Raw genomic sequence first — 1,153,433 nt, 5'->3', positions numbered from 1 at the left:
GTAGTAGTAAATATTAAATCCGTTGATATATGCTTTACAATTTTATCATGTTCAAAGTGAACCATGCACAATTAGGTTTGTTTGAATTAAAGTCTAAGAATTATAGTACTCATTTACATGCAGTACTTTCTATTAGAAAAAAAAGTCATGGAGAATCTAATATTTTATCATTCTTTCTGTGTAGTTAATTTAATGCCAAATAAAATTATATGTTTTTCTAATTTTTACACATTGCAATTTATGACTTAAGGCCTATGCTTGTTCATTGAGTTGAGGCAAGCCCTGTAATAGATCCTAGAACTAAAATACGATGTTTTGTATAATTTTAAAATGCCTTAAAACACTATTTACTTGTTTATTTTGTAAGCAATGTCTTTGATTTGCTGAGGCAGCCTTCTGTAAAATAACTCAGTAGAACAACTCATTGTGACTTGAGGAACACTGATTTTTGGGAAGGTGGGGCAAAGCACTTGATAGGGCTGAAAGTCTTCAAAGAACTCAAATTTTCACTCTGAATTTCCACTCTGTCACAGTGGCACGCTTTGAATTTCTTCTGTCACAGAGTTCTGGGGAGAGCATCAGAATTGCAGTGCCTGATCACACAGTGAAAGGAGAATGCACCAGCCTGGGTAGGAGGTAAAGCTGGTTACGTAGCATCTGTCAGACATTGGTGCTCTCCACATAGGGCTAAACGAAAAAAAACACAGAAGTAAACTTCTGCCCTCAGGTGCTGAAGATAGGAGTAGATGTAACAGCTATGCTAGCGGGCATGGCAGGAGAGGGAAGGCATCTGTAAAGTGAAGTGCACAGAGTGACTATTCTTTATGTGTCTGATCTGTGATAAATATGCATCTGTTGTTCTGGGCCCCCAGTGCAAGAGAGATCTGGACATGCTGGAGAGAGCCTGAAGTAGGGGCACCATAACGAAGGGCCTGGAGCGCCTCTGCTGTGAGGAGAGGCTGAGGGAGGGAGCTGGGACTGCTCAGCCTGGAGAAGAGGAGGCCCAGGGATTGGATGGGATGACCTCCAGAGGTACCTTCCAACCTCAGCCTTTCTGTGATTCTGTGTTGATTTTAAAATTTAACTGAGGAAGAAGTTATTTTAAACACATTGCAAACCCAGCTTGTTTACCATGGCTATGTTGAAAAAGATCAAGGATCCTTTGGGCTCGACACAGAAGGTGGTTGACCAGGGCTTGCTAATGTGATGGTTGACAGACGCCTAGAGTGGATTAAAACATCAGTTTATCCTGACCTAAATCATTGAATTACAAACAAAAAAAATAACAATGACAAAAGATACAACACTGCCTTGGTGAGGGCTTTGCCTCACAGTAAGTGCCGTGAACATTGTGACAGAATCAAGTACACGGAGGAAGAGTAGCCAGAGTAGCTTGGATAAAGGTATGGGTTCCTGTATAGATAATTCAAATGAATATGTGTGGCTCATTCAGTTCGTAATATATATGTTTTCCAGAACACTATGAATGAGTTTAAAAAAAAAAAAAAAAAAGAAAAAGAAAAAAGTTACCTCACATAGTAAGTACCTCTTTTTGGCACCCTTTTCCAGTTGCAGTTTCCTGACAAACTTTCATGGTTCTGTGCTCATCTATTCCACAGGTTTTGTTTACTGTCTTTCCCGCAGAAATAAAAGGATGTCTTTGCTCTGCTAAAATAAACTGACAAAATAGCTTACCATAAATATAAAGGGCATTTAAAGCTATTCGTTTAAACTTATGCAGCAAGAGATATGAATCCATTTAATCTTTCGGCAATTAAAAATGAATGTTAAATTAATTAGGAACATTTCTCAAATGAATTACTGTGAAATTGAAATAATGATCTGTATTAAAGTATTCCTTTTAAAATTTATGTCTCTGATTACTTAATATTAATGTATTTTTAATAGACTGCATTCTAAAAAAAAAAATAATCTTCTGGCTTCATCATCCACATGCACTGGGAGCAGACTTGGCGTAGTGCTTCCAACAGCTACTGTTCCCAGTACCTCCCAAGAAGAATATTTTGCACTTGAACAATAGAATAACATAAATGTTTTCAGAATTTAGATCTAAAACTATAATTTGGGCCCTGATTTAATAAAATATTTGCCCACGTACATAACTTAGGGTTTGTGAATTTCAATGTAGGAAAGTATTTTAGTATTTTAAGTGCTATCCCGAATAGGAATGAACTTGCATACAGTTGCCTGCTTATGTTTGTGATGCTACTAGCTTCAGTGTCGTGTATTTAAAGTTAAGCGTGCGCTTGAGCAAGGAGTGCTTTCTTAGCTGAAATACACATCTCTCTCATCTTTTTGGTTGACTTCAATTGGATTATTTCAGTTGCTGGACGTAGTTGGATCTGAAGGGCTGCTGGTGGTTGTCTCCGTGGAAGTTCTGTTGTATTTTGGCAAGAGCAAGACTGTGTTGGAAGAATTTGCGTTGTATCCTGGCTGTTCAGTTGTGTGAAAGTATATGCACATCAGTTCCCCATTCATTGAAGAGCGTAGCTTTTATGTATTTTGCGCAAGACTGCAAAATGAAAATAAATTACCTGAAACTCCTGTGTGACTTCTCCCTATTTCCCTGCCGCATAGCATCTACTTACTCTTGTACTGTGCATTGTGCATTGTTTGTTCTTGCTTCAGTCTCTGGGTTTTGGTCACTTTTCCATCACTGGGGTCCAGTCAGTTCTGAGGGCTGTTTATTTAACAGGAGGTGGCAGTGATCATATTTGTTCCACAAGCACGCTAGGAGGATGCATGCTACAAGAAAATGTAAGAAATTGGCAGGTGGTTTTGCAAAATCTAATACTGTGAGTGTTTTGGTATCCATTAAGTTCAACTTATATGGAAATAATACATTAGCTTGAATAAATCTCTCACCTAAATCCTTTTTTTAAGTAAATGCATGATAAAAATAGTATCAGTAACATAATTGGGAGCTTATGTGCGTATTTCAGAAAATGAGAAATATATTCATTTCATATATCTTGACCTTTAAAAAGTACAAAATATCGCTTGAAGCAGCAGCACTACTGTTCTACTGAAGCTTTTATCCTTCCATTATTTTAATTTATGGAAGGATGCCATGTGTCTGGACACCCCGCAGATGGTTTCCTCCAGCGTGTCTCTTTGAGCAGCCCTTGGCAGTTTGGGGAAAGAGTCTGGGAGAGGCCAGATGAGGAGTGGGGGGCTGTGTCTCTGGCTGTTAACAGCCCTGTTACCTCAGCTGTCATAATTAACAGCTGTGGATGGATCTCTTCAGTGTCTGATTCCTTTTGAACCCATCTGTGTTTCTGGCCTCCATGATGTCCTGTGACAGAGACTCCTGATTTTAATTGTGTGGTATGAAAAGGTAGTTTATTTTAGCTTCGTTTAGTTCATTTTGCTCCCAGTAATTATATTGGGTGTCTCGTAGCTCTTTCATTTTGAGAAACAGTGAATAATACTTGCTGTTCACCTTCCATCCACTACTATAATTTTACTGACCTTTATGACATTCTTCATTGTCTTCCTTCGTGCTGCTGAGTTGCAGTTAGTGTAGTTATTCTAGCAATTGTTCCCTATCTGTAGTCATCCATATTGGTCTTCTTTACCTTTTCTCATGCTTACTCCTGTCTTTCATATTAAGACACTAGAAAGCAGCAGCACAGACTCCTTATCTTTACTGCAGTGTCAAAAGGGAGGAGTTTTTCAAAGGTTTCCTTGCTGGAACTTGGTCAGTTTTTTTCAGCCATACGGCAAGCTGGCTTCAAATGGAGTTTTTCATTTTCCCAAAACAACTTGTGAATTTAGATCAATATTGCTGGATGGCTTCAGCTGGCAAAGAAAGTCTTTCCCAGGCTAAACTAAATCCAATTTTGTTTGTTATTTTGTTTGTTTGTAAGTGCTTGTTATTCCTTTGTTCATGAGCCAAACTTGGGTGGAAAGGAGGAACCACTAGAGTCATGAGGAGTTATCTACTATTGAGAACAAATAGATTTATGTGAATTATTGTGGAGGAGGGCCTCCCATTTGCTAGTGTTTCGGGCCAGAATCGCAAATATGTTCATTAAATGCGAACATCCTAATTTTCTACTTTAAAGGGAATGTCTGAACTAGAAGCAGGCTGTCTGTGATACCTGAGAGCAAAAAGCAGAGGGAATTGACTTCCAAACCTTGTTGGTATTTTGGAGAGTGTTCTGACCTGAACTGATCTGATTTGATTTTAAGAAAATGATTTTTAGTAACAGCTGCAGGTGGGATGCTGTTCAGTGTGTGAACGTTGCGTTCAGTGTCAGGACACCTGCATGTCTGTTTGCAGCACAACTATTTATGGCAGGTTTGAGTTTATTGGAGTAACACTTGTGTTTTGCCCCATGATGCACATAATACGATGATACGTTCACCATTAGGATATTGTTCTTGCAATTACTTTTCCCTAGGAAAATTCCCCTGAGGTCAGTCTAATTAAGTTAATGATTACGTTAAGTTTCCATTCCATTGTTAGACTTTTTTTTTTTAAACCAATCACTATATTAACCTAAGGATTTTTTTTAGGTTAAAATCCTGTTTGACTTCTGATAATCCCATGTTGAGGCACAAAGTGCAGTGCAGTGAATGCAGGAAAGTAGCATGAGACAGTTACATTTAATATCTGTGATTATGTGCAATATGCTCTTACAGAATGGTCTTGAAAATGTGAAGTCTTTAATGTTGAACAGCTCTAGTAAAAACAGTTTACAGTTCTGAAATTAGATTTTCTAGCACATAAGCCCTTATGTAGTTATTTCAAAATCACCCTTCCCCAAAACAAGGAGAAAAATAAAAGCAGCTTTTCCCCCTTCTATTTTTTAAATCCAGCAATAAGTCATGGGGAACTTAATTAGCAGCAGTACATGTGAGACATGGGCCATAGGCTGAATTTCCATAATTTCCAGACAGCATTAGCTGTGTAATGTAGCAGTGGAACCCAGGGACTATTTGAAGGGATGGCATTAAAATATACAGAAATGACTCAAAATGATGTGCCAGTCACTGCTTACTCTTCTGTACTTTCTGGAGGATTCCTTGCTTGTTTGGAAGACGGTCTCCAGAAATGCAGCAGTCAGTTGCAAAGCTCTATTCCTTTACCAAAACTTCTGGAAAAATTTCTGAATGTAAGAGTTTCCCAAATCTTGATGTTGCTCTGTAACCACCAATGGCAACTGCTCTGGCTTTCTCTGATGCTATAGCATGTCTCTTAGCTTCACATAATTAGGACCCAGCTCTTTTGGTCCCTTACATCTCACTTCCTAAACCAGCATTCTGTGCGTTCATCTCTCCATCCTTTTCCTGTGTATTTCTTATGGCTCTCCCCACCACCCTAGGACCTCAAACAGATAAGCATCTCTTGAATCTCTGTTATGACAGATGATAGAGATGGAGAGAGGGACTGTCCTTATTCTCTTCAGGTTCCTTTCTGAATATAGAGTCAGAGCTTTTGATACACTTTAGCCTTTCTCTGTTAGCCGTTTTAGCTGTAAATGCTGCAGAGGGTATGCACTTAATTCAGATGGAAAAGATTCCTCAGGCCACAGCGTTGGCTCAACGGGACCTTTTAAAGTCTCACTATTTTGATTAAAAGCATTTTGAGATTTCAGTAGTCTCATATTGCTGTAAATTTACTAACAGCTGCTGTAATCTTTCATTCTAATGACACATAATCAATTTTCCCTGTAACACCGAAGTGCAGAATTACCAAGGTGTAAACGCCTGTTATTTATAAACAGCTCAATGTCATAATACACTCAGTGCTTTTGTGCTTATTTAACGCACTTCTTCACCTCACGGACTGCCATTCCCTCAACGTTTGCTCATCGTGCTGTCTTCTGGCTGGTGACTCTGGAAAGAAGCAAGAACCACATTTGGTCCTCTGGATTTTTACTGCAAAACTTTGGCTTTCTAAACGCACATAGTTTCTTACCATCCTGAGGTAACAACACCCACTCTGCATGACATGGAAAAATAGCTTTTGTTTCAGCTGAAACTGTAGTTTCACTGAACACCCCTTCCTTCTCTTGGAAGAGACAGTGATCAGTTTTTCTCCCTGCTACACTTATATTTTGTAAGTTTAAATAAAGAGAGAGAGCAGTGGATTTCGAATTTTTAGTTTGAATAGAGTAAATTTTACCTTGTTACTAAACACCTGTTAAAACTTCTATGTTATATGAACCACGGGTATTATGCATGTTGTCAAAGACAAGCAACAAAATATGGTTCTTTTTGTGATGCTTCAGTAACCAACATTCAGTATTTCGGTACAGTTCAGGAAGAAACCTTAATGAGCAATATAAAATCCTGTCGTGCAGTTCGTGAGTCACAGAAGTGTGTTCCTCTTTCTTTTCTGTATGAATTTCTGACTTTCTTTAATATTAGTCTTTTTAATGGTTATACTCTTTTTCTAAGCATAAGGTAAAATGGGAAAGTACCTGTTAGTTAGCAGATTTGGCCTATCAAGTTATGGAATGTATGAATTATTTTCCATTATGTAAACAGTCCTTTGTCAAGTTCTATATAGCATACTCCTAATTCAAATTTGCCTTCTCTTCCATAGTTATGGCACTCAGGGGGATGATTGAGCTTTCTAAATTTCTGGGTAGTTTCTGGGTGACTGTGCTGATCCAACTACCAGCTCTTCATCATGTACTCAAATCCAAAAGAGAAAAAAAATATGGTAAGGAAAGGTGAAATAGTGACTGTGAGCTGACTAGTTCAGTGATACTTTAAAAATCTTTGTGTTTACATTTTCATTGCTTATTCAGTAAAGAAGAAATAGGTGAGATAAGTGTAATCTTTTTTTAACTGTGCCAATTTGTCTGATATGGTTTTGCCTCTTACCTCCTTAATATATGTTATTTATGGCTGTATTCTCACTTTTTGCAGGTTTTCTGATGTGTTTTTAACTTTGCATTCAGTTTCTCATACAAATTTTCTTTCTTCCCCAGCAAACAATGGGGATTTAATGGCTCCTCAGAATTATAAAACCTTTATAGTCCAAAATGATGTGAACAATATTTTACTTAAAGAAAAAAAAATTAGGATTCTTCCTCTACATTTATTTCAGTGTATGCATTTTCTTAAGTATGAAGGACACTGTGTTACTGGTACTAGTACTCAGAGGATATAGCAAAACCACATCGTGAATGTGACCCGTTGTTTACGCTCACGTACGTTTCTCTGCACCTTTTTCAAAGGTTATGTGAGGAGGAGATGTTTCTGGTAACGTGAATCGTCTGAGCAGATCATAGAGATTAAGGTCAGCTTTAGGGAAGACTTTTTGCACAAGAGAAATGGATAGTCTGTTGGGAAATACACGTGAGCTGGGACAGGGAGTGCCTGTATAAAGACACTCAGGAAGGCAGCAGGGGAGCCGTGGGGGGATGATGATGATACTCACATCTTTGTGAAGTAACTCAGTTCTTACATCATGGCTTTTCTGTAGCATCTGTATTTGATCTTGTAATTTATATATTACTTTAAGTCAGATACAAAGACTTATTTTGTTTCTTGATCGAATAAAATGAGCTATATGTGTTGCAGAATTGGCAGAAACTTCCATTCCTCTACTAAGCATTTAAAACTCAGAGCAGACTTCAGAAATTCATAATGGTTTTCAACAATTCATTTTTAGGTAATTTTCCCCTTTAGCTAGCTAACAAATGGAAAAGTGTGTAAAGGAGAGTTAACATTTTTGTATAATAACATTTACTTCAAATTCTGGGATTTGAAAAAACAGCTATTGTAATAATTATCAGAAAACAGTGGTGTCTGGGAACTGTGGTGAAAACTCCCGATAAGAATGAGAACTCTCCTCCTCCTGACAGAAAGTGGATAACCAGGCCTGCATTCAGCTCCTGAGAGATGCTGACAGTAGCTGTCAGTACAGCCAAACTGAATTGCATTCAAGAGCAGCACAGAATTGAAATTCGGGAGTAGTCTCAAGTTTCGCAGCTCTGAGTTTCAAAGAGTAGCTATCCACGTCAAGCTGTCCTTTACCGACTGCATGTGGAGGCGATGAATCGGTTGGCCTTTGATGAAGAATTAGCTGTAAATATTAAACGTCTGCCTTCCTTTGGTGGGCATGCCTCTAGGGGTTGCGTGTCTGGTTTGGGGAAGGGTAAGGTAATGTGGGGATGACTGTCGATGTGTTTAGCCCCTTGTTAGTCTTTTAAGAGAAGTATCCACATTTGCAGTTTGTGCATTTGGGTATCTTCTGCTTGTGTCTGTCTGTTCAAGTCTTAGTCTTGAAAATTTATCCTTAAAGGGCCAGCTTAATCAGCACCTTTGCTCTGGTGTGTACTTGTTCCAAAGTGTTACTGTGCTTTCCTAAGTAAAACTCAATTAGTGTTGGACCCTCTGAGACTCCGTATTGATACTTTACCTCTGTAATCGTCCTTTTGCTGCTGTTCAACCCATATTAAAATGATCAGACCCAATTCAAGTAAAATGTCGAAGTAGTGCACAGCATCTTGCTTCATGTTAAATGTACTCCGGTCCCTTCTTCAACCATGTTTGTAAGGAGTGATGCATCAGGAAGAATTTATTCCATATTAACTCTTATTTCCTGCTTTTTGTCTAGCTGTATAGCACTTTTCATTCATTAATTTCCCCATTTGTCCTTTATTTTATTAGGAAAAAGCTCCGTAGTTATCTTCCTTCCATCAATCAGGTATTTAAAGAGCAATTCTTTCACCAGCTTATGACCTCCGGGAACGTTTTCACATTTGGGAACACAGTTGCTTCCACCTGCTTAAAAAGGAGCAGTGAATTAACAAAGTCAGCAAATACAGTATGGTGACTAAAGCAGTTATGTGGCATTGTAAATCGATTTATGTCCTAATTCTGCAGTAATTTACATGTGTTCTGTCTAATCTTGGAAGGACAGTTTTTTTTATTTTACATAAAATTTGGTGGTAATTAATTTATTGGGCTGAAAAATTACTGGGAATAGGTTTCTCCATTATCTTTTCTCAGAAAATACATTTAATCTACAAGCCAAAGCAACATTTTTTGAATTAATATTACTACCTTTTTTCTTCACTGGGTGTCTGTGTGCTCCCAGTTGTTTTCAAAGCAGGGTTCAATAAAGTAATTGAACTGTTCGTGTTTTTTTAGAAGTCATATTTGTGTATTATCCTTTGCCGTGAGCTATTTCTTGTAATGAAACTGATGAACTTCGGATCCTGAAATAAGATATGAAGCTGAGGTAATTAAGTTAAAATGTACGTTTTCACTATTTAAGTGGTTTGTTTTTTTGATGATTTGTGTCACTGAGGGACTCTAGGCTTCCATACACCCCACTTCAGGATTTGTTCACTCCAGTACACAAAATTATATGCTCTAGAGAAATGTTAGGAGAGATTCTATACCTTGGGAGCTTCAGTAATTTTCAGATTTACTTCTAAGTCTCTCTGATTTGTATTGAATTAATACCTCTTATATAGCCCAAATAAAATTCAAGATGTGGCTTTAAAGGCATAAGCTTTAGAAGCAGGAGGCCAATGGCAGGATAGAGCACTTTTTCCCCCCTTTAAAGAAAGCAAGTAAGTCGATAAAAATGAAAATCAATACTTGTTTTTATTATTACAGAATCTGTGAGACGTAGAGTTGATGTAAGTGCTATAAAGTGGTAGCAGTTGAAGTTAAAAGGCTTTAGTTTGCTGCCAAAGTTCTGTGAAAACACCTGTAGCTCAGTAGTGGAGAAACTACATTTTGCTCTTTGAGAAGAACAATTAAATAACTGTAACAGCAAAGAAAGCAGCACAGAGAAAAAACAAAGACATTGTAATATCTATGTATTCCATTTTCAGGAGTAATTTTCAACTTTTAACCTGTATAAAGCCTATGTTAGTGTTTCCAGAATATCCTACAAAAAGGCACTAAATGCCAAACTTTGGCTTCTCAATATTTATTGCATTTTTCTCAGGCTACCACCTTTTGCTATGCTTACTGTTCAGTCATGGTCTGAAAGTCTGAGTTCACCCATGGGGGAAAAAAAATACTTATCAACCTAGGAAATAAATGACAGATTTCTTTGGTATTGGCTTAAGCAGAATGTTACAGACTAACAACACTAAAAATGGTATTTTTTGTTGTTGTTTTTTGTTTTACTTCATGCAGTCACATTTCTCTAGCTTGTTTTATTTTTTTATTAGTGTTTGTATGATACTAGTGCTTGCAGATTTAGGTCAGGATGGGGACATCATTCTGTTAGAAGATATAAAAGCATCTACAAAATGGTTCTACAGAATACAGACAGTTTTCAGAATTGATACTGTGAAATATGTCTTCTGCTCAGTATCATCTTCTGAAATAAGAAATAAAACTTGGAATTAATGTCAAAATGATTCCAGATTCCTGCTCTTCATTAGATTTTTTTTTTCCTCCTTATTATTTTAATATAATTCACTATTCATCCAAATGTATGACTTGCATTGCTATCACCACTTCTTCAGACTGCTGCAGTTGGCTTTAGCTCCAGCTGTCCAGTCCACTGCTACGTGGGACACGATGTTAGGGAACAGCTCTTCCTGCTCTGTGCCTGTGCTCTGTTCTAGCAGTAGCGAGCAGATAACCAGTGGCGACGGTTTGCTGGGCTGGGGGCTCGTGTTGGTGCATGGAGGGAAGAAGGCAGCAGAACAGTGCATGGTGCGCAGTGTTCTGCACCCTGGTGCTCTCTTCTCAGAATTCGGAAGCAGATTGTCTCCATACTGTGAGCTGGAAATAGTGCCAGTTCCACCTCTGCTATCTCAAGCTGACTCTCTCTATCCCTCAGCCCCCCCCCCCCCCCCCCCTTTCTTTTCCCTGTTGTAAAGCTGTGCATTGGGAAGGATCTGTGGATTTGTTACGTGAATTTTCCTTTCCTTGCAAAGGCCTTCCTAACTTCTCCTTACTCTTTACCTTCCAGTCCTCAGGTGGATGGAGTGCTCTGCATCTTTTTGGGGGTGATTTGCAATAAACTCATTGGAAACGAGTGGAAGATGTTCAGCTTGGTTGGGCAGATAACTCTGGGTTTTGTTAATAGTGCTGTGGTAGGTTAGGTTTGCATGTACCCTTAGGTCTGTACTTGGTCTTGTATTACACAGATACAGACATTTTTTAATCAGCTGCTTTCTCCACTTAACAATACACTGGCATTGACTAAAAGGTAACTTGGTTATACTTTTTGTAGTTAGAAACAAAACGTGGTGACTGTCTGTCTTTCTGAAGGAGGTAGAACATTCAAGTTCCTTTGAATTTTTGTTGTACTGGGATCATGGAGAGACAATAGTAATGGTCAGATGAGTGAGCTGCTTGAGTATATGAGCTTTATTTGCAATAGTCTGAAAGGTTATGAGATCCTAAACGGTACCAGCCATGAAGCTCATGTTCAGGCAGTGCAATGAAGACAATGATGATTGTTCCAGCATGGCTGTTTTGCATATCTGTACTTTAATTATGGATCTGTTATAACAAGGGTCCTTGCCTGTGAAAGGCATTCCTGTATCTGTGGTTGGATGTTTACAAGGTGGATTTATGGAATACCTGGAAGACTGTAGCCTTTTCTTTTTTTTTTAAAAAAAAAAAATTTAGTTTTTTATTTTTGTCACTGTATTACAGAGAAGGTAAGAGCAAGTACAGACTTTACTGATCATATCAGTTATAATAACATAAGATATCATTGAAGCGTTATTGAGCAAAGTGAATTTCACGGTGAGAAGTCGTACCTAGTTGTGGCTATAAGCTGTGCTGAAGGTGAGGAATGTGCACACAACATTCATCTTCAAAAACACTGCATTTTCAACTGCTACTTGGCTGGAGTGCTGCCTGGTTTTATTTATTTTTATTTATTCTATATTTTTTTTTCCATCTTCAAAGTCTCAGTTGTTTTTTTGCTAAGATACCTGTGTTTTAGTGGTTACTGCGAAGGAAATAGACTGAAACAAAGCAAAAAAAAAAAAAAGTGATGTACACAGAAGATTTGTCATAGCAAATGAATCAAAAATCACAGAATCAGAAACAACTTTATTGGGCTTTTTTTTGTAGGGCTGTTCAGTTACTGACGATTGCAGACGGGTCAGGAGCTTAGGCTCTGTCAGAAATGAAACTGAGGAAAGAAAACTTAGACACTGTGAGAAGGAGCAAGATGCTCCTGGAATTTCTTCTGGAATGGTCATTTGCTTGGTTAGCAGCACAGCTGCTTGACACAAGTCAGCAAAGGTAAGCGCTCTCTGGAGCAAGCTGCTGCTTAGTAGTCTGTTTGGATATATCAGCGGTGAAGAGATGAGGCCATTAACTGCCATTAAACTGTGATCCTGGGACTGAAAATCTATTGATGCAAGATGAGTAGTGATAGAATGGCACGATTAAAGGGTGACATCAAGTACTCCTTGTACTCAGAATTGGAATTCATCGTATCGGCTGGCTTCAGCATGTAATAATGTACTATAATCAACTTATACAGGATGTGCATTCTGCAAATGGCTAAGTCTCCAAGTAGTTGCTTGAATGACAGTTTAGCTAATCTTGGTTTAGTGTTGCAATGTTTCTTCTGCGATTTCTGATGTTTTCCAAACACAGAATTCCAAATCCTTTGTCTCTTCTGGTTAGGCCCCAAGGTAAGGCTCTCCATTCTGGTGATGTGAATCAGGATTTCCCGAGGTGATTTGGCTTGCATCTCCTTCTTATAACAGCACCTGCAGTTGTGTTGGTTTCTGTTTCTTTGTTCAACCAAACACTGTAAAGTAGCCTTCTGTTTATTAGAGATACAAAAAAAGATGGATCTCAAGCTTTGCTCTTGGGTTTTTAACAAGGCTTTTCGACATGCCATTGGAATTTTGCTATGCAAGCTGGCCAGAACTCTGAAGAAAATAAACATTTCAAAGCTACTTACTACTAAACTGTGAAGGAGAGAGCTTGAGAGTAAAAGTAATAGCAATACATTATTTTACCTACACAGTGCAGTTCTTTTAAGCTACAAATGATGTTTTATCTTCTGAATCGATGATAGTTATGGAATACAATTGGTCCTTTATAGTGTTGCTTTGATTTTCCATGATCTCCTGTTGAACTACGTTTTGTTTTTATAGCAATTAGGTTTTATTAAATACATTTCTTTGGAGATGGCTGACTTCCCTGGAACTATCCCTAGGCATGCGTTTACTGTTGAACACAATAGTGTCGATATGTTTTTGTTTCTTGTTTGTTTGCCTGAGCACACGTAGGCTATTTTCTCAACTTCAGGAGGTTTGGAGAAGTTTCCTTGTGTTTAGCTGTTCCAGTACTTCACACTAATCTTATGCAAGACCTCACTAGAGAAAGCCATTTGTACCAAATATTTAGCATGTAAAAATAGTTGCAAAAAGTAACCAATGGAACAAAAAAGCAAATGCTATTCTTCTGTATATATTCCTTTACTATTTTCGAACTGTATGAAGATTAGGATCAATATTTCCTATTGATAATGGCAATTGGTTTAAAGCTTTCTGTGTCTGGTTAAGTAATGGCAGGCTTTACTTGGAAACAGTCAAACTAAAGCAGGCTTCTGCAAAGAGTTTAAAAGTTCTGACTGGTATATCCCACATAACTCAGATTGTACGTCATGTGGAACCAGGTAGATAAGGCTGCAATTTGCTAGGTCCTGCATTTTTGCCACCCAGCCTTACCCGTAAAAGTGGCCTAGAAGAAAGCTGGAGAGGGACTCTGTCAGGGAGTGTAGCCATGGAACCAGGAATAACGGCTTTGAACAAGTGGAGGGGGGATTTAGATGAGATGTGACGTGAGGAAGAAATTCTTCACTCGGAGCACAAAGCGCACATGGGAATTAGGGCTGAAGATGCATCTTGCTTCTGTTCTCTTCCGTAAAGAATAGAATGAAATTGCCTAAAAAGCAGTGTTAAAAATAAACCCAGGGCACAGGATGGGAGGTGCAGGGCAGTCCCCGTGGCCGAGGGGCAGCCTTTCTCTCTGGCAAGCCAAATGGCCCGGGGGAGCCAGCCCCAGAAAAGGGGCCCTCAGCCCCCCAAGCCTCCTCCTTGTCCACGTGAGGGCATCTTCCAGGCCGCTCCCAACACAGCCGCCTTTGGCCACGCGTGGGCCGCTCCATCACAGAGGCTTGCTGAGGTCACAGTGGCCACCACTGCCCCGCCTTTGCTGCGGGCCCTATAAAACAGGCCCCCTGCAGCTGGCCCAGCATTCGCTGAGCATCTGGGCCCTCTGACTGCCAGCTTGTGCGGCAGGAGGAAGACTAGAAGAGCAAGGCGAGCAGCAGGCCTCCTTGGTGTGCGAGGACAGCAATGCCGTCCGGTGATTCTGTGATTCTTTAAATCACCTCTTGATTCTGCATAACTCTCAAATCTGGGGCTGAACCATACGTTAGCACTGCTAGGAAATTCTTCCACAAAGAAAGGTCTTGTCAGACACCTTCTGTGCTGCAGTTTCTCTGGACCCTGCACTTCCAAAGACAAGACAGCAATGACCCCGACGGAGTTAGGTCTGAGCATATCTCCTTCCAAATTCAGTTCTCTCCTTTTTGCACTGTGGCTTCACAGCCCCACGTAGCACCTTTTTCCTAGCTGTGCATGTCCTGTTACTCTTCACAGTGCCCAGCCTCCCTAGAGGTTGTGCACTGGGAAGGGAGGATGTGAAAAAAAATTAAGGTGGCCACCAGGATTTTACACCACATTTCCCTTCCTACCACCAGCAGAGCGTGCAGGACATGACCTTGATTTTGGTTGTCTGGCCAAGTTGGTCTTCCTGAGGTCATCCTTGATTGCCGTTGTCTCCAGAAAGACAACCTCTTTGCAGACTGATTCAGTTTTACTCACAGGTTAAGGATGAGAAGGGCAATAGTTAAACCTTGCATGTGGAGGTAGCAATAGTTGCCAGCAACATATTTTCATTCCTCGTGTCAGGAATCATATTGGGATGAACATGTCTACTGTCATCTTAGATTGTGTACTGAGGAAATGATTGATCCTGGCTCTGTGTGTGAACTAAATGCAAAGGAAAGTAACTTTTATGAAAAAATAAAGATGTAATTTTCTAGGAGTAGAGGTGGTTGGTCTTCATACTATGAAAATGTGTTGGATATCATGCCTTATTGGGGGAACTATTGATTGTAGATGCATGAAACCACAGGGAAAAGATGGGGAAAAAGAGATAAAAATAAACAGAAATAAATTGAAGCATATGAATGACAAAGGAAAGTGAAATGCCCATCAAGTATAAATACTAACACTAGGAATATTTACCAGATGAAAGAAACACTGCTGTTCAAGAAAATGCAGTAAATAAAAGGTGGGACAAAAATTGGAATGTGATATTATTTGTGTAAATTTGTTTGGGACTTTAGATTCATTCTCAAAAAGTGGCATTATATATGTATTTTCTATCTAGGTGGGGTAGTTACATATTAGGAGATTGTATGGAGAGATAGTACAGAATATATGCTGCCTGGTGTGGTTATATAATGGAGATCCATCTATCTGTTGTGTGGCATACCAAGTGTGATATTGGATAGTGCAGCATCAATTGGTGGCTACAAGTTTAAGTTTTTAAAGACGATTTTATCTATTTTTAAACATGTTTCAGAGAGACTAAGTCTTTTTGCCTCCTGGGAGATGATTACAAAAGTATCAAAATGATTCTCTTGCAAGTTTAAGCAGGTCAAATCTATAGTCCTGTTTGATCCTGCTTGATTACTGAAAATTCCTAATGCCAGCTGTTGGAAAGGGTTTTCTTTGCAGGACTATCTGACTTCATATCCCTGTTGCTAAAGTCAATCAAGTTGTGAATCCTTCCAAAGAAAAGAGAAACATCAACGCACAGAAGGTCCTAGGACAAATTTATCACAGTATTTGCAGTACCATTTCTGGCTAAAGTAAGCATGAAAAGTTCTGAAAGTCTCCAGTATTCTGTTACAGACTTTTTGTTTTATACATAGAACAGAAAATACCGTTGGGTTCCCACACAAAGACTGATGGATTCTGTGTAAGAGTAGCAGTTGGGCAGCATGAATCTGAAGGTCTGACAGGCAGAAGACTACAGTTGTGGCCTGCTTAGGATACTCACCCTCACTGGCAGAGAGCAATTGAGTTTCTGTATGGTGTGGTTATTTTAATAAACTGGAATAAACATCAGTGAGGTATAAGATGTGAGACCCATCTGAGAGATGGGTCTGAAACAACAGGTATTAGGTGGTGATGGTGATGTCCTGACAGAATGAGAGAAGGGATGACTTCCTGCTTCCTTCTTCATGTTAGATAATCTCTTGAAATTTGGAAAACATCTCCTCTATTGTAAGGTGTTTTTTTTTTTTTTCTAATTACTGCTCAAGAACACTCTAAATACTTGTTTTCATATACAGGTTTTACTGAGGGGTTAGAAATGTAGCAGTGCTGTGTGAATCTCAGGTGTCTTGATGTAAGGTGTTAATGAGGAGGAAGAAAAGGCCTGCCCTATATTGCTGCTTTGTTTTTTCAAGACAAAGGTAAAAGCCTACGTAGGAGTTGAATCTTTAATAATCTGTAGAGTCTTCTTATCTTCATAAATATGAAGATGAAAGGTCAGTTATTGAATAAATCTCTCTGATCCAGGAAAAAACGAACTTTAATTCCATTACTGTTTTCACACTTTTCAAATTTCCTGTTTCCATAGCATGAATTTTCCAATCTATTTGTATATTATTTCCCATGAAAAAGTGGAGTAAAAAAATCTCAATTATGAAGCCAAATGCCGCTTTTTGATAAAGGAGCAAAAGGATTTAAAGTGGCTGTGAAAAATAAACATTTTGGTGAGGGAAGTATGCTCTGTGTTGTCCTGAATCAGAGCAGTAATTTCTTTAAGTCATTGAAGCTCCAGATTTTGAATGTGCCTGGTATCTGTAACAAGAGACACTTTTTTTTCAAAATAATGTGATTTTTATCTGCCTTGGATTTTCAGTAATGTGAAAAGTAACAAACCCAGCTGGATTTTGATGAAATTTGCAGGGTTCAAATTTAGAGAAAAACTTGCACTTGGAACCCAGAATGTTCCCTGTTTTAGTGTTCAGGAGAGAAATATGGAATCTGCAAGACTTTGGTCTGACAAGTCACTCTTCAGGGAAGAAATGTGGTTTAAATATGGAAAGTACCCTGGTCTTACTCTAATTATTGCATAAATCAAAACATTTCCTATCTCTTCTTCCCAACCGAGAAGCCAGCAGCAGTTAATAAGCTATATGTAGATGTAAATTAGTAATACAATTCAAATTAAATTGTATTTCTTTCATTTCTAATAGGCAATGTCATATTATGGAATAGTCATTTTTTGTACTTTGTAAATTGAAGAGGTCAGACTGAACATGCTGTAAAGTATTAGTGAAACTAAGTATTCTCATTAAATGTAGCAGTGGGGAGGTGGCTTAGGGGCTAAAGCAGTTTCCAAGCTAATGTCTAAGTTAACTCTTAAAAAAGAACGAGCACAAATATTTCTTCACAAATGTCAATATTTTATGAAAACTTAACGTAGGAGCATATTCTTCAGATATATGTATGTATAAAAACAAACTCGTGAGGCTGCAGTTGCAATTAAGTTGAAATACACAGTTCATTTTCAGCATGTAAGACATATAAACAGAAGGAATGTTTCACTGAACCCAAGCTGGTTAAATACGAGATAAAACTGTGTTGTATCTGATTATCATGTTATGTGTAGGGTCATTGGAATAATGTGAAGTGTACCATTGAATACGTTATAGGTTGCCATCAGTAACCATTGCCATTGCTTGGCTAGTGCTATACAGGTGTGAGGGTTTTCTCCAAGGTGTCTTCTGTGCACTGCTTGGATTGCTTTGGTGTAATAAAAAATACTAGAGATCTCAGTTTGATTCTGGTCATGACAAGGAGTAGCAGGGGTTCTGACCCTTGTCTGTGCCTGTCTGAGCTCCGTTCTGCTTTCACTTGAATTCAGTCAGGTTGTCAAAGGCTTCAGCAGCACCAGACTGCCTGCCTATGAGCAGGAAAACTGTGTGGATGCAGGTTGTAGCTCTTGCTGCCCAAGAAACCAGAGCGTGCCATGCAGTTGCCTTACCTTAGTAGCAGACATGACTCAGGATTGAATAGAGTTGGTTTGAAGAGAAAGTAAATTACCTCAGGGATTTTGGGAGAACAGCTTCTTTTTGTGTGCTCACCAGCGTCTCTGGCTTGCAAAATGGCATATGCTTTGTCTTAAAGATACTACGTGCACTGCAGTGTGTAGAATACAGCTCCAGCTAGGGAACCTCAGCAGCACGTATGGGCAATGCAGGCCTGTGTGTGGAGAACACTGACATGAGGGATCCATCCATCCGTATGAAGGACTCGTGCAGTGTATTAGAGACTGATTACTGAAGATTAAACAAGAAATCCATGCTGAATGAAAACTTGGTCCCTCCATGGACAAACACGGAGTAATCACTACAGACAACAGATGAATTGCAGTCATTGCAGGCGTTAACCAAGCTCTTCTGCTGGCAGCCTCTCCCTCTGTTGCTTCTGGAGCATAAATGCTAACATTCTTACTCCTTGATTAGTTTTTTTTGGCAATTTTTTGGATCTGTCTTCTTTTGCAACTAGACCACTGCTTTATATATAGTTACATAGGGTGCATTTCCTTGAGTGTGGGTCTCTTTGTGATCTTTGGATACTTGAACACCGTTTCTGCAGATTTTGTTACCATTCCCTGTTTCGCTGATGTTGAGTATAGGGAAAGTTGTAGATATGCTCTGGAGCAAGCATAAGGAATCCTGTTTTCAAAGTTTTAACTTGAAGATTCATGGAAGAAGTTTTTGAACTCTAATTATGCAGTCTATTTTTTTCCTTTTTCTTTTTTTTCTTTTACAGGAAGAGGTAGAGGACAGCAGTATAATTGGAGATTAAGGACAGTGAAGCTGGCTTTGTTTGAAACAAAAGAGTATACAATATTGCTGTCATTGATGCATATGTGAACGCATTTAGTCTAAGGTCTGTGTCAGAGTGTATCTGCTTAATATGCCAGATTTATACACCTAGTGAAGCAGGGCCTTATTTTCAAGTCATATTTCTTTTAGCTGTGGCAGCTGAGCTCCATTTGCGTGGTTTGTGTGTTGAAGGAACCCGAAACCTCTTGCTTTCAGGTTTAATCAATGACACTCAATGTGTTGTTTTTTTTCTCTCCTGTTGACAGTCTTGCCAAGATCAATTCAAAATGTTCAGTTGTAGGGGTAATTTCAGAGTTGGAAATCTACAACTGTGATACACAAAGTATTGTAATACATAAAATAATTCAGAGAATGCAAGTAGAAGCATGAATTCCTATTTTCTCATTTTAAATACCTCATTAACCTGTAGTCCTCTGTTCTGGTTTTTCATTTTTGGGTGTTTTTTTGTTGTTGTTGATTTCTTTCCCCTCCACTTCTCCAGGCAAATTAATTTGGTTGGAGAGCACCTACAAGTATTTTATTGGTGCTAAATGTCTAGCTTCTGATTTTGTTTCACTTACAAACAGAGCAGTATAGAAACCTTCAGTAGTGAACAATTGCAGCTATGGTATTTTTATTGCATTTTTGCTTTCTGATTTTTTGAGCCTTCCCAGTATCTTCTTGAATTTGCAGGTTGGATGATGCATAACTAGATGGTCCTTTACACATTATTTGTTCATCTCTTAATATGGTCAAAACACTGACAGCTCTTGTAGAGGGGCAGATCACTTTGTGATGGCACAAGTGTCTGCATATAGACTGGGTCATGGAGTAAGTCTGTGCTGTATTTTGTACCAGTATATCCTCCAGTTTAATTGCTCATCTCAATTTTAAACAAAAACGCATCTTTTATAGTAAGATGATGACACAGAATTTAGTGACGTTACACCAGGGAGCACTTTGTCTCACACAGGAGGTTCTGCACAGCTAAGAAGCTGTACTTTCAAGTAATTTATTTTCAATCTTGCTTACTCTACAGAATTATTTTCTGCAAGCAGACCATATCATTTTTTAATCTCTCTTAACCAGAAACCTTTCCAGAAGATGCTCTAAAGCCTTCCAGAAGATTTTGAAGCTACTTCGTTTTTGTAATCACCCAGAGTACTTTCAGGATCTGTATTTAGGAGAGATGATTTTCAAGAAATAGTTTAGGTTGTGTTGATGCAATCTATAGAAAAGTGCCCACTCAGAAGCAGTGTTTTAGCACAAAGGTAACTTGCTTGAGAAACAATCCAAGTCTGGATTGTGGAGAAGCAGAAGATACAGTGAAGTGCTGTGTTACTCCACCTGATTGTGCTACTTACATCCTTGCAAAAACATTACCTAAAAGGTGCCGAATTTTTAATTCCTTCATTAGAGAGACTTACAGTGGTGTCAGACTGAAATACAGAGTGTCGGGGGGGGGGGATGGTTAACAATTTAGCAAAAAATAAATTGAAACTGAATCACTGTTTTATTAGTTCTTCTTACTTGTGTCTAAATGTTTTTGGATAAATTGGTAATCTGTGGTTCCTTTATAGTTAATGGACAGAAATAGGCTTCTGGGGTATAATATTGTGCTCTGTCTACGTATGTTGGACTTTGGAAGTGTCATTATTTATAGATGATTAGTTAAGATGTAAATGTCTACCCTGTAGGTTTCTAAAATCAGGTGGGATTAATCCCTGGGCCTGAGCAGAGCCTGTTGTATACTACTTCACCCTTCAGGATTGTGTTGAGGCTTATGTGGATGGAACCAGCGTTACAGGTGCAATGAGGCATGTGCAGTAATGGCAGAACAAAATACTGTTCTTCTGGTTAGCTTTACTGAACCATTGGGGTGGTGGTTTTTTTCTTAGCACAGGTTTTTCATTTATTTATTTTTTATCCGTAGCGGATAAGAAAGAAGCATTTACTTTGTCCAACTGGATGATTAAATCTTTCTTGATATGCAAACATAGCTATGTTTGGTACCTTAAAGCACAGTTCTTAGCAGAGCCATAAGGACTAGATCTATACTGTGATGTGACTTCTTTGTGATATTTTTATACCATTACTTTAATAGCTCAAGAAAAACAGAAGTTAATGCTTTCCTTCGTGCATTTTGAAATCTCTCATTAATTAAAAAAACTAATTACTTTTTCCGTTACAGTAATGGTGATATTTTTGAATCAAAGGGCATTGCATTTAACACAATTATAATTACGTGAATCAAGACCAGAGAGGTTAAAGATTAGCTTCACATGGTTGCTATGGCTTCTATTCCTTTTAAAATTTCTGTTGGCTGTGAGGATTTTTATTTATTTATTTATTTATTTATTTTAATGGGGGTAAATATTAAAAGTAATGTATTTTAAAATGACGTATCTTCTATGTTCCGTCGCTTGCCAAGTTCTACAACTTGCCAAGGCCTTTCTCAGTTTGCTGGGGTCTAGCAGAAGAGGTAAGAAGTGTTAGCCAGCTTGGGAAGCAGATATGTGTTGGCAGCCATAGATAAAGCGAAACCTCTCCCTTCGTCTGGTGTAAGTACCTCCAAAATATGTTCAGTCCATGCTTTCTGAGACCTTGCCCTTTTGTGAGCTGACATGGGGCAGTTAGGGGATTCTTCTCAAACCACAATCCTGTCTGAACTAAAATGCTGCATTTATATATATGTGTGTGTGTATATATATAAACTTAGGTATATTATATGTATACACAAAGAATATATATATCTTCCATATATATAATATACAGAAGTTTATATATAAGTAGAATTTTAGTTCATATATATATGAACTAAAGTGTATATATATACTTTATAAAGTGTATATATATAAAATGAATCTGTATATTTATATATATATGTATATATCCAGACAAGGGTTATTTATTTTTATATATATATATATATTTATATAATATATATATAATATATATATATATATATATGGGATAAGTTTTGAAACTGTCAATGACTAGCAAAAACATTATGGCAGGAAGATTGCTTCTGAACTGCTTCCAAGGTTTCCTTTAAAGTTTTCTGCATTTAAGCAGCTGTGCTTTAAGCTGAGCTAGGTGGAAGCAAGTTAAATGGCCTGGTGGGAGAAGCAGCACAGAACTGCAGCAAAGAACAAGGAAAACCATGTGTCGAACAAGATCACACAAGTGACAGCTCTAGTCCTGAGATGTCTTAGCATACAGCAGACCTTACAAACTGGACAAAAGAGAGAAGGACAGACAAATATATCAATTTTATATGTTCTTTGACAGCCAGTAGGTATGAGGGTGTACTATGTACTTAACCAGACACTGAAGTCCCCTGTTGAGCTGAACCTCGCCAAAAAAAAGTATTTGGTGTGATAGTGTGGGAACATACTGAGTTTTTCTAATATTTGTGTTTTGTTTTGTTATTTCCTAATAACAAAATTTTCTTCTTAACAACTGTGCAACCTTCACTTGATGTGCTATAAGTCTAGGTTAATTAAGAAGAAAAAGTAATAGCTGTTAATGACTCTAAAAGAACAAATACAGATTATCTGTGTATGAGGTGTTGATTTTAAAGTAATCCGCATGTATTCAATTTGTTCTTCCCTTGACTGGGATGCTGTCCGAGGACAAAAGTGAAAGCTTATTTGTGGCCTTTACTGGTTAAGGTGGAGATTCAGAAATCAAGGCCCTTCTTTGCCATGGACTTCTGTGCAGCTTCACTTTCTGCCTGAACCCCACCCCATTTTAGTCAATAGCAGTGGATCTCACTTAACTGCAGCAGTTTTAAAAGTCATTTACCTGACCTAAACTACTCATCTGGGTCCTCTTAATAATCAACAGGGAGGGAGATTGGTGCGTGCAGAGGGAAATGAATCATGCTCTAAGACAGAATTGGTTTTGATTGTGGAGGTGCTGCAAGCACCTTAGGCCAGACGACCTTTAAATCACTGCAGTTAGGAGAGATGGATGTTGCCCAGGGTCTTTCTGTGAGCTTCCAAGTGGCACAGGTGCATGCACCCTGTGTTTCTCCAGGCTTCTTGTTTGTATACCCAGGATGATAAACCTATCTTTGAGACAGGAACCTTCTGAGAGTAAATTAAAAAAATAAATACATATTGTTCAATAGGCTTGCTTTTTGGCTTATGAAACAAAGAGTAAATCAGAAAACATGGGAGGTGGCCAACCTTGTTCTCATACTTGTTGGAGTACTCTAAGGTATGGCAGAGTGCAAAAAAGCAGGGAACCAAAGCTGGTTAAGGCTTATAAATGCACAGGCTCATAACAAGGAATCTACCAGGCACCTTTCAAATGTAGCATGCCTTAGGCAGACATGAGAACCTCAAAATGTCTACCCAAGCTTTGGTTTTCCTTTTTTCCTTAGTTCAGTATTGGTTTTCAGCACCAACCCAAGTTCCCATGAGTTTGCACTTGCAAGCTTAATAATTTCACTCAAATGCCCCTTTTCAGGTTCACAAAGGCGTAAACTCTCTAGAGTTTATGCACTGGAGTAACAGCTATACTAGGAAGTAGGCATGCAATCAAGAAGTTCTTCAGGTTGGCATTTAACTGTCTGTTTCTCACTTTGTGTAGCGAGAAACTTCAATAAAGCCCAGTTCTTAGTGCTGGCTTTTCCTACTTCTGCTCACATCAGTTATCCCATCATAAATACCAACAAATACTATTTAACTCAGTCCTGTAAGAGAAGGAACAGCTCTCTCAAAGCAAATATTAGTCTCATAGTGAACAGAAGAATGCTGTGGTTAAATCCTTCTCTTGTACAAAGGTAGGTAAGACAAATACTACGTCTTTGCTGCTTGGTTGATTTTAGGGTGTGGGTTCTGCTTCTACAATATACTGTTCTTACCTTGTCTTCTGAGAGATTAACATTATCCTAGGTGAATACTGAAATAAATTAGTGTCTTTTAACCAAATAGAATTCCCCTGTCCCAAAGAAATAATTCATTCGCCGCTTCTTAAAAACAAACATTTTCCCAGGTTTTAGCAGACTTCCAGTGCTGTCATTACAGTTTGAAGTAATCATGTTACCTTTGCTACGGTCATGCTTGTGTGCAGTAATCCTTTCTTTTCCATCTGTGTGAAAGCATTTCTTTGGTGCAGTTGAGAAATAACGCAGCTCGTGCTTTCCAGAATTCTGTCATGACTAAATTTTGGATTTCTGTCGACTAGAGCCAGTGAAAGGAAAAAACAGTAAGATCACATTTGTTAAAGAGATGTTTTCTTTCAATGACCCACACGTTCACTATTAAGACAAATGACTGTGAGGGGAATGAGCAATGTGTCAGCATCCTGAAAAAAAGTCTCAAAGCTTTGGCAATGACGAAAATATACCCCCAAACACGATGAGAAAACTGATGCCTGGGTGCTACTCTGCATGTTGTAAGGAGAGGAGGAAAATCTTGGGCAGGAGCTAAAGGCCCAGGGCTGCTACTGGGGGATCTTTGTTCAGCAAGCTCCCCCCCAGGGGGGCATGGAGTACATGGGGGTACATGGAGCACTAACACAGTTATCCCCCAGGATGTTGTGGCACGGCATTCTCTGCTCCCTGCTCATCCTCATCTCTTCTCCTGGCAGCTGGGATTTTTGCTTGGCACGTGGTCAGCCCAGGAAGGAGGAGGTGAAGCAGCAGCAGCTTCCCTTACCTATGTCACACGGAGAGAGTAGTACAGTGTTTGTATAAAAGTACGCCACGCAATATTTTGTATGATGTTTATTTTTCAGGGTGTTAGCTGCTCCACAACAATGCATATGGGGAAATTCTATTGATTAGGCCACATAGAGAGACCTATATATTGTAACCTTGGGGAAAAAAGGAAAAAAACAAAACGATACAAAACAACAAACTTTTATCAAGTTACAGGAAATCTCAGGTGATTTCTCTGGCAAGAAAAGCTTGTAGCTTTCTGTAAAACTTATAATTAGGTATAGCATGTACATCTTTTTCCTCCCCCCTGCCCCATTCCTCCAGTGCAGTGGAGGGAAATAGAGCAGACAGGGCTACAAAAAAGTTAGGATTCACCATTTCCTGGATTACAATTTGTTAAAATAATAATAGGGACATAAAAATAATGAGGAATATGATTGTTTTTACTTATAGCTGACAAGAAGATGAAAATCTTACAAGGATATCATTCATGGATGTTTAGCTAAGGATTAGAATCAATATAGCATTTAAATAAAGAATAAAAGTAAATGAGTACATTTTAAATGTAGATATTTTTTTTTATGTACAAGTTTGAAAACAAAGACAAGTTTTTTAGGCTTTTACAGTTCCTGTTTGTAGAGGTAATTTACCTGTTGGTTTAAAGTTGGTTCATTTGTTCTGCAGCTGTCTAGAACTGAGTACAGAAATATTTCCTCCCCGGGGGGTTTAGAGCAGCTCTTCTAAATCACGGAGGTTAGGCTTTGGCTCTCAGAAGGAAAAAAGAATCTGAACATTGATTTGTTCCAAGGTACCAGAGCGATTTCAGATACGGGTGGGATCTTCCACAGAGGTTGGGAAGTTGCTTTTGTCTTTTTGGCTTTTGTCTTCCGTAACAATATATAGTAACTTTACTTGCCCTTCCTATCTCTTTATTTAGAATCCACTTACATTCTTCAGGTTTCTAATTTGGAATGAAGGAATTAAATATTCAGTTTCTCTTTGGCGCCTGGAAAAAATGTCAGACTCACTCTGAATATGATTTGGTTTTTTCAGGGGCAGTTCCACTCAGTTGGCATGTTCATACTCAATTCCTCACAGTCCCATTCCTGATGTTGTACTTGAAGAATCCTCACATTTAGCTCTGGGTTCTTCATATAGCAAAATGTTGATATCTGAATTTAAGATCTGTGGGGTCTCATACCATTTTTTTCTGTTTTAAGTTTAAACATATTTATTTTTCCCACCTAGGCTTAACTCTAAAGACCTTGATTATTTATTCTAATGAGGTAGATTTTCCATTCTATTTTGAGGAGGCTAAATTTATCATTGTATCTGCTGCTGTCCACCAGGGGGGCATGCTTTCACTGTGCTGATTTTTATCTGGAAGTCTGTAGTCAGACTTCAGCATCAAATCTTCAGTCAAATAAAGAATGTGTGAGGAATAGTGGGGGAGGAAGTAGTATTCTTGGTTAATAACAACAGGGAACTGGGATAAAATAGGTTGATTTGAGTCTCACAGTTGCTGTACAGCCACTTCCCTGGTGGTGGGTTTTGTTGTTTTTAAATCAGGCTTTTTTTCCTTCTAACTTTTTTTTTTTGAGTTGGGAATTAGTGTTCTGTAATGGAGAAAGTGGGAGCACAGTACAGATTGGACCATAAGGCACCACTCAGGAAAAAGTCAGAGAAAACAGAGTTTAAAAACTCTTCTGGATTTCTGCATCATTTTTTTTCAAAGTGAGAGGGGAAATAAAGTAGATAGATTATTAGCTTACAGGCTGATAATAAAACAGTTGAAGCAGATGGTAAGAATGATAAAGGAAAAAAGAAGGTTTATGCATAGCTCATTAACCACAGTTTGTAATTCGTCTGCAGATTTTTATGAGAAACTCTGCAACAAATAAAAGTCCAAGTTACAAAAATTAGACAAAATTTAAGGAGGCTAAAATCAGCCCAATTAAAGCAAATATATAATATATAATACTCTTGGAAAGCTTAATTTTTTACTGTAAAAGTAAATGTTTATCAGTTTCTTGCAAGCCTCAGAGGTAGTGAGGAAATTGTACTTGCTTGCCGCTTAGCATATAAAATAGAATATAATGGTTCTTTTAGAAAGTTATCATGACAAAGCTAAATGTGAGCACTTAAGGAAAGGGAAAGTGATTTTATTATACAGAATTTCTTAAAAAAAAAAAAAAATAATGTTTTCCCTATTCTCATTCATTCTCTCATCAATATCGTTTACTAATGCTGACAAGCAGTTGGACACAGGTGCTCTGGGTGGGACAGGCTGTGCGTGACCCAGAGAGGAGAAGGGATGCTGGAGGTCCAGACCTGGCAGCACGTCTGGGGTCCTTGTGGAGCAGCAGCAGTGGCCTTTTATGCTCCTTGTGAGCCAATAGTTGTTAAAGGATGGGGCTTTGCTTCAGGATTCTGCATTCTTCAGTCTCTGTAAATCTTAGGTTGCTACTTACTTTCTACTTTTTCTAGGTTTTCTAGGTTTTTTGGAAATGTCTGTTGTGCTGTGCTCTGAGTCAAGAGGAGACGTTGTACAGCGACACATTCCTCAGCTGTACTGCTTCATTATCCATACAAATTATTCTGCTAACTCTTGTTCTGCTGCTTCTTGAGGTGAATTCATAAATGTGTTATCATCCGTGTTTTGTTCATAACAATATTTTTGTGCCAATTTTGTGATCTGCACACAGCAGTGCTGGGAGTGAGGAGATGTATGCAAGTTGCTGTGTTGGCAATGTAATAAGAAAGGACCAGTGGCAGTGTTAAGAAGGGATGCAGTGAATGATGCTACCAGTATGTTCTTTTTAAGCTATGTGCATTGAGTGAGTAAGATAAGAAAGTAAATGTGAAATATTGTGTGAAGGAGATTGGTTTATCTACAGGAGTTCGGCACTTGTCCTGACCACGCATACTTGATTTTTCTTGGGCTCAGTCACGATATCTTAGTGAGTCCGTAGATGCACGCAGAGTGAGTACCTCTGGTTACTCTCAGAATCCCAAGTAAGGCATTACAAAGTTTAATTTGAATCAAGCACTTGTTTGACATGGAAAAAAAAAAAGATTTCTGCTAAGATAAGAATGGGTAGAAATCACTGTCCAAATCAGATTGTTGTGAGGCTCTCAAACTCAGAAGTAATTTTACAAAAGTAATGTAAATAGTAAGTCTGCCACGCAGAGCACTTTAAGATTTTGGTTATTATTTCTGTTTTAAACTCCTCCAAATGCCAGGAAAGATTCGTCTTGTGATTGTTTTCTAGTTGTGTGGATTGAGTTAAACATCCAAACCATTCCATACTTCCCCCTCCCCTGCCCCCCCCCCCCCCCCCCCCCCCCCCTTAATAAAGACAAACCTGCAAGCCACTTGATGCTCTCCTATTCCTTGTGTCCCGTGTAGTGACTCCATGCCTAAGCTCCCTGCTCTCTGTGGTAAGGAGAATGCTACAGGAGCATTGAAATGGTGCTGTGCAGGTTAGTGTGGGAAGTTGTACCCGTTCTCTCTCCTGCCACAATGTTTGCTGTCTCTTCCTTGTGGATGCCTCTTGGCACAGCAGCTGGCACCCGTTATAATGAACAAAATGGGTCTGTAATAGCGCAGCCCAGTGCACTGCTTCTGTGTGCGCCCAACTGAGAAGTGATTCAGCTCCCCCCAGAGAAGGCATCGAGGTTTTGTGTCCCAGTTCTTTTGCCAGCTCACATCGACCCCAGGGCTAAGCTGCCAGCCACGCTGCGTTGACCCGCATTTCAGTAGAATATACCCAAATCGGGGTATGTTGAGCAATGTTGGTTTTCCTCAGCAGTGCTTTGGCTGTTGACAGTGGGCAATCACCAAGGCTGAAAAGTGTGGCAGGTGACACGAATGCACCTAAAGCAGTTGTTGCACCATGTAATCCCATCTCACCATGTAATCCCATCTGAAGACAGCTGCTTTGCAGGACATACAATATGTTCAGGGTATGTCTTGTTTATGGCTCAGCTGTGTAGTAAGAAAATCCCTCTCAGATCCCTTCCATGAGCCTATGCATATTCTGTCAGAAGGGGAAGTGCTTAGAAAAATGTATCTGATAAAGCATTATTGTAATTATCTGTCAGCTGCCACCTGATAAGCCTTTTCATATTTACCATCAAAAACAACTTATTTGTTACCATGAGTACTTACCGCTGGTTTTTTAACCGCTTCATTGTTTGTTAAAAGCAGCTCAGTGTACAAGATTTATTTTGGATGAGAGGTTTACTGATATTAAAAAAAAATAATAATCAAATATTGATACCATCTTTGTTAAGATTAGTGAGAAGTGATAATTCCCTCTAAGGCTCTCTTAACTTTGCAGAGAGGAAATAAAACTTGCTCTTAATTAAACTTGTCAAGCCTGTGATCTAGTTGCTTAATCAAGATGATGCAAAATCACCTTCACATTTATGTTTGGTTGCAAGAGGTATCATTGTTCACCAGTAATGTTGTATTTGCTTCTCAAAAACATTTTTAAATGTCAAATACTACAGGATATGTATCACATAGCTTAAATTTAGTGACACGCCAAAGTCAAATCAGCAGTCTGTTGCTGTAACGGTGCGCTTCTTAACTGAGTGCATTGTTCTGCAGAGATTAAAATAAAATCAGTCTTCTGAAATGATCCCTTTTTTAGGCTGCTGTAATGGTTTCTTTGTTCTTCATCAACTATAAATATCCTCTCATTTGTAGTTGCCAGGAGGTTTGGGTTCTGTCAAGACTTTTTTCTCCCCTCTCTTATTCCCCCCCGATGTATTAGGCCTCTAGCTCTTGAAGTTGGCTTCAATTTACACTTTGGTTCCTGAAACTGTTTGATAAATCATTGTTCACAGATGTTGTCTGTTTTAATTGCTTAATTTTCCAAGTAATGGATCAGAACTTGAACAGACAATCTGTTAATCTAGAAAAGAAAAAAAGTAGACACAGGATAACTGAAATCCACTTGTGGAAGGATTGAGAGATCTCAACATTTTTCTGATTAGTTTCTGAAGTTCACTCGGTGCTGAGGCATGGAGAGGCCTTTAGAAAGCAAAACGCGAGCAGCAAACCTTGGGGAGGGGAAGATCTTGATCAAGATCAAGATGATGTTTGGCTCTAAGCCAGGGTGAGGGTTACCTCACAGACACTGCTGAAGGTATCGGCCCAGCACGTCTGCTAGTGAGCAGGCAGCTGGCTGGTAGAGCCTTGGGGATCACAGGAGGACAGGCCTTGTCCTGCATCAGGGGCCCTGTTTGCTACCTCCAGATGAAGAGAGGTGCTGCGAGAGTGGGACAGACGTGAGAAGGCCGTGCATTTCTAAATGCAGCTCAATCCTCGTAGACCCCAAGGCAAAAGGTGCGGTAGAAAGGCAGGCATTGGCCTGTGAAGGCTGTTCTGCAGGGAGGACGTTGCTGTGAAATCCCTGTGGTGGGGCAGTGGGGCTCGCTCCTCACTTTATTCTTCCTCTTGGACTTTGTCCAGGGAGAGGGAACAAACATCCTGCCACAGCTCAGATCTGCTGGGATCCAGGCAGGAACACGTTCTCATCCTTGGAGATTATTTCCCTATGCACTGTAAGCATAGAAATGCCAGTATGGGCAAAGCTGTAGCAAAAATCAAGTATCTTCAGAGCCATGTGAAACCAAAGTGAGCTGTGAAGTTGAAATCCCAGACAATGCTTTCCCAAATCCACTGCAGAAAGTCAGAAAATAAAATGAAAGGGAGCGGGGGGAGTTCTGAATGGAGCGGCTTGCTCCTGGTGGTGGCCCTAAGATGCACTTGCAGTGACCTCAGTAGGCTAAAAAACAGAATTGAATAATTAGTCCGTAGCCTTGTCTGGAGCCTCTGTGGGTTATACTGACAGGCTATGCTCTTAATTCTGGGTCCTAAGTTAGATGTCAAATATCAAAAACCTTGAACCCTTCACAAGCACAACTGAAGTCCTCTTACTGTGCTCTGGATAAGCAGAGCTGCTGCAGGAGGCTCCCTGCTGGCTCACCTTAGCAGCTTTCTTCACTGGCTTTATTTTTTGTTCTTTAGCAAAGATATGTAAGCCAAGTGGCCTGTTGGTTGTAATTTCCTGGCGAGGAAGTGTTCGTTCAACCTCAGTTATGGTAAAGCCTCCTGTCTCAAACTTGATTTGGATGTCTGGGTGTTACTCATCAATGTCTTTGAATTTGCTGTCTTTCTTTCCACCCCATACAGGTCCAAGTCTGCATTAAAATTCATACAGGTAGTTTACCAGGCTTGTCTGTTTCCATGCTCTTTAAAGGAGAAAGATGGTTACAAAGAGACAAGGATCCCTTTTAAATAAATATGGCAAGGGTTAGCTTGTGATAATAAGCCTTTGCTATGGAGAGTTAATCTGTTTTGAGGTAAGGAAGAGCATGTTTTTCATAGGTGTGTTCCTTAAAGGGCAGAAAAGGTTTGCCACACTAGCGTAGAATATCCAGGCAGCTGTGCTTTTTCTAATAATTTTCTAATTTTTTTTCCCAAGAGATCAAATGTTTGTTAATTATCTGACAAAACTGTGATCTAAATGCCAATTACAAACTAAATGAATAATATCCTAGCAGGATGCAAAGTGTTGCTTAATTCTTGATGGTAATCTTTGTTCATGGGGTTGCCAGTTGAAAAAATTTCTAGGGTTACCAAACCTAAAAAATAAACCTCTCACAGCTTTTATAGTGCATTGCTTACAGGAGAACTGCAGTCTTCCGCGTTGCCATCTGTTTTCCACTTGTCAAATCTCATTGGAAACCATTTATTCACATGTATTTGCTTACAGCTATTTTGAAGAGATTTGCATTTATCGGTGTAATCTAATTACATCCTTTTATTAGGGTTGAACATTTAAATAGTTGCAGAAATTAGGATCAACAATTACAATTTTTTTAATTCTAACACATTGCAATAGATGCAATCTATTAACTAAAACTTTCCAAGTCGTATGTGTACTCGATCTCCTGAAGCAGCACCTGATGCAATTGCCATTCCTTTCCTGTTGTGATGATTTCAACTGGCAAATAAGTCTTTGTTAGTAATTTCTTTGAGCTGTTTCTTCTTTCTTTTCCGGTCAGAAATCTTCCATGAACAATTCCATTTTACTGATTTTATCTATTACGTTAACTATTCCCCCAGTGTTTTCTGCAAATAATATTTAGCTTGTAATTATTTCACAAACGGCTCAATGATTGCAATCATGTTTTTTGTATGTGCTGCTAGGTAGCATGCCAGCATGCCAAAGGGCTTGCTAGAAGCATGTACATTTTTCTTGCTTGATTTAATGTTAGCAAATTAAAAGTTGTGTTATGATATTTCAACCTTTGCAACGATACTGGAGGAAGGAGATTTGTAGTTCCTAAAATGAGCTGATTTCCTAAAAACTGTGTATTTTCAAGTTTTTAACGTGGAAGATGTAAAAAAAAAAAAAAAAAAAAAAATAAAAAAAAACAAATGCTGTTTAAAGTTTGCATTCATAGCCAAGACACAATCCATAGGAAATCAGATTTAAACCACCAGTTATTAATTACGAAAACAAAATAGAAGGAACTGAGGAAGTAAATAAGATGACTGCCATAGCAGTTTAACTGTATTATTCTCTTGAATTTTGTTCTGTTGAATCTTTGCATTATTTGAGTTTCATGTTGCCATTTGTAACAGGAAAAAAAAAAAGAGACCTTTCAAATTATCCTTTAGTATACTAAAGGGAAAAAAACACAGCTTTTGGGGATTACTTAAGCTCCATTCGTATCTGTAACCTGTAACAAAAGCAGCAGTATTTGTGATAGATTCCTGTGACAAAAGGTATGTTGAACAGTCCGAAAACAAAATAGGTCCTTCAGAAATTCACTGCGTTGTTTATCATCTGAGTACATTTGCCGTAATCAGTCACAAAATACTTATTGAGTATTTTTAATCAATTATAAAACAAAAGGGTTGTAACAATAGCAATGTTAAAGCAGTGAAATGAGAAGAGCAATAGCCGAATACCAGCTCAGCTTATAACCACTTGTAACCTGATTTTCTTTTTTTATGGTGGTTACTCTCAATTGTTATTTTAAAATGAATACCTAGTATTTGTTGGGATTCTTAGAAGGTAGGGGAAAGGAAAAAAAACAAACCACTCAGAGCTGATGAAAATTGCATTGCTCTGCAAAACTGAGTGTGCGGTCATAACCATTAGCCATGCCTGATAAGTTCCGTTTAATGCTGCTTCTTTACAGTGTTGTTTTTTTCTCAGTGCAACAAAGATTGTACAGATATACAAAGGTTTTTGGTTCCCCAGAAGATGGTGGAGGTTTTAGGTTGGTGTGTATTTTTTTCCTTTTTTGGTGGAGTTTACTAAACCCCTTTTTAATATAAAAGCAAGAAATAAGTTAGTCTGCATTATCCAAGGCATCCCATAGAGTTTGTAATTGCTGACGAAAATTGGCTCCTAAGAATCAAGCTAGTATTTTCAAGTTTGGATCCCAGCAGATAGGCCTAATGAACAGTATTTGGTCACTGATAGATATAGGATATATACATCAAGATGGTAATTCTGTAGATCCATGTGAAAGGATGTTTTGGTCAAACAAAAGCAGATGCAGTGTTGTGGCCCACGTATGAAAGCTTTAAATCTCTACTTCTTGAGCCACACGTGGGTGTAGAAAAGATGTCAAATGTCATGTCCCAGAGAGCACGTGGTTGGTAAAAGAGGATGAACTGAGGAGATGCTAAGTCAGGATTTCATCTGGAAAGCACGGATGAGAGGGTGAAGCAGTCTTGACTTCCACCCTGTGCTCTCCTGGCACATCTACCTGGGAATAGTCACTGAAATCCAGTCCTCTGTCCTAGTAGCTTTTTGCTGGCTTCTCTTCTCTGATAGCTGGAGTTTAACAGGAAAACAGTAACCAATGTATAGTATTTTGGAATAATAAAAGCTTTCCAGAGAGAGTTCTGGGCTGTGGATGGAAGTGTTTGGAGGCACTTGAGCCAGGTTTCTGGGGTGCTGCCATGTGGCAGTGCCTAGCATGGTGTAGGCTGCTTCTGTCTGGAGGTCAGGTATTTCAGACCCTCCTGAGATTTCAGATTCTCTTTGCACTCTGGCTATTAGAGTTTGTTCCCCAATGGGGCATCTAATTATTATTGTTTCATAGTCTTCTGATACCATATGGGTTAACTGGCTGAGCGTGTTTGAACATTGTTATTTATTAGGTCATACACGTAAGAAAAAGAAAAGGCTTTTTTTGAAATAGGAGACTGGACGTTCATGTAAGAGGTCATGGGGCTTTAACTGAACAAAAATTTAGCATGGTGTGATATCTTCCTGCAGGGCTGATCTCCAGCATCTTGCCTCCAGTATGTACGCATAGACAAGGTTTCCCCTTTCCAGGTGCAGATTCTAGCGCTTGCTGTTGTTAAACTTCATGTTGTCAGTGACTGCCCAGCTCTCTAATTTGTCAAGATCTCTCTGCAAGGCCTCTCCACCCTTGACAGAGTCAACAGCTCCTCCCAACTTGACCTGCACACAAGTCATTTATGAAAACATTGAGGAGATCTGGCCCTAAAGTGGAGCCTTGGGGAACCCCACTGGTGACCGGCTGCCAGCCTGATGTAACTCCATTTACTATGACCCTTTCAGCCTGACCCATCAGACAGTTTTCACACGTTGCGTTATGCATTTATGTGCATGTACATATTCGCATATGTAGATGTTTATGTTTCTGGTGGTGAAATATGATGTTCTGTTCTGAACTCTGAAAAGGTCTAAGAAAACGGATGGGGACAGTTGGGAAGCTCAAGCAATGTAGTTCACCCAAGTGAACATCGGAAGTAATTCAGTCCCTGCCTACAAAGACCCTCTCCATACAGGGAGACAATTTCTGATGAGGGGTTTGTCAGATTATGCCACGTGGTGATCAAGAGTCTGGAAGCTAAATCCAGACAAATGGACTAGGAGTAGGATGCCCCTTTTTATCCATGAGAGTAATAACAGGTGCATCTACTAGGAAAGGGGACTGGTCCTCTGTCACCCGGAGTCTTTCAGTCAGGCATGGATTTCTCTAGAGAAGCTTTTTTCAACAGTGTTACAGTTCTGATGCACAGGTGAGCTGGTGAAATTGAATGGTTTTAGGCAGGAGGTCAGACTAAATGATTACAGTGGTTTCTTTTGGAGACCATATATTACCTCGATCTATAAAAATTCGAACTTGTTTGGGCAGAGAATGTTTCTTGGCTTGTATGACCTATCGCAGTGTTGTTTTTCCAAAGGAAAAAAAAAACAACAAAATCTTAAAAGAATCTATAATGTATATTCGCTTCTTTAGGCACATAATTCCCTTCTACTGTATTTGCGGGTGTTTCATTTTCTCTCCTGCAGTTCTAGCTTCATTTTATATTTATTACTTAGCTTCATCCCAAAGTTTCCTGCTGCAAGTAATTCTCTTAGCAGTTCCTGAAAAGTATAGCTTATTATGAAATGTTCTCTTCCTTTTCTACGCACAGTGGCAAGGTCTGTTCAAAAGCTTTGGTGTATTTTTGAGGGTTAGATTAGAATTTTTTCCTTGTATCAGTAGTTCAGCCTCCGGATGATTAGGAGCTCTTCTACCAAATTATTTGAACAGTAGCAAGGATCAAGCTCAAATCATGAAGGATCCCTCTGTAAAGTAGTGCCGCCTACAAATCATCTGGTTGAGCAGCCATGTCAACTTTTGGATATGATAAAATGTCTTCACTAGCAAGCACCATCCCACTGTATGAAACAGTCAACTTAATTAAGAAAAGAATAAGCAGAATATATGCATTGGGAGAAGATTATAGTTATTTTTAGCAGATTTTTCTCTGTGTGCTTTTATGTTCTAAGTCATGTCTGTGTCACTTACTATGCTCAGTGGGCTGTAATATCCAACTGAGCAAATGAGCTCCTTGAATACTAGAAACAGCACGTAAAGACAGCAAGGTGGTGCCTTACCTGCTGGCACAATCAACTCATTGTCAAATGTCTCATTATTATTATTAGCCTTTATTAGTAATCCCAGTCCTGCCTTGCCTTCAGTAAGCAGTGTAAGCCCTTGTTGGCTTGCACTTTGGCAAGTTTATTACAATTCCAGAGAAGCACTTTGCTGGACATTACCATCTCTCCAAATTCTGTTGTTAACACCTGCAGCTGGAGAAAAAGCTTCCCGACAGCACAGTATTGCCAGTGAGGTTAAAATGGTCACATACTGTCCCTGGCAGTGCTGAGGTACTTCTCGACAGAAGGTGTGAAGGTTGCTTCCCTTCTACTGGAAAGGAATTGTGTCTGTAGTTAGGGTACCTCCTAAACAGTACACTGGGAAAGCTAGGGAGAAGATGCAGTCTTTCACCAACTGTATTTCTGCATCTTCATCAGCAGCTGGGGTAAAGAGATCATCCTCCTATGGGACATCTGCTACTTGTTGTACCCAGTTTTAAAAGTGGAGCAGCTGTCTGGCTCTGTTTAGTATCGGCAGTCAGGAGCTTTCTGTCACTAGTTGTGCTGCATAAGCCTTTGGGCTTGCTCCCTTTGTGTCAGCAGATGGATACCTACCCTATGGTGGCTGTCCACCTTCCACACGATGCAACATGTATGTGTGCTTTCTGTCACTTGACACAGACAGGAGGTGTTGGTCCTGCAATGGATGAATGTCCAAACGTATGTTGAGTATGTACATATAGCTCTCAAGTACCCTTAAAATGCCATTAGAGTAGAGTACCAATTAGGTTGAGTTTCAGGATACCAACCTCCTTTGCATACTAAAAGAAGCAGCCAAGTGTAATTGTATATATAAATGAAGACTCCTGGAGTGCTTAAGGAAGTTGCTGTATCTGGTTATGCATGCTGAGATGGAAGACTGTGAATAGTAATGAAGGAAATGCATTCAAAAGATTTTCTGATAGTAAATGCCAAATTCTGACAGTAGACGCATGCATCTACTTCTGCCTGACATTAATGAGAGTTACAGGCATGCATCTAAGGCCAAAGTTGAGTCTATATTTCTCATCATGTTGGCTGCGTGAGCTTGTCACCATTTATTACGTTAACCCTTTGGCCAGATTATTGCAAAAATACTGCATACTCTTGATACTTGACAGCATGCAGTCTTTGAATCATATCTACAGAGTTAGCTTTTGAACTTGTAGTCTCTTTGATTTATTTGCTGCTGCCTCAGGAGTTTCTGTCTGTTTTAAAATCATGTCTGAGTTATATTACTAGTAGGAGTTATTTCATTGCTTTGCTGTTCTACGGCTCCATGTTTCCTTTCACTTCCTGCTTACCTTAATCACCCTTAACTTCACTAACATACAAGTCACCATTTTGACTTCATTTTCATTAAACTTGTGCCTGTGTAATAAAATGAGAAAGAAGTAGAAATTTCCTTTAAGCCAGATTCTAGTCAGAGTCAGCTGTACTTGTGTTGAATGAAACTGCAACTTCATTAAATCAAAACATTAATTTACTTGCTGCCAGCTTAGACATGCTATGAAGAATATATCATCTGCTCCTTTTCAGCCACAGCCTTTGTATGGCTTATTTGCAAATGCATGTGCAATGTTAGAGAGCAAATGAGCATCAGCGAGCTCTTACCAGAAGTTTGAACTACGTCTGCTATCAACTTGTGCTCCGTGATATGGTCACAAGTCAAACATCACCTGCGTTTTGTCTTGGTGTGGAACAATCTGGGTTCTGTAACTGTTTCAAGCACGAGGAGATAAATAGTCAAATAAAGGTAAGAATAAGTAGGGGTGAACTCATTCAGCCAGAAGAAAAAGTGAATCATCTCGTAATTGGAGTTGACATTTTTAGTGCAGAAAAAGCAGAAAAAAAGAAGTGCCCATGAAATACTTTGTTCTGAGTGGTGCTGAAGTTCAGAGCCCACTGGATAAGATGTTCTGTTTTTCGTCCCATTATCTGAATGCTGGAAACAAAGTTCAGCCCCTGTTAGAGTGCTTCTCTGTACCCTACAAAGGAGAAAAGCTTTAGGGTATAGCGACTCTAACTTTATGTTTTGAGACACAGAAAAGACCTATTGTTGGACTGCATTATTTCACCAAGGGAAGTTGAGGTTCAAGTACACTGTAACTGTAGAACCAGATGGAATCACGGAGAAGTTTCCATACCACAAGGAAAATTTCAAGGACAAGACATAAGGAAGACTTTTGCCTTCTCTGTGCTGTGCCCCATAGGCTTCATGTACCAGAAAACCAAAACATTACTATCAGTTGAAAACTCTGGATGTTCCTGCACCTCTCCTGTCATGGCTCCACTCATTAGCTGTAGGTTTGTTATACTCATCAGTGATTTGAACGTAATATTTTAGCTGTGATATTTTCATAGGTGAGATCGAAGTGAAGCAGTTCTTGAAGGTACTGATGCTAAGCTGGAGGGTGCAGACTTTCTGTGTCTCTCAGCTTCCTTGTATGAGGAAAACAGAACCAGATTGACTGCTTATCTTTGTAGCCTTTTTTTTTTTCTTTCTTCCCCCAAAAGAACTTCTTGGAAATTGGAGTCTCACAATTCCAAGAAAAAAATGAAAAGATACAGATAGGGAGAGTAAGGGAAAGGGGAACTGGCAACAGTATTTTCCGCGTCTAAGTCATGAAATGTGAATATCGGCCATTTGCTGTTAGGCAGAGCTAGTATCCGAGTGCATTTCTGGGTAACACATATTATAAGAACAAGCAGGTGAGAAATTACTGAAAGGAAGGAGAAGATGGGTATGGCATTGCATTTGACTAGTCATAATTCAGTTAGGAGGCTGTGGCCTGAGGCCAGAAGGTGTATCATCAGGACATACAGTTTTCCTCTAATCCTGTGTCCACAGCAAATAAGCAATTTTCTTTTATCTTTGTTATCTCTGCTTTTTCTTGTTTACTTGAAAGGTAGGACTTTGTCAGAGGAAAGTGCCTCTGGGAGGGAGGACCAAACACGAGAGAACTGAAATTCATAAGAAATAAAGAGAGTCATCTTTCTGCTGTCACCTCTAGATTCTGCTCGGGTTCTGTGGAAAGTTTTAGTCACTGTTAGAGATCCATGTAGTCAAAATCGTTCACAGGGCAGAAACAGGACAGGTGTAGAGAAGGCTAAGAAGGATATATCATGTCTTCTGTGCAGGGGTGAAGGAGAAGCTAATACACTGGATTGTCACCCTGGAATGAGGTGAGTAAAAGTAAAGATTAAGTTGTTATATAACATCTTGATGAGGGAGAATATGTCATTAAAGGCTGTTTTCTCACTGTTCCTTGGAATTAAAGCATCAGGGCATCCTGGTAAAATTATCAGGCAGGTAGTTTAAAAAAAAAAAAAAACATAAGCAATTCAGATCCATGGGATGTTGTAGAGGCCTAAAATATAAATATAAAATGAGTAAAACGTGTTCATGGAGAATAAGTACAGGTGAAAGAGTTTAGTTTTTTTTTTTTGTTGTTCGTTTGTTTTTCCAGTGGAGAGTATTACAGGTGAATATTAAGCACAGCGGTGAGTACTTCTATGTCTCCAGCTTAGGAAATCCCCAAACTGCAGATTATCAGGCAGCGGAAGGGTGCCGCTGCTCAAACTGCTTTCCATCTAAGCAGACAAATGAAAAGCTGGGGGTAAAAGAGGTATTTAGAGAGGTAAGGTACTCTGGTCGTCATGGCTCTACAGGAAACGAGCTTCGTGTACATTTGGAGGAATATGGACAAGACTGTGAGATTTGTTTTCACTTAGGAAACAGAAATGTGCTCAAAAAGAAGGAATTTGTCACTGAAATCGCATGAGGTTTTATTTCTGCAAATGAAACGAGATTAATTTGGGACAGTTTTTCTTGTGAGAAATGACTCAATGAAGCCAATTTTCCTTTCTGTGATGTGTTGCAAGTCCAGATGAGTCCAAATAGCCATTTGGATATTACAGCTGATGTTCTGTAATACAATCAAGTCCTGCTTCTCCAGTGATCGTTCTACTTGACTTTAGGATATAGCCTCTTTGGGTGTTGAGGTTTTAATGATACACAGCTAACTATGTGTTTGCCACTGGACTGCAGTAGTTAACGGGGCTTTTTTGGAATTCTTGATAGCTCTCCTGTGCTATCTTATTGAAATTAAATACATGAAAATAATTATTAAACAAAAAAGGAAAAGAAAATAGTTTTTAGGAAGGTAGTGTAACCTCTTGAATTCAATCATTTGAGAATGTGAATTGTCCACAGTCGGTGATGAAAAAGTTTTAAATTTCATTTTAAAGATGATATAAACATAATCATTGGGATCACTATAAGACACCTCTCATTCCAGTGCAATTGTTTCCTCGATGTGATTACTTCTTAATCTTCAATATGAAAAATTGTATATTAAGAAAAACACAATTAGGAATCAGTATGATGATTCATAATACTTCTGCTACAGTTTTATGCCTACCAAAACCAGCGGAGTATTTCTTCGATATTACCAACACAGAGCAGAACTATGTAGGTCAGTTAAAGGTGAACGAACTTCCCTGTGTACAGGAAAGCTGAGTGTTGATTTGCTGTATGTGCAAACTTAGTATAAGACGGCCTATATGAGATTAGATGGTTTTATATGGCAAATGCCCTCCTTCAGCTTAATATTGGTAATCTTACGAACCTAGCAACTATTAGAATATTATAAAGAATGAAAGCATGTCCTGTTTTACAAGCTATTGGCCATTTGTTAATTTTGTAAGCTTCCGAAGAATTCGAGATGATGGACGTGAAATTTCTCAGGAGACAAAAATCTGAAAATGAATTGTAATAGCATAATGACAGCAGCTTAATGGCAAGATTTCTCCTAGCCTTATACCAGCTCTTGACTTTGTATCTGTTTTGTTTGCTTGACAATCACTTTACATTTCCAGCCATGGGTACCCCACGTATTTTCATCTAGGACAACAGTGAAACCTTTTCCCTCCTTTCAGGGGTGGAAGGAATCTCATTTCTTCTGTTGCCAGTCATGAAAATTCAGTGTCAGACCTCTCCCAAATGTTACCAAATCAAAACAGGGAGTGTTAATTGAGTAAAAATAAGAAATTATTTGCATTACTAGTCCAAGCTGATACCTTGCAAAGCCCAGTATGATGAGAACTAAAATTCTCTGTCCTTTTTCTGAACAACCTCTCCTTGCTGTGTAGTAAATCTTACTATGCATGGTTAACCTTAACAAACTGTTGTAAATGTAGTCTGATCTGGGTAGAAGCTTCTCTTCGCTATTTGTTTGATACCAATCTGTTTCAGGTACAGCAACTGTATAGATGCAGGGTGTAGGTTAATGCCATTGATCTGACAGAAAGATAAATAACCCGTCAAAAAATCCTCCCCACCACCTTTGATCAGTGATCCAATCTGACATTCAGCTTCTGCCTAGCCATTTGAGCTGATGGAAAGAAGTTCGGGGTATGGAGATGGAACGTGGTCATCCATTTTATTGCCAGACCACAGTAGTGATGGCAGAATTGTACCTTCATATGTTCGAGTTTATGAAATCATCAGATAGGAGATGTAAATGTTTGCTACTACTGCATTTATGATGCATTTAGTTTCATTAAGCGTCAGATGTCTGCAATGTAGACATAAGCATCTGTTCCCTGAGCTCTAGTGTTGCTGGAGAGAGCTGTATGTCTGTAATGAAACTCAGCTCTTCCTAGGCAAGATACCCAGAATACTTACGTTAATTGATGATAATGGTGTCCAGATGATGAATGCCTAGTGTTTGGTGAGGTGAGGCACAGGCCTCATGTCAGAACATTTCAAATATTTTATGTTCTGGCAATAATATTAGATATTTCTATTTGATTTTCAATTTTTGTTCAATAAAAAGAAAAAAACAGGGTTAAGTGCCTCAGCTTCTCAGAGAGCACAGAGAAAGTAAGATACAAATGAAAGATGTGAACAGTGCAATCAAAGCTAAACACTCCAAAACAGTAAATTTTTATCAAATTGAATAACATTTCTCTGTTTTTGTTTGTAAGAAGGTACACATTTTTAATGAAAGTTCTTCTAAAACTGTCCATACTGGTGACGTGTTTTTCTCTTTTCAACCCGCTCTAGAGATAGCAAAGATTACATTCTTTATTTTTTCCTTCCTTCTGATGAGATATAAATTAATAAAGTCTAGGCACACTGTCACAGTTTCAGTACAGTTTAGTTAATATATTCAGATTCTCAGTTGCTATTTAATTTTGTGCTTAAGAGTAGGTAGCTTTTGAAAATTCAGATGAAATGGCCCAAAGAGAAGCATATGTTAAGTGTGTGTGTGTGTGTGTGATATATTCTGCAGCTTTGATGTCATAGGTTGGCATGAAATACCTAGTTTACTTGCTAGGCTTCTGCATTATGTTGACTTTCTACTAGCAGGAATGTCTTTTCTCCATTTCAGTGTTACTGTAGTGGAAAGAGTATTCAGTGACTATAGTCAATCCACATCTTGGCCAGTTTTATTTAGTGTTAAGAGCAAATTATTATTTTCTCTCCCTTCTGTGGCAAGAACACATGCACACTGGTCTGAGTGTTATAGGAAGTATTGGCAAGGTAACCTTTAAAGGTATGTGTCTGGGTATATTTTGTATAAGGCATGCCAAGTTTTCTTTCTAGAAATGCACAACTAAGAGTGTATCAGCTCATAGGAAAACATGAGATTCCACAGTTCCCATAATGATATAAAGTACATTTGGACAGTTGTGAAATACTGTATGGCAGACACTGCAGGTTTTTATACATATATAAATTACGCTGTTGATGCCCCCCACTCCAAGTCGTTTATCACTTTCAATTATTTAATAGATAATCCTAAGTGTAGTTTAAATAACTGCCTTGTGACTGATGAGAGCTTGCAGTGAGACAGCCAATACAGTGATTTGTATTGATTGGCGTGTATTGTTTAAAGCAAGAGTACTGCAACTAAGAGGGATCTCTGTAGTAGGAAGAATTCTCAAGAGTACATATAAAGTATACTTACTTTGAATGTGGTACATAGTATTTTCCGTGTTGGAACTGAAGCATCTGTTGTGTGAATTAATGATTTTGAAGTAATGATTTTGATGTTCTGAACTTTCATAAAACAGTAGAGAAAATGTTGTATTTGGGGGTTCTGTGTTTAAAAGAACTTTTTTTTTTTTTAATGGAGTATCTTGGTTTAATTTCTAAATCAATTGTTTTTTAATGGATTATATTATCCCTGGTACATGGTTACAGTTAATATGTTTTAAAAGTGTACATTTCAGTAGGAATGTGTATATGCAATAGTGAGAGGTTACCTGAGGATACTGGTTTTGCTGTCCTTCCTCATACTGGGGCAGATTTGAGTCTCTTAGTGTAGCCTTTACACTTGTTTTTTCATTTTGTGCTTGTCAAAGTGCAACAGTTCTCACCTAGTTCCTTCATTCCCCAAGTGTCCTCCATGGCAAAGTTTTTCCAGCAGGATTTAGAAACTGGTAACAGAGCCTTCTTCAGCATGCTTTGTGGTGTCCCACTCCTTTTAATGTGAAGGTCAGTGCAGAGCACCTTGGTTTTTCTCTTTCAAGCCAAGCCAACAAGCAAACATCTCTAAAAAGAGGAGCCAGGTAGTGGTGTTGGCTTCTTCACCTTTACCTGCCCCAGCTGGTTGGAAAAAAGAAAAGCTGTACGCTGCAGACTTCTGGTCCTGCAGCTCTGTGAGTATTTTGTGGTGGGGTGGTTTTCTGTTAATATGCTCTGCCAGCCAAAATAACCCTGGAATGATTTATTTTGTTCTGGTGCTTGCTAATATTTTCCAGAAGCAAAGGTCTGTTCCCTGAGGCTCCCTGTGGCCTAGAGGGCCAATATGTCTTTTCAGAAGACAAAATACAAACTCTTTCGCTGAAAGAAAACCAAAAGCATCAAAATAGACTCTTTTAATTGTTCTTTTTCATGTGCTTTGTTTGAGGTACTGTCCTTCCAGTCCCATTCACCACGTCACATCCTTACCTTCTCTTTAAGGCACTTTTGCACGGCAGGCAGCCATGTGAACATTTCTCACATCACTAGGTTGTTTCATTATCATGTTCTGAATGTGCTTTTAGTTGTGTTGGGGGGAAGAAAAAAATGAACGTTATCCTTGGCTTCCAGCTTAAAGCTGGCAAAACATGAGTTTCAGTTCTTCCTCACGAGCCTAATACAACAAGCTTAACAGGTGACACAGCAACTGCTTTGTATGCATAGGCCTAGAGGGTCTTGTTCACTGCAGCTGAAATTTCTGGTGAACAGATCTCTACAACATGAATTATAATGTCACAGCAGCTTTACATTGAATGGTTTAATTTCATGCCAGCTTTAGATAGGATTTTTGCTTTTGTTTTCTTCTTGTGGTTATTCAATAGCAGCTTGTTAAAAGTCAGCCGTCAGGTATGTGCCTATTGCGACGCAGAAGCAGAAGGCAATCCAGTAATGCTGTGGTGATGAGAAGGTTATCTTAATCTAAATGATATAACAAATAGCACAGTATTTAATGGGGAGTCAAGCTATCTTTTTATATTCCATATCCTGCCAACTAGTGCTCTTTGCTTTGATGGGAATTTATACATGAGAAGAAACTTGGAACCAGTAAATAGTATTTAACTATTCATGGGAATCCTTTCCAGAATTGTACTTGATGAGGTGAAAAGATTGTCGCTGTTTCCTGTCCTTCGTCAATGGTAATATCTTGTGAGAGAAGTCAACATGGAAGAGTCCATCAAACAAAAGCAGTTTAACTGATGCTTTGATAATGTCTTGTAAGAATGCATGTTCTCTTCATCCCCTTAGTCTTCACTGTGTGGTTATAATTTTCAGGAATGTTTAATTAAAAGTAAAAAAATTCTTTGCAGAAAGTCTACACGTTTACCAAAAAATCTCAGATTTTACTACCAGGTGTGTGAATAGGTGAGTATTTATATATGTGATTTGTCCACAAAAGAATCCTCCACATCTTTGTTATTCGTGGACAGTGTAACCTTATTTCTTTTCTGAAGATGGGCACAAAAAAAAATTAGCTCCTTTCCTTGAATATTCCTACAGACACCTTAGAGAGATAGGAGTCTGTATCTTTCGGCTTAGTAATGTCCTTCTGTAATCATTCTAGTACTGTAGAGACCGTAGGGCGCAAAACCATCACTAATCAGCAGGTCAGCCACATCTTCAAATCCAATTTTGGATTCCGAATCTCTGTGTGGATTATTAGAGCAGGGCAACGCAGGGGGCTTGCTTCAGGCTCACTTCTTTTGCCCTGCGTTGACACAGCACAACTCCTGCAGAGAATTAGCTGGTCAGTTCAGGAGTGTTCTGCAATCTTGTTGTAAAGTGAATTAAGCTCTCTTTTGCTATGAGTTAGCGTGGAACAAAGCGTACGTGCGTAACAAAGCGTTACGTCTGTAACTTGGCTGCCCTCCAGCAGCTGGCCCCTTGTGTTGTGACTTGCATAGTAGCCGGCTGTGCCTGTGTTGACAGAAGTCATTTTTTGCAGAAAATAGGAAGGGCAGCTGCACCCGAATGCACTCCTGGCACTCCACGGTTCCCCCTGCAGCTGTTTGATGCCTGTGCTTTGTGTGCCCGCCTGGTGACTCAGTCTGGAGTTACTCAGTACCTAGAGGAAGGAGAAAATGTGGGTATGATCACACAACAGTCTGGTGTTTATGTATGTATCAGCAAAAGCAGGGTGATCAGAAAAAATAAGGAAAGAAATAGGGCTTGCCCTGACCCACCGTTTGAACCATTGTAGGGAAGAAAAGTTTGTCCTTAAGATCTCTTCCCTTCCGTCTTAAAGTCTGAGTAAATCCTAAAACAAGGAGAGCATCAAGAGTTCTGGCAGGCCAGTAATTCCTTGTGTAGTGTGCACTTCCACGGCACTAACTCGATGCAAGTTCGGGGGCAAGGAGGGACTGAGCCACATCATCTGCCAGCTGAGGGAGGGGGGCTGAGGGGCTGCCCTAAGGAGGGTATGTGGGGCTGGAGAGAGAGAGCCCGAGGGATGGAGGCTGCGAAGAGGGGAGTAGTTGAAGCTGGCTCTGTGCTTGGCTTCCAAAGTGAGAAGTAGTTGCCTACCCCTCGACTGCCTAATCCCCAGGGAGCCTGGCACACATTTGTGTGCGAGCTGCTGGAAGCAGACTGGCTAGTGAGGGCAGGTTAATGAAGGGAGAGAGCTCAAGAGCCAAGAGGGCCCTAGGCCTGCCGTAGTGTCCTTCAAATCCTCCAGGCCTGGTCACCCTGGAACTCCCTGTGGACATCAGCAGTTCCTATTCGTTTGTTACTGTGCCAACAGAAAATAATTTGAAATTGCCTGTGGTATAACAAGCTCTGGGAAATTACCTAAAACAAAATCCAGTGGTTATTAACCTATTGGGCAGCCCTTCCAAGGCATTTCAGAGATCAGACCCGACCTGCTTTTTACTCTGCCTGGAAGTTTGGAGGGCCAGGACATTCCAAAGAGGCTTTCCCAAGTCTTGTATTGATGGTTGTGGTTGATAGAAAATGCATTTGTAAAGCTTTACTGGGTGCTTGTGTTGAAGGCTTGGACCGCGTACTTTACCTAGTATGAGTTACCATTTGGGAAACGGGTGCTTTAGAGTTTGTCTGGTGTTTACTCCTGGCAACTTTCATCATGTGAGAAATAGTGTGTTGGACTGGGTTTGTTTCTCTCCCACGTTAAGAGTACTAGTATTTTCACTCAGATTAGCTCTAAGTGGATGGAGTAGTGAACAGTGGGGTTGCTCATTAGCAGTATACTGGGGGAGATTTAGTGGAATAAGTTGTGTGATTCTGTGATCATGTGTCCATGACTGAATTTCTTCTTCTTAAATGTTTCAGTTTATTTATATAACCTTTGTTGTAATTTTAATGTCTTTGGAAGCAGTTCCTTCAAATACCTGCTACCCTTTCTACTCTACATCACAATTTTGAGGTTAAAAGTCCATTAACTGGTGTAAGATAGTAAGTACAGACAATGGGGATCATAAATAATTACTTTTATGTTCTTTCTTTCATAATATGTCCCTGCACATTCATTTGATTTCTGAATTTTCAGTGTAAGTCAAGTCAGCAGACACCCAAGTGCTGCTGTTTGTATTTTGCATTTAATCTGATAATAGGGCAGTTTAGGCATTAAGGAATTGAAATGATCTTCTTTCACTGCGCTTGAAACTAAACTAAAACACACCAAGCCTTAAGCTAAGGGTATGTGGGAAGTTGGCCTTTAAAGCTCAAACTGCAGTGAAACCCCATTTCTAAATAGGTCTTAGAGTAGATGGGAAGAGATCACAGAACTCCAGTTGACACCAATAATTTTCCTTCACCTTCTGCACATCAGAGGACTTTTTCCATGCCCAAGGACCTCACATTTTCTTTTGAAGTGATGCAATCTGTGTTTGCAGTTTTCCTTCATCCATGCATTGAGGGTCAGACCAGGAAGAACAGCGAGCGTGATCTGTCAGGCACATGCCTAATGTTGAGTTGAGTGGCTGAGTGCTCTGACTAAGGTCTGGGAACGGGGAGCTTCTCTGGTGGGTAGTTGTAGCATTTTCAGAAATATTCTTCAAGCTTTCTTATTTATTTATATATATATATATATATATATTTTCAAGCAAGGCTTATATCCAAAATAGCTTCATTCCTGCAGGTAGCTTTAGTTTCAGCAGATTAGTGCTTCAATGAAAAAATGTTTAATTGAAGTTTTCTTCTGAACCTTCATTGTACTTGTATCTCAGCTGGCGATATTAATGGTCGACGAGAAAGTCCTGTAGAGGTTGAACTGCTGGGAAAAGCCTGGTTTCAGTTAGGAAATCCAATGCCAAGGGCTGGCTGTACCAGAAGGTGAAAGGTCTGGCTTTGGATACGTGAGTATCCAATATTAGAAGTCCTTTGCAGCAGGTTTGCTGCCTCTTCACTGAGGCTGACGTGTCTGTGTTTTAGCAGAGAAAGCATCAACTGGGATGCAGAGCTTCACTGACCACGGAGGTGGCATCACTGTTCTCCTGTCAAATAAATGTCACCGAGAAAACCGCTGACCCAGACTGAGTAGTCTGAATAGGACGTTCAATGCTGTTAACGATATTCCAAAGAGCTTTGCTCTTTCAGCTCCTGCGAAATGCTAGAGGTAATTTGATGGACATTTGGAAGCTTATAGCTAAAACTTATTTGAGAGTTGAAATTTGGGCCACTTTTCTTCCCCATGCTGGAGAGCATATAATCTACTATCAGGCTGGTCGGATTTAGGAATTACAAGGTTTGGACTACAGTCTGAAAAATAAGGTGAATTTGCAGGAATGTAATTCATTTGCATCTTCTGCTTATCTTCCTTCTTGAGTTAAATGCCTGTCAGAAGCAGGCAGCGTTGTCCAGTTACTGACCGTTGTTGCAAGAGGTAAGGAATGAGAGTCATTGAGGGTTGTTGAATACTATATGGCAGTGTTTATTAAGGTATACAGGGAACTAGCTATATAAATCCCATTAATTTAAAATCTGAGATATGCTGGTGCTCTTCAGTCTGCTAACTCATCCTTCTGGATTTTTTCAGACATTGCCATCAGGAAATTATTTAGCACAGGTGTTTGTGTAATACTCCTCTGCTTAAACAACACGTAACAGCTACCCAGAGTGGCTGAGATTAAAGAAGGCATGTTAGGATAAATTTGTCAGGTAGCTGTTTGTCCAAAGGTGAGAAAATGAAACAAATGAAACATGAACTTCTCAAATTCAAGCAAGTATTTCATTTAAACTAATGAATGGTACCTTGGGATTTAGTGAGCCCAGCTTTTCCAAGATTCCCAAACTGAGTCGTGTTGATTGTCATATATTTCATGTTACTTTGATTTATTTAATTTTAATTCTGAATCCTTTGCAGGCTAGATAGATCAAAGTGAAGAGAATATTCCTGGGTATATTTTGTTGGCAGAAACACAGATGGGAGAACCTCAAATCCCACAATATTTTATGTCTTTATCCAGGGGGTCAGTGAGCCTCCTTATTCAATGTGTAGTTGACAGGTTTTGTCTTGAAGATGATGCAAAGAACAAAGATCAATAAATGGCTGACTTACCTAAGTGGGATGCCCAGGCAATGTGACTGTATGTGTTCAGTGATGTTTTCAGAAACATCATTAAGTTTTTGTAAGGATTTTCATATTGCAGAGACGACAAAGTTGCAGGCAAAGATCCTGCCCGCCCCCCAGGCATGTGCGTGGTCATTTCTCCAACTACTGAAAGTTTCTATAAGCATAGCAATGCTGTATTGAAGATTGTTTTAAATTAATACCTTCTGAATCATGTGAAAGGAGAGGGAGTGATCAGTGACAACTTACCTGCTATGCCATAAGTGATTTTGTAGCCCACCATCATCTCCCACCTCAGTTTGTTGTGTTCCTGGCAGAAGGTTGCTTATCTAATTCTTCTAGGGTCGAAAACAGTTTCCTATCTCTGATTACTCTAGTCAGGCTTTTCTGTGTTTTACCACATCCCTCAAGGTAAGAGGAACAGAAACATTTGTAGAGACTTTATGATCTCATTTTAGTCCTTCCTTTCTTTCCTAATGGTTCTAAAAATTAAATCACTGTTTTTGACTCATATGGAATATAAGCGTGACTGTTTCCTACAGATCTCTGTTATAAACTTAAGAGCTAATTTCTGTTGCTTTGAAGAATTTATTTTCAAAATAAATTTCTAAGTTGTCTTGTTAAAGTGTTTTACTTTTTAGTTTTGCTTTTAAACATGTAAATAGAATGGAACATGAGATGCTGCTGCATCGTTTTGTGCATGTAGATGGTACCTGCAGATATCTATAGGGATTTTCAGGAATAGTTTAGGAGAGACCATTTGCAAGAACACCTTAGAGCAAAGTTTTCGATCTTTCAAACCAACATATCACAAATGGGAATAAGAACACAGAAATCTATTATAGAAATGTGTGCAATTTTGATGTGCTGTCATTTTAAAGTAAAACATTATTGTTTGTTTCAAAAAACAAACAACAACAACAAAAAAAAACCACCCAAAACCTACAGGCTTATTCTTTGAGATCCATTAATATCTGTATTTTCTGTCATGTTAGAAATATGATCATTTAGTTTCCACTATGTTATTGAACATTTCTGGACATATTTCTTTTCTGGATTGATACCATTCTTTATCTCTCCACATTCAATCTAAGCATGTATTTTATAAATCTTGCATTTACAAATATTAGTATTCAATAATTTTTATTCTGTTTTTTAATTTTTTTTGAATTATGCAAAACATTTTAATTGCATATCAGTTTATTTCTAATATAATCTAATTTTTATTTTCTATTTTATTACCTGTATTTCTATTAATTACCTTTTTTCTTACTTTCTTTTTGATTTCAAATGTTGCTTTAAGTTGTAGTAATCTGATAAATGGTGCTGTAGTCAGTAACATGCATATGTGCCATCCTACACAAAGCTTACCAGTAAGATCCCACTGCAGTAACAGGTTCCCTCCTTGCTCCCTTGATCTGTAAAGGGTCTACTGGTTCTATACTGGTTCTACTCACTACTCCAAATTTGTAAGGGAAACTTCAGGATCTCATCGAAGTCAGGGGGCTGGAAGAAGGAAGAACAAAACAAAAACCAGGTGGAGTTAAATGCTGAAGGAAATGAATGCTGATTTCTGGCAACAAAATGTCAGCAAACAGATTTCTATAAATTATTTCCAAAAGGCGAGCTGAGCAAAATAAAACTGCTTGGTAGCAGACCATGGTACAGACAACCTAGAGGTAATTGGATACAGTTCCTGTTAGGAAATGTAAATTGGGTTTTGCTATATGAAATAATCTAGCCAGTGATCTTTTGTGTTTTTTTTTCCTTTGCTTTGCTAACAATAGAGCTGGACCAGTGGGAACTCAGCAAAAGAACAGAACAGCAGAGAACAGCATTGCCCACAGCTTAAAATCTGTTCAAGAGAAGTAATGTCCAAATAAAAACAATAAAAAACTTTCTATTGCTTAGTTCCACCAGGGATAATTAGCAGCACTGGGTAATAAAGTTTTGGAAAGCCAATGTTAGCCAATAGCCAACACTTGACAGATGGCAGCATGTATGGGGAATATGACAATAGCTGCTCTTCCTTTCTGTAGGGTGGAAGTCAATGAAGGTGAGGTGTATGGTGAGCAAGTACATCGATTATTTGCTACTTACTCTTGTAGGATCTTGGGACTATTTGATCTCTGAGGAGAAAAGCATTGACAAATGGAGGTTGTCTGGAGAGTTGCAATTTTCCTGTTTAAAGCTCACCTCAATAAACATACGCTTGGACAGCAGTGAAGTTTAATGTTAGGTTTCCTACAGAATGGATTTTCTAGCCCCAGCATGCGCTGGCAGTCTGTGGGTAGGTACATGCAGCAGGGCTTGAGGCTTTTTGTGTGTCTGTGTACAGCAAAACTGTAAGAAAATAAAAGCAGGCTAAAATTTCTGTTAGTTGCACTTTATAATTGACACGTGTTTTTCAGAATCAATGTGTTTTGAAAAAATCTCACTACTTCCCAGACATAACTTCTGGTAATCTATTTTTGTAAGAACACGTATTTCAGATGTTCCTCCAAACACAGTGTGCCTGCATGCTGATTAACTAAGCTCATAAAAACCAAAGCCACCAGCATTTCGGTTTAAGAGCAAAATTTCTGTCCAAAGATAGGTCTGTCTGTTTGTAATGGGGTGAAGTATTGTACCAGTTGTTTGGTTATGTAAAATTGTGTTTGTGCACTCTATCTGTTCACTTCATGAAGGTAAGTTGCAGAGAAGTGGGTAGATTTTTCTTGACATGTACAGACCCCATAGCACGAGTTTTGCCCAAGTACAAGGCATGTCTGGCTACACTGTGCCCCTCATTAATCTTTCTCGGTGGTATAGTTTCCTCCTTTTTGTTGTTTTGCTACTTCTCCAGCCTTTTAAACTCTGATCTGGGGGTTGTTTCTGTATTTAGAGAGAAGAGCATAAGGTGCTGTTGTGACTCATACTATAGTTTAAAATAAATGATTTTTTTTTTGGAATGCACAGTGGCAGATATCAGTCACTGTAGTCCAGGATCTTCTCTGTGACAGTAAGAAAGTGTCAGTTTTTTTTATTAAATATAATATGAATAAAATAATATTGGCTTTTTTTGATCACATGAACAAAATCCACATTCACTTATGCAGCAATGCAAATTTGAATGAAATTTTTGTAGCCTTAATGCCTTGTTGATCTGTTGCTGTATATCCTTTGTCATTGTTTTTATTTAGAATATCACAATAAGGAAATATCTCAGTGCTTTAAAACTGTGCTGTGTTTTATACTCACTTATAACTTGTGGTAAAATGAATCATGAACTCTGTAGTGTGTTTTTTTTTTTATCAGCTGCAAGTGGTGTTACATCTTAATCTCATCAGTTGCAGCACTGCTTTTGTTTGAAGGCTAGGAACGCCTAATCGACTTTGCTAACTCACTGTTTAAATTAAAAATTTCAAAATGAAACAAGCGCGCTCATGTGGAAGGCTTCTAAATATCTTCGGCATTTTGGTTACCCTTCTGTGGACCTCTGCTATTCCTGTTACCTACCTTTCTGCTCAGATGGTGTCGGAAAGTGCTGGTCTGGATAGGTTGTCAGCTTCTGTAATAGCATAATATTTTCAGTGACACCTGCAGAGAACTCCATTTCTTTCCTAGCTATATATTTTTTTTCCATTTGAAATGTCTTCTAGAGACGGTACCTTAAGATTATTTTTCCTTCTGTTTACCTCCAGGGAACACAAAAAAACCAGGTGAGCCTCCTGGTCAGATTTCAAAGCCTCCGCAGCAGTGCAGGGGATGTCAGCTGGTAGGAAGGACAGGTGGTTGGAGGGCAGGCTGTCGTGGCCCTGCAGCCACGGGATTGGCAGCAGAGACCTTCTGCAGGCCATCAGCAGGTCCCTGCCGTTCATAGAGACCCCCAGGCGAGAGCTGGGCATCCAAGGGGAAATGTGCCCATTGCCGTGTGCCTTGGGATGCAGCACTGGGGATCAGAGGGGCATGGAGCATGTTCAGCACTCAAAATCTGGATCTGCCTACTCAGCAGCACTGTAAATGACACACTCCTGACAGCTTTGGTTTATAAATATCTGATATACATGGACTTAGGTTACCTTTATAGATAACCACAACAGTGAAAGATGCATTGGTACAAGCTAGCAGCTAAACACCTGGGAATATTTGGTGCGTTGTATCAAAAGCTGCAGCAGCGTTTTTCTCTATGTGTTTAGTCTCCCAGCTCTTGTTTTTCTCCAAAGACAGATCATAAAACTGGTGGCAGCTGCTCACATTACTCCGTGTTCCACGTAACAGGGAATGATATGAGTGAGAAGACTTCCATCTTGAGGCAGTGGGGACTTTTCCAACAAAGGTGAAGTGTAAAGGTTACCCAGCATTTCTGAGGGCTTTTGGTAGCTCTGTGGTCCTGAAAGCACGATGTTGATGTGGAAAGAGAGTGGCAGGAACTACATGGACTCATATGGATTTGTGTACACGCCACAATTGTTTTGGCTGGATATGTGATCATAGATGTCACTGCAGTTATCAGTGAACGTAAAGCAGTGACACTGCTCCTGGGGATGGGGATAGGCCATTTGAGTAGTCTTGGAAGAACTCTGAGCAAACTGCTTGCTATGCAGGGGAGCAACAATCCCAGAACAAGAGTGGCTTTTTGCTTTCCCAGTAGTGCCCATCCTCATGCTGAATGTCTTCAGGTCATCAGGGAAAAGGAACATTTTGATGAGGTTGCGGATGGGCTGGAAGTAAGATTGGTGTAGAAGGTCCCACATCTACCCCCAATCTCACTTTGGTTCTCCTTGGTGGTGTCCTTCTACCCAAAGTGCCAGCATGCATACACTATGCAGTAACTGTGGGAGTTATGTGTGCTTACGTCTTGCTTGTATTTCCAGACATAGGAACTTTAGGTGGCAGCATAGAAGGCCAGTGACAAAGTTTTTCTTTTGTTGCTGACTCAGCCCAGAGGTCCTTCAGAGCAAAATTATGTAGGTCTGCTAAATGAGATCTTACGGTGCAAATACAGTAACAGCATTACAGCTTTCAAGTCTTTCTCATTGAAAGCGTGAACTCTGTATATCCACGGGGCAGATCATATTGCTTTCGCACTAGCAAGCTTTCAGGACCCATTCAAAAATCTGCTTGAAACAGGGCCAGGATGACATTGTCTCTACCTCTTCTCAAAGGGAAGGAGGGAAGGGCTGAAGTGGCATAAAGGCACTGTGAGAAACAAAATTAGGACCGGCAGGCTGTGTAAGTGGGGGTTCATTTATGCGTCTCTCCATGACAAAGAGTCAGCCCCAGTGTTCACTGAGAGCTGAAGCTTGTCTTTTTGAGCAGCAGCCCCTGCAGAGGTTATAGGCTTCTCAGCTGTGAGCGCTCATCGTGCTCTGAGATGCACCTCCTTGTTTCAAAAGCCACATCTGGAGCACCAGCCCCATAGCTGAGTAATTGCAAATAAATGTCATGAAGCTGCAGTGGTTGCAGAGCAATGGCTTTTTGCTCCTTACAGCCTTCGTGTGTGGTATCATTGGAGGACAGGAGCTTTAGCAGCATCGGCAGGAACCCCTCCTGTCAGCCCCTCCGGTCTGTTTGGGTCCCAGCTGAAGTCTGAGAGAATCAGTGCAGCCTGACAACAGGGGATTTTTTTTTTTCTGGTCTTGAAATTGAGGTCCTAACGTGTCCCTTAACAACAGATGTAGACTCACATAATTTAAAATGGGGAATTAGTAGCTGTGTATCCTCTGCCAATCCATTTCAGTTTGTTATTATACGTAGAGAGATTTCATCCTGCTCACTACCACAGTAATGTAAAAAGTGGTGTCTCAGGAAGTAGTATTTTTCCCAGTATTTTTTTATGAAGTCTTTGTTCAAATGAATTGCAGTTACAGGCAACACTTAGCAAATAAACAGAAGCACTGAGCTCGAACAAGGAGCATCACCTTATTCCAGGCCTCTGACACAGCCACTCAGTGAGCGCAGGGCCTTGTTTCTGTGCGTGAGCACTGACCAGCTCACTTGACTTAGGGTGTGTTTCACAAAATTAGACTGTTTATAAAATTATAAATTAGACTGTAATGCACAATACGTTGTTTTGCTTACCATGATCTTGATAGTGAGAAGTACGAACAACGCAACTTATTAGACTTGGGTAGGCTCAGGGGGTGTCTTGTGCACATTTTGCTCGTGGTGTTTGAGATGGCTGAGCACAAAAGAAGTGATCGCTCCTTTCTAAATGATAGATGCATGGATGAAAGTCAAGAGTTGTCTGTGGCTACCTCAGGGAGCAGAAATGTTAGAAGACCAAATTCCGTTTCATTATTGCTTGTGCTCCTTCACTGATGTTAATATCAAAGCAAGAGGGAGAGAGTCAGGCCTTGGTGCACTAACAAGGGAAAGCAACGCATCCTTAAAAGGAGGAAAAGAATTGGAACTATTGTTTAAAGGTTGGGTTTGACTCCAAATCGGTCTGTGGAGTTGATCCTCAGGATGCCTGTCTTTTTCCTTTTCCCACTTGGGACAGGCAAGGCTCGTGTCTGTTGTGCCATGTATTCAGCTGGTATTTATGGCATTCAGGTTCCTTCATCCAGTGGGGAAAAATGAAGAGGTGAGCAGGAAGGAGAGACAGTAAGAAAATGTATTTTCAGTCCTCCTGAAGTACTAGATTAAAAGAGAAAGTTATACGTAGGAATTACTTCTGTCATGTTCTAGAAATACTGGTACTTCCAGGAAAGGAGATAATGTTCAACATTGCACTATTAATACCCTATAGATAAGACAGCAGGTAGAAGAGAACTGCTCTGTCACTGTAGATAAAAACAAATATTTCAAAATAAGAGCAATACAGATATTCAGAGAGAAATTTTTAAAGTCAGGTCCACCATTTACCACAGAGAAGCATCTCTTTTCTTAAAGGACTGTGTTTATTTTGAAACAATTGCCCATAAGCATTACCATCACTATAGCTGTGCTGTCTTTATAATGTTGATTTTTTCCCAGCATGTTTTGGTAGCTCAGCCTCTTAATTTAATAGACTCAAAAAGCTCTTTCCCTGAAGTAGACATCGTGTTTACTGCAGTCTTTTTATGCTTCAGGTTGTATTAGCTGTTACTGTTCCATCCCCTGTGCTCCCCATCCTTTTCTTTCCCAGCTTGCTTCATTTTACTCTGTAGGAAATAAAGTTTTTTTTGTTGTTGTTGTTGTGATCGGGCCCATTCAGGGGTTCTTAAGACATGTTAAAATAAGTTTTAAGTTGTGTCAAATAGAAAGTTCATGTAAAAATTTTCAGCTTGAGTGCATTTTGCTAGCACTTTTCTGTCTTTCTAAAATGATTTATATCCATTAAATTTATGAGAGGTTTAAAGCTTAAAATGTCTTAATATAAGCTAGAGATGTGAGAGCTTAGAGAAAATCCTCTCCAAGTTTATGAGCACAGAAAGAAGTTAATTAAAGACGAGCAAGAAAATGCAAATGCTAGGGGAAAAAAAAGGCACATTAGGAAAGAAAACAAATTCAGAATCAGGCTGTAACTGTAAGTCTCCCTGAAAGAAGATGGGACAGATCCAAGTAAAGGCTTTTACCTTACCCTTCTAAGTGAATATTTGTTAATTTTATGATTAAAGAAATAACATGCCATTGTGGCGTATCACCACCCTTCTTTGCCTTAATCACCCCTTTAATTTTAGCCTTGCTCAAAAGATTTTAATGCACATCCAGTACACGATGCTGCAAATGGCAGTGGAGAAGTGAAAAGGCACGGAGATTTTGATCAAGCGGAAGTATTCAAGCAGACCTAATGTGGTGTTGCTTTATTTCTGTATACTTATGGCAGTTGTCTCCTTGTGCAGATAGTTCACTCTTCACTATTTCACTCTTGATGACACCAGAAAAGGAGGTACTCTTATTTCTTAGAAAAGATGAGTGCAAATATATAAAGCTGTGTGTGGTATATTCCCAGTGAGATGCACCCAATTCTCTCTGTATTTATGTAATATAATGTAATTTGTATATGAACAAACCTGGAAGTTGTAACAGTAAATGTAAATACTCATTTGTAACGTTTCTGTTTAATCACTTCAGTGAAGTTGTTATTGCTAATTAAGCATTTCTAGTGGAATAAGGAGTCATACGAGTCCAGTCAGCATGCCAAATTGGAGCCTAAGCAGTTTGTGGAGTCTGGTTGCTCAACTGAGTATGGAGGATGAAGTTTACGACATTCCTGTGGGCTGTGAGCTGTGTTGATCATGGGTGCTGGAACAGCACTGACTTCTTAAACTCATCACAGAAAATCAAAATGAGAACAAGACATCTGTCATGGAGTTAAGTATGTATGTATTGATGTCATAATTTAGTACCTATGAAATTGCATACTGTCATTTAGTAACTGCTAATCTTCATGACGGATCTCTGGAGAAGTCTTTTACAGCTGATGCAGAGAACCTGCACGCCAAGAAGCTTCACAGCTCTTCACATAGGATAGGTTAGCGTAATTAGGTTGGGACAAAAGAGTTGTAGGGACAAGGACGTAATGTTCAGTTCAGAAACCTCCTCTGAAGGTTTACAATACATCTCAACTGTTGCTGCTTCTCCTTTTGAGGACCAGTGATAGCATGTAGAAATGAATCAGGAAAGAAGGATAGTTTGAAAAAGGGGATACAAAAGGCAGCCTGAAAGTAGGTCTACGTCAATATTTAGTGCAATTTCAGACCAGCTGTTGCACATACCTAGAGATGCTTGAGTGTGAGAGAACTGGCTCAGCAGTGAAGTGCGCTGAATTCCCATATGTCGTGTCATACAGGAGGTTACCAGTCTCTGACCTGTTTCTGAGCAGTTGCAGCCTGTATGAATACTATTACACCACTTCGGTGCAAAGCCAGACTGGTGAATTTAAAATGTTAAGTTCACGTTGGATGTTTGACTTTGTACTGGAGCTGGCTGGAAAAGTAATCAAACAGTCAGAGTCTAGAAGGTTGTAGGAAATCAGTCTTTATCACCTCTTACCTCGTGAACTAAAAAGAGCCAAAAGCAAATAGGTGAACTTAACAATTTTTATTTATTTATTTTGCCCTTTTTATTTTCTCTCCTTGTCTTTTCACTGAATCAGAGCAGCAGCTTTTAAATATTCAGGAGCAGCTGAAGGTAGTTTAAAAAAGTACAGTCCCTTTGCTGGTAATTACATCTCTCAGCTGAAATGCAGTGCCACACCGTTTGAGTGTCTTACTGCAAAATCAGGGAGGAAGGGATGAGCCACTCTGAAGAAGATCCTCCTGGTCTTACGGAAGGACTCTGTTTCTCTATCCAGGCAGGGTGCTTCCCTTTTTCTCAGCAGGCTGATTTATATGCAGTTTAAGATGGATTAGATTCTTCTCTGTAGAACTGTTATGTGCCCAGCGGTTCTTGTCCTTGTATTTATTTTCACGGTTAGTTATTCCTGTCCCAAGTGTAGTTCTCTTACTTTATACCTATTTGAGTCCTTCATTTTTTTTCAGGATCACCTCTTTAAATAATTCATGACATTTTCAACTTAACCTCCCTCCACATCACTGCCACCATGGTTTAAGTCATGTCAGGTATTACAGTGGTCTGCTGAGCCATTGCTACTGTTCTATTATTTCTAATATGCATATGAAAGATAAAATATACACAAATGCTGAGATACATCAGTTTTTTCTTCAGAATTTGTCCTCTTGGGTAAAGACATAGAGATTGTCCTATAAATTTAACTTTAAAATCTTTGAGCTATGCTAGAAAAGAGGGAAAAAAATACACACAAAAACACACACACACACAAAATAGGAATTGCTGAATCATCCAGAAAGTTTTTTGTATTACCACTGTTTACTGGCTTATTTGGAATTTTATATAGAGGAGTGAGGAATAGGTAAAAGTTTCTGTGGTAAAAAAAAAAAAAAAATAATATAAAACACCATAGTAATGCAATGTTTTGGTACTTTGTGTTTGACTGGCTTGAAAATCAGACAGTTCTCTCATTCCTAGTTAAAATTCTTCTAAATTAAGTTTTAAACTAAGTAGTGGTTTATCGGTGTCAGTGGAAGGATACAGCCTTTGATTAAGGTTAGTTATAACGAATACAAACCTGGGCTTTACTTCATACAGGGTGACCAATTCTACCATCTTAGATGTTGTTATTTTGCAGACCCTTACAATTCCAGCTTCTGCACGTGTGATTTCATAAGCCACAAAAGTACCTTGCAAGCTAGTTTAAAATTGACTGAAACATTATTAGATGGTAGGAGAGGGGAGGAAATAATCTCCAGAGACTGTGTGAAAAGACAGAAGACTTGTGCTTTAGGAAATACCAAATTGAGAAAGATTTGGTATTTAGAGAGAGAAAACGGTGTGTGTGCTTGTGTGTATAAAACTTCAAATCCTTCTTCATAGAGCTGTTCAGAGAAGCATACGTTAGGATAAAGATATGAAAAACTTGGCATTGTATTTGTAATTATACAAAAGAAAGCAACCATTCTCATTATCCTTTTCAGGTAAGAGGGTGCAGAGGCCTTCTAATGAAATCCAAAGATTTTTTAATTATACAGAATATAGTACGTGACATGGTCAGTTTTCCTCTACTTTTCCTGTTAACTGCTGATTTTGAGTATTTGAAATTATCTTTAAAAATATGCATCCTGGGACACCAGAAATGAATGTGTCTGTCAGTCAGTCAGCGGATATCCTGTGTATATAAAACAAATTATTATGAAGGGATGGATCAGCTCTGAAGCAAAGCATGAATCACCTGACAGAAGGTGCCAACTCTCAATGCGGTTGCATGAACAGCCTAGAAAGGTAGTAGAGACTAAATCCTTAGCATTTCAATAAAAAATAGCTGAAGTTTTGAATTCAGCATAAGGGAAGATTGATACCTGAAATGGTTACACCGCTGAGCCCGTGTTCAAACAGCATAGGAAAAAATACATCTCAAGGCAGGTAGCAAATAGGCCAGGATTGGTGATGCAGCAATATCTTACAAACTTGATGATGGATCTTGAGAGGGAGCCTCTACTGAAGTTGTTGGGTGGAGCAGATATTCTACACTGTTTGGCCCTGAGCCCTTTTCCTTGTTAAGCTTAAAAGGCACACTTAATGTGTGTGTTACCTCGTTTCTAGATTCCTAGATTCCTGCTGTACCCTAATGCTTCATGGCCTTGCAGTGTCAGCCCGGCAAGGCAAGCCCCGTCTCAGATTCCTGTGCGGTATAAACATATCTGATGGGCTGATCTGACCCTGTTCCATGTACCTTCATTTTCAGATCATTACAGCCTTCTCTTTCACTTCCTCTATTTCTTGCTGCAACCACAGGATTTCTCAGCCTTGCCACCGCTTTGTTCCTGCTTCTCAAGTTGTCAGGTGACTACACAGGCAGTCAGAAAACCCATACAGTCTTGACAAAGTTTTAAATTATTTATTGTTAACCTGTCACTGAAAATTAGCCTCCTTGTGGCTGTGTGGAAGGGAATGAAAGTTAACACTTTACTGATTGCTAAAGGAGACTTGAAATGCTAATGGGAAATTGCTGCTAGTTATGTACAGAGTAAGGTAATGCAACGTAGACTTAACATTTCTTTTTTCTTGCCTAACTTTAATGATATTTCCCTGGCTGCCAATGTCTTCTCCCCATAGTTGCATAATCTCTGACCCTAATGTAGTCCTGCTTAACTGCTGCTCCCAGTGTTTGTCTCTCAGGATTCTCTGCTTGGGAGAGAGAATTAATTTAGAGTCATCTTCTCGACAGGCATTTAGCTCAAAGATTGCGCTTTTTGCTCCAGACCAGACAGTGTGCATTGGGTGACTGCACGTCCCTTGTGCCAGTGGGTCTGGACAGAGACAAGGTCTCTCCTTACAAACATGGGTTTGCTCTGTAGGTCAGCACACTGTTATGGTTTCTGGAGCACTGAATCTGGCAAGGAGGTTTGTAACAGGAGACCACCAGTATCTCCTTTTTGGGTATTTAGAAGTACTTCTGTGACTATGTCTGGTGGTTTGCTTTTTGCCATCCTAGCTTGACAAGGAGGACTCTTAATTTTTAATGCTCAGTTGATGCAGATTGCTACACCAGAACTATTTGTTATTTTGGGGAGGATTATTATTTTTTTTAAGTTTATGTCCCTGAACTTGGCTCAGCCCAGTCCAGGTGTTGGTGCAGGGGAGGCAGAGGAAGCCCTTGGTGTGAGCAGTGAGGTGAGACTGCCTTTTGCGCACCTCTTAGTCCATCGCAAAATGCCACAGGAATGGCTATACCCCTGGCAGGTACGTAGCATAAACATATTCATAACTATAATCATGGTAATGGAAATTCTCTGCATGATGAAGGTAGCAATATAGGAAAAGGATTTCCCTGCAGTTTATAGCTCCCCAGAATAAATTCGAAAGGAAAAATTGGCTGTAGTACTTCAGAAGGTGTTTAAGAAAAAGGAAAGGATTTAAAATCTCATTTTAAATGAAAAGAATTAGACAATATTATTTCTTTTGAAGTTGGTGTTATGAAGCATATATGCAGTAATCAATACCAGTTAAATATGTGTTGAATTTCTTAGGCTGTAATAACAGACCACAGGTATAAACTGATGGACATTTGTGGCAAAGAATGCTGAGGAAATTCAGGAAGCCTTCTTTGGCCTCAGTACTGTTGTGAACAGATGTTGTTTCATTCCTCTTCAATACTCATGCAGGTACATGTAAAATTAAATGACTACTTTGTATGAGGAATACATTACTGAGTATGTAAATACATGTACTTACATGAGTATTTTTAAGTCATACAGTTTTAAATCGCTTTACATAAACCAGGAAAATAAGAGACAGAAAATAGCATAAAGAATGCGTAGTTAATTTTTTAAAATTAATGGGTGTTTTGGCTGTACCTGGGGCTTGTGGGCTTACTGCAGAGACTGAGTACTTGCATTTAATGCTCTTTTGCTCCCAAAGACAGATTCTGTGCATATTTTCCTTGCAATGGGCTGCTGCCTGCATCCTGTTAAGGGCCTGGCAACATCTATTTTATTTCTTGGAAGCAAAGAATTTGAAAAGAAAATGCTACAGTCATCTGAATTTTCTGAAAATATGTATAGAAGCTAGACAGTAACTTGTTGTTGTTATTTTATGTTTTTTTTAAGTTCAGTGATCCATTTTGCTTAAACAGTGGAGTGCAGCAAGATATGATGTAAATGACCTAAAAACTGAATGCTAGGAACTTTAACAAATCACATTATCTTCTTCTGTCTGCAGAGATTTAACTTACCGTGAACTAAGCCTTGATCTTACTCCAGCTTCTGTTGAGCTGAATCCTCTAGAGGCCCCCAGAAGCAGTAAGTCTGTGTGGGCAGCGGCTGCAGTGACAAGAATCTTTCTTCCAAGAGGTCATCAAGTCCCAAGTAAGCTATTCCATTGGGAAAAATTATGTCAGAAGTTCCCAGGCTTATGATGCTCCTGCCTTGCAGGCAGCCATGTAACATATCTTCCTTCGGTTCACTGTCGTTACCCTTAGTGTGGGGGATGTGAAGGAGCTGAAGTGGGAATTAACGTCGTTCCCATGTACGTCCTGGGTGTTGAGGTCCACAAGAACCATTGCTGGGTGAATTTCTCTTGAAGCTTCTCTCTGTGATTTCCATGATCATTCATTCACATCTGCGCACTGGCAGGGTCCCCAGCAAAACCAATCTGACCAGAACACAGGGTTGGGTGTGTGATAGCAGTTCTCTGGGATTAGCTGGAGCACTTGGATGGAATTTGTGCTGGCTTTATTCCTTGTAGCTGGCTGCAGGTGATGCTTAATCCCTCACAATGCCTGTGGTGCTAACTTGGCCATTCATCAGCCCTTGAACAAACCACAGCTATCAGCGTGAGTCCATCCCCAGTCGGCAGGGTGAGCTTATTCCAGATCAGTGCTTTGACAGAGCTGTGGCGCTTGTCGGGACGTCCCAGCTGGGTTTATGGTGTTATTGACCATTGCATGAGTTGCCCGAGTTCAAAGGCTGCCTTGGAAAGCTATGCAATGGAGCTTCCTTCAGCCAGGTTTTCTGGCTTCAACCTTGATCTATTCAAATATATCCCGAGCTATCTCCTCCTTGACTTGGAGGATATCTCCCGAAGAGCAGCGTGGGGAAGGTTTTGTTGCAGGGCTGCTAGTGCAGGACTGAGTATGGTGTAAGGGCTTGAAGGTTTGATACAAATGACACCTACCAGGAGCCCAGAATAGGAGAGGGGAGCATGAGAGCAAGTTGAGAGGCAAACTGCTGCTTTTCTTCCCAAGACATTCATTCTAGTGCATAGCTGGTTTTGTATTTTCTATTTAATACGAATGAATATTTCAGCCTCTGTTGAGCTTCCTATTAAAATAAATTATATAGGCTCCCTTATTCATTTCTTTGTGGAATTCAAGATATTCTGACATTGTCAAAAGATAATCTCTTACTCTAAAAAGTCTGCTTTTGTTTGATACAGAAAGGAAGTGATTTTCTCAGTCACAAGGTCAATGGAAGTCCTGAATAAGACACATGTGGGAGCATTAATATTTCTCAAAGGGATGGCTTAAAAAGAGATGTTTTCAATAAGTACAGTCAGAGGATTTAAAAGAGCACAGGGAAAGAAGAAAATGAATTGCAAAGTACATTCTGTGTTAAATAATTTTAAATTCATGTAATAAGTACAGAGAAAAAATGTGCATTAATCTCATAATGGGATGGTGTGTGTCTTAGTATTGCTGGAAGGCTTGAGGTGATCTTTAGCTGCAGCTCTGGGACTGGGGTGCCCTTGAAGAGACACTGACTGGCATGAGCCAGGTGAAATTGTGTTGTTTTTTTTTTTTTTTGTTGGTTGGTTGGATTTGGATTGGTTTTTTTGTTTTGTTTTGTTGATCCTTGTGCAACAGCTCCCTCGCGGAAGAGCTCCGGGTAATGCCTCGGCAGCTCATGGATTTAGGAGTAGAGCAACCCAAGGAAATTCCCAAGTGAAAGAAAGGCAGAAACAAGTTTTCTGAGAATTCTTGTGTGAATGTGGGAGAATGCTTGAAAAGTATAAGCAGTACATTGTTCTTTAAAGAAAAGCAATAACTTTTAACGAAAAGTAAAGTCAGGAATCAGTTTCACTTTCTTTCATTAGTTTTGATTATTTTAATAGTTTTCATCTAACTCAGAAAGGGGAGACCAAGTGTGAATCTGTCTCGTAGAGATCTAAGGAGCATGGCATTCGAACTTAAAACAAGATAGATATTGTTATTGGAGGGCTTTAATAATTAAAAAGATGAAAAAGTAGATAACTTCTGATCTAAGATTGAACAGGCATTATGCCAATTTGTAGTTGCTTGTGGAGGAATACTTGGTGGCTTGCAATTGCTGCCAGCAGTGAAACCCCAGAGAGTATGGAAAGAATCACAATTAACCTTTTTCATGTAATTTGAATGTGCCAGGCAATGGTAGTTATCTGGTCTGGGCTGAAGCTACAAGAACTTTCAGATGCTTTTTTTGCCTCCAGTTCCTTTTTCTATAGTGTTTTTGTTTGTTTGTTTGTTTGTTTTCTGTATTCTAGAGAAATATGGGTGGATTTTTTCTCATTTCTTTTTAGAAAAAAAAGTGCATGCATTTTCACAAGCCAAGAGAAGAGAAATTATACTTGGAGATCCAATTTTATTGAGCCTCAGATCATCTTGTTCGCAGATTTTTGCATTGTTTAGTGAAAAAATATTGCAATATTTTGTTCATAAGCCAGCAATATCCTTCAGAGAGATGATGTATCTATAGTAGGTAATGGGACACAACTTTGAGGGCATGCATTTAATTCATCTGTGTTGACATACAAGGTGAGACAAGGTTTAGTTCTTGTGGTTTTTTTTGACAGCAGGTGTCTGAAAGCTGGTCAGTTTGCCATTACCTATGCCTCTTCATCCTGACTTACTCTCTTAGGAAAAGTTTCTGTAGTCCTTCAGTCTTCAGAGAGGTTGTAACCCTTAAATTCTTGGCCTAAGCCAAGCTTATCTGAGAAAGACACCCATATTCATCTTATGGTGGCGATGACATCAACTGCTGTAGTCTATGTGAATTTGGGTTTCTGTAGTAAACTTGTCATCGCTGCTTTCCTCTGACTGAAAGGAATGCTGGCTCCCTGTTAGAGGTGGGATGGAGAGCAGATGCCAGTAGTCCCAGGTCCCACACGAGTCTTTGACAGAGCAGGGCCTCCAACAAGTATCTGGCATTGTAGGCAAAGGACTTAACCAACTGAGACTTTGTGGTTTTGTCTTCCAAGTCTCTAGTGATTCTCAAAATCAGAACCATCTGTTGTTTAATGTAAAGGATTAAAAATCAAAAAGGATTTTTTCTCTAAGTCTCTCCAAAATGTAATTTAGAAAAACCTTTTTTTTAATGAAAGGATACTCAGAGATAATGCAGGTCTCTGCTGTAAATGGGATATAGTATAAATCCATTGAGTAAAGTTTAAAGAAGCATGGAATTGTGTAGCATTTTTATGGGTCAGGACTTAGTATAATTCCCTTTCTATCTGAAAGTGCTAATGCTGAAGCCAGACTTTGGTAATGACATGATTATATCACCAGCTCTAATAATTTAAAAGAAATGGGATCTACCATTATTCTTGCCATGTCTCCTATGTGTAATTATAAATATCAAATTACAGTTTCCAGAACAATTTTAAAACCTCAAGGAAAATTGCAGGAAGTTTATTTTCTTTCATGGAGTGTGTATGGTAAAAAGCAAAGCTGTATACCAGTGGGCACAGGCAGAGGGAGAAGTGCTGAGCTGTTCTAGGTAGGGGAAAGGAACATAGGAAGATACTGTCTGGTGTAAGATGCAACCAGGATGACTGTGCTATGCAGCAATCACTCTCTGAGAGCTGCTTTCTAGGAGAATGCTCAAATTCTCCAGCCTTTTTGGTAGAGGTAGATGCGAATGGAAAGAAAATTCCTACCTTTCAGTTCTTCCCTCTGTGCCAGAGCCATAAATGACAACCCAAATTATCTTTAGTTCTCTTAATCAATTTGGTTTGGTTTCTTAAAATATCAAGTCATATTACAGCTCTGTGTTTTTATTGCTCTGCCTGCTGAGTCGTTCTTTACATTGATAATTTTGCTATGGAATCACTATATAACCGTTTTGTACTGGATTTACCCTTTTATAGTCGTTTTGGCTGGTAGGCAATCAGATTGTATGTTTATTCAGCTGATCCTTCTTACAGTAGTGTCACTTGCTATCATTGTCTTCAGGATTACACTGTGTTCTTGCTGAAAGCTATTCTCCAGATACTCAGCATTAATAACTAATGAGAAAGAATTTAAAGTCATTTCAGATAATAGGATCTTTTAGCAAAATCTGTGATTTGATATTTCAATTACTGGTCCCCACTCTCCATTTAACTAAGTCCAGATGTTTTATATGCTGATTATTTATTACCTTACTGAAATGAGAAGGAGAACAATGGCAGTTTCAAGAGGATAGCATACTCTTGTTTGTGTTTCCATTAGAATACATCGTTTGTCATTTTCCTTCTGTGATACTTTCTTCCTTCGTTGTCTGTCTATCGCCCGTATGATTTAGTCTTCTGATGGTAAATTCTTAGTTAAGTAGCCAACAAAAGAAATCTTTCCAGGATTGGTATGCTAAAGAAAGTTTAGCACTTGGTGTACTATTGCTGTTTTTTTGGTTTCTTTGTTTCACTGCGGGTCTGAAACACTGCTCTTATTACTGAAATCCAAACCTGTCTTATAAAACAGAAGCTTTATCTGTGTACTTTAATGTGTCTAATAAATAGTCAAAGTTAAACAGATACAGATGCTTAGTTCTGTTTCGTGTGATGGTGCTGTGACAATTGACAAATTTGGTTAGTTTTTTAGTGCAGTCTTCCACTGAAATATACCACCCTAACCTGGGATTTTCTTGGTTGGATTTAGGCTGCATTTCCCTGCTGGTGGAGCTGTACCACATGGACGAAAAAAAAATAAAATTAAAGTCACCGCCTGCAGTTAAGGTGTCTGAAACAAAGATTAGATAGAAATCGTTGAAGTAATTGTCATCTTCTAGGCAGAATGACGACAAAGACAAAGCCTAGGAAGCCAGGTGAGATGTGCCAGAGCTAAGCACTGCTTTCTCACTGTAGCACCGAGGCCATGCTTTGAAATACAAAGAGCAACCAGTGCGTGGAGTGTTTGTGACCATCAGGGGCATACACGCAGAGGTGTATAGACGTAGGCAATGGCTCCTGAGTCCGTCTGCAGTCAGTGAATGCTCTCACATCTGTCACTGTGCATGGAACCGTGGTACCATATGTGGGGAATCTTGGGGCTGCTCCTCCAGCCTGTGCCAGGGCAGCAGTGCTCTGATCGCAGGCACCGAGTGTGGTTGTGTGGGTTGGCTCTTTGAGGAAGCTGCAGCTGTGGGTAGAGCACCAGGCCACCCAGTTTTGAGCTGGAACCATTGTCCTGTGGGCACGGGCTCCCTTGTGCTGAGCATGTAAATTGTGTGGCCACTTAGGTGCTTTGTGATGCTGACAAAATTGGGTGTTTCTCTTCAATCTCCCATGAGAATGGCAGTGATTTCCTGCTTATGTGATGTGATTGAGGTATTTTTCTCATTCTGTCTTCTCTGAATCTCTGTTTCCAACAATCACGGCTTTAGAGGAAACACTTGAAACAAGAAATTTTGGCGCTTTAGATGGATATTATAGAGAAATAATGAGATGGTGCCATAAAGAGAAGAGGCAATGGGGTAACAAACTCAGCTATGAAAGTTAAGACACTGAAATAACTGTTGTCTTGCTATAAAACACACAAAGTGTTAGTGTTGAAAATAAACCTTAGGTGGGAATAGATTAAAAACAGTATTACATGCAGACAGGCCTGTCGGGTGCCTTCACTGTCATATCCCCCACTTGACGTACCTGTGTCTGTTTACCCATTTTTCAGTTAGATGAGATCTTTCATTGATGTTTATGCTTGGTCTATATGCTCATAAATGCCACGCTCGCATTAACTGTAGTTTAACGTTATAAATATTTCCTACTTTGCATTCATTTTTCAAAAGTCTTGTAGCTTTAATATTTTAACTTTCAGATGCTGAAAATTCCTCAGGTAGAAGAGCTGGGCTTTTGTTTGCTTTTCTATCAGGATGGGCCATCTGTCTCTTTCTCTGCCATCTCCCTGTAGAAAGTAGCACATTAAAGTTCCTATCTCCACACTGGCACAGAAGAAAAATAACATTTTCCTTCCTGTGATGAGATGTTTTCTAAAAATACTGAAGGTGTGGGAGAAAAGTGGAGAGTAGAATTGACTTTAGAAGAAACATGCTTTAAACATCATGGACTTTAATCTTCTCTCTCACTACAGAAACATACAAATGTTCAGACCTGGCTAACAGCCCATGAACGTCTCTTCCTGACACACAGTTTTGTAACATTTGTACAAAGAAAAAATTGTCCTGGGTTTCAGGGTTTCATCAGAATCAGGTACGTTCCCTGACCCAAAACTCTCAGAATTTTTTTTTATTTATGTATTTTTTGTCTGAATTGAGATGGGCTCATTTTGTTACTAAAAAGGAAAAGCACGAACCCAGGGAATGAGCTACCCCAGGAGGCTTCCAATGTTCTGTTTCCAACCACCAGCTGTGTTCTTGTTAGAGAAGTGGCTTCCTGTCCAGTGAATTCATTGATTCGGGCTTGACTGTCTTGATTACCACCTAGAGACCCATTCAAAGTGTCTGTTTAGATCCCATGAGCATAAGCCAGTGGCTGAGAAGCTCTGTCCTAGAATTTTTAGCAATACATTATTTTACCTACACAGTGCAGTTCTTTTAAGCTACAAATGATGTTTTATCTTCTGAATCGATGATAGTTATGGAATACAATTGGTCCTTTATAGTGTTGCTTTGATTTTCCATGATCTCCTGTTGAACTACGTTTTGTTTTTATAGCAATTAGGTTTTATTAAATACATTCCTTTGGAGATGGCTGACTTCCCTGGAACTATCCCTAGGCATGCATTTACTGTTGAACACAATAGTGTCGATATGTTTTTGTTTCTTGTTTGTTTGCCTGAGCACACGTAGGCTATTTTCTCAACTTCAGGAGGTTTGGAGAAGTTTCCTTGTGTTTAGCTGTTCCAGTACCTCACACTAATCTTATGCAAGACCTCACTAGAGAAAGCCATTTGTACCAAATATTTAGCATGTAAAAATAGTTGCAAAAAGTAACCAATGGAACAAAAAAGCAAATGCTATTCTTCTGTATATATTCCTGTACTATTTTTGAACTGTATGAAGATTAGGATCAATATTTCCTATTGATAATGGCAATTGGTTTAAAGCTTTCTGTGTCTGGTTAAGTAATGGCAGGCTTTACTTGGAAACAGTCAAGCTAAAGCAGGCCTCTGCAAAGAGTTTAAAAGTTCTGACTGGTATATCCCACATAACTCAAATTGTACGTCATGTGGAACCAGGTAGATAAGGCTGCAATTTGCTAGGTCCTGCATTTTGGCCACCTAACCTTACCCATAAAAGTGGCCTAGAAGAAAGCTGGAGAGGGACTCTCTCAGGGAGTGTAGCCATGGAAGCGGGAATAACGGCTTTGAACAAATGGAGGGGAGATTTAGATGAGATGTGACGTGAGGAAGAAATTCTTCACTCGGAGCACAAAGCGCACATGGGAATTAGGGCTGAAGATGCACCTTGCTTCTGTTCTTTTCCGTAAAGAATAGAATGAAATTGCCTAAAAAGCAGTGTTAAAAATAAACCCAGGGCACAGGATGGGAGGTGCAGGGCAGTCCCCGTGGCCGAGGGGCAGCCTTTCTCTCTGGCAAGCCAAATGGCCCGGGGAAGCCAGCTCCAGATAAGGGGCCCTCAGCACCCCAAGCCCTCCTCCTTGTCCATGTGAGGGCATCTTCCAGGCCGCTCCCAACACAGCCGCCTTTGGCCACGCGTGGGCCGCTCCATCACAGAGGCTTGCTGAGGTCACAGTGGCCACCACTGCCCTGCCTTTGCTGCGGGCCCTATAAAACAGGCCCCCTGCAGCTGGCCCAGCATTCGCTGAGCATCTGGGCCCTCTGACTGCCAGCTTGTGCGGCAGGAGGAAGACTAGAAGAGCAAGGCGAGCAGCAGGCCTCCTTGGTGTGCGAGGACGGCGATGCCGTCCGGTGAAGCACCAAGAAGGAATGCACCTGAGCAGAAGGAGATGTGTCGTGGGCGGAGGGATAGCGCCGGCGGCACAAGAGACACCAGTGCCCAAGGGACCTCTGCTACCTTTCTGGACTTAGAGATTCACCACCTGAACGTAACAAGGCTTTCCACTTGTATTTAAAGCATATTGACACTTTTTCTCTGTCTTGAGCATAGTCATCACAGAGATCTGCTGATTCCCAGCCTTCCTATGACCTGGTAAATATTTTGAGAGGGCTGTAGCCACCTTTAGTTTTTTCGAATATCCTAATCTTTTTGTCAATGATCATGCTTTCTAATTGTCTTGTTATTCTGGGTGGTTCCTTTGGACTTGCTTCAGTTGGTTTAAAATTTGATGGCAATGCGCTGCTATAAAAAGACTTCCTGAGGCCCTAGTCATGCAAGTAAATAGGTATCCAGTCTTTCTGTTACTGTATCACAACCTGAGCATTGTCTTTATCAACATTGTGGTGTTCCCTTGCATTCATTTTGTCAGTGGCATCATTAAGGGTATCTTTTCTTGAGATCCACCGTCTAGGCCCTATTATATTTGGACATTGTTGTCTCCCTCCTGAGTGAGCTACTCTCCTGAGAGTTTTGCTTGCTTGTTTGTTTTTTAATCGAATTTAACCTCTTTGATTTCAGTCCACGTCTCTGGTCAGTGATTTTGAATTCTGTTCTTGTCCTCTAATGCGTTTACAGTCTGACCCACCTTGGAGCAATCCATAGGTTTTATGAATATATTCTGTGTTCCAGCATCAAAGCCATTGGTGAAAGTTTAGAATGGAAGTAGGGCCAATATATAAGTCTGCAAGACTCCATTTGAAAGGCTTGAAGGACATTGTTTGTCTTGGAACAGACTGCTCTGTACAAGGCAAATATAACTTGTGGTGGAAGGTTGATTGAAAAATCTAACTCCATCCCTAAATGAAGCTGGACAAATGAATTAGCTTGGCTGGTGGTGTAACACCTCTTTTACCCCTTTTGCTAATATGCTCTTCTTTTTGCATTTGAGATTTTGGTAGGGCAGTTGTAAGCAGTCAGCACGTACTGTATTGGTGAGAGCAAATCTTGGTAACAAATGCCTGCGTGACCAGCCAGCTTTGCCTCCCAGGCTCTATGAAGTGCTGAACCTCAAACAGTCGTGCTGCTTGCTGGAACCAGTGGATCAAGCTGGCAGTACATTTTTTTCTACTGTCTTCTGCCTGCTGTTGGTGAAAAACATAGATAAGAACATGTATTTTCTTTTTAAAATGTATTAGACTACACTTACTCTGTTACAGATGATTTAGGCAACGGCACTAAATTAATTTACATCAGCTAAAGTTCACTGTCACAGTTTTTACCTCTATAGCAATTCACAGAATGGATCTCTCCCCACCAGATCAAACTTTTGACCTATCAATTTCTAAATAAAGTAAGTTATGCTCCCAGTATTTTTAGTTTGGCTTTATCTCTGCCATCTAATTTTGCTTTTGCTCAGCCAAGTGTGACGTGGTAATCTACAGCCACCAAAATGATTTTGATGGCACAAATTCAGTGCTGCTGTTTGTGCAACAGCACGTGCAATGCAGAACATGGTAGGAGAGCTGTGTGTCTGTGGGTTCGGTGTGCAGGTGCTGTTGGTGTGCACCTGTGCATGGGACTGATGTGTTTATTGCGTCTTTGGTGCAGAGCATCCCTATGTGGCACGCTCGTCAAGCCTGGGGCATGGAATGAGAGCTTATTTTTACCCAGTCGAAGGACTGAATTCGCAGGAAGTGATACATAATGGAATGACCCAATAGGAAGTCTTTGCAGAAAAGAAAATTACTCAAGAATATTGAATTTGTTCTTGCAGCTGAACAATAATGAGATTACAATATTATATATAATTCTAAAATAATTCAGCAATCAAAGATTTACTGCGAATATATGTATCTACTTCTATTTCTTTTAGACTTAATATGTTAAACTACTGTTTCCTTCAACTGTCTTCTCACAGATGGTTTTTGTCTTTAATTAAAATACTGTCATGTTTTGTCAACATTTCCAAATAAACACCCATCATTTTGTTTTTACTTCTGTTTATAGCGAGCAGTTGTGAAATACTTAATTATACATTTTGTTTGTTTTGCCCAATTCTAACAGAAAATTTCTTTTGTCCTGTATCTCTTTCAATAAGAGGATGCAGCTAAGAGTATTCAAATAACCCTATTCAGTAGAATGAATATGATTAGCAATGTGATGAGAATCTAATTGTAAGAAATATGCTAATGTAAGATTTATTTTTACTGAGCCACTTTGTGAATATAAAAGGCAATTTAAATGCATTAGTGACAGTAATGATGGATTTATGTTATAGGTGTGTCCAAAAGTCATCTTTGGCAGTGGGGGTGAATTGTGCTTGGAGATGTATGAATGCTTGTGATGCATTTTCAGAGGATTTGGTACCAGTTCATGAGTAAACATAATCGAGCCTAGATTTTCCAAAATTTCTTTTTTCCCATTCTTTGCAAGAATGGTAGGAGGTGCAGGCTGGGAAGCTGGAGCCCAGCTCTAGGGGGTGCACAGGGGGAAGGCAGATGGTGATGCTGGGGCCCCTCATTTGGGGATGAAAGCAAGAGCTGCTGCTGCTGTTTCTGCAGCCTACACCATTAACAGTGTTTATCGAGGGCACTGGTGGAGGCTGCAGTACGAACCTCGTGCTGTGTCTCACAGTGTAATTTGAGGCAAACTGTATGGTACAGCATCAACAGAAGTTTCTATTTACTAGAAAAATAGTAATAGTCGAAGTTAGTCTGATTAAAATGAAAAGAATTACTTGGCTCATAAATTCTCCAAACTATTTCGTCCACTCATTTTTTCTGTTTTCTGTTTTAATCTCTTTGTGTAATCCTATACTATTAATTCAGATGTCACCTTAAACACTTTATCTTGGTTGTAAACACAGAGATAAATTACTAGTCTGAGTTTTGTTTTATTTCTTAATTCATTCACAAATGCCTCCTACAATCTCTGATAGAGGAGATATAAATTAAAAATTTATCCAAGTAAACAAAAAAGTTATATAATTTCGGATGCTGTGAGACCATTACTTGTTTGAATTTTCCGAAAGTTTCTATTTTATGTCAGAAGTATATTTTAATGTATACAACTTGATACAGCCTCAGGTGCTATTTTGGTGGCTTTGGGAAGAGAAGCCATTAACATCTCTCTCCCCATCTCATTCAGCACGTGCATACAAACGCGTGCACGCACCATTTGAATTAGCTTGCATCCTGTTCCTAAAACATTCTGTCCTCCCCTTGTCTGGGAGCTTCCTTTCTGCTTGCCGAAGCTCTCAGTCTCTGCTGATTACTTCCTTTCACAAAAGCCATGCTGCTGGAAATTCCCACCTTACCCCTTGAGTGCCAGTAGAGGAATTCATTCCAAATGTGGAAGTAAATTCTGAAATAGCTGATGAACAAAACATTGGTATTCGTTCTTCTGGGCTTTCAGCAGCATCTAGGAGATGCTGGCAATACCTCTGTTCCAGATTAGCAGCTTTAGTGAACAGGAGGAGGAGGCAGAAGACTGGATAAGGCAAGTGCATTGGCAAAAGATGCTAAGGGCTGGATCTTTGAGATGCTTCCTGAGTTTGGGGCCCAGCGAAGTGGATTAATCTGACCTTTTTTTTTTTTTCTTTCTTTTTTATATTTAGAGGAATGATTTTCAAAATGAGATCCTGGTATATGGTCTCTGAGCTCTTTGCAACGAAGGCTGTGTGTGAAACCCACAGGAGGTAGGGGTGTATCTAAGACCGAAAGGTTTTGCTTTTTTGTTTCCTCTTCACACCATGGGAATATCACTGTGTGGGTTCACCCTGAGCTGAGGCTGCTGCAGAGGAACTGAACAGCATGATGGCCTTTCTTGCAGTGTTGGAACAAAGTAGATCCTAATGTCTTTTGAAAATTTTGGATGAAGATTGCCATACATCCAATGGACCTGAGCACCGTTTTTGACCTTTAGACTTGTTTTCTTTTTGCCGTGTGAAGATAGCATGAAGGTATTTGTCTTATGTAGGATTATGGGGGCAGCCATGATAGAGGTAGTCTGAACTATTATTCTTTTATTAGTTTGTGAAACAGTGGGGAAAAAACGTATCTTGCTGTGCAAGGCAGTCTGAGATGTGTGGCTTCCCTCGGTCTTCACTTTCTATCTGTTGCCCACACCTCTTGTCATAATGTAAGTGCTTGGAAAACAAACAAACAGACATATCCTGTTTGTAAAAAGTCAAGTTTTATTATAAGTCCCAGGTAGAAATGTAAGCACGAGCTGCAGGGGTGGTGTGTCTTTCCCAGAAGGACCCAGGAAAGTATTTCTGGCCATTTATTTATTCTCAGAATGGTTCAAGAGAGAGCTACAAGTATAAGCATTCATGCCCCGTGATTGGTGACTAAATGCAAGGGATGAAGGTGGAAGCAGACATAGGTATTCATCACTATGGAAGTTATATTTCACTTGCCAAATTACCAAATCTCATGAAATTCACCCTTATTTTTACTTGCGGGCTCTGTCACCTGTGTTTGTTGGCAGATGACAGGCTAGCAGGTTGTTAGCATTTCTCACATGTTTGTGTTAGCAGGCCTGAGACCTGTCTGGAAACTTTCTTCTGTTTTTTTTTTTTTCTTTCTTTTGATTGATAGTCAGAATCTCTTGAGATTCTCTGGGATTTTTAATGCTTTCAGAACTGCTTTTTTTTTCTCCTTGCACTGGTTGTTGAGCCTGCCTTGCCTCTCAATTGTTTGACACAAGAGAGGCAGCTCAGGATCTGAATACCAGCTTGTCAGGGAGAGGCCTGGAGAGCAGCGTGTCTGCAGCACCAGGAGGTGCTGGTTCTTCAGGTGTCTTTTCATTACAAATTCTTCAAATGGAGTCTCTGACCTTCAGGGACAAAGTCGGTCCAGGGGAGAACAGGGTCACCTGCCAGTGTAGTAATCTCACAGGTACAGAAACCTGCTGAAGGACCAGCCGTGTGCCCTGTGACACCTACAAAACCCAGGGGGCAGCACATAAGCACAGGAGGAGTGGGCTCAGTGTCAACCACTTCCTGCAGTGTTTTCACATCTTTAAAGTAATATTGAGACAGAAACAGCCATAACAGAAAAAACGCATTTTTTTAATGTGTATCGAACTGAAACGTAAGCATAAGTGTATCTGAATTAATTAGTGTTCTTGTAGAGCTACTGAAGTGGCTGAAGTTCAGCTTCTGAAATAGATCTGTGTGTTAGGCTAGCCCCCGATGGCAGAGAGCTGCTGAAGATGTTCTTGCCATTAAGCCATGTGTATAGCTCCTGGTGGCTGAGGCTCACCCTGATTTGATCCGTGTCTCTGAGGGAGTCAGTCTCTGGCTTCATATTATTATTTTAAAATATATGAATTTTAATTGATGAAGGGTTGTGAAGTATTCAGTGCTCTTAAACAAATTGGTAACAAAGAAATTAAAAACATTGGCAATTATAACCTTTTCCAAAACAAATGCCAGAGTTGTATGATTTCAGATATCAGCAAAGTCCTTCTGTTTTTTTTTATTTATTTATAAAGACAGACTGGGTGGGAGAGGAGAATTTAAGGTTTGCAACACTGGCCATGTGCATGACAAAACATAACAAAACCAACCTTCATCCAGAACAGAAGAATTCAGTCTGAAGGTGAAAAAATATATATATATATATATATTTATATATTTATATCTATATATATATCTATATATATATATTGAAGATCTACCCTACAGTCATCGAGGTGGAGAGCTGTCAGCTTTTTCAGTGAGGACTTGCTGGGGATGCTCTGACATGGGCCCAAATCAAAATGGGCAACTGTGTATCGTGGCTAACAGCCCGACACAAATGCTGCTTTAAAGCTTCACAGGGACTACGAAAGGCCACTAACGATCACAGAAATTGACTTCAATCAATGTTGGTTTGCAAAAAAAAAAAAAAAAACCTCTAATTTGTGATGCTAATTGTTGTACGGATGTTTCCATGAATCATGTTTTAGAACTTGTTTCTCCTGCTGCTGAGACTGTGAGAGCTGCACACCGAGCAGGAAGGTCTTTTCAGCTGGTGTTTTGCACCAATTCATCACCGGAGTGATGACACTGGGCTAATACGGTACACAAGGCTCTAACGCCAGCAGAGTGCTCGTGAGTAGAGGTGCCGCGATCATGATTTAGTAGCCCTGTATATTTCATCACAGTGCCAGCAGCCAGTAGGTGCTCGCTAGCATGACCTCTAGCAGGGAAGGACGGAAGGAATCTTTAAAGCAAGATGAAGATGGGATTAAAAGAAGACAAAAATGAGATGGTCTGTGTTTCTCACTTCTCACTGAAGGGGGAGATTGTTGTTTTCCTTGAAAATGTGCATGTATGTAGGAGAAATTGCCCTTAAAAAGATCCAGCTGTTCTTGTGTGTGGCTTAAATTTCTTCTGCAAAATAAGATGGTAACAAGCATGTCTTATTGCTGTTGTGGAAGAGGGTAGAGGAGGCCTCTTTTTTTGCATGGCTTTGCGCTGACACTCCAGGCCGTCTGTGCAGTGCCTCGGAGAAGAAGGTAATACATCAATATCATGAGGCCAGAGTCTGAAAGTTAAAATAAAAACATGAAATCCCTGAAGTTGTGAGGCCTCAGTGGTAGTATATACAGGATGTGTTTTGTGCCCTCTCTATGCTGACCCTTTCCTACAGTGCTGTCCATTCCCCCCATGCTCCAGCTTTCATTTGCTTCCCCATGCTTCTCAGACGTGTGTCTGAGTACGTATCCTGGTACGTATCCAGCCTGGGAGGCAGAGTGGGCGACACCCCTTGTCTGTTGCTGTGCTTCCCCAGCCAAAGCTTTTGTTCCTCTGCCAGCAAAACACTTCAGCAGCGCAGAGCCGTGGGGCAGGAGGCAGCTGTGGTTTGCAGAAGGGCAGAGGAAGGGTGTGGGTTGAAGGCAGAGGGGATCCCTTTATCAGAGATGCTCAAATAGGGTAAGCAGCACCCACTCAGGCACTTCTTGTTGCAGCTGCCAGCAGAGAATGGTCAATCTCTTCTGTGGGGCAGTGAGGAGACCTACCGAGAGCCCATCTTCTAAACTCAGAGGAATCATTACGGCCCTTTCCGAGCGCTTTTGGCATTGGGATGCATGGTGTTGTGTGCCTGTGTGTGCACATATCATAAAGAATGCAATATATGTTTCAATCAAGTAGTTGTGCAGATGGAATTGTGCACTTTGCTTGTAAGATAGAAGCAGCAATGTGTTTTATTGATACGATGTAATGATCTAGCAAAGCTTAATTGTAAATGAGACAGTGACTTAACAAGATTTGAAACAGCAGAGTGCACTTGGATATCTACTGCATAGAGGACAGGGTTGGACAGGCTGTAGGGAGACCCTCCCGTTGAATCTCGCTTTCCCAAGTAGACCCTTTCTTGAGTTTTGATCTCCTTGGCAAGGCTGGACCTACCTCCAGTCCTGGACGTAGTCGATGGTTTATGAGAGCTACACCACCACGGTAGTACAGGATCTCATTCTCATCCTTGCTGTTCGTTTGGTTACCCACCGAGGACCCTGCCTTGTTGTAGCAAAGCTGCGCTGAGACAGGCTCCTTCCCTGCAGCCTCGCTCCTTCCTCACCCACATAACGAAACACTGGGTCAAGTGTTCCTGAAGTCAGTTATACACATGGATTGAATGTCTGTGGGAACATGAATGTTTAATCAGACATTTGTTAGCAAGCTAAAGAGGCAACATTATGTCAAGCACTCTACTGTCAGAAAATCCCTTGCCTGCTATTGCTATGGAAACAGCCAACAAATACCTACTTATTTTATGTTAGCATCTGAGCTGAAGGAAAATCTCCAAGTGATAAATCTGGAAAATCTACTGAATGGACTGGGAGAGCAGGGGACAAGAGATGTCCAGGAGTACTACTGTTTTCTAATCTGGTTTGTCTGGCTGACCGATCAGTTTCTTCTGTCAATTGACAAGGAGCAGAGATGATAGCATGTCATCCTACCAGCCACGTGAGCTGAATTTTAATTGCAATTGCTGGGTAAAAATATTCAGCAGTCCTTAAGAGTTGACCCAAGTATCTTTGTTAAAAACTTAATGAAGCATTAAAAAAAAAAAAAAAGGTAAAATACGATGATTTAAATGCTTCATCCCAGGAATACACTGTTTCTGGTATTAATTTGACCATCAGTGCCCGTATCCTTTACATCAGTGCCTTTTTCCTTTCTCTCTCATCCTCTGTCTTCCATGAAACAGAGTAGGCCCTCAGAAGGAGCTCAGACAGAATCTTTCAGGTGAGGAATTAATGAAGAAAGAAAATTCCCAGGGGCTCACCTGTCCTTTTTTCTTCGTAAAAGAGCTGTGCTAGGGAAGAAGCTGTAACAGGGTGAATGCTTGCTTCTCTCCCTGCTGCCCCAGTCTGTCCCCTGGCTTTGTCCATGGGTGAAGCTCAGGAGAGCATGCTGCCCTTGGGGGCCTTATCCGGCTCCAGGGGAGCTGGGATCAAAGAGCAGCTGAAGGATTGAAGGATTGGAGCCACGGGGTAAGCCTGGCTGGATGCAGTGTGAAACTTGCAGGAGAGGCAGAATCGCCTGGCCCGGTGAGCAGGTGTTGCTGGAAGCCTGCATCTTTGGGAACTGTTTTGCTTTCAGATTAGTGGCTTAGGCTTTGGGGAAAAGCCGACTGTCTCTGCAGTCTTACAAAAATGCCATGACTTGTGCAGCTCTGTCTAATTCACATCAGTGGGAGCACCAGCAATTGTAGCAACTGCCAGAGGAAGCTTCCTAACAAATGTGTATGGGCTCTGGATTAATGAGATGGAAATTTTATTGAGATACCTAAAGACTATCAAGTATCAACTACCTTGTCTTAAACAGCTTGAAGACGACTTCTCTCCGGTCACACCTCAGTGCATGTATTCTGTCTCTAGAAGGGATTTAATGGGTAGTGTTTTATTGCTAGATGTATTGTTTTGAGCAGTTCTGTGTCATAACCTGTCCTAGCATGAGTCTGAAACTATGTGGGTAGGTACGTATTATGAGTGGGGTACATGGACACAATTTTGACTGCAGTGTTAAAGAAAAACCTGTCCACTGGCAGGGAAATTTGTGAGAGGCTTTGAGAAAGTGTCACATGCATATTGCATTTGCTGATCTGGAGACTTTTGTTTCATTGAACGTTAACTGTTTTCTTGGACTTTGCCACACTGCAACGCCAATCCTCTTTATCAGAATCCCTTAACAGACTTGGACAGTATTGAACAGTTGGTAATCCATTTAGAAGGGCAAAAGAAGAAAGGGAGAGGTATGCCAAGAGCATAACTCGATACAGAGATCACTTTGATAGAAACAAACTGAAAAATGTATCTACTTAAACTGCCCTTTTAAGTAAGTTAAAATGCCTGCGGTTGGGTATTATTAATTGGGTAGGTGACACAAGTGGAAACGACGTCTCGCTCTTTAAAACGCCTGTTGAAAAAATAAGCTTTCTGGAAAATAAATTTAATAGACCTTCAAGTAGGTATTTTCCCACAGTTTTCTCTTATTTTGTCTTTTCTTTTTTTAACATAATGTTCAGAGATGCCTAAATGCAGGTACCTAACTGAAGACCTATTCTGTTTCCATGGAAGTAAACTCGCATTTTTTCATTGATCTGACCTAAAATGACCACATTTTTCAAAAAGTAACTTCAAAATGAGCTGTCAGTATGTAGCCTTTTGAAAAATCATACTGATTATTTGATTGCCTAAATTTTGGACACCCGTATTGAACACCTCTGCTGTATTATTCTAACCATTAAAGACAATCATTCCCAAAGGGCTGTCCTGGAGACTGTACAAAAAAATTGAAAGCTGGTCCACAAGGGAAACCAATTTCTTGTGCTATTCATTAAAAACTTGATGATGAGGGCAGCAAGTGGTTTGTGAAAAGTGCTCATGAAGAATAGTTCAGTGTTCTTTAAAAAAAAAAAAAAAAAAAAAAGGAAACTACTGTTCTAAGGGAACTGTATTTGGTTCCTACCTCCTTTTGATGTGGCAATGTGAATGCGGAGGAGAGCTTCAGGAGCATCTTATGCAAGAAGAAATTCTTGTATCTGTGTGTTTGTGTGAATTTATACATATTTAAGAAAGGCAAGAATAAAATGACTTTAGAATGGCATTTTTGGAAGGTATAACTGGTGACTATTTTGTTTTTTTCAAGCAAACAACGCTCATACCATTGTATTATGTGCTGGCATAGCTCTTTCCATGCCCATAAGCAGAAAGCTATTGTTTCTTGCTTGGTTTATATTCACGCTAACACGCTGGCTTGATTACGAATGGCAAGTTCATGGGAATTTTGTTGTAAAGCTCTCCCTTTCTCTGTGTCTTGAAAGATTTGAGAATTCTTGGGTGGACTTCTGATGTGGCGGTCGAAAGGCTGCTGTACTTTTCTGTCCCTCCTAGTCTTCCTATCTCTTTCAAGACAGCCTGACTATCATGCTGCTCAGTGTTGTTCCTGCTCCAAAGGCAAGGTTGGATGGATTTTTTTATTTTATTCTGGGATTGCTTGCTGTTTTTCTGAGAGCTGCATAGAAGAATGACAATGGCCACACACAACAAAACGCGATGCTATAGCACAGTCTCATAAGAACCTCTGTATGTAAAGGAATCATAGGGGACAGAGAATACCTGTAGGCTTCAAGGAAATACAAAAAAAAAAAAAAAAAAAAAAAAACTGTAAATGTATAATTTGTGAGCCTATATTTTTCATAGACCTGTGAAATTTTACACTCTCGGTTGGGAAAAGCTGGAAAACTTGCAGAGAAATTCAGCATCAGGACCACAGAGGGAGGAAGCAGGCTAACTACAATTTTCAAGACTAAAACTCCCAAGACCAGATGCATAACGTCCCTGGGCTTGTGAGATGAAATGCAATTGTAAATGGAAGATAAGTTAATGAAGAAACTTTAATTAATACTTAGTTACTATAATTTGTGGCCCTTGCCACTTACATGAAAATTGTCATAGATTTGCAGTGTGGTATAGCTATTGTATAAATTATTAGTTCTACTTTATAATAAAAGTTACAAATCATCAAAGTTGAGAGTTGAAGTGGATGTTGAACACATTTTTTATGTGCTGTATTTGTCATACTTCATAATTCCCAATTATTCATTGCAACACGTAGTGTAGAGTTTGCGTTTTCCTTAAGCCCTCATTACAGCCAGTGTTGCTGTTGCTGGTTCTGTTTTACATCTTGCTGCACAGTTAATAGTGATGATTGTCGAACATTTGCAGCCTTTTATATTTCATCATCCTGTTAATCGATTCTATTCAGATGGCTGACCGCTCTGCCACAGAAAAATGATGGCATTCTCTAAATCCTATTTTAAGTTGAATAGGATTGATTAGCGAAAGGCAAAATGCAAATGGCTCTTAGTGTTTTTAATGTGTAGTGTCTGGACAACTGGAATAGGAGCAAAACTTGTGGCCATGACTTGTCCGCTATTAACTACGATATTAATAATTAACCACTGCTTCCTTGGTTTATTTAATAGGTGCTTTTGTTTTGGTGCATCTTCTATATTTTATATAAAAAAAGTATTCTCCTACTCAGTCATCTACATGTCACTCATCAGTAAACGGATTTTGTCTTTGGGAAACCTGGGAAGGAAGGATAGGGATTGCTGCTCTATTCAGAAGGACAGCAGGAAGGAAGTTCCGACTGTGGCCTCCTGCTTCCCCAAGGAATTACCCCGGGCTTTTACTCAAACACAGCGTTTGCATCAGTGCTTGCAGCAGGGCAGTGCTGAAGTGGTGAGAGGGGAGGTCGGGGCAGCTCCTTAACCCATGCGAGGTGCCCATGCATGGAGTCAGCCCTGCAGCAGAGCTCTACCAGAAATGAGGCTTCCAGAAGGCTTCCAGAATCCCCTGGTTTATTCTCCTCCTGTCAGTTATTCCCCCATTTCTGATGTTTTATTCCACTTTTGAAATTTGCCTTTTTACTTTTTTTATACTCCTAGCTCTTCTTTTTAGTACATATTTTTCTTCAAAAACAGTTTATTCTAATACATCATTTAAGAGACAGTTTTGTTGGAGTAGCCAGTGAATCATCCTGGCCTGCAGGGAAGGTATATGAGGAAATAGTTGCAGATGCTGGGGTGAGAGGTCGCAGTTTCTTTCTCCTAGTTGGAGACCTTTCATTGAAGGTATATGTGGTACAGGTTTTTATTTCTTATTTTTTATTTCTTTTCATTTTTCCAGGTAAAAAAGAGCGAGTGCTTCTGTAGGGTGACCTACAGCTTATCTTTAGAGACTGCATATTCTATTTTTTTCATCTCTCTAGTTCAGTACCTTTATATGCATGTGAAAATGTTTTTATTAATTTTTTTTGTTTTCCTATTTACCACTGAAGACAGTTGAATGTGGACCATGGTGCCACTGAATGGGCTCTAGGTTGTGCTCACCGAGCAGCTGCAAGGGAGGCTTGCTGCATGTGGCTTTGTGGGTCACGGTGCTCCTGGCGCTGACAGATTGGCAGCCTAGAACTTGCTTGGTCGCAGGAAGCAGTTACATGTCAGTCTGTTTATATCTTCTTTAGACACTTAAAAGACTGCGTAAAGCACTAAGCCATCAGAAGAGTGATGATACTGGGTGGCGTAAAGCTATCGCCATCTCTGTGCACAGTGCCTTGTGATATAGCATGTGATATACCATGAATTTTAAGAGACTTTTGGTTCTTGGACACTTTTTTTTGTTCTAGTCTCACAGGGGAAAATTGACCTCCGGGGTCAAGAAAAGTCTAGGTTCAGGATCAGATTATTTTATTCATTAATATGTCTTAAAATGCTGAGACAAGTTGGCACCATACTAGATATCAGTATACAATGCTCGAACCCTAGGGCATGAGGAGATTAAAGGTTTCTTTTCGTGCTTAAGTGTCAGAATACTAATGCAACACAACGGAAACGTGTTTAGCTCTCATAACGTTACGGAGACTTCCAGAGATTTTAATCCACAGAGGATTCCTAATTACTGTAATAATGATCTTTCTTGCAATAGTTCATAAATCTTTGCTGAGCAAAAAGGGAGAGTATCTTTTATGCAAAGAAATTAAAAGGATTTCATTTTAAACTACTTACCATAATGAACCCATACCTGATCACATAGTTGATAAAAAGCCTGTTGCATTGTAGAGATAGTATTTGTTAGTGAAAGTACGGAAGGAATTTTGTGTCATTTTCCTAAGTCACTACCTGGGAGGTTTTGTTTTAGTGCAGCCAATCCAATGAGACAGGTGGACTGGTGCAGTGGCTGCATTACTTATAACAGACTTTTCTACTTCTGCATTATTTGTGTTTAAAGGAACAGGTGGTCATTGATTTGAAATGACTGAGAACTACTCCTACCTTCCACAATCCTTGCTGATTGATGCAGAAATCCAAGGCCATAGAGTAGGATTCACCTTACAAGGTTGATATGTTTGGGGAAGAAAAAAAAAAAAGTCTGTTTATATTCACTGACTATAAGCTTAATCCATAAGACTGATTCCAATGTAGACCTTCATGCTGAGTTAATCTAAAAATAGATGAGAAGAAGCCCACCGTAAGTTGTCTAGTTTGCCGCTTCCCTGGGTAGAATCTGCCTTTTATCACTTAAAGCCAGTTCAGCTTCTCGTGTCTCTTGTAGATTATACTGTAGGTCTTCCTATATGGTTTCTGATACTCCTTATTATCAGATAAAACCTCCTCATTCCTAAAAGAAGAACAAAAGGAATAGAAATACATAATATCATGATTTTTTAACCTGGCTAAATAGTGGGAAGTAAGATGAAAAGTATTTCATGTTTCTGAAGATTAGCCAACCTCTAATTATGGGAGCTTAAGAAGAAACATCTTTAGGAAGCAGGTCATTTCAAAACTGCAGGGTCTCCTGTATCTTTTGATACTAACTGCATTTGGAGACAAGATACTATGTGAACTGCACTGAAAGTTTCTGTGCACCTTATTCTTAAATATTTTTGTAACTTTGGAATATTGTTAACGTTCAGAATCTAATTCATGAAGCTATTTGGAGAAAGCAGATATCAAGCCCATGGTGGGTTATCTTTTTTAATTATAAATTTTATTTGTTTGTTTAGAAACTCTTCTGATATAGTGTTTAGCATGCATGCCAATATCGTAGTTTGCATTTCTAGGCAAGTTTGCAGGTAAGAGATGATTGAAGGTCTTGCAGTCAATGATAAAATTCAGTTTTACACCTATTTCTAGAGATTCTTCTTAAAAGTTTTCGGGCATTTTTCATTACTTCCAGTAGATTTCCATCTTTTGTATATGTTCAGGTATAAATAATACATACATAGTGTTACAATTTGGCATTTTAAAGGGTATGTTTATATTGTGTATACAGCCTGGCTCAAATTTTAGGTTTAAATCTGTACAGTGGTCCACAGTGTTAAAGCCCAATCTGGAACACACCCTGACACAGGCTCTGAAAGCCTCAGCCCCTCTGAAATTAACCCTTGGGCTCTCCTGAGCTTCATATGGGTTGATGTGCTGCATGTGTGAAATGTGAGCTAAACGTTGCTTTGAAAGCACAGAAAGAATTGCTTTTAATAATTGCTGAAAGACACCTTCAACCTTTTGGGAGCTGTTACTAGTTATTGATGGGGGGGATTAACAAAATATAATGCCTTTTTTCTCCCATTTGCTGACCTTAAAGGCATCGGCTGTTGCCTGGTTCTGTCCTTTTCCTCTGTGCTGACAGTCACTGGCCATCTGAATTCAGCCAGCAGTGTGTGTTGGAGACCCTAAAGTGGCAGCTGTAACATAAAGTGGATGTGTAGCAGAGCGCTAACAGTATTTATCAGACACTTTGTCAGCATCTCTGTAAATAGCTGCAGTGGTTTTGCTGTGTGTCACCCCAAAACAACGTGGTGACAAAAACAGCAGGGCTTAATTCAGGCCACATACTCCATCTAATAATACTATGAGGAAATACTTCACAACGAATTCCTCCATAAGCTAGCAAATTTCACTACTGCCTTAATAATGCATTGTTTTTATTTTTTGCAGGAATTCCCTTCTTTTATACATTTATACTGAGATGTGTAGGTTGATTGACTGACTCCTCACTTGTATGCTTTGCTCTCCAAAGTGACTCCAGAGTCTGTTTGTTCGTGCTGGTTATCTTTGGCTGTGCTGGATAACCTCTTTGAGTGTGTATTGGTTAGGCTGTGACTTGAGAGCCACTGCAAGGTGATGTCTCAGTTAGTTTCCTCCCCAGCTCAGCCCTAGGCTTCCTTATAATGGACCAGAAGGGCTTCCCAGCCCTCCTAGCAGGCGGTGTCTGTGTGGAGATTCAGACTCGTGGCTGCAGCAGCTGGAACCCCAAAGAGTTGGCATTTGCACCAAAACCATGGTCAGCCCCATGGATGTCTTCTCTGTATGCTTTGTGGTAGTGAATGATTGATGAACCTTTCTTTCTGTGCACATACGGTTCAGTTTAACTCCATCTAGGGATTCCAGGTGAGTTCATAGATATATATGTGAAGCAGTGTGTTTTCTCAGTGAGGGTGTGTAATGCCATTGTTCTGATTTAAGAAACAAGATTTGTTTGCCTTTTTTTTAGTGTTTTTTTTTTAATTATTATTTTCTTAGTAAATATGTCCACTGAAATTTTCCTACTGTCACGCACATGTAGGGAGTTTTGTTAGGGGTCTTAGATGTTAGCAGACCGTGCTTTATTCTCTTATACAACTTGGTATGGAAATACGTTTTTATGCTGAGTGTTGTTTTGGTGGAATTTGCTGCAAATTGCGGAAAACTTATCATTTCTTCTATTTTTAAAATTGTTGTATTATTGTTTCAATTGAGTGGTAAACGCCCACCTCCTTGTGTTAGTATATATTTTTTTCATTTTTTAATTGCCTTTTTATCAGCTTCTAGGTGTCCTTTATTTATTCCCAGGATTTCAAAGATGGTGTGAATTCATGTCACCCACAGTGTGTCTTTTGTGTTTATTATTCGGAAAAGCCACTTGTGTAGTCTCTGTTTAAACAAAGACTCTTACTAAGGCAATGTAATCACACTGGTGTCTTTGCTAAGAAGGTTTCTATGCCACTTTTGTAACTTGTCTTCAAGTTGTTTTTTTTTGTTGTTGCTAAGCTCAAGTTGAAGTTTTTAAGGAATTTGTCAGTCATCACTTATCCTTTCTTTCCTTCTTCCTCTGCCGTATTCCACACAATCATTTGGGCACTTTGCATGTACATTTTCCCACGTGATGGCCACTGCAGCTCACAGTGCCAGTGGTGCTCACAAGCCCTGTTATGCCTCACCAAGGTACAGCTCCCAAAGAAGAAACAGACCTTGTTGAGAGCAGCAATGCAGTCTGTTCCAACACTGCAATTAGTCTAAATAATGAGTATCTCTGGTGCTTGGGGGGGCGGTTCCTTCTTAACCCCTGGCAGTAGTGTCTGTGTCACACCTGAAACACAGGGATTAAATAGCCCTTATACATGTTTGATGTTATCAGAAGTAACTGTAGACGTTCTTAGTGCCCAGATAAATGGCTAATCCTCCTTTTAAGTCTTACTAAGCTGTTGACCTTACTGATCCTTTAGATCAGTGAGCTCCTCAGGTTAATTATGTGTAGGGTAAAAAAGCATGCTTATCCTCTGTGATGTTTCAATTTTCTGCTTTTTTCTTCAATATCATGCCTCTCTTGTGTAATATTCCTGTAAGGAATGCTTCCTTATTTTACTGTCTTCCATTCTTGAGATGACAATAACTACGTTTGGTTTGTATTGTTTTGTTAGAGCCTCATAGGACATGTAGCTCTTCCAGGAAACCCTTAACATCATGTGAGAAAGTGAAGTAGAAGGAAAGATGCCACTCAGTTAGTAATATAATCTTGTTTCATCCCCTGAAATAGCATTCAGGAATTTCCTGGTAAATCAGTAGTTACATAGCATTTATAGAATCATTTATATCGGTGTCATCTTTGTTCCGGAAAATTCTGGGGGCTTGCAGCAGTAGTTACTACGCACATGGGCATTCAAAGCATTGGACTTCCACTAGAATGGCTACAGCACTTTCAACAGAAGCTGCAAATGCTGTATAGGGGAGGGTAAAAGCGAATATGATGGGAGCCAATCTTGGGCAGACACATGTGGGGCCACTTTTAGGTGATTGTAGACAGTTAATGACTTACAGTCCCATTTTCAGTTCATTAGGTAGTAGAAAAGTCCTTAGTGTAACTGAGACTTGGATCAGTTGTTTTCAGGATCTCTCCTATCTTTCACGTTATTGTCTCATGCTTTTAAAAAAATAATGGTTATCTTTGCTGACACCTTTGCAAGCAGCCAATTAGCAGCAGAATATACAGTTTATATGAGAGAGTGACTGAGAAAGAGGAGAGAAAGACAGGAAGAAGGTGAGGTTTTTAAACCTCGGGTTGATTCAGGGAAGAGCAGTTGGCACGTTCTGAAGATAGGGGTTTGCTCCCCCTAATGCAGCCTGCAAAAAAATACTAAGAAAGCACTGGGGATAGCCCTTTGTCAGGAGCAGAAAGCATCACATTCAGGTCACTACGTAATTTTAAGACTTCTCTGAAGACATCTCTGAAGATCATGAGGTTCGGTCTCTTGCTCAGAGCAGGGCTAACTTCAAAGGTAGACCGTGTTGCTCCAGGCCTTGCCAGCTGAGTTCTGAATATTTCCAAGATGGGATACTCCACCGTGCCTCTGGGCAAACCAGTCCCAGTGCCCTCACTGGGAATGTTTTTGTTATTTTTTTTTTCTTAACTTCAAGCCACAAGATTCCTTTCTACAATTTGTGTCCTTCCTCCCCTGAGAAGAGTCCAACTCTGTCGTCTTCTCCATTGGGTGGCTGAAGACAGCAGTTAGATTCTCCTTAGTTTTCTCCATGCAGTCCCTAACTTATTCAAAGTATTTAAAGACTATGTTAATTCATTTCTGTCAGCCAGTATTTCTTGTTGTGTTCTTCTGGAAATGCACTTACTTATTTCTGTTTGACTGCTTTCAGCAGGGCAATGTGATCTGCTGCTTTGGTGTGCTTGCAAAAATGGGTACAAGAAGAAAACGTGCTCAGCTCAGGCTCTCCCTGTTATAAGCATTAAGAAAGCATTAATGAGCTCCTGTCCAGTGACAGAGTGTAGCTTGGAATTTGAGGCTGTATTTTTGTGAGATGTCTTGTTGTTTTTTAATCAGTTCTTCCTTCTCTATATTGCTTTATCCTTTATTTCTCTGTAGCCCTCTACTTTTCCTTAGTTCGTTATCCCAGAAGGGCAGTGATACACACAAGAAAGTGTGGGAGCTCACTAACAGCCTTATCAAGGACTATTGCTCAGATTTTTACAGACTTGATCATCTTTGTCTGAATGGATTGTGATTTGATTAGGGTGATGCAGAATTTTTCACAGACATTTTTTCACAGAGGGGCTGGGAGGTGTGTTTGTCTGGCACTAGAAACCTACTGCTAGGTAAGGAGAGGAACATTCCCAGCAGAGGATTTGTTCCAGTTGAGGACAATTCCTTCTTGCCTGGTGAAGACGTGATGGGAATTCTTTAAGATCAAGAAAGATGCAGAATGGAGATTTGTGTTTGTATTTGTTTTCTTAAAAGCATAAATGGCAATGTGATTGAGGCATATCATCTTGGTGGAGGGAAAATCCAAACACATATTAAGATACAGAAAGAAGGCCCAGCTGTTTTGCCTAGAAAGTCCTTCGTGACTTCAGGAAATGTCCCTCCAGTCTAGCTGAGTCTCAGAAGCCCTTTTGTGGGGAGGAGGGGAGAAGTGCTGCCTTCATTGAAAGAAATGAGACTTTAGAAGGGTATTCTCCATCTAAAGCATCATTAGAACAGCATATCTATGAGTGCTCTCTTTTTGGAATATCCTACACATCCAGATCCATTTACTAGCTTGCTGCGTGAATTTTTTACATTCAAATTTCTGTAAACCACGGAATGAATTCTGGTGAATCTTCAGCAACAGCAAAAGGAGAGCGTTTTTATAATTGTGAGTTCATACTTTACGTGGAGTTCTCGCTTGGACTGCAATTCAGCTAGCTCACCTGGAAAGGAAGAGCAAACCTGGAGCTGTGCTATATTAGAAGTTGGTGTCTGAGGAAGGCTGTTTAATTGTTTGCCTCTGTTTCTACATGTTTATACAAACGTTCCTGTCATAAAGTGGTTCAAAAATGTGTTCTCCTGGTATTTTTAGTAATTACAGCCAATCTGCATGCAAGTTTATTTCAGTTTATTTTCTAGTAAATTCACCAGCTTCTTCTATCAAAATCCCATGTCGGTTTTTTGGGTCTAATGTTCTGTAGCTTTAGAATTATCACCCACATGTATATTCCAAAATTGCAGTTCTACTATAAAGTCATCCTGCAGGGAGCTCTTGAGGCTTTCATGACCTCATTTACACAGTGGTAAATTCCCAAATCTAATTCAGCCAGTGATTTCTCTGTGACTAAATATTTCAGTCACTCACCATATGAGATAATTTTACAAAGTTGAAGTGGTATGGGAAAATCTGTTATAATTAAAGGCATAATAAACTATTAAACTTGAACAAGTGAACTGATGTTCTCATGAAAAAAAGACAGCAAGCTTGTATTGTTCCTAATGACAACAACCCGTGTTTCCCCAGCTTGGTCCATAGGGCTCTTCTGCACGGCCCTCGTTACTGGAGAGGATCTTCGAATGGCAGCTTCCTCCCTTTTAATTTATGGCTTCCAGTAAAGGCAGCTATGGTCTACATGCAGGGTACTAAAGCTTAATTTTCTTGCAGAATGAAAAATTACTTTTTTCACCAAACGTTGAAAAAAATCCCTCTTGTAAAATGGGAATTTCAGTGAAAAGAAGTCTTTGTATTCCTTTTTCCTCTTTTCCTGAATCACACTGGAGACATATTGCTGCATATCTTCAAAAGTGTGCATTGCATGCACATACAAGGTAATTTGCAGGTGGTACTGAAGGCAGAATTTGCTTGTGTGATGATGGCAAGTTTTGTAGAAAAGCTTCCTTTTGGGAGGGGAGAGAGAGGTTGCGTGCTTGTTGGTAACAGCAGTTCCTCATTGAAGTTAGTTTACAGTGCAGATATCTTACAATTGTTAAATAAAGTAAAAACCATCAGTGAAAAAGTGTCAGATTTTTGTTTTCTTTAGAAGAGATTAAACCAAATGTAAAGGCTGTAGATTCTAAAGTAAAACCCATCAAAAACGATAAAAGCGTTGTTCAAAGATTCTGTTGCTGTTTCAATTACTGTGCCTGTCGTATTTCTTAGCTGTTCAGGAAATCCTGTCTTCCTGGAAGTTCCTGTTTGGTACCTTCTTGGTAACGGGTCAGTGTGGCATTGGAGCTAAGGCTTTCAGGAATGTTCAAGAAATGGAAAGTACAGTTGGGCTGGAAAATGAAAGAAGTATAATTTTCTTGGAAATTGAACTTCCCTTCTATCTTCGCGTAAACCTAGAGGAGCTGAGTATGTTTGCTTGACTTGTAGTATTGAAGTGTCTTGGACAAATTCAGGATTAAAATTCTTCAGGAAAATATTCTAAAGCTCTCAAATTCATTATCATTTTGTTATTTTGTTTATTTCTTTAGTCTGTTACTTTGTTTGTTGTCGTTTGTTTGTTTGTTTTTTAACTTACTCATGTTAATACTGTTCTTTCAAGTAGTCTAATACCACAATGGTTGAGTATCCCTGGTGTGAACAGAGAGAAAAAAGGAGGAAAGAACAACAATTATTGCACGATATTGTCTTCATCATTCATTAAATGTTTAGCTAATCAAGCTGGGGGTTAAAATTTAGCAACTGTTCCTATTTCCATTGTTGTTGTACTGTGCCAACACAAGGTTTGACACAGAATTAACTTCATTTTTAGAGCAAAGTCAACGTCTGTTGGGGATCTTTTGCTCATCATAGCACTTCAACTGAACTGTGTTTTCTTTCACTTTGGGACTGTATTACCTCTGCTTCTTTTTGACAAATTGTTAGAAGCCCATTGGAAAGTATAGGGCTTAGCAAAGTATGTAGTACAGAAGAGAAATGGAGATTTATTTATTTATTCATGGGGTTGAGGTTTTGTTAGTTTTTGTTTTGGCTGTGCAGGATTTTAGCAGTCTGCTATGGTTTTACAATGGCCCAGCAGCTTAGGATGTTAAAAGAAGGATCCACTAGTCTTAGCATCTGACCTGGAAAATTACATAATAATCCATCAAATCTTCGAGCCTCTATAATTACGTGATGATTCCAGCAGATAAGTGTCTCTGAGGTTCTCCAGCAATTTTTGTGTCTTTTATCTAGACAATTATTAATAGAATATTAAAAAAAAAAATCTTGGCAAACTATGTGCTTTTTTCTACTTGAATACAATCTTGGAATAACCATAGTATTTATTACTGTATTCTGGTCTGAGCTGGTGCACTTCACCTGTCCGTGATAAAGCCGTGGTGGTAGTAGATAACTTATTTTGAAATGTCTTCTGTAATTGCCAATGTTCTGTATTCATTTTAAACAGCGCACATTTTACTAGCTTGTCTGGAGCTCCTTTTTCTCAGGGAAACTTTTTTATTCACGATAGTTTATATGATTTTGAGCATTAGTTAAAGAACCAAAGGGATGAGAGAGAAGCCCCTAAACTTACCTTGAAAGACTTGCTAGAACTAACAGTCCTCACGAGTTAAAAAGCAAGCTAATATAAACGTTGTTGTGGTGTAGGTGTGAACTCCGTGCAGTTCATAGCACCCTCAAATTTTAAAAGCTCAAAACACAGGCCGTCTTGGTAAGTCTTTGTATCTTGTGTTCTTCATTATTCCTTCTGTGGAACTAAATGAGTTCAGATAAGTGTTTCCTTATAACCTGTAGTTCGGGATTTAAGAACCATGGAGTAAGTGGGACCTGGACGATCTGTCTGTATTTCGTCTCCATAGCATATCTTAAAGCTTCTTGCTTTCAGTACCTGGCAGCTTTGTGCTTTAGGTCAGCAGTATAAAGTCATTGTCAAGGTAAAGGCGTTATTGCTGGCTGGCACCAAATCAGCACTGAACACTGATGGAAGGAGAATAGGCACGTTACTACTTGAAATTTTTGAGTGTCATAAGAATCAGATAGAGGCAAGGACAGTGAGCAGGCAGGTAGAGAAGAGGATGGAGAAAGTAATTTCATTATGCATTCTTTGTGCTAGGCTTCGTACAAACAGGCTTATTAGGGCACAGGGTAGAGGCCATAGGGCAATCTCCACTTTGAATCACTCTTTTCAATTTCTTTTAATCTACATTAACTTTCTGGGTTGACTTTACCAGTGCTCCATCTTTACTGGGTAATTTGAGCATACTGGCTGGAGACAGGTGATGTTTGTCTGTGCAGCTCTTTACTAGTAACTGAGCAGGTAAAGGTGCGTACATTGCAGGGAGGGCGGCAAAATTTTATTATTAAAACAACCCATTCTGAAAAGCTGCATAGAAAGATATCTTTATTATTGGAGGCCTTCAGAATTTGGATACATGTATGAGTAGGTTTTCCTTTTCCACCAATAGCTAGAAGTGCACGGACCTAATGACTGGATCAGCTAACTGTTCATTCACTGAACTTCATGGAACCATCCTAGACTGAAATCAGTTCATTCTTTTTTCTCATTATACTAGAGAAAGAAATAAGGAAACAGTTACTAAAGATAACAGAGGGAAAACAAACAGACAAGCATCAAATCTGATTTTACTGTCTTTATAAACTTTCCTTCTTGCTTCCACTTCTTCAAGATAAAAGAAAATACATGGAAACAGGTAACTTTGGGGAATAGATAATAAAAAGAGGTAAAGTGGGATGTATGATTGCAAAAGTGAGGCTGTAGTTTTTTTGTTGTTGTTTGTTTGTTTGTTTGTTTTGTCTTAAAAGGAGAATGTAAGGGTGAAAAGGCAAAAAAAATCAAGAGCAATTTTTTACATAAAGGCATTATCTTTAAAGAACAGAGATTTGTATTTCATTAGAATTATTACATACTGACCTAGTCAACGACATGCACTGTTTTGGGAGGAAAAGGGAGTTATATGAAGTACATTACTATCGTCCCTGCTTTTCAGAAGTAGTAAAAAGCATACCAGTGTAAAATGGAACATGAACACCTTAAATTGTGTCAGCACAGGAAAAGCAAGTCAGACTCAGAGAACTTCATAGCTTCTTGAAATTTTCAGTGTATGTATTCATGAGGGTGGTGAATGACTGCTGTCATTAAGAGGTTAATAATAATTATAATTTTATCTTTTTAGTTTTATCCCTTTCTACATACTTGAGCAGGTCAGTTCTGTTAACGTTGCAGTGAAACATTTGGATAGCCAGCATTTTGCTGAATTTTGATGCTCATTGCAAATTGCTTGTCAGTCTTGCTGAATAGGAATAGGTGTCCAAACAGACAAGGTCACATCATGGAATTTGAACGCTTCACAAATGGAAACGTTAGCCAGCTGTTTGGTAAGTTTGGAGATAATCACGTATTTATAGCACTTGTGTTCCTTGTCCACTTGGGGTTTTGACAGAGATTGACATGTTTCTGAAAGGAAAGGAGTGCTCTCAGACCTTGTGATGCATGTTTGCAGTTCCTACGCTATTTCATGAATTGTGTTGATGTGATTTGTAATAAGACAGATGTATAAATGTATAAAGCAAACAAGTTACCACTTCAGCTGGCAGTCTTAAGGAAATAATTCTTTCACCTGTTGGATGAAGGCAAATCTCTGTTTTCCAAAATTTACACTGAGTAGTATACAAGGTTTTAACCACAATAATTTTTTTCTAGATCTATTTACTGTAGGAAAAAAAATGCAATATTGTACTTCAGTTAGGTTTAGAATTCACAAGGCTATTTGATTTAGAGGTTAGTGCTTAGTATCGTATTTGGAAGAATCATTTCTTTGGTTACCAGTACGGCAGCTTGATGACCCAAGTGTCCTCATTCATCTTCAGCATTTATTACCTCTTCAAATCTTCTGTTCAATAGTCCTTTGTTACTCATTTTCTCATATATTATGAAACTATAGGAAAGAAATAAAGTTCTGGGATAATATCAGTTTCCCTAGTCTTTCAATTTGTCTCCTCTGTTTAAGCTCATTGCCTTGCCAGGATCCTAACATCGTACTTGATTGACCAGTCAAATTGCTCCGAAATACTAGTCTGATCATGGCTTGCTGTCTTAGTGCGTCTCTAAATTCCTTTTCAGTAGATAACACTGATGTTAGGTAATATTATCCAGTGCCTGTTAGTTTGTGGGGGGTTGTGTGTTTGTTTTTGGTTTTGTTTCACAGTCAAAATACCCCTTCTCCAGTTGTGTGTAGCTTTGTCATTCCCCAGCGCAGGGCAGCAAGCCGAATCCCCTGCCTGTCATTCTCTGGTTTTGACTGGCACTTTGTGAACCCTGTAATAAATTCTATGTCTGGTCCTGTCAAAGCAGCATTGTCTGTCAGTGCACAGCGAGGCACAGGTTAAGTTGTTAGCAGTACAACTGCACAGAGGAACTAATCTTTCGCTATAACACTTCACCTTGTTCCCCAGGGCTTAATCAAGATCTTTACACAGCCATAAAGCTCATTGTTTTGGTTTACGGCGATTGTGGCAGAAAAAGGCTTGCTGTGCATCTCTCTGCTTATATTATTTTTAGTCAGTGTTTAGATTTCCCTTTTCTTCAGACGTGTTAGTCTTTAAACATTTAATATAATATTGTACATTATTTCATGTCTTGAAATTGCTTCTTTCCATAAAGAAAATATGGTCACTGGAGCAATAGGTTACTTTGAAGTCTTCTCTTACAAAGCATTGATGAAATTTTGAACCCTCAGCAACACTGTGATTTAAACAGGCTGAATTGTAATGATGCACTCGTTAATGAAAATAACCTGAACTGGTTTAAAAATGTAAAAAAAAAAAAAAAATAATGGGGAGCACTAATACTGCCAGTAGTTCATTTCCATAGACCATTTTGCTATCGCTTAAGTCTCTTTAGTATTCTAGTAGCTGCCTGGTACTCTCACTGCAGTGGAAAAAATACCTAAAAAGCAGTGTTAAAAATAAAGGTGCAGGGCAGTCCCCGTGGCCGAGGGGCAGCCTTTCTCTCTGGCAAGCCAAATGGCCCGGGGGAGCCAGCCCCAGAAAAGGGGCCCTCAGCACCCCCAACCCTCCTCCTTGTCCACGTGAGGGCATCTTCCAGGCCGCTCCCAACACAGCCGCCTTTGGCCACGCGTGGGCCACTCCATCACAGAGGCTTGCTGAGGTCGCAGTGGCCACCAGTGCCTTGCCTTTGCTGCGGGCCCTATAAAACAGGCCCCCTGCAGCTGGCCCAGCATTCGCTGAGCACCTGGGCCCTCTGACTGCCAGCTTGTGCGGCAGGAGGAAGACTAGAAGAGCAAGGCGAGCAGCAGGCCTCCTTGGTGTGCGAGGACAGCGATGCCGTCCGGTGAAGCACCAAGAAGGGATGCACCTGAGCAGAAGGAGATGTGTCGTGGGTGGAGGGATAGCGCCGGCGGCACAAGAGACACCAGTGCCCAAGGGACCTCTGGCGCCCAGCCCACAGACACATCCAGGCGGTACCATTGGCACCGCAACGATGCGGGGAACAGGCCGGCCCCTCACACACCCAGCGACAGGGATCCTGGGCCTTACCATAGGAGCAACGGTGACGTGGGGTGAAGGCGGGAGCATCGGGCAGACAGCCGCGGGGAGCAGAGGCGTGCCCATAGTCCGGAGCACAGTGCGGGACCCAGTAATGGCCGTAAACCAGAGGGCAGCATCGGACCCATGCATGACAATCAAGCCGACAGTGGCGTGGGACCGAGGCGTGGGACTGGACGACCCCCTGGTTCGGCACCCTGGCCTGAGAACATTCCGGACGGAAGGCATCCCGTTTGGGCAGTCCCGGGCAAGGACTGGCTTAGCCTTCTGCCCAACACCGTGGAGCCCATGGAGCTGGATCCACCACATGTGGAGGAACGGATGGAAGTGGATCCACCTCTGCCAGGGACAGGCCTGGGACTACTGCGGCATGTCTTTGTGCTCTGCCATCCGAGAGCACCAACAGCATCGCAGGAGTGCCCGGCGAGCCCCCTACTCGTTGCTCAGGCTCCATCGCAAGCATTAGCTTGGAGCCACCAAACACCACGGACATCCCGCAGCCTTGCCTGCAAGATGTCCCGGCAATAAACAGCTCTTGCCGATTCTCAGGGGTTGTGTGAGTGCTTCTTTTTTGGGGGGGAATGGGCTAAAGTTGCGCCAGGGGAGGTTTAGGTTGGATATTAGGAAGAACTTCTTTACCGAAAGGGTTGTTAGGCATTGGAATGGGCTGCCCAGGGAAGTGGCTGAGTCACCATCCCTGGAGGTCTTGAAAAGACGTTTAGATGTAGAGCTTAGTGATCTGGTTTAGTGGAGGACTTGGTAGTGTTAGGTCAGAGGTTGGGCTAGGTGATCTTGGAAGTCTCTTCCAACCTAGGTGATTCTGTGACTCTGTGATTCATTAAATAAAGGTGGAAAAGTGTTTCAGACACCCAGGTCTTTGATTACTTGTAGATATAAAAGTGCATTTCTAGTGACTGTTGGGGTCTTGAAACCAAATCACTGTTGCTAGTGGTAAATCTCTTTTGTTAATGACTCTGTAGGACTCTTCTGCCAAACCAGCTCTGGGACTGTAAGGTCTAAAACACCATCTGGGTTAGGTGTAGGATTTAGCGTGGCTGATGCTTAAGTTAGAAGTGGCATTGTCATACACTCTTCTGCTTGTGATGTGCATACAAAGGGAGTAATAGACTATTAAATACTGCATTTTTCTGTTGTCTATACTTGGAGCTAATGGCATGTTGATGTCTGTGATGGATGTTGACATAAAGGAATGTATGAATGCGTCTTCCCTCATAAGAAGATGGTACGTTAGAGATGCACTGTCTTGCAGCTTAATGTAGTTTAAATGTTAATCCAGATGGCTTGCATAGCAGGCCCTTTAAAAGGATAATATGCTGCTTGCTGACGTATACTTCAGAGATGGATTGATTAGAGGAAATGCAGTTAGCTGGGAGCTGGAACTAATATTTTTAGGTTTTGTTATTTTGCTTTGGCTTATTTTTAATGTCACATCTTAGGCCCTTTGGGAAAAAGAAACCTCTGTGCAGTTGTAGGAGACTGAAGAATGTCAGCATAAACACTTGTAGAAAAAGGAGGAGAAATAAATTGGAGAAAAAAGAAAAAAAGCATGTAGGCAGGACAGAGTAGTCAGCCAGTCTAACTTCTGTTTTCAGAAAGATACTGGAACAAATGTTCAGGCCATGCGATCATGAGAAAACAGCACAGTGGTACCTAGCAGCTGACATGGATTTATCAAAAAGAAAACATGTCAAACTGACCTAATTTCCTTCAATGACAGGTTAATAGACCTTGTGGAAGCAAAGAAGCTGTAGATGTAGGGGACTGCAGCTGCGGTTGAGTGAAGGCTTCGATGCTGTTGCCTGTGGCATCCTCAAAGGCAAGCTAAGGAAGCGTGGTGTCTGTAAAGGCAGCGTGGGACAGAGGCACAAAGTGTGTAGCAGCTGTGTGCAAATGGTTGGGAGCAAAGCAGTGAGGAGGATTTGGGGACTGGGTGCTTTCCAGGAAGGTTACAGAAGCATGGGGATGGGTTGCGTGTGACCCTTCTGGCATGTCCATCCCGAGGCCTTTCAGAATAGGCTGCAAAAATGTACATCACCAGGGGTTTTAGCAGGGAGGTTTCATCTCTTGTTTTGAGGCTTGGAGATGAACTTCATGATCTGAGCTCCTTTCAAGGATTTTGTATCGTGTTGTCTCATAAAAGGCTGGCTCGCTGTTTTCATTGGCAGATGGAGTCTTAACTGGTAACCAGAATAAGGTTGGCTGTAAAGAGCAGAGCTCCGGTGCATTGATTATATCTCCCTGCTCTTTCTTGTGGCAAGCATAACATGGAAAATATCTAGATTATTACAAACTTGATTTTCAATTTCATTGCACAAAAGTACCCTAAACAAAGCTGCAAAAACAAAGACTAAACAAAAAGATGGTAACAAAGGACTGGGTTGGTTGTATGTGGCTTTAAAGAAAAAAAAAGTCTCCATTTCCTGATGAGGTGTATGCATTTCCCTGATGTTACATTTGCATAATTTTTTCTTTTATTTATATCCATTTAATTCTCTGACACCATTGTTGACTAGATAATGAACCAAATGAGTGAATTCTCTTGGATATATGCAGAATGTTTACTAAGTAATGTACCTAGTTAGATTAGTTCAGACGGAACCCCTGGCCATGTCAAATACATTATTCACATATTATTACTGCTCATTACTTTTCAACACAATCAAATGCATACTGAATTTTAAAAATTTCCTTTGTGAAGGCAAGTGCAAGTATTAGGGGAAGAATGGCAACTTAATCCGCTCTTCTCTCTCCTTAAAATCATCTCCATGATGTTGTGTGGACGTTCTCCACAAACCTTTCTATTTCATCCACTGTAGGAATATGGGGAGACTGGGAAATGCATGTCTGGTGTCTGTGCTGTCTTTATTTCAGATAGTTAGAGGTAGAGCCAGTTCTGATATTGTACAATGAATATGGAAGATGAATGCTGTAGCTATTCAGTACCTTTATATAGCTAATTGTCTGTTTTTAATTTCCACCTTGTGCTGCATTTTGCTATGAAGTTTTAGTGCTTTGGAACGAATACATGTAGGGATAGTTCCAACATGATAAATATAATTAAAAATAGTTCTGCAACAAAGAATATTAATTATTTTTCCTTTGGAAATTTCTGCAGAAGTGATAATGATTTGCTTTCATACGCTTTAGTTCCCTCGATCTTAGCACTTGGACAAAGATCAATATATTTTATATTTCTGTATGCAGCGTATTAATTTGTTATTTTAGTATCTCAGGCTGGTGTTGTCTTTGAGATATCCTTGTTACTTTGTTTATAATTAGGGAACTCTTGGAAGAATGTGCTTTTCAATCTATTGTAGGTTTTTTTTTCCCGTGTTGAAATAATTTGCAGATAATGATCTGAAGTGAATTAATGATTAGTTCTATCAGTAAAATTTAACAAATTAGATAGGAGAGGAACAATGAAGATTGAAAAGTTAACTCAGTATTGCCACTGGGCATGACAAACTGCTATCGGAAGTACATACATCCTGCCTTCTTACTCTGACTGTGACCAAGTTTGGCTTTTCCTGTGTTTAACGAACTTCCAGTCCCTTTTCATGAACTTGTATATGGAAATATTTGGGCAGCTCCATCTCAAAGGGATGGTAACTTGGGATGGTGTCACCCTCAGCTGCCTCGTCTTGTTTGTGAGGGAAATGTTTGTCTCCATTAAACAAGTATTTTCTCTCTGTCTCATTAGGGAACACAACGCTCTCAGTATAAGGCAATCCTATGTTTGGTTTTGCCAAAGGTTTTGCTGTCTGTATTCTACTTTCACAAACCAACCTCCATGAACTCTCCAGGTGTGTTTGATTACTGTGGAAAAGGTTATGAGGAAAAAGGGAAGAGTTTTCTTCAGAGCTGCCTGTCCGGTGCACTCTGAGGTAGCTCAAGACAGCTGCCCCATGATTATATTTTATATATATATATATATATATATATAGTTATTTTATAAGAGCTACTGCATGGGCTGTCAGCAGTCAGAGGGAGGCAGGGCAGTAACAACTCTGTGCTGAGGAAGAAACTTCCCAGTGCTGCAGAGGGACTTGCAAGCAAAGGATGATTTACGTACTTGCTCTAATTGGGACTTACCTGAGACTTTGCTGTGCTTGGGTCATGTTTCATTCTTCAGCAGAGCAAATTATTAAACATTTTATTACCAGATTCATCACTTTGAGTTGCCTCACACTGAGAACTTGCTGATGACAGCTATTGATCAGAAATCTCCGTGTTTTCTCATCCTGCCTTTGTTACAGCACCGTTGAACTTGATAAAGAATCCAGTACTCCCACTTACATAGAGTGGTATTCTGCCGTGAAGTGGTAATACCTCTCCTGTAGCCAGAGATAAGATTTTCCCCCCAATAAGTCATTCTTAAAATGACCTTGAAGGCTTACATCTATTTAACAGGTACTTGTGTGCTACTTGTGCAACTATACCTTCATTGACATCTTTTTTTTTTTCCAGTCTTAGAAAAGCTCTTGTAAAGATAATGCTGCACACAGTTTCCCTAACGAGTTATGCAAGCTACCGTGAAAGGATTTTGCAGAATCACGCTATAAATCCCTTGAATAGGTGCTATTGATTTCTGAAGAGGTCTTGCTGGAAAAGGAACACGCTGCCCAGGCCTCCAGAGTTGTTGCAAAACTCACTAAAAGGACAATAGCGCTGAAGAAGCAACAGCAGGAGTAAATCAATTCTGCGGCTATTTTCTGTTTGTTTGTTCTCAGTTAGATTATACAGGGGAGTGTATATGGATTAAGCTGTATTATTTCAACATGGGCTGAAAGGTGCTTGCTTTTCCTATTGAGAGCTATTTGATGCGCCTGTAACAAGGGCGAGCTGAGGTGTATTGCTGGGCAGGTGTGGCAAACAGGCTGAGCATTGTCAGGTTCTTTACTTAGTGTGGAACTGCAATTCCTTACACAGCAAGTAGATGTTATCTGCAAGAAAAGAGTAATCCAGTCATGGTGGCAGAGTTATTTTAATGAGGAAGGTGTTTGTCTTACTCTGCCACCGTCTCTCGTACAAGACCAGGACATTATGTTTTGTCAGCTCATCCTTGCAGAAATTGATTATTTTTTTAAATGAAGGTGTAGGAAAGGCATTGTGCCTGTAGGAAATAATTGCATTATTTAAATTTATACTTCCATCATATCTGCAAGCAATATTTGGTGCTTACATTGATTCTGTGGCCAGGTGGCCGAGAAGGCCAATAGCACCCTGCTTGTATTAGAACTACTGTGGCCAGCAGGACCGGGGCAGTGCTTGTCCCTCTGCATTCAACTCTGGTGAGGCCTCACCTCGAGTACTGCGTTCAGCTTTGGGCCCTTCACTACAAGAAGGACATTGAGGTGCTTGAGCGTGAGCAGAAAAGGGCTGTGAAGCTGGTGAAGGGCCTAGAAAATAATGAGGAACGCCTGAGGGAACTGGGGTTGTTTAGGCTGGAGAAGGGGAGGCTGAGGGGAGACCTCATTGCTCCTACAGCTACCCGAGAGGAGGCTGCAGCAAGGTGGGGGCCTCTCCTCAGGTGACAGGTGATAGGGCATGAGTTGTGCCAGAGGAGGTTTACATTGGACATTAGGAAGAAATTCTTCATGGAAAGCGTGATCAGGCATTGGAACGGGCTGCCCAGAGAAGTGGTGGAGTGGCCGTCCCAGGGAGTATTTGAGAGATGTGGATGTGACACTTAAGGACATGGTTTAGGGGGAGACTCTTCATGTTGAAGTGGTGGTTGGACTTGATGATCTTGAAGGTCTTTTCCAACCTAAATGAGTCTATGATTTTATGAAAATGAGAGGAAAAAGAAGCTGCTTGAAGAGAAAATGGAGGAAGGTTCCAGTAAAACTAGGCTAAAATTCACCCACACTTTAAGCCTTTGTTTTAGAAAGGTCTCGGATGTTGACTTGAGCCAAGTCTCCATCCTGTTGTTTCGAGAAACCCTAATTAGAAATCCTTATTCCTCTGTGCCAGAAACGGTGAAGGCAGAGCACTGGTTTTTAAATGAAGCTTAAGCTGCCTTTCGTTTCATTTAATTTCTCCCAGTCATTCCCTGGGTTAGTGAGTACTGTTCTTATTTCCTTCATGTTTGGAAAGGCAGTGCTATCCTCAAGGAATGTGTTTTACCGAAAAGAATGGCTTTAGCCTTTTTCCTTCTCAGGAAAACAGGGCTCTGCAGAGAGTTCTAGACCTATTTTTGTAAGGTGGATTTTGGAGAAACAAACTTTCAATATTAGATGCAAAGAAAGAATTTTATTTTTCCAATTATTATTATTTGTAATTGTTATTATTAAATTTGGGATGTTCTAGCTCTTTCCACATATCATTTATATTTTTTAAAGTTGTCCAAGTGTCCATGTATAAATGGTAGTACTAGAAGTATTACTTTTTTCTGCTCTTCAAGAGCACCTAAAATACTTCTAAAAGATCCACCTGATTTTGGAGTGTATGTTTGAGGAGCCATATTTCACAGAATGGGGCTTTTAAAATCTTGAGAAGTACTCCTTTCTGCTCATAGGCAATTGATGTTATTTCAAGGATGATCCTTAGGCAGTTGAATAGGGCAACTTGTGCAGGGCCTAATGTTCCAATTCACAATGAAAATCCAGTTAAAAATGTTGGAGTTTCCTAGAGGCTTTTGTCTGTCTCTCATACTTGTCTGTAGTCATATAAGAGGAAGAATAATTTTTATTCTTGTATAAAAACTAACCCAGGAGGGTTTTGTCTTTTAACAGCTATTGTGTAACTGTTTTCCTTACCTCCTTTCCAGCATCTTTTTCTTTTAAATACTATTATTGTTGCTTTCTATTTTATTTATTTATTTTTAAATCTAAAGGAACAAAAAAAATGTTTTATGGCTGAGGAGAAGCCTAGATGTTGCCTAGACCTCTGGCAGAGCAAAGCTGAAATCACCTTGTACTGTTTTTCTGCCACATTTACGCCAGTATCTGCTACCTGTGGTTGTTCTATGGGCTGCTTCATGTCCATACTGGTAGGTGGGAATAATGGAACCACTGTATTCTTTCTCTAAGTTCCTAGTCCCAAGTCCATTTAGAATCCAAGAACTGCAAAATAATTTTTTGTCCCTGAAAGGGACACGTGGGGGCCCCTAGTCACAGCGGTCCGAGTAGATCAAGTTGCTCAGGACATCTTCCAGATGAGCTTTGAATATCTGCAAGGAGGGAGGTTCATCGGCCACCCTGAAACACTGCTGCAGTGTCTGACTACGCTCTGGTCCAAAAGGAATTCCTCCTATCTGGGAAGAATTTCCCTTGCCCATCCCTGTCCTTTAGCTGCATGCCCATGAGAAGAACCTGACTCTGTCTTCTCTAATACTCTCCCATCAGGCAGCTTTGTCAGTGGGGACACACAACTTGTAATAAAACAAACACAGTCATTTTGATTAGTTTGCCTTAATTAGAATTCACTGCTGTTTTGCTGAGATGCTCTAGCAGGTTACCCTTTATATTTGTTTCAAATACTGTTACAAGCAGCGAATATTTGTTTCATTAGAGGCCAGTGTCATGTGAAAAGAAAATAAAATACAAATCAAACGCTGTTTAAGCTGTGTACCTGCAGGAAAAAAAAATAAATTAACCGTGATTTCCTTCTTGAGGCACACCGTGAATGTTGTACTGATACTTACTTAGACAACTGTTTATTAATAGTTCAAGGAAAGCCTTTTTCCATAGCATCGACTGTAGAAGTCAATAGCCACAGCCGCAGTGTTACCTGGAAAGGATGCTGCTGACTGGTAAGTTGCTTTTTCAGGTCCTCTATGGCATGAGTAACTATGCTGATTTTTGCATAACACATTTGGGAAGGGGAGTTGTGTGGAAGCATTGTACTTAACAACTGGTACACATAACAGAGCACCCAGCTTTGAGGTTGGAAATAAAGGTGCTACAGGCTAAGAAGCTTGGTAGTTCAGACCAAAGGCATACACAACACTTCCAAAACCCTACATTTTCCCAACCTTTGTCCTGGCATGTCACAGCAATCAATGCTCTGCTAGAGGTTGTCACACATCCTTTTGCATATTGATTGGCTGAATACGTGCAGAATTATGTACGATGCGAAGTCTGAATTTGACTGACAAACGTAACCATTTTGTCATCGTCATTATACTCATCAGAAGTTGTCTGTGGCCTTACTCATGCCTTTGCAATTATTCTCACTGACATTGCTTACACTGCTTTCAAAGAAAAGCTTCTTGGCAGCACAGTGACAGTCAACATCAAGATGGTCTTGTAGTCTTCAGCCACAGTATATAATACAGCTTTGACTGTGGTCCTGTGTTTCTGAGAACAAAGTTGCCCTAAGAGTTTGTCCTCTGTCTGCCATTGCCTGCTGCAAGTGTGATTTGGAAAGCTTGCTGAAATTTGCTCACATTGCCTCCTCTGATTGCAGGCTGGTGTGTGGTGGGAATGTGTGTGTGTCTGGGCAAATCAAATTCTGCATCAAACTTAAGTGTGCACGCTGTAGCTATGCTGTGGCTATGCTGTCATTACATTTGACAGCATGAAAAGTACTGATTGCATCAACAATGATTTAAATCGTCCTCAAGGTCAGTGACAGAGGAGACATGACCAGTATTTGAAGGGGATTGGAGGGTTTTTTCAGTTTTTGGTCTAGACTAATGTTGGCATTAAGTCCCCACAAACGAAGTCAGGTTCCTCAACCCATTTACTTCTTAGCGGACTTGCACATCTCCGGAGAAACCTGATCTAGTGGTGGCATCCCTGCCCAAGGCAGGGGGTTGGAACTGGATGATTTTAAGGTCCCTTCCAACCCAGGCCAATCTATGATTTGATGATGAGAGGTCCAGCTGCACACCACTGCTGACCTTTATTAAACTGTAAGCTTCTCTTCTTCCAGTGGTAGGCATCCATTTACATTCAGAGCTTGCAAGTTGTTGAAGCTTTTGTAATTACTAGGTTTGATGACCTGAAATAGTGTTTTCACCCGGCTTTATGCTGTCTCCTAGGGTGGACCTCGGCTTTTCAAAATTTAGTGATTTTAAAATCGTGCTTTGCAAGCATTGCCTGCTACTGCTCTGGAAAAACTAAACCTAGCAGAGGATGGATTTCCACAGCAAGTCTAGTTGATGGGAGAAAACATGTTTGGGTGGGAACTGAAATAAACCGAGATGGGATCTGACAGGAGAGCGAGTAATCAGTGATTTCCATTTTGTGTTTACCCAAGATACCCTGGGACTTCTTGTAGGGAAATAGGAGCATTTGTTTTTTGGCTTTTAGAAATTAATAGGGCTTCCTTCTTATGCTAGATTGAGTTAGTGAGGCTAGCAGGAGGATATTCCTGTAAAGATGGATAACAATTCTTGAGGGTGAATGGGAGGAAACTGAGCTGGCTCATGATCAGCTGAGTGCCCACCTGTGATTCCACACCATACCATACACTGGGCGATCAGGAAGCATTGCTGGCATCAGTCAGACCTATTCGATAACAGCTTTATTATAGCAAAATAATGGATTCAGTTGCAAAAACCTGATTTCCATTTCTGGTGGAAAGCTCACGTGTGGCTCTTGAGAAACATTTAGTGAAAACAAATGAACCAAAAAAAAAACAAACACAGAACTAAGCAAAACAGCACCCTTTTGGTGAGCTGTTTTTATGCCCGATGGTACGTTTAGAAATTGTCTCATAGCTATTTCTCTACATGCAGCTTCCAGCATATGCTGCTGTCATACAGAAGCTGCTGCTGATGACCTGCAATCTGACAACATTGCAGGAGGAAATATCCGAACGCTGTATTTCTCTGACAGCAACGGAAGCGAGTAAGGAGATCTCTGCTTCCGTACTGGCCTCTGGCAGTTAACTTGTTGGCCATGTTATGCCTAAACAATAAACTGGATCGGATCTGAAAGCTATCTGTTGATCCCTGGTATGGCAGTGTGTATCTCTAGGAAGGTCGTGTGGAGTCGCTGAGGTTGGAGAGGATTTGGCAGTGAATCCAAGCTACAGCTCTTGATATCTCTGAATATTTTTCTGGGGTAGGGATTAATTTAACTGCATGGCTTTTAATATCAAGCTGCTGAATTGCTTGTAGACATGTACTGTAATATTGCTGAATTGATCTTGCTCTGAATGACTGCCATGGTGCTTTCTAATGGGGTAGGGATACGCCTCCATCTCAAGAGAGGAATCAACAACAGAATGAATACATAAAACTCTAAATATATAAATACATGCAACCTATAAATAAATATTATAAAGATATGTGAATATATATGTTGGCATTGTTGCTCATAGCTGCCACATCTACATAAATCCTGAAAAAATGAGGAAATGGAATCAGTCAGTGATTGTTGAGCTGTTTTGATTTGCAAATGCCTTTCCCCACCTTCTTCCCAAATATTGCCTGCTTTCCTCAGCTATTTTTTGCAGGTTCTTTGAATCCCTTGAAAACAGTCAGCTGAACCCTAGGGATTTTCAAACTGAAGGTTGGAAACAACATCTGTGGGTCTCAGTAACAAAAGGGACCTCTTGCACTCCATGGACTCCGTGGATTTTTGCATCTGTCAGGGCTGCATTTGATCCAGAACATTCCTTTATACACTCCAAATCCTCCATCTGGTACATTGTATTCAGGAGACCCAGACAAAGGCAAAGTTTGATCTTACATGTTTAATAGGCTTGATCTTGATTATACATCTCCATTGCCTCCCTGACTTCAACAAAGAGGACTTCTGCATATTCTTCTGATTTCAGAACTGAGCCTTAAATTGCTGGTAGTATCACAGAAATGAAAATACCCTTAGGAACTAACACCTGAGAAATGACAGCCTGGTCCTGAAAATGGAACTAGCTTATTCACCAGCTCCCTCAGTGGTGAAAGCAGGAGTCAGTGGAAAGGATGAGGAGCAATAACAGTGATGAAAGCCGTGGCATCCTTCTGTAGGCAGGCACCAAGGCTGCTTGAAAAAATGTGCAGTGAGCTTTCTGACACTGTCACCATCTTCTGAGAAATGTCTGGATTTCTAAAACTAGACTTAAGGCTCAAGTGAAAAAAAAGGTTTTTAAGAAGTGCATATCTTCTGCCCTGTTCCCCAGCCTTGTCTTTTATGTTCTGCTGCTAGGCACTCGCTGTTAGCAGCAGAATCAGGGTTGACATCCAGGCTTCCCTATTAAATGTGTCCTGGTCAGCTCTCCGGCTGAAAACCAGCAGAGCTCACGGTGCTGGCTGTTCTGGAAGTACTCACAGGGTGGCCTTTCTGCTAGCACTTGGCCTGCAGCAGTTAAAGCCTGTTTCAGATTTATGGTCACCACATTGGCTAGAGCTCACCTAAAATCTTGAGGACAATTAAATACTCTCATCTTCTGAAACAAGCATTAAACCAGCTGGTCTCTTCCCCCACCGCACTGACACTTGGCTCCGGCTTGGGATTGTTGAAGCCTGCCGGGTAGCACGGCCTGATTTCAGCTGTCATTCTTGTGCAGTGACCCGTTTGGTGCTTTTTAGCGACACCTCGTCGCTCCCTGCCACCCCCTGCTGTACCAGGCTTGCAAACAGCTTTTCCTATTTCAGCTCTGAGCAAGAAGGCTGTGCGGCACCAAGAGCTAACACGGTCTCCTAGTGTGTCCCTGACCCTCCAACAGCCTCTCCACGCTCCTACCTATCAGCAGGCACTTGTGTGCTCACTGCTCCTTGTTTCTAAGGTCCTTAGCTTTGGTAGCCCGATGTTGGAAGCTATTGGCTTTGGCTGGGGTGAGGTTTCATAATGGCAAGTCATTTTCTGCTCTGCAATAATCATACCACTGCATGAAACATCTCTAGCTTAATTGAAACTCAGAAAACAATCATGTTTAAGGCCTGTCAGTTAGTCCTTTTTATTTACCATCTCTCCTTCTCACTAGGTGCTAGCAGAGCGCTCCTTCCTTCATGTCTTTTCTCCCCAGTTCTCTGCAACTCTTTGGGTTGAAAGGTGCTGTACAGGTTTGCTTGTGCACTAGGCTTCTGCATGCAGTGTGTACCTCTATTTAAATAAGCAAAACTCGACCAGAAGTGGGAGGTTATGTCAGATTTGGCAGCCTGAGCATCAGGAAATCCTTCGCAGGCCGGCAGGCCGGCAAACTCCCTTGGCCATAAATATACTGTTTCTGTGAGGTGGGTTTGAGTGCAGCAGCAGCCAGCTCCCACGTCTGTGACTGTATTTCTTCATAGCACGGCGATCGGGCTCTGAGCATGGCATGGCCAGCTCAGCCTCCTGCTTCAAGAAGGGGAATGGGGTTTCCTGACAGATTTAGACCACTGAAACGTAGGGATCAGTGTGGATTCTCATGTCACTGATTGAAATCTTAGCACTTCCAAAACCACCGGGGCTGCCACTACAGCCTGCAACAAGGCCATGATTACACGTGTAATTTAAATTTAAATAAAAAAATCTTTGGAGTTATCCTCGGTCTTTGCAATCATATCCCCAGAAATCTGTGTTTTAGCTTCTCACGGGAGCATCAAGAACAAAAAAGCATCTTTCCTCAGAAGTGAAGCTGGCAAAATGATAGAGCTTGTACACAATACTTTCAGTGAGGGACATTCACCTTCCCTCAGTGTTGCTGCTGGCATTACTTCCAAATTACTGGGTGTACTTCTTTCTCTCCTCTTCCTCTTTCTGAAGAATCTATTTCAGTGTCTTGTTGTATGTTTCCTGCTCCATATCGCTTAAGGTTTTTCACTTTACGTGGATCCAGCAACTGCTGGGATACTCAAGACTGCTGAGCCCTTTCAGTTCGAGCAGTAGGTTTTCCCCATCTCTGCTGATCTCTGCAGGGCATCCTTACATGCTTGATATTTATGCGGTGACTACATTTGCATTATCTGTTTGTGACATTCAGAGATGCTGGTAAAGATCTAAGCCTCTTTGAGGCAGGCATCCTAGAAAGCCTAAGGAAAAGGGAAAACGCGGTGTGTATCCCAAAGAGCTTTAATTCCTACGTGATGATTTGGCTTTTCTTTAAGGACTTTATAAGGCATGCTGTTGGAATGGGAGGAAGAATTGTCTAGTTTGATTGAAATGAAAAGAAACAAAAAATCTACCTGTTCATAGGTTAGGTCATACCTAGTTGACCAGTGTGACAAGTCACCTGTCTCCCCCCTCCTCTCCCATTCAGCTTTAACATTTTTGAGCAAGTAATGAGAATATTTCCTGCATATTTCCTATTTTCCTTACCACCTATAAACACAGGCACTCTTAACTAATAATGTAGACAACTCCTACATATAATTTAGAGGACGGACACACTGTAGAACTACACAGCAACATGTGCCACAGATGCACTTTTTTACTGCTGTTTCTTTTCCTTCTGTAACAGCTCAGCATCTCGTTGAGTGCACAGCATGAGGAGTGACCAGCGTTACTACAACTCCAACTGTGCTGTTGTTAGCCTAGAGTGGGCTCTTACTAATATATCCAGTCCCTCTCTGCTGTACTCTGAGACTGTGCTACTCCTCATAGCTGTTTGCAGATTGCTATATTAGGAGCCTAAGCAATTAAGAAATGGAAGTGCTTTGTGACTTTAGTTGTTGCATATGCAGAACACAAGGAAAAATACTCATATTAATACAGTATAATCTCAAGGAAAACTCAGTAAGGGAAAATTACTGGCCAGTAGTTCCAGTAAGCTGCAGGAGCAGCAGCCAGCTTAAGGTTTCAGCACCCATATAGCTAAGAACTTGGTGGCCCTCTGTGAAAATTGTCATTTGTAAAAGGATCTTTGAATCCTTCCTTCCCTTCCCTGCTGTTTTCTTCATTCAGTAACTGCCTTCACAGCAAGATGCCATTTTCCTTCTGGCCTCATCTCCCTCCTTCCATACCCACCTGTAACAAGCCAGGCAGGTTTTTTACAGCCAGGGAACACTGTAATTTGAAGTACACTTCTCTACATGCTTTTGTATAGGTGGGGTCTTAACCAAAGATCTGATTTTTGTTAAATAAATAAATAAATACATAAATAAATCTGATTTAGTAAATGCACCTGTGCAGAGTATCTGAGGGATCACCGTCAGTGCTCCAGTTCTGGGATGTTACCAGTGGCAGCTGAACCAGTAACATTTGTCTTAATTCCTGTGTTTCCTTCCCTCAAGGCTTACATTTTAATTTGTTTCCATGCAGCAAATAAGTTCCACAAAAGGGAAACTTAATAAAAAAGCTGTAGTAAAGAGTATGGCGTAACTGACATAACTTTTTCCTTTTAGAAGCATGAGGATTGCATCACTGATGATTCTGCCTGGCAGTAAATTAAATAAGATACAACCCAAGTTCAGGAAATTAAATTAATTATAAAGGTAATGTAAAATTTTCGTTTTCCTTGCTGCTGTATTCCTGAATACTTTAATTGTTGCCTGGAACAGTTAATACCCCATAAAGAAAATAAATATCCCCTTTTCTTAAGACACCCCTCTTTTCATTTTTTTTTAGGGATACCAGGCTGTGTGTTTATGGGTAGTCTGGATTTCATCAGTTAATGCAAGAGCTCATGTGATTCAGGGAACATTGTTTCTGAAGAGAGCCCTGACAGGTACCATTACCAGTGGGCTGTCCTGTAGTGGCTGTGCTCAGGAGTCATTCCTAGCCCTTCTCAAACACCTCGGCTGCATCAAAAAGTCCTTTGGCTTACCATGACTCCATTGAAACGAATGGAGAACGTTGACGTATATAGCTGTATTTCAGCCTGGCTCATTACATAGTTTACTTTTTTTTGTAGTAGTAGTAGTAATAGCATTTATATTATGTTCATCTTTATTTAACAGAAGTAAACATGGCTGAAATATTTGTAGCAGAAGGAGGAGACAGCTGTGTGCTTCCATACCGGAGATGTCAGACTTTGGTATAACAGAACAAGTAGCTAGAAACAGATAATTTTCTCTGACTTCATTTATTAAGCAGTTTGATTGTTTCATTTTCTCCAGTTTTGCAAATTAGGCATAACCAGATTTGCTTAATAGAGTGATAGACCTGTGTGCTAAATTATACAGAGCAACGTTATTTATAAGGTGCTTTTAATTTGTCCATATAGACTCATCTTACCAATATTTATCTTCTAATCTTACAAATTCAGAGCAGGTAATCTCTGTCTAAATGAAGCTGCTGTTCATACAGTACTCTTCATACTGTTCATACGTTTTCTTTAAAGAAAACAAAGAAATCAGAGCAACGTTTAACATTGGGAAAGGCTCATACCAGAAAAGAAATTAATTAGGTGTGAAGTATCATTAATGATGCCAGTGTCCAAAATGTTTGTGTTATCAAAACGGCCAGAGGAGGGATGATAGCATACTGAAGGTTAAGCCTTAATTTCAGAAACACCTTTCCATGTTGGATCTCAGCCGTGCAGTAATGTTTAGATACAGGTATCTCTTTTTAAGATTCAAAGAAGGGATGTGCTTAGGTCATTGCAAATGACCCAATATCTGCCTTTTTTCACCCACTCGTTCTATTCACTGGTAGCAGAGGTGGTGTGGGTGGGGGTAACACAAAAATAAATAACCCACAGGTATCTTTAAAAATGCAGGGTATGACCTAAAAATGACCAGGGTATGACTGCACCTTCTTCCAGTTCTCTGATTTGGGTTTGAGTCTTGGAACATGAAGAATTGCATCTGTGGAGCCAGTCTGGACTATGTTCACTGATAAACACCGTGTGCTACCTGGATGTTTCTAAGTGCATCCCTAAAGGGCTGTATTTATTACTTAGGCAGTCTTCAGTCCCTGACAGCGGTAACAAATGGTTTGTGGAGCACTTAGGCACGTGCACAGGTCTGTCCCTGGAGCACTCAGTGAAGCACTTCAGTGTGCTCTTAAACCCCTTAACTTCAGCTCCCGGTTTTATCAGGAGGATTTTTTTTGAAGGCAAGAGGCTCTTCTTATCTCACAGATGGTCTAGGCTGCCTTATGGCAAAATGGTTCTCAAAAACTCTTCATTATACAAAATGTTAATTTTCTTTCCCTTCCTCAGATGCAACAGTCAGTGACCTCACAACTATTCCTTTTTTTTTTTTTTTTTTAACCTTTGCATCTGGGAAATACTGTCCTGATTCTAATGATTTCACATCTGCTGTTTCCTCATGCGAGATAGCAATGAAAATCCTTTGTATTTTCCCCAAATTGAGGCATTTACATGTTGGTGCATCCATGCCAGTCATTAACTCTGTAAGTTTTCACATTTATGCATCGGCTTGGTTAGGAAAGTTCTGGATGTGAATGAAGAAGCAAGGAAGATCAAATGTTTTAAAGCACAAAGACGTGGCTCATATTGCTTTCTAAGGTTTTGTCCAGAAAGACATATTGAGTAAGATTGTAAATTCTTCTAGATGGTTTTATTTTTTTTTCTTCTTTCCACCTAAATAGCTGGGCAGATTTTAGGGTGGAGATAAAGTATGCCGTATGCAAGTTTTCCTGCTGAATACTTTAGATTGAGGATGATGCTGAGGATTTTTGACATTCAGGCATCATTAGAGTCATCTTTTCTGATGTCCTTTATAGCATTGGTTAAAGTGCCTCATCTGGTAATGCTGAACTAAATTATTTCTAAATATACCCATTCTTGTTGTAGAAACTAGAAAGCATAATATATTCCTCTGTAAGCTGTGCGGGTGTCTTCTCTGGTAGTATAAAAATGTTCACTCCCAAGTCATTTCATCTACTTTTAGATATCATAATGAGTTTTCTGCCAGATTAAAGCACAGTGACCAGGGAGGGATAACAAGAAAGATTAGGGCTGTGGAAAAACTTTGTTATGAAAGAGTGGAAAGATTGATACTGTTCACTATGGAGAAGCAGTAAGTAAGAACAGATATTAAAAATTGCCCTGTCATTTGTTATTGTGAAGGCAAGAGGGGGCTCATTCCCCCATGACATCAGGAGATAGGTATATTCATTTAAATGAGAGACCTAATGTCAGTTTGAAAGTAAATTCCTTGCTTTTACCCAGCGGATAGTTTTACCTCTTTCAAGATGTCACTTAAGACTAAGAGATGAATGAGACTTCTTTTAAATAATAATAAAAGAAGCCTACTAATTCATTAAGATAGGCAGAATTTCCCATTGTATATCCAGTGTGACAACACTACAAATGAAAAACTAAGCCTAAAATGCTCGAGGCATTTGGAAGAATCATAGTGTTTCAGTGCAATGGATTGTAAGTAAAACTCCTCTATTTTCAGCCATTTGCCCCACATAACATAAAATGATGAGAAGAGTCAGAGGAATCAGAAAAAGAGAAGACTTTATGGAAATAATATCTCTGGGTAATGTTCCCCTTGTGTTATCTTCATAAATATATAACCTGTATATAATACATAAAACAGTAAAGGAAGTTTTATGTAATCTTTGGGACTGTTTTTCTTAAATGTCAATTTTTTTTAGGTATGAATTATTTAACTCTATGACTTGTGCCATGAATAGGAAAGGCTTTTCTTTGTGAACTGAAAAATGCAGGTTACTTGAAACTAGGGATAAATTGTGTCTCCTGGCATGCATGTAAGTAGGTATTTAGTTGAGACACCAGTAGTTTTAATGTTTAACTTAGGAAGTGTTTGAGGTTTAGCATATTTCTCCTAGAGAACTTGTCTGATGTTTTCATTTTCTGCTGTCTTTCCGGCTTAGCAGGAGAGATGATGTGATACTGAAACTCTTAGCATGCTTTGGTTATCTACTGATACATGGATAATCCAGAAACTTGTCAAAGAACAACAAAAGAATATGAATCGAGCATCTAAGTGAACCGTAAATGAGAAGTGTATCTGGTAGGCTTAGAAACATGACTCCAAAAAAAATGATCCACTAAAAAAATGAAAGAGCTCACTAGAGCCTGCTTACAGAAAAGGCTTGACAGGTCTGAAAAGGCTTGCAGCAGACGTGCCAGCAGGTGTTTTATCCTCCATCATGTTTTGCAAGGACTACAAAGGGCTGTCTGATTACTTAATTGTCTGGCTGGGCTCTGGTATTTTGCTCATACTGTTTAGATCCTTGCTTTAATAGGATAGTTGCACTCATTGGTTTTGTTTAGTTTAGCAATCGTCTTCCTGACTCACAACCATAAAATATAAATGGCTTAACATGCAGTAATTGAATCCACTGTCTGTAGGTGCTTCAGGAAGCTCTGTGATTAGTTTGTTTTTCCCATCTAATATAGCGCTGCCTTTCTAAATGGATTCCCACCTGGGGGAAGATGTGGTAGAGGGAATAGGAGCTGGAGAGAAAAGGGGAGAATTTTGAAAAGAAGAAAAGCACAGAAGTTACACGCTTTTCCTTCAACTGCCCAAACACTCACCTCCCCAAATGTGGCTCTTAAGGCTAAGAAACCCTGAGCCTAGCTTGTTTCAGCAGGCAGCAGCACCTGTGCCCATACAGCACTAGCTGTGCTGCTGGCCCTGGTCTACAGCTTCAGGAACACATTGGCATCTGCCCCTTCCTGGTTTTATTTGAAGCAACACGAACTGGGCTATTTCTAGTTTACATTTTCCACCCATCCAGGAACCTCATAAAATTTTCAGAATATAGGCTTCCGTGGCATTACAGGAGATGCTGATGAAAAAATTAATGTGGTTTGAGTAGGATTTTTTTTTTTTTTTTTTTATATAAGGCAACTGATAAAGCCAAAGGGTAGGATATTTTGTGTCCAACCCTATATTCTATTTTGTTTGAAAGAGGAAATTGGTATTAAATCTTTTTTTTTTCGTTAATGTCAAGGTTCTTTTTAAAACTTAAAATATTTTGTATTCTGTTTGAGCTGAAACTCAATCTCTAGCAGAAGTTGCAACAGATAACTGGATTCTGGTTCTTCAGAAAATCATGATGCTACATTTATTGGGCTCTTTTTTGTATCTGTAGAGCACTGGGTTATAATTTGTCACTTAAGGCTTTTAATTAGAAAGTGTAATTGAAATTTTCAAACACAGAATACAAATCTCTGTAAGTAACAGAAACATCTTTTGAAACGTCTCATAAAATAAACTGTGAAAGTTAAATGAAAGTGAAAATTGCAAAAGTTGCATTTCCTTGCACAAACATGTGTAAGGCAATACCCATTAATGCTACGGCTTCTTCTTGGGTGACAGAAAATAAATTTTCTGTAATAGACCATAAACATTTCAATTACTAAAACATGCAGCCTAAAACTTAAGCAGGTATTTTCTAATTGTTTTGCATATGATGAAATTTCAGCAAGAAATAGGAAGATAGCAATAGAATAAAACCATAATTTATTAATAATTACTTCTGCCTGACTGGCGAGTTTTCCCCTGTATAGGCTGGTGTATTGAGTATTCTAACTCAGTCAGTATCTTCATGTAGACTTTGTTTAGGTAGCAAGCAGGTAAGTCAAGCGCCTTGACTCAATTTTTGGTGGTTGTTTGACTGTAACCCTTTGGTGAAGTAAGGTGTAAAAGATGTACTGGATTGTTAACAACAGCTTAAAAAAAATCTATATATAATGTAAATCTCACTAGAAAGGTTTTTTGTTTTTTTCTCAAAAGATGATATCCATGTTATCGTAGAGTAGACCACTAGGTTAGAATGGTTATTGCAGGAGTACAAATTAAAATGGAGAGGAAGAGTAAAAGAATTGGTTTTTTTGCACTCCTATGCAAATCGCTTTGGAGGAGAGATGCTCATATAGACAGAGCCTTGCACACACTTGTTGACATCCCCACCAGGCTCTTTATTCTTACTCGTAAGAGTTTAGACAGCAAAATTTTCAATCTGTGAATTTTGGACGCTGAATCCCAACAAAGTGTGAAGCTCTTCAGGGAGAGAACTGCATTATAATGACCAAGTGCTGGGCTCTGGGAGAAAAGAAGGCAAATTTGCTGTCTTGTTACCCCCAGTCAGGAGCCGGGGTGTGACTCTCAGCTTCGTGGGAGACCAGGCTCAGGTTTATATTTGTAAATGGAGGTTTAACAGAATGCACATGAGGTTTCTGCACCTAATCGATGATTACACAAATGCTTTTCAAAGGCAGGTGCATTGCTTACGTGTCCTCTCTGCACCTGGTGATAGCTGTTGGCAAGGTTCCTGCTTTCCCCATTCCTTTATGCTGCCTTTCAAATGATTCCACAGCTTGTATCTTAAATTATTTGGGTAATAGCTCTTCATATGCAGCTAGATTATGCAAACCAATTCACTTAGCAGTCTAATTGCTGACCTTATGTGCTCGTGTTGCTAAATATATGATTAGCTATAACCAGTAGCAGTCTACCCACAAAACTCCAGCAATACAAAAGAGATTTTTCATTCCCCTCTTTTCATCCCACAGAAACAAGAGCAAGGCTTCCAAAATTTCTCCATTATATGTATCTGGAATCTCTTTTTTGCAAGTGGTTTTGTTCTGTTCTATCCCAGCAATAGTGTTTGAGCAACTAAAATAAGCCTGAACTGTAGACCTCCCTACTTGAATGACAGCTCTTCATTCGGAGAGAATGGTGAAGGAAGAGGAAATCAGAGAGCAGAGAGGTTGTTGTGTGTTTGGAAGCAAGTTATTTGAACCCATTTATAAAATGGTTTAGATACATTTCAGGCAAAGGGACATTTTGGTCCAGATTCTCAGCTGGCATGTCAAATGAAGTCCTAAGGAGAAAAAAAAAACACGATTTGACTGGTATGTCCTAGGAAATACTATCGACTCCTGTGAATAGGAAGCAAATTCCAAGGAGCCTTCAGTGGAATGAATGAGAAGAGGGGAATATTTATCCTGAAATACGTGTTATCTTAGACTTTTCTAGCAATTAGGTCTGAATCTGTGGAATTGACATTTATTTTAATGTTTTATTGTTCCTCTTTGTATTTTGGTGTGTTTTATTTTATTTTATTAGTAAACTGAACATGTTTTTGTTCTCTTACAGTTATTCCTTTGGCTGCTCTGAAGTCTTCACACACAGACATTCCAATGGAAAGTTGGACAAATGACAGCAGCAGCACAGTTAAGTACGTATACTGAAATGTTTGATTTTTTTTATGCTGTCAGGTTGAAAAAGCGCTTCAGGTTATGTACTCAGATACACTGAATCACTATATAATTTTGCACACTATACAGTTCAAATACATAACAGAGGAACTAGGATGAACTCCAGGATAGTGGTGGCAAGTCATAGAAATTTGCAATTTTTTTTTTGTCTTAGGGTTACTTTAAGTGAAGCATGTACTTCCATTATTTAGTTGCTTGTTTCCTTCCTTTTAATACCTAATGTAACCATTAAGTACTGCATTTTAAAATGTATTTCAGCTGAAAAGGTTGGTAACAGTAATCATAAAAAAAGTCATAAAAAAAAAAAAAACAACGAACTGTGTTCTGCATTTTGTACTGAAAAGGAGTAAATACTACTCAGGAGAAATACTGCTCAGTAGGCAGTGTGGAGGCAGTGGTCAGGGCTGTCCTCAGCAAGCCTCCCCAGGAAAGGAGTGGGATCGTCCCAGCATGGAAAGCTTGCTGGTGCAAGAAAAGGTAACTTGCATCAGGAACCAAGCTGGCTGTTCTGCTTTCTGTTTTTAAAAGAGCATTGACAACCAAAAAAAAAAATCTGAGCGGGCTCTTCCACACCCAGGCCTGAGCCAATTAAGAAGTTAGGAAAACGTGGTCTGTGGACAGAGCTACAGGAAACAGCTTCAGTGGAGAGTTTGTGGAAGCCACGAGAGAAGATTAAAGCCATTGTGTTTGTAATCTCACATCAGTCCTCCATATGGTAAAAACAGACCTGTTGTTTTGCTTGTTTCAATTCATGAAGATCCAGGTACTTTTTTGTGGCCCTAATGAGAAATTCCATCAATCCAATCTCTTACAGCGGAGATTTCATGTGTAAGGTTCCAGTTTTGGTGAAGGTGCTGGGGTGTGTACAACTGGTGTATGCTTTCCGCAGGAATTTAAGTAACAGACCTTGTTGACTGAATGGTCAATAAATGAACATTTCCTTTACCAGAGGGAACTTATTTAAAAATCTGAATGAATGCTCATTTAAACCTTTTGTGTGGTTTGCTCAGTACTGATATTTGTCTTACCAGAGAATTCATTAACTTTAGTCTTGGCAACTGTATATGACAGTGTTTGGTTTTTTTTGCTGACCATTTGAACTCGAAGCTTAAGCTTCTTAAAGTAAATTAATATAAACAATGTCTGCTGAAGAACTTAAAGTTGTCACTATTAATGGGAAATTCACAAGTTCTCCATCTCCCTGCAGAAACCCTGATGTGTTTATTACCTTTTCAGCATCTAACCTAAGCACACAAACACCTACTGGTACCCAAAGGTGGGGACTACAGCAGAGGGTTGATTCAGTGACTTGGTCAAGATAGCAAAAGGCATCTGTGAAATGGGATCCAGGTCTCCTGAGCTGTCCAGCATTTGCTCAGATTTCTGTGGAACCTTTGCTGTCATACACTCAGAAGGTAGCTTTAACATCATGTAATACCTGAAAAGGAATGTTCAACATCTACGACGTTTTAATAATATACAGGATTTAGTAGTTAAACTGATTCTTAACTAAGCAATTCATAATATATTTTGGTTTAATAGGTTGCATAAAAATACCTGCAAAATAAAAATATATTTAGACAAGGCAAAAATTTACTAGAATTTCAGGGATCAGTTCATTTTCATACATTTTGGCTCTATGAGTCTGCTTTAGTGGAAACATCCTTTCCCTTTATTGTATACTTGCACTCAACAGACATCCAGTAAATCACAAAGCTGGAATCCATAAAAATATATCCATAACACATATACATAAATCATTTGGCTGCTTTATTTATGTATTTACAGGCCTTTCGCTCCTGTTTCGAGCAAGCTAAATATTTTGACTTCAGGAAAAAAAAATTGGAGTTCTATTAAACGCTGTAAATGCAGTCCAGTTTTTCCTAATTCTTGTCATACACAGTTGCTGTGCTATTTCTAGTGAGTGGTGTGTGCATTAATGCTTAGGTGATTGAGAGTGACAAGGTGACTTGAGAGCTACCTCTGAACCATCTTTCTGACCCACGTGGAGTATCAGAGAGCCCAAGGAGAGAGTTGAGCACGATTAGTTGTTGTTTTGTAACTGTATAATGCTACTCCTCTACCAAAATCAATGAGAAAGCTTGGTGATTAATGTAGGCTTCAACAGAAGGATTTGGAGTGGATTCCTCCTAGCCTATTTAGTCTTAATCACTGTTTTCTTCCGTTTAAAGAACAGAAACTGGGGAGAGAAAACTGAAGCTTTTCTCTGGTTGTGCTTCAGATAAAGTACATTGGTCCTTGTCCACTGGGTTGAGTTTCACACAGTTGCCACAGGTTGTGTTTGGGTTTCTTTTGCCCTTGAAGAGCTTGGAGGCTGTAACGGCAGAGTAGCGTGCCCTTGAATAAGGAGAGACAGTATTTCAAAGATTTTCTGAGGCTGGTAGGGCATTTGTGGTTGAATAATACTCTCAAGGAAGAGGAACTCCCTGCAACACCACAGCTTCTGTCAGGAAAAGATTTTTTCTTAAGGGTCACTTTTATCAGATAAGTGTAAGAGCATTTTGGCTTTGGTCTTTTAAAACACAATCCCAATATTTCACTTCGGAGTCCACAAAACCCACAAATATTTTCTTTCATATCAGCTCAGCAGCATTTCTCTGCTGCTACTCTGTTACCAGCGCCTCACTTCTGCCCATTCTCTCCCCTGAGCCAAGCTGTCTGCAAAATCCTCCTCTCCTGGAGCAGAGCTGTGCCATGCGTCCTACCAAGCCTGGTCCAGAGGCAGAACTGAGGACACAAAACGCCAAAGTATTTTTCCTGGTGAGCTCCAAACGATTAACTGTTCATCCCAGTAACTTGAAAAATAGCAAGAAATGGAAAGTAAATTCCGTATTTTACTAAGCTTTTCTATGAAGGTGTTGAATGATGATAATGCTGGATGCCTGACGCACCTTTGAGGGTCAGATGCTGAAGTCCATTGCACTGTAGCTTGCTTAGAGCCTTTTCAAATCCCCATGAGACACGTCTGTAGCATTAACCAGCTGAACGCATGAGAAGGTCTGTCTGTTCCCAAATCTTCCCTCTCATGTAATTGTTTTTTCTTGTGGTTCACTGTGAAGAAGCAAGTGAGGTGGGAGGGAGCTTCCCCTGGCTGGGACCATATCTGCAGGGATGAACGGGGTCGGTGAGGATTGCCTTGTGACCAGCCCGGTGCTGGCAGCATGCCACTGGCTGAATCACTGAGCACACACAGTCTCTTCTGTTAAGGGCATAAAGGATATATCTACTAAGTGCTTTTTATGCATCATTTACATTTATGATGCAAGATGACCAAAAAAAAAAAAAAAAAGCTTAGTTTTTTTCCTACCTAATTAGGTATGCTTCACGTTCCTACTCTTAAGAATAGTAATGTTGACCCTGTAATATATTCACAAAGAACTTTTCTTTGGGAATGGTTCTTTCTTTGCAACGTTCCCAACAAGTCTTTTTTTCCACCTCTTCAATTCTTCAAGTATGAGCCGGTTTGGCCCCAAATCCCCCGATTGCTGCTGGTGTTAAGATAGGTAGTTATCTGTTCCACTTTATCACTTACCTAGAGCACAAATAAAGCTTGCAGGGAATATATCATACACTGTCCTATATTAATTTGCCATGAAAGGCTTGTGTAGTGGGAGACCTCAGGAGAGCTAATGGCAAGCAATTTCAGGCAAAAGCAGTGGGAAAATTTCTTTGTAAAATAATATAGTAAATCAGCAGCTAATCCAGACACCCCTCTGGGAGCACAGTACTGGAGAACATAGGCAGAGCTTTCTTTGAGGCGTTGAATGGGGGCAAGGCAGGATCCTGCAAGAAAAGAGCGCTCTCCAGAGGGTCTCTGAGCCAGCTCAGTGGCAGTCAATCAGAAGCAATTACTGGCAGCTCTTCTGCCTTGCGATTCGAGCTTGGGGGCAGGACATGGCCTGTGCATGCAGTCACAGAGGTGGCTGCAGCATCTGTCTCTGCCAGCCAGTGGCTTTTGTTCTCCAAGTTTTCCAAGGGTTTTATTCGCCCCCTCTCCTCTTTCTTTTTTTTTTTTCCACTTTTTTTCAAGCTTGCCATAGCTGAGACTTATACTGCATTAGCAGCAAGTATTTGGGATCATCCTTTATTGCCAACCAGTTAAACATAATTGTTGCATCCTTCTGGCATGCCCACCTGTTCGTTCCCATTAAGAAAATATTACCTGTATAAAAGTGTTAGACTTTGCATTGTTGAAGGAAGGATTTTGTCATATGTTAGCATAATAGTGTTTGAAGTCGGAACTGAAAAGAGGAAGATAACTAATAAAAGTGAAATTCAAGTCAAAAGGGTGAAATTAGTCTGCTTCAGAAAGTGGGCTGACTGTTGGAGAAGCTGCACATCGTTGGTGCTCAGGTGAGCCTGAGAATGAGAGCAATGAACTCAATAGTGGCATGAAAAATGATTATTAAGAGGGAAATTAAAGGAGGTCTATTATTCACTAACTGAAAGATCTGATGAAGACATTGACTGTGTTTAAATCAATCTTCTCCACCAATTTACTACAACTCTTCAGATTTCAGCAGTGGTTGCCTCAAGAGGCTATTCAGGAGACTAACAGCCATGGAACAGGGATTGAGCACTGCCTGGACTACAAAGTGCCAGAGAGACAGAAATGGGAGAAGCTGTCAAGTTATGAGAAGCTGGGAGTGTCGTAAGGTAGTTGGGAGTGTCTTAAGGTAGTCAGCAGAGAGCTGATGATTTAGAGAAGTGGTGATCAGAGAAGTGATCATAAGCTATGTTCCCCCAGCCCCATCCAGCCTGGCCTTGGGCACTGCCAGGGATGGGGCAGCCTGGGACAGGGCCTCACCGCCCTCACAGTGAAGAATTTCTTCCTCACATCTACCCTGAACCTCCCCTCTTTTAGTTTAAAGCCATTCCCCCTTGTCCTATCCCTACACCCCCTGACACAGAGTCCGTCCCCAGCTTTCCTGCAGCCCCCTTTAGGCACGGGAAGGCCGCTGTGAGGTCTCCTGGGGCCTTCTCTTCTCCAGGCTGAACACCCCCAGTTCCCTCAGCCTGGCTCCACAGCAGAGGGGCTCCAGGCCCTGATCGACCTCATGGAATTTTTGTCCGAGTCATCCATTAAAAGTCATCCACATCGCAACTGTTGGGATTTGTTCTGTTGGGACTGTTTGCCTGTTGGGTTTGGTCAGTGTTCTACCCAAATCCTCGCACCCAAGTCTAACGCGATTCTTTGCAGAGGAAAAATCAAACATTACTTAGAGCTCTTAAAATCACCAACTGTGCAAAGAGAAGTTAGAAAATAATTAACAAACAAACAAAAAAGTGAAAAATCTTTACCAGTCTGTACTTTTTATAAAGTGCTTACGTGCACAAATTGATAACGAGAGCATGGCTATACGGTAATGTAATGATTGCTGGTGTGTTAATATAAAAGAAAAAATAGTTGGTACGTTAGATATTGAGGCATCATGCTGTTTCACATAATGAGTAACTTGGAGGAGTTTGTTATGCTTTTCTAGACTGAAGACTTATTTGTTTGTCTTAATGGTTGCTATAAAAAGGACATTTTACAATGAACAGAAGAAACCTTACTGAAAAATCCCCAAATAATTCAGGCAACTGACAAAAGGCAATGCTTTCTGCTATGAAGATGATATGAATGCCTACATTTTTTTTTCTCACTGTCATCCACTTTTAGTTAGCTTTGGAGAGTGATTTTATCTTTAAATATGAATCAGACAATGTTGCCAAGACAACCTCTCTTCCAGCTTTTCATTTCACCCACAGTGTGTGCTGAACCTCTACCAAGTCTTCTTCCAGAGTGATCGGTCACTTATTTTTCAAGTGGGATTTGATTTGATGAAGCAAAATATTCAAAGTACTTGATTTTCGTGGTTTCTTGGTGAATTATTCTGGCTAGCTTCATTTGGCTCTGTCTCTAGGGCTGGAGGAAGTTAATCGCACTGGCAATTGGATTCCAGCTTAAGAAGCAGAATATTTGACTGAAGTTACAGCTCCGCAGCTGGTGGCTGCTTTCCTAGCCAAGACGTAGAGCTCCGCAGAGGGGAACGTGCAGGCGGTGACGGAGCACCTCCTGTGCGGGGTGTTTTACACCATTTCCTCCAGAATATTGATTCTCAGTGTACTGAACCTGTGTTTTTAGGCTATTAGAGTTATGTCTGCTTTGTATTCCCTGCAGATGTTGTCTTACTGCAAGGTGTATTTGTTGAACCAGACTGACTTTTGCTGCTTGGCAGGTACAGATTGGCTGCCATGCTGCTAATGGGTCAGGCAGCAGGATGTGGGTTTTAGCTGCTTGTCCTCAGGGTTTCCTGCCATGAAAACTTTAAAAAAAAAAAATTCTATATAGGCTTTGCTTCGCTGGGAGAGTGACAGACTAAAATTGTATTTGAATAAATGTAGACTCCCTTTAATATTAAATTTCCTTTTAATTTCTTACAACCTCAATGTATTTTATGCCGCTTTTGCTCTTATTTTTCGCTACTTTGCCAAGACTCCCCCTTTACCAAGGTACTTATCTGCACTATCATTTTTGTAGGTTTATTAAAAATGACAGTACTGTTCTGTCTTAAACTTTCAACAAAGTAGGCTCTTGTGGTGTGATATTTTAATTAAGCAGAACAGTAGTAATGGCTCAGCTTCTGTAACTATAAAATGGAGGAATCTTGGGCAAAAGGGCTTGGGTGTTTGGTTTTTTGTTCGTTTGTTTTTTCCACTGCCTCAGCTAATTCAGTTTCTTCAAGAAGCCTAGTAAGATCGGTGATTAGATGACAACCAAGAGACCACCAGGAACTGAGGCTGTAACCAAAGCAGTAGCAGGCGGCAGCTGGTCTTTGGCAGAGGCATGCAGGTGGGCACCATCCACAGAGGCGAGGGCTCAGCAGGGATCTGAAGAGCCACCCCCGGTGCCTTCTGGCTTGGCATTCAGTGGTTGGAATTGTTTACCGAGAAGCAGATGAAAGATGAGAAAGACAGGAATTCATCATCCTGAGATGAGAGTTTATCCAGTGACAGGCTTTATATGATCACTGGTGCTCTGAACAGTGTGAGTTTTTCACTGAGAGAAAAAACAATTTCCCCACAAAGGACTTTTTTTACAAATATTTGTAATGTTTCGATTTTTTTAGATATTACATCCCTTCCTTCCAGCAGAGGGGCACAGAGAGAGGTCTAAATCTGTACCACGTCCATCTCCTAAAAGTCCTTTCCATTTTCTGAAAGGTTTGCTGCAGTCAGGGTAATGTGTTTCTGGTGTGCAGATTTAATGTAGCCTTCCTGTTATATTTACAAATGTGGAATCTGTTGATATTTAATATGATCTGTATTGAAACCACAGCGTAACTGTAAATATTATTTATTTTTTATATGCAAACTGTGATTTTTTTCACATTGACTCCATATTTCATGGTTTGTGTCAGGAAGAGAGGGCTGTGGAAAACCCGTCAAAGTTGGCCTGTGTACAGAATAAAGAAAATGCAGATTATATTGGGGGCTGCAAGATACTACAGTGAAGGGATTGTTCTGAATGCAATACATTGAAAAGTTATTTCAAGCAGGGATGTAAATGACATTTCAGGTTTTGAAAAGAATAATTATGTGATCTGTCACTTGAAAGAGAAACTTTTAGGTTTTTATGTTTCAACCTGTAAAAGACATCTATGGGATTTAATTTTAGCATTTGAATAAACTTGATGGAATAAAGTGGAATTGCTAATAACCTTGGTCTGTCAGACACAGCCATTAGCTGTTTGTCCCAGGGGTGCTGCGCCCATGCACTTTTTCCTGACACAACGACCAAGTCCAGCCCTCGAATCTCTCTTTTATTTACCATGAGGCATCTTTGTGACTTGTAACGTACAGCCTGAACAAGTGACTTCTGTTTGAATCCTCATTTCCTGAGGACAGCTTTGGATGTTGTGAGTGACAAACAGAAATGTCTGTTCCGCTTTGGAGCATATCCAGACCAGAACCTATACTATGTTGAACTGCTCAGTTTTGCAGCATAGCTGGGCTCTGACGTCTTTACCTGCTCTCTTGCTTTCTGTCTTGCACCTGTGTTTTTTCTTTTGGTAGGAAATTGAATTTGGAAACCATTGAAAGTGCAGAGACACGACAACAAATTGTCTTGATAAGAAATTACCACAAACTGTGCAAATGATGTTTTTCACACAGAGAGATTCAGCAGTACGGTGCTAATAAGAGCATTAACCTTTTCGTGAATTGATTAAAGGAAGAAGAGAAAAACATAGCATTTCTTTTTACAGACAGTAACAAAACTTTCCCAGCTGGTTATAGGTTCTGTAAGAAATATCTATACATCTATAAGTGTTGGTAAACATTTCTATAAAATATAGCAGGTACATAAACTGTACAATCCAAATGTTTGGTGCTTGGTAGAGAACTGAAAGAACTGTAGCCATCTGTGAGATAGATGGATGATGCAAGAAAAGTATATGTGTACTTACTGAAGTAGACTGTGACCACAAGAGATTACCTCTGGAGGTTTATTAGTAATTATTCTCTTCCCAGCTTTGTGATTTAACCAAACCACAAGGAAAAAAAAAATAGGAAGAATTTGATGCCTTTTCTGCTTGCTTTTGAAAACAATGCTGACAGATTGCTTTATTTTTTTTTTCTATTCATAACAGGGTGACATTGAGCCAAACATCCTCCACCCCAGTAGTTCACTCTAGCCTGGCAGTTGGCAGCTGCCTGGGAAAATGGAAGGCAGGGGTTCAGATCATCTCAGGTGGAGGATAGGAAGGCATTTTTCCAGCTATATTAGCAAGTGGATCAGCCAAAAACCTCCTGGGAGTGCTGCTGCCACATCTGCTGCTAAAGAATTGGGGCTGCTTAGTATCATATTGATAAGGGACAGCAGAAGAACAATTTTCAGTGTCAAAAACACCTGTGCAGAGAGGAGGGGGAAGATGCATCATACGTGGTGTAGGGGGGCAAAACGGAGGGAGACACCTGGCATTCAGGCTCACCTCTTAGCCTTCTGTCTCTTCTTCTAAACACCGAGGTTATTGTTGTTAGAGAGATCTGTGAAAAGTAACATAAGCCAAGATCCCACTTCTGTCAAAAATTTCATTGGAAGTGTAAACAAGAGGGAACTGACTGTTCCCTCTGTGTGAGGGCGGGTGAAAGTGTGTAACACATCCCAGTTACATGCCTTCCAGAGGGTCCCACGAGCTGCACTCCCCACAGCTTAGTTACAGAGAACAAAGAAGAGAAGAATTTACATCTGGTGAAATCAAATCCCTCCCTGATCTTTCCCTGATCAACCTGACAGCTTCTAATTGCTATGTTCAGAGGTCCCGCTGGACTTGATTATGCTCTGCTTTTAACATTCATTGTCATCTGAAATATTCCCTTGAATTTCCAAAGATAAATATTAAATAGGTTTATAAAAGTTTCTGGAAGGTGAACAGATTCAAGTGTTTATGTAATTGGCTAACATGATGAAGAATACTCTTCGGTGTTAGTAATTGTTGCTTTATTCAGTTTCACTGCCTGATATCTAACATTATGAAGGTCTCCCAAGGATGTGGAGTGCCACCTCCTAGACAGCCCTTGTGGAGTAACCTCCTGCTTCTGAGCCCTGGGAATTCCGCTGGCTTCTTATGCATTCCCATCATATCGGCATACTTTGTGTTTAAATTAGCGCGTGCCATAAAATAATTTTGCACATAATTTATCACTGTATCACTCATTGATATATTGCAGCCGAGACAAATGGATATTAATTAGCTGGTTTTGAACTTTACTGGAAGGCAGAGACTCCTCTGGCCACTGGCCATGGAGCTGATATGTGGGAACCCTGCGATAATCCTTATGTGCCTTTGAAAGGTTATTTTTTGTTAGCAGTGCTGGCTGTAGTAGCCAAATGACACTAGAATGCATTAGATGTCAGAAGAATGAAATAGCTCTTCTCCTACAGACATTAGAAATTAATGGTTTGTATTTCTGTAAACTTTGCAACTCATTTCCATGAACACAGAAGTACAATCAAATTGAAAGACGAGGAAAGATGTTAATAATTAGACGTTACTTGGTTCACCGGAGGTGGAGGTATATCTCATTGCTAAAGGCAGCGTTGACTTGGAGGGGAGAGCAAATTCAGAACAAATGAATTCTTTTGCAGCTAACTAGTCCAAATCAAGGAGCAAACATCTTTCCCATCCTTTTCCTCTGCTTCATAACTAAGCATATAAAAAGAAACAAAAAACAACTCATCCTTTGCTTTCAAAAGGAATAAATTAATCATTATGTATTATGTATCAGATGTCTACATCATTTATTACAATTGCATCTGGAAGCCACACTTAATTTAAATTAGCATAGGTTTCCTAGCCTTTCAGTCTCCTTTATTTTGCTAAAATGGTGGGTAGCCCAGTAAGTGAGCACTGTTTTTCTTCGTCAGTCTTAAGAGTCCAACATGCCTCCATACCTAGCAGCTATAAAGCTACATAAAACAATTTTCTAAGTCTATGAAACAAACTTCTTATCTTGCTTGATCTTAGTATGCATTGTCCACAAAATAACTGTACTTTAAAAAAATATTAACTCTTGATATCTTGCTCTGCTTTTACAGCGTTGGCATTCCTTCAGACTAAGTGTAAATACAGAGATAAGTTCATGTGGTTTGCAAAAGAAAGTGTGTTATCTATTTTGGCTTGCTAAAGCACACAAAGTTTATATGTCACTATGAAAGAAAATAGAAAAGAAAAACAGTTATTTGGTAATAACATTTCTTTGTTTTCCGCAGGCAATGAACACATTTTCAAGGCGTTTTCGGTATTGATTTTTTTAATCAAACATACCTGTTTCCATATGCAAGTTGTTCAGTTTCTTTGGGATGCTTCTACATTTATTTAGGCCACTGAACTACTGTGCAGAGCCCTGCACTTAGCCAATACAGAAGCCACTCTTCCTCTTGTCATTCCTCATGCTTTTCTGCTTGCCACCTACTGTTTCACCCACAAAATAGATTATTTTTTTTTTTCTGGAAGCAACACTATGGGCATAACAAGTTCCTCAGAACTGTCACAGTTCACATGTAAAATGGCCTTTTAAAGTTGTCTTTATGACTGTTGTAAATCTCTTCATTCCTGCTCGTAGTGCAGAACAGAGTGTTTCAGAATATGGCTTGTTCGGGAAGCTCTTTTTCAGGACTTTTGCAGTACTCAGAAAGGTCTGGGGAAGGGTCTCTGAGATGAAAGCAAACCCGACAATTTGCAGCTTACGAGAATTCATATAATTTTAATAACTTTGGAAGTTGATGTGCATTCTTCATGCCAGGAGGTTGTGATGGTGGCATTCTGGTTGGATTGCATAAAAGGCAGTGATGGGAAGTGAGATGCAAGTGGTCAAGTAAATGGCAATGTCACTGTTTGAGAGAAGGCAGTAAGTCAGAGGCAAAGAATCTGAGGAAAGGAATTCCGAATTGCTCTGGGGTTAGCCTGTTGGAGCTAGGAAAACGATCTTCATCTAAATAATCGTTAGGCTGTTTTGATGATTCTGCGTCTCCATCACATACATCCCCTTTTGGGGTCTTATTCAAAATAATTACCCTTCCTGTTCTTGTAGGACTAAAGAAATCTTCACTGTGCAGTTTACGGTGCGAATTGATGTTTGCTCTCTAGGGAATTCTGATTGTTCATTGTTCTAAAACTTAAAAAAAAAACACATTTATTTATAAAAAGTACATGTTTTAAGTTATATTTCTTTCTTTCTTTCTTTCTTTTTTTTATTCTATTTTGTAAATTGACTCGGGGGGGGGGTTAATAATTATTAACTTTTTACTTTTTCTTAGAAACAGTTATCTTTCTAACCTGGTATTTCGTGTCTAGGACCTGGAGTATCCTTTTAATATTCCATTGGACCATTTCCACAACGATGTCCTGCTGTTCCCCTGCAGGTGGGAAAAAGTATGAGAATAGTATTAATAGAGAAAAAGATAAACAATAGTGATGTTTCCACAAATGAGTTAGCGGGGTTGGGATCAGATCTTACTATCACGTGCCAGATTGCTTTCAGCTCAAGATATATAGGAGACATTGGGACAGTTACTGCTCATTCTTTTCCATGCTCACTGTGTATTTCTATTGATGTAACACTGCTCAAAAATGTAACTGCTAATAAAACTCTACTGTCATCTATTATAAATGCAGACACAATAAAATTAATCACAATAAAATCTCTGAAAGGTAGGGAAGAAATGAAAGTTTTAGAAGTTAAGCATGAAATGGGAGTTCTCAGAGTTCTGGTCAATGTGTGAAGAACCTATCACAGGGAAAGCACACCTTCAGATATTTGACGTGTGAGGCGTTTTGTCTTTTTCAGGGAAATCTGATGGATCATATGCTACAGCTTCAGATGTCTGTTCATTTCTTTGGATGTTTTAAAATAATCCAGATTCACTTCTCCCATGTGATTCATGACTGTTGTGCAACTTCTGTTAATCCTGAGGTCTGTATGTAATGTAGTTATCAAATAAGTGTTTATTATTATCATAATGGCAAAATTCACCAAGCCTTTTTTTTTTTTTTCTCTTGGAATATGAGCATTAATTTACAGGAGAAATAAAAAGCGGGAACTTCTGGCATCCTGAAGAAGTGTGGTCTAGAATTTAAATTTGTAATGTTCCTTTTTTCCTTTAAAATATTACTGTCTTCCAAATGAAAAAAATAAAAATAAAAATGCTATGGATCTGTCCACATAAGGGCTTGGAAGTAAAAAGTTAAAATCTGCTGGATGTTTCTCAGAACTGAGACACGTAATTTGACTTTGGTTATCACAGGTCATGTGTTATGCCTGTGTGCTTTGCAGCAGGCAGCAGCACTTCAGTTAAAGTTTTGTTTTGTTTTGTTTTGTTGGTTTGGTTTGGTTTTAACTAAAAAAAATATTAATAGGAAGAAGAAGAAGAAAAACAAACAGTCCTCAGGTTAGAAGCTGTCACAAAGAGCAGGAGTGCTACCGGTGCCTGAGGGTCCTATTTTGGCAAGGAATTGATATGGTAAGATATACCAGATCCCTTCAGCAGGTAAATTACTTCTCATTGTACAAAAAGAAAGCAGAAAACCTCATCGTGTTTTTCACCCTGGGCAAAATTCCCTCCTATCCCCAAATCTACTGATCAGAGCGACCCTGAACATGAGTCAGCTGAGCCAATCTGGCAGCTCTGAGTAATGCATTTTTGTAATGTCACAGGGCTGTGGTCCATGTCATGCAGTTCTTCCACTGCCGGACTTAAATTCTACAGAAAAGGGAAGAAAAAATAGATTTTACATGGTGTGGAGGAGAAAAGGTTTCCTGGCTTACTTAAGCGATATGATCACTCCCGAAAGCTTTCTGCCGATGCAGAGTAACAGAGAGATTTCTGCCTTTTCCAAGGCCTGTGAAAGGGGAGGCAAAAGGGTTTATAGCTTTATAGGATGTCAGTTTGAAGTATCAGTCATCATGAGCCACAGACAGACGTTTTCTCCCAAAAGTTAGACTTATTTAGGCAGTCTTCTAGGGCATGATATGCCCCAGGGTATGAGACATCAGCGACAGCAGCGTGACAGGTATGAGTCAGGACCTATGGGAACCTGGTGTCTTCTCAAGTGGCAGCTGGATGTCAGGCAGGGGATGCCCCAGGGCATCAGAAATGGTGCTAGATGCCTGTGATTAGGCAGCTAGACCCCACCCCAATCATTTCTTACAGGCTCCAGACAGTACAAAATCTGACATTTTTCTTAGCAACCCGTTGCAGTGTTTCCTTATTCTCTTTGCTGCCTAATTGCCTAATACGTCATGGTTCAGCTTGCCAAACTTCGAGTCCCAGCTGTTCGATCCCCTGTTTTTATCAACCAGGTTGAAAGCCTTCCGCTACAGCGGAGTTTTTGGCACGGTGCTCGGCCTTGTCTTTGATTACAGCAGTAGAGCTTGTTCTGTGATACCCATTGCCTTCTGGCTTTGGGCTTGCTTTGTTCTGCCTGCCCTACGGGTATGTTCTGCTGTCTCTGTTTCATCAAAACCCGACTCTTGTTCTTCTCTTGTCTGTCAGGTCACTCTCATCTCTCTGGCACCAGTCTTTTTCTGACGATCCTATTTCTGAAACGTCCTTGCAAACCACACAAAATGGTTGGTAACATATCCTTTCACTGCTCAGCAGATTTTTGCAGGGGTGTTGGTCCCTTTGAAGCTCTAGATCTCTGCTGTGAAGAGAGGAAGATCTAGAACAGATGTCTGTCGCAGCTTGTGTGTCAGATACAAGGTATGTTGGTTCTGGAGAGAGCTTCAGTTTACATAAGGCTTCCCCCACCTGGTATATCCCTGTGTGATCTCCTTATGGCAGTTGCTGCCTTGCAGGAGGCAGCTTTCCAGGCAGACACTCCTGTGCTGTCCACCTTTCTTCAGCACATGCACAGTTCACCTTTTTCTGTTTCCTGGCAAAAATCACCAGCTTTCAGTGATGCCTGTTGGTGCACAGCTCCGGCCATTCCCTGACCTTGAGATGGGCTTTGCAGGCCCTCACTCTTCAGACAATGTCACTGGTACATGGTCATGAGACTGCCTTGAAATTCATATCTAACCCAAAGGGTTTGTTTGCCATGACTTCACCTCTCATGGTCTGAAGCTAAACGTCACTTTGAAGCAGCTGTTTCACTGTATGGGTGTCTTGGCCTGCTGACTTCTCCTGTCTGCACAGGTGTTTAACTTAACTTGTCTTTTCAGCAAGTGCTACTGCCTGTGACCTTCTGTCTGTGAGCCTGATAGGAATTCTTCAAGTCACCACTTCTTTGATGGTAGTTCTGAGTTAGCCACTGTAAGACCACCTCAACCATATCTCAATTACAGCAGCACCATTGTCACTAATGTTAGGATTTTGGGGTCTTCTGATTTACTCTTGTTTTTTTGTTTGTTTGTTTTAATGTTTTCTTGCTTATTATTACATTGACTTTCTGCTTGCTTTTTTCATGTGCATAATTCTACAGCCGCTTCATTGAACTCGCTGAAAGAAGCAGGTGATCCCTAATTAGGCACTGAAAAAAATTGCTGCACCGCATTTCATATCTTTTTGACATTTCAGCAATGAAAGTTTCTGTTAGAATCTGAATGTGAATGAGAGAAAAGTCTCTTAGTTACTATTCAGAATTCTAGTGTTGGGCACCACTTCATGATATTTGGGACAAGTGGGATCAAGTATTATCAAGTCAAGTGTGCTGTTTTCCTGGTATATAGAAAAATATATTTCACAAAAGAACTCGGTACATGAAATATGCTTCACCAAAATCCTTTTCTTTTTCTAACAATTGCATGGCAGTGCTGCTCTGTTTTTAATCCCCATTTATAAGTTGGTATTATTCAGATTTATTTTCCTTTTTCCTTCAGCCACAGAGCAAAGATAAGAAAAGAATTGGAGACTTGACTATTTTATTAGCTTTCCCTCAATACCTTTGCAAAACACGCAGAAGTTTTGTCTGTAGTAAGTCAGCTCCAAGAACTGCCAATTTCATGTATTTTCATGAGTTTTGCAATGAAGAGTATCTATTAATAATGTTTTAAACATTTCACATTGTTTTTATATTATTAGAATTGTTCCTCCAGCTAAGCATGGGACATTTTTTGATTTGTATTTTGTGGGAGGTAAAACTTTTAAGAAAGTTATGGAAGATTCTTCATTGCACCAGGTTATAAAATCAGGACGGAACAGATAAAGCTGCATGTGCCTTCTCAGCTGTCCAGGTGAGATGTATGTCCACTTACTTGTCATCAGAGACATGAATCTGTCTCCTCTGAGAGTTATCAGAGCATTTGCCTAAAGCTGTTCCACCCGTGGCCAAACACGCAAGGAAATTCTCTCTCCTTGGCCTCCAGATGTCTCAGAGGTAGCACCACTGCTTGCCTGCCTATTACTTTTGGATTTCTCATGATTTACCCTTTGATTTTGTATCTCTTTCCTTTTTGTCGTTGGGGAACACATTAAAATAGAAGTGGCTTTCTTTTCCCTAACAGCTTCACGTGTTGTGGATTGAACATGAAAGATGTATTCTAACTGAGGTATTGAAAGAAAAAAAATCTGCGTGTCATGCATAAATGTCTGTAGTAGCAGAACGGGGGGTACCTACAACAGCTTGTGAAGGGCACCTGGGGAAGTGGAGCACAGAAAGATTTCAGCCTGGGGGCAAAGATTCCTCTTGAATGCAATAGTCCCTGCCTACCCTCTGCCCTATTGAGGAACATAAGAAATTGTCTGAATACCAAACTTAACAGAACAGAAAAAGGGGGGGAAAAAAGGTAGAAGAAAAAGGGGAGAAATTTCAGCCATGTCAGTCACAGCACTGCCATCTGTCCCTGCTTTGCTATGTCTGTAGCATTCTTCTCGCGGTGCTTCGTAATTTTCCAAGGCTTTACAACCAAGTGCATGAGATGGGTATGGAAGCTGCAGCTTCCCTGGTGTTATGGTGTGTAGTGTATTAACATTGCCTGGGAGCTGTGGGGAAAAATGATTTTTCTGGCATTCTTCCTGACATATTCCTGGCTGAGTGATGGGTGGGTAACTCAATTAGACAGAGTGAAAGGTGGCTCAGAGAAACTCCTGTCATTCAGTGAGTCTTGTTTCAAAAGTAAATCTCTTTTCCATGCCGGTATGTGGCCTGTGAATAGGTTTGTGCAACCTACCTGTTACCCAGGGAAATTTGCACTTACCATAAACTCCTCTGCAGGAGCATTTCATGTTTTAGGCCAACATCTGAGAAAGCTCTGTGTCTTTCTTGAATGAGTTTCACCTTCAAAGCTGACAATTTTGCACTGCCCAGGGGCTGCAGCTGTCCATATCATCTCCATGAGGATGCAGGTAACCTCTCTGCTAACCGCCAGCAGTTTCACTGTGCCCTGTGCTCTCTGTGCCCGTGCTGAACCTTTGGTAGTTTTCAGTTGTAAACCAGAGCCTTTAGATGTTTGTGAGTAGTAAACAGCATGTAAACCTGATCTTCTTGAGGGACCAAATGTATATTACCTTATATCGGTGATATACCTAGCATATTAGTTCTCTGTGATCATGTAGACTTGACTACTTCTGGTGAAAAATCCCTGGTTTATTCACTTCAGTCTTAAAGTTATAATTTCAAACTGGTTACGTCCCCACATTATTTATGTCCCCACATTCTATTTTGGCTAATTCAATTCACTTGAGATTGTGCACATCTATGTCCACCTATGCAGATGCATGTGAATGACTGCAATGCCAGAATTACCTTGTTTTTTGTTGAAAGTAGTTCAAAAGGAATTAAGTCACCTTTTACACTTGGAGTTTGTCATTCCAATAAATGAGATGTATGTATCTTTAGGTGAGCTGACTTCGTAACTGATTATTCTGTCCTAGAGGAAAAGCACCGGTGTCACACCATGGCTAGCTTCTCTTTTTGAAATCTCAGTTGCTGCAGAGTATAGTTCTTGACATTGACAGGAAAAACTCTTACATTGCTCACAGGAAATTTAAGTCACTTTGATTGCCACCAGGGGCTATGTGTGCATGTATAACTTACACACAAATGTAGTATATAACACACAGTGTTTTTATTTTCCACCTACAAAAAATGTAAATATGCCTGTATTCTCAATACATTATTACTGAATTGGACAATTCTTATGCTTGGTGCTATATTCTGAAATAATTGATTGGGGTCATTGGTTTTTTGTTTGTTTGTTTTAATTCATTTCTTACTGGTTGAGCTTACAAAATGTGGATGGGCTTTCTTTTGTTTTTAACAATGTGCTTTGAGCAATACTGTTTTTCTTTTAGCTAAAAAGACTTGTATATAGAACATCACATCTGTTACTAACCTCTAAGGAAGCCTGAACTTCTGTACAAGAAATGAGCAGGATCACTAAAACAATATTTTCTTTGTCTACCCCATTACACATCAACTAGACGAATTTCAGAAGTTCCTTAGGACTGCTGTAGTCCGGCAATACATTTCCCAAAAGCACAAAGCCAGTGCAGTAAAGGCAATTTGCTGTCTAGCCTCTTGACACCGTGGTCAGCCATTTCACAGATTTCAGTTTATATCATCCATTTTCCCCCTGTGGTTATCCCATCAAAGGGAATTAGACTTTTCTGGCATGATTTATTTTCAATAGGCCCTGCTATTTATTTATTTATTTATTTATTTATTTAGCTTACCGCCTAGTAGATGTTTACCAATTAATTTTCACTTGTTTCCATCAAGGTGTGGCTGAATGGTCTCTGGGGTTTTTTGTTTGTTAGTTTGTTTTTTCCCCTCTTGATGTCTGGAGAAGAACAAACAGAACCTCTAGGCACTTTCCCCTTGTTGCCTGTAGTTGTGAAATAAAATATAATAGTTTAGAAATTGCTTTGGCTGGGGTCTCAGGAAGAGGAGACACTTTTGCTTTTAAAGTATAACCTGAGTTTTGTGGCTGTTTATAAACATAGATTTATTTTCTCTTAATCAGTCTGCTGGGAAACAAAGCTGGAAGAATCAATGCCATTTTGTTTTCTCTTTAACTGTACTAGTGTGAGTGGGGTGTTTTGTTTTTTCTTGATTTTGATAGAAGGAAAGAGCAGTGAAAAAAATAGAAATTGATTTGGCTTAGAGTAATGCTGACATTTCTTTCAAATTGAACTCCATAGTGAGAAAAATACATTCCCCTCATTAACATGACCAGGAGCCCAAATAAAGAGTTGATGCTGCAGTATGAGCAGCAAAACACTGTGTATTCTGTAACTTCATGATCATTAAAAATAGGAATTTACTGCAGAAGAACATAGTCCTGATATTTTTTTAAATTATCATTGGTGCCTATTATGTCATACTGCATTTTAGACCATATCGGTTGTTTTCACAGTGCCAGACTGAAAGCCTACCCTTCTTTCATGAACTTGTACTTCTCATTGAGAAAGTTGGGCATGTTGGTATATTAGTGGAAGGCAGTTTGTATTGTCATGTAACTTGTACATCATTAGGGTGCAGTTCTACTACGTACTTTTTAGTTTCAACTTGGATCAACAGTCTTCATGGACTATTACGCTCTACAGCTCCACCAAGCTATAAATTATGCGTTCATATTTTGAGATTAGTTTGTAATACCTCCACTGTCATTTAGTCACAAGGGCTTTGCTGTTGTTGTGGAAGTGTGATAATTAAATGAAACTATTTTTTCATGTTTTTTTTCATGTGTGTGTGCAATGCAGAACACAACTGTATTGTTCTCAAATGTACTGTTTCAATAGGTTTGAGACAAAATTTTCCCATGTCCATTCTTAAAAGACAGACTTTAGTACTTTTCTATGCAGAGATTAACTCGCTCTGTGCAAAGCTTCATACAGTCTAAAAGAAAGTATTAGAGAACAAGATCTAAAATACTTTCTGAGACCTCAAGATGCTACAGGGCTGTCCCCTGTATAGTAAGATGCCTTTGCCTTTATTGCTGTTGTTGGAGATTGAATGGAGGCTTGTGGCCCTAGCTTCTAGCAGTTCAGGAAGGCCTTTGAATAATCACAGTCATCATCATTGAGTAGATCCTCTCCATGTTCAGAAAGCATTTCTGCATCCGAGTAAGTCTCTTACCCAATGTAGTATACAATCAACCCATCCCAGTTTTAGTTTAGATAGTCATGTGTTTCTAATGACACCCATGGAGTTATTGCTAGGGCAAGATAAGTCGATTCTAAAGGCCATCCACTCTATTATCACTGAAATTTAATAGAGAATTGTTCTGTATGTACTTGTACTCATAGACTTCATCAAGAGAAAAGAAAAACATCTGCCTTATGTCAATCTGTGTGTTTAGCCACAAGGGAAGAAAATACAATTGAATGGCTGAGACTCTTTGACAGGTTGTAAGGAGAAGCCACAGGGCTGGATGTAGAAAAAAGAGAGAGAACGAGACAGGAATGGAATGTGGGAAACTCTTTTTCTTGTATTTCTTTCCCTACTTCTTCTGGTTGTTTGTGCTAAGAGCCTTAAGTTGTCTGGTTGCTTGGTTTCTCATAAGAGAAGTGAGCTGGGCTCTACTGGCAGTTCGAAGAGAAAGGCAGACAGGCCTTGAGACTGCACGTGGCCCAGGGGGAGAGGAGAAAGAAAGGGGAGGACAAATCACAGCAGCTTCCAGGGAGTTTTCCAGAGGAAGCAAGTGATTGAGGGCATCTAGTGCTTGTGCTACTGGTTTTGCACTTCTGTAATTTTTGGATTGGAATAAAACACCTTTTTTCTTTTTTTTTTTTTTTTAAAAAAGAACCTCAGTCTGACCTGAAGTAAACCTTCTGTTAAAGTACAGTAATGAGGCTGTAAAATTTAATAAAGAGAAATAAAAACTTTATTAAAATCAGAGGTATTCAAGTATGGTAGCCAGCTATTTACTCTTTCTATTTTGCAGATATTCATACACTCTTTGTGCTTTGGAAGACAAAAGTCAGTATTGCTGTTCACATCTGCTTTGGTCTTAAGGAACAGAGGCCTTGTAGTTATGTTGTACCTCCAGTACTTCCCCTACCTTACACCAAATGGTAGAGACATCTATTTCAAGACTATGTTTTGCTTTAAACTCTGTCTATAGGGTCAGGTAGCACCTGCTGACAGATTTGTTCTGAAGTGGGCTGGACTGCTTTCTTTGTATGCTTTTCTCACCCTTGACAGCAGAGGAGGAGGCAGCACGGCTCTCAGCTGAGGCGCTTCAGCCTAAACACCGAGAGGAGACTCAGGTGGACCTGGGCTTTCCTACTGGCAGCTCCGAGCAAACTGCCAAATAGTGCTTTCCTCGCTTCTGCTTTGAAAAGGAACTTCAAGCTTTCATCTCTCCCCTTTCTGAACAATAAAGTGTGAACCAAGAAACACGAGGGAGTTCACCAGCTTATTTTTTTGAGGTAGAGGATATGCAAAGATCAAATCCATTTAGTATGTGAGACTTGACTGTGTGTATATTTATATACACACACACTATTTCAGTAATTAAGAAAGCCACTAATAACTTTGATATCAAATTTTATGATGATAACATTTGAAGTTAAATTTAAAGTAGCTACTGGAAAAGCTACTAATTTACAATCTCAATGTCTAATCTTTAACGGGTTTCTGTGAACTGATCAGGGTCTTTTTTGTCAGCTTATAACCACAAGTACAGTTGATATATTAACAGCTGGATTTGACCAACACTCGCAAGAAATAAAATCAGAATCATAGGAATCTTACTTTATATAGTACTCTGCCATATACATAGTGACCTCAAGGTAATGCTCACTTACCTGGTTAGTAGCCTGATTTTTCAGAACTAAGATATACTTAGATATTTGAACATAGAAACCAAGGGATAAGTCATCCTTGTAATTGTCCTGACTAGATATTGACCTCCTTTGGTGTTTAAGAGTTTGAAAAAAAAATATAAAAAATCATTATTATAGGCAGAGCACTAGTTCTGCTATTGTTAAGGTTATGAACTTTTTCCTGTTCAAAGGCTGACTGTCTTCTGCATGCTCTAAAATACTTTTGCTTATGCAGATTAGCTTCCAATTGAGTGTATCTCAACTGTGTAGAACTGAGTTACTCAGTTTCAGGGTCCTTCTAGATAGTTTTCTTCTTCCCTTTTTAATCCAGATGAAAAAGATACTAAGGAAGTCGTTTCTGTTAAGGACAAGAGCATCATACCGTTTTTTCTCCCTGAAAGTCTCCAGTGGTTCACCTCTATTTGGTTTACTTCAGTCTGCAAAAATGTGATGTTGGTATAGCTGGCATGAGATGAATGTTTGTTTTCACCTGCAGTGCATACATATCGAAAGCTTTTGCTGCAGAGAAGATCCCAGAGGTCACATGCTGATCCAAACTAGGCTGAAAATTATACAGATTTTCCTTGGAGAGTGAAACTATTTTCTCTGCCTATACAGAGCTGACATAAGGAGCTTTTCCGGTGGGAATCTGGCATTGCCACTTCAGTGTTGGAGTGGGGGATTGTCACGGGCTGCATTCAAATAAATGCATACTTCATAAAGAGATGTTAACCAGTTTATTACAAATGTTGAAAAGAAGCCATTCGGCTCATTCTGCCTGAAAGTCTGGGACGGTTTCTCTCCTGCTAGAACCTGGTGCTCTCCAGTCATCTGCATTTGTGGATTTCAGAAACTCCGGAGAGATGATTGCTGAACATTATCAATTCTCAGTGAGACAGCCAACACAAATACAGAAAGAATCATCTCAGTCCTGTGAGAGTTTCCCCCAGGAAACAGATGTGGGCTTCTGTTCTAAGGAGCACAACTTCCCTCTTATGTTCAAGAGGTTTCTGTTGCTTTATTCTGTAACAGCCTTACCATCCTACTATGGCAACAGATTCCTATTTCGCTCGCATTGCACTCTCTATCAGTAGATTAGTGTGTGTATGGTCACTAGATAAATGCTTCAAATCCCCTGCTGTTCTTAGGAAATAGAAGTTGCGTCCTCACATCTGATTATTTATTGAACTAGCTCTGCTGGAGCTGATCCTCTGGAAAAAAAAAAAAAAAAAAAAAAAAAACGATATTTTCAGGCCTCTTTGGTTTTCCTGGCTGTTATCACATTGAACAGCAACATAACATTTTCCAAGGCAACCAGCATTTTTCAAGCAACTGGTTTGTTTTTCCATGTAGCAGAGTTCTGCCGGCACTTTTGGGAAATGCTCTTCTCATTGTGATAGATGACTGTTGGTTACCTTGTGTGCTTTGCTCCTGGTCCAGCCCTCCTAGGCAATACATCCCAAATTCTAGGATGTCTTCTACATTTAGGCTCCATGCAACCTTAAAAGGGCCAGAAACGTGACTCCTGTATTTCTAATGATGTCAGTGGCTTCAGCAAGAGAATAGTTTGATTGAAGAGCATTTGATGAAGAAACAGTAGGTATTGCAGGCAATCTAAAAGTGTAACATTATTTCATTAAATAAAGGAAGAAAATACCCTGAAGCAGTCAACTTCTGCTCCAAATTAACTTTGAGGAGAGGAGTTAAAACCTATTTCTTCTGTCAAAATTAGAGATGCTGTTAGGGGTACTTTTAGAAATGTCCATAAATTTAAAAACAACCAAAACCCACTACTAATCAAGCAAAGCCCACTTGTGACATGTTGAAGAACTGCAAAAGCATGTAACATGCAGACACAAGTTTTCATGATTTGTACAAGCCATAAACAGATCTGATTTATTCTAGAAAAGACAAGAAAGAATGTGTCTCACAACTACTCCACCTTCATCAATAATTATAATCAACTCCATTACTGTTTTTTTGGAGGAAAACAGACAGTAAAATGTTATTTCAGAATGTTTTGGGGAACATAATTTCTTGCTTAAAGGTTATTAATACTTCTACATAAGTATTCTATCTAAGTTTTTAAGAATATTCTTAGGATGTCTAGTACTAATATAGGAATAATGTAGGAGAGATGATATTCTCACATTTGGAGTGGAAATTGGTAAAAGAGGTTAAGCTTATTTAAACTATCACTGGATTACTAAAAAGCTCTTTGGTTCACCTTTTCGTGGCGTTGTAGGTCAAAATGTAGGTTTGTAGCTGAATTAAGCCTCATTACAATGAGAGAATGGCTTTATTTTGTGGGAGAGTTGATAAGCTAATAGTGAGTGTGCTGCTTCTCGGCGAAACATAGTGGTAATTTTTAGCTTTTTTGAAACAAATTATTCAGGGTACACCAATGGAAAAATGCACGCTGAATACAAATTCTACAAATGCTGGCATGTCTGTTGTTACTTGCTAGAGGAATATATGCAAAATAAAAACAGAGCTTGCCAAAGAGCAACTTGAGAGGTAATTTTACATTTTTGTGCAGCTAATTATGCACAGAAAAGAAGTGCTAGTGCTGGGGTTTTCCACATGGCTGACAAACATATAGAAAAATTCTGTTGCAGAAATTGGAAATAAAGACAAATTCAACAATGAAGGAGGCTGCGGTACGCTACAGTGAGGATGCAAAAACTAAATTTCCATAGGTGGTGATCTTACTACCATTTGGGTCTTTAAATGAGGCTAGTTAGCCTTCTGAAATACATTTTGTGTCCTACTTTGTAGGTGTCCACAGCAGCCCCTACTGAGGCTGGAGCATCTTAGTTAATGCAAATTCCCACTGCAATGGATTTCACAGTCTTCCTGTAAGATCTGGGGTGACTTTCCTTCTCCTGCCTAACTAAGTGCGTTGGATATCAGGAGATACTGTGGGGTTTGTGGTCTTGGTTGGTTGGTTGGTTGGGTTTTAATTGACAGGTTTTGCATATTTTCATTTCACTGGAGCATTGGTAATTCCCTTGAGCTGGTGAGAAAAAATATTGGGGCAGAAAAAATACTGGTACAGAAAGTCTTCAGTTGTTGACAGAGTTGCTGGGAGTTGAACTGAGAAGAGCAACAATAATATTTTGAAAGTGTAGGAACAGTCTGAAGAAACATAAAATCCTCTGCTGTGGCCACTTGTTAACAAGGCTCCTAGTAACAAGTAATAAACTGAAGGAGTGAAAAGCAAAACAAAGCTCCTGTTCTCACCTTTTGGTAGTAGAGTTTAGATTTCGTCTCATGCATTGGCTTTGAGAGTTCCGATATTAAACACCTGAAAAATAGTAAAGTATTAGTTTTTTCCTTTATTTCTTATTAAATCAGCAGAAATCTTATTTCCTGTGGATTTATAATTTGCAAACTGGAGCATTTGGATGGAGATTGAATTGGGCAGAACGTACTTGTAAGGAGCCTTGTCTGCCTTGATTTAATAGTGTATTCCCAAATTGGATGAGTAGTGCTATCCAGGTTTCAGAATGCAATTTCACATAATTCCATGCTTTTTCAAAGAATATTTCAAGAATTTTCTCTCTTGTTGGGTAGAAGCTATAGGTGGATATATTTTTTTCTTTTCCGCCAGTAAGTTCATGTGCTAATTCCAGCAAAAACACTCGTAAGCAGCCTCTCCCCCTGGCCCTTTCTCTGCACTGATCTGTTAAGGAGAGTCATAGCATGGCTCCGTAGGATCTGCCTTACAGGCTAGGGGGATGCAGACTTTGGATGTCCTAGAATTTATTTCAGCTGTGTTCACCCAAATAACTTGTTTGCATGGGTCAGATTTGCCTTCTTAGTGAAGTTCTAAGTTAGCTTTCCTACACTGGCCAGTATTTGTTTCAAGTTGATACTGGTATTAGATTCTGTAGAAAATTCATTTGTACTTTAATACCAAAAGGATGAATAATTTTTAGAAAGGAGTCCATCTGTCTAAAATTGTACTTTGCATGATACTTGTGTCCCTGAAAACAGGTATGATTGTATAGCTTCTGGATTCTAAGAGAAAACCTCTCCTTGGCAAATTTGCATGAATCCAGAACCTGTCATCGCTTCAGCTGGGGAGCAAGCAGCTCTTGCCATAAAGGCTTTGGGAGCACCTGTGGAACTGTTCCTGTTGTGCAGACATGCTACAGCCTGACTTCTGGGTAATACTCTTGTGACTAGTGACAGTAACTGATGTAAGATCTGGTTAATACAATCAAATTAATCCTATTAATTAGTTTGTAGATGCTTTGATCACAGCTGGTATCAAAATGATTCCCCTGTATTAAAAAAGAACCCTAACCCTAACTAATCACATCATTCATACGTTTTATCTCTACTGAGGTGAGGTCTGAAAGAACATTCATTAGCTGTGAGTCATGGCACGAGGGAATCATACCAGCGGAATCCCTGAAAAGTTACTGAACAAAATTGCTGAAATGACTGATGAGCAACTCCGAATTCGAGAGGAGATAAATTGTCAGCTACTATTGAATACATTTCCATAAATTAGATACCATTTCTTTTCATTCGTCTTATTAAAAGTATTTAATAAAAGTATGGTTCTATACCTCATAATATTTTAACAACTACTTGCAGTTTATCTCTGTATAATTCACAGGAGTAAATGGAATTTCCTTTGTCCATGGTTTTATAGAAGATATAAGGGAAATAATTTATTTGGCAAATGTTATGCTTGAGCAAGAACCTAAAGGTGAAATTTTAAATTCAAATAGACTGTAAAAATAGAATATATATTTCCCACACATGTCAAAAAAACAAATGCAAAGGAAGATTCAATGCTGCTTCTTTAATTCAATCTAAAGCCAGCAAAATTGCAGCAGAAAAGCTACAGTAAATGGAGAGAGGAGAAAATTTGTCTTGCTACTGATGGATTATGATGTGTAAAATATAATTGGAGATGACAGGGGAATATCAGAAATGAAAGAAAGCTTTTAAAGCGGCCTAAACAATGCTTGGCAGTTATTAAAAAAGAAATAAAAAAGAAAAAGAAAATGTTCTGCAGGTGGTAATGAATGATCTGCTGTGGGGTGCTCTGTGGTGTGCATGATATTCTTTTTGTGAACTTAAAGAACAGAAAATGTTCTGGCATTTGTAATCAAGGTAAAAGGAGGGAAAAAAAAGTATTGCAAAATAGTTTTCTCTAGAGTGGGGCAAGTTTGGAAAAGGTATGGTTTATAAAGCCAAGAATCATAGCTGAAACTTTATCTGCAGGAGTGAAGGTATTCAAAGCCTGATCTAATGCCCATTCAAGTCAACACAAGGATGTTTACTGAATTCCCCACACTCTGGAAGGGATTCCCAAAAATTTGGATTCACCTAAGTTGTCCTGCTTAGGTCAGGTTGCCCTCATTTTGCTTGAAACACAGTCAGGCATTTGGAGGATGAATAGTGATGGATATTGAGAATAATCCAGCAAGCGCTCAGCTGGGAAATTAAGGCTTTTGAGGTGGCTATGAAAGCCAGCTATCGACAGAAATGAAGAATGTAATTTGTTTTTCCAGCACATGCCGAACAACTGCCAAAATGAGTGATTCACTGTCTTAAATTTTAAATTAACAGAATCTGCCTATTTTGGAAAACAGCTTATCAGGCTTCCAGTTTTGAAACAGAATTCTGCAGTGTCCTCCAAGCTTTTGTGGTCCTGGCAAATACCGATGGTAAAACTGAAGAATGATTTAATTTATATACTAGTGCATGCTGCCTCTTCCAGAATGTCAGTATGAATAAAATTCCAATTTTTAAAACATGTTCTTTGCCAAAATGGCTATATTTTCTATGCTGGACCCACTCCTTGCTCTGTCTTCAGAAATTTATACCCAGAAATCAGAAAAAAATACAGCTACATCTTTCCAGTTCAAGCCATTACAGCACAGACTGATACGACTATGAGGACAAATAACAAGAATGGAGCAGATCATTCTGATTTCAGTTACACATAGGTTTGGTGGAAAAGATCCTGTTTAATGTCATAAAACCCATGACAGTGTATTAGTAACAAAACAAGGAAAAACTCCCATTTCCCATTGCGATTGGAAGCTATTTACAAAGCCTCTAGTGGTTGTTTAAACATTCTCTTATCAAGAAAGCGTCCTTCCTCTGCTAGAGAAAATGGTTAAATAAGAGAGCCAAAGCTCCTGTTTGTTTTTTTTTTCTTCCCTACAGGGGCATGTAGGCGTGGGTATAGGAAGGCACTGGAGATGGAGAGGGGAGAGCTCTACAGCCCTTTAAAGCTTTGTAACTCTTGCTGCAGTTTTTACTGCTCTAGGAACTAGTGCAAGACAAACATCTGGAAATCCTCCCCATGGTCCCATACGGTGCCAAGTAATGCGCTGCTCATCAACAGCACGTGTCTTTAACACACGCCTTGATCCATCATATATTAAGCAGTTGTCTTCATTATCAGGAAGACAATGAATGTGAAAATCCTGGCGGTGAAGCAGTAGTTGTCTTTGTGTGCAGGGGTAATGGACTGGCTGTTCCTGCAGGAGAGAGTGAATTTGCAGGCTTGCTGTCAATATTGCTTCTATCAGTTATTCGTAGAGTCAGGACAGGCTTCAGCTAAAATTGGAATGGGAGGATTTCTAAGCTGCTTTGTGGTGTGTAAACAGGGTGAATGGAAGAATAGTAGTTTGTAAGAAATTCTTGAGGATAAATTGCAGGTAAAATAGATTTAAATACAGCTTTCTGGGCAAAACTACCTAATCACATAAAAATGCCAGTTCATGTGAATTTCAGCATTTCTGCTCAAGTAGTATGCGATGAATAGAACTGTGCTTGCAAATAGATCAAGATAAAACATCACTATGGTAATCTTCACTGCCATTGATGAGAATGTGGCAAACGCCTGTCTTGTAGCATCACATGTGGATTTTGTTGTTAACATGTGAATGGTCTCATTTCCAGTGTGATGGAGGCATATTTTTCCATCCTCCAAGAAGATGGTCAAAACCCACTACCTTCCTGAGACAGACTAAGAATTCAAAGCCTTGAAAGCTTTTTAAGATGAAAACTACAAAACCCCAGTCCTTTCAAGAAATGTGTTTTCTCTACACATTCTTAAGGAGGGGTTTTAAATTCATAATATTCACTTATTTTCATACACTGCTTCTGGCTTTTGAAGTCTCTCTGTATCTTGGAACTTTAATCTTTTATGGCTTTTACTGCCATAAAAAATCTTGTCCAATGTCTGGCTTTAAAAAGTTATCATATCCACTGTGTTTCAAAGGATAACTGATTATTTGCTCTTGCTGTGTACAGTGGCAGGGGAGAAGCAACCAAAGGTTTGTCAGGTGGGGCTGGGGGATTGCTTTAGTTTGGTTTTTCATATATTTAACTTCCTCAGCAACAGAAGCATTTGTGGCATTCTTCTTTATAACCAATGTTTACTGTTTATCATTTCAATCTGCAACCAAGTTTATATGCAAACAAAACCAGAACATGTTGTAGTAGATATATATGAAAAGTGACCTGCAAGGAATTTTGCAAAACAAACTAAAAAGTTATACAGTTTCTTGATGCTCTGTTTTAAAAAGGGGTTACAGAAGTGTTTGTTTTCAAAGAGCGTTACTTTTAACTTCTTTCTTGTTTTCTATCCTACAAATATCAGTAATGTCAGATCTTATTTTCCTCACTTTTCTGAAAGCCTGCTGAGGTTCTCAGAAGGTGTGCATTACACTTCATAGTTTAATTGGGGTGACCAGCATGTTGAACGTACAACAAAGTTGTGCTTTTCATTAAAAGATTAAATACTGAATTTTGTGTAGTTATAAGAAAAAGTAAGTACTTAAGTTCCATGCAGGAACCAAACTGTTTTCCCTACTTCTTCCTATTGTTCATAATTGCCTTTGTTAACTCTTCTGTAGTCAGTTTACAACCTCTGCAACTTCTCTCATTTTCTGTGTGTTATTGAAGCGAGATCATGCTTTTAAGCCTAAGCATGAGAAACAAAGCAAACTGGATCCAACACTTCGTGAGCACATGAGGAGGTGCAGAAGGATACAGTCCCCATTTGTCTTCTTTCAGACTTTGATTTAAAAGTTCAGTAAGAACTTTGATAGATGTACATGCTGTTTTCCTGCTGTGAGACCCTGCAATATTTTGCCTTCTGTTGCTATCAAATGATTTGTGTGCATGTGAAATGCTGCTATTGATAGGAGAGGTGTAAGAGGGGCTACTGAAGTCTTGTGTTATGAAATATAATTGTTTTATAAATATTCTAACTGTTAGGGAAAATAAGAAAAGTCAAGGCTGGACTCATCGGTTGTTTCTAGCAGAGATGATGTGGAGTCTTTCCTCTTCTTTTAGGAAGGGCTATAGCAAACTGGCAGGGTGGCAAACAGACCGACAGTACTGAAGGTCAGCGTATTCTGATGATAGCTGTCCCATGTGGATGTCTCGTCCACGAAGGTACAGGCTGCAGCTGAAATTTGCTTTTGGACTGGGATATTTAAGGCATCTGCCTCCTACGAAGATTTTCTAATACCTGGTTGTAGAGGATCTGTACTGCAGCACTTCCTTAGTATGGCTGCTCAGGGGGTCTGTCCTTTACCTGCCTGTGATTAGCATGAATTCTCCATGGATGTAACTGTGTTTGAGATGACAGTCTGGCCAATCTGATGGGAACTCATCAGTATGCTAAGAAATTACTGCAGGGAAAAATGAGCCAAGAGCCTTGTTTTCCATGGGAAGCCAGTGTAGAGTTGAAGGGCATCAATGCAGCGGAGAGGAACATGCTTTTCCATTCAGGTGTACGTGTACATCAGTGGTGCCATTACTGAATCAATCCCTATTGAGTGACACTCTATTCCTGGTGCAAACCACTGCCCTTTACAAATGTGCATCACTCTTTCAGTTGCAAATAAAAAATAGCTTTTTTTTTTTTTTTTAACTCCCCCTGTCTCAGTATCATGGTAATATCATCATTACATGGAAACTTACAATGCTTGAGGCTGTGGAAGCAGTTTGACTGTACTGCTAGGAGAAGTCCCATTAGCAGCAAGCACTCAGATAAAACCCAAACAAATTTGGAAGACCTAATGGGTTTCTGCTATCAGATATCTTTCTAGGGGAAGGCAAGGAATGGCTGTGAGCAGCAGCGAGCACTGTTTCTGATGAAGGCCACATTTCTCAGCAAACTCTTCTTCTGACAGCTCCAGTAACAGCGATCATGTCCTGTTGGCACTGGCCTCACAGAGGCATAGAAGAGAAGGAATACCTCTGTGTTCCCAGGGGGGTTCAAGGGAGAGATTGTAAGTCCCTCTGGCATTTGAGCAGAACCCAGGATCTCCTGGAGATCCTGTCATTCTAAATGAAGCCCAGACGTCATTAATTTTCTCAGAGGTCTGGGAACTCACTAAGGTTTTATGAAGAAGTCAGCAAAATACCACCTACGGTGCTACATTACTACTGTGGTTTGAACAGTGAGGGAAAGCTCATTTTCATGGTACTGTTCATTCAGCCCTGAGAATCCCCACTAAAGACAGTCCCAGCAGAAGTGGCTGACCTTTTAGGGCAGACACGGAGATGTGTCACAGGCAATGTCCTTGGGTCATAGGGTCTTGATTTGCATCTGCTGTCAGCTTCCTTGTCTTGTTAATGGGACTCTTTGTCGGGGTGGTAGGGATAGGACAAGGGGGAATGGCTTTAAGATAAAATAGGGAAGATTTAGGTTAGACATTAGGAAGAAATTCTTTACTCTGAGGGCGGTGAGGCCCTGTCCCAGGCTGCCCCAAGGAGCTGTGGGTGCCCCATCCCTGGCAGTGCCCAAGGCCAGGCTGGATGGGGCTGGGGGCAGCCTGCGCTGGGGGGCAGGGGGCCCTGCCCATGGCAGGAGGTCTGGGGGGGCTTTAAGGGCCCTTCCAGCCCAAACCACTCTGATTTGATATTTTACAGAAACTTTAACAAAATCTTTCATAGTTGGTTAGGAAAATTGTAATAGGACATAGAGTTGTAATAAAAGGAAAAGAAAGAAAATTCAGATTTTTCTTGTTAAAAGATGGCTTCTCCAGGATAGAGAATATTAACTTTCAGTGAAATTCAAGCATTTGTTTACAGGTGAATGCCTCTGCCTGCCTGATAGCAAGTCTCCTCAGCACATCAAGAATGTCTGATCATCAACTGTCCTAAGCATATAACATTTTTACAACAGGAAAAAAGATTTTTTTCTCAGGTTTTACTACTGACTGTTCTTTCATTACACACTACAGCTTTTTCCCACTCCTGTGAGGATGTGTAGGCCCAGCTTTGGGAAGGTCAGTTTGATGATTTCTATATTAGCTTTTAAGGATAGCAGGGAAATTACACCTGAGGAAAACACCAGCGAGGAGAAAGGAGTTTGGCTTGTCTCTTGCTGTAGGTCCCTTCGCTGTATCAGGACAGCCTGAACTCCCCTAGCTTCTGCAGAGACCTGCCTCCTGATTCAGGAAAAGAGGACTCACACAAAACTGTCAGCCTCTGCTTGTAACCCTCTGTGTTTGTAGAAACCCTGGCCAGCTCTAAGCGATGACTGTGAGCTTGCCTTGGTTGCTGCTGCCTTTCAGACATTTTTGGCTAGCAAGTTGTGTTTTGAATAAGAAGGCAGCTTCTGTATTTTTCTTTGTCAGTACTTGAGGTGGGAACAAAGAACGCAATGGAAATTAGGGCAAGAAGGTTGTATTTGCTATTTATCTTAAAAAGAAAAAAAATACCTTTGGGCATCTTTAGAAATCTGAAGCTGTTAGAGATCATGTCCAGTACTAAACCTAGACTAGAGAAGGACTTGTTATTTACCGTGAGGAAAAATAGCTATTCATTTATTAAAATAAGCAATTTTTAATTGACAGTCCTTTAATTCTATCCATTTCCATCATTTCTCCCTGTTGATTTTGAGAAAGCATTCCTAAAAAAACAGAGCAGTAGTTTAAAACTTTGTTTGGCTTAGTTTCTGAATAGCTTCTAAAAAGTCTAAATATTTGGGAGTGTTTTAGGAAAGCACTAGATAACATGAATGCTTTGATGAGTACTACATAATGTTTTTTACTCAAGTCAGGAAAGCTATGTTTACAGAAGATCTTGTAAAATCTCGAGTATATTGTCCTTCAATTTGTAGCCAAAATACTTTTTCTAATGGTGGTACCATTACAGATAATGGTAAAAATTATTGAGATTATTGAAGATTAGAAAAAAATAATTAAAAAAATAACTGGACACTTCCTCCAATGGACATATTTTGACTAAGCAAGGATGAGTTCTTAGTTCATAATCCAGTTTGTGGAGATGCTGTAAAAGAAGAAATAAAATCAAGGAAAAATACAGAGGTGCATTTCGTTTAGGTATTTCATTCTTTCAGTCTTTTCTACTTTTAGGTCTATGTTCTGCTTGGTGTTTGCCATGTTGTCTAAAGGAAGGTTAGAAAACAGGGGGTCATTTTGTCCGTGTCGTTTGCACACAGTTGTGAGCTTTGTGATGTGCTGAGAAGTAGGTCACTTCCCCAAAACTCAGCAGTTAGTTTTCATGTTTAGCAGAGCTGAAGGTTAGGAAGAAGTTCAAAGCCGCTTTGTTTTTCTTTTTTAAGCCATTATTCAACGTTGTAATGGAAAGTCGGTCAGTAAATTATGCTAGGTAGCTCATTTCTCTAGTTTGCTGACTGAGCTGAACGGCCTTTGGAGAGCGATTTGTGAAGACGAGTTGCCCTTCCCTCGTCCGTTGCCTTTCCCTCATACACAGCGGTCATGCTTTCTTGTCCATGGAGTGAAAAGAGAGAACTTTAGGGCTGGGGTTTGCACGCTCAGAACAGGCGTCGCTGCTTCGGCAACGAGCTTTAGGCCGCGTTCCCCGCTTTCTGCTCGGCCGTGCGACGAGGGGCTCGACCTCGGCCGTCGAGAGGACCTCGGGGCAGGCCTCAGGCGTCGGGACGGGCCGGGGCCCGGGGCCCGGGGCCCGGGGCCGCGGCGGGGCTGGCGGGGAAGCGGCGGCGGCGTTGGCAGCAGGGGGCGCTCCCGCTCCGCGTCAGCCGCCGCCGCTCGGCCGCGGCCTCGTCGCCGGGGCCAGGCTCGTGCAGGGGCACAGCCGCCCCGTGACAATCAGCCTGGCCCCGGAGGGACCTAGGGCCTGGCCCCGGAGGGACCTAGGGCCTGGCCCCGGAGGGACCTAGGGCCTGGCCCCGGAGGGACCTAGGGCCTGGCCCCGGAGGGACCTAGGGCCTGGCCCCGGAGGGACCTAGGGCCTGGCCCCGGAGGGACCTAGGGCCTGGCCGAGGGGGGCTTTGCTCCGATCCGCCGGTCCCTGGGGCTGAGCCACGGGTGTACGGCGGGCATACCGCGCGCGGCTGAAATGAGCGGGGAAACAGCTTTTGCGGGTTACTGCCATGTTATTCCCCCCCCCCTTTTTTAATTTGCCACAGAAAATCGCTTCCTAAGTCCGCCCATGTAAACAAAATTCACTCTCACCATCATTAGGAAACCTTTAGGTTTGTGCTAATATGTTAAGCCCGTTTACCACAACTTCCCGAAACCTGGAAACATTTCCAATCACGCAAAACGTATTTACTTCAAAGGTATTATTCTTCAATAATACTTCACATGAACTTTGTTTTGTTTACAAATCAAATTACAGAATGAATAGACACAAATTATGTCTCTGTGAAAATGGGAGGTTTTCTAAGGCACTGCAAAATGTGTGATAATCCTTTATGTACAAATATACACAAAGCGGCTTTCTTTCAGAAGTCTCTCAGAAAATGGTTTGCAGGCTGTTAGTTCTACAAGAAAGTTCGCATCTGATGTGTATGTAATTATTTGAAGTGTTGCGTTCCTTCGGCTGAATGGAATTTATATTCAAAGAATATAAAATTCTTTCACCTAAATCAATGTGTCCTTCCTACTTACTTCAGTAGGTACTCGGTAAAATCTAGGATAGTATTGATTATAGCAAGGATTATGACCGTCTCGTGGGAGTATGAGCCTTTTCATTATTCTCCTAAACCTGCTCTTCCCCATCTTTATAGCAGTGTTAGCAGAAAACAAAGAGGAGATAGACTTCTGAAAGAAAACTATTAAAAAAAAAAAAAAAAAAAGGTAGCCTTAAGCAAAAATCCAAAGGAGAACATCTTCATTGGAGGCTTCAAGTGAATTTGGCAAGAGTGGCTCAGTGTCACAGATGGGGAACTATCCAGCAGAACTCTCCTTGCAGTCTTCAGGAAATGAAATTAGCCTGACAAATGTCTGGCTGCACACTTCAGAACTAAACTCATGAATGTTCTAGCAACATCTGCTGTTACTTATGTGAATGTGACAGAAGAAAATTGAACATAACATTTGCTAGTGAGCCAGCAAATCTGACTTTGATCTTTCTCACTTATTCAGGACACAAGGAGGGAATGAATTACAAGATGGAAAACAATTTCAAAAATACAATTTTAAAATTCAAATGATGACTAAAAAGATCTAAAATGTCCTTTTTCAAATCAAGATATCAGTGTGCAGCAGATCGTTTTTTCCAGGAACGACTCTTGTTCAGAACAGTCGGTGAGGAACAGGAGCTGATTTTCTAGGTTGACATACTGCAATTTGTGAAAAGAGTGAACGCCAGTATTGGATCCTTTGCAGCCATAGAATCATCTAGGTTGGAAAAGACCTTCAAACCATGAAGAGACTAACATCAAGTATAGTCATGAAAGCTACTTCTTAGCAAGAATGATAAATAATTAAAGGCATATTTTCACTATTTGAAGGGAAAAATTATACATAATGTAAATTGTTCCTAATGAGTCATTTTGACCGAGGAAGTACAATACTGCATCTTTTAAAGAGAAAAAATGTGCTTTGAACCCGTAATGTTTGCAGAAGAGTATCTTTAAGAATCCTTTACTCACATTAAGGCTATTCAGGCTGTCATCACATTTACACACCACTTGGCAGGTTATCACATCCTTGTCTTCATTTCAGCTTCATTCTTTCCCATCTGTGGAATAACTGTTGACTCAATTTTTGAGAACAAGTGTGCAGATGCATACTTATTACAGCCACGAATATGCTATGCCTTGCGCACCAACCTCAGTACTGTTTACAGTCTTGCTTTTTTCTCTGCTAATGATAACAATTATGGGGAAAAGCATTTTACTAATGATAAAGAGGTGGGAGCAAGCATTTGGAATATTCGATTGATTCTGGCTCTGCTACCAAGTTACGGTTAATTTATTTTTTAAACATTTCATAGAGGAACTGAATGAACAGTCCAACTATTGACCCGTGTTTTCACATGGGATCAAAGAAGCTCAATGAATTCCCAGTTGTGCATGCAAAACAGGCCTGTGTGTAGTCACTTAGGTATGGATTCCCATGTCCATATTGTTTAGGCAGTACAGAAGGGTCTTTTCAAACAAGATGAACTTAATATTACGTGCTCCAGCTCCTAAGCTGCTGCACTTGAGTGGTCTAACATAAATATCTCACATCACCGAGTTGTGCCCTGCACCCTGAAATGACCTCATTATCACTTCTCGTATCTTCGTGGCTTCTGAGAGGAGAAGCAGCAGCATGTCTTCGTATGAAGTATGTGCAGCTCCCAGATTTTTTTCCATGAAGCTGGTCGAAAGCAGAGGGAATTTGGGTGTGAGGCCAGGCAAACAACTAAAAACTTCCTTGGTTGGTTAGTGTTGGGAATGGGTGGAGGTAAAAATGTCTGTAGCTGGTTAACTGCTCTGCGTGAGGACCTTTTCTGACAGGCTCTCCACCCCAGTGTTTGGAAGGCAAACCAGTACAATGTTCATTGTAGTGTTCATTCAATGTTCTTTTTTTTTTTCTTTTTTCCTCTGGCACCTCCAGATTGATTGTTATTTTTGGTGACTTTCTTTGTTATATCAAAATACCACTTCTTGCAAGGCTAGGTGTTGTATTCTGAGATTGGACTGAGGGAAGTGTCGGGCTGAAGGATAGTCCTAGGATAAAAGAAATTTCTGTGAAAGACTGGTTAAGGTATTACTTCTATTCTTACCAGAAGAAGTTAAGAAATAATAAGCTACCTCTAAATGCTTCTATTTTTGTAAGGCTTTTAAGTGGCAATTTAAAATTTTATACTTAGTGGCAATTTAAAATTTTATACTTAAGGAAATTTGCCTTTTAAAGAAAGCATTTTTATGTAGTTTCCAATTCTCTCATACATGTAGGCTGTAGTTAGCTGGGGCCAGAGTCTCAAAGGTACTTGTGTGTTTCGGTGCTCAGTACTTTCTGACTGTTGCTGAATTAGGCAGCACATCCATAATGCACAGGAAAGGGCGCATCTGTACCCAAAAGAAGTACAAATGTCTTCAGCGCCCCAGCCATGGACTGCAGGCTGTTCGTGCTGTGTGCTCTAAACACAGAGCGGCAAAAAGTCCAGAGGAGACCAAATTGAAAGTATATTTAAAGAAAGCTAGAGGGAATGTAGCAATGTTAATAGACCTACATAGATCTTTTGGAAGGCTTTAAGGTGCATTGGAAATATTCTGCTTTGTCAGTAAGGTTTTTCACTTAAATAGGCCAAAAAGAAATATTAAGAGAACTAAAACCAGAGTGATGACAGCCAGTAGGTTGGAGCTGACCACTGGATAAAAGATCAGGGTTGCTCACGTAACATAAATGAGAGTAGAGCTGGAGTGTTGGCATGGGCTCAACTCCTGCACAGCTCCTTCGGGCAGTTTTGTGATGCTGACCGGTGGGAGCTTGTGTGTGTGGAGGAAAAAAATCAACTGAGGAGATTTCTTGAGCATACTGACTGTGGGTTTTGTGCTGTGCTCTGGATTTAAGCTCTTTTTAAGGTCCAGTCAAGCACAGAACCAGCTGGAGATCTGAAGAGTCCCCACTGCAGAGAAATGACATGATTGGCACTGAAATGGCTTTCCTAATTTTACTTTGGTCCTGGTCAGAAAGGCTTTTAATTTTGTGAGCGTGAGATCCTGCATTGATAGGCAGATGGGTAAGAACCGGTTATTTTCTTCAATGCGTATCTGTAACGATGTACAGCTGATTAACAGGGTGCTGGTCTGTGTGTGTGTACATACAGTGTGTATGCATATATAGCGCTCCAAAGCCATACACTGGTTTTGAATACTGATCTCAACACCTGCTCCCCTCCAGAATGTGGTTTCAAAGACAGAAATGTGTAGAACTGCGGGCAAATAGAAGCATAACTTGGGGAACAAAAGTCCAAATGACAGGCCTGGTGTGTGCCCTTCTCAGACATTTATAGCAAGGTGAATCCAGGTTTATATGTTTTTTATGGCTGCCATTGAGGTTGTCTGCGTTGCTTTTTTTTTTTTTTCAGCCAGCTGTTCCTCGGAATTTGTTGCTGTTTGTTGTCTTCCTGGGCTCTTCAGGCCTTCTCGAGTTACAAATGTATTATTTTGGCTGGCAGTCTACAGAGTGCTGGTATTCTCAGGAGGAGAGCATTAAGAGAAACCACGTATTCATCTTCATATTGCCAGCTGAATAAAGATGATTAAGAGAACAAACTGTTGAATTCTGAAGATACGTCCCCTGACTGCAATTCATTCTTTCTTACAGCTTGTCAACATCTCAGCTGTGGCCTTTTCTTATCTGAGATTCAGTGTTTTTCTGAATAATGTACACAGAACAAATTATATAGTTGGCTTGAAATGGGGGAGAACTTATCAATATAATTGTTTTCCTCTCTCAAGATGAACAAAATTCAACACCTTCTGCCCTTCCAGTTGTCTATGAGTTGCGCTAGGCTAATCTTCAGCTCTCCCTGGGCTCTTAACGGAGACAGTGAGCCACCTCCACAGAGTGATCCATCCCATCTATGCATCTAAACTAAGACAATATGGCTTTTCTGGCTTCCTCTCAATTAGAAGTCATAGAGGTATCTTTTCCTGTCTTCTGCTGGGCTTCTTTGCCCTGCCTTGTGATCTCATTTAATCTCTTTTCCTTCTCTGGCCAGCAGTGGGGTGAGGGCTCTTTATAGACCCCTGTAACGTTGGCTATATTGTGCAATCAAATACATTAAAGATACTAGAAGTTTGTAATTTGTTCTTGCTTGGTTTCAAACCTTTTAATGATCTTGCAGCTGCTGGGAGAAGAAACGCTAGCCATTAATTTTCTCATTTCATGTAAGCGCTTTGTTCCTGCCTGGTTGGTAGGGAAGAAGGCAAGAGTGAAGTAAGAAACAGATTCAGGAAGAATAAAGACAGATCAGGATGACTTAATTGAATGGATAGCCTGTGATGTAGTGAAATCCGTATTGAATAAAAGTAATGCTCTGTGAAAGTACTTCATACAAAACTCTCTCTCAGGTATTTTCTCTGATCATGTTCTATTTTTGTTCTTTTGCACTCACTTCTCACTTGTGCATTATTTCACTCAAGAAGCAGAATGAATCAAGCAGGAGAAGCAGAGGTTCTGTTTGACATAATTTCACCAACACTTGTTTGTTCCAGAGAGAAAGATAGGAAATAACTTATGTGCTATAATTTTCTATCTCCATTTCTGGAGTACTTGAAATCACAAAATCCTAGCCTCACTAACCTGGAAAGGATTTTTTGATTTACTTTTCCTTATGTTTTTCATGGGTCAGAAGTGAATTTCTCCATAAGAAAGGAAACCAAGCATAACAAAGGAAACCTGTGCACAGTAGGTGCACTACAAAAAAAAAAAAATATCCATCAATCCTTGGGGGTTTTTCATGCTTAAAGGCTAGCGAGGAAGCCAGATTCCTCCAGCTGTAAGGGTATTTTGAATGTGACCATCGCACAGTGGGGCACTTTTTAAGGCATCTTTATAGCTCACAGAGACTCAGTAAGAAGGATACGTGCAAGAGTAGAAGGGCATCCTTCGCTGGCTACCACCTGCAATAGTTAGCTGGGACTAATGTGCTAAGCATTAATATGTTCACAAAACTTAATGAGTTTCCACTGACGAGGCAGCTGTCAGACAGCTGGAGACATGTTGGTCTCTGTTGCTTCTTGGAAGGGGCTGGCCCTTGATGTGGCTGAGATGCTGCCTGCTATCCCTTTCTTTTTCTTCAAATTGTGTACAGCCTTGTGTCGGTATGTTTTCCCTTTGATTTCTTGATCTGGCAACTATTGCTGTTGCAATTATTGCTCTGCTGTTGGCACGATTACCTTTCTTATCTTACACGACTTTAGCTCATATACTTCCTCATGTCTGAGCAGCAATTTTCTTAGCAGAACCGAGCCAAGGTCAGACAGCTGTGATGTACCAAACCAGACCTTCAGTCACAGATGGTTGCACCCCTGGGTCAAAGGTTACACTAATGCATTCAAGATAAAGTGAAGTGAGGAAAAAAAGCAGCCACAGTAGCAGCAACATTGATGAAAGACACAGTGGGAAAAGATTTCATTATAATCAAATTGTTCTAGGTACTATGGAAGTGAAAGGAAGTATGGCAATAAATTCAGTGAGGACATGAGGAGCAGGAGACCCAGAGAGGTGAACATTATATGTAACTAATTGATTGCTAATGTGTTTCATATTTGGAAAGTATGCACAGGTAGCATTCTTAATTTAAAACAATTTTTGGAGGGAAAAAATGGCAGATTTCTGGGTTATAAGCACTTCCCAATATTTTGTTGTATTTGCTGAGTTGTTCATAACGGAAGAAGAAGCCTGGAAGCTATGATACTATCACATTTAATCCACTGAAATACCTTTTGAGCTAATTTTTTATTTCAAATGTGTTTTGTTTTGTTTTTCTTCCCTTTTTTGAAAGAATAAGCAAAAAATATAAAAGCTCAATACTCAAGTATTTTTTCAAGTTTTCACTACTTACAGCACCTTTAAAGCTGGACTCCTACATGGGTTTCTTGATCTGAGTACTTCTCTCTCTTAAACTTGGACAATTGATCTGATGCGATAGTATCTGTAGTCACTTCTCTCTCCAACAGGACTTTCTCCTGGATGACTTGAGAAGGCAGTGTTCTTGCCTGTTGCAAAATTTGATCAAAGTTTCACTCTCCAGTTTCTGAAACAGTTTTAGCTCATACCTAATTTCCTGTCTCTGCCCACTTGTGGAGGATGTTTGTGTAGAGTTCCAGCAATTAAAGATACAACTCCTGCATATCCTTTGGTTTGTTTAATGTGGAATTAAGCTCTCATTCGTTTTCTGATACATTATTGTATGCATGATTGTACAGTGTATCAAGCATATATCAAATATGCCCAGCTTCTTCATTTTCTTCTGTTTAATTTAATGACTGGACTTTACTGGGACTGTTCCATGGGTTTGTTACACTGAAAATATAGTTAAGGTTTGTCTTTTTTGGTGTTTTCTTTGCACTAGTTTAAAATGATTTATCCTGTGCCACAATAGCATATGACAGCAGTAAAGAATCATAGATCTTGCTGTGAGCCAGAAACTTTCTTTTGAAGAAAACAGTGCTATTTCAAGATCATCTTTTGTTGGTCTGTCTTTTCCATACCTCCACAGAACTTCTACCGAGAAACTTCCACACTGATTTAAAGCAGCATTATTTGTTAGCCTAACCTGGTTCTGAAAATTCTGTCCTGGGCAAGAATTATTTACAATGGAGAGCTTTGGGCCTATAATCAGGAAGTGACTTAGGTTTAGTTGTGTGATTGTCACGTAAGTCCCACTTATAGCTGTTTCTGTACATTATTTGACTTTTGTTTACCTTGATTTGCCAGTTTAATTTTTTTTTTTTCCCTTCTCAAGGGATGGAATGTAAAGAGGAAATAATTGTAGACTCTTAAGGATTAGAGAGTCAGAGAATTTTAACAAGAACTTGAAGCCTTATTGTCTTGAAACTAATATTGTCCATCATCTGCAATTCAGTTACCTTTACTTAGCATAAATTCAGTAACAGAATATGTCAAGCAATGGGAGCAATTGCTACTGAATAATAAAAGAGAATAAGTGCCCTCCAGCAATACACATGCATTTTAGGTTTATGGTAAAGACTCTTGGTCAGCCCTACTGGTATCAGCAGCAATTAGGTTATTAAGAAACAATTATTTTGGGAGAGACAAAGTGCAGTTGCCAGAGTTGCAATTCCAGCGCCGTACATCACAAGGGCTGCTTGTGCTTGTTAGAAGCCTCAAGGCTCTTGGTAGTCCCTATGCTATAGTCACTATGACTGGAAGGTACGGTCTGGTCTTTGGAGATACCATTCCTTTAGAGGATCACCACATCTCCATGCACTCTTCATCGTAGAGCAGACTCTGATAAAACATGCTAAACCAAGACAAAATCCGCATCTGTTAAAACTAGTGATGCTTTCAGTACCTGAAAACATCAAAATTCAGTCAGAGAAAAAGGAGGTACAGCTTCTGGGCATCACGATGGGAAACTTCTGTTGTTTTGTTTATCCTTGTTTGAGTGTTTGTTTTTCATCAGCACTTGAAAGAAGAAATTGATTTACAAAACAGAATTTCAGATGAGGTAATTAAATGAACAAACAAAAAGCTAAATTGAGGATAAACAGAAGCAGTGGCTCCTTTAAAGCACCAGTAAGATGAACACGAAAATAAGAGAATACAATAAAAAATGTAGCAACTTCAGTACTCATCTGAGAAATGTTTGATCCATTTTAGGATCAAAGAATATCTAAGGGGGCTCCATTAAAGCTAAAATACATTGACCTGTTTCTGTGGGAGTATTATACTGATGCTAAAGGAGTGAACAGTAATTCTAATAGCGATGCTTGTAAGTTAAACTTAATTTCATCTTGTTGAAGTATGTCTTGCTATAATGGTATGTTTATGTAATATATATGCCACAAACAGAAGTGATTGCCTTCGGATTAATTCAGGTCAACATCCTGTGTTTTAATGGAAATGAAGCAATTCTGTAAGAAAAAGATACTCTGGAAAGAGAATCTTCCGTGACATTTATTTTCCTTCAGGAAATCCATCTAGAAAAACTATAGATAGCTGGGAAATTGAGCTAAATAAATGTTTAGTCTTTTAAAAGATTAATATTTATAAGGATTTTAAGTATGTTTTACATCTTGTTAGCAGTGATTAGAACTAGTTTATAAAAACCTAAAGTTATTTGAAGTGTCAACAAATATGCAGATGATTCAAATACAACGTATTTCTTCTTGGAGGTACAGTCCTGTTAACTTCCTTATGAACATTTACATGAGCCTGTGAACACTGGCATGCACCCACAAAAATGGCCTGCCCTATTGAGCTTCATATTCTATAAAGAGCAGGTACTAAATGGTTTCTTTTTCAGTACGCATTTCCAGGCCAAGAAAAAAAAAAATCTCTGCTATCCTGTTTGCTTAAATCTATATATATATATTTAAAAAGATTCTTATTCTGGGCCAGATTAAATTTCCACAAGGGAAAGGTAATGTCACTTTGTTCATTCAGCCTCTCTGCTGGCTCTCAAGCTTGGTATAACCTCCTCGAACTTTTCTCCAAGGACTGTGCACATAGATGTCCATCTTAAAGACCCATTTCTGTCATGCTGTCTACAGTGAATTGAATTAACTTACATCCTGCCTCTGTTCTCCTTCCCTTAACTGATATCTCATTCTCTGTTGCTTTCAGATTTTTAAGCGTCTTGAAACAGGGATTGTCCTTGAGACTTCTGGAAGGCATGTGGGACGAAGGGTGTGCAGAGGAATTAAATGAGTGAGTTTATGTTTGACCAATTCCTAAACAGGTGTCAAGGATCTAATAAAGTGAGGCGCTCTGCTCAGTGTGTCAGATCATTGTCTCGCTGTCTCGAGGCACGTGGTGTCTGTTCCTTCCCTTCCACCATGGCATGGTTTATCACAAACGCAGAAGAAAATTGCAGTAAGCACTCCAGGGCTGCTTGTTGTGCTTTGTGTGCACTGTGGATGAATCACAAATGTTCCTTCTGTTGTGTTCGTAAGAACAGAGCAGGGAATTGTGATCCCAATAGAAGCAAGGTCTGCTCTCCAGAAAGACAGCAGTGCTGCCGTGCAGTCCCTACTGACTGACCCCCTGGGGTGAGGCCAGAGGAGCTCTCCTTGCGTGCTCTGTGCTGTGGGGTGTGTGCAGGTTGGGACTGCTGGTCTGCTCTCTTTTTTCAAAGAATACACCTAGCTTTGGTTGCTGGCTTGTGTAGTTTAGCATGTATGTAGAACTGGCTGCTAAAGCTCTGATCCTTTTCCTAGTCTGCACTTAGGTTTGAAAGTGGTGACTAGCAGCAGGGCTGTAGGTGTAGAGTGTTTTACCTTAACTCTTCTACTCAACGCTTTTAGATCTACTTCATATTTAAATTGATATTTTATAAAACAGAAAGGTCTGAGCAAAGCAGTTGTGTTACTACTTGTAATTCTTTTTTGCTAACTTCACTTTCACAGGCTCTTGTTTCAGCTGGATAGAAATAAAAAATTTATCCCAGTGAGATCTTCTAATCAGTGGGACGTGGTGCCAAAAGAGAGATGGTACAGCCTTCATCCTCGAGAGTTCTCTAAGACCAGCGTGGACAAAGCCCTCAGTAACAAGGTTTAATCTCATGTAGCTGATATTGTCATGGGCAGGAGGGTGGACTGGAAACCTGAGGTCCCTTCTGACCTGAATTTTTTCTGATTGATCTGAATTTTTTTCTGACCTATGTGCATATGACTCTTACTGAAATTATCAGCTGAGAGGACTTTTTTTCTCCCTCTGATGATAGAAATGAAAGAACCCCGCCACTCCCCAACCTATACTGTAAGAAATCTGCTCTGGTTACCAAATTCACACATAATGTCTTCAGTGCAAGACAAATTTCAGTATATGCAAGATTAAGAGAGGCATTTTGGATGAAATTATTGTTAAGTGCTTATGAAAAGAAAACATAAGTCCGGAGGGGCTTACCTGTCCCCCACAAGCCTCGTTTTGTGACAGGTTAAACCCACCTGTCCTTTGACAGCAGTGTGCTTGAACTTCTTTCACCTTTCCACTGTATTTTGCAGCTGTATTTCTTTGCAGCTGGCATTTCATTGTGCTAAATGAGTTCTTTTAGTCTTTTTTTCATGTTGTCTTGGGGGACAGACTCCAGTTGCCCTCCTGCTTCCCCTGTGTCTGGTCCTGATGGAGATCTGGGAAGCAGCTTTGTAGCTATATTCTACAGAAGGTCTTAGCACTGTGTTTTCTTATTGTTTCCAGGTGCTAAGCTCCCAGCATATTTCATAAGAGTTCCTGGGATTAGTCAATAAATTCCTGAATTTTCCATTTTTTGTTACTCTCTCTTTCCTCCTGGCTAGTTCCTTACATGTCTTCCAGATTTACTGATGACCTTATCTGCTTTAGCTATTTTTTTCACCACGGTGTTCTTCTGAATGCTTCATGGAAGTCCAGCTTTGTTCAAGCAAAGATTTGCCTTACCACAGTCAGCTGCCTGCTCAGTTTGGTCTATCATGCTGCATCTCACAGCTCTGTTTACCTCCATGTTTTCAATTATGCTTTCCTGCAGATTGTGTTCCAGAGCCTTGAGTACCATTGAGATAAAACTAATGGATCTGTTGTTGCGTGGCTCGCGTTTTGCCCTTTTTCAGAAGTGTGAGTATGATTTCAGGTCCTTTTTGGTCAGGTAGTGCCTCACCTCCATTTGACAGAGGCCTGTCCTATTTCACTTGCACTTATCTCTGTTTGCTTTCATATATTCTGGAATGGAGACTATCTTGTCCTTACAGTGTAAGCACATTAAATCCTTTGATCTGTCTTTCTTTTTGACAGTGGCAACCTCCATTTCAGTCCTTTATTCTCATTAGACAGTGTGGTTTTTCCTTAGACTTTTTTTTTTCCTTACTGAAAACCAAATAAATATATTAATTCTAAATAATAATAATAATAATGACAACAACATTTTCAAATCCATCCTCATAGCATCTTAACATATTTTCTCCTTTTTGATGTTCCTTGTTTTAGGACCGAAGGCACTTGTTACTATATAAAAGACTGATTTAGGACAGTTCTCAACTTATACTTTTATTTGTAAGATGTAGCTGTGTTGTGCTGCCCATTTTTCTTCTAGTCTGTTTCTAATATCACTTTGGGGATGATTATCATCCAGATAGGGCTGGAGGCCTTCTGAAGTTCTTCCTTTCCTTTAGAAAAATGTTTTTGATGGTTTGGAATTTCTGTGCTATAGAAATACCAGTCTGGTTTTTTTAAGTCTCAAGGACTTTTGGTTCATTTCATGTACTAGTTCTCTTAGCTTTTCAGTTTATTTTTTGAAAATTTAATACCTTTGTTTACAGTATAGTTTTGTTTATCTTCTACTGATCATGAACAGAAGCAATTTGTGATCTCATCAGATATTTTCTGTGGTGGGTAGTGACAGTAATTACTAAAAATTTAGCTAAGTTAATATTGATGATTATTGGCTTAATATAGATTTCAATCTGTCTGTATGTTGTAGGTAATTATTTTGCATAGTATTTCGTGTGTGTTTATGTTGTATAATATATACTTCATTGTATCGAAGTCTGTGAATTATTGAAGGAAATAACGAGGCCCTACCATTAACCCAGGAAATAACCAGACCCTACTGTTACTAGTGACATGTTTCTCCAGTGTAACAAAGGAAGCTGCTGGTCCTGTAACAGTGCAAGAGTCCATTGCAGGTTTGCAATAACACCTTATAAGAGCAATAGTTGCTTCTGCCCTGGAGCAATATGTCTGCAATATGCTGTATTACCCACTTGGTAAAACAACAGGCACTCAGGAGTAGCACAGCAGCAGGGCACTGATCTCTTACTGATCTCTTGCTGCTTTAGTCTCTTGTTTCGCAACGTGTCTCTTCAGTAACATTGGAGATCTTTGTCTGAACCATGAGATTTATAGTGGTCTTCCAGGAGAGCTTCTCTTCCCAGCCAGTGTTGCTCTGTTTTCTTATTTGTTTCTTCACAATTAGCCCAGTGATATACCTAAAAATCTACACCCCACTGGCACCTTTACTGGTACTCTTTCCTGCAAAATACATGTGTTTCTGCTCTTACATCCCCATCACGATAGCTGTTATCTTTCTGTTACCTATTTTCATATCCTATATGTTCTTTTCCGTTCCTCTGTTCTGTTCTTGACATGCACTATGTTGGTTTACAAAAATCAGTTTCCTCCAGCCTCACCCGATGCATTAACATGAATACAGACCCTGGAGTAATCTCCTTGTCCTTCCCCCTTTTACTTTGATCTGTGTTAATGCTTTCTCCCTCTTTTCCCTTGTCTTTGGGAGTTCATATTCTGTATATTCTTGCATTGCCAAAGTTTCTTCTTCCTATAAAAAGAATTCTAAAAAAATCACCCACGTCATTCATAGTTTTAAAGCTCTTCTTTCCGACTCTGCCAGCTTTGCTTTCAGAGGGGTGAGAGACTGTCTGTCGTGCCAGCCAGAGCCCTCTTTCCTGCCTGGGCACCATGGAAGGTTCTTGGCAGAAACAACCGTGAAGCTACCTTTTGGTTGGCTGTATTTGTCCCTCTTCATAGGACCACTGAAGATTCCCTGAATCCTTTTTTCTGACGATTGGTTCGTATTTTCCCTCCACTTTTTCTTGGTCAAAAGGTGTTTCTCTTTTGTCTGCTGTCTTCCATGTTCCTTTATTTTATCTTGAATTCATCTTTTGCCTCCAGCTGCATCCAAACTCCTCTGATCCTTTCTTCTGTGAGCACTGTCAGGCCACATTTCACACAGTAATATATAACCACATCTCTTGAACTTTTATAAAAGAATAATATTGAAGGGATGGTATTTAAAAAATACTTAATATTAGTCTTCATGTAGTTATTTGAAAGCGTTACGCCTACATTTCTTTGTATCACCTTATAAAATCCAGCACTTTTGAGCGTGGCAAAGGAATGAGAAGGTGGAGAATAGTTGATTAAAAAAGAAGTAAACCTCCATGGTAACTACTTGTAGATATTTTTCAGCTATTTGTAACTGCGTCTATTTTATAGTTGGAAAGATCATACTTCCACAAAGTAATAAAGTAGGGTTTTACAGGATACGTATTTCAGTACCCTCTGACTTAGTTTACTTCTTATTAGGCTGTGCCATTTCAGGTGATTACTCAGCAAAACATTTCATTTTCAACCTTTGAAGCATGTGCTTAAATACATCACTGGACCAAGTCCTTGAGGGACATGTTTCTATTCTTTACTTAGCTGCAGCCCCACAGCTTAGTGCTGTGGAGCAGATTATGCCTCTGCAACTAGCAACAGAAATGAGATTGCAAGATGCATGCCCTCAAGAAAATTCCTTGTTGACTTCTTTTTAGGTGCCACCTCAGGCTCTGCATCAAATACCAGAAGCCCCAAGTCTTGGCACATGCAGCATTTTCAGGAGAAGAATTGCAAACAGAACAGAAATGTGCTTCTGCCACTGTATGGTTCAGAGTATTCCTGTAAGGTGAAGACGGAGAGGACAAGTTTCTGGTCTCTCAGGCTGCAGCAAGGATGCAGTACACCCAGAAGGGCGTGAGGAGGAAGAGAAGAGTGATGAGAGGTTGTGGACAACTAGCAAAGAAATGAGGAAACAGCCACAGCGGGACTCTGCAGTGCTGTGAGGTGACCTTCTTCAGGTTCACATCTTCAGGTGTCAACAGTCTAGATTTAAAGATGAGCCTTTGGAGCTGCAGCTGACATAAACCACTTGAAAGTCTGGCCCAAAATGTTTGCATTTACAACAAAGCATTAAAATTAATATTGATTTAAAGAACTAATTCAAATACCAGAAATCCTTAATGATATCATTTCCTTTCCTCGGATTACAATAGCTAATGTATGTTTCTCATTAAAAAAGCACTGTGTATGCAGGTATAGTGCATAGGACAGAAATGAAAATGGAGATGGAGCTTTCAGGGTTCGGGGAATTATCCTACAGTTAGTGGCACAGTACTTTCTCTTCTTCCTTATTCTGTATTCTGTCTGTGCTGATCATTTGCCTGTGATCGTGTTGCCTCCAGTTTGAGATAACAGAGGAACACATGGTAGATCAGATGGAGAGTTTGCTCAAGAATTTAGCATGCGAGGATAACTGTGCTGCATCTTGTTTTCCCCACTGAGAGCTTACTGTGTTATTCCATCTTCAGTTCGTATTAAAGCACCACGAATGCTCTGCAGCGTAGTGCCTTACACTGTTCCCGTTACTGCAGGCTCATGTCCCTTCCAGTGCTGTACTAAGCAGCATGATGAACATCTGTCACATGTTGGCTCTTTCATCTTCCCCGCAGGAGGACTGTTCGCAAAGGAGCGGTTTGTTTTGGATTTATCTTGATCTGTACCTACACATATCCGTGTGCAGGCAGACAGGAGCACACATGCCTCACTGAGCATTTGTTAAAGGACACGGAATCAAATCAAACGTCCCCCCTACTTAGGCTGGAAGGTAGTGATGTTGGATATGTTTTGTACTTTCTGTGGGAGCTCACTGTGCAGTGTTACATTACTGTGCAAGAAAGCTATGTCAATGAGCAGAAATGAAACAAAAATCTTTATGCCCTGTCTGCTGTGGGAGAGACGGTAGTCAGGCTCACTGCTTTAACCTCGCAATTCTGTATTTTATTTTGGTGTCAATTTCATCACTTTTTGATCAGTGCTGAGAATATTAAAAGGAGAGTAAGAGTGACTGTTCAGTGAAATTATAGAACATTGAAAAGGTCACAGGAATACTGTTTACTGTTATCTTTCAGAGAACATGGGACTATAAAATTGCAATGCCTCATTCTTGTGACAAAGATTGTAACAAGGACAGAAAGACCTGCATAAATTTAGTCTTTTGACAGTGACAATGAGAGTAGGAAATAGTACAATTTAATCCATTCTTGTTACAGCTTTTAGATTGTAATCAGCTGGTTAAGAGCCATGAAGTTTTAGATGACTTTTAGTTTCCTTCAAGTGAACTGACAGTTGTTTTAAGACTATTTCAAGGCAACTTTCAAGTGCGAAAGTATAATACTTTATTTATTTTACTGTAGTCAAAAGTCTGGTGAATTTATTACGTTGAAACTGAAGGATGTCTGAACTTGTCCTGATCAGTTATTTACTCTTAGCTCACAGAAGGAGCATTTCCCATACTTCATTTCTTATACTAACTGAAGTGATGATGCAGCATGATTATTTCAAGAGCCATCAGGCTCTGGCTATCTATTTTTATGGCCTCGAGTACAGCCATCTCTGGGTTCTTCATATGCTATGCCAGCAGAGCTTTTGGTTATTGTTATGGATGAGCATTAGACTGCAGAATGTGAAATAAAAGCACAGCTCGGAGGGCATTTGGGGAAATGTTATCTGCTGTCCTCGATGCTCTTCCTAAGGCATGGAGAACATGGACATTTGCTGTAACTCAGCAAGGCTGCTTAAGTTTGTATAGGATCCACCTTCTTCCACCTACATTAATTGTCTTAAATATATTCTCTGGATTCCTTCTGTGGCTGATGAAGGCAAAGAGACACCTCCTAATGGGCACTGCAGGTATCTGGTGCGTAGCCCATGTGATTATTCAGGAATCTCACACTGTAGATGCTAGTCTTTTAGATGGCTACATTTAGGTGAGAGGAGCATCAATACAGAGGATGCAATTCACGTCCTACTTTGTAACTTAGTAAGAACTTGGATTGGACATTACATGTTATAAATTCCGTGTTCAGTTCAAACTAAATTCATTCTGTCTGGTACCTTTGGGAATGAATTGGAGTGCCCCCCTTTTTAGTAAATTTCATTGTCCATGATGGAAAAAACATCCTGCTATTGTAATCCTCTATCTGTGAGTCCTAAACTCTCTATAATTTTTGTTTGATATATCACAACAGACTGTAGACTGTTTTTCAGTACTAGAAATAGCATAGTAGGAGTCAGAAGTCTGAGTCTTAGACAAAGATTCTGTTTTAAAACCACTGAATTAAATACTGCTATTTATCCTACAGAGCATCAGATCATTATGAAGTAACAATCAGGTACAGAGAGGCAGACTGGAGTGTGTAATGAGAAACCTGGTCAGTGTAACAGGCAATAGTCAAACTGCTTAACTGTTATCCTGTGAGATTTTTGTGTTGTGAATGCTGAATAACAGGTGGGTTTAGGAACAGTCATGGAGGAGGAGGAGGAGAAGAAGCTTGGCTTTGTCAGAGCTCACTCATGTGGAGCTCTTCTTCTGCCCAACAGAGCACTAAGGGAAGTCAAAGTCTTTGCTTCAAGATGTGACAAGTGGGTGATGGAGGAATTGTAAGCCAGCTGGTGGCAACAACTGGCCTTCTGATGCTGACTAAGGGATGAGAGAACTTCAGCTGTGTGCATACATAGCAATTATTATTTTTTTTTTTGGCTTTCAGTTTGTCTCCCCTCATTCATTCCACTTAGTAAATTTAAACTTTCAACATCTTTTTGGAACTAGAAATTTTAAATTAAGGATAGCTTTTTTCCTGCTGCTTTATTTTCTTAAACTACGTCTAATTCTCAGTTGTTTTGTAAGGGTATTCACATATCTAATACACTCTCATTCATTAAGACCATCAAGCTTTGAATTAAGATTTAAAATACAGTTGTTTTGGAAAGGGATAGTGAAATACTCCAAATTTCTTATCTAAATCCTGTTTTTCAGACTAGGTAGCAGATAGTATGTATTTGATCAGCATGCACAGAACTTAGAAAACTGATTGATCTTTTAAAATTAGCTCAACATATCTTTAGTATAATTCAGTATTTGCTTTAAAAATGAAAGTCTAATAGCTGGCGATATAATAAAAAGGACTATACCATCTGCTAGCTGTATATAATTATATTAAAAACATCAGTCTGTACTTGATTCAACAATTTTCAAGAGCTTGTTAACCTTTCAAATTAGATTTGTACTATCAATTATACTTAACAAGGAACTTTTTATCCATGGCTTTTATATTTCCTTAATTAGTTTCATAACTCATTTTAGGTATTTTTTTTTAATACACTAATGTCACTGCCATACAACCCCAGCAGGATTTTCACATCTTGTTTCGACTTCCCACTTCTCTTTCCCCACTCACCCCACTGTTACACTTTGGTAATGATGAATGCTATCACCTCCATCTCCACTCCAATCAGCCCACGCTCGCTGTGTGGCTCACTTGAAATAGTCATATTAAATATGTAAAGGGCCCGACTTTTTGTCTCTGAGAGTACTGGTGTGAATGGGCTCTGCAGTCACCCAGGTTCAGACTGTCATCTTTAAAGAATGGATTACAGATATTACATAATTACCTCTAGCACTATCCATGCAGTTTTAAAAAAGATGTGAGAAAGGCTTTTTTTTGCCTCTGAAACTTTCAGAGAATTCTCCTCGGTGAGTTGTTCTCACCTTGATCCTTTCGAGGCAAGACTTAAGCACGTAGTGTGTGTAGTAACAGTTTCAGCGCTACCTTCAGACGGTGCGATGCACCCGTGATGGATAGCTCCATCTCACCAGCACTCAAAGCAAGTCAGAGATGTAATGGCATTGCTGTCCAGAGGTCCTTTTCCACAAATAATACCTGACGTAGTCATTGAGATGAAAAGAGATTCTGCAGCCCGGGTATCAGCATCTTACTAACACCGTCAGTTATGCACATGGGAAGGATCCTACAGTTGCTGTATGAATGGTGAATGCTGTGTGCTCACTGCAGTCAGTTAATCCTCTTCTGTTTAATTCTACCTTACCTCCCCCCCAACAAAGCATTGTTGAGAATATTCAATATTGAGAATAAATCTCAATAGAGTTTATGATTTTTAGGAGTAAGGTAGAAGAAGCTCCACTGTTCAGGAAAACCAGAAAAAATGACATAGCATTAGAAAATATTTTAAAAATCAAAATGACAGTCTCAAAAGCAGAAAGCTTAAACAATAGGAAAACAAAACAATAAAACCTAAACAACAAAACCTAAACAATAGGAAAGCCTAAACCTAAAACCTAATCAAAACCTAAATCAGCTGTAGTTAGTCTGGATCCAAATTTTTGGATATTACAGTTTTTTCATATCAGTAAAATTCTAATCACTCACCAGAAACTGCTTTCACACAGTCTCATTTTCCATACATTTTTTTATGCTTTATTTTAACTTTTAACATGATATTTTTTATGACTGTTTCCAAAATATGTTTCAGAAAGCATACATTACATGTTAGAGTACTATATTGCAACCAGCAATAACGTTCGTAGCTTAGGAGTCCCGTTTCTTTCCATCTTTTCTTGCCTGTCACATTTTCTAGGCTTTGGTTACTTTACATCTTTCTCGAAGGCTCCAGCAGAGATCTCCTTGCTGAGTGGAACAGAACATAATTACACGTGTACAGCAGTCCGTGCTCCTGTTTGTGTATATCAGTACGGGGCTTTTCTGCTTCAGTAGGGCACTGCTGAATCTTGCTCGTTTTGCGACCTGCATTAATTCTTGAGAACAGCACCCTGACTAATTATTCCTCAGCCTGAGCTGGTGAAGTCAGGAACAGCTGCCTATCCACTGAGCTCTGTAATTCTGCTTTCCTGCTGTCTGTTTGCTAAAAGTTGTCATCCAGCTTCCTAACCTCCAAGTTAATAAGTACTGAATAGTGCTGGCCATGGAACGGACCTGCAGAGCTCTGCTGGAGTCACCTGTCCACTTTTAAAGGGAACCCTTGATAATGAACTCCCGTGTGCACGTGTTCATGCAACTTTCCATTTTTAGAGTGATTATTGGTTTTGTGTGTGCCTGTTTTCAGCCTCCTGGCATCCTGGCACTCCATCCATCTCCCAGGAGTTCTCTAAGAAGACCACATACTTTTGTCATTGGTTTTTATTGTGCTCAGCTCTCTCCAGTATTTGACAATTGTAACAACAACAACAAAAAAAGGTGAAAAAATAAAGGGGGTGGGGGTGGGGTTTAAACACTTGGCCTTCCAAATGCTGTCGCCTTCAAACTATTAAAAGACAGGCGATCCTGCCTGGGACTGTGGCAATTCTGTGCAGTGCCCTACAGATTGTAATGCCCTACAGAGATAGGGAGCTTTTATGCCCACCAGCAATTCAGGCTAGCTGGGAAACGTGTAGCAGAGCGATTCCTGTCATTCCTATTCTCCATTTTCCTCCTGCCTACCAGTTCATGCAGGGTAATATTGGGAAAGTAGTCCCTCATGTGTCCTTCTGCAGCTCCACCTGAACAGCTTAGTTGGTGGCTGCATGATTAAATAAAAGTTAGGAGAACGTGTTCAAAGAGGCAGAGAGAACATTCTGTGAGAGTTTAAAGGTTTACATTGAAGGGGAGGAAAAAAAAAAAGAAATAAACTGTTAATTTTTCAGTGCAAGTCGTTTCTACCTGTACTCTTATTATTTACCCTGCTGAATGTCTTGAGGTTCTGTGGGTTATTTTTTTTTTAGAAAAAAAAAAAAAAACACGCAATTAAGTGAAGATGGAATAATAAGAAGTGTATTCAGTAATCTTTGTTTCACAGCACCGTACCTTAAAAAACTGCATCAGTTCTGTATATATCAATAGGCTCCAGTACATTTTAAGTGGTTTTAAGTTCTGTGCCTCATGTATAGTCTGCAGGCCACTGCAGTAAGGCAGTAATTTGTAAGAGAGCTCATCCTCAGCTATTTCCAGATATGAAACACAAGGCAAGGCACTGCATTTGCAAAGTTGGCTGCTGCCATGATATGCAAAAATAAACAGTTTGCCGAAACCTTGAAATGTTGTCTCAGTCCATAGTCACTCACCATGTTTTTGGCAAGTTACATGAAAATCACCATGGAAATGAAGGTACTGCATAATGCTTAACTTAACTTATGACTAGGGTAAATAATGTGTAAAATGAATGGAATTATTAAAGGCAGAAATTAAAACAAGGCTACTTAGTACAGTATACAGGCTCAAATTGAAATTCTAAGTTTAGTAGTGTAGATATCATAAGAAAGTATATTACGTTATTATTTGGTATTATGACAGATAATTCCTACAGTTCTTTATTATTAATTTTTTCTTCTTTGTGTTCCTTTAAAATAGTCACAGTAATATCACCTGTTACTGACAATACCGTCAAATTCACAACAGTATTTTACAGTAGGACGTAGATTAAGTGAAAATAAAGGGCAATAAAGTACTGGAGACCTTCCTTGGGCCTCTGGTCTCCATAGGTAAAGACAAAGGGAGCAGATCCCTTGCAGATCACAGGGTGGAAGTCTTGGCCTCGAGGGGTATGGATCTGCTTCATCTGTGAATATACATTTCATGAGAAGCATATCCCAGACTTGGATATTTGTTTATTTTTGTCTCCTTCACTTGAGTTCTAATGAATCTATAGCTAAATGTCTACAGCTAAATTAAAGCATTATTTTTGCATAGCATTTCAGTGCAAATTGATTATATTTTAAATAAAAAATAGTGCTTTAACTTTTCAAAGCCCTAGACATTCAGATATTTTACTATTACAGAAATTCATAAATCAGCACTGCATTATTTAACGAAGTATATTAGTGCATTTAGTGAACAAAAACAGTCCTTGAAAACTTGTCTGGCTTAACTTCTCTCTTCATTTTTCTCCCAGATGATTTATATTCCTTAGTCATGTATATGTTTTTTCAACAGCAATGCTAGTTTTGTAAGTATGAAACATAAATGTATATAAAATAATTTAATTTAGTTATGCGTTGTACTAAGTATAGAGATACTTAAACATGGGAAATTTAAAAAACAATTCTACTTTTTAGCAACTTAAGTATTTGTTTCACAGCATTGTAACAGTATCCGTAATAAACTTGGTGCTTCTAATCTAGATACCTGTTTCTGAGACAAAGAACTGAGGCACAAGGTTTTTTTGAAGCAGGGAGATGCATGGATGCCTGATTCGAAATGAAAGAGTCTGTATTTCCGGTAAGAACAACTATCCACATTTATTTCCAACAAATGATGACAACAAATCCAGCGTAGACTTGTAGAATATTAGATATAAACTGCATAGAATTCTTCAGATTGTATGCGTGCAGTAAAAAAGTGAGTTCTTCCAGAGAACACTGTAAGAGTAACAAAAGTATTTGATTCATGTGTCACGTGCTCTACCAATGTTAAGACCTTAGTTTAAGAAGAAAAAATAGTTACACATATCTGTACTGTGTGATGGGCTACTTACAACTTTATTGTGGAAACCTCTCCTTATATCTGTCATTTCCTGGATGCAGGTTTCTTGCTGGAAAGGCTTACTGCCAGATTTTAATTAATTTAATTTACAAAGAGTGAAAGTGGTTCTGAGCATTCAGGAGACGTCACCTGGAGAGTTAGAATTAATTATCCTGTTATAGTATGTAGTACTTTCTCCCCGAGTATGACCTTTAAAGATGCTTGCACTTACTTCTAGGTTGTATAAGGAAGAGAGTAAGGTCAGAAGATAAACCAAGTGCTTGCTTGGGAGAGTCCACTTGTAGCTTCTGACCTGGTGTGGACAGTATGAACTCACGTTTACTTATATACCCTTTAGGTACTAGTGCAAGGTAATAAATCTGCTGTCTATGAACCTAAGGAGAACAAATGAAACTAATAATAAGATGAGCTCATAATAAATATAAAACGTAGGGTATAAAGGACAGGGTAGACTATTTCCTAAACTGGATATCTCAACCCATTTCAGTGAATAACTGCACAAATAAACTGTTATTCATTTTGAAGGTTAAGCTAAAATAATACCTTTAAAACACTTGAGTAAAGTTTAAATGCAATCTACTATTTACAATAAAGCATTCCCAGTGTTAGACTCAACTCCTTCCCAAATTGATTATATTCTCTTTTGAGCAGAACTAAGTTTCAAGCACCTAATTCAAGAAGAGTCATCCATCTTCCTTTCTGCTAGCCAGACAGCTCGATATTCCAGTTTCTTTAGAAAGTCTAACTTGCCAATTGAATAGATTTTTTTTTCTTTAGCAATACAGGCTCTCTTTGGGTAGTTCCAAGTCTGCTTAGTATTTATCTTGTTTGTGACAGACATTCATTTTGCAAACGAACTCATATATGCATCAGAAATGAGAAAGAAGTATAATTTAAAAGATAAATGCTGTTTTACTAATAATTTTAAAGATCTCTAAATATTAATAAAGATTTTATTTAAAGATTTAGAGATATTTTATACATACTCTAAAGACAAAAAGCAATTGTTGTTACCTGGGAATGTATATTATGATTTCATATTATTTTAATGTATTGGTTTTGCTTTTTTTTTTTTTAATCAGTAATAAATAACTAGATATTATGGTCATGAATCTCATTAGGAATACATCCAGCTACTTCTGTAGAAAATGCTGGTATCTTATGTTTTAAGAAACATCATTCTTCTTACATGACCCTGGAATAATGATACTTCATATTGCAGAGCAAATCAAGCAGAGAAGTGATCAGGAGTTAACCAAGTAACTTCAAATCACAAAATTGTTTGGCATTGATAGATTGAATCCATCAGTGATGTCAATCATAAGACTAGTACAACGTGGCTTTTGCAATGAACTTGGCAAGGGTACATTGTTTTCTGTCCAAACACAACAGCCAAGGAAGAAATGCTGTTTTCAAATCCCTAAGTGATCTAACTCCATATTTTTCACAGCTAAAAATGGACATTTCTGTTGGCATTTATGTTCTTTACTGTCACTGGTTATGAACCAAATGCATCCTGGCAGTGGCTTAAAAAAAAAAAAAAAGAAAAAAGACGACTCAATAAGCAATCACCTTTACTATTAGCACTTTCATTTATAGACTTTATTTGTGCAAGGATATTCCAACTCCTAATGTGATCAGCATTTTCCCAGAGAAGGTGAAAAGACCACCTTTGAATTTTTGATCAAGTACAAAATGCACAACAGAAGTCATATAACCTCTGTGGTGCTTCAGGTGTAAAACTGCCCTGTGTAACGGTTGGAGTCTAGTATTGCAGCTCCCAAGAATTGAAACACAGCTGTGCAACAGTACTCAGCCAACTGTGGCGTTACAATAAGAGTGTTGTAATTAAGGCAGGGGTGGAACTTCAACTTTGAACAAGTATTTTTTCATTGCTGATACCATTCTTCCAAAAGCTTCTGTCAGGTTTAAAATTTCTCACATTGTTCTGCCATGTTCAAATGTCAATAAAAAACATTTCTGATCTGCCAGGAATTACAATGATATTTGACTTAGATCACCAGAACAGTTTTTTTGTTTGTTTGTTTTGTTTTGTTTTGTTGTTGTTTTGAGGAATGGTCCAGAGACATCAAAGATTACAACAGTGGTGTGTGAATGTACAAAACTGAAACTGTCACATCTTAACAATGCTCACTTGGGGTAAGCTTGAGGGTAGGACTTAGAAACTCGGAGGTAAGCACAAACTGAGACAATTCAACAGAATTCAACTTCTGGTTGACCAGTCTTTTCTCATACTTTAATGAATCTGCTTGGTAGAGTACCATGGGGCAAAGCCCTAGAGGGAAGAGGGGCCCAAAAAAGCCACTTGATATTCAAGGATCACCTCCTCAGGTGCTGAGAAGTGATGCATCCCAACAGAGAGGAAAGAAGGCAATAACAGCAAGAGGCCTACATGGATGAACAAGGAGCTCCTGGCCAAACTCAAACAGAAAAAGGAGGCCTACAGAGAGTGGAAACAAGTACAAACAGGAATCAGATTAGGAAAGACAAAGCCCTTTTAGAATTACATTTGGCCAGGGACATAAAGGGCAACAAGAAAGGCTTCTGTAGGTACATCTGTAAAAATAGGAAGAATGGCAAAATTGTGGGCCCTCCCTGGAAGGAAATGCGAGATCTGGTCACCTGGAATATGGACAAGGCTGAAGTACTCAATGACTTTTTTGCCTCAGCTTTCACCAGCAAGAACTCCAGCCACATAGCCTGGGCTCCAGATGGCAAAGGAAGGACCAGGGAGAATGAAGAAAAACACACTTTAGGAGAAGATCAGGTTTGAGACCATCTAAGGAACCTGAAGGTTCACAAGTCCATGGGACCTGAAGAGATACACCTGTGGGTCTTGAAGGAATTGGTGGACACAGTGGGACCGAGTGCACCCTCAGCAAGTTTGTCGATGACGCTGAGCTCTGTGGTGTGGTTGACACACCACAGAGAAGGGAAGGGATGCCATCCAGAGGGACCTGGGCAGGCTCCAGAGTTGGGCCTGTGTAAGTCTTGTGAGGCTCAACAAAGCCAAGTGCAAGGTCCTGCACCTGGGATGGGACAATCCCAAGCCCAAATCCAGGCTGGGCGGAGAATGGACTGAGAGCAGCCCTGAGGAGAAGGACCTGGGGGAGTTGGTGCATGAGAAGCTCGACAAGAGCCAGCAACATGTGCTTGCAGCCCAGAAAGCCACCCGTACCCTGGGCTGCACCAACAGCAGCGTGGGCAGCAGGGCGAGGGAGGGGACTGTCCCCCTCTGTTCCACTCATGTGAGACCCCACCTGGAGCCTGCATTCAGCTCTGGGGCCCCAGCACAAGACAGATGTGGAAGTATTAGAATGAGTCCAGAGGAGGGCCAAGAAGATGATCAAAGGGCTGGAGAACCTCTGCTATGGAGCCAGGCTGAGGGAGCTGGGTGTGTTCGGCCTGGAGAGGAGAAGGCTGTGGGCCTAGAAGCCTGGGCTGGGGGCAGGGGGCCCAGTCCATGGAGGGGGGCTTTAAGGGCCCTTCCAACCCAAACCATGCTGTGATTCTGTGAAACAGGAAGAAGTTCAGTAGGAAGCAATTCAAGGTCGTTCATTTGGGGAGTAAAAATAATTTCAGGTGGAATTTAGAAGGGATGGAGAAGGAGGAGCGGAGTTCAAGTGCACAAGTGGTATTGCATGATGACTGTGAGTCACTAATGAGATACAAGGCTAAAAAAGGTAAATGAATCTTAGGAGCTCTGTCAAACATGACCAAAGATGTAATAATGTGCAGTTAGACCTCATTAGCTTGAGAAGTGATATGGATGCAGGGTGAGGAAAGAGCCTTTTAAACTGAAAACTTGGGCTGGTGAAAGAACAAAAGGTTTAACATTGATTATGGCTACATTAAAGCTAGACGTCAGAGTAAGCTTTCTGTACCCTAGGGCACTGGGATCCCAGAACAACCTTCTAATCAGAAAAAGGAGAGCAAAACGAATAATTACGTTGCTGGGTGAGTAGCTCAGTCTATAGAAGCAATTATCTGATGTGATCTTGCAGTAAGCCTAACGAGCCAGGAAGGAGTCCTGCTCAGTTCCAATCCCTAATGCCTGGAGCTGGGTTTTGTATTGGAGAAACACATCCCCTGTGTGGGGACATATCCCCTGTTTCCTCTGTGTGCCTTAAAGACCTGCCCAGTTATTCTGCAGGGACAGTGATGCTCTCTTTCCCTTTGTTATCTATTCTCTCGAAAGCCTAGGGCTCATCCTGAGCTCTACAAAAGGTTCACCTGCAGCACACAAACAATTATGCTGGTAAAACCAAGGCTTAGAAATATGTAGATACCCATGTCACTGTGTATATAGCCATTTCTACGCCTTTCATGTTTAAGATATATTATTGTGCCTAAGTTTTAAAGAGTACTGTATTATGATTTTAAAATATTGCTTGAAGTATGTCAGCAATTATGGTTCCAATCTTCAAAAATTTTGCCTTGAATAACTTTGATTTTACACATTTTATGCCTTAGGTCTATTTTTCTTTTTTTAAAGTAAAGACAATTTGTCTTTCTTGCTGCACTCACATGCCTGCCTTTTCAATGGCATCACCTCCATTTGCATGTGAAGGCTGAAAAATATTAGCATTCTACAAAAAAAAAAAAAGAGAGAGATTTAGAGAAGCATATAATCCTTCTGTTTGATGGTAAAACAATGATGCCGAACATGTTCAAAAATATCTGTTTTTATTCTTATCCAGGACCCATTGCTTGATGATGTGGAGTAAGTGCTTCATGCTGCTTGAAGCAAGCAGCAAAATTATCCCACGCCTCACCCCTCACACACAGGAAGAAAAAATAGACCCGTGATCCAGCAGAAACTTATAATGTCACACACGGTTGTATCACCTGCTCTAGGAAACAACATGGGCATTTCATTTAATATTGGAATGAGGTTACTGAAAACAAAACCAACTATAAAACTGCCACCTGTTACATGTGTTGCACTGAGTACAGTAATCAACTCAGTGACCCTGCCAAGAAGTTGTAGATTTGCAGAAAGGAAAAATTTAAACTTAATATTGCTTGATACAAGTGAATTGCATTGTGGATTGGTGTTTTTTTTTGTTAGCACTGAAGGTTGAACTCATCCTGTTTGTTGATTAAAAGGTAAGAGTAAAGACAAGGTAGTTTTGCTGAACTGGAACATGTGGCTTTCCTGGTATGGCAGGTTAATTTGTAGTTATTATAATATAACCAAGGTGATACAGCACGGAAAGTTATTCCTTAGCATCATAGCCAGGGAGGTTAAGAAATGGCTGCAAACTGAACAGGCAAGGTAGATAGAATAACCTGTGAAAAGCATATATAAGGAAGTTTTTATTTAGAACTTAACTCAGGGTGATATTTTGGGAGAACACGGCACATTTTTTTTTTTTTTGTGATTAATTTGGTTAGGAACAAAGAAATGTGCTTTTAGATTTCTCTTTCTGTTTATATGATCTAGGAATGTAGTAACTTCAGAATGATTGTTTAGAATGAAATGGATATAAGAAAAGGAAGGGTTACCTAGACTGCAACTAATTTGACACGTACCGTGTCATTAGCTATGAAATAAAATTTTCCATGACACTTTCTATCTTTCCTTTTGGAGGAAGTTAATTATATTTAAAGATGATAAACACCAATCTGATTTTCTTACAGTGTTTTTTTTAAACCAAGTGGCTTTAAGTATTTATAAAATACATCTGGAAGAACCAGTTTAGAAAACATATGAAACCTTTCCAGAATTCATTCTAAGCACCAATCTAATTTAATTTAACAAAATAGAAAACTGAATACAAGCTGTCTGTATCACTAATCCTGTTTGTGAAATTTTCTTAACAAACCCTGAAATGTGTATTATAATCCCTTTAAATTTGATTTCTGTTTTAAAGGCATTCTATGCAATCAATAGAAAAGCTGGCATTCACTTCAAATAAAAACTTTAGCAGGTTCTTGAAATCATAATTTCTTACATTTTAAAATACAGCAAAAATCTTTCCACTGATGTCTGTGGAGCAACACTCACTGGGGTCAATGGCCAGCTGAATCAGTCTGCAAAAAATCAACCCCTTTGAATAACATTTCATTACTATTCTATTTCAATAAAACCCTTTATGAGGCTACAAGTTCCATACAGATGGTACTAATTATGTCTTGTTGTTTTTAAGATGTTTTTTTCTTCTAGATTTATTTGTCCACATATCAGCAAAACACAGAACACTGTTATATATAATGTCTGCTCATTTAAGCATAAAATCATATTAGAACAAGTAATTCTTTAATTATTGCATACGCTATATCACTGGTAATACAATTTAGGGGAAAAAAAAAGTTAAGCAAGCAGCAGCTAGTTATTAATAAATCACAGGGTCTTGTGTCACATACACCCTGGTACAGAACAAGTGCCCAGTGACACTACTTAAAAGCTGCTTGGGAACACAGAAAGCAGCTAACCTTTCTATGCCGTATGTGTGTGCTTATTTTCAAGGATTGAACGCGTTTGGAGTAAAGCAAGAGCTCTGTCGTTGGCTGAACTGAGAACCGGGCGCATTGGCTGCTAACAGTGGTGGTAAATCTGGGGATTAAAATTGATCTTCTGATGTAAGACAGAAATCAATAACTGTCATAATCAGCGACAGTTAATTACAAGTTAAAAGCTATGGTGGCTCTTAAGCATGTAAAGAGTAGTGTGAGCAGGAAGGGACAATATCACCCAAATGTATGACTTTTTCCCCACCTGTCACAGCTGGTGGCTTGGTGCTTTCTCCTGTGAAGAGGAACTGCCCCAAGAGCACATGGACAGGAGGGAAATTAAGTTAACCTGAAGAGAAGTCACTGTTACCAGCTAAGCACTGGTTTGCCTGCCACAGCAGGCTCTTCGTGTCCCCGCGGGATTTCTGGACGTTACCAAGGCTTTACTGGCATGGTCTCACAAAGCACACAACAAGAAGGTCCTACGTGCAGGTCTTTGAAGAGATCTCTATGGTAAGGTAACCTTTGAATATCTGCTCTGTGGCTTTTCTGATTATCCTGTGACTACACAGGACTTGGATGGAAGCAACATTCACTGGAACAGGCTGCCCAGAGAGGCTGTGGATGCCCCCATCCCTGGAGGTGTTCAGGACAAGGTTAGATGAGGCCCTGAGCAACCTGTTCTAGTGGGTGGCATCTCTGCCCATGACAGGGGGTTGGAACCCCATGGTCTTTGAGGTCCCTTCCAACCCAAACCATTCCTTGATTCTATGATCTCAGTCCTGTACAGGAGACACTGAGTTACTGAGTGCTTCATTCAATTGTGCGTGTTCTGTTTATATTTTCTCCACATCTCATATTTTATATGCTTTCTAGAGATGTGTAATATATGTAGAATTTGTAATTATTTTATAATTTGCTCTTATTTCTCACTGTCCAGCTCTATTTCAGCTGGACATACATTAATTTTGGTCATGTCGAGTCTGTTTTGCCTGAGACAGTAACTGGTAAGTGATTTCCTTGTCTTTATCTCAACCCACAGCTTATTTTATCCCTCTGTCCTGCTGACAGCTGACCTGCCAGCCAAGCTCAGCTCACCATGGTTGAGTAGTGTTTGTGGAGCACATCCAGCTTATAGAACGTGTGTTGCTGAGAGCAAAAAATAAAAAATAATAAAAGAAAATAATAAAAAAAGCCTACAGTTTTCCAGAAGTAGGGTGGATATTGTTAACACATTATATCAGTGCTTTCAAAGCCTGACTAAAGTAATTCTGATGTTTATGGAGTTAGCATTAAGTAGTTTGGTGTCTAATGCTGTGAAATAACCCTGTAGATGAGCAATAAGAGCACATCCATACTGAACGCAAGGGCCTGAATGTGGACTTTTCAGTTTGGTTGTGCACACTGAAATCGAAGGTGGTCAGAGAAATGCAACAAACTGGTCTGGGAAACAAACATCACTAGTGCTGTGTTCCTTTGCAACAGTCTTACACAGGTCAGGGTGCAAAAGATTTGACAGGTTATGTGCCAGACTAAATGGTCTAAGATTTCAAATGGTCTTGGGATAAAATTGGAGAGCGGTACTTGTCATAATAGGGCTATGGAATTAAATATGAATGCAGCGTATGGCAATCAATTAGTGGCAGTGACAAAAATACTATTTCCTCAGTTACAGTGAGAGTGGATGATGCAGCAAAGCAGAAGTAGAAGGCTGATGCAAGAGTAGGAGAAGGGAAAAAATAACTTCTTTGGCAAAGGTAGGGAAGATGTCACATGAAATGTTTAGAAAAGAGGATGATTTTTATGTGCTTGCTCAACTATAAGAAGTGATGTTAAAAAAGCTGGTCTTGTTTAAAAATCTTATTGATGTGAATTTGAAACTGGTTTGATAGCCACTCTTTAACTGGCAGGATGTAGATTGCTGCTTCATGGGAAATGGAGTGCAATTAGTAACTTCACACAGCTGCAGACAGTAGTCAGCAGTAACTTTGGGGCATTTCTGATTTCAGCTACATGTGAAACAATATTGTAATGTGTAGTAGCCTTGCTGGTACAAAATTCCCCATAGGTCTGTCTCCACACAATAACTGCTTTTTACAGTCAATGCTGTTTCTCTCACATCATCTTTGGCAAGGACCACTTGGGGTTTTCCCTTGCACTGGAGTCTGGGGAATGGTTTGTTTCCTTGGAGCATCTGGAAATTTCATCTGAAAAACTCTTTATGTCAGGGCCTTGGGACCTGACAATGCCTTTGATCTCCTGGTTTTCTGTAGCATGACAGCTTTTGTAGCTCTTGGTCTTTTTGAGGACCTCAGGTATGTCTCCCCACAATGATTTGCAGAGCATTTTTGACCCTTATTTTTGACTATAAGTTAGGTTAAAGGCACATCCTACAAACCATTCTGGATTGAATGTCTGTTAAAAGGTTTCAAGTGGATCCTGTGACTGATAGCCCAGAGAGTCCCAACCAGCCCTGCTTTCCTAAACTTTGAGGAGCATTCAGAATGAGACTTAACAAAACATAAATATTCATATCAATATCTTGGCAAAAAAATAAAAATAATTTAAAAATCTAGAACAAACCAAAACTGTTGTTCTCTTCTGTCACAGAAAGAAAACATTCTTACAACCATCTGCAGTCATAAACTTTCAGTTTATTTTACTTGTATTAATATGCCCACAGATGTGATGTACGTAAATGAAGTAAATATTGATTTATAAACTTTTCAGAGTTTTCATTATATGGAGAACCATTATGCAGTTAATATGTGCTAAGAATGATAATTTACTTAATCTGCAGATTATTTTGAGTTGAGCAGAGACAAAAAGCAATGTAAGATCCTGCCCACTTGTTGCTTTCTTTACATATCTCACTAGTAAGGTTCGCGGTTTGGAGCCCAGGGATGTTCATGGTTTGACTGATACCTACAGTTTCTTTTTACCTTGTCTGATTGACAGTGTTAGACAACATGAGATGCAATGGTTTGTACTGACCAACTCTGAGATAGCTATCCTAATGTCTTCAGTTTAGACTTCCCCCCCTTACCAACTCCCTGTCAATAATATGGCATCAGCTTCCATGAATTTAGTTATTCTTTATCTGATTTATAGTGTGTAAAATTGTAAAAACTGCCCCAACACAGTTGGGGTGCAGTGAACTGAAGATCAAGAGCTGGAATGAGGAAGGAAGGCAGGGACTTAGTAAACTATCTTTATGGAATCAAAACTCTTTTTTGGTTTTGATTCTATAACACAACAACAGCCTCCTTGATAACCTCATAACATACCTCTTTTAACTCTGCTGATTTTATATAATTAATCCGTGTTCTGTATTTTAAATAAACATCTTGCAACTACAGCAACCGGTAGTCTATGAACTATTTTGAAGCAAGTTAGGTCAAAGACTGTCTCATCTTGTCTAACTCAAGTGCATAGATAGGTTATTTTTGTTAATTTTAGTATTTTCTTCATTGCAAGCTTCATACAAAACTAATTTTGTTTGATATAAGTCCTCAGCCTTTGACTTCAGATGTGGATGAGGGGTAGGGCAGAGGCAGTGAATGTTCTGCAGCCCCATTCTGCATTTTTCTTCCTGTGGGGTGAGTTATTTTAGCCACTGGTGAAGTACTGCTCTTCCGTGTGTGTTTACTTAGCGCTTAATCCGGATTAACAAACTAGACAGCTTTGTGTTTCCTCTTGAAGGAAACTCTAATAGGCTTGGTGGCACAGTAAGAGAGGGGAGATAAATATTTGTAGAGCTAAGTACAGAACACAGGTAATCATGCCAGCACATAGCCCCTAACTATATGACAAGGCTTCAAAGGTGACAAATCCAGGAGGAACTCAAGATTAGCTCAGAAACTTGGAATGCAAAGAATGACCAAAAAAAGCAATTCAGAGAGTATGAGCAAAAAGAGCATAGTTGTGTAGGGTTGTTGAGAACTCAATAGGAAGCACAGCTGTGGACTTACTCAAGGCCTGTTTTATAGGGGGGCACTCAGCAGTGGGGACACTCGGATTCCTTTTCGTGACATAGTGCCATAGGTTGATGATGGGAAGCATAGCCTGATGATTGTCAAAGTTGATCAATTACAGAAAATAAATAAACCAAAAAGAAAAAAGAAAAAAAAGAAAAAATCTTTTTTTGAGCAAGGGACCTTTGGGATAAAAAGGATAGGATTTAGTCAAACAAGGGTGGTGGAACAAGAGGCTTCATGTTCCTTTCTATCTCATAGGTATCAGCTCAGCAGTTTGGCAGTTTGTGGTGGAGATATCTCTCTTGCTAGTTCTTTAAATCATTACCAGATATGCTTTCAATTCTAGGTTTATAAAGAAACTGATGTGAGTTTAGGATACTTAACCTTTGCTGATTCTACAATTCTTTTTTCTTTATTTAATCCTCAGGGTTGAATATACTCATGTCAGATGTTGGACTCTGAAAATTGCCTGTTAAAATAACGCACCCAATAATTTTAGTTTGTTTTTCTCTAATATACCTTAAGTAAAAGACATTTAATGTTAGTAAATTTAATAGTGTACCTTCACAGGAAAGCAAATGGATTGATGGATTATCTAAATTGTGGCAATTGTTTAAAAGGTCATAAATTATAGCATTTAGAGACATACCATTTTATTTGTCTGGGTGCCTTTCATTAACATAGACCAAATATGTTCTGTGTAGCTAGCAAAACTAAAACACTGCATTTAAGAACTTTTAGAAATTATTCAGTAGCTTTGGGTAAATGTGATACAGTGTGAGACTGCATGTGCTGTGGTGTAAGGAGGGTACTTATGGTGGTTCGTGGCAAAGGGAAGCTACTGCGGTGGCCTTTCCCGAGGGTGTTTTGTTTCTCCGTTTTACCCAGCTATGTCTAAGTGAAGTAGTAAAAGTCCAGATAGATTCTGATGCAGTTCGTTTCAGCATCTTCATGAAGGCAATGATTGTTACTTAACCCAGGTCATTGTATCCATCGTCCTGGTCCCTAAAGAACCAATATAACCTGTATTTCTTCTGTATGGAATTTGTGTTTTCTAGTGACTTGACTTTGTAGCCCACAGATAAATATACTTGAAGCTTAAAAACTCCTTCTCTTACTCTTTTTTTTTTTTTATGGTCTCTCACCCGTAAGCAAACAAACATCTATCATGGACAGCACCCACAGAGGATAATATAACATAGCCTTAGATAAAATAACCTTTGTACAAAGTACCGATCTGTTTACTACAGAAGCAGACAATCTAATAAAGTCTATCTTATGTTGAACAACTGGCCAGATATTTTTTCTTCATTAAGAAGGCGGTAAACACTCTTGTTCCTTTTATCATGTGTTCCGGGGTAGTGGTGTGCAATATGAAACATTTCAGTGGAGTTCTTGGAAACCTGCAACTCTAAATAAATGGCTTCTTATCTTCCTCATTTGTAATGCTGCAGCAGTTCTAAAATAATCATATATTTAACAGGCGCTTACTGTACTTCTAAATGCAGATATGGAAGCTACTAGCTATGTATTTGATTGATACTGATATTTTTGCAACAACTTTTATGTGAAATGGTAGAGATTATTAAGGAATTATAAATTTTATTAAAACAGACAAGGGAAAAAAGCAACTTTGAGGGAATTGCATTTAATTCATATGACAAATATTTGCTTTATACTAAAAATGTGTTGTTTGTGGCATAAGAAGTCCACATTTAAGATGTCTTCATCTATTGAAATATTTTTCTTTGAAATATTTACCAAAAAGCTTTCTCAGGTAAATGACGGGCTGTAGGGATGTCACTGACAAATGTTGCATTGCCTCTTTCATGTTTGGTATTCACCAAGGGATCAGCAGCCTTCAGAAGAATTGCTCTTGTAATGCAAGGATAGAATTGTTTTTAACAAATTAAAAATATAGAACAGAGTGGTGTAATAAAAAGTAAAGCAGCACGCAGAGCTTGTCACATATTCTGCTTTGCTACCCAGAGTCTCACATGGAAAAGAGCACACAAAAGAGAGCCAGCCACTGGTTAGCAATGCGTGTAGTAAAGATTATGGTGATTTGGGATTTTGCTAAATTTTCTTTCGGTTCTCCCTTTTTCTTGAATTCTTGGGCTTGTTCTTTATTGGAATAATAAGTTGTTCCAGTTAATACTGTCAGTATTTTTTTTCTACAAGTTTCAGTATCTAGGCCCAATATTTTATGATGTGTATGTGCCTATGTATTACTCTTTGCAAGATTTTATTTTAGAGAGCAGAACAAAAAAAAGATTACTTGATTCAAATGACTAATTTATTCTGCTGTCAGTATTTCCCAATTAAAAAAATGAAAAAAGAAAAATGGAGCCAGCACTATGACTGCAATATTAAAGGGCTAAATGGAAAGTGTAAACACAAATATGAATTTCCAATACCCAATATAGCATATAATGTGAGAAATTAAAAAGGTGACTGCGAAGAAGCAGTGGTATTGCAAAATGCATGTATTTTGAGTCGAGCGAGATTTGCCAAACTTCTTGATACCCTTAGGCTAAACAAAGTTATGAAGCAAGGGTGTCTTTCTACCCAGAGAATCTCTAAATTATGGGTCTGCATTGTCTGTGGAGCCTGCCTAATGTATGGGAAGAGGCACTGCCAGAGGATGATTTCAAAAAAGCAATTAGCAGCTTAGCAAATTCTTGCCCTGGATCTCTGGATAACCTCCTGGAGAGGTCTGGCTCCCCTGACTAAACAGTGATGCTGGCCAGAAGCTTCTCCCGTGGGGACAGTCAACAAAACTGGCTGCCACCAGGGAAATAAATCTGCATGTGTGCGCCTGCAGGCGTGGGGTCCAGCAGCCCACCAAGTACCACTGTGAAAATGCTGAAGTGCATCTCTCTGCCACGATCACACTTGGCCTTTCTCAAATTAAGGTACCACCTGTGTATCCTTTGCAATATTTGGGGGGTTCTCAAAGAAAGATATAACTTTTTTTTTTTCCCTTCATATTTTAATCAGATTTTCAAAGCTAGTTTTATTACTTTTTATTACATTGTTTTTTCCTCTGCAGTTCCAATTAACAAAGAGAATGGGGATTCCTAAAGTAAAGGATCCAATTTCTTTTTGCCTCTTAGCCATTTAGCTATGCAGACTGAAAGGAATAAGAGTTTGACCAGTTTTCTGTAAGTAAAAAAGAATGATGGACTGCTGCATCATGACAGCAATGCTAATTACAGATAGGGTAGGAAAAGGGGTCTTGTCAAATTAGTCTCAGTTGCATGAATTTTAATTTTTCATTTCTGTAGAATAGTATAATGCTGGGAGAGGAGTCCTGCAAGAATATTTGTTTCCATCTGCCACTTGGAAACAAAGCTGAAGCTCTTCAGGAGTGCTTGGGTCGGGACTAATCTCTCAGTGATACTGCAATATTGCTAGGTGGTTTTAATATGTGATTAACCGAATGGAGGATTAGAAAGAACTGTCTTTCATTATCTCTGTTCCCTGTGTACTCCTGCTGTTACATATACATACGTGTATATTACACATATACAGGCCTCAGGTCCTGCTAGGGCCTCTACAAAAATGTGATCACAGTCTGTCATCAATGAAGGGTTTAAATACCAAAAATAAATGTAATAAAATAGAAGTCTGTGCCGCACATTAAAATCACACTAAAATATCCATACTGGTATACATTAAAATTTTTGATTATATGTTATTATTAGAGGTAACATTATAGATTTAATTCTAAAATTATTAAGACAGCAGCAACATAGTACAGACATAGCATCAGTAATTAGCTTTTAGACTTGCTTTTATATATATATATATTCCCTCTTTATATAATTTATGAGGTACATAGATTATTCTGAGGCTCTGGAGATCTTATGATCAATGCAGATAGAGCTAGATGGAGCCTTAGGAGGTCAGGTAGTTCAGCCCCCTGCCCCAGCTGGAGCAATTATATCTAAACCATGCCTGACAGTTAATTAGCAAGCCTGTTCTTAAGCCCTCCTGTGATTGAGATTCCACTCTCCCTTGGCAATTGATTTCGATGCTGAACTATCTTGACAGCTAGAAAGATTTCCCTAATGTCTAAACTGAATTTCCCTTGCTGCAGTTTAACCCTTCTTGTCCTATCCTGTGAAGAATAGTTTTGTTCCTTCTCCTTGACAGCAACCTTTTGCACAATCAAAAACTGCAATCACAGAGAGTTCACATCATTTTATAATTAAAAATAAATAAATAAATAAATCCCAGATTCTCCATTCTTTTCTTGCAGTTCATGCTTTCATGCTTGCTGATTTTCCTCGTGGTGCTCTCTGAATGACCTGGCTCCTCTCCCTGATGACACTGGCCCGCTCTGAAGAACTTCGAGTCGTCGTGGCCGTCCTCGCCTGGCGCTGTGCATGGGGTGGGGATTGCTACAGCCCCGTGCTGAGCTGGGGCGCCCACACGGTCTCTGCAGATCCATGCCTCTACGCCGCATTTCTCTTTGCAGAGCCACTTGCCAGCTTTCTTGGAGCATTTCGATATTATAGATGAAAGGTACTCTGAGAATTGTTGGAGTTTTTCTCTTACAAAACTATAGGTCTGTAATTTACATCGTTTAATGTGACAAGTACAAATCAATCCACACAGCATATATTTTTAAAATGTTCCCGTTTTATTATTTTATATAGCTAGGGCATATTTTAAATCCATTTACTAGGACAAAATGTAGGCAGTTAGACAGTGCCAGTCCTAGCCTCTGATTCTGCCACATGAAAACGTGTGGTAGGTCAAGTCTGTTTAAGTAGGACCTTGACATGGTGAGGCTGATTGCTTTAATAGCACAGTTTCGGTTTGTGGCTTTTCCTCCTGGGCTCTTCGTTGAGACTTGAGGACCTCTCTTTAGCTGTCTATGGAGCTCAGGTTTTATAATGACCTGTTGCAAGCTCATGGAGGGCAGTGGCAATGCATTTCAGTGAGGCTTTTGAGCCCCATCCATTGCTAATTCAGTAAATCAGCTCTGGCACATTTGTTTCATTTGGAATTGAGCAATCCTTGCACAGAGCAGGCAAATAAGTAGCCCTGACATTTTGCTTCTGACATCTGCAGAGATTTCTTAGGATGAAAAAGTAGATTAAAACCGTCTCAGGCCAAAGTGAGGGCTGTCTTTATCACGGAATTTATTTACAATACCTGTTTTTCCAGGTTTGTTATCTATTGTGCTAGCAGGAGGAGTATTCAGACTGTGACCATTAGAGCCCAAACTTCTGATGAGTTGTTCTCAGAAGCTTGTTGTAAACACAGACTGAAGCAGCTGGCCTCAGTGAGCAGGCCATGAGAAGGCAGAATTTTGATGAGAGATGTAGGTTGCTAACGGCTGTGGTGTTTGCATTTTCCAGAGTGATGCAGCTCTTCAAAGAGGTCAGTCAGCATCTGAAGAGTCAGTGTCAGCTAAAGTTCCTCTCAGCATCACTAAAGCCTCTGCTGGCAGTTGTAGACTTTTTGTATATATAACCTAGTTAGACAAATGGACACAGGGAAGGCAGGGAAGAAGAGAGGAAAGGGAAAATAGCAAAAAATCCTATTCCTCGGCGAAATAACAGGGTAAAGCATTGTTTCACTATACATGTAATTTAAATATAAAAAAACAAGCTTTTTTACTTTAAATAGATCGCAGGATATCCTGCTTTATTCATGCATCCAACATGTATTAATGGCAAATACATGAATATATTTTAACCTCAGGGCTTCCCAGTCTATCCTTACACATGTACATTTTCAACACCTCAACATAATTAAGCAACCCGATCACGTAATGCGTAGTGTTGGGAAAAGTATGAGAGGGCATATGGTACTTGTCTCCAGGAGCAGAGCTCTCCATTGCTTTTGTTGTTCTGTATCACCATCTTAATGCTTTTTTAATGGAGTTTTCAGAGGGTGAGCACTGTCAGCCCATTGTCGGCTCCGCTCTGCATAGAGGAATAAGCAGTACATGCTCTGCGGAAACAGGGTAGAAAATTAAAGAAGGATATCATTTAGGTATGGCAGCAAGTTTGCTGATGAAGCGATGGTGCTTTCTGTTCTCAGGCATGACTTCTGCCAGTTTAGCAGTGATGTAGGCTGAAATTATTTTTCATTACATTCATACCAGTCGGGTGGCTTGCAGTGAGGAAATACTTTGGACAAAGTGGTTCCAGAAAAATAGTGAATTAGTTTATAAATAACTGAAATCACTGCATAACTCATGCATCGTTTCGATGATCCCTCTCATTTCTCTATATATTTTCTCACTAGGTTTTCTCTGATAGGAAAATCAGCGCTGACTTCTGAGGCCTCAAGTGCTGTAGAATATTTCACAGGAAGGCCTTATGGAACAAATCTGTTTTTAAATGAAATAATACATCCGTTTTATTTAGTTCCCTGTCCAGCAGATCACTTAAGCTGTTGACTTCTGTTTGACAAGTCACATCTTTAAAGTTCTGCTCAAACTAGTGTGTCTTGCTGGAGTGGTGCCGTATTTGGATGAATAGATCTTTGATAAATGAACTGCTGCTTTGTTGTGGGGTTTTCATTGCTTTTCTTTCTATTGTCTCTGTGTAATAAATCTGCTTGCAATTTTTATTTATTTATTGCTTCCCGAGTGTCATGCCCCTATGTTCATAACAGGGTCTAACAAAATTTTAAAAGCATTTCACATTGCTCATGTGGTAGATACAGGCATGTGGAAGATGGATTTACAGACGCAGGTAAAGGTGAGAATTTCAGGGCACAGCTGTCTCACCAAGAACAATAAGTGATTACGTTTGTTTGATTACAAAGTGAAGAGGCATGAGAGAGCGAATGGATTGCTTTTAATGGCTCCAAGTGATATTTCTGGATGACACTTTAGAATAAGTCACTGCACAAGCTAGCTTTGGTAGCAGAAAATCACAGGTTTATTAAACAAGCCCAACACACATACAGACAGACATATCCATAATTCTAATGCAAGTTGTGACTGGAGAATATAGGAAGACCCCATTGCTGTTGAGTGATAAGTCTGACATGTAATTCACTTGTTTGGGCCATTGTCTGTAGCTGAGATGGCTTTAATCTGAATGTAAAAATGTCTGTCTCAAAGTGCCATCAACTTCACTGCAAGTTGTTGCTGCTGTGTGGCAGAGCAAGAGAGAATACAATTAATTAAAATTTGGATTAGAAGATGAAGCAATGTAAAAGCATTAAACAGGGCTTTATTTACAGACTGTACATCAACTACACAGACAAAACAGGTTTAACCAACGCTAGAATAAATTTATCTGTTCTGAATTTAGCTGTTTAAATGAATTTATCTGTTCTTTTAAAATTATTTAGGACATTATCTACCCGAGATCTGTATAAAAGCATATTGCTCTTATACTAATGAACAGATGGAAATTCCGTGGCTAGGCACCTGCCCCCGCAAAGGAGAGAGGATAGAGGGGAGACAGTAAGTGAAGCAGTGCTGCAGAGCATAGATAACAAACTATTCTGCATGTTCCCTGCAGACAGGAGAGGAAGTGGTGGATTGAAATTGCAACAGGAGAGCTTGGCTTTAGGGAAATTCAAACGATGGGGATAGTAACGCACATGTGTGGGCTGATTAGAGACAGCAGAGGGGATGGAGTGTCTTCAGGCAGGGACCTAGATGAGGTGGTCTCAAGACCAGCTTTCTGTCCTTCTAGTGACAACTCTGGGACGGAATTCCTCGGGTCAGAACTGCTGCAGGACCTATGCAGAGAGCATGCAAGTACGTGCACACGTGTATGAATGTAAGCATAGGTGGGATAGAGCTGAGTTTTAGAAACGAAATTGCATTTATTTGTTTCATAGTATTAAGTTTATGGACTTATTTCATGTTTCTACTATTTACTTGTGTTTATAGTTACATTAAGTAGAGGAGTCTACCCTTCTCCCCCAGAAGACCCCTCTCTCAACAACAAAAAGCTTCTACCATAACTTCAGTGATACATGAAGCTTTAGAAATGCTGCTGGGTTAAGGTTTGGAGACTATTCGCATATGTATGTAGCTCAAATGTGTCATGAGAACAGGCACAGCAATGTGGAAGGCCCCACAGATGTGTTTCAGAGATATCATGGAGTCATGTGGTTGATGCATAAACATGTTCCATGTTTCCTCTCCCATTGATTTTGGTTTCTGTATCGTTTGAAGTACGTAGGCATGTCTTTCCAATGACATCACATATGCTTTCTGCAAGGAAAAATAAAATATGGAAGTTACTTCAGCGAGAAGAAATCTCTGAGGGATATTTTTGTTGATACCTCCTACAATTATGGAAAGGCTATGGGACCAATTCCTAAACTTGACAAGTGTCCAGTTTGTTTTCTGTGATTGTTTGGTCTCACCTAACCTAATTATCATCTAACAGCTGGCCTTGGCAAGTACCTCAGGCCTGTTCAATAATCAATAGAAAAGAAGAGACTCCTCCAGAGGATGGCTTATATCATCCTAAGGTAATTAGCTAAAATTGGTGGGCTGAATCACCTCTGGTGATATTTATCCCTTTCCATCAAATACAGCAAGAGTCCAGATGACTGGCTTAAACTGGTGATTAAAGAGATGAATCCTGCTCTCAGGTGATGTTACAAGAGGTCTGTTTCCTATAGTGTCTAATTTCCCAGCCTTGTGGAAAATCAGCTTTCCTGTAGCTCAGCAATGGGTAACAGTGGCCTTTCCTATAAGCCTTTTTCAGATGCAGTCCTCCAGTCCCAGCTCTGGGTACTGCCAATTTCTGCTCAGTCCTTCCAGCTCGCTGTGAGTTGGCATCCACTGGAGCCCTGCAATCAGTGCCCAGTGTCATTGCAGCTGCTCCCAGACATTCAGGGGTGGTGAAAAAGGAGGACACAATGTTCCAGCTCCAATCCTTACATGCCTAAGGTAGGGATGGAAAATAAGTAACACCACAGGGCTCCACAGTTGCATCTGCTCCCCGTATTAGTCCCAAACGCTATAATAAACATTATTTCGCATGGCAGTAAGTTAGAGCATAACTTCACATCTTCACTCAGCCACTCCTCCACTGCTTCTGGTGATCTGATTTGCTTCTGTACCCCTCCTCTTGGACTCTCTTTCCCTTCCCATGAGTTGTACGTGGGAGTCCTTTCCTAGTGTAGCTTTTGGATCAAACTGACCTTCTTCCCAAATACTGTAGGTGAATGTATCACTTTTAATTGTAGCCATGCAAAAGTTAGTTGCTCATTCTAAACCAGCATTCCCTGATAATCAGCAGATGTATCACCAGAGGACATTCAACTTGTCTAAGTCATAGTCTTACCTGCTGGGCACATCAGCCAATCACCTGTAGGGCAAACCTGTGTTTTGGCTGAATGCTTCTTAAATGGCCAAGATGGTAAGAGGCTTAATGGCTTAAACGGTAAGAGTACACATAAGTGTACTGGAGGGTAGTAAGGAAGTGGTATGGAAAGAACTTTTGTTCCCTGTATCTTATGCTTTCTGTTCTCTTCAGTGCAGTTCCTAAAAAACCTGTGTAAGAGCTCAGTTTTCACATTTCACTATTCATGAGAATTATGTTGAAAGGGTATTTTTTCTGTCCACAGTAGATTGTCCAGTAGAATATCATTAATTGCCCTCAATGACCTACTGTAAATGTAGTGGCCCAAAGCAGCACTGCCAAAGGTGAACACCAGTTGTATATCTGCTAGACCATATTTCCATGGTTTGTTCAGGTAATTTTCAACTCAGATGAGGAATCAAATACTCTCAAATGAGTTTTTCTCATTCTGGGTTTTCTTGCAGATTTTAAAAGCTGGACATGCACATAAAAGTCAGCCACGCAGTCCCTGTGGTATATTTTTATCATCAAATATTACCATGTACCACAGCAGTCTGTTCTTACTAGTGTATATTAATGTTTCTGAATTTGCCTGGACTGAAATCATAGATTTCTAAATGCATTCTGTTTCCATGTGCATTACATTATAAATCAGTTTCATTTTATTCTTGATGTTATCCTGCTGCAAAATATAGAGAAAACACTCAATAAATGAAATTACACCTGTCTGATTCTGAAAATCTAAGTAATACTAAAGGCCTTCAGCTGAAATAAATATATTTCTGTTAGAAAGGTTTTTCAAGTCCTCTTCCCCCCATAAATTCTGACTTTATTATTTTAGCACAGATAAGATAATACTCTTGAAATATGATTGCAAGGAAATCCATAAGACTAGTATGACAAACCCTGTGTACTTCATGAAATTATTTTTTTTTCAGCAAGAAAAATGCACAGCATAGTGCATGTCATCCAAATGGCAAGAGGAAGGAATTGTGTTTCATCAAGTGAAAATCTACCATCAGCAAGCTCGTCTGTTTCTTAGTGGCATCATTGGGCATTGTAAATTTGGACTTGGGGGATCATAAAACCCCTATCTGTGTACTGTGAATTTTCTAGAGAACAGAGCAGCATTTGAATTCTGAATAGTCTCATCAGTATGTGTAATAATATATCAGTTTGTAATGTTTAAGTGACTTGGTAAGAAATCTGAGGAGGAGGACTAGCTACTAAACTTGTCAGAAATATGTTCCAAGTAAATACCAGGAGAGGAGAAATAAAGATTGCATTGGTATTTTTCCTCAGCAGCTGCATAGTGAGTTCTATCAGATTTACAACTTTCTTTTGTAATATCGAAGCAAAACTGTTAATCATATAAAGGTAGGATATTAAGTAAGTTGCACACGGAAGCATTTTCTGAGTAGTTTGCACTTTGTGTGCACGTTCAGTGACATACTTCACTGTTCTGGTTCTTTTTCACTGAATATTGTGTGGAAGTCGATTTACATTTATTCCACATGGCTCATCATGTGTATGCGAGTATATTAAGACTGTTGTAAATTGAGAATTCTCCCATTGCAGAGGCTAAAATTGCCTTCTACTCGAATGTTCTTCAACAGTCTGATTATGTGAAACTTTTTTTTTTGAGGCAAATATTTCTGCAAATTCTTAAATACAATTTGTTAAAAATCTTACTTGTAAAATCTTACAGATAAAAACTAATTTTGTCTCAGTATAGGAAGAAAAAAAGTCAGAGAGCCATATAATCTCCTCACATTTCAGCTAACTAAATCTTCTTGAGAATTGATGCCAGTGTTCTGGGATGCTAAGTATGAAAGAAACAACCAAAATTGCATAATACTTGTTTGCATATTTCATATTTAAACAGAAGTAACTTTTCTGTTGAGAGAAAACTAATTTAAGCTAGAAATGAAGGTCCTGTGTTGTTTTCTTTTTCACTTATCAACTCTCAGTGCAAAATTAGGCTGTGCCCAGGATGGGTAATTTAGCCATGAAAATGTCCTCAGTTGGATGTTGTAAAGGAGTTCTTGTCATAATGTGGTTATATTTTCTAGACTGTGGAGTTATCCCAAACTAATTCCCATTGAAACTAGAGTGTCTTGTTTGGAAGAACATCCAATTTACATGTAAATTTTTCAATTAAGGTCTACTGTAACTTGTAATGTTACAGTATATCTTCTAGCCCTTTAATTGATTTTTTTTTTCCTCAATATTCTTGGTTTCTGGATGCCTGGGTTACACTGAGAAAACAGAACATCGGTCTGGTGTTTCAACCACTGCCTAACCAAGTAAGTAGCAATATAATCTTACCGTAATCTCTGTTCTGTTCTTCAAGGACCACGGTCATCCCTTTGGAAAACTGTTGCATTGGAGAGTTATGGTCAACCAACCACCTTTTAGGGCTTCCAAGTTATTTTTTTTTAATTATTATTTTTCACAGATTGACATGCACAATATGGGCTGCACCAGGCTTATATGGCAATTCCAATTGATCAGGATGGCTGATTTTCCTGTTACATTCAGGTGGTGTGGAGCCACATCTTCACGCTACAGATGTAGTAAAGCAGCTGGTCCTGCTCCTCCACACAGCCAGGAGGAGGACAGGAGCAGGTAGGCTGTTGGAGATGATGACTGCAGTGTAGCATCTGCCTTTGAGGAATTTGAGACTTGTCACTTGTTTCTTCTATCCATAATGCTTGAATTTCCGTATCTCCCTTTCACTTACTCAGGATCAGTGTCTTAATTCACCTGAATGGATGAGACCAGACTGCTATGCTTTTTGCAATAAGCAGAGAGCCAAAGGAAGCAATTGTTTAATACTGTGTGAGACAATCATATGCATTTCTTTTGTTGTGTATTGTTTTCCCTTAGTAAAGGGAAGAAATCCAAAACAAAAGACTAGTTTATTAATTATACCATTTGAAGTCTGTTTTGTTTTACATTTCTTCTATTGTCTGTGCCTCCACCACAGAAGTGATAACCTCAGAACACCGAGAACAATATCTGTGTGTTAATTAGGTACCGTAAAATTATAGTATTATTCCCTGCTCCATCCAGCTCCCTCTGTGATGGGGTTTTCAAGTGCTGTAGATGGTTTTTGTGACGCAGACACCTTAACTGAAAAGACTAAATTCCTATTTTCTTTTTAAAGATGAGATTTGAAAAATACTGATGTGTATCCTACAGCAAAAACTAGTTTCTTTATAAAATGGAGAAGTTCCACTGAGAGATGAAGAAATTCCTTAGTAGTGCAGTATTTCTGGCATCTCTGCTGAGTGATCTTGCATCTTTTTTTAGTCTCTGGAAACACAGAAATTGGTGGCAGAAAGGATACCCAGGCAAAGCCGTAACTGAAGCTAGGTACAATTCATTATTCGTTGAGGGTGTCTCATGAGGAATTCTGTGTTGTCAGAGGTAGTAAACTGTGCCTGGCTTCTTGATTAATATTCTGCATCTTTTTTGGCACTAGCTAATTATTCCCAGTGTCGACCATGGAGTCAGAATGTGAGGATCACTTAACTTATAAAGTTCCAAATGAATAGTTGTTGTTGAGTCCAAATCTGAGATTTTGAGGAGCAGTGATAGAATTAGCTATAAAAATGCATAAATGTTAAGTAGCAAATGAAGAGGAAAAATGAGAGACATGAGATAATGTTAGCAATTTTGCTTGAGGTTTACTGGTAAAATGTGATAAACCTAAAAGTAGTATATTTCTGATCAGCTCATTTTCCATCTCTTCCACAGTTGGACTACAGATATTTGGTAGTGGTTACTGTCTCTGGGTAGTGTATCTTCTGTTTAGCTAACATTTTGAGTAGTATATTGTGATTCTTAGGGCCTTTCTAAAAAATGTGATTATCAAAATTGGCCATTTTTCCTCCCTGCTGTTCATTTATGGACTCCTTGTACTGAAATCCTCCTGTGAAGATCATTGTGATTTCAATAGGTTTGGTATTAAAATAACCAGCATTTGTGTGTTCAGGGTTAAGATCAAAATACACAGAGCAAGTTAACCACAAGCAATAGTAAATACATGTTATAAAGCTGTAAAGAAAAAACACACTGGAAGTGTGTTGATATTTGAGTAGATATGGGAAGACTCCATCCTGGCTCTGATTAATTATAGCAAAATTACCCAATTGCCAATTCCTGCCAATATAATAACTATTCTCTCTTGAGATAAGTTTTTTATTGGCTATTCTGCTAGTTTGAGGAAATTGGAAAGTCATTGGGTAAGTTAGATTCAAGCTTGATGGCATTTGAAAGTGTGCTTCTAAAATAAAATCTTTCATTTTGGGAAAAAACACAAAACAAAACACACACAAGAACTAGAACAAAAACAGAAACAAAAAACCTTCCTGGTTTGCTTTCCCAATCTCTGTCTTTTTCAAGACAAACCAAGTGCTTTGAATATATCATGTATATATTTATTTAGTCTTAAATTTACAGAGAGCATCATCGTGACTGTAAGCTGGATTTGCTAGCTGTTTACAAACCTTGATTTATACGTACTCCTCATTTCAAGAAAGTTGCTGAAATAGCTGTTCCAGGATGCAGAGAAGTGCTACATTGACAGAAAATCACAAATCTCAAATGGACAATGAACAGAAAAAAAATACGGAAAAAATAAAATTCTTATTGAAATATTACAAGAAAGATATGCTTGCACAAGAGAGGCATGGTAAAATGAGGCTTTTAGCTCTTAGAAACACCCTCTGATTTTCTTTTGACTTCCATTTTTCAGTTTAATAGCTGTATGACATGTAGTTGACACATCTCTCCCGGAATATAGGATGATCTCCCATCTTTATTTTCTGGGAAATCATAGAATGGTTGAGGTTGTCAGGGACCTCTGGAGGTCTTCTGATCCTGTCTCCCTGCTCCAGCAGGGACACCCAGAGCAGTGTCTCTAGTGAAATTATATTTAAGACAAATGCAAAGGTATCTAAATCATGTAATTCTATACAAAGAAGGAATGAAAAAAAGCCCTACGAAATCCCTTCTATTAAATATTGCTCATTGTGCATTATTCTCTTTAAGCATGCAGCAGGTTTCTTTTCCGATGGGCGGACTTCACAGCAGCTCTGATGGAGACAGAGCAATATGTGTTGTTTGTAGGAAGCTCGGAAGTGGTCTGAACACAGTTTGGATAAGAGGTGTCAATGGGGCTGCATCCGCACACAGTGTTTCTGAATTTGGCTATTTGTTCCTGTGTCTGTGTTTCTAGATGCCATTGTTAGGTTTGGCTAGATCACCTCCAGGTCTGAGCGTTTCTGCACCCTGTGAATTGCCTTGCATCCCATGCTATTTTCCCTCATCACCTAGTATGAACAGGCAAAGCCCAGTGGTAAATTCCATGAACATACTTAAAGAAATAGCAGGTAACTTCTGGCTGCATTGTTATTTTCAGTTCTGTAATGTTAATTTAATATTGCCTACATAGTAGTGCTTTTTCACAGCAGAAACAGGTATAGAGGAAGGCTTCGTTTTGTGTGTTTTTCTGTTTGTTTGCTTTTTTTTTTTCTCGTTCACTGAATCATAGGGAATAATTGCTGAATCACTGAATAATAGCAATAGCTGTGGTAGCCGCAGGCCAGAAGTGAGGCCAGTTGTGCAGCAGGAGATAACGTCTGCCATTAGACCAACTTTGGAGTGATACGTGGTAGTTGGAGGTTCTGGAGATGAAAACTCTTCGAGGAAAATGCTCCATTTGTTGCTGAAGCTTAGGAAGTGGATGCCTCATTAAATCTATCTTCTCTTCCTTAGACTCTGTAGTCTCTATTTCAAATGGTACTTCACAATATCTACTGGGGTAGATTGGTGTTCTTACAGTCATGGCAATCAATGTAAAATTTCTCACTCAGTAGAATCAGTGGTATTATCTGAGCTGAAACAGTTTTTGATGGGAGTTCAGATAACACCATCTGTTATATAAATTCCTTTTTGAAATTGTACCTAGCAAGTGTTTTTCATGTATGTATGGGGTCTACCAAGTTTGTTCTGTACTTTTTTTAAAGGTTCTTAAGATCTTTCATTTGTAGCCTGGGAAAGAAAGAGATTGCGTGTTGTTTTTTTTTTAAATTTTTTTCTATTTAGGAAAAAAAAGTTGAGTAAACAACATATGTAATTACTCTGTAGGGAAATACTGCTTAATTAAAACACAAAGTCATTCTATTAGCATACACACCTGCTGCTCATATGGTTCATTTCTTCCAGAAATAACCAAATTACTGTATAGAGATTGTTCTATAGTTCAACTACCTAGAATGTGTACTCCAGCGCTCTGCCTCATCCTCCTGCTGGTGATTCATTGTTGGCTTGAAAATAGTCACACTGCATGCAGATAGAGATCTGCTGGAACTCGGATACCAGCTGTGAAAGAATACAGCTTATCTTGGCTGTTTAAGGCCAAAATATAAAAAATAACCCCCCCAACCTATATAGATTTCATAGATGCTATCTGTGGGGGAAACAAACAAAAAAGCCTACATACAAATTGCTCTTCAGATTAGACGCAAAAGAGTATCTGCTTCCTTCGTGCTCTGTGCCAACACTGGAAAAGGGTAAGAATCAGTTTGTGCAAAAAGCTTAAAAATGCTTTGAAAAGCTGTGGCTGCTGCACAGGACTAGGGTTTTATATTACTTAGGGGCCTTGCAATGTATTTTGATTTATTTTAACTATAATTATATATCAGAAAAAAATACTACTGGAAAATTTGCTGATGTACCAGTGTGCCTTTCCAGTGTATGTGCGTGGAGCACTGATCTGAAAATGAATTAGACTTACAAAGGGATTGAAATAATATCACCCACCCTTGTGATTTTATTTTTATTTTTTGTCTTTTCACAATTATAAAGTAAATGCAATATAAATTAAAGGGAACAAATGAGTAGAGAGTGAAGTTTTCATTTCTTCCAAGTTCTGTAGGGTTGGGTGTATTGGCTTTAATTGAATCTGTCTCCTCTGAAGAGCCTTAAATAATGTAAGAGATGGGACGAGTACAGAGTGATCCTTTCCCAGCTTCAGAAATGTATAGGTCTCTGGAGCTGGCAGTTGAATTCAGTGCTAGGTGTAACAGTTGCCAGTAAACCCATCCTCCTTCAGTTTGGTGCACAATCTTTCTGCAGAAAGTTTTGCTCCTTGTTTATCACTTTATCGTCTTTCTGGACAGCTTTCTGTACTGAGGTGCATTAAGTATTGTAAGGAGTTTGACTTTGCTGCTTCCTACATCACTATAAAAGAGAGAAAAAAAACAAACAACAACTGTATGTGTAGGATTCTGTTTTGGCGAATACTGTTGATACACCTCTAGGACTGTGAACCTACCAGTATGCCAGTGTCACCCTTGAAACTTGTATTATCAAAGTTTATATCCTTTCTATCACATCTCACATTTACTAAATGGATCTCCATCTAGTTATGGCTGCAGTCGTGTGACAGCCAGCTATGAAGAGTTAATTGTTTGCCTCCTGAATGTGGTTTATTTAATACAGGTATGTCTCAGACCTCCTGGGGAAATCTATTGTAAGTAATGTAAAAGTGCCTTCTGTCCCAGCCACCGGACACCTTCCTTTCCTAACCACTTGAGGATGCAGGTTAATGTGTCCTTGCTTTTTAAAGCTCTACATACCTTTGGTCTGGATACTTCAGATATTGTTTCTGTCCTGGTGCCCTGCTAGAATAGCTGAAACCGGGTGGTAAGTTCAAAATTTCCTTTTTAATACTGGGCATAGTGACAGAGCCATCTCTGTGGAGGGTGTGTGTCTCTGGGATCCAGTGTCTCCCAGGGTTCAGGCAAAAGCATAGACCTGAGCTTTTGAAGTGTTGCAGATTCTGATTTTTTTTCACTTTACGTCGTGTTTAAGAGTATGTGGGATAAAAGAGCAGTGCTGGCATTGCAGTTGTCTCATTGTGGAGCATGCTTTTTGCCATTGGGATTTAAGCAAATGCCAGAGTGTGTGCAGATGTCTGTAGTTGTGCAGTGTAGATGGAGACATAAGGAATCAGTCCAGGAGCTTGTGAATGTGTATTTAAATCAATTAATGTCAGGACATTGCATAAGCTCTAAGAAAAGCTGTTTCAGGTTAGATTTTCTTCATAAGCAGCATGCTAATTCTTATTCACACTAAGGGAGGAGAGAAAGTTTTTTTAAAAAATAGTTCTTTTACAGAAGTTGTTAATTGTTAATAACGTTATTTAATTACCAACCCATGGATTTCTGACTTCTACAAAACAAGATTCGGTGACTTGAGTCATGCTTTACATGACTCCATACCACAGCAAGTATGAACACAATCTCCCTTTTGATTTACCAGCACCCTCTTCACCCATTTTTAAGAGACCTTTCTTTTTGGCTCTGCACTTGTATGAGAGGTGCAGTAATCGGGAACTGCAGCATGAATTTTGGGTAGCTCTCTCCAGTTACTTAATGCATGTGTTCAACCCCCTTGTGTTAGGTACCACTGAACTCCACAGCCCTGTGAAGTATGAACAGGTCTCTGGTCCTTCTTCCTCCCTTCCCCACAGCTCCTGAGTTATGTTGTAGTGATGAAGCCAAAATCTTTAGGGAAGGCACTTTGAAGATCAGGAGATTGGGTTTCCTTTGGAATTCAGACAAAGTTTTCAAGTATGCTGCAAAAATAGATCAGAGCCTCTGAAAACTTGTCTGGAAATCATGCCAAATTTATCCTTACTGCTGCTTCCTCATTCAGAAAAAGGCAATAGAAAGGTGTGGCAGGTAAATACGGCAGCGGGATATATTCTTTTTTATTCAGAATGTTTGCAGCTAGCAGATGATTCAGATCCCCCACTTTCCTTTTGGATGTACACAAATGGACAGGTGCCTTGCTCCTCAAACATCTTCTCCCTTCCCCTTAGTCTGGTTAGATGATATGTATAACTAAGCTTACAGTTGCTGGAAAAAACATTTAACAGAAGTCTTCCTTTCATGCAGAGGAATATCTAAGTTCAGGTTTTTCAGGCTTTTAGGTGCACAAGCAAGGTAAATTTTATGAGTCGTACAGAATGCTTTCAATTCTCTTTCCAAAGGTTGAGGCATGTCGTTGTTCATTGTTATGTGATATTAATGAGGGCAGAAGGTTACTAGAGAAAGAGTATGAGTGAAATAAAATTTATAATCCAAATTTGGGGTGTTCAAACACTGAAAACAGGATCGGGAACAAAAATAGTCAAAGGAGAGGGGCAGGGAGTAATCTGATTTAATAGGAAGAGAATAGCTCCATTCAACTTTTTAATGGGCCACTCATGGACAGACTTCAGCCAAGGATGATGCTGTACTGCTAAAGTGGAAGGTGTCAGAAAAAGCTCCAACTTGTGCCTGTACACCTGTGCATGAGTTCTTCTGTACTTTCCATTCTTTTCTAATGGACCTTGTGCTGAATCTTGCAGGCCTGAATAGAGTTTGGAAATCCAGAATGGATCTGTGTTGTGCTCTCAGGTTATTCCTGAATTACATCACGATTCCTCAGGCTTCCTACTGTTCAGTGGGGCTGATGAACAGATGTCCGTGGTGCCTATTATCTCCTTGCTGAAGCTGTCACACATAGATAATGTCAACGGTAAGCATGCAGGCACGCTGCTGATATAACACAAAATATCTGGGTAGTAGTCAGGCTGACATCTCCATGTTTGCCAAGTAGCCAAGTCCTCCATTTATCCAGTAGAAAAATTGGAATTATTTAAAATTATTTTAAATTATTTAGAATTATTTAAAATTGTAAGTCATGCTACACCCTATAATTTTCTTTCTTGCGTACAGTTTTTCATCGTAAGTGCTTTAATAAGCAACTTTATAGCCTGGACTGTGATCAGCAGAGGCCCTCTTCCTTTGAGGAACCCCACATACAACTAACTGAAGGCTTCTCGGGAGGCAGGAGGAATGATCTTGTGCTGCAGGTGTGGAAACAACTGCTCAGATGTCCTCACACAGGTAGGGGATTGTAGTCTAGCTTTCAGTATGCAGAAGTAAGGCGTGCAGCCTTAGCACTTAGACTGCCTTGGTAATCTTAAAAGGGAGAGACCAATTGACTTCCAGTGGGTAGTTCATCCTACTTCTCTTAGGCATTTTGGAATGTAATTAAGTGACCTTTGGAAGTGTATTCCCTTCATTATCTTTTGAGGGAGCTTTGATGATTAGCTTGGAGTAGATGCCTAGCTCTTACATGGCAGTGTTCAGTGAAATTAAATAAGCCCTTAAGCTCTCTTTAACTGAGCTCTATGTCTGTAAGATAAAGGGTGTGCTTCAGAGACTGTTCATTAATTTTCCTGAGGTTCTCAGGTGTTGTGATCATGGCAGCATACAAAAATATTGCATTTCAGGTCAGGTAACTTGAATATGTGTGGTGAAATTGTTGCTTGTGATGGATACGCCAGCAAGGAAATAAGCAGCAGGTATGTTTATTGTATTCTGTCAAAACATGACAACAGAATTGGGTAGGAGATCAGAAACTGTTTATCACACAAGATATATGTGATTATCTTATATTACCAATTAGTTCCATGCACCATGATACATGTTAAATAGTTCTGTTAAATGTCTGTTGATTTTGTGGATGCCACTAAGTTGGGCTCATTTTGTTGATATTACTACTGCATAGTGATGACTGTGTCAAAGGAGGAAATATGAAAAAAGAGAATAAAATGGCAAAAAGTGGAGGCATGGATTGTTGCTACCAGGTCGTATCAGAGGGAGGAAGGAGACATTTGCTATGCAAACACCAAGGATTGTTGCACAGAAAAATTTCCAAGCAGTAACTCTTACCATGCAAAGGCAAGGGCCAAAGGGCCTTGAGAGCTGGGATGCTCTGTCTGAGGCAGTGCAGGGTGCCTGTGCCAACGTGCAGAACCTGCTGAGCCAAGAGGATGATTCTGGTTTTGTCTGTCCTATGTCCTCTAAACAAATATTTTCCTCTACAAAGAGTAGGCTGAGTCACCAACATGGAATTTTACCCAAGAATCCATCACCAAAACACAAGATATTTGTACTTACTTGGCATTTATTTCCTACTATGAGTCCTCTCTGGATCATTCTTTGCATTGAGTCTTTGGTCCTCTGCAAACAGGACTTTTGTAAGGTATTCCGATGCATTTCTTTTTAATGTCATAATGACATTATTGTAGAAATGTGAAATATCTAGGGTGGCATATTTACTAATGCTTCAGAGAGTGTATTTCTCTCTGAATTCCCCTCCCCACCGTTGTACAGCTAATTCTTACCTGTATCTTTGGGGAGAACTCATCTGGGAGCACAGAACAATTCTTCGTGGCACTTTTGATGTGCAGAGTCCTTCAACAGCACAATGTGAAAGTTTCTTCTTTTTCTCCTGCCCCCATTTATTGTTTCATTTCACTACCTATAAAGGACAGTGGTGGATCAGCTCTTCCCTCACCTTGCAAGTTGCCCAAGGCAATGTTTTAGTGCTGAAACTGGCCTGACTCTGATATACAGGTTTAATGCTTTGTAATTGTCACAAGAATGAAGTCTATTATCATGCTCCAAGCTGCATTGAATTGGAGCTGTATAAAGCAGAAACGGTTCTTTGTTATTCCTCTCAGTGTCATGCTCTGTAAATTGTTACTGTAGAAGGAAAGTCACCCTTATACCTGCATTCCTCGTGACAGTGGCTTTCTTTCCAAAGCAGAGAATGGATATTTTGTTTGTCCTGGCGTTTCCCTCCTGTATTGTCTCTATACGTCTCAGGTTTGGTGGTGTAGGCTCTGAGCAGAGCTAAAAAGCAGCCAGGCTGCTCCATCAAGTGCCACGATAGGTTTCAGGAAACTTCTACCAGAGATGAACCTGGCCATGACTTTATTTTTTCTCTCCAGTCTACAAGTTTGTATTGGTTTGACAAGCAGGAAGCAAGTGGCATTTTATAGCTATTTATATACTGAATTTTCACATTAGACTGCATGGATATGCCTTGTGGATTTTGCAGGTAAATTGTGTTCAATAGAAGGCTACTGCTATTATTTGGGAAAGCTTTTTCCTCTTAACCCCAGCAATACAGAAGTGCAAGTGTCCCTGTTTGACAGTCCATCACCCAAAGGCAGAGATTCCAACACACATCTCACTGGCATCTGTCCTGAAACATAAAAGCAGCGGTAGAAATGACATGACATAATTCCCAGAGCAGAGAACCTGGCTCACCTCTGGTAATTCTTTTAAGTTTCTTCCTGGTATTTCAGCTGAGCAAGAGACTGTGTAGAAAAGTGTGTTCTTCAACACACAGAGAACTTCAAAACGTGTAACTTTTAACAAGGTTGAGTGTTATGTCTGACTTCAGATAATTCAAACAATCTTCTCACCTTTTATTCAGACAGAAGTGTTTTAAACCTTCTGTCAGTATTAGGTGGCTCTTTTACAGCATATGATGTCAAATTTTACCTTACTGTAGGTATTCAGGCATCCCTGGCATACTTGAAAGTATTTTAAGTTAACAGATAAATATGTTTCACCCATTAAGTCTGTGCTTCTCTAAAGTTAATTCAAAGAAAAAAAAATGTTTTTTCTCTTTGAAAATGAAAGATCTAGTAGTGATTTATGGCACGTTGGCTTCACAGTTGTGTAGGTTGCAGTATTATCCTTTATTGAGGTAAATGTTGGATTAGAGATGCATTAGAGATGGGAATTACTGATTTGTTTTATGGCGTGTGATGCTGTTGCATATAAAGCAGTCTCAAAGAGGTACATGATCTGTGTTATAATAGAGTAAAACTGCTCTCCCACACCTCGTTTTGGTATTCCCTCTGTCCTCCTGCATGCGTGAGGCAAGTGATTTGTTTAAAGGCTCATGCTATGAAATACAAATGACAGGAGATAAACCAGCAATCAGCCTGCACGTCACTTCTAGCACAAGGATAATCAGTTAGCCAGAACCAGGTTCGTGTCTGATGCTTTGCTGGCAGTGGATCCACGATGCAGCATGAGAAAGGTTTGCAGGACCTGGGGGTGGGCCCTTCATTTCCCACCTGCCAGCTAACGAATTCCCTTACTTCACTGACTTCACACGCTGCCTGCGAGCTGGGTTCCCAGCAACTCTATCGTCTCTCTCGTCCAAGCTTGGGGAAGCTGGTTAGGATTTTGCTCTGATTCATGCTGTCAAGCATTGCCTCACCTGTGTAATTCAGAGTCAGGAATGCATGTCGGCAGTTACCTGCAGCCCGAGCAGGGTGCCTGCTGCTGCTTCCTGCAATTCTTTTCCAAAATCTTCATTTTATGGTCTCAGCAGTGTGCTGGTGTAAGGAAATCCTTCCATTCCTCATACTCAATTTTCACGTTTGTATAAATCCTCCTCTGAGTAAATTTCCCAGGCTATTTCAGAGTCAGAGCAACTTGGAAAGTTTGCATATATTCTGGTATTTTCTTGCCACTGGTAAAGGTGAAGTTTTCCAGACAGCATAAGAGTTTTCTGTTAAGCAAATATTCAAATGTTATTATTTTCTTAGAGCACCTCTTGGACAGGTTTTCTTGCGTACAAATTTCTGACAGCTGAATGTGTTTGGGTAAACTCAAATATTTTGAAGGCAAATTCAGAAGTTTATTTGCTTCCAAGTTTAAAAATTATTCAGTAATTGCTTGTCTGGAGCACATGTAGCCTACTGTTCTATTAAACTAAAGGTTTTTCTAAAGAGTACGCTGATGTCCTTGCCTTCTGCTAGGCTGTTGTATTTGGGGGCTCTGTAGTGTGAAGCCTGCTCCAAAGTCTGTTCAGAGCAGGGCATGGAAGGAAGGCAGCACTGATTTTCTCTCTGCATGTAGGTCTTTGCTTCAAAAAGAAAAACACCTATGGGCTCCGCTGCAAAAGGGCCAATGGCTGACTGTCAGAGCTGAGCTACCAGGAAAGAAAAGTGTTGCTGAGCTGAACGCTCCCAAGTGAATTGGGCCTGATGGATTTTACCAGAGGGCATTTCTTAGATAAAGACAGCAACTAAAGCTGTTCATTAGTGAGTTTCTTTGAGATCTTCAGAAATTTGAGGTCTTAAGCACAATGAGTGGGATCCACTCAAGAAAATTATTGGTGGTGTCATGACCACCATAAAAGGGGGGAATGGATGAGCAAGAGAAAATTCAGGCTGGTTATCTTAACTTCAATTCCTGAAAAAATGCTGGCATGAATAAACTGCTTGTGAGCACCTCTGAGGCCACTAACCTCTGATAGATGGTCTATAGGAGGCAGCATAGTTTTGCCAAAAGCAAACTGCATCACAGCAATGCGATTTCTTTCAGTGAGAACAGAATTCAGTGAGAACTGTAAGCACTTGGACTGGAGTAATCACCTACTCAAATTCAGGTGGATTCAGGAAAGAACGTGGAGGGTGTAATGAATCCAGAGCCGAGCAATGCCAGCCTTTTGCCAAGGAGCCAAACATCCCGACAAAATGCTGAGACAGGACAGCTTCGTCTGCAAGACAGGCAACGTAATCTTTTCTTGCTGCTCGCGGTGGTTGTGAGACATCGGCAGGAGTGCAGCACTGAGTTTGGGGCACTGCATACCAGGGGATTTGGGGTGCATGGAAAAAGTTTGGAAGGCTGACCTCTTTTGTCAGGAGGGGGCAAGCAGAAGCTATTATAAGCCATAAAGGCTGCAAAAGCTTACTTGCCATGAAATAATCTGTGCTCAGTGCCCACAGCAGTTGGACTAGTAATCAGGGGTCAAATGCAGAAAAAGAGCTACAAGCTTGGCGTGAGGAAAAACTTTGAGAGGCAAAGACAAAAGTGGCAGGGAGTAGGCTTGCAAAGGAGGTGGGGAGATCTTCATTACTACTTTGCTGAGAAAAGCATCTTCATGAAAGTTTTTAAGAGCAGGTTAGGCAAACGTTCCCCGGGAATTATTTTGATGACATTTGGTCCGGTCTCAAAGCAGGGAAATAGGCCAAGTGGCTTTTCAGGCATCTCCTATGTTACATCCCTTTGAGCTGCACAGAGGCACTCATTTTCAGGTGCATTATATATGCACGGTTATTCTAAAATCCATGCGATTGTTTCCTTTCATCTCTCTTTTGTGAAAATATAAATTTTGCTTTTAGAGTGAACGTTTTTGTTTCACTTTTTATGATAGTGCTAGATGAGTTGTTCTTTTTTTCTTTTATGCTCTTTGAAATGTGTTTTTTTTTCCAGTTTCTTTTGTGCTATATTAAAACTGCTGTTTTAAAGCAGTTGTTTTTTGTGTGCGTGTTTGTTGCTGTTGTTTATTATTATTGTTTTTTTCCTGGAAACTCTATTTATGTGTTTTGATTTTTTTTAATTTTAATTTAATTTTATTTCATGCCCTATGTCAACTTTTCTGTTCTTCCAGGGAATATGCATACTGTTTTCAGCTCCATTGGAAGAAAAGGGAGGAAGCAGAGGGAAACCAATGTGTGGTGTAGTATAGCCATTTGCCCTTGACTCTTCGCAGCTTTAATAGTTTCTCTTCTTTCACCTCCTTTCCCACAATGTACTACTTTTCTTGGTTATTGCTGTGATACCTCTACAAGCGCTTTTATAAAAAGCATTGACCATCATTAATTAAAGACCTTGGCACTCTGTTTGCCCAAAGGCTTTCTCATATGCTGAACAGTGATGATGTATCTGTCAGAAAGAGCATACACTGTGGAAGTGGCTGTGAGCAGCACACAGGACAGGTCCCTGATACTAGCAGAGTGCTGCAGCACCGGAGGAATCGGTTCGTTGTGAACAGAAACCATCAAAGCAGATGTTCAGATACACTTGCCAAGCGGGTACAAAATGCTGATCACATACATCCGCTCTGAAATACTGTAAATATTATTCTGAAATAAAATTATAACAAATTAACATTTGTACAGGCTCACACTGCTACTGTAATGTGTTAATAAAACACTAGAGTGCCCACAGTTTTCTTTCCACTGGAAATGGAATAGACTGCTTTCACTGATAGAAAATAAATGTAGGATAACATTAATTATTAACACTTAAATCACATTCTAAATATTAAACCTAAGAAAACTCATATTATTTCCCTGGGAAAGCTAACTGCTTTCAGGGTCTAATGCCAATAAAATTAGCCTTAGGTGCTGCTAGCCTTTAGGGCTTCTTACCCTCCGGAGCCTCAGAGGCACTCAAGCTGGTTCAGGTGTCCTGGCTGCAGCAGCACTATGTGGATTTTGGATGGCTTCAAGCATCTGTGTTTCACCTAAAGCATTCTAATGCTGGCAATTAAGTAAAGGATACAAAATATTCTTCTGTTTTGAAAAGTCAGGGTTAAAGATGCTCATGTGGGATATGTAACTCTTGTTTGCTTGGGGTGTATCTGTGTGTGCTCTCCTGTCTCTGGACCACTGCTGAGTAGGGAAGCATCCAAAGCCACATATGGAAACATCTGATTTAAGACTGGGCTGCAAGATCCAGCACTCTTTTAGACTAAGCAAGCTCAACATTGCTTTAGAGGAGTGCGGAGAAAAAACAAGACTACCACTGCCCACTGGGTGGGCATCACAGGTAGTATTCGATATACAAGGCTTCAAGTTCAAAGGCATGCATGTTGCTTAGGTTTTTTTTCGTTGTTTGTTTTTACTAGTGACAGGACAATAAAATATTCAAGTCTGAATCCATACTGATTCTTTCTACATAAATAGAATTCGATAAATTGGATACTATGGGTGTACACCAGGTGCTTCCCTGTGCAATTAGAAGTCATCAGGCCAAACATCCATCATTTTAGTGCCGTGAAACCAGAGGCATTAGGTGGGCAGGATTGTAAGTGCTGCATCCCTATCTCAGAAATTGTTCTGGGATTAATTAAGATATGCCCAGTCAAAAACTTGAAAAGCTATCAGTCCAAAAAAAAATAAAAAATCTTCATTTTGCAGTGCCATAAGGCAACATATTTAGACATCTGTGAGGATCTGTAAAAAGTGGTTCCACTTTCCAACAATGCTAGCCTCTGTTGGATTTCTTTGAGTTAACTACGAACTGTAGCAGTAAAAGAAAACATTTTTGTTGGAAGTGCTTTCAGGGTAAGCATTCAATATTCAAATATTTTGTATTTACCAGAACAAGTCATTCGCTTATTCATTCATTCATTCATTTATGAGGGCATTGCTATTCTATATTTATTATGCGCTCCCTTGGCTCACTTTCCAGGTTTATAAAAGACTCTCCTGAGAGGTTTCAGTGATAGCAGATACCGCAAGCTGCAAGCGAGCAATTCCTTGTGTTGCCCACACTGCAGATGAAAGCCCTTTATAATAAATAGATAAGGACAGAGGCAGGTAAAGCTTTGTTCACATGGGAAAAAACACCTCCGCATCCTCAGCAAATGATAATGGAGTTGTCTCTTAGATGCCATCGTGTTTTAAAAGTAAATAAATATGAGTTTTTTACCGAGTTTTTTTACCGAGTTTTCAGTAACAGCACTAATTTGTCTTGTTTTTTCTACACACTCCTCTAAAGCAATGTTGAGCTTTCTTAGTCTAAACATACTGGATCTCGCAGCCCAGTCTTATATCAAATGCTTCTATATGTGGCTTTGGATGCCTGCCTACAATCCATATTCTTCAAAGTGAATTTCACTTAACCACAGACACTGGTATGCCCTGCAGCATTATGGAAATATTTCTCCTCTCTTGCATACTAAGGGAGCTTTCACAGCCAGCATTACTCCCACGGGGTCCTTGCCTGTGCCTGCCTAAAGAGGACGCTCCTCAGACCGCTCTGGAGGTCTTCTTCCACCTTCGTTGTGTTGTGAGGCCAAGACAAATGTTACCTCTGATGATTTCTGTCAGAGAAGCTAATGAGATTGTTTAGATTGAAATTGCAAGGGGTGTTGCTGGCCTGTCAAGTAGTGGTGCTGCCAGTGAAGGGTGCTCACACAGTCATTTTCCCCAGAGCAGAGCATTTATCTGCACTTCATCCCCATATTCTCCATAGATTACTCTCCAGTCTTAGCAGATACCAACTAATTCACTAAGTGTGTGTCAGGTATGTGTTACCCCCACGCTACAATAACCTACGCTGCAGCAGAGAGCTTTTAGAAAATCACCATTAGTGAGTCTGTGGGGCCTAACCTTGTTTTTTTGTTTGGTATATGGAGCGAGGCCCTGAATGAACCAGTGATCAATACAGTTTTTTCTAATTCTGGCAGGTATATCAGACTGGGCTATAAATACTCAGTGTGAATTCCCCTAGTATCATTACTTTGTTTCCTTGTTTAGCAATTGCTCTAATTTTCTGTAAAGGATTAGTCACTGGAACAGAGGCTGTAATCAAGATATCACTCTCCTAATGTGGTTTGCTGACTGTCATACAGAGCAGTCATTACTACACCTATTAATCCTAGATTAATCTTAGAGCAACTTGGATGAGACACGTCGAGAGTCCTTCTCCAGTGTAAGCTGTAGCCAGGAGTCGGGGCACTTGGCTGGGAAGCAGCAGAGCAGTGTTGAAGTCTTTGCTCCGCTTCCTTCAGAGGGCGTTTGAACCATGCCATTAGTCCTATGCAGGGCGTCGAAGTCCCTGTGTTGATCAGATCTTTTCTTTCCTAATTTTTATTGCTGTTATTCAAATGCATGAAAATGAAACATGAAAGGGCTTGGGGTTTTGGGTTGTTGTTTTGGTCCAATCTGCTCTTTCTAATATATATATTTTTTATGTTAACCAAGAATGTTAACTACCCATGAACTTTAAAAATCATTTATTCACATAATTAGAATTTGAAGGGACTCAAAGCGCCTGCTTTTTGCATTGCTTAAAGGGAAATATTTTATCAGCCCAAGTTCACTGGAAATCTGCTGGAGGTTCATCTGAAAGGCGCACGAACCTTAGCTGCTTTGTCAACAAACTTGCCTTGGTTTTCATCCGTGTCACACCATGTGGCACCAGCAGACTCTTGTATATGTTTGGAGCACGTTTCACCCCTGTGCCCTGCTGTATTAACTGTATTAATTAGCTTACTCTGTAAACAAAGATGCTTGTAGTTGATCCTTAAATAGTCCAGCAGAGAATATTCATTAAGTGAAAAAACTGTAACCCAAAATGTGCGTGTGTTTTGAAGGCTTAAATGCTTACAGATATTTGCATAAAAAACCTATGCAAATCCTACCCTGCAGAGCATGTTAGTCTTACATTATTCAAATTATGAATTCACCGTTAGGTTTCTCTAAGAAATTATCTCCATCATCTAATGCAACAGAGATCACAGCAAATGCATAGGTGAAGCAAAATCATGTAGAGAGGTCTCGTGAGGGCCTGAGACTTGTAGCAAGCCTGAGAATTGCAGCCCATGAGCAATGAATGTCAAGCAGCACAGCCAGCCTGCCTTACCCAACACCATTCTCTCTGAACTCAATTTCAGAATCCAAATTGGGCAGAAAAATGGGCACAATTAGAGTAAAATACCAGTCAAGTCAACACCGAGCAAAAGCACAGCTTTCTGATGTGAACTGTAAACAGCATTACAAGAAACTAGTGAAAGGAAATGAATCAGAAACCCATAACGTATGAGAGAAAACGATAACCATGACTCTTATTCAGGTTTTATGTCAGATTATAAACAACCGATCACAATGCTTCTTAGTACGGAAAATTGCCACCTTTGCATGAATAACTTAGCCAAAGATAACCCTTTCACTGCTGCCCCACATCTTCCCTTATATTTTGCAGTCCTCAATTGTTTGAATCTGAATCTTCATCCTAAGCTGGCAATGCTACTTGACTTTCATAATGTTTTGAGTCACTTAAACATTTTTTTTATTCTTCTAATCTAGAAATTGGAACACAATTTAGAAAGAACGGCAATGTTCCATATATAAAAGACATTCATGTGTTTAAATTGCCGACTTTTATCTTTGTTTAGGAGAATGCTAATATCCCTAGAATATATAGAGAGAAAAAAGCTCAAAATTTTCATAACTGTCAAAATACAGTTTCTTGAGTCACTGTCAAATTCTAGTTTCAGTCTTAAATGAAAATAATTTCTACAGGAACTATTGGGATTATTCCTTTATCATAGCTAAAACAATTCATTTTTTTAGAAGGATTTCTCAAATGGGAGACTTTTTTAACTTAAAAAAGTTCCTGTGCAGGTACTAATTATGTCAAATTTGAACAGATGAGCAACTGATTCCTGGACCAGGAGCTGTCTTATGGGATCTGGTTAGTGTCTGAGCTGTGCTGGGGAACAAATCTGCGGAGCAGACTGGCCATGTCCACGCTGCACAGGATTTCACCCTGGCTCTCCCTGTGTGCTTGAAGCTCTCATGTTATTACCCCTTCCTGACCGATGCAGGGTACTTCTGCTTTGCAGAGCGGTGATGTGTGAGGGTGGATTACAGCGTCCCTGTGTTTGAGCACCTTGGCTCTGTTGCGGCTGCGTGGCTGCTGGTGGTTATCACTCAGAAAGGAAGGTGGGCATGTGGAATTTGGGGGGGAAAAAAAAAGGTTGGTATATCCACGGGTGCTTTTTGCATGTGCCAAAGCGGGAAAATGAATCCAGAGGCATCTTTCAACAGTTTGACCTATATACTTTTCAGTTTGTGAAAACTGTAGGGGATTGTGAGAGACTCTAGATTAATTTTTAAAACTTGGCATATGAGATTCTACTTGCATAAATTTAAAGGTAATGTGCACTGGCAAAAACAATCCAAACCTCTCATGCTGCTGAGCTTTAAACTTTCCCGTTCCTTTGACAAAAAGAAATTCTCAGTGTCACTGTTACACTAGCAAACTAGAAATCTCTCCAAAATATGTCAGCAGTAGGAAAAAAAAAAAAAAAAGAAAAAAGATTCATTTGAGAAATGGAAAGCAGTAAAGAGAAAACTAACATTTTGGTCATTGATAGTCATGAGTCTTTATTTGTAAAGTGAATTCTATGTTTAAAAAATACAGAAATGATTCTGAGAAGATCCAGGGCATAGAAAAGCTAATGTCATGTTTTGAGTTACTTGTGAATACTCCTTGCAAGTCTTGCAATAAACAGAAAAAAAGAAAAAAAACTATTTTAAAAGAATCAGTCATAATTCAATGTAATTGATGACAGGTAAATTAAGAGAAATTGCTAAGTGTTTCTTTACAGTCAGCCTGTTAATTTCAGAGCCTAATAGGGTGAGAGCTGAATATTACTGCTGTATTTAGAGTAAGACTAGTTTAATTTTTATGACTATTCATAGTCATGTCTATTAAGACATACGGAAAATCAAACTGAATGTAGCAGGTTATGAGCTGCTTGCCATGAGTATCAGCAAATACTTTGTTTTCCATCTCTCTGTATATGGAACATAAGCCGAACTCTCCCCCCTTTTCCTGTTTTTATCCTTTTTTGATCCTCCAAAGCTTCAATTTTTCATGTCACCTGATTGTTCATTGCCAGTTGCAAGCTGAGCGTTCAGTCATACAACTGAGGATAGTTTAGCTCACATCAGGGAAGGATTGCCCTTCATTAGGCCAAGCTGCCTAAATCTCCTGTTGCATCTGGCTACATCACAGGACACAGAAGATGCCCCAGTGACTTACCAGGTGTGCATGGGTGCTCCTCATCAAGACTGGAGTTCTTATTTTATAGTGATGAATTATTGCATAAATACTGAAAGTCATCTCCTTAGATTTGGTTTAAGTAAATATCTCTGCAGGAACAAGATTTTTCAACTCTAGGCCACCGCTTGCCTTCCCGAATGGTTTTAATTCACTAATAGACATAAAACATAGTAAAATATTTAAACTGAATAACCCACGGTGTTGGTATTATAACACTAATATATTATTGCCACACCATAAAGATAATTGTGTTATGATAGAATGATGTGAAATAAAAGCTGAAGAATTCCGTGGACCCCTGCCATAGTTGCTTCCCATCATGGACTAGTAACTATTCTAAAACATTTCTAAATTTGGGACTGCAAAACTAAATCCACAGAAAATAAACATTTCAAGGATAGCAGTGTGAAATTTAATTAAACTAATCTCATGACTGCCCATTGAAACATGTAAAAAAAACATGAAAAAATTGTATTGTGTTACCACCCATTGATGTTTTTGTGTATTTCACTAGAGTTTAAATCATACTGAGCCATAATTACTGTGTAAATATGTACTTAAACAGAATTCACGTGGAGACAAACTTTGGCTAACGAATCTTTATGCTTGAGATAAATGGAGCATATGAGTGCTTATGGCAGTGCAAGCAAATGCATCATTTTTTTTGACTAAACATCAATTCTTTTTCAAGAATTGGAATGGTTTGAAGGTGAAGTCATAAGATTATGACAGAGTGATTAAAAGATTTGCTGTCATCAAATCAAAATGTAGAGAAATACTTTAAGCCAAAGAATGGTTTTTAATTTCAATGAGTAGGAGAAAGGTAGAATGCTTCTCGTGTCAAGTACAATTAGTGTTTATGGATTATTAATCCATAGTGTTTATTAATCCATATTAATTATTATTAATAAGTATTATAATTAATACGTATTGTTAATCCATAGTGTTTATGGATTATTAATTTAATCAAATAATTTGTTGTGTATTACTTTGAAGAATGGTGTGCAAGCGCACGCATTTCTTGCTTCACACAATGTGAAGGCTACTGAGAAGTGGGTATTTGTCCAGGAAGACACTTCAGCAAAGAACAAAGACTATACAGACTTTTATAGTCTGATGCCAAAAAATAAAAAATAAAAAATAAAAAGAGGGAGGGGACTCTCAGAGGTTTCTAGTAGGTAGATGTCCTCTTGGGATAATGCTGTGCCCCTCTTTTGCCTTCTCCCACCCCTCTTTTTTTTTTTTCCTCCAGCAGATTAATTCTAGCCTGAGGCCTTCTTGGTTGTGTAATTTTTCTCCATTCTTGTGTCCCAGGTCATTGGAAAGACATGCCAGGCAGCAAAAATAAAGTAAAAGCAGCAACCATAGCAGAGCAGACAGCGTTTTACCTCTGCACTGCACCTTCACGTGCAGAGGAACCCTACTGCTTTACAGTTCAGGCAGTCACTTCCCTACATAAATGTCATTAAGCGGCTTTTGTTCCATGATCTTTACTAGAGCCTCAATGTCCTAGACTATTAGACGGTGATTCACTATCTCCTGTTGCTGTGTGGTATAGGAAGCCCCCCCAGCAGATCCTGCAGCTGCCCTAAAAGGCTGGGAGCGAGCTCGGCCCAGGAGCCCCTCGTGCTGGTGCGGAGGGACAGAGGCCTTGTGCTTGGCCCCTCACATCAGCATCGCTTCCAAACTGAGATCAGGGCTTCCTCCTCCTGCACCAGGCATCGTCTGCCTGTTCCTACGGTGATGCTGGGTACACCATTTTACCTGGCAATGTGATTCTTTTTTGGTTGCTGGATCCACAGTTACACCCTGATCACACTGATCGATGCACCAGCCTTTTCCCTACCCCTTTGCCAGAGGATTATTTCCTTCCCTTCTCTTCCCTTCACTTTGCCAACACTTGCAATTTGATTGTAGCTTGAGCTGTATTTGGGGCAGGTATTTTTTTAAAACCACGCTCTCCTCCCTCCACCCCCCTCTCTGCACATACACACCATCTGCCATTCCTGGATTTATTTGGTTTCGTGAAAATGTCAACTCTCATTTTAAGCAAAAGGACCAGTCTGGTTGAGGTGGGTACCACTCTGAATTACATGCTGGGGAGGGGATGTGTGCTGTGCAGCCATGGGGATGCGTCATGCCACAGGAGGATATGTCACTGATCAGTGATACCAAAGGGGACGCTTTACAAAGTCTCCCTGGAGCTGGAAGCTCCCAGTTTTCCTTGTCCTAGCAGTGACAGAGGAAAAGCTCAAGGAATTCCAACCATCAGTATTTGTTTTCCTGATCTAAATTGCCAGCAGAGTGCTTGGATGTTTGGCTGTCTTTGAGGCCTTTGGCTTCTGAAATGCTTGCTCCTGTACAGAGCCTCTGCGTGATGCCCCGAGCAGGTCTGGCTGTGTGTGTGAACCAAAGGGCTTGTGTGAAGGAATGAAGAGTGTGGCACGTAGTACGGCTGGCCTTAGCTATCCTTAGAGCTTCTTCACACAGCTCTACCTCTACAGACCTGTGAACGGGTGGGCAGTGGGGAAAGCAGCCCCTGTCCAGCTGGCTGGTTCCTAAATACAACGAACAGCTCTGTGAAAGGAGAGTGAAGCAGAATCTGAGCGGCAGCACAGATGGACAGGTAAGACTGACATGTTTCCTCAAAATATAAAGACCTCCCGACGTCTCTATGAATGTGCAGCTCAGCGTACTGGGTTACGTGGCCTGTAGCCTCACTAAATAAAGTCATTCTTGTGTTCTTAGCAGCTGCTGTATTTAGCATAGCGCTTGTACTTCTGCCCCTTCTTCCTTATGCATACATTGAAGCACAGCTTCAGTATGCTTTTTCCAAACTCAGGATGTTTATTTCCAATAGTGCAATGCTGCTGCCATGGTGTGTCATCATAATTTAACTTTCTAAATTACCCGCTTTTGTACATTTAATTGAATAATCTATTCCCTAGTTGCCTGAGAGTAAATAAGCTGTACCTCTGATACAAAAGGGCAATAAATACAGCTCCAGAAAATTGTGTTGTATTCCACATCACCTGCATTAAACAGTGGAAATTAGTCTCAGGGTAGCCTCCCTCACTAGTGGAAGAGTAACTTCCAAAGGACCATTCAGCCCATGTTGAAATTGCTATCTCTAAGACAGAGGAGCTGAGTTGCCCTCTCCATTCAGCACTGAGCAGCTCTGAGTGGGTAGTTTTGATCGGATATTTACTCTACAGATGGCCAAAGTAAGGCAGAATGGATCTGCCTGTGGACAGAAGTGAAATCCCTACCTCAAACTATGCAGTGGGACCATCGTACGCCTCTTTCTGGGGAAGCGATGACCCATGATTAGGAGCAGGGAACTCACATCCTGCTCCATTGCTGGAGACAAGGGCTGTAGGGGGGTGGCAGGAGCTGAGGACTGGGAGCAGGTCCCCCAGGTGACTGCCAGACAGCATAGAGGTAAGTGCAGATCGGTGGGAAAGGGTGAGAGAGGCACTTGGGCAGGGGATGGCCAGAGCCAGATGCCTTTGCCCCAGCCTGGCCAGTCAGACTTGCTGCTGCTTTTCTTCTTCGTACACGTGCACTCTTATTTTTTGTACACAGGAAAATGACAGTTGCCTAAACTTTCTTGTGTTTTTTAGTGAGCTTGGCTGTCTTACTAAAACGAGGGAGATGCTAATTTTCCATGGAAACCAGTGGCAAAGGAAGCAGGTTTCAAAATCCTCTCTCCACATGCACTTGTAGCATCTTAGTACCTATTGTGTTTGTTTTAGCAATGGGAAATCAGGCACAGCATGCTCCAATGACACGCTTGGTGTCATGCGGTATTGAGAGTAGAAAGCTGAGGGTTTGAATATGTGCCTGTTGTCTTGAGACACAGCTTCTTTTTGCTATTTTTATGGGTTTGATTGAATATTTTAAACGTTCGTGGGTTTTTTTTTTTTTTTTTTTTTTTTTTTTCCTTGCAGTATATGCTTCAGCCTGTGTTTTGGTTTTTCATGTGAACAATATTCATACACCCATGAATAACAAAATTACTTGTCATTTCACAAGTACCTAGATCCTGTATGGACACAGGGGGATGGGATGGGATTTAGGGAAATCAGGAAATTGTCAGTTACTGTCTGTTTTTATGTAACAGAAAATGAATTTTGTCAAAACTGAGGTCCTGTCTACATTGGAAAATATTTCCTGGTGTAACCAAACTGGATATGTTCTGTCCCTAATGGCAAAATCTCCTAGTGCAAACATCTCACGTGCTCAAAAAGGACATTGCTGGTGTACAGTAAATGTAATAGCTGGGCAGGTCCCTCCTGGTGTGGCTGCACCAAGAGTCTGTACTTGCCTTCAGGCAGCAAAAAGGTCACCCCTCTAATTCAAGCTCTGAGTTGGAAAAGGTACCCTCTGGAGACCAGGCATAAACTTTACTCAGAGACCACATTTTGGAAGAGCTTTCCCCAAATCCTACTCACTTTGATGTGGCAGCCACTATTCTAAGTGTTTTCAGCTTTTCTACTAATGGTAGTCAGGGAAGAAGTAGGTAGTTCTTCGTACAAACTGGCATTTAACTTTCAGTTGGTCCTAGTTAATTATTTATGTAACTGAGGTTTTAAACTGGTGTACTTTAACACAGTGCAGAACAGATCTACAAAGGAAAAGAAAATGGAGCTTCATTTATGTTGTGTTTTTGTCACTACATTGGAGGATGAAAGTGATGGCGCTGTACATCCAACACTGTAAACGACTTTCACAGCTTGTTACATTCTGAAAAGAAGCTTGAGAGTTTAATTGTTTTTAAAAAAAACTGTTGGCTTTTATAGCAGATAAAATATTTCCTGCTACAGAACACACTGAAAATGCTCATTTTCATAATGTGATGATAGTTCAGAACAAGTGAGTTGCAGCTCCATCTTCTGATGTTATCACAGCGATGCTGAACTTTCACTTACCCAGCTCCAGAGCTCTGTCCTTGCTTTCTGAGCAGTGCCACTGCCTCTCCGTGTCGGAGCAGTAAGGTCTCTGTGCTCGGTGACTGATGGGGGAGATGCAGGGTTTAGCCAAATGGTTTCGGCTTTCTTTTTCCCAAACAAGGAAATGAACACCAATTAAACACATAAAAGCTTAATTTCATCAGTGCAGATTACATAATTGCAAGGACAAATTTAGTTGTAATTAGTCACTTTAAAATAAGCAGAATGGGTATGCCAGGACCATTAATTCAGAGGTGCTCTGTAACAGTAGCAGTGACTGGAGAAAAAAACTCCATAATTAGGTGAATGGAGAAATCTCAACCGAGCAGATTCTGAAGAGGCATTTCCTTTAGTCTTTTAGGTTATAATCCCTCTAATCATCTACTAAAAAGGACTCGTTTTCATTCTAAGCAGCTGTTGTCAAAACTCATTACACCGTAGCATTTTAAAATTACTGCTGTTTTTTCTTACTGCCAGAGACTCTAGAAGAGTCTGAGCTGCTTCCACCCTTCTTTAGGTTGTTCAGATGTTGGTTGATAGAACTGGTTCAGGGTTAGCGTCCAGGCCACTTTCTATTTTTCCTTCAATTACATTGCTTTCTGTATTTTATTGCTCACATAAGACTGTACTTTTCTCTTTCCATTTTCATGGAACATCGTTTTTTTGTGTGTGTCTGATTGAATCTTGTTATAGATCCCACTTGAAAATATAATTTTGATACTCATCTGAATTTTTCTGTATAATCTTGCTTTTATTGAAGTTAGGGATGTTGGTCCATTTGTCATTTCAAGGTTGAATTGCGAAATGCCTCTCTCCACCTGTATCCTTATCCCTGTGCAAGCTTTACGATCCACAGACAGTACCCTGCAGCAGCTCTCTCCTACTTTCCCATGTGCCTAATACCCCGTACCCAGGAATGTGTCTGTCCTCAGTCCTCGGGGACGTCAGCAGAAGTGGCAGGGCACATAGCCTGGGAGAGATGTTTCACACCTCAAAGCAAGTAACCTTTCTGGGAGCAGCTGTTTCCTATGAATTCATACGTTCACACCAAGCTTCTGTATCAATGAGGATCATTAATGTCTTTTTTTTTTTTTTTTCTCTCTACCTGGCTCTCTATTTGCATACAATTTGTACAAAGTTTAATTTCTTTGAGTCTCAACTTTTCTTTCAAATTGTTTGAAGTCTGATCATAGATCTTAAAATCATCAGGTAGGGAAATGCCAGCACATGCACCATATGCCATGCTCACACAAGCTTTGCTTCCAAGCTGAGCTAAAAATGACTAGTGTAGGGTAATGAGATCTAATTACAAATCTGAGATCTGTCTGCATTGTTTCACTGTGACTGTGGTTACTGATAATGCATGTCTGTTTGTCTTTCATGTGGATACTACTACCGGGAGGCTTCTTGTAGCTAACCACAGCTAAACTATACATTTACTGAGAATTGCAAGGAGTGTGTTTCTTTATTGTTCAATATAATCCACCATCAAGGTAATTTGGCTTTTTTCTGCAAGTCATTAGCATAATAAATTGCCTAATATGCATCTTTTATTGTGAACTAATTTATCCTTTGAGGGGAAAAAAGGCAATCGCTGGTGTCAAATCCTAAATTAAAATAATCTTGGGAATGTATTTTGCAAGATAATGCTGATGAAAGTGAGAATCTGAACTCCAACTAAAACAAAAATCATTAGCTTTGCTGCAGCGTTTACAATAAATAAGCACGCTGCATATAAACTGCCCTGTTACACTTTTAGTCGAGTAATGAACAATTTTTTTTCCAGGTTCACTGCCATGGTCTCTTTGCACTGTTGAACAATTTGTCTCCCAAGTATTCGTCTTGTCAGTCTGCACATTTCTGATCTTGAAAGAGGTGAGCAGTGAGGCTGCGGCTTTGCATACAGCCTCTGCTCTGCTGGGCAGTTCCATCATCCATCATCAAATATACTCCTGCCTATTAAAAGTAAGCAGCAGTGGTAAGGCTGAACCAATATTTGATCGCCCTTACAATTGGCAGTGCATCACTTTAATTAACAAGAAGCCTTTCCTCCTCTGTTAATCTTACCTTCCACCTTCAAAAGCTCAGCTGAGCAGCACTATCTAATGGAATACATAATAACTCAATCACAGGGAGAGAGCTATCTCCTTGGCTGCTTTGAAGCACCTGTCACTACGTTTGCTTGATATTTGAAAATGTAAGAATACATTGTAAGTGGTTGAGATGTCTCATGAAGGAAATCATTGTGTACAAAGCTATTAGAACTTGTAAATAGACATTACTTCAAAAGTGCTCTCTGTCCTGCATTGCATCTCGAAGAGGGAATTACGTGTGAGGAAAGGCTGTCTTAGCTCTTCAACTGAATGCTGCTTCCTCGGGGACTGTTCATAATTCCACACCTAAAGACACTCTCTTCTACAAGAGGAAACAAAATATTTTGATGAACAGAGAAAACTGGAAACTCTTCTTCATCCATTCACATTGTAAAAAAAATGCCGCATAGAATGTTGCTTTTTACTTAAAGCCTAAGCAATAATTCCTGTCATATAACAACCTTCTCACCACTACATTATGTACCCATAAAGCCCTGGAACCACGAGTGCTTCGGGTTCAATGCCACCATTTCAAGTATAAAAAGGTATGTGCTTCCTGCTGTGTTTCCTTTTGAAAATATATCAAAACACAAGGCATATGCTCAGGACAAATAGCTCTCTCTCATCCTGCTGGACCTAACATTGTAAAAAGGAACTGTGCACACAGCCAGCTGCCTTGGGTACTTTCAACAATGTGTGCATTCCTCTCCAGATGTCTGGGGGCTAGAAAATAGTAAACCTTTTATTTCTCTTGTCTTCCCAGAGGAAGAAAAAAAATCTTTATTAATAGCTTTCTTGTGAACAACAGGTTCTTTAAATTTGTTACCTGTGTACATAATAATCATGCATTTAAGTGTAGGGGGAAAAAAAAAAAAAAGAAAAAAGGCCAGCTTTTACTTACAGTATTTTCTTTTAATTTCAACAACAACAACAAAAAAGCAAAATAAATGTTTTCTGTGAGATTATTACCATTTTTTACCACTACATCTAACCTTTGGAGGATTTGGGGGTGTGGAGGTTACTTCTGTTTTGCCCTGATTGTTTACTTGACAAGTAAAGTTAAACATTTTTAAGGAACAGAGAGCTGATATCTGATGGTTAAGTCTGTAACAACACTACTCTTCCAGTGCACTTAAGTGACTCCTCCAGCTTTGCATTTTGGAGGAGAAAAGATCACTGTTCTCATCCATTGCTACTTAATGAGTCACCCAACCGTTGCACTTCTATACACAAATGAGAAGAGGGGAAAGAAAAGCAGAAGCAAACCTTTAAAACCTGCAATTTATGAAGGTGTTCAGATGAGTTTCTGTAATGCACACTGCACCACTGCTTTTCACCTTCACTTAACTATTTTTTTGCATGTAATTTTCCAAGGCATATGTTCATCCAGCTTATCTGCCTTTGGTCTCCTCCGGGTCCTCTTGGCTGATTATTCCAGCTGGGTGGGCTTTAGTTTCTCTTTAGTTTCTCCTTAGTATTTTTGTCAATGAAGCTGAAGGCTTTCAGGATAGGTAGTTTGTTCAACTAGACAGATTAACAGTGATGTCTTGCTTAAACTTGGCTCAGCAACTTTTTTGTTGGTCCTCATTCATCCAGTATAAAATCTTACAGGGAGTCACTTCAACATTGTGCAAATAAGCTCTTCAGCAGACAAAGTCTTTATAGCAACGAAGTTTATTTTTGCTTATATTTTGTTTTCTTCACTAAGTTTCAGATTTTTCCAAGTGACAGTTCATCTCTTCTTCTATGCAGGACTTATCACTATACATATATATAACACTATATACATTGTATATACAATCTATATATCGTGTGTATATATGTGTATGTTATATAAAACTACATAAATGCACATCTGCTAGTGAGCAACCTACCAGGCTGTGAGGACTAGAGTACATAAATACTCTGGTCCCTGTATTTAAAGGAAATACAACCAAGCTGACCCCGAAGGAAAATTTAATTAAAAAAGATGAAAACAGCATTATACCATAAATGATTTCATTCATCTAATTTCCATTCCTTGCATTGAAATTCATGTTGAAAAATTACTTTGTACAGTAAAAAAAAATTAAAAATCATTAATTGAGTGGTGGTCACTCAGCCATTACTACTCATAGTTGGTTTTCTTCATGTGAGAAGAGTTGTATAATCAGCTTTTGTAACCAGTCAAAAATCTTTTTTTTTTTTAAAGCACCCTATAACTATAGAAAGTTGACTATTAAAGCCCTTGATACCTGCATTGTTCCTTTCAAAAAAAATGTACTCCTTACTCTGATGTACACGATCTTCTAATTAATTATATTGTCCTTACACTGTGTCTATTTTCCAAATTTCAGTGAAGATATGATGTGAATAGGTGATGAGACTGGCTGCGTTACCCTTACATGCCTTCCCAGCGTGGTGGGAGAAGAGCAGGACCCAGGCAGGAGCGTGTTGCTGTTGGGAGGTATGAAACTGTCTTTGTCTATGACAGGGAGATGGAGAAAAGCATGGGATGCTGTGACTGCTGTGAACTCTTGCTCTTCTCATTAATACCTTTCCTTTGGCATATTCTCAGTCTGTTGATCTGTGTAAGGAAGCAGAGCCTAAATCCATCCTGTTAAAACCTATCAAATCCCTAATACAGTGGACTATTGAGCATCAACTTCTCTCCCTCTCCTCATCAGTGCTGTTGCATGCACACTCTCACCCTTTCTGGAGAACAACTCAGGTTTTCCTGGCTGGAGCTGGTGAAGTTGTTAAAGAGCTGAAGGCTGCCCAGGCCAAAACAAGCTACCTTTGTGCACATCATATCATCTCACAGGCATGTTGTGCAAACAGCTGTCATTAATATTTGAGAAGCTCTCTGGTACTACATAGTGAGTTCCAGAGAAAACTCTTTGAAAAAATGAATAATTCTGCTTTCAGAGCAGTAAATAAGGCATAAAGCAGCACACAGAATTTCTAGGAGAAGGCAAAAAAAATGAATTGCTGCTTATTCAGGGAGCATTGTCCATTCAGAGAGCTGACAGAGGGATCCTGGAGGATAAAACAAATATTCATGTCATGAAGGCTGTCCTGGACCACATATACACAGGAGGCAGGGGCAAGTTGTCCTCTCACAAACAGCCTGAATTCTGGCATTTCCTAACTTTTTCAGGGCTTGGATTTGCAGTCTTAATAATGCTGTTTTATTAACGTTCGTTAGTATGCCATGTGCATTTGGTTCCCTTTGTGCTCCTCTGTTTCCATAATGTAGTTTTAATGGAACCTTTCGAGAGAGCCATTCGCTCTCCTGTGAGCCCTGGTGGAGCCATGCTTATTGTAAATGTATGTGTGTAGTGAATAAAGTTACTTTGGTTTGGATTAAAAATGCTCCCCGTATCTTCAAACCATTCTGGCAGATGCTGTGGCACAGCTGAGGACCAGTTTCATGACACAAAATGCCATTTGTATGCAACTTTTTAATTGGGGCTGTTCTGTCAGTTTTGCAGCACATCGTATGATCGCATTTCAGGGCTTTATAGCTGTCGTAGTTTTACGTTGAATGCTCAGGTCTCCGTAGGCTTACACTCCGCAAGGTAATTAGGGGACAAATGCAACCCTTCAAGCACAATGCTGGTGCAGCACTCTAGCCAGCTGTATCGCTGGCGTGGGGAGCCTCCTGCCAGTGCCGGGCAGCTGCAGAGCAAGGGGCTCTTCTGCTGGCTAACTGCTTCTGGTAACTTCTTTGCTCGAAGCAGATCTGCTACCAAGCTGATGAGCGAAGCACATGGTGCTTCCAGCGCTCCTAACCCCCAGGAGGATGTCGATGTGTATCCTGCAGATGTAGCTTTGCACTGTGCCAAGTGCATTCTGGAGATGGAGCTGCTCTGCAGAGCTGCTTGTGTGGAAGCGAAGGCACTTAATGCCAGCCCCCCCCCCCCCGCACCAGTGTGGCTCAACATGAATTTGGGTACAGTTTTGACTTTTTCGGGACCTTTCTGTATCCTCGCTCTGGCTATTTTGAATCCCATCCCTGGTTACGCTTTACTTTCCGTATGAGCAAATCCATCCTGATCTTCACTGTCAAATGCCATCTGTAACGATCTCGGCAACGTTTCAGGCTGAAGGTTTTCTGACCGGTGAGACTACCCCAGGCTAATCACATTCCACCTAGGAGACTTCGGATTTGCATTAGAAAGCAGCACCAGTGTATCTGTTTCAAATGCTGGGCCACAAAGAAGAGGTTGAAGTGTCTCTTCCAGAAAAGTGGTTTCTGAAATACCTACTTGTAAAGTTTAGCTCCACTGAACAAATGTATAGGTGAAAGAGAGTCATGCAAGTGAGACTTCAGGCGCAGTCCAAGGTCTTTAAGAGCACTGAGCACTTGAGCTAACTTGGAGTTAGAGAGATGTCTATTGCTTGGGGCATATTTTAATAATTTAGGAACCATGTGATGTTTACTGCATTAAACTAAATTTGAAGATTGATTGTCCTTCACAGTAAATAACAGCCTGAAGTTTGCCTCAGTAACTATTTGGCTTACATACATTGATGTTCACCAAACCGAGAAATCAGTACATGTATTTTAGAAATATTCTTAAAGTGTTAATCACAGGCATGTAGCTATTCTTCTATAGGGTTTAAGAAGTATAATGGTTTTTACCTAGTTTGAGATCCAGGAGAAAATTACTATTCACCTTCTGAGATGTGGTTTGTATCTTTACTGTGATTTATCTGCAAGAGTGGTCATGTATTTTTCTTTTTGTGTGACCAGACTAATTAAATCTGTGTTTCTGTCTGTAATATTTTTAATCTCTATGGAGATGAAAAGGAGACTGATTAATATCACTTGATTATTTCTGGCCATTGGTGTGGCAGGATTTTACTGCACAAAGAAACCACCCCCATTTCTTCACCATTGTATTTATTAACTTGAGAAGGAAAGCAAGAATGGTATTGTCCTATATCCTGTAAATCTGGCACAATCGACATATAAAAATGTTATATCGATGCAGGCTGGTCTTGAGAATAAGTAATATTGTCATTTGGTTCATCTCTGAAATTACTTTAACTCAACATTCATTGCTGTCTGCAGTCATTTAGACTTGTATTATTACAGGGTTGATGTCTTTTGAGTAAAGTCTGTGAGACTTCAGTACCAGATTCACAAACCATTAAATTAAAGGAAAACTGTATTATAAAAAGTCATTAAGATACTATATTTCCTGAGGTACATAAGGCAAAATTTCCATGGCTTGCGTAGCCATTTTTCACTTCTGCCAAGTGAGAATAAAACGTTATCGTATCAGGCCTTATTTGTGAACTCTTGTTGATACATGATGAGCATTACTGACATACCTTTGCAGTTTAAAAGGGAAGATGCATGAGGCTAACACTTAGAAGGGAGGTAGGATGGTGGGACAGGAGAAGGGCTGTGGCCTGCGAGGATGCTTAAAGAGCAAGTGGGTGGCTTCACCGAGTGCCAGGCTCTGGGGGGGCATAGGCGGCATGCTCCTGGCAGTGTGGCTTGGGTCTCGCGGCTTGGAGTAGACTCTTTAACTGCTCTGTGTAATTGCTCAAAGACTGCATGCATGAGTGGGCACGATTCTTTATCTATGTGAACGTATGGGGTTTAATATTGTTCATTCTTCCCATTAGCTGCTTTTTAAGATTTTGGTACTCAGTAAGACTGGAAAGAGGTCAGAAGGAAGTGAATTGTCAAGGAAGGCTCCTTAGAAGATGGGTGCAGGAGTATGTGTTTTTACTAGTATGATTAAAGAACTCATGTAAAGCTTACGGGAAAAAAGAAGCAGCTTTCCCAGTTTAAAAATGACGAAGCTAGGAAGAACAAAAGAGGATTAGGAAATAAAGCTGGAAGAGTGTAATAAACAGATAAAAAAAGCATAAACTGTCAGTGAACAGAGAATTGCCGAGGAAATAAACAGAAACAAAAAGATTTTTTTACGTGATCTGTCTGAAAACAACAAGTGGCTAGCAGAGAAATATGTTTGTGTGTGGCAGGGGGTAAGTGATGAGGAGAACGGAGAGAGAGAAATGAGAAATTATAATCAGCTTCTCTGCAACTCTTGTTGCCTTTAATCTTTAACACCCAGCTTGTCAATAATGTATGAATATCCACTGGATACTTTTAAAATATACCGTATTATCTCCCTATTAGAAAACAGATAAAACTGGGATATAAATTAAAAATAATAATAATAACAAAAAGGTCCAGATGCTACCTTATGCAACGTCCCAGCTCATTTCAGTGACCCCCCATCAGACACTGTTGCCATATGCAATGATACATATTCCTCATCATCTTGTCCTAGTTCAAAAATAAGGCAGAGGAATGTTAATGAAGGGCATGTTTCTGCACTGGAACAATATGTGTCTCCTAAATTAAAAATCTTATGATGTGAAAACAGGAACATATCTTTGTTTATCTTAATACAAGATAGGTGCAGGGCTTCTGCATATGGTAGAGCGCTCAGAACTGATAGGTCTGACTGGGTAAGTGTCATAATGATTTCTTTCTAGGCCCAGAGGAAAGAAAGAGCGTCTCGAAACCCTGATGACTGCTCACTTCTTCAGGAAACTCACTAAGCCCTGCTCTTAATTTAGTTGAACTTCAACGTGATGCTGGCTGAAAAAAACTCTGCATTGTGCACCAGGGCACAAAAACAAATACCAGTGAGACGCACACTTTGCTTCACAGCTCACGTTTGCTTTTCTTCTACCTTTAGAGTACAGTGACTCTAATAGCACAGGCACAAGTCTTGTTTCCCCTCTATCTACCATCTAACACAATTTCCTGTATATACTGTTACCTTCTACTTTCCATATGCACAGTTTCTTTCTGACTCATAACAGCTTTTTCAAGCAAGAGAGAAAAAAATGGGTAATAACTAGAAGTGGTGCTGATAGGTTTCTATGTAGAAGGTGTATGGACAGTCATGCTTTTGCTCTGTGCAGTAGAAGTAGCCCATGCATAGGCTTTTTTGGGGTGGGTTCAACAAGGACTGTCAGATTAGGGTGTGTGCTGTCAGATCTGATTGTTAATCATTTATGACTGTAATGAGTTAAAGCAGAAGAAGTGTGAAATTGTGCAGGGTTCCACCTATTGCTGTGTGTTGCTTCTCCATTGTGGAAAGGTCAGAGAGTTTGGTGAAGTAGTCATCAGCAGTTTTATTAGAGCTGTGGGCAGAAAGGAAAATAGTGCAAAAACTACTTCCTTCACCAAAGACATCACCTGTAAGAGAGCAGTTGGCTGGTCATCACCAAAACATCTCTTTCTCTTCAATTCTCTTCACTGCATCAGAGATTGGCTTCTTCAGTGTGACAAATTCCTGAGCCTTACGGTTGCTTTTCCATGTCAGAACTACAACGATAACAATGCCTTGAGGATATCCCAGCTTTCCTTCTCCTCTTTCTCTCAGTACACCTTTTTGCCAAGACATTTCACATGAACAAACCATTTGGCCTTGCTCTCCTACCCCTCTAGCTTGAGATTGGTATTACTTTGGCTGAAGCATCATTGAGCCCCTGTTGAATGCTGCTGAAGCTACAGCTGGAATTAGGTCTTTGACAATTTTAGTGGCTCTTACTGAATGTTAGGGAAACTGGAAGAGTGAAATTTTACAACTTCAGAAGAGCTTCTTTAGTATGTGTTACGTCTTTGTCCTTGTGAAATAGCTATTAGAGCTGATATGTCAATGTCTGTTGAACTGAACTGTCTGTTGATTAGACATCTCTGCTGTAGTGGTGCCCCCAAATGCACACAAGGAGCTTCATTTCTTCTAGCAAATTACAGGAAAGCCAGCTTTCAATGATCATCAATTACACTAGCCTCTTTGAAGTGTAATTATATGCCATTTCTGATTCATTATCAGATAGATGTAGTACAGATCACAGATGAAGAAAGAGTACGCAGAAGAAGTGCTTAATACAGGGTGGTGGTAGTAGGAGATGTTAAATTTTCACTTCTCAGGCTATTGTTTGAGGCTCTAATATAGCTATTTGTTACCCCTGAAGATTAGGATTGCCTTTCTTGTCTGCAGTCCCATGTGTGTTCATTGATTTGAATGATGACCTGATTAACAGCCTTATAACCCTATTGACTTCAGCCCTCCCTCATTAGAACTTTCTGCATCCACTTTCTAGAAGGGTCAGAATGTGGCTTTTCTTACTTGACACAGCAAGTAACTTTTTTTTTCTTTTCTTTCTGGTATCACTCCATCTGACACAGTCAGCTAGTTCCACTCCTAAACTAATTAAACTGTAGCCATTCTCAAACTTGTGTTTGCTCTGGAAAGCCAGCGGTCTTCTCTGTCACTCGTCCATTTTTCTGTTATAAGAAGTGTCCTTTGTTGTGGCCCTTCTCTCATGTTTCATACTTGCAAGGCACGTAATAATATTTCTATTCTAGTTTATGTTTCTGGATTTAGTGACTGGCAGCTGTCCGTGGAGATTCCTACCAGGTTAGTCATGCAGATTGCAATTGAGATGACTAATCTAAAGAGAGACAAAGCTGATGTCAAGAAAATGGTGAATGTACTTGAAGTGATTTAGTGGACTGTTTGAAATCAGTTGTTGTCCCAAGTCCCAGGAGAATGGTGTCCGAACAATAAAGCCGAGCAGAAGATGATATGTGTGGTGATAAATATAACTCAGGCTATGGGAGTCTAAAACTGTCCATGGAAGAAAGTTACTTCGCTCATGTGAGCCCTGAAGCAGTCAGTGGAGCTGTCTAAGAAAGCGGTTGGCTCTTACAGAGGGAAGTTATTTTCTGTGCTGCTTTGAAGAGGTGCAACCCAGAGCTCATTTTCATGACAGCAGTTAGACTCCTTGCTTGTGTGCTGATGATGGAAAGGTTGAATTGGACAGTGGTGGCATTCCTGGTACTGCTAGGCAGAGTTTCTCTGATCCAGTCCCGTGGTGCCTTAGCCATTAATTGAGGCATGGTAGAGAAGTAAGACATTTTAGGCCCACAGCAGGAAATCTCCTTTTTTTCACTGAGATTATAGTATCATTACATAATTATTCTCTGTCACTTCAACACAATGTAGTCCAAGAGAAGATTTTGAAATGCTCTTACAGGAGCAAACAGGCAGCAAATGCAGAGGAAGCAACCCAAAGAAAAAGTATTTCTGTTTAGGCAGTTCCTATACAGTCATTGCATAATTACGTAGATTACTGTCCTAGGTTAGTTTTCCTTTTCTTACAGGAAGATAAAATGTCTATTCATGCTATGAGGAACTCCATCATAACTCGTGTTAGCTTAGAAAGGCTTTGATTGCCCTTCTGGCTGCCTTTATGTTCTCTGTCCTGTCCCTTTCCCATGTTACGACCCAGTCATTAGTTTCCTTAGACCAGCATCTTCACTCCAGCCTTTTCCTTTGCTCTTTGCTTATTTCCTGTGATAGTACATTGTACAAAACCTCCGCAAACCTCCATCTGCAAGGAAGTGGCCACAGGAGCTACAGAGTGCTGCATGTGATGGGTTTTCCACATTTTCAGGTCTCTGGGCTGACCTATCAAGAGACAAGAACTGCAGTAAGATGGAGAGTTTTGTGCAAATACCCGAGCTGGGATTACTGTAGATATGCAGTGCTCATTATATATTATAGTAAACAGATGTGGTTTAATTTATTTCACAGAGAATAACAAAGAGAGAGCCATAATATTCCTTTGGATTTTCAAAGCAATTTGCCTTCCATTCATTCTTCTGTATTTTATTTTATTTTATTTTTTTTTTAGTAGTAAAATTTAATTCAGACCAACTAGATAACCTCTGTTTTATGTTCCTTTTCTCAGCGTTTTCTAAGTACCCAAATGTTTAGAAATAAAGTATTTACTCTTTTGGAGAGGTTACAAACTTTGAAACAGTGTCAAAAGTTGATTACCATATTTCTTCCTTAGCTTGCCTTAAAACATGGAAAACAACAGCCTTCATCTGTCCAATTTATCTGTACTCTGCATTCAAAATAGCATCTGAGTTACTGACTTTTTCATTCAAGTTTGAGGAGACGGTACTTAAAAAAACCACACTTGTTTGGATATTAGAGTAAATAATTGAGACAGGAGCTGAGTTGCTCAGTGATCAGATAGCATAAAATCTGGATTTACAAAAGCAGTTTTTAGAATGGGAAAAGATGTGATATTTACCATTCCCCTAATTGCAGTCTTTTAGTGTTTCTCCACATTCACTCGCAACACAGCATGCTTCCGTTTGTTGCTGAGGGAAGCCTAATGACAAAATGGCTCTTTATTATCAGATTCTTTCCTTATGACACCCTGTTGAAATCAGTATAGTAGCAACAGGGGCAAGTATGGCTCAGTAGGATAGTGAAGGAAAATTGCTATTACCAAGAAGATGTCTGTGGTAATACAGAATTCTTAACTCTGGAAAAGTGTGTCTCTTCCTCTCTTGTTCAGTTAAAAATTGTTCTCCCTCTCATTTGTGATACTTCAGTTAAATTTTGCACATGTTAACATTCGTCTTCCCATTTGTTTACCCCAAGCAGGCTCGCTGTTTAATACATTTGGTGGCATTCTTTTTTGTGTTGCAGCTTGAGTTCTTGCTGGGCTATTGTGAGCGAGACATTTTGCAGCTCAGAAGAGGATACCACTCCCTTAGTCTCGCTCAGTAGCTGTTACATCTCACTGCTGTTAGGAGAAAAAGGTTCCAGAACCTTGAACCTAAGACCAGACCTCCTTAGTTTAGTTTTGGTTTTTGACAACTAGATATTTAGCTACCTCAATTCAGCGTAATGATGCCAGAAAAAAACTTTTCAGTTTCTATACACAGTGGCAGTTGTTTTTATCCACTAAATGTTAAGTATTTATTTATGTGAGAAAAAGTCTTGTGTACACATATCCAGTGTGTGATAGCTCATCTATCCGTCCTGAAATTAGATTGCTGTTCAGATTGTTTTCAATGAAGACAAAATGTAGAGCAATTTTCCTGTTTGGGATTGAGCAATTTTTGAAAACACAAGATAAGTTTTATTTTAACACTTGGAATACCTGAACGTAATTTGGCTTCTTATCACATTTAAAGTTTACTTCATGTGATTTTTCTCATGTAAATTGTTAAAAGCAGATCCTATTGTTTTAATGGATATATAATTCTTTGTTGAAATGATGTGCAGACGGTCATTGCTGTTACTAGACATGCGTTTGCAGTGTACAGTAAAGGTGAGGATTGGAGTTAACCCAGCTGAGAAGAGGGGGCTCTGGTGGCAGTGAGCTCAGATTGTACAGAAGGATGCAACTGGCATCATGCCTTGCCCATTGCAGTCACAACAGGTTCTGCAAAGCACTTTTCCCTCCTCATTTAGGAAGGAGTTATTACTGTTGTGGTCTCTGAGAAGGTCAGAGAGAAGGAGCAAGGTCAGTAACTGAGGAGAGGGAAGAGACAGGAAATCGGAATAAGAAAAAATATTGAGGTAGTGAAGTCAGCTGTAGGGCACAGGTTGACCAGGATGAGAAGACAGGCTGCAGCTGGGGGCAGACAGCATTTTTTGTCTTGACTTTGTTCAGTGAACAGCCCTGCTGCCCCAGCCTTTGTAACCTGCACAGAGAAAACAGTTTTACATCAGTAACTCCAGGGGCTTTTGCAAAGTGGTTCATGTGAAGAGGCAACACACTGTGCCAGGGCTGCAGAGGGAGACCCAAGGTTGGCTAGGAAGTGTTACAAACTGCATGTTTAAAGCAGATAATGTAATATTTGCTTGATTTACCCTAGCTCTGAGGGCTTTCCCCATCAGGCATGACATTACTGCCCCTGAGCTGGTTGCTGCAGGTGCTCTGGATGGCTCTGCACCAAGGGGAAAGAGGTGGCAGGTGGGCACCCCATCCCCACAGGCTGTCCAGGCAAGTGCTGGGGTCACAGCTAGCTGGAGCGAAGCTTTGCAGGATTAGCACTTGGGTGAGACCTACGGCAACACAGCCCGGTGCTCTAAGTAACCATCAAAGGGTGGGGTTTTATTCTCTTTGTCAACTCCTCTTCTGTAAGGTGAGAAGATGAGGGAGATTTTTACAAAGGTAATGCGAAAGACCACAGTGCAAGCAAACTTTCTTTTTTTAGATGTTGTGACATCATCGTAAGAAAACAATGTATTCTCAGTTTTTTGTTTTTTGGTTTTTTTTTTAATTTAAAAAAAAACACACACACACAAAAACACCACCAACGAAATAGCAAGTCACAGCAATTGGCAGATCCCTGTGTTAGTATTTGGTGACGCCAGTGCTAGCTGCAGCAGATGGAGAGATGCAAACATTCTGTAAAAACTTGGACAAACTGAGTTTCCTGAGCTTGAGAAAACAGCGCTGTAAAATGTTTCTTTCTTCTCAAGTGTAAGCTTTCTTAATGAATAACACTTTCTGAGAGAAGGAAGTTGGGATGTGACAGTGCTTTTGGGACCAAGCCACCTTTCTCTCCAGCAAGCTGCTCTTTCTGTTGACTGTGGCTATTTATGAAGCATATGCCAGGAACATTGCAAAGAGAGCAGCAAAAGTCAGTTTGCTTATAAGTAGAGGGAAGAGGTATGTTTGCTTATTCTCTTGCTTTAGTAATCATAATCATTGCAAAATCTTAAATGGTGTCTGAAGCTGGATAAGCTTCAGGAATTACAAACCTGAGGATGTAACTGGATGAAAGGCACTTGGGTTGTCAAGAAATTGCTGCTGTTTGTGTTTTGCCAGCTTAATACCATTGACATTTGCTGAATTTAGGGGTGTCACAGAGGTCTCGCTGTACCAGCAAATGCCAGGGATGTAACCACAGACCTCTGGTGCCTCAAAGTGATACCACTTGAGGGCAAAATGAATGTTTATGAATTACAATATAGACAGACTGAGAAATTGTCTTTAAACTACTTGCTCTTCAGATGCTTCTCCAGTACTGTCCTGACTTACTGGGATCACAGATAGGATGTAAGACAGCAACTATGGTCAGGGTGTCACAGAGGGCAGAATGAGAAGGTTATTGTTACTTTACCAAACATGCCAAAAATACACAGGCTTTGTGCACAGTTCTGTCTGGAAACTCCTTTTGCAAAGCTTTTAGCATGACTTTGCTTGCTCTGTAGACCCCCAAGGAGCTGTCCTTGGGGACTTCTAATCCTAGGACTTCGCAATAGGAACAAGAAGCAGAAGGTGTTCAGATCAAACTGAGTTGGAAATATATCAGATTTTAGTCACAGGAGTGACTGTAGGTGGGTAATGGCACTAGTGAAAGGATATTAGCAACCTCTGTAATATATGCATGTAACACCAGGCTGGTTGTCTCTTTCCCCAGTGTCTAGTTCCCTGGTTCATCTTTATTAGGAACACATGGAAGTGGAAAGATACAGTAAAAAATGAGGGGAAATCAAATGGAGATGAAAAATGATTACCTTTTCAGTAATGTCCTAGCAGAAGAGCTGGAAGCCCTTAAAACTATCAGTAGTAAGGTTTTTCTCCCATATCCAATGCTGTTCATTTCCCTTTGTCTGGAAAGAGTTGTTTTAAAATGCAGCAAAAGTTGTCTCTGCCTTTCTTCTGTATCTTATTTCATGACCCAGCAGGATTCTGACTCCATGAGGAAAATGAAATTCTTCATGCTGGTTAACCAGCCCACAGCCACAGAGGATATGTCAAGGATGCACAGCCTTGTCTCCTCATTATGTTGTCTTTCAAGGAGCAGCTGTGCTGCGTATATACTTACACATATGTACTTACATGTAATCATGATATTATTTGCTAAAACTAAGTTTGTAGTTGGAATACAGGCTCAATAAAAGAAATGTTTACCTCATTAATATTTAAGGAGATTATCACAGAATCACCGAATCACCTAGGTTGGAAGAGACCTCCAAGATCACCTAGTCCAACCTCTGACCTAACACTAACAAGTCCTCCACTAAATCATATCACTAAGCTCTACATCTAGATGTCTTTTCAAGACCCCCAGGGATGGTGACTCAACCACTTCCCTGGGCAGCCCATTCCAGCGCCTAATAACCCTTTTGGTAAAGAAGTTTTTCCTAACATCCACCCAATCCAATATCACCACGACTCTTTGGGCCCGGCTACCCAGCCAGTTTTTAACCCAGTGAAGCATACACCAGTCCAAGCCACGAGCAGCCAGTTTCTTCAGGAGAATGCTGTGGGAAATGGTATCAAAAGCCTCACTGAAGTCAAGATAGATCACATCCACAGCCTTTCCCTCATCCACTAAGTGCGTCACTTTGTCATAGACGAAGATCAGGTTCGTCAAGCAGGACCTGCCTTTCATAAGCCCATGCTGACTGGGCCTGATCGCCTGCTTGCCCTGCAAGTGCCGTATGATGACACTCAGGATAATCTGCTCCATGAGCTTCCCTGGCACTGAAGTCAAACTAACAGGCCTGTAGTTTCCCGGGGTCTACCCTCCAGCCCTTCTTGTAGATGGGTGTCACATTTGCTAGCTGCCAGTTGACCGGGACCTCCCCTGATAGCCAGGACTGCTGATAAACAATAGAAAGTGGCTTGGCCAGCTCTTCTGCCAGTTCTCTCAGTACCCTCGGGTGGATCCCATCCAGCCCCATCGACTTGCGTACATCCAAGTGCTGTAGCAGGTCGCCAACCATTTCCTCGTGGATTGTGAGGGCCACATCCTGCTTCCCATCACCTTCCACCAGCTCAGGGTACTGGGTATCTAGAGAAAACTGGTTTTGCCGGTAAAGACTGAGGCAAAGAAGGCATTAAGCACCTCAGCCTTTTCATCATGTCTTGTCATTGTCTTCCCCTGCATCCAGTAAAGGATGGAGATTGTCCTTAGTCCTCCTTTTTGTGTTTATGTATTTATAAAAACATTTTCTGTTGTCTTAACAGCAGTAGCTAGATTGAGCTCCAGGTGAGCTTTGGCACAGCCTTACAACATCCTTATAGTCCTCCTGAGTGGCCCGCCCTCTTTTCCAAAGGTCATAAACCCTCTTTTTTTCCTGAGCTCTAGCCACAGCGATCTGTTCAGCCAGATGGGTCTTCTTCCACACTGATTCATCTTTGGGCACGTGGGGACGGTCTGCTCCTGAGCCTTTAAGATTTCCTTCTTGAGGAGTGCCCAGCCTTCCTGGACTCCTCTGCCCTTCAGAACTGCCTCCCAAGGGACTCTGCCAACCAGTGTCCTGAACAGCTCAAAGTCTGCTCTCCAGAAGTCCAAGACAGCAGTTTTACTGATCCCCTTCCTGACTTTGCCAAGAATAGAGAACTCTACCATTTCGTGGTCACTCCACCCAAGACTGCTCCCAACCACCACATCTCCCACCAGTCATTCTCTGTGAACAGAAGATCTAGCGGGGCACCTCCCCTGGTAGGCTGGCTAACCAGCTGTGTCAGGAAGCTATCTTCCACACTCTCCAGAAACCTAGACTGCTTCCTCTGAGCTCTATTGTATTTCCAGGATATGTCTGGGAAGTTCTCACCTACGAGAACAAGTGCTGGCGATTGTGCAACTTTTGCCAGCTGCTTGTAGAATGCCTCATCTGTCTCCTCATCCTGGTTTAGCGGTCTATAACAGACCCCCACCAGGATGCTTGCCTTGCTGGCCTTCCCACTGATCCTGACCCATAGGAACTCAACCTTATCATTCCCTGCCTCGAGTTCCACAACATCGAAACACTCTCTAATATAGAGAGCCACACCACCACCCCTTCTGTGCTGCCTGTCCCTTCTGAAGAGCCTATAGCCAGTCATTGCAGCACTCCAGTCATGGGAATGGTCCCACCACGTTTCAGTGATGGCAATCAAGTCATAGCTTGCCTGCTGCACAACGGCTTTCAGCGCCTCCTGTTTGTTGCCCATGCTGCATGCATTAGTGTAGATTCAGTGCACTTCAGTTGGGCCATTGCCTTCTCCCCCAGCCCTGACATTGGTCCCCATGGCTCACCTCTAACGAGCCTTATTTCATCCCCATTCCTCTTTTTACCTAGTTTAAAGCCCTCTCAATGAGCCCTGCCAGCTCCTGGGCTAGTATCCGTTTTCCCACTTAGAGATAGGTGGGACCCATCTGCAGCTATCAGGCAGGGTGCCGAGTAAAGCACTGTGTGGTCAAAAAAACACAAAATTTCTGTGTTGGCACCAGCCTCTGATCCATGTGTTTATCAGGTGGGCTTTCCGTGTCCTCTCTGTACCCCTCCCTACCACTGTAGGGATGGAGGAAAACACCACCTGTACTTCTGCTCTCTCTACTAGTCGTCCCAGTCCCCTAAAGTCCCGTTTGATAGCCTTCAGGCAATTCAGGAAGCAATTTAATTGCTGCCAGCCTGGACTATCAATAGCGGATAGTAATCAGAGGGGTGAACCAGGTTGGGAAGCTTTCTGGCAATGTCCCTGACCCCGGCCCCAGGGAGGCAGCAGACTTCCCTATGGGTAGGGTCAGGTCGACAAATAGGGCCCTCTGTTCCCCTGAGAAGGGCGTCGCCTACAACGATCACCCTTCTTTCTTTCATAGTGGAGGCAGTCTTGAGGCATGGAGTCGACTTCCTCGCCCTAGGCAACCTCCTGGGTGGACTTTCAACCTCATCCTCACTCACCTCACTCTCAAGCTCCAAGGCCTCAAACCTGTTGTGTAAGGGCACCTGGGAAGGCGAGTCCAGTAGGGACGGGGGGTTCCCTGTGACGCTGAGCAGGGACCTATTTCCATTCCTCCTCGTCTCCTAGATCCCCTCCCTCTGCCTGACAGCAACAGGGCAGAGGGTCCACCACTGTTAGGGGCGTCTCACCCCGGTGCCTTTCCTTCAGGCCTTGCGGAGAGTTGCTCCACCAGTCTATCTCCTGCTCACACTCCCTGATAGCCCTTAATCTCTCCACTTCCTCCTTGAGCTCTGCCACCAGCCTGACCAGGTCATCCACCTACTCGTGCCTCACACACACGGTGTCTCTGCCACCCTCAGACGGCAGCAACAGGCTCAGGCACTCCCTGCCTCCAGAGACCTGAACTGCTGCATTTTTGCGCGGGCACTCAGTCTGGGTCGCCACACTTTCTAGAAAGAGCTTTCTGCCTAGTGCAGACCGTGGCTGATTTAGCTACAGATAGACAGCTGGCAAACTGAGGTGCCATGTCCTGGTCGCCATGCTCCCTTGCCTTTGAATGGCCAGGGAGGGGGCGCTGCTGGCTCCACCCATGCCTCCTCATCCTCCCTCACGAGGGCTGCCAGGGCCTGGTAGCTCCCTTGTCTGCCTTGAGTGGCCCCAATGGCAGAAAAAAAGCCCTGCCCACCTTGATCCCCTGCTCTGCTACACAACGCGTCTACCCTGGAGCCGATTGCCTTGTTGCTGCTTATGCAAAATAGTTATTGCTTTCTGCTATAGAATCATCGATTTAATGGTTCTTGTTGTAAACTAACTGTGATCCCACGTGTTTCAGTTCCCACAGACACCAATGCCAGCTGGGAAAGCTCATGTGCCCCTGTCCCCAGTGCCACTCCTAAAGGTGCACCAAGACAGCTGTTCGCAGGGCGACTGGAGAAACCACGCAGAGAACCAGGAAGAATTCCTCCTTTTTAAGGTTAGTTTTAACACAGCCTGCTGATGGCTAGCACTGTTGCTGGAAGAATTTGTGGTTCCACTGGGATGGAATATGGAGTGAGAACCATACTCCTTCTGATTCTCCCTACTTGTCTTGGTGGGATTCTCATGACTGAACATGGTTCTGTGTAGCAGAGAAGATGAAAAATGATGCATTTTAATGAAACCTGCATATATAAATAACACATATGTTTGTATGTGTGATGTACATGACATCTCTTCATGTATATGTACATGATATCTCTTCAGTAACTTTGAAAAGGTTAATCCCATCTTTGCTGGAGGAAATAGAAGGTTAGGCATGACCTGTCATGAGCTGCTGTATGTGAATCAGGCTGCTATGGAGGAGCAGCGAAGGACTGATAGGTAATCATTACAGACTTCTGCTGAATGCTGGCCAAGGTGGGGAGGAAACTTGACTGCAGCTTGATTGGATCTTGAAAGGAAAAAAGGTTGTAGTTGAGCTGGCTTGATATGTCACAGCAGAACAGGTGAAGCCGCAACCCTGGGACACTATCAGTGAGTTATGCTGCACCTATTTCTGGCTGCTTTGGGCCTTTTTCTCCTTTTCTAACTGGATGTTTTAGCTGAATGGGTTCCAGTGATGAGTGCTCTATAGAGGTCTGCATTGGGACCCATTGTTTAATGTCTTTACCAGAGGCCTGGAGGAGGTGAGGGAGTTCACTCCCATCACATTTCTGAGGAACAACAAATCCAGAGTGGGAACTGGGGTTTGATTTCTGTCCTTGGAGGTTCTCACGACCTGACTGGAGAACTCCCTGAGCAGCCCGGTCCAGCCCCAGAGCTGAAGGTAGGACCAGAGACCTCCTCGGGTGCTTTCCAGCCTGAAATGCCCTAAGAGCCTGTGTCTGTAGGTGCAGTGCTCCTGCCTTTTTAAAATGTCTGTTTGGTACCACTACATAATTCCATGTCTTCCTGTGGCTTGGTGCTCTTGTAAGATGCTGAACTGCATCAAGGTGACCTGTTGTGCTGAAGTCGAGAGTTAAGTTGTAAAGCAGCAGTACTGAAATGCTTTACTTGTCTAACATGGAAAGCCAAAGCACAACATTCAGCAAGGTATGCTCCCCAGGAGACTGGCTGGAGCTGCAATATCCTTTCTTGGTCCTTGACAAGTAGGTTTTGCAGTCTCTGCTGAAGCTGGCATGGCTAAAATTGTGATGCTTATTTTGTCCAGGGTTGTGTTTCCACAGTCATGAGCTTTTCGTAGTGAAGTTTTTGCTTCCATCCCTCCGGGGTCTGTAGCGGTGTTTCTGATGCACACAGTGTCCCCAAACGCTGGAGCATGGTACAAGAATGTGAAGAGGTTTAGAGAAAATTATTGCAGCCTTGCTCTTGAGGGTTTCACACACAGGGTCTGAGAAAAGGCAGGAGGGAGGCAGCTGGAGGAGTGAGAAGCAGGCTCAGCATACCAACCTGAGAAATGGGAAACTGCCGAGTGTGAAGCCTGTGACGGTCTGTGATTCTGTTCTTTAGTTTGATAGTGTCTTTGGCCTTTTTTTAATGAGTTTTTATAATTAAGGTCCTGTCTTAGGCTATTTAAACTTATCTTGCGGTCTCTGCCATTCTTGTTTTTGTTCAACATCTTTGATGTTTTCTGGTATTGATAACTGAATGGTGACGGTGCTGTCTGGTGATAATTGTGGTGGTAACTGAGATAAAACCATATCAAGGTCTCAGTTGCTAGTTTCTTTTTAAAATACTTCATGAACAAACATTTCTCAAAGCCACAGAAGAGCTGCACTGTGTCAGTTTTGAACAGTAAACAAACCCCCCCTTTGTCTCTGAACTTCAGCTTAGGTAAATCCCTGACATTTGTCAGGTTTTTATTTTATTGTTCTCAATGGGTTCTTCCTAAGACATAGGAATTGCAAACTGGACAAGGCAACAGAGTTGCTGTAAGATATCTCAAGTGGTCACTGATAGCAGGCTCTGCAGAGAAATACTGGGAAAATCTCTCATGCATGTTTCTGGAAAAAACATCTATTTGGAGGCTGTTTACTTCTGCTCTGAAATAAAGGATGAATTATTAGACAAACCAAAATAATAATAAAAAAAGAAAGCTTGTGGATAGTTGTGGATAGTTGACGTTAAGCATTGTGCCTGTAGAAATGTGATGAAGGGAAGGAAAAAGAAGGTAAGTATAATTTTGTGTTACTTGGGGAAAAGATCAACATAACTCAGTGTATATCAACAATATTAAAAAATAAGCTGCTCATATAATTCAGAACCCTTAGGGAAAATAGAGAACAGGAAAACATTTCATGGCTTGGGCAAGTTGGTTTTCAGCTTTGTCTTGAGTCACCGTAAGTACTTTGAGCCCATATATACGAACTTAAAATTTCTCTTTGTTTTGTTCTTGGAGAACTTGCATTGAATGCACTCCTTGACAGCAATGTCAATCCTTACCTGTTTGCTTGGCTCTTGGTGTATGCAAACAGGTTGCTCCCTGTGGCTGCATAGACTTTTATATCACCTGGAGGACTCGCTCTCTTCACAGGCTCTTTGGCACTGTCCTGTGCTGTGCCAGGTCCGCATGGCCCTCAGGGCGAGGGGACGGGGCACATGCTTGTGCAAACGAAGCGCCTTGTCTGTAGGGAGCTTTAGGTTGCAGCTTGGGAGAGCTGTGAAGTGCATTGGTGTTGTGCGTTCATGCATAGGTGAAATAGTCAGGACCAGGCTATTACAGAACATTCCTGCTTTATTTACTTAATATTTAGCTGTAATGAACAATTCTCTGATTCTTCTTGTGTTGAGCACTGCACCTGTCTCATGCTGATGATAGTAGCTGATTTTAAAATGTTGCAAGGTCACAAGCAATTAGGGCAAAGACATGTCAGTAATGTGACTTTTTCATTGTCACAAATCACCAGAGAGAAAGGGAAGTGTTGGAAACATGGTTTTTGGTTGCTGTTCTTGTTCAGTGAACTCTTGGGCAGATAACAAATCATGGCACATCTGTCATTTCACAGCTATTTGGTGAGGTATTAAGCACTAAGCACGTTTTGTGAGATATTAAGCACTGCACAGGTCTGCTTGGCCTCTGTACCAAGTCAGGCACACACTTCAAAAACATTTATACAGTAGTCGGTTTAATTCTCTGAGATATCTGTTGCTCCTTTAATAATGCAGCTTTACGTTTATTACACTGGATAGCGGACTTGCTTCTGTATGCAGAATCTTTTCTCTTGCTGTTTTTTCTGTTGGCAGGCCAACTTATCTGGTGCTAGTACATCACCAGCCACCTGCTGTGGGCTATGTATCTGTTTTCTTAATTGCAATGAAATCATTTATGCCAACTAATGCCACATTACAACAGCATAATTTAATTTGGAGCTGTTCATTATAGTTCTATTACCCTTCAGCTTTGGCACCCTCCCAGAAAAGGACCCATGTGTAGTAGGTTAGACAGTTTCCTGAAATGATAAAAATGCACCCCACACAGCTTGCTGCCAGGTCTTTTGTGCTGCAGAATTCTGGCATAATTACATTTATTGGGTTCTGCTTGTGTCATGCTAAAAAATAATAACAGTAATGGCATTTTTTCATAGAATTACAAGTCTAGATTGCAATCTTTTGCTATTCTAACTTAATCATATTATACTATGAAAAATAAAGATTTTTATGATGCATTACAAATGTTGCTTGCTTTTAAACAGTGGAGCTTTTAACTTGAAACCTGTATGGAATTATCCACTAGGTTAATAGGCGCCAAGGCTAGAAGAAATTCAGGGTGCCTCACAATTACTCCCTAATGAGAACAGTAATGAAAGCTGAACTTGTAAGCAGTTGGCTTTTTGAATTTACTTTTACTTTGCATTTAATGTACATGGTTTAAGGCATTTACTCCATTATTATTTAAGGTGTTAACATGCAGAATGTAGTTTATTAACCATTCCACTGTTTCTCTAAAAGTATTTATGGTATTTTTTAACAATTAATCAAAAGCAGACATTGTAAAAATGAAAATCAGATTTATTGCCAAGATCATAAATGTCAAGTATACTGTTATGCAGGCTTTGTATTACTTCAGTTGCAACTTTAAAGAACATTTTAAGTGATTGGAAAAAGGAAGTTTATTAAAAGCTCAGCAGGTCTTCTTTGCACTCTACTGTTATTAATGTAAATCATTGCATCACATGATAGAGGAGCAGGCAATGTGGTAAGAACAGTTTTTAACCAGGTCTTCTCTGCAAATACCAGTAACTTCAGGAGGAACTAAAGCCACAGACCACCCTGTTTCCTCTGACAAACAAATGCTGTGACATTTTAGAAGAAGGAAAGGATACAGCAAACCACCCAGGGCAGGTAACTGCTGAACTTGTCTTGGAATATATCCTCATATTTTTGAGCAGCAACTGGGCAGTGAACAAAAGAGTTTATTGAAAAGAGTTCATTAAAGAGTTCTAAGTAAGGTAAGGAAGAAAGAAGAAATATTTAGATCAAAGGCAAAGCTACTTCAAATGTTTCATTTGTATATTACTGTGTTTTCAAAATACAGTAGTCCGCGAGACATAAACATGATTTTAACCTCCTTTCTAGCGTGGAAAACTGCTGACCATTTGCACTGAAACATTAAACACGGGTAGTGTTTTTTTTTAATCTGGGAAGCCTTATCACCGAGAGGTGATTGCTGACACTGTGAAGTGTTTTCTAGCTGTCAGTACAGGGACATTAATGCTGGAGTAAGAAGGACACATACAAACAATACAAAATATTCAGAGCACTCTTACCATTGGATAAGACTGTTAGGAAAAATTGCACACGGGTTAAGGAAGTGAAGTGGTTTGTGTTACAGAAAAATGTCTGACAAGTGACATGGTTTATGATACTGTCATGCCAAGTCCTAGTGTACAAGTGATGTCTGGCTTCTGCACGCCTGTGGACTCTTCCTGCTCCCAGGAGCTCCAAGGCCTGTCCAAAGCTGTGCAGGACTGAGCAGGTCTCACCTCAGCCTCAGTCAGCAAGGAGTTCGTGGCTTTCCACAGTGCCAGCCCACACCCAGCTGACTTGCCTGTATTTTTTGACCATCCAAATGGAAGGACATTAACAGGTTAGGTTTTAGTCTGAAAAGACTAATTTCTTCATAATTCTACTTCCTTAAGATGATATTTTGAAGATCAAATTGCTACTTTGAAACAGAAAGGATCGACATTTTCAGAATTGCTCTGGAATAGAGACACAGCTCTGCAGCAAGGCCTCACCTCCAGCCCATCCCTCTTCCACTTCTGTTACCACAGGGAAATGTAGTTCAGTTGAATTCTCTCTGGTACTTCTCATGTGCTGAGAAGGTTCGAAATGGCTTTCTGGATTCCAGTTGTGACAAAAAGTGACATATTTAGACTTTCAAGAAGCCTGTAGCATTTCAGGATCTCCTTTCATGTTGACCTCAACTTTCATAGGCGGTGGGGCACATAGTGCCACATCTACAAGAAGCTGACTTCCAGTTTTCTCCTGGCTTTCCTAAGTAGATCTGCAGACTACAACTGAACTACCTACAAGCTGACAGAGAGTTGACAGCAGAGATAGGTAGAACTGGAAGAAACTGGACATGGTTGTCTAAGGTACTCTGCAATATTTGTAATCTGTGGATAAGCAGCAATCAGCAAAACTCACAAAAAGCGGTAAGTGCTCTAAATGTCATAATGAGCTCAGTCATTGAAATCTGAATGCCATTTATGTTGCCCTTTGATAATAATCTGTGATTGCCACTCAAGAAGGCAATCGTGTTCAGTGCAGCAAAAAATTACATATATAACCCAGGCTTTCCGTTGCAGTTTGAACTGCTGTAAAGTATACTAAGAGGATCTTTGACTGTATTTGTGTTTAGATGGCTTGCATCCATGTCACATATTTTCTAAAAAAGGGAATCTTAACAGAATTTATTCAGGGAAAATTTGTGTAGATTATAGATATTCTTTGGAGAATGCTAGAGATAATGTTTCTACCACACAAAATGCATGTTATGATGCTGGCACCATCTGGTCTCTTAGTTAATCTTATTCATGTATTTTGAAGATCTTGCTAATCCAGATTTGTCATACGAAGTACCTCATTTTTGGTGTTGATTTTTTTTATTATTTTTTATTTACTTGTTGCTGACTGGTGAGGTGTTTATCTTTTGTTTCTGCTTCTAGATGGAACATTTTTAAAATATTTTCTGAGATGCAGAATATCTTGAAAGGGTGTAATGCAATGAGATCTCCTTGGCTGCTTTTCTTCCCTGTGTATAAATGCCAACCTAATCACAGAAGTAATATAAAACTGTGTTCAAAATAGATGGGCAGGTAAAAACATGACATGGTTGGCAGACAGGAGAAAAGTGCATACTTTCTTCTTCAAAATAAAAGAAGAGACTGAGGGTAGGTGAATCCAGTACATGTCCCAGTGTTGACATTAAGTATTCCACTGAGTATTGGTAAGCAGCACAGTAAGTTGATCCATTCTACTTTATGTGGTGGTAATGATAACTAATTTGTAATTAAGTTTAACATTTGAGGGACTTGACAGAGCAAGTCCTCTACAGAGGAATGCAGAACCAAATTACTGCACTGGTTACTCATCAGATACAGAGAGGACATGATACTTACGTTCACGCTGCAGAACTACCCAAGTCCCCCTCAGTAAATCACTAAGTATTTTTTCCTGCCCTGAACTTAAACAATCCTCAGTGTATGCAGACAATTTGCTCAAGTGGCTCTTCTTTAGCAAGTTCTCTGTTTCTTGCACCATGCTGCAACAGTGTCTTGGGAAGAACTCTCCATTCACTCTTGGCTCCATCTATGCCACAAGAGCACCACTACGTTGACAAAGAATCTTCTCAGCAGCAGAATTTGCCTGCCTGAGTGTTGCAATATTGTGTATCCAATTCTTAGAGCCATTGTATTAAATATACTCATAGAAACATAAAAACCACCATACAGTATAGACCAACAAGCCATTTAGCCCTGTAACCTGCCTCCCATAGTAGCCGTGATTCAACAAGCCCAGGAAACCTGACTTACTTTCCTAACTGCTAAGTACTTTTCACTTAGGGGGTCTCCTCTAGGGTCTTCTAACCAAAGAATCTTTGAAAGATTCCTTGAAGGAATCCTTGAAGTCAGTAATAAGAGTCAGAAGATTTCATCTCTCCTAGTATAACAGTTTACCAGAAGCTTTGGAAGTCATCCAGTACCACTCTATCTCCTGTCTTGTTACTTCTGTCTTCCCAGCGACTCTGTTTCATCAGGTAGTTGGAATTCTGCCTCTAGAGAAGTTGTCTTGGATTTTAGACTTCCTGCTCTTAGTTATCCAAGAAGAAAGCTTCTCAAGATACGTAAAGAATGGTAAGATAATTTGTCAGCCTTGCATTGTTTTGGAGTCTTCAGCACTACTTCTAGTAGTATTTCAGACCTTCATTACCTACTTTAAGTTTTTTGGTACTGTATAAGGCTATGGTAAAAGTTACAGAAGGAAGATGTAGTGAACAAGAAGATGCTGAAGCAGCAGAAGAAAAAGATTTGTAAGGTTAAATTATCTCCATAGAAAAAGAACTTTTACTGGGTGTGTGATTTTTCCCATTAATGGTCTTTACTTCTTTGAGAGGTAAGCAAAGGCATCTGGAAGTCCAGGGGTCAGAAGGAAACTCTTCTGTGCTGAATTTGGGAGTTACTTTTGCTCAATTACAGTAAGCATTTCTATGTTAGTCACTGGCAGGTCAGATCCTCTACATAGCTTTCTGTGCCCTGGTTCAGCATAAGGATATAAGGAAGTATCAGTAGATGGATACATTTCAGAGGATGCTGAAATACTCACAAAGGGAAGGTCAGAGAAAGATGATTCTGAATTGTTGAGGTGAGAGTGATGGAGTTTATCTACTGGAATGAGTGCAGACTCTGTTCAGCAGTCCTATACCATAGCAGTGCAGTACTGTAGTCAGCTGATCAGCCTCACACACCTGATGTGTCAGGAAAAATGTGAAAAAAGATTTGGAGAGCATAGAAACAACATGAACTCCAGAAGAGCAACACGTGTATATTGTTTGCATCTAAACATGAGGACTGGTATTTCTAAATGGCTGCTCCTATCTTTGAAGTAGCACATTTGCTTACCGTGTTTGGCAGTTGTTCATTCCTGGCTTACCTGGGTTTAGATTTATCTATTTATTTTTAATCCCAGATCTCTGCATGAAAAGCAGTCACTGCACCACATATACAGCAAAGAGAAAATTTGTGTGTGAATAGGATGCCGGTCTCAGAGACAGAAATCTCTTCCCAGGCCACAAGACTCCTGCGTGGAGCAAACTGTATGCCAACCTTTCTGGATTTTGCAAGGAACCTTAGGAAAACTCTGTATAGAGGTTTATAAAAGTGTGCATCAGATCAAATAACCACAAACCACCCTACATCAGAACAGCTTTCCAGCATCCATTTGCTGTGGTGACTCTTACATATGATATATGCATTGTCTAGACATTGAGACATTGCTCAGCAAGTGAGGTAAAAGTAGAAAATACAACATGGGTACTAAATCTGACCAATTGCTAATGAACTCTTTGAACTTTTCATCCAGATTACTGCAGCAAACCCCCAAAAAAGACTGAAAAAAAATCCATTTGATACTGACAGAGAAGTAAGAAAGTGAACTTGCAAGCATGTTTGTCCAGAGATCTGAAAAGATGCAGGATTTATAGGAAGAGATACTGATTATCTTTTATTAGACCAGCTGATTATATCTGGAAAAAGTGGATGAGCTTTGGGTCACGCTGTCTCCTCATTGAAACAAATAGCAGCAAACTTCAAGCCAAGTGTGACTGAGACAAATTTGATAGGAAAAATAGCTAGTTCCTGCAAAACAAGCAGATAACGGAGGAAGAAGTGATGAGTTGTCTCTTTAATTATTATATGTGGAATAGTAGAGAGTTGTGAGGGGTTAAAGAATGAAGTCTTTAATATTATAAAGCTCAGTATTGATTTTGTGATTTATTATTATTATTTTTTTAATGCAGCTGTAATTCCTAGGCTTCTGAAGGTGTTTCATCGGTCTGCTTCAAAGATGAGGTCTGAGGGAGCAGAGTTAGGAACTCTGAAAATGTTCTGCAGCTGGTATGGGGGAGTTGTGTCTTCAGACAACAGGGATTCCCTCTGGCTCTGCCTGGTAGTTTATTGTCACCTGTATGCTTTCTGGGAAATGAGGTAGGAAAAGCTGGCAAGAAAATGTGCTGAGATGAAGACATTTGAAATTTATAGGTAGCAAAACAGAGCCTCTGTGCCTCTGAGATGAGGCAGTAACACCTGCAGAGGAGAGCAGGAGCAATGCCTGCCATGCAAATTATCCAAATCATCAGTAAAATACATACTGATACCCGTATTTGTGGATTAAAATCTGTGTTCTTTTAGAATAGTTCTGGGTGTCTGTGCTCAAGCAGTCAGTCTGTTGAGTCATGTTCTTTTTTTAGGCAACGTTAATTGGATCTCTGAATAGTTTGTCTTTTTATGGGAAAACCCTCTGAAACAATTTCTGAAAAGGAAGAATCCACGTATGAGAGAAATAGCCTTGAGCCCACTTGTTAGGGCAAGTGCCACAAGAACCACTTCCTTGGGATGTGTGATATTGAAGGGGATGATGCAGGAACTCGAATATTTGTCTTTCATGTGCCAAACAAACATACCATGCATGTAGTCAAAAATAGTTACTAACTTAATTAGTTGAGAGAAAACATACTGTGAAGACAGGTAGCATTTCTCCCACAAGACAGGGTTACTAAAGGAAGGAAAATACTTTTTGTTCAGGTAAAGAAGACAATACATTTGCTTTTTTCTTCAGTACTAGTGTGGTAGGTAGAATAATGGAGGGTAAATCTGGCTTTGCCAGCCACAGCGCTCCCAGGAAGGGGATTGGTAGCAAGCAGCAGTTTGATACTCCAGTGGTGTGTCCTCGCCTCTGACAGTCCAGATAGGCTTCAGAGATGCTATTGGAAGACATGTGCTTATTAAAAAGAAAATACTTGTTCAGTATTTGATAGTGTGCTTCAGAGATTACTTTGAGTTGTTTGTATTTCTGTCTGCTGAGCACATGTGTATTTGCAGAAGTCCAAACTTGGAAATTCTGTCTTGTTCCTATTCAAAGTCCAGTGTCCAACTCCACAAATGTCTGTTTTTACTTTGCTCTCAGCTTTGACATAACAGTTTCCTTTGGAATTGATTGTTCTAGGTTAATTTTTGGATATGTCTTGCAAGCCAGTGAATAGATCTTCTGCACAGCTGTTTCTCTCAGCCCTTAAGTACCTTAAAGCAACTTGGTAGGGATTTTGAAGTTGTTTTGTTGTTGTTGTTGTTGTTTTAATTTTTATTTTTTAGGACAAAAATTGCCTTACCTCTTTTTTCACAGCATGCAATACATGGCTATTAAGTTAAGAATTGCATTTTACAATGAACTGCCCAGTATTTTCAGGCATGATTAAAAAAAAAGAAAACAGGTAACCTGATACGTCAAGTTGCAGAATACTTCTAAAGCTGAGTTCTCATGGTTATATGAATACTTTAAATACAATGGAATTAATTACTATCTTTCATAAATGTAGTAGAAATTGGTACACTGAATGGAAACAGCTGTCATATTCTGTCTGGGATAATTAGCAACCAGTATGTTGGTTAGTCATGCGTCCATAGGCTGCTATGGCCCAATTTAATTTTCAGTGTGAATATTATTCATTGAAATATTTAATCCAGATAGTTTGAGTATAGTAACTCAAATAGTTTGAAAGTCTTTTCCAACCTTAATGATTCCATGTTACACTGATGAGAGGCTAGAGCCTGAGCTGGAAAACGTCATGTGGAACGTGTGGAATAAGGTAGATAAGGCTGCAATTTGCTAGGTCCTGCATTTTGGCCACCTAACCTTACCCATAAAAGTGGCCTAGAAGAAAGCTGGAGAGGGACTCTCTCAGGGAGTGTAGCCATGGAACCAGGAATAACGGCTTTGAACAAATGGAGGGGAGATTTAGGTTAGATCTGACATGAGGAAGAAATTCTTCACTCGGAGCACAAAGCGCACATGGGAATTAGGGCTGAAGATGCACCTTGCTTCTGTTCTTTTCCGTAAAGAATAGAATGAAATTGCCTAAAAAGCAGTGTTAAAAATAAACCCAGGGCACAGGATGGGAGGTGCAGGGCAGTCCCCGTGGCCGAGGGGCAGCCTTTCTCTCTGGCAAGCCAAATGGCCCGGGGAAGCCAGCTCCAGAAAAGGGGCCCTCAGCACCCCAACCCTCCTCCTTGTCCACGTGAGGGCATCTTCCAGGCCGCTCCCAACACAGCCGCCTTTGGCCACGCGTGGGCCGCTCCATCACAGAGGCTTGCTGAGGTCACAGTGGCCACCACTGCCCCGCCTTTGCTGCGGGCCCTATAAAACAGGCCCCCTGCAGCTGGCCCAGCATTCGCTGAGCATCTGGGCCCTCTGACTGCCAGCTTGTGCGGCAGGAGGAAGACTAGAAGAGCAAGGCGAGCAGCAGGCCTCCTTGGTGTGCGAGGACGGCGATGCCGTCCGGTGAAGCACCAAGAAGGAATGCACCTGAGCAGAAGGAGATGTGTCGTGGGCGGAGGGATAGCGCCGGCGGCACAAGAGACACCAGTGCCCAAGGGACCTCTGGCGCCCAGCCCACAGACACATCCAGGCGGTACCATTGGCACCGCAACGATGCGGGGAACAGGCCGGCCCCTCACACACCCAGTGACAGGGGGCCTGGGCCTTACCATAGGAGCAACGGCGACGTGGGGCGAAGGCGGGAGCATCGGGCAGACAGCCGCGGGGAGCAGAGCCGTGCCCATAGTCCGGAGCACAGTGCGGGACCCAGTAATGGCTGTAAACCAGATGGCACCGTCGGACCCACGTATGAAAATCAAGCTGACAGTGGCATGGGACCGAGGTGTGGGACTGGACGACCCCCTGGTTCGGCACCCTGGCCTGAGAACATTCCGGACGGAAGGCATCCCGTTTGGGCAGTCCCGGGCAAGGACTGGCTTAGCCTTCTGCCCAACACCGTGGAGCCCATGGAGCTGGATCCACCAGATGTGGAGGAACGGGTGGAAGTGGATCCACCTCTGCCGGGACAGGCCTGAGACTACTGCGGCATGTCTTTGTGCTCTGCCATCCGAGAGCACCACCAGCATCGCAGGAGTGCCCGGCGAGCCCCCTACTCGTTGCTCAGGCTCCATCGCAAGCATTAGCTTGGAGCCACCAAACACCACGGACATCCCGCAGGCTTGCCTGCAAGATGTCCCGGCAATAAACAGCTCTTGCCGATTCTCAGTGGTTGTGTGAGTGCTTCTTTTTTTTTTTTTTTTGGGGGGGGTGAGGTGGTAGGAATGGGCTAAAGTTGCGCCAGGGGAGGTTTAGGTTGGATATTAGGAAGAACTTCTTTACCGAAAGGGTTGTTAGGCATTGGAATGGGCTGCCCAGGGAAGTGGTTGAGTCACCATCCCTGGAGGTCTTGAAAAGATGTTTAGATGTAGAGCTTAGTGATCTGGTTTAGTGGGGAACTTGACAGTGTTAGGTCAGAGGATGGACTAGGTGATCTTGGAGGTCTCTTCCAACCTAGGTGATTCTGTGATTCTGTGAAAGAATCTACTTTGGGGGATTTCAAAATATACATATTTTCAAGTGTAATGCATGAAAGCCTTTGCCTTCAATGAAGACGTGTTTAGCTCCAAGAGAGGTGGCAGAGCTTTCATAAGCTTTGCTGAGAGCCTCTCACCTGTGTTACAAAACACAAAAAAGGGGTGTGTTATGCTCCTTAAACCATATATTTTCACTTTTCCTAAGCCCTTAACCACAAGATTCCAGAATTGTCTCTGCATTTGCAATTAATTTAAATAATGTATTTTTTAGTCAAAGAAAGGGCACATATGAAAATGCCGAAAGAACCTTTAGGAAGTGTAAAATATACATTGTTTTTCTTCCAGAGTAATTTTCCAGCTATTTTAATCTGCTGTAGATGTTTGTCATTTAAAGTATGATAGTTATACAGCAAAAATGACTAAGTCAGGGGATTTATACTCTGATTCCCAGTATGGCAAGGGATATCGAGGCCCTGGAATGTGTCCAGAGAAGGGCTACGAAGCTGGTGCAGGGCCTGGCACACAAGTCCTGTGAGGAGCGGCTGAGGGCACTGGGGGTGTTTGGTCTGGGGAAGAGGAGGCTCAGGGGAGACCTTGTTGCTCTCTACAACTACCTGAAAGGGAGGTGTGGGGAGCTGGGGGTCGGTCTCTTCTCACAGATAACTAGTGATAGGACTAGAGGGAATGGCCTCAAGTTGCGCCAGGGGAGGTTAAGGCTGGAAATGAGGAGACATTTCCTCTCAGAAAGAGTGGTCAGGCATTGGGATGGGTTGCCCAGGGAGGTGGTGGAGTCACCGTCCCTGGGGGTGTCTAAGGAAAGGTTGGACATGATTTAGTGGGTGACATTGGTGGTAGGGTGATGGTTGGACCAGATGATCTTGGAGGTCTTTTCCAACCTTAATGATTCTGTGATTTATTCTATGATTCTATGATTGCCATAAAAATTGATCACCTGAGCCTTTTCCAAATACAGCTAGTAAAATACAAAGGGAAGGAAAAAAGGCCAAGCTAAAAATCTTTCTTAATCTTTATCAGTGATCAATGGTTCAGCATTTAATTTTTCACTTTGGAATCTTTTCTTCTTTCCATATTAGAATTTAATTTGATTTGCCTTAAAATAGGTTTTTCTTTCCTTCTTTCATTCTTTCCTTCCTTCCTTCCTTCCTTCCTTCCTTCCTTCCTTCCTTCCTTCCTTCCTTCCTTCCTTCCTTCCTTCCTTCCTTCCTTCCTTCTTTCTTTCTTCCTTTCTTTCTTTCTTTCTTTCTTTCTTTCTTTCTTTCTTTCTTTCTTTCTTTCTTTCTTTCTTTCTTTCTTTCTTTCTTTCTTTCTCTTTTTCTTTCTTTCTTTCTTTTTCTTTCTCTCTTTCTCTCTCTCTTTCTCTCTTTTTCTCTCTTTCTCTCTTTCTCTCTTTCTCTCTTTTTTAGGACTAACAGAGCAGTCAATAATCATGTGGTACTCTCTATTAATTTGTCAGTAATCATGTGGTACTCTATTAATTTGTTTGATACTCTAGTGAAATACATCAGGAAGAGCTAAGTTTGTTTCCAGTGCTTGTGTGCCAAGCTGATGCTGTGACTTCTGTCTCCAAAGTCAATCTGTAGAGATTCTTTTGGGCAGGCTGGTGATCTGAAAGTCAAGGCTGTCTGTTTACAGCCTGGAAAATATCCCTCTGAAAGTATCTGTGTATCATAGAGAACCTAAATATATAGGGCCTCTGTATATATATGTATATACATATATATATATATATAAAAATTTATTTTCTTCAGATTAATTCTTCATTCCAGTCTGTATTTGAATATAAAGGAATACTCTGAATACACTGGAATACTCTGGTAATTATAACCATTATTAACATGTTGCTATGCCTTCTCTTTATGGAAAGTTTTTCACTTGAAACTGACTCTCTGAAATGGTGAGCTGTATTTTGGTACTAAGTTACAAGATACACAACTTATCTTTGTGCATTTTTATTATCCTAGGAATCCATGTAAATCATTAAAATCATGATTTGTGTGTGTGTGTGTGTGTAAGGTCTGTATCCTATAAACTATTTAATAATGAAGGCATCTAAGGACTGGAATATATATACTGGATGTTCTACTGGCCTTTAAGAACTTTTGATTAAAAATACATATCAGGATGAAATATTAATAAATTTGTACAGAGCTGGGTACACTATGTAAGTCCTGGAGTTCACGTGGGCTGAGTGGATGCGGTCTGGGCAGTAGGTGCTCCTCACATCTGAAACGTAAGCCGAGTCCTCATCTGCTCACAGGAGTGCAGTTTCCTTTCTCCTCTAGGGTTGCCTACACCCACATGGTGCACACAGCTGCGTGCTGCCCCATTACATGCTGTCCTTTCTCTTCTGGCTGTGCCGTTATCCATCTTGAATTGCTCCACACAAGTAATAGCCTGTAGTGAGATGCAGAAGTTACAGATCTTCCTCTGGGTACTATCCTCAGACCTTTTTACAGTAAGCTCACTTCCTTACGTGGCAGGAGCCATGCAGGGCCATGGGTTGGGTTGACTCCTATTCAGCCTTTAGGTTCTTAAGCAAACAGAGTTGGTCCTTTCTAGGCAGACACTCTCATTCTCTAGTAGAGACATACATCATGAATATTCAGTACAGCATTGTCAAGACATTAAATGGTTGGATATGACAGATAATAGCAAGGTAATAGCCTCAGGGGGGTGGAGGAATTTCATGTTGTGTGTGTTCATGAAATAATCATCCAGCCTTATTCCCTCAGGTTCTCCCTCAGATGTTCCCATGGCTTGATTTTGCTTATTTTCCTGTTCTTCTGGTGACAAAGGAACACTTCGCAATGCTATTGGATGTACTGACCTGGATGGCCCCTCCCATTGAGAACACACTGTTGAGTTTTGGTTTGATTTTATGTTTTCCACCAACCCAAGCTATGGTAAGAGGATCATGAACAGCAGAAAACAAACCCCTGTGCCAAAAGGCTTACGGATAAAATAGGAAAACTTGTGAACTTGCAGAAGTTATTTGAGAGTAATCAAGCTTTGTTTGAATGCAATCATTTGCTTGAATGAATTTTATTGTAAACTGGCAAGATGTGATTTTCCCCGGTGGGAGTTAATAACAGAGTAACTCCCCCTTTTCTCCTCCAGGATGTCCCATTGGCAGTAGACAATCACGTTGCCTGCAGGGACAGTGGATATTCCTTTATTCATTACTTAAGTCCTCTCTTCTGGGCTTTTGCATTTGTAGCTGTGCCGGTTCAGTCTGGCCTATGTCACACATTTCATATTTCCTTCTTTGTATTTGGTAGCTGTTAGTGTGGTTAAAAATAAAGACACCTAAATAAATGTTGTTTTATTTATTAGAGATGTAGGCATTGCTATTAATGAGAAGAGGTGATAAACCCTGACTGACTTGGAAATAGCTCAGTAGTTGCTTTGCAAAATGAATGTTGATTTGAACCTCACAATGGAAGAATATGAGAGTCAATGATAAAATCTTAAAAGGAGATCAAAGGTGGAAAACTGTAAGTCAACCCAAATTTCATTTAATAAAAAAGTGTTTATTTGTATCCTCCTAAACTCAACAAGTTAGTAGATCTTGCAGAAGATTCATAAGAACACAGCATACTTCCCTTATAGATGTATATATATACGTATTTCTATATATATCAATTTCTAATGTATTTTAGCTTTGGATACCAGAGCATAACTTTTTTCTTGTGGTTAGTGTCTTTGTCTTTGCAAATTTTGAGATAATAATATTCTTATAGAAAATCTTAGTTCAGAATCCATGGTTAAATGGGAAGCCATTAAAAGGTTTAAAGGGGAATGTTAAAAATTACATGGTCTAAGGACTGACCAATGTTGTGGTGTGGAAATAAAAGCTCAGAAAATGTTAACCACCTTCTCTTTTTTCCCTTTTGATTATGTAGAAAGCTAAGTGAGATTTCTCATTCGTCTTACTTGTACAAAACTGAGAACTGAGGCAAATTCATTTGCCTTCTTCCTTGAGTATCACATTATTGCATTTTCCTTTTTTTTTCTCTATATATTTGCATTTCTTTTTGATCTTGAACATAGGACTTCTCTTTTTAACAGTAGTCTTAGTGATCTTACTCTGTACGAACATTAAGTAAAATGCAAAACTAAGACCAGGCTGTGAGTAGCCATGAAAGTGTAGGAAAACTGTTTTAATTGTGAAGTCCTTAATCCAATCAAAAATTTGCATTCAATTTTTTGTGTTAGAGCTCCCATAGTTTGGGTAGTATCTGTCTGTGATCATCATTTATCTGTTAAGTACAAGTAGTGCATTAATCTGTGTAATGAGACAACACTTTCTGCTCAAAAGTTAGACTGAGATTAGAGAGAAACTGCAAAGAAATGCAAAAATTTGACATGCTGATTATTGTTAAAAAGTACAGCATTCTCAGTGAGAATGTGAAATTCATGGAAAAGTGTAATAGAGGTGAACTAACGTTTATATGCCTGTCAAATTGGATGTGTCTTCAGAAGTGAAAGAGAGCTGTCGTTACAGAGGAATCGGGAATCACTGAGAGTAGTAAGGAAGAGTGAAAGAATTCAACACAGAAAGTAGCCTAGTAAGAGGACGTCCAAGTCTCAGATAAGGGCTTAGCTGAAGTATTGCAGGGAGGTGACATTGTGTACAGTCTTGCACAGCTTGGATGCATGTTTTTGTCTGCATGCAGACATGACCTTCAATATTTGATAATCTGTGATCATCTTACTTTTGGATAATCTGTGATTCTGAGAAGCAAGAAGCCAGGGCTTGGAGTCTGTTCTTCAGGATACACAGATTTCTGAAGCTCCTTACAGAGACATCCTGAAGGACATATCTGCCGCTCAATCCTAGTTTTTTCTTCTGTGTTTGTTTTTCCTGAATTTTTAAAAATACCGTTAGTTAACTGAATTCTATTGAACGACAAAAATCATCCCTGTGGAAAGTTTGCTAATTAATTAGATGCATGGGCTTAAATGATTGCTCAGTTTCTCTTCTGACAATAAATAATGCTGCTTTTTTTCCTTTTGCTGAAAGCACTGCTTTTTCTTCTGATAACAGAGAACATTCAGCCCTCTTGCTTGGTACTCTGCAAATGTTAAACCTGATAGGATGCTTGTCTGCATTGTGACTAGGTAGGTATTTTTGGAGCTCCTTGCAAAGCTCTGATTCTGGGAAGTAGAATATCCAAAAATAGACAAATGCAAAATTTCTTCTACTTCTGGGCATTCTAATTGTCAGAACTTGAATGAGCGTATGTAAATATTTATGGACATGCTTTGAAATTATGTCCTTGAGTTCCATTTTATTCCCTGTCACTAGCACTTCCTGCTGAACACCTTGCAGAGTCCCTCTTTGACAGGTCCATTGCTCTGCCTGTTAGCAGCACACCCAGGCCTGCAGGCGTGGCTGGACAAAAGACCCATGCTTTTTTATGCTATAAGACAATTTGTTATGGAAAGTTTATCAGTACAGATAAAATTTGCTACTAGAATATTTGACTCCAAATAAACATGCCGCCCTGACAGCTACAAATACAGAAATTCCTGTGTTCACCCTCACGCTTATTTATTCCCTCGTGGTGTTTTTATTGGGGCATTTGCTTTTAAGCAGTGGCTGACAAGGCAGAGAGGAGGAGGAGTGTCCCTGCTGACTAGGTCCATGGTACAGGACAGGAACAGCTTTCTGCATTCAGCTCTAGTGCTGAGCACAGGACTAAGGACGCTTGTAACTGCAGATATTATTCTTTCATTTCTTAAGTATTTTAGCTCTCCCACGATAGCTATCTTTTGTCAGATGAACTGCACGTGTTCTTAGAAAAGTCTGAATTTCAAGCTGTTAGGACAGTTTTAATAGTGCCATGTTGTTGTTACATGTAGCCCTATTGTTAGGAATTCAGTCCAGAGACACAAATTTATCAGAGAACATGAGACTGCTGTGGGTAAAGAGCTTTGCTTCTACTGAAAAGAAAACAGGAAGATCACATTTCATAATAAACTAGATATTTTCTTACTCTTCTTTCTTTGCTTAACATTCTCAACTTCACTGTAAAACTCAGAAGCCACAGAGCCTGTACAGGGGTGGTCAAACATGGGAACAAGTTGCCCAGAAAGGTTGTAGAGCCTCCTTTCTTGGAGACTGGATACAGCCCCAGCTCAAGGTGGCCCTGCTTTGCTCCCCAGAAGTCCCTTTCAGTCATAATTATTCCATTATTCTGCCTACTAATGAGGATTACAAATACCCAGGCAGTACTAGCCGGTCACCTCAACCTTTTCAAGCATCTCCTGTAAGCAAGCGCGATGCGTGCCAGCTGTGTGAGGGTGCTATTCACACCCACCAGGTCAGCTCACAGAAATGCAAATTCAAGGGCAAAACCAAACCCAGGTGATGTGCATCGCTTCATGATCTGAACTGATACAGACCTCATATTTTGATTGAGTTACTGGGTCTAAAAATGAAATGCGCTACTTGCTGCTAGAGTGCAAATACACAAATATCAGTACGATTAATACCTAACAATTGTTACCTTTTCCTGGTGCTTGAGCAGTATTTAAATTCTTCTGTAGACTTACATGTACTGCTATTCCTCTTGCTGTAGAAAGGCTGAACGTTTCAAGGAGGTGGATTTTAGTGAGGTATGTCTCTTACTTGGTAACGGTTTGGCATTCCTTATTCTAGTTCTGGAAGTGAAACACATACGTACTAATACGTGTTTAAAAAAGAACACCAAACCTAAATCTTGGGAGAAAAAGCTGCCATGACACATGAGAGACAGATGTGCTAGTAGCAGTTAAATGAAACGGGCACTTTCCAGTTCACTGGAACTTAAGGGAAGGATATAAATGGAATTGGTAAGGTTGTGGCTGGAGAAAGGCAGCTCATCAAGGAGAGATTTATACCTGAGAGAGAAGGGATGTCTCCAAGATGTAAGCTAGAGAAGAATGGCTTTCAGCTGGCTACAGCCTGAGGAATAGATACAGTCACCAGAAATAGGGAAGGAAGGAGGTTTAGAAGAGAGAGCCTGAACTGGGGTGGATGATTTTGGCTTGGTCTAATAAAATTCAGCAAGGTGTGTTGCCTTAACATGAAAGATGTTTTTTTTTCTGCCATAAAAGATTTTTTTCCTGTGTTTCCATCATGCCTTTTAATGGAGGACTACAAATTCTTAATGGATGAGGTGGGTCAGTATCACTGAAGGTGTGACCAGGTGTTTGTGGCTTGTTTAGGAAGGTGGGGCAGACTGCTTTGCCCACATCCTGGTTGTCCATCGGGGGAATGTGGAGCTGGGCAGACCCCCTGGTAGCTGGCTAAGTGTGATTAACAGAGGATGGGTCCACTACTGCCTCATTAAGCTACCCCAGTTGGTCTTGCATCTCCAGCAACTCACATTGCCCAGGGGAAGCCAGTTGCATGAGATAGATTTCTATGGCTGAACAAGATCATATAACAGTGAAATCCTTAAAATAAAAAGGCACTGATAATACAGCCAAAATTAGTACTGATAAAGTTGTTCCTAAGCAAAAATTTCATAGGAAGTTTTATCCAGTTTTAAACTATTTCAGCTTTCACAGCTTACATGTTCAGCAGAGCAATGTCTTTAACTGGAAGAACTTTGTTAACACATGAAAAGACAATAACTGAGAAGGCAAAAAGGTAGGTGCTGTTCTGGGTGAGGAAGGAAGTGACAGGAGATGGTATTTATGGTATTTCAGTATAATAGGCATCATGCAAAAATCCTCTGGAGTGGAACTATCCACACCAGTGAGAGGAAGATTTTGTTTGGAGCATTGCCTGGGTGTTGCTGATCCATTGATTCCTGTCTTATGGATCCTTGGTTGGTTAGGTTTTGTTTCGTTTCCTTAATTTCTCAATGGCATAGTTTTCAACTGAGGATTTCTCTGAGGCTGGGTAAACACAACCAGTGTTTTCAAGTGGTCCTCTGTCTCAGAGTTCACTTCTTAGCCAAAAAAAACATTTGTTTATGTAATTGCATGCTTTGCCTCATGTGCTTCTCATAGCAGCTGTGCCTTACTGTTCATCCTGGTGACTAATGACAGGCTGTAGAACTCTTGCTAATATAATTCTCTGTAGATTATGGTTGTATATCATAATTCTATCTTGCGAAAGCTGTTCTTTGGTGAAAGCATAGGTAGTATCATTTGTATTTATGGTCTTGTTCAAAGGAGTGATGTGAGGTTAATTGGAAGGTTAATTAGGAAAGGTTTAATCTAAAGGCAACAAGTCTAATCTCTACTTTCAGACTCATGAGAGTGCTCTTTTCACTCAACTCTTCCAATAAAAGCAACATACCTTAGAGATAAAGATCTCTGACACAGCAGGCAATTCCATTTATTTCAAGGCAGTGTAAGTTCACAGGAATACTCACCTGGAAATGCAGCAAGGGAATTCTAGCTGTGTGTGCTGCTCTGGTGGTGCTGTGCCAGCCACACTAATACTTATTTCATGTTATCATGGAAAATCTAAATCTTGAAAGGAAACATGAGAGTCAAGTGAGGCTTTCTGACAAAACAGGCAGAGGCAAGTGTGACGTATTCTGCCTTTTTGGCAACCACAACAAAATTCCCAAGGTCAGTAACAATGTCACCAGCTGGTACTCTACATCTTCTAATCAATAAGCATGAGAAAGATGAATTGGTTTTAAGATTAATAGCCAATCAGCACTGTAAGTGTAACAGTCAAAGCCTGAAAAAAATTGCATGCCATTCTATATAAAGTCGACCTTCATACAGCCCTGCTTTGCCTTGAGCACCTATGGATGTTTCTGCAATCAGGGATCAGATAGCGTAATGGTACTTTTAGGCCAGAGCAATAAATAATCTTCTAAATAGGCAGTGAAAATACAGGGCCTCCTGTAGCTGAGGTGCTGCTGTTGTGCTCTCTTCTGCAGGGCTGGCGGTCTTCAAGCAGAGCAATAGAAGCGAGCCTGGGAAGCCTCTTCCTAAACTTGCTTCTGGTGCTGTTACTACATCAAGGCAGGAGGAACCAGGTACTTTTCTTCCACTCATCATTTTGCTGCACGTTGGAGGGGAGGAAAGGGGAGGAGCAAGTTCTACATGTGTCTGAAAGGAATTAGAAGAAAGCTTAAATGGCACAGATAGAAGAGAGGAAATAAAAAGGGCACAGCAGTGGGAGAAGGTGCATATGGGATGTAAGTCAGAGAGTGGGCAGGACAATCCATGTGCTTGACGTTTCCACCATGTTATGGCTTAATGTCCCAAGCTTTGGGGTCACCCACTAGGTGTTTGGGGCTAGGTAGTTGCAGGTTTTCATGTTTTGTGCTTCATTTATGATCTTAATTCTTGTCTTGTTTTATTTGTTTGCTGTATTATGTAATTCTAGAAATAATAATAATAAAAAGCACTTAGATTCTAAGTGACACAAGTCTGAGGTGATGTAGTACATGAGAAATGAATAGATGCCTGAATGTTGAGAAGAGTAAAGCCTGTAAAGCAGGAAGAGCAGAAAGATGACAATTTAATTCAAGCATGTGAGTATACTGCAGAAGCCAGGCAGCAAGGTAAGAAGACGAAAAGATGGTACTGAGGGCTCTTATGTCTTCAGCAGGATTCTCTAGGAATACGCTTAAAGACAAATGGAGCACTCCAGGCAGTGAGCTGATGCAGACGTTGAGAAGAGGGCTGTTTTTGAAGTGCACCTTATATCTTACACAGCAGTGTATTAATCCCCTTTTAAGTTTCAGGGGAGGAAAAAAAAAGACAACAATAACAAAGTAAAAGTATTTCACTGCGGACACATTGTTTTACAGGCAAATGCTTCCATTGCATTCTGGACAATTCCCTTTATCTGCTTCCATCGCATGTACAATTTTAAGTTAATTTGAAATGTTCTTGCCATGAGATATGCTTCAAGATTCAAGAATCACATTTATTTCCTCTGCCTTTACATTTAAATATTTTTTTCCCATCATCACAGTGTTCTGTTGTGCCTTTATTCAGGTCAGTATTGACATTTTTCAGCATCAATATTCTTTCATATTTGTCATTATCAGATGTGTGTATACTTTTAGTTTGTATCTGTTCTTAAAACTTCAGCTAGATAACAGTTTTCAAGGTTTGTTTCTGACTGGGGCCAGAAATGGGCGTGTTGTATCTAGGATTGGTGCATGAAAGCTCTGGGTAGGTGATAATCTGCATTGACATTTGCAGTGCAAAAACATAATAAGCCTGTGGCCTGTCAGTATATGAAGTACCATGGGAACTGTCAGGTCTATGGGCAAAGTATTAGAAGGTGTCTCTGTTTATTATACCACCAAGATTGGTGTTTGTCTTGTTTAATTAATCAGTAATTCGTTTCTGAGGCTGGGAGTGCTGAGGTTACCATAGCCATGTTGACATATGCTGTGGCACTGTAATCACTCCATGTCAGACTTCTCCTGGGGCTTAGGAAGAGGAGAAAACCACCTTGGTCATTTAAAAAAAAAAAAAAAGTCAGAGCATGAGCAGAATCAGGCAGGGAGCTGGCCACAATGAACAGTGGTTGTGAGTGCCACATTTAGGCCGTCCCATCACTACCAAAGAGCGTAGCATGGCTTTGAATGTACAGAAGTGTAGTTGAGAGCATCAGTGCTATAGCAGAAGAATAATGGGGGGAAGTAGGCACCATGGGGATGTGGGGGGGAGTGTACTGGGCAGCCAGGACAGGTCAAGCCCTGTCCCAGGGGTTGACAGTGGCCCTAGTTGACAACGTATGTGTTACCACATTGCTGTGTGGTAGGGCACGTAACATTTTGCCTTGAAACTCACTCCCAATACTCAAAAGTCTTGGAGAACTACTCTAAGGTTGTTTTTGGCTAGAAGGTGAGCGTTTTGAGAAGCACTTGATTCTGAATATCCATGTGTCTCTGTCTCCACTCTTCTCTCAACCAAGATGTCATAGTGTATCGAATGGCTTTTTTTCCTGTAAATTTAACTTCAGGCATATGCTTTGTGTATGAGTAATAGTGAAAAATGACCACACACTCAGAAAGCATTCTGGTAACTCTGATAACAGTAAAACAACAAATTTCAAGGATCATTGGCCCCTCCGAAAGTTCATTTTGTTAACAGACATAACAGTGAAGTAATCATCATTAGAATAGTAATTTTGTTTCAGCAACCCTTAAACTCCTGCTGTGCCACTGTATTGCCAGTCTCTGTGCTGAGCTGATGAAAGGAGTGGGGTAAGTCTGTTTACTAAGTTTCAGAATAATTGAAGGTGGTCTTTTTAAGATACAAACTTTGCTTTGATAGAGTAATTTCAGAGGTGAATAGAAGCTTCAAAGGAGGCACTGGGAATACAATGGCAGCAGGATGGAGTTCTTAATGGTGGGTAGCTCTTGACTTCAAATTATTTCTTGTAAAGATACTGGTTCCTTCTTTTCCCACCAACAATATGTCAAAACAAGAAACTTAATTTATTCAGTTCTCTTAGATGCCATATGTAGCTGTCTTTTTAATGATTTAGTGTATAAACAAGGGAAGAATGCTTCTTTGCCACTAAATCTTATTAGTGAATACCATCTTTTTAAGTATTTCTCTGATAATTTACTACATAGTTGGGAACCAGAACTATGGAGAGAATATTATAAAAGCATAGACACTAACATGAAATGACTTTGGTCTTGTGCAATTTATAGACTGAGCCTTGAAAAGTTGCCCTGTAAAGGTAGAAAATATTAAGGAAACTATGAAAATGAAATACTCTTACATTGCTGTGGATTCTAGAAGCACAGATATTTGGCTAGTTTCTTGTCCTATGAGCACCTTTCCCTTACACCCCTTTCGATGTAGAGACTCATGCAGCTGTAGAACAGCAGTTTCTAAGTAAGAGGTCTTTGAAGTCACCTCCATGCCAGACCTAGATATCTAGATTTTTGTTCTTTCTCTTTGGTTTATTTTGACTCTGTTCAGTTGCTTCACAATTTTTTGGACATGCAGAATGTAAAGCCAGATATAACATGCTTTCTGAGGGTTTATCAATCCTAAATACGGTGGAAGGATTAACTAACATGCAGTACAAGTTACTTTCATCTGAATGTATTTTACATATATATATTTAAAAAAAAAAAGAACTGAAGCTTTTGAATCCTTTTCACTTCAGTGTTAAGTCTAGCGACAGGTTCTTTTCTGCAAATCTGTTCCTTGCCAGTTACTCCTTGGTGCCTATGTTATCAGATGATTAGTCTTTCCTAGGTGTAGAATTTCTCAGTTCAACCTACCTTATGGACTACTCAAAATTTTGAATTCTAATCCCATTCCTTATTGTAATCAAATCTGCTGGTCTTCCTGGTTACTAAAACCATGCCTTACGTAGTTTTCGTTATGATAGGAATCATTGATAACTGACTGTAGGTACGGTTACTCCACACGCTCACCCTGCCATTGACTTATCCAGCTAATATTTTTCAGACTTGCATGGAAAATGTTATTAGAGATGTTTTTCTTCAGTTTGATCTTCTGAACCTAACGCATCCCAAACACAGCTACACTCTAGACAAGTTATTTATATGACCTCTAATCACATAGCCATTTGTAGATATCATCATACATGTGTATACATATATATATGTTGGAAACAGATTATAACAAAGACTCTTAAGATTCTAGTCTTTGCTACAGCAAAGTGTTTAATGTCTGCATTTTAATACAGTAGCTGAAGAACTAGGAGGAGGAAATTTCTTACTTAAATACAAACTGCCTGGTCACACGTGAATATTGGGTATAGACACCTTTTTTCCTCTAATTTGTATGGGTAGATTAAAAATATTGGCATGCACTAATATTTTTAGTATTCTACACAAAGCTTTTCCACTATTAGTATCAATTTCAGATTATTCACTCATCCAGGGAATGGTGAGATTAATGAATAAATTCTGGTCTTTTGTACTACAGTGGAGTCTTATTAGATGATGGGATTAACAAAAGTCAAGTAGCCATTGACCACTGTGATGGTGTGTCTTTTGACAAGGCTATGAAAAAAAGAAAGAAAGAGTTTTTATGCATGTTTAGGAAGAGAAAGGACAGTATGTTGTGGGGTAGTTTTTTGTTTTTTCTTTTTCCCTAAGCACAAGAAGAAAATGTGATGACTGTGGAAAGAAAGGGATGGAATGAATGTAAGCAAGGAGGTGTACAACTGGAGGAAGAGGCTGTTAGATGCATGCACTTAAAAATATCTGACTTCTTTAAGAAACCATGGATAGAAGACCAGAATTTTTTAGGAGCAATCATGAAAGTTGTTCTATCAAGAGAAAAATAATGCTTTTAGTGATCAGGAGGGTAAGATTTTTTTCCCACATAATTCAAGTATTGCAAAACTCCCAAACCCATAAACATAAACAAGTTGTTTTCCTAAGGAAAAGAAGACAACACTATCAGAAATAACACACAAGTATTTTCCTTTGGAAAGGTAGACTTTTTTTCCCCTTTAAAGATGTTTACTTTTTTAAAAATGTAAGTGTATATGCAGTACTCCACATACTAGTCCAAAATTTGTGGTCTTCCTCATGTGCTTTTCTTGTTTAAATAGATGTCACAAGGGATTAATTGTGCATTCAGACTGTTTGTTTTTCTTTATTGTTATTATTATTTTTTAAATAGAGTTTTTCTTGATACATTTGAGGCCTGATCCAAATTCCTCTCTGGGCAGCCTCAGGGATATTTGATTTTTCCATTTTCAGGAGGGTCAGCCTGATGGCCAGTGTGTTGGGAATCTACACTGGATATGTGGTGGGGTGGGCATTGAGTGGTGTGGCTGTTCTGCTCTCTGCATCTGTGTACCTGCAAAGGCAGTGATCAGAGAAGAGCTACAGCTCCCTGGGCCCTGTTCTTCCTCCATTCTTCCATCGCCCACCCTCCACTGCCCTGACCTCAGCAAATACATACTTTCAAATGATTGGTTATCAAATGTTACAGTTTTATATATATATATATATATAAAATTTTCAGAACTTGAATTGTTTCTGAAAGCTTCACTGATTGTCTTTAAAATAGATTAGGTGACTCAGTTAGGTTAGGTGACTTTTGATATTTTGGTGGTCTTTTTTAGAGGAAAAGTTACAGAACTCTGCCCCAGGCCAATGTCAGATGAAAGCCAAATTGGTGCCTTTTAGCATTTCCAAGTGTTTGCAGCAGCTGTGTCATAAAGGAAATAGACTCGTGGTGGTTAATGGCAAAAAGCTGACCTGCAGTGATGTTACAGCAGCAATATCTGTCAGAGACCTCTTCTCTAACCATTAAGATTCACCTCATTGAAGAACAGGAGCGGCAAATACCTTTTGTTTTGCCTACAGAAGAGCTGGTGTTGCAGGGAATTTAACAGCACCTTTTGTTAAATAAATATATTTTAAAAAACTTCTGTGCAAGAATGAGTCTACAGAATGTGTTCAGATAATGTGTCATCATAAGCACTTGGTCCCCACTGTTAAATCTCAGTGGATATTGCGATTTATACACAGTGAAAGTTGGTTTTGCTTCCAGAGTTTCGGTGGCATAGTGGGGCTTCAGATCACTGCTGTGAAACTGGTTGAAACATACTTCCAAAATAGAAAGTACCGATATTTTAATATTGAAATTCTCCTTTGAAACAGCAGGAGAGCATAATTAATGCCAGTCAAAAGTTTTATGAAAAAAAATATTGTCTTAGAAGCTTGGCATAATTTTTCATGCGATTACAAGTTTAGACGATAAAAGTAATGGCGCTGACACAAAAAATTTAGTCTGTTATAAAGTATATGACTGAATGATGCTTGATATCCCATTAAGAAATCTGTTCTTAATGCCACATACTGTCTGTATTCTTTCCTTCTTTTTTTTTAATCACGACAGTGTTCATGATAAATACACAGATGACAGAAATTGGAGGCCTTCCAGATAAGTTTGTGGAGCTGGTTCTGGTTTATGCAGTTACCTGTAGGTGATAGTATTATCCGTATACCTGAAAAGTTACTTTGGGTATCCAGTTCTTGTTACCTAAGGGTGCTGGCTAAACATGAGAAAAATTGCAAGACTAACCTCTGCCATACAGTAAAAGGGAAGGAACTATGTCTTTTTAAGCTGCAAATAGCAAGTCACAAGCTGTGTTGGGTCACTGAAAATCTGAAAATGCAGAAGAAACTTGATGTTAGCTGGCTCTCTAATATAGCTGTGAAAAAAAAAAAAAAAAAACAGCAACCCTTTCTGTCTAGAAATTGAAGTCCTGAAACAAATGCAGTATTTTAGTGGTGAGAAAAATTAAATACTGCAGCGATTTGTCAAGGGGTAGATTCTCCAGGGATGCTAATGACCTTTCAGAACATTGGTCAGAAAAATGATGCAGAATAGCAGATCCTGGGTGGAAAAAAATAGATAGTGCAGCAAAGTCACTCCAAATCCTGCTACTCTGTGAAGCCACAAATTCTCCAACACCTAAATTGTTGTTTTTTTTTTTTTAAATCACAAATGCACCTAATTTGCTCTCTTATAATATTTCAGATCAGAGCCCTTACAGTGTAATGATTGGTAAGGCAATCCTTGAGGGAAGCATTTCAAACATATTTATGATGTGTGGAAAATGCCCAAAACTTCTCTTGCAGATTTCGTATTGACTGTCTTTCACTGGACATCTTGTGCTATCAGCAGGATTTTCAAATGAAAATAGCACATTTTGGTCCCAGAACTGTGTGTCAGCAATGGGAAGGTCATATATAGCTTGAAGAGATTTGGGACAAACTACTAAATGAATTGAAAAATTGATATTTTCTCGCTGTGAATTCCTATTACCTGCAGATCTGAGGTCTCAGTATTTCTTGTAATTAAAAATTTAAAGCATAATTCTAAATTCCTAAAGAAATCATTAATAAAGCCTATTAAGCTGAACAACCATTTCCCATGAGAAGTGGAGGTTGTTCTTAGTTGGTTTTTCCAGTGCAGTGGTTTGGTGTGCTTTCTCGGAGATTTGCTGCTTTTAAGCCAGGTTTATTTGTTTGTGGGCCTCTGTGTAAGAGGGGGGGTTAATACCACAGCCAAACTTGGGGTTTCCAAACATGGCCTAGTAGTTAGGGTTGAAATTATGTCCAGTGTGAGCAGAGAGCTTTGGTGTCCTTGTACATGGTTCTATCAACATCTCACAAAACAGATTCAGATGTCTTCAAGTACGTGTAAATGTGCTGTTGGGAAACGTGGAGTCATAATTAACAGGTTTTGTCTGTCTGTCCTGTGGTTTCTATCCTGCAAACAGCAAACCCACCACATAGATCATATTATCTTTGTTTCCAGCCATGTGGGTGTTTCTGCCTTCCTACGTGCTATGGACTAGACATTCTCTGTGCCTTTATGCATGTCTCATACAGCTGGATGCCATCTCAGAGTGTCTGCACACTCAAACACAGCAGGCAACAATCACCAAGCAGAAATAACGTTAAAATGCATTTATTTTGATACAGATTGTCATGCATATGGCTTGGGACAGCAACATTTTATTTGCCATAGGTGTGACGAAAAAATGCCTCTGAGCCTTTCTTCTGCGGCAGAGCTGGAGTGGAGAAGAGACAGAAAGGATTTTCCTTATACTTGTTCTAGATTTCAAAACTCAGTTTCTTTTTCATGTTCTACTGCAATTACATTCTGTGAAAGCCACCTCTACATTAATACCACTCTTCATAAAGGATTGGCTTTCTTAAATTGTTTTGGATTCTAATATGATTTACCTGTGTCTTCTGTAGTGAGTCCTCCATGACAGCTTTGCTGTTTAAAGCACTGCCTTGCTTTTACTTTGCCCTGGGCAACATCTAGCCTAGTGGCAATCATGCTCAAGGAAAGATCTGAAGGGAGCTGAAGGAGCTTGCTGTGAAAACACATTTTGTCTGCTGACTAGGTGAAGTGGCTATGAAGAAGGAATTGACCCCCTTGTCTATAGAAGGATTGTGTCCTCTGCTCCTGTTTTGCTGGCAACCTGTGAAAAAAAAAGTTGGGACCGATGCTGAGAAATCCTCATCTTTTGGTCTAAACAACTTATTTCCCTAGCCAGGATCAAGTGTCAGTTCATAGAAGTATGAGAAAAAACATACTACTGCAGCTATAATTCATATGCAAGTAATTCTCTTTCAGTCATAAAACCAAATCATCATTTTCTTCATTTTCCATTCTTTGAGTAAGAACTTGAGTACATCCTTACTTAGAGGAATAAAAGGGCTCTCAGCATCTCTGAAATGAATCTCAGGTATTTCAAAACAGTTGGTTGAGTATGAAGGCAATCAAAATTCAAAGAATATCTTGTCAGTTTTGCTCTTTCGCTCTTGGGGAGCACATAGGAAAGGTGAAGATGGAGTATGGCTGGCAGCAACCAAAGGGCAGGCAAGCCAGAAAAACAGGTGAAAAGAAAGAACCTCATCAGGTCTGGGCGCTTGGATCCATCCTTCCTACATAGAGCAAGAGCCCTTAAAAAGGATATGGAGATGAGCAGGGAAGAACAAAAGCTGAATGAAGAAGTTTCAGGAGTGGAGAGAGAAGGAAATTAACTTTGCAAGAAAGGAGGAGCAGTGTGGAGGATCCTAAGGGAAGATGCTAGCAATACGAGGGACTGTTACAGGGGAACAAAAAGTATAATGATCAAGTAATAGACTCAATAGAGTATGAAAGCAATAGGGAATGAGAAGAAAAGAATGCTTCTGTTCATATAGGAAACAGGGGACACAAAAAATAGAAGAGTACAGCAAAGAACGAAACAAAGGAACGAGCAGAGAGAAATCTCAAGTCACCCACAGATTTTGTGTTGGTGAATTCAAATACAAGTGAAGTGATTGCTGTGTGTTCTTAAGCAGATGTGTGCTGCAGAGGAAAGAAAGCCATTTTCTGCAATTCTATTACATTAATGTTGTTGTCTGCTCTTCCCTGACATTTTTATGGGAGAACATCAGCTGCTTCTCTAGACTGAAGAGACAATTCTCAATGCTCTTTCCCCATCTTAGGCCCGTATTTTGGTCCCCATATGCTCACCTTCTCTTCAGTAAAGTGAGTGAGTGAATAGTGCACAGCAGTATTTTCCATCTGAAGAGTTTATTATTGAAGAGAGAAAGTTTAGAGTATCAAAACTATTTGCAAATCCAGGATAAATCTAGTGAATAGTTCCAATGAAAAAGAAGTGACAGGATGAGGCAGGTGGGTGGGGATTTTTTTTTAAGAGTTAATTTGCATTTTGAGATTGACTTTACATTAGAACAGGGACAAAACAAACATGAAAAGCTGAGGAATCTAAAGGCAAAATATTTGGTTTTAAGCTAATATTGTTAAGTTCATCTGAGCCGAATTAATTTTAAATTTTGGATTGGCTGTCATCTGAATTCAAATACAGAAATCCCATCCTCTCTCAGCACTTTTCCCAAGCTGTTTTTGAAGGTATTGCTTCTCCAGATGGAATCCTCCATTTTGGAAGCTGGGCATCTTTTTGTTATCTTCCTTTGACTTAGTATTTGGCTACGTTATAAATCCTGTTATGTGCTTGTCCTCAGCTTCCTAAATCATCCAGGACAACTTTACTGATATTTGGTATTCCACCAGTGTTTGTATCAAACTCAAACTTGGTCACTAATTTTTTTGGTTTTACCCCGAAGTCACCAAAAATAACAGAGACAACATCCAAAGTATGTGAAGCATCATGGTGATTCCTGTTGATGGTAATAACCTAATGGTGGTCAGAACCATCTGTTTGATGTGGGTGATGATCTTTCAGTTTTTGATGAGTCCCAGTCCCTCTCATGTCATGTAATTGCCCATTTGGGGTAGGATTCTGCACTGTGTTACACTAGAGATCTTTAAAATGCTGCCTGTACATATTGGACTGTTCTTTATATTCTTAGTTAATCACTTCAGAAAAAATAAACCACATGTCTAAATATTGGTGAGGGCCTTTTCTGACATTTCTTGTCCCTGTGCAATTAAATAAATGTGACAGATAACTGCTTGCTGAAAATTTCTAACCATTTACTGTCTCAGCACTTGCATAGTACTGTAAAATATTAACTGCAAAGCTTCTCCCCTGTCCTTTTCTCTCTTCTTTATTTAGTTTGTTTACACTGTCCTCTCATAACATGGATCCTTCATCTGTTGCTGCAATGAAGAGGGTGCAAATAACACACAGTTTATGAAAACTGTTTGCAAGATTTGTCCCTACTTCCTCGCAGGTTATTCTGAATTATAATGATAATGAATGACATTCCGGATTAGTGATGTTGGGTGAAGTCTGGGTACTACTGAAGCCAAGGGAAGTTGTTCCATTGACCTTTCAGCATTAGGATTTCACTCAAAGAATTAAATTGAATCTTAGAATGGATGTAAAGACTTGAGTAATGACTTCTAGGATCATTTCTGTCAAAATCCTGTGTGCCTAGAATCTCTCCTCAGTGCTGATAGGTAGGGCAAACAACGTGCTTTGCACCACCAGTGTTTTTCACTGAACTGCCTTGCTTTGTGCTCTAGGATATGTGTTAATTTGTGCCCTATTGTTTATTAAGAGAATATATATCCCATTGAAGTGTTTTCCTTATGTATACATTCCAAATTAGCAAAATGCTTTAATTGTTCAGCTTTCAGTATGCCACAAAAAGGTGTTTGCCTATCAGATGAGTTGAGCTATTGGAAGCAGGTGTTACTGATGTGCTACTTAAAAAATATTTACAGTTTTACAAAGAAGATTATGTAAAATATACTGCTGGAGATTAGAAGAAATTCTTTCTGAAGACATTTTGAGCCAGTAATTGAAGGTGAGCTTGCTTCAGTAGCTTTCTTTTTGTTTTAGAGTTCAAAAGGATATTGTGTCATTTCGTCAGCACACGTTGCAAGCAACTAAATAGTTTAATATTTTGTGTAGCTAAGCAAATACATTGTGAACAGATAGTTTCCATTAACAAACTGATTAGAATATGAAACAGGCATCCTATTTCCAGTCGTTTCAACTGTTAAAAATATGCATAACCTAAATTCTTAACATACCCGTTTTATTTTATTATACACGAAGCTTCTGTAAGGTAAGCCAGGAAGATTTGGTATTGAGCTAGTAATCTACCCTTGAAAAAGGTTTAATTTTTTTGTGCTAATGCTGGGAGAAAAATGAGAACATTTGGTAATTTGTGGGTTATTACAGCTGTGCACATCACAGCTGTGGTACTCCAACTCATCCCAAGTCATACTTTAGTCTGCAAAGATTAAAATGAACCTTTGGCATCTCGTTGTGGCCCTGCTGGCTAGTCACACAAAGCAGGCACTGAATGGTAAGACAGAAGCCACACCTTACACGAAGACCATAGTGCCGTAATACAGCAAACAAACCGCGATGTAGTCACTTTGCTGTGTTGGCCCTACATTTTGTGATTAACTTAAATGACAACATCACTTTCTGGCTCTTTGCAAATTGCTGCAAATGTAATGTAGCAGCTTTAAGAATGCACATCCTCAAGTTTGAAAACTAGTCACTGGAATTTTTCAGAAAAATGATACATCAAGAGTGTTCACTTACATTATAAAGCAATGTCCAGACCAGCCCAAGAAGTAAAAAAGAACTCTATAGAACCCCCTGGAAAAAAAAAATCTAAGGGAGATTTGCTTCCAAGATTGCTATGGATACTCTGCAAATCTAATTTACTGAAGTATACTCTACTTTTCTTGAGAGGAGGTACTAGTTTCCTTGACCATGACCTAAGACTTTACAGATGAGGTGTCCTAGCCCTGGCTTGTTGCACTAATTTGGGAAGAAGAAAGGATGAGGGAGAAGGAGTGTTCAGTACATTAATATAAAGTATAGGGAAAACCTAAGGACATTAGCAAATAAACAGATATAGAATTCAAGTTTCTAAATCTGCTCTTCAAATATTTACAATTTACTCTCTCAAAGTTGGAAAACACACTGGTATCTCAACTTATCTTTTTGAACAAACTGTCATACCTGGCATATTATGAAATTTATGGTAAAGATTAGAGTGATATGGAAAAGTCAATTATGCTTGTTGAATTAGTGAAAATTGCACTTATCTGAAAATTTCAGTGTGTCTTTACAGTCTCTTGTTTATACCTTGACAGTTTTCTTTATGTGGGATGACAACAACAATTCCATTTGCTATGGTGTAAAAACTTTTCTGAATCTGAATTCTTGAAAAGTTAAAATCACCAGGTCTTTGTTAGAATTTTCTGCTTTCTGTCCATTGGGGCAGAGAATAAATGTGACTAATGCTAGCCAAGAAGCATCAAGTCTTCAGATCTTTCTGTCTGCATACAGAGGTGAACTGCACGAGGCTGCAGTGATTTGTTATTCCTTGTTTGAATTAGAAAATTATTATTTTGCAACAGGAAAAGATTAATGCACCTTTAGAGTACTTGCATTAATAAATTGATTTCAATATGAGGAAAAAAGTTATTTAGACAGACTTTTTCGTCTTCTTTTTAAATCAATGCCCTTTGAAGCTCCCATATTCACACTAACCAGATTTCTTCTTCAATCAGGATTGCTGCATCTGCTTTGGGACTTTGTTTCCCAATGGTATGAAAAAATGAAGAGAATCAATTGCAGCTGAAATTTTGGTTGTAAGTGAAAGCTGAGGGAATGATGATTTACCAGAGGTGGGAATGTATAAAAAGTGTTTTGGTTGTGCTTATGGAGGAAGTGGGAGAGAGGATTCAAAGAATGGAGAAATTCTCCAAATATATTTCATGGCTTTGGGTTGAGCTGTTCCTTCACCCCACAGGTCAGCCCCAAGGAGGTCCATGCCAGATCTTTTCACCTGGTGATGCATTGCAGATGAAATGATCTCTAAATTGCAATTAATTCAGTTTATTGCAAGTTAACATAGTTTTAATTACTGATTAGTATACTGAGAAACAAAGAAAAGAAGCAGTTGAACAAACACTTAGGGGAAAACAAAAATATTGCCCCCTTCTCTGGGCTCAGCCTCATTCTGGATACTTCTTTTCCCGTTCCCATTCCAACTCCCCTCATTTTCACCTTGTTAGGCCCAGATTTGAAGAAGGGGGCTGCCTGCAGGCTGCAGTGTCCCCGAGGTGCCAGCAGTGTCCCTCCCCTGGCTGTCCCCACACCTCCTGCCACCTTGTCCCTGCCTCGGCTGTGGGGCCACAGCCACCTACAGTTGGCTGCAGCGCAGCAGGCAGGTGCTGCATTAACACTCAATTTTTTAAAGTTTTTTTTTTTGTATTTAGCAGGCTGGAGCCACAAAGTGTACCGGAATGGCATGAAATGTTATGAGATACCAAAATATGTTCCCTTTTATAACTTGGTGTTGCATTCATTACATATTTTATAAATCACAAAGCTCAGGAACAAGACAAATCTGACATTCAGTCCATTTTCACATAACATTTGGCTCTTTCTGCCATAGTGTCACATTTGTATCGATTTTAGTATTGACCGCCTGAAAAGCAGAACAATCTGAGTTGCATCATCATAATGCAGACAGTGTGCTGATAATAGAGCCAAATACCCTTTCAGAACAGAAAATACCCACAGGGAAAATGTATGCTGTGAAACAGAGTATCCTTTTGGACAGTTACCTGTGCATATGTGCATTAATTATGTGATGGTCACAGACTGAGCAAATAAGTGAGAAAAAGCAGATAATTAAAATGACTACCTCAGCAGGAAAAAGTCACAGGCCCAGCTGAAGAGAACTTAATCCATAAACAGGGTCTCAGCTGGGCATTTCGAAAGGACTGCGAAGAGACAAGCAGTGCTATGGAAAGGGAGAGGAGAGCAATTGAAATCCTCTCTGTCAGAAAGCAGAAAGAGGGTTGGGGAATAGATGATCCTGAGGTGTGGGTTGTGGTTTTTTTTTTTTTTTTTTCCCCTTTTCATTCTGAATTGCTGCAGTTAGAACCTTTCATTAGGACGTACAGCTCTTGCTGTTGCAAATATCTGGGTAGGAAGAAAACTAAGTGTTTCTGATTTCTGAAAAATGTAATTTGAGAGTCTTGTTTGTCAAGCTATGGAGGGTAAGAATTTAAGACAGGATAAAATAAAAGATTAAACTAGGTGGACAGTTGCATTGGACTACAGAAGGATAGCAAAAAAAAAAAAAAGAGTGCAGTGGAGGTTACAGGGAACTTTTGTAACAGAAAATTGACTGCAGTCGAGATGTAAATAGTCATGATCAATGTTAACAGAAAGAAGAAAGGTTCCTGGAACAGACTGTGAAGTGAATGGTGAGAATGGCAGTATTTTCTAAAAGTGACTTTATAAATGTGTAAATTAACAGCTGAGAACAGGAGATCTCTCGTTGATGGGAGTGGACTTTTTGGACAGTTTGTCAATTTGTGATGAAAATGCTCTAGCTAGACACATTGCTCTGCTATATACTGAAGCCTGGGCTTTAACTATTAAAAATGCTAGATCATCAGGCTGTATAATGAAATACAGCTCCTTCCAGAGCAATGTTAAGGGCATCTTGCGGATGTGATTCATTGGGATGAGCTGAACAGTTTGGCTGTCATGCTGAGTTTGACTATTAAGAGGTGCAACAGCAGGCACAAGGGAGCTCCTAGGTGTGTCAATAATGATCCCAATCCCTAGTTAGCCTCTCTCGGGCCTGGATATGGAAACATCCCTACAACAACAATGAAAAAACAGTAAGTCCCTCTAGATCCTTAATTTAGCTCTGGTCCCTAACACTGAAACAGGGAGTATGTGGGGAGAGCTGGTAGTAGGATGCAGGCAGTGAGCGTGCATGTGTTTTGGGGAGATGGGTGGACAATGGACTACTCACTGCCTTGTCTCAAAAAGTTACAAGGAAGAGGAAACCATGACATAGGGGTTATCACAAGTGGTAACAGACTAATAGTTTAAACCTCACTTCTATTAATGTAACATGCAAAGCATAGAGATTCATTCATTATCTGCCTGCCAGATTGTGGCACCTACTTGGCTGGCTTGTTCAGCCTGAGCTGTACAGACTATACCTGTCCTCCCCCCCACACACACAGGGACTTTTCCCTCCCTGAGCGCTGCCGCACGCTGCCCAAAGACCTGCTCTGGAGAGACAGCTTGCATGTTGGCTTTGGGAGGAACATCCTCGGTCCTTGACAGCTCTAAGTCATGTTGCTCTGATGCAATAGTAACCAAGAGACTTGGTTTAACTTGGGCAGTCTGAAAAGATCTCAGCCTGAGATTTGAAAAACCTTTAAGGCTGTGTTGTATCTGGATAGAAAATATTACTTGGAGGAGAAATACTTGAGCAACAAGCTCAGAAGAGCATACAAAAAGTAATGAAATGAAGTAAGCGCACATCTCTATTTCCTACACTTCCATAGTGCAGTGACACTGGGATCACAAGACCTTTTAACAATGGGAAACTCTAACAGGCACAGCAAATAACAGGTTGTGATTCCCGTGGCTACCAATGCACAAGTACATAGAGAACCCTGCCTTGCTTTGCATCGCTCTGCCTTCTCGAGGCCTACCTTAAGCACACCCTGTTAAAAACAGTGCAAATCAAGATTATTTGAGGGTTCTTTGTCATACTTCATTTTTCTTTGGCAGTAACTTAAAAATCTTGAAAGCTATCATAAGTCTGGGCTGATTTACAAGTCAATTTTTCATAAGGATGTAAATTCTGGTGGTTTTATTGCAGCGCACAAACCAGGTCTAGGAGATTACAAGCACAGGAGTCTAACAAGACATGTTTTTTCCTTATTGACTTTGTCAAGAGTTTTATGCATTAGTTTTATGCCATCTTCCATTCTTTTTCCATCTTTGTCACAGGTATAGATTGAATATTTCTTCAGCAGATTTTTTTCTTGGAGTGTGTTTTTACTGTCTTGCTGGGCACTTCCAGTTCTAACTGGACATTACATCTCTTCCTCCACAGCTGGGAGAGATTGTAAATGGGGAAGCTGGTGCATTGCTGAGAGGGTGAGTCCTTCAAATTGTAGAATATTGAAAAGGTCAAAACAATTCTATACAGCCCTGTGATTCAGTGCCTGGTACAGGTATTAACATTCTCATGCTTTCCCCTAGAGCAAGACCTGAAACAGGGAAGGAAAACAATCCCTCCTAATGGCAAATATTACAAGTGGGACAGAGGAGGGAAATAAATAATCAATCTGTTCCTGTAATTGTTTTCAGATTTTTCATGTGCTTATTTTAACTGACAAAATATTACCTACCACTGATTTATAAGTTTTATTCTGCAACTTACTATCTGAATTCTACTTTCAGAGCCTGTGATCAAAAATAGAAGTGTAAATTGAGCTGGTTTTTTCAAATTTATAACTGAAGTTTTATATTCTTTTCCCCCACGGTTGTTTCTCTTCTCTTCCACCTTAACCCCCCCCCCCCCCCCCAAAAAAAAAAAAAAAAAAAACAAACACCAGAAGAATTCTTTTGAGTGGGTTTTCTTTTGTTTCATTCAGCCTTCAAAGATTTAATGAAACTAGTTTTGGAGACAAGAAGCTTGAAACTAAAAAATGCAAAATTTTTGCTTATTTTAGATTTCTTGCAAGAATTGTTTATCAGAACTCAAATATTCACAGATGCTTTTGATCCACCTGCATCTGCTCTTTTGGTGCTTGTGAGACTTGTTTTGGGTGTTTGGCTAGAAGCTGGGCTATCAGGCATTGATAGTAGCACAGCTTGGACGTGTATGCAGCTAATTGTACATAGATTGTATCTGGAGAAATAACAGAGAGGTATCCAAAAAATCAGAGGTGTTGGCAATCTCATGCAGCAACCTAATGCATGCTGAGTTTCCAAGTAGTCGCTGTTGTGGGAAGGTGATGCTGCCTCTGCACGAGAAGCAGTGCACAGATACTCATTATTCTCACTTTTCTTCTCTCTGGATTAACAGGGTGACTGAATTTGTGGGGTCTGTGGTGAGGCAGTGGCTGCAGAGGGGGAACAACTGCCAAGGTTTTCAGTCAAACTTTCGTAGCAACTCAAGTGTTAATTTTCCCTCGAGTGTTTTGCAGAGCTGTTGTTAGGTGCATTATGGCTAATTTGCAGCTATCTCTTATGCTTATTTTGAAGCTCTTAAGAGACTGGGCTTTATATTAGTGTTTGCAATTGACAGCTTGTGAAGTTGGAGAGCAGAATGAGTTGCTGTTTAGGATAAATAGGAAGCATTATTTATAAATAGGAAGGAAGAAAATTGACAGCTAGGGCAGCATGAATAAACCCAAGGAAGGTGCTTTTAATACAGTAGCCGTAGACTAACCCAGTCCAACAGAGTAAAGTAAAGCAGGAAAAACCTTGCCAGGAGGTGCTACATTTCCAGTGGAAGTAGCAGGCTTTGAAATTCAAAGGCAGGAGATCCTACACCTCCTCTTAGGACCTGAACTATTAAAATGCAGCCAGGTTAGGGCTTAAATCCCCGTGTTTAGGCTTACTGCATGGTGCAGACATGCCAGCCAGAGGCTTTCCAGCCCCACTGCCACCTGGTTCTGCGTAGCAGAACAGTGCAAAGAGCAGGAAATCCTGGTGCTTGCTGCCAGTGCCATGAGAAGGGATGCCTGTCAGCCATAACCTCGCTGCGTGGGATGCTGAGAGAGCTCTTGAATGTGCCTTTGTCATCTCACACCAGGCTAAGCACTCAGTTATGCTCCCGAGCACACAGCTTGGACCCGCAAAGTGCCAGATCCTGCGCTGCTCCAGCCTTGTGCCTACCCTGTCTTGTGCACTAAGCCTCAGGTCACCCCGCTTGCTCTGCTTACAGCTCCGGCTCCTACCAGCCCCAGGGAGAGTAGGCTTTCTTTCACCTTCTGCACATGTGAGTAGAGCCCGTTTTCACGTGACCAGGCAGTGCTCAAAAGAGAAATAACTTTAATTGGGAAAATGGACAACTGGAATGGATTTTTCCTTCTGCCCCCATAACAAAATACTTCTTGTCAGATCTCAGAGTGATCGCTGCATTAGGCATGTCTGTAAAGAGAGCTAAAATAAATGTATTGATCTGAGGCTCATAACAAAGCTTCTTATCCACGCAGCATCTAGTCAATTAACAGAGCATATAGTATTTTAAGCACACCAAAATTTAAACTGTATCAGACATTCAGTACACATCTTTTTAATTGGCTGCCTTGATTTATGGTCTAGGTAGAGAATCTTGAGTTCCATTTCATAGTTTAATAATGAGAGCTGTCCTAAAATATTGCCATTAAATTAACTTTTAGGTACTTAGTAAAACTTGTTGGATTTAGGCATTGCTTTATAACGGTGTGTGGCGTTGATTAAATGCTATAACAGTGAAAATTCTTCAGCAGCTGTAATTGCAAGTTTTTCTTCTTGTATTGGATAGTTCTATGTCGATATTAACTTATTTCATTATTAAAGTTATGTAAAAAAATCTAGTGAAGGCTCTTCTGTAGTTTTGAGACAGTATTAAGATTTTATAAGCAATTTCATTGGTTTTGATTGATCTGCCAGCATAAAGAGGAGCACAACTAAGAGGGGCTGGTGAGTAGGCCTGAGAGTATGGAGGAAGTTATGTAAAAACTAAGGTGATGTTACATGAAACTGAGATGATGTTATGTGAAACTGTTTTAATCTGAGACATCATTCACCTGTTCTTCTTTGAAAACAATCCCAAGAAGAGGTACGTGTGAATAATTTTAGGAGGTATGCATTAATTAGAAATAAGACATCTGTTTGAGTCTTCTGTTAATGAGTGGCACACGACATTTATCCTGCTTATGGAACATTTTGTTCTCACAGAAATAAATTACCTTAGAAATGGAAATTGTAGGTACTAGATTGTCAGTCGTATTCCAGTTAGATTTACCAGTATCACCTGTGATTCTCTTCAACCCCTCACCTGTTTTAAATCTGCTTTCTGACTTCCTTCCCATGCAAAAATATCATCTTTTTGTCTGCATTTTACATGCCTTTGGCATGGATGAGGAATTCTGCTGTGTCCCACCCCGTGATCGTTGCTGTGAGTAGTGCTGTGCTCAGTGTGTTTGTCCTAACTGAGTGATCCCCACACGAGATCTTCAAGCCATCACTTCTGTGGTTTGCTTGTGTATGCAGCTATCATTGCCTCTCTATTTCGTAGTCCCCCTTGAAAAAAACGTCTTCTTGATGGCTGTAATTTACTGTTATCCAGCCTTGATACTGGGCCAGTAGCAAGATGGGGCCACTTTGAGCATAGTCAGTACTAAAAATATTCATGCTTATTGCTTCTTTGCTACATACCCCATCCTCATCTACCCTAATTTGTATATATACTTGTCATAATTATGGATTTTGATACCAAAAGCTCCAAGTCTATTTATTTGTTTTTACAGCACCTTTTGTTGCATTTGTTGCTGGTTATTACTGGGAGGCCTGAATCAGACTTCATAATTGCTGGGATGCAGAGTCTTGAATTGCAAAACAGGTAGAACAACTTCTGCTGGAAGAAATAGCTTGTAAAGAAAAGGAAGATGCTGGGGCTCTCTTGTGGCTCTAACATACTGAGAACTTGAATGTTTCCCCCAGCCAACTAGTCCGTGCCAGGATATTTGAGGGAGTGTAACATTTCAAATTATTTAAGGGTCAGTTACACTTACATCAATTTCCTTGATGTCCTCACGTGTGTTGTAGATTCTAGCAGCGTAATTACCCTCCTGCAAGTCAGTTACCCTGATCTAGGGAACACCTCTTTTCTTTGATACCAAACATGAAGAATCTCTTTATTGAAAGGAAAAAAAAAAAAAAGAGAGAGAGAAAAAAGAAAAAAAGCATATTTGTGAACAAGAAAAAGACAATGCTGAAGTGTCATCTTGTCATTTAATAGGAAAGCAAAATGAAAACATGGTCTGAGACAAGAAGGCAGGCAGTAGCCAAACTGAAATTGTTACAGGGAAGAAAACCTGGAACTCTGTAGACTGAGCAGAAAAAATGCTACAAAAATAGACAGAAAAAAGCAGGCTGGAAAGGAAAAGAACATATGTCCCAGTTTTCCATTCAAGTTTGCTTCCTCAGCTTTTAATTACTACCTTTCATATTCTCAAACACTAATTCAATGCATGTGCCATCAAAATTACTGACTCTTGCTATGTATTGATTGTTATAGATAACACACATCTAAATACAAACTATGCTGTGGGGGGGGAAAAAGAATCCAAAAAATGTATAAGAACCATTATTTGCATCTTTAAAAGATTTCTGTGAACACAGAATATGTGCCTGCTGATATGGAGTTAACCTCTAGCAAAAGCAAGAAAAAATATGAATTCGGTGATCTTTTTGGTCTCTCTGCTATGACCTCAGATACTTCGATTTCAATTCTCTCTTTTCTTTTTTTTTTTTTTTTTTTTACAAGTCATTGTTAATGATCAGCTAGGAAATTAGGAATGCAAGGTAAATGTGTCTGTTTTCTTGCTTGAAATATATGATTGCACGTGAATAGAAGGCTGTATCTGCAGGGAGTATTTGTGTCTGGGTGTAGGGACCACTGCAACTTTTATGTAGCAATTGTAAGCTTCACTGTAAGGGGTGGGGGAGAATGTGTGGCATCCTGAGAGCAGTGCAGGCAGCACTGGGTGAATGTGGTGGCCAGATCAACAGAGGTGAAAAATGTGATGACGTGGTATGAAATGCAAGGTCATGGATTACGCCAATATGAAACAGGCTGCTGTTTATTTTGCATTTAAACTTAAGTGACTGTGGTGTTCTTATGTAAGCAAAACACCATCTAGAATCTCTCTTCTGGATCAAGTTCCTTGTGGTTCCTGCTGTGGGGAGGGAGTTTAGAGTCCTTTAGTGAAGCCCACGCATATTAAATTCATTGATGTCATCGGTTCTGAGTTTGTGAATATGAGAGTAAGACTTTAATCCTCAGACGTTGCTTCCGAAAGGTTAAGATGTCTAAATGTCTTCGCCAGTTATTGTCAACTGGTTAATCAGACAGCTGCCTTTGAACGCATGCCGATTGCTCATCTATTTTTGTGCTTTTTGTGCTATGGCTGAAGCTCTGCTTCCACCCCTTTCTGAGCTAGCCCAAAATGAAAGCTTTCGCTGGCTTGCTCATGAGTCACAGTATTTTGGTGAGATCAAAACTAGATCAACAGAAACACAGTATTATCGAGTGTACGTGTCGTGTCATGGGAACAGTTGAGGAATCATATTGAAACTGTGATGCAGAAGGATATTCTCAGTTTGGGAGGTAAATAGGCAGTTTGGGCTGGCTTGTTTATACAGGAAAACACAGAACTCTGTGTTATCCACTCATCTTGTGATAAACAGAAGTTTTACAGGAGGGCCTTAGCAATGACAACGTGTTCGCTCTGCCTTTCCCTGCTGACTTGGTGCATTAAGGAGAAGTTATTCCTTTGGTCAGAGCTCATTTCCAGTACGGTGACTGGGGGTTAGAACTCAGTGTGTCTGATATGGCAGTGCCCATGCTTTTAGCTGTACCTCTGCACTGTGACTGATTTTGCATTAAAAATATTTTTTTAAATTGACTCTATCTTTCATTAGCTCACTAACATAGTTCTCTTTAAATTTTAAGTATGACCTTAATCTTCAGGAAGGCAACTTCCAAGGCTTTGTATGTGTTTCTAACTGCTTCCAGCTTGCTGAAGCAACTTTAGGAAGTTACAGACTGATCCTTGAACACTCTCTGCTCAGACTTAATGTTCTAAAATGGCCTGCATTCAGCTTTTAAGACAAATAAACTATCAGTCTGAGGTGTTGCATATCGTAACTTTCATATTTGGTGTGTTTTCTTCAGAGCCTATTGAAATATGGAGCATTGGCTTTGCCATTGGGGGTGCAGCTGATAATGCTACCAACTGCTCCCACGGCCGCAGAAGAGGAACACTGAAGCCTTGACATTTACAAGCTCAAAATGATTTAAACTTTTAACAGAAGTTTTAGCGGTGTAAAAAGTGTTTGGCAACGGTATACAAGTTAACCTGTGCCCTTTAATGTTATTACCTTCCAGGAGCTGCCAGTCCTAAATGATTAAACTATAAATCATAACACACTGAGACAACGGTGATCACTGGAGCCATCCAAAAAGGACAGGCTCCTTGACTCTTCTTGTGTTTCCTGGAAATAGTTTGCTCATTTAGAATGGTTTACCATCAAGGGCAGTTGGATGAGAGGTTTTCTGCTGTTCCTAGTAAGATATTTCACCTCTTTCGTGGGAGGGATTTTTTTTGCTTGTTTTAGGTTGTATTTTGGAAGTTCATATTCCCACTTTACTAGAAGAGCTGTAACCCTGAATTACCTCATCCGAAGTAGATAACACAGTTGTGGACAGTTCATACTAAAAGACAGAAACTGTTCTGAATTCAGGAACACGTTTCCCCTTGACTTAAATGAATTTTCCATACTGACAATGTTACATTTCTTTATAACTCTCATGTAATACAAACATGTGGTGATTACTTCCAGAAGAATTATGTTGCAGTTGCTGTATGATTTTGTGGAAGTGCAGTCAGAACTACAAAACTCTGTAAAGTGAACATTGAAATTTCCTTTAAGCATTAGGATGTTAGGATGCTTGTAGATTTTCATTGGAAGGTATTTATTTGTAGTAGGTGTAAAAATTTTAGTTAACCTTAGCTGGGTTCGTTGGAGAAAGTGTCCAGTATTTGACTTTGTTTCTCCACTTGTTTAATCCTGTGCATTCTTAAAGGAAGTGCCTGTTTGACAGCTTCTGTCTCTGAAAGTGTTATGATGCAGTCTGTATGTTGTGATGTACTGTAATTAGAGGAGAAACATGTGCATTTTATGCTTGCATGTACTCAGGCACATGCTAAAGTGCAATGAAATACCTTCAAAATTTTCCTGGTGTGTGCCTATGAGCCCCCAAAGTCGAATACTAGGGAGGTACACTTACAAACTAAAAAGAATTATAAGGAACACAATACTAATGTTTTGTCAATGGAAAATGGCATGTATGGCTGGCAAGGGCTTGATATTTTTAATACAGCTGTAATTGTCTTCTAGGATTTATTTTGGAGTAACACGCCAGACTCTGGAGCATCGCATGCTCCTCAGCTGCCCCTCTCTGGGGCTCACTCCCTGCTCTCAGAGCTGTGTGGCTCATCTTGTTGATCCGTTCCTGCCAAGTACCACGACATTCCCTCTTCCTAGGTACCCCTTCCTGCCCTTCCATCCTCCTCCTTCCTCTCCTCCTGCACAGGAGTGTCCTCTGCTACTTCATAGCCAGCCAGGGCTTCCCAGCTGACTTCTACTGGAAATGCAAGTCGAAAGAAAAGTGGAAAAAAAGAAAGAAAAAAAAAAGTAGAAAAGGCACGCAGCTATCTCCACACCACCACCTCTGCGTGTTCCTGCTGTTTATAGCAAAGTATGTGGGTGGGTGGCAGGCAAAAGGGACGTGCGTTCAAATAAAGAAAAAAACCCTCCCTTTCTATGCCAGCATGGCTAGGTTCATGCGTTGAAGCAATCTTCATTGAAGCTCTAAATGTTTAACATCACAAAAAAAGTACCCAAATTCCACCTGCGTGAGATGATGTAATCCCAACTGCCAAAATACATTTGTTCTTTATAATTTCTCAAGAGGGTTTTGACAGCCAAAAACCTGTTTGAACTAAGTTTTTTAATACTGATTTACATTATGCTAATATAAATCAGCTTTGTCTAATTTCATTGCTTGGGAAACAAATTGCAAACCTGACCTCAAATAAGCAAGTGTATATTTAGCAAATGTCCTTAAAAATCATGATTTTGTATTGGAAATGGCTTATTACTGATACTGAAAAAGACTTTATCGAACTCTTTGGGTTTTATACTGTATTACAATCAATATTTGTTTTTTCATAGTAATGATACATTTGTATACTCCTGAAAAACTGCAATTATAAGCCCAATGCTAAGAGTGCTCCCATTTCTTAGGCAAACTGAACACGTTTGCTTTAGGAGTGAAAAAGTACAAATACTTGATCTTAGTAAAGTGATACATGGAACTGATCCACATTTTTTTCTTTTCCTCTAAAAATGTTTCACATAAAGGAATAGATTCCTTTATATATAGGGGATATATTTATATATAGGTATAGGGGAAATATGATGAATATAATATTCTGTAAATGCATTTTATAAATTTATATAGTCTAAGAGTTTAATGAGAAATAAAGGAAGTCTGTTTGTTTGTCTGGTGTCTGAACACTAATTCATTTATGTTTTGTCAGCTAATGCAGCTGGTAAGAGATCTTTCTTATAATGTGGAATAGTACAGGTTCAATTCCACAGGTTTGTCTGGGAGTCTGTATTTCGTTAGTAAAAATGACTTTGTATCTGTGACAGACTGAGACAGGCTGTGGTGATGCTGATTCACAGAGTCTCTTGACCTGTAATAGCAATGTTTTTGTTTTTTTTCCTACTTTTACTCTACAGTGAGGTTTTTAAGGCTAATGAAAATCTTTACATTAAAGGCGAGATGTTAATATCTACCACTATGGTGTATTCTTTTAAAGTGTAAAGTGAAATGCAACCCATGTGGTACTAATAGTATTTACTGCACTGGCTGCGCAATAAATGAGGCTCTGGGAGGTATCCTGCACTGCGGTCCTGGATGGCAACTACAAAAGCAGTGCTGAGCTGCTTTGGGGAAAAGTTCTCTCTGTTTTGCTCAAAAATGACTGCTCTGTGCACAGGGAAGCTGTGATGAAGGTGGCAATGATAACGTTCAGACGCTAGTGACAACTGACAAGATCTTTGACAAACAGACAAATTTCAAAATAACATGTATTTTAAGAGCAAAGTCAGCATTTTCGTGCAGATTAATTCTTTAGTAGGTAAGATCCCGCTTACTGCATTTGTTGGTATGCCCACAAATCTGGCTTAATTGCTTTGCCTCTCCTACAGGTGCAATGGAAGAACCCGACCCCTGACCCCTTCCAAAAAAAAAAAAAAGCATCTAAACGTTTTGTTAACCCAACTATTTGACTTTTTCTTTCTCTTTTGCACAGTAATTGAACTTCAGTAGACCTGCAGTGGCTGGCTGGTTTGACTACACTTACCCTGAAGTGGTACCATAAGGGGCACTCAGCTGAAAGCAGAGAGGTAATCAGAATATCCCTAGATAGGCTTCAACTGCTTTATGCCATGGTGAGTGGTTAATTTCTACACTGTTGGGTAGTTTAACAAGAGTGGGACCAGTTCTTGAAAACTACCATGGATTGTGCACCTTATTTTAGGCAGATTTCCTGCCTAAAAGTCTTGGTCATCAGGATTTATCTGTAGGAACACCTAGGCTGTGCGTTGCAAATGAATTTTGGTGAAAACTTTGCAACAACTGAACTGGGATTCAGGCAGTCCTGGGTATGAGCAACAGTTCTGTAAGTATGTAAGGAACTTTGCTGGCCAGAACATGTTATGTTAAGCAATAATTTTACAAAATGAACAGACATGGCACCCTTTCGTAGGTGTGGACAAAGCGAAATACAGACCTTTTTTTCTGCTGTTTTCCTTTTCCTTGTTGCTGTGATGAGATCTGTGCTTTAAAGCACGATTTGTTTTCCCATATGCCCATGGGCATGCTTTCTTGCTTATGTTTTTCTTCTATGCATGTGATCTTTGAGTTAAATGAGCGTATTGACGTTCACAGCTGTATGGCTGACCAGATCAAAAACTTGATAGGCCAGCTCTTTACCTGATGAAGATCGATCAGCTGGTCATCTATCTTTTTTTCATTTGACCAAAGTTAAAACCGAGTTATATGTTTAAAAACATTCAGTTTTTGTAGACAGAGAATGTAACACAGATGCAGATGTTTTACATACAGTGGATATGTGATAGACAATTTTCATTGTATTACTTTCAATATACCACTTTTCTGTTATAAACCACCCAAAGGGTGTGAGGAGACTTACTAGTATACATTTCAGTAGGATCACTACTGCACTAATGAGAGTGAAGATCATTTTTCAGGCAAATACCAGTAAAATATCTAGCAAATATCAGCAGAGCTTTCATTAGATTAATGCAATATTTGAATTTCATATTTTTTTTTCACATTTGATATCAGATTGTAAAATAGGGTCTACATATTAAAACAGTATCAGCTGCTTTGAATTAGCAAAACCCACTAGGGAAAAAATAACAACATTTAAAATTGTTCCTTTTAAAATCCTTGTTAAAATTAATTGTCTAAAAAAAATTTAAAAAAATTACCTCTGGGAGAGGGAAAAAAATATGTAAAGTTCTACATAAAACTTTATACGTTTTAAAACTGCATTCAAAATAAAGCTTTCTGGAAAACTCTGTTTATAGAAGAAACACAAATCGTGCTCAGTTGAAGAAAAATAATATTTCAGTAAGACTGGGGAAAAAAACCACCTCTAAAATACTACGTCTCTGCAAAACTGAGGATCAAATAAAAGAACCGTAACGTCAATGGTATTTTTTTCGTTCAGCCCTGCTCTTTCTGCTGCAAGTGATTTGATTTGGGTACTTGGTACCCTGTTCGGCCATCCAGGTAGGTGAAATAGGGAATGTCGGGGTAGTATCCGGATATCCATCGGGCTTCACGTGATGGATGTTGCCAAGGAAACCGCTCCCTTGGCAGCCATGCAGCGAGCACGTCCGCCTCTTCAGCTCCCCGACACAGCCCTGCTAGTCTATCAGCTGGAGGGAGGAAAGCAAACAGCTGTGGAGAGAGCAGGGAGAAGTAATTAAAGTGTTTAAATCCTTTGTGTTTAAAAGTTGAGATGGCCTTCAGGGTCCCACCAAGGGACGGTGGGAGTATGCTGGGATGGGGGCTCTTGGTAGCATGCCCCAGGCCTCGGATGGAGTTACACCGATGTTCTCCTCTGCCTGCACAGATTTAAACTACATCTGTGTGGTACAGCCTCCAAGCGAGGTGGAAAGCACAAGGCTGTGTAAAGACTTTCTCTTTTGGAGGGCATTGACCCTACACCAAACACAAGCAGAGTTCCAAGTAACAGGTGTTCCTAAAAATGTGTCATAGTGGGTGGCACGACCTGCTTGTCCATAACGTTTTGGGAAAGGAATGTTTTTCCTTCTCCATGTGCAATTATAACCAATATCTTGCCAGGAATATGTTTGACAGCTCTCAGAAAGAATTAATCCCCGGGGCTGCCAGCCATACTTAGTCTTGGTTCTCTTCTAGCGTCTGTGCTGTTGAGGGACATCTTTTCCTCTGGTGGTTTCAAATGCCTATTGGGAGTCCCTCACTTGAGGTAAAGTGTCACAAGGGATGTGAATCTGAAAGGAATAGTCTTCTCTAAGCATCATATAAACCTGAGAGGATTTTAGAGCTGAGATCTGTTACTTGGTTAAATACTGAAGTAGACATGCCCATTAAGACTATAAAGGAATTCCTCACTTGTGAGCACATTTCTTCCTCTTCCTAACAGCTGATTCGAGGCCAAGGAGCAGGCAGTCCTTAGTTCTCTAGCATCAAAGGAGCCATTAATATTTCATATTTTGTAGTGTCGGCTCAGATGATTCATATCTTAGCTTTTATACATATATATAGTATGGAACACTAAATGCCTGTTTGTTGCAAATTTTCTAGAAAACTGGTCACAAACAGTAAGAAAGCTCATGTGTCAGACCCAAAGCTTTATTATTGACCTGATTATCTCACCAAACTCCTCCTGAGTGGTAGATTTCCTGTGGTCACCTAGCAAGCCACTTTGTTCTAAAAATCTTCCCAAAACAGGTAAAAGTGGGTGTTGATTTAGCATTACAAGGATTTTTGGGATAGCAATTTGGAGCCAATATGGCTATTGCTTTCTGGTTTTCCACGGGTGGTTCCTCTGCTTCAGGTACTCGCTCTTATTCACTTACACATATTGCAAATAAAAGATGGGAAAAAGATGTATGTGTCTGTGCTGTACTGGGGTTACCCAAGCTAAGAACTTGAAGAATATTAACTTCATTATTTTGGTCGATTTCTAGTTTTTAGTTATGCTGTACTCTTAAAACTCCCTTGGCAGTTCCAAATGATTCATCTTTCTCTCACTTCTTAATAACTTCTGCATGTCATTGTTGTGTATAGTAAACTGTAGCTATTTTTCTCCCATGAGGGGCTGAAAATGATTCCTGTAAGCTGTGTACTTAGCAAATCCATTTGTAAAGTGCATTTGAAGAGCTTGTGAATGTATTGGGGGCTACCATATAAAGAGGAGATTATTCATTCAGGGAGAATTTAGTTACACTTTTCCTATGCAGTATAGGTTCCCTTCCTTGGAAATAATTTGTGAAGTTTCCTGTCGTAGGAAAAAAATAAATTTGGTTTGGTGTCTGTTATTTTCATATATTCATAGAAAAATAGATAATTGAATGGATTATCACGATTTTCCCACAACATATCCTTTCTTGAATGATGCTAACACCTTCCTTGATGATTGATGTTGAATGTCTATGGGAGAGTACCAATAGAAAATACAATTGTTTTATTTTCCTGTATATACATAAATACTGTATTTTGCCAGAAATGCATTGTTTTAGCATTACTGTTTTTAAATACTGCTACACCATATTGTCTATCTTGAATCATTTTTAAGAAATATAATTTGAGCTAAGTAATTTATAAATTAAAAAATACCCATACTTATAGCCTATTAAAGTTTGCTAAATTAATTTCAGGTTTGAATACAAGATTTTAAGAATAGTCAGATAGAAAGGTGCATAAATTACACATAAATTTACTGAAATACCTGTTTATATGGACAAATGTTAAAACGTGCTGAGTAATTGTCTTCTAGAGCTTTAGTCTGTTTAAAAAAAAAGTCCAGTGTGAACAAAAGATAGATCTTATTTCTTATTTTTCATGTTCATAGGCTTAGTCTTTTTCTTCTTTTTTCCTGTTTTCTCTCTCTCCCTGTTATGAACTCTACTTCTTGTTTCTATTTTCTGTTGCACATGGGCCTTTCCTATGGATGTGAATGTTAAATAAACAATGGCATGCTTTTCACTTATAAATCAAGTTGCCCCTTCAGCATACAACTGTTCATGAGGCAGCGTGCAATTAATCCTGCAGGAGCTGATCTAAAACTTGCTTACCTTGATGCTCAATTTGTTTCATTCTCATCAATTAATGTGTTGGCAGAGAAATTTCTCCTGCAGGCCGCTGCTGGCTTATAGCAAGCCTCAATGTGAAGAACCCTGCTGGGCAGGTACCCAGGGAAAGGGACCCTGTGCCTTACAGGACTGGCATTGCATCTCTTTCTTCATTTGATCAGAGACCTTTGTAGTAGTTCTGTACCTCTGTACTAACCATTGTAGAGCTCCAAATCCTTGGTGGCCTCAGCAGCTCCAGGACTTACCTTGCTTTATACCTACATGAGTCACTTTGTTGAACTAAAAAAATGCTCAGCCCACCTGGTTGCTGCACTGCAAAGAGCTTCAGCTCACCTTGAGTTAGTCCTGCTGCAATCAGCTGTAAGGTTACTTGCCTAAACAAGGTGCAGAAATTAGCCTGAATTTTCAAGTAGGCATTTGTTAATTCAATGCGGTATTGGTAACAGATGGAAATTACTCTTAAGGATTGGTGATGCTGCTTGTGTTATTTAAGAAAAACCCTTTAATTGCCTGTAGTTGTCTCTATAGGTATCCAGCTGCAGAGCAGATGTGACCATACAGCTCAGTGTATATCCCAGCTCTGTTCTAAATGAAAAGTAGGTGAGTTTAGTATTTCTAGGCTGTAGGATTTCCAACACTGCCTTTTAATACATATGTGAGTATAGATGACAACCTGTCTGCGTGTCTGAGACATGCTAGATTGCTCTTGAATATCGTTGCTTAATACTGGATTGATGATTGAACTGGCTAGTTCGAAACTACAGAGTTTATTCAGAACATGCTATAGCTTCCTTTCCTTAGGGGAAAAGGAATATTTTCCCTAACTTTCCCTTCAGTGAAGTTTCCACACAGAATGAGAACTACCCTTAATCTCCCTCCTGCCAAACACAGAAATTAGTGGAACAATTTGCATCCAGAAGCAAAAGGAGATCGCAGAATACCATTGAATTAATGAAAAGAGAAAGGCTACTGTAATCTCTGTAATAAGCCAGAGCACTGTGGGCTGAAGTAGGAGTCTTCTGTGCTGACATTTTAATGATGACAGCATTTTCTGAAATGGGGATATTTTGCCTCTTAGGGCAGCTATCAGACTGTCAGAACTCAGGGGTTCCTTTTCATTTTTTAAAGTGACCTTCTGTTTCTGTCGGCATAGCTGAAAACTTGGTGACCATTCCTTCATCCTCCCTCGCTGCAGGGAGCCTGCACTACATCTGGCATGTCAGAAGGGACCTGGGGCATGAAGAAGTATGTAGAAGAATTTCCTCTCCCAAGCCCTCAGCACAACCAAGGAAATAATTCCTTGCTTATTTGGATCAGCCTTGGCCATAGCCTGAGCTGTCCTGACCCACAGCAGCTGAGTCGAGCTGATGCTGACAGAGGCTCTCCCGCCTAGCTGTGCTTTTTAGATGCTCTGCAGCAGCGCTCAGGATGTGTGCAGGTTTAATTCTAACTTCTCACAGACCTGATGACAGCCCCATGAAGGCACAACAGCATTTAGGATTAAGAGGGCTAAAATTAACCTTTACACCCAGCCGGCGGGCTGTCTCTCAGGAAGCCCTGTAGAACAAGGATATCGCTTGTTCTCCTACCAGTTGGGGAACACAAACACATTGTAGTGAACAGCTGCAATGAGGAGAATAAATGGGTCTGGTAGAAAAGTAATTTGTTAGGGTTACAGAAAAACAGAAATTATTACAAAGAAATTGATTTAAATACTTATAGATTGGGTTCAGCAAGTCAGTTGTGCTCCTTTGCTAACATTCAACCCCACTTCACCCACTGAGGTTCAATAAAGATAATAAGTAGAAGCATTTGGCCCAAGATACTAATCAGTCCAGCGACTGTGACGTGATGCATTAGAATCTGATCATTCAGTTGGCATTCCAGGTTACATGGTAAGCAAAAATGTGTTTCACCCCCCACACACACAGACTCTTTGGTAAAAATTTATCACTGAAGTATGTTGGTGTTCAGACCAAGAAGAATGCAAACGGTCATTAAATCCCTCTTTGGCCAAATGGGGAGGGAGTTAATCAGAGCACTGGAGAGTGGCCTGGAATATTGGGAAGTACTGTCTCCTGTCCAAATGTCTGTGTCTATTGCTATACAAAAAAAGTTGTGTTTTTTTCAATTAAGATGTTACAAAAGGTCTCAAGTTCAAAATCAATTATTAATTGTACCTTAGCGGACTTAATGTGTCAGGGCAACAGCTTAGGTATGCTATAAGCAAAGAGTTGATCTATCGATACTTGCCCAGCAGTTGCACGTCCTTCTGTGAGGATGAGTGAAGCATCTTAGAGGCAGAAGGACCAAACCTGTGATGGACAGCTTTAAAATGGGATAAAAAGGACTTGGCAATTTGGAATGTATTTCCAGCCCAAGGTGTTGTTTTTCTTCCCCCCCACATCTGTGGACTTTAGAGAACTGATTATTTTATCTCATTTTATATTTAAATATATTTTATTTTTTATCTTTACTCAGAATTTTCTATGTATGTTTTTAGTGGATAATGCCTCTACTGAGTTACCACACTCAGTAAATCAGATTTTGATCAACGTATCAGACTGAGCTTACAGATGCTGTCAGGGAACAAAATGTTAAGTTCTTTGCAACAAGAGCAAGACAAACAAACAGGACTGCCTTGCTAGAAGTTTCCATGAGTGCTGATACTGCTGAAAGCTTCCTTTGTAGCCGGGCCAGTTGCATCTGAGTTAGAAATTACCATTAAATTAATTAACACTATGAAAAGGTGGGATACTATAAGTAAAGAGAGCTGTAAACATTTCCCTGATGTGAGATGGGGCTAATGGACTGGGGGGAAGCATTGGACTCATGCCTCTTTATAAAATTCAATACCCATCCCTATGTGTGCTGAAAGGAAAGCTATATTACTGGTGGAAATATCTTCAAAATAGTCAAGTAATAATGAATTAAATAAGCAAAGACAACTTTGTTAGAATATTAGGGTGGGGAAGTATTTTTTGCTATGTAAGTCTTTCTTAAAATATCCTGTTACTGGCTCTTCTTTTTAAGTTTTCTTTTCTTCACACTGTTTAAAGCTAACTTTCTAGTTTCTCTGCGGCATTATGAGTATTTATTTAATGCTTACACGTAGTCACGGAGAAATTACTTACCATCTACGTCCTTACAATATTTATGTGCCTAATTTAACTGCAGCCTGTGAGACTATTTTCTTAAAAGTTAACAGGGTTTATTCCTCCCAGATAACAGAGTATCACATTTCTATATGGATTGGAACTTCACGTTTCCATGTAGATTGAAACATAGAGTCTCAAAAACTATTTGATGCTCTAGAGGCATAGCTACTAAGTGTGAATGAAAACATGAAAAAATACAATGTTAAATTACATTAAGGTGAGTTAAATGATCAAAATAGATGAAATGTAGCTATAATCTGTGATTAGTGGCCCCAACATGGTATGGGAAAGTAGTAATGGTTATTTCAAGTGTGTATGGTATGACTGTGGCTTTCAGTGATTAATATAGCTAAAATAGTAAAGCCAAACATAAATGATGACTATAAGCAATAAATACCACTTCAAGCATCGCAGCCTGAAAGGAAGCCATACATTTGGGGCTGAAACATCCTCCTCTTCAGAGGCAAGCATAACTTTCTAGCTGTCGGGCCAGATTTATTGGCTACAACACAAGTCTTTAATGAACCTTAACAAAACAGTCAATTAGCAAAGAGCTTACCACCCTATTAGAGCAAAGGTTTTTATGAAAATGTGTTGCTGTACATTTTGAATCCCCATTATGTTGTGGTTTTGATCTAAATTGACTTTTCAATTGAATTTCCTCATTTTGAGTGGTTCGTCCCAATTATCCAACTTCTGGGCTTCATCACATGTCCTACTTAGTTTTGGGCTACCGCTGCACTCATTCTTCAGCAGGTTAGCATTGCGGTAAGAACGATTTCATTGGCATACTGGAAATTTCTTGCTTAATTTAAGAAAAAATAGAATTGCATGCTTTGTCCATCAGGTATAATAATATGGAGGAAAAAATGTAAAAAAATGAATATTCCTACTTGTATTTAGCAGTTATTGTTCTTCTGGTTTTGGGCTCAAATTAATAAGCATAGGAATCTAGGAACTGTCATATTACCTCTGACTAACGGTCCATCTAGCCCAGAATCCTGTCTCAGGCAGTCTCATGAACAAGATGCATTTGAAAGAGATGCGGAAAGCGTATGATTTGTCCAGCTGAGAAATTTATTCTAGCCTCTACTCGGTGGTGCTTGGTTTACTTCCTGGAGCATGAGGATTTATATCCTCATGTTTTTTATTTTATTATGATCTGATATAACTTCATTTTCACATAAATGGCTGCAATTAAAAAAAAAAAAAAAGGCCTAACTTGTTTTCAAGGATGTCTTTCAGCTGTGAAATCTTCAGTTTCACTTTATGTAATATGAAATTGTTGCCTTATACCACTTTTAAACTAATTGTTTCCAGTGATCCCTTGCTCTTCTGTCATGAGAACAGTATCTTACCATGACCGAGTTTTCATTTCCTTCATTAGCTTACATGTGTTTATTTCCCCGTTATTTATCTCTTTTAGCTAATTATTTCTAATCTGTCATTGTTGCTTCATTATGTCTTTTAAAAAAATGATAAAAGCTTTTGTGCGTTTATCATTTCCCACTATTTCTTTTTTAATAGGACATGAACAGCAATGATGACAATAGCTAAAGCCATCTGGATGAGTTTAACTAGTGATGTAGTGTCTTACCGGAGCTGGAATACTTGGAGGTGCTCAGCCTTCTTTCATTTCACACAAGCTAACCAAAGCCCTCAGAGGACACACTTATGAGCAGTAAGGAAGCAGCTTAGGAAGTTAGGCTTTCTAGGTAGCTCTTCTGTTGATCAATTTTTATTACTTCACATTGAACAGGAATTATAGTAACTGTTCATGGGTCAGGGACTACATTGCATGGCTCTTCCCTGGTGTAGCAAGCCTTGTACGTCCTTATACGTTGCTCTTCTCTGTGGATCAGTCAATCTTGAATTCCCCTTTTACTTCATGTAAGATTTTTTTTTCTTTTTCTAGCCTTGTGGAAATTGGCATGACTTAATCATGAAGTATCTTCCAGCTACTTGTCTTCCCCAGGATGGTTGTGTAGCCTCTGTTTAGAGGAGGTGGAAGAGGTCAGGAACCTTTCAGAAGGTGGACAGAGCTACTTTCTCTCACTGGCCTGTTTAATAAAAAAGAGGTTACCATCACCACAAATACTTTCACGTATATATTTAGATGAAAGTGGCTGCAGGTGAAACATAATGCAAACTCTGTCCTGTAAGCATTGAACTTTCTGAACAGGTCCAGAATACAACATTCAGTTGTATGGTATGACACTGAACTTCTTAGTAGGCAGTTCTGGATATGCTTAACATCAGTAATCAAAATATGTAATACCAAACACCTTGAACTCGACCCATATGATAATCTATGAAAACTCTCCTTTCACTCTCTTGGAACTAGCATCTTGTTTCATTTTTTAAGTGGAGTTAGCTACAAATGCAAAATTTATTCTGTTTGTCTAGAAAAGGTTAGTGAAGAGTCAGAGATAGGAGTGGGTGCCTTGCTGGTGATACAAGTGCAGTGTTCAGAGACTACATAACTGTTTTTCTCAGATGAGCTGATAATGCTGACAGTAATAGTGAGGACTGAGGCATGAAAGCCCAAGGACAGTGAAGGAGAGCAAATGTTCAGTTAAGAAACAGAACCATTATAGTGCCCACACCTGCATGCTGTCCTCTACATTTACGTGCTGTTCTCAGGGTTTAGGAGGTGTGTGGTGCCTTCTGCTAAGAAAGGAGTCAGCAATCTCTCTGAGAGAACAACTTGCATTGCAGTTCAAGAAGGCTTCCGGGCACTATAAGGCAAAGAAAGCTTGCCATGTCGTTTGCTATCCATGCTGAACAGTGAGTGATCTTCCATCTAATTCATCTGCAAAAGAAACACAGCTAATGTAATGTAATGCTTTTCTCTTAACCTCAAATTTCTCTTTGAGTTTTGCTTACACTTGCATGTGCAAATGTGTAAATCTTGTCTAGTTTATTCCTAGATTGGAACAACTATTTCTGACACTAATACTGCAGGCAGATAGTCACTTCCTAATAACTTGTGCAAGTCTAGACTTACCTAAGTCAGTACGAGCTGATTATTCAAACTGAGCTTGTCCAAATACTTACTGCATTGCTGAGACACTGGATGCTTCACTTAGAGGTGATTTTGCCAATTCGAGACATCCAGCTTTGTAATTCATCAATATTTAATGTAAGTCTTCAGAGGTCAACCTGATGACATTGAAAATCTTCCCTCTCATGTTGCAACTACACAAGTGACTCAAATACACATGCAAGCCCAGTAGGCCCCAGGGACAATGATGTAGTTTGGGAAGATTCTTCTGATACAGGTTCTTCAGGGACACAGTCGATTGTCAATGGTAGTGATAAAAGATTCTTGAAGGTTGCAAAAAAAAAAAAAAAAAGCATCTTCAAGTATGTATTCATTGTTTAAATTGCTTTAGCCACCTAAAATCTTATTTCTGTTTTGTCCTGATTAAGAAAAATAAATTGCTTCTTTAGGTTTTTGGTTGGGATCTTATCTGTGTTGTGCCCATATAAATCAAGGGTAGCCCCAGTGTGACAATTATAGATTATACTGATGTAAACAAAGATTAGGATTAATCTGGCCATCAGTCTATAACAGGAAAATGCCACGGGTTATGTTTCAAAGGTTTATATCAAGGGTGTTCAGCATTTAATAGTAGAGAAATAATTCTGGAAGAAGACAGTAAGTGAGCACTATTAAAAAATGGCTGGAGTAGGGCAGAGATAGCATGATTGGGACTGACATGATAAATACCAAAGACTGCTCTTCTCCCTCAGGCTGCTGTGAAGAAGCCACCAGAGGAACCACACCCACCCACCTCATTGACCATTAAACATTGCACTTATCTTAGAGTAAAGGTTATTCGTTCGTGGTCCTGGCTGAAATCCATTTTGCGTAACAGTTTTCTAGCTGCTGCCTCTGTAGGTGGATAAGGGGGTCTCCACTTCCTGTTCTAAACTGCTAGGTGGAAGCTATTCTGTGACTCTTGCTACCAGTGAATAATTGGCTTTGACAAGGTGTTCAATTGAATATTTTTGGAAACCATTTTGGCTTTAATGGGATGCACAGTGATCCATCTAAAAGAATTTGTCCTGTGTCTGTTGGACCTTGTATAGACAAGCAACACGTATTTCTTATTTGTGAAAGCTACTCATCTAACTTTTGCCCCTCTATTAGACTAAATCATTACAGCAAGGTAAAAACCTGAATTTATTCACAACCGTGCTTTCTCTCTTGTCTGCTGCTGAGGTCCCTGTGCTAAACTGTGCTGGCTGTGTGCTCCACAGCAGGGAGCTGTAGGATGAAGGGATTTCTTCTCACAGCTTGTTCGGCAGCTTGAAGCAAATGGAGATTTCAAAGCTGAAGGCTTTAGGGCGGCCAGAGAATCTGATATTCTTCCAGGTTTCTCTAGCACAAGTCATTGCACGTTGTACAAAAGCGTCCTTAAGAACGAAGTGAATGCAGATTGCTACCAGCCTGATACTGTAGTATGATTTTTATAAGCAATTTCATACGTTACCTGGCACTGAGTATAGATGACTTCATCTGAAGCTGGGCAGTAGTGAGTCAGCTCGCTCTTGTATGTGCATGGCTGTATTCCAGCCCTACAATGTGGAAATACAAAGATCATAAACGAATGTTGTTTTCCTTTATAGATTCATAATACATCAAAACATCAAGAAACGGAGATTATGCTGTACTTTTTAGGAAGCCCTGGCCCTGATTTGGTGCCATGGCACTGTAGTCATGGCTTGTTGCATGTGCACCTTTTTCTAACGTCCTTCAGTGGCATAGAAGAGCAGCCTTGTCCAGCCACAGGGTATTGAACCATTCACATGTTTTGATCCTGGGAGGAAAAGGTAGACTACATACCCTAAAAACTTCCCATGAGTGCCAGAATGACTTTATGTAATGTGACTCTGTATTGAGACTGCCTTCAGTTTTCCATGAAGTGATGCAGCAATGAGATTACGTTTAAGACAGGAGAAGGCCATTACCAAACCTGCAGGTGTCTCTTCTCTGGAATAACTGGAAAGCACCTATAGCACAGTTGTTTCTGTGTGTCTTGATAGGAATGAGGGAGTGGGACCACAAAACATGCCTAGTACAGCTGTTTATGGTTTTGTCTTTCCTCTTACAAAATACTTGCCTCGGTTTTTCAAGATTATTAAGCTTTATTTCAAAAATTGGAAAAATGCTGGAGCAAGTTATCCTACCTTGTAAGCTCCTAGAATTAAAACATCCAGAAGGGATTCGTCTTGAGGAAACAGAAAAAAATCACATCTAGCTAATGTAATTTCCCCCCTGAAACTGGGAAATGATTATTGTGGATAGGACATAGTAGATGATTCTTTCTGTCTCATGGGGAAATATGCCCCACATAACCAAATAACAGATACAAACCGAGTTAGAAAGCTTATACCTAAGAGGAGTTACCCCTGTTCCCTATCAAAGGAGAAAGGTGCAATGTATGAAGTCTGCAGAACTTTGTGCAGGAACCAGTTCTGTTCAGTGTTTTCATTACAGACCTGGATTATGGCATAAAGAGTGGGATTCTTAATTTGTCTTCTATGAGGAACTACAAGTACCTTGTGAGAGAAATTAGAATAAAAAATCACATGGTTTAATGAAAAATAGGATGAAATTAAACAGGATGTAGTGTAGCGCTCCTGTGGGAATAACTATCTGCACGCAGAGAGGATGGGTGATAACTGGCCAAACGGAAAAGGAGTTGAGGGAAACAATCATGTTGAACAGGAATCTACAATTTCACGCTATTCCACAAGAAAAAATCATAGTGGGGCGTATAAAAGAAGTACAGTTTGCAACATACATAAAGTGATCCTTCCAAATTATTCAGAATTGGCAGTACTGTGCCAAATTTAGAGCACACAGAAATAAATTAGGAGGACCAAAAGTGGAATTTGAGGTGCAAATGCTTACAAGATCACAATGAAAAAAAATGTGAAATGCAGAGGAAACACTTGATAACACTGTTGAGCAGCTAAGTAGTTTGGATCATCAGTCTCTGCTGCTGGTATGAGTGGAAGTTCCTACTTGATCCTGGCTGATATCTAGAAACAGAGGTGCAAAATAAGGAGACAGTAGTCAAAATTTGCTATTTTGAAAATGCAAGAGGTTGTTCCAGTTCTGGGAGCTGAATTCCAAAGTAGGCAAGCTACTTAAACAAACAAAGAAATTATGGGGGGAGATGTCCATTAAAAAATGAACTGTTCTAGCTGATTGAAAAGGAACAAATGTGTGCTTAAATTCCCAGATCACTTTTACAACTTTTTTTTTTTTTTTTTAAAGACCTGTAAGATTTACATCTGGACCTGGCAAGCTGACAAAATGTTAACTCAGAACAGCTAATAGTCGTAAGAAAATTCTAACCAGGATGTCTTTCACACAAATATAACTGTGCCACCCCTCTCTCTAGCCATGCAAGTAGCAGATCTGGAAGCGACACCTGACTTAATTAAAGTAAATAGACATAGGGTCCTTCATATGGCCTCTGGGACCCTATTGAGAAATCAGATGATTACAGTGCAAGGCTCACTTTCTTGGTCCAGAAACTGCACAGGAGATGAAAAGTAAGAAGGTACTTTTTTGGTTAATTTTCAGAATGGAAAAATTTAAGAGCAGGTGTTGACTCGTCTGATGCATTTATTAATCTCAAAATGCAGAGCTGTACTGAAGCATCACATTTGCAAAGCTTATTCAGCTCTTGCCTTGGCTTGGGCCAGAGTGGGGAATTTAAAAGTGACTTAAACCAAAAGGTGAATAAACGGTGTGAAATGTTGACAAGTGCATTACAGAAGGTTTGAAAAGGCAGCCTTACCTAGCTGCATCTTTCAGTCGCTGTTGTTGAGATACCATTTCTTACTGTTGGTGGCACAGGAGAGGTGCTCATGTCCTAGCACCTCTGAGTCCCCAGCCTGTATAACTGCATCCAGCATCCTTTGAGACACATTGCTGTGTACAAGTGAGATGAAAATGCATTTCTCTGCGCCCCTGGTGAGATGGCTTCAGTCTCATGACTCACTTAACACCACTGATGCTGCTGTTGTTTTTCTAAGGTAGGTCAAAAATCCCTTCCTGGGAAGAAATTCTACTAAACACAGTGTTAAAATGAGGTGTGTACTGGACATGTGCTACAGTGCGTCCATCCCTTACAGGGATCTCAAGGGCTCTTGGTTATGTGTGGCTGGGGGGAAGACCAGTCACATTAGAAGGAATTCCGCAATAAGAGTAATCGTGCCATAAGGCGCTTAAACAGCTCCCGTTATTGCAAACATGAGAGAAAGAAGAGAATATAAATATAACTTTTTAAATCATACGTATTAAAGTTTGTACTTCTACTTTCTGAAATTGAAATTACTGGCATTCTCGTGATAGCTGATCACTTCCAAATACTGTCCTGAACCTCTTACCAAGATTTATGAATATTTTGGAGGAGATTCTAATGTGCTAAATTCCCTTTTTCCCATTTGTGTAGGTCAGACTGTACTCTTTGGACTACTAGAACGAATGATATTCAGGTTACGATGGAGCAAATTCCTTTGGTGAGTGGAAAAATGCTTTTTAAATTTGGATTCATTATTGCTCATGTGTCAGAACTTAGAGAGGTTTTGCTGGATTTAAAGGTAGGGGAGACCTGCATGCAGATTTCTTCCGCAACTTTAATCTGCCTATGAGCACAGTCAAGTTGACCTTTCCTACGGCTTTGGTTTTGCTAACAGATGAAGCAACAGAAATGCAGTAATGCTTATGTTGAAATTTCAGCCATGGCTGTGCTTGTTTTTCCTCCTAGGACTGCTCAGTTCCCTTCTGCTTAACTCAGGGATGTGTCCATATGCCTCAGACAGTGGAAGTGAAAAAATCTTTTCTAGCCACTGAAAGAATAGACTATTCGAGACGTCCTAGCAGCCTGTCAAGGCTGTGTATGGAAGATAGGGAAAACATTCAGCCTATATACAAAAACTAATGCATGGAACATTTAACAAGACAAAGTCTAGATATAATGTATGCAGGAAGCTGCAAAGGTCAAACACTGAATAGATGCATAAAGATGGCTTCTGAAAGAGAGAGAAGATAAAAATTTACACATCCTGTAAATAATCCTGAAATAATTGAAAGCCACTCTGAAATGTAAGAACAACCTGGAAGGCAGATAAGGGCCTTATATACTGAAATATGTAATGAATCACAGTTCTCTAAATGACCAGACAGAGCTGTTACAGTGATCAGTGAGCCCCCCGTTCAGTGTGTGATGGATATGAACATGTTTACCTCTCTGTTGTTAGATCTGGAAGATTAGCAGCATGTCTGGGCTTCCCAGGAGGTTTGGCAGAACCGATGAGATGGTTAGACAGTGATGGCGATCCATACTTCAATGGGTGATTAGGAGTGCCTCTAGGCATTGTTTTAAGATACTGAATACAATTTTCAAGTTTTCAAAATACTACATGAGCAAGGGTTAATATTTTAAAAATTTGTTGTATTCTGTTTGCAAGCAGGTAATGCAAAGGTGCACAGATACAGAAAAAGTTCCCAGCTGCTATTAAAATGTCACTGGATGTCTATTGACTTTAATTAGTATGTAGCATTCTTTGGTGCTGTTGTTACTGCATGCATCCTGCATTTCTGTTTTAACTGATTCAGTTACCATTAACATTTAATCACTCAATAGATGCGTTAACAACCAAGCCCTAAAAAAAACCCTGCTTAGTTCTGGAAGCTGCTAATTCTATTCAGCTGATACTAGTTTCAGTACCAGTCAGAGATACTCAACTCTTAACACTCATTATTTCCCCTGCATAAGAATTCAGAAACCTTATTAGTGTTGAGTTTCAAAAAAGTGCACCCGATTTTGACAGCTGTCCCGTGGCATTTCAGAGAAGTAGGGAATTAATGGTCACTGATGCAAATCAGCCCTTTTCCTGGGAGAGGGATCAGAAGCTTTGAGTGAAGTGCATCCCATGTGAGATGAGCTTTCCAAAACCTCCCCCTGTGCACTACCACATTTTGGAAAAGTAGGACTATGTGCTGTACTTGTAAAGATTGATAACTGTGTTCTTCCTTGTACAAAAGACTTTACATTTGATACTCTTCAGTCATTTTTCTGGTTGAAAATCAGAAGATTTCTGATCACAGCATATTTATTTCACATTATTAGAATTTACCCTTGTAAGAGACTTGGACAATGTTACTTTTAGAGGCTGAAGCATCTGTGTTGTTTGCCACGATCCCTTGGACCTTGACAGGGAGGAAAACCTCCAGAACCAGAGAAAAGCACGTATTATTATTATTTTGTGAAATTCTGTTCAGTTCTGGCTGAGATCTAGACTTCGTAATTTCCCTTTTAGCACTTGATTTCTTAGCAAAATGCTGGCAGTTTGTCAAAGCATAAACAGCGTAACCTGGCGCAGCGTGCTGCCAGGAGTTACGGTGTCTCATACTGGCAGGGACACGATCTCTGCAGGGAAGAGGGAGAAAGAGTCTTGGTTAGACTGGATTTCTCAAGGAAGTAGTCTTACCCGCTCCAGTGATCAGACCAACAAATAACATCAATGCCCCGCTTCCAGTTAGGACAAAAATCTCTTCTCTTGGGCAGGTGATGTAGTTACTCATGTTGTGAGGTGATGATAGATAATGGGGAACTGTTTTCCCGTGTTCTCACTTGAAGAGAGAGAGAAAAAAAAAAGAAAACAGGAAAAAAAAATCATTCCTCTCTTTTTATGACAGTTTTCTTGTGTTAAAAGCTGCTTCAGTTGTGGAGTCAAGCACTCGAGTTAGGAAAAGCCAGAATGATGGTCATCAGTGTAACCTCTTAATGCAACCTCTTCCTGCATATTCATTACGATGTAATACTTAATTACAGCACTTGAATCTCTTTCCAGATCTTTCTTATATTAGTAGATAGATATAAGTATGTATTTGTGTGTTTTAGTAGGGTTTCCAGTTCCTTTGTAGATACCTGAAGGCACATGTAGAAGAGAACAGCAGAAGAGGACTGCTGGAAGAGAACATCCTGTGGTTAAGGCAGGTGAATGAGAAGAATTCTCTTTTATCCCAGTTCAGCTGCTTTTATCCCTGTTTTGTGCATACTGCTGAGCAAGCTGCTTCAATCAAAATACCTTTCTGTGGCTACTGTCTGTGTTTGTCTCATCTTCTGGACCCCTCAGGCCTAATGTGCAGAAGTGCTGAGCACTCGCAGGTGCAAATGAAATCAATAGGAAGCATGGTCATTCAGCGTTTTGGGAATTAAGGCAGAGCAGATTGGATATCTGGACATGGGGAGAAGGACAGTAATTTCTGGGAGTAAGCCCTTCCTCTCCAAACCATCTGCAGCGTGGCCTCTGGCATGCTTCTTTGTCTCAGTGTCTCTGTCATGGAGATGGTACATCTTGCAGTAAATGTAAATTGCTTAATGTCTGTGAGGCACTCCCGGTGAAAAGCACCCCAAATAACACCGTGTGGAATCTCTGCCTTTTATGCGTATAGCAGGTTTGGGATAGTGTTGAGGATAGAGTATTGCTGCACATGTACAAAACTATGCCACCCATGCGTATATATACACACACAAGACATCCCTAGATGACTATACATGTGTACATTTAAAAATATATACGTATATTTAAAGGTATGTTTACATACATGTTAGAACAGCTTGGAATCGCAACTACTTGGATTGCCTTTACAAGCCCCCAAAACAGGGTGTTACTAATTCTCTTTACTAGACATCTTTAGCAGAGTTGATGGCTCCCAATCATCAACTGAATACAGTGCTTAATGTTTTCATTTTTACATAATTATCAGTGTATTTTTAAATTTGATTCCCAGCTAGGAATTGGATAATACTTTTTTTTTTTTTTTCCTGAATAGATACTATTCCTAATTCAAGGGTTAAGGCAGAGTATGTATGTTATGGTAGAGGTAGATGCATTGCCCCTTGTCCATCTCTGTGTGAAGCTATCAAACTAAGTAGTGGCGCCACTCCTCGGATTACAACTGGGAGTATTTTCAAATGATTTTAATTAACTTCAGGAAGGCAGGATGGGACTCAGATGGTATTAAAGAAAAATAAATAGTTTTAGGAATGCATAATTAAGGGTGAGGGCTGGAGTCTTAGAAGATAATGTATCTTTCTGGTGGAAAATTAAATTGTGTCAGTAGAGTAACTCTGGATTTATACCTGTAAATGTCAGACAAGAAAACGGCCTGAAATGCACTAGTACATAAAGGAATTGCACCTGCTTTCAGTGAAATCAATATCAAAATTTCCATTCATTTCAATAGCGCTAAGAGATGATGGATTAGGAGAATTTAATTTGGGGCTTTGGGGAATTATATTCACAATTGTAATTGTATTTATATAAAATGCACATTGATCCTTGAACAAACTCTCAGTACAGCCGGCCATTGAAAAAAAAACAGAAATGTTGCAAATGCATGGGCACATTCTTCATATGATTAACGGTTTGTTGAAAGAGATCGTAGGGATGTGGTAGTAGATATTGCCCTGCTTGCAATTATTTTGAGTTGTAAAACAGATTAAGCAGAGGCTTAAGGTACGAGCTCAGTAAATGTAGCCATATTTAAACAAACAGTAGCGAATTTACTCCTTCACTCTGAATTTTAAGATTAAATAAATGGTAGTCTTTAAATTATATGTAAGCACATGCAAATATTTAATTAATGGGGTCTTGACACTCTAACTTGTAATTCCTGATTTCTTATTAAAATAATCCACCAAATTTTGAAGTAAAAATTAAATCTTTCTCTAATTAAAAGCATTACTTTTCAAATAAGATTGTGTACTGTGACAGGTAGTTCTAAATTCTGAATTAGTACAGAAGCTCCTGAGCTCTCAAATTTGTAGATCTCCTATGTAAGCAAACAAGATTCTCTGCTACCATCTCTGTGACTCATCTAATAATGCTGGGGAGAAATATCTGGCTAGTGCAACAGCCAGCTCAAACGTTGCTATACGTTTTCCTTGCTGTCAACAGCTTTCCTGTGCTTCCTTTTCTTTCTGTAACAGTTAATTTGTAGAAGTTACCAGTTGGGTGCTTAAGAAGCCTGGGGGAAAGGAAGTATGGCACGGAGGCAGGGAGAATGAAAAGTCATCGAAGGTTTTCATTCAGTTGTTGGGTTACGAATCGTGCTAGCTGAGGGATGACCTGTGAGCTCCCTTCTGTAGTGCACATTCCCATATGTATAGGTAAATACTTAGAGCATTCCTGTGTAGCACCAGGACGGGGTTAAGATTCATGCTCTCACCACCACCAGAGGGGAGAAGAGCACAAAAAGGGCCATCTCAATCAATAACAGTTCTGCTTTTAACTTCAGAGACCACGAAGGATGAAATTTGGGGCCCAACTGCAGGTGGAGGGTTTAGTCTGGATTTACAGAGGTGAAACTGAGAAGGGGTCAGGGGGTGGCTGAGCTAATTTAGCCACTGCTGGCAGCTGGGCCTGCACCACCTGCATGGCCTGCTCCTTCTGACCTGCTCAGCAAAGGCTTTGCTGCTTATCCAGCTCCTCCGTGAGCCTGCTCAGCTTGCCAAAGGGTGAAGGAAACTCTGCTTCTCTCTGCCAGGGTGGCTTTCTGCTGATATAATGAGCTAAACTGCTGTGCTGTAGGGTCAACCAAAGTTAGTGCACAGAAAAAAAGCAGGAATGTGGCTTGGGGAACTTTTTCTAGCAAAGCCACTTCAGACAGCAGCCAGCCCCAGTTCCTATCTGTGACTCTCGCTCTCATGATCGAACCGCTGCTGGAGTCAGTCTGTGGGGCCACTGCAAGGAACGAGATTGGGAATTGATTCCTGATAAACTTAATCCACAAAAATAAAAGGACAGATATCTTGAATAGGAGTCGGTTCCCCCTGGTGGCATGGGAGCCTCGGCTGTTTATGCCACTGAAGAAAGTTAATTGCTGGAAGTAGGTTTTCTGAGCATAGTTTTCATGTGAGCGAGCAAAGTGGGAACAGAAGCAGCACTGGGGTCTCTGGGCTCTCTGGCCAACCCATTTTTTGGAGGAATTTTATTGTTATAGGATTCTCCCCCAGAAAGTGGAGTCTGCAGTGGCCTACAGCATTGCTGATGGTCTCTAGCAGCTGTTTCCCCGGGTGGGGGCAGATTGCTGGGCTTTAGGCCCTAATTATGGGACTATGAGGTGAATAGAGGTAGAGACACAGATGTTGGTCTGGCCTGTTTGAGATTTTAAAGCAGTTTGCCCAAAATCTCCCATTTAAGCCTGCAAAGCTCACGCTTTATCGAAGCGCTCATATTTGAAGCAAGTAAACCACTCCAGAAGACATCACCGGCCTGTGTCAGCGTGCGTGAGGGGCTTTCTTTACCGAGACCTTCCTAAGAGCAAGTACGCAAGTGGGGTTGGTAAAAACCTAAATTATGCTTCTGTTAATGAGTTGGTGCTGTACTCCTCCCTCGGCTGCTGTAGCCGACAGTCACTTCACGAACCCCCCCGTCGGTGCCCTCGCCCCCGTGGCCGTTTCCTCGCCCGGGGGGGTGCCGAAAGCCGCCCCCGGCCCGGCTCCTCGGGCGGGGGTAGCGTTGCGGGGCCGGGGGCGGGCGGCGGCTGCAGTTCAGCGTCCCTCCGAGCCGCGAGGGGGGCACAATCCGCCCGCCTTCGGCAGCGCCGCGCCGCTCCGCTCCGCTCCCTGCCCGGCCGCCACGGCTCGGCCTTCGGCGGCCCGGTGCTGAGGTGAGGGGCGAGGCGGGACGGGAGCGGCCACTGGGGGGGATAAGGGGGACATTGAGGGACCGGGGGGAGCTGGAGGGGCCGCGGGGAGCGCTGCCCCTCGGCCCTTCCCGTGTGTAGGTTTTGGCTGGGGGTGTGTGTGGGGTGGGCGAGCGGTCCTCAAATGGCGCCCTCCGGGGGAGTAGCGCCGAGGGGGGTCCCGTGTCCTGGGGGAGGCTCGCCCCGAACTCCTCGTTCCTCGGGCGGGCTGCGGGGTGTTTGAGCTGCCCGTGGCTCCAGAAACGTAGCCCCAGACCCGGGAGCTGGGCTCGGTCACTGGGGCTCTCCACGGGGGTCAGCAGCCTCGTCCCTGGGGTCTGCACAGCCCCGGGGTCCGCGCCGCCCTGAGGAACCGGGAGCCCCTCGCCGCCCACTCCCCCTGCCCACATCCAAGTTTCGCCGGCGGAAAGTTTCCCGGCGAGGCTGCCCCGAGCCCCTCGCTCTGCTGGGGCCGGGGAAGCCGTTGGTGGGCTCCCATCTCCCCCCCTCGTACCCCCCAGCGGTGCCCCCCCGCCGCTGGGCAGCGAGAAGGGGTGCCCGCGGGTATGGCTGTTTTAAAAGGTAGGGTTATGTCAAGGGGCTGGTAGAGGAGATGCGATGTGTAGGCTTCGATATCTGCGTCTGGTAATGAGTGAAATAAATGAAGCGGTTAGTATTCTGCTCCTGTGATACTTGGCGCGGGAGAGAGGCGGCTGTTACATCTCATTTCCGAGCTCATTTGGAGGAGCGGAGTGATGCTGGGTGCCTTATCTGCTGCTGTTCCCGAGCGCCTCAGCCCTTCAGGCAGCGGGGAGACGGGGAGCTCCTGGCTGCAGCATCGTAAAGCCACAGGGAGAAACCTTCTGGGGCACGGGAAGCCCCCTGAACGCTTTCGGAGCACAACTGCAGCGGCGGACCGAGCTTGGCAGCAGCAGGGTGACCCCGCTTCCCGGACTCGCGGTAGGTGATGCGACTGATGCCTCCCTCTTGCACGCCCCACTGGTGAATTTTTTTCCCAAAGGCTGGTCAGCACTCTGTCTTTGAAGACTAATTCGAGATACACACAGAGAAGTCAGCCTCAGGGGCTGGAGCCCGAGGAGGAATCCAGGATTCCCTCCGGGAGAAGGTAGGCGTGTGGGTGCTGTCATCTGGGGGCACTGGCCGCGAGAGGCGGACGCCTGCTTCCCATCCCCTTCTCGTCTTTTAGCAGTAATGAGGATTTTGTGGATGTCAGTCTGGGGTGAGGTGTGCGTGGCTGGGAGCGGTGGGTAGCCAAAAGTCAGTTCATCTGGGCTACAGCGAGGAGAAAAATAACGCACCTGTCTTTGTAAAGCAGGTTGCGCCCACCTTCCATCATCAAAAGTTAAGGTGGAAATGTCTCCTTGTGTGGTGTCCCCCCCCAAGGTGGGAGGAGGTTTGTGACATGTGAAATCCTTGTGGTGTTCTTTGGGGTCTGCTAGGTTAAGTGAAGTATGGTTTTTTTTGTGTGTGTGTGTGTGCGTGAGTTTTTTTTTCTTCCCCTTTTGACTGAGAGCTGTTTTGCTTTCTGATGGTTGGAAACCAGGGGAAAAGGGATATTTAAAAATAAAATCAGACTGTATATTTGAAGTGGTAAAGGAAATGTTCTCAGGATCCCACGTAGCAAGCTGGAGATGAATGCAAACTGTTCCTGTTCTGTGCCTCTTCCAAATTCAGTTCTCCCTGAAAGATGTTCTCTCTCCCTGCTTCCCCGCGAAGCCCGATCTGCATGGCTAGTCAATCACCTCATGCAAATGAGGTGCTTTTTCTCAGCCTCGCAGTGGCTGTGGGAATGTGTTGGTACTGCAGCAGGAGTGACAGTCTGGTCACATGCATCACCCAGCGTGTGCAGCACCGGCGTGCAAATCCATTCTGCCTTAAACTTTTTGGTGTGCCGGAGAGCTTGGAAAGCGTTGAGGCAGGTTGCTTGCAAATAAATCGGGGACTGCTGCCTCTGCCCTCTTGGTTTAGCTGCTGTTCATCTGGCAAGCCCACATATGCCACCCTCTGGAAGGTACGGCGACTGTACTTGACACGTACTAATTTTCAAGAGAAAGACCGCAGACCGGTGAGCAGATGCTTAGACCAGGCTTGCTTTAATTATAGTTCAAGATTTGGTTGGTGCAGCTTTGCATGTTTGGCTACAGTAAGTACTTTCTTTGACTTCAAAATTAGAGTAAGAACACGTACTTAGGAAGGTATGAGTACAATTCCTTTGCTAAAATAGAAATAGTAAAGCAACCTCTGAAATAACTTCGTAGATGAGTACTAATTCTACGTGCATTTTGCCGATAAATAATTTCAGTCAGATTTGTGGGAATGTAACTGTGGTTTATAGGCCACCGTCCGCCAGCTAAGCATTGCACCAGTCATGCAAACGGGTTTCTTAAACCCTCTCTTCAGTTACAGGTTTCTGTGCCCCTGTGGAAGTCTGCTGCAACAAGTCTGTTCCATTGCTGCTTTGTGTATCTGTAATACCTCTGCATTTTTTACCTTGTAGGATAGCTTGGGGTTGTGGGCATCTTGAGGTTTGCGGGGACAGCTGCACCACAGTGCTGGGTGGGTGGGTGGGAAGGGCACTGGGGAGTTAAATGCTGTGTTTTGGAGCAGGTACAGGAATCAATGAGGAAACCTAGAACCCGACTGGTTTCCTGAAGTGATTCAGGGCTCAGTAGGCTGGCTGTATGCTTTTACTGAGGTTGATTAAAAGCATGAATTTTTAGCCAAAAGCTGGAAGTTGGTCCAAGTTGTTTTTCCTCTCCTCACTTGCGTCGGTAGCTGTTTAGTGAGCTTCTTGGGTACTTTTACTGGGATCTGTATACTTGGAAATTCAGGAGCTAAGTTTGTGGTTCGGTGGGACACATTCTTAAAAGGTCTTCAGGTAGTGCTCCTTTCCCTCTTCCTGTGCCTTAGCAGCTACATATGCATGGAGATCTACTTAAAAACTCTGTTATTAAGTAATATATGAAAAACTTAAAAAAAGGTGTGTATACGTTGTTTTTAAAACTCTGCTCATTAGCAACTTTGCACTTTTCATTGTTTTAATATGTTTTTGGAAACAGTCTGGCTACCTTCGCGGCCTTAGTTAAAATATTCTTAAGCTGGAAAATAGCGCAAGTGCTGATTTCTTTTTTTTTTTTTCATGCTTGTGTTTGCCTAAAATCTCGACAGAGGCTCTGATGCATCGAAGTATGAAAATAAGAAGGTAGATTCTGTTGTTAGTACAGCTGTATCAATAAGTGGGGTAAACTTTGCTGCCTTGACAAACCAGACCCTTTTATGCCACAAAGATAGTTTTTTGGAACTTCCTCTAAACTCCAATTAAACTTTGCATATATGTGGCAAAACAAGGCAAGCTTTTTTGCAAGGCAGTTAGTTTTCTTCTAGCATGGCTGAAAACTGAACTGATAGCCCATTAATGCGCTCTTCTCGGTACTTGAAGCATGCAGATGGGTAACTCTGACTAGTTCAAGCTTGAGATGTGAATCTAGCCAAAAGGCTGCTTGATGCTTTAACAACAGATTTGCTAGTCGCTCCTATAAATAGTGTATGCACTCAGTATGCAAGCCAGAGAAAGCAGTAGCTAAAGTAGAAAGGATTGTTGCTCAAAATCCTGCAATCAGAGTTTCCTCTTTTAATTAAAAATAATTAATCAACTGATTGATGAAGGCAAAATGTGTCTCGCGGGTCTATATTGTTATGGCTGCTGTTACCAAAGCATTTTATCTTAGCATTTGTTGGTAGGAAAGCTTTTGGGGAAGGAAAGGTTGAGTGCCTAAAAAGCTTCTAAGAGTGCAACAGAGGACGCTTCCGGAAGGTGATGCTCCAGCAACTTCATGGGTTTAGTTGGTTTATTGTCAGACTTTGCAATAAGTGCTAACTCAGGAGTAATTGGATTTGATTTGTGTTGTGGCAGTTCCGGCAGTCGGTATAATCTGTCGGCAGCGGGTTTGTTCTCCGTCGGTTAGGTTCACGTGCTTTTCTCTGACTGCGTACCTGGCTGATTACTCTTTTCAAGCCGTAAAAGAAAAGATGTTAGCTCAAATACTTTTAATAGCTGGCGACACAACTCTTTGAGTAAGAGCTCAAGTCATTTACAATACTGTCTTTTTAAAGTCTTATATAAGCATGCATAAAAATAATATATATGACCTTTATCAAAGGTGATGGTAACACCTGTATCAGAGCTATGAAACATAGCTTTGGATGTTGGGGATAGAGAGGGCATTCACTTAAGAAAGGGAAAAGGCATTAACAGCATTTGAGAGAGGTCACCTGTAGCTGTGGACTGCCTGCATTTGCCTTGGACCTGTGTAGGTTCCCCTGGTGCTGGAGACTCGGCCTGCTGGGTGCAGTGGGCAGGATCCCTCAGCTGACATTAACGTTCTTCGCCGGGAGTGCCAGGATGCAGCAAAACCCCCGCACTGGGAAGGGGGGAGCAGAGGAGCCAGCCCTCCCTGCTCTGTAGCCAGCATCGGAAATTGCAGATGAATGCTCAGGTATCTGTTGTTTTTTGTCTGTTGGTTTTTCAGGAACTCTGTCTCTGCTGAGCGGGTGTTGAGGGCAAACAAGGACCAAGCAGGCTGGTGGTGTCTCTCAATTAGGACACTGCAGCTGAGGTGACAGCACAGAGCAGCGAGGAGCCAAGTGCCAGTCAGGCTCTCTTATCCTGTATACGCAATTCTTATCTCAGCTGTGCTGGCTCATACTGGGAATAACAGCCCTGAAGCAATGCCGTTATTAGGAGTTTACATTAGTAGCCTCGAGATTGGAATCTTAGCCTAAAGATGAACAGAGGAATCTTGGGATTTTTCCTAAATTTGCTTAGAACTTCAAACAAGCAAATCTTGCTGTAGTGGATGTTTGCCTGAGGAAGGGCTGCAGACATTTCTCCAGCCTATTTTGTCTAGCATCAAGAGAATGCCCTGCAACACAGAAACACACGGCCTTAGTTCTAATGAATTCCCTGAAATAGTGCAGTCTAAAGGGCAGGGAAACAGAGGAAGTTTCAAAGTAAACTGCCACAAAGCCTGCAATTATTTTCTGTCGCTGTTGAACTACTAGCTTATTTTTTTATTTACTTCATGTATTTCATTCTTGTTTCGTTTTCTGACCTGGAAAAACCACTTGTACTACTGGGAGAAGAAACTAAGTCCTAAGACAAAGCTGGCTTAGAGCAGCTGGCAGAAAGATTTCAGAGGCGCTTGTGAAGAACGCGGGGAAAAAGATTCCCAATACAGCAGCTTCAGGAGTGGCTTTAGTGGAACAGGAGCGAGTCCTTTCTAATGTGAAGATTGTGTTTAAGCACTTAACCACTGCTTTTGCTGAAATGATTTAATTAGTGGGAGAGAAACTTACAGCCCGCTGCTTTTATTGATGCTTTAGTTAGTATTCTGGTTAGGCAGTCAGATTCTGATATGAATTCGGGGATGAACTCTCTTTGTTTTTCTGGAAATAAACATTTGCACGTAATTCTGCTGCTTAAGATGTTATTTTCTATAGAAGGTGGCCAAAGACCCCAGTTGTAAGGCTGAACCCGTAACAGGCATTGTGTATGGATCTGGGAGAGCTCTGTGAGGGGGGTTGTTAGTATGTCCATTTTACAGACTTATTACCATGTTAACTCAAGGGTCTTCCTGCCAAATCAGTATATCGGTCGTCTCACTTCATGTGGTTCCTCTTCTCATACTTTAAATACAAGAAAGATATTCCTTTCGGGTTTCCATTCTAATTACGGTTCAGGGCACAATCGTAGGAGTGGTTTCAGTAATTTATTCTTTTGGATGAGATACAGAACTGCAGTCTTTATTGCTCTGTCATTAGATTTCATGCAGTGCTTTTTATGGGAATAAAACCATGAATTCCAACATGCCAGTGTAATTTGAATAGTTAATTACAGTATTTTCCATTTACCTACAGTTCACCCTCAGTGTACTTCAGGACGTGGTACTCGTATCTCAGTGGTTGCTGTCTTCCATCTGGCTCCCAGCTGCCTTTGGTAAGAGGGAGATAGTCATGGGGAAGGCTTGGGTGCCTTTCCCACACATTTTCTTGCCTTTTTGAGGGCAAGAAATGCCCGGTGAGTGGTGCTGAGCTGCGGGTTGCCTGCCTTGCCTGCAGCAGCTCAGGGTACACGCATGGCTCGGCAGCTCCATGCAGTCTCATAGCACTTGCATGCCAGCAGGTGACGGCGTGATTCCAGGTGTTTCTGGCAGGTTCAGCCAAGCTCTTGCCCATCCTGTACAGTAGGGATGGGGGAACCACCCTATTTCCAAGCTAACAGCTGTTTTTAAATACAAGGACAGTGCTTGGACCAGCAGCACCAAATATTGCTGGCTGGTAAGAAGTAAAATAGGCGATGATAACAGGCAAATCTCTTTTTGTGGATCTTGGTATTACGTTTTTTATTTGCGGTTTCTGAAAGGGATGCTGGGGAATGAGCAACTGGCACCTTGCAGTGAGTAGGGTCAAGCCACAGGTAGGGGGATTACCCTAGTCAAGCGAGTGTAATCAGTGCAGGTCATTGCATGTTGTTTGCTGCAAGAGCTAGTACAATTTCATAGCTGTGTTTTCAAGTAATGTGCAGAACGTTTTTGTGAAGTATGTTCTTTATGACTCTTGTGGACAAAATAAATCTCTTCTAAACAGCAGAATTAAATATGCCCTGTCAGAAGTAGGAGATGGATGCTTTAAAGAAAAATAATTTTAAGTATTCCAACGATCTGGTTTGGATTCAGCTCTCTTTTTGCTGCTCTTTGTGCATTTTCTGAAAGCAACATGTATGTGATTACCTAACTTGTGACAGTGGTCATTCTGTACAAGGTACTAATTAATGGTGACCAATACACCCAATCTCACAGGCACCCCTGGGCCCATCTGGGACAGGTTCGGAGGCTGTTTTCTCTGGGTTACCACAAGCTAAGATCTCCCAGAGTAGCTGTTTATGTGAACTTGACTATGTTTTACTGAAGTGCAGTAGCAGGGAAGCTGATTGGGAAATAGACCTTTGGGAGAGGTGAGTGATGAGAGAACGGGGACAAGCTGGGGACCTTTTCAGCCCAACTGCTGGCACAACACGTGCCTTTCCGATCTTTTTTTCTGAATGGCAGTAAAGCCACTCCATTTCAGCTGTATGTTAATGGAAACTTCACTTGGAAATATCCAAGCCAGTTAGCTAAGCATGCGTAGATATGTATAATGGTGTTTCAGCTCTTGAATATGTCAGACACTTATCCCCAAGAGTCATCAGACCTGTGGTTCATCCAACAAGCTAGCATCTAGATCTTACAGCTTATGAATACCTTCTTTATTGTCTTTCTTTCAGTTTTTATCCCTTGGTAATACTGAAACTTGAAATAACTTGCATCACTAGATGCCAAAGACTTAAAAATGTCTGACCGCTTGACATAGCTTGTATCTTCTCTGCTGTTGTCTGCAAACAGAGATCGAAAGCCTAAGGAAAGAATGTGAGACAGCACAATTACAGTAATTAGAATATGGGATGTTTTATTTCTGTTACATCTGAAATGAGGGTAAACAAAAACTAGAAACGAGACCCACACTAATGGAATTATATATTGACAACTTAAGTGCCATGTAGATGACAAGGAAAAATGAACAACCTTAGGCAGAAATACAACATGGCCTTTGAATTGTTTTATTTTCGATTTCTAAAAAATCTGTTAGATGGGTGAGCAGAAGTCAAGTGCAGTAAGTACAAGCCTTTATAGCATTGATAAAGAAATATTTTTGATTGACATGTAGAAACAGGGAAGTCTGGTTTTAGTCTTTTTGTGGTGTAAAGGCCTTGTTTATGTAGTGCTTAAATATTCGTATGTGTTCCTGTAATTGCTAAATGTTGACATTGTGCAGTCTATTAAGGCAGTAATTGTTTCTTCCTTTCCTGTGCCTGTTCTTTCAGGCCTGTGCTTTCTTTTTTCGGAGGGGGCAGATCTGCTAAGAGAACCTCTGTACTGAAGAGGAGCTGCTGCGAGATGGTCATGATGAACCCCAAGCAAATATTGGGATTTGGCTCAGGTTTATCTACAGGCCACTTGCATGACATGAACAGAAGTCCTGCCTTTAATTACGTGTGGTTACAAAGCAACCTGTGATAGGAGCCTGCAGGTGGGGTCCAGCAAACAATCACAGGGCTTCTTCCCGAAATACCTGGAAGTAGCATGCAAACTCTCCGAGTTGTATTGAAAGAAACTAGCCTGGTTTGTCAGGCCTTAAAGAGTTTGTGGGGCTAGGAGCATCCCACGCTCCTGGAGCTGTACGGCCCCACGTGCATGCCCTGTTCAGCTCTCTGTCTGCTAGTGAAGGACCATGCACAGCACCTGCTGCCTTTGAGGAAGCACCCACTGGTTTCTGAGTCCCTTTTGCTTATAGGAGCTTTAAGGTACTTACCATTACCAAACAGAATCTTTAAATCTCTCAGAAACAATCTGAGCTATCTGTTACTCACACATCCACTAGCATAAATTTCTTCATAATAGCAAAATTGCTGCAGTTCTGATAATCAAGGAACCACACAAAGGATAGGACAGCAGACAGTGATTTTCAGCAGTCTTCCTTTGCTTCCCTTTTTCATTTGTATTTATTTTATTTTTGCCTACCAGCATTTGACAACAATGCACTTTATGATAGAAGGGTAGTTGGACAAACTTTTTTTAAAAAAAAAAAACCAACTTATAATGTGAAACAAGGTTATTTACGTAAGTGTTTGCAACTGGATAAGATTTGGATAAATGCAAGTGGTTAATTTCAGATGGTAGTTCTTTTTTATTATTTTTATTTTTTTACCATAAACTCTTTAATAAAATGCAATTTATGACAGGTGAACCATGGGACAGAACTTGAGTTCATGCAAATCTCTGTCTTTTGACAAAACTCAAGAGGATAAGATGCTATTAGCTCCTGTAGAAAATGCCTCTGTGCTTGGGAGCAGAGGCAGAACACACAGCCTCCAGGAATTCTGCTGCAGCCTCTATCACAACATGGTGTTTTTGTGTTTGGCAGCCAAGTCTGGAAGCAAAGCAGAGAGGGGGATGTGAAAGGCTGGCGGGGGAGTGGTGGTTTGCCTTTTCGTGGCAGTTCATCTAGATGTCTGTAGGGGTTCATCTAGATAAGGGAAGCGTAATGATACAGCAGCTACAGGAGGGTCAGAAAACCTGACCTACAGTTATGGTGGTCTTTTTTCATCTAGCAAGGTAGTCTGAAGTCAACTGGTGGGACTGAAACTGCTGAATAGATGAATCAGACTTCATGAAACTCGTAGCAGACTGATGCTTCATCCACCGACACTGCAACCTGCTTCCCTTTTTTGCTTAATTTCTTCCTGATTGTAAGTTCAAAAAGCAATGGAGGGTAGTGCCTGGGTTTGCCTCACTGAAGGTAAAGGACAAGATTATTGAAATCCCTTAACAAGCCTATCTTTTTGGGGGGACAGTGTTTTCCCTTTGAGTTTTTCATAATGTTCTTAATCTATTACCTTTGAACACAGCTTACAAAAAAAAATCTCTTCAGGGAGCCTCAAACTGAAGGGAGCCATCCATCAGCGATATGGATGTTATGTCCTCTCGCCCTCCCACCAATTATCAAGGTAGTGACAAGTTTATGGCTTGGACTGTCACCCACAGAGGATGTCACTGGGGGCATGAAATTCAAAGTACTTTTTGAAGCTGCCCTTGTTCAACTTCTGCGTAAGAAATTAGCAAATTATTTTGATGACATAACAGGTGACTAAAACATCAAGGTCAGTGCAAAATCAAGTCAATCCTCTGACTGGGGGGTGTGCTAAGGCAAGCTGGGGTTAGGAATTTGCATTTTGGGTAGGAAGCAATCAGTTTGGGGCAAGTGCTGGGCTTTTTGAGATTAATTCTGATCTGCATTGGGGCTGGCATGTGTTGTGCTGTATTTAGTTCCTTCTGTGCTGACTGGTGGTATTTCAGAGGGGGTGTGTAAAGCTGATGGAAGAGCTGTCGTGTGGCTGGAAATTCTTCATCTAACTTTGTGTTTGCTAATATCAGTGCTACTGTAGAATTTCTCTGTATTTGGTATTTTAGTGAACCAAGTATTAAGCTTGTAGTTAAAGCCACCAGCTCGGGTTCATCTAAACCTTTTCCTGCCTCTGTATGAAGCTAAGTCTCCACCCCTGTGCCAGTAGCGTCTTCGTGTTACTGGGGCTGTCGGGATCCTTCAGCTGGTCTGGGTGTCCAGCCTCCTGAAGCCAGCAGAGCTGAGGTTGCTGAGAAGGAAGAAAGTTCCTGAGATGAGAGCAGGTATAACTTAGGGTGCTGCACCAAGGAACATGGTAAGTAGGGCTGGCAGTCTTGAAAAAGCGGTGTCTCTCTGATGCAAAATTGAAAAGGATCGGGCTCTAAATGTTCATCTAAATCTGCTTGATGTCTTCTGGAACTCTGCTTCTTGGGGCTTCAATGTGAAACCACCTTCTGCTTCCCTGAGACGGGTACAGGCAGATGGATGGGTGTGTATGCTCCGGGCTTTCCATGTAGGATAGCATTTATTTGTCACGTGAAACCAAAATTTTGTTGAGTTGACCAAATGAGGTTGTAGGCACAGCGCACGAGGTGTTTAGCAGTAAGACTGCCTGTTTAGATCCATCTCATTAACAAACGTTTGTTTGCAGTTGTTGTGGTGCTATGTACAGTCTTTTAGCAAGAATCAATTACAGCTTAATATTACATAGGAAATTATGATTAATGAAAACCATCGCAAGGTTGTGTTGAAAGCGACCAGGCTGGGAGCGTTGTTAGCGTACCGATTTACTTATGGCAGCGCTGTTTTCCTTTCATTCAGTCTCCTAATCAAATTTTAACATTTAAGTTTGACATTTACATGACATTCACGTCTGCAGAAACACTGTTTCCTTTTCCCCATTGCTCAGTTTCCTTTGAAATACAGTTATGCCTCAAAGCATTAGGCTTTGTGGGAGGGAAATTTTAGAAGGGAGCTACTGAGGGCTGGTGTCTGTGGGCTCAGGAGCTCTGCAGGCTGGGATTCCCATGGGAAGGGCTGCCTTGGTATGGAGGCTTTGCAGGAGATCTGACATAGGGACCAAGGGAGTGTTGCTGTCTGAAGTGTTACCAGTCCCATGTTAAGAAGGTTTAATCTATTGTGTGTGTGTAAAGATTTGTTTTCAAACGTTAGTGGTTCGCCAGTCTGATTGCCACCGCCTCTTCCACAGAGCTGTCTGCTGCTCTTAGCCTGCTGTGCATTTAAAAACACCTACATTTATGTTTAATCTAGCTCCAAACTTCATCCTCATTGTATCATGGCTCTGGAGTACATCTAGAGGCCCACTAAAACAAAACCTATCTACTTCAAAAACCTGTATCTGCACACATCTGGTTAATACAGATGAAGCCTGTACATTTCCCACATCAGGGAATTTCTGGCACTGGCTTGTTCTCTTGTGGTAGCGTGGAACCATTCAGGTGGTTCCCTTCCATTTCGGTTCCAGTGCAAGTTCTGAATTCCTTTTGGCATGTTTTTATAACGCGTTTGTATTTCATCATTTGAACATCTGTGCTTGCTGTTCTCCTTGACTGTTACACAGAGTAAACAGTCTGAAAGGGCAGCGCTGTGAACACAAAAGATTTTGTAGACCCATTTTTACAATCTGGAGATTTCTTACTGGTAGAGGGTACTGTGCTGTAAGTCTGGGATAGGGGTCCCTGCAGATGGGACAGCCTGCAGTGGTGGTAAGTGATGCGTTCCTATAGGAATGCGGGGTTAGGGTGGGGAGAGCCCTGTAAAAACACCTTGATTTGCTGCTCCATCAGCTACACACTGTAATAACCTGCTGGAAAGAAGTTTTAAACAGCTGTGCAGTACCAGCGTGTTTAATGTTGTTGAAATGATGTGCCATGTTAGAAATCATCGTGCCGGTAATGGACTGTGACAAAAACATGAACTGCAATGTGGGTATTTTGGATTAAAGGAGGTGTCCCAGTCTGTCTGTCCTCTGTACAACTTCAGCTGGATCGCGTATTTGAGCTTTTGTTAGTAACTGGATGTAAGCTTTTCAGATATGGCGATCCCATAAATCTTGAGGTTTTCCCTCCCCATTTCAACTCTGTTGCATCCAGTAGCTGGTACATCCTTCCACGGGTGCCATACTAATCAGAAAAGGGGAGAGTGCTGTGTTGTTTTTTGTTTGTTTGTTTTTTACTTTCTGTACTGAAGTGTCTTGAGAGGTAAGGAAGTGGTGGTGTTATGCAGTGTTGTCAGGTGGGAGCTGGAGAAGCACAGCTAATGGATTTTGGGCTCTGAAATCGTTTATAATAACGAACCCCAAATCTGGAAAATTGTTTTTGAAAGTTGTTGGAAACACAAATAGCACTTCACAGGTGTGAAGCTCAATGTTGACTCTGAAGTTAGGCAGGCATGTCGAATGGCAAAAGATTGTTCATTAGGTTAAAATCTGCTCTGAGATCCCTGTGCACCCTGTCTCCTTTTGAGATGAGTAGGATTTGAGGGGGAAGAGGGAAAAAACCTCTTGGGAACATCAGATCTCCTCTCTCCAAACGTGTTGTTCATTAGCTAGTAGGCCATAGTCTCCTTCCTCACATTCTTTGCTGTTTCTACTTGAAAACCTCACGTTGTATCAAGTTTTTAGATGTAAGGGTTTCACTGGTCTTTAAAATAATGCAAGTTTGTTTTTCACTTTATTTCCTTCGAAGCACCTGGAGCTGAATTTGTTCCTGATCTTTTTTTAAAACAAAAATGCCTGCTATGTTTGCAGTGAGATTATGAAAAAGTAGGTGGGGAATGCTGGACACGGACTGGCCTTTAAAATATGAAACAAGCCCTTGGCAGGGGCCATGCAAGAGATTGCTTTTTGCTCAGCAGCCTCCTGCCCTGGGCTCACATAGCTGTATTGCTGATAGCTCTGCTCCCTTCACCTGTGCAGTGCTCCTCATTAAGCTCTGCTTTCCTCCAGCTCCTGAGTGGTCATTTTGAAAACTGTTTCATCCAAGTGCTCAAATAAGCAAGTGGATTTGCTGTTAAAATTCTCATAGGAATATAATGCTTTAAGGGACCTTTTGGGTCATTGAATCTGTTTGCCTGCTCCTGCAGCTGCCACGCTGAAAAGTCCCTTTCACAAAACAAAGCATGTCATGTGTAATATTCCCTCTCCTCCTTTCAGTGTAAGGCTGATTGCTCAAATCATTGCGCCTTTCTCACTCATAATCTGCGCTTATTTAAGGCCAGTGTACTCATATTTATTCTTGTGCCTGTATTGTCATTGTGCTTCCATACTTTGCTGCTCTCCTCCATATCCCCCCCTTCCACAACACATTTTGTAGAGAGCAGCTCTCCTGCTTTTTACCTGTGGTTTCACAGAAGAAGCGAGCCACTCTCCTCTTGTGAGATCTGCTTCATTTTTAACATCTTAAAAGATGCAAATTTATTTTTTTTTCTTTGGGGTTTTCTGCAAGTACATGTTAAACTCATGAAAAACTCTTACCGTGTGCTCAAGGATGTAGGCAGTATGCAGTTCTGCCACTTGCAAAGATGAAAAAAGCCCCAGCCTTTTATTTTAGCACTTGAGTGGAAAAAGCATGTCTTGTAAGGGTTGTGGGAGCGTTGTGAGAGGACCGTGGGGGTTAGGGAAATGCTGTGAAGCGCTAATATCCTCTTCTCCCGTCCCCAGTCTGCCTGCAAGGTGTAGGGACTCCATGCCAAAACCGAGCAACAATCCTGTCCCCATCCAACCCATTCTCTTGCTTTCCCTCCTTGTACAAAAGAGATGGAGCTAGGCACAGGGCAGGCTTTTCTAGGTCAGCCTCTGAGTCGTGTAAATGTTCTTGTTACCAACAAACCACTGCTGTGTCCAGTGCAGTGCCAAGCAAAACCAGCACGTGTGTCTCTTTGCAGTACCAATTGCTGATGGGGGTACGGATCCATCTCTGGACTCGTGACCGTGCCTGAATCAGCCTTGTGGAGGTAGAACTTGTGTTGTGCCTTTCTTGCTGGTGCCCTTTAAGCCCGTCCAGGTCCTGTTAGCTTTGATTGACTACTGAGCCAGCTTAAGGTGCATGCCTCCAGGTGATTAGCCCTCCTAAAATCCAGAATGCATCAGGACAGGCATTGCTTACCAGCTCCCGAGGCATAACCTCAGGTATGGCTTAGTTTCTTTGCTGAACCCATCACACCAGCTTCATTTGTTGCTGCCTTAGAAGAAAGTGTTCCAAAAGGCTTGTTGTGTTAGCTTGGTGCTCGCAGGCTTTGAGGAGTGAGCTCGCGTTTTGTTTAGCTACCTTTCCTTGACCTGTTTACCTTCTACCGTAGTCTTCCTGTACAAAGCTCTGTACATACTTGGTATGGGATTTCAGACTTTGTTGCTCAGATCTATTCTATTTTTTAAACTTTCTTAATTAAAAACATGTTTTTCTTATTCTGTAGTCAGTGATATCATGCTTGTCTGGAAACATTTGAAACTACTGCAGCAGTGTGACGTGCAATTCGTGTCGTGGAGTTTTCTGAAGCCAGCAGGGCCAGACAGATAGGCTGTCTCAGCTTCAAACACACTGAACTTCTGGAGTTTCCCTTTCACTGAACAGTACAGATTGCCATCTGCGCGCCTGGGTACTTGATTTCTGTTGTAGCTCTGCGTCCTTCATAAGAAATCTTTCCACCAGTTTTTGGTAGTTCTTTGCTTCTATTACCTTTTATTTTTTTCCACCCTTTCCATCACATGGCTCTGTTCCTTCCCCAGTTATAAAAAGTGGCAGAAGACACTTGCTGCTTGTCATACTGCTCTGCCTAATGCCTAGTTTGTCTTGGCTGTTGGCAGTTTTCACTTCATTGCTGTGCTTTCTCAGTAAAGACTGCCTTCAATTCATTGTACCTGCCTCTCCTCAAGTTACTGGGAGGTTCTGGAGGCGATGCCTGGCTGTAGATCCAGTGCTTTTGGTGAGAGCTGCTCCCTTACTGAACTTCTGTCACTGGTCTTCATTTGTCCCAGGAATAAGAGAAGGAATTTGGGTAGTGAGCTGTATGGCAGTGTGCTGAGCCATAGGTCACGAACAAGCGACTCCAGCGCCCTTTGTCAAGTCCTAGCTGGTTCAGTACCCAAAAGTGCAGTAGGTATTTTGCATCATGTATTTACATACATTGCCATTGTATTGTTTCAGCTGGAACTTGGCAACAAGCTGAAGGGTACCTCAACTCTTCGCTGTTCCTCCTGCCTCAGGTGTGGGAGCTCCTTTTCCTCCAGCGCCAGGTTTTGCCATGCACAACTGTGACGCGTTTCGCCTCAAACAAGGAGGAAGGGAGGAAAAAGTGAGCAAGCGTCCGAAAGTGATACACCACAGAAGTGTGGGAGTGTCTTGGTACACATTCATCCAACTAGACTATTATAAAGCTATTATAAGGAATTTTAATTTTGGTTTAGAAAATTAAGTCAAATAAAAGAAGAGATAATTGAAATTTAAAAGGCAGTGTACAGTAAAAGTGGCTTTGGATTCACCCACAGCACTAGTAGCCATTTGTGGAGAACACTGCTGTTTACCCAACAATTTTGGTGATAATCTGAATTTAAGAAGCTCTTCCTTGACAGCCGTAACCAGATGTGTGCTTTCCTCTGGCCTATTAGTGCTCCAGGATGGCAATTACAGTCTGGCAAATAGGACAGGCGAGGAACACACGACATGCAGAACCTTCCTGTTAAATGATATTACTGGTTAACAGCAGGGTTACTTCAGCACTTCTCAGCTCTTCTTCATTTATTGCCTCGAAGAGCCAAGTGTTTTACAGTTTTTTAATTTTCTATGTGTTTTTAAAACCCTCAAGAAGCAACAATCAGAAGGACCATTAACACCTCAGCTATGGACTAATGAGGAACACAACTTCTGTGCTAGAGATATCGATTTGCTCAGTTGCAGCTGTATTTCTCCCCTTAAATTCTTTTTGCCTTCTTCCCTTAGCTGCGGTGGCTGTTTTCTCACCACCCACCCAAGTGAGGTTGAGGCGAAGCTAGTGAAATTGAGTTAAGCAGTGCTTGTGAGGCTGCTGCTGCTATTCTTGACACTCTCCCTTCTTCGCAGTAACTTTCTTTTTTTTCTTTTATAAATGCTGCTGCTTGGGCATTGTTACACAGACGTCTTCACCTCTGTGTTCTGTGACTGCAGGAAGTCCCCTTCTTTTCATGGAAACATCTTTCTTTTCCTTCATCTGTGAAGGTCGTGGAAAGAGAAGTTCCAACAGTGATGTTGTCTCGCCTATTTATTGTGTTACCTTTCTGGTCTGTTATGCTTCTGAGATGAGAAAGCCGTCAGAATTTGTCCCTTTTGTGTAACAGGAAGCAATTCTTTTTATTTCTTGATAAAGCAGTTTTATGTAGGGACTCCGTCCAGAGTTTTTGATGTTAAACCAGCCCTGCATTTGTTCTGACCTTCACTTTTTCCGCATGCTTTTGTTTGGTATTATGAAAAAAAGTATATAAATTAACAATAACAGTGAATAATACTGCCTAAATTGAAGAATAAATTGGAAGATGATAAACCATCAGTAAATACCCTGAAATAATGCTGCATACATTCTGTGTTTTGAAATAATGCATTTTTTGAGCTCAGACGAATGTACATTCCTTGAAAGCAATTTCAGATTCATTTATTCTTGCAGAATATAACTTCACCCTGTAAAGTCTCCTGTGACTAAAATACTGTTTTAGAGAAATGAATGAAAACACACACACGAAATAACCTTAGGCTCGTTCCTGGCTGCTGCTGCATTGGGAGCTTTTGGAGCCCGCCTTGGCCTTCGGGTGCCCGTGCCGCTGCTTTTAGCAGAGGCAGCGCTCCGTGGAGGAGCCCTGGCTTTGGAAGCAGCTCCCTTTGTGCCACGGCCAGCTCCATGCCCTTAGGTCAGGTTCCTCGTTTCCCCAGGTGACCGACCTGATGAGACCATATTTATTTGCCATAGGAGAATAAAATAAAACTATCAGGGCACTTTCTACTGACTCCAGTGTCAATTTCTATGGAGTTTCACATTTCAAGGCATTGCTTAAATGCAGGCTTAATGTCTTCCTTTTTTTTTAGTTAAACTAATTCTGATGTTTGCATTTCTTGTTTTCCACGTTGTGCTCCCTTAGCTCGCATAAAGATGTGTGGGTGCTGGCAGATTGCAGTGTTTTGTAAACTTCCGAGGAAGTAGGTAGGCTGCACTTCTAATCTCAGAGCGTTAATTTTTTTCTTTGACTTGTTTCCATCTTTCTTGAATGTGACACAACTGTGAACTAGCTCAAGTTGCTTAAGGCAGCATGCTAGTTATTTTTTAAACTATTAGTTTAGTATTGGTGAGCGACCTCCCTATGTTTGCCTATATTTCAGTGTTTCTTTTTTGAAACAATTGGAAAGAGTCACGCTTCCCCAGAAAGGGCTGGATAGATGCAGAACGCTTCCCCCTTCTCACACTGTTAAGATAAGGAGAAAAATGATGCTTCTAATCAGAAAAGTCAGAAGGGACTACAGATCAGGGAAAGGCAATATAGTGACAAAGAAATTAAGTACAGCTTCAGAAAGTCAAATATCTTGTTAAGTCTGTGCAGAAATCAATGAGCGCTTTTGAGGGTGGTGGTATCGAGTATTCTATTTTGAGAAATAGTTCCATCTCTGGGAAACCGGAGTACATGGCCACAGCAGAGATGCAGACAAATTCCTAGGCCTGCACCCAGCAGCCAAGGGTGCTTGCTGTGCTGGATGTCCCTCGCTGCTCTGTGCCTGGCTCTCCTGGCAGTGCATTGGCACCTCGCAAGGATGGGCACTTCTGCAGGCTCTGTGCCTACGTGTTGCCTGGAAAAGCCCACGTCACGCTCCTCTGCCCATGTACAGCTGTTCCTGGAGGTGATCCTTGCCTGCCCCGTGGGCATTTGCTTCGCCAGTGGTGGATCAGGCACCTGCAGGCTGTTCAGGGACTTTCACCAAGCAGTAAAATACATTTATCAGCTAATAGGATCCACAGTGTTCCCTGGCCCCAGCAGCAGTGTTGTTGTGCCACACAAGAGTAAACCACACTGTTTCTTCCATTTTCATTAGTAGAAAAGTCTCAACTAAGCTTTATGGCAAAGGTCTTGGGGTGAGAAACGTTCAGTTTGGAGCACTGAGGAAGTTGAATCTGGGATGTTACACAGCACTCTTCTCTTCCTTCCACGCTGCAGCTTCTTGTAATGAAACCACTGCATCTGAGAGATGTGACCAGCGCTGCTCTAAGTAGAAACCAGAAGAAAACCCTGAAAAGTGACTGCTGTTTCCCACTGTCGTGGTGAGCCCTAGCTGCACGTTTTTGCTCTTTGATAACCTCCATGTTGCAGCTTACCTCTGTGTGAATGCTAGCTCGGTAACAAAGTGCTTTGTGCCGGAGGAGGGCAGCTAGACAGTTTTGAGGATCTTTGGACCCTGCTGCTGCTGTGTGTTCTGTGTAAGTGGAATATCTGCATGGTCTGCAGAAGTGAGACTTGACTTGTAGCATTGTCTGGGCTGGAAAAGAAGCCTGAGTGAATGGAACAGATTGCTGAAGTCAACTGCAAAAGGATTTAGAGCATATGCTAAATTGCGTGCTACGGCCCTATACATCATTATCCTGTAGTGAACAGATTATAAGAAAACTTGTTTTATTGCAAGACCCACAGAAAAGTGTATGTTTTCTTGTACTTATCAGTTAATGATACAAATCTGCTGATGACTGGAAGCATTCATTTGCTGTGAAAAGAACCTGCTTATGTTGCAGCGAGCGCGTTATGGCTGAATAGAAGGTAACAGGGCTGTACATCACAGATAGCAACGAGACTGGGACGTGTGTTATTGACGTGCTCTAATTACAGGAAATGGTAACTTGCTCCTTTATGCTTTACCATAGGGGGAGTTGAAAGGATTTTTTTCTAGTTTTACTTTGTAGAACAAGATAAGAAGTTGGGTATTGGAAGAGCCTGATGCTGTAGGTTTCAGTACGATCAGCTTGTGCAATGTGAGTGGGGCTAGCTCCTCTCCAGGGCAGAAGTTTCAGGCTTATGGGTGTTTGGGATTTAGTTTCTCTTTTCTTTTTCCAGCTGCAGTGGTCAGTCCTTGTTATCTGCCTGTTTGTTTGTTTGTTTGTTTGTTTGTTTGTTTTTGGGTGTGGAGGGCATAGTAATTGTGCTTTATTCATTGTTTTCCTCCCATTAGGGAGGGAGGGCGAAGACTATTCGTGATGTCAAACGAGCAGGTGCATGTTTTCATAGTCTTCCAGCATTTGTTTGTGGATAAAAGTGTTGTAAAATATCAGAAAGCTATTTTCTTTGGCATAAACTTCTCTTTAAAGAACATGCTGAATGATATCTTAAAATAGATCAAGTAAATGAAGTTGTTGGCAATGCTCTGATGTAATAGACTAGTGCAGTTTATGAAGTGGATATTTGGACTTTCTTAATTGAAACGCTGAACTTGAGTTCTGTGGAGCTACTCAGATTGAACTGTAGAGGAAAAAACACAACACAGAAATAGCCCACCAAATAGGAAAGATATTTAGCTTGCAAACGTGGCACATATTGGGAAATGTGTGCTAGTGTTGTGCAGTATGTGATTAAAGAGAGTTGACCCTCTGCTTTTGGGATGAGGAATATGTTCTTTGGTGATGCGATGCGAGAAGTTGCAGTGTTGCTATCAAGAAATATGTAAATTGTTAACACCAGCAAATGGTTTAGCTGTTTGCTGTGGGAATAGTGCTTATCTACACAGGGTAAGTTCTTTAACGTGGATTGATTTGAATGTCTGCGATGTTATGGTAGAGTGAGGCAGAATAAATTCTGAATTGATTCAGTTCTACAAATAAATCTGGGATATAATTCTTGCTAAATGGTTGATCCATTCAGTATAATGATTAGCATGTTGGCAGTTCTCTTATTCTTTAAATTACTGTTGCTCACTGCTGCCCATACAAGCTGCAACCCTGGGGTGTGTTGCTGTCCCTGGGTGCCTACAAGTGGTACAGCCGCTAAGCAGAAAGAGCAAAGATGTGTTTGTGTGGTCCTCTGTGTTCCCCGAGGCAAAGTCCTTGATTTTTGAGGTCAGAATAAGTCAACAGCTGTGTTAATAAAGATACCAGAGTCTGTTCCCTTCTCCCAGTACGTGTTTCTTCCAGTAGTGCTGTAGGCTGGAAACTTCTGAAAAATACTGAGAGTAATGTCAAGGTCCTTGTGCTTCGGGGGACACAGTGCCTAGGCAATTTCACCTAGCATTGGTGAGTGGCTGTTAGCAAGAGGCCATGGAAAACCAGTATGGGTGTCTGACATATGGGGTTTGTTGGCCAGCATTTGGAGGGAATAGCTGCCCAAAGCACTGCAGCGTCTGTACCGCCAGGCGCGGTTGGTGGCTGCTCCCTCTGTACAGACCAGCAGCACCTGGGCAGCGCTTCCATTGCGGGCAGCTTCCCTTTCTGTAGGGTAAAACCTCTGTGAAAAGTAGTTCTTGGCATGTCTTGAAAGGCCATGTTGTTGTTTCACTTTGTGCTTTGCTTTGAGTATTCTGTGCAAATTAGTGGGAGGAAAAAAACCACAGCAGTAGTCAAATATAGCTGTGGATGAAGCCACTGTGTAGCACTAACATTCCTTAGAACTTCTTGCTACTTAGGATAGGGAAGCCCTGTTCAAGCAGTTAAACCTGCTGGTAGATAGCCCTGGCTGCACACTTTAAGTAATAGCTAAAATCAGGATGGAGACAGGATAGCAATAGTTAGCTTTAAAGGTCTTTCATAGTAATTGCATGTGTACGGCAGCACATCTGAACAGCCTTATCTGTGCTTTGGAGACTTGGTGGTGTAACTGCGTGATTTATATATGAAGCTCTGCTATTCTAGTCCAAGGTACAGCCCTCCCTATCATTTCACATCCTTTTCCCTTGCAACATCACTTATACAAAGATGGGATAACTTATGAAATATTTTTTTAAGGTGTATTTAGCTCAAGAGGTTAATTGTCTATTTGGAAATGCCCTGGAAAAAGTTCTGTCCTAGGGGAGGATAGCTTTATAGCATATATAACTGGTTTTCGATGGCCTCTTGCTAACAGGGTAGCTCCTTTCTGAAAGGGTAAGTGTTTTCCTGTCTATCTGGCTTACGGTATTATCACGTGCCAACTAATCATTTGGCCCAAGAGGTAGGAGAGGGTTGCAAAGTTGTCTTAGAAACTAGTTGAGCATTTAAGATACTAAATAGTTCAGATACCTGTATGTGCAAATCTGCACAAGATTGTAAGCGATACTACATCTGCTGTTGTGTGTACCAGTATCCTGAATGCTTTGTGGGAGACCAGTTGGTTGCAGCACAAAATACCCATCACTGGCTTTTATCTACAGTGTGTTAGCTTGTGAAATATGTTCCAGGGCAGCATTAGTGAAGAGCCTCTCTAGAGGAAACACAATATTAAAAAACAAAACAAAGAAAGGCACCTTTACAGACAATTGGAAGGAGAATCATCTGGCTGCACTGTGTAGTTGTTTGCTGAGTTGAAAGGCACGGTGTATTGTGTGTGCGAAGGAATGAGTCGGCAGAGACAATAAAATAAACTCTGCCAAGCTAGAGAGTCTAGGGACATCACATACTGTAATTCTGTACAGCATTTGGATTGCTCTCCGCTACCACTTCATCTGCTCTCTCCTCCCAGGATGAGTGTCTGTTCTCTTCTTACTCCATTTTGTCCTTCTTTAAATTTAATTCCTCAGAAACCTCTTCTCAAAAGCTGCTATCAACTCCTGCAAGAATTTGAGGGGTGTCTGCGTATTTACGTATAAGCAGTTGTAGTATAACAATGTATGTATAATATACTACCTTGCCACTTGGAAACTTTCACATTTTTCGTCCTTGAGGAGGTTTTTCAATTCTCCAGTTAACCTTACTGATGCTGAAGCAAGGGAACTTCAATTACGGCACCATCATCTCAGCAAGTATTAAATAGGACCTTTACAACCAGTTGTTTTTTTTTTTTCACAGATAGTAGCTCCAGACATTTGGTCTGGAGCACCTTTGCTTCAGGTAATCAGCACTTACATAGCAAACATCATTCCAGAGCTGGTAAGTTGGAACTTCATGTGACCTTGGTGATTGTTTTTTCTCAATTTTAAAAAGCTTTTCCCATCAAAATTTTATTCTTATGTATGCTAATATTCCAGAGGCAAAATTATCACTTGTGTTATCAATTGCTTGTGTGCTTGAGTCCAGGTATTCCTGTAGCCATCTACAATCAATTAGCAAGAACTGCACTTTAAAACTCCCTCTGTTGGCATTTTTGTTGGTCTTGTAACCACTTTTTTTCCTTCACTGTCTTGATAAATAAAACTCTTCCATTCTAAAATATTGTTAGGAAAGCTCTCAATTATATTTTGGGATTTGAGAGATGTGTGTACTGTGCTCTAAAAGAGTCCTTTGGCTCTGGGGAGCAATGCCACCTTTGACAGGGGTGGCCAACATGGTGAGGCTGTTGTGTCTGCTTTAGCAGGGCGCAGGTAGGGGTAAATGCAGGAGCCTTTCCTAGCAAGTCAACCGGGGGGGTGTTTGCGGCTGTATTCAGAGGGGCTCACGGTTTGCTGGTTTGAGCATGTTTTGAGGGGGTGATCCTTCTCCATCTGTGTTCTCTCAAGGATAAATTGAAAGCTGCAGCTGTATCTTTGTGATATAGCTGCTAATTTTAAATTATAGTTTAATAGATACGGAAATTAACAGTATAAAGGTCTTAAGTCTGTTCATTTCATTGCTTTCTGACGCTTTATTCAGTAATTGCAAGCTTTAGTTAAAATAACTGACCAACTTGACATGCAGGAAATTGATTCAGAACTTCAATCTTGCTGCTGCCATGCACTGTTAACTTTGTCTAATGCAAGAGTCCTGGAGCAATCTCATCTCTAGGCCAGCAGCCGCAGACCTGCTGAGAAGGGGGAAAACTGTGCAAGAGATCATCAGTGCAATAAAGGCAGAAATGGTCCTGTAAATAGGGTCTCCCCATCACGTGGTGATGGCTGCGTGCTCATCTGCAATGAGAACCCCCCTTTGGTGACGGCTTCCAGCAAGGAGGAGGGGATGGGATGACAGCACAGGGTTTTGGTTGTCAGCTGTACGTCTACTTGAATTCATGGTGCCTGAGATGACACGGTAACCTGAAATGCTCTAAAGAGAGTCAGTTTACCTCTGTTAGGAGCTGGCGAAATGTCTGAAACAGCCCAGCAGGTTTAGAGGCTCAAAATGAACCCTTGGTGCTTAAGGAAAGTGTTGAGACTGAGGGGTAACTTCCAGACAAACACAAGGGGTGGAAACGCACATCTTTTGGGATGAAGCATTGTCCAAGAGTGGTGTATGTTAAAAACTTTCTTCGTCAGAAGAAAAAAATGAGGCAGATATGAAATGCAAATAGGAAATAGTGAAGGTTGAACAGAGCCCAGTTTCAGTGGGTATGATGACATGGGCTCTCAGATGTCTTTGGCCAAGAAATGGTGAGGAGGTGAAGGTGGTACAGCTGTTGTAAGGAGTAGCTACCTGGGGAGCCCCTCAAGGAGAACCGGCTCTTTACCTGCCCTGAGCAGCTCAGAGGATGTGGTTTGTGATGTTGCTGCAAGAGCCCTTCAGGTAGTGGCCAGAACGTGCTTATTTCCAGGAGCTGGCACCAGGAGTTCAGCAGCTGGGCTGGGTATCAGAAAGGAGAGTGAGAGGAATATGAGACCAGAGGCTGCTGAGACAAAAAGTCACAAATGTGATGGCTCTTCCTGCAGGAGCTCCAGGGGTATTGGGTGAGGTTACAGGTCTTGCATCGGTGCTAGGCAAGTTGATCAAACCTTTAGTAAAGGCTTCAATTAATGGGCGCACAGAAGCAGAGTAAGGTGTGGAAGAATTAGTGTGGCCTTTGTAGGGGGAAGCTGATCCTAATGTAATTATTGGGGCCTTTGAAGGGCTCAACTAGGGCTGTTAAAGTACCAAGGGGAATAAGAACAAAGGTTCTTGCTCTGATACAAGGTGATTAAAAGGTAAGAAATTAAACTTAGAAATAATGAGCCGACTTCCACAGTGCAAGGAAGTCACTGACAGGCCTGTGCTGTTCTGCTGTTCCTTGTTGCCTTGGAAGAAAGCAGCAGCAATACACTGATGATCACTATTCAGGTAAGAAAGATGAGAGCTAATGGTGAAGAGCTAGAAGAGGGCCTGAAAGCGTTGGGTGGCTGCCTAATAAAAAGGCAGATGAAATGCAGTATAGATAAATGTTGAGTGTTGTACGTAGGAAACCTGATTATCATATGAAATCTGGGCTCTGAACTGGCTGTTATCACTCAGGAGTGAGATCTTTGTGTTAAAATAGGGAATTCTATGAACGTATCAGAGCAGCACTTGGCAGCTGACAAAAAGCCAGCTCAAGTGTTGGGAATTATTATAAAAAGAGTAGAAAACAGAGGGGAACATTATATGACTGCATAAATCCATGCGTCTCCTGTATCTTTCCACAGCTATCATCCTTCCAATCTCGAGGAGAGTAGCAGTGGCAATGGCAGCAATTCAGAGATGGATGAGAGGCATCACCTGTGCACAGAATGGTGTCTGTGCAGCACGGCTAGCTAGGCGATACCTGTCAGTCTGCCAAAGAAAGATAGGGGAGAGGAGTGGTAGAGGCCTGTGATGCTACAAGTGATATGGGGAAGGTGAGCAGAGAAACAGCTTCTTTTCAGAGAGGCTGTGGAGGGTGCCTCGTGAAACTAACAGGTTCAGAAGGGTGCAAAAGGAGCTGATTCTTCACCTGCACCACATGCAGGTGGTGGTGCTAAGTTGTACTTCTACATGCACCTGAAAGCAAATGGAGAAATTGGAAACTCTTTGCGCTGGTTAAACACAGAGATACCACCCCTTGTTCAAAGGGTGTGGGCTGCAGTTTTTTGAAGCCTGTGGACTACTGGAGAGGAGTAATATATGCTTGCCTCATCTTACCAACCTCCTGAGGCACCTGCTCTTGGTCACCCTTGGCGACTTCCAAGGAAGGCCAGAGAGACCTCTGGTTTGATCTGATAGCACTGCAAGCTTCCAGACTTGAATCAATTCTAATCAAATGATCCATCTTGGAAATTACTTGGGTGTTGGTATTATGTATAGCATTGGAAAGTGGCATGTGATTGTAATTGTGGTGCAAATGTGTCTAGTGTTGCTTGTTGTTAAGGTTGGAGCTTAGAAAACATCAAAGATAGTAACAAAGGGCATCATCTTGTCGCTGAGTACAAGGACCCCAAATTTAGGATTATTGTCTTAAAAGAAAAAAATACAACTCAAAATACTGAAATCACTCCCCAAAAACCCCACCCCCAATGAAAAAACAGCCCTACACAGTAGGAATCATTTGAAGATATAATAAAAACCCTCAAAACCCTTAAAAGGAAAAATTTGCCCTACTTTCCCCACTTGCTTTTCACAGCTTCCCTTACTTGTTTTCTCCTTTTGGTGCTTGATCTTAAATCTTACTTGAAGGGGACTATGTTTAGCTGTTGGCAAGATGAAACTAGGGGTGTTACAGCAGCCTTTGTTACGAGGGAAGAACCCAACCCATGAGCTCTTACTTGGGCTAAAATGGGAGAGCTGATAGTGCTGGACAGAAAGAAGAGCTCTTGACTTCTGAGTTGAGCATACTGGGAATTATTTACATTATGTGAAATTAGGGAAAAAAGAATTGAGCATGGGGAATGCTGTGATAGAAACCATGTAAATTAATAAAATAAACAGGGAGATGGATTATGTACTTGCACTAGGAAGATGTCATACAGATTTTAGGAAGACGATAGAGCAGAGGTGAATGAGAATTAAAAATTATGAATTTCAGTCTTCAGAGTTATGACAATGGAAGTAGGTGCCAGGAAAACTTTGCTCAGGTCTCCTTGCATCGCGTCACATTAGCTGGATTTATATGGCGTCAAGATTTCATCTCCCTCCCCCGCCCCCCCCTTAGAATCAATGACCTAAATAGCAGAAGTTGGAAGTTTTTTATTCTCATAAGTGAGAAATTATGCAGTAGCTGGTTCAGTCACTGCAGTAATTTCTCCTTTAGTGGTTTTGTATCAGCTCTGATTTTCAGAAATCCTTCTGTCGAAGTGAATTGGTTCATGAATTTTTCCTGTTGAGAGAAAGCACACAAGTGGTCTTGAGGGAATTGCTGCTGGAAGCGTAGGCTTCACCGGTTCTCCACCGGCCAGCCAGTGCTGATTGGCATCATCACCATGTTCCCAGGATAATTAGAGATGCGCAGTAGGCAAAGACATATGTAGCTACCATCTGATACTGGCAACAAGGCAAGCGCAGTCTGCCTTTCAAGCCATCCTAGTTGTATATTCATTTTGGTGACTCAGAAATGCATATATTTTTTAAAAAAATCTGCTGTACCAGAATTAATTTGTTAACACAATGCTGTTTGCCTTAGTGCTCTTTGCTAGATTTGGTTAATAATTTTGCCCTTTGATATTTTTCCAACTAATGAAGTGGGCGGGAATGAGGAATGCTGCTCTGAAGGAGGATCTTAATCCATATCTGTATATCAACAGGCATTTTGCATGTCAGCTTAAGCTAGATTCAGTGGAAGATGAAGCATTTTATTCATATAGATTTCTTTGTTTGGGTGCAGTAGCTTTCTCCTCTGGAATTCTGCATCTGGATCTCCTGCAGGAGGTTAGTTTTCTGCCATCCTAGATAGACTGCTTTTGTTTCAAAGCTGCAGTGAGTATTTTGGGACAGTAACACAAAGCCAGTCCGAGAAGCATTTTGCACGTTGATTGCGCCCTGAGAACAGCTCAGGTTTGTATTCTCTGCTGCAGTGGGCATGCACTGCTTTAACTTGCCTAAACAAGAGATGGAGTGATCTTCAGCTGTCAATTCAAAATAAGCTTCTAGTCTTTTCAGGCTATTTAAAAATAAATAAATAAACATTTCTTTAGACCAAGCAGGCTGAAATTATTTTTTTCAGTGATGGTAGGCGCTCTAGCTGCGAAAGTAGAGAGCTTCCCGCATGAGGCTGGTGTATTGTGGTTGCACTGGCCCTCAGCAGGCTGCTGCAGTCTCCCTTTTGTAGTATAAATTTAAAACTGAGCCTAAAAACAAGCTGGAAATGTGAATTAATGGCTGGGAGGGTTGGCCATAAAACACAGTCTCCTGAAATTTTTCTTTTACACTGTAGCTGTTTTATGAAGACAGTGAAATCTATCTATTTGTGCATTTCTCAGCTTTATTGTATGATGCTGAAGAGTGGTTTCACTTTGAAACAAGAGTTTGGTAATGCAGAATCTTAAGTAGAGATCTCATGCCATCAGTCTGCTGTTGTTTAAGGATATTTTGTATGTGTTGTATGGCCATTTGACTGTAGTTTTTCTGGGGTCAGAAGCACCCTGTTATGAAACTAGCACTTGGCTGTTTGGAAGTGTTTAGCATGTAAAATAATAAATGAAAAAAAAATCACATTACCTGCCTTCATGAGAAAAGGCTTGTATGTGAGTTTTGACTTCGCACATGCTTCAGGTTTTGGACTGAAGTGCTGTAAAGTTGCAGAAAGACTTCTGCTTAAAGAAAGGACTTGCTCGATGCAACACAATGTGCGGTTTTGCCCAGGTAATTATTGTTAAGTAAGCAATTCTTAAATGCAAATGAGGAATGTTTAAAAACAAGGGAGGCACCATGAGTATGTAACTCGAGTAATTAGCAATAATGTTTCAAAGTATTTTCTTGAGGGAAAACTGTCCCTTTGGGTGAGTTTCATAGGGTTCCTGTTTGGTGTAATTCACGTCAATAAGCTCATGCAAGGAAAGATGGCTCGAAATGGTAGGAAACAGGAGGTTTGCTTCCGGAAGACCCTTGAAATACAGAATTATTATTGGCTTGGCTAATTTAAGGAAATGCCTTTGGGAGCTCCTCCAGGGATAGTTAACTCCATAGTAACAGTATCAGGTTCAGTAATATTTTCTCAAGCTCTCCTAATTAAAACAGCAGGAGGTCTCATGAAAATTTAAAAAAAAATGTTCTTGTAAATTACCCTCTATTTTGCATGTCTCAAAAAAAAAAATCAAGGCGGTGCACTAAATACTTTCTTACTGTTGGGAAGGAGCAGTACAATTAAGTGATGCTCTCTGTTCCTGATTTACCCTCTTACTCTGTTGCTGCTCATTTCCCTGTAGCAAGTCACATGGCTCTGGAAATAAAACTCTGTGTCTGCTGCCAGGCAAACATCAACTGCGTGGGCACGTTCCTCCTCCTCGGGTTCCCCCAAGTCTCCGGTGCTGCCTAGTGGAGGACCAGCTGGACAGGAGGAGCTTGGTCGTTCTCAGCCAGCTCCAGTTTGTGTTGCAGATCCTCCCCTGACAAAATGCATGGGTAAACACAAACTTAGGTATGGTTCTGAGGGTGAGGAAGTACTCAGGAATCACATGAGGAAGGAAGATTTGTATGGAGGAAGATGGGCTAATCGTGAAGGAACTTAAAAGCCAGGGTGTAAAAACCTAAAAGGAAACACTTAAGGGGGAAGAACATAGGTGGAGAAGATTACTTTAGGAAAAACATGCTCCAATATTTTTAGTGCTGGTAGTGAGATCCCATTAAGGGTTTTTTTTTTTTTTCCTTCTGTGTAGGTGGAAAAGATTTAAGCTTTTTCTTGTGCCCTCAGTCCATGTTGCTGTTCCCATCTTGGAAGATGAAGTGGAAGGGTGTCGTGCAACCTGATGAATGATGTCCCTAAAAACAAGAAGTGTTTCAGTTTTGATATGTGAAGCAGAATCTCTTGCATTCTTCAGTTGAAACTGTTTATCATTTATGACCTGGTTTTGGAGAAGAGTTTCAGCTGCCTACAGCTTGGCAGGAAAAAGATTTCACTGCATAAAAACCCTTTCCTGTTAGAGTTCTGGCTTGAGGACTTTCTGATATAGCACTTAGAGGCTGAATCAAGGAGCTGTAATAACATTTCTGTAACTGATTTACTGGCATGTGATGGGGACAGAACATGTGTACACTGTACGCTTACCTTTGTAGAATCAGCCTCCAGAAAACAAGTTAGGTGAAGGCTATCAAAAGGCCACTTTCATTATGACACGATTATAATTAGACACTTCTTTCCCCTTGAAATTTGTGTGTGTGTGTGTGTGTGTATTTTTGGAGTTGGCTTGATCCTTAAAAATGTGGGCAGGATTGAGCAGAGTTAGGTTTAGAGTTGTGGTTGTTCTCTCTCTGTATGCCTGTTTTCTTCTGGCTGACTGGAACTCCCTCCCATTTAGTTATCTGCTTTTTTATCCCAAATTGAGATAATGGTCCTAAACTATTCACTCGGACAGAGATCAGTAAAGGGACATTTATGCATATAAAGTTGTAGTAATTTAGAGCCGTGTGGTGACCTCAGTCTTGGACTCTGGACAGCTTCCCTACTCAGTTGATTCATATTTAGCCGTAGCCTTGCAGCATGTATGGAAGACCAGCGTACCATCCTGCAGCATCCTGGCAAAGCCTTCAACTGGCTGGGGCGTGATCCTCATTCCTGAAGACCTCGTGGAGGTCATGTTGTTCGATGTTCTTCCTGTGTATCATAGCATGGGAGGGCTTTTTGCTCTGGAGTGCTTTGTTTTCTAATTCCTGTCTTCACCTTGCAGCACAGGAAAGTTTGGTAATTTGTTCCCTTACTGATGCTGCTGTAAGGAGCTAGGCAAGCGTATTCCTCTTGAGAAACCATTTTCACCTGCTGAAGCCCAGCTGTACCTTTTAGAGGAAGCTGTTGTACACAATGGCACGTGACTGTGTGTCTGGGTGAAGTTATTGATCTGGATATATTTAGTTTTCATGACGTTTCCCACTTATTTGTTTATTTTGAGTAATTGCTCTGCAGGATTGATAGATATTTCTTGGGTTTCTTTCCAGTAGGGCAGACAATTTTCTGACCATATTGGAATATACCAAAATCTGAACAGATAACAGATATGTTAAATGGAAAAGCCAAAGGCATTTTTAAGGGTATGTATGGAGTGAAACCTTTCTTCCATTTATTTTTCTCTCCCACTCAACTGTTTTTGCAGGTTTTGGCTGACATTCAGAGAAGCACTTTACACATTTTAGTTCCTTCAAGTTCAATAGAAATGAATTTTATTCTCAAGTCCTTCTGAGGCCAGAAATGCTTTTCTCCTTTGAATTGTTATGCAGATATTTAAAATTATTATAAAGAAACAAAACAAAACAAAAATACCCTTTGCTTTAAACCAGACATTTCTAGAGATCTTCCATATGAAGCTGCTCTTCAGAGATGAAAGTAAAGGCCAGTTATCTGGGGTTTTGTGACATCAGTCAGTATTTTTTTTTTCTTGGGCATACATATATATTTAGAAGGCCAAAATCTTTTCCTGAAGGTTTAAAAACTTCACAAGATTTACTATTTTTAAGCATCTTTCTCCTCTCTTAAAAAACAAACACAAAACCAACAACAACCCAAAACTTGCATGAGAGCCAAACTGGATGAGGCAGATGAAGAAATGAAGGACAGGATGGATAAGGAACCTTGAGCTCTCCTCCCGTCTGGCTCAGAACATCCAGAGGGAATGAACCTTTTCCCTCCTATGTTCAAACAGAAGCACTTGTAGTGTTGTTTTTCTCTGTCCTCTTCTATATATTACATTTTTTTTTCAGAGGATACTTCTAAAAGCTATTGTCTCTTCCTTGCTCAGCCATCGTGTGTTTTCTCCCCTGCTGGCACAGATGCAGTGACAGTGCTGGAGGCACTGTACCACTGTGGAATCTCGAAAATGTAAAATCGCACAATCTCAGCTGCCAGAGGGAGGCGTACCCCCTGAGTAAAAATGATTTCTGAGTTCTGGATGGATGAGGCTGCTCCTGGCTAAATTAGTGAGGCTGGCTGGGATCTTGGTCTCATTCTCTGTTACAGTTTAGTATTGTCACGTTTGCAGTGAGAGCAGATTCTGGTAAGGTGTAGGAAAAGCAATTTATATGTTTGCTGCCTTTTGTATATAATGGATTTTTGTGTGTTCTTTGCGTGGTGTAAAAGGTAAAATGAAACATGTATTTTTCCAGGAGGCAAAATTCTGTTTTGCACGTCAAACATGTTTTGTGCTAATCTGGAGTAAAACAGCTGTCTCCCTTCCTGGAAAAAAAATAAAAAGAATTGAGGGTTTGTAGAAGAAGCTTGCTAACTTGAGAGTTTTTGCAGTGGGACCAGGTGTTGTCTACTATATGCAGAATGGAGCAATCTGGAGAGACTGGTGTGGAGATGGGAGGCATGTTGAGAACAAGTGCGTACCTGGTGGGTGAGACTTTGGCTTAACTCCGTGTCTGTCTCTGAACTGCCGGGGGCAGTAGGCATTTGTTGTCATCCAAAGGCTTTTAAGTCAGCAGCACCAGCTCTGTAGGACACATTTTCTACATGGTACCTCTAAAAGATGGTGTGAAGTCTTGCACAACTAAAGGCAGTAAGTAGTCTTTTGCTTTCACAATATCAGGTGTGAGGAAGCAAGAATTTGTCTGTGGAGTGAAGGAAACCTTGTGTGTGTAAATGAGGAACCATTTATCTGGTAGCATTTCTTGCCATTGGTCTCTCTCCTGCTGCAAAGAGATTTCAAGTCATGACATTTCTGCTGATGTCAAGCTGGTGAACATGTGTTTACATGTTCACTGGATTTAATGTGTTCAGCTAGCATTGCTTGCCAAAGAAGTGCTTGTATGAAATTCTCTTTGGGCTCCCATACAGGGGCATGAAGGGTGTGAAAGCCATCACCATCTGCTTCCTTCCTTCTTGCTCTCTGTGATAGCCTAGAGTTTTCCAGTTGATGCAAAGGACTGGGACCATTTTATAACTGAATACAATGAAACCAACAGAAATACTGTCGTTTTTCTTCAGCTACCTGCTTAGAAGGAGTCTGCTTTCTGTTTTTAATGTTTCTTGGTCTTTGGACTGACAGCTCACAGACACAACAGAAACACAGGCTGGGACATTAGATGAATGGCTATGATGGAAAGTAGTAGAGGATGGAAGCCTTGGATTTTTAAAATGCCTTTGGAATTGTATTTTATTTCATTTTCCTGGTGTGTATTTGTCAGCACTAAAGGGCTTAGATTTCAAATGCTTTCAAAAAAAGTAAAAGCTAAAAAGGCAAGTGAATGCCTGCATCTTCGGTATAAAGCCTAAGCAAATCCCTAATTTTCACAGTAAAAAACCAGGCCAAAGCTGCTTGTATGAGAAGAAAAACAATTAGGAGATGCAAGCTCAATAATAATTTTGTCAAAAGTCACACTATGGATGGAGCAGGGATGAAGTTATAATACCTTATGTTAACCAACGAAACAAGAATTGTTCAGTTGTTCTCTTAGGTTTTGAAATCAGGACCATGTTCCCAAGCATAAGGAAAGAATATTGCTTCATTTAAAATATATATGTGTGTATATATAAATAGCATGTGTGGAACAGTGTGAGAAAGGGAAGTAAAGCATGATAGTAGCAGCAGAGTTGTTGAAGCTGTTGAGCTATGCACAATGAAGAGCACTCTGTGCTATATGAGTAGCATCCCCTTGAAAATGGTGTTTGGATGGAAGCTTGGCTCTGCCATTGCTGGAGCACAGACGTGGAGTAATGTGTGGCAAAAGATTTAATCTAATAATCAGAAAACTTGTTGGAAGAAGGGATGCAGGAGTACTTAAAGTTTTTCCTTCCTTTGTAGTACTGGAAGGAAAATTCTTGTAAGAAAAATGAAAAAGGTCAGCAAAACTGGTTAGCGTAGACCATCTTAGGGCCAAAGCATGGAATGATGTGAGGTGGCATTGCTGAGTGAATGGAAACAGATACCTGGTTTGAATCATGGTGGAATCGTGCAACCTGGTTTTGTATTCATGGGACACTAATATATTAGACTTGATGGAAATCTTGACTGCCTCATGAATTTCAGATTATGCATATTTTTACAGGTTGAAGTTGTAGTTATTTTTGTTTGTAATAGTAAAAAGAACAACTAATAGTCCCTGGAAATAATAAGAAAATTATGACCGGGTGAGGTGAAGGAGTACATCAATCATCTGCCACGTGGCAAATATCTTGTGCATCATCTGCCTTCAGGGTACCCAGCAGTAAGCATGAGAATCTTTTTCCTCCAGCTTTAAAAAAGAAAGGGGGTGAGTGGAAAGGGAAATAAGGTAACACGGGGCAATGCAGAGCAGCTGATATTCTGTACCTTGGCTTGCTTGCGCTGTCCGAGTGTATGCCCAGCACATCTGTCAGCAGGGTCCATCGCATTGCCACAGGATGGAGTCAGCACAGCCCGAATGATGCTTCTGCTAATGGACAACAATTTCTCTTAAATGAAAGCTGCTCTCTCACTGTAGAATGAAGAAAAGTATTTCACTTAAGGAAAAATAACTCAGGTGTTGGGAACTGTTTGAAATCGTGCTGCTTGAGTAGAAGCTGAGTTGTCTTCAGAAAAGTGGTTCCTTGCCTGCTGCTCTACGCCAATGTAAGTGGTTGAACACACAGCATGGAGAGGATGAAAACCCCAAAGTGTGTCTTCTCCAGCCCTGCTGGTGGTGGCACTGCTCGGTCCCCACAAGGCAGCCGGGCAGCTGCAGTGAAACTGCATTAAGTGCCTGCTGTTTCCCAGGCTGCAGGAAAGAGACTCGACAGATTTTTCCATTGCAATATGTAATCCTGAAAGCGTATCTTCAGATTAGAAACAAAATCCAATATTATTCGTCAGTAAGTACGGGAACCCTAGATTGTTCCATTGTCGATGACAGCAGAGTTGAGTGCTTGTCTCCATACATTGCACAGCATAATCTAGAATTGTTATTTTTTAACGTGTTGCTCTGAGGAAAATAAGGTGAGGGAGTTCATGATCAGGGTTATTCGTTCCTGCTTGAGGACCCAGATAAGGAGAATGCAATCGCACGTGTCCTACAGTGCATGCATGTTGAGTGGAATCCACCTCTGGGAAGTCAGATGGCTTATCCCACCAGCTGTGCTTGCTTGCTTACAGCAAATCCCAGCAGCACTTCAGAGTACTTCTGGATGTGTTCGGCTTCCCCCAGCCTGTGCCTCTCCCCTGCCTCCTCCTCGCTGCTTTCCTCCTGCTCCGGGCAGTAACTGCCCCGGTGCTTGGATTGCTGGCTGTTCCCCAAGCCCACAGAGTTGCGGTGACTGTGCCCCTGGGGAAGGACAGCTTGTTGGTATCTTTTTTTTTTTTTTTTTTGGCATCCACATCAGAAACAGCAGATAATGGCTACCAACCGCATTCTGTGGACTTCAAGCAGGTCTGTATGTATTTTGCGCTATGGTCGTCAATTGTCAGTGCAGTGAAGGACAGTCCAAGAAAGTCAGCAAAAGGACATCGAATGACAAGTTAAGAAAGAAGACTGATTGGAAAAGATTTTCAGTATCAGCTTGCAAAAGAGAATTGGCAATTACTGGAACTTCTAAACAAAGAACAATTATTTCCATTGAGATTCTAAATCTGAATTTAAAGAGAGCTTTCCCCAAAATAAGGACCAAATTAGTCTTCACTGCCAAAGGTAAATTTAGTAACTTCGCATTGTCTAAATTTAGGCTTCTGAATAAGCCCTCGTGCTGAAGATGTGGTGCGGGGCTCATGAGCTACAAGGAGATCTGCTCGGCATCAGAGCAGATGTAAGTGCTACCACGGGGGGAACAACTGGAAACATTGCTCTGCTTCAGATTCCCCATGCAACTGTTTCTAGTGAGGACCTTTAGGAGTGCTGTACTGCAGCTTCAAAGCAGCATTGGTTTCAAAGTCTGAGGACAGGCAAGATGATCAGGATATTTTTCATGGGAGGAAGTTTGAATCACATAAAGGAGCCAAAAATTTCAAAGGAGGAGTTTGCCTTTGTCTGATAAGTCTCGTTATCAATTTTACAGGAGGTCTAGTGGAAGACCTGGGAGGACTTATCTGTGCCCTGGGCCGGGAAAACACCAAAGGGGCATATACTCCGTTTCTCCACGCTCTTTCAGGGTCTGTTCTCTGTGCTTTGTTTCAAAAATGAGAACAGTGCAGGAATCGGAATACTGCAGAAATAATTTGTTTCAAAAATAAAGTGAGGGGTTTTGTTGCATCTAACTGAATCAGTCGAATATTTTCATTTACAAGAAAAAGCTGAGGTAGATGTGGCCTGGATAAGTCAAACCATGGATCCGTGCTGCTGTTACATGGCTACTGTCCTGGGGAGTCTTGCTTCACGTAGAAGGTATTCCAAGTACACCGCGAGAGCTTCTAGCTGCAAATGCATGTTGCCCTCATTTGGCCTCTTCATAACACTGAAGGTATTTATGAAACGCTTGATGTTGGTAGGGATGAACCTGCAGTCCTTGGTATCTTCTGTACATTGCCATGTATGGCGGGTGGCGTGTGGACAGCTCAAGGCTTTTCCTTAAATGTCGAAGAGTTGAGGCATCTGTTAAGGGTATGCACTGCTCCATCTCTTTGTTTCACTTTTTAGAGGTCACTTAGGTGAAAGTCGGGTGAAATAACTTTATGGGTGGATGCAGTCAGAGGCTGGAACAAAATTTAGCCCTTGCTCTGAACGCTGTCTGCTTGTGAAGTAACATGGTAACGTTGATTCAACAACAGGACATGTCTCAAGACCAAAACATGCTGGTGGATCACCCTTTCTCAAGCTGTTTATTAGCTACAGGTAGTAAAAGACATTAAGATGACCTGATCATAGCTGTTTCCTTTCCCATGTGGTGCCAGGAACAAAATAAAACACCTTGTAGATAAGGACAGGATGAGACACGCAGGTGGTTCCCCTGCCAAGGCTGTGGCAGGGCTCAGCTGGGTTAACGAAGCCATCTCCTTTGTGGTCCCGGCATTCCTTGACCTGGGGGATCTCTTAGCTGACCTTCACAAGTGGTCCCTGTTGTGTCAGTCTGAGATTTGGCATCTTCTCAAGCCATCTTTAGATACCGAGGCTCATGGCTTCCCTCAGGAGAATGCTGTGTATCACCTGCTCCAAGGGTCTGAACCTTTAGTGGTGTTTCAGTGAGATTTGTTTATTTCAGAAATAATCCTGTGGCTGGGTGAAGCCACAGATAGCTTTATAGATTCTCATTGACAAGTGTTTTTATCCATCAGACCTTTGTTCTGATCATCTCGGGGAGTGTTCCCCTTTCTGGTCTTACGTGCCCTTTCAAATTCTTTTTCCACGCATCGGCATTTCTCTATTTTTGCACTGTATTATATCTAGAATTTTAACAAGCTTTGAGTCTGAAGGTACTATGAATAATTAGCACTTGTTGGCAGGCCCACACAGTTTAACAATTTATAGATTGAGATTACTTTGGATCTTTTGTAGATCAGGGAACATTGGTTCAAGAAAAAACAAGTTATTTTGTAGGGTTATGCTACCAGTTAAAGCAACTGATTCCATTAAAACAACATCTGAAACCTTTAACTGCATCCAAACTAGAACTGGACAGTGCAATCACTACAGTGAAGTTACAGCTGGAACAAGGTAAAAAAGTAGTTGTGTGAAATTAAGTAAGAGAGTTTGTTCTCACAAATGCTTAGTGCTGGAAGTGCATTTCTTTTTTTCTTTGCAGCAGCAGCTGTAACCCTTATTCTGCCTAAAGGCTCTGTTTTGATACAGAATGGCTTTATCTTAACTGTCATTAACCTTTACTAACTTTTCAATCTCTCTGTGTATGGTGATTTATGACCTTTTAATGTTTCCAGACGATATCCTCCTTCCAGATTTTGGGAGCAAATGGCAAGTCACAGGGTTAGCTGCTTATTTCCCAAATAACTTGTTTTAATTGATCAATATGGTGAGAATTTTCTTTTTCTTTTTTTTGGGGGGGGGGGGGGGGGTGGCACTGAAATCTGAGGAATATTTAGTGGTAGAGAACTGAATGCCTCTGTAATGATGGCATGAACATCTCCATGGCTCTGGACTTCCCTAAACACGTGTCCTTCTTACAAGTTCTGTCACTGCATTTGCCACCCCCCCCCCCCCCCCATTTAATTCATGTTTTTCTGGGTTTTGCTAGGATATTCAAAGACCCCAAATCTCTACTGTAATTTAGGACATTTTTCTCAGTACTCTCATTGTTTGCGTACACAGCGAATTGTCTTGAAACATTAGATCTTTGGACTTATTTGTAGCAGTTCAATCAAAATGAACATGTCAGGGATAATTCTGCCTTGCAGATACTGAGATGTAGTGTATTCTGAATTTCCAAAGGCCATAGAGGATGCTTATTTACAGAGTGGAGAGTATTTAAAGGGCTTCATACTGAAAATCAACTTTCTGTTAATTTAGCTGCAACCATTGATCTTATCAAAGCTGCAGAATATGAAAGATGTTAATGGTTAGAGGGAAGAAATTGGCTTCCTCTGAGAGAATGGGCTCTCTGCTGCTCCTTTTATCACAGGATTGAGACACTGTAAATTTGAGCGAGTGGGTTGGGTGTTCCTGCTGTATCTTTCAGAAGGCTGTTTACATGGAAAGTCCACAAATACATAATATAATAATCCCTTTTGTAGAACTGGAGAAAGAACACGTCCCTGCAAACATTTTGGGCGTAATGAAGGTCTGAGGAACTCAACTGTTGGTCTTTGTCATTTCTCCTTTGCTGTAATGAATCACACTTTTTGTTGTTGTTGTTTTTAATATGTGCTTACTGAACAAGAACCAGTTCCTTTATGGAGTACTTAGCAGTAGCAGCCCTTAACATCTAAAGATTGTGACTGCTTTAAATTTTTTTTTTGAGGCACCCACTGGAAACACTTTGCTATGCATTAACTAATAATGTGTTAATTCCATCAGAGCTCTAATGGCATGAAGGGAATAAAGGGCTTTTTTCAAGACCCTTCCTAATTAGTAAGGTCTTGTGCAGCACGGGGAGACCAGACCGCCTCTTGGTGGCTCATGGGCTGCTCTTCATCCCCTGTCAGAGCCACCCGTGTCCCGCAGACCCTGGAAAGACCTCCCCGTAAATGTCCGTGAGAGGTCTCTTGTTCTACATTTATTGTGCGTGCATTTTTATGATATTAGTTTGTTACCTTCAAAACAAGGGGCTTTCATTCAGATTATCATTTATGCTGTTTAATTCTGCTTGTTCCTCTCATTTCTCTAAACGTGATTTTTTCCTTTGACACTACAAAACCTGTTGCTGTATGTATTTCACATATTTATAAGGTCTGTTTTGTTGTGCATGCATGTGCCTTACAGCAGGAAAAGAATCCTTAAGGCAGGGTTTGAGAACTATTTTATATTTGACCCGTATGGAATCTGAAATGTTTTAGGCATTTTCTGTCTGAAGTACAACTGTGGGTGGCACCTACTCTTCTTACCTGTAGCCATTTGAAACTAAGTTGGGGAAAAAAATAGTCTGCAACTTCTTGGAATTGAAACCAGATCCCGAGACCTAGAATTAACTATTGGTTGAAACGCAAATCTAAACCTGTCCTCTGGTGAGGGTTTGGGGCCTTAAAAATCAGTACAGAGTTAAGAACGTCAGGTTAAAAGTGTTCATGTCTTCGTTTTTGAAAAATTGTCTGAAAAAAAAACTCCTCTAATAATGCCATTAGAGGTTTGTCAAGTGAATAATCAGATTAGTGCATTCCTCACTTGTTGGTAGGTTTTTTGCCTGTAGTCATAGTTCGATGAACTAGCTTGAGAGATGCTTTCTGCTCCTCTGTTAAGTGTTTTTACTTTAAAAAAGCTATTTTAATGGAATCTTTAACATCTTGAAAGACTGACAAATGTCAGGAGAGTGTAGAAGAGCTGTCCCTTTCCGTACTTTTGAAATGAGTGTTTTTCTTTGAGGTTAATGTCTTTTTTTTTTTCGAATGTAAGTTAATCTTATTGCAGTAATTCATTGCAGTAGACAATGTTGAACTCGGCTAACTGCATTTGTTTTTGATCTTACAAATTCAGTGAGGAAATCAATCAAATTACAGCTTGAATGAAGATAGAAGATACAAATGATGTTTTTTTGTGTTAGTGTGGCCTCTGTCATGCGCTGCTTAGATTTTGTGCTGTTGCCACAATAACGGCGCTCTATCTGAAGACAAAGACTGATAACGAAGCACAATGCTTCTTGTTTTAAAGTACTATTATAGGAAGGAAATGGGAAAAAAAAATGAAGTGCTTTACATTTTGCTAGTTCATTTAAGTACCATTTTCTTCCATGTAATTGCTGTGGACACCCATATGAAAATGACCATATTGTGTTTATAGTCTCTCCTGAAAATGTCACTTTTAAAAAAAAAAAAAAAAAAGGAAGAACATTTGGCCTCTTAAAAGCTTAAGTGTTTGATATTCATTATATCTTCCATTTACTCCTGGGATAAATTAAACAAATTGCGGTAGTTTAGGATAGATTAAAATGGCCTACAATCAGGACAAACAAGCAAAGTAAAGGAGCATCGCCAGCTCTGCCTTTTTATAATATCTGGTAAGCTTTATTCCTGTTTCATTTTATTTTCTTTTTCATGGCAGTTGCCTGCATTTCCCATGTTAATTTCTTATCGGAATGGTATGTTCATTCACGGGGATCCCCAGCGAAAGACATCAGGCAGAGCAGATCCTGCAGTTTTTCTCAGAAAACTTCATGAATTTAAAAAAAGGTACTCCCCAGTAGTTGCCTGAACAACCAACTCTAGAAATCCATCCAGTAAATCCCTCTCTAGGCTTTTATGGGTGGTCTGTGTTATGGTCTGCAGAGAATGAAAAAACCTAAATCAAAGGGATCTTAGGAGCCCAGGGTCAACCAGCAAACCACCCGACCTCCCCGACAGGTGGTTGGCTGTCATACACAGTAGGGGATTTGCTTTCTTGTCGTCTTGGAGTAAGGAATTTTGTATCGCCTCAGAGCAGGCAGGATGGACTATAAGCTGTGTCCCTTTTTGGGAAAAAAGAAAAACCTGGATGGTTTAATTTTTTGTTATTTTTAATATTATTTTAAAGAAAAGGACAACGTTTTGAAACCCCCTTCCTAGATTAGCAGATATAATATTTGTCATTTTCTGTCTTCTGATGCTTAAGTGAAAGACACATATCCCATCTGTTTTCAGTGGTATTATTCTATGAATATAATAACAGCTAGTAACTTCCTTGTCTAAGCTTCCTTGTCAAAGTAGGTAAAATTTGTAATCTTCCCAGCAGATGAGGAGGACCTTTTGGGACAGGGAAGTTCCACTCTGCATTGTCTGAGCAATTCATAGCTCTGGTCTAGCATCAGGCTTTAAGGCTGGTACTGCATTGTGGCTTTCAAGGTTTCTCCATGCATTTAAATTTTTGGAGGAAAGGCAGCAGGAGCTCAGAAGCGATGACAGAGCAAGAACACAGTTATAACTTTCTGCTGTGGGGATGAGATCTTCCCGGGATGATGGATTGAGGCTGCTCAGAGACTGACTGATGCTCTCAGCCGAGTCCAAGGTGATAAACAAATAATCCCTGACAGGGTGTTGATGCTTGTTGACATTGGTGGTCCGCTCTTTTTCTGTCTGCTGAGTAGAAATTTGCAGGCTTTCCTGTCCATAAATGTTTTTCTCTCGAGGTCTTGTGGAGAAAACAGTCAGGGTAGGTTTAGTCTTGACCTCCTTTTAGGGATTTGTTTGATGAAGTCCTGTGCCTTAAGAGCCATCCCCCCCCCCCCCCATCTGTCATCGCTGAGAGCACTAGGAGAGGTTGTTGGCTGTTCTGTCCAAGGTGTTTGCTTTTGGGGTGTTCTTTGCACGCTGGCTGAAGGGGGCAATTCCTCGGCTGCTTTGTGTCACTGTTTTGGAAGAGTCTCGACCTTCTGGGGAGAGGAACTCAAAGAGAAGAGAGTGAAGATGAATTTTGATTTTGTCATTTGTGCTCTTGGTTTCTTGAATTGCTTATCTATACATGCAGTGCTGTACTACAGCATGCTCTGGAAGATTGCAGGATGAGAACTGTATTTCTTATTGGAGGGACTATAAAATGACACCTTTTTAGTGGTGTCTTTAACATACGGATTTCAAGTTTCATAAAGAAGAGCTCATCGGGATTAATTATAGCAAGGCATTCCCACTGTGTCAGTTTTTCTATTTGGTCAGTGCTTCTTAGCAGAAGGCAGGGGCCAGCGAAGGGCATGAGCTGTAGCAGTGGCCCACAGGGTGCTCAGCAAAGAGAGCAACCCTGAAAATATTTAGATGCTTCCAAAAGTACTTCACAGAATCACAGAATCACCTAGGTTGGAAGATCACCTAGCCCAACCTCTGACCTAACGCTACCAAGTCCTCCACTAAACCAGATCACTAAGCTCTACATCTAAACGTCTTTTCAAGACCTCCAGGGATGGTGACTCAACCACTTCCCTGGGCAGCCCATTCCAATGCCTAACAGCCCTTTCGGTAAAGAAGTTCTTCCTAATATCCAACCTAAACCTCCCCTGGCGCAACTTTAGCCCATTCCACCCCCAAAAAGAAGCACTCACACAACCCCTGAGAATCAGCAAGAGCTGTTTATTGCCGGGACATCTTGCAGACAAGCCTGCGGTGTGTCCGTGGTGTTTGGTGGCTCCAAGCTAATGCTTGCGATGGAGCCTGAGCAACGAGTAGGGGGCTCGCCGGGCACTCCTGCAATGCTGGTGGTGCTCTCGGATGGCAGAGCACAAAGACATGCCGCAGTAGTCCCAGGCCTGTCCCGGCAGAGGTGGATCCACTTCCACCCGTTCCTCCACATCTGGTGGATCCAGCTCCATGGGCTCCACGGTGTTGGGCAGAAGGCTAAGCCAGTCCTTGCCCGGGACTGCCCAAACGGGATGCCTTCCGTCCGGAATGTTCTCAGGCCAGGGTGCCGAACCAGGGGGTCGTCCAGTCCCACGCCTCGGTCCCAAACCACTGTCGGCTTGATTTTCATGCATGGGTCCGACGCTGCCCTCTGGTTTACGGCCATTACTGGGTCCCGCACTGTGCTCGGGACTATGGGCATGCCTCTGCTCCCCGCGGCTGTCTGCCCGATGCTCCCGCCTTCGCCCCACGTCACCGTTGCTCCTATGGTAAGGCCCAGGATCCCTGTCGCTGGGTGTGTGAGGGGCCGGCCTGTTCCCCGCATCGTTGCGGTGCCAATGGTACCGCCTGTATGTGTCTGTGAGCTGGGCGCCAGAGGTCCCTTGGGCACTGGTGTCTCTTGTGCCGCCGGCGCTATCCCTCCGCCCACGACACATCTCCTTCTGCTCAGGTGCATTCCTTCTTGGTGCTTCACCGGACGGCATCGCCGTCCTCGCACACCAAGGAGGCCTGCTGCTCGCCTTGCTCTTCTAGTCTTCCTCCTGCCGCACAAGCTGGCAGTCAGAGGGCCCAGATGCTCAGCGAATGCTGGGCCAGCTGCAGGGGGCCTGTTTTATAGGGCCCGCAGCAAAGGCGGGGCAGTGGTGGCCACTGTGACCTCAGCAAGCCTCTGTGATGGAGTGGCCCACGCGTGGCCAAAGGCGGCTGTGTTGGGAGCGGCCTGGAAGATGCCCTCACGTGGACAAGGAGGAGGGTTGGGGGGCTGAGGGCCCCTTTTCTGGGGCTGGCTCCCCCGGGCCATTTGGCTTGCCAGAGAGAAAGGCTGCCCCTCGGCCACGGGGACTGCCCTGCACCTCCCATCCTGCGCCCTGGGTTTATTTTTAACACTGCTTTTTAGGCAATTTCATTCTATTCTTTACGGACAAGAACAGAAGCAAGGTGCATCTTCAGCCCTAATTCCCATGTGTGCTTTGTGCTCCGAGTGAAGAATTTCTTCCTCACGTCACATCTCATCTAAATCTCCCCTCCATTTGCTCAAAGCCATTATTCCTGGTTCCATGGCCACACTCCCTGAGAGAGTCCCTTTCCAGCTTTCTTCTAGGCCACTTTTATGGGTAAGGTTAGGTGGCCAAAATGCAGGACCTAGCAAATTGCAGCCTTATCTACCTTATTCCACACGTTCCACATGACATTTTCTAGCTCAGGCTCTAGCCTCTCATCAGTGTAACACAGAATCATTAAGGTTGGAAAAGACCTCCAAGATCATCTGGTCCAACCATCCCCCTGCTACCAATGTCACCCTCTAACCCACATCCCTACACGCCAGGCCCAGCCTTTTCTTGAACACCCCCATGGATGGTGATGCCACCACTTCCCTGGGCAACCCGTTCCAATGCCTGACCGCTCTTTCTGAGAAGAAAGAGTGATACTCATGGCTGCTGCGAGTTTACTACCCATGACTTCCTGAGTGTTTCACATTTTCTATCTGTGGGTTCTTGTCTTTCTTTGTATGTAGTCTCACGCAGCACAAATTTCTTGATAGGGAATCACAAAAGGAAGAGTGGTCATTTTTTCTTTGTTTTCTTCAAGTTTTCTTTGACACTCTGGTATTTCCTAAAAGAACTTTGATCATTTGTAGTGTTATGGCTGGTGCTGGAGTTTGAAGTATGCTTGAGCAGATCCTCGAAGTTTGTTCTTACTTAGTGTAGAAGAAGATCCATGTTATAACTACACAAAACATGTCAAGCAGTAGTTTTGCTTAGAGGAAGATACTGGATAAGAATATATTACTTGTGTAAGTTCAAATACGAATACTTTGGTTTTTATAACTTGAAGATATAGGGACAGTATGGGTTGATCCTTGCTACTTTTGTCTAAATGTATCAGAGATCAGTGGCTGTATTGCTTAGCAATTCTAGGATGCTGAATGTTTAGATCTGTAAGTGGCAAATTTAGAACAAAATGCTTGATTTAGTGCTTTGTTTTTTCTTTCCTAACTGCTTTTTGTAGAGCAAATGTCTCATCTGAACAAGTACCGAGAAGCTCACATCAAGTACGCCGAGGTAGGACTTGCTGCAGCCAATTAAGTTACCTGGTGTCTGCCTGGTGACTTTCTTCATGACCAGTCTAACCCCGTGTAATGATTTTGATTTAATTTTCTTCCTACACAAGACAGCTTTACAAAGGTGGAAAAACAAAGCACTGGGAGTCCATTTATAAAACAAACATCACCACCACACGCCTTTACGTAATGAAAAACACCCTTACAATATTTTTGTTTCTGTAGATGACAGTAAATTAGGAAGTAATACTTGAATAAAAAGATAAGTGACAAGTGTAAAAGCCACTATAAAAACATCAACACAGTAGTGAATAAGAGGTATAAAAACAGTGTTGAATGTGCTATCAATATGAAATCTAACCCAACATTGCAAAGCAGAATAAATGATGTGTATTGGCAAAGATGAGATGGATGATTGTCTCTATGTATGAATTCTAATTTCTGTGAAAAGTAAATTCTTATCCTGCTGGATTGCAAAAGAAGGATTTTAGTGAAGTTGTCAGTACCATGTGATGGAGAGAGCAAGTTCACTGTGAGCTGTTAGGGGAAGGACTGCTTCAGTCTTTCAGCTTGGAGATGAAATACGATTTTTCATAGTGAATGAGCATTTTTTATTTTTTTTTTCCTGAAGGGTTTTAAACTTATAGAAAGAAAAAAAAAGCACTATGGTATTCTTTTTGTTCTTCCATATCCTTGCAGCCCATGTTTTATATTGCAGCATTGTCCTTTTTTTGGCCAAAAAAAGAGGCAGAAAGAACTCAGGGAAAACAGCATGCATTCAGCAGGTGCACTGTACATCCCTGTGCATAGAGCTGAGTAAGTCAACTGATCGAGAAGCGGCATAGAAACTTCTGAAACCAGGATGTGGTAATAATGGGAGATGTAAAACTACTGTTTTGGAGATCTTTTTTCTCTATTTCCATAACTGGTGGCTAGACTGCCACGGTTGTTACCTCTTTTTTGCAGCTCCCTTACCTCGCACAGCTGCGCAAAGCAGTGCAGGGTTTTGGGAGGGGTGCAAAGAGACGAGTTAAAAACACCTTTGTGGTTATGCTGGCTTATCAGTGGAGGATGACAGTGTGCCAGTTGTAGCTTTCTTTTTGATGCAGGGGATTACTCTTGCAGCTTTACTTAAAATGACATCTTCCTTTATTAGGATAAAGCTTGATCCCATTGCGATGCAGATGTCTAAGCCTGGAGGAGAGCTGGAAGAGAAGTAATTTGCACCTGAAGGGGCTACCCAGCCCTGAGAGCAGAGTTAGCTGAATGGCCCCGACCTGCGCTGCTGTCTGTCAGAAAGAGACCAGAGGCAAAAACAAATGGGAGCTTTTTTCACCTACACGACAACAGCAACAGAAAGGAGAGGGCAAAACAAAGCCCCAGCAATCTTCCTCTGGGTGAGGGGGGAGCACAGAATTTTTCCTTAGAAGTCATTGCTGATCTAACAGGCTCCCTTTACCACAAGGTATGGTACTTAGACTGTTCTCTGGGCATATAAACAATATGCTCTCAAAGAAGCTGTGTGGAAATCGCTTAAAAAATTCAGAATCATGAAGCAATGTGTTGAGAGGCTCTGTGTGCTTTTGACTCTGAAAAAGTAGGATCCCATATTGTGCTATGGCTAAGTAGGAAGAAAAGAAATGCCAGAATTAGATAAAGCATTTTTTTCCTCTACATTCCCCAGCACCTTTTCAGGTTAGCTGTACTTCTGAGTGTCGTTAAATCCTTAGGACGGTGATTAAATATCACCCCATTTAATCATTTTTTAAGAGATCAAGTGGCAATGAATAAGTACTAATGTAATAGACCTGGCAGAGCTTGTGCTGCACCAACGTAAGGGATGGCAAAAATGCTTTAATAAAGGGTTCTTGGTTCTGCCCTCTGCAGCTAGTGCTTCCACGTGGCTGGGCTTACCTACCGTGGTGCCCAACAGGGGCAGGTGCTGCAGGCTCAAGGGCAAAATCACAAAGATGCTACGCTTACTCTTGGCCTATTTCTGAAAGGGCAACGTTTGCTTTCACATCCAGATTCTTTACAAATAACATCACCTTGCTGCATGCTGGTTTACATCTCCAGGTTTCACATTAAATGTGGATGTCAGCTCAGTACCAGAGGAAAGACAGTCTCTGCACATCAGTACCATCTCTTTGTCATCTTGCTGTGCTTAAACACAGAGGATAATAAAAGTGATCCCACTGCTCATCTGAAGAAAAAACACATTGCCCGGTTTCTGCTTGAACCTGCTTATGCAGCTTATCAAAATATCAAATACAGTATTTTAAGTTACTATAAATCAGAAAATGCTGTATAATAATTGATCAGTATATTAAAAAATAATCTTTTCATCTGCTATGCTTTCACCCTTGTGACTAGAGTTCTCAGCCTTTACAAAGCAACCTTCCATACCCATGAGAATGAATCAAAGTCTGTTTATTGAATACATAAGCACAGCAGAGGTTGCTGTATAGGCAAGAGGATGACAGAAGGAATGACTGAAAGCAGCTCTTCCCTGTGCCCACACTCCACCTGACTTAACCCCTGTGAGTGTGGAAAGATGTAAGCATAATAGTACGTATAAATGCATATAAAATGTATATAGTAGCAGCGTAGCTTCCAGAGCAGCTTGCTTTGCCCCCTGCCTTACGCCGTGCACTGTGCTCGAGCTCTGGAGGTTGGATGGTGCCTGGAAGCCCTGACCCAGGGTGACAGTGCTGGTGGGTTGTGCCCGCCCCAGTCTGCAGCCATCCCTCAGGTGCAGAAGATGACCTTCATCATCCCCCTGTTGCTGGTTTTATGCATTCAGTTTTCACAACCTTGTGTTACAGGCACTTGAGCTGGTGCTGCATAATTAGCACTGGAGCCACTTAGAGGCCGCATACGTGAATGGTTGCAGTCAGATGGCAAGCGTACTTCAAAACTCCTGAAGCAGGAGGCGAGTGACCCAGAAGTGCTTTTCACCAGCTTGTGTTAATCAGTTTGCAGCTCAACACTTTCCTTTTTGCAGCTCTGCTGTTCTCATGCTGAATTATGAGTTTATTCTTTATTGTCATTTATGTTCTTTGGCTTTTGATTTGAATTAGGCCCAGCATCTTAGTTCCACAGCTGTGCAGGAGTCCCAATGGAGCCTCACAGGGATGTTAAATCCAGTTTTCATTTAACTCTTACGTCATTGTAGGTATGATAAAGTTTGTATTGACGTCACATACTAACGTCATATTTTTGTTATCATGCTACATGAGTTTTTCTTACTTTTCTCCTGCTACAGCATTCATCTAGTACTTCCATAGATTGCATCTTGTGAAATACTGGGGGGGAGTAACGTGTTTTTTTTTTTTTTTAATTTTTTTCCTCTTATCTATTAAAGGTCTGCATGAAAAGGTTGTCCTTTCAGAGAAATTGTAATAGTCATATTCTAATTAAACTGATTTTAGTTCAGTCCTTGATAGCTGTAATTTGAATGCTAAGTGCCTATTTGTCTGCATAATGGCCCAATGCCCCTCTCCATGGTTGTGCATCCTTTAGCACAGAAGAGAATACATGAATTATATTTACACGTGCCACATGTAAATATAATAATAGATGCCACTCATCCACTGCTGTTGTTATAAACTGCGCTTATAAATTAGATGGGGAGCCATGCTTAGAAAAACTGGTAATGAAGAAATCAAATCCAGGTTCGATACCACAGCTACTGTAGCATAGGTTAGTAGCTTCAGTTTCTAATTTCTTTAAAGAACTGATCCAGCAGTGAGGTTCCAATTTGTTTTGCATGGTGAGCGTTAGCTGCATATAAATAAATGCGGCTTTGCTAACCCCGTTGTTGGTGCCTTGCACCAGTTTAATTGAGAGAAAAAAAGGACAGAAATGGCCATTTGGGCATTAGGTTTCACTAGCAGATGTTAGGAGTATCCATCTTCAATAAAAAGCGTGGTCGTGATCCTTCTTCCAACTTCAGTTGCTCAATTCCATTTCTATTTTCCTTTGGGCACCATTTGAGTAGTTAATTTATCTCCAGGACTCCACTGGACAATTTCTGTAGCAGACAAATCATCCATCGGACAGCTTTTGATGGGAGCCTTTCTCTCAGCACTCCCAGATGACTTCCCTGTAGGCTTTTTACATTTCTAGGAAATTCCAGGGACTGAAAGAGCGCTCTGGGGTCCGGACTGGGTTCCTTACTGCTGCCTTTGCCTGGGGACGAGCTGTCAAGGGGCGGCTGAATCTTTTCAAGCAAGCTCCCTGTTGTGCGAGGGTTCATCCAGCAGACACTGTATTTGTAACTTCACGGCATCCAAAGAGATATAAAAAGAGGACTTCTTGAACTGGATACTAATTTGTGACTTGAGTTCATATATCTTATGCATGTCAGGCATAATCATTGCATCAAATGAGAGGAATTTGCTGAATGCATGGATGGTACCTGAGAGCAAAGAAACAAAATCTGCTGGGAGCTGGGGAGACTGGGGAGATCCGAACTATTGCTGCAGCCAGGCCTGGGCTCCTAAATAAGTGCCCCTGTGTTTGGTTGTGACGAGCTGCAGGCTGCGCAGCCCTGCCACAGCGCTTCCCTGCTGCTGGGGCTCTGGGCTCGAGCTCCAGGAGCCAAAGCTCCAAAAAGCTCCAGAGGCTGGGGTGGGAGTGGGAATGCTGCTCCTCCAGGATGCAGCTTCTGCTGCTGACCACCGATGTCATCAGGTGAGGATATGGGCGCTTTTTGTTGGTTTTGACAGTGCCAGATAACGTCAGAGTTGGAATTCACAGCAAACCATTAAATAACAAATTTCGTACTGCACAACGGAAGAAGGGGGTGTGGGTGTGTGTGCGTTTTCGGTGACAGTGGACTTCATGAACAGGCCTTAGGGTCGTGAGGGCATTGTTCCTCTGCTTCTGCTCTCTGAGGAATGACCACACGTGCTCATTTCCTTTGCGAGGAAGAAGGGTTCTGGGCAGCGCACGAGGATGGAGACTGGGGAGAAAGGGTTGTGCGTGGGGGTAAGGATTTGCAGCAAGGTCTTGCCTCTGGTTCTTCCCCTGGATCGAAGCCACTGCTGGCTGCTTTCTTTGCTGCCCTGCTCCCCTTCTGTTGCCTTCCTTTCCACGTCTTCCCAGTTCCTTTTTGCTCTCTGGTTCCTGGGTCTGTGGGGCATTTCAGAACTGAGTTAGTTACCTTTGGGAGCTGGCTGCTGCTGCTCAACTGGCCTCTCCATTTTTTTTTACCTTTCATATATATATATATATATATATATATATATATTTGTAATATAAAATGTAAATGTTTGTAATGCATCTAAAGATCAGGGTAGAGCTCTGCTGAGCTGGCTGCTCACCAACATACTTTGCATTCACCTGAGCCCAGCAGAAGCAGTAGGCCACTCTGTTTACTTAGCTCCTTAGTGTTTTCCCATAGTCTGTTTATGTGTTATCTGTAAACCTCCTCATCGATAATGTTGTGTTTTCTTCCCTGCCTTGGCTGAGTTGGGATGGAGGAGAGATTGGGTAGGTCTAGGTGGGAAACAGGTTCCCTGGAACAATGCATGCATTGCAGTCCTCCTTTACAGCAGGGTGCTGGCGCCTCTCACGGTGCTTAATCTCTTTGGTATGTCCTCACCTTGCTTTTGTTTTCCAGTGGAGGTGGTCTGAGGTGCCAAGTAACCAACCTAGTCTGAGGTTTTGCTTCTGAAAACCTGCATAACTATTTATTTTGACGTGATCTATTTACCATGAAATTATGACCAGTGATGCTAATTCTGCTGTCATTTTCAATTCATTTTTAGATGAGCCCCTATTAGCTTTTCTACACTATTTACCAGGAATGTTCTGACAGGCCTAAAATTGCGTGGGTTTAATTTTTTGGCACATTGTTGGTTTTTTTTTTTTGTTTGAATTCCCTGGGACCATTCTTGCTCAGCAATGTCGTATCCAACAGCTCTAGACCAACGGAGCAAAGCATACAGTTGCTCAGAAATGAAAATTGTCAAGGTAATATAAGTCATTATAATAAACAAATCTAACTTTTGAAGTGGTTAAGGATATTTTGAATTCACATTACAGTTTCTGAAGAGTATGCCAGCAGTTCCTTTCCCCAGGTATTTGAACCTTTTCAGCACTGATCTGGTATTGACTGGTAAGTTTGGGTAGGAAGGCTCTGTCATTTGTAAAGACTGTAAGTACTAATATTTAATAAATCAAATTACTTCAAAACGCTCGTTCAACACCCTCATTAGAGGAAAAGTTCTCCCTACTTGACTTAAAGCAAAAATTTCATTACCACTGGTCTTTGGTGGAATAATAGAGCCTCTTTGTCGAGCCGCCAGGCCTCCCTGCTCCTGCTTGACACAGGCATTAGCATAAAGCTAATGTTACCACTAGATGGATCTGTTTCTTTAATCAGCCATTGACTACCACTTCCTAAAGAGAGAGTGATTTTAAGAGTTTTCTGGTTGATATAAAGTACGTGTTGTGTGAGTGCTTTTTGAATACACTTTGTAGTAAATGTGAAAAAGCTTTTATTTGAAAAACAAGAGTATGCGTGTCTTTTTTTGTCCAGCAGCGTATACTATTTTTCGTATACAGACATAGGAAGAGGTAGAAAAATTGCTTTTTACTTTGTTTTGGACTTTGAGGGATCTGTACTGATAACACCATCCTTAAGTTCCTATTTGTATGTTTGAAAAATTTATCAGAAATGTTCCTATGTTAATGTAGGTATTTTGACCTCTAACAAATTGAAATGTTCAGCTACAGTAAATTCAATACAAGTGTCTTCAGTTATTTAAAAAAATAAATAAGCAATCTGTTTCCATAGAAGTACTGAAGGCTCATCTGCATATACAGTAAGTTTTACTCAAAACCATGGAAAAAAATGAAACAGCCCCTTACTTGTTGAGTTTACTACAAAGGCAACCTCAACTACTATACAAAAGATATTTTTGGAGGGAGGCACTTTGTCAGTTCTAACAAGCAACAGTTGCAGTTTTTTCAAAATTTTTCACATAGTGAGGTAGAAAAACATAGATTTGTCTTCAGTGCTTTGCTCTGTGTCTGTGTGCCAGGTGATGTGAAACGAGAGACTCTCCCAGTCCAAAGCTTTCTAGTTGTGACAGAGGATAAGGGAGGCGATGTGTTAGTTGTGTACTGGGCTTCATTGTAGGTATTGGATTGCATGGGGGGCAGTTAGATGGTGGAAGCAAATCAGTTTGGGTTGGGTCAGACAAAATCGGTGTTGGCCATAGGTTTCAACTTGAGACAATCAGATTAAATGCGATCGGAGAAGATTTCACCCAGAGGGTGGTGCGGCACTGGAGCAAGTTGCTCAGAGAGGTGATGGCATCTCTGTTTGTGGAGGTTTCAACATTTTTTTCTAAACAAGTCACAGATGACCTGGTTTGGTGTTGGCAGAGGTGGAGGTTGGTGTAGAGATGTCCCTTTACACTGATAATACTATGAATCTATAAAATGAAAACATTTACAAAGTTTGTAGAAATGTCTTATTCTACAAGGAAAAAGTAAAATAAGCCACTTCTTAAAAAAGCTTTCTGAATAGATTTTTGGTTTTTTTGGTACAAAAAAACCTGCAAAGTCATAAGAGCACAGGCATGCTTATTGCCAGGATTTCACAGTTTCTTCAGTCTAACTGCATTAACCTAATTGCATATGATTGCACAGGTAGGTTTGGTTTGTACAAAGGTGCTTTTTAGCTAGGCTGGTAACCTATGGCAGCGTTATATGGTGTCAGCTACTGGGTCTGCCTGCCAGAGCCTCTCAGTAGGACAGGAGCTGTATACATTGCTGTATGCTCTCTCCTGCGTCTTTGCTTGTAAATATTAAGAAAGATTTCGTAAGGCTCGTGACTTAAATCTTCCAAGCAGCACTTAATTGGTACTTTGTTCGAGAAGGGGAATTTGGTCGGGATTTATTAGCTTGAATTGTCGTCTTCCCATGGAAGTTTTTTGTTACCATTTTTCAGGCACTGTAATTATTGATACCTGATATCACTTTAGTTCATTAACAGTAATGAATAAAATCATAATATACAGCAGCATAATGACGCCTAATTGGAACCAACTACATTTCAATCTTTTATTTACAGGTAGGCATAAATGAATAGTGGGAGTACAGCTCAGGCTTCTGGATTCTGTTTAAAAAAATGTTGTTCAGCAACACATGTGTAGGTGTGTAAGTACAGGGTGTTCCCTGCACTGGTCTCCTTTATTGCCTATAACAGACCATACAGCAAGCTTGTAGTTCCCTGTTTGCCTGCTGTGGCTATTGCTGTTTAAGATATGGGAGAGTGCTTGGTTTTCTCCTTCTTAAATACAAAGCCATTCATGTAGTTTAAATTATTTAAGCTTTGCAGCTGTAGTTTTAGCTACTAAAGATACAACTCCATAGGAGTTTTAGGGTTGCACGTAGGCAAGGGGCTGGTTGTATGATGGAATGCCTGCTGTAGGGTATGTATGGGACCTCCCTGGCTTTTGTGGAACATCAGTTTAAGGAGGACACACGGAAAGACTGTCATTAAAAATGTAAGTATAGTGGTTTAGTAAAATGCAGGTTAACGTTCAGACTGCAGAGATTCAGCAGTTTGTGTCTGGGTTCTGACATGGGTTTTACATAAAGTAAAAGCCAGAGGTTTCGCCTAAACAACCGAGCAGTGGTAGGAGTTGTGTCTAACTGCTAATTTTCACCTCACAAGTGGTGAGTAAGAATAACAATTTTCTGTCTGCGAAAACTGCTTTTAGCTCCAAAAATCTTCGGCGCTTTCGCTGCAAATACTGCTTGTGCTGTAGCTGTGCTGTGCGTTCCCACGTGGGCGTTCAGCATCTCTCTGCAGATGAGGTGCGCGATACGACGTGCTTTGGCATCTGTCTCCTTTGGGCGTTTGCTCACGGGGGCCGGGTGGGCTCTGTTGGCATGCCAGGTCTGGCCATCCCTTCCTGCTGCCATCCTGCCTAGCAAGAATGATAATGTGTCAAGCAGTAATTGCCTCGCTGCTGTTCCCAGGAGGTGCAAATGAAGTGCTAATAAAACCAGCTTTGAGGGTGCGATTTAAAGAGGGCTCAGAAATCCTCTGAATTCTGGCTCTAAAAGTGGGCTTGTGATGGCATGGTCAGTGCTGCTACAGGGGCTGTGGTGACAGGCTTTGCCTTGCCGTGTCTTCTGGTAATTGTCTTCTAGTCTTCCTTGGGGGGGATTGGAATGAGATACAAGTTTCCAAACTATTTGAAATATACATGCCACTTCTAAGGTAATGCTTTACCTCCAGAAGAGATAATGAAGTTGGAAACTGTCTAATCACTATAATGCATGCATATTGCATTTTTGCTTGGCAAGTCTGCAATCAGGCCATTGATTTGGGTTTGCTAATGCTAGCTAATCACGAAGGTTAGACTTTCAGCTGTGACTGACTGCGGGAACAGCTTTCTGTGGGTGACAGAGTGGTGAAAGCAAGAATCTGCGAGAACAACTCTGTGCTTTCCCACCCGGCTCCGCAGTGTTCCTGTTAGAGCTGGCTTCAGTGATCCCAGCTGGCCGTCCCCAGAGCCGGTGGGCTTTCAGCTAGAATTGCTGAGAGTGCAGCGTTACTTGGTGTGCTGCACGTGTCCTGGGGAAGTGAAGTTTTGTGAATCTCCATGCCTTGGAGATTCCCATGTAATCCCTGTCACTCCACCAACCTGATAGGCTTCTATGCAGTTGAATGATAATTGGCTTCAGCAGCCATGCCCCACTTAGGCAGGTACGTGCCTAGTATGGCAGTGTTATTTTTGAGTATTTCTGTTACTATCCTTTTCTTAAGGAATTGAAGAAAAAAAAAAAGGCAAGGTAAATCCAATGGCAAATCTATGAGAGAAGGAGTGTACCGTGACCTTTGACGTCTGTAGGTGCTGTATTTCCTAGGGTTAGCACTGCTTTTAACTGTGATTGCTACTTACAGGGTGTTCAGGAGGCTTGCATCTGTGATGTGTGTGTGATGACCTAAATTTCAATGGGAAACATTGAGTTCTGCTGTAGAGAAAGAATACCAACATCCTGGACTCGCCTCTTATTCTCGCTGTGGAATACAGACCATGAGGTAGCGCTGTACTGGGCAGACACACGCAAGTACAGTTTGCAGCCTTATGGTGCTCCTCTGAGGTTGGTTTTCCTCCAGATGTTGCACCAAAGCCCAACCCTCATCCTTTTCTTCCAGTTTAGGTTATCGTACTTCTGAGCCTGCAGTAATTACGATCTCCATTTGTCCGTGGTGACTTTCTTCTAACCACTGGTTTGTTTTAGGAAAGCAGTTGAGCATTACAGGAGGTCTGTAAGCTGTTAGGCTATAGACATTATGTACCAGAAGAAGAGAAATAGTATGTTTTATGGCATTCTGCAAAACATTTGATGAGTGTACTGCAGCTGATGCTCAAGTACCCTGCTGACCCCAGCCATGTCAGTATGCCCTAAGGAGAAGGGGAGGCTGTCAGGTGAGTAGGTCTAGAGCTGTTCTCTGTTCCACAGCTTTGTTAGCAGTTGAAGCCATTACTGACATTGCTAGCAGCCAGGGAAAGCTGACCAAACGTAGTTTAGTTTTGAGCATGGCTTGTAGGAGGGCAGTCTGCTTACCAAGTACGTCAGTATTTTTTTTGTCTCATTTTTGGCTAGCTTTAAGGCTTCATGGGTATCAGCAGCCCACTAATTTGAAATAATAAATGCTAGCAAAACGTAATCCTTGCGCTGGATTGCTTATGCCATGTTACTGAAGTTTCTTTTTAACTGAGGTCATTTGATGGTAGACTTCTGTGCCATGAAAAAAATGACAGATAAAATGTGTGTTGTCCCAATGAGTCAAAGAAATGACTCCCCTAATAACAGTAATTACACTGTGCATCTGTGATGTTCTGCATGCTTAAGACTGTGCAGATATTAGCTAATTAATCCTTTCAACACTGCTGTGCAGTTGGTATAGCTGGGGCTCTTATCCCCTCTTTGTAAATGAAGGGAAGGATGGGAAGGGTGACTGATGTGCTCGGGGCACAGAGCAAACTCGAGCTCTGGATTCAGAGGGGTGACCTGCGCGGCTGCGGTGACCTAGAGGTCCGACCAGCAGCGGTGCCGCAGGGACAGACAGCTTCAAGTGCTAGTTGCTGCTGAGCTTTATTTTCTGTACAACTAGGTCACCTGCCATGCTAATTGGTCTTAAAAGGGTGGCGGAGAGGGCAGTGCTTGTGGCACGGGAGCTGCTAAAACAGCTACTGATGAACCCAGATTGAGCTTTCATCATGCAGCAGCACTGGTGGCTTTAACAGGGATGTGAATTACGGCAGGGTATGCTTTGTCTGCCAGCTGCTCAGGAAAGAAAAGCAGCTGTTGGTAAGTGCCAACTGCGAGGCTCATTTGATACATAATTCATTCACCAAGAGAAAGAACAATCGGCGTGTTGAGGTTGCATCTTCTCGTGTGGTGTGTGTTGGCCGCAGAAGTCGATGCTAACTGAACCCATCCGAGCTCCTCTCAGCACTTCAGGCAGTAGGTGTTTCCTGTCCATCCCCGTTTGAACACTATAAAGAGTGTGTAGATCAATGTGGTCACTAACCTTGTTTCTTGATGACCTAGTGATAAATGTGCTGTGTTGTGGTGTGGATGCAGCTCATACAACGAGCTTGGCTTTGGAACATGTCAGCTGTCTGTAGAGCCCCGAGGAGGAGCGAGTGCTCTTGTTGCCTTCACAGCGTTAATGATATTTTTGTAAACAGTTTGCTGACACATGTCAGGTACACAGCGTGCCAGAAAAGCTGATGTGCGGAAGGCTGATTTCGTCTAACACAGCCCTCCCCTGCTCTTCCAGTTCGAGAGCCTTACAAAGGCACCCGGCTGTTGCTGTCGTGCCGCAGCGTATGGAACAAGGGGAGCGTGTGTGCTCGAAGCACATCTGAAAACCTGTTCATGTTTGTTGGAACAGCCTCCTCAGCTCCTGAGGAACAAAGCCTTTGCGTTATGTATCTGTATGGTATGCTGGTAGTTCAAAAGCTATGAATACTTAAATTTATGTTCTTGATTCTTTTCTGCAGTAGCAAGTAAAGACATCACTGGCATCTTCCAGTTTCCAATTACTGCTCTTTGGCAGCGAGCACAGGACTGCGCAATACCTCCTTCCTACGTTCCCGGGGCACTCAGCTTATCGATGTCAGTGCATAACGTAAAAGGAAGGAGCATGAAAAACACCTGTCTGAGGTTGGTCAATGCACTTCCCAGCTTGTACTTCCCTGCTGTGCTGTGGCACAAACCAAGTTGTTGGCCATGGCACTTACAGCATTTTCAGCCAGGTTTCTTCCTGCAGGCTTAACTGCCTTTTTTCCTTACTGTTTGTCAGCATCTCTTCAGTAATTCTTGACCCTGTCATCCATTTCTGATACGTTTTGACCCAGGGACATAGAGTCTCAAAGCCCATTTACATACTGCAAAGGAAAATCATAGCTGGCTGTAGAAAACATACTCAAATGATTATCTCCAGTGAGAGGAACTGCCGTGTGGGCTCAAGAGTTAACCTGCTCTATTTGACTTGGGTCTGACCATTCCATATGTGAACCAGCCACACTTTATGCCACCTCCTAAACAGTAATCATTTCTGGATGTTAGAGAAAGTCGAGAAAACTGGTTGCATGGAGGGAGTTTAGGAAATGTGTAGGGAAAGTTAAGTGTGTGCTAAGTTCCTGAGGGTCAGAGGAGTAGGCGGGGTTATTGCAGAGGAAGGTTGGAGCAGGTCTCTGAAGTCTGGTATCCTTATTTTTCATCACTTGTGGAACATTAACTGCTTCTTTCAGTTAATGAATGTGAAGGGAAATTGACTCTTGATTGAACTGCCTGTCTGTTTTCATAGCTATTAACTTTGTGCTGTAGCACGTAAAGCTACCTTCACAAGCAGCATTACCAAAATAACACAACCTTTAAACCGAAGCAATAAATAGTATTTATCTTTTAAATGGCACTTTTCTCTTCTCCTCATTTTCTGAATTATTTTTGATGAATGGTCATTTAAGCAGCCTCTTTGGCATCATGAATGCCAGTGGATATTGATTGATAATAGTGCATGGGTGAGTGCTTCTGATATTCCTGTGTGTGCTAAACAGCCTGGCCCCTCTGCTTTTGGTTGCTAATGTGAACAGAACAGCATTTAAGGAATTATTGAATGGGTTTGTATAGCTATTTTTTTTTCCTGTTACTTGAAATATTTTATCTGTCACTAGAAATGTGGTCTGTAAGAATTTGGAAAATGTTAGGTTCTTCACTTTGAAATTAATTCTTATGCTGCTGTGTCTTGGAAGTGTGGAGTTGAGACCCAGTGAACAGAAAACCCCGAACTGAGCAGCAACAGTAAATTATCACAGAACGGCTGAGGTTGGAAGGCACCTCTGGAGGTCATCATGGAGCACCCTGTCCAGATGGGTTTTGAAGATCTCCAAGGAGGAGACTCCGCAACCTCCCTGTGCAGCCCATGCCAGCGCTCTGTCACCAGCACAGCACAGAAGTGCTGTGACACACACCTGATGTTTGTACAGAACCTCCTGGGAGCCAGTTTGTGCCCCCTGCTTCTTGTCCTGACGCTGGGCACCACCACCAAGAGCCTGGTTCCATCCTCCTTGCGCCCTCAGGTGTTCGTGGACATTGATGAGATCCCCCTGTGCCTCTTCTTCTCTTGTTGCCTTCTTGGCAGCCAGGGCATGTTGCTGGCTTGTGCTTCACTCGGTGCCCACCGAGACCCCAGGACCTGTGCTGCCCAGCTGCTTTCCAGCCTCTCCTGGTGCCTGGGGCTGTTCCTCCCCAGGGGCAGGACTGTGCGTTTCTCCTTGGTGCACGCATGAGTTAGTAATTACCCTGTGATTTCGGGCTGTCAGCCTCGTTGCCCTGCCTCAGGTCTGTACTCCTTACTGAGGACTGCAGTCTGCTGTGCTGGGACACCCAGTTTCCTGTATTTCCATACGTTGCCCTAGGTTAAATTCACGTTAACAGGACCTTTTTTTCCCCTGTAATTGGAACAGTTATTTGTTGGTGTCTCACCTAGCACCGAGGCTCTCCATCTTCCAGCTATCCAGAGCACCGCTCCTGAAGCGGTGTGCTGGATCCTAACAGAAGAGATGGATGCTTTTTTTCCTCCTGCCAGCCCAACCTTCTGTTTGCTGCCACAGAGCAGCCAAGCCCAGGGAAGAGCCAGCACTCCCAAACTGCTGGGGTTTAGCAAGTTAATTGAAAATATTAGTTAACATTTGCTCCACTAAAGATGAACATATTCCAGTTTGGCACCGCTTGGCAGATCTGGTTTGTTCTCCATTTAATGCTTCGGTGAAACACAAAGTTCAAAAAAATATCCTAGTAATATAATCAATCTTCATCTGTGTGGGGGACCATTTGTTGCAGGGAACTAGACGAAGGGCAGTGATCGCCAATATGCCTCTTTTTGCATGCTGTGGAAATTTGCCTCTGCTCCAATACTCAGAATATAAGGTATTTTTTTCTCAACTTGTGGTCTTCCTTCCTTTTAATTTTCGTCCTTTGAGTAATTTATGTTGCCCATGACAGTTCATATTGTTTTACATAAAAAGAGGCTTTGTCTTAAAATAGCTGTTTTTCTTTTGTTGCCAATTAGCGTGGAACAGATAATGGAGTATGTTATGGCTGGGTTGAAAGTGGGCCTGAATGGAGAAAACTAAAAAGCCCCGTGTCTCTGAACACCTGATGTTTTCATCTAGCACAGGGAAAAAAAAATTCCTTTATACCAGTAATAACAAAGTGGTATGTGTTTTGAAGATGTATTCAAGTGGAGTGATTATTTTAGGATTGTAGCACTTATTATTCTATGAAAACCTCTCTCCCATCTACCAGTAAAATTTTTATGTTCTAAAGTGTCAAGCAAAATGCCATTATGATTGCATTATTGTAGGAACGATGATGTAACCAGTGCCTGGTTTTTACTGCTCCCAACACGAGGGTTCTTTTCTCTAAAAGGAAAGATACTTTGTTTATAAGAGCCCACGAGAATAGGCAATAATGGCTTATATCCCCTAAAGCTTGTTCTTCGGGAGAAAAAAACGGCTTTATATAACTAGTGCTTAACTGAGTGTGAGACTGTGAATGAGCAATGCTCATTGATCCCCCACTGTAACAACAGAAATCCCTTTCAGTAGGGCAGCGGCAGAGACAGACAGACCCATTCCTAAGTGGGAGAGCAAGAAGCAGTGACTGTAACATCATTTAGGAAGGCTTTTGGTTCCTTCCTTAGGGCACTCTTTCTATGTAGGCAGAGCACCACTTTCCTTTGCTTTGTAGCCCTGGGTTTGTATGAAGGGTTATGAGCAGGGCTGCACATTTCTGTCTGGTACTTCATGTTGGGTGGTCACTTACAAATCCTGGGGATTATTTACAAACCTGTGTGATACTTCGTGTTGGGTGGTCATTTACAAATCCTGCCTTTACTTGTCTGTAACATCACACCACTTGATGTAATCTCTTTGAGTCCAGCAACCCTGAGATCTGCCAACAAAGTTAAGTAGATCCTACGTTTTTCAGTACTTGCAATGCATCAGCAAATTGTTCTTTCATGATACAGACATTTTTCCCCCCTTTTTTTTTTTCAGCTTTTTTTTCCTAATCTTTCCAGGCAGATAACTCTCCTTACGCTCTGGTAGCATAACAGGGTTTTTTGGATTACATTGCTTTCCATTATCTGTGCCACATACTTATCAGAGAATATTGGAGAAGCTCTCCGTATTTCTCAAAAGCCCTCTGTATATTTCAAATTATTTGAAATTATGAGCTACTGGCAAAGCTGTGTTACAGTAGGATTTTTTATGCCTCTTCCATGGACAATTTAGAAATCGCACCTGGCCAAGTTAAGCCGCAGTGGCACTAAGTGTTTTTAGGATTTTCATGTCTCAATGCCAAATCCCTCTCACTGAAATGTTTGCTGTTTTTTTAGGAATACTTGTTGCCTTGAGGACAGCTCCTAGTACTGCCTTGAAAAGCAAGTAACACCGGAAACGTTGTGCCTGTGTTTCTAATGCTGTATTAAAATAGCACTATTAAATTCTATTATTTTAAGACAGATGGTAGACGTGCTTGTTACCAGTAAAACGCAAGGAATGAATGAATGCTTACTAAAAGCAGTTTTCCATTTTTACTTTCCTGGTAGTGAAGCACGTAACGATTTTATGATACACCTTGTGAAATCAAAATAATGAGGAGACAAAAGCATGCGTGAGATTCTCAAAGTTGTGAAATCTCGTATTTAGGTCCCAAGTAGAATACACTTGTTCCTGTTTTACATCCTATCTTATGTAAAGTGATTGAAAACATCTTTTCTATTTTCTTTCTCCGCCTAGCTAGCCTCTTCTTTCTCATTGGTGTTGCATTCATATTCCTTGCTTTGCATATAAAACTGCAAAGTTTGTGTGCTTTGTTTCCATAACCAGGCTCTGCATGGCAAGCTGCACTGCCCCTGCCTCCAGAGGTGTTTTTCATCTTCAAGGTCGGTGTCCTGAACTTGTGGTGGGAAACCTTGCCCTGCCCACTGCCTCAGACAGGAGTTTTTATAGTGACTTTGTGCTAAAAGTACTTGGCAAACTACATGGACAGTATTTTCCTGCAGTGGAAGCTGCTCCCAGGGGAGAGCAGTCATTGTGCAAGGAAATTGGGTGGGGGGATTTGGGAGCAGGCAGCTGGCCCCCGAGGCAGGAGTGCTGCAGCCTGGGGTGTTCTTGGAGATGTGCCAGGTCTTTAAAAGCAATTCAAGTGCTGAGTGTGTTAACATTAAGAAAGCAATGTATGTAGGGTTGCAAACTGCTTTGTTCTCGCTGCTGTGTCCTTGAACCGTGCTTTCTGGATCTCAGTGCTGTATTTTTTTTTTCCATGCTCCTCTGGTTTATGGTGCTTTTTCCTGCTTGCTTGCTAATGTGATGGCCTAACTGAATGAAGTTTTGTACTTCACAGCTACGTCTGGACCTTTCCACAGCTTGCATTAGTGCTGAAGTGGTCTTTAGCCAGGCTGTCCTCTACGGCTGCCGTGCGTAGGATTTAAGTGGAGCTGTTTTTTCTCCCTGCGTGCCTCATTGCCTCCTCGGTCTGAGTTCTGGAGTCCCTCTGTCTTTATGGGAGGAGGGCTCAGGCTGCTGCTCCAACACCTTCTGGCGGATCTGGAAGGTTCCCACTGTGATTTATTTGCATTTATGTAGCTTTCATTATTACCCATGTGATAATACCCAGGCAAAATGGAGCCGCTGTCCATGGGGAGAGGCAGCCAAGGGCTGACAGCCCAGCGCTGCTTGATGTGTTAGTGCAGGTCATGGGTGTGAAACCCAATCAACAGCAATTTGTCAGCTCCTTGCAGTGATGGGAGGCAGGAGCCTGGAAGGAGAAGGGGGCAGAGGAGACTACAATTGTACCGTGTTGCTCAGTGAACTTCATTTCACTAGATAAAAGGAGAAAAAAAAATTAGCATCTCTACTGAACTCTAGTCCCGAGTGTAAGAATAAATTGTGAAATAAATACAACTTGTAGTTGTGTTGTTGTTGTTCTCTATATGTTCCTTGTTTACCAATTATATCTTACCTCTAGGGTAATCAACTTTAAATATCCGCCAATAATCTGAACATCAAATGGTGCTTATCCCAGAAGTACGCCCAAGTAATCTATGCACATACATTAGGAGTATGCCAAAGTGTTTACTTAGATTTTAATGTAATGTTCTGTATAATTTTCACATAGATTAGATACTGCGGGAAGTTTGCATCTATTTTTCCCCTAAAAGCTACAGTCAGTAATAATGGGTGGTATTTATAGCAGTTGTGGTGAATTAGAAAACTGATTGGGTGAACTACTTGATTGCTGCTCATTTAGTAGTTACGCTGCTGCCAAATCCTGCAGGGAAATTTTCTGTGGACGTTGGTGTATTTCAGCGTGCCGGCACCAGGCGGGAGCATCTGAGGACAGCTGGAGAAGTGCAGAAGTCAGAGCAGCATTTGAGGAGCCCGTGAGGAGCGGGCATTTCAGGGGCAGAGGTGCAGCCCAGTGAGTACTTTCTCAATCAGAGCTCCAAATCTTGAAGGCCCTGTAGTGTCTACAGGTGCTGCTGTTCCTCTGCCAGTCGTGTCACGCCAGCAGCCAGTGCATTTTCTCCATTGGCACAAGATGTGGTACAGGTCTTGCGTGATGATTTAGGAAGCATTTGTCAGTAAGGCGTTTTGGAATACTCTTCACTATCCACTCAATTTATGTAGCATATGGAAGTGGATAGGGGGTGATTCTAGACCTCAACTGAAGGAAGGAGATAAGTCTTCTAATCTTCTCTTTCTAGATTAGCTGCTTTGGACCCTTACAGATTCTCTGCACAAGGAAAAGCACATCTACGTTTTCATTCTGGGTTTGGCTGCTTTTGGTGTTAATGAACATGTCCCACAGGTGCTATGTGGTGTGTTTGGGATTTTTTTGAGCTCAGTAAAGTTGATGGAGTCAAAAATTTCACAAGAAATGTTTACGTATTCTCCTGCAGTGAGTCTGAAGCCCATAAAGTGTCAGATAGTTGTACTGTCATTATGTAAAAACTGATGATAATTGCATGTGTTCTGAGATGCCTAGCTCAGTGAAGTAGAATTATTCTTACACGGTGAAAATAGTGTTCCCCCATGTTATCTGCAGAAGATCCCTTTATGAATATTAAGGGAGTGTTGTTTTTCTCAGTTTTACTGATGTGCCAAATAATATTTCTAATTGATTTCTTTAAAGCAAGGTTGAATATTTTTGGAAAAAAATATGCATCATCACAAAGCACAATGGCCAAATTCATAGCTATATTGAGACAGTAGGTGAATACATTTAGCCAGAGGGTTATTTCAGATTTATGGTGGTTTGGTATTGATGCAGTCGTAGCGTACTCAGAGCATGCAGATGAATCTGATGCATTTTCTTTCTCTTAGTTGTAAAAGCTGGAAAAGAGGAGAAAATTCCAGCAGTTGGCCCTGGTTTTGTTGGGTAAGAGTGCTACATCCTGCATTGCCTTTCCTCCTCCATGCGTGTTAGGAGCAGTGTGCTGCTCCCTTCTGTTCATTGGACCACGTGTGGTTCATGGCCGCTGGTAGCAGGGCTGTTTTCCCGTCTGCCTCTTGCCTTCTGTTTCTCCCCTGTGCTTCCCAGAGCCTTGCACTGCCTGATTTGGTGGCTTCCCCAGGAGTCTCGGACTCATGGTGGCGACCTGCCCTCGTCCCTACACCATCAGCCACGCTCTGCTGGAGGGTGTGAGTCTGTGCTTGTATTTGCACCGGAGCTTGGGAGCGTCTCTAGAGGAGGTGAGGAATGCCATCGTGGAGTCAACTTGGAGGCTGATACCTGAGGAAAAGGACCTCCAGTGTATTTCTTGGGTCAGGGGAGAGGTCGTCCTCACCTGGGCTCTAGCAGAGTGAGGGCTGCAGTGGTTTCAGTGGTATTTTGATCCTTTAGGTAAACCCTAGGTGCTACATTTAGGGAGAGCTGCAATTAACCTCAGTTCCTAACGTGGGCTGTTAATAGTCTTAGTGGCGTCATCCCTGTGGTGCTGTGACGCTGGAAGTGGTCCTGCACAGCGTGTGTATGGAGTCTGCTTGGTGCCAAATCCCTCGTCAGGAGCCTTGGGAGCCATGGGAGGTAGCCAGATGAAGCGGATGCAGATAACTCATTTCAGGTGGGAAAGAAGTGAGTGTTACTTTGTCAGCCAGCGTCAGACGCAATAACTCTCCCAGTAGGCAGAAGGCAGTCCCACAAGCTGCCAGCATGCATCATCAGTCCCCACGAGAGTCCTGATGTGAAGAGAGAGCCTGATGTGACTTGTCACTCTGCGGGTTACTGACGCGAGTTGTTGCTTTGTCATACAGTGACACAGGGGAAGATGTGGGATTTGAGGTTCTCTCTTGGCTCTGCTGTCTCCTCCTAGTGTCTGAGAGGAAAAAATAATCTTTGTTAGGATTTCAGGAGCTGTGAGGCTCCTGGCTCTGTCTGATGGCAATGGCAGGAAGACTGGAAAACACAGATCTCTGGTTACTTCAGAGATCATGGCTCGAGTGGCGAAAGCAACTGGTTGCTTAATGAGTAGTCAGGTAGTGTGTGCTCTGTGAAATCTATCCAGGGCTGTTGTGCGCTGCTGGGATCTGGTTCTTGAATGAGTACTGAGGAGCTCATGGCTCCTGCCTATTTCGGTGTCAGAGGAAAAATGAGACAGGTTACTTCATGGAGATGGAAAATGAAGGGGCCCATTGAAAACGAACAGATCCCATCCTTCCTTTGATTCACACTGAGAAGCAGCTTGTAAAAGTATTGGCATTTTCTGAGGGGGCAAAATGCTTAATTATGAATCCATTGTAACAAAAAAATGGTGATTAGTGAATACGTAGTCTTAAAAAATGCTAGTAAAAAAATCTCTTGGTATTTGTTTAATGATTCTGGATCAATTCAGTTGTAAGAAGGAAAGTACAGTGACAATTCAGTCTTGAGTATTTGCCAAATAGCATTGCCATAATATTAAGTAACAGATCAAGTCAATATGAAATGAAATTTATGCTCTTGTCCAGAGCATAAAAAAAAGAGCAGCTGCCAGCTCTCGTTATTTAGCCCTGGATTAAGTCCCACGAAAAGGCCATACAATAAAAACTGCAGGAGGCAAACGTGCGTTAAGTGCCATTCGGCCAGGAAGATCAGCCTTGTGTTCCTGGGGGGAGTGAACGGTGCTGGCTGGGAGTGGAGGAGCGAGGGGCTGCGGCAGTGACACGAGCTGCCAGCTGGGGGAAAAGCTAGAGAAAACAACACGCACTTAAATACCCTGTCGTAGCTTCCCTAAGAACAATGTGGCACGGTGGTTAATGGCTTTTTTAAATGATTGTCGTAATGGATTATTTATGTCGCTTTCTGTGTCTAACCATTTTTCAGAACGATGATAAAATTAAAAAGAACAGGGAAGCATAATACTTACTGCTATACTTATGTGTTTATAATATCTCCTAATAGTCTTGCATGGTTTTTAATCTTGAAACCTCAATTTTCTGTGGTGACTCGTGAACTTGAGCAGGACAGCTGCTGGATCGCGTGCTGTCTGTGCAGGCCTGCCTCCATGCGTGCGTTACCATCAGTAATGAGGAGGTAATGAGACCACGATGTCCTTTCTCTCAGGAAGAAAAGCAGTTTATTAACTGTTTGATTGGATTGACAGAGAGATGGTGGTGTTGAAACGCCTCCTGAATGCTGGTTTTCACCTGCCGAGAGCCCAGCGTTGTATATACACGGTTAATGTGGCACGTGAACATATATGCAGGTGGATGTGTGGGCCCAACGTGAGATGATTTACCTGGGTAAGCACCTCGGAGCGTCCTCCGCATCCCTGAAGCACCAGGGCTCTCCTCTCCCAGAAGTTTGGGTTGGGCAGTCTGTTTTCCTTGTGAGCTGTCCTTGAAGTGTTCTCCCAGCGTAGCATCATGCTGCTTGAGCCAAGGGGCGCATTTGGAGAGAGTGGGTTAACTCAGAATTGTGTGTGGTAATTAGCTAATGGCAGCTCCATTTGGAGGAAGACTTTTTGAGTGTAAATGACCGAAATTTCCTGTTGTTATTGCACTTCAGAGGCCAAAGAAATTCCCCCTAAAACTCCATGCTCCTGACATAAATCATCAATTACTTCTCTAATCCAGATTTTCCAAGATGAAGTCCAAGTACTAGAATTTCATTACCTTGTAGAGAGTTTTAGTCTGTAAACGTATCTCCAGAAAGAGGGTATAATGGAAAATAGCTGTATCTCTGTATGAAATACAGGTAACTTCTGAAAGCTACTCACAATTGTTTATGTGAAAGTGTTAAATAAAAAGTAAGCTTGCTTTATACTGCTGGATATTTTGGCTCCGATCCACTCAAGCATTTTAGCAGTGACAGCTTAATTTTTAAGTGTATAACTTCCATTCAGATCCTATTAGTTGGGTAGCACTGCACATGCCAAGACGTTTTGCTGTTTTGGGGCCAATGGGGTTGGAGTCATGTTGGTTCAGACTGATAGTACAAATACTATGCTAGGGAAAACCAAATGCACTGCTTCATTAAAGAAAAGAATTGATACAAGTAAACCGTGCTTCATCCTGTGCAGTATTCAGAACTAAAATGTTGGTAAATGCCAAGATCTTGCTGCTCAGCTGTAATGGTGTCTGTGGCATCTTTAGGTGGCCTTCTGAGTGTTGGGGGATTTCTGCTTGTTTGCAGTCTTCCTTTTGGGAAACTACCAGGATGTTTAAGGAAAAACTCCATGACCTTAGCTCTAGAGGGAATGTTAGGATGGAAGGTTTTGACTGTAAATTACAAAGGAACGCAAGCTGCAGTGTGCTTTGGCGGACGTAAATTTTTGTGTTGTTCTTGTTGACCTTGATCTATGCATGATCCCAGGAGCTTTCATGGAAGTAGACTCATAAATGATGAATTTTAACTCTAACACAACATATACATTTAGGCAAATCTGCACTGTTGTATGTTAAAACATATAGAATGTTATCACACATAGGGCAACCTGAACGTTGCCAGTAGTTACCTATTTACTAAGGAAAGGTATAATTTTTCTGCAGCAGTTTGTTGGAGCTGCTTAGTTCATATGAATATTGAACTTCCAAAATCTGTACTGAGCTCTCTTCAGGATTTTAAAATAGAAAAAAAATATACAAAGGAAGCTTTTAATGTGCTCTAAAGTGACTTTGCTGTAACTAATTAATTTTCAGCTTTTTTTTTTTCTATTCTTGTTTTGAAAAATCAAGTCAGCTTTTCAGTAAGCGGAGTACAGGTGTTTCCCAGAAGGGTGCTTGATAAACTACCTGAATAACCTATCTGTGTTCGTTTTCAGCCCACATTCAGGGAAAGTGATACTGAATTTTATATGAGCAGTATGTCCACATAGGGCGTTTCATTCCATAAAAACCTGAATGGTGGCTAAAATGGGTGAATTTCTTTGTTATTATGGCCCTCTGAACAGATGTGTGTGGTGGGGCATGGCAAGAACTGGGGTTATAGCAGAATATATGGGATGGTGTGAGTGACTTTCTGCCAACCACTTCCTAAATGGGGCACAAATCCTACTGCTTAATTAAAGAATAAAAAAGAGAAGAAATCACACATACATAAAACCAACAATGCTAGTGTGGGCATAAGCAGTGTGCTTTGGCTGCCAACGTGCATCAGGCTGCTTTTGCTGGCATGCCAGATGCCTCTGATAGGGACAGTGTGTGAATGTCACTTTGAAGCACATAACCAATATAAATTTTATTATTCTTTTAGCTTTGAACTGCCAAATACATTTTAAATAAATTTCATAAGAAGTCTGCCAAAGAAAACACAAAAGCAGCTGTGTCCAGCAGCACACAATTGTCATGTACGGAAAGGATTTATTTACTTAAAATTTGCTTGATAGTAAATATAACATCAGCTTTTATAAAATCATGTCAATTTTTATGTAGGATTTCTCTTTGGAAAGTATTTCTTGAGAGAGGGGTAGCTTCCCTTCTTTCACAGGTCACTGCCAGCAAAATGCCAATTTTTGGACAAGGAAGCATGAACTGGCTGGATTTTCAGAGGGGTGTGAATAGTCTGAAATGGTCTATGCCTTCTGGTAAGGATGTAATGCTGATTAATGAAGGTGCAAGTGCTCTAAGATTAGGGATGAATGATGAAATTGCCTTTCTTGTTCCTTCACTCTTGTAGAAAGATGCCTGGTTTGGTTTGCTGCAGTTCACAAAGACTTAATGTGCCACCAGTTGTACCTGACTTCTCGACCTTGCTGGGCACAGCCTTGCTCTTTTTTCGGTGAAATTCTCTTTCCAAAGGTGATGATTTCTGTATACAACCTGTTGTTACTGTCTTGCTTGAAACTTGTCCTGGAAACTCTTGAGGAATATAGAAGTTGAATTGAAGACCTGTATTCCTGGATCTAAACTATTGCTTTGGTAGTTCTGTCCCAGCCTGGTCATGCTTCTTGCTTTGCAGTTTGGTGCATGCCTGCTGAGATCCTCTGCTGAAAACCAAATTGTAGGTCACCATTACCTTCCTTTACTTCACTGCAGGCATGGAATTTGTGCTTTCTTATGTTGGGATTCTTGGGATGTCTCCTTAGGAGGAGGAAAGCACTGTCTCAGGGCAGAGCCTCACAGTTCCCTCTCCAGAAGCTGAAGAGCACAAGACAAGTTCTGCAGCTTGGTAGAAACGCTGTCCAGCCGGACCTGTCATGTTTAGTGGGATGCTTCGGGATGAAGTTGTTCTGACCCGCTGCCAAAAAGCCATTCACAGCATCTTGCAGTGTGTGTTCATTTTGCTCTGGTTGGAATACAACATTCTGATCAGGTTTGACCTCCAGATGGGATCTAAGTGATGGGATTTAAAAATCTTCAGGGAACCAGCGCTAAAGAGTACCTCTTTTAGTAGTAAATTAAAACTCTGTGCATTTTAAGTGCATGGCTCAGTCTATGAAACAAACAAACAACCCCCCCAGCAATGCAACACAGATATCACATAGGAAATTTGAGTGGGAAAATCCATTTTATGTGGTTATAGATTATGCTGGTTCTAGATCAGAATAAAAATGAACTTTGGAAGAAAGAATCTGTATTTTTAGAGTGAAACATTACTTTAAAGAACATTAATGGTGAATTTATGTTCTAGGAGAGAATATTTTGTGTATTTCACCATTTTGATGCCAAATCCTTTTTCACTAGGCATTCTTTATGGCCAAAGTAAAATTACCATTATATGTAAACAAACAGAATTCAAATCAGGTAAAAGTAGCATCTGTCACCTGGGTTACAGTTATGCTGCTGCTCTAACCTTTTGCTAGGTAAGGCCTCGTTTCTGTCTGCAGAGTGCCCCTCTAACATTTCCCCCTCATCTTGTTCCCTGGGAGCCCAGCAAAAGCTGCGCTGCCTGAGATGGTTTCTAATGGCTGCTAACCTGAGTGTGATTGATGTCACTGTCATTTTCTGTCTCCAGTGGTCATAGTATACTATTTCTGGTATTATCTTTTTGATAGATAATACACTTAGCCTACTAAAAGACTTTAAAATTAAATGATTGAATTCCTGCAATTGTATTTTTGCCTGGAAAAGCCATACTGTGCCAGCTTCTTACATCCTATAGTACTTTATCAGTCAATAGGACAGCTATGGAATAGAATGCTTTTTAATGAGAAATGATGACAGAATCTGTCAAAGAAATAACTGAGTTAATCGGGAAAATTCTGCATTTTTCTAATAGTCTATGGAGTTGCAATCAAATGATTTGAAGTACAGTGTTTGGAGCAGCACAGTAACAGTTCTCTATGTGGATACAGCCTTAATTAAAACCCCCAAAATCCACTAAACATCCTTTCTCTTGGCCATTCATAGTTTTTCATGTAGCAGAACGCCTTTGCAAAGAAATTAGTCATTTGGCAACAAGGGGCCCATTCTTTCTGGCAGTGTTGTGATGTTTCATTAAAGAGCTGTGGATCCATTGTCCTGGAACTGGAGCGTGTCGCCGGGGGACTCTCCGAAGCACGGTCAGTTTATGAACAGGTAACGGAGGCGATGGCCATGAAGCCACTAAACTGTGTGCTCCAGAAAGACAGCTGGGAGGAGGTGTGCCAGAAACGATGAAAAAAACGAAAAATATATGCCTTTTTTTTCCTACTGACTTCAACAGTCAAATCAACAACTCTGTTTTAAATGAAGAGATGAGAGTCTCTTTTGATACCAGACCCATCATTAATATGGGTATTTTTTTTTGCAAATATGCGTAGGAAACTCTGAGAATGGAGGCAGATGAGACAGATAACATATTATCGAGCTCATGTGTACAATTGTAGCATTATGCAGTAGAAAAAACTGCAGCTATAAGCAAGATGTAATCAGTTTTTTCTTTTTTAAGAAAAGGAAAAACAAAACTGACTTCCTGATGAATCTTCTTGGATTTGAGTTAAAAAGATGATTTTTCCATCAACTCTGTAGGTAAAATGGTATAGCATCTGACATTTTTCTTTGTAATTCCAGGCATTTGGGGAGCTGATTAAAAGTGGTCAGTGCTTTACGAGAGTTGACAAAAACGGCATTCATGAGCTAAGGCATCTCCAGCTAATTGATAAAGGTGCTTAACCTGTAGCTCAGTTAAACCTATCAGCTGAAGGTGAGGTGAGCTCTTTTAGTCTTAGACTGTCAGACACTTCAGCAAAAGAAATCTTGTGTTTACTTGGCAAACAAGAAGCCCTGAGGCAGTAAGGAGTTGGCTTTGTGCGGGAAGTGCTGAGGTCGCTGCTCCAGGTGGTATGGAGAGGTAGGGTTACACCTTTGCAAGCACAGTACATTGGATGTAGGGCTCATGCTGGAGCATGGAAGGGCTGTGACTGTTTGTCAACTGCTTTTATGCTGCAAGCATGGGGAGTAAATATTTTGCTCTTTAAAAGGACAAGCTGTGTGTTGCGTGCACAGGAACCCAACAACAACAATTTTGCTGGTAGAGTTTGAAAATATGCGGTGCAGTGGGTCAGGTGGAATTTTTTCTAGCCCCAAAGAGAGCATCTGCCAAAGGAGTTCCAGTGGGAAGAACAAAACCTTGAGGGGAGAAGCTCCAGCTCAGTCCTTTAACAGAAGTCATCTCCGGTAAGCACACAGCACTGGGGAGTGGGTGCTGTGCTTGGGACACCTCTTGGTGGCAGAGACTGGATGACAAACCCAAGGTGCCACTCATATCTCAGATGGATTTCAGTTATGCTTTGTGGATTCCCAAGCAGGAGCACTGATCTCACTGTTCTTCCACAGTCACTGATTTATGCTGTCCCTTCAATACCACTCGCTTCCCTGGCAGTGGAACAGCACGGTGCCATGCATATTCATAACAACATTAATTTATCAAGTGACAGCCAGATAACTCTTTGAGGAAGGTTGTGTAGCAGCCACACATCTGTCCATTGCCACTAATGTCGTCCTGCTGGAAAATAAGATGCCAAGGTAGCCTGCTAAATGTCTTTGGATTGATAACTAATGCCTCTGCTCAGTGTTCTGCATATGCATTATATATGGTCTGCACATTAGCTATACCTTTCTCCCTTTGAATTTGCTGTGGAAAATGGAAGCTATGCACACTAGAAATATGCTCTAGTAAACTAGAAGTTGAACAAATACAGGTGCAGTTATTTCCACAAAATCTGAGCTAAGGAGGTAAGTTGTGATGGGGCAGCTGGTAGTAATAAGTTGCCTTGCTATGTATATCAACAGGTTACTTAAAACAGGACTAATTTGGTCATCACAGTCTACTTTCTTTTTCAGTTTAAAGATTAAAAAATGTAAAAAGTAAGGACACGAATGAGGAGGAGCCTGAAGAATCAGTAGGATATGGCAGAGGTCTCTAGGAGATAGTGGGATGTAAGATGAAGTTGAACCTGGAGGACATGAGGGTCTGGTGCCTTGGTCGAAGGGGTGAGGCTCTGAGCTCCAAGGCAGCGCATACACGATGTATTGTGTTGCCTTTCCAACAAGGACAAAAATGCCAGGTGTAATTTTGTGGTGATAGGACTAAGTCGTGTTTCAGCATGTGATGGAGCGTCACTGTTGCACCCTTTTGCCATTGTTTAGTTAGCTTGCTGTAGGAGTAAAACCCAACCTCTGCAGATGTTGTTTGTCTTCTTACGACACTTGGGTAAAGCCCACAGCTCTCATACTTTGGCAGCTCTTCTCTAATTGTTTTGTGAAGATTGCATTCAAAAAAGCAGTTGCCATATCAATGCTTATTTCTCTGTTCTTGCTTATTCTCATGAGAAGTAAGAGGAATGTATTTGTCTTTACAGTTTATTCTTTATTTTCAATACTCAGCCTGATTTCTGCCAAAAAGTCTGGTAGTCTTCTGTAAACTTTCTGTTGCAATACCATCAGGATGTTGAGTCTGTATATTTTCTTCTTAAATAAACATTGATTACGCCCTTTGGAAAATTATTTGCTTCTCTTGTACCTCCTGGAGATTTGCTACACGTTTCTCCCAGCCACCATCTGATACCGTGCTAAAGCAGAATGAAGAAAACCAGCAACTTTTTTGCCTTCATACTTCCACTTGCCAGAATCACCGTTTGTGTTGTCACCTCTACACAAATCCATTTGATTAGGCTGTTGATAGACCTTGGCAGGTATTTTTCAACACCTGTTTTGATTTTGGAGTTGGGGAGTGCTGATGGGCTTTAAGATGTGTTTATCAGCTTATTTGTATTCAGTGATGTTATGTTGCTTTGCTGCTTTAAAACGTCACCTGTCCAAGGTGGATGGTTTTCTTCTTTATGTCTTGGATTTGAATTTTTATCTGGAATAGACTGCAGGCGATAAAGTGATTTTCTTGTCACTTGCCCAGCGTCTGAAGAGAAGCATTACAGAAAGTGTGTGCAAAGGTTTGATGCTGATTTAAAAAAAAAAAAAAAAAAAAAAACACCCCCCAAAACCCTAAATTTCTGCAGATGTCATCAAAGTTAGTGTAACATCTTGAGCTTTCACTTACTGAGCCTGTGATCTTGGATGTTTTTTAGGAAATAGCGGACGTGTTTTAAGCTTCATACGTGACCCTGTGTCTCATTTGGTATCCAAAGGTGTGCTCTGGTGACAAGCTTTGCTTTGCTGACAGCTCTCCTGCCACACCTGGGCGATGGGTGCATGGTTGCACACATCTCCTGGCTTCCTGGTGCGGAGTGGGAGATGGATGTTGGAGTTAATTACTGTGTTATGGCTTAGTATTTTCGACTGCATGGTGCAAAACTGTAAGACAACTTTTATTTTCCTCCCCTCAGGGCATCTTCTGGTTTGCTCTCTTTATTGCCCTTTCTCTGTACAAACGAGTAAATGTTCTCCTCTGCCCACATACTTGTCACCTCCAGTTACACTCACGGACTGGGTGAAGTCATTAATGTGTGAATTAGGGAGTACAGATCCTCTTTGAAGTGAAGCTGTGAGCACAGTCTTGGTTTTTGGAGCTGGCGTTTCTGTAACCTCAGCTTCCTATGATACTGGCTAACTGATGCTTTATTTATGTGGTGCAACTCCCAGAGCCAGACAGGAATCAAGGGAAGGGAGAAGTGAGTGATCTCTTCTGTTCCCTAAATAGAAAGCAAGAAAGGGCTCACTCCAGCAAGGCCACCTGGTTTACATCATTCTGCCTGGAGTGCATTTCTCTAGCAGCTTTGCCTCGATGTTTGGAGCTTGTGGTGATTTGTTTGTTTGTTTGTTTTTAATTTTTCTTCTTTCTTTATATTTATTTTAATGTTTGTGATTGACAATCTATACATGCATTTAGGAAACACGGTGGTAGCTGTCTTGAGTTAACCCCTGAAGAACGCATCACTCGCTGAACTGGAAGGCGACCTGCAAGACCCCAAATTCAGGGTGGAATTTGTGCTCGGCTCTGAGTTGGTCACCTCCTGGGAGAGAGGATGGACCAAACTGCTTGGGTTTTTGCAAGAGCAGGTGGACAGTTGTAAAGGTTGTCAGAAAAGTTACACTCTGAAATCTTAAGCTCCTTCATGTAAATGATACTCTAGGTTGTGGTTTTCTACCAATTACTGCATTGGTTGTATTTAAAAATGGGATCACGTTGTGTTCCTCAGCCTGTACCTCCTTATACCTCTTAACAACTGCAGGCAGAAAGCTTTCACCAATTTAAACCAAAAGTGTAGTTTCAAACATTCTCAGATGGGAATTAAAACCAAGGCTCTGTTCTGTGTTGCATTCATCACTCTGAAGGTTAAAATTCCTCCTGTTTGAAGCAGACAAGGGAATGGAACAACAACTAGCTGAGCTAAAAACTTAAAGCAAACAAATTAAATCCGTGACTACTAATGAATGGGTAGATGAAAATCATTGTGTTATCACCACATCAGAACAAATAGTTTATCTTCTTTAAATGTAGTCCCCTAACTTTGCATCTGCTTGTAATTTGGTAATTAGCATGCTAAATTAAATAGAATACATTATCTTGTTCTCTTGAAGCTTTAAACTGGTATTTTTGTTCTTGTTCTCTTTAAATCACACTTCATACTTACCCAGTAGATGTAAGGAGATCTCTCCATAAGGACAGGATGGTTTTGGAGGTGAAGCATCACAGGCTGGTAATGCTGTCGGAGATGAAGGATCACAGAATGCCGCAGTTGCAGGAGGTTTGATTTCCTAAACTTGTCCCAGAAACCAGACGTGTGACAGAGGGATGTGGAAGAGAGCATGGCACAACTGGAGAATTTGACACCTTCCTTTTTTCCTCTGTGCAAAATACAGGTTTTCTTTGAAAAATACCTTCATCAAAAAACTTGTGATCAGTGCTGGAAAAAAAAAAATGTTTGGAGTGGCTTTTTTATGAATTTCTTTTTTCTCTGAGGTTGATTTTTGATGATAAGAAAAACAAATCCCCTTGTGTATGTTGAAAAAACTTGATATTTCTTGACAAGAGTTCAGGAATACGCTTTTTTGCCTTTGAGCATTCATTTATCTGGCCAGTACCATGTTGGGTGAGTAAAGGATTTTGTCTGAAGTTTCACAGAATTACATATGTATTTCATTTCTTCAGCTTTTGTGTAGTCGGACTGAAGCACTATTTTCTTGCCTTTTTTTTTTTTTTTTTTTTAACATACCAGGATGATCAAAGGGTTTTGGGGATGTGTGAGCAGTCTGAAACTTCATCCCTTTATCTGATCCAAAATCTTTCCTTCCAGCTGGCAAATTTCTGAGCGTTCTTCATTGCCGTTGTGTGTGAACCTTTTTGCGTGGAGACGGTGCCTCACCGCCAGCAGGATCAGGAGCCTCTCTGTCCTCTTTGCTTACTGCCAGGTCATCTTCTGTGTCCTCTTGGTGCAGGCAATTAGCTCGTTGGGGTGAGACTGCAGAGCCCAGTGGCTCAGATCCAGTTGGTGAAATGCTGGGTGCGAGGGCTGTGCGTATTTAACATTTCGCAAAGTGCCCCCAGCTTGAGGTAAGCTGCCTCCACGTTGCATGAGCCCATGAATGAACCTCACTGCACCATGTCTGCTGTTCATCATGGGTGGGTCCAGCCCCTGGACAGCAGGCAGGCATGGAAGGACCCCTGTCACTGTGAATACTCGGGGTAAAAACCCCACCACTCTGGAGTCATTGCTGTGGTTCAAGGAAACCCTCTGTTTCTGATTTTATGACGCAGAACTGAAGAGCTCCTTAAGTTCTCCAAAAGGTAAAGTCGATGCAAGTCCAGCTATTTCAACAATGCAGGGGAGCTGAATTAGGGATGGCAAGAGAAGTGAAATTTCCAGCGGTTACATTAGTAGGAGTAATCTGACTGAATAAACTTAGGACTCCACCTGATTAACTGCTGCTGCCTTGAGTCGCCAAGCATTTTAAAAAAATAAAAATCCATTTCTCTTAGATGTTCTTGAAATCCTGAAGAAGCAACTTCTGTATTGAAAGGTTAAACATAAAATGACAAAAATGCAAAACCAAAAAAACTCAAAATTAAAAAAAACTCAGACCCTTGCTAAATACTCTGTAAGGAAGTCATGCTGCAGCTACAATTCTTCATTCTTCAATAACTGAGCGAAACGATAGAGTTTAATAAGGAAGCTGTGAAGATAGCCTAGAGAAAGTTACTCTGCCAGGCTGTATTTGCATATACCCAAATCAATAACGCTTCCTATAGTCAGAGAGGAAAAAAGAATACTCAATAAACACCCATGAATAAAAACTGGGGGGGTTGAAAGCTCCTGCTCTGATCCAAATCAAATTGAGACATCTGTGTTCTCGTCTGGAAATAAAAATAGCAGTCAGCCAGACTGTGCATGGGTACTAATAAGTGCCCTAGAAATCCTGCTTTATCGAACTGTTTGAGGCTGAGGAGGGAGGTGGTTAATAGGTTTTTTTTGATAGGTCAGCTCCTCAAGGTGGCGTTAATTTTTGACAAAAGCAGTATTTTCTATCCTTTTTAAAAAATAATGATACATCAAAATACAAGCCACCATGATAATTTGTTTGATTACTGCCTTCCATCTGTTTTCAGAGAAAAAGGAAGAAAAAATTGTTAAGAACAGCAGCAAGCCAGGTGAATTCAAACAACTGGTAATCTGAACCCTCGAACATACTCCAGCTGAAAACAGGAACTTCAGACCCTCTCAGCAACTTGGATTTTAGCATTGTTTCAGAATTAGAAGGAAACAAAAACCTTGCAGCTACCTTTATCCCTTTGAGCTTCTTACGTACATTTACAATGCAAGGTGGATATATGTTTTTATAGCTATTAAGCTGAAATGGAAGGGAAAGTTTTAGTCAACGCAGACATTTCAAATGAAGGAGTTGCATCCGTGTCTTCATGTTTACTTGGTCTGTCAAGTCACAAATAGCTGTGTTTGGCAACCTGGGGCTTAGCTGGTTTATCCTGTAGAAGCCAAACGAGTCACCTGAAAATATTATTCTGATAAATTCTCTTTCTTGAAACTTTGCACTCTTTTAAGACAGGGAGTTAGCTCAGCTTTAGACTGGGAGGCTCTTTGGGAGTTCATCTTAGCTGGTCTCCCTGTCCGGATGCAGGAACGAGCACGCTAACAGATGTTTGCCTAAATCTGCTCTTATGGAAGAGATTCGCAGGCTCCCTAGGTGCCTTGACTTGGGGCTGTGCTGGCCTCGTGCCCAGCAAGCTTTTCCTGAGCAGCAACCAGCACGGTCCCTGCTGAAATCGGAGCCTGCTCCTGGCTCTGCCTTCCCACGGGAGCCGAGGAGGGGCTGATTTTTCTCTTCTTCATAATGACCATTATATGGCTGAAGTCTTGTGTGCCAGTTACTGTATTTTATTTTATTTATTAAAGAGGAAATTCAGTTCTTTCAGCAATTTTTAATATGCTCGTTAATTATTCTTCTTGTTTTCCTCTGGCCTTTTCCAGTTAATCCATGTCGTATTTACAGTGTGGTGAAAAGATCTGGGCACATGTTGTAGGTACGGCGTTTGGAGTACAAAGCAGGGATTGCACTTCTGCTTGCTGCATCCGGCACCCCTGTTGGTACGTGCCCAGAGTGAATTATTTACTTCTAGCAGCAACATTGCTTTGTCATGTACACGTTGAATATGCTGCATATAAAAAGTCCTTATTCTCTTTGTGCAGCATTGCCCCCTGGCCATGCGGTCCCTTCTATGTATTTTTGCCTCAGATATAACTTTGGTGTGGATTTTTTTTGTTCATTTCATTTTGGACACATCTTCAAGTTTCTCACGTTTGCTTCAAATTTTGATCTTGTTCTCCAGAGTTATTTTTGCCCTTTTTATCTTGTTCTGCATATTTTTGTACGTCTACTCCATAATTCATCTTCTAAATCATTAGTGAAGATATTAAAGAACACAGGACGTATCTCTTCAGAACTGTACTTGAGACGTCCTTCAGGTTGAAAGAGAACATTTTAAAAACAACTCTTGTGCCTTTTTAACTAATTGTGAAACTTAGCTCACCTTTTCTTAAAGAAGAAAATATATACATCACTGGTAGGAGTCTGAGTGAAGAGATTTCGTATTTATGCACTAATCTAGTTACTGTGTCAGCAATGGAAATTGGTTGGTTTGACATGATTTGTACTTGACAAATTCATGCTGGCTGTTTGCTTTCAGTTTATTATCCCCCAGGTGCCTGTAAATTGATTACTAATATGTTCTGGTATCTTTCTGGGTAGCAAAGTTAAGCTGATGGATCTCCAATTCCTCAAGGCCTTCTTCTTCCCATTTTTAAGCAAGTCCTATATTTGCCCTTCTCAGGGACTCTGTCGCTTTGGTGTTTTTCCACTAATTTCTAAGATAATTAAAATTAATTTTTACTTAGTCCTAGTGATTTGAATAATCTTTAATAAATTTAATATCCTTTAGCTACTTTTTCCCCAACTTTTGGGGCTAGAGCTTCTTAAACCCTGGTTATTTGGCCTAAAGATCTGGTAATGTCTATTATTTGTGAAGAATGACACTAAAAAGGTACGAGCATTTCAGACTGGCATACAGGATTTTTTTTATCTTCCCCATTAAGGAGTCATAAGTGCCTTCTTTTGTCTCTACTTCTAAAGCACTTAGGATGCTGTCATTCTGAATGTTATGTCCCATGCCACCAGTAATTCATTCTGTGCCTCAGACTTTGAGCTGTGTGCCTTTGTGCCACTGCAGTTCTGCGAGGCTGGTTGGCAGAAGGCAATCAGGGCTGCATTTCACATGAGCAGAGGCAGCGGCCCTATTTCTCCTGCCCTGCTGCACATCCCACCCCCTTGTCTAGGTTGACTGTCCGGCTCGTAGAACACAGCTAACCAGTTTGGTTAATTTTTTTTTTTTTTTTTTTAGCAGATGATTTTTCCATCCCATTGATAAGCTGATTATTCATCCGGCAGCTGCGTGATCAATAGTTCCAGCACAGGAAGGGAACGGGAATTCACGGAGCGCGGTGAAGGGGAGAACAGATGGCTCTGTTTGGTGGCAGCCCCGCTTAGATCAAATGTGCTGTGAAACTGCATTGAGTCATTTGCTGTTGTGCTGTGGTTTTGGTTTCCTGAAAATGAAATTATTTTCAGGTCTGTATGAAGCTACTGCAATGTTAATACTGGGAGTCCTTCCTTGGATGGGAATCGCTCTGCTTCTGCTTCAGGAACAGCGAGCCTTTGTGCCTCCCTTCATTCCTCTGCTTCTTTCCAGTGTCCCCAGAGGTTTCCAATGTCTGTTCAATCAGGGCTTTCCAACCACTGAGGCTTTATAATTGAGGTCTAATTCCCCCTCCTATACACTTCCAGTGTAGTAAGATAATGAGGACAGAGTGGATCTTGCCTTCTGGCAAGGAGGCACACAGTGAAAAAATACCGGGGAATGTGGAACTATTGTCAGCTTTTTTCACAGTCTGCAACTTTTTGGAAAAGATATTCAGAGCAGTTACCAGTAGTTCACAGCTGATGTTCAGCAGTGATGTACTGAATGGTGCCTCTTTTGGTCCAGTCCTATTCAGCTTTTCCATTAATGCCTTTTCTAGTGGAATACTCTTGCTACATTTTCGAATATTGAGCATTGAGGAAGAAAGAGAGAGAAGCACTTTGAAAGCATGGTTTGTGCTTCAGGAGGGCTTTCACTGTTTAAGACTAGCCTGAAATAAATAGCATGCAATTACGAAGGGATATATGCAGTATATGGAACTTGGGCAAACATAATGCACATAAATATGCTTGGCGAACGGCTGCTAGGTATCAGTTTCAGAGAAAAACATTTGGAGATGCAGTACATGAAAACTGAATGTGAGTCAACAGCCAAGCTGTTGCCAAAACCAGAAGAAAACGCCAGAAAAAGATATTAGAAGTCCTGCAAATCTGTAAGATTTGGGTTTATGTTGTAATGAGGGGAAAAAATGGTAATTATGTAGAGATGCCCTGGAAGGTAGATCTCTGTGTTACTTGGCAAAGAAAGAAAGGTGGTGTGTGTGGTGCGGTGAGCAGGTGTTAATTACAACGCAGGGGAAAGAAAACAGTGTTCTAACAGAAGTCAGAGCTAAGCATTGAAGTTACCGGGGCTGCGGGTCTCTGGTGTAGGTGTTTGCAGTAGGTTGGGCAGCTGCTGCTCAGGAGTGTTTTATTGGATCCAGCTTAACCTTATAAGCAAGAAAGAAATACCTGTAGGTACCTCTCAGCCCTGCAGTTCTTCTGTTCTTATTCTGTTGCTCTTAATTTTCCCTTTAGTTTTTGGCAAGCCTCTGCTGATTCAGAATCGCTTTCATTCAAGTCACTGCTCTTAAAGTTCTGTTCATTCCTCCGTAGGTAAAATCAAACCCGAACAAGTGGCTCCCCTGGTAAGGTCCCCACTGTGCTCCGAGAATCAGTGCTTTGTCCTCAGCCTTTTTTATACCTTCTTTGAAAGAAAGATAGGTGTTTAAAACTGTAATTACTGTCAGGTTCTGCCTAGAGGATAATTCCTCTGTGCTTCCCTGCTATAAACAGATGTGCCTCGTGACGCCTGGCAGCACGTTTTGCTGCCTTTGCTTTCAGAATAAGCTGTGCCTACCTGGAGTAAGTTCTGCTCCCGTGTCCTGTTCTCATTATTTCTTGGCAGTATTGTCATTTGTGTGTTGAAAAGTCAGGGGATACACTGTATAGCTATTTATTTGTGATTGACAGTGGTTTTCATTTGTCTCTTCTTCAGTAAATTTTCTTGTTCTTTCTTCCCTTTTCCCATACTTTTGGATAACATCCTTTTGGGCTACTGTTTATTTCATTTGCAGATAGGCTTCCAGTGCAAATGTAGAATCATAATATGTAAAATAAATCCATTCAGATTGCTCTTCCATATATTTATACAGCAGTAAAACAAAATTAAACACTGTATTTTTGTAGCACTGTATTATAGAGGCAAAATTGGAAGGAGTAAAGGAAAAAATGCAGAGAAATGGGAATGTGGCAAGCTGGTGTCATCATGATTTGTTATGAAAAATGTAATTGCCTCTTGGATTTATTTATTGTCTGATAATGGCTGAAACAGGAATTAGATGCACTGGAAGGTTCTCTGAGTACATCCCGATTGTGTTGAACACAAGTGTTTTACACCTCTAATGGCACATAATCCAGAAGTCACTGAAAAGGAAAGGATAGCTGGAGTTTTGCATGGTGAGTACCATGTGATGAAATTAAATTGTAGCTCTTAAATTTTGTTCGTATTGTCATGTTTCACCTGCATAGTAACTCTTATTTTCTAATTTTCCAATTAGCCCACACTAGCTAGTAGCAACAATCAATTTTTGTGTACAAAGGAGTCTCAACTTATTAGAAAAGCTATTAGGTGAGATACTAATATATTCTTTAACAAAAAACACCTCTGCAAAACACGATGGGTTAAGTGCCTGTATTACTGGAAGGCCTAACCCCCAAATATAAGCTCATTGAATTTATTTTCTTGTAATTGCATCATTTATAACATGACGGTGAGTGGCACAGTAGGCTGACTTTGATGGAGATCGTGCTTCCTATTGCAGGCACACCAAGCTTGCGTCACTCCTAAAGGAAAACAAAAACAATGGAACAAGTGTCTGCATCTCAGTCCTGTGGTCAAAGGCATGTGGGAGAATTTATCTCTCTGATCTTAATGATTTCTTGAGCCAGGTCTGAAAGGTGTGTTTGGGTTCATTGCCTCTAAGCTGCCTGTAATGGATTAAATGAGAATGCATCTGTATCTGAAACAGCAGCATGATTTCTGTTGATATGAAAAGCTTTTATTTGCTGAATATTTGGGTTTGCTTTAAAATAGCTAAATCATGCATTGGGGCTTGTAAGATTAAGATAAGCTGCAGCAGGTATATTTACTTCCTGGTTGAGATGAAGACTAACATGAAAATACCATTATTCAGTGTTTTACAGCTTTGCAAGTGTGCACCTTTTTCCTCCTGCTGTTTCTTTGTCTGTTAAACATTCATGACAGTAAAAAATTTTGTTTAAGATCAAAGTATAGGTTAGGAATGAAAGCTAAATGGTACGCCTGCTACAGGCAGGAGCATTGAGTTAAGTATCAGATTTTGTGTGTCAGCTTTCATCCAGTTGCTAAAATGGAAATGCATTTCTCTGCTTTTCAAGGTATTTTCTAATGAGGGTCTCCAGTGCTAAAGTGCTTGCTTGTAGCAGGTTCTTGGGTGATTAATACTGGGATTCACATTTTGACTCTTACACAATTTCATGTGACCGTGGAACCAGGCTGCACAACTTGCCCATCCTTTTTTCTTGTATGTGGTAGGATTGGGCATGGATTTAAAACCCCAAAGCATAGTTTCAAAAATATATAGGAAAGGATGGACATCAAAACTATGTGTCTGCAGGTTATATTGATAGTTGTTCATTTAGAGTACCTTTGTTGAAGGTTTGATTATTCTTAAAGAGCATTTTTCCCTTAGGTATCCTGTGAGGTTGGGCTGTTTGTCCTCTGTGCCACTGCTTGTCAGCAGGACAGACCAGCGAACGAATTCATGCTAGAATCTGGGAGAGTTGTTATCTGCGTATTGTTGTTGCTCTGCTAATATCCTGCCTCTTTGTTATCTTTGCCATGCTAATTTATTGTAAATGAAAAAATCATACTGGCCTCTTTCTGACGGAGTTTGGGTGTTTAGTAAAGGTTTAAGAAAGTCTCTTTTTTTTTAATTTTATAACAGTTTTAAGATGTGTCTATATATATATATTTCTAAAATATACGAACATTATTCTGGTTAGGTGTAGCATCCTGTACTATGATCGACATTGTGCAGTGTATTCAGTTCATGTTACCTTTCAGCCAGGAAATGCTTGGCATTAAGAATGCTTCAGCATGGGTTTCTTTCCGATTTAAAACCTGGAGCATTGGCTTCCATTAGTATACATGGTTAGTGCTATTAGTATACATGGGTTTTATTCTGATGCTAGGTCTTTAATTTTAGCAGCAAAAATGCAGTATTCCAGAGGTGCAATGAACAGTCTTATCTTGAAGTAAGACTTCTGCTTTGATTTAATTTTAGGAGGAGAAAAGAAAAATTTATTTCATTTGTATGATGTATTGGAAGCCTTGTCAACCTGCTGTTAGCTTAGAACCTAAATTGGGAAGACGCACAACAAATGGTGTTGCATCTTGGGGCCCGATTCCTTAGGCTAGGTTTCAGCATGGTACGATACCGACCTTGTAGCTTAAAAGTAAGGATTTTTGCATTCCAGGAATAGTAGGGAACCCAAGAGCTTGTATTAACTTCATAGGTTTTCTTTCCTGTGTGGAGGTATGAAGTGAAAGCTAAGAAAGGTACGAAGCTGAGAAAAATAATTGCAATTTAGAATCTTCTCTCCCCTCCCATCATGTGCCAGTGGCACTGGCAATCTGCCATAGCCATTGGACAGTTTTCTCCAGTTCTCATACTTCTTACTGTTTCCCATGCATCTTTGAGGGCTTTGGTAGGAGCTAGAAATTTTTTTTTTCTGCAGTTCAGCTCCAAGCACGTGTAAGCTGAAACTTTGTTTTGGTGCAAAGTTTGACATCTCACCCTCCTACCTCTGTTCCCTGTTATTTTAGGAACATGTTGCATAGCCCCAAACCTGAGATACTCCAATGGCCATTTGTTCCAACCTTTTTTTTTCCCCTTCATTTTCCAATGAGCTGCTTGGTGAGACAGGCAGGAGCCTTTTCTCACTTGTTACGTCAGTACATTTTTTGTGGCAGTCTTTGCTGGAAGACTATGCTGGAGCCTTTAGAAAATGTAAGTAGGCTATGTTGACCACTGCACCCCTGCTCATATACTTGACTATATTCAGGAAACTCTACTAGATTTAGGAGATGTACCTTCACCTTATGAAAGCTGGGCTGACTCTTCCCCACATGTTGTGGTTATTGATCTGCAGGCTATTTCTGCTCTTTGCAACTGTTCCTGCTAGCATGCCTGACCAAGATCAGACTTGCTCACCTAGGCTTTCCAACACTGAAAGTTTAATCTGAAGTGGGTTTATTTATTTTGGGGACCAGTTATCACATCTACTGCTGTCTTCCCCCTGCCTGACCGTAGAGAGATTCAATTGGCAGCCTTTTTGAACCCTGGGTAGGGTTACCTGTGTTGGGGGGAAAAGCTGTCAAAGGCATTCAAGATCATAATTAAGAATATGTAATGGGTCTTACCAGTGTTTTCTGAGAGAATAATTATAAGGGTGTATCTCATTTGGAACACTTTGAATTAATTATTAAAAGAACAATAATGGCTCCTGACTATGCATATATTGAAAGTGTAAAACACTTTAGATTTAGATACAAGAGTAAGACATCTGCATCTCTTTTTCGGCTATGCAAGAAAAACAGTGGAAAAACTGTTGGAGAGGAAAGAAATGGAATTCAGGGGGAGCAGCACATGTTGGATGTTTGTAGAAAAACGTCTTCAGCACTAATTAAGTTTACTGATAGACATTGGTCCGGATAAAAATGTTTGGGCCATGTTCTAAAGAGCTGTAATTGCTAACCCTAATAATGCATCTGATAATATAAGGTTCATTTAACAGCGACATTTTTGCTTGAGTGTTTCTCCGGTTTCTTTTGCATTTTTATGTGTTTGACATTGACTTAAAAGAGTACATGGCAAGAAAATAAATTATTTAAACAGAGATGTTATCTGCAATCTGATCCTTTAGCTATTTACACTGTCACAGCAGTGCTGAAATACAGAGATGTCTTTCACAATGCCTTTTTATTTACTACTTGCTTTACTTACGGGCTAATTATTTTTTTTTGTCTGTGCAGAATTGGGGAACCAAGAAGGGGTGGATTTGAGGAAAATAGTGATTGGATCACATTGGCCATTGGTTTGGAAAATCTTATGACAAAATTTTTATTTGTTTTAAGGTTGATGTAATATGTGTTGTCATGAAAACCAGAGCTTAACAACTCTTCCTGATCTAAAGAGTAAAGTCTGTTGGGTTCCCTAGTCTTTCTCATCTTTGACAACAAAAATATAGCGCTCTACAAGGCCGTGTTACTGAGGAAAGAAATGCTTAGTTTACGGCAAGGGTTCATACACTAAAGTTCCTTCACTGTAATAATGTAAAAATTATTCATTCTTTCCTCCCCACCCTCATTCTTTAATGGTGTTAGAAATCTTGGCATGGCACTTTCAGCTGTATGTACATGCTGGTGATTTTGAAAGGAAATGTGACCTGAAAAGGAGTAAGAAGGTGTTGTGATAGCAGAGGCTTCATTGTAGGTTCAAAAAGGAAACTAACAAAAAATAATTCCAAACCTTAATACAAATTTAGTCTGTCAAATGACCACAGAAAGCTTCCTAATTAACTTTAGGGGAAGAAAGAACAGCAGGAAAAGCAAGTTGTAACCGTGCACTGAATGAGCGCACTATCCTGCCAGCCATTTACCATCACTGAAATTAGAAATAAGTTATATGCATCCCTGGAGTCCTAAAAAGTGCCAGCAGAAAGGAAACATTCCCTTAAATTAAAAGAAAAAAAGCAGGGTTTTTCCGCACTGTAATAGTAAAGGATGTCCTCATTCTGCGTGGCTTGTAATTTATTTCAGATTGAGGGGAGGTGGGGGGAAACCAGGATGTAATGCATGTTAGGACCAGGATGCAGTACGTGTCAAGGAAGAAGTTTTATGGGCTTGTACCAGAAAGCTTTTCCTGACGCCCAGGGAGAGCAAATGAATCTTACTAGCTCTGAACAGGACCAAAAACCTGTCTCCACAAGGTCAGAGAGAGCATGAGCTTCGAGGGAAGGGCAGGAGGTGTTCAGGGTTGAATTGCAAACAGCTTGTGCAGAAGCAGGACCGGGAAAACACAGTTTGTAAGCAAGAATTACAATTGGGCCCCTTGGGTTGCTGGTGAAATGAATCTTTAGAGTTATGGGGGCGGGGGGGAAAGGGAGGGAGGTGGTAGAGTCTGCAAACATTTTTTCAGCAGGAGTGTTTGAAAGAAGCTGTCAAATATTGGAAGCTCTGGACTTGAGGAGAATCATGGTGCTTCTCAAAGTCGTGACACTACGTGCACTGCGGTGTTTGTGGCAGTCTTCTCTGCATACTGCACCCTGGTTAGCTTTTCCAAAATACTGACAGGAATTTTGGTTGAGGGAATTAGTGTGGGTGGGCAACAGTGGGGGTCCTCAACTCCTTCGTGAGGCAAGAAGGGTTTCTTCGCCAGGCCCAAAGAGGGAAAGCACTGGTCATTCTTCTCCTTATGCTTCTGTTATGGCCAAGGCAGAACTTGCCCAGCATGGTTTCATTTCTCTTTTCTTCTCTGCTGATTTGGAAAGGTTCCTCCATATTGCAGCAGCACACGTGATTTTCTCTCCCTTGGGGTTTCCAGAGCCTTCTCCACAGGCCTGGCCTGAGGGCGCGATCCTTCTCCTACCTTCTTCCACTCAGCAGCCTCGCCTTGGCCAAGGCACAAGGGGAGCTGGAGCTCTTCCGGTTTTGCTGGAGGGCACCATGAGGGATTTTTCTCTTTCAAGAGCCCTGGGCTCTCCTACAGGCAGCTTTCTTCATTTTATTTTCCCCCTCTTCCCATAAACCTAAGCTAGGGAGCAAGAGCTGCCCTGTGCAGAGGAGAGAAAACTCTGAAGATCAGCAGAATATCATTTGATTTTTCCTCCTTTTCGGCACTTGATGGTGAAAGGAGGGAAGGGGCGGTTCTCTAGCAGCAGGGAGCATAGTGCTGCAGGAGGAATAGGGTGAGCTGCTGTTCCCTGGCTCTTGAAGACCCTTGTTCCCTTGTGTACGCAGTGTGGGTTGAGCCGTGGCTGGGGACATCTCCCTGCTCTATCTAGTCTGTCTTATTTGTGTTCAGATCATTTTGTCAGCACCTGACAGTACACCAAGGCCTAATTTTAGCACTAGACATCACCAGATGAGTCTGCTTTGTTTGTAATTGCCATTCTCCTTTCACCCTGCTAAATTTCAGCGGTTCTTTGCAATATATTGTCTGTGAGTGGAGATGGATAGAGAAGAATGTCTCTGTGCATATTGCCGTTCAAAATTATGTTTAATGATGACTGAAGCGTGCTCATGGGGTAATTATTGCAAATTATAATTGATTACTGGGTTGCAATGCAGTTAAGGTTTCTTAGGATGGCATGGACTGAGAGTCTTTGGATTACCGTAGCTAGCTCAGAGGGAGCAAGTGCTTTTCCAGCTTACGCTCTTTCCAGGTCAGGTTCTGGCTGAATGTGAAAATGGCAGGCTCTGTTATTTACTTCAAAATGGCTTTTTGAGTGCTGTCCTGGTATACTTTACTCTCGTTCAGATTGTATGTCATGTTGAAATAAACAGTGAATACATAAAATGAAAATTTGTATCTTGGAAAAGTGTCCTACACAAAATTGTTCCTATAGTTATAATGTATTTACATCTACCCTCTTTCCATTAAAAACAACAACAAAAACCACTAAATGGCAGAATAGGGAAGAAAAATGTTGTCCTTCAGAGAATTAACAAGTTCAGAGCCAAAGAAGAGCCATATTCTTTAAGGGGGAGGATGTGCAGCACCGAAGATCTGACAGCACAGTTTTGTAAAGGACTGTTGAAAGATGCTTTTGAAAAATGAAATAGGAGATTGTAATTAGGAGACAAAGGAATCCGCCCCCCCCCCCGTTTTTTTTTTTTCTTTTCCAGATAACCCTTGCTATCTGAAGGGCTTAAACTACTCCTAAAATCTTACTTTCTGTTCAGATTAGAAAAACTGTTGTCCCATTCCTCTAGACAGAAATCTCATGTGCTAGCTTTCACTTCATTATGAGTATCTTAGACTGTTTTCTGGATTGTAGAAATGATTATTAATAATGTATTTTCTGTCCACTATGCTACCTTTGCTGTTTAGCCTGACAAAGAAATATTTTTCTGAGGGCAAACTAGCGTGCGAGACCCACAGTACCACTGCCCTGGGCATTGTCCTGCAGGGCTAACAGAGGGGAATGGTGGTGGCCACTGTGAGCAAGAGGCCTTGGTTCCCTCACAGAATACAGCATAATAAAACACAGGTGAGGTTGCTTAGAGGACTAGCTGGTATTTTAGTCTTGGGAGAGACATAAACCTCTTGGCATGCTGGTGTTTCTTTAATTGGGCTTAAAGGCTGCTTGGCAGTTCTCCACATTGGATGCGTATATTAATTTTGGAGTACTGTAGCTTAAGCTGCTGAAGCACCTGGATATATTTTTTTTCTCACAATACATCCCTGTTTGTGATATTTCACATCTGCCTATATTTTGGAAGAATCTGTTATTATCCAGGTTTTATCAATGCAGCAAGTCAAAGGGAGAGGCCAGGAAGGTCTAGAGAGTCGAAAAGGACACGAAACTGGGTTAGGTGTTCATCACTCCCTCTCTGCAGAAACCGAAATACAATCCCTTCTGTCCTTGTAAAGTGCTGGTGACTTTAAAGGGCTGACCATCAGAAGAAGGGTCGTTCTTGCAGATGCCTTTGCTGGATTTACCTGGCTGATGCTGGCATTTTGAGAGACTTCAAAGGAATTTCGGGTACTGTGGCGTTTTGATTGACAGTCTACAACATTCAGTCTTCAGTGGGCATTAGGGTTAACGCCTGCATGAACACACAGCCTTCTGTGATTTTTATCACTGTAAATGTTGTTCTGTGTTTTCTGGATGGAAAAACAGGTGCGTCCTGTTTTTTGCTTGCTGCTAATTAAATATATTAATAGGACATCTATATTTAGACAGCTGCAATCATTTATTTTTATTTTATATTTTGGTGCAATATTTTTTAATGTAGATTTCACAACGTGTTTGTTAAATTTATATCTTGCCTATCAAAAGGAAACTGTGGGAAGTATCTTTGCTCTCTTTTGAGCGTCATTTTTCCACCTGACGTGCCTACTACTTGCTCTGGAAGGAGGACAGGTAGACTTTCTTCATTATTTATAGACAGAGATGGTTAAAACTTATTATTTTTAAGGAGTAGATGGTATTAGTCACAGTGGTAAGCCCTAAGGGCCTTTTTCATATGTCCCTTTTTTATATGAAGCATTGCAGAAACCAATAATGCTGTACTGTAAAATGCTCTTCGAAACTCAGCAGGCTTTATTGTTGTTTTTTTTTTTTTTAATAAAACAGAATGTGTATATGTACTTAGTGAAGCATGAAGAAGAGGGAAAATGAAGCAACATCCAAAAACATTGTTACTTTTTCTGTCGTTTCTTCTGAGGATAATTGAAAAGACCATGATTAAGAAATTCAGGGATGTTGTTTTATTTTTTTCTAATATACAGTGCCTTGATCTGAACAATCTGAACATTTTGAGGTGTTTGTTTTTTTTCTGTGGAGGGAAGAAAAGGGGAACATTTTTCTCAATTAAAAGAAAGCGAACAGTTATTAATTTCAGTACTTCATAACACATTGTTAGCTTTTTTTCTCTTTAAAAAATAGTTTTCCAGTACTTAATATTTCTTTTCACTCTCTGCAAGAGGGGAATGCTCCAGATAAGAGAAGGTGATGAAATTCTTGAAGGGCAAAGCTCCTCTGGCTCTGTGGATACTTCTTGCATAGCCCAGTGTTTCCTAGCTGAGATTTGGCACCCTTAAGTAACAAATTGTGTGTTAAAACAAAATCTGATATATCCTTATGTAGGTTCTGCCTGTGGCCCCCTGTCCCAGCAAGGGGCTGATGGTCAAAGCTCTCCTCTCCAGGTGCTCCTGCCTCTGTGGCTTCCAGCACGCCTGGAAGCTGTAGCAGGCTCAAGGCGATCCAGTGGTTCATGTGCTGCAGCAACATATTTGTTTTGCTTCAGAAAGAGGAGTTTGTCTTCTGTTTGAGAGCTGAAAGAAGAGGTAATTTGCTCTGGCTGGAGAGGAAAAGTCTGGCTGCTGCTTGTTGCAGCTGTGTTGGTGTGCTTGGCCTTATACTCTTATGCAATTACTTTAGTTTTCTGTTTTCTCTTGAGTACTTGGTTTCCTGTCACAGGTGATTTGATGTGAAAATTTGGACAATAAAACTGCAGAAAAACCTTCAATTGAATATTCAGGTAATTCTTGAAGTACAAAATTTGATCTAATTTCATCAAACTTTTTTTTTTTCACCCTGTTGTTGATGTAACTTGACAGTTGGCAGCATTGTGTAGGCTCATGGGGAATTGGACCCAGAAGTAAGTTGTTTTTTAGAGTGCACTGTTGTGGGACACATCATTCAAACACCCTCTTGAAGACTCAGTTGCAGGTAAATATATAACATATGTCTCAGGTTTCCACAGGAGTCCTGCTCACTTGTGTTCATAACAAAAGTGATACAATAGACTGTTTCTATTTTTTTTTCCCTGAGGTCCTTCTGCTTTTCCTCCCTTGTGCATCCTTAGTTTGGTTTATCTGTGGAAATTAGGCTTATAGGGTCATACAGCCTCTTTTGTACACTTACCCGTTTTCATTTCTCTCCCTCACGTTAATAGGTTGTGAAAATATTGGACAGTTCCAACCAAATTTGACCCAGTGGTAGATATTTTAAAAAAAATTTTGGAGAGAAGGCATCCGAGTGAAGGATGATGAGTCCCAGCTGAGTTTAACTTTGAACCCTTGGCTGTTTCACTTTTGCACAAACAGTCAGCTTATTGCCCTGTAAATCTCTGTCAAATTACTTTTTAAATGCTTGATGGAATTATTTTTTCTCAGCGCAAATACTGCTCCCTTATTTTGACAAGTCCTGAAGGCCTGCACTGACAGGACCATGATAATTAATGGTTTGTGCCAGTAATGGTGAAGACATTATTTATTAGGGTACACCTTCCGGGTTCTGTTAGGTTGCAGACAGAAGTTTAATGTGCTTTTCTTTCCACAAAATCTGTATTTTACAAGGGAAATCAGTCTCCCTTTATAGAAAGCAGAGTATCAGGCCAGAGGTGTACACTGGGGTAAACACAGAAGTGCTTGGGCATCCAGACAGCGGGCTGTTCTTGGTTAGCTCTTTGAGGGATGTTTCGATGCTGTGTAACTGTCCCCACTTTAAGAAATCATCCCTTTATCTTTCTGGCTCCTTCTGAGTTGTTTCCAGTTGATGATGTCCTGAAGGCTTCAGAGAGCTAGGGAAAAGAGAAGTCTTTGTCTCATCCTTGCTATTCAATACTACCTGTTTGTATGTGAAAGCGTGGTTTCTTTGTAGGTCCAAGTTCCTTCCTCAGTCATCTCTGGGTACAGCTGCATACTCTCCCTGATGGGGGAAGCATGAGGCTTGGGGCACTGGGAAGAGTCCTTAGCACAAGCAACACAGTGCCTGGTAGTTGCTTGGAGGGAGAGGGGAAATCGCCCTGGTGGAACAGTTCAAAATGCCCTTTCTGAGCACGCCGCATGTACAGAAGGAAACCTGGTACCATGGTGGTTTACATCGCTCCCCTTTCTGTGTGGGCAGTTGCTAGAGTAATCTTAGCTCCTAAGTACAAACAATGAAATAAGATATTTACACTCATTTTTCCCTCTGCCTGTGGGTCTCAAGCTTAATTAACATAGCGCTGGATTGTAGATCTCTCCCTCGCTTTGCTGCTGCAGCAACTCTTCTTCCCTGTGCAGGAATCAGGCTCCAAATGCATGCCTGACGTGATGCATCCCAGGCGAGAAGTTAACAAGTGTAATTTATTCTCCTGGCCAGTGCAAGTTCTCTATTTTAACTGCTGTGTTAAACCAGGGAGGTTCGTATAAATGTTTCCGTAGGACATCAAGTTAATTCCAACTTCACAGGTCATAAATGTGCAACTGTGGAAGCCTTCAGTGCCTCCGTAGCCATACCCGAGGTAATCGCCGCCAGGAGGTGATGTGGTGGTGGTCCTGAGCTGCTTGCCCGTGTCTCGAGCAGGGTGGGCATGGATTGCGCTCAGGGAGGTGTGCTTTTAATCTCCGCCGTTATCTAAACAGGCTTTTCCAAAGTCCGTTTTGGAAGGATTTCTTCTCGCGAAGGCACTGTTTCTTTTCAAGCTGCAATGGTTTCAATGGAAATAAAGATTGTCTCTGGTTTTTATGATCTGTTAAACATCTGTTAGTCCACAAAATTTTGATTGCTGGATGTACAGTTGTAGCCATTTTTATTGGCAAAACTCTTTTACACACCTCTGCCTAGAGGAATTAATAATACTCAATTTTCATCATTATTTGTCTTCTTTTATTGGATGCTTTTGGTTTTTATGCTGAGTGCATGCCGTTAAAAAAATCCATTTACTGAGTCTGTGAATGCTGCAATGAAGAGAAAAATTTTTCTAGCATATCTGAAAAATGAAGTTATTGTCTTGTAAGTGCCAGAAAAATATATATCTTTTTTTTTTTTTTTAGGAATCTTCAGCTAGGAATAATGTCAGAGAGGAGCATGCGGTAAATGACAGGTCTGTTCTGGAGCATCCTTTAATGTTTTTCTTTCTTATTTCTTTCCTTTTTTTTCTTTTTTCTTTTGTTCTCTTTTATTTATTTTTTTATGTATTTAAGCAGTCATGTTGGGTTATGCTTTCATACCATAATTAATGCCCCACTGTTAAATTCAGAAAATACAATGCAGTTCTACAGGAAATTTAGATGGTGTTGCTCTGTGCTTTCCTACTACTTGAATCCAGTCTTGATCAAGTTGAAAGCCCACAGCATCTTTTCTTAATTTTTTTTCTTTAATGTCTATATTGTTACTCTCATCTTGTTATCTTTCCTGCTGCTTGCTGTTGAAGGAGCATGTTTTGGTGATGGAAATATTGGCTTCCTCATTTTCTATTTTTGTTTTTCATTTATTGTAATGAGAAGTTCTACTGCGAACAAGCCCAGTGCTGAAATTCTCATTGCTTTTTCTCTTCTTCAGTGACTTCCAAGTCTTCAACCAATGAAAGTGAGCAGCAGATTTCTTTTTCTTCTGTTGTTGCTGCCTGGTATCCCGTGGCACTGTATATGGCAACCTGTTGTTTCTCACCGGTGGAGTCCTTGATAATTCCATTCACTCTGTTTGCAGAAAGAGAGGCCAGTTCAATATTTTCGTGCCGTGCTCTGTGTTTCAATTTTTTCAGCAATGTCTTGAACTGCTGCCCAAGAGAAATTTTCCCCAGAGGCTACAATGAGTAACTGTCAGCATTGCTTGCTATTAAGAAATGCATGCAAAACTTAATCTGGAGCTGCTGCAAAGTAGTTTCGCTGTTGCATGCAGGAGCCAGGCTGTTTAGACTTGACACAATTCAGGTGGTTCTTCAACCAAAAGCTGTCTGCAGCTTCAGCGATGAAGCGACGTAGCCTGTCTTAAAGCCACGCATCTTTCAGATGTCAGGAGAGGCCCCGCTTCATCAGCGTGGTGGGGAGGAACTGCTCCATAAACACAGTGCTAAGTGCAGCAGCGTGCCCTGGGAGGACTGCAGGTACATATTTAGGACTAATTTGTGCAGTGAAGCAGTTGAAGGTGACCCCATCCGTACAGGGTGCTGCTGCAAGGCTGGTGCACCAGGAGCATGGATCAGGGCTGGAGTCAGCCCCAGGTAATCCTGACCCCAAACTTGCAGCAGACTTGTCTGCTGGTGCAGTTCCCCTGCTCCTTGCCCTAAGTTACAGCACCAGGGGGATGCTGGCTTTCAGCTCCTCAGTCTCAGATTTGCCATCACTGTAGTGTGAAGAGGATTAAAAGAGTAGAGGTAACTTTAAGTATACTCATGTCTGAATTGTCCTGTCGCTATCAACCTGTACAATCATGAAGACTTTATTCACCTTACACTGCTGAGATCAATCCAGTGCGTCTGGAGAAATCAGACCCTCCTAGAAACAGGAATACATCATAAAATTGTATTTTAAGTTGCTGATTAGAAAGATAGTGAGGGTAAAGACCTTTTTCCAGAAGCTACTCACAAATAGAAAGTCTTGCAATGTTTTGTGAGATGAGAATGAACACTAATGATTGTTTTTGATGCTAGCCTTTGTGTTTGTGTGTGTTTTGATTTTCAAATACTTGTTCACTTGAGTATTGGAGAATAATTTTAGTCAAGAATGAAAAGCATATATAGATACATTTATGAGTCATAAAATTGATATATATCGTAGTTCTTTCTTGAAGATGGGTAATGGGTTCACCTTTATAATATATATAATTTCACCATTCTAATATGTATAATTTCTGTAATTGTTTTACTAACTAGGGTCAGTCTGTTGTTCATTTTGAAGAGTTTCTAGCATCCTTAGAATTACAGAATTTGTCAGATGGATTGCTCTCCATAAAGGTAGATGTTATGTGCCCATTTAAAGCTTAAAATATATATATATATATATAATTACGATGTCTTGTGCTGAAAGTATGTAGGATCTGCATGTGTACTTTTAGAACATTTTACTACCTGTTGATGATTTTCTGTTGCAAATTTTTGTTAACAGATGATACTGCAAAGCATTATGTGCTGTTTGATTACTGCATCGTTGGTTTGTAGTACTTATGATAAAATATCATGTATTTATTTATTATTTTTAGCCTTGCCTGAGCCATGAAGGGCAGTTTGAAGGCTTTGTTCTGAAATGTGGGAATCAGCCCGGGTGTAATGGGGCCTGTGAATAGCTCCCCAAATAAACTTTATAATTGAAGTAAAGGAGACACCGTGCTATGAATGTATTTAAAATAGCTTTTAGTGGTATTAGAGAGAAGGCCTTCCAAACAACCAACCCCTGCTGGGGCAAGGGTGTTACCATCTCCACTAAAGAAAGAGGATGCACAACAGCGTCTGAGAAGCTTGGTGATGTCAAGGCATGCTATTTGGAAGGCCTTTTCTGGGAGGAAACACCTAGGAGACTAGAAGCTGTGCTGTCTGCCTCATACCTTAAGAGTACTTCTGATCTATGAAACTATAATTTGTTCTTTATAAATCTGAGGTGGCCCATGTAGCCAGAAGGTCTAGTGACCTTCATCCCATCTAAACCTGGGGTGAGGTGCAGAACAGATCCTCAGCTATTGCCTTATAGCTACCAGGGACGTGTTCCTCAGTTTTGAAGAGTATTAATGATTAGGCACTAATTGCTCTGCTTTGGGTATGTAGCATTTTGCTGCAGGAGTGCAGGACTGTAGCTGAGAATAAGTATTTTTAGTTGCAGATACCACAAGCTATGTGCTTCTTTGTGCTCTGACTTGTCAAAATAATAGGCAACATGCTTTACTCTTCTCTTCCTATGTGTTATTTCTGCTTTAGGTCATTTATTTCTTACTTTAGGTTAAATGTTTTAATCACCTTTTTAATTTTGTCAGGAAGCTTGAACCTGTTTTGATGGCTAACATGAGCCTCCTTCATACTGGAACAGAAACAACCAGGACATAAAGAATATCAAACATTTTTCTTCTTAATCTCTCTCTCTCTCCCCGTAACATGTAAAGGAGATCAATGCTGTAATTGGGATGCACATTTGGTTTGGCAAATAGACACGTGGTGTTTTGCTCAGAAGAATTTACTGCAGCATTGATTACTGGAATATTATAAATATTTGCTCAGTGTTGCAGTTCAAGTTCTGTTTTTTAATTTGCATATTCTGTCTGTCTTCTAAGACCTATCCTAGAGGAGATAATTTAAAAACCTTGTAATTTCAGAAACTTCATAGTGCTGAAACCAGCCACAAAATTGCAAGGGAGTGATAGAGCAGATCAAAGGACATGGGGAATCCATTTCTGCGTCTAGATGCCCGGGAGATCAGAGGCAAGGCCAAGCAGAAGGTAGCTTACATCCTTTTCCATTTTTCTCCTCATGCAGGAAGGATAATACCAATTTGTATCATTTTCACGCAACAGACTATGGAAATTCTGCCTTATTCCTAGGCAAAGCCTGCTTGGGCAATGGGAGGTTTTGGTGTCTTCAGTTACCATTTGACAACACAGACACAGTGAGGAGGGCAGCTCATTTCTGCTGCGCTACGGCCACCTGTCTGTGACCCCCCTGGCACAGGCTCTGCATGAGTACATGGCTTCTGCTGCCGCCCCTGCTTATAAAAGAGCTCAGGCTATGATTGCTCAAGTGCAAACATAAAAAGCTCCACGCTCCCTTCCTTGCTCCCCAGCACGAGGCTGGTTCCAGATGCTGTGCTGGTGTTTCGTTTGGAAATGCACGACTTGAGCTAAGATTAGCTCTGTCCTGGAGCTGAAATATGTCAGTCTGTTCTACCCCACATTCCTATGTGTTCCACAGTTCACACCCTGATGAATTACTCGTGCTGGTAATGTTCTAACATAAATAAATAGCAAAGAACATAAATAAGCAAAGAAGGATCCAATTACCACCTAATTCACAGGAAGGCTGTGTTTCTACTATGGAAATTGCCCTCGGCAAAGGGTAACCGTGATTATTACACATTCCAACAATAGCAAGAAACTCACTGTTCACTTCTAAAAAATAAGCTGTCGTGGCAAAGGAAGTATAGTCACTGAAATGTTTTTAACTTAGGCCTTGTAGCTGGTAACTGAGAGTTGTACGTGGATTTCTGAGCCAGGGAGGCCTGACCTTAGGCTGATAGATGCATGTCCTTCCTTCTTGGCTCTCTCGAGGGTCCTGTCCTTCACTGCTTTGAAAATGTCTGGAAGGGATAAGAAAGTGCTTTTCTTAATGCCTAAAGGAGTGTTGTCCATCAGCTGTGCTGTGTGCCTGTACAGGATTTGCATCCGACACTCCTGAGCCTCTCTAGAAATTGTATCCTTAAAACAAAGTCAGATTTGGGGCTTAGGCTCCGTGTTTGGTGAGATGGACATTGTTTGTTGGTGGAGTAATACTTGCAGAGACTGCTCTCAATTCCCAGATGTTAAATGGGCCGCTAGTGAAGGACCTGCATCACGTGCTTGTCGGGGTATGGCATTAGTGGTTGTTTCAAAGTACGCAGGATAAGCTACATCACTCATCATCTTTCTCAAGCAATTCTAGACCCTAGAGGAGGAAAATACGGATTAAGTAGACCCACACGGCATTTTCTTCTGTGAAGTTAACAGAACTGAGCCAGTTTGACTGATTGTCCAGTTCTTTGCCTGGTTTCTAGTCTGCCTGAAGGTAAAGGTCCCTTAACGGTGGATGGTTTCCAAGTAGATGATGCGTACATTTACTCTGTTATCATCTGGCTTGTGAGCCTTGACTTTCAGACATCACAGTGTGCTCCAGCAGAACTGAGCTTGCATCTATTTTATCCTTCAGAAATACTCAAATGGAGACCTTTAGGGCTGGTGTGGAGGTAATCTCATGAGTGGTAATTCTTCCTGATGTCTAATAATAAAAAGGGATATTTCCTAACAGCTTGGGGTCTCAACCACTGCATTTCTAATGCAGTCTGAGGGACTTGCATGGCCTTGGTGAATGCAGTACCTACTTGTTCCTGCCTCGTGGTGCTTTGTTGCGTGTGTAATGAATGAAACGTGCTGAGAATCCTAGTGACTTTATATTAAATAGTTGTTCTGCTTTTTTTGGAAAATAAATATTCGGATCCCTTCAAACTATAACCCTATAGACCTTGTCATAGAAAAATGAAGTGCAAAATACATTTTAAATGTTTTCTATTGCTTTCTGGTCCTTGTCCGTTCATTTTTCTCCCTTAAAAGGTAGAATCTTCCATTACTATTATTCTAATAGGGTTGTGTTTGTTTTCCTTTGTAGTGGGCAGGAGAAGTAGTGATTTTCGAAATGTTCTATCTTGGTTTGAAGTCTTTATTTTTTAATGCCACCGTGCATTGCTGCAGTTAGTGAAAATGTGCCTTGAATATCACAGGTGCTAGCACAGTCCTTTGCTTTTCACAAGTTAGTTGTGAAAGTAGAGGGAGAAGCACTGGTAGGCGACGTGCTCAGGTTTCTTTCGCCTCGAACACAATGACAATGTTGGCACTAAAATTGAGATTTACAGTTCTCCACAGCTGCGAGGCTACCTTCTTCTTGTATTCTTTCCTGCCTTTTTACTTTAAAATTTCTCAGAAATTTGAACAGGAATAATGGATTTGAATAAATCTGTTAAAGCTGGATTATGAACATAAGTATTTGGTTTAGGAAGAGAAAGTATGCACTTCTGCAGTTTATGTCAATGGACTTTATCGCAAATGCTGTAATTGGGCTCTGAGATGTCAGTTCTTATTCTTCAATAGAAATGTGATGAAAACATTGAATGAAACAGTTTCTTTACTTAACTTCAGCTTTGTTTCCAGCTGCTCTTTTCTTTTGATCACCTCTGAAGACTGTCCCTTCCATGTATTGCTTTCTCAGGTTCACAAAGGGTGTACTTCTCCACTTCCCAGCTGCCTGCCGCAAGATTAGCCCTCTTCTTTATAAAGACCAAGAAAAACAACTCTCCTCACACACTAATACATTTTGGATAATGAAGCTAAATGCTTACAGCCAATTAAATTCATCTGTATTTTCTCTAGTGTTCTTGAGAACAGACTTACGTAGATGTGTGTAATAATAAATATAGAGCAATATCAGCCTGGACTCCAAAGGGGTGTTATTCCATATGAAGTACTGTTGAGTTCATTCCTGCGTTGGAGAATCTGCTCTGAATATCTACATTATCAGAGTTAGTACAGGAAAGAGCTGCAGAAACCGATGATCTTCAGAGAAGAATGAATTGTCCATTTTGTTCAAACAAAAACTGTTTTAACACTCTTTATTTAATGCAGTGGTGTTTTAATACAACTTCTGTCTGGCTAAGTATCTATACATCATGCTATACTAAAGTGCTCTTTAATCTAGTAGATGAAGACATAAGAAAGCCTGGCAAAAGGATTCAATAAAATTCAGATGGCAAAGCCCAGATTTGTAACAGCTTAAAATAGCTCTGAGACAGTTTACAGAAGGATGTTGCTTTCTCCATCAGTGGAAATCTTTAGAAAGGGTGACATTCCCACCTGTAAGGTGCAGTGTGTTGTCTCCACCAACATACTAATTTCTTTGAAATAATTCCTGTGGAGTGTTGGAGTGAGCCGTAGCAGCAATTGTAAGTTGGATCTGTACAGCCTACTTGCACGTGGGATTGTAGATCTGTGTCCAAACAGTGATGTGCAAGGCCCTTCTTAACTTTCCTTTCTTTGTTCCAACTGGGTTTTGGGCTTTCTTGACTCACTCAGGACTGAAGTTATTCCAAAAGAAGGCTGAAAATCTGCTCAGGGTTATAATTTCACAGTTAACCTGGGTAAAGATGGTGCAAAACCTGGGTTGTGTGCTGTCTGTAGTTGCTGTTGAGCAGCCTTTACGTGTTTTTCTCAATCCCCCACTGCACGATTTCCATGCAGGAAGGGAACAATGAGTGCGGCTTGCCTTGTCCTCTGGATTGTTCATGTGAGCTTGCTAAATCTGAAGTCATCATGTTTATTCAGATTTCCTCCTTTTTGCATGACTACATGCTGTTTTCAAGTCTTTGTTACTCAAGCAGTATTTCAGAGCCACCAAGATGCCAACAGGAGCCAGAGCTGCTGCTTTGGTAGTGTGAGGCTGGGACCTGCTGCCAGGTTGGTACTTGAGCGCAGTGAGTGTTTTCTGCCCATCTGCCCTGTGCTTGGGGCATCTTATCTCTGAGTTGTTGTTCTTAGGCACAAACAAGATAAGGAAGCAACTTTCTCTGCAGTTGGTGTTGCAAATACTGTCATCGTTTGGGTCCGAGTGGGAGAAGGGCAGCTAAAGGACGGAGCCACCAGCAGCATTTGATTTGGGATGCTTTTGCCATTTCATTTGGAATAGCGGAAATTTCTGGTTGTCAGTAGTCCTGTAAGACAAGGTTTTGGCAGAATGTTACAAGAACATTGTAATTTTTTTGGTTTATTAAGTAAGGCAAATGGAAAGTGCTTGAGCCCTTGGGTGTGGCCGCAACACCTTAATTGTCTGGTTCTCTGTCACCTGATAGAGCAGCAGTGGCTGGTAACTTTGGCTTTTGGAAGGATGAGACTGAATTAGATCCTTGTTCAAGGAGAAAAGGAAAAGACTGAATTTCCTTGACACAGCTCACATATGAATATAGGACATAATTGCTGGAGTACATGTGGGCCTGGGGAATATGCATGCATTAGTGTTGCAAGCCGAGATTGCATTTTTCAGTATACGCTATTGGGTGAGCTGATTAAATTGTCCTTGGACAATAAGCCATAAAGTTCCTTCAGACAGGAAAGAAAGCTTGTAGGGCAGGCAGAGGAACAGAAAATGTGTGCGTGTGAGAGGCAGGCAGCGTCCACACCAATTTTATATTTAAAAAGCCTGATTCCAAACAATTGTCGTAACCACCTTAAGATCTTAATTAAAGTGCACGGAATTTCAGTTGCCTTTGGAATTTTGCCTCTGTGGTTCTGCACCTCGTGGCAGCCCTTTCTCTGCTCCCCTGGGTCCTGGGACGTGACTTGGCCATGCAGGGGAACGCTGGGCAGCTTTGCACAGAGGTCTGCAGAGGTGCACTGCTGATCGCTGCAAGAAGTGACCGGCTCCTGTTCCTCTGTTCCTCGTGTTCAGTGGGAGGTGAGAAATGGGCTTACAACGCATGGGATGAATGGAATAAAACTTCAGACAGCACATTTGAAAAACTGAGAAAGAAATGCATAATGCGCCCACTTGGTGTAGTGATTCCTTGGGCCAGCAGTCAGGAGAGATGCTTTCTTTTTGGGGAAACAAATGCATGTTTTGAAGGGAGCACTAATAAATTTGCAACTGGTAAATTCCTAGGCTTAGGACATACTTTTTGTAGTACGTTCCCTTCCATCAAGACACTTCAACCAGGATGTCAGAAGGAAAAGTGCAAGGGAAAGAAATGGCACAATTAGCAGTTAATTTAAAGTAACTAAAGTGTATTAGGCCCAGTCAAATGAAGTATTTTATTTTTGTTCCTTGTTGTTTGTAATCTCTTAAGTATGAGTCATTTAAAAGCCAATCTGGCTTGGTACAGTGCGTGCTGTTTTATAGTGTTTTCTCCTTGCCAGCATGAGCGTTTCCTTGTTAATGTCTCGCATCTGTTCTTTGTAATTTAGTGATTATGTGCAGGCCTCTGTGTCCTCCTTGTTTGTTTAGAAAGGACAGTGGGAAGCTTCATTTACATGAGATTGAATCGATGTCTCTGATTTATTAAAGTTTGGGCACCCTGAACTGGTTCTTTGCTGGTCTGTGTAAGTGGATATTTTTAGCCGAAGATGAAAACGTGGACGCCTGGAGAAGATCAGTAATCTGCAGTTAGAATCAGCTGAAAGTTGTAGAATTGTTTGCAAACATATGCTGAGATTTATATTGCTTTCTTATCAGTCATGCTCAGGCTCCTCGCAAGCATCTATGATGTGTTTCTGTTTTAGTGAGTGTTCAGAGAACAAGTTTTAATTCCGTGGGTATCTGCATTCACACAGGCACAGGATATTCATGCCCAAACAAGAACGGTTGCTGTTAAATAAAATCCCACTTATGGCTTGATACTGCTGGCCATTCAGACATTCATATGGAAGGTGGTAGCATCCTGTAATGTAGGTGATAGATTGTGTTTAACAATATGCAATATGAAACAGCAAATGGCCAGAGTCAATCATGTTCAGAGGTAAAAATAAATTATTTACCTATTTTGTAAATGCTTTAAAACCTTCTCTGACACTGAGGTGCTCAAGTACACGATAGGGCAAACACCATCAGGTAACTTAATAATTACGAATGGTTTGACTGGAGCATGTAATGAGCTTTTGGGCATTATAGAGGAAGGTTAGTTATTTATAGTAGAGTAGACCCAAGGAAAATAAATCAGGTTGTGGAGGCGATACTGTGCAATTAAAGTACTGCACAGGACTGGAATCTGATTCTCATCTCTGCAACAGCTAAACCTTGAGCAAATTAATTAGACCTTTGGGCTCAGTCTAGACTAGAATGTAGATGCTGGGCTCTGAGAGCCAGGTATCCTGAAAAGGGGGAACCTGCATAAATGCTCCCTGTCTATTGTTTATCACGTGCTTGTCTGCAAACACATTCACATATACGTTATCTTGTTGTTCCTGATTTGGGGGAAGATGTTCTGCCCAAGGGCTACTAGTGTGAGCAGGGAGTTACAGGCAAGGCTGGTCCAAGTTTGGAGAACATTTTGGGAGCAGAAGCCAGATACAGCAGTTGGCAGAGACCAAAAGGCAGGGCTTGGGCTTGTGGGAGTCGTAGAGCATCAGTGTGGAGCACTGCTGTGACCAAAGAGCCTCTGTCGGGGTCCTGCCGCCCCTGTCAAGTGGTGGAAATGGCCAGTGGAGTCACAGACCAGTTCTCAGTTAGTTCCATCTCCACTGGATGAGGGTTGAGGCTGAACAAGGAAAACTACCAGGCTGAAAGTGATCTTTTCATTTATTTATTTATTTATGGTTCCTTTATACGTGTGAAGCACTGACGTGACATACTCACATACCATGTTGCTTACTCGGCGGTTGCCTCAGCCACAAAGAGTCCGAGGTGGAGGTTTTTTCTCTGCCACTCTTGGATACCACTTGATTTCTGTGCCTTGCCATCATTTATAGGATAAGGTTCTTCGCTTGAAAAGCAGGTACTGTATGGAGGTATGAGTGCTGACCAAGTATGCCATAAAACTTCCTGAGAAAATTCTTATAGCCACCAGCAAGCTCAGGTCGTTGGGTAGCCAGAGACGCAGTTACGGAGGTTTTCTCCCCCTTTCTGGGACACCCCCCACATCCCTTTCTTCATTTTGAACCTTTCTCTGAGGCCTCTCCAGCTCTGACTGTGGGAGGGACAGTGAGCAGCAGGCTGGGATTCCACCCTTCCCATCTCCCTCTGGACTTTACAGACCTCTGCCCCCTCTCTGCTGAGGCATCACTCTCTCCTGCCTGAAAAGCCTGAGCCCTTCCTTCCTCGAACCTTTTATAAGCCTATGATATCTTTTTTGAGATTAGGGACATGAGAATTATGTCTGAGAAATGTGCACTGTATGTTTTATAGTGACAAATTAATTTTCTCTGTTTTGTATTCCTCTTCTAATTATTTCCATTTATATGTGACTGTCAAGGAGTCTGAGCCGATTTTGTCACAGAAGTAATAGTTGCAGCCCCACGTTATTACTCCTGCATGTTGATATTCAGCTCAGAGCCCATCGTTCTGTATGTAAAGCCAGGACCTTCACCCCCTAGGTACGTTACTTCTTTCTGGTGCGTTCCATCTATCACTTTGATTGCCCAGTCACTGAGACATGGAAGGTCCATCTGCAGATCTCTGCAGGTGGTCCTCATCTCTACTTGCCTTACATACCTTAGCATCGTATACAGAGTGTCACCTTCCTCTTTTCACAGCTTAATTAGGAACCTGGTGGACAGCACAGCTCCTGCCTCGTCTCTCTGCAATGCTCCACTGTGAAAACGTGGACTGTTTACTCCAACTTTCTTTCTCCTGTCTTTTAGCCAATCATTTACACATGCAAAGAGACTTTATTTCCCCTAATATTTTCTCAGCTTCCATTAATGGAGGCGTTGCTGTCTTTTGTGGAGGGACTCGGATGGAGGCTTGCTGAAAACTGTCTCATGAGAATACAGGTTTTATATTAGTGATGTAAGATAAAGTTTTACTTTGTGATTATGTCTCTGTCTAAAATACTCATTACACTAGGCATATAATGGCTTTCAGTGTATTGTATTTTAAACTATAACATCTTGATTTCATCATGTTTCTACGTTTTATGATTACAATAAGGATCTTGTAAAATTACTTGCATCTGTACTGTACGTTTCCACTTATAGAGGGGCCATTGGTATCCTCCACTTAGGTACTGTAGTCTGTATGAAAGATTTAATTTTGTTTCCTATCCAAGTCATCACATTAGATATACAGTGCACATACTTCTTCTATTCATGATATTTAATATATTTTGTACCTAAAGTGACATTTAGATACAAAGAATAAATTTACTTGGCTATTTCTCCATATCCTATAAGAGCTACATCAAGAATCACATTTGAAGTACTGACATTTCCAGCAACAATAGCTGTATTGTAAACCCACTGGATATGTTGACAAAATCAAATTTTGTTAGGAAAATAGATATAAAAATTATTTGTAATAAAAGCAGGGAGGGGGACGGGCATTAACAAAGTACTGTCAATCCCACCCACTCAGATGTGATATGAAATCTGGCATTTCTCTGCTGAATTGATATTGTCATAGTTAATACTGGAGAACTGCCAGAAAATTATTTGAAATCTCTTTTTGAATCTGAAATGTGGAGGCACCAGGCAGAGGATTCCCTGAAGACAGCGAGCAGGAAAGCTGTCTGCAGAGCAAACAGAGAAATCATCATTCTTAGCACTAGCATATTTTTAGATTTGCTCAACCTGGTGAACAGACTCAGAATATATCAATTAATCGTACAGTCAGAACTGTTGAGAAACTGTGTGTTTATACCCATGATTAAGAGCTATTTCAATAATCATTATTTTGATTATTGTTTTTCAGTAAAACTCAAATATCATGTCAGAGGTAAAATGTTTTTTTTTTTTTTTTTTTTAGCCAGTTGACTTTGAAGTATCCATGATCTGACTAAACAAAAGTATTAACAAAAATACATATGATAAATGTGGTACTTAGAGAATTAGAAATGCTCAGTTCTTTAAACAGCTCACCCCTCTGTTGTTGCTCTGAGTAAGAAGCGTGGAAGTCAGAGCTGCCACTGAAGGAGAACAACCTCATAAAGAACCATAGCATCCTCACTTCTCCCTGCCTGGCATCTGTGGTACCTCTGCTCGGTTTACCAGTTCAGCTGAGCAATGGGAGGCTGCATGGGACCAGTTTATCCCTTGGAATAACCACAGGAAGCTATTTCTTAATCTTCAGTGTTTTCTGTACTTGTTAGCACTGACAGCGAGACTTGGAGCCTTCAAAGTTTGCTCACAAGTCCTTGATATGTAAGTGGTGTAGAGGTAAATGGCACATGTGTGTGCGTGTTCGTTCTCTCAGGGAATTCCAATATTTATTTTTGTTTCACTGCAGCTTGGAGGAAAACTTTCAGTGCTGCAGGATGTTATAGACAACATTATGCATTATTTTGGCTTGGAAGAGATGCAGTATTTTGGGTTTTGCATTCTTTTCAACTCAGATTTCTTTAATCTTTGCTCAAGGTTAAACTGTTTTCTGAACTATATTCGGAGTATAAAGCATAGTGATAATGTTAAAGTTCTATTTCAAGTAGAATATGGTAAAAACTGGGGAGTTTGACTTCTGGATTTCCACCAAAACTTCACCTGATGTAACTTTGGTGTTTTGTATTATACCTGAAACACAAATCCGTCAGGCAATACATGTAACAAGGAAACAAGAGAGAAGGCTGAATGTACTTACGGTACATTTCATGGTGTCCTTGAAAACTTAATTTGCGCTTGTCGTGATGTTTTTCAGAAGGTCAGGTCACATAACTAACAATTGTACAAATGTATAAAAGCCATCCTGTGTCTCTAATCGTGCTTTTTGCTAAACTTTGGTTTGCTGCTGTTTGCAGGGCAGAAAACGTGGGGCTTGTGAGGCGAGATTTGCAGAAAGCTTTTGCATTGGGTGGCACAAAGGGAAGAGCACTGGTTGTGCTGCCTGGTGGAGGTTTGTGGCAGCACTACTCTTGATGCGAGTTCAGCTGTAAAATGGATGTAGTCACAGTCAATTTTCCTCATTAGGGTATCAAAGCTTATTCTGCAAGGCATTTCAGTGTTCTTCAAATAAATCTTAGAATGTAAAACATGATGCACGGTTGAATTAGATTAAAACAGGAGTGTGTATTTCAGTTGTAGTCTGTGTTGAAAAATGGCTAGTCCTGAAAGTATTTTGCTCCTGCTTTAAATATCTTACTACGCTGACAGTTGTTTTTGGTCCAGAGCAAAACCTCTTTCCTTAGGCATTTAAAGACCATGAAGACCTAGATCATGGAACAGAAGATATGGGCATTATTTGTTCTATCTGGAGGATATGTCTGTGGCATAGACCACTTGAGCAGACATGGGAGCATTTAACTTTTTTATAAGCATTCCCATTGCACCCAGAGGAACAGCATGAGGACTGCAGATCCCGAAGACAGTGGACTGTAGAAAGTTCTGTGCAATGACTTCTAAATGCATCAGCTCATGGGATTATTATTGTCTGATTTAATACCTCCATCAAGGCAACATAAAACCACAATATTTTTTCAGTACTGCTACAGATCTGTAGATGTATGTATTTCAGTACAGCACACAGTGATGTACGCCTTAGTGGCACAGGGAGAGATTGACGATAAGGACTGGAATTAAGTGGCAGCCTACCACTTATTTGCATCCTTATTTCAAGCCAAACGGTCAGACTGAGGCAACAGAGCTCTGTCAATGTCATGCTGATGTCTGCTGTGCTATTTTCTCTGTCCCTCTGGTTTGCCTTTGTAGTGTTTGTATTTTGTCTTATGATATCTTTTGGGTTTGCAATTAAGAAAATAATTACTTTCAAGGGATATCTTTAAAAGCTTACAGTATAGGCCAGGCTTTCCAGGCTGTGTGAGGGCCAGAATTTAAACCCTTGCATCACATACATAGCTTCAAAGGTTATACAATGTGCTTTCAGGAACGCTCAGAACAATTTATTTTCACAAGAGTTTGGAAGTTATGTTATGAAGACTACTTTCACATGTAACAGGCCTCAGAACAGTATTCTGCCTGGAGAGAAAGTGGAAGAAATAGCATAATGGATCTGCTCAGTCTCTGCTGTTGCTGGCTGCTGCTTTCCGTGTTCTCCCTTTCTGGAACCCCCCAGTCCAGCAGCATTATTGTCTTGGCAATTATTGATTAGATTGTTCCAGAGTATACTAGTCCTCTCTGACTATGTGAGCTATATTGATTAAAAAATATAAATCTTTGGTGAATTGCAAAAACATTGCTGTAGTTGCACTGAATGCTACTGTGAGTCAGATATTAATCAAATATATTCTTTTTATATTCTTTGGGGACTTAAATGGCAGTGGCGCAACGCTGAAGAAGAAACCTGTGTCATGGTGGGGAGAAATTGGAAGCTGTAGTTGGTATAAATGGACCGCGTTAGGTAAGAAATCAAGTATGCAGATTTGGCTCACCTCTAAAGGAAAATAGATCATTTGGCGTTTTTCTGTTAATGAAGAATTCTTCATTAAAAAGAAAAAAGACTTGGCGTGAAGGAGATGTATTAGTAACAAGATGCAAGTAGCTTTCTGGGAGGGTTTCCTGCCAGAACATACACTTGAGGTGGAGAACGAATGGGAGACAGAAGAAATGAGCCAGAAAATTCTGCTCCTTGGGAATGTTACTTCTTGCGTAGCTGTTATTCTTTTGGGGGATTTGGATGCCGTCCCCCAGGTTCTCTTTTCGATCCTGTGCTCCTCTCTATATAGCTTTGCTCCATTGTTACAGGCTGCCCCGAGGAGCTGGGGGTGCCCCATCCCTGGCAGTATCCAAGGCCAGGCTGGATGGGGCTGAGGGCAGCCTGGGCTGGGGGCAGGGGGCCCTGCCAGTGCCACGAGGCTTTAATGGGATGAATTGTCTCTACCAGGATAAGGTTGTTCCTTGTACTGTATATTCATGTATCTTTTACATAATAATTGCTCATATTAGAATACTTCTTCCCACAGGAAACATTCTCATTAAAGTACCTCACTTCATCTAAAAGTGATAACTTTTAATTTTTGAACTACATTTTATTTTGTACGCTTTAAGTTAGGTGCTGGGAAACATGCTGTTTGAAGGCCTTGGCAACTCCTATCCTTAAATTTTTGAGTTTTAGTTTGTTTTCGGATGATTTTTGAGATATGTAGCAGTGGTGTAATGTGAGCACTAGCTAAAAGTTACTTTAAAATGGTGCAGAAGAAAAAATGGATTGGAGGGGGAGATTTGGTGGGTGAATATAGGGAAGATGAAAAAAATGTCAAGCAAAAGCTTCAGTGCTGCAGTCTCTCCTCTCTCATACACATGCATACACGCTTGCTGGGAAAACAGAAGGAAATTTTGTCTGCCTATTAATATAAGTAGCAAATGTGTGCAGAACCCAGTGCGCATTGAAAAAGTCGCTTGCTTTTTCATCTTTGCTGAATTAAAGGAGACTTTCAAGTCCTTTTTCTCAGGGAGAATTACTGGAAAGTCTATTTCTCCTAATTGTTTCCCTGCTTGTTTTTCTTCTTACAGGCCAATTTAATAAGGCAGTTTGGTAGACCTGTGATTTGAGAATCATAATTGACTTGATTTTATTCTTCATTTCTATAATGGCTTTCCCTCTCTAATACTCCTTTTCTCCCCAGTCCTTGACATATTTTTAAGAGTTCGTGTTCACCTTGAACTATTTTACTAATGTTAGCACACGAGCAGTGGAAGATTGCCGGTGAGGTGTAGGAACTGTGGGCTAAGTGGTGCTCGTCTGGGGGAAAGGGCCTGTGCAATTTGTGGTGGCTTTCCTTTTTCATAGCACTGATAACAGGAAGAGGAATTGGTGAATTTCTTCTTGCTGGGAAGTGAGTCTTGGAGAGGCAGCTTTTTGGGGAGAGCATCTTTCTCTTTGAGTTGTAAAACGCTTGACACGGAGGTGATACATGCCTGTATATGTACGCACACATTCTGTACAAAGAATTAAAAAAAACAACACGTGTATCAAAGAATTTTTCAAAGTTAGGGATTCAAATACTCAGAAGTTAGAAATTGCTGGATGTACCATTATTTATTTATTTTTTTTCAAAGAGTATTTACTCATTTCTGTGACAAAGAAGTAAAGTCATATTCCTGAGTGTCAACTGAAGGTTTATAGCAGTTTTAGCACATTTGTGATGTAAAACATCTTGGAAGTTGAATACTTGTTTAAGGGAAATATCCTGTGTTGTTAAGGAAGCTCTACTGCTCTGCCCTGCGCCTCTACCAGCAAAACTCCTTGTAGTTTGTGTTCCTAAGGCATGTAATGATGTTTCAGTCACAGAATTGTGTAGATCTCTTTTTCTCTCTCTGTTTAGACCAAGGCTTTTTCTCATTTATCTATGAAAAGAGTGTTGCAAATCGATTTGTTTTTCATTAAGAAAAAATGACTGTAAGAAAAAAATAAGTACATATATATATTGGTGTAATTCCTCCCCAGCCTCTCTCCCTGTTCGTACAGCAGCTCTCTGTTGCTCAGCTCGAGGCTGCCGTGTCCACTGCATGGTGCAGCTCTGAAATTTTCCAGTTGTGTTTTCTGTATTTTGATGTATGCTGTTGGACATCTGTTTAATATCAGTTGGGGTTTATTGAAGAAACACAGGGTTTTAAGCTGTAATTACTGTGTGCTTTTTTTTTGTTCACATCTGAAAAACAGTGTGCTGAGCAGAACTTTAATTCTAGAAAGAAATGTGAGCAGTTTTGTAGCAGGCAGTGTGAAATGTTTAGAAGCAGAGGAGATTTGTTTCAGGTTGTGGGGGCAGGGAAGACAACCAAGTCCTTTATTTGAGCCTTTGAGTATTGATCGTTTTACAAGGCACGTCCCTTGGTATCATTCAGGCTAACAAGTTCTGCGCTCTGTATCCGGCTTACCCTCTGCGATTGCTTATCTGGTATCAGATCCTGCTTTCTCTTCTGTTTTTTCTTTTTTTTTCCCTTTTCTTTTCTGAAGGTTTTCATGCTTGTGTAACAGTTTTTCAGAAGTGACCTGTATTCACAGGGTGTGTTATTTCTTCATTAGCACCTCCAAACTGCTGTGCTTGATCATTGCAGCTTTGTGTGTTTTATTCTCACTCTGGCATCACGATCAAGATCTATGAAGCTGATCACCCTGTGCTGGGTCTGCGTGCCCTGGTTTATTTTGACTTTCTCTTTCACAGAGCTGATGCATTGGCTTCTCAGCAGCTTCGGTGCTACAAGTGACGTGAATACTGTGGAGACAGAGTAGAAGCGAGCAGCTCTGGATAACATCTTGGGTTCCTTTGCACGTACATAGAATAAAGTGCAGCTAGCAAGGCAGAAGACAGGAAGTTACAGAAGAAAAAGATTGCTCAGAAAAGCAGAAAGGATGTAGTACGTTAAGCTGGAGGTTTTTAAGAGACTGTATCCATCCAGGATCGAAAGGTAAGCTTTCCTGCGTTCTTTGATCTATTTTTTTAACTGTTACAGATTCTCAGGGAAGACACTTTTTTAAAAGATTGATTATTTGTCTTTAATATCTATCTTTACAAAAGTTGTCAGGAGAAGCACTCACGCTAATTGGCTGTAGTTTGACCAGTTCGCTTAGAATTTGATTTTAGGGCCATCCCAGTGATTGGATGTCTTTGGACTAAAAATGTCCATGGAGATGACTCTTACCTGACACTACAGTGACAGGAACCGAAGAAGTGTGTAGACTGAACAAAATGCTGGAAAATAGAAGGCAGACTTGAGTAACATAGAAAGGAGCATAGCAGGATCCATGGTAGGAGGCTGAAATCAAACACAGAATAGAAACAAGGAGTAAAAATTTTTGATTTTAAATATTTTTGAAAAAATTATGATTTAAATTTTGGTGAATAAAATCATAGTACTCCTGGTAATCAGAGGTGAGAAAAGACCTATTAAGGAAATGATTCAGACAGAAACAAAGAGTGTGTGGATTGTCATATGTGCATTAGGGTGTTCTCTGTTGTGTTTTAAATGGGGAAATACCTGGTGGTGGAGAGCACAGCCTGCTGAAGGGGAGAGAGAAAAGGGCAGAGAAGCATACCAGATAAAAACAAAGTGTTAGGAATGGTACCATTCAGAAATCTGAACCTATTTCTGTGTTTCACTGGTAAAATAAACTTGTTCTGGAACCACTGAGAAAAGGTAGGTGTTTCATGTTTAAGGATGAAGTAATTTTCTGAATGTGACATCTAAATATGTGCTTGTAAGGTGGCTGCCTGAAAGGCTGCTAATGCTGCTCTGTGGGGAATGTGTGTTATTGAATGTTATACGAGATTTACAGTTTGTGTTCTTGATAATCTCATTAGTACATCCTGAGCTTTATTTGTGGTATGGTCAAAAACTTGATGTAATTAATTCCAGTGCACAAGATCGCTATATTCATATCTATTTCCCTTGCTGATCAATGTGCTTAATTAACTTCAATGCTTTTGATTCTGTCTGGGATATATAAATATATCTGAGGTTGACAGGTTTTTTTTAGAAACAATTGATAACATGAAGGCAGACTCTTTTTTAATGAAAAGTAATCTTTTAGCACACTCACAAGTATTATTCCGAGTTTTGTCCAATGAACATGTTCAGTCTTGCTTATAGGCAAGAGAAACACTGTGCATATTTTATGATTGTACTTTGTGCTTTCAGTTACAAAGGGTAGTAAAACAACATGTTAGTGGAAAACCGTGACTGATTTGTGGCAGGTGTAGAGCAGCAACACTTCAGCATCATGAATTAGTGAGAGCTTGTATATAAAATTTAACAAGTTGATCCGGTTGTCTGCCAGGTTCACATTCTAGGTATTACTTGGGCAATAAATTCCTTTACTTTTTGGATGAAACACAATTAATATTTTCCATTTAAGATAATTCTGCAAAGACTGTCTAGAATAAATCTAAATTATAATCTCTTGGGCAAAATTTCAAACCTCACAGAATTCTGAGAAGGTATTAAGGTTTTTTTTTAATTCCATTTTTCCTATTATAAGTTGAAATTTATAATTTCCTTTTATAAGTTGAAATTTAAGGCAGAACATTCAGAAATGGCAAACTTATATATATGTATATATATATATATAAAAGTTAGCCATTTCTGAATATATATACATATATATATATGTTTTGTTAGACATTAAGTATCAACAATTTCTAAAATATGAACCATCTCAGTCAATTTAACAGGTTGTTCTGTATTCTTTTACAAAGAGGCGGCCATTCTCACAAGCTTCTGTAAAAAACAAACAACAAACAAAACACAACAACAAGAACTTTATCAGAATTATTTTGTCACCAGTTGCTCAGTTTGGTATTCTGCTGTCTTAATTTGTAGATAATAAATAGCAGATCTGTTCAGGCAATCAAAACCAGGGAGTCAAGGGAGAGTGCTCGAGTCTTCAGAAGTGTGTTTTAGGAGCTGGGACTCAACTTCCCAGAATTTGCATTTGTAGGCAGCATGTCCATAACTGATACCACTCTGAATGCTTTATTGAGAGAGGAGGTCTTAGTCCATAGCTGGCAACTGAGAGCAAAGAGATAAGAAATCATGTCTTAGCAGTTGTATCTTCCTCTATAAATTACGTTTTTTTTTTTTTTTTTTTTTTTTTTGTTTTTGTTTTTTTTTTCAGGTCCTTTCTGTCGTTATTATGTGGGTGTTCGAAGGGTGGTGACCCCCTTTACGTTCTGTATTTTTTTTAGTCAAAAATACTTTATCAATCTTTTGCTCTTACCATTTAAAATTAACTTCTTGTTCTAGCTATGAAAAAAAAAAAAAAAAAGGAAAAAAGCCTGATTTGTCATTTGTCACCCCATGTCACCCCAACTTCCTACCCAGCTATGCAGGAGATTTTCTGTGAATTTTAACTCATTTCAGCCAGTTGTATTTTCAGTCAGAAAAAAACTTTTTTATTGTGCCATGCTTAACCTTATTGTTTTCAAATTCCAGATGGATCGCAGTGTTGCATTATCTGTAGTTAGTACTTGTGCTGCAAGGGAGGTTTCTAGGTGGAATTATACGCAGCAAATTCCATTTTCACCCTTCTCATAACTTGAAGTTCTTTCACCTGCTCTTTATGTTTGCGTTTATATTGTAGTTCAACAACAGTTTCAAGTTAGCATCTGTCATGGATAAATGAAGCTCGTGTTTCATTGGTGGGAAAACTTGGTGCTGACTTGGTGCATTACAGGCCTGTCATTTCTAGAGTGACTTGGATAAATTGTCATTGTAGTGATGGCAGAAATACTGAAACTCAAATGTAACAAAATGTTTGACCTATGGTTGCTTTTTTTTTGATTTTATACCTCCGTTGTGTTAGTGGATACTGAGAGCTCTCTTGCTCTCTTCCTGGCTCTAATTGCAAGCTACAGTTGGCAAATATTTCCTGTTACTGTATTTATAGATAAAGACGACAGTGTGGAGCAGGCTCCAGCTGGACGCTCAAGTGTCTGGCTTTGTCCTCAGGTAACACTTCCACAAGATGTGTGCTCCAAGAAGTGCCTCTCCTGTCCACCACAGTCTGGCTCAGCTGTGGGGTGGGTAGCAAAGTGGATAGTTGTGTGGTTATGTTGTTTAATGTTACTTTCATTATTTTTCATTAGTTTCCACATACTTTTTAAGCTCAGGTGCACTCTACCAAATGTAATAAATGTACTCCAAAACTCACTCTCTTGTTCCTCCATCCCCCAAACTAAAGCCACTGCTTACACTCGGAGGCAGAAACTGCAGCAGAATTAGGCTTTTCCTGCTTATCAGGCATGGAATGATATCACAGCTGGAGATGGCTGCCCAATGAATTGCAACCTCTAATTAAAAATAATAAATAAAAATCTAGGCTTGAAGTATGTAGCTTAATCTCTAATTCTGTTGTGTTATAAAAACCTGTATTGGAGAAAGCATCCCCAGAATTATAGCGATAAGTGTGTTTAGAGCTGCATCTCCTGGCATATAGATCACATCCATCACATCATTTTTTAAATCTTCCCTCTCCAAAGCTGGCAACCACTTTAAATTTACTTACAGATTTCCTGGAAACTTCTTATTTCTTAGCAGCGGCACCTATGCTGACGTCCGCAGGCTTGATTTGAATCTATAAATGTAATGAGTATTAAGATTAATTCTGCCAGCACTCCAGAAGCTTTTGGCAGTTACATTAAACTTTCAAATTTCATATAAATGTCTCAAGCAAATGTATTTAGTGGATCCTATTTATTGCTCCCTTAGATAATATAAGAATATAATAAAAATCTGCTTCAGAAAAAGGGAGGGGTGGTGAAAGAGCTGGTGACCAGAGCCACTCAACCCAAAATTATATGATTAGCTAAACACTGCCAGGTGTGGATTGATTATAATTTGCTTCATTGAGAAAGGGAACATTCATTTAATGAAGTCACGTTAGGGGAGGGAAAGTATATTTTGGTCATTTTGTGTATGGAAAAAAAGGCGTTACCTTTTCTCTAAGGAAGCTTGCTGTATGGCACATTTAAAAAAAAATGTAGTAAGGTATAACCAGATAAGACAGCATTATAAAAACAGATAGAGACTTCATCTTTCAGCTATTTGAAAGATTGTTTTGTGTTGCAGACAGCTGAAAATTAGCAACTGTTACCCAGTCTGAAACAGCCAGTGTTGGTAGAGTCTCAGCAACTCAGTCTTTATGGTGGTAATTTTTAAGTCCACTGTTTTTTCATGAGTTGTACTGTGAAAGGTGAGAAAAGTAGGTCTTTCTGAGGTGATATACATACATACATATATATATATATGTATACGTGCATCCATGCTCACAAGTGTACACGCGGATGAGTTGTTTTGACGATATGGTCCTTTTGCATATGTAAAATTAATGGGCAGCAGGAAACGTTACATCCTGCTTTTATTTAAGCAGATGTAATGTTTAAATAATGGATTTAGCATGTTATTCTGCATGAAAAGAGATTAGATGCTGATTGCTGTGAAGTTTCCAGTCTCCTGTATGATATCTAAAATATCAAAACCAAATGTTTGTTCTGTTGTCCTGGAATAAGGCTCTTTCTGGAGGAGAGACAATGATTTACACATTTTTATCAACAGAAGAAATGTTGCATTTAGCACAAGAAAACTGTTACGGAAAGAGGCTGACTGTATTAACTGATGGTAATCGTGCGCGCTGTGACCTGGCCTGCCATGAAGGGATTTCCTTGTTTTCCTTTGAATGGCACTTCTTATCATGCGAGGCATGAAAGTTAAAACGTAGAACTGAAAACAGCTCAAGAGGTTTGGTAATCAAAAAGTTGGATTGTGATGGAATATGCAATGACAAAACTGCCTGTGTAATGTTGGTTTATAACCACTGTTCAATAAACCGGGTAGTCCAAGTATATTTTTCGACTTGAAAGTAATCTGAGGTTCAGTGTTTATTGCCTGTCAATTTATGTTGGTGTAATCACACACACTTACATGCATGTGTTGTCTGTGTACATAGATACATATATGATACAATCACAGGGTCACAGCACAGTTTGGGTTGGAAGGGCCCTTAAAGCTCCCCCAGCCCCATCCAGCCTGGCCTTGGGCACTGCCAGGGATGGGGCACACAGCTCCTCGGGCAGCCTGGGACAGGGCCTCACTGCCCTCAGAGGGAAGGATATCTTCCTAATGTCTAACCTAACCCTCCCCTCTTTTAGTTTAAAGCCATTCCCCCTTGTCCTATCCCTACACCCCCTGACACAGAGTCCCTCCCCAGCTGTCCTGCAGCCCCCTTTAGGCACTGGCAGGAAGGGGAGGGCAACCTGATGGCCCTTGATTTTGTTTGCTTAGTTTTGGCTTATTTCAAGGCAGAGAAGTTTTTGTGGAAGTCAATATATCATGAAGATTTATAAATCTTTCTGAAGTTGCCCAAACAGATTAGAAAACATTTCTTCTTGGTCCCTTATGGCCTGTAAAAGGCTAACAAATGTAGTAGCATACACCTTTTGCAGACACTACAGGTCATCCATAGTGGTGTGTTTTTTTCTAATTCAAAGTCAGTAGGTGTTAAGTGATAAAAATTAGGTTAAAAAAAATCCCTCAAAAGCAACGTGCCCTAAGCTTATGGAGTGACATGTTTTGTAATTTGTGAAACATTTTACATGTAAGCTTTGAACTGTATGTGATGGCTCTCAGAAGTAATCAAAGCGTTCTGCAAGGATATCCATTAGCGAACTTCCTGAGAAAATGAGTAACTCCCTTCTTTGCTGATTTAGGGTAAAATGTACAAAAAATCTTGCTTCGGAAGACTTTCAGAGACTAAACACAATATTTTAATGTTGTAGAGCACAGTCATACAGCTTTACCAGGTGTCGTTTAGTGTATTTGTCCCTGTGAGGACTACTGGCTGTATGGATCCTCTTGTTTGAGATGGCTGATGGGCAGCAGGTGGTGGTAGTTGTTGAGAAGGGTCTTGTGTATCAAGACCCTTTGGCCAAAATCCTCACCAGTGTGTTTTAAAGAAACTAGGCAGCTGGAACTTCAAAGGGGAAATCCTTGTGCAGACAAATAATTGATTAGTTACAAGGACAAGGATTGAGAGTATACGGTCAGTTCTTGGAGATGAAGGAATTCACCACTGGCATACCACCAGGATCTCTGATGTTCATTATAGGAACATTAAATGACCTAGAAAAAACATTTGCGTATGGGATCAGAAAATTTACTGATGCTAGTGAGTTGTTTAGGGGGTACTAAAGATACGAGCTGGCAAGGAGGAGCTGGAGAAGACCTTATGAAAGTGACTGTCATTGAAATGACAGATTAAATTGTATAAATAAATGGAAAGGATGTCCATGGGGAGAAAAATAATTCTGCCTTCATCTCTGAATTGATTGTTACCATTTGGGAACAAGAGTTTGAAGTTACAGTGGATAGTTCCATAAAAAATATCCAGTCAGTATTTATCAGCAGTGAAACATCAACTTAAATGTTAGGAATTATTCAAGGGGAGTTGAGAGCAGGACAGAGCATCGCTGCCAGTTGATATACCGATGTCACCCTTTCATTGAATGCTGTGTGCCATGCTTGTCCGCTGCAGTGTGTGTGGGTGGAAACAGCCGGGAGAACGGCAATAAGCCAACCAGAAGTGTGCAAGATCTTTTGTCTGAGAGATGTGTCATCAGGGTGGGACACTTTGAGCTGGGAAACACAACGGTGATTTGCTGGTAATGTGTTAAAAGTCAATCAATAAATTTTACAAGCTTCATGAGGAGGGTTGGTAGGAATCAGTTACTGATGGCTGCTTAGAGATTAAGAACTGGGTGACCTCAGGTGAAGCTTGCAGGAGACGGGGCTCAATGCAAACAGGAGAGGTGGATCTTCACCCCACTGGAGTTTTGGGGATACTGTGGGTGCTGGAAGTTCACACAGACTGAAGGAACGAGTAGGGGTGGTTTTGAGCAGAAATCCATTCGAAGTTGGTGAGTAACTGAGTGGGAAATAGCTTGAGGCATGCCTGATGAGGAAATGGTTGAACACAGAGAAATCTTCAAGGGGATTTTCTTTGTTGGTGTTCCTCTCCCCTGGCTTGTGCTTTCCACAAGACCAGAGGTGAGGTACTGGCCCAGCTCTTCACACGGGTCCAGCACGGCCCTTTTCATTTTTGGTATTATGCTGGCTATTGCCGTAGGATCTGCCTGAGTAGCAGGAGGGCAAACATTTCTTGAAGCCCATTAGGAATCTCAGCAGGAAGTACATGTGTATGTTTTTTTAAATAAATTCCTTAAAAGATGGATTGGCATGTAATATTTTTTTGGTGTGACAGCTTAAATAGGATGAGCTAACTAGATGATTCAAGATCCATGGATGAAGGCTTAAGATACAATTATCTTTTCTACCTATTTTGCAGTTTATTAAAAAAAAAGTTTTGATTGATGTGGATTCTTACCTCTGTGCATATTCACTATAGCCATATGTCTGAAGAAGAGTGCTTGCTGCCTTCCTTGTGTTTATCCTAAATGTCAGGCTGGTGTTTGCAGTTTGACATATACCTGAAGGTAATCTGAAGCTTACAGAGGTAGATTGATTCTCCTGAACAACAGGGAAGTCGCTCTCATTTAGAAAATGTCATTTATCTTATTTAGACTTGTAGAATCAGGATTATGCTCTGTTGTTTGACATTAAAAAAACCAACCAAAAAAAAAAAACCCATACAACACAAAACTACCACCACCAACAACCCCAAAAACCAGGATTGCTTACTCCTTAGAGGTTAAACTTCTGCATTGCTGGATGAATTAATCTTGTTGATAACTTCATACCACATTACTGATATGACATTGTGGTTAAGTGAAACAATAAACCCTTCACTGGTGTTAGTGTCAGCTGTTTGCAAATTGCCTTTTGGGTGGTGTTGTTTGGAAGTGCTGTGTGTTGGAGGAAACAAACCCTTCATTCTCTGCTCTGCTCCCTTCTGTGAACTGAGCAGTCTGTTCTTTGAGAGTTTTGGCAGGGGGCTGGCTGGCCACATACACTGCCCACAAATGTAGAAAGGACAGGTTTGCATGGCAAAGTTTCCGGAGAGAAAACATCCCTTATTACAGGCATTTTTAGATGTTGCCATCCATGATTTTTGCTTCTAGGTAGGTTGCTAAATCTTGTCTTTCCAGCCCTTTTCTTACAGAAACTTTTTTTAGTATAGAAAACATTTTTTTTTTCCAATGGAAAATGTTGAGAAGGCATTTCAAATCTATTTGGTAAATTGATTTATTGTAAATTGATCAATTTTTTTTGTAAATTGATTGAAACGACCTGCATCAGATTGTTTTTCCAACTCATCCCAGAAATTGTGAATTCTGTACATTGTTGCAGGTGCTGAGAATCTGAATCTTTTTCTAGGGGCTTATATCAAGGACTGTGTTCCCTTCAAGCTGCTGGGTGCATGGTGCCTAGGAGGAAGGGTGCCAAGCCGTGGTTACGGCTGCCACGGAGGGCACTGCATCCATGGAGGGATGCGCGGCACAGCGAGGCTTCATGCAGGTGCACTGGGAAGGTTTTTGCTTTTTCTTAACCTTCAACTTCTGTGGTGCTGATGGGCCTAAGTATCATCTCGTCAGAAGTTTTTGAGCCGTTTATTATATTTAGAAGGAAGCAGATGCGTTTCAAATTGGTTTAGTTTCAGAGCCAGTCTTTCCTTCCCAGCCTGAGGGGTGGGAAGCCTCACAGTAAATGTTTCGGGGCAATTTGGGATGAAATCTTTGTGCCAGGGCATACTCTTGGCCCAGTTTAGCATTGGCACACCCATATCACCACTTCCGTTTCCTTAAGGAAATAAAAGGAATAGAAAACATTTAAAATATACTTAATTCTGTAAATAAGGCAATTTAACTGTATACCTCAGAGCTCTCGTAGTGTACCAGAAAGATGGTTCAATGCCTGCTTAAGGTGGGACATTTTTTCCCCTGCATTTCAATGGAAGCAGAATGTCAGCATTAGAAATATCTAGAATGTGCAATAAGGGCATAAATCCCGTTGCTGTCCTTACAGCTTTCCTGCTGTATTGCCAAGAAGAACAGATACATTTCTTGCATGGGAATATTTAACCGAGAGATGGTATCAAATGCTTCAGAAATGTGCATCAGTGCCGATTCTGAATGCTGTGTTTCAGTCAGTTGGTGTAGTGTTGTGCTGTGAAAAAAGGGCTTTTATTTCCAAAGGGCCTGTATCAGTAAATATTGTGTTACAACTTTCCAAAGACAAATTAGCCATTAAAATCATTCTGAATAAGAACACTCCTGTACGTGGTTCTGTTTGTTTAGCAAAGCTCTATTTCACAAGCAGGGTGAAATGGAAAGCCTTCGTTCTGAAAAACCTTTGAGGCCTTTTTAAGATTCCTTGTCTGATTGGATAAGGACTATATGTTTGATGTCTCTTCATTCATATACAGCAAGTGTCTGTTCCCTGATCTTGTACAAACCTCTGACTTTGAGAACATCAACCTAAATCTCTTTGTCACTTCACTTTGGGGAGAAAAGAAGGTGAGGGAGCCGAGTTTGCTGCATGTAACCTTCATTGTCTGATAAAAAGCTTGTACCCAGACATAGCTTTAGTTACAGGCTGTCAGTCTGTGTGTTTTAAAAGACAGCCCCCCCACCGAAGGCTGCTCCTTTAAAAGTGAGACAATAGGTCACTCATATTTGAGAAATCTTTTTTTTTTTTTTTTTAATTTGTCTTGAATTTCTTGTTACTTACAAAATTCTAGGACTTCAATAGGCCTGTGGCGGAGAGGTCAGAGTTCCTAACCAAGCCAAGAAACATGCTGGGTCACCTGCAGACTGAGGGACAGTTGCCATCTTCTTGAGCCTTGGAGTTGGCTCAGTAGTCCAGGAGTCACATATGCATGCCTCCCCATGGGATCAAATTTGGAAATGAGAAGCATTGCATAAAAGGATGAGGCAGGAAAATGAAACGGTCCTAAATTGCTTTTATATGTGTAAAATACGTGCAGGTGATTGACTGGTTTCTTGTGGGCCAGCTGTAATGCCTATTGTATGTCCATTGATAACTTCTGCTTAGTTGTTGGAGAGCTGGACAAGGGTGTGAAAGGCTGGTAAGTGGGTAAACTTAGAAATTCAACTTGTTAGTGTGTTATCACAAAGCATTATTATATTACTCGTCCATAATTGATCACAAGTACAAACACAGATTTCTTATTTCCCAGTCCATGCCTCCTCAACATGGGATGTGCTTGAATTGAGGTTAGACCGCTGCTTCCTGTTCCCAGCTCAGCCATAAACTTTGTTTTCTAATGAACAGTTTTCTCAGATATCCGTGGTGTCTCAGTCTTCTGTAAAATGGGAAGAACGGGTTTTTATTTAATGGTATTGCTGTCGATGTAGATAGAAGTTATACAATTCTGTGGTACATTCTTTTCTTTTAATGATAAGAATTGAAGAAGAAAATGTTATTTAATGAATGTGTTAGATTCTGGCAGTGCAGGAGCAGTACAAGGTGGTGGATGCCTCCTTTCTTATGTTTTGAGCCTGAATTCCAGTTTGCGAAGAGCCATTAGTTAGTATTCATGTGTATGTGTATATACATGTTTCGCATTAGATAGGGCTTACGTCTTGTCAATCTTTTTTGCATTTCTACAGTTGATTTCTCTAAGCATATTTCTCTAGCATATTCAGGTCTGATGCTGTCGGCAAGAAAGCAGTACACAAAATCCTTTCTATTACCTCTGTCCATGCAAGAAAAATATACGCTAGTGCCAACGACAATGATTCCCGGTATCCTACAAAAAGTAGAATACAGTTAGGAGTAATAAATAAACAGGTAATAACAACCTCAGAAATCTTTTGTGGTTTGTTACCTTTGTATTTATACCAGAATTGTCGCTTTATTGTGATATCTGTGGTTGTGCACAGCTTCACAGTATACAGGCAAAAAGATTCAGGTACAGAAGGAACTTTGTGATGTACAGTTCGTAACTATAGGCTTGAATTTAAAAGAGGTTTTGCAGTAACTTACTGCTTCTGTTTCTTTTTCCTTCTGTGTTGAGTCCGTGTCCAAGAGAAGTCTCATTTTGTCTGTCACAAATGTGGCTGTCACATTTGGAAAGTTTTGTGGACAGTGCTGTGGTAGTGAGACCCTTTTGTGCTTTGCTCACACTAGGCTCTGCTCCATGAGGCGATAGATGCAAAGCTTGTATTTTATGAGAAAAGGTGACCTTTCATATACACAGACAAAGTACCTTAAAGGCAAGAACCTGTAGGTTTGGACCTATTTTTAGAGGAGGATATTGTGGTAAGAAGAGGGAAAATAGTAATAGTGGTGCGGGGAAAAAAAGTGGAAACATATGATTTGCGTTGTTGGGACTAGTCATGAACTGCTACACATAGGAGAATCTGCAAGTACTTAGCATGCTGTAGTATCTTTTAGAGATGGATGGTTTTAGAGACTACACAATTTCATGTTTAAATTGGAAAATAAAGCAGTGGAGAGGTCAGAGAGAACACAAACGTGTACATTGTCATGCCCTGTAGCACTAAGGCACATCCACAGGTGGGATGAAACCATCACCATAGCTAAAGCGGGGCAGGGGATTAACTTTGACCCTGGTTCATACCCCTGTTAATAAAAGGGGACACTGTGGCTCTCTAATATGCTGTTCAGAAGTTTCCTTCCTTAAAACTGTAACACACCACGCAGCATACAGCACTGAGTATGGAGGTATTGCTATGAAAAGAACAAACCTTAGATTGTCCCTGCCAAATTTCTTTAGGGTTTTAGAAGTCTAGGTTGCATCACATGCCAGTTCTGTGGGGTTAATCGGTAAATACAGTCCAGTCTGCAGTACTTTCCCTGATGATTTCCTGTTGATATTAGTGCCAATTTCTTTTTACTATTGGCCTAGTTAATACTTCAGTTGCTTCTGGGTCAGATGTGCTGATTGCCAAGGTCATGATTTTTATCAGAAGTCCAGAAGTAATGGGAATTTCATAGCAATTTTCATCACTTTTTTTTTTTTACTGAAGTGATTTTTTTTTTGATTTCTTTATTGCTGTCATCAAGACAATGTATATTCTGACATCTATTTTAGACCAAGTAAATGACATCTTTATAATCATCAAAGGTGGTTATGGGCACATTAATTTTTCAGTGAACAGTCCAAAAAGATGAAGTGAGGGCATGCAACCATGCCAGATTTCTTCTGGTACCCAACCAATTCTGCTTGCATTCCTTTACGTTGACGTGCTGTTACAAATGAAATCCTTGGTTAATGAAATGAACTGGAATACCCAATTTATAAAAATACTCAACCAGAGTTTGCACATTACAGATAAGGCATACAGATTTGATTCATTCTCTAGCCTGCACTGATTCACTGAAAATTACTTAAAATACACAGGCCTGTATTCTCAGGGGGTATATGTTTCTAGCCTGCATGACTCCTAAGGCAGACTGTTTCAAACCCTGGAAATACACAGAACAGGAACTTGCAAGTGTGTTTACATGTAAAACATAACGTTGGGCTGAGCATTGGGTTTGTCCTTTCTCCCATGAGAAACTTCTGCCCAAACCAGATTTTTCTAGTCTTAGCCTGGTTGCTTCTTTCTGTCCTTCTGACTGTCTTTTATTTCTGTCAGTTCAGATGATATAAATTTCAATTTATTTCAATTATGATGATATAAATCATCAGCAGTTGGCAGCCTTACCTTTATTTAAGGTCACAATCACTTGGTATTTGTATCATTCAAATTCCTGGTTATTTTCATGGCTAGCCATTAGAATTTTCTGTTTCTTTCAATTTACCTTACTTGTTTGTTTTGAAAGTTTCAATATAAAAGGAATAAATAAGACATGTTTTAATATTCTAATGAATGTAACGTGCTTGAGCATAATTTTAGTGCATTACAGGCTGGGATGGCTTCAGCTTTAAAGGTAGAATTTAGTATGCAAGCATTTTTGCGTATGGTGCATGGGCATGTGTGCTTAAACAATCATTTATGACTCAGTTAAATCTGAATTAACCTAAACAAAGAAAGAAAGTATTAAAACTTCAGTAAAAGTGTTACTTCAAAAAAATAAAAAATAAAATCTGCGTATGTGTTCATGTTTAGGTGCTTCAGCTGGGATCATTGCCATGGAATGGGCAGGGCCCGCTGCCCCCAGCCCCATCCAGCCTGGCCTTGGGCACTGCCAGGGATGGGGCACCCACAGCTCCTCTGGGCAGCCTGGGACAGGGCCTCACCGCCCTCAGAGGGAAGGATATCTTCCTCATATCTAATGTAAATCTCCCCTGTTATAGTTTATAACCATCACCCCTTTTCCTATCCCTACACCCCCTGACACAGAGTCCCTCCCCAGCTTTCCTGCAGCCCCTTTTAGGCATGGGCAGGCCGCTGAAGTCTCCTGGAGCCTTCTCCTCGTTTTTTTCAAGCCATCCCTCAAGGGATATGTGTGCTATTATTTTTTTCTACTAGCTTGTGTTCTGTAATGAAGCTATTAATTAAGAACAAAGCATCAACTGAGCAGCTTTATAACGTGTGATGTCATGCTGGGTTTTTTGTTATCATTTTTTCTCCAAAATAGGACCTCCACAGTAGATGGAGCACCATTGTTGCCTGACTGTATTGTTCATGACTCTTCTCGGAACTACCTATACTTTTTTCTTGTTGAGATTCTTGACTTCAACCAATATGGAAAGTAACGCTTGATCTTCTTAAGTTGTGTTGAACACCTAGCACTTGTGTTCCCACCAATTGTGCCTGCAGTTGTTGATTATCAGTCCTTTAAGCTTGGCAATTCTTGGCACATAATTGTTCTAATTTAGTTCGCTCATTGCCCTCACTTATTTTGTTAGTCATCATCCTGTGAGCGTTATTCACTCAGAATAAATGACTGATGTATTTTTGTAATCTGCTGAAGTGGGGCTATTGTTGGTAGATGTACAGGGCAAATGGTATTTCTCATCTCTGAATTTCTGATGTTTCAGTTCACAAGGCTTTGTGGTTTTTTTTGTTTGGTTGGTTGGTTGTTTTTTGTTTTGTTTTGTACTTGTTTTAATTTGATGGTAGCTACAGAAATGAATTTGTTTCCTCTTTTCAACAGAAAGAGGAAAACCTGTGGTTTCTTGAGGTCACCTACTCTATTCCTTTACAGAGAATTGAAACTTGAAGCTTATCTTTTATGTAGGCTTTTGAGATCTAAGTTGCTCTGTACAGAGGAGGGAAGCCAAAAAATGGCGCACAAACTTTCTTTTTTGGAGAAGTGTTCCCTTTGATGATTTTAGAAAAATGACAAAATAAGAAGAAAAATGTTCTAAAAAAAAGTTTAAAAGACATTTTAGCAAGCCCTGAGGTTAAGGGTGTGCTGTGGCTAATGTAATGAGCTTACTGAGCAGAAGCAACAGGATTCAGGTATGTCACTGCTTCACATGTGGCTGTTGAAATATAATTCCTGTTCTCACTAAGTAAAGACCTCATTCAGTTTGTTATTTTAACATTTATGAAGACAGAGTTGAAACATGATGAAAAAATTTCACAGTTGAATAATGTCTTTGGGCGCAACACAGGATTTACATTAGTATGAACAAATTGTCCTTTGTTTGTGCAGGAGAGAAGCCTGGAGAACCATGTCTCAGTACCTGTCTCTTACTTGCTTAGTTTCTTTATTCTATGGCAAATTATCTTGATGACATTCAAATGTGTTAAATACTGCCTGCTATTGCTGTGACTTCAGAACAAAATTGTAGCTGGGAGGACTTCTGGATGTTTTCCCCTTCTACAGCAGACATTCTAATAATAAACAGGCCGATGAACAAACAGTTCTGTGCTTCTGTTCAGCACAATGAAGGGGGAACAGATTTGAAGCCTGGGGAAACTGGATTTCCTGAACATTCAAATGAGATCAAGTAATATTATAAATATGCATTGTGCAGTCCAGAGAAGATATGTTGATGTATCAGTGTTTTTTTTTCTTCCAGTTCTAAAAAGTTTTCTTTGACAATGCAGGAGAAACAGCTGGAATATATGCTTCCTAGGGCAAAAAGGTGGTTCTTCATTAACCAGTTTCTTTCTAGCAATAGGAAGTTTCCCTGGCTTCCATGAGTAATGACCTGGAATGGATAGCTCTAATTCCCTCTTTTGGTTATGCGCTGGCAATCTAAGACAGTCCTGGTTATGCTTATTGAAGCATTTGCACTTATAGGAAATACCTGTTGAAAGCTCTGCTGTTTAGCTTTCTGCTGCATATACAGATTAAATTTTTAAGTGTGCAGTGTTTATGCTCATCTCTCAAGACTAGAGCCGTAGAAGTACTTTTTACAGGAGTTAATGTTTGATTACTTGTTCAACTTGACATAGCTTTTAGTACTTGAATTGAAATGGCAAATAAGGGAAGTAATGTATCACAGATACTTTTGTTTATTGTTCAGAATAACACTAGAATCACACACTTCGTCTAAAACATGAAGCTGACAACATTCCAGAGCACTCATAAAGTTGTTGTGTTTTCCACGTTTCTAAGCATAAGTCTGTAGTCTTCAGCAACTGAAGTGTTGAATGTCAGAGTCTGATACAGAATTTATTTCTGAAGACAGGATAATTTCTTCCTGCCAAAATCTCTGTTCTGGCACCCCGCTTTGTAACCTGCTTTCTAGCTCCCGCGTAGAATCATGGAACAGCTTGGGTTGGAAGGGACCTTGAAGACCATCGGGTTCCAACCCCCTGCCATGGGCAGGGATGCCACCCACTAGATGAGGTTGTCCATGGACTCGTCCAACCTGGTCCTGAACACCTGCAGGGATGGGGCATCCCCTCCCTTTGCCTGGAAAGGTCAGCGGAGCTACCACTATGTGTCACTGAGGCCATAATAAGGTTCCTTGAACCAATTACAGTAATTATGATAATTGGAAGTCCAGTAAGACTGTGTTTCCATTCCCATATATATATAAGGTTTTACACTTAAGAGATTTTTTTTTTTAATTAATATTAACAGATAGACATATTTAACACACAAACACAGCAGCCAGGACAGCTTAGAAATATTATTGAAGGAGACCACTGAGTTTGATTGTCTCTGTAAACTACCATAAAATCCCATTTGTTAATTGATTTCATTCCTCTTAAAAAGAAAATGGACTGATGTGCTTGTCATAGTTACAAGCAATCCTGTTAACTATCTTTTTCAGTTTAGAAGAATAAAGCAGCCTAGTTTTGGTTTCTTTTGGTTAATTTCCTTTTCTTATGATGAAAGTGTTTTCCGGACCACTGTCAGTCTCCTAGTTTGAGTATGCCCATGTTTGACCAGTCTTTCTCAAAAACTGTAGATGCCATTTGAGAGAAGGTATTTCTGTAGATGGTTACAACAGCACGCAAGGCAAGTGGGATTTGTTGTTAACTAATTTGTAGGTGAGAGTAGTACAAAGGGAGGAGAGGGGGCTGGGAAACAGTTCTTTCTTTGTAGAAGGAAGTGTACTATGGCAAGTAGAAGTAGATAGTACAAAACAGAGCTGGTCTCTGCAAGTACTGACTCCAGGGGTGACCTGTCCTTCCTGCAAATACCAAACGTGAATGTATGTGCAAAGAGGGCAGTGAGCAACTTGGTGCCAACTATGTGCACCTTGTTTCAGAAGTTTGAAATGTGCTGATCTTGGCGCTCCGGAAGGGCCCAAGAGCTGCCTCAGTGCTGTTATCTTTGACTAATGCTATTAATGGAGAATATTCTCATCTGGTGCTGCTTTGGAATGACCCCCACACAAAACAACACATTTACAAGTGCATAGAGACAATGGATTGAGGAGGCAAGTTTCAGTCCTGCTTTTAATGAGTTAGCACACTTCAAAAGAATGAACTAGGGTTTGTATCAAGCCAGGAGATGCTATGGTGATGCCAGAAGAAGCATTGTTTCTTACACAGTCTGAGTTTGTTTATTTTTTAACGTGTGTGTTAGTGTTCCACAATCAGTCCTGTACTCCTTGTTTTTTCCTTTTTGGAGCACCCATGCCTCTCCTAGCACAGAACAGATCATTTTTATCTCACTATTTGGCAACCCTTTTTAATGAGTATTTGGATTGTGCCTTGTTTGCTGTATGCTACTCAAATATGACTTGTGAGATTACATTATTTACTTCCTTAAGGACTTTCCTGTATTGATTATCTCTGTTATCTGATATTTCACAGAGACTGATTTGTTGTTAACATCCTTGTAAATAAAGAAAATAACATTCTCAGCTTATAGCCCAATATGAGACTCTTAAGATGTGATAGTTAGGAGTACTGAATGTCATGTCACTTCTCAGGCTGTTTTTGCCTTCTGCCTTGCCATTGTCACCCTGTTCCTCTAGTGCTTTGCTTGCCAACATCCAGCCATGTCTGTATGTCTTCTGTCTCAGTTGGCTCTAACTCTCCTCTTCTCATCCAGTGCAAAAGTTACTGCGTCAATTTGTTTCAAACTATTTCCTTGTAAGATACAGCTTTTCAGATACCCTCCTTTACTAGCTGCTGTGGAATCCAGTGAAGGAGTTGTCACTGAGGAGAGATGATGTCTTTATTTTCATTTCTAGTTGTGGTCTGCTATGAAACTTGTGGGGAAGTCCTGACAAAACTTATAATTAAATATATCAGCATTGTCCTAATCTTTGTAGATTTTAGCCAGGTTTTGTGATGACTTTTATTAGTGTCTGTATGCTGTTTTTTTTTTTTCTTTTTTTTTTTTTTTTGTGTAAGAAGATGTATGACTTGTCACAATCACATTTTCATGAGGTGGGAAACGTAAAGCACATTTTTGATCAAAAAAATGATTGTACATTGAAGAGTGGGAATAGAAGAAGCTCTCAGTGTTTCTTGCCATTCTGAAAGTGAAATGTGATAGCTTACAACTGCTGGGGATTGGGAACAACACCACAAAAGAAATTTGATCTATTTTAAGTTTTGTGAACCTCTTTTTAGGGTCCAGGATTGAAGACAGCTTTGTCTCCACAGCAGAATGGTAGGGGGTACAAAATTATGCTTCTACAAAACATTGTCTTTTGCCTATTAAAAGGGTCAATCTCAAGTCCCAAAATTGTTCTGGTTGCTTGAACATCTGATAAAGTGGGTGTTCAGGTCATAATGAGAGCTGCTGGGTGCTGCTAGGTTTTGAAGATTTGATCCCTGGCTGCCTATTGATTAAGCCTAATGCATGCTCAGTTAAGAAGAGCATTTAAAATTCTCTTTGGGAAAAGAGGACATTTCTGCTTAAATGCCCAATACACAGCAGGAACTTAAAGGTGATGAAAAGAGCTTTCCTTTTTCTTTCTGATGTTTTCTGTTGTCCTCTTTATTTCATGGTAGCAAAGAAACATTTTCTATAGAAAACATGAAAATTGCCTTTGCAGTTGATGAAACCTTTCTTTTTAAATGATTAAACCACATAGAGCATGCTGTCACATACCTCGCTGAATAATGATGACCCCCCCCCATTAAAATAGTTACTGAGATATTCTTTGGAGATGTGAAACCTACATACTCATGTTAAACAGCGCTATAATTAATTTCGTTTCTATTGGTCAGGCTCTGTGGTTTCACAAGGATTTATCGCTGAATGCGGTTACACAAAGCTCCACATCGGAGGCACATCTCTTGCATTCAACTCCTGCAAATCCCACTACAGGCTAAAATCAGATTTGCAGAGTGAAAGTTTAAAGGGAAGTGTGAAAGTAGTCAGATTAAACAAAGTGTGAGGCTGAGCAGGATTGAGGTGGGTTTATAGCAGGATTTCCAAGGCAATGAGAGATTTTTGGGGCTCTGAGAAGTACGAAGAGGAGTTTGGATCATTTCCATTATTTCTTCTCAGATAGGAAATTCATTTAAAAGTGATCCTCCATAACCTCCTTAACACACTTTAAAGACTTTTTATTTCTCTTTTTTTTTTTTTTTTAACCTTTAAACATATTACGAACACAGCATGTTTTACGAGGTTCTTACAGGGAGAAAAAGTCTTTCCAGTCTAGTGGAAAATTTGTATATTGATTTGGGTGAGAAAAGACATGGGGACCTTTTTATAGTATTGAAAGTGGTTTGTTTCCCTGTTGAACAGAGGATGTAGCCTCAGGGACCGCACCCCCCCCCCCCCACCCCCACCCCCCATTTTTTTTTTTGGGTAGTATTTCAGGTGTGTGTTTGGAGCTGTGAAGTGACTAATATTTCACAGTAGCCATATTCAGCTATTTGTGAGCAGCTCTGTGACTTAAGGGACCAGCATCCTTGCATGGTGGCATCTCTCTTTTTCCTGTGCAGACACTAGCAAACAATTTCAAGAAAAAAAAAAAAGGCTGGCATTCAATGACTCCACCTTGTTCAGTTTTGTATCTATAGGGGTTGTCCTTGACAAGTTTTCAGACACAGGAGTCAGTTTCAATAAATAAACAAGCAGGTAAACTGGGATAAACCAAGTTATGTGGTTGTTAAATTAATGGATTCTAGGGGTGTTCTTTAGAGAGAACACTGACAGGCTATAAACATACCAGACAATTGATACCTAATTCCTCTAAGTTCATAGGATAAATTTCAGAAAAGTTTTAAAAGCATTTGCAAATTGGCACATCATGAAGTCTGAGTCAGAGCTGGGGAAGACCACCTTATAGCAGAGCTGTTACGATCACTAGTTCAAATCCATCTTAGTGTGTGTGTCTGTGTAAGGTAAAATGTGTGTAAGACAAATTTATTCTACATGAGATAACAGATGTATCTGTCTGCAGTCAGATTGACTTACAGATCTCTGCAAGTAAAAGGTTTAATTTATTCTCCTTGTCCCTTATGTTCTTCATGTTACTGTATCCTGTTAGCCTGATTAGAGCTTGGCTACTATTACTTAAGTTTGGTACTTTTATTTTTGTATATAACATCATCTAATTTCTTAGCATCCCAATGTGAAAAAGCAACATGAATAAAAGAATAAAGAGGCCATCCACTACACGACCTTAATGTCTTCTACTTTTGCTTATTGTGAAAATAATGTTAGTACTCTGTCCAGTTCTCTTCTTTGTGCTGTCGTCCTGAGCCCACGGAGAGACTCAGCTTTAAGTCAGTCCTTGCATTACAGTTTCAGTTCTAGGTAGTATTTTGCTGCATTATACATGGAACATGCTCACATATTAGGAGTGAAAGGAGGGTGGATGGGGAAGTGTTCAAGAGAAAGAGAGAAAGAAAGGAGAAAAAAGGTAATAAAAAAGCTCCTATACCCTCTTTGATAGCGTTGCTACCTATTGAAGCCAGACGTGGAAATTCCGTTTTTGTTGTTTGAATTGATTCTAATCCAGTTTTGTAACAGGTTGGTGTAAAGCCAAAAAGACTGTCAGCTTCTCATGGAGGATTAAAATGCAAAACCATTCAATACTCCATGAAGACTTCCATGAATTACAACAATGGAGCTGGAGAAGGCTCATTCCCTTGTCTCCTCTTAGCTCCATTGAGGTGAGGAAGGCACACAGAAAGTTGTATGTGTTTACTTTGGTAAATAACCAAATGTTTTGTGCATTCCTGATTTTCTTGTATGCATGGGATATGGCTCCATTGTAGCATGCTCTCAGATATTGTTATTTTATTGGAAACAAAAAAGAAACAAGTCTAAGATGTTGTCAGTCTTGGTAAGGATGAGACCACATATAAATCCAAGAGCTTTCAGACAGTATTGGTTCTCTAAAGTCCGATCTGATTTAATGAACTGGAAATAAAACTCTTCATATCACGGTATCATACCTATCCATAGCTCCTCCTTAGACCCTCCCCAAATAGTCATACGGTCTTGATCAAATATTTTATTGAAGCATAAAAGAAATTTTAACCTTTCCTATTATAGAGATCACAAGGTAAAGGCTTGCTAGTATAAATAACAAAGAGTGCTCCTATATTGATTCTGTCTGCCTTTGCTACACCCACTGCTGTGCCCTATCCTTTAGCAATTTTCAGGGACAGATAACTAATTCTGCTGAGATCCTTTCACTGAAATGACAATTTCACAGCTCACTATTGGGACCATCACGAGTGTGATCAGATTTTCAATCTGCAAACACTTATTGATTTGCTTTCTAAAAAATTCCTAAGAAATCCCACCTGGGAAAATAATTTCTACAAACTCTATCAACCTCCCTTACATATTCTCCAAAATAATAATAATCTTTTAAATAGAGCTCCAATGGTATGTTCTTGATAGAATGTGAAATTAAATTATCTGAACTGGTGCACAGTTAAAATGGTCGGTTTAGAATGATATATAAAAATAGATTATCTCTCTGTGTTTAGGATATGTACATGCAATATGTAATTAAAATCAGATGCATCCTTCTCCTGGGTTGTTCTGTGGGCTTTGTTTAGTAATTGAAATGTTGGTGGTATTTTAGGACTTTTATGCTGGTGCCAGTATAGATACAGCTTATATTGGAAAGCCGTTTAGCACCTAAGTGTGTATAGGTCAGAAGGTGTCACATTAAAAGTATTCAATTCACATATATGATGTTATATACATTCTGTAAGAAATATGGTGGATTAGGTCATTAGAGTTTGATAGGGTGCTCCACAAGTAAAACAGTGCCTCACTTTCTTGCAGAGCACTGTATAGTGTGTTTTGCTCCATCTTTTATTGTTTTTATACGCTTGAATGCCATAAACTTAAATCCTGAATTACTGATTGCATTAATTCTGGTGATAGATTGGGTGACTCTAAGAGATGAGGTGTAGTTTTGCCAAGCTGGACAAGATCCCTGCGATAAACTTGGAAGAAGGTTTTGTAATGCAAGTTGCTAAATGGAGTTGAGAATAGTCATGCTGGTGAGTTTGGGGTGTTTTATTCATCTTGTGTGGGTTTTTCTTTTGGTCTTTTTTTTTTCTTCATTAAATTTGTATGTGAGTCTAAGTAGGGAAGACCTGAAAGCAAACCCAAGCAGGTATAAGATTCTGCTGTCAATTCAGTGAAGATTCAGATTACTCTGAAAAACTTGGATCATGGCATGTCAATACATTAACACAAAAACATCTAATGGATATGGTGTAGGGAGAGTTCGGTGTAGTCAGAGGGGCTGCTTGAGTGTCACGTCAACCCACGAGTGCAATGTGCAATGACCCAGGCAGATTGCAACAGAGATGCTGAAGTGCTCATAGTTCAAGTTTCCATCATTTACTTTCATTAGGTCTTTCCTCATTTGATCTTCTTTGTACATTTTGTGTGGTGTGCAAAAGATAGGGCAGAAGAGCTCTGGAGAAATGAGGAAAATGAATGTGAAAAAATGCTCAGTTTTGTGTGAAATGATTTCGATTGGAAGTTCTATAAGATTCTTTCCAGCATAAATGAATTTTGTCAAAGAAATTCTCTAGCTTGAAGGTGGTAGGAAGATCTTATTCCAGAAAAGATGTGAAGAAAGTGAATTTTCCTGCATTTCCAAGTTATCACATGCGAGGCACAGGTGACTGAAACAGAAAGTTAGAGGATGCCTCTTCATGGGATATCAGTATCAGCTGGAGGGCAGAGGTCATGGTTTTTTATTTATTTTGCACAGAGCAGTGTTTGACACTCAGACATGTAACAAATTCTGTCTGAACTGATGTGAGAAAAAGATCAGTCATAGAAAGAAAGTCACAGAAATGGAGGTATTTTTGATCATTGCTCCTCTGTCTTTGAATCTAAGACAACATGACTATCCGAGTTGAAAGATGAAATTCAGAGCTGCCCTGCTTTGTTACTAGCACAAGGGCAAGCAAGTACAGAAAAGTAGCAAAACTACCAAGAGGAGCAGCAGAAGACAATCAGAGACCTCTGGAGTTTGCCATATTTTGATGAAAGTCAGGTGCTGCCTTAGTTTCCCTTACCCCACCCAATAAACATGCGTTAGAGATTCATGGTTTTGTCAGTTCCTATGCAATGCAACCCACTAAGCTTTTACTCTCTGCACCTTTGAATTTATTTACAACTGTAGTAAGTATAATTAGTATAGGATCTTATTTTAAGTCAAAGAGCTATAACACAACAGTGGTTTTGGACCTGTCTTGTATTTATCGTGATTTTCTGGGTCAAGTTATCTTTCTTAGTACTTTTTAATGGAAATATTTGAAGCAGAGTTCCTGCTGTGCTGAGAGCATCACAGCTATTTGTATTCACTCTAAAAAATAAATATGTAGGCAACTAGGGAAATATTTTCAATACGAAGTGTTTAAAAAGGAGAAACGGAAATAGTTGACAACAATATAAACCATATATGTGTGTGATACACATAAGTTGTTTTTATAGATAGTAAAGGTAGTCTGGATGTGGCTAAAGTGTGTGTGTGTTGTGTGTGTTTGTTTATTTTGGAAAGGCACAGTTTCTCTTTGTGCTCCAGAGTACTAAAAACAGTTTCTGTGGCTGTGCACCTGAGCTAAAACTCTGCAGAATGGTGAATTATCACCAAAATCATGGAGCTGTGCTGATCATTTGTGCAGTTTTTGATGGGCTCACAGAATAATTCAGAACGAGCTCTTGTCTGCCCACAGCACATTTCTTTTATCGATGTAGCCACAAGATGAGCATTAACCAGTCTATTTGTATTCATATCTGTGAAGAATGCAACTTTTGATAAGATTTTAAATGCCTGAAATATTTTTGAATTCTTGGTGGAGGAAGAAAGAAGAAAATACCGAGGCTTAAAAGAATTTTATAACTTTAAATGATGAATTTAACAAATAAAATCTAATCTTCACAGTATTTCTCTTCCTTCCTTTCCCTGTGGTTGAGCTACCAAACAGTACTTCCAACACCAAGAATGGTATTTGACTGTGGAGTTGGCTGAATATGTTGCTTCTATGTAGATTTAGTACTAAAGCAACAGAAACAGATAACGCTGTGGTTTAAAGGCAAGAGTGTTGATCTGCTTGAGGGTAGGAGGGCTCTGCAGAGTTATCTGGGTAGGCTGGACCGATGGGCTGAGGCCAACTGTGTGAGGTTCAGCAAGGCCAACTGCTGGGTCCTGCACTTGGGGCACAACAACCCCATGTTAACACTATGGGCTGGGGGCAGAGTGGCTGGAAAGCTGCCCGGTGGAAAGGGATCTGGGAGTATTGGTGGATAGTTGGCTGAATATGAGCCAGCAGTGTGCTCAGGTGGCCAAGAAGGCCAACAGCATCCTGGCTTGTATCAGGAATAGTGTGGTCAGCAGGACTAGGGAAGTGATTGTCCCCCTGTACTCGGCTCTGGTGAGGCCGCACCTCGAGTACTGTGTTCAGTTTTGGGCCCTCAGTACAAGAAGGCCATCGAGGCCCTGGAGCGTGTCCAGAGAAGGGCTACGAAGCTGGTGAAGGGCCTGGCACACAAGTCCTGTGAGGAGCAGCTGAGGGCACTGGGGTTGTTTAGTCTGGAGCAGAGGAGGCTCAGGGAAGACCTTATCACTCTCTACAGGTACCCCAATGAGGCTGCAGTGGGGTGGGGGTCGGCCTCTTCTCCCAAGCAACAAGCGGTAGGACAAGAAGAAATGGCCTCAAGTTGTGCCAGGGGAGGTTTAGGTTGGATATTACGAAAACTTTCTTCATTGGAAGGGTTGTGAGGCGTTGGAACAGGCTGCCCAGGGAAGTGGTTGAGTCACCATCCCTGGAGGTCTTCAGAAAACATGTAGATGTGGTGCTTAGGGACGTGGTTTAGTGGTAGACTTGGCAGTGCTAGGTTATCAGTTGGACTTGATGATCTTAGAGATCTTTTCTAACCGGAATGACTCTATGATTCTATAAGAGAGAACAACAAATGTTACAGGTTCTGGTCTTTGCAATGAGATATTCATTTTTTTCCTTGAGCCAGACTATGACAGTTTTCAGTTCTTTTGCTAGTTTTTGCCTACCTCAGTTGTTAGGACTTTCTTTCTAGGATACAGCGTACGTGCAATACATGTTCACAGTAACAGACATTTTGGCTTTTGGTTCTCTTGTTTTCCTTTATTGTACAAACACTTTATTGGATTTTATTATTATTTTATTAATATTAATTCATTATTAGAAAAAGGATAAATTGATATATAAAAGATACTGATGTTACAACAGATTTAAGGAGAATGTGAGAAGTTTGAATTTTACTTGTGTAGTGTGTATATCTAATATGAAATACAGGATTTTCTTGAACTGAGTAGGTTTCTGCATTTTTTTTCCTCAGCTTGTACTATTGTGCTGAACAGCAGGTACCCTAGTGATGTTAGCTTCATTTAAAGACTTATCATAAATACTAATTTATTCATTATACTTTAGTGTTTCTTAAGGATTACTTAACAGTTCCTTTCTTTTTGCACATTAGTTACTGACCACATGTATTTATTAAGCAAGCCTGTGTGACAGCAAAGTATATAAATTTAGAAAAAAAAAAAGTTTAATTTCACCTTCCTAACACAATTAGCTGATCACTATTGTCGCGTCTTTTCACAGTTGGCTGACTGCATTTTTGCATACTTCCGTCAGCCTTGTAATATGCTGTTAAGTTTTTATGTGCTAAAATTCCTGAACTGTGTGCTCTGCTAGGATTTTTTTTTTTCTTTCTGGACTTTGCAGGTGTAAGTAAAAATGTTGTTGATCAATCTGCAAGCTTTAGTAGTTTTGTTTAATCTGCATTGCTGGCTAAGCTATATACCTTAGCAGAGTCAGTTTAAATGTTATGGGATTTAACTGCAAACTGTCCTGATAGTCATGCTTTAAGGATTTACTGCTGTGCTGCCTTTGACATTTTAAAAGGCTTAATTCAGTCAGTATGCTGTTTAATGTTTGACAAATTTTACTCAGACTCAAATAAAAACTTAGATTTCATTAACCCACAGTTCTGGCTAACACTGTAGTATAATAATTGTATTTTTTACTGACATGAATGCAGTTTTGATATAATAATTAAGAGTAAGCCATGCTTTATAACTGCCAAGGTAAATGTTGTATTACAGTGCTGTTTTTGAAAAATATGAAATCCTGCACAAGATATATAAAATATTAATATATAAAATAATAATAATTAGATGGTTGCTATATCATAAATGTTAGTACATAAATAGAAGAGGTTTGATAGGTAACATGCAACTGTATTCTCATGTATGTCTTTTATCTCTTGCTGCAGAAAGCAAGAGTGTGGCCAAAAAAATGACTAGTACCTTTCCGTGCATCTTTTTAAATTGGAGCTCAAAATGGATGATTTCTATGTCTATATAACTCTATTGTGTCTTTAATATATTCATTTTTACAGTTTAAGATGGCTTTTTACAATTACAATCTTAGCTCTTAGAGATTCTGTAGGCAAGCTTGTCCACTCTGCGCTATGGTGGTTTTATTTTTCCTAAGTGTAAGAGTAACAAGTTAGATCTGACTTCCCTTTTCATATCATAAATGATATTCATGCTGAATTCATGATCCTCAGTGATTAGCACGTTATCTTGTATAAGAATATCATAGTTCATTTACTATCAAGGTGCTGTGATAAAATGTGCCTATTTTTGTGCTTAGTCAGAAAATTTGTGAGATGTATCAAATTGATGAAGTTCTGAATTATTTTCCTACTTTTCTTTGCATTGTAATGCTGTAATGATAAGTATGCAGTTGGTTGAGACTTTACTTCAGAGACCCAGCTAGAGTTGCTACATTACTCCTTGTTTAGATTTACCTTAGTTTTGGATCATAATAATGTGCTATGATATGCTCATGCTGGTAAAACAGAATATAATTTCGTTGCCACTGACAAATTCATGTGTCTTTACTGCAAAGGAAAATTGGCCACTCTCATTGCACTGTCTACTGTTACATCTTCTGCTGTCCTTTCTTGCAAGCAATTTAGGCATTTTTTTTAATCACCACTTGGGCAATTCCCAGCTTCTCTTCCTGTACAACTATATTCTTCACTTATCACCATTGTGACTGAAAGTTGGAAGGACTCTGCAGAAAGCAATTCTAAGGAAGACGTTCTCAGGGCAGCATTCATCATCCCTTTGGCTTCTAGGATGAGTGCTGTAGTAGTGAGGAACCAAGGACGGGGAGTACAAATAATTCAGGCAGGAAGGCTCAGGTCCACCCTCCTGCTCAGAGCAGGGAGGCTCTGGCTCAGGCCACATTATTTTTGTACATAAAATATTTGCATTGAGGGTATATAACTATTTCTGGAGCTAATGATATTTATTTCAGTGTCATATTTATTTCAGCGTCAGCCTTTTGAACAGTTCAGTGTCTGGAAGGTTAGAACAGTATTTTAGGACAGGGATTACTCAGACTAAGGGAGGAGGTAAAAGCCCTCTGCGAGCGTCCTTTAATGATGCAGATATCTCCATCTTCTTTTTTTATAGCTGGAGGATTACTGTCGGTATTAAATCTGTGTGTGTGACACTGTTATACCACTTTTCAGTTCCACCCGTTTGCCATTTGATATGCAGAATGATCAGGGTTACTTAGAAACATCTCAGTGGTAGAAATGATTTTAGTAAAGCGGTAACATAAATGAAGCACAAAACTTTGTACCTCTTCCCTTCAACTTCCCTATAGAAGTTGACTCATATTTAGGTAGCAACCTCTGAGTGACTTACAGTAGCTCTTCAATTAACTAACTTCAGCTCAGCTCTTTTTCTTTCTACATTGTTTCGTGAATGGCCCTAAGTAGCTGCAGAAAACCTGAAGGAACTGCTGGACAAAAAATGAAAGAGATCGAAGAGAAAAGATTTCAAAGTGACAGAAGTATTTGAAAGTAATCCACACAAAGGTGGTGATTGTATACTTAATCGTTCTTCAGTTTGATCGGGTGTTTTGAAGGACTGGAATAATTGAAGAATCCTGCATGAGCCACTTTTCTTGAATAATTTCAACTCAGCTTCTGCTTCTACTCCCTACCAGTCCCCAGATATATGGTGGATTTTCTTTTGAAATGACTGGCTATCGTTTGATCCACTTTTGCAAACTGCTTCCATTGCCATGTACAGTGATGAAATTCCCATAAAACATGAGGAGAATGTTTTAGCCTGATAGTTCATGTAACAGCAAAGTCTATGGTGGTTTTTTTTTTGGTATCTTATTACCTCATATCTCATATACACTCACACTGTGGTCCATAGAGAAATGTCTTCAGCACTGGCATGAACAGGCAAGAAGGATGTGGTGGCACTAAAATCTGCCACCTGCAGTTAATTAAACATCAGCAGAGGTGCATGTTGAAGGTCACTCATAGAAGAATGAACACTGTGGCCTAAGTTTTCTAGGGCTAGGACGAAAACTTGTATATTGAGTAAGAACTCAAAGGATCCAAAAGAGTGAAAGAGAAGTCTTCTGTATTGTAGCTGATGTGTCTGGTAGGCCTACCAGGCAGTTGGTCAAACAGCTCTTTATTTAGCAGCCTATTCAAGAAGTCTGGATTAATTGATCTGAATAGTCTAATTCTGCTCTCCCCATTACTGTAGATCATCCTGTCACAGACAAATGGGCTCCTGAATTCAATTCTGTTCACTTAATGCCTTTCATAATTGTAACTGTGCATCATTCTAGCCTAAGTATTGCCTCTTGTTTTTAATACCAGCTGCAAGTGTGTGGGGGAACAGTTTCTTCTTGGTGCACAAAATGATAAACTAAATAGGTCACTGAAACTGTAGCCTCTGTGTGAATGTGCTGACTTGGTCTGGACCTGTTCTATGAAATGTCACAGATTTCCGTTTAAAACTGTCTAAATGAAGTTTTTTACGGTATGTATAAAGGCTGCAAGCACATGACTTGTTGTGCATTGAGCAAGTCCTTATGGATTTCTTAATCTTCTCACTGTGGCACGCTGAAAATCCTGTGTCTGCCCTAAAGCATTGCATGGAAGAGTTCTAGAGAGGTACATTGGTCCAGCACCAAATTTGATCAGAAAATTACTACCAAAATTGCTAGTGTGATGTGCAACTTCAATATGGGTTTGTCATTGTCATCATTGTGGTTGATCAACCATCATTTTGTGAAACACCATCTTGGTGTTTACAAGCGAGCTATCCAAATATTGACTAATTTGCAATTAGTCTTATAGCTTTTATCTGTTATACTATTAAGTCTTACTTCAATAAGACAGATCCGTCTGATCTTCTGGTAGTCTTATGGACTGATTGTAGTCATAAACTTGAGCTGTCAAAAAGCAACAGCCCCAGTGGGTTGGTTATATTGCATAGTATGGGAGTGATCTGAATAATGTCGGCTTTTATATTATTTTACTTGATAGAAGGACAATCTCCTAGCTAAAAGCAAAAGAGTTGATTTTTTGGTACCTTTCCTCAAATTAAAAATGCATGGCAACGTAATATCTGACTGTCTCAAATACCAAGATGTTTGCACCTTGCTCTCGTCAGGACCTTGCTCTCCTTGCACCAGGTCAAGGTTCTGGATCTGAACAGACCAGTCTAATTGTGGTGCTCATCCCTAAGATGGTGTTCTTGCAAAATTTTAGAAAAGAATCATTGAAATTTGAACTTTTGTAAATATGAGTACAGATCTATTAGTCCAAATCTTCATATTGCAAGTAGCTGGAAGGTGAAAGCAGGATTATAAAGGACAATGTTGTTATAAAGTGAATGTATATTACCCAGTACTCTGTATTTTATATTTATTATGCCATATGTGTGGAGAGCACTTATGCAGTGTTGTTTTACCCTGCAGATGACAAACTTAATATAAGGAAGACTTTTGGTTGCCTTTTTTTTTTTTTTTTTTTCCTTTATCAAGGCCTTTTGGAGAGCCTTGCAAAATTGGCTGAAAACATTGTGTGGCACACAGACATATTAGGCTTAGGAAGAACACCTTCTAATCATACGGGAAATTTAATTTCAAAACTTTTTTCAGGGTGTTTTTACTTCTGTTTTTTAAAGGCTGAAATAGAAGGCACAACACAGGTGTTATCCAAGCACGAGTTGTGCTGTTAGCATGAAAGTGGGAAAATATATGGAAAGTCACATTTATATGGAAAATCACACTTTTAATTTGTTCACCCTTGTTTTGCTCAACTCAGTGTTTGGTGGAGCTCAGTACAGTGCCAGTCCAAACGTGTGTGTGTGCATCTGTCTTTGCAGATGCAGTTGGTAAAGACAAAGGACGTGGTGTTGTATGAAGCTTACTGCTACTGCAATAAGCTTACTGCTCCTTGCCAGCATTTGAAGTGTTGATATTCCTTGCTTTGTGAAATGTAAAATTTAGCCCCATTCTAGCAAAAGGAGAGCATGGGCTTGAGACTATAATCTTTGGGAGAAGTTTGTTTAAAATCATTATAATATTTAGCAGGCATCCAACTTTCTAACATAAAAATATGAATGTTAGAACAGTAACTGATGTGAGATGCATTGGAAATACAATTACAGATGTAAATATCCTGTCAAGACTAGATCTTGGAGAAGGAGCAGTATTTTATCAGGGTCATTTTAAATAACACACAAAGAAAATCTGCATGCTGTGCATGTGGAGATTTATGTTTACAGGTTTGATGCATCTCCTAGTGATATCATATCCCTGTGGAATCAGAAACTTGATACAACATCAGTATACAATTGAAAATAACTGCAGAATAGTCACTTGGACCCAAATGACTGTGTTTATCTTTTTGCTCGCTAATTGCTTCACTTAGGAAATAAATTTCAGGAGTTACTGCAGCATAGATGCCATTCAGAACCTCCCAATCCCAATTTGGCTGTCTGTTTCCTGTCTCAGTGGATTTGAGACAAAATTTCTCTGTCTTTGTGCTACGCTAATGGAAGAAGTGAAATTGAATCTACCCTAATTTGTCTGCCAAACGAGATGAGTTTTCTTTCAGTACCTGATGGTATTGTTATGTTTTATGTAATGCTTAGGAAGAACAGGCTGACTTTACTCCTCTCTGAATAAGGATGGGTAAACCAAACTCATATAAAATAGTGTCTCAGGTCTATAGGACTTGGAAATACTTTTTAATTGTCTTTTACTGCTTTCTGGTTTCGACCCTTTTCCATGTAATTTTAATAGAATCTCGATTTGACAGAAACCCAGAGCATGTGGGTATGTAAAGTATTTTCATGGACATGAGACCCTTTTTGTCATTTTTTAGTTTAGTCTTGCAGTTAAGATCAGACATTGACTGTTTTGTAGACACCCCCATGAGTGAAAAGCATGTCCTGCATCCGCTACAGCTAAACCTATCACAAATGACAAGGGTGACCATAGGACATACTTGAAATAATAAATGTCGTAATATGGGTAAATTAATCAACTGCATCTCTCTGATACTTAATCTCTTGCTTTCAACCGCCAGTTATGTGGAGAAGGAGAGAGATATGCCTGAGGAGTCGAGCACTGCTAATTTGTGCTGAAGGAGCACTGCATTTCGTACTGTGGTAACAGGTCACGCTGAACAGAAGTGGAAATAAGCTTGCAGCAGAGGTCATTTTTGGAGTAATTGCAAATGCACTCCCTTAATTCTCCATTTTTCAGGGACTCAGATATTTTTCTTTCCTTTTTTCTTTGTTTGTTTGTTTTTTTTTTGGTGTGTGTGTATGCCAGTTCTTCAGGTAATATGATCAGAAGGGGTTTTCTAATAGATCCATCTCTTGATGACTTGTGCTGTAATGCCATCAGTTTAGAGTGCTTCTTTTTGGATATGTGCTTCACCAGGATCCAAGTAGCTTACTGGCTGGCTGTGAAGTTCTAGCCCAGGTGTAAACATTTGGCTGTAGGTTTTACTACATTACTTACAGGTGGAAGAATCAGAGAGGCATCGTGATGCCTGCTGCACCACAATGAGGAAAAGAAAATTGGAAGTTGCGTACGTTGACCTTCTGGTCTGCTTGCAATGTTCACAGCATCCACTCTCATCGTGACGGTACCCAGCTGGGTGGGATGAGCTAGTGTCCTCCCTTCCCTGTTCCCTCTGTCTCAGCACAAGTATAGAATTGTTCCTGTCTTTTGCTGCACCAAACTGGTTTAAAGAAACGAGTGTAAAAGAAATCTTTGGAAGACTTTGTTACCTTGAATTCAAGTTACTTCGTTGAACTTTTACAGGTTATCCTTGGCTCAGCTGAAAGCTAAAGATGTTGAAAATGGAGTATCTCCTATGTTAATGGGAGAAGTTTTATGGTAGGCGTGTTAGATTGTTGCTCTGTGATTTTGGAAGTTGAACTCTGATGCTTGAAGTGGTCAGGGGCCTATCTGAGCAGTAGTCTCTGCCTTACAGTGGCGACTGTGGAAAAAAAGACATACTGAAGCAGAATTGCCTTGTTAAAAATAAAAGGATAGTTTATTCTCCATGAGGAGTCTCAGCCTTCAAATTGTCTTTCTCTACTGGTCCTGAAAATTGCTTTTGTGTATTTGATCTGAAAAGTATTCTTTCCAGGAGGTCCCATATTGCTTTAGGCAGAATATTTGAAGATAGTGAGCTCTATGCTTTTATTTGCAATCTATTTTATATCCTCACTAATACATATTGGCATTTAATCTAAAAGTCTGTCCCTCTTTCTCTGTGATGTGATCTGATTTGCCACAAGCAGGCAGATGGACTGGGACTCGAGCAGCAAAATCTAAAAGTTATTTCCACAAACATCCCAGGTCCTTTCACAGTTAATCACTTTAGACTTATTAACTTTCTAGGTAATCTATAAAATGTTCCTTGCCATTCCCTTTTGGTAAAGAGCAGACGTTACTTCTTTTGTGATAATGACAGTTGTCTATATAGTGTTCAAACAGATCAGTGAAAAGATTGAACATCAGTATGATGTTCATACTATGCCTTTTGTTTCAGCGACTTATATTATTTATCTGCAGTTGTTTTTAAGCTTTATAAAATGAGGAATATACGAAAGAAAATGCGGCTGCAATCTAAGATTCAGGGGCTACATGTCTCAAAAGCCTGTAAAGAAGTATGATGCCATATTTAGATTCTGTTACCCAGGTGAATTAAGTTGTGAGATGCAAACTTCGTGACATTTCAGTAAATGAGTTATTTAATGTGGATTGATTTTTGTAATCCCTCTTTCATTTTATTTATTTTTCCTCTTTCATTGATGTAGTCATTTTAGATAAATGATTCTTAGTTCTTCACTGTCAAGCAGGAGCACTGCTCCTCAAGGCAAAAAAAGAAAAGAAAAAGAGACTACGGAAAACATGGAATGGTGTTGGAATGTGAATGGCACTCAGAAAGTTCCACTGGTGCATTCCAGGTATTCCAGTTTTTATTTATTTATTTTTTTATGATCATCAGTGAAATATATTCACTTCTTCAAGCAAGTTGGGAAAGTGAGTGCTTTATACATGCAACACTGAACAAAGTCTTCAAACAATGGATGGTGGGTATAGACAAGATGGTCCAGGCTCTTTTCACTTGAGAAAAGACACAAGTTAGAATTTGAGAAATTCCAGTTGTATGGAAGGATTTTATTTTTTTTCCATCATGAAGGTGGTAAGACACCAGAGGGGATGTGGAAACTCCCTTTTTGGAGATTTTCAAGTCTATCTGGCCAGGGCACTGGCAAACCTGATCCAGTTCCCAGGTTTCTCTCATGAGAGTGGATTACGGAGCACTGGATAAACATGCGGGCTTTTTACACATACCTTTTTGGAGGGAAAATGTGTATGATAGAGTAAAATAGGACTTTTGCTTAAACTTTAGTGGGAGTGATATAGTGTTTATACATATAACATTGGAAGAGTGCTTTTAACCACAGTATATCATAAAAGCTTCCTGAAGCTCTGGCATGACTGAGAAACAAAATAATTTGTATGATTCCCTTTTCTGGATATCTGAAATGACCTCTCTGCTACCAGTTCCTGTAATCTAAAGTTAGTCACCACAGTTCTGTACAGCCTATCATTGAAGGTAAATATTGTGTGTATGGCACAGCAATTAAAGTACTGCTGTTGCTGTCCATACATAGAGTTTATCTGCCCCAAATAACTGATCGGTTGTCGTTTTGGTGTAGCATTCACGTATAACTGGTGACTACCAGTACATGAGTGATGCTGAGTGTTTGGTCTTTGAAGATATAAAGGTTACTTGCATGCAAGGAGTGTCATGATGTGCAATTCCATAGCTAATCCTGAAGCAGCCATGAATGCAATATTTAGGATATATATATATACTTTTAATTTATTTTAAACATTTCACAAGTAACCATGAAGATCTAGAAGTAAGCAATTTGTACTTGAGTTAAGTGTCATCAGCAGTGGAACAAAATATTTTTCTGCGCATTGTATTTTCTACTGGGATCCAGAATCCCTTTATGTAGGGTGCTATGCTTCACAGTTTTTATAACAGAAAGATAATTGTAATGGAAGAACTACTTCAAGATTAAATTGATTCCTTTGTCCTGGCGTGTGAATATTGTTGGGTCAGCAGCTTGATACCAGATCTGTGGGTTAAATTTTGCTTTAAAGATGAAAAAAAAAGCATTTTTAGTGTGATTTTTAGTTAAAGGTTTTTTGTTACTTGACACAGATTTATTAATATAAAATACTGTGTGCAGATAAGCAGGCCTGTGCAAATGTTGACAAGGTTTAAGTGGAGATCTTTCAATTTATTTTTCTCTTTTCTTTTATGTTTATGCTGACATTGCACTCAACTGTAAACAGAAAATCTTTCATTTTGAAAGTAGTTTCTAACTTGGATTAACTGTCCATGAAATTTATAAATTAGAGTTCTGTGAATAACATTTTTCCTTACTGTGTTCCAAATGTTCCTTCTGTATTGTTTTTTTTTTTTTTTTGGTCATGTAAATTGAAAGATGACTGAAGGGACCAATACAAACAAGATAGGAATAATTATTCATTAGTTTACATTAGGTCTACTGCACATGGCTTTTCTTCCCCAGTTTTTCCTTGTTTGTACTTGCCTTATACCTTACAGGGAGGAAGGAATGCACCCAGACTGGAGTTGGAGACTTTTTAAGTGTTTCTTAAAGAAAAGTGTCTATATATACCACGTTCATCCTTTTTGTCTCCGAATCTTCCTTGCACGTATTTCCCTTATCTTTGCACAAACATACAGTTGCTTTGAGATGTACTTGCTAATTCAGAAAAATAATTTGTGGGGCAAGTAGCAGGTTAAGACTTCTATTTCTGTACAACAAGGACCCTACTTTTTACTGATTTGTTTTAATGTGAGAATATGAAGTGTGCTTGACGAGAGAACTGTCTGTGTCAATTCTAAGGACGCTGCAGGAATTACTGCTTCAGAGATGCAGAAGTACGTACCTAACTTGATTTTCTTTTAAGTCTACTTGTGCTGGAAATTATTTTGTGGAGAGGATAGAGCACTTGAAGGAAGTATCCTGAAAATAGCTTTTTTGATAGTAAAGAGGCTCGACCATAAGGACGTGGAAATAAAAGCTGGCATTCTATGTCTTTTCTTATAAAATCATTTTCTGACTAACTCTCTGCTTTGTGTATATCACTAGGGCCAACCATTTGTTATGGGTTAATGTCACATACTTGGATTTATAAATACAAGAACAAATACATCCTGTCATTCTGATTTTTGTAGCCACCAAAACAGATTAGCTGTGCCTATGCTTAGCAGTTGCAGGTGCTATTTAGGGAGAATCTCTTGCATGTTCAGACTGAGGAGTTCGGGACGGTCTGAAGACTTTCACAGACTTCTAGAAGTAATAGATTGCTTGGAAGTGTTCGGAAGGTTATTTTAACTGGAAAAGGTAAAGAACTTTAAATGTATAATGTTACACTTGAATGTATAAATATGCAATAGGTGTAAAAGAGGAAAGTTTGATATTCCTGACCTTTAAAACAAGCTTCATGGCATTGCTGGAGCTGCTTTTGTTTTCTAGAGCTAAGTATGTCGTGGTAACTAAAACCTCTTCCCTACTTTTTGCTGTTGGTGGTTTAGTATTGCGGGTCATTTTAATTCTTGCATAATTTTTTAACTCTGGCTTAGAAGCCAGACAGGATAAAAGTATGATTCATTAGTGCTCTCAAGTGTGAAAATCAAACACTGTGCAGAATTTAAATTTGAGCACTCTAGATATTGTACATAATTAATCCCATGTGAATGCCAGACAGTAGGAAGTTTGAATGTGTTAATTATCTATAAAGTATCTTTCGTTTCACTCAGTAAATGTCAGGTGACTTGCATGTTGCAGGCATCCTGAACAATCTCAGGATGTAAAGATAGGAAAGTTCAATGGGAAATGGGCACTGTAGTGCTAAGAGGAGAGAGGCTTTCTTTGACACTGTTTTCTGTAAAATTATAAATATTCTATGTTTTCTGGACTCCCAGAATGACAATGTATTGTACTAAGTCTGGGTCTAACGGTGGTTCTCCCTGCAGCTCAAAAATTTTCAGTGGACTTCTAGGACTTTCTGCTCCACTGCCTTATACAAATACTTCATCGTACCATTTTTCGTAACTGCTCAAGTGGGCATTTCTTCATTGTTTCATGTTAGGAAGGCTGGGTTGTGCTTCTACATGCAATTTATGTCATTCTCTTGATTTCCAAGATGCAAGAGTATAGTTTGTGCTGGAGGCGTTGCAGCAAATAACCTAGGGGTAGTTTTCCATGACTTCTTAGGGGTGCTTTTTCCGAAGAAAACGCTGCTGTGTTGAAGAAATACAGGCTTACTGAAAAATGCTAGGCTAGCTGTTGATTGGAGCAGCTGAACCTCAAACAGGGCAGCACTGTGGGACTGAGAAGGTAGGAGAGGCTGCAAAACAGGACCAAGGAGGGTATGTTTGCCATGAAAAACTCTAGTCTAAACCTGTGCAAGACGTTTTAACCCTGAACTGTTTGAAGGCTGGAGCCTGGAAGTCTACAGTCATCTTAAAACTACATGCTGTAGCTCTGGGGCTAAGAAAAAAAGATAAATGTTATTTTGTTAATATCCTTGGGGCAGTAAAATTCAATTTTTGTCTCTTCTGCTGAAAAGCATTATGCCTGCCCTGAAGAAAGCTTTGTTTGTTCTGAAATAAAAGGGAGAACTTGCAGAAGTTATTGAATTAGCTTTCTAAATATTAGGACATAAAGACTGTGTGGTTTATAACCCTGTTGACTAAACCGGACAACCATGAAAACATGCAAGCAATGATCTACTTGTAGCATATTCACAAGGTGAGATCTCATGGAGTCAACTCCTATATTCTAATTCTAGAACACAGGATTCATGCTTTACAACTGTGATTTAGTTTTTACCCTGCTTTTCAAGACTGGTCGATTCAGTTAGGTTTCACGTCTTTGCCTTAGAAGTTGTATATATATGTATGAAATACACATTATTAGTTTTAAATTGTGTTGTTAAAATTATTTTAAGACTCATACTGCTGTTGGAGAAAAATTTAGAAAAATACCACAAAGCATTGCTGTTGTACAGAAAAGCATTTCTTATTGTGAAACAAGAATTCCAGGCAATAAAACTGATTCTCCATTAGGCTCCCCAGTTGATCAACACGTTGCCAAAGCAGGGAGGTTGCTGAGATCAGGAAAGACCCAGAAACGTCTGCAAGAAAAGAGCATTCCAGTCTTCTGCATCTGCCTCCTGCCCTGACCAAGCTGTGCTGTATGAAGGCTGGAAATCGGCTTTTTAGTAGTTGAACATTTTTAACTGTTTTGTTGTTGTTTTGATTTTTAAGAGAAATTACACCATTCCATGAAGAATAACAGTATATTTCTTAAAATGACACAGGCTCACCAGTATGATTTAGTTTTAAATTCCAGTGCTGTTCTGGGGGAATGCAGAAACTGCTTGTTTCTGCAGTTCTGGCCATAGAGAAATGCATCAAGGATGATGCAGGAATAGAAAAAAAAAAAAGAAATCCTACTAAATTTAAGATCCCTTTGTACTTTCCAAGTGTTATTAAATACAGTTGTATATAGGTTAAAAGGCCACAAGCAAATACAGCTTGTAAAGAGTCTTTTACTTGGAACAAACTTAGAGGTTTTATATTAAGCTTCTCAGATGCTTAGAAGATGGATTAAGAAAATAACTCTATACATTCCCTGACCTTAATTTTTTTCATAATGGCCCTTGACTAGCTGTGGTTAAAGGTATGACCCTCAGCAAGAGGCACCTTGTGTGTGGTTCACTACAGCTCCTCTTATGTGCAATAGGCTCATTTTAACTCTAGGTCTGTTTCGGTGCAGTCACCCCAGAGATGCCTGCTTTGACTCTTCAGTTTGATTTTTAGAATTAAACTTGAGCAGGGTTTAATATCCATGTAGGATATGTGATAGACTTATTTTTCAGTTCAGAGTTCAGAACAGAAGTTCTAAATTTTAAGCTTAGTATTCGTTAACTTAACAATGGAAGTGTAAATATTAAAGAGCTGGCATCAACAATACAGTACTTAATTCCTGTAACACAACAAAATGGATAAAGTAGATCACTGCCTGTGGACATGGAAATATTTTCTAGTGAAGTGCAAATCTGTATTTTCTGTTCACACATGTTGACTGCTGTGTATGTGCTTTCAGTAGTCATTTTTCACATACCCTTTACAAGCAGCCACAAATCCCCATGCATTTTCAGACAACTGTAGAAAATAGTTGTTACAATATTATGCCGCCTAGAGTAGTATAATTGTTCTGAAAGCAATAACTATTTATTAACAAAAAGTAAATAAAATGTTACTCAAGAACTTCTGCCAAGGAACTAGGCAGAAATGAAGGTCTGCTAGGCAGTAAACGCTGTAAGGCGTGCCAGCAAGTTTCCCCAAAACAGCATCCTGGCATTGGGGCTGGCAGCAAATCGCTCTTGCCAAATATTTTATGTCTTTTTAGTAAACATTTTCAGTGAGATATTACAGACTCTGAAAACTCTTAAAGAGAAGCACCAATTAACAATTGTTTTCTAGGCTTTATAACAGCGTGCAGTTGGTGGTGCTCCTTAACCTGCAGTCTTGCTATTGTATTGTCAAACTGCTTGATCTTGTAAGAGCGTTTTTCCCTAAATAAAGTTAAATTCATTATTTAGAAACAAAGATAAAACTAGCTGCCCCACCTCCACCCCCAATATAAAACAAAACACCCCAAACTTAGTATGTTTTGGATTTGAATGCGCTATATTATTCAATTTTCCCCCTGCTCTGAAATGGTCTGGAGGTGTAACATTCCTGTTCTTTGAAAATGGCATGGGGCATAAGAGCTACAGCTACCTTGAGTAAACTTGGTTGCCTCCTTTTGCTCTATCGAATATTTAAAGGGGTCATTAAAGTTCTGTATACAGCAATTTTTACTGTATACTGATGGTATTTTCTGATACTGAAATTCTGTCAGTGCATATATGAATGGAAGCCATTGCTGCTTTGGCATGGGAATGGATGTTAACAGTAATTAGTTGATTCTGTGCTTACAAGACTTCCTGAGAAGGCTGGAAACAAATGCTACCTCCCCCTGTGCTGCCTCTTAAAATTGGTTACAGTAACTCTAAGTCAGAAGCTGAGTCAATACTTACTTGCTTTTTTGCTTGAACTGTATCCTGAAGGAGCTCCTTAGAATAAATTTTCCAGTAGAGCAAGAAGACATCCATACTCCCTTGCCTCGACCCCCCAAAAAGAGGAAAAGGTAAGACTATTCTGCATCTTTACAAAAACAAATAAATAAAAAATGCTAAAGTTGCTGCCGGGATGTAAATTATTATAGGGATAAGGCACTGTTTTCTAGCACTAGGATCCTGACTAAGCTTCCCCTGTACCAAGGTGTGGTCTAGACATGGGTTGGATTTTGTTTTCCTGCTTCACTCCCAATTAGTGTCTCTAACGTTCATTGTCTCGTCTTCACAATGCTATGATCATTAGGCCAGATTCTGCAGGTGCTGGATCACAACAGGGTGAGACCTATGAGTCGCTCTGAGGTCATCATGCAACATAATGCAGTTGCTCTGATAGTAGTGGAGTCACGGAAGGGATTTTAGGCTTGCACATCTTAACAAAATGAGTCTCTAGCTCTTTGTGATCTCCTGCTTTCGATGTACTTTTCTCAGAGGCAGTAAATATCTGCATATTCCCTCTAGCGGATGTGCTGTCTCTCTTTTTTTTTTTTCCTTCTAAATTCTTCCTCGAGCACAGTGCCATTGGGAAGCAAACCTCAGGGCTGATGAGCCGTATGGAGCTCATTGGGGCTGATGCAACTCCAGTATAAATGTGAGTGCTTTCTTCCGATTTCCGGCAATAAACCTGCTCTGCCTTTTTAGTTGTCATCTTATCTGAATTGTGCTCTGCAGTGGAGAAGAGCTTTTGGGGCTAGCACCTTGTATTTCCTGTATAATGAAGTGTTTTGCGTTTGTCCGTGTGTTTAGATACACCTGAGAAATTTCTTCAGGTTTATCCCAGAGTGAAGGTGTCGTGTGGGGGAGCAGAGACAGATTTATCCTCTTTTGTCTGACATTTTATAACTCTCGATTCCAAGAATATAAAGTTTGACAGTTTGACCATGAATATCTAACTTAGATGCCAGGAATAACAACATAATTTTGCAGAAATAATGAAGATAAAACCAGATGACCTCTTTAAGATTGCAGGTCTGTATCAAATAGAATGACTGAATGAGAATCCAAATTTCTGGTTTTGTTTATATATATAAATACAAGAAAACTTGAACAGGCTGTTGTTTTGCAGGTCATTGGCAGGTGGGGCTCCTCTTATGATAGATTAGAAACCTTTATTTTTAGGAGGAAGTCCGCACTTTTAATCCATCTATCTCGGTTTTGGTCTTTAAAAAAATGTTTAAATAATAGGGAAACATAGCTGGACAAGGCAAGTACATTTGAGTTGCAATTTTGTTTTTCATGAACAAAAGGCAGACACGGTTTATTTAATTGTGTTGTAGAAGACATAGGAACAGATGAAGCTGTTCTGCACAGGCTTTTCTTTATCAATCAAGATATTAGGGTAATACAGAGTTGTTTTTTTTCATTCAGTGCAAATGTAGGTTAATTTTTCTGTGAACTACTTTTACTTAACCAAAAGTTGCTGCTCATCTTAGGCAGCAGGCACACATGGTTGTTCAGAAGTGTTTTCCTCTTCTCCCCTGGACTGATCCCTTGCTCTCCACTGATAAATAATGAATTTAAGGAATTGTTGGTGAGAGCACTTGGTCTGTGATACAAGAAGTACTTTCTGACTTGATGCTTGAATTTACTGCAGAGTATGTTAGATTGATCCTCAGCTGACTTTACTCAGAAAGTTAACTTTTTTCATTCTCACAATGTTTGTCTTTCTACACGGCTTGTCATTAGCTGAAAACAGCACTCTGTAGAGCTAACGAGACATTTCTAGGCTAGCTAGTCATCTGCTTGTGAAACTCAGAATCACGAAATAACAGCCAAAGTTAGTTTTCAGCACACTATAATAATCTATTTTTTATCACAGATTTGAAATGTGTCAAGACAAGACACTTTCATAAACTCCTGATGTCACAAAGTTTTCAGCTTTCCTCTGGCATAATAAGCATTCAAATATACTTCAAAAATATTTACATCTGACACTTTGGATGCTTCTGCAGACCACATTCTTCCCTCTGTGGAGACCTGCCTGTCGCTGCTGGCAGTGCAGAGAGCAAGCAGCTTGCTTGCAGACTCACTACAGCAGCCTGTCCTTGGCCATGCCAGGAGGATTGCTACTGCTGCTCACAGGCACGGCTCCAACATCCTGATGAACCAAAGCACTCCTCATGCATATCCCTGGGAGGGAATTAAGCTTGCCATTAGGCCCTCATCATTTTGGTGCAGTTGAGTGCACTGCTCTGAACTGGTGCTCTGTTTGGTGTGTTTTGTGATATGAGTAATGGGGGGGGGCTGCGTGTATACATATATATTGTGAAGAGGATAAATATTTTTATGAAATTAAGTGAATTTTCATGAAACAAATGACTCAAATGATTAAAAAAATACCAGATGCATGACACAGCTCATCTTACTAACGTACTGTGTGGTTATTTTGTGTATTTTTACAGGCATTTGGTGCAACCAAACTGAAACTGAGAGGTTTTGTCATATACCTAACCCTTCTCCAATGCCAGTGTTACGTGTAGTGCCCCCAAATATGTCCTGAAATATTTTTTGGAGGTGGAATAGAATAGCCCTCAAAAGTTTTAACAGGTTGCTCTTACATATAGGATGCTATTTTAAAGATAACATCCATTTCACTCAGTATGAGGGGCTTCGATGCGCTGAGACCAAATTCAGATTATGCTGTTGCGTAGGACTGTTGTCCATTTTAACTAGAAATTGCAAAACATGGCGTGCATGAAACAGGACTAGAAGACCATGTCTGTCATCACTCCTGAGCACCACACTAATAAAGTGGGTTCTCTCCCTCCTCCAGCACTGCAAAGTCAGTCTACAGAGGCTGGGCGGCTTGCCTAACCTAGACTATGCAGTTATTTTCTATTCCGTGGTTGTTGAGTTGTAAAAACACTCAGAAATGCAAGTAAACTTAGCATGCTACAGCTACTACTTTGAAAACTGGAACACTTCAAATTGAATGTTGAAACCAGTGAAATCTTTATTGCTCTTTCTATACCTTTCCTACTGTTCATCTGTGCTCTGTCTCAGTCTGTCTAGTGGGAAAAGCTGCTCCCCATGTCTTGGGAAGGTCAGTTTGTGGAAAGACTTGGGTGCTGTGCTACCCTACTTCTGTATGGGTGGTGAGCATCTCAGCAACACTTGAGGGAGTGTGCACTTCTATATGGTAGTTTCTCGGTGTTGTGCAGTGAACAAAATCTATAATCGCACTCTAAAGAAGAAAACAGATTAGCTTCGTTACTAACCTAGCTTTGTACAGCCTGTAAAATTGTTGAGGAAGAGGTCCCATGGAAACAGCACTATGAAGCCACTCACGATATCACAGGAAACATACCCAAATGGGACAAAAAAAGGTTGCAGAAATGGCCGTGCTGTGGCAATACTTCTCGGGGGTTGACATTTTACCCTTATTTGTGCTTTTGTAATGTCATGTATTTAACTAAGAATCAACTTGACTGCTTTAATAGTCATTGCTAAATGCACCTAGAAAACTCGCAAATGTCTTTTTGTACTTTGTAAAAGTGCAGAGTAAGTGGATTAGTAATCTTAGTTCAGTTTCATTGCTTAATTCCATTTTACTTACTGTTTTGGAATTACATGATAAAAGTATGCTAGATTTAGCAGCTGTGATGACAGTAATCCCAGTGAAGAATTTTTTTGTTTAAATTCTGTAGCACATTATGATGATTAAATTAAAAACTGGCAGTCTTATTCAAGGGTTTTTATGCTAAAATTCCAAACCCTTGGTGTCTGACTTTAATGCTGAAACGTGGTTGCTCAAGCAGTTTTTATTTCTCAGGCTTTATAGGTGGTATTTGTCTTGATTTCCTTTCAATTCTGAGTAGTGGGTTGGTATTGAAAGTATGATCCCAACGCTGGGAAAGAATACTCTTTAAATAAATGTGCTGGAACATGGAACTTTTATAAAATATAGATCCTATTTTACAAAACTCCTGCCTGGCCAATTATTCCTTAATCTAAACTGGTACAGAAGAGTAATCCGATAAAATACATTTATTTTTATTTGTTGGATTTTTATCAGGATTAAACTAAAACCTAGTCCATGACATTATCTATAATACAAGTTTTCGTATCTCATATGGTTATCTAATGTAGAAACTTTTCATGCATGTTGCTGATTATCAGTGAAGTTACTACTACAAAAACTTTTGCTAAAAGAGTTTCACTAAATAATTCTCATACTGCATTAATTCATGTTCCAAGTTATTTTAACAAACGCACACATTACAGTCTAGATAGCGTTTTAATGAAAAATGTTCCCATTAGCGTCCTTCAATTGTTTTTGTTCATTTTTGTTACTCTTCAGCAAATGATTCGCCTTGATCTTCTCTTGACCAGCATTTTGAACATCAGCTTTCCTCTGTCCTGAAGGGTCACTTCAGTAAAGCCTTCAGCAAAGGAGCACTTTACTGAAGGGTGAAGTAAGCCGCCTCTTCTTTGAGAAAGGATGTGCATTCCGACTTTCATACAGTGACACATCTCGCCTAAGAGACAGAATTAAATGTAAACTACTTTAGCTAAGGCAATATTGCTGATGTGAACATTCAGGTGCCCTTAAAGGTATCTGAGAAAGACATTGTGTGTGTGGTGGAATCTACTGATGTTGGACATAGCTGAAGTGATGTTCTGCTGGTGTAAGAATTAGAAAATCCTCATCCAGGTATCAATGCAGGAGAGTGGTCAGGCAGTGTGGGAGAATGAAGTCCGTGGGACAGGTTTTGTGAGAACTTCACTTTTCCTGCTGCAATTGTCCCCAAACTTAGGTTGGGCTGTGAAACCAGGGTTGTCTTTAGCATAAATGGGTGACGTCCCTTAACATGCTCTCTGTTTTTCACCAGTAAACTGTATGGAACACCTTTTAGTGAAATATAATCCCAGAGTTTATTAAATTCCTGATGCTTGTTATAGGACCACTTTTGTACCCCTGAGTTTTGTTGCTGCATTAGACCCCCCTATTTCTTGCTTGACCTGTCCACTTCTTGTTTTAGGGCAGTCTGCAAGGTTTTGTGGTCTGGTGATCTGTCAAGAGAACAGTCCTGTGAACATATGGGAAAGGTTTCACGCCTAAAATTGCTCAGAACTCAGGTGGAGTATGAACAGAAACATGAACCAGATAGCTTCTGTATTTTCTAAGCTTTATGGATGCAGTTTCAAAAATCAGTTTCCTATTACACCTACACGAGTTGCTTAAACTAATTTATTCTAATCATTTCTTAATACTAAAGTCTGTATTGGCCTCCCTTTTTTGCCTGTCAGATAAAGAGTTTATTTGAACAAAATTCAAAGTTACAACAGTGCCTTTTGAGCATCTACTTTTGTTGCTGCCGTCCCCTTTGCTGGTAAAAGCTTTTATATATTTCACCATGCAGCTGATGACAGTTAAAGCACAGGCTGCTCTGACCTCTGCAATTTCCATCAAAGTTCCCAAATCACTATACTTTCAGTGTTGTTTTTTTTTGTTGTTTTTTTTTTCCTACTGTTCAGTAACTTAGCATTTACATAAATTCTCTATTTTCAGCGCCCTGCTAGCGACCTGCTGACAGAGGTCCACAGGAGCTCTGATGGGTACAGCAGATAAGGTATTTTCTCTCGTGTCCTCTCCTCCTGACCTCACATAGCAAATGGTTTTCAGCAGTGGAAAATGCAGTGCACTCCTCCAGCCAGCACTCTGCTGTTTGCTGAGACAATGCAGATTCACTAAAAGGCTTGCTGTGTACACAGCACTGTGTATTTGTTTAGTCGTGGCACCAGGTAAAAAGGAACGTTACAGTCATTGTCAGAGCTAAAGCCTTGAACTCTCCCGTGCTGCGTCTGTATTTCATCGGGAGGTTATTCAGCTGGTGGCACGGGAACGCTGCTGCTGCAGAGAGAACAGCTGTGAGACACGAGGCACAGAAACGGCTGGGAACAGCCTGCTGATTGCTGTCATTTCTAAAGAGAGATGGGAAACAAATTCAGCCTGAGAGACTCACTTGGTCTCTTTTCTCTTTTCTTGAAGAGCATCAAGACAGAACACACCTTTGTGCTTCTCATGCAGGAGGCCCTCTGAGGCCATTGCCCAGGTCTGGGAATGTGGATGGGGTAATGGGAGATCTTGGCTTTCTCTGCTTGGGCTGGAAGGTCCTCCGTGTTGCGAGCAACCCCATGCAATGCTGCTGGGGGCAGTGGTGTAAGATCAGACGAGAGTGATCTCTTTGGGTTTATTTAGAATGAAGAAGTGCCCCAGTGGCACACTGAACAGACAGAAAAAGGTGGCTTTTCACAGCTGGATGGCGGATTCCAGCTAAAACTTGTATTTCATCTCCTATAGACTAGGCCCTTTTGATTCTCAGAGGCATGGAGGAAATGACAGGCTCATTTAGATATTCAGAACAACAAAGAAGAAAATAGTGAGTTTTAGAGTGGGATGTGCTCTGCAACCTAAGCATTGACTACAGGCAAATTTTATTTCCTGGAATAGCTGACATTTCCAGAAATCAGTCTCTGGAAAAACATGTAAAGAACTTTGAAAGTGATAGAGGATGTGCTGCTATCTTCATACTTATATCAGTCAACATTATGTTTTAAAACATTTTTGTGTAATTCAGCTTAGTAAAATAAGGCATCCTATTTATTATGAAGAATAAAAAGGAAAATAGATCTCTTTTTTTTTGCCTCTTGCAATTGCTCCTTTCTTCTTCTAATACAAGAAAAACTAAGGATAAAACTGTCTAAATGATACACAGATCAGGCATGACTGTTAGAAAGTCTATTTGCTTACAAAGTCTCTTTGGTAAGCAATGTTAGATATGTATTGACTTTTAGGTGTTTAATCATTTGGACTATGCTTGTCTTTTGTGAAAACAAAATTGCTCAGTTGAAGTCCATTTATAAATAACAAAAGAGTGAGAAATCTCAGTCCTTTTTAAGAAGCCTGCGGCACTTGTTGGAATAACATTCTTCTGTTAGCTTCAGAATAATTCTACAGACAACAAAACAGTGAAGTACACTGCAAAATAGTATTTCGTGCTTTCATAGATCTTTATTTACAAGACAGTATGGCCATGTGAATGGTTTGATTACTTTGCAAAGGAAAGCAGAGCTTAAGGAGAAGAGCATAATGGCATTAACCAGAGGATGTGTTACTGAACATCCTCTGGATTACACAGAAGGACATTACATAGAAGGAATTTGGCAACTGAGGATGTGGAATGATGACTTACAAGAGTCTTATCAGCTAACTTGTTTGACTGGTGGCTAATGTATAATACAGTGAGTGCAAATGGTGTGCAACGCAAAGGAAATGTTTTCCTCGGTGATTTAGGGCTTTGTTTTCCAGCACATAGCATGATTCTTTAATAGCTTAGCAAAGAAATACAGCAAGCTGCATTTCTTGGAATGTGCATCTCCAACAGCTCCTCCATGGTGTTAGATTTTTTGTGTGTCTGTCTGACTCTACAGGATATTAAAATGCTAGTCTTTGATTTTATCCCTGTCCATGTTCATGCTGGTACTCTCTACAATTTACAACAGAGGCAGGTTTGAAGCTGACTTGGGACTCACAGAAGGCTTTCAAAATCTTGCGAGGCTAAGCCTGAGGCCAGAACTGGGAGGAAATATGTTATTTCAGTAGCTCAGAACAATAAGGTAAAAGGAGTAACTAAAAATCATACCAGAAGTCTCATGTAGCCTTAAAAAAAAAATCCTGTCATCTTTACCATTGATCTGCAATTCTTCCATTATTCATTTACTTGATGTGTTACAGGTTATGTGGCTATGTACCCAGAAAAACTGAGTTCAGATTGGTTTTGGCTAGTGTAATCTCTTCCCATGATCCTCCCTACACTTTGTCTTTTTGGCTTGTCTGTCTATGAATTACCACCCTTGTTGCAACTAGTTTAACTTAGTCCCACTTAGTAGTGGCAACAGTAAGAAATTACTTCTGCAAGTGCTTACATGAGTCAGAAACTTTTTACAGTGGGTAGCAGCTAAATTTGTTGGGAGCAGTAGGGTGAGCCTTTACTTCTGTAGCTGTACTTAGGGTTCATTATCCACGTAGCCTGCTGAACTGATCTGTTGTAAGGCACTAAAAAAAATTTCCATTTAGATCTATAACTTTATTACTAAATTTATATTTATCATTTGCAGAGATTTATAGGTATGCCTCATGTATTATCTGGACCTTCAGAGATCCTTGGGTGTTTGTGTCTAAGTACTTGATTTTAGGTCCTTACCTATAATTGTGTTATCCTCTTCCTTTCATAGCAATTTTTTTATGTTTATGCGTAAAACTTAGCAAGATTTGCATCTAACTTGTATAATTAAAGCTTCAGCTACTATATTCTGTCTGCATCGCGCCGAAAATTAATTCCAGAGAGTCATCTCTAATGATAGAGGAATACTTCTTGCATGATTAGATAGCTTCAGGCACAGAGGAAAAACCCTTTAATTAGTTGGAGAAGATAAGTTGGTGCATCTGAGTTACTGCAAGGTACTTACCTTTACTACTATTTGTCTTTGGCTGCAGGTGCCACTAGTGTGGGAAAAAAATTGTTGTGGAAAATCTTCAGGAAGTAATTTCCTTAAGAATAAATTAGTTCCCTAATTCAAGTATTTTATGATGTTAATATTTATGTGTCTTAATACACATTTGAACGTCAAAATTGCCTCTTTTAGCACTGATGGCTAGACTGACTTGTGTTTATCTGTTCTCAGAATAGATGTCCTAGTTGTGCCTATTACTTGATCATTAACAATGGAACATGCTGCTTTCAGATACAGTGTTGGCCATTGAGCGCAGCCTGTTAAGTTCTTTTATTTCAGTACAGGCTTCCTAATAATCTTGTTTGCTTTATACGAAATGTTCTATTACCACAGCAATGGCATTCTTCGGTCCTTGCAATCTCTTAAAATTTGGACTCTGTTTTAGGAACTCAAACACATAGTGAACTTTTTAGGGTTGTTTTTTCTTCTAAAAGCACTGCAAGAGCAAGGTAGGAATCCTCATCAGTTTAGAGCTTCCTGTCAAGTTTTTATACACTGCTTAGAACATAAATCAGTTGGAAATGTATCATTCAGAAAATCACTGCCACGTAAAGGAATATATATAGTTTATATAGACTAGATATGAAAATCTCTGAAGGAAAGATGCTGCCTTTGGAAAGGCTTGATTAGCTGCCTGAGCTTGCAGTACGGTATGTTTTGTGAAATCAGTACATAGAACAGTGTGTTTTGCAAATACCTCCAAATCAACCTTACAACAGACTTATTCTGTAACATTCTTAAGGTGTTCTGGTAACACAGACACGCTGCTAGCCCTGTTTTTATGTATGCATTTTTTCCCCAAAATTTATTTATTTATTTATTGATAGAGTAAACAAGAGTGATGGCTGTACTTACTGTTTATGACTCTTATGTATATCATGGTTTACTTTCTGATTGTATTCTGTCTGAATACAGAAAGATAAATAGAGGCTCATAAGAAGATCAAAGAAGAGAGATGGTAGTGACCAATTTTAAGATGCTGCTAGATCCAGTACTTAAAGGGAGCTAATGAGACATAGAATTGCTGTGGAGACATTCCCTTCCTGGAACACACCACCAACACTGTCAAGGGCAGAGCATCCAAGATTCGAGTGGCCTTTTGGCCATCTGACCTGTGGATGCGGCCTGCCTCCCAGGGGGTTTTGGATAGAAGTCCACTGAAGGGCTCACCCCATACTTAGGTGGTTTACAGGCTCCCATGGTCAGCATTGTTCTCTGTGACTGAATCTTGTCCTAATGAGAAACCTCCCTGATTATTTGGACATACAATGCTAGAAAAGAGAACACAAGAAAGCAATCCCTGGGTGCTTACTGTATCCTGTATCTGTTACTACTGCAGTGATGTGTAAGGGTGATGGAAGGATCAGAAGAAATGCAGGAATTCAGGCACAGGAATCTTGCCTGGTGGGGCATGAAGGTGCTGTAAATCACTGTGCTGTGCTCTTTTTGCAAATCCCGTCTCCTGTGTTTATTAACTCAATAGCAGTGTGTTACCAAGTGTTCTTGCTACGTACCAGCATCAGTAGTGGCAGTGGCAGAAGCTGTCGTTATTTATTTTACCAATTCCTGATCTTTTGGTGGCCTGTGTGATGTAGATCCAGTGCTTACTTGTCTAATATTGTACTGCTTAATGCAGTTTGGGAATCCCTCTTCGGGGTGATTCTGATGGGCAAGCAGCAACAGAACTGATGCTAGTCTGAGCAGGGCAACCAGAACTGCAACAATTTCCTCAGGTGATTCTGGTATGCTCTGGGAAGCGTCTTGGCTCCCAGCCAGGCCTTCGGTTACTGGAAATCATACAGAAAGCCGCCGTGCATCAGGCAGACACATCACAGGATCTTCAAATTACCGGCTGCTGCTCCCCTGTGCAGTGCATCAGGCAAAAGCGTCAGCCTGCCGGGGTCATCTCCACACTCTCAGGTCTGGACAGGCCCTGCTTTCCACACTGTGCAGCTACTGTTCAGGGGCTGAGTTACTTAGTACTCTGTATTTCATACCCAGTGAAGGGATGAATTTTATTTACTGCCTCAAGAGCTGGTTACTCCATGTGTGGATAGATATATTCATGGAGTTCTGAGAAAGACTTGCGCAGTCACTACCCCTGCTCTACCAACATTTGTTTCTTTCAGCCAAGCAATAGGTTATCTAGTGATGAAGGGGAGGCTACATAAGGTATGCTTAAAGGATGTAAAAGGTAATTTATGTTCAGATTTTTCCAATGTAGTGATTTTTTTTTTTTTTAGTGTAAGATGTTGCACTTCCTCATCTTTTAATATCACTTTTTTGGCCATCCTGAATAAAAATAACGTGTTCTTCACATATCTCAGAAGGAACAAGAATTTTGTTGAGTTTTAGCTGCAGTCATCTTAGTGTTTATATTTGTATAATGCTTTAGAATCGCAGTACTTCGACAGATACTTTAACATAAAAAAGCCACCAAACAGCATTCTGAACTAATCTCTGTTAAGTGATATTGATCTAGGGAGAGTGCTGTTAATATAAACATCTATATTGCTTTATTTCTTACAAGCCTTTGAAATCCTCATTTGCAGCTATAAAAGAAATATATTTTTATCTAGACCATAGTTGACAGAGAATATGCTACGTTTTAATCTCATCAGGCAAAAACGTTTAAATATTTACGCTCTTGAATTATTTTGATTAGTTTACTTTTAAGTACCGATATGTAAAATACATTCCAGGACTTAAGTGACTTTATATTGGAGAGAAATGGCAGTAGCCTAAGGAAGGAAAGAAGATTCAAGATCCCTGTACTACCTGTAGTGGAGGTTCTCAGGTTCCACGTGCATGAAAATGTTTATTTAATTTTGCAGCTAAAATCAACAGAAATTCAAAAAATTTTGCCAAACTTTCTCGGATCTTTTTGGCTCTAGTTTAATAAGAAATCTTTTTAGTTTGAAACTGTTTTTTGCTTTTCAGCAAACCCCGTACTGAAATGGTGGCATCTATTCTGGAATCAGTGTTGAACTGATTTATCATTTGTTTGTTCAGTACTGTTTTTGTATCATGAAAGAAACCTCTGTGTTAAAGTATCTCAAGGAGGAGCCATTCTAATACAGTTGCTTCCAGTTGAATCTCATTTTGTATATTCATTAGGACGAAAGTCTTTACCTTTTGATTTGTTTTGGAAAGCCGCAGTGCACTCAGATTTCTTCTGAATTCATCAAAGCACAGCCATGTCTGTAGAAAACAAATTAGAGTTGAAGGTCAGAGTGTCAGTTCTGCAGGAGTTATGACATATATTTAAGAGCTGAATGTTACCAGCATTTAGACTCACAATAGGAAAAATACTGAGAGGAGCTAAGTCAATATGCTATGGGGAAAGTGAATAACTTGACAACATAAGTGAGCATTTCCTTTATATTAGCTTTAGTCTTTTTTTTTTTTTTTTAAGGTTTAAATCTCAGTACATTAAAATATGTCAGACTGAGAATGCAACGTTTCAAAGGCAGTAATACTAAGGAGGAGATTTAACTTACTTATGTCTGATTCTTTTATGATGATAGTCATATCTGGGCAACCCAAGACTGCATTATTTTTCAGATGTTAAAGGGGAGGTGTGTAGTCCATTGTACATTTTTGTACAATGGAGTACAAACTGTACAAAATGAGACTTTGACTGTTCATTCAAAGACAGCTGTTAGCCTGGGTGGGACAAAATCTACTCCCATAAACTCATGTTAGTCATCACCACACTGACGTTTAAAGAGAGAAATCAAAAATTACTCAGCTGTAGCGTAGGGGAACCGTGTTACCTCTATTAGCATGTCTTAAGTGTTGTCTCTATTAGTGCATGAAGAACAAGTTTGTTTTCTGTTGCTTTGGTTTTGAAATTAAATTGCTACAGCTTATGCACAGTGGTATATGTAATAAGCTTAAAAATAAGGTCCGTAGCTCAGTAGGTAAGTGAAGATAGTATAGCTCATGTTTCTGTTATGCTTTAAGGGCTAAAAATAGCATAAACTAAGGTACTTGAATTTTTATGAAATGCAGTGAGGATGAATGTGTAAAATCTGTGAATCTCAGTTGTCCCAAGGCAGACTCTCCTTTCACCTAGGGAGCTGTTGATCAGTAAAATCAACTGGCAGAGCACGAGTGTTATGTGTTACAGAGCGTTTGAAGCAACTGCTCTGTAAGTGGACAGTGATTTGAGACCCACTGAAGGGCAGGAAACTCCTGCCCCTGTATTTTGTGGAGGTGAATAGATGAACTAAAGAGTACCCAGAGAAGACCAAGGAAGCCAAACAGGGATCTGTTATGCAACAAGCTGTGGTGACTCGGTTTTAGATGGTGGTATATGCGGTGGAAAATAGAAGTGGCCTTACAGCACCGAATTCTCTTCAGATGTCAGACTCATTCTATACGAAACAATAAATCCATTTCTTAGTGTTTTAGGTCCCTGGTTCAGGGTTAGAGATAACGTCCGGGATAATTGTAGGTAAGTGTGTTGTTACTGATAGCTAGATCTCGTGATCCTTTTATAGGAAGGAAGCTAGCTTTGGCATCAGAATGGAGAAAAATTGAAGTTCTCCAGGAGTTTAGGTTTTCATGTAGTTTGTTATATACGATCATACCTTGCTCTGATCGTATATTTTTATTATGAATATATATGCACCAAATACAACTTGTCCTTGTTACTGCATCAATGTAGTTTTTAGATTTTGTTACACCTTTATCAGCAACTGATAGTACTGAATTTCAGTAACAAAGTTAGCTTGAGATGCCAGGTCAGTTGTTAATAGATATTAATAGATGTTAATAGGTATTAATTGATGTTAATAGATATTCTTCTCCTTGTGTGACTTGCATTGATCATACATTAAGAAACGCATTTTTACCAGTTCCAGATTTGTCCTCTGTAACATTATTTTTAAACTTACATTTGAATCAGAAGGTAATAAGATGACAGCAAAATTAAATATGATGAGGTGAACTGCTGTGCCAGTTATGAAAAATCAAAAAATAGACTCAGATGTAGCAAACAATTCCATTATATTAATGTAAAATATTTTGATATTGCTAAAAATAAAAGTAAATTCAAAACATTTAAACTCACAGAAAAAAAATGTTACTTTTTTAGAGCTAGCTTTTAATATTTTTGAAAGGAAAATGGATGTGCATTTTCAGAGCTTTTGTCTGATGTCAGCAAAAATATAGCACAAAAAATATCACGAGGCTTGAAGGGAAAAACCAGTTTCTTTGTTATACAGTGCCTGTTGCTTTCTGGACTTAATATGACTATTTTAAAATAATTGTATAAAATGACCACAAAGCAGTGATGGCACAGCTCAGACTGATTTTGTTTTCCTCAGATACTGTATATTTTCACTTAAAAAAACACAAAAACAAAACAAAACAATAACAACAAAAAACACCCCAAACTGTGCTTGCCAAAAATAGCTATGGGATGCACACATTAAAATGACTGTCATGGGAACATTATATGATTCTTTGAAAGTTTATCACAATCTTGCTGTACTTCAGGTTTGCTTATCTGAATGACAAATATGTTACTTTCCTGCCTTTCACAGGAGTCATGAGAGTGAAGCCATGTGTAACCAAAGGTTGTTGGGAAAAGAGAGGCCACACATGTAACTAAAAGATTACCTTTTGGTAACATGCACCCAATTATGAAATCTGATTTTTTGTTCTTACGTTCTGCATTTGACATTTCAAGTTCAAAATCCCCTTTTGTCTGTAGCAGGCTATTAAATACTACTCAGGCAGCAGTAAGCCCCCCCCTTGGCAAGGCCTGGGGACAAAATGGCGGCCAGGTGCATCTCAGCGCGTCAGGAGCCAGCAATGCACTTCGCCTACCTTGCTGCCTGTAATTATTTCCTCATGTTATTTATTGTTTATACAAGAGCAAAACAAACTCTTTTTCTTGTTTCTTACACAGATGGTACTCAGCCTTTCTGCATGCAGCCATCACATTTCAGGGGATAAGACTGTAAAAGTACCATAACATTCCTACCCTGTCATAGCATTTCTTACTTTGGAACCACAGTCTCAAGGAAAAAAATGACTATGAATAAATAGTTTTTTTTTTTTTTTTTTTGTATCATGCTATTGAAATCCTCATATTAAGGTCCTAGTTTCAAAATTGTGTGAACTGGAGTCATGTATTTACTATTGCATGTGTAATACTGTTTAATTCAATCTTGGTAACTACAACTTTAAGTATTGTCTGTGTTTATGAATGTATGAAAAATGGAAGAAACCGAGCTATGACAGTGATACATTGATGTATTTTTGAAATCATACACAAACATAAGTAACCATCAATCTATTCAGGCATCAGTTTTTAGATTTATTGAGCCTACTTACTGAAAATGTTAAATGTAGTCATGGTACTATTTTTAAAAAAAAGTGTATTTTTATCAATGTTTTTATCACTTAGCCGTGCTTGTTTTGTTAGTGTTGTGGTCAAATGATTTCAGAAAATTCATTTTTGGAGTTTTTTCCCTAATGGTGATATCAAGGCTGTAACTTGGGAGGTAAAGGGTAGAATATGTTCAAAAGCATTAGTTATAAATCAAACTGATTTTTCATCTAGAAAGCTTTGATTTATGTATGTCAAAATAACTTGAAAAAATTGCCGTAATCTATCTCATATATGTGAATTAAAAAAATAAAGAAATGTATTCACACTGTGCAGTCAAGGTAAAATCTTGATGTGGTAGTAATCAACAATATTTTGTAGGAAGATGGGAATGTAATTCAGCAGTTGTATTTGGAGCAGCTGTTGTTCAGCTGTTGGACAGAGGCACTGGAAAAAAGGTAAGAAAAAATTGCTCTTTTCATGGGAAAGCATGTTTTCAATTAGATGTTTTTTTCTTTCTCTAGCTTGATGAAGCAAAGATTCGCATCGATTTTACATTGTTAACAGTTGGACAGATAAAACAGGCAAACTGATTAGGTAGTGTAACTAGTATGGTATAATAAATAAATAAAGTTAGTGTAACAGTTTAAAATAGGAGTCTCCAGAGATGTAAAAAATGTGTCGTATCATATCTTGTGCATGTACAAAAAATAGTTCCACAATCTGGACTAAATTTATTATTTTTCATTGATTGCCTCATTCTGTTGGAGGACATTTCTGGCAATAAAGCAGTAGAGCTGTCACATCTATCATGATGTGTCAGAGATCTGTCAGGTCGATGGCTTTTTTTGAACTTTGCTGTTTCAGAAAAATGTAGCTGAGCACTATAGGCAGTAGTTTGACATTTTCAAGATGAAAATCCAGCTTCTTTTATGCAGCGTTTCTCAAACAAAACTTATGCTTTGATTACACAAGTAATGGTTTAACATGTTTGGAGGTACACCACAGGCACCAGATAATATGGGTAATAGCTTTGGCTTACTCTGTAGTAAATATAAATTACAGAAACAAAGATTTAAGAGATGCGCCCAAGGCAGATGGCAAATCAAACTTTGATCTGCTGTTCTCATGAAGATGAACCTAAACATTCGGGCTTACCTTTTGTTTTGAAGTTAGGGACTAAAAAGTTGAAATTTAAATGCAGCCTGTTGCAAACAAGTTTATTGTATGTAGAAAGACAGAAAAGAGGGCAGAACTGTTAAAATCAATTGCTAAAAATTGCATAAACAATTGCACATCCTGAATTTATAGGAGGGGAGGCTAGATGAAGCATTTCTGAAACTGATGGACATTCCTCTTGAAAATCAATGTCAAAAGCAGTTCAAATGCTTTATTCAATAATAAAAGAACTTACAAGAAGAAGAACCATGTGCCAACACAGTTAATTGTCAGTTTGGTGAATGTTTGGGCTGCTTCTTATACGGAATGCAGTCAACTAGAGATAGACTGACCACAAATAAAGACAATAGTTGTCAATACATGCATTTTTAGACAACAGAAATTCGAGAAGAAAATCAGCAAGTAGCCACAAACCATCACGCACCAATAGTAAGGTGCTATGTGAGTTACAGGAATGCTTGGAAATAATTAATGAAGCATTGGTCTTGCTCTGTTATTAGTCCCATTCAGGGAATAGTCATCAAAATCTGTAAGTAAATGTTTTGATTCTTATTATTTCCCTTCCAGTAGACACAACCAAGGAGATTGCCTAGTAGTAGCTATTGTTGTTCTAGACTCTGAACTATGTGGGATGAAGAACCGCCTCCATATGTATGTGTATGTATTGAAGATTTTCTGCTCTCTTGATTTTTAGTAGAATTGTACCTTTGGTACAGACACACGCTATAATTAAAAGAATATTAAGATGGTCAACTACCATTAAGGAAAAGAATGATGCAGAAAGTAACTGTTAAAGGCAGAGCTCAGATTTACTGTAGTAAGTCATAGTTACAGGCATGAATTGAATGAATGTTCTCCATTTGTAAATAGAAAAAGTCTATATGAATGTTGAATGCTATTGAAAATGTCAGTTAAAATTAAGGGGTATTTAAATCCAGATAAAAACTTTAACATGAGTATCCAAAACGGATGTTTTTTGAAGAGATGAGCACAAATGTGATACAATATTCTAAATTTTATGTTTTTTTATTCCACTCTGATCAAAGGAAGTCATTTGTAAAATGCTTTTTTTTTTTTTTTTTTTTTTTTTTTTTTACCTAAAATGCCAAGACCCCTCTAGGCCTCTTGCTATATAGTTGTACTGGTTTTACATTAAAAAACATGCTTTTACCTACCTGCATTGCTTACAGAGCTACAGAATTTTTGTTTATATATCTCTAAAAATCAATTCAAGATAATTGGCCATTCAGAAAGATACACATGGAAAGTAATAGAGTTTTGTTTGTTTGTTTTTTGATTTAGTTTTCAGAAACTTTAGGAAGCCTTTGTGGTACATTATTTTGTATTATTGCTGTAACAGTACCTATTTAAATCAGAAGTTTCCAGCCTGGTAGTATTTTTAGTCACTGGAATACACACTATTTTTGATAATTTGTCAGCCACAGAATAGTGGCTTCATTTTGTTAATGAGTTTAGCAATGCCTGAGATGTGTAATTAGAGGAAGAATGGTTTGGTACCTTTAAGTTCCTAACAGTTAATTGTTCTTTTTAGAACAACAGCAAAACTCCCTACAGCACTTATATAATCTTAGGTTTAAGCATGATGATGTCCGAGTTCAGCTGATAATTTCTTGTTCCGATAGTTAATAATAAAAAGAAGATAGAGAAAAATAATTATTGGCTATTTCCGAGCTAAAGGCATTGACAGAAAAAAAAATCCATTCCAGAGTAGACACCATTAACACAGATTGCCTCCAGCCCATTAAGCCTCATCACTGAGAGGTTTTAAACAAGTGTTTGTTTCTAAAGACTGTGGAAACTAAAGAATTAAAAGCCACCTTAGTTTTAAAAGCATGTTTTCTGAGCCTTAATAAAATGATACTTTGTCTTAATTTTGTGTCTCCGTTCATGCAGGAAATTAGGGGACTAGTTTCTTACTGCACAACTTTGGTTTTTCAAGCTTCAGGCTCAATTTGGCAGGCTATATTGCTCAAATTAGTTTATAAATGAATTACTTGTTTTTAAAGTACAACTGATACCAACTTGTATAAAAATACTATCATATGAACATATTTCTCATTTTTATGTAGTTAAATGGTGGTTGCTCTTGTCAAGATGCATATGTGCTCAGAAACTTAATGGCAATTCGTTACTGAGTTTCTCAAACTGCAATGTGTCATTGTTGGGTTTAATTTGGAATGGCCTTTCTTCTCTAATATCACAGCTTGCAAGTTTGATAACTGTTTTGGGCGAGAATGATCCCAAACATCATTTAACTGTTGTGCATGTATAGTGATAGTGGCAAGACTGGATGAAGATGAGGTCATTAAAATGGCTGATTTCCTTATTGTCATTTGATCGATATCAAGTGACATTTTCAAGTGAGGCCTTGGCGCTGTCAGCGTGAGGGGTGTTTTTATGGGATTGCAGGCTAGGAGGGGATCTTCTGCTGTTTTGCAGTCACTGGCTGGTTCCACCACAAGTCAGGCTGGGAGAAGGAGTCACATTCAGCACACAGATAGTCTTTGAATTAAGGCATGAAATGAGACTTTAAGCTTGAGATAGCTGCCTGTTGCACCTGTAGGCTCGTGCTTTGAGACGAAATGCTGCCTGTTGAAATCATATAGGTTGGTGGCTGCTGAAATCATTTTACAGTGCTAGCCATCATGTTGCAAAAGTGACATCAATATTGTTGTGTTTTGTGTGCCATGTGATGCTTCAACTTTGCTTAATGCTCAAGAAGGTAAATATTGATGCTTTCGTTGCTTGTGTAAGTAATGCACTTGAGATGCTGTCTAGTGTCATAGTTAAATCCCAGACTCAGAGCTTTGAGGGGGATCTGTCTAGTCCTTCCCATTATGGTGATTTTTTTTAAGATGACTGAATGCTTCTAAACATTAAATAAAAGCAGATTTGGGTAGAAAGTAGCTCAAATGCTTAGTTGTTTAGATAGAGAAAAATCCAAGTGAAACAACAGAAGTACAGGGGGCTTCTAAGCACCTTTCTTCCTATGATCAGTCCTTTGATTTTGGTTGGTGCATGAAGTTGCTGAGCAAGCATTGCTTAGTCCCTGCATTTTCCTTTGGGGTTTCTTTCCATCGCCTACAAAGCCAGACTGTCTGCAACCTGCTTGGCTCAGCACTCTCCTGTTCTTCCTGAGCAGCAGGGGCTCAGCTCCTTGTGCTGCCTGCCACACCTTGCCTTGGGAAGCTTGCCTTCCTCAGCTTTCCCCAGTGTTTATAAAGGAACTTTGCACGAGTATGAACAATAAAGTGAAACAACAGCAAAATTCCTGGTACTGCCCATGGAAGATGGAAAAGAGGATAAAGAGTAAAACTGAAGGTTGACATATTGACATGTCCAGAGACTACATCATTAAAAAGCAAGTGTTGGGGCTGACTGCAGAAGTGCTCTTCAGAATTTCCTACTCTAATTTTCTGGCCAACATTTGCCCCCTAGCCCCAGTTCCTCCTGAACATCCCCCCCATGTAAGCACCTTACTCCTAATTCCAAAAAAGTCTCTTGCAAGTGACTAAATGCCATTCCAGCTTTGTTCCACCTTGGTGCATGGTGAGCTGCTGTTGCTTTTAAGTGCAGTAAGTAGTTGGTCCTGAGCACACCTAATATGACATACATTTGTAATGATATTAGACACTGGAATGTAAGAATACAGTAGAAGTCAACTGTAGTTTAGAAACAGTGGCTTTTTTTTTCTCCTTGTACTTGCATCCCACACCAATCAGTTGAATCATTTGTAGAGTAAGGAAAAGTAAAGGTCCCTGACTGAGCCTGTCAGAAGAGACACGTTCATAATTAGCAGGCTCAGAAGAGATTGCCATTAAGGTGATACGTTTAATTTGTAGATAAATAAATGCACAAGCCTATTCCACATCTGTGGTTCATTTTGATACCAAAAGTAAAATGATTATGTTGAAAATTGATCTCAGCTTTTGCATTAGTAAGCTAATTGGAATATTCTGAACATAGTTAACCGTAATTTCTTCTTAATTTTCTTCTGACATTTATGGATTGTTTGAGATCTTTTTTGTGATGTGGAAATTAATGTTTTCCACATTTTGTTGTTGTCATCAGAGCTCTTCATTTCCCAATATGTCTGTGGCAGAGATGAAAAAGAGATGCTAGTCCCAAACCGGGAGCTAGTAGTGGTTGCATCATGTAGACTGTCTGTCAGTAGTAGGTACTTGTGCCTGCGTGCTGAAGCTGTGGTCCCCAAGCCCTAACCTGGGATAAGAAGAAGAAAACCTCAGAACAGGCAGTTGTTTTGTCTGTTCAGTTTTATTTGCATTGCTTACTTAGGGGGATTTGAATGTTTAATTGTTAGTGTTAGTCAGTTGAATTTATGCAATTGAGCACAAAATGTTAAGGTTTCAGGACTGCCTTCCTTCTCCTGCACATTTTTTTTAAGTAAACTAGTAGGGTATAATTAAGTTAAACTGGAAGGTACTAACAGCTCCAAGTGAGAACACTTTGATGTCAGGGCAGACCTCCATGCCAAGTGGTGTGGCATGCCATGGGTTCCTGCTGGGTGAAGAGGAGAACAGAACGGTTCAGCTGGTTAGCTGGCTGAGTAACAGAACCTGCAACATGGTCATTTGAGAAGAGCAACTTCTGTGTTAATAGTAACACCGCTTTCCTCCGAGGCTTGATTGCCGGTGGGGTGTAGGACTTCGATTACAGTTTTGAGACGGTAACCAGAAATACAAGACGAGGAAGAATCTGTCAAAGAAATGGTGAGGTTGGCAGAACTCTGTGAGCGTTCTCAAGTACCTTGTTGAGGAAACAGCCTTGGAAATTTTAAGGAAGTTGATGACTTTTTTTTTTTTCCCTCCACTCCATCATCATTTGTGAGGCTTCACGGGCTATAAGTAGGCTGGTATTAGAGATAGATGTTTATCGTGATTTTTTTTTCCTTGTGTATCTAGGGACAGGCATCAGATTAGTTAGAGGAGCACTTACCTGTAAGTTAAGCTTTCTAGTTGAATTGGTTTTGTGGGATAAAATAAGCCTTCTGGTTGAATGCCATCACTGTGCATTCGATTTTGCCTAGTTTATCAGTTGTGTTTGTTTTATTCAGGACATAAACTAAAGATGATACTATGCAGCTTTTCTCTCCAAAATGATAACCCCCTCCAGACATGCCTTTCATCGCTGAGTATAACCAAAACACTTTGTTTTGGTATCATCTTAGATAAAATTACATGAATTACTCATATCCATGTATTACGTTAAGTACTCATGTTTATCCGCTTCAGTAATGAAACAGTACAGGTTTTTACATCCTGTACTGACTTGCTGGCAGAGATCTGTAGCGTAGACCAACCATTTGGTCTACAACGTCACTTCATGTTCAGCTAGGGGAGTGCTGCCATGGATGTGTTGGCCGGCACGGCCCCCATGCTGCCCTGCCAGGGCATTTGATATTGGTTGCAATCAGACTGGAGTGTTCTCCCTAGCTGTTCCCAGCCTGCTATGCTTTTTCTTGCATTTGCTTTCTCAGAAGAAAGTTTCTGCAACAGTATTATCTTAGGGAAAATACTATGGAAATACCATGCTATGGAAAAAGAACTGTTTTCTGTTTCCCTTAGTGATGTTTCAGAACAGAAGTGGATCATTGTGAACATCCCAGAGCTTTGTTGAATATTAGCCTGTTTTTGGTGAACATTTGAGTAGGATTGTAATAGGGAAACTGTGTGCATCCATAGCAGTGTTCTGTGGTAATGATGAGTTTGGTATTCAGAACAGAAAACTGTTGTTTTCCTGAAAACAGTTTCAGAAGTGAAATTAATAGTAAAATCCTAATAAGAATGTTCATGTTTTTTCACGTCCCATCTCTCGGGGTATTGTCAGTTTTACATCTCAATCACCTCTTCGTTTTGTCTGAGTTTTCTTTAATCTAGAGTTCAATTTTGTAATGTAGAGTTCAATTTTGCCAAGGGAAAGAAGGTGAAACAAAGGTAGGATTTACACATTGGCAAACATTCGGTATGGCACGCTGCAATAGCCTGCCCTTAAAACAAACTGTATAACTGTCTCTTTTTTAGGTCCTCACAGCTCCATCTCTCTGCAAAAGTACCTCTTTATTTTTATTTTTACGTGTCCTCAGTTATATGAGCAGGGCATGTTGTTCATTTGCTTTTCAGGGCTTATTGCACATATCCTGCATGAAAGGTATTGTCTGTATAATTACTTACTGACAGGTTTCATGGAGTAGTAGGTACCCATCTCCTTTTCTATCGCAGTGGACTTGCATTTATCAAACTTATTTAAAAAAAAAAATCAACCTTCTATAGAACAGCTATAGTAAGTGTTTCTGAGGGTACTGAGGGAACTGGCGGAGGAGCTGGCCGAGCCGCTTTCCATCATTTATCGGCAGTCCTGGCTATCGGGGGAGGTCCCGGTTGACTGGCGGCTAGCCAATGTGACGCCCATCTATAAGAAGGGCCGGAGGGCAGACCCGGGGAACTATAGGCCTGTCAGTTTGACCTCAGTGCCGGGGAAGCTCATGGAGCAGATTATCTTGAGGGTCATCACGCGGCACTTGCAGGGCAAGCAGGCGATCAGGCCCAGTCAGCATGGGTTTATGAAAGGCAGGTCCTGCTTGACGAACCTGATCTCCTTCTATGACCAAGTGACGCGCTTGGTGGATGAGGGAAAGGCTGTGGACGTGGTCTACCTTGACCTCAGTAAGGCTTTTGACACCGTTCCCCACAACATTCTCCTCGAGAAACTGGCTGCTCGGGGCTTGGACTGGCGTACGCTTCGCTGGGTTAGAAACTGGCTGGATGGCCGGGCCCAGAGAGTTGTGGTGAATGGAGTCAAATCTGGTTGGAGGCCGGTCACTAGTGGAGTCCCCCAGGGCTCGGTACTGGGGCCGGTCCTCTTTAATATCTTTATTGATGATCTGGATGAGGGCGTCCAGTGCACCCTCAGTAAGTTTGCAGACGACACCAAGCTAAGTGCGTGTGTCGATCTGCTCGAGGGCAGGAAGGCTCTGCAGGAGGATCTGGATAGGCTGGAGCGATGGGCTGAGGTCAACTGCATGAAGTTCAACAAGGCCAAGTGCCGGGTCCTGCATCTGGGCTGCAACAACCCCAAGCAGAGCTACAGGCTGGGAGATGAGTGGCTGGAAAGCTGCCTGGCCGAGAAGGACCTGGGAGTATTGGTGGATAGTCGGCTGAATATGAGCCAGCAGTGTGCTCAGGTGGCCAAGAAGGCCAACGGCATCCTGGCCTGTATAAGAAGCAGTGTGGCCAGCAGGTCGAGGGAAGTGATTGTGCCCCTGTACTCGGCTCTGGTGAGGCCGCACCTCGAGTACTGTGTTCAGTTTTGGGCCCCTCGCTACAGGAAGGACATGGACGTGCTCGAGCGAGTCCAGAGAAGGGCGACCAAGCTTGTGAGGGGTCTGGAGAACAAATCTTACGAGGAGCGGCTGAGGGAGCTGGGCTGGTTCAGCCTGGAGAAGAGGAGGCTCAGGGGCGACCTCATCGCTCTCTACAGTTACCTGAAAGGAGGCTGTAGAGAGGTGGGGGTTGGTCTATTCTCCCACGTGCCTAGTGACAGGACGAGGGGGAATGGGCTAAAGTTGCGACAGGGGAGTTTTAGGTTGGATGTTAGGAAGTACTTCTTTACCGAAAGGGTTATTAAGCATTGGAACGGGCTGCCCAGGGAGGTGGTGGAGTCACCATCCCTGGAGGTCTTTAAGAGACGTTTAGATGTAGAGCTTAGGGATATGGTTTAGTGGAGTACTTAGTGTTAGGTCGGAGGTTGGACTCGATGATCTTGAGGTCTCTTCCAACCTAGAGAAATCTGTGAATCTGTGAATCTGTGATTCTTTCAAGATTACAAGAACCTGGCATGAAAGCCTAAGTCTGTCTCCTTCTAGTCTGCTTGAAATTTTTATGCAATCTTTGTATTTTAGGCAATTCAAAGAACAATTGAATTTTGCTTATTTTTGATTAGATAAAGTGGGCAAGTGCTTCATATTTCAAGATTTATTTTACAATGGGTAGAGATTGGCATTTACTATTAAAAAAACCACAAAACTTGTCAACATTTGTTGTGTTATAATATCTCAGTTTGACAAATATATTTTTAACATTCACGTTTACCATTTAACACATATGTATTTACCTTTCCCTGCTTTGTTAGCTACGTGCTATTCTATTAATGGAATGTGATCTCTAATCACACCCAACATCAGTTCAGATGATGCATATACATTGCAAAATATTCCTTCCTGTAATTAGTTGCTTACTCTTAAAATTAGTTGCTTACTTATAAACTGGAAGCTTGATCCTCCAACCTTGGCAGAAGCCACCCTCAGTATACTATAGCAGTATTTTGCTGTTATTTGCCTAAAATCTATTTTGCAGAAGCATGGCCATTTTAATGCAAGTGAGGAATGTGCAACTTGGACTTAGTCCCAATATTTTACTGTAACAGCTATAGGTCAGTATCAAGATGATTTCATTTAAAAACATTCTCTCAGCTGTGTCCCATTGTGTATTTCTGAGCAGACAGACAATAGGTAGAGTGCTGTGTTTGTGCTCAATTTTGAGCAATATTAATGGTACAGGTTCTACAAGCACGTGGAAGACTGCTGCAGGCTGGGCTAGTCCAACACACTCCGTTGTTACCCAGCAGCTACAGGATTTACAGGAAAATAAATTGTTTCTCCTGTGAGGAAATAGATATAAGAAACTTGTATTTGAAAGTCAGAATTCTCTGAATAAAATGTCTTAACTCTTGCAGACGTATAGTGTACCTGAGGTGAATTTGCAGACAAATCCAGTGAAAAGAAGAAGAAGAAACAAAAGAAAAAAGAAACCTAACCCCTAAGGTAGTTGAGCTTTGGGTGAAACTTAGATTTCTCATTACACTGACTTGCAATAGATAGTCAGAACTTGTCCCAAGAGTATAAACTCTCAGATTCCCTGTCCTAATATCTTAGAAAAGGGCTTAAAAACTAATTTTTGTCCTAGGTTTTATAAATTACAAACAAGAAGAAAAACTTTTTTCAGTGTCTGTGATGTGATGTGAAATTTCCTGCATCTTCTTGGCCTCGGCCTGCATACTTTCACATCCATGGTATCAGAGGTGGAGGAAGGCACCCCATCCCTGACGTTTGAGTTGCATCTTATGTCTGGACATAAACTGTGCATTTGACTGAATTCTCCTTTTTGGCTATCTGATGTGCCACTGTGTGTGAAACTGAGTGTTCACAACGTGTGCGCTAGGGTAGCCAACCCACCTTCTGATTTTCTCCAGTGTAGACCAATTTTCCTAGCCTAACAAGCAAGAGGTAATAAAGAGAAGGTTAAATCTTTACCAGTACTGAATCTGCATGATACCCAAGTGATCTTAGTGATCAGGCTACTGGAAATGCTCCTTTTGTGAACAAGCATTTACTTCAGTAATAATTTCCTTTCATTCAAATTTGCTGCTGCTTTAGGTATACTTCAGTTAAATTGTTCTTTTCATTCCTAGTATAAAATTTGATATATTTTTAGATCTACTTGGGCCTTGCATTTTTTCTCCCAACATTTTTTAATGAGTCCTTTAGGTGGCACATCAGCAGTGCTGTTAATCTCTGATCTTTACCACAAAGTGTAACAGGACACAGTTTGTGTACGTAGAGAACCTAGTTTTGTGGTGTGTTGAGAACTTCATTCAGCCAATCCACATGCGGGAGATTCACTAGTTTGAATAATAAATACACAATAAATTGTAAAGTCTTAAAATATTTTCAAAGTGTATTATTTATTTTTCCTGTGTAGGAAAACAGCTATCTTTAATCAAACTACAGTTTATTTTTCTGTGTAAGCAAGCAACTTACCAGAAAATAAGATAAGGATTGTAAATAAGATTATTCAAAAAAAGAGCTATTCAGCAATAGCAAAGTAAATGTTTATTTTCATCATGTTAAACCTGACAACAGCTTGACTTACAGATAAGGACAAGTGTATACTTTCCAAGCCAAAAAAAAAAAAAAAAATTCAGGAAAAAAAAATCATTCAGGAAAAATGAGTAGTGTACCATACTGTGTATACAAGCTTGTGGTGTTGGCATACAAACATGGACTGGCGCAATTATCAAGTAATGAAAACAACAAAAATGGACAAGAATCATCCCCAAAAGCTAGCAGCGATGAAAATGTGGTTGATGAGAGCTTTCTCTGGCTCATGGAGTTGTACATGGATGAAACATACAACTCCAACCCTTAAGTATCTAGAAATAATTAGGAGGAGAAATACCTGGTACCCAACTAGGTTTACACAACCCATCTGCTGTGTATATCATATAAAATCAACTATTTGCAGTTTTGTCTATGTGAATTACACTCATGCATATGTACACATTAGTTTTGTGTGTGTGCATATAAATAAAGTTAGCCTATGCTTGCTTATATCACCTTTCAAGTTATATAGATTAAAGGATTGTATACATGAGTAATTTTTAAAGAGAAAACTATGGGCCTTTAGGCAGAAAGTTTATTTAGGTGGAAACTGTAACTGATACCATCTCATGTGTTTTGTGTTCAGTAAAGTCTACTGAAATAGTAGATGATAATCTGTTGTATCAGTCTGTAGTAGTAGGATAGGAAATTGTTAAATGACTGGTAATACAACAGAGATTTAGGAGTAAAATAGCTTGATCCAAAGAAGATATTAGGTAGCTTTAACACAGTTAGTAACAAGGAACAAGTCAGTTTCTTGGGGGATGGATTTTAAGCTCAGGCATACCCATTGCCCCTGCTTGTGCTGCCTCCCAGCCGTGTGTGTGCCTGGTCTTCCTTCCCAGTTCCGACCCACGCCCCCTGACACCTCATTTTATAGAAATAGAGGAATGGGGAACTGAGGAATGTTAATTCTCCTTAAATTTTACAGTATCAAGTGTGGCTGTACAAACAGTTTTGTATTTTGACCTTACACTATGTTTCACTTATGCCTTTATGGATCTTAAATCTATTTAAATGTAGTAAAACATCAGCATAAAAGCATGTGAATCTTTCAGTAGCCATTAAAGACATGAATAAGAAAGAAGTTAGTTTAGTAGTATAAAATTACTATTCTAATAAGTCCTGCTTATGCTCATGCATGCATTATCTCTCTCACCCTCTTTCTTTGTCTATAGTTTAGTGTTTTTTTTTTTTTTTACTCTTTATCTGGAAAAATTATTTTATACAATCTGTGCTCATTTCCCTTTATCATCTCATGGCATATAACTAATTATCTGTGGGTGGGTGTAGACATTAGTGTGACTCTGTTATTAAGTCAGAAAATTTTGGATATCTGAGAGTATTTGGGTTATTAAAGAGCTCAGTTTTAAAGTAAATAAAAATGATAACAGGAGTCTGCGAGGATCCAAAGAAGTGAAAATGACAAGTATCCAGTCTTTTGTGATAAAGCTTGAAAATGACTCAAAATAGTTCAAAAAGTCAGAAACCCATTAAAATGACTGTATTTGCTGGGGTTTATGATTTTGGTGACCTGACTCTTGTTTTACAAATGTTATTTAGTATTACAGCATCAGAACTTGGGGGTAATAAGTACCTGCATCATGCGAACAACTTGCGTTAATTTTTATTAGCTGGCTACTTAGTATGACTTACTTTCTTCACTATTTAATCTGACATTTAATTCCAATACCTTTTTCTGAGTGTATAATATTCTTACATTTCTTTTACTTGGATTTTAGCTTTTGTCCCTATTTAATATTTCTACCTGATTGTCTTGTGACCACAGATTGACAGTTTGTGACTTTTTTTTGATTAGTTTTACCTTGCACAGAGCCGACTTCTGAGCATCAAGTGTACCTTACTGATGGAAAATGTTCTGGAGAGAAACACAGCCATAATTTTAATATTTCTCCACTATTAACAAGGTCTGTATTTTATTAAATCTCACAAAAGTGATACATACATACATAGAAAACAATGTGTTAAGGCTTGTGTATATATATGGGTAAACCAAAATTGCCTCTAAAAGACATAACATTTTTACAACAGGAATCTAATGTAAATTCAGAAATTAAGCTTGCGAAAGATACCATATTCTAAACTATCCTAAACCCTTAAGTCTACAGAAAACATCCTTTCTCCTCCGATGACCGATGACCAGTCTCAGCACTGCTGTGCTTTATAGTGCAATCATGGCAATGGGGCAGGTTTGGTATGCAGTGGCCTTTTCTTGCTTGTCTCAGGGTCAGATAAATGAGGTCAAGATGTGACTGCTGTGTCATGCAAGGCATTGCCCAAGACTCATGAACTGTTAGTGGAGTGTTTGGGAAGCTATAAAAGCACAGTATCCAGTGGCATAGGCTAGGGAAATGCAAAATCCATTGCTGTGCTGGGAGAGATTTCTAATAGTTTTAGGATGTCATGAATGCTTGTTGTAATCCATCAAAGGTGCTGCTGATTTGCACATTAATATCATCAGAATAATTTAAAAATCTTTAGTCATAAACTAACAATCCATCTATGAGTTTATATGCTGTAAGATTACCTTAGTCTGCAAAGTTGTTTCTGATATACGAGATTTGTGTTGTGAACAGGAAGAATTTTGAGATTTTTAAGCTTATACAGAACATGAAGAAAGAATGGGAAATTCCTGGCATGAATAAAATGTTCAGAACATAGTGATCAGGAGAAAGTAGGTGATTATTATTCTGAAAGCCTTCTAATACCTTTAAATGTCACTTCTGTACTTCGTTCGATAACAAAATAATTAGTGCTTAGCAGTGACCGTACTGGATGAGTAGTATGTTAAAGAAAAGATTGTGTCCGTAACTTCATCCAAATTACTGGTATTTTGATAATGCATGCTCAGTTATGTGATGATATTTAAGGTCCGTGTAATATTGTTCATAAGGGACAGGTGTTTTTTATTCTGAAAGGCATTGGGGCATCATGAACTATGAGAAATACCCAGTAGGCAGATGGGGGGATAGCTTTGGTGACTAGATCAAGTCTATTTCAGGCCTTCTAAAAATGAATATTCTCCAATAACCACTTTATGAATAGGGAAGTACTGCTTTCTTTTGAAAGAGCTTTAGGAGTAGCCTCCGCTTTTCTCAGAGTATTCTCAGGTACCTAAGCAGGCACATAGGCTGTCAGACTCTTATTGCTGTGGTCTTCTGGAGATGCAGCTTCTTGAAGGAGTTCAAAGCTGTCCTCCTTTGTTGATACTGAGCCTTTTCCAGAGAAAAGTGAGCAGTCAGATAACCACAGGATCTGGACTGTATTATTTTTTGTGCATTCTTAAAGTAGAAAGTATTAATAATACAATTCTAGTGTTCATTAAATTGTATTGTAGAGGGTCTTAAAATATTTTTTCTTGGTGTCTCCTTATAGAATCATACAGATTGGAAAAGACCTCTACGGTCATCTAGTCCAACCTTTAACTTGGTACTACAGTCCACCACTAAACCATGCTACCAAGTTCTACATTTACATGTTTCTTGAAGACCTCCAGGGATGGGGACTGAACTTCTTCCCTGGGCAGCCTGTTCCAATGCCACACAGCTCTGTCAGTAAAGAAATTTCTCCTGATATCCAACCTAAACCTCCCCTGGCACAACTTGAGGCCATTTCCTCTCATCTTATCACTTGTTTCATATAGTTAGGTGTGAACCACAGCTTTCATTAAAAGCAAGCCTGCAAGTATCGTAGTTGCAAAGAAAAGCATAAGAAAGCTTAAAAAATCTAAACTTAAAAGGCTTAGCAGAATGACAATAAAAAATCACAATTTACTTTTATGTAGCTGAGGATTTTCACTTTTTTATTTCTTCTGGTGGTCTGTTGCATGAGATTTGAACACATGGAGTTTATTGTACTAAGGTAGTGGAGGAAGACTCAATATACAAGGGGGAAAAGAAAAAAACAGCTTTAATCAGAATATATGATGAAGGTTCCACTGACTACAGTTAGGGAGAAGATAAAATATATACAGTTGATGTGCAACCAACCTGTACAGCTTCACAGACCTTAAAGCTTCACAGTCCTTAAAAAAAGCACACACACGCAAACAAACAAAAAACACTTAAAAAGCAGAGCTTGAGAAGCTTCATGCAAAAATTTAAATGTACAAGTTTGCAGCATGAAAAATGAACAAAACCCCTGCAATTATAGATCATACCTCATTTTTTTTTGAATCACAGGCTGCAAATGAGTCATTGTTTTGAGAAGTTGGCAAAGACTGGAAGAAAATTTTGAGGAGATAAAAGGATGTTATTTTTCTTTTGTGTTAAGAAAATTAAAAAATGTGAGAAGTGTATTTTCCTGTGTTAACAAACAGGAAAAGGGAGGCAATAAGGTAGTTTTTCAGACAGAGTCTTCTAATTTAAAGTTGTTTGCATTGAGTTTGCAACTGTAATGGATGTCATCATTGGTCTTATCCAGTGGCCTAAGTTGCTTCTGGGAGAAAAAACGTTAAAATATATCTTTGTATGCAAGAGAGTAATAGAAGTGGGGCATGCACTTTAATAATAGAAGTAGAGGCATGCACTTTCAGTAGGTTAAAGCTTCATGAGAGTGAAGTTAGAATGAAATTAAACAGCTTGTGATTATTTTAGGTGGTTCGACAAAAATGCCAGTTCGGTGTTGGTTACCTATCAAAAATATAATTTGGGGGAAAATATAATGTCAAGGGGTTTTGGAAGGATGAAAAATTAACCAGAGTGCATCTCTGGTAAGAGTGTTTGTTACCAGACTGAATGGGATTAAGGGAGGCTCAGAGCAGTGGGGATAACCAGCGCCATGGAGCGAATAAGGCTCTGGCTCTTCATGCTGGAGAAGTGACCATTTGATGCCTGCATGAAAGCAGGTAATAAATTATGACTACCCCAAAGAGGATATGTAGGAAGTTGTTGCTGGCTGTGTCTTAAAAGACTTGCAGATTGAAAGCAACCAGAAGCAGGTGGTTCTGGAGGCAGTGAGTTGCAGCATTGCTGGCTGGTGTTCGTGGAGGTGTAAGGGGAAATTGGATGTGATTATGGAATAAAAATTCATTAAAAGTTAAATGCCTAGAAGCTGTCTCTGGCCACTAGCAGCAAACTGTTGGAAGCTGGGAGCTTGTTTAGGTGAAACAAAGAATTGTCTAACAAAAGTTTTTTCATGAAGGAATTCATGCCTTAGAGGCTGTGGTCAGAATCGAAATCATTGAAATGAGAGGAGAGAACTAAGTGAAAAATGGGCCTAACCCTTTTTGTAGGGATTGCTTAGGGGAAGCTTAACAAATGAGTAAATAAAACAGCATTAGATTAAATAGAAAACAAATAATAATAATAATAATAATAAAAACAGATGAATAACAAAACCAAACAACAACAAAATTTGTGTTACATGACTGTAACACTTGAACCCATGGTTAAAGTAGGAATCCTTGTTAAAGTATCTACATTGCCTTGCCTGCCTCAGAACGTCATCTGTTTCTAAATGAGATGCAAAGCGGTAAAATGTGGCTAGTGTGGATGCTGCCTTGTTGAAGTCCACTATGTGGCTGTAATGCCAAAATGCCAGGGCACCCCCCTCTTTGTCAAATTTGGGGACTAGAAGGAGGATTTGCACTCAGGACTGGACAGCAGCAACTGCTGAATACCCAAGGTGTGAAACAGAGATGTAGCAACTCCAGGGAGACCTCTGTTGGTCTTGCCTGGCAATGTATTTCCCTGTTAAAAAAAAAAAAAGTTTCTGTAACTCCAGTAAAAGTCTCAGACAAACTGAGGATGTAATTTTTCCTTTCTGAGTTCCACCTTGCAGTTACTGATCTGATAAATCAAATAGTGAAAAGCTTTCCCCCTCCCCCCACCCCCCCACTTTTTTATTTAACTTGAAACTTGATCCGTTAGGGAAGGACTTGGCTACAAAACTCAGTCTCTAGCATTGAGGCAGCTAAGCAGTGGGAAATACAAAGAAAAAGTAGTAAAAAATATCAGTAGATTTTGAGCCACACAGTTCAAAGTAGTAAGCATCTCAAAGTGTATGAATAGCTTTATATAGCCCTGGTGGGTAAGGCAGGGGACTTTTAACAGATAAAGTAATTTATTTTCATAGTTGCACAGCCTTGCTTGAAGGGGTTGTGCAGCCCACGGAGCCTCAGGTCCCACAGACCATCTGGGGTCCGCTTGCAGGTATTGTAAGTGATGATGCCAATACCAGTAAAACAAAACAAAACACAGGTGGACTGTTCAAATACTTCCAAGTGCTGACTGCATACCCACTGAAGCATTAATGCATGCAGTTGTGATGGTGTGAACACACAATCCAAGCGTATAAACACCCAGAAGTTTCTATGCATTCTATACAAATGCATGAGAAGAGAAGGCAGGAGAGCATTTCAGAGAACTCTTGAGGTTACTACTTGATTTGGTGGAGCTCTCTTCAACTTCTAGGCGCAAGTTGTCAGTGGTAGACAACAAAATTAGGCACAAGTGTCTTAAGAGTAGGGCAGGCTTCTCTGGGTGAAAGAAGCACGTGAGATTGATGTTGCAGCAGCAGAAAACTGCCTCTTGCTTGGAGAGGCACTGTGGAGTGTATGCTGAAAAGTATTTCTCATACAGATCAGTACTCGGGGTTTGAACTTACTGCTTCGGAGATGGGCTGTATGTGTATGCTGGTATGCTTTAGAAGTATTTTAGTGATTTATGTAAAGAGCTGTAGTTGCAATAATATTAAGATTCTGTCCTGTGGATATGATGGGAAATGAAGCTTCAAAACTGACGAATATTCACAAGTTAGATACTTGTTCTCTTGTTTTGCTTGCTGGAGTTTAGGCTTAAGGGCCGACATTTTCAGCTAATGTAAATTCAAATGGTTGCCTCAAAGCTTTGCTGATTTATTGAGGATCAGCTGGTGTATGAACCATACTCAGAATTTTTTGTTTCTTTTAGAATCATCTCACAGCCTTACTTCCTAGCATCATGGTTTTATTGTTTTTGTTTTTTTTTTATCAGGGAAACAATTTGTGAGCATACCAGTTTAAACCCAAATTCACGCAGACTGTGCTACTTCAGCACATGGTACAAGGTACTAAATTTGCTGACTCTGAATTTGCTTTGTCATGTCAGTATGTATTGCAGATACACTGAAGATACACTACCCATTGTGTGTGAATAATAGGAAGTTAGTAGAAATGTTGACAGGAATACGTAATTACTAAAATACACATTAGTATTTTTTTTCAGATTTCGATACAGTTTGGTTTTATTGCTCTTCCAAAAAAGTTATGAATCTGACAGGTGAATGCCTTAAAACATTACAGCAACCCAGATTGCATGTTCTAAACGTTATGTTAATTTCATAGGTATATAAATTAAAATTATTGTCAACATGTTATTCAAATATTGATATATTCTGTTATTATTTTTGTATATTTTTGTATTCTGTGGGTTCTATAAAAGCAAAGTGAGAGGAAAAAAATCAGTAGTTTTTAGTTAAAACAGTTAGAGTGGGTATATACTATTAAGCAAGCTATTTCATTTTATTTTCTTGCTTGTTCAAAACCTTAGTAAAGAAATCTTGCCTTGAGAAAACCTACTTCAACTGTAGGCTGTGCACCTAAACCTGTGCTGTGATACAACTGGGAAGTTGTATATAATTTGGATATATTACCTTTGGATGCGTCAGGGCTGGACAGGAGCGATCTCCAACAAGTTTCAGTTACAGTCCCAAAATCATCGATTCTTCCTCCTTTTCTCCCTCCTTGTTTTTTATCCAGCAGCACTGACTGGGGCACTCACCCTGGGGTCAGTTAGACCGAGGTTTAGGCTCCGTCCTGACTGCGAAGATAAAAATGTTGTTTTTTTTTTGGTGTGTGCGTAGCACCATGCTGTTTGATGTCCCAAAGTGTTTGGGGCCACAGAATGGGTAAATACTGTGTTAGCTGGCTAAGGAGGAATAGTTTACATCCATCCAGTCTCATGTTTGGAACAGTCTCCTTTTGCCAGGAAACTTCCATTGTGATAATCATAATTTAAAAACAAACAAACAAACAAACAAAAACAACAACGCGTCTATCTGGCTTTCAATTCTCCTCAGTTAAATTGTGAAACTTTTTTTGTGAAACTTTTTATTCCTTCCCCTGTCCCCTGCCCAGAAGTGAATGAAGGGTTGTCCATTTGTCTTTCAGCAGAAATTTGCTTTCGTGATCTTCTGCATTAATGACCTCTAACAAGATTCACACTTCCTCTTTTCAGAACACACACCAGCATGATGCTGGTAAAACTGTCAATAGCTCTGACAGCACTCCTTAGTGGTTATTTTTTTGCAACAGTGACCACACTGTTAATATGATCTCTGGGAGAGGGGTCGTTTAAAGATTCATTAATTCTGTTTCCTGGTGCCTTCGTAATAAGATGGTGGTAGGGAAGAATTAACAGTGGCATCATTTCCTCCAGTCAACTAATTGTCTTGATAAACATCATGCTTTTATTCTGGTATTTGTTGGAATTGTCAGTTAGGGCTTTTGCCAAAATTAAAATGGGGTAGTCTCGAAGAGCTATCACATGTACATGAAATACAAGAGCTAAAAATATTTTTAAAAATCTTTAGTCACTTTATTATTTAAACGGTAGTAATGTAGAACTACAAATCACATGTATCCTTTTGTAACCTCTGTTTGTTTGCTGCTCCCTAGAGCTGATGTATCAGGCGATGACTACCTTCCATTCAATGAATCCAGTAATGCATATGGTACCTAAAATTCAATTAGAATGCATAGGTCAGCATTTTAACACTTCCCTGTCTCGTCCTAAGAGACTCTCTCATCTTAATCAAGTCCTTGCTCCAATAAAGTCAATAAAACTTGATAGTATGAACCACTTTACAAATTACAGATGAATGTTAACCCCAAATGTTAAACTTCCATAATACTCTGTAGTAATTTCATAATATGAGAACTAACCTTTAGATGTGCCTGCCATTCACATGGCATGGGTTAGAGAGCCACATCGAGACTTCTGTTACCACAGAGAGCGGTTTTATTTTTACTAAAACCCAAAGCAGCTTTCTCGAGAGGTCAAGGGCGTGAGCTCAATTTATTTGTATGATGGACAATGATGTGCAAATGAAGAGAAGTCACACAAGTCACTCCTTAATCAGTGCAGAAACTGAGAAAGCAGAAAAAGCATCCTCCGAAAGTGTTTCTAAGAGTGTTGAATTCACTGCTAGGCTTGGTCGCCTTCTGTTAGGAAGTCTTGCTTGGACAGAGCAGCTAGTTTGCTCCTCGTTGTGTGTTTTCCTACTTGGCCAGTTAAAGGCAACACAGACAAGGGGAACAGATGCAGCACAAAAATGACACACAGTGCTGAAGATGACATGTTTACGTATGCCTGTAAATTAAAATATTTTATCTTCTCCCCCAAATGTCAAAAAACTAACGAACAGACCTGTCCAGAATATCTGGTTTTGATAGAGGGAACTGCTGCTTTGTCCGCTGTTCTGTCTGTTGTATATTAGGTTTGGGGCCAAACCTATATACGTAACCTGTGTCTTACTTGTTCTGAATTCTCCATTTTAAACGCTTGGGGCTCAGACTGCATCACTCCCTAAATTGGATCCAGAAACACTCCGGTCCCCAAGGCTGGGGGTGAGCGAGCCAGCTCTCCGTGCCAAGCCTCAGCCCCGCAGTGTGCGTGACAGACGAGTCGCCCCATGCCACTTCTCTGCTGTCAGCAGTCATCTCCTCGCCACAACTGGACCCGTACGGTTAGAGTGCCTTTCCCTCCCATTACCCTCAGGGGTGCGCAAACAGGATTGCTTCCAAATGGAGAGTAATCCTCATCCATTTGGCTCTCCAGGAAATTATCACAGTCACGCTGATTCGAAACAGGAGGCTCCAACAAGCAGCTGCGCTCAGAGGGAAGCGGTCTTGTTTTGATGTATGTGTCCAAGGAGCATCTTGATGCTAAGGGGGACTTCATGTTAAGGGAATTTCTCAAGTAAGACTCCTACTGAATTATTTTATAGCAGCGGTTGTCTTGTAATTGTTAAACACATGACCAAAAAAATAGTGGGGGGAGACTGAATCATGACCGTGGTCTTCACCTAAGGGTTGAGCAGCTTCCCAGCCACCCAGGAAATCTGCTGGGCAGATGTATAGTGACAGCAAGTTATCCAAATCACTGTGCAGTGCTGGTCTGGCCAGCCCAGGCTGGACAAGAGCTACAAGAGCTTTAAGCCTTTCTGGTGCCAGTTTTGAGTCCTGGTGCCTGAGAAGCTCTTGCTTTTCTTTTTCTTCACAGCAATGGGAATTATACATACTGTACCTTTTTGTAAAGCTGTGATGGTTTCCTCAGGTGTTGATACAATACTACAATGGGTGTGCACTCTGGCGTGGAATTCCAGCTCTATCCACTTACAATAGAAAGGATATTAATTACTCTAAGGTTGTGTTATCTGAGTTTTTCTATCCGCTCTCTCCTAACCGATATGATCTTCCCCAGCTTTGTTGATGCCTTATGCCTGGTTTTCTTTCTTTCCTTATTCTTTCAATGATAATCTGCTTGAAGAATTTCTTGGTTCTTTCAGAACAGGCAGCCTTTGTACTTACCATTTCTGAGGAAGCCTCAGTAATTCCATATGATTCTGCATACCAAATTCAATTGCTTTGTTCTATATTGATAGGTTGTGTGCTACTTTGCTTTTGCATATTATCTCCTTTGCATTCCTACTCCCTGCCCTGTGTTCACATTAACTTTGTAGCTGAGTCTTGCAGAGATTTGGAACACGTTGTTTTCTAGCGCATCGTGCTGTCATTTGTGCTGGATTACCAGAAATCTGCTTGTGCCAAAATTGGTGCTGATTTTCTTTGTGGCGGTTCTGTTTATAAGAGCATAATGGTGAACAGAAATATTAGCTCATCCAGTAAGTAGCTAATTCAATGCTTCTTTTGTATCGCATTGATCCATAATGCATATCTAGCTAGAGTTCTCTTTTCTATTAGCAACAGGAAAGATATAGCCATGATTTTGAGGTAAGGTTGATAATTTGAGATAATACAGACATGTAAACTATTTAAAATCCTGAAAAAAGAAGAGACGTATTGAAAGTGCTGCACTGCTATAGCTGCTGTGTTGTTTGCCAGCCATTTCATGTTTTTATCCCTTGTTTCAGCCATCTGAAAAACAGCTGGGGAGAACACTCTTTGTGTGGGCTTACTCTGCTGGGATCTCACTGAACTAGCATGATTTTCATCTTTGGTAGTGCTGCAGCTATTTCTCAGCTGTTTCCTTGTGTCTCTTTTGTGTTTGGGGTCATAACCAGTCAGTCTCTGAAGTCACCTAATCTATAATTCCTGCTGTGGTTTTCTGTAGCATTAGGTAACTGTCATGACCTGTAGCAGCAGAGACCTGGGCTCTTGGCCAGGTTTCTATTATTCTTATGAACTGCTAACTCTCCTTGTTGAAAGCTGCAAGGAGGAGGCATGTGCTTAGTCTTTTACTTTGACAACTCTTCTTTGTTTTCTCATAATAACACTTTTTCTCATGATCTTTTGATTATGTCAAAAGGTCTTTTTATTTTGTTGGACTGTGTTACAGTTGTGCCCATTGTCTTGGACTTTCCTGCCCCCTCACTGTGTTTAAATGTCTTTCTTAAAAGATTCATGAAAATTACGTATTAATTTTTTAAAAGACATATTTAAAGAACCAGTGGAAGAATAAATTAGAAGTGTAACTCGCAACCTTTCTCTTTTTTTTTTTTTAATTCTGTTTTTAATCCATATAGGCCTTGGATTCCCAAAAGTGAAATCCCACAATACTACAGGAACGTGTTTGTTCTGGGTGTTTTCAAAACAATTGAAGGATTACTAAGAAAAAGCTTAATGCAAACACTGGAAGAAATTCTCATTGTATAGTGTCCAGCCTTAATTTTGAACTAGGAATTAGGGTTACAAGTAGGTATTAAAGGTACATCTAGATAGTAGGTTTTAATTCCATTTAAAAAACTTTTTATAAAGTGTAATTTCTGTTACTGCTCATCCACAAATTCCAAGGTCAAGAAACTCTCTAAAGTCTCTAATTTTACCCTTTATTCCAGTAAAAATAACACCGATTTCAGTCAGATTTAAAACCTGGGGAGATTACTGTCTTTGATATTTTGTATCAGCTCATTATCCATCTAAAATTTTTAAATCAACAGACTTAATGCCTTCATAATTAATAGAGAAACCAATTAAAAATATAAATATATCTAATCTAGAATTTCTGCACCGTTGTCTTGGTTATAATTGCAGTTACTAGGGAAGACAAACCAAACCATCGGTAACCTGGACACACAAACTACCAGGTCAGATGAGAGAACCAGGTACTACCAGTATTCCCTCTCCAGCAGCAACCAGTACCCGTTTGAGAAGAGTAGTAGCACCATGCAGGCACAGTGCCATCCTTTTCCAGAACATTCTCCAGGCTTTTAGCAGGTTTTGACTCAAAAATGTTTTGACTCATTGTATGGAGAATTTTTTCCCATAAATTGGCCCAGTTGCTTTTTGAGCCTGTGTAAGCTTCTAGAATCCACAACATCCTTCCTCAAAAGGTGCTACACCTTAATGCCATGATGAGTGAGGAACCATCAGGTTTTGTTCCTTTTGAACCTATCACCAAGTAATTTCATTCAATTCTACTTGGATTTTTTTTTAATAACAGAAAATCTTAATGTAGCAGAAAGACATTTGTGTTCTGAGTATGTCTGCCAAACAAAAGAAAAGGTTAATGTTGTGTACTAGTCATTATCAATCAGAAAAGGCAAGGAACCGTTGTGCCCTGTTCTTTCTTGGGGTGACTTCCCTGTTTCCAGGCCTGTTCGGTTTTTTCCCCAGGTTGTTCCTTTCCCAGCTGTACAAGTGCAGGTCCCTGATACTGATCTTTCTCTGGGAGCTGCTTCATTTACTTGATCAGCATCTGCCATCCTTCCCTGAATCTCTGTCTCTTTGTACACTGAGTGTGTTCTTTGCTGTTATTCCTGCCAATTTACCTGGTACAGACAGCAGGCATAATGATCTGTAGCTCTCTTGATCTCTGCAAAGCCTTTACAACTTAATTAATATCATAGTTGCTACCTTTCAGTTCTTTGACACATGAGCATCTTAAAGTAAGGAATTACAAAATGTAATTCATTGTTTCACTGGTGAGGTCTTCTAGAAATACTGCATATTGCCAAGTTCTGATGATTTGTCATCAACTAAATATTTTTTGTTTATCACATTGCCTCTTCTGCCAGTAATTGTGATAGATACTTTGAGAAGTCACCCATAAAGGATTCTTGCTTCTTGGAAAACATCATTCTATGAATTTCTTTTCTATGGTTTGATTGTTAGCTCTACAAGCTCCTTGGCAAGCTTTTTTTGCTCATGATGTGTTTGAACAAAGATTAACTAAGCTTTTCTGAAAACACAGTTCCATAACTTTTAATTGCCCTTTAATTCTGTTTTTGTTAGTAACCCACAGGAGCTCACGAGCCTTCCTATTTTTCTCCTATGAGCACTGAGTTTCTTTTTTTCAGTTTTCAGGCTTTGGCTTTTTTCCTCCGTAATTTCTAATAAGTATTATTAAACTTCAAGTAAAAATGCAGAGCTAGTCACACAGAATTTAAACTCATATTACCTTGGAACACGTTGAGTCATAACCAATTATGTATTCAGTCTGACTATAGTTAGATTCTTTGCAAGTAGGGTTACTGTGGGGTTGCATGAGTTAGAAGTTATTTTAAAGACTGATGGCATCCAACAATACAGCTGGAAGACATTTTGGTTTTCCTTAGTGAATGAAATGAGGGAGGAATAGCCTAAATTCTTACTAATCCTTTACCAAGGTCCAAGGGAGCTGTAGAAATACAAAGTTTCATTGAGGGAAATTCTGATGAGATACTGTCCAAGAAATTTGCAATTCAAGTGGTGAAACAGTGAAAGGTTAGTCAGAGGGGTTGAGGGATCTCTGCCTTGGGATCTAGACCTCAACTGGACACCCTGAGCAGCCCAGTTTGGTGTTGAAGGTCGCCCCCATTCAGGAGTGTTGGGCACGGGGCCAGTGCTTCCCGCAGGTCCCTTCCAGCCTGCAGTATTCTGTGATTTGGAAGTGTCCTGAGCTGTTATTCTTGAAGAGACTGGAGGGTGGATTGTATTCTATCACTTGTACAAGAAAGTGCAGATAAGTGACTTGATTTCTGATGCTGAGGTTTCCCGATCCTCAGCTAATACCATCCAAGAGTGCATTTTCTTGTTGCTATGGGTGTAGGAAATGCCACTTCTGTGGAGAGACTGCTATTCAATTTGTGGTCTGGCATTACTGTTACAAGCACACCTTGCCAGCAGGGTATTCACTTCTTCAAAATCATTACCCACAAGTAAGGAGAGAAGAGCAGCTTCTGAACGTCAGCACTGCTAGCTAATGTGGAAATACTGAAATATTTAACAGTTGTGCCAACATGCTGAATTTCACATCAATGTGGAAATAGATTTCAGTTATAAATTTTGTGGTTATGGTCTTCAGTATTTCAGCTGCTGTTGCCTTACTCCATGACTTCTGTGGGTGTTTGGGAATACCAGGGAAGACCTGTTCAGGTATGAAGAGTAGTTGCTTCCCTTTTTTCCTCAGAGAACAAAGATGATCATTTTAGCCCAGAATAAGAAATGAGAAGTCGTACAGTGTTCATTAATTCTCCCTACTAGTTAAGTAGTATAAATAAAAGATAAATATGAAATTATATCTCTCTGTGGTAAAATGAACTCAGGTAACTGGATGTATTTCTGATCTGTGCCGTCTCCTTATGCTCAACATTTGTCATTTCCTAACCAGAAGAGAGTCTGGCTGTCAAGACTTAGCAAGAACACAAAGCACCTCTGACTCCCTTAGCACCAGGCGTCCCTCACACCCCTGGAATATAAATTATTCCATCAGTGTATCACAGCCGTATATTTCTCAGAGTGTCTTCTTGTTACTGGTCCTTGGAAAGGTTTAATTGCTGCAGTGGAGCCCTCCCCTTGTCTGTACTAGTGGCCTGTATTCCTAAAGGATTGTGGTGGATGACCCTTTCTAGGAAACCTGCCAGTTATTCTCAAGCCTGAGTCAATGAATGGATGCAGATGACTTCGCTTTCCTCCTTCCCAAAGAAATGATCTGAAGGAGAATGAGGCCCTTTGCCGTAGTCTGGGAATGGGCAAGAGAACGTGGGCACACCAGAGGGACATGCACTATATTCCCATGCAGGTCTGTAAATAAGAGCTTCTGGAGAAGGAGGGCACCTCTGTTCAGAGCCAAAAGGTTGATTCCTGTCACCCCGATTCAGGTCAGTGCAGCATGACACAGTATCTCCAGGTGTCTTCAACTCTGGGTCGTCTGCCTGTTTTGTAAGGGCAGTTCTGCAGTAATATCGTGGTCGTTTCTGCCAAGTTGCAATTTGACCTTGTAGTTAGCTGCATGCTGCTGAGTGTAATAGCAGAATAATTTGGTGTGGTACATTAAAACAGTAGTTTGTTAACACTTTTCACATACTCATCTGATGTGTGAGACATTTCATTGAACTGGAAAGATCATGTTCTTGGGGAGTGTTTGTATCCTTTTTGTTGTGAAAAAAAGAAAGTCTATATGTACATGTTTTCCTCTAGAGACAGATGGCAAGGTTTACAAAATCATCTGTCTTTTCTTCTTTGCATGTAATCATTTTCCTTTTGTGTCCAAGTTTAAACAGCTGGATTTTTTCCCATTCTTTTTTGACTATTTGTCCATTTCTGTTGATTTCAGTGCAATTTCCTGTTTCCTTTTCTCGTACTTGTACTTGATACCTACTCCCTGCTGCATTGCATTGTTATCAGATCCATCCTGTAGGCCCTCTCCATGGTTAATTCTTACCAGCTTCTGTTACGTTCTGCTCACTGGTACGATTAAGTTTCATAGTGCTTGACAGTTTAAGTTGTATTGAAAAATCATTATTCCTCTACTGCATGTTCCAGAACTGAGGCAGTATAGGAGCATTTGTGAGAAACATACTTAAAGGTAGTATATAAGCTTCAAGAAGCTTAAAGATAGTGTATATGATATATAAGTAATAAGTGGGACCATTGGTCCCTCCCAGGACACAAGTTGTGTTGTTGGAATTTGTTGCAAAAGTGGCAGAATTGCAGCTGGGTCCATGCAGTGGTCAAGGGAAGTAAAAACTCCCATGGAAGTTATTGGTCATCTGTAATTAAAACAAAGTGAAACAGAAAAAGGCAATGAATACTGCTGTCTGAAAAACAGGGTTAAGTTTTAAGGTTTTTTTTTTTTCTTTGACAGCTTTTGGATTAATACTTTGGTTTTTATTAATACTGGGGGAATAAACAAAAATTTGAAACCTTTTTGTTACTTCTGAGTTCCTCCAGGAAATCTGCTCTAGTTCCTGATTTACAAGGGACAAACCAAGGGACCTCAGCCACAACTCAGACATATTCCCCTCTAGACCCTTCCCCATCTTCATAGCCCTCCTTTAGACACATTCAAATAGTTGTGTATTGCAGCAATATTCACAATTACTTTATTTTGCAAGTCTAAAGATGTTAGCATTTAATTAAATGCTTGCAGGTTCTTGGAGAGGGTTGGGGTTGCTGGACGTAGCTTTTCTAGTTGGTGAAGGCACTGTGGAAATTGTTCTGTCACTGGAATCCTCCCGGTTGGCACTTCCCCTCCTCATCTAATGGCTCTCCAGAGATGGGTGGCTCTCAGTCCCCAAGCTGCTCTTAGCCTGCAGAACAACAAATCAATTTTATTACTGTGCACAATAACAGAAAATGCTGTAGTGGAATGTTTGAAACAGAGGTGTGAAAGTTAGCAAAAGGAAGTAAGTAGTTCGTGTGCTGCAGATTAATGTGTTTTTGTAATTATCTTAATTATTTTTTGTCGTTTTTCTGTTGAGACATTTGTTCATGTTTTTGATAATAGCATAACAAGTGAAAATAGCATTCTCCACCTCTTCAGCTGTGTTCTGCCATCCGCTGTAACAATTTTCCTTTGTTTAAAGAACGTTTAAGATGAGTGCTATCACAGAACAGACAGCTGTTGTCTGTTCTGTGGCTATCTTGGCCACAGTGATCATAAATTAGTTGAGTTCAAAACTGCTGGTGTCATGAGAAGAAAGGTCAGCTGAGTTGCCACCCTGGCAGCTTTAAGAGAACAGGCGCTAAGCCGCTCAGGGGAGTAGTTAGTGCCCCCTGGGAATTGGCTTTACAGGGCTTAGGGGTCGGTGAGAGCTGCTTGCTTTCTAAAATGCACCTGTGACAATCCCAATACAGGTAACCCCAGTGTGCTGCTAGCCAAACAAGTGGGGCTGAACAGTGAACTCTGCCTGGAAATGGGGCAGGAAAAAAAAACACAAACATCTTCTGTAAGCAAGGTCTTGCTTCCCAGGGAGAAGACAGAGCTGCAGTTCGCTTCTGCAGGGAGAAAACAAGAAAAGCCAAAGCCCAGCTTGAGCTGACACGGGCCACAGTGGTGTCAGACAAAAAAAGGCTTTTTCAAGAATGCCAACAGTAAGAGGAGGTCAAAGGAAAACATTGGATTGATCCTTGGAGCAGATGGCATCCTAACAAGTATTGAGGAGGAAAAGGCAGAGGTATTTTATGCCTTTTTTTGCCTCAGTATTTAACAGTAATGACAGATCTTAGGCAGCCTGGATCTCAGAGCTGGAGGACTGTGACTGGGGAAGCAGTGACTTTTCCGTCTGTGGTCACTGAAACTGTAAGGGAACAGCTGTATGAGCTCAATGTTCCTAAGTCCATGGGATTCACCTCAGAGTACTGATGCAATTAGCAGTTGTTAGAGCTGAACCCCTGTTAACACTTCACCAAAGGTCATGGGAGTTGGAGGAAGTCCCTGCTGACTAGAAGCTAGCTGACATTGTACACATCTACAAAAAGGGCACGAGAGGAGGCCCAGGAAACTAGAGACCTATCAGTCTAAGCTCAGCCCCTGGAAAGTTAAGGAGAAGGTTGTCCTGGGGCGTGCTGAAAGGCATTTGGAGATTTTATCAGGCATAGTCAACATGGGTTCGTCAAAGGAGAGTGTTGCCTTAGTAATTTGAGCTCTTTCTGTGGTAAGGTCGGATAAGGGAAGGTGGTTTATGTAACCTTTCTGGATTACAGGAAGACCTTTGGCACCATCCCTCACAGCACCTTCTGGACAAATTTTTGCCCTTAATGTCAGTGGTATCTATCTTCATGATACCTGATTCCTTACATAATAGTTGCACTCTCTGTGACCATTGGCAAAATGTATTGCCATTACATTCTGTTCTGAAGGGCAACAGTTTCTAATACTGTTTTGGCTGAGCAGTCTTTTTCTCTTTTTAGATTGTCAGTTCTCTGGTTTACCTACAAAGGGCTTTTCCCACAGGGAGGAAAGCCTGGATGGATCACACAGCAAGGCTGTCCTTTCCCTCATCTTACTGTGGCATGCCGAGCTCATGCTGCCCTCCATTTTGGGAGCAGGTAAAAGGTTAGAGCCTCCTCTTTGGGTTGTGCCTACTTGTGGGTGTGCTTGGCCATATGATGCCCATTAGATATTAACAAGATCATGTACACAGCAAAGGGTAAAATGTTCTCTATCAACATATATTTCAAGGAAGGCAAAGTGTTGTTTTCTATTTTTCTATGACAGTCTAAAGATTAAAATACTTTATTTTTTACATGGCAGTACAAAAAAAAAAAAAAAAGGAAACTTTGCATCTTGAGCTTAATTCTGACAGTGGTTCCACAAAACGAGATACTCTGGAAAAGTTTGTTTGACTCAACTGTCATGTTATGTTTTATTCCAATATTGTTTCAGATTCTTTGAGACTTGTCCAAATTGTTTTAAATGCATAGGTCAGTTTTGAAATGAAAATCAATACTTTCTGTATCAGTAATTTTCATTTAATGTTAATTGAAAATCATCTCAGATTTCCTTTATGAAAAAGTAATGAATTTGATTACTTCATTTTTAAAAAGTACAAGGCTTTTAAAGCTACTGCTAAATCTGATCTGAATTTTATGAAACCATTTTTGTCTGTTCAGTTCCATTATCAATTAATTTCTTTGTTCTTTGAATGGCAGTTTCTCTAGCTCTGTCATCCAAAACCAGCTCATTCAAGTGAATCATGAAATATCGAGAGACGGGCAAATAATGTCTTATATTTGTTACATACAAGCATATATTATATTATATATTATATATATATACATATATTTGTTACATACAAGGGGGTGGACAGGAGAAGAAAATCTATTCCTGTAATCTTTTTCAGTGATAACACTAGATATTTATTCACCATGTAATGCTGGTACTTCTGTGTTTGTAGATAGGTGGTTATATGTAGAAAGAGAAGTTCAAGAACACTACCATGTAATGTCAGTTGGAGAGAAAACTGAATCAATTGTTAGAAAATGTTCTGTTGAGAGAAATTAATGTTTTGCCTGTAATAAGATAAAAATAAGTTTATGTTTCAGGTACTCTCTGAGGTCTGTTTTGTCTGCAGGCTTCTACAGTTATACTACCACACATACACGAAAGGCAGTCCCTGTATTTTTACACTTAAATGGATCAGAGACTCCTTAAAGTCAAACATTCATTATTAAGAATCTTATCTTTTAGGGCAGTACCTGGGAGTCTCCATTGAGACCAAGTTCTGAGGCAGCCTACGGTGAAAGGCACTGCGTCAAAATTTGTGTCTTCCCAGTGTAAGTTAGTAGGAAAACTGTTTTTAAATGAGCATGAATCATAAAGGTCTATAATCAGATCATGACAGGTGTAATATATTGGAAGCATATTGCTGGTTTACGAGGCAGGGACTTTGTGAGACTTGAAAGGGTAGTGTGGTAACTGGGGAAGGAACAGTATAGTAGCACAACTGTGCAACCACCTAAGAGGTGTCTGTAGTTTAAATACGAATTGTAAGTATTCTCTGTATGTTGGTGAATAATCAAGAGTTTTTAAGGCTATACAAAATCCTATATTTTGCTTTTTAATGAAATTAATGTCTTTATATTACTTTTTTCAACTATTGTACTATTCTTCATCTTCTGCAGAGTTTATCATTCCCAGTGTGTTTTTTTCTTCCTGCTGAAGTTCTCATTATAATATGGAAATATACATTTCAATGGCAGTTCTCTGAAATATATGTGGCATTCAGAAGTACTTGAATAATTATTACCAATTGTGTATTCTTTCTTTGGAAAGAATGTGAGAACCTCAGGAATCTCCAGGACCGTGAATTTCCATTCGCCTATGCTATAAGTAATCACACCATGAATTTTCTTGCAGAAAAATCAAGCTCCATCTGAGTAACGGTTGGTATTTTTATCTACCTGTTGCTTTTGGGAGGCTGCTCCAGAAACACATTACTCTGATGAGTAAAAATCTATTTTTAATTTTCATTTTAGATTCATTCAGAGTAATCATCTTTAATGGAGCCCACATGTTCCCATGGCATGTGGGCAATGAAATTATAAAACTATGCTTGTTCTATCCTTAGCTGTATTATCCAGACTCAGCATAGACCGTACAGCTATAAAAGGCTTGTATATGCTCATTGTGCATTTCACTTTAATTTAGCGGGTGTTTTGTGTGTAGGTAGGGCTATTTGGTCCTTGGATATTGGATTTAAACCATTTGCCCAAAGGAGGTTAGCAAAAAAGCAATTTCGTATGCAGGAATATTTGTACAATACTACCAATACGAAGTGATTTGTGTCTACATGCAGTGTAGTAGAGTATGGTATTATTTTCAGTCGGTTATGATGTTCTAAATTTTCTGTGATCAGATATGAGAAAAACTTGGGAGAGTTTCAGTAAACAACAAATCAAATTTGTGTACTGAAGTGATTAGCTCAACTTCTGGAGCCAAAAAGCACCCATTTTGGCACCTGAAATGTGTTACCATATGTTAATACTGATCACCCAGCCTTCAACAGATCTTGTTTAAGTAAAGAATCAACCTGAAAGAGGGACTTTCCCTTGGAAAATTTCAGTATTGGATGACAATTGTGCCTTTGAATTATTTTGCATGACTTCATGTACTGATGAAAGGATTTGATTATTTTAAATATTATGTAGGCTGTGAAATATTCAGAACTCCAGTGTGGGGAGAAAAATAGATTTTACAGTTGTCTTTCATGCTGATTGCATGGTAAAAGTCCAGATGTATTTAATGCAGAAGATATCATGAAATCAGTGGAAGTTGGTCTTTGATGAGTAATGCAAGATCAGATACCACTCTGACTTTGATACCTGGGGATTGTTACAGACCCCTGCGTCATAAGCCTTTGAACATCAAAAGGCAGTTTTAATTGCTTGGCCTGCGCACGCAATTATTTGGGATGTCAAAACAAAATACAAAGTATAGCTAACAACATTTTGAGATTGATGCTAGGCTAAAATAGCTTCATTTTATCTGATCTGTCTCAAAAGCTTTCAGGTGTAAACAAGACTGTTAAACATTCAATTTGACATTTTGAAAACAGTACTATTTAAAAAACAAAAAGTGTATTAGGATTCAGTTATGTGAAACGGAGTTTTAAAATAATTATGGAGACCATGAAAGTGGTTGGTAAATGGTGCTACAGAAGCACAGACCTTATGCATCTACCCAGTAAAATGTGGAGTGTTGGGATTTGCACTATGCTTATTTTTAATAAAAATAGTAGAAGGGAAGAAGTCAGTTTCAGGGGCAGAGACTGGTATATATCTGAGTCAGTCTCTGAGTAGTTTCTTGCATATATCTGAGAAAGACAACTAAAAACTAGAATTTATTTTCTTTTTTAAAGCAGCAAACATAGACTACCTTAACATTTTGATAACTACGTATATCCAGAATTACCCAAGAGCATCAGATCCTAACTGGTGAAGTAAAATAAGATCGTGGGCTATTAATACAAGAAGGTTCATTTTAGGCAGTTGTTTGACTTAACTGACAGGATGATACAGATTGCACATTTAGTTTCATGGCAAAAATGTGTGACAACTGGTTCCACAAGCAGATGAATACCAATATGCTTCCTTTTACTTTAGGATTTATTCTTAATATCTGATGAAATAAAAGGAGGAAGATATCTAATATTTATGGAATTTCCTCATATTGGATCAAGTTTGTAAGTCTGAGAATATTATTCATGTTAAACTCTTGCTTTCTTGGACCTACTTGCATGTGAATAGGAGTTTGTAAAAGAGTAGAGTTTGAATATGGATTCTTTCTGTTGTCTTGTTCTGTCCTTAGAAAATACTATGTCAAGGTAGCAGCGGGTAAGCAGACAACACTGGATAAGCATTCATGGGGTTTGCAGTTTGTAGGATGCTAAAATGTACTAAAGGGAAGACTGGGCTTTGGTTTTTCAACTCTGTCCTCTTTCGGTACATTATATGAATTTAAAGTACAAAATAACTTTCCCTCTATCTTTTTTTTTTTTTTTGTGTGTGTGTGTGAATCAAATTGGCACCTATGCTTCAAGTACACAGAAAACTCCCCTAGACATGAGGGTCGTAAGAATTTTTGGGCTGTTTTCTCAAAAGGTGCTTTGGAAAGTACTATAGGATCAATTTGTGGAGCACTGGAATGCAGCAGTTACTCCAGCAGCGCTCAATTGCCAAAGGTGATGGGAAAAGTTAAGTAGCTGGAAAACCACAAGGCTTACCATAAGTGGTGGGTGCCAGATACCATTAGTAGCATCCATTGTAATACATATATTAGTACTGCAGTAATTTTTTTTCTCTTACTTTTTTAGTTTAATTCAGAGAAAAGCAGTGCATATGTGTTTTATGTGTTGGGAGCAGTCTGGGCACATACTAAAGAATTACCTCTGGGTGTGCTCAGCAGCAAGCTTTGAACATGTGGGGAAAGTTTGCGTTAATAGGAAGCTTTCCCTGGTTTCTCTGTGTGCTGCCTCTGCATGGAGCCAGTTGAAGTTTAGCAGAGAAAGGTCACGTTATGAGGAGCTGAGGAAAACCTTTGTGATTCATCGGCTGCGCAGGCATTGGAGGCATTGGAGATGCCTGCTGTGACACCGCAGGTATCGGTATGTGTGCTGCTGGGTCCAGTGCACTAACTAACTGCATAATGGCTCTTCAGATGAATTGGCAATGTTTATTGCATATGCTTTGGGTACAAGTATGTAAATTCTGTGCATTGATCAGAGAGAATCTGGGGAGGAGGGACAGGAGACAGGACATACCAGTATCCCAAATATAGGACAGAATCACAGAATCATTAAGGTTGGGAAAAGACCTTCAAGATCACCTGGTCCAACCATCCCCCTACCACCAATATCACCCACTAAACCATGGCCCTGAACACCAGGTCCAACCTTTTTTTAACACCCCCCAGGGATGGTGACTTCACCACCTCCCCGGGCAACCCGTTAATGAGTTTAAAACCATTCTCCCTTGTCTTATCACTATCAACACATGTAAACAGGCATTCCCCCACCTGTTTATACGCTCCCTTCAAGTACTGGAAGGCCGCAATTAGGTGTCCCCAGAGCCTTCTCTTCTCCAAGCTAAACAAGCCCAGTTCCCTCAACGTTTCTTCATAGGACAGGTGCTCCAGCCCTCTGATCATCTTATACTTAGACGTATTAGTCTTACAAGTTGATGGGTTGACTTGATGATCCGGAGAGTCTTCTCCAACCTAAGTGGTTCTATGATTCTGTGAGCTAGTGATACGTTTTAGCAGGACTAGTACACTCTGTTTCTCTCACGGAGTGAATTTTCTGGTTCAGGGGAGAGGAAAGGTCACTGGAGAAATGGCATGCCCGCCGTGTTCTACCAAGGGAATTCCCATACCACTGCACGTCGGAGATCATGTGGTCGTCATTCACAATAAGAAAAATGCCTACAGTTCTGTGCCCAGTTCTGGCTCGAGTGTTTGCCTTATTTCCACTCAGGTCATAGAGCAAGAATCTCCTCTGGCGATGTGCCCAGGATCCTGCCTTGTTGTGTGCATGCTCTGCAGAAGGACTCCTCATTGCTTGTTTCCTCAGCAGCTGGCATCTCCTTCCTGAGAGTTTCTGGCACATGTTCATGCACCAGACGTCACAGGGGAAGGCTGTGGGTTTTGTCCTCTCACTGAGTACTCAGTGTTTATTCATGTCCCTGCAGCAGGAGTAGCTAAATGGAGAACACCTCGTTAGCCCTGCAGCTGGCTCTTGATGCAGTAAGCTGAGCACCCTCGAGCCTCAGGGGCTGGCTGGCTGGTGCTCCTCATGCCCCTGGAAGTGCTGCAGCGAGTTAGATGTAGGTTGTCAGGTGTTCGTGTGCTTAGTACAAGCCATGGGGCCCCGTGTCTCTGTGGCTTGGCACATTTGTTGTCCCTGTCCATGGCTTCCCTCCCCACAGGGGTGGCAGGCCTGTGGGGCACGGAGCAGCTGGATCTCCTGCCTGCCCTCCTGGTCCGGCGGCGAGGCAGATGTTTGTGATGGTGCATTTTAGTTGCATACTATGAAATTGTTAAATTTATTTACGTTTACTTACATGCTACTTGATAAAGTATTCTAATTATTTAAGGGAGTCTTTTCCCCACTAAATTGCAAAACAAAGTCTTGATAAACTGCGTGTTCATTTTTCAAGTTGTGATGTGCTCGTAGCAGCTCTCTCCCTTGTATTTTCTACAAGTAAACAAGCAAGCTTTACCTGTCTTTCAGTGGTTATGAATACCTTCTGAGATTTGGACAAAAAGAAAAGAGGATTCTTATCTTTCAGCTTTCTTTTCCTGTAATTTCCTTGATGGTTAACATTTATTTTTTTAAAAACTACTAATTTCTCCTGCCTATGGCTTAAAATATTCTCTAGCTTTTTATGAAGATCTGGTACATAGCTAGGATTTTTTTGCTATTAAGTTTGAAAAAAGAGTAATTCCTATCTTCAGTATCTTTGTTTTCTTGCTGGTGACTCAGAGGATTGTCTCTTACACGTTTGATTGTCCCTGTAATTGGCATGTAAGAGGTGGCCAGAGAATACCGGCTTCAGGCTTTTTACAATGCAACTTGTTGAGCTACAGCCCTAAGTACCTGCAGCATTGTAAGCAGTGAGATTCAAAACTTAGATTGAGACGTGATTTTCCAGCAAGCTTTCCCCTGGTTACTGCCACCCTTCCCAACAGGAAGGGTCTCTTAACGTCGAAGGTAGTTGTTGTATTCCTACTGCTAGGCAGCCACAGACGTGGCGTGTTTCTCTGCTGGTTAATAATGCGGAGCAGATTATCTGAGCCCCTGGCTTTGTCTGGGATGGCCGATGGTGTAGTACGGGATGAGAGCATCCGTTGAGTAAACAGTTAATGAGGATTACCCAACTTGGATACTTGGTGTGGGTTTTGGGGTGTTCTGGTGGCCTGCAGTGGCTGGAGCATTTAGTTCCCTTAGTCCTGCAGAGGACCTTTTAATTTAGCTTCACCTGAAAGCAGTCTGGTTTGTGCATGCCATGAGAGGGAGCACCGTGAGTGGATGTGCTCCTGATCCGAACTGCAGCACACTCAGCGTTGCACTGTGCAGATGACTCATCGTGTGCAGAAAGAGAAAATTCCTGTGGATTAAGCAGGTTTTAAATGCTCATCTCCTTCGGATTAAGTCCTAGGAGGCTTCCTGGGCATGGGAAGTAAGCATAGGAAGTAAAGGGAACAAGCAAAAGTAAAAATCCATCTCGTTGGCCAGCCTGGGCCAGCTGTCCTGGCTGTGCCCCCTCCCAGCTTCCCATGCACCCCCAGCCTCCTCCCTGGCAGGGCTGTGTGAGGAGCTGAACAGCCCTTGTCTTAGGGTAAGCACTGCTCTACAGCAACTAAAACATCGGTGTGCTATCAGGGATGTTCTCATCCTAAATCCAGAACAGCCCCATACCAGCTACTAGGAAGACAATTAACTGTATCTCAGCTGAAATCAGGAAAATCTCTGAAGCTGAAAATTCTTACAGGCTCTGCAGAATGAAAGGAGCGGTACTCGTACTCTTGAGTATCAAGTGTTTAAAAAAGAACTAAAATTGCCCAGCCACTACTTCATATATAAATAAATAATTACTTAAAGTTATTCCTGTTGAAGCTCTACCTATTTCTTCCTCTCAGACTTTTGAGAAATTATTAATAGTCACAATCTTTGCTCCAAGTTTACATTGGCAACATTCCAAGAGGCTGAAGGAGGGATATACCTGAAAGGAAATTATTGATTTCTTCTTTCATGGTTTTAAAAGGTATTTCCTTTTCTTAACGTTAAAACTAAGTGGAAAGACAAGGTTTTTAAGAGAGTATTTTTATTTTATTTTATTTTATTTTACTTTTTTACAGAGCCCAGCATTTCTAGGTATTTCAAAAACACTGAAGCATATTTTCCCATGCAGACATGTCACCGTTGTCAAAATGATGGGGAAGAGGCTACAGTGATTGCCTTAGTTATTTTGCCAGTTATAGCTGATTTAATAAATTTACCCATTTTTCCTTTATGAGGGCTGTATCTGTGTCCCCTGACTTGACAAGTTCTTCCTCATTTTTTGTGGTTGTACATCCTTTTTGAGACACAGTTCCCCAGTTCGGTGTGGAAATTGTCAGGTGTCATCGGATTAAATGAAGCTGACAAATGAGTTCTGTCAGTTTTCATTTTAATAACTTAATACATGAAGAAGTCAGGATTTTGTGTGGATGGTAATTTCTATGTGTTTTTTTCTGTCTTACATGGATTCATATAAGAAGTCCAGACCATCTCAGGCATTTCTTCTTACTTCAGGTGAGAGATTGAATTTTGGGCTTCGTGTTGATTTTGATTTAGCTGATGCAAAATTCAATGAATAGAAATGGAGTATGTCAGGGCTATACTAGCCATTCTAGAAAAATAATGAATTATAGTGTCATGCCACAAACCTATAAATTGTTACATGAAAAGTTAATAATATTGTGATTAGTAGACATCACTGTGTATGATATTAAATCCTTGAAGTATTCCGTATTCTATAGAAGGTACTCTGCTGAAAGTCATCTGAGGCTGTGAATCAATGGAAAGCTTAGCAGTGTTCCAGCTCATAAGGATTTTCGTGGTCCTTTGGGACTGCCTGCATGCTGAAACTGGTAACATTTTGATGTTTCGTCTTGGCCTGCTTTTAGATCAGAGTACATTGTGCAAGGCAATGGTATGAAGGCGTTCGATTATTTACACCCAAAAAGTGTTTTAGCAAGCTTTGAAAGGATACCGTCTAGAGCAGACACAGTGTGTTAAGTAGCATAACGCGAAAGAATGGCATGTAAATATTTATTAAATAGGGTACATGGCTCTGAATGCATCAGATATGGGGTTAAATTCCACACTTGTGTAAAGAAAGCACATCTCTCAAACCAGGCCCAGTTTTATCAGGCTAAAACGCTGTCAGTGAAGTCAGTAGCCACTGTTCTTGTTTCTAAATTTGGAGTGTGCCTCCTTTGTGGAGCTGGTGCTTTTTTTTCCACGTAGTTGTGCTGACAAGGCACACAGTGCTCCAGTTACCTACTAACCAGTCCTACTGACATTGTAAAGGGGAGATTTTATATGAGAATGAGGAGGAGAAAAAAAAAAAAACACCTCTGTGATGTCCTTTATCACCTTAAAAGGACAGCCTGTTCCAGTGTTCAGTCACCCTTCTCGTTTTTATTCTTCTGTTAAAAAGAATTTGCAAGTATTTCAGTTTATGCCTGTTGCCTCTTGTCCTTACACGATGGATGTTTATGAAATAAATATATGTAAAAACAACCATGTAAGCTGTGCACAGGAATTTGAAATGCTTTCAACTCTAAATCGTAGTAAGGATACAGGATTTATTTTTCTTTGTAAGTAGCATTGTAATTCAAACTGTTTCAAATTGTAGGGAGAACAACTTGGAGGTAATATTGTGCTGCTTATAATAGGCAGGCTCTTTTAGCCTGTTTAATGCATTAAGTCTATTTGTGGCTTCAGATGGCAATATCTGAGAGTGCAGTTTTGTTCTCTCTGGTATTCTCTACCCCAGCCTGCATTTAAACTTGTCAGTGCTATACAGAGTGTGATAAAGGCATTAATTTCTTAAATGATGAGGTAATTAACAAATGCAAGGACAATTTCTACTTTTCAACCATTTACTGTGTACATATTTTTAAGGTGGGTGCTATATCTTGATTGTTTTTGTACACAGCTGACGATGTGTAGGAGCAAGGAGCGTTTTTCTCCTCTATGAACGTAATTCACTATCACATGGACGTTACATATTTTTCCCCCCTACTTCTAATGCAGGCATTAGGCATTCCCAGTTGTTGCCAGTTCTACATCAGCGTTCATCATCCTGGCCTACATCTCTGTCACAGATATGAGTCATAACATCATGACCGATGGTCCTGTGGTATGAGCAGTAAAGGAGCATCCCTGAGCAGACTGAAGGATGTTGGGCACTGGTCCACCCAGGTGAGATGTGTTAAGTCATTAAGCAGTGACTGATGTGAGCCTGGATTTCAGCTTCTGCTCCTTCTGTTTTTAACAAAGTTGTTAATTTTAATGAGTTTTATATATATATAAAAAAATCAGCTTCACAAATATTGTGTAAGCCTGAGATTAGCTTGAGATACTGTCATGTCTTGTCAAGTGCAATTCTTTATAATTGCAAAACAGGCTAATCAGCGTTTAACACTTAATCAACCCCTTTCAGTAAAATGCATGGCAAAAAGGTGCCAGAAAAGGATGCTTTTACTGATGTATGTGAAAAGAAGTTTGGAACAGTTGAGTGTTATCTCTGAGAGACATAAGCTTGCGTGGGTATCTGTTATGTTGAATAAGGCCCACTGACAGTTGCATAAAGTGTCACCGAAATGTCAGAACTGAAAATTTTTGTTAGCATCAGGGCTGCGCACCAGGAGTCCCAATTTTTGGTACTTGCTGCCTGCAGAAAGAAAAGGCAAGGGTCAGAAATCCATCAAAGTTTTCTCTCCTCGAGTTTTAAGAATCTAAAAATATTAAAAAACCTGCTCTTCAAGAGGGTACAATAACCCTCTAATATCTGAACACTAATAAAGCAAAATTGCTTTCAGATCTTACAGGAAATGCTTGTCTTGTTTTCCATTTCCACACGGACTGAATCTTACCAGTTAACGCCACCACATATTAACAGTATGGATTTTTAGTAAAGCATAGCTGTAGTGTAAATAACATAATTCATCTGGGTGTTCAGATTTCCCAAGGCACGTGACACATCTGTGATAACAGTATTGTTCTCATCTGCTTGGTAATGCCTTAATGTATTTTCATTTTTTTCCTCCATGTTCAAATTAAGTGGAGAGTTTTAGTTGAACGCATGATGCAAATGGCATGATCACACCTTGTGTTAATTTAAGCAATTAGAGAAGGATCACAGAGTTGTAGAGTAGCTTGTTTTGGAAGGGAGCTCTGTAGGGGACTGAGTCCAGCCCTTGCCCAAAGCGAGTCTGGTTACATCAGGTTGCCCAGGGACTTCTCCAAAAAAATCTTGGGCAGCTCTAAAACAGCTTGAACAAACCTGGTGTTTCTGGAAGCAAATCCAGGAGTGCTGAAACTTCTCCTGGCAGAAGTGTGGGAGTTCTAGCTCAGAGCTGACTAGTGATGAGGAGTGCCAGGGGACAGCACTGGGTTGCCCCACCACAGCTGCACCCCGAGAGGACATGCTTAATTACTCTTGGAAGGACTTCAGGGCCCGCACACCTGCTGCTTTGGCTCAGACCAGGCAAATACAGTTCAAGCCAGGAAGTTATCATGGCTCAAGATCAGATGTCACGGAAAATTCTGTGTAAGCTGTTAACTTTTTGGTGAATGTAGTATCTCAGCTTTGCTGGAAGTGGTGTCAAGTGTTTCTTGGTTTCCTTTGTGTTTTCGTGTAACATCTATTGACCGATACCTTTCTGCATGACTATCTGATGACAATTTGATGTAGAAATCTGTTTTCCCAATCTTCCAAAGACTTCACTCTTAATCTTTATCTAAATTTTTGGAACAATTACTTCATTTTAAAATGTCTGTTCGCTTTTCCCGTTGAGATTGACAACTGAAAAAGGCACAGTAAGTGCCGTGGTAGCTGATGCAGTTAAGGAATATTGGGTTCTCTCATCTGACTTCGATATGAGGTAGGCACAGAAAGGGGCTCTAACTGGTGAGATTTGGTCTGTATTGCTAGCTCAGGTATTTAAGTTGGACAAAATAGAGATAACATGCTTATTTTTAATTACATATCTCTAATATAGAATACTGAGCTCTAGACAGCACCATCTTAGGTTTGTAGTTGACCTAAGTACAATTTACTCTGTACTTGACAATACAAGCTTGTACAAGTACAGTCTTAAGCTTCACAGAAGTGAAATTTTGAGTCTTCGGCCACACACGGTAAGTAAAATACCACTTAGAGCGTTCATTTGCGTATGAATGCCCTTCCTTCATCGTTTAGTGTATGCGATCAGTCTGTTGAAGCAGGTACTGCAGATCACAGTTGCAAAAGAAGGATGAAGCCTACACCTTCCAAAAAAACAAAAAAAAAAAGTTGCATTGAGCTAAATCATTGATTTAAAATGTAACTCTATACTTGTCAGAGATACTTACATCTTACTGTATATACAGATGTCAACATTTTAGGCATGGTTCTAGTGTATGACCTTCAAGACTTCCAAGAGTTTAGGGACATCTGTTTGCACTTCCTAGCATATACAGAAACATCACAAAGTGTTAATTTATGAAGCTAAATTATTCAACTGAAACAGAAAAACTCATAAATCCATCTCCCTGTTTTCCATGCTTATGTTTTCATCCTTCTATCTCCTGTTTTTCTGTTTGACATCAATGTGGGAGACACTACCTCCTGCTTTACACAGGGTACGGTCTCATTACAGTATTTATGGATAGGCAGTTTTCATCTAATGTCTCTTTGCTTGCTTTTGGCAACCATAGATCAGGTATAAATTAATCTAAACATAAGAATTTAACAAATCTCACTCCGTATATTTTTTTTTTAAACTACCAGCATCAACGGAGAAAAACTGTGTAAATAGATTTTTCTTTCGCTATCTTGACTGCAAGAGATTTAAATATATCTTAATATCCTAGGGACAGTTGAAAGCTATCTGTGTTTATGTTGCATTTTTGCATTAATTTTCTTATAGTCTGTTAAAGGCATATTTATTGTCTTGATGTGTTTGTTCAGTAAGGGGTATGCCTGAGGTAGTTGGGATTTCACATGGCCTGGTGTTTTGTCAGCAGCAGCGCCGCAGCACTCCTAGCTGATGGAGGCAGCACTGGAGATGCTGTAGCGACATTTTACTGAGGAAGACGGAGGTATCTGTACTGGTGTTGTTACTTGGGTTGTTGCATATGAATGTATAACGTATAGACTCACGATTATGAGATACTGTGTTATTTTGGGCATGTTTCTCATTTTTTATTACTGGTTCAGCTGTAAGGAAGCATGCAACTAGTGTATTAAGGGTTCATTTATCCATCTAAATTTAAATTAGTGGGTTTAGAGGAAAAAAATCTGTTTCTTCGTACTTTTGAAATGACGTGACAGTGTCCCCTAGTGGCGAGATGCTTCTCACGCATACATTTAGAGCTTTTCCTCTTTTTGTCTTCGCCACTCCGGCCCCCCCCCCCCCCCCCCCCCCATTTGAAGGAATTCTGGCATACCTGCAAAGAAGAGGGCTTTACTGTCATCATTAATAATGATTTATAGAATGTTTTAGTATGGATATCTTAAAGATTAGTGCAGATGGTGTGCATCTAGGAGTACTGTAATTACTGGGACGTGGTTATTCTACCTAAAAACGTGCAACACTTCACATGCAGAAATGGATAGAAGGATGTTTCCCTTTTTAAATAGACAACGTGTTCTTGTAATCTACAGGAGGTTTAGTATAATATATGATTTCACAACACATTCCTAATCAGTTTGCAGTGACACTACGGCATGGAAATTCACAGAGTCCCTCGGTTATTAGAACTGAAAGAAGCCCTAGCAGTAGCCTTCCAGCCCTTTACTTCTTACCCTCCCCAGTATGTGGGGCAGCCACTGGGCTGTGTAATCTCTCTCTCTCCCTTTTTGTTGCTCTCAGTGGTCTTCCAAGTCAGAATTTTGTTTGCTTTTTTTTCTGCACACTGGAATATCTTGAATGTAGTTAGTAGAAAGTGCCCTTGGAGTAGCCTGAGGACTGCTACGCAAGGGAGGGACAAGTTACTGAAAGAAATTTAATGTAACATTATTCGTTCTTTGTATGTATTCTACATGTATGACCTATCTGGAAGACTTCACTGTAACTTCATAGTTATGTCCCTCAAAAAAAATAAACATATATATATTGAAATTGATTGGGTGAAAAGCTGAGAGCTTGATCCTGTGAAGTAGCATTTAACAGGTGTTACAGCTGGTCATTGCCTCAAATGTGAATATGCACTGGAAGCTGGGAGTCTTCATTAAGGTGTATGAATCCCACGAATCATGTCTTTTGTCTAAAGCAAGTGACTGTATTTACTTCTACATTTGATTTTAACCTTTGAGATTGAAGCCAAGGATTACTGGCAAAATTATTACATAGTTAAGCATTAAATGATCAAAGTATAACCTTTTGGTGGTAAAAGCTATTAATCTATTAAATGGGAATGAAGACTCATTTTTTTCCCCCCGTGTGTGCTAGAGAGAACTGCAAGCCAGAGACTTACTTCCAAGTGCCCTTGACCTGTAGAGCTCAGCATTAGGTCTCAAAATCTCATGTGCTTTCTATTTTAATGCAAGCCTGGCTTCATCTGTCAAAATTAAGGAATATGAACTGATTCGCAGTACCAATGTATCAATGGCCATTTCAAGAAAGGATTGCTGTTTTGAACAATTAATAGCAGAATTCAGTTAATCCAGATTCTGAGGAACACTAGCTTTTTAAAGAACGGTAAGAAAATAAAATGCAGATTTTTCAATGGTGCAATGATTCTTTTACTTTGGAGAGTGTGTTTAATTGAAATTTTTTTTTTTTAATCTTTTCAATGGCACTGTATTTTTCAAAGCTAGAATTATGAGGAAAGGATTCAACAAGCACTCCAGATATGAGTATTCTGCAAATGTAAACAGCTTCTGATCAAATGTAAAGCTGGTATTGAATTCTGTCCCCACTTAGATTTATGTAAAAAGCAGTAAATCAGAATTGACTTTTGTCTTAATTTTCACTATTGTGTCTAGCTGCTTCTTTGCCCACTACAGCACAGTTCTTCAGTACTATTTTTCTTGCCTGATAAATGGAAAATTTGTGATAAATGCAGTACATTGGGGTTGCAGGACCTAGGCAGAGCATTGTGAAGGCCAGATTGTCAGCCGTGGCTGGCTCTGTGTGGGCAGAGTCTTGCAAGTGCAGAAGTCAGCTGCCATTCTGCTTGCATATAGGAACACTCATGCCCAGTCGAATGTGGGGAGCATGGGTATAACCTGGCATTTCCAGGTGTGGCCTCATACATTAGTTTTTTTCCTAGGTAGTACCCATTGTGGGTATGGATAATTGAATTAAAGAAACTTAAATATTAAGTTGTCATCAGAATTGTATTGAGAAGATGACCTTCTGTAATAACATTGTGGGCTAAATGCTAAATGGGAGAGTAGTTGCTGGATAGCTACATATTTGTCATAAAACACCAGAAAATAGTATTTCACCAGCAGTAATTCTCTAAGCAGTTTTGAAAGTTACTGAAATACAAAATTTAGTTGAGGGGGAGTTGGGAGAAGTGGCAGGCAACTCCAGAGGAGAGATGTGTGCTCAGTGCCTGTGCCTGTAGCTCAGTTCGGAGCACCTTCCCCAGAGGCTGGCTTTTGGATTGGAAAATTTTGCGTTGGCATTGGGATGGGGACAGCTCCTGGGGGCTGGAATTAGGTTTGGTCAAGGTTCACTGTATTTCTGTGGGAAATGGAGACATTTTAAGGTGAGGATGAACTCTGAGGCTGAGAGTTGTGAGAGGCTGGAGATGCCTGGTCCTCTGACATGAGGTACCCATGGACAACATCTGGGCACACTGTGTTCCTATCTGTTGGCTGAGGGCTGAGGCACATTTTGCCTCTAGCATCTTGTAGCTTTCTCTGCCATATCTGTACCTTCAGAGGAATTCAAATCAAAAGATGTTCTTCTGTTCTTCTTCTGCTTTCATCTTTCTTTTTTTTTTTTTCTTTTGCTTTGTCTGCAGTCCAGTCTTACAGAAAATTTGCCTGTTCTGTCCTGATGCTCTTACTGGCTGCTATGGGAGCTTGTCCTATATGGGAGCCTGCTCTTCCATATATCTAGGCACAGCCCAGTGGTTAACTTGGATAATATATATCCGTAATGAACACATATTTGGACTTTACACCGATGAATGCTTAGTTGTTCGTAAGCTTCATTGAAAAGCTCAAAATTAAAATAATTGTGTGAAATAAAGAAAATGTTCTGATAGTTACCTGGGAAAAAACAGATGAACAGAGTATTAAGTGACTGCATAAATCCTATAAGAAACAGACAGTATTTTTTTTTTGTCTGAACAGTCACATGCAAGTGAGGATGAGTGCAATTGTAGTTTGGGTATCTCAACAGTTTGATTTTCTGTGCTAATAATATAAAGTGTCTGATAGGGAAATGTTGCTTACAAACACAGCTAGTCTGATTTATGAGTTTTCTGAACATCTATTAAGTCTGCTAAGAAAACATGTTAATTAGCTGTAGTGCCACAAAATATTTTAAGCCATAATGAAATAAACAAAGCAAACCATGCACACTGTTGGTTTGATGTATATGTTTTCTAATTCCTTATAAATAATGAACGTGTTTTCATCACAGTTAGAGAGCTGCCAGAGGTCAGAGTCTGTATGAACATTACAGATTTGGCCAGCTGAAGAACACTGAGATAATCCAGTTGAAAACGACGGGGTGGGAGCCTAGATACCAGAGAACGGAGAATCTAATGGGACATTTTGCTTTATTCTCAAACTCATTTCTTAAGGTTTCATGTTCAGGTAGTGAATATTCCTCCCTTCCCTTCTTTATTTTTGTTGTTAACGCATCCTTTAATTTTCTGAAGAAAACTGAACATTTTAGTAAAGACACTATTTCTCAACGCTAATTCACCATTTCTTCGTTTATCACACCCTTCAGTTCTCAAAACTTCCCTAAGCTTTATAATTTGTGCTGGTTTTCATTTATGCTGCGCAAGGCTATGTTTTTGTATGTGCAGGGATGTTCCAGCCTGAACATAAAGAGCCTCACGGTCTCACTGCACAATGCTGAGCGTGAGAACTGGAGGAGGTGTTCAGCAGAGATGCTGCTATGAAATACTAGTGGTTTGCTTTACCTGAGGCTGGTTGGGAGTTAGTAGTGTCTTGGAAGAGCTCTGTAAGTTTTTCCTAGCGGCGGCATCATGTGCCAGCTGTCAGAGATCTGGTGGCTCTTGGAGTTCAGTACCACTGGAGCAGGATCCTTTTCTCCTGTTGTGCCTTGCATGCCATCTGCTCGCACGCTTGCCAGCTGAATAAGCTAACTTTCCACCTGCTTTGTGCTATCAGTGTCATGCCAAACACGTGGATCAGGTATAGAAGCTTGCTCTGTCTGCAATAGTAATTATAATTTATTTCAGCTCACTCACGTGGTGTATGGAGACTTTTTAATATCATAATTGTGGAGCAAACAAAGTGGCATGGATAGACTGAAATGGAAGGAATTATTAAACAGTGTAATAAACTTCCACAGCTGTAGAGGAAAGGTAGCATAGTTTAGGTAACAGACAATGGGTACGTAAAAATTGGGTAATTGCCTCCCCATCATGTACATCTTAATTTGAAGGAATTTTGTCAAAGAAAACAAGCTTGAAATAGATCATTTGTCTCAGGTTTCACTGCAAAGCTGTAAATCGTGGAGAAATGAGAATTGCCCAGAGTGATGTGTTAAATGCCTGTGTGACTCCCTCATCCATACAGCAAGGTTGTGAGAGAGAAACATAAAGAGTGATATTAGTAATGGAGGGGGAGAAAGCTTTTAAAGTACACTGGGTGTCAGCACTAATAATGTGAAAATTTCTTCAGTTTATATTATAACTTCATAAACAGCATAGTAATGATCATTTATTACTCTGAAGTGGTTCAAAACACAACCTTCAGACAGTAGGATGAAAATAGCTTCAGTGACTAAGCCTATATTGCTCCCGGACGTCTTTTCAAATCAGAAGCCTAAAAGTTAATCATGGTTAACAAAGAATCTAAACATTAATGCTGTCACTTGAATAATTAATTGGCTTTTGACATACACATATTTTAGAAGATTAATTATGGTGTACGGCCAACATAAATATTCTCTGCCAAAAACACCATGCATTAAAAATAGAAAATAATGAAACAATCAACGTCAGATCCAGAAATGTCTTATATTTTATTTTAGTCTTGAAAATGGTTCATATGGATTCAGCAGGATTGCTTCAGGAGACGTTCTGTGACGTACCCCTGTGATATGAGTACGAAGATTGGAGTTAGTTGGGTAGGTAATTGGGAAAAAAAAAATTAGACAAATCAGTTGCACTTGTTCAATGGGTGACAAAAATGAACCTACAAAATATATTAGTAGACAAGATGATGGATTTTGAGATAGGAATGAGTGTAATTCAGTTTGATGTTGGCCTAAATGCCGGAGCCTGGAGAATTAAGTTAAACAGAAGCCATGCAAAGGTTTGATTTCTAGTAATGAAAGTGTAGGTACTTAATAAATGAGCACAGCTTTTAAAATCATTTTTGTTAGAGACATAACAGGCAACATACACATTTTTTCTTCATAGCTTAAGCACCTTGGAGTGAATGGATTACAGGTGTGACTCTACGCGTTGTCAGTGCTGGTGACCCGTTGCTCTCCCTGCTCTCATTTGATCTGTTGTTTTTATCCACCTTTGTTCATGCCTCAAGGGCTGCCTGCACAAGATGTATGAATTAAAATGATCAGACCAGGTTTTTGACAACAAAGCCGGTTCTGTGGAAATACTGGGAAATGCTGTCTAGTTCCACGTGTGAATTTGTGCAAGAAGCACCTGTGTGACCTCTTCTCGGTATCAGTGGAAGCTTTGTAGAGTTTCACTACTGCAAGCATGTTCTTTTTTTATTAGTATTAATCTGTTTTGACCAATGTTACCATGTTGCTGCTGCCTTTTTAAAGAAACGTGGCACTGCTTTTTCATAGAAAATGTACCATTAAATTGCAGATGTCATGGATGAAAGCACTGTAACTGCAAGAAAGGAGATTTGACATGCAAATATGTAAGGATCTAATTCCATTCTTGCTGAAGTCTATGGGAGATGTAAAACTGCTTTCAAATGGGAGCTGGGGAAAACTCACACTGCTGAAGGTAAAAAATAGCTTTGCCATTTAATCAGAAATGCCTGCAATTCTTCTGAAGCCAGGTAGATTTTAAAAGGAGCACTGTTTTGAAGTTACTCGTTTCAGTTATTCTTTTAATAACGTTCATTGAGGCGCTGCCTGCTGCTGTTTTGGAGGCAGCAGAGGTCTGGTCTTGTAAAGCAGCAAGTGCTCTCCTTAGCCCCCGGGTCTCTGGGACCTAAGACTGTTCCCATTAGGGGTGGTAGCAGGGTTCCAGGTCTTCTTGGGACCTGCAGTCATTTCCTAGAAGAGCAAAGTGTAAAGCTTGGTTTGCACAGGAATTTTTAGAAAGATGGGGAAACAGTTGTGTCACAGCAGCTTGCTGAAGACACTAGCAGTTCACGGCTACATGAAGAGTAGTGGTAGTGTCTTGTTTAAAATTGTCTTTTTTATTAATGGAGCATTTTCAAGCAGGTGCTTAGCTCAGTAGACAACGTGTGTTCCTTACGTGTGTGTACATAAGTCTTCTTTATGTTTAAATTCAGAGGGATTTCTTTGGTGTATCGTGGCTTGTTTGGTGCTTGAATTTTCAGTGTGTTGCTTGTGGCTGTGGAAGCACGAAGCTGTGCTGCTGCATTCTGGTGCGTATCAGTGCCGCCGTTGTTTTGGAGAGTGATTGTATCAAAGCTGTGAGAAGCAGTAGCAGCTACAATAGCTGAGCTATTACCTTTAAAGTGTTATGTTTTAGTAAATATCTTTGCAAGTTTAGCACAGCGTTTGTACCTTTACTACTTTGGGAGGGAGCAGAGTACTTTTTCTTGTAGGGAGTACTGAAACCAGCTGAAGTTGGTAGGATTTGGGGGTAAATCCTCATACATCACGTGAGGTCTTGCACATGCAACGTAACGACAGTGCTCTTTTAAAGCCGCTGAGCTTTTACTGCAGCCTTTCATTCCTGAAGATATCACTCGAACAAACTTGCAAAAAGACTTCAAAGCCTGCAGTGCATTTACTACCAGGCTGATAGGGTTTTCTTTGCCAGGAAAGTTAAGCACTGCTTATAAAGCACTGATAAAACGCAGAGACCTCCTTTGAATGAGGTCTGAGATATACACTCTGAAACCTAAGATGTGCACTCCTCCTCTGCTTTCGAATTCCTTTTCTCCTTAACAGCCTTTTCGTTACATTCTTCAACAGCCTGATACGTCCTCTGCATTCAGGGCAAGATACTGTGGGCTTATAGAAGGGATGGTTTGGTTTGTCTGGCTCGTGTACACTCTGTTAAGCTGGGGCTGTTACTGCAATGTGCTGGGCATTTTTTTTGGAACCATAATGCTGTTAAGGATGTTTGCTGCAATTGGGTAACGTATTTCACTTTAAAAGTGCATATATAATAACCTTTGCATGTGTATCTTGCAGAGGTACCACATTATTATATATCATTTATTTCTGGTTGAACATTTTTAAGTTTCTCTAGATTTTCTTAGGTCTATCTACCATTAGGAGAACACAGCGTTTTGTTTTTTTCCTGGAGAAAGCATATCTTTTAGTGTACGTTTTATGTTTCCTGTCCTTCAAAAAGTGACTGTTTTGGGAAGAAAAATCTTTCAGAAATAATAAGGGTGCAGTAAAAAATCATGGTTTTGTTGAATTACAGTTTCAAGAAAACAAAATTTACAGTTCACACTTCAAGCCATCGTAACCAGATTGGTTTATTTGGAGCCGGCCTTTGGGGAGAAATGATCCAAACGCTGTCAGATGAGTAGGTGGCGTAAATTTTAGCCTTTCACATTCAGGCGTGACTGTGAAATGTTTCTGTTTGCCTTTGCATACCATTGCACTTCCATTTCCATGAAAATATGACCCTGTTCCAGTTCTTCTCAGAGGCGAATCATAGCCAGGTGGCAAAGGCTGTGCTGAAGAGCCGTGATTTACAGCGGCGCCGTGTGAGAGCCAGCCCCGAGGAGGTGCTGAGTGATGGCCTTTCCTCCTGTACTTTTTCTCAGCACATTCATTCTGGACTGTGGAAATGGCTGGCTTGGCAAAACGAAGCTTTCAGGTACAGAAAACCACCACTAAATGTTACGGTGCTCTTTGGAGAGAATGTCGGTTAAAGCAACTTTTGATGGGATCTCAAACAGGCAGCGTTTTTAGAATGTCACTGATGATCAAGAACATGATAACACTGAATTTTTCATTTTGAGATGATGAGAATTTCTCCATGGTTTCTTATACCTAAGTGAAAAGAGATTTGACTGAGCCTCGAAGTATGTCACATGCAATTCAGAAATATTTTTATACTTGTCTCTTCAAATTGCTTCCCTCCTTTGTTCTTTGTATGAGAGAGGGATGCAGATTTGCAGCAGGTTTTCACTGATGCCAATGAAACAACCTGCATTTGCTCCCTCCAGCCCCATGAAGTGTCTGTGGTTTCAAAGGTGGCTCACCCTCTTTTGCCCTGCCTGTTCTACTAGGTAAGATGACAGATCTGCTGTGAAGTATCCGTGCCATCCCCTAGCTGTGAGGTCCCAGGGAATCCCAATCTTGCTCCTTGGGGAAGAGAATGGTGCAGTATTTAGGTCTGAAATGGAAAGGAGCTTTTCCTCAGCAGGAGTTCTTCTTCCTTCTGTGTGTCCATCCTGAAGTGACAGTTCCAAGTCTGTTTTTCTATGGAAACAAAGTGTAGCTGGCTGGAGGGTTTTATTTCAGGCTATCAGAGGGTGCAAGGCTTGAATTCCCACATCCTACTTGTTCTTGCAGCCTGTGCAAAATCCTTCATAATACTCTGTTTTCTACCAGCCTTCCTTATTAGACAAGTAAATTGTGCTTCCCTGGTATGCCCTGCGTATATCACCATCAGGGTCATCATGTCCTAGCATTTTGAGAAGAATTTGTTGGCTAAAATGAACAGGCAAAACAACTGGCACTGATGTAATTTTGATCATTTTGGTATTTGGAGCTTCCTGCGACTCCAAGATTTCATGTGCAAGATTTCATGTGCTCTCTCCTCTTTTGTGTAGTTGAAACAAGTAACTAGGAATACAGTTTTTTGTCCTTTTTCACTTGTAAGGACCTGTTTTCTGAGGTTGGTTTGCCATTATTGTTTTAGTGCTTTTTGGTTTTTTGTGCTTGTGGACTCCACCCCTCCCCCCCACCCCCCCCTCCACCCCCATCAGCATAACCTTTTAGCAAATGTGGCTGCATCATCAGAGCTGTGCTGGTACACTGCCTATAACATAATCAGACATTTCTGATGTGTGTACTATTGTGTGTGTAGGATTGACAAATGCAGTTGAATTGTGACAAAATACTAAAACACAAAGGGAATACAGAAATGCTGACATTAAGAAGTGTTTATAGAAATCCAATTTGCTAATGAGTGGGAAGGCCCACACCATTTGTTTTTTTCTTTAAGGCAAAGAAAATAATTCATACTAAACAGGACAGAACTGAAAGACATTGTAGACTGCTCACCATTGTGGAGCTGTACATTTAGCATCATCTCACAATATGTTGCTCTCATAAGACATCAGCCTAATTACTTTCCAGAAGGTAGTCAAGGATGTTTGAAGCATCTTCTGCTCTGACATCTCTGATGAGTTTTGAAAGACACAACTGCAGACGATGTCAAGAAACAATGCATATATTATTTTTAATATTAATTTTTCACCATGTGAGGTGCATTCTTACCCAGCATCTTGTCACCGTGTTTTTAATGAATTTAAAGGATCTGATCTATTGCAGGGCTTTGGAGCCATGGCTTTGTAGCTATTCAGCCAGTTTTGGGGAATAATGCTGCTCGGAGGTGTGAGAGCTGGTCTTCGTTCAGTGCCGACCCCCATAAGTAATGACAACGCTATGACCCGTAACATTGTCTTTTCCTTTTCCAACCTTGCTGACTGTCCTTGGAGATTTCAGATTTTTCTGTCCTGTATTTTTTTCATGCACTGTTGTTATAACATAAATATGGTAAAAAAGTTTTCAACTTGCAGTAATCTTTTCTGCTGTTCAATTATAAACTTCTTGATAAAGGGAAACAGCTTACAAGAGGTTTGTGTTAAAGAGGGTATAAGTAGGACTTTTGACAGTAATGTAGATTGTAAGTAAATTATTGTATGTTCATTGAGACACTGTGCTAATAAAGTTGAACTCAAGTGCCCTTAATAGTGCTTAGGTAAAATTAGCTTCATTTTCTACTTTCTGCATGTATCTAATAGGCATTTTCTTCACACAGCTTGGATGTGGTCCATGTGATTTTGAAGTATTCTGCTTTGTTTTTAATTGGGTCTGTGTTTTTGTTTGCTAGTCTGTTTGTTTTGACACGCCGTCTTGGTGTTGTACAACTAATTTGGCAGAGTTCTGTTTTCTGAATTCGTGGCCAGCAGAAGTGAGAGCTGTACAAATGTAAGGTTTATGGTCGTGCACTCTTAGGGACAGGAGCAGCACACACACAAGGCCAGCCCAATCTTGTTAATTAGCACTGGGTAGGAGGGAGACGTGTCCTGATGACTCAGCCTCCATCACTAACACCCGTCCTATCCTGTGTTGTTGGCAACCCAGCGACATTGATTTGGAGCTGAAACTTGGACAGGTGAGGGGAAAATGTCATTTCTGCTGATTTTTTCAGTTGTGGCTCTTGGAATTGGTGGAGGGGCGGCATTGTCAGGCAGTAATATTGATGTTGAAAAAAGTGGGGTCCCTTCAAAAGCTAAATGTGCGTGTATCTTGAGTGCTTGACCTTTCAGCGGTGGCAAATAGAGTAATGCTTTCTTGTAAAACACATTTGTCTTGGCAGCCCTTGACCTGGGCTCAGTAAATGAAAATGTACTAGCAGAGCTGTATCCCCAAAGGATCAGAAGAGGGACTTTGTAATTGAAGGAGAAAATGAAGAAAAATCTACCAGCACTTGTGCTACAGAACAGCGTGGCAGAAGCTACCTATAGGCTGTAAAAGTTGGGCTTCTTATTGAAGGTGTCCTGCTTAGTGAGCCTACTTTTCTCTGAGTGAGTGGACGGATGTATTGGAGACAGCCCAGTTTGGGCTGCGTGGTGAGGGAGCTCTCAGCACTACGGTATTCATCATTTTTAGCTGCTATTATTTATAGTGTAGACCCAGAAAGGTAATTAATGATCACTCAGTGGGATCGGCACAAGTGGGCAAGGTGTTCTGCTGTCCTCTGTGTCTGTGGGCCTTAGACTTTGGTTTAAAAGCATCACTGAATATACCTTAAATGCTGTGTTGAAAATATGTGGGATTTGGGGAGTGCTTCTGCATTTGGAAGAAGTGAGAAAAATTACCTGAAAGGTGGTTTAAATGCCTGGTATTAACAGGTCAAATTCAAAGGGTCTGTGTCATTTCTCGTGTTACCTACCCTCTGAGGCTTAAACTTTGCATTCATAGTTGGGGAGCAATAATAACTCTTTCCCTTTCCTTCATCAGACACCTCCTGTATTAACACATCTGGCTTTAACGAGGCTTTGTACAAGTATGCCCTTTCTCTGCAGTGTTTCCCTCCAGGAATCTTGTATCGATTATTCTGTAGACAAAAGAGTAAACTAAAGAGTTGCCTTGCAGGTGTATTTGTACAATGTACAGGGATGTAAGGGAGATCCTGAATAGAGTTTTCTGAATAACAACTGTATCGGTGGTGTCACTCTGGTTCTTCATGTATTTGCAATCAATCAGTGCAGTTCTTGAACTAAGGAGCACCCACTCCGGTGCTAAAATCTGATACTAATTTGAAGCTCACAGGTTATTTCATTTTTACCATTTCTGTTGTTTAAAAATAATTGAGTAGGTTAATAGTAACAGGATTCTTCCAAATTGTAATCAGATAAAAACTGACAGTTAGATAAAGTCATGCCGTATTCATGACTCCTTTTTTTTTTACCTGTACATTTATACAATTACTTCCTCAGAGTTGGAGTGTGGTTTGGAGAAATATTTTTTTAAAGGATGTAGCCAATAAAAATGGTGTTGAAGTATGTTACTAAAAAGCTATTTTAATAGCACTTGTAAAATGTTAGTATTTCTGTGGATTTTTTTTAAATTCCTTCTGCAAAAATAGATCCCAGCTGCTTAAAATGAAGTGATTGCAAAAATTACGTTGGAAACTTTTAGTTTCTTGTCAGCTAATGACATGTTACAGCCATCCTTCTTGCTTGATTCTCTTTGAGATACGTGTATTTTTATTAGGATCTTTGTGTTTGGAAAGCTGAAATATCCATAAAACCTGTAGTTTTCACCTTGGAGCTTACAAATTCATGTGTTTAGCCTAGGATACATAGACTGTGGTGTGATATTTCTTTCTATTCTTGTGTTTATTTCAGTCATGTCTAACAAAAAATGTTTATCTAGTCAAGAAAGAAGCCTGACTGGAAGAAAGAATGCAGCTACAGTGCAAGAAAAAGTGGAAAATATCAGGGGATGGAAAGGTTGTCACACACACTTTATTATTAAGTGGGTAGTTTGTATTGTCCTTACCTGTCAGTATAAGAACAATTGGCTTCATTTCTTTCATTTTTAATATTCTGAGTGAATGGAATTGGTTGGGAAAATTTTGAGCAGACATCCAAAGGACAATTCAGCTTTGACTGTTAACCCATTTGAATCAACTAGGTTCTGGCCTGTGTTTTTAGGCAGAATACTTCCCTATTTTTCAATGTGTTTTCACATACAGGGATACAGAAAGGTTCACTATTAATTGAAAGCTATGTCAATCAAGTATTTCCCATCCTGAAACCTGCTTCCATCCAAAACGGAGGTAGAGGAGGTGGTGGTTTTGTATATTCACTTTAAACCTGGGTTCCTCCTTCCATTTCCTTTTTTTTTTTTTTTTTTTAAGCAGCTCATTTCACATTACAGTCGCAAGGACGTCATCAACTGGAAACGTTCAAGGCGTTCCAAAAGAGAATGTCAAGTACTGGTGCATTTTCTGTAGAGCTTGTTGATACTCCTGCACAGTAAATTTGCTAAAGAAAAGCTTGATCATCTCAATGAGACGCACACTCACATACCTCATTTTTTACTTCCCCAAGGGCTCAGCACGTAAGTACAGAGCTGTTGAGCTGCTCACAACTGACCTGTCCCAAGGCATGGGAAGTGGTTTAGCTGTAGGCAACAAAAGGATTTTGAAATAAAAAAAGTGCTTGTTTTTTGCACGGCTGCCACCTAGCACTCACTGAGAATTTTCAGGAAATCAGTTTTAAGGAATCAGGCCTTTAATGAGGTGTTTTACTAGTGCCCTACTTGTCTTAATATTTTTATTCTTCACTCCTGGCAAGTAGTGGTGTTTTGAATCTGTGGGAAACTCTGATAACCTTCCTGCCAGGCCTTCAGATGGCTTTGCTGGGCATGATAGCACTCATACTTCGGCAGATAAAAAATCCATGCTTTTAGTGTTTCGGTCATCAGGCTGCCCCAAGGAGCTGTGGCCGCCCCATTGGTTTATTTTTATTCTTATATTGGTTTATTGTTACACTGTTTTGTAAATAACTTCGTTAAACACTAGGTCGTGTTGGTTGTAGATGGGTAATCTGCTCTGTGAAAATATTGACCAGTGCATGCTCCCTGGCCTTAATGTGGGTCATAGCATCAAGACTCAGCACTGCATCCCTGTTCTGCCTGCTTACCTGCAAGATTATTTTTTGACATGATTTGCATGGCTTAATTTTGTTTGATTTAAAACGGTGAGAGGCATTTTAAATGATAATACTGAGTATTGGTTTCTATGTATCTTTGTTCAGCTGGGTGCATCCACTTGAAACTCCTTCAGTTGCATGTAAACAATTAACAGAGCACACAGAGCTTTCAGAACATTTCTCATCTGCTGGTTGAGGCAAACTTTTACACAAAATATGACAAGCGTGGAGTTTCTTGCCAGCTGGTTCCCTGTGTGAGATTTTCTTGTGGATCTATTTCAGCAGCACACAGCATCTGTTGCATTTTAAAGGTGAAACTTCAGTCCCGTTTGCTTTGTTGGCCTGCCATATGTAACTTTCTTTCTTGTGCGCTAATGGCTTTAGTTAATATTTTATAGCTTTGTTTACCTACAGTATCAAGCTTCAGGAGTAGAATAGGAAATGTTATAAAATCAGGGGGGAAGAGTACGCATTCTATGTGGCTGATGCCAGTCATTTTGCATTTCCTTTCTTGCGCCAATTCTTTCTTTCCAACCCTGTTGTCCAGTGGCAGTCCTTATACCCATAATCAACAGGCATAGCAAAAAAGCTGTGTTTTGTTTGTCTTGCTGTATATGCATGAAGCCATATATCTGCAGGTGATGTCAACTTGACAAGTGACACACTCCTTACTATTACTACAAAACAAATACAAAATCAAGCAATTTTGACTTGCCACAAAAACACGCTCCAAGAAATAATGTGTGTTACATTAAATAAGCTGTCACAATGCCACATATAGGAGTAAATGGATGCTGAATTAGTTAAACAGAATAGTTTTTGATGACTGGAAGAAACACTTGTATTCATAAGCAGTGTAGAGGAGGTCATTGTAAGTTTAATTGCTTGTTAAATACAAATGTTAAATACAGAGGGAACAAACTAGTAAGTGATGTCTGAAAACTTGAAGGGGAGTTTTCAGAGTTACATTATTTAGCTTTTCCTAATGAGTTCCCTGTCTACATTCAGTGATAGTCATTCAGATTTTCGTTATATGTTAATGAGTGTATTTTTTTAAGGACAAATAGGCCACAAAATGAAACATTTTCCCCAAACGTGTACAATTATGGCTTTCTGCACTGGCAGGTTTCCATTTAGATTTTATTGATGATTTGGAAGCAGAGCTGGAACCAGGTGTTAAATTGACCCTGCCTGAAAGAGCTCCTGCAACGTTATTCTGTTAAGGTGACAAAACGGAGCTGATGTTCTAGATCACAGCATCGCTCACATGAGCAGCTGCCATTAAGAGCACACTTCCTGGCTTCATAATTTTACAGCCCAGCAGTTCAGTGTTGAAATCCCACATGGCAAAGCTAAACCACTAAAAGTATGAGAACTTAAAAAAAAAAAAAAAAAGAGTATACATAATTACAACCAAGCTCCAAAAACTAAATGACAGGGAACGGGGGCTTTAGAATTAGATACAGCTATTTTTGAAAGTTAAGCGTATCATAATGTTTGTGATCATGATATTGTTTAGTGGGACTGTTAATTCTCTATCTTAATTCTGTGAATAAGTTTCTAAATTAGACAGCTGCTTTGTAGTGAGAAAGTTCTCAAGATTTTGTAGGCTTGCTAGATGTTTGTGTCTCATGGGTTCGCTGCATAGTTAGTTCCATTTGCTGCCTCTCTTACACTTGCAAATGAAAAACATTTAGAAACCCTTATGACCGATTTCCAAAATTTGATTAATACCAAATCAGGTTTCATTCTTTTAATTTCTTCCTTGTTTTCTTTGGAAAATCAGGAGATTCCAGATTGGAAATCTGGAATTGGATTGCACTCAATGAAGCAATACATATGCCTCATAATGTGGCAAGGAAAACCTGTCCTTCACAGCCCTTCATCTTCAGAAGACTGAACGTATTTATTAAATATGGGCACCAGTGATTACCATATACGATTACTAGTGAAAATCAGAACAGTGCTGTTTTCTGTATTATTCCACTGTAGCCAGTGTAAGCTTTTGCTCTCCGCTTATGCGTGCCCCAGACTCCATCGCCCGTGGGAAGTGCAGAGCTTGTACGAGGGATGCTGAGAGCAGAAGGAGCTCTCTGGGTCAGCAGAGCTGAGTGACTACGGGGAGATGCCAGTATTTGGGTTACACAAGACAGAGTTTATCAGGAAGCCAGGCAGCTCTTGATGAAAGTTTTTTGTCACGCTGGTGTTTCATAACCCACTGCTTTTGTACCCCCTGTTTCACAGTAGGAGTTTCTAAGCTTGAGGTTGGAAATAAATAGAAAATTGTTTAAAAAAAATTAAGAGAAAATCTCATTCCTTAAGGCTCTGAGAAGCTACAGGGGGAGTAGATCCCACAATCCTTATTAGAAAGATTGGAGCATAACTGTTTTCATTTTGTTCAGTAACTGGGAAGTTCTTGAAGGCGCTGCATAGATGTGTGCGTGTGTCCATGCATATGGGGATTTCATCTCATCTGATAATATTTTGTCCTTGAAGAAGAAGTTAAAGAAGAATCGTAAGAATTGGATTGGCATTGGATTGTTCAAGAAAAGAAAAATTGCGGAAGAAAACAGGAAAGTTTTTTACGTTCTTGCCTTCTGTTAATTTATTTCTTGTGGTGAGTTTGGTCAGAAAGTGCTCAGCCAGAGCTGTTAATGATATCTCTGATAGTAATGCTGCTTCTTTTTGTATTGAGCCTTTGTTTCAGGATCCTCTCTGTTGTGGAGTGTTTTGTTTTTTTTTTTTTTTTTTTTTTTTTTTTTTTTTTTTTTTTTTTCTTTTTTTTTTTTTCTACTAATAGGTCATTTAAAGAGTCACAAAAGAGAGAAATTTTGCCAGCCTTAGCCTGGTCAAATGTCACTTGTGTTTCAGAGAAGGATGGCCTTCGTAGTAGGAGGATAAAAAATCCGAGCTAATGATCCTACAGTGGTATTGATGCCTCATTCTGTGACAAAGGTTGAATCAAGTGTTAATGTTATCTTGTGACAGCTCACTCTGTGTTGTACAGTGATGAGGGAAGTGTCCTATTGGAAATAAGAGAGGTATTTCACTACCAAAAGCAAAGATAAAGATGAAAGGAAGCATCAGTAGAGTTAAATCATATCCAAATGCACTATTTATCATGGCGGTATATGGAGAACAACTCTCAAGGAGCATGCCTGGAATGGGTATTCGTGTGCATGATATGAGATGGGAGAGCTTTGTTAGCCTGATGCAAGGAGAAAGGTATCCAAAATCTGCATTGTCTGTAGTTAAGGCAGTTTTTAGCATGATAGGAGGAAACTGGAGTCAGATTGAAGTGATCAAAATTGCATGAATAAACTTGTGTGGTGCAGAAAGCGATAAATAAGTAAAACCTCTGAATTCAAGCTATTGCAGAAAAAGTGTGTAGCCTGCTCTTGTTCCAGATGCCTAAAAAAGCTTATGCATTCAATGCCTTCTTGACTTTACCATTGCTGTTTGTAGAGCTCTCATTTAGGATCAAGAGCACTAAAACAAAAGCCAGGGTACTCTAACAACAGGTGACAGGGTTTTAAGTCAAGCATGGCATAGGGAACAGCATACTGGTTTGAAAATAGGTATGGATTTAGTTTAGACTTCTGTTTGCTTGGGTGTTTGGAGAGTGGTACAGGGACAGGCTGCATGGAAATTTTTGAACGAGGAAAAGTCGCAGGAGGTATAAAAAAAAAAACAAACACAAACTGATTCACACTGAATCAGAATCAGGAAAAGGGGATTACTTCTTCTGGATTCTTTTCAAAGATAGTTTTTTGAATCTCCTCCAAAGGCTTTGGCTACTGCAATTCATTGCAATGAATGTGTATGGAGACCTCTCATTTGATTACATAGATAGTGCAACTCTGGAAATGCATCTCTGGGGGGTTAAGGAAAGTACTCTCCCTGCCATAAGTGGAAGAAATCTAGAGTTGTTTTCAGATTCAGAGGTCCAAGGATTGTGCAATCCTCTTCCCTATGAAATATTCACACAATGATGGACATACTTTGAAAAAGAAACTGGTGACAGGACCTCCTTTATACTCCTGGACTTGTATAGTCCAGTGAATGGATGGATAAAAAAAATCCTTTTAATCATAGTAAAAATGTTGATTTAATTATGAAATTTGCTTTTTAGTGCACTTACAACTCTGCTGTAGAATTGATATAGTGTGTTCCTCCACTGTTTACCGTCCTAATATCCAGGTCTGTCCTTCAAATATGCAAAGATAATTATGTTTGTGCGTTGCTCTTGCAGCAAAATGATTTAAAATCAAATATTTTACTGAAATATGATGAACACCCAAGCATACTATTTGTTAAGGAGAGCTCTGAAAAAGCTAGGATTGGGAAACAAGTCACTAGATGAATGTACACCTTTATTTTTCTTGTTAAACAGTATCAGTGTTTCAAAATTTCTCACAAACATGCTTAGCAGAAGATGGGTGAGTGACAAAAAGTGTTTTGGAGTACCAGAAAAGATGTGTATTAAAATCAGACTAGTAATTAAAGTTTTAAAAGAGTGTTTTACTTAATTTTACATGTGAGAAACTAAGGAGAGGAAACTAAATGGTTTATATCAAGAAATACCTTCAGTGATCCAGAACCTGCATTTGGCACAGTATGTTGTCTTTTTTTTTTCCACTCATAATGAGTAGATAGAAATACTTTGAATTATAATAACTCAAAAATAAAATATACTACAAATTAATGAAGTAAATTTATTGTTTCAAATCCTACTCAGTAAACATTTTACATCTAATTAATCATGTTAAGCTTGCTCACAATTAATAATGGTACTAACTGTAGTTAAGTGAAATAAAAGTCAAGATCTCATATTTTGGATACACAAGTTTTGAGAACTAAAGCTATCTGTAATTTTCATGTGAATGTACATAAGCACTGGGCACTCGGCAAGAAGTTTTATTTCTCATTTGCTGTCGTTTTTTCGTTTATTATTGGTAAAATGCATAAACACTCCATCTGCATCTCGTGCAAGATATTGAACAACTTTGGAGAAATAAGTGTTTATGAATAACTTGATAACCTTTTCATATGAAGAAGCTAGCAATATGCGTACTGAAACAACAGGCATAACATCAGGAAATGGGAGAAAACTGGAAACCAGGAGAAATACATTGAAGTAATTTCAGGAAACACATGGCAGTGAGAAATGTACCATCAGTGGTAATGAGCACAGTGATTCTTATGAAAGTCATTATAAACTGTCCTTCTATTTGGGGGGTTCATTAAAAACACGTTGAGCATCGCGTCTTTATCATACGATTCTTGATAAATGCCCCCGACACCTCAGCACTGCAGTCAGGAGGGTAAAATACGGATCTGCTCTCAGGGGCCGGACTTCTCAGTGAGTTGCTTGCATAGGTCACCCGTCACGTCACCCTCAGTGGGTGCTCTACTTGGGGAACTTACCCCGCAGGTGCTTCCACATTTTGTTATCTGTAGGCTCCAAAGGCTCCAAACAGGCTACTCTGAATAATCCACTTGTTTATTATAATAAAACAGACTGTGGCAGTGAGCCAGATATTGATGCTGATAACATCCCTTGCATACATTTATTCTGACTTTGTGGAAGAATGAGCTAACAAGAACATTGACTTATATTTAATGCCCTCAAATCCTTACATATCTTGCATGTCTAACACAAAAAAGAATATAAATGTCAAATAGATGCCCTGATGATTAGCAGTGTTTGGTTAGTTTCTGAGGTACAATGAGCTGCCGTGATGACCTGTGCATTTCATTTAAGGTATGCTGTTGCTGATAAAATCGTGTTTCATGGTGTGTTCTGTCACGGGGCCTAGGCAGTGTAGTGTGCTGGGGACTCAGCTCGTCTCAGACCTTTTCAAGTGAGTTGCCCAAATCCGTGCAGGTCTTCTCTCTCTTAGGGGATTTTTAGAAAATGCTGCTTATTTCCTAAAATGTGTGTCCAGTCTACAGTTCCATTTAGCGGAGGAATGCTGTCTGCTGGCAATGCAGCCTTCCTGCAGCTGTTCTGGGGGCCTCTCATCTACCTTGCTTAATTTTTTTTTCAATCCCTAATCAGTTTTTTGTACATCTACTGTGTGATGGAATATACTTGTACACTTATTCTAGCTGATGTTTTGCAGAGTGTATCCAGAACATCTGCTATTTCTTGGGTTTGCATTATCTTTAGCAGAGGAAACTATTTGTACTCCCAAGGTGGGCATGGGCCAGTGACAGCAAATGGTGTATGAGTAGTTCCTATGAAAATCAACTATCTGTAAATGAATCCATAAATCTTTAACATTTCTGGAAACATACCAAATACCAGCTGTTGGGTGTAGTTGTTGGTGTATGCTAATCTCTGTGTAGCTGGGGCTTTTAATACCGGTGGGTAACTCAGGAATACCACACCACTTTCCTGCTCCCCCTCTTCAGATTATCCTGCGAGGGCTTCCCACAGGCAGCAGCTCTTCAAGAACTGCTCCCACACGGCTCTGTACCATGGGTCCATCCATCAGGAGCAAAGTGCTCCAGCACGGGTCCCCCACGGGCGGCAGCTCCCCCCAGACCCCCTGCTCCTGCGTGGGCTCCTCTCCACGGGCTGCAGCTCCGGCCCGGGGCCTGCTCCTGCGGGGGCTCTCCATGGGCCGCAGCCTCCTCCAGGCCACATCCACCTGCTCCACCGGGGGCTCCTCCACGGGCTGCAGCGTGGAGATCTGCTCCGTGTGGGACCCATGGGCTGCAGGGGGACAGCCTGCTCCACCAGGGGCCTCTCCACAGGCCGCAGGGGAACTGCTGCTGTGATCTCTCTTCATCAGTCACTTCCCTTGTAGGATTTTGTCTTCTCGTAGTGAGTACCTTTGAACACTCTTCACTGTGTTTGAGAGCCGGCTGCCTTTTTTCCGGTCAGCAAACTTTGCCAAGTTTCGTTCTCCAATGTTCACGCATTTTTCTCTAAGGGTTTTGGTCCTGAACAAAATCTGTGATAGAAATGATTTGCTGTTCAGGTGCTTGCCATTGCTGTTTACACTTTCCGTTCATGCTTTCTGTTTAGATCATTATTGACATGTTTCCTTTTTCCCGTGCTGAGAGCATTATTTGGCATGAATTTCCTTGACAGAGTATGCTTTTACACCTAGTCACTTTGCTTGAGTTAAAAAGAAATACTGGAAATGGCAAATTCTTTAGAACAAACCTCTTTGGGACTTGGGAACAGTATCTTGAGTCTCCAGTAACTCCTATTTGCTATTCCTCTGCTTCTGTTAGACTAGAGAAAGCAAAGCAGAAAGACTGAACATAAAGAACAAAATATTACTGGATTTTGTGTTTCTTCTTGCTTTGTTTTGTATTACTTTCACCTAAAAATAGAAGTGCCCTCCTTATCTGTGGGTTGTGTTCATAGAAACTGAGAGCGTTGGTTAATTCAGACATCAGCTGAAGGGATCAGATGAAATTGAAAGTGGAAGGAACAGGAATTTTTTCAGGCCAGAGATGAAAATCTGTTTCTAACTTGCAGTCTAAGTACAGGCAGGAAAGTTTGCAAGCATCTGTGTGGACTGTTGCCTCAGAATCATATTCAGATTTAATTCAAGGAATTAAAATACTTAGCAGTGCTTTTTATTTTAAAGAGGTGGTTTTGGGGGAGTTGGTCTCCAAAGCAAATGAAAGAAACAAACTTCAGCCCTGTAATGTCAGGGAGAGCAAGGGAGCAATGGGGAATTCAGAGCTGGGTGGAGGTAAACATAACTGGAAATGCCTGAAGCTCAACACATTTCGTACACATTTCTGTAGGTCTACTCCATTTGGACTTCGGTGAAGTGTTAGGTACTTTCTCCGATGAGGAATTATTCATAAACCAACAAAAGATAATGACTGAGTATTTTTCAGGGAGTAGGAAACTGACTGGAGCAGTGGTGTGATAAGCTGTAAACTTCTAGAGGTGAAAGAGATGATTTGATCTGGGATCCAAGGCTGGTGTGGTAACTGATGAGTGAAAATAGTCCATTTATGGTGGAAACTATGTGCAGGTCATCATCAAAATCAGCTTTGCAAACACCGTTTTAGGAGGAATTGGGGCAAGGCATAGGAACAGAAAATGTTCTTTTCTGTATGTGTGTATATATATGTGTGTGTATGTATAGCTTTGTAAATTTAGGAAATATTTATCTTCTGAATGGTGAGTAGTGGCAGGGTCCTGTCCTGGTGGCCCGGGGAGGTCTGTTCCACACCTCTGTCCCCTGCCTGTCCCCTCGGGGATGCTGCATTGGCTGTGGCTTTGTGCAGGCCCTTGGCGGTCTTTTCACTGTCCCATGCAGTGCTGTAGCCTGAAGACAGTAGGAAAAAATGGGAGAAATGTGCCTTATCTCTGATGATAATTAGATTTGGATATTGGGAGTCTACTAATTAGTTCAGTGCTAAGGCATAGTAGGAGCAATGATGATATTCTCGTTATGCTGAACTGGAATATATTTTTTAAAAGTGACAAGTTTTCTTTTTTCTTTTTTTATTTATTTGTTTATTTATTTATTTATTTTTTTAAAAAAGGTACCTTACAATATCCAAATAGGATAAAAATCCAAATAGGCTTTTATTCACTTCAGGCACAGTTTGATTCAGAGAACACCTATCTTCCAAATACGTAAAGACAATACAGAACTCTATTTCCATGGAAGATAATGGAAAAAAATCTCGGAATATTTTGTGAAGTACTAGAAAAGTGAAAATGATAAGGTAAAATAGGGTAATTCAATAATCCCACTGGAGAAAGATCACCATGTCTGTAAAGATAAGGTACTCATTTTCAATCTATATTGGTTTTATGAAATGCACTGAATGTGCTTACTTGGTGTCACATGTAGTAGTCAAATATAAAGCAGATGTTGGGCTACTAGAGAAGAGCTTGAACATTGTGCAGCTGTGCGCATAGTTCAGAAAATGTGCAAGTATTCTGTTTCAAGGTAAGTGGATCATAGATCAGTTTTTTCCTTTCTATGAATACAGAAAATAGAAAAGTGATGTATTCAAATATTTTGGGTACATAGTGAAGCATTTTTTTTTTTTCAGGCTGCAGTGAAAGAATTATATTACATGCTCAGTGTGCAATAGATATGTATCAGATAGGATGTATGTTTTCCCTCAATATGACATTTTCCCCTCAGTATTGGCCACATGCTGGTACCTCTTCCTATGAAAAGGTTGTTCTTCATGTACAGAGGCGAGAGATGGAGCCTAGTATAGAGAATATTATGAACCTTTGTTGTTTTTTTTTTGTCCTTCAAACCAGAATTGTTGAGCTACAGACTGCCCCTTCTGATGGTGCTCTCTGTGGGGTTGTGAAGCACTCACAGACAGGCTGGGCATGGCTATCTGCTGCTGCTGGGGTTTGTTTGCCATCCACCCATTCTGAGAAAATTATGCACTTGCTTGTAGGTTAGTTCATTTAAAAACCTCAGTACGTGACCTCTTGTTTTTCAGTCAGTTGCTTTTTCTAAAAGCACTCACACTCATCTGACCCCTCACCTCTAGGATTTCGTTCTCAACAATACAATTTCCACCTCATCTCCCATTTTTGTCTTGCTAGGAGCCAGCTCCTAATCTTTTGTTACATGACTCAGTCTACAGAGCTGAGAATAATTTTGCTTGTCTTTTGCTGCAGTTATAAAGTCTTTGTAATGGTCTTCTGATCATCGTAATTTTTAGGTGACTAAACTATGTTATTGACTTGTGTTCTCCTGCTGTGAAAAGTCCAGTGTGCCAGTTATTTGGGAAAGCAGTGAATCCAATTAGGTATACAAAGTGAGACTCTATTTGGTCTTCATTTATCTTAGCTACTTGACACTACATTTGTAATGCAATGTGCTTCTTTTTTTTTTTTTCCCCTGCTTCTTCAGTTTAACAGCTGTACAGCTAAATAGGGGAAGAATTTTCTCTCACCTTTCATGTCTTAACAGCTCTGAGAAGATGTAAAGGGAAGCCTTCCCTTGCACAGTTGTTCTCATTCACACCTTTATGTTATTACTGCTATGGTTTTCTATTTTGTATCTTTTATTTGGTCTTTCTTGTGGTCTTTATCCAACTCCCTGCAAGGATCACTTACTTTTACTGTTTCAGCAGGTTGTATAGACATAGATAAGTGCAAGTTGTCTTTTTACATGGTCCTAACCTTTACTCGTGTCTGCAATTCAAGGGTTAAGTAGTTTTGCTCTCCGGTAGATTTCTTACAAGAAATAATTTCTGCAAGTTACCGTGTGTGACCTACTGTTGCTTTAGATTTATTGAAGCTTTTGATGTTCTTTCATTATGACACCAGGCTTTGGGATGATTTTTGTATGATGTATGGCAAATGTATATTCTGTAAGGTGTAGAATTTACTCAAGTAAGGTCAGCTCTATAGAGCTACTAGCTTGCCTGGGACGTTAGCTAAGTTTCACACTACATACTTCAAAGTGGGTTACATAAAGAATATATTTAAGGTGTAAGTATTTTCATACCTTTTAAAGTTGCTGGGGGTTATAGCTATTGGGGAGGCTCTCTAATATCATAGAATCATGGAATGGCTTGGGTTGGAAGGGACCTCAAAGACCATCTAGTTCCAACCCCCTGCCATGGGCAGGGATGCCACCCGCTAAATCAGGTTGCCCAGGGCCTCATCCAGCCCGGTCCTGAACACTTCCAGGGATGGGGCCTCCACAACCTCTCTGGACAACCTGTGCCAGTGCCTCACCACCCTCTGAGGGAAGAATTTTCTTCTAATCTAAGTCTCCCCTCTTTTAGTTTAAAACCCTTCCCCCTTGTCCTGTCAATATAATAATACTGATGTGATGTAATATGTGATGATCACTTATAAGTGATCTTTTCTAAAGGGAAAAGACGTGGTATGTGTTATCGTGTGTTACATTTTTTCATTATTTTCATGAGCAATGGATGTCTTTTACCTAGAGGTAGAAAGTATTTGGTCAAAGTATTTTATAAAGATTGTGAATTCAGGTTTTGCGGTGTGCCTTTTATTTATGGTAGGGATCAGTTTAGTTAACTCCCTTTCAGTCTCTCTTTTTTAAAATTGTGTTTCCATTAATCACAAACGTTTTAGAGTGGTGAAAAATCACTTCTTGGACTGACTGTCCTTTGAAGGTAGTAGTTATAAAAAAGTCCACTCAGCCATGGAAATTACCTTGTCTTTTTCTTGTTGACTGTCTGCAAATAAAACCAAAATGGACAGCTGAGAGCTGTGTTTGCAGGTCAGATGAATGAACCATCTCCCCTGGGTTCACTATGTTTTCAGTTGGACAGTAACTGCTGTCAAGGTTATTAAACATTAGGGGGTTTTCACATAACTGAATTTTCCAGTTCATGGTGACATACGTCCCAGCGGTGAGCTAGGTTTACTTAAACTCCTATGTCTGAAGTTTATAAAGGTTATGAAATGTACTTATTTAAAAAACAGAGCTGAGAAAATGACTAAAGAAAAATAAACTTAACTGCCGTTTAGCCTTTGTTTCCTCTCAGGACTTTTCTCTTAGCCATGTGCTTGGCATTTTCAGAGCTGGTTAGACAGAGAAGTTTGCCCTGCCTGCATACGCAGCCTTGCTTCATGCACCCCTGGTGACTGGTCCCGTAGAGAATGCTGTTGGGAAATGGTTAGATCAAAGTCGTCCCCTCTTATTTTCTGGAACTAACCTTTTCATATAGCATGGGAGAGGAAGCTAAGATGTGTTTGAGAGTTTACTTCGTAAGAGAAGGAAAGCAAACAGCCAATTTCCAGTGCTGTGATTCACTGTTAGAGAAGAGAGAAACACAATTGGTAGGAAATTTTTTACAGACAGGGTAGTTCAGCTGGCTCATTAGCATAAGCCTAAACTACATGGAAGCACATGTTTCATAGATGTTGATTCAGAAGCTTCTGAATCCTTTTGGGGGTCTCTTGTGTGCTAGTATTCATGCAAAGTTATATAATAAATCGAGGAAAAAATGTTTAGGTTGGTTTCAGAAGACAGTCTTCAAAGAAAGCAAGTTCTCTGCGAAGAAATCTGTTGCATTCTGTACTTAGGTAGCTGTCACTTTAATCGCTATCATTAAGATGATGACAATAATTTTTATCATCATTTCTTCCCTACTTTGTAGTCTCTCTGCTACATGATGCAAGAATTAAATGCAATCAAGTACGTTCACTATTTTCAGAGAGAGTTGCTTTTCAGATGGCATGACGAGGATACAGTACTGCCAAGTAATTGTCATTCATACCAGATCTGTGAGCAGGCTTACTTGTTGCCTCATTTTCAGCTTATCTCACGCAGTTTTTTATTTTCCCATGTTCCAGCACTTTTTAATTTAGGCTATTGCCTTTTCCGACTCCATTCTGTGTTCTCAGAGGAAGATTCAAGTTGTGCTTCGCATAGTGTCGACTGGACAGCGTGAGCGTGTTCCCTTTGGATCTTCCCACTGCTGACATGGTATTTGGTGGGTTGAGTAACCCTGGGATTAGCTATGATATACTGACAGAGGCAGAGCTTTTGTATTTGGAGGAGACTGGGAGACTCTAAGAGATGGGTAAACTGAGTGCTGCTCTGCCTTACTCTTGGTGCTGTGGTCAAGAGGCAGTCTGTACATCTGTCTTGAGCTCCTCATAGGGCAAACTGGGCTGATCACCTTCTGACTGATGACAGCTAAGTGGCAGATGGGTTTATTTGTGGGCTTAAAAATCGTGTCCTTAAATAAAAGCAGGGTGTTGCAAGGTTGATGTTATCAAGGACAAAGGGTTCATACAATTTAACGGATGTGATTTTAATTGTGTGGCATCAGCTTTGAGCTTTACTGGAGGACATTTGTAGATAATACTAAGGCAAATGAGTGTGTGCATTGTAAGCATATGGGTGTAGAGATAAGGCTCGATTTGCATATTTCTTTCATTTCGGTTTCCATGTATCCAAAAGTTCCTTTTGCGGACAAGTGCAGCCCTACTTTTGTATCAGCTAAGTTGCTTGCCAGTAGGTTTTCAGAGTATTTCCAAAGAAGCAGAAAGGCTGTTTGAGGGGTGGACTTGTCTGTTCAAGCAGTTGCATTTACAGTGATGGTTTTCAGTAGTGATGTGACTGGCTGAGCCTGGCTGCTTCCGTTTGCCACCAGAGCACCGTTCCTTGCGGTGGGGTGCATTTCTCTGCAGCTTGCAGTTCTGGCTTACTGCTCCTCCTCCTCCTCCTCCTCCACAGCTTATTATGCTGTATGCAGCTGGGGATGACTGCTCAGGTGTGCAGACTGGCTGTGCCTTCAATCTGCTGTCCATGGGGAGCCTGAGAGTGCAAGTCCTCTGGGCTCTTGAGTGGCCAAGTGCCCAGCCCTTTTCTGTGCCTGCAAACCAGCTCCCTTTCAGATCAGAGCATTTCTAGCATAGTCAAACCACTGCTGCTGGCTTTGCAATTCCTATTTACTAGTTCTTCATTCTTTCTATCATTAGCTAGTTTACTCAAAACACATATACTTGCTGTATTTATTTCTGGCCTCCAAGAGGAAAAGGGATTTTTTCTTTGAAATCAGTGCAAATCCTGCCTTGGGTGCAGGAAGAAGGTTACAGATCAGCTTTTGTGTATCCTGCAGTGCAGAGAAGGTTGGGCACAGTAAGAAGTCTAAAGGGATGGACGGAGACATGTTTCCAGAGGAGATGAAACAGGTGCAGAGGCTCAGTAAGGAGTAAAAATACTGTTGTGCCTCACAAATGCTGAGCGCTAAATGTATGTCTGATTGTAGAGCATAAGCCATTACCATACCAAGTTAATATAGTATTTGCTTCCCAAATGCATAGCAAATGCTATATTCTGGGAGAAGAAACCAGCAAATGAGTGAGTCATGTTCATAAACACAGCCTTGTTCTCAGTCCTCATGTTAGATGCAGAGCAAAAGCCTCCTTGCAATGTTGCTCCATTCAAAAGGATCACAGACAAGAGATCAAGAATAACGTTAGCAAAGTTTTGCTCCAAATTGTGTTCCAAAATTATCTGGATACTTTCATTTACGTCTCTTTGAACAGTGCCTCCAGATGAAAAGCGATTTTATAGCTGATGCAAATAAAAGGGGGAGAAGGAAACAAAGTGTGAATGTGCTGTATGGCATGAAAGGCGTAATTGTCCTTGACATTATTGCAGTTGATAGAAGGCTAAAAGTAAGATGCTAACAAAGACGGTCCCAGTTAGACTGGGAGTAATATGAAGGAAGAGTGTGAAATTAAGCTGCAGCTGTGAGCTAAGCTATTTGAAGTGACAGCGTTCAGAGACTGACCTCCCACTGCAGGGAAAGAAGTGCTTATGAGTATGTATTAAAAAGGAAAAAAAAAAAAGGTGGAAAAAAATAGGAAAAGCAACTTACACTGTATAGATGAAGTATTCGCTGCTGTGCTGTTACGCTTGCTCTTCTGAAGTTATACATATATAACAAAGCTTACTGAGTGCACCAGGAGAAAAGATTTACTACCAATTTAATATGACATATGGCCACCTGTCGCTTCTCAGAAAATTTATGCTTTAGTTAACGGATAAAACTGTCACACTTAGCTTTTAACATTAGAAACATGGTCTTTAGGAAAAGAGCATACTCTCAGAAATTGCAGACAATCTAAGAATAAGATCTCAAGATATTATGTGATTTGGCATATATAGCAAGTTGAGTTGTCTAATAAACTGTGATAATTCATCATCTACTTTGGAAGTCTGAAGTTTAGTAGGTAGTCATATAGCATGTCTTTTGGTGCCGAGACTACCTGGGGAAAAAAATCATGGATTTTGGAGTGGCGAAGGGATTATGGCTTGATTTATTTGGCAACAAAATTGACTATAAAACTCCTTTCACTATGCTCAAGAGACCAAGGCACAGAGATGTCATATTGAGTAATAACATCAGGATAATATCAAGGTCTTCGGTCATCTCACCGATTTCACACAGGCAAAGCCACAGATATAAAACACTTGATACCAGAGGAATAGGACATTTCATGCGGGTAATAAACACCTAGGAAAATTAATGGTCTGTCTGGCTAAAAAGATGAGACCTGAGCCTCATTTCGTAGGTGAGAGCACTGGAGAGGGAGCCAGCTACATGCATTTAACTGTTTTATGGCTGTCCGAAGGCTCGCTTACATTAGGTACATTAGGTAAAACATGCTTTATGCATAATACATTCCTGTTTAAGTGGCAGTGCTCCATCAAAGGAATGCCCTGCGGTCAGCTGAGTGCTGATTGCTGCCTAATTGCAACAGTTAATGAAAAAAGTGCATTCATTAGGAGCATCCCTTTCCCTCCTACACATTTTAATGCCAAAGTTAGAAATGAGGTTTTTGTAACCTAGCCACAGGTGTCTCAAGCCATCTGCGGTCAGTAATACACTGAGAAGTTACTTTCCTAGAGCAAGCAGTAATTCAGGTGCCCTGACCTGTGTTCAGTCCCACATTTTTCTCTTAGTAGTTGGATGTTGCTAAAGACAAAAGGAAAAGTTGAAAAGATTTGGATTAGAAATGTAGAAAGGCAATCTGTATGAGCTGTAAATTCCACTAGAAGTTAAGGTGTGCATTCCATCAGAAATTCAGATTTCTAATAGTAAAGTTTCTTTGAGGTTTGACAATAATAGTACTGCTGATACTGAATTCTGCAGAAGGCAAACTTGCAAATTGCTGCAACATTTGCATTTCTTGTACCTTGTTACATTTTCATTAGTTACAGTTAACGCTTTCACATGTTTTATTATTTTATTACATCTGTACATGCATGGCTGTAATATCAGAATTGTGATCTATAGCTGTTCCCTAAGAGAGGAACTTTTAGCCAGTAACTGTTATCCCAGACCTCTAATTATAAATTTATATCAAATAACTGAAAATATCTGTACAATATGTATGATAGATTGGAGCATGAATGCCGGCAGGTGATCAAAATACCAGTCATCTGGTCAGTTGGCTGTACTTGCAGAGGAAATGTACTGATAATCTAACACGTATGAAGTTTCTCATGAAATTGGTAATACAGAAATACTCCGTTGTCCAGCAATCAGAGAAAATTAAAATTCCTGGAAGTGGTAGAGGTGCAGTGCTGTGACTGAATATTGTGTCTCGGTATCAGTACAAAGCTAAGAAGGAACTTATGATCCAGAGGCCTCCACAGTTAGGAAGAAAAAGTTAGTAAGACACGGGCAGAGCTCTGGCAAAATTCCACTCTAGGAACAGCAAATAAGATGGCTTTAGACAAGAGAAATAAGATATTACCCACTATCAGATAAAGCAATCTGTTGCTATCCATTTCCCGCTGGCCTTAACAAAGGAGCGAACTCGAAGCCACACCAAGTTCAAAGTTTAAGGACAGAGGAGGAGGCAGGTGCAGGATGCTCGTATTTAGACAAGTCAAGGAGTCAGTCAGTTGTGCTGGAAGTATGTGACCTCAGCCAGAGGGGTGCATGACAATTCCTGGCCAGTAACCTAACTGAGTGCTGGATCACAGTAAAGCATTTTTCACCGTGGAGACTTGCTGCAGCTGTTTAAGTTAATTGGCACTAGGTTTTACTAAAGCAGTTGAATTATTGAGAATGATCTACTAGATTTGCTTGTTTTATTCAAATTCCAGCAGTGCTCTTCAAAAGTTTTTTAATGCATATTCTGTATTGTTTCATTTATTTGTATTTTTCTAGAATTCCAGTGATGATTTTTAGATCTTCTGATTTCCTTCAGTTGTGGTGAGGAAAATAAGCTTTTGCCCATTAGTATTTGATTAGTTTATCGGGTTATAGAGCATACAGGAAAACAAAGTGATTTACCATGCAGACCTTACAAATGTGGTTGCCCATTTCTCCATGACTTTCCATGGAACGTGGTTAGTGATGGTGAGAAAGTCTTCCCACCTCAAGCCCCTATATACTTACCCTTTCTGACCTCTTGATTTGAGTGTGACTCCTGCAATGGCATTTTCACAAGTAACCACGTCTAAATAGTAGATGTGGTTTAGGTGGTTAGCGTCAAGATTTCATGAAGGAATAAAGAACTAATTTTTCATAAATGCCTGCTGTAGCATTAACTAAATATACCGTAGAGATAAAATATCAGTTGTTTCTAAGTTACATTCTTTAGCACTTCTAATGCCAAATCAAGAGCAAGGAGTTGGATTTTAAATTCCTCACCTTGTTCCTGCTTTGTTGATGTTACATTAGATTACCTTTCCAATTCCATCTATATAGAGATTTTTAGGAAGGTTTTGGTCTCTCAGACTCCATACCAAGTACCACTGTGAGGAAGCTTTTATTACAGAATTGTTCATAACAGATTGAATTACTGGTAAGATGTTTTTAGGTTTGGCAGAAGCTTTCATGAAGCTTGAGGTCATTTCCAATCCATAGTTTATAATTCAGCTCTATAAAGTCAGTATTCATGCACTACATGATAAAGGTCTTTAGTTACCATAATTTGACTTATGGCCTGCACATGCTAGACAGAGAGGCAGCTAGGAGAATAACTTTTAGCTTCTCGGAGACTATATTAATTTTCAGTAGGGGTAGTATTTTCAATATTTATGTCTCTGCAGAAATACATCATACCACTTAATTCAGCAGAACCTCAGTGCGAAGTCAATCTCACAAACAGTGGCAGCAAAACAAATGTGCCATCCGCAGGGACCTTGAGCGATGGGAGCCACGGCAGAACTGCACAGCTTTGGGAAGAACTCGACCCCAAGACTGAATAGGTTTGTGCAATGTGTAAACATTGCCCTAGGTTTTTGTTAGTCTCAGTCAAGTTCTTTTTTTTTTTTTTTTTTCCCCCTCCTTCTGTGATTTCCTCAGAGACTTGAATTCCAATAAAGGGTATTTCGTTTCGTTCACAGTCACTCAGTGACCATGCCACGCTACATTTCAACAGAAGAAAATGGGCATTTTGGGGGGCGTGTCAGACCTGCATGCTTTATTAGCTTGAGCTTTTCTAGGAAGTAAATAAATTACTGATGTCTAAAAGTTATTTTCCTATATGACTTCCTTGTTGCCAAGGAAATACCCTTGTTTGAAAGAGCAGCAAGGAGTTGTCCGTATGATCGTACACAGTTCTAAAGTTTATTAAAGTGGCTTTCCAATGCTATAATCTCACGAAATCATTCCTGACCCTTGCTGAGCATACATCTGTATCATCCTGCAGAGGGCTGTGATTACAGGCGGCACTGGCATGCATTTACGGCAGTCACAGAATAACCTGCAACAGTGGAAAGTTTGGGCAGGCTGAGCTCAAGGAGTGCTGCTACAGCTGTGCTGGCCTTGGTATCAACCGCAGGGAGTTCAGACCTGCTTCCAGAGCCCACCTGCACGTACCCAGGATGTGTCGAGGAGTGATACCCATCACCTTACTGCCATATTCTGCAATAAGCTATAATAAAGTGAGTTTGGGGTTAGCTTGACACAGGATGACTGCAAGAAATCCCAGAATCCTTCTTTTCTTGTTTAAATATATAAGTTTTTAAATAACAGACACACTTTCAGCAAGTTGACTCACTATTTTCTCTAATGGGCGGACTGCCTTTTCTTCTCTAATTGGCATGTATTTAACATAAAAAATGGATTCATTTTTGTTTACAGGATTTCAAGGATATGCATATACACTACAATTAGTAGTACAATTATGTATATGTATATGTATATATATGTATATATATGTATATGTAGTACGATTACGTATATGCATATTAGCGATGCAGTGTCTTGCAGCTTTTTCTACACATTTAGTTTCCCTGATACATAGTCCATGCTTTCAAAGGATTTTTTCCCATGCCAGTTTTTAAAACAAATGTATTTTCTGATCATGAAATTAAATTTAAAGCATTTTCTGTTTGCTAATGAGATGAGACTTGTTTTATCTTCCCTTCCTTGTGAGTACACTTTGCCAGAGGCCTTGCTAAGTGCCAATAAACTCAGTTCTTGGTTTTAGCAAGTTCTGAATTTAACAGCTACAGAATGGTGATATGCTGAGCTAAGAGCCTTTACTAAAATATGGGGGATTTAATTGTATTTCAAGTTCTCACCTCATTAGATATGTTGGAGAATTTGCCAGGAGTAAATGCTATTTCATTGATTTCATTACATATTTAGTGCTTAGCTTGGTGTAAGGGTTTTAATGTTTTAATTAGAGCATGTATATGTACTTACATTTCTGTAGTAAAATGATTTATTATGTAAAATTAATCATGTTTGCTCGGTTTTTCATTGTATTTTTAGGTTAATGGTAGAGCTGCATTGCCAAGTAATTGTATTATGGTTACTAGCATTTATTTTTATTTCTGTGTATAATGTGTATTCGTATTAAAGAAGGGAGTATCAATGTGACAATGCTAGTTGCAGGTACTGCTGTTCTTTTTCAAAGTGAAGACACAACGACTGCAAAGGATTGGCTTTATCTGAAGAAAACTTGGAGAAAAGCTCACTACTCTTTTAAGAACAAGAGTCCTTTCTCATGCCAAATTAGCAGGTGAAGTCCCATAAATTGCTTGGAGGTGGAAGGACTGGGAGCAGCTCAGCCAAATGGCTGCAGGTGCATGACTAGAAGTAGTGACCCGAATTTTAAAGTTTGCTGTGAGATAGTCCTGTGTGGCTTTGGGGTGCAGCAGCTTAAGCTCTGTATTATCTGTTGTCCACAGAACAGTGACATTGTTCACCTGGCTGAGGAAGAGAGGATGGACTTAGGTAATGTGCCAATTTCTTCCTTCGCGTTGCATTTTGTTCCTCATGGGAAAAGCTGCAGTACTGGTGTCCCCCCGCTTCAAAACACACATTTTGTTGCTGTGTGGTTCACTGATAGGTCAGGATTAAAGCTTTGCTGTTAATAGTAATAAATTTCTCAGGATTCTGTCAGCAGGGCTTTACATATAACCAGTTTGAGACGTGAACAGACACGTGCTCTTCTATCTGTCTGGTGCAAAATAGGCGTGTTTTCAAAGAGAAGCATGGTCTAATAGTGTTGTTGGCTTTCTCTGGCATTTTCTGGCTGTATTCCTCTTGACTTGAGAGTGAAATTCAAAGTTGAAGCAGAGGGATTTTAAACGTTTGACACAATTCTTGTTCTTGCTCAGCCTTTTTGGGGCTTTAGTGACATATTGATGTACCATGGTTTTGTTTGGCTTAGTGGCTTTAGCTGTCTGTTTCCTGGTGTAAGAAGTGAGAAATACAGACATGCCCTTTGTAGTAGGGTACAAACTGTGGTTAGTTCATGGAAGACCCAGCAACCAAAACCAGAAATCATACTGCCTTTCATGTGTGTCCAGACATTGCAGCTTTATTGTTTCTTAGCAGTGTTTGTTGCTTAGTTAAGTTCCAGCTTCTTCAAGTGAATAACTCAAAGCTGTAATACAATTCAGGTTTTGTTGGGGTGTCCTTCCCCATCCTTCTTGCTGGGAGGCTCTGCTTTTTCTTCTTAACATCTCCTGTTTGCAGCACTGAAATGAATGCTGCACGAGAAATATTGGAAAGGGCAGAGGTCTCTCTGTGTGAGCATTCCCCTGGAAAGCAAAGGAAGATTTACAGCAAAAAAGGGAAAAGGTTGCGAGATTTCAAGCCTGCAACAGAGACTTTGGTATCAGCACAAGCAAAACGGTAATCTGATAGCAGGCAAACGAATTTTGGTTCCCTGTACCCACTCTGCACTAAGTTGTGCTGCACCCTGACCCTCCTATTGGTGTCTGCTTTCTTCAAATATAAAGTAACTGGAAGCGAAGCTTTCCTTACTTGATTTATATGTGATGTGTTTGAAAATACAGAGGAGCATTTTGACAACACAGGGTCACTTTGTTTCCTGTCATTGCTTTTCTTTCTTTTGCAGGTTCTCTCAGCTATTTTGTCTCCTAGGAAATTAGTCAAATCAGACGGACAGCTGAAGTCTATGGCACAGCCTGTTCCTGTTAATTCTGGCCAGAGCTGAGCTATTACATTATCTGAAACTAAGACTGTTTATTGAAAACCAGGCTGATTGAACTAACTAGCTGTCATAGCTACTCCAAGGAGGTTTACAGAGTTGCTAATCTAAAATTTACTTTTCATGTTTATTAGATATAGTTTGTCCCATGGGCATATTGCCTTACTGGTTTTGAGATGCTAGGGGGAAGGGAAGAGAAGTAGTGTTCCTATTTCAGTCACTTCAGTTTCTCTTCTGTTCTGCCTTCACACTCATCAAAAATTACTAGTATAGTCTAAAAAACATATCTTCCCAAAGCAGTTTCCTGTCATAGGTAGTGTGGGGAAACTCATGCTTTTTCTCTAATTGGTAATTACCTATTTATCTTTAGATACATGGGAATTGCTGGGTTGTTTCTCTTGTGTGGCAAAAGGCGTTGAGCAGAGTTGTAAGGCTTAAAATAGTAATGGGCCTGTTAAAACTCTTGCTGTGGTAGTAGGTGGGGAAGAATATTTTGACTAGCACGTGGGAAGGGTGCAACATCATAGTCTTTTAAAAAGAAAGCTTTTGTTTAGCTTGGGAGATAGAAGAACCCTCTAAATAAAATCCTCGTCTGTAATGGGCGGTTTCATGGAAAGCTGGCACGAGCGATGCATCCTCCCGATCCTGTGCAGGACTGTCACACGGTTCTCCAGGTTCTTTCCGTGTGGGAAATTAATCTTCTCTGAATGGTCATCGGATGCAGGACAATGATTTTTCTTGCTTGAGGTTGCTGATTGTGAAAGATCATGTTCACTTTGCAGGGATGGTTGACCTACCTGAACAGTCCTTGACTTTGAGTGGACAGGCTGTGGAAGGTGTCTGTAAATCAGGTTGTGTATCGATATAGTCAACGTTCTTCCAAAATGACAATTTGAATAAATAGTGTGGAAAAAATCCAGTTACGGCTAAGCCATTGTTCTTCTCAGGTGTTACTGGCTGGAAAAGAACAATAATTACTGGGTTGGGTTGCTTTAAACCACACTGAACACTTACAAATCTGTTATATCCTTTCCACAATTCTTGTAATAATTATTTTCCCCATCCTATTCTGAAGATTTATTTTGCGAGAGGTGTCACATAATACAATCTTTTAATATATATTGACTACTTTTACAGAAGTACTAACAAAACCCATTTCTGGAATTTCAGAGAATTTTCTAGCAGATTTGTTGAATGGCCTTCAGAATTTATAGCAGAAGGTAGGAATAGAATAGTCCCTGGCTAGATTGCACCATATATATATATAGCATTAGATTGTATGGTGTTGTTTTTTTTTTTTGGAAAAAAAACTTGATGCCTGAGATCTTTTTCTTTTTTATTAGAAGAACCCGATTTAGTTTTGATTGACCTTTTGTTGCTTCCTTATAGCAGAAATTATTTGTGCGGTAGATTTTATCCTGTAACTAACATATTTTTGTGTTTAAGAAGAAATTTATAATGAAGCTTTGAAAAGGCTGCATAAAAATAATGGATCTGAAATACCATTTGAAGGATTTGCTGGTGCATTGTGGTGTAGGTATTTTAAGGCTGTAAGTGACAGCACTTGGTTCCATCTGTTTTCCTTAGCTGGTGGAACGGAGCACCCATATTTAGCACACTATGATTGAGTCCCCTATGACTGAGTCTCACTTGGATTGCTTTTAGGTTGTTTATTTTTCCATGGTTTTCATCTCACCTCTTTTCACATATAAGAATTAACTGGTTGTGCGATGCTGGTAACAGTGCCATATGCTACTTTGTTATTGCTAAAAATAACCTGGTGTGACAAGTAAATACAATTTTTTATTTTTATTATAAACAAAAAATGTTTGCTACACAGAAGGGATCCAGTTATTTAAATATTTTCAATGCGTTTATGGGATACTAAGTATGCATATCACATAATTTCTTACAATGGGAATGAGAAGGTTGCTGGATCTTTAGCAGCCTTGTTTCGTCCTGAGGATAACCTGCTTCGGGAATCCAGAATTTACAAATGTGGCTTGGAAAAAAAAAAATTACTTGGTGCCTTGTCCAATACTCATCTCTCTGTAGAAGCACATGTGATGATTTTGTGCAGTTGTGCCTAAGACAAACACAGCTCTCGGCTAACATAGTGCCTGGGAAGCAGAGTATCAGTCTCTGTGGATGTTTACCCATGTGCAATTAGTGTTTTATACTGACAGTGACAGTAGGAAGGCCCAGAAGGTACCTTCCAAGGAGAAATTAAAAAGAGACTTGTTCCAGAAAAAAAGATTTCTTCTTCAAAGGTAGATGTCCATGTTTTAATCCTAGAATCACTGTTAAAACACCAACAACAAAATGCCCTTTATGTGGTTTGGCGTGGCAGTACTTATAGATTACTTTAAAAGGTGCAGTGTTACAAATGTATTAAATTGCCAACCCCCACGCTGTGCATTATGAACTGCTCATGCTCTTTCTGCAAACAGGTAGAGAAGCAAACTTTGCCACTACTTTTCCTGTCGCTTTTTTTTGTAGAATGCTGTAACTCTTAGTGCTTTATGATGTCTCACGTTAAGAACAGTTTGTAACACGTTCAGCAGGATGGTGATTTACTCAAAGCTGGCTTCATTGCCTCCAGTGAGGTCCTGTCAGGGATTCCTAGCTTGTGTGTAAAGGGGAAGAATTTTGCAAATCTTGAGTCATTTTCTAGAAAACAGGATTATCAGTTTCAGGAATATAAAGCTTTTTTCATTCTGTCTACCTTCCTAATTGCATGTGCCAGGTCGTGTTCACTTGTCCTCCAGCCTATACACCAAACATGGCAAGCTGACAGAGCCATGGACCTGCAGAGTGTGCATGTTTTAGGGAGCACACAGTGCCCAAAGCATCTCCTGCTGCGAAGGCTTGGATATCTGTTTGTCCCATCCCACTCCCCGCTTGTGATGTGATTTTCCTGTTCATTATGGTGTAACGTGATGGCAGCTACAGAGACTAAGGTAGGGCACATGGGACTACTGAACCTGGCTCCTGGCTCCAGGAGCAGCCACGTAGTGCAGTTTAGGTGGGGTCTGAGCTTTAATTTCTTCTGAGTGCATTCAGGCATAGGGATCTGTCTTTTCTGCAAATATCTGTATCAGTTCTGAAACGTGGATTGGAGTTACAAGATAGCTGTATCGTTAGTTTTAAAGGCTATATAAAATTAAATCGTGTTGCTGTTTTTGTAAGTGTTCTCACAGTGCCAGGTCCTTTCTGCCCATATTTCCTCAGTTAGATGCGGGTGCTATTCTAGCCTTTGCTTAATTTGCTCCCTGCTGCCTTTACCACTGTGACGGATGGCAAGGAAGGAGACTGTCAGATGGTTCTGGAAATCCATACCCGTGCAATCCTGTTTGTTTCAAAGCTTTTTCTTTTTTTTTCTTTTCTTTTTCCCCCTCTAAGTGGGACACCACTTGGATCCAGTACAGTTTCCTTTTTTGTTTTGGAGGAAAGATAATTTTGGAGTTAATCTTTATAAATCCAGACACACCGTGTGTAATTTGCAGTGTTCTCATCAGATGGCTGCTGCTGCTTAAAGGTGGTTCCTCAGCAAATAGCTGCGTGCAATTAGAGGCAACCTCCTTACCTGGACTAATGTGATGCTGAGGAGATGTATTTGCTGTTCCTGTGGGCTGCAAGGACAGCAGATACTTGTGACCTTCCCTCAGACAGCAGCTGGTGGTAAGCGTGAGGCTGGGTTTCTCTTCTGACCTGTCCTCAGCACGCCTCCACGTCCTGCCAGGAGCACATCGCTCATCCTGACAGCAGCAGCCCACCGCCCCGTCTGCACGTGAGAGAGGTCACGGGCACCCTTCGGGGGGAAAAGATGGGGAGGTCCAAGGGCTCATCCTGTGTGGAACAACAGCTGGCCTAAGAAATGTTTTTATATTAACTTGGTAATGAGCTGCAGCTCCAAGGAGAGAGGAGAGATTTCTGAAGTGCCCCAAGTAAGGAAGGTGTGTGAGACGTGGATGCTGTCACCCCAGGCTCTTTTTCTGCCTTGATTTTACCTGCAGACATAAAAGAAGGGTTGATTCTGCTTAAAGTTTGAATGTGATTCTGTACCAGAAACTTTATAATAGATTTTCTGTTTGGTTTAGATGTAGAAGTCAAATTTCTTGTGGCTGTGTGAGTGGAGAAAAAAGTGAATCTCGTGCTTGCATCATGCATTAAAGATGTTGCCAATTTATTCAGTTTATTTTATTTGTCAGTATATGTTACTGTTAGAACAATTTAGGTTTTTTTTAGAAATGAGGAATTGGAATGAAAAGAAATGTGAGATTGCAGTAAGCACCTTTGAGTCAGCAAGGTGACATTATTTTCAAGGAAGTCTAGATTTGAATAGCAAAATCTACAGAAGTAAGAAAGTAGGCATGTAGTGCCTAGCCTTAATACTGCCTTTTAACATATACGGCCTCTTTCAGAGAAGGTTAACTTTCCATTTAAGTTGGATTTTGTGTGCTAATACTTTTACTCTTTCTATTATAGACTGCATTAATTTCATTAGCATGCTTGTACTTTGGTTTTAAAATCTGTTTTTGCAAAAAAAATCTCTTACCTTCCTCAGTCTTCCCAAACTCAAGAAGCAACAAGAACGCTACAGCGTGCCAATGGATTATGGAGAAGCACAATCCGTAACTAAAGTAGCCCAAACTTAAGGTGGATGTAGTAGTAGTAGCCTACAGTTTCTAGAAACATTTTATCTTTCCTGTGGCTAGTATTTTCTACAGAGATGCAATTTCTGAAACTAATAGCAAGCACTAAACTTAGTAGATGTAGATGCTCATAAATCAGCCTCTTCTACAGTCACATTTTTCTATCCCAGTACATCCAGGGGAAGATAAGATGTGAGAATTAGTTTGGAGTGGAATGGGAAATTGTGTCTGTCTGGTATGGCTTCCTGAAGATGAATATTCTCTAAATAAGTAATAAAGCTGAAATGGCTGTCAGTTGAATTTGTTGTTTGATAGTTTCTGCCACTTTAGCTTAGATCTTTTCCATCCTCATGCTGAAATGGTCATTGACAGTGCTTTTTTTTTTTTTATTTTTAATCTCATAAACTCGATTATTGCATGCCATTAATTCGAAAAGACATGATGATGGTGGTAAGTCTTGTTAAAAGTTGAAACAACTAACTTTGAATTAAACTCAAATGTTTCTGTGGGCTGTTACACTGTTTTTTTTAAAAGCTACATGAGCATTATCCTCATAGCATAGTTATTTCTTGTTATAGTATATGCAGAAACAAGGGTTAAAATTACAGTTTGAGAGGCTATAATAATTTGCTGCATCAAATATAGCTTTGCTTAGCCAAACCATTTGTTTATAGATATAAATAATGTTGTTTGGATTTCTCTAGTGCTGAACCAATGGCAAATAATTCTTTGGTCATTTGTGCAATTTTTTCCCCCCATTTTCAGCTTCTTAAGAAGGTTCTCTCAATTTTTCTCCTTCCAGTTATAATTATTAGTTTGAAAGTTCTATGAAACTACAAACTACAGCCATGATCTGCATTGTTGATTGGTTTCCCAGCATTGCCCTCTTTTTTCACTTACACAATACCTTGTGTGTGCATATATCTGTATAAATACTAGCTAAGTATTTCAGGTGCTGACTTTTTTTTTCCATGTTGCTGTGCAGCTGATAGAGTGAGCAACCCTGACCTGCAGCATCCCCATGCAGGCTTCGCTACAGTCTCATTCCAGTGTTGTAGGGAAAAAAATAATGAAAATATAAAGGTAGACAAAGACTGAAGGAGAGCAACAGCTATGCTTAACATCCTAACAACAGGCAGGGCTGGACTTGAGCATTAGGAATGCTTTGTGTACATTAGGGGGATCTCACCTATAATAATACTGGGTTGATGTCCAGCAATTTAACATGGACTTTTTTTATTGTGATGGTATTTGTTAGCACTTTAAGTTTAAAGTGTAAGTATCAGCACATGGGGCTTTTGGCTAAACATGTTAAATAGGGAGGGAGGCAGATACTTTTTGCTAGAAAAGCCTGGGTGAAACAAAAGGTGTCCCCATACAGCACGTCCCTGATGGCATGTGCTCTGTTAGTTAGGGATGCGGTGACCAAAACTGCCCAGGACATCAGTTGCCATTTATTTTATTTTATCTTTTTCCTCTCCCTTGGTTTTCCCAACCTTAAATAATCTATCTGCAGAAGTACGTATGATCAGCTTCTTAATTTTTGGTTCACTCTCACCTCTCTATTGCTCGGAGGATTACTGATGCAGATAGCAAGTATCAGGCTTATGCTTGAGAGTCCAGAAGTTCAGTTTGACACAGTCACACTCAAAATTACATGCCGACTGTCACTGTGCACTATTTGAACCAGTTTTTGCCTTCTGTAGGGCCTTGTGCCACCGTGTGTACCAGTTTCTGCCTGACTGCAGAAAGACGAGCGGTGCAGGAAACATCTCTACACCAGAGCACTCCAGAAATGCGTGGAGAGACATGTGTTCAGAAGGCTGTAGATGAGCATATTTTCTCTTTGGAAAGGTAGTTGGGGTTGGCAAGAAGGACCAAATTCAAAAGTGAATTTATATTGCAGTTACTGAGCAAGAGTAAGCCACTAGTGAGACTTCGTTTAGATACGGAGTGCTCGTTTATGGTAGGACATGCTGTCCTAAACCTCATGGTGTGCCCCATGCTCCTGATCCCTTGATCGTGTAGCCTGGAGAACCTCTCTGAGCATCCTGTAGCTCCCTGCATGCTCTTGGCTTTCCTTCTAAAGGGGACTAGGTTGGGAAGGGAACTGAATCCAGCTGTGAAGCCAGAGTACAGCCAGGCTGCACACCTGGCAGCAAGGGGGGAAGAGCCCTTGCCCCCCCCAGACTTAGCCCTTGAGAAAAGAAATATTTCGGAAAGACAGGAGCTGATGAAACCAAAGCAATGGCCATGTTTAACGTTGTACTTGCTGAAGGAAATGTGAAATTGAGACTGCCAAACAAACTCTCTAAGGTGAAAAATTCAGCGATGGCAGAGGATCAGTCTGTGCTTGTAGATTTGCGTATGCTACAAAAAGTTAAATACGGTTTCTTGGTTCTTATTCCAGCTATCCAGAAATAATTTTTCTGAGGAACGTGACCAATTTACATGTGATCTCACAGAGAACATCTATATAGCTCGGAATGACACACTGACTATAGTAATGATACATAATAAGATGGTTTGGTATGAGTTTTGCTGAGGAGTATAATTTTAAGCACATTATATAGCAGCCAGGGTAGTTGCAATCTAATGGATGTGTGGAAAATGTCAGAATTCAAAAGCCAAACAGTCAAATTCAGAAAGCTCTTTGGCACCGTGAAATTATGATCATTCAGAAGGAAGATTGTCACCTGCTGAAGTGTTCATTTAAAAGACATTGTCTCACTTTACAGGCTCCATTGTTAGAATATAGATGCATGTGCAGAAATGAGAGCTATGGTCACTGGTTTTATCTTCTGCTATTGCAGAGGTATCATATGTATAAGGGTAAAAAAGCAGATGGGTGAGAAGTGTCTTCTGATGTTGGTCTGCTTTCTAAGAGGTGGTGATGGTCTCCAGCTCTCATCCAAACTCAATTACTTGGAGGCTCAGTGACTCCAATCTCCAGCAGGATGGGTTGGAGTTTCTCTGCTCCTGTGGGTGGTGTGTTGGGCCAGGCAGGAAAGGAGATTATCTAGCTGGCCCTTCAGAAGAAGAGCTGGAGAACAACATCCACCTACACAGACCGTACAAAAGAAGGATCATATAGTCTTTTAGAATATGTACATTTACTTAGTACTGTACCGCTTTTATTACAGCATTCAGTAAATAGTTCTGTGCCATATATTTTTCAGTAAAATTAAATGCGAAGAGTTAAAAGTTGCAGTTGAATTGTGTTCACTATGACTAGGCCATCCCCAAGTTAATGTCATTTGCCATTAATGCATGTTGAATTACATCGAAACCATGACCCTGGAACAGTGCAGGTGAGCTGGCAACATTAGTGCGTATTTGCCATTTCTTTCAGGATGGCCTCGTCAGTTGTTTTAATGTGCAATATTAATACTGTTAAATAGGACCAGGATTAATGGCGGCGAGAGACTAATTTCTTTTATTTGTGGGTGATGATTTGTCTGTACTAAAAGAGACTTAGAAACTATTACTGGTTGAATCTTATTGAATTGAATATTACTGGTTGAATCTTATCTATGTGTATCTGTCTTATCTAACAATTGCATGTGCTGTGATCACCTGGAATGCTTCATTTGGCTTCTCTCGGTGTTGTCAATACTTGCTATGCTGAAGGTTGAATGGGAGTTCAGTTCCAAAGGTAGGAAAAAAATCAATCAAGAATACTGTTCATTTGGTTATTTTTCACAGGTGTAGTTCTAGGTCAGTATATAATCATTTATTAAAGTTGTGTTTTTTAATATTTTGCTGCTGCTGAGGTATAGTATGTAAATGAAGTAGCTTGGGGTGATGCCTATCCACCTGCATCTGAGCTGTGCTGAGCACGCAGCACTGAACGCCAGCTGTTGATCAGTCTGGGTGCAAATCTGCATTGCTGCCCAGAACTCCTCCACCTGTCCTCTCCTGAACAGTAGTCCTGGAAAGTAACTGTACACATACTAATGTTCCTCATCACCTGGCCAGACACCTACATTTCTTAAACTTACAGAGAGCATCTTCATTTCAAAATATTTCTTCTAAATTACATTTGTCTAATTTCCCATCTGCTTGATGGCTATTGTCTGCTTATCAGCCTATTCAGTGAGCAGTCTAAAATACATGAGCTATCTGCTCTCTTTGCAGACAAACCCCCGAGGCTCCTGGCTGACATCTCATTGCTCATTCTCGTTAGGCTGCCATGTAACCGTGCAGAGCAAGTGGAGGACCTGGCAGCGAGCTGCCCTCGCAGACCTCCTGGAAGCACCATGCTGCTGGGGCTGCCTGAGCACACTTAGCAGTGATCTAGGGCCTGTAACACAAGGTGGGAAAGATTCAAATTGCAGTGTCTGGTCAAAAATCCCCAGGACTTAATGGGCTGAAATGGGTTAGGGAAAGCTGGTGGAGTAGCATGGTTTGGGATGCGTTACGGATTGATTAGTCGTAGTAAACCAGCGGCTTTGTCAGCCACGTTCAATACTGATGCTACCCCCAGAAACCCCCTGCTGCCTAGATGGGCTTACTGTGGAGATCCGAGCTTATCGTGCTTCAGAAGGGAAAATGAGCTGGAGAGCAAGGGGAATCAGAGAAGGTGGTTCTTTTTCTCCCAGAGGACATGTTAAAAATTTCAGGCTCTTTCTAGATGCAGATAGCAGATTACTAGCAAATCCTACTTTGGGGAAAAAACAGTGCCAAATTCCTGTGCTTCCCTAAGCTCCCCTAATCCAGGTCAATTTAAAGGTGGAAGCAATTTACTGCTGGCTTTCGAACCACATGCTAAAGTTAACTGGCTCCATCATTCTTCCATTCCCCTGGGGTGAGTGCCATCAGTGCTGGCAAGGTGTAACGATGTACGTTTTGTTCTCCTGTGAAAAGCCTGCCTTGCTGAACCACTGGCACCAAAGGAATTGCTCTGTCTTGCAGCAGAGAAGCAGCGATGGCCCCAGTCCCTCTTCCAAGGCTGTGCAGGTGGAGGTGGTGTGGGAATTTCAACCTGTTCCTTTGCTCTGTGTCTGCTGAAGATTCAAGACAAAAGGGGGAAAAAAAAACACACACACACATAGCTTTAGATACAGATTAATTGTCACGAATTGAGAAGGAACACAAAGATAACTTACCTTTATTGGTCCTTGATTCAGAACTTCCTTCAGTCCCCTCCTGAGGTCACAGAAAATGATTTCATGCCACGGCAAGGGTAGGAATGAATGCTCTGCTCTCCCTCTTCCAATCCTAAGGTAAATCAATGTGCTGCTGCAGTGAAAGACATGGCAGAGGAAGCACTTTAGGACATAATGCTGTGTACCAATGGCTTTCTTACAGCCAGGCCAAAAAAAAAAAATATGTTTGACAGCATTGCATTAGCTGGCAGGTACCCTGCCTTCTGCTCACTGCTAGTTATTTTCAGAGTTCTTTAATAGAGAAATCATAATAGCATCCGGCAGTCAGCAATATCTCCCTGCAGGTAATGTGGGGAGGCTTTTGGTTGCCAGAACAAGCAAGGTTTTGTGTGTGATCAAGGACACTAGCAGAAGACTTCAGGCCATGATCGGAAAAGAGTTGTGAATATAAATTTGAAGAAATCCAGTCATTTAAGTCATTGTATATTTAACATAATTGTTCCCAAGGGCTTTGAAAACCCAGAATTATTTAACATTAGCTTTACGTATTATTTATGTTAATGGCAACACTGTGGAAATTGAGTGCTGTGAGAAAAAATGTCATTTTCACAATCATGTAATCTTGTTTTGTATTGCCCAGATATAAATATAAATTCAAAACTTGCAGTGCAAGTACTGACTAACACAGTACTGTTGGGTACCTCTCAATCCAGTGCAAACATCTTGTGTGAAGTCACCAACATCTATTAATGAAAATGCCCCACGAGTGTATGCTTTTAGTTCTAATCATCTATATTTTCATTGTCTTAATTGAAACATGCAAAAGAAAACAGAGGAACTCACTCTTCCAGCACTTTTTCAGTTGTGGAGAAAAATCCTCAATCCTTATAAAAATGGGGAAAAAAAAGTTAGAAAGTTTGTCCATGGAAATAGGAAGACCTTTGTAAAGCTGGTTGTGACTACCCGGGACTGCGAACAAAGTGGGAAGAAGCGTAGGGTAGCATGCATCCTTCTGGTTCTTCTGTGGCAGTATGGGGGTATTCTTTGGCTTCCTGGCATTTCAAGTCTGCTGAACAGATAGCATCATAAAATTAAGGTTGCTTTTCCTTTAATGCTGTTTGACCTCCAGAAATTCCTTTCTTATTTGCAGTATGGATATTGCATATTATGCAATAATGGTGTGGTCATTTTTTCTTCTCATTTTTAAACCTGTGCCACCTGCTCATCCCAAGGGGCGAAGGATGCCCAGTGTCAGCAGCTCAGATCCTTTCTGGCACCTGGGCCTGGGTTGAGAGCTCTTGTACTGGAATGAGTTAGAGCACTGCTATAAAGTAGTAGGGTTGAAAATGAATGAATGAAAATATTATCTAAGGCATCATCTTCTGAAAGTAATTACCTTCCAACTCCACAGTTTTTGGAGTCAGCTGTGAGATACTGGTTTAGTGTTAAGATTTTTGTGCATATGCATCCATCTTCCCTGAAATAACACCGAATAATAGCAACTGTCCAAACTTGAAATTGTCAAAGAAGGAATGATTGAATATATCAACTGGTTGGAATCCCACTGTGTGATAGCTATTAAATTATAATACATATATTTAATGTTTTTTCCAGGCTCTGAAACATTGGCTGTGTAAGGAGGCATGCCCTTCACATCTTTGCAAAGATCCTGGCTGACCTCTGTCCACCTGAAGTTCAGCCGATGAGTACACGCCTGTGGTTTGGGCTGCCACAGGTGCAGGGCAGTAATAAAACACCATCACTGGGAAGGTTGCTAAAGGTTCACGTCTCCCATGACTCCCCAGCATCTTGCCACGCAGACATTTGCCCTGCGGGATACTGAAAATTTTACGGTGTTTCCTCTGCAGGAGTCAGCCAGTGAGAGTGAGTTAGGGGTTCATTTCTGCAGAGAATGAACAGCACTAATGTGACTTGGGATAGCAGCTTCATTTCCAGAATGATGATATATCCTTACCTTTTGAAGTTTCTTCTGTACGCAGCTTTGAAGCAGATGAGACTCCATTGAAATGGAGTTTTGTAATGTACCTTGGAGACAATAAATGTCTGTAAATTTATCTGGCTTTTAAGGCCTTAAGAAGTAGCTGCTATACTTATTTTGGATCCTGGTGTCTTCACCTTTTATCTTCTTCCTATTTTTACCCCAGCTTTTATATACTGTTCTGGTTCTGACTGGTAAAGACTCTTGCATACGCAGGGGAAGTTGAGTGTAGAAAAAGTGAATAAGGAATTCCAGGGAACCTGGGGCTAGATATGTGCAGATATTATTTATTTTCCCTCATAGGCTTTTGATGAGAACTAGATTGAGGTCAGCCCCTGGGCACAAAGATGTATTCGATGTTTTTGGTGTTAAGAATATATACAGTTAGCGTCTGACCTCGGTCTGTTTCCAAGCAGCAGAGCAGATAGCATTATCTTTGCAGGTTCGGCAGCGAAAGCTGCTCCAGCACCCGAGGGTGAGGAAAGCAGTTTCCAAGGATGCCTGCAAACCATGCAGATGGGGCAGCAGGAGGCTGCTTGGTCTGTCATTCATAACATTTTTGTGGTATATCTCCAAGTTGTTTGTTTTTGCCTTTAGCTCCTAGTGGGGCATTTTCCTGAAATCTTTCCCTCTGATGGCTGTAAATCTAGCCCTAAGTGGTTATCTTTCTCATTTCCAGCCTCAGTGGAATCATTCCCGCTTTATAGCTATTTGCTGTTGTGTGAAACAAGCAGAAGAGGTGAGCTCGAGCAGCACCTCTTCTTCCCTGCTATTTAATGCAGGAACATTCCTACCAGCAGCAGTCCCCAGCCTGCGATGCACACACCGCAGCGAGCTTTCCCCATCTTCTCAATAGCCTCCTGCGTGCCTCTTGCAACATGATTGCGGTGTTTTGACTCTCTGTGGCCTGTACTGTGGTGGCACCTCTCTCTCTGTCTTTTCCTGGTGTCCCCTAGGATTGTCTCTGCCTTCCTCTGTGTCACAGTAGCTGCTGGTTCATGGTCATCCTGGTATTGGCTCATTCACCCAAATAGTATCCTCTCGTAAAGCTCTTTCACCAGTATTGTTCATTAAAATACACCATGATGTTGGTGCTAAGCTGTATCCATACACTTACGACCTCTTTCACATCCTTCTTACTATTTGCAGGCACCTTTGTTGGTGTATTATTCTCGTGTATTTTACAAAATAGGCGATAAGCATTCTAGCTGTGGAGCACAATGGCAAAAGAGCACTTCACAGTTTCTGGTTTTCATAATGTATATGCCCATTGTAGGTCCTTTCCCTGGAAAATGATTATTTATATCATATAAAATACGCTCCTTTTCTTCATGTAGGAATTATTTAAGTATAGCTTTCGTTATTACCATTGAAGTGATATTTCTGGAGGAGAGGTGAAACTTGTTTGCCCACAAACCATGTTATGTTTATTGGGAAATGGTTTGGGGTGCTGTAAGGTCTGCACCCAAAGTGCTGCTTCCCGAATTTGTTAGTAAGGTGCACATAACCTGCCCCTGCGTTGGTGCAAGTCAGCAGCATCAAACCTGATGCTGTCTGATTGTGCAGAGGAAGAGTATGAAATTGCATCTGTATGTTTGCAACACTATTGTTTCTGTTATACCAATGTCAAATGTTTTAAGACTGAAATCTAATTTAAATTGCGAGGCTCACACTGCTGTAGAATAATGAATTTCTTTCTTTTCCCAGGAAGTCAGAGTATTTATGTATCAGAGTGTTACACCTTTGTAAAGAACACATCTTGCTAGCTGCTGTAATTTGCATGGTAATTTTTCCTATTTCAGGGCTGATGCTGTTCCTGCAGGAGGGTACTTTCAAGTTGTGATTTGGTACGTGCTTGTTCCTATACCACTGTTAGGATGATGATCTGCAGAGATTGGTGTTCCCCTCGAGAAGCCGGTCATTTTACTCTGCCCTGCATTGGAGTGGTCAGCTGAAAGAGATGTATATGGGCTGCGTGTGCCGTGCGGAAAGCTTGTAAGGGTGAGTAGTGAGAGCAGAAAGGAGGAATTTGGTTTATTTTCATTGGTCTTCAAAGGGGTGGAAACAGAATCCCCACCATGAAGGCTACTTGAGCTTGTGATACCCAATGTCTGCTGAGAAAACCCACGTGAGCCTGTTAGAGTTTAGTACTTGCATGTGTCCATGGTAAAAGAAATACAGACGTATTTTGCAGTGTCAGGGGCTACTGGTTTTCCCTTGGTGATCTTTGCACTATTTCCTGTGGATGGTTTGGATATGTTCCCCCAGCCTTGTGATCTCAGAGGTATTTTCAGTTGTGTGGCATTTTTCGTACTTTTTATGGTTCTGAAGGCTTTTCACAATTGCATGTTTTCTATGTAACATTACTGGTTATGGGGAAAAGACGTATGGGTACAGTTTTATAGCAGATTTTAATGGTCTTTTTAGGTTTGTGTTAAAACAACTGTATAGTTAGATTTTTGGGGTGTGATTTTCCTAGTTTGGCCTCTAAGGTAACTTCTTAATTAAAAAAAAGAAAAAAAAAAAAGATGAATATAACAGCTTACATGATATGAGACTGAAATGACTTGTTTGTTTTGGGCTTGTAATTATTCTCAGCGATGGTTTTATAGTTGGAACTGATTTGTAAGTTCTAATAATCATAGTATGCAATCATACCTTGCAGCATTTTATGTATGAGCCCATCTCTCTTTGCAGCTTGGTTTATCAGGCACATTAATGTGGTTGTATTTTTCACGGTTTAATTAAAACTATTAATTAACGTGATTTCAGATTGTCAGTTCAAATCACTGTCTGCTGAGAATGCCGGGAAGCCAGTATGTGTCACTCTGTAACACCAGTTCTGGGCATTTCCTAAAATCACTTTTGTATGCTCTGTGGGCGATGGGTTTTCCATGCCACGGAAAAATATAATGAGCATTTTTCTTTCTGAATTAGCAAGGGGAGGCAGCCTACATTACTTCAGGTCTATAACGCATTCATTAGTTACAAACCAAACAGGCAGGATGGAAATCCCAGAGGTCCCCCCAGCGTGTGCTTTGTTTCCAGTTTCAGTCTGTGGTGATTTCCTCGTTAACTAACGAGGGAAGAAATCCATCAGCCTGCTGGTGCTGGGGCAGGGGGGAGCTTTGGGGGCAGCGGGTGGGAGGGCAGGGGCTGGGGGACACCAATGGGGCAGGAGTTGCAGGGCCAGGGGCTGAAGTCCTCGCAGGCCATCACAGACACCAGGAGGATGGGGAAAAGTGACTGGCATGAACAAGTGGTGACTGGAATGAGAGCACCAAAATCATCCACATAAATTTTAAGTAATTTTATTTTTGATTTCTGCAATTGAAAGTGAGACTCAGATTTCCATGCAGAGTAATGGTATCACGAACCTCAGGAGCTTTAAAATAATTATTCCCTGCCAGCACCAGAGGCACAGATTCGGGCTGTGATTCAGTTTAAAAGAAAAAAAAAAAAAGAAGAAACTTGACAGAAAATTGTCCTTCTTCTTGGGTCGTTGGCTATGCTGTGGTCAGTGTCCGTAAACTGCTGCCTCTCAGCCCTCAGGACAGCTGGTAGTCCATCGCTAGTGCCGTGCTAAGAAAAACCACGAGTATAGAAGCGTTAAAGCACTGGTCGCTCTGAGGAGGACATTCTTGGCAATCTGACGTGTAGCTGTGCTCGAAGGTTTGGGTTTTAGGGCTTTCTTCATTCCTTGCCTGTGGCTAAGGCAGGCACGTCTGCACCCACGTGCGGCTGGTGAGAGGTGTGCGCTTTGAATTTGTGTTACTGCTGCTGCTTCTCCTCCGAGGGGAAATGAGTTCTGAAACAGGCTTAATGAGCAATTTAACAAGGGGAATTTTAGCATTTTGTATTGCCAGCATTGAGCGTTTTTTTCCTAGAAATAACCTCTGATTCAGCTAATGAAATATTTTTCTCTGCATTTAATTTCATTATTAATTTTGCTCAGTGAAAGTTCTACAAAAGGGTCATAGCATTCACTTTTTAAATTTAGATAGGGGTGGTATCGTAGGATCTTTTCAAGGGTAAATATGGTAAAATATTCTATTTAAACTAGATATTATTTAACTGTAAAGTACCATGAGCATCATGTTTGCTAACAATAAAGAATTCATTGTAAGAGCATATTTAGCACAGTTGGGTCATAAACCAGTTCCCCCAGCGTGGCATGAGAAGAAATTATATTTCTCGTAGATAGTAAACAAGTTGCACTGCACAGAAATGAGATCAATTAAAGGAGGGTGCCTGAAAGGAATGGGATTAGTGTAAAAACGTGCTTTACTAAACATCCAATTGCTACATAGAAAAGGAAAAAAAAAAAAAAGAAACAAAACCAGAGTATTCCTTTTGAACATGTTCTGAATCCAGATGCAAGCAAACATATTAGGAAGGGAAAAGCTGCAACCTCCATATTCATTCCCTCCACTAACTCTTGGGTTTTTCACACACGTTCATACTTTCTCCAGTATCCTTTTCTAGAAATAACTCCTATCTGCAGGTACAACTGCATTTCCAAGGCAGATACACGAGCATTTTTATGGTTTGATTGGAGCAGGGGTTTTATTTTTGGATGAGAGCAAATGATAAGGTTAAGACAAAAATCTGGCTTGCACAAAGTTCCATCTTTTGCCTACCTGTTTCGAACAGTGGCATAATTACCACTGGAAAGGATTGTTTTCTACATGACTGGTTTCTTTGATTGTTTTTCCTTCTTACTCAAACAAGCATTTGGTTTTTATTATGCTTCAAATTTATATTCATTCTGATTAAAAAAAATAATAAAAATATCTCATATAGTTTTCTCAATAAAATTCCTCTGGTTCATCTTTTTATCCACCGGGAGTTGCCGTTGAAGGTGTATTAGCAATGAATGGAGCTACTTTTTCTGAGTGAAATTCTGTAGTGAATGGTGAAAAAGAAGCGACAGGCAATGCGTCGAGTGATTTTCTTGTGTACTTCTCTTGTTATTTGCCATACATTGAGGCAGGTTTCTCTTAGGGATGACTTGCAAGACTGACATCTACACATGCATTCATATGTTGAGGATGATGTTAGCATGAGCAAGAAGGTCAAAACTGGGCATTCAGAAACATTAATAGGATGCCCACCACAATCAATGGAAAAGTGTTTTTCTCCTTCTGATTATTTAGTAGAAGCGCAAAAATCTTACCTTTTAGCATTCTGTTGAAAAGGAAGATGAGAGAATGAAACACTCAGATGACATCCCACCAAAATTATAACAATGGGAAGAAATGATCTGTTTTTAAAAATGTAACATCCATAACATTCATGCAGGTACTCTGAATCCTCAAGCTTAAGTTATGGTGAAGTGCTGTAGCAGACCTATGATCTGGCTGGGTGCATCTGTCTTTTTCTCTCGTGTAGGGGCGATTAGCCGCCAGACTTCTTTTGCCTTCCAGTTTATATTGCTTCTCTGCATGGCATTGAAATACAGGAAATTAATTAAAAATACAAAAGTGCCTTGAAACAAAAGCACTTCTTTTGGAATGCTGGCTCTGTAGAATACAAGAAAACAGGCAGAAGACACATAGCATGTATCTTAGAAAAGCTCCTTGTCTTGTAAAGTCAGTGGGTAAAAAAAAAAAAAAAAAAAAAAACAGATATGTAACCCAGTAAACCTGTTTGCCTGTTTGTCATAAGAGTATTCTTACAGGTACTGCATTATGTACTTCTGTTTTGTCTCTTTCTCTCCACCTCCCTACTTTAACATTCAAGCAGATTTTTCTGTCCCCTCATCAGCTTTGCACTTGCAGACAGAAGTCACCTTCCATGGATGAATACATGCTTTTTGCCCCTGGAGAAGCTGCTGGTAGAAGGGGAGAAGTGGTGGAGGCTGCTCAAACTCTCATGCATCTCAGTGTATTCCTGTAGGCGGGCAGCATGAACGGTATATTGCCTCCTGTATCTGTATTCATATCTGAATCCAAGAGCCAGTGAATTGAGGTGGGACGAGAAAAGTTCTGGTTGCTTTTAGTATTAGAAAATTATTTAATATAGCCCTAATTAATTGTGCACTATTATGACCTTGAGATCTTCAGTTGTCCTTTACAAATGCTGTTCTAAGCTGCAGAAACAAGTCCCACAAACCTACATCCCCCTGGAGGGTCCAGGACCTGTGCTCGCTGCTCGCTTGCTCTTGCTCCCCTCCATCAAGATGAGTGACCCCCATTTTTCAGCTGAACTCTGAACAAGCTTAAGTGTTCCCAAGACGCCACCCAGGTTATCTGAACTGGGCTCAGAGTAGAAATGCCCTGATTGCTCATTTGTGCCTTTGGAGGTGTTGGTAGCCTGGGGACTGCCCATGAAGCTTGGCACAAACCCTCGGGGTTTGCCTGCTGTGTCTCTTCTGTAATGAGCCCTGATTTGTGCGATCTGCGTTCAGACAGCCTGATGTGATTTCACTAGCAGGATGCTACATCTCTCAGGGAGAAGTTGCTGTTGGTGAAGATTTTTTTCGGAGGCAGGAGAGAATACACAAAACCACAGCAAGGGATTAAATGGGCTTGTTGATACCAAGGGGTGATGCTTGTGGGTAAGGCTTGACAGAGGATACCGAAATCAATTGAACCTGAAGTGCAGAATGCTGTTTATTTCCAGGGCCATGAGCTAGTTCTTTCTGGCTCTGCTCTTTCCCCTAAGGTACAGTATAAAGGCCATATCAAGCAGTGTGACACTAGACAAACCCCAAAATGTCATCGTATTCCAGTTTATCAGTAAATTAAGATTCAGATACGGTGATTTTTAAATACCATTCAGTGATTGCCGAGCCCTCAAGGGGCTGAAGGGACATCAGAAAAGAAAAAAAAGCAAAAGCAAGAAGTGCTGCACTTTTGTTAGTTTTTTGAAACTTAAGAGATGCAGCAGAGAAAAGTCTTTGTCACAGTATGAGGTTCTCCCGAAGGGTAGGATAACAGATAATCCCCTCGTACTAAAGCTATATATTTCAGCTACAACAGCAATCAAAGTAAAGCTGTGAAAGCCCGTAAAAACCTGCCTGAAGGGCAAGCTCTCTCTGGGTGCTACAGAAGGCAGTTTCAAAGTTGATATAACAAGATCAATTCACTCGTTTTCTAAACACTGCCTGGTGGATGTTGGCTCTCTTCTGATGCTGTCAGTAATTCTGTCCTGTGCGGGGCTCTCTGAGATGTCGCCTTCTTTATTAGCCATGTTTAAAACAAAATGGATAAAGAAAAAGCTCTTTGGGTGAGGTTGGTATGCTTCTGGAATACAAGAGATATTATTATCATTATTTATTTTTTACCCCAATTGTTGAGCTAATTGGGTGGCAGTTTATATGGATGCATTACAGACAAAGGTGGCTGCTGACCTGCTAGAAACTGAGAGGAAAGTACAAGTGCATGAAACTTAGAAGTTGTAAAATGGCTTGTTAGCGTGTACTGCCATGGTCAGAGATCCAGAGCAGAAATGTCTTATGTGCTGAGTTTTCAGTCCTTGACCTGGGGTTAACAGAGAAAGCCATCGTCTCTGTGTGCAGCTGGACAAAGTCCATCCTGTCCCTAGGTGGACACACTGCGAGGTGTGTTGTACCTGAACACGTCTGGGGGGTGTTTCACAAACTCTTGGGGCCTCCTTTTTGGTGTAAGCTGCCTGGATGTGGTGTTCTGGAAGTTATCCTTGAAAGGAAGGAGTGAAGGAGAGCTTTCTCTGTCCTGGCAGACTGCATTTAGCTGTCACTGGAAGGCAGTGTGGTAAATGGTGAGTGCTGGAGTATGTGTGGGTGCTTGTGTTTCTTTGATAGGTCTAAATGCTTTAGCATAACAACGCAGTTGTAGAAAGCAAACACTGAGGAACTCTGCTTTATTTTTTCTCTTTTTATTTTTTTCTTCTCTTTTTTTTTTTTTTTTCCTTCTGTTTCTCGCTTGCTTTTCAGTTGCATGAGGTCACCTCCTGGCAGCCAGCGTAATGGCAGGACCATCGTTCGGCTGCTACTAAAACAGATCTCTGAAGCTTAAAACACTTTCAGGCTACTATTTAAGATTTGCTTTTATGTAGGAATTTTCAGTGGAAAAATGACTACTTTTGTACCAAATGCAGGACAAGGCAGGTACAACACCTTGCACACTTCCCAAATTTAAATAGTTGCTTGTGATGATGGCAAGCTCTGAAACGATTTTGAATAATTACGATGATAAAGATAAATGATTAATGGCCGGTCCTATCTGAGCGTAATGTCAGGCTGTTCTTTGCAAACCATATGCTTTGTGGTGCACTCTTCATTTTTTTCTTTTCTCCTTATTCTCCTTTGGTTCCTTTTGTCATCTTTCTCTCTCTACACCTTGTTGCAGACATAGAGCCATGCTACCTCCTTATAGTCTTCTGGTGACTTCTTGGGACTCACCTGCCTTTAAACCTGTGCTGAGAAGGGTGCAGAGCAGAAGATGACCTGGCAGGGAGGGAGCAGGGGGCAGGGGAGCAGTTTCAGCCCAGCTCCGTGCACACGCTGAAGATGGCACCGCTGCCGTACCAGGAGGGCTTGGACCCGGTGGCTTCAGCAGCAGACGTCCAGTATCTGCACGTATCACTGAATGCAGCAGGCTGTGTTCCTCTGTGACAAATAAAGCATTTCTAACTGCTGAATATAAAGGAAAAATAGTTAAGGATAGAGTAACATTAAGAGAATCTCTTTGTGCCCCAGCTGTTCTCTCTTGAACCTGTAGCTGATGCATACCCATCAGGAAAGAACTGCAATGCATAATGCCTGCTGAGGAGAAGGGTAAAACCGGGCTGGAAGGCACATATGGACTAGAAGATCCTACTGCTGTCTCAGCCTAGCATTGCCTGCTAAATGAGAAATCACTGTAGCAATAAAGTTCCCAAGGAGAAAAAAGATTTTTGATGAAGTGCTTATAATAGTCTTGGTATTTAGTCAGTAAATTAAAATGTCACAACAGCGCATTCATTTGTGGGCAGTGGCTTTCTTAAATTAGTAATTAGCTGTTTGCTTTGGTCCTAGGGGTCTGTAATAGCGAGGTCTGTGCTTACAGCCCCGTTAGGTGTCCTGGAGCAAGGCGCCAGCTTGCAGCTGAGCTGCACAAGTGGCTGCGCGGCTCCTCTGAACTGCCCCTGCAGGCACCAGGCAGCACTTCTGTTTGGAGAGCTCTTTTTTCTCAAGCGTTTGTGTTTGCCTGAGTCATTTAGGGAGCTTCTTTCTGCACTGCTGAGAGTCGCCAGGGAGGTCCCCTCTCAGACTCAAGTCTGCTCTCTTTGCTTTTCCGCAGCATTAGGCACTCCTCCACTTGTGCTTCAAACGCAGGGTGAACCAGCCCAGATCCCAGCTGCGTTCCTCCCTCTTAATTAGCAATCACAAGGCCTCCTAATCACATCCACACCATTCTCCAGGAGAGGCGTTGATTCCTAATTTATCTCTGCGATGTGGGAGGCGGGGAGGTGGCTGGGGCATGCTCACCACTGAAAAGGGCTGGCAAGTACATTTTGGGGGGTCCTGCGGGCAGGGCTGGAGGAGCTGGGAGGAAACTCAACCTGAACCGAGCGGCAGCGAGGCTCAGGGTGGAGCGGGCAGCTCCCTGGCACTCAGCACAGATCTTCTCCCGTGTTACAGAAGATGGATGTGAAACACATGAACACAAAACCCCCAGGAAAAGTGGTGTAGGTTTTTTTATGATTGCAGCACTTGGTTGTCTTCAGCACCACCCTTCCTGGCTGCTTATGTGACAGCTTACTGCACAGACAGAACCAAAACCTCACTGATTCCTCGTTCTACAGAAAACAAGCAAGCAAGTAGACAGAAATAAACAGACAAAATAAGTTTAGGAGGAGGAAGAGTCCTGAAAAAATAGTTCGTTCACGAACATCTCAGGTATAAAAAGTGCTGTAATTGCTGAGGTAAAGAAGTTGCACAACATTTGAGACCTCCAGGTAATGCCAGCCCCACACGTGTTTCTGTTTAGTGGTTTTCAGCCTTTCATTTTCCAGAATTCTTGTTTTTGAGTTCTCTTAAAGAATCACTGCAGTAAAGCCCTGTGGACAGGCAGCAAAAGTAAATAATTAGTGAAGGGACAAATTCTACAGAGGTGGTTATGTTTAGGCATAAAACTTTCTCTCTGCAAATATCTTGTGGAGGTAGAAAAATCTAAAATTAAGATTAGGACAAAGGTGTCACCTATCAAATATTAAATATGTGAGAAAATGCTGGAAAGTCATATCAGTTTAGCCATCTCAAAATCCTTTATAGCCAAACTGCTCCTTTTTCTAACTTTTTTTTTTTTTTTTCCAAAAAGTGGGGCAGTTGTGCTTCATCTCTGCCAGGCTGTCAGAGGGCTGTGATGCACCAAGACACCCATCCTTCTAACGTAAAAGGAGCGGAGGCAGAAGAGACGAGCCAGCCTTTGGGGTTTCGGGTGTGAATGTTTTGACACTCCGTGGGGTAAAATATATGTCTTAAGGTATTTTTAAATTGAGTTTAGTTCCTAGGTAGGTGTAAAATGCATTGTACTCATTTTGGAAAAAAAAAAAAGGTGTTGAATAACATTATACAAACGTTTAATTAAATGCTTTTTCTCATCAAGAGAAGCAGTGGAAATATAATCAGAGTTTTTCCACTACTTTAAGGAGGATAATTCAAGGGTGCAGGGAGGAATACATAAAGCTAAAATAATGAGCCATGATTCATATTCAAGGCACCAGACCAATGAAACTACCCCTAAAGCATCAGCAGAACCATGACCCATACTAGGGATGGAGAGGTGGCAGAAGTCTGACAGGGGACCCTTGGCATCTGTTCTAAACACCTAGCTTTAAAGCACACAGCTGATATATATTCAGTAGTAAAATTACTGTGTGTATATATATATATATATATATACATATATTTTTTTTTCTTTTAAAAGTTCTCTGTCTGCTATTCTCAGAAGCAAACATGGCAGATCTGAGGTAGGGTAGGAACCCCTAGCGTGGTCATGGCTGGATGCAGACCTGTTGCATTATGTGTGTGCCGTGACTCAGGAGTGTTTGCAAGTTTGTCATGGGCTTGTGACAAGTATTAAGTGTGAGGCTGTCAAGTTTAATTCTTTTTCTTCATTGACTTGTGTGGCATAATACTGACTAGAGTTTCAAAGGTGTGGACGGGACCAGCTTCAGAAAGGTTTGGAAGCATCTTGACAAGGACAGGGTTATGATGTTAAATGGTGTTGGCGCATGAAGAAATGACGTGAAATAATTAAACCCTAATTTAGTCGTGACAAGTGCAAAGCGATGCCAAACATCAAGTGGCTCTGTATAGCTAATAGGGCTAAAGAAGGGCGCCTTTGTAGGGTGGCCATGGGTGAGGAGATGCTGGGTGGATTTGGGCTCCCAGCCCCAATGTATGCAGGTTCTTTTTAGGCTACTTGCCATGAAAACAACTCCATGACCGCTTTTATCTGTGCACTGAATTACCCATAAAAGAGGGTAACAGATTAATTTAATTAATTTGATTTAGTCCCAATAGTGTATTGTTTTATTAAGCAATGCTATGGCATAATTAAGAGTTATAACTGTTTAAACACTTTGTAGCCATGGAGCTATTAATCAATACTAAATTACAATAAAATTAACAAAGTAACATAAACAAGGCATGTAAATGTTGTAAAACCGACAGCGTTAATTTATTGACTGAAAAGCTGCTTATGTAAACCATTTTTAAAAATTAGTTTGACTGTAAATTAATATTTACATAAGGTAATTCCAGAAGTGGAAATGGGACAAGAAGAGCATTCCTTATGACTTTTCAATTCTGAAATTCCTTTGATGAGAAACATAAATTTATAGCCAGATATTCTTAACTGAGTGGTGAAGCAAAGCCCTTGACTGCCCAGTCCTGTAGTCTTCAGGGAGAAAATCTAAAAAGTAAAACCTAATGTCATCTTGAGACCTCCTCTGTTTTTGACATTTGTCATATTTCAATACAAATCTGAACAGCTCATGCATTGCTAAGCTTTAATTTGGCCATGATGTATTAATGCTAGAGCCTAGATTCTGTTCTAGTTTTCAGGAATGTCAGGCAATGCAAGAAACATTTTGTGTGCTTAAATAAATGATTTGTTGGATGGGATGGTTTACGAATTGCGGAGATGCCCCAGATACTCACTTACCAGTGTGCATTACATAGAGAACATACAAAATACATGCTATCAACATGCAAGACTACAGGGCTGGTGGCAGCATATTTTTGAACTTTTTCAGACTTGGGGTCAAATCTGATTTTGGACTTTTGGACTAATCTTTTGGACTAGGATTTTTAAAGGCAGGTAAGGAGGGGACCCCATCTGTAGTAGCAGAAAGGCTGTTACCCAGTTTCTCCTCGGTGTTTGTCGAGGACAAAACCATGCTTTTGATCACTTCTGCAAAGCTCACAATGGAGTTGATCACCAGAGCCCATGAAACCTCTCTTTTGCCTAGTGATCCCAACCCACCAGTTAAATGTGTTTCCCTGTGGTGGAAGCAGACAGCAGAGCATGCTGGTGGCCCTGTGCCCGGCAGGACCGCGGCAGGGAGACGCGTGGGCACGGGCAGCTCCTCGCTGCCGGAGCTGGGTGCAGATGGGTTTGCTGTCTCGTCTTCTCCCTGGGTTTCTCTCCAACTGCTCTCCCCATGAATTCAGAGCGTTTTGTTGGAAGGGGCTGGCACCGCGTTTTATGCTTTTGTAAAGGAGTCAGTAGTAATCGAGCCAAAGCCTTTCCAGCTCGAGTAAGCAAAAGAATAGTAGAAGATACTGCCTGCATTTCTCCTTATGTTAAAGCATTGGGGCTGTCCTGTGTTTTGAAGGATCCATCTGTTCTGTGCAGTAAGACATCCTCTGAATGGAACAAGGGTTTTCTGGGCCCTGATGGCGCTGACGGAGGAAGGCGGCATTCTGTGTTGTATTAGCTAAATGCCATCTCCTGTAATGCTCAGCAAAGAACATACTCTGAAAGCACATAGCTTCCCTTATGAGGGAGATGAGGACAAAAGAAAAGATAGATGGGATATTGGTACTTCTCTGCTGCTGGTCTGCAGTGGCACTTGGTGCTGTTCTCCCAGCAAGGTTACAGCCGATTTCTTCAACAACACGCTGCAGATATATTACACCACGAGGAAGGATGTGGTAGGCTGCTGGGTGAGTGCACGATGCTTTTTGGCTGAATCCTGGTACAGTGTGGGCAGAGAGCAGAGGAGAGGAATTCCCCTCTGTCACTTGAGGATGGATTCATCCGGGGGCATATTTGGAGAATCTGTACTCCAAGCCTTGGCTGCTGAAAGTGAAGGATTTTTTTTGTTTGTTTTGTTTTTTGGTATGCTTTAAAAAAGCATGAGAGTTATGTTCATACTCACAGCTCATAGATGATATCTTGGGTCTTTAGAGGGAAGTGATCAGTGTATGTAATCAGTACTGACTTGTAAACCAGCTCTGCAACTGGGGTAGTAAAGAACAGAAAGTGTCAGTCAGAGAAAGGTCCTATGAGCAGAACAGGAGAAACCAGGAGAGTGGCAGATTTTTCTGCAAGAATGAGAGATGACGAGCTGAGAGAAACCAAAGGGAAGAGGCACTACTGATAGATTGCATGTGCATATGCATATATTTTAATTGTTTGTCCTTTACATTTCTGAGAAGCATCCCGAACATCATGAAATTCTGCCCACTTTTTCTTATGTCTCCTGAGAACATTTTATTGTCTTCTCTCTTGTGATATTTCTAAACCAATTAAATCATCCCACGACAGGGCTTTCACAGACTACAGATTGCCACGGTGAATCAGTGTAACCTGTAGCTTGGATTACGAACCCCACTTTGGGTTTCAAAAAATCTGACAAGTTTGATGTCTGGTTTTTACTGCATTTTCCTTAAGTGTCTGATATAATAGAAGGACACTGGACTCAGAGATGTCACAGTGATTAGCTTGTCCCAGGGCCAGCTTTCTAACATTGCCTGGTTTTAGGGAAGTCTGTCTGGAGGTGACTTGTCTTTCTGAAGTGGGGAGAGTTGTAGGGAAAGAGGAGCTGTCTGACAGCCTCTTAAAACTTGCAGCAATTCACCATTTTTGGAGAATGTTTCTGTAAGGAGAGCTGACTTACTGAAGTATTTCGTAAATAAAATAAATATATATTTTGAACATGGTACTAGCTAATGTCCGTACAGGAATGTGGAAGGTCTGCTCAGGCTGTGGTTGGGGAAGATCCCATCTCCCAAACACACACCTCCTCATAGATGTTGTGGAAGAGCAAGGTTTTTGCAGAGCTGAGGTCTCATTCTCAAATTTTCAAAATCATGCTTCTTGCTCTCTTCAGCTTCCATTGTACCTAACTGGATCTATTGCTAGGTATGTCTTCTCATCTGGTGTTCCTTGTAGTGTTATGCCTAACCGTTTCTGCAGCAAGCTGTGGGTGTGATGGAACATGGCTGTTGATTGTTGAGATTATTTATATGACTTTGTAAAATGCACTGTATTATACAATGAGACATCTGGTCAAAGAAAGCAGTGCCTGAAGAGATGAGGTGTGAGGCAGTGTAAACTGGTACAGTGGCTTTTGAGGGATACAGAACAAACACAGAGCTGTTTTATCGATTTCTTCTATAGAGGCAATAAACATGCTATCCCTTGCAGAAAAATTAAATCCTCCCCAAAAGTAAACCTTTTCCAAGGCACTGAAATTTTGAGTTATCTGCCTTTAGGAAAAAAAATCAGAAAGGCTTTTTAAAAATTACTGGGAGGGGGGTGTTTATAAATAATATATTATCGACATGTACTTCAGATGCAGTTGAGTTATATATTGAGTTTGTGTTGCACAGAGGACAGGAAACTGAAAAAAAAATTAAAACTGGGATTATAGTTTTGGAATTTTATTGCTGCTCCTGTGTTCAGTCAACCAGGTTTCACCAGTTATGTGAAACCAACATTTACATGCATTATAAAGAGGCTGACATAAATATATATGAAATTTTAGATAGGAAGCAAGAAGTAATGGTAAAACAAATCACTTACTTTGACTCGAGTTTACTTTCCAATGCCAAAAGAAACATGACTCATCTGATTTTCCAGAAAAGGATTGCAGTAAATCAAGTTTTCATTCCTCGAACTTAACAAAGTTGTAATAAAAATGCCAGAGTAATATTCGTTACATTTTATTAATAGATGATGGAGACTTTTAGATGATGGTGGTTTCCTAAGAGTTTTTTAGGAACAGCACCTGTAAGTTTTGCTTACTGACGGGTGAGGATATCGACTTACAAACAGAATAGAAAAGTTTTAGTTGTTGTAAAGAATATTGCTTTATTAGTATTTTTCTTGATAAAAACTTCCATTTACGCATATTCTGTAGGCAGAATCAAGCATTTCTTCTACAGGAGAGGAGAAAAATATTTGCAAAGCAAATCAGCTCCCTGCACCCCAAAGCTACTTAGTGGTGTTGGTTCTTGGATTTTCCTTGTGAGCAGGGGAAAAAAAAGTGGTTAGCCTCTGCAGAAAGCAGATTTTGTGAGTATTTAAAGACACGTTAAATATTCCTCAATTTTTTTGACATACTGAATATATCCTAGCTGCACAGAAAGTCGATATTGGAAGTTGAAAGAAGTGTGGAGATGGAGGTTGCTCAGATGTTACGTGTGAAAACATATGTATTGTAAGGGTCATTGTAGGCAACGTTTTCCTACTTCAAGGTGGTAATTTTCAAAGATATCTGAGAGGTTTAGGATTCTGACCTCATGCAGATGTGAATTCACATTCTTTAGCTAGTTTTGGTAACACTGCTCTTCATGCTGATTTTTTAAGATAGCTTTTAAAAGTACTTCTGAGTCACTTATTTTAGTGAAAGGGAAGAGGTGAGGAGAAGAGAAGAGCTGCAGGTGAAGGCGACGTGGTGGGCTGGGGGGCTGGTTGGCGGGGAGCATTGTGAGGTGCTGGTGGTGAGGGCTCTGCTGTCCCACCAGATCCTTCAGCAGGTGAGGGTGTGAAGGGCATCTGGGGCCGGGAGCTTTGGAGGAGGTCAGAGGGGCCCAGGTGGAGGTGATGTGGCTGGGAGGGTGCTTGTGGGGCCTTCAGATAGGCCCTTACCTGACGTGTAACCACCAGATGGAAGCCCCAGCCCTTAGCTTGAATCTTACCTCTCTCCCTTACGCCAGTCCCTTGATCTTAATTCTAAATGTCAGACCTTCACAGCTGAACCCAGCCTTAGTCTAAGTACAAGCCCTGATCCCTAGGCTTGAAACGCTAGCCCTAAGCCTAGCGCTGATCTCTTCAACTAATCCAAGGCCTAGCTAAGACTCAGCCCATCATACACTCCCTGCTAACCAGAAACCTTAGGCACAGACCCTCACCTTCTTGTTCTGCCTCTAACCCTAGTCCTAGCAGGTGAATTGAGCCCACTAAACTGAACACCAAGCCCAAATCAGAAACCCTGACCAGGTACCTGTAGCATGTAGGCGGATGTTCAGCATCACCCCAAACTGGAAACTAACCCAGACTGGAGGTGAGCGGTGTTTCCCTCGCTTTGCAGTATGATATGTGATACAGATTTGTTTTGTGTTCTGTTATATAGCAATGGAGCGTGGCACAGCTCAGCCAGGTGCCTCACAGCAGCATCAGGAGGGAAGAGATAAAGAGTGCCATACCGACCAGAAGGTAGGGTGGAAATCATCACCTTGCCATCTCTGAACACCTCGCTGTGAGGCAGCCTTGCCTGGCCTATGAGCTCTAGGGTTGCAGTCCTCCTGTGAACGTCCTCCTAGGGGACTAGGGACCAGGAAGCCCAACAAAACTGGGAAAGAGACAACTTGGCCACTGTGGTGCTTTGTCAGCTTTTTCTACCCTGTGCCAGGTCCCTTTTCTCAGGCTGTTAGCGCCGCGGTGCTCAGGGATCCTGCATTCTAGCCCTTGGCTCCTGCGCCTGTCTCCTGCTCTCTGGCCTTGGTCCTCCTCTGGCACCTACTTGCCCAGTCCAGATTCCTGCTCTTGTTTTCCTGATCTGCCCACATGGCTCCTTGTTTGAAACATTGACCTCACAGCAAAGAATTTTTCATTCTCTGAATTTTAAGGTCAGTTCTACTCCACCTCAGTTTGGTGTGCCCTTGAGTTTATCCCTGTTGCTGCTGCCTCTACTCGGGTACCTGCTTCCCATCCCCAAACCTGGTTGCACCTTATTCCTGCCTGTGGCTACCACTGTCTGCAATTAGGTGTGTTCAGTAAAGCAAAGTTGGGAAAAATACTACCAGTCTTCAGCAGGACATACCTAAGCAGTGCCTAGATCTCGCTATTAAAACTGAATGAACACAGACATGCACAGAGGCAGTGAGTCCTTCAGCACGAAGGAAAATAGAACCAACTTCACTGGATCAAAGACCCAAGTCCTGGACGTTGAAAGCTCGTAACACCAACTTGGCAGAAGAGTCAGCAGATGTCTATTGAAACAGGTCAGGAACCTATTTCAGGAAGCCTGAGAAGTGAATCTCTTATATACTAGAGGCATTTGTACTTACCCATCAATTTCATCAGTCTTCAGAAAACGAAAAATTGTAAGCATCTGGGCAATACTGCAGTTTGAACCTGTCCTTTCGGGCTTTGACATTACTCGTGGGTGTTCTCAAGAGCAGAGTCGTCTGAACCTTTCCTCTTCTCAAACTTGTCCTTTTCTTCCCCTACAGGTGAAATATTTTATTGTGTTACAAAGAAAGAAGTGGAAAGCTTTTCTCAAAAAAAAAACCACACTAGGATGTTTGAAATTTACTGAAAAATTGTTTCAGATTTAATGACAAGATTTGTTTTTCAGGCAGTTATCAATGGTAGAAATTAAGCAAGTCTTGAATTACAGCCTGGAAAATGTATTTAGTCAGCAAAATATTTTGAAATGATTACACAAACATGCAATTTGTGCTTCCTCTGTAATTTAATAGCAGTGTATACATCTGCTGGCAAGGATGGCAAGGGAAGATGGCAGCAGGATTTCAGAACGCCTTTCATTGATTCCTGCATCACTGCAAGGACAGTGAAGAAATAAGAGGCCAAATGTCTGTCCAGTCTTTGCTAGGACGTTGGTTTGGGGGCTGAATGGCTGCGTGCTGCATAACCATGTCATCCCTGCTAACTGAGGGATCCCCAGTTCTTGTCTCCCGGGATGACTTCCATATTACATGATCCTTTCAGACAAGGGTAAGAGAGAGCACTAAGCTGTATAAAAGCACATCCCTGCCTGACTCTGCCATACTGGAGTTGTTTTAGCAGTTTCATATATCCCATCATTTCCTTCTGGGAGTAAATAGTTAGCATTTGTTTTGGAGCAACATCCTGGCTTTGAAGGGAAGGAATCCTTCGATTCTTAGTTTAGTGCATTTTGGGTCAGTTCAGAGTAGTTTTCTTGAATGTGAAAGAAATTCCCTTTGGAGGAATTGAAGGGAGAAGCCTGGTTCCAGTGGCTCTCCCTCATAGGGGTGAGAATGCCCACCTGCTGCCAGCTTTGAGCCACAGGTATGGTGGGGATGTGAAGTGCAGCCCAGAAGCCCAGATTTCCTAGCATGACGATGAGATGGCTACAGGTGCCTGCTGTCATCTGCTGATCCCCTCCCAAGCTGATGTCAGGGCACAGCCCGTACGGTGCTGGTACCTTCAAGCGCTGTAGAAAACTTGGGGATGAAGCATCACTCTTTTTCGTGTTAAAATTCAAAATGACCACAGTCTGAACAGCTTATGTTTCTGGAAGATAATATGCAGAGCTAAAAGCCCGTGATGAGCATGAGGAATGGTGTTGTGCAGCGCGTGAACAGCACAGGGCATGATGCATCTTCATTACACAGATGTAAAACGACGATCGTTTATCTTAAAATCTGCTGGCAACAGGCATTAGGTTGTTGGTAAAGAAAGTGGTGAGCCTCGTTCCCATGGTGATGCAATTCGTGGTGTTCCTCTGCACACAGGAAGGCTGGGCATTCTCCGGACAAACTAATTGCAGCCTTAATGCTGTAGGGTTTTGGGGGTGAAATATGTAATTATTTTGGTGGAATGCTGAATTATTGCTAACCATCCAGAGCCATCCGGTATCTCATACTAAGCAGTGCACAGGCTCCATGAGCAGCTGCCCTCCCATCCCCAGTTTTGTACCAAGGAGGGAATATGTGTTTTTTAGGAGTAAGTTTGAATAGTACGTTTACCTGCTGGAAGCAGTATTTATATATATTTAAGTAGAACTGTTTGCTTGCTTCAGAAATATAAGCAGACTTTTGATGTAATCAGCTGCAGATGGTTTATTCCTTGGGTTTGTTCTGTTTTTTTTTTTTTTTTTTTTTCCTTTTTTTTTTCTTTTTTCTTCTTTTTGTGTATACATTTTATATATTAGAGGGAGAGAAATGGGAAGATATGGAGAGAATGGGTCAGTCTGACCTATTCTGGGAAAAATTTATATATTCCTACACTCACACACAGTGCCCTCTTAGTGAAGTTTACCCATTTTTACTTAAATACTTTTTTTGAAGGCTAATAAAATGCCAATTTGTTTGCCTTCATGTGACATTTTGTTTGGAGTCAGTACAATATCCACGAGCGTCCACAAACTTCCATCAATCTTAAAAAGCCTTGAGTTATTTTACAAATCCTTACTACCCAACCTACCGTGCATTTGTTCCACTTCAGAACAGAACAACAGTTTCAGTTAATGCAAAGCAAACCGACTGTACCGAAATTTGCCTCTTTTCTGCTTTAAGAGCATGGCAAACTGGCAAACTCAAATGTAATGAATAGCTTCTGTGCTGTCAATTAACAGCCTGAGAATAAGTTTTGTTGTTTTATGCTCGAGTCATAGCTCTTTGAATATTCCAACCAATTGAGTCCTATTACATAGATAACTAACGAATGTTTAAATGAGAGAGAAAACAGCAACCTGCAAAATGTCTTTGCTTCACGTGAAATTGCCTGAAAATAATGCTGACAGATGCTCTCTTAGTGAAGATCTGGATTTTGCTGAGAAAGGTGAAATGATCCCAGCAACTATACAATTCAGTTTCAAAGCCAACCACTAAGAGTTTAAAACATCCAACCAAACTGAAGGTCCTGTTCAGATGCCTTGACTCAATTTCATCCCTGTGATTTTGGTGGAGTGGATCAAGTGGAGCTTGGCCCACCGTGTAGAAGACAGTTGTGCCACGTGCACTGTGACTCCTTAATTCTGGAGCTGTCTGAAAGAGGCTTGGTTTAGGTGCACTCTGAGTGCCCAGTCTGCAAAGGAGACCATGTGCAATTCTGTAGCTTCAGATTTCAATTTTGGGCTTTACATCAGGAAATGTTCAGGGCTGAATTATGTTAAATATGGGGAACTTGCCATCAAATTTTCTGAACGACTCAGTAAACTCTCCAAACAGCTCCGTTCACGTACCACCGTGGTGACAGGTAGGTAGTAAGCAGGCACACTTCTGAAAGTTTGGCACCAGAGGCTACCAGGGGGAGGCCCGAGAGATTCCTCCAGAGGGAAAAACAGGTGCCCTACAGGTTTTATTGTTAAATGTTTTAGGTTGGGGAATGACAGAGAACATATATGAGTCTAAAGAAATTACAGATAAACGCCCGATAGATATAATTTACGGTAGATACTATAAAAGAAAGTTATTGTGAATTTTTCCTTGGTTTCTTCTTGGCAGCCTTCATGGAAATGTGTAAACTACTTCAGTGAAAACCTCAGGCATTGTTTTCTTGTTATTTTTCTTATTCGAAGCTGCCTTTATCAGGAATAAAATAGCAGATATCAAAAACTATTCTGCTCTTTTCTGTATCTTTTGTAGGCTTAAACCTGTTTTAGTAAAAAAAAAAAGTGTGATACTAGATGTTGTTATTAATCAGTAATTTAAGTAATGAGCATGATTAATTCTGTATTTTCTGTTTTCCAGGAAATCAACATATGATCTCAACAACAAGAGCTGAGAAGTGCAATTAAGGTACCATAATTTTGCTTTTAATATGGACGTGCTTTTGGTAAAAGCGTTTTCCAAAATACACTCTCCAATAATCCATTTAATTACCTGCATTCCTGGAAGCTCAGTCCCCCTCTAGAAAGGTTGTTGCTTTTATTTCCCACTTTTTCTACTGCTGTTTCCTGAAAACTACTTTTTTTTTTTTTAACTTACATTTCTTAACTTCTAGTGTTGTTTTTTTTTTTAAGTTTAGTAGGAATATGTTGAAATGTCCATATAGAGTTGTATGATGGGAATAATGTTTCTGTGATGTACTTGTGTCTATAAGTCATGTCCTTCAAAGATTAACTTAGAAAATGTTGTGGGGAAGTGATTGAAAATCTGTCCATAGGAAGCTCTTGGAATGGTGTCTGCTGTACGCCCCATTTCACCAAGAATTAAAGTGTTGATTTGAATCACAAGATGGGAATCAGCTCAGCAACTCTGTTGTACCACAGGGAAAAGGTGGTTCTTTTTGTTGGAAATATGTACCATGACCTGAGTTCTCTCTCCTCAAGTCGTGTTTTCACTTGTAAATTTTTGTCCGGGATTTCAGACAAAGAGCAGCAAGGTAGGAGAAGGTGGAATTATTTCAGATTCCTTCTTCCTTGACATGTTGCAGTGAACTCTGCTGGTGATGTGAACTTCAGTGGAAAAATATTATTTGCTATGGAAAACACAAATGAAGTCTGAACTATTACCAAATTAAAAACCTGATGAGCAATGTTAAGCAGTTGTTCTAAAAATGACATCAACTAATTCTTCCCAGTGCATTTCTCTTGTCAGTACTTCCATTCCACTTCTAAATGCTCTGCTATTGGTATAACACTGCCCTTGAAGGAGTAAAATGCAAAACCACGCTGGAATACCAAACGACCAGTTGAGTTGTTTCTTCCTACCAAGAGGAGAGTTGTTGTTTTTGCTGGGTCTGTGTGATTTATGTGCGGATGGGTAAGGGATAGGAAAACTGTCATTTTTATTAGTTACCTCTGTTGTAGGAACTGAATGAATTACTTTTCAGATTTTACCTCTGGCCACAGGAGTCTAGTAGCAAAAACTCTTAATGTATGTTGCAATATGGGGATGATGCCTTTGACCGGTGCATACTAACGTACGTGCAAAAAGAATTAAAAAAAAAAATCCCCCAAGTACGTGCAAATTAGGTTATTGCAACATTGTGTAATGTCTTAGGACAAGTTTTGAACACAGAGTAATCAAGAATATCATCAAAGTGGAAAGTGGGATAAAATGCAAAATTGTGATTAGAAGGAGAATTTGTCAGGCTGACTTAATGTTTCTTTTTGCTGAGGAGGTGAACGTCTCAGACTACAGTAATGCGGTGAGCTTAAGCTGCCTAGATATCAAGGAAGCATTCATTCAGTACAGTTCCCAGAGGAAATTATTATTTAAAGTGGAGATGGTGCAGATTAATACAGGAATTATAAGAAGCTGGCTCAGGCAGATAAGAAACTGGGTAAAGAGGGGACTAGGGTGGGATGTGCTGGGAGGTGAGTTACCAGGTTGCGAGAGACTTATTAGAAGTATTACTGAGGGATAAGGTCTTGTGACTAGCCCTATGCAGTATTTCCTTTAGTAACCTTGGCACAACGTTTTGATATGATTTTTTCATACTCTTCTGATATTGTGGAGGACACAAATATTGTATGGGAACCTTCTGTGGACTCTGTGGATTAGTGTAACAAAGACAGTAAAATCTAATAATAATAAGCACACTGCCGTTCTTTTAGGGACTAGTAACAGGTTATTTTTTTTTGCTGCAAACAAGGGATTCAGCATGTGTAAACTCACCTTTTTTTGTTTGTTTTTACAAAAACGACATCTCTTAGCTGAATCTTTTATAATCTAAAAAGTTTTCTTTAACATCAGCTCACCAGTGAGTCCCAATTTATTCTAAATAATTTAGATCCTAGGTACTTACATTCTCTACATTCTAATAAGAGAAGTTCTTGGATTTTAAACTTCAGGTTCCAAGGGTCTGCCTGATAAAGGTGTGTGGTTTTGGTTGTGGGAGGGAACAGTGCAGTGGAACACATTACACGAGAAGAGTTGAATAACCCTGAAGCCACTGAGAAAAAGGAGAAAAGAGCCTTTTGGAGAATCCCATCCTGATTAACAGCCCCAGATTTGTGGCAAACTGGCGTCGTGCTGGTAAAAGGGAGCAAATGAACCCAACGCCGGGCCCTCCCCAGGGAAATAGGGCTCAGCCCTGCTCTGTGACTAACCCCGTGATTAAAGCCAAAAGGATGAGAAAGCTCTACTTTATTATCATATGCTTAGGAGCTGCGCTTCCGTCAGATAAAAGGAAAGCTGTTCAGATGAACAAAAAATTGGTCTGAAGATAGGAAACAGAAGGTAGGACTAAATGATCAGTTTTCTGAGTGAGAGGATGACACTAGTGGGGTCTCGGAAGAATCTGTGCTGAAACCTGTGATACTCCACTGATAAACGAACTGGAAAAGATGACAGTGTGCTGATGATGCTTTTATTCAGAGCAGTAAAGATGACTGCTGACTGTGAAAAACTGCAGGAGGATCCTGCAAAACTTAGTGGCTGGGCAAGGCACTGGCAGGTGAAATTCAGCGTAGGAGGGTGCGAAGGGAAGGAGACAAAAATCCCACACATGAGGTGACGAGTGCTGAGTGACCAGTGCCATCCACTGACCTGGGAAAATCTGGGGCATGGACAGAGCTGTGAAGTAGAAAAAGGTTCTTCTATGAAAAATATTAATTTTAGTTTCAACAGTGGTTATAAAAGCAAATACTCTATCAGGAACCAAAAGGAACCAAAATATACTGAAAATACCACATGGCTACCCTGTAAGCATATGTTTCTTTTGCTTCTTGAGTGGCATGCAGCTCTGTTCCTCTGTCTCAAACAAGTACAGCAAGGAAGGTTTGGAGGATGAAAAGGATGACACACATTTTCCAAGGCAGGATTAATTAGAGTAGTGTGTTCCTTGGGATGGAAAAGCACCGAAGGCCTGGGAACTCCCTGGGGGCTGCCAAGAGTGCGTAGGAACAACAGCAAAACTTCTGGAAGTGACTGCAGGCTGTGCCCAGCCAGCAGGACCAGGGAAGTGTCTGCACACTTCTACAGGGCTCATTTACACATGGCCTAGGCTTTGGTTTCTTGTCATTAGAGGATGATACGTTTCCACCTGGGGATGAGTACCAGCGTGGTGTGCCTCCATCCCTCCCTGTTAGAGGACTGAGTGGCATTAAGTGCTTTTGTAACAAAGTAAAGATCTGTTTGCCTTTTAAATACATATTTAGGGTTGAAGTATAAGTGAGGGGATCGAACGTAATACCGATGCAAAATCAAGTGGATTTAAGTATGTCTTGAGTATGCTTTGACTGGAAATTAGAAGGCACGTAACCAAAGAGATGAGTGAAATTCTTGAGGGGCTTTCCAAATGCATCTAGGACATGAAAACAGTATTTGTTTATGTTGGACCGATCCCATAGGCTATTATGGATGTTTTTGTGTAACGCATCCAGCCACCTCTGAGTGCTAGCACATCACTTCTAACCTCCGCCACTTCCCATGTCCTGCACTGTACTTTCTGAGGCTTTTGAGCTCATCCCCTTAAGGAGATCATCGTTTGGTAAGTGTGTGTGTTTTTGAAGAATGTTACTTTATGGTGTGCAGTGAATGGAGAAGGCAGACTATGATCTCCTGCAGGACATTTTGCTCTGAACATTAATTCTATGTTTGCCTGCAGTTATTGGGGATTGGTGACCCAGGTGGTCCTTTCCGGCCTCTGTTCTGGTGCACACACTGAATTCATTAGCTGGATTCAAAGCCTACACACTTTGCATTTATCTGAAAGTAGTTGAAAAGCTGTCTTCCCTCAGAGAATAAATCTCTTGCATCTGCACTTGCACTCCTGCCAACTCAGGAAACACACAACTGGCTTTGGAGCACACAGGCACATGCTACGTGAGACGGAGGTGCAGGAGCTGAATTGTAATGCAGCACTAAATCTGGGGCTACCTCAGCAAGGACAGCAGAAACAATAATATATGCAGGTCTCTGCGTAATTCCTTGCATAGGCATACAGTTACAGCGACTCTTCAGAGCTACTGTTAAAACAGAAATTAAAATACATGGAGTGTAAGATCTGCTTGGATGGTCCGTGCACTTTCTTTTGTTTCTTATAACTAACAATAATAGTAAAAATATACTATAGTAATCGAAAGGGTATAATAAAAATATTCAACGTTGGGCAAAAAATCTTCAGGCTTGTACTTGTAGAAACCCAAGGGAGGGATCTGGAGTGAGAATGTCAGCTGTAAAAATGAAAAGGCAAATTAAAAGAAGTCTAGGAATGTAACATGCACTAGTCATCTGAACTAGCACGTTTTCATAGAGTTTTTTTTTTTTAAAGATTTAGAACAGTAGAAAACATTGCCCTGTCCTGTGGCTTGTCGCTGCAAATACAGTGCTAACACCTTTGTCAGGGCTGAAAAAGTCACGAGGACGTGAAAATAGTGAAGAATGAAAGAAAGTTGTAATATGAGTTGACTCTGGGGATTTTGAATACCAACCAAAAACTATACACATATATAGTAAGATGAAAAGCTGTTGGAAATGGAAGTGCCACAAAAACACTGTCACTATTAGTTTGCATATCGTATTAGGACCCTAAAGGACAAATAGTCTGGGAGAGCCGATATCCATTAGAAATGGTTGGAAGAGAAGATCTTGAACCGCAGCCAGAACCTACAGATGGAAACTTGAAATAAATAAATAAATATCAACTTAAAAGTAACCACAGTAAATTGTGCAGGGGATGCATAATATGTCCTCCATTGCTCACAGCAGCAAGCAAACATGCTGCTGCTGCATTCAGAGCAAGCTAACTGGTGAAGTAGCTTTGCAGTGAGGTTTGCTAAAAGGGAATTAGAGCCAGCCAGCCTCCTGGGAGTTTGCAAAAGTAATGTCAGGGCTCCTGGAAATAGCACAGACTGCCATTTGCACAATTCTTTTGTTGAAGAGTGTTTTATGCCTCTCATTTTCTGTAACAAGAACTAACTTTGGGATGCTTCATCCTAGATGAATCCTTTAACCTATTGAAGATAAATACAGGAAAAAGGAGAGGGAGGGGATCTGGAAAAACACTTGCATGCATGAACAAAATGGTAAAAGGCGGGTTAAAGCAGAGGGAGTCATCCCAGAATGGCCTCAAAGATGGGGTGGCACTAGCTTTAAGCTTTTGGCAGAGTCACCCTGACGATGCACGCTTTCTGTACGGTGTGCTGCCCGGTTTGCTGGGCACGTAGAGCAGCAGGCTGCTTCCAGCTGAGGAGGTCATTCCCCACCCCAGGGAGGTTTCCCTGGCTGAGACACACGAACAAAGGCAGAGGCTCTCCTTCAGGAGCGACCCCACATCAGACGGCTGGTGGCAGCAGCAGAGAACAGGGCGAATGCTCTGCCAGGAGAAGTCACACATCAAAATAGTTTTGGAGGGTTGTTCTTTTTAAGAAACAAACAGCAAAACTCGGGAGAATATTAATGTCAAAGCAGTAACTGATAGAGTTTTCCCTTAGAAAACACACGCTAGCAGCTAGAGTTGATTTAATTGTGCTGATTATGAAATAGAAAACTGTAAACTCATTAGCAGAAGCTTAGTGTGTCAAAATTGCCTGCTGTTCTGCTCTATGAAGAGAATTTAGTATTTGGACAGCAAGGACCAAAAGCCTTGTGTGAGGACAGAAAAAAAAAGTGTTTTCCCCATCAAAAATGATGTCCCAGCTTTTGAATACGAATGAGATTTCCCATTTTTTCTCTGGTATTTTTCCACAAAAAGGTGTTTTTCAAACGGTTTTCATAGCAAAATGATAGAATAATTCAGGAGCAGAAAAATGGTCTCCAATCACGTTATCTTCAAATCTGTCAGTTTTAGGCTGGGACATGCCTGTTGTCCCCATTAGCTATAAATCTAGTCCTGTAGGTAGGCATGGAAGTGACTTTTGTAGTAGCACTATGGTATTTCTGTACTCTTCTCCATTCCCTTAATGCTTTCTGTGCTTTCTGCATCCCTGCTGTGCAGTTAGGCAGTACCAAGAAGGTACTTGTATGTTAATTTTCAGCTCTCATATGCTGTGGGGCAAAGCACTGAAATTAGAGAAACTGACCTAGAAATCCTTGTTATTAAATAAACATTTACTTATAGTCATTCTGAAGCTTTTGATGTACAAGTGGACTTGCTGGCAAAAGTATGCCATAAACCAAAGAAGTGATATTTACCAAGAGAAAGGGAGCAGACTTTGTGTTTTCAGATGCTAAAAACCAGTGTGAAATGAAGAAATTATTTAAAACCTGCTGCTCATTTGTGAAACGTGGTGTCTGGTGAATTTGTCTGATGTTTTCAAAGAAGGTTTTCATCGGACTCTGAAAAGAATAGCAGTACATAATTGAACTAACCCGATTTAAAGAAAAGGATATGCATTCTTCTCTGCTGACGGGCAGCGTGGCTTGTCTGGGAAGTGGTTTTAGCACCCTGTGGTGCACCCAAATGCATTCATGTCCTCTTTTGAGATGGCAAGGGGGAAATTAAGAGTACCAGGTAACTTTCTAGGGTTTTTCTGGTTTTGTTTTTAACACAATGCCTGTCACCATGAGATTTCACTGTTCCTAATGGCAAATTTGCCATCCATAAGCTTGCTTGTATGAGCATAGCAGGGGATCAAGGCCTGACTTGGTGCTGTCCGTCTGTTCCTCCTGCTAACCATGGGGCTTGACTTCTCCAGCCCCAAATTAACCCTATTTCGACAGTGATCTCCTATATTTTCTCCTCTAAACCAATGCCATAAGGAATAAAACATCGGTGCATTGTTGATCAAGTAGCAGCACCAGCAGAGTTTCTTAGATTTCTCTTCCTAAACAGTTTGTATTCTTACAAGTGATAGTACGAGTTTGCTGATAGGCCACATATCTTACTTGAGCATTTCGCATTCATGCACACTGATAGTTATGCTGCAAACACGTGCTTTTGCACATAAATAGGATCATCGTCTGGAGGTAATCCAGTTTACAGATATTCTCCGTTAAGAAACTGCAGGTCTAATCTGAATAGTCCGACTGGAAGCCCCATGCTTTCACTAGCATTTCATCAGTATTGCTCAGATTATCTGCAGATCCTGAACTAATATAAGGCCCCTCTAATAACCCAGATTGTTCCACCTGCTTTTGCTCTGTAGTTTTATGGAAGCCCCTGCTTCCAAGGTTTCCTTTGCTGTAATGTCACCTATTTATACAGCATGCCTTGGGGAAGTAGTTATTGGGGTTTCCAAGAAGAGGTGCAAGACAAAGGAAGAGGAAGGAAAGTATGTTTTTGTGGGTATTGTAAATTGGTAGAATACAGGTGCCATTAAAGGAATTCCTGCATGGAAGCTAGAGTCAGCCTTAGTGGATTTTGCAGGTTTGGCTTCCAAAAGAGAGCTGGCAGTCAGATCTGGGCTTGCTGCCTGAGACACTGCCTTCATGAAGAAATGGGCACTCCTCTTTGAGTATGATGCTGTTGTATTATTGAGTCCATTATCTGTATATATTTCTGTCCACGCTTCAACAAGATTGATTACTTTGATTTAATATAATTTAGTCTGAGGCCCTGGCGTTTCTTGGTTTAATTCTCCAATGATTATTTACATGGACAGTGAGAAGGACTGCCTGTATTGAAGAGTAAAATATTTCTATAATAAAAATAAATAACAGAAACACTGACCTTTCAGTCCCAAGGAAAGTGTCTGCTTAAGAACTTTACAGCTGCTTGCCTCAGTGCAGACTGGCATTTGCAAGGTTAATAAGTTGGTTATTTGGATGTAAGTCAATACAGAAGGAAAAACAGTCTCAACGGTTATGATAGCAGTCCACTTTTTCATTAAGTGATAGATAATATATAACCATCAGTTATACGTGTCACCATCAGTGCATAGTTTAAATGATGGCTGCTGTTAAGTATCAGTATAGAGGTGAGGTGTGAAGACAGTGAAAATAATGAAAGATTTGATACATTTGATGAGGAGAAAAATGCCAATCAGTGACTTTGCCAATTATGCTTTAAAGCATCTTTGCAACCAACTGTCTGTGTTGATAAGTCAGTATCGTATCTAGGGATTAGAAGCAGGCCTTTGAATATGAGTCATCATGAATTCTAATCAAGATGTGCTAGCATATGATACAGATTTATTTCTTTTTTCTTTATTAGCATTGCCCTTTGAAGAACCTGCATCTTTTCATATGCTTTTCTGATAACCAGAAGGGTCAGCAGTTCCCTCCAACCAGCCATAGCAGCAGGCAAACCGCCCGCACTCCTTGTTCTTTACTTTAGCCTAGGCTTCTTTCAGATCTTCCACAAATGCTTGGAAATTTATTATTGGCATAGACAGAATCACTGGTGCACACCAACCCTGGTGTGTTTTAACCCAAGGGTACGGCTGCTGGGGATCTGGAGAAGTCTGCAGGGAGGTCTGTATCCTTTTTTGCATGCAGGCACAGCAGAAACCTAGAGGACAGTTACAAAGTCTTGTACGACATGGAGCGAGGGAGAGGAGCACAAGACCGTGACCTTCCCGATGCTGCTGGTTCCCTGAGGTTAGGATGGATCCATCATTTTGGTTGAGAAGTTCAGCAGTGCTAGTGTAGACTTTGCTGCTATAAATGTAATTGCTTCAGAGTGACACTTAAAAACTTTACAGTCGCTGAAGAGCACACAAATGCCATTAGGAGAATGACAAGTCTGCCTGGATTCAGCTCACAAGGTTCATGTGCTGTGGCAGCGTGGCCCCTCTGAACAATCTCGTACCCTCTTCTTCTCCATCTTTCCATTAGCAGATTTCATTTTTGGAGATCTGGACACGTTGTTACGCCCACTGTTGCTTTTCCGGGCAGATTAAACTGTTTATTTAGAGGCTTCCCAGCTTATCCTATGCTTCTGACACTCAGGGACCAGTGACTAATTCAGAGTGGGCGTTTTATTAAATGTGAGTGCTTATAAAATCACACTGACTGCAAGACCCATTGCTTCTGACTTTATGGTCACTGCAAACCCTGTTTTTGCAACCACAGTTTGCCTTCATTGAGCTGACAAACTTTTAATCCTTACATGGGTAGAGATCAGAAAATATTTGTTGGTGTTCTGCTGTTTCACGTTTCCAAACACATGCAGCCCTGTCTGTACAAGAAACTGTTCCAAATCAAGCTAGAGCTGAGACAGAGCATACCATTTTTCTTCCATCCCACAAAACTTTAAATGTGATATTTCTGAAATTGTGTGTATGGAAAGGTTGGAGTGCCAGCCTTTCATCTTTTCTTGTGGTGCTTGAACAAGGCAGCAGGCGTGGAGCTGAGATGGATAACTCTTTCCCTGTGCCCTGCTCATGGGTTGTGTGTTTGAGAACATTGCCTTTGGCTATCTCTGCCAAGTTCAAATGCTGTCATCCACACGAGGAGACATCACTGCCTGCCCATCTGCAGGAGTTAGCAGTAATGACTTGGCCTGCAACACCGAAACTTCTCAAGGATGCTTCCTTCGTGCAGACTCAGCTCCCTCCTCGGGTGCTCTGGAGCCTCCTTTTGGACCATGTTGGCATTGCTCGTGATGGTACGTGTACTGGGCTCTGTCCCCTTGCAAAGTGAGCGATGCCAAGCTCTGGCAAGGCCACCTCGTGTGCCTCCCCACTGACAGGTGTTGGGGAAATCCTGCCTCAAATTCATTCCAAAGGTAGCCCTGAACGTTTACCAGAATTGGGACATACTTTACTTGCCCTTGTCTTAAAGCTGCTATTAAGGACAGAAAAGAAGGAACTGAATACATTTGCTAGTTATGTGATAGGTCTTTTGGGACATTCCCACACTTTGATAAATCCAGGCTGTCCCCATACCCAACACTGGAACTCTTAGAAAAAGAGCATGTAGAGTGCATATATATTAATCTGCTTTAAAATTCTTGGCAAGCCTCCATCCCGAGTACCAAGGCAAAGCCAACACCATCTCCTTCTGTCCCCGGGACCTGCAAGTCAGCAGAGTGAAGCAGCCCACTGGCTTTTATTAGACAGTGTGCACTTGGCATAACAGCCAGGTCAGATGCCAAGTTTGGGAGAGCAGTAGCTCAGCTCTTGTTTGAGTAATGGACTGAACGCCTTGTCTGAATTGCCTTGATTGTCCTCCAGGGAAACATGACCTCGACAGTGAGGTCCATATTGCTGCATCTCAAAGAAAGAGGTACTTCCTTGGAGGTCACTAGTTTGTCAGGGTAGCAGTGGCAGTGTCCACCAGTTTGTTTCGATTTCCAGGGCTAAAGCAATATGGCTTAGGAACCGGAGAGGTCACATCTGTGCTATCCCCACAGTACATGGATAAGTACTTTCCTGATAAGGTGCCTTCACAGCAAAGAGAAAAAACTGATCTTAAAATTCCTTTTATCCCTGGTGGGGTTTTTGTTTTGTTTTTGTTTGTGGGTTTTTTTTGGTGGTTGTTGTTGTTTTCCTGTGGGAAAACTAGCCTTGAAACAATCTAATTTATGACATTCCTTCTCTGTAGTTTTAAGAGTTGGTGCCCTAAACACTTCTGCTCCAGCTTGATTTAGGAAGGAAGTCTTCAGCATATGCGGTGATGAATTGCCTTAAAACATGGCTAGGCCCCCTCCCTTGCCCTGCCTGATGTACGGGGCATCCCTGCTTCCTCCTCCTCCTGTGCTAAAAGCACCGTCCTTCCAGGATGCAGCGATTTGGTGAAACCTCCTTCATCCTTTGTGCTGAAAACAGTGCTGTGGAGTAAGAGTTATCTCCGTCTGTGCTGTGCTTTAAAAGCAAGCCGAGCTCAGACAATTGCACTGAGGGTAGAGGAAGAAACCATGAAGTTCTGCTTCAGACACTGAAATTCAGTGGGCTGAAATAAAATATATCTTAATTTTGGTTTTGCTGTATAATCTACATCAACCCCCCTGAAGTTGCTGGTGCTTTACTTTCTGCGTATGAGTACTTTTACTCTACTGATTTATTACTTTTCAAGCAGAAGCTAGTATACCTGTGACTGAGTTACCTTTGAATTTTGACCTCAGATCAGCCTCTAGTGAACAGGCTTCCTAACTAAAGCACTTTCAACAGTACATCTTTATTATGACCCAGTCAGAGGATACAGAAATCACGGAGCTGCAAATGTATGAGAGAGACTGTCAGGACTTGGCTTGCTCTGATGATGATTTCCATAGACTTTTTTTTCCTTTTTTTTTTCTTTTTACTCTACCAAAAATGGTAAAATATTTTTATCATTGGTATATTTCTGTTTAGATGAAAGTTCTTGCTATAATGATACCGAACATCTGCAAATCGCAAGGCTTGCTCCCTTCACCTTAGATTGCCACATTCCTCCTTTTAGCTGCGATACGAGGTTATGGCCCCATCAGGTATCAAGTGCTAGTCCTACAAAATTAATTCAACAGACCTCGAGGTTTCTGAGGGTCAGATAATACCGCTGGTTATAAACCCATGGAGTACCCCACTGCACACACACAGCTTCTTCCTGACATGATGCGAGATAAAAACTGCTGAGGCTGTGAAAACACTCAGTCTAAGTTGTCCGTGAACAAAAACTGCACCATATATTCATGATTTCAGGGTATCTCCCAAAGCATTTAATTGTTGTAAGAGAATTTCCACATCCTAGATTAGTGACTGTCAACAAGAAGCAGTGACACCAAAGAACCTGAGCGCTTCAGCCACCTCCATAAAATGTGTAAGTGCTGATGGCTGGAAGCAGCTTGCTGAGACTGTGTTGTGTGGCTGCCACTAGGATTGGCATTGGGATCCAGCTAGGCTATTAGTTTTAAAGAGAAATAAGTTATTGCAAGAATTTTATGCAAGAAGAAAAATCTCCCATCTCTCAACCTCATTTATTTTCCTGAAGGAACACGTAGTAGCAACCATTGCAACACAAAGACAAATTGAATATGCAGGTAGTTAATTTAACATCTCATTCAACATGTCCCGCTGTCCTTTTTTTCCTTTCTGATTTCTCAGGAGTGTTTGAAATGCTAAAAGGCAAAATAGACCCAAATAAAACATGAACAGAAAACACTTGAAAAATAAAATGGGTAAAGGCATCATTGTCATTGAAGGTGACAAAGTGCAACTGGAAAATGATATTTTCCATGCTTCTGCTAGCCCTGTTGGAAGGTTCTGCCATGATAGATAGCACTGCTTTTAGGACAAAATGTAACTTTTTCTGAACAGATAGAACTTCTGCAACAATTGCAACTTTTTGTTTTCTTACACACATGGGATAAAGAAAGGCACAACTGTGACTCACCAGTAAAGCAGGATACGAACTCATATGCCTAAAAGCTACCTTACACATCAGACTCTTTCAGATTTAGATTGCTGCTTTGTAACATATTTTTTTCGGAGCCAGCAGCACTGCTGCCATCATCTTAACCCTTTTGCAGGCTTCTTGCTTCTGCCGTGTTCCTCTGTCCCTTGCTTGCCTGCCATCAGCTTCAGCAGCACCTCTGAGGAGAGCAAGTAGGGCCAGGTGCTTCAGATGCTGACTGTTGAAAGGGAGAGACATTGAAAAGGAAAGAAATTTTGTCTTCTTAGAATAGAGTTATATCAATTTCCTATTACGTGTTCACATTTTCTGTTTCACCTAAGTCAAGGTATACCATATGTATCGAGTAGAACCAAAAGGACAGAGGTGAGTTAACTGTACTTGCAGTATGAGTGCAATGTACGTTTCCTCCTCCCTTTCTCACACACAGATGTAAATCTTGGTAGGATTTACCTGGCCATTGTTTTATTTATTAAGCTGCAACAGCAATTTTGTGCTTTCTTGGCCTTGGCCAGTTTGTTCCAAGTGCGTGTCCCGCTTCCTCGGAGAGGTCTGCCAGCAGCTGCAAGGTCTTTATGGACAGACTGAAAAATGAAACACGAGCAGAATTTAATCGGGGGCTAAACTCAAGTTATGTATAAATAATCTCAGTTTGGGCAAGATAGGATGGTCGTTCTATTTACTTACATTGATAGAAATGTTTCGAATTGCGTCTGAAGTGGTATTGCAGCTTTTTTCAGGCTGTGGGCAGGCAGGGTTTTTGGTAATTCGGGTAGGTAAAGCCATCTCTGTTTGCTTTTATCACCCTTGCAGGTTCTGTTGTATTAAGCTCAGAAGTCTGGTATTTTTCTGCCATTCACAGTTACTTTCCTTTGTAAATAATTCCTCTTTATAACACTTTAATGAATGTGATTGTTGTTATTCTTGCAGTCTTTATTCGCAGGATGCATTTTGCAAATCCCTTAATACTCCTGTTGTTGCTGAGTGCTGTTAGAGTGCTCTCCCTCTGTCTGTAAGCTCAGTGCCCAGGACTGGGCGCCTTGCCTCGCTGGGGAACACCACTCCAGAGCAGAGTCTGAATTTTCTTCCTGCACTGGGTGGATGCCGCTCCAGCCGAGTTCTGGTTTGTCATTCCAGTATTGCTGTGATGCTCTGTGGTCTCCCCAGTATTTCTGCTCATTGCCGAGCAGCTCCATCCCTGTGCTGTACCTGTGCCATACGCAGGTGGTTTCTTCTTCTTGTGTGGAGGACTGGATGCTTGTCCATCTTTGCTTGCCAGCTGATGCATGGGGTCTCCCATGTGGTTTTCTGGTTAGGGAACCATATCTAAATTAAGCCAAAAACCACAACAGAAACCTGAATGTGAATGAACTAAGTTCTTGTAGACTTGAATTGTGAAATGCCTTCATTTGGATGCCAGAGTTGTTCTTTTTTATTTCTGTTGATTTTCGATAAAGTTTTCTCTTAATTATCCACTGTTTTCTAGTTGAAGTAAAATAGTGACAGTGAGAGCTCATTCTAAAAAAAATAAAATAAAATTGAAAGAAAGGACAACCTCATTGAGCAAATTGCTTCAAATACACCTCAGCACTGTCCAAGCTCCTAGGCTCCACTTCACAGCACAACCAGCTTTGTGAAGAGGTAGGGCCAGTGCAGAGGGGGGGAATTCCAGCTGTGTCTGAAAGCAGGGGTGAATACAGAGTCAGGCAGTGACCAGGTTACCTCGCTTTCCTCCTGGGGCTGGCAGCAGGACGCCGGTAGTCTGCAGGTTGGGTAAGCTGAGATTTTCTCAGTGCATTCCCCCAGTCCTGATGTAGAGGCTCTCGCCAGGTTACTCAGTAGCATGTACAGGTGCCCAGGTAATTTCTGAATACAACACGCATTTTGATTTCAACTGTAAATCATAGTGCCTGAAGGCAGAAGTCCATTTTGCTCTAATTAAAGATTCAGGGCAATAGCACTGATGGTGGAGAGGGAACATGAAGCCTTACCTGTTCCAATTAAGCTAACTCTTATTTTCCAGTTTTTATTTTTGGTTTTTAATTAGCATAATGACTGTGCTTACCAGGAGCTTCTCAATGTACTTGCTAACGAGATAAAGTCAGAAAATAGATTTGGGATTATTTCAAAGTTCTGGATTAAATGTTTCAGTGTTTTAGTGATTTACCCCCTCCTCACTATGCTAGTAGTAGGTTCACAGGAGCCTTTCTGATTTGCCAGTGACCTGCGTAGCCAAATTGCTTTCTGCAGTAATTCAGCTTTATTGCTATAGTATTATTTTACCTAATTTTCTGCATAACCAGATGTGCAAGAAATCTGAGGCAAAAGACCATGAAATGGAGCAAATATGCCTGAGTATTGCCAGCTGGTGCGTTTTTCCCTGTACGAGCAGGGTTGCAGCAGTGGCTGGAAGAAGTCCCTGGCGTGATGGAGAAGGAAGAGGAAGAAAGGAGAAGGCAGGAGCTTGTGCCTTGGGCATTGAAACATCTTTCTGCAGCTGCCTAAGCAAACGACTCCAGGAGTAAAAAGTGTGTTACAAACAGCAGTGACAGCAGCCAGAAATACCAACCTGTGCAAAAGCAACTGGTCAGGATGGGTTTCATTTCTTGAGACACGGTCTGAAAAGTGCTGCCTTAGGATGGGAAGGGCCCAAAGGGTCTGCATCAGGAAAGTCTCATCTGCTGTAGGCCTCATCTTCCTAGCCTGAAGAACAGGTCCTCACAGTGCCTTCAGCTGCAAGCCCTCACACTAATAATGTTTTGTAATGAGCCAGAGCGAGTCTAGGTTTGTGGTTTTGTGCAAAATCTTTGTTTGAGACGTAACCTTTTGTATTTACTTGTTCAGTTGAAATGAAAGTTTCTGTTGCATTAATGCTGGAATGCATTACAGCATTTGGATTACTCCCGGAGGAGCAAACCATAAGCAAGTCGTTTCAAAGAATCCAGCTTCTCTTAGTTTATATTCAATTACATGGTTGTTTTCCAGGGTGAAAGAGAGGATAGTTGTCTGTGCTACTTTTATGGCCACTTTCTTTAATCTGCTTGTGGAGGGCGCTTTAATTCTACCCAGGCAGTTTGTTTAGTTTGCAGAGGCCTGTATGCCTGGGGTGGGGAGTTGCTGGCTCCCACTCAAACAAACGATTTTTGTAAGCAGGGCTGTATATAACTGAGATTACAGACCAGCAGAAGCATTCTTAATTGTTCCTCCTGTACGTCCCTCTCCTTGTCCACTTTGCAGAACAGTGCGTTTCTGCGTGCTGTGGGGAAGGTGATGCCCAGCGTCCCTTGTGGTTTCCAGCCTGAGGTGTGCTCTTTCACCTCAGAAGCAGTGCTGCCACTTATTTTAGGAGCACAGCCTGGACGTGATGTAGATTACCTCTGAGATGGAATGAGAGACCCTCCTGGCATGCAGTAGTCAGGACTGCCCCGCCCCTCATGCTTAAATTGTGGATTCATCCTCTCATCCCTTCTTTGTTCTTTGTGGTCATCAGGAAATAATTTCTCAAGCCATCTGGATTTCTGTTTAATCTTTTTGAAGAGCACTTATGGGTAACTTGAGAAAGTATAAAAACTGCATAGCAAAATAGGAGCGACCTCGTGCCGAATGGAAGACCTTGTGAAGAATGCCATGCAACCTATTTTAACTTTAAAGAAGAAAAATTCCACTTCCAAAACATCCTGAACTAGCAGCACTTCGATCCTCCTTAATTTCTGTGTACCATGTCATTCTGCTGGTGTGTGCAGCCGTAGGCATCTTTACTCGCTGACAAAGTTGTAACAGTATCTATGATTTGCCCAGGGCTGTCATGACCCAAAGCTGCTGCTCCAAAGCCTTGCCACGCATCTCTTTCTTCTTGTTGACCCTTTTTGAGCTAGTTTTTTTTTTTTTTAAAATTCATGATAGATTCTTCCTTTCCTTTTTTGTTTGCTTCTGTCAATTATTTTCATTTTTGACTTTTTGCTTTTGTGCATTGCACTACCTGTTTCCTTCTACAAAAGGAAGTCCAGAGGTAGAGCACTATCTGCAGGAGAGTGATATTTCCTGAGAGAAAGGAAATTCCTCCAGGCTACCTCAGTAAGGCAACACATAACTTCTTCCTTTCACACTGACATTTGACTCCATAGTAATGCGGTTAATGTTTTGCAGACTTTTAGGGGAGCATTAATGAAAAGTATCAGTGAGGATATGTCCCAGAGCACTTGATTTTATTTCTGTAGTTGGAATATAGTTATTTTCTGGCTGTAGAGCTGCATAATGTGTTATTTTCTCACCATTTTTTCAATTACTTCAGACTGACATGTAGCTTCGGGCCTTAATTTTTTTCCAGACATTTGCTAAAGGGGGTTGCATATTTCTATCTGCTTTAGTGGATGTGTGCAGATGTGGGCTTTGTGAGTAAACTGCAGTTTAGTTGGCTTTGAAACTAATTCAGTCAAATCCGTTTTCCTTTCTGGCTTTTAAACAGGTGTTTTGTAAGTTCACGTTACCAGCCAAAGTGGTCCTCTCACTAGCATGGCTGTCTGTGCCTAGATGGCCCTTTTCTTTCATTGTCAGTTCCACTTCACAACAGCAATGATGTTTCTATACAAGTGTCTTTGCTCTACACATCAGAACTTACTAAATATAAGAAGCTTTGTGATAAGAGAAAATAGCTTGAGTTGCTGCTCAGTTTTGTCTGAGAATTTTAGAAAAAAGATTAGGAGGGGAATAAGGGACCTTCAAAAACATATCTGGTGCGTGGAGTTTGGCAAGAAGTCAAATGGCTTTTTGCAGTCTCCTTACTCCTTTGCCACTTGCATGCATTATTTGTTCTTTCAGGATGGGACAGAAAGTGTAAATGTTAGCAAAATTGTTTAGTTGCATTCTGTTAAATGAGAAAGAATAACTTTTTCCCAATTTTTTGTCCCTTTAGGACATCACTCAGAGACATTGCAGCAAACTTCGATGGAGCATGAAGAAGGCTCAGAAGTTCACGTAAGTCTGTATCTTCACAAATGCAAATGACAAAAGCATCTGTTACCTCACTAGCTCTTTTCAGTGTAAGAGAATTCATACAACAGAAACCACTGATAGAAAGGGAATGACAAGACTGTGGAGACAGGAGGCACTAACATTAATGAACAAGGTTAAAAATAATGTGACAGGTAAAAATTACTTGTCAGTGTCTTTGACTTTTGGGGAGCCGTGACAACTTGCATCACCCAGGAGTCTAGATAGAGCTATAATACACCACTGACTTCCTGTTCATGGTTTCTTTGTTTTTTTGGGGGGGGTTGTTTTTTTCCTTTTTGCACTCAGCAAGTGTCAGAGCACAGCAACGATGGGGCCTTGCTGGGAACCAGCGCAGTGTGCTGTCCCACCACCCCAGTGAGGGCAAGCCAGGGGGCCTGCAAGGTGCGTTAGTGCCCATGGGGCCCTGACATCACCTGTTAACATACACATTTTCAGGCATTATTTTGTTGCACTCTCAGCTATTTGTGTTTGTAGATGCATTAACACCTGTTCTGCATTCCAAATATAAGCAGGGCATTAACTCACCATGAGGACAGCTCTGCCTGTGGTAATTGCATAGCTAATTTCTGAGTCACACAAAGGTTGGTAAAGCCATAAAAAGTTACTAAAGCATAGCTGAAATAATGTAATGGTGGGCTGGTGCTGTATTGATTGCTATTCTTACTGGGCCATATAAGGTAAAGTATATTGTATCTATTCTCCAGTTTTTTTCTGTTGTGCCTAAATCAAGTTTTATCCTAGAATTTACATTTTCCTTGGGTAATGGGTTAATTGTATATCCTACCATGAAATGAATAATGAAGCTATTAGCAGCATGCCTGAATCTGTGTCCAGTACATGCATGAAAATCAAAGAGGAGTTATATGAGACTACATTATGCTGTAGTTCTTGTTTACTAGACTGTGTTTTCCTTTTGTTTTGGCTTAGTGTGACTTTCTGAAGGAAAAGAAGTACTTTGTTTGCCTGTGAGCACCATGGAAATAAGATGGCCTGCTGCATTTTCTAGCTTAGTTGCAAGAGAGTGATTTCTGCTTAATGAAGTAAATGACTGGGGAAATGCATTGCTGTAAGGTCTGTCAGTGCAAACTGCAGCAGAGCGTAGGATTTGGGGCTGGAGAAATCCCATTACGTTAATCCATAAATCCATAGAATTACCTAGAAGGCTTTCAATGCAAGGGAATAATTAGAGGAGATCCCAGTTTTTAATATTGTATTTAACATTTCTGGCTATTTCTCGTACTTTATTTTCTTTTATTCACTGCCCTCTAGAGGTCTTGCAAATGGAATTAGATGAAGGGAAAATAATATTGCAGCAATGACCGTCTCTGGCTGGTGCTCCTGTGCACTGGCTTGTACAATCTTTTAAGATAATTGCAGAGGTGCTCCTAGAGCTGAATGATGTTTTTCCACATTCACTAGGAACGAAAAAAATATTTACAGAAGGAGGAATTCAGGTTTTAACACAGCGACTGGCAATGCCAGCTCATGTGACTACAAAAGGTATTGCATGATGTTTCACATAAGAGCATGCCTGCTTTGCTACAGCTGGTAAGATGGCAAAATGTGAGCAGTGCATCAGATGTTTGACCATTTATCCCTTTTAACATGTTCGTGTTAAAAGCAGTTTTCAGGGGAGAGATCATTTTTATATATATGAGGTGCAGAAATGCTTCTGAACCTGTTGCTCGTGCTCTCAGCAAGAGCACGGTGAGGCCTGGTGTCCCGGCAGCTCTGTGTCTCCTGCCTGGGCCCTGGGTTCCCTCACAAGGCACCAGCTTGGGGCCGTTCCCTCTCCCGGGGAGTCAGAACAACCACCTCGTTAGCAGATGTCATCTAACGAACACTAAGTGTAACCCACAGCCTTGGAGGGATGTTGGGGAACAGCTCTCCTCTGCCTGGCTGCCTGCTCTCAGGAATGGTTTGCGTCTCCAAAGCTTTGACACCGCCACCCAAAATCTTTGGGGAAGGACACACGGGCAGTAGCATGGGGTGGTTAAGAAAGCCTCGCTTCTTGGAGAAACCCAGCTGAAAGTGGAAATGCCATCTTTAAAGTATGGCAAGACTTCAGTACAAGTTTTGTTGCAGGGACTTGGTGCATCATAGGGTGACACAGTTGGTGCTGGGCCCTGACATCCACTGACAGGTACAGGAGAGTTTGTGCAGACTGACTCGAGCTTGGTCCCCTTAGGTGGCTGGACTGCGGCTGCAGAAAGACAAGGACTCTCCTGGATTTCAGAGTTTTATTCTCCAGGAATCCAGTTTTTGTGCTCCTAGACCTTGCTGCAGTGCAAACCACCATGCAGTGAGGTGGGAACGATGATGATGGTCACTTCAGAAGTGGGCGTCTGGCCTGAACTGCAGCACTCCTGCAGGGACATCCTTAATATATCAGCATCTCTGTCCTAAACAGGAATGAGATTATTCATGGATCTCTGATGCAGTAATTACATAGCTTCTGTAGATTTATGTATGATACTTATCTCTGTGATTTGTCTCTCCTGTGTACATCCCTAAATTTATTTTCCCTGTTCAAGATACAGTTATAGGTAGTTTTATAGACTCTGAAGTTTGAACTTCAGTTGAATTGTATCCCAGCACTGGGCAATTCCTCCCCAAAGAGAATTTGTTCCTAAATTATACTCCCAAACAGAGAGAAATCTTGTCAGCTATTGCAAGTGTACAGAGGCACAAGAAAAGCCACGGAGATAAGTTGGCCTGGCTCTACACCGGTGCCTGCTGCCTGTGTGGGCACCCAGAATTAGTCAGCACTTTTTGAAACTTAGTTGTGGAAGATGAATATGGAAAATGAATTTACACAGATCTGCAGCTTTGCATTATTCTTCCTAATTTTCCGGTTGATTGGGGATTTGGTGCATCACAGAAGGATTTCTCTTCCTTGGTGTCAGAGTCTTGGAGCGCAAATAAGCCATTGCAAATTGTCACTTACAGCAAAATGTTTTATTATTGATGAGATTTTTGAGATTTAACAAGGAAGGAGCTCTGAAGCATTTGCCTTCTTATAGGAGCTTTCGGTCACAGTAATGAGTATAAGAAAAGTGTAAAATATCCAGAGAGAATTCCTCCAGAGAACTATAGGTAATAAGAGTATGAAAAGATAAAGAGGTCAGATGGGTACATTTAGGATGTAGGCAAAAATAGGGAAGGAGATTAGCGGTCGTGAGTTGTAGACCCTTTGGGAGAAGAGGAAAATAATCTTCTGTTCTTTCTTCAGTGTTTTCCCACATACCAGGCCTTCCCGTCAGCAGCTGCTGTTGGAAGGTGCCTGCCTGCTGTTCTCTCCTTCAGCCTCTCGATGCTCCTCTGTCTGACCCTGTGCACTGTCAGTGCCAGGGGAGATCAGCTCCCAAATGCTGCCGCTGCTTTCTGTTGCCTCCTGGAAGCTGTTTGTGCATGCCCAGCCTTCCTGTTGTCAGTGAGGAGCCCACTGCCATGCTCCAAATGATGATCATTGCGATATCTGGCGGGAAGCATCCTGCTTTTATTACTGCACAAATGTGGTCTAGCTCGCTGAGGGTAAATGCTGGGAGGTGGTAATTTTGCTGTGTGTTAGCGTTAGCCTGAAAGGGTCTTCCAATAACACAGCAACTTTAAGGCAGAGCAGGACAAAACAGGTAGTACCTGTTAATTGCAGTCAATTTGATTTTTGGATCAGAACTTATTTCTGTAGTCAGCAGTTTAAGGACTAACTTTGTCTTTGGTTTCCCTGGGTGATTCTCAGTAGAGGTACCCTCTCTCAGCTGCAGTGCTCTCACCATTAATTACACCTGCGATGCCTTTCCTTTATAGCTCCTTCTCTGCGAGCCTGAGTGTAATGGCAGGGTAGTATAACTCCTAATGCTTTCATTAAGAGACACAACAGAGGCAGCCTGAAAGCAGTTACCTGTGCTGAACAGCGAACTCATGAAGAACCTCGCCATGCAACTGCGAAGTAGTAAACTGGCGATTGTGGCCCATTTTCTGTAAGTAGGGCCATTACAAAGCCATCGCTGTAGTGGCAACAAGCTGATGCCTTGGCAGTATCATCCCAGCACTCTGTGTTTGGATGTGTTATGCTCGCAGAGGTACTGAGCATACAAGTGCCTGTAGGAGAGAGAAGGGCATTGCTGTGCACTTGTTGGAACACACTGGGTGCCCTGGAATGATGTACAGTACCCCTGCCTTTGCTTACATGTTTCTTAATATATGCTGATCTAGGATTTAAAAAAGAAAGCTTTGTAGTTTCATATCTATTTCTTTATGCAGTGAAATAGAATACATCAGGAAAATACTCCTAAATCCCTAACCTCTGGGAACTGATACCTCCTTAGTGAATCTTTGTTTAATATCAAAACAGAGTGCTAACTAGTGCCAGTATTGCCTGTCTCACTCAGCCATTGATGCTTTTTTGTTTTGTTCCATTTTCACTAGGTAATGCTTCAATTAATACCTAAATACACAACTTGTCACATCACTGTTGCAGGTTATCCAGGATGCTCAGCAGGGAACCTGTAGGCAAGGGGAGGGGTGGTGCCCCCAGTGTAGACAGAAATAACAACTTGGCAGGCTAGCCAGCAGCGTAAAAAGTTGACCTGCCCGATGAGCTTTCAGTGCCGTGGATGCAGAGTGACTGCAGGTATTAGTACATTCGCGAGGGCTCTCATTTATTCTCAGCTGCTGTAGAGACAGAAATAAAAAGCTCCCAATACTGGGTCTGAAATGGGATTATATCTGGATAAGCTGTTTCTCTTTCATTACCATTTTAAGTGTCTGCTTTTCTATCGGTTCTCTTTGATTGGTATTTAAAAATGGTACTGGATTGTTTACCTTGATGGAGACTGAGATAATCCCTAGACTACTTGAATGACTTGAGTATTTGGAGCAATTTCTCAGAGCAGAGTATTGGCTGCATTGATTTGTCTGGAATCAAAGAGAGGGTTTTTCCTTTTTTAAATCCAAATGGGAGACGAATTCTAGTGAGGTTGGTTTATTTATTTTTATTTTATTTTTTCGCAAGTCAGCTTTTCTGCTCCCTGATTTCAACCCTCTTGTGTGTATAGGACCAATGTATTCAATGCAGCATTCGCTGATTTCTCTCCCCATTTGCTGTTCAATACCTTGGCTGCAATTGCTAATGAAATTGCCACTTAGTACTTGCAACATTGGTGACTTCTGTGGTCATTATCAACTTGGCAGAGATTACCTAACTAGAAGGAGGTGTTTCCTGTAACTTGGCAGTCTTGAAATGGTCCCTGCTCCAGGAGGGCCAGCCTGGTGACATGCCCTACCTGCTCTCAGTAGCCCCAGCAGCAGTCCAAAGTGCCTAGGGTATATTTGGGAAGGGCTTTCATTTATAACACTGTAGGAATTTTGCAAGTTGTCTTAGATTCTGAATAAGGCAGACTTAGTAAGTAGTTCGAGGATGAAAATACAGAGTTACACAATTTACTTGGATAATTCCTTCTGCAACTTTGCAGGTGCTGCAAAGTACAGATGTTCAGGCACACCACAAACCTGACAGCATGCAGAAATGCCAGGCTGCGCTGAGCTGCGGATGTTCATTGTTTTAGAAACCCTATTTTCTGATCTCCTTTCTGCACATATTCTCATCTCTAGTGTACCAAATAATGGTGGATGGATTTTGTTTCCATGATCTAATAGTTTGGGGCTGAGTGTGTATTTAACTCCTCATAGTTACTTCTCACCCTCAATGGCTGCTGTGTGAGGAAGGTAGCTTCAAAGGGATACAGCCATCAGCTGCTCTGTTTTCGTCCCTTCTCTTAGAAGTGGTAGGGTGTCTTGCAACAAAAACATTAGCTGCAATAAACAGTAGCAACTCCAGGTTGTCCACAAGTGGCAACATATAAGTACAAAATATGCTATAACCACATAGTGCATTTTGCTAGCACAATCTGGTGGAAACTGGTTCAGGTGTTGGTGTTCTTTGTTAGGAGCTGTGTGTAAGCAACCGTGTTACAGAAACAGCATGGAGCCTTCAGGAGTTTGTGAAAGCATGCAGTTTCAAGGTATAAAGCAGTTATATCATCGTTCACTGTGAAAAATGTGTGCAGTGCTGAACAGCCATTACTTAAAAGCCTTCAGTATTGCACTGAAATTGAGCGATGTCATTGTGTCTGCACAGACGCTCAGTGACGTGCTTGGTGGTGTCACATGAACAGTTTGAGTCTTGGTAGGGTACAGAGAAGACTGGGATGAGATTATTTGCTTAGAATTCCTTCTCAGCAAATATATATGCCCCGGAGAGACACTACAGACATAAGACCTATGGAAGAATTGTGTGAGGTACAGAAATGCACAAACTGAAGTAGCTTGCTTTTCCACATACCATTTGTCACCTCTTGTTTTATGGATCTGTTTTTATGGCTTGGTGTACGAGGTTATAACCATAGATTATATTTGCTTAGATTCCTTCAGCAAAATCAGAAAGAATTGAAACATGCTTTGGGATGAATCTGAGAAGTCTGAAGCATTCTGATTTTGCAGGCAGAAGTGTCTGAAAGAATCTGAAGTTTCATCAGCTTAGTCTGTATAATGAACTTTATCAAATCAAAGTCTTGAAAGTGTTCTTAAAAAAAAAAAAATGGAAAAGCTGTTGCTGGAAGGCAGGAGGCCTGCAAGGGAGATAAAAGCATGAACAGGGAAATTCGTATATCAGTTCCCTGCATATTTCTGGATTTAGTCTGTTGAATGTGTTCAGCTTGTTTAATTACCAGTATAAACAAATTCATGGGATAATGATAGCATCCTTAGATGTTGATTAAGGAACAGTCTTTGTCAGATCTTTTAATGTAATGAGGCAGTGACATCGCAAATAGGCTGCTAACCATTTGAAGAAAATCTGCACAGAATGAGGCAGGAGGTATCAGGGAGTCTGGTTTTCTCTGGCTGCTACAACAAATCCTAATAACCTCCAGGGGATGCTGTTATGTCAGCCTGACCCCCAGCACCCTTCTGTTTTGTTTGGTTTGCTGGAGCCTTTCGTTTGGGCCAGTAGTACCTTCACATGGGTAGGTGTCCTGCCACGAAACAAAGAAAAGAAATCTAACTTGCAACCCCAAGGTGATCCCAGCTTTTTGAGCAGAGTAAGGGTTTTAAATAAACCAGCTAAATAATTAAATTAAATTAAAATAATTAAATTTAAACAGCTAAATAAGTTGAATAGCATATTTTGTGCATGTGTGTAGTTGCCTAGGCCAAGAAAAAAAAAAAGTAGAGGAGGGAGAACCAACAAATGGCAAATACTTTCAGCATAGTCCTTGGACTGAAACTTCTTACTCCCTCAATTTAATCACTCAAAAAACGGTGACTGTAGTTTTGTACTGCACAACTCATTGGCGTTAGAATTTAATGTGCGTTCAGTCTGTTTGGTTTTGCACCTGTGAACCACAAAGTATGTTGTTTGTGACAGACAGTAAAGAACCTCTGTATTTCTCTGCAGCAGAGCATTCCTTTCAGTAATTACTGGGAGGCAGTCAACAAGGACACGTTTCTAGAGGGCAAATTTCATGGTTTTTCTTTATTTTTTGTTGTTGTTTTGCATTGTTTTATTTAAATTAAAAAAGTGGAATGCTGCACAAACACCCTTGGGAGATGTTAAAAAAATATTTTGTGGCTATGATATTTTGGCTGAAAATTTTTATCATAGCACATCTGTCTCTAGCACAAAATAGAGTTCAGGACCTGTGTTGTTTTGAATAGGTTTTCTTGAAGTGGAATATTATTTTGCGAGTTCGCAAAAACCTCTCTCGTATCAAGTTGCATCTTGAATTGCATAGCCATTGTTTTTCTGACCACGAAGCTCTGAGAAGTGCCAACAGAGTGAATTATTTCAGGTGATCATTAATGGATGGGGCAGTGAGAGCAGCTAGGCAGAGCTTTGGATGGGTTTCAGTGGCCGGCTCCGCCAGCACTGGCCTACTGCAGAGACTCAGCACATCACTGCAGTACTCTGCACCTCAGAAATTACATTCCTATTAAAAAATAAATAAATCACTAACCTTAATTCAGAGCAATACAAACAGCTATTTATTATGTTTTGACAGCTCACTATGACCCAAATGTTTTAGGCTTTTAATGGTATGTGGTCTATTTAGCATATTTTCCCATTACTAATAGTACCTTTGTTGTAAGTTTTAGCAGTAGGGCCAGTATCTAAACGAGATGAAAATGACCTTCTTTTTTCTTTTTCTTGCTCTGCAGCTAAAGACACAAGGACAGTGTATAAAGAGTTCCTGTCCTGCAGATAAATATTTAGTTTAGTCCCCAGGCTCGTTCATGCAAAAAGAGGACTGGATTATTTCAGCCCTTCTTCTCCTTTTTCCTCTAACTGCTTCCCCTTCCCAGTCTGTGTTCTGTTGCCCCAGTATTGTCCAAATCCATTGTATATCAACCTATCTAGCAACTCCAAGATGCAATGGAAATTTTAAACCTCAAGCAGAAAGCTGAGCTTTAATTCATAAACAATTTCAGACCCATTATTTTCCAGTGTAATCCATGAAGTCCTACTAATGGCAATTATTTTATGAAGGTTAAGGAGGGGGGGAAAAAACATACTTTCTTGAACTACGTATAGCCACCTTTATAGTTTCAGTAAATCAAGAAAATTGTTTCTTGATGTTGACATTTAGTGAGCTTGGTAATTCTTTACTAGAAACTACAAGGAACAATTTCCTGTAGGCTAGTGTTAACTTCTCTAATTTATTACTGTTAGTGACTATTTTATTTTCATTTTTCATGTTGAACACCTGAGAATGTTTTGGAATAAGTATTACATTACAGAAGCGCTCTGTCTCTGTGTTCCCCCTTCATTCTGACTGAATCTGTCCAAATGTTCACAGTTAGCATTTTGGGGGAAATTAAGGGACAAATGGGATAGTTTTCAGGTTGAAAAGACAAATGAAGCCACCCCAGGCAGGCAGGACAAAGCACCTGACCGAGGTGCTCTTCCCTTAAGATACTCAGCAACCTCTTTCCAATGCCCCCACCCTGAGGTTTCTCGAAAACCACTAGGAGTGAGAGCCTGGCCATTTGAGTCAAATCAGTAAAAAATTAAACAGGCAGGAGAACCTGTGATGAACTGGGTTGAACTTGATGCTTTGCATCTTTTCAAAGATGCTGTTTAATGTCTCTTCTTTTTAGATATAAATGTGGGGATTCCATCCCTAATCACTGCTTATAATTTTGACATTTAATATTGATGCTCAGGGATCGTGGGTACTACCCTTAAGTAAGAGCTTGAGTATGAACCTTTCAGATTCAAGAGAGACTGTGCAGTAAGCGGTGTGCTCAGGCAAAAGATAGATTTACTTCTCCTCTTTGCTGCAGTTCAGTAAAAGCCAAGGTTTCAGTCTGAGACTTGCACTTACTTTATTTTACAAAGTGGGCAGACCTTTAGCTGCCTTTTTGTTCCTTAGTTGACCTTGTTTACAGTGTTTTAAAATACATGATTAGGCATAAGCTGCGGTCAGTTAATTTCACAACTTTGGCAGTGCATCAGGAGAGCTCACTATTTGGTGCTTTATTTCATGTTCTACCACGCTAAAACAACACTTAACGTCACTGCTCGATCTTACGTATGTCTAACTCATCCATCAGTCTCCTTCAGCAGCCAGAACAGCCATCTGTCTCACTGAGACAAACATTTGGGCCTACAATAAGTAAGATTTGACTTGCAGAGTTCAGTATTGATGAACGATATTGCAAGAAAGGCATTTCTACTCAACTGTTTCTCAAAAAAACAAAACAAAAAAAATCCTAACTGCATCCTCTGGTACATTGAATTTACCCGGGCTTACCTGCTTTTGTACTCCTTCCAGCTCAGACACTTCTCACTGTTAATAAACTCCTTTCTTTTGGTAAAGGAGATTGGTGCTGGTGACAGGTTTTAATTTTACCCCCATAAATTTGGGGTTATTGAGTTATGTAACAAGACATAAAAAAAAAAGGCAGGGAAAGCAGGGTTCAGAGCTTTTCTCCCTAATAGAGTAAATTACCAAATTTCTCTTTGAAACTGTTATCAAAGCTAGGGACTCTGCAATTGATTTGAGCAATAGGAAAGACAGGTATCCTTCATGAAAGTCAAATCTGAGCTGTTTGGCATTGACAGATATGTACCTCTTTTTTTTTTTTTTTTAAATACTTGCATTTTCATTTGTTGTGATTTTCATTTGATGTAAACCAGTTGTATTTACTCCAGCCAGTCAGGGTCTTCAGCTAATGGATTTCTTAGTGTATGATACAAAGGAAATCTAAGTAGATTGAGAATGGGTAGTATCCTTTCTTAAAGCATCATCTTTAACATGCAAAGGAAAAAAATGGAAATAACAGAGCTTAAGACTTCTGAAAATATGTTGAAAAGTTCTGAATCTAGAATCTAGAAGCTTTCCGTAGTACACCAAAGAAGAGAACACATCAGGAAAATCTTATTTTCTTTACTGTTCGATGACTGGTACTTTTGTGCTGGCCTTACGTAATATCTGAAGTGAAGTTTTACTGCAGGAATGGTTGTGGAAAGCACCTGGCCCACTTAGTATATTGTTTTAAAAGTATTGGATGAAGCTTGGTGGTTTTTGTTTTTTTTGGGGGGGGCTTTTTTCAGTTACCTGTTAGCCTGGAGGTTGCACTGGCCTCTTGTGGCCTTGTTGTTGGCATGGTTCTCGTGTTGCTTAGTGCAGGACATGCACAATGCAGGCTTCTTCCTCCTGCCCTTCTTCTTCCTTGTGTCTGAGAGCAGACCCGGAGGAGGCTCAGCCTCCAGCTTCAGAGCTGAAGGAAAGTTGTGAGCACTGCCATTGCCGACATGCGTCCAGGACAGCCTGGTGACAGCTGGTAGACAAACGTCCACATTTGTACAAGTTTACCATGGCAAAAGACGGGTTTATTAACAGCAGCTGAGTGCTGTATCAGGCAGGCAGGCCGAGATAAGCAGGAGAAGCACAGACGTGCTCATGTATTGCGTGCCTCCTCCCTATGGCTGCGGAGCGGTCACTCGCCCAGCCCTGGGTTCGTTGCTCTGCACTGCAGGTAACAAAGCCCGACAGCCGCGGCTTCAGATCTGACAGCTCTGCTCTCAGAGGTTTTGCATCGCTTCCATGTGTGTTTTTGGACTTCTGACCCTTCGGAAAGCAAATAATTAGAGTGTTCAGGTTTCTTTTTTCAGATGATTAAGTGGGTTGGCGTATCAGATGGAAGGGTTCATTTATGTAATTCTGTTTTAATTAAAGGGAAATGCACCACTCCAGCGCATCATGGTTTGATAGCAGTGCTGCAATTATGTTGAGACTAGGGTATACTTTTCTACTTGGGTTATAGAAAGATATTTACTGACAAAAGTTTACCCTGTTGCTATATGAAGGGGGCCTAATTTCTATTTCGTAAGTAAAGCATCTAATTTCTTCTGTACTCAATTTCCATTACCTGGTAAAAATAAAAACTTAGGAATGCTTTTTAAGACCTTTGCAGCACGCTGGTGGTAGGCCCATTAGAGCTATATATGCTTCCATTTTGGCCATGCTGTTAGTAGTATGTGGGTAGGTAGAGATAGTCCTCAGTCCTGTCCTTGTACAAATAGTCCTTGTACAGCTTACACTTTGGAAGAAGGTGGAGGGACTAATGGAGTACTCCAGTCAGCTTAGGACCTTTGTTTTGTCTTTTTGAGTGTGTTTATTCTTTCCTTGCTGCTTTGGAGGAGGCTCTTTTCCTTTGGAGAGGATGTCTTGTAACAAATACTAAGCACAAAAAAAATAGCTATAGAAGCTCCATGCCTGTTAAGGATGGTTAGTTTCTATTTTGAGGCAAGTGGTCATAATTTTTAAAGCATTTTTTTTATCTGATTTATACTTTTTTTTAAATCTATTTGCCCAATGACTAAAGTTTCCTGCAATTTTAAGTGGGCTACACAGTAGTTTTGTTCTATAGTTTTACAAATGGGACACGTTTCCATCTTCACTGGGGGAAAAAGAAAAATCAATGTCATGAGGATGCAGACAATACACAATGAAAAAAAGAAACCAGAGCTCACCCTCAGGTGTAAGAAGTGTGTGTCATCTGCTTACTAGCCTTGTTTGGCAGCTTGGTGCTCTCAACATGCACACAAGCTTAAATTTGCAGGAGGGGATTTCACTACCAGCTCATTTCAGAGCAGGAGGAGGCGAAGTGGTACTAGGAGAGCTCCTCCTAGGGACAAGGGAGCAGGGAGAGGTGTGAACAGGCTGCAAACCCTACTGTACATGGGAGAGGCAGTGCATGACTCTCATGGGAGGGGTGCTGATTTTGTTGGAGCCTGGGCTAGATTTGGAAACTATACTAATTCAACAAAAAGACGGCTTACATCTCAAATAACAGAACATATGAAAGAGTAGGCAGTGTTCCAAGGGAGTTTTAAAACTATGTTTCAAGGGACAAAATCAAGTACACGGAAGAGCAAGTAAGAAATACAGGCATGCGGATGAGAAGGACAAATATAAAAGGTCTGTATTCATTGTAATGGAAATGAGTTACTACAGGTTTGATTTCTGATTTATGAATATTAATTTTTAAGGAAGACAAAAAGACAAATGAGGGGCAGTCAGATGTCTACACAAATGGAAAAAGTTTAGCAAGGGAAATGGGAAACTTAGTATAAGAAGAAAACATATTTTGAAACAGTTAATGAAAATCTAGCTAGAAGACAGTAAAAAGGCAATGGTGGTAGCTCATGAAGATTGTGATGCTGAGCAGAGGAATCTCAACCCATTACTACTTACTCAAAGAGCTCTGTCCTCTGATCTCCAAGCAATGGTCCTGGCCCTTAGCGTGAAAGTAGTGTCCTTCCTGCATGTCATAGTGATCTGTGAAACTGAGGCAGGAGGGCTGGATAGGAAACAAAGCAGGACTTTACATGAAAAGCATTTTTGTAGTCTGAAAGGAAAACATAGTATTTTGAAGGGTGACAGAAGTATTTGACAGAGAACAGACAAATGTTCAAGTTCTGGGAGAAAACATTGCTGGAGAAGAAGGGCAATAATGGGGAATGCAGCCTGGCAGTAATATATGGTAGCACACCAGTGCTCTTATTGCAAAATCCATATGTAGTTGCATGTTAGCTGTATGCATACTTTAATTATGAAGGGAGAACAAAATTAGACATTAAGGATAACAAGCTGTTTCCACTGTAAAGGCAAGCACCTCAGGAAGCAGTGGCCACAGGCAGTGGAGAAAGGAATTCCCCTGAATTTGGGAATCCCAGAGGGGTTGCAAGTTGCTGTGGGACACGGGGAGCTTCTGGAGAACACAAATGGGTTGCTACGAGACAGAACTGGAGAGCAGGAATAACAATTTTCAGTGCAGAGGATGGTTACCAGTGGATTCCCGAAGCATCTTACGCTCTTCTGAATTTTCCTGTTGGTGCTGAGCCTTTTAGGATGGTAGATGCAGAAGGGATTTTTTGGTCCTGAGCACCTGGGTGAGGAAACAGTGAATTTCTTGTTATCCAGTGCAGGTGGAACAGTGAACTGCTTGTGCTCTGAAGTATTGCTGAAGTTAGGATTAAGATGGGTAGTTTGTCTGAGTGTCCTTTGACAGTCATGAATGAAAAATCTAATATTGGACTTACTGGAAGAAGAACCAACAGCAAATCCAGAAAGCATTATGGTAATAAGCTGTGCATGGTGCAGTTTGGGTCACTCAGAGGGAGTTATTGGAGACCTGTTTAAAATAGAGGGCAAGACAGTAAGGGCGATCCAAAATGTGGAAGGGCTTATGTGGAATGACAGCAGAGATTGGCACACTTCAGTTTGGGAAAGTGAAAACTAAATGGCTTATATTTACAATAGAGTAGCGTGAAATCCTAAATGCCTGAATTAGGAAGCACATGGTGAATCTAGCTGACACCAGGGGCGAGGTCAAGCAGAGAAGCCATTCTTCCCCTAGGTGTAGTCACCCTGTGGGCAGAGCTTGTGCCCTGGGGAGTGCTCTACTGATGGGGTTTTGGAAGGGCTGGGGTGGGAAGGGAAAATACATCACAGGCTGTGCCCCATGAGGATATAACCTCAGCTCATGGAGGTCTTAGGAGCAAGATGCTGGATACTGTTGCTAGGAAGAGCCACTACTGCTGTCCTGTCCCTGCTCCCTTCCTGGGCTTGTCCTGGTGCCAGGCAGAGACAGGGCACGGCTCGGCAGGGCTCTCCCCTGGGCTCCCGCACCTGTTCCACACTTAGCTCTTAATAAAGCGACTGATGCAAATAAATGTGGTCTGTGCAAGTTCCCAATCTTTGCCAAGCATCTTCAACCTATGGCTTAAATTTATCTTTTGTCATGGAGGGCGATGCACATGTTGTGAGCGGTAGAATTTATAAGATAGTTGTAATTGAAATGAGAGGATTTATTCAGTAGAAGATTGGGATTAAAGCAAGGAATGGTTCAATACAATAACTCAAAGCTTGACTACTGTACAGTGTGATAGGTGGGAAAGCTGTTACAGTGATTACAAATCCATTTGGGAAAGTATCAAAGTCTGAACATTGTGAAACAGTGCAAGATAAAAAGTGTAGTAATGAAGTGATGAAGGACTTCTTTTGATTAAACTGGGACATACTTAGCAGTGGTAGAACACCACCTCACTAGGGACACCCCCGGCTGCTTCACTGTTGGAATGACTGGATATAATGCCTAGTTTCAAAGCAACAGATTTTCTGATGATACTTAATTGACAGAGGTACAAATAGAAAGTAACAGTGAGAGCGTGTTTAAAAGGAATCAGATAACCTGAATTTCTGGGCCAAGTTTCTGCTGGTCTGTGTCTGGAGACTTAATCGTCAAAAATCTGGTAAATACAAAAGAGAATGCTGTAGATCAAAAGCAAAAACTCCACTTGGGATAATAACTGAAAACCACAGCTAAAGCTATCTGTGCTGTGCGTGTTACACCAGCAGTGATAAAACAAACAGCACCTTTGGGGCGTGTACAACGAGATAAGGCAATAAATGGTGGAGCATTGCCCTGGCAGCGTAAAGCACACTAAGACCACAGTGGGATTCCTACAGATGGGGTCGGTGTGTTTCAGAGCAGCATTACCGGTACTGTAGCAGTGCAGCAGAGAACAAACACAGTGATTCCAGTATGGGAGGGGACAGTGATTATTCCCCAAAATACCCAATACTGGGAAATCAGCCACAGCTGTCTGAAATCTCGCTAAAGCACATTGCAGTGGGGTCAAGCATAGCCCCAGAAAAGCATCTACCAAGAAGCAAGCAGTGGATTTATGTGAGTTATTGCCTCGCTGCTCAGAGGAAGTCATGTGGAGGTGATGAGTACTGGGCTGAGATGAGGAGAAGAAACTCAGCGCGTGTTTTGGGCATGAAAACCAGTTCTGCAGTGGGGGAGATCCGCCGGAGACAGCGAATGAAAGAAGTAACACGTAATTGACTTGGGAGAGGAAAATTTAGTATTGAAAAATCTTCAAGCATGAAACGAAAGACTGTAGTAGAAGATGGGGATTAATGTGCTGTGTGGTAGGCGATTTGTATTGCTTGACTGTTTAAGGACATGTCTTTACCGACTTTATGAAATTTTCTGAGCTTGTCATTTTGAACGTGCCTGTATCACGCTTCTGATCCTTGGCCCTTTTGGCACTTCCCGTGATTGCAAAACAACCTATGCTAGCTCGAGGGGAGCGTGGTATGTACACGATGAGTATATAGACCAGGAAAATACCCTTTTCATCAACTTACACATAGCCTTAATTGCTACCTCATTGGGATATTTGGCTATAGACCTCCCAAATATGAGTTAGGAGCTGGACTGACAACAGGGAACGTGACAAATCCAGGCACTGAAATAACCGCTTACCCAGCTCCACATTTAATTAAAACTAGCCACTTAGAGATGGAAGAGGGTTAGTTTGGTTTCATAAGCTGTCATGGGAGAGTACAGAACAAGAAGATATATTTTTCCAAAAATATCCAAGAGCACTTGTGCCCCTTGTTTTCTCTGAATGAATTAGCTTTTATGTTTACAGTGTAACTCCATCCTGTTTTTAAAGTAACCTTAAAATACCTAGACCCCAAAAACTTTCTGAATGGAAAAAAGAACAAACAAACATTTGCATACACCAAGAGGGTGTTTGGGCACTGGGACAGGCTCCCCAGGGCAGTGGTCACAGCACTGAGCCACCTGGCAAAATGTAAATTTTATGAGATTGAAATAACAGCCATCCACTTGGCAGGACTGTTAAACAGCATTTAGAGAGAATAAGGCATCATTTCACTGAATGGAACGAGGGAAAAAGGAGTTGGGGTGGAGACTGGATCTATTCACACACTGTTCAGTAACATGCAGAACATCTATTCTGTGGAAGTATGAGCAGAATAATTTCTTACAGAAATGTCTGTATCAATAGCTGCAAAGCCATCTCTTGTCACTCAGCCCTCGTCTTTTTGTAAGTTCAGTGATACTGCAAAGACAGAATTCTTTGCCTTTGCGGCTATTTCAAGTATTTTAATTAATTTCTAAGGAATTATTGGCTGCTGATGAGATTTGGCTCTAATGGATGGTACTGATCATTTTAAATAAGGTATGAGATGGCTCTTAATATTGTCTTTGACTAATGCTTCTTTTGAACTCTCAGTCAATGACAATCTGATGTTCTGTTAGCTGTTTCCCTTAATTGCCTTTGTGTTGTAATTTGACTTCAATTGCATTTCATTTAAAAACACGGTTTATTTATGAAACCTCTGTGTCTAAGTAGTTTTGTAATGTTAATTTTGGTTTATTGAAAACAATTGAATACTGGAGTTTCTAACTTACCAGTTTTACTCATGGAGATCTTCATACTGGGAAGAGCTTGTTATTCTTGTAAAGCAGATCAGGTAATTAGGAAAAATGAGATGTGATGGGTGTTCCCTTGTTCCTAATGGGGACTCTGCCAGTGCCGCAGCTGGTGGTCACAGTGCTGATGGAAAGAGGTTGGAGGCCAAGGATTCAACAGCCATGGGAGCAAACTCCTGTTGAGCTGGTCTGAATTGGCACCTTGAGAGGACGTGGCAAATTGAGACTAGAAACGTCAGACCTTAGTAGAATTCAGTTAGAACTTTCATGGTTAGTATATCATAGATGTTGTTTTTATATATGATATATATATATATGTAGTATATAGACCACGTTTTTTACTAAAATTGGGGAGCACTTGGCAAGAGAAAGCAAGTTACTCTTTATCACATGCTTCCTTTAAGTCTTGTTTTTTTACTGTAAGATTTGAAGAGCCATGAAATAGCATTCACTCTGTTCACACAGTAGTGAGCATAAAGGGGCATCCCCTCCTGACTTAGTTACAGAGTTCAGTGGCTTCTCTGCCCTGCGAGGTGTCACTGGTGACATACGGACCGAAACGATCGGTTTAGGGTGGAAATAAATGGCTGTGCTGAAGTGAGGCAGCAGACTGACAGTGCAAGGAATGGGGATGCATTTATAAATTTAAAACTTAACTTTAATCCATGAATTTGAACTCATCAGCAGCTTCAAGGCTTCTAGACTGTTGTGAGTTAACAAATGTGTTGTGCTGTGTAATATGGTATTTGCTGCATTTTTTAAAATGGCGTGCAGTTGTTCCTCTTACCCAGTTGCTATGCACACAAGTAGGAGTACTGTGGATAAATAGAAATGGAAGCACATTCTGAGTCTAGACTACATCGGTAATGGGAAATCCCAAGAATAGAACTATCTTCTCCGCAAAACCTGCTGGTTGGTAGAGATTTTTAATTTGGTTATTGAAACTTCAGCTGCTGACAGCAGGCTGAAAGGAAGCTTTTTGTCTGTACTTCTGTCTTGTTTTTCCTCATACATTGTCCATCAGAAGAACCAAAGTCAAAAGCCATGAATTCATTGCTAAGAGGGAGCATACTGCAAACACACAGGTTTCTTATGATCTCTAATTTACAACGTTATTGGCCTAAAAGCATTATTTTTACTGTCTCTCTAATATTCACTAACAGTAATGCTAGACTACAGGGTCTGGGCTTCTCTTTCGGAGTTCTTTTCAGAGTGCTACTATGGTTCACTGAAAATGTTCTGTATACTCTGACTGCCCTTTTTCTTTCCTGCAGTGCACATCTACTACCCATGTTTTTTCTAAGCCATCCATCTGCATGTAAATGTAATGGTGTTGGGGTGGAAGATTGTCTCTATAAGACATGTTTAGAAGAAATGAAAACTAAGATCTTTATTTCTGAAAGGACGTAAGAACTCCACTTAGGTATGTGTAGAAACAGATACAGAATAATACAAAGGGTACATCCATAAATGAAACCAGGAAACTTGTTTACAGAAAGAACCAAGGCCAAAAATATACGTATGCTACTGTTATGCTTCATTTAATGAAAGGCAACAACTTGACATGGAAACTTGTTGAAATCAACCCTGAATTGAAATTCTTGCAGATGGCATGGAGATGATTGAAGGCATCATGTGATATATTCAGAGCATGACAACTATCAAAAGAGATAGGAGAAAATCCAAATGGAGTCTTTCCTGGCCAAAAGCTGGGAAAGGATAGCTGCTAGAAGTACAGGAGTTTTTCGGAAAGCTGAGGTTGTGTCCAGGTAAAGAAAATGAAGAAGATCTATACCTGGCAGATTAAACAGTAAGGCATGCCAAAAAAAAGAATAGGAAGAGCAATTATGAGAACTAATGAATTGTTTAGCAAATACTCCAGATGGAAGAAGCTTATAGGAGCAGTACTAGAGGCATAAAAGAAATTATCAGAGAAAATAAGGCCAGGACAGGAAACCTCAATGAGTATTTTGCATCTGTATCACTTTGGAGCTGTTTGCACAGGTTGCTACCCTCATTTTTTGCAGGTTTAAACTGCAACTATACTGCAGTTCTTTGGAGCTGTCATCGAGTCTGTGCACAAAGAAATGTGTCTGCATTTCAGCCAGCACTTGGCATGGTTCCTAATCAAGCCTCTTAAGAGAAACTGAGCTGCTGTGAAATAAAAGGGAAGACCTTCACATGGATAAATGATTGATAAATGAAGAAATTAGGCAGCTGTCATCTTTCTCAAAGGCCATTTGTAAATTCGGTCTGATCTCCTTGTCCAGGTACATGTTGGTGGCTCTGCTTGGAAGAACTGCTGGGCGCTACAGGTCGCTGGCTTTCGCCTCCAAACTGCCTTCGAGCTGAATCGGTCCTCTTTGCCCTCTACAGAATGCTGGTCCTCAGTTGTCTCTCCTCGTTTGGGTTTACATCCCTACCAGTGGGTTTCCGGCAAATTGCTAGGAAATTCAGAAATATTGGGTTATTGTAGTGCACGTGAATATATCAGTAATGTAGCACTGGACCACCTGCTTTCTAATCACTCGTATTATTACTCTGCCACCGTTGATTCGTGAATACTTCCAAATGTAAGTAAAATTGTGTGTCAGCTGCTGCAGGTCCAGAAAAAATGCAAAACTCTTTATTTAGTTACACTGTGCAGTTTGCTTTAGGATACATTATTAGGAGGTGTTTGAAAAGCAGAATAGTCAGTATGCAATAATGTGTAACAGATTATCTAAGTTTTAAAGCAATGTGAATATTTGGAGGATTTTTTTTAATGAAATTACACTTTATACTAGTTTTTGCATAGCTTTTTGTATGTGCATTTCTGTGAAGACAGTTAGATCTCTACTCTGTCCTTAATCCCTCTGCGTGGCTTGGAAACATTTGTCAGCTCTAGGACATGCAGTGTGAAAGCTTAGCATCAAGAGCCAGCCTTTGTCATGCATGCCATAAATCACAGTAAACACATTTTATCATAATAAACGTAGTACTTAGCATTCAGCTCCAGATCTGCCATTCCAGTGGGCATGGTAATGCTTTGACCCGGGGGTCTGACAGCGTTCGGTGGACTCAATTTTTAGCCTCCTCTGCTAGCACACGATACAGGACTGAACGCCGTGTGTCTCGGTGATTTTCACCAGCATGCTGTCACCTGGCAGGTGACGCTCCTTGTGTAACTTTCCCTCGAGGGTATGAAACCAGAGGATGCACAGACGAGGAAGGACATGTGTTACACAGATCGATGGTTTTAGGTGTACCCACATGGAAGTGTTTCTCAGGGGCAGAGTACTGCAGGTACGATGTGTTTAAACAGACGAGAGACAGCCTCACTTGGGATGGAACAAACAAGTGTTCGGTTTGATTTGTTGTCTGTTACCTTGGGTTTATTGTATTGCCTAATCTAACAACATTTCCTTTATGTATTTGCTTTCTCTCATTTACTTGCTTTATGAGCGTTACTTGTCACTTCTTTCAGTTTTGCAGGGAGCAAAAAATGCAGATAACAAACACTCTGGGTTTAACCCCTGGCAGCAGACATCATCTCCTGTAAATAAGTGATACGTGGCATAGAAATTTTCAGTTCAGTTCATTACAAAGGCTCAGTAGTCTTTTATGACCAGCACGTGCCATGTGGACCTGCAATTTGCATTTATAAATGTCTGTTAATGTGTTTTATAAACGCAACTCACTGCATTTGCCGTGGGAGGGTGGCTGGTGGTGTGTGGGGAAATGGGTCTGGAAGCAGCGTGGTTTACGAAGAGTGCAGTCCTTTCGGTGTTTGTATCTTAACTTTTGGTTATCATTGTGGTGTTGTAGGCTAATGCACAGATGTTTAGTAGTTGTTGTGTCTACTCTCATTTCCCAGATGATTTCCAAAGGCGGTTTTCCCACACTGACTTACTCCTGGAATGGCTGGGGGGACCCTGCCCTGAGCAGGGGCTTGGACTGGGGGTGTCCCATGTGGCTGGAGGCATCTGGGGGAGAAAGGAGCAGGAGGAGGGGGAAGGTGTGGGGCACAGCCTGCTCCCAGTCTATGCTGCTCTCCTCCGCTGAGCACTGGAGTCAGTCTTTGCACAGCAAGTTTCTTTCCTGAGCTGCTATTGCAGCACGCCTCGTCATGGCAGTTCCTACGCCGTTTCAGAAAAAAAAAACACATAAGCTACAGAAAATTGACCCTTAGATTTTGTTCTCCATTATAAAAAGCAAACAGGCTTTTGTGATCGTTTTTTCCCAAGGAGTGAAATTGTAAGTGGTACTCTGTCAGCAAGCTCACGAAAGAAGTAAAAGCAGGAATAAATAACACGTTTCTTGGTATTTTGCTTTTCATCCCAGCATACAGCATCTCAGCCTGGTAGCTTTTCTGGATTGTGAAAAAGGAGAAAACCTTTGGTGGTGTGTTTTAATATTAAAGTAGCGTGGAAGTAGGGCTACGAACAGCCTTAGTGCAGGGGAGATCCCATAGAGCACTCAGTGTCAGAAAAGCTCCAACAGCTGCAGTAAGCATTTACTGGGACCAGAGACAGCCCAGGAAGCGTTCAGGTCTTCTTCACTGTTGTTGAAGAATCACAGAGCTATTTTAAAGGGAGGAAGTGTTATTAGTTGTAGAGCAGCTTTCGGTAAGGGAATTGTGGCGGTCGCCTGCCTGGAGCTTCAGCTCTGCGCTACAGAGATGCAGCTTTTTTTTTCTTTCCCCTTGTTTATTTATTTATTTCTGTCTCAAACCTGCCTTTCCAGAGGTATCACCCGTGGCAGCTCAGCACCAGGATACTACAGCATATTTGATTAGAGGGCTGCTTCAGACGGAATTGCTTCAGCTGCAGCCCCCGAGCCTGATGCCTGGGGCAGGGCCTCTGCGGCCTGCATGCCGCTTCCAGGAGGGATCCCTTCTCCACAGCATGAGACCAGTGGGTTAGAGGAACAAAGCATACATGACTGATGTTTTTCTAGCAGTTCCTTGAGATAATCAAGCAAAAGTTCATTTACCATAGATGGGAAGGGCTACAGAAATTGTATTTTGTGATATTTCTTAAATTACAGAAGTATTTCTGTCACAAAGTGGATCTGATATGTTAATTTTCTTGCCACACTCCAAAGTTCATCATTTTTCACAGATACCAAAGGGAAAAGTTCCTTGCAAATCAGAGTATGTAGGTGGAGACTTCCTTCAAAAGTGAACTTTGTGTCACAGAGAAATACGTGTGACACAAGCCCGGTTTTGTAGTTTGTCTTGCATTGTTCCAAGTTTTTGCAGTTTGAATAACTGGTAAGCAACTTTAGTTACAAAAATAGTCTGAATACCAGTAACCACAACAAATGCTGTTAAATATCCAGGGCAATGAAATCAGTTTACCCATCATGCATGTGCTACCTCTACCAGCCATAGGGCAGCATGTTTATTAATCAAAATGCTGCGTTGTTATTTCAGGAAGCACTGAGGCAAAAATGACTGTGTTAGTAAAAAAGTGAAAGGTTCTTCTATTCACGACACATCTTCACTTTACAGTAACGACAGACTACAGGCATTTGAACTGCGTTATTGAGAAACGCAGATAGATGTGTGTATAGTGCTGCATCAGGAGAAGAGTTCGGAGGACAAAAGTGGTACAGGAATCCTAAGGCCTTCATCTGTGCGTGTCACCACCTATATGAATTTGGACACGGAAATGAGAACAGTTTAGACAACTTGGATACATTAAGGTTTTGATACTTGTTCTTACATAAATCTGCTTTTGGGATGAGGGTGGAGGGTTCCTTCAGAAAGCATGTCATGGGAAATGGGAGCAATCCTCCCCCTCAGAAGCTTTCAGTGAATCAGGTGTAATTGAATGTAAAAGACAGTGAAAACTCGAAGACAGTAAGGTTCAACCCGCCCCATTTCAGACTCTGGATTTAATTAGTATTTTACCAAGAGACAGGTAGGTGAAAATTGTTGATGATTATAATTTACAGTGCAAATTATAAGCAGCAGGCATTAATATATTTAGAAATCTTGTTTTTCTGCCAAGAATATTTTTATGTAAAAATAATGCCCCTCTGCTGAGACTGAAGGATTGCTTGTGGAAAAGTTCCTTATTTTCTCATTTGCCTTTAAACAGGCAAATGTAAAAGTAGGGTTTTTGTAGCTCATCACAAACAAAGTAGGGAAAAGTAAACTTAAATGAGCATTGCACAAAATTGTTGCAGTCTCTCTATCTTTCTGGGTCTTTATATACATGCATTCCGACAGTTCAAAATTCTTTGTGAAGTTTGCTGTGAATCATTCTTTCTCTAAATTATTCAGGCTGCATAATGCGAATAAAATCAAGCTGAAAGCACAATCTGTGCTGTTGTTGGAGGACATGTAACTACTTTATCTAACCAACACAATCTGAACTTTAAGTATGTAATCTATTTATGTATGTATCAGTTACCCTATAAGAGATAATTATCGAGTTATGCAGTTAGGGAAGCAGCCACACTACTGTTTTTATTCAGTCATCAAATATTTTGGCCCATCATTTAGTAAATATTTCATCCAAAAGCTTATTTTCACAAACTAAAAAAAAAACAAAACAAAAAACCCACAGATTCCTTGCATACAAAAATAGACCTAAGGAAACAAGCGTTCATTTTTGGAAGTGGAAGCTGAGCTTCTTCATTCCTCAGGATTCACAGCATTCATTCGTTCCTGCTGCAGGAGGAGGAAAGCACTGCATTGGTGGTCCTTGGTCTGCTCCCTGCCCCTGCCTCCCACTTTATTTGTCCTTGAACTGCAGGAAATCGACTTTGTGCTCCCAAACCAATGCTGTTCTGAACGCAACAGCGCATCTGCCGGCACAGCTTACATCTCATCTGCCCTACAGGAAGTGGTGGCTGTCAAACTCTGGAAGGAAATGCAGTGTTTTAGTCTGTAGGAAGGTGGCAGCATTAATTGAATCAGGTGACATTCTGGGGGGGAAAAAGAGTGCTTGTGTCACATACAGATCTTCAAGGTGGTGCAAAAAACTTGCAGTGGCCAAAAAGCAGGAAGCCACCCCAATAGCCTCAGAGCAAGCTAGAGGAGTTAATTTTTTTATTATTATTATTTTTATTTTTTACATATATTGATTTTCTTGAAAAATGTCCCATTGGGCATGTGAGAAAGCAGAAAGCCTTGGGAACTGAAGGTGCTGTTTTGTTTTGTTTTCTTTGGACAGGTACTAAGAGCTAATAATAGCTGTTAAAGTATCCTCTTCCTTCCTCTTTCATTAAAAGAAGATTGAGGCCAGGCTTAGATCAGTCAACAGGAGACATTAGCAAATGAGTTGGTGCAGAAGGTCTCTGTAAAAGCTTTTTGCAGCTGTGATGTTCTGCAGCAACTTGAAGATTGTATTTTGCAAGGAAAGATTCCCTAAAATGCAGGTAAAGCTTCTTTGTACAAGGAACCCTTCAGTAATCTGTGCTACATACACGTTTTTTTTTCAGTATGTTTTTGAATCAGTGCAAGAAGCTTCTTAAGTCTTTTATATGGAGCGTAAAAGCATAGGAAGAAATCTGCGCTGCTGGTGTCTGTAATCCCTGTGCCTGTGTGGGATATTAATGCTTGCTGGCGTGGGTATGAGAAGAAGTGAGAAAATGAACTTCTCATTCTGCACTTCCAGCGTACATAATCAATTCTGCTGATCCTTTTTAACTGGTCCCTGAAAACACAGAGTACTAAATACCTCCACAATCTTCCAGAGCACTGTTCACATTTAAGAAAAAATCTGTTATCTTCGTGCTGTCTGCAGAAATGTCTGTTATGACCTAACAGTGTCTCCTTCACAGATGCCCATAATTAATTATAAGTGACCCTAAGCTGCATCAGGTGATGGTGGTGTGAGCTGCTGGGGATGCTGCAAGAGCCCTGAAATTCCAGCTGCAGAGGCAGGATTTGTATGGAGGGTGATGCCCTGAAAGGCAAGGCAAGGTCAGAAGTAGTCTTTTATTTATTTAAGCTTCCCTGAATAACCCGCACCGAACCCATCCTGGCCACATCTTGCCCTGCACTGAGGCTCCAGACTCACTCGATGCAGAGAGTGTCCCAAACGCTGAGGCACGCTTGCTTATCTCATGACCTCACAGGAGATAAAGCTAAATGAGCTCTGAAATGAAGGCTCTTTATGGGAAGTTTTCAGCCACGGGCATTAGTTTCCACTAGGCCATGAAGGTTTTCTCAAAAGAGTGAACTTTCAGTGGCTGCAGGGATATAACGTTCCCCAGTTAAAGTGTTGTCTTAGCAAACTTTCAGCAGCCACTTGCGGTCCTTTCTCAAGCCCTTGAGAGGGTTATCAGGGTGCTTCTGTCTCGGGGCAACATTTTCTTATCAAGACTGCCGCTGCCTTTCCTGTTCTTGAGCATGTTTCTTTCTCATGTCACAGTTAATCCCAGAACAGAGGTTTCATTGTTACTTGGTGGAGGTTGCTGTCGGTCTCCCCAAAAGCACCTGCCCCCAAGTTGGTGCCTGGTCAGGCTTGTTGCATATAGCCATGCTGAGGGCTCGTTCCAAGAAAAGGCAGTGACTCCTTCTTCTTATAAATAGCATCCTGGAAGCTGAGTGGAAGGAGGAAACAATGATCATAAGTATTACAAAATACTGTAATTCTTCACAAATTAATTTTGGATTAAAATCAAACTCTGTGGTTTAAAAAGAGCTCCATCCTCATTATTAGGGTTGTTATTATTATTGCTGCTACTATTTTTACCCAGTGCACTGATTTAGAGGTGCTATTTTTGGTCCAAATCAAAAGATACAGATTGAAAGTCATGAAAACGGCTGTTTTGGGATCCTTATCCTGGGGTATCGCTTTTCTGTCTTTGCAAACACAAGGAAGGGTTTCTTAGGGTTATCGTTTTTCTTTTGGAGGGGGTGGCAGTGGGGAATGGAGATATCATATACACATGTCCATTGCATATTAGGGCCTAAAAAATAGCAAATCTGGACAGACACTGGCAAAGAAGGGACAACCCATTTCTGCAGCTATCCAGCTGGTCCTTAAAGCAGAGTCGGTGCAAGAGTCTAGTCAGTCGGAGGGGATACTGACAGTGACTTGCTTGTTTCCAGCCGTGGCAAGCCCTTTGCCTCTTGGTTTTGATTTTTTTTTCCCCCTTTACAGTGTTTCTATCTGTTTAATCACCATTAATTTATGTTCTGAAGAAGGAGGTTTTGAATCCTCCCAAAGAGAACTTGTTATTGTCTAAGGGGGGAAAAAAGTCAGCTTTCATTCCTCACTATGACTATTTTTGATTTGTGAAACTGTGTGGTCCATATAGCAGAGGGGTGGGAGAAAATGTGATGGGTTCCAGGTAATGAACAGCAAAGCTACGAGCAAGTTAACTTGCAAGAGATAATGTGAATCATGCAGTCAAAACAGCCAAACTTTTTGGTTGAGCCAGTAAGGCGGCATATCATCATGGGGCAAGGTTGAGTGCTTTTGCAGGGGAAAGAAAACGCTTCTTTTTTGTGTCAAATAAAAGTTAGCAACCTGGAATGACAGCAGATGTCACAGATATACTCGGATGTGTAAGAAGGAACGGTTCTGTTTAAAGTGCTCTTGTGGGTTCCACTGCTGCAAGGGTAATAATCCCCATAATGAATTATTGGGAGAAAAAAATTTGCCCTTGTCACGTCCCATTCTTCAATGGGAGCATGGCGCTTCCTAGAAAAAAGTGATTGTCATCATCAGGTATAAGCTCAAAATGACACAACATAATACAGTTCTGCCATAGTCAAAATTATAAGCAGGTCTTCAGCGCAGTGTACTACCTCAGTGCTTGCAACCCTTAAATTCACGTATCGATTGAGATTTTTCATTACTAATCCTAGCCTAAAAGTAAATTTGGGTGGAGAGACTGCTGTTTTTTTTTTCTGGATTACGAAATTAGTTCATCTCTCCCATATAACTAAATGTCCCTAGGCAAAACCAGCTGAACTCTAACGTTGCTTTTTGCAATGAAAGACTCATATATCACCTCTCAGTGTTGTGATAGGTTTTTTATTTTTTTTAAAGAAATGAAAAATTCTCCCATAGAAAAATTGTGCGGGTGTTTAGAAATGAGGGCTCCTATCATGAACAGATGTATGTTCATACTTTACATAGGTATCACTGCTCATTTGTATTGATTTATTCTCAGCAGCATCTTAACTTCCTGATATTATTATGTTTTAAAAATGTTAACATTTACTTATACTGAATGTACACATTGGATGTCCAGCTTGTATTGATCATAAAATGAAGTGCTCTCGTCTTGAGTATAATAATCAGGTATAGATCACAGGATGATCTCAAATGAGAAAATTCACTTGGGTGCTGGTGCTTCTGTTTGACAGTTGCACGTACCTCTGTGAGTCAAAAAGGTAGATGCAACGTTTTAGCCAAAAGGCTGAGAAATGGGGTTTTAAGATGCTTACTTTGCATTGAAATTAAGTTTGCTTCTGAATGTATGACAATAGAGTATTTATTTCTAGGTAATTGTAATTTGGTACAATGCAAACAAAATCTCAATTTTTCTTCATCAATAAGCTGCTGTCTCATTAGATGAAGATTGGTAACAATCTGATATTGAAGATCAGTTATAATTATCAGCAAGAATGCAAATTAGTTCAACTGTTTCACATTTTGAATTTATTAAATATGATTTGTCATTATTCTTCATCTGCTATTAGATGCAACGTGTAACAGATGAGCAGAGCAGCAGAGAAATTTGCGGGACAGTCTGTATTCTGTTGTAGCTGAGCTGATTTTGCTATTTCGTGTTTCCTGTTGACCTTCCGATGTCATGGACATTATAGATAAAACCAAGCCTAGCAAGTACGTTATTTAGATATATTCCTCTGTTTTGAACTGCATATTGAGGGCATTAAAATGATTACCATCGTGCTCTTGGCTCCCTAAGTTCCAAGATTTTAACTAGCTTTATCTGGGGCATATGCTTAGACTGGTGTTGTGAGAAGTACTAGGGACCATAAGCCTCCCAACACCTGCATCTTCCTGGATGTATCCCCTAGCACATCAAACCCCAGGTTTCTGTGGGCTGCTTTCAGCGTTGAGTCAAGTTGTGCTCAGGGCTTGGCCTATTCACGGTTTGTTCCTTATACCCTCCGTTATTACTTTTTATTTGGAAAGAAAGAAAGTGGAATAGGAGACATCAGGAGTCAACTATGTGTTTGAACCTGGTGTCCAGCATCCAAGTGGCTCCTTTATTTGTGCTTTTCAAGGGGCAAATCAGGTCTTAGGCAGCAAGGAGTCAGGACAGCACCAGGTAGTAAAGGATGTACCCAAGATTGTTCACTGCTGGGTTGTTTTTCTTTCATTGTGGTCCTCTCCTCATTTTCATATTTATTTTTTTCTGTGAGAATGTGAAAGGATTAGGCTTAAACCAAGGGAGCTTTCTTGATTAAGACAAATTATGTGAACATAATTAGCATTTAGAAGGGAGAAAGAATAGGCCTTGTCAAGATCTGGACCATGTTTTGAATTATATGCTCATTGAAAAATATAAATATGACAAAAATGTGTTAAAAACTGTGTTCTTTGTCTATCCACTTGCATTTGGCAATTATAGCAAGAACAAGAAGGAGAGATTTGAAGAGGACAGCACAGTGGTTCTGCAAGTATATTTGTAAAGTATCTTCCTATACAGTGCCATGAGACAGCAAGAGTATGGGCACATGAATGATGAAAACTTCTGCTGGTGGTAGGGTGTCGTTCCTTGTGTTGTCTCATCTCAGAGGACCTAGCAAGGAGGTTTCTAAAAAGTTATTTTCTGTTAGCACAACCTGTGTAATGGTTGCAGTTACAGGGGTTTCAGTCAGAAAACCGCTAAAAGATAATATTCCTTCCTCTTCCTCTTTCACTAGGCTCATTGTGAAAAAGAAATTCTTAACTCTGTAAAAGTGGTTGTTCCTAAGTCGTTTGTTGTAGCCCAACACTGACAGCGCTTACTGCTGCACTTTTCTCTGGGCTGGTCCATCCAGCTCTGCAGTACTTCAGCATAGAAATTAGGAATGCGACAGAGAGCAACACATGGAGATGAAAAGGGACTGAGAGGGTTATGTAGGAAAGATTTTAAACCGGAGTGGGAATTACCTCTGTCTTTTCTGTATAACACATGAAAAAAAAACTCAATGCCATTTGAAATCTTTTATCTTACTTCCTGCAAGACCTGAATGAACATAAAATGAATTTGGGGAATACCTAAAAGTGTTCTTAATCCACTCTTTGTTCTTTTCAATATAATTTAAAGATGTACCCATTAACTTTCACAATACTGCACAATGTTCCTTCTTTGGAGAGCTACTTGACCCTTGCTCAGAGTCTATCACATAATAATGCATTAACATAGAAATGATTCCAATAGGTGAAGTTTAAGGCAGCAAGTACTTATAATCTTCCTTCCTCAGCTGGGTAAGAAATGTGAAGAGAAATATTTTATAGACACGTTTTTTCTACTGCACAAAATGTATCCAAACAATCAAGAATTTTCAACAGCAAATAAATGTCAGCTCTGCAGAGTATTTTAAGAAGCACATACTGCCAACATTATAAAAGAATTGGGAAAAAATGGGAATTGAGTGCTCTGTGATTTGCCATGGGCAATGTGGATGAGCCAGAATGCCAGCATCCTTTCTGCTCATCCTAGCTCAAGTCAATCCTCTCTAGCCACGTGCACAATAAGCTCATTGGCACTAGGAAGGTTATTACTTGCTCTCTGCTCACTTACTGTGTGTCCCACATTGTGGCAAAAAGTGGCAATTCTTCAGTTGTGTCAGATTGCTGGCAAAGTCTCCTCTTCTGTTTTCATTTTTAATCCTTCAAGAATAACACTAGCATATATTCAGAGTTGTAGAAGTCTAGCTGAACATTTAACTCCTGGCTATATTTTCAGACCCCGTCTTTAATATGCGTGCTTACTCTGAGAAAAGTGAATCAAAACACAGTGACTCAAAGGTGGAACCAAACCAGCAGCCTCTCAGAGTTACGCCACTGTCTGTGCCTCTGGAAAGGTTGCTAAAAATGCCCTGAAACTCAGTCTTGATTCAGAGCTTTTTTTTTTGAGAAAGAGAGGTTTGGAGCAAAGTGGGTAGGTAATTCTTTTCTGGCTGTGTTTGCTGGGCTGTTTGCAGTTTGGGTGTGTGTACCTGAGGTGGCCAGAGGGGCACTTTTTTGTGGCATCTTTCTCTTGGAAGCTCACAGTGGGAATTTAATAATTCTGCGTGTTCAGAGGGAGAAAGGGACTGGGTGAAAAGGAAAAATTGAAGCAGGTGAGGGAGCGGAGAAGCTATGGAGAGTGTAAAGGGTTCTGTTCAAGCATGGGGTTGGATACCCCTGCCAAGTGGTGCCCGCAGACTTTGGGGACAGTCCGTTATAGGAATCTGATGGCAAATACTACTCTTCTTAGGGAAGATCTTCATTTTGTGGTGCAGAACAAAGAGTTATCTAGATCTTCCATCTCAGAGTTTCAGAACCAGTACTAGGAGCTCCAGTGCTCAGCATTCATTGCAGAGCAGTTGCATAGTGACACCAGAAAAACAGGGATCGGGGCTGAGTTTGCAGGTTCCTTACGGACAACAAGGAACCATGTGATCCTTGCATTAATCAAGGTGTTGGTAGTTGGTGGTCTGGGAATTAATGCACAGAGGTTGGTGGCCTTAGGTCACCTCCTCTGATATTTGTAGTGCAGGTTGTAATAATGAACGGACAACTCTGTTTTTTCTCTCAGAAGTTTATTTAAGAGGAAGCAAAATGCTTTTCTGTAATGTCAGGGGTTTAGGACCCAGGGGAATATGAGGATTTCCTTCTCTAATCTGTGGGGATTAGCCTTGCCTGACAAAGAGCTGGCATGCAGTTGATTTGCAGACCTCCGTTAACATGCATCTATACGGTATATTGGACTGCCAAAACAAAGCGGTTCTCGCTTGAAGTGGAATTCCTATGAGGATCCCACCAGACATGTCAATGCCCAAACTGAGGTTGCTGTTGTTTCCTCGGGAAAAGTTAACCCAGGTTGGATACCAAAAAGTACAGTTTTGGTTTTAGTCTTCAGTATGTAGCAGTTACTGATCAGGGCTGTGTATGTGGTGAGCTTTGAAAATAATAACTAAATTTTTTTGTGGTACTTTAGTAAAAGTAAATTCACTGGGTATTTTACTGTATAGTACTGTACTGTATAATGTGCTGTGTTGCATTCTGACATTAAAGCACGACAATAAAACATCTCTCCAAAGATACCCTTTCACCTTTTGAAATAACTTAGTTGCATGAGTGGTGTATTAAGAATAACTACTTGAAGAATAAATTTTCAGGTAGTGAAAAGCAGACAATCAATTGAATGCAGTGAGCGTGGCAGTTGGAAACAGTGAGCAGAGTATGGGAGAAGATACCAAACAGAGAAACAAATGTGCGTAAAGTCCTACTTCAATTTTTGGGTTATTGCTGGTGCTATTAGGGAAATATCCCAGAAAGATTACAGCTTTTCTAAAATTACTAGCTGAGGAGATGTAGGATCTTTCACAAAAATTGGTGTTTGAATATAAGATAGTGCTTTTCTACAAAGGGCATTTCATTTTGATGCAGTTGTCTGTCCTGTTACTGCTCAAGGATGGGCAAATCTTGTTTCCTCTGCTGCCTGCTGCTCTCCTGGCGAGAAGGAAGCAGAACGCAATCCCAAACAAGTGGGGTTTGAGCAGGACAGCAGTAAACCAGTCCTTATCTGTGGTTAGCTGCTCACATCCTAATTGTTGTGGTAGTAGCAGCGTGTGCTTGCGAAGCTGTTGATTTCATGCTTCGGTGTTTACAGGACAATACTGCCCTAGCAGCTGGTATTTTTTGCCTTCTTGTTGACAAAGTAATAGAAGTGCAAAGCCATCGGAACTGCAGAGAGGCTTCTAGGGCAAGACCATGGGATTCGGATGTTGCAGTGGATTGTCGCTGCTGTGTTACCAAGGAGAGCTCTTTGGGCATACCTTATACAGCCATTTGGAGAGAAAGAAGAGGGAGAATTATAATCATAATTCCTAGTTATGGTTTGACTGCGACTTCAGCAGTTTGGCTCTGTCGTGTTTTCAGTGCTTGGCATTCCTTGGTGCTCTGAACTTGGGTAGGCTTAAAGGGGACAAAAGGGGTGCAAAACTCTTACACCTAAAACGTGTGCATTTACTAGGCAATTTATATATATATATATATATATACACCCATAGTTGTTTTTATAGGTGTGCATTTATGTACGTGTGTGTGTGTTTTTGTGATATTGTCTATGTTCCTCTGCCCCTTTGGAATATGACGTGAATTTTAAGAAAACCTTCTCTTTTTCTGAGATCCCTGGATCCCAGCCTGAATCCTGCATGAGGCTTGTAGGCACATGCTAGTGTGGCACCGTGCCTCACCTTCCAAACCTCCACCCTGGGTCTCTTTGCTACGCTGTCAGGGCATCACAGCACAGCAATACCAGGCAGGACGAGCATCCTCAGGGGTGTTGCGAGGAGAGCTTTGAGCCCACCGCTGGGTTGCTGCTTTGGGAACAGATTTTTATCCTCTTTCTTCCAAGTGTTTAGCAGAGCTCACATTTTCTGTGTGAACTATGCCAGCGGAAGGAGTTTCGGTCCTGGGACTTTTTCTGTGTTTTACATTAAACAGCCTGATCACCAGGAGAGCGAGGTGAGAGCCTGGTAAAACCTGCTTTGCTGGCAGAGATTCAGCAGCAAAGGTGAGGGATGTCTACAAGAATTGTAAATATCCTGGTGCTTAAAGCATTTTCCTGCAAAACAGGAGTGGTACATTCTTGTTTTCTTCTGGCCCTGGAGGATGTGTTGGGTCTCATTTCCCATGAGGAGAATGAAAGGCCTCTCCATCCTGGCTCAGGGTGTTTCTAGAAAGCCATAACTGCCACCTTGTGAAGGCCGTGGGAGGTGATTTTTAAGGAAACTGTTACCTCCAGGGCCTCATTGTCTGGATTTCGCTTGGCTTAAGCTGGAAAGTATTGAGTTTGTCAGCCTTGGTGGGACTAAGTTCTTGGTCTGCATCGAGATGGAGCTTCAGACAGCAGGGTGATTTTAAGATCAAAGTGCAGTATCACCTGTGCTCTTTCACCAGCTACCGAGCACACGAGGAGATTTTCAAGTCTGCACTGTTGCTTTAGGCATTGCAAATCCCACGTATTTCCCTGAAATCTTGTTTCCCTTCAGGTGCTGCCATGTCACACATGGGACTCCTCCTCCCGCTCTGCCGCAGCAGTTCACAGCAGGGCCTTGTCCCTGCCAGGCCGCAAGCATGCGTACCCTGCCTGTGCACAGCCCCGACATGTTTTAGCAGAGTCCTGATAGCTTTCTGAAATTGTGCTGAGGACCTGCACCAAAAGGGCTCCTTGCACATCAAACACAGCTTCCCTGGCATGCCATGTGTGCAGGATGTTACCTTTGCAGAAGGCATTGCAGGTTGTGCAGTCATTAGCCGCACTGTACTTTAGATGAGAAGTTACCGCGCTGGTTCCATCTACTTAAACCTGCCGGGTCTTTAAATAGGTGTCCTTGGCCAGCTTTTCTCACTCAGTTAATCCCAGCACAGATGAACCAGCACGAATATAAATGTTTATGGCAGTCTTCACAGCTGCATATGGAATATATCGGATTGTTTGCATATAGTCAGTTCTGCAGGTTGGTAATTTGGTGCTCTAGAAAGAGTCCTAGATATGCCTTCTGAAAGGAGCTATGTAAATGTGGATACCGTTAGCTTCATGATTTATTTATTTTTTTTGCGAAGCATATCTTATAATAAAGCACTGAAGTGCAGAATAGACATTTCCTGTGATTTTCATTCACATAATATTTATAGTGCTATGGAACAAATGAGCCGTTGAAAAGGGAGAAAAAATTAATACTGTAAATGAACTTGCCTTGAGAGGATTTTGTGATGAAATTATGACTAACAAACTTTAGTAAACCAATTACTGCTCCTCCTGGGTTTGTGAATATGAAAGCTCAGTGGGATTTGGTGTAATCCCTCCCTGTGAACAGATGGGCAGATTACAGGTCTCTGCAGAACACGCTCCAGCCTTCCCCTATGCTGTGATTGTGTTTCTTTACACCTTGCCTCTTGGTGACAAAAGTACTGAAAAAGGCAGGAGCAGAATCAGTCAGTGCTTTTGTGATGTGCAGCTGTGCAAATGGTGTTCAGTTTTCTCACCACCCATTCCTTAAAACGTCTTCTCCCGGAGCTGGTCACAAAGAAGGATGGCCTTGTCTGAACGCCCGCTGGCGCGTTATAATGGTCCTGCTACTGGATTACTGTAGTTAAGAGTCTGTCAGCATTTTATTATAAACTCCTTTTTCCAGGAATTTATAACATAGGCAAATATTTTACTTGGGGCCCAAACCAACTAAATAGAAAATAGAAGAATGAAGCCAGGAACAATTTTTCATTGGCCTTCCCCTCCCCCAGATCAGTTACTGAGTGTCCAGCAATATTTTCTGCCTTCCAGAACTGCAAACTTTCCTCTTCTCGGGAAGATAGTAGAGATGTTGCAGCAGGTTATAGCCAAAATGATTCTGTATTTTGCCCGGTGTAATTACAACACTTTCCCTATACTGCTGTCTTCCAAGACCTATGGACACCTATACAGTTGAAGGCTGTAAGTGGTTTCCTTTGCCTCAACTAATCTACTCAAAATCTTAAATCCATGAGTATTTTAAAGTGCTTTGTGTGGCTGTGGCCTTGCTTTTAGCTGGAAATATCTATGTTGGTAACTTTAGGACTTGATCTACCAACACTTCTTTCTTTCCAGATTACTAGCTCCCAACTGTATTTAGCAGCTGCCAAGTAACAAAAGAAACCACTGCCTGTTTGTGCAAGTATGTAACTTCTAGACAATACCAAGAATGATGGAAATTTTACATCGGGAGGGACTTCCAGGGGTCTCTGGCCTATCCTCATGCTCAGAACAGGTTGCCTGGGGCTTTGTCCAGCCAGGCCCAAGGCCCTCAGAGAAGAGGAGCTTCATGGCCTTGCTGGCAGCCTGCTGCACAACCCTCCTGGCCTTTTGAGGAGAAGGCAGTCCGTAAGTCTTGTCCAAACCTGGCTGGTCTCAGCTGAGGCCCGTTGTCTCTCCTGCCAAGTCGGAGCCCCACCATTCAACCAGTTGTTTAAGCCATCCATTTTTTCAGTTGTTCACCCACTCAGACCATGCCATCCTGACTTGGACACAAGTGTGGTGGAAGACAGCACTGAAAACTTTGTGAAAGTCAAGGGAAATGACAGCTGCTGTCCCCTCATCCGCAAAGCCAGACATTTTATCACAGAAGGCAGTCAGGTCGGTCAGGCATGACTGAGCTTTGGTAAATCCAGGCTGACTGATCCCAATCACCTGCCTCTCCTTCATATGCCCAGAACTGTGATTTGGGAGGACTCACTCCATTATTTCCAATGATCTTCATGTCATACGAGGTGTTTAAAATAGCTAGAAGATGGAAAGTAACTTTATACGAATATATATTTTAAAAGACTGATGGAAGACCTTGCTGTACCTGTGTGTAACCGGGCAGAATCAGAGCTGAGCAGCAGTGTTGCAGCAGGTCAGAAGGTCTGTCTGTCTGGGCCAGCGGTGAGTTGGGTGTACAGGTACACCCTCTCGGAAGCCATAGGTGGGGAGGAGGTTGGTGAGGAACAAACACGGCTCTTTAATGGGACTAGAGCTCTTCCTTTTTAGCAAAGCAGACTTTATTTCACAGGCAGCCTGTCCCTGAGTGCAAAAACTACCCTTCTGGGTCTGCAATAATGTGTTTTTATCTTCTCTATGTTGGACTGTAACTGGGTAAATACATTTCAAGAAGGCACTGGGCATTCTCATCAATTTATTGCAGGGAATATCCTCTGCGAAATGGTGACCTTGGGCCTCTTTAGAACATTTGAACGCCAGCATCATTGGTGATGTGTAGGATCCTCTCAGAAGGTAAAGAAATTAATGAGTACCTTTTAATAAGCCAACCATCATTACTTATGCCTGATTTTCACACTTCCAAAATATTTTGCTTATGTAAAGCTCTCAAGTATTCCAGACCATAAGGTGAATTAGTTCCTTCTGATCATATTCCAAGAAAATATGAAACTAACAACAATAATATTGTTGTAGCATATTAAATATTTATTGTATACGTCCACGCTGAGCAGGAAGTCTTTTCTCTTTCTCTGTGGCAGTTTCTCCTGGATCATCCTTTCCACCTGTAGGAATTCTTATGGTGAGGGGAAAGCAGAAAGCTGGCCCGAAGACCCTGTGCTCTAACAGGAGCTGTGCTTAGTGCTTGGAGAATGAGGTGCTTGTGGCTTGTACTACAGACAGGTGTGCCTCACAGGGAAAAGGAAAGCAAATAGGTAGCAGAGCAAGGTAAATGCACACACCCTTACTGGAAAAGAGTAACTGCCCCATATTTTACTACATAAAGTGTTTCTCAATTCTGTTTTTTATTTATGTATATCTTAAAATTTTAGAAATTTTCAGTGCACGGGTATCAGTGATAATCTTGCTCTTACAGGACAAAGAAAATAGTTGTGTTTTATTTTTTTTCTAATTTGTCTCATTTATAAAGTTTTGTGGGTTTCTTTTGAAGGAAATTAAAATCACTTAAGTCTTACTGAGTGATACTTACTGTGTTTGTGTGTAAGAAGCAAAATTTTTAGGCAGTTGTGCAAGAGGGTTCTGTATATTTTTTAAAAAGAGCTAATGAATGATTTTAGTCCCAGCATAGGCTTTCAAATAACCAAAGTGCTATGGGATTTTTTTCATATTTTTTAAAAAATAAATGTTCGTAACAGGGACAGTGTTAGAGTAGGAAATGGTTCCAGGACCTCTGAAGTTAATTCAATTTGGCCCCGAAAACCTCTGAGAGGACAACCACTAGCTTTCATTCCCAGACAGGTCCCATTTCTGTGGTGCCCATCCTGCTGTCATTGCAGGTTTTTCTCCATCTCACAGCAGGGTTGCTAATTACACCTCCCTTGCTCAGGCTGAAGCATAGATGTTTAAAGCTAAACCCAAACTCAGGCAGGGCTTACTGGACTTGCTACAGATATAAGCCCTGGAGAGGGTGGTGCTCAGTGTGAAATCCCACCTGTTCTTATTAATCATTCAACTTTTAATAAACTTGATGAGATTCCTGTGCAGTCTCACTTCATTCACATTGTGATTCTGCACAGGCTTTTTGAAATGGGAGTTTCAGTGAATGCTTTTCAAATACAATAAAGGTAACTAAATGTCTGAGAGATTTGTCAGGCGACGCTCCCGTCTCGCATCGAGCACCCTTATTTCAGGTGCTGTGGACTCAACGAGCAGCACTACTGTGCTGAGAAGGGCTTTAAGGAGATTACTCCTCTCCCGTCAGCTGGTATCATAAACAAGCGTACGCCGCTGTGCTGAGAGAAGGCGCCGGCAGAGCGCCGCCAGCACAGGCAGCTTGGACGTGGAGCAGAAAGCACCTGGCACCGCTACTCGCGGGGATCCAGATCCGGCCTTGGGGGCTGGAGCATCCCCAGGAGCCCCCAGCCCCACTCTCCGCAGGACAAGCGCCGAGCGGAGCAGCAGGCAGAGGGGCAGGCGCATCCCTTGCAGCTGCTGTCTGAGAGCCTGGGACGGACGCAGGGATGCGGAGCGGCAGCGGCGTGCCCCTTGGTCTGACATGCAAAGGTATTTTTCTCCGTGCTGTTCCTTTGGCGCGTGTTGAGCAGGGATCGGCGTCGCTCCGTGCTGTCTCGGGTTTGTTTTGGGGGCAGGCAGCGGCGAGGGGAGGTTGTGTGCAAGGTGCCTGCGTATAGACTGGGCAGGGAAACTTGCTGCATAGCCCAGCCAGGCAAACTTTGTAGCATCAAGTCAGGAAAACTGCATTTTTCCCTGCTTTGCCTTTCCCTTGGAGTTGTCAGTAGCAAATTTACCCCGAATCAACATTTTTAGGAAACCTGTCACCATGAACTCCTCATTTGATTGTAGTGCCAGAATCAGTGCCAAAAGCAGCCTTTTTGGTTTAGGCAGAATGTCCTCTGTGAAACTTCAGTCCCTCTCTCACATCAGCGTGGTTCCCCACAGTGAAATAGAAAAGGTTTCAACATTTGTTTTTCAATTATTTGTGCTGGTGTTTAACGCTTGCTGCAACGTATAGCTTGCACAACTCTTCTTTTTGTCCTCTGAGGAATTTATTTTGAGGGAACCTCTTGTCTAACAGCCTAACATACCAAGTAGCATTTTGGCAAAATTTTGCGGTTTGTAGAATTAGGGCTTAGTAAACTCCCAGCCTTGTACATGGCTAGTTTGTTGATATGCCTCTAAACTTGGTAAAACAGCAACAGTGCTGCTGGTACTGTCCATTACCCTTTCTCCCCTCCGTCTCCTCTTTCTGATACCAGAGTTAACCTTCCATGTGTATCTTTTACAACGACGTTATTCAATTATAACTTGAGTACCCTTCATATTTAACTTTTCTTGCTGCATAGCAATTCTTTTCCTGACTCCTGGTGTGTTGCTTACGTGGACTGCTTAGTACTATTTTGCTAATTATTCTTCTTGGATTTCTGCATTTTCCTTGCATGGTGCTCATTGCAATAGTACTATCAATCTAAGGATGTGCTTTAATTAAAAAAAAAAAAAAAAAAAAAAAGGTAATTTCTAATGATTATTGCATCCCATTTAATATGAATAAGTTAACTTTATTATACTTCTGATGTCACTTCTTGAGGACAAAATGGATTTGAGTGCATATGTGCACACATATTTCATACGCAAGAAGAAAGCCTTTATTTGAAGTGCTCTGTTGTTACAAGAGGATAGCATGTTACTGTGTAAGGTTAACTCTAGGTCCACATTTCATTCCTTCTTATAAAGTCCTCTAATTGGTGGAGCTGGTAAGCTAATAGTGTAGGGGATAGAGTAAATAATTAATGATATTAATATTAATGCACTGTGGGCTTTTACAGGACTGAGTCTTGCTTTAGGGAGTTTGAGACTGTGTATATGAATTCCCAGTTACTCTTACCTGAACGTAGCTATCGCTTTAGGTATTCTTGTCCTGGAGGGGCTTAGGCTAGCAAGGGGTTATTTGATGCATTTTATCTATGGTGTGAGTACTCAGGTTGCAGGAACATAATCCACATGGCTTTGCAGTTACAACCCTATGAAATAAGAGTGCAATTTAATGAGAGTGCTGCTCTGTTTAACGATGAAGTGCTCCTCTCTCAGCTGTTGTAATGAGCTGCTGAGGCAAGAAAGTTAGCCCCAGATGCTGTGTTTCACACCTTACACTTGGACAGTGAATACACAGACTGTAAAGAAGTTTGGGGCTTGATCTCTTCTTTATAGTTACCTGCTTGTATTAAATCACTGGTGGAATAATTGTATTGTCACCTTGTGTCATATTTGCTCAGGTGTAATAGCTTTGCCAGAAAAGCAGTCGACTGTAAAATTGTGGTGCGAAGGTTTTAATGTTCTTTGGAAAGGTGGGGAGGGCTGTTAAAGGCATTTTTGTTCTGTTTTGCTTTGTTTTTCTTTTTCTTTTTTTTTTTTTTTTTTTTGTGTATGAGTTCACTGATTTACTGGTGTGTGGGATTGTCTGATAACATCTTTGTGTTGGGAATAGCAGACAGGTCTTTATGCTAAAGAAACACTTGCTCTTGAATACTTGTAAATAACAAGACAAAACCAATTACAGCTGTTAGGCTTAAAAGTAAGATGAAGTGGCCGGGCTGGATTCTGGTCTTTACTTACTCCGTAGCTAAATTGTTGTAAGGGTTAAAGGTATTAAGTGAGAATTAACTCCTTGTGTGCTGCAGCCTTTGGTTTGAGATGTCCAATGTTAAACTTCATTTCTGCTTTTTAAGCTACTTTGTAACTTTGTCTTCTATGAAAGTCCATTATCTGCAAGAAGTATCTTCAAGAAAAAGAAAACAAAAAGAGAGAAGAACAAACTTTCATTAAGAGTGGGCTTGTGAAGGACATTTTGTAGTTTAATACTGATATTAAACTTTAAAGGCTGAGATGTGATGACCGGTTTTGGCTACAAATTGGATGTAAGTTCATTATTTCAAATACGTAATAGGAGCTTAAGAATGGAAAGGGCCATCCATATCTTCAGCTGTGGTTCTTGCTACTGCAGCCACAGCATCATACCATCACCGGAATACATATTCAGCCCCCTCTTAAAAAGAAAGGGATGGCTGTTTTTTTGTTCTGTCCCTGGTGCTCCCTTAGAACCCTGGAGCTCCTGGCACTCAGACCCTTCTGCTCATTTCCAGGGCAAACACAGTCTTGACCATTTGTTGTGCCAAAAATCTTTTTTTGCCGGTGTCTTGCCTATTTTTTTTTTTTATTTTTGGGGATGTCTTTCATCTCAAACTCTGCTTTCTTCTATATAATGAAGAAAATTGTGCATTACATTCATTTGGACACATCATTGGTGTTTTGTTCTGTGATACTGTTGCTTTCTCGTTTATGTTGGAAATACATTCTGGGTCCAAGGGTCACGTTTGCTTTTTTACACCTAGATCGCATTTATTATTTGTTATAATGATGTTGCAATTAACTATAACTTGCTAGTTGTCCTCCTTTGCAGTTTTCACCGGGAAGCACACAGCATACCAGGAAACCTCTTGTAGCCCTTGGGTACGTGACCTTGTGCTGTGCTTTACTGAACTTTGTCCTGTTACTGCTTCATTTCTTCAGAGCTTCTAGTTATTTCTGTGTAATACCCATGTCCTCTCTTCCAATATCTGTATCCCTGTTGTATTGTGTGTTATCAGCCTATTCCTAATGCTAGCGACAGAGCTATTAGGGGAAATGTTTAATAAGATCAGTTCCAAGAGTGATTCTTATGACTCTCTAATAATCACTTAAGTTTTAGGGACTTCTGCTGTTGTGTCCCCTTGAGCCAGATGCTCGCCCATCTCAAAATTGCTGTGCTGGTTGCAGCTTAGCTAACAGTTTCCCATGTGACACTGCTGAATGCTCTGCTAAAATCCCAATTAATGAGATCTACAGCTTTTGGAGAATGTTATCTGATGAAGTAATCTCTTAGGTTAGTCTGTCACAAGCTACCTTTTGTTAAACCCATATTAAATTTGGTCACATTTTGCAATGCTTTCAAGTCTCTGGAAGGAGATTGGAAGGGAAGAATACTTGGTCTCTGTGCCACTGAAGTGAGTTTTATAGGGTTGTAGAAAAATCTTCTTTTACTTAAAACATGAATAATTTATTTCCTACTCTTTAATTGTATGCAGTATCCCAGTTAAAAGAAATGTCTTAGCAGTGTTCAATTTTGTGTGCCATTTATTTCAAAACCTGGGGTTCGACTCTTTAGTGGCTCCTAAAGTTTTTAATTCCACTTTATGATGATTTCCTCTTTTTTCCCCTTGTGTATCTTACTTTTTTTTCTTTCACTGTTTATCTCCTTCCTTCCATGCCATAGTAAAAATATTAATTAAAACCCTTACTAACAACAAAGTCAAAAATGTCCTGCATGGGAGCCTAAGGTGTTATTTTCCTGATCTTTCCATACCTGTAATACTGAAGAAATTTTATAAAGCTATCAAAAGCAGGAAAACATTGTGTTTGGACATATTCTTCATATTCTGATAGCTGAGCTCCTCAATTCAGTTGATTTTTCAAGTTCTCTTAATTTCTTTCTTTTTTATTTTTTTTCAGAACAAATGCTGATAAGCCTTAATTACAAATCTGTTTTCTTTTGTTCTTCCATTTTATTTAATCAGTTTATTACCATTCAAATGCAGTTTACTGTGAGTGAATTCTCTGAAAATCGAGTATGAATTAACCTTATTTCTTACAGATATAAAGGTTATCCACTGAATCAATTGCGTGTGAGAGTACACAAATTACACTGCCGACAGTATTCTTTGCTCTTTGTATCTGGAAAATTGAAATCTCCAATGGTGGCACACTTTCTGATAGTCCCTACTTCTCTAAGAACGCTACAGCGATCTACGTGGTGCTTCAAGGTTTATGGCATTACTGCAGTCAAATACGATTTGACTGGATCGTCTCTTCCCAGAGTGACTGTGACCAAAACTAATATTGAAGTTGCCATATGGGGCACTTCTGGCTTTGTATCTCTTTCTCAAATTGGAAAGCCTTTAGAGAATATCCACTATGCTCATGTCTGGAGAAATAATAAGATCAAGCTAGGTGGTTGCACCAGGGCTTCCTCTGTTTTGCAGGTGTAATTGAGCCTGGAGCTTGTTGTTCGAAATAATTCAGTTGGGTCTGAAGGCCTGTATTTGTAAGTATTTCTAAGCTTCAGATCCTGCTTTAGTCCTTTCAGATTGCACAGTTTTAGAACCATGTTATTGTTGTGCTTGTACCTGAGTGTATATTCTCTCCATATATATATATATACACATATATAACATGCATATATTTATGTTAGCTACTGTACAATCTCCAGCCGTTCAGTGCAGTCTGTATGTCTGCACTCCAGTCCTTGTTTTGGTGGTGCCCCGCTTGATTTAATGCAAGTTCCACTTAGCTGAGTAGACCATCAGCTAAATTGCCAGCAAGTTCTTGCAGAGTAGACATTAACTGTTGGTTTCACAGAGAAATATCTGCAAGGTTTCAGTGCAAAAATCTAGAACGAATTCCAAGCTTTCAGGAAGAAAACCTTAGTATCACGAAATACAGAAAGAATTGCAAGCTCTATTAAAAAGCACTTAATGTCTCCTGAACTTTTATAGCAGTTTAATGTCTTATACCTTTTTTTTGAAGTAAAATTCAGCTATCTTTTTTTTTTTTCTTTCTTTCCTGAAATTGTTTACTTTTTGAATACCACTGGTGGTTTGGCTGTGGAACTGTGGTGATGGAGCAGATTATCTTGAGTGTCATCACGCGGCACTTGCAGGGCAAGCAGGCGATCAGGCCCAGTCAGCATGGGTTTATGAAAGGTAGGTCCTGCTTGACGAGCCTGATCTCCTTCTATGACAAGGTGACGCGCTTGGTGGATGAGGGGAAGGCTGTGGATGTGATCTACCTTGACTTCAGTAAGACTTTTGACACCATTTCCCACAGCATTCTCCTGAAGAAACTGGCTGCTCTTGGCTTGGACTGGTGTATGCTTCGTTGGGGTAGAAACTGGCTGGGTGGCCGGGCCCAAAGAGTTGTGGTGAATGGAGCCAAATCCAGTTGGAGGCCGGTCACTAGTGGTGTCCCCCAGGGCTCAGTGCTGGGGCCGGTCCTCTTTAATATCTTTATCGATGATCTGGATGAGGGGATTGAGTGCACCCTCAGTAAGTTTGCAGATGACACCAAGTTAGGTGCGTGTGTCGATCTGCTCGAGGGAAGGAAGGCTCTGCAGGAGGATCTGGATAGGCTGGACCGATGGGCTGAGGCCAACTGCAGGAAGTTCAACAAGGCCAAGTGCCGGGTCCTGCACCTGAGGCACAACAACCCCAAGCAGCGCTACAGGCTGGGAGATGAGTAGTTGGAAAGCTGTCTGGCCGAGAGGGACCTGGGAGTACTGGTTGATAGGCAGCTGAATATGAGCCAGCAGTGTGCTCAGGTGGCCAAGAAGGCCAACAGCATCCTGGCTTGTATAAGAAGCAGTGTGGCCAGCAGGTCTAGGGAAGTGATTGTCCCCCTGTACTCGGCTCTGGTGTGGCCGCACCTCGAGTACTGTGTTCAGTTTTGGGCCCCTCGCTACAAGAAGGACATGGAGGTGCTCAAGCGTGTCCACAGAAGGGCGACGAAGCTGGTGAGGGGTCTGGAGAACAAGTCTTATGAGGAGCGGCTGAGGGAGCTGGGATTGTTCAGCCTGGAGAAGAGAAGGCTCAGGGGCGACCTTATCGCTCTCTACAGGTACCCTAAAGGTGGCTGTAGCGAGGTGGGGGTTGGTCTGTTCTCCCACGTGCCTGGTGACAGGGTGAGGTGGAATGGGCTAAAGTTGCGCCAGGGGAGGTTTAGGCTGGATATTAGGAAGAACTTTACCGAAAGGGTTGTTAGGCATTGGGATGGGCTGCCCAGGGAAGTGGTGGAGTCACCATCCCTGGAGGTCTTGAAAAGACGTTTAGATGTAGAGCTTAGTGATATGGTTTAGTGTAGGACTTGTTAGTGTTAGGTCAGGTGTTGGACTAGGTGATCTTGGAGGTCTCTTCCAACCTAGATGATTCTGTGATTCTGTAAGTTCAATCTACTTTCCATGTGACATTTGAGATGGTAAGACTGCTTTTGCATTTCCACAAAACTACTATTGCTTGGTAGTACTCTTCTCCATCCCAGCATACCAACACAGATAAAATTATAAATGAGATTAATTTTGCATTTTTTTTAAGCATTTACCCTGTATTAGACCAAAGGAGTGAGGAAGGAGTAGACCAGGATTGTGACAAATTGTACACGATTATTTGGAGATCTGATTTTCGATGATTCATTTTCACAAATTTGTTCTGTTACAATTTGCATCTGCGGGTCAGGATGCTTCTAGGTTTCAGAAGGAGAATTTAGGTAGCTGAAGTTAAAGTTCCTGGTCTAGACACAGTCTATAAGCTGTGCACACCTGACAGTCCCAGCTGTTGGATTTCTTTGGGCTTGCGGAAGAAGAGCTTGGAACATTGCAGGGAGGATTGTTGCTGTTGTTTTTACTGCTCTTCTAATGTCACTGCAAAGTGCTTCCATGTTTTTGAGCTGTGACGATGCATTCTGGACCTGTTACACTGCTGGTCCTGGGAAAGCAGGCTTTGATTACAAGTTAGCAGATGGTAAAAAATTGGAGAAGTCCCACCTTGAATATGGTCATAATCACAGCACTCACAGAGCAGGAACAGCCAAGTAAAACAGCTGCTGTTTGATACAATGGGTCAGAAGCTGATGATGGGATACAGAGCTGTTCTTGGTCCATAAATTTACATACTTGGTTCATAAATAAGTGACACTTGATTTTAATTTGGTGATGTACTTTCACACTGTATCCTCCCTTTAACAGTTTCGTAATGACTTTCTAGCACACTTGATCCTTTGGTGACTCAGTTTTAGAAGTTCCCTGCTCGGCCTCCCTGCCTACCAAGCAGCTGCTACTTTAGTAATATTGTGTATTGAGAATAACTCTGTATTCACCACTGCTTCTGTGTCTTACGTTCAGTTTTCTGCATGCTTTGGAGCATCCTGATCAGAGAATGTAGTGCTGCACCTTTGAAATCACTGCTGCCTGATAAGCTCACCACACCAGCTTGGCCCAGATTATTTGTAAATAGATTAGAAAACTGTTCAGGGCTGCTCTTTCTGAGTAACCAGCATGTTGGATAGCTTATCATTTCTGGTCTACGGTCACAAAACCGGGCAAATTACAGTCTAGCTGAAGTCATGAACCTCACAGGAAATACACCAGACAAAATCATCTCTCTGTTTCTGTACTGAAGAACCAAATGCAAGGTGAAGCGGCCACCAAGCTATCAGTTGTGGTGGTGTCGACTCTTCCTAAGGTGGGTCTGGAGTACAGCTAGCAGACATCCAGTGCCATGTTGAATTTATTCATCCTTGCCTGGCCATCTGTGCATGGCTGTGAAAGATTTATCTGTCCTGAACAAAACATAAGAGCTGCTACTTGCCCAAGTGGTTAGTGTTGTGTGGCCTGGACAGGTGAGGTGCTCTGTGCAGTGTACTTCACACCAAACTTATGCGTGAGGGGGTACAAGGATGACAGTATGCTGGTGAAGTGATGTGGTTGGATTGACAGCCCTCTGTTTTTCAGATACAGTGGACTTTGGGCTGGCTTGATTCAAAGTGGCCTGTGGCTCTCAGTGGAAGTGAGACGTGAATGCCTCAGTCTGCTTCTGTACCCTTGGATGCTTGTTTAATTTGTACTGTTGTGACCACATCAGACCCATGCAGTGTCCAATTTGCTTTCTAAAGAGCCTAGGGTGAGATTTGGTTTTGCCTCTGTAAATGAATCTTCATGCTACACATACTGCTTGAGATGCAGCCAAAGATCTACTGTACTCACTTGTCCCGAGCATACCTGCAAACAAGAGGAGAAAATGTGCTTCTCTCTTAACCTTGCCTCCTAGTCTTTGTTGCGGTATGATTCTGCCTTAGCTGAATGTTGAACACACCATAGGCAACAATTCCCTTAGAGGCAGGGAGCGGGATAAGAAATTATGGCCCTGTGATTTAAAATGTAATAGCTTAGACTCTCCCAGATTTCCCAGCATCAGCGGGAAAGTGGAGTCCACATAGCAATTTATGAGCCGTGGTAGACCATGGTTATTACTACACTTGTTTCAGCTGATGAGTTGCACACTAGACATAGCTCAAGGCTGGCACTAGTGTTTACAGAGCTCTCCAGAGGAAAGATGATTGATTGATCCAAGGCCTACTGCTGTTTTGGCCTTGGACCAACATCAGGGACTTGAGAACACAACACGAACCATCCTGCGCATGGACCTGTAGCTGGTATTCTGGCATAACTCTTATTTTTACCTGCTCACATTGACTTAGCTTAGTGCAAAAACACTGCCATGTGGTGTATAGCGCAGCGGTGTCACTTTTCAGATACCTCTACTTACAACTAAAGCCAGCTTTGCCCCCCTGCATGACATGAAACTGTTCACTGGCAAGTGATTTTTAGGCCCACTGTTAAATAAAGCCAGAGAGTAGCATTGCATTAACCTGACCCTAGCTGGTATTTCTGCTGTTGTGTGAACACCCTTGGGTGAGGCGGGCACAGCGGAGTCTGAGACTTGCTGCAAATGGCTCTGCAGCCTGCACCTTGGGCAGTTGCCACAGGCACTGCGAGGCCTGTGTCCTGCCCCGAGGCCTGTGTCCTGCCCCAGGCCACCAGAGGAGCTAGAGGCTGTCCTGGGTCATCTTGAGCTACAAGAGGAGCTGGTCAGAATTCCCAGCAGCAATTGCTGCAAGCCTAAATGCAATAAGGCGGTACTGAGGCTGCAGTAGGTCATACTCGCTGCCAGGTGAACCCCACTAGGTCCTGTCCTGATGGGCAGTGCTTCCCAGCAGTGTCATCAGCCTCCCTCTGCACCCTCTTGAGTTGCCTCTGTGCCTCCAGCTCGCTGAAGGGAGCAGGGATGTAGTGTGTTCTGGGCACTGCCTGGGACAGCTCCAGCTCCAGGTCCTGTCCCAGGGTCCGTTACACCTCTCCCACCGGGTGCTGGTGGTTGAGCAGGTTTCACACCATTACCAGTTGCACTGTGGAGAGTGCTGAGGGCTTTCAGAGGGGCAGGTGGTGCCGGGGTCTCTGCCACAGCTGTGCACTTGTGCGCAAAGCCCAAGCAGTGTTGGTAGCACAAGCAAGTGCTGAACTCTTGCTTTGTGCAATTGGAAATGGTCTTGGATTGGCGTCATACTCCATGGGCAAAAATTTACCTATAACCCCTGAGAAATGGAACTTACCTTCAGCAGACCTGCGGGAATGTAAAATTAGTAAGTAGTGGCAGTGCTGATGTAGTCTTTCTAGTTCACAGACATCTGGGGTGTCAGTAGATATGCACAGACAGTGAGACAAATCTGAGCACCCGATGGGGAGGGGAAAAATAAAAGAAAAAAGGTTTCTGTACTTCCTATCTCGCCACACAACCTACATGATTGTTATGAAATGAACTGATGAGAGATATTACTTCTCCCACCATCATTAGCATGCAAGTGTTCTCTGAATGTGCCAGATGTTTGGCTTGCATTATCTGGAAGTTTCTTTCATTTCCAGCCCTAGTGAAAGGGAAGCTTGAGCACGTCCAGCAGAATTATAAACAGTTTCCTGTACCAATGAAGACAGTAGCATACTTAATGAACTGTGTCATGCTAATAGTAAGTCCAGTTAATGAATGCTTTCCTGTTATTTTAGAGAGGTGGCCGAGTGACGTTTTTCTGATTCTGGATCACTGAATCCGTATGGAAGTGCAAATTATGTGTCTGAGAAAAGCTTCTCTTTATGTTAATATTTGGAAGGAAGGTTTATTTAGTATCCTATACTTTACAGTCAGATTTCTGAGAGATTTATTCAGAATACCCATGTATTCAAAGCTTGCTAAGGGTATGTCCTCTGAGATATCATCAGTTGGGAAAAAAAAAAGTGTCTTTACTAACAGTATAATATATGAATTCTGCAGAAATCCACTGAACATGTTTTCAGAGCACTATAGCACCAACTCCAGTAACGTTGTTTGAAAGTATTGATTTGTATAGAAGGAGGAGTTTCTGAATTATAGGCTGTAACCAGCTAGTTAAAACTTTCACATTCAATACTGTTTTGCCAAAAACCTGGTAGACTCTTATGTCTCCACATAAAAAGGAAATCACTGTTACTAATTAGAATTTTCCCCAACTGTGTTCTCATACTTTTCTTCCTGGAATAGGGGAACGTACTGGTACTTCGGTTAGCTCTACAGCAGGGGATATGCAGGGAGTTGCCATTGTTCTGTTGGCACCTCGGGCAGTATGGACACAGAAATCCCATCGGTGCCTGCCTCATGCATCAGAGCTCCTGGAACTGCTCTCTGCAGAGACCAGCACAGCTCCTCGGTGTCTTGGGCTAGGATCATTGGGTGGTATGACATTTTACCGCAGTGGTTTTTCATAGTTTTGATCAGATTGGATATTGAAACAGTGGATTGGTGAAGATCACTTAGGTCTTTAGAACTGGCCATACGTCCTGAGTTTTATTCGGACTTGGTGTACTTGCTTTTAAGAAGGTCCTTAGTTTCTATTAGCTGTGACCTCAAGCCCTTGTCAGGAAGCTGCAACTTGAGAAAAGGATCCGATACTTTATTTTTTTCTCATTTTCTTGAAGAGAGCTGTGTGAGGATTTGAAGAGAAGGGAAGGGCAGTAGGAATGGGAAGAATATGCAAAGATGAATCATGTTGGAGGAGGAGGATACAGAGGACGATGAGGGGGAGAAAGAAATAAAATTTGTGAATAAACCCAAAAGCAGGCTGGTCCAGATGAATGCATTTTATCTCTCCACAGGAATATCGTGAGGAGAGCTGCCTGGCATTTGGCTCTGTTTAGCTGCTGGAAGCTAGGATGGTAATTGCCCTTAATTTGAATGATTTTGTTCCATAATTTGTTTTGAAAATGACGAGAAAGTGGTGGAGTTCACACTTTGTTATAGAGCAATACATTCTCCTTCTAATGCCATTTCTTTGAATCCTCTGACTGTGTTAATATGAGAAGTGGAAAGGAAATTCAGTGTTTATTGTCTCATATGTATAATACATGCTGCTGTGTGTACTCCTGTTTGTGCATGGCTGGAAGAGTTTTGTTTTTTTTACGTCTATGCTATGACCCAGATCAGCTGACTGAAGAGTACTCTAGTGACTTCTAGGTATTAGACTTAGAATATTAAAGTTAAAATATCAGATACCTAATTTTTCAGAAATGGCAAGAGTTTTCAAAATCATGGAGAAGCATAAATACATTTTCCTTTTTATATAACCTGGCCAAAACACGGAGCTACGCAAATTGTGTGGGTTTGCTCAGAGAATAAACCATTCATTGTTGTACCCATCTCCCTGTTGAAAAGTGTGATGTGCCTGTTGTTGGTTTTTGACTGAGGAGTGCTGTGCAATCACTGCTTTATACTTGGTCCTTCCAACAGTTTCTTCAGCTGGTGCTTGGTCCATTTCTCCTACTTCCCCTCTTCTGAAGAATTTTGGAACTGGAATGTTCTTTGTGGGAGTGGAGAAAGAACTTTATTATCCCTACTGGGTTTCTATCACAATTGCAAGCAAGAATTTGGACATATTTTCTCATAAGAGTTGGGGAAAAAGGAGTCTTGAGTGCTACATGTAATAATAAGCTGTATAAAATTCCAGGAAAATTAGTTCTTGCAAAGTGCGGGTTACAGGAAGTAGCATAATGTCTAGTGGTCTCTAGAAGAGGATTTTGGAGCAGTTCCAGCTGTTTCTTAAAAACATGATTCCTCATCTGCTCATTTATTAGCACTGAAATATCATTAAATATACATAAATTCCTTGAATGAAAATACAACGATTTGTAATGATTTTGAGCACTTGAGAATATCTAGGAGTAAGTATGACATTATGGGAAAGGAAAAGCACATAACATGGCTTTTTTTCTTATCTGCAATGCACTTGATACAAATTTTCTGTTCACAGTTAATCAGTCACATTCAGTGACCAGTATTTTATAAAATAAATGTAGAAAAGCTGCTGCTTTAGTATGTTTTAGGAGGCCAACTAAATTTATGAGCAAAACCCCAGTTTTCTTCTCATAGCAAGGATAGTAATAATGTTTCATAAGTATTTTTAGAGAAGGGGTGCAGAATATTTTGCTCTGATGCCTTACATTAACATAAATTATTAACATACTTCAGTGTTGATGATATAAAGCCAATCAAATGGAACCTTATAACATTTACCTTCAACTCTATTTTTTTTCTGTGGTATGTACTCTAATTCTTCCAAGACTGTTTAATGCCTATATTATGCTTATGATTTTTAGAATTTTTGGCAAGGGGAGGGAGAAGAGGTTTGGAGTTTTTGTTGTTGTTTTTGAAGGGATAGGTCTGGGATAAGTGGCTGGCCTCGTGACTGTTTCAAAGCTATTACACTCTTGTGAATCACTCCTCTTGCTGTACTCAAGAGATAAGGCATTGCTCCCAAAGTAACTTTTTATTATTGCAGCTATTGACATTTTGTCTAACACAGGCAAGTAAGCTGAAGAATCGTGCTCATCCAGAGCAGATGTGAGTGGAAATGTCTTTTACTTTGTATGGAGTCCTGTGCAATTGTTTTCTTTGTCAATAAATTAAAAATTTGCAGAGGAGTGAGTCAGTACAGGTTGCTGATCCTAAAGTTTTATGCAGCCTCTTGCCTATTAATAGAAATAGCAATCCTTCACTTTGAAAACTCAGGTTTTCTTAGCCATTAATGGCATTAGGCTTATGTTAATGTCTTCAGTGTCCTAATGTACTGTCTTGTCTCATTCCAACTGAGTAGTGTTGATATAACTCATGATTTTTTTTCTTAGTTTCAGCATTTTCAATGCATTATGGTGGTTTTTTTTATTATTATTATTCTTTAAGGCTTTTGAGATGCAACAAAATACTCACAAAATTCTTCCCAAAGGAGGGGAAACACTTTGTTACCTATCATTTCTGGGGCTAGATCTGTGTGTATGAACTTTCAACTAGAAGGATAATGCTTTTTACACATCTGCAAAGTTTGCATGGTGATTTTGTTAGAGACTTTTTAGTGGTGGTTAAAGAAACAGCCTAGGGTCATGTGTGAATGGAATGGTTGGAAGAGATAGAAGGGTACATCTGCACCAAATCTGTGAACTGCCCAGCCTGAAAGTTGTTGTAGTATATTACCGGTTATTCTCACAATCTGATGAAAATAACACATACTTTCCTGATGGCTTATAATAATTTGTGTATACAACAGCATCTGTACCTGGCACGATGTGCCGGCTGTGTTTCTTCTTTCACCACTTCCAAAGCTGCTGAGGATGGGCAGGCTCCTGTAGGCACCTCAAGGGATCTGGCATTTGCATTTCTGGGGAAGTGCCTGGGGAAGATGAGAATACTCGAGGTGGTAACAGTTAAGTGGAAACTGAAATCGGTCAAGGTGACAGCTAAATGGATGGTCTTCATTTGTTGTTGTTCCCACAGTTGCTTGCTTGCTCTTTACCAAAATTAGCGAGGCACACTGATGAATGAGATCAGCATGGCAATATCTTCTTGAAGCAGCAACCTGTAACGGCAAGTCATGCTTCCAGCCTGGCTGTACGTGCCTCTCTGGGATGACAAAGGCAGACAGCTACCTAGAAATGGGGGCAGGAAAAGGACGGGCTTTTTGTTTCTTCCTTTGTTTGTTTTTAAATTTAAGAAAGATAAATCAGTACTGTGCAAAACCAACTTTTCAGGCCAATCCAAAATACTTTGATGGTATCCATATGTTAACAATGTACCCATTGGTCATTCAGCTTTGACCTGCTGGTATTTCGCAATTTAAGAATATTTCAGTTGAGCATTCTTGTTTCTTTGTTTTTATATAGAAGAAGAATGTGTACTCCTACTGTAAATGACAAGCTTAATCAATCTGAGTATGCCATTTATCTAATTACAAGCAGAGATTATTAAGTTTTTAGATAATCCTTTAAATTAGATCAGAAATCATTTTGTTCCTACAGCTTTGATTCCTTTCAAATATCGTTTTGTTTTCCTGCCTAGAAAAATGAGGTGTTCTGTAGTCTCACTTCCTGCTTTCAGATACCTCCATTGCATTTTCATGCCCTGTAGCATCTGAGAAACTTTGATACGTATTTTTAATGTAATATGTGTCATTCAGTCCAGTATGTTCTGTATATACGTGAATGCACTGATTAAATCTTTCATATGAACATTGCTGAGTGACTTATGATGAAAGGAGTAGATTGTTAAATCCTTGTTATACACATCACATTTAAGCAGCAATCTGTGAGAAGCTCATTTGGAAATGCTTCTTTTCTTCAGTACTATCTTTATTGTTTCCTGTTCCTTGTGGTTTCTGCTTCTGCATGTCCTCCCCTCCTGAGAATTTTTTCCGTGAGCTTAGATGGCCTCTCCCTGCCTCTTTCCAAAGTGGGAATAAGAAGGGTATAGCAAGTACCAGCATCGCTGATGCTACGTGCCCCTTAATCTTTCTTTCCCCTCTCTTGCCTTAGCTCTGCACAGCCTAGGGTCTCTCCCTGAGATGGTTTTAAGCTCAAAAAGCAGCAATTGCTTCCTTTCAGGATTTCAGTGCGGTGTGCGGTTCATGCAATATACAGTAGACTCCTATTTATAGCAAAGCCATTTTTCATGGCTCACTCTGAGTGCAAATTCCACTTCCAATTAAGCAGTATAGGTCTTATGTACCATCTACCTGTGCTCCCCATCCTGCCTCTCTCAAATCTGCTCTCAGTAGTCTGTTACCGACAGTCCCACCTCTGAATTTCTACATGTGATTTGGATACAGCAAGCTACATTCAAAGTAATGTAATGTTTAAATTCCAGCTAAGCAGTTCCTTCTGTTGGTTACTTTAATTCACATTTACATTTAACATAGTTCTTTTTTTTCTTATTTCCCAAAATGAGCACTGTAGTAAATGCAGCATTTCACAGTTGCTAATCGCATACCATGTATGCAGTTGTTGTGAATCTTCCCACTGGGTGAAGATGCACTCATCTTCCCCTAATTGTGATTAGTATTCAAACAGTACTGCAAGAAGCCATCTTTCCCTCTGCTCTGCCCACGCAGGTCACAAAAGCAAGCTCACTTCTCCTTCCATGTTTCTCAGGCAGCGGGGTTTTCATTTAAAAGGAGAAAACTCGCATGAAGTAAGCCCCCCAAATGAATGCTCTTGCCTTTTTTTTTTTTCTTTTTAAAATGAGAAATCTGGCAACAAACAAAACTTTATTTTTTTCCATTGTGCTTCTGTTACTGGATTTGGGGATTTTGTTTTTATGTTTTGGGGGTATTTTTTCAGTCAAGTGCTAACGCCTCATATGTCACAGGTATTTCAATAAAGGTTGTTCTGTCAGTCGGTGATTTCCACTGAAGATCCAGGACACTGAAGCATGTGGTTATTTTTGCATTTCCGATACCACTTCAGTTAAGAACACGCTGGTTTTGAACTCAGTATTTTCAAAGATGCTCAAGATCTCTGTCTTTTCATGACGGGTGAAGGTACTGTGAGGGATGGCTGCGTGTTCCCCACAGCGCTTACAATAGGTGCTTAGGAAATTTTTAAATTCTCTTGTCCACAGGGCCCCCTTCAGAGATCTGTCATTAATAGAAGAGTGGAAAGAGCAGATAATGGAAATTAGTTCCCTTCCTTTTTCAGTCATTTGTAGCTATAGAGAGTGCCCTCGGAAGCCTCCATGAGATAACTCTGTGTTTTCTTTGCCTAGGGCTATTTTGGTTTATATCTGTGTATGTTCCTTTTGTCTGTTCTTGTGAAAACAAGTTTGCAAAGCCCTGGCACGGTTCCTGAGGATAGGCAAGTCTTCAAGCTTCACCAGATGCATTGCATTTGGGCTGATGGTGCAGTGCTCAGCTTCAGGTGCTACTCAGCTGCTTCCATTTTGATTATTGGAGTCAGTTCCTGCAAAGCGCTTTGGAGTTGAGAGCGAGCCAAGTCATGGTAGTGCCATTAATTTCACTCCTGATATTGCCATTTCAAAATACCATACCTTTTTGGACTGCATTCCTGTGTCATGACTGGTTGATGCTGATTCAAATTGCACATCATAATCCGTCATCTTAGAGACTGTCATAGTCTTCATCACAAAATGTCACCTTCAACTTTTTTTTGACTGATCCAGCATTAAGACCATATTGATCATTGCCCAGTAGGTGGTGATGCAGTTGCATTTGGCTTTGGATTCTTTTCTTCGTTAATGGTAAGGTTGGAAAACTTCCCCATTTCTTGAGGGTTTTTGTTTATTTGTTTGTTTCAAACTACAGTGACTTATTAGGCTGCTGTTGTCTTGGTTTTATACACTGATGTTAAAAACATGTCCTAAAAAGCAGCAATGTTGCATGAATGAGAGTAACCTCGAGTTAAAACTATTTCTAGGAAGACTGCACAGGCAGTTTCATTGCATGGAGTGACACAGGCAATGCTGCTTAATCAGATGTTTCATAAATTAATGAAGGCTTAAACTCTTCTCGTTCCTGATATACTGCATTTAATAATCCCATTAATTCTCAAAGGCTGAGAAGAAACAAATTATGGGTTTTTAAGATTTATAGTTTTGGCATTTACAGTCTGTGCAAATCCTGCTGTGTATTCTTGTATTTTTTGCAGAATGCTTAACCTCTGGGAACCCAACAATTTTAAATCATACACTGACAAATTCAAAATAAAACTCAAATTACCTGGAGTTCTGGTAAGGGCTCTTGCTGCTGTTCCTTGGTTTCTGAGTTCTTCCAGGTCCACCAGCTGCTTTTAAGTGTTTCTAAATGGTTGGTTGCTCAGAAATACCAATAAAGCAAGTAGCAGCATTTGTACGAGTGTCTTAAATTCCACAACTTGCTGTTTTTTGAGGATGGGCCTGATTCACATGGAAACCTCTGTTAAAAGTAGCAAAGAAGACTGGAAACTGATGCATAGGTGATATACAGGTATGTTTTGGAAATCCAGATAGCCTTGCTTTTCGTGTGCTTTCCACTAGGGTAACTGTGTCAGCTCTGCTGGCAGAACTCACCTGTTGAACTCCTGTAGTGCTTTCTCACGTGGATTAGGCCTGAATTACACAGCACAGCCAAAAAGGCAATTCTCGTGCATTTCTATACAGTAAGTGTTGCTGAGGGAAAGGTGAAAATTACTCCTTTAACCTTGTGCCATGGAATCTTTGAGAGTGAAATAGGAGCAATGTACAAAAGTGCAAAAGACTACTCTTATTTTTAGGCATATTAGGGTCTCGGACTTTATGCAGAACTGAAGTGAATCTCAAAAGTTTAAATATTGCTATAAGACTCTTTCAGCTCCTTGACACAAACCCAACAAGTTGGCTCAAAAGACTCTGGGGACAGGCCAGAGGGTGGATAGTGGAGGCTAGGTTGCCCTCCATGCCTGTTCATGCTGCCAAAGCAGTTTTGTTTCTTCCAGCCGCACTCTCCTGGTTTGTGTTTCACAGACATCCCTCCGTTTTTTACAGGCTATTGGTCTGTCTGATTTTGTTTGCTGATGGCTGAATCTTGTGGTTCCTAATTAAACTGTCTTGCTCAGTTTCTTTAGGTTTAAATATTTTAAAACATATATTATTTATCAAAAATCCTTACTTCTTTCTACAAACATAGTTGCTTCTCACTGTCTTTAAACCTAGAGTCATTTGAATGTGTGCAGAAATGTTACGATCACCTCGCAGCAGATGCGGTAGTGGTTCTCAGGCTGTTCTTAGGAAAGGACTGATCAATGCTTAAAGCAAGCAAGGAGTTAAGTAAGCCACCCCATCCCTAAAAAATAAAACCAAAACCACACCAGCAAACCCCCTCATGTGCAGCGTGTAGGGCTCATTAATGCTGCCTATTTATCAGTGAAAAAGGGCTGACTCGTTTGGCATTGCAAGAAAACATGTTAAAGCTGGAGCTAGGAAGTAGGAGACTTGAATTCCTGCTGCTAGGAGGCAATCTGAAGATTTTTATAACTCTGGAAGATCTGGTTTCAGGTGATGTGAGGGGGGGGCTTTGGTAATGTAACAGCCAGGGAAATAAAGCAGTGGGATCCTTTAGGGTGAGATTCTGGTTCTTGATTTTGTGTGTGTGAAAAGCAGGGAATGTTGATTATTATTATTTTTTATTTTTCCTTTAAGTGATGTTTTGAATACTTGTATGTTAAGCTGTATAGGGATTGCTCAGGTGGTTTTGGCAGAGAAAAGTAACATTTCTGGCTACAGCCTGCTCAGGGGGCAGGTCTGAAGGACTTCTTTCTGGAGATCTGCTGCACTGTTTTTTTTAGCCTTGAGTAGTCAGACTTCTGTATAGAAACGTAAAGATGATGTAACTTCATTTATGTTTGTAATTTATAAATGATGCTTATGAAACTGTTAAAAGAAAAAAAAGGAAATAGAACACTTTTTTAAAAATTCCAATCCTTCCCCCCCCACCCCCACCCCCCAAAATAGCATAGCACAGACTTCACAGCAAGATGGATTCAACTTTTAATGAGCAAAACGAGATGGTTTCTAAACTTTGCGTTGTACTCAGAGAGAGCCTCATCTGGAGCCCCCACAGTGCCCATCCAGGCGCTGCACCCAGGAACTGGGGAGGCACAAAAGCTGAGAGTTAATTCTTGTTAATTAGATACACTGATACCTATGCAAGATGCAGTAAGCTAACTAGTTTCTGCATTAAAGCCTTCCTAGGCTTGTTTTTAACATCTGCGTTACATTAGCTGAATGTGACGTGAACTTAAGAAACGCCCAACTCTTCTGAAATGACATAGTGGTTACATATATGTGCAACCTGCAAATGCATAAATAACTCAAAATTACGGTCATGTAATCTAGCAATATAGTTCTGAAGTGTTTGTTAGGAGGAGGCTGTCAGAAGCACAGGTTTATTGAAGGGGAGAGTTGCAAATTTTCTCAAGGTAGCTAGCTGAGTTTTGGATGGTATATGCATGAACTTCTATCAAAATGTTTCCTGTAAGTAGTTTTCAAACATGCACCTTGTCAGTATGGCCAGCAAGAGATGGCAAGGTGATAGTAGAAAGCTGTGTGTATATATATATATATATACACACACACACATATATATGCATTCTTAGTATGTCTAAAGTATTGCACTGTGTTCTGAAGGAAGGGTGGTCTTCGTTAAAACACGTGCATCTGTGTGTTTATTGAACTCCTCATAATGCTGTGGTAAAGCCCAGGGCCACTGATGTGAGTGGAGCAGGTGATAGCAGTGGTTGTTCCCAGCCCGCTCTGACAACCCTGGGGGTGCCTTGTCTGGGGAGCTAGCAGGAGGCTGAAGTTGGGCTGGATTTGTGCGTGGCTCCTTGCTTTGGAAATGAGAAAACACTATTAACACGTTGCACCATCTGCTGGTTTGTCACTGTTCATCAAAGGGCTAATTTGTGCTCCGAGCAAACTCTGAATGAACAGTCTTGAACAGTTGAAACACGTGGTTTTGTCTTCAGGTATCATAAGTGTTAGCCTAAAGCTGCCGGGCATATTTAAAAAATACATACTTGTTGTGAACAGAGATTTATGTGGCTCTTATTAGCTTTGTAAGTATGTATGTTTGCCTTTATTTTCACGCACAAATTATTTTTTGTTCCAGGTAATCTTTATTAGTCATATTGGTAAGAAAACTGTTTTGAGAAGGACATGAAAGTCATTGACCTGATTTGTTTTTCCAGTTCCTTTAGATTTATTGTGAGGTATCATCTTCCAGTTACTTACTCATTTACCTTATATTTAATGTTTTCACATTACTCTCAATACTGTCAGAGTCAGCAAATGGGCAGTTTGGTGCAGGTAAACCTTGCCGTCAACCAGTTGAGGCGTTCACCACGTGAGCTTCTTTGTATACTGTTATGTAAAGATACCAAATCACTGATAGTCCTTTAATTCTGAGCATTTTAATAGCTTATTTAAATGCAGTAGCTGGGTTGAGCAAGATGAATAACAACGTATTCTTTGATGACCTCGAGGTCATCTTTCATCCCACCCATGAGACAGGAGTGCAGTTCGTGGCTGCAGAAATCACTGGAACTCAAGTGCTGCCTTACAGTGGCGGTAACAAGGCATCTGTGGCTTAAAAGCTGCTGTTCCGATCACTGCCTCAGCAATGTGTGGAGACATCGCTCTTCTGTTTCTTCAGTGACCTTTCTCACTGCCTAAAATTGCAGATTTTTTTTTGGAGGCTTTGCTGGTCTCTGCTCTCTTCTGGCAGAGCCTGTAGGCTGCACAGGTCAGGCTGAGCTGTTGAAATTTGGAAACTTAAACAAGCTTGGGAATATGAGTGTGTGCATCCAGCATAGTTTTGGGGAAGCTGCTAATAAATTGGAGCAGGAAAGCATGAGATGCTGGCTGTTTCCATGGTGCTTCTGATCACAAGAAGTTGCAGATGTCTGCTTGCATCGTATGTGCTGTGACATGCTTTACTCCAGGGATTTGAGTCTTAGTTGGGTGAGTTGTACCCATCCTTAAGAGCTGGGACTGTGGCCCATACGGGCATATTCAAGCCAGCAGTTCCTGAGCCTTCTGCTTCAGTGCCACTACATCTGCAGCAGCACATTGTTGGTCACTAGCGCATCAGACAAGTGGTTTTATGCATTTTGCCTTCCTTGTTATCCTTGCTGCTCTCATGGGTATCTCTGCAATTTAAGATTTCTCTGTTTTCCTCACCAAATAATTCCCATTGATTTGGAAATGTAATGTCAAATGTGCCTGCTTTAGATTTATGATAGAAAACGTGCATTGAAAGACTGTTTTCTGATGAGATTAATTGGGACTTTCATGAGCCTGTAAACAAAATGTGAAAATTAGGAGTGTGTGGACTGGGTGCACACATTGTGTTCACCCTTCCCCCCGCCCGCCCCCCCAGCATTCTCACAGGATACTAGTTTGTTTCTTTGAGAAATAACATGATTGGCCTTAAAAATCTTTAAATGGCCTTTTACTTTAATTAGTGGGTTGGGTTTATTTTGTTTTACTGAGAACAACACATTATAAAAAGGAAATACCCATATGGTAGTTGTCTTCGATTTTATGTCGCGCAGACCTAATTGGATCTGCTAACTTAAATATGATGTAACTATGCCAAAGTAATAATAGGCATGCTGTTAACTGTACAGCTAGGATTTGTTGTTTGCATCTTTTTTTCCTGTGTAAATAAAGTACGGCTCTAGGAAAGGCAGAACTAAGCCAACACTTTTTCTCAAGTTGCATTTTTTAAAAATACAATTTAAATTGTATTTGTCACATTTTTAACAGCACTATTTAAAGTGCCACCTTGTTAGTACGACGGAAAGTATAATGCTCCTTAAAAGTAGCATCTACACTTATCTGGTTTTAAGTAGGTTACATGGGTAGGGACATTTAAGTGGGGTTATGGAAGGTACAGATCGCTATTTCCTAAATCTGTAGTATTTTGGAATTGTTTTAAATGGTTATTTCCTCTACCTGTACAAATGAGCATAATGCTTTCTCCCCATCATGGATTTATTTGGCTGTTTTTCAGGATTTTTTGCTATGCTTCTACAGCATTAACTGTTGGTGTTTTTAGTACAGCAGCATGAATTTTCCGTCTTGGCGTGAATGCGCCATCCAGTTGCAGAGCTTTTTTCCTGTTATAGCCAGCTGCTTTTTTCTTAGAGTATTTTTTTCCTAGCTATTTTAATTTTACCATAAATGTCTTATTTTCCTTGACTTCCATCTCTGCTAGAATTCTAATCCTAATTTCCTTCTGAAGAGAATCTGCCAAAGTATGAATTTGTCGCTCTGCCTCTTAGTGAGTTTCTTGTGCTTCCGTGAGCTCGCAGCCCTGTGCGCTTCCTGATTCAGATCTTGGGCTGAAGGTATCGCACAGCTCTCATCTTGATTCTGTCCTGGGTGACAGGGATCTTTATTCCCTGACCTAAAAGGCGTATGACTGTCTTGCTTTAAGGCTTCTGGCTCTTCTGAACTTCTCAAAAATCGCCTTACTGGGGAAGAGTAAAAAAGGAGCAGAGGAAGAAAATGCAGGGGGCTGATTTTTAGCAACACAGCTTCCCTTGGAGGAGTAGCTGTCCAGCACTGCAGAAGGATGTGCCTTAACCTCGGGTGAATCCGTGTTCACTTACCGTGTTACATCTTTGTGACGAGGACCAACTGTATTTTTTGAGCACACCTGATTTCATAGAATCATTTAGCTTGAAAAAGACCTCTATGGTCATCAGGTCCAACCATTAGCCTAGCACCACCAAACCATGTCCCTAAGCACCACATCTACATGTTTCCTAAGACCTCCAGGGACGGTGACTCAACCACTTCCCTGGGCAGCCTGTTCCAACACCTCACAACCCTTTCAGTGAGAAAACTTTTCCTTATATGCAACCTAAACCTCCCCTGGCACAACTTGACTCTTGTCCTATCGCTTGTTGCTTGGGAGAAGAGGCCGAACCCCACCCCGCTGCATCCTCCTTGGGGTAGTTGGAGAGAGCAATAATTGTCTTTTTCTGTTTGTCAAAAGCATGTCTCTTCCAGGAGGTCAGTAGTTTGTGTATGAAATGGCCTGCTGCATGTGGAGAAGGGTAAGAACTGGTTCCTCTGTTTTATCTCTGTTCTTGGCTTGTTGCGAGTCTGTGAAGGAGATACAAGTGTGTACTTTACATTTAATTAGATGACCCAAAACATCAGCTGTTTTGTTTCAGTTAATGTGATGTACTGAATGCAGTCATACTTGCAGATAAAGTGAGGAGGATCTCAAGCTTTTGAAGCCCTTCTTTTTGCAGATGGGGAAACTCATCTGACCTAAAGAAGAATGTTCCAGAGCTATAATTATTTAGTTAAAGAGCTCTTCAAATACAGGCTTTCAACTAAGTATCAAAACATATTTTAACATTCAACTTTTGAATTTATACTGAATATGACTGCGAGTTGAGTGTTCCTTGTATTTTTCTTAAGTATTGTGCCTTGAGATCCAGAACTAAAACACACATGATGCTTTCCTTATCTTGAGAGCTTCTTTATACGCATTTTGTTATTCTGTGTATACTTGGGCCAAACTGGATCGCACCGGGAGGCACCTATAACTTTTGTATAATAACAGACTGAGCCTGTTTCAGTGAAAATACTTCTGGACACAAATGTTTAATGATATATCTATACCTGTAGCCCAGTGTATGCTCATGCCAATAATTACTAAATACACATTAACAGTGTATTAGGTTTAATACAGAGCGTAAAGAAAAACAGGTGTCTTCAACAGTGCATTGGAGCTGCTGAGAGGCTGGGGCAGTTCCTTTTCCTCCCATCTTTTCTCTTTCTCTGCATCCAAGTGTTTTTTGTGTGTTGTGTTTCCCTGCCACTCCTGCCTTCCTGCAGTGGTCATTGCATGCCCTGTGCTGGTAAGCTCCATCTTCTGCTGCACCCTGGTGGCTCTTCTGAGGCAGGGTAGAGGTCTGGATGCAATTTCAGTCCTGTTCCTGCTGCCCCCCAAATGAAGGAGGAGTAACCTGTGTGTGTCTCTTGGTCTGTACACTGTGCTCTGCTCCAGTTTCCTTTAGTTTCTTGCAACATAAATAAGTTCTACATTTCCTAATGGGCAAAAATCTCATGTTCCTGTAAAGCACTGGAGGGAAACAAATGAGCTAATAGTTCATTCTGATGATCTAAAGATGGGTAGCTGTGATGCCGTAGGAGATAGTAACATCTTCGTTGTGGCTTCATCATGGATCCCTGTATTAATTTGCAACAGAGCCTGGAATGTATTTTTAATTCCTATTAGTAAGGAAGATATTGTTGAAAAGTAGAGTTTGTTTTTCTGCTCCTCCCCTCTCTTCCATATTAACCTTAGCCATATTGTTTCTGTTACCTCCTGAGCTGTAATTACTGAAGAGCTGAATTCTCCTGGCTGTTGTAGTCTCACTTGGTAACCTCTAATGGAAGTCACAGGGAATCTAGCTTTTGTTTCTGGGACTGCGAAGCACGTGGTTATAATGGCTGATTGCCTATAAAAGATCTGCTCAGGCCTGGTTTCAAGCAACGCTCGTGGCAGTGTCTGAACTATTTCAAGGTTTTTAATGTTTTCAGGTGAAGTACGCTGTGATATGTCCCTCCTTGCTGCCCTCGGTAGGAATCAGCTCAGCCACCGTGCATCCAAGTGCCCTGTGCCCATTGCCTTGTGAGTTGGTTTTGGGCCAGGCTGCGTTCTTACCATGATGATGTCCCCGTCTGTGGAGACGTGGTGTTTGTGGGGGGAGCCAGCTTGTACTGCTGAACATGAACCAGAATTCCAAGCTAAGAAATGCAGACGTGCTTCCCAGACTGCGTAAAGTTCCCTTCTGAGGCCAAGACTCATAATCAAGGCAGTTCTCCTAAAAAAAAAAAAAGTTATTTTTTTTATGTGGCAACAGTTTTCATTGCTGGAGGGCCTTTATTATTGCAGTCTAATGTGTAACAAAATATCATGACTGGGAGTCAAAATTATTAAAGTTCACATTGTAAACAAGCTGTAAATATTTTACTGAAGGTAATTAACCATTGAAATAAATTAGCAAGGGATGTAATAAATTTCCTGGGTTCTTTGGAACTTTACTCATAACTGGAAGTCTTTTAAAACATCGATCTCACACTTAAGCCACAGCCTCTTGGACTTGCTGTGGGCACTGCTTAGTTAAATTAAATTGTCTGCCTTGCGTGTGTTGGGAGTGAAATGCCCTGGGCGCTGTTAAAATGTGTGAGCTGGGGGCGTGGGCCCAGGGCAGTGGTGGTGGGCTCGGGGAGCTCACCACAAGGCTGCTCGTGTTGGCGTGCCTGGGCACGAGGGACACGGGAGCTGACGTGGTAGCATTTAATGGCACGCCAGTCCCACTGCCCTGCTTTAAATGGTAAAATAACATACAGTTTGGATGAAAATACATGTCCCAAGCAGTGCCTTAACTTACAAATGATGATTTAGTTAAGCACTTTCTTAAATTGTTGCAAATATGTTTAAGAATAAGAAAGAATAGCTTGCTAACATCAGCTTAGTATTTGTTTCATAACTTCTCAGAAGGGATATTAACTTGAAGAAATTTGACTGAATTCCTAGAGGCCGTTTGTCATACTGTATACTGCAAGTATCTATTTAAAGTGATATAGTCATTAGCTACAAGTAGTTATTTCCTCTTACATGTTGGCTTAATTAAGAGAAATATTCATCAGACTCCTTAATAAAAGATTCAGATTGCTTTGGTATACGTGGGTCACAACTTGAAAGCTTGCAGGAGAAAGCAGTGTGGAATGTTGTTTGCCTTGGGAAGTTTACACAGTGTAGTTGCAGGACTTCTGAAAGGTGGTGGAAAGCCCAAAGCAATCCCAGCCTTTCTGTGTTAATATCCTAATGCAAAGCCACAGGAGTTGTCTCTCACTTTGGCATCTGCAGGTAAAACATAAGTTACAAAACAGGGAATTTTAACAGGAACTTCCGTAGTACTCAGGAGGTTATCAGTGAGCGTAAGACATTGCAGTAGCAGCCTCTCTTTACAACGCCAACAAACCGAAAGAGAAGACTTTGGCCTGTCGTATGTCCCGCTGCCAGCATTCAGCCCCGCACATCTCTGAATTGCAGCAGGACGTACAGAGTAAGCTTTCGGGGCAGGGGAGAGCACAGGGCTTGTTTGGCCCCGTGGCAGTTTTGTGTAAGGAAAGGTTTTTAGCTGGTGCATGTTAGTTCTTCTGGTGGAGGATGAGGAGGAGACCTGCAGTCTTCTCTTGATGGCTTTAAGTCTTAAATTCTTTCTCTCCACCAAAGCAATGTCCCTCACGAAAACCTTCCATGAAAGCCAAATGCAGCCACTAACGGGCACAGTCTCTTCATTTCAGCACTTCTAGTGCTGTTTTCTGGTGGTTGGAGGTCTGAGGGAGAGGCTGTGTGCCACCTGTTCTGGTGGCTGAAGGCTGTGACAGTCGTTACATGAGCATGGAATTAGGCAGTTGTCCTGCACCGAGCAGCTGAGTGACATGCTTTTCAGAACCAGCATTGGTTAGAAACTCACCTGGGGCTTGCTGGGCTTCATGGTTTTCATTGCAATTCACAGCTACAGTTTGCTACAGGAATCAAGTGTGAAGGCCAGGTAGATCGCCGTGCCCAGACCTGTACGAGACTGGATAAAGGTTGTGTCCCTAAGGTCACTGCTGCTGGCAGGCAGAGGGCAGTTCCCTGAGAGCACAGAGGGCAAACAGTATCTCACATGAAGCATCTCGATTATTCTCTGTTGCTTATGCTTCATCTTTGAGCTTTCCTTGGCCGTTCTCCCTCGTGCATGGAGTACCACCAGAATCACGATGGAAGTGGATGGATGTGGCTGTCTCGTGAAGCCCTTTTCTGCAGGTTTTGTCAGCACAGGATGGGTGTGTGCGTACTGAACGTTACAGAGCATAGCCAGGAAGGAGCAATGCGATCTGCTGCTGGGAAGGGCACTATTACAGATATGATTACCACTAATCTTGGTGATGAAAATAAGCAAAGCCACATTTGCTGAGTATCCACTCTTTCCTGCCAGTTCTTTCTGAATCATCAACTTCTGAAAAGAGCAATAAAAATGTGCAAAGATCTAGCTTTCATGGATTATCATCTCCAAATGTGGCAGTTGTCATTTCTATTGCTTTATCTTTGAGGCTGGCTAGAGGTGCACCTGAACTGATGGCTTTTCCACTACTCTTGGAATGAGTTCATGACCAGAATTCAGAGGGGTCGGTTAGAAGCAGTTTTATGAATAATTTTTGGGTGACTGATGTTATTTTAGATAGCTTTCTGGCCTTTGGCCAGTAGATTGCTCCTTGGGAAGATGTCAGAGCAACCTGTGCCATGGAACTGGACCCAGCTGTTGCTTCTTGGGATTCAGCTGGTTGAAGAATCATTTAAAGGTGGTTCCTCCACACACTCTTGTACCTCACTGAGAGGAGAGCCTGCCACCTTTTCACTACCTGCTTGATCAGTGAAACCTTTTTATAATTAGACTCTTTCTCGTGGTGTTCGTTAATGGATCTTCTGCACTGCCCAACGTGATACTCAATAGCTGCGCTAAGGAAATCCTTACGTCCAGTCTCTGCATCTCTCCGAGGTGGTCACTGGTTAAAATTTTATAAACGTGTTTGTGCTTGTCCCGTAAGACTATATTGGTTAGTTACCGAAGTAACGTTGAGTTCCTGACTTGTGGGGTGAACAACTGTTTTTTTATTTTATTTTTTTTAAACTCTGAATTTTGTTTAATGTGCTATCTGTGAGCTAGATAGGAAGACAAGTGAAGTTCACTCCATCACAGATTGTGTTTCACTGTTTGGTTCTGCAGTTACTGGTGGGGGGTAGATAAATAGGGAAGGAGGATCAAAACTGGCAAAATTCCATATGGTTAGAAAGGTGGAGCATTGACTTTGGTTAGGGAAGAACCTTTGCATGGGGAAGGTGACAGGAACCTGATCTTGAGAAAGACTGGATTGAAAGTAATACTTGTGTAAGGGCAAGATCAGTCATTAACTACTGGCTGTTAATGTGCTGTGATCAATCACTGCTGAGTAAGGCAAGCTGCCATTACTGCTTATGACTGATTTGGATAAATTATTTGTAAATATTTAGTGGGAAACAATTGTGAATGCAGGAGAGGGATATTAGTTTCACATTTTCTCCTCTCAGTTCTGTATTGAGTGTCTATTTACCTCTGAGATAGGTTTGCAAGGAAGAAATTAAGCAGTCTTGACTTGCCAGCTGTACACACTGCTTAGGGAGTGCCTGAATGGTAGTTCTCGTGTTACTGCTTGAGCCTGAAAGTCACCTTTTACATTCCTAGCCATTTCAAACTGTAGAAAAAAGTGTTTCCAAATCAGATTGAGTAGTAGCTCAGTACTCTGAGATGTTTATTGCTGCTGGTGGGTTTCTTCCCCTCGTAAATAGATTGCAGAATCAGTAAAATTCTGCGTTGTTTCTGCTTTGTTGAACGGAGTGATTCTGCAGTTGCAGGTTTGCAGTGTTTTAGCTGCATGGGGTATCAGGGCAAGGTCACATCCTTTATCTCTGTGTTGCTCACAACATGAACAAAGAGCCACAAAGTTGTTGAGCAGTCTGCCTAAACGTTTCTCTTGTCCTCATGCATTGCATCCACAGAGATTCAAAGCAACATCACTGTATCAAATGGACCAGAGTGGTTGTTCTTTAGAACAAAGCGAGTTAAATTTTCTTAATTGGTTCAGATGATTCAGCCTGGAACATGAATCACACTGGACAGTGATTTGGCTGTTTCTAGGGTACTTAAGAGCCAAGTAATTTTAGTTTGCCCCAGAGGCTAAATTGATGTACAGATCAAGTTCAATTAATTTTTTTTTCACACTCATACTATTCATTTTTCTTGTTCTGACAGTTTTATTTACTGTGGTCCCAAAGTGTCTTCTACCAAGGACCACTTTGGCATCCTGTCAAAAGCCTGAAGGCAGCACCTAGTTGACACATGCTTTGTATTACAGTGTGTGTGGATGGGCTGTTTGCTTCTGGATTTGCTAACTGGAAAGATGCTGTGGGTGCGTCTGTTCCCCTGGAAGCTCGTTATTAACAAACATTCTCATCTGAATTTATCTTGACTTGTTTCAGGGAGAGGAGCTTCGTCATGTTTTGGGGCTGTAATGTGTTGCAGACTCTGTTTGTGTTGCTTGGTGTACATCAGCTGTGAACCTACGCAAATTGACTCTGAACTAAAACCTTTTTAAGCATATTGATCACAAACCTCAGAGTTTTTTCTTTGCTGGTATTCATCTCAATGAAAAACACGATGCATATTGGATACATACAGTATTCCAAATGTTCCAGCTTTAATTTTTTTTTTGTTCCGGTATATATTCTTGTAACTGTGGATAAAACTATGTGGAAGGTTATTTTTTTTCTCTATATCTAAAATTCCTCCTGGGATGGAGATGTGTACTTGATCCCACGAAGCAAAATTCTCAGCATATGTATGTATGTGCTAAAATGAGAGACAAAAGACCACCTGTGGCATGGAGGAGGTGGGTTCTTGTGGGTGAGTGGGGATGCAAGCAAGTCAGCTTCTGCTTTTCCAACAATTCTCAGGAAAGACTTGTCCAATGTCTTCTCCATTAACTTGTCTTCTCACTCCCGTTGTGTTAATGTTCCATCACCAAACCTGAGCAGATGTGAGGAGTTAAAATATCAGCGGCAGGTGTCTCACGTGTTACTTGCAGGTAATGAATTGGTTGCCCAATAGCAAGGCCAGGGTATTAAACTTCCCTAGTCTGGCTATTTGTGCCCTTTATGTCTATTTGTATGTTTTCAGCCATTTTTCCTGTTTAGATTGCACACTGACCTATGGCAGAATAGCTCACCACAGATTGCTCCCCAGGAGGAACATCTGACACAAACCTTCCCACTGAAAACAGATTTCCAAGCAGGTTTCAGCTCTTTTTCCCCTCTTCCTCTTAGCTTGGAAAAGTACCACTTATGGCAGTCTTTCCGTTTCTAGCGTTCTCATGTGACCTTTTTTTTTTTCAGCGTTGAGGCAAAAATTAGGGATCTTGACTCAATTCTCGTTAGTGCAGAGATCAGTTTGAACAACCCTGTTGCTCTTGGGTTAATTAAAATCTGGGAACTCTTTTAAAGTGATGTGGAGAGCTTAGATGAGCCCTGCATTGCACCCCTCCAAACGTGAGTGCTTGTGGAGGTTAAAATGCCGTATTGAGAGTGATTAAAACATAAAATTAAATTGCATATCATAATTTTAGTTCCCAGTTTAGATTAATTAAAAGGTAAATTGCCTATAACACCTTCTACTTTTGATACTTCATTGCCTTCCTGTATGATCAGCTGAAATTGCCAAGCTTAAGCTCTTTCAGCTGAACACAGTTGTACATGAACAATGAGAATTAAATAGTGAAGTTTAGGTACTGGTCGATTAGAATTACAAGAAATACAGGTTAAGATAAATAGCCTCTGTTTCTCACTAGCATGAGAGTTATTTTAAAATCTTCTTGAGTAAGAATGAAGCATCTTGTATGAAGAACTTGAAGGAACTCTGACTAAAGCAATACAATTATATGGGGAAAACTGCCTTGGAAATGCTTGTTCTTGGTCTTTGAGAACCAGAGTTCCCAAATTGCTGTCATACTTGGTTGTCTGCCTTACTGCCTAAGCATTTTTGTAGATGCTGGGAGGACTTGAAAACGCACATTGACAGCTTCTGCAGCACGTGCTGACAACACGTGTTTTCATGGGGAGTTGTACATGTGCAAAAAGTAGTGTACAGGTGGCCAGAAGTACACTGAATGTGTTCTGCTGACAGCTGCAGACTCGTGTATTATTATTACTTACTTTGGGCCTTATTCTATCGTAGTAAAAGCTTGGGGTAAAACACTAGCAGATCAAGTGTTTCATGTCAGGTTGCTCTGACAAGGCTGGGCTTTATGGATCACGGGGCCAGTTTGCAGTGGTTCGGTCCATACAGAGAGGAAGCTGCCCCTTTTGACTCATTTCAGAATCCCTAATATTGAGGTAATTCATCTCTTTACTAAAGTTTTTCTCTTACATCATGCTTTTCTTCCTCCTTACAATATAATGGTGCCAGGCTGTACTCCAGATACATCCTGTGTGCTTAAAATCCTCTGAGGAACAAAATGCAAGGTATTTTTCCTCAAATGCTAAACTGTCCTTGAAGCCTGGGGCTTATCTGCAGATGCCTTGCTCTCTGAGTAGAAATGGAAGGAGTTTTTCTTGATTTCTGCTCTATCTTTCAGCAAATTTTAGTTTTCTCTTCTGTTAGGAAATGGAAGTGTCCTACTTTGAGGTGGAAGAGTACCAGAACTGGAGGAGGTTAGTTCTGAAAAGCATTTGAGGATCAATTCAATAAGCTTCTTAAGTTGTGCAAATACTGGTTTTGAGTTTGCTCACAGAAGTGCTAGAATTCTTAAGTTCTGTTATCTTTTACTGTCCCTAGGGGATGAATTACTTTCACGTTGCAGAATTATGGTGAAACAAATTTTTAGGAACCCTGATTTATGCAGACTTCAGGCTGTCAGGAAGGGGGATCCAAACCATTGGAAACCACTGGATTGTGGAAACACTGATTCTGTTCTTCTGCATGGGTGTTTGCGTGTGACGGCAGTTAAATGGTTTCCCAAAAATACTTGGGATGCCTGCGCTTTCAAAGCGAGCAGATGCCCGTCCCTCTCAGCTGGCTGTTGATCTGGCCAGCAGCAAATAGGTAATTAATGAAGCAGCTACTAATGCAGTAATGCAGTGCTCTTCCAGAGCTGTAATCAAGGAGAAGAATCTTTCTTCCAGTGCTTTGCTCATCCATAAGAATGAAATCATCTTTGTTATTAAATATTATTCGATTATGCCAGATGATTAATTTAGTAACTAACGATATCAATCACATTGTTTTCCTGGTTATTATCTATTGAATTAAAGGCCTGGTTCTAACAAACAGCTATGCTGCTGCTTACTGACGTAGCAGACGTTTCATTTACCAGTGTTATAAATGACCTTCTGGTGCTACTTTGGGAAGTGTGGTGGCCTGACAGTAATTGAGCAATAATTGGTATACAAAGGCAGGAAATATTCCCAGTTGCTAACTATTCTGTTAGAAAACAATTTCATTTATGCTATGATATTTCATCAGCTCTGGCCATTTCCATTTTGTGCCATAAGTTCATGCAGCAGAATTTTAGACTCGCTTTATGAAATGCACTTGTTCAGCTTTGCTAAATGTTGATTTTAGAAGTACCTTTTTTCACCACCAGTGTATGTAAATACACTTCTTTGCCTCCTGAGACCATTACTCTCTCATCTGACCTTTGGCATGGCTTTTGTATTCATAGTCTTTTGTTAAAGCAACTTAGTTCTGAAGGTAAAAGAGGCTGGCTGCTTTGGTTTTGTGTACTGCTTCTTAAGGGCAAGTGTTGTTGTTATTATTTTTTCTTTTAAAGTCAGTCCCAGAGAAGAATAATGGTGGTGATGCAGCTTCAGAGTGGTTGTAAAGGTGTTTACTAATTGCCTGCCTTCAGGCTGGCATATGTATAAGGTATAACCAGGAGCTGCTTTTGCAGACCATGCACAGACCTGACATTGCATTTCTTCTTTTTCTGCGTTCTGCCCATCTTCTCTTAAGGTTTTATTCTATGACAGCCAGTCTCGATGGATTTGCACGCAGCCCTGACCACACGCTTCCTGTAAGCTGAGTGTCCAGGGGGCCCTCCCTGCTCTTATTGAGGAACATGAGCGCTGTGGCTGCTCCTCTGCTGAGTTGGTGTTGGTATTTACTGAATAACAAACATCCTGACGGTCTTTCCCTGTTACAAGGTGACTTACAGATCTTGTTCCTTTCTACAAAAATCCCTTTTTCTGTCTCTACATTCCTGTATTGAATGTGTAAGCCTGATACTGAAATTTTAACTAAACACCAGTTTGAAACTATTAGACCAAGACACTTGTATTTTTTTTCCCCTTCCCTCTGCATTTTCATTGCTATTAATGACTTTTCTTAGTGGGTAGGGAAAATAAGAGTGTTTTGTCCCATCTCTGTAAGCCAGGGTTCTGTCAGTGCTACTTGAAGATCAGAGTAAATCAAGACTGACTTTTCAGGGAGGGGGTTAGGAAGGTGAGTTAATGGGAGTGGTGAAGGGGTGCAGGAGAAATGAGCTGGTGTTTGAGTGGAGATGGGTCAGGGAGCAGACACAGAAGTAATAACTGACTCTTGACTTGAGGTAAGGTCACACATATGATCGCAGAAAAGCTACCACAAGCCAAAAATGCAGGTGCTTTTTCCAGTAGCTAGGTAGAGATCTTCAATATTTGTTACAGTCCTTTTTTTTCCCTGCTTACGGTGTGATACATCAGTATAGTGGTAAAGACTGTACAGTTGATACAATTAAACTGTGAACGTTCAGCCGACAGCAAAGAACTCATGGAAATCATATCCCCCCCCCCCCCCCGGTCCCAAGGCACAGCGTGGTCACAGAAGTGGAAGGTAAGAGACTAGTTTTGGTTGTGACCTGCAGCTGCCTCCCCAGTTCACATAATGGCTGTAACGTGCCTTTTCCCCAGTGCTTAAGCAGGGATGGCGATGTATCATCAGGTTCTCTTCCTGAATGTTCAGTTTTTATGGAAAGTAAAGCTTGTCGGTTTCTCTGCTGAAACACAGGAGGCAGAAAAACATTTTCTTCATTGCTCCTTGGAATTAGCCCCTATGTTTCCCCATTGTTAAGATTTCATGAAATCCAGGCCAAATTCAGCAGAGATCTAATTTCAGACATACAAATAATTTCTCTGCGAAGAATAAACAAGGAGGCTGGGACTCAGCATGAAGGAGGAATTGCAGGAGGAGGATGTGATGGAGGTGTGTAATCATGGGTGAAAGGGGAAGGGGAGCTCAGGGAGATGGCTCCCATCTCACTCAGTGCATGCACTGAGACTTGATATGGAAGTTTTTGTTTTTTTTATGTTTATTTTGCCTTCCTAATCTATTATTGATCTTTTTCTTTGGAGATAAAGCAGCCATGCTTGATCGTGCCAAAGACTTGTATACACTGATACACTTCTGACTTTGTAGACAGGAGGAAAAAAAAATGGTAGGTACTTCAGTTCTTTAAAGATGGTTTCATTGTTGTTAAAGTTTACATAGCAGTATGAAAATTTGTTCTCATATGAATGTAAGAAAGTGAGTATTGCTGCTTACCTTACAGTGTAATTGGTAGTGGTGTCAGCTAGTTCAGAAAGTGATACTTTGGTTGTACAGCGTGACTTCGGTAAGGATTTTGTTCTTGAAACAGGAACGAAACAACTGAATGCCGTCAAGGCCTTTTCTTGTTTTGACTGACAACGTAATCAGTTTTAGCGACGCAGATTGCTCAAAGAAAAAGGTGGAGAACTGAAATGTGATGCTGATACTGAACTAGACAGAGACTGACTCTTTTCATGGAATGTGCTGTGCTGCTTTTAAAGGCCACAGCCGATCAGTGTGTCAGTTCTGTGTCTCATCCACAAATGGCAATTCCCCCTGTAGAAGTATTCTGATGCCCTCCGGCGCTGCGTGGAGCTAAGCTGGAGCATCCTCATCAGTAAGTTTATTCATTGGGCTGCAAGGGTCTTGAGATTCCTGGATTTTTGAGAAGCTTGCTGTAGGCTCATCGCTTCTTCCTGGGTGGAGTTTGTTTTGATCCAAGTCTTTGGTTTGTGACATTGCCTAAGAAAGCGGAATTGCGGAGTTAATATTAAAATGCCTTAAAGTAGAAATGCATGGATATACTGTTAACATGAAGACCATAAGTGAAATAAATCCCTTACTGTCACTGAAATAGAATGCTTTTCCATGAAGCACATTTCTTCTCCAAAAATCTTGATTCTTGGATTGTACTTGCGCACTTGTCAGCTCTCTCAATGCAAAGTTATCTTTTGAAACCTTCTCTTAGGAAGGACTGCATGTTGCCTTTGTGGCTTAAACTTAATTCCCTTGTGTTTGAGGCCAGGATTGCTTATAGCAGTGCACTGGCATATGTATTTTCTGTGTTTGCAGAAGGCTCTTGTGTATGTTCCGCCTGTAATGTCTTTTAAGATGTAGCCATTTTCTACAGCAAACAAAACCAGACAGCTCCTTTCCAGCAATATAAAGTGTTTCCAGTGGAATAATAGAGTGAAAGTGTATTTCATCACAAAATTTGATTTCACAAATTTTTGCAAGGAATACTAAATTTATTTGTTTTTGTTGTTTTATTTTCTCTTCTCAAACAGTTGTTCTTTTTTAATTTTGAAGTGGAAGAAGTATAGCATACTGAAGTGCTCTTCACACTTAGGTATTTTTATTATAATTTATATGCATTAAAACAGTAAAAGTATGAGCAATATTCTCTTTGTTTGATACCATTTAGCTAGGCAAAGAATGAAGCAGTAAAAGGAAAGATGATAAGAGGGACTTCATTTTAATAATGAGGGCAGTAAGTTTTCTCCAGTGCAAACTATTTTGTTGAATACTGGATGAGCCTGACTTTCTTCTCATGTATCATCTCATGAAGCCATTGCCTCTTCAGTTTGTAATCCTTGAACCATTCGTAGGTAAGGATTTGCTGTATTAAATAACTGTGTGCCTTCTGTGTTGCGTTTTTCAGTGGAAACGGGGGAAAGGATGCTTGTTATAACCATGATTTAGTGCCTCTTTTATTCAAGCCTCTCAACACTCTGCCTGAGGCCCCTGTTGACTCCGTGTTGGTTTGGTTTCTACAGAGCAGTGACTTAGCAGAGGTTCACGCTGCTGCGGCTTACTTTGCATAGCTGGTGAACCTTCTGTGCTTTCGCTTGCAGCTTGCCATTGGCTTTCATGCATCACAAATCAGTACCGTAAGAAAGTTCTGGCCACAGATAGTGGATGGAAAACTCAAGAGGGACTGTATCACTTGCTGGGTATTGGACAAGTGCAGTGTAGTGGTGGACATAGGTGCTGCGTGAAAGAGCTTCTGTAGCCTTTGAGATATACTGGCTGTCTACATGACAACACTGGTGGCTTTTATTGAGCTTATATCAAATGAGATAATGATATGATATCTTGAGAATAAACTTAATTCCTTTTCTTTAAAACCATGTTTACAGAATGGCAGTGAAGACTGGCAGGCAGGTGGTGAAGTGGTGTGCTGTAAGGAGGTGCTCAACACAAGCTGGTACCCAGCAGGTCAGGCATGGGGAGTGTGCCATGTCCAGCAGCACGGAAAGCTTTGTTTGTGTTCCTTTAAAGGTACATGCCACCTCTCCCCTTCCTCCACGATTTGGGGTATCCAAAATCTGGGTGGCATGTCTGTTACAAGATACCTGCTCTTCCAAATAACCTTTAAAAACCAAAAAACCGGAACACAACAAACAAACAAAAAAAGCAACTCAGGAATTAGATATTTTGAGAGTTCACTTGGTAAATAGCAAAGTACAGGAATTTTTGATCAAGTCTGAGCTGTGCTTACTGTTTGTTCCAGTCTCTTCTGACCTCAGTGAACTTAGGCAAGATAAGTATCTGTAGTAATACTTGTAGGATTGTGTTTTGGGGCATGTTGAAATGAGGATACAAACATAAGTAATGTAAAAAATTCCAGAAGTAAAGCCAACAAAACTATTTTAATTATAAACTTCTGTAATGTAAGAGGCTCTTACCTGTAACTGGAAATTTGTAGTAACCATTTGATGCTAAAATACATATTTTTCCTCACCTCTTTTGAAGTCAGACTTGAGTTTGAGTTGTCTTGCAGTGATCCCACCTTTTTACCGTGTGCTTTACAGTTCATTTTTTTGATATGGTTTTGTTTGTGAATGGGGTACCAGATTTGATATTTGATACAAAAGTTATGGTCAGCTTGGATATTTGATTAAAGATCATACAAAACTTCCATGTTTAGTAAGTGTACCTGATGTTTTCTCACAAACCAGAACCGCTCTCTAAGTTTGTGTTTTGAGATGCTTAGATTTGGTTTCTAGAAAGTTTACGCCAGGTGAGTGAAAGCGTAAAATGGTTTCTGAACAACATTCTTCTAGTTGCACAAGTGATGGAAATCATGAGTATGGAGGTGCGTGTGAAGTCTTTTTGCATATTGAAAAGGGAGCAAGTTACTGGGGGAGAGATCGTAATGATCCAGTTCATAAAGACTGTGCTCATGGGAATAATTTCATTAAATACTCCAGCAGGTCAGTAAATCCTTCAGCTGCCTGTTTCAGTGCAGTTATATAGTTTTATGTACTTCTGGGAGGAATCCAACTCCTGTTTTTTTGCCTCCTCCTTGCAACTTGACATTTTGCTAAATAAATTTATTGTGCGGCAGAGCCTGCAGACAATGACTTCCAAAGCATTAAAGATCTGATCTATTTGGAGAAGACTTTTTCTATTTATACCCTAAATATTCTGTCAATGGATCATTTGGTTGGAGTGTAGTTTGTCGCCTTTAATCTCTCACAAATGTACTCCAGTGACAAGCCCAGGTTCCTGAGCTTGTCTGAACTGCTCTGTCCTTTGCCTTAAAATGGTTTTCTGTGCTCTGTTTTCTTTTTACCTAACTATGGAGTGACCTTACTTGGACCCATCTGATTAGTACAGAGGCAGATCTCTCTAATGTTTGGTAACTGGGTTGGTAGCAGAGGCAGTCTGTGCTAGTCATCCCCACGGGAGAAAAACAGTCTTTTAAAAAAGACCCATTTCTATGAAATGCAGCGTGAGGGAAGAGAAAGCATTGGGAGAGATGAATATTAATTATTACAGTTCAAAGAGGTTGAACCAGGACTTGTTTTTATAGTGACAAATGGGAAGTTAGGATGTGATAAGCTCAGCAAATAGTGTTGGGAAACTTTAGTGCTCTTTAACCGCTGCTGGTATTTTAAGTATGTTAATTCTCAAAGTTTTGTGTCTGTACCCTGTAAATGTTATTCTTGTAGTTCAAAGTTATGGCTGTTTGTTTATTATGGCTTCAGTTTCACAGCAAAGTAGTCTATTTAGTAAAAAGTTACAGAATTAAGTGCCACCGTATACCCACCATATACACATCTTTGTTAGGATCATATTTCATTTTCTGATACCTAGCTGCATCACTTTTTCTTTTGTACTTTTTCTTTTCCTTGCTAAAAGAAATACATTGAGTGTTGTTCACTTCTCACTGCCAGCATGTTAGGAGCTCTTCAGCTGCTTTTGGGTGCTCATTCTCCATTTCATCCATACATGGGCGGCATTTCGAACCTCACTTTATGGAAAGCAGACTGGGGAGACTATGCCAGGGTGGACGAACCACCATCAAAGGCTATGCAAAACGGGACAGGCAGCTACTTGTTGCTGTGGACGTGCATGTTAGAACAAATGGGTTTTAATTTAGGTAATACTAAGGGTGTAAATTTGATCCAGTTGGTAGAACCATTTCAGGTATGTTTGTGAAATAGTGCATGCCCAAGGGGAATGGGGAGAGCAAGAAATGGGGTTTGCAATCATCACTTCTTGCTGGAGATGAGATGTAGGGGAGAAGAGGAATGTGTCGTTCTCATCTGTGAACGATTTGCAGGTAAAGCACTGGGTGTTTTTAAGATAGGCATGTTTACATCTGGTATCTGCCTGCCTCGTGGGTCTGGATGAATGGGCATATTTAAAGTGTTTGAATGTTGTGGGACTACAGCCCTGGGGAGGAGGATGAAATGGAGATGAAGCTCTTCTGATCCTGTGCCAAGGAGCCAGTGGGGGTACTTGCTGCCTTAAAACAGACCACAACATGGGCTGTTTTGGTAAAAGATGCCACTGCATGTGTGATATGTTTCCGTTCTACTTGCGAGGGAGAAACTACAAAAACTCACAAGTACTTTCAGCCTCACTAAGGGCTGTTTCCACTGGAAGTGACAGTTCTGCGTGGTGGCTTTCTTGCAAGTATATTAAAACGCAGAGCTTCCAGGCACTCCTGCTGAGTTACTATTGCAGGTATTTTAAACAAAAACACCTCCCCTTTTCTCCTCCCTGGACTGGAGAGGCTTTCGGGTGAGAACAGTGGAAGTTTCTCTGGAGTGTTGTTTGTAGTTCCTCAGCTGAGGCCACTTCTGAATTTGAAGTGATCGAAATCCTGATTTTTTTATTTTTTTTTTTTTAAAGAAAACAAACAAGGTATCTCCCCCAAATATAATGCTTACTCTTTGAGTGCAGACTCCTGCCTGCTGTTCCTCCCCATGCCCATAAGAATTTATAATTGTTTGAGTTGAAAAGAGAATTATGGAGCGACCACTAAGAATTACAGTAGTCAACTGCTGTATTCATTAGGAACAAGAAATGACCCGAAATTATGTAACTCATTAAACTTCTAATTTGGATCCATGCTGGTAAAATCTCACCAGAGTACTTCTGAAAACCTTTTGTTCAAATAGTGGTTAATTTATTGCCAATATTTTTCATACAGGCAAGTCTGTTCTTCAGCAGGCTGTGAGGAATACTTCTGTTTGGGGGGAACCAGGATGAAAGAGACAAATTTAAGTGTATTTAGGGGGGTTGTTGTTTACCACCTCTGTATAATAGCAAGAGACAAGGATGTCTTGTGATTAAGAGTTTGCTTCATACTAAAATGTAGTAAAAATTGAATAATCTTCCAGGCGGGGAAGAACCTTTCCCCGTGGGAGGTTATTTAAAAGGTTTATACTGAAGGACACGAAACACAAATGATACGATTTTTGGAAGATGCTGCAAGAGGATGGTAGCTCAGGAAATCAACGTACACTGCATAAAGTGTCAGTCCCCTGAAGCTTTCCTGGTGGGACATCTGGTGAACTACGTTTTGCAATCTGCCTGTCTGATGTGCTTGCAGATACACATGGTATTTCCAACGGCACATTAAGTAATAATTAAAAATGTGTAATTTTTTGAGTTTCTGCTCTGTGCATATTTTCTAAGGAAGACATGGTTAAAGCAATCTTGGTTAAATGGTGCGTGTGTATATATATGTATGTATATATAAAGCTGAGGAGAAACTCAAAAAGTTTTTGAAGACAATTTTGAGGTCTTCAGGACCATAGAAGGCTCTCTATGAAGATGTCCCAAGAGACTAACTTCAATGAAAGGGTAATATGTTACGGATTGGTGACTGAGATGTTCAGCTTCAAAGTGACTGGTAGCCACCTACATGGGCTGTATATGTAAGCGTGTGCAAGGTGTTTTAGGCTAAACCTGCTTATCAGTGGCTCCTTTTGAATAGTTCCTGCCTTCTGATCCAGGTAGGTTCCCCATATAGCTGACCTGTGAGGTGGTTAGGTAAAGCTGGGTCTTTGTAACCTTTTCTCAGTGTTAAGTTCAAATCATTGATGGTCATGGTTGTCTGTTTCATTTCCCCTTCCTCTTTCAAGGGGGAGATGCGAAAGGAGGAGTCCTGCTGTATAGTGGCACAGTAATTGAACAACATCCATTCCATTACAGTGTTGAAGCTATTTCTTTAAAGATCTGTCATCTAAGCAAGTTTAAAGCCATGTGGTTCCTTTGAGATGCAGTTTGAGAGAGCACTGATAATTTAATCTTCAAAAATGGGGTAAGGCTGTACAGCAGCATTCATGTCATATGACGTTTTTTGCTTAGTTGTGCCAGCTAAGGTTGATTGTATCCTCGGGACAATTTGCAGTGCTTCTGTCATGGATCCTATTTTGTGTAATTTCTCGACGGTTTCTGCTGGTACTGCGTGCATATAGGTTTTGCCTTTCATTTGATGGCTTGCCTCTAAGACAAAACTCCTCATCGTTCTAATGGTATTTTGTCTAGGAGGGGGTGCTTCCAATTTTCTCTCTTAGGGAGAAATACCTCCTGTCACAGTTGTGCAAGCTAGGAGCTAGCTTCAGGGAGAGGTTGATGTCATTGCAGTAATGTCTCTGGTTTTGGACAAAACATGTTGCTTCCTAATCAAATGAGCACTGGCAATAAAGCAAAAATCTCCGTCTTACAGGAAGGCAGTCTGGGTCTTGGGCAACTGGTGCTGTGGCTAATATGTGTAGCCTTCGAGAAGGGCCTTCGAGATTAATTTCACATTTATTCTTTGAGTGTTGCGAAGAGCTAGACTGGGTGCTAGAAAAAAAAAGGGAAAAAAAAAAGGGGGGGGAGGGAGAAATCCACTCAGGAGAACAGGAGAAGACAAAAATGTCCTTTTTCTTTCTCCATACCTATTTTGGAGAGAAAATGATGTGGTTGCTGTGGAGTCGGAGCTTCCTACAGTGCTGCTGCCTGGGACCTGGTGTCTCTGTAATTTCTCATTTCCCTGTGCTAATGGCATTGTGCAAGTTCAGGGGTTTCAAGCAGAAGCAGCTGTACTTGCAGGATCGTGACATAAGCCCTAATTTCAGCACCTCAAGGTACTGCATTTCTGTCGTCGGTATGGTTGGCGAAACATGTAATTTGCCAATGGGAAACAGCTTAAAATTGAACCGTGCATTTCAAAAGAAAAAATAGTCTTGTTGCTTATAGTGTTGCCTTTGCTTGTTGAAAAACAATAAGTATGGATTATTTCTTTTAACTTACTCTGCTTTATTTCTGTTAGTGGACTTTACCTCTTCCTTTCCTAGGCTAGAAACCCATTTCTTCTCCACCTTTGCAGCACTGTGCAACAGTAACAGAATAAAAACCAGCAATTGGTGTTTTTTTCTTCCTTTCAATTAGGTCATATAATTTCATTAAATAATTTTCTGGAACAAAAGCTGTGTTACTTGGAAAGAACATGTGAGAGAGAGAGGGGCATCAGAGAGCCCCTCTGGGAGGTGCTACCACCTGTAGTCACGTCACCAACTATAGCTGGTCTGAACCAGAGCACTGCTAAAAATGCTGTTTTTAAGCCCAAGTCTCCCAAACGTGTCTACCCTCTTGTCAGGCATGATTCTTTCTCTCTTCTCTGCTGTGTGCTGAGGGCCTAAGTGGTAAGAGTAAAGCAAAAGAACCAAGGTGAGGAAAATTCCTTACTGCTGGCAGTTTGGCTTGGAACAAGCGCAGGGAAGTGGCAGGAAACTCACGGGTTTCTGTGCTTTACTAAATTGATAAAACACAGCTGGAAAAAAGAAGTCAGCCATGAATTTGCAACAGAAGCCATTAATCCATTGCATTCATCTGGTATTCATCTGGCTGTTACTGCATGTTGAAGAGGAATTGAAAAGCACCCCTGAACTAAGCTATATGGCACTGCACAGTTTTTTCTTGGGGCTCCTACAGGTGCTTCCCACGAGCCCTGAGCATACGAAATCATTGCCTTAATGTGCATAGTTTAAAATGATATTGTTTGTAAAGGGAACTTGGCTGGCAGTGGAATCAGTTGTTATCCCTGCCACGACTTCCTGAACGAGTCCAAATGTTCAGTTCATGTTTTCAGTTAATTTCTTTGTATTTATTCATGTTTTTTATTCCTGTCTGTATTCATGTAGCACAGAAGCACTACATTAGTCAAGTGAAAACTACGTTGCTGCAGCAGTTCTGGTAGCCAAGATCTTTGTCAATTCTCTGTGACGTCTGTTTCAGGTGAAAAGTAATGCTTGGGCTTGTTGTATTCTCAGAGGTGAGGGTTGGGTTTTTTGGGGGGCGAGGAGGGGGCATTTCTTGCTTTGGTTGATGAGGGAGGGTTTATGTCCCACAGTGACTTAAAGTCAGTTCATCTGTCCTTTCTGAGACCTTCTTCTTCTCTGGTGCCTCCTTGGGAACTTATGGTAGAAACACCAGTGTTTAATGCTCTGGGATTTTCTGTTGTCCTCTATAATGCCATTATAATTTGGGTCATATTTCTATCCCTTCTAATGCTCCCAAGCATTTTGTTTACTTTAGCTCAGTGCCCATTACACTACAGCAGCTATCTATACTGCTTCCTCTGAGGGGATAATGTCTAAAAAGCTGATAAATTCAGAATCCATATTTGCATTCATGAATATGTTATTTGTCCCAGTGTGCATTTTTATCCAAATTGAAATTCATTTCCCCAGCTATTGCTCAGGTACCAAATGCATTTAAATCCTCGCAGAGCTGCTCACAATCCCCCAGGGCTGTTAAAAACGCTGCTGGGACCTTTCACTGGTGGGGTCCCCGTGCTCCATGCTGCTCTGCTGACTCCCTCCTGGCACCTGCTGCTCCTTCAACCAGTGCTGGTACAGCGGTAAACCATGCAGACCAGCTCCTCTGTTTGTTAGCTTTCAGTTTTCTTCTGGATTTGCCGCTAAAATTGTCAGATTATAATTGTTTTCTGCAATTTAGCATTTTTTTCTTGGACAGCTGATCCCGCTTCCCCTTGTGAAGCGCCACAGAGCCATGTCTCTTTGGCCACAGCCCTTTCCCCTTTTCCTAAAGAGTGTTGTTCCTTATTTTCTGACTTCAGAAAACTGACTTCAGACTTTGTGTGATTGTTTCCAGGCCATCGGTGACTTGCAAATGCTAACAGATGCCTGGTGGCTTTCTAGTTCACTGCTGTCAGATTCCTAGGTGGCCAAACTATTTATTTGGTGTCATGGTCAGAGCAGCTTCCCGAATGGATAGACACTACTCGTCCTTGAATAAAGCAAGCTGTTACCTAGTTGTCCATCCGGAGGACATTGTTCCGCCTGGACGATGCAGACACTAATCTTCTTGTGAGGGTCAGCAGTGTTTTTTGTCAGGACCAGTGATTCTGAACTTTGGATCACGTTATATTACTCCAGGTAAAAGAGATATGTTAATCCCTGGTTTCTGAAACTTGTTCTGTTCTCTTATCTCGCTGCTGAACTTATGATCATTCCTGGTAGGTACGGTTTTGACTCATTCGTGCGCTCTGTGGGTGGCAGCAAGTGTCAAAGCTCTGCTGGCTTCCTGCACGCTCTATTCAACTTCACCAGATCAGCCTTTAATGCCTTCTAAACTCCGAGTATTTTGAAATTCACAGAAATGTCAGCTCGGTAACAATGAAAATATCAAGTAGGATGCTAGGAGTGCTGTCTGCCTCTCAGGGCATGTCTGTTGGCTTTTGCCTGTCCTTCCCACAGCTGGCCTCAGTCAGTGCCAAAACAGTGGCACGAGGTGACCCTGTGTGGGTGTGAGGATGTTGTCTGACAGTCTTTATACGAACAATGTTGTTGTTTGCCTTTATGAAACCTTACAGAAAATACTTTCCGCAGTCTTATTTACATAACTTCGGCATCTTTTGAAATTTGAGTAACAATTATTGTGTGGCTTGATTAGCAGGCTCCAGCTCAGCTGTCCAGGCTGATGAGGCTTCACAGCAAATTTGTGGTGATGCACGAGAGGTATAAACAACATTCATGGAATTGATTATAGGAGGCTCTTTATTGTCTCAAAGCTTGCTGGAGTACTTGGCTTATGGCTTCAGTAATTCATTTAAGTGCCTGGTAAACGTGTAGCTGAATGTAACTGGTAATGCGTTGAGTGACCCAGGAAGCAAGGAGCTGATAAACATCAAATGTGCAGTTTGCTACATTTCTGGAAAAGAGATATCAATTCTTTATTAAATATATCCATTTATGATGGGCACTGTGGAGAGAAGTGTCTGAGAAGTACTGAGAAATGAGGAAAGGCAGGTACTGCCTTTTGCCCCAAGAGTGCCAAGGAGGGTGGACTGAACCAAATCGTTTGTGTACAGGAATGGGATGTGCATCAGCTTTTGTAGGATGCCTTTGTACCACTGCACGTAGGTTGGACAGGAGAAGTGTGTAGCTGAGTGCCCTGCTCAGCGTCTCAAAACAGGGTGGAGTTAGTTGCAACAAGCAGCAGCAGTGGAGGACTTTGGGTTTATTTTCTATGATGAATTAAACAAAACTTGTAGAGCGAAGGAGCTTTGAGCTGTGCCCTCCCCACAGGAATCTGCCTAGGAACAGGATTGGTGGGAGCAGCATTACGAGTTGGACCGTAGGCATCTCTTCTTGAGGGCTGGTTTGCCAGGGTTGTCTGTAGGTGGTAATCACAGGTAGGTAAGGACAAACTGCTTCATAATGGTAAGCGGAAAATCTGTATTTCCAGAGAAACTAAGTGCAGATGAAGACATCTCAAACCTTCTAAACTTTACTTTTACGTAGTCTGTGAGTTGGAGTGCAGATGTACAAAAACTCTGATCTGCCTTAATCAGCCTTAGCACTTGTAAGCTGTCCCAGCTTCGAAAGCTAGGACTATTTTTAAAGCTTTTGGCCCAGTAATGCATAACTGCACACCCTTCTACTTGACAGTCAGGTAGCTGAATATAATTTCTGCTAAGTGTGTGCATATGTATATGCATTTTAATTCTGAAATGCCTTTTGAAGTATTTTAACAGAGCTAATAAAAAGCTGTAATTACTCCAGGATGTGTTTAATAGTACTCTTGGCATGCGATGACTAACAGGCAAGGAGAATCAGTCGTCTTCTGACTTCCTACAGAAACATAGGCTTTGCTTTGACAAGTTCGATGTATTTATTTTACAAAATTTACATCTGAGTTCAGAGAAGTGAAGCTGCAGCATATAAATCCGACTTGAGAAAATGTAGTTTTCTCCAATAAAATAAATTCACGTAACGCAGTTGTGGATATGCCCGTTGCCATAATGGAAGTTGGGGTTTAAGCCTTGAGCTCTTGAGAAGTGGCAAGTTTCCTCGAGGGTGTTCAGAGGTGCTCTGAGGGAACCGTGCCTGGTGTGAGAGGGACATAAGCCTCTGGTGGGTCTGTGCCATCCAGCAGGGACAGGAGAGCTGCGGGCAGAACTCTGTAGGTGTGGGTGGTTCGGCCTGGGCGTGTTTGAAGGTTGTATCGTCCTAAAAGATGAAGTCATCCTGGGGAGTGTGGAGAGATACCTACAGCCAGAAATTGGGTTCCTGTAGTGGTGCTCAGAATGAGCCCCCTTAACTGTCTGGTCTTCTTGGAAGGGAGCTGCATAGCAGAAATTGACCTCGTTACACTAATTGCTCACCAGGGTTTGCCCAGCAAATGTGAGAACAGTCAGTACTGAGGCAGGTGCTATCAAACCCTGATCTTGAAGAACAAAAAAGCAACTGGCAGTGCAGAACCTATGCTCTTACAATTGGCTTTTTAGTATCTGTCTTTCGAGAAGTCATTCCTGGACTTTTTTTTTTTTGGTAATTCAAGTCCAAATGAGCAGCTGAATGCTGGGGCCAGGTGTTGGGGTGACCAAAGCAGCCTGTGGGACAGCCCTGCAGCTGCAGCTCTGCCACCATGCTGTACTCCCTGTGCCTGAACTTGCTTTTCCCCACATACAATTCATCTGGGCTGCCCCTGTGAGAATCCTGCTCTTTGAGAGCTCGGGTGGGAGCTGGGAGAAACCTGAACTTTCTGCCCATCCTGGTGTTTCAAAAATCCAACGTTTGTTTCACTGCAAGGTAACCAAGTTCTTCCTCGGTTTTTGCTTAGAGAAAACCTCTGATTTGCTCCTCTGCCTTAAGTGAGCCCAGTGAAAGAGAGAAGGCTTCAGCAGTGGAGGAATGGAGAGATTTCTGGGATATGGTCCAATACTTGTCTTGCAGTAGAAGCAGTGAAACTGATCTTTGTATTTCTATATCAAGCTGTCTTTCCATTATTAACTAGTAAAGTAGCCAGTACTTTAATGTATAATTTAAGCTTTGTGGGCATATTTTGTAAAGACAAAGGTTATTGAAGAACTAACTTAAAAATATATATATAATCTATATTAGTCAGAAGTATTTAAGGGTTTTGTGATAAGCAGTTAATGTCACTTCTTAGAGTCCTCTGGCAGTGATGTAAGGAGCTGTAGGATATTTTTCCCCTCTCCTCATCCTAGAGCCACTGCCTGCAGGTAGCAGTCTTAGATGTACAGCCCAATGCAGGCCTGAACTTGGGAGCATTTTTGCATTAAGCAGTGGCAGCCTCCCGTGAGAGTGGGGTTGTTGTATAGGCTGAGTGCACGCAGAGGTTTGGGGTACTGAATGTATATGTGGTGCCTCTGCATTAAAAACCAGGGTCTGGAGACAGGACTAAATTGGCTATCCTGTTTACTCACCCATGATTAAGAGGATGTAATCCATCTCATGGCTGGATTGCTTCTCAGAAAATACAGAAAATAACTCCAGCGATTGCAACTAATGATGAAGCAGGAAGCAAAAACCCCTCTCCATCTCTACCTCAGTTACTCTGTCAAAGCTTTTTTCTATTTTTGGTGGTACAGTTGACATTTCTCTGAGCAAACCTGCATATACTTAGTAATCTTCTGTCTTTTCTCTGGAAATTAACAGCATGCTGCATCAAGTGTTAATACAGCGCATATATAGTACGTTCTGCTGTCAGGGGGATTGGCAAAGTGCTCGCAAGATGTTACCTGCTGCGAATGGGGCCATACGCACATGAGCTGCCATTGCTATGTGTGGAGGGAAAATAGCATCTTCGTTATTGAGGGTGAGTAGGGGAATACCAGTCGCTTTGGTTTGGGGTACGCAGCACTGAAATAAACTTAGGAATTTCAGTGTTGAAGTAAAAGTGACTCTTTACGTTTTGAAGTGCGTCTTTTGCATTAAATGCAAAACTAAAATTAAATTTTGCTACGGGGTCAGCTGTACCTAGATGAGGTACTGTCGTACTAAAGTTTTAAATTGTTTTTTTTTTTGCTAACGTGGAGGCAAGTAACTGCTGTTACTGATGTTCTCCATTGGCTTGGAAATACTTTGCTGTGGCAGTGACTGTGACTGTGTTGGGAAAGTGGCCATTTTTGTAAGAAGAACGTAGGGCAGGGGAATAATTAAAATTGTTAGGCCTTAGAGGAAAATGGGCAAGGAGGAATTCAGGGATTGCTTGAATGTAATGAAAGTGAACACATCCATAAGAATGGATCCAGCACCCATGAAAAAGGAATGAGTTGTGAGTATGTTTGATTATTGAAACTGAATCTTAAAAATCTTCACATTATTGAAAGGATCCAATCAAGGAAAGGACAGTAACAAAATCCACACAATTTGTCCTAGTTCTATAGTGTGAAAATCTTCTTAGCTAATGTAAGAGGGGTTAAGTATATCAAAGAGTTCATAGGCTGAAATATTTCCATGTGGAGTGCTCAAGCAGTATTCATAAAATAAAAACTGTGATAGTGTTCTAGTTAAAACTAGATCATGCAAAATTGGAGAAAGGATTGTATTTGTACTGTAAACTATTCAATATAACCCCAGTTCAGCCAAATATTTGCATATGCTTAACTTCGTCAGGAGAGCATATAAACAGGTGTTTGACTTCAGTAAACGGAGTTATTCGGTTATTCGCACTGGGTGCTGAAGTGGAGCTGTAAATAGCTCTCGTGGCTTTAATTCCAAGGTAAGTTTTGCCTTCACTGGCTCTGATCACACGCCGATGCTGAGGCGGGCTCGGCAGCTCTCTGGGAAGTGCAGAGAGTGGGCACGGGAGTTGGCAGGCTGATCTTTTTACTTCCCAGGACATCCGTGAGCTTGTGAGCTGGAATTTTTTTTTTTTTGGTCAAGCCTTAACTGAAGGTGTTCCCCAGCCCTGTAGTTCCCCAGCTGATGCGCTCCAGATGTGCAAATGGCCGTTCAGCCCTGTGACCCTGCTGATGGGAGGTGAAAACCCTGCAAGGTGCTCGGTGTGGGTGTCGGGTCCCAGCACTGACCACTGCCACGCACGTCCCACCTGCTTGCAGGCGTAAATGCAGCAGTGCCGTGCCATTGGGGCGGCAATAGGAGAGGGTGGGCGCTCTGCTGCACCTGCATGGGGTATGGCATGTGTCAAGCCAGCTGTGGCTGCCTACCCAGTGACATGACACTCGTTAAGAATAGCACTGAGGCAAACCAGAGGTGCTTTTTGTCTGTTCGCATGTTTAAGTATTTTTGAAGTGTTTTCTTCTGTTGACAGTTCAACATAATTGTTTCGGAAACAGAAATAAAGCATTTGGGACATATAGTTAATGGACCATAGCTTTAACCTAGCCACAAACGCTGTCAGACTGTAAAGAAAATTCATCTCCTATTTGGCTTCTGTAAGAGACGCTTTTTTACCATTTCTGCTGACATTTCTGATATATTATGGCACCAGTTCCATCACAGCACAAGCATTTGCACTTCAGAGACCCCGTTTTTGTGTCTGCAATCTTCAGGCATTTTATCTGATCGGTAATAATACAGATGAGCCCATAATAAAACTGTCCACTATAATTTTTCCTGTTTTTAAAGAATTCTGTACGTAGACTTCTAAAAGTCATTTATTTTATACCTGAATGTTTTATCACAATTGTAATATTCAAAAGGCAACACCCATAAACAAAATGTGTGACTGTTGATCCTTGAAGGAGATCTGGTTGGTTGTGTAAAATCACAGCATTCATGTAAATAGGTATTTAAACATTTATAAACATGCTGTACTGTTCTTCCAACCATGGTAATTCCACCGGAGCTATTGTTCTTGACGTATATTAAATGGCAAATGCTTGTTTACGTGTACTTAGTGATTTGTAAGTGTGTACTTTCTCCTCTTAGAATGAGTTATAAACTGTGTTTGCCTCAAAGATGGGTTCAACTTTGCTGCTAGCGGTAAGAAGGCATTCAAGTTGCTGCTATGCCAATGTTCATGTTGTGGTGCTGTTACATTCTGCGCTTTGTAGGGAGCCTTGGCTAGGCTCTGAATAACCCAACTGCCTCTGACTTGGGGCAAAATCAGTCCAAAGCTGAGATTTTTTTTTTTTTTTTTTTTTTAAAAGCAACATAGAAACACCATGTTCTGGTGCAACTTAAGCGCTAGTTTTGGCTTGGAAATTTGCTGGAGACCAGTGGGGACAATGTTAGCCAGGGTTTGGGTATTTGTACAGCAGTTTTTCTTTCTCTGTTACCTCTTAACCATATCTATAATAGTTTTGTTTTTTTCCTCTCCCTTGCCTATCTTTCTCTGAGGTTAAATTTTATAAAGAATCAGTTCCTTCCAACGCATGGCATTAGCATATACCCGAGTTCAGAGGGCTTCTCTAACTTCAATTATTTCCTTACCAAGAACAAATTTGCATTGGTATTTATTATTTGCTTATTTTACCCTGACCAAGGCTATTTATTTTAATTAAGTCCATGTTTCTCTGGTCAGCTTCAAATGAATGTAGAGTTTTTAAGTACTGCAATAACAATGGATCTTAGGTATTTAAGATTACAAGAATAGCATTGGGTCTTAAATATATTCCAGGTGCTTGGATGCCATGACTCATTTGATTTCTGTTTTTCTTTTTTTTTTTTTTCCCATTCACCTTTATCCTGTCTTAAAACTTTTTGAAATGTGTCTTATAGATGACTTGCTGGAGTTTGAGCGATTCAATAGCTACAATGGTGAAAGATTAAAATAATAATAAAAATAAAACAGAAGTGACATGAGGAGAGGTGGTGATTGCTCCTTGGAGTGCCATCACGGCACTGCTGCAGTCGAGCTGCAAATACCACCAGTGATCGGCTGGTGCTGCCACCCCTCTGGGGAAACACGGGTGTACTTGTGTTTCTCGGGACCTCTGTCTCGTTTTGTGTCTCAGTACACACGTACAGTCAAACGTGGAATGCTCCTGCGAGAATATTTTTGAAGCTTTTTTTTTTTAAAAAAAAAAGAAGATACAGACATGCCAAAAATTGGAGTTCCCCAAAACCTCAACTCTCTTTATTTTTCATTAAGGATTTTCGTGTGTGAATATATAACTTCTCATTGCCTGTGGTAATATCAAACTTCAGAATTTTGCTGCAGCAATGTTGATATATTTTCCTAGATTTCCTAATCTTTTAAGACTTACTATATGCCGTTACTTTACAGATATTCATATATTCCTTTTATTAGCAATTCACAATTGTCCTTTGCCATGTCAGACTGCATTTACAGCTGAACACTATTTCTTATAGACTGTGGACCTTTTGGAACTGTGTAATAACTTGTTGGGTGGTTGTGAGCTATTTCTGAGTTAGCAGAATCTGCTTAACTTTGGTAGGAGCATCCTTGCTTTCTACGTTTTCATACCAGCTTTTTTTCCGATTATAAATTGGAGGAGAAAAGGAGGCCAATTTGTATGCACTTGTATATAGAGATGCTTATTCTTAGAGTAGCAGTGCTGCTGTTCTCATGTTTTACTTGACTTTTCATCAAAATCAAAAATAAGCCTGCCAAGATTCTGTCCTGAAATCTCTCTAGAGTAGACTTGACTCAAGAACGTCAGCTGAGCTCTGAATAGCTCTTTCAAAAATAGGACGTCGTGATTTGGAGGTGTGGATTTTCTTTTTTTTTTTTTTTCCCGAGGTTGTAAATTTAAATATTTGAGGTCTCTGAAGTGTGTGTATGGACATTTCGTTCTAGGACTTGGAGCACACTCAGTCTGCATATGCCTGTGATCTTTATTAGGCCAAGCTGAAGAAACTAAATTAGTCTCTTGAACAACCACCTGTCTCCATTTTTGAGATGTTAAGAGGTTGGAGGCACTTGACAGTAAATGTCACCTCGTGCAATAATAATGCTATGTGTTTAAACTTAAAAGCAATGGGGCCCAATGCTTTTAGGATCTCCTCTGAATGTGGGAGGAAAAACTGGTGAAGTATTGAGATGTTTGCATTCTCAAAAGCATCCAGCAAGCTTGATCTTGACATTTGTATTTGTTTAATAACCATCTTGGCAATGTAGATGCTCTCAGCCTTGATTTAAAAGTAGTCAGCCTAGAATATAGTATGGTGGAAGTAGCTTCTGTCCTTCGAAGATGCCGTTGCAGAATCCAGAATTACTTCTGAGTTGGCTAAATGGAAGTGACAGTGCACGTGAGCTTTTTGGTTACTAGGGTAAGTAAAGGGGGAAAAAGCCACTTTTGACCAGCACAAAGTCTTGCGCATGCTTCTGGGGGGGGATTCCTTTTTTTCCTTTCTATTTCCTTGAGGACTAGCTGCTCTATTCGTCTAGCAGTTACATGCTTTCCAATTTATTGGTAACATGTTTATGAGCCTGAAGCTTCCTTTTCCTAGCAGCATTAACAGGCTTATAACAGAAAGTTGGCCAAACGGATTGTGAGATCTCTGCTAACAATTCTGGTGTCCTCTTGTGGGTGGGAACTATAGCCCCATTAGGAAAAGTCTGAAGTTCTTACTTGAGCTGTTTCCCCTGGAGCTAGGGACAGAGACTGTTGTAGGAGTGCCGGCAGCGGAGGAGGGAGGAGGAAGATGGGCACATGTTCATGGTACGTAGATCCTGTTGCTTGGCCTGGATTCACCGACTCACATAATCATGAGCTGTCCTGTCAGACTGATGTTTGTCCAGCTGAAATGCAAACACACAGTCCCCCCAAGATTCACACTGCTACCTAGAGCCTCCATGCTGGATGTGTGGTATTTATGTTCTTCCTGAAGCTGCTGCACGTTGCAGCTGATGGCCTGCACTGGCCAGGGTGGCAGGAGCCAGACATCAACGCAGATCAGGAGTGGGAAGGCTCCTCATCATCTTTAATGCCTTAGTGAGGGGTGGAGTGGTGAATGTGCTGTGCCATCCCCCCCCCTCCATTTTTATTTTCATAGCACTCTTTTAGTAGTGAGCTTTAGTATTAAAATCCCTGGAAAGCAAAAAGTCAGAGGTGATCTCCTTGGCCTTTGGAAAGAAGAAAGGAGCTTTGATCGATGTGTAAGGGAGCCTAAGGCATCCCTGCACCCTGTGTGACTTGTGCTGGGAAGCAAGCAAAACTAGGGACGGTAAATATTTCAGTAAATACGGTCCTCTGAATCTAGTTCGTTAAACTTCACTGCTTGCTTTCTTTATCCTTTTTGAAAATTCTGGCTTCTTCCTGCAGAGCACTAACACTTGTTTGGGTGTTTTTTGAAGAGGAACAGGTTTAGATCGTAGCGCTATTTCCTTCGTATTAACCAAAATGTTTTGCAAGTTGATACAATTTGGAGTAAGTTCAGATCTTGGAGAAATTCCTGTCTTTTACAATACCTAATGAACCTTTTCTGTTGGTGGAAACCCTACATCCTTTTGGTGTGGATTAGCAGAGTGTGATCCCAAAGGATGTCTGTATGCCCGAAGTTGGTGGTTTAGTTTTGTGGTGCGAATTAGACCCTGTCCGTACGTTTGTGTTTTTCTATAAGCTGGGTCCGTGGAAGGAAATGACAGCAGAACCCCAGCACTGTGCCACCAGGCGGATCGGGCTGTGTTAGTGCTGGAGCTGTGAAGTGAGGGGGAAGCAGTCTGTTTGTTTGACTTGGAATGAGATACAGGGCTTTTGTAACCACAATGGGAAGTTATAAGCGGAAACTGGCAATGAAATCTGAGTCAAGTGCTTTGCTTGGGAAAACTGACAGCACTTAAACCCTTTTTATACAATAGCTTGTTTTTATAATGCTGTAACTCTCTCCCCATTTCATGCTTCTGTTGCTAGGAAGTTCATTGTATTTGTCACAATGTTTTTTAATGTGAAGGAATATTTTTAAATAATTCAGTTCTGGGCTACAGAAATATGTTAATTCTCTTTATTGGAGCAATAAAACAGTTTTATATAACTTTCTAATGTTACTCATTCTAAATATGCTCTGGAATTCATCCAAACCTGTCTTTGTTCATCCAGACCTGTCTTGGCCAATTTATTCTTCTGATTTTGTTTTGATTTGTTCTGGTTTTTTGTTTGTGTATTTTTTTTCCTCCCCTGCTGGACACTTACCTACAGCATTATTAGAGGAGGCCATTTACTGGGTTCACTCATGTTTTTGCTGGGAGATGTTCTGCCGGGCACTGGGTTTGGATGCTGGGTCTCTGCTGACTCTTGCAATTAAACATCAGTTTTAATAAGCAGAACTTCTCCCATAGGGTCACTTCTTCAAAGTACTGTGAAGCATAAAGCTGAAGCAGGAAGAGTAAAAAAAAATATATATAATTTTATGGAAATTACAACTTAATAAAGCAAATGCAAGATTCTTGCTTGGTAGGCTGTGCATACGTGATTATCAAATTAATTTGTATGTTTTAATGTTAATGTGATTAAGCTTACTTGTTTAACAGGTATGGTCCATAACAGTTCAACATTGTATATGCCCTATATGCATCCATAGCTATGGGATAGTTTACAGTCACCTTTGTAAGGGTGGTTGACTAATGCATGTATCAAATATTTGTTTTTTCAGATCTGCCTTGAGTGAAGTGTGACAAAAAATGCTACAGCGGTTTTGTCTCTGGAAGTGGTTAGCTGTAGGGATTGCACTCGCTACTGTCTTAGCGGGTTCCTTGGCCCAGAACGATGAAGGTAAGGCTTTTGCTGTGGGAGGGATGGGATGATTCTGTGATTTGCTTTGTCCCCCAGGAGTTATCAAATGAACAAGTGGTAGGGAAGATAGGGTACAGTAAAGAGTTAGCATTGGATGCTAACATTGTAATTTTTTTCTTCTTTATTGAAAGAGTTACCTTACCTTGCTTTACTTGTAAATGGACAGTTACAGCACTGGGAACAGTGGTTTCAGAGAATTCTTAATTTTTAATTCTTAAAAAGAGGACTTCAAAAATACTAAAGTGATCTTGTAAGAAAGAGCATGAGCTATTGGTGCCACATCTCTGTTAAATTTAATTAAAAATACCAGAAATCCGTTCCTCCAGTTATCTGTAGTAATACAGAATTACAGATGGAGGTACCTTGGTCCATCTTCTGTTTCAAAAACTGCAGATTTGTACCTTTTTGTTACAGTTGCTTTAGAGGAAGGGAAAGATACTTGTTCACAGTTATACATGAAGCTATTGTTCATTAATGGTAATGTGCCTGTAACACATAGTGGCTTCCTGACTTAGAAAGGCTGTGAAGCCTGTACCTCAGCAGTTATTGATCTGTCGATAACGCTGTCTGATGGGATCACGTGGTAGGAGAGAAGCCCTGCAGCTTCTTCGCTCTGTTTTAAGAGTCATCTAGAGTAATGAAATTTGCATCAGTGACAGATAGCAATGGCAGCAGAAACTCAGCTGATTAGATTTTTGTTTTTCAAATTTCCGTGTGCTGTTTTGACTTTTTATCTGCTGCTTCTGTTTAATGTTTGCAGTAATTCCATGAAAACTTGCCGATAAAACTTTTTCTTCCTGTCACCAGGAAGTGGGGAAGACCTGAAAATACAGAATATTGTACACGGGTCTAAATATTGTGGACAACTTAGAGCTAATAATCTGTCTACTCCAGCTGTCCACCTCTTTGAAGGCAGTATGCAGACACTACCAGGGTTTTACGGGCTTCCCGTTAGTGCATTAACTTAGATTCTTGAAATGTGGTGTTTTGTGTTTAATCCAATGTTTCAGATGGATTTTTAGTGATCCCTGCTAGGGTGGCCACGTAATGATTTTCTTCCTGCTTTTTTTGTATGTTTTAGCTTGTGCCATTGAATTTAGCACATAACCCAAACAGGTTTTTATCATTGAAGTTCTCTTGTTATACAGCCTGAACAGAGGGTGCCTTGATTTTCAGTGAATATCAGTTTGAATATAGCCAAGAGTACTATTACTTCACTGGGGGAAAGGTTCAGAAATATATATACCATACCAAATACCATTGCTTGAGGAATAAGTAGCTGAACCACTTGTGATGCAAACTCAGGAATTAATTTATTTTTCTTCCTGTATTCAGGGAAGTGAATTTAGCTAAAAGTGTTCCTGTTATCTTTGTTCTCTGTATAAATGCCATAATGATATAATAGAGGAAAAAATACATGGAAATTAATTTAAGCCAGGGTAGGATATTGGTTACTCAACAAATATCATATAGCTAATTAGGCAATGCATTTTAAAAAATCTTTTGAAATGTATTTCTCGAAGCTAAAAAGAAAGCTATGTTCCATACTTAACTCATTGCAGGAAAGTGCTTTGGCATGACTTGTACCATACCAGTAGAGTTACTTGAATTTGCACTGTCAAAATTTGTAATCTAACATATAGCAGATATGACAGATGCACTCTTTTAGCAATTGCAATTTAAAAATAGCATAATTATTTTAACAGCACAACAATCATGAATACAAACAGGAAAATCAATTATGGCATAAATTATAACTTATTTCTTTGCATCTAGCATGCAAATGAGCTGTTTTCATGGTTGTAGCAGTGCATATTTGGTTAGTTGCATGCCAATATTACTGCATTTTGCTCCATTAGCCATCAGTTTCTGTATTTTGGATGTTTTTGCTTGACATCCTGAGCCATCAAATCTTTTCCCAGCCATAGCAATTGACAATGTTACAAATAAGCCTTAAAAACTTTATACCAGACTATCTTGGAAATGTTTAGACTTCTTTCTTGCTACACTTACAAGAGAGATTTCCCAGAATCTCGTTTGTTCACTTGCTGTTGTTTCGTTCCTGCCCTGAGTTTATTCATGGCTAGCTGGCAGTGCCTGCATAATCTTTCAGTTCAGGTAATGTGTTTCCATCTCTGGTGTTTCTACTCTTCAGCCAAAGGATCGTTAGACAGCAATAATTCCCTGTTTCGGTTTTTGCTTGCTAACCTAAACAAACGTGTTTCTGAAAGCTGCCCTTGCACCTGGGTTCTCCTTCCTCTCCTGATCCTGGAAGTCCTGCTGCGTCCTCCTTTCGGCTGAAATGCCTCTCCCGAGTGTGCTTGCTGGCATTTGAGTTCGGTGGCCAAGTGGCCTCCTGCCAGCCCCTTGCTCTGCCAGTTGTGCTTTGCTGTCTCTGTTCGAGTTGCTTCCCCTACTGAAGCGTATTTTGTGTGTTGTGGTAGCAGGCAGGTCATGGTGAGATTATTTTTTTGTGGATGAAATGCAAATACTTTACATCTCCTGTAGTCCCCTTGTATTAAAAACAAACACCAAAAATATATTAAAGGAAAAATTTTCTTGTTAGAGTTACCACATATGTCTCAGTATACCATTGGAAAATGCAGTGTTTTCTCCCATGGATTTCATAGTCTGCGTTGTTGTATTGCTCAGCTGTGTGGCATGCCAGAATAGATGCAAGACTGGATGAATGGGTACTGTGGTGGATATTTTTTCCTTGTAAAGAAAGAAATGTGGTTTTCTGTTTCTGCTGCCTCTAGTTTGCTCTTTTCCAAGCAGGAGAAATGCTGCGTATTTGTGTGTTGCGATGCATTATATGTGTGTGTATGTTATGTGTGTGTGTGTGTATATATATATATATATACACACACACACATTTACAAAAGATGCATTTTATTTATCTTACACATATATGATATAAAATGTATCATTTTATTTAAGTAATACATATGGGTAAGTAAAAGTAGTAATGTCAGTTACAAACTGACAAAAAAGACAAATTTCTATGAAAGTAGAAATGTCAGTTACAGCCTTGCAATATGTAAAATTAGGCCAGCTACAGTGGCTTTTATTTATTTATTTTTTTTTTAGTGATGTTCTGATAAATTCCAAGTCAAACTCTCAGGCTAAAAGAAGCAGTGAGGAGGAAGGTGGAAGCCCAGGATGCAATCTCTTTTTTTCTTTTAGGCATAGTGTATTTGACTAGACAAAAAAAAACTTAGCAGCAATCTTTTGGTCAGTGGAGAAGGCTGCTGAATTTAAACGCTATCTGTGTGTGCTCTGATTCCACAAACCAATCCAGCAGAAGAATTGACAATTAGCAGACTTGCTAATCTTTAGTGGTTTAGTCTTAGTGTATATCTGTCATAAAGGACATAGTTGTGAACTGGGGGGGCTTCCAGTAATTGTTATCCCATCCTATCTCTTATTTACTTATTTGGCTTATTTACTTCCCAAAATATCAACGTTTGAATTCCCCTTGCGTTTGGTATGGAACCAATACTTACATTTTAATATTTGTTACAATAGGAAGGAACTGTTTTGATTTTTTTTTAAACATTTTTTTCAAAAGTATGGGTGGATTTGAACTTTGCACCAAAGCAGTATGATGTCATGTTCTAATAAGCTTCTAGTTACCACTTTTTTGCTTTATTTTGACTGCTATAACCTCCTGAACAGGACATGTGCCATTGACAGCTGCTCTGTGGCAAATGTGACCGTCACTGACAGCTCAATGGTTTTTGTTCACTTCTAATCTGCCAGCAAGATCTTTTCTTAGAGTATGAGACTCTCTAGCAGGAATGCCTCTGCAGAACAAAGATGACATGCTTGGGAAACTTGGAGACATGTATTGTTAGCATTTTTGTTGCAGTCCAAATTAACATGTAGATGGAGGGGAAGAAATTACCATTTAGGTTTGGATATAAGGTAGTATGTATTGCTTTTCTTCCTTAAGCCAACGAAGACCCTTGAAGGGCTGTATCAACGTTTCCTCCTCTATACTTCTATACGTAGAAGTATAGGCTTGTCTGGAGCAAAGTACACGGTAGGGAGAAATCAAGGAAATAACTGACTTGCTTGAGGACTGTTCACTAGATATCAAAAACATCACCCTGGTGTTTGATAAGAGCACAGCTGAGCGCTGCAGTCGGGTTGTGTTGAACATAGAGCACGGTGGCTGCTGAATACATTACCTTGAATGCAGAAGGATGCAAAACTGACCACGTGGGCAGCTGCCCGCAGTAGCAGAATGCCAGGTGAGCCTGACGGCCTGCCTGGCTGTGCTGAAGGTGTTGGAGAATCATCTCCTGCTGCACCTGAAAAGTGAAGTTGGTGAAATGAATGACTTCATTGCTGCTCTTACTAAACCCTTAAAGCTGTCAGAAATATAGCCGTTTGTGGAAATTTACTCTGCAAATATGTAAATAATTCTGAGTTTCAGGATGCAGAGTAGGGATGCAGATTTCCTCTCTAAGTAATATTTAAAAACATTTAAAAATGTGAACGGATTCATGCAGTTACTCACGTAATTGCATATATTATCTTGGTTGAGCAAACTAAACAGAGTGCTCCTAGTCCTACCGCGTCAGACTGTACTTAGCTAGCCAGGGTCCTGGGGTGCTCCTGCTCTTCCATCTCCTTGCTTTGTGCTCCTGAATTCTTTTGCACATCAAACCAAAAACCCACGTGAGCAGTTGGAGTTGCTGGGTGTATTTTCCACTGGTTCAGTAAGCTGGGCTGTCCCACCTGCAGCTGCACAACTGCTGGGTCTGCAGCAGCGGAGGGTGGTGGCAGTCCATTAGTACTTGGTGCTGGCAGCTGAAATTAAATAATGAGGCTAATAAGAAGATTTTGTTAACTATGTGTTTCACTTCATAAGGGAAAACTTTTTTTTTTTCCCTATCAGGATATAAGGAACGGCCTTACCTATTTAAATTGTCTTTATCATTACACTGGCGTGGAGATTACATTTTAAATATGGATTTTCCTTTGAAAAGCACAACTGTGCGATTCGCTTTGTCACCAGGACTGGGCAGACACAAGTTCTTTCAGCTGTTTTTGTGCTGCACAAGACCCATCTATTAGTTACTGTCTTTAATTCAGTTTAACACGGCCTTTGCTACAAAAATTTGAGTAACTGGAGGGCCTCAAAAATCACTTTAAGAGGCTACTTTAAAAATAAAATGGTTTCAGAACCTGATGTATGACTGTCAGGCAGTAAATTAACTGCAGAAAATGCATATTTGAATACACGGAGCCCATTTATCATTTCCGGAGCCTTATGCTGCACACATGCAGTGGAGGAGGAAGAATGCAAACAGGTGCTTGCCTAAGGGCCGCCTGGGAAACCCTTTGCTCCTCAGAACAGAAGTCATTTGTTTGCTTGCTTTATGAAAAGTCAATGCTTTTGGTTGAGAGCTCTGGTGCCAGGATCTGCAGTGGTCCTAAAGGGAAAGGAGCTGCCGTTGGTGTCTTTGAAGAGGAGCTCAGCCATTATTTCCTCTGAGGAGTTCTTCAAAACACGTCTGACGGGGCATCCTGGCATGCCACCAGCAGTGCTTTGAGTCGGCAGAAGACCTATTTCGCTTTGGGAAGAGGCAAGTTAAATTTCTGAAATAAATGTATGTGGAGCAAGCTTCATCCTCCTTTAAGGCCCGTGTGCTGAATGAGGCAGGAAGCCATCTTTTGGGACAAGAGATCCCAGATCCCAGCTTGGGACATGCCAGGCTCTTTTTGCTCAAGCCTTACTCTTTGTCCCACGAGATATTGTGTGTCAGACTCCTGTTGTATTGCCTGGAACGTATAATTGCAGGTGTGGTCTACGAGGCAGCAACGACTTGACCGACCTGAACGTGAACACTGACTGGTGCACTCCTCCAAGGAATGGTGTAAGGCTCACATCTGGGGAGGGCAGGCCTGGGGAAGGGCAGGCAAGCCCTTGTGGAAGGGCACTGGCACAGCTGGCATCCCCTCTGTGACAGTGACTTGGTCTTCAGGATTTTCCTAGAGTAGATAACTCCAATGATACTGGGCTGAGCTCTTAAAATCAGGGACAGTTGTGTCTGTCTGCATTTGTGTGTCGGTTTGTGGCCATAGAGCATGCATATTGAGCAGAGCCAACTCCCGTACTGGTCCTTCTTGTGCTTTAGTGGTTATTTTGAGGGAGTCATGATGAGTGGGGATACATCTGTGTGAATTTATTTGATAAATTAGTGTTTTGATATGTAAACAGAATCAGAGTAAGGAAAGTCAGGTTTTCAAGAACGTTATGATATGTGATCTCCATCTCGTGTCCAGATTTCACAGAACAAATTTACCAATTCCACTGAAACTAATCCCTTATATCTAAGTGAGGCAGTGCACTGAGACTGTGAATAAGACATTGCTTTCTTGGATGTGGTAGCTTTCACCCTAATTTGGGGGATAAGGCAGGATTTGTTTGTATTGCTGAGTGCAGAAGATTATAAAGTAAATGCTCAGTGAATTTATTCTGTAGTAAAGCTCTTCGGTCATGAATATTCAGACCTTAATTGTAAATGTGCATGCATTAAAATGTAAAGTTTGCATAAACTTGTAAATTTGGGCTTCTCTCTTCTGATTACCATGAAGACACCTAAGGCAGCCACCTTTGCTGCACAGGATTTGCCATAACTCTACTGACATCTTTTTCTCTGGGCTTGAATTATCTGCAAAGGTTCCTCCTCTGCACCCATGAACACTCTTAATGTCACTCCCAACAGAAGCCATTTGCTGTAGGTGAGACCCTGCCAGTTTAGTTACTGAAAATATTCCAAAAAACTGTACTTTTTGCAGAGTTCCATGTGTTCTTACATAGTTCTTTGCAACTTAAGCTCCGTCTGCACTCCTGGAGTAAATCCTCTCGCTTACCTGCCGAATCGATGCACCTCCTCCAACTGGATCAGCAAGACCTGTGTGTTTCATCGTACTCCAGTTTTCTCTTAAACATAACCACATTTGCAGTTCAGTCGACCAGTAGGTCTTGTAATTAGACAGCTCATGCTGATTGAACGTGCTTGCTTATATAGGAGACCCTTAATAAGAACAAGTGTAAATATTTTAATTTGTCTGCTTAGTGAAATTAGTTTGTAGGAAATGAGACTTTGAAGTTGTTTTTAGAACAACAACTAAATTAAAGCAATAACTGGTCTGACTTTCAAAAAAAAAAACAAAAAAAAAACACAGTTGAGTTATACTACAAATAACAGGAAATAAAATGTGGTTCCATCCCTTATTGGCCTGTTACTGTTTCTTGTGGGTAGGCACCATTTACATTGCCTAATTGATTTTTATTGGAAATAATGATGATGACTTTTTGTTTGTATTTTTTATTGTATATGTAGCAATGGTTTTGGAACTGAGAATCCCAGGGTGTGTCGTGTTGGCGTGGGAGGTTGGTAGTGTCCTTCATAATAAGATCATTTTCAGACTAACCCATTCTGAAAATACTAAGGCGAAGCAGTAGGTCTGGGGAGGAGTCCAAGCTGTTAGGTAGGAAACTCCAAAGCTGCAATTCTCTACTGTAGGCTTCATTTCAGGCACATGACATGTGAGGAATGGGGTGAGGTATGAGAATCCAGACTCTCTGAATTTAATATGTTCTTCATCTGTTTAAAGGTAAAGAGGCTGGAGGAAGGGGGGGAAGAAACACCCCTTTGTTCCTTCCTCTTTCTCCAGACTTTGTCTTCTTCCTTCTTCGACATTCTGGTGCATGTTCTCTTGTGAGCACAGTCCTCCCTAAATACCCAGTTTTGTGCATTAGTATCTCTTAGATCTCTGGGGTTCCCTGCCCTGCCCCTCAGCTTTATTGCTAGCTTGGCAACCTGCAGATTCCCTCTGCTACTAAGCGTCGCTTGTCCCTCCCCGTCATATTACTTTCCAACCTCTCGTCCTATTTTTCCCCATCTCATTCAGTAGAGCAATAAGAATTATTTTCTGAACGTTTATATGAGACTGTCACATGCTGACAAACTGTGATTGAAACTGCCTCCCTGTTGTTACTATGCTTCAATTTAATCCCTTTTTGACAAGATGTATCTGTTTTAAGCAAGGCACAAGGACTTCTGCCTGATCAAAACTTGATTTTATTATACTCAGATTTTCATAAAACAAGAGCTGAGTCACAATGATACTAGTGTCCTTCAGAATACACAAGTTATGTGCATTACAAAGTACAGATCTGGCTTTGTATCACTTCAAAAACCTAGTTTGGGTAAAATATCCACTGCCCTACCCCTGTTGGGTTATCTCATACTTCTGGCAGAATGGAAAAATGTTTATAAGCAACCTCACTATAAATAAGGTCATTTAAATGCTTACCATTACATGTCTTGATAGGTAAGTATTAAAACTGCTTAGAAATTAAATAAACCACCCCTAACTGGTATTTTTAGAAATCCAGTGGTTGTTCTAGAACAATACAAGAAGATAGAGACTTGTGTTTTGCTTGGTTTGCTTCCTTGGGATGTGCACTTTGCACTTAAAAAGTGTAATTGTCAGTTATTAATCTGTTTGTTACCCAAATTGCATTGGGAGTGGAGATCATGTGCATGTGTTCAGCTTTCATCTTCAGCGAGGCTGACTTTAAAGGCAGCATTTGTTGTGAAAGCTTCAGAACAGGAAATGGATCTGGCAGCTTTTTTGGAAGTTTTCCCTGTCTTCACTGGGGATGTGACCGGATGGCCTTCTGTTGCCTTGATAGTTACCCCACCTACAGCCTGGTGCTGAACGAGAGAAATGCTCTAGGACCACAGCTGGGTTCAGTTTGACTTAGGTTTGTGTCTTTATCTCTGTTAAATACTGAAATGCCTTCACCTGGTTGATGGCTGCTTGAGCATCTCACCTGCTTTGTGCCAAACTGCTGATTTTAAGGTCCTCTGTGTAAAGAGCCAGGACAAGGATGGATTTTCAAGTGGGTGGAGTGGGACACCCTCCCACTCCCCAATTATTTCTAAAATAGGCTCAAACTTGCTGCTAATTTGCAGAAGATCTATTGCCTTCAGATCTCTGCAGTTCTGCTGTTTGTTTCCTGGCTAAAGCACTGCACTAGCCTCAAAGAAAAATGAATTACAATCTTTGGTACAGATTAGCAGGGAGGCACTTTTGCTTCAGTTCAATTAGCTCCTGTATCGGAAATGGCACTTCTAGCTGCATCGGTAACAGGGATAATTCCCTGCTTTATTACGTGGCAGGGCGGGACATCCGACTGAGCAGTGGGGCACTGCAAGGACGCTTCCAATTACAGTAGCAATAAGTAGGAAGTTTTAATTACCATAGGAAAAGATCAGTAGTACCGTTACTAAGTTTTTCTGAAAAAATTAGGTGTGAAGTCATTATCCAGAGGAGATCTTGACTTTGTTGTTGATTACTCGGTAAGGATGGACTTGTATTGAGGAAGGCTTATAATAGTTCGTGTTTTCCAGCACTTCTGAAGAAGGCCTGAACTTCTGCAGAGCCTGAGACAGCAGATCGGCTGTGGTGTCTGCAGGGCAGTGCGTTTGGGCAGTAATTGTAAAGAATGAGCTCTCACAGCTCATCCTAATGCATGCGTTTTACAGTAATCATTTTCAGATTAGGGGATTGTTAGTGTTCATCTGTTGTCTGTCATTAAACGTAGACGGTGTTTTTCCTGACTAAAGCTCATGTAAGCTCAGTCAATTGCTGGGGATTTATAAGGAATTGCTGGGCAGGAAATATCTGGGATTTTCAACTTTTAAAACAAAAGCAAACACACGAAACACAAAGGAACATCCCTTTTTTCCGTTAATATTGCTGTTGCTTTTGAAGAGACTGCTGTTTGTAATTGTGTGTCCTGCAGTATCAGGCAGATACATACTTTCCCAATGGGTAAGACTTCACGTATTTAATGTGAGCTTACTAATAGATCAAAGAGAAAGGACTCAGAAAGCCTTCTGTCTTGAAGAATTTTGTCTGCATATATTCATACCTGTGCACAGATAGGTATGAATATCCTCTCCTAGCTGTTCCAGGGAATCTCTGTTGAAAGACAGGAAATGTTTTGTATGTGGCAAAAGGAAAATTTGGGGGAAAGCTGAAGGAAAGCAGTAATGGATTTTAAAAAGTCTTACTGAGTTTTTTTTTATTATTATTAAAATATCCTTTACCGTAGTAAATTAAATACTAAGGCATGTGAGGCCTTAAATTGGTGCAGAGATGAATAGCTTTTATCTGTAGTCTACAACGAGCAGAAATCAAATATTGAAATACTGTCAGATGGTCATGGTGCCCCTTTTTAAGCCTGACTGCAGAGCGAAGGGCTGAGGAGGTGAAAAAGGGAGCAAGGGAGAGAAGTGAGTGTGTTCTCAGACAGGGTTTATAAATGGAGTTTCTCTGCAATCGCAGGCTAAACAGAAGTGGTGCCATATCACCCTGACAGGCTTATATTCATGGAAAGATGTGTGTTGTGCTATTGCTGTGAGGCTGCCTACACTGCCATTTCAGTTTTCTGTTGTGCCTTCGGTAGGGATAAGAGTTACCGCTTCTCATTTTGGAAACATCCAAATGTTGTGATTTCTATCCAGCGTATTGCAAACTGCTTTTAAAGCTTCAAGCAGGTTCTGTGTGTGCTATATTGGTGTTGCTGGAGATGCAAGGTGTGGTGGTGTTCTTTTGTCACCAGTTGGACAATTTGGACTGATCATGTTTCCTGAGAAATAGCTGGGATTTTTTTTTTTTGCTTTTATCCATATTGCATTTTGAAAGAATGTCAGGGGAAGAAAGTAAATCAGCGAGCTATTTTTCTGCCCCACAGTATGTCTGATAATGACACCCAGTGACAGTGCAGTTGATGCATTTAATTTTTATGAGTTAATAGTGATATTTTTCTCTCACACTGTCTTTCATAGAAACCATATTTTACTCATATTTGCGAATAATTCTTCACTCATCAGTCTTTTTTCATAAAATCACTGGGATTCTGCAGTGTGAATAAGTAAAACGTTTAATGTGTTTCTGGGATTATAGCTAGTGTTTAGGTAAAGTTAAGTGATGTCTTTCACATGTTTCTGTCAGTTCTCTGTATTTGGTTATCCAGCAATAACAGGGACAAGCTGGTGTGAGGCAGGGGGCTTCAGGTAAGTCTCAGACGGGAGCAAGCCTCTGTGACAAGGTCAGTGCCACTTCTCAGGAGGCAGAGACGGACAAAGCTCGCTGTGGCTGATGTTCATCATGGCATGGTTTTGCTGTTTAGAATAAGGTTTGTACCACTATTGTTAGCTGCAGTTCCATAGTGTCTGGTGTTGTATCTCACGGCTTCTAGACATACAAAGATGAAAATGGAGAAAATCATGGCATGAGCTTGAAGATGCTCCAAGTTCTTTTTCAAAATCGTACTCAGATGCTAAATGGCTTTTTGAGCCAGAATGTTTAAGCTGTTTTGTTCAGTGTGCAAAGTTACAGATGCACAACTTGGAAACTTCAGCTCCCTTTCTCCAGTGCCTTTTTTCATTCCAAGTTTTCCTTTACATTTTTATATTGCTAAATTCATTGGAAAAGAAAAATGTGGGCACTCTTCTTTGCTAGCTTTACAACAATTTAGAGTTCTTGTAAAGTATTTTATGCTATGTGAAAAAATGAACAAATATTTTTCAGTGCAGACCATGTATTTTCTGATAGGAAGCCCATCATTTATGATGATTCCATTCTGAGAAGCATTTTAAGGGTTATCTGAGCCTTCTTTTTTTTCCTGTTTGGCAACAGTGCAGGAGTGAGGAAAGAAAAAAACAACTTTTTTTTTTTAAATATTGCCAAGTTGTATTATGGCCTGATACAAGTACTAGCTCATTTGGTAAGGATTGTTTTCTACATTAGAGGGGAAGGTTTGAAGGTTTTTGTGCGTGTAGGTACATCTTGTGAGCCATCTGTTCCGGTGACCCTTTGGTTTTTTTTCTGTGGTTTTGAGAGAAGAAAAATGCATTTGTATATCACTTGTACCTGAGCATGCCATCTAACTGATATTTCATAACAGATGCAACTGTAGCAAATTTTACAGCCTTAAATGTCTTTCAGTAGCAGACATTAATCAGACAAGGATGGGTTATTTTATGGCCTTGAATTGTCTTTATTGTTTATAGCTTCTTCACTAAAATGCCATGCTCTATTTCTTACCAGAAGTTCACAAAGTATGTTTGTCCTTAGGAAATCAGTTTTGTGTTCAATTAAATTGGGCATCTGCAAATCCCATTAAGCACAGTGGTACGGTACAAGAAGACGGTTTCATTTTGCAGAGGTAGGGTTAGTGGCAGTAGTTATTTGTACATTTTCTATAACAAAGTGGCTACTTTTTGCCTGTGTGGATTACTGTGTAGTATCTTCAGCAAGAATAGTACTGCTTCTACACGTGCAGTGTAGTTTGGGAGCACTGGAGAGGTTTAGTTCTGAAGTACTTTCTGGATGAACAGGTCCTCTTTCTGGGCTGCATTAGTTACAGTTTTACAGTATGAAGGTAAAGACAAGCCTAAAGTAATCTCTTTTGTAGTGCTGTTAGATTATGAGCTGTTGTGTTAACTCCAAAATTTTGATTGTCTTCGAGTGGGGAAAAAAAAAAAAGATTTAAAAGTGAAAAGTTACCAGTGATTTAGAAAAAAATGGGAAATACTGTCACTGAGATCACAACAAGATCGAGGATCTTACAAGCCCCGAGAAATAGCAGTCTGCTTCTCTTCTGATCAGCCGTAACTGCTCTTTCAGATCTGTCTGGCAGCATCTCAAAGGCACAACTGTATGTCCGTTCCTCGAGTCTCAAGTGCACAACCTGCAGGAAAGCAATATTATTTTTCACTTAATGAGCTTGAGCACACGAGCAATTAAGACAACATAATTGAATGAAGCTAATCAGGAAGACACAGAAGCTTGCCTCCGGGATGCTGCTCAAGTCAATTGCTCCTCATATCTCCAGTTTTATCTGTTCAGTTAATAACACCAATGGGTATAGTGGCACGGGCTGGTGATTTCACAGCTCCGGGGGATTAGCGGTTTTGTTTTGTTTTTAGGACTTGGTCTTTTTCTGCTGCTAAAGAGGTAGTGATTAACAGGCGATGAGAGTCTCTGCTGGCTAATGACAGCCTGGGTGCTCAAAGAAACGGTGATGGAGGCTACTGTACTTTATTTGTCTTCGAATTGCTCAGTACACAAACCGCCAATGAAGCCAGAGGCTTACAGGCATGGTCCCCACACAGTTCCGTAGAATCACTGAACCGCTTGTCTGGCAATTAAAATAGTTACGAGTACACTGCCAAGGCAAGATAAACAGAGTGAATGGCTTCAGATGATCAACTGTTTTCTTAGTTATACAGTAATAGACTTGCAATGAAGCAGATTCTTAATCCCCCTTCCTCCCATATTAAATCATTTGCTAGTTAACATAAAAAATCATACTTTGTAATAAAGCACATAGCTGTGTTTCAGCTGTTTTTCTAACAGTCCTTGTGGGTACAACCTTTCTATAATTAAGTACGAGAGGTATGAGAAAATGTCCTATCTGCTTGTTCTTCCAGTACAATCAATGGCTTGGGATTTATTTTCAGCTGTGCATCTAGCTAATACAAAATTAATCAAGCTCTCCATTACAGTCAGCCTGGGTATGGAGTAGAAGCTGAGTACTTCTGTGTCACTGTGCTGATACTCTATCAGCGTCTGCTTGCTAGATAAAATCAAAAAAAAAAAGGGGGGGGGGGCTCAAATGGACTGGGGAGGGGAATAGTCTTTGGCACTATTGGATGCTAAGAATGCATTTAAAGCCTACAGAAATATCTGTGCAGTTGATGTATCATCTTCAGGGTTCTCTTAAGTGCTGTCTCTTAGGTGGAAACCTTACGGGAAGAATTTGAAAGCTCCCTGTATTCTTATATTTCTAGCTGTAGAAATGAAGCTGAGTCCAGCTTGAAGGCATCATTTCTGTCCTCCTGCTTATGGGCCTCTATGTAGTCTGTTTTCAAATTATTATTATATTTCTGCAATTTAAGAAAAAAACATGCCCTCTTTTCTGCCCTTCCTTGCTGATGTAAAACTTGCCTGAATACACACCTAGGTTGGACTGACTTAACAAGTCCGCCTACTAATACTTGTCCTTTTTGGTAAAATGCCATTTAAAAATCTGTGTCTATGTATTTATTTGGAGAGGAAAGAGGAATTGCTGATGGGATGATGCTGATACCCCTTTAGCACCTCTAGTTTTTCACGGGGTCTGAAACACTGAGAAGAATGTACGAGAATATCAATTTTTGTTTCTGCTATCAAATATCTTCTTGGAGTTTTTATTTCAAATTTTGATAGTCTTTGCAGTAAGAAGTTGAACTTCTGCATTTTATGTTGTTACCTGTTCTCATTATTAGCACCGGTAGTAGTTGATTTGTTAACTGTTATGTTATTTCTTTGGTATTTGACATCTCAGGAAGCACAAATGTACCAACGTCATGTTTGTTTTAGGAAAAGGTAATGTTTTCCAATCTCCTCACCTCTCCCAGAGGGTAGTGGAAGATAGAGATTTTGATGGTAATTGGTGTGTCCTATAAGATGTTTCTTTTTAAAAATATTTTCTAGATAGGTAAAAATTCAGAAGTAAATATTTTGAGGGCTTGGAGTCACATTGCAAGCGATATGAAATGTCTTTTCCAATATAGCAGAAATATCCTGACTCTGTTTTCTTGCATGTTAGCAGTTGTTTGATGATAAAGGTTTTCGACAGCCGGTATACCATGCTTTGACTTTATTCTCACTGGCATTATTAGAAAACAAAAATCCATACTTTCTGAAGTGCATGAGTTTCGGGAAGAAGTCTTTCAAAGCTCGGAGATGCCATGCGTTGGTGTTGTGGGCGCTGTCTCTTGGGGGTGCTTGGATGCTCAGGGAATCCTCTGCAGGTGGGTGTTGGTGATCACTGTCTGCTGAGGGGTGGGCTTATGCAGGCCTTTAGTCTCATCCCATTACTCTTTTGTTGCTGCTCTTCTACAGCAGAGAGGCCTAAAGCCTTAAATTCATTAAAGTAAAATTTACGTTAGTTTAAAGACAAAACAAGGTTTGTGTTTTTATGCCAAAGTATGAGGAAAATCTTGCAAAAGGAAGAGATGCTACAGAAAAATTCTTTCAGCTCATAACATAGCTCATTAAGTAGATGCTTCATGTAAGAGGCTTCAGTTATACCTTCGTGGGTTTTGTATATTAGAAAAAGCTGTTTCTAAAACACATTTTGAAGGAAGGATCAGCTTTTCACAAACTTTGTATCCCCTCCACCCTGCATTTTTCAGGCAAATCATGTTTTGACCTGGGAAATGTATTGTGAATTTACTGGCAAGTATAAATAATAAACTGCAGGACTGGGAGGACACGCTGTGTAAGAAAAAGGTACAATTACCTCTGTATATGGAAAAAGTTTAATTATAAATTAAGATTGCATTGGGTTTTGCTTAAGAAAATTGGTATCAAAAGTGTGCATTTAACCAGAAGAAAAACAAATAATATTTTGTAGCTATTCAACGTGAAAGCCCTTATTGCTTTTGTAATTAACGTGGGTTCAGGCTGTTTAGACACAGGCTGGGACTGGTGTGCAGAAAGCAGTTCAGACTTCAATTACTGAATCCTTTGGACCATAATTTATTAAACAGATACTTCAAAGGATGACTCTTTCTGTGAAGCCTTATTACTTGGTATTTTTCATAGATGAGGAACATGCAAGTGGACAGGACTGTCAGTCAGATGGCAGGTAGGAGTCGCATGGTGTCTTAAAGATGCCTTTGCCTTTTTTCAGTACAGGGCCTTTTGTCTGCAACTTGAGAGCCTGCTTTTGGCTGTCAGCTCTCTACCTTTTCCTCCAAGGTGGGAGGCAGTGTTTTCCAGATCGTTGGCTAATAGCATTTTGCACAGGTGAACATGTTTCAACATTGTCTGTGCAAAGTGTGGTAACTTCATGAAGCCACAGGAACTTGATTACTAGTGAAAAGTTGATTTACATGCTATTTCCTGCGTTTTGTCAGTACAAATACTTGGAAATATGCTTAAAAAACCTTCAGGCTTCATCCTTTTTATGGCCTGTTGATTTCTTTTGTAACTAATGTTAGATACATCATCTCCTATTTGAATTATCTGAAGCTTTCTGGTTTTGGGACCAAAGCACAGTGTCTGTCTTCAAGACCGTGTTCACTGATAATTAAATCGTCGTTTAGTTGAGGCATACCATCTCTAAATGTGAGACCCTCCAGGTCAGTCATGCAGGTTGTTTGCAGGCAGGGTTTGGGGTCACACTGGCATGAGCAAGATGATCCTGGGGAGTTCTGTGGCCATAGGACCCAGCAGCTCATCCCCACAGCACAGGGCTGCGTTTGCCATGATTTAGTGCAAAAGGAGGAAACTGGCACCGTGCTGCTCATCAAATTCAGCTGTTGAAGTCTGCTTTGGCTGGCTGCTGGGTGAGTGCTGAAGGAGCTGGAAGGGGAAGGTGCATTCAGGGAAGGAGGCCGCGGCAGGGCATCGCTCTGCCGAGCAGCACAGCAGCGTCCTCTCCTTCTGGCACTGCTGCGTGGTGCCTTGATTACATCGCAGGAAGATGTTGATCAACATGGAGTTCGTTACGGATGTCACAAGGAAGATATTTATAGGCACAAGATGTAAATGTTCGCAAAATTGCTTGTTAATGGCCCGAAACACAAACAGTCCTGGGAGCGCAGCTTGGCTCGCAGAGCCTGCTTTCGGCAGAGGTAGGCAGTGGGTTACCTGCCCTGGCTGTGCCACGCCTGGGACGTGAGTGGGACTCGCCTGAGCTGCTGCAATACTCAGGGCAGCAATATTGCAGCTCAGCAAGGGGGAGGTGGCTGATGAGCAGCAAAGCCAGCTTCTTGTTAGGCTACGTAAGGGCTCTGTCAACTTGGCTCTTGTGTTTTGCTGTAAGGGATGTGGATGTTGATGTTTACAGTGTCTGAGGTGAAGGTGTCTTTTTTTCCTTGAATCTTTAAAATACAAAGGGGGCTTGAGATTTTCCATCAATACAGTTTTTTCTAGCGTATTTTATAACACGTTGCTTTTTTAAAGAGCGTTGCTGAGACCATGATCTCATAATAACACAATTCAGTGGTATTCACAGATGGTAATACTTAAAAAAATTTCATCATCTTTAAAAATGAGAATATTCCTGGGTGTATAGAAACATTTAACGATGTTTTTTTTTCTGAACTTCACCTTACTCTTCCTATTCACGCTTCTTTCCTTTGTCCCAGCTAATCCCGCTAAATTCTGTGGAAGATACAAACTTGAGATTTCTGTGTCTGTTGCATACAAAAAGAGTACTGCACTGAAAGGGGGAGAAACTGCTCAGGGAAAGATGAGAAACCTGATAACTCAACGTGATTTCTGTGGCAATGACCTTGATACTGAGCCTGAAGTCTAAAAATCACAAAGAAACCATTTAGGAAAATGGGACGGCTGGATGTTCTTAGCTCAGTTATAGGCAGAGCTTAGCTGTCCCCTCTCCCATGTTTCAGTTTATTAAATGCTCTTCCTATTTAACTTGCACATAAAGAAGTTTCATCGACAGTAAAGGCTTCCACCTGCTTTTTCTGATTTGCTCCTACTAGTATTTTGTCTGCTTTTATACAGTAGCGAAAGCTGCTGCAGCTTTAAAACTTGCTTGTGGTATCTGGATTCAGTTTAATCTAAATAGTAAATATTTTTTCACTTTCCTGTATAAGATTGTCTTAAATGCATCAGTCGTAATAGGGAAAATGGAATTTCAGAAATACTGAAAACAGTGAAATTTTAGTGCTCGGTGTATAGCCATGGTTAGAAGCAGATTGAGTCAACTTTTAAAATTTTAGCATGTCTGAAGATGTTACAGCTTTCCTTGATTCATTCAGTGCATTTTCATGGTCTTAAAAATTACTTTTGGTTAATAGCAGTTTTAGGTGCTTCTTGGCATAGCATCATGTTTTTTGTGTTTTACAGTGTTTGGGGACACAAGTATGATTTTTTAAAAGGCTCTGTCAACTCCAAAACTGCTTGTAAAATGGAAATTGTTTCAATCTGAAAGAATATTGCTCAAAAGATCAATGGTACTGCATTTTTGTAAAGCAGTAAAAATAAAATACCAATACATAGCACTTGCAGGGCAATTTTCACGTATAAAACCCTTTATAGGTATTATATCTGTATGAAAATGTTTGAAGAATGGAGAAATAAAGCTTCCAAATAAATCAGCTGTTGGGGATGCGTATTCTGTATGAGAACATGTTTTCTGAGGCTATGTGAACAAGAGCTTAGAATAATACTCAGACTTACGTCTCTTTTTGTGCTTTATTATCTGTCAGCATTGCCTTTTCTTCTGTTAAAAAAACAAACCCAAATGAGTCTACAGTCAGACTTGAGCATTTGGATCGTCTTTCACCTGAGTATTTGAATCTGAGCTATGAATTTTACAGTAGTGCTTAGCTGAGCCATTAATTTGCAGTCTGAATCAAAGCACAGAAATTCAGTGTAATTTTTAGAAGTATCACAAATGCGTTTGAATCAAACTCAAGTTTGCTGTCGTTCCTTCCCAGTTCCAACAATTAGAGATGTCTATCAGGAAGAGCTCTAAATAGTCTGTGAAAGCCCTTCTTATGCTATTTTCAATACAGAGCAATTGCAGCACAAGCCTGCTAATGTAAAGGTTATGCCAAGCTTATCCTAAATTGCACAGCTGTAGTTCTGAATTCAGCAACACAGGAAACAAGACAGGACATTTTCTCCTTAAATTGGGTTGCTTAGTTACTCGGTTAGCTTAAATGTATGGTTCTATGTAGCTCTTTATTAGCAGCCGTGTTCTGTAAATCGAGGTGTTTAGAGAGACCCTTTCATGGCTTTTTCCTGGGAGCGTTCCCTGCTGAAAGAGCAGTGGAAGTGCAAAACGTGGAGGTATAAGTGTGAGATTTTTCAACGGACTGTTTGCTTAATGAGCAATTTGGGCATTGCTGAGAATAAAGCACATCTGTAAGCAGAATGCATGGTTCAGAAGATTTAAGTGTGAAGTGTTGTGACCTCAGCCGGTGCCACAGACTCTTAGAATTTCATTTCTTTTATTTCCTGTATCTCCAATGTAAGAAAACAAACAAACAAATGAAAGACAGAGAACACTCCATGACTTTCCCTGCACGTCACAAACCCCCGGAGCTCTGCTGGGGATTTCTGCAAAGCCCACGGGCTTGGGGTTTCAGGGTATGCATTGATACTCTGGTTTGTGAACCACTTGGCTCTCTTGAAGCAGACTCGGTCAGCAGGCCCTGCCATCTCCAGCCACCTCAGTGGTTCCCAAGCAGCCCTCGTGGCACTTTCTGTTCTGGCGAGGTTTTAATGAATCCATTAGTGCAGTGTTTTAGCTTTCTTCCATAGTACATCTTTTGTACGGCACGTGCATGAACTCCCTGTAATTTCCAGTCAGTGATCAGGCAGATACCACGTATCTAGTTTTTCATTGATCCAGTCTCATTAGTTTGTGATTTAATATGGCTGTAGTATTGACACTGATTCAGGCTTGAGGACTGGACTTCAGTGGGTTCTAGCTGTACATCTCTTAAGGGCTTTATGTGCCTAAAAGTCACAGAACAAATGAAACTAAAGACTTTGCATACTTTGACTTTTTAAAAACTCTTCACCACCCCTCTATTTTCTTTCTCAACATGGATGGAAATGGTCAGAATAGGAGAAATGCTTGAAATCAAGACTGCTGCCTGACGTTTGCTGCTGTCGCTGAACTGAGGGGTGCTGCTGAATGCTGAGTGTTTCCTTTGGGTTTAGGATCACAGCACGTTTTGGGGTGCGAGCGGTAGTGACTAGGTTCAAAGTAAGCTTGCTCTAATATGTTGCAGATGCAAAGCACTTGAGTGGATTCAGAAAGTTTGGACAAATTCACACCAAAAAAAATCCGTTAAGAGGTAGTGTTGTGTTCGCGGAATATTGCTTGTACGTTGTGCTTGCAGATAGGCTAAAAGATTTTCCTGCTGAAAGAACCTAACTTTATTCAGTGTATCACAGTTATCAGGCCTTAATTCTGTTCTTTGAGTTCAACGCTTTATAGGAAAGCTGTTTTATGGTACACATCACCTTTCAAAATGTTTTCCACGTGGATTAAATGTACATGCTAATTATTGGCTAACTGTTCAGTTTAATGTTCCAGACGTCATTAGTGCAGCAGAAGTGCCTGAAAGCTGAACACGCAGTAATTGCATGGTGAGGTTTTCTGGCTTGGGTAAAAGGCATAGGCAAGTACTGGATGGATACGGGAAAGTAATAGAGCCTTCTACAGCCTCTGATGGCATTTAGAGTCTAGTCTTTTGTTCCAGTGACAAAGAATGAAAATACTGTCTTCTGTTCTGCCACCAAATAGAATAATTTCCTTCCACAGTTACTGAGTAGAACTTCATTAAATACGGTCTTTCAAATCAGGCTGCAAATCTGCTAGGACTGAGTCAGCCTTCTGAGATTGTCTGTGGTTGTATGTCCTGTGACTGTTTTTTATTTAAAAAAAAAAATCTAGTTACATCTGAATATTTGAAAGCAAAATTGAATACAGAATAAAATGTAAAATACTGTAGAGTACTAATTGGGTATTTTTGAAACAGCTGGAGGAAGAGTTGATGATTAGCAAATTGAAGTGGATGTTTTTCTAGCTTTAATTTCAGGAGCGCCTGGGAGGAGATGAGTTATCTCGGGAAATAACTTCCCCGGGAAGGCTCGGGCGGGCTGCTCATCCCGAGGCCAGTGCTGCTCTCCCTGCAGGCTGCCCCCTCGGGGCAGGGAGACTCCCCTGGCCTTGAGACTGCCTTTGTGAAGTTCTCCTTGAGTTTTGCGGTGTCACTGGAAACACCCAGACCCTTTAGTAAATGCCGTGGGAGATTGCATTTTGGTTATAGTCACTGAAATTTGTAGGAAGGCTTTTTGTGGGGCAAGCTGTTTTCATCACTGAACTTCCACATAACCAGTGTGATGGCAGGCCTTGCAGTCTTGATTTAATGATTACAGCAGCCAGCTTCAGACACTGCTCCCAGCTAATTCCAATGTTTTATTTAGCTTGAATTTGAAGGTCTGTGAAATATCAGTGGGTATTCGGATGGGGAGTGGATGGGGTGGCTCTCCAGTGGCAGAGGATGGGATTATTTGGGTTGCCGGCTCGTGCTGTTTGACCTTGCTGAGCATCTTACCTAGAGCCTTGATTGAGGGATTCCTCTGAGCCATCTCATTAAAAATAATTAGAAATTAAAATAATGAAAATGAGCTATCAGAAACCAAATGGATCTAAGCCACGTAACTGTTCCATGAAGCGTTTGTTAAATGGATTTTGAGTTCGCTCCCAAGGAGGCAGGCACTTTGTCTGCCTTTGCCTTGATCATGTACTGGTAAAGCAAAAACACTAGTCAGAGGGAGCAGTGAAGTTAATGACAGGAACAGAAATGCTTTCCTGCAGGCTTTCAGGAAAGCCTTCCTAGCTTGTTGGTTCACTTGCCTGATGGCTACTGCCTTTTCTGTGATGTGCCTGGGTGGGAGGACGCTGCTGCATCGCGAGTACATTCACCAGTGCTGATGCTTAAACAAGAAATATGATTGTATTGGGACAACCGGAGGTAGGGAAGCTCATTTAGAATATGGCCTTTTCTGCCGTTTTTAAGTGAGCTCAATTCAGCATGATTTGACTTCTGTGACCATTCCATTATGCCCAGGAATTTCAAGGACAAGTGGCTTTTTGTTGAGAGCGGAGAACAAATACCTGGAGAGCAAACAGATGGTGCTTCAGCATCGCACTTCTGCAGGCGCTTCTGGTGGAGTGGAGGTACCTTGAGAAACAGCCTCTGCCTGTAGGGGGCTGATGGGCAAGGGCCTCCTGTGGAAGAAATCCCATGATGGAGAGAAACTCTTCTGTCTCAGCTATTGCACTAGTCTTATAAACATTTTTTTGTTGTTAGCTAGGTAAGCATCAGTGTTATGTTATAATCATCTGCAGCTTGAATCAGAAGAGTTGGAAACATCTCTGTTTTATATGGAGGCCCATAATCAAATGTAAGGCACTTTAAAACAAAGCAAACAACAACAAAAAGAAACAGAAAAAAGTGGAGTGTAAACATTTCCTTTGTAAGTCAGCTTTGGTGCTGCAATTATCTGTGCTTGTTTCTGTTGAATAAAGCAATCTATTACTGTTGAAGCAATTTCTGTTGAGGAACATTTATATAAAATTCAAGAGAAATTGAAACTCCTAATATTGCTGAGAACCATTTCATGTGATCCCTTTCTTAAGAAAATTAGGGTAGGTTTTGAAAATGTTGAACTGTTTCTTTTTCTACTGTCTCTGCGGGAAGGGTGTTCCAGGGTCCGCTATGCTCACACCCCATGTCAGAGCTGCTGCACCTGCACAGAGCCAAGGACGACTTCTGCCCCCAGGGAGCAGCAGGAGTGAAGGGGACGCAGCCAGGACGGCTGGCCCAGGCTTCAGCCCAAAGATGTTTGTCGTGTACTTGGTATTTTCCACAAGGCCCGTCTGGTGCGTGGTGATAAAACACAGTATCTGAGCTTGTTGACTGTGTTTGGCAAGAAAATAAATGTACCTCCCATGTATTTAAAACATGGGACTCATCTTTAAAGGCTGAAGTTGAATTTGTCTGCCTTGGAATTGGAAATTTATGTAATGCTGCAATTTTAGATTAATCTGTTGAGTGTATGCTGATGAATGCGGAACTAAGCAAGTCTAAGGCGTTATTAGGCTCTGTCTTTGGAGGAAGTGGAGGGGTGATAGACATCCTAAAATGCAGTCTGGTATTTGGTTAGTGCTGGTGTGGCTGAAATAATATAAAATGATCATCTGTAAACTGTTATCTGTGCAACAAAGCCACATTTGTTGAGATTTTTTTTATTGGTGCCATCACTGTGATCCTCAGCTAGAATTTCTTCTATGCATCCTGTTTTTTTCCTTCCCCAGCTGTAGAATTAGTTTTTGCTATTACTCTAATCTGTTCTTTTGATTGAAATTTATCTCATGACAAATTTAATTGCTTTACCTGCCCACACTTGCAGTAATTCCTCTGCAAATCACCAAACTCCGCTGTACAGTGTACCTTTTCTCTGAGATTTTTTTAATCCAGATTTCAGCGCCGAGTATTCATTTTAATCAAAGCAATTATGTGTGGTGTGTTTACAATTCTGAAAATCCTGATGCATTTGGTGGAACGCCAATCCCATGAAAAGGCTGCTGTAGCACGATTGATCTGTAATTTCAATACTTTGCGTAGTGAGAATTCAGCTCAAGGCTGTGGGGGTTGTGAACCCTGATCTGGGTGACATTTTCACAGAGGCACCCAGCAAGGGGAAAACACCAGTGCAGAAATAGAGACAATGGGGAAAAAGCTCATTTGGTTTTACAAAAAGTCACGATCGTTCTTTTGGTAAGGAATATGTAATATTCGGGGTTAAAAATTGTCCCTGCTTTGGATTTCTGTGTGGTTATGTGCGCAGTGGTCACTGTTGGGTGACAAATGGCAGACCCTTCCCGAAAACAGCCTTGGTATGTTTGTATCGGTGGGCTTTTAGCACTAACAGAGTTTGTTGAAGGGTTGTTCTGTTAGCCAAACCGTAAAGTTCTTGAAAATTATAACAAATAGATAAAAAAAAATATCTCTGGAAAAGGTTGGGGTTGTATCAGTTATGGTCCTGTTATTTTTATAGCATCCAGCAAAAATAATAAAAGCAGGAAAAATTCTGTGTTTCATGTGGATATGCAAATGGTACTTATCTTTGCACAAACGTGCTCCTAGCAATGAAAGCTATAATGACATGGAAGGTGAATTTCATTGAGGTGCTCTGTTTCCTCTGTTAATGCCTTGAAAAAACAAACAAAAAAACTATAAATATGTAACTTTTCTGTATCAAGGTGGAGCACATAAGAATACAAAGAGAGCATTTGCTCAGTGAACAAACATACGTAGATTTCTTAGGATAACAAACGAAGCTGTACATGTGTACATGAAACCACCAGCAGTGTCACAGCTGAACGGCTGGGAGCGTGCGCACCCACACCAGCTCTCTGCCTTTCATCTTCGCAGAAAGGTTTGCCCCTGTGGCTTTTGGAAAATCCAAATAACACTGATTACACGGTGACGGTGTTATTGTTGGTAATAATTCAGGTGGTGTTCAGGCTACTCATAAATATTACGAGTCTCAAAGACGCATGCTGTCAGTTGTGGTGTGCTCACTGTTGAGAAGTTTGGTCTTGCAGCTGCGCTTGTCAGCTGAAGAGCAAAGCTGTCAGTGCAAGAAATCATCGTGCCATGGGGATGCCCTTCGGGGGCCTCACCTGAAGAGACATCTGGATAAATGCTGCACTGTTTTCATCTTCCTCCATAGGTTCGGTCTGTGCTGGGGCAGTTGCAGCCTGTAATTAGCAGCTGTGCAATTCTGTTGAAGTCAGCGAGTGTGTCATTTTTCTTGCAGGCTGGGAAATTGTGTTTTACCTCGTCTTGCTGCTGCATTTAATTTACAGATGATTTTCTATTGGGATATTGTGTAAAGTGTTTAGACCTCTCCAAAAAATCCAGTGCTGCTTTCCCTGGATCGGTACGAAGCTCTGCGTAGCTGCCTTTGTGGCCTGGCCCCTGCGAGGAGGACAAAGTTATTTGTGCTGAAAGGGCAAGGAGAAATGTTTTCCCTTATCATGCTGTTCTAGTGGTACAGTGAGGCCCTTTAAAAATGAGAAGCACCTCTTAATTAACATTTTTTCCTACTGGGGTTGAAGAGGTAATATTTTTCTTCTGTTTAATATAGGAAACCAAATTGTTTGCAAAATCCACTTATTACAAGTAGTATACATACTTTTGAATATTGTAGGACTACACCTATGCCTTTGCTAGCTCTGCATGTACTGCTTTGTCTTTGAAGCTATCGTTTCTGTAAAGCAACAAAATCTTACTTATTTTCTTTCATTATTCTGCTCTGCTTCCATTGATGCCTCTAAACTTTTGACTCCAGACTGGCAATATGAGGGTAAGATGGCACAATGAAACTTCCTGAACATTGCTTGTCTGTTCTTAATTTTTATTTTCCTTTGAATGTTATTAAAATTCTGTTCACTTCCTTTAAATCTTTTTGTTGCAATTAAATTCAAATTATGTTTGTTTCTGCTGTGAAGCTTTAATTATGATTTATATGTTTTAATTATTCCTTTGTTTTTTTTCTTTGGGATAAATTACTGTCCTGTTATATCTGTCCTGAGGGAACTCTGCTTCACTGTGCTCCCTGGTAGCATCTCCAGAGCAAGACGTGGACATGTTCTAGTGTAGCCAGCAAACTGTGTTGTGGGTACATGGCAAGAATTTGGTGCGTGTAGTCATGACATGGGAAGAAAGCTCCCCTAAGAGAGAATACAGCAAAGCATATTAAGCTTACACTGCTTAATTGTTAGTTTTAGATATGGATCAGCATCTGAGACTTTAAATCCTCCGTCATCAGATTCTCCTTTGCCTTAAAAAGTTCATCTGAATAATGGATAAATTAAGAGATCAGATTTTGATCCATCACACTTCAGTGATGCTTGTCTTCAGTATGCTGAATATCGTGACTTGTTTTGAAAAACAAACAACCCACAAAACAAGCAAACAAACAAAAACCCAAGGTCCTTTCTCTGGAATCAGAAATAACTTCTTTTTTTTAATCTTTATAGATTGCAAATTGGCCAGAACAGGTCCTCCAGCCACAATAGTTCCTATCGATGAAGAGAGTCGTAACGGTGAGTGCATCTCTGTTCTCCGGGACGCCCCTTTGGGTTCCCCACGGTCACTGGTGAGGGTGTGGAGGCTCCCAGCTGCTTTTCTGAAGCCTGGGAAGAGCATTAATGTTGTTGTCTTCTGGGTTTCCCATGCAGCTTTTAGAAGGTTCCTTGTTTCTTTCAGTCTAAGCTTTGGTAGTGGATACCTCTGAAGCAGCAGAACTTGTTTACAGGTACTCATGTAAACTCTGAGAGAAAAATGAATTATAGTTATTTTATTCATTTGTCAAACCATACACTTCTTTAATTTTTGATCTTTGGTCTCAGCATTCCTGTAGTGCAGCATACTGTAACGTGATGATGTGTTTGCTCCCTGTTAATGTCACGTTGTACAGGTGGCTGTTACTCTTTGGTATTACTAATTTTCACTAATTTTTATTCAGTGTTTTTTTTTCTCCTTTTTATTGTTTTTAATTTAGTTAGTTAGGCACAGTTGAGTGTAGCATGTGTGGTTAACCTTTGTCACACATGGGCGCAATGAAATGCTGAACCAAGTCTGGGTCATGCTGGTGAAACTTCTCTGCTGTTATCCCTGGGCAAACTGCTTGGTATTGGAGTTGCTTGCATTCCAACAGATAAAAATATGCATTTTTTTCTGGTAACAGAAACAAAGAAAAAATGATGTCAGTAGTGTTTAATACACCTGTATGCTGAGTAACCCAGTTTCTACTGGACAGGCTTTTAGCATCAGACTATCTTCTTCCTCTGTGCTGATTTTTCTTGCAGTCATCAGTCATGTCTGCTGAAAATAAGAAATGATGGCCGTAGCAAAATGAAATTCCGCTGGTAATTGTGTCCATGTACTGAGTGGGATTCTTGTTTTTCCTTTTTCCACATGTAATCTGAATGCCATAAAAGTAATTTACGTAGTGCAGTATTAATTTTAGTAGAAGCAATATCATGTTTGTGTCATGGTTATATAAAATGGAAAAAAAAAGTCTTAGAGCATTTAGGTGGTGTGTGATCACAACATATATGGTTGTTCTTACCATTTAATTGTAGAACTTGTGTGTGAAGTCTGTAATTCAGTTTTAGTAAATTATGGTGAAAATAGATGCATACGCTACCTAAATAGTTCAGGGGTCAGCAGTCATTGTCTTTTTCATCTTTTTTCCAGTTTTGCACTATAGAAGTAGTCATGGGATTTGACGCTTGTGAAATAACTGTATCTGTGCCACCTTGTTGGGAAGGTGTCGAGTACTCCTGTTTACACAAAGGTAGCACTGACACTTTTTCTTATGTTCTAGCAGCACTTGAGTTGCATATGTGAAGAATGGTGGGATAAATAGTGGGAAAAAAAAAGAGGAAATTTAAAGTTTGAGTGTAGTCACTTGAAGTATGAATAAAAATGTGGAGAAATAAGTTTGTGTCCCTCTAATTGGTAGTTGTTTCTCAGCTGGACTTTGTTTCTCATCTTTTGAATATTTGAGTCAGTGCTTCCTAAATATTTAATATTTCTACTCAAATGTAACTGGCCTACAAGACAGATTGTTGAATAGGATACGTTGTGGAGAGGTGTGTTTTTCCTAAAAGCTTTGTTTGTCTCTGCAGTGATTTAATATATCTATTTCACTGTGAATTCCTATGAGCCATTAATTCCCCATTAAAGAAGTCAAATGGGAAGTAGAAACTTCAATTCGCATTGCAGATAATGGAAGCGACACACCTCATCTGTAAGCCACAATATGTATTAAATAAACGAATCTCCTGGGAAGCCAGCTCTTGAATTGAAATGCCCTTATTGTTTAGCTGTCATTGTTGAAGGGGTAGGTTGTGTCCTCCCCTACTGCCCTGTGTGGCCGAGATTAATGAAGGTCGAATATACCTGATAACAGTGTAGAGGCTCAGCTGTCAAGTCAGTGCTACCACTTCTTTACTTCATATTAAATGGTTCTTTTTCCTTAAGTCTTGCTTTAGCTGGCGGTAGGTATTTTGAAACAGACAGGCCCAGCAAAGGATGTGGTGCTGCTACCAGCAGGTTGTTTTCTGGCTCGGAGTGCACCCCTCCAGATGTCCTAGGGTTCAGTGGGAGTGCTGTAGTTTGTGTGGATCCACGCCGAACAAAGGGTATGCTTGGACCCGAGTGTGTATCGAGGAGTTAGGGACTGTTGGGCAGTAGCGTGTGACAGTGACAGATGGGGTAATGAGTGCAAGCAGCAGGCTGAGGGCTGAGGCATCCCATCAGTTTAATGCGTTTGACAAGTAGGAGTATATTGGGGGACGGGTAAAGAATCCCAGGAGTGGTGAACTTCACATTTCTTGAGGTATTAATGATTTTTTTTTCCACTTTTTCTTTGTTTAAATGAATGGGTTATATGACTCGATGGTCTTAAAGGCAAAATTAAATGCTTCTAGATGTATGGGGGTTTCTTTCAGTCAGAGAATTATGTTCATCGATTAGTATCTTTTTTCCTTTACTGAAATGGAGACTTTAAAACATTTTAGGTTTTATTCTAGAAATTGAGAATATTGCATGGGCAATTGTCGGAAGTGTTAACGCAGCTTTGTAGAGGACAGCTGTACTGAGTAATTTAAGATGTGTTGTTGCATTTTGTTCAGAGGGCTGGAGCATCACTGGGGGAGCTCTGGGTCTTCAGCCTGGAGAAGAGAAGGCCCCAGGAGACCTCACAGCGGCCTGCCCGTGCCTAAAGGGGGCTGCAGGAAAGCTGGGGAGGGACTCTGTGTCAGGGGGTGTAGGGATAGGACAGGGGGGAATGGTTTTAAACTAAAAGAGGGGAGGGTTAGGTTAGATAGGAGGAAGAAACTCTTTACTCTGAGGGTGGTGAGGCCCTGCCCCAGGCTGCCCAGAGGAGCTGTGGCTTATGTCAGAAGAAGGCATTAAGACGGCTTTTGCCACTTGTAGCTTCCAACTTAATGGTAGCTGGAGTTTCAGCGGAATTGTGCTGCTGCTGTGTATGGAGGCAGGCAATCTGCAGAACGGTGATCCAAAGTAGTAAATAGGAAGCACCAATCCAGGTGTGCTCCTGGGTAGGTTAGAGCTTATGAATTATTTCTTTGGGCCGATAGCTGTGTAAAACCCAAATACTGTTTCTGGCTCTGGGACTGTTGCTTAAGCATCAGCGGAGGCTACCTTACAGTGATGGTGAACAACTGAGAGTTCCTTGTACTTCAGACTTATGTGTTTGGATTTTTGTTGCTGTAACTGCACCCCAAAAAGAACCATGTGTGCTTTTTTCCCCTAAGGTGGGTTTAGTCAAGTTACCTACTAGCCAGTATCGTAGCCAGATGCCAGCACAGAAATCAGGATAACTTAGATGAGTTTCACCCAAATGTGAAGAGCAACGTACATGGTGTCTTGATAATGCATTCACAACAAAACCTCTGTAGCCATAAAGATCGTGTTTGTCTTCTTGCCCGTCCTAGGTAACTCAGTGAACATTCTTCTGTTCTGTTCTTTTTCTTCCTTTATACTCTTGAGACGATATAGAGTGTTAATGGATGTTGGACATTTGCTGCAGATTACGTGTTCTTTTCTCTCTGTACTTGCGTCTCTGCAGTCTCATTGGGGATTTTGGTATTTGTGCAAACGCAGGTAAGGGCACGAATGAGTCTCACGGGCAATGAAGGGTTTGATAGTGTTTGAGTACCTCTTCATCTTCCCACTGTTTGGGTATGGGTCTTCTGTCAGCCTGGCTTCCTGGGGAGGCGGAGGATGTGTGATCACTCTACATGCAAGTCCCAATAACACCCTGCAGAGGGGCACTAAATGGCAAGTGGGGCGCAAATGTGCAGAGGAACACAGGCTATGGTTGGTTTGTTTGTTTTTCTGCTACTGTAGGACCAATTTATTTTCAGTTTAATTGTATGAAATGTTGGAAGAATGGACTTGATTACTGAAGCGCTTTGACAGTATGTCTGAAAATTTCCATGCTGTAGCAAAGTATTTTTGTTTTTCAGGGACAACTGACAGGGATTGAAGAAAATGTTTCTAGAGGCATAAAATCTCTAGCCTCTCTTCTGAGAAAGGCTTCAATTGTACTAATACATTTCCTATGGACTGTGTGAAGGCTTCTAAGCTGCCATTATTTAATGAAATTTTCAGTGACAACTGGTATGGGCTGGAACTGAACTAATGAGCCTTAAAGAGTAAGGGTCCTGCTGCCTATCCCCACATATGTCGATTCCACTCTGACTGCCATGAGCCATTTTGGCTACGGGGAGAAATGGATTTAGTGAAATAAAGTTTTCTTATTAGAAAGTTGCTGTGGTTAAACACAAATGTGTTGAAAATAACATTTCTTAAGAGCTACAACTTCATGGTCTTTTCCTGCCTTTCCCTTCTGTTTCAGAAAAAGGATGAATTAAGGAGTTGAAGGATGAGAAGGTTCTTTCTTCAGCATCATAGTATTTTCCAATACATCTTTCTTACAGAAGTGATGTCTTTGACATTATTGCTATTTCAAATTTTCTTTCCTGAGAATTTTTTGGTTTTGCAGATGAATTCTAAACATGCCAGCAAGGCTATGTAACTGGATCAAAATACCATTTAACGGGATTTTGCTTTTTTAACATGAGAAAGTCCACTGCAAGTGAGTCGTATGCTTGGGTTGTTTAAACCAAGCATGTTTTTTCAGCAAATACTCAAATTCATTTTTGAGAGGTGTTTTGTTGTGCTACATCCAAAGAGCTGCTGAGTTAGAATCAGTGGTGCTAAAATACACAGAGATTCATCTCAGCTTTTGGCCCTGTAAAAGGTGTAGCAGGGAGAGCAGGCTGAGATGAGATGTGCCAGATGTACAGAGGAGTTGAATGTGCTCGTGTCTGTAGTATGTTCCCGTCACTCTCTTAACGTGTATGGTGAATCTACAAACCAGCATTAAAATAGAAGACAGTTCTGTAAAATTTTGCAGCATCTAAGTAAAAGCTCACACCTATTTTGCATACTAAAAAGTAGAATCACAGGATCACAGCACAATTTGGGTTGGAAGGGCCCTTAAAGCGCCCCCTGCCCCATCCAGCCTGGCCTTGGGCACTGCCAGGGATGGGGCACCCACAGCTCCTCGGGCAGCCTGGGACAGGGCCTCACCGCCCTCAGAGTAAAGAGTTTCTTCCTTATATCTAATCTAGCCCTACCCTCTTTTAGTTTAAAGCCATACCCCCTTGTCCTATCCCTACACCCCTGACACAGAGTCCCTCCCCAGCTTTCCTGCAGCCCCCTTCAGGCATGGGCAGACCGCTGTGAGGTCTCCTGGGGCCTTCTCTTCTCCATGCCGAACACCCCCAGCTCCCTCAGCGTGGCTTCAGAGCAGAGGGGCTCCAGCTCCTGTTTGTCCTTGTGGCCTCCTCTGGACTCTCTTCAATATCTCCACATCCTTCTGGTTCTGGCGCCCCAGAGCTGAACACAGCACTGCAGGTAAAAAGTAGAAGAGTGCACCTTGGTCTCCCAGTTGATCTCCTCCTTCTGTTAGGACAAGCAAAGTGGGAAGGAAGGAAGGAATGGCTCATCTCATGGTAGCATAGCATACCATCCTGGAGACCTCAGCAGGGGAAGGCAAGAGTCCAACCATGGTGAACAGAGTTGTCTGTTGAAGGCTTCCATTTATTGCACACAGCCTCACGTGTCTGTAGGCCCCCCCGGTCTTTTATATCACACGTAAGACTTGCTCCTTTGACTTCTTGCTCTGCCTGCAGTCTCTCTGTGCAGTGCTCTCCTCCACTGGCACCCCGTGCATCAAACACAGCCTGCTGGCCTGCCCGCTGCAGCTAGCAGTGCTGACCAGCAGTGAGATGAGCCAGTTAACACTCAGCTGGGGGGTGAAGTTATAAATAAGGTGAGCTGAGGACAGGCTTGTGTACTCAGCACCTGAGCAAGACTTAAAGCTATTCCATGAGGATTAACAGGACTGAAATAGGGCAGACCTTTCAGCTGCAGCTCTGGGTTTCTTGCGGCAGGAGGGAAGACTTGATTTTCTTTTAAGCTGTACAGATACTAGCACGTTGCGTAGAGATGTTAGGATCTATCAAGTTATATATTCCCGTAAGTTATAATTTACTGTCTTAGCAAGCCTCTGGATCTTCAACTTGAAAACAAGGTGTTTTCAGCTATTTCCCATTGTTTAAGAGTGAGCTTTATGTATCATGAAGAAAAGAAAAATAGTGTTTGTTTTCCTATTTCAGGTGATTTTGAGAAAAGGTAGTCTCTCAAGTCTGGGATGCATGGGAATGGAGAAGGGTCCAAGCTGAAATCTACTGTAATTCTTAATTGATTTTCTTAGTTACCCCATAAAGTTAATTTGCAGACTCTTTGCATTCAACTTTCAGTTAGCAAGCTATTTCTTGGTAACAATTAACAATTACATTTTTGTAATAAATGAAAATCAAGTGATGAGCGTATGTTATCGCTCATGTGAAACGTTTCCAGAGAGAAACTGCTTCAGTCGATTTCTAATCTACATTTTGCAATTGTCTATATGCATACGTGTCCACACATAATATTTACTCAAATCTACAGACAACTGTAAAGCTTTATAAAGTCTTTGTGAGCATTTTTTCCAACTGTGGAAAGCATTCGTTTTCAAATATATTGTCACCAAGCTCGAATCTGATTTCCATAGCACTGGAAACATGGTATGTCATTTATACATATGATAAGGGTAAATTAAGTTATTGCAGCCGATAAATAGAACTTTGAATGAATTATTACCTTGCAGAGCAAGGGAGAGAAGAGCTCAATCAACTTTGCTTCTAAACCATCAGCTTGTCTTCAGTTGTAAAAGTAATAGTTCTTACTGCACAGATAGTGAGTGCAATGTTCTCTGATCACATTGGTAAATCTGCATCCCTCGGTGAGTCTACATGCTTGTCTGCCAAGGGTGTAGGGGTAGCACTTAGCTGCTGATACAGTCTAGATGGCTAATAAGATTGTAGTGTTGGGCATCAGCAGTATTTTGCTGAATTCGTCTGTGCTGCTGCTGTTCATTAATACTTGGTCTGTATTAGATTATCTAGCAATACCAATTTGAGCTGGATCAGGCCCAGGCACATAATAACACTTTGTCGAATTCGAACATGCAGTACGGAGTTTATTCTGGCTTTGTGTTTTTATATAGGAAGAAAGGTGATACATTAAATGTAATGCAATCTGCCAGATTAAGTAATGCCTGTCAGAAGAAGTTACCCTTCTGCAATGTTGTGAACAAATCCTAACAAGATGTGTGGATTTGACTTGTTTATGCTGTGTGGCTGCACAGTGTTGGGGCTGCTACTACAGACTGAAGACTGAATCTACCGTGCTGCAGAGTGCTAGGCAGAGTGACCCCTTCTTCCCCCCGTGGCTGTGGTGGTATGGGCCGATGGTCAGGCCACCCAAAGGAAGCCCACAGCTTGGTGTGGACAGCATTGACCAGTGCTGGGTCCAGATCATTCTGGGTGTTCCCTTGCCTTTTAGCAATGTGTCAGTTGGACTTGCAGAGAGGAGCTGCTTTGGGACGTAGAAATCCACAGGGAATGGTGTACAATCCAGACAAGTTTCGGCAAAAGCACCAGAAAGGGATTTGCTGGCTCATGCTATGCTCCTTGGCTTTGATGTGGGAAGTGTGCAGCAGGATGCAAGGGCAAGAGCACCAAGAGAGACTCAGTTGTGTCTTGGTTTATTCTTCTAGCAAAGTGTTGTTTTAGAGTTGAGGATTTTCCAAGTGTGCTGACCTCAAAATTCTTATAATGGAGGAAAATGGGCTAATATTCTACAGTTTAATGACCTCCTTTTAAAAATATTCTTTTTCTGTCATGGCTTGCTTACTTGGTTGCCAAATACAGGATTTCGGGGATGTATCTAATTAAGACTAGGGCTTATTTTTTTTTAATCAGTTGTCTCAAGAATCATTATCAAACGCAGCATTAGAAAGCTTACCAGAGCATAACAAATCTGTATTTCAAGAAAGGTTAAACATCCTGGACAAATGTAGCTGTTCCTGTCAGGGTAGAAGACTTGGAACAAAACAGGTAAAGGGTAAGTGTAAAAACTAGAGGTTGTAGAAGTTTCTTGCACTCATCTAATGATTTCAACAAGATGGAATTTGGAATGCTTTTTGTAACTTGTATTTGTTTTTCCTTCTGTTCTTCATGTTAGCAGCTGGCTCATATGTGCTGGTGCTCAAACTGCTGTCTTGAGTTGTTGAAATCAAAATGTAAACTAGAGTATCACATCTCATCCAGCAACTTTGATTTAGTGTATAAATGCATGAGGTGGGGAAAGAGGCCTAAATTTATGGATATAATTTTTGTTTCATTCAAGCCTGTTCATTTTCTTTCTGAAATTATATATTCTTAGGCTTTTGGTATTAAGAATTTCATTGAAAAGTCATGAATCAATTTTGTGTCTGTTGCTATTTTTATACCACAGATTTAAATCACATTTCCATATTTTTCGTGGAGGACAAATGTGTGAAGACTGAAGGAGCTGTAAAATGAATGAGCTGCTTACTCCTCTTTTATTCATGAGCACAGACGTCAATAGTGGCCAGTATTTAAGCAGAGCTTTTGTTAAAAATCTCAACAAATTCTATTTTTTTCAGTAATTTTCCTTAAATGATGCACTTTAAGAAAAATCAGGGTCAAAAAGCAGGAAGTAATTTGAGTTGGGAGTGGGAAAGAAAGGAAGTTGCCTTTCAGAAACTGATTGACTTATTCTTAAGGATAGAAAATACAGTTAGCAAGTGACAGAGTTGGAATTATTTAAAATGTTCTTGTGCTGCCAGCTGTCTAGAAAATATCCTAACCTGGTGTTGGTACTCTTCATGGGAGGTGAAATAGAAAGCCTTAAATCATCTTTGGGGATGAGATGTTTTTTCCCATTATCTTCATAATGAACTAAGAACCTGTGTAGGTTCTTAGGAGCTGTACATCGTCATTACCGCTGTATTGTTTTGCTTCCTGTCTTCTGTTCAGGTGCCACATTTGACTCCAGTTGTACCTGCTTTAATCTCTCGGGTTTATGACTTGGAGCTGTCTCAGTGCACCCACACACCACTCACTCAGCTGCGAGCTATTGAGCTTTGCTCACTGAATATTGAATAACTAAAAGCAAGCAGCAGATCAGGCAAGACCACAGGTCTTTCCTAGTCTGGACATTCAAAATGACAAATTTGGAATTCAAACCCCCATCTGGAGCAGGTGTAATTTTTTGAATAATGGCTGTGCTGTGTAATACCAAGGCATTTTTAAAATGCACTTGAGATATTATTTTTAGTGGAAATCCTCGTCAAAATGATTTAAAGTTTCTGAACGGCTCATCTTTGACAGCTTGAGTATTCAGATAAAGTCATTCATGCTAAATTGTGATATTCAATACATATCTATTCTCAGGTTGTCAGTTTACCTTTGTAAATGAAGAACTGCATATTTCAACAATTTATTTCCTTCGTATGATTCTTAAACCTTGAATGCAATTTTACTAGCAATGTTTTCCTTTACAGTTCCAGTAAAGCTGTGCAAGGGTGGGAGTACTTAATGCATTTTAAGCCTACTTAAAATTGGTGTTGCTCTGGGGAAGGGGAGGTGACTGCTGTGGTCAGCCCTCCGGTACTGGTTTCCAGAACCGTATTGGGTCGTGCTGTGTAAGTGTTTTGGTGTGGCTTTGTTTTTGGAGTTAGTCTGTTACCTGGCATGGATACCCAAAGCAAACTAACATACAGAGCTCTATTTTTCTGTCCCAAAGGAAGGAAAGAGGAGCACGGGAGAACATTGAAGGAAACTTGTATTGAAATCTTTGTTCACGGTGTTCACAAATATAAGCAGTTTCTTCCCTCGCAAGGTTTAGGAAAGTGTTTACACAGGTTGTGGAAGAACTGTTTATTACACTTCCTTTTGTCATGACTGAAAGTGGGTACTGTGAAAATCCTGTTACAAGCAAGATAGCATGTATAGGTCAGCACAGCAAGTCAGATGATGCATCTAAATTCTTACTTGCCTTGTTTTCACCAAGTGATACTGCTTTTATGGCCGTGCGTGACTTAAATTCGTGCTAAGTTCTGCTGTTGTGAAGCCCTTCCTCCTGTGGAAGGAGGAAATATACATCTGGCCTGCTCATCTGGAGGAAAATCTGCTCCCCAGGGCACGTCGCTGTCATGGCAAATGGGAGGCAGAGCCAGGAATAGATTTTAGCATCTGGTAGCAAGGGACCTGTGGAAGAAGTGTTTTTTGCTAAGTTTACAAAAGAGGTGTGAAACAGAGGCATCAGCAGGAGTGTGGGGCTGGGAGCTTGGCCGTGCACCAAGAAGGATCAGGCCTGGGTCAGGTCTGCACTAACTGCCCAGCGTGCCCTGCCCAGGGCCAATGGTGTGATGAGCAGCAGAGTGCCAGGAGGCAGCCATCATGGTTTAATTAGAGACATTCATAACATCTTAAATGTATTTTTATTCTAACCTCACTTTTCCCCATCTTCCCCAGATAACCTATATAAATGTGGAAATGAGCTGGCTGTAGCAGACCTATGTTAAAAATCCTCTCTAATTTATGCAAAGATGTACTTTGGTTGCGTAGATTAAGTTGTTTTGCAAAATCTTAATCTGAACAGTTGTTTTTAAATCTTGTTTCCATGGTAGTAATGATGGTAAAGTAGTCAGTGACTTTTAAACTATTTTACTCTCTCGTTTTTAGGAGTGCTTGTATGTCTTCAAAAAGTACAGGCTGTTTTTCTCTGATTTTATACACGAACTGTTTTGGAGCCTGACCCAAGGAAACACCATCTACAGCGTAGGTTTGGAAGTGGTGTTGCCACATGTGAAACAGTCGAGGCCAGCAGGGTGCTGCTGAAAGCCCCTGGTGAAGCCTGCATCAAAGCTGGCTCTGCCTGTTGAGACTGATCCAGCGGAGCTGCACAGCACTTTGAGCAGGCAGGTGGATTTACAGTAGAGTGGGTTTCCTCTTAGCTTGGGGATCGCTTTTCTGTAGATAATTTGGATGCACCCCAGAGTACTTGGGTGTGGAGAGACAATGTCATTTAGCAGATCCTGCATTTGCAGATAGGTATCTAATAAGCTTTTTTGAAAGATTAAGGGCGTTACGTTTCTAAGCCTGCATGGATTAGGTTGTAGTTGGGAGTCTGAGCCACTTTAGTTCTTTTCAAAGTCTAATTAGACATCTGTTGATATGATTAACAGTGTGATAGAATCCTAGATTGGTCTCCTTCCTTTTCTGTGCCAAAAGGATTCCTCACTTTACCTTTGTTAGAGAATGAAATATTTTTTTATTAAAATTCACAAAAGCTAATAAATGAGAACCAAGTGAAAGGACTGCGGAGCTACTGAAAGAGGGAAGCAGAAGGGCTTGTGACAAATGCCATTACAGCAACCCCTGTGTATCTCCTTCCCTACTGTGTTCATTTTTGGTTGGCATCCCAGATTTTTGGGGGGGGGTGGACACGAAGAAAAAGCGGACCCCCAGGCCCTTCCGAACCATGCAGAAGATCTTTTTAATTGTAGGGCTTCATGTTAGAGTGCTATGAGGTGTTGCTCCTCCAGCTTGTTGTGAGAAGCCCCAGTTTCTGTGGTTTCTTCTTGGCACCCACCCTGCAGAAAGCTCAGCATGATCTAGGGGATAGTGTCCAGGAGCAGGTCAAGATACGCTTCCTGCTATGCTGCTCACTCTTGAGTAGAACAGGATATACAGAATCTATGGAAAAGAGTGTGAGAAATGGAGCCTCTGCATTACCCTCATGAGGACCTTTCAAAGCCTGTTACCTCAGATCATGGCGGGGGGGTGGAATGAGATGATCTTTAAGGTCCCTTGCAACCCAAGCCATTCTGTGATTCTAACCAAAATCCTGTTACTTTCCTGAGAGGCGTTCCGTGAGCTAGGCACGCTCTTGAAAATTTGTCTGCTTCCAGGAAACATCAACTAAACTTTCATTTAAAACAGTGATAAAATGATAAATTCATTTAAAATAATGATGAAGTCCCAATACCTTTTCACACTTGAACAAGAAGATAAGGCTTTGCATCAATCATTCTTCAAGACATGCCTGAAAGGGCTGCTCAGAGCATGAAACCGGGCCAGGTGAGTAATGAGCTGTTCTTGATGATTTCATAAGCATTGATACCTTTTATTTATTTCTTTTTTAATTGCTTTGTAATGGTTAGGTCCCAGCTTCTTTTATTCTTCTAGTTACATTTGTTTTCCTCTGATCTTGAAAAGGTAATTATACCAGAATTCAGGGTATATTTTTGTATCTCAGATTCCTTGTGTGTTTAAGCAGGTGCTCAGAAAACATTAGTAGTTTAAGCTTTCTTTTAGCTTTGAAACTTAAGTTGCTGCTTATTTTGAACAGCAGAGTGCTTGTAACAGTATAATAATAAATCAGTAACTGATGAATTTCAAAGCTTTGACTGGCTCAAACATAAATTACATTTGTTGGTTTATTTAGTTTACATGGTCTCAGGTGAAAACTCCCTGTATCCTTCTAGAATTTCAAAGTCATGTTATCAAGCCAAATGTTATCCCCTACAGCTCTGATTTTTTTTCCTTTCTTCCTGTATTCATTTACCATTTTTCATCATTACTGTGGGTATTCTACATTTTCTCCTACTGACTGAACTGTTTAGGGAAAGCACTGACTGAAACAAATCATCAAGTCTCCACTTTGTGCATATCTGCCTGTCGTTCATTCCATTAACGCGTTCCTGCTGATAGCTTTCCTTTGGTACTCCTATCCTTTCTTCTCTAGCCGTTTTGAGGAGCAGTGGTCAACAGCATGGTGAGAAGGGGCAAGAGTTTTTGGCTTAAGTGTTTGTAGAGAGCCTGCCATTGGTGGTAAATTCTGAAATGCATTTCTGTTGCTTTTTATCAGGAGCCTGCGCTGTTTTATGACCCAGCTTGATTCACTGCCCCTCAGGAGACAGCTCTTGTGTATAAACCAGGCATTTTATTGTTGTTTGTGGTACGCAGAGGAGGTGCCATGGCTGTGATACTGAGTGTGTTCAGAATAAATATTACACCAAACTTCCACTGAGCACAAGGCTTGCTGAGCATAAATTCTTGTCTCTGCTTAATTATTTTATGCCAAGTTCTAAATCAGCCCAAATGTGTATTAGTTCTTTACAGAAGAATAATTATACGTGACTGCCACCAGGCATTAAGTTTTATTTTTCAGGATGGTTTATGAGACCAATGAAAAATCTGGCAAATGCGGCTTCTGAAATGCACTACTGAGCATTTGTGTTGGGCCTATTATTTTGTCACTGTCATAACAAGGTGAAGTTTTAAAGAGCAGTTCCGTGATAAATTATCTTCCAGACAAGGAATTAATAGTTTTGAAAAGGGCATCCCTGAGGAAACAGCATCTGAGAGGAACGCCAGACTTTTCCAGCATGTCTGTATTTTGATAGTTCTCTTGACTTGTTCTTTTATTCCTTTTGCGATTACTCATGCTGCTATCCTTCACAGCTTCCCACCTGCTGGTTTATGCATCCCACTCTTCCTGGAGTGTCACCCACCTGGAGAAGTAGGTCACTTGCTGGTCCATCGCTGTCAGGGCTCGAATCTGAAGCTGGAAAGAGTTTTGTGGTAGGAAGTATCCAAAACAGCCAGGACAGCAATACATGGGCTGGGCTCAGGCGATGGCTGCAACACCAGCGTTGTGTTCTCGTTGGCTCTTGCAGCTGTTTTTCTGCATCTCTGTGCTATGGTTTTGTGGACATCTCCGTTTTCAGTCACTGCGTTGTCTTTAGTCGAGATCTCACTTCGCTTTCTAGACACATTTCCATTTTCTCCCATAGCTTATACTCATTCTCTTCTCTTCCTCCCTCACAGCATTTTTCCCTTTTTGTTCACTCCTGCTAATGCCTCTTGGGTCTGTTTCCTTTTAAAAGCAGAAACCTTACTAGGTAGGTCCCTTTCAGGCTCCCTTTATGGATTACAAGCAACTGTTGAATATCCAAATATCCTTCTAATGTTCATACCTTGTTTTCTTTTCTTCTACTTTCCCTGTAGTTTAATTCTATTGTTTTAAAGTGATAGAAATTTTAAAGATTAAATTTGCCCCTTTTCCTTAAGTGGGTTTCAGCTGACTTTACTCCTTATTTGCTATTTTGATTTTCACAAATCAAAACTAAAAAAACCCACTAAATCCGCAAAGGTCTGTTTTCCTTTGATACTCTCTGCCAGCTTTTCCTTTTTCTGAGCTGGTGCTCTGAATGCTTCCATTCAGATTTGCTTCCTTTCCTTTTTTCTTTTTCACAGAATGCTGCAGCTACCTAAGCACTTTGCATTGCTGTGTTCTTCTTCAGAATTTTGCCCGCTGGTTCTAAGGTGCTGTTTGTGTATGTGTTAAAACAGGTAAATATCAGAGAAGCACAGCTGAAGTCAGGTGCCTGAAATGTCATAATTAAGGTGTGGTAGTCACATAGCTGCTAATTCTTTGAAGTTCAGAATTTTTGTTCTTCATTAAACATTTTCTACAAAAGTTTTAATTTTCATTTTAAAATACCAATAAGAAAAAGAAGCTGAAAAAGTACTAATACCCTGGTGTCTTTCTCTTCCACTACTTTTCCTGCCTTTTTCCCCCCAAATTATGGATTTGTTCAGTGCAGTTTAGAGCAATGCTACGTTTATTCCTCGCGTCCACGTCTCCCTTCATAGTGGAATAGTCCTGACTCTTGAAAGCATGAAAGAAGAGCTGTTGAACTCACACGAGGGATGCCTTGCAGACTGGGGTGCTTGGGATTCATTAGCTTTTCAAGAGCATAAGGCACGTCAGCCAGGCAGACAGTTGCTATTATACGTAAGCTGCCTCCAGGCTTTGAAGAGCATTGGTAACAAGTCTAGATAGCACAAACCAAGGCTGTGCCCCAGCTGTGTAGGTTTTCTGAGAAACATCATGCTTGACGGAACCAAAATGTTTGTGGATTTACGATGTGGTGAATTTTTTGATTTGTATTTACCATTTAAAGACTATAGGTTGTGGTGTGGTGACCCTTTACTGCTTGCTTTCTACAGTGGCCCTTCTGTGTTGAGAGCTCAGCCAAAAAGGTTGTTTTCTCTTAGGGAATTTGGTGGCTACAGCAATCAAGTAAAGGGTTTGTTTGTTTGTGTTTTTTTTTTTTTTATATGCTTGACCTTGTGAAGAATATCTTTTATCCTTCTATCGTTGGAACTTTTCTTGAGTGTGAGATTTGGAAATTTTTTATTGCCTCTGGATAGGATGTGAACCCATGTGTATACATGTTTCTAGGAATTAGCTTTCAGGATCAGATCTTTTTTTATTCCATAATAACTTAATCATAAGTTATTTTTATTAGACTGACAGTTAAGTGAACATTTGGAAAAGTTGTGAAGTTCTGAAGGTGAAATAAAGGTTACTCTTGCTTTCCGCTTGGAGCATGGGCTTGGACTAGATGGCCTCCAGCAGTGCATTCGCAACTTGCTTGTTCTGTGCATACACTAAAAACTGCCCTGCTAGCAGGTAGGGTGGTTTGTTCGTAATGTAAGTTTAATTGACTTGTGTGGTTTTTGGGTGGGTGTTATGTTCCAGAATCTCCTATTTTGTTCATTAAGGAAAAAAAACCAAATGAGGTGATCGATCTGGGACAGATCTTCTGTGATGAAGCTGCGTGCAGCTCCCTCTGTGGTGCTGGGAGGTAGAAGCGTGCTCTGTGGGGTGAAGCTCTTGTTCGGTTCATGGGATGTTCTGTGGTGGCCTGCTGGACTGCCAGCTTGACGCTTCACGTGGGAATAAATAAGGTGCAGTTGGCTTTACGTTGCATCTTGGATTGGATTAGTTGCTGGTGATGTGATTTGTGTGACTCTGAACTTCTGATTTATAGCTTGATATTCTTAGCTAGACAAGAAATGAGAATTTTGAGCAGAAGTTGCCACAAAAGGACTGCTGAAAATCCAAAAAAATTATGTGCAATTATTCTAAAACTACTTTGAACGTAAATGCTGTTTTCTCACTTAAAACATAATTGAGAATGTTGCTTTGTTCAAGGCAGTTCTGATGGACTGGGAGACTCACAGTTGCAAATGGTGGCTAAAGGGAAGGAAGGCACTCTCACTCTTTTAACTCTTAAACTATTAAGGTAATATTTTATTCATGTTATTATCTAATCATTCAGTACTTCTTAGGAAAACTCTGTGGAATTAGGCTAGAATCTGAGCCCCCATATGCATATTTTTCCAAATATTTGGGCCATTGCTATATCAGTGCATCACATCAATATGAAAATGAGTGTGATATGTTCTATATGTAAATGCAGTCAGCTGCCTCCAGGCAAAGAAGCACTGTAAATTCAGGATACTTATTTCTTTTGTTTTTAACTAGATACTAGTTTAATAACATGCAATATCAAAAGAGATGGGATAAGCAAGGTTTAGTGTCTGGGATGTTCATTCTTCAGTGGAGGAGAACTGCTATCTGAAAGGGTTCAAAATTATGAATATCAGTATAGCTCTTCCACTACATTTAGGTTCCTAAATCAATAGGATGTTCTTCATTTTTTCAGCTTAGGTAATGCTGTTTTAGAATATAAATAGTTTGAAGAACACAGGGTATACAGATGGGGAGTGGAGAAAGGAGTCAATCAAGAAAAATGGCGTTGTCCCAGACAGGACATGAAAACTATCAAAATCCAATTGACTCAGACATGGAAAAAATATATTAAATATTTTTCATCAAAGAGAATAGAAAGGGTATGTGAAGTAGTGTGGCTGCGTTAGAGGAAGAGTAGAGGTGAAAGATGGTCTAGATATTGTCCCCAACCTAAATAAACACTTTGGGTTAAGTTAAGGAGGACCGTGGTGAAAATGAGGGCAAGGACCTCAGAGCTGATGTAAAGGTGTGGAAGCAGTGGACTGGCTGTGCTCAGGTGGGATGAAAATCAGCATGTCTCAAAACAGGAGGACTAGGAGGAGCAGGAAGGAAAGCAAATAATTTTCATCCCACAGTAGTGAAAGAGGTGATGCATGAAATCACAGAGATGATCAGTATTTTAAAACTTCCAAGCATGGTAGTAATAAATGATTGAAAAATATATTGCAAATGTATTGACTGAAGAGTAATAAATATAATATACTACTTTAAGGAACACAAATTTTCCAAGACCTGATTTCAATTGTATGTTAGAAAACATAAAAGCATGCCAGTAAATGCAATCTAGGTAAAAGGAATTTACAGCTCCATACCAGCCATGATATTTGTGTATGACTGTGTTGGATAGGAGTTAGAGTTTTAAAAACAGCCGGTTATGTGCACAAGCATGGACGAGTGAGAAACTTGTTGCAGGATCAACAAGTGGTGCTGGGTCACCGAGCTGGTGTTTGGGAGGGAAGGATCAGGCAAAGCTGTTCATCAGACGTCTGTTTCCTGGGCATCCGCGACTTTGCAGGAAAACCCCATGCATCTAGTCTGTTCTCCCACTTAGTTTGAGGCACAGAATTGCTTCTGGTGGTTTCTGTAGGAAATCGTTGGCTGAAACAGCATTTGGTTTACACCAGCATGGAGAAGCTCAGCTCGCTGCTTTGCAAGTATGAAACAGCTTTATTAAAGAGATGCAATCAAAAATGACACAACTTACCCTTTCGTGGTCTTTTAATAAAAAAAATAACTAAGGGAATTCCATGCCAGAATGATCTGGCTTTGACAACCAGATCAAACAGCCAAGCTCTGCTGATCCTTCCAAGGAGGCCGGTACCACCCTGCCTGCCTTGCTGCTGGATGCTTTGCAAAAGGAATCAGCCTGGTACCTTGAGCAGGTGAGACGTGCTCTGAGCGCCTTCCTTAATTAATGCCAATGAAAGACGTACCCTCAGATTCCTGTGCATCCTCTGGATTGATCTTTGCACCTCCCCAGTCGCGGCGTTTCTGCAGGGCGGCTGATGTGCAGCACAGCCGCCTTCCGTGGAGCTCCCTGTTGAGCTTGCTGTGACAGCACGAAAGGGTTCTGCTTGTCGCCAGTGTCACCTCACAGCGTCCAGGACAAGGAAGAGGCATCTCTGTGATGTGTCCTCCTTACCTCCTAGGTGAATTAGGCTGCATCATTTGGGCCTGTGCACAGCTGGCGCTGATGGGGAGCCTGTCTCAGGCTTTCACAGCATTGCTTTACTTAATTCCAAATGGTTTGCTCCGAGGTTTGAAAGCTGAAGCTTGCTTATCTCCAGAAGCAGATAGTCACCATGTCAGTGCATTTCCGCCACAGACAGTCAGTTATGTTTGCTGTGTATTTCGTCCACGCCGCGTGGCAGCTTCTTTGGGTGATGACAGGCGCGGTTTGCAGCAGTAAGGAAATAGATATGAAGTTTTATCTACATGGATGAGCAATCGAGAGAATGGGTCTGTTTTCTGGCAGTGCACCCTGCCGGATATTTATACACTTGATTGGATGTTTCATGCAATTTCATTTTTTGAGATTGAGTGGAATATGATCATCTTCCTCCCAGTCCTGAAATACATCGCTACCCTGTGATTGAGTGGTCTGCGAGGGCCAAACCTGGCACTGGTGCTGGTGTTGAGCAGCTTGGACTGTGCAACGGGTACACTCACGTGCATTTCCTCCATCTCAGTTTTGGCTCAGAGCTCTTCGAGTAACGCAGGGCTGAGCATTTCTGTGGGAGCCACAGATCACAGGTGTCACCTCCTGCAGCTCCCTGCTGGGACCGAGAGCCCTGACTCTGTTGCCAGATATTTTTGCAACATGCTTCAGGCAAAACTTGAAATTCTCGTCTTTCAGGGTTAGAACTTAATGAGGTTTTGTTAATTACATCTTAGCTAACTGTAAGAAATTGCCTATTAAAGGAAGGGGGGGAAAATAATGGACATATAATTGGTGTTTATGATATGATTTTTCTATGCACTCCTACTCACAGTTCTTCCCTGTGGGAACTGAAAGAGAAGTGTTTGGGGTTTTGTTGTTTTTAATCAGGTAAATAAGTCTGTTTGTCAGCAGTTTTGCTTTTCATGCTTCAGAGAGGGAATTGTCAGGTTTTTTTCTTGCCCTGTATAGAAGGTTTATTAAGAATTTCTCAACAGGACTTTGCGCCCTCAGTAGGATGTTGGTGCTTAATACCTAAAGGGAAGAGTTCTTGAAGCCATTACCCTCTCGTAGTGGCTTCCATTTATCCACGATGAATGCACCTTGCAGTTCGTTTCTGCCGCTTCTCTTGTAAATGTAGGGCTCTTACAGAGCAGTCCTTACACTTCTTTAAGGAGAAAATCTTACAGCTATCCCACAACACTTTACTGTCACTACACACAATGTTTGCTAGACTGAATGCAAAGGAACCTGCAGTTTTTTGGTTTTTTTTTTTTTAAACCTTCACAAAAGCTGTCGGATCTTGGGTGTGCTTTGTGCTTGATGGCTGCAGGCTGTGTTTGCAGCAGGACTCCCTGTACTTCTGCGTCTGCTGGGGGCTGTGGAAGGGGTTGCCTGCCTATTTGCACGAGGTGCTGGGGGACAACTGCCCCGGGTTATTAAAACCCTTTCAAGTACAGCTCAAGCAACATCGGTATCATTGTCTTGTAATAACAAGTTAAATTTGTAGAGCAGCCGTGCGGAGTTTGTTTCATGCTTTCACTGAGCATCGTGCCCCTGTCGGAGCATCACAAGGCCAATGTAGTCCTGCTGTCAGCAGGGTCTCTGAGACAACCCTGCAGGCACTTCAGCTCGGGGCTGAGGAACTTAAATTCATCTCCAGGATGTCATCGGGGTGTGCACTCACTGCCCCTGCCTTTCACAGAGCACCCTGCTTTTAAGCAGCTGCAGCCAAGCGGAGCCGAAAGAGAAGGATGTGCTCTTTGGCTGGTGTTGCTTGAAGGTGGGCCTGGGGCATGCTGCTATGGGTATGTAACAAAAAAAAAAAAAAAAAAAAAAAAAAACCAAGCACAAAATGCTCTCAACAGTGGGCTGCAGTATGTATGTCTGTATGAAGAGTTTAAACAACACGTACAACACATGGAGTAACCATTCTTGCTTACCTTACAGTTTGTTGAGACATTTATTTTTTTTTTCACTGGATTATCATATTGTGCTAATTCTAACTAATTATTCATTTTTTTAATCAATAGCATCTCATGGTAAACCATAGGTTTTCAGCCACCTGTCGAATAATTGCCAGCTCTGTAAAAGGCACTTAAAGACCACCTTTCCTGCACCACGCTCTGCAAGCTGGGGAGCAGGCTTTGTTCGGGTCCCTACAGACCGCTACTTGTTATACAGTAAGCAGTGAAGATCTTGAAAGGATATTTCTTGCCCGTTGAAAGCTCTCATGCATTATTTATAAAACAGTAGGTGATGGTTTCAACTGTTTTATGATAATTGATAGCAGTTAGAGCACCGGATTACAAACGGTTCCTGAGCACCAGTAAATGTCAGCATGAGAGGTGTATTTTCAGGACATGTTTTTCATAGTTTATTCAAAACATATATGCTTTATTGAGCCTACGTCAAGCAATGTGGAGGGACAGAGAGGAAATAGATGATAAAACTTTATGTTGATAGCACTGCATGAGCTTCTGCATGCTTGTCTTTTACAGTACTCATTCAAACTCCACGAAGTGTAGCTCTTTCAGTAAGAGGTGATGAGATTAATGACGCCTTCTGTGGGTTTTTCAGCCTCTTCTGCAGCTCCTGTGCTTCCTTGAAATCCAGGACCTTTATACAACAGCTTTTTTATTTTATGTAGCACCTGGGATTTTAAGTAGTTTTAACATTAGGTTCAATCAGAATTACTGCATTCTGATGCCTTTTTGGAGTGGAGACATCAGAGAACTTCCCCCATAAGTTCCATCAGCATAGTCAGGTTAAGTAGAACTTAAGTTAGTGTATTTTAGCTGTTTTTAGAAGGACAAGGGATTGTGTGGTTATACTCTTATTACCCTTGGACGGATTTTAGTATCAATTGTATTGAAAAAAAAATCAACCTTAAAGGGGATGGAGGGGGAAAAAAACGTCTTTATACACCTGTTAATTCGGTTTAATACAGCTGAAGCAGTTACACATCAGTGCCTCATTGTTTTAAAATTTGAATAAGAGGTTTCCTAGTTCATTAATTCTTCATTCTGTAGACAGATGGAAAATCACAGTTGCCTTTTTTCAAGAGTAATTTCACCCAACTGTTCATACATAGAATATTATTTTTATTTTTTTACTATTGACTTTTTTTTTTACTATTGACTATTTACTATTTTTATTTACTATTTTTTACTTTTTTTTTTTACTATTTACTATTTTTTTACTATATGGTTTGGCATAGTCAAAAAGACTGTACTTTCAGTATTTGGGAATTGAATGCAAATACAATAGGTTTGCAGTCAAAGTACCACTTGTATAAGACTGTAGGAAGTTTGTGTTGTGCAATACTTAAATTTGAGAGGGTGGTTTGTTTTTTTTTTTCATTTTACTAAACACTGTTTGTGCAAAATACAGGAGGGTTCCGTCTGAGTCCAGTGTGATATTTTGATGAGAACTGTGATAATAGTATGCTTTGTCAACTTGAAAAATAAATAGCATTCAACTAAGCTGCTGCAGTTAGGGGGAAAAAAAGTATATCGTGGTGCATTGTCTTGTGTCAGTAAAAGAATGCTGACATTTGTGTCAGTTCGCAAAGGTGAATCTGCTTAACTTGTAGAAAAGAATAAGGGAGTATGATGTACTTAACAAAGATGCATGTGGTTTTCTATTATGATGTTAATTTTCTTCTGAAAATCCATCCAGCGTGAGCTGCTAGTGAATAACATATATATACATATACATATATATATAAAAACAGGGAAGTTTCTTAGTTCTGTTGCACTGTTCTGATAAGGAGGACCATACGTGCCCTCCAAAAGCTTGGAAATCCCGTTCAAGTGGATTTGTATCATATGCAAGCATTGGGAGGTAGCCTGTTACAGTAATCTATTTTTTAAAAACACTTTAAGTAGTTAAAAAATCCACATCATAATTGAGAAGTGGAGAAGCATTTAGCTGACATGATTCAGGATCTTGAATGATGCAGTGAGAGCTGTGGGAGGAATGGGGCAGAGCTGTACAGAAGCCACCACTGGGCTGAGTTTCATCCCAGGTAAACACAAGTCGTGCCCGGCATTGCAGGAGGATAATGACTTGGGCTATCTTACGCTGCCAGCACATCTTAAGAAACAAATTACTCTTTTCCTTTCTTCAAAGAGCTGTTGCTGTCAGGTTTTGTCATGAGGAAATAGCTATTTAAGGTCACAACTTGTCAGCTTGAAAATTAAATGGTATTAAACCAAACAGCAGCAGTTGAGAAAAAAATCTCTGTCTATCCTGTTACATTTCTGACCCATCAGGACAAAGAAGTATATGAATTGGTAGTCAAGGAGTATCTGTACAACCAGTAGAAAAAGAATAAGAAAATGGTATGATCTAAGTGTTTAAACTAGGGTAAACCAACAGTCAGATGAAATTTATTTTAATTCTTAGAGGACATGAATCTTTCAAAAAAAAAAAAAAGTTGAAGGGAATGTACTGTTGAGGAATTGTGATAAATAATTGGTTGTAAAAATCCTAATTACTGGCTACTCCGAACAGGATTGTATATGACACAGTGCAGTCAGCGAAATAGGTGTTCTTTCTAAGTCGCAGTTGTATGAATGAAACCGGCTACTTAGCAGTGGTGTAACTGATACAATTCTCTCCAATATATAACTTTTAAATGAAATTTGCTATTAAAAAAAAAAAGAAGAAGAAGAAAAGGTCTTCAGCATATTTATGGAATCGTTGTCTGGCCAAGAAAAGACAAATGGTGTATAAAAGATCCGTTCATCCCCTGGTAGGAGGCTCTCTGTACAGCCAGTTTAAACAGAGGTGAAAGCAGTCCCAGAGGTTATTTCATGTCTGTCTTTTAGCTGCTGCTGCTTCTTTTGTTTTCTCCCATGTGAAGTTTCTCCTGTCTAGCGTACTCTGGCTTGGTCAACATTGAAATGGATTGAAAGCAGCTCTTTGCTCTCACTTCAGTGCTGACTTGCACTGTGCTCTTCATGTGGCCACTGGGCCAAGCCCTGAAACATTTTGTACCATTTGTGTTAGTCCTAATGAGCATCTGAGCAGGGCAAGCAGTGTGACAGCCGTGGAAGTGCTTTGTGAATTTTGTGAATTCTGTGTGTCGGTTCAATTTGTTGTAAGCGATTGCTGTCCATTAGGTTAAACCCACAGAAACCCAGAGGAAGAAAGAAAAAGCTAAGAGTCAAGATAAGCCTCTCTCCCATTCCTGCTTCATCCCGTCAAAGGCATCAAGGGTATTAGCTAAGGAGAATGCTCTTCCAGCTCAAGACAAAATATAAACTGTACTGTCAGATGAATGCAAAGATGAGTTTGAGAAGTGGAGAATCAAAAAGTGCTCTAGCTGGCTGAACAGATTACAGAGCTGCAGTAACCTAGTCTCTCAGGGTATGCGCATCTCCTAACACACAGTAGGTTTTGCTTTTCCAAGCAGCCTTTAACAAAATTTCTCTTGATGAACAATCCCTTCACATCACAGATGAAGTGCTTGGAAAGTTAAATGTTCCACTTCTAAAAACACACGCCTTCCTTGCTGCTCCTGTGGTGGGAATCCAGTCTTGCTGAACTGCAAAAGTCTGCAGTGAAAGCAGTTCCTGCCCTGGTGATCTATGGCACTGCACGTCTGGTCAGGTCATTCCTCAACTGCTGCTTGATGAAATCGAGAATCAACCAATGTGGTACTAGGCCATGGTATTGAAAACATGGTAAGTTACACCACCTTTGTCATCCAGGCTTGTAATTTTGTTGAAAATACTAAGAAGTTGTTATTTGGTGTTTTCTATAAGCTCACGTTAATGGGCATGGTTGTTTTACACCCATTAGCGTGGAGTCTCATATTTGCTTTCATTGTTTTTACCAGCATGTGTTTGCTGGTTCAGCTGAGGTGTACTTACTGGTTTTAAGGAATGGTGCAGCGTTTGTTTTCCCTCTGTTTCAGGACTATTGCCAAGTGATGTGAGCACTCGGGCAGCTCTTCCAAAACACCTTGGATTCCACACACTGGGACTGCAGAAGGAAAATGTCAACACTCAGAGCTTGTTTGCCATTGCCCTCTGCTACTCCTTAAATAATAACTGTTTCTTCAGCATCCTGTAACTGACTAAATCCCTTTTTTTTTTTCCACAAAAAAGGGGAAACCTTTAATAAGTGCTTACAACTTCTCTGTTCTGTGGACAGAAATACTAAGCAATACCAGGGGTCAGATTTGGTACCTTCTGTAAAATGTGACAAAGCAACCAGATAGAGAACTTGGACTGAAATGAGAAACAAAAGCATAAATATGGAATAGGACACATTTCAACTTAAATCAAGAGCTGTGTTTTGAAACAAAGTTGACAGGTCATTAGTACAGAAATATAGCATACATTTATACCAGCATTTAAATTCCTGCTGTGCTGAGTGGATCTTTTTGCCCCATTTGAAAACTCCTCTTCCTCAATGATTTATTTGTACTCAAAGGCCAAGAGACCTTTGCTAATATCTTGTGCTTGCAAGGACAAAGTTGATTTTGCAGCTGCTAGCAATATAATTCACTTTCTCCATATTAATCTAGATCAATCATATTTACCAGCTTCTTTTATGAGAAATATTTATGGCAACTCAGATCACATTCAGTTAAAATAGATTGCATCTCAATTGGATCCAGTATGAAATATTTCTGTCTTGTTAGGAGCATGGGAATGTTGAAAGAGAAGATTGAGAATGTTCCCTGTAGCAGTATTTAAATACTATTTAAAGTTGGCGTTGTGGGAATAATAACTTGTGATTGCTGACTGGACTGCGTAGGGCAGTGACCAAGCTTGTGCTGTAAGGGCTCGTGCTTAGCCAAAATGCTCGAGGATGGGAAGGGGCATCGGGGGCTCAGGCTTCATGCACTATGGAAGCATGGCCTGCCATTTAATATTTGCTCTTAAGGCTGGCTCCATTTCATGACGAGTTTTTGATTTACATGCTTCTCTACTACCCCCTTGCTGTTAAAGAAAGTGGTCGCAGCGCAGAGGATTTGGGGTCAGGCCTTCAGGTAGGAAGATTCTTGTTTCCAAAGTGGTTTTGCTGATGAGGCTTTGAGGCTTAGACTTGTGGCATAGTAAAAGACAGAATCCAAAAAAAAAAAAAAAAAAGGAAAAGATGTGGATGATGCTCCTTTGGGCACCCTGTCTGAGCAACTTACTGTTGCTCATGCACTGGAAAAAGGGGGTAAAGGAGGTGATAAAACTGAGCAGGCTGGCAGTCATACATTTCAGATATTTTAGGCTGATGCAGGGTATATATCACTTAGAAAAACCACCGTTTTCAGCCACATAAAATTGCCACAAACATTTATTGAATGTGTTTATTATTTGTGAGTTGGTATTGGGAACAGATTGAACATAGGTTCTCATTTAAGTTTATTTTCATAAATAGGACAAGATGCATAGCCATGGAGGTGGGTAATATGCTTAGCAGTGCCTCCAGCTCTTCATGGAGGTTCATGGCTCCTTTTAATAGTTGTCTTTTAAGACTGATTTAATTTAAGCCAAAGTGCCGTCTAAAGGCAGAAGTCTGTAGGGAATTTGAGGAGTGAATGGTTTTGACAAATGAACAGTTTGAGGGAATTCATCTTCTGCGAAGGAAACCCTTGAAAGTCTGCTTCCTTAGACAGTGATAGGGCAGAATTTGATTAACGTCAGGTGGGAAACAAGAAGTGACTTAGGAAGCAAGATTTTATTCCGATTAAACGAACCAGACCAAGACCAAATACACATTTTTATATTAATGTTTAAAGTCTTGAAAACTATCATGGCCTAATGACAGCGGTGTGCTTTGGACACCTGAAGTTACTATTGTCACAGACGCATCAGAAACTTTCTGGAAGGTAGAGAATTGATGGGATTTTCACAGCCAAGAGCAAATGGCAGGAGTTACAAGGTGTGTTGCTTTAATTGGATCTATAACAAAAGCACAAACTTCTGAAAGGTAAATTAGGCAACAGATACAATAGGATTATTGCACTGTCGTGCCTGAATAGGAAAAAAAATGCATACATTAGTGCCTTAGCAGCTGGTTCATACTCATGTATAGTATCCTTATAGAATTAAACAGTAATTGAGATCTGTAAGGTAAGAAAGAGCAGGAAAAGCTGGAACAGGTTTCCCTGATAGGAGAACTAGGCGGTGATATTTGTAATTGCTAGGTCGCGTGAGTAAGCGTGCAGATATTATTGTAGAGCCTCATCAAACCGGGACAACAACTGGCACAAAGTGTTTAAAACACAAGTGAGCACAAAAACAGAATCAGTAATGGAAAAATGTCTGTCTGGGCTCTTTTTGAGATCAGTTCAATACAGCGGCCCAGCTACAGATGCTGGCTCTGTGTTTTTTTTCAGAGCTGCTGTTTGAAGGAGCCTTGAAAGTACAGCAGGCACGTTCCCTCTGCACCTCACGAGTTAGTCAGGTGTTCTAAATTCCTGACTGCTGGTGAAAAAATCTGTTGGGACAAAGTCTACTCAGCTGGAAAAAAAAAATCTAAAGTTTAACACTGCTGGGATGGCTTTTTTATATATGTATTTTCAAGAGCGAACGTAAATGCCAACTCAGAGGATGAAAATGTTCTGAAATAACATAAAAGTAGGTAGGTGTGGTTTTATTGCATCAAAGCATGCTTGATAATTTTCTGCTGGACACAAATGGGTTTGTCACAAAGCATCAGGCAGTAACAAGATGAACCCAAGTAATCATAGCTGACATAGGCAGGACTCGGGATTGTTCCAAGATAAGTATGTAAGTCCTACATAATCAGCCAAAGTCTTCCCCTGCACTCTTTGTGCCCCACAACCACCTGCTAGGTGCTTCTTTATACTGTGGTGAGACTCATGCTTCTGGCAAGCTTCCTTGATCCCTTCCACTTACGATGAAAGGGAACTTTTTGTTGAATAAAAACAACCACCCTTCTATCCTAATGGAAAATGTGGTGAACGGATACAGCTGGGCACTTAAAATTAAGCTCTGAATAGACAATTAGCAATTGGCTGTTAGTTGCTTGTTGAATATATAAAATGTGTAACTATGTACAGTATATTTTAACTTCAAAGTGTGCTTAGTTGAACTTACTAGCTTAATTACTTTTGTAAAATCAAATCATTACTGTGAACTTCCATATTCTTTATTATCTCAGGAGTTCTGCAGTGGATATAATAGCTGCATTTGCGGAGCACTGGTGCGTTCACTAATAGGACAGAAAAGGAGCTCTGTACACCTGACAGCGTGTTTCCAGGTGTTCACATGCAGTAAGCACTGGTTGTGTTGTTCTAGTACTACACAAGTCCTGGAGTAATTCCTAATTTTGCCATTTACAGGATGAATACCTGTGCACTTGAACAAAAGTAAGGTTGTGAAAGTAGTACAGTGCTTTATAGATGTGCGCACAGATTTTTCACTCGGGCCTTAACTATGAACCTGTTTCCTGTGTCCACTTTAATCTCTAACACAGCATTGTCAAGTTTAAGCTTCAATTTGCGAAAAATGTATTAAATGCGTCTGGCAAGCTGGGGAGAGAGGTGCAAGTCAGGGAAAAAATATATATATTCTTTTTCCGTAAAGTAAAATGTTATTAATAGCATAGAAAAATAGTTGGCTTGTACTTGTGTTCATCTACAGACTTCAGGTTGTGACTGCTGTGGTTTATAATACTGGCTTGACAAGCTGTAGTGTGTCTCACTTGTGTTCAGGTAATTCCCATCGTAAGGTTGTTTTGTTCTATGTAGCGTGACCATGGATAACCATGTCTACATGCCAAACTGCTGCTGCCAATGGACTTCATGGAAAAATTGCTGAAAGGGTATTCTTGTAGGTTTAGTATTGAATTTTTGGTATAGCTCAGTTAAAGTGACTCTAAAGAAAGCCATCTGCAGAGAAAGCAGACTTTGCTTGCAGATGGAATTGTTTGCTTTGAGTTGGATCAAGGCATAACTGAAAAAGCTGCTCTCTCTGATGGCATTTTCTTTTCACTTCCCTACGTCTGAGAATGGAGCCATGTCCTCTCCAATTTATTGTGGAGCACTTTGGTGGCTACTATGGCAATTGCTGATGGGAAGGTCTTTAACCCTTTGACTGTATCTCTCTGATTTGGCAGCTTCAGGTAAATAGGTTAGTTAACACTGCAGCAAATAAGACAGAACATTTCAAAAATAGGCAGGATAAATTATTCCCGCTGGAAATCATTGTAAGAATTTTTACCTAAGCGTAAGACCTAGAGCAGCATAAAGCAGGTGGAAGGGAGGAAAGTTTCCCTTGGGAGCATGAGACAGACAGTTGCAAGGATCTGTTTGCAAGCCCTCTCACAGACATAGCGAGATTAGGAGTGACAGGGAGAATTAGGTTATTTTCCTGTGAATAATAATATGTTTTGATATGTGCGGGTAGAATTTGACAGAGCTTTGTCCAATAAATAAATAAAACTTTTCACATTATTGAAAAATTCTTCCAACTTTTCAATGGAAATTCATGTGAAATCTTCAACTAACTTTGTTGTTTCTTTTGCCCTTGCACGTAAGAAAACAAAGAGTAACCGGAAATCAAAGCAAACTTTCAACACCCAGAATGAAATGTTCTTACTCTGAGCTTTAAAGCAAGCATTAGGCGTGAGGTCCTGGCTCCTTCCCTTCTGTTCTTTAGACTGACCTGAGGAAGTTGCTGGTTTTGTTTGGTTGGTTTGGTTTGGCTGCTGTGAAATTTAAAACAAAAATAGAATTGGAAAAAATACTATTACAGTTTTAACTCTGTATAGATGTGTTATTTAACACTGAAACTGTTCATGCTCTTGAATGGCACCCCTGACACATGGCAGTGATGGGGAAAAACTCTTTTATGGTCAGTAAAACCACCTGATGAGAGATCTAAAATCTGTCCCCCCTTTGATCCAAGGAAGAATAGTCTCTAGCAGCAAATAATCATCATGAAGCACAGGTGCAGCTTATCAGATCCTGCATGGGACAGTTTGTGCTTGATGCCATCCAACACTTTCCCATAAAGGCTTCAAATTAAAAACTTACAAGTTTTCAAAAAACTTTCTGTAAAGGATAATTATGGTCTTCTCAAGCATAGTGTTTTAATACTGCCCTATATATATATATACAAAATATAATTGTTCATGGGATTCTTTTTTTTGCAAAACAGAAGACAGTTAATGGCAGCACAATCATGAGTTACTGCAACATCTTTCAGAAGATAAAATTTCATTGGTTTTCTGTGAGGAAGTTGTTTCTATACACTCAACTGTTATGACATGCTTATCTTGCAATAGCTTTTACTTTTAGTATTGTTGTTTCCCAAAACCATGATTTCCAATATACTTTGATTTGCTAAAAAAAAAAATAAAAATGTAGAAGTTAATAAGTAAACACTATTTGAAGGTCAGATTGATTTGTAGCACCAATGCACCAAATGCAGCCCAGGTGACAGTTGCACCATCATATGTTACCTAGCCATACTATACATTTTTGAGTCTTCTCATATTGAAAGATATTTTCATTATTCTTCTGGATATTCATCTCCATTCTGCAAATGACCCTTAAGCAGTTGCCAGGCAACAGTGACTCAGAGTGTGAATCGAGCCATTTCTGGGCTTGAAGAATGACTCAGTACAGTGGCTTTTGGTTGATTTGTGTGTCTTCAATGCTGGAATTTGAATCAATTTGTTGTGCACCTGTGCGGAGGTTTAAAATACTTACCTTTTCCCATATAAACAGGAAATAGCAATTTGCTTTGTTCTGGGCAGTAGCAGCTGATACCTTTGAGTCTGGGTAGACAACTGAAAAAGTCTCAAGCTTTTTTCTTTCTTTTCAAGTTGCCTTAATGATGAGAAAAACCGAATAGCCACTGTCAAGATACCATCTAGCGCCAGGCCTGGCGTATTTGTTTCCCCCAGACAGCAGAGCTGGCCGCTCCAGCAGGCTTCAGTGTGCTGACACCACCACGTCTCATTCTTTCCTTTACTGTATCTTTCTTTTCATCCTGCTTAAGAAATGCCTGCAGTCATCTGATGGGGTCTCCTTCAGCCTTAATTGCACGGGTGCAATTTTGATGGACTTTTATCCCTCCATGAGATTAACATCATTATCAGTCGTTCTATTCATATAAATCTGTGTGTGTTCGTTCAGGCATATATGTTCTTTTGGTTTACTTCAACAAACTTCTCAGGCAGTGCAATGATCATCAATAAACTACATTGGTACTGCCTCCATGTGCCATTCGGTCAAGCCAGGTGACATAAACTTGTTTGTGCAAATGTAGATCATTCTCATCTTGTCCCTGCATGCTTCCCAGGTCAGTTCTAGCTTGAGCAAGGCTTTGCGGAGTTTTCCTGACAGAATTCTGACTGTTGGATTGATTTTTCTGCCCAATTCCCTGAATGTCCAATAGGTAAATAGCTTTGTGTGGCACATGGCGAGTTCTACTCAGCTATCAGGATTTTTCCATTATTCAATGTTTACTTCAGTTTATTTCTATTTTCTGATGAAATATTGCATCCAGTATATTCTGCACTGAGAACTCTGCTTGGGTGTTTTTGGCAATTTTCTATCACACCCTGTTGCTATTTTCTGAAAACCAAATTGGCTGTGTTGTTCTAAATGATGTCTTTATGTCTGTCTCTAAGCTGGAGGCATGTTTGCCTTCTTCTACCACTGAAATGCTTTGCAGTCAAGATGTTGATGCATCATATGTGGAATAAAGTTTGTTCCTACCCTCATTTGGAATATGACAGGCATCTGTCACGAGCAACAGGGCTTGTGCATGTTTGAACTGAAACATTTTTTAGTTGAAGCAGCATCTATTCAGTTGTTCACATGTGACCTGCTCTGGAAATACATCATTAAGCCATTGTTATAGGCATGCAAGTGAATTGTTTGGGCCGTTTAGATGTTCAGCTTGAGTGTTCTGCTTTGGTTTCATTCGCCGTTGTGCTAAAACAGTTCTCAGTGTTACATTTACATGGAAAAATGCAGAGGTCAGTAGCAAAGTGTGGGCTGCAAGTAATACTGCAATGAATCAGAAGCAGCCCGTGAAGACGAGGAGGAGTGCCATAGGACCCACAGCCGCGGTGGGAGCTCAGGAAGAGGCCAGGAGTGTGGGGTCCTGTCGGGGGACCTGTACATCGCAGCCAGGGACCACCTCTCACATCAGACAGGTCAGTTCTGTTCCTGGGGAGACCTCTCTTTCTTGCCTCTCCCTCCTCTCCCCTCTCTGCTCAGCCCCACAAATCCCACTGGGTTTGGCCATGACTGAGGGATGGTGAAGAAGAGAATTTAAAACAGAGTCAAGAGAGCTCCGTCATCTGTAGGCAAGGAAATACTAAGGACTGGAATTAGGGTGAACAGTAGCAAAGCAAGAAGAGACACAGCCCTATAAACTGTGCCTTCGTCGCAGAGATGGAAGAGGCACAACTGCGGTTAGCCTCAGAGAATTGCCTGTGTTGCCAATAGAGACCATAGGGAAACAGACACCAAAGCAGCAAAACGCTAGGAACAGATGTACCATTCAGCTGTTACTCTAACTTTCTGGTTTGAACCACTGAGTAGAGGGACTTTGGGGATTAAAGAAAGATTGCAAAATGCAGTTGTTTCAAAAGCCATGCGGGAAAGGCTGAGCAGTTAACCCTTCCTGCTGAGTTTAAGTGCCCAGTCCCTGAGGTGTCAAGTCTTAATTTTCCGTAACGGATTGGGGTCTTCAGTCACATTGAAAGATAAAAATAAAAAATAAAAAAAATTAACAGACTGTCTTTTGTAACAACATGCCAAAGTGTGAACCAGCATTGAACAGTCTGCTGACTGCTCAGGGATAGGCACTTTGAGCTGACACGATAATGATGCCCCAGGAAATGAAAAATTAGGGGACTAAGGGGAAGTCATGTAAGACTATAACTTATGCTCAAATTTATTATCTTTTCCTCTGAGTAAAAATATTGAGTGCTTCATTTTATGAGTTATTTTCTCTTGTAGATGTTTATTTTATGTACTTGGGAGGTAAGAGGGGAAGCAGTACAGTTTATTAAGAGATAGTTTAATATACTGTACAGCAGTGTAGTTTATTGAGAGAATGGATTATAGATTTATGGCAGTGTTATTGTAGTAAATGTCACGCACGCAGTGCTGGAGCAGGATGTCGTTTTCAACAGAGATGAGCCCACGTTGCTGCCAGCCCTTTCCCTGGGGTTTTCTTGGTGCAGGTGCCGCAGGCCTTGTGCACCTCTGGGGCCGGCTTTGCTGCCGGGCACTGCTCCGGTCTGCCAGTGCCTTGTGTCACCCCGTGCCCCAGGAGCACAAGGGGCTGGCTTACAGCTCCTTACGGGGCAGGGAATGCGGGGCTGGCCCCCCAAAAGCCTGGTGTGCGTGTGCCTGGAAGAGTCGAACTGACCAGTGTCAAACAGCACAAGGCCGTGCCGTGCGGGTGCTGCTCTTCCACAGGCTTTCTCGGTTTGGTTTGGCTTGGTTCAGGCTCAAAAAACATAATTTTTCACGTCGCTGTGAGAAAGTAGTCAGATCAGAGGACACCCGAGGGAAGAGGTTACATTAAATGGCTTTTTGAAAACAAAAAATGAACCCCAGTTCTTCCCTCTTGCCCCTAGGTAAATGAGGTACAGTCTCACCTACGATTGCAGGAACATTCCCCTGCAGTAAAGGCTTTGACACCGGTGCAATTTTTCTGTGAATTGTATGCTGTAATTCTGAAGTGATCTGCTATTTCTGGATTTACATAGGTAGAAGGTGGGTGCTGTTGTTGAAGGCACTGGTAACTCAGACAAAAATGCAGTAGCAGTCTTACGGTGTGCGGCGACTTCTCACAACTCCTGTGAAGAACAGAGTCACTTTAACTGACCTGATGACCGAGGAGATCTTTGTCATTGCTGTTGCATGTTTAGGTAGTAAACTGTATATGTTTTCCATTTAAGTTCATGGAGTTCAGGGGTAAAATTAAATTGTCACCTCTGTATTGCAGAGGTAATATTATTTTATATATATATGATAAGTGTGTCATCTGAAAAGAAGTGCAACATTTTAATGGATAGTGGCTGTTACTGCATTGTTTACATTTAACTACATTGCGTTTACTACGTTGCACTTGCATTTAATTAACCTTAGTGCTCAATTTCAATGTTTCCGTGCAGTCTCTCTTTTTCAGTTCCCTAATTATGTTGTTAGTGTTTGGACGTGGTTGTCTTTATATCCTTTTCTCTGCTATCCCTACCTTGCTGGATGCTTCTACTTACTGGCAGTGCTCATACAGAGGAATCAAATAAGTTCTTGTTATTCTTTCCCATAGTCAAGGTGATTCAGATCTTTCAATGCATTCTTGTGTAGTATTATTTTATGCACTAGCTTTTTTTTTTTTTCCTTACTGTATTGTTTCCCATTTATCAGTTTCTTAACATGTAGACATGAGAGCTATGGTCCCTTCTGCAGTTTGAGGCTAAGCAGTGCCTTGTTCAGCACTGAAAGGACATTCCTGTTTCTTTTCTTTTGGAAATGCATCTGAGGATAACTGTTTTGGTTTAATACTTGAGAGGCCAGATAAAGTGGTTTGTCCACAATGGTTTGTACATGTTTTTCAGAAGCAATGTGTATCAAGGAGTGTCTCATTGTGGAACTATGGACCACATCTCCTCTTTTTAGATACTTTTCATTGGTAATAAACAGCCTTCGATTGCTTCACGTGTGCTTCATGTGAAAAATGTACATGTTTGCGATTACGAATAAGTGAGAATTCCACATGTGTTTGTAGCTGCTTAGTTAATTTTCTCTATCACTTGTTTAATTTATTAACAGTTTTTATCACATGAGGATGTAGTAAAGATGTGTACTTGAATATGTGCTTGGCTTTAGTAGGCTGGGTATTTAATAGGTTCAGATGATTTTTCTGTGTAGATGAGCAGAGGTATACTTTAAGATACAAAATATTTTTCTGTAAGAACAGTTTATTTAACAACATGTGACCTGCTTTGTGGTGTGGGTTTTTTTATTTAATTTTTTTTTACACTGGCAGGGAATTCAAAATGTTACCTAAAATCTCTGCATGGACTGATAAATTCACCTGCTTATTTATAACTTTTGCTTGAGTTAGTTTTGAACAACTGGAAGGAATTTATTTGGCTTGGCCTCTTGTCCTCCACGCTGGGAGCAAACCAGAAACCAGCTCCTGGTCAGACCTCGACTCTTCTGTCAGAACAAAAAGATAAAATGGCAATTAACTGGGCAGAGCTGGCAAGGCTGAAATTCAGCTGCTAGCAAACTGTGATGGTTCTTAAATTGCCTTCTCTGCTTCTTTGAGCTACAAATTCCAAATGCCAGAAAAGACAACTTTGTCAGCGTCAGGCATAAAATACCAGGGGCTATGAGAGGATTTGACTAGGAAACTTGACGGTGGAGTACAGTTGCGATCTCATATAAAGAGCGTAGGCAAGTGAGGGCTTGGTGGTTCTGTGGTGCTGTTTGCAGTTCCTTGTGCAGAGCAGCTGTGCTTCCCTCTCACAAGATGGGATTTTGGAGTTGGTCCTAAACTAGTTAGTAGATTTATGGGTTTATTTGGGCAATAAAAGTGCTGCTTTTTGCAGTGTCCCGCTCCATGTCCATTTGATACCGTCTTTTCCTGTCTCATGAGTTGGAGGACTACATACTAGTGCAATTAGGCTTGGATCCAGGTCTGAGAATAAAGCTAAACCTGAACTTTGCTTAAAACGTGAAGCATTTCTCCCATGTAGCTTCAAGCCTTGCCTTTGAAAGCTGGGAAAGCTGGGGGAAGAGAATTACACAGATAAAGATCGTACTACATGATGCCAGGTACTCCTTTGGTTATCAGTGACTAAGTGATGAAACCTGAAAGCAATGTGAGTGATGAAGCCAAAATTTAACCAATTGCTTAGACTTGGAGTGATGTCAGTTTTGGTCCTGCGTGGTCCCATCTCTGCTAGGTGATGAAGTGGCACAAGGGGCCTTTCCTGTGGCTCCAAAGCCAGCTGGCACGGTGTGACCACATCTGTACCATTGCACTCCCTCGGCCAGAGGTCCCAATGGCTTCTGAGTCTCGGTGATGGCAGCCAAGGACTTGATGGCCAGGGCACACTGGAGACCGAGGTGACCACCGGCCAGCCCTGACCACTGGCCACTGGTTGGGCTGTGGCACTGGTTAATACAGGGAGATGATGCAAAGCCTCCAATGTAGGAAGGCTGGAGAGGGGAGCGAGGCTTATTATTGCCTTTCCTCCCTCAGGCTGGGGTCAGCTGGTCTGCCTTTCAGTGCTTTGCTTGGCACATAAGCTTTGCTGACACTTCATGAGCGTTTGCGATATTTATTTTCAGCCTTATTGGATACCAGCCATTTACTAAGCAAGTTGACATCTATTTTGGATTCTTTTTTTCTAAGTAAACAAAGAACTTCTGCATCAAAAGAAAGGAGATACAAATGATCTGTTGCTAAACTTGACAGGTTTTTTGATATAATATTGTTAGGCTCTGTTTCAATTAGCTTTGAAATCTGCTCACATACTGCTGCTGTTCAGTATTTCTGTCAAAAAAAAAAAAAAAGAAAGATTGCAGCAAGCGTTCAGAAAAGACACAAACCAAGAAATACCACTGAAGGAAATATTCAGCTGCTGAAATAATTTGCTCCAAACAGTGTGTTGTTGCTGGAATTGCTTGGTGTAGATAAAAGCACGCTGTGTTTGAGAAAGCAACAGGAAAATATCATTACTCTTCTGAGACTTTTCTTCATAGGAAGCTCTTATCTTGGCTTGTGACTTTATTTATTTGTCCTAAAGCATGAATGCTTTTGCTTCATGATTCAGAACAACTATAATGAGGCTATGAAGAAAATGAGTGTATGGAGGAGATTCCACCAAGAGTCCCATTTTCCTGGGTTTAAAGTGCTAACAGACTTTGAAGGATGCCAAAGCACCTTTTATCCCTGAAACAGTGGGCAGGACTCTTCAGCAAACATCTGACAATAGACAGCGAGCAATCATAATTAGATTGGATGCAGAACAACAATCAAGTAAGATCCGTAGCGGTTGCCTGTTACTGTTAGTGTTCTGCAAGGGTGACAGCCTGGGTGGATGCTGACTTTGATTTCCCTTTGATTTCACTTTCAGAAGATGTTAATTCTGTCCCCGTTGTCTCTTCTTACGCAGGTCTCCTTCAAAGTCGTATTAAATGTGTTACCCACTTAACCACATTCTTTGGGTCTCCAAATATCATCTTTTCTGCCAGTAAAGGCTGTACATGCGTGCTTTTTGTCATCAGTCCTGCTCTGCTTCCATCTCCTCTTGGCCCCACAGTTGGAAGGCAACACATGAGGTGGGCTCCAAATCTACGTGCTCCAGCTGCCCTACCTGGGCTTCCTCCTTGTTGAGGAATCTGTCCCCTCCACCCAAATACCTTCCACCTGTTTTTTTATGTTTGATTGAAACAGACCGAGGAGTTCCAGATTATCTTGGGGGCATAAGATAGTTGGATGAAAGGTTATTTCCTGCATCCCATTTCCATGCAAGAGCTGGCCAAAAAACAAACTGCAGGTTTGAGAGAAGTGCAATAGAGAGAAGTTTGGAGGATTACGGAACAGAAAGGGATGATTTTTTTCCTTTATTTTTTCTTTATTTACTCTTTAGGAAATGTGTGTCTGAACAGGAACCCGGGGAAGGACATTTAACAATAACATATGGGTAAATCATAAGCAGGGTACACCAAGTAAACTGTTCGCTTCTCTACTGTTTGGGCAGAATACTGCTTTGGCTCTATTCTTATTTGTGTAAGCATAATTACAGTCCTACAATATTAATCTCTCAGAAGTTGAATTAAACTTTAGTATAATTTTAGTGTCTCAGAAACCTGTATTGTGAAGCTGATTTTAGTGTCTCAGAAACCTAACAGCCATAAAGTGTTTGTGTTCAAAGACAGAGTGAAATTATGCTTGCAAAGATTCATGTGATTTTCTTTGAAATGTGTACAACTGTACGAAACAGAAGAAATACTTATTCTGGACAATTCAAATATGGGAAATTCTGCAACAGGAGGGAAAACATACTATTAGATCCTTATCTATGCAGGCTAAAGCAATGCATCGTGTTTAGTTTGCCTCTTTGTACCCATGGCTTTCAACTTTTTCCCCTTCACTGACCAAAACAAACAAAAGAATATATTTTTTTGTAATTATTTTTCTGCCTTTTTTTCACTTTACTATTTTTGTAGGCTTGTCAGAATATTTACTGAGCTAAAAATTGGGTGGAGGTTTTAGTTAATCTAGTTTTACGAAGATAAAAGATAAGACGTATTCATGAAAACTTCAGTAATTTAAAATTTTGCATTATACAATAGTTACTTAAAATACTCTCTCCTGTGCTGGATGTGATTACACTTCAGAACTTTTTTCTGTTTGAAAATTAGAAGTTACCGTATTTTTTTATGCTAATGTTGAAATAGAGCCTTTATTCAGTGTGTCCATATATTCTCCACCCAGAAAGAGGGATCTTAACATCTTAAGTATCTCTCCATTATGCCTGTTAAGGCATAATGAAAAGGCTTTACCTTAAAGAAGGTCTTTTTGACATTCTTTTTTCTTCTAAATTTGGCAGGTAAGACACAAGTGAGATGGAGCCTCCTGGGGATGAGGCCAGGAGGTGTTTAAATCACTTGTGCAGAGGTCTACGTAGATCATCTAAAACCACTAACTTTGTATTTCCTGCCAACTCGATTAGCTTTGTGGGCTATAGATTTGCTTAGTGTTCAAGAACACTTAGTATTTCAATATCTGTGCAATTAGAAATTTTCTTAGACTTTTCTACAAGATGACTGCTTGGCTTTTATGGCTAATATATCAGTGAGGTTTTCAGTGGTGGATATCTTGAGGACGTGAGCCCCTGGGAAGCTGCAGCACAGAGCTGGCGATGGAGTGAGAGGCTCTGGAAGAGGTAGGTGGTCCCTTAACTCTGCAGAGCCACGTGTGTAGAACCAGGAAGCTACGGAGCTGCAGTTATTTTCTCAGGTGAGGGACGTAAGACATTGCCAGAAGATGGTTTCAAAGGCAGTCTCAGAGGTGTGTAAAAAGAGCAGCATGAGAGAAGTTAGTAGCTCACTGTAAGGCTTTTGCAGTGTAATATAGCCAATATCTGTGGGGCCAAGTGTGGCAGTTACCATAGATTTAATCATAATGAGCACATAATCCTGGATTAGGCAGCCCATGTGAATTTAACAAAATGGATTCTTGGGGGCTTAGGTGTACAGAGCTCTCCACATGCCCTGAGATGCAATTTAGAAAATTGATGGCAGTGTCCAACCCAGCAGTCACACTGGCTCTATGCAGGATTAGGGCACGTGTGCGGGATGGCAAGCTTTCAGGTTAATGTATTTTGAGAAGTTAGCCTTCCCTGTTTGATTGCTGTCCTTCAGCTGCCACGCAGGAACCAGTGCTTTGCAATTGCACCTTGCTGAGGGCAGAGTTTATGGTTTTAAAATGCATTAAGTTGTTTACTTGTAATCACATGCTTGTTTAAGCTGTTTTTTTGGGCCTCTCCTTGTTCCTCAAGGCCTTCCTTGGCCACTGTGCTGCAGGGATGCAGGACTGAGGGGACTGAGACCTTGGGGAAGTTAGATGCTTCGGGTGCTGATTTTGCCTTGTAAGTTTACCTTTGAAAAAGTGAAAATAATGTGGAAATAAATTAAAAGACTGTCAAAGCTGTTTTAAGGTATTATCCATTCACAGTTTTATTAGTAGAAAAATGAAGTAAAATTATACAGTTTGGACTTTGATAGTTTTCCTTGTGTTTTGAAGTACTGAAAAAAAAAAAAAAAAAAAAAAAACAGCAAAAATCCCTCTGCTTCCCAGCCCTGAGCACTTATTGCCTATGGTACCTAAAGGCTACCAGAAATCAGAACAGAAATGATGCACTGAAAGTTCTGATGGTTAACTCTGAATCCTTTTGTGCTTATTTTTATTATAAAAATGAGTCAACATTCTCAAAAATCTGTTTTTAACTACCATCATACAGGTAAGCTGGCACCAGTAATTGAGTAACACCATGACCTTGAGCCTTGTTGAATTGTCCCAGGTGAGCTGAGTGAAGCTGATTGCTTCGGCTATCTTGTCAGCTGAATCAGTAGAGCACATGAGTGCCTTGGATATGAATTATCAAAAAAAAAAAAAATTTGCACAAGAAAAGAATTCATGAGGCGTGACTCTTTCATAATGTGTATTTTGTGCTCGAAATGATAGCAGAAGTTGCATCACCAGGCAGTGCTGGACCAGGTGGAACGTATTGATCCGCAGTGTAGGAGGAGGTGTTGCACGACTGATGCGCCCTGAGCATGGGCCGGCCACGGTGAAGGGATGCAATGAATATTTTGCTCACGGGTCTCACCAGAGAAGCAGTGAAATGTGGGAATCCTGCTCTGAGCATCCCACTAGATGGATTTTCTATGTTAGCAGGTTCAGACTTTCTTCTTGTCCCCCTCCTGGAGGTGCTCAGTTAAACCATGTCCTGCTTCTGTCTGCTTCTAATTCCTAGAGAAGCTCCGTTCTTGTGGTCAGTTTGTGAATCCCAGATTTAACCTTGGAGGGTTCCAGCTGCAATCTTGAGCAGGTGATGTGGGAAAGTGGATAATGTGCTGTCGTGTTGGGGCTGGCGTGTGAGCAAGGCGTGCTCAGAGATGAAGTTCTCTAACAGTGTATTTGCTGAGATCCTGGGTCCTGTTCTGCCCATGTGTGAAGCATGTTTCAGTCAGCAGCTTGCACGTGGCAAATTTTCATAGGGAGAAAGAAAGGCACATTTCTGATGAGAGTGAACGCTTTGCTTCATTTCAAATGCCTGCTATAAAAAACAGGCTAGAACTACTAAAAAGTGCAAGGATTGTTAATAGGAGTAAAGAGAGATCCGTTTTCAGCTGTTTTTTTTCATAAAAAAATACTGTCTTAAGATGCAATCCTAGTTTTATTTGGAAGTAAGCTCAGCTGGTTAACCATTGTGAGTGGTATAATAGCAAGACGTTTGGCTGCTGCTCAAGTCAGGTGGTACCAATTGTGCACATAATCATGAATATGTTTTATCATTTCAGTGATTTTTACTTTGTTACGCGCTGAGGCTTTTTTTTTCCTTTTAGAATTTGCTTTAACTGCTTGATAAAGCAAATGCCTAAAGTTTTCGTTTTCATAGGGCATAAAATAGAACAGCAGAAACAGCTAATCTCAAGTCTAATACTTTATTCTAACCTGGCTTTTCTACTTTAAGAGGACTTTCAGATTACATGCAAAATCAAATGCTGTAAGCTCACGAAAAGCCTCCTCCAAATGTTTGGTTTCAGTCCACTTGATAACTTTTTCTTTATGCGAAGACCTGTTCCAGGCAGCCTTTTAGTGAGTGTGATTTCCCTTAGGAAAAAGATTGTCTGCCTGATGGGAAAAAAAAACCATTATTTGCAAGGTAAGTGATGAACAGGTTAAAAACCTTTTTACACTCGTAGGCTGGATACCTTCTGCTGGGGTTTCAGGGATGTCTGAAGCAGTTACCTTTCTCTGAGGAACAGTGTGGCTTTAGCAGGTTTGGCTTTTTTTTCCTGATGACCACACTTGCGCTGCGTAAAATCATTTTCAGAATGGAACGTTTGAGTGCGGTAAGGAGTTTGGATTTGAAGTATTAAGGAAGCCAATACTCAAGGTTGTAAAGACAATGAACAAAATGGTGTAGAAATGCAGAGAGGTGACATAATACCAAGTACTTGTGGCTTTTATATGTCTGCAAGCATCTTAAAGTTCATACCAGTGACATAGATCAGCCAGATTGTTTTAATGGGAATAGAATGGTGTGGAAAGACATTAGGCTGATATTTTTTTCAGTCTGTCCATTATGATCCGTCACTGCTTCTGCTCGCTATCTCAGTTGCCTGATTCTGCATGCTATTGCAAAACTGCTGGTGGAGTTTTGTTAACCACTCATGCTAGTTTTTTGGAATTCTAATTAGTTGACGTTAACTCAATTCATGGGAGTTTTTGCACAATTGTAGGTCACAAATTTTCCTCTGTTGATCCCATAGAAAGGGAATGGTAGGCAGTAGTGCACAGAAAGCTGAGATAATGAAGATGAATGCAAGAATTCTGTATGAATCTTGGTATAGGTACAAATGTAGGTCTGTGATGGTTTTCTTCGTTTTGTTTTTATGTTTCTTTCGTTTTTTTTTTTTTTCGTCTGACTGGATGGTGCTTGGTTGTGCCTGTTCCCTGCATTTCTCACACACCCTCACTATTCCCCTTCCTCGAAGCCCAGGTTATTAATGTATCTCACTTTCCAGCATTTGCAGCTGGGAGGCTAGAGCCAAGGCCAGGCAAGGCAGTCAGGTTGGTGCAAGGTTTGGGAGAACATGACATTAAATGCTGTGCCTTCGTTATTGCATGGGGTGTGCCAAGAAAATCCGAGTTTTTGTGTTTTTTGTTGGATACTTCTCAGCAGGAGGTAGCAGGAGCGGATCGAGAGGATGTATAAGCATCAGGAAGTTGTGCTTTTTTCTTCTTCTTTGAAGGAGAAAACAGATACATGTGATTATTACAGCACACAGTAGATGCCTAGGAAGTACTGAATAATAAATTATGCAAATAGCCATAAGCAATGTTTAGGTGGGCCTTTTATGATTTTAATAATTCAACTTTGGAGCATGGTGCTACAGGCTCCTGCTGCTCCTCTCTGAACGGTAGGTAAACAGGCCCCAGGATGGCTCCAAATTAAGCTGAAAACATTCAAAGTCATTTAATTTACACCTTCAGTGGCCATTGCCTGATCACGGCGCTCCCAACTGAATGCTTGATCTGTTTCATTATTTATAAATTCTTGAGTGTTTAAAGTGTAAATGAGACTTTTCTAAACAGAACCAATAAGCCCCAATGTTAATTCGCTTGAGTAATGGCTAAAGGAATTGAAAAGCAAACAAGATTTGCAAAATCAGTCTTTAATATATATTTGTGATCTGACATACTGTGAAATGTCCCTGAGAACTCTAAAACAGATTACCTGCATATGCAGTTTGCCCACGGAAATGTGATGAATGGATAGCTGCCCTGCACTCCATCTCTGCGGGTTGCGTGCTGAAACCCTCGTTTGGGTAGAATAGTTTGCTTTTGGATTTCACTGGCCAAAGACAGACCCCAGCATATGCCTGCCTTCTGTTTATCAATCTTGTTTGTCTGTCCTGAGAGCTCAAGTCCCACCCCATTTGCACAATCCCAGAGATGTGTTTTAGGTTAATTTTGAAAGATGACTTTCTATTTTGAGAGGCAAACCTAGCCAAAGCTTGGCTTTTCCTGAGTGACAAAGATCTGTGTTTACAAAGAAGCATTCTTTCTAGAATCAAAATGAAAAATAGATGTTTTTACATTTCCTTCAGAATGGCAATAGAAATATTGTATTATTTTAAAAATATATAAATAAAATGGAAATGAAACAGCCAGACCCTCTGATTTCCACATATCTTGTGTATAAAGGAGCTGATGCCCAGGAGGGAAGCGTTGGTTGAGGAGGATGAACCCCAGGACCTTTGCTTCATGGGTACCTTCTAAGATCTTGAGGCATTTACTTCCTGAGAGAGCCAGGGAGCCCTAATTGTTCCAGCTCGGCTGATTCTGTGGAAGTTGAGTGTCTGGGACTTGTAGGTTCTCCCATTCAGTACGAGGAACCAAAAAGCCTGAGGTGGCCCTAGCTGTAGGCCTTCCTGTTCGTCTGCCTGCCCCAAAGCTCGAGGATATCCCCATGCACTCCCAGGCAGATTATTATTATTATTATTATATTTTTGGGGAGGTGTTGGGAGAAGGAGGGTGTATATTAACAGGTACAGGAACCCACAGGTGCCGACTTACGCTCTTCTGTGTTCCTGGTGCGTGTAGGCACCAAGAGCCTTGTCTTGTGTTCCCAGGTACCAAGACAAATAAGTCAGATCTCTGATGAAAGCCTGTTTGTATTGCAGCAGCATTTGTCAAAGTTGACTGAGAATATATCAAGGAACTTAAAAGTTGTGTTATCAGAAAATGATTGATCCTCTCTTGAGGAAACTCAAGGACTGCAAATACGAACATTATCGCACATGTTCTGTAGTTGCCAAAAAAAAAAAGCATTTGGCACAAAGTTAATGCAGGGATACTTGCAGTATTCAACAGCATTTTTTACAGGTTGTTTTTCATCACCAGAATTGTTTACCCCCAATTTTCAGGTCAGTGCTGTGGCAGGGCTGCCCAGATGGGACAGCTCAGAATCGGGACTTGGTTCTGTGCACATGGTGACTTTGTGGTGTCCGGGCCTTATGGGTCTGTCTTAATTCTGAGGCACTTAACCATATAGCACAGACACAGTAAGTTTAAATCTGAAGTGTGTTGTGCTAGAAAATAGCACGTGTGTCCTGGGCTCCCACTAATGGCTCTGTAGTCACACAGCTAAGCCTTGGTTCTGCTTTGTCCTGGCTTGGTACCCACTTGGCAGGTGAAGAGTAAATACAATATTTACTAATGTTTATTAAAATAGTCTCAATAAAATAAAATGGGTCTGAAATAGAAATGAGATTGGTATTGTGATAATATATTTAAATGTGAAGGCTTGGATACCCTTGGGAACATCACTGCTCTTTTAAATGCAAATCATTTTGTTTGCAGGTACCTAACATAATAATCTATGCACATAATCAGAGAATTTGTATTCCCAGGAGCTCAGTTCTAGCTTGGATATACATGAATCTTGCTAATATACATATTTTTCCCCAAAAATACCAAAATAAAACCAGGAGTTTTCAACATGGAAAGGTGTAATAAGCTTACTTGCTTACTGAAGTGGTAACTTTCTTTTTCAGTGCAAAAGCTAGTTTACTGCATTTGGTACCGTGGCAAAAAACTTCCAAAATTCATTACTTTGTGGTAATTTCTGTGTGACAACACGTGGCAGAACACTGCTGGAGTTCTGTGAAGTTTCACTTTCCTGTGGGCACCTTCAGCTCCAAGGTTTCCCTGTAATGGTTCTCCATCATCTCCGAATATTTAGAAAGGCAAAGAATAACTTTTCAATTGTGACTTTGATAAACTGGACCATATTCAGGAAGAGGTCCAGTGTGGGAATGGAAGCAAGACTTGCTGAGGTTTTTGCTGTGTCTCACAAATAACAAGACTGTAGAATAAAGAGCTCTGTGCTTTCCTGTGGCTCTGACTGTAGGGATTTTTTTCCTGATGAAAGTTTGTCTGACATTCCTACAAACATCCGGTGCTGCAAGTCTTTTCTTCCAAGAAGCATTATGACCTGTCCTGAGGCTAGGGTGGAGGTGAGGGGTTCTTATGTCTGGCCCTTCTTCCAGCACCTGAATCCAAGGCTGCCATCTCCAGAGCAGGGGCAGCAACAGCAAATGTACACCACCTTGTGCGCATTTGCTGTTTTCAGTCAGGCTGCTTAAAACAGGCTCTGTATTTGTTTAACGTCAGTCTGAGTAACCTCTGGCAGAGGGCGGAACGGTCGACTTGTGAGCAGCATCCCTGACAGGGGTGCTCTGGTACACGAGGGGATGGGACTCATGTATACGAAATATCCTTCCTGTCACAGTTGTCTCCCATGCAGGGAAACTTTTCTTCACCAGCCAGAAAAATTAGAACTTTTTGAAGGGTTCACACTATTTCAGATGGAAATGTATTTAATATTTTTGTATACTGCTGTGGCAGTATACGGTGTGATAGCAGCATCTGACACCAGAAGGCCTCTCTGACTGTAGCAGCACGGGATTTTTTTCACATCAGTGAGTTCATGCCATCTACACTCTGTTGTCTGACTTGCTCCAACCTCGTTCATCTGCTTTTCTTATAGGCTGGGACGTGGTGTTTGCTCTTGTTCCTGCTGTACTGTATTGTTTTATCTATTTACATCAGCTTTAGCCATGTTGAAAGTTTTCCCTCATCATTTGACAATGAGGAAATGCAGGGGTAATCCCTTTGCTTTTTTATTTTTCACAAAAGAGTGTTTTGAACCACAGTGAAAACTTAGGTAAAAAATTAGATTCCCTTATCAAAGGATGAGGCAACCTGCTCAAGTTCCAAATAGTGTCATCCTTCAGAAGTTTGACTCCAAGTGATCGTGTTGTGCCTATTTATACATATCCTCTTTGCTGTTGTGCAGCATCACCTTTTACATCACTTCCAAGAGTAGCTATTGCCAGCATCCTCTGGGAAGTGAGACAAGTAATGGTGTTCGCTGGAGTAGCCCCAAGACTTTTCATCTTGCTGCTGACTGTAGTATGTGCGTTTTTACTATGTCTGTGCTGTCTGCCAACAAGATTTTTTTTGGATTATTATCTTTAATTTTCCCAGGTATTGTTGCCTATGTATTTTTTGTCTCGATTGTTGTTCCATTGTGTGTGCGGATAAGTTCATAAGGTAACATTTTCTGTTAATGGTAAATCTCTTTCATGGGTCTGGGAATATTTTTTCCTGAGTTGGCAACTTTTGTGTAGGTAACGGAGAATAGTGTGTTAGCCTTAGTAAATATGGCTTTGGTCCCATTTGCTAAACTAAAAATAAAATACAGAAGAGGAATCCCACAATTTAAAAATTTATTACAGCAGACATTTTACCCTGGTGGAGTTGCCAGAGACTCATCAGCCATCTTAGCAGGTATGAGGGGGTCTGGGGGCCCAGGAGGCTGCCAAAAGCCCCTGGCCTGGGGGGCCCAGGCTGCGCCATGACCCTGAGCTCCCCTCCGGCTGTTCCAACAACTCGGGCTGCTCGGCTGACGCGGGGAGAGGGCAGCCTGCCAGTTTTTGTGTGTTTTGAGCTCAAGATACAGTTAGCTCTTGTGGAATTGGTGCCTTGGGCAAAATATGACCAACGCCTATTCAATGTATGCAGCCGTAAGCTTTTTAAAAGCTTTCGGAGAAGAGTTTGTGTGGTTTGGAAATGCCTCAAATGTCTCTCTTAACCCAGTAAGCCTTTGGACAAGGGAGATCTGAACCCAGGATGAAAGAGATAAAATTCACCTCGATTTTTGAAAGTAATTTGGCAAGTACCTTTAGCAAAACCTCTTTAAAGAATGAAAGTGTCATGCAATATGAGGAAGGATGTTTGCACTGATAGATAAGCAGCAACAAAAAAAGAGCAGCATGGCTGAATCTCACAGTACAGAGAAGTCACTAGTGGGTTCCTGCAAAACTCTCAACTAAGACCTGAATATTCACAGAATCACAAAATCACCTATGTTGGAAGAGACCTCCAAGATCACCTAGTCCAACCTCTGACCTAACACTAACAAGTCCTCCACTAAACCAGATCACTAAGCTCTACACCTAAACGTCTTTTCAAGACCTCCAGGGATGGTGACTCAACCACTTCCCTGGGCAGCCCGTTCCAACACCTAACAACCCTTTCGGTAAAGAAGTTCTTCCTAATATCTAGCCTAAACTTCCCCTGGGGCAACTGTAGCCCATTCCTACCCCCCCCCCCCCCCCGAAAAAAAAAAAAAAAAAAAAAGGAAGCACTCACACAACCCCTGAGAATCAGCAAGAGCTGTTTATTGCCGGGACATCTTGCAGGCAGGCCTGCGGGATGTCCGTGGTGTTTGGTGGCTCCAAGCTAATGCTTGCGATGGAGCCTGAGCAATGAGTAGGGGGCTCACCGGGCACTCCTGCGATGCTGGTGGTGCTCTCGGATGGCAGAGCACAAAGACATGCCGCAGTAGTCCCAGGCCTGTCCCGGCAGAGGTGGATCCACTTCCACCCGTTCCTCCACATCTGGTGGATCCAGCTCCATGGGCTCCACGGTGTTGGGCAGAAGGCTAAGCCAGTCCTTGCCCGGGACTGCCCAAACGGGACGCCTTCCATCCGGAATGTTCTCAGGCCAGGGTGCCGAACCAGGAGGTCGTCCAGTCCCACGCCTTGGTCCCACACCACTGTCGGCTTGATTTTCATGCATGGGTCCGACGCTGCCCTCTGGTTTACGGCCATTACTGGGTCCCGCACTGTGCTCCGGACTATGGGCATGCCTCTGCTCCCCGCGGCTGTCTGCCCGATGCTCCCGCCTTCGCCCCACGTCACCGTTGCTCCTATGGTAAGGCCCAGGCCCCCTGTCGCTGGGTGTGTGAGGGGCCGGCCTGTTCCCCGCATCGTTGCGGTGCCAATGGTACCGCCTGTGTGTGTCTGTGGGCTGGGCGCCAGAGGTCCCTTGGGCACTGGTGTCTCTTGTGCCGCCGGCGCTATCCCTCCGCCCACGACACATCTCCTTCTGCTCAGGTGCATCCCTTCTTGGTGCTTCACCGGACGGCATCGCTGTCCTCGCACACCAAGGAGGCCTGCTGCTCGCCTTGCTCTTCTAGTCTTCCTCCTGCCGCACAAGCTGGCAGTCAGAGGGCCCAGATGCTCAGCGAATGCTGGGCCGGCTGCAGGGGGCCTGTTTTATAGGGCCCGCAGCAAAGGCGGGGCAGTGGTGGCCACTGTGACCTCAGCAAGCCTCTGTGATGGAGTGGCCCACGCGTGGCCAAAGGCGGCTGTGTTGGGAGCAGCCTGGAAGATGCCCTCACGTGGACAAGGAGGAGGGCTGGGGGGCTGAGGGCCCCTTTTCTGGGGCTGGCTCCCCCGGGCCATTTGTCTTGCCAGAGAGAAAGGCTGCCCCTCGGCCACGGGGACTGCCCTGCACCTCCCATCCTGTGCCCTGGGTTTATTTTTGACACTGTTTTTTAGGCAATTTCATTCTATTCTTTACGGAAAAGAACGGAAGCAAGGTGCATCTTCAGCCCTAATTCCCATGTGCGCTTTGTGCTCTGAGTGAAGAATTTCTTCCTCACGTCACCTCTCATCTAAATCCCCCCTCCATTTGTTCAATATTCAGCGTATTTACAAATTTTCCAGTAGTAGTCATCTGGCTAGGATGTCCAGAGTAATTAAAAAAAAAAAGGGGGGGGGGGGAGGAGGGTGATGTGTGCAGGGAACTTTATTATTGACTCAATAGGAGAGTGAATGGAAGATGAAATGTAATCTAGGTAAATGAAAAGTCATGCACATGGGGCAAAAAGTTGATCACAGCTTCATATCTGAAATAACTTTTAAGTGGCTATTACCATTGCGTTAAGAACTGGGTTTTATTGAGGATTTAAATTAAAAAAATAAAAGGAGAACTAAGTGGTTTTAGCAGCAGCACGCATCACCAGAGCTGGTTAAAAAAGGAGAAATGAAATGCTAGAAACTGGTGTGGCCACTGGAGGAGGAGGTTCTAGGAAGCAGCCAGTGCTTGCTCAGGTGTTGTGGGGGGCAAGCTGCGATTTACTCCAATTTACCTTGGGTTGTTACTATAGTATCTGGGAGCAGGAGTCTGGATTTTGCTCTGGGTAGTCTATGGGCAGGCTGGATGGGGCTCTGGGCAGCCTGATCCTGGTGGAAGGTGTCCCTGCCCGTAGCAAGGGCTGGAACTGGCTGAGCTTTAAGGTCCCTTCCAGCCCAAGCTGTGCTGTGATTCTGTGGCTGTGCGGTGGAGGAGGTTCTGCCGAGAATCAACTTGTGCGGCCTGTCTTTAGATAGAAGTAATGGGTTCTGTTGAGGTATGGAGAAATAAAATAATGGTATGTTGAAAATCAACAAGCTTGAGTCAGTCCTTGGATACTGGCATGCGTTACCTACGTAATTTAAGTTTCTCAGTACAGGCTTTCTGTCGGGTGCCCTTGTAGAAGATAATAGAAAAATCAACGTTAGTGGCCTTGGCATGGGGCCTTGCGGTGATCTTCCCCCATAAAACATCAAAGGCGGAACAGGAGGACCCTTCTGTGTGAACCAAGCAATTATCCTGCTGCTGCAACTCCAAGCATTGAAAAAAAAAAAAGTTTTTAAGAAGGGATTTCTGAACAACTTATTTTGTGTTTTTTTTTTTTTTTAAAGCATTCAGAACTCATTGTTTTCACATTTTTTTTTCCCTGTGTGACGAAGGATAGGGCACTTGTTTTTGTCTGAGATGCTTCTTTGTTATCATAATTTTTCAGGATGGGGTTTTGTGCAAATTGTGTACCACTTGGACTTCATGAAGTAAAGTTGCAACTTGTTAATTTAGGCCACAGCCCAACCCCTGGCTTCTCCAGTCCTCAGCCCCATTTGTGTCAGGACAATGTACTCTCTACAGCCTGAATTATTTTTTCCTGCATCCCTGGTCTGTGTGTTGGCTTGCTTTAATCTCTGCTTCTCTTGGTGCTGCTGTGTTAATCTCTGCTTCACTCTTTACTTTTTGCTTTTTTATCCCAGGCTTCTTTCTCTCTCTTCCCACACTCAATCTTTACATGTTTATCTTTTGCTTGTCCTCTTAGAAGGAAGGGGAAAAATAGGGACCATCATACTTCACTTCTCCTGTTTTCTTTTGATCCTTGTTATCTTTCTGTGTAGAATGTAAACACCGTGGGTCAGATGTCTCAAAGTGACGTATGAGTCACTTGAAGTAATGAGGTACATCTTCTGTGCCTTTATGGGGCTCTGATCATATCACTAAAGAAGCAGAGGGAAGGCAAGGAGGAAGGAGTGTGATTCCTGATGTCCCACAGGACAGGCATATGTATGCTCTGAATTAAGTGGGATCACAGTGCCGCTGTCTTTCCCCCATCAGGAGACGTCTTCCACCATTTTGCTGCATCCTTTCAGCCTGAGGCAGAAGTAGTTAGTGCTAGACCTCTGTCTTTGTGCTGGCTAGGAAGAGGTAAAATAAATAAATAAATAAATAAAATAAAAAAAGGAAAGTGTTTCACCTTAGGTTATCATGGACTCAGACCAGTACTGTACAAAGTCTGAAGGGTAGACCTTTTCTTCGTAGTACTCAGATTCTTACAGTGGCTCCAGGTGGGAAGTCATAAGGTCTAGGTGGGATGACCAGGAGGTAAAGCCTAAAATTTGAATTTGTCTTAACTCCTATTTTTTTGCCAAAGTAATGGGCTGGTTTTAGCTGTAATTGTTCAGAGACTGTGGCTGCATACAGAGCCGGAAGAGAGGAGACAGGGCAGGAGCACAGGAAAATAATTTTGAAACAACCTTGGAAACTTCTCGAAGATCTCTACTGGTGATGTGAGGAGAAAGAATTGGAAATGTGTAACCCTAGAGCCAGCTTTGCAGAATCATCCCATTCTTTTGTTCATAAAACTGCAGCGTGGTTCTAAGTAAGTTCAGGATAATGTTCAGAATTTACTTTCTGCAGTAAGGTTTTCATTTTCCGGAGACTTCTTATTTATTGCTATGTAATCCATCCTTTACTATAGACATACACCTGCAAATGTAGAAAAATAAGTTTATGATCCAGGTTTTGCTATGAAAACTCTATAGAATATCAAGGCAAGCAACTACCATTTCAACTGATCCATCTAATGCCTTTCTATAAGAAATTAATCTCCATTTTCAAATTGCTTTACAGTCAGTGGCAGGCAGAGGAAAGCAGTACAGAGATAGAGGTATTTTATAATGCACATTTGTTCTATCTCAAAGAAACCTGGCATATTGCACACTGCGTAAAAGTTGCTGAGGAGTCACTAAGAGGAGGAGAAGCAACTGGATGTGTGCAAGTGAAACTCATGTTCTGGAGGACATTTTTAGTGGTCCTGGGCAGGCAGAGGTGGGACTTGCAGGCAGAAACCTTCCTGAATTTCTGAGTTCCCTCTGCCTATTCTGGTCTCTACTCAGCCAACAGAAGATGCAAGAGGGTAGGCACCAAGGAGAGTGTCCTTCACCACTGTCAATGTCTGACATTCGCTTTCCCAGCTCCGTACTTGAACACCAGCCAAGATGCTGCTCATATTCACCACCGCCAAGAATAAGCATGCTGGCTTGCTGCTCTCCAGAGGTGCTATCTGTAACAGCTGTCTCAGGAGTTTCTTATTTTTGTAGGGCTCCCAGTTCTCACTATTCTAACTTGGTTGGTTTTATTTATTTTTTAATACACAAAGCCTGGAGAAAAAACACTATTGTTTTAGAGAGCAGAAGTGATGTGTTTTCTTTCATCTGTTGATAATTCTTGGTACTTGCCCTTACCATAGCTCAAAGAGTTGAGCACGTTTGTGTTTATGCCTTTTAACTACCATCTTTTTTCCTTTTTCTTTAGGAAACTTATCTCCTTTCCCATAAGTAAATAAGCAATATGTAATATTTCTCATTTAATGTACTGTGCCTCTGTGGGGACAATGCGTAGGATAGTTGATTCTTCCTTAAAGTCACTTCTTCCAGATGGATAACATGCATAATTCTCCCAGGCTAAATACCACAGGCTGAAAAATTCACAACTTTTGTTCCAAGCTGTAGGAAACACTGTGTTTGTTTAATGTAAATTCCCTGACATGTTGCTTGGACTTGTTATATGGACTTGATTAATATGCTGAAATGTAAAATATGTTCTGTGTGAACAGCAAAATACTATTTTTGACTGTTTAACCTTTTCATACATCAGTCAGTTGAAGTAGTTGCTAATGTAATTCGGTGATGTCAGAGGTTAATCATGCTGTTGCAAGAGGCTTTATCTTTTTTGTCAACTTTAGAAGTAAGAATAACAAGTTTTAGACAGTTCCTGAAGGAAGGATAAATACATTTGGATGATAAAATCTTTAGGCTGTACTTCCGTCTCAGCGTGGGCTTTAGCCACATAGCTTGTGAGCACTCCTGTAGCTTTTTGTCTTTCTGTGTTTCACACTTGAACACAGCTGGAGGCCCATCAAGTACAAAGGATATGGAACATTATGCACTGTTGTCTACAACATCCTCATGAGGATAAGATGTGTCCAATTTGTATTTTGTACTTGTGCAGAATCATGGCTTGCTTAATTGGTTGCAGTTAGGTATGGCTCTTTGTCACTGAGACTGACCATCTGGGATGTGTAAATCCTTAGTCCCGGATTTACATGTTGAGCCTTTGCCTGCTGCACTTTCGTAGTATCAGTGTGGAGTAGGGATGTGCTCCATGTGCCTTGTGCTCAGCAACTGTGGAAGGAGAAATCCTGCTCCTGGCTCTCTTCCATCTTTTTCGTCATCACTTCAAGTAAGAAGACAATGAAAATTTCATTGCCTGGAGAAGGTTATTCTGGGAGTTGTTGAATGACAGCACAGTCACTGGTCACAGCCAGCACAGGTTCACAAGGAGAAAGTCCTGTTTAAGTAACATAATTTCCTTTTATGACAAGGTTACCCACCTAGTTGACCAAGGGAAGTCAATAGAGTAATCTTTTGGTGTTTCAGTAAAACTTTTGACACAGTACCTTTCTGGACAAAATGTCCAGAATATAGCCAGACAAGTACGTAATATTGGGGTTGAATGATTCACTCTCAAGGGTGAAAATAGTAAAAGGGGTTACATCAGACTGGCAGCCAGTCACCAGTGGGGTTTCTCAGGGCTCCATTTTGGGGCCAGTTTTCTTCAGCATTTTTATAAATGATCTTGGTGAAGGGCTCAAATGCATACTAAGTAAGTTTGTATATGATACTGAATTATGAGAAGCTGTTGACTCCTTTGAGGGTGGAGAGGCCTTGCTGAGAGATCTTGACAGATGAGGTCTGGGCAGTCACCAACAATATGAAGTTTAACAACAGCAAGTGGTGGATTCTACACCTGGAAAGGGGCAACCTGGTGTGTGCGTTCAGACTGGGAACAAGATGCTGGAGATAAGACCTGCAGAGAGGGATCTGGGGGTGCCGGCGGATGAGAAGCCAAACACGATCCACCAGCGCCCTGGCAGCCCACAGGGCCGACTGTGCCCGGGGTGCCTCAGGCCCGGCGCTGCTGGCCGGCCGAGGGAAGGGATCGTCCCGCTCTGCTCGGCCTGCTGCGGCCTCGCCTTGAACACTGCGTGCGGGTTGGGGTGCCGCGGTACCGGAGGGGCATAAAGTTACTAGAGAGCCCCCAGAGGAGGCTGTGAGGATGGTGAAGGGCCCAGAGGGCAAAGTGTGTGAGGAGCAGCTGAGGGCCCTCGGTCTGCTCAGCCCAGAGCAGAGGAGATGAGGGGAGGCCTCATGGCGGCCTGCAGCTCCCTCATGGGGCTTGTGGGTCCCTGCCAACTTGGGATAGTCTGTGATTGTGTGATGCTTTTCTAGAGCTTCCAATTTAATTTTTAAATCTGAAATAATGTGTGTGGAAGTAAACAACCCCCTTTTTTGTTTTGTAGTCTTTGAATTTAGGAAACTGATGTGAATGCCTTGTAACTACTGAAAGCTGAGCACTGCAGGTTTTGTTCAGCTAGATTCTGTTCTCTGGTTCATGTGCTGGCATAAGGGTTACTCCCAGGCCAAGTGTAATTCACTGGCTTTTTAAAGAAAGGGCTCTGCTGAAATGTTTAACTAAAATAATCCCTAGATGTATCTAAATCATTTAGTAAGTTCTCACTGAGTACTAAGGGTCTGCTCTCTTTAGCAGAGCATGAACAGCTAATTCCGTATTTCATGACTTTTGTGTCTGAGTCCCTTGTAATGCGCTTCCCATGGAAAGATCACCTTCTCCTGAGATTAATGTGTAAAAACAAACACTTCCCTGTTATTGCAGTCTAATGAAGATTTTCAGCTTCTGGATTCATCTCAAAGGGATAGTGTGGTGTACAACTATTGTTACAATATTTACAGATAAAGCAGCAGTGCTTTATAAATTTTATTTCTGTTGGCTTCTTTTGTAGCTACATGTTGAATAATTCCCAACAAGCTCAGATAGCATTTATGAGTAAATGTCGTTGTTTTCAGAAGAATATTATCACACCTGAAAATAATATTGCTCTTTTTATGTTCATTTCTGTTTTTGTTTTTTTTTTTTTTTTTTTTTTACCTAACTTGCTTGACTTTGATTCCTTGAGGCTGGTTCCATATTAATTCCTTTTAAATTTGTATAATCTTCCCGCATGACACCTCAGTGATCATCAGGCATCAGTGAAGGTGGATTAGCAGTCAAATCTTGGTCTCCACACAAGATGAAAAGCTATTTTAAGAATTGCTCTGCTTGTGTCAGTATGAAATCTAACTTTTCCATTAGTCTTTCCTTAATTAGCCAGGAAAACCATCCCAGGTCAAAAATAGTCCCAGGTGTCTTTTTCAATGATCTGTGCACACAGGATGGAAGCACAGGGAATTGTGCTGAAACACTACCGAGCATTTGGATATGTTGAGCGTAACTGAGAAACATGAAACAGGCATCTGCATGGACCACCTCCCTCCTTGCTGTGAAATTCAGGATTCTTACTCAAGTGTCCTCTGTGGACTTTGAACAGTTCCCCACCCCCCCACTAGTGTAAAATTGAAATTCCAGTGTAGTTCCAGGAGAAGGTATGTTACCTCTGTAACAAGGTAAAAGACTTCATTTCAGCGAGAACGTCACTTGGGCTTTTCACAGAAAGGTTATGAAAGCTATTGTATTAGTGCATTGCCAATATCAAGGGATGTGTTTGTTTTTGCATGTACGATGAGTTTATGGACAAAATGGCTATTTGGTTGCATCAGACTCTGCATGTATTCAGATTTATTACTTCCCTGGCATTTTAGGTCAAGGACAGAGGCAGGATGTAAGCACCAAAACAATAGACATAAAAAAAAAAAAAAAAAAAAAAAAAAAAAACAATTTCAGATTCTTTGTAGTTTACGAAAGTAATATTTTAAGGATGATTTTAAAAATGGCTTTTTTGTGTACTGCTGTTTCTTGATTAGAGAGTATGAGTGCCTTGTGAATTTCTGAAACAAACCCATTGTGTTTTTAAGAACAAAGGAGTTGCTGAAAACAAAGCAAGTAGTGCTTTGTTAAATCAAGCGAATATCTATTATGGAGTGCAACAGAGAAGAGTCAAATTGGATGGAGAATTCAAAGCAGTAAGGTCAGTTAAGTAGCAGTGTTTTACTAGAGACTGTACAAAATTCGTCATTGCATCAAGATTTTAAGTTGATTAAATATTAAAAAAAAAGTATGTAATTGTAGTTGCTTTTTTTTAGCTACATTAAAAATTAAGTTACTATTTAATCTCTTTAGCCCTTGCTTAAGGTTGAGTTTGGCAGAATCCAATTTTCTGGAAACTAGGCAAAGGAGGGTGAAGCCTCCGTAGACCAAGAGCAACAAGTCAAATGATGTGTGTTACTGTTTTACAGTGCTTTCCCCCTTGCATAGATGTTGCAGTCCAAAGTTACTGTAGTTTTTTTGCCTGTAAGGAAAACAGAGTGCCATACTTAGAGTACAGAAAGGGCTGCTGCTATTAAGTCCTCGGGTCTTGCCCCTTCCAAATGCACTCAGTGCCATGAGGAATTTATACATGCCTTTGAGGAACAGTTTTTTCTCTGATCACTTGCGTGCACTTCTTGGAAAGGTGATTGCTACCTTCTCCCAGGGGCACAGCCCTGCAGACTTATTTAATTAGCAGTCAGAGCTCTGCCACAATTAGTGGTCTAACCCTTTTTGTGCCACATATGTTGGGTATGTGTATAGGCCACGTGGCTGTAAAGTTTGAGAGCAATTTCCCCTCACTACTGTCCTTTCAGTCAGGACCTACTAATGATGGATTATTACCTTTTTATAAGCTGGAGTTTTGTGGAAAACAGGGACTAACTTTCATCATAAGACGATCTTTTATTTATTTTTACACTTAAATTTTTAGAGACAGAGAAACACTTCTTGTATTTCACAATTGCTGAAGCATCTGAAGTGTATCAGCTTGAAGTTGTGAGAGCTTCATGTCCTGGTGCCTTTTGCCATTAGGTGTCTTCACAACCTTCGACATGGGAAAGCAGACAGAAGCTGTTGCTGCTTTTTCCTTCCCCTATTTCCTAATCATGTCATCCGGTTCTTGCAATTGCCCCAGCTCTTACATCCCTTAAGCTACCCCTTTTCCCAGCAGGAATATGTGCATGGGTTATTTTCCATTAGTTGAAGCTCAGATAGCTTAAAATGCCTGATGTGGTGACATTCACCGGTGGAAATTGGAGATTATTATTTCCCTTTGGAGTCATTTGAAGAGAGGTGTAGGGCCTTTTGTTGGTAATGGAGTTGGTGAAGATGTAGCCAGAACTTTGACTTCACCGTCAGATCTGAACAAGAAGACTAAGAAGTTAAAAGCATTCAAGCCATTAGGGTGGTCATGGTGTTTGTTGTCTCGGTTGTTTTCAGGGAGGATGGTTTTGGGCACCATTTCAGATGATCTCAAATTTTGGTTGCTAACTTCTTTGCATCATCACTGAGGCATAATTATGAGGTCAATGTACAAAAGCTCGTGGATTTTATTGGTGATTGGACATAAACACTTAAAACTGTCACAGAGTTGGCAGTCAGCTTGTTTTTACTGGTGAAATACCCTTCCACTAAAACTGGCGGTGGCCTCTGGAAAGCTGTATGAGCTTCAAGCTGCTGGGCTGGGGTAACACTGTACAGAACCTCTCACAAGAGGTTGTGCCAATAGCCCCAAAACTGTGTTTCTCACGTGGCTAAAAGGGTATTGTTCTTCCAACTTAAAAAACTTATTTGCTCTAAAGTTACAGATGCTTGGCAGTGTTTGTTACTGTCATCTCTAAAACATTAGTTTCAAAATAAACAGTTGAAAAACCCTTACTGTGGGGTTTTCCTCAATATAATTGTAAAACTGTAAAGAGACCAATAATTAGTTTTCCCATTTTATCCATAACAAAGTATCATTCTGACTCAGAGCACCTCTCCATACAGATTAATGTATTTATAGAGTCACTGTCATTGTAAACTGAGGGTGTAAAGAAACTTTACTTTGCTTTTTGAAACAAATTATTTGGGTCTGCAAAACATGAGGTTATCTGATAAGTATTTTTCACCAATTTAAATGTTCTACAGCTAGTGACATTCACAGATTTTTTTCTTACCTGTCAACAAATTTAAACCAAGATTATTTCTTTTAATGCTTTGTGTGAAGAAAACTGGGTGGTGTTAATTCTTCAGCAAAAAATGAAATCTTAGGGAAGTGTTCATAGGTACTGTGCATGCATCTCTGAGTCTCTGGAGTATGACATTCATGGTAGTTAGCAATGCTTGACATTTGGAAAGGAAGCTGGAGTGTAGGCAAGGCTTAACTGACAAGATGGGACAAGAAAAGGAAAGCACCTTATACGTGTTGAGTACATGTTTGGTCCTAATTGGTTTCCCTTTTGTCTTGTTCGACATCGTTTTCTTTTTGCTACAATCTACTTTTCTGTTGAAGAGCAATGGCTTTTTTTTTTTTTTCCTTGTAGAGCTTTATGTAACTGATTTTTGTTGCTGTTGTGGTTTTTTTTCTTGGTTTTTTTTTTTTTTTTTCCCCTCACCTTGTTGTGTTGTACTTGCTACGGAAAATGTATTTCCATTTTGGTTGTTACTTGATTGCATTCTTTTGAGGTAAGATTGGGGGATGATTACTCAATAGAGGAAAAAAAAGTGATAATGTTAAATAGTTATCTTTGATGGGTCTCATCCTCAACACAAGTTATTTCACGTTGTTTTTCTTTTCTTCTAGTATTGTCTGAAAGAGCTTCAGTGTCAGAGGCGGTTTTTCACTCAAGATAATCAGACTTCTTAAACATCACTCAAAACATAAAATGCCAGAAACCCGTGTTAGAAAATAGTATTTTTAGTGTTGCCATTATTATGAAAATATATGAAAATGTCAATGAATGCATAAACGTCTCCCTTGTGTGCCCTTTGTTTTTTTGCAGGCACTATCCTGGTTGACAATATGCTGATCAAAGGGACAGCAGGCGGCCCAGACCCCACCATTGAACTCTCCTTAAAGGACAATGTGGATTACTGGGTGATCCTCGATCCCATCAGCCAGAGGTTGTACCTAAACAGCACTGGCCGAGTTCTGGACAGGGACGTAAGTTTGGAGTTTGTGGTTTGTTTCCTTTTCTCCCCATAGACTTTATTTTCTGAGTCAGTGTATACTTGAAGAGTGATCATAAACACAAGAATTGCTAGAACATAATAGCAGCATCTATCTTTTGTCCCCAGATGAATGTGAACAGAGTTAATTTGATTCTTTGTAAGGACTTACTGGGAGCAAACTTGGCTATGTGCATAACAATTATATGTGGGCAAACACAATAATGACAGAATAGTTGTGTGAATTAGCAGAAATACTTATTGCACCAAAATTGTTTATTGAATTAAAAGCATTTTTATGTTTTGTTGCTGTTGTCTGGGAGAAGTCCTGCTCACCTCATGTCCCATGAGACTCAAAGCCTGCTCTACCTGTGTACATTAGCTTATGAAATGTAAGAGAAAGCAAAGGAGTAGTGCATATTACAGTTCACACTTCAATTTCAATTTACTTTGCAAAGCTTGACATACTCAAATGAAAATGTGCTAGTTTTTTGTTCGTTTTTTAATATAAGGTGACACAAAATTTGTGTGGTATGCTTTTTCCTAGTAGCATTAAATGTTTTCAGGCAAGTTTGATTTTTTTGTAGAAAGAAAGATTATAAAAAAAGGAACGTTCTCATCTATGGTAATTTCATTCAAGAGGAATGTTTTTGAAAAAATACAGACATTGTCTTGATGTTACAACATTGCTGCAGTTCAGCAGAATCTGCAAGAAAAACTGGCTTACAAGTGACTGTAAGCAACATGGAAAGCGTGATTTAAAGATCAGGAGTTCTCCTTGGCATGCATGAAAGTTTGTTTTATATTGGTTTGATCGAGTAATTTGTCTTCTCCGTGTATTTAGAGGCATGTTCATTAGTATCAAAAACAACACGCAAAAGTATCATCATTTACATTTTAAACTTTTTTTAAAAAAAGCTAATTGAATTCAGCCTTTCTTAATTAGCTTTAATTCACAAACTATTTTAAAAAGTAAAACAAAGGTAATCAACACAAAACACGGCAGAACAGACCTGTGGACAAAGGAGATCCCTGTGCATCAGCCAAGAGGTGGCGTCGCCTCCAGTGCCCAACAGCTGGCTGCCTTTGAGATGGGCAGGAGTTGGAATGCTGTGTCAGTGACAGTTTGTCTAAGATCATAAATGCTTTACATCCTTATGAATACATAGGCACTTCTTGCAAAGAACAGCACTGTAGACTCAAGTCACAAGGAAATGAATGAATGGTATAAATTTGCTTAATTTACGTAGGGGTAATAATGTTTTTACATTAGTTTTTATGGGATTATTTCTTCATTTTTACTATGAGCTAGGAAACACTTGGAAAAAAACAACAACTAGTACTTACAGAAGGTAGATTCAATACATTTTTATCCCTAGTGCTGCATAAGATTACTTATTTGTGTTTGCTTAAATTTATAAGGTTATGAAAAGAAAAAATGAGATTTAAGGTAGTAATACAGATTTTGGGTGTGAGCCCTGCTGTATCTCTCTTCTGTGGTCTCAGTGAATCTCAATTTAAGTTGCAAGTTGAAAAAAATGAAAGCAACCTGTGAAAACCCAACCTGCTGATCAAGTGAAAATGTGGGACTTATGCCATGAACTTGATTAATACGTCTCTCATATAACAGGTGTTTCCAACCTTCAGAACCAGAACTATACAAACCCCTAAATCAGAAAATCATTTGGGAGTGTGTGCAGTTCTTTGTTTCTTTGTTTCTTTATTTGTTTAACAAAGAAAAGCTGCATTTCTCATCTTTCAAGTGAAAACTATGTGAAACCTTGTAGTACCAATAGATTTTTTTTATTAATTCCAACCTTAAAATGAAGTTTTTGATTACAGAGCAGAAACTGGAGTCTGATTCACAAATGGTGCATATGTGATTACATGCAATATGGTTGGATGCTCTTCCCATTTTTCTCTTGTATGCCCGCTTGTCAACCCTCTGCTGATTCAGATAACCCAATCTCATTCTTTCTTTTATTACTTTTCTTGAAAGAAAATCCAATTAAAATCCATTGACTGATTTTACTGAGAATGACAGTACGTTTTTCCAAATAAAATTGGATAGAAAGAAAATTCCCGACTTCCCTTCCAAAACTTCAAGTACTTAGGAAGGATGAATAGAGATCAGACAGAACCGGAGGGGAAAGAAACTGCTGAAATGTGTTAGGATAACTTGTCCCCAGTATGATAAACAAATGGTGCCATTATGTATTTACATTTATTGTCAGTAAATGTCAAAATTGACAAGCGTTTATTTACAGATCTGATTTCAAATCTAAGCGCTGCAGAAATAAAAATAGTTTTTATGCTGCCATACCTCAAGAAAAGGGAAAAACTATTTTTCACATGTTTTTATGAAAAAGACAAAATGATGCTTGCAAATCCACAACATCATGGATCTATGTATCTGCGGCTACAAACAGCTATCATTTTCTTAGGTATCACTAACAACTGCAGATGATCTCAATTGCATTTTTAACTTATTAAAGATGGTCTAAAAATTCCATGATTCTTGCAAAGAATGCCAGCTTGCAAAATAGAGATAATAACATTCAAGTTTTAATTTAAGTCAGCAATTATATTTGGTATATTCCTACCTGTGTTAGAAGTAGAAGCACCTCACAGTTGGCTGCAGATTTTTACAGCAATGAGAACCCACTATTAGATAAAGGCTCATGCTGTACCTAATTGCTGAGAAAGTTGAGTGCAAAGAGTTTAAGGAAGAATCAAAATTTCATGTAAGATCTCAACAACAACAGAAAACCACCTTCTTTTCCCACGTCTGCTGACTCTTTAAAAAGTGATTAGTGCCACAGTCTGAAGGGTAAAGAAAGCCATATGGTTCTAAAATCCATTATAGCAAAACTGGAAAAAAATCAGTCACTCAGAGAAATTGTAGCATTTAGAATGAGTGAAAGCATAATTATGCAGATATATAATTATGGTATAATTTTAAGTCTCACAATCTCAATACAAAAAGCTGTTTGTTCTCTACAGTACAGTGAATTCATAGGCATTTGTAAATCATGCTTTTGAGTTGTTTAGTCTCATGAAGACTGAGGTCAATAAATACAGAGGATTCTTCTTTTGTCCCTTCCCATGTGTGCTTGCTCTCTGCCGACTGTTGGATAATAAATCAAAATTGAGTTATTTTTATTTGAATATTATGGTGTTCAGTGTAGTAAACCCAAGACTCTGGATTGTCTATACGTAGCAGTGACCAAGTTGTTTTTAAATTACTTGATAAATGCAAGCAGTAGAATCTTTAATTTATTTCTGACTCGACCTTTCCGTTCAAATATTAGCCAATCAAAGGTTAAAATCTGTGCCATTCTCTAGGTGTCTTTCAATAATCGGACGATAATCAAAATGTGAGGGCTAATCTTGCGGAGGATTTTTGGATGCTGCACTTGTTGTTGCGTTAGCACAGTCAGACAGCAAAGCTCAGCCTGCACAGTGCAGCTTTGAGAAGTGTGGGTCTACCTGGAACGCTGCCGGCACGAGTTGTAGCCAGGACGCTCTCGGAGAAGCTGTTTAAATACAGGAACAGTACAGCATCAAACATAACACAGGCTGATGGGCTACAAGTGAGCCTGAGCAATATTAATATCGGTGTAGCATTTAACTCTCCTGTTACTTCAGTTCACGTTTTGACTATGTATTATAAAATATATTTTCACTTACAGCCGCCACTGTCCATTCAATCCATTGTGGTGCAAGTCCAGTGCATTAATAAAAAGGTTGGCACCATTATCAACCATGAGGTGCGGATTGTGGTGAGAGACAGGAATGATAACTCACCTCGGTTCCAGCAGCAGCAATACTACGTGGCAGTAAATGAGGTCAGAAATTTTTTTCTTTATTTCTTTTTCTTTTTTATGTTTTGTGGGTTCATTACTAGATGGCAACTTCAGTTCTTTCTCTTCTCATTGAAAAAAGCAATAAATTCAGTGGCTTTTAAATCACTTCCATTTGTGTCACTTTGGAGAAATACACCATGGCCAATATATTTAAGTTTTTAGCATGAAGGCTGTTCTTCCTATTTCCTGACAATCAAGAAGATAAACATACTTTTCGCCAGGATGCTTATAATGGAAGAGACTAGAATCTGAAGCTATGGCTTATTGAGTAGTAGCACTAATTTACATTAAATTACAAAATGTTTTACTGCATTATACAGCTTTATCAACAAACCTGAAAGTAAAACAAATATATTAATGAAAGAGAAATGTAGAGCAAATAATTCAGAAGTTTTTATTAGGGATATTGAAGCTTGGTAAAGTGCAATTTATCACTGTTTAAAATGGTGCCTGTGAATTGAAGTCTTTATCTTCTAGTGGAATAGAAGTCTTTGGATTGGACTAATCCAGGTTGTTTGAAGGATTTGTTTTTGGTTTTGTTTTTCTTGAGATGGTACAATTTACACTGCATTTTTTATTCTCATTAAAGATTGAATAATCTGCTAGTAACCAGTACAAAGGATTTGTGCTTGCAGTAAATCAGTATTTGGGGGCTTTTATAATAAGAAGTGGAAGTGGGGAGTGTATGTGCAAAAGTGGAAATGTCCAGAGTGAAACTAAGAGGAGAATGGAAAGCCAGATCTGTCTTCTCTGTGTAAAGATGGGAAGAATTACCATAAATCTGTTAAATACCAGAGCACTAATTTATTTATTTGTGAAAGAGCACAAATGGTTTGATGTTGTTGGGTTTTGGTAGTGTTGTTGTTTCAAAATTTTTTTCCTAGTTTTATGTTTGAGAGATGCAGCTTCCCAATGTGTCAGCAGCGTGTTCTGTTAGGATGAGTTTCTGCTTTAAGTGACCAAGCATGTAGGCAAGTGATGCAGGAGTGGGAAAGCTGGCTGATGAGTTCAGGACTAATTAAGACCAAAATATAAAGATAAGAAATGAAGGAAAACCCCACGTTATTTTTGAGTAGAGACCTAAAAATGAGATAAGGTTATACAGGTGTATATCTATTATTTATGTATATATATACCTTTTGGTCTCTGTATATACAGTACCTGTATATATACCTTTGGTCTCTTTGCTGGTGATGATGTGGGGAATATTAAGTGAATGTCTGGCTAAGTTTGTACTAGAGCCCTGATGCCCTCCAGCACTGTAACACAGAACCTCTGTGAGTAATGGACCAGTTCCTTCTTCGGGTTGCCAAGAAAAGATTTTCAGCTCTGGACACCAATTGCTACAACTGGTAACTTTAATAAATAAATTTGTGAACATTTTCTGGCTTGTGCATTAATTCCCTTTTCTCCAAATCTAATTTCAGAATATATATATATATATATTTTTTTTTTTTCAGGAATATTATTTTTGAAGGTTGTTACACTGTGAAAATGAAATATGCCATTTCACCATACTATTTTAGGGGACATAAATCATGTGGTTTTTTGGGAGGAAAAACTGCTGAGATTTCTTTTGCCTACATGCTGGGCTTACCAAACAAGTTTGGTTTTATCTAAAGAATTTAGCTTGTGAAAAGAATATTTTGTTTAAATATAATTGATTAGCTTAAGTCAAAACTAACCTCAATTAAGCATGTGTATTTTCTAACTATGAAGCTTTGCATGTATGGAGATACCAAAAAGTGAAAGAGCGTTGAATCTCTCTTGTTTCAGGCAGCTCCGGCAGTTTGTGACCCTGGTATTGAAACATTTTTGAGGTATTACTGCTTCTAGCCAGGTACTAAGGGAATACAGAGAGGAAAACATAATGCCTCTGTATGAGCGTGTAGCTGTCCTTCACTGTTTGATCTTCATTTATATATCATTTAAGCACCTTTTAAATTGTCAGGATCTCCCTCCAGACAAGTTTCAGCAGTCCCTCCACCTGTATGTCTTACCACCAGAACTGGGGGGAGGGTCACAAAAAACTGTATGAGTACTTGTCAAGTCCTCCTTAGGCTTATAAATTGTTTTCAAGTTGGCTGTGATGCAGGTAATCAGTTCCAAGATGTGCACAAAAGTATATCTGTATTCAGATATACTATCTGAGTGCAGATAGTATATCAGCGCTGTAACACTAAAGAGGTAAGGATTTTCCATAATTAGAAAGAAATCTAAAAGGCAGAGAGAAAAATGCGCCATTTAAAATAATTGATATTAAGAAATTTAGCAGTGTTCCAAATATCTGTGACTATTTATTCAAATTACTATTGGGTAAAATGCAGTCTTGCTCTTTCCACCAGCTGCAGTCCTGTTTTAATTAGCTTCTTTGTTTCATTTCATTGCTGTTATGCTTATAGCTCCTGACACGGCACCCCTGTGCCCTTCAGCAGTACCCAGTGGGTTAATGCTCTCATTAATTAACAACAACAACAAAAAAATCACAAAGCATCTCAGACTTTCTCAAAGGTTTTAGTGAATGATTATAGTTTTAATGATAGTTTATTTTGCTAGTAATTGGCACTGCTCCTAGTGAATTTTAACTACAGGGAAGCACTGAAAGGGGGTTTAGCGGTTTTTGGTTTTGGATTGTTGATATTTTTCTGGGTTTAGTTTACTTGTAAACTAAAAAGTACAGAAATTTCTCTTAAATGCATAATGTAAACCAAATCAAAGGACAATTAGATTTACAGCTACCATACATGTGAGCATCAAAAACACCTGTTTTTTCTAACAAGTACCTGGTCTGTATCCAATTGAGGACTTGTTCAGGTGCTTTGCATGGCTGTGCAAAGGTGGTTTCTCCTGCCAGCTGCCCTGGCTCTGGCTGTCCACATGGGCTGAAGAGCACATGCACTGTGGCTTTATAACGATATTACCATCACTAGTGCTTGTATGAAAACATCAGGTAGACATTCCACGTGTGCTGTTTAATCCATTTGTGCATACACAGTTAGCATTGGATTTATGACTGCTGTACTAGCCAGCTTGTCAGTATGTACTTTGTAGGCATAATGTCTCCAAGAAGCATCAGGCTTGCCACGTACACATCCTTCTGCAAGGAAAGCCAGGCCAAAATTTCAGCTTTGGAGTTACTCCATAATGTTTTTAGGGAGTAAAGTCTAGGGCAAAGATTTTTCAAAATACTTAAATATTTTTATACTTATTGGTAACTGTAATGCAAGACATAACTCTAACTAGATTCTACTTATTGGTTGATTTTTTTTTAGTATCAGAAATGTCAAAAGGTAAATCATATTTTGGAGAAAGCGCTTCCTATGTCAAATGTTCTTTATTTTGAGTGCCCACAACATATTAAAATTAATGTATATAAGAAATTGAGGGCTACTTTAATGCCAACATAAATCCGAGTTTCACATGTCTTTTCATAAAGACATGAATCAAAATTAAGCTCATACTTTTCCAGAAAGCTTAAATGGAGTTGGGTTTGGTAGAGTAGTGTCTGTCTTGGTTTATATCAAATTATCTGAATTTTTTTATACTAGATTGGTTAGAAAAAGAGGAGCAAGTTAGACAAAAAGCTCCCCTGGCCCAGTGCATTTTCTCTGTCAGTTGCCCCTGCAGATGCTCAAGGAAGAGTGTAAGGACTGGGAAACATGCAGAGAGTTAGAGCTCTGCCGAGCTCCAGCCACTCGTAGCTGTAAAACCTGGTAGACCAAAGCCAGTGTAAGGAACGGCTCTTGGCCAGTTTTTCCTTTCTCAGTTTCTTTTGAACACAAACATCTTAAAATTCTTACTGCAAGAAACATCAACTAATTCGTGTCAAAATTTTGCATCCTGTCAGAGGCATCTGCCAGTATTAGGAGTTGCATAGGTGTCAATTCAGAAATGCCATGGTAGCATTTAGTTGATTTTCAAAGCCATCATTCATTTGAGGGGTAGAGAATTTTGTCATTAATACCTATTTTCTGATACCTCAGTATTTAAGTGGTAATACTCTCTTCAGTCTTCCTTCTACTTACAAATTCATCCCAAAGTGGGTGAACATGAAAAGAGTAAAACTGCATGCCTACAAAAAACTTCAAAATCCTTCAAAATATGTGTACTTATTAATTCTATAACTATGTGGTCGGTCTTATTTAAAAAATAATAATAAAAAAATCCTTTCCTTCCCTTATCAAGGTGTTTATTTATAGACTTTTTTTGTCATATCATTTATATATATATATATATATATATGCCTTGACGTCTGGCACTGAGATGAGAAAAGCTGTATTTTCTCTTTTATTCAGAAATCTTCATTAGGATCCTGAAAATCCTGATAAATCTCTATCCATAGTGCCTGTATAATTTGGGCCTGTTTTGCCTGTTGTCAAATGATTCTTAGGGAATTGTTTTCTTCTGTCGTTCACACACATTCTTGTATACAAGACCCTTGGGCAAGGTGATCCAGAATTAAAATGTGTAGAGAAATTGTTTCCTTCCATGTGTGGTTTTAAAACTCATCTTTTGCATCTAAGTGTGAAAATGAACATTACATGTTTATTGAGAAAATATCTTTTTCAGGATGATCTTAATTATTCTACTGAAAGTATGTAGCTGCTGTACGATTGCTCTTGTGTTCTTGTTAGGGTTTATGGAGCCTGTAATGTTTGCTTGACTTGATGGGTTAGCTTTCAGTAGCAGTGCTGGTGTTCCCAATTAAATTACAATTAAAGCTGGTTTTAAAGTTCAGCTTCCTTAAAGAATAAAATAGAATATCTCCTTCTCTAAAATAACAATATGCTTTTTGAACAAAATATTATCTGAACATTTATAAATGAACTATCTAATTAGTTTGAGGTAGTTAACAAAGAGAAAAAAATACCTTGCATTTTAAAGGCAAGCAAAGGAGTAACCTTACATGTATTTGTGTGCATATATATATTTAGATACACTTACATTTATTTGAGTATGTATATACCTATATTTGTATATATCCACATATGAAATTATCTGTTCTCTCTGGTCCTAATACTCATTGTAGGGATCTAATGTAGACACAGATGATCCATCTGCTCACAAATAAGTGGCATTTTGTGCATCAGCTATAGTAAAACAAACAAAAAGATGGTAATTAAGCTATTGACTATTTATAATTGTCTAGGTTATGAGACAGAATTGGGAAATAATTCAGATATGCCCTTAACAGTGCTAATATTAGAAATATTCTACAGTTATTTCCTTTGCTTTTATATATATTTACATGAAAATGTCACACCATTATTTAGGAGAAAAAAAACCTGACAAGATGACTTTAGCCTGGGGCTACATTCAACCATGTGTATTAGTGACCCAGAGATATCTGCTATTACAGTATATCTAAACCAAGTTTTGGAAGTCCGGAAAGCTTATGGTTAGAAATTGAAAAGAATTTTACAACTCTACTATCACGGCATGGACAAATATATTAGTATGGCCACAAGGGTTTTAAAAACATGTAGCCTTGTATGGGGACTGGACACTAAAATCTTGTACAGCTAAGACACAGTTGTGGTTGGCTGTGTTCTGTGTTAAACACAACTTATCCTTACAAATTGTATAGCATCTAAATACAGCTCTAATTCTTCATTGCCTGAGTTTCAGAAGACTTTTTTTTATTACTAATTTTTCATGTGGGCCTTACTCAAGTGTTTCAAATATTTTGGTAATCTCAGTGGCGTTTAGTAACAGTTTTTGTTTGGAAATGTTAGTGGAGCTATTTCAGTAATATTTGAATTCAGTGTTACTGAATTACTGAGTGTTACTGAGTGCATACATACCCTTATAGCCGATAACAATTTGTCCCTTGTAAACCATTATTTTAGGGTTAATATTATTTTTCCTTAAGTTGGCAGAGAGAGGAAGTCTTTGCAAAATAAGAATGTTTCTTGAACTTCAGCTGTCTTACAACTTTGACTTTGTGCTGTTGAGGATTATAACTTATGCTGAATTTTCATTGCTTCTGGTGTAATTATTCATATCTTTTTCCTTATGGTATTGAAATAATTAATCTCTGCAGGTAGACATGATCAAAACAATATTAGCTCAGAATGATTAACTGTAATTATTCCTTTGCTCTGCTGTTTAGGGCCACTGTGAAAAATTATTCATTTTTAACTTTGTAAATAGGCAATAATAGGAAAATTTATTTTCAGAATGTTTTATGGAAGTATTGAACATTCCTGTCTGCATCTAGATTTCTAAGAGACATAAATCATGTTGAAGGAAATTTCTAAGCATTAAAGTTGTTGACTGTGGAAGAGTAAGATTTATTATATGCATTTCCTCCCTATTTGTATAATTACATTCTTTTGAAATCTTACTCGTTTTCTGTCATCACCACTTGGTTCTTTTTCACCACAATGAATTCCCACAGAAATGATGCTTAGACTGTCGCTAATGCTGATACCTGTTTTTCTTTATGGTTCCCAGTAGTCCATCGTGCATAAAATAAGAAACTCACAGTGGTCGACTGTTGGTTTCCTGTGTATCTTCAGTCCCTTTCTGTAGGAGATACTAAAGTTTAATACTGAGAAAAAAATTCTCACCAAGGTATTATGTGAGGTAGGGATGTCTAATGGAAGTGGGACAAGTGGGGCTCTATGGACGCTTTTTGGAGCCATTTTTGGACCCTGCTCCAGTCCGAAAAGGAGAAGCAAACTAAAGGAGCCAGGAACCCCACCCTAGACATATTTCTTCCTCCCCAGTCTTTGAGTTGGTGTTGGATTTTTCCAACCAATCTGTTAGTCAGGCATTGGAACAGGTTGCCCAGGGAAGTGGTGGAGTCACCATCCCTGCAGGTGTTTAAGGAAAGGTTGGATATGGTGCTTAGGGACATGGTTTAGTGGGTGACATTAATAGTAGGGGGATGGATGGACCAGATGATCTTGGAGGTCTTTTGCAACCTTAATGATTCTATGATTCTATGTTGTTTTTAACCTGTGAAGAAATTCCCTTTGCCAAAGGAAGCCTGGGATTCAAGCACAACCTTTGACTAGTGACTGAAAGTTACATCTGTCTGTATTTTATATAAATATAATCTCAATTTTGCCATTTCAGTGTAGGAACAAACTTCCTTCCGTGTTGAAGATGTCGTCTTGGTTGCTTCCTCTTGCATGGCTTCTCTGGCAGAGTCAGTGGTAGGATTCACTCCTTGCTTAGATCAACAGCTGAATCATTTAATTTGGATGTGGGTCAGATTCATATATACAGAATTACAGATCTGTTAAAGTTGAGAAATTTGCAGTGTACCATTTAATTTCCTGTGATTTCACTATTGTAATTCATTACTGTTGTTTTTGGCAGATGCAGTCTTTACTGAAGAAAGTAGCTAATTGAATTCAATTATTCATCGAAGCTAATGCAAACTTTGTTTACACTAATAGAGGTGTCCTTGGAAAGATTTTCATTTTGGATGGAAGTTTTTGCTAAAATAATGGAGAAACAGGTTTTCTATGCCTAGGTTCTTCCTACGCCTAGGTTTCAGCCTTTATATGTGTGTTTTAAACACCTCCATAATATTCATTAGAAAAATACGCCTTTCCTTCCCATGTTATCTGTCTTTATTCACAGGGATGCTCTTTGTAAATGGCTGTTCACATAAATAATCCTTCTTTAAACAAGAACAGTGGGATAACTCTTGTTGATAAAGAACGGTCATTAATAAAGTCACAGTTTATAACATGAACTGAGTTCTCAGTTGTGCATTCTGTGGCCCAAAGCAGAAAAAATATGTAGAACAAGTTTATAGTTTGCTCCCAATTTAGGACAAGATCAGTAGTTCATATGCTAAGCTGGAGTCTAGTAGAAGAAAACTGGTGGTAGGAGGGAATTTTATATGAAGGATATCTAAGATCTTCCTGTGTATGAGCTATGTATTGACTGTTATACAGTAAAGCATGAAATAATTACTGTTTCATTGCCATTTGATGTCCAAAATGCATTTATTTGTTTGTTAAATATTCATCTTGCTTGAGAATTGCAGGGAAGATTTCTTGATAGCTTTCCTGGTGAGGTATGTATGCACTGTAGAGTATGTTGTTATGAAGCTGTCTGTCACCTCATCAGATTTCTTTTATTTTGCTCTGCCCTAGGAGGCTTCTTACAGTAGTTCATATTTGGGTTTGGATTTCATATATCCTTTTCCAACACTGTTGAATGTCTTTTTTTAGCAACGTGGTATTACCCAGTGGCTTTCTGCTTTTTGATACAGCACATTAGGAGCATTAAATTTTAGTATTTATTTTGTAGTCTTATTTGTTGAGCTTCTTACTAAGATAATGATGGATTCAAAGAAACATTTCTCAAGTGTGTGACTTAGAATCATAGAATATCCCGAGTTGGAAGGGACCCATAAGGATCATCGAGTTCAACTCCTGGCTTCACACAGGTCTACCCAGAAATTCAGACCATGTGACAAAGAGCACAGTCCAAATGCTTCTTAAATTCCAACAGGCCTGGTGCTGTGACTACGTCACTGGGGAGCCTGGTCCAGTGCACAACAACCCTCTTGGTGAAGAACCTCTTCCTGATATCCAGCCTGAACCTCCCCTGCTGCAGCTTGACACCATTCCCGTGGGTCCTGTCACTGGTCACTAAAGAGAATAGATCGGTGCCTTCCCCTCCGCTCCCCCCCATGAGGAAGCTGTAGACCACTATGAGGTCTCCCCTCAGCCCCCTCTTTTCTAGGCTGAACAGGCCAAGTGACCTCAGCCGCTCCTCATCCCTCACCATCTTTGTAGCCCTTCTCTGGACACTCTCCAGTAATTTCACGTCCTTTTTGTACTGTGGAGCCCAGAACTGCACACAGTACTGGAGGTGAGGCCGCACCAGAGCAGAGCGAGACAATCACTTCACTTGTCTGACTAGCAATGCCGTGCTTGATGTACCTCAGGACACAGTTGGCCCTCCTGGCTGCCAGGGCACACTGCTGGCTCATATTCAGCTTGCTATCAAAGGATAAAGAGCAGGTAAAGACAGATAAAGAGCAGGTAACTCAGCTGTCTATGCTATCATCTGGATGGCTACCATGTGGGCTGTTTATATTAGGTTAAAAAAAAAAAAAAAGGTAAGTTTTGCTGACTGCATTTGAGGGCCTTTGTAGGAGACCTATGAAGCCTGCCCTCCTGCATGCCCAGGTCCCACTTTCCTTCACAGCAGAGCAAGCTGCCTCCAGTTTCCAGCTTAATTCAGATTGTTCTGTGGCTCTGCACCATCTCTCCTTACTGGTCAAAATATAATGATGGCAGGTCTGTCAGAAAACCCTCAAAAATGTGGGTAAAAGCAATGCTGCTAGTGGAAAATTATCACAATGGGAGTTCTTAGTGTAAAAATACTGTGTAGCTTTGAAGGCGGAGTGCCTCTCTCAAATGATTACATATGGAGTTTGAGATGTTTAGGAATGATCTCATCTGAATTTTTGCAGAGGCTGCACTAATCTCTGACGTGAGATCTAGGGCAGCCTATAAAGCTGAGTTAGTGTTACTTTTTTCCTGTTTTTCAGGAATAGTGAGTGATGGGGATTTTTTCAGTCTCATTTCTAACGTAATCTGTATTGCATAAAAGATAATGTAGATAAACTAGAAACCTGCATATCAGGTTCACGAAGGTCTGCACATCCGCAGTCAGTTACTTTGGATGCAACACACTAAATCCAAGACTTTATCTTTTGACTTTTACTGGAAGAGCATGCAATTGTAATTCTGGTGTATACTGCTATTTCATTTTTACAACTGTCTCCTTTGTTATCACTTAATGATGTGGTTTACAGCACTAGAGCCTTTTTATGTTAGCCATCAGTTATCTGCACCCTGTCAGGAGCTGGATACTGCCGTTCTGGTTGAAACAGAGCAAGTCTTGCTGAGCAGAGCTGCTGGCAGAGCTCAGCGGGAGCCAGGCCCGCAGCCCGCTCTGGGAAGCAGCACATTCCTCGCCGTGTCCTTCAGCTCTGAGCACTCACACAGGGCCAGTTGCTCCTTAGCACCCCGGCATTGTGCAGAGCCTGGTTAGGGTGCTCTCGCCATTGGGGGTGCCAGGCTGGAGCTCAGCCCTTTCCCTCGGCGCACAGCGTCCAGCTAGCGGAGTGCTACAGCCACCGTGCTAGGTGGCCGTGCTCCTGGGCTTCCCCTGCTATGAGATGGCTGCTCAGACGTGCATTCAGAAGGGATTATTTTATGGAGAGTTGTGACTTGTTTGCAGCTGGCAGCTTCTTTCTTCTCCTGAGGGCATGCTGGTGGTACAGGTGTGGAGCAGGGGCATGGCTGCCAATTACTGTAGCCAACCTGGGCGAGCAGCAGAGCTGGCAAGCACGTCACACCGCACACACCATGCCACTGCCAGCCTGCTGCGATGGCCTTGTCTTCAGAGACGCTCCTGTGTTTTGTCTGCAAGCACTGAAGCTTTTTCTGACAGAAGCATGGGGAATTTGCATCATAGAATCAAGGTTGGAAAAGGCCTTCAAGATCATCTGGTCCATCCATCCCCCTACTATCAATGTCACCCACTAAACCATGTCGCTAAGCACCATATCCAACCTTTCCTTAAACACCCCCAGCGATGGGGAAGGTGTTGCTTGCTCTTTTTTTTTTTTTAAACTATCTGAATCTATTTTAATTGGTAATTTAGACGAATTTTCCCCAAGTTGCATCTGCTTTCCTTGTGACGATAGCTGGTAAAGTGACATCTCTGTGTTTGACTTAACCCAGGAGCCTGTTCATCCTCTCTTCCTTTTGTCCTTTTTGGGGGGATGAGAGGGCTGGCGGCATGCTGAGGTCAACCCACCCTCTACTTGTGGGAGGGTGAAAACACACATATATTGCCCAGCGCAGTTTTCAGGTTGCTTTGTTCTTTTATCCCCTTAGCAAAACATAAAAAGCCCTTTCTCCCCTGCACGCATGCTGTAGCATTTACCACTATGGTATGCTTTTTAGTTGAGGGGACACAGCTTTGGTGTTGCGCTGTCAGCCAACAGACATCTGAATGACCCTTTTTCCTTTGCACCTTCTCTTAAAACTTCAAACTTCTTTATACCCCATAGGTTTAATTGTGAAATTTGGAGGGAGGAAAGGGGTCAGTGGGTCTGCAAATGAATTCAAGGACCAAAAATTCTCGTGTACTAAGAGAACAGCAGCAGGAGGCATGGCTAGGAGGAATGTTTGTGTTGAATCCAGAGCTGTTTGTTCATTTGGTTTTCAGGGTTATTACTTGCAAAGTTCTCTCAATATTAAAATTCAGAAATGATGACTCCTAAAATGTGAGTTGGATTTCTGTCCTTATCTCAATTGGTCTTGATTTCACGCAGTTTATCTATCTGAGGATAGTTATAAATTGATTAATTTTCAGAATATAATTTTGTGAGTATTCAGTTGCTGCCAACAAAGTATTGGAGAAACAACCTCTATCTCACCTATATTTAAAGCCATAAAGCTCTGTGTGTGTGTAAGGTTCATTTGGTGCTACTCACATTCTTACAAAGCCACTGCTGAGGAAGTTCTATTTACCTTTGCAGGTCATTTTCCTTCTTTAGTCTGAAAAAAAAAAGTAGTTTTTAGTTAATTGTTATCCGTTTATATTTTTTCATTAATATTTTTTCATCTTTTTCAAAATACACATGGGATGCTGACCCTGCACAGACGATCTGTGAAATAAAAATTGGAATTTCTGTTTCGCTCTATGTGACCCTTGGCATCAGTTAATGTAGTTTCTGAGTATGTTGTGTCTAAATATTTGCTCACTTATGAATTTCCAGGCTGAGTAAAGAGGAGGAGAGAATGTCGGCCTTGTTTTATAGACTGGAGCAATGGGAAAAAAAAATGCACTTGATAATGAATCCTCTATTGTTTCTTTTATGTTTTGGGTTTTAATATGCATTTGCCTTTCCCTGTTCTTGCAGTTAACTCCAGTTGGAACAACCATCTTTACAGGGTTTTCTGGAAACAACGGTGCTACTGACATTGATGATGGTCCAAACGGCCAGATAGAATATGTCATCCAGTACAATCCTAATGATAAGGTATGTGCCCTGTAATTTTTTTCCCTTAATTAAAGTATGTATATATGTATTTTTTTTTTGTGGTGTATATATATATATTGACTTTGAAACAATAAATGAATAAGAGGTTGCTATTGGACATCATAAAGAAACTCTAAACTTGAAAACTTCCTGTCATAGATTATCCTTTCTGCCAATGACCCTTGCTTGCCCCATAAACACAGCTATATTTCCTTTTCTTTCATTGCCACACTATTATCAGCATAGTTCTTAATCATCAGTCAATAATCCCTTCTTCTCTGGTGTTGTTCACACACTTAATCTTTTTTTTTTTCGGCATGCTTTTTCAGTGTGTGATAGGTAGTTATATTTATTCCTGCACATTTGCACCTAATAGATTCATTGCCAAGAAATATTCATAGGCATAGCTAAGCTACTCTCAACAGAGACATTCCAACTATAATAAATAATAAATAAATAATAAATATTACATTTATTACATTTATACCTTAAAAACAAAAGCAACAAAACCAAACACTTTTTAAAAAGATACTACTACTGTTTTATTTTAATAATATAGAACCCTGCCTGTTATCTGTTCAAACACATCATTTAGAGACAAAAAGCATAAAGAATTAAAATAAATGCTTTTTAGGTTCAGATTTGTGAATTTCTCCATTATTAGGTGTTTATGCACAGGGGTGATTTGTGTGAAGTGTCCATATGCATTTTCTTGGCAAATTCAAATTATTTTAGCAATCCTTTTTTGTAAATCAAGGTATTTTTTGCCATGGGCTAAGAGCACCATTACTGTGGATCAGGTGGTGTGATAATTTAAGTATGCTAACCTGAAAATAAATTAATCCTAAGAATAATATAGATGTTAAAGAAGGAAAACAGTATGTAGCATATAGATTTAGTAACCTCATTCATATTCTCTACTGTTACTTAAGGGTAATTTAAATAGAAATGATTTTCTAGGAATACAGCAATCTGATATTCACTCTGAATTAAAAGGGTAGGCATACAGGTTATGATTTAATTTGCTTATGATTTAAGCTATATAACTCATAAATGCTTCTGTCCTATCCACTTAAGTCAACAAGAGTTTAAAGAGCTACTGAATTACTTAGTGCTTTTATTTTTTTATATTTTTCCCCTATTCTTTTTTTTCTTAGCTTATAATACTTAACAAGAACAGTTCAAATAATTTCCTCTTTTTCAATAAAGATCTTCGTATCCTCAAAACAAACCAAACTCCAAACCCTTAAATTATTACACACTTCTTTTGAAATATATTGTACCACAGTGAAATAAGAAGAGCTGTTTAGTGTTTAATTTACTGTTATGTCACAGCATTATACTGCTGAAAGGCACCCTGGGACATCATTGTAAAGCATCTCCCACAACTACAGTGGCCTCAAGCCCAGCAGAGAGAGTTCAGTTAACCACTAACGAAGGGCATTATAGCATGCCCAAGTGGTTTGATCCTGTTTCACCAGAAGAGGAGTTAAAAAGCACTTTTTTTTCTTGTTTACCCAGCAAAACTTAATTGATCTTGTTCTCCCAGTCACTGTGGGGTATTGCGAGAGACTTCCCTGTTTGGAACAACTTCTTCAGAGTAGCTAGTTACTTTGTCGCTTCTTTGTCTTACTGCTGTTGTATTCCAGATTAAATTAATTGCTGCCTTCCTCAGTAGGTAACCATCATGCATATAATACTGCTTTTACCTAGCAACGTGTTTTAAGTTTGTGCTTGACAGAGGTGATTTGGAAACTTTTTCACTGCAGCTGTTATCTTTCCAGAAATGTAGCAAACTTTCTTCGTTAACCTGGGATACGGTTACTACCCTTGAAAATGATGTGTACAGCTTATTGAGAAATCCCTCTACTTCTAGGATCCTCCCATGTCACATGTTGAAGATGCCCCACAGTGTTGTTTGGCACCAATGACTTATTCTGCTGTCTTAGGAAAAGCTAAAAGTGCTGACGAGTTTTATTAGACCAATTCAACATTAAAAGACAAATCAAAACACAGCAACTGTAAAAACTACAGATGTTACTTGGGGATTCCATTTAGCTTAAATATTTTGTTGTTTAATTTGGAAAATAGATAAAAGTCAAGTAGAAAAAAGAAAGCAAAACATGCTTGATGTTGTTCTGGTCTCTTTAGCTGTTGTGGGGGGGAATGCCATAAAATTTTCCTTGGCTCTGAAAAGCTAAGGGTGAGGTAATGAACTTGCCAAAAAGATTGTCTTCTAATGCAGAGCTAATTGTAGATCTCTGAGGACTCTGTTGATACCTGAAGGCTATTAAGACAAATGCATCTTTACAACAAGTTCCAGACTCCGTCCTTATTAGCTAATTTTACAGAGGTTCATTGTATTATGTTTGGTGAGGATGTAAGATGAAACTTGTTGAGTTTTTCTGAAGATTGGGATATGCATCACACTTTTGCTGTGTTGATATTTCACATAACATATCCCTGTTTGGGGATCAAATTGAATTGGTATTCTGGTGACTTTCCCTTTCTCAGAGTTTACCTAGCAGCATTTTGCCACGCATACATTGAAACTTAGAATGTTATCTGTGCAGTGTTTCACATCATGCTCCTGATTTATGTTGCAAAGCTTCCATGGAGGCCATAAGTGACCTACGCAAAATACAGAGGAATATGGCCGGTGGTTACCTTAGGTGTTTTTTACCCCACTGGGGGAGTTCTGGGACATCACAGCTCTGTTTGGAGCTCTCCCAGGGGTGTGAAAGAAACTTAATTGGACATAATGCTCCCGGTAACATTTCCTTTTATTATAAAGTTGCAAGTTGAACATAATTTCTGCGCCAGTAGGATTCTGTTGGAAATTTCATTGTCTGCTGTAGCAGAGAGATGAGCAGTATTCCCAACAGCTTCACTGGTTCTGTTACACTTCGTTGACTCTGCAGCTGTGTGCAGTAAATGTGTATATTGGGTACCTGAGTGCGTGAGGTACAACTCAGACAAACCAGGTATATGCAGCTTGAAGCTCCAGTTAAAAACAAACAAAAAATCCTTTCCTTTTGGATGTATACATCATTGCCACGGATGAATCAATGATGTTTTTAGCTGTTCGCATTTTTTCAATAGATCTTATTGGGGGGAAGAGAAAATGTTTCTCTTTTGTGTGCTAGGTATATAGTGCTTGGTCTTATTTTCTTTTTATCTTGAATGGTAGTTTAATGAAAAAAAATAAAAAAAGTGGTGATGGGGATATGTAGCCTATTGTGGCTTCTCCAAAGCACACAACCTTGTTACAAAGGGTAAATTGCCTCCTCTCCTGCACCTGCACAAGCGAATAGCAGAATTGCAGGAGATACTTTTATTTTACTTTGAGCTGCTTGCATTCTAGACTAGAACCTAGGATCATAGCAGCACCACCACTTCCTTTTAATCCGGTTTAAGATAGGTGGGAAAGATTTTGGCTTGGGCTGGGTATAGGGACTGTCCTACAGCAGTGCTGGCCAATGGCCGTGGGCAGCTTCAACAGAGATCCAGGATGTACATGTTTTGGATAATCAGGCTAAGGCAGTGATGCACGGAAAAACTTCTGTTTGTCTTATGCGTCCTGCTCGTTATGGAGAAAACAGAAGCAGACTTCTTTCAATTAGAAGATAGGAAATGCTCTTTTTTCCCCCCATGACAGAGATCAAACAGTGGAGCAGGAGCCCAGAGAGGTGGTACAATCTCTGTCCTAGGAGATACGCAGCCCCAACTGGCCAAGGCACAGAGCAGCCTGTGTGAGCTTCTGTGATCTCTGCCAACCTCATGTCCTCTGATTCTTTAGAACTCTAAAACCTGCCCTGACATAGTAGAGATTTTGCTTTTTTTGTCAGATGTTTTACCATCTGTGCACAGTCCATCTTTCTAGAAAGCACTGCAAGTTGCTTTGAACTCTTTGAATTTAAAAAGTGTAATTCTTCAAATGGTTTTGTGCTGTCCGTCAGGTAACGATAATGTGGAACTGTTATATTTCTGCTGCTTAGAGCATGGAGCTGAATGACCTGGAAGTGGTTTTTTTTTTTTTTTTAATTTTCCCAAAAGGCTAATTTTATGTCTGAACCCAGGAAGTGACCCTTGCCATCCTGCTGCCTCTGGGCTTCAGAAACAATGCTGTTTCAGCATTTTAAGCTAGGTGAATATTTTGTGTTACAAGGACTTCTGTACAAAAGCATTTTGGTATTTATTTTTTGAAGCTTTTCAAGGAGAATCAGTTCTGTTCTCTTGGAGTAGGCAGGTGACAAAGCAGCGTCATTCTGCCGGAAAGCATAAAGGAGCTCTTGATATTCCTGACTTCCTGCATATGCTGGCTCATTTCAGTTTTGGATGGAAATGCAGCTGAGCTGTGCTGTGTACATCTTCTAATTGCCTTGGAGCTTTGTTAACAATTTGGATTGCAGCAGGAATAAATGGAGTCTGCAGAACGATCGCAGGGATGTGCACGGGGTGGTTCTGATGGGCCACCTTCAGAAGCTGTTGCACAAGCCCACACTTGGACACTGCATTACACATCACCCTGAGCCACTGCATTCGTTGCTGTACTGGAGAGAGAGGGGACTCCAGATGCAGGCAGTTGGGGATGAGGCTAAAGGTTTTGGTTTTGTGCTGAAGTTCCACTGATGCTTATTAACAGTTCAGATTGTAGTCTCCTACTTCAAATGCATCCTCATGGCAAGATATGCCAAGGAAAGGCAATGTTTTGAGAGTGCCCTGGCTGCTCCTGAGCTGCAGAGTCTTTTCCAGCTGGTTCTTGCCTTTTTAACCAGAGATAAATGGGCTAAAGCAGCAAGGGGGATTTTCCTCATGAGTTAGAAGTGGTGCGTGTGTGTGTGTGTGTGTGTGCAAACAGCATCAATTTATACAGTAGTCAAAAATATTACTGTTACTTGCATAGTTCACATCCCACTTGATTATTATTTTTTTTTTGATCAAATACCATTAATAGAAAGAGAGACAAAGCAGTGAACCTGCAAAAGCAGTGGACGGGGAGGAGGCCCTTTTATGTCACCTAAGGGAAGAAAAGTACTTTGTACCTCTGCAGTGTTGACTGTTGAGAGGTTTTGGACTGCTCTAGAGCTGTTCCCCATACACCATACCTCAATGTTAATTATATTATACATTGGAAGATTGAAGCATGGAAAGATTTTAATGTGATCAGTTTGATGACAGAACTGGAACCAGATCTCACCTCTGAAACCTGCGTCTTTGCCTGTAATCTTCCCTCAAAATGGATCAATTAACACGGTGAATCCTTTAAAAGTGTGTGTACCCTAGCAGTACCTTCCTGTCATTTGGTGCCATGAATCTGTTTAAGCAAATGTGTGGGACAAATTGAATTTCACCTGATCTACCCAGAAATCTGTATTTATTAGAGCATGAACATGTGCCTCACTGCCACTGTGAATTGGCACCTAACTGTGTAGAGTTGACATTTAAAACTTTGTCACCCTCATGAAAGCCGGAATAAAGAGTAGGATAAAAAGTACAACGGTAAGGAATTCTTAATCTCCGATACCTGATGCTCTCTTAATGGTGAGGAAAAATAGAAGAAGGTAAGTCAAACTACAGAAACCACAGACCTAAATTTCCTGTGTTCACATCAGGAGAGGTTTTATGAACATCAGAGTGTAAATTCAGCATGGCAAGTCAGTAAGAAACAGGATAGTTTGACTATCCTGCTCGTGGTCAGAAGGAATAACTTATGTACAAAGAGTCAGAGAGAATCCTGTTACACACAGAATATTTATTGTGAAGTTCTCATGGGTGGGGAGAAAACACAGTAGACTATTTAAAAGCTCTAATCCGAGAAGCATAAGTAATTTTGGTATACCATCCATTAGATTATCTCATTGTGGCCTATCTGAAATGTGCTTTAACTTTGAAGCATGTTCAATTTTGTGTTGCTGTTTTAACTTCTGCAGACTTCCAACAGGACCTTTGATATTCCTCTCACGTTGTCTGGAGCAGTAGTTCTACGAGAGAGACTAAATTATGAAGAAAAGACTCGTTATTTTGTCATTGTTCAAGCAAATGTAAGTGTGTATCTCTTAATGGCCACTTACCAGTCTTATTTAGGTGAGTTTTTAGGAGAGGAAAGTATCTCTGAAATAACAGGTCTGATGTGCTCTTTTCCTGAAGACCTTATTTAAGATGTACCTGGGTACTTTCTGTCATTGAAAGCTTAGACATTATTAGTGGTTAAAAAAGCTTGCTCAGGGTGGGTAACAGGACAACCTTTTTGGCACTGGGAACAAGTAGCATATTTGAAGAACAGTCCATGCAGAAAAGTGCATTCTGGTGTCACTAAGTGTTCATTTTCTAACACATCTGGCCATGCTAATTTGATGTCAAATGAGTTTAATGGATACAATTTAGTTGTATCCTTCAGGTTTGAAATGCAGTTTTCTATAAAGAGGTGATTTTTCTTTCAAGTCATATTGCATGGTTATATAGAGGGGTTTTTTTGCACAGTGGCCAGCAGTGGAGAATGCATACCAAGAAGAAAAGTGATGTTTAAACTATATCTAATATATCTGTCATAAGAGAAATTTTTGGTGTCCTTGAGGGCTGTGAAAGCTTTTCTTTTTTTTTCTTTTTCCTTTTTTGCCATTCTGATAATGGCTGAAATGAGAAATTTTCCGCTGTTTACCACTGTTGTGATACTACTTCATTTGTGGGGAAAATGAGGGTGCTCTGAAGCAACCTTAACATAGCTTTATAGTAATATGAATTCACTCATTTATATTACTGTCATTTTTCTGATACAGAATTGCAGATACATTTTTTTTTTGGCATATATTTTGTGGCATATTCAGCATTTTTTCTCTGAGGGTGTCAATGCTTTTTGCACTTAACTATACCTCAAGATACTTCCTGGCCCATGCAGTCGTGCCTGTTAAAACAAGTCATTTTGCCTGAGTAACATAACTTGCTGATCTCTTGAACAGAAATATGGGAGGGCACAAAACTCTTCATGCTTGTTTTGCTTTTTGTTTCGATCAGTGATTAATTCCGCAGATCACCACTCTGTATTCACAGCTCTCTTCCTTTGATGTTAGAACTGTAAGTTTCGTGAGTTTGTCCTCTCCAAGAAAAGCAGCTCGGGTAGTTGAGGAGGTCGTGTTTTTCAAGAGAAAGGAGGCTCACATGGAGCCTGGCGTGCAGCAGTGCAAACACCTCGCATCAGGAGGGACACCTATTGCTCGTGCAGGGTGACCTGCTGGTGACGGTGCAGCTTGTGATGCACAGTAGCAGTGCCACAAAGCAATCTCTCGTTACTTTGCTCGCTCCTTCTGGTACATGTCCTTACACGATAAATGGCCACCTTTGTGCTACACAGCTTGGGATGAGAGCTATGCTGATAGCTTCGACATTTTTATAATGAGGCAGCTCGCATGATTGAACCATCTTCCTAGGACAGTTGTTCTCTCAGAAATACTTACAAGGGAACTGAGTTCACTGAAGTTATTTAGTGATCACTGAAAAGTAACTAATCTCAAAGAAAGGTTCTAATTAACCTTTATAGCCTTCTTTAGGAGTTTGCTCTGTGCATCCTTTCATTTATCATTGCCGGGGCTCAATTCTTGGGCCAGTTCTGTTTGACATATTTCCCAACAATCTGGATGCAGAAGCAGAACGCATCCTCGGCAAGTTTGGCAGTGATGCTAAGCTGGGAGGTGCTGCTGATCCCTGGAGGCCTCGCAGAGCGGTCTGGGTGCGTCAGGGCACCGGGTGACCAGCAGCGGCACGAAGCTCAGCCAAGGGAATGCCGGGTGGCGTGTGGAGAGGCCGGGCATAGGCTGGAAGGTGCGTGGCTGCAGCAGCTCACAGGAGGGCCCTGTGCCTCAGGGGGTGTGTTACACGTGGTGCGGCCGGCCGGTCAGAAGAGGGGGGCCTCTTGTTTGGTGATGGTGCAGCCTCGCCTTGAGTAGTACGAGCAGTTCTGTGCTCCCCAGCATACAAAGGATGGGCAAGTCCTGGAAAGCATCCAGAAGAGGGCCAGAAGCTGGTAAGGGGCTGGGAGGCAGGTCCTGGGAGGAGAGGCTGAGGCCACCTGGGCTGTCAGGCTGGAGAAGAGGAGGCTGAGAGGAAGACCTCGCTTCCCTGGGGAGGGAAGCGCAGAGGCAGATGCCAGGCTCTACTCCTGGTCACCTCAGAGCTGCACCAGGGAGGGTCAGACCAGATGGAGGGGAAGTTTCTGTACCGTGAGAGTGCTCCAGTACTGGCCCGGGCTTCCTGGGGAGGTGGTCAGTGCCCCACACCTGCCAGTGTTCAAGAGGCCTTTGGACGGTGCCCTCCTCAATATTTGCTTTCACTTCTGGTTAGCTCTGAAGTGGTCAGGCAGTGAGACTTGATGGTCTTTGTAGGTCCCTCCCAACTCATCTGTTTTGTTCTGTTTTTCAAAATATTGCATGCTGCACTTAATTCTCTCAATTGCATGCAATCATACTTGTATTCCACTGATTACATTAGCAGTGAGTGTTTATTGCTCTTGCATCCTGAAGACATTACGTGAAATTAATCATCCTGTATCTGTGCTTTGATCCAGTATTACTCAAAGGCATACAGAAAGGGGATGTAAAAACAAACAGATGAGTTGATGGTGAGGATTGTTCCACTTCTCATTGTTGTTGGCATTGTTTTTCATCATTGGCCATGAAGAAAGTTAAATTCAGAAATTCCCACATTTAATGACTAATACCATAAAGAGGTTCCAAGAACTGAGTGGATTGCAAACAAGGAAAAAATATACATTTAGTATGGCTTAGAGGAATGACCTATTTCCTATATGCGGAGGATGATATTAAACAGCATAAATACCTGTTTTAAAAACAATTGCTTTTGTCTTTCCTGTTAATGATAGCCTAGAATAGGAGGGTAAGACATAACTGATGACCCATATTCCTTCCAAGAGATTTTGTTTTTATAAAGAAAAGCCACCACAACAATTAGTCTTTTAAAATGGAAACACTTTATATTGTTTTGAAATAAATACTGGATAGTCATGCTGTTTCTTCACTATAGTTGTAAATGAAGAAAGAAGAGGTAAATTATTGCTAGTGTGTACATTGGTCAGCATATAGAAATAATCTGGGTCGTTCCCACATTTCAAGGAAGTATAACTTTATTCCTTAACATCTGGAGAGAAAGAAATGGAGACAACTTTCAGTAGTCAGTATTGTCTCCCAAATCCATTAAAAAACAAAAGAAAACCACAACAAACCATGATGTGTTGTAAAGAATGTCATGCAGCATGGAGATCTTTTTAGCTGCACCATCTTTGTTGTGGACAGAACTATTCTTCAGCCTTTTAAAACCTGAACAGTGTAACTCATTCTCCAGACAAGTTGGCTTTTGACATGAGAAACACATTTCCCCAGTCTGGAGATCTTGGATCCCTCTCATTGCTGTGCTCTAGCTGTTTTTTTGTGGGGGCAAGGGTAGGGAGGTGCTAAGATCGGTATTAAACGGTGGTCCACAAAGGTGGATTGGGCATTAGAGTGGAGGGGCTATCCACTGCCAATTAGAAAAGAAAAGGTTACTGCTTAAGGGTTTTTTATTTATTTATTTTATTTATTTATTTCTGTATTTATTTATTCCTTTTAATTGCTGTTCTTTTGTACCCTACTGCATAATATTTGGACCCTAAGCATCCTTTTGGCCTATACAAAGGCTGTTATACAAGGCAGCATAAGAGGAGTTTTTGGAAGTTATTATGTAGAATCTTCATGACTGGAATGGTTACGCATCTTGTCCTTGCCTTTAACTTGAAACCTTTCTGTAGATTGTGATTTCAGAGTGTCTTGTGAAATGTTACTCATTTGCTCCCCAGGACCGAGCCCAGAATCTTAATGAGCGACGGACAAGTACAACCACCCTCACAGTGGACGTGCTCGATGGGGACGACTTGGGACCGATGTTTCTTCCTTGTGTCTTGGTGAATAATACCCGTGACTGTAGACCTCTCACCTACCAAGCGAGCTTGCCAGAACTGACTGATCCTGTAAGTCCTCTTGCTTTTTTATTTTGAGTTTCAAATGTTTGTTTCGTAAGCAGCTGTCATCTTTTTCTGCGGACACAATTGAGAACTGTATCTGGAAGGGTCATGCATGCTTTAATGACAGGTTCTATGTGCTAAAGAGGACAAAACTGGGGTAAAATATATGTAGGAATAGATGGTGAAAATCTAACTTTGATACAGTGGCAAACTGCTCGCTCGCTACAGGGGCTGAATCTGACTGAAGCTCGGTATAGTTACCAAGCTGCTTTCCCTGATCTGTCCATACTCCGCTCTTGAAATATTCTAAAGAAGCACTTCTGAGCAGAGACTCGACATGCTGCTCTATTCAGGATTGTTCCAGACCTTAGGAGAAAGATTCTGGGGGGAGAAGGCAATAGTTACTTGTTCCTGAGAAGATTATTTGTCATTATATCTGGTTGCAAACTAGACACACTAAAAAATGATGTGTGTTTATCCCATGTATCTGCTTGTGCTAAGAATGTCAGTTAATACATTGGTTAGGATAAAGGTCATTAATTTCCCACTGGAAACTTTCCCAGTGAGTCACAAAAAGAAGAGGTGAGAGCTGTGTCAAATCCTGATGCAAGATGGTGCTAATTCCGCCTCGCTACAGAAGAGCTGATGCTTCGTGTGATGGAGGTGTGCATCTTTGTGATGCGAGAAATTCTTTTCAGTTGGAAAATTTGTTTTATGCGAGTTTCTTAACTGATAGTTATTTTTGTCCTTAGATTCATGTGCTTAAGAATACAGAAAGGAAGAACCAGTAGAATCACTGGGCTCATCCCCACCCCAGTCAACACTGACCTTAGGATAACGTTAACTGTTGAATGCCCTTGGTTATTGCAGGATGCTATCCTCCTTCCTCTGGTCAGGAGCCAGGGGAGGTTGGGGCTGTAAATGTGGAGGCCCCTGCTCTTCTCTGCCTTACTCGTCTTGCTGTCCTGAGGTTCCTGTTCTTCTCTGCCTTCCTTCTCTTGCTGTCCTGCACCATGCAGACTTCTTCCATTCCATGAGTTATGGCTTCCTGCTGCCTCTGGCCTCGAGTCCTGCTGCAGATGTGCTTGAGCAGGGACACTAAGCACTGCAGCCACCCTGCTTGGTTGACTCAGATGATGCCCTTAGGAAGTTTCTAAATCTCTCACAGGATTTTTAATCCATTTTAGGACCAGCTGAAATTGGCTCTAATGCATGTCAGCTCATCAGTTGTTTCCAGTACAGGTAACCCGTACAGGTTAATGGTACAGGATGTGGTTTAATTGCCAGTGCAGTCTGAAGCAGGTGAGACAAGGCTCATTGTAATCATGATGTGCAATTAGCATGCTTTCTTGATTAGGGAGGGCTCGAACAAGTTTCAGGGAGGTGATAATAGTTTCAGGTCAGTCTGGAACCCTTAGCAAACTGGATTGTGTCTTACAGTGCACGTGCACCTGTACAGGTGGTTGTTTCTCTGTGCTGGAGAAACTCTTCCTCACAGCTGCATCCTTATTTGTCAGGAGTCTTGGTACTCAGCTTGTACAGCAGAAAATGAGCTGGGAAAGGGAAGGGGATAAACATTCCGTATTTAACCTTATTATACTGATTTACATTTCTCCTTTCACTTCTACACCTTGATATTTGATAAACCTTTCTAATTGCATTGACTGATTTTGACTTTGTGAATGAATGCGTTTGCTTTCAACTCCACATCACTGTGGCTTGGGCATAGTGTCATCTTAAGGTAGCTGGGCAACCACACGTTATTCCCCAGCTCAATATGTGGCCTCATCAGGGTTAGTAGGGTACCCAACCTATGCAGAGAATGACAGTGACCCCATTTTATCTGCACAGATTTGATAGAGTTCCCAGTACAGAGGCAGGTGAGGCAGTAATTGTGAATAACTGGTGTTTGGTTATTGCTTGTTTATTAAATCTAGTTATCTTGAGGTAAAATACAGGTCAGATAATTTTCCTGGTACAGCTCTCACAGATGGAAGGAACCCAGCTCCGTCTCCGTTCTCCTCTTGCTGTGGTTGGCCACATGCTGGGTGCTAGAAGACAAAGCAGTGCCTGCCAAGGAGGCAAGGAAAAATCTGACTAGTGATTAGTTTCCAAGTTGCAAAATACATTCATTTAATTTCACAAGGTACAATCTGTTCAGGTGTCAGCTTTTTTGTTTGCTTTCTGGCTGTTTTGTGTCAAACTGCACCTTGAGAAATCTGATCTATGAAACGAGAAACTGGTTCTGTTGATAAAAATACCTGCTATTTGCTGTTTATCTATTTGTAGTGCTGCAGCTGTTTGGATAAATGTAAGTGGAAGATGGATGTTTGTACTCAAAGTTTTACCTTGGTACCTCAAATATTTACTTGACTTGTAAATTATAATGCATTTAGACAATAAAGACAATAAATAAAATACTCAGCTAATAAAACAGGTATTGCATTTGTCCTGCAAGAGTGTGATAAGGCGCAGAGAGGCCTGAGCTGTCTGCAGTAGCTAGCGGCTGGCAGTGGACTGACGAGGTGCTCTGCTGTGGCGAAGCAGCCTGAGCAGGGGAGCTCATTCAGAAATAGGTTGGAGATTTCAGCATGATGTGAAATTGTTGCCTTGCACATGGTAGACATGACCTGTATGAGTCCATAATGATCCAAGACTTCACCTACAATGTCAGGTTGTACAAAAGCTGGCAGTGGCCCATATACTTCTCAGAAAGATTTATATGGAGTTAATTTGCACTAGCTCTTTTTTAAAAAAGATGAGAATTTACTACACTGTCAGTTTTGAGTCTTTGGCAAGTATAGCAAATAGAAGAGAATTCTGCTCGCTGTGCTTTTTTAATAGTAGCCACTATGTAGGATAAAGGGCTGTTTTTGTCCAGCAACATCATTTATTTTTTCAATTGCTTTTTATATTTTTTACAATGAACACGAGAAGGAATATTAATGAATCTTGAACAAAGAGGGTCAAAGTATGAATTATTCAAAAGCAGTAGCTTGAAAATAAGTTGTGCTTTGCAAGATGTCTACTCAGCTGACCCCTAAAATGAAGCATTTATAAGTAAATCATTTAGTGTAACTGGTAAGTACTTTTTTTCAGTTTTAGAAGATCAGTTGTCTCTAGTTGGCCTCTAACCATGACTTTACTGAGGTAAATGTAGCGTTTTCTTTCCAAACTTCTTCCCTTTAGAAGCTCCAAAGCAGTTTGATGCATGGCAGCAAAGAATCCATACAGCACGTGCTTTGTTTATGGTCTTTGGCTGGCAGAAATGGAAGAGAACAGCGAAATTAATGGGTCTCTTCATTACCAGAGGAACAGCTTTTCCTTAGAAACAGTACCACGGTTTACATTGTGCCTTGTGAGAGTTGGTCTGACTCATGGCAGTATTAATAATATTATTAGGCCTGCTCCAAGCTGTGTGGAGCACTATATAATTAGTGTTTATGCACTTGTAAAAACCTGTTTTGCATTTCTGCTATTTGCACGAGACTGTTCAAGTTGTCCCAAAGCTCTTATGTACTAAGCCAGAGGTTTTCTAATGGTCCTCCCTGGGTGTGTGCGTAGATTAACATGTTATGGCAATACCCAAGTCAGTTGGGTGCTGCTTGTTAACCAGCTGAGCTTGGCCACAGGATGGGACCTTTGTCATTGCTGGGTGCCTGGTTTTGAGATTGTCACTGTCTGCAGCACCATCACCAGTGATCTGCTGTAATTAATTGCCATGATAGCCTCATTAGGGCTGTGGCTGCAGCTAAGGTAACAGAAACACCAGTGGCTGTTGTGGAGTGGTTGTGAGGTGCTCTTGCAGCTTTGTAGAGGAGGCAGAAACGAATTTCTGACTTAGTGAGAGCACGTTAGCCTTTCTTCATGCTTCATCCGGCAGTAGGTGAGCGGTGAGAGCTGAACTGCTTCGCTGCTGCTGAAGCCCAAAGCCAAAGCTAACTGAGCAGCCTGCAGCTCACTCCTGTGACATCCCACTTGTCACATCTCGGTCAGAAGTTCCCAGAGAGGGAAAAGAGTTTTGACTCTTATAAAAATCATTGCAGGTTGCTTATCTTGCAGAAAAGACATCAAAGCCCATGATAAGACAGCATTCAAAGTCATTGTCTGAAGTTGTCTCATAACTCATATGCAAGTTCTTTGCCTTAACTTCCTTCAGGAGAATGCTAACTTACAACTTCAGTGACACAGTGACTTTAAAATGAGCTAGCACAAACCTTTCAAAAAGTAAAGTTCCACAAGCCAAGTATATTGCCTTATAACAAAAAGTAAAGCAGCATCTCTCTATGGTGGATGAATGGATATGGGTATGAACCTCCTGCTTAATTGGTCCAAATACTACTCTGTTTGTCCTAATTGTTACTGTTCCACTTTTTCTCCAGGAGTTAATTTACTGTTGTTAGTTAAATATCAGTTTCTGAGAAAACTGTTTTGTTTTGCTACGTTGTTTTATATTTGCCTCTGTTTTTTTTTTTTGTGTGTGTGATCAAATCTAGTAATTCTTTCTGTCATTGTCTCAGGAAGACTTCAGCAAATAAGCATTAGTAAGCAACAGTATAGTGAAGTCATAAAATTTAGTTAAAAAAATACAACATCAAGAGTGTCTCATGAAACTGGAGGGATACTTTCTTCTGCCTCTTCCTCCTTCAGTCTTTTCCTGATATGCTTGCTTTGTGAAGGTTTTGTCCGTTTCTGTGCTAAGAAGTTTTCCATCATCATGCAAAGAAGGAAAGCCAATTAGCAGTGAAGTATAGATCAGGTTGATTTAATCAGCTTCTGGGCTGGTTTTGCAACAAACTGATTCATTATCAGGTTCTGTAGGATAATTATCAGTCCACGTGAAACTCATGTACTCAATGACACCTATGAGGCTTTCTTTGCACTGATTCAAGATTCAGCACTTTAAACAGCTAGCTGCCTTATGGATCATCACTTATTAATGCACTACTTTTGTAACTTTCTCTACAGAAAGTATTTATTTTTATAGTAATTATGCTCAGAGTCCTTAGGAGTTGAAAGCGGACCTCACAAAGTCTGTGGGCTCAGCTACCCTGTGGAGCAATGAGGCTTGAGGAGTGGTCCTCTGAGCAGAGGACCTCTAGATGAAAGCCTGAAAAAAAAAAATCCTCCAAATAACAGTGCACTCGAGGGGGAAAAAATAGATGTTGAAGAGCAGGATGTGCCCTTAGAAGCCCTCAAGGTTTTATTAGCAAGAGGAACCTCTTCAGTTTGATTTGTTTGTATTCAGGAAAGAAAACTGAATGTTTAGGAAGTGGGATTGTAATCCTGCTGAGTAAAGCCTCGCTTGATCAGCACCATGTGGGGTCCTGTAACCCATAGTTTTGAAACTGTGGAAACTGACTTTTGATGGTAAGGTCAAACAGTTTTGCTCTACTGTCACAGAAATGGAGAGTTTGGGATTTTTTTTTTTCCCCATTGCAAAATTAGGTGGGTTTGGTTTTGAATATTTCATGTGAAGGGAAAGAAATTAATTGACTTTCATATATGGAAAGCAAAATAAACCATCAACATTAGCATGCCCTGTTGATTCCTAACATTCAGAATTGTAACTATGAAGTAAATGCATCAAAACTTAAGCATATTTTGACAGAACACGCAAGTACATCTTACTCGGGATCATGAACCACTTGAGGAGTTCCAAGTTAGCATTGAGGACGTGTTTTGCATCAGACCAATAGTTATGTCAAAAATGTCAGGTGCGTTTTAAAACTTGCCTTTTATCTTTTCAATTCTTGCTTTAATTCTAGAGCCAATCACTTATTTTTTTCTCCAGGCCATTTCCCATTCTCCTGCAGCACTCTAGCCCAGCATCATACAGTGGCATACACTAGCAGCTGCAGTAAAATAACTTAGGTGCATGGCCATTTGGCAGTTAATTGCATTTATTGCTAGGGTAATTTGGGACTGCCCCTTGACAGTACCTTCTGGGCCCCATAACCTATTGCAGTTGGGAGACCAAGAGACAGGGAGGAATCGGGTTATTCTGCGGGTGGGAGAAATGGAAACGCTGCCAGAGGGAGCTGAGGTCACAGCAGTACGGGAAGGGCTAGTTTTATTTCAGCAGAGAAGGAAAAAAGGAGTGTGGAGAACAGAAATCATTTCATGAGTGGGTGGGAACACAGGACACCTCTGTAAGTAACCAGGCTTAATTGGTCTGTACAAATCAGTTCTACGCTTATTACTGATAGCTAATTAGCATTGCAAGGGTTGTGATGGGGTATTTTGCAGTACCTCTGGGTGTGTAACCATTGTTTCTAAAGTGACTTCAGTGCAACTTTTTCCTATCTGATGGTACAAATCTTAACTCCTGATACAAAGAAAATGTCCTGGAAATTTTCTCTTAGAGATTTTTTAAAATAAAACTCACTGCAAAACAGAGAAAACATGAAACATATCTAACTATATCAAGAGGTGTCTGAAACTAAAGGTTTTAAAACTTTAGTTTTAAAAGCAGCTCTTTGTCAAAGAATAAAGTTCATAAAAATATCCTATTAAATTTCTTTATTTCTGTTTTTTTCTTTTTTTTTGTTTTCTTTTCTTTTTTACTGTGGGAAACATCTACTGACAGAAGACCCATGCAAACTATGAGCAAATAACCTTCCCTGAGGTTTCAGTATAACATATAGCCTTCATAGTTCGGCACAGTAAAAAATCAGTCTGAGCTTAAATAAATGTCATAGAATCATAGAATATCCCGAGTTGGAAGGGACCCATAAGGATCATCAAGTCCAACTCCTGGCACCGCACAGGTCTGCCCAAAAGTTTAGACCATGTGACTAAGTGCACAGTCCAGTCTCTTCTTAAATTCAGACAGGCTTGGTGCAGTGACTACTTCCCTGGGGAGCCTGTTCCAGTGTGCGACCACCCTCTCAGTGAAGAACCTCTTCCTGATGTCCAGCCTAAACTTCCCCTGCCTCAGCTTAACACCGTTCCTATGGGTCCTGTCACTGGTAATAACAGAGTGTGCAGTTAAATCTACTTTAATAAAAACCTTTCAACCTATAAGGAGGCTGCCTTTTTTTCCTATGTGAAGGATAAAATCTGGTGGAAAAGCAGGAATGCTTACCCCTGATGAAGATGATTTTCTTCTTAAGTTTTCTTCTAAACATGCCTGCTGAAAGACAGTGTGTGTGCATGGGGTTGAGCTGACTCCTACCAGCAGCCAAACCACCAGGAAGCTAAACATCAGGTTAGATTGCCAGTTTTTCTTGTCAATTCAATTTTTCTTTGTTAGATATGCCACATTCAGAACTGCCAGTGTTCGTGGCTAATTTAGGAAATTGTTAGTTTCTGAACTACTTATATCTCAATGTGATGATTTTTTTTTTTTTTTATTTTTAACAAAGATTTGGAATCTTTTATTGCAACATGGTAAAAGAGGCGTGCCAGCCTTTGGCTTACTTTGTATGCGTAGCCTAATGAGCTGTGCTTATGATTTAGCTGCAAGGAGCATCAGGAAATTATTTGAGACTTATTTTGTTTCTAATTATTCCTTCCTCAGCAAAATAGATGCTCTCCAGTTGTTTGGGACTGATACTAAATGCTGTAAAGTTAGTTGTTTGCTCTGTGAAGCACTAGCACGATCCTAAGGTTGACCGTCTTGGTGCATTTGGGTGCACCTGAAGAGATGAGCTCATGGAAAACCACCCAGTGCCCCATGGTTGCTGTCTTCTGCTAGGGGTGGTATTTGCATTCCATCTTGGAGTTAGACTGTGGTTGAGCTATGTTGTCTTCTGGCAACTTTCATACTGGACTTTGAGTGTAGCTGGGGTTTGTGGCCTTCATCTGCAGGAGAGTTGCATGTTTCTCTTTCTCCTGATATTTCTGGCATGGAAAGGAGGCTTTGCATTTAGCAGAGGTAGCTCTGCAACGATGCCTGGCACAGAGACTTATGCTGAGGTTGGAAGTATGTTGGGGCACTCTTGGAAGTGTGTTGGCTGTTTGCAGAGACGCATCTTGCTGCCCAGGCTGTAGTTATGCTCTATCTCTTGCTTAAAATTTTTTGTTTTGTTTTGTTTTTTCTCTTCCATCAGTTTCTTTATCTCTTCCTATGTTAGAAACTAACCTTAGCTTTGAATACCGGTGTGCATTTTGAAGTATTCAATACATAGGAAAACAGCAATTTCCTTATTAAATGCATGTATATGCATGTTCATGTGTAACTTTAAATACCTTCACATTGCCTGAGGATCTCTTACATTTACCAATAATGAATGCTGCATTCTCTGCACCTTGTGGTTTCGGGGCTCAATAGGAATGATCAGTAAGCATGTTTAGGTTTTAAATAAATGTTTAGTGGGGAAGAACAACTTTCAACAGCTATTATTTCAAAGTTTCTACACAATCAGAATGACAACAAATGATTGAAGGTGAAAGCCTACCTTTTGTTACAGAATTCTGCAGCTGTTCCCTAATAAATGTAAGAGCTCCACATCATGGAAAATCAGGCCCCTAGAGCGTTTCAGGATTGGATGTGAACTTCTTGGTTTTAACCGTGTGCACGTTGCCCACATTTCCATATGAACTCATCGTACGTAATACCATAATTGTTTTGAATTTTCTTCATAAACACTCCTATTTCTGAGGAACTGTTAGACCAAATAGCTCTGGCACATCTTTATTTGCTGCCTGAAAGGCTTATGTACTTTCTAGTCTGAATATTATATACTCGAATATTTATTTAGAAAAGCGTGGCAATTCTTGTGTTAGACTAAAATCTCTAAGAAAGGATAATGTGCTTTCAACTGTTGAGCTGTGAGTTGAATGAGGTCCCATGTATTTAATAGCCAAAAAAGATTTGGTAGATAGTAGTGGTGTCACTTCAGACATGCTACAAGAACTAACCAGAGAAACGCAGCGAAAAGAGGGACTGTATCTTAACGTCCTTGTGTTGTTTCTTATTCAGTAAATTAGAAAAGAATCCCTCTAGTGCCTGAGGCTTTGAATAGTCCTGCTGCTGCTGCTGGCTGAAAAAAAAAGAGCAAATTGATGCATTTTTCAGTTATTAATTTTTCATTAGCAATTTAGGTAAAACGTGAGACTCAGATTAGGAATGAGAAAATGAAGATTGATTTCTGTGACAGGTATGCATTCGTTGATGTATTTTTTTTTATTGAGAAAGGCAAAGTGTTTGCTATAGGCAAGTTATTTTCAGTATAGTTGAGCAGCAGGTAGCAATTTTTCTAGTTAAATTTAAGCATAGATGCATGATGAACTGATAGGCGATCTTGAATTGTTTTGGAAGTTGGAAAGCAATTCAAAACCAATGATAAAATCCTCTCTTGGGGGTGGTTTACCGTCTGATGTTTGTGGATAAACTCTCCATGTGCATTTTTTCACTCTTTTCACGATAATTACAGCAATACAGGGGTTATCTGATTGATAATAAGTTCAAGGTAGAGGACAATGTTAAATAAGCAGTAGAGTTCACAGTAGATTTACTAATGTAAGGGTTTTTTTAATAACTTGATGCCAGTGATTTTGAATTAACTATGTAAATGAGTCTTTGAGCTAAGTCAAAATGGACAGCTTTGACAAGCTATTGATTATCTGCTAGTGCATGATAAGGAATCATAAAAGGAGTTTTAAGTCTTCTGCTATGATTTTTCTGTGTTGTTTTCGTGATTGATTGCGTATCTTCCATATGCAATCTCTCGATAAGTAGAGCCTTTTTTTTCCCCCTGAGGAAATGTCACTGAAAAGTAGTGAAGTATGAAAAGGTTAAAATAATAAAGATGTGACATTACAGGTAATTAATTTTCATGTACATGGGACTATGCCAAAGCAGTATGGCTAATTCGAAAGAGTTATCAGTAAAATTGACAGTGACTTGAAGATGGGAACATGTGAAGCTGAGAACTGCTCACTGTAATCTCTCTGAGCAGGCAGGCAAGCATTTCACTTGCTTGATATATTGATCAGGCAGGACAGTCACCGTTATGTATCTAGGGTTAACTTGTGATTTTACATATAGATGCATTTTCAGATAGAGGACAGGTAAACTTGCCTACTTTGAACTTCAATAGCAAACAAAATCAGGCTTGTCAAATGTAAAGAATGTTTAAAGAATCCAGATGTTTCAGTTATTGAAAACACTGTACTCATCATCTGATTGAGAAAGTGGAGGTTTCAGGGGAAAAAGGATCAAGTTTGACTGAAAACTGAATAGTTTTGGACAATATATACTCAAAAGTGAAACAGAAAGGAAAATAAAGGCTTAATTGCAAATAGTCTTTGAGTATTTGTATGGGTTGAGATAAACACATTCCTTATCAGAACTTGGGTTATCAAGAGACCTGTGATGCACAGTGGCTGTGGGATTCCTGGGCTGATGGTGATGTACCAGAGACCTAGTCTGGACAGGATATTTGGCTGATGGGGAAGACAGGCACATTTTCTAGGCATTTATCAAGGTGTAAAGTGAAATTTTATAGAGTTGATCTCAAGTCTGGTTCCTTTAATAATTGTGAGAAAAGGGGAATAAAATGGTAAAAAGGACTGATTTGATCATATTCATAATTTTCTTCTTCTAGCTATGGAGATTAATTGCCTGATGTTTGTCATTTTATTCAGTAAATAAATAAACGGGAACGCTGTTGGGAGAATATTGAATTCTTACAGATCTGTCAGAAACTATGAAGAAAAAGGCTTTTGACTTCTGCTTGGAAGAAATAACTGTGGAGCTGTAATTAGAAGTCATTTCCTTTCAGAAATGAAGATGATGTGCTTTGATTCAAGCTTTGGTCTGGCTGATCAGCCAAGTAAAGCAAATACATAAATGTGGAAAAGAAATCTCCAGGTTTCCTGGGTGGTTTTGATGTGCACAGTAGAACAGGTTTACTAGCATAAATCCTCTTCTCTTTGTAAGGGCAGAACCAATGCCACAGATCTGTGGGATTCATGAATTAGAAAAATTGCTAAACATCCTAGTCTTAGTTATCAGATCTTGCTATTTAATCCTTTTGTATTCTTTTTCATTCTTCAGTTCTCATTATAAAGCTTGTTAGGGAAAAAAAAATCTGCCTTAAAATACTACTTTAGTATAATGTAATTCATTTTCATGCAGCTTCCAAAAATAATTATGTGAGGACAGTAAAAAAAAAAAAAAAAAAAAAAAGTGTGATTCCTCACTTCTGTTGGATATGCCACAACCTGGCACTTAAAACAGTCTTGCTCTGTGAAACCATGAAGGGATTTCAGAGATGAAGTAACTGAGCCTTTCTCTCCTCAAAAACTCATGCTTCAGGAGAGGAAAGAGCGCCTCAGAAAGCATCGTCTCTGTCTCATTCTGAGCTCAGGCCTGTATCTTGAACATACAGTCAATTGCTTGTGTGAATTAATTGCTGAATTGGATATTTGCCATGACAAAGACACTTTCACAATATGCACTTCTGTCTTCTGTTTCATAAAACAGCGTTTGTTATGGCATGGAGTTATTGTCAAAGAGGAAGCGTGTATATTAATTTATTTGATCCTTAAATGTCGTTTAGAAAAATTTAAAGGTTTTAAATGTTGACATTTAGACAAAATACATTTACAGTGATGCCTTATCAGTGAACTTCACTTCAGAAAAATTCTCATCCGTGTCGTAACATCTCTTCTTGTAGAGATAATTATAATTTCCGTAGCTAGCCTACCCTATTAAACTGCAAACTAGTTGTTCATTAAGGGTTGTGAAAAATACTCCTCGTCAGTTTGTTGTCACAATACAGAGGGTGCAGGTTATATTGGGTGTTCAATTAATCAAGCAGTAATGCACCAATTAAGGTTCTGCAGAGGGGTGCAGGCACGCATCCTGAGTAAACTAGAGATGGGAGCAGAGGCGCTCCCTCCTGGGTGCGGAGGCCAGCTTGGAGGCTGCTGGAGGCGCGCCGAGTGCTGCTGCCCCTTGCCACCACCACCAAGGCTTGTGGCTGCTCTGCTGTCACAGCTGTGTGCCATACATAACGCACCTCGAGCTGCTTTACCTGATTTTTGGGTTATCGCAGGCCTTCTGAGGCTACCCTGGGAGTCTGCTTGGAGATGGATCTGGGTGATGCTACGAGGCAACGCAGCGTAGGCAGGGGGCAGCCCATCTTTGCCGTTACTGGTAGGGCTGTGTGCGCGTCTGCTCTGTGCTGCTAAGACTTGTGGAGAAAAACTGGATGAAATCCTAGCAGTCTAGCCTCAAGAACAGGAGGAAACTCCTTGTGAGCTGGAACGCCCTCTTCTGAAACAAGGCGACACGGCGAGTCTGCGCTCAGCTCCGCTTCGACACCTGGCAGCACGGAGTGCTCGAGTTTAAAGGCAGCTCTCGTGGCTGGACAGCCAGGAGCTTGCTTTGTAAACAGTTCCTCTCTTCATTCTGGAAGAGTAGTGGGATTTGAGGAAAAAAAATGTTCAAATCTAAGAGTAAAATTCCACTGCACTTGAAAAAGGTGTGAGGATGAACTTTATCTCATTTGGAAAAATAGAAGGGTAATACAAACGCCTGTTCACTTTGCAGCAGAATGTTTTGTTGGTAAAATAGACATTTCCTTGTGCAAATCAAGTATTTGGGCATTGCTGGTTGCATGTGTTTGTGCACATGATCTATCTACACGACTGCACAAATTTACTGAAAATTAAAGTATTTGAAATATACCCAGGAAAATTATTTTTATAGTCTTCTGTCTAAAAGTGGCATTAATGCCACTGTAAATGTCACCACTAAAGAAACATACTAACGTGCTCGTGATAATGGTGACAATCGAATTTGTATCTGTAGCTGGGCACTAAATTCCCGCCTGCAGTGATTTCTTAATAGAGCAACAAACTTCAGTAAGAAAAGGACTGTGGTGGGCATAGCTTGCATAGGGTCAGGTCTTGGGTAATTGCAGCTGGCATTCCACTGCCTGGATGAGAGTGCTCGTTTCTTTGCAGATACAGAATAAATAATCAGTAAAGGAAATGTACATGTTTCTTCACAAAGCTTAGAGTAGTGTTCCACAGTGTTTTTTTTTGTTGTTGTTGTTTGTTTGATTGTGTTTTGTTTTGTTTTGTTTTTTTAACCCCAAATTTTAGACTGCTTTATCATCCTGATGGATGGGAATGCTGCTTGGCTGGAGATTGAACACTTTGAAATTTCCTCCCTCTAGAGACTTTTAATCTTGCTTGATAATTCCTCCTGGTGACAAATGGCTCTACCAAAGCAGAGTCCTCAGCAGGAAGATACTAAATGGGTAAACATACAAAGCAATATTATTGTAATAGAATATATGCTTAGATAAATCAAAAGAAAGAAGATCTGGGTCAAATACTGACCCACTCATTTCTATGTTCACCTTTTTTGCATTTTAAGGGAATTGCTGTTTTGTTTTGCTTTAGTGTAGAGTCTAATTTTGTGTAGATTAATGCAAGATGGGTCCAACCCATGGTGCTAGTTCTTCCCCAGAGGGTTCTCCTATGTCACAGTCAGCAGCACTGCCTTAAAAATTGGTACTAGAGGGTTTTTTTCTTTTGTTCCATGAACCTGTCTGATCCTTGAGCTGTGCTGAGCTTCCAGCACCTACTGAAAGTAGCAACTGTTGACACAGGTGAAAACTATCCTTTTTTCCCCTTTGAGATAAATGTGTTTAAAGGAAAACTAAATGGGGTTAATATTTAATAGACTTTTTATTGTCATGAATTTTAGAATTTTTTAAAAGATCAGAAGTCATTATTTTAAAGTGTTACACTGATCTTTATCTTTTTTTTTTTTTTTTGGTGAATCTTTGTCGAACAGAAGTAGGTGTGTTTGTCTTGGGTTTTATAACTTAGTTTTATGCATCTGTTCTTTTGCCTTGTTCTGAATCCTGAACGGAAATAATGATGATAATGAACCTACCATCAGAAATTTGAAAGGTGTTCAAGGAAATAGGCTTCGTAGTTTGCATGGAAAAAAGTGAAATATCACAAAGGAAATGCTTATTGTTCTCTAATCACAATCATCACATTGTAACAAGCGGAACCTCCAAATTCAATTTCTGCTTTTGCCTGAATTGCACAGGAGATTATATGTGGATGCTGAGGTAGGAGGCCCACTGCATAATGCATTTCGTTTAGTCTCCAGCACGGGTTCTCTGTTGGAGACATTTCTTATAAAGCATGTCAGATACAGAAAAAGCAATTTAGTAAGCACTGTGATCAGATCCTGATGAAATTCAATTTTTTTGGACCTGCTGTTCCTGGAAGACATCATTGATAAAAATGGTCTCTATTTTCTTCTTTGTTTTGATTGATCATACTATCTTGCTGTTCTTTCAAAATATTTTACCCCTCTAAGGTGGCTTGTTTTTACAAATAAATGAAAGGAATTGTATTTTTTTGACAGCATACTTTGTTAACAACACAATCTGTCAGGATATTTGCACTCTACAGTTTTCATTTCAGTAAACTGCCTAAACATTGGACACAACAGAAAGCTAAGCACAACTACCATGGATTATGGGAACAGCCAAATAAGGCACTAAAAGCTATTTGACAATTATGGTGCTGAACTCAGAAAGCGGTTTGCTTGTTAATAGCCAATCCCCTGTCTTAGTTTTCCTTGTCAGATAATAAAGCACTTTTTGTACCTCCAGGGAAGACATGAGAGGTGAGTTCAGATATGTCAACTCCATAACTTACCACCTGCTGTTGCTTACTGAGGGTTTTTAGAAATGAAGGTAAACTTCTTAAATAGAAAAATTAGATCTATTTCAAACCATTCAATTTGCAGATCAAACCCCGTTATTATTAATTTCTGCTTACACATGTTTGAACTGGACACATTTTAATGATGATTTCATAATACTAATTTTAGTATAAACGATTAATCATTGGTAGACTGTTTTAGCACAGTACCTGTGTACCTGCGGTATTGAGAAGTGCCCTTTTGCACAAGCGCTTCAAAGCAAAGCAGGAATTATCGGGAATGCTGCTAAATGCTACTCAAATCTGGTTTTCATATTGAGCATGGATGTTTCATACAGTCTGGTTGGACTCTGCAACTTTGTCTGGTGGTAAGAAGTACTTACAGAACATAAGCCTTCAGGTGCACGGTGTTTTGAGCAGGGAGTATGGTTAGGTGAACTGGCTGCAAATGCTGGGGTTGAGGAACTTAGGTTTTGAAGGAAGTCCACTTGCGGGGGTTTCCTCTTTCTTGGGGAACGGTTTTCCAGGTGCAGAACTGAGTATAAGCACGTTAGCTCCTGTGACAGTTGTATCACAACAATTTTCTGCTGGGGATTTGTTCTCTGTTCTGTGCTTCAGCTTCACAGTGTGTTTTAAACTTATATATATATATATTTTTTTTTTTTTGGGGGGGGGGGTGATTCTCTTTTTTGCATTGGCTTTCTCTTGAGATCTTAGGTGATTTTTTTTAATTAGTTCTTACTCTTAAGAGTGTGATATTTCCCAAAGAAAACCCAAAACTAAAAAGAAAAAACAGGTGTTTGGTGTTGTGTACTGTCAGAGGGGCTCAGGATTTATGTATTCACTCTGTATTCACTCTGTATTTATGTATGTATTTGTCTCGCGTCAGCTCAGTATCTGTACACAGGAAGGCAAGAAGAGAGGGTGAATGGTGAGACCTTGCAAATCCAAGATGTGACGTGACATGACATAATCGATCTGACTAATGACAGATCTTTGGTAGTATCTCAGCTGAATATACTTTTTCAGGGTCTTTTATTTATTTATTTACTTTTGGTTGGATATCTCCATAAAGTATTTTCTGCGTTTTAACGATATGAAAGTACTTCCTGACAGATTTGTGTGCATTAGCTTTTTGTCAGAGCCCTCATTGTACTGGCAAAGCATCTGAAGCAGCAGCAAGAAACGATGTTGGAATGGTTTTGCAATTCTTCCTGCTGTTTTAGTACTGTGTGTTGGCAATAGTGGATGCATTTCCGCACAGCATGGGTATCACTTTGCTAATTTCTGATTTACAGCTTGTATTCCAGCCTTGCACGTTCTTCAAGAAAGCACACGGAGAACCGGTATAACCATAATAATTAATCAGTTCATCAGAAACTTTAATACTATAGGGGTACCTTTGAAGGGGTTAAGGATTTCAGCACAGGGTGATGCATATTGCCTTACTAGATTTTTTTTATTTTTTAATTTTTAATTTTTTATTTTTTTTATCCAGCAAAAAAGCTTCTCAGCTTCACCTACACAGGGATGAGAGTTCTGGCTTGATCTCTGAATTGATCAGCCTGGCTGTGAATATCGTGTGTGTTGAAGGCCCTGGGCTTTACCAGGAGTCAACCGGTCAGTGTGTGCCACTGGTCAGAGAGCCAGCACAACACGTGTTTGGAAATGTATGGAAACAGGTGACTTGTAGTGATCTGTCACCAGTCCAGTCACATCATCTCTGCTGTTGCTCTTCCAGAGCTGGAAGCAATTCCTGTTGGAGTGCTGTCGTTTGAACTGACACAGATCAAAATACTTAGTTGCTTCTATTAAAATCAATGTCTTTTTTAGCATCCCCCCAAGTATTAATGATAATTATCATTTGCCAAATCTGAATAAATTAGGCATGCTCTTTTCACAATTGAATATATGTTCTGCCTAGGGAAAAATGCACAGGGAAACATTTCATATTCTTCAGTATTAGGCAATGTATTGAACTCCTTACAGAAGATGCTTAACTGCGTAGCATTTGTCTTTTTTATAAACATCCTGGATACCTCTGTGGAGGAGATTGTCTATGTATATATGAGTTAGAGCTTGTAGGACAATCAAATTGGTAACACAGGGCCTACTGCAACTTCAGAAATTATTTTACAAGAATATCAATTTATTTGGTAAGACTGAGATTTAGGACAGGTTTTCACAGCTCTATTAGTAATGTATATATTAGGCAAAGGTCAGCTAAATGTGTCTGCCTAAGAAATGTCACGGCAAAGTGGCAGACTGAAATACTAATGCAAGTAAGCAGTCCTGCTCTGGGAGGTTGTTGCTCAAGGGACTGATTTATCTTATTTTGGTCAACTTGGAGCAATGCATATGTTCCGTATATTTCTTCCTCTTCTTTTTAAGCAGTCTTTGATAACTTCTGGATAACGTAGTCTCCTGTGTGAATTAGTGTGTAGAAAATACCTCCTTGTAGTTGAAAGTATATTAATATTTAAAGATGTAGCTTTTGCCCCTTCTGTAAGTGGATTTGTAGAGGGATAACTCAAAAGGTTGGGAACTCCTCCTTTTCATGTGGGTTTGTCCCTTTTCAGCAGTTGGTGATGTTTCCTCCTGCCTGCGTAGTCGCTCTCAGTGCTGTTCCCAGGAGCACCTCAGGGCCTGCACCGCTGGGCTGGCTCACCGTCTGCTGTCTTCACCTGCCCTCAGTAAGGGTTGGTAAAGGCACTTCTTGTTAATATATTACTTGCTCAAAACCAGCAATATCCAAATTTGTTAATTATTTTTTGGTTTCCTAGAACATAATCATTTTAGTTGCAATAAGGTGGAAAAAAAAAAGGTGAATATATACATATATATATCTGTACAGTAAATCTCATGGAACTTAAACTCTAAAAATGTCATTTCCATTTTCTTCCCTTTCTGTCTCATCTTCCCTAGAGGAAGAAGTCCTCCATGACCATACACAGTTGGCAAGTTTAGCTTTGTATCTCAGCTAGGCTGTGGAAAAGAGAGCAAGTGTGGATTTTAAAGTAGAGCTTTCCTCAGACCTACCTGTGAAACTCTCTAGACTTGTAACTCATAGCAAATACCAGTCAGTGCTTTGTTTTTCCTTATGTAGTACATAGTCCTTGGTACTAACAGTACCTTGAACAAGTCTGACTATTTGAATTCAGTGTATCACTGTATGTGGTACAGCATGGGTAGCTTATTGGAAACCCTGAATTGTTGTGCAGGCTTGCAGTTAGGTTCTGGTATGTCATGACTCCACTAGGTAATTATTTAGTAACAGACAGTATTGAGAGAACAGTGATAGATACAGGCAGAACTGAGTTACTGATCTGAGGGGTTTTAAGTCACATAAATGCTGTTGTTTAATACTGCATGGAGTCACCATGTCCTGGGGAGGCAGCTGAGTAAAACTACAGGTGTGCAGAGTAAGTTCAGCTCTCACTCGTATGAGGTTGAAAGAGTTACTATTGCATTAACTACAGCTGAGTATTTCTGAACGCACAACTTTAAAAATCAGGAAGATGAGCTCCAGGTGAACAAGAGAAGGTGGAAGGCTTTTGTGTTAGAAAGGTACATGACAACTGAAGTTGCTGATCTCTTGCTTGGGTTTAATTATTCTCAGCAAAAATGATGTCTTGTGGGCAGCCTGCTGGCTACAGCATAGATTATTGAATGCTGCTGCAGTCCTTTTATTTATTTTAAAATATAATTATAATTTTATTTACAAATAAATCGTTCAATAAATGGTTTGTTCCTTTTCCTCGCTATCCTTACTAAGAGGCTAAAACCCTGTTGGAAGACTGCAAGTGGAGGTTTATGGCTTATTTTGCAAGCTTTGGGACTAATCAATAACTTGCTGGTTTAAAGATCTCTTTCTACAGATTGTTTCGTGAAATTTTCAGGTAAGAAAAAACAGGGAACCTTTGCCATCTATTATTATTTTTTTATTGTGATACTCATTAACATGTTATCTCTCTTAGACATCTGTGATCTAGCCATGTGTCACTGTCTGAAATAGAGAGATCATCTGAAAGAATTTCACAGCATTACGAAGGTGTGCACACCGAAACTGAGTGGCAGGCAGAGAAGGAAAGGAGTGCCTCAGAGGTGGTGGCAGTATGTTCACTGATGAAAGCGGCAAGAGTTTGCGTGGTTAAGTGTGTTCACAGATGTATGCAGGAGAACTGCAAGCTCTCTTTCTTTCCTCTCTAGTGAAATGTGGCTTTAGCTTTTCTTCTGAATAAACGGGATTGTTTCAAGCGGACCTGGCCCTGTTATTGGTTTCTCTGATGAACAGAAACAATTTGCAGCCAAATTGTGGCTAACCACGCAGGTCAAAGAGCAAGACACAAAAAGAGCTTAGGAAATTAATACAAGCTTTGTCTTGGCGTTTAGTATAGCTGGAAAAAAAGCATTTGAATGAAAGCTTGCTGTGCCCTTTCTAGGGCTAGAAAGTATTCTAACCCTTTTGAATTTGTAATAGTAACGTCAAGTCATTTTCCAGTCCTCCTCCCTGTGACAAGAGTAGCTGCTGCTGCTTCTGGAAGTGTGTACCATTTAGTGATGGGCACAGTTTGACGACATTTGTGGATAAACACGGTGGTATCCACTGTTCATTTCACAGTAACTTACGAGGGACCTTTTGTTGAAAAGAGCTGAGGGAAAGATTCCCAGCGCTCCGTCCTCATAGCCTGCAGGCAATCGCGTCTTACCTGATTGCAGTGAAAAGGATGGTCGCTGGCACTCAGCAGCCTCCAGACAAAGCTGAGAAGATTCCTCTGTATAGGAATGCTGCGTTTTGACTTGTGGATTTCAAAGAAAGTCTGACTACCTTTGCTCATTCTCTGTTGAGGCCAAATTTCCCTAAGTATTTTGCGTGGGAGCTTGTCAAAGTTTGCTGGCAGTGTGCAGGTGCTGTATCAAAGTGCTCGCTGTTACCCAAGTACCACAGGTAGGTCCCTTGGCGGAACTGCACCAAGTTTGAGAGGCTTGAGTTCCTTTTGGGAAACAAACAGCAAAAAAGGAACAACCTGACCTTTCCCCTGTGTCTTATATTTCTTTACATGTTTACTCAGGCTGGTATATCATCTGCTAATATTTCACGGCACCAGCATCAGGCTTTGTGGTGGTATTCCCCTGGGTCACTCTGGACCTTGTGGAGTCAGTGCTGCATTTCCCCCTGCTGTTCCTTTGGCACTGACCAGCTCCGAGCCGGAAACTGCACAGCACTGCGAATTCATACGCTCCACTCTTGCCTTCCTGGACAAAACCTTCTGTTCTTGGCCACATGCTACTCTTCATTTTGATTGTTCAGTCCGCAGTGTCTGTGAGTATTCTGGTTTTCAGTGAGTCCTGCAAGGCGTCAAAAAAAGAAATTGGATTTCCAGCTACTCCCTTATTTTCTCTGAGCTCTCCCTTCCTCCTTTATTTTTTGCCTTGATCACCTGTTGGTGCTGCGGACTCTGGCAGGCTTCCTGTTGCAGTTCTGTTTGAGGAAGGAATTTTTTAATTTTATTGCTTGTGATATCATTTCTAATTTTTTTTTTTTTGTATTGAACGCCAGGAAGTCTGTTAATACCGAACCCAGCAACTGAGAGATCTCTTCCCTATTGGGGAAAGAGTAAATAAATGACTGCGTATTTTACCTGACATATTTCAACTGACAGATCTCCTTTTTTTTTTTTTTTTTTAAAGCACCTGTTCCTGCCAGAGGTTGTGAACCCTTTTATGTTCTTCACGAGCATGTGACTGGTTTTGAAGGACGGCCGGTTATTCTGAGCAGTTTCCCCTGCGTCGCTGCTTAGTCGTGCTGACTCCCCTTGCCCTTTCTCAAGCTCGTCTCAATAAAAGCCACACAAGCTTTTTGTTTGCCTCCGACTGAGTGTCCTTAAGCAGTCGTGGCCCCCTGCAAACATTTTACTTCTTCAGCAGTCTTTTTTCCCCTCTTTTTAATGAGTTTCCACCATTTTATGGAGTGCTCTGTCGAGGCTGCCTATGACAGTGATTTTGTGTGCATGTGCTTTGCAAGGAAGTTGGATCTAAGAAGCAGTGGTGGCTGCACAGACCTCGTTCTGCAATACCTGAACTGGGTCATGCCCACTCAGCGGAGCTGCGAGGAGGCTCTACCCCCTCTGCACAAGTCCAGAGCCACCTTTGCGGAGATGCGACTGTGGCCTTTCTCTCCAAGGGCCACACAAAGCCTGGTCATTTCTCGGAGTGTCGTGCTGGTGACAGCGGGTGTTGTCGTTGTGTCTGCTGCCTCCAGCCACATTGGCAGCACAGGGGTAATGCTGTGAGCACCTGCTAAAGCCTTTTCAATCCCAAAGTGCTCATGAAAGAAAGAAATATCCCTAGATAATAACAACGGTTATTATCTCTGTTGATCAAAGCATATTTTGATGACAAATCTTTAATTATTTTTCATAAAAAGTATATGTACAACTTCTGGAAAGATCATAAATATGCTTTTACAAGTTCATTAATGTACTTAATGGGAGCGTCATTGGTGCAGTTATGTTTTCATAGTTCTAATTCAAGTGAAAAAGACACTTGCATTATCCACAGTTTATTAAAACAATAGGAAAGTACCTTTAGCTTTGCTTCAAGGCACATCATTTTATTTAATTGAAAGCTGCTTTAAATTATCCCTAGGCATTTCAGCTGGTTGTGACTGATCGTGTTGCGTGGTATTTTCTGTTTTATGAGCAGCCCGCTTCAGAGCGTGTACAGTACTTAGAAAACCAGCTTGCATGGTGCATGGAATAAAAACGTAGTGGATTTCATCTTTCATTCTTTGTTTTCTTATACAACTCATTCTGTTCAATTGATTGCTTTGGTTTGGAGGAGTTAGTGTAATGGTGGCAGTATGGAGTGTTATATATTGTTCAAGTAAAATCTCTTTAATTTCAAATGTGTTTTTTCTAAATGCTGCTTTTGAGCTTCTCCTTGAATTGGGAAGTAAAGCGAGTGCATGTCCTTGCTATCTGAATTATACATCCACAAAGTATTATTTTAGTGTACTTTCAGCAGTCAGGTACAGCTGACAGCTCATTATTGACAAGGTTAGATCCATTGCTGTTTCTCTAGCATAGACTGAGACATTTCAGCTTGACCTGCAGTATTGTAATTGTGACTTAAAAATTTAGCTGGTCTTAGCAAATGATTTATTTTGTTGTGGGCATATTTTTAACCATAATCTAGATTTGCCTGCAAGTGCTTCAACTGATCTATAGCTTTAAAAATAGCATCTTTTTGTCTTGGACACTTATGCATAATCTTGTCTCTCAGCATGTAACTTCTGTGCAGTCCTAAAGCACTTTAAAAATTCAAACGTATGTCAAATATATCTTCTTCTCTCTTTCTTTATGCCTATTTTGAGCCCATCTTTCTCATTACACTTTTAAGAGTTTAATTTTTTAAAGAGTCAAAAGTGGAAGCAAAGGACCTCTTCTGCTCATTGTGAGCTGTGGAAGAAGCCCTAAGCAGAGAGCCAGAAGTGAGGATGCAGCGGCCCCATGTTGGCAGGCAGACGCTCTGCGCCCCGAGCCGAGAGCTGTGGCAGGACGCAGGGCTGCGAGACCTGGGTGCTGAGCACAGAGGAGCCCTCGGGAACCCGAGGGAAGGGACTTCTGCGGGGCAGACCCTGGGCAGAGTTGCTTGTGTGTTGTTGCAGACAGCCACGTGGCTCCATGTCCAAAATCAGAAGCAGGAGGTATTAACTCTCCTCTCACAGGTTCCCTTGCATCCATCTTGTCTTGTTTTCCTCCTCCTGGCTCATCTCTTTTCCCTATAGATTTATTGAAGGCATCACTTAACACTCTTGCAGATTTCTTCTAGATCTTAGCAGAGGGGGTTTCTAAAGGCTGTGCCAAAACTTGACCAAGCGTGGACTTGTCTCACTCCTATTCTTATGCTAAATTTCAAGTTCCCTCTTGCAGAACGTGGAGTGTTAGAACTCTCCAAAGCAAAGGCTGCCAGGTTTAGTCATATGTGGAGAAAAAGGTGACTGGCTTTTCATAGAGGTTATTGAACAGTTTGGCCATGCAATTAAAAGCTACAAGAAGGGGAGGGGAAAGATTGGGACATACTTATTAATGGAGTAGCTACTTTTCTAGTTGACTAAACAGCCAAGGTTACTGAAACTGTTCTTTTTGAGCTGGGAATGTCAGCACTGGTGTTACCCCTGGAGAGTGTGTTGGCATAGGGAAGCTTCAGAAAACATTCAGAGGTACAATGAAGGCTTCGTGCTGCAAGTAGATACAGGAATGCTCTTAATTAGGTGGGTCACGAAACAGGAATACAAATAATAAACAAAATGAAAGCCTTTGAATAGGATAAGAAGGCCTATTTTTCTTGCTTTCTGTTTCCATGTTCAGCATGCGAGATCACTCCACTGCTCCATCCTGGTGTGCATTATTGCAGTACGAATGACTGTAGTGTCTATCCAAACTTTTCAAATGTGCCTATCCCTGAAATGTCTGGTACTTTGGCTTGAATTTATTTTGTAGTATAAATTATTGTATTGTTCCTAATGATTCTCAAATAGGATTTATTTTTATTTCTTTTCTTTAAAGCATTTGCTGTATTTCACTGCTGTGATGATGTCTCAAATGTCTGATTCAAGGGACTATTTATAGTAGCATAGTCAAGCATTTGCTTGAACATTTATGAGCTTAGAGCCTTTCTTTGAAGACACCGTTGTAATATAAAATGTATCAAAAGCGCAGAAGATCGCTGTAGAAATACGTACGTTATCTACATACTTTCGATTTCAATGGGACATGTGCTGTAAGTATTCTCTTAAATACATGAGTACTTTTTCTCCTAGAACTTCAGCAAATATCCTTTACAGTGGGATGTTTTTGTATTAAACCTAAAGACCTGCCTACTGGCTTTCTAATTTGTTTGAAATCTGTCTGATTTTTCATTTCAGGCACATGTGAACCCTATCAGTGTCACTCCACCCATACAAGCCATAGATCAAGACCGAAACATCCAGCCTCCTTCTGATCGACCGGGCATCCTCTATTCCATCCTAGTTGGTTGGTGTCTGCTACTCTTGCTATCACTCATGATCGGTCGCTTTGCTATGACCAGAGAAAGATTGACTGGGAGTGTGGAAACCTAATAAATTTTGTGGTTAGTGGGATGTTTGAAATCGTTGTTCTACCTATATATGTTTAACTGCAGTGTAGAAGTTATTCCAAATGGCTGCATTATTTGTTGTTATTTGTTCAGATTAGATTCAGAAGTTTCTGATTTGGCCAATGGAGCAACACAGCAAGCAAAATGAGAGAGACTTGTCTGTGCTCATAGCTGTGCTGCAATGCATTTTTTTCATTCACAGGTGCAGAGGCAGTTGTGTAACAGATGCTACAGAAAGGCAATTAGAGCAGGTTCATTCCAAAAGTCTCCTGTCACAGAGCAACTTAAAGGGTCTTACTGCATTCAACTTTAATTTGGTGCCTGTGAGCTTGCATGCTTTCTTTCCCTCGTGGCTTTTTTGTTGGTTGGTTGTTTTTGTTTTTTAGTTGACATTGCTCTTTTCTGGTCAGAGAGGGGTGCAGTTGTAGCAAGAGTTCAGAGATAGATACTTCGCTGGGGGATATCTTTTATACTGCTATTTATTTTTCTCCTGCTATTTTCTTCTGTTCGGCATCTGTTTCAAATTGCTTAGCTTGTATGATTTAATAATGGAAAGGCCTAAGGCGGTGGTTTGCAATTCAAGTTCTCCACCTGCCCTGTTCTTCACAAACAGAGACTTAACACTGTAGTATTTTCTGTACCCTGTGTCTAGCATGGGAGTTGAGAATTTGTATTTTGTGTAACTGCATCATTTTCATGTTTGCCGCATTACACTGCAGCTATGTGGACTTCTTGCTGTGAAAGTCTAGATTTTAATTATTAGCATATTGAATAGTTTTACTTGTCTTTAACAAACAAACAAACAGGCTTCTGTATACTATGGGTCTGTTGTTAAAGGGGAAAAAAAAGCAGGTTTGATGGATTGGTATGTGTGTTATTTTCAGGACTATCTTCAGAGGGTACAAAAGAATGACTGCCATACCATGCAGAGCTGGCCAATGCTTAAGGTCATAGGAAACCGTTAATGTTAAGCTTCGCAATGATTACAAGTAACACCACATTTTTAGGTGATTTTGACATATTGGACACTTTTTCTACAAATGAATTGCTGCCACAGCGCTGGCCTGTGGCTTACTTTGTTAAGGAGGTTTGTAAACATTTGTAGAACAAATGCACCAAGTACTTCTATATGTGGAAACTGACTTGGTTTATTTATAAGTTCAGCTATTGACAGTTAAGTCCAAGTGCAACATTTAGCCCATTCGTTTGATGTTCTTTGAGTAACTTGCAAAGTTCATTAGAAGGTTAACTTAATAAAAATTGTGTTTATTAACGTGTGATATTTTTAATGTTTGAGTGATTGTTGTGACCAGGAAGAAATAATTTAGAAACATGCATTATAGCAGTCTGATTTTGTTGTTGATTGCTCATTGGAAAGGCTACTCTTTTTTTTCTCGTTTTTGAGGCATGGTCTTCAGAAGGATTTCTTTTTAGATTTGAAGTCCATCTTCATTTTGCCAGTGCACAGTGCTATTTATATTGTAGCCTTTACTGCAGAAAATTTTAAATAGTTTCACAGGAAATTAGGCCTTGCAGATATTTCTCACATGGATTTTCCCTTGCTTTAGATCTAAATGTAGTTCTTTATATGCTCAGATATGTCTTTTTTTAAACACTGGGAGGTCTGAACTGTGCATACAGAATGAGAGAATAAGCTACTTACCGAAATGAGATTGATTTTGAATTTTATTTGATTTTACTGAGTTCTAATGCGGTGGTTCTTTTACACTGCTTTCTTCCTTCTGCTGCACACCTGTAAAAGTCAAGTCCTAGCATATGCTTTGGGCGCTGTGGATGTTGTATATGAATTCTGCACATCTTTCTTGATACCTTTAGGATATATTGTCAAGAAGTCTTTCTGTTAACAAAGCCCAGCATCACTGCAGTGATAACTCGCTTCCACCTGCTGTGGCCTACTAACCTCGTCCTTAAGTGCTCATAAAGATCTCTGCCTATCGTGCTTTCAAGGTAACTGGCCTTTCAAGTGTCAGGTAAATGCTTCAGTGCTGCTTTCACCAAATGTCTTTCCTGTGAGGAGGGTAAAAGTGAACCTCTCCAGTTCTGAGAACAACAGGTTCCCCTGTAATCCATTGAAAAGGAGTTAAGAAACTTGCTTGATGAGGAAAATGCCTGTGAAAGTTGCTACACATTCACGCGAGCATAGCACTGCCGAAGACAAAAGTAACTTGAGGGTAAGGCACTTCAGAAATGAAGAAATAGCCCAAGCCCATCATTTTCTGCTTGCTCTCTTGTTCTGACCTCTGAGTGCAATCCTCTCAAAGGATGTATCAAGATGTCTGAAAGTGCTTGTTCAAGTAGTTATGGACTCGTACTGATAAAATTATAGAAGTTCGAGTCTTAAATATTCCTAAAGGTTCATTCCAAGATTAGAGCACTAGTTTCAGCAGAGTGCTACTGGGGTTATTGTCTTCTGTTTCAAGTATTGGCTAATGTACATGAAGAAAGTACTTCAGAGGAGAGAATTGAACTGTAATAGTTCATCTCTTATGCTTGATATCTTGGAAACCTGATGTTTGGAATTTTTTAATGCACAAATTTTTGCACGCATTGACTTTAAGGAACTTTAATATGCATAAGTCATTGCAGTAGACCCACACAGAGTGCCTGGCATCCCTCTGCATGTAGCATGTGCATTAGAAACAGCATAGGACCAGCCCATCTTCTCAGTTACTCTCATCTGCAGCCTCACCCCATTTTGTTCCTTCGTGCTAACTACATTACAACCCTGTGCTGCACTTGTTCTGCATTTACTACTCAGTCCTGTTTGAAAGTCTACCCTGAGTTGGCTTTGTTGGTATTTTTAAGGCTTTCTTTTCTCCGGTCTGGTCCTTTGGAAAAGTCATTTTTTCCTTTAAATCATTAGCTTCTGGATTTGACCATGGAACTGTGTCTGTGATTTCTTCTACCAGCTTCAGAAATTTAACTGTTCTACTTGTTTGATATTTAAACAGAGACAAAAAACGCAGCAACATGTTCAGGGATTTCTCTCTAACCCTACTAGCTCCCTGATGCATGGCAGGCCCCACGGTGAAAGCCTTCCTCAGTGTCAAGAAAAGCAAACCTAAGAGCACTCTTCACATTGTCGACATTGTCCTGTCCTGCACAATCATCCTAGTTAGAGCTGTAGTAGGCAATTCCTCCTTTCTCAAAGCAGATCAGGCAGCAACATAGACTGAGGGTTGCTCTGCCCTGTCAGGGTGCAACTGTTTTTGTGCAGAAGCAGTTCCTGGAAAACTTTGCTTTCAGTATGTAAGGCATCCCAGCGTTTGGAGACTTCCTGTGGTAGGCAGCACCTAAGCAGGCATCATTGGTTAGGATTTAGGCATCCCAGCTGTGTTATACTCTAATCTGTTCTTTCCTGATCATCCTCCTTGCTGTCTTTTCCTCCTTTTCTTTTTTTTTTCTTTTTTTTTTTTTTTCCTGGATTCTTTTCTGGTGTCTTTATACAATGTTAGCTTCATCTTCCCTGCTGTAGATCACCTTGTGCCTCTTACAGCCATCTCCATCCTCACTTGCGTATTTGTTCTCCTTCAGGGAACTCTGTTTTCTTCTTTCTTTTATTCTTTCTTGGTGCTTTTTGAGTTTCATCCCTAATTTCTTGATTTTTCCTAACTCTCAGCATCAACCCATGTGAGTGCAGTCTCCTAAGAGTACAGCAATCTGTTATCTGCCATGTGCTCAGAACTGCTGCTGGATGCCTGGTGCTCTTAAAAAATTACATTTGTTAATTAGGAGTCAAAATTTAAAGGAGGGAGAAAAAGGTCTTAGAGTTAGAAACTCTGCATTTATGTTGGTGGTGTTGAGGAAAAATTATTTCATAGAGGTGTATGGCATAGATGTATAGAGAAAAATTCACAGAACGTATGTGGGGTTGTTGTGGTTTAACCCGGCTGGCAGCTAAACACCACACAGCCATTCGCTCACCCTCCCCCCTCCCTCTCTGGGATGGGGGAGAGAAACGGGAAAGTGAAGCCGGTGAGTTGAGATAAAGGCAGTTTATTAAGACAGGAATATAATAATAACAATAATAATAATAATAGTGATAATGATAATAGTATTAATAATAATAATGTGTAAGAAACAAGTGATGCACAATGCAATTGCTCACCACCCGCTGACCGATGCCCAGCCTATCCCCGAGCAGCCGGCCCCCCACCCCGGCCAGCCACCCCTATATATTGTTTAGCATGACCCCAGATGGTATGGAATACCCCTTTGGCCAGTTTGGGTCAGCTGTCCTGGGTCTGTCCCCTCGCAGCTCCTGCTGCACCCCCAGCCTGCTCGCTGGCAGGACAGAGCGAGAAGCCGAAAAGTCCTTGGCCTGGTGTAAACACTGCTCTGCAACAATTAAAACATCAGCATGTTATCAGCGCTCTTCTCATCCTAATCCAAAACGTAGCACCCTACCAGCTACTATGAGGGAAAATTAACTCTGTCCTAACTGGAACCAGGACAGGGGTATGTGTGTATTTATGTGTGTATGTGTATATATGATTCCGTGATACCTATATATATAGAGACACAATTTAGCAAACAGTTGTCATATGATGAGGGACAAATTAAATTACTGCACATGGGTTTCGGCAGTAATCTGTCTCCTGGGGTAGCTACTGACTTTCAAAAAGCGGTTTCTAATCATTCTACTTCAAAGGTGAACAGTAATAGCATCATTTATCAGAAAAGTGGTCTTTTTTGTGTTGAATCTTATAGCCTGTTATTCTGTGCTGAGGATTTGGCCTGGCAGTATTTGTCCTGCTCTCATCGCTGCTTTAAGATACAGGAACCCAGGAGCTCTGGGGACTTAGTGAGGCATTCATACTATCAGCAAAGTGCTTTCTGCCTCTCAGCTGCTACACCGCACTATGCCTAGACCTAAAATGACTCAAGATCTTAGACACTTAATCCGTATTTTTGTTTCTTCGGATGCTTTTAGTAACACTGCTAAGCTGTGAGATGCCAGAGTTCATGCTGTTGCTAACAGCTTCGGCTTTCTGAGCCCTGCTCTGTTCAGGTTTGTGCTCTCAGCTCCCCAGCTGAGGGAAAGTCAGGCAATGAAACCAGAATAAACTGGGACGAGACACGAGAGTACAGTAGGTGGGTACAGCTTTCTGATACACAAACAAGGACTGAACATACCTTACTTTTTTAGAAAAAATGTGGTATAGGCTGTGGTGTCAGGTAGGTAAGAGACTGCTGCTGAACGGTATCCTATACTGTTATGGCTTCATCCAGCCCCGGCAATTAACGCTCACCCATTGCTACCTTTTTGCCTGCTTTCTTTGAGAGCCACAGGGCTCAAAATCACTGTAGCTTAATTCTTACCTCCTTCTGTCTGCTTGGTCCTGTGCCAGAGCCTGGTGGCCTGAGCATGGAGCCCTGAGGACATACCTGCACGGCACAGGCCAGGCGCAGCGGGGTCTCTGTGGGCTCACAGCTGCACTCCGGCCCTGATGGCCTCTGCTTTAACCGGGTCAGAGAGTATCCTGGGAGCTCTGAACCAAGGCACTACTTGCTGATGATGAGTGGAAGCTCTTAGACGTGGATAAGGTCTCATCTGGTGTCTCCTCTGATTAGAAACTTCTTTTCTTAGATTCGTAAGGTGACAGGTACTGAAGTAATAACAGGAGTTTGTCCATAGGTACGAGAGAGCTACAAGAGCCAAAGTATTAAAGCGCCTATTTTAGATTGCAACTATCTGGGCACTGTCCTCAAGCGATAACATGGATATCTCAAGCATAGTTGTAAAATCTTTATATTGCAACACCTCACGTATTTCCTTTGTGTGTATGTTTGCATGCAGGACATGGTACGTAGCGTTGTTTGGTTTGTGATTAGTGTCATGATGTGATACCTCAAGGGAAGCTTTACTTCAAAGCTGAAGAGAGAAATCTCAGTTGTATGTTTAGCAAGTTGGGTTTCAGAAATGTGGTGGGTGGAAGTGGGAGATGATTTGCAGTGAAACAACATTTCTCCGTATATCCTCTTAGCTGATTACATGTGTACTAATCTCCTGGAACCCGAGAAGCTGAATTTCCACCAACTGCAGGTGTGTGGGGGCTCCTGCTGTTATTATCAACTATTTAGGTATTCCCAGTTGAGAGGAACCTTCATGATTAGAGGGAGTAAGGAAATGATGTTATTAAAGGCATACTGTTTGTTGTACAATTAGGCTACATGTACACATTATGCAATGTTTTATCCTTATAGTAACAGGATTGGGTTTTGTTCTTTTAGTGACTTACGAATAAAATGCATTATTAAACTAAATCTTTCAGATTTGTTCAAACCTCAGTGTCTTTTTTGCAGGTACTCCCGAGGATTATCCACAGTATTTCCATATGAATCTCACAACAGCTGAACTCACGCTCCTGAAACCAATAAACAGAGATTTGCACCAGAAGTTTGACTTGGTTATTAAGGTAATTTTGACTGAATTCTTATTTCCATATGCTTTTGAAAACTGTTTAGTAACAAAAAGCACTAGACAAAATGTGTGAGAATCCTGCTTGTCTTTCCTGGATTATGTTTTTAAACCATCAGGCATCAGTTAGCACCATCATAGGGGAGAAGGATGTGAAGTACTTTTGAAAAGGGAAAGAGTCGTGTTAGATGCATTCTCAAGACACCTGAGTTAATAAAAAACAACCCTACATGTGGTATCCCTCTTTTTATTAACTCAGTTGTCTTATGAATGCATTAATTCTGTATTTCATGTTTTCTCCAGTTCACATTCCATGCTGGAGAATCTCATAGATACAGATAATTTTCTGATACTGAATATGGGAGTAAGGATAACAGAAATCATCTCACAACCTTGTAGCAATTATGTGTTTTTGTTGGTTTAGGGATAATTTAAAACAAAGAAGCTTTTGAAAAACACCCAGCACTGATCTCATTCAGCTTCTATTGCTGAAAAAAAGTATAAATCAGTGCAGTAGGGTAAGTCTTTTCAGATCCTGCCATTGATGAGGCAAGTTGGCGTCGTCTTTTGTATGCACCACTGTCCTTATTTTTGCAGTCTGACTTGGTAACCGCCTGCAGTTCTTTGCTGATCCAGGTGATCAAAGCACGTATCAGTTAGTTGTGAAGAGCGTGTCTCAATAGAAGGTCTCAAAATGAATCTTCATCTGGTTACTGAGCCCCAGTTTTGCAAGCAAAGAATAATTTCAGTGTTCAGTGCTTTCTTTGCTGATGTGACATTTAAGAGGAAAAGAATCAGAGGTGGTGATATGAATGTTTAATTGCTAAACATGTTAAATGCAGAAAATTAATTATTTTACTTAGTGCAAAATTTTACAAAGATATGAGGTTTGCTGAAGGAACTGTCAAAATCAGTTCAGTAAAGATGATTTCTAATGACTGTACGCCGTCAGGCCAAATGTTTGTCATCATTCTTCAGGAAGAATCAGAGTATGATTTGTTCTTTTTTTTCCCTTCAGAGAGGAAACAATAATCAATATTTCAATCATTTGAGAACTGGGGGGAGCAATGGTGCACGTTTCTGCTGTTGAAATAAGGAGGGATGAAGGAGCATACACAAACATGGTGTGACAGAGCGACCTGGGTCCCTTGCTGTGTCTGCCCTTGTGTGGCCATGCAAAAGCAGTGTCTGGCTGCTGCCTTTGCAACTTGCAGGATTTTTTTGCATTGTCTCTGAGCATTTATTAAGCACAGAAGAGTTAGGGACTGAGATTTGCGGGCACCTTCTGTGCATCTCAGGGCAGCAGTTTCTCTGGGAAGATGGTAATAATAAATCTATTGATGGACAGATCCTTTCTGTCTTTTCTGAGGGACATACGTGATTACAGAATGACGGAAGAGAAACAACAGCACAACTTACAGGCATTTTGAGTAACTCTGCACCTTTTTAAATGTCTGTTGTACTCGTGCATCCAAGTACAAAGCTTCATATATGCTTAGAGTGAAATAATTTGCAATTTGATTCTTGTATAATAATGTGCTTTTGTGCTTTCTTCCTGTTGTGCAGTTCTGTTGTCACTGGGACAGATGAGGAAACGTAAGGTTTATAAAACTAAATATGCTAAGTTATGGGTTTTATACCCTGTAACAGTTTGTTGTGTGGTGGTGGTGGTGTGAAAATGCTGCAGACTTACACGGTAGCACAATGCATCAGTCAAAAAATCACATACACTGGTCTGGTATCACATTCTGTGTGCATAAATAGCAAGCTCCATTGTTAATGGAAATTTTTATAGTCATTATTAGGGTCATATTGCTGTGTTGTATGTGCAGTCAAGGGGATAATAAGGAAAATTACCAGTCTGTAAGAGTGATAATGTGCCACCTGCTAAAATAATGAAAGCTTTAGTGCTATGTTGTTCAGGGACCTTTTGAACCGGTATAACGTCTCAGATTTGTACCAAATCCAGTCATCACATTCTTGTGTTGCATACTCTGAAGTTTACATTTCTTTCAGTGTTGTTGAACCTGATTCTCTTTTACCTGCCAGGGGATGCAGGGGCTGAAGGGGAGGTTCCACATGTGATACTTCTCTTTAAACTGAAAATATGCTATTTTTGCAGGGCTCGCTAAACATAATTTTTATAATACTCCCTCTGATGTTGACAGAGCATTTTTGTTCTTCCAAAATAATAAAGAAAAAAGTGAAAAGAAAGAGACATTTAAGTCAATAAATGATTATTAGAATGCATGAAGCAAGATGGACAGGAAATTGGTATGCTCATCTGTGGCATCAAAACTGCATTGCTGATGATTGCTTAATCTGCAAATAGGAAGACAAGTGAAAAAGCTAAACTTTTTAATAAGGAAAGTTCTTTTTCAGCCTCCCTGCTTTCTCCAGAAGGCATTTTAGAATAAGGTAGAAAAAAATGTTGACCCTTCTGGGAAATTCCCATCGCTTCTATTCATTGCTAAGCAATGAGGACTTTACAAAATAATTTGTACTTTTTGTGTATGCCATTTGAATTTCCATATGGAAACTGCAATGCTGTCACAAGAAGCATGTAAACTTAGAGCCTTTAACTTAAAGGGCTTTCCAGTGTTGTTAATACTGCAACTAAAATTGTAGCATATATGAGACTCCCTTACCGCAAAATGCATAAGCCTGTGAATGCAGCCTTGCTTAAACATCTGCTGGGATTCTCAATAAAATAATAAACCAATCAAAACTACATTTCCTTAGCATTGTTACTATAGCTGCTGTCATTCTCCTGGAGGTCAATAATTTGTAACAAGAAGATACGTTGATGGTTTATTCTAAAGTAGAGTTAACTTCACATTTGACACCTATTTGCCTTTAGAAGGGGAGGTAGCTGCTTGGAGAGAAGTTTGATCATCTTTCTGGAAAAAACGTGACCACTGAGCTGTACACGTGAGCCTACATATTTCTTGTCAATAGCCAGAAAAATATGAATGAGGGTTTGTTTTGGTTTTGTTTGTTTGGTTTTTGAAGTGTGGGCATCACGAAACAAGCAGGAAAATAATCAAATTGATGCACTTTGTTCTTTTTGTACTTGACCACCAATTATTTATCGATCAGACGAATCTAACCTTACAGATCTATTAAAATCAATTTGCAAAGTGGGTGGACTGCAGAAGACTAGATGTGCTTATACAGTGCACAAAATATTAATGAACAGAAATGCTGCACTACAGAGGAATTTAGCACACCTGTAACAGGCATATTTTGATAAAATGACTCATGGTGAGGGGTCAGTTCATTCCTAGGGACTTGTGTGGCTTTCAGAGTAGGAGGAGGATAAGGAATGAGACCACAAGGGCTGTCAGACCAGCATAAAGAGTTCTTGCTGTATGAAATAATTCATTAAAAATGTCATGACTTCTTGTAGAGCAGGAAGTCATCATCCTTGAAATAAATAAGGAAAGTTATCTATTACTGTTACTGATTTTTTAGCAACTTTATTAAAACCTTAGAAGGTAGTACTAAAAATAGTAATGCAGAGTAAATTAGGTAGGGAAGTTTGTGTTTTGCTGTTGTTGTTGTTTGATTTCTTACTAGAGAATGGCTGCCACTAGCTTTTAGTTTTGTAAAGCATTGCTGCCTTTTAAAACACACATGTAGGTATTCCAAGGATAAACAAAAAGTCCTAGCTTTTATTTATTTATTTTACAGGCTATGTTTTTGAAGCATGAGAAAATAATTTTTTACAGTTCCAGAAAAAAAATATACCTTAAATAACTGTAAATGTCTTTCCATACACAAAAAATGTGTGCATTTTTATGTAAATAGTTTTGAGTTGTGTTTTTGAGTCCTGGCAGTTCTGTATGTCAGATGAGTGTTTCCCCTGCAACAAAAAAGTAAATTAAAGGCTGATGAAGTATATTTTTTTATTTATATAAATTTTATTTGTCTTGGAAGAATTGATTTTCTATTTTTAATGGCACTGGAGATGCTTGTACGGATGGCTAAAATACTGTGGGTATTATCACACGAGATGGGAAGACAGAGGGATGTTTTGTTAATCTCATGTGGACACCTGGGTACTGCAGGTATTAAATTTATAACGTAGTTTGAGAGTAGGTTTTCATGTCATCTGTACAGCTCTCAAGCCATTGTCTCATACTTGATTGCATTTGTGTCGCTGGGAAGCATTCGTGTAAATTAGACATCTCAGTAAAAACTGCAATTAGATTTTAAAAATAAAATAAAATTGGAGGAGTGGGGAATAAGCTTCCCAGTCTCAAGTCGCATTTGTAGCTTGACTTTTTGGTAAGACTTTTCCTTGGTTCTGGGAGTTTTACAGATCTTAGGGAGTAGGCCTTACAAAAAGAACTGTTTTGTATCACAGTTGCGTGGTTTCTGGTGCCTTCCCAGCACTGTTGGTAACAGCCACCATGCAGCAGCTTCGACACAGTGCAGCAGCTGGGCAGAATGTTTTGAAGAATATCCCTGCAGAACGTTTTCCAGATTTTACGTACCTATCTCAAAATCTGTTTTCCCCAGCTGCTGTTTCAGTCAGACCGGCATTAACCTCGTGGCAGATAATACCATAGAAACAATTCTGTAGTGGGTTTGCGTTTCCTTGTTGTTTGTTGGTAACAGAAGGTCAACGCGGTGTGACAGAGCTGAACAGACTGTTAGGAATTCCAGCACTGCAAGAAAATTGGTTCGGGGTCCTATTCTGCCAGAAGTGGTGTAGAACTTTCCAGAAGTGGTACCCATTCTGTTTACTCTTCGGGCTTAAATCTTCACATGGAGTTTGGTTTCCAGTTTTTAGAAGGCTTTCTTTTTTTTTTTTTCTCCCAAATGGGTGGTGGCATTTCTATCGGCTGTGGCTAGGCACAGGAGGTTTGGATAAGTAAGATGTACTTGCTCGGGGGGGTGTGGAGAGGCTGAGCCCCGCTGGAAGTCAAACCGAATTCCACCTTAATGACCATGGGTGGAGATTGGCTGCAAATATCAGCCTCCTCTAGGGAGCTTCCCTGCCCATTTCTGTTCTCATTGCTGTCAAGGCTGTTGTGGGCGTGTTGCATTTTACATGAGAAGGGTCAGGCGTAGGTTCAGCAATGGTCTTAGGACAAAACAGTGGACAAATGTGTGCTCAAAAGGCACATAAAGTTCTGCATAGCTAAAACCAGCGTGAAACAAGTCAGAAAAGATCCATTCTGGCCTTATACACAAAATGAGGGGTTCTGGCCTCACTTGGGAATGAGCTGTTGGCGTTGTAAATGATAACTGAGTGTGAAGGTTGGCTCAGTGATCTGTGGCTGTCCACCAAGAGCAAGTTGAATGTTAGAAATTAATACGAAAAATGGAGAAGAGAACAGAGGAGGATCACTGTGGTACGGTATGGATCCAGGCTGTGTGTGTAACTGGTCTCTGTCATGGACAGGACAGAGCAGAACTGAAGCAGTTCCGAACCAGGACAGGGAGGAAGACAAATGTATGAAATACAGCATCACAGTCCTGAGAGCGAAGAGGAATCAATAGTTCCCTCCTTGTGCAGTGCAAAAGTTAGGAGTTATCAAAGGAAACGAGCAGCTTGCAAGTTGAAAGCAGGCAGAAGGAGGTCGTGCATCTCCGGCGGTCTGTCTGTGGAGGGCTTTGACAGGCAGCGGTGTGGGGCTGGAGGCAGACATGGGCTCAAGGGGAGGTGAGGCAGGGCAGCTTCCTGGAGGAAAAATCCATGGAGAAAGTGAGAGAACTTCCCATTTAGGAAATCTGAGCTGCTTATGTTCTGTTCTAGGCCTCTGTCTTGAAGGGCTGCTGCTTGCAAGTGTGATGTTGCACCGCGGGGATTATTGGTCTGATCCAGTTTGCCTGTTCTTCTAATGCTCTTTTATTTAGGAGTTTCAGAAAACACCATGGTAGCAGTCAGTGAGACAGCACGCATCCCTCGAGCCTCATTACACAGGAAAGTCCTGGACTGCTGTTAAAGAAATTGTGCCAAGTGTATGGGTTTTGTGACTGAAGTCCACAATTCTGACTTTTTTTCACCTCTTCAAAAACTTCATATATGCAGTGTTTGGTAGTTTTCGTAATAATGTCAGCCTCCAACTCTTCTCATCCTATTTTGATCTCTTGACTCCATGTATTTGTTGACCTTTAGTTGTTATCTTTGTTCAGGGTGGATCTCACTGTCCCCCTTTTCCAGTGCATCGTAAAGAAAGTATTTTCCTGCACTTAAAAGGATGCATGCTTATTCATCTTTGTTTTTCTAAATTTTACAATGGCAGCAAATAGGAATTTCATCAGGAGGACTAAAGGCTTCTTTATTTGGTTTAATCAGTGTGATGAATAAATTATAGCTATATGCGTATACATATAAATATGAAGACTTCTCAGTTTGAACTACGTGTGAGGGCTGATGCTGAACTAATCTATAGAAAATAACCTATATGGGGGAAAACCCATGTCTTCCTAAATAATGACTTTCGCTTTTTTCTCTCAAATTTATCTGAGTGCAAAGTGGAAAATAAAATATAGCCCACGTAACAAGTGTGGTTTTCCAAAAATATATTGCCCTTGTTCTGGAACTGCTTTGTTTTTGTCTTTCTCTTTTGAAATGCAACAGAAGATAGTCTCCTCTGTGGTTCTGACACAGTGTTAGAGAGGCATCAGCTATAATGGGAAACAGGGTGATTGCTCTGCCTCAAAATAGATCATGAACTGAACAAATGAGAGTGTTTTTGTACTCATGGCGACAGATTAGAAAAATGGAAGAAATGGTTTTTCATTAAATAGTTGCTCAATCCACTTCCTGACAACGATGAAATCTACAAAATCATTAGTTTGGCTGAACTGCTGTGCATCTCCTGTAGGTATTAAGTACAATAACTGCTTTTTAAATTGGCTTTTCAAATGTTCATCCCTTTTGTGAACTCAGTATTCAATTACTTCTTGTTGCTTATCGCTGTTACACAAGTGTACCTAGTCCAAAAAAATCTGGAAATTTCTGTTTTGTTTAAGGTGTCCTTTTTTATCAGTCTTGTGAGCAATAAAGCGATGAGGGTTCTTGTAGAAAAGAAAACCTGAGTGCAGGGTTAGCAATTGTGATTAAGGATAGGTGAAAAAAAAAAAGTTGCAGGAAAATTCTTCTTCAAAACCTTTCCAATAGATCAATAAAATTCTTCTTCATATCATGGAGAAGGCAGTCTTCTCCCAACATTGGCACATGCACATTGAAAATAAGTGTTTGTTCCTGTTTGGCAGCATCTCAGCATGGTAAATGTTTTTCCTTGCATTTAGAGCATTAAATCACAGATACACATTAGACAAGACCAGCAACTGTGAATTAAGATTGACCCTTAAATTATGTGTCATTATGCACAGAGCAACAGAAATGTTAAAATCCATAAATGGTAAGTTCTGTAATGGTTCTCATTTACAGAAATAGCTGCATTTCCTCTCTGCAGTAAACAGGCTTTTTTTCTTTTTTTTTATTCCATCCGTCACTTACAATTTGGCATAATGACTTTGTAGTTGGCATTTTCTTTTATTATAGGGAAGGAGAAGGTTTTATTTTGTGGAAAGATGGTCAGCTGTAAGTATTACTGTTCATTGCACTTAGTCTGTTCATTGTAGTCTGATACTGAAGTCTCTTACCCTTGACACATGAAATAAAAATGTATGTTTTGGGTTTTTTTAAGCATGCTGTCTAGACACATTATGTGCCAATATCATTTCACTGCCACATGACAAGCTTCACTGACAGTAAAGTCAAATTTATTCTATGTTCTGAAGATACTTGGTGCTGCTTGTCCTCAAGCCAATTTTAATCCATTTCAGTAGTTCTTTCCTTATGTTGTACTTTCTGACCTTGTACATTAATCCAGCATGTGATGTACAATCCTAATGCTTACCCTATATAGAGATAAATGATGTTCCTAGTTTCACCTTTATTTCCCAATTCAGTCATACACTTAAAAGAAAAAAAAGTTTTCCAGACCTGACCTTCCTTCTCTGAATCTGTACTGACTGCTCCTTTTTCAGTTACACTGGTTTAAATGCCATATAACATTTCCATCTTCTTCACAGCTTGAAGTTAAGTATAAGTTTCAGTGTCTGAAGTTCCTGGGCTCTTTCCTTGTTCTTGTGTTAAATACAAATTGCGAAGTGGCCTGCCTGCTTTTCTCCAGTACTACACCTCTTTCAGCAAGCTATCACATGTGTTTGCCAGAGGCTTTTCCTTCTTTTGCTGTATCTAGTGAAATGCTAGGGTATAACCAGCGGCAGGGAAAGCTCAGAGGATTTTGTTGGTCTTTGGAGAGGAGATGAGCACAAGATTTGGAAGGGATTACAGCAAGTGAATTTGATGTTTGTGGTTCTTGTTGTGAGAAGGTACGTGGACCAAAAAAATTGACCCAGCTTACAGGACGCATAGAGATGGCAGCCAAACTGGCAGTGGTGCTTTCCTTGGTCTCTGCTGTGGTCTCTGGTAGCTCGATGGGGTTCTCTCTCTTGTTCAGGTTGGTGGTGTCTAGTGGTAAAGCATGGTTTAGTTCATTTTCAGGGTGCCTAAATGGATGCGTCAATTCTAAAACCAGTATTGCCTTCCAATAACAAAAGAACGGTGCTTGTTTACTTTCAGAAAAGCCAAAGGTTGATTTTCAGATATATTGTGATTCTTCTTCAAATATAGTTCTATTTTTTTTGTTTGCTATACATGGACACTTAAATAGGATGCAGTGGCAATTTTTTTAGTGTACAATTGTACGCATGATGTTGCAGATATTTTGTAAGTTTATTCTCGGTCTTAACCTTGAAAGTTGGATGTCGGTGTATAGATACCATTATCATTGAATCAGAAAAAAATAACAGACATAGTGTTATTGTATGCAATTATTTCCAAGTAAGCCATGATTTTTGCATATTTTTAAAAAATCACTCTAGATATAGGATAAAAATTTTAAGTTATATTTATCCATCAAATAAATTTTTCGTCTGCTGGTGTGTATTTCATAAGTGGTAACAAAAATAAGTTGAAGCACATCATTTTAAATTATTCATGCATTTCCAATGCTGTGTCCTGCAAGAAAAAAAAAAAAAGAAAGCATGATTTGATCACAGTTCTGAAGAAACAATATCTAGAAGATAACCTGGTTGGTGTAGATATAACAGGTTTATGCTACAGACGTACAAAGGAAACAATGTCTAAAATTGGTTTTGTTGAATAAAAAATATTAAATTGATCAGGGAATTAAGAGAATTGTGCTAGTAAGGAACAAATTACTTTGGGACCTGACTGCAGTTAGAAAAGCTTTATGAAAAAAAAAAAAAGAAAAGACCGGTGGCTCTGATTTCAGCGAAGCTTTTGGTCATACAGCATATGAAAAAGTTCATTTTAGAGGATAGATTGTTGTGGGCTTTAAGAAAAATTCTTAGGGCTGACGTTAATGTTAAGTAGATTATTTCCCTATTATCATTTCTTCTTGTAGTTTTGCGCTTTTCTATTTTTCAGATGTTATTGTCCCAGTTACTTGTTGGATGGTGGTAACCTACCTTTTTTGGGTCAGGAGGTCCATGATGTGTTATATTCTTATTTTAGACACTATTTTCAGTCTTATCATCGTGGTGACAAACAGAGCATGTCCATTTGAACGGAGTCAGAAAGGCAATTGTGATTTTTTTTAATTGTGGAAAAACATGCTCTTCTGCGGTTGCATGTGCCGGATGACAAATCAAGAACAACAGAACAACAAAGGAATATGGGAATATCCTGTGCTGCTGCTTTGAATGTGCTCATGTTACCTGCTGCCACTGTTTTTTTCTTTTCCAGGTCTAAAGATTGTGTGTGATACAGTGGGCATTTTCAAAGGGAAATTGTAGAGAGGTGTTCAGGCCTGATAAGGGTTGTATATGAGTGGAAGAAGACAGAATTCTGATTCTGAATTTCACGAAGGTTGAGTTTTGCACTGAGGAAGGAATGATCCTTGTGAAGCAGGATTTAGAGCAACGAAGACGAGATCCCAGTCTGCTCCCAGCACTGTTTGTGTAGTTTCTCAAATAGGTATTTAAATGGAAGCCTTTATAACTCTTCTTGCTATATAATGTGTAGAGGAGAGATACTTCAAGGTAACCCTTCCAAAATTTTATTCTAACCAGATATCCTGAAGAACCCATTCACCTTTCCTCTCCACCCGCAAAGAAATCTCATCCCTTCAGGAGCTATGTCTGTTCTGTGCAAATGTTAGGTGATGGGCAAACCTTTTCTGTTGACCAGAGGAGATTTTGCAGAGAAACGGTGAATGAATACTGAAATAACTCATCTCGTCATGGACACTGTTCAAATACTTGACAGGCCTTCACAGTTTCTTCTTGGGTTAGTTGCTGCTATATGTATAGACTATATGAAATGCTGCTGTTAAATAGCTAATAAAAAAATCTGCTTCCTGTGTCAGTCCTTTTACTCAGCCCCTCCTGCAGTTTACCTGCAGGGGTGGATCACGCTGAGCCCGAACGTTGCCACCTGCAGCAGCATTCATCAACACTGTGTCCTCATCGAGACCTGCAGATCTGTTCTCTCTGGAGGAAACATCCACCTGCCTTTGCTTTTCTCAAGTCTCTGAGAGCTTCTTTGCCATCAGTTTGCAGGTCTGGCTTCCATTCTCCCATGTTGCTCGTACATATAGCCCCTCACCCCAGGGAGAGAAATGTTCCGTATGTCCCAGCTGCTGCCAAGATGCTAAGTGCATGCCTGTCCCCATGCAGCACTTTGCCTCAGCTCCAGCTGCTCTTCCCCTTATTGGGATCAAAGAGTGGAGAGCAAGAAGCCTGCATGTGGGGACTGGGCATAAAACGTGCCCATCGCAGGTACTGGTACCACCCAGAATGCTCTAGCTACTGCTGCTTGCAGCTATGTGCCCTGAGGTTTTTAACATAAAAAAGCATCTACTGAAGAAATACAGTAAAGGGGAAGTAATGCACCTTCCCTGGACTCTGGTCAGGCCTGGCTGTGGGATAAAGGTTGCTTCGCCCGGAGGAGCTCTTCTGTGCATGGTCAGAAACCTGCCAAAAGGCCTTAAATGAAGAAAGAAAACAGGCATCCTGGAGTTTGGGTCTCTGTGCTGGGCAGCGGTTGAGCAGGGGCTGAGAGCTGCACTGCTGGGTTCAGGGCTGTGCATTTCACCTCTGTGCAGCTTGGTACGCTGAGGAGGTTCCTGTGGAGCTGTCTCATGGCTGTTCCCCTTCACCATCTGAGAGGAGCTAAGGGTCCTCTATGACTACCGAAGTTGTAAGGAACAGAAAAGGAAGCCAAACAATTTCATTATATAAGACTGGCAGGTAACGAGTGTAATCGTATCTTACTGTCAACTATGGATGTGAAAGCAAAGTTCTGCTGCTATCTGTGTAGCAACCAGGTTTTTTGAGAACAAGTTCATCAGCTAACTGTTGCACTGCGGACACCACTGTCCTACAAGCAGCACTGATCAGATGCCAGGTATCTGTTGGCCGCAGCGTTGTGGTAGTCATAGTTGGCAAAGTGTGATACAATTTGAATTTAAAGAATCCTGAGCTGAATGTTTTAAATGAAGATGATGTGGATTTGGCACACTGAGCATTGAAAAGCGTGGTGGGCAGGGCCTGGGGCCGAGCAGGTAGGGCAGTATTTCCTCTGTGCTACTTCCGTCTTGGTAGGGGATGCAAGGGATGAAGCTGAAGTAAGTTTTAGCTGGGTTGGAAGAGTTGTCAGACATCTTCCTAGGAGGTCAAGGCTGTGAAATAGCACTGCTCAGAAATAACAGCTGAGGTGGAGAGGCTGCGTAAGCCTGGGCTGCTGGCTGGAGTGGCTGTGGGCACGGAAGATGGGCCAGAGAGGTAAAACAGAATCAAAGCTGGAAGAGAAATGATAACTTCCGTATGGCAGATCAAATACGGCTGGGCAGCGTACGTCTGGCTGCTCTGCTGGATACGTGAGCCATAACCACCTGGCTTATTAGGAGATCTATTTACTTATTTATATTTAGGCTTTTAAAATTCACTGGGCAGATCAGTTCCCCGGTCCTGTGGAGGAGCAGCAACATGGAAGCATCTTAGATAAACTGCAGGCTTTTTAGTATTCATGCCTTTTATGACAGGTTTTCTGGATTGCGTATGCTTGGAGGGTTATACAGAGATACAGTGCTAAAGTCATATCCCTGTGAATCCACAGAGAAGTAGGAACCCTGAGTTTAAGCAAAGGTGACAGTGTTTTCTGTCAGATGCTCCTCTGGGGCAAAGCTGTACTGGGAGATGGCACTGACCCTGGGTGGCGTGGGATGGAGAAGATGGGCACTTCCAGCCCTGCAGAATGCAGACAGCTGGCAGAGTCGCCTTTCCCTGCTGCGTTCCTCTGAAGCTGGGTGCCCGCAGCACGTCTGGGTGCCCCCCGCCTGCCAACCCCCCCGCTACTTGGCCTTCCTCCAGTGGCAGTGAGCACAGGGAGCAGAGGTGGTACAGCAGGAGCACCCTAAAATCTTGCCAGTGCATTAGTGTCTGTCTGGAGGTGGTTCTGTTGCCAGAGGCAGTTTATCTGAACAGATCTCTGCTACCTTGACAAGAAAGCCAACTCTGTTGATGTTCCTGCAGCTTCAGGGAGTCTATAGGAGTGCTTTAATTTCCCCTTTCTTCTTGGGAACTGCTTCATCTAATGCTTTGAATAAGCAAATCTTGTTATATAGAACATCCATAGTACCTAACAAATATATACTACATAAGTGTATCTATTTTTTAGATATTTTATTATCATAGACATTTTTTACTTGAGTTATTTAACAATTTTCACATTTCGTCCGTTTTTTTTGTTCATCTGAAGCAGAGGTAGTGAGTACATAATTGTGTAGCATGAAGCCACCTGCTGTTCTTTTACAGATAGGCTTTCTGTGTGCAAGCCTGAAGTCTTCATCTCAATGTGTGTTGGTGTGAAGAAAGCATCACTGTACACTTGCTCTTTTTCTCTATTAATGCCTCCTTATGATCGTGTATCTTCAATCTAAAGTGTCTAGGCAGCTTCGCTGCAGACTGTTCACTGCAGAACTGTGGAGTCCTTTTAGGTTCACATAATATCAACTTTTTGTTGTTTTGAAGCATCACTCATCAATTTGTCATTGATGCATGTTCTTTTGGGGAAGAACACAGCTCTTCTGACTGTCTTAATGGTCACCTCTACTTTAACCATGTTGTTGATCTTCATGTAGGGCCAGGCTGAAGAGAGCTAAGGATAGTAAAGAGTCTTTGTTACTAGCAACAATACAAAGTAAAATAGCCTAGAACTAGGATGCTTTGTGTCTTAAATATCAGTGTTTTTCTTCATGAGAGAAATTTAAATTGTCTATTCTTTGTGTTTTAGAAAATGTGCTAGGAAGGAAAGATGCTCTACCTGTGTCCAGCAGACCAAGCAAGAGCCTTAATAGGGCACTGAGAAAAAATGCTTGCACTGTCTGGAACGAATTGTGTTGTACATAATTTCATCTTCTTGTGTTTAATTTTTCTTTTTTTTTTTAAAAAAAAGAAAGAAATAGTAGGAAATGCTGTAGAAATCTACAATTTACAACTGTTACATATTTTTGGAGAATTATGAACGCATATATCAAAGGTGCAAGAGCTGTTCCTAGCCACGTATTGCTTCTGGGAATATGTTTATGTAACATACGAAAACAAATCTTTTTTTTGTTGTATTTTTTATGAAAATCTTTGTATCAAAGAAAACGGGAAAAAAAGTAACTATTAGAGACAATTATTACTTTAAATGTTGTTTGAAGTTGAATATTTGTAACTAGGATTTTACGAACTTCTTTTTCAGTTCTTCATTTGGTTTGTTGGACTACCATTATATGTAAAGCCCCAAAGGAAAACAATTGGTTATCCATGTTTTCCAGTGGCTTGAAACAGAATGCCTCTGGAAGAGGCCCTGTAAGGAAACCATCCATTTGTTTTCCCTTCCACAAGTGAGCTAAATCTTTTCAAAGAGAGGAAACTTCTATTTGACCTTCTGCTCTTATGAATATCAGGGCTGATTTTTTATCCTGTATGGTTAAGATAAGGATCAGAAAATGGATATTTTTCTCTATGGAGTTTGTGTTATGTACTTTGTGTGGTTCAGAGCAGTTCCAATATAAAGTGTTATCACTAATCTGTAGAAGCGAGTCTAAATGAGGGTTCAGCAAGTAGGTATGTCTGATTAGAAAAGCGGTGGCTTGCAGAAACATTACAAAACTACTGAGAAAACATTAAAGAATATACACTGCGAGTTGAGCGGGGATTCATCACTTCTTTTTTTTGTTTAAGCCACAACCTGCTGGTGCTGCAAGTAATGCTTGTTGCTGATTTCAAGCAGTTGGAAGGGGGCTGTGACTTTCTGAAGGGATTAGCTGCCAAATTCTGCCCAGTTCTCCTATGAACGTTGGCTTCCCCATGACTTTGACCAGTGTACCCAACCCGGTGAACAAAAAGGAAAGCACCCACAAAGCTTAAATGCTTTTCAGTTGGAGTGTCTGCTGAGGAAGGAATCCTTTTAGTTGTGGTTTTGGAATTGAGGCCCTAAAATCCGGGGAGCCTGCATCCTTCTTTGTATTTAACCACACGTGTTCAGAGCCCTATCCCATACTTCAGACAGGCCTGCAGTACTGGGTGGTGGTGTGGTGGTCAGGCGGGGATTTCCTCTTAAGCCAGGATGGGGTCTGTGCTCACCTAGGCTTTAATGCAAGGCCGTTACTGCAACAACTGAAGCTGGTAAGAAGAATGGGACCATCTGTTCTTTGCATTTGCCTTTTTTTAGCTTCTCTTCATGGCAGTTGCAAAGAACATACTGGTCTGTTTTAAAGAAACTTGCTGCAGTTAAACACTTTACTGTGAAGAGCCCTATATTTTTATGAAGTGGAACGGAGTGTTTAGTGGTCTTCAGCAGTAGGTCTACTTATAAAATAACAGAATCAGATCCACGTGCATTTGTTCCTATAGCAGTCTTTCTGAGATTTTCTCCTGCTTACAGGCTATATTGTCTTAGGCAAAAGCTATCAATTTTAAGATGTTTCATGTTTCATTGTGTACTGCATCAGTAACTAGAGTACTTCCCAGAAATTTTGGTGACTTTATTTTTTTACATTTGAAGTTTATTTTAATTCAGTGGAGAATCAGTTTCAAACTACATCTCAGTTCGGTAAGTTATGGTCAGCATTAAGAGTCACTTATGCAGTCTCCGATGCCATCACCAGCTGCTACTGTTAGATTTGAAATATGTTGCTGTTAACTGTTGCTTGACCAGGATTTCCACAGGGATGTTTGAGTGCTGCTCTGTTGAAGGAAATCCTGTTAAATTAGAATGTTCTTAATTAATTGCCAGTAGAACCAGTATATGTGTGATTCTCTTAGAGTGAGCAGTGTGAAGACAGACGTTCTCAGCTAATGAAAATAAAATCTCCGCAACAAGAAGTAGAATTAGCAATAAATGAGGTACTGTTCTGTCTCTTCGGAAATACTTTTACTCCTGACAATTTTACTGCATTGTGGCCTTCCCACATCTGCAGAAAGGTACAGCACACTCCTGTTGCGGTCTTGGGCTCTATGTACTTACAGGTGTTGGAAATAAAGCCGTAGGAATACAATACTGACAGTCCCTGACTGTTGCCTTTCTACAGGAATGTGAGCGGTACTATAATTAAGATTGGTTTGCATTAGGTAAAATGAAGAACAAATTACTTGTTGTATTCTGCTTTCCATGTTTGTTTACTTTAAGTGGTCATTGATAGTCAATAAAAAAAGCAAAACTATACATTCATAGTGGATTAGCATGCACTGGAAGGAGTATTTAGTGCTTTTATGTTTAGGAAGTATGAAAATAAGAATAGATCAGGTGAAGCTATCAGTGACTAACACTTGGTAGGGGAGACGTGGCTATTGGAAAGTCACAGCTATTAATTGAAAGGAAGTATTTTGCTTGACATTCAGAAATAGCCACAAATAAAATGAAAATTCCACTTCCCTGTCATTAGAAAGATGGCTGTTTGAGGGGGAGAAAGTGTCGTACCCAGGGCAGTGTGCTAGTCCAGGAGTCTGTAGCAAGTACTGTATGTCCACAGCTACTGAGTTGTCCTTTGGTTTAACTTTGATGCTGATGGTATAGGTGGAGGTTATGTTGTACAATAATCAGTTTCTGTTTTTTTCTTACTTTATAGATTTTCCCAAACTCCTAATACTGATACTTTAAGGGATCATTTTGCACGTATCGTACAGCTTTTGAATTTCATTTTGACTACTTTAAAGGTTTATCATGATTGAAACTCTTCTTGCTCTTACAGCCCAGCTAATTTGTGTTTGGTATTTCTTTCTTTTCCTGACACAAAGTTTCATGGTGGGGTGATGTGTATGATGTTACTCATTTGTGTAACTGGACTGTAATTCTTAAAAGTAAGCCAATGCCAATTAGTAACTGTTCATAGTTTTATTTGGCTGAGACCCTTAGACAAATGAGTTTGTTTTTTAGGCTGAACAAGACAACGGTCATCCTCTTCCTGCATTTGCCAATTTGCATATTGAAGTCCTTGATGAGAACAATCAGAAGCCTTACTTTACAAAGTCTACATACGAGGGTTTTATCCTTGAATCCTCCCCAGTGGGAACAACGATCTCTGATAGCCAGAATCTGACTTCTCCATTACAAATCACAGTGTTGGACAATGATGTGGAGGAGGTATGTTTCTCTTTCTTGTATACCTTCATACTGTTGTTTTTGTTTTCAGAGTTTTATTTTTTTTCATATTTTTATGGAGACAAAGCAGTTTCGACCCAGATAAAAAAAAATCACTAATTATGTTTGTTTTTTTTCATTATGAGTTCAAAAGGATTTTGAAGTGCTTCTGAACTGAAAAAAAAAAAAAGAAACTGTTTTTGCCCAGCTTTACTTAATTGTGTTCTGTTAAAATTAGTGGATGTATAGCATGAGTAGGGAAAAAAAAAATTACATTTTGTGAGATGAATGGATATGCCACAGGATATGGGGAAATACGAGAGAGAAGCTCAAAATGGTAGGAATAGATCATTTGGATGAACCAGAAGGAGAGGAGCAGGAGAAAAGGAGGCCAGAAGTTCATTCTGTTCTTTTCTGTGCCCATATTTTGATACTAACATTGCTCATGGTACAAATGGAACATATTTGAAAAAGCAATAACCAAGTAATAACCATACTGAGTCTACATAGCTAAGTTTTCTTCTGGTATCACCAAGGTTACTGCTATTGTGTCTTTTTTCCATTGGTATTTCGTTTTCCTCCATATACTGTTTCTGCAGCAGTCATCTTTACTCTTGTTTGTTTCTGTTCTTCTGTTCTCTTGCTATATTCAGGTACCTAACAAAAGTGAAGTTGTACACATGGAGTTTTTAGCAAAATAGTATATTCCACTACACTTTAATAGAGATATTGACCTGATGGTCTGCAAGCCATCTTCTGTTCTTGAAGTTTCACGTTTGATACAGGCAAATTCGTTAGTTTTGAGAAACGCAAGGGGCCATTTTCACTGAAATCACAGAATCACAGAATCGTCTAGGTTGGAAGAGACCTCCAAGATCACCTAGTCCAACCTCTGACCTAACACTAACAAGTCCTCCACTAAACCAGATCACTAAGCTCTACATCTAAACGTCTCTTAAAGACCTCCAGGGATGGTGACTCAACCACTTCCCTGGGCAGCCCATTCCAATGCCTAACAACCCTTTCAGTAAAGAAGTTCTTCCTAATATCCAACCTAAACCTCCCCTGGCGCAACTTCAGCCCATTCCCCCTCACCCTGTCACCAGACACGTGGGAGAATAGACCAACCCCTACCTCGCTACAGCCTCCTTTAAGGTAACTAGAGAGCGATAAGGTCGCCCCTGAGCCTCCTCTTCTCGAGGCTAAACAACCCCAGCTCCCTCAGCCGCTCCTCGTAAGACTTGTTCTCCAGACCCCTCACCAGCTTCGTCGCCCTTCTCTGGACACGCTCGAGCACCTCCATGTCCTTCTTGTAGTGAGGGGCCCAAAACTGAACACAGTACTCGAGGTGCGGCCATACCAGAGCCGAGTACAGGGGGACAATCACTTCCCTAGACCTGCTGGCCACACTGCTTCTTATACAAGCCAGGATGCTGTTGGCCTTCTTGGCCACCTGAGCACACTGCTGGCTCATATTCAGGCAGCTATCAACCAGTACTCCCAGGTCCTTCTCTGCCAGGCAGCTTTCCAGCCACTCATCTCCCAGCCTGTCGCTCTGCTTGGGGTTGTTGCGCCCCAGATGCAGGACCTGGCACTTGGCCTTGTTGAACTTCATGCAGTTGGCCTCAGCCCATCGGTCCAGCCTATCCAGATCCTCCTGCAGAGCCTTCCTACCCTCGAGCAGATCGACACACACACCTAACTTGGTGTCATCTGCAAACTTACTGAGGGTGCACTCAATCCCCTCATCCAGATCATCGATAAAGATATTAAAGAGGACTGGCCCCAGTACTGAGCCCTGGGGGACTCCACTAGTGACCGGCCTCCAACTGGATTTGACTCCATTCACCACAACTCTTTGGGCCCAGCTACCCAGCCAGTTTTTAACCCAACAAAGCGTACACCAGTCCAAGCCACGAGCAGCCAGTTTCTTCAGGAGAATGCTGTGGGAAACGGTATCAAAAGCCTTACTGAAGTCAAGGTAGACCACATCCACAGCCTTTCCCTCATCCACTAAGTGCGTCACTTTGTCATAGAAGGAGATCAGGTTCATCAAGCAGGACCTGCCCTTCATAAACCCATGCTGACTGGGCCTGATCGCCTGCTTGCCCTGCAAGTGCCACGTGATGACACTCAAGATAATCTGCTCCATGAACTTCCCTGGCACTGAAGTCAAACTAACAGGCCTATAGTTCCCCGGGTCTACCCTCCGGCCCTTCTTGTAGATGGGCATCACGTTTGCTAGCCGCCAGTCGACTGGGACCTCCCCTGATAGCCAGGACTGCCGATAAATGATGGAAAGCGGCTTGGCCAGCTCCTCCGCCAGTTCGCTCAGTACCCTCGGGTGGATCCCATCTGGCCCCATCGACTTGCGTACATCCAAGTGTTGTAGCAGGTCGCCAACCATTTCCTCATGGATTGTGAGGGCCACATCCTGCTCCCCATCCCCTTCCACCAGCTCAGGGTACTGGGTATCCAGAGAACAACTGGTTTTGCCGGTAAAGACTGAGGCAAAGAAGGCATTAAGCACCTCAGCCTTTTCCTCATCTTTTGTAACTAAGTTTCGCCCCCCGCATCCAGTAAAGGATGGAGATTCTCCTTAGTCCTCCTTTTTGTGTTGATGTATTTGTAAAAGGATTTTTTATTATCTTTAATGACAGTAGCCAGGTTGAGCTCCAGATGAGCTTTGGCCTTTCTAATTTTGTCCCTGCACAGCCTCGCAACATCCTTATAGTCCTCCTGAGTGGTGGAGTAGTAGAGTGGCAGTGTAGAAAGATGCTTTCTACATCCTTGTCTTCAATCAAATAATTTGCTGTCCTAAAAAACTGTTTTAAAGCCCAAAGTAATGCAGAATATCTCCTATCTATCCATTAAAATATCTCAGTCAATTCATGGGCAGTCACAAAAATCACTTGGAAGGCAAGCAGAAATAGCTGCTGGAGATGGCTGTCAGGGGCTGGAACAAGCACACGTGGCATCAACAGCTGGCCTTACAGACAACTGCTGCTGCGTGTGAAATACTCTTCTGCAGCAGTGCTTTTGTTAAAATCAAAGCAGTTCTCTTGTTTGACCAAAAATGTGGTATCTTGTAGGTTGCTTCGGATGGGGATAAAAAAGGTGTTAGCATCAGGTGTATGTTTATAGTTACAGCACTTAGTGTGATTCATAGTTGTATAAAGTCTACTTGTATAATGTATGAAGTCTGGTTTCCCTGAACACAAAAGAAATCGAATTGTAAGAATTAATGTCCACAGCTAAATCTTTTTGAAGCTACTAACTTGAGAGATTTTCTCTGAAGGCTTTTTTAAAGGCTATGGTCTTTATGTGCATTACAAAATATGAGGCCATTTTTAGATGCCTTTTGCCTAAGCAAATTGCTATTTTGTCTTAACCCACACCTTCATGAAAATGCTGGTAAAAACCCTTTGGTTCAGATATGCCTGGGCGTAGAGACAATTCCGGTGGTCTCCCTAAAAGGCTCTTTGTTACAGGAATCTGGAATTTTAGGGCACCATTTATGCCCACCATATAACAAACCTGTGGCCATTATAACTTCTGAAAAATGTAAAGAGAGACTACTAATCACCTGAAGGGTGGAAGACTGAAACAGAGCAAGTCTGTTTGTGGGGCTGATGAATTTGCACGTCAGATGGGTATGGTCCAAAACTCAGAGTAGGGATTTTGGCAAGCTGGAGAGCTAGTTGTGATCCATTCTGCCTGGGTTGCCTCACTGCTGGTTTGGGAGGTGGAACGGCTGAAAATGGTACAGAAATCTGGCTGTTCCTCATCTCACAGTGTGCTGCTGGCAGCTCTCTGTCAGCAAGTCCACCGCTGGGCCCGGAGCTGTGAGATACCTGCCTCAAGGCTTTGTAGGTGCAGTGGCCTAAGAAAATCCCAGTGTGTGTACAATTCCACGGTGGTAAGTGAAGTCATTTGGCACAGCATGATGAGGGGCTGAATCAGTGGTGCTTGAAATAATTCAAAACTGTTTTAATTGAAAAGAGTTCAGTGTCCTAGTTCAGACGCTTGGATTTATTTGGCATTTTTGCACATCTGCGTTTGTTCTGGATGCTCCTCTACTTCCTGGTAGATGACGTTGTTACACTCTACAGGAATGGGAAAAAGACTTTGATGCCATTAACCCCCAGAGCTTTTTCAGGTTAGTAATTAACAGTGCTCTGATTAACCTGACTTTACCCTGGCAGTTGCACGGTTCTAACCACAAGATGTTTAAGGAAGGTTTGATGACCGAAAGTTCTTTGATGTGCCTGTGTACTACATCACACAAGAGATTGAAAATTAAGATGATTTTGAATTTTTAAATGCTGAATTTGGACTGACTGTTTGAATGGGTCTGTAAGCACCAGGTTCTTAGTGTAACACATGCTGTTTTTATACTCCCTAACTGAAAATATTTAATCTCAAAAACTTCTGGTTAGAAAATAGCTTTTTTACTTTCATTAAACTACATAATGGGGTTTGTAATGTAATCCTGGTATCTATGTTCTCCACCAAAAGTGTTTTTTGCTATTGGTGATGTCAGTTACATTGAATGCCTTGAGTTTTCGGGGGTTCACTGAAATTTTTCACAAACAGTTTGATGACAGGGCTCCATGTTTTATCATTGTGCCTTCTCCATAGCACATCAACATGCTCCTATGAAGTTACCTCAATATTTGGATGTTGAATAGGGTGGTTCGTTAGTATACTTGTGTTTGTGTGCACTATGAATTTCATCTTGGATGTGGCACAAATATTTATATTTTTAATTGTATTGCTATTAATAATAAAAAAAAATCTATCCTTTCTGGAGCAGAGATTTCAGTTGGGAGTGCTAACCGAACTTAAGTAATCTGTGTCAAGTTTATCATTCTTGAACACAAGCTGCTTTATGCAGTTGATTAGAAGTTGTTAAATATTCCCATATCTCAGTGTTAGTAGGCCTGAAACTTCATATCTGTAGGAAATGACCATTCAAGAGCCCAAACATATTTCATAGTGAACTTACGTGGTGGATTTGCACTGATGGCTAGCTAAGCTCCAGCATGTTGTTCTCTCACTGTTCAACAGAACAGGAGGAGAAAACATGAAAAGAAAGTTTATGGGTTGAGATAGGGACAGGGACAATCGCCCCCCAGTTACCATCACAGGCAAAGCAGATGCAGCATAGGGAGATTCATGTAATTTATTGCCTATAGCTAGTGTCAGACTAGAGCAGTGAGAACTAAAAGCAAACTAAAGCATCTTCTTGGTGAGGAACCTTTTCCTAATATCCATAAGTTAATGAAAATCTAGTTAATGCACATGACACCATATGCAGTATAGCCAGAAGTATCCTAGCTTAGGGTGTTTGTTAATTATTGAATAAGTTTAATATTTCAGTGTTGTATGATGAGTAACTGCCAATGCTTTCTGGACTATGAAATGGTGTGGCATAAGGTGCTATTGCAGCCTCCTACTGTGTGGTGGACAGTTTGGGACAACTTGCTAAAGGTATTGCATAATAAATACCTGGTTCTGCTCTTTTGTGTTCATTCGTTGCAAATAGACTAACCTGTTAAAATATTTCAAATGCAAATTGAATTACAAATTAAATTTAAAGGGAAGCAAGGTCTTTTGCTCAAGCATTCAAGTGCCCATGTGCTTCTCCATAGCATGGCAAAACTGGTATTTGCAGACGTGAGGGACAAGTCCTTAAAGTCACTGGATCGTTTGCATTTATTTCTTTGGCTGCTTAAGTTCCCTCTTTTGTCCCTTTCAGATAGCAATGTTTTCTGTTTTCTCCAGAAATAAAGATTTCTTCATTGTTCATTTTTAGTGTGGTAGAGAAGTAAACAAACAACCCAAACAGATTCTGTGGGGGGAATTTGAGGGATTCTGACTGGGAGAAGCTGTTCAGACAAGTGGAAAAATGTCACAAGGCACTAAGGTGTATTGATGCGTTTTTGGTGTGCGATGGAGCTGTGTCTCTTCACAGTGCTGGCTGGCTGGGCTGTAGGTGGTGAGTAAACAGATGGATAGATTGATGACTGGAAGAGCTTGCTTAAATGAAGACACATAGGGTAGAAAGGTTTTAAAAAATACAGTATATTTTTTTTTAAAAAAAGCAACTGGTTTATAATAGCACATTTATAAAGCTTGTCAAATTCACCTCTTAGAAATTAGGAATGTTAAAAGATGATGTGAACTTTGTTTCTCATAGGCTTTCCTTGGTTATCTGTGGTTAGTTTGTGGCCTGCTTTGTTACAGTGAAATTATCTGGAAAGGTTTAACGTCACAGGCTAAACGTTAGTTAGTTAACCAATAATGCATTGTGTACTGCAATACATTATAATGCAACCTTCCTGTATTCGTTTTAAAAGAAAAAAAAAGCATCTCAAGGAAAAACAGGAGTAAATCACAGGAAAGGAAAGCTTACTTGGATAGAATTTCTGAAATACAGTCTTAGTCTTAAAAGAGGAAATCTTAAATCATAACAACAAACTTTTCTAAATGATGACAAATTGCCAGCATTCTTTAAAGAGCAGAATGTAATAATAAAGAAAAGTCAATTGTCTGTAAAACTGTCATCCCAGCAGGTTGTGGAGATCGGTGAGCCTAATCCATACCTCTCACCATCATCAATTAGCAGTCCTGCAGTTTCCAACACCCTACATTGATTTGTTTGTATCATGGATTTCTCTTTTGCTCCCCTCCTGCACTTTCAGGCGCTCGGGCTGTGCTGCTCTTGTCCTGGTGCCTTGGCTCAGCGTGGTGTGGCAGCGAGGCTGGGGAGTGAGGATTCCTTGTGCCAGGCGCAGCCCTGCTCACCTCGACATGCAGCAGGGAAGTGTATTTTAGCTTATGATTGCTCGCTCCCATGTTCAAGTCAGGACTGATCAACACCGTATACAAAATGTAATTTTGAAACCGCCACCCCCGGCCCCTCAGAAGTGAGGACAAAATGGTGAAGATTTCTGGCCCTGCTGAGATGTAATACCTTGTGCCAGAGGAGGCGGGCTGCAGTGTTGGATGGCTCTGTACCTGCAAGGCCACTTCTCTTAGGAAGGGATAAGTGTCAGTGGCAGGGCCATAACTGCTCGTTACCAAGCCTGGTAATTAGAGGGGAGGGAATGGTTGCTCTGTCTCAGCAACCTGAACTGCTGAGGGAACCTGGTGCAGATTCGATGGCTACATCAGGCTTCACTCTGTCGTAGCTGCATGTTTTGTTGAAGCTTGAGATCATCCTGCTGTGGTCCATCAGCTCCGTCAGAGGCGATCCATGCCCTTTCTTTCCAGAATGCTACAGACTTCTCTGCGCATACAGAGGTCTGCCTGCAGCTGCAAAGATGATGGTGAGCCTTGTCCTTGGGTGGAACCACTCTGTAATTTCCTGTTCCTGTGGCACCACCTGGCTCATTTCCACTTCTGTTAAATCATGCCAATGAACACGGATATGAGGGGGATGCAACTGCATGCGTATTAGCACATACAACAGCCGTTCATAGAGTGTTGGTAACCTATGGTGGTCTGTTCCAGCAGTCAGGCTGGGGCAAGCAATTGCCTAGAACTGATGCATAAAGAAGCCGAGCAAACTAAAATGAGTGGTGCCTTCTCACTGGAATCAGATGGTAACTCAGGGTGGGTTAGTAAGTGCAGGTAAAGCTTATTAATTTCTGCAGGTCTTAGTGTTCCGATGGCTTCATTGTATTGGGGTAAATTAATGCACGTAGTAAATTGGGAATACTGATGAGAAGTTGACAAAAATCCTCTGCGTGCTTGTGCATGTTCTTCTCCAATAGTGGCACTGACTAAACATAATGTATTCAGTCTTCTAATTGACAAATCAGCAGAGATTATATTTTGTATTAAAGCAATTCTCTACCCTCAGTTAAAAGTATGAAGAAAATGGTCATCTTAACTGTATATCTTAGGCAAAAAAACAACTTGGATTCTAAATTCTCAGATTCTGTAATTCCCTGTGGGAGTTATAATACGGTCCTGCTATAAACCTTCAAAAAATTAATTCGTAGAAGTGACATTGCAAACAGACCTTTAACTAGAGCAGCACTGCCAAGTGCTGATATAATTAAGTAGTCTGTTTAAATGGCATAAATTAAATTAAACCACATGAGTACCTTAAGACCTAAGTAAACTGAAGCCAAGATGAGGAATTTAAACCAGTCTGACTGATGTTTACATAAGGCTCCTTGAGCCACTTGCTTCCTCACTCTTTTACTTCCTATGGGAGAGTACTAACTTCTGATACTTCGGGTTTTTGGGTTGGGAAAAGTGCTACTCAGTAACTGCCTTACTGCCTTGCATGCTGAATTTTGTTGAATCTCTTCTAGAAGCACAAAAAATGCTAAAGGAAAGGTTTTAACTTCCACGTCCAAAGAAGCTAATCAGCATTCACATCCATTGCTTACTACTTGACTGCCAAGGTGTTTACTGATACCACACAGTGTCTTGATGAATAAAGTCAGGGTGTGTGGCAATTTGTGCAGCACTCATTAGGACATGAAATTGATGTCATGTTTATAAAGTGTACCAGCATGTGTTCAAAAGCATTAATGTGTGCCAGCGTGCCTTCATAAAAGCAGCTGTGCAGTAACCGTGATGCCTCTGCAGATGAGTACAGCCCAGGGCAGGGTCCCGGGGCAGTGGAATATGCTGTGCTTCAGCGACTACATCAGGTTCCTCTCCAGAACCTCTTCTACCAGACCATTTTCTCCTTTTATGCTTCCATTGTCTCTGAAGTTGGAAGTCAAACTGGGTAGGTGGTTGCTCAGCACCCTTGTTTCTAGAGAACTTGTGGAAAACTTAAAAGAAAAAGTTAATTTACATGAAAGTGTCTTCGTAACAAATGGAAAGGACAAGGGATGGATGAAAGGACAACATAACTTCTAAATGTAATTTAAAATTCAGGTTATGGATTTTCAATAATATATCCAGAAAAGGAGAAATGATGGATCTGTATCATCAGCCAGGAATACCAAAGCATCTTAAATACTGTTTTTCTCTCATTTTTTCCTGGTTGCTTGTATCTTCCACTGTTATTGTTTGAACTTGTTTTGCAGCCGGTTTTCTCCCCAGAGGAGAGTTCTCATAATGCTGCTGTCCCTGTATGGCGCTTCTGCGACACTCCAATAGTCACGTTACAAAATATTAATTCAGGAAATAGACTTCCTAAACGTAACAGCCCATTAATATCACTATTTCACTATTAAACCAAACAAAAGAGAAGGAGAAAGTAGGAATATTACTTCTCTTTCTCTGGGATTTATAAAGACAGGTTTTCTTTTTTCTTTCCTTTCTGAATCTATTTTTTTTCCACTTAAGAAGAAAAAAATGGAAATCGTACCTTTACCATATCATTTTTTTTCTTGATTTGTGTAGGATGAATATCTAATGTTTCCTGCCTTCTGGAGCTATTCTTTCTGTCTTTGAGGTTCTTGGAGTCCTCAAGGAATTAGTCTTTTGTATATCTGTCCTATTTTAAAGAAATGCTATGCTAATTAGTGGAAGCACTGAAGAGGCTGGCATTTGCTTCATGCCCTCTCTCAGGAGGGGCTCACTTGTGTGAGGAACAAAAGACGATTTTTCATAACTTTGGTTGACTCTTCATTCAGGAAGGAGCATGGCCCAGAGCACCTCAATTCGGAAGCAGTCTACAAAGCGTTGCAGCACTCTGTACAGTCACACATGGGCCTCAGCCCTTCCTTTGTACAGGAACCAGGGAGGTTTTGGTGGTGACTGAAAGAATTTGGAATTGAAGCACTACTCAGCATCTGCTTGCTCTGGTTCTCTTACTAGGATTGTGACATATATTCCTTCCAAGTGGAGATGACAAATGGCGAAGAGATTTTTTTTGCTGCTGTTGGTTTTAAGTTGTACGATTGAGTATCATGTAAATGATCTCACTTTAAAGAAATAAAAATGCTTAAGGAGAAAAAAAATATTCGCTGTGTGCCTTGCACAAAGTCTCCTCAGACTGGTTGACCTCTGCCAGGTTTTTCATTTGCTCAGAATTTAATTCTTTAATTTTAATTCTTCTCCTTGGGTTCTGTTGGCCTAAGGAGTTGTATGGCTGAAGTCGTCATGAAGACTTCTCAGGAGGCTGCTTCAGGTTGTTCTTAGGCTACCTAATGGCAATGTTAAAGATTTAGGAGAAATGCTCCAAATGCAGTACCTATCTTGTCTGGGCAATCTAAGCCTCTGGGAGCGTGGAGGGCCATTTCATCAGGCCCTGCAGAACTCATTTCACATGAACTCATCTCACAGAACTCATCTCACAAGAGCAATCAGTCTGGATGCAAAACCCCTTGTCGATGGCACTGGGAATCTCACTTGTTTCAGCTCTGCAAGACGGTTCATCTCAGATTTTTCCAATGAGAGACACAAGTGGAAGAGCCTTTGTACTTTCACCCAGACATAAGATAAATTCTGGAAACATCTCAACCAAACAACTCTCTTCCGTTGACATTTTGGTGCAGATGGTTCTCCACAAGAAGAACATTGGAAAACCAAGATGTGTCATTTAACTAGCCTTATTGCTACAGCTTTTTGGAGACAAGCCCGCACTAGGAAATCAGGAAGCCTAAGCACTTCTACTAGCCTTGACCTTGCTGTCTGTTTACTTATGCGTGTGATAACCCTGTGCTGTGTTCCTTTCTAAGATGAGAAGACTGGAAGGTTTTTGATAAGCTAGTAAAAAAATTCAGTTTGCGTTGCCTCTAAACTAAACCATGGGCTTGCTTGTCTTGTATCATTGTGGCTCATAAGTTTAGCTGTCTGGTCCCTTGTGTCCTTATGGCCTGTGGGTTTATCAGGCAGGATGTTGGGATGTTTCCATTACTAAGTCAAATACTGACCCATGTTTCATTGCTTTCCACGCTAGGTGATGGCAAAGACAAATTGGAATAATTACAATAATTGGACAGAAATTGGACATAAATTTTAAGGAGCTATATATTTGAAAAATGTTTTATAAGTAGACATCTTCCACTGTTGTTCTTTGCTATCTAACCATCTTATGTCCTTAATCCACACTAGGAAGTGTATGAGAAGATTATATCATAGAATCATAGAATGGCTTGGGTTGGAAGGGACCTTAAAGATTTAATTCCAGCCCCCCTGCCCTAGCCAGGGATGCCACCCACTATGATAAGGTTGTATTTTTAAGATCTTTTGCCTGTTCTGATCCACAGCTGGCATTTAATTTTTTGCATTCACAGCACTGAAGGGGTTAGGCAGTGCTTAACCTGGGTACAACTAGTATTTAGTTACCAAAGCAAACTCTTTTCTGCTTTCTGGCACCACTCTCTGATGCACAAATCCCTCCTGGAGTTGGGGGTGTCCTTCCACGAATCTGGGAAGGGAAAGATGCCCAAAGTATGAACTGCTCTGTAGAGCTGGGGCTTCTTCTGGCTCCCCTGGAGAATCTTAACAGCCAAATAGTATGGCCTCTGCTGAGTCCTTGGGGAAGCTAGAACACTACAGGACATGTATCAATGTCTGTTCATTCTGGATGGTATCATGTGATTTTGGTGTGGTCTTAGTAAATTAGAAAACTGTTTTCTTTAGAATGAGCTGTAAGCTCCAGTGAGTGGAAAGGAGAAACAGAAATGTAACATTAACGTCAGCACAGGCCTTCAAATTTTCAAGGACTTCTCCAGAGACTTTCAAGCAGAACAAACTCAAACCCAGGCTTTCTTTATTAATAATGCATTGGAGCACTTTTTGTGTCTCATATTTTTGTCTGTAACCATTTTTTTTCCTAAAATATACTTCTTTTATGATCTTCATCATTTGCAGGCTTGTATTTCTTTACTTGTATTCATTTTATGTCATTTGTTTTTGTTTTATGTCTTTCATCAGGTGCCATTCCTGTAGGTATTCGGTATTACATTTGCAAAATACATTTGTGTTTGAATTGTGTGGTTTGTTTATTTAAGTATTTCTTTTCCCCTGTCCTCCTTCATCTTTCTCCACCCCATCCAAGTTTCTGTGAGACTTGGACTATCGCTTCTTTCCCGAAGCCTGCAAAGAGCTCTTTATAGACACTGGGAAAAGTTCATCTGGGGTATAAACCCATGTAGCTCAGAGGAGTTGTACCATGGTTATGTTTTGATTGCTTTGTGCTCATTACATAGTTATGTATCTCTGTACAACACTTCAGTATTACAGAAAGTACTTCTTTTTCTTTTTAGAGGTACCTGCTAATAGGTATGAAGTATGCAAACCATACCAGGTTTGAACTGCGTGCTTGAAATGGTCCTTTCAGGTTGCGTGTTTGCTCTGTCTGGATTCTGATAAGATTTCTGCTTAAAATTATATGCTCAACAATGTATCAGAGACCAGTCTACATCACCCCATAATATAGTTAGGGATGGATGCTTAAGTCCAGACCTATCTAAAATAATAGTTTAAAAACCTAAAGTATTGGAAATTGCGTTGGTGACATGGATGGATTGTTTCCCGCAATCCATGGATGGATTGTTTCCCGCAATTACATTCTCTCACAGTATCTGTGAGTGCCAGGTGGAATGTGCACAGTTCAGTCAAGCAGGTTTTCTTTTAGCATAAGAGTTGGTAAAAGTGTAAAAGAATACCAATACAAAGATTAAGGAAATAAATTGCTTTGTAGGTCCAACATGCATGGAAGTAGTAAAAACAGGTGTTGATTGCAGCAACATTGATTTAACTTACACATGAGGGTAAAATTTTTAATACAAGAATAGCTAAGGAATAGGGTAGATGACTTTCAGAGCGTATGGAATCTCCATCATTGTTTTTTCTCAAGAACAAATTAGGGAAAAAAAAATACTGTTAAATGACATGACAAGCAAGAGCTGTAACAACCAACCAGGGCTTTTGTAGATTAAATTTTTGACTGACTTCGTAATGTCTACAAAGTGAACAATTACTGGCAATTACCTTCCATAATTTCTTATGGAAAAAAGAGATTACCATTTGCATTGCTAGTTGTAAAATGAATTTTAATTTTACTGAAAGCTGGCATAGTTACAGCAAAGCTCTGGGCAATAGGAGACCATTGATTTGGAACACTTTGATATTTCTTCCGTGGAGCATTCAGCATCTGAAATGGTTTCATATTTAAATAGTATAATCTTAGCCCTCCACAAAATGCGTGCTTTGGAATATTTTGGATTGCTAAAATAAATCTCTCTCTCTTTCTGTTGTCCTCATCTGTCCTCATAGTTGTTTATTATGACACCTAGTGCATGTTAGAGTTAGCTCAAGTGTTTTTGCCTGATAGATTGTAGGGATCGGTGAACTTTTAGGTGCTCTGTTGTTTTTTTTCTTTGTTTGTGTAGGAATGACAATAATGGAGAGTGGTTGCAGCACTACTCTCCCTGCTTGCCCAGCCACGTGCGGAGCCCTCCATGCACAATACGTAATGCCTGTTCCCAGCGAGCTACCTAGGGAAGTCTTGAGTAACAAAATACAATGCCTTTCCTTTTTTTTTTGTTACTATAAATGTTACTTCCTATTGAAAATTATACTGTGATTGCTTTACTGTGGTTTTGATCTGATCAACTGAGAAATACATAATTTTGCATCAGTATATTGCATCAGACAAAGGGAATATCTGAATGGCATCAATTTAGCAATATGATTCATCATGTATGATTATCTTCTTTCGTTGCACCACTACATGGCAATAAAGCTATTGCTACATTAATCAAGTTAGGTTTTGTTTTGTTTTTAATATGCTTGAAAACAAATACTTGAATCTGGTGTCTCACTGCTGGCTTAAAAATCTTTTTAAAGAAAAAATCATCTCAAACTAGCAGATAGAGGTATTTGTTTACTATTTGGTTTATTTACTCTATATATTAAAGAATATTTTTAACACATTTGACATCAAGAGAGTCAGATTTTCGGATCAATGTGTTGTTTTTTCTTTTTTTTACACTTTCATGGAGTAGGAGTATTCTACTTTCTGCTTTTTTAGGTTTTAATTAGAAGTAACACTTGCATTCAGTAATTGGAAACTTAATGCTATATATGAATTTATAATAGTTTTCTGTTTGTTTTGTTTTAATTGAAGACCAAGGATCCCCAGCTCCATCTCTTCCTGAACGATTACAATACGTTTTTCACTGTGACTCAGAGTGGCATCACCCGCTACCTCACCCTGCTGCAGCCTGTTGACAGAGAAGCCCAGCAGATATACACCTTTTCGGTAAGCTAAATCCTCTTGAATGCACATTGGGCATTATTAAGATCAAGCATTGAAAAATCATTCGTTTTAACGTCATTTTAGATTATTAGAATGGCACAGAGGAAGACAAACAGAATGAAGGGTAAGAAGCAGCACTACCAGGTGATGATGGGGGGTTGATACTGGAGTAGTGTGCTCTTCCAAAATAGATTTGTTTATTTTGCTAGCAACATTATAGATCCCCATACAAGCTTCATCTCAACAGCCCCAGGCTTGTGTCCAGCCCTTTGCCACCTTCCCATGACACAGTCTGACTCACCTCTTTCATGCCTGGCCTTTGAGGACACCCTCGTCTTTTCTTGGCCCCTGAGCTAAGGACATGATGTCCGCATGTCCTTTCTGCTTCTATTTTCATAAAACATAGGAAGTAGGCTAACACAAACCACAACCAGCTTAATGGATTTAGTATTCCCTTAGGCAGTTAGCAGTCAGTGAGTAAACATCCTAGCCGTAAAGCAACTCACAAATGTCCATGTTGGGGAAAGCTGTTCTTCTGCAGGAGTTCCCAAACAGTGCCTCCCTGTTTTCTGTACTTTCAGCACTTGAATTGAGATTGTCTCCTGTGGAGTAAGAAAGTCTCCAGCTCTTCGTTTCACCTTAAAAAGCTGTCTTGGGGCTTAACATGCGTGGACAGCAGATTCTGTGTGTGTGATGGTGCCCAGGTGAGACTTGCACCATTAGGTTTTTGAGCTGTGGCCAAGTCCTGCCCCTTGAGGGTGTTCGGCACAGCTGGGGACAGACTCTGCTTCTAGCCGTGGGCTGCAGCTCAGATCCTAGCCCGGGACTTGCCCCAACCCTGTGAAACCCCAGTTAATCACTCTCGTTTCTCCTGCTATTCTGACATTGGGTGTTTTCAAGACGCTTTTTCATTTTGCTTTTGCTCTGTCTTGCACACTGCTGGCTCAAGCTTAGTTGAAGCCTCCTGTAATTTACTTGTAGGTATAAAAAAAAATGCAAAACTAAATACTGGCTTTTACTTGTCATACTGTATACTTATAGTTGGAATTGACTTAAAAATACACCAATAAAATATGTTCCTAGTTTCTTTGTTTGTTTTTCCTGAAGATGACAGCTTCTGATGGCGTACAGGAGAGTGCCCCAGTGACAGTCAATATCCTGGTGATTGATGCAAATGATAATTCCCCAACCTTCTCCAATATATCATACAATGTCAAGATTTATACAGACATGAGGCCTGGGGAAGGCGTAATAAAGGTAATTTTTTACATTTTTGTATTAGCTTTGTTAAATCACTTTGTTAATAGTGTGTAGTCTTGTTAATACACACTGAAAATGCACTGAAAACAGCTAGAAATAAAGGTTGTGCATCTTTATCCACCTTGTTAATTAAATAGCTATTAAAAATCACTAGTACTAAACTGTAGCTCTATCTTAAATGTATACCTGCATTTCAGCTATTTCATCAGAAGTTCTGCAAAAGTTTTTAATCTGAAAAACCTCAAAAGAAAAAAAAAAGTTCCCGTGTGCCTTTTTGGTTCTCATCAGACTTGATATGTCAGAGTGATAGCCATTTTCTTGAACTTCCGAACTCATAGGAAATATTAAAATTGTTAGAGGGCTATTGAAATAAAACATATTGGGAGAGCAGGTAAACAGTCCAGTAGATATCCAGAAATGTTTTATTGTATCATAAAACCTTTTAGTTTCTACAGAAATTTAAGTTTATTTGTAGAACAATTTGGGTAGTGCATAACGTGTTGAGTGCTAGTCCAAGTAAGAAGGAGAGAAGAGAGAGAGGGGAGCCATTTTAAGTAATGTTTGCAAACGCTGATTTATGTTTGGTGATGTTAGTGAGTTCAGCATTCAAGAAAAGGAAAAGGCAATAGGAATATTTGAAAAGAATTCATCAGCCAATTTAAGTAATACTATTTTCATAAGTAGGCAACTTAGCATTTGAAGGCAGCAATAGTTTAATGGAATGTGGAGAGAGTTCAGTGTCCGTTTTGGCATATTCCCTGCTTCAACTGCATTGGCTTGCTGCATTTGTTACCTTTGGATCTTTGTTAGTGTTATTCTTGCCTTTTCATCAGTCTGGGCTACACGTGCTTAAAGGATCAATAAGAGCCATGAGAATATTTTCAACAAGATTTGGCAGAAAAACAAAAGTTTTGAACCAAATTAACTTCCTTCAAGTTTTGCAGGAACTGGTGGCTGTATGGAGAAAAATAAATAAATAAACATTGTTGTTCTGAATGAGCAAAAGGCAGTTAATGCTTGGGAGCTACATGTAGGGTTTGACATCAGGAGCTCCCTTTGCAACATTTAACCCCATCTATAAAAATGTGAATTTTGTGACTACTATGTATTCACTTGCTGTTTAAGGTACAGGGATCTCAAATTTTATCCCCCCCCACCCCCCCCACCCCCAAAATAATAAGTGCTCCAAAAATTAATCCCTGGGTGGTTATATAGCCTTTGTTGTGCAGGGCATTAGGTAAAGTAGTGTACTGTGGATTTAAGGTGTCAGAGTGTCTAAATGGTTCTTCCTCTTGGTGGAGGTGCATGTACCAGGAAACATGATGCAGAAGTTGTTGCTAAATGAGATTTCAGCACATGTGAACAGGGAACGGTTTCTGTGGCCAAGGTTGGCCTTAAGGATGCTCTGACCTACCCAGGCTCTCTTTGTGATGCTCGAGGTGAAGTAGAACAGCTACTGTGCTTTACTAAAACCACTGTAATGCTAAAGTGTGTACACATTTAAAGGGGAATGTGCTGTTTTTAGGGCTTATGCTCTTTGCTAGAGCAGCTGTAAATATTTGCAGACCCTGTACATGTGCAAAGAGCAGGAGGACCGCAAATACGAATTCCTTAGTAAGTTGTTCCTTCTGGAAGAAAGCAAGAAGAATGCTTTGCAAGTCCATTTCGTTAGCTTGTTCCACCAAAAATAGCTTAGAGGAGATACAAATTACTTCCGTGAGCAGGTTCAGCCTCAGCAGCTGTTAAGTGCCTGCTCCTCCACCACCCCTTGCAGCAGTTACCTTTGCCTTCCCACACTGATGCTGCGTAACTGCTTGCATCAATCAGATCAATGAAATTAAGCAGATTGGAAGCATTGCAAAGACAAAAAAGCATAAGGGCAGTCATGGTGAGAAGAAAAGTTTATCTGTAAGTACTGTACAAAGTGTTTGAACTTCACTAATGCATGAAGTAGATGTGGAACAGGTCCTTTCTAGAATGGCATTTTGAAGCTGGAAATGAGTTTGCTGGGGAAGTCAGGCTTTAAGCTTGCCTTTGCTAAAAGACAATTAGTTTTTTTCTTTTCTCCATACTTCTGTCAGCAGCCCTAACATGTGGTTACTTCCAGATGAACAGGGTTTATAATGTGGTCTAAGCTGGAGGGTAAATAATTCTGGCTGTTTTGAGAGGGAGGTTGCTTTTCAAATAATCTTCCATTGCCAGATGGTCTGAATTTGTAAAATAATGGACATAAAAGGTGTCAGTTCTGAATACTTTCATAATACCAGCAATCGTGATTTCATTCTGCTGGGGCATTCGGGAAGTTGAATGCCTTGTTGTTGTGCCCAGGCATTAGGCACAGAGTCTTTCATTCAAGGAAATGGAAGTATAACATAATCTCATAATCATTTACACATAAGCACTGGCTTGCACTTAGCTCTCTACTCAGACTGTATTTTCAGGCTGATCAAGAACGTATTTCCTTTATGAATCATGTCATCCTTCAGCAAATATTGTTAATTTATACTATAGCAGTGTAATTGCTCTCATGTAGTTGCCACTTTGATTTTGTTATCCTAAGTGTAATAAGGAATTAAAATTTATTTTTGTTTGCTGAGTGCAGTTGCATGGAAAAGTACAGAAAAAAACAAGTTTGGTACTTGCTTGTTGTCCCATTTTGTGGGAAATAATTTTGATTTTACTCCTGGAAAAATAAAAAAAAAAATAGATTCTGTATTTCCTGTCTGGTACACTCTTTTTTTTAAAACAAAACAAAACAAACAAAAAACAGTTCCTTAGGCTCTGCTTGAAAATAACCAAATAAACACAAGTAACAGAGGAAAGAATTCATTATGAGTGAAATTCAGTGTTGTTGTTGTTGGCTTTTTAAACAATTTTTTAAGGGTGGTCAGAGCAAGGAATTTTCTTTCTTTCCCTTATTGCCTTTAGTGGAAGTGAGGAAAAGAATAGAATCAGAGACGTTCTGTGTCACTGAGTTGCACCGGTTTCATCTGGGAGCATGGTGGTGGAGTGGGTAATTTGCCTTTTGTGTTCCAGTTACAAGGCTGAGGTGCAGGTTTTGTGTTTGTCAAAAGCTGGAGTGTGTCCCAGCAGAGGAGCTTGTCCCCTTAGTAGGAGTGACCTCTGTCCATTTCCTGAGGTTAGTTATGGAGCAGAGCACGAAATCTTTGCTCCTTGACTGTTGGCGCGTTGACAACAGAGTTTGGGAGCTTTTAATGTCAGTTCTCTGCTCTGAATACTTGCAAAACTGTTCAAGTCCTTGGTTGAGGAGAATGTCTTCTCGGTTAAGTTCCTGTATATTCTACCCGTTTCAGCTTGAGAATTTCTTAACTGATTTTTTTCTCTCTGCTTTTATAGGTACTTTATTGTGCTCCCTATTGTGAGAAGCACAATAGCTGTTTGAGAAATCTGTCATTTAAAACAGTTAAATGTGTGGTAAATATTGTTATCACTAGAAATATTGATTAATATTAAACCTATTGAAATACTTAATTCTAGCTTTGTGTACTGTTACAGTTTTTCTATCATGTTTTCCATTTTTCTGTTAGAGCTTTGTGCTCCTGGTGATTCAGACATTTAAGCCAGTTACTTATTGATAAGTGGCGTATGCAGCCATAATGCAATAACATAAGTCATTTCAATTCACTCTGTTAGGGTTTTTCTTTAGGCATGTCTCATTTCTGTATACAGCATAAACTGTGCAGGGCAGAGTGAATATTAAGCAAGAAAATGAGAGAGCTGAGAAGGGACAGAAGACAGCAAAAAGAATAAGCTACCTAGATCTTTGCGTAAATTTGCCTGAGGGTGGAAGACTTCGTTGGCCTATGAAAACTACACTGGATATTTTGTACGTACTGTAAACAACAGAAAAAATCCTGGACTGCCCTTGAGAAGTATATGCTGGTTTTCCCTGATTTAAATTTATGGAACCAAAATAACCAATTTTAATTTTTCTGTATCTTAATTTCTATCTGATTTTATGTTGCAGAGGTATGTTCCACATTCATAGGGCTTTCAAGGGTACTCTCACAAGAACACTTAAATAACTATGACTGGAAATGGATAATACTCTCTGCAGTGGATTAGTACATTACCAGTTCACCTTGTGAGAGTCAAAACAATTCTAATACCACCTATGTACAGTAATTTAGAGGAAGTGCCCCAGGTGTTGGTTAAACAGGGCACTTAACTTCACACATCTCAGCATAAATGTCCATTGTGCTGAAGGTCAAAAGTGAAAGCAAAAAGACAAAACATGGCAAAGCTGCAGGCAGTAAATTTTCTGTCACTTATCTTTTGCTCACAGTAGAATTAGTCTTGAACAGTAACAATAGTTGCAGTTTTACATGGGGACAAATTTTATTTAGAGCTATTAAATAAATAGCTCCTCTGGGACTGTTCTGCTCTTACCTTAAATGTGACTTCGCAGTGCTAGATCATTTTCTCTCTTTTAAATAGTTGCTTTTCATTCCATGCACGTATGCAAATGTGACTCAAGCCATCCTTGCATAGAGACACATACTAAATTATGTATTAGAGATGTGTTTGGGTATTTGCAGCTTGGCAGATGCTCATAGTTTTCAGCTCTTAAACATGCATCTTGCTGTTAACCCCCAGAACAATTTAGAGATCTTTATACAAGTTGTCTCTGAATCACAATTAAGGTTTTATTTATGTGGTTATTTGCAACCTTTTGCCTTCAGTCCATCAGCATATTAATTTTGAGCTACAAAGTAAACGTTATTTACAGAAAGAGAAAATAAAACTGGGTTATGTTTGCATTTCTTGGTAAATGCACTGATAAACTGGAGTGTAAGTGTAATGATAGAATCACAGACTATCCCAAGTTGGCAGGGACCCACAAGGATCCAGTCCGGGTCCTGGTGCCACACGGGACCACCCAAACCCAACCCCTACGTCTGAGAGCATTGTCCAAGTGCTTCTTGAGCTCTGACAGGCTCGGTGCCATGTGCCCAGTCCCTGGGCAGCCTGTCCCAGTGCCCGACCGCCTCTGGGTGCAGAACCTTTCCCTAACACCGGCCTGACCCTCCCCTGTCCCAGCTCCGTGCTGTCCCTTCGGGTCCTGTCGCTGTCCCCAGAGAGCAGAGCTCAGCGCCTGCCCCTCTGTTCCCCTCGTGAGGGAGCTGCAGGCCGCCATGAGGCCTCCCCTCATCTCCTCTGCTCTGGGCTGAGCAGACCGAGGGCCCTCAGCTGCTCCTCACACACCTTGCTCTCTGGGCCCTTCACCATTCTCACAGCCTCCTCTGGGGCTCTCTAGTAGCTTTATGCCCCTCCGGTACCGCGGCACCCCAACCCGCACGCAGTGTTCAAGGCAAGGCCGCAGCAGGCCGAGCAGAGCGGGACGATCCCTTCCCTCGGCCGGCCAGCAGCGCCGGGCCTGAGGCACCCCGGGCACGGTCGGCCCTGTGGGCTGCCGGGGCGCTGGTGGATCGTGTCCAAGTAATGCGTAGAGATTTAATGAAATTTCCGAAGGAACAGTATTGAAAAAGAACTTTGACCTTCTCTGTGTTAGTATTATATTTTGTTTGCCCGAGTTGACATATATCTGCACATCCCATTTGTCCCCGACATACAGCAGCTCATTACTGCTTTTCCTAGTTAAACTAATGGTCGAGTTGTATTCCCAAGCCCAAGAAAAATGAGGACTGTATGAGCTACCATCTAAGTTCTGGTAGCCCAGCATTTTTCACTACTGTGCTGCTCCAGATTGCGTCTGTACTTTTTCTTTGCCACCTTTTTACAACATACGTGTGTACAAATGTAACTCTGGAACCTTGCACTTGCTTGACTGGAACAGTTACTTCAAGGACAGCTGTTGGGAGGCAAAGTGGCATGATGCACGCTTTCTGCAGAATTCACTTGAGGTCAGCACAGGTCAGATTAACCTCGCTGAACATTTAATTCATGAAAAATGTAGGATTGCTGGAAAGGTTAGTAGTCACTCCGTCTGTTCAGGGCAAGTTCACTGAAAGTGTTACTGCAGAAAGGTTGCAGGTCAACAGTTGAAGCCCATTTTCCTCCATGTGTAAAGTAAGTCTGAACAGAGTTTATGTGGTGACCAGGAATATGTTTTTATAAGCTTTAGGGCTGATGATAGCAGTCGCTATGTATCTGCTCTTCCACCCAAGAAAATCACTTCTTGCTGCAGTAGAATATGCACCCATTTTGCAAAACTTTCAGTGCGTTACATGTTAATGTAATGACACTGATACTGCTGGATGCAAAAAGTTTCCTAGGAAAGTAAAATCACGTTTTGTACTTTTTTCACATATATTTTAGATGTGTTTCTAAAATCTTGTTAACTATGAAGCTGTATCGGTCTTGGACAGCTGGAGATGAATTTATAGAATTATATATTATGGCAGCTGTAAAACTTTAATTCTATTTTTATTCATGTTTTTGCCCCTAAAACGTTATTCAAAACACTTATCTTTTCAAGCACTCAGTATTTGTAAGTTTAATTAACCTTATTAATTTATGTATTTGTGTAGTTTATTAATTTCCTTTTTCATGTCGTCACAGTAGAAACTGGCCATGTTCCAAATCCTGTGATTAAAGCTTAGGACCTGAATTTTGGATAAAGCCTTTATTTGTCTTTTTGTGCATGTTACTCTTGAAGTGGAGAAGGTTATTACAACACTTCTTAACTCTGTCACTTAGTTTGAAAGCTACTTTTTGCAAGGTTAATGAATGCATGCAGATATGTATAGAAACTCTAGAATGAGTGATTAAGGAAAACAGTTTAAAGAGGGGGGTTTAAGTTCTAAACCACGATGGCACAGAAAGTGTGTTTTATATGCTCAGCTTTGGTGTGCTGATTCAGTCTGACCATTGTAAGTCAGCATTTTTATATGTCAAGACATCGTATGGATGGAATGTATAGCACGTGATAGAAGTGCAGTCTTCATAGGATTTCTTCTTCAGAATTTCAAAAGAAAATAGAAAATGAGATGTTCTGCAAAGATACCATGTGGATACTAATTCTGCGAGGAATCTCATGATTTTTGAAATATTTCAACTATTTATATTGTGTTCAATGTATTATGGCATGCCTCAATGAATTAAGATGTGCTAGTTCTGGTGCAACAATGATAGTCGAATTGTTGGAAGGAAACATCCTTGACAAAGAAATCAAAATCAGCTTAAAGTTAAATATTTCTGTTCCTTGGAATTTAGCTTTGGACCACTGTACTGTGTGTGAAAGAAGTACAACAGTGATTGCTTCAGCAGAAAAGGAACTTAACATAGTTTTCAGTTGATGAATACTGTGTACAACCTGTTCCAGGTTAGAAATGGCTGGTCCTCTATATAGTAACTCAGTCCCCAACAGCAGTAATAGTTTGCACTGCTAATAAAGAAGGTAAACCCTACTTTTGCTAATACACCTAAATCACTTGTCTTTCAGCATACCCATTAATCTTTTCAAGCTATTTTGGGCTTAGTTCTTGTTTCTGAGCAAGTTTTTGACTTTGCATATGAAATTTTATATGTCACTGAGCATATCTGAATAGAGAATCAAAATTATTCTGTTTAGTGTTATATGCAGGTGTTATTAACTTGAATGTTAGAGCTTTGGGTTTAATTCTTCGTTTCCCTGCTTACTTTAGCTGCAGCGTTTAATTCCTGCTCTGAGTTCTTTGCTATCTTGGGCAAAGGTGTTTTGAAAGTTTTAGATAGTGCTCTGAAAGGCTGCGACCTGCTGAAGCTTGAGTGTGATGCTATATTGATTAATAGATTACATTATATCCTAATGCGGTAGAGACTTGAATAAGTTTCTCTACCTGTCTGCACTCCTGTCAGCTTTGAGAGTGCCATGAGGATGAGAAAAGGGTGTCTGACAGACGGACATTTAGCCTGCTGTGTTGGCTGCCCCTGGCTGAGTTAACGTCTGTTGATCCTGACATTAGCTTCATGGTCATCGCTAAAGTTTCATGTCATCGTGTGTTACCCTTAAATCCTGGACCTGCAGTCCTTGTGCAAGTCTGCCCCGTGGCATGAGCATTCATGTCAAGAAAGCCAAAGCAAACAGGCCAGCAGAGACCCTTCAAGAAGCTGCATGCCTGTTTTTTCATTTTCTCTTCAGGAGCCTCTCTTCAGGGAATCATTTCTGAGGCTGAGATTGCTTACTGTTTTGTACGTCCCAGGAGGGCCCTGCCACCATACCTGCTGGTGCCTCTCGCCATTTCCCACCTCGAGCTGCCTGGCTGCAGCTGGGAGCAGCAGGAGCATGCTGGGCTGTCATTCCCTGTCATTTCCACTCGCTGCTGTTGGTAGCTGGGCCAGCTGGGTGCACGGGCAGTGCTGCCACCACCTTCTGTGGCCTCCTTCAGGGTCCAAGAACTGGTCGTGTGGCTTTATGTCATCCCCTGCGCTTTCCAGGTTAATGAAGAGCCACCTGGGAAACCAGCGTGTCTGTCAACAAGCTGACACCTAGGGGAAGCAGATGCTCACCTTAGAAAGTCCAGAAGTTCTGGCATAGTTTGGCATTGACTTTGGAGATTCAACCCTAAATTTAACAGAAGGCTGGTGCTCCCTTTTGTTTTCTAAAGACACTAATTAAGTTGCAATGCTGAGCTGTGTAATAAGACTCAACTGATGGGCAATGCGTGCAGTTTGTTGTGTGATTATGTCGTACATAGAATAAATTGTATTTACTCCTTAGGAAAGGAAGAGGAGAGGAGGTGAAAGGGCTAAGCTTAGAGATGGGGCTGTCAACTGGCATGACTGAGGTGTGGATGCATATTTCTGACTACATTAGGGCAGAGGTCTAATTTGAAATCTGATTGCTAGATATATTTGCTTTGTGACATGGTAGTAAGAGTTGTTGGTACTTGACACTTGTCTAGAAGCAAACAAATAGGAATACAGAGATGTTTTTTTCTGGCTGTGTGTGTGTGTAAATGTTTTTCACATTGCGTGCTATGGAAGTGGGATAACCTGTTGCATTTCCCAAGGGCAAGATACAAACCTCCTCATTTCACTGGTAATAAATGCATGCTCATCTTTATAATTTGTGTCTAAAACATTGGGCCTTAGAATTTTCTCATCCTGAGAGTCAAAATTGTACAATTCTATAGCAGAAATGCTTCATGTGAGAGTAAGTACAGGCCCAGTAGAGAGATGGTGTCAAGGCAGCAAAGTGGAAGTACATGCTAAATTGCATTTGTCACCCAGCTCTGAGGTAGCCCCTTATAAGCAGAGCCTTTCAGATTGGTGGTGCCCTGGGAGAGGGGCCTTGCATGTGTATGAGGTGCCAGGTTGTGTCCATATGGAACAAATGCCATTTCCCTTCTGCTTGGCTCCCTCTGTGGTGCGTGCACCCAGGAGTAACATTAACGTTGTTCTCCAATTCCACCCAGTGGGGGCTCATAATGCAAAACCTGGATATTAGGCTTCCTGGCAGTAACAGGGCTGCCACCTTGAAGAGTGTAGAGAGGGATGGGAAGTTTCAGTAATAAAATGCGATCCTCTTGTTAGATTTTCAACACAATAAGTAACCCCTCCCCCCCCCTTTATAAAGAAGTGTTATGAATTCCACTCTACAGAAAGTAAACTTGGTCTCAATTAGTTTTCTTAATTCATATCTTAAAATAACTTTCTTGCAATCTTAGGTAGGCAGTTTTTCTGTGCTCCATGATGTTCTTCCACCTATTATCCTTTACTTAAACTATATCCTTCTTGTACTGTAATTAGAAATCACAGCATATGTTACGGGTGTTCAAGTTTTCTCTCGTCTTTGCTTCTTCTACCCCTAACAAGTTACCTTATTAAAACAAAAACAAAAACAAACTATTAAAATACAACACTGAATCGTGCATGCTGACATTCTGGTTTTGAATTGCAGCTCACTGCTGTAGATGCGGACGAGGGACCCAATGGACAGATAGTGTATGAAATTTTGGCTGGGGATCAGGGAGACTTCATCATCAATGACCGAACAGGCCTTATCACCATTGCTCCAGGAGTTGTACTGTCAGTGGGGCGATCCTATGCTCTCACTGTCAAAGCATCTGATAGTGCTCCTCCTGCGCAGAGAAGGTAATACATCTTATAATGAAACTAATTTTTAATCAGTGCTTAGCAGTGCGTAATTAGTGTGAGCACACCCTTATGTCTGTAACTTGGAACTGGAATAAGATTCAATGTGTTCTGTTTGGTGTCTAAGGGTCTCATTTTGGACAAGTGTCATATTAGAAATCATTTTAATGCTTTCACTTTTTGTTCCTTGTATTCTTCATGTAGTACACAGGTTTCATTATTTCATTTGCTAGTAATGTTTTTGTTTTTTGGTTTTTGTTTTTTTTTAATAAAGTTCAAATGTTACGCTGTAGTTGTGCATGCACATTTGTTATAAGAAATTGAAGTGAAGGGATGTAAGGAAGAAAGAAGTGAGATGCGATGCAGAAAGAAGTATCAGGAAGCCTGACTTCCAACAAGTCTGGTTGCTGAGTTGGAGACCTGTCCAGGCATAGGGTGTGTAAGGGCACCCAGACTTAGCGTACTGTGGAGGTGCCTAGAAAGCTGTGCCATGGTGAGCGGTACCCCTGCTGAGACCTTAATTCTAACTGGCAGAATTATTCCTGTTCTCCACCAGCCGATAGATGAAAGCAGTCTGTAGGTTTACTGTGGGCACAATAGGATGCTCTCGTGTTCCAAAAGCCAAAGGTATCAAGTCCCACTTACCTGCTTCTTTTGAGTTTGTATTTTGCAGGTGGCGATAGTGCACAGGTGGTGTCATTTCACAAGGGTGCAGGGAGGTGCATAAAAGTGGCTCTGGTTCTCTGTTTGGTGTAGTGTATCGATAATGTGTAAACCTTGTTGTCCAAAGAGAGTGATAGAGAGGAACTGTAGTCTCCAGCATTTTAATCTCCCACAGACTTTTCTCCTCCTCAAATGAGAGATGTAAAAAGGAAAGTCAACATAAAAGTTCACTTTTGTGTATCGTTTTTTCTTCAGGACCTGGTGCTTCCGTCAATATTATTCAAGAAAGCATCTCATTCTGTTCTGCAGATACTTTACAGTTATGTTTCCAATCACTGAAGTATTCTGACTGTTCATAACACTAACATCTGGTAGCACGGTTTTCTGACTGAATTTTTCTCTTCCTTTCTCTCTGTTGCTTGCTTTCTTGATATGCCATCTCTTAGGGTAGCTGATAGTGGGCTGTTAGCAGTGCTGAAGAGAAGATTGTGGATGATTATGCAGTTGTGGTTGTGTAGTACTAACAGTACTAAAGTGGCAGACCAAAGTCAATAATGCCGCTTCAGAAGGCAGCAGCATGCCTAGCCAGCAGTGGTAGCTGCTGCTATAATACAATGCTGATTGCTATCAGCTCCTTTTTGTTGGGGAATTTTTTTTGTAGTCCTAAAATACATACTTCTGATGATATATGTTGTGAGGCTGTGCTTCACCCTCTTAAAATGTCTTTAATGTAATAATCTTCAAAAGTGGAAAACCTCTCATTTAATACTGCTTCTGCTTGTCTCTCATTTTAGGGAATTACAACACACAATTTGTTCCATAGCTTTTAGAGGGTGTTCCACAGACCACTCCACCCAAGCAGCACTCCTATAGCTGCCATGCACAGGGCTGCTCAGGTGTTTGCAGGGCCCAGGGCTCTTTTCTCTGTATCTGTGAAGGTTAAAAAATCATGGGGGGAAGCACTGGAGATTTCCCAAGTGTGAAGGTGGCATGACAGAAGAAACTATGCAGAGAACTGTTGTTTGGTAAGGTACATTTGGATAAAAAGGTTTTGCTTCCTTCCTGCTGTTGTTTTTATGTAAGGCTGGAAAACCAGATGTGAGCTGGAGGGCTTGAGGCAGCCTCCTCTGATTTTACACAAAGAAGAGCCAGGAAGAGCTCGTGAGCTCAGAGGTCTTTAAAGCTGTCCTTTTGCATCTCTTAAATTTTAGTTCCTTCCTTCTGGCTGTGATGTGCTTAGAATCTCGCGGTTGGGGTTGTAGGAAATAGTTGCAGCTTCATCTGCAAAGCCATCACGTTGTGTTAGGTGCCCTGCTGCTGCGCGGTGGAGGCAGTGACTGGCAACTGCGACCTCTAGGAATGGGCTAGGTCTAGGCACCTTTTATGTTTCTGCTGGCAGGAAGATGGGTGCCCTGTAAGATAAATAAATAAATAAAATGAGGATTTTGATTTAATTTCAAATATCAATTTTTTTTTTCCCCCCAAATCTGCATTTTGCTGCAGGACATTCCAGGTTAACTCTAGTCGTTTCAACTATCCCTTTGCTTCTGCACAAAGCAAAGCCAAACAGTGAAAGCTGGCTCAAGAGCAGTAGTTCTGTGTCCTCCGTGAGCACAAATTTAAATTGAAATGAATTCTGTGTAGCTCTTGCATGACACATTAAATTCTTGGCAGGTAACTGTGCATAAAACAAGATATTATGTATAGTATTATTAAAATTTCCATCTATAGCAGGTGTCACTAATTCAATTTGAAGTATATTTAAGTACACTTAAGTACTGTAAATATATTCAAAGTGTAAAAGTTTAAAGATGCAGTTTAGCTTTTTGAAACTAAAGTTATAGTTAAGCATATAGTGATTACTGGTATCTATTGCTGAGAAACCAGGAAAAGCATTTGTAAAATCAAACAACTTTTGTTCAGACCTTAGCCTTTTCACCATCTTCCTCAAAATCTTTGGAATTCAGTGGAATCTTCAGTTAGTGATAACAGTGATCCGCCAGATCAAGTACAGTCTAGAACTATTTGATCATGAGATTATTGAAATGTCCAGTGGAAAAGGGCAATTTCTCTTTGCCTTGCATATGCAGAGATGGTGTGGCCAAAGATCAGTTGGTCCACATATACGGGTATATTCATTATACAGTATACAATGCAATTGTATGTAGGAAGCATGCAGAAGCTAAAGCAGATTCAGTGACACAATCTCAGTGACTTGTTGGCTGTGCTTTCTTTGTATTACCATTTAGCTGGAGTAGCATAAAAGCTGTATTGTGCATCTGTGTGAGCATTTTTCACTTCTGAGCTCTGTTCTGTTTTCAGCATGTTTCCCCTGTTCTTGCAGTGTTAAAACATCCACTGCAGTTGTTGGAAGGCTCAGCGCTGTCTCCTTTCCTTTCCCATAACAATGTAGATTTTGTGAACTGCTTAAAAAGGCTTCATATAACACAGAAAAGGAATGGGTAACATTGCAGAGCACTAATCAATAATTGATTGAAAATGAAAAAAAGCCATTTAATACTGTAGTGCTTTTTGTTTGCAGTCTGCTAGTATTTTACTTTAGTGATCTTATCTTAAAGATTTGAAGAAAATTTGTTTACTGTTGTGAACAGAAAGCATTTTTTAAAGAGCCTGATAGACAATGAATCATCTTGGGCATTATTGCAATGTAGCAGGATCAGGAAAAAATGATAAAGAACAACATTTTTTTATTAAATATCCAGCAGTGGAAGAAAAATGCACACTAAAACTCAACTATTTGGATGTGTATATCAAACACAGTCAAGAGCTATCTCAAGAAAATACACAGTCTGGGTTCTCCAGTGATATTTTGTCTGCTCGTTTATTGTGTCTGTTTTCGATCATTTGGTGATGGTATTATTTTATTCCAATGATTTAAGTGTGGAACATAGATTCAGAAATATTAGTGGGATATGATGGAGTATTTTAAAGCAGACAAGAAGGCAGAAAATTTTAGAAAGTGACTGTTTATAAGGAAAAAATGTACACTGAGTAGTCTGCTGTAGTTTTAAGTGTCCATCTTGCCCTGGATATGCTGGGTTTGTTTATATCCCATGAGACAGACATCTGCAAATTCAGCTTCTTAAATCCTGCATGGGATGGTGGATGGTAAAGCTCTGTTACTGCTTGATGCATTTCAGTGGAAGTCATGTACTTGTTTAAAGTGTAATTAAATCAAATAAGGACCTGGCTGTTATGTCCAAAGCAGTGAGATTTCTCATCCCCTGCACTTGTAGAGGGACCTGAATGTGGCACATGCTCCGGAGCGACTTGGCTGTTGCTGGGCTGCGTCTGCTGCATCGCTGTCCCCGAGAAGCTCGGGGTTGTGCCCAACTAACAGAAGGCAGGGTTTTTGGGCACCGGTGGACATGGTTGGTGGTGGTCCAGTTTGAGCTTGAAGGCTCATCGGAGAGCAGCCTGTCTCTATAGTTAAGGTACAGGTGGCAGGCTGACCTTGTCCCTCTGCTAGATGCCCACCCAGCCGTGCTATCACTCCCGCTCCTCGACAGTCCGGGTTGAGGACCTGAGGGCTGGATGTGGACATGGCAGCACACCCAGAGGAGCAGCCTGTGGCTCAGCTGTGTGAACAGGCAGCAGCAAAGCGCTGCTCGGTGCTCGCTCTGAGCTGGTGCTGAGCCGTGGGACGAGTTCATTCCCCGTACAGCTGCCTGCCGAGGGGCACGCACAGGACCCAGGCTGTGTCTCTGGACGTGCCCCTGGGGACCGCTGCAGCGCAGTCACCCACAGAGGCATTCGTGGTTCGTTATCAGAGCCCTCGAGCTTGCTGCATGTTCACCTAGTGTGTTTTTTTTCCCCCCTGAAAATTAGGAACACCTTCATTTGTCCTGAATGGTTTCTTTCTGAAGCTCTAGGGCTGCAGGATTTACCCACTCTGCCTAATGGCTTATGCAGAGTAAGTCACACCTGCAGCATAGCACTTGCTTTCCTGGGGGAGTGCCTTGGGAAGTGGAGCTGTGGTAACATTCAGGAGAGAAGGCAGATGGGATTACTGAGCAAGGATGCAAGAGAAAGTTCCCTTTAGGACAAACCCTAAATCTTCCTCTCAACTTCTGGGGGATTTCTGGCTTCCGTTCTAAATTCAGAGCAGTTGAATATCAAGCGTGTCTGTAGAATGGTTTCACGGGGTCTGCAGTGGGTGTAAGCACTCCCAGAAGAGCTTTCAGTTTGCTTTTTGTGTTACGTTTGGGTCAGTGGCTCGGAGCAGTCAGAGTTTTTGCCAGGTCTCCGAGGTGGCTTTTGAAGCCTCCTGTGTTGCCGTGGCTCACCCTCCTGAGGTGAACTTGGGTTTGTCGCTGTGAACCACCGTACTGATGCGGCCATTTAGAGTTGCGTACATCAGTCTTCTCCCAGCGTTATCTTCAGCAATGTTTTCACTTCCCCCTCTTCCAAAGAAAGGTAGCAAACTGTACAACAGCAGGGATGCTCCAGGGGTGGATGCTGTGCATAGCAGGAGGAGCTACCACCACAGAATGCCTCGCCCTTTTCTAGAGGACACAGTGTCACCAGAGGATTATGAGGCTTCTTTTTATGTGGTGTGTGCTGCAGTATTTTATAGTTTTGTTTTTAAAATAACACTTGGGCTTCTTTTTAAAGACATTATTTAGCTTTTCTTCGGTTAATATTGCAGCCTGGTTTACTTTTGATGTGGAATGGAAAGTACATCCTGAAGCTTTTAAAGGAGCAAAGGGAGATGATTAGTCTTACAAAACACACAGTGAATAAAACAGACTCTGTTGGTTGCCTTCTGGTTGTTGATTTATTGATTTTGACTTCCATTTTTTGTCTCATTTCAGGAGCTCTATTACTACTGTTTACATCGAGGTCCTCCCGCCCAACAACCAGAGCCCTCCCCGCTTTCCCCAGCTGATGTACAGCCTTGAAGTCAGTGAGGCCATGAGAATTGGAGCAGTTTTGTTAAACCTGCAGGTACGATACTTCCCTGTAAGCCTTTACCACCTTCCTGCTGTTTGTGTCCAGGCCACGCAGAATCCAGTCCTCGCATATTGAGGGCAGAACAGTTTCTGGGAAGTATGTTTATTTGTAATAAATAACCCCTTTACATGTAGCATGAAGGAAAATTATTTGGATTTCTGAAAGTTCTTTGTTTGTGTAGGATGTGCTAAAAGGTACTATGGGCTGCATAGGGGACTGAGGTATATGAAAGGATTTCATGAATAGCTTAAAACTTAAAAAGCCTATATTTTTCTTACGTTAAAATCTCTCTATGTAAGTTTGCCAGCAAATCAGAGGAACTTAGGGATCTCTGCACTTCATTCCCATTGAATTTCAGAAAGATTTTTGGCACTCTGACTTCTTCAGCCTGGCATTTTTGAAGAACTCGCTCCCCTTAGTGCATGTAACAACAACTGCTGTTCTAGGCTAACAGAAAGCAGATTTCATTGCCTGGTTCTGCAGAGGTCCCTGAACTGAATGACCACCCAAAATAGCTCTGCAGGTGGAAGCAGTGAAAACACACTAATACAGTATTGTTTATAAATAATGCTGGAGTAACATGCTTTGCAGACCCACGCTGTTTCTCCACGTGGTGCTGCGTAGTTAATTATCAGCTTTCTCCTCACTTATTTGCTGTTCCCTAAGTTTTTGCTGCTTTGTGTTCTGTCAATCTGTCTTGAAAGCCAGCTGTGCAAAATAGGTATATTACAATTCTTTCAATGTGTTTTTGGGATCAGGAAGTTAATATTATGAAATAATTACAGCCTCAAGTCTAAAGCAATAAACTCAGTACAGCATGCTCTCCTGAGCATGGCTTTCTCTGTCTTTCCTGTAAACACTGCAGCATTATTCAGACTTCATATAAAGCTGCTCAAAGGAAGACTGGAGATATGTGAGCTAACAGAAGCCATACAGAGCAGTAGTCTTTATGTGCTTTAAGGTAACGTAAGTCTGATGAACATTAGGTCAGCTCATATCAGCTGAGGAGTGTGTCTCTGTGTGTTTTGCACATTCAATAAATACATGGAAAACAAATGATTGAAGCCAAAGGGTTTGAAATAAATAAACCTTGAGTCACTGATGCAGGTCAGCTTGCTGAAAAACTGGTGGAAGATTAAGATTATTATGGATGGTTAAACTGATATCGTCACCTGCACTGAGGGACGATGGTTCATTTAGCTCAGTGCTGAAAATTAACTGCTGGCACATCTTTAATGCCTGCAGTGAGTTCAGAAGTGAAGATCCATGCTGCTCAGGAGCCTTCCTCGCTGGTGGGGAGGTGCTTGATTTTGAAAACACTGCAGAAAAATGGGAGTCAGGAACACGCTGATAAACAGAAATGCTTGTGTTTACGTGACAGGTACTAGAATATATGCCCAAAGGCAGACAAGCTATTAGGCAGGTTTTAGTGTTTCAGGATTCTGTGTGACTTAAATGTGGTTAGAAAGCAAACTGTGTTGTTGGAATAAATGCATCACTAAAATCATAACATTTTTACCTAGATAGTGTTTTCCTTTTCAAATGATCCTTTTCTAAGTATATAAGTAAGAGGGCCAAGCTGGGTATGCAAACTGGTTGTGCCAGCTGCTCTGCCCCCTGCCAGGGTGCTGGGGAGCATTTCGGTGATAGAGCAGTGGCTGTTCTCTTGTTACATGCCCAAAATGCCCAGAAAAGACCAATTACCGTGTTTGGGAAAGAGTGAAATACAGCAGTTAAAGCAGTTTTATGAGCTTTGAAAACACACAGAAAATGTTGTCTTCTAATTATCATGACTGCAGTGTAGATTTATCTTAAATTACCAATGTGGTATGAATAACTTGAGTTCAGTTATACAATTTTTGTTTACATAAAGTATTCAATTGTTAGATGACTAATATATGTGGCTTTCTCTCTTCGGGATTAGTGAAAGACTGTTTCTCTTGTAGAGCTGATGGTCCTGGATGGGAAATGTAGACGCGGTGGCTTTATAGAGCTAGTTCAGCTTCCTCATTCTGCATTAATATGCTCGTCTGTATTAAAGGACTTTTATTGTGTGGAGTATATTTCTGTCTTTCTCCTTCTTAATTCCCTGTGTAAAACTGTCCAGGACATTTTAAACATTCATAAACTGAGTATTTAAGGTTATGGAATCTTGTGCTGTCTTTCCCAGGCAAAGTTATCTATCAGTCATCTTGTGTGTTTGTGGAATTTGAACAGTAGTTTAAGCTAGTGCCTCAAAATACAGAATATTACCAGCTCCCACACATTTTACATATAATGTCACGTAAATTTTTCTTTCATGAGTAGTCTTATTGATATACTGAGTGTCTTGGACTTAAGGTATGTTTTGTTTGGTGTGCTAGGGTCAACAAATTTTGTTTTTATTACGATCTTTTAGCACTATTTTCTTAGTGTTTGCATACAGCATGAGGATTACAAAAGCAGGGAGATATCAAGTAAGTTACATAAATATTCCTGAGCTAGCAGATCCAAAGAGCTACAGACATCAGTGTCAATAACAATGTGAATGCTGACGTTTTAGTTTTGCATATAAGGCTTTAAAGTACTTGTTTAAAAAGAAAAAAAAGATTTTCTCCTTTTCTGCTAAATGTTTTTAATGCTGATGAAGGAAGGTTAAAATTATTTCTTATACTGTTATTTATTTTATAATGTACCCAGTTGGTTGTGATTGGTGCTTTAATTAACAGCAGTTGAGATTAAATAATGCAATATTAACGCACTGTATTAATTTGTAAATAAAACTCAGAGTTTATTGCATGCCTGGAAAGCATTTATTGCTTTGTGCTTTGCCAGCCATTATTAATTAAAATATGCAAATCTAATTTTTTTCTGGGAGTCCACAAACCAAAAATAGGACCATTATTGTGGCTTAGGGATGGTGCAAGGAAGTGATGTGAAATCTTTGTGTGCTGTGTATGAAGTCACTGTATGCAATTGATCTGGAAACAGTAGGTATAGGTTGCTTTTTTTCTGATTTGCGGGTTTTTAATCTTTTTGTTATGTACATAACTTGCTGTAATTTGCTTTATAGAGAACAGAAGTTTTTTAAAAACAGTGATAAACTTTTCCCCATGATTTTTAAAATACAGTAATTGAAAAGTACATTTCCTCTGGACATACAGAGAAAAGTAAAAGGTCTAGAACCAGTCTTTTGTTTATGGCTTTCTGAGCAACTCCAGCCTTCCTAGGAACGAGCATAGACCATGAACAACCCTCTGAGAGACCCTTATGTGTGAAGTGCGGGCAGGATCCCCTGGAAGTAAGATCAGGAGCATACAGCCTTAGGAATGTACAGAAAGGATCGCTAAAGACAGAAGCAGCAGCATGGTTTCAGTGATTCAGGTTCTGCTGTTGTCCTCAGAGGTGCTGCCTCGTTGGGTTTTTTGCATCTGCTATTTGTGCAGTTTCATACTGTTGGCTAACAGTTTTTCCCTTGTCTTTCCTGAGTAAAATTCTGTCCTTCATCTCTTCAGTGTAAGGTCACCTGAATTCTGCTCACACCCTCTAACGTGCTGGCACCTCCTGTCACTCGGTGTCATCCATGGATTTTATAAGCTAGTTCTCTGTTCTGTCGCTGATGTTGTTAATGGAAAGATTGATCGGTATTGGAACAAGTGGGCATGCCTTTACAGAGCTCCATACATTACTAAATGCTACCTGGTGCCATCTGACCTTAGTTTTATGATCAGGTTAATTCCAGCTTAATCCCATCTTCCATGTAGAAACCATGTTTACTGAACTTGATGGTGAAAACATCGCATAAAGCAGTGTGAAATGCCTCACTATGGCTCAGATGCATTATTACATCCACAGCTTTTACCCTGTTTACAAGACCTGTTGTCTGGCTGTAGAAGAAAGTTAGATTGCTTTGACATATTTTGTTCTTGAGAAATTAGCTTTGCTGTTATCCATCTCCATATTGTCATCTCAGGTACCTGCAAATAATTTGATTATTTGTGGTTTTATGGGAATTGAGTTCTACCTGTCTAGCATGTGATTTCCTGGCTCTTTCCTCTGTGAAAGATGTACTTCGTGTTTGTCCTTCAGCATGTGTGTCCTCTGCGAGTTTTCAAAAAAAAAAAAAAAAAAAGGCAGTTAATGGCTTTGAGATTACTTCAGCCTATGTTTTTATACACTAGGATGAATTTCATCAGCCTGTAATTTCAGCAGATGATTTAAAGAAGCTCTATTCATCTACATACTCTCTGCCTTGTTCTTCCCCTATTCTAATTTGAGGTTTTACCCCTTTGTTGCCACAGTTTTGTTACCTGCTTGATTGCAGCTGAAATGCAGAGTGTTAGTGCTTTGACCTGCTTTTATTCTGTGGCAGGGTTCCCTGCTCCTCAGATTTCCTCTAACTTAAATGTTTCTTACTATCCTTTGCATTCTTTTCTCTTCCTGTTACAGTTTTTCATCAACTGTTTCTGACGCTGTCCCCATATAGTTGTGTTTTCTTTACATTTCATCTAATTTAGCCAGTGGTTTCTGTATGCTTGTATTTGGATGACACAAGTTGGTATTTTACTAGATTCACTGTCCTGCCTGTGCACTGGCAGTCCATGCTTCTTTCTTCATGTTGTGGTGGGAGGTTGGGTGAGGACTGATTTTAATTTTCAGATGGTTAGCCCAAAGATACAGAGTCCTTGACTGTGGTCTACAACAAATGCCTACAGAAAATTAGATAAGAAGGAGGATGGTTGTTGAGAGATGGAAAACACAAAAATGCTTCCTCTCCTTACCTTCTTTTTCATTTTGACTTGTCTCCTATCTGCCCTTCTTTGAACTTGTTTGACCTTCTTGCAGTTCTCATAGCAGTACTTTTATGTATTTTTTTTTTCTGCAATAACATGCTTAATCACTTTGGATTTTGAATGCTGAATGTTTGTAACTGTGAGACAGTTCAGTAAACAGTGTTTTCTCTGACAATCACCTGATAGTCTTTTAGGGAAAAAGGTGTACGTAAACATGACAAAAATTATAACCATTACATGGCATATTTAGGGCCATTTTTGGAAATAGATTAGCTGAAGCTTATCTTCAGAAGTAGTTTACTCAACTTCTGCAAAGCTATTTTGCCATCTAGTAGATGGAATATAACAGCTTTGATGCTGTTAATAGCTCTTTTCTAAATTCTCATCCTAATTTCCATCCGTCCAAAAGCAAATTATGGTGGAGGGTGAATACTGATAGGACTACCCTGCTTAGTGGAGCATCAGTGAAAAGGCTTGGGATTGGATTCTGATAAGTTAACAGAAAGAAGAAACCGGATAAGAAATGAGAACAAAATAAATGACAAGATCAGTCTCATCAGCCTGTTTTGTCACAAAAATAAAAAGTAACTGAATAAAGCCTCATTTTTATAATGCATTGCTGTGTGTTCATGTGTAGTAGTGATATGAAAGTCTGTATTTAGGATACTGTCATTTCTCTGTAGGATAAGAATTTGATGTGCTACAGATTTATCTTAAGTAGCTCATCTGTAATTATCCATGTTGCCTTAGAAAGAGAGAGATTAGCTTCTTTCCTGTAGATAACTTTAATGGAAGCTCACGGGTTAATTTTGCAGGTTAGAGATTGAAAGGAAGAATAAAAACTTTCTAACTTCTTTTTATCCTCTTTTTTTTTTTTTTCTTAAAGGCTTTTGATAGAGAGGGTGACCCTATAAGATACCTCATTCAGAATGGAGATCCTCAACAAGTTTTTAATCTCTCTCAAAGGTAAGTAGAAAACCCTTAGAAAATAGACTTGTAACTTTTCAATCACATGAGTATGTGGGCTGAGAGCAAAAGAAAAGACTTGTAATCAGACGTATTCAGCTTTTCCTTAGATTAGCTCTCTGACATTAATGAGAGCTCTGGGAATGCTACTGCACTCTATAATTTTTCACAGGGGACTATTTATTTATTTTAAATACTTTAGTAGGTAAAGCCCACAGAGGTGGAAATATTCTATTTAGAAGAGTGACCAGGGATTAATTAAAAACCTTTCTACTTGGCAGCTCTTGACTAATGATGGGGACAATTTTTGCTTTTGATTCCTGCCTTCAAGCATTTTAGTCTGTAGCGGAAAGTCTTTTGATCATTGTTTTAAAACCTCTTTTCCTTAAATTGAATACCAACTTAGAGTTAGGAAGAGAGGGTATGTTAGTGAACTAAAAGCACCATGTAGGTCTGTCTGTGTCCTACCTCCTCCTTTATTTTACCCGAGCAGCTGCTATTTACACTCCAGAGTATCTTTTTTAGTTGCAGGAAGAAGGGAGGCTGGTGATGTCCCGTGGTAGATGATGGGGCAAAACTAACCCGGGACTTGCTTGCTTATGGTATAATTGCAAAAACTGTCCTAATTTGGTGTGAGGGAGAGATTGTTCAGGTTCGTATATTCTGAATAAGCTCTAAGTTACTGCTTAAGATACTGCTGCATCTCCCATATGTGGAGAATCAAATCACTTGTGAAACAATGTGAAAAAAGCCTTGAAGACACCAAGAGATGCTGATGCCGTTAGCCATGGATATTGATAGGCCCTGTAATAATAAAGACTTGTCAGACAAGAAAATGAACATCTTTGAGAGAAGGCTGTTTCACCAAGGTGGTAAGAGCAGGAAATGATGTTGGGCTGCTGGTTTTATTTATTGCTTAGGGCTGGAGTTTTCAGTGCAGGCCAGGGAAGGTGTACCTTGTTCATCTACACAGAGGGAGTGCTCCGGCACGGCGGGGCTCTGTAGCACTATCTGTGTTTCTGCACTAGCAATGCCCTGGTCATCCTCTGCTTAACACAGAGAAACTTGATTGGTCGTACGCTGTGACCTTCAGAAGTTGATTGAAGAGGAGTGCACCTGGCTGCATGAGAGATGCTCCAAGAGGTGGTTGCTCAGTGAGCTGTTTTGTATAGTTTGTGCTTACCACAGCGCTGTTTGCTTTGCACCATCAGAATGCTGATAGTTCTCTGTAGCAGTGTGACCTAAAAACACAAGTTCTGGCCATCTTTGGGTGGCCTGCCAAGGCCGTTACTTTGAGGGTACTCTAGATATCGGGCTCTAGGCAGCTCCTGTGTTGTCTAGCTTTGGGTGTAAGCAGTGCAGAGATAGCCAGAAGCCAAGATGATGAAGGTGGCATGTGAATTCACAGCTGTAAGTTCAGTCTGAGAGCAGCAAGAAGACACCGATGCACTCTCTGAAGGCTACAGACACGGCACACTTCTGTGTGTCCATGGGCAGTGTTGCATATGTCAGCCCCTGAGCCCTGACCCCCTCAAGCCTCCAGCCTCATACACCCCCCATACGTGTCTGAGCATCAGAGCACATTAAGGGTTTCAGCACGAACTCAGTCAGCAGTTTGTTCATCTTTTTAATCTGTTGCTTCTTGATTAAAAAAAGAGAGAGCTCCTTGAAGTGTTTTCTCCTTTCTGTTATCCTTGCATGTCTTTTCCTGCAAAATGTTTGTTCAAAGCTTTCTTCAGTCATTCACATGTTTTTTTTCTAGACGCTGAAATGTCTGGATGGGATATTAAAGTAGGATTACCATTAAACAAAGCATAGTTACTGTGATTCCTGCAGGAATTTATTTTACACAAAATGTGATGCATTTTTAGATACTTCAAGGCCAAAGCAGAGACCACGAACATACCTATCTCCTCTTCTTTTTTCTCATCTGGCTTATTTTTTTGTGTCATTAACATTTCAGTTAATTGCTGTATAGTTCCCTAACTGGCAGCATGGCTAGTGAATATTGACAGGTTTGCATCTATTTACTAGATCTCTTTTATCTAGAACTCAGTTGGAGGAATGTGAGATGGCTTAGTTCTTTTTTTCTTTGGTAGTGCAACCTTAGTACAATCTGTTGTAATTCGGTGCCTTATGTTCCATACCAGAGGAAATGGTAATATAAAGCTGGGATATTAAATGAATGCAAGTCATCCAAATCTTTGATTACCACACAGGAGTTTGTATGAATTATATAAACTGACCTTAGTTATAGGTGTGTTAGTAAAGCAGTATTTGCTGTCAATATTTTATTCTTGGTTCACCTTTGATTTTTTGTAGATTATTATTTTACCATATTAGTGATTCATGTTTTATTCACTGTTACTTTCCTAAAAATTTCTTCTGTTCATATTTTATGACAGTGTTTTTGATGAAATGCTGAAATGTGATAGATTAATTATGATAGCTAATGGATTTGCGTAACACCTGGAAATAAGAGGATTGTTAAAACACAGAGATAGGTGTAGCATGAATAATACATTCAATGTTCCTATGGCCCACAATTCCCTTAGTAACATCACTACTACTTCAACTTCTGCTATTTATAAATGATGAAAATTTTAGGTTAAAACTTAAATGGTATTTAGTGATATAACAATAATGAATTAAGCCCAGCTGAATATTCCCTAGCAGAAAACAGTACATGAGACTGTGGAAACAAGATGAGATATGTGGTGTTATTAATTTGTCACAGAGAAATTACAGGATAGATTGCTGGAAGTCCCATCAGTTTGTTACACTCATTACCTTATGGGTAGGAGGAGCACTCTGTGAATGCAAAGCCAAGAATTTACTGTTACTCTAATTAAGGTCTTCATAGTCTAATCAGGCAATTACTAGTAGCCCAATTATTATGATGCTAAGGCAAGCAGCTAAGATTGCATATATACATATGTATAAATATGTACATATATAAATATGAAATATATTAAATGTAATTTTAACCATATATAGTCAGATATATAGTACACATGTATAATGTACATTATATGTGTTTGATGATTTATAGCTACATAAATACATATATTCCTATAATTATATATAAAAACATACATAAGTGCATATGCAGACTTTTTCTAGAATCCGACCGTTTCTCTGGTGTTACACATACCCTGCCACTGCCCCTCTGGGTCCTCAGGGCAATAGTTTCCTTCTGGAGCAAGGCCTGTGCTGAGTGTTCAGCATCTGAAGGCCTGCCCTGGGAGGGAAGAGGATGGATGATCCTGGTGGTTTCTTCCTCCTTTCTCTAGGACTCATTTTGGGGTAATTTTTATGTTTGTTAACATGCTCTATACTGCACTTCTTTTTTTCTTCCCATCTGTTAGGAAGTCTGGCTTACATCTGAAATTAGCATATGAAGCGTGTTTTACGTATTTGGATATTTGTTTATTGTTCTCTTTGTCCTTTTTTTTTTTTTTTTTTCTTTTTCCAATTGTGACCCTTCACTGATTTTGATTTTGTGCAGCTCCTGAGGTTGTTCATCGGTAGTTGGCCACAGGTGAGCTGTTTGTAGCCCAGGGCTGCTCATGTTGTCTGGCGCCTGCGCTTGTACCGCTCCAGAGGCCGTGCCTGTACCACTCCCTAGGTAGTTCCATCTCCACAAAATAGGCGTTTCACCACACAGCTGTAGAAAATGAAGCAAAAGCTAACGACATCGGTAGCAATTCCCTGTTTGTTAGGTAATTGCTGTTTAAAGCAAAAACCAACCTCAGGCAGGCCAAGGCAAGGGCATGCAAAGAAGCATGACAGGTCCTGAGGCCTCTGCTGCTGCTTGGCACAATGTGCTTGGCTTGGGACAGGCAGTGGCAGCTTCACATGTACTAGGTTACAAGATTACACACAATATTCATGTTTCCTGTTGGCTTCTGCCAACCTCCAGAAAGTAATTTAGGTACAATTAAGTTGGATTTTTTTTTTTTTGAGGAAGCTACATAATATTTTAATTGTATAGCAATGAGTGGGATCCAGAGTGGGATCCAGTGTAGCATCCCCTGAATTTTCTTTTGTTTGATTCCTGGGCTTGGATAGTGTTTTACCTGCCAACCTGTTGACCCTGGGGAATGGTTCTGCTCCCACTTGTGGGAAAGGAATTCACAGGGAGCTTTGTGCTGTTTCACACATCCCTGAGTTAGAGATAATGAGGATAGATAACAGAGATAACAGCGGTAGAACCAAAAACTTGAGCAAGGTGGAGATAAAGTAAATTGGCCACAGTGTTAAAGATGAACTTTGGGCAGTGGCCAATTGCTGGCTGGCTCAAGGCACATCTGAGGATCTCTAACCAATTGTATGACAGATTCGGGCGCATGGACAGCACATGGGGCTACAGGGAAAGTATATGTAGTGGTGAAAAATGGCAATAAAGGTCTCCTGTTCAAGAGCCATAAGGAGTCCGTGTCTTGCATCCCTTCACCCACTGACTGTTTCCCCTGTTCCTGCAGTATTTATTTGAAGAAAAAAAAAAAGGCTTGCAATAACAGCTTGTCTGTAAGTGCTGGTATCTGTCTTTGCTGAAAACAATGTTGGAAAAAGTTGGTGTGGAACCAGTTTAAAGTCTTCTCTGAGAGTAAGAAGTCACAGCAGAAACTTTGCAGAAATTTATGATCTAAAATGGAAAAAAAAAACAACATAGGTTATCTTCATCTTTTTTCATTCATAGGTTATAGGTTATCTTCATCTTTTCTGTTTGGTTTGGGTTTGGCTTTATTTTGTTGGTTTAATAAAACTTTTTTTTTTTTTGAGTAAGTATCTGCTTAGGTTGTTAGGTTATGAGCATTAACCAAACTCAACCAATATAACTTGCACTTAGGGCCAACAAATGCTTGTGTCTGGTACACACATTAATAATGAGGAAAGTCACTGCATACCAACATCCCAGCCCCTGTGGTTTGGCACAGCAAAACCACATGTTACACTGTTCTGCAAATGTGTTGTGCTGCCCACGACACGTTTGCTGGAGTTCCATGGGAGAAGCTACTTATCCCTGTAACACAAGGACAAATACCATCCTGGATCCCTGTGTGTTGGTACATATTTGTCAAACAGACTGAATTGGGTAGCAACAGAGATGTACGTTCACCTAATTGGCAACGTTCTGGTGAGGCCCAAAACTAGGCAATGACAAGCACTGAGCACTGGTGACAGAAGGATCAGTTGTGCCAGTTAAGTTGAGCTGAGGTTAGCTTGCAGGCCTATCTACTCAGCAATACGTTTCTAATGTTCCCTAGTATCATTATGTGTCCACAACACAACAGTCTTGTTCATATCTTGCTACAGCACACCTCCAGGCGGCTTTCAGACTCCTGCGTGAGGAAATCAGATAATCCTGGAGATGAAATCCAAGTTGTTTTATTTGTCTGAATTTGCAACACTAACAAAACAGTACTTTAATTCATTCTGTTTATTTTATTCTTTGTACACATGGCTTCCAAATAGCTTTTCATTCACTTTCTCTTCTTACATGAACATCAATTGTCACAATATCATGGTTATTTGTTGGTTACATTTGTTACATGTTGGTCTCTACAACATTAATGTCTATGTTAATTTTTTATTATTATTTTTATTATGCAACATGGTGTATCTGTGCTTGTACTGAAAGGCCACTAGCTCACTGTAGCACTTTCACTGCAGTAATGCAACGTGCAAGTAAGGAGTATTTCCCTGTAAAACTCTAAGGAGGTTCGTACTGAAGACCATCCACGTCGTATTCCCAAAGTTTAGTGCTGTAATCCTATCAGGGCTATCAGGACTCCTCTGTGATTAATAGACTGCTTGTGATTCTCTCTTCTCATTTATTATAGCACAGCAGCTTTCTAACAAATGAGTGTCCTGTGTAGGACTGTCTTTTGTATAATCCTGTATAGCACTAAGTTGTTATTTTAATCCCGAATTATACATGTACTGAAGTGGAAAGTATTAGGAACTGGCTTATCATTTTTATTAGTTCGTACCTATAGAAAACATGCTTTCAGTAATAACAAAGCCTAAAAGCTTATTAACTTGCTCGAAGGGAAATATTCGTGTAATGCAAAGTAGTGGAACAAAAGTGCTCTTGGAAATTTTAAACCTGTTGTTGTGATAACATTTTGTGTTTTTGTTTTATCACTAGTTCTGGACTGCTAGCCTTAGGAAAGCCCTTGGACAGAGAAAGCACTGATCGCTATATTCTGATTGTTACAGCCTCGGATGGCAGACCAGATGGGGTGAGTTTCCTCTGAAAGTTTAAGAAAATAGGCTGTTATGACATGTAGCTGGGTACTTTGAAATGGTCCAATTGTATATCTTTTATATGGATCTTGAGCAAATATATATCTAATCTGCAACAATTTTCCTTTATCTAAGAGGGTTTGTGTAGCAAACTGCTGTGTATTGCTATGTTCCTTGGTCCTGAAAGAAAATGATTTGGCTGCTACTTCTGCATTTTTGTTAATCTGTAACAAGAACCAATGCAGTCAAAGTTTAGCATTATTCAGATATGTGCATCCCCTTACTGTTTCTTCTACTTGCTATTAAATATCCAGTCTTCCTTCCTACCCTTTTTGAAGATGAGTTATGTGGGCAGCTATCCTGTAGATTTGTACTTTACCTGCATTGACCGTTTTTTCAGAATTTACAAATGAAAGCACTGCCCAGCTGTGGTGGTTTTACTCGGGTGGGCGGCTGAGCTCCACCACAACCGCTCTCTCACTCCCCTTCCTCAAAGAGGAACAGGGAGAAAATATGATGAAAAGGGCTCAAGAGTTGAGATACGGACAAGGAGATCGCACACTAATTATCGTGACGGGCAAAACAGACTCAGCATAGGGAGATAGTAAGATTTATTGCTTATTACTAACAAGCTAGAGAAACGAGAAACAAAGGAAAGAAACCAAAAGCACCTTCCCCCCCATCCACCCTCTTCCACCTCCTCCCCCCAAGCAGCGCAGGAGAACAGGGGAATGGGGGTTATGGTCAGTCTATAGCGCTGCTTCTCCGCTGCTCCTTCTCGGTCACTCTCGTCCCCTGTGCTGTGGGGTCCCTCCCACGGGATGCAGTCCTTCCCGAACTGATCCAGCGTGGGCTGCCCACAGGCAGCAGCTCTTCAAGAACTGCTCCAGATATGGGTCCGTACCACGGGGTCCATCCCTCAGGAGCAAACTGCTCCAACCTGGATCCCCCACGGGCAGCAGCTCCTGCCAGCTCACCTGCTCCTGCGTGGGCTCCTCTCCACGGGCTACAGGTCCGGCCCGGGATCTGCTCCGGCAGGGGTCTTCCACAGGCCGCAGCCTCCGTCGGTGCAGGTCCACCTGCTCCACCGTGGTCTCCTCCATGGGCTGCAGGGGGACAGCCTGCTTCACCATGGTCCCTCACCACAGGCCGCAGGGGACTTCTGGTCCGGCGCCTGGAGCACCTCTCCCGCTCCTTCTTCTCCGACCTTGGAGCCTGCAAGGCTGTTCCCCACTCCTCTCACTCTCCCAGCTGCTGTGTGGCGCAGCTTTTTTTTTCCCTGTCTTAAATATGCTCTCACAGAGGCGCAAAACAACATCGCTTATTGTCTCGGATCTGGTCAGCAGTGGGGCCCTTACCAAACATGGGGCAGCTTCTAGATCCTTCTCACAGAAGCCACCCCTATGGCCCCCTGCTACCAAAACCTTGCCATGTAAACCCACTACACCAGCTTCAGATTTTTTAAGCTTTCTGGAAAATCTGGAAAAATGGCTGTTAATTCTCTTTAAAACAAACAAAAATACCACAGAACTTCTTTATTTTGAAGTTCACCTACTGTCTTCTGTTTTTGCACTGATCATGCACTTAGTGACCTGCCATAGTCAAATGAATACACAGTTGCTCACAGTTGTCTAGCACAATAAAATTGTGATTTTCAGTTTCCATATTAAAAACAAACAAACAGGGATTTTTTAAAGTATTTCTTTATCAAGCAGAGGCAATGGAATCGCATTTTCTAAAAGCCTGCAGCAGTCCCAACAGAGGGAATGTACTGTAGTTAGGGTGTGCAAGATAAATGGGAGTGCACCCATTCTGCTCTGGACTCCATGCCATGGAACGATAGCATAAATGGAGGAGAAGTTTCTAATTATCTGACCTTAAAATTACTCTTTGTAAGGCCAGATGTCAAATAATATATCCACATTATCTGGGCTACTTCAGAAGCCAGTGTTCAGCTTTAAGAACGGCAGTTTAAGGACATATCATGAAAGCTTTGTGTTTTGGACCCTTACTCACCCAGTCTTTACTGCTGCAGAAGGAAAATATTGTGTATGATGTCTGTGGTATGCTTTTTCTCCCCATTTTAGCTTCTTCAGCAAGAAGGCACTTGCCTTCTTGCTCAATATTTATTCAGATTTTTTTCCTCTAAGTATTTGTAAAGTTTTAGATCCTTTACACACTTCCATGGCACTATGGAATTACTGTAACAGAACCTGCCCTTTTTTACCATTAAAAATCTGGCTACAGCTCTCTTCAGTAATTATCTCAATATTTGTATTTTTATTACTTCTGAACTATTCTCCATTCTTCATAGCTGTGAGATCACTTGCTTTCAACTCAAACTTCCAGTTGTGAAATCTGAGTATTTAAATAAAAGATTTGCTTTTGGTTTTGCACTGTGCTACACTGCTGAAATACTATCTAGGGCATAGAAAGGCTACTGAAAATATTTTCCTTCTCCTTTCATCTAGAGATTAATTACCTCTGTCTTGGAACTTAACTGGACATCTGACCTGTCTTAACACTCAGAGAAGAACAGTTGGTATTTTTAACAGAACTGCAGTTAATCATGGCTTGCTGCTTAACATAAAATAGGTGTATGTAAGGCGAGATACGGCTTTTGAGGCTCAACCATGTAAAAACCACCAGAAATATATAAAAAAAAGATTAGGCTCATAAAAAAGATGGAGAGCAACTTTTTGCTTGGGCAGATAATGACAGGACAAGGGGGAATGGTTTTAAGCTGATAGAGGGGAAATTTAGATTAGAGGTCAGGAGGAAATTCTTCACTCAGGGAGATGAGGCACTGAACAGGCTGCCCAGAGAAGCTGTGGAGGCCCCATCCCTGGAAGTGTTCAGGACCAGGCTGGATGAGGCCCTGGGAAACCTGATCTAGTGGGTGGTGTCCCTGCCCATGGCTGGGGGCAGGAACCAGATGGTCTTTGAGGTCCCTTCCAACCCAAACTGTTACAAGATTCTGTAAAAGGAACTGGAAGGCTTCATTACTGTTCTATCTGAACTGTGCTGATGCGGGGTCAGCTATGTGTTGCAGCAAAGTCATTGCTACTTAAGCCTGGTGAGGCTGAAGCGAGTAGTGGCCATGGCGTTCAAGGAACGAACTCTCCTTTTATTCTTCATGCATCATCTAGTCCAGTGAAGGCAGGGCTAGAGCTCCTATGGGTGTGGGAATATGAACAGTAGCATTCTGAAAAGCAGTTGTAACTATGAAAATTTCAATATTTTTTTTTAGTGCTTTTTTTCTTTTTTAGAGAAAATACCAAGAGAAGTCCCACAAGGAAATCAAATAATTAGAACCCAGAGAAAGGTATTAATGGTTTCTCAGCACAAGGATAAAGCTCATCATTTCTCAGTAAGTGTAGAAGTTCTGAACTAGTACAACAATCACCTGACAAGCAGAAGGATGAGCAAAACACCAGCAGCTCACTTGGCTCTTTGGTACTGAATATTCTTGATGGATAGTTATGTTGTTGTTACAATAATAACACTGAAAAAGATCTCTTTATCTGATTTCCTTCCTCATATGTTTTTTTAACTAGTTTTATATCGGCACATGTCTGTTAATTGTTCTCACAGTGTAACGTGGTCACACTGTCTAGCTTGTGTGTGTTCCCTTTTCTGCTGCTTGGTTTGGGGTCTTCAAGACTTTCTCTCACCTAGCTGTACCCGTTTCCTCTTGTTATGATACTCTTTCTGCTGGTGGTGGTGCACATCTGTTCTAAAAATTGTCCTGCAGTATGGCTCACTTGGCAAGCTGACGTAAATTCTCCTGCATACGAATATTCTAGTGACACTACACAAAACAGAAGGGTAAGGAGTTGGCTGGGTTTGCTTTTTGCCAGGTCATTATCACAAATGAGGATGTAAAAATCCCTCACCTTGTTTAACAAATAGATGAAACAGGACAACTCAGCCAATTAAATCTGCATGTTTTTTCTATGCAAGGCAATAGCGTTTTTGGCTAAATTGCAAGGTTTCCTTGCGTCTTTGCACGGTTTTTTGATTTCCAGCTCTTTTGGATGTACTCTACTGCTAGAAAGGTTCCTCCCGGGTCAGGGATTCATTTAAATTTCCTAGCTGTTATCATGGCAAACTGTTCTTGCTAAGGCCGTGGATTTCAATGTCAGTGAAATGTCATGGAGGACCTTTTCTTTTTAACTAGTTTATATCAGAAAACCATGGTGTCTCCTTGGAGATGGATCTTTTTTTTTTCCTGCTTCTGGTGTCTCTGATAGTTTGGAGGGCAGCACGTGGGGGCAGCAGGAGACTTTCCACCAAGGATCACAATTGTCCTTGAGGTACAGCAGCCCCAGCACCACTCTCTCGAGGACCAACATTTTCTCCAGGTGCCTTTCCATGTCACAGCATGCAGCCATTCCTCTCACCACAGTGGTACCAGCCTCTGGCTTTCTGGCTTTTTAACCCCGCAGATTATTGGATTCCTGATCTTGCAGGGCTCAAACTCTTCCTCCTGCAGCTTCAACCAAGCCAGGCCAGCTCTGTGTGCCCTGCCAGCTCATGTCTGCAGTGTAAACCGCATATGGTATTGAACTAGTATGCAGTATGGTATCAGCCCTCCTTTTTGTACCCCATGTTCTCTGTGCCAAGCGAGCTCTTCCCATCGTCATTGTGAAGTCTGTTAAATGCAGTTATTCACATGAAAATTCTGTGCTCTACACACCTTAACTTTTTGGTGATTTTTTTCTCCCCTCACTTCTTTTTCTGTCTCATTAATAAAGGGTCTAAGAGACTTATAACAATGTTTTTACGACACTGAGTAGTGAGGTTTCTGTATTCTGAGCCTCAAGGTTTATTTAGCTGCTTAATGTTGTGTTCTGACAATCATGTTAACACCTTTGGACTTTTGGGGACTGCTTATTCCATCAGAATTAATGCAGACCTACTTATGCCTTCACAAAGCAATATGACTTTCCATTTAGCCGTACGTGGCCTGGCTGACACCATTGCATCACTTTCGCATGCCTTATAATGCTCTCGAGTGTTTAAAATGCTCGACTATGCTTCCTAAGTTATTGTTGCTCTGACTTACGACCTAGAGCATTAACGTTAATTGTGGTTTTTCTCTGACCTTGGAATAACACAACCCACTACCTGTCGCTGTTAACAATACAGTGCAACAAACAATTAAGTATGCATTAGTTGAGTAGTCAGGAAAATATTTTTATTTTCCTTAGCAATGAGGCATAGTTGTTGAAGGTAGAAGAATGACAGGTGAATGAAAAAAATGTCAAGCTAAAATCATTTTCGCAAACTGTGGTGTGTTTGGATGGGTTTCAAGGCAAGAATTCATGTCTTCACATTTCAGAGGGAGAAGCTAGAAATAAAACGTATGAATGACTTGTGTTTGGAGAAAAAAAGTCTTCTGTGCTATTTATTTTTGGCTTGCACAAGTGTGTATATGTTAGATCATTTATATATAATACAGGAAGCTCTGCTGTATTGTTTAACTGTCCATTGTGAGATTTAAGCAGAACTCAAACCCCCAAATACAAATGTCCAGTCATGAAAATATTTACCCAGCACTTCAGAAACCCCTTCTTGCTTGATTTTAACTGCCCAAATGCTGGCAAAACAGGACAGCTCAGTGGCTAGTTCACAAAGCCAGTTAGGAGCTGGTAATCAGGTATTAAAAACTGTCAGCCATCCAGAGGGTGTTCCCAGCCTCCCAGGCACCCCTAGCCTTCCTTTTTAGCAACAAATCAACATCTGTCCAGTGTCACACTTGCTCTGTGATACCCAGGAAATACTGGTCAGGGTTGAGATTCTCCAGTAGGCCAGAGAAGACGCATCCTCACTTACCCTCTTTTCCCAGAGTGTGTCTTAACCCCCAGGTCATTGAAGCATTTTGGAAGCCTAGCAGAAGCTTCTCTGTCCGGGTGGTGCTATTCAGGTAACAGGCATTGCTGCGCTGGGTGGCGAAGAGGAGAGGCGGCCGTGCTCTGGGGGTGTTTCTCTGAAAGCCAAGGTTTTGCCTGTTACTCTCAGCCTGTGCCCATTTCCTCTGCAGTGAGTGGTTCACAAAAAATTTGGAATCATTTTAGCGCTGTTGACAAAACTGTTTTGGGGCCATGTTTTGTGAGGAGACAAAAGCACCAGCTAAGATATATGTGTGTTTGAGCTGTAGTCAGTACAGGAGCTTAAATCAGCGGGACTTAGATTTGAGCTACTTGGCAAACATACTGCTGGCTGCAGCATGCACAAGGGTGGTGGTGCTCATGGTCAGACGTTCATGGTCACAGTAAGTCTCTTGGCCACAGCAATGCCCTCAGGAGGACCAGCCGTTGAAAACTAGTGTTTGTTCAGATCGTGATGTAGCTAAATCATTGCCACAGGCTGTAACTGAAAATGGAATAAAAGCTGTTGTGCCCTAGATCGTAGGCAGAGCTGTGCTCTGCCAGGACCCCGCGGCGCGTTGGTGTGGATGGTGCAGACACCAAGCGATGTTCCTCCTCGCTGCTTCTCCTTCTGGATCAGAGCAGACATTTCAAGTGGGCTTTCAGTCACAGAGTGAAACATAAGTAGCCTTATTTCAGTGCAGTGTGTGTTTCATCATGGAGGTTATACTTGGGTATTTCAGTCATCTGAGAAGATCACTAATAATTTAGAGCATCCATCTCCCCTGACGCTTGAAATAATTACATTGCTTGGAACCAACAGGTAGCACTAGATGAAGGTAATTTAGGTAGAGTGTTACTACTTGAATAGCATACTGAGAGTTAATTACAGTAAATTTTCTGTTACTGCTGTATTAGCTGTATCTGCTTCATATCAGTTCCATTATCTATTAAGAAAAAAGGATGCACAGCTCTTACAGTAAATACTCATTGAAGAGATTTTATATGCACAAAGGCTTGTATATACAAGTATTTAAAAAGGTTTCTACTAAACTGACATTTCTGTAATCAGTAAAGCATGATTGCAAAACAATAAAAAAATCAATGGAATCCATTTGTATTGTGGAACTTTAGTATTACCTTGATGTAGCACATTTATTTTGATCTTTTGGAGCAGTGGGAATTAATACTTCTTAAATACATGAAAAGGAACAATAAACAGATAATTCTGTATCTCCTCCCCTAAAGAACTCCCCTTCAAATGGCTTTAATATTAACAATATATATTGTAACTAAAAAAAACACTGCCTGTTACTATTTTCCTGACAAGTTATGTGCTTCATATCAGGCAGCCTTATTTTTTTTTTCTGATCTGTAATTTTCAGTTTACAAATGAAGACTTTGCCTGGCCAGATTTCCTCTTCTAGGAGAAAAGGTTTCTCCCTGACCATCAGCATGTTTTTATGATGTAACAGCTGTCTTTGAGCAAGCTTTAGGAGACTCCCAAACTTCCAGTGTTTGTACAGCTTCTCTCCTTGCATTGTGTGGATTATATTCCCTATAAAGGTTTTCATTTCAAATGTTGACAGGGAAGGGGTGATTTAAATAACCCTCATGAAGTAGATTGACAGTTTTCCATCAAAGATTTTGTGCTGATTGTAATTCTGTCTTCAAATATGACTTTCATTATTTTAAGGTGAGAAACAGTTCTGCACCAAGTTTCAGCAACAGTGAAGTCTGCTTTTAAGTAAATAAATAACTTGTGCAAGGAAGCTGGGAGAATTGCAGCTGAAGGCTACAACACCTCATGTTTCTCCCCTGTTTAGAAGTTGTCAGGTTTGGTTTTATGATCTAAAGGTATTGATAGAGGTACTGTAGCTTTACGCTTTTGTGATCAAGATGCTGAATCCTGCACTTTTAGTTAAGGTGTAGTCCAGGTTTTCCACAGCTTTGTCCCTGCCAGCCTGCACAACAAATGTAGCCTAATCTGTACATTAACCTCTATCTATCTCGGGTGCTGTGGATGCAGCACACAGTAGGCTCTAAATTTGGGTCATTTACCCTGTGCATATATAGCTTGTGATATAAGCTACCAGCCACTGCTGTTTCATCTCATAGGCACAGAAGTATTTCATTCCTGTGATATCGAGATGCTTTTCAGCTGCTTGGACAGCAGGTCAGTGCTCTTCCTGTTCCACAGTAAGGCACAGAGGTCTGGAGCTCTGACTCCATTGTCAGTTGTTGGCCTGTCCTATTTACCCATCAATTTTTCGTCGTTGGCACTCCATTGTCGTCCTTCATTACCAATAATTATTGGAGTCCTATTAGCAGTGTCATTCTTCAGGCTGCCACACTTGTGGAGCACTGAACGTGGATGCCATAGCAATTTGCCTGTTATTAAACATTTCTTCTATATTTTATTCTGGTTCTTATTGCTCCCAGTAACTTAAGATCTGAGCAGCTGTTTCTCCTGCCATGTAGGGAATGGCTATTATTTTGAATATCATAATTTAAGTGCAGTTCTCTTGAATTTAATATAGATAAGTCCTGATATGTAAATCAGAATCATTATTTACAGTTTCTTTTTTTGATCAAATAAGGCCCTGGGCTTTGCCTCAGATCTTATTATTTGCAAACTACTTATATCTAGAGATGATAGCATTTGTCTTAGAGTTTGTCTAAATTAATAAACTTGCTTGACATCAGAGCTGAGAATGTTTCCTCTCCAAGGCAAAGAATGCTCTCATCAATTTCCAATCTCCATTTAAATGGCAGCGTACACTAAGTCACAAGTGAAATTTCCTTCAGATTTATCATCCGTAACATTTATCGGGGCCTGGTGTACTTAGGACATAAGATATTTGTGGAGGCTATGTAAATGTTACACTTATATATAATTCTTTGCTGAGCAATGTAAGAACTATTTTATTGGCCCTAAGACAGCTATAAATTGCAGCTGATGGTCTTTAGTTTGACTTAGGCTTATTACAAAACAGAAGTAAACACAGTTCACTTCAATAATAAATAGGAGCTGCCTGGTATGAAGCTGTACTACTTTTTGCCATGCATGAATTTCCAGTACTAAATTCAAAACTGCTTTCCAAACCACACTTGACAAATATTTTTTTTAGAAAAGGCCAGTTTTAAAAACAGCCAAATTTGTCCTTACCTGTATTAACTTGGTACATGTGTGAGGAGGCCCCATTCAGTCGATCTACAAAACCAATTGTGAATTAGGTCTCTCTGTCATTACTTTGGGGAACCACTCAAGTTTGTTTAAAGACTTGAAGTTGCAATTAAGCATATCTGAAGAGCTTAGCAAAACAACTCTGTTTCTTGAGAGGCTCCTGTCTTACTGTTTCGTTTAAGGTCCTCTGGAAAACACTGCAGCTTTTCCTAATTCCATAAGAAATTTGATTACTATTTGCTTTCATTACAAAGAGTGTAATGAGCAATGCGTTGTGAGGGCGATTTGAAAGATTCTAGCTGCAACTGATTTTTTCAAATATATTTACATCATCTATTAATTTTTCCCAAGCTTTGCAAGTAAATATCTTCATTGCTGATGGTAATTCCAAGCATTGCCTTCAGTTTAGTCTGCCACATATAGGTTATGGGAGCTGGGATGTAGGTTCCAGATATGTTGCTGCACTTTTGAAGTATAAGAACTGGTGAATGAAGAGAAATTAATGTTTTTCTTACATGTTGAGGCTCTGAGATGTGTAGTACAGCTGTCCTTTTTCCCAACTAACAAGACAAGAAAGCTGGCTTTGCAAAAGTAAATGGGCACCCGATTGGAACTTGTCTTTCTCTCAATACAAATTTTGCTTCTTTGATACTCAAAGGTATACATTGCTCTCATAGCTGCTGGTGCTCATCGTTACCGCCTTAAGATTTTGATGTGATGACTTGTGACAAAAGCATCCCCATCTCTGTCTGCACTAGGCTGCCTTGGCAGAAGTTACACTGCTTGCATAGAAAACAAAGCACAGTTTAAGTGGCACTGAGAGCGATCTCAGGCAGCCACAGCCACCTGCAGTTGAAAATGCTGATAAGAAATGATAAGCTTCTGTAACGATGCAGGCAACTGAGCTCCATACGAAGTACAGTAACCCTTTCTCAGCGTGTTTACTTTTATCCTCTCTGCAGCATGCTCCTTATCCCCAAAGCATGTATTCAGTACCCTGGTGTCCTCCCGCATTGGCTGATGTGCCAAGTGGTTACCTTGGCTGCTGTCGAGAAGGATGTGACCCGCAGTGTACTTGCTTTGTTATTTTTGGTTCCAGTGACAGACTGAGAAGAGGTTAGGGCTAGCCCTGAACAAACATAACTTTAAAGCAATAATTATTTAGTCAATGTGATTTCAGAGGTGGTGTTGACTTTTTACATTATACACAGGGCAGATGATCATGATGTTATCAGTGCTGCTCCACGCTGCAGTTCCGAATAAGGCACTATGATTTTTTCAACTTGTGTAAGAATGGCTAAACAGCATGTCAGTCTGAAGCTGTAGCTTGCAGTGAGCATAAGCAAAACTGTGGAGCCATCTAACGTGGATACAGAACTGTTGATTTTTTTTTTTTATATATCTTTGATTATTGCAGTTCCTGATGGTAATGGCAGAACTGCTGCTCTACGCATCTTAAAGAAATAAAGGTAGTCAACCGACTACTGCTTCATGTAAAAGATTGGCTTATTCCATCAGAGGGATAAGGCATGTTTCCAGAATTAGGATAAAATATCAAGAAAAGTCTTGGAGTGTTCCCCATATTCTTTCTCAGTTCCAAGTGTCTTGTTAATGAAGTAAAAGAAGAGAACACAGAGGCATTGCTGCTGCTAACCCGGAGCTTGTTATGAATAATTCTCTTGGCGATCCTGCCACTGAATTGATCCACGTTTGATAATTAGCTAAATTGTGACTAACAGAAAAATGTGAATATGTTTGAAATGGTCATTTTACTACAAATACTCTTGAAAGCATAGGATGAACATAAAATATTATAAAATAATTTTCCCAGTTGATATCTCAATAAAATATTACTGCTTTGCGATGATACTACTTTTTTGAGTTTAACTTTGATGCTCAGTAATAGGTGGAGTGCTGTCTTCTATGGCAGCATTGGCAAGCAGGTAAGGTAGGATTCTTAAGATAAGTAAAAGAGTTGTAATCAATTTGAAAAATACTAAATCCTTGGATAACAGAAGCATTGGGAACAATTTCACATCTCTTCTACTGTCTACTTCTCTCCCTTCTTACAAAATGCTGCAAACTTTCCGTTTTTCTTGTAAAACTAAGCTAAGCAAGTACTCTTTAATCTTTGCACTCCTTTCTTGCCCTGGGGGTTTAGTCTGACCTGGAATCTCCTCTCTTCTCCAATAAAATGCCATATTCTACATTGCAGAATAACTATATTTTATAGAATAACTCAAGGAACCCTTCAGCCTGACTTCTGCATATGAAGGGTGGTAGTTGGTTTTGCATTTCTCAAGTAAACCCTGTCAAATAATATAAAGGCATCAAAAATGAGATCCTTTGTGGTCTTATTTAGGGAATGCTGTCTACATTGCAAAGACAAACAGTACCTGTCTACATTGCAAAGACAAACAAGAGCAAAGCAGTTGCTTTTGCTCTTGCAATACCATATAGAAAACACTTCCTTTATCACACTGAAAAGATGTCATTTTTGTCCTCATGGGGTAAAGGTATGCCTTATATTCAGTCTGATCCTCTCCTTGCAATTTGACTGTTTTCTGTATTGCCACTCCCTCAGTGTGGTGTCACCTGCAAACTTCAGAGTGATCATCGTCATCTCATCTTGGTCCTTGATAAAGATGTCAAAGAAGATCTTAAAATCAAGGTTGTGTTAAGCAGAGCTTAGCCTTCCTATTTCTCTACCTTCTCCTAGGGGAAATCCGAGTCTCCGTTGGCACTTACTCAAATGACCCCTTCTAGATTTATACCAGCATTTCAGTAAGCTCTACATTTCTGATAATGCTATGACTGGGTTTCAAGAATACTCGAAGGGAAGAAAAGTCCCTTTTTTTGTTCAAGATATAAAGTAATACAACAGGATCGTATTATTAATAATAGCATGCTTCCAGAGCAGAGAGTAACTTGGGTTTAGAAAAACGCTGTCCTTCGGGAGAGGTGTTCATAAGAGTTCCCCATAACGTGTTGCTGTGTTTATCTGAAATAAATGGGAGCCTCCACACATCCATTGACATGCACTTATGTGCAGAAGTTAAACCTGTAAGTAAATCGCAGCAATAATTTTGCTTTCAGCACTTGATTCAGAAGTTATCAGATGCAAAAGCGTGTTCTGGCAGCTGTTCTGAGAGCTGCTGTGGGTTGATTCAGCGTTGTCAGGAGTAAACATACCACAGATTATCAGATATAGCCCATTAAAATTCTCTTCAATGGAAAAGAAATCTTTTTCAAAAGGAGAAGTACTTTATTAAGCCAATGTTTTCCATGCCATAGTTCTCCCAGTTTATTAAATCTAAGAGTTTTTATTATCCTCTATTCTGTAGAATGAAGTTAGCTTAGGAAGATTGATTTATGTTCGATGCACGTTCCACATCATCAGAGCAAATGTTCGGGAGTGTGTTTTGTGTTGACAATGATGCACGAATGGCAAAGTACATTTTCCTTATATACACTGAATATAGGAATGGCAGTTTCAGCAACAATTAACAAATAACTGAATGCAAACTGATATAAGAAGCCAGCCTGAATGCATCTTTTGCTGTTGCAGAATATTCTCTGTTAGTTACTATTTAAGTATTAAGTTGTTATTAGATGATGCTTATTGTGGAACAGGTCTGTTTTCTGTATTTGGCTCTGTGCAAGAAACTATAGAGAAGCTCTCTCCGGAAGAGCTGCATTGTGCGTGGTTACTATTCGTGCCACCTGTGTTTGTTTGGGCTCTGCTCTTTGCTGTGCCAGTAGCCAGGATTGGTAAGGAAGCCTGCTCACACAGGTAGCACCTCAGTGAAGTACAAAGGCCTTCTTGCAAACAACAGCCACGTGTATTGCCGTGGAAGAGAGACAGCTGACTCCAATACCAGTGACTGGGCTGCTTGCCAAATCTGAGGATTTGGAAGGTGAAGGAGTTTGACTTGTTACAGGATCACTCCTGCAGAGAGTAAGTTATCAGATTGACCTGGCAACACAGCAATGAAAGCATGACCAGGTACTATTAAGACAGTGAGTAGGTTTGAGTAAAGGAGTTGTCCTTCGCAAGTGCTAATCTGCATGCTTTTCCTCTGTGGCAAATACTAGGAGCCTGGCCCTTTATAAAAATAATGATATTCTGTATATATTATGGACATTTACTTGTAGGGACCAGCGAAGGTGTAGGTCTGCATGAAGGAGGTACTGCACCAGAAGATGTTTCAGAAAAGATAGACTCCAGAGATGGCCATGAGCTCTATAGCTGTCAGGGTTCCTGGAAAGAATGTTAAAATGGTAGCATCAGTCTTAGCAATTTGGGTTTATGAATGGGCTCTCTCTCCTAAGCAGCTATCTGAAACTATGCCATATTCAAAATATATTTAATTTCATTGCAAGTTCATTCAACACCCATTTCTGATTATTGGATTAGGAAAACAGAATGCAGCTTGTATTGTCAGTGGCAAACCGAAATGAAAGGGCATCTTTATTTCAGATGGGGGAGCAGTAGGCATTCTTGTATTGCCTTTTGCCTGCCACAGCAAAAAGAATGCAGGTAACGATGAAAAAATGGTTCTGCCCCTCTTGCTCTGAAACCGTGAGGTTCCAGATGGAACAAGCCTCAATATGAGGATTTGAAAATAAACAGTATATTCAGATTTAGGATAGAAGTTTGGAGAGGGGAACAAAGTACTTCCAAAACAATTAGGCGTAAGTTTTTCTAGATTGTATTTTATTCATATTTTGATGCAGCCCGGTGGATAGAAGAAATGATAGCAACTCAATTCCTTGGGCAGCCAACAGATACGTTCTTTCAAACAAACATCACATCTCCTTTTCTCAGAGGTGTGTTTTCCTCTGCCTGCACGTACATTGAAAAGATGCAGAGAGGAGTGTTTCTAGACTTATGTTTGGGCTTTTGTTGTGGTTGTGTTTGCTTTTTAAGGGGGCAGGGCAGTTAAGGGTTTTCTTTAAGATTATGGAACCTGTGAGGTTTTTAACAGGTTGGTTAGCCTTGTGCCTCAAGGAGGGTACTTCTCAGCAGTTAGGTCTGCACCGTGAAGTTACCTGAACGGTAATGCCATACACATTTCATCCGATGTAGCTTGGCGTGAGGGTAGCTCAGTATCAGTAGGCATCTACGTACAGCACAGGAAAGCTGATTTAATCTCCTCTGCTTGATTTTACACTGCAATTCACAGTAGCAGTGGCTGCAGCATAGACATTGTTACAAATATTACTGTCACTGGGGGAACAGTACATAACAGTCCGGGAAACCATCACTAGCAATCCGCAGTAGTATGGCGTCAGTGTTAGGCTTCATGCCTGTGTTTCCATCATCTGTCTCCCTTTACAAACTTGGCTACCAGGCTGCGTTGGTCGAATACAATGATTCTGTTTGTATGCGAACTGAATAAAGCACTGGAAGAAGCCCTGTCAGACTAACAACGCGGGGTTCCAACACCAGGTTAGCCTGCCCGTCAGTGCTCCTCCACGGCATCAGCCATCACTGCTGCTGGGCGTGACAGATGTGTCCTGCTGCTGGGGACAGAGCCTCCCTGCACTGCTTGTGCCAGCGTTTCTCTGTTCTTGCAGTGAAAGGTTTTCCTGGTGTATAATTCCAATTTCCTTACCGTGGTTTTTGCGCCGTAGTGCTTCTCTTTTCCCTGGTTGATGACGAGGGCTGTTCATTCCTTCTCTTTACAGCCTCTGTCACAGGTCACAAAAATGTGTATTATTAGCTGCAACTCTTTGGTATTTATAGAGTATAAAGCAAAGTCTTGGTTGTGTTGTTGCCACAATGTATAAATTCATGAAGCTCAAACTGAGGTATTTTGCCTCAATGCAAAACAGTTAAAGTTGAGAAACAGAGAAGAAAGAGACTTTGATGCTTAGCTATATTCCAAAATAACCAACTGCATGAGGTAGATATTGTTAGTTTTTACCTTAATTACTATTATAGCCAAAATTGGTGATAAACTGAAACTACAGTTCATAATGATAACTTGCTGCTATGCTAGATCTGAATATGTGGAGTAAAAGCATCTCTGGTAGCAAAGGTTTTAGCAGCTCCTGAATTTATTTAAAATACTGTTGTTTTGTGACCGAAATACTGTATAGGACTGCTGAAAAGGGATCTAACTCAGGCTGTGAAGATCTGCCAACAAAGTGTTTCACACTCCAATTTCTTGAAGTTGCTTAGGAAATTTCAGTAGGAAGCACAGACACATTTTGTTTAAATGTATGAGTTTAAAATGTAGTTAATTACACTGTTTCCATTAGGCACCTCTCTTTGTATTATAGCTGATGTGCTAATGCTTTACAGCATGTCAGCCTGATGTGGATGAAGGATGATAGAGATCTGTGAGCTACAGTCAGATGAACTCACCACGGAGCTGTGGTAGCATGACTGTGCCAACTAAGAGGCTGACTACTCATCTAAGCTAATCATCACAGTAGTATACATTGATTAGTAAAATAACTAATTTCTTTCCAAGGTCCTGGCAAATTTTGATATTTTTAGGTTCCCCACCCCAGAATTAAAGATCCTGAAACCCTTAAAATATCACTTTAGACAAAACACATCTGATGTATTTTATGCATCTCTAATACAGTAGTCAGTCTCTAGCCTGTTTTCCTTCCTTTTCTTATAAGGCAAAAAATAAACTCTTCAAGGGAATAATGCTTCCTGTTTCACAAAAACATGCCAAAAAAAAAGATTATCTGTTTACTTGTGTTTCTGTACTAGGTAGATCTAATACACAGCAGTAAAGTTGCTAGTCAGTTGTCATCTGTGAAATTGTAAAGTAAAGGTAATTATTCATAATTTTATCTTTCTCTGCAGACTTCAACTGCTACTGTTAATATAGTGGTGACGGATGTAAATGACAATGGACCAATTTTTGATATGTTTCTACCTAAAAACCTGTCTGTACAGGAAGAGGAAGCCAATGCTTTTGTTGGTCAAGTAAGGGTAAGTTATTAACTGCAGAGTTAAATTGTTTATTTTATTACCTAATCTGTCCAGACTATTAGGAAAGAGACTAAGATATTTATACCTTACACAAAGTTGCATCAAAATGTCTGAAGTTTAAACACAAACCCTCTATCGTCAGACATATTTATGTTAAAAGTTAAAGTAATTTCCTGGGCTTTGAAATACAGAATTAATGTTCATCTTCATGCTTAATAGGTCAAAAAGGCTTTTTCATTTAAAAAAAGCTAATCAGAAGACTGGTTTTGTAGATGCACACCACTGTAAAAGCTTGCTTATAACAGATTTACAGTGTTACAATATTGTCGCCACATTTTTATACTGTTACTGATTATTTTTTTACAACATTTCTATAATATACTGAATAAATTATGTGTATGTATGGAAGATTGTCCTACGTAGAAAATTTCTATAGTATCAAAGAGGAAAATAGTTAATGCGTTGACCGTAATAATTCATTAGGTGTTGTAAAAATAGATTATGCTTTTGGGTATTGTTAATTTAAGTGATTTGAAGCTGTGTAAATTTTTACAGCATGTGTAGGTCTTCTGGACTACCCATTGCAGATTCAGTCACGTGAAACATGCATCATCTTTTTGGCAGAGTCAGTTTTTCCTAATGGCAGGTGAAAGAAAGTATGAATTGGTGTTTTGAACTTGTAGTTGAATGTCAAGTGTTTCATATTTCCCTCAGTGAGGGGTTAGCATAAAGGCTGGATTAATGTGAGCTGTAAGCACAAGATGAAGTTGGAAGCAAGGTTTTTCAGGGATTTTGGCACAACCATCTGCCTTTCTTCCCAATAGCAACTCTGTCATTAGAAAACAGGAGCTGTCTTAAGAATACCTTAACTGCTGTCTTAACAATACCATCAGATAGAAGACATTTCGGGTAGCATTGAAAGGGGCAAAGGCATATAACAATAATAACCACGTTTCTTTCCAAATTTATATTATTCAGTAAGGTATCCACAAGTGTTTCTCAAGTATCATGCTGCTTGTTAATTTTGTATTCTTTTTTGAGTGAACTTGACTTCACTTGTTTCCTGGTATTTATATGTTGAAAAATTGCTTCTTTGGGATGGGTTTGCCTTTCCTTCTGCTTTTGTTACTTACTCATGAAGTTTGATTTCATTCAAGTTATATGTTATGGTTTTAGGCTCCTTCAATACAGTCTCACTTGTACTTATACTGAGGAGGTTCTGCATGTCTATGCTCTGCTTGCTGTGTGACCTGGTACCATTAAAGTAGGTACTACTGTGAAGTTGTCCAAGCTCACGTGTAATTTTAAAGAGAAGCAACTTTCCTCAACACTGATGAGCACTAGAGATTTCCTACTTTTGTTATGCTGAACTGAAATATCAGTCCTGTCAAAGACTGTTTTGAATTCTTGCATGTGTAGAAATTAAGATCCCTGTGCTTAAATCTGTTTCCATAAATCTATTTTTGTCATTATTCATCTTATGTAGTCATTTATCATTTATCCTAAAACATATGGACTCAATGTTTTAAATCAGTACCAAATATCTTTAAAATCCATGTTGTGTTTTTCTTGGTGCCCTCAAGGTGCAATAATCTTTAAAAACACTGTATCGGCTTTGTTTTTAGTTTAGATGGAATTATAAAAGAAAATATGCCATTACAACAGAACCTCTCTCTAATAAATTAGCATAATTTCTAAGTTGTGTTGAAATGAAAATATTTAATGAAACCTTTTGATAGCTTATTCCTTCTTGTGGAATGAAAGAAACTCGCTATATCATTTATTCTCATGTTTATCACCAGTCCTAATTGTCAGCCTCTGGATGGAAGAAGCTTTCTCTTTGTGCTGCAGATACAGATGGGATGTAGATTCTAATGTTTCATATTCATGCAAATAGCATAGAACGGAGCGATTTGGGCATTTGGAATTATTTTTTGGACTCAGTGAAATTACTGAAGTGAGGATGATTAGCCTTTAGACGTAGCTGTGTTGTTGTTTAGGGAGAGTCGTCTTTAAACAACAAAGCAGCTTTTGTTACCGTTGTTGTCCTTCATAGGACATTAGAACCACAGTAGGTGTGGGAGAGGTTTCTATGGGAATGTGTTTTGTACAGAAGCTGTAATGTAGTTAAAATATAAATGCCTATTTTAAATGAAAATAGCTTGGTAAAAGAAGGTAGTACTTACTATCTGTTGTGTTTTCAATGCTAAGAATTAAGCTGCTTGACTGACAAGCCTCCTTTTCAGAATCTCCTCTATTATATTCATTTCAAACAGCTGAAATCCACCATAGTAAGCACTGATACAGATTAAATAAAAAATAAACAGGTTTTGTGGGGTCTCTTTCCCTTTTGAATGTGTACTTCGCATTTTACATGAGGAAAACCACAGCAAGATATTTTTGGCTTAAGATTAAAGGTGTGGGCCCCACTGCTCATTGAGGTAGAGGACCTGGTGGTGAGGGTTACGGAAAAGGTGCTCCACAACTTTGGTGCCTCAGGTTTTTTTACTGGTAAGCTATGGGGACTCTCGGCTACCTGAGCCCAGTGTCAGTCTGGAGGAGGAAAGGATTACCTTCATCCTAGACAAAGATGAAGTTACGGGCTGCGTAGGAAAATAAGCCAGACATAATGGGAGCGGATGAGATGCATCCAAAGGTGCTCATGTTAACTGGTATTGCTGCAGGAGTGCTTATTTGTCATCTTTAAAAGGTGCCCAGGAGTGTGGTTCCTTACAACTGGGAAAAAGCAAACATCACACTCATCTTTGGGGATGACAGGAAGGAAGAATCAGGTAACTCCAAGCTGGTGAGCCTGGCATGGGTCTCTAGGAAGATAGCAGAGCCTGCTGGAAGCCATTTCCAAGCAAGTGGACAATAAGAAGGTGAATGGGAACAGCCAGGATGGATTATGGATGGGCAAATCATACCTGATGAACTGGTAACTTTGGGATGGGATCGCTGGCTCTGTGGATGCTGGGAGACCAGTGGAAGTTGCTTACCTTGGCTTTACCAAGTAGCGTAGTATCTTCGTAATCGTATTAGCAAGGTAAGGACCAGTTTAGTGGACTGCAGTGTTGAGCAGTGCAGATGCTGCAGGGGATCAGGGAGCAGTGTGATCCAGAACATATTTTCTAGTAAAATCCATTATTTTCTTCTTAGAAGATTCCCAGAAGTCTTTTTTTTTTTTTTCCAGATTGATTATTAGCAGCAGCTACTGTTACTTTAATTGCCAGTTGACATGACCATAATGCAGGTAAATTTGGGGATATATTCTATGATGTCAATTACAAGAAAGATAAAAGTGTAACATATTTATTCAGCATGTATTATTAAAATGTTAGAAATAGTCCGTATAACATGTGAAAGGCTGTTGTAATTTCTTTTTCCAATTCTGGATTTTTTGTATTAGACTTTCTTTCTATCCTCTCCCAAGACTGCAAAATTTTGTCTCTTATCTGCTCAGCTGTTTTTCTAAAAAGAAAAAAAAAAAGTAATGTATGACGTTTATACCCTCCTTTTGTCCTCTCTCCCATGATACAGGTAAGTATGTAAGTGATTTAGGACACAAAACAATTAAGTCGAATGCTCCCATATATGATTCCTGCTGCAGACGATAGAATTCTGTGCATTCTGTGCTCTATTTTGTTTTAAGTGGGAAAGTTGGACTTGAAAAGGGATTCCCATAAGGGCTTAGGTAATACTTGGGAATTTGTTTCCCCTGGGGAGACGGAACAAAGGCAACGAAAAGATTTCTGGTGGTAGAGGGGAAGGCTCATTACGTGCTGGAGGCAGTATTAACACTGAAGTGCTCTCGCGCTCTGTCGCTCCAGTGGCTCTTTGTATGCCAGCTGAAGTCCGTGGAGGCGCTTGCACAGGAGTGCTGCCTGTGGGGATTTGAGGAGCACACTGAAGATTAAAAGAACAAAAGTTAGGAAGGATAAGGCTGACAGTGTAGTGAAAGTATTTCAAATCCCTTTTATTTCATACAGTGTTGTCTAAATGAGAGCAGTCAGAGGTGTATTAGATTCCCTACCGTTCTTTCATGTCTGATCATTGGGATCTCCCAACAAGACAGGAGAAGAATTGCTGAATGAAGTTCTCTACAGAGGACCAACAGGAAACCAAAAGCGTCACACCAGAAGCTTAAAAATTCAGGCACCTTATCGTCTGTTGCAGTCGGAAATAGCTTGAGGTCCTGCAGGAGATCCAGCATCTGAATGATCGGCATTATGCAGTGTACTGTTTGTCAATACCACATCAGGTACATGGGAGGTGGAAAAGTGGAATGAAATATAGGTGAGAATCAGTGTATTGGCTGCAACATGTGCAAACGCATTTGCATTCTTGTTAAGTGAAACACAGTTCTGCAGAGTTTGTTACAGAACTTTAAAATGCAATCTGTGGTTAAATAACAAGCTGTTGGGGCCCATAAGGCCTGATGGGGCCCAGGAGAGAAAACAGTCCCCAAACCACCCTTGACTGAAGTTTCCATTTATCTGCTTTTTTAAGTTTGCCCAGTTTCTTTAACTTCCCTTTCCTATTGATTATTAATTGTAGGAAGAAATTTGTGTGATTGATCATTTTTTGAAATTCCCTGCATGACCTAGGAGATATAGGGACATGAAAGGAGACGAGAAGGAAAACATGGGTAAATAATCACATGGCAGTGAACAGCCCAACCCTTCATCAGATGCTCACGTATCACTAGACCTTAGATTTTCCCTAATATGAAGGCAGTATAAATAGGCTCCAATAATGAAAGCTGTTTGCACACAATGTGTGTAATATCTCTTATCATCTGCTTCTTATTTTTAAATGAGAAAACAAATTCTGAAAAAAAAAGCAAGTTGCTCTTTAGGATGGAGCTATTTTACTTACTGGAAAGATGAGCTTTGGAGAACTTTCCTTAATTCTACTGTAAAGTGGAAATATTTTGTTTTTCTATTTAATAAGCGTGAACTACTACCTGCATCTAGTATTGAGTAACGTCTGTCCACTTCAGAACAGGGCAACTCTAAGGCAAATAGGTGTGACTGAAACAGCCTGTGTGGCACCAGTCTACAGATTTCTAGACACTTTTTCTTTCAGTAGTATGGAAGTGTTTTAAATGTGTTGTTTAAAGAAACAGCAATCATTTTTGAATGCTAACGGAATGTAATTACAATGCCAATTTCCTAACAGAGTTTTCTGTCTGTGAATATTAGTGAATTCTTACAAATGTCTATTTCTACTTAAATTCACAAGGTGGTAAAACCTGCAAGTCTCACGGTTTAAAGCCCAGGTTAAATTTCACAGATGTCAGTAAGGCTTATTGTGTTGGACTAAATGACCTCTGGAGATCCCTTACATCTAAATTGTCCTGTGTCTCTGGATATAGGAAAACTGCTTCAAATGCCGATGAGGTATTACACTACAAGATTTTGTTGTAAAAAGCACAGAAAGAAATCTCATTTTACTTAAATCACCTTTGTCATTGCTTTCTGCACGAAAGCTCATAGAACAGAGTATGACTTTCTACATTGTAGCATATATAAACTGCACTGTAGATAACACCACACCTGTATTATAAGTACCAGCTTCTGAAATTAAAATCTCAGGGCTCCTGTACTTTTAGACAAGTGCAGAAAAATTAGAGGTGGAGAAAAGGAGAAAAAGTACAAGACCAGAAAAAAAAAAAAAAAAGGAGAATTATTGGCAGGAGAGGACCATCTATGAAGCTAAAAAATTAAGCCTTTGGGGAAGAGAAGAGTAGAATCAAGGCCTCTGAAGTAAATCTCAAATATCCAGAGTGAATCCATGACCACTGCTAACTGTATTATACTTTGCCTTACAACATCTTTTAAATTCATCTGGTACATATAAAAAGGAATATAAACAGGTAAGATCTTAAAATGAGAAATAAAATCAGAATGCATCAGAATTAAAATCAGAAATGCATCAGAATTTAAGATTTGAGAGTTATAGCATGGCAGATGAACCACAACCAGCAGAAATGGAGACTTGTATTTGGTTGCAATGTGTGCATCTATATGACTAGCATATATCCATTTAGAGGTACGACTACGCAGTGTCTGCATGTGTAGGTATGAGCTGCTACTTTCCAGTGCAAAAGAGCTTGTACACTGTTATTCGTGAGCTTCTCTTTGTGCTCATTTCTGTAACGGCTGTGTAGCTTTTTACAAATAGTAGGATCACCACAAGGTCATTTTGCTGGGTCCTTTGTCATATCATTTTATTGCATGCTTATTAAGAAAGTTGTTTCTGTGGTTGATTAGAGAGACCTTTAATAAGACCTTCAACACCATCTCATTTGAATTCTCCGAGTGACACTGGTGAGGTACAGGCTTTCAGTTCCATGTGGGATGTTTCGGATAAGACATGTAGAGGGGAGGGTATTTCCAGTAGGGCATGCATGTATGTGCTCAAGTGCTTTTATTCTTCCTCTTGCCCACCCCACGTCAGGTTCGTCAACCTTGATCAACTACTTGATCAGGGTGAAAGGATTGCAGCTTCTCTGAATCACAGCATCTAGAGAGTCTGTCTGGGATTTTTTGCGCATACATGATAGGGCATGCTCAAGTCAGCTGGGCTGAATGCTGCTCGTAGTTGTGTACAGAAGAGGTGCTGGAATTTGTTTCTGGTTTAAGCTAAATGTTATGTGTGCTGCTTGACTTTCCTCGGGATGATAGCTCTTGGGGAAGAGGTTCTTTCTAACATGGAAGGGAGGAAATGTAAGAGAGAACGAGAAGTGGAGAAACTTGCATAAATAGTATTCATTGTATATTTTAACGTAGCTTTATCTTTCTTTGCCCTTTTACAGTCTCCCCAACTTTATAATTGTCATGATTATTTATAAACACTGCATCTCTGCTTAAATGGTGAGAAGAAACGATGAGGCAGCCTTTGGTAAAGCCCTTGTCTTTGTCACATGTGCTTCTATTTGTATTTTCATCTGTTATAAAATTCCTTCTACCTTCTAAAGCAAGTTGGGTATCACGGTTTCAAGTCCAAACCTGTATCATGAGAAGAAATAGATGCAGTCATACATCTGTGAAATTTTTGCCATCTCAGACCAGCAGTGCTAGGCCGGGATTAGCTGCTTTCTGCTCACACCCCCAGGGGATTGTATAATACCTGTAAGTTATTTCACTGTGTGTGGCTGCAGCCATGCTCAAATAGCTCTTTACTGCCTATAATGTATGGAAACTGGGGTGACTTTTTAAACTAAGTGGCTTTCACTGCCACTGGCACAGGTTGCCCAGAGAAGCTGTGCGTGCCCCATCCCTGGAGGTGTTCAAGGCCAGGCTGGATGGGGCCCTGGCAAACCTGATCTAGTGGGTGGTGTCCTTGCCCATGGCAGGGGGGTTGGAACCAGATGGTCTTTGAGGTCCCTTCCAACCCAAGCCATTCTACGATGATTCTATGATTCCTATTTCTGATGTTATACTTGTACATCAATTTGCATCTTTGTCATCAGAGTGGTAACAGTTGTGGTTTAATGCGGTGCAAATCTTGATGCTTGTCATCAGAGAAGCATTTCAACCATCTTCATGTGCAGTTTATTGCTGAGAGCCTGAGCATTTCTGTGTCAAAAGGAATTCCTATTTTTGTCTTCCTTACACCAGTCTGTTGTTTTAAGCCTTTCACCTATCTCTGTTCAGCCTGATGCTATAGTAGATCATCTGAGTCAGTGTTTTCCCATCCCTACTACATGACCATTTAGTATTTTGATGGCCAATTCTGTCTTTTTGGATTTGATTGTTCAGATTTCTGTCACTGGGGTAGGAAACTATGGTTTTCTTGAGCTTACAAATTAGAATAGTTTATTCTGGGCCTACTAACTTCTAGCTGTGGTTTTTATTTCTAGGTGTTTTTTTCTGTGACTAGATTAGTGTTTTCTTTCTGAAGACTGCCTGGTAGAAGGACAAGTTGAAGAGTTTTCTTGAGATACGTGTCAGGTGTGCTTTTTTTGTAATATTCAGAGTTCATGGCCTTGATATTTCTAATTGATAGAAGAAAATGAATTTCCTTTAAGTAATCTTAAGTGAACAAGAGAATACAGAACGAAACCAAGAGTCTGAATGGTAAGATGAGTGGTTTCAAATCCAAATGTTTGCTGCTGTGACCCAGCTCAGATCTGATGTTCTCTAATTAGGCAGTGACATAAAGAGAGCCAGCAGTCTGGAGAAATGACAAAAATAACTTCACACTGCATTAACACGTTAGAGAACTCCAGCTAAATGTGGAGATTTGAAACAATACATTTAATCTGTGAGTTAGCTTTTGGTTTTTATTTTTGCTACCGTGTCTATTCATTGATTAATCCCTGAATTGCTTGATCATATCATTGCCAAATAACACACTCCTCATGAAAAAAAAAAATTCTACTCATCTTTCAAGTTAAAACAGACAGTGCAAGTCTCTTAAGTTTCGGAGCTGGTTGCATGCCAGCCAAAGAAAGCCTGTCTATGTTTCAGTGTTACAATGTGATTAATTTTTGTAGGAGGTTCACCAGTCCATTAAATCATGCTTTTGCAGTCATGGGCTTTCTGATTTTCATTTACTTTAATTTATATTTGATTGTAGTGTTTAACTGTTCTTATTATGCAGTTTTATTTAGAGTCACATTTAATTGGTTTCCAAACTAACCCTCCAGATGCACTGGAATTAACATTGACAATGAAAGTAATTATCAAAGGTTCTCCCATCTTGTATAATGGCTAAAATATGTCTGTATTAGAAAATTTACCATGTGGCATCTTAACCCTAGTAAATCTAAATATAGTTGTGAAAAAAGGATAAGTTGGTAGGGATGATGACTTGGTAGTCCAATAAGATAATTTTAATTTTTATAGAAAGGTTCTTGGAGGATATGCCAAAACCTCTAGTGTTTTTCAAAAGTCTCTAAGGGGTGAGGGGGGCATTAGTTTATTCTTCTAAAGAAGGAAGTGTTGCTTTGAAATTTAAAGATTAGCAAAATTTGAGGGTAATACCTATGAGTTTTATTTTGCTTCCTCACTTTTTTTTAGACCAGCTAAACCCAATTGGGCTGCCACTGCCAGTGACAGACCACTGAATCTGCCACCTGATACTACAACATCCCATATTATTGTATATTCTTTATATCATCTTTCTTCATCAAGTCAGTTTGTGCAGGGCAATAATTCAGAACATTTAAGATTTGTCACACATTGTAACTAAGCATCTGTGTTGTTTTGTGGTCTAATATTAAGTTTTGTGGCATTTCAGAACTTACATAGCAAAATCAAGTAAGTTAGAGCTCTATGTATACGTTTGATTGAGCATGAACACAGAGTGAAGGCATTACATCATTTCTTATCTAAAACTTGTACAAAACCAGCGGTCTTTCAATCCTGCAAGTCTGTTTAAAAAATAAATAAATCTGATTTATAGGAATAGAGCAATTAAAATATCAATTTTGTAGAAAGCTCCACTGAAATAAACTCTTGTAGGTTTTTGGTCTGCCAGGGAGTATTACAGCTATCTGTAATGGGCATACAGTGATAGCATGTATGTTTAGGAGCATGATTTTATTAATCTAATTGCCTGAAGCATGAGAGGAATATGTGAGAAAATATTAACAACACTGGGAAGACAAAAGTGTTTCTATGTTTTGTTACTTGTTTTGACGTTATCTTGAGTTCAGCTGACAGAAATCTTTCAAAACTGTTGGTACCTTCTAATCTTTTCCTTTGCTTAGAGCACTTAATGAATGAAATAGGAAAGTGAAAGAATGTGTAAAAGCAGGCAAAAAGAAATGAAAGAGGAAAAGCCTTCTGAATTACAAGGAAGAAAAATGCCAAGCTTTCTGGAGTGACTAATTTTCCCTACTTAAGATATTTTTAAATTAATACCAAGCCAGAAATGTTTCAAATAGTTGTGGCCTCTTACTGCATCTGGGAGATGTTAATTTTGTCCTATGAGCACAAACAGTAATCTCCCTGAAAAACATTTACAAAATCCAATTTAGCACTCCCACCAACATTTGATTTGCTATTTGACACAAGCAAAGGGGTTGGGAATCTTTTAAACCCATAATAAAAAAAAATCCTATTATCTTCCATGAAAACAATAGCCCAACTCCCACTGATAGCACCCTTTGTATCCTCCAGCACAATTTCTATCCCTCCCTGGAGCTGCGGTATTTGCTGGAATACTGGCTGCCAGCCAGAGGTTCTGTTGGGATGGGTAGGGATGATGGGGAACTTCTGTCCCTGAAGAAGACCTGCAGGAAAATTTAATTTGGGGGAGGTGGGATTGGCAGAAGAGTGGTCCCAAAGAAGTATTTCAGCTTTCAACGTGAATGAGGGGATACCTGTCATGTTTGCCTCAACTATATAGACAAATATGAGTAGCAACTCTGCCTTATTTTGCTGTTTTCCAGCTCCAGCAGTTCAAGTGTAAATCCTCAATTAACCTGCTTAAATCCCATTGCTACCTGTTGTGAGCAAGAGTTGTGTATATTAGTAGGAGGTTTCTTTTGAAAAGAATGATAATGATATAATTAATATCAACATTTAAGCATTTGTCATTATATTTCAGAGTTAATGATCCTTTAAGAGATATTTCGGTAATTCAGATCTCCCAGAATTGTATTTTTCAAGCTGTTTTTCAACAGCTTGTATTTTGTATTGTATTTTCAAGCTGCAATGGAGGAAGATAATTTGTTACCCTGGAACACTATTGGTTCATATTCGTGAGGTTGGCTCAGTAATATTGAAGCATGGTTGGTAATGCCAATTCAGACTTACCGCAGCAGATAAAGGTTATCATCTTGTAGATTGTGCTGTCTCCAGCAAACATGGGATATATTTTCTGGGAAATAAAGTAATGATTCTTTTATACTCCTGGGTTTATAGGATTGTTTTACCATGCAGTACTTCATAAGGTAGTCCTGTGAAAGATGGAAATGAGATTAGTCCTGTGGATCTGAAAATTTACTGAACAGCAGCAGCAGTTACTAGAGACTCTTCCAAGGAGCATGTTTTCCCTGTCTCTAAATGAACATAAAGAGATAGAAGAGATTGAAATTTGTCTCATCTTCCTGCATCTCTTGTCATGGGCATTCGCAAGAGGAGCCAGTAAGCTCTGTTATTTTCTTTTTTCTAAGTATTTTATACTTCTGCAGGTGCTCTCACAAAAACAAATTGCCTTGGATCTTTGTGAAGGAGACTCCTCTATCCCAACAAAATCCCTTCTGGTCAGGCCACAGTGACTTAAGCGAATTCCTAAACTCTTCTGTTGGGTAACACTAGCGTGGTATGTTTGCCTACCAGCTAGTTGAACCACTTGGAATAAGACCAGGGGAAAAACCCGTGAGCGTATAAAGGGATGATTCCCAATATTTCTTTTACCCAGAATAGCAAAATAAGCTTCGTTTCCTGTCTAAATTTACCAGGCCTGTCTTGCATGTGGTTGCAAGGGATCAAACAGCAGACTGTGTCGGTAGATTTTGGGGTGGGAACTCAAGTGCTACCAGAGTGTTTGTGTGGTAGCTGAGAGTGCTTCAGGCTCTCTCTTGCTTGCCACCCAGCTCTGCCTCCAAGGGCATGTGAACAGGTACTGCTCTTCCCTTTGACAGCTGTAGGGATGAGGGGATGGAGGACTTGGACTAGGGGTGGATGCAACCAACTTCTTTTTCTAGGAGAGAAACAAGGCAGGAGTGAATAGGTTCCTTATTTGGTTGTCTGCTCTTGACATCCTGCTGTGGTGAGGAGTGATATTCCCTAGACAGACAGGGGGGGGAGAAGGATGTGTTCTACACATACACTGTTCTCATTTCATAAGATTGTTTTTATCACCATGAAATCAGGTATGTTGGGGTTTGGAGGCTAGGGTGAGAAAGATACTGTGCTATGGGGAATAGAAAGAAATCTGACCAGTTTTATGTTTAGCGTTTGCCTTGTTTTTTATTACTCCTACTGGACCTTACCTAATTTAAAAAAAAAAAAAAAAGATTAAGGTTGTTGGTGTAGCCCAGAGAAAAATGCTACCTGTGATTTGTATTGCATTGTTACAGCTGCAAAGAGACAAGGGAGCTGGTTGTGGAGCCACTGGAGATCCCAGGGCTGAGATCCGTTCATACTTCCTAGCAAATAGATTTGGGGAACAGCTGCAGAAAGCACTGGTTAGCAAAGCTGGGAGCAGATGGCAGAGTCAAAACGTCAGGGAGAGATTCGTTGTCTGAGTTTGTAGCGTGTTGTGGCCCAGCTTGTGGAGCTCGGTGCTTTACATGGGTACTCTCTGTAAAATCCTGCTCTTTCCAGAAAGACTGGCGTGGCCAGTTTTGCCCATGAAGCCTGGATTCATACCTGCAATGTCTCTGTATGGAAGTGCAGTCAGAGCCAGGAATATTGTCATAACCCAGGACGACTAAACTTGCTCTGATCTGGAACAACCCTGTGACTTGCTGCGGTCCAAGCCAGCTGTGTGCAGGCTGGGGGAGCGGACAACCTCTGCATCATGAAAAGAAGGGGTGCCCAGCGAGGACACGGACACCCCAAACAGCTTTCCTCTCCTCATTTGAGTCTTTGTCTGGTTATGCAGATAGTGTAGCTCCATGCAGGTTTGTAGCTGGATTGTTTGTTTATGCTCACTCGTATCCAGTGGGTGGCCATGTGCAGGCCTTCCCCTCCGTGTGGTACCGTGCGCCAGAGGCGGAGGAGGCAGTGCATGCAGCACGCTCGCCCTCATCCTCTCAGCCGTTAGTGGTGGTGGAGGAAACTCTCACCACCTCCAGTGCCTGCAATGCGGTGGCATCGTCGTCCTGTCATGGGATCTGTTATTTCTTATATTTCCCTCTTTAATTATTGCTGGCCCCCTTTCCTCCACCTCTGTTAAGTATACTTGGAGAAGGATCAAATTGTATTAAATCTATTGGGATATTACTAGTTTTTTTTTTTTTTATGGGTATAGGCAAATTCAAGCAGGGCTGATGTTTAAAGCAGGACTTTCTGAAAGGCCAGCTGTGTGTCACCTGGAACCCATTGGTAACAGAGCTTCTCTGTGGTAGTGTCAAGCATGGTTATGAAATATGGATGATTCAAGTCATCCATCTCGATATAAAGCTGCAACTGCAAGCAGGAACAGGCAGCACAGTGCCACCCGCAATTCCTTCAAAGACTTCTCCATGGAGCTCGTGCCCACAGGCTCTGAGAGGCTCCAGGAGATGATTTTCACATGGAAGGAGGAGCTCCTTTCTTATACACTTCAGATGTCACTGTTTTAGAAAAAGTCATCCAACAGCTAACTTAATTGGATTTGATAATATATAGGGAAACAAATCAGTCCTGCACAATGTGAAAAATATGTTAATGCCCAAGGATATACACAAATGAGTTTAAATGTAAATAGTCATGTTTTTAGGAGCCAAGTTGCAAAGTGTGCTGTTTTTCCAGAGGTCTTTTTACATGTTTCTCTATTTTAAACTGTACTTAAGTGCGTTAATGTTAATAATAAAAGTAAAAAATTGGCTGGTCTGATTTCATAATTTCCAGTGATAGTAGTGTTAAGGATTAACTTTGTTTAGTGTGTGTATTCAGTTTTTATTTTAAACTCTGTTTGCTCTTGGTCAGTTAGCATCAATTTAATTGCTGTTAAATGGTTTTGGCTTAATGTAGAGCCTAAATATGAGGACTGACCTAATGCATGTATTGCAGTTAAGGTTTATGAAGCTTAGGGTTTGTGTCTAACCCAGAAGCTGACTTCCTCATTTCCTATACTTTGCTTGTCTTTCAGTGGGCTAACAGTTACTGTATTCTTGAAACTTTCTTCTTTCGCTCGCTTTCTGATGGTTTTCCTGTTTGTCATCTATGAGGAAATAGATTTGATTCTAAGCTTAAGTAAATCAACCATACGTTGAAAGATGTCGATTCAAAGGATGTGTTCTCCATTGACGGGTCATTATGAAGTTATAGCCATTACTGCTTAGTGCATTGTTATAGTGCAGGAGGAAAACAGTGAAATTTTTCTTATTAACAGTTTTAATTAACTTTTAATTGATTTCTAGGAAGATAAATGGCTTTGTTACAATATTTTAAAATTAACACCTTCACCAGAATTAAACATTCATGGAAATTTCCTGAGCATTTTTCATATAACAAAACATGAAAATCTTTTCTCATCTTCTCAGATGTCTGTAGCCACATTTATGAAGTCAAACAAATGAAAACGCCTTTCTAAAAGAATGGCCTTTGTTTAATTTACATGGCCCTATTCATCATGCTTTAATTTAATTAAATGGAGGAAAAACAACAGGTCAGCATTCAAATTATGCTCTAGTGCCTTTAGTAATAATGAGGCTGAATCTTTTCCATCCCCATTAGGGCACTAACATAATAACAAGAACTATTTAGCTGATACTGAAATCTGAGGCTTAGTTCGCTACATGAGACTTAAGATACCAATTGAACAAAATCTAAACATTTATCTATTGGAATTATCAGCATTTTCTGTGTGTAGAAGAATAAGGATGAAATTTGGTATCGTTTGATTTTGAAGAACACGATGTACAAACTGTAGAAAGTTAAGTAGTTCTTCAGAGAGCAATGATAAAAAATTCACTAAATGTGACAACCTTAAGTGAAATTAAGATTTTTAACTAATGTGTCCATTCTATCTGTCTGCTGACTGCATCCATATAAGCATGGATTCCATAATGATTGGTAGCTACGAAACACCTAAATCACACTGTAAAATAAAAAATGTCCTCAGACACCACCTAACTCTGAAGATACTTGAGCATTATAACTGTCTAATGGCCTGACTTCAGAAGCATCAGGTTTGTCTTCTGCAAATGTTGTCCAAGACTGAGCATCTAAATGTGTGTTTTCTCCTGAAGTTCATTTGAGATCCAGAAAAGCTGCCTTCAATCACTGCAGATTAACAGATTTGATTTTGTAGAATATTTTTTTTATCTTCAACAAAATATGAGTGAGAGGCATGTTGCTGTGAACAAGAAATGCTGAATACCCACACAGACGTTACTACTTTGTAGAATATTATCTTAGCGTACCTTGCGACTCCCATGTAGGTGTGTCCCTTGTATTTAAAATGTGCATTAAAACATGGTACTTTTTTCTGTTTCTTAGGCTACCGACCCAGATGCAGGTGTTAATGGTCAAGTTCATTATAGTTTGGCAAATTTCAACAATCTTTTCCGAATCACATCAAATGGTAGCATTTACACAGCAGTTAAATTGAACAGAGAAGTAAGAGACTATTATGAACTTATCGTTGAAGCAACAGATGGAGCTGTGGACCCCCGCCGTTCAACACTAACTTTAGCAATCAAGGTGCTGGATATTGATGACAACAGCCCTGTCTTTACTAATGCTTCCTATACTGTCTGTGTGCCTGAAAATCTACCACCTGGCACTGTCTTCCTGCAGATAGAGGTAAGAAAGCATTACAGAGTGAAGACAATGTTTTGTAACTGTTGCACAGTACTAAGCGTGTTCTTAGTTAACTTCTCAGTGGGACTGAAGTAAAACACTGCAGACTGGAGTCAAGGAAGGTATGATGTCTACCAGACTGAAAAATTCATGGCCATTAAAGAGGTACATGAATTATTTTGGGGGGTTCACTTGGAAATAAGAGCAGTTAGTTAAAAATAAATAAATAAATTGAGCAACACTACTATTGTCATATTTTGGGATATTGTTTTACATATTAAGTGCACTTGGTTTGTTCTTGAAAGCTCATTATATTGTTCCTACATGTTTATGTTGATAGCACGCTATCTCAACTGATTCAAACTGAAGTCAAACCTAAAAGTCCAACCTCATTATAGTTAATGGAGTTAAGTAGTTGCTTCCGGAAGAAATTGACCTAACGCTAAATTTGTCATCTAAGATAGCTGGAGTAAAGTGGGCACCTTGAGGTGTCTTCTCTCTGTTGACTATAAAAACAAACAAAGATAAACCATTTAGACAAGTGATAGTTAATTGTTGTTAATTGATCTCGCTCATCCTGAGCTAGATCTCTAAAGATAGCTTAGACTCACTTCCCATAAGTAGTCTATGTAGCCTCCTGATGTTTTAGTCAGCAGTTTTTAATGAGAAGAATCTGTCGTGGGATAATTTCATCAAGAATGTTTTTTATCTGAAGCTGCCTGCAGGTAAATTGTAAGTGGAATCAACAGCTAAAGCAATTGCATAATATTCTTCCTAATGAAAGTTAATATTCTTTGTCTAAATACTGGTATGAAATAAAAACATCCATGCTGCTATACGGGGTAAGATCAATGGTCTGCTTAGCCCAGCATCCTCTCCCTGGCAGTGGCGAGTAGCAGGTGCCCAGGGAGAAGACCAAGAACAGAACAAGCTTCCAGTGACTCTTGCACAGAATATTGTGTCCCTTTCATGTGGCAGGTATCTCTGGATTTAATAACCTCAAGTGTTCTTTCTGCTTTGTGTTTGTGCAGTAGTTTTAAATTTATCCAATACTATTAGAATAGTATAATGAGATTATATGTATTTGCAGTTGTTTGCCTTTTTATGTTTTTAATCTAGTAGGGATTTGTTTGTGAAAATGGATTTTGTTTGCCTTTAAGTATTTTTTTTTCTGTGTGGCATGGTCTAGGCGAAGGATGTTGATCTTGGTTCTAATGTTACCTATCGAATACGGACGCAGGAAGCACTACAGTATTTTGCACTGAACAAGTACACGGGCGAGTTGTCACTTCTGAAGTCCTTGGATTACGAGTCATTCTCCGACACAGAAGCAACTTTCACCTTTCTTGTGGAAGCCTTCGATAGCAAGGGCACTATGCCTCCCGGTATTGCTACTGTCACAGTGAGAGTAAAGGTAAGAGGAGTAGCGGGTCAGTTGATAGCATCCTCTCCTATTTGGTACAAAATACTTCTGCAACCCTTGCAGGTGTGCTGATGAACCACCAGAGCACAGTAGCAGTATGTCTGCTTTCCTACTTTTTCACTTGCAGAAAGCTACTGCCTTTTTCTGACAGCGACTTGTTCTGCTAAATGTACACTTTATAACAGCTATAATTATTTTGCTATATGCAATTAAGTAGTTAAATCTTGGTTCATAGATTTATGAAGTACAAGAATACCTGACAAATACATAAACACTTAGTCCTTCAGAATTGCTGAAAGATTGAGATAAGTACCTAATGGAATTGTTTGCAAAAATGACACCATCACGTTTCAGTTAAAGCTCTCATAAATTGTAATTTTATGAACCATTCAGGTGTATTGAGTGCTGATATGGCACACGCCTTACATTTCAGTTTCAGCTACCTGAAAATATAGAGCTACAAAGAAACAGGCTTATTCAGTGGTCTTTCGCAATGAATCGTTTTTATGCTGAGTTGCAGCATCACCTGTGTTTCTGCTGTCTCGCCAGCAATATGGGGATAATGGTATTCTGTTTGGGAGGATCCACAAATGAAAAGGGTTTGTAGCAGAGGCATTAGCACTTAACATCTTCAGTTGGTTGATGTGCTTGTGTCCAAAAGGGGAGGATGCTTTAGAAGCTCTAAATCTTGTTTCCTTGAATTTACAATGGTGCAGTTCTGGAGCCAGTCAGACAAATCCTCTTGTCTGGTTGTTTCATTTTTGTTGACTGTCAGGGAAGAACAGTCAGCGGTGGGAGACAAGAGAATTTAATTACTGGCACTTCAGCTAAGAAGCAGAAATTGTAGCAAGAGAAAAAGCATGGCTTACAAATACAAACTTTCTGCCTGGCAACTTCAGTGTAAATATAAGTCTGCAAAAAATATTTAGCATTTATGAATCAGTCTCTGGTTCAGCTTACTGCGTATCTGCAGATGCTATGGATTGCCAGATGATTTTGAGTAATTCTGTTTGTCGGTCTCTACTGAGTTCTGAATTATTCTAGGGACAGTAAATGTCTCAGATTATTAGCATTGATGGCAACGTAAGAAGGCTTCTACAGTACCTCTCTGTCTCTGTAAAATGCTTGAGATTGAGATGCAGTGCTTCTGCTTCCTGCCGGGCTGCCCTCTGAACCGGTGTTTTCAAAGTGAATCAAAGGCAAAAATAGCTTTTCACATCGTTCCGTGAGCCTTATTTGTCTATACTGTTCAAGGAGGAAGTTGCTCAAACCTGTATTTTTATTTTTTTTCTAGAAGAAACTTTTTCCCAGCTCGATGCTTTTTAGCAAGAATCAAGCTTTGTTTTGTTTTGATTTTTGATTTGAAGATCTGAAGAGCTGTTCTCAAATAGGAGTGTGTTCAGGGAAAAGCTGCTGTCTGTACGATGGGGCTGACACAGCTGTATGACTGTGAGTTTATGTTGTGTTCATTAATCTCAGTGGACAACGCAGCAGTGCAGTTCTGCTTGGTGGCTTTAGTGTAACAGCAGCAGTGTAACAGGGCACTGTCCAGGAGGCACTGTGAGAATAGGGAATTTAAAAAGAAGGGGATTATTAGTACGATCAAAAAATGTTTTTTCTGTTTTGTTTTTGTTTCCCTGGAAACTTCGCACACATGAGCATTTTAAAAGGAGGCATGATAATTGTTTGGAAAGGCGGTGTGTGAGAGGCTGGAATACTGTGCTTGAGCCAAGAGTAACAATTTCTGCAGTTGTTAGGGACAGCACAGGGCCTGAAAGCGAATGCAAACAGCCTATAGATTATATAGGAAAGGAAAAAAAAGGGCTGGAGGGGATATTTAGTGCGTATTATCATACCCGGCAACAGCTTGATCTTTGCAGCTGATCAGTGGACATAATTGAATAACTGTGTTAAGATAATGGGTAGGTTCCAACCTTGAGTGGCAGATAGGAGAGTAGCATTGTCAGTGGCACTCGTGAGTGGGGAAAGGCTTTTGGAAAAAGTAATTTTTCATCTCTCATTTTGTCAGACAGATGCCATTAGTGGATACATGTCAGAGAGATGGTAAAAATTTAGAACCTTGATCACAAGGCAGATCTAGAAAAGAAATAATGCTTTGTTTTGAGATTACAGAGGAACTTTCCAGATTAAAAAAATAAAAACAAAAACAAAAACACATTTGGGGAGGAAAAAAAAAAAAGGAAATAGGAATTGGAGCCATTTGCTACCTGTGTGGTATGAGAAGGGTCCACAAGAGGATACCTTGAGTGGCAGATTCAGGAGACGGAGCCTCAAGGGGCAGGGGTAGGAGCAAGGCACATAGCTGGCCTTTGGTGAGAAAATAAATGCAGAAAGAGCACGGAGCACAGTGCATCACAGTGCAGTTTGGGTTTGTTCCTGATGGAAAAGACCCATACCTGCCCTTGTTCTGAAGGGAGAGAGCTGGTGTGTCTGTGGTGGGGGCAGAAGGTCCCGGTCAGTGCAGAGAGGGCATGGGGCTGGGGTTCCTTTGGGGACAGAGGTACCGGGTACAGCCTCTGGTACGGGGCCAGCGTGGGCAGGTGGTGCAGGCTGGCACAGGGCGCTCATCTATTCCAGTAGGGCACTGAGTCTGGCCCTAGAGCTCAAATGTGTGGTGGTGTGAGGCTCTGCATGGTGTGGTAGAGATCCTCACTTGTCTATTTTCTGATTGCAATCCGGTCTTATATTCCTCTGCCATCCTGACTGTGGTCCAGGCTGCTGCTATAGGGCATGACAGATAACTCCTGATAAGCATGCTCATTGTTTCATGGGAGTAATTTACAATTTTCTAGTGAACGGCTAGGATGTCTGCACAGGAATCAAAGAGGTTTTAAAACTAAAGATTTCTGCCAGACCTTCTGCCAATTCAGAGCCTGTGTTCAGGGACAGGGTGCTTCTGCGTGGGGTTGTACATCCCTCTGCGCGGCTCTGCAGGAGCCCTCCCCGTTCAGCCTGTCTTTTGCTCCTGCTCTGCGTTAGGAACTGGATGTGTCTTTTTCCTATTAGTAATAAAAGCATTTTTACTTTATTTAGAGGAAGGTATTAGAGTGTGGTTAGTTTTTTTTGTTGTTGTTTGTTTGTTTTTAATACAACGTTTGTGACCCCAAATAGGAAGTAAACCATGTGCATGTGTATTGTAGGCCCCATAACAGTAGTTATGCAGCTTGCAGACTTTAATAACTCAAAATTGACCTAGAGAAAAGCAGGAGCAATCAGTAAGGCAGTAATAAGACCAAGCAGGGAATTTATGTAACCATGAGGAATTCAGTCCCTGTGATCTTTAGAGTATTACTCATATTAAAGAGATTTCCAGTCCTTCTGGTCTTGTGCTCCTCTGTTAACATTTGTCATTTTTCACAGTCCAACTTTTAACCATGAGCATTGTAATTTTTCCTGTGTGATAGGATTCTGTTATCCAACTATGGACAACGCCTGATGGTGTCATATATTATTTATGTGGTCTAAAAGAGAATGAGCAGCAGTGCTGTGCACCCGTAATCACACTGAGCTTTGCAGCTAGGATGAGGGTGGATACACGCTGCGACTTTCCTTAGACTCTCAGCCTTTGGCATGACAAGTTACAAATAGTTTATATTAACCTTCCCTGAACTTGATCAAAACACAGATTGCAAAACAACTTCATCTGTTACCTGCATGTCAGTGTTAAAATATGTTCTTTGCCACTGCTGCAGCCAAGTGGCCCTTTACAGTGTGTGACTTACGATTCCTTATTTGGAGGAAATTGAAGGTAAAATAATGAATTAATTGTGCATTTAATGAGGAAAATCATCCTGTGTTTGAATATGCCTTTAGTAGCCAGAAAGTAATATTGATAGCCTTACAGTAAACAAAATTTCATCTCATTTTTCTCTAGTTTCCTGTTTTATAAATCAGATGCTGTTGCATTGTTTCTAGTATTGCTGAGGAGGAATAATGTAGGTAGCATGGAGTTCCTCTCGCTTGAGATTTTTCTTCCTCTTGCTGCTTATATTTCTTTACGGGAAAGTCCTAACGAGTCATCTTATCCTGGGATGTCTGGAGAGGTTGCGCAAGTGTTCATCCTGATTAATTGGTGATGGTAATCTGGTGTGTAATCAAGAACACAGAACTAATTACTGTACATTTTGTTGTTGTTGTTTGTTTTTGTTTTGTTTTGTAGTATAAACGTACATAGATATAAAAAAATGTTTGGGTTAGAAGCAGTGAATTTTGTCAGTCTTGAAAATGAAGTTTAAGTCAGGAAAGTATTAGCACCTCCAAGAGACAACTTGTGTGCTATTGCATAGTGGTTTCCCACTGTGGAGGCACCGTTTCTCTCACCAGGAAAATGGCAGAGGTTTGCATTCGCTCAGTGCCTGGGAGGGCTGAGTTGTTTGCTTAGAGAGCCTGTAGTGCCTATGGCACTTATAAGCATCCCCTCACAATATAAATGTTTCCTAGGACTGGAAGAAATAGAACCCTTACTTTTCCAATTGTGTGCTTATTATCAGGATTTACTGTTTGCAAACAACTACTGTAGTAGTAGAGCTTCTTCAGAGAAAAAAGGACTAACTTTTTCCCAGTTTCGATTGCTGTTAAATGAGTAATGTGTTCCTAAACACACATTGTAAGAATCTGTGTATAATGGGGCCTATATGGTGCTTGTAAATTTTATGCTATGATTTCCTCTTATTAGTAGTACCATCATTATTTTTGTATTAGCTTGTCTTTTGTTTATTATAGTTGCTTTTTCTTCCTCCTTCTGTTTTCTAGGAAATTATTTTTTTAAGTAGAGTATATAGCATAATGGCGCCGTTATCTCTGCCTGATGATTCAAAGGGATAGAGCCACAAGAATAAGTAAAAACTGATTGGTATGTTTCTAGCAATGCCATATTACAAGTCTGATGACAAAATATTTCATGTAATTCCTGCCATGCCTTAATCCCAGTGGACTGCCAGAAACATTACAGAATGAATTTCCAGATTTGGTGAACCAACTGTACCATCTGTCCATAGGGACAGAGTTCCCAAGTGCAACTGTCAAATTAATTTTTCAAGAGAAGTGTGACATTGAGGAGATATAACAATTAAAATACTCCTCCTGCATTACTGAGAAGAGGTGTTGTTTTTTTGTTGTTGTTTTGTTGTTGAGGTGGTTGTGTGTTTGTTGTTTTCTTTGTTACTGTTATCAAAGGATAAACTTTTGCACTGGAGACTGGTCACTGGTGTGATTTTGTTTCTTTCACTGCTTTGTTAACAATATATCTACAGCAAGAGAGTCGTCTGAGATTTCATACAATCTTTTTTTTTTTTTTTTTTTTTTTTAAACTGTGAAAGATCTTTTTGTTAGCCAGGGCACAGTATTTTATGTTCAGGTAAAAACATAGCCATAAGAAACAAGGAAGTCTTACAAATTAATCAGGTAGCATGGAGCAAGCAGATGAATAGTGATTTCTAGTTGACTTCTGCATTAAACTATAAGCTGGAAATAAAAGTGGCTTAAAATAATAGTGCTGTGGAAAGACTTGTTGGCTGAGGTTCTGAAAACAAATAGTTGTCTTAAAATTGTCCAGTTAATGAAGACAAAAATTAGCTGTCTCTCAGTTGGTAGGACTCAGATTACTGAGTAGGACTTGAATAGTGAAGCCACCTGCTGGTCTAACTGCTCTTCAGCATGTGTAAAATGGGATGCATTGCAGGTCAAAAGAAAAGTTACAAGTCGTATACTTTAGGTCATGTTTTATATGTGTTGATTAGTACTTTTTGTGGGGTGAGTTTGAATCTCTCACAGTCTAAGTCTCTAAGTCTAAGTCTCACTGTGCTAAGCCTCCCCTTGGAAACGGCTTGAAAGAAACCAACCAACCAAGTGAAAACGTGTAACAGGTAAAACAAAGTCTCTGATTTGGTTGCTCTCAGTGGTCTTTCATCAATATGTTTCCCGAGATCATTCATATTCAAGATGGAAGCAAATCACAAAATCATAGAATATCCCGAGTTGGAAGAGACCCACAAGGATCACTGAGTCCAGGTCCTGGCTCCACACAGCATCACCCAAAATCAGACTGTGTGTCCGAGAGTGCTGTCCGAATGCTCCTTGACCTCCGGCAGCTCGGTGCCGTGCCCAGTCCCTCCCAGTGCCCAACCACCTCTGGGTGCAGAACCTTTCCCTAACACCCAGCCTGACCCTCCCCTGTCCCAGCTCCGTGCCGTTCCCTCGGGTCCTGTCGCTGTCCCCAGAGAGCAGAGCTCAGCGCCTGCCCCTCCGCTCCCCATGAGGGAGCTGCAGGCCGCCATGAGGCCTCCCCTCATCTCCTCTGCTCTGGGCTGAACAAACTGAGGGCCCTCAGCTGCTCCTCACACACCTTGCTCTCTGGGCCTTTCACCATCTTTGTTCACAGTATGATCTTGGTTGTAAAGATGCCATAGCAGTGCCGAATTCGAACTTGATTACATGAGAAGGCTCCCTGTGTCTTCCTGACAACCTGTGCCTCAAATCAGAACACACAGAAGCATAATTCCTTTGCTTTTCTAAGGTAGGAGGGTTGGAAGAAAATGAATGTTTGTTGAACGAATCACCATCTCAAACCAGTCAGTTAGAGCCCCCAATAAAGCTAGGAAAGCAAAGCTGTGTTGCAGTAACTTGGCACTTGAGGCTGGAGCTGGAATAAAATGTTAGAGCTGGACATTTTGCTCCTCTAACGCAGCACCTTTACTGCACTGATGGAGAGTGCTGTGGAATGGGTGGCCTTGGTCTTTATAAAATGCTTAAACAGTCACTAGGAGAAGAATGGGAGAAGGTGGATCCACAGGTTGTCATCAAGGAGAGAGGACATTTTGGTTCAAACTCAGCTCTAATAGATGTTTAACTACGCACGTGTGTCGTTGCCACTTTTTTGTGTGTCCTTGCAAGACTATGAATTAATTCAGGTCTTGTTTGTAATGAGCAGGTGAGCAGTAATCTATCAGTGCTTCACTACGGTGGGAATTCGTGTTATGGTGAGATTTAATTACAATAATAATGAAAATTTGCTGCCAGTCACTATGCAGGTAATGAAGGATACATGACGATGAAAGACTGGTGAAGCACAGTGAAACACATCCTCAGCTTCTAATAGTTCTAAAATAAAATTTAGTTATGTTTTTACGTTTTTCAGTAAATTTACATCCTCGAAGTAATCTTTCTAACATGTAACAAAAACCATTTCCCATTGTATAATGGGACAATAAAGGGACAGTCCAGCACAGTGGCAGCACATAACTTATAAGAATTCTTAAATAATAAAAAAAAAAAAAAATGGAGCTGTATTTCCTCCAAAATGCAACTGCTTAAACTGCTTATCTGCTTATTTTTCTACTTTCTAGCAGCATTTATGGCATAACAGGCATGGTGTTGGACTGTGGTGCGAGTAACCAGATTTGTTTTTTCAATCTCAACTTACCTGTTCATTCATCTGCTAAAGTCATTTATTGCTTCGTATATTCCACTCTGAACCTTAATTCATATTGTGAGATATTTTAGGGCTTTCTGAACACTAAGTATGAGAAAGAGGCAGTTATACCATGTTAACAAGTCTCCATTTTGTATAACTACAAACAAAAAACCCTGTGCAAAGAAGCACTAGACCCAATTAAAGACAAAATTAAGCGTGCCAGTTCACACAGTTCATTGCATTAGCCTGCCAGCATCATCACAAAGATTTTTAACTTGCTGCTCTAAGGTACTCAGCACCGCGTGATTCTCTAACCTCAGTTCTTGTAACTTAATCACTGTGGGTGATACATAAATCTAACAGATATTTCAAATACTTGCGGCACACTAGTTGTAGTTTTCAAGTACTGACTTAACTTCATTGGACTTTAAATAAATAAATTAAAGAATGCATTGGTAAATGAAAATATTGGACCATGAAGAAAGGTTTGCTTGCAAACTTTGGTATGTATCTTAGAGGAATGAATAGAGTGGTGCAATGCGTAAGCCTTAAAGGTGGTGTGTGCTCATTAACAGAGCCTTAGGAAATTGCTTAAAGAATGGGAAAGGGACCTAGAGTTCTTGGTGCTCCAGTATCTGGTTAATTTATGTATTTTTATGTTAAGTCATACAACGATTTCACTTTTTTTTCATAGTAGTTGTATTTTTCATAAGGGTCACAACTTTGAAGGGGGACACTCTTAGATATGAGGTAGAAATAATAACAGAAGATTTTCCATCACATCTATGACTATAGATGATAAAATCAACATACTGCTGCGTTTGTAAAACCAGTGTTAAAGTTAGTGTCAATGAGATAAGTTAAAAGTCGATAATTTTTTGCCATTACGTTTATCATATACATTAGCAAGTATAAATTGTTCTGTGTTCTTCTTGGCATCAATTACAGAAACTGATGAAATGAAGGCACAAATTTCACAGGAAGGATAGTTGGGAATATCTCAAAAAGAATTACCTTACCTCAGTGATTACAAGTCATAGCATGGTTATTCGTTTTTAATCCCTTTGCAATCTATCTGCAAGGCTAAATACACCTGGTCGTGCAATATTTTGTTGCTGTGTACCACTCCAAAGAGTTAGCTGTTAGCTGGGTAAATTACGGGTAAATACCAGTTAGATAACCGGTATTGTTAACTTAAATGGGTCGTTCAGCAGAAGGATGAGAGTGTGCTTGAAATCTTAAGATCCTGGTTATTCTCACAATTTTAGATTAACTTGCATTAACTGCATACAGTAGACTGCATTAGTGCATTAACTGCCTACAGTAGACTTATAGGAGACTTCTGTGATGAAACTCTTAGTGGTTATTAAGGCCTCGAAAATAATGTTGTAACATCTCTGTTTGCATGAGCACTTGCTTAGTGAAAGAATACGTACAGTTTACACACCCACATACATGTATAAACTCTTGGCATAAGGTAAAGATCTGCGTTTTGCTGTAGCTATATATGTGGCATAGTAGATGTTTAAGTGAAAGGAAAATAAAAATTCCTTTTCTAGGAATGGGATTACATTAGAATAACACTTGGGTTTTCTTTCAGAAAATAAAACTCAGTTGTGAAAGAATGGTTATCTAAAGTCATGGCTTAAACTTTCAGTTGTTTCAGTGCTGACTCTGTGACTCCAAATCTAGGGGCCTTGATTCAGAACAGTTCTAAAACTTTTTAAACAATCATGTAATTTAAGAGTATCATGACATAAAAGCATTCTAAATTTGCATTTTAATATTTAATATTAAATTTGTGCTGCTCCAAATTAGGTTCATTAACATCATCTTGAAAGGCTTTGGGAACTTGCCAAGTTAAACAACAGAAATATAATCAAATGAGGATTTTCAGAAATTGAGAAATTACGGAAGGAACCAAGGGCTCCAGATGGCTACTAGCAGTTAGCATGGACCGGAGGAATGGATGGTAATGAAATATGGCACCTCTGGGTGATGCAGCTGAAACGTAGTGATAGTAGCAGAGATCCTGCGCAAACATCAGTAAGCCCAGTGCTGGATGGGTTTCTACCGAGTGACAGCCTGCGCTTGGAACTTCCCTGAAAGCTAAAGCCGAGCTTCGGGAACCCAGTGCAAAGCGTAGCTGCATCCAAAGGAAGCCTCCAGCTTTCCCCAGCAGCTTTGGCCAGAGGCATTTGGCTGGGGAGCCGGAGGGATGGCAGCCCTGCAGGCCACGTGGCGCGGCCAGGGTGCGGCACGGAGAGCGGCTCTGGGTCGCCCTAGGCTCTGCTCTCAGACCACGTGCTCACTGGGGCCCAAGTGTATTTGTTAGAGGGCAGGATAAGGCCTTGTGGTGGGCCAGAGGTCCTTGGGTAGGCCATGAGCATGAATCCGGCCTGCAGTCCAGCCGGGAGCAAAATGGACAGGGCCAGGAGCAGGGCTGGAGGCCAGCCTCCCTCAGCGTCACTGGAGCAGGGCTGGGGAGAGCTCCAGGGGCTGGCAGGGGTCCTGGGCCCAGGGGCAGGGTGTTAGAGGGGCCTGCGTAAGGCTGGGCAGGGCCTTCAGGGGCTTAGGGTGCCCTTAGGGCTGTGAAATCCCACATCTCTAGGGGACTTCCATTCTGCTTATTTATTAATAAATTACTATGTGCTTCTTTTAAGAGGGTGTTGAACAACATCTTTCTACAGCTGAAGAAAACACAGGAGAAATAATGATTTTCAAGTGCAGTGATGCCAAAAACCACTTTGCTTTCTGTAGAAGAGAGTTTCAAGGGAAGAGTAGAGGAATGTTAAATTTCTGCTTGGAAATCCCCAGACACCAAGGGATTATTAAACACTTGGAGGCAGCTTAGATGGGAAGCCACCAGCTCTGGTAATGTGCACATAGGCTTAATTGGCAGATGTTCGAAACCAAGTGACAGCAGCAAATTAAATGTATTAATACTTGGAGAAAAATTGAGAAAGTGAAAATTTTAGTGTGACATAGACTATGTTTTGAAGTAAACCTCCTTGCTTTCTCCTTTAGTGGGATTATGTTAATGTACATTTAATATTAGTGGAAGTAGGGACCACTTTAAAAATACATTTGTTCTATTTATTACACGTGATAAAAGCCAGCAGACTGCAAAAGGAGCTGTAAATGCCTAATATCCATTTATTAGCTCAGACGCTGTTCAGTCATGCTGGTTTTTATAGTGAGGGTATGTTGATTTCCACTTAGATACAGATGACTAGAAACCTTAGTATCAGCAGCTGTAATCAAAGAGCACAGTCCCAAAGTGGCAGGAAAAACACATGGATGTACTTAAAAACTCTTTATGAAATGATTCACAAAGCACAAATATGTAATATTTAAGAAGCTAATCTCCCTAACCAACCTAGAGTGATTTTGTCAACAGGTCAGAAACAGGAGGGTAAGTGTTTCTTCACAGGGTTTTAGAAGTTTTATGGTAGAATGCTTTCTGCTCCAGGAGTTGAGGAGAGAGACGAGAAGAAAGAGCATTTTGCATTTGTAATACAGTCTCCTTGGGTAGGCGCTTCTGCATACATACTCAGTTAATAATGGTAAAAATCTTCCAACAGTCTCTTAGTGGTCTGAATAAATCAGCAGAATCTCTGAGCTTCGTGCTCTTTCTATAGGAGTTTGTCGCTCTGGATCTGTTCAGCAACTTAATGATCAGATTTTACTGTCATGGCATTGTAGCTATTTTAATAAATAATCAATACTTGATTATAATTAGGTCACATTCTACAAAAAATGGGAGCTGAAAATCAGGCTGATTTTGTAAGCTATATAGAACAAGATGACTACTAGATGAAAAAAGTATAAGCCTGTTTCCATAAGGAGAGAACTGGGAGAGGGTAAAACAGATTTTTATGAGGGCTGGGGGAGGAGAAGCTTCACTCCTATTTGGTAGGGCTGCCCTCTAGTGCACTGCAGGCTAAAGGCAGCAGATTTTTCCGTTAGTAATGGGGTTCCCTGTGCACGATAACAGGGTGTTTGCACACATGATTATGCCTGAGGAAAAAAAATATATATATGTATATATGTAAATATCTAAAATATATTAGTGCCATCTTGTGTTGCTTCTGTTTGTGTCAAGATAGCTGATGAAAAATTAACTTCTTACTGTTCATTTTTCTCTTAAGAAAAACATTTTTAAGAGAGCATGTCAAAAATTTGTTGTTTTTCAGAAAGTTTTCAGTAAGAAAATGCTCAAATCGGTCAAGTCTGTTGTGTATTGTAACGTTGCTGTTCTTTAACTAAAATTCCCTGACAGTCAGGAGCTGCAGCTGGAGTTCACGAGAGTGAGAAGGGGCCGTATCCTGATCCATCACAACTGCCTTGCACCTGGTGCCTAGCAGGAAAGAGCCGTAATCCCTGCATATTGGGCTTCTCCTTTGAGGAAGAATTTTCCAAATATCTTGTAACTGCCTTAGCAACTCTTGGTGCATTAGACTTTTGCAGGCTTTGCCGCTTGGGATGTGTTTCTGAAGCATGAGATTTTAAACAGCTGGCGATGTGCTGGAAGATGGATCTGTAGGATCCAGTGCAAAGTCATAGAGGAGTACTGGGACTGCTCTGGTTTGTGACAGCCCATCATAACCAGTGGTGACTTGGTGACCCAGGAGCTGCAGAAGTGGCTGAGCTAGCCTAGCTGCTGCTTGTTGCGTGCGGCTATACAGGTGTATGGGGTTTGTGCTGTAATTCACATGCCGTGTGTGCCATCCATGTGCACTTCGGGTGGTGATGGTGCAAAGCAGGTGGCAGTCACTTGGTCCAAATCATGCATCTCCTGGATGAATGAATGAGGAGGCAGAGCAGAGTATCGCACCCAGGTGTTACGTGTTTATATCCTTAACTTGAAGAACAAATATTAAAGGTCATTCAGTGTCACCATAAATCAAAAATCTATTATTGTCTCTGAAGCCCATTGAAGTTTACAAGTTAATTTCATGCTGGAACTGCTGTACTGCAGATATTGTTTTGCGCAGTTGTCCTGTGTTGCCCTCCCACGTCGGCAGCCGCCACCTGTCGGGGAGCACCTTCTTTGGTTTTAGTTCATAACTGCTAGTGACTGTCTTAATGGTTTTTAAATTACATATTGATTTGCTTCTTAAAGCCTTTTCTCCCCCATGCTTGTTTCTCCTCATTGGCATTCCTAGATGTATATCTTAGTTCACCAACATTTTTGTTCATCGTTTTCATATTATTTGCGGGCTGGTCAGTATTTTTGTTTCCTCAAGCCCTTTTGATAAATAACAGCCCTTCAAATCTTGTGAATGGGGTGTGTCTTGTTCAGAGTGCGAGGAAGTTGGTCAGCAAGTGGCATCACTCAGGAGCTGAGGGAGGCATCAGAGTTAATAAATGAATTTTCATCAAGAAATCTCATGATACATCTTCATTTGATTTTGAGACTACGACTGTGGATTCTTTGAAATGACAGTATTTGAGCATACCTCCCATATTGTGCTTCCTTGTTGCTTTAGATTCTTACATGTGCAAGGGAAAGGATTAAGGGCTTGTGCTGTCCTGCTTTTATGTGTTCCCCAGTGCGACCAATGTGAAACAAAGGGAAACAAAAAGTGGTGTGAGATGAGGAACTGTGGTAGGAAGAGAGCTTTGGGTTGTTATGCTTTGACTCTGACCCCGTTGTGTAAACAAAGACATGCAAAACTACAATAAATCTTCAGCTAGATGAGCAGTGACATAAAGGCAATTTTGTACTTATATATAAATATGTGGCTGCTATTACCTTACTGTCAAAATACACAGCCAAGTATTTCAAAGCAAGGTATGCAGAGAATCCATTACCTGCATTTCCCATTTGCCGTTCTGTGTGTGTTTGATAGTTAATAGCAGCCTGGATTTATATGGATGAAGCAGTGGACTGTGAAAGGTTGGAAGACACCATGGTTTGGCCACGAGGGTACGTGCAGGATTATGCCATAGTTTTTAAGAGGTAACTCCACAAAGTGGCAGTAAAAAGCAGTGTAAGATTGCCATCCCACTCCTAAGCTGTGGTTATTGATTGCATCCATAAGCCACGTACATGTCAGTGCAAAGCCGTTTTTGTGGTGTTTCAGCAGAAGCCTTCATATGTAGAGTCATCTTCAATTATGTAGCTGTGCAGGAGTATGCCACTCCACGTCCTTGGTCTCTAGTCATGGCAAGGCCCAGTACTTTCTCTAAAATGTTGTATTTTTGCCCCAAATCCCTCTCATCAAAGCCTGAAAACTGCATCTCTGCGTGCATCTGGGGAGTCCTCCATGCAGACCACTTCTCAATGTGAAGTCTGGCGTGGTGCAGAAAAACAAACTGGGAGGACTGATGGCAGGGGCATGGGGGATCATGCCTGTGATCTTGAACTGTTTTTTTAAAAAATGTGGAGTTTGGTTTCTTTCTATACTCTAACAGAATCAGATGTAGACTGTATTCCATCCTCGATGTTGGTGCTTTTAGTTGGTTTTAGCTGGTGCAATAGTTTCTCTTTGTGACCTTTCTGATGCCTTTAAGTGCCCGTAATATGTGAAGAGAAATGATACCGCTTGAAGGAGATGAAAATACGAGGAGGAAATGAATTTCTCCAACACGCCTGTAACAAAACCACTACTTCCTGCATGGGAAATAGCCCAGAAGGGTCATCTTTTTCCTCCTGCCACTGAACAAAGACTTCTAGAATAAAGAAAGCATTATAACCGATAATGCACTTCCCATGCCATCTGCGTGTTCCACGTGTATGCCTTCTGCCTGCAGAAGTTTCCTTTCTGCTTCTGGCAGTTATTTGTCAGAGGCATTGTGATGAGCATATGAGACTTGATCACCTGTCTGTTAAGTCAGTCTTGCTCTCTCTGAAGTGTATTTATTGCAGCTGTGTGATGGAAAGACATAATTCTTGTGAGGAACTTTCATTGTGATAAAAGCGAGAACATGTAGGTTTGAGTTCTGCTGTATAAAACAAGTAGCTGCTTTAGGGGTTGGGAAGAGAGAAGCCAGGAAGAAAAGCACGTGGAGCTGCTCTGTTTAGGTATGGTTGAAGTATTTGGTGTCTGGTTGCTTGGCTTGGGTAAGGTTTATGAGGCACAATCATGCATAAAGCTCCGCTCAGAGGAGAAGTAAGTTAGGACAGGAAGCCTTCTGCTTTTCTACTTTGTGCTACACTTTGTATTCGTGTATATTGTGTGTTGATCCATGTATCTTGAAAAACAGGTGTAGGAATTAGAATGACTTAGTCATTTTTCTATAGCAGAGCATGTAGTGTATCATCTTTCAACAGGATTAGGCTTTCCAGTACTGTAAGTTGCAGACTTTCGGGTGCTCAGTTGCACAGAAAATAACAAAAACATCACATGGTGATTCCCCCAGAATGAGCAAGCAGCAGAGTGCAATCTGCTGCTGCTGTGCCAAGGAGCAAAGAGTAGACATGGCTGTGGCTGTGCAGGTGCAGAGAGAGATGTTTTTTAAAAAAGGCTGAGCTATTCCAGAAAATGCTAAGTCATTGTAAGTACCACACCGGTTGTTGGTTCAGATGGAGTCTTCATGCGGAAAGACAGAACCTGTCTTCTCTGTGACAGTGTGGTCTGTAAAAGGTTGGACCTCTCACTGAAAAACTTGAGGGCCTACAAAACAAAACACTTCCAAATACTGGGATTTATGCAGCGGTAGTGCCTGTGCATGCATCATTGTATGACGCTCCTCAGACAATACTCAAGATTATTTTTTATGTGCCACCTTTTGCTGCTGGTTTTCTGTACGCAGAGCTACTTGGTGTCAGCTTCAAATGAATAAACTCTGCATCTTTTCTTTGAGGTAGAATGGGCTGTGAATGGAGCCTGACGGGGGAGATTGCTGTGTGATGTTGGCTTCTTTGCCACTGAGCTGCACTGCTCTGGAGTGGAGTTTCAGGGAGCAAAGCAGAACAAAGGATGGCTTATTTTACAAACATGGTGTCACTTTGAAGAGTCCAGGGGAGCAGAATTGTTTATGTAAATTATTCCTTGGTTTTACGTTCTTAATTGAAGTAAATTATCTTCTTGCAAACAGGTCAAGAATTTGAAAGAAAAAGATTCAATGCCTGTAATTCCATACAGAAATGCTAATCTGTTTGAATGTGAATGTTTTTCCAAATTCTATTCTTTTGAATGCTCTCCTAGTTTGAATTGCCTAGTTGTTGCTTTTTATTTTAATTTGATGGTCCAATTGTCTCTTTGAAAAACTGAAAATCGGTGAAAACACATTTCCAATGCATTGAAGGCTTGAATTGCAGACCTTTCAGCAGAACATAACGCATTAATTTTTCAGGTCTGTATTACATGGGTTTGTAACAGTGATTTCTTCATAGATGTTTATTACCTCTGATGAGATATGTATGAATGTTTTAAATGCTAATGTAGCGCACAGGCCAGCATCAGCATGTAGGATTTGCAGCATGAAGATCTGTAACAACAGGTAGAAGCATCTGTGTGTAAATACTGAGTAGCTGTGTTTGTGTGGGTAGCCCAGCAGGTGGGTGGCACCTGTGTTCTGCTTTAAGGCAGGGGAGGAAGTCTCCTTTTCCTTTGTGGATCAGTAAAGTCACTCCTCTGTGCTGAAGGCATATCGTGCCTCTTACTTGTTCTGGATTTTCTCTGTAGCAGGGAAAACCAAAATCTGCTATCCATCTGTGCAAAACTGGACGTAGTAGTACACAAAAATGAATAAATCTGTTCTCAGAAGAATTCATGCTAGGAAGGTGGCTCTACAGAAGAAACTGAAATAGTTTTATTATAAGAATAAACATTGTGATTTAAAGATATGTGTTTAATTTTTTTATTTTTAAAGAACACACGTGTTTTCTGGGCCTCACTGTGAGAGAACATTGGCAAAAATGAATTCCTGACAACTTAGGGTGGGAACAATGAATGAGTTTCTGGAACAGCCAGTGGTGGTGGCTGAGTTTCTAAATTTCCACAGCCCCTGGTGCGTGGGGTGAACACGTCGGTGAAAGCAGCGTGTATCTCTCTGCTCGCTTCTACCTTGGTGCAAGCTGGCGCAGTGCGTGTGGGCTGCAGGTCCTCCAGTCCCACCCAGCCTGGTGTTTGGCAGGGGTTCTCTATCGCACATGGATGCACCCATGAATGTATGCACACACACAGCTGTGTGCACGTCTATAGGTGCCGAGGTATACTTAGGTGCATGCATACGTGTTATTGTGACAATGGCATTGGGCTTAACCCAAGCCTTTGAAGCTGGTTTTTGACAGCATATGCATCTGTCTGCAGAACAACGTATTAGGCTCTTGTGAAGTGTTGATATTAATCTGATGTTATGTTTTCCCTTCATTTATTGCATATTAGAGGTAACGCACACTGTCAAGCAACAGCAAGCTCATTCATTTTAGGAAATTAGCAAAGCCACGTTGTGGCCCACTGCTTGAGAAACAGCTGTCATGGAAATCTCTGCTTTGTTTACTTGTGAGACTGTGTGTTTTTCTGCAGAATTCCCTTCTGTTAATCTGTCTCATATGAATATGTTGTTTTGAAACTTTGGCATCTTCCCCTTCTGTGCTAGTTTTGTTTGGTGGTAATGGAATTGAGAGCCAAGAGGGACTCTGAATGGCAAATAGGTTTCCTAATTAAGAGGGAGTGATTGGGTAGAATTTGAAAGATTAGTTGTGAATGTGTCTATACTTTTGTTTAAACTTCAGCACTAAACTCTTAATTATGTTTTGCAGGATATGAATGATTACTCGCCGGTATTTAGCAAAAAGCTCTACAGGGGAATGGTTGCTCCTGATGCAGTCAAGGGCACCGTTATCACTACCGTTTCAGCTGAGGATCAAGATCCTCCGGTAAGCAAAAAGGTTCTATTAATACTCTGCACCCAAGAGGGAGAAATCTTTAACCCCCATAAGCGACCTAACACTCTCAACAACAAAGGTGATTATTATGAGTTTCACAGAGCAGTAACTCATATATTTTTTGTCAGCCTTTTTGGACAGAGGCTGCGTGTAAAACAATGGTTTCTGAAGCTGGCACATAAGTGATACAGCTCCTTTCTGACAGGAAGAGGTTTGAAAACCACTTCATTCAACTTCTCAGTGTCAGATGAATTACAGGAATAGGAAAGAACGGATGTCATGGTTGTCTTTTGTACAATTGTGCAGCTTAACAGGGAAACAAAATACAGCTTTTTAAGATTGTTACCTTGATTTGCAGTCATTGTGCATTCCTAGTCTGAGACATCATAGGGTCATGGGGATGAGGAACTGCACAGCCCACCAGCTGGTTTTATTGGATATGTAGTATTTGAACAGACTGGTGTTGTTTTGGGGATAAAGTTTATTTTTGCCACTGACTTTTATCACTGTTCCCTAGTGAAGCACTTGATTGACAGAACTGAACACATATTTTTGACTTGTTAGCTCTTCTGAAGGGTAATATCAGTTTTTATAATCAGAGGTTGATGAACATTGGTGACCAGATGATACACTGAGGACAATAAAAGCCCAAGATGTTCTGCCAGCCAGGTTTAATTTTTAATTGTTAGTGTTTGGCATATTAAGGAGAGTAATCCTCAGGGAGAAGTGTTCAGAGTGAATGTGCCATGCACATTAAAAGATGATGGCAGTGCTTTGATACAAATCAACTGTAGCTTAGCTAAATATGTTTCGTAGTACTTTATTTACCACTCAAGGACAGAAATGCTGAAGCAGTGTTTCTGTAAAGACAGTCCTGCTATCCCTTTGTAAAAAGTCCTAACACAATGGTAAGTAAATTCACTGCAGGTGGTGTCTATCAGCTGCATATTACTGAACCTGATGATATTAAAGTAGTTAATATTTGCTGAAGATCTGGACTATTGTTTGTCTAAAATATATATAAGAATATGATATCAACCTGTAGGTCAAAAATAGCAATTGTTATCACTAAATAGTTTTACAGTGTACTTGAGGAATGCAGCAGCAGAGGACATACACGTTATTTCAGCAGTAGACGAAATGGAGAGCTGTGTCTTAAATGGCCAGTGTTGGGCAATTTCCAGGGGAACATTAAGAGAAGGAAGCATTAATTTCTCCATGGAAGTAGTCTTCCAGGCCATGACGCTGCTGTGAAGGTAACAAGCCTCAGCACCCATGAAGATCATGGACATGTATGATAAAGCTTGGGTTTTGAGGATCTTAGTTTTGCTTTAGGCACTGCAGTTACACTCAGTTCCACACATCACCCAGTTCCATTTTGGATTGTAACCTTTATGCGTGAGCAAAGGGAAGTATCTCTAGTAGCCTTGTAGAAATCTACAGAGTAGAAATTCCTGCTCTAGCTATTCACAGAGTTTGGTAAGTGTTCATATTTTTGTGGCTTGTATACGCTCTTGCTGCACCTTTTGCTCCCTTTTTGCTCTGTGGAACTACAGTACTTTTGTCTGATTTTTTTCACTGTTCCTTGGGGATCTCCAGGCCAAGGTGTCCACCATCATCTTAATCATTGTTTAAAACTGAAACTTACAGTGAAAATTAGAGTTGATGGCTCAGATTTTATTTGCTGGGAAATAATTTTAAATTGATTTAAGATAATATCCTGTAACTATGTGATCTAAACTAAGCTTTGATTGTACTTTCTGAATGTTTTTTTTACTGGCAAGTTTCATATATGTCTTATTCTTCCATATATTTGGTGCAGTAACATGGGTGCAGAATTTCTGGGTGGCATTAGAAGCCAGCAGGGTTTATGTTGACACTATATGGCACAAAGGTATTACCTTATTTTGCCAACATTTCTTCCTGAATAATAATGCACTCTGTTACCGTAGCACTACCATCAAATTAGTAAGCTTTGCCTTCATAAACATGGGTCTGAATTGCATTCAGCATTTCAGGGAGTTCAGCGGATGGGTGTTAGCTGGAGAAAATTCTCTGTTGCTCTCCCTAGGAATGAGTTGGAAACCAGGCAGGTAGGAAACTCTGTTTTCGTTAAAGAACTTTCATCCTCATCAGTTAGCAGCAAATAATTCAACAGGAAACACTGCCCATATCACAAGTGGAGCTGCTTTAGAGTGATCTGCCAGTGGAGAGGGGGGAAAACTTGCTTTCCATGACTGTTGAAAGAGCTTTTCTTTTTTTTTTTTGACAGTCAAAATCAGCCAGTGATAAAGTTCTAAATCCATCAGTAACACTTCTATAGACCTGGCTCTGCCTGTAGCATCAGTACGCATTTGTCCTAGCAGGTTATCTCACTGACCTCTGAGAAAAGCATACAGAAAAGGATGCTAAGGATCAGTGAAATAGGACAAAAATCAGGATTTCTCTTTCATGGAATTAGTGGAAATTTCAACACAAATGAGTTATTGGGATATATATTATAAAATATATATTATAAAAATATATTTTATATATTCATTGCTGCTAGAGAATCAGTTTTTAACTTGATTTTTTAATGCAGATTTTATTTAATATTATCTGTTGCCTTACAATAAGATTATTTTGGTCTTGATGAAGGATTTGCCCATTCTGATATAATCTCCATTTTGTGATTCCCTAGATTAATGTGTCTAAACTTTAAAGAATAAGATATTACCAAAACAGTTGATGAAACAAAACAGTCTCTAACTGATTAATAATGTATTTGTAACCTTTCTTAGTTCTGTGGAATCTGCATTTTATAATGCAAAGTTATGTCAGTTTCTCATCTAAAAAACAAACAACACAAAAAAAATAATAATCCTACTAGCCCATCAAACTGTCAGCAGATTTTTTACTTAGAATTATGTTTAGCCCTTTATACTTCTGCAGTCTCTCCAGTTCTAACATTTCTATCACTGTTAGATGGACAGATAAATGTAGAAATTGATCATGAGTAAGCTTCCCCGCTCTTACAGTGGGTAATAATGGCCATCCTTAGGTAGCATGAGAATGGGAGAATATAAAACCAGACTAAAGCACTTATGTCTCCCAGATTCCTTTCTTGTGATTTCCTCATGTATTTATATGGATTTATTTTTTCTGATTTTGAGTGTTTTGTATTTGAAAGATGTGAGGATTGCTTGTATTTCTGTAGAGAAATTGATGCACATACATGAGAGAAATCAAAATCACTGAATGCTGGATCCTGCTTATTACCATTATAATAGGCATAAATGCAGGTAACAATGTGAAGATTTTGAAGTCTTCAAAATCAACTGTTGCATTGAAATTGTGTAATTTTCTTAACTGAAGCATACAAACCTGACGCCTGTAACGTTAAGCCACCAGTAGAATGCAAGTGTTGATAGTAGGATTGGTTTGGTCGCAACAAACATCGATTTATGATTACTACTACTAAGTGCTCATTTAATACAAAAATCACCTGTGCTAGATTCAAATGCTCCCGAGTAGAAACCTCATTATGTTTTCATTTTAACCTTTGGATTTCAAAGTGATCAAAGAACTCTTGGCCTGAAGGCATGAGATATCTCTGATAGTTATTCCTTCAGTGCCCTAGTGAAATGTCATTTAAAACATAGAAACCAGTGCTTTTGTCTAAAGGACATAATAGGATTTGAACGGTTTTCTTGAGCAAATGTCAGTTTCAGTTCTAACCATTTTCTCCTTTCTTTCCTTTTCCAGTTTGAATTCACTTTTTGTGTGTGTGTGGTAACTGAGAATATAAAATATTTTTAAGAAGTTACTTTTCATGCTTGCATTAAAAACCCTTAATTTGAATTACCACTCTGGTCATTGAAATCTGGTACGTTTGGTTTCACATACATTTCAGGAAGCATGTTAGATCAAGTTATGTCCTTTTGTTTGTTGGAATGATCCATAGTATATTTTTCTCCAGTTTTAAACAGTTTTATGGTATACGATCTTTTAAGTTACTTCATACATCCTACTGTTGCTCACACTGTGTTTCCCAGACCAGCTTTCCTCTAATTCTTGACACGTGTACAGGTAAAGGGTAACAAAATGCATAAAGCAAAAAAAGCAGGCCAAGGGAGGCATAAGGAGTTGTGGTAGTAGAGCAGAGCCCTGGTGGCATGACTGCTGAGGAGAAGCTTGAGTACATCTTCAGTTCTTTCTAAATAACTGGTAAACCTTACTAAAATACAAATCTTGTACTTTAAAACACTTTTAGACCACTTGCAGGAAGCTGTCCTCTTTGTGTGGGGGCTACTGTGAAGAAGCAGATGGGGGAAGCATCCCAGCCTCTGTGTAAATGGGGGGCGGGGGGGGGTGACACCTCTGTGTCAGGACAGAGCAGACAGTTGTGTGCAGGATTTCCCTCGTGTCATCTTGAGCTTTCCTTCCAGAATGGTTGTCCATCTGCAACTAAAGGACTAAGTAAGATACACGATTTTTCCACTGTTAAACTGTGTTCTTTGTTTCCTGTAAGAACTCCACTATTAGAATTTAATTTCCCAACCGAATCCTGTTTTGAAAACAGTGATCTGACCAAAGGATGAAGTCAAAAGCGAGTAACAGTGCAAGCAGGTATCCTGTGAGGTCCATAACTATTTGTGTGGCTGGAAAACACAGACATGTTACATCTCTACTGGATGTGCCAAATAAATGCTTCATGCAACTAAAGTAGATATGATAATATCCTATAGAAAAAAAAAAAAGTATTATCTGTAAAATAGGGAATGAAAATAAAACCAAGATCTGAGACCACCAGTGGAAAAAAAAAAAAAAAAAAAAAAAAAGAAAGAAAAAAAAAGCCTGGAGTTACAGGCATAGCTGAGCATAAAAGAGCATAAAAAGAGCATAAAAAGAGCATAAAAGAGAAGTAAGAGTCTAAGGCTGCAAGGTAATAAAGAAAATTCCATCAATGGAAACAGAAAGGAGTAAGTGAGTCCTTGTACAGACGATAATCAGACATTTGCTTTGGGGCATGTTAGTGTGGACTAAGGGGTAGTGAGAGAGAAGGATGCCCAGTTACTGGAGTTTCTGAGACAGCTTCTCACGCTTAGCCACAATTATATTTAGTCAAATGTAGAGTTTTGAACTAGCATCTTGTATGCCCTGCTTTGCTTTAGATAACCCAAATGTACACAGCTTTGGTTTCACCCAGAGATGTTCTCCAGTCTTTTTAGTGAGAGATACCTGCAGACCCCAAGGCTTAGATGAAACCGGTGTCTGACTCTCTCATCAACACTTCTGAATTTTATCAGCAGAGTCTTTAGTATCCCGAGCTAGCAAACACCTGTTCTTTGGGCAGGTAGATGACGTTTTATAGCTGGTGAGATCTGAAGTGTACATCAGGGCTATAACAGATGCATAAAGCCCTCTAGCCTACGTCGCTCGATGCTATCAGATGCTGGAGAGTCCTCAGGACTGCTTTCAGTTCCCCTGTTTGTAATAATACTTCTGCTCTCAGTGCTCAGTCTGAGAGCTTAGCTCTCAAGGAATGATGAGTGGCCAGCACAAGACACAGCTTCTTAAAATGCTTCAGGGGTGGCAGCCAAAAATGTGTGGAATTGGTGTCTAGACAACGCTTGGGCCATCTGGGTGAGTCACGCTTGGCAGCTGAACAGAGACACGGCTGAAACTGCTTTTAAACAGCCTCCCTCTTACTTCTATTCCTTCCTTCCACATTGGGTTTGGATGTGACTTAAACCAAAAATAAATGCTAAGCCATGCTGTACATCGTCACAGGGTATCTTCGTTTCCTACACACACTAATGAATAGTCTGACTTAAAATGGCATGGGGCAATCTGTTCAGGAGCAAGAGAGGGGAAAGCAAAAAGGACTTGGCTCTGTGGAATGACAGCAAAGCAGTGGCTTGACTTGAAACTTTAGGGGTTAAACCTGATTGAGTGGGAAGGTTTTGATGATGAGAAAGATCTTTAAAATTGTTTTATTTCCAGTTATGTACAAAAGTTTTTTTAAGGAGATAATTGCACGTGGAGGGATTTGAATGTTGGTTGCATTAAGCTTGTCCTTTTTGTTTGTCAAAGGCACTACGTCCTGTACAGATGGCCATGCACATACCGAAGTTCGCTATTCAAGGACACACGAGATCATCCCTGGGGAGAAAAAGAAGAGTTTTATTCATTGTGATTAGTTTATGCTTTATTGAAGTGATATGGTGATGAAAGATGGCAGATGATTATAATCATTTTTTCAAGGAGCTTAACTCTCCAAATATTGCAAAAGGAGAGCATCTTGAGTTATGTGATAGGTGCTTGGTTTAATTATCAGGAAGTGAGTATTTCCAGGACTGATAGATCAGGAGGTTCATGCTTTTCCTATATAGGCCTTTTTTACATGGGCCATCACTGTAAAAGCTGGAATATTTCTTTCATGGGCAATTCCCCTGCATATTCTGATTTTGTTGATTTGAAATGTCAATAGAAACAGATGCAGAATGCTAATTTTAATGACCAGTCAGCTTCCAGAGCTCCAGAACATCCAGTTTAATGGTTTATCCAGTCTCGTAACACCTTGTAAAGTTTGTGATCAGTGGAGCTATTTTGTCAGATTGAGAGTAATTGTCCTTATTGTTTTACAGCACCCACTGAAAGTGCGATGCTAACAGATATTTAATTAGAGATTTAACAGATACTTAATTAGAGATAAAAACATTTTCAGATAGTCCAGGGCTTGATCTTTTATAAACTATTACTGTTGAATATCATAGTGCCTGCTGGAGATTAGCATAAGGGAAACGTGCTGCAAAATCAGTAAGCTTTTAAAGGAATTTTATCTTGTGGCTTTAAAAGTTCATACTCTTTTTGTGTTCAGCTTGTTATTAATTTAGAATTTCCAGAATTAATCCAGACTTGCAGACGCTTTCATTGAGTTATATACTAAAGAATAAAATAATTCAAATTTTAGAGCTTATATAAAATTATAAAATGGTAATGACTGGTAAATGAGAGAGTAAATACGTGTGAGTGCACTGTTAACAATCCATAGTTGGTAGGAGACCCACCAAAGTCAATTGCTCACCTTGTGGACTGGCCCATCTTTAATGGTAACTGTCCTGTGTTGGTTTGTTACAAAGAACACTTGCAGCCATCTGTACATTCTGTCTTTAGCATCACTTTCCAGTCTTTTTCACAGAACTAACTTTACAAAATTTGCCTTAGTGAACTCTTTATGTTGTAAATCATTCAGATTTCTGTTGAAATCTCTGAATGGAAATGAATGGAGACCATTTATTTAACCTTACTTGCCTCACATTTTATCTACAGTAGCTGTAGAAGTTTTCTGACTTCAGTCAGAAAGTGGCATTGAGTACAAAGGGACTTGATGCATAAGTCTGCCTTTATCTTTTACACTAGTATTCCATCCTACTACATGGGATAAAATCCCAGTCATTTACACAAATGCACATCTGGAATCTTCATGAGTGCAGATGGAAGTGAAATGCTCTTTTTTCCTCTCTTTGCTGGGCTCCATCTTTCTGGTTTTGTACCTCGGTTACCCTTTTGCATAGTGGGAGTAAGGATTGCTAGCTTCCTTTTGAATTACTTTCAGAAATATGAGTGAAAACATACAGAAGACGTTACTGTTACTATACTCATGCCATTTCCATGGCTCTATTGCATTACAATTCATCTGCAACCTCTCTGTGCCTGTTGAGAGTTATCTTGGTAGTGCACATGTGCACTCTGCATGGCCTCTTTGTCCAGGATCTCCACATGCACCCTAATCATCTAATGTAAATGCTGGAGATGTTTTCGTGCCATACCCATGCAGTTTCCCCAGAGAAAATGGAAACTTGAGGAATTATGCAGCAATAATATCGTAATTGGAGCTGGATGAATTTGATATTAGTCTTGGACTTTTAGGATAAAAGTTCTGGTTCAAGAGAATGAGCGTGGTTCCTGCCAGCTAAAATCCTTTCTTTATGGTTTATTTGAGAGTGTAATTTATTTGGCAATATAATCTTATATTTGAGTTTTGCTGTAGACATAGGAATGCATCTAAATTAATTTTAAAAAGAAACGAAAGATGATTAATACTTGAGATAATTGAAACTTGCTTCTAAATGGATTTCCCTGGAAAATTTCTCATGAGATTTTTCTAATTACATTGGTGCCAAAATATAGTAAATAAAAAATAAATCCCCATTTTGTTATTTTCAGAAATGACAGGAGAAAAGTGTACTTGATAGTTATATCAGGAGCAATAACCTGATGAGATTTTTCTTTATTTAATAACAAATTACCTAGTGTGTGCATGTTTAATGATAATGATAGCTTCTAGTCTTGCAAGCAAATGTGAGGACCATTACTCTATATAACCAAATAGAGTGGATCTTAGCAGGTAATTTCCTCTTAATTGTAATGGTGAAGAAGAATGTCAGGACGCAAGTTGTATAATCATCTATTATGCTATGATCTTTGAAATTTCTCATGTTTTCAAGAATTTTCACACGTATAATGTGCATGGTCATGTAAAATACTATTAACAACTAACGTGGTTTTCATAAATTACTCCCTGGAACATCAGAGCACATCTGGTAGACCCAGTTCTGAATTATTAGAGGTGCTAGACTGCCAGTGGCACAGGAGCACTGGACTTGCTAATACACCCAGTCTGGGCCAGGCTGGATTTCCTTGGAGGGCTCCAAGAGGCAATGGCCTTCATCACTGCTGCAGTTAAAAACACCCGGAGGAGTGGCAAGGCTCCCTAGAAACTCTCTGAAACTCTCTCTGGGTTGCATCCAGCCCTGTCTCACTTTTCTTTACGTGCAAAGTGTTATGTGCCCAGGTTTTTGTGGGAAAACAGTCTGAGATGGCCTGGCTGCCTTGCTCTCTGTCTTCCTCTTTTATTACTAGACTAAAGTATTCTTATTGTTTTGACATCAGTGCCACTGATACCTCCAATTAAATTCTTACATGGTACGTATGATTTTTAATGCAAATGAATATTCTTTGTTCAGGTGTCACTTTTCTCAAGTTATGGTTTATTTGCATTTGCATGTAAGTATGGTTTATTTGAATAGTCCTACTGCTCATCAGAAGTTGGCAAAATCTGATGCCACACTGTACAGCTCTGTAGCATGCATTAACATGATGTAAATAGTTATCCCAGTAAAGTTTATAGGTCAGAGCATGTGTTTTGACTGAGCATTTCAGTGCTCTTCTGTTGTATCAACAAGATGTCAGTATTTACTGAGTCTGAAACACTTTGTAAATGTTTCTGTTACAGTTTACAAAAGTAACCTCCGTGTTTCCTTACAGTTAGGAGCTGACATGATACAGTGAATATATTGTCAAGAACAGCAAATCTCTTTTATACCACAGTATTGAATACAGATGAAAATTACCAATTCTCTATTAATGAAACTGTTGGCTTTTGATGTTTTGTCTGTCTAAATGCAATGTAAAGATCAAAACCAAGTCTGAGGTCCAGACTCAGAGGAGTTTATCAGCCGCAGTCATACCAACAGTAGTTTGTTTCGATGTGCTTCTCTGAATCTACTCATTTTTGTGAAGTGTCCCAGGTGTCTACATATCCAGGTAACACAGACGGATAAACAGTTATTCAGAAATCAGTGTGCAAAATAAATACATACACACACACACACACACACACAAAACTTTCCTTGCTCTAAACACCTTGTTTGATGCCTTTTCTTCTATTTAGCACGTAGTTTTTACTCTTAGTGGCTTCCAGTGCTTTAGGAAACCACTACTTTGTCACCTTTTAATCTTTGAAAACACACAAATTACTAGTGAAATAACATCGATACTGGTGAAGGGGCACTTGCTGAGAATGAAAGTAGTCCGTTAAAATTCAGGTGTCTCCCAGCCATCCTCTGTAGCCTGTGGGTGGTGCAGCCCATCTCAGGGGCTTTAGCGAGGCAGATACAACCTCCCAAGAGGTTAGGTGACACCTGTCAGTATCTGCCCCTCTAAAGTTAGATGTGTGTGCCAGGCACCATCCTGCTGATACCAGAGAAAATCCTCTGGGGGGGGTGTGGGAACGTGGTTGTTGCAGCAGAGCCTGGGGTGCTGCGAGGGATCTCTTCTCTGGATCAGCGTCTGGTGATACCATTGTAACAGTGTTATCGTACCTTTTAGCCACAAAAAACTGCACGTGACATAATCTGCCTCTTCTTACTCACCCCACTGAGTCAAAAACAGTGAAAAAAAACAACGATGCGTACATACAAAGTAGGTCATTAATAAATTCTGATTTACGTTGTTGGAGTGAAGGAGATATGTTTGTATTGAAGACTAATGGGAATGGCTGCAATGGAAAAATTTTCCTGGTGTAATTGAAAACATGACTCAGAACAGTTTCAGTGCTACAGGAGCGTGAGAGAGGCTGTGGGAGAGATGATCAAGACAGAGGTAATGCGGGCAGCACTGCCAGGGAAGGAGGTATGCTGGGAACGGAGCATGCAGCCTGAAGGTCAGGAGGTCTCTACAAGGTTTCCAGGCCCCTTGAAGAGAACTGTGGCACGTCGTCCCTTGATCTTGGCTCTGCCCTCCACGCTGACAGGTGTGAGAATCATGGAACGGCTTAGGTTGGAAAGGACCTCAAAGACCATCTGGTTCCTGCCCCCAGCCATGGGCAGGGACACCACCCACTAGATCAGGTTGCCCAGGGCCTCATCTAACCTGGTCCTGAACACCTCCAGGAATGGGGCATCCACAGCTTCCCTGGGCAACCTGTGCCAGTGTGTCACCACCCTCTGAGTAAAGAATTTCCTCCTAACCTAAATCTCCCCTCTTAGTTTAAAGCCATTCCCCCTTGTCCTGTCATTACCTGCCCAAGCAAAAAGTCACTCTCCATCTTTTTTATAAGCCCCCTTCAGGTATTGAGAAGCTGCAGTGAGGATACCCCGGAGCCTTCTCTTCTTCAGCCTGAACACCCCAACTCCCTCAGCCTGCCTTTACAGCAGAGGTGCTCCAGCCCTCTGATCCATCCTTGTGCCTTCCTCTGACCTGCTCAAGAAGGGGAAGAGTGTGACTGTGGAGATCCCAGGGACAAGACTTGTCACCCGTTCTGGTTTTTTAGGGACTTGGTAGGTCACACGGGTCAGCACAGGCTGCCAGAGCTCTCCTGTCTCTCCAATGTGGCAGCCAGCTGCCTCGTAAGCTGTACTTACAGGCATGGTTATTTTGTGTGCTAAAGGTCCTTGGGAGGGTGACAGCTGGAATGAGATCGCTGGAAATGTGATGGATGCATTGAGAAACTTCATTTTTCAGAATAAGTGTTACTTATTCAGACATCTAGTGGTAAAATAGTTAAATTGGGTAAATAGCCTCCTATTAGCAAACATTGAATTACTGATCTGAAAAACTCATCTATTATACCCTTCTGGCAATGCATCTTCTGATTCCCTTTTTAATTTTGGTATTCTTGAGTGCATATGGACGCAGACAGTTTGTGAGACATGCACAGATGCACGGGCTGCCTGTGCTTGTTCTTGTCATTAAAAATGGGGATTGAACAGTTTGTTACGAGGCTACTTAAAATCCATTTGCAAAAGAGCTTTTTCTGTTACCAGTGCTAGGCCAAATGCCTTCTCCGTATTTGTTTTCTGAGGTTGTGCTTAGAACTAGCAGCGATGTCTAGTGGTGAGAGGCAGAAGTCCTCTGTTAGAGGTGGCAGGGGCCACAGTGTCCCCTCACTTCACAGACACATTTCCTCATGACCCTTTCAGGTTCTCCTCACGAACTAGGAGGGCATGGAGGGAAAGGTGGTAGTTCCAAAATTGCTGGTGCTGTACTGTTCAGCCACAGAGAGCATGTGTTGGAAGCTGCAGGCCATATAATTGCTGTGCTTTAGCTGTTGGAGGTGAGGATTTGGAAAGGTTCTTCAACACTCAGCTTTGGCGAGTCAAGTCAAACCTACAGATATTGCTGCTTGATGTGGACATGAGACGGTCCGTTCAGGCTGTGGCTGGTTTACCCAAGCAACCCGGCGCTGTTTGCATTTTGTCTCCTCTTAAAAAAAATTTAGTGAATGTCATGTAGGCTGAAGTGTGTCCTATGTTCACAACTGTAGTCCAATTTTTCAGAAATACAACATGTGAATCTTCCCGACTTCAGTAACAAGACTCCAACTTTCAGGAGAAGCTGAATAGTGTTTACATTTTTAGAATATTCAGAGTTTCCTGAACTAGCACAAAAGGAGACTTTTAAATTCAGATGTCAATATACTGTTGAAAAGTATGTTAACCAACCTTAAGTGATGTCCTTCTTCTGTTATTACAAAAATAAATGAATTATCAAACAGACCACCACTTCTGTCTATATGTATATATCTTCTTCAACCTAAAGATTATTTTTTTTAGCTGGCTTCTTTCCAAACCTCTGATGATTTTTCTTAGTGGATCTCTCAGATGTTTCTAAGATATTTTGTGGGAGGGATGCTGTACTGGGTCTGGCTGGGATGTTAACTTTCCCTGCAGCAGCCCATGCAGTGCTGTGCTCTGCACTTGTAGCTAGAACAGCAGTGGTATCACACCAGTGTTGTGTCTGCTGCTGAGCAGTGCTGGCACAGCATGAGGACTCTCTCTAACCCTCCTAGGGGGTGGGCAAAAAAGTGAGAAAGAAACATCACCGGGGCAGCTGACCTAAACCAACCAAAGGGATATTCCATACCATACGATGTCACACTCAGCAATAAAAGGTGGAAAAAGGAAGAAGAGGGGAGGGGTGGGCTCTCGTTGCGAAAAACCCTGTCCTCCCAAACATCGGCTATGTGTGTTGAGGCCCTGCTTCAAAGACATGGTCAAGCATCGCTCATTTGTGGGAAGCAGAGGGTAATTTCTTTCCTCTGCACTTCCACATAGCCTTTACTTGTTTGTTTTTTTTTTTTCCCTTTCCCCCTCCCTTTTCCCGTTTCCCTTTTTTCCCTTTAGTTAAATTGTTTAATTAATAATAATCTTTCTTTAATAATTATTTTTTCCCCCTTTAATTAAATCATCCTTATCTCAACCCGTGAGTTGTTCTTTCCTTTACTTCTTCCCGTCCTCTTCTAAGGAGGGGGAGTGAGAGAGCGGTTGTGGTGTTCAGCTGCCGGGCACAGTAAAACCACCACAGATGCTCAGTATAACTAACCCAGTTCCGAGGAAGGCAAGCTGCAAGTTCTTTCTGATGGTCTGCTGAGCGATGTTGCATTTTAAATCTTTAATAACTTAAAGAGGTGAGTAAAAAGAAAATAATATGAAATTTGCTTTATTTCTGACTTCCAGGGCACACCAGCAAGTCGAGTCCGATACAAAGTAGATGTTGTCCAGTTTCCTTACAGTGCCAGCATTTTTGACGTGGAGGAAACTTCAGGGCGTGTAGTAACCCGGGTAAACCTAAATGAAGAGCCAAGTACGGTGTTTAAGGTAAAACCCATATGTCTGTGTATTATCAATAGAAATGTTACTTGCATGTAGTAGTACTCCTTCTACACGTGTTTCTTTCTTATGCTTTATATTTCATAGAAAGATGTGAAATTCTTATTTTGTTTGTTTCTTCAGTTTCTTAATTTCTTCTTGTTACATGTTTCCTGGCCTTTTTCATTTCAGAAAGATCTTGGATGGATATGATTGCTACTCTTATGATGGGGAAAAAAATGGGAAGCAGCTGAAGGAAACCTGCTTTTGGAAGTTAACATTGCTAATGTTTTTGTTTTCAACAGAGCTGTCAGCATAGCAATTTTAGGGAAAAAAAAAAAGTAAGGATGGTAGTATATCTTGTAAAGAAAGTTACTGCACAGTTTGGGTAGTTGGGGACTTGCGTTCACAAGTGCTGTAATGTAAAAACACTAGCTTTAAGGAGACAAAGTACTGTTGTGTTGTTACTGGTACTGAAGAGTCTCAGGTGTAGTTAATCTGGAATAAGTTATGATTTCAATCAAAAGCAAAGAGACAGGTCTGCCTTCATAAATCCATGAATGGAGGAGGTAATTGAAAATTGAAGCTTGTCAGTAAACCAAAAAAAATGTATCTTACAATACATGGAGGTTTATATGTAACTTTCCTACTTCGAAGCTGCCAACTATGTGTCTTCATTCAGGTGTGTTTCATTTCTTCTTGCCTTTCAGTTATTTTTTTCTGAATTGAGGGTCAAAGAGAGGTTTATTTTCATACTTTTCAGTTATAAGGAAGTGAAATTGTCCACCATTTTCCACTTTTTGAGAGTCATGTCAAGCCATATGATGAGCTTGAGTAGCATTGAAATGCTATCTCTCTTTTAGGAATTTGGGGCACTGCTAATTTATTTCCAATTTCTAATTAATGTAGTAAAACTGGGGGGGGGGGGCGGGGGGAGAGAATTATTTCTTGATTAACCAGAGTGAAGCTTTTCACAGTAATAACTTTGTGTGGCTGTTTTCTGAGGCTCTGATACATTACATGCTGGTGACAGGCACATGGACATGGCATGTTTCTATATGAAAACTGCTCTATGGTAGGGCAGACCAATGGTAAATTTAGCAGTGCTGCATTTCAGAAAATATGGATGCTTAGGGAAGGAACAGAGAAAAGAAGACATAAACTTCCTCTGCTATGACTTCAGAAATCAGAGATGTGGGGACTTCCTGAGTTGGTGTTTGCATGCAGATCTCCTGAAATAAGGACAAAGGTAGGGAGAGAAAAACCTAGCAAACGGTCCATTAGTCCATCTTCAGTGGGCTGGTCTCTCATCCTTTTGCTTAACTTCATCTGAAAGCTCAAAGCAGGTGAATTTATTTGTCCCAGCAGAGAAGCGTAGATAAATAATTAGACTGAGTAAATAATAATTTGAATAACTAAAGATTAGATATGCAAGAGATTTATAAAGGCTGCCTTTGGTGAAGATCTGGTTTTGTCCATGATTTAGCATCTGGAGTATCTCTTTTCAGAGTTCTTTTGTTGTCAGTTGGGGATAGAACATGTTTCTTTCATAGTTATTTTGATATTGGACCTCAGTTTTAAATATTAACGTCTGTCAGCAGCACAGAGTCTTACCCAGCACTTTTTTCATTTGTTTTTTTGGGGGAGTTGCAGGTATTTTTCTGATAATAAGTGCTCCAGTGCTTAAATGTAGAGCTGAATTACACCTTTTAAAAAGTTATAAGGGATTCTGGAGTTTTGGGTAAGGACAGTCTTTGCTAAGATGCAAAGGGAAGCACATGAAAAATGTAAGTTATATTCTTGAAGCTGCCAGCATTTTTTGGAGATGTATTTGTAGAAGGCTATGGAATTCCAGTTCCATTTTACTATGTTTCTGTAAATTTTCTAGCATATGCTTCAACCTGCAGATGTCTGTCACCCTTTTCCTCTGCTTTGTTCTTATACAATGTATGAGTTGCAGTGAAAGACGTTCTCATCTGACTTGTTAGACCCTGAAAATACAAAAAGCACTATTATAAGTCAACATAATGCTCTCACCTCTACTAAAAATGATTTTCTGTACTACTTACAGCTAGTGGTCATTGCATATGATGATGGAGATCCTGTGAAGTCCAACACCACTACTGTAGAAATTGCTGTACTGCAGCCTTCAGTAATTCCTCGATTTACACAGGATGAATACAGGTAAAGCATTTATTCATTCACTGTTATTTTTTAAGGTGAAATAAATTCCTCTTTGAATGCCAATCTGATGCACGTTGGTTATGAAAAGACAGTGTGGAAGCACTTCCTCTGCAAATACCTCAACTTCTGTTCCTTCCATTGTTCGCTTTGACTCACAGAAGGAAATAAGTCACAAAAATAAGGTTTGAACCAGTGCACCAAAAATGTTATGTGCTTAGAGCTGATAACATATTTAGTGATGTTAACACTTCTTTAGGAAACAGAATTTGATGCTGCTCTAAGGAAAGAGCCAACGCTCGAGCTTCTCAGAAGCACGGCTGTGTGAAATTGCTTGCAGGACTTTTTTGCAGCAGTCCAATTTGACAAAGTTGGGGTAGCAAAATATTTCAGAGTTGCTTCTTCCTCTTAGCCACATTTTTTTTTGGCAGCCAGCCATTCCCTGATCTTACCAGATAGTGCTGCAATTTTACCATCCTAATAGGTTGTCTCCAACTGAAAAGTTGAGGGCTGTGGGTGAGAACAGTGAGGAGAGATTTGTTATAAATTCTCCTCTTAGAAGCTGTTGAAAATGTCAGTTGTGTGGATAAACAAAAAGTTTTATGCATTGAAGGTATAGCTGGGATCAAAGGGGCTTCAGGTTGTTTTCTTCAGTCAGTTTGAGCATGTTTTGGTCCTGTACACCATTCATGTTGGACAAGAGGGGAATTCAAGCTTTAGGCCTTTGACATTAGAAGTGCAGGTGATTATTACTACTACCCAGTCTTGATTTGATAAAAGTTTACACTGATAATTTAAAATAAATGAACCCTATTTTCTTAAAACTAAATAATTAAATAAATAAATAAATAAGGGTGCTCAGGCTGATGAGTTTGTTAAATATTGTTTCAGTGAAAATGTTCATAAACAGTTTTTGAAATTTTTATGATGATATGAAATAATGGGATCAGTGTGCACAGCTTCCATGTATCAAGAAGTTACAACCTTGCTGCATTATGTGCTCTTGCATCAAAAGTAGCATTATAATCAGTATCAGAATATAAATGGGTTTTGTGCATCTCATTTCAAAACCGAGTACTGCAGGAAATCAGTAAGCAGAAATAAAGCGTAGTGTTATTGGCTTCACTAGACCCTAATGAAAGGTTGTGCTCTGCTCTTTTAAGGGATTTAGACTAAAATTCACAATGTGCATTGTTTTTCCTCATGATTAGAGTATTAGAATTGTGAAGAAATCCCATAAAGATAATGGAAGGTAGAATATTAGAGCTTTGAAGAAACTGAAAAATAGCAAAATACTGCCAGTACTGTACTAATTTTGCGTTTAATATTGAAACAGAGGTATGAAATCTGAAAGAATAGTGCAAAATGATAAACTTAGTATCTAATGATAGCACAAAAGATAATTCTTTGCTGAAGGATTTTTGAGAGTATATTCCTGCCACTTCCTGTATTATTTTATTGAATATCTTCAAATGTATGAAGTGTAGTTAGGTAATGTAACAAAAGGTAGACCTTTAAATAAAAATGTTTCCACTTCTTTCTGTAATTTTAGATACCATGTGAGTGCCTGCATTTCTGCCATCTGAACAGTATTTAAAGCTTTTCTGTAATAGTTAGCTTTCTCTGTTACTGTGTTCATGAAAAATACAAACAGGTCCTATGTGTGTAGCTGTGAAAAAAAAATGCTCCGGGATAAAGATTTGAGTCAGTTGTAGATATTAAAAATCCGAAAACTGCACCAGTGTTCAAGTGTCTCACAATATCGATAGCTGTTAATGTGCAACAGGCTCAGCATCTTTCTACAGTAAGTGCATTACTGCTCGCTGCTTTAACAGAAACCTGTGTTGAAGGCAGTTGGATGGCAGGAAAAGTAGCAATAGGCTTCATCATGTTTTTCTGAACGCTGAGTAGTCCAGAACTCAGTTTTGGTTATTGGCTTGCTTTCTGTCAGAAGAGGCAGCGGGGTACAGAAACAATCACGTCCCTGTCCCAGTCTCAGCAGCCAGCACATAGCAGGTGGCTGCGTGGAGTGACAGAGCACTGTCCTGTCCCAGCCGTGCTGCTGGGAGCTGCTTCTGCCCCGACCCGTCCCTCTCCCTGCCTGGAAGCAGCATCTGGGATTGTCGTAAGCCGCAGAAACCTGTGCAGGCAGGGCATTCCGAAGGAGTGCCCAAAAATCTGGCTAAATGGATCCGGCAACGGGCAGAACCTCATCCACAGGATAACTTTTGTTGGGTGATGTTTGCCACGCATAGGCTGTAACAATGGTGTCAGCATCAGGAAAGCATTGTAAATCTTTAAAGGAGACTCTCCTATGATATTTCTTGTAGTGTGTTGCTTGTGAAGTAAAATCATATTTATAAAAGAAGGCAAGTAGGAGAAAATATCTGGAACTGATAACTAGCATTGTGCTAATGATAGATATTAACCATGAGGAGAGGGAAGGTGGAAAAGGTGGAAAGCTGCAGGGTACAGTATGATGTCCTGTTACCCAATTCAGGAAGTATGGAGCAAGTTAATGAGGAGAGGGAGAAAAGGAAGAAACCTTTTCATTTAGGATTGAGAAAGCTAGTTCAGTAGTTGTGTTTAACAAAAGGGCATGAAATATGATGCAGAGGCCTTTCCAAGACATTCCAGGTTTTGGGTGAACTACAAAAGCTAATTCACACAGCCTCACAATCCAGCCTGCAGCAGCTAAAGAGACTCTTCACTACTAGCTGCACACTTAGTAATGTGATTTGTTGACTTTTATAACTTTCTTTTATAACTTTCTCAAATGACCTTCACCCTTAAGGAGCTTGTTCTTGAATATTACCTAGTGGTAAATGTTACCTGGAGCAGTGTGGCGTGCTCTAGGATGTCCATTGATTTGGGGAGGCTACAAAGTAGCTGCAGTGTTAGACCAGTGGGGCAGAGTCCAGCATGGGAGCACAGCCCTAGGAATACTCAGAGCATGGCATGGTCCCTCTGCAGTGTAGAAGAGTTACCTTGCAGCTCACACTGTAACCAGCAAAGTGGCTTTGTTTGCAAAGTTGTGGGGAGAGACCCTGAACTGCAGGAGTGCAGGCAGAGTTTACATTGCCTTCAGCAGAGGAATCGAGCACGCATTTCCCAAAGCTACCTTGAGCTTCGGTGGTATCCTAGGAGATGGGACCTTTATTTCCCTACAATGAAGGAAACCTGAAAAAAGTTGTTCATATCCCCAAAATACCCTTAGATGACAACCGAATAACCCCTCTTATCTTCTCCTCACGAATTCATAGGATTAGCTGAATAGCCTGGTTTCTGTTTCCAAAGAAATAGTCTTACTCCATTCTTGGTAATTTTTTTGAGGTGCACACCATTGTAAAAGCCTCTCAAAGTCTTTTGAGGGTGGCAAAAGCACTTACTCATTTTCTTCAGCGTGAGAAATTGAATGAAAGCAACCCCAAAACTTTCTGATTCAGTTCTGAGATTCTCTGACATTTTGGAGCAGGACAGGTTTCAGTTCCTAAGGTTTTCAGGGACTGTCAGACTGCAAACTGCATTTCTCTTTGGTTTCCAGACAGTGATGCAAGCTGAAACTGGCAGGTTTCAAAAAGCCTTATTTTTTAGTTGACTTACTATATCTTTAGGGTAAATGTCAGCTCAGAGTAATGGTGCTTGTCTGCAAAATAATTAACTTTTGGATGTGGATACTAGAATTTTGAAGGGATTGAAAACTAGTGGTTTTGCAGTGGATTAGTATTGATCTTTGCTTGCGTAATTGCCATAATCTGGATGATACCAACACATTTTTTTCTAGCTCTTTTACAAACTTCATTTCTGTGTATTTAGAAAAAGGTTACAGTTGAACAGTTTTACAGAATAAAGCTGCCTGTGCAGTTGCAGGATGTATTACAAGTCAGAAATAAATGCAGAGAAGTAGGAGAAGAGGGGACCAGATGGTACGATCACAAAGGCATAGCCGCATTGGGCAGATAGGGAGATGGAAGTGCAGCCGTGCCTTGAGCTGTTGCTCTGGCAGCCCTACAGCAGCACATTAGGGTTTCTGCCTCGAGCCCTGTTCATCCTAAAGAAGGGTTTGATTGATTGTTTTCCATGTCTTAAAGCGACTTCCACGGGAGGCAGCGGCCAAGTAATAGGTTTGCCTTTTATCCACTGGCTTTTCCACTGCATTTTTCCGTAACTTGGAGCAAATTAACTAGCCTCCTTTTTTCCCATCTACCTTTTTTCTTTGGATTGTAAATTGTACTGGAGACTTCCAGGTGTTGTTGTGCAACGCATATAAAACAACAGCAAAGAGAAGTCAAGATCTTGGAGAATCCAAAAATAAAATTTTGGCCTACTGCTCGCTGCACGTGGCTGTCCTTTGCAGGCACCACTGCACCACAACTCCCACAGCTCCCTCCACTGCATCCGTAGGTGTCAGCCTGTCTTCGTGGTACCTCGGCTGGTACTGCAGGCTGTGCTCCTGGCTGGGGTGTTTGTGCTGAAGCTGCAGGGTTTAACGGCATTAGGAATGTGGATCCTCCTGTACTCAGATCCTTGTCTGACCTTGTCTTGGTTATTATGACTTGGAGAGAGCTGATGGCAGCACTGCCTGCAAAGTGAAGTGTTTTGAAAACCAAGCATTGTTTGCTAGTTCAGCAAAAACACCAAGGATGGAGAGGCAAAAATGAAAAAGCATCGAAGGCATACAACATGCAGACATTTATTTGCGTGTGGATAGACCACCTCTGAGCCCACTTGACCTCTTGCTGCTGGGCAAGGACACTGTGCTGCTGATGCTCATGTCGCTGCGCCTCCCCGCAGGCAGCTGGCAGTCAGATTCAGCTGGTTCTCTGGAGCGCTGAGAGCAGAGGGAGGCACAGCTGCCAGAGTCCGTGTGCGGGATGCTGGGCAGCAGTGTGGGGACACGGCCTGACTTGCCACTCACTCTGCCTCTCGCAGCCAGAGTGAGCCAGGGCCTGGGGGAGTCGGGCATGGCGAAGGGATGAAGGAGGGGATGCCAGCACATGAGGCTTTCTGCAGCGCTGCCCGAAACGGCTGTGGCCGTTTGCAGTCTCTTACAGTTTTTAATGCTGACTTTGATATCATTCTGCTTAGTGCTGGTGAAACAGCCGTGTCTTGGGTAATAAATCACGTACCTGGGAAAATGACTTGAGCTGTTTTGAGCTCTCCTTTTCCAAGCTATTATTTCTCTTGTCCTGACAGTTCCATCGCAGATCACCTCTTGACTGAACCCTAAAACAGGTAATTGATCCAGAAGTTTCCATTTCTTCCAAACAGGTAATGGCAGCACTTTGATTTCTTAATTAACAGATCATAATTAGTAGCACCATGGAACAGTGAAGACCAGATGTGAAGTGAACCTCAGATGAATACAAAGATTTTTTTTTTTTGCAAGCCTGTCCTCTTATGAGTACATTCTCATTTAAAAGAAAAAAAAGGGTTCAAAGGGACTTTGTATCTTTTTGTTTTGTTAATTAATAAATACCACATCCTCTTTGCGACTAGAAGGTCATTGCTAATAGTGATGTGCTGCTGTAGCAGGAAATGAAATTTTAACCAAAAACAGTGTCATGGTTCCTAATTACTGCCTGTGGGCACGTTAAACAGGTGTTCAGCCATTTCGATAGCAGAAAAGGGAAAATACTGGAAACCTTTAGTTCCTGTTAGTGCTGTGTTATCAGTCCCCGTCCTGTTTGAAAATATGCACCCACTTATACAGTAATCTGAAGTTTGGTTCCAATTTATGAGGAAATCTGTGAAGTTGAAAAATTGAGGGTGTTACTAGATATAAATGTAGTGTGGCATTGTACTTCTGTACTAGGTGCAACACTCTACTGGGAAAACATATTCTGTGTAAAAGAGAGCTTATGTGACATGTGGACCTCTCTTGCTCAGCAAAAGATAGGATATATTTTCCACTTAATTAATTCCACTTAATGCCTACATCATTGGCAAGTACCATCCAAGCAAACAGCCATGCATCGTAGGGTTTCACTAAACAAAATTGCAGGTGCCTGTCAGGAGTCACTTGGAAGTGTTACTCCAAGAGGCTTCTCCCAGTTCTCTGGTCTCCTGCTGTTTAGACAAACAGTTACGGTGAACGAGGGTATAGAGAATCCTGCACAGAGGCATTGAGGCTACGGGTAGCATTTAGTGTTTGAGATCTAATTCTGTACCTCTTTCCAGAAAGTGCCGTTTGGCACAGAACAGCTTGTCCATTGTTGTCTATGTCTGAGGCAGCTTTGCTTTTCTTGTCCTAAGTATGCTACAAATATGGCCCAACTTCTTTAAGATTAAAGAAAGAAATACGAGTATTTAGAAAAATGAGTTATTCCTGGGAGAGGAACAAATTAATCTATACATCTCCTAGAACTTCTCCTTATAAATTCTCTTCAGGAATCAGGACAGCAGCAGAGGAAGTCCTTTGTTCAAACCAACAGGGAAGAAATCTCCAACCCATGAACACCAGTGAGGTTTCCAAAGCTGTGGTCCTAGTGATTTACGTGTTTGTCTTTGACACATTGCTTTGAGAACCGAGTACTTGAGAGGTCATAACTTGTTTCCTTCAAGGAAAATGGCTTTATTCAGGGAATCAAGGTGCTTCCAAAATAAAACAGTCAGTCAAAGTGGTAGGATGTAAGCTTCTGCCTTAAATCTGGTCATGTTTTCATCAGGTTGCTCATGAGCTGTATTTTTTTAAGCCTCTGTTGAAATTTTCCTTTTTCTCTCCTCATTGAGCTCAATGTCATGTTAAGTAGTGCTCAGCTACACCACAGGAGGGTCATTTCCCTCTTCCTGTAGCAGGAGTGTGAAGGATGTTAGCTTTGTCCCTCAGGTGCTTTTTGTGTAATGCTGGTGGATTTAGAGCTGCCATTTGGGTAACCCTTTTCCTAGGATGGTCAAGTCTTACAGCTGCTCATCCCACATTTCCCACTATAGAATTTGCATTCTATAAAGGGAAGATATGACAAAGAATGAAGTACTACAGGCAGCATTTTCAGTGTAGCATCTCTGAGGTGGGGGGAACCTGCAGTAAGAGGGATGACACGTGGGCTCCCACATGCATTTTTAATTTGCCTTGTGTGTCAGTGGCAGCTTTGGAATCAGTGTTACATGGGAGTGTTTTCAAGGCAATTATTTGTTCTGTCATAAAAAATACAAAAGCACTCTTCACCATGTGGCTATGAAAAAATAGGAAATTAAATGGTTTCTACAGCAGATACTGAAGCATGGTTGCACTGAAAAAACAGGGAGTTTGATGATTACAGTGCAGTAGAAGGATTGCCCATTTGTCCTGTTTTGCTGAGTTAAGTCATGCTGCATTGCAATTACTAAAATCTACTATTTTATGCCAAACGAGAAGGAAACTCTCACTTTGTGTTTTTGCATGCAATACAATGTGGTGAATGCAGCTGTGTGCTGCCCAGGTTGCACCAGAAGCAGCACGGGGTGCAGCTCATGCAGGGAAGCTGCCTTGCTGCGTCTGGTGTAGGTGAGGGTCAGCACTGAACGACTGTTTTCAAATCCACATTCAGTCAGATGAAGTGTGGAAGTAAATCACTCCAGGAATGGGAATGCGGAATAGAAGTGCAGACAGAAATGCAGTATTAGCCCCTACCAGCTCTTAGCAGCATGTTACGAGAGAACAAAACCACTGCATAAACCTTGCCCTGGGATTTCATCCTGTCCATACCCGTCTGTCTGGCAGATCTGCATATGTGAGGGAGTCCTACATTCTGCTTGACAGGGATTTTTTTCCTTTTTTTTTGCTTCCGTAGTAATCCTGACAGAAATATTTATATCTTCGTGACCTCAGCTTTCATTTATGAAGATCAGTGGGATCACACACATGCAATAATGCCTGATGACTGAGAGTTCGTGGGAATAAAATCTGACACTTGGTTTAAAAGATAATAGGTTGTGACAGGGGCTCACTGTAACAGTGTCCAAACTCCCTTGTCATCTGTTTCAGAGATAAATACCACAAAAAGGTCAGAATGTCTTGAACCAATTTGAGAATTGAGACAGAAAGTGAGGATATTAAGTACAGTAAGGAATACATGATCCTTCTCAGCACACTTTGGAGATATACTGCTTGGAAAATGCATCAAGTGAAGAACAAAGTAATCTTTTCCAGAGAAAAAGAATTACAGACTCTGTCAAACTGTTCAGATTGTTAAAGTTATGCAAACTGGAAACTGAGAATTTGATAACTGCTCTAAAATATGGTTAGATGGTTTGCTTTTTTGAGCCAGGGCAGGAAACAAGGTAGCCTAAATGTAGGTGAAACCATTAGAAGAGCTGCCATCGATACTTCTCTCATTTGTTTCTTTAATTATTGCTTCACTGTACCAGTTAAACTTGTACCTTTTTTTTTTTTCCATGTTTTTAAAAACTCAACTGTGGTCAGGCCTATTTAAATGTTTCTGTTGTAGATCTGTTATTAGCTATTTTAGTCTCCATATAACTTCACTGTTAGTTTGCCTCATTTTAAAATTTCTATTGCTCTGTCTACACTCAACGTTTTTCTAGAAAAAAAAATAATATACATATATATATATATAAATGGCTTACATATCTTCTCTTTAATGCAAATAATCAGATAGACCAAAAAAAAAAAAAGGAAAAAAAGAAATCACTTCCCATGAGGATTAAGATAAAGAATCTGTGCAGGAGTGGGTACAATGCTCAGAAAGGTTTCAGTTAGAAAACTTCAGGTAAAATGCCACTGAGAGTTAAAAGTAGCTAAGGCCAAAACGTCTTAAGAAGCTGTTATGTTAGAGAAGGTAGGGGGAAGATGTTACTAGGAGAGGTCCAAATGACATTTTTAATCAAGTCAAGATGAGAATTTTAGTAAAGCAATTAAAAACATAATAAAATAAAAATGCTTATCTTCTGGCCTGTGCTGGTGGGCCTCCATGAACTAAAATAAAATCCACCAAACAGTTGACTGAAGTGTCCAATACAGCGTACGTACACATCATGCTATTAAACTTCAGTGCTAAACCAATTTTCCAATTTATTATTGGGTTTGCTGGTTTTAAATTTGATTTTTGATTAAATCTGATGTTCATGCTTTTGGAGATGGAAAAATTTCATGGTGAATTTAAAGCGTATTGGATAGCAGACAAATTGAAAAATGAATGAGAGTTTGGCTTGTTTAGCACAGGAAGAAAAAGCGAAAAAGAGGAAAAGTTAAAATTATGCTTTGGGGTTTAGAAATAATTATACCTTACCAGTGTGTTTTTAATATGTATTCAGTCTTCATTTCCCCCTCTGATGCAAGATTAGAATAATTGAGATATAGCAAATTAAAAGATAACTACATTTTTATAACTTGTATTTTTTTCTGTTTAAATAATGGATTTATTTTAATCCTGTTTTCCTCTAGGTTATGAACTTTTTTGTCTTGTGGGGTTTTTTTTTGTTTGTCTTTTTTTGAGGGGCAAACAGTTTATGGCATGAAGGCAGTAAGCAATACAGTAGAGGTCTCAAAGAGAGAAATACAGGCGATTCTTAAACTTCTTTGGGGGAGCTAAATCCAAAGAGTAGGACAGAAGGCGTATTACTGAATGTCAGTTTTAGATCCATTTGAAAGCATATTATTTTTCCCAAATCCGAGGCTGCCGGATACCAGCCTTATCTCAGCGTGGCACAAAGCAGTTGAAGCTGTTCCTTTTTATACTTTGCTGCTTTGGGACCCTCTTCTCCTACCACGGCTTGTTAGGAAGGGCTTGGGCAGGTGGGGTGGCTTCGCACCGAGGCTGGGGATCCTCCGGGGTTTCCATTGCGCCCCAGTGCTGGGGTTGCTCCTGGGGACCATCCCATCCTGGATGCTAACGAGACAGCAGTATTTATTGTTTCTGTGAAAGCATTCCAGCGAGTATTGGCCAAATTGCACATTGCTGTGACGGTTACAGAAAAATACCGTGAGTAAATGAACTGTTGGTACAGAAATAAATTTATTTTGCCAGTGTTAAAAGACAGTCGTGCAAAGGATCAAAGATTAAGACCAGTTGTGTTCAGGATGAAAGATTAAGACCACGGGTGGACTGAGTTGTAGCTGAGGTGGCTAAGAGCGCATTAATTGCTCTTTATCTCATTTCACCCAAAGATTTCTCACGTGCAAGTCATGTTAATGCACAGGGCCTTCTGGAGTGATTGCATGTGCGTGGCTGCCTGTGCAAGTAAGTAAGGGGGGGGGGAGGGGGTATTAGAAACCATGTATTTGAGAATGTGTTTTGCTGGAAGCTCAGGAAGTGGCTGTTTCATTTAAAATGTTTCAAATAGACCAGAATCGGACTGGAGGGCAGTGATGTGCCAGTCCCATGGAGGAGCCAGTCCCACGGAAGTGACAGTGACAGAGACCTGTGGTTGCATGCGGTCAGAGCCCATGGCTGGCAGGGTAATGACTCTGCTTGCAGCTGAGCTCAGAGGCTCAACGAGGTGTTGCAGGCATTATCAGACACAAATACCTTCAGAGGCTCTGAATCCTCGTTGTGTGCGCTCGCCCCAGCAGCATCATCCCTGTTCACTGCCACTGCTTTCTAAGCCTGGTCTGGGTGGCTTGGACTGGATCAAGCTGCCTTGCTGCTGTCAGGTCTTCTCTCAAAAATAACCAGCCTTTAACATTCAGTAATGCAAAATTATTGCCTCAAAATGTCCTTGCCTGTTGCCTAAAATAGCTTCTAATGGTATGTCTACTACTTACACACACACAAATCACTGTTATAGATCTTAGTCATTCAAAAATTGGAAAATAATGAGCTTATTCCCAAAGAAAGCTTATTAGAGCTTGTAGTACAGGATAAAGAACAGTATATTGTCAGTTGTATACCTTTGTCTTTTACTGCTTCGCTTCTCTACATTTCAGCAAAATGTTAAGAGACCAGCTGTATGTTTTAATTCCACTGATGTATTGCTCCCTTTGAACTTGATCACCTTAGTTAAATCAGGGAAATTAAATCAATGCCATTACTGTGGTGGTTTTCTGTCCACTCTCTCTATGACCTCTCATAGCAAACACAAAAGCCTCTTTCTAATTGATATTGATTTGTCAATTCATTGAATTCAGCTGTGTCAGAGGGGAGGTTACAAGGCCATTTGCATTAAAAGAATAGGCTGAAAGCGTGCTTCAGATGAAATGCAGGTTTTGAATATACAGTCAATAAGGTTTTTGTTCAAATCATGTGCCTTAAAAGAGAAAGAAAACAAAAGAATATGTAATGCAACATAAAATGGATCTTTTTTTCTCACTGGCCTCATCAAAAGAGCTACAGCGTGAAATGTGTTCAGATTTGACAGCCTTTTTTCTGTCTCGAAGATTAACGTTTGCATTTGTAAAATGCATGTTAATAAACATCGTGTAACACTAGTTTTGTAGCTTAATCAATTAAATAGCAATCATGAATTTAATAATTTAATTCTACTGCTGATAACATGTTTGAGGCAGAAGAATCAGAGCCAGGGTGATGTGCCATGTGTATGTACTGCTGTGCATGTGTATTCAGGTACAAGTGAGCTTACCGTGGTGTTACTCTGCAAAAGAATCAAGGCTCATGTTTCAGTACAGCGTTGTTCAGCTTAGAAAAGTATTTTCCCCCTTTATTTGTGTACTGGAAGGCCTAGGGCTCCTCTGAAGAACTGATAACTCACCATGGTTTAGTTTAAGAAGGACCGGGCTTTCTACAGTGATAAAAAAAAAAAAAAAAAAAAAAAAAAAAAAAGAAGCAGATAAAGCGATTGGAAGAAGTGGCAACAAGGGAAGTAAGAGTACGTCACAGCCCTGTGGGTCATGGGTAAGGTTTGCCTTTGACATTTTATGGGTGGTGTAAGGACCAGTCGTGTTAGAAACAGGGCCTGTGCTGTGTTTGTGGTGATTCATCCCAATGAAGAAGTCTGTAATCAAAGGCAGACTGTTTGATCTCTTGGTGTGTGAAGGAGAAATGCAGATCTGGTTTCAATAATTAAGATTGCAAACTGGGAATCCAACTTTCTGCCTGTGGAATGGGAAAGTGTGTGGTGGGGTGGAGTGTTTGAAGAATACTGGAAGAGGATGAAAGAGGGGATGCATAAAATATTCCCTGAATCTAGGGAAGGCATAGATTCTGTCCAAAATTCTGGAGATGAGTACAAAACTGAAATACACCTGCTGTTTTAAAATTCGTTAGCACAACCTCCATTTTCATTTGGAAGTAGTTGTGGTTTCCTTGAGGAGAGAGCATCTCAAGGTGTTACTGCATTTTCCAAGGAAATAGCATTTAAACAACAGGAGAGAGAGAGGTAAGTAACTGTTGGTTTTCAGGAGGAAACTCATTTTTATACAGCATGAGTCACTCATTTTTCAGTGTTTGGAGGGTATGAAGAGGACGAGATACACATTAGTGGTGTAATCCTTTTTTCTTTTTTTCCTATACATCAGTGCTCATTGAATCAGAAACAATTTTCTAAATGATTAAAAGATGTGTATGTATTCTTGGATGGCAGTTAATTTCCTAAAAAGTATCTTGACTTTTATGACAAAAATGGGTTAGCAGAACAACTTCCAGATCTTTCTGAAGAGTGGAAAATCCTTTGGAGGTGGCTTTTCAATGTTGTTTAAATTCTAAAGAGGGTTATCCATTTAGAAATTTTCCTGCATGCATTTCGGTTAGCGTACGGGTTTTTTTACACTTTAGGTACAGGTGAGTGTTAAAACAGACTTGTTATGATACAAATTTTAGTTGCAGTTTGTCAGTGCATGATGGTTCTTGTGTTCCTCTTTAGTTTCCACTCATTATTTCCAGGATTTCCATTTCTCATTATCAAAGGACTGTTTTATCTATATATGGTCACCTCTTGTCAGTTACACTTCCTTTTTTTTGTTGTTGTTTTTGTTTTTGGTTTTTTTTGCGTTTGCAATTTGATATGTTTTTCCTTAATAAAAGATCATCCTGCTTTGGCAGTGTGATGGATGGATGCAACTGCTAACCTAAAGAGTAGGTTTATCAGTACTCTGATGGTCAGGCAATGGGGAGATAACCCAAATACTTTTGTTCCATTCTGCAGACCCCCACCAGTGAGTGAAAGCGCACCAAAAGGAACTGTGGTCGCAGTTGTAATGGCAGCTGCCTTGAACCAGACTATTGTATATTCAATTGTTTCAGGAAATGAAGAAGGTAAGTACTAATATTTTGGTCTTAGTGAGCATACTGGGCACAGTGCATGCATCTGATGTTTTCAAGAAACAGTGATAAATAAAGCTGCTGAAGTGTAATGCCACCTCGACTGTACAAGCAGGAGGGACTGTTCCCGTTACTGTTGTCAAACCTCTCAAGATCAGCCATATACAAATACATGTGCAGGAGAAGACTTTGCTCTTTAAAAGGTTGCAAATTTGCTTTAGATAAAGCTTGCACTTAGCTTTCTGTATTGGGAGGTTTTGTACCCTTACACCATACATCTCTTTATAAATACTGTAAAATTGTATCCTTCTCTGACGTGCGTCTTCTCCACAGGGAAATATATATACCCTAACTCTAGCGTGCTATCTGTAGCACCTAAATGGAGAAAAGCATATGTTTGACCATTTCTTTGAACTGATGGTTTGAAGTAAGGAGTTGATAAACTTGCAGAAGAAAGCAGGACTACGATTTGAAGGAGGCCCTGACTTGACTTATGACTTGCACTGTGAAACTTGGCTCATTCTTTTTGCTGGCCATTCTCATAACCTAGCCAAATTCACTTCTCTTCCTCCAATTTGTCAGCAGAATACAATGAAAGTTAAAAAAACAAATTTTCATTGATGTGAAAATTTACATCAGTGCCATATGATATGAATCTGTGGCATATCGAAACGAAAATAGGAATGGATTTGGTTTTACCGATAAATCTTTTTGAAAACATTGAAGACTTCTACCATACAGTATCCACAAGTGTTAGATTAGAGCAGGATATTAAAAAAAAAAAAAAACACCACCATTTTTCCTACTGTTTGCATCCTTCTCAGTTACTGTCCATGGTCCACCTCAAAATCCCTAAGCTAAATTACGCTGTAAATTGTTTGGAGAGATGTGGAAAAACTCCCCTCCCATCCTCATTTTTGTGGCAGTTGGACATTTGTCGTCTGCTCTTGCCAGCATTTCCTCAAGTTGGTTACTCTAGTACCAGGTTCAGATTCAGGTGCTGTGCTCATTTGAAAATAGCTTCTAAGAGGGCTTACATGGGATTTTAGAATCCTGAGGCAGGAGGGATGAGGATGAATTTCTGAGGGTGGTGTCAGAGAATAGTGACATCATGAAATAGAAATGTTTTGTCTAAAAAAATGTTTATAGGTCTTAAAAGGTTGCTTCTGTTTTTTGCTGGATTTCAGATGTGTTTGCTATTAATAACAGAACGGGTGTGATCTCAGTTAAAAAGTCTCTGGATTACGAAAGTGTAAAAAGTTACGAACTTCGAGTTCAAGCAGACTCATTACAAGTGGTACGATCCAATCTGCGTGTCCCTTCCAAAAGTAAGTTTTAAAATCCTTACTGTTGAATATCTTTTTAATATATTTGTTCTTATTTTTTGAGAATATTGATAACTGAACTCTAGCTAGTGTTGTGTTCTCAGAAATACAGTGGTGACGATGGTATGGAAAAGGCAGCATGTGCATTAATGGAGCTCTGTGCTTGCCCTCCACGCATGGAGCTGATGAGTCTTGGGCTAAGTCCTCACAAATAATATCTGTGTTACACAGGGCTCTCAATGATCCAGACACAACTCGTTTGTATATGAACAGAGAGCTGAGGATGCAAACCACATGTTTTCAGTGTAATTAAGGTTTTCTGTGATGGAACACAATGGTTTTTCATAAATACCTTTTGCAGCACAGATACAAACTCTTCTCCCTGCAGCTGGGAGCTTGTATCCATGGGGATGGGTAAATTCTGAAGGAACTGAGCACAAGGCACCGGGGAGCAATGGGAAGCAGCAAGGGTTAGGACTCTACAAAGAGGATTGTGGGGCAGATAAACAGCAAGGCAGACAGGAAGAAAAAGGCACCCTAAGCACCCCTGAGGGTCTGTGTGGAGGTTATTGCAAGTGACTGAGAGCAAACTGGAGGAAAGGATGGGCTGTGACAGGAGGTTTCCGTGCAGTATCTCTAGGCACAAAAGAGTTTTGCTTACAAATTGTTCTATTTTGGCTCTGTCATTGGGAGGGATTTTTCCCCCTCTTTAATGGTTTTCTTGTTCTAATAAAATTACTTTGAAAGGTCTTTTGGTGTTTTTATTGTGCTTCCTGTAAGGAGAAGGTCTGGGCAGTCAGGCTTTTGAACATTTGTCTCACTTAGTGTCCCATTCCATCTTTTACACCTTCCTATTTAAGCCACATTTGAGCCCTAATTAAAAAACGGTAATACTCGCATTGTACCCAAAAAAGTATTTTAATATTACAGTCTTTTACATGAGTAATATTTGCCTAGTTGCTGTATTTTTTGATCTGTGTGTGTCTCTAGCTAAGAAGCATCATGGACTTGATGGCAATAAGCCCAGGGTGTGGGAATGTCGAACAGAGAAACTCCTCTAGGGCAGTGAGGAACGGAACATTATTTAAAGGCTGTGAAAATATTACCTTCTCCTTTCATTCAAAATTGATTGTCAGTTTATTTCAAGTCATTAGTTTTGCAGTCAAAGTTATTCCAGTATGAGCTATGGGTCAGATTTGTCACAGGTGGCTGCAGCTTATTTTTCCTCTGCACTTCCACCCATGTTAATAACAGAATAAATCTTTAGCATTAGGGGGAGAAAAAAAAATGCAGGCTCATCCTGACCACGAACAACCCATGGAAATACGAGGTTGAAGGGAAAACTTCAGCTTCTTTCATTTATAAACATCTGCCCAAGAGATGCTGTAGTACCATCTCATTGCATTCCCCCTCACGTGAGCTGAGGACTCCCCAGGAGTCACTGACGGTAGACGGTCACCTTGCTGTCTGCCCTCAGAGGCAGCACCAGGCAAGTCATGGCTCAAGCACAGTGTGATCTCTTCCTCCCTCACTGAAGGCAGAAGTGACCTGTGTCAGCAGTTTTGGCAAGAAGAGGGCCACAGTGCCACCCCATCATTGTCAGAGGTGGCAAAGTGGTCCCATGACAAATGGTGTTTCCCATGCCACGGGTGGTGATCCGCAGAGTTAACAGTCAGTGAGTTGCAAAGGAAGGGCCACGCTTAACTGATTCTGATGTCCTACTCTGTAATTAGTCTTGTAATTATTGTAGTAATGAATACAGTAATAGCCACGCATATTAGGAAAGCCATGTCCAGCTTACTTCTGTGCCAGTTTGGTGCACGTTCATAGGAGTACAGTGTACAGATTAGAGATTATAATTCAGATTTTTAAGGATAAAATTTAAAATAGAGTGCAATTCTTTTTCTTCAAGCAATATAAATGTACTACTGTAATATCTGTTTGCAATACTGAAATTGGTACCCAATGGAAACTTTCTTGCAGATTTTAAAAGTTCTTAAAGTCACAGAGGTTAATAAATATTTGCGAATATGCCATAAAATTGTGGTAATAGACTATAACCTGAGAGATTGTACAGGGGATTTCCATTAAAATACCTTTGTCAGACTTTCCAATACTACCCTTGTAAGCAGAAGAAGATTTTTGGAAAATGAGAGTGTATTATCATAGGTATTTGTTCTTCGTAACAGAGAATTGTGTCTGTGGCATAAAACGTAGGGATTATTCAATGGTCAGAAGCTGAATCACATTAACAGCAATGGAAGGCTCTGTGTGCTGTTACATCCACCGCCACTAATGTATCTGGAGAAGGAAAAAGAGAGCCAGTGCCAGCTGACTTCATTTCTTTGTGTCTGGGAGAGGTCTGGTTAAGGTTGTGTTTCTGTAAAATGCAGCCAGGCCGTGCACAGCGAGGAGGTAAGGCCTTCTGTGCAGCGTCCAGCTTTCTGCAGGTCTCTATCTCACATGGACGAACGGGCAGGGGAGCCGGCAGGTTCTGGCAGAGGTCTTCGGGCAGGCCTCTGCTTTTTAGACCAGCCTTGCTGGTCAGGGAAGAGCTGGCCTCTGTGTCCCTCCTCCCATCCGGAGTCTGCGCTAGAGCAGCTCTCCCGGCTCTACAGGAGTTTGGAAAATTGCTGGCTGCGTTATTTGGTTCACGGACACCTGATAATGACTGGCGGTTAAACTCCAGTTTAAACAAAGACATAAGCACGTTGTGTATGTGTGGATACCCACAGGTGTATAGCATATATTAAGTTTCCAATATGCACTGTGCTGGATAGCTAAGGAATTTGATAGTATTTGTAAAATACTTCACAAGTAGCTGGCTTACTAAATCACTTAGGTCTTTGTAATAGAGACTCCTTGACCTCATGGTTTGATTCCTACATTTGTATGATGTATGCCTTTCTATTTTCTCAGCACCTTTTCCTTTCCTGATAAGAGGTAATCAGGTTATACAGTACTTCAAAATTCTGGGGCACAGAATTGATGAACTGGAGCGGAAGTAGATGAGATGCAATTAATGCACCAACGTGGACTTTGGTGACAGTGAAATGATGAACCTCTCTGGAGATAGGTCACTTTGAATGCACATCTCTAGAATTATGTGACATTGAAGTATAATGCACCACCTCCTCTGGAGCTGCAGTGGAGAGCCCTTCTGGAGCCAGCACTGATGCTCAGCTACAAAACAGTGCCAAATTTTACAGAACTCAGAAGCTTGTTACCAAATTGTTTTTAACTACATTACTATATAAAAGGAGTTTGGGTGATCATCTCTGCAATGGAAAAGTGGATGATATGCATTAAGCATAACTAAGGTTGTCCTTCAGTGATAGTGCCAACTGATAGTGTAGTAATAACTGAATAAATAAATGAGGAGAGAAAGTAAATTGAGATGTCCTTTGGAGTAGGAGAAAATAAAATTGGTGATTTAAACTGGCTTTTTAGAATACGATGCTAAATCATGCAAAATCATACTCTTAGATTCAGTGAAATTGAACTCCTAAAATGAGTTACTTTCACTGAAACTTTGTAAGTGAAATTACAGTGCATTTATACTTCATTTGAATAGAAGAAACATCAGTTCTGATGATGATAGTGAAGTTAAAAGGTTGGAATTCTGGCCCGAGGAATTGGCATCTGATGATGCTGAACCCTGAATGACCTCAACTATTAATGGATTTCTCCATTTCAGTTGAATTTAGCAGCAGGGCTTTTTTTTTTTTTTTGTCTCAGCTCTTTGCTGCTTAGATTGCCTATCACAATAAACCACAGGCTAGTGGTATACTGTAGGACAAATTAGGATAGTGATCATTAGCTTCCAACTTGAAGCTTTCGGTTCCCCCTCACTGGATAAGATTAGAAACAGAAAAACAGTTACATAAAGGGAACATCACAGGGCCGTGTGTGGCGGGACGTGTTCTGCAATTTGAAGGTGCTGCTTTGTGATCAATCACAGAGCGAGCAGCTCCTTCCTCCCAGAAGGAGTGAGATGAAGGGAATGTATCAGTGCAATTAATCACTTACTAAACCAAAAGTACTTCTTGAACAAGAACAGGCAAAACATCATATTTTTTTCTCATATGAGCAGCCAGCAGTTTGCAAGGTTTTCATCAGCATCTCACTGTCCTGAAGTTTGATACCCAGGATGAAAGGGGTCAGAACAATAACTGTGGCAAGGAAGAAGGGCAGGCGGAGATGGGACAGGGGAAGCCAGTGTGACGAGTGAAGAGGAAGTGCTGCCCAAACACAGTAAGGAGGAGCAGTGGAGACCAGTAAAGACAAGGAGGTTTTACCACTGAAGTAGTCCTGGTCCCAGTTTTAAGAATCAAAGTATTTGTGAGCTTCTGGTCTCTGTGCCAGACAAATAAAACATGTACCGTGATGGGAGACGACAGGGTTTCCCACTTTGATCAGGAGAGAAGAGCCACGCAACAGAGCCAGAATACACTTGCTTTTGAACACTATGGGCAAAAGGGCCTCGCAAATCCTTCAGGGAACAGAAACAGAGGATGCAGCCTCATGTTTTCCACTGTTCAGTTTCCAGCATCTGAGAAAAGTGCCTCTTTTCATTCCCCAAGTCTGCACATGTGTCATTTGCTCTCTTATCTTGAGTTACCGCTGCTGTCTGTGCACAGCTTCACCCGTCCTCCGTGGCTGTGCAGCGAAGTACCTCCAGGCTGTTCCAGTGCGTGCCTGCAAATGAACGTGGATGCAAACAGATTGTTTCAAAATTAGGCCTTCAGAGGTGAAGGTATTACCAGCTGGCACAGTGCTGCCTGGAACGCTTGTCTTCGTTACAAGTTACCTGTGTCAACTGCTTCTTGCTTAACCCGATATTGAGAGGGAGACCAGAAGGGAGTAGTTTTGGCTGCAGGCTGCTCTTCTGTAGGTTTTATCTTTTCCTGCTTTGGTTGTCTCTAAAACTTGTGCCTCCCCAGTAAGCAGTGTTCTCATGATGGCAGCGAAAACATGGGTTTCTCGTGTCATGGACTTGTACATGTGGTGGAGCTCTACCCTGCATCCTTGATCTTGTCACCTGCATCTTCATTTGGAAACTTCTGGCAGCCTTTGTAGTGTCACTGTAATCTCTCCCACATCCCCTTTTTATTTCTGCCTGTACTCTTTTGACTCAATTGGTCCCAGTTAGTAGGGTGAGGACGAGCAGCAAATAAGCATCAAAAATTCCTAGAGATGCCATAATAATTACAGAACCATGTGATGGTTTTACCATATTTGAGGGGGAATTAACAAGAAATGAAAACCATAGCAAACAAAATTTGTCGTTTCTACAGTCGTGCTTGCACTGTCTTGATAAGCACATGTCCTTTTCAGGAATTGCGAGTGCCCGCTTTGTGTCTGCAGGCAGTCTGCTGCAGGTATAAGGGAGAACTGAAACAAGATATTTCTCCTTTCTGCAGCAGGGGTGCTACAGAATTCAGAGTAGCATGAATTGTTATTAAACATCAACTTAGGAGTAGAACCAAGGAAGTGAAGAGGTAAAATTCCTCAGGAGTGTTAGACCAGCTGGGGGGGAGGAATGCTCTTCCACATAGCTTTCACGTCAGTCAGGTGTGCTGAGTACTACAGGAGTGAATTTGCCATCTTGGTAAAGATGGGTTTTATTTTGGCATTAAAAGATTTTTAAGAGAAAATGCACCTTTTGTTTTAATATTTACATGTTTTATTCATTCAGTTAGAACAATCTTGTGCCTTGGGCCCAGCCCCAAGCAGGAAGTGGTGCAGGCTGATTCCCCACAGGTATGCAGAGGCGCTGCCCGGGACGGGGGGGGGGGGGGGGGGGGGGGGGGGGTCATTTCTGTTGTCACACTGGTACTGTAATCCTGGCTGGGAGGCAGTGCTTTGCCGTGGGTGTTGGAGAGTAAATGGAGAACAGTTCTTTCTCCTGTCATGCTTTTGGTTTTCTAATCACAAAAGAAACCTTTGGGAATCATAAAGAGAAAAGAAACAAATCTAGTTTTGTAACTGCAATTCTGCAACTGCTCCGCAATAATTGGGAATGATAGTTTTGCTAAGTTAAAAATATGAAAATGAATTCTGTATCCCTGTATTATTTATTGTCTTTTCAAATAGCCTTGCATTTTTATTTTCGAATGTGTTGTAAAGTTCATGCTGGTGGTGTTTTACAAGTTGGCTGCCATGCTTATCTGCAAATGTAGGAGTTGTGACAGATGGGCAAAATATGTTGCAGAGCCTGAAGGGCTGCAAATCTGCCTTCTCTGCCACACACCTCTGGGGGTAGTTTCCCTGAAAGCCACTGAGATGGACTTCAATTATCTCTGAGCCACAAAGAAATGTATTCTAGAGAAACCGCATAAAATGTGAGCTCCCTTTCAATTGATTATTCAGGAGAAGAAAAAGAAAAAAAGTTTTACATTTCTTTAAATCAGCCCTTAGATCAGTGCTATTCCAAATATGTCGCTGTTTATGTCTCGTCAGAGTCTCGCTGATCTCTTTGCAGTGTTCTTGATCGGCTACACCATGAGAGTTTCTCCAGGCTTAATGGGTACATGCTGATTTAGATGAAAATCCCATTGAAAACAAAAATTGGTGCTGATTTCTATTCGGTTCTGCCAAATTTAGTAAGGCGAGATTGAGCACAGCTGCAGTTCAGTTCATTTCACCTGCCAAAGTGCAAAGTCTGCTTGACAGACTTGTAAGATGGTAGTAAAGCAAAGTATTATAGAGCCCTGTCCAATCACATTCTCATTCCCAGTTTGATTAAAATGAACTTCTAAAAGAGAAGAATGTGCTGTTACTGCCTGCAGAACCAGCAGCCACTGCTTAAGCAAGATGCAGATGTTCTCTGTTAAAATTAGCGATGTATGAAGAGCAGCTGTATCAATGGCCGTTTTGGCATATTGTGGAAGACAAGTGTAGTACCACTGGTGAAAGCATGACGTAGAAGAAGCTGTTTGCTTATCAAATACTGACTGCATATTTAGTGTGTAGAGAAGCATTTTCTTTACAGCTGAAGGAAGGAAGGCAACTGTAGCACTCCAATTTCTTCTCTCTTCATCCTTTGGCCACCATGGCAGTTTTGTGATGCTTTGTCCAGGGTGAAATGCTTCCTTCTGTCACCTGGCTGGCATAATTACAGTTTGATTGCATGAGGCAATCACAAGGAGTGCCAATTTGCAAGAATTAACATGGAGAAGTAAATTTGGGTTTCAACTCTCAGAATCCAGAAAAATAATTTAGTGAGAGCTGAGTTCCAAATCTAGAATAACAGAGCAGCAAGGATTGGCACGCATGGGGATGAAAAGCTTTCCCTCTGAAAGGTGAGTGCAAAGATGGGTGTCATATGGTGTTGGCTGTCCTTCCTGCGAGAGTACCAATAAATAACGGTGCGCATTATATAGCAGGTGCTGCTGCCATCCTTCGTGTAACAGAAGAGAGAGACCGATCCCCGCGCACACATTGTTCAGTACAAGCACTAAATACAAACATGAGGGAAAAGAAGAGTCTAGTGCTGTGCCCAGACTGTGGGAGCACGCGCTGCTGGTGCCCTTCTCACTCGGGCTGGGCACTGGAGGTGCAGGGGTGGCAGACGCAGGAGCACCGGGCCCTGTCTCTGGGCATCAGAACCCCCTGTGCGGGCGATATCCGACTGAGTCAAGCAGAGCAGCTGGGGAAATCCCTGCTGCAAAGGGTCTGGCATGCCCTTCATAGGCATGGCGCTGTTTCTGATGAGGGATTTTAATGCGTGTTGCTTCTAGGCTTATTCGATGTGGGAATAAGGCAACCCCTGCAAGTGGCTGCTGGTCGTTCGCTGCAGCCAGCAGCCGGCTGGAACAGGATAAAACCATGAGGTAGTGCGGAGTTCACAGGCTCTGCGTTCCCCTCCATCTGCTTCACCGAGTGGAATATAAGCTGTGTATAAAATGCAGTAAGATAAAACGGAGGTATATGTTTAATTGAACATTAATGATGCTAATGCTGGTTTGGAAATAAGCAGGGTATTTAATTTGCTTTGTGCTTAATGTAATAACTTTCTCATTTTCAAAGGTTTCAACCATTGCTGAACAAATCAGCATTTTGGCAGCTCAGAGAATTACCAGCAAATTAAACAAATGTTTTTGAGCAAATTGCAAAGCAAACTTTGCACGAGGCAAAGCCACCTCACCAAAACTGGCTTGAAATGGTGTCGATGGTGAGCACTAAGCAAAAGATGTTTAATTTGCATTACAGAGAACTAGCGCAGGTTAGCAAATGCCTACTCCTACCGGTGCTGAACATGTTGCAATTAGGCTCTTCCCTACAGCAGTAAACTGGTGCCAACCGTTGATATAACTGTTTATTAGCTCTGCAGGGCAAGGTCACTTGCACACATTGCCTGTAATCCTGCTTAAATTGCCTTCTTCCCTAAAGGGTGTAGCTGCAATGAAAAAGCTTGCCTGGGAATCTCATTTTTCTCCACGGGGCTGCAGTTTCTAACTGTAACTTGGTATTGCAGCCAGAAACATTAAGGATCTGGTTTAACAAGAGAGAGATTGGACTTTCATAGAATCTTACAATAGCTCTTGGAGTGACATTTTTCTTCACTGTAGTAAATAATACAGTCAAGGTTAGAAGTGTTCTTTCAAAATGAACATAAGCAAACTAGACATGATTACAAATAGATCATTATGTCCACGTTACATCTGTTCAGATGTTTAAATGTTGGATTGTGGCTTTGTTTCATGAGTTTGGTATGAAGTCATTTTTCCTTGGAGCTTTGAGTAACAGTACCTACACGTTTTTTAACTTACCTGTACAGATCAGCGTGCAAGGTGAAAAACTGATTATTCCTCTGAGGAAATGTTGTTTCCTTTTTCTTCCTCCTTTCTCTTTTCTCTATGTAGTAATATATTGGATGACATTTTGAATAGTTTTCTCAGATTTCCATTGCTTTTATGAATTCCTCATTAGTTTCCCATTAGTCGGACCATCAGATGGAATATTTTTGGTGAATTCACCATCCTAAGAAGTAGTCTGTGTATAAATCTTTTTGCCCCCCAAATGTATATCCACTCAGCTCTTTCTAAATAAGACTGCATTTTGAAGCTAACTCTGATCAGCACAGCACCTGTGCAGCATTTAAATTATACTGGCACTGAAACAAGTTGGGAAAATCAACTCTGAAATGAGGTAATTTATCACTTGAAAATGTGCTCTTAATGAACTGGACATCATCATTTCCAGCAATCTTTCTGGATTATACTGTGTTCTGAAAGAGACAAAGAGATCTTGGTATAGATTACTGTACAGTTGTATCTTCTTTGCAGCAGGTCCTTAATTTTTGCATTACTCCTTACAGAAGGAAAGAGGTCTTTATTGTTTAACATGGTGGATCAGTAACCGTTTAATAAAACAGAGATTATTAGGTGTTTTTTTTTTCATTGAAGATGTGTTGAACCTGTAATATTTATTGTGCTCCGTTGGGCCAGTCCAGTTTGTGATGCAGACATGCTTAGGCGCACACTAGACTATCACAGTAAATTCATTAGGTACTGAGGCTGCTTAGCACTGCATGGTCAGGCCTGTCAGATGGTTGTGCTCGGTGGCACAGGCAAGTAGAGAAAAAGTTGCACTGACCTGCAGTGTCAAGTACTGTGTTGTTCACCCAGGTGCTTCTGCCAGCACTGCTGTATGAACTTGTGTGAGTTTCCAGACACTGTGGCAGAGCCCCTCATTAAGTATTTGCATGGAAGCTAGTACTAATTAAAATATGTTAAGCACGTTGCACATGAAGTGGAAAAGGCAAGCTTTTGTTTGCAGCTTAGCTCTTAGTATGGTCGTTATGGTCACCTAGTCAGTATGGTCACCTGGCCGTTACCTCTTTATGACACTTGTGAGAATTTAATGTACCTGGATCTCTGTTACTGAAGTACACTATTCTCTTTTCTTATATTCCCCCCAACTAGCTTTCTTTCTAAAGAAAGCCATGGCAGCCTTTTGCTTGCATGCAAAGTCGTATAGCCCTAATAGCAAAGTGCAGGTGTGCAGGTGATGGGCATCATTTGCTATAAAGGATAACATTTCAGCTCAAGTTAAGTCAAGAATCAGAAAAAAATGGCAAATGAAAAAACAATAAAGGGTAGGGCAAAAAAGCACGAAATCCCTTGATTTCCTTCAAGTTCATACTTCTAATACAAGGTATGCTATTATTTCTTATATATTCTTACAGTGTTTTCTGTGCACTTGTTCCACATGATCTGTTTGGACTGTAAATGTATAAACTTGATAGGCCATGATGATTGACTGCCAAATGTTCTATGTATGCTTTTCTTTCCCTGTTTTAGGTAATACAGCCAAGGTATTCATTGAAGTGAAGGATGAAAATGACCACGCGCCTGTCTTTACCAAAAAAATGTATATTGGAGGTGTCTCTGAAGATGCTAAAATGTTTTCTTCTGTGCTTAAAGTTAAGGTAAGACTGCAGTTTTTACATTAGCACTCACTTCCAGAAGAAAAATACTTAACGTTTTGGTTTTCCAGAGGAGATTATGGAATGTGTTTCTTCTAAAACTGCTTGAACTCAGACACTGGCAGTAAACTCCCTTTGATTACTTCTTAAATACAGTCAGCACAGAAAGGGTATTTTTTTTAATAAAATCAGTATTTGACGATGAACATGAGTCAGATGGTTTCCATTTTCTGGTGTATGATTTACACGCATTAGCACTGTATTCCAGTGGTTATTGGTGCAGGACTGATTTTGAACTTGGAGTTATTTCTGTTGAATTTATGTGGTCGTCATCTGAAGATTTGTAGCTATCATTATATAAGTTAATGTTCAGATGATTCTTTTAGGTTTGAACACTAGTGTTAACCTTAATTTCTTCTGACTTCTTTGGCAGCAGCATGTTTATGCTTTAAAAAGTAAAATGTGTTTTTTGTTTCAGGTTAGGGAAGCAATTTCATATCTGTGCACTCTGACACAATTTGTGGGTAAAACAGATTATCTGTAGTTTAAAAAAATGAAATAAAATTCAAGGAAATGTAATATATGGAATGTAATTAGCATCAGGCAGAAAAATAGCTTAGAATAAAAGCTATTTGTTTTCTTTAAAATGCTTTGTGATGCAGTCTTTTGTGCTAGAGGCAGCCTGGGCTGACTTTCAAAGTCAGCTTGTTTCTTCTACCTGTATTTTGTTACCTCAGCAGGCCTCCTGCATCTTTTTTCACTTTAAGTGTTAGTGGAATAGCTTTCAAGATGCTGATCCTAGCTGATGCATGAAAGGGCACAGATATATGACCTGCTAAGAGTTCTGTGTTGACCTCATGATGTATTTAGAGCACCAGGAATGGAACAGAGAATATCAGAGCTTATTAAAGTTGTCCACTGTTTTTTTTTTCCTCTTTCATAGCAGTCCTCCCCAATTAAACTCAGAGGTTGCAGAAACGTGGAAAATGCATTGGTTATTGGTGAGAAAATGCATTGATTATTGGTGAGAAGCTTCTACAGACAAAACTTGTTAACGTTGTGAAGTAGTAGAGTATTTTTTTAATTTTTTTTTTATACAGTGCTTTTCTTAGGCATGTTTTTGGCCCCAGAATATCCATATTAGTCTTTCCTAGAAATGCATCCAGCAGTCCAAGTAAATAGCTGGGAATTTTTACTGAAATGGTCTTAAGTTGCGCCTTAGGTTGGGTATTACGAAAAATTTCTTCACTAAAAGGGTTGTGAAGTATTGGAACAGGCTGCCTAGGGAGGTGGCTGAGCCGCCATCCCTGGAGGCCTCTCAAGAAACATGTAGCTGTGGTGCTTAGTGACGTGGTTTAATGGTGGACTTGGCAGTGCTAGGTTAAAAGTTGGACTAGATGGTCTTAGAGGTCTTTTCCAACCTAAACGATTCCATGATTCTATGTGCACTAGGGAAGGGTTTGTCACAGTGCATAAATCCTCTGTATGCCCATTCTTCCTAGCTTCTTCTGCAGGCAGGCAGTCTTTGAGGCCACAGCAGGTAGGGTTGGACCCCCCAAGTGGGGCTGCTGAGGAATGGCAAGTTGCACACTACCCTGGGACGGCGCGAGGGCTGAGTGTGTTTGCTAGTCCCGACATCTGCGGACACGTGGAGGAGTCTTAGTGCCACTTGGCCTTGTGCCCTCTGCTGTGCCACGGATCCTGCGGTTTGGTGGGTAGTGTGACACGTCACCTCCTGGAAAGGCTGGTGCCCAACCTGTAGGGCAGTTCAGGGGACTGGATCGGGTAGGGTCGGGTTACAGATCAGAGCTGGTGCAATGTCTGTCGGAGTATTATTAGCAGCACGTTGATTGTTTAAAAAAAAGGAGCAATACTGAACGTTTGAGAAGATGTAGGGAAGAATTATGCTGCAAGGAGATTCAAGATATGCATTGGTAGCTAGAAAGGGTGGTTAGCCCAGAAGGCATGTTGAAAAGGCACGTTTCTCTACTACTACTTCATTGAGTGTGAAAACTCAGTTCAGACTTCAATGAAGCCAAAAATGTCATTTAGCATGTACAATGCCTTTTTTTACTTTAAAGAGCTATTTCCATGTGAATAAGGAAATTACAAAGCAAGTAATAAGACAGCAGCATTGTATGTTGGAAATAACACATTCAGAGAAGGATTTGGAAAATTTGCTTTTATAAATTTCTTTTCCTTCATCTTCTGTATTGAACTGTCAAGGTACACCAGATTTCTACTCTATATGAAATAGCTAAAGGTCACCAGATGTCTGTGTGATTCAATGAAGGGGAAAATGTAGATGCCCAAATGAAAGAAATAATGGTAGTATTGCTGCTAGGGTGATCTCAGACCATAGTTGAACAGAGTTTGGGAGGTAGAGGTAATACTTTTGTTGGTATCTTTTTTTTCCCTCCAGACATTTTGTCAATTATTGCTTCTGGCTGCAAACCTTAAACTGAAGCTCTGGCATAATCAAACATAGGAATCAGAAAACTGTGTCAAATCCATGAACTTTAGAAGTGCTGAGAATGCAATACTGCACAAGGATATTGGAGTAGATAAAGAAAACTGAACAGCGAAGTTATTTAGATAAAGAAACATTTTGTAGATGAAAGTAAATGAAACATAAGGAACAAGTGTAAAAGTACGTTATGAGGTAATCATACAAAATGTTAACAGAATGTGAAATTCTACCTGTTTTTTGAAGATGCATTTCTTTTTTTTTTTGGCATAAATCCTTGTGCATGTCAGTCAAGGGGTTGAGTGAATAAAATAGAGCAGGCATACAGGCAAGGGATATTCAGGGGTGAAGAGGGGGAATCTGCTTTTACCCATCAGAAATATTTCACTCAGAAAAGGAGGTCAGAGGACAGAAAAGGACAGTCCAAGGAAAATAGGAAAGAAATTATAATTTTATGTCTCTAACCCTCTCCGGTTAAAATCTGTGACAGAATTCTCCCTGACGTCACTGACAGGTAAAATAGAACAAGGTACAAGACAGAAGATGTTAGTAGTGGATGGCATCAAGCACAAACGCGTGTTTTATTAAACTGAAATGAGAAGCAGTTAAGAAGTGCCTGCTGGAGAAAACCTGGCTGGAATGTATTGTTCTAGCACAGAGCATCTGCAATGCTCAGTGCCAGTTAGCTTACTTTCTGTCCTTTAAAAAAAAAAAAAAAAGTAATTGTTCTGTTATTTAGATACAACACCCATTCCAGTTAGAGTGTTAAGAAGTATTAATCAAATGAATGTCACTTCTTGAAGATCTCAGGTGAATAGAATTAAATGAGTAGTTTTCCAACCTGAAATTTTCACGAACGTTAGGAAAGTATGCAGAGAGCTTGTACTGGACAAATTACTCACATTGCCATTCTAAAGGGGGAACTAAGCTCTTGGTGGGGGTTTTAAATCCATTTGCTTTCACTTTCTGCATTCACTAATAGTTGCTAATTTTTAATGAAATCTGAGTTGTTGTGAAAAGAAACTGATAAATAATCTGCATGTTCTTATTCTTCCTGTCAGTGTCGACTTTGGTGATCTTTAGACATGGTTTTGATGGGTGGAAAACCTGTTCAGTATAGATGGTTGAAATCACTCTTATTGGGGTACAGTGGACCAACATTTCCTAATTATGAAGAGAATCATCTTATTTATCTCAGCAATGCCATGTAGTCATGTTCTGAAGTGTGCGATTCTTCCCTCACACTGAGACCCAAACTTGCCATGTTTTCCCCTGTACTTCAAGGAAATACCAGCAATAAATAGGTACTAAATGTGTAGGGGTCACATTAACTTTTGTATTGGTTTCTTCTGCCCATTTCATTATCCTGAGGGAAGAAGAGTGTTAACTTTCAATTCAAGTGTAAGATTGTAGTTACCAAAAAGGAAGGGACCCTAAATTGAGCCAGTGTTTTCCTTGTTTTAAACAAAAGTAGATATTCTAGAGGTATAACAGGGACTGTATTGATTAACTGCTGGCTTCTCTTGTTTCTCTCTTGATTTTTATCTGTAAGAGACAGATTTTGCTTGAAAACCTGGAAGTTGAAGGCTTTTATGAGTAGTGGATGATAACGGATAGCAGGTCAGCTGTTTGAAAGTGTCTGCTCCTCCTTTTCTTTGTGATTGGCTTCTCTGTGTGTGCTCATATATTTAATACCAACTCTTGCTCATTGCTGTCTAAGGGCTCTGTTTTTATATCTCTTGTGCCATGCTCCGAGTAGCCTAAGGGAGTTCCTGCATCTGTGGATGAGGCTGATGTAGTTCATGACATTATTTAGTACAAGGGCATTTATTGTGCTGCCAATATGTAGAGGCAGTTGTCAGGGTTTGGCTCACTAAATGAGGTGGGATGCTTGAAAAATTGTACACAGGAGGGGATAAAACAAAGCCTGTAAAAGAGGAGGGTGTATTAAAAGAGAAACAATGACAATTCAGTGGAGAGGGGCTTGGAAGGAAAAATAGCACTTGATCAGAGGCTGAGATGTGGATCCATCTTTTGATTTCATATCATAACAATGCAACTCATGTGAACCAAGGTATATTGCTCATGTCTCTTTCCTTAATTGTGCAATTTTTATGTACTGTAAAGATCTTGGAGAGAGAGGTTTAAGCGATAAATGATAAAAAGTTTATATTTAAGCTTCCTTAAAAATAGTGTGGAAAAGCACATCCTCTGAAGCGGGGTGAGCATTGATACAGCTAATTACAGTTATGCTAAGGAACCGTGCTGAACTAGAATTCATTATTTCTAGCAGTTAGTAAGGAAGACCTCCAAAATGTTGTTTCTTCCATTTCTGCTGTAGAATAATGTTAAATATTTATACCTGAAAACTAGTAGCAGAAGGATTATGTTTTAAGTACATAGTTGGCTTTCCTTCTTGTAGAAAATACTGTGAATAATTAATATTACTTTGAGAGGGCAGATTTTCCTTAATTTCAAGGCTGTTCAAACATATTTGGAAAAAGCAATTGACAGGTCAAATGTAAAATGATTTGACTGACTGAAGCTGGAACTTTTGATTTTTTATTGAAATAATTTATATCTCTTTAGACAAATGTATGGCTACATGTAGATAAGTTTTAGTAAGAAATATTTTGGAAATAATCCAAGAAAAAAATCCAAGGAAATAATCTAGGAAATAAATCTCTATAGTCAAGTGGGATGATAGCATTTGATCTGCCTTTGAGAAATGTGAACAAATCCTTCATCATTTCTGTTGTAGTACCATAAGAATCTGAGAAAAAAAAAGTACTGCAGGACTTTTGTTCAGGATATCAGAGGGTGATGCTGAGTCTTAGGTGCAGAATTACGTTTTCTTTTCAGTGGTATTCTCATCACTTTACCTTCACCAGAATAACAGGCTGCTGGCAATGTTAAATAGTGAGTAATCTCCAAGGACAACCAAGTATAAAATAGGCCGTGTTGGATTTTTTTACGCCATAGTTTTCACTCTGGCAAGGTTTTAGTTTCAGCAGATAAAGATACACTCAATGAGAACAGTTCTAAATGTCCATGAAGAAACAGTCACTTTCATGACCAACTGGAACATGTTTCTCTTGAATTGTCTGGGAAAGATCCAGTTAGTTTTAAAATAGCTTCTGAACTCTGAAAGCTGTCCTCAGTAAAAGTATACCCTTTTTTTTTAGGCTGGGTCTTTGCTTATTTGTGCAAATACAAATCTTGTTCTGCAAGAAGTAGTGATTTTCCTGAGTGGAAAATAGATGCAAGGTTGACATCTATGGTTCATAAAATGTATTGTCAGCTGAACCTCCACTGATGACAGTCCACCATTTCCTTTGACACACTTGAATGGAAAGGAGGTAGGGTGTTTCACAGTAGCCCAGGCACGTTGTTCCAGGAACTCATCTACAGTGAAGGCATTGGACACTTTGCCAATTGCAGATTTCATCTTGAGAGGAGTAGATGATCAATTATACTGCAGGAGGCACCTAAATGAACGGGCAACTTAAATACTATCTCAGCTGGTGCTGGAACCTAGCCCCAAAATGCTCAGAATTAGGAAGTTATAAAATCTAGAGCTATTAAGAATTAAATGCCTCAATTCTTACAGAGCATAAAGCAGGTGAAAGTCAGAGATTTCTGGAGAATTAAAAATGCAAACAACACATGTGACCCAGTGGGCTAAAAAAGTCTATCAGAATGAGTCGAATTGATCCAGATGTGAAGTTAGGACCTCTGATGTGCATATGGACTATAGAGGCACTCAAGATTTCCTAGCTGGAGAGTGAATCACGTGTGAGAGCTGGCATTCAAGGTTACAGGAATGACTCTGGAGGTAGTCCCCCCAAGGAGCATGGGCAGCAACTGACCTTTGTAAGGAGGAAAACAAGAAACAAGTTATAACCTGGGTGCCTATATCTCCTAAAGCCTTTTACATCCGAAGATCAGGGTTTGGAATTTCATGTCAAGCCCAGCACCAGGTGGTGGTTTGGTTTCTGTTACCATTTATCATGGCAGAAAGCCAAGATTTATCTTGAATCTTTCCCTTTCTCCTGAAAGCCTCAGGTCAAACCTGTTTGTGGCTTTAGTAGGGGGCTCGAGTGAACACCTCACCATTCTTTCTTATGTTCAGGTATCTTCAGCCTTGGTTTCCTGAAGTATGCAACGATGCACTGGGCATCAGAGGGCTAGAGGGAAGATCGTGCTAACAGGGTTGCACTGACAGAGAGCTCAGCATGCCAAAACTGGGACAGCTTTCCAAGTGGGGAGGTCTTATGGACACCATGGAGCTGCGTTAACACGGTGCTTTAAGCCAGCAGCTCTTACCTGTCAAGAAGCTGGAGCAGGCCTGTGCAAGCAGGTTGGCTTCATCCGGTCACTGCTGGTGGAAGTGCCTTGGGAGACGATTGGTGGAGGGCTGGGTTAATAGCAGGCATCTGAACGGCTGGTGTTTAGGTATTGATATGGCTCCTGCAGTTAGATGTGATTTACGGGGTATGCCTGCTTTTTATTTGCCATTGCTGTAATTAAATTAGTTAAGCGTAGTAATCACAGTGGCAGGCACTTGCCAGCAGTTAGCATTTTGTGGCAGTTTAAGCTAATACAATTTTCCCTCTTTTTTGAATAGGAGATTAAAAAAAAAAAAAGATGAGTTGAGAGGAGTTAGCTAGGATGTAATACATTTTTGGTGGCTGGCACTGTAGTTATTAAGGAGGTTCAGAAATTATTTTACAATTTGCATAGAAATTCACCATGTCTTTACTCCAGAGGTTGTTACATCAAACAAGATATAAGTAACACTTTAAGTTTCTAAAAAGATATCTAGTTTTGTAATAGTTTAAAAAGAAAAATAGTTGGAAATGCTGGAACCACATTGGCGTCAATACAAAGATGTGCTTACATCACAAGCTAGGATTGATGGCTGTGTTTATTCCCAAATTCTCGGGTGATCCCTACCCCACTGAGATCTGCAGCAGCCTCTTCCAGCAGTTGTCCAGGCCGAGAAAGGTGCAAAGGTGCCCTCAGCATTCTTCCCACCTGTGCACCTGTTTTTTTCCAGGGGAAACCAGGGCTGGGTGCAGGGCAATTTCTGCTCAGGCTTTGCCCTGGGGAATCAGTGTCATGCTGCCACTCCACTGGGCTCATCTCCAGCTAGGCAGATCTCCAGTTCTGTCTAATTTTGGCATTTAATAAGTTATTCCACATTACCTCTGTGTCTTTGTACAATGATATTTGCAAATATGATATGAATGGCTTGTTTTTGAGGAGTGCAATTTATATAAAATTAAGACGACAAGCTTTATTGTCCTGCACAAAAGCTACAGCTTTCACATTAAAAAAACACAATTAGTTCCTCTTTGAGTCCTTAATGATATGCTGTAGTCATTAATTTTTAATACAGCTATTCAAGTAAATCATTTTTAGATACATTTGTCACAACTATACCACTGCTGAACATTTGTATGTTTAACTCCAGTTGCTTAAATCATTCTGTATTCAGGGGCTTACACAAAATTTCCTCCCCTCCCATCAAAGCACAGTTTTTCCCCTCTTGAAAAATATTTTGTGGGACACCCCAGTCTGGGCACTGATTATGCCCTACAGAACCTAGTGAGTGACACCGGGAGTAAGAAATACACTGCTGTGGGCCAGACACACACAGCAAAATGCAGGGAGAGACGAAAACTAGTACTGAGTACATAATGTTACACACAAATTGAATTTAGAGACAAATAGGCCAATAAAGTATTGGATAAACACTTCTCTCATCATGGAAACGGTTACATATGTGACTGAGGCAGATACTATAGATTGCTTCTCCCAGCTCTATAAGGTGCAGCAATTTTGCTGGCAGCTGTAATTGCTCTCTTAAATATATTCATTTGAATGTAAAATCCTTTTAGAATAGGGTAATGAGTTGTCTTGCAGTAGATTTTCAGGACGATTCCTATAAATAGGTAAAAAAGGAAGCTTGATCTCAGAAGAAAGCTACAAAGCATCAAAAAGTCACTTCCAGGTAGAATAAATTTGGGTAATGATCTGCCATATGAATTATTCTACAGGAAGATGGTTGCTTTTAAGGTCAATGTCCTCTGAAAGCTGATGAGTGCTAATGTTTATAAGAAAAAAATAAAAGGAATATATTTGTTCAAATGGTACTTCTTAACTGAAGCTTTTATCCTTGCATCTTAAAGACCATGTTTTCATTGCTAATAGCTCAGCAGGAAATGTGGAACTGTGTTAAATACCATTTCTCTTGTAATGATAGCTGAGCCTGATTATCACATCTCAAATGTACAAGCAGCTTCACACAGCCATCTTTTTTAGCCTGCTCATTTCACCCAAGGCCTGTCAAAGATGCGCAACATGTGGATGAGATCTTTGGAGTCCAGGGTGATGTTTTGATGCAAGATCAAAGCGCTTGAGCAAAAGAGACTTTAATCCTCTACCATGACCCCCCTCTGAAGAGTTTCTGGAGAATTGTTTGACCTGGACCCTGGCATCAGTAAATAATTCTAAAAACAAGATTCCCCCATTAATGGCCTAAGTCTAGTTTTCTCAAAAATATGCTGACTGGCGGGCTTCGTTCTTGTATTTTAAGCCTGAGAAGTTCCCGGCAGAGTTGTCCTGGGGTTGCAGTGTACCAGCTGTATGCAGTCCTGGTTACGTTGGCAGTGCAGTCCTGAATGCCCCCAGAGCACAGCTGAACTGGAGTAAAGGCAAAGAAATGGGGAAGGAGGGGAATCTGAGGGAAACGCCTCCTGTGGGAAGCTCCTGTTACTTCTGTTCTTCTGTATGAGCATGATTTACCAGAACAGAAAGGATTGGAGTGATTTTGACTGCTTGAGTATCCTAATTTGGGAACCTTAATAACACATTAAACCATTTTCTTCAAGATAACTAGCTGCTCTCTGCAGAAATCGTGGTAGCTGGGAGCCCTAGTGGTAGGACAGCTGCTTTATGCCTTGGTTGCTGGTTATTTGGGTTTCCCGTCCACTCTGTGGCCATTGAAACCAGGCCTGCAGTGGTGGGACAGCGGGAACAGCAATCTGGATCAATGCTTTAGTTACAGCTGTGGTGGTGCTCAGCACAAGGCTTCAGGTGGTGGACAGACCTGGTGGGGATTGGTGTTGCAATAACCTTTTCCATTCTCTCATCTTTTCTGCAGGTCTTTTTTTTTCCCCAGAATTTTAAACGTATATGAGAGCCTATTTCCATGATTAAAGGTCATGTCATGCTTTTTGTTATGAATGTGTTAATTAAAAATATGTGTAATACTCATAACTGCTAACCTATGAATGCTGTGGTTTGAGATTTGCTATGCATTTCATCATATTAGAATTAGCTATTTTGTTTTGCCACTGGTATTTTCATCTAACTGATTTTCTTCTCAGAAGGAGGACCAGACTTGCTTTAGCCACATACACAACATTTCCATTCTGCTCTATGAAAACAAAAACAAAGCCTACACAATCTTTAGGGAAATTACTAGCAGGAATTCGCTTCACTCTAATGGTGTGTTATTAGCCCTTTCTTTTTAAATATTTTCTTCTTCAGTATTAATCTCTCTACACGAATGTTGTTGCAGTGCATGCAAATGAACACATATCAGCGGTCATAATTCTAATAAAGAAAATGAGCTCTTTTCTGATTTACTCCTGAGTTTATGGGATATTTTTGTACTGAAGAAGTTTGTGGAAAAGGCTTCCCAAAATAAATGTCAGTCAGTCAAAGTGTCTGGAAGTGGGTGACTCGAATTTTCTAGAAATGGCTCTAATATGAAGCCAGCTGAGAGGTTTGATGATGATGATGGTAGGAGCTGGTGAAGTCTGAAACACGGTTATGTCCTTAAGGAAGCTTGATTCTTACAATGCGGTTGGTCAGATTTTCACTTTAAACCTTTACCCCTTCCTGGTAGGCTTTGTGATGGAACTTCTTTGTTCCTGTTAGTGTCTTAGTGTGTGGAGCAGCGAAATAACACAAAGCCATTTTATGCTATGTTTTTTTCTCTAATCGCACACAGGACAACAGGAATTTATTTAGCCATAATCCTTGAAAGCAATCTATTTTAACCATCGCCTAGTGATCTAAAGCAATTGATAAAATAAATGTGTAAAACTCCTGGGTATGGTTTTGTTGCGTATGGAGAGAACGCTGGGACTCCTTTTTTTCCCAGACACATTTATCCATATTAAATCTCCAGTTATTTTCTATTAATGTTTGTAACCTCTAGATTTTTTTTTGGCATTTCCTTTTTACTTGGGATGACAAATAGATCTTCATAGTGGTAGGTTCTGTGAGAGTGAGTTTCAGCCCTGGGCATCCTGAGACAGCTTTCTGCTGTGAAACACAAAGTTTTCCCTTTCCTAATTTTGCTTTTGCACATGTTCCAGAGAAAAGCTTCTATGGAAAAAAATGAACTGCTTTGCTAGTCGCCATCTTTGTTAGTTAAAATATGATTTATGAATCTGAATAATCTGTAGGGAGAGAACATACTTGGTAGAAGCAAGAATAGACTTTGAAGCATATTTGCGGTGAAAACAGCACACCCTCAAACATGCACATCTGCTGTAACATCTGGCCTCTGACAGAAAGCTGTTTGCCCTGCTAAGAATAATATTACACTAATTTCAAGCATACAGGTAATTTCCTTCAAAGGACATATCTCTAGACAATACGGTGGCTCACTAAACTTTTTACCATAAAAAACAGTACTGCTGTTTTCCTTTGGCAGTGTTTGTTAGATTTGAAAAAGAAGCAGCATTTGCTCTTACTGCAGTGATTTTGTGTAGTGGCCAAAGCAAATTCTTTCCATGAATTAGATTGTCTCCTATTTTTTTATTAATGATATTGGACTATGAAGTATTTTGGACTAATTTTGGACTAATTTGGACAAAGCTGCTTTTGTTCGGGTGCTTTGTGTAGTAGTGCCTCCCTGTTTCCAAATGAGAGGTGTGTTGGTCTTAAAGTAAGTGAGATTCACTAAACCTATGGAATACTGGAAAACAAAAACACCCTTATATATATATATATATTTAATTAAATATTAGAGGATTCCAATTGCTATGCTATTTTCGAACTTTTTAAGATGTGTTAGTCCTACACATGCTTTCCAGAGCAAGGTACTCCTGTGGGGCAGGAAGGAGGGAGTAAACCTGGAGCACGCACGGTGCTGGATCATCTCCGTCCCATGGAGGATCAATCTGCATCGCTGCTGTGTCCCAGCACGGAGAGGGGGACCTGCTGTACTGAGCCCTGACTGCTCTTGGCACAGCAGGAAAATGCTACGAAAACTATGTGGACACCTTGAGTATCTTGACATCAGTGAATGAAAAAATGAACTGTCATTCACTTTTTATTCTTACAACCTGAATTTCTCAGAGGTTTCTGTGGAGCTGGGGTTTATTCGGAGTGGGCTGGGCAGTGATCAGCGATAGGTTTAGCAGACTCCTTTCCTCTTTGCTGTAGTACCTTTAGTTAGTATGCCTAGCAAATAATGCCTTTAAAGCATAAAGTAATTCATCTTTGGCTCAGCACAGCCCTCGTGAAAGGTGATTAGTTTGCATTTCTCAAGTCTGCACATTCCTGCAGGCGGTATCACAGCTTGAGGCACAACTGCATGGCTGCACACCCACAGCGTTATGGTCGAGCACTTACTCTCTCACCCGGAGAGCCTTGTGAAAGCAGTGCCATGTGCCAATAGCACTCCTGATGCTTTCACCAAAATTGCCAGTGGGCTGAAAAGTCTGGTGGTGGCTTGTTCGGGATGAGCATTAAAAACTCTGTCAGCTGTAACTCTTGAAGCTATTGAATAGCCATCAGACAATTACAGTTTTTATAACTATCAGCATGAGCTAAATTCAAACTGGCTGTTTAAAGTTAAATGCAATTGTTAATTTTAAATGTTTTCCAGTCTCCCTACCAGGGTCACCCTTAATCATGAGCCTGAGGATGCTAACAGGGCATGTAAAATGAATGGGCCTGGGCTGTTGGTTTTTTTTGTTGTTGTTGTTTTGTTTTTTTTCCTAGCTTAGTGCCACTAAGCAGATGGCAAATTCAACTGTTTCCAATCAGTTGCTGGCACGTAACATAGCTTTTAGAACAAGACCATTTTTGCTTGTAGGAATTTGCAGATTGCTGAATATTTCCAGTTCTGAAGCCACATCTGCCGTTGTGCTGGTTTAGAGGCATTTTTGCTTTGTGATTTACAGAATGTTAAACCAGTGTGTTTGTTGTAGCTCTTGCTGTTTTCCTCTCTTCTTTTCTAGTTTCCCGTATTTCTTCACTGCTGTGCTCTTTTGCACTGTTACCTGTCTCTAGCACTTCTGCATGTGTGTTCCTCAGCTTGATTTTGCTGCAGAGTGCCTCAGAAACCTGAATCTTGGCATCTGCTCGCATCCCCTCCTTGAACTCACCCTCCTTTACAGCTCTCTTTCCACTGCACTTCTCAACTGTGGCACATTTGGGAAGCCCCTAAGGACAGCTGCTGTGAGGTGCTCACATGCAGTGCACATCTTCTATCAATTAATTAACTAGCAACAGACATACGAACTAGCACAAACTATAACTGGTTACAGGGGCACTACTAAAGGGGTCTCTGTCACTTGGGCTTGTGCATTTTCATTTTTTGTCTTCCAGATATGCAGCTTGAATAGGCTCTAGTGATTACATCCAAGTCCTGCTTTTTTCCATACTTGAGCGAACAGGTTTCTTCTCTCCCTAAAGGTGGAAAACAACCCAAACAAAGTACATTTCTGCTTCCTCTGCATTTTAAGGCAGTATACTAAATTTGATGCGTAAAAAGCACTTTTTGTCGGAAGCAAAGCAGCTGTACCCATCATCCAGTTGACGTTGCATTGCTCGGCCAAATGAGACATCGCTCATTTGAGAGCGAACCCTGCACTGACAGTGTTCATCTCTTTGCTGTCCTGCAAAGCCGGGAGTTTTAATGTTTCGAGTGACCTGCTGTGGGTTGTGCTGGCAGTCTCTGTAGGAAATGAAGACACCAAGAACACTTGGCTTATTGGTCTTTTTGCTCCAAGAGATACGACTGCCAATAAAATTACAAAACATAGCCATTAACAACCTTGCGGTAAACACCCTCAGTGGTAGGGCCTAGAGCAGTATATTTCAGCTGATACCTGGCTAGTGCGATGTGCTTTTTCGGAGGGGCTAAGGAGCAGGCACAGCCCCTCAGCTGCTTCTTTACCTCCATGGGAGAGGAAGGGTAAGGGCTGGAGGCAGCACGAGGAGGTGCCAGCAAAACTCCATTCATGCGGGCGTGCTTGTACTCAATTACAGGAGGCTTGAATTTGGCCTGGTAACTCCTAAGATCATACATATTTATCAGTACTCAATCATAGCAGAATTTGGGAGACATCTGTATTTCCTGCACATAACAAAAGAAAGATATACTGCTATGATATTAAGATTAAGTATTGCTCTTTCTCTTCTTTGACAGTCATAACATAACTCTTGAGACACCATATATCTCTTCCTAATGAAGTGTCAAAAATATTTACCTTCAGGACAAATTACAAGAATAGCAAACATCCTCACTCTGTGTTAAAGAAGTTGGTACATGAATGTCAGCAGCTCACAAGCTCTCTCTGGTGGTCCTGCGCAACTAACTGAACATTGCACCGAGTCATCGTTAGGTTTGATCTAAGCAGAAATAGCAGTAACAAAAGGAAGAAATGGAAATAAAAAGTTAGAATGTTTCTAAGTGGAATCTGGTGATTTTTCCAGGTTCCTCAGGCTGTTTGCACCTGCTTTGCTCATCTGCGCGTAGATGGTTTCTGAGATGAAAATAGCCTGAATTTTAGTGATGCTGAGGCCGTATATTTCTCTGGAGTGCCACTGAGTTCTCATAACTTCTGAAAATTAACTTGCAGCCTGTCTACCAGCTTTGGAGATATGAACTGCAGGATGTGAGATGCTGCATGCTTAAAATTTAAAAATGCCTATTTCACTGAAGTTTCATTCAGTAAAATCAGCGGCAAGACTTACCATACCATTCCTTCTAAACAATTACATCAGTGTCACAACATTTGTTCAGAAAGAATGACTTATTTAGTGTCTGTGCCTGTAATACTGATACCTTAATTTAGATCCAAATTTTGTTTGTCCTTAGTAGCACACATACAAGCGGGAAATATTGAAGGTGAAATTGACTTCTGTTGTCACCGAAACAAACCACCATTAAAAGTCATATCTTTCTATTGAGGTAGAGTTTACTAATATGAAAGAGGTGATAGGCTCATTGCTCAACTGAACCAATGTAATAAATCCATTTTAACAAAGAAATTGGCTTTTTATTGAAAGAGTGTAATGCCCACCTTGCAGAGCACCTCCAGGGAGCCACTGGCAGCCAGCAGGGCAGTTGCTGTGAATCCTGTCTCACTACGGCAAAGATCCCCAAGGAGCCAGATCAGATGGTGCTCATGCGTGCCAAAGCACGTGCCACGTGAGCTTTAGAGGACTTTTATTTTCTTAGCCCCATAATCAAACATGCAAAGCTGAGTGTGGACGAGCCAGTGTTTTTTCCCAAGCTGGCCTTTTCTGTATTGTTCACGGCTTTAAACCAAGCGATGTCGTACAAGCTGTGCTTACCTGATCTTAGATGCGTGCACACAGTGATTTGTTTGGTATGGAGCAATGACGTGATTATTTTAAAAGGTTCGCTGCTCTGCATCCCCATGACATTGTTTCCAAAGATGTTTCTCGTTTCGTGGGCAGCACGTAGGTGGTCTTCTGTATGGATTGTACAAAATGTTATTTTGTGCATATTCAGGTTCCCCTGCTGCTACAGGCAGAGGCTTTCTGATCTCATCTTTGAATACATGAGGGGTATAAAGCTTTCTTAAAATACATTGACAAAATTGATCCAAATAGCACTGAGAAGCCAGTCTGAATGCAAAAAATGGCAAGAAATTAATTGAATTTCCCCCAAATCAAGTCTGCTTAGCCCGTGACAGTAAGTGGCAAGTCATTGTCCTGTCTTTACCTTGACTCCCACACAAGCTTTTCCATCTTTTCTCCCTTTTTCTTGTTGAAGAGAGCGAGTGAGAGCATGGCAGGGCAGGTGTTTGATACCCAGGCAAGGTCATCCCACCACAGCATGCTAATCTCAGAATGCATAAAATGGATCTGCAGTGGAAATAAGAGTCAGATTAGGTCAGTGAGGTCGGAGTGGTTGCTTGAAGAATTTGTGCAGACCCTCTTGTAATTTAGGCATTTGTGCTCTTCATACGAGGGCTGACCTGAACTCGGTGCTGAGCCCTGACTTGTCAGCACTCAGATGGTGAGGACTGTTAGCACTTGTCTGTCAACCCAATTTTTAGGTACAGCCACTTCCTCAATTACTTGTGCCTTACAGCATACCTTCACGTTTATTTGTTCCTGCAGCAATTTACTTGTCAAAAGGAAAGCCAAAAAGCAGCCTGGTTCTGAAAATGCAGCTGTCGAAGTCCTGTCTGCTGTCTCTGTGATGGTTTGGGGTTGTTTACCTGTGGCAGCTGGATAGCAGGACTGTTCTCAAAGAGCTCGCCGATCTCTTTACCTTGTGACTGACAGAGCGGGGTAAATTTCAGAAAGCTTTTAACCTTCCCCGTGTTTCCTGAAAACACTAATAAAGGTGTTTGAGATTGCCCATAAGGTGGTGATCTTGATTTTAAAAGGCATAAAAAAGCTATAGAACTACAGAATGAAAAATCTTTATCACAGTTTATATTTCTGCTTCTTCTTATAGCCAAGGCAGCTAAACCTTTGTCAATTCAGAGGAAAACAAAACCCTTACAAAGGATGCAAAGACTATTTTAAAGTTCTCTCCCAGTGGCGGACGGCCTGGCAGCCAGTGCCACGGTGGGAGCTGCTCTTTTGGGCGGTTCTGCAGCACTTGCTGTGCTGTGTGAAACGTGTTGGCTCCCTCCAGCTAAAGGAGCCCAGATATCACAGCTTAAGCTCTTTGTGGTTCTCTCTTCCGCCTGGCCTGAGAGCAGTCAGGGTAGCATGGAAAGCACATACAGCATGCAGTACCTAGATCCATTGATACCCGTCTGGCATGTGTATCTCTTGATAGCATCGTGCTATGCTGCGTAGCTTATTACATGTCCTCACTGATACTCCCTGAAAATTAACCGAAAATAAAGATAAAATAGGAGTTCTGAAACATTTCCACCTTGCAGGTTTTGTTCAGCAATGGTGAGAAAACAATTAATGATGATTAATGACCATCTATCAAAGGCTTAATGACCTTGCACAGATAATGCCTTTTAGACAGACTGTGGTAAACATGGTAAATCATGGTAAACAAATTCTTAACACTGCCATAAACCCTGGGTGGGTTTTGATTGTTGTTTTTGTTTTTAAGTCATGATGAATTATGGATTTTACAGAAAGAACAGCACCTTTTTGATGTTAAGGGTGTTTTTTCTCCAACGTTAGCTGAGGCCACAGACTTAAGAAGTTGTGCAAGTATTTTGATAAAAGCCTGCTAATAGATGCGGAAGTGTCCCAGCTGCTGAGGCAGTGCCCAAGCCTAGTGAGTATGCAAAGGTACTGGCAGTAATTAGCTGCCATCTCTCTGACTTCTTCCTAGATAAAGCACACAAAAGCGTTGTAAGGGTCTGCAGAAACACTTCTATCAGAAAATGAGTACTGCCTTTTGAACTGGAGCATGATTTGTGTGAAGGAGTAGGTCTGGAGAGGCTGGAATGGGGTTGTCAGGCATAAGGTGGGTGTTGAAATGTAGCTCCTGGGGCTGCCTAATTGATGGCAGGACTTTGTCCTACTTATGCAGCAGTTCAGCAATGCTAGGACGGCTTTGTGTCCTCCACTAGGTCTGTCCCCCATGTCTGTTGTGCAGCACTGCAGGGATACTTCAAAGATTTAAAAAAAAAAAAAAAAAAAAAAAGACTCCAAAAATATGTGCTCAATGCGTGAGAATGAAGAAAGTCTCTAAGAAGAGGGAGAACATTCTTGTCTGTGTGTGTGTGTTGATGGCTTTTTTTTAAAATAGTATTTGTTACCAAGAATTTGGAAGTAGTCGTTTCTCAGGGTTCAGCTGTTCTTACCTGTTCAGTTTGTTGCAGACATGAAAAGTCCTTTTTTCAACAATTTAGAGCTAACATAGGAAAAAGAAATTGCTGGAAAAGCAGAGCTGTATGCTGCGAAGTTAAATGAACCATTTAAAGTAATAGCAATATCCACTCTCTGGGATCTAATGTTTTAAACATCAGTGGAAAAGATTTGCTGGACCAATATGCAACTTTATTTAAAGGACAAGGTTAATGATTCTTTGTGTGAATATTTACTTTATTTGCTTCTGCTTCTCTTTTTTTTTTCCCCTAATAGGCTGATGATAAAGACACTGGGAATTACAGTGCCATGCAGTACAGGCTCATCATTCCTCCAATCAAGGATGGTAAAGAAGGTTTTGTGATTGAAGCTTACACAGGGCTAATAAAAACTGCTATGCTGTTCAAAAATATGAGAAGATCCTATTTCAAGTTTCAGGTCATTGCAACTGACAATTATGGAAAAGGACTGAGCAGCAAAGCAGATGTACTTGTAAGTATGAGCCAGGCATTATCTTTTGGGAATAATTGTTGAGGAAATTCGAACACTACATAAAGTTTAATTTCAGGCAGACCTACAGGAAGACCATAAACAGTGCACTTGATCTCCTTAAGTCACTGAAATAAAGCTTTTTCAAATCAGAAGCTTTTATGACTGTCTGAAACATTCCGTCGTGTTTCATGGTAGAGGCACTGATTTCAGTTACCACATGATGTTCAGTGTTTTATTTATTCAAAGAGCCATTGTCAGTGGTTCAATTTAAATTCTAATTCTTTGCATTAAACAGGGAATAAAAGTTGTGGGGTTTTTTTGTTTGTTTGGTTGGTTGGTTGGGTTTTTTTGCATTCCCATTATAAAACAGGTCACATCTGTGTGGTCAGACACAAGCATTTACAGATCTACTCCACCTGTCCTCTAAGCTGGCAAGGTGCAGGCAGCTCCTGTTTGGAAACTGTGGGTTAAGAAGGATTAATATGGCATTAAGCCCCAATTAATAAGTCAAGCTGAAATCTTGCTAACTTGGATCTTGCTAACTTGGGCTGTGCTCTGTGTTAAGGTTACTGCAGAGCTTCTGGGTCGCAGTTAGATCTGATGTATCTGCTTTGCAGTGCAGGCAAAGAGCTGAACAAACAGGCTCAGAAAGAAGACTGGGGAAAGCCAGGGTTGCCATGTGTTAGTTGCTCATGTCTGGGAGTGAGATGAAAGGAATAATTTTGGGCTAAGACTGTACTTTAAGTTTTCAGGAAAGCAATGTTTCAAAAATGGGACCAACTTCAGACACTGAGCTCATTTTTTGTGCCGAGTAAAGGACATTGACTTTGTCAGTCACAGAAACCATCAAAGCTAAATTTCTTTAAAGCCTATATAACTTGATGGATTGGGTTAATATTAGCATAATGTCATAGCGATGAAGTACATTATCTAGTTCATGGGAACACTGTCAAATGATACAGATGATAGCCATAATACTTGGTATATTGAGTTATGCAGGAATTCAGCAAATAAACATAATGTATGATATCCTCATGCTTGACCTCTCAAAATGATAGGGCATTCTCATGCAGTTTATGTGGTGATACTAGATTAAAATATAGCCCAAAGATATTGACATTAAAATTAGAAAGTGAAGTTTGTCTCATTAATTTATAGAGGCATATTTAGGTTGTCTTAGTGAGTGATGGGCACTCCGAGACACTGTTCTTGAGCAAGGAGTGAGAGCTTAGAGTCGCTGTAGATACAGTTACAGATGGACACCACTGCAACATGAAAGTTTGGGTGTGCCCTGAGCATGATCCATACATGAAGATCCTTTCTAACTAGACCCAGCTGTTCCTGGGCTTTGTAGTTTAAACAGAAGTTATCCCACTGTCATAGGTCACTGTGGTGTCAGGAGGTCAGACCGGGAGGTGTAACCGCTTTCAGTGCAAGTTCAAGGTGTGTAGGTAAGAGAAATAAAACTAATTGCTCATGTGAAAAAGGATGAGATGTATGGGAAGAAGTTAGGATTGCTCTGGGAGCAGATCTAGGGAGAAGAGGAGGAGCAACACCAGAGGGACAGCTCAGCAAGGAACGTGGGCAGAGCTAGGTGTTCTCCAGAATGAGGGCCAGGACAGTGCCTCGGAGCCCTGGCAGTGCTCTGCGAGCAGCATGAGGTGCCAAATCTGCTGGGACAATGTCTTCATGCTGCAGGGGCTGGTCCTGCTGCCTGGGACTGGCAGGGTGGCTCAAGGTAGACGCCTACAATTTGGCTCAATGTGATGAAATTTTCTATTGTAGCTTCAAGATCAAAAGGAAAAATCAGTAATGGAAAAAATAAAGATCTTTACAAATGTGTATGGTACACAATCGTTACTATGGAAACCTTAACTCTTGTTTTTTTGTTCCACACTATTGTTTTTCTGTAGCTTGTCATGAATGTGTTTTTATTTGCATTTTTGTACATGAATGAGAAATCATAATTGTGATTCTTCAGGTTGCAAAAGAACTGTTGCTTTTTGGTTACATTTATGCAGTACTCAGTAAATAGGTGCACAATGATTGCTTGAATTGTGTAATATAGTTAATTATATTAAACTCTTCCTAGCTTTAGAGTTCCTTTTAGTAATCATAGTTCATTATAATTCTGTATTTCTCACAAAGAAGTCTGTACGCTCTGATCAGTGTGTCTGATGACATTTGAAGAACATTTAAATATTTAAAGTTGAATTAAGCTTCAAAGCTGGTGAATCAGTGTTTGATGTGAAAGTATATTATGGCTCGTCCACTGAAGCGCTTACAGCGCTCAGACTTCTCGTATGAAAAGTAGTTGTTGTTCTTTATTTTAGAATTAATTTGGATAACTGATTTTTAAATTTATCTGTTTTAACATTGTCCTACATATTTTTCCAAATTTAGCTCCAGAATCACCTATAGAGACATGATATATGGAACATGATGTTTACTGTCATGTCTATATGAACATGAACCAGATTTTAAGAAATGTTTTATTTTCTCCACCTTTTGGGGAAGTAACTGTTCTTTTCACAACCTGAGGGGAGGTTGGTTGTGCTTGTGTAGAGAGAGCAAAAGGAAAAAAAAAAAGGGGGGGGGGGGGGAGAGGGGGGAAGCATGCGGCCATTTTATCCAAAGGCAGCTTTTTCTTGGGATCACGCTAAAAATAGCTCAAGGAGACTAGATTGAGATGTGAAGCGAGTTTGCCAGCTGTGCTGAACGTGATCCGTGCTTGTAGTCCCTTCTGCACACTCACCGTCCAACCTGCCACTGAGAAACAGAGGAGTTGCTTTGCCTTTGTAGTAGAAAATGCAGATCGGAGATATTTTATCCCATATAGAGGGAGAAGATAAAGAAATTAGAGAATGAGATAAAAACTTGCACAGAGTACTTCAATCACAATAGATGAGCAATGTAATTTTCTAACAAAGTACCATTAGATTTAGTTGAATTAATCTGGTATTTGCATTTACATTGGTGTAAATTGCATGTTTCCAAGGTTGGATCTTCCTGTCAAGTCATAAAAGATACTGAGGTGGTAATAAGTGATTTTGAATATGGCATGTGGGATATTCATGAATGCTATAAGTAAATTTTTAAACCATGACAAACAAGCTTCATGGGCTCCCTCTCCCCAGATATGTATAAAATTCTGATGTAGGTCTGCAGTTACAGTTCTGGTTAAGTATTTCCTTGCGGTTTATTGGTATTGGCTGCCAAGCAAAGCAAGATTTCCCAACTATCTTTTTCTGGAATTAAATGAGACATCGGTACATCAGGGCATGGCAGTGAAGGCAGGAAAGCAATTATTCCATTCTGTTTGTACAGGGAGGATGTTAGATGTGGAAGTGCCAATGAATCTCACTCTTTTATTTCCAGGTCTCTGTGGTCAATCAGTTGGATATGCAAGTCATCGTCTCTAATGTTCCTCCCACCCTTGTGGAACAAAACAAAGATCAACTCATAGGGTAACAAATTTACTTACTCTACAAATATCAGACAATTCACTGGTTTTGTGTTTAGATTCAGCAAGAAGTGCTCCTTCTGTGTCATGATCTGCTTTTCTTGCCAAAAGGCTTGCAAATAAGCAAGTATTTTGATGGGGAGTACAACCAGCTGGGTGATGACGCTGGCCCCCCAAATCTGCATTTTGCCCCTCCTCCCGAGGGGGGCGGAGATACAGCACTTCTTTGCTTGTATACTTGCCTGCTTTGCAGGCTCAAACTAGGTTCAGAGCTGCCCCTCGGAGCATAGTGGAGCCTCCAAGCACTGATGACAGAACATGCATTGGTCAAAATCCAGGATGTGAAATGAATAAAGCACAGCTCCAGAAGACTGAGGCAGTGTGTGCCGTTGAGGTGTATGGATTCATTGTGGTTTTATTTGGGTACATAGCTGTAAGGGAAAGCAGAGTTTAGAAAATTTATATTGGTACAATTAATGCCAGTAACATTACATAAAATAATAATTGCAAAAAAAAAAAAAAGGTAACTGGGTGTCATTATTGAAGCCTAGCAGGCATATAATGTTGTGATGGGGATACAGATAATTGGAAACATTAATGCTTTGCAGTCAAGGCAAGGTATTTTATCATACTTGGAAGCTAGCAAAAATCCTTTCGGTAAAATGTTTTAATAGTGCTCGTATGCCACATCAGTGACAGCTTCCAGGAGTCAGGTTTTCAGTTTTGGTTTCCTTTTGAAAGGCAAAGATAATTATCTATATGTCACTAGGCATATAACCACGAATTAGACATACAGGAAAGAAAATATTACAGGTGATTACAAACATTTGGGCACTCTTCCATCAGTGTAGTCCATCCGTGATGAATGATATTTCTCAGATTTCCACAGTTCTGTTACATCCTATTGTTACACCTTTACAGCTCCATGGAAATTGAAATACATTAGGGTTGATGATATAATCGCTCACTGAAAAAGAAGTGTGTTATCTAAATGTCTCATGTCTTCTCTGGGCTAGGAAAAAATCAACAGATTAACTTTTGGATACTTAGTACATCCCCCTTTCCTCTCTGCTTCAAGCCAGGGTTAAGGTAGCTCTGATTGATTATAACATCAAAAACACTTGTTAAATTGTTCAGGTAATAGTCTGAGCTTGCAGGGACTCCCATTTCCTAGAGCTATGAATAATACACAAGTCTGCTTGCTTAACACTAAGATCTAGCTTTCAGAAAGTGTCAGGTGTTGATGTTGGCTGGAGAGATAAAGAACAACATAACTTTTATTGACAGTAATAGGAAAAGTTTACTCCTGCTTTCCTAAGCCTTCAGGTTGACCTTAGCATGCTGCGCTGTACACAAATTTCTCTTGTAGCCTTCCTGGGCTTCCATTTTCTTGAGTGCAGAAGATGAACGTGTCTGTACCATTTTTCTATATGCCACAGCACAGATCTTAGAAGAGTACTTGGGACTTAGGCTGTGTTTGAGATCCTCCCAGTTCTGGACTATCCCGGAGCCAAAGAAGCTACCACCAAAATACAGCTTTTACGGAGGGCAGTTTGAAAATGGGGTGAAACAAGCCTGGCTTGAGTGAAGAGTGTCGGCTGCATGACACGTGCTGGGGGGCTGAGTGTGAGTGCTACAGTGGGCAGCGTGGCAAGAGCAGCAGGAGCAAATATCTTCTCGCCCCTTCACTGTCCCTACAGAAATCTCCCTTTGCAACCACTGGAGCAGCTTGTTTCCAGCTCCCAGCAGGTCTCAGTGGTGTTCAGAGCCTGAACAATAAATCGTGCTGTAACCATACCCTCAATTCTTTCCTCCTGGGCCCGGAGGGATGGCTGGCACAGCCTGCTCCAGTCTTGGAAAACAGCCCAGAGCTGTGCTCCTCAGTCCCTGTGCTCCAACAATTCCTTTCCTGCCAGGTAGAAGTCTTTTCAGAACTGTTTCAGGCTGTTCTGGCCCCTGTGCATGGAAGTCTCTGACAGATGTGTAAATACTTCACCGTGACTGAAGCTTCTGAATGAGTATAAAAATAAAATAGGCCGGGTTTTGAATGTTTAAGATAAGCTTGGGAAGAGTTTGTGTTTGCAAACACCGTGAGGGCAAAAAATAAGTATGATGTAAGAACTTCACTTTTAAAGTTAAGCTTTTAAATACAACTTTTGCTACAAGAGGTTACATGAGCATTATTCAAGAAGCCTGTTGCATTCTTTTTTTTGAAAATACTTGCAGATGCGAAGTTTCATATATTCTTCTGCATATGTGTAGGTTTTTTTCACATAGAAACTTATTTATGTCATATGCCTTTTCAGATTTCTTGGATTTTCTTCCTAAGGTTTATAGGAACGTTATCTCCCTGTTTTTACAAAAGTTGTAATTATTTATGCAGAACATGAAAACAAAATACTAGGAATTTGTGATTGATTTCATGCATTATATGGAATCACAGGCAAAGAGAAAATTATCAAGTTAGAGACCTTCTCAGGCTAAAGTGTTCTTGTCTGAAGAGCTTTCTGAGCTATTTCAAGTAATGCATTAATTTATGAAATTTGAATGCTTGGTAATTCATTAACAGAAAAAAAGACTATCATTAACAAAATTGGTCGCAACAGTGGTTATTCAACTCTTTCCCATCTTCCTTTTTTTTGGCAGTGGAGTGATAGTAAATATTAAGCTGTGAAAAGATAAGATTTAACTACCGATTGCAATGCTTTGGTGATTGGGTATGTTAAGAAAGTGTGTAGTTGGTCATTTTTGAAATGATAGTGATTTTTCCCCCCAAAATAAATAGTGATTTAAACAACTTTGGAGAGCAAGTTATAACAGATTCTCCCCAGCTGCCTCTATCTTTCACTAGAGAACAGTTACACGCTATTGAGAAATACATAATTCAGTTCTTGCACACTGGAAAAGCTTACTCAGCATAGCCCAAGATGTATGTTGGTTAATGGCCCAAATAAAAGTAGTACAGCATAAAAGAAAAGATTTAAAACATCGCTATCGGTTTGGCTTAGGAGTTTGGGCTTTTCGAGAGGGAAAATGGGTATGTCTTTAGCTGACATTTCTGATAGTGTCACGAGCCTTTAGTCATTCAGGAAGCACCTCGGTTTTCCCTGGAGCTGGTTTAATTTCATCAATGAGCTTTCCATATCCTCTGGACTGCCCATCAATGTCAGATTTGCCATTTCTTTCACCCACTTCAATTATGACTGTTCAGATGGGCCTATTTATGTCTGCTGCAGGTGACAGAGAAAATGGAGTGAGGCTTAGTAGGCATATCTGGGGGGACTTAAACTATGGCCATGTTGCTGTGTGAGTGCTTACTTGTTGGGCAAAGAAGGAACAGACTTCATCCACAACAAAATGGCCAACTTTGTTGTCAGACCATTTAGTTCTTTGGTCTTCACATGGCTGCAACTTACAACTGTAGCTAAACTCAGACAGGCCCCATGACCAGAAGAGACGTGTTTCATCCCATAAGTGTTACAAACGTCTAGTGTACTGTACTGGAGTTGTTGAAGAACCACATGAGGATCGTCTCCTTGCTTTCAAAAATCAAAATAGAACGTGTCCCATGTTCTTCCTTCTAGTCTAGTGAAGAGTGAGCATGGAGAGAAGGGAGGTTACTTTCTGTCCACATGAAGAAAACCTCCAAGGTGGTGGTGTAGGAGTCATTATTTGGAGAAGAGGTGGAATCCCCTTGTACTTCAAATAGAAGTACATAGATACAACAATAGTTTTTACAGTTTACTAACAAGTTATGTAGTAAATTTATCTGAGCACTGAAATGTTGACATTCCCGCATGAAGAGATTCCCATAGTCTCCTTTATTTTCAGTGTGGTCTTGGTGGCAATGCCCTGTTTCTCTATTCTGGTTTCATTTGAGAGAAGTCCCAGTGCAACCTTCATGTATTTGTGCAAAGGCAGAGGTCCCAAAATGTTGGTCCTAGTTTAATATCATGGGCTTTTGAATATTCCTTCTCTCTGTGTTGCTCCAGAGAGCATTTTTGCCTCTCCTGGGCTGGGGAATTCAGGTTCATGCACACTACTGGCAAGACCTGTTGCTGGAAGTGGAATCTGAGCTCTCCTTTTGTCTTCTGATGTTCGTTTGTGTCATGTATATCTTAATAGATGTTGTTCCCTAAGTTTTCAAGACAGAATTGCTGGAAATGGCACATGTGATAATTCCAGACGACTTTCCCTCTGGCCCGTTGCAGGCTGCAGTCCTTTAATACCTTAACACTTAGAAGATGGGAGTACTTCCATAGCTACAGAAATTCCCCACTCAAACCTCAAGAACAACATAGAAGTGACCAGGCAAGTTTTGTTAGAAAATGTAGATGTAAAAGCAAGTGCTGATCCTCAGAGATACAGGGAGCGTTTTGGAGTACAGACATTCAATTCAGGCTGCTGACTTAATAGTTTCCATATATAAAGTTGACTGCCATCATTTCTTAAAGGAGTGCCAGCGTTCCTTTGCTACGTGGAAAGTGTGGTCTATTTAAATGCAATGTCATAATATATACTGTAGCAAGGTGTATTGCTATAAATAATGAATCATATAACATATGTATATTTTGTGTTTAATTTTATGTGTACTTATACTACATAATATATATAGGAGCTGCAATGTACAGTCCCTTCTTTAGGGAAAGGTTTTGGAACACAGATCACTCCCCTTCTCTTGCTGTTGGCGGAATGGCATATGGTGTTTTCTCATCCTGCTTGCAGAACCCAGTAGGTGACATCTGAAAGGGGCAGTCGACGTGAGTCAACTTTCTGTGCCACTTTCTGTGGCATTTGTGCGTGGTGTTGTATTTTCTTTGTCCCCTCTTTCTTTTTTGATAGAATGACGGTACGTTCAGTAATCAGAAGTGTGAGTGAATGCCTTTGAAATGCAATGTACTTATCAAAATGTGGCTGCACATAATGGAATTAGATGTCAGGAGACATCAGCGGGTTGCCAGCATTCTTGGCACCTTCAGTGAAGTCAGACACAGCTCCTCCTTGGGTGCGCCACCCTAGAGATGCTTGTTTGGAAATGTGGTGCCTCCGAAGGTAGTCGAGTTGTTAAAACCTTCAACCAAATGGTTTATTGTTTGTTTGTTTTGTCCTTTCTCCAAGAATTAGAAGAAAATGAGCCTGTGTCTTCTGCTGGATTTGGTTGCAGTGTAGAAATCATGCAGACTTAGTAGTTTGCACAAAGAAGTATGGTTCTTTTGCTTGCGTTATGTTTTTTTGCCACATAATGGCTGAATTATGCCTAAAATTACAGCTGAGTCAACTTGCATGTTGAGGTGGTGGCAGAGCTGTCTATTAAGCACTGTGCAGCTGGCAGTGACTTTCCTCCCCTGGTCAAAGCGTTTGTGAGCCGCAGGTACTGCCACAGCCGCCGTGTGCTTTGCCTCGGCACTCTCTGATGCTGTCAGCTGAGCCCGCCCCTCCTCTGCCTTTTCCCCTTTGACTTCTGTGTCCTGCATTGTTTCTTTCTAAAGCAAATTGCAAAATCAGCAAGTTGATAATGAGATTAGCGACTGTGACATTTGCCTCCAAGTGGCCGCATTGTATTTCATACCCACATTACGTCGGGCTTTGCTTGGAGAACGCACGTCCTGTGGCTGTAGCTGTGTGTGGTGCTAACAGAGCCCAGTCCGCTTCTTAGCTGATCTTAGACTCCACTGCGATCAGGACAGCTACTGGTGTTAAGTGAGCTTTATTAAGTTAGCTGATAAAGACCAAAGCTTATTCAGCTCTGGCCTTTCCACATGGTGCTCCCCTGTCAGCTGGGAGGCTCTGGTTCAGCCCTCTCCTCCCCGCTAATACCGCACGTCGCTCTGCCGGCGTGCAGTCTCTGAAGCTCCGTAATGCAGCGCATGACTTCTCAGAGAAAGCTGTAAACCTCTGCTTTTGTCTGGAATTGCTTACTATTGCAGTAAGAAACTTTTTGCACTGAGATGTGGAGATAAGTCTTCTGGGTCCAAGTCCAGATGTGTCCAGGTGTTACTCTTTGGGTGAGCATAGCGTGATGTTCCTTCTGCAACTGGGGAAATGATACTGAAATAAACGATCGGAGAGCCTGTAGGGTTTTTGGAGGATGGGATTGTGCATGATAAGCACACCACAAACTTCAGCAGTATGTGAGAAAGCAAATTTCCTTTATATTGGACAATGAAATATGCTTTTATAGGATTAGGGTAACTAGGTATAAAGACATTGTCTCTGGGTTGTTTTCTAAATAATTTAATGTTGTTATACACAGAGTAAATTGGCTCAGTGTTGCTACTTCCTTCTTAGGTGCATGCTTTGTGTCACATTTGTATTCTGTGGGTTATAGTAAAAATAATCCTTGTCAAAAGGCATTTTATAAAGAAGCAATATTATCAGGCTTGAAATAAACCCCAGTTCCAGCTTTTTTATTCTACATAACAGCAAAAAGAGGCCGAGTGCTGATGGAGCTGATCAGGAAGGGTTTCGAGCAGTGCAGGCAGGCTCAGGACAGCTCTGCACCACCCCAGGGGTACCGTGGCTGGGCTGCGGGCTGGTGCTGGTGCTGCGAGAAGGGGGCAGCAGCTGGGGTCCGCCTGCCTCACCCTGCAAAGCCGTGAGCAGCTGCGCAGCAAGGCCAGAACAGGCCCTGTCTGTTCCTGAAAGTGCAGCTGAAAATATCTAGCTGGTTAGCTGCCCGGTACTAACCCTGCAAAAACTCACCACAACCAGAATTTGGCTGAAGTCAAGCAAAACTGGGAGAGTACACTCAGGTGTGAAACACTTGAAAAGTGTGTATTAATGTGCACTGGCAGAGCTGACTGCTCTCTGCTGTCCATTGTTGCTGAATTTGCCTACACTTCCAAATACCTAGAATTTCGATTTGTTGGGATTTGGAAGCGGTTCTGGGGAGCTAGGATTTTCAGTGCAGGAGCCAAAATTGCACACAATATCTGGTCATCAACACATGCATCTCAAAGTCCATGGTATCTGTTATTTCTGAGTCCTGAGGGAAAGACAAATTTTCTTTTAATTTCTAAAATAATTTTGACGTGCTCCAGAAACTCCATAAACACAGCAGGCTGTCAAATTGCCAGAGAACTGAAACATTGTGGGTTTTTTTGTAGAATTTTCTGCTAAGAAATTTGCGCCCTGATTAAATTCAGGTATGAGCAAAAGTCTTAGTTGTTTTGCAGACCGAATAGTTTCTTTTGCTTGTGTGCTGATTCCGCGGGTACGCATACAGCTGAGCAGTCCAGCTCAGGGGCATAAACCTACCGGGACGTTGTGGTGGTGCTTTTGGGCCATTCGTGCATCTCTGCCAGGGGCAGCGGAGGGCCACTGAACCTGGCTGCTGTTGTACCCTGTAGAGCCTCGTAGAGTTCCCGTTGCTGCTGGGCTTTCATGTGGCTGGCTCTGTATCTCACGTTTTGAGGTGAATTAACCAATTTGTGTGGACCTTCACGCTGGTTTTCAAAGAAGTTTCCAAGTGAGCCTTACACGTGCTTGTTCTTTGTGTCTTTCTCAGTAGCAGGCCTCATGTCAGGATCTCTCCCGTGCAGGGGCATGTCTGGCGTGCTGAATCCTTGCAGCTGTGGGGAGAAAGCAGCATGGTGCCACGATGCCAGGCTGACCCCACAACGTAATCCTGTGCTCGGTGGGGGTCTTCTCTGCCTGGATTGGGCACGGGAGGCTCACCCTGCCTGGCAGCATGGTGCGTCAGCCCTGCTCGTGGGCACGGTGCTCACGGAGCGAGCTGCTGCATCCCAGCCTTCAGGCTTTGGTTTCCTGGTTTCTGCAGCGTTCTGGGAAGCAGAATGCTGCACAGCGAACCAACACCCCTGCGGTTTGGTTTTGTGGGGTTGGGTGTTTTTGCTTTTGTCTTTCTCTTGCATCTAAAGATGGGAAAAAAAGCCATATATGAGTTTTCAGAATATTTAGAGCCACGTTGTGGCCTCAGTGATAGTGAAAATCCTCTCATCCTTCACTTCACTCCATTTGTATTGCTGATGGGAATTCAGAAAGCAGGAGGAATGAAGATGCACTAGGAGATGTTTCTGCTCATTGCATTATGTCTGCAGAGCTAACCGGCATTGGAGCAGTAGGAAGGCACCATTGCCGCTTAAGTTTGGTCCTAGTGCTCATGTACACCACTGTTGGGAGATGATAACTACTCTGATTGCATTAACAAGAGGAATTTTAGGCTGACTTTTGCTAATAAATACAGTGTAACTGCAAATGCTGTTGTTACTTAAAGGAAGCTTTTTAAAAATTGGTTTTCTGTCAAGTATTACGTGCAGGCAGCCACTTTTAGTAGGGTTTTTCAGTATTACAAGTTCAGGTGAATGACTTTTAAAATAGCTTCACAGGGAACTGCCCTGTCTTTAAGTGCATTCTTTAATTGCAGCTTTTCAGTCTTCAGTGCATTTATTATATATTTCAACCAAAACGTGAAATCTGTGTGTTTCAAATGAAGTCCTACTGACAGATTCACAGATTCACAGATTTCTCTAGGTTGGAAGAGACCTCAAGATCATCGAGTCCAACCTCCGACCTAACACTAAGTACTCCACTAAACCATATCCCTAAGCTCTACATCTAAACGTCTTTTAAAGACCTCCAGGGATGGTGACTCCACCACCTCCCTGGGCAGCCCGTTCCAATGCTTAATAACCCTTTCGGTAAAGAAGTACTTCCTAACATCCAACCTAAAACTCCCCTGTCGCAACTTTAGCCCATTCCCCCTCGTCCTGTCACTAGGCACGTGGGAGAATAGACCAACCCCCACCTCTCTACAGCCTCCTTTCAGGTAACTGTAGAGAGCGATAAGGTCGCCCCTGAGCCTCCTCTTCTCCAGGCTGAACAAGCCCAGCTCCCTCAGCCGCTCCTCGTAAGACTTCTTCTCCAGACCCCTCACAAGCTTGGTCGCCCTTCTCTGGACTCGCTCGAGCACCTCCATGTCCTTCCTGTAGCGAGGGGCCCAAAACTGAACACAGTACTCGAGGTGCGGCCTCACCAGAGCCGAGTACAGGGGCACAATCACTTCCCTCGACCTGCTGGCCACACTGCTTCTTATACAGGCCAGGATGCCGTTGGCCCTCTTGGCCACCTGAGCACACTGCTGGCTCATATTCAGCCGACTATCCACCAATACTCCCAGGTCCTTCTCGGCCAGGCAGCTTTCCAGCCACTCATCTCCCAGCCTGTAGCTCTGCTTGGGGTTGTTGCGCCCCAGATGCAGGACCCGGCACTTGGCCTTGTTGAACTTCATGCAGTTGACCTCAGCCCATCGCTCCAGCCTATCCAGATCCTCCTGCACAGCCTTCCTGCCCTCGAGCAGATCGACACACGCACTTAGCTTGGTGTCATCTGCAAACTTACTGAGGGTGCACTGGACGCCCTCATCCAGATCATCAATAAAGATATTAAAGAGGACCGGCCCCAGTACCGAGCCCTGGGGGACTCCACTAGTGACCGGCCTCCAACCAGATTTGACTCCATTCACCACAACTCTCTGGGCCCGGCCATCCAGCCAGTTTCTAACCCAGCGAAGCGTACGCCAGTCCAAGCCCCGAGCAGCCAGTCTCTTGAGGAGAATGTTGTGGGGAACGGTGTCAAAAGCCTTACTGAGGTCAAGGTAGACCACGTCCACAGCCACTGTACTTTGTGGTGTGTCTTGCAATGTCAGTTAAAGCCAGCTGCTGCAGCGTACCCATTCCTGATGGTCTGATAGCAGTACGGTATTTGTCTTTCACTTTTTCCAATTGCCAACAAACTCCAGCGGAAGCGATGCCAGGAATTTCTGATAAAAGGGAGTGTTGTTACCAAGTTCTGCTGAAAGTGACCTTGCATTGTAACTGCCCAACCTTACAGACCGTTTGTGTAGTGGGCAAAATAGTAGCTCTGTGCAAGGAAGCAAAAGGAAACTCCCCTGCAGTATCAGAAGGTGATTCTGTACTAATGAGGGAGGTAAACGATTTACATACTTGGTCTGTGTGAATCCATGTGCATTATAAAAGCTTTCTAAAGACAGCTTGTATTGACGTAAGGCTTTGCTCAGAGATGAGCAGAGTTTGCCATAGCAGTAAGCAGCAGGAGTGCAACAGGCCACTGGTCAACTAGCAGTGTGTCAGCCAGTCTACTTCTTGCTATTTCTACAAAAATGGCTCTGCACTGACAGTGTATATTCACTATGTATAGAGAGACTAAGGCCTGGGTCTGACAAACTTGGATTTTTCAAAATCTTAGAGACATGCCTCTATTTTAAGGGTATGCTAAACTGTCACATACAGAGCAGAGTAACGAGGTGGATAAATGTGAATCAGTGATCATGAAAAGTCATGAGATGGCAATACTGCTTTGTATTGTAATACAAAGCTTATTACAGATTCAAATAATATATTTCAAATATATTTGTAACACATAATAGTTCTGATGGAGCTATTAGACTTCCAGCTTCTCTTGTTTATTTCTGCATATTCCTTGTCCTTGTATTCAGTATCGACGATATTAGCTTTTATGCCCTTGTTTATAGAACTGTCTGCAGGCAACCCTTCTGAGTCCCAGTTTGTAAACCTCCCCAAGTTAGCCAGTCTGTGGGCAGAGGTAGTTTTCCTGTTTTCCCTGGGATGTGTTCTGCCCTTGCCCGACAGACTCGTCTGATGTCACCATGTAAACCGCTCTCTGTTCTCCATCGGGCTCCATCCGTTCTGGCCAGAGTTCGGCTCCCCACCACCCCTCCTGTCAGCCCCAGCCGGTCCTGATGGTTGTACCAGTTCTGCCTGGTGCCTGCAGGATTTGAACCGCATACAGCTGAGCTGTTGAGCGCTAAATCTCTTCTTTGTTGGATACGCAGCAGTGCAGATGCATAGAAGCAGTCTGCTACAGCAGCTCAGCAAATTTTATGGGCCCCAATGGAGTAGGGGATCAGACAGGGAGGGAGGAAATAATAAATATATTTTTGACAGTGGTAAGGTACTGTTCTTTCTAAAGTTGCTTGTTAGAGCAGTAGTGAGTTATAACTTCCCTGTAGCTCCCCATGTCTGAGGCTCAGGTTGTGCCTGTGTCTGTGCGGAAACTTCTTAGGTGCTCAGTGATGTCCTTGTGCCATTGATTTGTTGCTTTTGCAGACACGCTGAAGGCAATTCAGCTGGGCACAAGCATGACTCTATTTTTTTGTTCAGAGGGACATTCTGCAAATGTCCATTGTAACTGCCTTTTTCGAATATTTTAGGAGTCAGACCACATTTTATGACTAATCCCATAAACGGTTCTTCATGGAAAGCTGCAGAAAAATTACTTCCAAAAGCACATACTAAGATGTTTGTGGACGTTCAATAGTCAGAAAAAAAAAAGAAAAAAGTTTGATTCATCATCAAGAATTATAACGTATAAATAAATAAAACTGTAAATGTCATCTCTTCTAACAGATTCTATGTCCCCAGAATTGTATTGTTCTCTTGTATTGACATACTCTTATTCATATACGTATCTGCAGAGCGTAGGTAATAGAAAGGCAGCTTGTAATGAGTCCTTCTCTTTGGAAAAGGGATAGATTTGGTTTGGCTTATTGTCGTTATGCCCTTGTTATCTCAGGCATAGCTGCCTCTAAATTTTATCAACCTATCTTTCTTTTGCTTCTATAACTTCTGCATTTTATTATATTTGTTCTGTGGTAAACCTGTCAGCCTGATATTCCAAGTTTCTTACAGCTGTAAAACTTATTCCTGCCCTCCGAAGTATCAGGTGCTATGTTAGAGGGCCAGGTGAAATATCCCACAGAAAATGGTTGAAATTGTTGTTTCTGAGGGTGAAAATTTATTGTCTGCACCCTGTGTAATGCTGGAACTGAAGGATTATGAAATCATACAGCTTAATGAAAGGATGACAGCTTTTTTTTTTTTTTTCTTGAAATACAGTTGGTGTTTCCCATGAGCCATTTAAAACTCAACTGATGTCAAAAATACAAAGAACTAGACTTAAGGACACTGTTTCTGATGACCTCTCCTAACACTGCTAAGGCTTTCCCAAGAGTTGAGCATTTAAGAGTCTATATTGGAGTGGAGGTTTCCAAAAAGAGCTCTAAGCCAGTGGTTTTTGTCTGTTAGTATCTCGTTCAGGCTGTCAGTCTCGATCAGCACAAATAAATCACTGCAGCTTTCTGGCTCCATCTCATTTTCAGGATTTTGGAACGCTATGTCCAGGATCAGATTCCAGGTGCGACAGTTGTGGTGGAATCCATTGGTGCACGGAGGTTTGGGGATGGGTACTCTGAAGAGGATTATACAAAGTCTGACCTCATGGTCTATGCGATCGACCCGCAAACAAATCGAGCTATAATGAGGAACGAACTTTTTAAGTGAGTATATTATTTGTCACTCTTCTTATGCTTCTAAGGACAGTTTTGAAGCCTGTGGGTCTGTCGCTGTTAGTAAGTGGTTCAACACAATGGGAACAGAAAAAATCTATTGAAGCAGCTGGTGTACAACACCTACATCTACGGTACATGCAGCTTGGGAGTTTACTTCTTACTAGGTTCAGTCCATTCCCCTGAAGTGAATGGCCCCAGCATGTGTGATGTAGACCTTGCCCCATGAGAGCTTGCAATACATTTGCTTCACTCTGGAGAGCAGCTTCCAGTTTAAATTCTCTGAAGGAATTTACTTTCTGTGTACCAAAACTGCTTGGTGATCTCCAGGCAAGGGCTTTGGTGCTCCAGTTATTGACCTTCAGGCTTTCTGCAGTTTCTTTTGGGAACGTATCTCCTTCATTCTTTTATTTGTAGAAACCAAAGGAGAAGAAAAGAGAGATGGGAAGGGAAAGGAAAAGAAAAGAGGTGGTGTGTACCTGGTCCAAAGCACAGCCATCGGGACATGACCAGGGTGTGCATCTACATGCAGGAAATCAGCAGTGCTCACAGGTCCCCAGTGGGCTGGGCAGACAGATCTGCATGCGGACATCCCATCAGCTGTTAGAGATGGGGAGAACCAGTAGACAGACCACCTACATACACAATTTGACGTTATTTTGTCTTTTCGATCTATTTCCAAAGTTGCAGTTAAGTTCCAGTGTTGCATAAAAAACAAGAGGCTTTTTACTGATGGGTTTGTGCTCACAGCATGTTGACTGTGGTGGGGACAGCTCTTGTCCCTGTGGCAGGTTTGATAGGGTGCCCCCCTGCCCGGGGTTCTGCACCTTAGCAGAGCTCCTGGGGGACACCGTGCTGACATGCAGCTCTGTTCTCTGCCTGCTTGGAAAAAAAAAAAAAACTTGGAGAAGCCAGAGGTTACATAGGTAAGGAAAACAAAATTAATATAATCTCTTTGCATTATTTTTTTTTTCTGAGTCATCACTAGGGGCGAGTAGGTTTTGTTACAAAATCAGTATTTCAACCCATTCAACTGCCAGGGTATCAACACGGTCACAGAACCATCTTGTTAGGAACTGTATTTTTGTTTCAGCATTCTGCATATGTATCAAAACAGGGAAAATGGTAATCAAGTTCTTCCTCTAAAGCAGACACGATCTTTTGGGTTGTTTTTTGCGTGAGTTTCACCTATGCATTTGCTTTTTATCTCAGTGAAAACTAGACCAGACTGCTCAATGATGGCATAAAGCAGCATGTCAGTCAGCAGCCTGTTAAGTAAATGGCTGTGAGCCATCTCAGTGAACTATGATTGAAAAAGGGCTTGTTCTCCCGAGCTCTTAATTTAGTACAGATGAATTATAGCATACTAAATCTCTGCATATATTCAGAGTTTATAGGTTGGAAAAGATCACTGTGATCAGTCTGACCTGGTATAATAAAGATCATAGGAATTCCCAGAATTAATTCTGCTTTGAGCACGTCTTTCAGCAAAGGAACTGTTGGAGAAAATCCAATCAACTACAACCTTCATAGTGTTACTGCAGTGGTAATTATTTTTACTGTCAAAAAGTAGACTTTAAAAAAAAAATAAATATGTCTAAGTGCAGTCATTGTGTTTTGCTATAACTCTGGGTGCTAGATTGAAGCACACAATTGGTGCTTTTAATTTCTTGTTCCCCCCAAAGCCTAAGATTATGATCACATCATTCTGTTAATTTTCTTTTTTCTTTTTTGGCAAGTTCTTTGTGCTCTGCACTCTGAGAAATGTTTTAAGTTTTTTAATCACTTAGTCTCTCTGGACCCTCTCCAGTCTTGCAGCATCTCTCTGAACTAGCAGTATAAAAGTCTGACGCAGTTTAGCAGAGGTAGTTTTCAAAGCAGTGGCAAATAAAGAGGCAAGATATCCTCCTTCCTTCTGCTGACCATATTTTTTTGTTTGTAGGCATCTCCAGGGTCATAAAGTCTTTTTCAGTCTAAGCGATGCATTGGGACTTTGTGTTCACTTGTCTACTGCCAGTTCCCAGAATGGAGTGTCTTCATTTTTGGTAGCAATTCGTCCTACTTGTTATTTCTCCGCTTCCACAGTTTGTAAATCCATTGAGGGCTGGGTTTTCTTCCAGTTTAGAGTATGGCTGAGGTGGGATCCTGTTAAAAATACTCAAGGTCTAAAAGACATTATTCTGTGCTGCCCAGGTTCAGAAAACTTATGTGACCATGATGACAGTTGAAAATCCTCTGTCACCCTTTTGTTCCTTCCTCTCTTTGGAAAAAGCACTCTGCAACTCTAGTATTGGAATAAGAAAGTGAGCTAGTGTCTCTGCATGGAGGCAGTTTGTTCTTTCAGGTACCTAAGAAAGATATCTTCCTGTTGCAGACTCTCTTCACGGACAGAAAATGCATCCCTTTGATTTTGGTGCCCATTGAGAATGTAGGAATGTCTTCGGGGATGTTTGTGTGTACAGTGGAATACACAGAATAGAGTTAAGATAGGTTAAAGGCAAATTTTCCAGGTCGAATGGAACGTTATTCATTCCTCTGATTTGAAAATGTATGGGATATTATCAACTTAGAAGCAATCTCATTAGAATGCTCCATGTGCCTGCTGGTGTTTTTTTTTTACCATTTTATTATTATTATTAATTTTTCTCTGCCCTCTCTTCAAAAGCTTTTAAATATGTAAATCAGCACAATCTTGGGGAATGCTTCCCTGGCTTTAGGGTAGAGGTGAGTAAGGGTCAGCTTACTAAAAGTAAAGGAGAGAAATGAAACGAGTTTTATAGCATGAAATCTGAAGTTAACAAATTTTCACTGGCAGCCTCAAGAGATTTGACTCAGCTCAAATCTAAAAATAAAACCCTTCTGTGACCATCTTTGCTGGAATTTAGATCTTTAGAGGGATTACAGGACACACGGCAGTGGTGGTGTCCTCATTGGGAAGGGATTGGCAAGAACCACAAACATCCTTCTGCCAGCCAGGAATCTGCTAAGGATCTTAGCAGAAAATAGATTAATTGGCAGAGGCTTCAATTAAGAGACTGGATATGATGGAAGAAAGGTTGCAAAGTCAGAGATGGGCCTCCAATTTTAAAAACTTAATTTAGTAATAAGGAATGTAAGTGAAAGGAGGAGACAGAAGAACTGCAGCACGCTCTGGTTGTGCTGGAGTAATGCCAATGTGCATGCACAGGACATGCCATGCTCACCAACAGGCTGTTTTGAACAGGTGACTGCCTCATGTCCAAAAGTCCCAAACATGTAGCCTAATCCCACATATTTGTATTCAGGCAAAATGGGTGGAAAACAAAAACGTGGTTTAGAAATCATCAGTAAAACAGCTGCCCTGCGTTCCTCATTGCCAGCCGGGGAAAATCTATGTCTCTCTCAAGAGATGCTGATTTTTCCCTGTCCTGTACTCTGTAAGACCGATATGCAGTGAGAGATTCATACTTCTCCTTAGGACTATTACATCTGGTTACCTGACATCTTTATTAACCGGGAACCTGTCTTGTTAGACCAAAAAATGTGTGAATAGTAACTGCTTTGATATTTCCTCCCTTTATGCCAAACTCCTATAAGGCTTTGAGGCCTCTTAGATAATACTACAGACTGAAATGATCAGCCTCGTTTTTCTTAATCTTTTATATGAAAGAAGGTTCGATTTATTAGAGCATAAAAAAGTTGCATCTAGAAAATTTGTCCTGCATATATTAGGTGGAAAATGTCCACCATTAAAAATAAAATACTTTGCCCGTCTGAATCTTTTGCACAATGTATCATGTTTCATCATGGAGTAGAACGTGAACAGTTGAGTTACGAACCTTGTAAAACAGGGTTTGTCAAGAAAATGCTAACAGAATTTTTAAGAGAGACTTTTAAAATCTTGCAGAGATTTAATGCTGTCCTAGCTGAAATGATGTCTTTGGCCAGCTAAAAGGATGTGTAACGTGCAGCAGTGACACCTAGTGTACAACAAAAGAATTAGAGACCCGTTTGTACTCGGTTTATAATCTTGCAAACCATCATTGCGGGTCTTCAGGCAGAGAAAAGGGATTTTTGCTTAATTACCCAGAAAATGCTTTGTAGAAGAAATCAAGGAATCAGTTGTGAATATTAGTAGAGCACAGCAGTACAAAGGGAAACAGTTCTTCAAAAATGCTTTGGGTTGGTTTTGTGAGACTGCAAGTCTGTGAGTAGTCACTGCTCCTCTTTGAAGCTGGTATCACAGAACTGGTACCCAGTATTTCGCCATTTGGGATGGTTGCTCTGCGTGTCAGGAGATCCAGCTGATAGATTACACACACAGATCAGAGTGTGTCCTTTCCGAAGTTAGAAAAAAGTGGGGATGAACGAATGCTATGAGAATTTATCAGTAAATGAATTTGTTTGAGAGGAAATCAATTCTAAGAAATGAACAGCCTTTAAGAAGTGATCTTTTAGGAGTGTAATTTGTCTTGTGATCATCCAAATGAAATAAAAGCTATTTCAGACTTCTTTTAGACATCCAGAGTTAATATGCAGAAATTGTTTCAGAATATTTTTTGTTGTTGTGTTGGTCTTTTTTTTTTTAATCTGTGCTTTTCCCAGCAATTTCTAGGAAAACCTGTGTACATGGACAGAGGGGGGATTTTGCTATAGCTTAGAGCCAGCAGGATCCTTGTCCATCTGAGTGGGTGCCTCCCACTGTGGTCTTTACGGCTGGAGTTCAAGGAAACTACTTGGCGGCTTGTGAAAGAGTCAGCCCTCACTTCCAAAAGTGATCCAACAATTTTTCTTTTCCTTTGGAAATTACAGCCCTGGCCTAAACAACCCCAAAGGCAAATTTCTGCCTTTTTTTTTTTTTTTTTTTTTTGTCAGAGTCATATGGGAGAGTATTTTCAGTTATATGGGATATAAGATAACTTGATTAGGATTACATTTAGCTGCTTCTCTTGAAACTGCCAATTATCAGATCACATACTGAACTTGTTCCACCACATTTGCTCTTTCAGGTACTGTTCTAGTCCTTTGCTTTGTAACTCTTCTTCAAAGTCCTCTCCTAGTGATGCACAAAATCTGAAGTTAGATGGAAGATGGACATCACTGTAGGTTACAAGCAGTGACAAGAGTTCCCGACTAGCTAATACCCCACTTTTGCCATAGGATTTAACTGTCTTAACTGTGTGTCTGGTAGGCCTACTTAATACCAGTGTCTTTTTGATACCATATTGCTCCTGTAATTATTACCATTAGTCAAGATTGTTCTGGTGTCTGGCAGTGTTCAGATAACCTGTGAAGTTTAAACGAAAACTTATTATTTGCAGTTAGTGCTTTTCCTTTTAATAGAGGTGTGAAATGCCAGAAGAGGTAAAATTCATCTTATTTAAAAAAAAAAAGTCTTGAAGGAAACAAGATTATTTTCTAAAATTTTATTCTCCTCCACCTTGCAATTCTGTATCTTTCAGGAATGTTGCTACAGGTTCCACCTAAAAAAAATCACTAATGGAGAGTTTGCTCTAAAATAGCTTGAAGCCAGTGAAAAAAAAACAACATGCTGTGCCACCTTTTAAGAGATCAACAACTCAGATGTTCACTCCCACTCGAGATGAGTTCATCTTATCATTGTCCCTTGGTGTTTTCCTGTTGCCATCCTTGAGAAGTCCTTAGGAAGGAGAGTCAGAAGTCTTATTCAAATAATTCAGTACATAGTATTACCACTATGTTGTAAGAAAATAGCAGAGACATGGAGGCTAACTAGGCAGAGCAGATGCAAGAATAAGGTTCCAAACTGATGCAGCCGTGTGAGGAGAGGATTATTAATCTTAGTAATTTTTCCAGATAAAAGTTTTCCATATCACCTTATTTTTAATATTGAGAGGAAGGTTAAAAAGGAACAAACTGGACGGATCACCAACCAAAAACATTACCCTAAGAAACTAAGGAAAGTCCTTTAAAAATTAGGTGCCTCTAGTTTAGCATCAAGTTCAACTTGTGGCCAGACCAGTCTTTAGGGGTGTGTGCAGGAGGGTTAGTTAATCCTCTGCACTGAAGGAGAAAGCACAAAGCAAACTGTTGGCCGTGCTGTTCTCTATGGCATGGAGAACTTTTTGCCCCTAGAAATGAGAATAAGCTTCAGCTCACCGCCCCTTTTCAGTGTTTGAACTGTGTTCTGGCATTAAGTACGTTGGAGTTATCACTGACATGGGGATTATGGGGAATTACTGATATTCTTAAGCACATAAAGGAGAGGTATGTGCTTTATCAGAGCATAGTTATTAACCCAACACTGCAGTAATTCAAACACAGTTAATGAGGTTGGCTGTAATAGTTTTCTTTTGTGAAATTGAAGGTTCCTTGATGGCAAACTGCTGGATATCAATAAAGAGTTCCAGCCGTACCTGGGACAGGGGGGACGCATCCTGGAGATCCGCACCCCAGACGTGGTAGCGAATGTCAAGAAGCAGGCACAAGCCGTAGGCTACACGGAAGGTGCACTCCTCGCTCTGGCTGTCATTATCATCCTCTGCTGTATGCCGGCTATTTTAATTGTTATGGTCAGCTACAGACAGTAAGTATTCTGACTCCTTTTTGTAACAGCAATGTTGTAGTAAGGATGGTACATTTCTTAGCTGAGCTGCTTTGAAAACTTTCCTTTATTGCTAGTCTACGTACGGGGAAATACTTGTAACATCCCTCCCATCACACTAGTTGGTTAAGGCTTAATGGGGACTTTGCATGGAAAGATGAGATGCACGGGAAGTGCATCTTGTTATTCTTTCTTAAGTTGAGTTGCAGTAACTGTTCTGGAAGTCATGCTGAAACAAGATCAAAAGCCAGACATCTGAAATGCAAGTGGAGATTAAAACTGAATTCCATGCCAAAAATAAAAATAAAAAATAAAGAAAATAGTGCTGGTTAAATAAGTGAATCAAAGATCAAATTGCGTAGCTCAGTCAAAATAAGAGGAGGACTCAACTGTTTTTTTGTTTAAATCCTAAAATATTCAGTTATATATTTTCTCTATCTGTGTGCTTCTTAATTGCAAATATTTAATGAAAATTTGATTTTGTGCCATGTTAGTGCTATTCAAGTCAGCATAACCAGAAAAAACCTGCTTGATATTTTCATTCACCTTTCATAGACTCAAGAGTTTTAAGTCATGGGGCTGGTACACTAATTAAAGGATCAACATCGCTAACTAGTTCCTATGAAATGGACTGTTTCAGGTCCACTAAAAATTCTTTAGCTTATTATGAAAGATTTTTAATTCCATATGCATATTCAGAGCAAAAAATTATCAATCATTGCAAAACCAAAACCTAAATAACTCCGTGCATCTTCCCCAGTAACAAGCTGTATTCAACTTGTGCATACATCCATCTGTATCTCCATGCCCTTCTATCTCCATTTAAAAATCGGTGAACTAGATAGAGTGCAATATGCCCTTATCATGGGAAACCTTTGCTCTGTAGGACCAGGCAAGATGGGGTTCCCAGAGCCATGGTGGATTTTTTCATTTGTTTTTTTGGTCGTTTGTTTGCTTTCTGAGAAATGCTTTGTCGTCTGCTCCCTTCGTTACATCAAGGGCAGTGAAGTGGCAGCGCCTCTGCAGACTCCCGCTGCAGTGTTGCAGCAGTCTGTGGGAGGAGAGGGCACAGACAAGCTGATGTGCATGTGTCGCCATAGAGCACTTACAATTTGAATGCTGCAATAGGTGTAATATAGTACAGCATTCCAGGTGGGATTTAAATGCTGCATTTTTCCTTTCTGCACTGCCATTTGGAGTTTTTTTTGGAATTTGGAATTTGGAATGGAATTTGCCATTTGGAAAGTACTACGTTAGATGATTCTGTGATATGTTATTCATTATTGGAAAAGCTTATCCTACATGGACAAAATAGTAGCCTGCCTGAAAGCACTCTCCATGGTGACATCAGAAAAGTAGGCAAGAACAGCCATTTTCTAATGGCTACTGCAGGTTCTTTGGACTGCGTTTACACCCCAATTTCTCCAAACAGTTTGGGTCAAAGCAGAAAATCTTTTACAGAAGTCTGGAAGTGCTTGACAAACTTCATACCAGTGGGATGGCAGCACATCTCAAAGCTGCTTTATGTCTATCGTTCATATGTAAAGTTAGCTGTTAGATTCCAGTGAAACACTACTGAACCAGCCCAACCTACCACTAGTTGGTGATTACTGTTTTTATTATCCAAGTGGCCTGGTTCTCTAAGAAAGGTAATAGCAAAATTTCTCCTTGGTGCCTGTTAGATAATGAAAGGAGATTAACAGTCTTTTAAGGGCTTTAAGGAATCTGTCTAACTTCATCAAAAATCACATTTTAGTTGTCTAGAAGTACAACTTGGAGTTGGATTCAGAGCAGACCAATCTAAACTACACCTTTATGGAAAAGGTATCAGTGAAGAGGATCAAAGAAAATAAAAGACATTTTACTGTTAATAAATAGCAACAGCATTACAGCCTTTTCCTCCTCTTTGAAAGGAGCTTCAGTATTTTTCCTGATAACACTCTGACGAAGGAGGTACTCGAGGCTGCCTTTGAGTGTAGAGATTATAATATATAAATTATACATTGTTTTATATTATTTTTATCATTAAATAAATAATAAAATTAACTGTCATAATCACAGCACATATAATGGAAATTTTTAATATTTTCTCACTGCTAAAACTTTTTATGTGCAGTAGGTGCATTTTTCAGTGCTTTCCAGACCCATGATCAAGTTAACATTCAGAGGATTAATTTTACTTACTAAATTTTGTAAAAGTGCTACTTAAATTAAATGAGTTATCTTCTAAGTATAAAATAACCACTGTCAATGTGCAGTTCAATGCCTACATTTATGGCTTTTGTAAACAAGCCAGAAACTCATTATTCCTTGCTATTATGTAGTGTCTTAGAAATACACTATTCAATGTAACCCCAGAAGCTAAGTATAAGTAACACACTATTAATCACAAAAAATGTTGTTTTCTTAATAGAAACTGAAAATAATACTCTTTCACTACTGAAGACATTTTCTGTAGCATTCTCAAAACATTTTAAAGAGAGAAAGCAGTTATAAAAACACATCTCTAGTAGTCTATTGGCTAACGAAATATGACAAGGTAGATCCTGGTTTTGTGTCTTTTTCTTTTCTGTCTGTATGTGTGGCAGGGATTTGTTTTCTGTAAGCCCAAAGCAATTTTCCCTGCTGTAATTCATGCTTATACCAACTGCAGAATTGTTTCAAGAGTATTGTAAATAGCAGCTAAACACTCACTGTTCAGCTCTGGAAATTACGATTCTTTAAACATGTCATTAATTCTGTAATTTTATGTGTGGAATAATTAAGTAGCATCTAGTTTATTACTCCTATTAGTTTCACTGTTTAGGACAATTGTTACAAACAGAATTAATTTAACCTTCCATTTTATCTCCTCATCTTTTTTCTGCATAACAAAACAGATTCAAAGAGTAAGTATTTATTTTCTGCTTTGTTTCTAAATGCTTGCATAGGAATTCTGAGGGCTTACTCGTGTTCAGTTTTAAAAGGGTAACTGACAGTCAGTGAGACTTACTTCCTACACTCCAGTTTGTTTCTGAACATTCTGTATGGCAAGGCTTTCGAGTGTTACGTGTATGGCCACTCAGGGCCTTTTCTTATTGCACACTAACATGCATTTAAGATACCACTGTTCAGGACATAGCCTGTTTCCTTCAGAGGACAGGAAAAATATTAATCTGTGTGTGGTATTCCTCAAGCAAGCAACTGCATGTCAGGCTGGGGTGCAAATGAGGAACCGTAGTTTGTATTTTCTAAGTAGAAAATAGAGTTGTGTGGTTTTTCTTTCTGTTTGTTTTGTTTTGTTGCAGTGAATTTACCCATAAAAAAAAATCTTAGGAAAAATGTTGAGACTGAAATTTAGCAGTCAGCTATAATGAGAAAGGAGTTGTAAGTGATGAATTAAACTTTGCCAGAGTTTTTTGTATTTAAAATTATAGTCTCTTGGCATTTGAGTAAAATAGTCAAAGGAGCTTACTCTCCCTGCCGTTATCCCTGGGCAGCCAGTATAATAAACCTGCTAACGAGAGCAGTGTCAGAGCTAGCGCGTACATCATTGCCTGGAAGTGCATGCTGCAAAGTGGCAGTGCTGGGGTCAGGAGGCGTCTGTCCAGGGTGGGTGCTGAGGTTCCCTGAAGAAAGAACAAATAGTGGGGAGGTGCAAAAGATGGGTAAAAATTCTCATGTTACTACTTCTCTTTGAGGATGAGAGGCAGGAATGTTCTGAAAACTGCAGGAAAAAAACATAGAAAACTTTTCATTTCAGTTTATGTTAGGGTATAGAGTGCTTCTAATTTGAGTGTATTTCTCCACCCTGCACGGCTTCCTGAAGGCGACAGGCTGAGTGCGCAAAGACTGCAAGAATCCAGATGGCCCTACCGGCAGGCAAACCAGCCAGCACCGCTGCCAACAACCTCTATGAAGAGCTTGGCGACAGCACCATGTAAGTGTTCCTTGCAATACATCAATATAATTGATAGTGACCGAAGCCATGATTCACTTTGCAGGGATACCACTTCCAGCAGTCAATGTCAAAAAAGCTTTTCTTCATGAAGGGATGTTTCTCCAGCTGCTTGGGGTTCTCCAACATCTGGAAAATAAATAGAAGTTCTCTGTAAGGAGATAAACATTTAACCTGCTAACGGGGATTTCTCTTAATGCACAGGGGAATCTTTAACAGGTTTTTAGTTGGCAAAATGCAAGGCATAACCAGATGTTTTTTCTAGAGCCTACAGCAGGCCATCGCTAAGAGGGGGAGCCAGGATGGCTCCTTTATAAAAATCCAGGCCAACATTTTCCAAAGCTGCTGACTAAACACATCTAATAAAATTGCTGCACCAAAACTTCTGTTTTTTTTTTTTTCTTTTCTTGTTGTTGTTTTAAAATTAAAACCATTTTGAAAATTAAATTTAAACATAAAGGAACTATCAACGTAGAGAAACAACTGGCAGTTCACTGGATATGTCTTTTACCTGTTAGATGCTTGTAATATAATAACATTGCAAAGATGCCTATCTTTTCATGCCTTTGTAAATCTGAAATTTATGGACTCCAACAACAATTTAACTCTCAATATGAGAACATTACAGTAGAGAAGAGCCAATTAATATTTGTACTGTACTGAGGGGGTGGGGCAGAGGGTGTTGCTGATCAGCTTTCCAGACTTACTCGTCAATGTTTATATTTTAAAAATGGGTAACGCTGAAGAGTACAGCAATAATAATGTTTGGAGGCAGGGAGACGGAGCCACTGGTGTTGTTGAGGACTTCCAACTTCTGTATTTTCAGTCATTATTTGTTTTGTTCAGAGTGTTGAAATGTCACAGATGCCGTGATTGAGTTTATTAAATGGTAAGGAGGTGTGACAATGCCTGTCACTGCTGCTTTACCTCTTAGCCATCTGAGAGCAGGCTCCGTGCTCGAAATGATGCCAGAGCTTGAGCTTTCTTATGTAGATACAGGAGCTATACTTGAAGCAAGAATAGTTTCTCCTAACTGCTGGATTTCCTCCTATACCTTTTGCCTTTGTGAAGTGTTATTTCTGGGGCAGGAAGAGAGGAAAAAACTGTTTGACAATAGCATATAGTCACATCTTTGAATGTGAGCACTTTGACTGCAAACCAAATGGGATCACGTCTGTACGTTTATGCATGCAGTGAAATGCCCTGCTGGATAGAATTCCTATTTCTTTTGCATTTACTAAATTCCTACTGAAACTAACAAATGACTTCTGCTGATTTTACTGGCAGTGATATAAAGCTGATTATCATTGGGAATTGGATGTCCCTATAGATGAATTTGCGCTTTGTACTCCAATGAATGAATACCTTCTGCTAAACCCAGATCAAGCTTCATTATGCTGGGTTATTTTACCTGCAAAGATATTTTTTTTATTATTATTATTATTATTTATATTACTTTTTAGCACTGAAACATGTAGGTGCTAATTTATAGGTGTGCAAAATTCAAATTTAGATTTATATTCATTTTGATAAATAATAGTTTTTCATAGCACCAAAAAAAGATCCCATATTCAGAATACTTTCTCCCAGATGTCTTTGCATACAGCTACGTTAAGGAACTGATCAAACATCTATGAGTAAAAATCCTTAAAAGTTAAATGAATACCCTTAGGATTAAAAAAACAAATTAAAAAAACACACAATTCAATAAAAATAAGTACAAATTACACATTCTTTCTGTCAACTATTTGATTTCAAGGCACTGGTATAACGTAGGAAATTACTCTTTAGGAAATACCTTTTATTAAATTTTGACATGAAGTTTAGTAAAATATTTCCTGTGTGTAGTTGTCCTTTCGTTTGCAGTACTGCCTTGTGTCTTGTGTTCTTAATTTGGTGTTTATAGCAAATGAAATGAAACTAAGCTCTTCAGTTTTAAATCTACCTTGTCTCATAATTTTCATTTTTCTCTGTCTGGACACATAGGCATCAGTAAGTAAGCTCATTTCATTGTCTTAATATTCGTAGCTAGTAGAAATGCTAGTTTTCCTTACCTTAGTTCCCATTAAACCTTGCAATCTGAAACTCATCTTTTATTTGTCCATTGATCAAGTACAGGAAAGACATTTACTGTGAAGTTTCAATACTTGTATTCCTCTTTATCCTTTTGTAGGAAGTAGAAATGAAGTATGATTGCTGAACTTGAATGGTATTATTTCTGAGGCCAAATAGTCATACTAAGGTGAAAAAGAATTAAAACAATAAAATCCTTAAAATCCTGAGTGCGCACACAGGAGATTTGCTTTCTGGTCATGGACTTACAATATTAGAATTGGATGGAAGCAAAATCTTTTTTTAGTCAGCTATTTGTAATTCCTTGCTAGACAGGTACTCATCTTTCAGTTTACACAAATAGGCTTCATACTGGCGAGCTGAAGTTTCTCATTGATTAAAATACCCATACATAAACAGAAGAAGATTTCAGGATAACCTCATCTGTGAGAGAGCTCATATGAAGCAAGGAAGGAGCTAAGAAGCTTTTGAAATAATCCATTCCAGTAGCATAAAGGTTATGTCATCTTGCATGAGCTTTCTACTGGAGGGTGTCCTTCAAGTTCAGAATCATTTATTTCTCTCGTCTCTAAATAGATAGAGGATGCTTGACCAATCTTAAAGTATGCTGCTTGAGAATGAAGAGTTAGTTTATTATTAGTGTGAAATCAATTATTTTTCATACCAACTCTACACTAGAACAGTTATCTACAGTATATGGTTATGTTCTGCCCAAAGGCATAATGATTTTTGGAGAACTGTAGTGCCTGAGGAAGAGTTTATTCACTAACGTAATCCTCTGTGGCTTTGCTGGGAGGGTTCACAAATGGGACAGTGAGCCCTGTATGCTGTACAGTGGTTCTTCTCGATCCTCCTGGGTCCCTATGACAAATGGGAGGCTGTAGTTTCTCTCTGTGAGTCATCTCCCAGCCAAAACAAGAAAAAAAAATAAAAAGCAAATGTGTTCTAATATTAACTGTGAACATTCAGGGGATTTTTACGTATGAATTATTAAATTACATTTCCAGTTTTTTTAGGGAATGTTTAACCACTAGAGGTTAAGTTTCCAGTAATTTAGATTGAGTAATATTTTCAGATCTATAATATATATAAAAAAAAGGGGAGGAGGGGGTGTCAAAAAATAATAATAATTAAAAAAGGAAATAAAAAATATCTGCATAATGGAGCAATCTGTCCAAGAGGTCTAATACAGCTTCTTCCAACATTCATGTCAAAATGGAAAATATTGTTATTTTTTTCCACTATTCCTTTTTTTTCCAAAAGTTAAAAGAATATGACTCAAATTTTGTAAAAATAAGAATTTTTAACTCAGAAATTTTTGGAAAACTGTTAGCTCAAGAGACTCTAAAAATAGTTTTAGTGGTAATTTTTTGTATAAATGTCGTTACTCTCATGCTATATTTTAGCTGCAGTTGCTTAAGGCAAGGGGAAGGTTTTCAATGAGGCATTCAATGCATGGGGTAGCCGCAAAGTATCTTTACCTAATGACAAAGGCAGTGAAGTTCCAATTGAATTGCACAAAAGCGGTAATGTTAATGTTGCCTTTACTCCCCACTCTACCATAATGCCCCCTTACACCATCATATTCTTCCCTATAGCTTGTCTTGCAGATATACTTAAAATTTCACAGAGCTTATAGAGTAGGTATCATTTTTAGGACCGTTTTCTTGCATCTCTGTACAAGACAGGGATCTGTTTAGGTACAATAAAATAAAATTGTATATGGCAGTGATGGAAATGCATTTTGATGCAGTCTCATCTGAATGAGGGGGGAATCATTTCTTTGAAAGTATCAAGTGCTTCACTTTTAGCTGTATCTGGAGTTGGCCAATATCCTAAATTTTTCATAGTTGGGGGGAAATAAGTTTATTTTCAGTCTCAGGTAAGCATTATTTAAAATAGGGATCTAAGGGCACTGTTTTCTAGGAGGCAGTTTGGGGATACTGATTTTTAAAGTACTGATTATCTTAAAGTTTGCTCAGTAGTGTTTGGTATTAAAAGTCCTTGAGGAAGGTAGGTTAATGAGTCACTCAGAGGTGCTAGGTAAATTCTAGGAAATGGTGAGACATCCTACTTTTAGACTAGAAGTTAAATGTTATCTGACTACAAGGGTTTTTCGCTTGGCTAACATGATGCAGAGATGAAATCGGTACACATACAGATACTTCTGCATCAATAGATGAATCATAAATGCAAGAATTAATGCCTGTAAAAATCAGTCTCAGAACAGTCAGAGTTCAACACGTATCTCAGCTGACTGGCTTCTGCTCCCACTGGCCTGCACCTTGCAGCTCTGAGCTTCGGGTGTGCCTGGGGCACCTCTGACTGCCCCTGTGGCCATGGTTTCAGGCTGACTGTCGGCTTGGAGAGCAGTTCTAGTTTTACAACTGACCTGTGGCCACTCCTCAATAGGCAATGCAGTCACACTTAAAGGCTGCCTAACTGTACACATTTTTATAGAATTGCAGAGGTTTGATGCACAATTACTATAAAATAGAATACTCACAGGAATTTTTAAGGTGAACCTGTGTTGGCTGTGCGCTGTACGGCACAGTGCCACTGCTGTGTCAGTGATGGAAACAAACATACAAACAGTATACATACAGTGATTCCATATTATCTCACAGGGAAACTGTATAGCAATAGTACGTAATATTGATGTTTTGTATCACTTGGAAGACAGGGTACAGTACTGACCCTGATACTTTTGAAATCTACACTTTTTAAGAAGTCAACAATTTTTGAACTTGCTGAGTAGCTAAAATCTTACAGTTTCTCTTCCTCCTAAAGTCATTCTCCCCTAAAGAATATGTGAAAGTAAATGTCTTGCCCAGTAGTCCAGTAGATTTTTTTGTGTGTGTGTTGGGTAGTAGTAGTTTGCTGGAAGTATTGTTATGGCTCTGATTCATATCACAAATTCTTTTCTTCTCTCATAAAAATCTATGTCCATGCATGTTTCCTTACATGTGATTATCTTCTTTTCTTTCAAGTCTTTTTCTTCTCTACCATTTCCAACAAAGCAGGGGAAAAAAATCAGTCTTAGAAGAAGGAGATCGTCAGAGAGTTATAAGCAGCTTTGCTTCCCGTGCTATTGAGGCTCACAAGCAATCTAATATCAATGGATCATTGAACAATAATCTCCCCAAATCTTCAAGTAACATTACTTTTTTATCTGATGAGAACCCATTAACTACTCAAAACCCATTGTATGTGGAAGGTGTCACTCAGAGTCCTGCTGCTGCTGGGTTACTACGGAAAAGAAACGATGCCCTAGATACTCTTTCTCCTATGCACTTAGTCTTGAGAGATGCCTCCTTGGGAGGCAGTCACCGTGCGTGGACGGTACCAGCTCATGTTACCAAAAGACACGTGCCTGGTTCTCTGAGCAGGCCGGTTATCATGGACCCCATTCAGTGGCAACAGGAAAGACTCAAAGCAGAGAATGAAGGAACTGAAAATCAGCCTAGCGGAGATGATCTTAGCAGTCCACTGTTTCAAAGAATAAGTGGCCCCAAGTTAACTGTGAAAGAGAAGGCAAGACAATTTGAGCAGCAGGCTTTGCAGGAAATGAAGCAAGTGAAATCTCCTGATGTGAAATCCATCCGTTCACCAACACACAGCAGCTGTTTCCAAGAAAGAGAGAACGTGCTAGAGCAGTCTCCTAAAAGTGTGGTTGCTTCTCCTTGCCTTCGCTCTTCTCCTCTGTCCTCTCCAACACCTTGTGCTGAAGTAGTTGAGCCTGAGCCTTCCACGGTCCCCTCTGTAATCATCACTCACCACGACTATCCTGAAGAACTTTCTCCTCCACCAACTCGGAAACCAACTCCTCCGTCTTTTAGGATAAAGAAATCAGTTTGCCAAAGTTTTCTAGCTCCTCAGACCAAAGGAGAAGTTGCAGAAAGCATTCCAGATCCACCTAAAATTCCCCCACCCCCACCTCCACTGCTGCCACCTCCACCTCCATCCCCTCCTCTGTTGCCACCACATCCTCCAGCTCTGCCCCCCGTGTCTCTTTCTTCATCTCTTCTTAGCACCCAGCACCTCTCCCCTGCAAAGCATTCAAAACCCCCTGCCAAACAGCCAGCTGTACTGCCACCGGCCCCAGTGCCAGAGCCACCTCCCCGTAGGGAGCTGAAAGGTATTCTTAAAAACATTCAGAATTTAGCAGCAATTGAAAAGTCCGTGGCCAACATGTACAGCCAAATAGACAAAAACCACGTTCTGCCCAAGCACATTTCTAAGCTCAAACCAGTTGCAACACCAGAGCTGCCAACTCCAGAGGCAGTGGCTGAGCACAACCAGCAGAATGGCAGCTTGAGCTGTGTTGTGGAGGAGCTTGAGAAACGCTTTCCATCCCAGTCGACAGCACTGTAATGTTTTCAGTTGGATGTTTTCTGCATGTTACATTTTGAGTGAGATGACTCTAATGCAGCACACGGTATCTGCCTCAGACTCTCCAGAAATTCAGACTTTTTCCTTTTCTCCGCTGTATATCACTATTTAGTTCTAATCCCAAAATTGAGACTTTGTCTTACCTGTTTCCTCAGAAATTTGTAATGTATAATTTTCCAAGTGGTTCTCTCAACACTACATTGTACTGCTCTATGGCATTGGTTCTTAGTCTTTTTTTACCAGAAATTCTTGGGGAAAACTGTCTATTTGTACCCAAGGATCAGTCATACGTGACAGAGGGCTTGATACTGCTTTATGTTAAGCAGCCTTCACTGTAGCTAATACCACCAAGCAGAGCAATTTTTCTGCATCTGTAATGGGAATCTCTTGCTTTGCCCATAAAATGTACCACCTGGGAGGAATCTTACTGTCAAATATCGGATGTCAAAGAAAGCAAGTGCTGATAGTAAGCAGGCTCAGCACAGTGAGCCAGAGTTATTACAGTTATTCATCTTTTTATTGCGTGGGAGATGACGCAGTGCTCTGTTTTGCTAGCTTGCTTTCTTTCAGCTCACATTTGCATCTCTTAAGTCAGAAGAAGGTTTTTCTCTTGATTTGTCAGTAATCCCGGCTGTTTTCCCTCATGTCACTTACATGCCTTCCATTGCTTTTTTTTTTTATATATATTGTAACTGCATGTTTAAAGTTTTTATTTTGTAAATGATTTAATGTACAAAGCATTTTTTTTTATTTTGCATGTTCATGTTGATGTCGTCTCTCTAACTTTCATGCTAATTTGCCATGAACTTCAGTTAATACATCTTGCTTATCTTAAAATGTAATAAAGTCATTCTGATTAGTGTCACTAAGTGAATGGTTTATAAGTACTTGTAAAAATCCATGTAATATGGATGTACTTACTGGCTTTTTTGCTCACAGTTATCTAAATCAGACCTTTGCATTAAATATGTCAATTAGATTGTCCTTTGAAACAAACGGTAAGTAGAAGCATTTTGGCATTTAAATGAATGTTAGTTTGGTTCAACCTGCAAGTTTCATTTAGTTCTTTGCCAAAATGAAGAATATTCATGTTTAAAATGAAAATTTTTAAAAGCAGTGGTAAAGGCATATATTACAGAATGAAGAAAAACTAAAATTCTGTTAAATATCAAATGTATAATTCTGAGCAAAAAGGTAATTATTTATCAGACTGTCTGGAGATACTCAGCATTTCTGTGGTGCTTGGCCTTTTCTCTTTTTTCTTTTTTTTTTTCTTTTTTTTTTTTTTTTTAATCTGCGGTTAGGACATGTACGGATGCTTCAGTCAGAAACTGCTGAAGGTAGTTTCTCTTTCTTTTTTTTTTTTTTTCTCAGAGCCAAACTTCATGATCTCCATCATGCAAGCTTTGATGATATATTAGAATTTTTCTATGCATAATGAAGTCCTGCACTCTTCTTGGGCTAGATTGTAGTTCCAAGACAGGTAATGATTAGGAACAGTACCCAAACGTGTGCAGGGAATGATTATCCATCACAGCATTTTTACTGTAAGAGTCGATATAATTTGAGATTCACACAGGTAGGTTAGCTGCCCATCATGCTAAATGGCTCTGAGTGGTGCAACTGCAGCACCAGCAGCAAACTGTCAAAGATTAGCAGCTATTAGAGAAACCTTTAAGATTTAAGAGCCAGAATTGGAAGATGGCTTACATGTGTACCTTCTTCTGTGTACCTCCTGTGGTCCAGGCACAGAGGCAGTGGGACAATTGAAAGTGTGCACAGATGAGCATGAGAAGTTATCGTGCTAAGTGTAACAGATGCTTTTGTGTAGTTCTCTACATCACTAGTGAAATACTAGACAAATACAAAATAATTTTGCAGTGTGTAGTGTCATACAATAGAGTTGCAGGTGTTTAGTAATTCAGGAGATAAACTTCAAAGGTTTTATTCAGCTACAATTATCTGTAGCATTCCTTAGGTAGAAAGGTTGGACGTCACACAAAAATTCCATTTTAAATATTTCATCCAATCACTCTCAGAAGAGTCTGTGGGGGTCATGGTAATCAGCTCTTCACTAATGAGGAGCACCTACCTTCTCTCATTCTTTAACCCTTATTAAGTTGGAGGGTTTATGAAACCTAATTTATTTTTGTCTGTAATTAATGCAACCTTTGTTCTTTAGTTCGTTTCTTGAACAGCCCTTATTAAAAAATAAAAATTGATTAGACTGGGAAAGAAACTATACCAATAGCATGTATTTTAACCTACGCTAGGGAGGTTCTGTCCCATTGAAATATCTGGGTGCTACTAGAGCTCTGTAGCACTAGGAAGTATGACAACCAATACACTACTTGGCAAAATGTTGACCATATACAAGCTTATTGACCCCTCCTTGGGTTGTCTGGGTTGTCCAATTTGGTTTATTACTGTCAGATGTGACCCTGGATATAGCCCTGGTCCTTTTATCAGCAGCTTGACTGGGTTGAGTCCTGAGCAGGAGCAGAGATTGCATCTGTGAAGAACTCTTCTTGCCTTTGTACTGTCTGCAAAGCTGAAATTAAGCAGTAGTATCATTACTCATCTCCCCTCCAGGTTCTTTTTCTCTTCAGATTCCAGTTACGAACTGCAGGAAACCTCCATTTCAAGAGTTGGGGCAAACTGATAAGCAGTTGCCTCCACTGCGTAGTATCTGTAGTATTTGGGTTTTATGGTTCTTACACTTTTAATGTGAAAACAGATGAAAAGTATGAAATAGCAAATGCCTGGTGGGATGCCAGTAATTGGGAAAATCGTTGCTTTAGGCAAATCACAGTTCCTTTAACTCATGTTAGCAGCACAGTCCTGTGAAGGTTGCCAGTGTTTGTACATGTAAATTCATTCTTGTTTCATCTGTCATGTTAAGCACCAAGAGTGTATAAGTAGGTGCCATATTATCCTACATCATCATAGGCATTATGTTCTTGCTTTCCATTTTTGCATTGAAGATTTCTCTCTGACTGCAGTGAAGTCTAGCTGCTAATGTCTATCCAGAAGCAATTCTTTACTCAGTGGAGAGCTTTAAGTTCCTTCCTGGAAACAAATGATGTTGTTTTGACCTTTGGCTTTTTCTCAGAATAGAGATCCTTGTGCTGTATTGAGTGAATGGACATTATTTGTCTAGCTATTTTTTTTCTTCTAATCATGACCACACAAAACTGTAAGAAAAGTATATGCATCTCTCAAAACACAGCGTGGTACTATTTTTAAGAAAGTTGAATTCCAAATTCAATTAGAATTCCTTATATTACAATTTTAATCTGTGATCCAATGACTACTCAAGAACAATTAAGATTAATAGGCTTACTTATCCTCTGTGCAACACAAGACCTTCTTTTTCTGAAGATTGCTGCAGGCGATAGGGAAACTAAATACAGTGTTGCTCAAGTGGGCTTTGAAAAGTCACGTATCGTCTTGTGATGATAAATCTTCATTTCAGTTGTTCATTAGTTTCATATTATATGGGCAACAGCATTAATGTAATTCTGATAATCAATTCCATGTGTTGAATATTAATAGAAAATTTTAGACATGATGATAGTAAAGAATAATAAGGACTTGTACTCTGTTTTTTATTGTTTACCCAAGCGTAATTAATGAATTTCCCTAGACTGCTGTCTCCGTAGTAGGTTAAGCTCAGCGTACTTCTGAGCATTTATTCTTCCCTTCTTAAAAATAAAATTCAAAAATTCCATGCCTATCCTTAATACCAAATTGCTGTTTGCTAGTTTTGTATAAACCATTATAATTTTCTGGCACAAAATGTGAAAATACAGACCTTGATAGATGTAAGTGCATTTGTCATGCAATGCGAATGGCTCCAAGAAAATGAATTAAAACAACAACGAAAAAAGTCCAATGAGATCAACAGTACAAAGCCTGTGGCAAAATAATCATAGATAGATAAAATAATGTAACTCCCCCCCTGCTGAGCAAGTGTTAGGAAATGTGTAATTTTAATAATAATGTGTTAAATTACTAAGAGAAGCTTCAGGCCAATTTCTAGCAAGTCCTTTGTGGATAACGAAAGTCCAGAAGCAGTAGAGAAACTGTTCACTGCTTAAACACTCAGGTGAAATAACAGTCTCTGTAGATGGTGTTTGTAGGTCTGAGACAACAGAGAAGGTGACTTGGCAGGGCCTCTGTTGGAGAGAGTAAGGAAAAACCAAGCACAGCATTTACCCTGCTCCCCTTTGCTGTGTTGCACTGGGTGCACTGGCTCTCTGGCTTGTGGGGATTGGGGATTTCTTCTCATTCATTTGCAATCTAAAGCAAGAAAAGATCCCAAAGACTCACTGGCCTTTCTCATGCAATAATTTGTATGTGCAGAGCAAATCTAAAGAAAGACATATTTTATGTTGTAGATATGTATTTCTTTTCTTGCTGATAATCGCATTATCTTTTCATCTCTCCAGAAAGAATGGCAATATGCATCTTTACATAGTCTAGCAGAAGTATACTAATACTTTTTTTTTTCTTTTTCTGACTTCAAGGCGAGGATATGCACAGCAAGAGGTAAGGCTGTTCCCTAGTCACATTTAAATTACTAATTATATCAACAAACTTTTTCCATACAAACCTGTGTTATGAAACAATGGCTATTTTAGAGACCGGAAATACAAAGTGGTTCAAAAAGTGTGTATGTATTCACGAGCTGTACTTTTCAGTGGTAGCTTGGAACCATCGTGGCACAAATGTAACCTCCAGGCCAGGAGACTGCTGCTTGACAGCCTGCCAAAAAGTTCCGTAGGGCATTGCTTCCATTGCTTGCTGTGTTTTACTACAGCAGATTTAATCATCTGCTGCTGCCCACTGTCAAGGGCCCAGCACAGACATTTTCTGCAACCCACTGTGGTCTGTCCTTGCAGTGTCTTTCTTTCAGCAACGAGTAACATGGAGAATTTTCTTCAGAAATCTAAATGAACTCATTCAGTAATGAGAAAATTCTCTGACATGTGTTTCTATCATAAAGGCTGGTATTTACTCATGAGTGCTTTACCATTATTATTAGTCTTAGGATGAGCTTCTGGAGCCTACTGCTGCTTATTCAGTAGTTTGTTGTGCTGTGATTTGGCCTCCTGATTTGCAGAGCTGATTTATGTCTCACAATTCAGCTACAGAGCTTCCCCGTCTCCCAGGGTTTGGTTTCGGCTGAAACAGTGCCACCAAATTTTGGGAGGAGTGTTCAGATAACAGTATTGATCTCCCTGAATAAATCTGATCCTAATTTGCAAAACTACAAATTAATGCGTATTAGTCTAAGTCATTTACAGAAAACTGGAGGTGCAGACTAATTAACAAAGTGACTGCCGAAAATGACCTGTGTTTAACTATGATGCACCATATAGATCTGTCAGTCCTCTCTGTGCGACCTCCAGGGGTCTCTCTGCTCACCCCAGCATGCTTTTCTCACAGTGTCCTGCACAGAGTAAGGAATCACAGATAAGCTGTAAAGAAAGTAAGTGAGATAATATTTCACTATCTAATTGGGATTGTGAATTCAAGTCTATTTGTGGTTGCAAGGCATTTAGTTAAAAGCCACACAAGTACAGAAATATAGATAGAGGACTGAAGTGATGGTACTGCCGCAGAAGCTTGGAGTAGAAGTCAAGGTACTTCAGGTTTTTAGTAGCTGAATCAGAGGCTTTTCTACAAACCCATAGGTTTGCTTTCTACCCATTGTGGGGAATTTTTGTTTGCCACTGTTTCCCTGCTGTCTACAACACACACGACACAATAATTCTATAGGACTCTGATAAATGTCCTTGAGCTAAATAATCTAGAGAATCACCACATAAACTGGAAAGCTGATTTCATATAATAAATAGTGGACTATAAAGTGGTAATACAAGAGTAGGTGCTCAGCAGTTTTCTCCTCAGTGAATATGGAAGCACCCAGGTGACTGCCATATGAAAGGCTCTAAAGAACCTGTGTTGTTAAGATTTCTTTCCAATCTTCTGACACAAATGACTTGTGTTTTAATTGTTACTGCCTAATTAACACCTTTCTAATTTTCTTCTGTAGCAACAGCAGTTGCTGAGACCTTCTCTTCTCAGACCAGAGGTACCAGTATTTTTCATGTCTTAATTGTTCAATAACAGTTAAAACGGCTTTTACATTATTTCCTAATCAAAACTCATCTTTGCTGGGTAATTTTTTTCCTGACTGTCTTAGATGAAGAGGAAGGCTCTAACATTTGTTAATCCATTTATGTAGTTTTTAATTACTTGAAATTTATTGCCTCTTGTTATTTTGGCTGCTCATGGCTTGTATGGATATCCTGTTCACTGGATGAAGAACTGGCTGGATGACCAGGCCCAAAGGGTTGTCATGAATGGACATAAATCTGGTTGGTGGCCAGTCACAAGTGGTGTTCCCCAGGTCTCCGTATTGGGGCCAGCTTTGTTTAATATTTTTGTCAACCATCTTGATGAGGGGATAAGTTTGCAGATGACACCAAGTTGTGTGTTGATCTGCTTGAGGCTAGGAAGGCTCTGCAGAGGGATCTGGATATGCTGCATCAATGGGCTGCATCCAGTTGTATGGCATTCAACAAGGCTAAGTGCCAGGTGCTGTGCTTGAGTCCTAACAACCCCATGCAGTGCTACAGGTCTGGAGAAGAGTGGCTGGAAAGCTGCCCAGAGGAAAAGGACCTGAGGGTGTTGGTCCACAGGGGCTGTACATGAGCCAGCAGTGTGCCCAGGTGGCCAAGAAGGCCAGTGGCATCCTAGCTTGTATCAGAAATAGCATGGCTAGCAGGACTGGGGAAGTGATTGTCCCTTGTACATGGCGCTGGTGAGTCTGCACCTCGAGTACTGCGCTCAGATTTGTGCCCTCACTACAAGGAAGATGGTGAGTTGCTGGGATGCCTTGAGAGAAGAGCAACAAAGCTGGTGAATGGGCTAGAAAAGAGGACACATGAGAAGCAGTTGAGGGACCAGAGGTTGTTCAGTCCGGAGAAAAGGAGGCTGAGGAGAGACCTCATTGCTCTCTACAACTACCTGAAAGGAAGTAGTAGTAAGGTGGGTGTCTTTCTCTTCTTGGTTGACAAATGTTAGGGGAGGAGGAAATGGCCTTAAGTTGTGGCAGGGGAGGTTTAGATTGGATATCAGGAAGAATTTCTTCACAGAGAGCATGGTCAACCGTTGGAACAGCCTGCCCGGGGAAGTGGTGGAGTGGCCAACCCTGGAGGTACTTAAGAGATGTGTGGATGTGGCATTTAGGGACATCGTTTAGTGGTGGACTTGGTTGTGTCAGGCTGATGGTCGGACTTGAAGATCTTAAGGGTCTTTTCCAACCTAAATGATTCTGTGATTTTGCCCTTGAGCATCTTTAAGTTGCTCCCATGTGCTTCATCACACAGACAGAAAGCTATCCTAGCTTCATGTCCAGATTCACAGAGACAATAATTTCCTCGCTATTCAAGCGTGATCTATTTTTTCAGATAATTAGTCAACTGATAATCGATGATTGTACCTGGAGACGAACTAAGCAGTTGGCCTGCCAAGTTAATGGAAGTATTAGTACACTGCAGTGAAGTGCAAAGACAGTTCTTGTTTATAAACACAATACTTTCTGTTTCAAATCTTTTAGACCCAATGTGATTCCCTGAATAGGCGAAGTGTATTTGCAGTGAGTGAATGGGAGTTTTATGCAGGGTAAGTGAGACAGTGTCCCACACCAGCAAGAGCCTGCATTTAGCTGACTTAGAACAGTCACTCCCAGGAAATACACCAGGGTGGGGGTCATTTAAAGCTTGTGTTGATTTCTCATTGTGGTTCTTGATGGTTAACAGTGTTCCTTGAATTATTATAGTTCTTTTCTTTGTGTTTTTTGTTTTGGTTTTTTTTTTTTTGCACTTTGGGGTACGGTTCTTTGTGTCTTTATCATCAGTCATATCGTGTGTCACTGTTTGCATTCAATCGGTGTTCTCTCTCAACAGGAATTAAGTATGGAGTCTGGAATTGATCCAGGGCAGGAATACTATGGGCAAGATTACTACAGTTATGAGCATGGGTACATTTTCATTTTTCCTATGTATTTCTAAACATGCTGCTTTTCAAGGTTGGTGATGTTTATTATTACAGCGCCTAATCTGGAGACTTCCCTTCACCTCAGGATTACTTTAATCTTTCCATCCACTAATGAGTGTGCTGACAACAAAACTCAATTCTCGAAAGTTAAAGGGGCATTGTGTAACTCCCTGCTTCTTTAGGAATCCAATTATTGCACCACAGTGTGCGTACTCCATTTATCATGCCATTTTTATAGTCTCTTTTTTATTTGCATATATCTGCTGTCTTGGAGATGAATTTACATCATCTCCTCCCCTTTTCTGTCTCACCAGCCTGAGTTCAGTGATACTTTCTGCTCATAGTTCCAAGCCAGCATCTGGCTTTTTACATTTACCTAGAAAAATATCATCCTGCCTTTTTTGGGTAAAGTCTGTTTGATTGCAAGCACTTTAGGGATTTGCTATTCTTACAAGCTTGCAAGGATTCTCCAGAACTGATCCTAGAGAATCTACTCTTTTATCCCTCAATTAAAAAAAAAAAAAAGAAAAAAAAAGGAAAAAAAAAAAGACCAAAGAAGATGAGGTACCTGGAAAAGAAGGTCGTTGCATTCAGGAGATCCCAGAGACCTGGCAGCTGGGGCTCCCTCCGGTTGTAATGGGCGTTGGGCCATTTGCAATAGTTTGTAGTTCGCACGTTTGTAGCTGTGTGTGAAGACACGCGTGAGTACATTGTTGCATGTTACAAAGAAATGATGGTGTTTTGCCAGGTATGAACTGCCTCAGTATGGGAGCCGCCGCAGACTGCTGTCTCCTTCGGGGATGTACGATGAGTATGGGGAAGTTGTGGTGGAGAACGATGGTGGCTACTACTACAGCCCACATGGATCAACAGCAGAAGAGGTAGGCATCTCTGGCGTGTTGAATCTGGCTCTGCAACAAGGCGAAGCATTGGTAAACCTAATCAAATGGATTTTGTAATTAGAATACTCTATATAGACCAAATAAGCAGCTCTTCCAATCCTAATCATTTGCCATTGTGATGACCAGTAAAGTTTGTGTCAGAAATGAAAAGGAATTGCAAAGTTTCTTTTAATATGCACATTAGTTTTTCCCTTAATGTAGATTTCTACTTCAATGAAAGTCCACATGGCCTTAGGTAATTCCATTTTATGTTCTTAACTGAATGGAGTGTTACTAATATTTAGCCTATAACTGGTGATTTTCCACTGAGAAAAATAGTCACCTAAACTAATTTAACATAAAGTTTACAACTGAATGTAAGGAAATTCTGAAATATCAGTGTCAGCCAGAAGAAATGTTCATTTTTTAAACTTAATATTCAGAATTACCAGACTCTTAATCCATCACATGGGTTTTTATTAAATGAGAAGAGATAACATTTATGAACCAGTATTTTTCCCTGTTGCCAAGGCAAGGTAGTTGTGCATTTGCAGCCTCTTCTACAAGTAAAGCTTCCTCATAACTTTGGTAAAATCTATTCTAAAACAAGTGAGTTAGTTTTAATCCTGGGAAAAAGTGTTGCATTTGTTCCTACTGACTTAGGCTATGAGTTTTTGTAATACCTATATTTCAAATTGTAATCAAGTTCCATTTTCATAATTTGCAGGGAATGAGTCAAGTCAGAGGTCCTTCAAGCAGAGGTATAAGCCAGAGAGCAGGGGCTCAAATAGAAGGTAGACCTTTAGGTGGTGGGATGGATCTAAGGCATGGCTCTGGAAGAGTATATAGAACCGGCCAGGGAAAAAGGAAACTAAAAGCAGTGATGCATTTAAGTCGTGTAGCAGTCAGTGCTCAAAACCAAGTAGGAAGAGCTGAGTCTGCTCGTTCTCCGTGGAAGAAAGCAAAGATATTCCCAATGATTCTGCAGAAAGTGAAAGCCAGTAGGAAAGATTCCAGTTATGCCAAGTTGATGTCAGCTCGCCAAGTGGTTGATGAGAAAAGCATGATTATCAGGGGAAGTTACTTCCAGAAATCAACAGACGACAGACCTTCAATGAGAAAGCTAAATCATGTGTTAAAACGCATTAGCGTCTCCAGAAAATTTCAAGATGCAAGAGGAAAAGGAGAGGAAGAGTATGAAAGAGATGAAGCAAAATCAGGAGTTTCAATAAGCATCACAGCAGAGAGCGAACATGAGGATAGTGATTATGAGAAGGAGAAGAAGAAGAAGAGGAGAAGAAAATACTCTTCAGATGAGTCATCAGCAAAGAGTAGTAGCTCTGGCTCGGAGTCAGAAGATAAAGACTATTTGAAAGTAACTCTGGACCAAGATGAAGCCACTGAAAGTACTGTGGACTCTGATGAGGAAACTGGGCATGATTTGGGGGATTCTGATGATGAATCTGGATCCAGCTCCAGCAGTGAATCAGAGGAGGACTCTTCTGAAGAGAATGGTGATGAGGAAGAGTCTGATAGTGATGAAGATGATAGCCTCTCAAGGAGCTCATCTACACAAAGTTCATTCAGCAAATCGGGGACTAGTGAGTCCAGCAGTAGAAGAAGCACTGAAAGGTCAAGTATAAAAAGTAGGAGAGGTAGCTCTCGTGGCAGAGTGAGGCGATCCAGCCAGAAATCGAACATCAGCTCTACTGCGTCAGGTACAAGCTACAGGAAAGCTTCAGGATCCAGCTGTAAGAGCAAAACTTCCTCTGCCAGCCTTGAAATAGAAGATACGATAGAAGAGGTTTCAGAAGAAGATGAACAAGAAGATACGGACCGAGTCGGTGCAAGCCCTGATGCAGATAACACAAACAATAGCGCAGTTTCTGAAACATCTGCAAATGCAAGAGCTGCTGCTAACAGAGAAGGCGAGAGAGGAAAATCAGGAATTAATGGTGAGGATAGTGAGGATGAAAGCACAGAGGAGGTTGATACAGATGCTAGTGACAAGGAGAAAGCTATCAGTAAGAATGAATCTTCTTGTCTAGAAAGTGAAATCAGTGTTACTTCCAAAGGTACTGAAGGGACAAAGAGCACAGCTAGCGCCCCTTCTAGCAAAACTGCTACTTCCCCTGATACTGGGAATCAAAGTTCAGACACTAATATGCACAGAAAGAAAATAAAAAAGATATCCCAGGAACACAGTCAGTCTCAGTCAGATGAGACCCTCAATACTGCCATTACGGAGTCAGAGACTGCTGGTGATTCTACGTCCTTTTGAAAAGGAAAAACAGTAGGTGGAGATATTGCAATAAGGAGTGATCTTGTTTGCTGTGCCTTCTGTGTGGTCTTTCCTAAACAATTCGTGCTTGACTAGAGGTAGCCAAAAAGAAAATGGCAAAGCTTATTGCTTCAGCACTTAAATCTTTTATGCTATGTTAAGGATAGAACTGTGGAAAACCAAACTAATATAATTCCTCTGAAAGACTACTCAGGTATACTTATTGATGGATATAGAAGGATTTATTTTCATATAGCAATGGCAAGAAAGAATACTTCTCTTTCTCTGCTAATTTCAGTAATGTAGTTAAAGAGGCACTGATAATTTTACATTTAATGCTTTGGCATTATGCATATAGTGATGCAAAAGTACATGGCATTTTGTATTAGCTGTGATGGGTAGCTCAATGAGCATGGTGGCACAAACCTGTTAAGAGCCCTGTGCTCAGGCAGGTTATGTCTGTGTCACAAAATAGCACTTACAGGAAGGAAAAGGTGCAAAACATACGGGATTCAGTGGAGAACAGGAATGAGGATGAAGATATTTATGACTTGAAGGTCATACATGGTTTCATCACATTTCACTACCATATAAGCATTTGCTAATCTTCACCTGAGTTCTCTGGTGTAAACCTTAGCCCTATTTTCTGGGAGGAAAACTGAAATTGTAGCACAGTAACATTCCCAAAACTGCTGGATATTACTAGCAGCACTGGGATTAAACTGCTTCCGGATTATGGGATTCAGGTTTTGTTGATGTACAAGGCAGGAGTGCAGAGGTAGGTGTACAATGTGAACTCGATAAGAAGAGGAAATGAGTTATATTTTCTAACTTCTGCCTTTCCCACTTTACTGTGTGGGGTTTGGATTTTTTTTTGGCTGTTTTTTGTTTGTTTTTAAAAAATATATTAAAAGTTTGAGATGCATAATGGCAAAGTATTGCTGGGTAACTATGTTCAGTATGTTGGTATTTACCTTTTAAAATTCACTAAGCTGCAATATCTGATGTCATTCAATAGAGAAATCTTATAGTACATTTCTGCTCAGAACGAGCATGATCGCCTAGGAAGGATTTCTGTTATTTACAACTTAAGTTGTCATCTTTGTGTTTTCGTATAAGAAACAATCCCTGCATGATTTACTGCTTCACAGAGCTCTTACCCGTGCTGCCAGCACACCAAGTATGAAAGCTTTGTATACACACAATCTATCTGTACTTCATCTGCCTTTTATCAAAAGCCATAGAGTTGTTTCTCAACCATTTATCCAAATAAGCAATAGAAAGCTTAAATAAAATTAAAGCTTTGAGCCAGTATTGGATTAGTCTTGTGAGTACTTTTGAGCTAGTACAAATTTGGCTTTGGGCATATGCACCAAAGCTCTGCCAGGAAGTCTCTATTAGAGGGAGCAAGAAAAATGTTTGAATTTTAATGATAGTGGGATACTTCAGCCTGCTGGGGAGTTACCCTGGAAGGGCAATGGATGCTGAGCTGTAAAACGTGATAGTAACTTTTCATTTTCTCTCTGGAATTCCAATTGAGATGTGAACTGGGTTTATGATGACTCACTTTTTGTATTCCCATATAGCACAAAATTGTAGCTGCACATGATATTTTCCCATAGATTCCATTTAAACAAGTCCGTCTGTTCATCTACCTGAATACATATGTGTGAAGAAAATTATATGTCTTTATCAGGAACAAATGAATAGGCCTATAAGTAATTTGTACAAAGTGTAACTTCTCAAAGCTTAAGAATTATCATCACCCGTTTCTCTCTGGCATGATATTCTTTCTCTTAAAACTGTCTTTTCTTAAGTGCATGTGTATGTATTGCAGTGGGAGTTAACTGTGATGGTATCTGCTGCCTTAGTGAAACAACAGCATTTGCTTTATTAATTCAAGAACAATGGTAGCTTGTTTCAGTGTATCACCAGGAATCAATCATAAATTATGTAATGGGGTTTTTGTAATCAATATTAGTACAAAGTTACTGCAACATGGAAATTGTTTGCATTAACTCGTTAAGAATGTGTATGGATTACATAAAATCAAAAGTCTCATTTCTCCACCATCTTTTATTTAATAGCAAAGCACCTCCATTGGTTCCTCTAGATTGGAATTGGCACAAAGCCTTACATCAGTCTTTCTAACCAGCCATTTTTGCCAACATCGTGCCTGAGAGTTTCCCTTGTGTAGGTCCTGAGATATTTTTCTCCTGGACATAGCGTGCATATAAAGTAGCCCTGCTCAATGCCATTTCTGTGCAGAATTTACAATTCAGTAATACTCTGAAGGAAAACTTCTAAGGCCTTCCTAAGCATTTACCCCTTAGTACAGTATTTTATTAGAAGTATCACACAGTTTTGTCATCATCAATGCCTTCCCGTTTGTCTTATAAAGTGGTAGTAATCTAGTTGTTTTTCCTATCTCTTTGTAACACACACCAAGACATTGCTTTGTTGAAATATGTCTCGCTTACTAATACTGCAATTTACAGAAATTAACTCTCAGAAAGTAACATCTCTTTTTCCAGAATTCTCAAAAGAAGATGCACTTCGACTTAATTGCAGCACAGCTGAATGCATCTAGCAACCCCTCACTGAATTTGTCACTACTTGAAAAAAAAATCTAATTTTTATATCTTTATAGCTTTTATACCTTTTCTTATACCATCTAAGTGAAAGGATGCTGTTCACAAACTAAAATGAGTTTATCCTTGTAACTTTCAAGTACAAGGAATTGATTGAATTGATTGTGTGTTCAGGCATTAGGCATACATGGTAGTGGCACAGAGTGGTAATCAGAAGAGTTAGGAAATACCAATGTACAGTCTAAAAGGAATAGTACAAAATGCCAAGTTAAAATTTCACACTAAATGTCTAGATAAAAGATGAGATAGATAGGAAAAAGGACAAAAAGCTGTAAGAAATCATACTGAGATTTAATAACATTTCTGTTTATCATTAAACAGTGGGCCAGAAAGAAAAGGATCAAGTTGATAGTTGACCCAGAGTATGAGACCAGCTCCACTGGAGAAGACAGCGCTCCTGATTCCAGCCAGAGGAATCGTCTTAATAACCCCAATATTCAAAACAACGTCAATGGTAACATCTACATTGCACAGAATGGCTCTGTTGTCAGAACCCGTCGTGTTTGCCTTGCTAATAATTTAAAAGTCACATCTCCAGTGAGGCTGGGGAAACAATTCAAGAAACTGGACAAGCTTGCAGTGACACATGAGGAGAATGTCCCACTGAACACATTGTCAAAGGGACCATCTTCTAGTGATAAAATGAACACGAGGCCTTGTAGCGTCTCATTTGCTTCCTCTATAGGGGCCGAAAACATAGTAGCAAAGCCAGGCGGCTCCAAAATGAAAAGCACAGAAGAGCAGGAATCAGTTGTTGATAACGAGGATGTCAAAGAGCCCTTGGAGTCACACAGTGAACACACACAGTCAGATGAAGAGGAGCTCTGGATGGGCCCTTGGAATAATCTTCACATACCAATGACAAAACTGTGATTATTTTTTTTTAAATTTTAATTTTTACTTCAGTTTATAATAAACTGCGCTTTTTATTGTCACTGAAGAAAATGTATGAAGTTTGTATCATGCACATATGTTGTATACTACAAATGACATGCTTTAAAGCTAAAAAAAAAATTTGCACTCACATTTGTACCAATTAATTGTCCCCCCCAACAACTGTTTTGACAGGCTCCAATTTCACTAAACAATACTTCATTTAAGTTAATTAGATTTTTTATCTTGATTTATTGTTTAATAAATAGTAAACTACTAATAACTGCACAGCAACATTTGGTTAACTTTTCAGACAGTTCTATACATGCCTAGCTTGTTTTTCCTGTAATGGTACTTGTGGCTATACTGTTTAGATTTGGAAAATTGTCTATTTATGTTCAAGATTTATATCCAGAGCTCTTGATTCTGAACTCAGAGTAATAAATTAAAAATAAATCCATGAAAGTCAATGGAGCAAATCTGCTGGTTTAAATTTGAGTAACAATACCAAAGTCAATAGTGATACACCATTTTTTTCCAACAGACGATCTCACTCAATGCTGAAATAGCAAACTAATGTAAGAGTGGAATCAGGGTTTGTAAGGCTATAGCATTGTTAAACAGGAAAGTGGAATAGAAGATTAAATAAGATAAAATTGCAAAGAGGAAGGAAATGTAAGGCAATTAATCTTATTCAGAGTTACCTTGCCGTGGTTTGTTCATTTTCTTTTGTAAATTAGCTCATTCCAATTTTCTTCTCTAGTCAATTTTTCATCTTTTCATCTCTTCCCAGATCAGTGCTGTTTTCTTCTTTATATGGTCTTTAGCTCCAGTTTTTATGCTCCATCAATAATTGTCATTCTATGGCTATATTCCTCTGAAATAAACCAGGATGATACAGGACTCTGTGAGATAGAAATAGGTATAAAAAGTAATTAATGGGAAGGGGATAGATACATTTTCAAGCCCAGCTAGCTTTTGGGTTAAATGGTACAATCACTATTCCACTCTGATAGTGTTGAACATAAACCTGCTGTAAAGACAAATGGATCATGGTGAAGGGGATAAAAAGCGAACACTTTCTGAGACTAATATGCAGAAATGCAGCTGTGAAGGACAAGGGGTGTCAGAACACAGAATTGTTCCAAAATCTTTTAAGTGAGCATTACTTGTAAAATACACTGTATAAAATACTGATAGCTGCTTTTAATTTCTGTTTATAACTCGAAATAGTGAGTGTGTCATGTTACAAATTCAACAGGGAGCTGAGAAACATCATTGTTCATAACCACCAAGTAATACTTAAAAGACATTAACGATGCAGAGCAAAGTATTCTTCTCCAATGTGATATTAGCAAAAACCATATATGTATATTTATACATGTGAGAAAAGTGTCCTGTTGTGTTATGCCAACTTTTTCTTCAGGATGAGATCTAACTAGTTGTGAGAACAATACGGGTACCTCTTGAAAGGTGGGAAGAGTCCACAGTTAAATGCATGCAACTAATAAGGAAAGGATTGGCATCATCATTCTTTCCCTGGTGCTATACCACAAGATCTGGATGACACTAGCTGTTGGTTCTGCTCTGGCAGTAAATGGACTTGTGCTGCTGTGATTTGGTTTGTTTTTCCCTTGCACAGATTATCCTACAGGCAATTCCTCTTAATGTTTGTCTTTAGAAGCTGTTTGCATGTTATGGTGATGTAAATGTCACATTTCTGTCAAATACCTCCTTTTCAACCTGAGGTTTCCAACCAAATATTTTGAGATGGTGCTTGTTTTTAGGCATGAGAAATGCAACATAGCCTACCATATGAGAAAAAAAAATACTGGATATTTCTTGCTCCTAACTCTTTTTCCCTTGGCATATATGGACTTGCTACCTAACAAAAAATAGCTGTTTGGAATTTAGCTAGAGTCTGAACATACAGACAAGAATGATGGAAGGAACAACAACAAAAAAAATCTATTCTTTGAAATAACTAGTAAAATGTTATATTTTAATCCTGTTTAAGATACTGTTGTTATTTCATTACATCATTTTTTTTGCAAGATCTGTCAATTCAATTTTTACTGAAGACTCTAAGGTCATACGCTTTTTAGAGAAACATCATCTTCCAGCTACTCTCAATTTTCTACCTACCTGTTTTCATTAGAGACGCACAGCTCTGCCAGCTTGTGTGCTGTGAAGGATTGTCATGCCCATCACTGATGGTCAGCAGTACAGCGCATGCTTATCAAGCGCAAAACCTATCAATACCTTCTCTTTTGTGCTGTCCATGTGCTCATATCTTTCCCCACAAAGCATAGAGCTTAAAAACTTTCACTCTTTCAGGAATGGGCAGGGTTTGTCTAAAATCTAACTTGATTTTAGCTAAACTTGTAAAGACTTAATGACCTGAATGAATACTGACTGAAAAGAAAGGGCTTTGTAAAATCTTTTACAGGTTCAGAAGATTTTAGGGGTGTATTTTTTTTTCCTTTTTTTTTTTTCCTGTCAATGTAACACTATAAATAAATAGTGTAAATTAATACAGATTTTAAACTGTGAGCAGATAGTGGGTTCCAGAACCAGTAGCAATAACAGTACATGCTGATAGAGTGAAAAATGGTCACTTCCACTTTCTTTTGGCAAGTTTTGTTATTAGCATTGCTTTTACGGATACAGTAAATAAAATAGAATATCTGGGTCTTGGGATATAATTTTCAGCTATTTAACCACTGAAATTTGCAGAGCTGATGATGCAAGACATGAGTATTTTCCCCTGGGTGGCAGAACTGCTGAATGGCTGACCAATCAAGGTGATACTCATTGCTCCTTACATTGATTTAATTTGTATGCTCCTCCAAGCAGGCACTAACAGTTTGATGGCTTGTGCTACGTCTTCCGTACAAGAAAGGTTCCAATGACAGACTTGGTGGCTTGTGGAAGGGCAGTGCAATACTGTGAGGCAGGACAAGGTATGTTTGGAAAAAAAATAGAAACTTCCATTATTTTTCTTTAAATGTGTGCTGCTATGAGCAATATTGCAAAGAAATCCCCACACAGGGCCTGTTAGGGTGCTTAAAAGGTTTAAGTATTAATGGTACACTCCATGCACCCATTATTTGCCTGAGTGGGTATGGGGGAAAAGGACAGCACGATTGTGATGGGTTCTGTGCCTGTCTTGGTACCTTCTGCTGGTAGTGATTTCACAATAGGATCACTCAGCATCTCCAGGGTTGAGTCCTTCCAGAAGCTAGTTACGTAGCTGGAAAACTTTGCAAGGACAGTAAAATGCAAAAGAGACAGAAAATTCTGTGGTTTTTTTAGTGTTTTTTTTTCTGTTTGTTTGTTTGTTTTATTATTTTAGTAGTGGTAGAACAGCAATCTCATACACAAATCTCAGCTTCCATAATCGAAAAACACAGCGGGAACTGAGTATTTTGAAGCAGTCACAACCATGAATGGCACTCTGGAAAGTGTCATGCTCATCAGAATAGCTTGAGTAGCTAAAACCACCTCTTCTGGTTCAAAGCCGTGGTGGTTCTAGTTTCTTGCAGTGGTCATCTCCAGGCTGCTTTTGCAGGATCCCAGTGCTTGGGGAGCATTTTCTTTTTATATCAGTTTGTCTCTAGAAAATGTCAGTTGTAACTCAAACCGTTACAAATACATTACATTTTGCAGCCAGTGAGTGGTGATAAACACTTCTTACCTTGTAAGATTAATAATTTTCCTGCAAATGGGGGGTATAAACTTGAATGCTTTTTCATCAAGCCCTGGCTTGTGGCTGTGCAGATGCACAACTAGCTAGAAATAAAATAGGCAGCAGCTCCCTCCTGTGTAGCACATGCCTGCATGCTGACCCTTCAAATGCTGCACACAGAACTCTAAGTTACCACTGACTGCCCTGTTTTTTGTAGTCTAAGAAAGACTTGCATTTATTACAAAAGTATTGATAAACAACAAGGTTAGATAAATCCCCCAAGAAACAGATGGCAGTTTATCAAATGAATTTGGAAGGCAGCTGTTTCTCAGAAGCCTATTAGATGAGCACTGAGAAATACTACCTTTTTTCTTTATTATTGGAAGAAGAGCATTTCAGTAATTTCACTGTTTGGACTTGGAGCACTAAGCCCAGGTGATTAAATGATAAAGCTGTCACACAGACCTGGATCAATAGTGTAGCAGCAACACGAGCAGAATTGGGTAATTCACGTGTAACCAAAGCTTTCAGGGTGGTACCAGCCCTGTCAGACGAAACATGGTTTATCTTTCTAGCACTGATCGTTGCTCTTTACCAATACAGGATAAAACAACGATGTTCCTTCCGCGAGCCACCCAAGAGTAGCACCAATCCTGCAAACTGTTTGCACGTTTTCAAGCAGAGGCTGTTTGTGAGACTGCCATGATAGCCACAGTGAGTTGCAGCATCCCAAGGAGTGTTTGCCTCTCCCCATGTGGATGCTGTAGAAACATACAGGTGGCCGTGGCATGCAGGAATTGCTGCCCTTTGGCTCCCACTAAGCAGACAGCGTGGGCTGAGTGTGTGTGGGCAGCCAGTGTTGAATTCAGCAGAAGTGGATGCAAACCCCTGATCCCAGCTGTGTGGAGCAACGCCTTGCAAATAACTGATTCTAGCCCAAGGGAGTTTAAATGATATGCCCACAACCTGGCAAAGAGCAGCAGTTTCCACTTAGAGATGGGGGAAGAAAACAGAGCTGCTCAAGCAGCAAATCCATTGGGGCTCTATGGACAGAAATGTGGAGATCCTTGCAGTTATCCTCTTTTGCACAGCTGTGCAGCTCTTAACCAGTATTTGGCTTTCAGGAGGTCCCATTCTTTGTTCACATGGCAGGGAAACTCCAGCTCTGGACAGATTGACCTTGCTTGGAGTGGATGATGGCTGGTAAGTTGTTCTCACCGCATTCAAAAATGCATTTGGGGAAGGGACAGTGTCTGCAAAGTGTCCCTTTTGCTGCTCTTTAAAGAGCAAGGACAAGATGCTGTGTTCACACACTGTTAAAAATCTCTTCACTCTTAAAGCTCGTCTGAAATGCCTAAAGAATTTAGGCCTCACCCTTTTAAAGCAACAAAGGTAAAATTGGCCCCTCACTGCACGCAGCTTAAGATTTCATTCTCTGCTCCCAGAGACTGTGGACATGATACCTGGTAAAGATAAATGCAAGGGCACTTGGGCTGACCTCATTGCAGCAGACATCAGGAAGTTTGCAAGTGCCTGTTCCCAGGGAGCATGTTCCTGCCAGCCCTGTAAGTGCTCAAGGAATCCTGTCAGTTTTCTGGGGAGTTGGGGAGGGCAGCTTTTGTGCAGAAGTGAACGTTGTGTAGCAGTGGAGTGAGGTTTAGTTTTGTATCAAGAACTGAGGGAGGATATGAAGCCTTCACATTGCTGACATGGCCAGGCCATTTTGTGTATCAGTGTTGCTGAGCTTGCGAGTTAATGGTATGTCAATGACGTACGCATCTGTCTCTGCCTGCCCACAGATAATCTGTTGTCTTTTGAGGTATGTATATGCTCATGTTGTGCCTCCTGTTAACCAATGATCACTTAAATACACGTGCTTGCAAGTTTCCATTCCCCAGGGCAGTGGTCTCGCAGGAGTTTGGCAACTTGCAGCCAGGTGGCTCATAGAAGTACAGCAAATGGCTGTCCGTCACATAGGTTGGAGCTGATGGTATTTTATTTGGGCAAGAATTACGCCTAACCTCTCACAGGTAACTAATTTTGTAATATGCTACAGTTTGGCAGACTGCACTCTTTCTGTGGAGCCACTGGCAAGGGTTGCAGCTTAACTTTGGTCCATTGTGCAGTTGGTTGCTGTTTTTTGTGGAAAACAAAAAGTGGCAAAACCACTGTGTTTACCATTCTGATGTAGCTGCTACTCCACAAAGTTACAATTTAGACTGTCCTTACTGAGTTCACAGAAACTCTACTTTGTCATGATTTCTTTAGTAACTAAGAAAGAATTTCTTAATTCCTTGATAAAGGTCACCAAGGGAAATTATATTAAGGTCATTATTTAATCTAATTAATTTTTCACAGGTAGAAAGATTTTTATTTTTTTTTATGTATTACATTTTAGAAATTAGACCTAGACAGCATTTCTGTAACAGCATTCTAACTTGTTATCTCAGAAACACTGTTAAGAGGCTGTTTTAATGAAAAAGGAAAATGCAGTTTTTAAATATTTAAAATATTAAGCAGGGTCTGCCCTGATTTACTGTTACAAAAAGCTATCACAGCATGCTAGTCTTAGGAAGAGGGGTTAAACAAAATGGTAAATGCTGATTAATCACCACTGTTTAAATGAGAAACATGAAGCATAAGAATGCAATAAACTATAAAACTTAATACCATAATCAAGCGAAGTGAGAATAGCAAATATTTATGTCTCCCACATCAATTTAATTTACTGATAGATCTTTTTCCTTTGCAGACTGAAAATGCTCCATAGTTAATAATCCACGATCAATATGCATAACCAAAGTATAAGGATGGGAATTCTAAGTAGACTTTGTGGCACAAAGTGGCCTGCAGGCACCTTGAAAGATCTTCACAATGTGGTGAAACACTGGTTGTGGATAGGTTTTTTTTTAAATCCACTGAGTTAGAAGCATAGTAAGGGAACACAACTGGTGCTCCCAGATCAGACATTCAGAAGCTACACATGGCTATGCCACTGGCTCCTCCTTCATTTCCTTAAAAACATGAAGCAAGGACAAGAGAGACAGGACTTTTCACAGAGAGATACCCAGTCTATCACAGGTGCTAGAGTGCAGGCACGCTGGGCAGTGTGCTACCCAAGCTAATTATCCTGCCAAGATGACATATTACAGTCACTTTTTCCTGGACTCACAGCATAGCCATGCCCTTGTTAGCTCAGTGGGATTTGCTCTTTGTGCATGTATCCATGGGTGTCAGTACACATACACGCATTCACCCATTCATCCATCCTTCTCCATTTATAAATGTATAGCTAAGACATGGATTATTAGATAGAACAGATCTTTCTGTTAAAACAAGCTACTAACCAAGAGCAGTACTGTAAATAAAAGAAGGAAATTCTGTTTAAAAAGCGCGATGCATCTTCAAGGGGGCAGGAGGGAGAAACAGAAGAATGATGAAAGGTGCAGCATTCATTAGCACTGTGCAGTAACATGACCGCCAGACCCCAGCAGGTCACAAAGCAGGGGCTCATAGCTGTGGTACTGCTGTGTGCACTGCAAGGACTGCAGCGGTGATAGCACTGTGGTGGTGCAGAACCTTCCCTCCCAGTCCCATGTCCCGGACACAGCTGAGCATCTGTGTCTGAGGCACGGGCACACAGGCGGTTGTGCACTGCCCTGTGTCCACAGACAGGAAGAGTATCTTGCTGAAGCTGGAGCATGTTGCTTGTACCACTGTGAAGGCAAGACAGCTAAACATCTTCTTGTGCCAAACAAGCTTGGGTTAGCAGGAGGCAATGGGCTCAGCTGTACTCTCCATAAAGGCAGGAAGAAAAGTCACACTGATTTCAGCAGCTGCTCTGTGATTATGACACTGCTTTCCAGCCTTCCTAATAACCTCCATGTCCTCAAACTAATGAAGATGTAGACAATAAATGAAAAAAGTATAACAACAAAGCACAGCAAAGCTTTTGAGATTTAAAAACAAGGTAGCAGGCTGCAAGTACATTGAAACATCCCATCTGCTGCTACTGCAGGATGTGTCACCTTGATTTCTCATGCTTCCCCCCCAGCAGTCAGCTGGCATGTTGCATGGAAAATACGATTAGGGCAATATATGTTTTTTAGGAGTTTTGGGAGGGTTGGAGGAAGGAATTAACCCTAGGTTGTGCCGGTGGATGAGAAGCCGAACATGATCCATCAGTGCCCCGGCAGCCCACAGGGCCGACCATGCCCGGGGTGCCTCAGGCCCGGCGCTGCTGGCCGGCCGAGGGAAGGGATCGTCCCGCTCTGCTCGGCCTGCTGCGGCCTTGCCTTGAACACTGCGTGCGGGTTGGGGTGCCGCGGTACCGGAGGGGCATAAAGCTACTAGAGAGCCCCCAGAGGAGATTGTGAGGATGGTGAAGGGCCCAGAGAGCAAGGTGTGTGAGGAGCAGCTGAGGGCCCTTTGTCTGCTCAGCCCAGAGCAGAGGAGATGAGGGGAGGCCTCATGGCGGCCTGCAGCTCCCTCACGGGGAGCAGAGGGGCAGGCGCTGAGCTCTGCTCTCTGGGGACAGCGACAGGACCCGAGGGAACGGCATGGAGCTGGGACAGGGGAGGGTCAGGCTGGGTGTTAGGGAAAGGTTCTGCACCCAGAGGTGGTCAGGCACTGGGACAGGCTGCCCAGGGACTGGGCATGGCACCGAGCTGCCAGAGGTCAAGGAGCGTCTGGACACCGCTCTCAGACATTTGGTCTGATTTTGAGTGATGCTGTGTGGAGCCAAAAGCTGGTCTGAATGATCCCTGCCAACTTGGGATAGTCTGTGATTATATGGATTACAGAAATTTGTACTCAATATGTTTAGCACGTGCTGGTAAAATGCTATAGCTGTTGAGGGACAGGCTTTTTTTCATGCTTCTAGACAGGAGAAGTGTCCAAGAAGAATTTGCTCACTAAGTGTTAAGTCTTGGTTTCGTTGCAGATCACTAGGAACGCAGAAATGACTTCTGCAGTCAGCGTAGAGGTTACCAGGATGCTGGGACTTTGCCAGTTCACCCTTGATCCTCATCGTTCATATCTTCTCTCCCAAATATCACATCCACTTTCCAGCTGTTTTTTTTTTTTTTTTTTGTGGTGTGTTGTCCAAGAAATCTCTGATAGCTGTTGAGCAGCTGCATTGTTTGCATTGTACAACTATGTATGGATGTATAGGAAAATGAAAGGTCAGTTTAAGCAGTAATTAGCTTTGGGAGTTAACAAGAAAAAACAACACTGATACTTTAGTCTTGATCTTTTCTGGCTGAGCCGATTAGGGGCAGGATGTTAAAGCAATAAAGTCTTTGAAATGCAGTAGCTGTCACAGCACTGCAGTTTCCCAGCGTGACTGATGTTAAGATCAAATGATGCTCAGTGGACACATACACTGACCATGCCTCCATATAGGGATGCTCCCTGCACTTCAACAACATGAATTCTGGCTGATGGCACATCATCAAAGAATAGGGTTGTTTTAGGAACTAATGAAAAATATTCAGCTCTTTTTGTTGTTGCTACTGAGATGCAGGTTTCTATCTACACTTGAAAAACTGGTAAAGTGGGTTTCCTGAATAACACACATAACAGACTATCCAGAGACAAATCAATTCTTACATAGCCTTAACAAAGGAGACTTCTCTGAGGCTATTTCACTTCAGCTCTTATTACTGATATATATTTTAGAAGCTTTAATTATAAATGACAAGGGTTATAACTATAGGAAGATTGTGCATGTCTTGTATTCAAGCAGCAAAATGCTACCTGGATTTATAAAAGGAGATTATCTTTATAAATGCACTGTAATAACTACCTCATGAACCTCTATAATAGGGGGCCTGATTTGAAGGCTTGTGTGTGGTGTTGTTTTCTGGTTTGGTTTGGTTTTGTAGCAAGCTTGTTATTGAAGCTATTCACAACTGGCCTTTTTCCTGCATACCTAGCTTGAGCCATATTAGGTCTGTACTGCAGAGTAAAGGACTTAAGACTATATTAAGTGTAAATATGTAACTCCTTAGACTGATTCCCCACTGTAGCTCCCACTCCTGTTTTCACATTCCTCTTTTTGCAGGTTGGTTTCTGGGCATTGATTCAGTACTGTTCTATAAAGGTGGATTTAAAAGCAGATGATCTGTATAGAACATCAGAATGAGGACAGAGAAGTATCAATTGCTGCCAGTAAAACAGCCTGGCTACAGCATGCGTTAGATAAACAGGCTGACTTTTCAGTGGAAGGTGTCTTCTCAGTGAAGGTTCACCATCCAAGGCAATTTTCTCTCTGCTTGTTCTATGAGCAACTTCTGCAGTAAGCTTTACATAGAAGGAGCATATGGCCTTCCCTGGCTTCTTATTTCATGCAAGTATGTATTAGAAAAATGCCATCTCTGCCATGATCTCAGTTCCTTGCCTGATGGTGCCCAATTATTTTGCCTTGTTCTGGGTTGTGCTCTGATTTCTGAGATCAATGATGGCTCTAGGAGTTTTTCCTGTAGTTGTACCTAAAAGTCCAGAGTTTGGCATCTTCCCAGTAGGCTTTGGACTACTTTTTCCTAGTTGCATTTCCTTGTATTTCACTCTGCTGAAAGTTACCTTCCTGCCTTTTTTTGCCAAATAATTCAGTACTGTGACATTTCTCTGGGGTAACGTGGCATCACTGTACCTCAAACCACTGGTTTGTTTCATTTGGCTTGCTTTGTTTTTCTGAAATATATTCCATAATGTGCAGTGAAATAGCATTTGGTGGATAGGTATTCTGTGCTGTTGCTGGTGATAGAGTTTATTAGTATTTGGCCTGTGCAATAATAGAGGCATTTATATCAGCTGAGCAGTTATGCAAGAGCTTAGGTAGTCTTTAATCCCTCTCTATTTTTCTAGGTAAGGTGATATCTGTATTAAAAACAAAAAAGATCTGGTCAGGCAGATAGTGTTGGGGAGATCTTATTTACAGTTGAATACAGCTCTATGTGACTGAACTGAAGAGGAAAACACACTCCTTAAACCAAAGGGGAAAAACTGAGACAGCAAAAGGTGTGGACATTAGAAGCACGAGTCTGATGCTTCTACCAATAACTTTGCTTCATCAGGTGATGAATTTTCATAGAAATATGAACACTATAACGTAGTTTTATTATTTTTTCCCCATTTTTAAATGCAGTATTGTTAAAATTTCAGCCTGAGCAAGCTACTCTGATGCTAGCCATACTTTTACAGATACTATTGTGTTAACATTGCTAGTTGTAGCCCATGAATTTACTGATTTGAAAAACCAGAGGGAGTGGATTACTTCTGTTTCCCAGTTGACATTGTATAAATGTTACAGACATGATTTATCTTTTGTGAAAGATACAAGAAAGATGTTAATGTTTTACAGTCATGCTTAATAACATTTCCAGAATCTTTCTAGCTGAATCCAGAGAAAGAAGTACTATTTTTGATCTAAAAACCTCCAAAAACAGAGAAAAAGATTTTATAGTAGCACTTCTCATTCATTTTAAGTTGCAAGGCAGGCTGAAGAAAACACTCTTGTATCATGGTTGCTATTGCTGCTTCTCCTTCAGTGCACTTCTTATGTACTCCATGAAAACATTCAGATTTTGGTTTTAAGAAATTAAGACCATTCCTACTGACTTTGTGCTTCATCACTTCCAAGGTGTGTTTCTAAGGTGCCTTCTTCCTGTGCTGTATTACATCAACCTTTCTTTGTCTTTAAACTTGCCAGACTGCATTAAAATCTCTGGTTTTGTAATCTGACAGATGTCTGAAGTCTGGCCGGTATTTTAGCTCACTGGTGTTGTATTGCCCCTACTTTCAGGAATTCAAGCTCTGTTCTAAATGGTAGTTATATTTACAAGTTTCACTGTGCTCTTTATATTTGGCTAAGAACCCCACTAGCTGTAGTCACACACACATTTTGTGGGAGATGCTCACCCCCAGCACTGCAGTATCGTCACACAAATGCACATATATCACCCAGTGCTTCCCAGATGCCTGCTCAAAATTAGTCCAACTGTTGTGAGGTACTAATTAGCTCTCAAAAGATTTGAGGACCTCTGTTTTCCTAATGTTGTTGTCACTCTCATTTTCAGTCTGATTTCCTTGGGAAACAACACGTAAGTGACTGCAGCGTTGACTCACCTGTCACTCCTGCTCCAAATAATTTCTGAACCAAATGACTGATTCCATCCAAATTTGAAGGAGGGTTAGTAGTCTCCAAATTAATTATGTTTCCACAGACCTCAGGAAAATTGACAGCTGGGTAGAAGAAAGTGAGAAGCAGATTAATGCTTCTGTGCCCCCAGAGGAAGACAAGAATTCAGCCATTACCCATTCAGTTGGCCACAAACAGATGGCCAGGCAGGATGCGCTCAGTTCTTTCTTGATGGCTGGGGCTGTCCTGGTGGCCTTGGGACACCCGATGTGACTGTGGTGTGGGTGGCAGAGGGACAGATGAGAGAAATCCAAATACTTAAACACTTCCTTTGCTGATGGTGCACGTTACTGTCTTTCCCTGCTGTGCTACACAACTGAGATCTCAAAAGCCATGAAAGAGTCATTGTCTGATGAGATGCACATCTGCCACGAGATATGAGTGTGCTCACCCTGTTTACTGTTGCACTTCAACCAGTAGAATGGTTCATATGCTGTCCTCCAGCATAGACTTAGAAACCTTTGACTTTTGGTTTTAGTTAATGTTTTGAAGATATAATAGGAACTTAATACATTGAGTAAGAACAATTATTTCCTCACTCATCATGAGAATTATGGCAGCTGTGTAATACATTTTTTTCCCCACTATAATGAAGTTCTAATTAGAATGATAATGTCTCTTATTTGGGGAAGCTTTTAAAGTAATTGCAAGGTCACCTACAACTTTATTTGAATAGTCAGTTAATTCTTACTCTAATTTTTGGTGCTATTTTCCATGACTGTCACTATAAACCCACAGCCTCCCACTAAATGTAGTTTCACAATAACGGAGTTTCAGCTAAATAGATACTCAAGGTTTCTTTTGCATCCTAGCTAATAAAGGCACTGTGCAGACAATTCAGGGTGATAAATTGTCCTTGTTACATTCACTTTCTAAAAGTTAAAAGGAATGGAGATTGTGTTTTTGAAGCTTTTTTTTTTTTTTTTTTGTTATATCATCTGGAATGAACTCTAAACACTGATAAGCCGCACCATGTGCTGTTTCTAAGGTAGAAAGGGATGTTAGTAGCAGTGCAATATTGAGCTTTCACTGTAGCTGAGTATTAGTAAGCGGTACAGCAAACCATGCTGAAACATGTGCATGCTAGCAGCAACCTTAAGTTGTCCTGCTAGTTCATTATGCCTTACTCAAAGACTCACGTTTATCAGGATGGGACCACACACCTCCTCCCCCAGCCCAGTGGGTTCTTCAGCCTGGAATATAATCAAAAGTTTCTATGGGTCATAGAGTGTTTTTGTGTTGTTTTTTGTTTGCTTGCTTGTTTCTGGTGTGCGCATGTGTGTGTGTCTGTGTTCTTGTTTGTTTGTTTTTGTGTTTTCTATCTGATGGCCCAGAAAGTTCTATTAAGTCCCCTTTCATTTAAAAAAATTAATAGGATTTTGGGAATTTTAAACACGCAGTATAAAATCGGGGACTGAAAGGAGCCAGAACAGCAGTTAGACATGAACATGAACTGGTACCTATTAATGAATTTTGCAGATTAACAGCTCCTGTGGGCTTAACAACGTAAAGCCTAAAATGGTCTCTGCATATTCAGCTGCGGAACTGATTTATTCATCCTTCCCCCCACACCCTTCTCTTTGAAATTATTTTGCCCTGTAAAATTGTAGAAGAGTCCCCCTTGTGGTAAGAGCCATAATAGCAACATGCAGGAGCATCTATGATTTTCATCTGGTCTAATTTTTCCCCTCTGGTCTGTAAATTAAACGTATAGCTCTCTGTTAGATCCAAAGCACAAATCACAGTGTGCGCTGACTTTCTCTGGCAGATTTTTTTTGCAATTGTATGAGAACACCAGCAATTGAAAACATTAGGATTGATTTTTTCTTGTACTTGTTGCAGCTCTAAAATCAGAGGTTGTGAACTGGGGGCTTCATCACACCTTCTACAAAACGTAGTACTAGAGAGGGGTGAGTGTGGAGGATGAGAAATCTGTGAAAAAGGCATTTTTCAGTTTTTTTCTCAAGTGTGAAAAGTAGGAGAGAGGAAACAAGTTATGGAGCTGTGCTTATGGGAAAGACCAGAGCCATTGACCGTGGCTGTTGACACCGAACTGGTGCCTTGGTCTTCTGGGAAAAGATGCAGCCTCTCTTCATCTGACCACTGCCGCTTTCCTTCTCCTTTCTAATGTATTCAAATTTCTTTTTATTGAAGTGTACAAAAGCCTGGGCACTGTGTGGGACGGTTTATGGAGCTGCAAATGATCTTCTGTGTGTTGTTCATCTCATAATGTGTTTTCTGCTTTACTCCTCCACTGTGGGTTTGTTAATAACTTCATCCACTAATGAGCTGTTCAGGGCAGTTGTGCTTGTGGGCTTCAACATCTCCCTTGCAAAGCAGAGGGCTTTCTTGAACACACAGTAATTTGGTAATATACATGGTTCTGATTCTGCCAGGTCACTCCATCCCCAGCACAAATGTGATCACATTCAGCTTCAGACAGTGAAAATTAGGAAGTCTAGTTCTTGTAGCATGATTTTGAGGCTGAATTAGTGTTGAGGCTGTCTTACCTGCTGATGAGAAATGCTTCCCTCTCCTCTGAGGGCTCACGCCACGCTTTATTTATTTATTTATTTTTCCCAATTGCAGCAGCTCCTGCTTCCATGTCCATTTGTTATCGGTGAGGAATAATTAACTAAGAGGCTCTACACCCTACATTTTTGACACAGCAGCATTTCTGGGCAAAGCTTGTTGGACCCTGTAGCTGTTTTCTGCAATGTGAGGAAAAAAAAAAAAAAAAAGTAGGAAGGCCCAAACTGTACAAAAGTTCTGCACTTTTAAGTAGACTAGTTTTTCAAAAGAGGTGTCCTTTCCATTAAACCAAGGGTAGTAAACCACCCCACACCAAGGGCTGGCCCCACAGGACTACTCTGGAAGTATTTCAGGGCCGTAAGCAGTTTCCCTACCAATTCACTGAACATGCAGTTGCTTGTAAGGCTTCCCTCTCACCCTTACCCTTGTAAGCATCCCTGGTCCTCCCTGTCTGGTGTGTTCTGGTGACCAGGAGAAAGCCACAGTTTGGATGACTTCTTCTAGTGGACTGGGCATCTCCAGGAGGGCTGGAGAGTACACAGATGCCCAGCCTAATCTCATTGAGGGAACAGGGAAGGCATCAGACTTGGCTTGCCTGGACAAGCTAAAATAGGGAAGTAACATTGTCCACTTTATGGGTAAAAGTCCTTCTGTGGGCTGGCTCAGACTGGGTATGCAGTGCTCTGGTAATGTCTCTTTCAGGTTCTCTCTTCAGATTCAGGTACTATGAGAACTATCCATCTCCTGCTTTCTCAATCCTGTCAAGCCTCATATGAAAAAAAAAAAAAAAAAAAAAAAAGCGTTTGTTGGGCTGCACCCAGAAACTAACTGAAGGTTTTGGTCATTTACCTGCAGCGTGCATAAAACTTTGCATTTTCTTGGAAGAAAAATCATCAGAGGGAATTAGAAGCAGGAAGAGAGGAGAGGCAGAGATGGGGCACCAGGCAGTTGTCGGTGAAAAATCTTAAGCATACCTGCACTGAAGCAGTGACTTTGTTTTTCTTGTGTGCTTGTTGGATTGCCAGGTCTGAAATACCTAAGAGGTGGGGCCTTTTTCACCTGTTTCCACCACTCCATACTTGCTGCAGGTCAGTGCAGAGCAGCAGCTCACTCTGCCCTTTTCTCTGTCTGAGGACACACATGACTCAGACTCAAAACGACCAAAAGTACTCGTTCCAGCCCATGCTATTTGGCTTGATATGGAGGAAAAGTGAGAAAATTAGTACCCTGTGACAGGCCAGATACCATCCATCTATGCCGATGCTCCAGGAAACAGGTAGTTTGGCACTAGGTCACAGGACATCATTTTTAGGTGTGACGAGACTTGCATTGAAGCCAGCAGCACCTAGCACCACTTTTTAAATTATTATTGACTTTTCTATGTACCGTCAAGTCTATTCCTGTGTTGCAGGCTTACTTACTCGAAAGAGAAGGTGCTGGCAGTTTTGTATTCACTTGTTAAATAAACCGGACTCTTCACCTCCATGTTTGCATTGTTCCAGTTCATTATCCACGAGGTTACAGCGGATGAGGGCTGGGTGAAGTTACTGATCAGCTCGGCTAAAGCTGAGACCTGCTCTCAAAGGACTCAGGTAAGCTAACATGGTTTCAGTGTGCAGCCTAACTCCAAAATTATATTGCAGAGCCTCCTAATTTGCAGCCACCTTACCTGACAGTAAGCTGTCTCCATGTTTTCTGGTAAGGTTCCCCAGCTCTGCATGGGAGAAAGCTTCATCCTGGGCCATGTGCCTGGGGGCTGAGCCCAAAGGCAGCTCAGGCCCCCACCTGGTGAATGTGCCAGGGCATGTGTAGCACGTGGAAGGTCCCAGACTCCTGCTGCTGTGAGGCCCCTGGCAAAAGAGGAGAAGTGATTTTTTTTCTAGAGTTACTTGGGCGTTCAGAGGGATTTGGTGGTGGCTCAGTGGATGCCTTGAACTCATCTGCCAGAATTAGTTTCTCGAGGCCCTGCCAGGTAGGGTGTTGATGTGTCCTGTGGCAAACCAGTCTGCTCTTTTTGATGGGCAGTCATTACATCAGCTGTAATGCATGTCCACGTGAGGACCAAGCAAACCATTGTATCAAAGCAACATGCCAGGTGAGACAGGGACAAGGAACTCTTGGCTAGACATCCTCCCAGGTGTGCTGTGAAGGAGCTGGGAGCAGAACACCTCCATACTTACAGGAGTTGTGCAGGCCAAAGCCTTGGGCAACTGTCTTAGAGTCCTCTCTATAGTTACACAATAAAAGTGCTTGTTCAGGGTATTACTGTTCTGTCATTTCAAAGAAAAAGAAAAGGAAAAAAAAAAAAGCTTTGGGGATATAGCTAGGTTTGGAAATTGAAGTAGCTTTTGGATGAAGCAGCAGTGTTCAAGATGTGTCACATCAGGAAGCCAAGACACGGCTTACACTCCAGACCCTGCTCCTGAGCCCTTCTTTGTGACTGGTTGAAGTGGTGCAAAATGAACTCCGTAAAAAGAGCCAGGCCTTGGGAACAGGGGCAGGGTTGGTGTATTTGTTTGCTAGGCAGGGGTTTTGACCAGCCAAGAAATCTCTCAGGAGAATAAACCCTGAGGGAAAACAGCAGAGTGACTTTTTTTGTCCAGCTAAGAAGTGCCTTCATGGCCATGGTTTGGAGGGTTTCCAGGCTGCCCTCCACCAGAGCCGCGGGATGCGTCTTGGTGCAGTCTGAACAAGGCCCAGGAGATGTCGCCGCAGGACAGCCGTGAAGCAGGCATGAGCTTCGATGTCTTAAAGAGGCGAGCAGTAAAACTATGCGATAACCAGCCTAGGCAACTTGTGGGGCTTCCGTTGTTGGATTTGTATTTAAAATATATATATATTTTAATCATTATGTGAACATCAACGTAATCATTGTCAGAGAAAACGTGAAAATGTGGCAATCGTTGCAATATTTGAGGGGAGGATTTTTCAGTAAAGATTTGCATTTGGGTATAGGTATTTCTAAGTGACTTACAAAACAAAAACGAAGACTATTTTTGCACAGTCACAAAAGCAGTCCTGGGAAAAAACTCATTTTTGTCCATAAAAGGAGTGGTCGGATGGTCAAATTGAGTGGGTTTATTAAAAACAAGCAGCATCCTACTCTTGTTTTTGCATTGCTCTGGGGCTGTTCCTCTCACTTTCTTTTCCCTGCCTCAAGTTTAACAAGTTTCTCATTTTCAGTAGGAAGCTAAAGGGTCACTTTTTAAAACATAAGAATGCTGTACAAATAAATAAAGCTGCTTTTTTTTCTGTTGCAAAGTCAGCATATAAGAAATGATGCAAACAAGTATGGGCATGATGAGTCAAAGCAATCCACTTGGGACTGACAGAGGCATCCGCATAAGCTTTACAAAATCTGCAGCTGTATGCCCAGATGTATTTTAGTTGCTTGCACTTAACTCTTGAGACTCCATCCTAGTCTACTGGGAGACTTGAGTTTAAAACTCATCCAATACATAGCTTTGCAAAAACTGGCATGCATGTACATGGCACTTGGAGCTGTTTTGGCTGCTTCTAAAAAATCCCAATTTCTATAACATTTCCAAATGACTTATTTCTCATTTGCCAGGAGTAATAAGACTGAACACAGTAATGGAAGAAATATATATTCTAAGTTACATGCTAAAATAAAAGGGGTATGTTGCACGTTGTTTCTAATGTTATGCCTATGACTTCCCTTTTTCGAGTTTGCACATCAAAACTGTCACAACACTTCAGTTATGGTAGAAAACATTTATATCTATCCACGCTATGATCCCTTGGTTGCCTTCAGCACAGCACATCCACACTTTGCAGGCTGTCAGAAAAGCAATCTGCCTTGTATGCTGGATGAGCTGGGCTGGTAGAACACCCAGCAGCTGCCTGTTTCTCCACCTCATCCCCCTAGGCCACCACCTTCCTTTGTGTCACTTTGTAACATGACCTGATTTCTGAGGTATGTTCCCTTTGCTTGTGCTATTTGAGTAAAAATACATCTCAAGGGAAGCTGCTCAATATAGGACAGCTCAAAAAGTGTGTTTTTCTGGCAGCTACCAAACCCGCCAGCATCAGAGGTTGTCCCCTAGGCTTCAGCTGATGCATAAGAGTTTTGAGAGCCCAGCAAAGAAAGACTCACTGTGGTCACTCCAATTTAAGACTGAGGCATTGTTATGAGCAGACAGCAACAGCAGCCACCAGGCCCAGCACCCTCCATCCTGCACCCAAACTCTGTCCAAGTAGCAAGGTTTTGGGGTATGCTGCAGTTGTGCAAATAAATTCCTAGGTGTCAGCAGAGGAACACTCTTTGGTAGAAGGTGACGGGGAGATACAGCTCCTGATAAAGGCACATCACAGCTACACAGCCGACATTCACCCGTACGGTGCTGTAATTCACCAGGCTTGTATGCCAGGGCATAAACTTTCAGCAAATGAAAAGGCCAAGATGCGAATAAAAGTTAAATTAACTATTACAAACAAAATCTTTCCCCTAATTGTATTTATATCTCCAAATTGACTCAATATATACATCCCTGACAATTCTTCCTATAGCTAGCTAATTTAGCTTTGTTTAAGAGACACAGTAAAGTTTATGCAGCAAAGTTTCATTTAAGTATAAAACCCCAGATATGCTGCCGCTTAAAAGCTTTTCATTGCCTACTACAATCTAGCTTGTCCTCTGCAACTATTATGTTAGAAGAAGCAGAAGGCAGCAAAGCCAAAGATTCAGCTTCAGAACTGATGTTATCTGATCAGTCACAGCTGCTCGCATACATGGTAGCAGAGTCATTATGGCACCAGTTTCTTCTGGTAATTATGTACCAACGCATAGGGTATCAAGCTACTTTTGTCTCGAACACTGAAACCTGGCCAAAAGCTGAAGAAGGGGATGAACACATCTGGAGTTCTAGCTGTTTTTCCCCTTCCCATTTGCATCTTTACAAATGCTTGATTTTCTTTTTTTAGGAGTTTGTGGTTGTTTTTACATTTTTTTATTTATTTTTTTTTTTTTTAGCCAGCTAGCAAAAAAAATGAAGGGGAAAAGGAAGGAAGTCTTAAAGGAGTGAACTTAACATTTTGAGTTAGAAGCTGAACATTGCAGGTGAGAAGTATGGTACAGTACTCAGTCACATCGTTAAAAGCTGTCTTCTACACATATGATTGCCAAATCTGTCATTGTAACTGTCTGGCTTGTGAAACAGTTCTCTGGTAACTCCTGCTATACGTTTCAGTTTAGCTTACTGTAATTTTGTAATTTTCCTGTGTTTTGCTACTGTGTTCTCATTCTATTCTGTCAACATCATCACTGGCTCATAGTGTAAGTAAAAACCAGCTTCCTACACTTTTTTCTGTACCTAAAATAGTGTAGTCATAACATCATCACACTAGATGGCAACAATGTCCATGGAGAAGGAAAACAAACTCAGCATCAGGTTCTGCAGAGGAACGGAGTGTTATTTGAGAGATTTCACTCCCTCTTATTTAAAAGGGAGTATTATATTGGATAGGGAAATCAGAGTTAAAAAAAAAAAAAAAAAAAACAAGGCCACAGTGATTTACGTAAACTAACTTGCCAAGATGTGTGAGATGTGTGTTTGAAGACCGCATAGCTCTTATGTCCAGGGCTGATTATATTTTGAACACGATTGACAGCAGAGAAATGAAGGAAAGCCATGCCTTAAAAACTGAATACTGTCATCTAATCCTGCAGTGGAAGAAAAGTACAATATAATTTCCTTTCAGTACGTTGTTTCCATAAATCTCCTTCAAGCCTTGTCTTGGATGAGTGCTTTCTGTCCTTCGTTCTTTGTTTTCTTTCCTAATTGAACAATGTAAATCCAGAAATGAGTATTTTAGAAAAAAAGAAAGAGGAAAAAAAAGTCTTTTATCTGTTACAAATCTACAGATCACTTGCATAGTTGAGACCTTAAGAGTAGCAATGTGAGAAAAGTGAGATCTGCTTGGCAATGTTGCGTAGTTTGCAATGTGTTGCTTTTGGTAGAAAAGAATCAAAATTAATCCACCCATACATTTTTGAACACACAGTTCAATTTTGAATTTTGAATTTCCTTCCCTTGCAGCAAGTCAGCTGTGGTGTGCTGAGAGCCAGAGCTGTCAGTGGCTGCTTGCTGGGGAAGCCCCTCTCGGCTGCTCCTGCTGTAGCACACAACTGATTGCCAGCAGTGAGAAGTGGATAGCAGAGTCAGTGCCACCAAGAGCAGCGGGGAAACGTTCCTTTCTGAGGGTGGCCATGTTTTAAAAGGCTGAAAGCCCCCCATGTGAGACCAAAGCAGCCTGCAGTACGTGCGTGGCAAGTGGGTCCTGACATGTGCCGGCACCTGCTGCTCTCTTCTTCCTTCTGATGTGCTACAGAGACCCTACTTTTATAAACCAGTTTATCATGAATAACCTTAGCATAGTTTGAAGGCTTGCTGTAGGTACAAACTGCAAAATGCACATCCACCTCTGGGTTAATCGCCCTGACTGCCGTCCAAATACCAAACCCATCACTTCCCAAATGCTACATACTGTCGTCCCCTGCAGTTATGTAAGAGAGCAGTGACCTTTCACAAGAAGAGCTTGGCGTTTACAAGACTCAGGTGCCAAGCTCAGGGATTTCTTCCCTCATTAAGGGCAAGTGTGTCTGCTTGCCTGGCTCTATGGCACGCAGCTGTGCTGTCTGCCTACAAGGACCTGGCCTGGAGGTGCCCTGCTGCCGAGCAGACCTGTCTTTTGGAAGGTGAATACACAAGGAGCCCTCACGCTTCCATGTATTTAAAATACACTTTTTATGTTTTCATCAAAAAAAGTAATTGACTTTTCCTTGCTGAAATGAATATCCTACCTTATACTGCCAGCTTCCTAGTCCTTCCACCCCAGAAAAAAAAATGAAAATCTGACATCTTACATAGCTGATCTGCTCAAATTTAAGGTTTGTTTTAAAAGCTCATTTGAAATTAGACATTTCTTTTGGAAATATAGGGTCTCAGAAAAGGTAAGTAGCCCTTATCTCTAAATCTTCCTTTTTTATTTATTTTTTTTTTCTGAAGATCTTGACAATGTTTTCACGTTTATTGGGGGAAAGTGGGACTTTCTATATTTACTTAAAGGAACTGCAGACGAGCTCCAAACCTTCTAAAGGGACACTCTGCTACCAATAAATTTTACAGCATTTTCTTTCTTAAGGGCATTTCTTACACGTAATGTAGGAATTTAAAAGGTTATATATAGATCTGGAAGCTACACAAACAGAATTATGTTTACAACATCAATGTTCACCATATAATTTGACCTGTTCTTGCCTCTTGGCTATGCTGCTGTTACAGGCTAGTCTGACCAAATATTTTGTTTTCCCTGTTTAAAGAACATCTTAATATATTTTAGATTTGTTCATTCAATTTTTACATCAAAAATCTGATCAATAAATAGACTTGGAGGATTAAGATGTTGTTATTATTTGGAGAAAATAAGGTGGCATATTTAAATTGTTATATTCTAGGTTTATAATGTTTCCCGCAAACCTTAGACAACTAGAAAATACTTAAACCACTAGAAGTGATTTCTGTTAAATTTTATCATACTGGAGAAATTCTGGAGGAGTAGAGGAAAATTTAGTAGTTAAAAAGGTGAACAGGGCGATATACGTGAATGTAGGCTGGTGGGCTGACAATGTGGGTCTGGATGCTGGAAAGATGTGGCCAGATGCAGTCAGTGAAAGACTCTAAAGCTCCTTTAGGTGTTTGTGCAGACACAGAAAGACAAAAGCACTGCCAGCCCCAGTAATTTTAGATCACAGGCTGTTAATAGCCTGTTTGGGATGCTTCAGAGTTCCAGTGATACTGGCTTGAATTTTTTTATCCTTTCTACTCACAAGGGCAATGTTGACTTTTTGTTTTGTGAAAAACTAGCACCATTGTTACTACCTCATCGACCCTGGTCCCTACAAAATCATGAGGGTCAGTAGTACAGAAACAAACATCTTCTATCAAGCATGGACCCTCAGTTTGCAGTGTAGTGTGATTATACCATTATAATGCACATTTGTGGTAAATAAAAAAGTATACAGACCAGCATGCAGGGTTAAAAAAGCTGATGCTAAATTGTTTGGTGTTGTTCTTGGGATAGCATGTGCATGGAAAAGCAGGACTGGAGACCAAACAGAGGATCCTAAGTAAGCAAAGTATAAAGGGAGAAGATATCTCCTCTTGTAGCTTCACTGTGGATGAGGAGCAGAGAAAAAGGAGCAGGGAGTGCACAGGAATACCAGGACAGAAGAGGAGAGGCTTTCAGTCAGCCTAACCCACAGTTCAGATTACACTGGAAATAAATACCAGGATCTGACTTGTCGGCAGGGCTTTGTAGGAAACTGCTGAGGTTTGCTCAGGAGAGTCCTGCCTCACTGTAAGCTGAAGAATTATGCACGTCTGGGCTGTGAGTTATAGAAGTCCAACCCCAAAGTGCGTGGTGTGCAGCACATCCTTGCATGACAGCCTTGGTATCATTTGTTTTGCTGGGAAAATAGCATCAGGCTTACTCATTCCTATCCTACAGTGATATCCTTTTTACAAGACCTTCAAAAAAGTGAGGAAAAAAAAAAAGTGACAACAGCTCCCTGATAACTGCAGCTCCTTATCAGTGCTGTGAATGTGACCAGCCCTTGATCAAGTGCAATGCTTTAGTCCTGTTGGGGGTGGTTAGAGGTTCCCAGGGAGGCGGTCCATCCCTGCCCACAGTTATATTTAAATTCACGGCTGTAAAATATGGTAACGTCATTTAATCTTGGGCCAATGCTCCTTTATGCTTATCTATATAGCAGTAACACACCCTTCGTTTTTAAAAATAAGTCATTTAAAGAATTAACTCCAGATAATACAACATACTGTGAGGCAGCTGTGACCATCTGGGAAGCAACCAGCATGGGGGAGAACTCCTTACCCTCCTTTCTAGGGTCTCTTATGGCATTGAACCCATGGGTCTGGCTTTAGTGTGTTCTTGCGCAGCTGGCACCTGAACATTTTTTCCTAACTGTTTTTAGGATAACTCTCCTGAGTTCATCTTTTTTCACTAGGTGTGGAGGTTGGCAGCATGTTGGTTTCCTTTGCAAGAGATGGGTGAGCTATAATTTCAGGTAATCTTATAGGCCGTCATCAAGGATTTTCAGTGGCCAAACTGTACTTCATAGATGATAATTTCTCTGGCTCTCCTCATTTTTTGGTGCTAATTTATATAATTATTTCATCGTTTTAAAATTGTAGATAATCCTACAACAGGGATTTATACTTTTATACTTTATACCATTATAAATAGTAAATTAACATTGAAAATACACTTTGAAGGAACTAGCATAAGCCAGAATTGCTTTTTCTTCCCAGAAGACAGACACTCCAACAGTTCCCTTGGGAAGTTATTTAAGCCAGAAAAGATGTAAATTTGCTGACTCTTAGGTGGAATTGATCATTTATAAAGCTCATTTATTTCAGTGGCAGGGGAAGAAAGTGCTTATCAAGGGCTAAATATCTTGCAGGAGTGTTACTGAATAAATTTAATTTGTCCAAAAAGTGTATTTTATGCTGAAACTAGGTCTGATTAAGATTTTGCAGAATATCTTTCATCTGAGTACCCCAAATGCTGCTGAATTGGCACGATAACCTCACTTCCATGTTGAGCTGAGGAACTGCAAAACATCTGCTACAAAGACAGTGTGAAAATTAAAGAAGTGGGAGAAAAAGTGGTACAGTCCTGTCACTTAGGTCTGTAATCATGAGCACAAAACAAAGAGTAATGACTTGCATGGGATGTGAAGGTGGGTAGCAAAAATTAGGAAAGAAAATTTGGAAAAATGAGTCAAGGCTTCAGCAAACCTTCCAACCTGCAGGGATTTAATGCGTTTTTGTGCCAGGGCAGGTGACACTGGTTTGCAGCAGGAGGTACAGCCTGGGGGGGGGGGGGGGGGGCGGGTCATGAAGGCCTGGTTTCTGAGAGTCTGTAAAATCTGCCTAGAGAGGAATATAGTAAAAACTATTAAAAATATTGATGTCCTTCTGCTTCTTTTCCTTCCCCTTATCTTGCCTCTTTTCCTCCTTTTTGCTTAACCTCACCTCTTCTTGACCTGGAAGTGTCTGAGCAGAGTAACTTTGAGGGCAATGGCAGTTCCTCTCATCCTTGTTTTCTTTCCCACTGAAGGGTGTGTTTCAGGGAGTCTTCAGTGTTAGACCTGGCGTATCCTGGTGGCTGCGAGGCCGAGGGAGGGTGCCAGGGCCCTGAGGTGGGGTGCGAGGCATTTAACCCGCTGTACTGGTTGTTTTTTGCTTCCACTCCGAACTGCTGGAAGGTAAGTTAATGGTAAAATTCACATCACCACAGCTCTGCATGGGTGAGCTGTATTTCCACGCTCAGACAGCTCAGCCTGAGGACCGCTGTCTTACTTGAGTAAGGTAACAGACTCTGCACCTGAGATTAAGAGGTTGGGGTAATATAGAAATTTGTTTGCAAGGCACTTGGTTTTATGCTGTAGGTAAGTGGCATGCTTTTCACTTGTGGAAGTATAGTACACCCACTTTCAGCACTGGAGAATATGATTAATAAAGGAAGGATCATTCCCATTGCAGTCGCCAAACTTTTAGACATCTTCTTAGTTTCTGAATGACTGACAAGGCAGGCCTGGGTGACAAGTTACGTGTTGGTTTCAATGCACACTCCTGCAACTTAAGCTTGGTGGAAGGACGGGTGTTGACTGAAGCTCTGGAAAAACTCGGATTTGTGGGGAGATGGAGGGAAGGGTCACCTGAAAGATAACTAAGGGAAAACTTGTCTTTGTAATTGTTCCACCTCTCTTAGTATCATTTATTTTCCCATATACATACAGATTTTTTGGCAGTGCTGGATCTGAGTGAGAACCAGTTCTTAGTCTGTGCTAAAATGCAGGAAGCAAATGAAAACTATGTCCAAATTATTTTATGTCTGGGATATTGTCTAAATCTGAGTGAGATCAGAATAGAGGTCCTGATGACATATTTTGGAAGGTACATTAATAGGCATAAAAACATGTAGGTTCTTGTAACCATTTGGTTAGTATTGGGTCATCACTGGGTTCAGACTGGGCTCCACTGCTATGCTGGAAATAAGTTACATCCACAGGATGAATAACAATGATGAATGTACTTAATAAGAGACTTTCAGGTGGGTTTAAGTAGTCTTGTTTTGAGTTGTGCTTCTGTTGGTGTACAACACTGTATGCATTATCAAATTGTTAAGTTTGCTTTTCCATATAGTGTAAGAGCTGAGAATAGTTTCAGACTTGTGGCTTATGTACGTGAAGTTTCAGTTTGCAAAAGCTGCTTCTAGTCTTCAACTGGAACCTATGAAGAAGTTCAAAGGGCTGCATGTTGCAGATTCTTTGTACTGGGACTTGACGTGAAGCTAACTCTGTGGGGTCACAAACAAAAATTGAATTCCACACAGGACCAAAACACTAGAAAAGTTTTGAGTTGTTGCAGTTCTCTAAACAAATATTTCAAGGAGTCCTTGTTATTGCATATATTGAATGCAACATGAAGGGGCCATCTGAGTGCTGTTACCATTTTATGGACTCTTAATGTACTAGGTGAATATTCCTGCTTTGTATGGAATTGCTTGTGGTGCGTTATATCCCTCTGTAAATGAGACTGTAGTGTGGTGTAATACTCATGGCCTTCTTTGGGGACACCACTAGAAATGCTTACTGTAAGCTCTCTGATTTCTTCATCACAGCCCAAGTGTTATGGGTGGCAAAACTTTTGTCCTTCGTGTAGGCGAGCTGGTATGCTGATAACTTCTGGCTCTCAAAACCAGACTCAAAACTCCCATTGCAGAGTAGAAGCCCCCAGACTGTAGAGTGGGGACAGGAGTCAAGACTAGTAATGCTGAAATTCAGCAGCGGATCCAAGGAATTTAAACTGGAATTCGCAAGGTCAGAAAAGTTGAAGCTCCCTGAGGACATGCCTTGGAAACATCAGTTAACCCACAGTATTGTGAAAAATATTGCAAGTAAAGGCTGGTGCATTCTACCGCTAATTGTGTACTGTGTTTTGGAGGTCTTGAGGACTTTGTTTGATTAGACCTGGATTCCAGGATAACCTAAGCAGTACATTAACTGTTAAGAGAAATGTAGTTCTGCAATGAGAATTGGATTGATAGTGATTTGAATGCAACTGTTACGTTTCTTGGCACGGGCTTGGGAATATTGTGTGAAAGCTCAAGTCACTTCTGTAATATCCACATAAGCAACTTTGTGATATTAAGAAATTATGCTTTTCTAGATCTTCTGTTGTTTTAGTCTGAAAATACTATTCCTTATAAGCCTTTCTTACACTAGAGGTTGCTAATATACATTTCTGTTCTGCAGAATTTTGACATCTTCAATAAAACTGAGGTTGGTAGGCTTAAAGGCATCTAGTAAATAAAAAACCTGAAGGGGTGGGGGGGAACATTAAGTAGAAAGAATAGAAAAAATATGTTTCAAAACAGTGAGATATCAACTCTTAGTTGGACTTTCAGTTTGAGGTTTATATCTGAATTTGTGCATGCTAAGACTATTTTGGAGTATGGCTGCAAAGCTAGCATATCTATGAAAACTGGTCTGTAAATCTTTCTGTCCTGAGTATATCTAGACCTTGATGTTTCAGACCTAATTCTTGTGCTGGTTTGCTCAGAACAAACTCCTTCTCCCCTCAGGAAAAGAAGTTTGAAGGTTACAAAAGAAATTAGGTTAGGATAAGTATATTGCGGAGTTACATCAGCCCAAAAGGTGACTTGTAAAGGCTAAGAAAAAACATGTTAGAGAAGAGGAAAATAATCAAAATTGAGAATCAAACTGCTGATAAGTGAAACTTAAGGATGAGCTTTTAAATAGCAGTGGTGAACCTTCCGTTTTGTGGGTCTCTCTCCTAGGATGCAGGAAAGACCAAGAGACCTGTCCAGAACCAAGCTAACAGTGGCTTGTGCAGTTCAGGTTCATACTTGACTTCTCTTGAACAGTGTCAAGAAGTCCGACTGCCAACTGGTATTTTAGATTGCAGCTGGCCAAAGATGGCTTGCCTTCAAATACGGGTTTAGTTCTGGGGCAAGTATCCCATCACCCTGGTGGATTATTTTCCTTTTTTTTTTTTTTTTTTTTGAGAACTTTATTCTAGTTTATATCATGTAGGAACAAAGATCTAGCTTAGGAAATGGTTGGAGGAAAACACCAGCAATCACTTGCATGTGAAAGGTTGGCTGTAGTCATTATGCCAACCAAGAAAGGGATGGGCACGGTCTGTAGCACTCCATTTAAGTTTCCAGGAGACGTAAAAAGAGTCAGAAGAGGTGTGGAGTTGCAAAGTTACGTGTCAGTTTGGTAGCAGCTCCTGTGAAGGAGCCAGCATCTCTGTTCCTGTTCACTGTTTCATTCATTTGACTCTGCTGCTATTTGGAAAAGTAATTTTTACGTTTGGACTAGCACTTGACATAGCAGTGGTGGGACTGGGGTCTTGGTCTGATCGGGCTTGAATTATCCCGGGATAGATCCAGACATTGAAAATCATTTCAGTTTTCCTTTAAAAGAGGTCACATTTTATCTCTTTAAAATACTAGGGAATGAGCAAGGATTTACAGGATCTGTCTGTGCTTCCTCGAAAGCGCCCTTTTAACCGCACCGGGATTTTGGTTAAAAGACAGCAGAGGGAGCTCGTGAAACGCGGTTTTAGTTATTTTCTGCCGTGAAACGCCGAATTTCTTCGCTTGTTGGGGGTAGGGGAGGGTCCTGAAACTGTTTTCCAGGCAGGCAGTGCGCTGCCACCGGGGGCTGGGAGCTGAGGATGATATTGAGAGGATGCCAAGTGAGATCTGTTACAGGGAAAAAGCTTCAGGCACCTGAGGGAGTTGACTTTGGGTTATGGTTAGTTTTCGGTTTTAATGCATGAATTATATATATGGAGCATGGAGTGACCTCAGTTTCTTCGCTGTGCAGGCTGCAGCCCTGGATTAAACAGAAAGAGCTTTTAAATAGACTTTCGGAGTGGCTTTCTGTATTTTATCGTCTCAGCAAAAATTTCATTCTATTTTCAAGTAATCACAAATTGTGACAACACTGCTGTATACAGAGGTGTGACCGCATAGTGGATTTCTCGTAATTGTCACCAGATCTTAAATGTGACAAATTTAGAAAGTGTGGGAGAGGTGAGTGGACGATTAGCAAAAGCCACACTGGTAAAATAACCCAGCTATTGGTATGTACCATGATGCGACTGTTATATACACACAAGCAGATACTGAGTGAAAAGTTTTTATTTCTTATTGAATTAAATCTTATATGTTTTTCTTTGTTTTAGGGATTTTTCTTTAAGATTTTGTGCTTAATGTGTCAGCATGTTGGTTGTTGATGAGGAAAGGTACCACAAATACTAAAAAAAAAAAAAAAAAGAATGGTCCTGCTACAGCAAACCAGCATTGTTTTAAATATTATGTAGTATGACATAATACTACATAATATTTTATTTTCCATATATATTTTAAGCATCTAAAAGATGTGCTCTAAGAGATGCTGATTGCCTTATTTCGATGCATGGTCTGCCAGTCTGCTTGGGACAGTATAATGTCACAGGATTAGCACATTACTAGTGCTACAGAAGCAAAAATAATACTGACACAAAATGGTATTGCAGACAGTAGGACATAACAGAACCTTGCTTAAACATGTGCTGCACTGTTTTCTCAATGTCTGTTGTGCTGTTGAACAGATTAGAAAGGTGAAGAGATTTCTCTGTAACTTGGTTCTTCCTACTGAGACACATTTCATATTCAGCGTGTCAATTTCTGACATGACTTAACTGTTGATGGGAATGACCTTCGATTTGCTGTCAGTGACATATTGAACCTTGGTCAATATTCACTTCTAGAGACGTGGCCGAGTGGTGCCTGTTTAATTCCTCATTTCCCTTCCGTAGTAGCAATGTCATAATAACCAATACACTGCTGAAACTGCAGTGTATTTTTTTTCTCCCCAGGTAATTGAATTCACATGGATTTTGGCCTCATGTCCTATAGGAAACCACAAGTACAAGGTGCTGAAAAATCCCCTGTAAAGCTATGGAATGGAAGTGGTCCCTTGCAGAATAGATCTTTTGCTGAAATGCTTTGTCCTGGAAAGCGTATTACAAACATTCGCCGATAACTATGTGCAGATGACACCTGAAAACAAAACCCTCCCAGAAAAACAGCCAAACGAGGTGACTTTCTCCTTTCAAAGGGGGCTACAGTCCTGTTGTGTACACGTGGCTGATGCAAAGTAGTATTTCTTGCAGACCATGGAAATGTATCAAAACCCGTAACTAGCCTCTTAATAATTATTAAGTGCTTCAGTCTGAATACAGTCTGTCCAAAGTACTTCATCAGTAAAATATGAGGTTTGTATAACGTACACCCCTCATTAATTGTTCATACAACCAAGTGCTGTTGAATTAAAAAGTAATTCACAAAACCCTGACAGAAAGATGGTATGATAATAAAAGAGCTTTTAATAGCAGAAATAAGTAGGGATGTGTGTATAGAAGGGCTCAGTCATGCCAGAAAGCTGCAATGTCTCTGGCAGGCCTCATATAACTCTGAAATAGATGAGGCATTTTCTACTGCTTTTAGACTTAGCCTCGAGGTATATTACCCTCTTTGATGGTCCAGAAATATCTTCTGCCACAGCCTTTGTGTGTCTCTGGTTTCTGAGTGAGTTGTTTGGGGTTTGGTTTTTTGTTATTGGTAGAAGGTGACTGCAGTGATGGTGTGAGCAAGGAGGCGATGGCAGCAGCACATATCCTGACCACAATCTGGCTGCTTAGTAAAGCAGCCTCTAGCACCTGTCATTTGCACTCTGCCTTCTTGTCACCTAGTGACTTTTACTTTTTTTTTTTCCCATTTCTTTTCAATTTTATCCAGTTTCCTTATGGTCCAGGTCCTATATTGCTGGTACACCTGCCAGCGACAGCCTCACCTGTAACTTGTTTTCCTTCTGGAACAGCAGGTCCTAAAGCTGTGGTAAGTCTTTTTCTGCCTTCCCTTAACCATGGCAGTACATGAACAAACTGCAGGAATTGTGTCACTGGGGCTGACTTGAGACTTGTCCACTCGTGGCTGACCCTGAGCAGAAACACAGAATTATATGGATTCCGGATGTTTTGTTCCTCTCTACTGAGTTTCATCCTGTCACTTGTGGCTGGAAATTAGAGGTCCAGCAGCACAAACACCCAAGTATTGATGTCTGGTTTGTATGCTGAAATCTGACATAAGATTTGGTAGGAAGATGCAGTGCTGCCCTACAGCTTATCTCAGGCCCGTGTTGCTCAGTACACACACAAGAGAGTATCCTTGCATCTCCTGAGCTTTGCTTGGTGTAGAAAACAAGTGGACAGGTCTTCCTTGCTTCGTGCAGCTTTACAGTGAGCTAGGTTTACCCTGAAGTTGTAAAGAGATCGTCCGATTTGTTCCTGATGCTTTGATTTTGTGGCCTAAGGTAGAGTGAAGTAGCTGAGTGAAGTAGCTGAGCTACTGAGCTGAGGAGGTGTTTTACAGGCAGCAAAAGTCCTCTGGGAGCTGGCTAAGCAAATTCAGGATTACAGCACAGCTGCCAGGATCTGACGTGTTTCTATACATTAGAAAACTGTAAGTTCCCAAGACTTCCAAGATCTTTAGTATCAATCAAAGGTAGAAGAGAACCTATCAAAACCTTTCATTTTTTCTCATTTTTAAATAAGAAACAAGCAGATAGATATTCAGTCACTTCCTGTTGAAAGAAAAGAGCTCAACCCAAACCCTCACGTTTAATCCTGTCAATATTGTCTTCCCCATCAAGCATAAAAGCATTGCAAACTCTCTCTTCGGGGAATGAGGAAGCAAGAAATAATGTAGAAGTATATTGTGCTATTTCTTGAGCAAACTGGATGTGAAAGGCAGAATTAATGACAAACCATAAACTTTCCATGGAAAAAAGACTTTGAGACAAGTAAATTGAATTACTTCAGCATTTGTTGCAGCAACTGCACAAACAGCTGTATTTTTATACTAAACTAGCTTTTTTTCTTATGCCAGCTGTTTTACGTGAGCATTAGTGCCAGCACAAATCTTTCTGTCTTCAGGCTGCTGCAAGTCACGGATACAGCCTGTAGGACCAGAGGTCAATAAGGGTCTAACGTCTATTAAATCTAAAGAAGAGGAGAGAAGAGAGCTAAGATAAATATATATGGTGACTAGCTGAAAAGGTGAGACTGTGCTCCATTTTTGCCATATATTTTGTGCTTCATTTTTGTCTGTGATTTTTTTAAACTATTAGTTATTTTTCATCCTTTCTTTTTCTGATAAACAGAGAACACTACTCTCAAGTATGTCCACCACGTGTCCTCTAATGGAAATAAAACTGGTCAGCCCATTCTTCTTAAGCTTTTTGATGCACTATTTTAGGACCTAGCAGAGATTGGAGTGCATTTCCTCTTCTCAAGACTATACAACTCCAGTTTGAGTTGGGCAGTAGAAAATCCACCACCACCACCTCCCTTCTTTGCATGAAGTGAAAAACCCCAAATCATTTTCCCAAATATTGCCAAACCTGGAGTTACTGGAAGCAGCTGAGTGGTTGGACAAGCTGGAGCTGGATTTACAAGCAGAGTACAAGTGAGCTTATTGGCACAGAACTCCCTACTCTGTGGAGCATTCGTATGAATGTCTGCTGCAGTCCTTGACATCAGTCTTTCATGTTGAGGTACTTGCAGTTAAGTGGCTCATTAATGGTGCATCTTTTGCATCATCAGATTCCCTCAGGAGTTGTCTCAAATTTCCCCTGATCTTTGTTGGCTTATGTACAGCAATATTCTTCTAAGTCCTTGGCATCTGTCCCCTGTATGTAATTATGTAGAAATTAATCTCAGTGTATCTGAATAGCTCATTTTCTAAGATGAACGTAAAGTCTGCTTGCGTTATTATTAATGAAGCACCTAGATTTATCAAATGACTTTGCAAGAAATGGACAGATAAATTTCAATGTGTAAATAATACACTGATATTTTAGCTGTCTGGTCTACAATCAGATGTTGGAATGCAAAGGCTTTCTTTTTCTTCTGTGAAGACAGCAAACGTTACATGTTTTCCACTATGTAAATGACCTTAGTTAACATTGATCAAAATTGCTCATCAGCTGTAAAACACACTTCTAGATGTACATCTCCAGGGCAGCCCAAAGCCAAATGTGCGACAGGCTTCTAGCAGATATCTCATGGAAACCTGTTCCACCAGCATGTGTCTTTGTTGGAGCTGAACTCTGGTCCGTGTTCTCTTCCTGCGATTCAGGGTGTGATATGTGTGGGCTGGTGCTAGGAACCATGACGCCTTCACGCTAGAGGGAAAACAGGAACAGGAAGGCAATGCAAATATGCAACCCAAACAGATGCAGGGCTTTTCCCCACAGATCCTTGCACTTTGAGGGTTTCTTGAAAAGCTGCAACAAGTTTGTGTAAATGAAACATCCAGTCAAATCCACATGAAGGTTTCCCCAGAGCCAGATTTTTCCCTGTGGGCTATACTGTCATCTCCCACTTGAGGAAATGTGCATTTCTAGTGGTATATGATGTTACTAAGGTAAAAACTGGAGCCGTACTAAAATGATAGACTATCTTCTCTATAGAGAGCAGAACAGAAAGTGGATCAGAGAACGTGCTAGAAATCAGCAGTATGACTGCTTCACAAGCAGCTAGTTTTGCAGTTGAGGCAGAAAATACAGAATCCATAAAGTGCATATATAAGAATGCACACTTCCTGCAGGTTCTGTTGATAACTTTCTGATCACTGTCTTCTTGTTATTTTCCATGCAGCAGAGAGTTAGCCATGTTAACAGAATGTGAGCTGGATGGCTTTAAAAGCTGTCTCCCCATTAGAATAACAGGGTTCACCTGAACACAGTCTGCCACATTTTTGGAAAGGAGGGGCAGCCAGCAGCAGAGTAACAACAGCCTGAGTGTTAAGGTATGGAATCTGGATACTTCAAACCCATGGGGCCAAATGTGCTATCTCTGGGTGTGCTGAAAGAGTAGGCTGATGTGACTGCAAGGCAGCTGTCTGCAGTCTATGAAAAGCAATGTTGATTGGGAGAAATTGTTTACAACTGGGAAAAAAAAAAAGCTAAGGTTACATCAATGTTTAAGAAAGGAAAGAACAGTGACCTGGGGAGCTACAGGTTGCTCAGCTTCATCCCAGTCCCAAGGAAAGCCATGGGCTCATCCTCTTGTGTTTTATTTCGAAAGATTTTAAGAGCAAGAGGATAATGAAGGGCAGTTATTGCATTTATTGAGAGCAAATTGTGCTTGTCCATTGGATTGCCTTCTGTGATGAAATGACTGTTTGTGTGGTTGAGGGGAGAGCAATGAACACAAACTGCCTAGAAGAGCTTTTGACAGGATCTCCCGTGACATTCTCGTTTGGAAGCTGGGGAAAGGTACGGGCCTGACAAACAGGCAGCCAGGTGGACTGAAAATCACCGGAACTGCCAGGATCGAAGGGTAGTGATGACAATCCAGATGTCCACCTCACACCAAGATGAGAGTGAAGCACCCCAGGGGTTGTTTCTGGGACTGGTATTGTTCATTATCTTCATCAGCAACTTGGATGATGAAGCAGAGGATGATGAAGCACCCTTAGCAAATATGCAGTTTGCGCTAAATTTGGGGGCTGGGGCAGTGGTGGTCTTGAGAAACTTTTGGGGATGGAGGCAATAGAAAGCTAATGCAGTTCTACAAGAGCGATGCCATGCTCAGTATCTAAGGTAACACCAATATCAACACAGGCTGGGTGAATGACCTTGTTGCTGAAAAGGCCAAGGGTTTTGGTGAGTATGGGACTGAATATGGGCCAGAGGGTGCTCTCATCACGCATGGGGCTGCATGAGGAGGCAAACAGTCAAGGGAAGTGCTGAGGAGGCTCCTCCTGCACACATTTTGCCATGTGTGATCTTATGTGAAGCTGTGGAAAACTTTTAAATAGGTTGAGCTTCCTTAATAGTCTGAGAATCAAAAGGGGACACTGGTAAAGCAATGCGTGGGACCTTTGTAGGGCCAGTTCAATAAGCAGCTTAAAAAACCTATAAGGAAGGTGAAGAAGTCCAGCCCCAATGGAGATTCAATTATTATTTTATTTTAATATATAAATCTGACTTGCTGGAGCAGTTTAGTACCTTCATACATTACAAAAATTGTATTTTGTAAGTAGCATTCTCCTGCCAGTTAATGCTTTGAAATAGGTGCACTTTCCTATTTTGGTATCATTTTCCAGAATAAGAGTTCAATTCATGATTTATGCTGAGAGGCCTTTTGGTCATATAACACCTTTACAATGCAAACTAGAGGACTAAAATCCAATAAAAGAAGTAATTTTTTTCTGATGTCTTCAATCCTGAATTAATTACGTAGTGGCTGGAAATATGCTCTCATCTCACATAAAATAATTTTCTAGGTGAAAGGACAAAAATAGTAGCTTATTTTTGGTGGTCCCTGAGGAAAGACAAAAGTGAAATATTGTTTCCATTACAGAGTTTTTATGGCATTAATTAAAGTGTGTTTTGGGGCTGTAACCTGTTGAAGGGCATAGAACTTGAAGTGCCTACTAAAATGCTCCAAAAAGGAATAACTTTAATTGTGCATCAAGGATGATCTTTCTCACAGTTTTGTGCTCTCGTAGCACTTGTTTGGTAAAAACATAAGAAGGTTGATTAAAAAAAAAAAAAAAAGCTGTACTCTACCAGCATCTGGTTATTTTCAATTCAAGGAACCTGCAAAGCCCCGTATTGTTTCTGAGTGCTGAGTTGCTCAGTGAACTTTTCTTCCATGAATTTGGGCATCTTCCCCTTGACCACGTGTGAACTGTTCACATCATAATATCCTGAGTTCATGAATTGCATGGTTTAAATAAACAGAGCATGAAAACAAAACAAAACCCTTTGTTCTTGAATCTGCTGCCTGATTGTAATCCCCCAGGTCTTGTGTTGGAAGTCAGGCTGTAGCTGGCCGCTATGCAGTCTCCTTGCCACTTGTGAGTTTATAGATGACTGCTACTGTCCTGGATGATTTTTTTCTAGATTAGGAAGTCCCAGTTTATGCAGTCATTCCTTGTGTAAAGGAATGGGCTCTTCCAAAAACACTGGCCATCCTTGATGTCCCACCTTGAACTTTCTGCTGAATCAGCCTATCTTCTTGAAGAGTGGGTGAGAAGAACTAGAGCTACACAAAGTATCCGAATTCTGGACAAAGCATGGATCTAGACAGCAGCATAATGATTTTTGTTTGTTTGTTTTTTTTTTGTTTGTTTTGACTGTGCATTGAGCCGATGTTATATCCTGCGTAATCCTAAAATCTCACACCTGAATCAAAATGTTTAGGAATGTTCCCCATCATTGTGTCTGTGAAATTAGATTTGTTTTTCCACATCACTTTATATTACAGTGATATATCATTTTAACACTGTGTTACTCAGTCATGTAGCCTCTCCTACACTTCTATGCAATCAGCCTTTCTTTTCACTATCTTGAAGGTTTTTGTTTTTTTTTTTTGTTTTTTTTTTTTTTACTATCTTAAGTTTAATGTCATCAGATTTCATGAGCTACCATTTGCCCCTTTTCCACGTTGTTTATGAATACCCTTCCACATATACTGCAGTGTGACCAGTGGTTACAACCAGGCAGCCAAATGCACTGGTTGTTTTTAACTAGGAAAGCTGTAATTGCTGAAGAATGGTGGAACTGATTCTGATTTAAACATGGGACTGTGTTGTGAGTGTGTTTGCTGGGTCATTACTGTTGATTTTGGACATATGGCCCATTACCTCAGGTCTACTATCATACCTACAGCAGTGAGATTGGGGCTGCAGTTGCAGGATCCTCTCAGATAGCCTACTATTTGTTTCCTTGCTTGAAACCTCCAGTCCTGCCTTTCCAGGCAGAGCATACACAGGGAGCCTGTTCACCTCTTGCCAGACAGCTGCTGACCACTGGCTTCTGCTTTCTTTGGTTTTCACTAATTCTTGTACTTCAGTCTTAATGGTTTTTAATCAGTCCCAAATGAATTCCTGTGGCCTGCTTGGGTAAGATTCTACTCTGTGTTTTGCCATGTTTCTGCCAATGTTTGCCCAGCCAGCCTGGGTCTGGCTTGCATTTATCACTTGGAATACAAAATGGATTTTTGTATACTTTGTGTAAAGAATATTAACAAAGATACCCTACAGAAACCCAGCTTTACTTGATACAGGTAGGTCTAAAAACCAAATCTAATTCCTTCACTTTAATTGGAAGAATGTCAGTCATTAACAAAAACACAAAACAGAAGGAAGTTTGGATATATTGGGATCCATAAGGCAGAAAGCTTAAAAGGGCTCTACTACCTGTGTATGGACCAAGCATCACTTGGAAAATCACAGAATGGTGATTCACAGAAAAGGTGATGCATCCTGATTAATCTGGATGATGCAGGATATGCCTAGCAAAAAAAAAATAAAATTTTACACAGCTGTTGTAGTTCTACATAACTACATTTATGATGCCTATCAAAGTTTGGGCCTCATCTCCCTTCTGTTGAAGCCAGGGCTGAAAACACACTTTTTCCTACTGAAGCAGGCATTGGAACCCCTCCAGAAATCCTACTGCCACTAAATGCAAAGGAATTGGGCAATAGAGGGAGGAGAGGCAGCACAAGTTGGTGTCTGTTTACATCACAGCAGTCTTGTCAGTGACCGGTCTGGAGTCAAGGTTTTGGTCTTGGGTTTTAATTCTGCAGATGCTGAATCTCCATTCTGCTGACAATGAAGAGGAAGGAACAACTTCATGGAATCCACTGGCTATAGGAAATGTTCAGCTCATATCTTTGCTGTAGTTACTCTTTGTCTCGGGTAGATCCCTTGTTAAGACAAAATCAGACTTGATGCACCCAAGTCAAGGGGTTCTAGGAGGCTTGCTAACATCTCTGAGGTACTCACAGCTGCTGAAGTGTCTTTGATTGACAATACCACTTTCAAGTAATTCTTCCGTGTTTCCTTTTGTATTGTTTTCAATTACAGTAATTTCAACAGAGCTGTCTACAATCAGAAACTATGGAAATTGAATACAGAAAGATGTAATTCAAGGAAGAGTAAGTACAACAGCATCAATTTTTTTTTTTATTTTTTTTTTGAGAAACGATACAGACTTCTCAGGATCAACTCTGTGTTCTCAGTTTAACTGGCAGACAGGAAATGCTTTTTTTTCTTTTGGTCCCTAAGGATGTTTCTTTGTTGGAAAGCCAAACCTCCGTTTCCTCTATTCCTTGTAACAGATAGCAAACCTGGTGGACATGGAGTAGGCTTGGCACCAAATGCATGAACGTGTAGCCTATTTCTTTTACAAACCAGTTTCGTTTGGACATTGGAAGTCTGTCTTTGTTTTCTGCTAGACAACTTGGTAGGCAGCTGATTGATTTTCTCGTGGCCAGATGCTGGAACATACGCTTGTGCAAGTGAAGTCTCATTAATGCAGCTAGTCTCAATGGGGTTAACAGCAATTAGTATGTGTGTGGAAGTCCCTGATGCAGCTGTTTCAAAAAATTTTGGCGGTGTCCAAATGGTTAAGTTGAATAAATTGGGTATTTAGGATGCCAGTGAAGTGTGGCATAATGAATTGGGGAGCAGGTACTACGTGGCTGAGGGTTGCAGAGATATTGGAATGATGTACAGAAGTCTGTCTTAAGCAGCACAAAACTGAGATGTAGGGCAGAAAGTAACAGTGGAAGTCAAGCTCCTGGCTCTTAGTGGCACCGGCTTGTCAGCTGGAGGGCTCAGGAGCAGCTGCCATGCTGGGCACCATATGACTGAAGCCAATCTCACATACTCTGATGGAAGGCTCCAAACTCCAACTTTGTTTTTATTTTTCTACATACAGATTAGGAACCTCGGTCACTGAGTCTGCTGTCTCTGCAAACTAGTCTGAGCCAGTATCTTATCTCTTCACTGTCTTTATAGTTTCAAGGGATGATTTTTCTTGAGTTACCTGGGTTCAAGACATAATACTGTATGCTTTAAAGGATTGCTGCCTAATGAGTTTTTGTGATTCCGAGCTCCATTGTAGAATTTCTCTGCCACGAGGCTCTCCTGTGCAGTACTACTGAAAGGATTTTCAACAAAATGAGAGGAAAAGTTCAGCCTCCCATTTTGGGGGGTTTTGTGCACATACTTCTGAATTGCTTCTACAGTGGTTTGTCTGACCATGTTGCTGTAGAGACCAGACAGAGACATGGAAGGCTTCAACTATTTGATCAGTACTCAACTGGCAATACTAGTACTGAAATTAGTTGTGGGTTTTTTTGTTTGTTTGTGGTTGTTTGTTTGTTATTGCTGTTGTTTTTGTGTGCGTGTGTTTTCCCTGTCTGATGAGTAGGTTTATATGTTTGAGTTTGATTATTCTAGGCTTAGAGTTCTGTTTGCTCATGGTTGAAAAGTTACATGAACAACCAATGTTTACTTCGCAGAATCACAGAATCACCTAGGTTGGAAGAGACCTCCAAGATCACCTGGTCCAACCTCTGATCTAACACTAACAAATCCTCCACTAAACCATATCACTAAGCTCTACATCTAAACATCTTTTTAAAACCTCCAGAGATGGTGACTCAACCACTTCCCTGGGCAGCCCATTCCAATGCCTAACAACCCTTTTGGAAAAGAAGTTATTCCTAATATCCAACCTAAACCTCCCCTGGTGCAACTTTAGCCCATTCCCCCCAAAAAAAAGAAGCACTCACACAACCCCTGAGAATCAGCAAGAGCTGTTTATTGCCGGGACATCTTGCAGGCAAGCCTGCGGGATGTCCGTGGTGTTTGGTGGCTCTAAGCTAATGCTTGCAATGGAGCCTGAGCAACGAGTAGGGGGCTCACCGGGCACTCCTGCGATGCTGTTGGTGCTCTTGGATGGCAGAGCACAAAGACATGCCGCAGTAGTCCCAGGCCTGTCCCGGCAGAGGTGGATCCACTTCCACCCGTTCCTCCACATCTGGTGGATCCAGCTCCATGGGCTCCACGGTGCTGGGCAGAAGGCTAAGCCAGTCCTTGCCCGGGACTGCCCAAACGGGATGCCTTCCGTCCGGAATGTTCTCAGGCCAGGGTGCCGAATCAGGGGGTCGTCCAGTCCCACACCTCGGTCCCAAACCACTGTCGGCTTGATTGTCATGCATGGGTCTGACGCTGCCCTCTGGTTTACGGCCATTACTGGGTCCCGCACTGTGCTCCGGACTATGGGCACACCTCTGCTCCCCGCGGCTGTCTGCCCGATGCTCCTGCCTTCGCCCCACGTCACCGTTGCTCCTATGGTAAGGCCCAGGCCCCCTGTCGCTGGGTGTGTGAGGGGCCGGCCTGTTCCCCGCATCGTTGCGGTGCCAATGGTACCGCCTGGATGTGTCTGTGGGCTGGGCGCCAGAGATCCCTTGGGCACTGGTGTCTCTTGTGCCGCCGGCGCTATCCCTCCGCCCACGACACATCTCCTTCTGCTCAGGTGCATTCCTTCTTGGTGCTTCACCGGACGGCATCGCTGTCCTCGCACACCAAGGAGGCCTGCTGCTCGCCTTGCTCTTCTAGTCTTCCTCCTGCCGCACAAGCTGGCAGTCAGAGGGCCCAGATGCTCAGCGAATGCTGGGCCAGCTGCAGGGGGCCTGTTTTATAGGGCCCGCAGCAAAGGCAAGGCACTGGTGGCCACTGTGACCTCAGCAAGCCTCTGTGATGGAGTGGCCCACGCGTGGCCAAAGGCGGCTGTGTTGGGAGCGGCCTGGAAGATGCCCTCACGTGGACAAGGAGGAGGGCTGGGGGGCTGAGGGTCCCTTTTCTGGGGCTGGCTCCCCTGGGCCATTTGGCTTGCCAGAGAGAAAGGCTGCCCCTTGGCCACGGGGACTGCCCTGCTCCTCCCATCCTGTGCCCTGGGTTTATTTTTAACCCTGTTTTTTAGGTAATTTCATTCTATTCTTTACGGAAAAGAACAGAAGCAAGGTGCATCTTCAGCCCTAATTCCCATGTGTGCTTTGTGCTCCAAGTGAAGAATTTCTTCCTCACGTCACATCTAATCTAAATCTCCCCTCCATTTACTCAAAGCCATTATTCCTGGTTCCATAGCTATACTCCCTGATAGAATCCACCACTTGCAGAAGTTTATGCCTTATTGGTGAATTAGCCACATACCTCTTGTTTAGAAGAAGGTCCAAAATATTGCTGTGTGCTGCTTGTCTTTCATATGTGAAGCGCAAGAAGAATGGAAAACTTAGGAGCCCCCCTATAACAATCAAACAAATAAAACTTAAGAACTTGTAAAGGACCAAATGATACCCTAGAATTGTGATAGTTGGATTTGCCTTGACATCTTAATAGAAGAATATGTTGTACTTGCAAACAACCTGCAGAAACATTTTAACAAATTATCTGTGAAAACAGTATTTTCAGAAATACTACATTTTCTTAGAGGAAGCACATCAAAAGAGCACAGGAAGAAAGAAAACATACCAGAAGAAGATCTATTATATTGCCTGACTTGAATTGTTTGCTTTACTTATCGTGAGGTTAAATTTGATCTTGGCAGTCAGTTCTGCAATGAAGTAATTTGCTGTAGCATTCTGTTAGACTACCTTTCAAAGAAGGCAGTGAGACTTTTTGACTGGTGTAGTCCAGCTTTAATAATATAGGAAGCTAAGACTGCAAAATTATTTAAGACATTAGTAAATCCCAACTGTCCTAGCTGGCAAGAAAAAAATAGAAATGTTAATAAACTTGATTGAAATTCTTTATGGTACAAGATGAAACATCATCATCTGAAAACGCATTTAGATAACTGGTCAGTTTTCATGTAAATACTCGGTATGAAAATAACCACTGTTAATAATTTAACAAGCAGTCTGATAAAATACAGGCATTAGTACCTGACTACATTGTCTAATGCAGACATGCCAAGGTTCTTTCAGGTCATGTTCCTGACAGGAATTTATTTTGTCCATTTGTCTCCAACAGCAGTACTCATTGTAAAATCCTAACAGCAGGATGTGGTTAGGACATCGTACATGTTATTATGGCTCTTAACAAGCCTTTTCCAGGAAGTGATGTTACAGACTTATCTGATACAATGCTTGCAGCCATGCCCCAACAAAATGTCTCACATCTTGTCAGACTGGGTGCCTGCAGTCAGCTTACCAGCTATGAGAGAGGAGCAACGAAGCTGTGTGAATTGATTGTCTTCACAGCTATTCTCAGAGGTCTTGAGCAGCCTCTTGACCCTTATGTCCAGTAAGGGTCAATAAGGTGCTTCTGTTTTATTAAAACAAACAAGCAAGAAAACATCCAGGCAGCCTATCATTAATTTACTCAAAACAAGAGAACTCTAGTTTTCTGTTAGAAAATATGGACTGTGGTCTTGTTGCTACTGCACAAAGCAAAAGTAACCTATTTGCAAAGTAATTCTTTCTGTGTGTTGGCTTTGCCACTGAATTATTTTTAAATGTGATCCATTTTAAATGCAATACATTTTCTTAATTTCATCCTAATTAGTCTTACATAAACATTATGTAGGTCAGTGGTCCCTCAAGGTAAAGGTGACCTGCTGCAAGAAGGATAAATAGGGCTCCAGGGTTTGTTCACAAGACTGACAAATCAGTGTTCCTCTCCAGAGGTTTGGTTTTCTTTCTTTCTCATTCTTTTGAAAACAAGCTTTGGTCTAAGGCAACCTTGAAAAACATAAGGCAAATACAACCGGCTCAGATACCTGAATCTGTGAAGAATGTAAAAATCAGGTCCCAGAAACTGGTTGTGGCTCATATGCTAGTTCTACGATGTCTGTGACAGCTTCTGAATAGAAATACTGCCCAGAAAAGTTAAACTAGTGTTGTCCAAAGCAAAGCAAAGGGTAAAGTCAAGCTCCTTGGGCATGATGCTGAAAAGAGACAGTATGAGACATGCAAAGTTGTAATGTAGAGGGCCTTTAGGATGCAGTGATATTTTCCTGAATTGGGGCTCAGTAGCTGGTGTTTTGGGGAGCGCGGTCGAAGTCACATCAGGGTTTTGTGAGAATGGTTGAACAAGGAATCAGCAGGGGAACTGTAAAGCTTTCTTTGCTTAGGCTTAGTCGGTTGTACAACCCTGAGATCTCAGAAAAATGAAACTATGGATAAAGAATCCCTTTGCTTCACTTCAGCTGTTTTACTTTGTCACAAAAAAAAAGTTGGAGCACTCTATTGGAAAGAGCCAAGTGTTTGGGTTGCTGTAGACATGTAAGATGGAGCTCAGTGCTTTCCACACGCACCTGGGGACTTGACTCGTGGAAGCCGTATCCTGCCAGAAACCAGTCCTTAGCCAAGCAATTCTGGACAATTCCTGGCATGCAGGAAAGCTGATAAAGTTGACAGGAGCATGACCAAGGCTTTGTGTGTGTGTTTGTACAGCTTGTGCTTGTCAGGAGGCAGAACTTTCTTTCACTGGAGTAATACCCTGGTGGATGCTGCACTGTTGATGTACGGAGGTTGGCTGTTTGCTCCTTGGTCACTCTCTGCCCTGTGGGCAGGGTGCTGAGCCACCAGGACCTCCCTAGACCCAGCGTGGCCATCCCTCCAGCACTACCTGCAGGGAGAGGAGCTCAGAGAGCAGCAGCATCTTCACTGTGTGCTTGACCCAGATAGTGACAGGAAGAAAAAAGTTCCTTGTGGTTTTGCTACAAACACTGGTGTTTTGCTTTCCACCGAGCAGCGGTGAGCCAAGGAGGCAGCTGCTGCAGCAGGTAAAATACAAATAACAGTTACCAGTGGCAACGGGTCTCCTCTGCTGGTGAATGAGCTCCTTTTCTGGTCCTGATGACCCATTATAATATACAAATCTCCAGCCTGGTGTTTATTTCTTGTTTGTCAGAGGAACTGTAGGTTTTGATAGCTACTTAAGGTTGTGTGGTTGAAATAGGATCCAGAGGTGTGTATGTTTATACTTACCAGCTGCCATAGTAAAGCTCTGTGGTTTGATGATCCAGCTGAGTATAAATCACCACTTTAATGCTCAGTGATACATCACAGTGAGAGACCAGCCTTTAAGAAGTGTCTCTGTGTTCGTTACAGTGCAGTGATGAAGACAGAAATGCAGTCTGCTCTGAATAAGTTTCGTTATTAAGGTGGGCTGACCTACTGCTGTGTTATACCAGCCCTGGCAATCTATGACACATCTTTCACCAGATCTTGTCTAAACTGCAGGTCTGTTCTTAGAACCTACGTCTTTCTTAGATACTGTGCCAGGTTCATGCAAACTTCATGTGAATGTGCTGTGTCTTCAGGGCTGTTACAGGGCCATGGTTTGGTCCTTGTCTATCCTTACAGGCCTACACTTTTTTGCAAGAAAGTCACAGTGCCACGTGTGCTTGCTGATTCAATCTGGGAGGAGGACAGAGGTGAGTGAAAAAAAACATTTTTTTACATTTGAAGTAGATTTTATGTTTCCAGGAGTTAGACCTTCAGGAGCTGATTTTTACATAAAAAGTTGGACTCGATGATTCTTGTGGGTCCCTTCCAGTGTAGGATGCTCTGTTCTGTTCTGCCCCACGTGCCATTTTTCCTGTGCTGAAATGGTTGGATTTCCAAACAGACACTGGGGAGCCTGGTATGCCCAAGAATTTTTAATGTGGTTTTCCAAATATTTCAGGCAAAAATGCCTAAAATTTAATGGTCCTAGAAAAATGAGATATTGAATCTGCTTCTGCTGTGCGTAGTCAGTTCAGTATTTCCTGCAGTGCTGTAACTTCTCAGATAAGATTTCTGTGAGTTTTTCTGTATAGGAAATTATTAAAATTTATCTGCATCAATCACTAAGATTGTGGATAGCGCCTTTGTTGCCATAATGTCTAAAGATATGTATGAAGATCCCACATAAATTATTCCTGACGTATGAGTATGAGGCAAAGTGTATAAGTGAGATAGACAGACGAAAAATAGATGAAGTCTGGGAAAAGAAAATTGAGGTTTTTCTGTAAAGCTTGCAGAGATGATAAATACTGTTGAAGTAATATGCAAACAGCAAAACAAGTGGTTTGGCAGCTGCTGCAAAGCAATTTACCTTGCTGACCAGTATCACCTCAGTTGCATTTCTGTGTTCCTTTCATGGTTTTTTCACACTCCTGTGGTCTCTAGCTCTCTGCCTGGGTTGGCTAGGGATGTTTAGTTTCTGTTAGTGCCTAAAAAAATGGCATAGCACAACTGCTTGTTGCTAAAACTAACGGCAGCACCATCATAGCTTCCAGATCCTGTGTGCAAACCAGTAAGGCAAGAGGCAGGAGGTGTTGAGATCTCCTGGTGTTTTCCCAACCTGGTCTGGATCGAGAGGTATTGATTAGATATTGTAGTCGAAGGTTGAGAGGATGCAGTTGTTAGCCTGGACTAACAGTAATGAGAATCACCTTGGTTGCCCAAATGACTGATTGAGGCATGAACACCTTCATTTAATCTGGGAGGCAAAGCCTTGTCTGATGAGGAGAGCAGGAGGAAAGGATTGGCTAAAAGCTGCTGAGTGTGAAGGGCACTTAAATGTATGGAAGCAGCACACAATAAATACTGTATAGCTCAGTGAATACTGGCTCAATGTGTGGAAATACTGCCTGGAGAAGATGGATTTTGACCTTAGGGTTTTAGTTTTTGATGTTTCTTTTTATGGCTCTTTATACTACTGTAAGGCAAATCAAAATGAATATTTAATGTGAGTGTGTGTGAGAAAATGCTGGCTTGCAAAAGCAAAATCTACACTTCAGAAGCTTTTGTAACACAGACTATATAGGGGAAAAAGTTCATAGATGTTTTGTTTTTTTGTTGTCACTGCTTTCTGACCAATACACATGGCCAAGAAGACTGCCAGCCAATGTGCTTTGGTTTCTGCAAGAGTTTTAACACCCCCTGTGTTCATCTGAGGCAGATTGTCTGTAGATGTCAGAGTGATCTTGGACACAAGTGATCATCTTCTGTGTTTGATGGATGGTTGTGGAAGTTCTTCAGGGTAATAGTGTTGCAGCTTGGTAAAGCCTTATCTCACTGGAGACTGCTCACTTGGCTAATCATAGTCAATATGAAGCAAGCTCCCTTTTCTTTGGTATACCACAAGAATTTCATGTATTTGCACTGTTGCTGCAGCAATGCTGAGCTGCCTCTAAAGAATAATATTAAGTGGTCATAAAAATACATGTTTCAAGGAAAAAAAGTCTGGTCCTAAGTTTTTAAGCCAATGCTCAGCTATGCTTTCTCACTCTTTACCTTAGTCAATAAAAACTGTTTTGCATTTCAGTTGTTGAGTCCCAGGTGTGTTTCAGGCTAATTACTTCAAACTGTATTTGCTCACAGCTGAAGGTCAGGTGTGCAACAGCAGCTATGATGTACTCAAAATTTAATGAATCTGGTCTTTTAAGCTATAAGAAACCACATAATCCACAGTAATGATTGATAGGGAATTACCACTTAATTGATTCCAATATTAAATGGCATGAGAAAGGGACGTACTGATTTACAGCAAAGAGCTCCCTGTCTTCAATAAGCGAAGACAGTGATGCCCCTCTATAGATTTTATAGTGGAAAGTAGGAGGTATTCTGGATCTTGTAGCTTGAAGAATCTCCTTTTCTTCGTGTCCTGCAGTATCTTCTGACGTTGTGGATTGCATTTAAGTGATTGTCATACCCTGTCTGCAGTGCACAGAAGTTTGTGGTGTCTGACTTTCCACTTAACTGCCTGCTTTTCTCCTGTACCTCTCTGAGACATTACGCTGTTTTCTGCTTTTAGAGAAGTGCTCTAATTTGGTGCTTAAATGATGCAATACCCTATTCTAAAAGGGACCAGTTTGTACTGTTTCACCTTGCAAAAACTTGAAAATAATCATCTTACTTTATATTTCCTGATACCTGTTTAGTTCCCCTGGCTTTTTCCTGAATGAGGAAGTATTTATAAAGCCGCCTCTAAATCTGTTTCTCCATATCATAGTGACAACAAAGACACTCTGACATTGGTGCAGACTATAACTGGAGGGATTATAAGTACCCTGGTTGTGCTGTCAGAGCAGTAAATACCTGTCAAATTCAAGCACAAGTGTATTCCTTCCCAAAAGTGCAGTGTGCTGAGATGGAAGGATCCTCAAGTGATACAAGGATACAAGCAGCTTGGGAAAACACCGTTTGAAACTGTCCCTACAAAGGCACCTTGCTGCATGTTCTGCGTGCCTGCCTTGGAATAAGGAAATAATCAGTAGTTACAAGTCATGTTGGCATGTCTGTCTGCATGCTCTTACATCCACAACAGGCTATATCCCTTTGCTTGGTGCCTTCCTAGCAAACCTGGCTTTTCCTGCACTTCAGAGTTAAGTACACTTCTGATTTTCGTCTTTGCAAAGAACAGAGGCTTTGACTGTAGGTTCAGAGCTGGCTTTATTGCAGAAGGGTAGGGAGGTAAGCTGCTGCGTAAGCCTACAGTTGAAGAGATGAGCTAGTTGCTCTGAGGGTAGGGTGAGCTGCTAATCCTTCCCTCCTGCTTGTACAGGCCTATGCTAAGATGCCTTTGGGCTGGCTTTGAAGCAGGACTGATTCACTGGAAACATCTGCTCCTCTGTTCTGGTTTTCCAAGTAGCCATACCTTGCAGGGTGGCCCGCACTCAGAAATCTGGATTAGGATGAACTGGGGAGGAGGATCATAACGGAGGATTCATTTTGGAAATGTCTTCCGATGTCACACATAACATTGGCTTTACTAACGTACAGAGGAGGCCCAGTACATCAGGAAGAAACTCTGTACACTTTTTTTTTTTTATATATATATGTAGAATTATTCAGAAGGGGGAGAGCTAAATTGAACTGTCAAAGTATCACAAGAGCACCTCCTAATGCATGTGCATGACCGCATACACAAAACTGGGTGATTTGGTGTTACCTTTTATTCTGTACGTTCACCTTTCTCATTATCAGACTTTTTTTAACGTAGTTTATATGTTGTCTTGAAAATGTGTAGCATGAATCCACTGAAACATCAGCAAGTGTGGAGTGAAAGGTATCCACTATTATATATACCTACTGGAGGCTCTTGTTTGCAGCCTGCGAGGAGGAAGCTGGGTGCAAACACCCTGAGCTTACACATCCAAGGTGTCCCCATTCTGAGCCAGCTGAGGGCACAGCCAGAGAGCACATGGCCTGGGCCAGCCTTGCAGAAGCCCCTCCTGCCTGTGTAGCCAGAGTTCAGGTGTGAACACCTGCTGCCTTCCCCACAGCAGTTTCCTTCCCCACAGTTTATTTCCTTGTGGCCTGCAGTGGCTTTTTATCTGTTTGAAGACGGTTATTTTGTGTCTCCTCTGTCAATCCCACCTCTAAGTACACCAGAATGATTTAGTCTTGTTATCCCTGATAAATGCCACAGGAGAGGCTTTTTGGACTTGTTTCAGCTGGTTCTTTACCTTTCAGGAAAGGTAAGGTCACAGCACTCTGAAGTAGACTTTACTGACACACAGTGAAATTGTGTGGTAGAACATAACCTTTCCTAGCTGAAAGTTAAGCTGGTCTGCTCAGACAGAAGAAATAATTTGAAAAAAAGAAGAAAAAAAAAAAGAAAGGAAGAAGAATTATTGGGGAGAGAAAGGTGACAGTTTATTGTAACTTTTCTGCAAAGCTTTCATACAGATTTTTTTCCCCCCTTTCCTAGACACGGACCTGTCAGTGACAGCACTGATCCGCCTTCAGCTCCATGGATATGTTAGCACTCAAGAGGCAGGCACTGTAGCTGCAGTTGGCAGAATGTCTTCTCGAGTTGGTCAAGGAGGGGCACTCCTCTCCAAAGCACAAGGTTGGCGTAAAACTTGCTGTCAGCTGCAAAAGGAATTTATTTTTGCCTGTACGTTAAGGGTAGGCTATAGTTGGTGTTGCTGTTAAACAGTTGAACTCTTCCCTGGCTGCAAGCCTCTTTGTCCCACACAAAAAGCTTGTAGAAGAAGACAAAACCAATTTCATAACACTGTAATGAATATGAGAAAAGCAATTTTCCTAATGTCACCCTGAAATCCTGAGCAGTGAATTTCAAACAACTGAAGGTCTCCTAACTTAATTGTGTGTCTGTTCATTAAAACTGCATATAGGATCACAAAGCTTTGCAGAAATATTAAGCTACTGGATTTAAGGCTCACTCTCAGAATAGGGCCTCCTTTCTACCCTAAATCCATGAAAATTATCACACAGAAGGAAAACACAATTTCTATGCAAACTTCTGTTTCTTGTATTTCTTTTTCTTTCCTTCCTTTTCTTTTTTTTTTTTTTTCTTCTCTTTTTCCTGGTTTGTATTGTGACTACTATATTACCTTTGGTTTGCAATTTTTAGGCTGTGTTGGAAGTTCAGCCTGCATGTGGAGCTAGGTGGTCCTCTAGCCTGCATGCAGTTTAGGTATGAGCAAAGCAAAGGAGGATGAGTGGAGTCTGCAGATTTGAGTCTTACATGACTGCCACCTTGGCCCTCCTAAGGGAAGGGCAGGTAACTAAACTGTTTGAGGAAGCAGTTATGGTCCTGAAAGAGATGCAAAAGCTGATGCTGATGGATGTTTTTGAACAAATCTACTTTTCTTACAATCTCCCACATTGTACAATGTTGTTCATGTTCATAAAGACATAATAAGAAGGGCCACCTCTCAACTTTTTAACATGAAAAATGCTTCTCTTCATCTGACAAAGCTCAGCCTTAGAGAGGTACAAGGATACTAATGATTACCAAAAACTTGTTCTTGTTGTTATCCTGAAATGACTGTACTCTGTCCAGAAACCACCTCTTGCTGACGGTACCATTTTCTACTTGTAAGAAGCTTATTGAACTTGATTCCCCACAGACATTTTCAGTAAACACCAAAAATAGTACTACTCTCTAGTTGCTCCCTGTGTCATTACTGAAGACACTATATCTGTATGTATGCCCATTCATAATGCTGGCAATAAAAGAGTAGTATGAGCATTATCCCCCATCCTCTAATGCTTTTATGAATAGCTAACAGCAAACATGTTGTTCTTAATGTTTCTTTACAATAACCAACAAGATGATTACCTCTGTTAAAGCATAAAAAATAAAGCAGGTTAGAAGCCTTCATCAAAATATCTGTAAGCAGTAAGGTGGAAACTTTTGCTGCTTAGCTGCTGGGAGTATGCATTCATACTCAGCTCCATGCTTGTACAAACGTAAATATAATTGCTCAATCATGAAATTTATGAGACAGGGAATGAAATATCTTGCTGTGATGTAGAATAATTGTGTTTATGATGGCCTTCAGGAACCACGACTTCGGTTATATTAGAATATTTTTCTGACAAGTCATAGCTTTCTTTAAGCCAAAGACGTGGTATTACGAAAGGAAGATAGACTTTGATTTAAAAATAAATAGGTCAAGATTCGTAGATGAGCAGGGTTCTGCTCCCAAATAACCTCTGTGTGCTACATCCTATTCATGAAAATGCAGCGTTTCTGTGATGACTTTTGTGCACATGTGGTCATTTTGTCATGCTCTATGTTTACCAGGAAGAGAGGCTGATGGTGGGACGCTGTCAAAGAGTGAGCCTCTAGAGGCAGCAGGCTAGCAGAAACCTCTGGAAGTGAGCATGGCCAGGGTGGTTGTTGGGCAATAAGTAATATGCAGTGGCACCCTCTGGGAGGGGAGAAGAAGGTCAAGATGCTGATATGGCGAGCACCAAACTGAGAGCTGCATGGAAGGTTGAGAAGAATGCCAAAAAAACCTTTGACAAGAAGTGGAAAATTATGAGCAGCCTAAAGGTTAGGAAAAGGGAAACAGCTGTAAAATCATTGTTTTTCAGAAAATGAGCCATGAATTGTGCAGAACTATATGGACTTCTGTAGAAGTAAGGATACTGTCCATGACAAATGCCCTGAGGAGAGGAGGAAGCAGAAACTGGGAAATAAGAATGGGGAATTTTGTTGGGTTTTATCTTGGGATTACAGTTCTTTAGGTTATTCAGCAAGGAGCAGTTAAATCTCTCTTTCCTGTAATCTGATAGATACCTCTGAGCAGGTAAGATCTCACAACTGCAGTGGCTGGCTGAGAGAAGAGAAAAATTGTTAATATGAAGGACATCTGATGGCTCTGCACTAGGCCCATGGGAAGTCTCATAGGGAAGGGTTTTCGCCTCTTCAGTCCTCTCTCAAACTTCTGTTCTACTGCTGCCCTTCCCACAACAGGAGGAGGGTGTTCCTGAGACAGCAAAATTCAGTTCATCAGGGTCATGAAAAAGCTCTGGACTGGCTCTTCTGAAAGGGTTTCAGATGTATGTTTCACTAATCAGATATGATGACTACCCTGTGAGACCGTGGACCTCTTCAGGCTCTATAGGTCTTAAGGAGACCAGCCTGGAAATGGGAAGACTCTTAGGGGACAACTAGAATAATGACATTTGTATTTAGCTCCAGAAAGTATTGTCTTGTAAAACAAGGCTTATGTCAAGGAAGGTGATGGATGTACAATGGGTGCAGTTAGAAACTTTTTGATGTAGCAGTTGCCTGAGGAGAGCTACTCCCTAGAAGAGTGACGAGGCTGGACCGGGTGCAGTAAGTGGCCAGAAGCCCTCTATCTGCAGCTCTGTGGACAGGACAGAATGAGCATTGTCCGTGATATCCTGCCACAAAGCAAGCCTTAGCACATTGCTCTGCCGGTGGAATAAGAGTGTTCTGGAAGAATGACCCTGTGGCAGGAGGAGTGTATCCATGAGACCTCAAATTGTCACTTAATGTGTGTTGTGCCAGAAGCAGTTGTGTAATGATGTTCTTTTTGTCTCCAGATGCCCTTCCCCTCAGCTGAGTTTTCCTGTTATGCTGGTGTCCCTCTTGGGGTTGATTCCAGCAGCAGCGGATACTGACTTGGGTTAGAGGGAAGAGCGAAGCGAGCACTTGTTTGCAGTGGTTTCTATCTGATACTTTCAGTGTTTGACTGAAAAAATGTCATGATACAAATTCAGTGAGCCTTTATGTTTTGCCATCACAGGTTTGGATGTGTGAATTTTTAGCGATTAGACATATGAAATGCTTCTATATAGCTTTACACACAGATTTGAGAGAGGACTGTTAATGGATTTGAAAGAGATCGACTGATTTATCCAACTATGTTTTGTTTTAGTAAAGATTTCTGATACGCTGCTATTAATATTTCTTTCTGTTTTTACCAAATGAATTGTATAACTAGGCAGCTGGTCTATAATTATTTGTAAATGTTGCAGAACATGCAGTCACCCAGCTGCCTACAGCTGCATGCCATTGGGAAGGCAGCGAGGTAGTGACATGCTGACTTCCTTGAGACAGACAGGTTTTTGCACTGGCTAGGTGCTAAAAAGCACAAGTCATCAGAAGTACTCTTTGTTGCGTTCTCTGAATTTTTCTTAATCTCTAACACGTTGCAGCTCTGCCTGCACTGTGATGTGCATGGTCCAAGCAGACGTGTTTCTGTTGCTAGCACGGTGACTCTGGGTTCCTCTGAGGAAAAGGGCCAGACTGCTTCAGTCGCTTATCTCTTTTTCTAAGCAAAATGCACCTCAGCAAGCATAGGTTTGTAGCAGCATTCTCCCTTCATTTGCATTTTTATCGTATCTGGTAAACAAAATTTCAAATAACACTTAAAGAGCCATTCCTATGTGTTGGTGAAAGATATGAGGAATCTAATTTAAATCCAGTTTCATCTGGCCCATGCTTGCTTTTAGTGTTGCTCTCATGCTTGCTTTATCTGTTCCAGAACTTGCCGAAATTCTGTTGAATTGCTGCTTTTCTTCCCCTCTCTCTATTTTACACTTGGGTTTTTTTCTGACACTGTTCTTAAAAGGAGCAGTGCAGAGGACTATTAGGACTACTAATAGGACAGGATAAATCCTACTGACTCGAGTGAAGCACTTGAATTATCTCCAAACTGCCACTTTTATTGACAAAAGAGTATTCTAATAGATAAAACTGTAAGTCCTGTGTACTCCGCTATGCTGCTCATTGTGATGGGAAAAAGGTTACTGAATGTACACTGTTTTTTTTCTGTACATACTGACTTTATGTTTTTGTAGAGCAGACACAGTGGTGCCACTCCTTTTGCTGAACACCAGACAGGACCATCAGGTGTGTTTTTGATCTTTACGTTACCCCTGCAGAATGGTTTTATCTTCAGCAAGAAGGCAAACTGTGAGACATGTGGTTTGGGGAAGGGGAGACTGTCCTTTTGCCCCACAAAGTCAAAAACTCTGGATTGCAACTGTGGCAAGATGTTTAGTAAATCCTGGATATGGAGCTACTACCCAGAACTAGTAGCTGCCAGTCTTGAGATGTAGTATAAAGTCCCCTAACAAACCTTTGCCAGTTATTCGTTGCTGTGGGATATACTGAGCTGAACAAGGCTGAGAGGGAAAACCTGAGGAAGGCAGAAATCTTGTTAACAGATGTTATTTTACCTTCTAGTTGCTCTCACCGGCAAATACATGGTTGTAAGCAGACATGGAATAAAAGCTCCATCAGCTGCTGAGGCTCCTGCCAGCCCATCCTGAGCACCTTTTGGGAGTGGAGACTTAGTCTGATTCCAGATTGTTTGATATAAGCATGTGAGGAATGGGATGAGAACAACAAATAACTTGTTTTCATCTCTGATTGAAATCAAAATAAAATGCTGGCCCAGAGATTACAGGCTAGTGCAACTCATTATGCTGTTCAGACCTGCTTTGTTTTTTCACTTTTAATTGTATGATAGAGCAGCAGGATGTTTATGGAAGCATAAGAGGCTTCCACAGATGAGCTCTGGCAAAATATGTGATCCTGGATATGAAAAAGCAAAACTGAGAGATTTGTACATGAAAAATCTAGTGTTATGATGCCTACTTTTCTTTATCTATGTTTTCCGTCATTTCTGACTTACAAAAGTTATTTCTCTGTGTTAGGTTGCTTGGTGTGGGTGTACCAGCAGACCAGAATACCCAAAGGATTAAATATCTGTACTTGATGCTTAGCAGGCAAGTGAGATTTGTGTGCTAGTGACTTGTTTGCACCAAGTCCCCTCTTGGGCAATGTCAGGTTCCAGGGCTGATGATCCAGCACCTTTCAGGATCTCTGCATTAACAAAAACAAAACACAACATTGTGCTTCTGAGCACAAATGCATTCTTAATAGAATAATCCTTCATTTCAGTGTTTCTGTGAGACATGGGATCACTGTCTGAATTGCTTTGACAAAAGAAAATCAAGTTTGTTTATTTTCTTGTTATGTTTTGTTGTGTTTTCAACTAGGGCTTTACTAATTAAGCAGCAATTTAGTTGCTTACACTTTGAAGTTTCATTCATTACCTGTCCTGTGTTAAGTCAACAAAAGGCTACATCTAAGGCAGCGAGTCTCAGGCCATCGCTTTTTTGGCTGCCTAATTAAATGTAATTATTTTGTGCCAGGGTTCATACTTGTAACATTGCCTTGTAATAATTTAAATTGTATGTATGCTGCAGGGGGACTGTTTGACGCCAGAGAGGAGACGTTCCTGCTGTCCTTCCTTGCAATAGCATGCAAGTCAAAAGTACAGAGACGTCATTTTCCTACCTACTTATTAGCTGCCCTACAGGAGAAGCTCACCAGTAAGGCACTCATTTTATATGGACAGGATGTCTAACGGACCCACTATTGTGCCTAAAAATAGCCTGCATTCAGGACATGCTGGGATTAGCCACAGAGGGAATCCTAGACATTTAAAAGTGAGTGACCTTCCCATGGCACACGAGCTTTGCATCCGTTCTCTTTTATTTTATAATTATGACAGATCAAAAGCATTACACTGCCACTCATTATCTCTTTAGAGGGATTTGAAGAATTACTGTCCTCGTGACAAGCAAAATACTCCTGCTGCTTCTATTTGTTGAGATCAAGCAGTAAATACCCCTCAAACAGCAAAATCACCTGTATTTCATTTTTCCCCTCATGGATTAAGAAAAAGGTTGTTGCAGGAAGAGTAAATGAGCAGCCCGATGCAGTTAATGAGCTCTGGTAAAGCTCCTGACCCATGGAGTAAGTACAAACCAGCCTGAATTTTGAGCCAGACTTCAATGATTAATAATATGGTAAATCTAGTCTCTCTGGTAGTAATAATAGGGGTCACCTTTGGCTCTTTGTTGGCCACTGAAATGAGTGCATCTTCACGGTATGTCGGAGCCCTCCCTTTTCGTCAATGGTGCCAGCAGGTCTACAGCGAAGCAGTTAAACCTAATGTGAGATCTCAAGTCTCTCAAGCTGCATTCAAGTTTAAAGGCGGAGGAGGGGAAAGACCAAACAATTTCTGGCTTTCTAAGAGCTAGATAATTTGTGGAGTGTTTGGAGGAACATCACAAAGAATACAAATGGAAAAACAATTAATCAATTTAATGTAAGGGACGGATGGGACTGTTTCTTTCCAGAAATACTGTCATATCGGTATGTGACTAAAAGCAGGAAGCAGGATTTCATTTATAATATATTCAGTTCAATATAAAATGTCTTGGTGAGGGGAAGACCCTAAATGTTTGTGGCAGTTTTGCAATTTGAGAGAAGCAGCAAGATAAAAATCAAACATGCATGTATTTGCTGTGGCTTTTTTTTTTTTTTTCTTAACGCTCTTAAGAAAACCTGATTCCTTATACATACTGTTTCAGTTTAGACACCTTTGGGGATTATGCCTGAGCTAATTTTTTAGCTCACTGAATATGCTTGGCATCCAGCCCACTAAGTTTATCCTATCCGTGACTGAGAGCACATGTCACAGTGGAAGATATTAGGAAAATGTTTGCTCCGTGATTATGGAATTAGGGCTTCAGGATTTAAGTTTGTTAATGTGTGGGAGTAGGGGGAGAGGAGACTGTATTTTCATTTGATCCTGTCCTGTGTTTAGGACCCCATTATATGTCTTGTCAAGTGTGCGTTTTGTATGAGGGATGAGCATATTCATCTCCAAAGAGCAGGTTAGGCAGCATGAAAAGCATTTCAGTTTTGCACCAGTAGGTACATAAGCTAAACCATATAATTTACATTTCTCTTTTAACTTGCATTTACACCCACTTACATCTGCTGATGGCAGAAGCTTATTGAGATAGGGAGTCCATCAGTCTACGTTCAGTTTTAGATGTAGGGGTATCATTAATGATTAACTTCTTCTCATTGAGTATCAATTTAAATCAGATCCATTTAAATTCATTTAGAACTGCCAGGTGCAGATGTGAAGTTCTATGACTCAGGCCCCCCACAGCAGGCTAAAGTAAACAAATTCATTTAAGGATGAGGTAAACTTCCAGAAAGATTGTGCTAATGTCCCCTGACTGAAAAGGCAAAAAGTCTATATGGACGCCAACTGTGGAGCATGGTTCAGTGGGAGAGGAACATGGAGCTGTGCCTGTTACTGATGAAAAAGCCCCAAACACATGGAAAATACTTCTGCCCTGATTCTGCCTCTTGTGAAGCCCTTTGGTGCTATGCTGGTAGTGTCAAACTTAGTGTAGAGAGACCAAATTCTGCATTAACAGAGTACTGGAGAGCTCTCCAACTTCATAGCAAAGTTTGCTTGGGCTGCTAGAATCACAGGCCCCTGGTTAGGTGTGTCTGTCCCTTCAGAGATGGTGGGGTTGTTGGAATTCAGTTGCAGAAGCAGAGCTTGTGGTTTGTAGTGAGGCTGGAGCAGGCTGAGATTGCCTACCATCCTGCTCCATCAGACAGGCTGCCTTAGAGGGGCAGAGCTATGTAAAACCAAAGAAAATGGGAAAATATAAGAACTACTGTAAAATGTAATCTGCTTTGTGCTTTCTTCCCCAGACTGTAAGAGACCTGTCTTAAGAAAGATGGAGGTGGCCCCCATCTTCCTTCCACGTGCTGCTCTGCCAAGGTACAGGACATCCCAGTCTTGCTGTATTCTGCCAGAGAATTACAGCGGAGAGGAATTTGTACACTACAACAGAAGCTGAAAAGAAAGAAATCATCTGTGTGAGGATCATGAGCTGTTTATTTTTTGTTTTGTTTTCATGCAAGACAAAAAGCATGACCCAAGTCACTAAGTATTAAGCAGCATATAAAACAAATGAATGAACAAACATGGAAGTGTTTACTGTCTTAAACCTCAGTGCTTTCTGGTGCATGTTTTACTGTATCTTAGATTAACAATTAGGTTTGAGAGTGTTTTTGTGGCTGGCATTCGAGATTTGCTTCCTATCAGAAGTTTCAAGCACAGCTGCTTCTTGCCATAATGCTCTAAGTGGGCTCTTGCAGGAGGACTGGCAGAGACCCAGAGGCACTACTGATGCCAGCATCTGCATGGCTGCAGAGGTGTGTCCAGAAGTGGTGTGTGTGCTAAGCTCAAGAGATGATTCCCAGTGAACTTTCAATTCCTACTTCACTTTTTCTGCTGTGCATGATTTTGTAGATCTTTGTCTTACTTCCCTGAGTTACTTCTTTTCCAGACTGAAGAGGGACAGCCTACACTGTTGCTTCTTACCTGGGAGCTGATTTGTACTTTTTGATAAAACTTCCTTGATTTTTCTCACCCCCGTACCCTAGCAGAATTCTGTCATATCCTTTCTTGAGACAAGGAGACCAGAATATTCAGGCTGTGGTTAAACCACAGATTTAGATGTTGGCAGGATAGTGTTCTTGGTTTTGTCTGCTGTTTCCCTCCTAGGAACTACTAGTTCCTAACACTTGATTGTTCTTTTAACTATTGAATATTGAGATGATGGTTTCGTGGACCTCGTGACTATAACATTAAGATTTGGTAATGGTCAGCTCAGATCTTACCATTTCTGTGTATGTAGTTAGAAAACACCACGACCACCACCTCCCATATATAATTTTACACACAGCAATGTTTGGTCGAAGTACTGTTTGGCTCCCTTAACACTACCCACTGACTATTACCCACCATTATGTTTGAAAGAGTTATTTGGATCTAGCATGAAGTTGTGAGGTCCTAAGAAATCTCTCCACCAGCTGTGATCTTGAGAGAAGCAGTCACATTTTCTCCTGATAGGTTTCTGGACTTTGTATACACAAGATGTGAAGCCAACATCCAGATCTTTGTTTGCTAGGAGCCAATGAGGCTCAACTTGAACATCAAAAATACTAAAACAAAATACTTCCAGCCCCTGTGTCCTGTTATCAACAGATGGTATTGATAGCCTGTTCCACAGTAAAACAACAAAGGTCTAAACAGGATCTTTAGCAAATTGCCAGTGCAGATGAAAGAAGGGAAGATAGAGGATTAAGAAAAATGGTGCATTTAAACAGAAAGGAAGGAAAGCAGCATGTACAATGTAGGTTAATTCAGTTTTCTTGTATATGCATCAAATGGCCCTGAGTCTGTTGCTGTTTCAAAAGGGGTATTATGGGTTTCATTTTTGGGGGGAGTTGTTTTTTGCTTTTTTGTTGTTATTTTTGTTTGTTTGTTTTTGTTACAAAATCATTATTTAAGTGGAGCTTTGTCTTCCCGTCAACTCCAAAAATGTGATTTAAGGGCCACATTTCAGAAATTCAAGGCAAAACACCGTCACCTAGCCTTTAGAATAGGGAAAGCAGTGCTGCGGGGTCTACAGACTGGGAAGACTGACATAACAGCAGGACAAATAAGGAGGGTTTGTGTTTACCAGATCTAGCCAATGCTTTGATAAACATCACGTAGCTGGGAGGAGGCAGTGCTGCATCTGCGAAGGCAAGTTGTCTTACATTTATTGAGTTCTTTGAGGGAACCCCCATTGTTCATGTGTCCCTTGGCTCCCAGTTAGTATAGATTTCTTTGGCAGCTAAAGGCATTATGGAATGTGAGGAAAGGTCTTTAAATGGTGAATAATTAATTAAAAGACAGGAAAAATCAAGTAGGAATATGTAAACGGCTTTCAGAAAGGAGAGAGATCACCAGCAGGTAGTGCAAGGATTTCGTGTGTTCAGTATACTTGGAAATGAGTGGGAGGAAGAGGTGAACTATACGGTGACAAAGTGTGTTGATGATAGCAAGTGTTATGGGGGAATAGTGTAACAGACCAACTACAATGGGCTGAAAAAGAAGGTGGTGATTAAATGACTCATGTGACAAGACATACAAAGGAACTAAAGTGGAGGAAGTGCTCTCATCCTTACCCTTTCAAAGATAAGCCCTAAACTGACTCTTTCCATCTATATTATAACTAATGGTGCCATGAAAGCATTGGCTGAGTGCAGTAGCAGTTAAAGGAGGAATTCAAATTTCAGAAGTGGAGATCGCTGTAATGCTGAATCTGATGCAGGTCTGTGTGAACCTCTGGTCTCTTCATCCCCAGAAGAATGTGGGTGACTGGAGAAAGCAGAGAGAAGGTTAATGGGATAATCAGAGGTCTGGCGTGACTTCTGTGTGAGGAGTGACTAAATAGGAGGACTCATCAGCCTAGAAATAGCACTCAGGAGAGGATATCATAGAATTATATGTAATAAGGAGTGTTGTAAAGAGGGTGACTAGCAGTTCAATGCCAGTACAAACCTTTTTTCTTTTTTTTTTTTTTGTAACCAGGTTTTCTCATTCTGATCAACATCTCCAAGCTTGGGCTCAGTCTGCCAATATCTCCTGCCTCATGAGTGATAGCACTGCAGAGTGGAATGGATCACATTCAAAAAGCTGGTCTGTACAAGCGTTTTAAGGTACGGTGCATACTTTAAAAACCCATTAGCTAAAATGCTGTCTGTACTCTTATGCAGTAGAACATCAATGCATCAGCCTTGGAATAGCTGTAGAAGAAAGTACTTAATATTGAATTTTCTTGCCCTTAAACTTGAATTATAATGATGATACTTCTGTGGCTTTGCATTTTACAATACAACTCTAAAAATACTCCACAAACACTTTAAGATTCTTTCCTTATGATTGTAATGTCTGCCTTGGCAAATGGTGTGCATTATAAAGATATATTGTAGCTGTATTGAAGGTACATGTTACACAAAAAAAGAACTCATTACAAACAGATGTTGTATTAATTGTAAATGTATGTTCTTTTTAAAAACTGAAATTGCTCTTAAAGCACCTATCAAAAAGTTCAAGTAACAATCCCTGTTGTGTTCATGCATTCTATCTTCCACATTTTTGTAGGGGAAAAAAATCCAAAACAATTTAGAGGCTCTAGCTGTAATGCTGCTGTTTTATTTTTGATACTTTTGAATAACTAAATATTTCAAGTCAAATTTTGGTGTGTTGCATAAAAAACTCTGCATTCTCTCTATATATATCTTTAGCATCTCAAATTTACTATTACGTGTGAGAATAACTTCAGAGACGTGTGTGTGTATTTAAGAGCAAGGTGGTGCATGGAGATCTGAGGAGAAATTCTGAAGACTAAGATTAAGTATTTTAACTACACACCCTTGAGGTTGTGATAATTCAGAAATATGTCTTGGGGGAGTTATAAAGAACCTTTTTCAGGTATAAGGTAACACTAGTAAACAATACTTAGCAGAATTGCTGAAAATACTGAGTCCGTTTAATCTGCACGAGCAATCCTTTGAAATCCAAGAAACAGATATAACACGGGTTGCTGTAAAAGTGGGGTGAGAACATGCCAGATCTCTTAGGTAAACAGTCCGCTCACAGTCAGGCAGACTAGATATTCAACATTTGACATAAAAACATTACCTTCATAAGTGAATCTACTACCACCATCAATGCCTGATTTAGTTGGTCTCTCCATGTAACTGATGGTGCTCAGTCATGTGGTTTCTACTTACTCAAACCCCCTCCTTGATCCATGCTACTCTTGATTCATTAAGGTTTGCTCTGATGAACTGTAATCATCAGACTCTTGATTTATGTCACTTTGAATGTAGTTTCTTGTGCCGTCCTGCAGCACCATAACCACTGCAGTTTTCTCTCTTGATGTCTCTTGGGCATCTCTAGTGCTACTGCCCAAATTCTTCTGTCACTGCTGATTTCCAGTGCAACCTTTTTTAGTTTTTAAGGTTTTTGTACTTCAAGTTGTCTGTGATATAAGGCACTCTTTCATGTACTCCCAGTTGCCAGAAGGTCATGCTGCCATCCGGAAGGACCTTGGCAGGCTGGAGAGGTGAGCTGAGCAGAAGCTCATGATGTTCAACAAGAACAAGATGATACAGGGTCGGGAGCACCTTCTCTATACGGTCAGGCTGAGAGGGCTGGGACTTCATCCTGGAGAAAGGGAGGCTAGGTGGGGATCTCATCAATGCCTACAAATACCTAAATGAAGGTTGCAAAGAGGATGGAGGCTGTTTTCAGTGGTGCCCAGTGACAGGACAAGAGGCAATGGGCACAAACTGGAACACAAGAGGTTCCATCTGAGCATCAGGAAGCACTTCTTTACTGCGTGGGTAATGGAGCGCTGGCACAGGTTGCCCAGAGAGGCGGTGGAGTCTCCCTCCTTGGAGGTATTCAAAAACCACCTGGATGTGGTCCTGGGCAACCAGCTCTGGGTGTCTCTGCTTGAGTAGGGGGGTTGGACCAGGTGACCCCCAGAGGTCCCTTCCAACCTCAGCCATTCTGTGACTGGGTCTCTCTTTCCTGTGTGCATTTCAGGCTCTATTTTGAACTCCTCAAGTATGTCCATAGTGCTGTCCAGGACCACTTGTCACCTCCTTATCTTCCTGATATGACTGAAAAACAAACAAAAAACAGTTTACATAGTGTATTTCCTACAAATTTACCTTTCGGGCTACATTCAGTTTTTCTAAAATAGTGCGTATGAAAAGTTGTGCTGATGCATAATGGCTGAAAGTTTGGCCCATTTCTAGGTGAACACTGAGCAAACTTTATTGCAGAATGATGCAAGCATTTATAAGATGCTCCTTTTTATGAACAGTGGAAAGGCCAGAGATGACCTACTCTAAATAGAGACGGAACAGAAAGAAGACTATTCAGCTATGGGCTTTTTTTTTTCTCATCTTTTCATTGCAGTTAATGTCTCTCTTGAAGGCAAAGGTGTTTCTGCAGAGCTGTCTGTAGTTAGATGCTTGATCACTGCATGAATGTACATACAGCCAGTATTTCAGGACATTACACCGGGGTAGATGCTGCAATTAGTTGCTGCTGTGCTTTGCTGCTTTGGCAGCTGCTGGGGACAGTTAGTGATGGCATTGCTCTAGGCTGGGAGGGAAGTGAGGGAAGAGGTTATTCCAGTAAGTGACTTGCCTCCTGTTTGTAGCTTGGCCCACTGCATCTTGCCAGACACACAGGCTCCTCCAAGTACTTTCACAATCATCTCTTGTCTCTTCAATTACCACTTCCTCCTCCCCCTGCCTCTCTCTTCCGTTTGACCTCCTAGTAATTCCTCCGGCGCTAGCTCAGGACGGTGCAGTAGGCTATACTACCCGTCCAATTAAAGATGTAAGTATGTGGCACGTTAGAAGTTACCTAACAAGCCCCTAAACTCCCCTTAAACGAGAGCCCGCTGTCTCATTGATCTTGCCCGACCCACTTTGAATCCCAAATTTTCATAGGCTGCAGTTAGCTGTCACAGCAATTACAGGTTTTTGGAACTCCGCTGTTGTTTGCTCGCTTTGTGCTGCCAGCCAGTAGTAGTAGGCTTATATGTCCAGATTTAGACACAGGCTGATTTCCCAGGTTCATATATTGCACTTGGGGTTTATTTTTAATTCATAAAGACCACTTGATGTAATGATCGGCAATCAAAGAATACACAATTATCACTCTTGCAAACTTTCCTGTGCCTCAGTAATTAAACCAACAAATTAGTTAAAGGCTCCAATGCGGAAGAAGATTGGTAGACTGTGGTCAAGACACACATTTACGGATTTTCCCTAAAGCTGCTTTTCTTGAGGAAGCTTTGATAAAGACCATATGATATCAATTATCATTAACTCTGTGTGGTTTCTCTGCATTTGGAGCTCTCAGACATTAGTAGACAGGAGCCCTGCGTTAAGTCTTTAATGTATAACTGGTATTTATGCTGCATAGCCTATTCTCATTTTGATTTGTCAGCTGACATTTGAAAGAGACGATTTAAGACAATTTATATGCACAGACTGTGGCCTGTTGTGCTGAGTGACACTTCCTCCTCTGATCTGATTTGACAGAGAGCTATTCCAACAGCAGCAACAACATATTTTAAGTGCCAGATTTTAAAACAAACATTTTAATTATATCTCATGTTCAGTTACTGCCCAAAAAAACTGAAGGATGTGTTTTGTTAAGGTGTCACTGCCTGAGCTTGACAACAAAATCAGTGTGATTTAATAAACTGACTTAAATCCTCTCTTCAGAGAACACACTCGTATAAAGTCCCTAAACATCAAAGTCTCTTGTCTTAGCTCTGTTCTACAGTCCGTCAGTGTGAGCCTTCCTTTACAGGCAGCAGAAGGAATTCAGCAAACATGTAGATGTGATTCATTCTTAAGATCTTCAAATATGTGGATGAGTCACTGATAAGTACATGTAAGTTGTGCTGACCAGATTTAGAGTGTAGCATCCAGCACTGGAAATTACAGGATGTAGTTGGGAACAGATGAGGGAGCCTGAAAACTCTTATAATTGAGGAAGTACATATGAAAATCTGTAGCAGGCTAGAAAGTTCATTTGACTGGAAAAACAAATGTGTACATAACTTATTTTACTGGGATTTACAGACGAGTTTAGGCCTGATAGCTCACAATTCCTCTTTGCTCCTTTTTCAGGTGGTGGTTTCCAACAGTTTGGGGGGGGGGGGAGGGGAAACACCCAGTTCTTAGCTCTTAAAATGTCCTAGTTCTGTAGCTGTTTGAAACTAGATTGGCAATATCGGCTTGTATTTTAGCTGAGCTTTATGCCCACATCTGATCCATTGGCTGTGAGATGGGCAGTTAGGGGACTGTAGCATCAAGGCAGATAACCAGGATGCAGAAATGTATGCCTTGAAAATTTTTTCTTGACCTTCTATTTATATGTCAAAGCCCTTGGGTTGCTTATTTGCTTCATATGCAAGAACAACACAATTTCAGGGAGAAGGAAGGGAAGGTTTGTGTTTGGACACGCCATGTGCTCTCAGGCCCTGTTCTTCAACCCAGACAGTGAAACACTGTGCAGAATTTTAGACCCTTCCTGGCAGATAAATCAACTTTTGACTCCCAAGAGAAATTTGGAGACTTCAAATGACATGTTTGTACATCACCTGAGTTAATTTGACTGACAGGTACATGAGGTTATCACATACTGCTACTTATCTTTCTGACTTAGCGCATCATTTTGGGGCAGGTCTACGTTACTGAGGCTTGTGATGTGTTTTACTTTTCTACTTAGGACTTTTCTTCTGTTTATCTAACACCTGCTTGGCTTTCTTTAAAGCTACCACAGTCAGTGTGAAACAGTACAGGTGTTTTTTTCAAGTGTCATAACATAAAACTTGTATGTGTTTTGCAGCTACAAAATGTGCAATAAAGCAGCCCGTTAAGCAGCCAAATTCCTGCTAGATGTAAGCACACAGCAGGGCTCCACCTGCACAGCAGGCCTGGACTTGACCTTGTGATTTTACACACTGATTCATCACAAGGATATTTGGCTGGGATGTTGCTGTAATCATAGTGTAATTGGAAAATCTTCTGATGTTCAATCACCTTTAACTACCTATTTTTGTATCTAGATATGAGCAAACATCTTCAAGGACAGCAATGGGAGGTTTCCCTTTGCTATGAAGAAATGTTAAGCAGGTTCCAATTTTTTCTCAGAAACTTTCAGAACTTTGGGGTTATTGGCTGTTACAATCAAAACTAATCAACAGCTTTATAAAAAGCCATCACCCTTTGTCTAGACATCATTTAAAGTAGCAGTGCCACCTAATGCTTACTCTTTTTCCACATTTTCAGTCTTTCTTTTCCCCAGTCACTTCTTAATGATTAATCCGAACAGCTCATAATCTCGATGTTCAGCTTGGGAGTTTGCATTTTAACTTAGTGTGCCCAGTATTTCTTGCTTAGCTGTTTAGACGTGCTTATCCTATACTGCTAATTTCTGAGACTTTCTCAACAAAAAGTAGTGAGAGCAATGCCAGGTACAGATTTATCTTTTCCTGCCTGTTTTTCTACAACCGGGTTTACACTGAACTAAATAGAAATGCAGAGCTTGTGAGAATCCTCTATTTCTGCTGCAAAACTCTAATTATCTCAGTATCCTCTTACCCTGGCATGACGTAAGCCTGTGGCACATGGCCTGAGCTTCATAGATTTCAGGTTTCTTTAGCAATCCCTGATAACGAAGCCTTGCTTTTTTTGCTTCAATTGTTGCTAATTTCAAACTTCAGATTATTTGCATTAAATTTAACATCCTAGTCTTCACATGGAGCACATAATGGGCTCATTATGAGACGAGTTTCGTCCCTCAAAAGGAGTGGAATTCCAAAATGATGCTGAACTCAAGATGAGACTAAGATGAGTGGTGGATCTCAGGGTATCTTCAAAGAGTGACTGGCAATGTAGCATTAGAAGAAATTGAGAGAAGCAGAGGGAAGACAAAAAAAAATTCATCAGCCACTTGGAAACTGCTCTGTATTATAACAGCTGTGATGGGCAGCTCAGAGGAAAACACAGACAGGAGAGATGAAAATTTCCACTGGCAATCTGAGAACAAGACAGTTTGGAATGCATGCCCGTGTTTAACAGAGGCTGGGCCCTGGCTTAAACATAGTCCTTGCTTAACCAAATCAAGCTAAGAAAAGCTTACAGTGCTCAAGACATGCAATTTCTGAGCATAGTTAGTATTGTAGTGAGAGCCACTAAAGAAACAGAAATTTAAATACTTCAGAGCAGCAGAAACTCCAGGTTATCATTGAGTAGTTTAGCTATTGAAAAGGATTTGAATTTATGGGAATAAATCATTTCCCATCAAAACTGTTCATGAATTACCTCATTCTTCCGATTTTAATAGCAGATTAAGTCAGGAAAATGTTTTTGCATCAATCTAGCATTGCTACTGAGGCAGCAGCATTTAGTGATGCTAGGAATTACTTATATTTACTGGGGTACATCTTGACCATTTATTGAGCTTACAGTTAGATATTACTGTATTTTATTAATCTTCCTCAGCAAAATATGCTGGAATTATATTTGCTTGCCCTTTGTCTAGGCTTTTACCATTTACACAGAGCCATCTCCAGACTCAATATTATGCATGCAGAGTAAAGCCTTCAAAGCAGTACTCCCAATCTGCTGGGTTTAGGCAATGAAATTCAGATGGGTTACAGTGCCCACAATCTGCTAGGTTTAGGCAATGAAAGCCAAACAGGATATAGAAATTCATAGCAACTCCATCATCTCTGCTCCTTAAGCTAGAACCTATTGGGATATACGCTTCAGTGACCTTTGCTCACTTTTCAGGTTCTCATGAAACAATGCTGAAAAGGATGGGGGAATTAGCTTTAAAAACTGTGTTAGTTACGTGGATTTAGCATCCTGATAGTGTGTGGTCCGGACGTGGACACTGGGATGCTAAAAATATGGTGCTGTTTTAAAGACGCCTGTATTATAGAAAACATGCCATCAGACTTCTAACTCGCATGGACCATCTTTCACTGCTTCACTGTGTGACTATATATTAGGACAGAGTCATGACAGGCAATTATGCTGTGTGTTTCACTGCACATACAGCTCTGCACGGCTTGCACTCTGGAAAAAAACAACAACAAAAAATAAACAGCTTTGTTGTTTTTTAGAGAAATTATTATTTATATATATATATGTAAATATGAGGATTAATTAATCGATAATGTGATTACCATCTGAATAAGACCTAGGCACAAAGTCTCCAGTAGAGGGAGTGACCAAATTAAAAATCCAGTGTAAACTACTCTGAATTATATGTTGCTGGAAAACATTTTTATTCCCCAAGTGTGAGCAGCCTGGGAAGTGGGGAACTATCAGGAACACCAGGACAGTGTTTTACAGACCCTTGTGCATGAAGCTGCCAGTTACACACCTGCGTGAAAGCCAATGCAATTTCAAATAATGACATTAAAATATGTGAACAGCATTAAGAGCCTTTGCTTTCTGCAGTTCATGCACTGTGGCTGCTGACATCTATGTTGACTGCATTGCATTGCAATATTCAGTATGTCATATATAAGCATACATGGCATTGATTACACTACTTTTACCTTCAAAAGAAACCCAAAAATTCCATATTGTATCCTCAAAACCATAAGGAAGCTGAATTCTAAATATAGGAGTGTTTCCTTCTCTTTCTAGAAAAATATCCTGATTAATCAAAATGATTAAAAGATTGTTTAGCCTTTAGGTAGCACTGGCAGGCAGTGCCTAAAACACCGGTAATGACAGCTTAGAGGTACCTGTTTATTTCCCTGGTGATTCCCTCTTCTCACTCTATCTCCTACAATCTCCTAGGCACATGTACCTAAAACAACTATCCTCTTGAGAGGCAGCTCAGAGAAACTAGCCAGGGTGATGATGAAACATAGAAAGCCCTTTCTCACTATACTTTGAGATGTGAGGGAAGGAATGTGCATTTGTAGTTTATTTATTTTTTAATAGTGTCTTTTTACATATTGCATGAGGACTCTTAACTGAGGTCTTTGTGTTGCAAGCCATCAGACAGTGGAGGTACAGTTTCAGAAGCCTCTCCATAGAGGTTCACTGAACAGAAGGTTGCCCTATTTAATACAAAAATATAGTATCCTAATATAAAAAGTAGCATCTATCTAAAAATTTTATGAGGAAAGCAGTGTTTGGGGATGCTAAGGAAATGGTGCACTTGAGAGAGGAATAAAGGGAGTGTGTGTGAGGGAGAAGAAAAATGAACTCTATCTAGAAAAGAACTGCCAGCATTTAGTGTAAATATAGTTTTTGATAGAGAACTAGCTTTTAAAAAGATCCATTACCTTTGTGCCTTGTTGCAGCTTTTGAGTGTAGGGTTTTTTTATTTTGGTTGGTTTTGTGTTTTTTTTTTCTACCCTAGCTAAACTGTGTGTAAAGTAGTAGTCCCATTTCGGGTGAATTTTTAAGTTCTATAAACTTCATAATTGTAGCACACAAACACTTTTTTCCCAAAGACAAACAATGTAATATCCTCTGGGGAAAACAAGAGGTCTCCAAGTTTAGAAAACAGGCTGGAGTGATCATTAGTGAAGCACAATTTCATGGCAGGAAGTCGGCTTGGATCCCGTCTATGTATCCCAGACATTTTATGGTCTGGATACAGAAAGCTCATATGGTGAATGTTGGGGTTTTTAACAGCCATATTTTGGGCCCATAAAATAACCAACTACAACAGTTAATTTTCACCCACACACCCAAATTGCTAGTTGGTATCACAATTTCAGTCCCCTGACACCCCTTACACAAACATACACTATCACCACCAAAAAAAGTAAAACCAGGAGGGTAGTCTTTGGGGACTGCAATGGAAGTTAAAAAAATCACACACACAATACACACAAAAACGAGCAGCAGATGACTGATTATACCTTCCAGCAAGTCACAGGAGGAAACAGTTTACAGAATGCGTTGCCTCACAGCTCTTCCATCTCTCCATCACCTCCCTGTCCTTTTCCTTTCTTTTCTGGTCTGGTCTCTGTCGTCCTCCTTTCATAAGCTGTTGTAGCCCAGAGCAGAATCAGCAACTTCCAAGAGTACCAGCAACTTTAAAATTTCCTTTCACCCTTTCAAAAATGGATCCATGTGTTTAAGCAGGAAATACAACAGATAGGTTGCTACTGTGTTGTCTTGCGTTGTGAGAAAATGTAAGCAGGCAGCTAGGTTATCATCTGCTCATCCTAACGAGCACTTAGCCCTACTTAGGACACTGCTGTGCCTCAGAAGAAAGAGAAATGCTGATTCTCTGCTTTATCAGAAAATGAACAAGATGAACAAGCTAAGCTGTGAAACACATTAAAAACTTGTTGGTCATTCAGTTCAATAGGAAAAAAAAAAAAAAAGGAATGAACAAGTAAGATAGAGATTTCTCCTTAAGCTCTCTGTAGGATTTGGCTCCAAAATCCCATTAGAAATTACTTAGAAGTAAGCCCCAAGTCCTAGAGGTAGTTTTGAAAAGCTTGGTTAGCATAAGTTTATTTTTGACAGAGATGTGAGTTAATGCGTAAATATGTGTCTTGAAATAGGACTCTCTTGTTAGGAAGAAAGATGTAGGCGATCAGGGATGCGTGGTTAATGACATCATTTAGAGGGAGAGGTATTGTTTGATTAATTGTATTTAGCTACTCAGTAACTTAAATTGGGTTCAGATTAAAATGGAGTGATTTTGTCGTGCATACCTAGGAAGACACTTCATGAGATGTATGAAATGTCAGGCTAAGTATCACGAATGGGGATTCTGGCTCAGCAGGTTCAAAAACAAGGAATTATTCACAATGGACTTGAAGCTTGCAGATTTACAGACCAATCCTGCATTTGCAAAATGAGTTATGTAGATTTAAGAGGCCCTTTCTCTTAGGTCCTGAGCACTTTCAATGGGAAAATTATAACGCACATACATAGTTCAAACAATTCTAGAGACTGGAAAAAGTAGCTGTAAAACTGATTTTAAAATGGTCAAGACACACCAGCCAGCCACATCACCTTCCTGCCTGCCTCATCTAATCAATCTTGCCCAAACATACGATACGGACTGTAACACATTGCATCTCCTCTTACTGTGTTCGGCCTGGTCATCTTCTTCCACCCAGCTAAGCTGGAGGGGAGATCAGCACACAGCTTGTAAACATACTTCTTTGGCAGTCTGCATGGGAGAGGTGGTATTTTTCTTTAAGCCACTTCCTAGGTATTTCTCCCCTCAAATTGCTTCCATTACATCGTTTCATAGTTTCTCATAAAAAGGAAGACTGCTTCCTTAGGGCTTTCCTGGGCAGAGGATATGTGAGAGAAGCTGTAATCCTCTTGACCTTTCCCTGCTGGAAGATGTTTCATCCTGTTGAGGGACTTAAATCATGTTTCCAGGGTGGAACCTGCCCATGCCACACACTTCAGCATTCAGAGCTGGTCTCTCCTGCTACCTCTCTTTGTGATCCTATAGCATCCTTCACTTGGGAGGCCCCAGCTTCACCTTCCACACTAGTTCTTTACAGAACTTTGGCCTAGTTTCCAGTTTCCTAGTTTATTCTCTTGCTTAGTTTGTATCTGCCTATAGACTTCCAGCCTCAGTCTAGGTCTCCAGCTGTCTGAGCTAAGCCCTAACAGGATCATAGAATGGTTTGGGTTGGAAGGGACGTTAAAGATTATCTGGTTCCAACTAGATCAGGTTGCTCAAAGCCCCATCCAGCCTAGCCTTAAACGTTTCTCTCCCTCGTGGGATGCACAGCAGCAGCTCACGACAGCACCCTGGCCTACAGGCTCTCTTGCTAAAAATAATACATATATTACAGGTACAACTGCTGCTGGTGAATCAGGGATGGGAGGGGATTTATGGCTCCCTCACTGTCAGCTCTTTGATCTACTTTTTATTTTTGAAGTACAGGTAATTTGGCCAGCAAAAGCTGCTGCTCAAGAACATTTGAGAAACACCATCTCAGATTGATGTGCCTTGCCAGATGGGCTCAGCAAATGACTTTCCCTGGTGCTATTTTAAAAGTCTTTAGTAGAGTTGTGCAATTCACACTAATTCTGAAGAAGTCTCTTGGAACATGCCAAAGATAAAGAGTGCATTTTCCAGACTGCAACATTTTCCAGGTAATTTGGGTTATAAGAAAACAGTTACCTGATCACCTCCAATCTGAGTTCAAACAGAATATGGTACACCAGATCTTAAAATGGGACAGCTTTGTGTGGTATGATAAATGACTTTACAGATGCATGGAAATTCAAAATTTAAATCCATTTTTCAAGCATGTTGGAGAGAGTAGTGAAAAATAGCTTTACACCCCACTCATCAAAGTTATGGCATACACTTATTATGTAAAGTGTGATTTATCTGCTGTCTTGCATATATTCCTTTGGGGCCTGAGATCCAGGTTTAAGAGAGAGGAGAGCTGAAATGTTGTTGTCTGAGAGAGTGTTCTATTTTTTGAAATGCGATATATATAGCAGATTTCAGCTGTAAATATGTAACAATAGCAACAACACTTGAGCTGTTCACACCATTGTGGAAAACAGAAAACTTCTGCCATTTATCACTCAGCTTGAACCAATACTTTTACATTTCAGAGTCTTGGTTCGGAGCAAGCCTTTTCTGGCTTTAATTTTCAAAGATTTTATTTTATTTCTGATCAAAGCTATACAAAATGAGCCACACTGAACTTAGCCAATGTATCACTACTAAAACTGGTTTCCAGATAGCTCATTTTCATTTTCTGTAAATCAAATTACAATGGTTAGTCTTATTGTGTGGTTTGCATGATTGCAAGAGAATTTAAAAGCAAACTTCAACACTCAGCAAATTCATGGAAATCCAATGACAAACTTACTGAGCTAAATGCAGCTAGAGAATGTTGAACATGGGAGACTTCAGTCTAACACAGCATAGCTGGCAGCCTTAGTTTCATGATTCATCTTAATAATTACCATGGAAAATTAGGAGTTTTAATCCGCCTGTAAAGGGCACCTTCCCAGCATATGAAGTTCTCTTCTAAAGCAGTATCAGTTAATACAACAGGGTGAAATCTCAACCGCACTGGGGAATCACTAAAATACTGGCTTAGGTCAGCGTGTGCTACCATGCAGAAGGAAAAGTTTTGGACTTGCGTTGCAGTTATATGGAGAAGTCCTATGAGCCTTGAGAGTTGCTAATATTGGTTGGAGTAAATTTTTAAATTTTTAAATATTCCTCCGATGCATCTTTGTTCTAAATGTAAAGCTCTAACTTAAACTCGGAGGGCTGTAGTCTGCCATGAACTCTCTGCATGTTATCTTACATGTGTTAAGTGGCAAAAGCAGAAGGCATGCTTACATCAGCCTGAATGAAAGTAATTTAGGTTGAATGTTTGGCTGATGCTTCAGTTTCAATGTCCACAAAACGGTGTATGCAAATGGCTGCTTGCAAATTCAGAGCTCTCCCAAATGCACAAGGCATACGTTTTTTGTATGGGCAGTACTGTGGATTGTCTCAATTACCAGTTCCAAAATTCCCACTAAAACTGTGCTAAAAATTGTTTCTTAGAATTAAAGCAAAGGCTTCAACCTTGCAGTGCTTTTAAAAGGCAATCCTACATGTAATCCACAAGGTAACTTGGACATAGCCTCAGATATGAATTTTAATTAGTTTTCCTTCTCATATATGGGCAGTATCCTAACTAACACTCTGCATATGTATTCATTCCATCAGGTTGGATTCAGCTGGAGGAGTGTTTACAATTATTTTAAGCAACCATATTTTACCCTTTCATAGGCTGGGACTGTAGCATGAAAAGGATGTTAAACGCTGCTTTAAAACAAAGCATTACATGGTTGCTGCTATTTGTCCCAGAGCTCTTTGCACACCTTTTTCTACCAAAATCACTTCTTTTAAAAAGAGAGGATAAAGACTTCTTGGAGAGTACGGAAAATAAGTTAACCCTGATCGGAGTACAGCCTTTGCAACAGTTTTAATCCCTGAAGTGCAAGAGCAGACAGCAGCTCTAGCTGAGGAATGTGTTTCTAAGCCTACGAAATGCAGAGGAGTGAGGCTGCAGTGGCTCCCACATCGGACAGGAGGCAGTGGATTGTGCTGACCTGGCAGAGGAGCTTGTTGCAGACATGGGAGATGTGTGCAGAGAACCAGGGAGAGTGAAACTCGCTTGGCTGGAGGCAGCCAGCCGGTTGTTTGCAACCTTTAGGTCAGGAAACAAAGCGGAGTGCCAAAAGTTGGAAGGGCAGCGCAGGGAAAGGCTGGTGCTAGAATTGCTGGTTGTGTTTTTTGAGGCCTTCAGCACTGGGGACAGTCGGAAGCAGAGGCTGGAAAGGATGGTTTGAGGCACTGACTCACTATGGCTGTCCTTACAAAATGTTCAGCTGACATTTAGCAGTTGTGAACTTCTTGAGCTTCCTAAACCCCGTTGGTCGAAGTTATACTGACACTGGGGAGAAACAGCAAACCTGGATGGAAACCACTCACTCAGTGACATTTACTTCTCTGCAGTAGTTTAGAAGCCCGCTTGTCCAGCCAGCACCAAAATCGTGGCACACGTTTTAGTTACTGGTGTGCAGAACTCCATTTTTCTTAATGTGAGTGGGAGAAGTTGTGATTCGGTGAGTGGTACCAGACAGCATTTTTCCCTTGCTGCAGGCGGATGACTGCGAGTCTCTCCAATCCTGTTGTTCCCAGTATGTACCACAGGGAGCAACCTAATCTGCAGTTGGCTCCTTTTTGAGTGTAAAGCTCAATCTAACAAAGTTTTAACAAATAACCTTCAAGGAGAATTGCTGGATCAAGCAGGCTCTTCTGCCTGCTTACGCCTCCCCTCTTCTCACACTCTTCATCCTACTGCTCATCCCTGCATGACTACCCTGAAAACTAACCTATTTTCTTTTTCTGGACAATTATTTGACCAGATGGGTTCCCTATGCTGACAGTGCACAGTGAAACTTCTTGTGTAGGGCTTTGCATGGGGCTGGGAAAGAGACATTGCTTTAGCAGTTTTGCTGACAAATGTCTTACACTGGTCTACACAGCATGACCTGGGGGACCAACTAGCACAGGGGTGCCTGCTGGTGACTCCCTGGGTCTCTTATGTGCAAGAGAAGGTCTGCAGGGCAGTGAGAAACATTTTTTGAACTTTTCCCAGTATGTAGGCTGTACCACTTCAGAACTGTCAGAACTAAAAACACTAAAGGGAAAAAAACCCTCCCTTTTTATAGCCTACTGTCTCGTTGAAAGTGATTTATGAAATGAAGCTTCCTGCCCACCCAGTGCACAGAACAAATACAGACAGTGCTTTGAAATAACTACAGTACTATGCTATTTTCAGTAATATTTAGCTCAGACTTAGCCAAGAAAGCCCACTAAGCTTAGCAGACAGACATAAAAAGAAACACTCTTTTTGCATTTTTTTGTGTGTGCGCGCATCTATTTTAGGTTTTACTCCTCTTTTCACCAGTTGTATTGCCAACTATCAGTGTAGCAAAGTCTCAGCTCGGGAAAATGCTTTAAGCCCACTTCTCATTCAAGTAACAGCTCTTGAGCACACACCCAATTTTAAGTACCTTAATAAATATAAGCATGTGCTTGAATTGAAATACTCCTATCTCTTGTAGTGAAACTACTTGAGTTCATTCTCTTGAAGCCGTGGAAAATCTTGTGGTCCATTTGCCTGCGTGATTTGACTGTGTTTAGTGTACGTGTGTTTAGGAAGTACCCTTTCAGTGACTAGCATCACAAGATTTTTACCTGTCAGCTGGCATCAGGAATACAGTTAAGGAGGAAGCTTGAGTTAACACTCTCTTGGCCAATCACCACACTTTCTTTACACCCATTTCTTCTCTATCTGCAAATTGTGAGTTGTTACTTGTTTTCACAATTACATTTAGGAGAAAATAAGATGAAAACTGGCCTACCAGGTAATTTTGAAGGTTTATCAGGTCCATTTATCCTGCGTTTGTCAGTGAGAGCCTAGGGAATAATGTAAAAATCAGATCGAGCATACAGTGATACTTCTTCAAAATACTCTTCCATTTTCCCCAGCAATTTGGAAGTTGAATGATTTCTTAAGCTTGTAAAAAAATATCATCTAATGCCTTTGAATGCATGCAGAACTCAAGCAACCATATTGTCCTTCAGCAGAGATTTCACAGGGCCACAGTCTGACAGAGCATCTCCTTGACTTGTTTTGAACCTCCCATCTTCATGTTTTGCATTACGCTGCCTGGCTCTTGTGCTATGAGACAGCAGATTACAGTTCCCCTTTTTCTCTGTGCTACCCAGACAGTCACAGTGTTTGTCCTGTCCTCCCAGGTATTTATCTTCCTTACGAGGAGTTCCCCCTTTCCACAGGGAAACTTTCTCACTTGGGTAGTTCTGTTTGCACCAGTGAAGATGCTTGCAGGAGTGAGTCTGGCACAGACCACAGCATTAATCAAAACCAAGAGAGCTGTGCTTTGTTTGGGGCACTGTCTGTAGTGAAGATTTCTGTCTGGTTCTGGATATCTGGATCCTTGTAATTCAGTGTTTTTTGTAACTCTGGGAAAGAGGATCTTCTGCTACTTGGGCTTCTACTCTGCAACTTGTGGGATACACATGCCTTTTGGTTTCAGACTGCTCCATCATTATAGTATCCTCTCACACAAACCCATGAAATATTGATAGAACTTACAAGCTTATATCAAAGTTTCCTACCCTCCCCTTTGCTCCATTTTCTAATTTTCCTGGTTCAACTTGTCTTTGTTACTCTGACCAAGCTCTGGTATCTATCTCACTGATGAAAGAGACGTCAGTGGTGCAAGACTATCTAGAAATCTCATCGTGTTCAAAACACACTAAGAAAGGTCTCTCTTCTTGGTGTTCCCACGCTGTTAACACGTGGTTTTCTTATTGTGGTTTACTTTATAGATCAAAACCATGTGCTGTATTAGGAAATGCTATGGAAGGTCCGTTTCTCATGATAGTTTATCAGATGAGATCCTTTAGAACATACATTAAATATACATCAAACAATATCTGTATTTTATTTCACTATCTCATTTTAAGAGAATGGTAAGAAAGCACCAGCAGTGATAAGGACTTGGACCTTGTGTCTGTGCTCCCATGTATGCAGATGTACTCCCCTACCCAAGTAGATCTCCAAAGAAATCTTATGAAAGGACCTTTTAAAATGAGAAGTAACATGTCTTTTTAGTTTAATGATGTATAACTCAGTTGCATGGTAGTCAGATAAAAAAATGCTGAGACTCCACTAGATATAAAAGTATTATTTAATCTACATCCTACCCATGACAGCACGTCTGCTTATTCTTTCATTGCCAACTAGGGTAAACTTTTTGATTATTTTTTTTAATTTGAAACCCTTTGGGGATATTTGTGTCTTACAGTCCTAAGACCTGAGATAGAATATGTCTTTCAACATTCTAAGAAACAGACTAAAAAAATCAAAAGCAGTAGTTGCATGCTCTGCAGAAGATCCCAGGTGAAATGGAATGTTTCGTTCTCAGCCCAAGAGTTATTAAAAATAGTTCCTTATCAAAGAGTAGGATACTGACTTGCAGACTTTCTGATGCAGCATTACTCAGTCAGGCATGCTGCTCCTTTTATATATCTGTTTTTCTTTCTTCTCCTAATTCAGGAGAGACTTCGACCCAGCACTTTCTGTCATGCATTAGTAACTCTGAAAACATGTTTACTTAAGTACAAAACCACATTAGCTCAGCATTATTGTATGCCTCAAACACATAAATTACAATATATTGTGGGGTGGGAACTTTGATCAAGAAAAGCCCACACTGAATTAACTTGGAGGTGGGCAGGAGGGTTGGAACATTAAATATTCCTTGTCTCCTTTTGCCCTCATCCCTACAATTCTCACTGCCAGTCAGTCTTTCAAATTGCTTGCTATGTCTGCACTGCAGGCTACAAGAAATAAAGCAGTAGCACTCCTAGGAAGATCATGCTATTTCACGGTTCTGACCTCTTTCACTAACATCCACTGCCATACACAAAATCTCAAGTGGCACTTGTAGCAAATTCTCCCTTGTTTTCCCCAACATTTTATCTCTCACCCTAATAGCACTGGGGTTCTGAAATAGTATTTTTCCTTCCCAAAGACGCTTTTCTATATAGAGAGACACCCCCCCAAATGAATAAATAAATGAAAAACCATTACAACCAGTAACTTGCAGCTAAGGTTTTGTTTTGTTTTTCTCCAGAGGATCTGTACTACGATTTTTGCCCTATATCAGTATTTCAGGAATCTTGTACAGTAGTAGGTAGAGACCATTGCCAAGGCTGCCACCAGAGGTGCCAAGTGCCTGCATACGTGGTCCAGACGGCTCGAGCTGACCTTCCCTCCTGCTCCTTGCAGGACAGCCTCTGGATGGGAGTAGGTAGGGCTGAGAAACACAAACAGCATGTTTCTTTCATACAGACCCAATACATTTGACCCAGTATGAAATGTCTTGCAGGTTAACAAATCTAGGAAGCATGATTTTTTTTTCCACCAAGTGATAGAACGATTCTTTTCAAATCCTTTTTTTCTTTTTTCTGGCAGCTCTGTTCGTCCCTTTTTGGAGGACCTGTTGACTGTCATTATATGCTGCACTGAAAGAACTAGTAAGTGGCTGCTCTCAAGTTGATTGCATTGCCATCGATGCTAGAAAGCATGCAAGAAATAGCTTCACTGCCTGGATGTGATTTAAAGATTGAGGAACAAGTATCACTTCCATCGAAGCTGGAAGAAATTTTGCTCCTGATGTAGATGGAAGGAGAAATCAGTTCTCTTGTATTTGAAGTGTGATTTGGTTGATTAGGCAACATTATACGCTGTTAATCATTTAAGTAAAAGATTCTTCTTGTGTCAAGTGTTTGATTTTTTTTATTTAGTATGTTTGTAAGCATAGAATACTAAAGCCATAAAGTTTGAGAAACTTTATACTCAAAGGGAGTAACTTGCTTCTCTATTTATATATATACACCCATACAGAGCATTTCATGATAGTTTGACTCTGATATTAGAATGTTTTCCACATTATTCATCACTTGTTTTTTGCAAGTTAGAACATACTCCAAGCCGTAGGCTGCATCTGGTGCTGTACGTGTTTAAACATCATGTACAATAAGAAATTGATACTGCTGTTGTATGCAACTTTGTGCTTTTAAAGGGTTTGGATCATGTAAATAAGTGATGGGTGTCTTGTCCAGCAGTCCACCCTTGCTGTGAAAATCCTGAAAAAAACAAACAAAAAAAACCTTTCCTTCGGTTTAGTCTGTTCTTGTTAAAAAAAAAAAAAAAGGGTTTTACAAGAAGCACAAAATCTAGCAATATGGGAAAGCAGAGGGTAAGTATAAGGACTTTCTGTACTAGTGCTCATCAGAGATCACCTGCCTTTCCTTGTTACTTCTGCTCTACAATCTGTAGTTTGATTTCAATAATGTAAGGTACTTTAAGCAATTAAATGTTTTTGACAGTTTAGAGAGATTATCACTAGATAGCCTCAATACGTCCCTAGATGTCACCTAAATTAAAGGTGTCATTTCTCTAGCTCAAGAAGCCTTATTCTCCGTTGGACCCAAAAGTAATGAAAGAACGATGGATTCATTGCAACTCCACAGGGTCAGTGCAACGTACCAGCACATAATGAGTTACAGTGTTTCGGCAGTCCTACAGAATATCAGGTATGGGCATTTGGCAGCCTGCTACCCCATATGCTACTCCACGCCATCATATCTAATGTGAGGGCATCAGCAGGGAGGGAAGGGACAGCTTTTGTACTTGCTTTAACACATTTGTGGTGAAATGTCAAGAAAACATGAAAGTTTTCCTGATGTCCCCCTGTGTATTACAAGCTCCACCGAATATACCATGGACTTACACAAGAAGTGAGCTGAAAATATAGCTCAGTTGAAGCCCAAGGAACTTTTTTATTTCAAATAAAGAAAATACTATGTTTGTTATGTGTATGCAAATTAACATTAAAGAAACATATAAGTTCTACAATATCTGCAAGAAACTGTCGAGGCATGTTCAAATATTTCATATGCTACACACTGTATTTCCGTGTTCCTCAAGGCTGTCCTGAGAATTGATAATTATAGTTCATGAGCTAATTCAGAGCAGTTACAGGAATTACAAGTAGTGAAGCTGCCATTAATTTATCTTATTTAATATAACCAAGAAGTAGACAAGGGATTTAAATGGTTCTTTAAGTGCCATGCCACTTTATGACTGTCATGTTGTTATACACATTACAAAAAGGAAAAAAGGAACCAGAGGATTTAAGAAGGAGGTCTGTATTGTAATTTCCAACACTAAAGGAAGCTACCTGTATTTGCTTAGGAGCATTACCTAGTTTACCTTTTCTCAGATCAGAAAGACAACAATTAGTCGATTTATGATAGTTGTAAATATTACAGCCCACGGAACAAGTGGCCGTGACAACTCTTTCTCATTTTTAGAGAAAATTTCAAGACAGTACTGCTGTTGGATTTCTACTTGCTTCTACAGACACCCTTCTCTAAGCCTGCTAATGCATTTGGAATTAATTATTGGTACAGCAATACAGCTCTTTTAATGCACAATTAGATTTCTAGGGTTTAATTGACATCTACAGAAAGCAGCTAGAAGCATAAGTTTATGCAACAACTTACAGTTCACTATGTAGATGATCCATGTTCAGCTCCATCGACAAGAACTTGCCTTGTGCATTCACAGGCTCCCATTACAATATGTAGCTCTAAATCTAAGACGACACACTCCCAGCGATTCATCACAAGTACATCAGGATTCCCAAATCAGAGCTCAGGTATCACACTTACTATGCATAAACTTACTGAAAGGAGTTTGCCAGAACCAAGTAGAACAGTGTCTGCTGTCAACTGCTGTCAGAGATTACTACTATGAGTCCAGACAGGGCTTTGCTTTGACCTGAAAAGGTACAGGACTAACTGGGCTCACATACAATCTGCTTTGACATTTTTCTCATTAAAGCTAAAAGCACCTTTAGGAGTCCCCTTTGAAACATACAAAAATGCCCTGCTCCCATCAGCAGCCCATCAGAGTGCAGTGGACATTGGAGGTCCTCCTTATGGCACATGCACAAGCCTGGCCACATATAAGGTCCATCCACAGTATCTGGGGAGATGCATTCATTGATCACAAAGTTGTCTGGCCCCTTTTTGAACCTCTTGATGCTGTATCTCTTCACCTCCCGTGGCAGCAAGTCCTAGAAGTTTGGTAATTGGCTTGCAGTGTAAACTGAGCTGTGGTTTCATAAAGCTGTCAGTGTTGGTTAGCTCTTGGATGTTTTCAGAGCTCAACATTAGGTGAGTAGGCTTTTTTTAATTAAAAAAAAAAAATGTTTCACAACTAAATTCATCCTCCTTCTACCAGGTTCAGGAGCTCCACTACACCTGTTAGGTGTACCTTCACCCCTTCCCTTAATACCTTAATTCCTGTCCTCCTCAGGCACTGGAGGCAGTCTGATCTGCCACCCCTGTTCATTGTGGTTGTGCTACTCCTACCTGCTCCAGGCTTTCCATGGCTTGCTGGACATCAGAGACATCTTAGTATCAAGCCTAAAGCAGAAGCCCTGATCCTGGCAGCTTCTTACCAAGGGACACCTCCACAGCCACCCCACATTGCCAACGGCCAGCTTGTTGTCCCCTGCCCCAATTATCCCCTGCCATAAAGCCCTCCTCCCTGCCAATCCCTCAAACCAAACTGACACAAAAAAGCTCCAGAGTGCTGATAATCACCCTTTTATTCTCTCCTGGGTTCAAGACCATCCCACCCTCTCATGGGATGAACGCATCAGGTGCCACAGCCTCCACTCCCTGATGAAATAATCAGAGCAAACTCAGCTGCACCCTGCAAAGTCCCATGTGCTCACCTGGCCCATGGCCAGAGCCACCTGCACTTCTCACACACCCCACGCTCCCAGCACCCTGTTTTAGTGACTCTTCTTGTACCCTTGGAAACTCACTTTGCTGTGCCTCTGTCTGCCTGCATTGCATGAAAGCCGTGCAGCGGTGTCCTTTGTGGAGTTAATCTATAAAATCCCTTCCGTTTCCACTACTGGGGCCCCTACAGTGCACCTAGCTTTTCCTGGGGGGTCTGGCTGTGGCACATGAGCAGGCACAGCCCAGGCTGTGGCAGTCATGGTGGGACACCAGTGCCCTCCTTCATTCCCCACATATCACCCTGGGCAATATTTATCAGCAGATGCTGTTGAGTCACAAGGACCTCTACTAAGACAAATCACTGATGATAAGTAGTCACATTCCATTGGCTGTCACATTCACTTGATGCTTGCTGATTTTTTTTTTTAATATCTTTTAATAAAATGTAAGCCAAACAAGAGCTTCACATCACTGCCTCTGCAACCGTGTGTTTGCATCACAGGCTGACGAGGTGACCATCAGTTCATGGTGCCTGCACACACGTGAGGCCACCGACCCGCTGAGAACAAAGGGTAGACAGAGCTGACATGAACACATGCCTGTCTTCTCTGACATAGACTTTTCTTCTATCTGATGGCTTTCATATCATCTTGAAAAGAGCAGATGAGGCTAGAGAAGCTGTCAAGTGATCTCAGCTTGCTTAGCACCTTTCAGACACTTGCTTGACTGATAATACACAATGCCTTGGGCTAATCAATACAGATGCAGGTGCTAGTCCCCACCTTTTTCCTGAATTTCCTTGTCTCTGAACTCTATGTATTTATATAGGCTATACACACTATGCTAAGATTGAGCTGTAGTGTGCCAGGACTGCAAACCTGCTGTGAATTTGAGCAGCACCTGCTTGACACCTGGTCAGAGTGATAGACCAGAGCCTTAAGTACAATAGGGAAAAAAAAAAATAGCTCCTAGAAAGACGTGGTGCTAAAAGAAAATCAAGAGAAAGATCAAATAAAGTGCAGACTCCAAATGCTCTCTCTGTTAAGGTCCACCCGTCTCACCCTATTTCATTCTAGCAGTGCCATCAGTAAATTTTCGCTTTGCAAATACGGCTGTAGCAGGTTTGTTTAACAACTGCACAGCTTTGGGCAGCAGCTCCATCACTGAACACTGCCGGGTATTATACAGATGGAGAGACCACAGATGCCTTACCCCAAATATTTACAGCCTGGCGGACAGATCTGTGCCACTAAACATACTGAAGAGAGCTGGCATGGTAGCGGAAGCACTTGTCATTTCTCTGCCTGGTCACGTGTGTGTCTGGAGATCTCTTCCCTACTCCAACACGGACCCAACCCAGGGACTCGCTGTAGGACTTGCTGCTGACCCTGCAGACCAGGTCCCCCAGCTGCTGCACTTGCTCTGCTGCCTCTTCCTCCAGTCCCACACCAGTGTCCACACCTCCTTGCTGTGGCATTCTACCTTAAGACAATTATTTTCTTCTGTTTCTTTATCTTACATCCTAGGGAATAAATCTATTATAGTTCCTTGTTTGCTGCTGAGATAAGGAGCTGCGGAGAGCTGTGCTCTGGAAGAAGACTCTGTAGGGGAAAAAAGGTAAATTAGGACCAAGCTATTGAATATGCACTGTCACACTGTATATGGTTGTAAACTTGGCTTTCCAAGACCAAGGCAATCTGATTAAGCACGTTATGCCATGAAAGAGTCATAAAGGTGCTTTTTTTCAAGTAGCAGCTCAACGTCATATAGTGAGGCCCATTTCTTGATGTTATTAATGTCTTTATTGTATTATATATAGCATATGTCATCTACAACTTTTTTATGGTCTCAGAATATGGATTGTAGAATGCACCCTAAAACTGCATACGCCCGTAGGCTCATAGAAAATTTTAGGTGCAAATGTAAGCTCAAAGCAGACTCCACTTCTTGTCCAGCAGCATCCTAAGGTTCTTGTCAGCAGAGCTGCTTCCCAGCTTGTCCTAGCCTTTGCACACTTCGGCATCATACAGAAATTGCCAACTCCTGGACCTAGACACCCAATACATACTAAAGTCAAACTACACGAAAGGCACTGCTCTTCTCTCATTCAGCTAATACATGGCAGCAGAGAGAAGATGTAAGAATGTTGGTTCTGCATGTTCAGTTTGACCTGAATATTTTTTATTACCTTTTTCAGTATAAGCAATAAACAATATCCCACATCCTAGAAGAATGTGGTTCCTTTCCAGCAATATTTTGTATTCTGGAAGTATGATGGTAGGCCTTTGAAAATTGGTTTTATGCTATTATAGGTCCACATGGGAAAGAGCAAATCCAACATGAGATTTCTACTTGAAGAAATAGAAATGTCTTAACACTTCTCCAAGGTGAGATACTCTCAAATGTTGTGCTCATCGTTTGTAAAGTCAAGTACTTAATAACTGGGAAATTGTGGAATGATAGGATGGGAACAGCATATTCATGTAGCCTGGTGAATATGTTTCAGTTCTGTCCTTTGCAAGATGGACTGGGGTCACAGAACGGTTGAGGTGGGCAGGGACTGCTGGAGACCACCTCATGAACTCTCGCTGCTCAAGCAGGGCCACCTGTGCTGCCCAGGACCATGTCCAGACGGCTTTTGAGTATCTCTAAGATGCCACAACATCTCTGGACAACCTGTGCCAATGCTTAGTCACCCTCACAAGTAAAGAAGTGTTTCCTGATGTTCAGAGGGAACCTCCTGTGTTTCAGTCTGTCCCCACTGCCTCTTTTCCTGGCACTGGGCACCACTGAGAAGAGCCTGGCTCACATTTCCATTCACTTCACTGTCTGCTCATTCAGCCCATGCTGCAACAACATGTTGATGAGGATTCTGTGGGAGACAGTATTGAAAGCCTTATTGAAGTGAAGGCAGACTATAAATATCCACTGCTCTTCCCTTGTTTATCAAGCCAGTCATTTAATCAGAGAAGGAGTCTACTGGTTTTGCCTGGAATGGAGTTAATTTTCTTCATAGTAGCTCATATGGTGCTATGTTTTGGATTTGTGACCAGAACAGGCCACAACAGAGCAGGTACAATTCTGAAGGGACTGTGCCTCATGGATAAGACCACACCAGAGGAGGTACACCACAGGCAGGCCTACATCCCAGCAGGTACACCAAAAAGGGACTGCATCCTGTAGATAATACCATGCCAAACCAGGGCAAAGGGAGGAGTTCAATGTTCAAGCCTATGGCCAGGTCCAAAGGGATAAGGGGTGAAGATTTTCATGTCTATCCCTATAAACTGCAGTAACCCATGGTTGAATTGCATGTTATAGGAAGTAGTATATCAGGAATGTCTCACCACCAGCCAGGCTAGGCAAGGATAGGACTTATTTGCAAAGTAAAATCCTATAACCTGGCCCAAAGGGACTGTAGTGGATGGATATACCATTAAATTATTGTAATGTGTGATCTGAGTTGCTTGTTACAGGAAGTAGTATAGCAGGAAATGCTTGAAACAACAGAGGGCAAGTCTCACAAGAAGCCATGGAAGTGCAGCAGTGACCCAGCCTGAGCTGGCTTTGGTGCCCAGTAGCTCCACACCACACACTGCCTCCCCTGTCCTGAGTGACCACCATAACAGATAGACCCCATTGATGGACTCAATGGGTATTTTATGGCCATGTTGCAGGCACGTAGGCTAAGGGAATGATATCTGTGTTTATATCAAAGGTGGGAAGGTGGGTGGTGGTTAATAAGGATGTATTGGATAGTGTGTGACCTACGCATTATGTAAATGGTATGGAATAAGGGGTGGAGATTGTACTGTCTTTGGCTGGGCTGGAGCTCATTTTATTCATAAAAACTTGTATGGTGTTATGCGCTGGATTTGTGACCAAAACAGCGTCAATAATATGCCAGTGTTTCAGCTGTTGCTAGACAGTGCTTACATGGCACCAAGACCTGTTTATCATGCTGCCCAGCCAAATACATACTCATTTATACACATATAGAGAAAGAACTTTTATTTATAAAAATGTGTCTAATTCTGAACACTTAAGTCTAACATAATTATCATTTTGCCTTTCTGATCTCCTCTGAGAGTTTGTTCTCAGGACTTGTTTTGAGACAATAAGCTGAATTAAGATATGCAGGAGTCAGTTTGTCTCACCTCCCTCAAGAAATGATCTTGGTGACCTCTAGTCTTTCCTATTTTCTATGTACATGTAGTAACAACAGTAAGACAGTGGACTTCCCTGTTCATTTTGATTGTATTTATGTAAGTATATTCTTTACTACTGCTGTATTTTTCTGCCTGGATGCATGAGGGTGTTTTAGCTTAATACAGGCACAGTAGCTGGACAAGGGATGTATCAAAAAGATATCTGATTTACAAACAGGGTTTTAACCCTGTTTTCCAGGGGAAAGAAGAACATAAATACTCCCTGAGAATGTCAAAAAGAGCTGAAGCTTCTGCTTTCGGGAGGGGTTTGCAATGGGACTGGCTCATGACCCCTCCCAGCATCAGACATACAACTCTTGGGGCCCCTCATACAAAAATCTTTTGGAAAGACCTTGTGTGGGTGGCATTGCACTGTATTTATAGTGGGCAGCTCCCAGCTGTCTAACCAAGTGGGTAGCACTGGTTTCGAGCTCAGAGCATGCCCTTTGGTGACCACTGCTGAAATAATTAATGATCTTTTGAACTGTCACACAAACCCAATTAGAAGTTGCTCATCTGGACTGCTGTAGCCCATTTCCTGGGGCCTTGGCCCAGCAAGCGGTGACATCTGATTGTTCACTACCACTATCTCGTTCCTGGTGGGTACAGCTCACAACCTTAACTTTAATATACTAAAGGGTTAAATAGCGTTAGGGCTGCTGAGTCCATTAAGTCTCTGACTGAGCAAAGCACTTAAGTAAGCATGCACTTAGCTAGTTTGGTTATCCTGGACAATCCTTACTTACCCAAACAATTCCTCAGCAAAGGGAATAAGCCAGGGTTCAAAACCTTTTCCCATTTGCAGGAAGAGCATTAAATGATTTCACTTAAGCTTTCACTGATGTGACTCTGTACCCACCTTTATAAATACCTCCAAACAATGAAATAATGGAAATAGGTTGAAAGGTTTGAGATAAGCTTGTCTTAGTCTTTGGGATTCAGGGGCTCTGTTGGGATAAATCCCTTTGAATATGTACATCTAGAAAACGTGCAAATAGCCATGATCACAGGCTTGTCTTCAAAGTCAGGGAAGGGTTTTGTTCCCCCCTCCAGAGGAGAAGCTAATGAGAATCCCTTCCCCAGGTCGGGTGGACAGTGCTAGGTGGTGCCCAAGGAGGTTATTGGGTCTGGGGCTGCCCCCACACAAAAGCTTGGTCTCTTCTCAAAGATCGTGATCCTCTGCTGGACAATTCCTGGGCTTCAGGGTCTTACAAGTGGCATTTCTTGCTGACTTGAAGCCTCCCTGTCTAGGATAATGCCACCACAATCCAACCACTCACCATGACTGTAAGCCACCATTGCCTTTGCAGTGCTGTGTTGTGAGTCCCTCACTTTGGCAGTGACTTCAGTCACTCCTGAGTAAAGAGGGATCTCTCCTTTTTTATCTTCTAAAGTACAGGGTGTTTTCTAAATGGTTTGAAGGTGCAACTCCAACTCCTTTGTACCATTCTTGGTCAAACGTAAAATCACATGACCTGACATTTGACACATTTGTGTCCTGACACATTTCTCCTTGTCAGCAGCAGGCATCAAATATTTGAGAACATGCTCTAAGCTGGACAGAAGCAATACAGCACTCTAATGCTGGCCCTTCAGTTGTCCTCAAGTGGTAAAGCCTTGCCCTTTACCAATGTTGCTGAATTTTTTTAGTGTATGGATAGGGAGAAATACTTAAATGCTTATACTTGTAATGTTTTAAAGAGACACTGTAAAAACATCTCAACAGAAATTCATTATTCTGTATCTTTATGGTCTGATTCCCTTTTACTTACTAATTGCATTTGTAATTCAGGTCCTCAAGTGTGCTTCTGAAGTCATTCCAGCATCAGACATGGGACAACAGGGAATAGGTCGCAGCCTGTAAAGCAAAGCTTGGGTTGACAGCTCTATACCAGGCTGACAGCTGCTTTTATCTTGGGAATTGGCAAACCATGGATACTGCAATTTCCCCTACCCCAGGGCCTGTGAAACAAATTCTCTGCCTCTTTAATTCCGGTATGTCTCTAAACAGTATGTTTGTGGACATGACCTGCAAGTTACAAACCACATTCAGACCTTCGGCATGGACTTCAGCAAAGACTGATTCTACGTTCTCCAGCTCTTAATTTAGCTCCTCTTCTAATAGCATTTATAACTTCATAAAGGAGGATAATTAGTTCAGAGACTAAACCATTTGCTGATAATCTGATGCTGTCAAAATGAGAATAGCTCTCCAGGAACTGATCTGGTCAAGTGATTTGACCGAGGCTCCACAACTTATGAGAGGATAGGATGGATGGTGGTGGACCCCATGCCACATCTTAATTCTCCTTGCAGCCTTTGACTTTGTGTAGTGCGAACATTATCATAGAGGACTTTTCTGTCCAGCTGCTGACATCCTTATCATGTATTGATGGTGCCCTGGAAATTAAGGGAGTTGTTTCTGTTTAGCCAAAAACTTCATTCTTGGCCAACACCATATGGAAGGCTTCTACAAAGTGTCCCACTTTCTGCATTTTTCCTCTGCCTTTGACAAAAGGGAGGTTTTGAGTTACGTTATCCTCAGTGACTAGCCCCTGTGCCCAGGAGACCCAGGAAAAACGAAATAACACTGTGGTTTGGAAATTCCATGCCAACAACCTTTCATGAGTTAACCCTTCATACTCAGACTTCTAAAATCCAACACTGACTAAACTCTTTGATAGATTTTCTTCTAAGCCTGTTTCCTATAAAGCAAAGAAAATGACTGATGAGGTTGAGAGGAATGTCAAGTGTATTAAATCAAGTTTACTCACCAAAGTCTTGTGGGTCCTAGTTACCATTTTGCAACATACAGAGATAAGAAAATTATTGTTAAAGGCAGAACCAAAACCATGAGGCCACATTTAGCCCAGAACATGGTCTCCCCTCCAATATCATTAGCAAGAACCAGCAGGTTTTAACACCCGGGGTTAAAATGGCAAGAGCCAAACCAAAACGTTAACTCCAGTCCTGCCTTCAAAACATATGTTCCAGCTGGGGAAGTCCATAGCATGTTGGGGAAGCCAAAGGCATGCTGCAGAGCGGAGGGATCACTGAAGAACGGGAGGTACCTTGTCATGAGCACTCCCTCTCAGTCTGCAGAAAGCTGAAATAGTAGGGTGCCATTTATTGATATTTAGAAGAGAAATGTGCCCTGTCCACTGTTCGGAGCAGCCCAGCTTGCTGTGCTTTACAGATGGTATGGGGAACATGTCCTGCCTCCAGACCAAGGCTGTGGAGTCAGCGCAGGAAAATACTGCCCAGGGTTCCTGCTTACAGAGAGTAATGTGTCAGGGCATTACAGGTAATTTTGTGGGTTTGGAATTTGCTTTTCACAGTAGCCACTTGAGGAGGAAGTATCAACAATTCTGTCTCTTTTTAATATAGTCATAATTATATGTACTTTAAGGTCCTTTACAGGGTCAGAGTAGTATCTGGGGACTTTGCACGTGTGAGACTCATCCTCCTTGGTGTTTATTTAATGAATTCTTGTAAGAGACCATTTTTTGGTTCTTAAGATGTCCGGGTGCTTATGCACAGATCTTCATAAATTCTTTTGTTTTGCTATTGGTATTGTAAGCAAAATAAATGTGTGTGTGTAACCTGCAGATATTTTGGGAGTTCCTGCATTCAGTAGTCCCATACATCTCCGGATGTCATTTATGAAAACCAGATGTTCTTTATATCATTATGCCTTGTATCAATGTCTATTTAAAGTTAAACTGAGAGCAACTGAAGCCAAAGAGGCATGCTTTGATTTAAATAAATCAAAGCATATTACAGTCATAGCAATTAATAATCCAAGACTGGACCAAACATGAAGAGTAGGAGAAATCTATTTGGACAGGATAGTTTTTTGTTTCTTGCTACTTTTCTAAAATTTATTAGAAGCAACAAGTCTTTGATTAAACTAGATCAACCTCCACCAAAATCCCCTGGCAACAATAGGTATTAAGAGGCTCAATCCTGGCAGCCTGAGCAAACAGCACGTATAAATCAAGGCTGGGGGGTTAATTACAATGGTCCTTTATTTATGACAGGTCATAGAAAGCACCTCTTCACTTGAGTCTTTCTCAGCACTAAACGCAAAAGCTCCTGCTAATGACACAAGGTCTTGAGCTGTAGTTCCGTTACTTGTATCATATATGGGGCAGAGATAGTAATGAACCATGACAAGTAATCATAGCTGTGGGAGAGGGGCCTTGGGTTATAAGACAAACTTAAAGTTGTACAGGAGCAGCTAAAGCAATGTCTGGGTTAATTGCTGTTAAAGTTGGGTTGGATTTTGTGTGCCTCCAACCGGGGGTCATCTTGTTTTCTCCAGCAGAGAGAAACCACAGAACCAGCTGCGGTATCAGCAACTGATCTGACCAAATGTTGTTGTCTGAAGAGGCACCACGGGAATGCCAAAACTTGTCTGTCTTCAGAAACATAGGTTTTGGGAAATGATGAAAGAGTGTCCTGTGGAGGGGGCTTGTTCTACTAAGACACTAGGGATGCACCGGAGAAGGAAGTTACTGATGGGAAACAGCAAAAAATTAATCTTTATGCTTAAAAATCAGGGTGGGGGGTGAGGGTGTTCACTGAACCTGGCATGTCTTTCTGCTCTTGCTATAGTGGAGGAAGATGCACATCATGTTTCTAAGGGAGAAACGTTTTCTTATTGCAAAGCTGTAACAGGTGTTGTTTTTTCTTAAACTCTGCAACTCAAGAATGAACATTTCTCTTTCCTATTTTGGAACTAGGAATGTATGTATGTACATACATACATATAAATATAAACTGTCTCCAGTGATGTGGAAGAAAGGTACAATGACACCACTGATGTTTTATTGGCACGTTTGAAGGCTGGCTAAGGAAACACGTTATGTTCTCTGCTGCCTGCACACAAGAAGACCAGCATGCAGGGAGATGTGTGGAGGCATTAGGCTACAGGCTCTTCACATTTTCTACAGCACATTTCTATATTCCTTTACCTTTCTGCCAGCTCTCACCCAATCTGCTCATTATGAACATGGGAAAAAGAAGTACATTTTGTCTGTTTCCAGAGTGGAGGGCTTAATCGGAAATGGTCTCAAAGAAGCTGGGATGGTGTCATATTTGTGAAAGCACTATTAGAAAGAAAGAAAAAAAAAAAAAAGAAAAAAAAGGAAGAAAAAAAAAACACTGTGGTCAGAACTTTTTTTTCCCCCAGCCAAAATGTACTTTTGAATGCATCCAAACAATGTATAGCAATTGAAAGAGCCAGAATAACATGGTGTTTTTTCCCCCCACTTTTTTTTTTTTTAATGGTTCAATTTTTGTCTAAAAAGGACCTTTCTACCTGATGCCAGCTCCAAGGACATGCTGTCATCTTGGCTAACAGGAATCTTTGTTCCCCCATCTCCTTTAGCAACCACTCTTTGCTCTTCTGCAACACTGAAATCACTGGAAACACGAACCATTAGGTAAAGTGTTGGTAAGGCTTATATATAAGCACTCATTTTACCCGTTCCCTTCCAAAAGCAGTAATTAAAATGATCAAAGGAAGTGCAGCTGCAGTCGGCTTACTGTAAGTCGGATGCCAAACCTGAGGCATGTCTTAATTTTCCCTGTAGCACTGGGATGTCAGTGCTGTCCACACTGCCCTGTGATGTACCAGGGATTTCAGCCTGGGAAGCCAACAGCAACTTTTCTCCTCTTTTCAGCGGACACTGGGGTCTGGTACCTGTTATCTTCCAAAGAAAGGGCACAGGTTTCTGCAAGCAGCTGGAGCTCCAATCAGCACCAAGATCACAGCACACGATGTAACTGGTCAGATCAGTAAGACAAATAAGTTTGAAGAGGAAAAGGAACAAAATGCTCCCACCCTCTCTCTGGCTTAATTGCTTTCTGCTCCCATCGACAGGCAAAAACATGAAGTGAGGCGAACGGAGACGCTTCATGCAAGGGGATGTAGCCCCATCTAAGCCGGGAGATGATATATTGCTTGCAGAACTAACTGTGAAAACAGCGGCGCCTAAATAAAGATGTGAATCATCCCCCCGTCTCACAACTGGAGCAGCTTCCCTTCTGAAGAAATGTGGCAAATCCTTTGATTGCAAGCCTTGCACAGAAATACGTGGGTACCTGTTACCCCAGCCCCCATCGGAGTGCCTGCTGCCCTGCAGGGCTGCGGGATGGGGCCATCTCCACCACCGAATCAGCGCGACTATGATCCTCGGTCCAGTTCTGATGCGTTCCAGACCCTGAAGGGGCTGGTGATTTGGGCGTGACATTTGCCTCAATGAATGGCTGATGCTGGGATCTGCCACTGGTTAGGGATAGGTTTTAGAGCCCCTCCAGTTGCCTTCAGGGCTTGCGATGCTGCCTGTCAAACCTGGGGAAGTATTGATGGAAAACCAATGGGGCTAACTAAGCTGGTCATGCCTGAACCCAGGGATCTTGATGCATTTTCACTTTTTCCGGGGAGATGTTGAATAAAAAAATGCACCCGTAAAAAGCTTAGCAAGCCTATTTATTTTCTCCATAAATTCATTTTCTTTGTCTTTGTGTGATGCAGCTCTCAGGCATGTGGACTTATTTTAATTTAACTGGAATATTTGGGAGTTGAAAACAGATAGTGAAGGATAGTGACTGCTCCCCACAGCTACAATCCACTCAGTCACACTAACACACCAAAAGCAAAATGGGGTTAGCTTTGCGTTTCACTTAAATCATGAAAAGCAGGGGGGAGGGAGGGGGGGAAGGGGGAAAAGAGGGAAAAAAACCTAGAGAATGCATGAAGTGAAAAACAGGCAGACAGATACTTTAGAAAGTGTGGGGGGAAACTATATATACATAAGTCAATAAATAGAGCACCTATTTGTGCTGCTGTGAACTCTGTGAGGTGTTCTGCTTTCCCTGAAGTAGAAAAATATGTTTGTTTTTTTGTAAACTGTGTACCTTGGATGAAAACAATATGATTTCAAATGGTGGTGAAATACACTTTTTTGCCCTAAATTAGCAAGCGAACTCAGTGAACCTGAAGCAGACTTTGCCAAATTCACAAAACCTCAAACACCGCAGAGTTTGCCCACCCCTAACCTTAGCCCCAGGACAACGTGAAGGGCGTCTTTGAACGTCGAACCACGAGCCTGGGACCTGGGCAGGGCATTAGAAATATTAATGTTTACTGAGGCTGTGAGAGAGACATAATACGTGGAAGCTGTTGGCATCACCCAATACAAAGCTCTGGACTTTCAAAAAAATAGCCTGAAATGTTGGCTGAGCATTGACTGTGTTCTCCAGCTCTGGAAGCGTGAAGATCCTCGAAGCCCAGCAGAAGCAGGCTTTAAGTCTGGTGCTATAAATCACCTACAAAAGAGGGAAATCAAGACCTTAGCAATAAACATGTAAAATCAGTCGCACCATGACACAAGCTGATAGAAAATTAAAGATACTACAAGTAGTTCAGCTTGGAGGTCTCAGAAATCCTATAACGGCACTGCCTCCTGTCTTTGAGGACAGTACATCACATGAGAAACAGCTGAAGCAATAGCCTGGAAGAAATTAGAAGCTGCTTCTGGCTGTTTGAAACATGTTAACTGGCACTGCCCATGACTCCCAGTTTCATTTTGCCCTCACAAAGTCACTACACATTCACTGGACAGGAGACCAAGGATTTGGCAGCTGAGAACTGCGGCTAGGAGAGTCCTGAGAGCTTGACAGCAGCTACTCTGTGGTCTTTATTTAAAAGTCAATCAAAGATAAAATTCAGAAAAAAATAAACTGCTGCAGCAAAGCCATGAAGTTTAAGGAATAGTGCCCCAAAGAGGTGTAAGGGCTGAGTCAGTCTTTCAAGACTTTCTTAACTCACCATGCATGAAAACATGATTTTACCAAGAAGTTGTGTTTGCCTTCAAAGTCTTTCCAAAGCATGGTAGACCATGGATGCTTAACATTTTGCTCCAACACTAACATTAAGAAAAATGTATACCTAAATACTGGTTTATTCGTGACAGGCAATGGAAAGTAAGCCAGGCCAAAAAAGCCAGTATTGTCCCGAGCGTGGCATGTTTTGTCCCCTCTCACTAACCTTGTGGTTTCCAAACTGCTACCTGTGGTTGCATCTTCTTGTTCCCATTAAAGAGCTGGAAAATCCCAGCACTTGAAACTCTGTCCATATTTATCCTCATGCAAATAATGCAAAATAACATATAGCGTCCACATAGGAGAAAGAGTCTTCAAAGACGTGAGTCTACTTAAGTGATGCCAGAGAGCTAAAGGATCAGGGACCACCTGGAGGAGGAGGCAGAGAAGCAAATAGCCATGGATTGTTGTAACTTGATGGCATGGGTGAGTAAATTTGCAGAATGATGGCTCGCATCTCTGTTAAATGCTGCCTGTATGGTGGAGGGAGTGTAAGCATGGTGTAACAGTTAAGGCAAATGAGCACAGGAGAAATTTAATAAAAGTGACTCCATTTTTTTGGCAAGTTATTTTTTGCAGCAATGAAATGCATGCTCTACAGTTACAGGCTCATTGACTTCTTTTATCACAAGTAATACAGGCAAAGCTGAGCCTGAGTCTATTTTTTTTCCTTTTTTTTTTTTTTCATCACTATTTCCAGGGGAAAAAGAAATATGAGCTGAGCTGAGGTATCACTCCTAGAGCAAGGGAATGCATTATTTTTTTCCAAGTCATTTACTGTGGTTTTGACATATGCATATTATCCTGTTGAAATGAGTGCACTCTAGAGTATTAAGGCAAAATGGGAAGTACATCAGAAAATTTATCAGAAGGCTTTGTAGGAGAGGTAGACAGTGGACTGATTTTTCATATAGCCTGGATGCAGTTTAATAAATATCAGGATATCCAGGGGGTTTGGGATAGCTAACAATGATAGAGATATCTTAATACTAAGTCATTCAGATGGTAGAATGAAATTCTCTTTCCTTGTTAGATTGTTAGAGATAACCTAAAAATCCTGAAGGAAAGTGATGCCCCCCTTAATAGACATAAGCCTTTTGCTAATTTTTTTGAGGGCTTTCCTCTCAAAACTGCAAAAGCACATCTTACATGGTGTTGGTTTTAAAAATAATATTAAAAAAAAAAAAGACGAGAAGTGTGTATTAATTCTCATTTGGCTTTGCTTAAACCTGTAAACAGAAGAAAGATATTGCTAGGGCCACTTTTCAAGCTGCTCCCAGCTTTCTCAGTGGAAAGGACCAAATTTTGGTGTGTGTTGTCAAATACCCAACAATTTGTTATAATAAAAACTCTACAGTTTGGGTGCTGCATCCAGCAGAGCTAACGCAATGCAAGGTGTGTTCGTACCAGCCACCCTTGACAAGTTGTAGGGTTTTGTGAAGGAAATCCAGCAGGACAGAGCAGTGGGCACTCAGAAAGACCAGCATTTTCTCTGTCAGGCTGATTTTCCTAGGTTTCCCATGGAGTCAATGATGCCAAGAGAGAAGAAATGATGACAGAAATCCTTTCCCTGCAGCACATCTGGTTGTAGCTAGACTGCTTTATAATATATGATAGTGGTATTGCAAAATGATGTGCTTTCCCATATGGTTCCAAATTAAAACAAACAAACAAACAAACAAATGAACAAAAAACTCTGCTTACATAAAACTGCTTCCTTTCTTAATTTCTCTCCAGAGCTTGGATATGGTCTGCACAGGAGATAATTAAAAGCATGTTTTGCACAAGCCCTGATGCTGTGCAACTCATTCCCTTGGCCTAAGACTAATTAAGGAGGGGTTATTTGTTATTATTATTATTGTTATTTGCAGTACAAACCACGCCTGTTGTACAAATTGCAACTTTTCCTGGAAAGCCAGGGCAGGCTGACAAACTGCTTCCTCGTCTTGCATTGCTGGCAGCAGGAGGCAGAGAGCAGATCTTCTCTGGCACATGGTGAGGTGATGTGATCCAAAGCCCACTGGTGTCTGAGCAATAGATTAAAGCGGACACTCAAGCTTATTTTAATACACTTTTATTAAGGTTTGCAGTTTGCTGTTCGCTTTGCTTCCCGCACAGGGTTTTCAGTGAAGTATCACTGACCAAAGATGGCAGTGTCTCATGTCCTATAAGCAGCAGCTTTTCTCTTTAACACGCCGTATTTTCCCTTGCCACCCAGCTTCGGTGTAATGAAGCTGATGTGTAATTAATTAGTTTTAATCTCTGCATTAGAACATATAACCATATATTTCAAGTTACATGTAAAATTCAAGCTGGAGTCATGTTCACAGCAATGTGATTGGGTTTGGTTTCTTCCATGTGACTCATTTCCTTTTTTCCCATCAGTCTGTCCTGCTTCAAGTCCAACATTGCTTCAACATGTGAGGATAGGTGCAATGTATTTACACTATCTTCTTTAGCTTTTCAATTCGTTTAAAATGATGTGCAGATGAATTATTGCCTTCCTTGTCCAGAAAACATCTTCTAAGCTCCCTCCATGCTCATGAGGCAGGTTGCGTGCACCAGAGCCACTTCCCAGGTTTGAGGAGCACGTCATGGCTCTTCTCCTCTGTAAGACGATGAAGCACAGCACTTGAAGGAAGATGTGGAAGGACAGGCTCCTTTTTGTGCCATTTGACTGCAATTTGCATAGTGCCTCGCTGAAGATGATTGCTGGCTCCAGGGCCTTCAAGGCCACTCAAGGCTGCCATGGGAGCAGACCCGACACCAACCAGAACGACTCAGCAGATTTCCCCAGATCATTGTACTGGACTCAGGCAGCTGAAACCTCCCTTCTGCATTCCCCACACACCTTCTCACTGCCCATCCACCGCCTTCAGTGTCGTGAATGCCAATGCACAAAAAGGGAGAGGAAAAATTGTGCTAGAGTTGCCACGAGCTCCCTCCCTGTCTGCGCGAGCGAATCCTGCCTTTAAATCCAGCCTTCCACCCGCGAGCTCCCCGCCGGATGTTGCTAGACACCGCTCCTTAATGAGGCTGACGTGTATTTTTAATGTGGTAATCTTCTGGCTCTGGCACTTGTACAGACACCGAGACTACAAAAGAGTCACTTCAATGCAATGAGCTGCCAATGAGCCTCACGTCAAAAAGCCACTTTGCCACAGGGACGAAGACATTGCAAATAAACACTTCTGGGGAACTCTCTCTCCTTAAATAACACATTTATAGAGCATCCAGATGTTGGTTTAACACTTAACGATTGTGGCAGAAAACAAAGCATGAAGGGCTGTGTTTGGTTTGGTGCTTTTTTTTTTCCTTTTTTTTTTTTTTCTCCTTGATCTCGTATACTGAGTGTGTACAAACAAATACGATCTAAAAAAAGTGTAGGAAATCTATATATGTGTATTTATGTATGTGTGCCAAGATAATTATCGGCCCATGCTTGTATTAACTGGAGGATGGAGGTAGGAAGGTGACACTGCCAGAAATGTGCTCTGCACCTCCAGGAGACACGGCTTTGCTTCACCTAGGGAAGGTGGCAATGAGCCCGTCTTACCCAAATTATTTCCAGACTGGCTCCACAAAGCCCAAGAGGAAGAAAATCCCCATATCTTCGTAATGAGGTGCCAAAGGAACTAAAAGGAGACTTGTGAAGGAAGTAGATGTAGTCTTAATGGCTTTGTTTGGGGTAATGATGAGAAACCTCTCCTGGTCCTTCAGTGGTCCTGGCTCTGAGATAGAAATGTCTCAGAAGGTCAAGGGCCACTTGAGCATTGCAGGGTGGACCCACAGCTTCACCCCCTGGGCCTGGCCAGCAGCCTGCTGCACAGCGGGGTGGTTGCAGGAGAGAGTACTCAAATTCCAACCGCTCCATCCTGAAGAACCTGCAAACATTTCGGAGATGTTCGTCCCCATCCTAGGGACCATTCTGAGCAAGGGAAGTGTTTGGAAGCAAAGGGGAAAGAGCTTGTGTTTTAATGAGTCATTTCACAGTGAGATTTATGTAGAGGAAATCTGGCTGCTTAATCCAGACTTCCTTCTGGCATAACCTATTTTTTGCTCACTGCTGTTCTCCTCACTTCCTTTGTTCCTCGGCTGGGGGGGAGCGCTCAGCATCCTACACAGCTTTGCCATCCGAGATGCAAGAGCAGTTCCAGCTGTTGCTGCTGGATATCAGGCTGCTTCCCACCCCTCTCTGCAGCAAGTGCTGAAAACAGCCTTACCTTCCACTGCTTTCCACTGCTGTTCTCACTAAATACTGCAACTGCTTCCATAAAGTGTAGGTTATGCTGAGCAATGGTTATTTTTAGATGGGAAGAAGTGAGAATGAATAGAGGAAGGCATTCAGAAACCTGGTGCTGGTCACCCATGGTCCAAAGGGTCTGCAGGAGTGAGGCCATCCCCAGCTGGTGCAAAGCCATCATCCTGGGTATCACAGCAGGGATGCTTGTAGGAGTCTAAAATTTGAAAATATCAGAAACAGAAAACTTGGATTAACATGGGGTTTGTGGTGGGATGAGGGCCTGCTGATGTATTTCATGCCACACATGCATTGCACTGAGCAAGGCATGCATCACGGGATGCTCGAAGCCACAGCACTGTGGGAGTGATTGTAGGCCTGTTAAAATTGCGTTGCCTTCTTTTTCAACTTTATTTATTTATTTATCTATTTATTATTTATGCGGGGTAGAAAGTGGGTCTGCAGCTAACACTGTGTGCACTGTTGATGCAACTGGGAGCTTGGGCACGAAGAGCATCATGTTTAAAGGAGCATGAGAAAAAAAAAATTAACATTTTCAATCAACAAGAAGCCAGTCAACATCAGGAACAACTCTTGGATTCTGAATCTGACCCTACCAGAAAATAGAGGGGTGACTGAGCCTTTCTACTCCCCAAAGTGCCGCTGGGAGCAGCAGGAGGGGTGAGGCGCATCCTGGCTCCTGCCTAAGGGCATCTTGGCTGCTTGACACCAAAAATCTCCAGAAAAACTATGGACACTTTGCTGCTTTGCCATGCTGATCCCAGGCAGATCGTGGCTGAGGTATCCATGGGGTTTCTGTCCCTGAAGATAACACAAGAGATTGGAGTTCTTCAAGGTCAGCACTTCGGTTTCAGCATGTAGATGTTGCTGCTTCTTCAAGCTCTGTAACCTATTTCTGGGCTGTTTTTCACTTTTTCATCAATCTTTGCTGCATGGCTGCATCCCAGTGGCTTCTCTGGGGACAGAGGTGCCAGCCCAACACTTGGACAAGGGTATGGAAGCATTAGGCCTGTTTTGCTAAGTACATAAATTGCCAGTTAATTAATTAGTTCTAACTTATTAGGGATGTTGCTTTTGAAGAAAAAAAAAATCCCAGTTAAGTTTGTCCATCCTATAAAACCTGTAGTACAGTCGAGTGAGTGCCAGCTGAGCCAGCTTGACCCTACCTTTCCCTTTCCATCGGGATCTTCAGCACTGTCAGGCATCCGCAACCACTGCAAGAATGTGCTGAAGTGAACAAAAACCCCAAAAAAGGGTTCTGGTTTTGTTTTGATTTGTTTTTTCCCTTCATTCTGGCAACTTTTCCTGTGCAGCTTCCTTTAGGTGGCAGGATATTTGTGAACACATACACATAGAGCAAAGCTTGAATTCTGGGGGCTTGTTTTTGGGTTTGGGATGGCTTGTTGTTGAGGTGGGGGTGGATGAAAAGCAAGTCAGAGCCTTGCCTCTCTCTCCATAAGCAGCATCCAGCACCACCCACTGGGCCAAAGCTATTTTAAATCTCATTCCTTCTTCGGCTCCTTCGGCATGTCACTCCTCGTCCTTCCAGGCATGCTCACCTCTGCCCTTCACCTCCAGAGACCCTTTGCCCTCTGGTGTCTTACTTTCCCTGAAAATGCACAGATCTGGAAAGTTTAACTTGTGCCCTTATTTTCTGTGCACATAGATATTTCCTGGACTGAATTTCCCTTTGCACTGAATTTTCCCTACTGCACTTAATTTTCCTTCTCCCAACTGGGCAAAATTAGTACCTTTATGTTTCCCATCCTCTGGGTTTTGATTCTTCCTATCATTCTTTCATCCGTGTTTCTCCAAGAGTCTACATTAAAAAATAATGCTTAATAATACAGAGTTAATTCCTGAGTGTTTAAGAGACCAGCTCACATAAAGCAGCCCCCTGTCCCATGTAAATTCTCACCTTACAATTCATCCGATAGGCTCTGTATATTTTTTCCCCTATAGGAAATCATTATATTCTAGTGGCAAAATCACCCCAGAGTCTGGCAGAACGGGATGAGGAGCCCTCTCTGCTGAGCCGTCGTTTAAAAAAATCAGTTCATGGTGGTCCTGAGATATGTTTTTGTTCTGGCACATTAAACAGAATGAAGACATATGTCTGAATTTAAGACATCCTTTTGGTTCCCTGTATACATGAGCCAGCCGAGAAATTTGAACTATTTCAAAGCGCTAGGAAAAGAATTGTAGACACATCCTTTGTTTAGGCATATATTTTTAATTATCCTGCCTTTTAATATTCCTCTCCATTTGAGTATAATCAGAGAAAATAGATCCTGCTGGGCATTGTCATGCTTAATAAAAGTAAGACTGAACATCTGCAAATTTGGCGACAGTGTGGCGCATATGATGCACCAGTGGCTGAGCTGCATTCTTGGGTAATTATAACACCACATGCAGCTGTAATAGTGTAATTCTCTGTTTACATTGGTTCTAGCACTTACAAGAAACTGTCCTGCCTTGGGATGCTAAGCATTTGCAAACCTGTAGTGCCTTTCCCCGCCAAAGCAAGCTGGACGCTTCGCACAACGCTTTTCCTTCCTGGAGGTGAGAGGCTCGGCTGGAGAAAGGAACCACGGCGAGGCAGGAGGCCGTCCCGCCACACAACACAGGGCTGGTGTCACTGAAATTAGTGGTGTCGCTGAAATTAATTCAGCGAAAGTGAGATCATCCTTCAGTCTTCTGCTCTTCCTATTGTTGTTGGGTTTTGTTTTGTTTTGTTTTGTTTTGTTTTTGGTACTACAAAGGCAATGCAAACTCCAGATCCTGCTAAAGCACATGCTTAAACATCAATTCTGCAAATTGCACTGCTGCTCCAAGGGGAAATAGGTTTTTTCCCCCTTGGGAGGATGGCTAGCCTAAGAGGATACTTTCTCCGTCACCCCAGAGAAACCTGGGACACCCCACCCCTCGGCAGAGCTGGAAGTCGGCTGTATCCTCCTCTGAGCCACGCCGCACGTGTACATGTGTGGGAAGGGAAGCAGGAAAGGTCTTCTCCTTGCAGGCAGCTGGTTTCCTCCAGCCCCCTTCACCCTCCTGGCTGCTTGTGCACTCCGGGTGTGCTCCCTCCTCCCAGGGCAGAGGAAATGGGGATGGGGAGAGCAGGCAAGGGGGAAAGGCGGCAAGATGCGTATTCACACGCTCCCACCCTGGGTAGCCGTGCAAAGCCCAGGCTCCCAGTTGATAGGAGCTTCTCACTTCTCCAAGACAAGTGCTAAATTTAGACTCCCATCCTGGGATTTTACAGGTGTATTCTGTGTGTTCTGCCCTTTTACATCCAAAATCTTGCTGCACTTTCAGGTTGTTCAGTCCAAACCCAACACTTTGACTCCTAGCATCATTTCCGCAGCTGCATTTTTTACCTTCCTCCCTGAATGCAGTAGCATTTACGATATTTTACCATAAATTTACAATATTTTGAGTCCAAACTTCAGATCACTCACAGAAAATATTGCAGAAATGCCAAGCTGAAGAGGCTGTGGGTATCTCAGCCCTGGCTGGAGTGCAGTGAGAACGGGTGGGTGGGTGATAGGAGGGAGCATGAGGGGGATGCGATGGGCCTCTGATGCTATGGTTTATGTATAAAACACAAGGAAGTTGATGGATGGGAGAACAAAGGCACAGAGCTGTCCCTGGAGAAAGCAATTTTCTCAAGGTACAAGCTTCTAACTCAGTGCCTGCATCCATACCAAGGATATTTCTGGAAAGGGTTGAGACAGCTTTCTTTCCCCTGTTTCTCTCTGCAGCATCAGTTTACTCCACTGCTGAAGACAAACCCACCACCCTGACTGCTATCATGTATGAGTTTGGAAGTTTTTTAGCAGGATAAACACTGCTATGAAAGAGGCTGCTTCTCTCATCCCCTGCTTGCTGAGAAGACAGAGGAAGAACAGATCTTTCACACCTAACTTGCACTTATGGATGGATGTCCCTTATGGAAGGACCACCTCCCACTAGATCAGGTTGCTCAAAGCTCCATCCAGTCCACCTCTGAACATTTCCAATGATGGGACATCCACAGCTTCTCTGGGCAACCTGTTCCAGTGCCTCACCACCCTCATCATGCAAAGTTTCTTCCTTATATCTAATATAAATTTATCCTCTTTATCCAAAAACTGGGTACTCGTGTGCCAAAAAATGTCCAAAACCACAAGGAGAAAAATAAAGATGATGAGTTAACAAAGTCACTGCATCCACTTCACAAACATGGCTTCACTGCCCCAAATTAGAAGCTGTTGCATGATTTCTTAGGAAACTCGGGGTGGCACCTCCACTATGACAGCTCTGGGGAGAGCTCCAGAGCAGCCGCTGAGCTCCACCACCTCTGCTCCCTATCAGCTCGGTCCAGACTTTGTAGGGTATTTACCAACATCCAGCACTGCGGCTGGTGAGGGAAGCAGGGATGGTCCTTCTGCAGCTCTGCCTCACCTGGTCCCACCTGCATTCGCTGTGCCAGGCATTCCCTATGTCCTCCCAGATATCAGTGCAGCTCAGGTGCTGCCAATGCAACGGAGACTTCTGGGCTGACACCAAAACACTGAACGCTTGAAGACTTTGGACCCACAAATCTGAGCACCTCCACTTTTCAGTGGCTTTCAAAACTATTGGGCTGGACGGGGAATTGAATGATCCCCCCGCGACAGCACTGCAGAGAGTGAATGGTCTTATTATAGCTAATAGGCAGCGCTTTTCCCTTGCACATGTGCACTGCAGCTGCCTGCTGGGCTTTTGAAAGGATGCCACGAGATACAGAACCAGATGCTCGAGTTTCAAGAGAGGCCGATAGCCATGGACTCAACCCCGCCTCGCTTTTGGCTGCTGCGCCAGAAAGGAAAAGGGTAATAAAGGACTATCTCACCACAGCGAGCTGGGAATTTCTTTATCTAATTTAGAAGGTATATGGAGAGAGAGGGAAATGGTGTTGAAGGTACTAGGCCAGTTGTTGCATGTTCTTCAGTTGATCTGGGACCTTGTGCTGCTCTGTCCTTCTCGAGGCCAACACTGAGTTGCAATAAGCACTGAAATGCGTGGGGTTACCTCATTGCAAGGCTGGGACGAGGCTGCTTGGAGGCACGGTCGTGGTTTGCAGTTTACAGGGCCTGTCTAGTGTTCCAGTCTACAATATTATGTGCTGATGACAGCAGCATGCACTAGCAGGGAGCATGTACCACTCCTGTTCACACAATCAGCAGTTTCTCTGCTCAAATGCACTGCCAGAGATGGGTTTTGCCACAGGTTTCTGCATAAAACCAGCTGGGATGGGAAGAGGGAGGTCAAGATTTTTGTCTTCTTTAGGCCTCATCTATTTATGCAAGCTATAACTGTGTATGGTAAAACAATTTTGCATCAGTAACAGAGCTGTAGGACCATGTCTTAAGTCTGCTGTGCCTTTGTATCTGAAATAACTTTTTAGTAGAGTTGATACGATTTTGCTTTTTTGTTCCAATATAGCATGATTTCCAGTGCTATATTTTCATACATGTTAATATTTTCATGACCTGTTCTCATGACTATATGCTTCAGAGCTGTAATTAGTGTATCAGAAGGGACACCAGCAAGCAAAGAAATAACAGGACTACGTCAGAGGTGGCTCACAAGTGAGGCATGCAAAATCATACCTCTTTAATGATGTGTCTGATGGGTTTCCAGATCATTCAGAGAAGACCAATGGGACAAAGAGGACAGCATAATCTGCAAAGTGTCCATTTCTTCTTGTACTGAAATCTCTGGGTGCATGCATCCTTGACAAAGTTCTGTATTAAATGAAGTGCAGTCATGCAGAGATATGCATCTTATACCAATATAACCTAGAAATACAACACAGTACAACTGCAGCTCTAAAACTTTGGCAAAGCAGCTATTATATCTATACACTGACCTTCTGCAATGGCCCTGTACACGTGGCTGCTGGGCATATCCAACATGACCTGTCCCCAGCCTGTACTTGATGCAGGAGGGGCTGCGTGGCAGGAGGGAGGGCAATTCTGTAATTCAATCCCAAAGCTTCATTCACGGGCTACGTGGCTTGTGATACCCCCTCCAAGTACAGTTCAAAGAAGACTTGTTTATTACACCATATATATGTAAATATATAAGTGTGGTGTGTGCATGTGCCATATGAATCCCACATGTCTAGCACTGCCCACAGACACCAGGAAGGAGCCTTTCCCATCCTTTGCATCTTCACCTGTTTGCTTGTGGTTTTGCGCCCTGTAGCAACAGTGCAATGGCTCTGTCCTGCTCACACTCATTTTGGGACCGTGGCCATATTTCCCCCAGCTGCCTGGGTTTGGGGCTTTGCCACCTCTGTTAGCCACAGCATGGTCTCCTGCCAGGATCACCTGAGAAGTTATCTGATGAAGACCTTGCTGATGCAGAGAGCCAGGAAGTGAAAATGCCATCAAAATGTTGTGACTTTTGATCTTTTGCACTAAAAGCCTTGTGTTTGACTAGCAGGGAATGGTTGGGGTATGGCTGTTGAATGTTCCCTGGACCAATTGCTTTGCTTGACGGCTTTTGACTGTGGGGGCTGGTTGTCCCAGCATGATGGTCCTTTGCTTCTGCAAATATGCTGGTGAATACTTCTCCTTCGGCCATGAAGAGGTGAACAAGGGCAAAGGGACAACTCAGAGGGTGTCAGCACCAAGTGGCATGCCAAGGACCTTTGTGAAGCATCTTACCAGGAAAAACACATGCTTAATGCTCCATCTCTTTTGTAAGTGCCCTGCAACGGGCAATACCTTCTTTCAAAAAAAAACCCTCCTTCCCTTGCTCTGTTGAAATAAATCAAAGGGAAACCCCAGATCCTAGAGATTTCCCTTGTTATGGCCACAGCTGTATTGCTCCATGCACATAGGTAACCACACTGCAATATTGCTGTGGCATTCCTTATATACCATACATTATAGCATTATATAGTATCTTCTACACCCCCCTCTCCCAGCTCCTTATTTATTCTTTATTAAACAAATACAATCAGCCCCCCACATTCCAGAAATGTGCTGGCTTGCAGCTAATTAAAAACAGCGTGCACTTTGTTATCCCAGCTATTCTTCAACTCTGATTTCCACAGCCCAAAAGAAATAATATAGAGCTCCTCACACATTATTGTCAGAAGCTGATTCTGGCAGGGCTTTTCCTCCTCTGGCTCTGCATTCCTCGGGGTCTTACGAGAATTGCTCGAATTCTCAGATGTTGTTAAACAATCAAAGAGTAAATATTCCATTACATCCTGATTTTTCTAAAATGGTTGTGGTTGCAGGGAGCAGCTTCTGTAAAGGGGGCTGATCCCAGCAGGCCTGCAACTAGTGGTTACCGAATGGCCACAAATTAAAGGCAGCCAAAAAATAAAAATAAAAAAAACACAACACAAAAAGCAAGCCTGGACCACAAGTGAATGAGATCAACACACACACAGACACACAGGCTGAAGCGTGGATGAGCTTTGCACGTGCTAATGGCCAAAGGGAAGGATGTGTTTGCAAACTTTCAAATTGCAGCATGCTGTCCTCTTCTTCCAACCATGCTGGAGCAATGAGTTGTGTATCAGAGGGGCTTAAAATCGTTGTGGAGGTCAAGCGAGGCTGTGGCTGTCCCAGAAGAGGGCAGAGGTGCTCCTTCCAACCCACCGTGGTGGTTTCAGCAGTCCTGGCAGCTTCATGCCCTTATCTGACACCTCTGGGAAGCGTGACATTCATCCTATTGCTTCTCCCCGTCCCAGTGTCGTAATCGAATGGCATGAGCTGGTAATAAATGACGGGCACTAAAGAGAAAGGAAAGGCCTTGGTGAAAATCAAAGAAGTTGCTTAATGACAGATTTAAAAGCCGAGCAAGAGGCAGCAATAGCATTGGTGTGCAAGGGAAGGAGCGTGTCCTCACAGAGCCCCTATTCCCTGCCTTTCCCAGACACAAAAATAAGAATATGCTTACGCACAGATATACACCTTTGCCCAGATTTCCACGTGCTGCCAGAAAGCCAGTGCTGCCCCTCGCACCAAAAATAACACGGGCTTTACCTGGGAAAGGATTTTGGTTGCAAGCTTACTTCTTAACCACATGGCTCTGGGCTTTGATGAAAAAAAAATTATGTCAGATCCCTAATGATGATTTCCTAAAAATAGCCCCTATCTGGTGACATTTTCGGTGGGTTTGTTTAGTCTGATATTTTTCAGGGGTATCATGCAGATATTTAAAATATGAAGCCAGGGTGACTGTTTATCCTGATGTAATTGTCATTGGTAGCATACAATACCAATACAGGTGAGAGAAACTTATTTTTAAAGGGTTTTCATATAATTTCTTTTAATTTAGATTCCTATTACTTACAAACAGGTAAAGGAAACAAAAACTGAGTTGTTAAAATTATTGATTCAAACATATAATACTAACCTCAAGGATCAGCATTTAACCTGACCGTGAAAATAATACCTGGCTCCCTGTTTGTTTAAGAGTGAAAATTTGGAAAGCTACACTGCAATGTTTATGGTTTATGGAGTTTTCAACCTGGCTGCAAGATTTAGTAGTGGTGGTTGTAACCATGAAGGTCTGCAGCAGCGTGAGGGCAGAGGTTTGTAGCATCTATTAGGGCAAAGGAGATTCAGAAGAAAGGAGAAGTGTTGGGCAAATTGCCTTTACTTCTCAATTTTTTCTTCTCCTTGCATGGGAATATTATTTTTTATTGCTTCAAGCCAAGACCATTTTCACGTTCATTATAACCAGGTGGTGTAACAAAGCAACTTTCAGTATAATTTATAATCACAATTAATAATCAAAATGCTCTCAGCCAGGTGGGTGGGCTGCAAAGAGCATCCCCTCCTGCAGAAATAAAATCTGTATTTTATTCCTCCCCCAACAACATAAAGTTTGTAGAAAGGACCGGAGGAGCAAGCTGGTGGAGGAACGTCCCTCTGTCCTATTTGCCCGAGCAGCAGGTGACTTCTCCACTCTTCACATCCTCCCATCTTCCTCTTAAAACACTATTGCTTTCAGGAGGGCCGAGATGAAAGTTTCAATTAAAATCAAACCGCCAGATGAATTAAGGCCAGCTCAGGCCGCGAATATGCCAAGGGGACCAGCCTTTCATCTCCCAGCTGCCTTCCCCGCCTGGCTGTTTGCCCTACCCAGGCCTTAAAGGTTGTTTGTCTTCGGTGCAAGACTGCGGCCTGCAAAACTTTGAAGTCTTTGCCCTGGCCTGGTGTCACCTACTGTTCCTGTCAGCACAGCAAGATAAACCTGATGGGCTCAAGGTGTCCGGTCTAATTCCTTTATTGACACGTAGTCTTGTCTTCAAACACTTGTGTAAATGAGTAAGTGTGGAGATAGTAATGTGTCATTAATGGCCTGCCAGATAAGCGCCCTTGTTGATGTGCTGGCCCTCGCTTCCTAAGGCCCTAACAACCCACTGAATCTTACAAATTAGCACCTCGCCAAGATCAAAGATGCTGCTTTTCTTTCTTTTACCTGCTGGCAGGGTTTAGCCACCCAGGCCCCCCTGGCCTTCTCACGTCCTCCCCCAGGTACAGAGCAAGTGATGAAATGACGTCCCAAATCCCAGGAAGGATTTCTGCCTATGCATCTTCCACAAAAACACAGCAGTCCCCTCATAAACATCCCTCTTCATATTTTAATCATGGATGGGAAGGTAAGCGCTGTAGGTCCTCTTCGTAATGAATCTCTATGGTCTCTGAAAGTGATGGTGCACTAAAAGACAGGCAGACGTCCAAAAGCTTCAGTTTCTGAATTAGTACTCCCAGCTCGACAGATTTAGTCTGATAAACATTATTATTTAAGTTTGGCTTTTTCCTGCCCAAAGTTCTCCACTGCTGCAGGCCCCAGGCCTCCAGACCTGGAGGTCTGGGTGCCCATCCATGATTACTTCTCCACAGGATGAGGCCAAGAGAGGAAATGTTTTGTCTTGGAGGATGGAGCTGACATAGAGCAATGAGTGCTTTTGTTTGTTTGTTTTTCATTGCCTGCAGAAGCTTATGGTGAAAGCAGTAAAATACTCTCAAGGCTTGTGATTACAGATATACTGCACTGTGTGCAATTATAAAGGATACTTGATACCAAACTGCTATCTATCATGACTGAAGGGATTTTGCTTGGTCTCCATAGGCAGATTTGAAACAAGCAGCACATGCACACACCAAGTGTCTTACAAAAGAAGATCAGACAGTTTTCATCAAAAGACTAATTTCTCCTCTGACATGTCATGGAGCACCATACATCTGCATGAGCAGTAGCTACAGCTTAATAAAACCTTGCATACAACATCTTTATCATATGTATAAAGTGTGCAGTAAAAGCAAATGCATGAGCTGAATCATCCATGCTGGAGCTCTTGGTGTTTAAAAGTCATGTATGGTACACATTTTATATAGAGGTGCCTGTCATTCAAAAAAAATCAGTGTTTAAAACAAACAAACAAACAAGATATTTTGATGAAGGTGTAGAGGAGGTGGATTAGGTATTCAAGCCTCAACAGGCAACCAGGTCTGTTTTAGGGTCACCTGGAGAGGAGTTGATGAAGATTCATGTAAGCTAGCCAGTAAAAAATGGTTAAAAGGCAAATATTGGTAAGGTTCAGAGAGATGAGTATCTCTTTTCTCACAGAATTCATCGCTTAGGAGGTCTTGAACTAACTGCTGCTGTTTTTTTTGGCTTAACACCTTTAAAAAAAAATTTAAGGAAAGGTCTTTTCTTCACAAAGGTACCCTCCCTTGCCTTATGCAATATCTCAGGGATTAAAGCATCTGTTTAGGATGTGGGAGATGCGCACTGAAGTTCCTCCTTGCCTGGAGGGGTTTGGACCTAATCTCCCACATCAGGAGAGCATCCAACCAGCCCAGCGGGCACGGGAGCTGGAGGCGTGGGAGGAGAGATCTCCACACTCACCAGCCCCACATAAAAGCTGTTGGAGGGCTGGGTGAAATAAAATAAAATAATCCTCTCTTTAAAATGAAAATAAAACAGAAGAGAAATGTCCCTCTAGGAATGTCATACTTCCAAAGAAGAGAGCTGACATCTTCCTGCACATGTACAGAACTAAAAGAGATAGGTAAGAGAAATAATATTCTGGTGACACCAAACTGTACTTTCATTACGTTTTGCAGAGAACATATTTCCGCTGGACTGAGATAAATCCTGAGGGTGCATTTGTTTCTGTGGCAGCGAAAGCACTGCTCTGGCAGCAGCATCTCTCTGCAGTGAACAGGAGACTTCATTCTTTTATCAGTCAGAATCATCATCAGCAGGATCCTCAACATCAATTTGAATCTGAAAACAAAACAAAACAAAACAAAAACAAAAACAAAAGAAGTATTAGGTGAGGAGGCTTTGGAGGCAATAGGTCAGATACATCAAACACAAATGCCTGAAGAGAGGAAGACGCACAAACTGCATATTATACCTGTCCAAGTGAGCACACTTTCACACACACGGTCACGTTGACTGCTGTGATGGTAAGGTGCCATATGGAAAAAAGGACTAAAACCATAGACGAGGGGAGTGTTTTGAAGTATTTTTTATGAAGTTCCTCTTTTATGCTGTTAAATAATGCCTTTTACCCAAGGAAGAGCTGCCAGTGATGTTTGGGACAAGTGAAGAGTGGTTTCTGTACACAAATGGCAAAGCTTTATCACCTGTGGTCACTTACCAGCCAATTCCCTGAGTTATGGCATGGTAGGAGAGAAAATATTTAGAAAGCAAATTCTCATAGAACATTCATAGAATCATGCAATCACAGAATGGCTTGGGTTGGAAGAGACCATAAAAACCATCTAGTGCCAACCTCCCTGCCATGGATGGGGCCAGGGATGGGGCACCCACAGTTCCTCTGAGCAGCCTGGGCCTCACTGCCCTCAGAGTAAAGCAAACATTGCACAGAAAAATGATGCTAGGTTTGGTTCTGCTGTGATGTCTCACATGTGCCACTTGCTTAAACCACAGAAGATACTTTATACATTGCCTTCTCCTTCTCTGTTTGTTCCAATAATTTGTATCTCAGGTATGTGGCTGCATTAGCAGTAGTGAAAGTACATGAAATAATTCCCATTAGTGAAAAATGTGTTATTTTAACGGTATTTTAAGTCAATCCTCCCACAAAAATAAGGCCTGAATTTAACCTGCTTTGTCTTGTTTAAGTATATGTGCATATATCTGCATTTGTGTGAGCAAGGCAAGGGACTCACATTTGCCGCAGCTAGAAATTGCAGATTTTTAACTTTTTTCTTCAGGCGAGAGCTGTTTTCTCATTACTCCAGTGGGAGTGGAAATGTGCCCAGGTGTTGGCTGTGGGGGGATAAGCACTACACTGATAGATTTCCAACATGTCAAATTGCTCCTACATCAAGTCCGAGTGGATTTCCTCACTCTTTTGTTCTGAAAGATGGCTCCTGGATGAAGGCATGGCTTGGAGGAGCTGATGCTTATTATTTAACCTTTGTGGAGATGGACCTTCACAGCTGATGTTCTCCCTTACTCACAGCTCCTAGGAGGTCTGTGGTGAGCCATAGTGCCCTCCGAAGCCTCAACATGATGGTGGGCTCGTTGTACCAAACTAGAATCCCACCTTACTAGGGGTGGGATTCAGTCAGATAAATGTAGTCATTTGAGGTGCCATGGGGGTACATGGAACATCCCCAGCTCCTGTTCCTCAGGGTAGAGGAGATCTGCAGGTCCTACATCATGTCTGCTGGTCCACTTTGGCTGGAAGTTAAAATGAGTAAGTGTTCATAAGGGGCTCCTGGGTTATCTGATGTCAGGCCGCAGCAAACAGCAAGTGGAAGAGCAGATGTGAGATCTTCCTACTCAATCTCCTGCTTCCCCTTTTGAAGTGGGAGATTAATGACCAAATCAGATTGTTGACTTTACAGAGGCTGTAGTCAGGGCTAATGTCATAGTGTGATACTTCAATAGCGGGAGGACGATGCTTGTGTCTGACAAAAGCAGCTAATAAACAAAGATAAATTGAATGTACTTCCAGGTTATTAATGACTTCCCAGCACAGTAATCTCCAGAAACAATAGGGAAATGTTTACTCAGCAGGTTATAGTTTTACTTAGGTTAATGGCTGTTGGATTAACCGGCAGCTCAGGCAATGCATCAGTGTGTGCTTCGCAGCAGCATCCTGCAGGGACAGATCAAATGTTATGTTTTGAGTTGTGGGAGAAGCTGAGATCTGTGTCTTCTCTAGTACGTGAAGATGCTTGGGAAAAATAATTGGAAGTGCTCTCTGCCCAGTGCTGCTCAGAAGATGAAGTGCTCTGTTTATCTGCCCCTGTTTGCCTAGTCTTTCTTCTTCATCTTCAAAGCACTTGACTGACATTATCCCATTAACGTCTGGATGGGAAAGGTAAGCAACAGGCAATGGGGACCGGCCTCTGTGCCGCTGACATCCACAAGCAGTGCCAGGAACATGCAGAGGGGGTGCTTTGGGTACAGCCTTTTCCCCAGGTTAATGAGGAGGTGTGGGAAAAGGGGGCAGAAGACACCTGAGGGGGGGAATTTTTGACCTTGCTAATCTCCATGACGGCAAAGTAGGTTCTGCTGTTTCTGCTCAATATGTGATTTTTGGTGGCCTCATAGTACCTAAAGGATGAGAACAGCATGCGGCCATCCCCATGTCTCAAGACTCTTCCCAGTACCTCAGCCCCCCCTGGTTGCTCCCTGTGGCTTTGGGTGTGTGGCTGTCCCCTCTGATCTCCAGGGTAAAGTGCCATCCCCACCACCTAGATGGGGCTTCCCACTGCTGGCTCTCTCCATATCCCCCACACTCAGGGCAAGGCAAGTCCCATGCTCCTGAAGTCCTGCTCCTTGTGGGGTAGAGGTTTTAAAAGTCAGGACTTTTCCCCATTTAAAAAAAAAAAAAAAAGTTTTTCCTCTTTACCCATGTTTGCCCGGTGAAAGTTGAGTCAAAGTGTACTCAGAGACACTGAGGTTTGTTTTTCTATCACTTTTCTGAGCAGTTCAAACACTGTAATTTCAGCATGTGGTTCAGCTGACTGCCATCCACCTCTCTGCACTCTACAGAGCACATCATCCATAGGTGATGGGTCTTTAAGGGGTAATTTATGAAT

General features: G+C 40.7%; 2 protein-coding genes and 7 long non-coding RNA genes across 35 annotated transcripts; 7 read left to right on the top strand and 2 right to left on the bottom strand.

The window, feature by feature from the left end:
• Nucleotides 1-92,268: 92,268 nt before the first annotated feature.
• LOC136791260 (uncharacterized) lies at nucleotides 92,269-96,692 on the bottom strand. Its single transcript, XM_067000635.1, has 2 exons — nucleotides 93,687-96,692; nucleotides 92,269-92,411 (listed from the first exon to the last, which is right to left on the bottom strand). Exon 1 carries the CDS (start codon nucleotides 95,735-95,737, stop codon nucleotides 94,760-94,762), a length of 978 nt encoding a protein of 325 aa, XP_066856736.1. The 5' UTR covers nucleotides 95,738-96,692; the 3' UTR covers nucleotides 92,269-92,411; nucleotides 93,687-94,759.
• A 75,987-nt stretch (nucleotides 96,693-172,679) lies between these two features.
• LOC136791236 (uncharacterized) lies at nucleotides 172,680-188,816 on the top strand. Of its 3 annotated transcripts, XR_010832777.1 has the most exons (5): nucleotides 177,900-178,342; nucleotides 178,520-178,758; nucleotides 179,186-179,252; nucleotides 179,915-180,002; nucleotides 186,487-188,816. It is a non-coding gene; the product is annotated as an uncharacterized lncRNA (long non-coding RNA). The 3 variants fall into 3 exon arrangements; XR_010832778.1 differs by adding an exon at nucleotides 172,680-175,472 and having other exon boundaries at nucleotides 178,262-178,342; nucleotides 178,520-180,002; XR_010832776.1 differs by having other exon boundaries at nucleotides 178,520-180,002.
• Nucleotides 188,817-200,137: 11,321 nt separating this feature from the next.
• On the top strand, nucleotides 200,138-207,392 carry LOC125183420 (uncharacterized). Its single transcript, XR_007165396.2, has 5 exons — nucleotides 200,138-201,124; nucleotides 201,325-201,495; nucleotides 201,885-201,956; nucleotides 205,792-205,982; nucleotides 206,861-207,392. It is a non-coding gene; the product is annotated as an uncharacterized lncRNA (long non-coding RNA).
• A 12,837-nt stretch (nucleotides 207,393-220,229) lies between these two features.
• Nucleotides 220,230-287,400, top strand: LOC136791266 (uncharacterized). The gene is made up of 4 exons (XR_010832889.1): nucleotides 220,230-220,644; nucleotides 222,436-222,545; nucleotides 237,456-237,596; nucleotides 284,143-287,400. It is a non-coding gene; the product is annotated as an uncharacterized lncRNA (long non-coding RNA).
• A 17,490-nt stretch (nucleotides 287,401-304,890) lies between these two features.
• On the top strand, nucleotides 304,891-1,043,585 carry PCDH15 (protocadherin related 15). Of its 20 annotated transcripts, none has more exons than XM_067000246.1 (41): nucleotides 304,892-305,089; nucleotides 414,099-414,342; nucleotides 578,338-578,385; nucleotides 595,661-595,722; nucleotides 687,250-687,368; nucleotides 713,086-713,151; nucleotides 770,785-770,945; nucleotides 774,643-774,798; nucleotides 786,731-786,850; nucleotides 792,784-792,894; nucleotides 796,695-796,865; nucleotides 820,441-820,549; nucleotides 826,980-827,092; nucleotides 843,575-843,781; nucleotides 857,835-857,969; nucleotides 859,074-859,223; nucleotides 869,092-869,285; nucleotides 874,784-874,916; nucleotides 880,581-880,660; nucleotides 886,815-886,908; nucleotides 902,802-902,930; nucleotides 918,041-918,346; nucleotides 919,533-919,757; nucleotides 936,914-937,030; nucleotides 950,323-950,463; nucleotides 952,526-952,638; nucleotides 965,677-965,786; nucleotides 966,980-967,120; nucleotides 977,425-977,552; nucleotides 995,371-995,586; nucleotides 998,965-999,053; nucleotides 1,011,210-1,011,386; nucleotides 1,017,721-1,017,939; nucleotides 1,021,766-1,021,876; nucleotides 1,026,958-1,028,337; nucleotides 1,032,889-1,032,910; nucleotides 1,034,421-1,034,459; nucleotides 1,036,339-1,036,412; nucleotides 1,037,178-1,037,310; nucleotides 1,038,038-1,038,071; nucleotides 1,042,564-1,042,818. In XM_067000246.1, the coding sequence occupies exons 5-41, from the start codon at nucleotides 687,278-687,280 to the stop codon at nucleotides 1,042,596-1,042,598; spliced, it is 6,030 nt and encodes a 2,009-aa protein (XP_066856347.1). In that variant the 5' UTR covers nucleotides 304,892-305,089; nucleotides 414,099-414,342; nucleotides 578,338-578,385; nucleotides 595,661-595,722; nucleotides 687,250-687,277; the 3' UTR covers nucleotides 1,042,599-1,042,818. The 20 variants fall into 20 exon arrangements, with proteins under 20 accessions (XP_066856346.1, XP_066856347.1, XP_066856354.1 ...); XM_067000238.1 differs by lacking the exon at nucleotides 1,038,038-1,038,071 and adding an exon at nucleotides 559,256-559,454 and having other exon boundaries at nucleotides 304,905-305,089; nucleotides 1,042,564-1,043,585; XM_067000240.1 differs by lacking the exon at nucleotides 1,038,038-1,038,071 and adding an exon at nucleotides 508,094-508,261 and having other exon boundaries at nucleotides 304,905-305,089; nucleotides 1,042,564-1,043,585.
• Nucleotides 545,106-548,548, bottom strand: LOC106030382 (uncharacterized). The gene is made up of 3 exons (XR_007165399.2): nucleotides 548,417-548,548; nucleotides 546,489-546,648; nucleotides 545,106-545,278 (listed from the first exon to the last, which is right to left on the bottom strand). It is a non-coding gene; the product is annotated as an uncharacterized lncRNA (long non-coding RNA).
• A 6,036-nt stretch (nucleotides 1,043,586-1,049,621) lies between the features above and the next one.
• LOC136791252 (uncharacterized) lies at nucleotides 1,049,622-1,063,798 on the top strand. The gene is made up of 3 exons (XR_010832862.1): nucleotides 1,049,622-1,051,205; nucleotides 1,059,038-1,059,127; nucleotides 1,062,529-1,063,798. It is a non-coding gene; the product is annotated as an uncharacterized lncRNA (long non-coding RNA).
• Nucleotides 1,063,799-1,064,168: 370 nt separating this feature from the next.
• Nucleotides 1,064,169-1,075,523, top strand: LOC106030339 (uncharacterized). Of its 2 annotated transcripts, none has more exons than XR_007165368.2 (6): nucleotides 1,064,169-1,064,253; nucleotides 1,066,582-1,066,641; nucleotides 1,067,697-1,067,844; nucleotides 1,073,457-1,073,555; nucleotides 1,074,653-1,074,775; nucleotides 1,074,880-1,075,523. It is a non-coding gene; the product is annotated as an uncharacterized lncRNA (long non-coding RNA). The 2 variants fall into 2 exon arrangements; XR_010832861.1 differs by having other exon boundaries at nucleotides 1,067,697-1,072,756.
• A 10,841-nt stretch (nucleotides 1,075,524-1,086,364) lies between these two features.
• Nucleotides 1,086,365-1,120,374, top strand: LOC125183408 (uncharacterized). Of its 5 annotated transcripts, none has more exons than XR_007165366.2 (6): nucleotides 1,086,365-1,086,969; nucleotides 1,095,614-1,095,665; nucleotides 1,096,475-1,097,272; nucleotides 1,099,353-1,099,422; nucleotides 1,102,069-1,102,196; nucleotides 1,119,638-1,120,374. It is a non-coding gene; the product is annotated as an uncharacterized lncRNA (long non-coding RNA). The 5 variants fall into 5 exon arrangements; XR_007165363.2 differs by having other exon boundaries at nucleotides 1,099,353-1,099,520; nucleotides 1,119,638-1,120,373; XR_010832938.1 differs by lacking the exons at nucleotides 1,095,614-1,095,665; nucleotides 1,096,475-1,097,272 and adding an exon at nucleotides 1,112,986-1,113,197 and having other exon boundaries at nucleotides 1,119,638-1,120,362.
• The last annotated feature ends 33,059 nt before the right edge of the window (nucleotides 1,120,375-1,153,433 follow it).

Source organism: Anser cygnoides, chromosome 7 (assembly GCF_040182565.1).
Source record: "Anser cygnoides isolate HZ-2024a breed goose chromosome 7, Taihu_goose_T2T_genome, whole genome shotgun sequence".
NCBI lineage: Eukaryota > Metazoa > Chordata > Aves > Anseriformes > Anatidae > Anser > Anser cygnoides.
This window is presented reverse-complemented; position numbering and strand designations above follow the sequence as displayed.

What these genes read in the sequence shown, in the direction of transcription:
- LOC136791260 (XM_067000635.1), bottom strand. Translation starts at nt 95,737, where the DNA reads ATGTGGTGGATCCAGCTCCATGGGCTCCACGGTGTTGGGCAGAAGGCT.
- PCDH15 (XM_067000254.1), top strand. Translation starts at nt 687,278, where the DNA reads ATGCTACAGCGGTTTTGTCTCTGGAAGTGGTTAGCTGTAGGGATTGCA. An exon ending in CTTGGCCCAGAACGATGAAG is followed by an intron (nt 687,369 to 713,085) that starts GTAAGGCTTTTG and finishes TAATCTTTATAG; the next exon opens with ATTGCAAATTGGCCAGAACA. An exon ending in CTGTCTTCCTGCAGATAGAG is followed by an intron (nt 918,347 to 919,532) that starts GTAAGAAAGCAT and finishes GGCATGGTCTAG; the next exon opens with GCGAAGGATGTTGATCTTGG.